General features: G+C 50.5%; 307 protein-coding genes across 307 annotated transcripts; 143 read left to right on the forward strand and 164 right to left on the reverse strand.

The window, feature by feature from the left end:
* Window positions 1-12,890: 12,890 nt before the first annotated feature.
* On the forward strand, window positions 12,891-13,667 carry MRS44_016294 (uncharacterized protein; the record flags this gene model as incomplete). Its single annotated transcript, XM_046284171.2, has 1 exon — window positions 12,891-13,667. The coding sequence occupies one exon, from the start codon at window positions 12,891-12,893 to the stop codon at window positions 13,665-13,667; it is 777 nt and encodes a 258-aa protein (XP_046131140.2).
* A 472-nt stretch (window positions 13,668-14,139) lies between these two features.
* On the reverse strand, window positions 14,140-15,207 carry MRS44_016295 (uncharacterized protein; the record flags this gene model as incomplete). The annotated part of the gene is made up of 1 exon (XM_065617969.1): window positions 14,140-15,207. The coding sequence occupies one exon, from the start codon at window positions 15,205-15,207 to the stop codon at window positions 14,140-14,142; it is 1,068 nt and encodes a 355-aa protein (XP_065474041.1).
* Window positions 15,208-16,098: 891 nt separating this feature from the next.
* MRS44_016296 (uncharacterized protein) lies at window positions 16,099-18,250 on the reverse strand (the record flags this gene model as incomplete). The annotated part of the gene is made up of 9 exons (XM_065617970.1): window positions 16,099-16,225; window positions 16,360-16,409; window positions 16,456-16,572; window positions 16,620-16,706; window positions 16,755-16,870; window positions 16,943-17,068; window positions 17,445-17,617; window positions 17,702-17,888; window positions 17,953-18,250. The coding sequence occupies 9 exons, from the start codon at window positions 18,248-18,250 to the stop codon at window positions 16,099-16,101; spliced, it is 1,281 nt and encodes a 426-aa protein (XP_065474042.1).
* Window positions 18,251-19,651: 1,401 nt separating this feature from the next.
* Window positions 19,652-20,821, reverse strand: MRS44_016297 (uncharacterized protein; the record flags this gene model as incomplete). The annotated part of the gene is made up of 6 exons (XM_065617971.1): window positions 19,652-19,832; window positions 19,885-20,001; window positions 20,060-20,368; window positions 20,423-20,492; window positions 20,550-20,620; window positions 20,670-20,821. 6 exons carry the CDS (start codon window positions 20,819-20,821, stop codon window positions 19,652-19,654), a joined length of 900 nt encoding a protein of 299 aa, XP_065474043.1.
* A 1,388-nt stretch (window positions 20,822-22,209) lies between these two features.
* Window positions 22,210-25,320, reverse strand: MRS44_016298 (uncharacterized protein; the record flags this gene model as incomplete). The annotated part of the gene is made up of 4 exons (XM_046276743.2): window positions 22,210-22,394; window positions 22,454-24,709; window positions 24,768-24,964; window positions 25,013-25,320. The coding sequence occupies 4 exons, from the start codon at window positions 25,318-25,320 to the stop codon at window positions 22,210-22,212; spliced, it is 2,946 nt and encodes a 981-aa protein (XP_046131136.2).
* Window positions 25,321-27,937: 2,617 nt separating this feature from the next.
* Window positions 27,938-30,208, forward strand: MRS44_016299 (uncharacterized protein; the record flags this gene model as incomplete). Its single annotated transcript, XM_065617972.1, has 4 exons — window positions 27,938-28,124; window positions 28,178-28,353; window positions 28,442-29,050; window positions 29,129-30,208. 4 exons carry the CDS (start codon window positions 27,938-27,940, stop codon window positions 30,206-30,208), a joined length of 2,052 nt encoding a protein of 683 aa, XP_065474044.1.
* A 259-nt stretch (window positions 30,209-30,467) lies between these two features.
* On the reverse strand, window positions 30,468-31,462 carry MRS44_016300 (uncharacterized protein; the record flags this gene model as incomplete). The annotated part of the gene is made up of 2 exons (XM_065617973.1): window positions 30,468-31,270; window positions 31,351-31,462. The coding sequence occupies 2 exons, from the start codon at window positions 31,460-31,462 to the stop codon at window positions 30,468-30,470; spliced, it is 915 nt and encodes a 304-aa protein (XP_065474045.1).
* Window positions 31,463-32,548: 1,086 nt separating this feature from the next.
* Window positions 32,549-35,907, reverse strand: MRS44_016301 (uncharacterized protein; the record flags this gene model as incomplete). The annotated part of the gene is made up of 9 exons (XM_065617974.1): window positions 32,549-32,721; window positions 32,774-33,463; window positions 33,516-33,604; window positions 33,660-33,737; window positions 33,820-33,850; window positions 33,911-34,435; window positions 34,640-34,923; window positions 34,975-35,670; window positions 35,726-35,907. 9 exons carry the CDS (start codon window positions 35,905-35,907, stop codon window positions 32,549-32,551), a joined length of 2,748 nt encoding a protein of 915 aa, XP_065474046.1.
* A 327-nt stretch (window positions 35,908-36,234) lies between these two features.
* MRS44_016302 (uncharacterized protein) lies at window positions 36,235-38,483 on the forward strand (the record flags this gene model as incomplete). Its single annotated transcript, XM_046276741.2, has 2 exons — window positions 36,235-36,792; window positions 36,846-38,483. The coding sequence occupies 2 exons, from the start codon at window positions 36,235-36,237 to the stop codon at window positions 38,481-38,483; spliced, it is 2,196 nt and encodes a 731-aa protein (XP_046131131.1).
* Window positions 38,484-38,725: 242 nt separating this feature from the next.
* On the forward strand, window positions 38,726-40,214 carry MRS44_016303 (uncharacterized protein; the record flags this gene model as incomplete). Its single annotated transcript, XM_046270236.2, has 2 exons — window positions 38,726-38,744; window positions 38,959-40,214. The coding sequence occupies 2 exons, from the start codon at window positions 38,726-38,728 to the stop codon at window positions 40,212-40,214; spliced, it is 1,275 nt and encodes a 424-aa protein (XP_046131130.2).
* Window positions 40,215-40,544: 330 nt separating this feature from the next.
* MRS44_016304 (uncharacterized protein) lies at window positions 40,545-42,242 on the reverse strand (the record flags this gene model as incomplete). Its single annotated transcript, XM_046270234.2, has 1 exon — window positions 40,545-42,242. The coding sequence occupies one exon, from the start codon at window positions 42,240-42,242 to the stop codon at window positions 40,545-40,547; it is 1,698 nt and encodes a 565-aa protein (XP_046131129.2).
* Window positions 42,243-45,067: 2,825 nt separating this feature from the next.
* On the reverse strand, window positions 45,068-46,280 carry MRS44_016305 (uncharacterized protein; the record flags this gene model as incomplete). The annotated part of the gene is made up of 2 exons (XM_046270233.2): window positions 45,068-45,760; window positions 45,816-46,280. The coding sequence occupies 2 exons, from the start codon at window positions 46,278-46,280 to the stop codon at window positions 45,068-45,070; spliced, it is 1,158 nt and encodes a 385-aa protein (XP_046131128.1).
* A 959-nt stretch (window positions 46,281-47,239) lies between these two features.
* Window positions 47,240-48,574, forward strand: MRS44_016306 (uncharacterized protein; the record flags this gene model as incomplete). The annotated part of the gene is made up of 3 exons (XM_046270228.2): window positions 47,240-47,314; window positions 47,382-47,956; window positions 48,010-48,574. 3 exons carry the CDS (start codon window positions 47,240-47,242, stop codon window positions 48,572-48,574), a joined length of 1,215 nt encoding a protein of 404 aa, XP_046131127.1.
* A 2,839-nt stretch (window positions 48,575-51,413) lies between these two features.
* MRS44_016307 (uncharacterized protein) lies at window positions 51,414-52,669 on the reverse strand (the record flags this gene model as incomplete). The annotated part of the gene is made up of 4 exons (XM_046282074.2): window positions 51,414-51,890; window positions 51,945-52,062; window positions 52,111-52,251; window positions 52,308-52,669. 4 exons carry the CDS (start codon window positions 52,667-52,669, stop codon window positions 51,414-51,416), a joined length of 1,098 nt encoding a protein of 365 aa, XP_046131126.2.
* Window positions 52,670-53,519: 850 nt separating this feature from the next.
* On the reverse strand, window positions 53,520-56,487 carry MRS44_016308 (uncharacterized protein; the record flags this gene model as incomplete). The annotated part of the gene is made up of 2 exons (XM_065617975.1): window positions 53,520-55,852; window positions 55,929-56,487. The coding sequence occupies 2 exons, from the start codon at window positions 56,485-56,487 to the stop codon at window positions 53,520-53,522; spliced, it is 2,892 nt and encodes a 963-aa protein (XP_065474047.1).
* A 794-nt stretch (window positions 56,488-57,281) lies between these two features.
* On the forward strand, window positions 57,282-59,421 carry MRS44_016309 (uncharacterized protein; the record flags this gene model as incomplete). The annotated part of the gene is made up of 5 exons (XM_065617976.1): window positions 57,282-57,322; window positions 57,364-57,437; window positions 57,495-57,554; window positions 57,605-58,500; window positions 58,555-59,421. The coding sequence occupies 5 exons, from the start codon at window positions 57,282-57,284 to the stop codon at window positions 59,419-59,421; spliced, it is 1,938 nt and encodes a 645-aa protein (XP_065474048.1).
* Window positions 59,422-60,116: 695 nt separating this feature from the next.
* Window positions 60,117-61,079, reverse strand: MRS44_016310 (uncharacterized protein; the record flags this gene model as incomplete). The annotated part of the gene is made up of 1 exon (XM_046279555.2): window positions 60,117-61,079. One exon carries the CDS (start codon window positions 61,077-61,079, stop codon window positions 60,117-60,119), a length of 963 nt encoding a protein of 320 aa, XP_046131123.2.
* Window positions 61,080-62,042: 963 nt separating this feature from the next.
* On the forward strand, window positions 62,043-62,417 carry MRS44_016311 (uncharacterized protein; the record flags this gene model as incomplete). The annotated part of the gene is made up of 2 exons (XM_065617977.1): window positions 62,043-62,354; window positions 62,397-62,417. 2 exons carry the CDS (start codon window positions 62,043-62,045, stop codon window positions 62,415-62,417), a joined length of 333 nt encoding a protein of 110 aa, XP_065474049.1.
* A 1,691-nt stretch (window positions 62,418-64,108) lies between these two features.
* On the forward strand, window positions 64,109-65,587 carry MRS44_016312 (uncharacterized protein; the record flags this gene model as incomplete). The annotated part of the gene is made up of 3 exons (XM_065617978.1): window positions 64,109-64,367; window positions 64,421-64,509; window positions 64,577-65,587. 3 exons carry the CDS (start codon window positions 64,109-64,111, stop codon window positions 65,585-65,587), a joined length of 1,359 nt encoding a protein of 452 aa, XP_065474050.1.
* A 2,675-nt stretch (window positions 65,588-68,262) lies between these two features.
* On the forward strand, window positions 68,263-69,597 carry MRS44_016313 (uncharacterized protein; the record flags this gene model as incomplete). The annotated part of the gene is made up of 2 exons (XM_046272177.2): window positions 68,263-68,469; window positions 68,524-69,597. The coding sequence occupies 2 exons, from the start codon at window positions 68,263-68,265 to the stop codon at window positions 69,595-69,597; spliced, it is 1,281 nt and encodes a 426-aa protein (XP_046131120.1).
* Window positions 69,598-70,956: 1,359 nt separating this feature from the next.
* MRS44_016314 (uncharacterized protein) lies at window positions 70,957-72,266 on the forward strand (the record flags this gene model as incomplete). Its single annotated transcript, XM_065617979.1, has 4 exons — window positions 70,957-71,400; window positions 71,453-71,649; window positions 71,701-72,045; window positions 72,095-72,266. 4 exons carry the CDS (start codon window positions 70,957-70,959, stop codon window positions 72,264-72,266), a joined length of 1,158 nt encoding a protein of 385 aa, XP_065474051.1.
* A 529-nt stretch (window positions 72,267-72,795) lies between these two features.
* MRS44_016315 (uncharacterized protein) lies at window positions 72,796-74,278 on the reverse strand (the record flags this gene model as incomplete). Its single annotated transcript, XM_046282072.2, has 7 exons — window positions 72,796-73,147; window positions 73,198-73,293; window positions 73,338-73,714; window positions 73,772-73,845; window positions 73,900-73,933; window positions 73,990-74,009; window positions 74,071-74,278. The coding sequence occupies 7 exons, from the start codon at window positions 74,276-74,278 to the stop codon at window positions 72,796-72,798; spliced, it is 1,161 nt and encodes a 386-aa protein (XP_046131118.2).
* A 976-nt stretch (window positions 74,279-75,254) lies between these two features.
* On the forward strand, window positions 75,255-77,036 carry MRS44_016316 (uncharacterized protein; the record flags this gene model as incomplete). The annotated part of the gene is made up of 7 exons (XM_065617980.1): window positions 75,255-75,332; window positions 75,392-75,656; window positions 75,707-75,870; window positions 75,936-76,065; window positions 76,170-76,482; window positions 76,533-76,604; window positions 76,649-77,036. The coding sequence occupies 7 exons, from the start codon at window positions 75,255-75,257 to the stop codon at window positions 77,034-77,036; spliced, it is 1,410 nt and encodes a 469-aa protein (XP_065474052.1).
* Window positions 77,037-77,498: 462 nt separating this feature from the next.
* On the forward strand, window positions 77,499-78,606 carry MRS44_016317 (uncharacterized protein; the record flags this gene model as incomplete). The annotated part of the gene is made up of 2 exons (XM_046272176.2): window positions 77,499-78,009; window positions 78,062-78,606. 2 exons carry the CDS (start codon window positions 77,499-77,501, stop codon window positions 78,604-78,606), a joined length of 1,056 nt encoding a protein of 351 aa, XP_046131116.2.
* Window positions 78,607-79,472: 866 nt separating this feature from the next.
* On the reverse strand, window positions 79,473-81,066 carry MRS44_016318 (uncharacterized protein; the record flags this gene model as incomplete). Its single annotated transcript, XM_065617981.1, has 3 exons — window positions 79,473-80,780; window positions 80,839-80,847; window positions 80,905-81,066. 3 exons carry the CDS (start codon window positions 81,064-81,066, stop codon window positions 79,473-79,475), a joined length of 1,479 nt encoding a protein of 492 aa, XP_065474053.1.
* Window positions 81,067-82,432: 1,366 nt separating this feature from the next.
* MRS44_016319 (uncharacterized protein) lies at window positions 82,433-83,753 on the forward strand (the record flags this gene model as incomplete). Its single annotated transcript, XM_065617982.1, has 3 exons — window positions 82,433-82,468; window positions 82,713-83,002; window positions 83,051-83,753. The coding sequence occupies 3 exons, from the start codon at window positions 82,433-82,435 to the stop codon at window positions 83,751-83,753; spliced, it is 1,029 nt and encodes a 342-aa protein (XP_065474054.1).
* Window positions 83,754-83,830: 77 nt separating this feature from the next.
* MRS44_016320 (uncharacterized protein) lies at window positions 83,831-85,600 on the reverse strand (the record flags this gene model as incomplete). The annotated part of the gene is made up of 7 exons (XM_046279554.2): window positions 83,831-84,418; window positions 84,474-84,728; window positions 84,776-84,835; window positions 84,890-85,168; window positions 85,216-85,274; window positions 85,332-85,376; window positions 85,432-85,600. 7 exons carry the CDS (start codon window positions 85,598-85,600, stop codon window positions 83,831-83,833), a joined length of 1,455 nt encoding a protein of 484 aa, XP_046131113.1.
* A 1,501-nt stretch (window positions 85,601-87,101) lies between these two features.
* Window positions 87,102-88,355, forward strand: MRS44_016321 (uncharacterized protein; the record flags this gene model as incomplete). The annotated part of the gene is made up of 2 exons (XM_046280132.2): window positions 87,102-87,224; window positions 87,264-88,355. The coding sequence occupies 2 exons, from the start codon at window positions 87,102-87,104 to the stop codon at window positions 88,353-88,355; spliced, it is 1,215 nt and encodes a 404-aa protein (XP_046131112.2).
* Window positions 88,356-89,140: 785 nt separating this feature from the next.
* MRS44_016322 (uncharacterized protein) lies at window positions 89,141-92,441 on the forward strand (the record flags this gene model as incomplete). The annotated part of the gene is made up of 4 exons (XM_065617983.1): window positions 89,141-90,229; window positions 90,984-91,622; window positions 91,676-92,132; window positions 92,185-92,441. The coding sequence occupies 4 exons, from the start codon at window positions 89,141-89,143 to the stop codon at window positions 92,439-92,441; spliced, it is 2,442 nt and encodes an 813-aa protein (XP_065474055.1).
* A 186-nt stretch (window positions 92,442-92,627) lies between these two features.
* On the reverse strand, window positions 92,628-93,971 carry MRS44_016323 (uncharacterized protein; the record flags this gene model as incomplete). The annotated part of the gene is made up of 1 exon (XM_065617984.1): window positions 92,628-93,971. The coding sequence occupies one exon, from the start codon at window positions 93,969-93,971 to the stop codon at window positions 92,628-92,630; it is 1,344 nt and encodes a 447-aa protein (XP_065474056.1).
* Window positions 93,972-100,076: 6,105 nt separating this feature from the next.
* On the forward strand, window positions 100,077-102,167 carry MRS44_016324 (uncharacterized protein; the record flags this gene model as incomplete). The annotated part of the gene is made up of 1 exon (XM_046282071.2): window positions 100,077-102,167. One exon carries the CDS (start codon window positions 100,077-100,079, stop codon window positions 102,165-102,167), a length of 2,091 nt encoding a protein of 696 aa, XP_046131107.2.
* A 668-nt stretch (window positions 102,168-102,835) lies between these two features.
* Window positions 102,836-103,282, reverse strand: MRS44_016325 (uncharacterized protein; the record flags this gene model as incomplete). Its single annotated transcript, XM_046276735.2, has 3 exons — window positions 102,836-103,032; window positions 103,095-103,187; window positions 103,246-103,282. The coding sequence occupies 3 exons, from the start codon at window positions 103,280-103,282 to the stop codon at window positions 102,836-102,838; spliced, it is 327 nt and encodes a 108-aa protein (XP_046131106.1).
* A 612-nt stretch (window positions 103,283-103,894) lies between these two features.
* On the reverse strand, window positions 103,895-104,316 carry MRS44_016326 (uncharacterized protein; the record flags this gene model as incomplete). The annotated part of the gene is made up of 2 exons (XM_046281367.2): window positions 103,895-104,243; window positions 104,291-104,316. The coding sequence occupies 2 exons, from the start codon at window positions 104,314-104,316 to the stop codon at window positions 103,895-103,897; spliced, it is 375 nt and encodes a 124-aa protein (XP_046131105.1).
* Window positions 104,317-104,791: 475 nt separating this feature from the next.
* Window positions 104,792-105,772, forward strand: MRS44_016327 (uncharacterized protein; the record flags this gene model as incomplete). Its single annotated transcript, XM_046282070.2, has 1 exon — window positions 104,792-105,772. The coding sequence occupies one exon, from the start codon at window positions 104,792-104,794 to the stop codon at window positions 105,770-105,772; it is 981 nt and encodes a 326-aa protein (XP_046131104.2).
* Window positions 105,773-106,015: 243 nt separating this feature from the next.
* On the reverse strand, window positions 106,016-108,014 carry MRS44_016328 (uncharacterized protein; the record flags this gene model as incomplete). Its single annotated transcript, XM_065617985.1, has 3 exons — window positions 106,016-106,586; window positions 106,700-106,989; window positions 107,043-108,014. 3 exons carry the CDS (start codon window positions 108,012-108,014, stop codon window positions 106,016-106,018), a joined length of 1,833 nt encoding a protein of 610 aa, XP_065474057.1.
* Window positions 108,015-108,373: 359 nt separating this feature from the next.
* Window positions 108,374-109,603, forward strand: MRS44_016329 (uncharacterized protein; the record flags this gene model as incomplete). The annotated part of the gene is made up of 1 exon (XM_046281366.2): window positions 108,374-109,603. The coding sequence occupies one exon, from the start codon at window positions 108,374-108,376 to the stop codon at window positions 109,601-109,603; it is 1,230 nt and encodes a 409-aa protein (XP_046131102.1).
* Window positions 109,604-109,789: 186 nt separating this feature from the next.
* On the reverse strand, window positions 109,790-110,733 carry MRS44_016330 (uncharacterized protein; the record flags this gene model as incomplete). Its single annotated transcript, XM_046281365.1, has 6 exons — window positions 109,790-109,956; window positions 110,007-110,084; window positions 110,134-110,211; window positions 110,261-110,320; window positions 110,375-110,427; window positions 110,486-110,733. 6 exons carry the CDS (start codon window positions 110,731-110,733, stop codon window positions 109,790-109,792), a joined length of 684 nt encoding a protein of 227 aa, XP_046131101.1.
* A 1,845-nt stretch (window positions 110,734-112,578) lies between these two features.
* On the forward strand, window positions 112,579-113,747 carry MRS44_016331 (uncharacterized protein; the record flags this gene model as incomplete). The annotated part of the gene is made up of 3 exons (XM_046278692.1): window positions 112,579-113,130; window positions 113,185-113,493; window positions 113,565-113,747. 3 exons carry the CDS (start codon window positions 112,579-112,581, stop codon window positions 113,745-113,747), a joined length of 1,044 nt encoding a protein of 347 aa, XP_046131100.1.
* Window positions 113,748-114,875: 1,128 nt separating this feature from the next.
* MRS44_016332 (uncharacterized protein) lies at window positions 114,876-118,187 on the forward strand (the record flags this gene model as incomplete). The annotated part of the gene is made up of 7 exons (XM_065617986.1): window positions 114,876-114,957; window positions 115,128-115,477; window positions 115,544-116,155; window positions 116,234-116,362; window positions 116,430-116,603; window positions 117,345-117,890; window positions 117,978-118,187. 7 exons carry the CDS (start codon window positions 114,876-114,878, stop codon window positions 118,185-118,187), a joined length of 2,103 nt encoding a protein of 700 aa, XP_065474058.1.
* A 3,464-nt stretch (window positions 118,188-121,651) lies between these two features.
* On the forward strand, window positions 121,652-123,900 carry MRS44_016333 (uncharacterized protein; the record flags this gene model as incomplete). Its single annotated transcript, XM_065617987.1, has 6 exons — window positions 121,652-121,924; window positions 121,964-122,367; window positions 122,417-122,468; window positions 122,521-122,925; window positions 122,984-123,242; window positions 123,296-123,900. The coding sequence occupies 6 exons, from the start codon at window positions 121,652-121,654 to the stop codon at window positions 123,898-123,900; spliced, it is 1,998 nt and encodes a 665-aa protein (XP_065474059.1).
* Window positions 123,901-124,094: 194 nt separating this feature from the next.
* MRS44_016334 (uncharacterized protein) lies at window positions 124,095-132,784 on the reverse strand (the record flags this gene model as incomplete). Its single annotated transcript, XM_065617988.1, has 9 exons — window positions 124,095-125,652; window positions 125,703-125,729; window positions 126,764-127,448; window positions 127,500-127,680; window positions 127,729-128,064; window positions 128,132-128,413; window positions 128,464-128,713; window positions 129,521-130,140; window positions 130,475-132,784. 9 exons carry the CDS (start codon window positions 132,782-132,784, stop codon window positions 124,095-124,097), a joined length of 6,249 nt encoding a protein of 2,082 aa, XP_065474060.1.
* A 574-nt stretch (window positions 132,785-133,358) lies between these two features.
* On the reverse strand, window positions 133,359-133,919 carry MRS44_016335 (uncharacterized protein; the record flags this gene model as incomplete). The annotated part of the gene is made up of 1 exon (XM_065617989.1): window positions 133,359-133,919. The coding sequence occupies one exon, from the start codon at window positions 133,917-133,919 to the stop codon at window positions 133,359-133,361; it is 561 nt and encodes a 186-aa protein (XP_065474061.1).
* A 259-nt stretch (window positions 133,920-134,178) lies between these two features.
* On the forward strand, window positions 134,179-136,641 carry MRS44_016336 (uncharacterized protein; the record flags this gene model as incomplete). Its single annotated transcript, XM_065617990.1, has 5 exons — window positions 134,179-134,554; window positions 134,608-134,812; window positions 134,863-135,270; window positions 135,342-135,349; window positions 136,166-136,641. 5 exons carry the CDS (start codon window positions 134,179-134,181, stop codon window positions 136,639-136,641), a joined length of 1,473 nt encoding a protein of 490 aa, XP_065474062.1.
* Window positions 136,642-136,831: 190 nt separating this feature from the next.
* On the reverse strand, window positions 136,832-138,047 carry MRS44_016337 (uncharacterized protein; the record flags this gene model as incomplete). Its single annotated transcript, XM_046271099.1, has 2 exons — window positions 136,832-137,771; window positions 137,827-138,047. 2 exons carry the CDS (start codon window positions 138,045-138,047, stop codon window positions 136,832-136,834), a joined length of 1,161 nt encoding a protein of 386 aa, XP_046131091.1.
* Window positions 138,048-138,463: 416 nt separating this feature from the next.
* On the forward strand, window positions 138,464-140,473 carry MRS44_016338 (uncharacterized protein; the record flags this gene model as incomplete). The annotated part of the gene is made up of 2 exons (XM_065617991.1): window positions 138,464-138,792; window positions 138,910-140,473. The coding sequence occupies 2 exons, from the start codon at window positions 138,464-138,466 to the stop codon at window positions 140,471-140,473; spliced, it is 1,893 nt and encodes a 630-aa protein (XP_065474063.1).
* Window positions 140,474-141,683: 1,210 nt separating this feature from the next.
* On the forward strand, window positions 141,684-143,114 carry MRS44_016339 (uncharacterized protein; the record flags this gene model as incomplete). Its single annotated transcript, XM_065617992.1, has 9 exons — window positions 141,684-141,704; window positions 141,769-141,809; window positions 141,859-141,954; window positions 142,001-142,042; window positions 142,100-142,166; window positions 142,215-142,255; window positions 142,303-142,602; window positions 142,659-142,997; window positions 143,045-143,114. 9 exons carry the CDS (start codon window positions 141,684-141,686, stop codon window positions 143,112-143,114), a joined length of 1,017 nt encoding a protein of 338 aa, XP_065474064.1.
* Window positions 143,115-143,549: 435 nt separating this feature from the next.
* MRS44_016340 (uncharacterized protein) lies at window positions 143,550-145,617 on the reverse strand (the record flags this gene model as incomplete). Its single annotated transcript, XM_046271085.2, has 2 exons — window positions 143,550-145,138; window positions 145,194-145,617. 2 exons carry the CDS (start codon window positions 145,615-145,617, stop codon window positions 143,550-143,552), a joined length of 2,013 nt encoding a protein of 670 aa, XP_046131088.1.
* Window positions 145,618-147,256: 1,639 nt separating this feature from the next.
* On the forward strand, window positions 147,257-148,096 carry MRS44_016341 (uncharacterized protein; the record flags this gene model as incomplete). Its single annotated transcript, XM_046278690.1, has 2 exons — window positions 147,257-147,656; window positions 147,708-148,096. 2 exons carry the CDS (start codon window positions 147,257-147,259, stop codon window positions 148,094-148,096), a joined length of 789 nt encoding a protein of 262 aa, XP_046131087.1.
* A 373-nt stretch (window positions 148,097-148,469) lies between these two features.
* MRS44_016342 (uncharacterized protein) lies at window positions 148,470-149,808 on the reverse strand (the record flags this gene model as incomplete). The annotated part of the gene is made up of 8 exons (XM_065617993.1): window positions 148,470-148,893; window positions 148,947-149,084; window positions 149,130-149,167; window positions 149,214-149,368; window positions 149,417-149,458; window positions 149,549-149,600; window positions 149,666-149,698; window positions 149,746-149,808. The coding sequence occupies 8 exons, from the start codon at window positions 149,806-149,808 to the stop codon at window positions 148,470-148,472; spliced, it is 945 nt and encodes a 314-aa protein (XP_065474065.1).
* Window positions 149,809-151,680: 1,872 nt separating this feature from the next.
* MRS44_016343 (uncharacterized protein) lies at window positions 151,681-153,087 on the reverse strand (the record flags this gene model as incomplete). The annotated part of the gene is made up of 1 exon (XM_046276729.2): window positions 151,681-153,087. The coding sequence occupies one exon, from the start codon at window positions 153,085-153,087 to the stop codon at window positions 151,681-151,683; it is 1,407 nt and encodes a 468-aa protein (XP_046131085.1).
* Window positions 153,088-154,325: 1,238 nt separating this feature from the next.
* On the reverse strand, window positions 154,326-154,616 carry MRS44_016344 (uncharacterized protein; the record flags this gene model as incomplete). Its single annotated transcript, XM_046270214.2, has 1 exon — window positions 154,326-154,616. One exon carries the CDS (start codon window positions 154,614-154,616, stop codon window positions 154,326-154,328), a length of 291 nt encoding a protein of 96 aa, XP_046131084.1.
* An 838-nt stretch (window positions 154,617-155,454) lies between these two features.
* MRS44_016345 (uncharacterized protein) lies at window positions 155,455-159,734 on the reverse strand (the record flags this gene model as incomplete). The annotated part of the gene is made up of 5 exons (XM_046276728.2): window positions 155,455-157,175; window positions 157,235-158,715; window positions 159,045-159,093; window positions 159,307-159,408; window positions 159,458-159,734. The coding sequence occupies 5 exons, from the start codon at window positions 159,732-159,734 to the stop codon at window positions 155,455-155,457; spliced, it is 3,630 nt and encodes a 1,209-aa protein (XP_046131081.2).
* Window positions 159,735-161,340: 1,606 nt separating this feature from the next.
* MRS44_016346 (uncharacterized protein) lies at window positions 161,341-162,585 on the forward strand (the record flags this gene model as incomplete). Its single annotated transcript, XM_065617994.1, has 3 exons — window positions 161,341-161,574; window positions 161,621-162,138; window positions 162,189-162,585. 3 exons carry the CDS (start codon window positions 161,341-161,343, stop codon window positions 162,583-162,585), a joined length of 1,149 nt encoding a protein of 382 aa, XP_065474066.1.
* Window positions 162,586-162,846: 261 nt separating this feature from the next.
* Window positions 162,847-166,018, forward strand: MRS44_016347 (uncharacterized protein; the record flags this gene model as incomplete). The annotated part of the gene is made up of 6 exons (XM_065617995.1): window positions 162,847-162,958; window positions 163,011-163,639; window positions 163,689-164,430; window positions 164,719-164,743; window positions 164,803-165,581; window positions 165,654-166,018. 6 exons carry the CDS (start codon window positions 162,847-162,849, stop codon window positions 166,016-166,018), a joined length of 2,652 nt encoding a protein of 883 aa, XP_065474067.1.
* Window positions 166,019-166,589: 571 nt separating this feature from the next.
* MRS44_016348 (uncharacterized protein) lies at window positions 166,590-167,963 on the forward strand (the record flags this gene model as incomplete). Its single annotated transcript, XM_046282068.2, has 1 exon — window positions 166,590-167,963. The coding sequence occupies one exon, from the start codon at window positions 166,590-166,592 to the stop codon at window positions 167,961-167,963; it is 1,374 nt and encodes a 457-aa protein (XP_046131078.2).
* Window positions 167,964-168,009: 46 nt separating this feature from the next.
* Window positions 168,010-168,414, reverse strand: MRS44_016349 (uncharacterized protein; the record flags this gene model as incomplete). The annotated part of the gene is made up of 1 exon (XM_046282067.2): window positions 168,010-168,414. One exon carries the CDS (start codon window positions 168,412-168,414, stop codon window positions 168,010-168,012), a length of 405 nt encoding a protein of 134 aa, XP_046131077.2.
* Window positions 168,415-168,682: 268 nt separating this feature from the next.
* MRS44_016350 (uncharacterized protein) lies at window positions 168,683-169,729 on the forward strand (the record flags this gene model as incomplete). The annotated part of the gene is made up of 1 exon (XM_046276727.2): window positions 168,683-169,729. The coding sequence occupies one exon, from the start codon at window positions 168,683-168,685 to the stop codon at window positions 169,727-169,729; it is 1,047 nt and encodes a 348-aa protein (XP_046131076.2).
* Window positions 169,730-169,928: 199 nt separating this feature from the next.
* Window positions 169,929-171,625, reverse strand: MRS44_016351 (uncharacterized protein; the record flags this gene model as incomplete). The annotated part of the gene is made up of 5 exons (XM_065617996.1): window positions 169,929-170,097; window positions 170,178-170,815; window positions 170,866-171,373; window positions 171,428-171,515; window positions 171,571-171,625. The coding sequence occupies 5 exons, from the start codon at window positions 171,623-171,625 to the stop codon at window positions 169,929-169,931; spliced, it is 1,458 nt and encodes a 485-aa protein (XP_065474068.1).
* Window positions 171,626-172,419: 794 nt separating this feature from the next.
* On the forward strand, window positions 172,420-173,289 carry MRS44_016352 (uncharacterized protein; the record flags this gene model as incomplete). The annotated part of the gene is made up of 1 exon (XM_046282065.2): window positions 172,420-173,289. The coding sequence occupies one exon, from the start codon at window positions 172,420-172,422 to the stop codon at window positions 173,287-173,289; it is 870 nt and encodes a 289-aa protein (XP_046131074.2).
* Window positions 173,290-173,628: 339 nt separating this feature from the next.
* MRS44_016353 (uncharacterized protein) lies at window positions 173,629-175,013 on the reverse strand (the record flags this gene model as incomplete). Its single annotated transcript, XM_046271113.1, has 6 exons — window positions 173,629-173,755; window positions 173,808-173,919; window positions 173,976-174,286; window positions 174,341-174,415; window positions 174,473-174,861; window positions 174,918-175,013. The coding sequence occupies 6 exons, from the start codon at window positions 175,011-175,013 to the stop codon at window positions 173,629-173,631; spliced, it is 1,110 nt and encodes a 369-aa protein (XP_046131073.1).
* A 526-nt stretch (window positions 175,014-175,539) lies between these two features.
* On the forward strand, window positions 175,540-177,470 carry MRS44_016354 (uncharacterized protein; the record flags this gene model as incomplete). Its single annotated transcript, XM_046271078.2, has 10 exons — window positions 175,540-175,751; window positions 175,800-175,852; window positions 175,903-175,934; window positions 175,986-176,171; window positions 176,229-176,461; window positions 176,518-176,605; window positions 176,658-176,782; window positions 176,831-177,131; window positions 177,192-177,291; window positions 177,346-177,470. 10 exons carry the CDS (start codon window positions 175,540-175,542, stop codon window positions 177,468-177,470), a joined length of 1,455 nt encoding a protein of 484 aa, XP_046131072.2.
* A 343-nt stretch (window positions 177,471-177,813) lies between these two features.
* Window positions 177,814-180,124, reverse strand: MRS44_016355 (uncharacterized protein; the record flags this gene model as incomplete). The annotated part of the gene is made up of 4 exons (XM_046276726.2): window positions 177,814-178,807; window positions 178,865-179,422; window positions 179,477-179,922; window positions 179,978-180,124. 4 exons carry the CDS (start codon window positions 180,122-180,124, stop codon window positions 177,814-177,816), a joined length of 2,145 nt encoding a protein of 714 aa, XP_046131071.2.
* A 1,422-nt stretch (window positions 180,125-181,546) lies between these two features.
* Window positions 181,547-183,001, reverse strand: MRS44_016356 (uncharacterized protein; the record flags this gene model as incomplete). The annotated part of the gene is made up of 9 exons (XM_065617997.1): window positions 181,547-181,629; window positions 181,703-181,991; window positions 182,046-182,158; window positions 182,211-182,337; window positions 182,388-182,460; window positions 182,514-182,533; window positions 182,595-182,665; window positions 182,738-182,907; window positions 182,955-183,001. 9 exons carry the CDS (start codon window positions 182,999-183,001, stop codon window positions 181,547-181,549), a joined length of 993 nt encoding a protein of 330 aa, XP_065474069.1.
* A 2,431-nt stretch (window positions 183,002-185,432) lies between these two features.
* On the reverse strand, window positions 185,433-185,951 carry MRS44_016357 (uncharacterized protein; the record flags this gene model as incomplete). The annotated part of the gene is made up of 1 exon (XM_046273980.2): window positions 185,433-185,951. One exon carries the CDS (start codon window positions 185,949-185,951, stop codon window positions 185,433-185,435), a length of 519 nt encoding a protein of 172 aa, XP_046131069.2.
* Window positions 185,952-189,283: 3,332 nt separating this feature from the next.
* On the reverse strand, window positions 189,284-190,108 carry MRS44_016358 (uncharacterized protein; the record flags this gene model as incomplete). Its single annotated transcript, XM_065617998.1, has 1 exon — window positions 189,284-190,108. One exon carries the CDS (start codon window positions 190,106-190,108, stop codon window positions 189,284-189,286), a length of 825 nt encoding a protein of 274 aa, XP_065474070.1.
* Window positions 190,109-191,146: 1,038 nt separating this feature from the next.
* MRS44_016359 (uncharacterized protein) lies at window positions 191,147-193,196 on the forward strand (the record flags this gene model as incomplete). Its single annotated transcript, XM_065617999.1, has 11 exons — window positions 191,147-191,236; window positions 191,298-191,364; window positions 191,414-191,487; window positions 191,539-191,625; window positions 191,684-191,775; window positions 191,825-192,003; window positions 192,050-192,346; window positions 192,402-192,415; window positions 192,470-192,767; window positions 193,010-193,053; window positions 193,113-193,196. 11 exons carry the CDS (start codon window positions 191,147-191,149, stop codon window positions 193,194-193,196), a joined length of 1,326 nt encoding a protein of 441 aa, XP_065474071.1.
* Window positions 193,197-193,383: 187 nt separating this feature from the next.
* MRS44_016360 (uncharacterized protein) lies at window positions 193,384-195,110 on the reverse strand (the record flags this gene model as incomplete). The annotated part of the gene is made up of 2 exons (XM_065618000.1): window positions 193,384-194,443; window positions 194,542-195,110. 2 exons carry the CDS (start codon window positions 195,108-195,110, stop codon window positions 193,384-193,386), a joined length of 1,629 nt encoding a protein of 542 aa, XP_065474072.1.
* A 330-nt stretch (window positions 195,111-195,440) lies between these two features.
* Window positions 195,441-197,356, reverse strand: MRS44_016361 (uncharacterized protein; the record flags this gene model as incomplete). The annotated part of the gene is made up of 4 exons (XM_065618001.1): window positions 195,441-195,535; window positions 196,142-196,462; window positions 196,515-197,129; window positions 197,185-197,356. The coding sequence occupies 4 exons, from the start codon at window positions 197,354-197,356 to the stop codon at window positions 195,441-195,443; spliced, it is 1,203 nt and encodes a 400-aa protein (XP_065474073.1).
* A 404-nt stretch (window positions 197,357-197,760) lies between these two features.
* On the reverse strand, window positions 197,761-199,874 carry MRS44_016362 (uncharacterized protein; the record flags this gene model as incomplete). Its single annotated transcript, XM_065618002.1, has 5 exons — window positions 197,761-198,353; window positions 198,446-198,723; window positions 198,778-198,990; window positions 199,038-199,688; window positions 199,750-199,874. The coding sequence occupies 5 exons, from the start codon at window positions 199,872-199,874 to the stop codon at window positions 197,761-197,763; spliced, it is 1,860 nt and encodes a 619-aa protein (XP_065474074.1).
* A 400-nt stretch (window positions 199,875-200,274) lies between these two features.
* MRS44_016363 (uncharacterized protein) lies at window positions 200,275-201,380 on the forward strand (the record flags this gene model as incomplete). The annotated part of the gene is made up of 3 exons (XM_046280131.2): window positions 200,275-200,364; window positions 200,428-201,184; window positions 201,244-201,380. 3 exons carry the CDS (start codon window positions 200,275-200,277, stop codon window positions 201,378-201,380), a joined length of 984 nt encoding a protein of 327 aa, XP_046131062.1.
* Window positions 201,381-202,880: 1,500 nt separating this feature from the next.
* Window positions 202,881-204,030, forward strand: MRS44_016364 (uncharacterized protein; the record flags this gene model as incomplete). Its single annotated transcript, XM_065618003.1, has 3 exons — window positions 202,881-203,095; window positions 203,143-203,574; window positions 203,625-204,030. The coding sequence occupies 3 exons, from the start codon at window positions 202,881-202,883 to the stop codon at window positions 204,028-204,030; spliced, it is 1,053 nt and encodes a 350-aa protein (XP_065474075.1).
* Window positions 204,031-206,011: 1,981 nt separating this feature from the next.
* On the reverse strand, window positions 206,012-207,688 carry MRS44_016365 (uncharacterized protein; the record flags this gene model as incomplete). The annotated part of the gene is made up of 8 exons (XM_065618004.1): window positions 206,012-206,124; window positions 206,181-206,370; window positions 206,423-206,581; window positions 206,635-206,818; window positions 206,867-206,979; window positions 207,033-207,192; window positions 207,247-207,363; window positions 207,408-207,688. The coding sequence occupies 8 exons, from the start codon at window positions 207,686-207,688 to the stop codon at window positions 206,012-206,014; spliced, it is 1,317 nt and encodes a 438-aa protein (XP_065474076.1).
* Window positions 207,689-208,721: 1,033 nt separating this feature from the next.
* On the reverse strand, window positions 208,722-209,865 carry MRS44_016366 (uncharacterized protein; the record flags this gene model as incomplete). The annotated part of the gene is made up of 4 exons (XM_065618005.1): window positions 208,722-208,963; window positions 209,025-209,330; window positions 209,386-209,506; window positions 209,560-209,865. 4 exons carry the CDS (start codon window positions 209,863-209,865, stop codon window positions 208,722-208,724), a joined length of 975 nt encoding a protein of 324 aa, XP_065474077.1.
* Window positions 209,866-210,604: 739 nt separating this feature from the next.
* On the forward strand, window positions 210,605-212,119 carry MRS44_016367 (uncharacterized protein; the record flags this gene model as incomplete). The annotated part of the gene is made up of 2 exons (XM_046282063.2): window positions 210,605-210,994; window positions 211,055-212,119. The coding sequence occupies 2 exons, from the start codon at window positions 210,605-210,607 to the stop codon at window positions 212,117-212,119; spliced, it is 1,455 nt and encodes a 484-aa protein (XP_046131058.2).
* A 1,133-nt stretch (window positions 212,120-213,252) lies between these two features.
* On the forward strand, window positions 213,253-214,641 carry MRS44_016368 (uncharacterized protein; the record flags this gene model as incomplete). Its single annotated transcript, XM_046271068.2, has 3 exons — window positions 213,253-213,452; window positions 213,511-213,782; window positions 213,833-214,641. 3 exons carry the CDS (start codon window positions 213,253-213,255, stop codon window positions 214,639-214,641), a joined length of 1,281 nt encoding a protein of 426 aa, XP_046131057.2.
* A 558-nt stretch (window positions 214,642-215,199) lies between these two features.
* Window positions 215,200-215,730, reverse strand: MRS44_016369 (uncharacterized protein; the record flags this gene model as incomplete). The annotated part of the gene is made up of 1 exon (XM_046276723.2): window positions 215,200-215,730. The coding sequence occupies one exon, from the start codon at window positions 215,728-215,730 to the stop codon at window positions 215,200-215,202; it is 531 nt and encodes a 176-aa protein (XP_046131056.2).
* A 1,176-nt stretch (window positions 215,731-216,906) lies between these two features.
* On the reverse strand, window positions 216,907-218,479 carry MRS44_016370 (uncharacterized protein; the record flags this gene model as incomplete). The annotated part of the gene is made up of 3 exons (XM_065618006.1): window positions 216,907-217,593; window positions 217,688-218,029; window positions 218,072-218,479. The coding sequence occupies 3 exons, from the start codon at window positions 218,477-218,479 to the stop codon at window positions 216,907-216,909; spliced, it is 1,437 nt and encodes a 478-aa protein (XP_065474078.1).
* A 1,467-nt stretch (window positions 218,480-219,946) lies between these two features.
* MRS44_016371 (uncharacterized protein) lies at window positions 219,947-221,488 on the forward strand (the record flags this gene model as incomplete). The annotated part of the gene is made up of 4 exons (XM_046282062.2): window positions 219,947-220,063; window positions 220,114-220,249; window positions 220,320-220,995; window positions 221,053-221,488. 4 exons carry the CDS (start codon window positions 219,947-219,949, stop codon window positions 221,486-221,488), a joined length of 1,365 nt encoding a protein of 454 aa, XP_046131054.2.
* Window positions 221,489-222,540: 1,052 nt separating this feature from the next.
* On the forward strand, window positions 222,541-223,322 carry MRS44_016372 (uncharacterized protein; the record flags this gene model as incomplete). The annotated part of the gene is made up of 2 exons (XM_046276721.2): window positions 222,541-222,865; window positions 222,931-223,322. The coding sequence occupies 2 exons, from the start codon at window positions 222,541-222,543 to the stop codon at window positions 223,320-223,322; spliced, it is 717 nt and encodes a 238-aa protein (XP_046131053.2).
* A 4,125-nt stretch (window positions 223,323-227,447) lies between these two features.
* On the reverse strand, window positions 227,448-230,226 carry MRS44_016373 (uncharacterized protein; the record flags this gene model as incomplete). The annotated part of the gene is made up of 3 exons (XM_065618007.1): window positions 227,448-227,452; window positions 227,496-230,033; window positions 230,088-230,226. The coding sequence occupies 3 exons, from the start codon at window positions 230,224-230,226 to the stop codon at window positions 227,448-227,450; spliced, it is 2,682 nt and encodes an 893-aa protein (XP_065474079.1).
* A 473-nt stretch (window positions 230,227-230,699) lies between these two features.
* On the forward strand, window positions 230,700-231,645 carry MRS44_016374 (uncharacterized protein; the record flags this gene model as incomplete). The annotated part of the gene is made up of 2 exons (XM_046280130.2): window positions 230,700-231,124; window positions 231,183-231,645. The coding sequence occupies 2 exons, from the start codon at window positions 230,700-230,702 to the stop codon at window positions 231,643-231,645; spliced, it is 888 nt and encodes a 295-aa protein (XP_046131049.2).
* Window positions 231,646-232,748: 1,103 nt separating this feature from the next.
* Window positions 232,749-234,538, forward strand: MRS44_016375 (uncharacterized protein; the record flags this gene model as incomplete). The annotated part of the gene is made up of 4 exons (XM_046271115.2): window positions 232,749-232,863; window positions 232,917-233,237; window positions 233,290-233,756; window positions 233,810-234,538. 4 exons carry the CDS (start codon window positions 232,749-232,751, stop codon window positions 234,536-234,538), a joined length of 1,632 nt encoding a protein of 543 aa, XP_046131048.2.
* A 1,209-nt stretch (window positions 234,539-235,747) lies between these two features.
* On the forward strand, window positions 235,748-237,535 carry MRS44_016376 (uncharacterized protein; the record flags this gene model as incomplete). Its single annotated transcript, XM_046282061.2, has 8 exons — window positions 235,748-235,993; window positions 236,053-236,250; window positions 236,301-236,415; window positions 236,472-236,629; window positions 236,678-236,813; window positions 236,865-237,110; window positions 237,156-237,262; window positions 237,314-237,535. 8 exons carry the CDS (start codon window positions 235,748-235,750, stop codon window positions 237,533-237,535), a joined length of 1,428 nt encoding a protein of 475 aa, XP_046131047.2.
* Window positions 237,536-237,964: 429 nt separating this feature from the next.
* On the forward strand, window positions 237,965-239,055 carry MRS44_016377 (uncharacterized protein; the record flags this gene model as incomplete). Its single annotated transcript, XM_065618008.1, has 3 exons — window positions 237,965-238,061; window positions 238,115-238,534; window positions 238,904-239,055. The coding sequence occupies 3 exons, from the start codon at window positions 237,965-237,967 to the stop codon at window positions 239,053-239,055; spliced, it is 669 nt and encodes a 222-aa protein (XP_065474080.1).
* A 1,968-nt stretch (window positions 239,056-241,023) lies between these two features.
* MRS44_016378 (uncharacterized protein) lies at window positions 241,024-241,458 on the forward strand (the record flags this gene model as incomplete). The annotated part of the gene is made up of 1 exon (XM_046270210.2): window positions 241,024-241,458. One exon carries the CDS (start codon window positions 241,024-241,026, stop codon window positions 241,456-241,458), a length of 435 nt encoding a protein of 144 aa, XP_046131045.1.
* A 268-nt stretch (window positions 241,459-241,726) lies between these two features.
* MRS44_016379 (uncharacterized protein) lies at window positions 241,727-243,632 on the reverse strand (the record flags this gene model as incomplete). Its single annotated transcript, XM_065618009.1, has 5 exons — window positions 241,727-241,837; window positions 241,887-242,145; window positions 242,296-242,421; window positions 242,470-243,162; window positions 243,217-243,632. 5 exons carry the CDS (start codon window positions 243,630-243,632, stop codon window positions 241,727-241,729), a joined length of 1,605 nt encoding a protein of 534 aa, XP_065474081.1.
* Window positions 243,633-244,184: 552 nt separating this feature from the next.
* Window positions 244,185-245,075, reverse strand: MRS44_016380 (uncharacterized protein; the record flags this gene model as incomplete). The annotated part of the gene is made up of 1 exon (XM_065618010.1): window positions 244,185-245,075. The coding sequence occupies one exon, from the start codon at window positions 245,073-245,075 to the stop codon at window positions 244,185-244,187; it is 891 nt and encodes a 296-aa protein (XP_065474082.1).
* Window positions 245,076-246,268: 1,193 nt separating this feature from the next.
* On the forward strand, window positions 246,269-247,276 carry MRS44_016381 (uncharacterized protein; the record flags this gene model as incomplete). The annotated part of the gene is made up of 1 exon (XM_065618011.1): window positions 246,269-247,276. One exon carries the CDS (start codon window positions 246,269-246,271, stop codon window positions 247,274-247,276), a length of 1,008 nt encoding a protein of 335 aa, XP_065474083.1.
* A 1,198-nt stretch (window positions 247,277-248,474) lies between these two features.
* Window positions 248,475-250,296, reverse strand: MRS44_016382 (uncharacterized protein; the record flags this gene model as incomplete). The annotated part of the gene is made up of 5 exons (XM_046272843.2): window positions 248,475-248,870; window positions 248,920-249,421; window positions 249,474-249,541; window positions 249,587-249,970; window positions 250,030-250,296. 5 exons carry the CDS (start codon window positions 250,294-250,296, stop codon window positions 248,475-248,477), a joined length of 1,617 nt encoding a protein of 538 aa, XP_046131043.2.
* Window positions 250,297-250,742: 446 nt separating this feature from the next.
* Window positions 250,743-251,717, reverse strand: MRS44_016383 (uncharacterized protein; the record flags this gene model as incomplete). The annotated part of the gene is made up of 4 exons (XM_046276717.2): window positions 250,743-251,075; window positions 251,128-251,367; window positions 251,490-251,541; window positions 251,656-251,717. The coding sequence occupies 4 exons, from the start codon at window positions 251,715-251,717 to the stop codon at window positions 250,743-250,745; spliced, it is 687 nt and encodes a 228-aa protein (XP_046131042.2).
* Window positions 251,718-252,628: 911 nt separating this feature from the next.
* On the reverse strand, window positions 252,629-252,940 carry MRS44_016384 (uncharacterized protein; the record flags this gene model as incomplete). Its single annotated transcript, XM_046282060.2, has 1 exon — window positions 252,629-252,940. One exon carries the CDS (start codon window positions 252,938-252,940, stop codon window positions 252,629-252,631), a length of 312 nt encoding a protein of 103 aa, XP_046131041.1.
* A 1,119-nt stretch (window positions 252,941-254,059) lies between these two features.
* On the reverse strand, window positions 254,060-258,691 carry MRS44_016385 (uncharacterized protein; the record flags this gene model as incomplete). The annotated part of the gene is made up of 3 exons (XM_046276716.2): window positions 254,060-256,525; window positions 256,573-258,235; window positions 258,297-258,691. The coding sequence occupies 3 exons, from the start codon at window positions 258,689-258,691 to the stop codon at window positions 254,060-254,062; spliced, it is 4,524 nt and encodes a 1,507-aa protein (XP_046131040.1).
* A 947-nt stretch (window positions 258,692-259,638) lies between these two features.
* MRS44_016386 (uncharacterized protein) lies at window positions 259,639-261,917 on the forward strand (the record flags this gene model as incomplete). Its single annotated transcript, XM_046276715.2, has 3 exons — window positions 259,639-259,988; window positions 260,055-260,263; window positions 260,323-261,917. The coding sequence occupies 3 exons, from the start codon at window positions 259,639-259,641 to the stop codon at window positions 261,915-261,917; spliced, it is 2,154 nt and encodes a 717-aa protein (XP_046131039.1).
* Window positions 261,918-262,244: 327 nt separating this feature from the next.
* Window positions 262,245-266,986, reverse strand: MRS44_016387 (uncharacterized protein; the record flags this gene model as incomplete). Its single annotated transcript, XM_046282058.2, has 13 exons — window positions 262,245-262,316; window positions 262,370-263,309; window positions 263,363-263,870; window positions 263,918-264,149; window positions 264,370-264,506; window positions 264,564-264,593; window positions 264,900-265,046; window positions 265,138-265,172; window positions 265,236-265,443; window positions 265,535-266,131; window positions 266,181-266,338; window positions 266,400-266,630; window positions 266,727-266,986. 13 exons carry the CDS (start codon window positions 266,984-266,986, stop codon window positions 262,245-262,247), a joined length of 3,555 nt encoding a protein of 1,184 aa, XP_046131037.2.
* A 462-nt stretch (window positions 266,987-267,448) lies between these two features.
* MRS44_016388 (uncharacterized protein) lies at window positions 267,449-268,541 on the forward strand (the record flags this gene model as incomplete). Its single annotated transcript, XM_065618012.1, has 4 exons — window positions 267,449-267,521; window positions 267,590-267,617; window positions 267,690-267,779; window positions 267,848-268,541. 4 exons carry the CDS (start codon window positions 267,449-267,451, stop codon window positions 268,539-268,541), a joined length of 885 nt encoding a protein of 294 aa, XP_065474084.1.
* A 106-nt stretch (window positions 268,542-268,647) lies between these two features.
* MRS44_016389 (uncharacterized protein) lies at window positions 268,648-269,514 on the reverse strand (the record flags this gene model as incomplete). Its single annotated transcript, XM_046281364.2, has 1 exon — window positions 268,648-269,514. One exon carries the CDS (start codon window positions 269,512-269,514, stop codon window positions 268,648-268,650), a length of 867 nt encoding a protein of 288 aa, XP_046131035.2.
* Window positions 269,515-270,507: 993 nt separating this feature from the next.
* Window positions 270,508-273,560, reverse strand: MRS44_016390 (uncharacterized protein; the record flags this gene model as incomplete). The annotated part of the gene is made up of 11 exons (XM_065618013.1): window positions 270,508-270,658; window positions 270,709-270,999; window positions 271,060-271,247; window positions 271,452-271,778; window positions 271,827-271,893; window positions 271,965-272,125; window positions 272,190-273,045; window positions 273,121-273,177; window positions 273,254-273,270; window positions 273,355-273,386; window positions 273,449-273,560. The coding sequence occupies 11 exons, from the start codon at window positions 273,558-273,560 to the stop codon at window positions 270,508-270,510; spliced, it is 2,259 nt and encodes a 752-aa protein (XP_065474085.1).
* A 548-nt stretch (window positions 273,561-274,108) lies between these two features.
* MRS44_016391 (uncharacterized protein) lies at window positions 274,109-277,030 on the forward strand (the record flags this gene model as incomplete). The annotated part of the gene is made up of 7 exons (XM_046282056.2): window positions 274,109-274,640; window positions 274,698-275,059; window positions 275,128-275,490; window positions 275,782-275,860; window positions 275,908-275,953; window positions 276,002-276,225; window positions 276,309-277,030. The coding sequence occupies 7 exons, from the start codon at window positions 274,109-274,111 to the stop codon at window positions 277,028-277,030; spliced, it is 2,328 nt and encodes a 775-aa protein (XP_046131033.2).
* A 249-nt stretch (window positions 277,031-277,279) lies between these two features.
* MRS44_016392 (uncharacterized protein) lies at window positions 277,280-278,236 on the reverse strand (the record flags this gene model as incomplete). Its single annotated transcript, XM_065618014.1, has 3 exons — window positions 277,280-277,484; window positions 277,540-277,772; window positions 277,826-278,236. The coding sequence occupies 3 exons, from the start codon at window positions 278,234-278,236 to the stop codon at window positions 277,280-277,282; spliced, it is 849 nt and encodes a 282-aa protein (XP_065474086.1).
* Window positions 278,237-278,536: 300 nt separating this feature from the next.
* On the reverse strand, window positions 278,537-281,946 carry MRS44_016393 (uncharacterized protein; the record flags this gene model as incomplete). Its single annotated transcript, XM_046272842.2, has 5 exons — window positions 278,537-279,931; window positions 279,980-280,009; window positions 280,057-280,363; window positions 280,825-281,770; window positions 281,823-281,946. 5 exons carry the CDS (start codon window positions 281,944-281,946, stop codon window positions 278,537-278,539), a joined length of 2,802 nt encoding a protein of 933 aa, XP_046131030.2.
* A 1,800-nt stretch (window positions 281,947-283,746) lies between these two features.
* Window positions 283,747-285,998, forward strand: MRS44_016394 (uncharacterized protein; the record flags this gene model as incomplete). Its single annotated transcript, XM_046284169.2, has 2 exons — window positions 283,747-284,018; window positions 284,072-285,998. 2 exons carry the CDS (start codon window positions 283,747-283,749, stop codon window positions 285,996-285,998), a joined length of 2,199 nt encoding a protein of 732 aa, XP_046131028.1.
* Window positions 285,999-286,627: 629 nt separating this feature from the next.
* On the reverse strand, window positions 286,628-287,554 carry MRS44_016395 (uncharacterized protein; the record flags this gene model as incomplete). The annotated part of the gene is made up of 1 exon (XM_046272841.2): window positions 286,628-287,554. The coding sequence occupies one exon, from the start codon at window positions 287,552-287,554 to the stop codon at window positions 286,628-286,630; it is 927 nt and encodes a 308-aa protein (XP_046131027.1).
* Window positions 287,555-288,166: 612 nt separating this feature from the next.
* Window positions 288,167-288,694, forward strand: MRS44_016396 (uncharacterized protein; the record flags this gene model as incomplete). The annotated part of the gene is made up of 2 exons (XM_065618015.1): window positions 288,167-288,362; window positions 288,417-288,694. 2 exons carry the CDS (start codon window positions 288,167-288,169, stop codon window positions 288,692-288,694), a joined length of 474 nt encoding a protein of 157 aa, XP_065474087.1.
* Window positions 288,695-290,036: 1,342 nt separating this feature from the next.
* Window positions 290,037-291,766, forward strand: MRS44_016397 (uncharacterized protein; the record flags this gene model as incomplete). Its single annotated transcript, XM_046280129.2, has 4 exons — window positions 290,037-290,402; window positions 290,458-290,724; window positions 290,784-291,439; window positions 291,496-291,766. 4 exons carry the CDS (start codon window positions 290,037-290,039, stop codon window positions 291,764-291,766), a joined length of 1,560 nt encoding a protein of 519 aa, XP_046131026.2.
* Window positions 291,767-292,344: 578 nt separating this feature from the next.
* On the reverse strand, window positions 292,345-294,640 carry MRS44_016398 (uncharacterized protein; the record flags this gene model as incomplete). The annotated part of the gene is made up of 6 exons (XM_065618016.1): window positions 292,345-292,479; window positions 292,540-293,244; window positions 293,311-293,585; window positions 293,666-293,886; window positions 294,000-294,270; window positions 294,328-294,640. 6 exons carry the CDS (start codon window positions 294,638-294,640, stop codon window positions 292,345-292,347), a joined length of 1,920 nt encoding a protein of 639 aa, XP_065474088.1.
* A 2,527-nt stretch (window positions 294,641-297,167) lies between these two features.
* Window positions 297,168-299,102, reverse strand: MRS44_016399 (uncharacterized protein; the record flags this gene model as incomplete). The annotated part of the gene is made up of 6 exons (XM_046270200.2): window positions 297,168-297,302; window positions 297,353-297,489; window positions 297,546-297,968; window positions 298,019-298,702; window positions 298,764-298,995; window positions 299,058-299,102. 6 exons carry the CDS (start codon window positions 299,100-299,102, stop codon window positions 297,168-297,170), a joined length of 1,656 nt encoding a protein of 551 aa, XP_046131024.1.
* A 3,045-nt stretch (window positions 299,103-302,147) lies between these two features.
* On the forward strand, window positions 302,148-304,297 carry MRS44_016400 (uncharacterized protein; the record flags this gene model as incomplete). The annotated part of the gene is made up of 3 exons (XM_065618017.1): window positions 302,148-302,266; window positions 302,477-303,111; window positions 303,165-304,297. 3 exons carry the CDS (start codon window positions 302,148-302,150, stop codon window positions 304,295-304,297), a joined length of 1,887 nt encoding a protein of 628 aa, XP_065474089.1.
* Window positions 304,298-305,732: 1,435 nt separating this feature from the next.
* On the reverse strand, window positions 305,733-306,927 carry MRS44_016401 (uncharacterized protein; the record flags this gene model as incomplete). The annotated part of the gene is made up of 2 exons (XM_065618018.1): window positions 305,733-306,599; window positions 306,748-306,927. The coding sequence occupies 2 exons, from the start codon at window positions 306,925-306,927 to the stop codon at window positions 305,733-305,735; spliced, it is 1,047 nt and encodes a 348-aa protein (XP_065474090.1).
* A 670-nt stretch (window positions 306,928-307,597) lies between these two features.
* On the reverse strand, window positions 307,598-308,524 carry MRS44_016402 (uncharacterized protein; the record flags this gene model as incomplete). The annotated part of the gene is made up of 3 exons (XM_046271052.1): window positions 307,598-308,117; window positions 308,170-308,242; window positions 308,287-308,524. 3 exons carry the CDS (start codon window positions 308,522-308,524, stop codon window positions 307,598-307,600), a joined length of 831 nt encoding a protein of 276 aa, XP_046131021.1.
* A 1,367-nt stretch (window positions 308,525-309,891) lies between these two features.
* Window positions 309,892-311,370, forward strand: MRS44_016403 (uncharacterized protein; the record flags this gene model as incomplete). Its single annotated transcript, XM_046271073.1, has 1 exon — window positions 309,892-311,370. One exon carries the CDS (start codon window positions 309,892-309,894, stop codon window positions 311,368-311,370), a length of 1,479 nt encoding a protein of 492 aa, XP_046131020.1.
* Window positions 311,371-311,656: 286 nt separating this feature from the next.
* On the reverse strand, window positions 311,657-312,847 carry MRS44_016404 (uncharacterized protein; the record flags this gene model as incomplete). The annotated part of the gene is made up of 3 exons (XM_065618019.1): window positions 311,657-311,806; window positions 311,859-312,311; window positions 312,482-312,847. The coding sequence occupies 3 exons, from the start codon at window positions 312,845-312,847 to the stop codon at window positions 311,657-311,659; spliced, it is 969 nt and encodes a 322-aa protein (XP_065474091.1).
* A 732-nt stretch (window positions 312,848-313,579) lies between these two features.
* MRS44_016405 (uncharacterized protein) lies at window positions 313,580-315,335 on the reverse strand (the record flags this gene model as incomplete). The annotated part of the gene is made up of 7 exons (XM_065618020.1): window positions 313,580-314,033; window positions 314,085-314,158; window positions 314,210-314,296; window positions 314,350-314,689; window positions 314,739-314,784; window positions 314,870-314,951; window positions 315,003-315,335. 7 exons carry the CDS (start codon window positions 315,333-315,335, stop codon window positions 313,580-313,582), a joined length of 1,416 nt encoding a protein of 471 aa, XP_065474092.1.
* A 1,298-nt stretch (window positions 315,336-316,633) lies between these two features.
* Window positions 316,634-317,119, forward strand: MRS44_016406 (uncharacterized protein; the record flags this gene model as incomplete). Its single annotated transcript, XM_046279551.2, has 1 exon — window positions 316,634-317,119. One exon carries the CDS (start codon window positions 316,634-316,636, stop codon window positions 317,117-317,119), a length of 486 nt encoding a protein of 161 aa, XP_046131017.1.
* Window positions 317,120-317,400: 281 nt separating this feature from the next.
* Window positions 317,401-317,758, reverse strand: MRS44_016407 (uncharacterized protein; the record flags this gene model as incomplete). The annotated part of the gene is made up of 2 exons (XM_046281362.1): window positions 317,401-317,580; window positions 317,630-317,758. The coding sequence occupies 2 exons, from the start codon at window positions 317,756-317,758 to the stop codon at window positions 317,401-317,403; spliced, it is 309 nt and encodes a 102-aa protein (XP_046131016.1).
* Window positions 317,759-319,900: 2,142 nt separating this feature from the next.
* MRS44_016408 (uncharacterized protein) lies at window positions 319,901-320,996 on the reverse strand (the record flags this gene model as incomplete). The annotated part of the gene is made up of 3 exons (XM_046282054.1): window positions 319,901-320,538; window positions 320,596-320,836; window positions 320,898-320,996. 3 exons carry the CDS (start codon window positions 320,994-320,996, stop codon window positions 319,901-319,903), a joined length of 978 nt encoding a protein of 325 aa, XP_046131015.1.
* A 783-nt stretch (window positions 320,997-321,779) lies between these two features.
* Window positions 321,780-323,787, forward strand: MRS44_016409 (uncharacterized protein; the record flags this gene model as incomplete). Its single annotated transcript, XM_046279550.2, has 6 exons — window positions 321,780-321,950; window positions 322,007-322,293; window positions 322,359-322,773; window positions 322,835-323,085; window positions 323,138-323,423; window positions 323,479-323,787. 6 exons carry the CDS (start codon window positions 321,780-321,782, stop codon window positions 323,785-323,787), a joined length of 1,719 nt encoding a protein of 572 aa, XP_046131014.1.
* A 338-nt stretch (window positions 323,788-324,125) lies between these two features.
* Window positions 324,126-326,224, reverse strand: MRS44_016410 (uncharacterized protein; the record flags this gene model as incomplete). The annotated part of the gene is made up of 3 exons (XM_065618021.1): window positions 324,126-324,936; window positions 325,003-325,343; window positions 325,397-326,224. 3 exons carry the CDS (start codon window positions 326,222-326,224, stop codon window positions 324,126-324,128), a joined length of 1,980 nt encoding a protein of 659 aa, XP_065474093.1.
* Window positions 326,225-327,065: 841 nt separating this feature from the next.
* On the reverse strand, window positions 327,066-327,620 carry MRS44_016411 (uncharacterized protein; the record flags this gene model as incomplete). Its single annotated transcript, XM_046281361.1, has 3 exons — window positions 327,066-327,101; window positions 327,156-327,382; window positions 327,437-327,620. 3 exons carry the CDS (start codon window positions 327,618-327,620, stop codon window positions 327,066-327,068), a joined length of 447 nt encoding a protein of 148 aa, XP_046131012.1.
* Window positions 327,621-328,598: 978 nt separating this feature from the next.
* Window positions 328,599-329,762, reverse strand: MRS44_016412 (uncharacterized protein; the record flags this gene model as incomplete). Its single annotated transcript, XM_046282052.2, has 2 exons — window positions 328,599-329,646; window positions 329,713-329,762. The coding sequence occupies 2 exons, from the start codon at window positions 329,760-329,762 to the stop codon at window positions 328,599-328,601; spliced, it is 1,098 nt and encodes a 365-aa protein (XP_046131011.1).
* A 522-nt stretch (window positions 329,763-330,284) lies between these two features.
* MRS44_016413 (uncharacterized protein) lies at window positions 330,285-331,420 on the reverse strand (the record flags this gene model as incomplete). The annotated part of the gene is made up of 2 exons (XM_065618022.1): window positions 330,285-331,040; window positions 331,094-331,420. The coding sequence occupies 2 exons, from the start codon at window positions 331,418-331,420 to the stop codon at window positions 330,285-330,287; spliced, it is 1,083 nt and encodes a 360-aa protein (XP_065474094.1).
* Window positions 331,421-332,196: 776 nt separating this feature from the next.
* Window positions 332,197-334,102, forward strand: MRS44_016414 (uncharacterized protein; the record flags this gene model as incomplete). The annotated part of the gene is made up of 5 exons (XM_046282050.1): window positions 332,197-332,326; window positions 332,388-332,763; window positions 332,813-333,348; window positions 333,401-333,778; window positions 333,837-334,102. 5 exons carry the CDS (start codon window positions 332,197-332,199, stop codon window positions 334,100-334,102), a joined length of 1,686 nt encoding a protein of 561 aa, XP_046131009.1.
* A 368-nt stretch (window positions 334,103-334,470) lies between these two features.
* MRS44_016415 (uncharacterized protein) lies at window positions 334,471-335,984 on the reverse strand (the record flags this gene model as incomplete). The annotated part of the gene is made up of 9 exons (XM_065618023.1): window positions 334,471-334,501; window positions 334,552-334,723; window positions 334,784-335,046; window positions 335,119-335,234; window positions 335,396-335,418; window positions 335,477-335,535; window positions 335,733-335,755; window positions 335,810-335,900; window positions 335,956-335,984. The coding sequence occupies 9 exons, from the start codon at window positions 335,982-335,984 to the stop codon at window positions 334,471-334,473; spliced, it is 807 nt and encodes a 268-aa protein (XP_065474095.1).
* A 645-nt stretch (window positions 335,985-336,629) lies between these two features.
* MRS44_016416 (uncharacterized protein) lies at window positions 336,630-344,344 on the reverse strand (the record flags this gene model as incomplete). Its single annotated transcript, XM_065618024.1, has 2 exons — window positions 336,630-338,589; window positions 338,640-344,344. The coding sequence occupies 2 exons, from the start codon at window positions 344,342-344,344 to the stop codon at window positions 336,630-336,632; spliced, it is 7,665 nt and encodes a 2,554-aa protein (XP_065474096.1).
* A 2,653-nt stretch (window positions 344,345-346,997) lies between these two features.
* Window positions 346,998-347,680, reverse strand: MRS44_016417 (uncharacterized protein; the record flags this gene model as incomplete). Its single annotated transcript, XM_046282049.1, has 2 exons — window positions 346,998-347,152; window positions 347,200-347,680. 2 exons carry the CDS (start codon window positions 347,678-347,680, stop codon window positions 346,998-347,000), a joined length of 636 nt encoding a protein of 211 aa, XP_046131006.1.
* Window positions 347,681-348,766: 1,086 nt separating this feature from the next.
* On the forward strand, window positions 348,767-351,355 carry MRS44_016418 (uncharacterized protein; the record flags this gene model as incomplete). The annotated part of the gene is made up of 9 exons (XM_065618025.1): window positions 348,767-349,096; window positions 349,158-349,490; window positions 349,543-349,576; window positions 349,626-349,767; window positions 349,818-349,914; window positions 349,980-350,105; window positions 350,158-350,195; window positions 350,233-351,265; window positions 351,317-351,355. The coding sequence occupies 9 exons, from the start codon at window positions 348,767-348,769 to the stop codon at window positions 351,353-351,355; spliced, it is 2,172 nt and encodes a 723-aa protein (XP_065474097.1).
* Window positions 351,356-353,658: 2,303 nt separating this feature from the next.
* On the forward strand, window positions 353,659-356,681 carry MRS44_016419 (uncharacterized protein; the record flags this gene model as incomplete). Its single annotated transcript, XM_046276714.2, has 3 exons — window positions 353,659-353,733; window positions 353,795-356,494; window positions 356,544-356,681. The coding sequence occupies 3 exons, from the start codon at window positions 353,659-353,661 to the stop codon at window positions 356,679-356,681; spliced, it is 2,913 nt and encodes a 970-aa protein (XP_046131004.1).
* A 1,017-nt stretch (window positions 356,682-357,698) lies between these two features.
* Window positions 357,699-359,061, forward strand: MRS44_016420 (uncharacterized protein; the record flags this gene model as incomplete). The annotated part of the gene is made up of 2 exons (XM_065618026.1): window positions 357,699-357,760; window positions 358,071-359,061. 2 exons carry the CDS (start codon window positions 357,699-357,701, stop codon window positions 359,059-359,061), a joined length of 1,053 nt encoding a protein of 350 aa, XP_065474098.1.
* Window positions 359,062-359,650: 589 nt separating this feature from the next.
* On the forward strand, window positions 359,651-360,694 carry MRS44_016421 (uncharacterized protein; the record flags this gene model as incomplete). Its single annotated transcript, XM_046272839.2, has 1 exon — window positions 359,651-360,694. One exon carries the CDS (start codon window positions 359,651-359,653, stop codon window positions 360,692-360,694), a length of 1,044 nt encoding a protein of 347 aa, XP_046131002.1.
* A 35-nt stretch (window positions 360,695-360,729) lies between these two features.
* Window positions 360,730-362,423, reverse strand: MRS44_016422 (uncharacterized protein; the record flags this gene model as incomplete). Its single annotated transcript, XM_046271074.2, has 4 exons — window positions 360,730-361,092; window positions 361,145-361,519; window positions 361,567-362,155; window positions 362,209-362,423. The coding sequence occupies 4 exons, from the start codon at window positions 362,421-362,423 to the stop codon at window positions 360,730-360,732; spliced, it is 1,542 nt and encodes a 513-aa protein (XP_046131001.2).
* Window positions 362,424-364,528: 2,105 nt separating this feature from the next.
* Window positions 364,529-365,840, reverse strand: MRS44_016423 (uncharacterized protein; the record flags this gene model as incomplete). The annotated part of the gene is made up of 2 exons (XM_046279549.2): window positions 364,529-364,952; window positions 365,002-365,840. 2 exons carry the CDS (start codon window positions 365,838-365,840, stop codon window positions 364,529-364,531), a joined length of 1,263 nt encoding a protein of 420 aa, XP_046131000.1.
* A 3,610-nt stretch (window positions 365,841-369,450) lies between these two features.
* Window positions 369,451-370,874, forward strand: MRS44_016424 (uncharacterized protein; the record flags this gene model as incomplete). The annotated part of the gene is made up of 3 exons (XM_046270190.2): window positions 369,451-370,261; window positions 370,313-370,553; window positions 370,610-370,874. The coding sequence occupies 3 exons, from the start codon at window positions 369,451-369,453 to the stop codon at window positions 370,872-370,874; spliced, it is 1,317 nt and encodes a 438-aa protein (XP_046130999.1).
* Window positions 370,875-372,021: 1,147 nt separating this feature from the next.
* Window positions 372,022-374,248, forward strand: MRS44_016425 (uncharacterized protein; the record flags this gene model as incomplete). The annotated part of the gene is made up of 4 exons (XM_065618027.1): window positions 372,022-372,067; window positions 372,118-372,708; window positions 372,755-373,659; window positions 373,709-374,248. The coding sequence occupies 4 exons, from the start codon at window positions 372,022-372,024 to the stop codon at window positions 374,246-374,248; spliced, it is 2,082 nt and encodes a 693-aa protein (XP_065474099.1).
* Window positions 374,249-377,114: 2,866 nt separating this feature from the next.
* Window positions 377,115-379,616, forward strand: MRS44_016426 (uncharacterized protein; the record flags this gene model as incomplete). The annotated part of the gene is made up of 1 exon (XM_046276713.2): window positions 377,115-379,616. The coding sequence occupies one exon, from the start codon at window positions 377,115-377,117 to the stop codon at window positions 379,614-379,616; it is 2,502 nt and encodes an 833-aa protein (XP_046130997.1).
* Window positions 379,617-379,969: 353 nt separating this feature from the next.
* On the reverse strand, window positions 379,970-380,593 carry MRS44_016427 (uncharacterized protein; the record flags this gene model as incomplete). The annotated part of the gene is made up of 1 exon (XM_046284167.1): window positions 379,970-380,593. One exon carries the CDS (start codon window positions 380,591-380,593, stop codon window positions 379,970-379,972), a length of 624 nt encoding a protein of 207 aa, XP_046130996.1.
* A 298-nt stretch (window positions 380,594-380,891) lies between these two features.
* On the reverse strand, window positions 380,892-381,914 carry MRS44_016428 (uncharacterized protein; the record flags this gene model as incomplete). Its single annotated transcript, XM_046281360.1, has 1 exon — window positions 380,892-381,914. The coding sequence occupies one exon, from the start codon at window positions 381,912-381,914 to the stop codon at window positions 380,892-380,894; it is 1,023 nt and encodes a 340-aa protein (XP_046130995.1).
* An 878-nt stretch (window positions 381,915-382,792) lies between these two features.
* Window positions 382,793-383,485, forward strand: MRS44_016429 (uncharacterized protein; the record flags this gene model as incomplete). The annotated part of the gene is made up of 3 exons (XM_046282048.2): window positions 382,793-382,875; window positions 382,966-383,066; window positions 383,118-383,485. The coding sequence occupies 3 exons, from the start codon at window positions 382,793-382,795 to the stop codon at window positions 383,483-383,485; spliced, it is 552 nt and encodes a 183-aa protein (XP_046130994.1).
* A 766-nt stretch (window positions 383,486-384,251) lies between these two features.
* Window positions 384,252-386,186, reverse strand: MRS44_016430 (uncharacterized protein; the record flags this gene model as incomplete). The annotated part of the gene is made up of 5 exons (XM_046282047.2): window positions 384,252-385,186; window positions 385,243-385,471; window positions 385,523-385,676; window positions 385,732-385,893; window positions 385,954-386,186. 5 exons carry the CDS (start codon window positions 386,184-386,186, stop codon window positions 384,252-384,254), a joined length of 1,713 nt encoding a protein of 570 aa, XP_046130993.2.
* A 2,540-nt stretch (window positions 386,187-388,726) lies between these two features.
* Window positions 388,727-392,616, reverse strand: MRS44_016431 (uncharacterized protein; the record flags this gene model as incomplete). Its single annotated transcript, XM_065618028.1, has 5 exons — window positions 388,727-389,000; window positions 389,481-389,570; window positions 389,795-389,905; window positions 389,955-390,954; window positions 391,017-392,616. 5 exons carry the CDS (start codon window positions 392,614-392,616, stop codon window positions 388,727-388,729), a joined length of 3,075 nt encoding a protein of 1,024 aa, XP_065474100.1.
* Window positions 392,617-394,400: 1,784 nt separating this feature from the next.
* On the forward strand, window positions 394,401-396,042 carry MRS44_016432 (uncharacterized protein; the record flags this gene model as incomplete). The annotated part of the gene is made up of 2 exons (XM_065618029.1): window positions 394,401-395,726; window positions 395,764-396,042. The coding sequence occupies 2 exons, from the start codon at window positions 394,401-394,403 to the stop codon at window positions 396,040-396,042; spliced, it is 1,605 nt and encodes a 534-aa protein (XP_065474101.1).
* A 126-nt stretch (window positions 396,043-396,168) lies between these two features.
* MRS44_016433 (uncharacterized protein) lies at window positions 396,169-402,929 on the reverse strand (the record flags this gene model as incomplete). The annotated part of the gene is made up of 5 exons (XM_046282046.2): window positions 396,169-397,995; window positions 398,046-398,556; window positions 398,628-398,768; window positions 398,822-399,094; window positions 400,054-402,929. The coding sequence occupies 5 exons, from the start codon at window positions 402,927-402,929 to the stop codon at window positions 396,169-396,171; spliced, it is 5,628 nt and encodes a 1,875-aa protein (XP_046130989.2).
* Window positions 402,930-402,973: 44 nt separating this feature from the next.
* MRS44_016434 (uncharacterized protein) lies at window positions 402,974-405,112 on the forward strand (the record flags this gene model as incomplete). The annotated part of the gene is made up of 4 exons (XM_065618030.1): window positions 402,974-403,079; window positions 403,209-403,492; window positions 403,566-404,127; window positions 404,187-405,112. 4 exons carry the CDS (start codon window positions 402,974-402,976, stop codon window positions 405,110-405,112), a joined length of 1,878 nt encoding a protein of 625 aa, XP_065474102.1.
* A 681-nt stretch (window positions 405,113-405,793) lies between these two features.
* On the forward strand, window positions 405,794-408,392 carry MRS44_016435 (uncharacterized protein; the record flags this gene model as incomplete). The annotated part of the gene is made up of 9 exons (XM_046281359.2): window positions 405,794-405,808; window positions 405,859-406,008; window positions 406,064-406,635; window positions 406,684-406,747; window positions 406,963-406,986; window positions 407,154-407,577; window positions 407,629-407,865; window positions 407,919-408,221; window positions 408,271-408,392. 9 exons carry the CDS (start codon window positions 405,794-405,796, stop codon window positions 408,390-408,392), a joined length of 1,911 nt encoding a protein of 636 aa, XP_046130986.2.
* Window positions 408,393-408,928: 536 nt separating this feature from the next.
* Window positions 408,929-411,655, forward strand: MRS44_016436 (uncharacterized protein; the record flags this gene model as incomplete). The annotated part of the gene is made up of 5 exons (XM_046270183.2): window positions 408,929-409,063; window positions 409,116-409,163; window positions 409,213-410,179; window positions 410,237-410,904; window positions 410,954-411,655. The coding sequence occupies 5 exons, from the start codon at window positions 408,929-408,931 to the stop codon at window positions 411,653-411,655; spliced, it is 2,520 nt and encodes an 839-aa protein (XP_046130984.1).
* A 160-nt stretch (window positions 411,656-411,815) lies between these two features.
* MRS44_016437 (uncharacterized protein) lies at window positions 411,816-413,234 on the reverse strand (the record flags this gene model as incomplete). Its single annotated transcript, XM_065618031.1, has 4 exons — window positions 411,816-412,344; window positions 412,393-412,894; window positions 412,957-413,001; window positions 413,054-413,234. 4 exons carry the CDS (start codon window positions 413,232-413,234, stop codon window positions 411,816-411,818), a joined length of 1,257 nt encoding a protein of 418 aa, XP_065474103.1.
* Window positions 413,235-415,475: 2,241 nt separating this feature from the next.
* Window positions 415,476-416,389, forward strand: MRS44_016438 (uncharacterized protein; the record flags this gene model as incomplete). Its single annotated transcript, XM_046270182.2, has 3 exons — window positions 415,476-415,770; window positions 415,819-416,110; window positions 416,161-416,389. 3 exons carry the CDS (start codon window positions 415,476-415,478, stop codon window positions 416,387-416,389), a joined length of 816 nt encoding a protein of 271 aa, XP_046130982.1.
* A 563-nt stretch (window positions 416,390-416,952) lies between these two features.
* MRS44_016439 (uncharacterized protein) lies at window positions 416,953-418,172 on the reverse strand (the record flags this gene model as incomplete). Its single annotated transcript, XM_046270181.2, has 4 exons — window positions 416,953-417,099; window positions 417,149-417,609; window positions 417,656-418,047; window positions 418,102-418,172. 4 exons carry the CDS (start codon window positions 418,170-418,172, stop codon window positions 416,953-416,955), a joined length of 1,071 nt encoding a protein of 356 aa, XP_046130981.1.
* An 876-nt stretch (window positions 418,173-419,048) lies between these two features.
* MRS44_016440 (uncharacterized protein) lies at window positions 419,049-419,799 on the reverse strand (the record flags this gene model as incomplete). Its single annotated transcript, XM_046273978.1, has 2 exons — window positions 419,049-419,311; window positions 419,367-419,799. The coding sequence occupies 2 exons, from the start codon at window positions 419,797-419,799 to the stop codon at window positions 419,049-419,051; spliced, it is 696 nt and encodes a 231-aa protein (XP_046130980.1).
* A 756-nt stretch (window positions 419,800-420,555) lies between these two features.
* On the forward strand, window positions 420,556-421,365 carry MRS44_016441 (uncharacterized protein; the record flags this gene model as incomplete). The annotated part of the gene is made up of 2 exons (XM_046281358.2): window positions 420,556-421,012; window positions 421,088-421,365. The coding sequence occupies 2 exons, from the start codon at window positions 420,556-420,558 to the stop codon at window positions 421,363-421,365; spliced, it is 735 nt and encodes a 244-aa protein (XP_046130979.2).
* A 90-nt stretch (window positions 421,366-421,455) lies between these two features.
* MRS44_016442 (uncharacterized protein) lies at window positions 421,456-421,893 on the reverse strand (the record flags this gene model as incomplete). Its single annotated transcript, XM_046281357.1, has 1 exon — window positions 421,456-421,893. The coding sequence occupies one exon, from the start codon at window positions 421,891-421,893 to the stop codon at window positions 421,456-421,458; it is 438 nt and encodes a 145-aa protein (XP_046130978.1).
* A 726-nt stretch (window positions 421,894-422,619) lies between these two features.
* On the forward strand, window positions 422,620-424,372 carry MRS44_016443 (uncharacterized protein; the record flags this gene model as incomplete). The annotated part of the gene is made up of 2 exons (XM_046273977.1): window positions 422,620-424,013; window positions 424,069-424,372. The coding sequence occupies 2 exons, from the start codon at window positions 422,620-422,622 to the stop codon at window positions 424,370-424,372; spliced, it is 1,698 nt and encodes a 565-aa protein (XP_046130977.1).
* A 55-nt stretch (window positions 424,373-424,427) lies between these two features.
* On the reverse strand, window positions 424,428-425,564 carry MRS44_016444 (uncharacterized protein; the record flags this gene model as incomplete). The annotated part of the gene is made up of 3 exons (XM_065618032.1): window positions 424,428-425,188; window positions 425,246-425,375; window positions 425,475-425,564. The coding sequence occupies 3 exons, from the start codon at window positions 425,562-425,564 to the stop codon at window positions 424,428-424,430; spliced, it is 981 nt and encodes a 326-aa protein (XP_065474104.1).
* A 422-nt stretch (window positions 425,565-425,986) lies between these two features.
* On the forward strand, window positions 425,987-426,433 carry MRS44_016445 (uncharacterized protein; the record flags this gene model as incomplete). Its single annotated transcript, XM_046279548.2, has 1 exon — window positions 425,987-426,433. The coding sequence occupies one exon, from the start codon at window positions 425,987-425,989 to the stop codon at window positions 426,431-426,433; it is 447 nt and encodes a 148-aa protein (XP_046130975.2).
* A 716-nt stretch (window positions 426,434-427,149) lies between these two features.
* On the reverse strand, window positions 427,150-428,074 carry MRS44_016446 (uncharacterized protein; the record flags this gene model as incomplete). Its single annotated transcript, XM_046281356.2, has 4 exons — window positions 427,150-427,274; window positions 427,329-427,399; window positions 427,450-427,497; window positions 427,548-428,074. 4 exons carry the CDS (start codon window positions 428,072-428,074, stop codon window positions 427,150-427,152), a joined length of 771 nt encoding a protein of 256 aa, XP_046130974.2.
* Window positions 428,075-430,145: 2,071 nt separating this feature from the next.
* MRS44_016447 (uncharacterized protein) lies at window positions 430,146-432,609 on the reverse strand (the record flags this gene model as incomplete). The annotated part of the gene is made up of 5 exons (XM_065618033.1): window positions 430,146-430,808; window positions 431,147-431,747; window positions 431,797-431,918; window positions 431,975-432,258; window positions 432,306-432,609. The coding sequence occupies 5 exons, from the start codon at window positions 432,607-432,609 to the stop codon at window positions 430,146-430,148; spliced, it is 1,974 nt and encodes a 657-aa protein (XP_065474105.1).
* A 687-nt stretch (window positions 432,610-433,296) lies between these two features.
* Window positions 433,297-434,211, forward strand: MRS44_016448 (uncharacterized protein; the record flags this gene model as incomplete). The annotated part of the gene is made up of 3 exons (XM_046281355.1): window positions 433,297-433,345; window positions 433,404-433,637; window positions 433,691-434,211. 3 exons carry the CDS (start codon window positions 433,297-433,299, stop codon window positions 434,209-434,211), a joined length of 804 nt encoding a protein of 267 aa, XP_046130971.1.
* Window positions 434,212-435,300: 1,089 nt separating this feature from the next.
* Window positions 435,301-436,545, forward strand: MRS44_016449 (uncharacterized protein; the record flags this gene model as incomplete). Its single annotated transcript, XM_046276711.2, has 1 exon — window positions 435,301-436,545. One exon carries the CDS (start codon window positions 435,301-435,303, stop codon window positions 436,543-436,545), a length of 1,245 nt encoding a protein of 414 aa, XP_046130970.1.
* Window positions 436,546-437,613: 1,068 nt separating this feature from the next.
* Window positions 437,614-438,630, forward strand: MRS44_016450 (uncharacterized protein; the record flags this gene model as incomplete). Its single annotated transcript, XM_046276710.2, has 1 exon — window positions 437,614-438,630. The coding sequence occupies one exon, from the start codon at window positions 437,614-437,616 to the stop codon at window positions 438,628-438,630; it is 1,017 nt and encodes a 338-aa protein (XP_046130969.1).
* Window positions 438,631-439,319: 689 nt separating this feature from the next.
* MRS44_016451 (uncharacterized protein) lies at window positions 439,320-439,680 on the forward strand (the record flags this gene model as incomplete). Its single annotated transcript, XM_046279547.2, has 2 exons — window positions 439,320-439,405; window positions 439,458-439,680. The coding sequence occupies 2 exons, from the start codon at window positions 439,320-439,322 to the stop codon at window positions 439,678-439,680; spliced, it is 309 nt and encodes a 102-aa protein (XP_046130968.1).
* Window positions 439,681-439,838: 158 nt separating this feature from the next.
* On the reverse strand, window positions 439,839-444,304 carry MRS44_016452 (uncharacterized protein; the record flags this gene model as incomplete). Its single annotated transcript, XM_065618034.1, has 8 exons — window positions 439,839-440,146; window positions 440,218-440,281; window positions 440,341-440,716; window positions 440,942-441,057; window positions 441,130-441,990; window positions 442,047-443,074; window positions 443,406-443,721; window positions 443,771-444,304. The coding sequence occupies 8 exons, from the start codon at window positions 444,302-444,304 to the stop codon at window positions 439,839-439,841; spliced, it is 3,603 nt and encodes a 1,200-aa protein (XP_065474106.1).
* A 1,476-nt stretch (window positions 444,305-445,780) lies between these two features.
* MRS44_016453 (uncharacterized protein) lies at window positions 445,781-446,874 on the reverse strand (the record flags this gene model as incomplete). The annotated part of the gene is made up of 3 exons (XM_046281354.2): window positions 445,781-446,498; window positions 446,549-446,633; window positions 446,685-446,874. The coding sequence occupies 3 exons, from the start codon at window positions 446,872-446,874 to the stop codon at window positions 445,781-445,783; spliced, it is 993 nt and encodes a 330-aa protein (XP_046130965.2).
* A 3,157-nt stretch (window positions 446,875-450,031) lies between these two features.
* On the forward strand, window positions 450,032-452,271 carry MRS44_016454 (uncharacterized protein; the record flags this gene model as incomplete). The annotated part of the gene is made up of 6 exons (XM_065618035.1): window positions 450,032-450,357; window positions 450,409-450,609; window positions 450,656-450,926; window positions 450,976-450,988; window positions 451,051-451,966; window positions 452,022-452,271. The coding sequence occupies 6 exons, from the start codon at window positions 450,032-450,034 to the stop codon at window positions 452,269-452,271; spliced, it is 1,977 nt and encodes a 658-aa protein (XP_065474107.1).
* Window positions 452,272-453,037: 766 nt separating this feature from the next.
* MRS44_016455 (uncharacterized protein) lies at window positions 453,038-453,241 on the forward strand (the record flags this gene model as incomplete). The annotated part of the gene is made up of 1 exon (XM_065618036.1): window positions 453,038-453,241. One exon carries the CDS (start codon window positions 453,038-453,040, stop codon window positions 453,239-453,241), a length of 204 nt encoding a protein of 67 aa, XP_065474108.1.
* A 918-nt stretch (window positions 453,242-454,159) lies between these two features.
* MRS44_016456 (uncharacterized protein) lies at window positions 454,160-455,436 on the forward strand (the record flags this gene model as incomplete). The annotated part of the gene is made up of 3 exons (XM_046282042.2): window positions 454,160-454,455; window positions 454,507-454,599; window positions 454,650-455,436. The coding sequence occupies 3 exons, from the start codon at window positions 454,160-454,162 to the stop codon at window positions 455,434-455,436; spliced, it is 1,176 nt and encodes a 391-aa protein (XP_046130963.1).
* Window positions 455,437-455,612: 176 nt separating this feature from the next.
* MRS44_016457 (uncharacterized protein) lies at window positions 455,613-457,573 on the reverse strand (the record flags this gene model as incomplete). Its single annotated transcript, XM_046272838.2, has 2 exons — window positions 455,613-457,120; window positions 457,168-457,573. The coding sequence occupies 2 exons, from the start codon at window positions 457,571-457,573 to the stop codon at window positions 455,613-455,615; spliced, it is 1,914 nt and encodes a 637-aa protein (XP_046130962.1).
* Window positions 457,574-458,051: 478 nt separating this feature from the next.
* MRS44_016458 (uncharacterized protein) lies at window positions 458,052-459,924 on the forward strand (the record flags this gene model as incomplete). Its single annotated transcript, XM_065618037.1, has 4 exons — window positions 458,052-458,560; window positions 458,668-458,867; window positions 458,971-459,035; window positions 459,085-459,924. The coding sequence occupies 4 exons, from the start codon at window positions 458,052-458,054 to the stop codon at window positions 459,922-459,924; spliced, it is 1,614 nt and encodes a 537-aa protein (XP_065474109.1).
* A 529-nt stretch (window positions 459,925-460,453) lies between these two features.
* Window positions 460,454-461,647, forward strand: MRS44_016459 (uncharacterized protein; the record flags this gene model as incomplete). Its single annotated transcript, XM_065618038.1, has 4 exons — window positions 460,454-460,696; window positions 460,752-461,124; window positions 461,177-461,302; window positions 461,355-461,647. The coding sequence occupies 4 exons, from the start codon at window positions 460,454-460,456 to the stop codon at window positions 461,645-461,647; spliced, it is 1,035 nt and encodes a 344-aa protein (XP_065474110.1).
* A 1,035-nt stretch (window positions 461,648-462,682) lies between these two features.
* MRS44_016460 (uncharacterized protein) lies at window positions 462,683-463,433 on the forward strand (the record flags this gene model as incomplete). The annotated part of the gene is made up of 4 exons (XM_046273975.1): window positions 462,683-462,736; window positions 462,793-462,993; window positions 463,046-463,322; window positions 463,375-463,433. The coding sequence occupies 4 exons, from the start codon at window positions 462,683-462,685 to the stop codon at window positions 463,431-463,433; spliced, it is 591 nt and encodes a 196-aa protein (XP_046130959.1).
* A 972-nt stretch (window positions 463,434-464,405) lies between these two features.
* On the reverse strand, window positions 464,406-465,327 carry MRS44_016461 (uncharacterized protein; the record flags this gene model as incomplete). The annotated part of the gene is made up of 2 exons (XM_046272172.2): window positions 464,406-464,791; window positions 464,841-465,327. The coding sequence occupies 2 exons, from the start codon at window positions 465,325-465,327 to the stop codon at window positions 464,406-464,408; spliced, it is 873 nt and encodes a 290-aa protein (XP_046130958.2).
* Window positions 465,328-468,106: 2,779 nt separating this feature from the next.
* Window positions 468,107-469,175, reverse strand: MRS44_016462 (uncharacterized protein; the record flags this gene model as incomplete). The annotated part of the gene is made up of 4 exons (XM_065618039.1): window positions 468,107-468,353; window positions 468,401-468,513; window positions 468,563-469,077; window positions 469,139-469,175. 4 exons carry the CDS (start codon window positions 469,173-469,175, stop codon window positions 468,107-468,109), a joined length of 912 nt encoding a protein of 303 aa, XP_065474111.1.
* A 640-nt stretch (window positions 469,176-469,815) lies between these two features.
* Window positions 469,816-473,237, reverse strand: MRS44_016463 (uncharacterized protein; the record flags this gene model as incomplete). The annotated part of the gene is made up of 5 exons (XM_065618040.1): window positions 469,816-471,146; window positions 471,195-471,360; window positions 471,782-472,197; window positions 472,263-472,908; window positions 473,136-473,237. The coding sequence occupies 5 exons, from the start codon at window positions 473,235-473,237 to the stop codon at window positions 469,816-469,818; spliced, it is 2,661 nt and encodes an 886-aa protein (XP_065474112.1).
* Window positions 473,238-473,752: 515 nt separating this feature from the next.
* MRS44_016464 (uncharacterized protein) lies at window positions 473,753-475,857 on the forward strand (the record flags this gene model as incomplete). Its single annotated transcript, XM_046276708.2, has 6 exons — window positions 473,753-474,421; window positions 474,477-474,521; window positions 474,577-475,124; window positions 475,183-475,396; window positions 475,450-475,585; window positions 475,640-475,857. 6 exons carry the CDS (start codon window positions 473,753-473,755, stop codon window positions 475,855-475,857), a joined length of 1,830 nt encoding a protein of 609 aa, XP_046130955.1.
* A 2,601-nt stretch (window positions 475,858-478,458) lies between these two features.
* On the forward strand, window positions 478,459-479,952 carry MRS44_016465 (uncharacterized protein; the record flags this gene model as incomplete). The annotated part of the gene is made up of 5 exons (XM_046284166.2): window positions 478,459-478,761; window positions 478,809-479,177; window positions 479,245-479,380; window positions 479,439-479,639; window positions 479,690-479,952. The coding sequence occupies 5 exons, from the start codon at window positions 478,459-478,461 to the stop codon at window positions 479,950-479,952; spliced, it is 1,272 nt and encodes a 423-aa protein (XP_046130954.1).
* A 658-nt stretch (window positions 479,953-480,610) lies between these two features.
* MRS44_016466 (uncharacterized protein) lies at window positions 480,611-480,880 on the reverse strand (the record flags this gene model as incomplete). Its single annotated transcript, XM_046281353.2, has 1 exon — window positions 480,611-480,880. The coding sequence occupies one exon, from the start codon at window positions 480,878-480,880 to the stop codon at window positions 480,611-480,613; it is 270 nt and encodes an 89-aa protein (XP_046130953.2).
* Window positions 480,881-482,103: 1,223 nt separating this feature from the next.
* Window positions 482,104-483,199, reverse strand: MRS44_016467 (uncharacterized protein; the record flags this gene model as incomplete). The annotated part of the gene is made up of 5 exons (XM_046276707.2): window positions 482,104-482,236; window positions 482,298-482,743; window positions 482,799-482,834; window positions 482,891-483,130; window positions 483,185-483,199. 5 exons carry the CDS (start codon window positions 483,197-483,199, stop codon window positions 482,104-482,106), a joined length of 870 nt encoding a protein of 289 aa, XP_046130952.1.
* A 688-nt stretch (window positions 483,200-483,887) lies between these two features.
* On the forward strand, window positions 483,888-485,549 carry MRS44_016468 (uncharacterized protein; the record flags this gene model as incomplete). Its single annotated transcript, XM_046270166.2, has 4 exons — window positions 483,888-483,987; window positions 484,040-484,077; window positions 484,127-484,402; window positions 484,479-485,549. The coding sequence occupies 4 exons, from the start codon at window positions 483,888-483,890 to the stop codon at window positions 485,547-485,549; spliced, it is 1,485 nt and encodes a 494-aa protein (XP_046130951.1).
* Window positions 485,550-485,840: 291 nt separating this feature from the next.
* MRS44_016469 (uncharacterized protein) lies at window positions 485,841-486,650 on the reverse strand (the record flags this gene model as incomplete). The annotated part of the gene is made up of 1 exon (XM_046282041.1): window positions 485,841-486,650. The coding sequence occupies one exon, from the start codon at window positions 486,648-486,650 to the stop codon at window positions 485,841-485,843; it is 810 nt and encodes a 269-aa protein (XP_046130950.1).
* A 744-nt stretch (window positions 486,651-487,394) lies between these two features.
* On the forward strand, window positions 487,395-488,855 carry MRS44_016470 (uncharacterized protein; the record flags this gene model as incomplete). The annotated part of the gene is made up of 4 exons (XM_046270165.2): window positions 487,395-487,650; window positions 487,703-487,804; window positions 487,851-488,644; window positions 488,688-488,855. The coding sequence occupies 4 exons, from the start codon at window positions 487,395-487,397 to the stop codon at window positions 488,853-488,855; spliced, it is 1,320 nt and encodes a 439-aa protein (XP_046130949.1).
* A 66-nt stretch (window positions 488,856-488,921) lies between these two features.
* On the reverse strand, window positions 488,922-490,471 carry MRS44_016471 (uncharacterized protein; the record flags this gene model as incomplete). Its single annotated transcript, XM_065618041.1, has 6 exons — window positions 488,922-489,011; window positions 489,171-489,522; window positions 489,575-489,624; window positions 489,679-489,796; window positions 489,845-490,274; window positions 490,348-490,471. 6 exons carry the CDS (start codon window positions 490,469-490,471, stop codon window positions 488,922-488,924), a joined length of 1,164 nt encoding a protein of 387 aa, XP_065474113.1.
* A 2,266-nt stretch (window positions 490,472-492,737) lies between these two features.
* Window positions 492,738-495,696, forward strand: MRS44_016472 (uncharacterized protein; the record flags this gene model as incomplete). The annotated part of the gene is made up of 6 exons (XM_046282039.2): window positions 492,738-492,794; window positions 493,084-493,095; window positions 493,145-493,297; window positions 493,355-494,571; window positions 495,206-495,302; window positions 495,352-495,696. 6 exons carry the CDS (start codon window positions 492,738-492,740, stop codon window positions 495,694-495,696), a joined length of 1,881 nt encoding a protein of 626 aa, XP_046130946.2.
* Window positions 495,697-496,512: 816 nt separating this feature from the next.
* On the reverse strand, window positions 496,513-498,036 carry MRS44_016473 (uncharacterized protein; the record flags this gene model as incomplete). Its single annotated transcript, XM_046276706.2, has 1 exon — window positions 496,513-498,036. One exon carries the CDS (start codon window positions 498,034-498,036, stop codon window positions 496,513-496,515), a length of 1,524 nt encoding a protein of 507 aa, XP_046130945.1.
* Window positions 498,037-499,243: 1,207 nt separating this feature from the next.
* On the reverse strand, window positions 499,244-500,947 carry MRS44_016474 (uncharacterized protein; the record flags this gene model as incomplete). Its single annotated transcript, XM_065618042.1, has 4 exons — window positions 499,244-500,278; window positions 500,326-500,498; window positions 500,558-500,660; window positions 500,723-500,947. The coding sequence occupies 4 exons, from the start codon at window positions 500,945-500,947 to the stop codon at window positions 499,244-499,246; spliced, it is 1,536 nt and encodes a 511-aa protein (XP_065474114.1).
* Window positions 500,948-501,968: 1,021 nt separating this feature from the next.
* On the reverse strand, window positions 501,969-509,042 carry MRS44_016475 (uncharacterized protein; the record flags this gene model as incomplete). Its single annotated transcript, XM_046271092.2, has 6 exons — window positions 501,969-502,269; window positions 502,322-502,834; window positions 503,487-505,283; window positions 505,691-506,054; window positions 506,107-506,736; window positions 507,671-509,042. The coding sequence occupies 6 exons, from the start codon at window positions 509,040-509,042 to the stop codon at window positions 501,969-501,971; spliced, it is 4,977 nt and encodes a 1,658-aa protein (XP_046130941.2).
* A 1,494-nt stretch (window positions 509,043-510,536) lies between these two features.
* On the reverse strand, window positions 510,537-511,451 carry MRS44_016476 (uncharacterized protein; the record flags this gene model as incomplete). The annotated part of the gene is made up of 1 exon (XM_046284165.2): window positions 510,537-511,451. The coding sequence occupies one exon, from the start codon at window positions 511,449-511,451 to the stop codon at window positions 510,537-510,539; it is 915 nt and encodes a 304-aa protein (XP_046130939.2).
* A 323-nt stretch (window positions 511,452-511,774) lies between these two features.
* On the forward strand, window positions 511,775-512,641 carry MRS44_016477 (uncharacterized protein; the record flags this gene model as incomplete). Its single annotated transcript, XM_065618043.1, has 1 exon — window positions 511,775-512,641. The coding sequence occupies one exon, from the start codon at window positions 511,775-511,777 to the stop codon at window positions 512,639-512,641; it is 867 nt and encodes a 288-aa protein (XP_065474115.1).
* Window positions 512,642-512,944: 303 nt separating this feature from the next.
* Window positions 512,945-515,510, forward strand: MRS44_016478 (uncharacterized protein; the record flags this gene model as incomplete). Its single annotated transcript, XM_046279546.2, has 2 exons — window positions 512,945-514,881; window positions 514,970-515,510. The coding sequence occupies 2 exons, from the start codon at window positions 512,945-512,947 to the stop codon at window positions 515,508-515,510; spliced, it is 2,478 nt and encodes an 825-aa protein (XP_046130938.2).
* Window positions 515,511-516,128: 618 nt separating this feature from the next.
* On the forward strand, window positions 516,129-517,333 carry MRS44_016479 (uncharacterized protein; the record flags this gene model as incomplete). The annotated part of the gene is made up of 2 exons (XM_065618044.1): window positions 516,129-516,455; window positions 516,578-517,333. 2 exons carry the CDS (start codon window positions 516,129-516,131, stop codon window positions 517,331-517,333), a joined length of 1,083 nt encoding a protein of 360 aa, XP_065474116.1.
* A 1,075-nt stretch (window positions 517,334-518,408) lies between these two features.
* On the reverse strand, window positions 518,409-520,243 carry MRS44_016480 (uncharacterized protein; the record flags this gene model as incomplete). The annotated part of the gene is made up of 5 exons (XM_046272171.2): window positions 518,409-519,297; window positions 519,345-519,485; window positions 519,538-519,705; window positions 519,760-519,814; window positions 519,865-520,243. The coding sequence occupies 5 exons, from the start codon at window positions 520,241-520,243 to the stop codon at window positions 518,409-518,411; spliced, it is 1,632 nt and encodes a 543-aa protein (XP_046130936.1).
* An 893-nt stretch (window positions 520,244-521,136) lies between these two features.
* Window positions 521,137-523,365, forward strand: MRS44_016481 (uncharacterized protein; the record flags this gene model as incomplete). The annotated part of the gene is made up of 6 exons (XM_065618045.1): window positions 521,137-521,190; window positions 521,238-521,358; window positions 521,520-521,808; window positions 521,895-521,936; window positions 521,996-523,139; window positions 523,183-523,365. 6 exons carry the CDS (start codon window positions 521,137-521,139, stop codon window positions 523,363-523,365), a joined length of 1,833 nt encoding a protein of 610 aa, XP_065474117.1.
* Window positions 523,366-524,172: 807 nt separating this feature from the next.
* Window positions 524,173-525,037, forward strand: MRS44_016482 (uncharacterized protein; the record flags this gene model as incomplete). The annotated part of the gene is made up of 2 exons (XM_046276705.2): window positions 524,173-524,176; window positions 524,232-525,037. The coding sequence occupies 2 exons, from the start codon at window positions 524,173-524,175 to the stop codon at window positions 525,035-525,037; spliced, it is 810 nt and encodes a 269-aa protein (XP_046130934.1).
* Window positions 525,038-525,224: 187 nt separating this feature from the next.
* Window positions 525,225-526,145, reverse strand: MRS44_016483 (uncharacterized protein; the record flags this gene model as incomplete). Its single annotated transcript, XM_046276704.2, has 1 exon — window positions 525,225-526,145. One exon carries the CDS (start codon window positions 526,143-526,145, stop codon window positions 525,225-525,227), a length of 921 nt encoding a protein of 306 aa, XP_046130933.2.
* A 931-nt stretch (window positions 526,146-527,076) lies between these two features.
* On the reverse strand, window positions 527,077-529,323 carry MRS44_016484 (uncharacterized protein; the record flags this gene model as incomplete). The annotated part of the gene is made up of 3 exons (XM_046272836.2): window positions 527,077-528,142; window positions 528,189-528,405; window positions 528,453-529,323. The coding sequence occupies 3 exons, from the start codon at window positions 529,321-529,323 to the stop codon at window positions 527,077-527,079; spliced, it is 2,154 nt and encodes a 717-aa protein (XP_046130932.2).
* A 441-nt stretch (window positions 529,324-529,764) lies between these two features.
* On the forward strand, window positions 529,765-532,531 carry MRS44_016485 (uncharacterized protein; the record flags this gene model as incomplete). Its single annotated transcript, XM_065618046.1, has 7 exons — window positions 529,765-529,888; window positions 530,063-530,748; window positions 530,794-530,996; window positions 531,048-531,068; window positions 531,122-531,529; window positions 531,576-531,898; window positions 531,951-532,531. The coding sequence occupies 7 exons, from the start codon at window positions 529,765-529,767 to the stop codon at window positions 532,529-532,531; spliced, it is 2,346 nt and encodes a 781-aa protein (XP_065474118.1).
* Window positions 532,532-533,168: 637 nt separating this feature from the next.
* Window positions 533,169-535,962, reverse strand: MRS44_016486 (uncharacterized protein; the record flags this gene model as incomplete). Its single annotated transcript, XM_065618047.1, has 3 exons — window positions 533,169-535,257; window positions 535,359-535,585; window positions 535,645-535,962. 3 exons carry the CDS (start codon window positions 535,960-535,962, stop codon window positions 533,169-533,171), a joined length of 2,634 nt encoding a protein of 877 aa, XP_065474119.1.
* A 1,099-nt stretch (window positions 535,963-537,061) lies between these two features.
* MRS44_016487 (uncharacterized protein) lies at window positions 537,062-537,937 on the forward strand (the record flags this gene model as incomplete). Its single annotated transcript, XM_046276701.2, has 1 exon — window positions 537,062-537,937. The coding sequence occupies one exon, from the start codon at window positions 537,062-537,064 to the stop codon at window positions 537,935-537,937; it is 876 nt and encodes a 291-aa protein (XP_046130929.2).
* A 591-nt stretch (window positions 537,938-538,528) lies between these two features.
* On the reverse strand, window positions 538,529-541,257 carry MRS44_016488 (uncharacterized protein; the record flags this gene model as incomplete). Its single annotated transcript, XM_065618048.1, has 7 exons — window positions 538,529-538,532; window positions 538,576-538,804; window positions 538,855-539,277; window positions 539,335-539,527; window positions 539,800-540,539; window positions 540,593-541,064; window positions 541,117-541,257. 7 exons carry the CDS (start codon window positions 541,255-541,257, stop codon window positions 538,529-538,531), a joined length of 2,202 nt encoding a protein of 733 aa, XP_065474120.1.
* Window positions 541,258-543,659: 2,402 nt separating this feature from the next.
* MRS44_016489 (uncharacterized protein) lies at window positions 543,660-546,251 on the forward strand (the record flags this gene model as incomplete). The annotated part of the gene is made up of 7 exons (XM_065618049.1): window positions 543,660-543,747; window positions 543,800-543,896; window positions 544,073-544,482; window positions 544,607-544,905; window positions 544,967-545,301; window positions 545,356-545,712; window positions 545,768-546,251. The coding sequence occupies 7 exons, from the start codon at window positions 543,660-543,662 to the stop codon at window positions 546,249-546,251; spliced, it is 2,070 nt and encodes a 689-aa protein (XP_065474121.1).
* Window positions 546,252-547,136: 885 nt separating this feature from the next.
* MRS44_016490 (uncharacterized protein) lies at window positions 547,137-548,595 on the forward strand (the record flags this gene model as incomplete). The annotated part of the gene is made up of 3 exons (XM_065618050.1): window positions 547,137-547,475; window positions 547,538-547,699; window positions 547,750-548,595. 3 exons carry the CDS (start codon window positions 547,137-547,139, stop codon window positions 548,593-548,595), a joined length of 1,347 nt encoding a protein of 448 aa, XP_065474122.1.
* Window positions 548,596-549,744: 1,149 nt separating this feature from the next.
* On the forward strand, window positions 549,745-552,437 carry MRS44_016491 (uncharacterized protein; the record flags this gene model as incomplete). The annotated part of the gene is made up of 2 exons (XM_046276699.2): window positions 549,745-549,792; window positions 549,855-552,437. The coding sequence occupies 2 exons, from the start codon at window positions 549,745-549,747 to the stop codon at window positions 552,435-552,437; spliced, it is 2,631 nt and encodes an 876-aa protein (XP_046130924.2).
* A 3,893-nt stretch (window positions 552,438-556,330) lies between these two features.
* On the forward strand, window positions 556,331-558,071 carry MRS44_016492 (uncharacterized protein; the record flags this gene model as incomplete). The annotated part of the gene is made up of 2 exons (XM_046282036.2): window positions 556,331-556,830; window positions 556,883-558,071. The coding sequence occupies 2 exons, from the start codon at window positions 556,331-556,333 to the stop codon at window positions 558,069-558,071; spliced, it is 1,689 nt and encodes a 562-aa protein (XP_046130923.2).
* Window positions 558,072-558,479: 408 nt separating this feature from the next.
* MRS44_016493 (uncharacterized protein) lies at window positions 558,480-559,165 on the reverse strand (the record flags this gene model as incomplete). Its single annotated transcript, XM_065618051.1, has 3 exons — window positions 558,480-558,780; window positions 558,855-558,871; window positions 559,118-559,165. 3 exons carry the CDS (start codon window positions 559,163-559,165, stop codon window positions 558,480-558,482), a joined length of 366 nt encoding a protein of 121 aa, XP_065474123.1.
* Window positions 559,166-559,909: 744 nt separating this feature from the next.
* On the forward strand, window positions 559,910-561,223 carry MRS44_016494 (uncharacterized protein; the record flags this gene model as incomplete). The annotated part of the gene is made up of 3 exons (XM_046272835.2): window positions 559,910-560,200; window positions 560,250-561,057; window positions 561,108-561,223. The coding sequence occupies 3 exons, from the start codon at window positions 559,910-559,912 to the stop codon at window positions 561,221-561,223; spliced, it is 1,215 nt and encodes a 404-aa protein (XP_046130922.2).
* Window positions 561,224-562,366: 1,143 nt separating this feature from the next.
* Window positions 562,367-563,855, forward strand: MRS44_016495 (uncharacterized protein; the record flags this gene model as incomplete). The annotated part of the gene is made up of 2 exons (XM_065618052.1): window positions 562,367-562,998; window positions 563,054-563,855. The coding sequence occupies 2 exons, from the start codon at window positions 562,367-562,369 to the stop codon at window positions 563,853-563,855; spliced, it is 1,434 nt and encodes a 477-aa protein (XP_065474124.1).
* Window positions 563,856-564,435: 580 nt separating this feature from the next.
* On the forward strand, window positions 564,436-565,410 carry MRS44_016496 (uncharacterized protein; the record flags this gene model as incomplete). Its single annotated transcript, XM_046272170.2, has 2 exons — window positions 564,436-564,478; window positions 564,530-565,410. 2 exons carry the CDS (start codon window positions 564,436-564,438, stop codon window positions 565,408-565,410), a joined length of 924 nt encoding a protein of 307 aa, XP_046130921.2.
* A 104-nt stretch (window positions 565,411-565,514) lies between these two features.
* Window positions 565,515-566,574, reverse strand: MRS44_016497 (uncharacterized protein; the record flags this gene model as incomplete). Its single annotated transcript, XM_065618053.1, has 3 exons — window positions 565,515-566,217; window positions 566,269-566,387; window positions 566,440-566,574. The coding sequence occupies 3 exons, from the start codon at window positions 566,572-566,574 to the stop codon at window positions 565,515-565,517; spliced, it is 957 nt and encodes a 318-aa protein (XP_065474125.1).
* Window positions 566,575-566,925: 351 nt separating this feature from the next.
* Window positions 566,926-568,764, forward strand: MRS44_016498 (uncharacterized protein; the record flags this gene model as incomplete). The annotated part of the gene is made up of 3 exons (XM_046272168.2): window positions 566,926-567,069; window positions 567,119-568,541; window positions 568,592-568,764. 3 exons carry the CDS (start codon window positions 566,926-566,928, stop codon window positions 568,762-568,764), a joined length of 1,740 nt encoding a protein of 579 aa, XP_046130919.2.
* Window positions 568,765-569,898: 1,134 nt separating this feature from the next.
* MRS44_016499 (uncharacterized protein) lies at window positions 569,899-571,262 on the forward strand (the record flags this gene model as incomplete). The annotated part of the gene is made up of 3 exons (XM_065618054.1): window positions 569,899-570,108; window positions 570,160-570,490; window positions 570,550-571,262. The coding sequence occupies 3 exons, from the start codon at window positions 569,899-569,901 to the stop codon at window positions 571,260-571,262; spliced, it is 1,254 nt and encodes a 417-aa protein (XP_065474126.1).
* Window positions 571,263-572,542: 1,280 nt separating this feature from the next.
* MRS44_016500 (uncharacterized protein) lies at window positions 572,543-573,571 on the forward strand (the record flags this gene model as incomplete). The annotated part of the gene is made up of 1 exon (XM_046272167.2): window positions 572,543-573,571. The coding sequence occupies one exon, from the start codon at window positions 572,543-572,545 to the stop codon at window positions 573,569-573,571; it is 1,029 nt and encodes a 342-aa protein (XP_046130917.2).
* A 595-nt stretch (window positions 573,572-574,166) lies between these two features.
* On the forward strand, window positions 574,167-576,829 carry MRS44_016501 (uncharacterized protein; the record flags this gene model as incomplete). The annotated part of the gene is made up of 9 exons (XM_046276698.2): window positions 574,167-574,255; window positions 574,362-574,484; window positions 574,539-574,660; window positions 574,716-574,913; window positions 574,964-575,508; window positions 575,557-575,830; window positions 575,882-576,057; window positions 576,106-576,289; window positions 576,345-576,829. 9 exons carry the CDS (start codon window positions 574,167-574,169, stop codon window positions 576,827-576,829), a joined length of 2,196 nt encoding a protein of 731 aa, XP_046130916.1.
* A 367-nt stretch (window positions 576,830-577,196) lies between these two features.
* On the reverse strand, window positions 577,197-578,865 carry MRS44_016502 (uncharacterized protein; the record flags this gene model as incomplete). The annotated part of the gene is made up of 4 exons (XM_065618055.1): window positions 577,197-577,393; window positions 577,508-577,612; window positions 577,677-578,431; window positions 578,486-578,865. The coding sequence occupies 4 exons, from the start codon at window positions 578,863-578,865 to the stop codon at window positions 577,197-577,199; spliced, it is 1,437 nt and encodes a 478-aa protein (XP_065474127.1).
* A 272-nt stretch (window positions 578,866-579,137) lies between these two features.
* On the forward strand, window positions 579,138-580,156 carry MRS44_016503 (uncharacterized protein; the record flags this gene model as incomplete). Its single annotated transcript, XM_046270150.2, has 3 exons — window positions 579,138-579,480; window positions 579,532-579,812; window positions 579,863-580,156. The coding sequence occupies 3 exons, from the start codon at window positions 579,138-579,140 to the stop codon at window positions 580,154-580,156; spliced, it is 918 nt and encodes a 305-aa protein (XP_046130914.2).
* Window positions 580,157-580,597: 441 nt separating this feature from the next.
* MRS44_016504 (uncharacterized protein) lies at window positions 580,598-581,587 on the reverse strand (the record flags this gene model as incomplete). The annotated part of the gene is made up of 1 exon (XM_046276696.2): window positions 580,598-581,587. The coding sequence occupies one exon, from the start codon at window positions 581,585-581,587 to the stop codon at window positions 580,598-580,600; it is 990 nt and encodes a 329-aa protein (XP_046130913.2).
* Window positions 581,588-582,414: 827 nt separating this feature from the next.
* MRS44_016505 (uncharacterized protein) lies at window positions 582,415-583,534 on the reverse strand (the record flags this gene model as incomplete). Its single annotated transcript, XM_065618056.1, has 5 exons — window positions 582,415-582,668; window positions 582,747-582,848; window positions 582,923-583,083; window positions 583,133-583,436; window positions 583,486-583,534. The coding sequence occupies 5 exons, from the start codon at window positions 583,532-583,534 to the stop codon at window positions 582,415-582,417; spliced, it is 870 nt and encodes a 289-aa protein (XP_065474128.1).
* A 973-nt stretch (window positions 583,535-584,507) lies between these two features.
* MRS44_016506 (uncharacterized protein) lies at window positions 584,508-586,402 on the reverse strand (the record flags this gene model as incomplete). The annotated part of the gene is made up of 4 exons (XM_065618057.1): window positions 584,508-585,539; window positions 585,592-586,131; window positions 586,176-586,310; window positions 586,367-586,402. The coding sequence occupies 4 exons, from the start codon at window positions 586,400-586,402 to the stop codon at window positions 584,508-584,510; spliced, it is 1,743 nt and encodes a 580-aa protein (XP_065474129.1).
* A 295-nt stretch (window positions 586,403-586,697) lies between these two features.
* Window positions 586,698-587,750, reverse strand: MRS44_016507 (uncharacterized protein; the record flags this gene model as incomplete). Its single annotated transcript, XM_046282034.2, has 1 exon — window positions 586,698-587,750. The coding sequence occupies one exon, from the start codon at window positions 587,748-587,750 to the stop codon at window positions 586,698-586,700; it is 1,053 nt and encodes a 350-aa protein (XP_046130910.2).
* Window positions 587,751-589,196: 1,446 nt separating this feature from the next.
* MRS44_016508 (uncharacterized protein) lies at window positions 589,197-591,332 on the forward strand (the record flags this gene model as incomplete). The annotated part of the gene is made up of 3 exons (XM_065618058.1): window positions 589,197-589,237; window positions 589,286-590,258; window positions 590,313-591,332. 3 exons carry the CDS (start codon window positions 589,197-589,199, stop codon window positions 591,330-591,332), a joined length of 2,034 nt encoding a protein of 677 aa, XP_065474130.1.
* A 108-nt stretch (window positions 591,333-591,440) lies between these two features.
* MRS44_016509 (uncharacterized protein) lies at window positions 591,441-592,001 on the reverse strand (the record flags this gene model as incomplete). The annotated part of the gene is made up of 1 exon (XM_046281350.2): window positions 591,441-592,001. One exon carries the CDS (start codon window positions 591,999-592,001, stop codon window positions 591,441-591,443), a length of 561 nt encoding a protein of 186 aa, XP_046130908.2.
* A 329-nt stretch (window positions 592,002-592,330) lies between these two features.
* Window positions 592,331-593,194, reverse strand: MRS44_016510 (uncharacterized protein; the record flags this gene model as incomplete). The annotated part of the gene is made up of 1 exon (XM_065618059.1): window positions 592,331-593,194. One exon carries the CDS (start codon window positions 593,192-593,194, stop codon window positions 592,331-592,333), a length of 864 nt encoding a protein of 287 aa, XP_065474131.1.
* Window positions 593,195-594,616: 1,422 nt separating this feature from the next.
* MRS44_016511 (uncharacterized protein) lies at window positions 594,617-595,891 on the reverse strand (the record flags this gene model as incomplete). The annotated part of the gene is made up of 3 exons (XM_046282033.2): window positions 594,617-594,838; window positions 594,901-595,095; window positions 595,142-595,891. 3 exons carry the CDS (start codon window positions 595,889-595,891, stop codon window positions 594,617-594,619), a joined length of 1,167 nt encoding a protein of 388 aa, XP_046130907.2.
* Window positions 595,892-596,460: 569 nt separating this feature from the next.
* Window positions 596,461-598,116, forward strand: MRS44_016512 (uncharacterized protein; the record flags this gene model as incomplete). Its single annotated transcript, XM_046282032.2, has 1 exon — window positions 596,461-598,116. The coding sequence occupies one exon, from the start codon at window positions 596,461-596,463 to the stop codon at window positions 598,114-598,116; it is 1,656 nt and encodes a 551-aa protein (XP_046130906.2).
* A 111-nt stretch (window positions 598,117-598,227) lies between these two features.
* Window positions 598,228-600,455, reverse strand: MRS44_016513 (uncharacterized protein; the record flags this gene model as incomplete). The annotated part of the gene is made up of 2 exons (XM_046272833.2): window positions 598,228-600,094; window positions 600,142-600,455. 2 exons carry the CDS (start codon window positions 600,453-600,455, stop codon window positions 598,228-598,230), a joined length of 2,181 nt encoding a protein of 726 aa, XP_046130905.2.
* A 1,303-nt stretch (window positions 600,456-601,758) lies between these two features.
* On the reverse strand, window positions 601,759-602,148 carry MRS44_016514 (uncharacterized protein; the record flags this gene model as incomplete). Its single annotated transcript, XM_046282031.2, has 1 exon — window positions 601,759-602,148. One exon carries the CDS (start codon window positions 602,146-602,148, stop codon window positions 601,759-601,761), a length of 390 nt encoding a protein of 129 aa, XP_046130904.1.
* A 340-nt stretch (window positions 602,149-602,488) lies between these two features.
* Window positions 602,489-604,114, reverse strand: MRS44_016515 (uncharacterized protein; the record flags this gene model as incomplete). The annotated part of the gene is made up of 4 exons (XM_046281349.2): window positions 602,489-603,392; window positions 603,459-603,703; window positions 603,766-603,954; window positions 604,007-604,114. 4 exons carry the CDS (start codon window positions 604,112-604,114, stop codon window positions 602,489-602,491), a joined length of 1,446 nt encoding a protein of 481 aa, XP_046130903.1.
* A 568-nt stretch (window positions 604,115-604,682) lies between these two features.
* Window positions 604,683-607,233, forward strand: MRS44_016516 (uncharacterized protein; the record flags this gene model as incomplete). The annotated part of the gene is made up of 6 exons (XM_046271114.2): window positions 604,683-605,041; window positions 605,101-605,799; window positions 605,865-605,954; window positions 606,010-606,099; window positions 606,163-606,939; window positions 607,125-607,233. 6 exons carry the CDS (start codon window positions 604,683-604,685, stop codon window positions 607,231-607,233), a joined length of 2,124 nt encoding a protein of 707 aa, XP_046130902.2.
* Window positions 607,234-607,393: 160 nt separating this feature from the next.
* On the reverse strand, window positions 607,394-608,948 carry MRS44_016517 (uncharacterized protein; the record flags this gene model as incomplete). Its single annotated transcript, XM_046271062.2, has 3 exons — window positions 607,394-607,502; window positions 607,570-608,761; window positions 608,819-608,948. 3 exons carry the CDS (start codon window positions 608,946-608,948, stop codon window positions 607,394-607,396), a joined length of 1,431 nt encoding a protein of 476 aa, XP_046130901.2.
* A 754-nt stretch (window positions 608,949-609,702) lies between these two features.
* MRS44_016518 (uncharacterized protein) lies at window positions 609,703-611,690 on the forward strand (the record flags this gene model as incomplete). The annotated part of the gene is made up of 2 exons (XM_046271090.2): window positions 609,703-610,077; window positions 610,149-611,690. The coding sequence occupies 2 exons, from the start codon at window positions 609,703-609,705 to the stop codon at window positions 611,688-611,690; spliced, it is 1,917 nt and encodes a 638-aa protein (XP_046130900.2).
* Window positions 611,691-612,178: 488 nt separating this feature from the next.
* On the reverse strand, window positions 612,179-613,371 carry MRS44_016519 (uncharacterized protein; the record flags this gene model as incomplete). Its single annotated transcript, XM_065618060.1, has 2 exons — window positions 612,179-613,109; window positions 613,163-613,371. 2 exons carry the CDS (start codon window positions 613,369-613,371, stop codon window positions 612,179-612,181), a joined length of 1,140 nt encoding a protein of 379 aa, XP_065474132.1.
* A 667-nt stretch (window positions 613,372-614,038) lies between these two features.
* Window positions 614,039-615,365, forward strand: MRS44_016520 (uncharacterized protein; the record flags this gene model as incomplete). The annotated part of the gene is made up of 5 exons (XM_065618061.1): window positions 614,039-614,130; window positions 614,199-614,237; window positions 614,303-614,498; window positions 614,550-614,647; window positions 614,732-615,365. 5 exons carry the CDS (start codon window positions 614,039-614,041, stop codon window positions 615,363-615,365), a joined length of 1,059 nt encoding a protein of 352 aa, XP_065474133.1.
* A 609-nt stretch (window positions 615,366-615,974) lies between these two features.
* Window positions 615,975-617,967, forward strand: MRS44_016521 (uncharacterized protein; the record flags this gene model as incomplete). The annotated part of the gene is made up of 5 exons (XM_046281348.2): window positions 615,975-616,294; window positions 616,342-616,448; window positions 616,504-616,698; window positions 616,746-616,880; window positions 616,928-617,967. 5 exons carry the CDS (start codon window positions 615,975-615,977, stop codon window positions 617,965-617,967), a joined length of 1,797 nt encoding a protein of 598 aa, XP_046130897.2.
* Window positions 617,968-618,917: 950 nt separating this feature from the next.
* On the reverse strand, window positions 618,918-621,041 carry MRS44_016522 (uncharacterized protein; the record flags this gene model as incomplete). The annotated part of the gene is made up of 5 exons (XM_046284164.2): window positions 618,918-619,282; window positions 619,337-619,632; window positions 619,689-619,798; window positions 619,854-620,107; window positions 620,162-621,041. The coding sequence occupies 5 exons, from the start codon at window positions 621,039-621,041 to the stop codon at window positions 618,918-618,920; spliced, it is 1,905 nt and encodes a 634-aa protein (XP_046130896.2).
* Window positions 621,042-621,533: 492 nt separating this feature from the next.
* Window positions 621,534-623,541, forward strand: MRS44_016523 (uncharacterized protein; the record flags this gene model as incomplete). Its single annotated transcript, XM_065618062.1, has 5 exons — window positions 621,534-621,765; window positions 621,816-622,419; window positions 622,484-623,018; window positions 623,070-623,198; window positions 623,404-623,541. The coding sequence occupies 5 exons, from the start codon at window positions 621,534-621,536 to the stop codon at window positions 623,539-623,541; spliced, it is 1,638 nt and encodes a 545-aa protein (XP_065474134.1).
* A 709-nt stretch (window positions 623,542-624,250) lies between these two features.
* On the reverse strand, window positions 624,251-625,033 carry MRS44_016524 (uncharacterized protein; the record flags this gene model as incomplete). The annotated part of the gene is made up of 1 exon (XM_065618063.1): window positions 624,251-625,033. The coding sequence occupies one exon, from the start codon at window positions 625,031-625,033 to the stop codon at window positions 624,251-624,253; it is 783 nt and encodes a 260-aa protein (XP_065474135.1).
* A 793-nt stretch (window positions 625,034-625,826) lies between these two features.
* MRS44_016525 (uncharacterized protein) lies at window positions 625,827-626,387 on the reverse strand (the record flags this gene model as incomplete). Its single annotated transcript, XM_046273969.2, has 1 exon — window positions 625,827-626,387. One exon carries the CDS (start codon window positions 626,385-626,387, stop codon window positions 625,827-625,829), a length of 561 nt encoding a protein of 186 aa, XP_046130893.2.
* A 1,301-nt stretch (window positions 626,388-627,688) lies between these two features.
* Window positions 627,689-629,878, forward strand: MRS44_016526 (uncharacterized protein; the record flags this gene model as incomplete). The annotated part of the gene is made up of 3 exons (XM_046279545.2): window positions 627,689-627,941; window positions 627,992-628,905; window positions 628,958-629,878. 3 exons carry the CDS (start codon window positions 627,689-627,691, stop codon window positions 629,876-629,878), a joined length of 2,088 nt encoding a protein of 695 aa, XP_046130892.2.
* A 2,271-nt stretch (window positions 629,879-632,149) lies between these two features.
* MRS44_016527 (uncharacterized protein) lies at window positions 632,150-633,409 on the reverse strand (the record flags this gene model as incomplete). Its single annotated transcript, XM_065618064.1, has 1 exon — window positions 632,150-633,409. The coding sequence occupies one exon, from the start codon at window positions 633,407-633,409 to the stop codon at window positions 632,150-632,152; it is 1,260 nt and encodes a 419-aa protein (XP_065474136.1).
* Window positions 633,410-633,725: 316 nt separating this feature from the next.
* MRS44_016528 (uncharacterized protein) lies at window positions 633,726-634,457 on the forward strand (the record flags this gene model as incomplete). Its single annotated transcript, XM_046281346.2, has 1 exon — window positions 633,726-634,457. The coding sequence occupies one exon, from the start codon at window positions 633,726-633,728 to the stop codon at window positions 634,455-634,457; it is 732 nt and encodes a 243-aa protein (XP_046130889.2).
* A 205-nt stretch (window positions 634,458-634,662) lies between these two features.
* On the reverse strand, window positions 634,663-636,348 carry MRS44_016529 (uncharacterized protein; the record flags this gene model as incomplete). The annotated part of the gene is made up of 5 exons (XM_046271095.2): window positions 634,663-635,177; window positions 635,235-635,668; window positions 635,722-635,848; window positions 635,899-636,181; window positions 636,247-636,348. The coding sequence occupies 5 exons, from the start codon at window positions 636,346-636,348 to the stop codon at window positions 634,663-634,665; spliced, it is 1,461 nt and encodes a 486-aa protein (XP_046130888.1).
* Window positions 636,349-638,112: 1,764 nt separating this feature from the next.
* MRS44_016530 (uncharacterized protein) lies at window positions 638,113-641,130 on the reverse strand (the record flags this gene model as incomplete). Its single annotated transcript, XM_046272166.2, has 6 exons — window positions 638,113-640,089; window positions 640,142-640,256; window positions 640,315-640,414; window positions 640,468-640,531; window positions 640,584-640,925; window positions 640,978-641,130. 6 exons carry the CDS (start codon window positions 641,128-641,130, stop codon window positions 638,113-638,115), a joined length of 2,751 nt encoding a protein of 916 aa, XP_046130887.2.
* A 2,352-nt stretch (window positions 641,131-643,482) lies between these two features.
* Window positions 643,483-644,641, forward strand: MRS44_016531 (uncharacterized protein; the record flags this gene model as incomplete). The annotated part of the gene is made up of 4 exons (XM_046270149.2): window positions 643,483-643,783; window positions 643,832-644,010; window positions 644,058-644,503; window positions 644,566-644,641. 4 exons carry the CDS (start codon window positions 643,483-643,485, stop codon window positions 644,639-644,641), a joined length of 1,002 nt encoding a protein of 333 aa, XP_046130886.2.
* Window positions 644,642-644,812: 171 nt separating this feature from the next.
* MRS44_016532 (uncharacterized protein) lies at window positions 644,813-646,028 on the reverse strand (the record flags this gene model as incomplete). The annotated part of the gene is made up of 4 exons (XM_065618065.1): window positions 644,813-644,943; window positions 644,993-645,161; window positions 645,216-645,896; window positions 645,945-646,028. 4 exons carry the CDS (start codon window positions 646,026-646,028, stop codon window positions 644,813-644,815), a joined length of 1,065 nt encoding a protein of 354 aa, XP_065474137.1.
* Window positions 646,029-647,576: 1,548 nt separating this feature from the next.
* On the reverse strand, window positions 647,577-649,232 carry MRS44_016533 (uncharacterized protein; the record flags this gene model as incomplete). The annotated part of the gene is made up of 3 exons (XM_046284163.2): window positions 647,577-647,874; window positions 647,924-648,580; window positions 648,631-649,232. The coding sequence occupies 3 exons, from the start codon at window positions 649,230-649,232 to the stop codon at window positions 647,577-647,579; spliced, it is 1,557 nt and encodes a 518-aa protein (XP_046130884.2).
* A 386-nt stretch (window positions 649,233-649,618) lies between these two features.
* On the forward strand, window positions 649,619-650,550 carry MRS44_016534 (uncharacterized protein; the record flags this gene model as incomplete). Its single annotated transcript, XM_046276694.2, has 4 exons — window positions 649,619-649,660; window positions 649,722-650,051; window positions 650,115-650,213; window positions 650,260-650,550. The coding sequence occupies 4 exons, from the start codon at window positions 649,619-649,621 to the stop codon at window positions 650,548-650,550; spliced, it is 762 nt and encodes a 253-aa protein (XP_046130883.2).
* A 1,284-nt stretch (window positions 650,551-651,834) lies between these two features.
* On the forward strand, window positions 651,835-658,846 carry MRS44_016535 (uncharacterized protein; the record flags this gene model as incomplete). The annotated part of the gene is made up of 6 exons (XM_065618066.1): window positions 651,835-652,123; window positions 652,188-652,572; window positions 652,632-652,810; window positions 652,862-657,558; window positions 657,606-657,926; window positions 657,974-658,846. 6 exons carry the CDS (start codon window positions 651,835-651,837, stop codon window positions 658,844-658,846), a joined length of 6,744 nt encoding a protein of 2,247 aa, XP_065474138.1.
* Window positions 658,847-661,367: 2,521 nt separating this feature from the next.
* On the reverse strand, window positions 661,368-663,072 carry MRS44_016536 (uncharacterized protein; the record flags this gene model as incomplete). Its single annotated transcript, XM_046271084.2, has 2 exons — window positions 661,368-661,603; window positions 662,034-663,072. The coding sequence occupies 2 exons, from the start codon at window positions 663,070-663,072 to the stop codon at window positions 661,368-661,370; spliced, it is 1,275 nt and encodes a 424-aa protein (XP_046130881.2).
* Window positions 663,073-663,804: 732 nt separating this feature from the next.
* MRS44_016537 (uncharacterized protein) lies at window positions 663,805-664,488 on the reverse strand (the record flags this gene model as incomplete). Its single annotated transcript, XM_046282028.2, has 1 exon — window positions 663,805-664,488. One exon carries the CDS (start codon window positions 664,486-664,488, stop codon window positions 663,805-663,807), a length of 684 nt encoding a protein of 227 aa, XP_046130880.1.
* A 1,196-nt stretch (window positions 664,489-665,684) lies between these two features.
* On the forward strand, window positions 665,685-667,652 carry MRS44_016538 (uncharacterized protein; the record flags this gene model as incomplete). The annotated part of the gene is made up of 2 exons (XM_046272831.2): window positions 665,685-666,048; window positions 666,100-667,652. The coding sequence occupies 2 exons, from the start codon at window positions 665,685-665,687 to the stop codon at window positions 667,650-667,652; spliced, it is 1,917 nt and encodes a 638-aa protein (XP_046130879.2).
* A 258-nt stretch (window positions 667,653-667,910) lies between these two features.
* On the reverse strand, window positions 667,911-669,307 carry MRS44_016539 (uncharacterized protein; the record flags this gene model as incomplete). The annotated part of the gene is made up of 4 exons (XM_065618067.1): window positions 667,911-668,074; window positions 668,131-668,615; window positions 668,671-668,804; window positions 668,855-669,307. 4 exons carry the CDS (start codon window positions 669,305-669,307, stop codon window positions 667,911-667,913), a joined length of 1,236 nt encoding a protein of 411 aa, XP_065474139.1.
* Window positions 669,308-670,066: 759 nt separating this feature from the next.
* Window positions 670,067-670,990, reverse strand: MRS44_016540 (uncharacterized protein; the record flags this gene model as incomplete). Its single annotated transcript, XM_046282027.2, has 1 exon — window positions 670,067-670,990. One exon carries the CDS (start codon window positions 670,988-670,990, stop codon window positions 670,067-670,069), a length of 924 nt encoding a protein of 307 aa, XP_046130877.1.
* Window positions 670,991-671,473: 483 nt separating this feature from the next.
* On the forward strand, window positions 671,474-672,760 carry MRS44_016541 (uncharacterized protein; the record flags this gene model as incomplete). The annotated part of the gene is made up of 1 exon (XM_046276693.2): window positions 671,474-672,760. The coding sequence occupies one exon, from the start codon at window positions 671,474-671,476 to the stop codon at window positions 672,758-672,760; it is 1,287 nt and encodes a 428-aa protein (XP_046130876.2).
* A 597-nt stretch (window positions 672,761-673,357) lies between these two features.
* MRS44_016542 (uncharacterized protein) lies at window positions 673,358-674,323 on the reverse strand (the record flags this gene model as incomplete). Its single annotated transcript, XM_046281345.2, has 1 exon — window positions 673,358-674,323. One exon carries the CDS (start codon window positions 674,321-674,323, stop codon window positions 673,358-673,360), a length of 966 nt encoding a protein of 321 aa, XP_046130875.2.
* A 1,353-nt stretch (window positions 674,324-675,676) lies between these two features.
* MRS44_016543 (uncharacterized protein) lies at window positions 675,677-676,252 on the reverse strand (the record flags this gene model as incomplete). The annotated part of the gene is made up of 1 exon (XM_046273967.1): window positions 675,677-676,252. One exon carries the CDS (start codon window positions 676,250-676,252, stop codon window positions 675,677-675,679), a length of 576 nt encoding a protein of 191 aa, XP_046130874.1.
* A 966-nt stretch (window positions 676,253-677,218) lies between these two features.
* On the reverse strand, window positions 677,219-681,225 carry MRS44_016544 (uncharacterized protein; the record flags this gene model as incomplete). Its single annotated transcript, XM_065618068.1, has 9 exons — window positions 677,219-677,344; window positions 677,397-677,608; window positions 677,660-678,089; window positions 678,177-678,451; window positions 678,498-678,607; window positions 678,655-678,850; window positions 678,897-679,048; window positions 679,100-679,267; window positions 679,796-681,225. The coding sequence occupies 9 exons, from the start codon at window positions 681,223-681,225 to the stop codon at window positions 677,219-677,221; spliced, it is 3,099 nt and encodes a 1,032-aa protein (XP_065474140.1).
* Window positions 681,226-682,158: 933 nt separating this feature from the next.
* MRS44_016545 (uncharacterized protein) lies at window positions 682,159-682,698 on the forward strand (the record flags this gene model as incomplete). Its single annotated transcript, XM_046276690.2, has 1 exon — window positions 682,159-682,698. The coding sequence occupies one exon, from the start codon at window positions 682,159-682,161 to the stop codon at window positions 682,696-682,698; it is 540 nt and encodes a 179-aa protein (XP_046130871.1).
* A 1,215-nt stretch (window positions 682,699-683,913) lies between these two features.
* Window positions 683,914-685,492, forward strand: MRS44_016546 (uncharacterized protein; the record flags this gene model as incomplete). Its single annotated transcript, XM_046281344.2, has 3 exons — window positions 683,914-684,361; window positions 684,491-685,276; window positions 685,341-685,492. 3 exons carry the CDS (start codon window positions 683,914-683,916, stop codon window positions 685,490-685,492), a joined length of 1,386 nt encoding a protein of 461 aa, XP_046130870.2.
* A 100-nt stretch (window positions 685,493-685,592) lies between these two features.
* MRS44_016547 (uncharacterized protein) lies at window positions 685,593-687,584 on the reverse strand (the record flags this gene model as incomplete). The annotated part of the gene is made up of 6 exons (XM_046271110.2): window positions 685,593-685,620; window positions 685,675-685,712; window positions 685,771-686,075; window positions 686,125-686,742; window positions 686,801-687,203; window positions 687,261-687,584. The coding sequence occupies 6 exons, from the start codon at window positions 687,582-687,584 to the stop codon at window positions 685,593-685,595; spliced, it is 1,716 nt and encodes a 571-aa protein (XP_046130869.2).
* Window positions 687,585-688,205: 621 nt separating this feature from the next.
* On the forward strand, window positions 688,206-689,888 carry MRS44_016548 (uncharacterized protein; the record flags this gene model as incomplete). Its single annotated transcript, XM_046273966.1, has 3 exons — window positions 688,206-688,710; window positions 688,778-689,205; window positions 689,256-689,888. The coding sequence occupies 3 exons, from the start codon at window positions 688,206-688,208 to the stop codon at window positions 689,886-689,888; spliced, it is 1,566 nt and encodes a 521-aa protein (XP_046130868.1).
* Window positions 689,889-690,082: 194 nt separating this feature from the next.
* MRS44_016549 (uncharacterized protein) lies at window positions 690,083-692,291 on the reverse strand (the record flags this gene model as incomplete). Its single annotated transcript, XM_046284162.2, has 3 exons — window positions 690,083-690,583; window positions 690,640-691,261; window positions 691,315-692,291. 3 exons carry the CDS (start codon window positions 692,289-692,291, stop codon window positions 690,083-690,085), a joined length of 2,100 nt encoding a protein of 699 aa, XP_046130867.1.
* Window positions 692,292-693,587: 1,296 nt separating this feature from the next.
* MRS44_016550 (uncharacterized protein) lies at window positions 693,588-694,589 on the reverse strand (the record flags this gene model as incomplete). Its single annotated transcript, XM_046276689.2, has 1 exon — window positions 693,588-694,589. The coding sequence occupies one exon, from the start codon at window positions 694,587-694,589 to the stop codon at window positions 693,588-693,590; it is 1,002 nt and encodes a 333-aa protein (XP_046130866.1).
* Window positions 694,590-695,779: 1,190 nt separating this feature from the next.
* Window positions 695,780-696,389, forward strand: MRS44_016551 (uncharacterized protein; the record flags this gene model as incomplete). Its single annotated transcript, XM_046282026.1, has 3 exons — window positions 695,780-695,877; window positions 695,933-696,110; window positions 696,165-696,389. 3 exons carry the CDS (start codon window positions 695,780-695,782, stop codon window positions 696,387-696,389), a joined length of 501 nt encoding a protein of 166 aa, XP_046130865.1.
* A 247-nt stretch (window positions 696,390-696,636) lies between these two features.
* Window positions 696,637-698,151, reverse strand: MRS44_016552 (uncharacterized protein; the record flags this gene model as incomplete). The annotated part of the gene is made up of 6 exons (XM_046273965.1): window positions 696,637-696,731; window positions 696,783-696,911; window positions 696,959-697,352; window positions 697,400-697,539; window positions 697,601-697,773; window positions 697,826-698,151. 6 exons carry the CDS (start codon window positions 698,149-698,151, stop codon window positions 696,637-696,639), a joined length of 1,257 nt encoding a protein of 418 aa, XP_046130864.1.
* A 407-nt stretch (window positions 698,152-698,558) lies between these two features.
* Window positions 698,559-700,979, forward strand: MRS44_016553 (uncharacterized protein; the record flags this gene model as incomplete). Its single annotated transcript, XM_065618069.1, has 9 exons — window positions 698,559-698,625; window positions 698,676-698,886; window positions 698,936-699,249; window positions 699,306-699,537; window positions 699,597-699,669; window positions 699,716-699,786; window positions 699,838-700,235; window positions 700,287-700,737; window positions 700,787-700,979. The coding sequence occupies 9 exons, from the start codon at window positions 698,559-698,561 to the stop codon at window positions 700,977-700,979; spliced, it is 2,010 nt and encodes a 669-aa protein (XP_065474141.1).
* Window positions 700,980-703,337: 2,358 nt separating this feature from the next.
* On the forward strand, window positions 703,338-704,490 carry MRS44_016554 (uncharacterized protein; the record flags this gene model as incomplete). The annotated part of the gene is made up of 3 exons (XM_046270148.2): window positions 703,338-703,589; window positions 703,652-704,139; window positions 704,190-704,490. 3 exons carry the CDS (start codon window positions 703,338-703,340, stop codon window positions 704,488-704,490), a joined length of 1,041 nt encoding a protein of 346 aa, XP_046130862.1.
* Window positions 704,491-705,117: 627 nt separating this feature from the next.
* MRS44_016555 (uncharacterized protein) lies at window positions 705,118-705,397 on the reverse strand (the record flags this gene model as incomplete). Its single annotated transcript, XM_065618070.1, has 2 exons — window positions 705,118-705,231; window positions 705,281-705,397. The coding sequence occupies 2 exons, from the start codon at window positions 705,395-705,397 to the stop codon at window positions 705,118-705,120; spliced, it is 231 nt and encodes a 76-aa protein (XP_065474142.1).
* Window positions 705,398-707,821: 2,424 nt separating this feature from the next.
* MRS44_016556 (uncharacterized protein) lies at window positions 707,822-708,740 on the forward strand (the record flags this gene model as incomplete). Its single annotated transcript, XM_046284161.2, has 3 exons — window positions 707,822-708,177; window positions 708,226-708,384; window positions 708,659-708,740. 3 exons carry the CDS (start codon window positions 707,822-707,824, stop codon window positions 708,738-708,740), a joined length of 597 nt encoding a protein of 198 aa, XP_046130860.2.
* A 275-nt stretch (window positions 708,741-709,015) lies between these two features.
* MRS44_016557 (uncharacterized protein) lies at window positions 709,016-710,788 on the reverse strand (the record flags this gene model as incomplete). The annotated part of the gene is made up of 4 exons (XM_065618071.1): window positions 709,016-709,042; window positions 709,122-709,266; window positions 709,324-709,873; window positions 709,966-710,788. The coding sequence occupies 4 exons, from the start codon at window positions 710,786-710,788 to the stop codon at window positions 709,016-709,018; spliced, it is 1,545 nt and encodes a 514-aa protein (XP_065474143.1).
* Window positions 710,789-711,250: 462 nt separating this feature from the next.
* Window positions 711,251-716,018, forward strand: MRS44_016558 (uncharacterized protein; the record flags this gene model as incomplete). The annotated part of the gene is made up of 3 exons (XM_065618072.1): window positions 711,251-712,682; window positions 712,731-713,793; window positions 714,356-716,018. The coding sequence occupies 3 exons, from the start codon at window positions 711,251-711,253 to the stop codon at window positions 716,016-716,018; spliced, it is 4,158 nt and encodes a 1,385-aa protein (XP_065474144.1).
* Window positions 716,019-716,697: 679 nt separating this feature from the next.
* On the reverse strand, window positions 716,698-721,855 carry MRS44_016559 (uncharacterized protein; the record flags this gene model as incomplete). The annotated part of the gene is made up of 5 exons (XM_065618073.1): window positions 716,698-717,155; window positions 717,712-717,965; window positions 718,021-718,297; window positions 718,501-718,883; window positions 719,418-721,855. The coding sequence occupies 5 exons, from the start codon at window positions 721,853-721,855 to the stop codon at window positions 716,698-716,700; spliced, it is 3,810 nt and encodes a 1,269-aa protein (XP_065474145.1).
* Window positions 721,856-722,660: 805 nt separating this feature from the next.
* On the reverse strand, window positions 722,661-724,801 carry MRS44_016560 (uncharacterized protein; the record flags this gene model as incomplete). Its single annotated transcript, XM_065618074.1, has 4 exons — window positions 722,661-723,463; window positions 723,508-723,788; window positions 723,845-724,633; window positions 724,695-724,801. The coding sequence occupies 4 exons, from the start codon at window positions 724,799-724,801 to the stop codon at window positions 722,661-722,663; spliced, it is 1,980 nt and encodes a 659-aa protein (XP_065474146.1).
* Window positions 724,802-725,379: 578 nt separating this feature from the next.
* Window positions 725,380-727,450, forward strand: MRS44_016561 (uncharacterized protein; the record flags this gene model as incomplete). The annotated part of the gene is made up of 9 exons (XM_065618075.1): window positions 725,380-725,552; window positions 725,602-725,747; window positions 725,795-725,938; window positions 725,986-726,047; window positions 726,095-726,158; window positions 726,206-726,804; window positions 726,857-726,987; window positions 727,035-727,283; window positions 727,336-727,450. The coding sequence occupies 9 exons, from the start codon at window positions 725,380-725,382 to the stop codon at window positions 727,448-727,450; spliced, it is 1,683 nt and encodes a 560-aa protein (XP_065474147.1).
* Window positions 727,451-727,618: 168 nt separating this feature from the next.
* Window positions 727,619-727,999, reverse strand: MRS44_016562 (uncharacterized protein; the record flags this gene model as incomplete). Its single annotated transcript, XM_046284160.2, has 1 exon — window positions 727,619-727,999. The coding sequence occupies one exon, from the start codon at window positions 727,997-727,999 to the stop codon at window positions 727,619-727,621; it is 381 nt and encodes a 126-aa protein (XP_046130853.1).
* Window positions 728,000-729,447: 1,448 nt separating this feature from the next.
* MRS44_016563 (uncharacterized protein) lies at window positions 729,448-733,781 on the forward strand (the record flags this gene model as incomplete). The annotated part of the gene is made up of 10 exons (XM_065618076.1): window positions 729,448-729,973; window positions 730,022-730,072; window positions 730,122-730,395; window positions 730,446-731,280; window positions 731,824-731,973; window positions 732,025-732,061; window positions 732,106-732,571; window positions 732,621-732,779; window positions 733,058-733,243; window positions 733,643-733,781. The coding sequence occupies 10 exons, from the start codon at window positions 729,448-729,450 to the stop codon at window positions 733,779-733,781; spliced, it is 2,823 nt and encodes a 940-aa protein (XP_065474148.1).
* A 368-nt stretch (window positions 733,782-734,149) lies between these two features.
* On the forward strand, window positions 734,150-735,042 carry MRS44_016564 (uncharacterized protein; the record flags this gene model as incomplete). Its single annotated transcript, XM_046280124.2, has 2 exons — window positions 734,150-734,327; window positions 734,396-735,042. The coding sequence occupies 2 exons, from the start codon at window positions 734,150-734,152 to the stop codon at window positions 735,040-735,042; spliced, it is 825 nt and encodes a 274-aa protein (XP_046130850.1).
* Window positions 735,043-735,340: 298 nt separating this feature from the next.
* Window positions 735,341-736,596, reverse strand: MRS44_016565 (uncharacterized protein; the record flags this gene model as incomplete). The annotated part of the gene is made up of 3 exons (XM_065618077.1): window positions 735,341-736,023; window positions 736,071-736,408; window positions 736,454-736,596. 3 exons carry the CDS (start codon window positions 736,594-736,596, stop codon window positions 735,341-735,343), a joined length of 1,164 nt encoding a protein of 387 aa, XP_065474149.1.
* A 4,367-nt stretch (window positions 736,597-740,963) lies between these two features.
* On the forward strand, window positions 740,964-741,564 carry MRS44_016566 (uncharacterized protein; the record flags this gene model as incomplete). Its single annotated transcript, XM_065618078.1, has 2 exons — window positions 740,964-740,968; window positions 741,027-741,564. The coding sequence occupies 2 exons, from the start codon at window positions 740,964-740,966 to the stop codon at window positions 741,562-741,564; spliced, it is 543 nt and encodes a 180-aa protein (XP_065474150.1).
* Window positions 741,565-748,003: 6,439 nt separating this feature from the next.
* On the reverse strand, window positions 748,004-749,434 carry MRS44_016567 (uncharacterized protein; the record flags this gene model as incomplete). The annotated part of the gene is made up of 1 exon (XM_046276684.2): window positions 748,004-749,434. One exon carries the CDS (start codon window positions 749,432-749,434, stop codon window positions 748,004-748,006), a length of 1,431 nt encoding a protein of 476 aa, XP_046130847.2.
* Window positions 749,435-750,589: 1,155 nt separating this feature from the next.
* On the reverse strand, window positions 750,590-751,932 carry MRS44_016568 (uncharacterized protein; the record flags this gene model as incomplete). The annotated part of the gene is made up of 3 exons (XM_046270144.2): window positions 750,590-751,145; window positions 751,207-751,577; window positions 751,642-751,932. The coding sequence occupies 3 exons, from the start codon at window positions 751,930-751,932 to the stop codon at window positions 750,590-750,592; spliced, it is 1,218 nt and encodes a 405-aa protein (XP_046130846.1).
* A 1,328-nt stretch (window positions 751,933-753,260) lies between these two features.
* MRS44_016569 (uncharacterized protein) lies at window positions 753,261-754,973 on the forward strand (the record flags this gene model as incomplete). Its single annotated transcript, XM_046276683.2, has 4 exons — window positions 753,261-753,457; window positions 753,506-753,627; window positions 753,680-754,129; window positions 754,177-754,973. The coding sequence occupies 4 exons, from the start codon at window positions 753,261-753,263 to the stop codon at window positions 754,971-754,973; spliced, it is 1,566 nt and encodes a 521-aa protein (XP_046130845.1).
* A 1,371-nt stretch (window positions 754,974-756,344) lies between these two features.
* MRS44_016570 (uncharacterized protein) lies at window positions 756,345-757,112 on the reverse strand (the record flags this gene model as incomplete). Its single annotated transcript, XM_046273963.1, has 1 exon — window positions 756,345-757,112. The coding sequence occupies one exon, from the start codon at window positions 757,110-757,112 to the stop codon at window positions 756,345-756,347; it is 768 nt and encodes a 255-aa protein (XP_046130844.1).
* Window positions 757,113-759,582: 2,470 nt separating this feature from the next.
* Window positions 759,583-760,010, reverse strand: MRS44_016571 (uncharacterized protein; the record flags this gene model as incomplete). The annotated part of the gene is made up of 3 exons (XM_046272829.2): window positions 759,583-759,778; window positions 759,833-759,937; window positions 759,991-760,010. The coding sequence occupies 3 exons, from the start codon at window positions 760,008-760,010 to the stop codon at window positions 759,583-759,585; spliced, it is 321 nt and encodes a 106-aa protein (XP_046130843.1).
* A 793-nt stretch (window positions 760,011-760,803) lies between these two features.
* On the forward strand, window positions 760,804-762,862 carry MRS44_016572 (uncharacterized protein; the record flags this gene model as incomplete). Its single annotated transcript, XM_046284157.2, has 2 exons — window positions 760,804-761,782; window positions 761,832-762,862. 2 exons carry the CDS (start codon window positions 760,804-760,806, stop codon window positions 762,860-762,862), a joined length of 2,010 nt encoding a protein of 669 aa, XP_046130842.2.
* Window positions 762,863-764,033: 1,171 nt separating this feature from the next.
* On the forward strand, window positions 764,034-764,786 carry MRS44_016573 (uncharacterized protein; the record flags this gene model as incomplete). The annotated part of the gene is made up of 1 exon (XM_065618079.1): window positions 764,034-764,786. One exon carries the CDS (start codon window positions 764,034-764,036, stop codon window positions 764,784-764,786), a length of 753 nt encoding a protein of 250 aa, XP_065474151.1.
* A 683-nt stretch (window positions 764,787-765,469) lies between these two features.
* Window positions 765,470-766,578, reverse strand: MRS44_016574 (uncharacterized protein; the record flags this gene model as incomplete). Its single annotated transcript, XM_065618080.1, has 3 exons — window positions 765,470-765,751; window positions 765,800-766,071; window positions 766,113-766,578. The coding sequence occupies 3 exons, from the start codon at window positions 766,576-766,578 to the stop codon at window positions 765,470-765,472; spliced, it is 1,020 nt and encodes a 339-aa protein (XP_065474152.1).
* Window positions 766,579-766,930: 352 nt separating this feature from the next.
* Window positions 766,931-768,670, reverse strand: MRS44_016575 (uncharacterized protein; the record flags this gene model as incomplete). Its single annotated transcript, XM_046270142.2, has 4 exons — window positions 766,931-767,812; window positions 767,865-767,996; window positions 768,049-768,557; window positions 768,607-768,670. The coding sequence occupies 4 exons, from the start codon at window positions 768,668-768,670 to the stop codon at window positions 766,931-766,933; spliced, it is 1,587 nt and encodes a 528-aa protein (XP_046130839.1).
* Window positions 768,671-769,196: 526 nt separating this feature from the next.
* MRS44_016576 (uncharacterized protein) lies at window positions 769,197-770,524 on the forward strand (the record flags this gene model as incomplete). The annotated part of the gene is made up of 4 exons (XM_046271088.1): window positions 769,197-769,693; window positions 769,744-770,091; window positions 770,142-770,277; window positions 770,324-770,524. 4 exons carry the CDS (start codon window positions 769,197-769,199, stop codon window positions 770,522-770,524), a joined length of 1,182 nt encoding a protein of 393 aa, XP_046130838.1.
* A 498-nt stretch (window positions 770,525-771,022) lies between these two features.
* On the reverse strand, window positions 771,023-771,377 carry MRS44_016577 (uncharacterized protein; the record flags this gene model as incomplete). Its single annotated transcript, XM_065618081.1, has 3 exons — window positions 771,023-771,169; window positions 771,234-771,310; window positions 771,365-771,377. 3 exons carry the CDS (start codon window positions 771,375-771,377, stop codon window positions 771,023-771,025), a joined length of 237 nt encoding a protein of 78 aa, XP_065474153.1.
* Window positions 771,378-772,445: 1,068 nt separating this feature from the next.
* MRS44_016578 (uncharacterized protein) lies at window positions 772,446-773,225 on the forward strand (the record flags this gene model as incomplete). The annotated part of the gene is made up of 1 exon (XM_046282023.2): window positions 772,446-773,225. The coding sequence occupies one exon, from the start codon at window positions 772,446-772,448 to the stop codon at window positions 773,223-773,225; it is 780 nt and encodes a 259-aa protein (XP_046130837.1).
* A 185-nt stretch (window positions 773,226-773,410) lies between these two features.
* On the reverse strand, window positions 773,411-774,924 carry MRS44_016579 (uncharacterized protein; the record flags this gene model as incomplete). The annotated part of the gene is made up of 2 exons (XM_065618082.1): window positions 773,411-774,484; window positions 774,562-774,924. The coding sequence occupies 2 exons, from the start codon at window positions 774,922-774,924 to the stop codon at window positions 773,411-773,413; spliced, it is 1,437 nt and encodes a 478-aa protein (XP_065474154.1).
* Window positions 774,925-775,333: 409 nt separating this feature from the next.
* MRS44_016580 (uncharacterized protein) lies at window positions 775,334-777,679 on the forward strand (the record flags this gene model as incomplete). The annotated part of the gene is made up of 3 exons (XM_065618083.1): window positions 775,334-775,424; window positions 775,473-775,825; window positions 775,883-777,679. 3 exons carry the CDS (start codon window positions 775,334-775,336, stop codon window positions 777,677-777,679), a joined length of 2,241 nt encoding a protein of 746 aa, XP_065474155.1.
* A 525-nt stretch (window positions 777,680-778,204) lies between these two features.
* MRS44_016581 (uncharacterized protein) lies at window positions 778,205-778,732 on the reverse strand (the record flags this gene model as incomplete). Its single annotated transcript, XM_046271106.2, has 1 exon — window positions 778,205-778,732. One exon carries the CDS (start codon window positions 778,730-778,732, stop codon window positions 778,205-778,207), a length of 528 nt encoding a protein of 175 aa, XP_046130834.2.
* A 681-nt stretch (window positions 778,733-779,413) lies between these two features.
* MRS44_016582 (uncharacterized protein) lies at window positions 779,414-779,680 on the reverse strand (the record flags this gene model as incomplete). The annotated part of the gene is made up of 2 exons (XM_046270141.2): window positions 779,414-779,458; window positions 779,513-779,680. The coding sequence occupies 2 exons, from the start codon at window positions 779,678-779,680 to the stop codon at window positions 779,414-779,416; spliced, it is 213 nt and encodes a 70-aa protein (XP_046130833.1).
* A 1,092-nt stretch (window positions 779,681-780,772) lies between these two features.
* Window positions 780,773-781,600, reverse strand: MRS44_016583 (uncharacterized protein; the record flags this gene model as incomplete). The annotated part of the gene is made up of 1 exon (XM_046276682.2): window positions 780,773-781,600. One exon carries the CDS (start codon window positions 781,598-781,600, stop codon window positions 780,773-780,775), a length of 828 nt encoding a protein of 275 aa, XP_046130832.1.
* Window positions 781,601-782,077: 477 nt separating this feature from the next.
* On the reverse strand, window positions 782,078-784,430 carry MRS44_016584 (uncharacterized protein; the record flags this gene model as incomplete). Its single annotated transcript, XM_065618084.1, has 3 exons — window positions 782,078-782,533; window positions 783,386-784,236; window positions 784,289-784,430. 3 exons carry the CDS (start codon window positions 784,428-784,430, stop codon window positions 782,078-782,080), a joined length of 1,449 nt encoding a protein of 482 aa, XP_065474156.1.
* Window positions 784,431-785,041: 611 nt separating this feature from the next.
* Window positions 785,042-786,376, forward strand: MRS44_016585 (uncharacterized protein; the record flags this gene model as incomplete). The annotated part of the gene is made up of 3 exons (XM_046282022.2): window positions 785,042-785,863; window positions 785,911-786,282; window positions 786,332-786,376. The coding sequence occupies 3 exons, from the start codon at window positions 785,042-785,044 to the stop codon at window positions 786,374-786,376; spliced, it is 1,239 nt and encodes a 412-aa protein (XP_046130829.1).
* A 423-nt stretch (window positions 786,377-786,799) lies between these two features.
* Window positions 786,800-788,780, reverse strand: MRS44_016586 (uncharacterized protein; the record flags this gene model as incomplete). Its single annotated transcript, XM_046281343.1, has 4 exons — window positions 786,800-787,147; window positions 787,201-787,498; window positions 787,549-787,969; window positions 788,024-788,780. 4 exons carry the CDS (start codon window positions 788,778-788,780, stop codon window positions 786,800-786,802), a joined length of 1,824 nt encoding a protein of 607 aa, XP_046130828.1.
* Window positions 788,781-789,557: 777 nt separating this feature from the next.
* MRS44_016587 (uncharacterized protein) lies at window positions 789,558-790,076 on the reverse strand (the record flags this gene model as incomplete). The annotated part of the gene is made up of 1 exon (XM_046276680.2): window positions 789,558-790,076. One exon carries the CDS (start codon window positions 790,074-790,076, stop codon window positions 789,558-789,560), a length of 519 nt encoding a protein of 172 aa, XP_046130827.1.
* A 1,189-nt stretch (window positions 790,077-791,265) lies between these two features.
* Window positions 791,266-792,832, forward strand: MRS44_016588 (uncharacterized protein; the record flags this gene model as incomplete). Its single annotated transcript, XM_065618085.1, has 8 exons — window positions 791,266-791,507; window positions 791,561-791,602; window positions 791,652-791,718; window positions 791,772-791,799; window positions 791,855-792,008; window positions 792,059-792,401; window positions 792,459-792,697; window positions 792,778-792,832. The coding sequence occupies 8 exons, from the start codon at window positions 791,266-791,268 to the stop codon at window positions 792,830-792,832; spliced, it is 1,170 nt and encodes a 389-aa protein (XP_065474157.1).
* A 2,240-nt stretch (window positions 792,833-795,072) lies between these two features.
* On the forward strand, window positions 795,073-797,806 carry MRS44_016589 (uncharacterized protein; the record flags this gene model as incomplete). Its single annotated transcript, XM_046270139.2, has 3 exons — window positions 795,073-795,399; window positions 795,517-797,745; window positions 797,798-797,806. 3 exons carry the CDS (start codon window positions 795,073-795,075, stop codon window positions 797,804-797,806), a joined length of 2,565 nt encoding a protein of 854 aa, XP_046130825.1.
* Window positions 797,807-798,463: 657 nt separating this feature from the next.
* On the reverse strand, window positions 798,464-800,389 carry MRS44_016590 (uncharacterized protein; the record flags this gene model as incomplete). The annotated part of the gene is made up of 1 exon (XM_046282021.2): window positions 798,464-800,389. The coding sequence occupies one exon, from the start codon at window positions 800,387-800,389 to the stop codon at window positions 798,464-798,466; it is 1,926 nt and encodes a 641-aa protein (XP_046130824.1).
* A 235-nt stretch (window positions 800,390-800,624) lies between these two features.
* Window positions 800,625-801,868, reverse strand: MRS44_016591 (uncharacterized protein; the record flags this gene model as incomplete). Its single annotated transcript, XM_046281342.1, has 3 exons — window positions 800,625-800,852; window positions 800,901-801,332; window positions 801,395-801,868. The coding sequence occupies 3 exons, from the start codon at window positions 801,866-801,868 to the stop codon at window positions 800,625-800,627; spliced, it is 1,134 nt and encodes a 377-aa protein (XP_046130823.1).
* A 719-nt stretch (window positions 801,869-802,587) lies between these two features.
* Window positions 802,588-803,145, forward strand: MRS44_016592 (uncharacterized protein; the record flags this gene model as incomplete). Its single annotated transcript, XM_046282020.2, has 4 exons — window positions 802,588-802,708; window positions 802,766-802,806; window positions 802,871-802,918; window positions 802,999-803,145. The coding sequence occupies 4 exons, from the start codon at window positions 802,588-802,590 to the stop codon at window positions 803,143-803,145; spliced, it is 357 nt and encodes a 118-aa protein (XP_046130822.1).
* A 578-nt stretch (window positions 803,146-803,723) lies between these two features.
* MRS44_016593 (uncharacterized protein) lies at window positions 803,724-804,880 on the reverse strand (the record flags this gene model as incomplete). The annotated part of the gene is made up of 2 exons (XM_046282019.1): window positions 803,724-804,656; window positions 804,707-804,880. The coding sequence occupies 2 exons, from the start codon at window positions 804,878-804,880 to the stop codon at window positions 803,724-803,726; spliced, it is 1,107 nt and encodes a 368-aa protein (XP_046130821.1).
* A 1,986-nt stretch (window positions 804,881-806,866) lies between these two features.
* On the reverse strand, window positions 806,867-808,811 carry MRS44_016594 (uncharacterized protein; the record flags this gene model as incomplete). The annotated part of the gene is made up of 2 exons (XM_046276679.2): window positions 806,867-808,455; window positions 808,514-808,811. The coding sequence occupies 2 exons, from the start codon at window positions 808,809-808,811 to the stop codon at window positions 806,867-806,869; spliced, it is 1,887 nt and encodes a 628-aa protein (XP_046130820.1).
* Window positions 808,812-809,147: 336 nt separating this feature from the next.
* Window positions 809,148-810,892, reverse strand: MRS44_016595 (uncharacterized protein; the record flags this gene model as incomplete). Its single annotated transcript, XM_065618086.1, has 4 exons — window positions 809,148-809,160; window positions 809,217-809,571; window positions 809,625-810,698; window positions 810,754-810,892. The coding sequence occupies 4 exons, from the start codon at window positions 810,890-810,892 to the stop codon at window positions 809,148-809,150; spliced, it is 1,581 nt and encodes a 526-aa protein (XP_065474158.1).
* Window positions 810,893-811,262: 370 nt separating this feature from the next.
* On the forward strand, window positions 811,263-813,588 carry MRS44_016596 (uncharacterized protein; the record flags this gene model as incomplete). The annotated part of the gene is made up of 7 exons (XM_065618087.1): window positions 811,263-811,398; window positions 811,565-812,133; window positions 812,185-812,235; window positions 812,295-812,416; window positions 812,473-812,671; window positions 812,731-813,076; window positions 813,266-813,588. The coding sequence occupies 7 exons, from the start codon at window positions 811,263-811,265 to the stop codon at window positions 813,586-813,588; spliced, it is 1,746 nt and encodes a 581-aa protein (XP_065474159.1).
* Window positions 813,589-813,710: 122 nt separating this feature from the next.
* MRS44_016597 (uncharacterized protein) lies at window positions 813,711-815,896 on the reverse strand (the record flags this gene model as incomplete). Its single annotated transcript, XM_065618088.1, has 13 exons — window positions 813,711-813,731; window positions 813,783-813,805; window positions 813,864-814,008; window positions 814,067-814,103; window positions 814,165-814,223; window positions 814,271-814,303; window positions 814,361-814,496; window positions 814,545-814,582; window positions 814,634-814,703; window positions 814,754-814,919; window positions 814,973-815,147; window positions 815,394-815,625; window positions 815,685-815,896. 13 exons carry the CDS (start codon window positions 815,894-815,896, stop codon window positions 813,711-813,713), a joined length of 1,347 nt encoding a protein of 448 aa, XP_065474160.1.
* Window positions 815,897-817,621: 1,725 nt separating this feature from the next.
* MRS44_016598 (uncharacterized protein) lies at window positions 817,622-819,271 on the reverse strand (the record flags this gene model as incomplete). Its single annotated transcript, XM_046272827.2, has 3 exons — window positions 817,622-817,974; window positions 818,022-819,042; window positions 819,095-819,271. The coding sequence occupies 3 exons, from the start codon at window positions 819,269-819,271 to the stop codon at window positions 817,622-817,624; spliced, it is 1,551 nt and encodes a 516-aa protein (XP_046130815.2).
* Window positions 819,272-821,843: 2,572 nt separating this feature from the next.
* MRS44_016599 (uncharacterized protein) lies at window positions 821,844-822,854 on the forward strand (the record flags this gene model as incomplete). Its single annotated transcript, XM_065618089.1, has 1 exon — window positions 821,844-822,854. One exon carries the CDS (start codon window positions 821,844-821,846, stop codon window positions 822,852-822,854), a length of 1,011 nt encoding a protein of 336 aa, XP_065474161.1.
* A 1,460-nt stretch (window positions 822,855-824,314) lies between these two features.
* Window positions 824,315-826,619, reverse strand: MRS44_016600 (uncharacterized protein; the record flags this gene model as incomplete). The annotated part of the gene is made up of 4 exons (XM_046272164.2): window positions 824,315-825,349; window positions 825,401-825,813; window positions 825,866-826,071; window positions 826,123-826,619. 4 exons carry the CDS (start codon window positions 826,617-826,619, stop codon window positions 824,315-824,317), a joined length of 2,151 nt encoding a protein of 716 aa, XP_046130813.2.
* Between the last annotated feature and the right edge of the window lie 1,158 nt (window positions 826,620-827,777).

Consider the following 827,777-nt stretch of genomic DNA (forward strand, 5'->3'; position numbering starts at 1 on the left):
CTTCTTAAGGAGGTTAAGGCCTAAGTAACCTTATAAATATTATCCTTAGCTCTAAGGTAATAAGTCTTTTAAATTTTAATCTTATTTTTATAATATTATTTAATTATTTAAGTAATATTATTATAATTTATTATAATAATCTCTTTAATACTCTTATTATATTTTTTATAAATACCTTTAATAATTTCGTTAGTTAATACTTTATAAATAGCCTAAGATTAATTCTAAGAGTTTTTTTATTTTTTAGTAATTTAATTAAAAAAATATTAATATTTATTTAATTACTTAATAATAATATAAAAATTAGCCTTTAATTATATTTTATTAAGTATCTTAAGATTCTTTTTAATTATTTCTAATTAATTAAATTCTTTATTTATAAAAGACTTTTTTTATTTCTTTTAAGCTTTTTCTTAATTAAATCCTTTTATAGCTTATTAAGTCTCTCTTTTAATCTTAAGATTAATATATAACTTAAAAAGTCTTATTTTTTTTCCCTTAAAGATATTTATAAGCTTTATTTATTAATTAAAGTTTTATAAGTACTTAGTTATATTTTTATTTTAAAAAGTAAAAAAAAGTAAAATAAAATAATAAATAAGAAATTAATTAATCTTTTAGCTAAGACCTTTTAAATTAAATGAATAAAGGCTATATTAGTTATAATCTTATTATTACTCTTAGCCTTTATGCCTTAATTAATTTTATTTTTTAATATTAAGTTAAGTCTTTTATTATTTTAAGCTATTATTATTATATCTATAATAATTATTATTTAATTAATTAATTCTAAGTAATTAAGGTCTTTATTATTTATATTTATGCCTTAAGGAATATAAAAGGGACTTATTATAAGAATTACCTTAAATATTATAAAGATTAAAATAAAGGTAATAAAGGTCTTATTTTTTATAATTATCTAAATACATATTCTAAGAGCTAAAATCTTTTATTATTACTTTATTAAGCCTCTTCTTAATAACTTAAATAAAACTAAACCCTTAGTCTTATAAAGAAAATATATTTCTTATATAAGCTATAAATTAGTAATATTTTCTTTTTATATTTATAAGTAATAGATTTTTTTTTTCTCTTAGTATTTACCTTTTATAAGGTATACAAAAGGTTTATCTTAATCTTAAAGCTTAAAAAAGAATTTAATTAAATAATTTTATATACTTAGGGATTAAAAAAAAGCAAAATTTATCTATAATTAATCTCTCTTATAGCTAAGTAGCTTTTAAGGTTTTTTTAATTCCTTACTTTATTTTTCTTATAATAATACTTAATATTATTATATTATTTAGCCTAATAATAAGAATTATATATATAATTTATTTATTAAAAATATAAAAATATATTCTCTTATTTAATTAAAGAAATCTATCTTTAATAATAATATATTTTAATTAGTATTAAAATAAGAGTATTAAATATCTTATATAAGGGTATTAGATGTATTAAAGAAATAAAATATATTAATTATAGCTTAATCTAAATATTCTTTAACTTTTTCTTAAGGACTTTTAAAGAGAGATATTATATATTTCTTAGTAAGGTAAATATAATATAAGATAATCAGGGTAAATAATTAATAATAATAAAAATCTAACTAAAAAAAAAGGCCTAAAAGTTTTTAATTTCTTATTTATTATACTAATAATAATAATAATAATAATACTTAGAGGTATCTTAGCCTCTAACCCTTTTTTATATATTAGAAATTACCTAATAGCTTAAAATAGCTTAGTATTCTTTTCCCTTAACTTATTAGTAAGCTATAAGACTTTTTTAATATTTTTATTTAATATTATAAAAGGTATTAATATTAATAATTAGGGTTATAAGCTATGCTTTATATTAGTAATTATCTTATAAGTCCTTATGGAATATAATATCTCTATTAATAAGATTTTCTCTTTTTTTTTAGCTTTTTTTTAAGAGCCTCTAATAAAAAAAGCTTATTTTTAAAAAAATTAAACCTTTTATTAATATTATAAGTAAGTAAAAAAAGGCTAAGAAAAAAAGAAAAATATTATAATTAAAGATTATAAGTTTAACTTATATTAATTAGCTAAGCTCTATGCTTAACTTAATACTTTAAAGGGCTTTATTTAATATTATATTTTATAACTTATTATAAGTACTTTAGTATCCTTATAAAGCTTATAAATTATCTTAGTAAGGTTAGTTTAATTATATTCAAAGTTATATTAATAAGTATTAATTATATTACTTTAATTATTTAATTAATAGTTCTTATAAAAAATAGCTATTATAATGTTATTATTAATATATTATTTATTAGCTAGGTATAAATTAGTTAATTAATTAATTCTTATTAGTTATAATTAAACCTCCTTTAATAAAGATAATAAAAGTACTTTTAGCCTCTTTAAGTAATTAAGAATTATAAGTATAATTAAAAGGTTAATATTAGAGGAGAGAGTTATTATATAAAGGGGATTTTAACTTCTTTAGCTAATTAAGATATAACTTATTTATTATAAATAGAGCTAGTTTTAACATATTATTAAAGCAATTAATAATTATATAAATAAACCATACTAATTTAAGCCTATTAAAACCTTAGGCTTTAAGTATAAAGCTTTTATTATTAAAATTATTAATATTATAACCTAATAAAATACTTAGTATAATTAAGGAGGACTCTACTATTACCCACTAATTAAGATATAATTACTATTAGAAATTAAGTAATTATAGTAATTACTTTATAATTACTTATTATTACTTATATAATTAATTACCTTAATTAGTATCCTTAGGCTAATAATTAAGAAAGACCCCTTAGGTATATAAAATATACTTATTATACTTTCTTATATAATAGTTACCTTAGTTATTAATATAACTTAATTATACTTAATACCGTTAAGCTTATTACTAAATATAACTTATACCTTATTTAAGATAATACTAATATCCTCTCGACTAATATAAATTAATATTACTAGTTTATCCCCCTTAGGACCTATATAATTATTATTTATTAATAGCTCTTATTTAAAGGATTACTTATATTACCTTAACTAATATTAAATATATTACCTACTTAGGTAAATCTTATTAATAATTACTAATAGGTTTTACTTATTAATTATTTACTTATCGTATTTATTTAGGCTAATCCCTAAGATAAAAAAATAAATAATATAAATAGCTTTAATAAGAAAAAAAATAAATAGCTCTAAGCTTAGATTATTATTATAAGTACTAAAATAAATAGACTTTATAAACTTATTTAAAAACTAAGTAAAATATAATAAGCTTAGAATATATAATATATAGATAATATCTAAAATATTTATAATATAATAATTATTACTATAAGAGATAAAGATATAAAAGAAATCTTAAACTTAAATCCCCCGGAGAAATTTAATAAAATTACCTATAAGCTATTTACTTTTCTTATATAGCTATATGCTTTTATAACTTATTACCTAATCTAATTTACTTTAATATCTAATAAGGTCTAATATATTATAAGGCGATTTATTAAATATATTATAGCTTAATTTAAACTCATTATAAAAAAATACCTTATTATCACTTTTATTAAACTCTTATACTAAATTATAAACCCCTATTAAGGTATAAGCTAAAAGGGAGATTAAGGTATTTTAATAAACCTAATTAATATCTAAGTATAAAACTAAATACCTCTAGCTTACCTTAAAGCTTATTAAAGATTAATAGCCCCTAATATTATTCTTTTTTAATAGACTTAAGAAAGAAATTTAAGTAAAATTATATAAGAAAAATTAACTAAATAACCTTATTAATTATATTAATAAAGCTATAAAAATTAATAATTAATAAATTTCTTAGTAAAAACTATAAAACTCTAAGTTTAATAATAATAAGGCTAATACCTTATGCTTTAATACTAATTAAAGAAAAAAGTAATAATATAATACCTTATATAATATAAATCTAGGGCCTATAAAATTAGGGGCTATTTAGTAAAGATTAAAAGATATTAAATATTAGTATTATTATAAAAAAGGTTATAAGGTTAATAAATATAAAAAAAAGTACTAAGATATCTAAGAAGGGCGCTATAAATTAAAATTATAATAATCCCTCTTAGAAAATAAGAAATAATTAAGGACTACTTAGGTAAATATAAAACCTTAAATTATTATTTATATTACTAAGATATTTAAGATAGCATAATAAGGATATAATAAGATAAGACTTTAACTAAGAGAAATTATAATATTTTACTAAGTTATTTACTTAATAAAAAAATAAATATAAAATAATTATATAATTAATAATATTATAAAGGAATATTATTATAAGCCTATTAAACCCTTAAAAGCTTATTAATTATACCTTATTAACTTATATAAATAAAAACCCTTATTAAAACTAAACTAAGTAGAAGGGATTATAGCTACCTTATTATAATAAATAATCGCTATACTTAGACGCACTAATTAATAACCCGCGGAGCTAATAGTATTAACCTTAATAATATTAATAAAGTAAAGGCTTTAATTACCCTTAATACTAGCTAAGTAAACTAATTTTAAAGAAGCTATAAAAAAAGGTTTTAATTATACAAATTAGGTTATAAGATATAATATTATATTATTATATATACCCTCTATTATATATAAGAGAGATAATTAATATAATAACCTTATATAATATAACTATAGCCTATACCTATAATATTAACTTAAGGCATTATAAGAATATAATAAAACCTATAAATAATAAAAATAAAAGCATAATAATAAGCCTTAATAATTAAGATAACTTAATAAATTAATTAATAATAATACTTATTAAGTTAGGTAGAAATATAAAGAAAAAAAAATAAAAAAAGAATTATATAAAGCTTAAATATAATAATAAAAATAATAAAAGACAAATAAAGAATTATAAAAAAAAAGTTACTCTTAGCTCTATAATAAAAATAATAAATAATATTAAAATAACTTAAAAGAATAATATATGTAAATAATATAAGAAAATATAAAATTAATAAATAAATAAAAAAATCTATATTAGGGTATATTATAAGCAATTAGCTAAGAACCTTAGATACCTTATAATATTATTTAACCTATAAGATAATATATAAATATACCTAATATATAAAGAATATATTAATATCTTATATATATTATATTAATATTATTAATATAAAGAATATTGAAAAGAAAAATATAAATAAGATTATTTCCTTATTATATTACTTTATTAATTAAATAATAAACCTTACTTATAATATAGAATAAAAAGATATTAAGGATTTTATTAATATAAATCTATTAATATTACTATAACGTAATATATATTAAAGCTTTATTATATTATTTAAAAGAAAAAATAAATTACTTATAAAATTAAAGATTAATACAAATAAACTAACTAAGAAAAATAAGAAAAACCTAGTAATATTTAATATATATAAAAACAATAATAAAAAAAAATTACTAGTAATAATAAAATAGCTTAAAGGATAATTATATTTATAAAGCCTATATAAATAATAAATATAAATATAATTATTATAGCTATATTATAATAATTATAAAAAACTAAATATCTTATTTAATATAGGGTAATAAATAAATAAATATAAGAATATATTATTATAAAAGGCCCTTTATTTTATAAATAATATATATAAGTAATAATACTTAGAATTAAAAGTATAAATTAAGGGAGAATAATTAAATATTTTAATAAATAATAAAGCTAAATAGAATTATTTTAACCTAATAATAATAAATAAGCTTAAGCTACTATAGAGATATAAATAAATGCCTTATTTAATTATTAACCTAAAAGAACCCTTTTTAATTATAATAATAAAATTATTAATTATAAGATTAATTACCTAAAGGTTTTTATTAAAAAAAGAATTAAGAGATATTATTTAATATTATATTAAATAAATAATATAATATTATATTAAATAAATAATATAATATTATATTAAATAAATAATATAATATTATATTAAATAAATAATATAATCTTATACTTAGGTACTTATAGTTATAATAATATAACTTATATTTTAATTAGAGAATTAGCTAAGTATTCTTTTTTAATAATAAGATATTTTTTATAATAAATAATAACTTAAGATATAATATAATATCTTAAAATTTTATTAAAAAAATAGAAAAATTAAATAAATATAAATATAAAATACCTTTTTACTTATAGGGGTAAAATATAAATACTATAATAAATAGAAATAATAATAATAGAGAATAATCGCGTGAGTTATATAATAGTTTTATAAACTTATGAAGGGCCTTAAATAATTAAAGAAACTATATAATAACTTAAAAAAGAAAAAATAACTTAAAATATATTATAAAAGTATTATATTTATAAAAAACTCTTCGGGGAAGAATTTAAAATAAATTTACTTAAATATATATATTATAACATCGAGATTAAGTTTATCAATAAAAAATAACCTAGCTTTAATAAACTTTATTTACTTAATAAAATATAATTATTAATATTAAAGAAATATATTAAAGATATAATATAAAAGAATATATTAAGGAAAATAAGTTATTTATTAAATACCTTATTATATTTATTTAAAGAAAAATAAAAGCTTTAATTTTATATTAATTTTAAAATATTTAATATTGGTATAATTAAAGATTATATATTACTACCCCTTATTAATAAGTTAAAAAATTAATTTTTAAAATAAAGTATTTTATTCTATTTAACCCTAAAAAAGCCTATAACCTTTTTTAGATTAAAGAAGGATATAAATAAAAAACTACTTTTTATATTAAGTATAAACTATTTAAGTATTTTATTATACCTTTTAGAATTACTAATATACTTATTATATTTTAATAAATACTTAATAATATACTATAAGAATATCTAGATATATTTATTATATATTACTTAGATAATATTATTATTTTCTTTAAAATAAATAAAAATATATACAATATATTTATAAGGTATTTTAAATATTATAAAATATAAAATTACTAATAAAACCTAAGAAAAATAAATTTTATACCTTTAAGGTAAAATTCCTTAGATATATTATCTCTTATAATAAAATATATATAGACCTTAAGAAAATCTTAGTAATTAAAAATTAAAAAACTAATTAATATTAAAGAAATATAAGCTTTTTTTAGTTTTATTAATTATTATTATAAATTCCTTAAAGTATTTAAGGGAATACTTATATTATTAATAAAACTTATAAAAAAAGATAAACCCTTTATAATAAAGATATAAGCTAAGTAAATATTTTAATAAATTAAGGAATTTATCTTAAGTAAACTAATACTTAAGATATTTAATTTATTCTAATAAATTAAACTTAAGATAAATACCTTAGACTTTGCCTTAAGCGCTTAGATTAAATAATAAAATAATAAAGGATTATTATATTTAATTATATTTTATTCTTATAAGCTATATAAAATAGAACTTAATTACCTTATTTATAATAAAGAATTCTTTATAATTATTAATACTTTTAAGGAATTTTAATATTACCTCCTTAAGAGCTAATACTAAATTAAGGTATATATAAACTATAAGAATATCTCTTATTTTACTAAAACTTAATAAGTTAGTAAATAATAATTATAATATATAAAATACCTCTTAAAATTTAATTATATTAGTATTTATATTAAGAGATTAAAAAATAGCTAAGTTAATATTATTAGCTAATAACTTAACCTAGATATTAAAAAACTTAAATTTAAAAAAATAATTATTATATCTTATCTTAGAGAGATACCTTAGGTAAAAATTTATTAAGTAAATATAAAAGCTAATACCTCTATTAGAATACCTTATACTTATTAAGAGATATAAATAACTAATTTTAGACTTTATTAAATATATATAAAGATATTAATAATAAAATAATAAAGTTTAAACCTATAAAAAAAGATCTTTATCCCTAGTAAAATATTTTTAAATATTTTTAATTATTATTATTACTAAGTTATATATTATAATAACCTAAAAGAAATACTTAAAGCTATATAATAATATCATAGCAATTATAACCTTAAAAGTAAGATATAAGGAAAAATATATTAATATAAAAAATATTATAAAAAAACCTAATTATTAATATAAGGACTACTAATCTATAAATAAGTAAGGGTTATAAAGATATTATAATAAATTAATAAAGCTATTTATATAATAAAATAAGGTAATTTACTCTTAGAATAAATCTTAAAATAGAATAAATAACTCTTAGATAATAAAAGAATAAAAAAATAATAATTCTTAGATAAATTATACTATAAACTTATATATAAAATCTATAGTTATTAGCTATATAAATACTAAGGAATTAATAAAACCCTAAAATAAGTTAAAATAACTTATATTCTTCTTAATATAAAAAGAATTATTTTAATAATTATTAATTAATATAACCTTTATATAAAGACTAAGGTATAATACTATAAACCTTATAAGAAATTATAATTACTCTTAGTTTTAAAATAATTATAAGACTTTATTACTATAGATTTTATTACTAATTACCCTTATTAGAAAAACTAGCTATTAAAAACCTTTATAATAATATTCTTATTATTATAAATAGACTTATAAAATTTTCTTATATTATACCTTATAGAGAATTAATAATAATTAAAGAATTTACTTATTTTTTATATTTTTATATTATTAAAATATATAATATATTACTTAAAATTATTATAAATTAAGAATTATTATTTATTTTAAAATTCTAATAAAGCCTTATAAGATACTTAGGGATTAATTATAAACTCTATATAATATATTTTAAGGAAATAAATAATTAAATTAAATATATAAATTAAATACTAAAATAATACTTTTAATACTAATATACTTAATAAGTAAGATAATTAGATAAATAAGATAATTAAAAATCCCTTAACTTATATTATTATTATTTAATTAATTAATTCTTAACTACCTAATATATTAAAAGAAAATAAAGAGGCTAGAATTCTTCTTGCCTTTTAGGCCTATTAAAATACCTTAAACTTAAGTCTTTAGCGAGCTATAAGAATCTATAAAGTTAATTATAATACTCTCTTTAACTATAATTAAGGTATTTAAGCCTAAGCTAATATTATCCCTAAATTATATAAGCTATTTAATTTAAAGAAAGAAATCTTTTTTTATTTTATTTTTAATTTAGATTTATAAAGATTTCTCTCTTAGCTTTATAATATAAAAAAAATAACTAATTAATTATATATTAATTATAATATATTATTAATTAATATATATTAGGCCTTAAACTTTATTAGGTAATATCTAGACCTTAAGATATATTTTTTTAAAAATATAATTATTAGAGAGCTAAATATAAAGATCTAATTATTATTTATAATTAATTTTAGCTTATAATAAATATAATTATAAAGTATAATATTTAATTAAATAATATTTATAATTTTAATAAGATTAGTTTTCTTATAGGTATAATTATAAATAAAATAATTATTATAAGCTTAAAAAGGTACTTAAAGCTAAAATTAATATAACTTAGAAATTAAAAATAAATTATAATTATTTAAGTAATTAATATAAAAAGCTAAGTAATTTAATTATTTATTATTAATATAAGCTAATATTACCTTATTAATTAATATTAAAAAAATAACCTCTTAAGTAATTAAGTTATTATAATAACTTAAAATAATTAAATTAATAATAAGACTAATTTTTAATAACTTAAGTATTTTAATTAATATATAATTAATTAATTACTTAATTATTTTTTATTATTTTTTAATTCTTAATAATTATAAAAATTATTAATTAATTAACTTTAAGAGATATTATAAAAAGAATAAAATTATTTAGCTTTATATATTATTTTATTTTTTTTATTTATTTTAGCCTCTTAATCTTAAGTATTTTATATTTTTAAAAAAGGCCTATAATTAAGAAATAAAGTATTTAATTAAATATTTTATAACTTATATTTTAAAGACTAAGTTTTTTTTAGTCTTTTATATAATATATAAGGCTATTATAATAAAAAGAAATATTAAGAGGGCTTTTAAAGGAGCTAGCTTTATTTCTCTTAACCTAGAAGCTATAATCTTAAAGCTTAATATATAGCTATAGACTTTAATATTTATTAAGGAGAGGGTTAAATTATTTACCTCTTAGGTCTTAAAGACCCTAAAGATTATATTTAAGATTAAATCTTAATTTAAATACCTTAAAAAATAAATTAAAAGATATTATAATAACTCTTTAGAATTAATTATAGAGGCTATAAAGTCTCTTATAAAGGTAATAAAGAGAAATATATATAAGATTATATTATTAAGGGCTAAGATTAAAAACCTTTAAGAGATAAATAAGATATTAAGCTAATACTAAAAAGTAAAAAAAATAAGATTATAAAAAAAAAGAGTAATAATAATAAAAGAAAAAAAATAAATAATTAATTAAATAAATATAAATATATAAGTAATAATAGAATTATTAAGGAATAATAATTAAGGAAGGTTAATATAATTAAGTATTTAGCGCTATAATATTTATAGTAAGCCTAGGTATAATATAAAGACTTATTAGGTAATAATTAAGATATCTAGAGAAAAATATAATAAGTAGTTTTAATTAATTAAATAGTTAATAGTATTTTTATTATAATTTTTATCTTAAGGGCTAGGATTTTTAATTATCTTATTTATTTAATTATCTTACTTATTAAGTATATTATATTAATTATAAATAAATTAATTAGGTTAAGAAACTATTAATACCTTAGCTAGCTTATAATATAATAATTAATAAAAATATAAAAATTATATTAGCTTATATTAATTTTAGATTTATCTTAAATATTAATTAATAATTTTAAGAAATTATTATTAACTTAAAATAATTCTTATTAATAATTAACTAAGAAATATATATAAAAAAATATAATTAAAACTTAAATTTATTAAAAATAAAATAATAACTTATATTAATAAGAAAAGAATTAAGAGATTAATCTTTTTAAAAGAGATATAATTTATTTTATAATAAAAAATATTAAAATAAAGTAATAAAATAAAAAACTTAACTATAAGTATATTAGACTTTATAAAATTAAATAAAAAATCTTAAAATATAATTATAAATTAGACTTATTACTTAAGGTTAAGCTTTATATAATTTTTTATATTTTATTACTTATATAATTATTATAATTAAAATATTTATTAAAATACTTTAATCCTTATTTTAACTAAAAGAAAATTTAAAAATAAAAAAAAATAATAAAATAAAATCTTAATAAACTTAAATAATATAATAAAAATATAATATTTTATTAATTATATAATTAATAAAAATATAATAAAAATTATAAAAAAATAAATTAATTTAATAATATATATTATAAAAAGATATATTAATATTTAAATAAAAAAAATTTTTTTTTTTATATTTAATTAAAAATTAATACTTATAATATTAAAATTACTTAGGCTTAAATATTTTAAGCTTTTAATAAAGATTAAAATAAATAAGTTATTGTAAATATAAAAAAAATAAAAGTAATTTTATTTATATTTAAATAATATAAAGATCTAAGAAAATATATAAAGATATTTAAGCTTTAATTAAAAGCTATTTTAATAAAAGAAGCTATTTTAAGATAATATTAATAGCATTAAGGTAATGCCCTTATGCTAAAGAGGCATATTAGATTAGGCCCTATATAATAGCTCTAAGGGTAATTATATACCTTTAATATCGGGCTAGGTGATCTCTAGATCGTCGGCATATTAGGCCTAATTAGGAAGGCCACGTCGCGGCCTAAAAGGGAAAGAGGGGATTCCCATAGGAATAATAACAAGCAATACACACAGGTTCAAGGATAAGCCCGACTTATCAACAAAGCCCGACTTATCAATATTATAACCATACCAGTCATGCGTGCATAATTACCCGTGCCTAGAGTACCTCGGCTGTGGCTTATATCTACTTGTATACGGAGTAATTGCTCTCCTTTAGCTCTTTGTTGCAAAGGGTGCTCTAAGTCCCCCAGCCATTACCTCAGATTCCTTGTTTTGTTTGCCACGGTCGCGCGACGCGAAACGCGAAACTGAATTAGTAAGGCACAGCGGCAGATGAGAGGCGGCAATTGCAAAACCCCGCGGGGCACCAGACTTTCAGGTGACCCGGCTCAGCCTTAGGGGATAGCGCCGAGGCGGGAGGCTAGCTCAGGAGAAACAGAAATAAGCAACGCCAATATTGGCCTTAGCCCGAGCGCGATGCCAAGGAGGAAATTGGATGCAACCAGCCACCACCACACAAGCAACCCAATCAGAGCAACACGGCCTCGCACGGCATTATGATGCAAAATCACAGCCAAACAACGCGACGAGCTAGCCGACGTTTACGAGCGGCTAGAACCCCATAGCCGCCCAGCCCTTCAGCCAGGTCCCATGTCCACAACGGTAGTGTAACCCCTTGGGACATGGCGTTCGCCGACTCACCGTAGGCGCTCATACCGTCAGTTCTTTGCTTCTCGGATTCTAAGATTAGCCCGAGCTAAATGTCAATAGGCTTGTGGCCAAAGAGTCGAGACCGACCTAATCGTGAGCCGGGAACCGAAATTATGGCACCTTGCCGGATTCCGGGACCAGATGGCCTCGGAGCTGCAACGAGGATATCCGGCTCGATGATGATAAAAGGCTGAGGTACTTCTCCCCATTTCGATTTGCTCTCCAGACCTCAGCCGTCCAGTCTCAGTCAACACACTCTTTTCACCCTGACATTCTTTTCATCCATTCGTTGTCAACACCTGTCTCTTATTCCTACCACTTTCTTTCAATAATTCCTTCCCTTTCCAAGTCTTCAACATGAAGCTGTCTGCCCTCACAATCCTTGCCATCACCACCGGCATCCTTGCTGCCCCTGTGGCTGACCCCGTTGCTGTTGCTAGCTACGGCTACGAAGCTCCCAAGAGCAGCTATGGCAACAAGGAGGTGAACTACGGCAACAAGGATGAGAAGAAGTACGCCCCTGTGAAGAAGCCCGAGCACCACAACTACAAGGCTCCTGAGAAGAAGCCCGCGTACAAGGCTCCTGAGAAGAAGCCCGCCTACAAGGCTCCCACCAAGAAGCCCGCGTACAAGGCTCCTGAGAAGAAGCCCGCCTACAAGGCTCCCACCAAGAAGCCTGTCTACAAGGCTCCCGAGAAGAAGCCCGCCTACAAGGCTCCTGAGAAGAAGCCTGAGTATAAGGCTCCTGAGAAGAAGCCCGCCTACAAGGCTCCTGAGAAGAAGCCCGAGTACAAGGCTCCCGTCAAGAAGCCCGCCTACAAGGCTCCTGAGAAGAAGCCCGCCTACAAGGCTCCCGCCAAGAAGCCTACCTACAAGGCCCCTGAGAAGAAGCCTGTCTACAAGGCCCCCGCCAAGAAGCCCGAGCACAACACCTACAAGGCGCCCGAGAAGAAGCCTGAGCACACCACCTACAAGGCCCCCGCCAAGAAGCCCGCCTACAAGGCTCCCGCCAAGAAGCCTACCTACAAGGCCCCTGAGAAGAAGCCTGTCTACAAGGCCCCCGCTAAGAAGCCTGAGCACAACACCTACAAGGCTCCTGAGAAGAAGCCCGAGCACACCAGCTACGGCTACTAAGTGTGTGAGTTGACTTCTGTGATGTGCGTGTGTTGAGTGGCTGGTCGGCAGTGTCGGACGTACCATTTTAATCATTAATGGATTCCTTCGGGATACCGCTTCTGTGCTTTGTGGGGGACTCGCTTGGACAAATCTAATTTGTCTTCTTGTACTCTATTTTAAAACTGTTGAATAATATTGACGAGACCCTTGCTTGACTCGCTCACATCGTGTTGTGAAATGAACCTTTTGTTCCCTTGGTTTTGTTGTGTGATAAGACGAGCCAATGGGTTTCATCATTTTCAACCCCTCAATTGGATAGCTCCTGAGACAGTGGTCTTGCATAACGGAAAGGCGAGACTCGCCTTGACGCAGGGTGTGGCATGATGTAGGATTGAGTTTCCAAGCCAGAACTGTGTTGACATGGCATAAGAATTGCCCATCCTTAGTAGGCTCTGTAAATGCAGACTGACTATTCATCTTGACCGATGATTTAGTCATACAGTTCCTTCTCGCGCTGGCATACAGCCGGATGACGGATTGCTCCTGGCTTGAGCTTACTGAAGTCCAGGTCAACCCCTTCCTCCACATCAGGGAATGGTCCCAGAGGCGTAATTGCCAGTGGATTGATCTTATAGTGGCTTTTGGTATACTTCTCCATGATTAGCGTCTGCGAACATTGTGTGATGGTATTGGATCTTACGTTCTCCTTGATGTGTCTAAAGTCTGTTGTCTCCCTGAATCCTGGTACGTTCCAGTAGAGGTTCTTCATCCACTCATGAATGACTGGGTAGTTGCCGCGAATGGTTCCTAGGTTGCACTTGAAGTGTTGGACGTAGACAACATCAAATCGCACAATTGTTGCATACGCGCGGATGTCAATCTCCGTCAGCTCCTTGCCAAAAAGATATGGGCCTCCATGTTGATGAATCAGACTCTCGAGTTTGTTGAGAGCCGCGAAAACTGTTGGCACATTTTCATCATAGCCCTGTTGGGTTGTGGCAAACCCTGCTTTGTAGACACCGCTATTAAGGTCTCGCTGCATCCACTCGCTCACGTCATCAATTGTCGCCCTGAGATGTTCTGGATAAAGGTCAAGCTTTCGGGCCGGATCGTCCTCCGCCAGGATCGAGTCGAATGCGGATGGGAGCCATCGTAAGAGCTCTGCGCTTTCGTTGTTCACGATCTGGCCCTGCTTTCTATCCCAGAGAAGAGGCACACTGTATCTGCCTTTGTACTCGGGATCGTCTTTGAAGTAAACCTCGTGCAAGTACTTGGACTTAAAGAGCAGATCCTCAGTTGATCCCTCATACGTGTCATCGGGGGAGCTCGGGAACTGCCATCCGGGCCAGCCCTTATCGTCGCCTTTGGGGTATGGCTTGACGACAGAAACATCAATGACCGACTGGAGTCCCTTGAGGTACCGAACCAGGTTGACCCGGTGAGCAAAAGGGCAAAAAAGACCAATGTAGAGGTGGTAGCGCCCAGCCTCTGGGGGAAATTGGCCGCCTGGGCTCACAATCCCGTGCCACGAGTCTTCTGGTGAACTGTGAATCGACATTGTAGAGCCGGAGATCCGAGCGTTCTCTGGGATGTAAAAGCGTAAGTTCACCATAACCCCGCTCGATGATGAGATGGATTAAAGTGGCTGAGTAATATTGACAGACCCAGCAACCCCAACCAAGAGCCCCGTTACTCCAGCGGGTCCCCTTCGCGAACCTTTCGTCCGTGAAGGATCTGAAGATGGGACAACGTAGGGAGCGTGCGCCAATAGGGAAGAATTGCTTGTGGCTATCATGAAGACACAGTGAAAAGAAATCACTACAGGTGAATTGAAATAGGCATGTTCTGGTAATCCATGTGAGGCTGAGGCGAGCTGGAGGCGGCTAATTTGTAGCAACTCTGTATGTATGCTGGTGGCTGGAACATCTACCTTCTGACCTTGCCACTCACGCTGGGGCTATAGCGCTTGTTTTGCTAAAGGCTGGCGAGTGGAAGTTTCTTGCACCCAACATAAAAGAACTCGAGCAAGTCATAAATCACAGTTGAGAGACAAACAGGGGAGGTTATTCACTCTTACCCGACCTCGTGGCATAGATGGTGTGAAGGAAGCCATCAAAGGCTTCAAAGAAGCTTTGCTATCTCCAACTCCACTCGCGGAACTTTGCGATGCTTTCGACCCAATGCCTACTAGAAGATAAGGAAATCATCCCCGAAAGTGTGACGCATGTGTGGTTGAACTCGCGGGAGCCGAAATTAAGAACATCCTGCAAAGTCATTGAAGCGACAGATGATCAATTAATGCGGTTTACGTCTTGATGGTAAAGATGAGCCTTCAATATTTGACTGCCTGAGTACAGTGAACTCAGTAGTGGAAGTATGAGCCTATTTCCGACCCCTCTGATCGCTATCAGACTTTGAGATGAGCACGCTTACTGCGTCCTCGACCTCATCAACGTGACGTCTCATCGTTCATCTCTTCGTCTTCGGGGGCTTTACTACCCCCAGTCTGCTCCTCTTCGTCTGAGTAAATCAGGGGAGGGGGCGAATCAGCGATGCGAGGTCTCAGCTCTTCTCGCCTGTCCCTCCAAAGCAGCAGTTGAATAATAGCTGTCTCCAGTACTTCGGTGGGATGGTTAGCATATAAAGTTTGGCAAAGGAAGGGGATGACAACTTACAAAGTAGGACTTGCAAGATACTTGAATACGTGTACCCCTTTCTGGCAGCAGGAAAATCTGTGGTTTTCCACATGAAGTTGGGCATCTTAACATGTTAACAGATGCTTAAAAGAGGGAAAGATCCGACCAACTATAGCCTGAACGACATAAGCTAAATCGTTTGCGACGGCGACCAACAGAGCGCGTTTCTCTGTATCAGCCGAACAGATCTCGTTAATCCAGCTAAGGATGAGCGGTCCAGCGCCGTGCTAAAGTTCGGTCAGGTAAACAGTTTTTGAGTTGAGGTCATACGTACACCAATGTGACTCAGCCAATAAACGACCATTCGAGAATCGATGTCGGAGTAAAGTGGCATAGACAGAAACAAAAGGTTAAAGATGAGCTGGGATAGGTTCAGCATTAACAATCTCATAGCCAGCTGGGAACTTACCGTAAGCGCTGCACCAGCGTAAATAAAAGGCCAGCGTTTCCCCTGAAGAGGCCCATCAGAAGTCCAGGCCCAGGCAAGTGCCATGAGTATGAATATCGCGGTAGTCGGAATGGGCACTGCATTATGTTTACATTAGGGCCAAGTGCCTCAACACACCGATCGCTCCGATCGAGCAGACTAGAACTTACAGCTGTTGATCTCAGGGACGGAGAAAGATTTGCCTGGCATTGGTGGTGGTTGGGCATTGAAGCTCTTCAACCAATAGCCCATAGCAGCCTGAGGATTTCCGTTATTCCAAAGAATATACAGCAGCGCTGTTAAAGTTATGAGTCAGTCTCGACGAAAGGAGTTATGAGTAGGACAACATACGGAGATGATAAGTATGCCAGCTCCGTAGAGTCTTTCACCTTGGCCCTCGTCCAAGGTTGCTTGCCAGCTCTTCCAATTGCCTGCATGCGTTTCACCGATAGGATATGCTCATCCTCAGTTGTCCACCAGGTCCTCTTCCCATCCTGCGGAAGATTTGGGAAGAAGAAGTAACCAGCGACTGCAAGTGGGAGTGTGATGATTCCATCAATGATGAAAAGCCAACGCCCTATGATATAAGCCAATAATTAGCGCTGCTCTTGTTGGAGAAGCCTCTTGGAAAGTCCAAATTGTTGAAAGACAAGCGAAGTGTTGATGACCTACAGCCAGCACGACCATGCACTCCATCGAGGTTTGTGTATGCAGCAGCCTGAAGAAAACCGCTAAACATTGACCCAATCGAGCCCGCTATCCAAAACAACATGGCCCGTTTTCCAATTTCTCGGGGAGTATACCATGATCCCAACATATAATGAATCCCTGGGTAGAACCCGGATCTGAGGATGGAGTCAGCAGCTCTCTCCAACTCAATGCGAGGCAACGGTCAAATTGTCGAGTGCCAGAGTGGCAAGGTCACTCACTCGAAGAATCCTACGAAAAAGCGCAACGCGTAGAGACCACGATAAGATTGAACAGCTGAAGTGCAAATAGTTGCGATCCCCCATCCAACCTCCAAGGAGGGAATAACCCATCGTGGTGATATTCGAGTAAGCAACAAGTTGGATGGAATTTGACCGATCACGTAGCCAACGGTCCAGATAGAAGTGCCTATCCATGGAGTCAGTGACGGCGGATAGAGATGGAAGTTAGGTAGATAAGAGGAAGTGCTTACTAGTGACGAGCTGATTTCCGTACATCTCGAGGTCCTCCTCCATACCGCTCAAGAAAGCATTATTGACGTTGGTTTGGTCGATGTTCTTCAAGAAGTAGCCTATCGAGGCAAAGGTGAGGATAAACGCGTCAACTTTGAAGAGCAAACGGCGTTGATCTGGAGGAAGCTCCCACGTGTCCCAAATGTAGCCTTTCCACGTTTGAACTGGTTTGACGACGACTTCATGATGGGGACCGTCTGGCTGAGCTTCTACAAGGGGTACATAGCCCTCTGAGCTTCGACCCTGCACTTCGGTCATGACTGAGAGCGGTATAGAAGAATGTGAAGTGCCTGGAAGCTGATATGTGTTCTTTCTGTTATTTCTAAGAAAGAGGAGTTCAATTGCTGAGAGCGACCGTCATGCCCAGCGTTGTACTAAATCAGGTGGTCGCCCTATGCGCTCATCATTCCCACTAATCGCGTCAGTCAACTGGCCTCATGCTATTGGCTCCCTGCTGTCATCTGAACGACAGTGTCGCGCTTGATTACGAAGCAACCTGGTCAAATGCGACTGATGTGTACCAGTTGACGGATAATTGTTATGAAATACCCGGTGCATTGTTGCTGCGTTGGCGGCTATCAAGTTAGGTTACCGGAGTTCTGGCCATAGAGCTTATAGCGACGCGGTCCAACACTGGACTCACTGATTGCAGGCAAAAAGAGAAGCTGCAAGTTTCTTGGCGCCCTTCCTTTTTGAGCAAGTTTTTCGCCTCAAGAGGTTTCGTATTTAAATAAGATTGAAAGGGAAAAAACCGTCTTCCAACTCTGGGAGCAGGAGGTTGCCTTTCTGTCTCTTCATCGAGAGGCCTACCTTGTCCCTACTTTACGTGAAGTTTTAACATTATGGGTCTTGGCTTCTTCTGGCTTCCATTGCATGAAACGTGATGGTTATGGATTAAGTTGGCCGGGGATTGTCGAAAACATTTCACCGAAAAGGTGTGGGCGAATCTCAGCAACCTTTGATGTGAAGCACACACCCACGGTATTGGATTTTGATGCCGTCATGTATTGATAACTGTGTTCTTTTCTGTTATGGCTGATAGCTTCTTGCCATCATTGCAGACAATAATAACGCGCACACCCACACTGAACCTCTCACTGCGCCATACTTTGCTAGAAATACCAGACGCAGTCTACGATAGCCAAGCAGACCCCCCAAGCTCTGGGGTAGGGATAGCCACATCTAACTATCGGAATGCCGCTTGCAGTTTGGGCTCTGGGCCAGTGAAACATGCTGATTGTGCATGTGCCTTGTCGAATGCGGATAGGGTTTCAAGACTGCTTACAACAAATAAGAACCTCAGCAGTGGCAACATTTGCAGAAACATTCAAGCTTCTGTATGTTTCACGATTCAGGTGAGTCTCTTTTGGGCTCTTGCTGTCTGTTAGCTACAAAGACTCCTCTGTCGCTGAGGCCTTCAGCGCTCGACAAAGCTCAAATGAAGGCAATACTCGCATATGGTCCTGTCATTATCGGGGCTGTCTGCTACTGCTCCATATTTTGAAGCTGCAGTTCCTATACAATGCACTCTACTTAAGAGATGAACATTCATATACTATGTCATATGAGAAACCTGGACTCATTTTTTCTTGCATTTACATTGGCAGTGCTACATAAACTCTACTTTTGACCAACATGATACCACTTCAGTCGCCCGTCTTATGTGATTGTGTATCCTCCGTCGACTCGAAGGTCTGCGCCAGTGACATACGAAGCTGCGTCTGACAACAAGAAGGTGACGGGGCCCATCAGATCTTCAGGCTGGCCCATCCTGCCCTGCGGAATGAGAGACACCCAAGTCTTCTTAAGATCGGGGTTATCGGCCAGGATCTTTTTCGTCCTACTTTTTGTCAGAACCAACCGGGCCAAGAAATACATGGTGAGAGACTTACAAAGCTGTTAGCATATAGCCAGGAGAGATGCAGTTCACGCGGATTCCAGCGTGAGCCCATTCAACGGCCAATGACGCAGCAAGATGCCTGACCGCAGCTTTCGCTGCGTTGTAAGGGCTGTATTTTATCACGATTAGTTGGTGAGAAATAGTCAGATCATTGCCATGGCACTTACGCCTGTGGTTGAGGGACATTCACGATCGCCCCTGACATGCTACCAATGAAAACAATGCTTCCAGGAGCCTTTCGCTCCATAAGATGCTTGGCGACAGCCACGGCGAAGAGATAGGTGCCGTCCACGTTGACACCCCAAAGCTTGCGCATTCGGTCAATTGGATAGTTTATGGCGTCAAAGTTTTCTGTGAATCCGGCTGAGGTTACGAGACCATCAATCTTTTGGTAGGTGTTGAGAATCTCGCGAACGCACTTGTCCACAGACTCTGGCTTTGAGACATCTGCGTAGTGCGCTGTAACTCGGGGCAGCCTGGTTTCGACGAGTTAGGAAAATACACCATGAAACAGTCTTGAAAAGGCTGACCTTTCGCATCCCGGGTTCTCCTTTCTGAAAGCGCCAATCAGCTCATCGACCTGGGACTCTGCTTCATCCTCTGAATGCCGTTAGGGACCCTGTGACCGACAAGAACTCTCTTGGGTGCGAAGCTCACTGTTCAAGTCGACAATTGCAAGATCAGCTCCAGAGTAGACGCAGCCTTGGCCCATGACCAGGCCCAGCCCTCTTGCACCTCCTGTAATCACGATCACTTTGCCTTCAAAGAGAGAGGGACGCTAATGTCGGCTTGGAGAACTGTCCTCCCTGTCCAACCACCGGCTTGCTAGATGGGAGCTCATGATGTGGTGGGTATTCGACCTGGACGTCTGGGTCCGTGCGAGAAAAGGAAAGGGTTCTCTCAGGAATTGGGAGCGGAGGAGGAACCATTGTGTATCAATTGGTTAATAGGAGAGTGGGATTGAGGATGAAATTAAGCACAATGCTCCTGGAGGCAGAGGGGGTGGAAACCGCCTTATACCTATTGCCACCCACCTCCCACCCACCTGCAAAAGCATGCAACTTCTCGAGAACTGACGCGTGTCTCTCAACGTGTTACGATGTCTGTCAAAGGCACGACTCGGGTCTGTTCCAAACACCCACGCCGCGCTAGTGGCAGTCACAAGCCCCCAACATTGACCGCTGACCCAGTGTAAGAGTTCAAGTTTCCAAGACACTTTCATGATGCTGACGAAGAGAGGTGCCCAATCCCAGGTTCCTCGCGGAATGGGAAAATACGGCCATGTTTGTCCGACAGAGCCGATTGGACATGGAATGGCGGTAAGTTGGCCAAGTGATCGTCGATAGTACCCCATACAGTATGTATTGAGTTTGGGCCTTTCTGGTGTGGCCAGACCTGGGAAAAAGGGGAACCGGTAAGCGAGATATCGACATGGCAATCAGTGGCCCACTTTGGTGTCTTGTGATGGTCTCTTTGACGAGTCTCGACAAATGAAAAGATCCACCCCCACGGCGCCCCGAAGTCGCTTGGTCATGTTGGCAGTCAGACATTTCCTCACCATTTCTGTGCTGTGTCCTTATCGCGGGCTCTCCATGCTTGGAGGTCTTCTCATCGGTTGAATTGACAATGTCGATGCCGTCAGTTAGAGCGAGGTCATTGCCAGCTTCCCAACCCCAAACATATGAGACTGTCGTGGTCAAGTTAACGTTTCGGCATGACATCACTTCCCGTTCCGTTTTAACGATAGACCAGTCAAAAGAGTGAGGTCTTTCACTAGCAGCATTTGAGTTCACCCGAATCCATTTCTCTATGATTGAGTGAGGCTCAGGCTGTCCAGTCTCATATGAGTTCACAGACGTGTTCTCAGTGCAATTGCAACTCCCTCACTCGAGTCCTTTTCACGCCACAATCACTCCTCACATACTCTGCCTGAGGGTGGACACTTCCGCCACCGGGCTCCGTGTGTAAGGACCTGGCTCTGCAGCATATAATCACACTACTGTGCCTTTCCTAACACATACGACCATACCCACCGGAGAACTCGGGATCCCGTCCGCTCTCCCATAGATAAGCCGGTGAGGGGCGGATTAGTAGTTGGGTCGGTGACGACCAGCGAATCCCCGCTGTTGTATGTTTTTTGCTCCGTGTGGCCCCTGGATCCCGCCTTTGGCTCCCACAAGACACTGACAGACAGACGCCTGCTCCTTTTTGCTCTCTTATTATCATTTATTTTTAGTCTTAGGTTGAGTGGAATACGGTCTTTGAGAGATGACTACGAGAAGGGAATCCTGCTGCCTTGACTCTAGCCCATCAATGATCAAAAGGTAATTCCATATATGCCTTCACCTTGTACAGCCTTTCCTTCATCATAGGTTACGCGCCTCCAACCCTCGTCGCGTGATGCATCAGCTATCCATTCGACAGTCGGGAAATACCGCTCGTTCTTCTTTACGGTAGCCACAAACGGAGCACCAGCAAAGTCAACAGCCTTGACAGTAAAGTCTGGGGAACATATTGTCAGAATGCAGCGATCGCAGAGGCCATCAGGTTTAGAGACTCACAAGTGTTATCAGGAATGGCAGCCACGACAGGAACGAGCGACTCGAGATCCGGCGTAGGTACGCTGTTGATGTGGGTAATGAATCTGGTGGCGTACACGCTGTAAAGAGCGGCGGGAGATCCATGAAGCCAGGTCGTGATGTAGACTTGGCTAGGCAGTTTCTTGATCGATTGTACGACAGTTCGGTGTGGCTTCTGAACCGTAAGGCCGCAAAAGTTGACGACGTGAGATGTCTCAAAGTCATCTTCTAGAAGTGTGTCAAGCTGCAGGTTGAGCTGCTCTCCACTGCGAACAATGACCGCGCCGACCTTCTCGTGCCAATACATGACCTCCAACTCAGGAAGTTGGGTAATGAGATCGCCATTGAGTGTCAGCAAAACGTCCCCTTCGAGCAACTGGTCTGATGCTTGGCCAAAAACTCTCTTCACGGTGAAAAGTCGATGCTGTACTGACTTCTTTCCAACCTTCTGGATCCACTCCTCGGCAACACCCATGACGCGGGCTTCCATCATGGTAATAGCCTCGAGCTCGACCGGAAGGCTTCTTAGCTTTGGGATTGTTCCTTGGACGAGTTTTGTGAGCACCGGGAGGAGGGCGAGAGAGCCCAGCCCGAAGCTGGTCTCTTCATCGTCATCCCTTTCGAAGATCAGCCAAATCGCCTGGATATCGCCATTTTCTGTCATGAGGACTCCACTTGTGCATTGTGCGCTAAGTCTGCTGTCGACATCGATCCGGTCCAGGTTAATCGGACGGCATTTGGGAGGGTTGGGCGGAGTACGCTCAAGGGGCATGACCCTAGTGACTGTTGTCGAACTGTAGACCATCTCCCCGTTCCCGTTGTGTCCAACAAATAGGGTAGAAGCTCCCTGTGAGATCTGCTCTGTGCTGAGTTTTGCGCTTCGTACTGGCGCATCAACGAGACTGGGGTCGTATTTGATGACAGCATAGTAGTGAGAGGGGTGAAGGAACACGAGCTTTCCTGGGATCAGGACCGAGTCGGCAAAGGTAAGCTCAATATCGCAGAACTTGGTCGGCACAATGTTCCTGGCAACAAGGACCAAGCCCTTGTCAGCATCAATGACAAGACCCATGCCGCTCTTCTCATGTACGGATTGCCCGTCAAGCAACAAGGCGGTAGAGTACTTGACGTGAACAAAGCTCCTCACGACATCGGCAACTGCTCGATGAGGGACATGGGTGAGAGCAGCAAAGGACGCAGTGAGAGGCTTTGGAGGAACTGCAGGCAACGCTTCCGCCAGTATGTCAACATCCCATGCCCCCGTAGAGTCGTTTCGTTTGAACATCCTCATCTTCCCAAACCAGTGTCGATCAACAGACACGACAGCAGTGTGAAGGGTGTGCCAGTCCCACAAGTATTTGAACGAAAGGACAACCCGCGCTCTGTCGGGAATCTCCTTCATTATTTCGATGAAGGTTGCGAGATCTGGCGTATCCTTGTAGCTGATGCTCTGGATGACAATATCATTGCGAACTGATGGATGGAAAGGGCCGGATTCGCATACGTAGACCCCACGACAAGCAATTGTGTACCTCTGAGCAACCTGGTAGGAGAGGTCATGGAATGATGCGCCGCTGACGGCCAGAAAGCGATCAGGTGTGACCTCGTTAAGATCTTGGACCAAGATATCTTCCTCCACATCCTTTCCATCTCGTTGAAGCAAGAAGTGGAGGTTTTCCCCAATGTTCTCGTCCAGTATGGTGTTGAATTGGAGGAACTGAGTGACCAGTACGCCATTGATCTTGATCAAGATGTCGCCCTCCTTTATCTTGCCATCCGATGGTCCCTCTGGCAGAACAGTGTGAGCGACGAGCATGTTGTTCTCCCTCGGAAAAGCCTTGCGTGCGATAGTCTCCCACTCGGAACTAAGGCCCAGTCGCCGACACTCGTCGAAAGGCTTGAGCTGGAAGACGCACTGAACCTCGCCTCGTGGGACGGACAGGCCTTGCTGGATCTTGCTAAGAGCGCGCAGCGGGCCGTCGAGAGGAAGGAAGTAGTCGGTGGAGGCACCGTCACTTCGACCACCAGCCTGAAGAGCGATGCCATAGCCATCTACATTGACAACTGGGCTTCCTGAGCTCCCTCCAGCGGCAGAGGCGTTTGCTTGGTAGTAGCAGGTGTTGAAGTCCATGTATCCCTTGTACAACGGAGCATTTCGGTCAAGGCGGCTGATGAAACCTGACAGAATACCAAGCTTTTCACCTCCATCGTTTCCGATGACTTTGATTTCCACACCGACTGTATTTATGATCAGCCCGACAACTCTTTTTACTCATCTCATAGTGCCCGCGCTTACCTTTAGCAAGATCGGGCCGAAGTTTGATAGCTGCCAGCTTCATATGCTTGACCGCTGAGGGATCGAACTTCAGGAAACCGAAGTCATGCACGGGATCGCGGTAGATTGGGAATGCGTCGACCTCTTCTTGGTTGTTGAAGAGAATGTATCCTGTCCATGGCCCTGTTCCAACAACGTGTCGATTTGTGAGAACAATGCTTTGTCGAGTTAGCAGCAAATCCAGCCGTTTGAGAGTTGAATCTTACCCCTTTTCAGCGTCGACAACGAACCCAGTTGCCTCACTTGATGCAGAAAGGTTGGTATCGAACGAATATGGATGGCAGAAGCGGATAGAGACGACACTCTCCACCACAGTCTCTATTGCCCTCTGCCATGCCTCGCTCTCTCGCTCCGACAAAAGCCCAGACTTGAGCAGACCAGCACTCTGGACGGCTGTGGGCTCGACTGTGGGCTCAGCATCTCTCTCGGGTGCTTGCTCTGCTGGCCGTTGATGGTTATCAGTGGGGATCAATGCATCCTTGGGATGCGCCGTCAGCGCCTGATCAATAGTCATCTCCAAGCATGCCTTGCGGGGTAGCGAAACCACTGCAGCAGTAAACAATGAGGAGAAGAGGTTTCCGGTGATGCGTCTAGAGCTCTGCAGTGCTTAATACGCCAGGCTTGAAATAGACGCTTCAGAGGCAGGGGTCAACGTGCAGAGTCTTTATAGGTTCTCTGTTTGGTTGATAGGTAGTGACTCAAGTGAGGGAGGTGCGGTTGATTCCATCCTGAGCGGGCGACAACGTCAGCCCACAGTTGCCTCGTGTGCAGCCTAGCGGGGGCCTCATCAGCTGCAAGAAACAAAGGGCTGGTTAAAAGTGCAGTCATTGGAGCCAGCGAGCTGGAGCTGTGTGGCCGCAGTAGTAATCTTGGTACCACAAAAGTGGATAATTCTGACACTTGGCTCTCAGGTGGGATGGGGAACATGATAGGCTATTGTGCTAGGCAACAATGCCACTGAAATCTGTCCATAAGGGCTAGTGACTTTAGCAACCCAAACATTGGTCAGGTGGCTGTTGTCTTTCAGCCTCAGGGCGACCAGCGAGTCGGTGCGCCCATCGGGAAAACACGGTACTCATGGGCTTTGGTATGCCTTGAGCGGCATGATTCTTGTCCCCAGGGTCCAATAGCCCTCCAAAATTGCGTCATATGGGTGGCTGTGCAGCGTCGACACTACCACCGTCTTACTCCGTGGGCTGTATCGTGATTGGGTATGCGTCCAAGCACGCAACCATGCATCCTGTCCTCTCGAATGGTTGGAAACAAGTTTCGTGAGATCACCTACTTGAAAATAGAGCAGGCATCACCATGGTGTGCTCCTTGAGTACGATCCCTTGAGCTACCATGTTCAAGGCACTCTGTTGAGAGCGACCACGGCTCCGTGTTTCGGATAAAGGGTCCGTGTAACCGTACCTTGACTGGCCTGGGGAAAGCATGCAGTCTCACCAAACGAAAGAGGTTTTCTCAATGTCTAGACACTAGCACTCATTTTCTCTCCCTCCATAGTTATCGTTATGGCATCTCCAGGAACCTCGTTCCCCCGTGCCATTTCACATTCTTTGCCAATTCTCGGATGCATCCTGCATATCATATCTCGTTGTAACATGGATGCCAATATGGCAATATATGACGCTTAAGTCACCCGGGGAATGTCGCATTTGTAACCGTAAACGAGTTACTTCTAGGGAAGTAAATAGGGAGTCTCCATACTGTTGACCAAGAATCCAGGCTTGTTTCCCAGAGGATGTAGCGGCGGCATCACCTCATGACGGGCAGAAACACCGCCGCCCCAAATGATACGGCGCACATGTCCAAACGCATAGCCGTTTCCTCAGACGCGACCATCGCCAGGGGCTTGAAACACAAGCACTCAGCAAGTTTTCACAGAGCTCACTGGACTGCCCGTTTTCAGCAAGCCCTGTATTAATGACACCACACCCCGAACTCTACACACGGTGGGTTGGGCAATTGGACATATTTGCTTTGGATGCTACGATATCCTTGTATGAAAATCTTGAGTTCAACTTGACACGTAGTGCAGAAAGCCAGTGAATTCGATGTGCTTCTTGACTGTCTGAAGGTCAGGGGAATTCACTAGTTGTTATTATGGACAACGAAGGACGACCGCCCATAGCGAAATAGATCGATTAGACGTTGTGCACGCAAAACCATATACAGATTACAGTACATAACCTCGAAAACATTCATCGTTGGGCCAAGGGCCGTCTGTCTTTATACTTCAATGGCTGCAAATCCGTACGCGCCAGTCAATCAGAGTAATAGGGTTATATAACAGTATATAACAGTAGACGATAGTTCATGAAGTGAAGCTGAGATTGCTTAACTTTTAATCCACACGTTCACAAGTCCCTCTGTCATTAGAACTGTACAGTGGTCGGCTACATCTATTCATACAATGTGAGAAACCTGACAAAAACCAACGCGCGGCAGTGAGGAGCTAAACCAGTTTCTTGCAGGTATTCAACAGGCTTCGTAGTTTTGATACCAGATGCGAATTACTAGCCAATCTTTTAATATAGAAGAGCAATACCAGGGCAGTCAAATATCGTCGGCCAAGATGATGCTTCCAGGCCTATGAAGCGGCGGGTAAGACCGCAGCTCTTAGCTACGCCAACTTTGGAACGTCTCTTGCCCCCTGGCCAAGGAAAACGAGCTCCCAACAATACCTGCCAATTCTGATATTCGATCGGGTATTCTTTACAAGATCCCTAAGTCCCCCGGTCGGCATCGGCAAATCGAATGTGGAGCACCTCTGACCAGGAGATCGGATGTTAAGCCGTCTAGACTCAAATGCAGTATTTGCTCAGTTTCATCTCATGCCACCCGTTCCAATACGATTAAAGGCTTTTATCGGTCAAGGCGGTATCCTTGCGTATTGGGCTGGCTATTTACAGTGGGCAGCTGTTATTACGTTGTGGATAGGATCTCAATGCGCAACAGGATTGGTTCTTTTTTTGCGAGCTGAAGCTGTATCAGACCATCAAGGAAGTGTTTAAGATGCCCCCTACACGCCCTTTCTTATCCTCCTCTGCGCCTTCTTTCTCCTTTGTTCTTCGTTTCAATCTGTTCTTTTTAGACTGACAGCAGGCAGCGTTCAAACAGTTGTCAACATGCCGTCAGATCAGTTGCTACAACCCGAGAAGACAGGCACGGGAGTCTCAATCTCGGGAAGCAAGGGATTGAATGAGTCGCCGTCTTGGCCAGGTCATCCGCGGCCTGTTCCAAGCTCATTATACGCCTCTATTTGTCGCGCTACGCCCTCTATGCCACAGCTTGTGATCCCAGTTCCATTCCTTGGTAGGCTTGCGCGTCGTCGTCACCAGTATTGCGCGGGTTACTCACTTGCTCAGTCCTGGCAGGCTTGGTAACTCGATTGGACTACCAACCCATCTCTTCCTACGGCGATGGAGTACTCGAGGGTATTGGGCTGGCCTCCACCTTTTGGCCTATTGCTTTCTCCGCTGTCCTCGGCGCTTTGGTTCGAACCATTGCCTTGTTCAAAGCAGAGCGTGGGACTAAGCTTGGTGTAAGTGATCAACCAGACATGTCAACTCCCACATTTTGCCAGTCGAGGCTTTGATCTAACCTTGCCCCCCTTCCCTAACAATATCCAGACCCTTGAAGTACTGTTGAGCAGCCAGACATTGGTCAGCGCGCTCAAAAGCCCATTCGTTGTTCGCATCTTCACTTTCTGGACTCTCGTTCTCGGACTCATATGGGTGATTAGCCCAGCTGGTGGTCAGGCAGCTTACCGAACTGTCCGCCTGATGTCCCTCATCGAAACGACGACTCACGACTTGATGTACAGCCCTGCAGCGGACATCGGATTACCTTTCAACAGGATACTCTGGGCAAGCAGTTCCAATCTCGCGACCCAGCTTGGGAGGGTATACGCTATGTTTGGGGCTGCAATTTCTGCGTCCAATGCTATTGCTCAAGCTTCCAACGGATCAAGCCCGACGTTTGATACTGCGATACGAGGGCTTGGAGGTGTGGATACGGCTATTGTAGCTGCGAGGATGGATCTCTGGCAGAACGTCCGAGTACCTGAAATCACTGTCTTGCTGGGATACGACTCACAAGACCCCTATCGCTGGCTCCAAGTCCCTACTGATCGTCTTGTCACCTACGAATCTCTGGTCGGTGTTCCTGTTCGAGGCATCCCACAAGGAACTCCAGGCAACATTAGCTTTCAGCTTTCAACGGCTTATGCAACACTAGAGGTAGGTACACCAGGCTCGTCCAGCATTATTGTTCTACCTCTATTTACGTCAAGGCGCTCATGACTAACCTTTCATCAGTGCTCTCCTCGGTTTAATACAACAACATGGCGTGAAGAAACCCCTGACGCATTGCTTCTTCACAAGGCAGTCAACAGCAGCATAACAAACGAAAAGAGAATGGGCAATTATGTCAATGGCTTTCAACAGATCTACATGGATACGCCATCTCCTCTCACCGGCTTCAACTTTTCAACCAAAAATCACACAAGCCAAGAACCCATCACTCAAGGTAGTCTGGTATTTGGTACCAAGGGGAACTCGACTATCTGCGATATTGGCCATATCTATGTCGATGTTGAAGTTCAGTGTCAGCGAGAACAACGACTAGGCCAGATGGTCTGCAAATCCGACAAGATCCGACATTCACCAGCTCAACCAGTGCCATTTCCTGACAACCAAATGATCACCAAGATCAATCAAACTGGCCCAGGGGCCCCAGCTGCAGGATATTTTATAGCATTTTTGCCCTGGATCGCAAGCTCCTATCATTCCGGAAACCGATCCCCACTTGAGAATTATCTGGCCGACCCAGCCCGTGGCATCGAGGGGGACGCCGTGGCGCTCACCGATGAATATACGCGTTTACCGCTAAAGGTATTCGCACAGCGTCTAGCGATGGTTATTAACACTGCACTGCGCATCTCTTACGATATGCCTTCTATCCTTGGCTTCACCGATCTCAACATCACTGAGTCTGCTGCTCTTACCGGCATGGAGCCCAAGTACGGCAGCACAACGGGAAGCTTTAGCACAGCCACAGTGGTGTACCGGGTCCAGCAAAAATGGATGGGGCTTTACATCGCCTCACTTGTCGTGATGAGCATATGTGCAGTTGCTACCATCGTTTTTAGGCTTATAATTCGCGCCCCAGACTTCCTCACCAACGTCGCCGGCTTGACTCGCGACTCTCCGTATATCAATGTCCCTCCAGGGGGAAGTACCTTGGATGGTGAGGAAAGGTCACGTTTACTCAGGAATCGGCGGCTCAAGATCGTCAACGTGCACCCTGAAAGGGATGTTGGGCACATCGCCTTTGCTGATAACATCGGTCAGATGGCAACCAAGAGGTTCGGAATGGTGGACAGGGTGTATGCCTAGACATCAAAGAGATTGATTGTGAATCCATTGTAGGCCTTGGGAAGCTAGGGTAATCTTGTAGTTGGGCTGGAATGGCTGGTTTGAGCATGTGTAGAGTCGTCTGGGAGGATTTTGGAGTTCAGGATGTTACAGTGTAGCAATATAGCGCTTGTTGGGGTCTTCGTAAATGGAAGCAACATAGTTTATGCAAAGAGTACTTGAGAACCGCTCATCAACAGTCGATCTACTACTCATTGATGCTGCCATATGATGTCTTATCTCAGTGGAACGTCTCCTCCAGCCAGTCCAGGACATCTTGGCCGAACTCGGCCGGCTTCTCAAGGAGTGCCCAGTGACCCCCTTCTCTCGTTACACCCTTGACCTTTGGCAAATATCTTGCATCAATGCTGGGTTGCGGTGCGGCTGTTCTGCATACAAAGTCCTGCTCCCCACCCCAAAAGAAGGCCGGCACATTGACTACTTTTGCGTCTTCAGAGACCAGCAAATAATCGGCTTTGCTCTGCTCAGGAACCAGGAACGCTTTATACCAGCAGCTAGGCGCCTCAAAACCAGGTGGCTTTCCAAACCGGTCCATGAAATCTTCCTTGTGCTCAGAGGTAGCGTAAGGAAGAGTGGGCTGGGTGTGGCCCTCGGTGATGAACTTGCGCATTCCACCGGGGCTGCACCAGTTCGTGAGCCAAGTATAGGGGTCCCCAAATGCCACGCTATACACAGACTCGAGATTCTGCCCCATGATCTTGGGTGCGTCTTCCAAAGTAAAAAAGTTCCAGTACTCATATATGCCAAAGCCATAGGTCTTCCTTGTCAACTCGTTGACAACGTTAAGATCGAACTTCTGACTTGGCGGGATGTAAGAGACGTTGACCATTATGAGACCTGCTACCCGAGAGGGGTGGAGGTTGTACAACCACTGGGCAAGGGCACTGCCCCAGTCATGGCCCACAGAGATGACGGTAAACAGTTTTTCTGCGTCAAGAATCTCGGTGATGTCGGCCGTCATGTGTTGGTATGCGTACGAGGCGACATCAGTAGGTTTGGAGGTTCTGCCGTAGCCCAAGCAGTCTAGAGCAACAACCCCATAGCCATACGGGACAAGGAAATTATTGATGAGCCAGCCCAGAGCCGTGCAGTGTCGGGCCAACCGTGGAAGAGGATGAGGGTAGGCTTGGAGCCCTGTGCGGGGAAAGTGTAATAGGTGTATGTGAAACCACGAGAGACGTCAAGTTTCTTTTGAGTAAGCTTTGAAAGATCCATGGCTGGGTTCAAGTCTTTGGAAAGGCAAATTCTGGGAGGGGATGTTTGGACTGGAATGTTGACAAGAGGAAGTGCCTTGGCCTGTATGGTATATATAGATCTCAAGACCCTGAGCTTGTTCTCTCAAGTCCTCCTCCACAGATTAGCCCCAATATCAGTTGGGTTTACACTAATGTCTCGTGTGGGACCAGGGTCCTTAATTCTAGGTTCTAGGGTGACACGAGGATGCAAAGTTGGGTGGCTCACGATGGTCTCAGCCCCGTAACTTGTCGGAGAGTCGTTCCTACAGAGGCAGTGATCAGCTTCTGTCCTACCAGGCGGGAACTGATCGCTTATCGTGACCCTTCGTGGTCAGTCTGCGCACACCGGGCTAGATGCGGTGATATAGCGCGCTTGCGAGGTGCGTATACGAGGAATCTTACGTGATGCTTTGCGGGTATCCTGTTACACAGGGATGGTATTCGTGGCGTCTTATCCGAGAGGCATCTCGCAAAAAATATTATGCAGTGAGACCTAATCTGAGAGCCACGATCTGAGGGAGAATCAGAAGGCGGATGATAGGGAAAGAAATGGAGGGAACAAGACGAAGAGGCGAGTGATGGAGGGTTTCGATGAAGACCAGAAAAGAGAACTATTATTACTACTTTCGTTGGGTATTACACATATCAGTTATTGAACGCCTGTTTAGGAGGAACAACGGAAGATTGATATTAGCTCTCGTATCAATTTGTCGCTACCATTGAAGCATGACCTTATATTTCCCAAATTCCCGTCAAGCATTTGTTTCACAGCCCAAGCTTCTCCCTCCTTTAAGCATGTTACTCTGCAGAAAATGCAACAAATGACATAATAGCACCAGCTTCAGCGTGACTCGCGAAATGGTCTATTGAAAAGAATGGTGGGTTGATGTGCTTTCTTTTTTTTTTTTTTTTCATTATCTGCAATGATGACAAGAAGCCATCAGCCACAATAGCAAAAAACACAGTCATTAATACATAACGGTATCAAAACCCAATACCGTGTGGGTTGATGTGTCCAATTACACAAAAAATCAATACACACGATGCAGTCGTGTTCGAGTAATCCCTAAACAGCCAGGCGAACCTTCAACTTGTCACCTCGAACAATTTCATCTTGCTTGGCTATCAGCTCCGGCAGATCCCAAGTAAGGTTGATATATCGTCCTGCCAGCCACGGTCGCCTTTGAGACGTGAGGAAAACCAACGAATCTGCACTGAGCTCCGGGGTTTCGACAAAGACTACAAAGCAGAGTTAGAAACGATAGGCAAGCGAAAGGCCTTGGAGTCCTACCTGGTCGGTACACAGGAGGCAGATCGTCAACGCTGCCCATTGTTGTTGGGACGTTTCCGGGATGGATACTGTAGGCCACAATCCCATCATTGTCATGCTCGGCACAGATGAACTCTGTTAGTCGTAAGACGGCCAGCTTTGATATCTGATAAGCACTAATGGTGGGAGTCACACAATGAGCCCCAACACTGCAGACGTTGACAATAGTCTTGGACTCGCCCTTGAGGAGCAGAGGAAGCAAGGCCCGCACCACAAGATACGGACCAAACACGTTCACCGTGAGCACCTTCATCCACTCGGCAGGGTCAGATTCCAGAATTGGCTGCATCGAGAGAATGGCGGCATTGTTGATCACGATGTCTAGATGTCCGAACGCCTGCTTGACCTGACCTGCCAATGCTTCAACGCTCTCTGGGCTGCTGCAGTCGGCCTGGATCGCGAGTATTTCGGGCTCTGAGTGCCCAACCTTGCGGGATGTCGATTTGATTGCTTCAGCGGTGGTTGATATGTCTGATCTGGCAACGATGACAAAACGAGAGGCTCCCGCCTTTGCAAACGATATTCCCATGGCTTGGCCAAGGCCCCTGGATGCTCCAGTGATTAAGACTGTCTTTCCACGGAGATCCGACTTAGTCGGATCTATGGCTTGGTAAGTGTCACAGTGTACGACAGAAGTCATATCATAGTCGGCTATGTTGAGATTAGAGCATTGTCATCATATGGGCAGAGTTCAATGACATACCAGGGCCCTCCAAGGGGTTTGGCGTACCGCGGGGAGGAGGCATGTTGAGTCGCTTGACAATGATAGCTGAAACTCGTATTTTGGTGTTGCTGTGAAAGTCGAGTCCTGGTTGTTTCGTGAAAGCATCTCTGGCATTAGGAGTACTTATATGCCCCAGATCTTCTAGATTTATAAGCGCCGACGGCCTCGTTGTTGATTCTGAGGCCGACGGAAATTCCGTTTCTAAGACAGGTGCAGATGCATGATCATCAGTGGGGCATTACAAGTCACCCAGGTTATATAAGTCTTTTCTCTAGTTGCTCACGTTTGCATTGCTACACTCCAGAAGGTTTTTACTTCATTCTACAGTATCTACCGTTTAATCTAAGTTGAAAATGCTAGCTCATCCAACGCACTGCTCCAAACGACGTCCCCAAACACATCTGGTGCAATATCTGCGTGCGTCTGAAGGCTCTGTGGCATAGAAGCACCCAGGTCATACGTCACACCTTCTGTGCTCGATGCCTCCAACTGCGTATTGTTCCCGGCCTCGTATGTTATGGGCCTTGGTGCCTCATAGAGGCCAGAGGATTTCTCTCTTAAACATGCTTCGTACGTGGCCACTACAGCACCCACCATGCCCGAAAACATTGTCACCAAATCCATTTGAGCGTCTGTGGAAGATATAAAGGCCGTCAGCCCTTGAAACTTTTGCTGCAGCTCCTTCCCAAGGGATGATAAATGAATCACCCTCTCGACAGCCAGAGAATCACCAGCTGGGATGGCAATATTAGTTGCATGGTCGTCTCTCAAGGCATTGTCTCCGCTCTGCGGCTCCAGCAGGAAACTTGCCGAGTTGGAAAGACAAGACAGGGCTCGACAGATCTTAGCATAAGTGTAAAAGGTGAGATACCAGACTTCTTGCTCTGGACACTTGATCACTTTGTCGATGAGTGATTTGCAAGAAAGTGATAAATTCCGGGACATCTTATACCTTTGGCCAAGTGAGGTTGGAGAGCTATCCCAGAAATCGTGATGAAGCGAAGTCTCCGAAATTAACGTCTCAAGGAGATGAAACTCCAATTGTAATGCAACTATAATGGGGTAAATATGAGATTGTTGCCAAGAGAGTCTGCTTTACGTACGGTTTTGTTGGAGTTCCGGTAATAATGACCTCTTCAAGCCATTCAACTCACGGCTGAAAGCTTGCACGGTCACGGTGCTCACGAACTCGTCACGGATCTCCGTGTGGTCCAAATCATCATATGCAAATGTATCGCATATGCGGCGGGATAACTCGTTAGTCTGAACAAAGGACGATATCAGATGATCAGTCGGATACTCCGGGTTCGTGGCAAGAATTTGGCGAGCCCGTTCAATGTATCTTGTGTGTGGCATTGCGCAGCGAGTTCTAAACTTGGTAGCAATCCTGACTCATTAGTCCCTGGCCGGACAAGCAGGTAAGGCGATGAGTTCTCACCAAGATGCTGTGCAAAACGCTCCGAGCAGTGCTCGTAGTTGATCAGTCGTGCGCGGAGATCTTCTGCAAGACTCCGTCTCGTCTGGCCCGAGGTCAACCTTCCGTTTTCCATTGTCTGGGTTTTGATCCAGGCCGAGATTATGAACAAGTGCCACACACAACTGCGCGAGCTGGACAATTTGTTGCGTCTCCGGTAGAAAGTGGTATTGATACCAGGCCAAATAGACGAGGAGACCCTGTAAGAGCTCCAGGCTGCTCTCTGACTCCAAAAGCACCCTTCTATGTGCCTGGATCCGAACCTCCTCGCCGAGTTGTCTTTGTAGTGAGCAGTCCTTAAAGAGCATGGACGCCATAATACAGAGAAACAGGAAGGGACTGTTTGATCTGAACGAGTTGATATCTGTTTCCACTTTGGGAAAAACGAAAGGGAAATGGTAAGTAGCTTCAGTACGGTACTTGTCAAACAGGGTTTGGGCCAGGTCCAGAGTGACAAGGCCCCGATCTATCACATCACGGGGTGCCAAGTGTGTTATGCCGTGCTGCGGAGGCAATGTAAAAGTGGAGCTAGTGATATCTGCAAGGCCGGATAATCCTTGAGGTTGAAGCTGCGAGAGGATCACACTCGATGAGCTGTGCGGTTGGTTATTAAGCAGAGACAACAAGGACTCGATTCTTTGCTCCAGTAACTTGACGCGACTAAAGCTTCATCAGCATTCCTTAGAAATGGAGACACTGTGAGGAGAAAGCTCACGATGTGCCAGATGGGCTCTTTCTCTTATTCAGAACGTTTTGATATACACATCTCTTTCCGAGGCGCTTGCACCGCTCACACTCAGTGGGAGAAATTGGGAGACATTTCGACTTGCCAGCGGTGCAATTGACACATGCCCTCCGTCTCAGGCCGACAGTTGTCGGGGCTTGGTTGGCAGACATTTCGATGCTGGAGAAAAATGGTAGATGCTGGTGTGGTGAGATTCCTCTGAGAGTCTTGTCTCCTTGCCACCCAAGCAATGATTGCTACGTCATCGCACCAGGGATCGGAAGTTCCGTCGGCCAGATCACTCCCGAAAGCTGACGGAGTTAACAAAGGCCGGTCCGGGCGGCCTTAAGCGGGCTTTTGCTCCCTTGTCCGCTTATGTCCTCTTACAGCCGTTCTTGGCATTCCTCATCCGTCCACCAATCTCCTATAGCTCCCTGGGGTACTGTGAGCGTGCTGCTCTCGCTCAAACGATACGGGACTGTTCCCTTAGAACCGTACTCATGGAGCGAATTCCCCGTCGACGGAGGCGACCAGCCCTTTCGTGCATTGAGTGCCGCCGCCGCAAGATCAGGTGCGACAGAGGACAACCTTGTCAGCATTGCGTCTCGGCCAAGCTGCAGTGCGCATACAGATTCTACCGCGAGCCTAGAGAGCACACCACGATCGCACAGCAGCCGTTGAGTCCATCAACAGAAGGACCTTCGCCTGTATCACTGTTTCCACAGAGGGCCACTCCTACACGACAAGTCGATGACCCCTTGAGCCTTCAATTTACATCTGCCCCAGCGGCAGAGCAGCTTGGCAGTTCACGGCTCAGTGCCAATGGCAAGAACGGTGAGAACACACCCGCCAGCTCACATGATGAGGAGGCGCGTATCCACGATCTTCTACTCCGTGTCCAGAGACTCGAGGACTCTTCAGCATCGAACCCTCTACGTAGTCTATCCGAGACCGGCCGGACCATTCTTGCTCGACAATCTGGCTTGCAAAATTCTCAAGTTATCTTGAACAAGACACGGATCTTGAGGTGGAGCCATTGGATGGGCACGGCACCAGAAGTATGATGCGCATTCCCTGCTCATGCACTGTGACTGTTGCTGACAAGTACAAGTTTGAACCCATCTACACCTGCTTCAGCGCAGCCACCAATAATGATCAAGCAGCTCTAGTTCAAGATCCATTTCTACAAGCTGAGATCGCACACGTTGGCCAACTTCTTCAGAAATGCAAAGATGCGGCAACGGTTATCAAAACGCGGCGGTTAGGCCTACCGCATCCCGAGCCTACTCTACCTCCCCTCAGCCGTGAAGTGGCTGATGCGATGGTATCCCGTTACTTGCACACGTTTGAGATAACATACCGTGTGTTTCACATTCCCAGTTTTTGGGTCGAGTATCAGAGATACTGGAGTGATCCGGAAACCTCTCCTTTCAGTCTCAGTCTCAAAATGCTTCTTGTCATTGGTATCGGATCCAGCATTTACGAACGCGATGATGTACCTTCTGGTCTTCGCGATACGGTCTGCCAATGGATCCATGACGCCCAAGCTTGGCTAGCTGGCCCGTTAAAGAAAGATCGCCTCGACTTGTCCGGACTGCAAATCTACTGCCTCACCATCCTGGCTCGCCAAATATTCTCCATTGGTGTTGATTTAGCATGGATATCGGTGGGCTCCCTCATACATCGAGCCATGCAGGTTGGGCTTCATCGCGACCCCAAACATCTTCCTCCAATGTCACTCCTCCAAGCTGAGCTCCGGAGAAGACTATGGGCTACCATACTAGAAATGGCTGTTCAGTCATCTTTGGACACGGCGATGCCGCCGAGGATATCCTTTGATGAGTTCGATACAGAAGCGCCATCGAATATCAACGATGACGAACTGGACGAGACATCAACAACAATACACCCTCACCCAAAGGCTACTTACACGCAAATGTCTATGCAGCTGATACTCCTTGATTCTCTACCGACCCGGCTCCGGATTCTTCAGCTTCTCAGCGGCCTCCACTCGGAACTCTCATATGTAGACGCGCTGGCACTAAGCTCCAAGGTTTCTGATGCTTGTCGGGCCTATAACCGCTTCCTAAAAGACAACGAGCATTCTACATCTCTATTCCATCGGAACCTACTTGAATACCTTATTCGCCGGTTCATGATTCCCTTGCACTGTCCTTTCGCCAGCCAAGCGCATGTCAACCCGCTCTTTCACTTCTCGCTCAAGGTCAGCCTGGATACTTCAATGGCAATAATATCTCCTCAGCCGGATGATAGCTTTGATCGTCTCATATCTATCAACTCTGGCTTGTTCCGAGAGGGCCTTCGGTATGCTTTCACGACCATCACCTTTGAACTCATCCAGCAAACTGAGTCGCAGCGGATCGAGGGTACACTAGGACGCAGCTCACAGCACCGCGACTCATTAAAACAAGCTGTGAGGGAAATGATGGACCTATCACTGGAACGGATTCGTCAGGGGGAAACAAACATAAAAAGCCACATGTTTCTTAACATGATCTTGGCCTTGATCGAGGCTAAGGAGGCAGATGTTCCCCATGAACTCAGGGTTGCCCAAAGTGCAAGAGAAAGCCTGGAGCTATGTTTTGGTCTTCTACAATCACAAGTCGGAACGCCTTTAGACTTGACATCTGGTCAGATGGGCTTTGCATCCACGGGTCTTGATGAGCAAGGAGGATCGATGCTGGACTTTGACCTGGATTTCTTTTTATCGGATACGGATTTCTCTTGATAAATTGATATCAATGTACCATAACTCCCGGCGTCTGAGTAGAATTTATAATTATAATAACACCGCCTTGCCAGTCTCGGCCCCGGACCTTAATCGTTTCCTCGCTACCTAGCCTCTCCTGCAGTCAAGTGCTCGACAAACCATATGCTTTATTTGCGATCTGTTCTTAAATTTCAAGTTCAAAAGCGGCAAGAAGAGGGGCAAAGCCTAGAGTCTACGCCTAGGCGTTTCCCAGTAACATCATGACTGACCGTTTCGGCCGTAACCGGCCTCCGGACGTAAGCGGTCCATGGAGAATCCCTATTTAACCCAATATCTGCGCACATTACATCTTGGCACTCAAAAAGCTGCATCTCAATCCCTGTCTTTCATTGAATCTCCCGGTACTTGCCCCTGTTACGGTTGTCGTCCTCTCATTCGGCACACCCACTCGGCACTCACTCCCATTGCCCATCAAGAATGTCTTGAATCAAAGTCCTCATCAGTGGTGGAGGCATCGCCGGCAACACTCTGGCTTTTTGGCTCTCAAAACTTGGACATGATGTCACCGTCGTCGAGCGATTTGCCAACCTGCGCACGAACGGTCTCCAGCTGGATCTCCGAGGTCATGGTGTGCAAGTCCTGAAGCGTATGGGCCTTGAGCAGGCATTCCGAGCCAAGCAGGCGCCCGAGGAGGGCATGCAAGTTGTCGATAGCTCTGGGAGACGTCGGGCCTTCTTCCCTGCGAACAGAACGGGCAAGGGTTTACAGGCCTTTACAACAGACTACGAGATCATGAGGGGTGACCTGGTCCGACTAATCCACGACGCCAGCAAGGATCGAGTCAAGTACATCTTCAGCAACTCAGTTAAGAGTATCGAGAATGGATATAATTCGGTTCAAGTCCATTTTGCAGATGGCAAAGCGGATCGATATGACCTCCTGGTTGGCGCTGATGGTCAGGGATCACGCACTCGCAGAATGATGCTTGGATCCAAGTCCAATGATGGATTTTACCCTCTAGAAGGCGACTTCGTGGGATACTTCACATCCCCACAGCCCATAACGGAAGGGGAAGAGTATATCGCCACAATGTACATTGCGCCCGGCAGACGGGGCATCATGGCCCGGCGGCACCGTCCTGACGCCATTCAGGTATACCTTTCTTGCACGACAGACTCGAAGAGGCTCAACGAAGCTCGCCAGGGAGATGTTTTAGAAGAAAAGGCGGCATTAACAGAAGTCTTCCAAGGCGCTGGCTGGCAGACAGAGGAGCTTCTGGAGGCTCTACAGAAGTCTGATGACTTTTACTGCCAGCGCATGGGCCTTGTAAAGCTGGACTCTTGGTTTCGGGACCGGGTAGTACTGGTAGGGGACGCTGCCTACTGTCCGTCAGCAAACACTGGGATGGGTACAACCTCTAGCATCGTGGGGGCCTACGTCCTGGCCGGCGAAATAGGGAGGCACGTCGGGGGCTCCATGTCGACAGGAGAAGGCGTCAAAGCTGGCCTCACTGCGGCTCTCAAGGCCTATCAGGACAAGTTTCAGCCCTTCATGAGCCAGGTCCAAGAGGGAGTTCTTGAGGATACGAATGACTTTTGGAAACCATCCTCCCCTTTGGGTATTGAGCTGATGAACTACGCTCTAGGGGCCGCATCTCTCCTCAAGTTGGACTTGCTGAGCAAATGGATTCTCAGAGAGGATGTTAAGGGGTGGGATCTCCCTGAGTATAAGGAAATACTGCAAAATTAGATCGGAGTGTAGTTCATGTACAATAGTCAGTCAATTTGTATACTACTTGTTAGTTACGTCTGCACCAAGTTGCACACATTTCATCCATTGCGATTCAGGCAGCCATCAAGAGTGAGTTCCTTCAGACCAGTGTATCGATAAAGAAGTCTACAAGCGCCAAGCAACGCAATCATTGTTCGCTCTACTGCCAAAGAGATAAGACATCTGGTCTAGCCGAGTATTACTACACAAAGACAAACATGCTCATAAGCCCTCATCGCAACTCTCATCTGAAGCTCAAATCAGCCCTTCACCAAATTCTGTCATCCACACTTGCTCGCCCTCTTGATCTCAGCCTCTAGCTGCACCTCTGTTCCGAGGAGCCCCATGCTTCTGCCGAGGCCGATCAGGGACAGTCACCAAGCCCTTGACACCTCTCAAACCCATCTTGCCAGCTGTTGTCTTTGCGATCGGGGGAGTATCGGGAGATCCAAGCCCCTCCCTGGCGTAGACGTTGGCTTGTCTCACCAACTCAACCTTGTCCCATTTGAGGTTCTTGAGGTAGTTGTTGTAGTAACCAAGCCACGCTTGGTAGATCCGTGCTTTGTCGTCCTCCTCTATCTTCTCGGCAATACTCAGCACTTCCCCTGCCAGGGACAGGTCAGGCTCTCGGGGGCTCAGGGTGATTTCCTTGAGAGACCATTTGGGGAACCAGGCCTCTGCAGCCGAAACGATCAGAACGCCTCGACCATCAGCGTCGGCGCGTGCTGTTCGTCCAAGGCGATGGATGTAGCTTTGTTTGTCAGCAGGAAGACCGACCTGGATCACGGTAGTGACGCCCGGGAAATCCATTCCACGAGCAACGACGTCTGTAGCCACGAGGATGGAGCTGCTAGAGTCGCGGTATTCGTTTGTGATTTTGGTGCGCTTGTTTTGCGACATCCGGCTGTGCAAGACGGATACTGGAGGCAGTCCTGGAAGGGCAGAGAGAATTTGACCATAGAAGTCGGCGAGGGCAGCAGTTGGGGCAAACAGGATGGCTTTGAAAGTTCCATCTTGAGCGGCCTCCTGACGAACACAGCCTGCCATAGCGGCCGCGACGGCTCCAAAGGTCGGGACCTCAACAAGGAACTGGGGAACGCGCTCGTGAGTGTTTACTTCGCCGGCCGGGATGGTCGAGATGAACTTGTATCCAGGAGCCAGAACAAGGCCAGCTACCTGTTGAACATGAGGGGCAATGGTCGCGGAGAAGAGCATGCCTTGTCGGTTTGTATCCTTCTTGTCGGGAAGACGGTTGACAATCTCTCTGAGATCCTTCATGAAGCCCATGTCGAGCAGCCGATCAGCTTCATCGAGCACGAGGCTGTTGACGTTTCTCAGCGAATAGACAATTTCTTCGTTGGACATGTGATCCAAGAGACGACCAGGAGTGGCAATGAGGATGTCGCAACCACTGAGGATCTGTTTCTCTTCGCGGTCCTTGTTCGTGCCACCGATGGCGATCTGGACGCGATAGCGCGGCAGTCTCTGGAGCAGCTTGGTCGCTTCAGTGGAAATCTGCATGGCCAGTTCTCGGGTAGGGGAGATGACGAGGAGTGAAATGCCGGCGTCAACAGGTCGATTCTCTGTAAGCATGGTCTGGAGAGCTGGGAGCAGAAAGGCCATGGTTTTTCCCGTTCCTGTCTTGGCCTGGACGAGGCAGTCGCTTCGGTTTGGGGGCAAGAGCTCGTCCACAGTGGCAGCTTGAACCGGTGTCATATATTCAAAGCCCATATCTTCTGTGATGGTCCGGATGACCAAAGGGTGCACCTGGTTCTGTGCCAGCAGTCCATCGAAGCGACGGGTGCCGAGGGGAACGGCTTGCTGGGGTTGGGGCTGAGACGGTTGGTCGACAGTAGCAGTCTTCTTCGCCTGATGCTGTGAGCCTCCTGCAGAGGCAGAGAATGATGGTCCTGCAGGGGGGTTGCCTTGGCCACGGTTGGATGAGCCGTGGCGAGGCCCTCGCCGATTTCCGCGCCGACGGCCGGCGCCATTCTTGTGACCATCCATCGGGTTTCGGGACCCTTTGACAGGCGTATATCCTTATAGAAAGACGGTATAAAGGAGTGCGACAGTCTCCAGTGTTGTTGTTGAAGAGCGATCAAAGGTTTATATCAGCCTTTGGTGGTTGTTGATGTTCCTGGATGCCTGAGAATCGCAGTTTTTTCTTTGATGAGACAGATGGCGCTAGGCTTGGTTCAGCAGTAGATTCTAGGCCACACAGGGCTTAGATCGACCCCACAGTCAAGGCACCCTGGTCCTCTTTAATGCAGGGAGAAATGCGGATCAAAGGGCGGCAGCTTGGTGATGAAAAAAAGAGAAGACAAAGATCTCGTGTCAATATGAGAAGAGGGCGGAGCGACGCTTGCACATTCTTTGTTGCGATCATTTCAGTGATGAATGCATGCCATCGCCCTGTGTCGGGCAAAGGTCGGGCTGGCTGGCTGCTGACTGTTGTGCTGCACGGACCAGTTCTAGTACCCAGGCTCTCACGCACGTGCCGTACCATGTGATTGTCCATCTCGTGTCGTGCACGACTTGGTGACCTGCTACCACTCCGTAAATTCTAATGTGATTTAATCTCAATAGGAGATACCAAATACCCAGGCTAAAAATTAATCTTTTGAATAGCTTAATATTCCATATGGCATGCAGAGTTTACCCTTGCATCAAGAAGCCACCTATGGTAAGCTACCTACCTACCCTACGGCTTCTTTGTTTCTCTTAGGGAAAGGTTTTGCACCTGCATGATCGTTGGTGGTGACTAGAATCTATAATTAAGACTCCGCAGCTTCTTTTTTATAGCACAAGTTCTCGTTGAAAGAAACTTTCATATTTGGGTGTGCGTCACGGTCTGGAGGAACAAGGCAAAGATAACTGCGTGCAGAGAACACATGAATCCTTCCTATCAGGAGAAGACAGTACATGTGGCGAACTCAAGTGATTAGGATAGACTTCTCTATACTCGCCAATTCCGGCACAGGGCATTAGACTGCAGGCATTAAACACGGAAAAGGCTTTCGTCTATCTGCCAAGATTAGGACCAGGTAGCCATCTCCAAGCCGGGGGATTGATGGGAGATATGGGTGAGTAGTAAGGTTAGCTCTTCGTTATATCAGTGTTCTTTTTTATACGGGATACTGTTCCGTTTTTGATCATTGACTGTCTTACTGTCAAGACATGTGTACAATCGTATGATGGTCATGAAATCGACAAGCATTTTGCTGTCGAGTTCAATGCAATGCTGACTGACAACACACTCAAGCATGTGCATGGGGCAGAATATCAGGAAAGCAATGCGTTTATTCCATTGCGAAACCTTTGGATTCATTGAAGAATGCAAAATTGACCACCCTGAGGTCTGGTTTTGCTGCACCTGTCGTCGCCCCAACGCTTTGTTCTGAGCGCCATGCGCCACCTAGCCTGGTGACGAGTTGGTTGATAAAACTCCATAGGCAATAGATAGTACTATACAAGATGCCACACTGCCTTAGTGACAAATCTAAACAGTCTTCAGTTATTTCTGTTGGCGTATTCCACTGCAACGAAACTGGCTTGAGAACACGAGCCCCCTGGGAGGAGTGCTTGCTGGATGTCCAAGCACATAAGCCCTGGAGTGATCTAGTACCTGTCAGCTGCCCTTGCGGTATCAAGCATATATCTCTTCTACGAAAAATGTAGGTTTCCGATACCTTGGCAGATGGCGTAGAGAAACCTTAAAAACCTTTCACGCTGAGATGCAGAAGCTGCTGGTGGCTAGGAATACTGTACAAGGAGCTACGTGTTGACTGTTCTGAAACAAGACCTAGTTTATTTGACCAGTCGGTTTAATCTTGAACTAACATTGAAGAGACGGGTTCATCTCCTAACGGGAACAAACGCGCGTTACTGTGTGAGGCAATCGGTCTGACAGCTAAGCTCAGAAGACGACTGATGCTATTTGATGACAGACATCACGCCAAATTTGGATCCAAATGTTCCAAGTGCACACCACTCTGTATTGAAAGATATCCGAAATGACATGATCTTGGTCTTGGGCGCACTTGGCCATCCATGAAAGGGGCCTGCGCAAGGACTACTCTGGCACCAAAGCCTTAGAAAGCACCATCCTGGCAGGTGAGGCAATGAGCCACAACATGAGGGCACATGAGATGCATACGCTCAGCTGGAATCCAGCCGGGGCTTAGATTACGGCGGTGCTAGATTTGGGGCTTACCGAAACTGCCAACAGACATGGCCGCATCAGCTGGATTTGTGACCGAAAGGCATATGAGAGACGCAGGGGTACTCGGACGTTCTGTCAGTCCATCTTGGCCCCAGTCAAAAGTTAGACCGACGTCTCAGCTCGGTGCCAGGACGTCCGCGGACACCGTGAACGAGCGCTCGGATAGACCTCGCGAGCAGTGGAGCGTATCTTCGGTTTGACTGTGGGGGTCCGAGGCTTGACGAGCAGATACTTATCCGCGTATTCAAAGATCGGTGCCGAGGCTGTGCAAGGGTTTTGCGATGCGAGCCCCGTATTATCGTTATCTTTTGTGGTCTGTCTCGCAAATACGCCTTGTCGAACCTGAACGTGATCGAAGTCTCTGACCCGAGCGTTGTTACTGAATCGTCCACAGCAATTAGAAGCCCCGTAGGAGATCCTGGAGATAGTTGCCGGGCCTTGAACCCGTCGTCAATACCCAGTGTCATTCCCAGTAGCGTTTCAATAGGCACATAAGTGGTAGGTAGGCTTTCGGTAGTTAAAGGCACATTCATGGCGGCTTCGTTATTGAATAAAAGATGACAACATCTTCCTAATTAGATATTATTTCCAAATCACTAAATCCCCTTCCTCATGTCAACTTGACGTTCTTCATCTCATCGGTGACAGACACGAGCTTGGTGACGCCCTTGGTGGCCTGTAGCAAAAGGTAGTTGATGACGTTGAGCCCCAGGACCAGCCCGATGGCGCCCAAGCTGAACCAGACCCATGGGCGATCTCCAACCCACATGAGGGTCTTGGTGTCTCCATGGTGCCAAGAGCAGCCCTCCAGGTCGGTGATGTACGGCTCCAGCTCAGTTGCGTTGATGACTTGGATTGCTGGGGTGGGCAGCGATGGCTGGTCGAGCAGCCAGTTCTTGATGATCATACTCAAGAAGAAGGGTCCGGAGCCAATCATGATGGCGGCATGAGGCAGTATCTTGGCCCAGGGGCGGGTGATGTCGTTGTAGTAAAGGAGCTTGGAGATGGTGGCCAACAAAACAGGGTGGCCGGCAGACGAGATCATCAGGTCGTTGGAGACACCAGTGGGAGTCGTCGACTTGAACACAGCGTGGTGCGTCTCGCCATCAGCTTCGAGCTGCTCGAAAGGAATCGTATGGTTGCAGTTGGTGTCCATGTCGAGATAAATGCCTCCATAGTGGTAGAGGACAAAGTAACGAATGGCGTCGGCGCGCTGGATGGGGAATGTGTACTCGTCCCAGGTATCCAAGAACCATGAGTATTCGGCCTCGATGAAGTCGCGAGCAATCTCGTCGGTCCAAAGCTGCGAACAAGTTAGCACCAAAACAATCTGGGCGTTGTCGGTCGGGCGAGCGGACCTTGTACTCGAAATCCTTATAAGCCTCCTTGCAGGTCTGCTGCGAGTGAATCCATTTCTCAGGGATCACATCGGTAGCGATGGTCTGGTGGAAGATGCGAGGTATCGTCTGGGGAGCCTGGGTCGGCTTGGGCGCAGCCGAGGGGGCAGCATCGAGGGGGAAGGTGAGGCGGGCGCCAAACAACTCCTCATTGCGGACGAGGAGAGTGATGAGGGGTTCGAAGAGGAGGACGACGAGGCTGACGATGATAACGTCGGTGAGCAGCAGGAGAGCGGCGTACTTTCTCGGTCTGGGCAGTCGCAAAACCTTTCTCGGCCAGGCCGACCAGCGAGAGACAGATCCTCCCACAGATTTTCCCCAGTCGAGGCGCTCTTCGTCGTAGGAATCGTCGGCGTCAACATTGGCGATGAGGGGTGCGGCTGAAGGGCTGGCCGACCGGCCTCGGTTTGGTGAAGTGGCTGTCATCCCAGGCAGTTGAATAGGCGACGGCTCATTGGGCGACACACAGTTACAGAGAGGGAGAGAGAGGGAAAAAAAGATGAAATGGAAGGGAGGGACGGACAATCGGAACTTGGCAGAGGTGCGCGCGTGCGATGGTAATAAGCTTAAATGAGAGAGGGACGCACGCAGTGTTGGGCCCCTTAATTGCGCAGCCCACCCAGTGTGAGAAGGCGAGTCGGGAGGGTGAAAAATCTCTTGCGGGCTGTGTCTGGGCGCAGTAGGTACCTAGCAGGCTGGCGCATGCAGTGGCTACAGGAGGCAAGAAACCGCGAAAAAGCCTGCGAAAAGCCTGCAGCAAACAGCCCGCCCCGAATAGCACAGCGCTGCGCTGTTGCACCCCGACGGACGGATTAGCGTCCAGTGAGACCACGCGTCAAGGACTCAGGGGCACCGCGCGTTCTGTTGCATTGTACAGTAGCGGCTGGATTGGCCAATCTGTGCTGAGGCCTCGGCAACTGCTGACTGGGGAAGAGGGTGTGGGCAAGTTGAGTCTCGAGGGGGCCCAATGATAGCGACGTCGAGGGGGCATCCTACGTCAGACAGAATCTCTGACCGGCCAGTGATTGGCGATGCCCTTCATTTCAGGGGCTGACAGGGTCCACCTCGAGATGCGAATCAATCTCTTGTAATGACGCATCGCTTCACCACGTAATGAGAATCGCGTGTCACAGCCCCAAAACCAGGCTAGAGCTGGTCTCTTGTCTTATCACCGGGGGGCCCGCTAAGCCCCCCTAGCAAGCGACCGACGGGAGTGTCAAATCCGTTTGTTGCTTGGGTGCCGGCCGATTCTTTTCTCTTTTCTTTCCCTGACCTGACTTGCATCCTTTTTAGTCGGTTGTTGGTTGAAGCTATTCGTCTGGTCTATCTTTTTTCCCCCTCTCCTTCTCATAGTCTAGACCGAATAACTCAACTCAACGCAAATCATGGCGGAAAAGGCACCAGAACAGCCCGATGTTGGCCAGCCACAGTTTGCCTACCACGCCGTGGTGGAGCCTTTCGTACGTGTTTGTTCGGCCTTTACTTCGCGGCTCAATTGCTAACAGGGCACGTGTGCGTGCTGTGTAGATGATTGTCGGCATCATGGTTGCGTCTTGCTACTTCAATCGACTTCGGGGCTATTCAATCTCACCCTCAAACCAAGACGAGGGCCTCCTCGGCAACGCAAAGCTCGAGCCGCGTGACCAAGATGACATCTTTGACGACTCGGATAGCTTCGATGAGGCTTCGCCCTCGCTGACGCCCGCAGCGGCCACGACGACCGAGACGCATCCTCCCAAGAAGCGATCATGCTGCGGCACCATCGTCCATACGCCCAATTCCTCGCGATACGCCAACTACCCCCACAGCCGCTTCATACAAAAGTTTCCCTTCTTGGTTGAGATGTTCTACTGGGCCATCAACCTGCTCTTCTACGTCAGCATCAAGGGTATCAGCGGCCTCATCTTTTCCACTGATGGAGTGTGGAAGATGGCTGAGGGCCACGGTATTGCTATTCTGAACTTTGAGCAAAATGGTCCCTTTAGCTTCTTGTTCCCCATGCGCGAGGTTGCTGTGCAAACCTTCTTCAGAGAAGGCCACCAAACCATGTTGACGATCCTGAATCGGGCCTACTCCCTCATCCATATTCCTGTCACTGTCAGGTACGTGATAGCTGTATCCCTCTGCTGAAAGAAGCCATTCTAACGCTCGATAGCTTCCTCGCCTGGTACTACTATGCCGCGCCGACCCACGCCCAGTTCGCCGCCGCCCGCCGCATGATGAGCCTTACCAATATTGTCAGCTTCTGCGTCTTTACAACATATCCCTGCATGCCTCCTCGTCTGCTGCCCGAGGAGTACGGCTTCTTCGATACGGTCCGTCACGAGGACGCCGAGTCCATCTACGCTACCAACCAATTCTTCAACCAGCTGGCGGCGTTCCCCTCGCTGCACTTTGGCTACTCGTTCTGTATCGGCACCGTTCTCATGTACCACTCTGGCATTTTCCGCCGCCGCCTCGCTCCCCGCGAGAAGCGCATGTCCAAGGCCTGGCAGATCTTCTTTGCTGTTCTGAGCATCGTGTACCCGTTGTTTGTCCTGACAATCATTGTGGCAACAGCTAACCACTACTATCTTGATGCGCTGGCCGCCACGGGCGTTGTGGCCATTTCTTGGCTTTGCAACCGCTATCTTCTGTATCTGCTTCCCTTGGAGGATGTCTTCCTCTGGTGCGTCAAGCTGGAGAAGCCTGTTCCCACCACTGGCAACCGCCGAGGATAGCGGGTTTCGATTCAGACACGGCCTCTCTCACGAATATAGTTGGAGATACCTGTATCGAGGTATTTTATTTAATGTATAATCATGTATTACATCTACGGAGTACTGCTTTTAGACGGTGGAAATGGCCCAGACAAGACCGATACCCGGGTACAAGGACAGGATAGCTGGAGCAAGTCGGAGCATAAAAAGCTTGACTGCGCTTGTTCAGATCAACGAATCATGCCCTTATGGAAGTCAATAGAATACACGCGAGCCAGTGGCCGCCTACGCCTGGCTGGATCTCAGAGTCTTTCACTGTGACAGTTGTCAAAGCCCAGCCCAAGCCAAGCTGCAAGCCATGACATCAGGTGGGCTGTGCTGGTCACTCGGCGACCTTGGATGGCAGCCCTGGTGTCGCATTGCACAACCTCGTCCACCACATGATCTTCTCTTCAGCGCCCGATACGCACTGATTGAGCATTGAGCATGAAGCATTGCGCCTCACGCCCCGAGCCGACATGGTGCATCAATCAAAGCTTGTTAAATTACACCGGCGTGACCTGCCCGTGCCCGGCCGGAACCTCCGGAGTCTTGAAACTGACCGACGGCGTTTGCTTCAAGTGCCGCGGGAACGGCGGAAATTGTGGTTCTTCTGGTGGATATTTATTTTGTTGCTGGGCTCATGGAGCCACTGTCGATCCATAAAACTAATCTCGATACTGGACTGAACCGAGAAGCTGTGGCTGGGCTGGCTGGCTGGGAGGGAGGGTTACAGTTTGTGGGAGCATACAGTACCATAACGTCCAACGGCATCGACCATACTCTACGCGGAACAAGGGAGAAGCGCCAGGGCTGCAGATACAACCCAGGAAGACGCTGTAGGTTCGAGTCTAGCATTGACCGCCATTGTGGTCGGTGCATACTGTATTATCGCACTCGGCTGTCAGCAAAACTCACTCCTTCAGGGTCCAAAATTAGCCACTGAATCAGTTCCCGTTCCCGCGGCATCTGGTGCGTCGGACTCGGGAAACTCGTTGAGCCCGCATCCCGCCGGGAGTCGGCGATTAAATCCCCCCAAAAGCTTACGTGCTGGTAGTTGGGGCCCTAAGCGGCTCCTGAGAGCGCGACACTCATCTCCGATGAAGAGTCCTAACATGTGTGCATGCTGGAGATGTCGCTGCAAGACGTCTTTCAAGGCGGACAAAGTCTTCCGTTAGTTCAAGATTCAGCAGGAAATCAAGCGCAAAATGACGCGACCCCACTGCAGGGAAAAGCAGCCAAGATCAGCCCTAGCCTCTACTTTCCAAGAGGGACAAGGATCTTCAAGCTGCCAAGGAACTGGGCACTGTCGATGAGATGACGAGCCACTCGCCATCCAAACCGAGAGAACGAAAACTCTCGGAAGCTATTGCGAGCTCGGCACACAACTTCAAAGCAGCCACTGTTACTGTAGCTCAACCCCGTGTCAACGGAAGAGATAGTTGCCGGGGGAATGATTGGGATAGAGGGGTAACCAAAAGCTTGACGCGCGGCATGTGGGAGTGACAGGGCCCCTAGTAAGTGTGGCATCGGGAACACCAGGCTAAATTGGCGCCTCTTTAGGGCTTTTCGGGACTGCTTGGCGGGAAGTTCCATGCCGAAGTGAGGCTCTATACAAGCGCTCCTGTCGACGTCGATAGAGACAGAACTGTGGTCGTCGTAGTTTTATGCTCGCAGGTGGCTGTGACTGGCACAGGTGTACGCGTACTTCCACAGCGGTTTTCAATTGTTGTTAGGTGCAGCACCTGTTGAAGGCGCAGTTCTGGACTGACGTGGCGATGACGCTAGAAGCAAAGGCTGCATGCTGAAGTCTCCAGGTGTGGATTTGGGAGACACGATGTAGCTACTGTCGTCAAAGACACTTCGAAGTTGAAATGAACGAGTCAACTGGGAGATGCTACCTTTCGCTTGATCCTCGAAAGATCTGAATGTTATAGATGTAGTACTAAAGACTCTCATTGTTGACTTGGAAACCTCGCTGTTTCGCACTGTAGACTCTACAATAGCGACTTGGTCAACCTCGAGAGATGGTAGTGGCGAGGGGAAGAAGACCTTCTACATGTATGATTGTTGTGTTGAAGGCTCAGAGCTACGAGGACTCTGGGCTGCGGCCACAAAAAGTAATGGAGGCCAAGTCTGACTTGGATTGTATCTGGAACTCGGTTGTCCTTTCCAATCAAGCGATACTGAGGCTGAAGATATTGCGTGTTGCTCAAATACAGAGGAATGCCCGGAAAGCTGCGAAACTTTAGCTTGAAAAGACTGGCAAGATCAACGAGGCAAAAGTGAAGAACGGGGTGGCAGATCTTTAACGAGTATTGATCTTCGAGTTCAACATGTCTGCACAACCACTGTCCCTGTTTAAAGGGACATTCGACCAGTTGATTTATATGTATGATATCTGCCATACGTTGCCCGTCTATTCGTCTTTGGCGTCTTGGATAGAGCCCCAACGAACCCATAATTAGATCCAACTCGAGCACCACCAAGCCCGCATTGGTAGCGTTGTAACCTACATGAGCGATACGTGGCCCCTGATATTTGACTGTGGTTATCTAAAGCACTTGATGCATGGTCAACTGGGTTCTGAGGCCGTACAGGCGCTCATGCTGCCACGAGAAAGCTGAACCTCAATGAGGAACTACCCGTTCGCACAAAGGGGTTTCAAAAATGTTCTCTCGAACTGGTGCTGTGGCTCTATTATACATAAAAGGGGAATTTGGTAAATGCCGTATCCTTGTAGGCGTATAGCTTCATCCAAGCGACTCTAACTTGTGATCCCATCTATTCTCCATTCTCCTGCATGTGTTGTCCCTGACTTCTACCCTGACTGGGCCTCCACGGCCGCGTGGAAGTCCTTCAAGAACCTCCACCTGCTCTTCTCCTTCCATCCATTTTCCTTCCAGTCATTGACCTTGTCCGGGAAAAAATTGATCACATCCAGAAGAGTGCTATCGTGGGCAACGACCACGAACACATCGTCCCTTGCATCAAGCTCAATGACCTTGCCCACTGACTTTTCTGCCTCAGCCACGTTTCTATCTGGGGCATCTGAGAGATTCTGGTAGAATGGTTTATCTCGAACCTGTTGTGGGTGGACTTTGGCTAGCACTTCACCTGGGCAAATACTTCCAGGCAGGAAGGACGGGCTAGAAAACGGGGATGGTGAGATATTTTCAGGTAGAGGCAGATATTGTGAAGGCCGGAAAGAGCCACAGTGATGGGCTGTATCAGCACCCATGAGAACAAAGGTCGAAGGTGTAGTTCGAGCTAGCGCAGCCATATGACCGACGGTATGCTAGAAAGCACTGTTAGCTCGCCAGTACTTCAGTATGTTGGTTGGCTTTCTTACACCGGGAGAATCGAGAAGATAAAAACTTCCATCCTGAAAGTAGTCGACGGCACGGATGTCTCCAATCGTTGTGGCACCTGAATGAGGGTCAAAGTCGATCTCGTGAAGTTCACGCCCCCTGTTTCGTATCAGCAACTGTACCGGATACACCAACTCATCCACGTACTTGTAATCCGTCTCGAGAATTAATCCTTCAGGGTTTGTAGGATAACCGGGCAAAAGAACGTCTTTAAACCCTGGGCCAACAACCAGAGAAGTCGTGGGGGGAAATGTTGAGGGGTCTCCAGAATGGTCAAGATGCCAATGACTGAGGAGCACAGGTGTAAGTAGTCTTTCAGTTTGCAGGTAAAGGACTCAACATACCTCCAGATGATGGCTTTGATGTCGTTCAAGTCAATGGAAGCTTCTTTCAGAATCGAGGCAACATCAGTATCAACGGTTACAGAAGCTCCCGACTTCTCTGACTCTGCGACAAAAGACTGGAGGATGGCTGGTGGGGAAGCACCAATGTCCTTGCGAAGCCCCAAGTCGAAGATGAGCTTCTGGCCGGATGGATGCTCGATCAAGAATGAGTATGCAGGGCACTCCAAGAAATCGTGACCCGGAACATGGTCCTTTACAAAGGTTGTCATTGGTATACGCAGCCGCGCAGTGCTGTCAATGACTCTGACATCCACCACGTTAGTTGAGGAGGGAAGTTCGAAGCTAGGAAGAGAGGCTGCCATGATGAGGAGAGATCTCGGATGTGCTGATATGTTTGTGATTGTGTCTTTAGTGGGATGTGTTTTATTAGGCGACCAACCATTTATACACAACGTGTTACTCTTCCTAGCTGTCCAAGGTGATGCTATTCCTCCGCGTTGCAAGCCACCGCCCACTTTTTCGAAGCCATTCCCGCAGAGTTGGTCCGGCGATCAGGTACAGTGGCTTAGATAGTGCCACGCGGGAAGCAAAGCATAGGCACTAACAGAATCTAAGTCCCGGAGGTCTTATTCCTCCGGCCCGGCCCTTGACAGGCCAGGGTCTCCCCTGTCAAGGCCACAATCTCTTTACGACACGAGAACAGCTGGAGTCATTCTGCTGGGACTACATGTTGTCCGATGATGCCGAGTGGGCTCTTGTTAGGACCAAACACGTAACTAGGCCGATGATGGAGTGGTAGTGAATCATCCACGGCCAGATTATGGGCAAGGCATGCTAACATTGCCCATTAGCTTCGAGGTTTATGGAGACAATTGTTTGACAATACGCTTGGCTAAGTTTGGGTCTATATTCTCTCCGCTGACCAATTTCGCCTCTAGGTTGATGATGCTTAATGGCTGGTGGTAAGTAGAAGAGCTGGACTCTGGAATACTTGAAACTCGAGGCACGCTTGGTAGGAAAATGCGGCGAGATTGAAAGCGTGGCCGTTTTGTGCAGACTGCATCCGACTGAGGTAGTAAGTATTCCGATTACGTAGCTATAAATGGCTGAGATCATGAACTACTCAAGGTCTCAGTGACAATAGGACTCAGTTTAACTCAAATGAATACCAAGTATCGACGTAATGGCAGAATGGAAAATGCAGCTGAGATTTCAGGCGTCCTCCCACTGGTAGATGATATGTCGCTCCCCCAATGCCGCCTTGAGGACCAATAGCAAGTCGTCAATGGAGGTCAGGAACTTCAGATACAGAGTTACTGCCACGCAATATCGTCGGTGGTTCTCGTCCTTCACGAGTGTCGTGGTCAAGATGGCATCGCCGCCCTGGGCGAGGTACGACTCGATGGCCCGGCGGACGAGAGGTGCAGGCAGCCTCTCTGGCAGAGGGGAACCCGTCCTGAAAGCCTGCTCAATAATGCCAAGGACGGCCATGATGTCTCCAATGGAACGGTCATCGAGGATGCCGGCCGTGCGAACGAGTCGTTCCTGTAGTTCCTTTGGGAGAGAGCCCGCTAGTTTGAGAAGACTTCCAAGAGCCTGATTCATGTACTGACACTGCTCTTGTGCTTGTACGAGGACTTGTTGATTGAATGGTCCGAAGCTGAGCTCGCCCTTGAGAAGGCCAATCGAAGCACTGAGCGACATAAGGACCTCTGATACCTCGATAGATACCTCCTCTGCTACCGTGCTGAGTGCTGGGTTTTGATCCGCTCGACCCCAGTGAGAGATGAGGAGGGCGTAGTGATCAGAAAGTGTCCGGACAGAGTTTGCGAGTGTCTTGCAGACATGAGTCGTAGCCGAGGGAGGACTCGGAAAAAGCTGCACAATGAATGCGGCAGCGAATCCAATCAAGACGGTAACTAGCCGTTTCCAGAATGCAACTTCACCCTTGCCTGGAAGTCCATATTGTTGAATGTGGTCATGATCCCAGCTGAAACCAACGACGAGGGCAAAGGTGGCTCCAGCCATGATGCTCGCCTGGGCGTACGCTGGGGGTAGAAAGATTCGCCACCACATTAGTGGAACAAGCATCACAGCTGTGATGGCTCCCATACCATAGGGATTCCCTGGGCCATGGCCAGATCCGATATACCATGCTACCATGCCCATTACGCCGCCAAGGACTGTCCCCAGTATCCGCGCAACTAGGGAAAAGGTGAAGTCTGCCAGATACACAACTAGACATGTCTGAGCGCTGATGACGGCCCAGATGCCCTTTTCTCGATAAAAGAAGCCCGCGGTGCGAGGAAGTGATGCGGGAATGGACGTTGCAATGGTCACAATAACCATCCGAAATGCGAACATGCCAGCGGGGTTTGTGAGCCATCCGTAAGTTGCAATTAGCACACGGCTCAAAGGGTTTCTGCGAGACGACGAGCCTTGGTACACTCGGCTAATCTCCAGGCGTCTTCGAGCCTCCTTTGTCTGCTCATCGAACACAGCTGGGTCCTTGGTCAAGCCAGGGTCGTCCTCGTTTGATGTGCCAGAGACTGGAATGGTAAGCCGCCCGTTGAATAACCAGGAAATGGCATATTGAAAACGATAAGGGATCCAGATGCGATGAGTGGTTCGTATCTGCGACAGTTGGAGAATGTAGTCAAGGAGCTTCTCTGTTGCTTCTGCCATGTTCAAAATCCGCTCCTCAACCACCATGGAAATGACGATACCAGGAAGAAACAGATTATCGGTGCCTTCGTTATGCTTAAGTCGACCATTCTCGTCAAACAACTCGGCATGAGTTTCAAGGACGCCTTTTGTGGTGTTGACAATGCAGGTTTGCCTTGCAGCATGGGAGGTGGCGAGAGTGTCTTGCATATGGCGTGCCAACTCGTCAAATTGAGACTGAGAGGGTTTTCCAAACCATCGGCATGAGTTTACAGCATGAATGTAGTCGCTGGCGAGCTTGATAGCCTCGGAGCCTGTTTGTAGCACTTCAGAGGTGGTCTGTTCCAGTGTCGTCCTTGTTCGGGAGCGTATTGCGGCGGTCTCGGGTGTTTGGAGGGCCTCCATCAGGTTGGCGCTCTCAAACCGGTGTCGTTGGCCAATTTCATACCCTTCTTTCTCTATAGCTCGCCCACCGCCTTTGTCGTGACGCGTTACCAAGTGTTCTTCCTGCTTTTGAGCTGCCCGTATCCTGGCGATGTGGAAGTCGATCAAATACAGGCTCGCAAACATGACCTCTCGAACACGCCCCTGCAAGCCATGAATATCGTCTGAATTCCATCTTCCACGAGAGAAGTCGAGAGGGAGAAAGGCGAGAGATGGTTGTATGGCTTTGAAAACGGTAATCATGTTGGCTCGGGTTGCTCTTAGCTCAGCCAGGGAAACGTGTTGATCGGCTAGACGTTTGCGCGTCGAGTCCAACGCCTCATCTGTCATGCGTACGAGCTTCTCTACCTGACCCAGTACCACGTATGATGTTGAGTGGGGGAAGAATAGAACACAGCATGCTGCACCAAGTCCAGCGCCGACAGCACCCGGCTTCACTAGAACCGAGGCCAAACTGCTGCCCAGGAAGCTGGGAACCGTTGGGGGCCCACGAGTATGAAGATGATCGGTGACAATTGTGCCAAAAGATCTGCATGACAATGAGCTTGGGGTTTGAGCATCTCAACCGTGCCAGGACGTAGATGAAGAAGCAGCCCATGACGTAGAAAACCACTACTACATGTGCGTCGATCAGGAAGCCTTTGTGAACCAGCTTCTGTGCCTCCCATACCACGCTCTGGCCAGATATCTTTGCCGCTGCAACAGCTTGTTCCTGCAACGCGGCAAGCCTGGCATGCATGGTGATATTGGGTCTCGCTGCAAACGCGGCCTTCATCGTGAGAAGACCCCAAGCCCAGGCAAGACACATGCCGAATAATAGCGAGAGGGCAGCTAGCAGGTAGACGAACAAGATGCTACCCGGCGGAACAATGAACAAGAGAATGGCGGCAAGGAATGAGGCTAGGCCGATGCTCTGGAGTGCTGGATCAATGAAGATAAGAAGCATTGAAATCCACACCGCGGCCCAGCAGCGGAAGAAGATTTTGAGGTCATGGAGATTGAAGTGGTCCAGCCACTTGGGAAGTTGTCGCCGTCGAGGCTGTTTGAACGGTTCCTCTTGAGAATCTGCCATTGTTCATGCTGCTCACTCGCTTCGGGGGAATCGTCAGAGGGGAAGCAAGTCGCGGTTGGTCAGCATCATCATCGTATTTATTGGGGGGCCCAATATTTATTAATATTGGGGCTGGCACCAGTGGCTATGACGTCTTTGTGCTCACAATTCCGCCGATGCAAACCTTGATGCGTGTCTAGTTCCACTGCTAGCAGGGTCCATGCAGCCCGCTACGAGAGTTAATTGATTGCCAAGCGGTCTTTGTCTTATTGACTTGAAACATGCCGATTGTGCGGTGAGGGCGATACGAGCCTTGATAACTATTTGTAAAGGCGGTGTCTCGCTATCTGAGAAAAAGTTCGAGGTACACCTATCAATGCTGGAAATTGGCTTTCGCGATAGTGTCAACGGGTCTTGATGTCAACCCTGAACAGATGTGGGAACAGCCGTCATGGCCCCTTCTCTTGGCCATGGACACCTTGGTCAAGTGTGCGTAGCAGTGTGTATATCTATTGTTTGACCCAAAATGGCCACTTGGCTGCCAAATTAGGCCAATCCTAATCTTCAGTTGCTTTCGAACCTAGGTTACCTATGTAAATAAACAAGGAACAATGATAGAGGGTTCCTTGAGCAGGGCCGCCCAGAAACAGTGGCTGACTCGTGGGCTGTGGCCTCAGGCACCCATCAAGACCATTCAGGTAAAGTGTGTGACTGGCCATTCCCAAATCATCTCCAACAAATCTCCCGCAGGATGGTCAATCATACAAGGGAAAACAGCGGCACAGCCGGCTTAAGAGGAGATAATAATTTTAACCATGCCTCCTCGATCACAGCCACGTGCTATGACCTTCACCGGGTATGTTGATGTGCTCACATTACGTCTTCGAGTACTGATAGTCAGCTTGGCAGCTGCTGGACATGCAAGAAGAGAAAAGTCCGATGTGATCTTCGACCAACAGCGTGCAAAAACTGTGAGAGAAGGGGGATAGTCTGTGAAGGCTATGGAATCAGGCTACAATGGGTTTCAGACTCGCTAGGACAGGCGGTGTCGGGAGCTGGCCTTCAAGGACGCCGTAGCCTTCGACTTGGTATGCATCATCACTGATACTCTGGCTCATTCACTGACCCTTTTTCATAGATCAGACTTGCAATCTGTATGAATCAGCAACTATCGACAACTTTCTATCGGCCATTGACCACGATACCGAGTCAGGCCTATCATCTCAACAAGGTCCCTTCTCCGCGTTCCCAGCCAGACCAGCAGCTACGCCTCGAATGGACGCATCCACTACGCAACCAGAGACTTTTCCCACGCCCATAGTCCCACTGGAATCTAATTTTCAAGATGAAAGCCAAGGACACCAGTTGATGGCCCAAAGCATCCCACCACTTGAATCACAGTTACTTGGCACTGAATCGACATCAGACACGACGCAGTGGTGGCCATTCGACTCTGGTCTCCCCTACTCCTCCTCGGTCTTAGAGCTCGAAAGCTCGTCAAGTGAATTAAGCCCCCTCTGTTACTTACCACCAGCCGATGAGGAATCAAACGATCAGCAAGCGTCTTTTGACCCTGACGAATTGACACCAGCATCAGGTGCTATAGTGAACCTGCCTAAAATCGATACACACTTACCAAAACACATCTCGATAACGCTGTTTGGGAGCACAGAGGTCGATTCGCTCATGAACCATTACAATCTACATGTGGCAGATCTTCTCCAACCGATAGATCATTCCGGGAACCCCTTCCGAACCTTGTATCTGTCCACGGCGCTTGAAGGAGTCTCATATCGTGCATGGGATACGGAAACACCGACAGCAAAAGTCTATTCTGCTCTTTCTCATTCTCTGGTAGCCGCCTCTGCTTTTCACCGATGGAATTGCGACCAACTGCAGCCCAATCATCGGGAGATGGGTGTCAAGCATCGATACTACGCCATTCAGGCACTGCAGGGTGCCATTCAACAGGCAGCTCCTGCTGCAAACTATAAGATTTTGATGGTTGCAGTGCTATCTCTCATCACTATAGGAGTCAGTCCAGGCCTGGGTTGAGATAATTAGATGAGCCCTGCTGACGCAACATAGGTACTGTCAGGAGAGGGCGATGACTTTCGCTTTCATCTCAATGCCGCAGCCCAGCTCCGCAGTCTACGCCGTCGATGGAAGATTATGAGCCGTCAATCAAGACAGCTCAACGAGATTGGGGCCTTTCTAGCATTATTGGCTCGCACGCTCACCTTCCAAACCTCCACATCACCTTGGCCCAGTTGTGATGCCAAGTCCACCGCAGAGGACAGCACGATTATAGAGCGGAGTGGCAGCTATGAGTACTTGTACGGTGTCACACCTGATATAGCCATGCTGATCTACCAAACATGTCAATTGGCCGAGCATCTGGCACGATTCCGCGAAAAAGGAGAATCCATGCCGGATGACTTTCTGGAGAAGTGTGAACAGGTTGGAAACAGGCTCCAGGCCTGGCGATTCAACTCCGAGAAGATATCATCAATCCCGCGGGGCGATGAATTGAGGTTCACGATTTTGACGCACCAAGCCAAAGCCTGGCACAGTGCAGCGCTCATCTACTATTACACTCGCATCCAGGATTGCTCACCTGAGGATCTCGTCCAAGAGGTCGAATGCGTGGCGGAGCATATGCAAGCAACTGAAGATGTAAAGTTGGCATTCGACACTGCATATGAAGAGCCAAAAATGGCGCCCCTCACTTGGCCGGCGTTGATTGCTTCTTCCAACGCTGTGAGATTCAGGCGTGAGGTTTGGCGAAGGTGGTGGGCACGCATGCAATTGTACAGGATCGCCAATATTGATAAGCAATGGAGCATAGTGCAACAGATCTGGGAGATAGTGGACAGTCGAGAAGAGAAAGGAGAAGGATCTGTTACTTGGACCCAAGCTTTTGATAGCATTGGGATACATGTGTTGCCAACCTAGTTGGTGTTTGACGAGATCTTTCTCCGAGACCAATGGGAGTTGTTGAGATTGTGCATTAGCTTATTGGCTTCAGCGATGCCAAGGCCGCCAGTCAAGCGGATTCCAAATGGTTGTTATGACACTATTTAGTCAGTTGTTGCCTAGAGTTTAATCACCTTGTAGGTGCCTCAAGTGCCGCCGCCTCGCTTCTCCCATAGACACTCAAGCAAGTTGCAGCGAAGCAGCAGGAACACGTCCTTCGGCACGATGACACCACCAAATCCAACGCGGCATAAAATCTTAGCTCTGAGCAGAAAACCCTCCTCTGATAAGAGGCATCCAACTGCGAGGTAGTTATGCTGATCCTCCGTTGTCAGAGAAATAGACTCTCCAGGCAAGAGACTCCGAGGTTTCTCCACACCAACCACACTAAAGAGGGTAACTATCGCGTCGCCAAGTGGGCGGCAGTGCATGCACAAAATGGCCCCATGATGACAGTCATATTCACACCCTTCCAGAGGATCAAGTGGACAATAATACTCTGCAATTTCGACGCAGAAGGGTGAGCTAGAAATATCATGGAAGAAATGTCTGGTCTACAACATCGAGACATTGAAGGTATGGCGTATGCAACCATCATCTATTATCTATACCACCTAATGAATTCCTTTCTCCAAAACCGCGCTTGCCATCCTTTTCCCACCAAACCGATATTCTTAAGAGTCATAGATCACCTTTGATACAGCACCTTGATCAAAATTGCCGCCGCACAGAAGAACAACACTGGTCTTCCCCGCCATGTCCTTGGCAACCTTATTGAAGCCTGCAAGGGCTAGAGCGGCAGAACCTTCAACAATCATGTTCTCGTCAAAAGCAAGAGCCTTCAGGCCCGCAATAATATCTTCTTCGTCGCACTCGATAACGTGGTCTACCACCGAGCTTGCTAGCGGCAGAGTGATGGTGTCTTCGTCGATACCCCCTGCTACCGCCTCAGCGAGGGTGGGCAGGTGTTCCGTCTCAACTACTCGACCAGCGCTCATGGAAGCAGCCAATGCCATCGAGTTGATGGCAGCAATGCCGTATACTTTGGTCTGAGGGCTGAAGGCTTTGATGACAGACCCAATGCCACTAATCAATCCGCCGCCGCCCATGGAGATGAAGACGCAGTCTACCTTGTCGCACTGCTCAAGGATCTCTAGTCCAATGGTACCCTGGCCAGAAACGATGTCGCTATCGTTGTAGGGCGAGATGTATGTGTATGTTCCAGAAGCAGCTAGCTGCTGTGCGTGCTGCTCAGCCAGACCTGTCTCAGCACCGTGCAATATCACATCAACGCCGTATGATTTGATCTTTTCAAGCTTTGCAGGAACCACCGTCTCTGGTAGCACAACAGTGAGCTTCTTTGAAAGGGCTTGAGATGCCAAGGCGGCACCGATCCCATGGTTGCCAGAGGATGCCGTTATGAGCGGCCCTTGTCCGGTATGGGCTGACATCTTGGACATGGCACCCCGAAGCTTGAAGGATCCAGTAAGCTGAAAGTTCTCCGCCTTGAAGAGAACCTTTGCGCCATAGTCTTGCCCCGTCTTCCTCGCTGGAATGAGGGGCGTTTCGTAGATGTGATGGCGGATGCGATTCCGAGCTTGAACGGCAAGAGCGGCGATTTCATAGAAATTCGACATGGTGGACTTCTGAATAGAGAATATATGTTGAAGGGAGATAAATCGGAAGGTTGGTCGGGGTGACCTGGTGTTTTTAAACCTTGGTCTTAACATACCCCAATTTGGTGCTTACTGATAACTAGCTGGGCCCGAAGGGGTGAATGTAGTCTTGAATGGCTCAAGACCTGCATCCGAGATGCTGTCTCTAAATACTTCCAGTCCTTTCTGCTCGTTCATTGAGCTATATTTTACTAACTTCCATAGTAGATTCATCTCAGTTCTTGGATCGTATCCTATAATTACTTCATGGTGTTTCGCTGCCACGATTGAAGGCTTCCGAGTCATTTGCTCGTGCTCCAGGCTCCTACCATGTCCCAGAATGAACGTAGGGGCTGGCCAACAAGTTCTTTTTCTCACATCTCTATGATGCCCTAGCTGCTTTTCCTACCATGCTCTAGGTTAATGCGTTAGTAAACGTTGCCTTTTCTCTCTTCGCAGGGCAGAGGCTACATGCGCCTCTACTCTATCCCCTCAAACCCCTCACTCTTGTAGAGTAAGGGGAAAGATACGTAAGCGTGGTCAAACTGACTCATCAATGGGCTCATTGTTCAAGCAACTCCGAGTTATTGTCCCACATGCAAGCTAAACGTTGCGGCTTCTGTGGGTCAGATCTCGGAGTCTCTTGCTTTACCAGTCCCGGATGCGGGCATCGGCTCTAAATGGCCCATCCACTCTATGAAGTATAAGCCAATGATGAGGTAAAATGAAAGGCAATATTAGCAATGGGTCACGGAGGATGCACATCTCCAGGAATAGAGGGGTAGAACATGATGTCAAATTGGCAGCTGGCCCATCTGGTCCAGATAGCAGGTGATCACCGCTAGCTGAGTTCTTCGTGCATATTTACTCATTACCCAGTTTCCTATTATCTACCCATATCGAACCTTTTTCTTAATTTATCTCCTTTCCCTCAAATTGCGCACCATGTCGTATCGAGAGCCTGTTGTTACTCCTGCGGCTTGCGCACCCCTTCCCCAATTCTCCCAAGCCGTCAAGTTCAACGGAATGGTGTACTGCAGTGGCACCATCGGAATTGACCCAGCAACTGATGAACTCGTCTCAGGGACGGTAACGGATCGCGCACGCATGGCTCTCAAGAACCTTCAAGCCGTACTTGAGGCCGCTGGTAGTGGGATGGATCGTGTGGTGAAGGCAAATATCTTTTTGGCCAACATGAAGGATTTCGACGCCGTCAATATTGCCTGGGATGAGTTCTTCCCCAAAGACCCCAAGCCCGTGAGTTTGGTCAAAATTAATCAGCTCTTGGACTGAGTCTAGACTGACAACCGCTTTCCTTAGTGTCGGACTTGTGTGGCTGTCTACCAACTTCCACTGGATACCGATGTTGAGATTGAAATGACAGCGAGCTATGGATAGAGGGTGAAAACAAGCATTTTGTATATGAAATCAGGTTTCAGACCGGGAGATGTCATTGCCGCCGAACTGCTGCGGCATTGTGAAGGCCATAGAGCCAATATCTGGTAGGGGTTTGGTCATCAAAAACAGGAATAGACCTGGATTCATGAATGGTATTGTGCAGTAGTTCAATCTATATACAACTGAGACTCTACTTATCCTTCGTGCCCTTCGGGTGCTGCCTCAAATCTCCGGCTCCGTCCTTGTAGCAAGGTCAATCAGAACAGGGTTCGCTTTGCCTCGGCCAACAGCCAGCATAGAGATGCGCTTTGGAGAACATGTTGGCTATTTGATAGTCGCAAATTTAGGTGAGTGTGTGCCTCTTCTGCAAGCTGAATAGAGTTATCGGCCCAGAAGGTGGAAGCAATAGCAGCAGCTGATAGCAGAACTAACCATTTTATTGAGTGCTATTGAATGCCCTTGAATATAAAAGACTCTTCCTAGTAGATAAACGCTCTCTCATCAAGTTAACAGTCGCCTTCTCTTGTATACCCTGACTGTATAATTGTATCTATTCCCAAAGAACGAATATCTTAGAGCCGAGCCTGTCCGGCTGGATTCACAGCGGGGTCATTCATGAGTTATTTTGCGTACAAACATGACACCATACTCTGGCGTCCCTACTGTTGCCAATATTCTCACTTTCAGCTGTCATTCTTTGTAGACTTGTTCTTTGAGCCGAGGCCGAAACATGAGTCTGGGGAAGAACTCATTGCAACCCAAACCCACCTCTTCTTAGGAGCGGCCCGAATTATATGTAGCAGGGATCTAAGGGCCGATTTATAGTACAGTCACTTGAAAGGTTATTCGACGGGATCGGCGGAAACTCTACAAGGGTTGCGGAGCTTCCACGCTTGAGGGGAGTTCCTTAAAGACATGAAATGAGGCCATCAACATCCCAGCAAACGGTGCCAAGCACTGTCCAGGATGCAGAATCATTCTTTCCTTCCCAGTTTATGTAAAAATTTGTAACCTTCCTTGATATTCCTTACTCTTTCAACCTTCTCTCTTGATCATTGCCGATCCTGGCCTTGCATACCCCGTGGGGGAAATCTCGTCGGACCGGCATCGAGCCAATAGCACACCTACACCTGGGTATGTAACCACTTTCAGCAGGCCCGCCGAGCTCATATTAACCTCACATGATTATGCGTTGGGCTTCGGGCCGATGAGAATACAGGGACGCACTTGATGCAACAGCCTGTCGAATGTTTCCAATGGGATGAACCACGACGCCTTGCACCCCTGTAACACACATCGTCATTGGGTGGGCAATCTAACTCGAAACGAGATTCTATTAGTGTACCCCGCAGTAAGCACCAATCATTCCATCGTCTTGAGCTCGGTCGCTTTCAAGCGAATCGGGCCCTCTCGCGCATCCAACCCCAGATGATGAAGGCTAAACCGGATTGGCTCCCACGCTCATGACAGGGGCTCGTGACATTCAACTCTTGTGGACGAGTGTATTAGAGACATGAGATCCAAGTATTTAGATGCTCATGAGTGCCACGCATCCCGCTGCCTGAGTGCAAGACAGAATACCTCGTCTTCAGCAATCATTCGTCCCAGCCAAGATGAAGCCCTTCTATGCATTGGCTGCTGTCTTTGCCAGCATATGTCCAACTGCTCTTGCAGCAGATGCTGCTGCCTGGAAATCTCGAAACATCTACTTTGTTCTTACCGATCGGATCGCTCGCAGCTCCACTGATAATGGAGGCGCATGCTCAGACTTGGGCTCCTACTGCGGCGGGACCTTCAAAGGCTTAGAGTCTAAGCTTGACTACATCAAAGGCATGGGCTTTGATGCCATCTGGATCACCCCGGTTGTCTCTAGTAAGCCTGCACGGTCCATATATAATCATCTCAGTCAATAACCATGTCCCTAGATACTCCAAATGGATACCATGGGTATTGGGCCGACGATTTGTATGCCATCAACTCCAAGTATGGGACAGCTGAAGACTTGAAGAGCCTGGTCAGCTCAGCCCACCAAAAGGTGACAATTCCATGTCCTCTAGCAGGCCCAATACTGACATGTACAGGGAATCTATGTTATGGTTGATGTGGTCGCCAACCACATGGGCCCAAACATTGGGGGCCACAAGCCTGAGCCTCTGAACCAGCAAAGCTCGTACCATTCGGGATGCGAGATTAACTACTCCGACCAAACAAGCATCGAGGTCTGCAGCATCGCTGGCCTCCCTGATGTCAAGACGGAGAATTCCGAGATCCGCACTCTTTACCAGAATTGGATCAAGTGGTTGGTGAAGGAGTACCAGTTCGATGGTATCCGGATTGACACAGTCAAACACGTCGAAAAGGACTTTTGGCCCGGCTTTCAATCGGCTGCCGGAGTATACTCGATCGGAGAGGTTTTTGATGGGAACCCAGACTATCTGGCTGGATATGCTAGTGTCATGCCTGGCCTTCTCAACTACGCCATCTATTATCCGATGAACAGATTCTACCAGCAGCAAGGATCGTCTCAGGATTTAGTCAACATGCATGATGAAATCAGCGCCAAATTCCCTGATCCTACTGTATTGGGTACCTTTTTGGATAATCACGACAATGCTCGATGGCTAAACCGAAAGAACGACGTTTCCCTTCTCAAGAACGCCCTGGCCCATGTCATTCTCGCCAGAGGTATTCCCATTGTCTACTACGGAACCGAACAGGGCTATGCGGGAGGGAATGATCCAGCGAATCGGGAGGATCTCTGGCGAAGTGGATTCAACACCAATGCAGACTTGTACCAAGCCATCTCTCGTCTTTCCAATGCACGATCAAAGGCTGGAGGTCTTGGCGGGAATGACCACAAGCATCTGTTTGTGGAAAATAACGTCTACGCATGGAGCCGTGCCGGGGGGAACCTCGTCGTTCTCACCACCAATCGGGGCCAGGGCTGGTCGGGTCAGTATTGCTTCTACACACAAAGGCCAAACAAGTCATGGAACAATGTTTTTGGACAAGGTTCGTATACTTCAGACAATGATGGCCGGGTTTGTGTCAATGTCACGAACGGGGAGCCTGTTGTTTTGCTTGCGAGCTAGGCAGCTGATGACTGATGCTTTGTGCCCTCTGAGGCAATTCATGTCAATACTTGTTTCATTTCGAACCCACTCATTTCAAGAATATTCAGTATTTTCAGAGTACATAGGTAGTCTAACCGTACATAACATGATCAGTCTTTACCTAAAATTTTAAAAATGAAAAACGAGTGGACCACGCGAACACAGGGCAAAGTCGATGAGTGCAGCACAGTGGCGGTCAAGCTTGACTCTATTCACAAATGTTGACAGAGACAGGGAGCAGACAGCCCATAAGTTCCATCATCGGCAGGTGGGAATTATAAGTACCGTAGAGTAGAATTGGGTATGGTTTTGGGCATCACTGCCTCGCTCTTGGAAAGAAGCTGATGATGCATACAAAATGTCCGTGGGCAAATGGCTTCGATGCGAGCGTCACGGTTGAGTGAAGATGAAGCCACAGAAAGTGTGACTAACAGCTATTTTGCACCGTCTCGAGCATACGAAAGAGGATAATAAAGAGCCTTGTTTTCTACAAAGGGAAGCGGCACAAAGCCGGTTATAAATATCACCGCGCGGACCACAAGCTGGCCTGTGCTCGACCAATCAGAGGGCGCGGGCTTACGTAACAGAAAGGCAACTGTTTTTTCTCAGGCGAAGCAGATGCAAGGCGGGGTTATGCTTTTATCGATGGGCGCGTCGGGGAAGCTTCGGATATCTTCTTGCTGGAATTTGAAAGCATTTTTACTGGTGTAGTATCCACTTTTCTCGAGGTGGGTTCCATTGCTCACGTAATTCAGTCTAGCCAATTTCGGAAGGACGGGATTTCGTCTTTAAGCGGGTCCGGGTACGTACACATCGCCCAGCAGAACGTGGTCGTCAGTAGCACGTTGAAGAAGCGCAGCTTGGTCCCAAGTTCACAGCGGGTTGCGAGAAGAGATTGGGGTTTGGGAGTTGATATCATGCTTTGGAAAGCTTTATAAATTATAGTTGTGCCATGGATTCAGGAAGGATAAGCTGCTTGTTAGGATCTCGGTTACTGGTCCCGATGCCCTAGATAAGAGCATGCCCTGAGATGCAAAGATAATAGAAGAACCAGAGGCTACGAGGTCCAAGAGTAGCAGGTCATATGTCTATGATTCAGTGTTAAAGCTGGTGTTAATCGAGTGGTTTCATGCGCTCAAACATCTGCTCCTTTCAACAAACATTCTCACCCAGGCATAATCAGGGTGGAAGCAACACAACCCTCTCCGATGGTCCTCGTTGACACTCGTATATAGTAACATAAGTTAAGCTCAATTGTCATTGGATCGGGAGACATAAAGCCTAGATTTTTCTTATTATACTAATATCAAGCGAATTTGCGTAATAGCGTTCGAAGGTAATTGTGTCTGACCAAATCGAGTGGTCAATCACTTTTCGATGTGAGATTCTTACCCACCATTTCATGCCATTTTGAAAGCCAATGTGATCTCAATAACGCATCATAAGAAGTAGGTGAGAGACGATGCTATCAGTGACCATTCGGAGATTGACGTGTCTCCTCGGGTCGTATTCCGTAGTCACGAGCGCCACTGTTGAAGGCGGTCGTAGCCACAGAAAGGACCACACTTGGCGTGAGCATTTGTAGGCAAAAGCAATGTGTTGATACATTCTTCTGTATGCCCAAATGAAGAAAAGTTCGGATCATGTGTACCGCGTGCATGGGTTTGTCAGTCAGGTTGATCGCGAGATGTACCGACTTGACCCGCCTATTCTGAACGCTGGAGTTGGAATCTAGCACTTTCCGAAACTGACTATCACTTAGGCATGCTCCATGTTGGAGACCGGAAAGAAGTGCATGCAACATGTCGACTCCAATTGGCACACTCTGGCAACCCTATGTGCGTTTCACATCTGGCCTATCACCCATTTCAAGATATGAGTGAGTCCCACCCAATTGCTTGAATCACAGTCCCCTATATCAGACGACATCTCTCTTGGGGCTCAACTATGGACACCGGCAGTCCAAGCTTGAACTCGTCATTCGGCAAATAAACATTGATGGGTGGAGCAACCGGCTTCTCTGCCGATGAGGAGACGCCGAAAGACCAGATGACCAGTGGGGACCGTCCGGGGCAGTACCAGCCGCATCTGGGTGATAAAGGAACCGGAAACTAAGCGCCGGCAGCTGCATTGATATGAACTCAAAGGAGACTTGTTGGACGTGCTTCGGGTTAAATTTGTAGATACTATCTTGTGATGTAAAATACGCTGCCTTCGAGTTTGGGTAACTCGGAACTCTTAAGACTTCTCTCACCAGCCAAAGACTCGGTTTCCTTCCCGCGCCTCGGCTATCGCGCTTGGTGTATCTTCTCCGATCCGGGGTAGTAGGAGGCTGGGAGTGGCGAAGAAGCGGGGGAGGGCGCCGACAGGTGGTGGAGTCGATTCTTCTCGACTTGGAATCGTCGGCTACGCTAACTAAGTTGACAGAGGAGGGGAAACAAGCATGCACCTCTACAGGCCTGTCCAACCAGCGGTGGCGGAACCACGATGAAGGCGGCGATATCGGCTGGCATCCCGAGTCCCTCCCTATCTTTCATGGCCAGCAAAAGTCGGAAACCAATGATGACGAGAACATAAATCCCCTCTCTGACCCTCCGCTGAACTTCTCTTGCTGTTGTTCAGCATCTCTTCTTTACGTCCCATCACAGATCATAATGGCTGACACATCACGACCCGTCCTGATTCTCGGTGGAGGCTGCTTTGGCCTAGCGACCGCTTACCACCTGGCCCAGAATGGTTACTCAGACGTTACCGTCTTGGAAAAGGACCACGAGGTCCCCAGTCGCTTCTCAGCAGCCAACGATCTCAACAAGGTGATCCGAGCCGAGTATGCCGATCCCTTCTACACCGAGCTGGCTCTGGTGAGTTTTCTGCATTGCATTGGCCATGCACACTTTGCTGATGCATTCGAGTAGCAAGCCATCCGGAAATGGCAGACTGAGCCATTGTACAAACCGCACTACCACGAGACGGGCTTCCTCAACGTCGGATCCAACAACGCGCCCGACCAGACAAAACAGGTTCTCGAGAGCTATTACGCATCTGTACGGGACAATTCCGCATTCAATGGCAAGGTGCAGCGCGTAAACGGAAATGCCGACATCAAGAAGCTGGTTCCTGCATTCCATCATGTGCAACGCTGGGCTGGCTACTTTAACAAGCTGGCGGGGTACGGTCACTCTGCCAACGCTTTGAGTGCCGTGTACGCAGAGTGTGTCAAGTTGGGTGTCAAGTTCCAGCTTGGCAGTCAGAAGGGAGAAGTTGAGTCTCTGCTCTACGCATCGAGTCGAAACGGCACCAAATGTATTGGAGCAAAGACCCGAGAAGGCCGAATCTATCTTGCCGACAAGACTATCGTGGCTTTGGGTGCCGATGCCTCCAATCTCATTCCTCGCATGGGCAAGCAAATGACAGGTCGCTGCTGGGGTGTCGCACACATCCAGCTGACTCCTGAAGAGGCCGACGCGTTGAGAGGCATCCCCGTCACCAATGTGCGGGATCTTGCCTTCTTCTTCGAGCCCGACAAGGCCACCAACAAGCTCAAGTTCTGCCACATGGGAGGTGCTTACACCAACTACGCTTGGTCTCAGGATGGCCTCTCAATTCCGTACTCAGAGCTTTCCGAGTCCCAGTTCATCCCTGAGGAGGATGAGGTGCACATCCGAAGACTCCTAAGGGAGGTATTCCCACAACTCGCGGATCGTCCGTTGATTGATAGACATTTGTGCTGGTTTGCTGACACGGATGACTCGGACTACATCATTGACTTTGTACCTGGAACCGACTCTTCACTGGTTGTTCTCTCCGGTGACTCGGGACATGGTTTCAAGATGCTTCCTATTTTCGGACAATGGGTACAGAAGCTGTTGGTAGAGGAGAAGCAGTCAGAGCCCAAGTGGCAGTGGAAGACATCAAAGCCCAAGGAGACAGCCGCTTGGCGTAGTAGTGGTAGCCAGGAGCTTGCAGGCGTAGCTCGTGCCAAGTTGTAATTTCGTTGTCTTAATATGTACTAGATAGACTAGATTGAGAGCCATTGAATAGTCATGCGGCTGTTATGAAGCAATCGCGGAAAGTGCTCATTCCCTGACAGCTCTATTTCCATCCAAATGGCCTTGAGGTGCTTTTTTGGGCTATTAGTTGGCCTTACGCGCCAACCGAGTCCCAAGAACGTTGAAACTAGATGGTGATAATCTCGGAGTTCTGAGGGTGCATATCGTGTAAGTCCGTTGACCATACTGCAAGCCCTTTGCAGTTCGATTTATCGTAACTAGATTCGAATACTCACCCAATTAGTCAGTTCTTGGGCTCAAGGCTTTCTCGAAACACGCGTAAGATAAAGACCTGCGATAGTTGGAGGAAGGTAATCCCCAACCCATGCTTAGTACATCCATGTATAATTGCTTTCGGGTGCAGTCGCTCGGTCTTTCATAGATAAACATTTCCATGGAGAGCCTCATTTGCATAGGTTTACCTTTTGGGTGGCGTAGGATCGATGGTTTCTTGAGTCTAGGATGTGGCAAAGAGGAACAACACGATTTTCAAAATGGTCAAGTTGTTATCACTCCTGCACACGGTCACATCGCATAAACCTTGTCTGCGTTTCATCGTATGCCAGTTTGGAAGAATATTGAACGGTTGGGACACTTACAACTACAAGAAGGCTGGAGCGTCCAAAGACTTTAGTTCGTCCACGACAGCTTTGATATCAGAGGCAACGAGCCAATACCACAGAGGACCATAATATCGAGTCTATTAAGACTTATCCGAAAAAATGACACTCAAGATAGATACCTTGAAGCCATCGTGGCTGTATCTTTCCTTATCTCCGGCCGATAAAGCATGATACATACATCGGCTCCCACATAGGTACTTAACAGTCTCGTTTGCTCGGCCCGGGGCCGAAGAGCCCAAGTATGATTGCACAGTCACTTCTCAGAAATTGCATTACAAATCGCTACTGTCCGAATCGCAAGCCATGAGAGGGGATCCTTCTTACAAATCTTGGACTGCACACCATCTTGTGTCTATAGAGGGGTAGGCCAGCCTATCCCATTGTAGTCAAGATCCTTCATCGCGCCATTTTCGGTGGAAAACACTGGCCAGATGTTAATGTTGCAATGAGTTTTGCATATCGCATCGGAAGCGATAACCAATGAGATGACGTGCAAACCATGTTGGTCATCGTGTGCCATTATGGCGAGATGACCTTAATTGGGGAACCCGGGGATCGATGCAACAACGGCTATGCCATAAATAAGCGTGTGCTTGGCCATATTAGATGGAACAATCAAACAGATCATCATATCCCTTCAACTGATACTCCAATCAACAATCAGCCGCCTCGCACCATGGTTCCTGCTCCAATCGACCCCAGCATCAAAGATGTTGCCGAGCCCATCAAGGACTCTCTCAAGCTGCCCGCGCCGGCTCGGGAGAGACTTGAAAAGGCAGGCATAGACCTGTCTAAGGGCTACCCTTATCGTCCCTCGCGTCCGCTATATCTGCAAGACGTGTATAAGATCCGTGATCAACCTCGTGACTATGTCGACGCAGGAGCTAGGGCAGACAAGTCCAAGAAGAACCTTCTCTCTGCGGCGACAAAGGTTACCGACTTGACTGCCCATATCGGAACTGAGATCGAGGGTCTGCAGCTCAAGGACCTCACAAACGAGCAGCGTGACGAACTTGCCTTGTTGATTGCTGAGCGAAGCGTCGTCTTCTTCCGAGACCAAGATCTCAGCCCTCAGCAGCAGAAGGAGCTTGGCGAGTGGTACGGGGAGGTCGAGGTTCATGTAAGTATTTGGGAGCCAAAGTCCTTGCAAGTAATCTGACATTCTGTTCCAGCCTCAAGTTGCTCAGGTTCCAGGCCTTCCAGGTGTTTCCATCATTTGGCCTGACCTTCAAGCCACGGAACGACCCGCAACCTTTCGCCAGCCTGGAGGTGCGTCAAGATGGCACACAGATCTAGTCCACGAGCGCCAGCCTGCTGGAATCACTCACCTTCACAATGACACGGTTCCCAGTGTTGGCGGTGACACTCTGTGAGTTTTGCTTAACGTCTATTGAATGATCAAATACTAACGGGTCGAAAGCTGGGCCAGCGGATATGCTGCCTACGAGAAGCTGTCACCAGAGTTCCGCAAGATCATTGACGGAAGGTCTGCTGTGTATCGGTCTGCACACCCTTACCTGGACCGAGATGACCCTGAGGCTGGTCCCAAGTACATCGAACGTGTTCATCCACTCGTTCGAGTCCATCCTGCGACCGGTTGGAAGGCCCTTTGGGTCAACCGAGCTATGACGGATAGGATTGTGGGACTTGACAAGGCCGAGAGCGACGTCATTCTCGGATACTTATACGATGTGTACGAGAAGAACATTGATATCCAGCTGCGCTGGAGGTGGACACCTCGAACTTCAGTTCTCTGGGACAACCGGTATGTACCTTGATCCAACACATGGGGAAGCCAAGACTGACATTTGTAGTATTACAATTCACAATGCCAGTTGGGACTACAGTGGTAAGGAGCCACGACATGGAACTAGGGTGACATCGTTGGCCGAAAAGCCTTACTTCGATGCCGCAGCTCCAACACGGCGAGAAGCTCTGGGATTGCTTGGTGAAAGCGAGAAGGAGGAACTTGAGGCCTCAAAGTAGACTCCCTGCTGGCATATAGCAAAGAAAGCTGATTCAAGGACTGCTTGGTTTTGTGAATGCTCGTGCGCGGCAGAAGTGACCTGTGATCTACAAGTCACTATAAGGGCTCGAGGCAATGGTGAACCAGTCATCTGCGTTGCCAGAATACAGCTCCCGCAACGCTGCTATGACAAACTTTGAGCTTCTAACCACTCAGATACCCTTAACTGGCAACTTATTTATAAGTAGCCAACAGTGAAGAGGCCAACATCTAATTCTGTTACTCTCACTCTTGGTGTTAGTATCGTACATCCAGACAGGGACAATTTGATTCAGATCCTCGTGTGTAAGCTGATGAGCCACCCAAAAACCTACCCAGACAAAGTGGCCCATTTCATTCTCAATGAGATCAAATGCGTTTTGAGATGGCCGCGGTCGGAGACAGAAGATTTTGTCACTGAGGGATATAAGTTTTCGCACATGTATATTGTTTTATACTATTCTAACATTGTAGGAAATGGGAGTCTTCCCCCTTCAGCTACTCGGTGACTCATGATGAGTACTGAACCGTAAAAGTCTGAGTTTGTAGAATCGCCCTCTCACTATGATCGTCCCGTAGCCCTTCGGTACTTGCATTACCAACCACGACCGTCCCGCCATTTTTGTTATCATCGTCAGAGAATCTCTCAAGTTCAGTGGCATTATCCTCAGGAAACTGCGCATACTGGCTACGGCCTTTACGCACTCGGCTGAGCGTGTTGCTCTGCTGATGCTGACCATAGGACGTTGTCCCATAGTGAGAGGCCCCCGATGATCCCACAATACGAGGCATGAAGTGCTTAAAGAACTTGCGTAGGGTCGGCATGGAGCCGCAGATGACAAAGAGATTTGCTTCGATGAATCTACGACTGTCAGCATCACCGTGCAGGCCAACGGCCAAAGCGTGACGTACGTCCATATGTTGGCGGGTGCAGAGTCCCAAGAAACATCTGTGCTGGCTAGCACCACGGGTAGATACACCAGTCTGGTCACCGATGTGGCAACGGTTCTGCAAGAATCAGAAAAGATCTTCAGTATTCTGGAATCACTTACAAGGATCCAATTGCAAAAACGATGATGGCTCCAAGCTTTTGGATCTTGGGCATGTGTAGATTATACACCATGGGAATCGGCAACACAAATAGTATCACGTCGGTGACAATGTTTGACACGGCTGTAGCCATGTATAGAATGGCCGCATCAGTGCATGAGCCACCTTCTACCTTGAAGTCAAAGGCCTTGCGGGGAGGGTTGCAAAGGAACCACATCATAAAGGTAATGATGACGGTGTAGGCCGTGACGATGCCAATGGTAAGCCAGACTGCTATCCGGAACCATCTTTGAGGAGAGAGGTGGAGGTAGAAGGAAAGGAGAGACAGCTTGATGAAGCCATTGCAGAGCTGGTATATTGGCCCGCAAAGATAACTTATCTAAGCTTGCAGTCAGGTTTGGGTTGAAGATCGAACGGTGCAGCAAAGTTTACTGACTAAGGAATATCGTTGGAAATCTGCGAGGCTCATCTCCCAGCTGTGAGCACACATTCCGCCTTGTGCGATGGAAGCTGTGAAGTTGGGGTTAGGTGAGTCAAGTGGCCGAAGAAGTTGGAGGGACTTACCGATGAGCAAAGCTTGGGTCAAGACTGAGAACAACTATCAAGAGTCAGAAACAGAATCTGTCTGGCATCATGGATATCAAGGAGAGTTACCCAGCCAAGAAACATGAACCCTGTAATAAGGTTATCAACCTCTGCTCTCTGTGACTATACTCTTAGACTTCTGCAACTTACCATCATCAATCTGCAACCCCTTGGACAAGAAGATCTTGGTGTAATATCTCTGCAACAGAGCAATCAATGCCAGTGGGGCACCGAGTCCAAAGATCAGATAATGCTCCAGCTTCTTCTGCTGCCTGGGGTTGTCAAAGTTCAGAGGCCCATAGTCAGGAGGAGGCAGGCGGAAAACCTCTGTGCCGTTGATGGTAGGAAAGGTCGTCATGTTTTCAGCATGACGGAAATAAACGAAGATGAGGAAGCCAGGAACAACTCGACCTTGGGGATGCAGAAGTCCTAGGTTAAAGATGGGAATGATCTCCTGAACTGCTGAACACGAGCTCTGGCCATAGCTTACAGCCGCAGCATTGGGTGCAATGTTAGCGTGAAACGCCGGTTGTTGACGATTAAGGCACGAGAGGTGCAGTAGGAGCCGTCGATATTCGCTCAGCCAGTGGCTTGCACCGCCAAGCCCGCATCATTGGCTTGGAACGGCGGCCAGCTTCCGGGAAGCCGGGATAGTCTACACCGGCCAAGGTCGCGCGGGACGGGCTGCCCATGCCAGGCCATCCCCTCGAGGAAAGGATTGGCATTTTGGAGATTGGTGGCTTCTGTTATGACCAAATCCCTGATGCAGAGCTGAAAGTTGGTGCCTATTAGAAGGGGCGAAACTCTGCTAGTATGCCTTGGCACATCTGAGCTGGGCTGAACTGACAGCCAAGAAAGACGCAGCGATGAGAAGCAAATTGGAACATTTCGTGGAAGCTTCTCACGCAGCCAGGTATTGGCGAACAGATGTCAGTCATCAATCTCATCGGCTGTGCGGAACTCATCTCGATAAACCATATGACAGTTGACTAGCAATCCAACCTTCCCCAGATCACCAGCGCCAAGCGCGGAGCCTAGCTGGATGCCCTGGTCTAGCATCTCCACTGATCTCCAAACCCCTCAAGGTCTGAGCGGACAAGATCTCACATCGACCAGTCTGTGCTGTGCATGGACTGAATTCTCGCAAGTCTTGCCCATCCTTGGAGGCTCCGTAATCATGCCTGTAACACAGGATGCTTTGGTTCATCCGGATGTTTTCCAGATGTTATTAGAGCCTGGTCTTCCTTCTTTTCTTGTTGATCTTTTCTCTATCTGACAGTTGGAATCCCAATCGAACACTTTCTTGCTTCTTGTACATCTCATCTGTTCTCGCAATGAAAATCTCCCTTGCCAGTCTCGCCCTGTTGGGCACAGGCGCGTCAGCCGCGGCTACACACGATTCATGTCCATGCGTGAGTTTTCTGCGCCGCCCTCAAGCCTCTCCAGCCTCTTGCTAACACAGACAATACAGTGCTCAACCCTCGCCGCCGTCCCTCAACTCAAGGGAAAGATCTATGTCCCCGGGAGTAACGCATACGACGCCCGTTTGAAGACCTACTATTCAGCCAATGCCGCCCTCGAACCTTGGTGCATGGTTCTCCCCGAGACTACACAGGATGTTTCCAAGATAGCCAAGGTTATTTCCAGCAAGAAATGCCCGTTTGGCATACGTAGTGGTGCACATTCTGCATGGAAGGGCTCCAACGGAGTTGAAAATGGCATCACCATTGATTTCAGTACGGATGTCTGCGCCCTGCTCTCCTGCGTCATGGCTAACTGCTGGGAGGCTACATGAACACTACCACCTACGACTCGAAAAAGAAGATTGCGTCGGTTCAGCCCGGATCCAATTGGGGCCGTGTTTACGAGGCGCTCAACGAATATGGTGTCGCGGCTGTTGGCGGCCGTGCCTCTGTCGTTGGTGTTGGTGGCTTCACCACTGGAGGAGGAGTAGGTGCCCATTCACGACCACCCTGGCACCCGTTGGCAGCGGTCAAGTTCTAACCGCTCTTTAGTACTCGTTCCATTCCAACGTTCGTGGTTTTGCTTGCGATGTTGTCGCCAACTTTGAGGTGGTTCTCGCTGACGGTCGCATCGTCAACGCCAACAAGAACCAGCACCCTGATCTGTGGAAAGCCCTCAAGGGTGGCTCTGGAAACCTGGGGTTTGTGACCCGAGTCGACCAATGCAAGTTCATTTCCCCTTCGTAACTGTGCTTTCTCCTGGCGCTAACCTGAACCGTTCGACAGACGTTGTTGACTCAAACAAGCTTTGGGGAGGCTTTGTTAGCTTCGACTTGTCGCAACGCGATCGTGTGTTCGAGTCATACATCGACTTTGCCGAAAACATGCATCTTGACCTTGCCTCTCAGCTGATCGTTTCTGTCCAGTACAACGGAAAAGAGCGCATCCTGATCTCGGTCGTCTCCAACTCTGACGCCATTCCTGCTGCCCCGGCTTTTGACGACTTTCTCTCCCTCCCAAATGTTTCCAACACCCTGACCACCGGCAAGATTGCGGACCTTGTCCCTCAGTTCACAGGTCCTACACCCTTGGGCCTTTAGTATGTTCTCGTATTACTACCCTGTCAATGCTGTACTGACCTCGTTCTAGTGCCAACTGGATGACTGGCATGACCACGAATGATATTCGGGTCATGAAGTTTGTTGATGAGAAACATGCCGAGTATGTCGAGAAGATGAAGGCGGCAGCCCCGGCTCCGACTTTAGTGTTCTTGTTCAGTTCCAGCCATTCCCTAAGTCCATGGTGGCTCACTCTCGCAAGGCGGGTGGTAATGTTCTCGGCCTTGAGGATGTCGTCGCCGATGGTCCTGCCCTCAACTGGCTCGTTGCTGTCACTGTGGACACGGCTGAGAACCAGAAAAAGATTGCCCCCTTGACACTGGAGTATAGGAATGCCATCAACAAATATGCCACCAGCATTGGCGCCAACAAAAACTGGGAGTACCTCAACTACGCTCTGGGCGACCAGGATCCAATCAAACACTATGGGTCTGAGTCTGTCCGATATCTTCAGGCCGCTTCCAAAAAATATGACCCCCAACGAGTGTTCCAGAAGCTGAGAGCCTCTGGGTTCAAGATTCCTGGTAGAGGTTAATTTTTCTGAAATGTGAGGGGTTCTCATTGAAAGATTAAAAGATTCAAGCTTATAGGTGAAATACTTTGTATCAATAGACTAGACCATCTTGTGTTTGTGGGAACATTTACTGCACTCGCAGTCGCCTTCCATATTCCAACATGCCCCCGGTCTCTTTCCAATGATGACTATGCATCTAACACCTTGCCGTATCGCATCCTGCTCGCTTAACTTGTGTTGAGTTCACCTGGTCAGGGGCCGTGACCGCAATAATTCCGTTCGCTGCCGATATCTCCGCATTAGCTCCGCGAGATCTACACTCCATCAATCAGCCTGAAGACTGCGTTGCTGATGCCTATTTATTGCGGGGTTCTGAATCATGTTCTCGTCCTCTTCTTATTTTCTTTCTTCAACTCGAATATGGCTTCCAGAATAAAGACCGCCTCGAACAACCACGTCCCAGCTGGGACTGAGCTGACTACCATGTCCCCCATTCAACCAGATCCATACCTCGTTGCTTTCGATGACCAGGATAGCGAGAACCCCAAGAACTGGCCAGAAAGACGCAAATGGACTGTAACCAATGTCCTCTCGGTAACTGGTTTCAATCGAATCCTCGTGTCAACTGTCATGGCCCCTGCATTGTCCTTGATTGCAGTCGATTTGGAGATGAACTCGACTGAGGCTATGATGGCTTTGAGCATCTACTTGCTGGCAACTGCCTTCGGTCCGCTTGTGATTGGACCATTGTCCGAAGTGTACGGCCGCCAGGTGATCTTACACGCCTCCAACATCTGGTTCTTGGTCTGGAACATTGCTTGTGGGTTTGCAAGCTCCAAGGAGCTGCTCATTGCTGCCCGGTTCTTGGCTGGTTTTGGAGCCAGTGCTATTTACGCCCTTGGAGGTGGAGTACTGGGCGATATATGGCGCCCAGAGGAGCGTGGGAGGTCTCTTGGGTGGTTTCTTCTGGTTCCTCTGCTGGGAGCCGCAGTAGGTAAGTGTCCTGAACTACGTGTCCGCCAAGCCATAGCTAATTCGACTCATAGGCCCAATCGTCGGTGGCTTCATGACCTATCGCGTCTCTTGGAGATGGATGTTCTGGTCAACATCCATCTTCCAATTTGCCATGGTTGTCGTTTCACTGACCAGTTTCCGCGAGACTTTTGCTCCAGCAATTCTGAAAAAACGAGCCAAGAAGCTGCGCAAAGAAACTGGTGCCCCATACTACACACAAGAAGAGCGGCACCGAAGCCAATCGAATCTCGCCCTTATTCTTGGTCAAGCTTTGAGTCGTCCCTTACGACTTCTTGCCTTCCATCCAATCATCCAAGTATCATCCATCATCTCCGCCATCAGCTACGGGCTACTGTACATTGTTCTTTCGAGTTTCGCTGATCTTTGGATCCATCATTACCATCAGTCCGTGGAGATCAGTGGCCTTCACTACATTTCTTGCATGCTTGGAGAGCTCGCTGGGTCCCAGCTTGCCGGGCCTTTGATGGACTACTCGTTCCGCAGGATGGAGCGTCATGCTGATGGACAATCCGTCCCTGAACATCGTATCCCCTCATACTTCCCGGAGCTATTCTAGCCCCCTTTGGCTTTATCATCTATGGGTGGTGTGCTCAGTACAAGGTTCACTGGGCTTGGGTCGATGCTGGCATGTTTTTCACAACCTTTGGCATGCAGATTGCAGGTATGCCCATGCAGGCATACACAATCGATGCTTATCCAGATCATACATCCAGTGCCATGGCGGCAACACAGTTCCTCAGAAGCTTGACTGCATTCTTGTTCCCCCTATTTACCCCAAGATGTACTCGGTGCTGGGCTACGGATGGGGAAACAACACCATGGCTTTCGCAAGACTCTTCTTTGGAATTCCAGCACCACTTCTCATGTGGAGGTATGGGGCGAGGTTGAGGGCGAGGGCAACATCGAGCTTCTAGATGCTAACAGCGTTTGACATCAATGGATTCTTGTACTGGAGAATGTGGGAATATTGTTTTTCTCTACTTCTCAATTAAATCTCAGCATTGTTTCAAGATATGATTACTTACTCTCAGCCTCGGTGGACATAGCAGGTCATAGAAATATCAGTGTTGGCCGGGTATAAAAATGTCAGTCATTTTGCAGCTCTTGCATTTTGGGTCCTCTTCCAGCTCGAACCCTTATCAGAGGTGTTTCTTCCCTAATGGGGCCCCAATCTGCATCTCTGGATAATCAAGAGAGCCGTTGGTAATCGTCATGTACTCGAGGGTTCATCTCACCGTCGGGGCTTAGCTTCAGACTGCCTATGCAGTCCAGTTCACTAGACATAGAATGGTCGCCTTGTTGAAATGAATTTTTCTTGGAGATTGTCTGTCTATGAGTGGTGAATCAAAGATCTTGGCCTTTTGCGCCAAGCTGTTCCTAACGCCCTGATATTTAAAGCCATATTTCATCATCTTCTACCGTTTATTCACCTCTGCCCCTTGCCGCTTCCATCTGCTCTCGTTCTTCAATGGTCAAGTCACTCTTGGCCCTTCCAACATTGATAAATGACAACATCAACAGCGCCACTCCTGATATGCCAACACCAAACCATAATCCGACTTGGTAACTCTCTCGTAGTGTAGGGCGTGACGTCTGTCCCACGGCCACATCGGCAAACCCAAGAAAGAAGCTGATTCCTAGAAACAGCGTGCTGTTTATTAGGGCTCCCGCAAGTCCTTGGCGCCTCGCAGGCAGATTTGTCGTGATGAAAACGTTACTGACAGTAAATGTAATATCGATGCCAACTGTGGACGCAACCATCGCCGGCAGAACCCAAGCCCAGTAGTTCGGGTTTTCTGGCATGAGAGCGAAAAGGAGGCAGCAGACAACGTAACCCACCCCAGAGACTATCAGAAGGATACGACCGGGGAGTCGATGGAGAACCAGGCCTCCCACTGTGGCGAGGAGAAGGCCACCGACAATCATAGGAACGTACCATAGAGCCGTCAGGAGAGGAGATACCTCAAGGACAAGCTCAATGTAGAAACTGCTGTATAGCAGGAAAACGCCAAAGCTGCCGTAGGCAAAGAAAAGTGCCACGACAAGGGTTGTCATGTATGGCGGGGAGAAGAGATCAGCTGGGACAAGGGGGTTTGAGACAACCCAACCTTCGAGGTATACGGCCGCAGCGAGAATCGCTACGCCAACGATAATAGTGGCAATAATTTGAGGACTGGCCCAGCCCTTAGGTGCCTGCGAGCTATCGGTAATGGCGTATACCAGAAGGATAAGACCCGGGACGATGGTTGCCACCCCCCACCAGTCCATTCCGAGGCCGTCAGGGGGTTGTTTGGTGAAGTCATTCGGGATAGAGAAGAACCCGGCAGCGAATATGACGACAAGAATGATTGCACCAATCCAAAAGTACCATTTCCAGGACAAAAATTCGCCCGAGATACCTCCTATCAGGATGCCGATGAAGAATCCCAGCGGTGCAAAAGCACCATATATGGCAAAAACGAAATTCTTTCGCGGCCCTGGTCGGTATGTCTTGCCAAGTAGCGTAATACCGGCAGGTAGAAAGGCCGCTGCTCCAATTCCCTGCAAAGCACGGCAGATAATGAGCATGATATAGTTGTGGCTGAAGCCGGCGACCAGACACCAGACCGACATCCATGCAAGCCCGCTGTTGAAAATAATGTAGGCGCCATGCATATCACTCAGCCGGCCTAGTGGTAGCAGAAATGCGCCGGTGACGAGAGAATACGCTCGATGGCCATGTTCGAGATGCTTCGGGGATTTCAAGCTCAATGGCTAGAGGTGGGAGGATGATGTGAAATCCCGAGACGAAAAATTCCTATTTTCCAGTTAGTATATGCAAAGCCATAAAGAACGGAGGAAATGAGGAACATACAGCCATTGCCATTGAGCCCAGGAGCGAGAATATGAAGCCCAACTCGGCCCATAACGTGGCAAAGGCCGCTGGCCGCTGTCGGCCCAACTTTTCAACATCGATGATAGTATTGGTTGCGGATTCAGGATCCTCGCTTTCGACGACGACTTGTCCGTGAGTCATGTTGGAGATTGGGTCACGGAAGAGACGCGGTAGGCAGCAAGTAAAAGACGGACAAAGAGAAAAGGTCAAAGTCGAGCTGCTTATCGTCGATCAATGTTGAACATGCTGGGCCGGCGAAGTGTTGCTTAGCACACAGGTTAAATAAAGGCTTGTCAGGAGGACAAAAAAGGGTCAAGAATTGGGCCAGGGTGACCCTTGGTTCTTATTCTGCAAACTCTGACATCATGAGAGTTCATCTTGGCAAAATGTCCCTTTGCTCCACCCACAACTGCAAGCTCTGAGATTGGGCTGCCACTACCACACGATCTGGGCACGAGTTAAGATTCCCAATCAATGGCCTCTTACGATTGGTTTGAATACACTGCGGTGAACGATGGTGCCAACCGCTCGCGACAGTGTCCGCATGGCAACTCAACAAAGTTGCGTGGGGTAATTTTGCCTCTGCAGGACATGGGGTTATATCTTCCTGATTCAGACTAGTGTCTCCACAGCTCCGTATCGGCGACTGGATCATTTGTCATCCAGAGCTGATGTGAAGGATGGGTTGAAGGACGTGGCTTGTCCCGTTGGCAGCAAAGTACTCCGCACTTGAAATTGTACGCTGAAGAACCGGATCTCTATCATTTAAATATGCCGAGTTCATCCAGTTGTCACAGTCCGTTGCGCCCTCCGAGATGTTCGGTGTTCGGTTAGTTCCCACCAAGGATTCCGCTGGACAGCCGACCCCTAGACACTCGTATAATTACAACTCCATGGGCATTTCAGTTACCGGGTCGACCAACTGGTGCTTTGTGAATTGCCGAGGCACTTGGGTTTCCAGTCGCAGTTTCAACCCAATTATCTCTTCTGCGTCAAGGGTCCTTACCGCCCCGTTTGCTGACCAGCAACTGCTATACCATGTCGTTTGTCGGTTGCATATCTCTAGAGATAAGGCCGCTCTAGTCGCGCATCGACTTAGTCAAATTTGACCTCGTCGCTCGCTCGGGGTCACCACTTATGGACCCTCAGCGCCCTTCCAGCAAAGCTTGCCACAACTGCCGTTACAGTAGGTTACGATGCGATCGATCAGTTCCGGCCTGTCGCAAGTGCACCACTACTGGCAAGGAATGTCTCGGCTATGGGAAGCTGTATAGATGGGCGGGTGCAGTGGCCAGTCGAGGCAAGCTGGCCGGTAACAAATTGCCTGTGTTGAACGACTCAACATGGGTTGCTGAGGGGTCTGCAATCAAGTATAAAAGCACGGCGACCAGAGACGCGGTCGTCTCTGCAAACACGAGGCTATGCCATAGTCGTACTCAAGCTTTGGCATTTTCAAGTCCCAGCAACCAAACAATTCCCTGGGCTTTGGTTGATCCTATGTTCCAAGATGTCCACTCCGTGGAACGCCAGTATCTATCATATTGTTAGTTCCCCTTTGTGATACGACGCAGGCTATTAGGGTTGAGTCTAGGCTAACATCGCAAGTCACAAATCGACTCTGTCCGGATCTCGTGGCTATAGACCTCCCAGGCCTAAATCCCTTCCACGAGTTGGTCCCTCTAAGCGGAGCACATCCACTCCTGAGACACATCGTTATAGCTGCCTCGGCAACTCACATGTCTAATTTCTTAAAGCCTCGAGCCCATAATGAACTCAACCGGTCACAGTCCTCAACTCACCAGGCATTGGCAGCTTCCCGACGTGCGGCAGCAGATGCCTTGGTCGCTAAGCAGAGAGGGCTCGAGGCACTTCGTCTGGCGATTGAGGAAGCTAGCCCCCTTAAGAGCGACATTCTTCTGGCGGCGGCCCATTTCTTTATCGCCCTGGAACTCATCGAGTCTGGCAAGCATGGCTGGAGAGCTCACCTTGAAGGTAGTGGCAATGTGCTCAGACATCTTCAACCAGGGGGTTATTCGAATAAGATGCTCAGAGACTTCATCATAGCCGACTGTTACATGTAGGTCGAACCCACCAGTACACTAACTCGAGGCTGACCTTCTTCAAGAAGCTATATCTTTGCATCGACAGTCGTCAACGGTTTATTGGCCTCTTCATCTTACTTTTACACTGCGCAAGCTCCATCAGTCATCCGCTTTGCTTCCAACAACAGCTACATTTGCTGCCCCGCTGAGATCTTGCAGATATTATTGGCCGTGGCACGACTCTCAAACGAACCGAGTGATGACGACATTTCCATTGCGAGGATAACTGAAGAAGGGATGGAGCACATGAATAGTGCCATGTCGTATGATCTGGATGCCTGGGCGTGCGACATCAAGAATGTGCCACATGGTCGCCAAGTCACTGAGATTCAGAGCCGCACACATGCCGGGCGTGCACACCAGTTGGCATGTTGCTTGTACATCCTATACGCGGTTCCCTCGATCAGGAACCACCTACCTCCAGACACTGAGCAAACCTTGGAGCAAGACCTTTTCCTCCAGTTGTTATCGATACCGCACGGGGATCCAAGTTTCAAGACATCACCGTGGCCAACCTTTATTGCCGGAGCCCAAGCCCGAGACCCAGAGAGGCAGGCCTGGAGCATGTCAAGGATGAAAAGACTCGCCGACTGCCTTCCCTGGGGATTTGTATATACTTCCATTGACACGCTGCAGGTAATATGGGACAGGAGGAGAGAGGATGAAGCACAGCACAATTGGTTGCAGATTTTGAAGGACCCAGATGTTGCCTTTATTCTGGTTTAGGAGCCGAGCACCATGTCTTGAGTACGAGTTGAGATACTAAACATAATAGAATAATCATGGAGACCTCTCTTGGTAAATCAATACTCGAACCTCCATCTAACATCCGAGTCACCCTTCCAGTCTTCCACCTCACCAACGTGCTTGATCTCCTCCGCCACCGCGGCACGGCTTTCATTCTGCTTCTTCAACCTCCAACCCAGCAAAGTCACAACGATGACGTTTGCTACCAGATAACCCAAAGCCATAGAGTGTCCAACGATGAATCGAGGACCATCGTTGGCTCGGTACAGTTGTGTTCCCAAGACGGCTCCAAGATTCCCGATGCTGATCTGCATTGCGTTCGCGATAGCTCTCTTCGTCTGCCCTGACACGTTGATTGCGGGCCAAGAAAGCACCAGGGCGGTAGCGGGATATATACCCGCGGCAGCAAAGAAGGTTCCCAGGTACGAGACTCCGGGTCGAGCTGTAGGATTAGTGTTGGCGAGGAGGATTATGTACCCGATGGCAGCAACAACTGATGACCCAGCGATGAACAGAGCACGTCGGCCTAGCTTCTCAGAGACGATAGCAACACCCAGCGTCGTGAGAAATGCAAGGGCATACGGTGGAATAGTCAAGAGCTGTGCGACTGCTGCTTTGTATCCAAGATCCTTAATGATGGTGGGCTAGATTGACAATGTGAGCATCAGGATTGATAGAATCGCATCGATAGAGACTAACCAGAAACAAGGATAGAGTATACAGAGGCAGACTCATTGTGTGGAAGCCTAGGCCATAGAGCCAGCAACTAGGATCCCTCAACGCCTCACGGACCGCTGCCCAGCTGAACTGTTCCTGTCGAATAGCATCACTGTCCGCTGCCAAGCGCTCATGGATGAAGGTCCGTTCAGCCTTGGTGAGAAATTTTGAAGTATCAGGGTAGTTCTCGATGAACCAATATGCCGCCACGGCCACCACAACGGTAGCTATTCCCTCCTGTTGAGCGTCAGTTTGATCCAGAGATATGGTACCGCTGCTCTTACCAGAATGAAGATCCAGCGCCAACCATTCTCCCAAACGACACCACCCATCTTGCCGATACCCTAAGCTTCTGTTAGCTAGATGAATGCATTCACGATGGGGTAAAGTGGTCTCACATATGCGAGGATACCACCAAAGGCACCGGCAAGGGATGCTGCACAGAAAAACAGCGAGATGCGATACTGTCTCTCTCGCCTCTTGTACCACATGGAGAAGTAGAACACCACTCCTGGAAATAAACCGCTCTCAGTAACACCAAGAAAGAATCTGGCGATGAGGAAGCCCTTGAGGTCTTGAACGATGCCGAGTAATGTAGCTACAATGCCCCAGGCAATCGTAAGGGTTGGAAGCCAAAGCCTTGGAGTAGTGCGCTTCAGAATAATATTACAAGGAATCTTTTGGGGGGTTAGCAAAGAAATGACGCAGGTTAAGGGCAACAAACCTCGAAAAGCACATAGCCCACAAAGTATAGAGTGAGACCTGTCAAGTATTGATTTCCAGCTAATTACCACACAGGTTAGCATCAGGTTTGATCCACGAGGTTACAGGCCCTCGTACTCATATTGAGGTCATCGACCATCCCCTCGATCCGGGCGTTTCCGACTATTCACGATGTGAGTATATACTTGCCGTGATCAAAAACCAGTGCAAGCCTCACCATTGCTGCGATCTAGGAACGATAACAGATACAGGATCCCAACAGCCGGGAGCAACTTGGCGTCTAGTTTCCGCAGAAGCGACTTTTCGTTGATGGGAGGTTCAGTGTCGATGGTGCCGGTCTCATCGCTAAGATCAGGAGGCGAGTCTGTCTTAAGATCAGAAGCCATTGTTGTGGAGATCAGACGAAGGCTAGTCAGTGAAGATTGGGCGATTGTCCGACCAAAAGTGCGCATCATCTGCTCTTTAAAAAGATTATGACAGCAGCCAATTGTGTGTCTAGTGAGTTTTATTGCATCATGATATCCTTGTTCGTGTGTTTTTGAGGTAGCATCTTGCAACGACTCAAGGGTTGCAGCAGGAGTTGATGACCTTTCCATTTTCGTCTCCCGCCGAGTACCTCTACCTGATATTCTATGTTTAGTGGCTGCACTATAGAGTACCTCTACCAAGATCTGCATCTCAATGAGTTATTTGCGGAGGGAGGGATAGGTCAGACAGCAAGCATCCGAATGTGGATGCGATGGCGATGAAGTGCTCCCAGGAGATCCCCATGACGTCTCCGCGGAGAGAGAGATCACAATCGTAACCAATCAGGATTGACAAACATCGTGATTTCGGCACTTGAACCCGGGGTTCTGGGGGTGGCTTATGGTACGTTATCAGAGCTTCGATGTCGCCATACGATGGGCCTGTGTCGTGCTCTTGACACAGCCAATTGGCGTGAGGAGAGCCGTGGAGGAGTTGCACCCGAGGAATAGCGAGGTTGAATTGGTGTGTGAGATAAGCCTCTCGGTGTGGATTAGTCTCGAGCCGTCCATCAAAGACACTTGCATGTCAGTCATGGTCAAGATGCTGCAGCATGACATAGGATGGATCATGGTCGACGAGCTCGGTTGTTATGCAAGACAAGGCAGACAATGACCACACAGTAATTCTCGATCAAGTCCCACTTTAAACGCAAATCTTCTATACCTAATCTATATGCGCATCTTTAAGCATATCCCCAACGGCCTCTTGATCAATGAGATGCACAGTGACTCTTTACACTCAACTCTTGCGATGCTGTCACCCAACTTGGCAGCTTCAACATCATCACTCGCTATGATATTATAATTTTTAATGAGTTTCATTCATTTCCAGGCTCACTTTTGTGTCGATAATGACAAATTTCAGCCAGACTTCTTTGCTGGTCCTCCAAGTTTTCACCTTCACCACCAAGACGACCATCTCAACACGTAGAGTAGCCCAACGCATTTTCCCAATTTCTAACATATCTCCAAGTCTTTTAATTGATTCAATACCCCGTCTTTTATTTCCCTTTATTTTCCCCCTTTTCCGTAAAGTCCTGTCAAGCCCGTCATAGTCGACAAGGCTCCTTCCTCTCAAGTTTCCAGACAGTGCACGTGACGCGCCCCCCAGATTTCGTGCATACATACCTCAACTCCTTCCATTTCATTCCACCTCCAACTCTTCCCTCTTCATCATCCTCCAGTTGATGAGACGGGCGGTCCTTGGAGCTCGCCTGGCGCTGTGCTCAATGCCTACACCAAGATCCTATCCTACACGACTGGGCCTCTTCCTCGCAGCGACAATCCCGATACCTTTGTTGCGATCGATCACCTACCTTCCATCCGCTCTACTGTCGCTACTTCGCCGAAAGATCCCACCATGTCCTCTCGAATTCTCCAAGATGCGGGTATCTTGGAACTTCTCAACTGCCTGAGATCCTCAAACGCCAGCGACTCGAACGAGCAGGATGAAGCTTCACCCAACGCCAACTGCCCCGAGCAAGTGATTCGCGACACCTGGAACCGCCTGCGTGACGCCTAGTGGACAGTCGCCATTCAGGTTCAGAGAGATGAGGAAGCAAATGGCCGTGCCTCAGACGACGTCAGCCTACTCGACTGGCCAACCTTTATTAGACAGCAGATCCCCCTGACCTCTCTCAAGGTCATTCTCCATGCCATTCACTCAGACGATTGGGCTCGCGCTGCCACCAAGTCCCAGCTTACTGGCCGTCTCCTCACCCTCTCCGTTCGATTTGGGCTAGGAACAAGAGTTCAAGAACCGTGGCTTCTCTTCCTCTACCTCGGTCAAACGGTACCGTTGAGCCTCCGCCTCGTCAAGAAACTCAACGCGTGGCTTACTGCCAATGAGCACATCGATACCAACCTCGTTCTCCCTGCTATCACGGAACAATCCATTCGCCGTCATGGCCGCCAAACCCAGTCGCCTTACGCAGTCTTCGAAGTCGACGTCGACAGAGCAATACAGTACTTGGATCAGCATCATCCGCGATCCAGTGCCAGTGTCGCCACCCCTACTTCCTCTCGTCACCAAACCAACGGAACCACACCCGAGAGAAATGAGGCGAGAAGTGATCCCAACCGCAGTGTTGATGGCAATGTTGCACGCAACGGGCAGCGCGTTCTACGACCACGAACATTCAGCCAGAGGGATGATACAGAAGAGCAAGATGAGCATGAGGCTAACTCCAGGAGGAGAGTCCGCCGCCTCCCTCGCGACTCAAGTGAAAGTTCTACAGCCACACCAGAGGCTGGCCGACGTGCGACTCAAGGTACATCAATCATGACACCTCTTGGAGTTCCAGACATCTCCCTCGGAAGAGTGGAGTCTCCCTTGATGAACTTTTCTGGAGGCCACAGGGGAGGTCAGAGCGCGGATAGTGCTAGCAATGTCGGGTCACCAGGGCTGGAAGCACGTCTCAGTGCCCTGAGAACTCTGATTCAGTTTGGACCGGCTACCGAGATCAGCGGCAGCGACCCGATGGCTCATCAGACACGAGGTTTGTTTGACTCGATCACTCATCTTTCGCAGCTTGCGCTCGCCGCATTTGGACAATTAGAGCAGCAGGACAACCGACGAAGCACTTCGAGTTTCTCGGATCGAATGTCGCGTTGAAAGGGCGTGAGGGAATCAGGCTGTGGGTTTTTGTCGCATAATTCTGGGCCAGCAAGAGTGTCAAGGGCTTGTGGAGTGTTGTTGCGATTGCTATGAATAAGTTGGCACCATGTACTTTCAGTTTGTGCTGTTCTATCACGACCGGGCAAGACAGTTGCTTCGCTAATCGTAACAATTCTCTCATGTCGAGATGATAGTGTAATCATAGTTAATCAGCGGATCGGTCACCTTCCGCAGAGGTACCATAGAAATAGACCTAGATGATCAACATAAACCTTGTCGGTGATACCGACATCCTGCAATAGAGCGACCTCGTGGCTCACAGACTAATACTGCAATCCCCCTGCATTCGAACTCAATACTCTCTAATATTCATGGGTTTCTCAGACCCGCATCGTAATTACCTTTCAGTTCTCGCATCTATCAGGACCCAAAACCTCCTTAGTTTGTTCAGAACATCTGGTAAGTCAAATCACGTCAGAGCAGGTTCAAATATCGCAACAGCGGAATTCCATCCCTACGAACTTTCTTGAGCATTGTCATAGACCACTCCACACTGTTCCAGGCAGTAAACGACTGAATTGACCCCAGTGCTCTTTAGATGAACCGGGCGGTCATGGACAAGGAGTTCCACAAGGGCTCGTTAGTGACTAAGCGGGGGACTACTAAATAACGCAAATGGTCCAGTGGCCGGGAGCTGTTGTACTCACCAATCTTCCTCTTTATTTCCGTCTTTTACACTACTCGGACGACTCGTTCGCCAGGGTCTTCTTGAGAAGCTCAGAATGTCACTTCCTGCCTTCCTCTACAGCTCGAATCATGAGCCACTCTCTTGCGTGGACATGCACACCGTGGGAATGCCGACCAGAATCGTCTTGAGCGGCTACCCAAATATCTCAGGCACGTTGCTTGAGCAGCGAACACAGGCAAAGCTGCATCATGACCACATACGTACACGCTTGCTGCAGGAGCCTCGAGGACATTCGGGCATGTATGGGGCCGTGCTTCGACCAGATACCGAACATACGAGATCAGGCGAGGCCCACATGGGAGTTCTCTATCTCCATGGCGAGGGATATAGCAACATGTGTGGACATGCCACGATAGCTGTTTGTCGGCTTCTTGTCGATCTTCAAGACACGGCATATTTCCCAAGGCGACACGCCCTCATATATAGCGCCGAAACAAGGAGTGTGCGACTAGTATTACATACTCCGGGAGGGCTTGTTGAGAGCGACGTGCCGACTATTCAAGATGGCACTCGATCAGATCCAACTCGTCCCGTGAGCTTCGTCGCTATTCCGGCTTTCTCACTGGCGACTGACCTTTCGGTCGGTATCCCGGAACCTTATCGGTGGCCAGAACTTGGAGACCGCCCGGGTATCACCTTTTCACTAGCCTGCGCGAGCGCCGTGAGCTGTCATGTCGACGTAGGCGAACTAGGGTTCCCGCCCTTTGGGGAGGCCATCAACATCAGTTGCCTCGATTTCGCAACACGCCAGCTGAAGGCAGCACTGAACAACTCAGAGCTTGTCAAGGCACACTTGTTGGCACAAAATCAGAACGATACTTGCGTTTTTGGGGTCATGATCGAGGACAAGAACACGGGGTCTCCAGCAGAAGGGACGAATGGGGCCGAGACGGGCATGTATTTCTTCGGTGATCAACATCTGGACAGATCACCCACCGGCAGTGTTGTAGCTGCACGAAATGCCCTCAAGTATTCCAGGGGAGAGCTCATGGTCGGAGAGTCGTGGACATATCACTCCGTCTTGACCAACAGGCACGGCGGCGAATATGGGTTCGTTGGGAAAACCTTGCGTCTGGTAGAAACCGAGGTGATGCGCCAGAACATAAAAGGAGTAGTAGTTCAGGTCAGTGGACACGCCTATTATTCCGGGGTAAACACGTATGTAATCGAGAAAGAGGATGTCGTCGGTCAAAACGGGTTCCTCCTTGAGCATCTGAATAGAAAAGGTAGCAAGTAATTGGCTTTATCGAGAATTTGACGCGACACCCTTCCACAGGCCCCATAAATGACCAATATGACGTCTTTATAGAAGCCAACGTTCAGAGGAGCAGCCACTTTCTTGAGACTTGGTCGAATGCATTACATGGGAGGCTGTCACTAAACTTCCGCCTTGGCCGGGAAAGCTCCATTTCACGTCCCCCTTCGGCGAACAGTATTTGTCATTATGATCAATGACTTGACCTCGCGAGATTATCGCTTGACAAGATTTGCTGATGTTGGCGTGCTTGATCTGGGTAAGTATATGATGTTGAGGTTCAAGAGGAGCATTTGTTTGACATCGTACTTGGAACATACATTCCCCTCACGGTCCAACATTTGGCACAATATCCAGCTCTTCATTTTCCTGCAACTCTTCTCAGTAGGTCGTTCTTTCAGATTAACTATGGAAGGCCAAACAAAGCGGGAGAGTGAGTCTGTGCAGCCCGTACAGCCCGTACATCCAGTGCCATCGGCGCGCGAATGCCGTCGCGTGCTGTTAAAGACTGATGCTGTGGTCTTACCGCTCTTGACCATTGCCATGACTTTGGGTTTCCTAGACAAGGCAAGGGCTCTTACTTTATTCTCTCAGATCCTCGATTGCTAACGAAAACAAGTAGAATGCCTTGTCTTTCGCGGCTCTATGGGGCCTCAAGGAGGACACCCATCTCGTCGGCCAAGAGTACAGCTGGCTCGGCAGCATCTTCTACTTCGGCTACCTCTTTGCCGAGTTCCCCAACCTTTGGCTTATCACACGGGTGCCAATGGGAAAGTACATCGGCGGGTGTCTAACAGCGTGGGGGGCTACTCTATGCCTCGTGGCTGTCTGCCACAACTTTGCCGGCGTGGCCACCATTCGGTTCTTCTTGGGCGCCTTCGAAGCTTGTTTACTGCCTTGCATGATGCTTCTAAACTCGATGTGGTACCGGCGAGAGGAGCAACCTTTGAGAACTGCCATCTGGTGTAATACCCTTGCCGGTGTGTTTGGTGGTATCTTGGCGTATGCCATTGGCAAGATTGAGGGCCCGTTAGCAACTTGGAAGGTTGTCTTCGTTCGCACCTTTCACATTGCTTTGGAAGCTAACTTGGATTATCAGTACATATTCATCATTTATGGGGTCGTCACTGTCGCCATGGGCATCGTGACCCTGGCCTTGCTCCCTGACACTCCAGCAAATGCCTGGTTCTTGAAGGCTGAGGAGAAGGTTATTGCAGTCCAGCGCGTTGCAGACAACCAAACAGGTGTATTACGGAGCAAAGTCAGTATCAGAGCCTTTCTATTCATTCTCAATCTCTGACTGGGAACACACAGAACTTCAATTTGTCGCAGATTAAAGAAGCCATCCTTGACCCCAAATGGATCATATCATCTCTCGGCGTCTTCGCATTTTCAGTTACAAACGCCAGCATCACAAACTTCAATCCTCTCATCATATCTGGCTACGGTTTCTCACAGAGCCGAACAGCGTTGCTCGCAACGCCCCAGGCAGCTATTGCCATGGTGGCTCAAGGAGGGCTCTCGGCAATCACTTTTTATGTACCAAATCTTCGATGCGTATTCTGGGTTCTTTCAGCATGCCTCGCTATGGTAGGCGCCATCATGGTACACGTCCTCGACGCAGAACTATACCGAAATGCCAGTCTAGCAGGCGTCTATCTCATGGGTTTCTACAATCCTCCCTTTGTTCTAGCCGTGAGCCTACAGACTTCCAACACATCCGGGACAACCAAGAAGAGTTTCGTGTCTACTTCAATAGCAGTCTGGTATGGTTCGTACACCTCCACTCCTCAACTTAATCTCTCTCACTAACGCATGAGAAGCTCTTGGAAACATTGTTGGTCCGCAGTTCTTCCTCGAGACAGAGGCTCCTCGTTATCAAACAGGCATCATTGCCCTTGTATGCTCGTTTGCTGCCGTGGCTGTCTGCGGTATCGCTTATGGTGCTTTCTGCATATTCGAGAACAAGAGGAGAGACCAAAGTTTTGGGAAACCAAAAGACATAGCTGAGACTGGGCTGGTTGTCGAGGAGGAGGACTCGACAGATATCGAAAACACCAACTTTCGGTACACGCTATAGAGAGCGAGCAAGAGCCTTGTTACAGTGAAATGAGGAGGGAAGCTTTATCAATAATTACTTGGGCACTTTCTGATTTTATATAGCTATGTTTCCTGAATCTAAACAATAGACGCAACATGAGTATGTATTACAACCTCCGTCGCCCCCCGTCTTTCTCGCGTAAGCCGTTGTCAAAATCAACACATCTCACCATAGATTAAAAATACCATTCGGCACATCGCGTCGCTTCAACGGGCTGGAGGTATCATTCCTCGTGACGTTCTGAATGGTACAGCCCTCAGTTTCATACACCTCAGCATATGTACCCGTCAGAACAGCTCCCAGCCACTCAAAAACGGCAGAGAGACCGTACGCAAACTCCTCCGAGTGCGTGCCAACCGAGTTCCGCTGGTACAAGATGTTGGCACCGACCTGGCAGTATCTCTCGATGAGGGCATCCGTGTCGGCGACCTTGCTGATCTCATCGTTGATGGCCTTGTAGGCGAAGATGGGCCATTGAGGCACGCCGTGATAGCCCATGATGCCATCGCGATTGATGATTCTTTGAAGCTTGGGGTCTCGGAAGGTATCGAGACCGTCTTTGAAGAAGTCACCGATATCAACTCCGGCGTATGCGACACCAGCCTCGGGTGAAGTAAAATCCAAGGCAGCCAGGAACCCGGTCTTGTTGTACGGTCCCTCAGTCTTGAGCTTGGAGATCAAATATTTCTGGACCTCGGGGTATTGGCTGGTCAGGCCGAGGATAGCGCTTGGGGCCAATCCAGCGCCGTCTTGGCCGGTGATGGACTCGAGAACGCTGGTCACGTTGGGGGTCAGGCCTCCCAAGGCAGCGCCGACGATGGTCTCTGACAGGTCCGGAGCGTATTGAACTGCCAACTCAGACGCCCACTCACTAGCAAGGGCACCTCCAGAGTATCCCCAGAGAGCGACACGAGGCGAGGTGGTGTTCAGACCCAGGCCGAGGGAGAGCACAGCACGAACCGAGTCAATGGTTGCGTGTCCAGATATGACACCAGCAGTGAATGACGCCAATGGGCCTTCATAGTCTGGTACAGAGATGAAAAGCCCCAGCCCCAAGACTGTACCAAAAGGAACGCTGGCATCGGCATCATACAGAGTGTAGCTAGGGCTGGCGTCAACGTCGGCAGAGTCGTATGGCACCTGGTAAGACAGGAGAGCAGCCTGGTCAAAGTTGCGTGCTGCAGTGCTATTGGGTCCCAACTCTGGCACAAACAGGGTGGTGACGGCCCACGTGGGCTTATACCGGCTATCAGTCGTCCGGTAAAGAATGTTGTACACGGCCGAACTGTTGCCAGTGACCTTGGTCAAGTTGCCGGGTGCAGGTCGGAGACGCAGGACAGCGCCAGGCTCAGCATTCTCGAACCCTTCTGGCGCAGTGTACCATGGATCTTGACTCGGTGGGAGGGGACCAGCGGAGGAGGATCTTTTGTGGAAATGGGAGGCTTGGGTGGCAGAGACAACGCCCAACCAAAGGCTCACGAGGGCCAGGACACGATGGAGAAGAGCCATGTCGCATAAGACGCTACAGTTGGCTTGAGAAACAGCAACAACAGATTGGCAATGGCAGGCTTTTGTTCATCAGGTCAACTACAATACAATACCTCAATGACGCGAGTGAAGCATGGCTGAGCCGAGTGATCCGAGTCCGAGAAGCATGTCAGCCAAAGCTGCAGCTGCGGCGAGCTCAATTCGCACAGCCGCGATGTTGTTTGTCCTACGGACATTACGGGAATGACGATATAACGGCGTTAGCCTCTAGGGCTAGCCATCTTGGCGAGGGTGTGACGAATCATGAACAAGCTAATTGGGGAGTTGATGAGATCAGCGTCGATCATGAACCCGATATGGAGCATCAGATGGGGCTCAGGATTCAATGTTCCACTCATCCCGACACGGGACGATCATGACGGTATTTCCCACGGTACTTGAACGGTCGCTTACAGACGGAAGGCTTAGCTGCCAAGCTGTCTGTGCTGGAGCTGGCCAAGCCCGGGGTGGCGAATGAGACTAATCTCGTCTGCTTACCCCAGAGCCAGGCTGACAAGAGGTTGGGGGCAGTCCGAAGTGGCATCATCCGTAGGATAAGATCTCGCCTGATGTCTAAATAGGCAACTCAGACATTTCTCAAATGAGACATGGCATTCGAGCTTGTATATGCACAAGTCCACGAGCGTGAAGCTGGGCAAGGCATCAGTGCTTCTACGCGAGCTTATCGTCTATCATCAGGTTGTGTGCCACCGGGACGAAACATAAGCTTCAGTTCTGTCAGAACCATGAGAGGAACAGCGGTATATCGACGGAATTGAAGGCTCGTGACGTGGGGGTATTGTCAGTGCAAGTGACCAGCTCTTCAACCGAGCTGGCGCCAGGGCAAACGGCGATATTGTCCCTCAGAGGGAGGAGTGGTAGTGGTAGTCAGGCTGCAATTGCCAGGGCATTTTCGCATGGCCCAATATGTCTCGCAATCTGGTTCAAGGTTGGCAGAATCGAGACACCCAACTTGGTCGTCGACTGTATACCCGTCGATCGTTTCCGAATGTGCGACCGCCGGGGTCCGGGGCCATAGCATCGGAAACGGGAGCGCGACGCGATGGGATGAAGACTTAGCAGGAATGCGTTTCGAGTCGGTCGGGGAGGCGGATTTGGGGGATATTATTCTCGCTTGAAGCGATCGCGGGGTTGTCAAACACATGGGCGATTATGTCGTCGCGTGATGTCGATGCTGAGCATGAGGTTGGGTGGACGAGGGCATATACATCAAACCCATTCCTGGTGCTCAATCCAATCTATCGCCATAGCCGTAACCATACGCAAGGTCAATCTCCGGAACAAAATATGCGTCTTCGGAGGCGGTGTCGAGTGGTCGCACAGACGCGGTGGCAATGTCTTGCCTCGCGGGGCGTGACGAGGCTTGGCATCTATCGTTTGTCGATCAAATGATGCTTTCTTGGCGGCTGAAGTCCGTGTAACAGGTGCCCAATGCTTATCAGTGGCTCGAGCCCTCTCGTCCGTCAGGTGGCATGCGCGTTTATCGAGGACCGCATCTTGTCGATAAATGGGTGGCTGGGCTTGGTGTCGAGAATCGCGAGATTGACGCGTCGAGCGCGTATTCGACGCCTTTGTTCACTTCATGCGATCAGCATTGATGAGCAGAGATCAAAGGCAGAAGGCAGAAGCACAAAACAATGCAGAGAAGAGGAAGGGTGCCGGGTTTTAACATGATGGGATGCCATCGATTGCGCCATATACCTAGCACTAGTTGTCAGTCACGAAAGGTAACATGGCGATGGCGAGCTTGGTTAGTCGACCTAGCCAACCAACACAGCCAAGACAATATGCTGTATCGCGATATCATAGGCCAGCCGGTATTATTGTCGTTCAAGCTGGCGATATGGCAGCCCAGATCAGAGAGATAATTCGTTGATTGCGTATCACCCAAATCTCCCCGCGTCACTTCTTTGGTGGTAAGGGTGTCGTCACGTGGTATGCTCCATCAGCGAGTCGCTATCGATAAGCTCAGCAGGACGCTGAGATCAGACAACTTGAGCTGAACACTCCAGCTTCAGGCTCACTAAATAAAAATTTTAAAATATCAAATTGGAATGTAAATCTTCTAAAGTTTCAGCTTATTGCGTTACTTCTCCTTTTAGCACTTGTCAAGTGTTGAATCAAATGTGCTCAAGGCTTTTCGTTCTGTACCATGACCAACACAGAATGTGTTTGCGTACCACTGAAATATTCACGACAGTCACACAGAACCAATACAGACCAGGAGTTGCAGAGCCAAGATATTGGAAATAAGCAAAAATTGATAATAGAACAATCTTGATTTCCTACACCAACTCTCTAGTTACTCATTGAAGCATTACACACTTGTCTCATCTAGTTGTTACACATTACCCTACAGCGACGGATCTCTCGGATCAAGCAAAGCTGCCCTCGAGCTGCTAACACTTTGCGGCATTTACCAAGGATTCTACCTCAGTCTCCCAGAGCCAGCTTGCCCATGATTATCCCCTCTGATCCTCCATTGTGTCATCCACGAGCACGCATTTCAACCTCACGCTTGACGGGCATGGCACTTACAACAACATTCGCGACACTCATCCAGATCGACAACCCAGCTGTAACTACGCAATTGCCATAGACACCTTGCAGACGCTCGAGATCATGTGCCGAGAAAACGGGACCGGATGATGATCAGCCGCGCCACTCCAAAATTCATTGTTGGCATCCTCTCAGCTGGCCAGGCCCTACCATCTCGCCCAACCTGGATGATGGTTCTCGATCGTTCAACAACACACAGACAGATGGCTCTAGAACACTGAAAAGGATCGTCTAGAATTTCATCACGATCATCCCTCACCGTCTATTGGGCTCTCACTAGCAGTAGAGCGATCGTGTAGAGCCGCCGATCTTTGGCGCAGTGACATACCCGTACACACTGATCAGCCACATGGCAAAGCAAGACGGTGGATGGACCGGACACTGTTTAACCAAGAGAATCAACAACCTTGATGCAGTCCTTTGCCCAAACTGATCGGCCAACTTCGATCACAGTCTCCTATTGACTACGAGATAATCTCGCAGAGGCTATACGCAGGCTGTCAGCTCCGGCCAGAAGGCGCCACTCATTCTACGCTGCAAAAAGAAGAAAACAGTATTGGAACTAACTAACCAATGGTCAGTGCCTAGCCGGCTCCGTGGGCGAGTCCAGCCCCGTTTACTTGCGGGTAAGACCGGCGAGTCAAGGCCAGACGCCACAGGAACACTGTAATTTACCCCTGCCGAAAGGCGGAGGAGAAGATCCTTTTGTGGCTTTGCGGTAGGGGCCGAAAACATAGCATCCAATCACAAGGCGGAGTCCAGAAAAATGGATTGGCCGTTAGGTCCCCGAGGCTGAATAAGGGGGCATTACTCTTGGCGTTTTGTTCCTTTTCTATACTTACAACCCCGCTTGCCCCTGAGTTGTGCAAAAGCTGGTACTGATCTGAAGCCACTATTGATTCTTTTCTACTCCACGAGCCGTTGAGGATGAGGCCACCAACGGTCAGAGATAATGTCAAACAGGAGAAGAAGTGGGAGTGGCGGGTTACCTTGAAACCATGTGTTTGACCCGCCCCGGAGATGTCTAGCAGCGAGAGAAGCTCTCCCCTGGAGTCTGAGAAGCCACAGTTCGGATATGGTTTGGCGGTTTGCAGCCGTAGCCACCCTCCAACTGTGCCATCACTCACGAACGGCCTCCTCAGCGAACTCGTCAGGTGACGATGAGTCGATCAACGTCCAGACCGACAGAAGCTATCGGGGAGCTATTGGAGCCACCGGGACCGCTACAAAACCAGCGCTAGCACATTGTCTGACATACGTAGCAAGCGTGAGCGCCTTGGGCTCATAGCGGGTCCTCGGTCCCTCATACCCAGAGGCGTATGGTTGGAGCGACAGGCCGGAGCACGCTATTGCCTGGCTACTCGAGCCACCAGAGCAGTTCTCGCGACTTTCACGTCAAGGCGAGGGACCTCGGCCGTGGCGGCCGCCAGTCTGGATTCGCTGGCAAGTGGTTAGACAGTCGGCGTGAGTGCGGGATGACCAATCGGCAGCGATAGCAGGCGAGGCTAGCAGGGGCATTGCAAAGGCCCCAGCAGATTCCGAAGCTATCGAGACGATACAGTGACATGGCGTGGTGTGGCGCGCGTGGCCTCGATAGACTGATGAATAAGGCCAACATGCATAATATGCATAGAAATGACAGCCAAGGCTCGGCTCTCGGGCGGGAATGGCAACGCTGGGATCATTCAGCCCTGACCAGAGACGCCACGTGCCTGGCCAGTGTCGACGCCTCGTCCCTGATGCGGTTAGCTGTTTGTGGGGGGCTGTACCTCCTTTTCCAAAACGGCGGAACAAGCACCCCGGCCAGCCAAGCATCACCCTCGATTTAGCCAATGCCGTGCATGCCCAGACTTGTTGGGCTGAGGGCTTGGCCAGTTGGAGAAGCACTTGGTGTCACGATCTGCAGCCGTCGGACCATCGGGGCGTTTGTTGTGAAGGAAATAAAATGAGAGGGATCTTGGGAGAGGAGAAGGAGACGCAGTGGATAGGGGGCAAAACATCGTCGGTTCAGAGGTCTCTCCGCCAAGCAAGAGATCTCGACCATCAGCTCCTGTTGAGATTCAACTGTAGCATCCAGGGCTGAACACGACCCTGAATCTCCGAAGCCCCAGCCCCTCTCGACCAGAAGCTTGGGTCTGTCTTCCTCGATTGATGCATGCCCCGTCGACGCTAGTGCTCCATGAAGCTATTGGCATGATCACCCTTGCTTGGGCCTCGCCCTGGGACCGAGCTCCTGCAGCCGACGGTCATCGGTGGCCCCGGGGCCACAGAATTGGGAAAGTGTTGGTCGAGATCTCGTTCGTGGCGAGCTGATGTATGGGGATGAGCTACGGACCCTCTTGGACTAGATCCTTGATTCGGGAAGCCGGGCATTTGACCGGGGAGGGACAAGCAAGAGCCAAGATAGGGCCAGTCCCTTGGCGGTGATGTTCAGGATCGTCCCCAGCATGATGTAGGTGTATGTAGGCTGGTGTCATTGTTCTGAGCCAATCGACGCATCATCAGGGTCCTCTGGGGGGACTGTGCCGTCCCCATCCGACTGAGATGTCTCTCCCCATCCTCATGGGTCATGACAGTTTTGTCTCATCCTTAATCGAGCCCTATAGAACCGTGTCCGTGGATTGTAGATTGGCAAAGTAAACAATCAACTGCTGTCAGGCCTAGATTTCAATAGCGTTTACTGGCGTGCAGACATGGTTTGCTCTCTTCCAGACCCAAATTTCAGCTTCACTCTGGCCGACTTCCGCATGACACGAAAGAAGCAAACTTGAAATTCACGCGGCATTTCCCTGGCGAATCAGATCAGCCTCTACGAGATTGGTCGAGCACCAAGGGTGTCTGTGGCGCCCTTCCACCTTATTGCTTCTTTTTGCTCTCTAGCTTCCGCTAGCTAGACGTTGCCAACCTTATTAGCCTCCCTCACAATGTCCCGGCGCTTCGGGCCACCAGGAGGTTCTAGGCTTGGGTCACTATCGCTGAGGCTAACGCCAAGCTATCGAAAGAGGCTGGATTATTTGGGAACGGTTTCCAAATCCAGCTCATGCCCGCCGGTGAGGCTTCTGCTAACCCTTTCTCAAGCTCACTGAGCTGCGAGCGACAATGACTAGGCGCCACCGCAGAGCTCTCTGCAGCCAGAGGGCTGGACCACCATGAGCTGGCGCTTCCAGGACGGTCTAGTCTCGGGCACAGAGAGAAGCAATCCCCGCCGAACTAGTTGCATCACTCGGGGTCTAGATCGCCAGAAGCAGTTGCCGCCTCATGAGTGTTGCCCTTTGGGCGGGAAAGGGGCGTAGATGGCCGTCAACTAGATGGAGAATCTACCACGATGCGTAAAGCTTCAAACTTGTATAAGAAGCCCGTCTCCTTCCCTCTCATCTCAACTCTTCAGGCAACAAGCTTCAATTCAATCATTGGTTAACAGACACCAGCAGCTCTTCTCTGGTCTCACAAGGCATCTGCCCTTGCCAATTCTTTGTTTCCCCCGACTCTCCCTCCTGAACATTCACCATGTTGTTCAAGGCTTTCTCCCTCAACCTGCTCCTGACCCTCGGGTCTGTGGCCGCCTCGTCCCTCAGCGAGCGCGACACCTCCTCTCTCGAGGCTCGTGTCACCTGCGGCAAGAACACCCTGAAGGTTGGCAGCAAGTGTTACTGCAAGTCCGTCTTCTTCAAGATGGACAACAACGGCGACTGTGGTTGTGACCCTGGCTACAAGGTATCCGGCCTCCTCTGTATCGCCGACTGCCCTGCTAGCGCCTACGTCAACTTGAAGAACCAGTGCGCTTGCCGCAAGAACTACCTCAAGTTCAAGGACGGCGACTGCAAGTGTGACCTGGACAGCCAGACCGACGATGGCTCCAAGTGCACCGACATCTGCCCCGGCCCTCACAACAACTGGGTCAGCGGCACCACCTGCCAGTGCGATACCGACTTCATCCCTGCTACTGCTCCTGATACCGGCTGTGTCCGCGACTGCTCCAACGGTGCTACCCCCAACACCGGTTCGACTGCCTGCGAGTGTCTTGCCGACCACTTTGTCCTGAAGGCCAACCAGAAGGAGTGCGAGTGTGACCCCGACTACATCCCTGGTGAAGGTTCCGACGCTGGAAAGTGTGTCCCCAAGTGCATCAACGGCGCTACCCCCACCGGTGACCACAACTGCGAGTGTCTTGCCGATAACTTCAAGCTCACTGCCAACGGCCGAGAGTGCGAGTGCAAGGATGACTACGTTCCTGGTACCGGTTCTGACGCCGACAAGTGTGTCCCCAAGTGCTTCAACGGCGCTACTCCCACTAGCGACCACAACTGCGAGTGTCTTGCCCCCCACTTCAAGCTCACTGCCGACAACCGACAGTGCGAGTGTGTCGACGACTACATCCCCGGCACTGGCGCCGACGCTGACAAGTGTGTCCCTCGATGCTCCAACGGTGCTACCCCCACTACCAACCACCAGGCCTGCGAGTGCCTCGACCTCAACTCCCACCTCGTCGCCGACGACCGCGAGTGTGCCTGCAACTCCAAGTACACCCTCGGCAGCGGCAGCCAGGCCGGTATCTGCATTCCCGACTGCTCCAACGGCGCTGTCCCCAAGGATGACCTCACTGGCTGCAAGTGTACCGACACCAACGCTCAGCTCACCTCCAGCGAGCAGGAGTGCGAGTGCAAGTCTCTCTTCAAGCCCGGTACTGGTGATGATGCTGGCTCTTGCGTCCCTGACTGCGGTACTGCTACTGCCAAGGCCGACAAGTCTGGCTGCGAATGCACCAAGGCTCACTTCCAGCTCAAGGCCAATCAGGTCGACTGCGAGTGCACCCCTCCCTTCGTTCCTGGCACCGGCGCCAACTCTGATAAGTGTGTCCCTGTCTGCGTTGGTATTGCTACTCTGAAGACCGACGGAAGCGCCTGCCAGTGCCCCAGCCACGCCCACCTCAAGACTGGCGGCGTTGAGTGCGACTGTGACACCAACTACAAGCCCACCACCAAGCCCGCCAAGCAGCCCGCCTGCGTCTACGACTGCGGCTCCGCCAAGCTGAACCCTACCTTCGACGGCTGCATCTGCGATAAGCCCAACACTGAGTTCAAGGATGCCGCCACTGGCTGCGGCTGCAAGGCTGGCTACACTGGTCTCTCCCGATTCGGCTGTGTCTCTGACTGCGGTACCACCGACGCCAAGTGGAACAGCGCCAAGTCTGCCTGCATCTGCAACGTCAAGGCCTACAAGTACACTCCTGCCAGCGGCTCCACCAGCGCCAGCTGCGCTTGCGAGAAGTCCACCGATGTCTACGAGGAGGGTGACGGTGTCTGCCACGAGCCTTGCGGCAACGATGCCGACTGGAACAAGAAGTCCCGCGCCTGCATCTGCCGCAAGAAGGGCATGCAGTTCAACAACGGTGCTTGTGCTTGCCCCAAGCCCGATGAGCAGAAGTGGAACGGCTCCAAGTGTGTCCCCGACTGCGGTGATGACGCCCAGTACGACAACAAGCAGGCTCGCTGCGTCTGCCTCAAGCGCGGCCAGAAGTGGGCTAACAAGGTTTGCTCTTGCGACCCTGGCTTCACCTGGAAGAACCAGAACAAGGGCTGCGTCGCCAACCCTTCTTAAGAGATCTCCTTTACGAGAGCGACTCCTGATTTGGGATTTTGACGGCCCACATTCATTAAAATGTCATGTTTCATGTTAATGTCACCTTCACTTCTTGTCTTGGTTGAGTTACTGAGAGGGAACGGGATAGTTTCTTCGACTCACAGTACATAGTCCACATTCACTACTAAGAGCTATATTTACTTGCTAATTTACATTTTTGTGTTTTTGGAAACTCTTTGGCTCCTTTTCTCTGTGCCCGCGTGATGATCACTGTTTCTCCAACATTGTGAAGTTTCTGTAAGACCAAAATGGAACCCTGCTTTTGAAAGACCACGCTCCCATGCCCTTGATCAACCACCAACTGGCCTCTGACCAAACTAGGCTACAGATGCAATTTAGGAGCACCAAACAGCACTGATCCTAACTAAACCACCCCCCAAATAGGCTTACTCTCGAGCTAGGGATCGCCCTCTGCTAAGGTTCACTCATGTGATACCTCAGTTCTCTGACCTTGTTCGTAGCCAGGTGTTGAAATTGATGAGACTTTGGTAGTCGTGAATGACAACGATGTTTATTTTTAGGTGGAATAGAGATTGGTATATTTTGGTATTAAACTCCAAGTGAACACTAGTCACCAGAAGTTGCGAGTCTGTCTTGCCGAAACTTTCCCTCTACCATAACTCCCTCTATACGCCATACGTAAATTCGCGATACTTCTTTTGGTAGTAGTACGTCGCCAGTCCGCCAGCAGCACCAAGGGCCAGAGGAATTGGTGCCCTACCTCCTGTCTTGATTATCCGGGGGATAGCAGAGCCGGTAAGAAGGACGCTGTTTCCGAGGGCAAGCTCGGCGCCATAGTCCTGGTTGGTCTTGAGAAGGTAGCCTAGAGCACAGTGGTGAGTAAACAGGACAGCCGATTGTTAATTCTTAAGGGAGTTTTCATACCGGCATAGGCGTACGAGACGCCCAGTCCTAGCCCTGCGACGAGAGAGGGTGTTGAGCGGGTTCGCAGGTAGCCGGCGGTTCCGCCAGCCGCCACTGTTCGAAGTCAAGATTAGCCATGGATACGCGAGAATTGACCCAGATTGAGGCTTACAAAGACCGGCAAGGGTAAAGGAAGGGTGTTCGGCCATGGCTTAGATTTTAATGACACTTAATGGCACTTCAATGGCTTCCAGAAAGTTGTTGCGTGATGAGAACTTTGGGCCAGCAAAGGGAGATCGGCGCGGTCAACCAGCGTGACTAATCGATGACAAGGCAGGGTGAGTGGATGACGAGATTCGGACCTCGGGGTTGAAGAAAGTCCGAGCTCAATTAGATCCGGTTGGCTCCGGAGAAGATAGGCCGACGTGATTGGACAGAGATGACAATTAGCACTCTAACAGCTATGGCGGTAATTTGGCGCTCTTATGTTAGAGCCTTAACATCCCGACCGAGATCTTGGGCATGTTTTCAAGTTGAGTGTCCTTTCAGTTAATAAATTTAGTTAACGAATTGCACCCTGGCTTGAAAGGCCTATTTGTTTCATAAATCTCCAGGTTGGGAGTATTTTGCTGTCTCCGAGGCGGAAAACTCATTTCAATGGTCAACCAAGCCATCGTTCTCGAGCCGGTAAGGATGAACAGTACACACTGTTCGAGAGATGTCTGGGTTTCATTACACATGCTACTGGCCTCAACAATTTATTGATACATAAGAGAGTACATGATGATGGTCCAGCCCAAAGCTCACCAGATGAGTTCCCTTCACCATCCCTCATCTAGGATGGTTAGTCCCTCATATCCCTGCCTCACGACTTTAGTGTCGACGAAAAACACAGCAATCGCCTTGGCCCTTTTGTGTTGACCGTTGTTCTCTCCGACCGTGTGGTGGCAGCCAGGCTGCTCGATGAAGCTTTCTCCGACCTCGTACACCTTAGGTGGATTGCCATTCATGCCACTCAAGATGTGTCCCTCGGTTACAAGAGCCATAACTGTAGCCCCACCATGGCGATGGGGAGGCGTAAAGCCGTTTGGGGGGTAGTCGAGCTCAAGAGCGACGATGGACTTTCCAGGTGCGCCTTTGAGCTCGTAGTCATAGAGTACTCGGATGGTACTGAGTCAATGTACATACAATTGAAAATTCTACTGATTGCAACCTACTGGGTTTCTTTGGCTTTGGATTCCATTTTGGGAGGTTGGAGGAGAACCCAGGCAATGGGATGAGCATGTTGACAGTTCGACCAACAATGATTATCCCGAGTGGCAACCACTATTTATTCTTCCTGACCGTAAGCATCAATGACGGATATTCATAGCATGGCCTAATGTTCCTCTTCCGTCTCAAACCATTGGAAACGACTATCCGGATGCTGACTTGATAGTCGGGAACTACAGGCCGGATGTCGAGTTGTTCAGGGAATCGGAAATCCCCACCTCAATTGCCGATTCCCCGTGTAAACGGATTCCCGATGCTCCGCCCGTGTGCGCCGAGACGGCGGACCGGTAACCCAGTAAACAGTGACATCTCTGAGAATCAGATGGTTTGTAATCTATTGGTACGTGTTATTTAAGCCATGTTTCTTACTCATTGGTAGTATCGGGTCATCATTTATCATTCTTCCCATATTCTACTAAGAGCTACTACCATCAACCATCACCGCGATGAAAGCTGTTCAAATCCTGGGCGACAAGTCATGCCCCAAAATTGTCACCAATTGCTCTCCGGAAACCCCTAAGCCCGAAAATGACGACATCCTTGTCCAAGTCTACGCTGCCGGAATCACTGGCGACGAAGTTTTGTGGCCCGAAGTCTACAACACCCCAACCAGAATCCCGGGCCATGACATTTCTGGCATCATCTCTGCGTTTGGCCCTGGTTATAGCGGGCCTTTGAAGATGGGTCAGGAGGTTTTTGCGTTCTTGGATGCAGACCGAGGTCAAGGTCAAGCTCAATACGTCATTTGTTCCCCCGACGAAGTTGCTCCGAAGCCAGCATCCACCTCGCATGCAGAGGCGGCTGCGCTGCCGATCCCGGTTCTGACAGCCTGGGAGGCAATGATTGAACACGGCAAGGTTGAGCCTGATATGAAGGTCCTTGTTACTGGGGCTTCCGGTGCAGTTGGGATACTGTTCGTCCAGTTGGTCAAGCGGATGGTGGGAGCCCACGTTATTGCCTTGGCCTCAGCTCGACACCATCTAGCTCTTACGCAGTTTGGTGCAAGCGAAGTGGTGGACTACAATACTCCAAACTGGGAAAGGCTAACCTCGGATGTGGATGTTGTCTTTGATACTGTCGGCGGAGACGTCTTGGCCAAGACTTGGGAGACTGTTAAGGAGAACGGTGTTATCGTAACGGTTGGAGATCCGCCGCCATCCTGGGCTTTTGGACGGGAAATCGCTGTCGAATCTATTGGGAACCCAGGCGTAAGGTATCTGCACTTCATCGTCTCTGCAAACGCGGAGAGACTACGGAAGGCATCGGATTTGATTGATGGCGGGCGTATCAAGGCATTGGCCGTCAAGGCTTTCCCGTTCCGCGAGGCAGAACAGGCCTGGCTTCATGCCCAGCAAAGAAATCGAGGACACAAGGTCGTGATTGAGTTTGATGATGCCAGTCATGATGTGTCGGCAGGGAAGAAGTAAGTCGAGTAGGGGCAGATTGTGTGGCTAGCTGTAATATATTGTTTCTTGTCTATAATCCTATATAAGTCGTGAGTCACTTCACAAGTCTCTTAAAAGGCTCAACATAAAGTACTGAGTACTCAATAACAAGAGACCTCACCGGATCCAAAGCCCTTGGAGGACGGGACTTGTATGGAGCAATAGACAACATGTAAGAGATGCGTCAGCGCACAACGATGCGTCAAGGCCAGCTAACTCTTATCATTACTGCCCTGTCCACCATGACATATCTGTGGCGAAATCACTGGAACTATACCATCCACATACTGTATCCATATTCGCAAGAGATGCCAGGATATCATCGTCACTGCTCAGTTGTCCGCCATCGGAGCCAAGCGTCTCCTGCCCTTCGCCGCCAGAGAGACTCGGTACTCCAGTTGACTGAGGAGTGTTGCTCTTTGTACTTTTTGGCCCTAGCCCAAGCACATGTCGTGCAATCATCTGAATCTCCCGCACATTCCTAGCTGTTCTGGGCCATACCTCTCCCAATGCTTTCAAACACCCAATGGTCATGCGAATCTGATCTCTTGCTATGGCGAGCTCCTTTCCCTTGTGTAGGAAATTACACGCCGAGAGTAGGGCTAGCGTGCCTTCGCTCACCATGCAGGTGATGAATGGAGTGTGGTTGAAGGGTCGAGCCGGCAACGCGAGGAGACGTATCTGGGCTTCCACTGATCTCAGGACACGTATTGTGTGTACGTTGATCAGGTCTGGTGTGGGGGAGTCGGCAGGAGGATCCCGGGCACAACTTGAGACGCTCTCGATGGCGTTGAACCTGAGGTCTGATAGAGGTCTGTGTAGGCCGATAGTTGCACTGGAAAAGTCAATCTTCTGTACCTATCTTCGCCTTTGAAGGTGCCAACAGCAGAGTTACGATAGAAGACTTACACATGAATCACCAGATGTGCTTGAAACATGAGCTCATCAATTATTCCAGTCTTGGAAATGACTTGCTTGTCGTCTTTGGGCAGTAAAAGAAGCCATGCATCAACCACAGAGTCGGCAGCCTCAATGACCTGTGTTGAGGCTTCCTTGACAGCAACTTTTGGTGCTATCGAGATTGCCAATGCTGCACATCGTACGGCGCCAATGAGATACGCGAAAGAAGAGAACGACGTGTCGTCGGAAGCGAACTCACGACACTCGAACTCTTCCAAGGTCTTGGGTTCGGGGATTTCCTGTCCAAGTCTCAGCAAGAGCTGCAAGAAAGATGATGGTATCCATAACTTACCCCTGATTCATACTCGGACTCTTCACAAGGCAGTTCAACAGTAGCCTCAACATCTAGCGTCGCAAAATTCATGGCGCCCAATGTGCCCGCGTAAAAGGCATCCACGATGAACAGCATCCACCACGTCCGTCTCCAACATTCTACCAACACTGGGTCCTGACATCCGTTCTCTATGGCAAACTCTTGACGGGGCATTCCAAGTCGTAGGGCAAGCTGAACGGCAGCATTCATTTCCCGTTTTGAGTCTTCTTTGTATCCATGCCAGAAAAGCGCTATTGAGTACAAGAGGCGGCATTGTACCATGACCGGGTCGTTTGGCGATGCTTGTAAGAAACAGAGTTCGACAAAGTCTTTGAACGAGGCGGACCACTGCTTGGAGTCATAAATGTGGCCGATGAACCGTACGACAGCGACCAACGGTTTGAAGCTGGCCTCTCTGGCTGGGTCTTGGCAAAGCTTGATCAAGTGTCTTTTAGGTAGGATGAAAGGATGAAACCTGTGGAAGTCCTTGTAGTATAAGTTGACGAGAGCATCATTCTCAATGTCTTGGACGTGAACCTGGGGTGATGTCGGAGGTGTTGGGCGAGAGAAGCCCTCACCAACACTGAATCCGCCTAATATGCTAGGATCATCAGGGATTGTGAAACCAGGCGACAATAGTAGAGGCTCCGAATTCTGCCCGACCAGGGCCTGGGGCTGTGGGATTTTTACTAGAGTTGGCTCAACGCTGCCTAGAGACGGTAGATCCTCCGCCGCGGCGAGCCGTTGACGCCGTTCTGCCAATGCCGCGCGGTCGAGACCACCTCTGCGAGAGCGGGCGTAGAGGCACACCCTAGTAGCTTCAGCACATCGAGTGCATTCCGGTTTCTTGCCATCGCATTTGAGGTGGCGTGCGCGACATGGCAGACACGCCAAAGAAGAGCGAGTGGCTCTGCTATTTCGAGCTGGGACGTCGCTGTTGGAAGAACTCATTAGGCCGGGCTATGAGGTCATGCGGTGTTGCTTTGGCCTGGAGGTAATGTTGTCTGGTCTAACTTTGAAGGGGTTGAGTACGGGAACCCGGGTACTCGGGTATCCGATGGGTACCCGGTCCCCACCGGCCGGAGCCCGGGATAATTGTTGCCCGATTAGGCTATCTCCGGAGATGGAAGGCGTCTTGTTGAGGATGAACAACTCTGGGATAGAGTACAAGACAAGATATCATAAATATTCAGGGGCCGGCTTCATACAAATAGATCATCCAAATTGCAATACAAAGTCTTCTGTTCTAGCAATACTCTTAAATCACTTTTTCACTCCCCTCAAAACTCATCACTTCAACACTCATCACCATGCCAAGCAAGATTGTCATCATCGGTGCCGGCTTTGCTGGCGTTTGGAGCGCTCTCTCAGCTCAGCGGCTCATCAACCTCAAGGGCAAAGAAAAGGACGTCGAGATTCTCGTTATTTCCCCAGAGCCATCTTTGGTTATGCGTCCAAGGCTTTACGAAGCCAACGCTGCTGGTATGAACTATCCGCTCAGTGATCTATTTGGCTCCGCGGGCATCAAGTTCTTGCAAGGAACAGTCGATACCATCCAGATCGAAACACACATGGTCAAAGTCCAGACTGCTTCTGGTGGCAAGGACAGTGTGCAATACGACCGACTCATCCTCGCAGCGGGTAGCGCAGTCGTGAGACCTCGGGGCGTTACGGGGCTTGAGGAACATGCATTCGACATTGACACTCTGGCCTCGGCTACCAAACTCGAATCCCATCTCGAGAGTCTTACATCGCTTCCGCCAAGCCCTGCCCGTGATACCATCGTCGTGTGCGGTGGCGGCTTCACTGGCATCGAGCTTGCGGCCGAACTTCCCAAGCGGCTTAGCCAGCATAAAGGCGCCCGTATCATTCTGGTTGAAAGCGCAGATGAAGTTGGCCCGGAACTCGGACCAGGTCCGCGTCCCACCATTCTCAAGGCCTTGAAAGACCTCAACGTTGAGATCAAACTCAAGTCTCGGGTTGCAGCTGTTGACTCCAAGGGTGTAACTCTGGCCTCTGGCGAGCGCATTGAGACTTTGACGGCCATCTGGACTGCAGGCCAGAGAGCTACGCCTCTCACGGAGCAGATCCCCGGGGCCAAAGACTCGCTTTCTCGTCTTCACGTTGACGAAAACCTCCGTGTTCCGTCCAGCGAGGACGTTTTCGCCACAGGAGACGCTGCCTATGCACTTGCCGATACAAAGGGCCATTATGCCTTGATGTCTTGCCAGCATGCGCTTGCACTCGGCCGTGTATCGGGCCACAATGCTGCCGCAGACCTACTCAACGAGCCCAATGTGGCATATTCGCAGCCTGGCTACAATTGCTGTCTGGACCTTGGAGACTGGGGTGCCGTGATTTCTCGAGGCTGGGATAGAAACGAGCAGATCGCTGGAGACCTAGCGAAACGAGGCAAGACCTTCATCAACCAGAAGGTCATCTACCCTCCTGAGAACGTGGACGAAGCTATTCTTGCGGCTGACCCTGCTACGCCAACTGGGGATGCGCATTTCAAGATTCTTCTTGAAGCTATGGCCTAGGCGGTCTATGTATGAGGAGTCACATTTCCTGTGTGGCCCCATCTTGTGTTGATGTTGGACATTCCTTTAAATAGATCCAGATAGACCAGATAGACGAGACAGACGCTCACTACTACGCATGCATTGCTTATTTTCAATGAATAAATAGGTCTCTGACTACACACTCACGCTACTTGAACAAATCGTCTAGCTTCTGACATTAAAAGTGTGGGAGTGAATGTTGATAGTGGTCACCTCCCAGGTCTTACCACCGTCAGTTGTGTGTAGTCCCGAGGAGTCGGCTTCGTTGATACCCAGTGTGTTTCCAAATGACTTGTCGGCCTCGTTCAAGATGATGGTTGTGTCAAGGTATTCTAGCTTCCATTAGCTGCGCCTACTGCGAGGATGAATACCAGGAACTTACGATGGGCCGCTACCGTGCCGACGCAAGCATCGTCTTGACACTCAACAGCGGTGCCCCAACCCTCGGCGTGACCAGAGGCTATACTGTGTCAGTGGTCTACACATTCAGGTCAATCTTTGTTACTTACAAGTTGAGAGGGACGAGATAACAGAGCCACCAACTGTGACGGTCTGGTCGTATTTGCCTGTAGAGTCATTGTAGACGTCTAGCATCATGTTAACATCATGGCAGGTAAGGGGTCGGGCTGAACCCACAGTGAATGGTGAGCTTGGTGCCAGCCTTAGCTGGAACTTGCTTGCCACCGAGTTGTTCTCCTACTCCAATCAGTCCTGGGTTCCCTTATCAAGATAAACGTGACTGTAGGTTACCTTGCAGCGTGCTGGCCCATGTGCACCATTGCCCAGCGCTTGCGCCACATTCCCTAACTTGAAGTCAGTTGTTCCGCTTGCTATCCAGACATTCTCGGGGCTTTCACTAACCGCTTAGGGTCCGAAAACGCAACAGCGAGAGCCTGGATAAGATCACCACCACTTGTCCCCATGCCAGGCCACAGCGCAAGGCGGTCCTTGGGAGGGTTAGGAACCTTGGGCAAGACAAGTGTCGTGGTGGCTTCACGGATCCATGACTTTGTTGGGCCCAGAGAGAATGCAGGACCAAAGCCCACAATGTTCTGGCAACTCGCCAGCTGGAGTAGGCCGAGAAGACTGAGAGATGTCGAAAGCTGCATGTTGGCCTGATTAATGCGATGTTGTCTTTGTGAATTATTGTTGCTGGCTGTGAGAGTGAAGAATAGGTGTGAGGGACTCAACTTGATATATCCAAATGCTTTCAAGGTAGGCCTGTTACAATTTACGAGGCGGAGAATCACTACATAGTATTCCACCTATCAAGTCTTGGCATGCATAGTTGTTTCATGCCATCCATGGTGGGGTGTCCTCCGTGCTAATAAGTCAAGTGCCGATATTCCGATCAATCTGGTGTTTTGAGGAACCCCTGGTCGACTCCTGTTACAGGCTGTTTCCCCAATTTTGCGAACGGCACAAGCTCCGGTGCCGAAACAGGTGAATGTAGCACTGTACTCTTGGCCTCTAACGTTTCAAGATCCATGAGCCCTTTTGATGGCCTGTTTGTCAGTTGCGACTCGGGCAAACGATATTGTCCGAACAAATGGTGTTGAAGCTCCCTTTGTTGCCACGAATGAGAGACTACCTCCGGGCCTGGCCGGTGGAGTCGCTTGCCAGTGGAAAGACATTGTATTCTCGTATAGAGATTGTGTAGTATTGGACTAACTGATATAGCTCTGTCCTTTCTTTTGGAAAGGGACTTTTGCCGTCATGAAACCCGTGGTGATAAGGAGAGACGATTGACAGCAGACTCCAGGGTGAAAGTCATCATTCGGTCTTAACGACTACGTCGAGGAACTTCATTTTACTGTAGATCATTAAGGTAATATTTCAAGTATACGAGCTCATGGCCGCCCAGGAAATTTTCGCGAAGACTCGTCTGTTTTCCATGAATCGATTCTGGCTGTTAGTACCCTGGCTTTGTCCTGTCACGGAGGCTTTTACTCCGAGAATGGTAACAACATGCTTGGAACAGTCTAGTTTAGGCTCATCTGCAAGAACAGAAAAACTCGCCAATAAACAGCCATGGCCTTCTCACTATAGTACACGTGTGATGCTGTTCCAGACTGCTCTGTGTGTTTTGGTATCCGCTTATCCGTATTCTGCAAGCCATTGACATACCAAGACAATTGTGCGCTTGCTTCTTCCTAGCTTCCATTTGCGTCTGCTGCGTAGGTGCGCTGTGGCTGGCCTCGTGTTGGACAAGCGACGCGTATTTTACGCACGCCACATGGCACTTGATGCAGCGACTGTAGCTTCAGCCATTCAGGCGGAAGAGACTGCATACATTACCAATGACCATGACCAGGTCTTGGGCCTCTGCTATACGGCCCAGTTGCAAGTCTGACTTTAGGTTCCAGTCCTGTTAGACTGGCCCCAACCAAGCTTATTTGAGAAACATTTCACTTAAAAGTTAATGCATCCTATTAGATGTCGATTAAAGATGGGCGCAGTCTTTGTTTCATAAAGCACTTACGCGTCTGCCTCTATTTCTGGTGCAAACAAGTCCAGCTGTTGTCTGTCCCAGCCACCAAAATGTCACTACGTAACGCGCTGCGTAATCTGCTGCATGAGCTGACTGCCCAATCGTAAAGAGGCTTATTTGGATCTTCTGAGATGCGAGTCTGGTCCAATCGGCATCAAGATGCCACCAACGGGCTGGGGCTTTTCTCCAATAAGAGGCTAATTAATTACCCCGAAGCCCGACTTGCAAGGCACAATGGTCCATAATGGCTGAAGGAATGATCATGTAGTTGAACGTTGATTTTGTAATGAAAGAAGGTATCGTCAAACAGAGCTGGAGGTGCCACAGAATGGCATAAAGACTCGAAGATGTCCCCTTGAACTTGGCCATCACACTGTACCTATCAACCTAACCCTACAAGATCTTCTAATTGGACTTCTTGAACCCTTTCTATCCTTCTCAAACCATTACTCTATCATTTACAATGGTCAAATCGGATCGTCCTCCTGCCAATGCCTTTGTGGCTGCTGCTCGCAAGATCTATAACCCCATCGGCTTCTCCAAGGGCTACAACTTTGTCTTATTCTTCGTCTTTGCAGGGGCATTGATGGGGTTTTCTCTTGCTAGGCTACAGTATCTCGACTATGATGGGACCTTTTGTGGAAAAGATGGCCAAGCTGGCATTGGTGAATGCTACTTTTCCGGCAGAGGAACTCCCAGAATTGGTCTCTTGATGCATCTTGCTACGATCCTCCCCGCTGGGCTGCTCGTCTGTTTTCAATTTGTTCCAGCAATCCGACATAAAGTCATACTCTTCCATCGAATCAATGGCTACATCATTCTAGTTCTATCGCTCGTCAGTACTGTTGGTGCTTTTATGGCCGCCAGACACGCATTCGGAGGAGGGTTGGAAACTCAACTTGGGGTCGGGTTCGTGGGGATCGCATTCATCACCTGTCTGTTCTTGGCATGGGTCAACATCAAGAGGCTACAGCTGGAACAACATCGAGCTTGGATGCTCCGAGGGTGGTTCTACGTATGTTATGGTCTATAATTGCTTACATACTGTACTAACACATGACAACCACAGGCTTCGAGCATTATCACACTTCGAATCATTATGATTATCATGGCCTCCATTATAGGGTCAAGCAACGATTACTTTCAACCTAGGATGTGTGCCCAGATCGACTATGTTCTTGGGGAGTCCGACACAAGAGCAAGCTACCCCGATTGCGACAGCTTCTATACTGGAAAAGACTTGGACAAACAGGTTCTGGTAAAGGCTAATATGGGGGATGGGGGTTCTGATATGGAAGTTGGAGCTTCTCTTGGCCTTGCCTTCGGACCAGCTCTGTGGTTGGCATTCGTTATCCACGCAGTAGGAATCGAGATCTACGTATGTTCTCACCTCCCTTGTCTCTTGGGGCAATCTGCGCTCGACGCACCGGATTACTGACCATCTTATAGCTGCGCCTGACGCCCATTGAGCATGAGAGGTTGAGAAACATATCCTACCTCAGACAACAGGAGGCCGGGATGAATCATCCTGGAAGAGCTGGACTGACAGCCGACCGACTTGGTGATGCTACAATTTGGAGGCCTGTGGATTCCGCGAGGGCACCTGATGAGGTTACGCGACTGAACAAGTAACTTTCCGGTGGGCGGTGTCAGCAGATTATCTGTAATTCAGGACAGAAGGTGGTCCCTCAGTGGGAGATTGGGTCAAGATGAGAGGATCAAGAAGCTACAACGCCTCGTATACTCTTGTATCAGAGGACACCCTCTTCAAAGGACATTATGAGTGCTGCAGCTTCGTTCAGTTTCCCTTGTTCCCTCTTTTTTCTGTTCTTCGTCTTTTTCTCTATTTAGTCTTCATAGCACGCATGGGTGGGCTCCTCTTGAACAGAGAGCCTGGCACGGTGACATGATCGCTAAAAAATCACCATAATAGAAAGCTCATCATCTACCGGCAGGATTGTGCAGGACATAAAGCCAAGGATGGATGCTAACTAATGCATCAACAGTACCACCTCAGCCCCTCGTTGTTGCAGCAGTAGGGTGGATGATCTGCAAGTCAGTCTGGTGGGTAGCCACGTCTGCCATAAAGAGATGGGTGCAGAAATCGGTTTCAAGACGATCCACCCAGGAGGAGCATGGATTCAAGGCAAAGCTATAGCCCAGCCATGAACCCTGGAGTTATCGATGGGTGATAAATGCGCTTTGGGCGTTTTTGCCGCTCAAACACTAGTCATTAGCATCAATCTGTACAAGATATCTCTGACTGAGTATCAATCTACGATGCTACGTCTTGCTATGGCCATAGTCTACCTAGCGAAAAACAGGAAGCGCATAACGCGGCAACATTTCCATGCTGACACGACACGGGGTAGACTTCTGCAATTGTCATGCAGCTGTGGGAACCCTGCATGTTCATGACTCGACAGTCAAGATTCTGCGGGCCGAGGCTCTTCAATGCTCTCGAATTGACGCATCATGACTGGGTATACCAGGGCCTAGGACCCGTACGAGACCCCTTTGGGAACCCAGGCTCATCCCTGCCATCTATGATCGACATCTGAGAACAAATCACGAAGAATTAATTCGCTTCCCAAGTCCCACAAGGCCTGTCCTAAAGGCCCATCACATCCCCGGCCGCTTAGTAGACGGTGGAGAGATGTCCCAGCTTAGGCATGCATATGTTGTATCAGCAGCAGCACAGTTGTCTCTTGCATTGCCCAATGTTCAGTTTAAAACCTGGGGGGCGGCACCAACCCTACGATGGACAAGCGTTTGCAAGTCCAAATCTCAACGCTGCCAGAGCACGAAATGCTGGTCAACGCGAATCTTGAAGTCACTCTGGGTGAGCTCCATGGCAGCCAAGCCTTGGCCATTCTCACAAAGACCTTGGCTGTTCACAGGAAACATACATGGAATCATGATTGACCTGCACAAGATTTATGGTACCACACCACCAATACTCAGCTATTCTCTTAAACGCGATTCGGTAGACACTAAACTAGCTTGAGCCAGGTCCTATCGTGCAGATCGCGCCCAACCGATACGACTTCAACACGCCCGAAGCTGTCAAGACCATCTACCGCATTGGTAATGCCTTTACGAAGTCTCGCTACTACGAGCCATTTGGTACCCCTGATTTCCATAACCTGATGAACGTGCTGGACAACAAGGACCATGCAGCCTTGCGAAAGCAGATCGCATCCCTGTATACCATGTCGGCTTTGTTGTCTTACGAGCACTCGGTCGATGCCCAGACAGCCATTCTAAAGGAAAAGATGCAAAATTTCGCCAATAGAGGAGATGTCGTCGATCTGCCCCAGTTCCTTCAGTTCTACGCTTTTGACGTTGTTGGGACCATCACGGTGAATATCTCACGATAAGACACATCCCAGAAGACCAGGCCCTAATCTGACATGCTTTCACTCTAGATTGGCAAGTCGATGGGTATGATGGAATCTAATACCGATATGTATGACACCTGTCGGGCTCTAGATGGAATGTGGCACTATATCGCAGTCTTGGGACTCATTCCTGGCATACACTTACGGTATATACGACTCGCCAAGGTTCTTGGCTTTACGCCTCCGACAAAGGCCCTGGATTCGTTCATAGACACCCAGATACAGCAGTATACGGAAGCTATGGAACGCAAGGGCGGTGTGGGAGATGATGAAGACACCTTTCTAGCCAGAATGCTGAAGCTACAGGAACAAGGAAAAGCTACCAAGAAAGATACTCGACACTGTGTAACCATAAACATCGGCGCAGGTTCTGATACTACAGCTCTCGGTCTCAGCTCTATTGTTTACTATCTTTACAGCAACCCACGCACCCTTAATCGTCTCCGCAAAGAACTTGATGAGTTTGCTGAGGCAGGGGAGTTATCGGATCCTGTGGGTTTCCAGCAGGCACAGAAGATGCCATACTTGCAGGCTGTCATCAAAGAAGCCCTGCGGCTTCATCCTGGTGTGGGTACGCAGCTCACGCGCGTCGTGCCCAAGGGAGGTGTCGTCATTGAAGGCCAATTCTTTCCAGAAGGGGTAAGTAGAAATCCCTTGTTCTCTTTATATGAAAATGCTGGAAGAAACCCCAAAAAGCGGTACTAACAAAGTATTCAGGCGGAGGTGGGCGTCAATGGATGGGCTCTATACTACAACCAAGACGTCTTCGGAGAGTATGCAGCCAATTTCCGGCCGGAGCGATGGCTACAACCCGGTGAAGATGTTAGAATCGCAGCATCTTTTGCAGTATGTAGAAATATCCGTCTTGGAAACTCACACAGACAAGAGCCAAACATCAGTGCCCAACATCTAGTTCGGCGCCGGTCCCCGATCATGCCTTGGCAAGAACGTTAGCATCCTAGAGATGTCCAAAGCTATTCCTCAGATTGTGAAAAACTTCGATATTGAGCTTCAACAAGATGAATCGTGGAAACATGAGTGCTGGTTTTTTGTCAAGCCAGAGTTCAAGGCACAGATTAAGTTGAGGGTTCGTTAGCGAAAGTTATCACGTAAAAATAGCTCGAAGAAGTAAAGCCCTGGCCTGGGAGTATAAAACGACGCATGGAGTGGATGGAATGCACAACATCGAGCAGACAACACGATTAGTTGCGATATGGACGCCTCATCAAGTGTCATGCCAGCAAGTGAGCCGCTCCTTTCCATGAGCATCATCAACAATCAACTCTGCCAGTAGACTCTTCTGCCGCAAGTAGTACTAATTCTTGAATTGTAATCAAGTAGGCGGGCTATCCCATGAATCTGATGTACCAAGGTGCACAAAGACTCGGATTAATTTCTCAAGGTACCTACCTACCTACTTCCCAGTGCCCTCTTTCCATCCTGTAATCATCACGTCTCGCAGCGGAGTTCCATGTCCCTCTCAACCCCTGCACATGTGGTTGATATAACAACCGACGGGGTAAAACTCCGCAAAAGTCCGCAACCCCAAAGACCGACACGGGCTCCCTAGACCCCGCTATTTGCAGACGGAGTTACGCCATAAATAGCGACGACCGGAGGAATTCGTTCGTGTGATTTGTAATGAACATGATGTGTTGAAGAGTAGTAAACGGAGGGAAGAATGAACATACTTGGTCGGGTATAAACAGCCCATATCTTCCCAGTCTTGATATACCTAAGTGACAGACACATTACAACTTCTCCCTATTTCTATCATCAGGTCATCTCCATCAAGTCATAACGACATACTGACTCTGACGGATAGCAGTCATGGCTCAAGACGCCAAGATCATCTTCTACACCAACCGCCAATGCCCTTGTACATGCTCTTCTGTCCTGTTATGCGAAGACGAAGCTGACCAACCTTCCCCAAGATGCTCACCGGGTTCATATCACTTTAGCCGAGTTGGGAATTTCTTTCGAGGAGGAGCAAATTGACCTCGAGGTTCCAAGAACAGAGGCTTACTTGAAGATCAACCCACGCGGCAAGGTCCCAGCGCTGAGCTACAATGGCAACATCATCACCGAGTCTGCCATCATCGCCAAGTTCCTCGCGGATGCGTACCCCTCACACCTTGTGCCACCATCTAGCTCTGTAGACGGTGCTCTTCGCCGCGCTCGAATCGAATTCTTTGCCGATACCTATGCCAACAATGTGCTGGGACTGCTTTACAAAGGCATCTCGGCAAAAACGGATGCTGAAGCTGATAAGATTGGCCAAACATTGGTCGAGAACATTGTCAAGGAGATTGAGCCAGAGTTGGATGATGCGGCACCATATTTTGGAGGGAGTGACAAGACCACTCTGGCAGAGGTTAGCTGATTCCAAGTCTTTGGCCTGCTAAGGCATCATCGCGCTCATCTATCACTGTTGGAGTTGTTTAACTGACTACTCGCACAGGTTTTGGTGGCCTCCTTTGTCATCCGTCTGTTGTCATTGGGCAAAAGTGGAATTCTATTCAAGGAAGCTCTCAGCGGGTTGGAAGCCAAGGCTCCGAATTTTGCCAAGTGGGCAGCTGTTCTGCAGAAGACGCCCAACATTATTGACATCTTTGATGAGAACATCTGGACAACGAAGATTTCTGAAAGAATTTCTGCTGCTCGGGCTTGATGATGAACCTGAACCCATGTATGGGGCAATGTGGTAAAGGGGGGTGATAGAGGCTACTCTAAGCCTGTCATGAGTGCTCCATAGTAGAAAAGGATCATGAAAGAAAGACGGATTCTGCTCTGTTAGGAAATTGGACAAAGATCTCCTTCTGATTGTGTTGCATGCACATGTTTTTATCCGCATGACGAAATATCCTGTGCAGCAACTCGGTACCTAAGGAGCGCGTTCATATGGCGGGCCGGCCTTTTCACAAAACCAAAGGTTAAACATGGCAGCAAAAGTCTGGACACTTTGATTGTTGGTAGGTGGTCGAGGCTAGGCCAAACAGGTGCAGGCCGACAGGACCGAACCCTGGGAGGATCACAGGGACATCGAGACCATATTGTTTATATCCTATCGAACCAAAATTCACCAGAAGAGACGTATGAGAGAAACGTGACAAGTGAGGGATGCAGCTCTCGGCCAGCAATAGCGTACGGCCGTCAGGCAAAAAGGGAAGGCCTGCGAGGTCCAAAAAACATACAACAGCGGGGATTCGCTGGTCGTCACCGACCCAACTACTAATCCGCCCCTCACTGGCTTATCTATGGGAGAGCGGACGGGATCCCGAGTTCTCCAGTGGGTATGGTCGTATGTACTAGAGAGTGATGCAGGAAGGGCTCATATGTTGAGCGTACAACGTGCGGGAGGGACACTGAAGTAAATGGTCGATTGTCCCCGGGACTGGCACACGTCGAGTTGGTCTTGGCCCTGGTTCATAGGTGGGTACTCATCAAATTAGCCTTTTAGTCCGTAGGTAAGTTGCATCCTGTCCCGTGTAGATTCATGGTAGCACAAGACCAACATAACAGAGCTGAACTCCTGACTCATTCAAAGGACCTGAATGCTATGATAGAATACACTTGAAGTATGATCAAAGTCCACGGCAGGTTCAATTCTATGTATATCAACACACGTACTGTGGAAATATTACGTAGCACAAATTGATGCTTGACCGACCTCTTCTTCAAGAGCATGTCTTTGCCAATTTCGCTTGACTCACGTTGTGAAAAACTCGAGCGGTTAGTCATCAACGAACGAGCCGCGATGGCCTCAGGCGCAAAGAAAAATGCCACCAGAGCCCCACAGCAAGTCTGTATAAAAAGTCCTTCTCCCTCTGGACTTTTGAACTTTTCTTTCTTTCTTCTTCATGTCGACAATACTTCAGTAAGCCTAGCCCTACTGGTAGCCTCCCGATCAACACTCGCTAACGCCCTTCAGGAGAATCATTTCTATAGTATTCGACCTTCTCTTGGTTCTCCAAAAGAGCCACAGATCCCACCCTGGTTGATGAGTGCATATCCTCGACACCCTAGAGTGAATACCATGGTCCTCTCGCTCTGTCTGAAAAGACGGCGGCAGTTGCCTTGAGCGGCTGCTGTATAGAGAGTTGTTTTCCCTCTTGATGATCTCGACCCCAGCAGCGGTCTTGCCTTCGGGCGCGCGGTTGGGGTGGGTGTTGATGGACGTCTGACAGGCGTGTTTCTTTTTCCTTTTCGTTGCTCTCTGAGGCTTGCCTTGGAAGTAAGGAAGAGTATGTTGTGGCGGTTGCAGTGAGTCGTAGCTCCGTAGAGCAGACGTTGAAGTAAGCCGCGAGAGGATCAACCGTGGAGAGATGGTTGTATCCACTTCTGCATGTTCTGTCGCGTGCGAGAATCTCCACCATGCTTCAGAGGCTCAGCGCAAGATTGCGTACCCTGTGATGCCTCAGTTCGTGCCTGTAAGCAGCAACAATGGCCAAAACACCTAAATGAACTCAGACACATGGATGATCTAATTACCCGTGACTACTCTCATTTCACTACCTGGGCCGCCGGCAGGTGGTGGACCTGGAGGTTGGAGATGGGTCTCGATGATCTCGGTTGCGATGTCAAGAAATATCTGTTGCCTGCTCGTTACCATGGAGAAGAGTGCAATGCTTTGACCGCTGTTTGAAAGCAGCCATCCCACCGAGTGAATGGATTGGTCATTGCGGATCTCCAATGCTCAGTGAAGTTATGACCAGTCAAGGATACTCACAAGCCACAATCAACTTTCTCAATGACCGTGTGTAGTCACAGTCTCTGTTCTCACATCCGCCTTCTGCATCAGGGTTCCCTCTGAGATAGTGCTCTACTCGCACAGCATTACTCCTTAAGATGTGTGCACTACCTGTTATTAGAGGCGAGAGGATGTGGTGATTTGTGCAGCAAGGAAATCAGGTATGGGACATGTGAAAGTGAATTCGCAGTTGCAAAGTGGAGAGTGTTAGCGGGCTGCAGCGAAAAACCCGTTGGCTGGAGCGACATGGTCTCTTGCTTCAGTGCTCTAACAGCGGATCCTTCGTGCAACACGCGCAATCAGGTCGCGTTTGCTCTCCTGCACGCGTCGCCTTTGTACCTTTGGCTTGCGAGCGGGCGACAGGCGGAACTTCCAGAAACGGAATAGCCGCAAATTCTCTCAGGGCGGGTCCGACTTGACGCGTCCACGACACGCTCTTTACGCGGTTCAACATTCCTCTCGCGTGCATTGAGCCAGCACACTGAAGAGGCAAATCACTGCTTCGGCTCGTGGGCTCCAGATCTTGGGATGGTCTCACCACCGAAAAAGTGAGGTTTTGGGCTTCAATGCGTGCCCTGGAAACTAGTTCGACACCATCCTGCTGGCCAATTTGGTACCTGAATTCTCAAGGACGCGTCAACCCGCCTTTTGCGATCTTGCTAAGTACGCAGGCGTGACTGGCAGACTGGCGTAAGCCTTCCTCTATTGCCAGACCTCCCACCCTATAGAGGATTGCACCCATCTGGGTCGAGATTGGGAGCAGCACGATATTCAGACACTTGGACCCTCCTGTCCATACCTGACCTGTCTCGAAAAGCCGAAGCCCACCAATTACAGCGAACGGCTCGGGATTGCAGCGTTGATTTGGTTCCAGATGCTGGGCGCGTGTCATCGGCATGGGCGAGCTGATCTCCTGCATCGACATGCGAGGCTCAAGCTCCTTTCGATGAGCCTCATTGAAGTCGTGGACAGCTCACGTAGATCGTTCCTGTGATGTGATCAAGAATTCTTTGCCTCAAGATTAAGATGCTCTGTGATTGGCCACCTCGCCAGACAACCAGGCACAGCACCTTGCAAGGACGCACTCCCGCTAATTGCTGACAGGCGCAGCAGCACACAGGGAACCCTTGAAGCCAAGTGAGGCCCAGGATGGAGCATCTTGATTGGCTTGCTCGCCAAACGCTCACCTCTAAGGGACATCATAGCCCTATGGGAACCATACTCTTGATACTAGCAGCACTGAAGCAGTTGAAGACTACCGAGATATTCACGATATAAATCAGTCCTTACCTCTCAATTGTTGTCTTGCATATTTCATCTTTTCAATCCAAGCACTCCTCCGCTTTATACATCCGTCCAATTGACATCTATTAACACACTGCATCATGAAGCTTCCCTGGCTTCTGTCCCCACTCACTCTCGGGCTGGGAGTTATCGCCCAGTCCTTCGTTTCGCCGCCAACTAATGTCGAAGTCGTGCTCTCCAAGAAATTTCCAGGAGCCAAGATTTCGTACACGCAAGTTCATAACTTGTGCGAGACAACCGAAGGTGTCAAATCCTTTTCTGGCTATGTTAGTCTCCCAAGGGACTTTATCCCCGATGCCAAAGATTGGGACGAGGACATTTCGGGAAACTTCTTCTTCTGGTACTTCGGTATGGTATTATCTTGTTAGGAAACTGTTTTTACATGCTGATAGGCCCAAACAGAGGCTAGAAATGACCCTGAGAATGCGCCCACATCCATCTATCTCGGCGGAGGCCCTGGGTACACTTCCTTTGACGGTTCCTCCGTATTCCCCTGCTACGTGAACCCCGATTCAAACTCGACGACTCTTAACAAACACTCTTGGAACAACCATGTCAATATGCTCTACATCGAACAGCCTCTTGGCACTGGCTTCTCCTACACAAAGATTGAGAATGGCACTTATGATACTGTGACAGGAGAATTCACTCCTGTGGTGGACCAAGGGGCCCTACCAGAGCTGAACGTTACAAGCCTGCAGGCCACACTGCAGACTGCTGGCATTGGAGACACGATGAACACCACCAAGACGGCTGCGAGAACTTTGTGGCGGTTTGCACAGGTGTGGTTCAACGAGTGAGCGACCCCTTCACTGAATTCTGATGTAAAGTGCTAACCATGATAGGTTCCCCGAGAGGGCCACAAATAACGATGAACTTGCTATCTGGGCAGTATCAGTAAGTATCATCCATGGCCCTTCTGATACCTTGCTGACCTATCCTCATCCAGTACGGTGGTCTCTACGCACCCGTCTTTAGTTCCTACTTCATCGACCAGAACAAGAAGATTGAAAAAGGAGATCATCCGGTAACCAACTCGACCGTCCTTAACTTGGTTACAGTTGGCTTGTTGAATGCCATGGTGGACATACGTTCTATGGCCTTGGGCTTTCCGGACTTTGCTCTCAACAATACCTACGACCTCCCGACCTACTCTAAGGAGGTAGCTGAAATGGTGCTCGGGAATATTACTGCGCCTGATGTCGGCTGTCTCGCTCTGGTCGACAAATGCAGAGCTGCCGTAGCAAAGGACGATCCAGAAAGCACAGGAACCAACAACGAAGTCAATGAAATTTGCCTCAAGGCAATGGGAGTCTGCTTCGGCGCGGTCACGATTTATGACGAAGTATCACCTGTTGGTCTCCCTCCTATGACAAAACTCCAGATAAAAAGTGCTGACTGGGACTCTTTAGTATCATCATTTTGACATCACTTTGAACAAGTACGCTTCATTTCCCACCGAGTATGAAACGGCCTTGTTCAATCAACCCTGGGTGCAACAAGAACTTGGCGTGCCTTTGAACTATACGCGAGGCAACAATGAGATTGAGGCTGCCTTCCTTGGACGGACTGGTGACATGGTTCGCTACGGCCTCGAGTACATTGGTCATCTTCTCGAGAACGGCGTCAATATTGCCATGATCAACGGAGATAGGGATTTCCGCTGCAATTGTAAGTTCTCGACTAATCCAGATGTCTGGCATAAACTGACAAGATTTGTACAGGGTTTTCAGGAGAAAACGCCTCCTTGAGCATCCCATTTGCCGAAGCTCAGCAGTTCGCCGCTGCTGGATATCAACCCATCATGACTAACGCCTCCAACGAAGGAGGCTTCGTTCGTGAATACGGCAATCTCTCATTCTCACGAGTGTTTCAAGCCGGCCACAGCACGGGAGGTTACCAGCCTGAGACCGTGTCTGCCATCTTCGAGAGGGCAATGTTCAGATCTGATGTTGCCACTGGCGAGATTAGACTGGCCAAGACCCCTAACTACGCATCCAAGGGAAATGCAAGCGTCAGAGACGTTAAGAACAAGTTGCCTGAGTTGATTGAGAATATCTGCTATGTCTTGCAACCTGGTGATACATGCACACCTGAGCAGCTAAAGGCCCTGAAGGAGGGCACCGCCGAAACAGAAGACTGGGTTGTTGTGAAGCCGGCCGGGACGAAGGGGGAACGCGTGATGGAGGGTAAGGGTGGCGATGGAGAGAAAAACAGCTCAAAGGGATCTAGCCAAGATGGAAGCCAGACGACGACATCCGGTGGCGTTCGACTGACTGATAGCTTGGCCTTCGCTTTTCTCCTGGTGGTGGTGACGGTCATTGTTTGAGGGAATAACAGCTTCCCACCTGAATCATTGTTGCTGGGCTGTTCTTCTGGGGATAGAGGGCGAACTTGGGCTCTGGGTCAGATTTAGCTTCGTTCTTTTCAGTAATAGAAGCAGTGGCATTTGTGTATTATTAGCAAATTTCGTGTTGTACCGCTCATTTTCAACTACTCCAATCTGTTCAGATCCCGTCTGTACTAAAAGTGCACCGTCAACTCTCTCACCGGCCCATGCAAGTCGGTGTCATTGCTCGGACACATCAGAAGGCGAAGCTCAGCTCGCCGCTTGTTATACAAAGTGGCGGCATATACCTCTTTCACTCGCTTGTCTTCTGGTATCATCGGCACATCGTCCCAACTGACACTAGCGTGGAGATTGAATGAGGGTTTGGACCAAGCACTCCAGGGGATCGTCAGTGAGGTAGGATCCAACAAGGAGGGCACGTAGTCTCGGGCATTGATAGGCCCCAGTGATTCTTCCTCCACTGCTACGATCGTACCAAGGCCTTGGGCAGTGGCGTCGCTCCTCCACATACCTTCGACTCTGTTGGTCTTTAGAAGCATCTTGAGGGCGGCATGTCGCAGCGAGTGGTGGCGACAGCGGTGTGTGACCAAGAACAATGGAATGACCAAGCCGGGCTCAAGGCTAACCCTGACTGTGTTCTTCCCATTTGTTCTCTTGTGAAGTGTCGCTGCGAGTCGGATTGCGTACTCGAAGTACCCCAGCAACGAGTCGTAACGAGTTTCGGGACCAAAGGCAGTTGCTCGAATAAGTATCCGAAGAGCGACATGGTACAGGCGGAGTGAGAGCCTGGTAGTATTCTCGTCATACGTAGGCTGAGTGTTTGAAGCTTCGTATATGGCCATGCTGGTCTCCCACTGGACTAGTCGTCTGATAAAGCCGTCCACCTTTGTGAGCCAAGGACCGTACGACATCGCCTCGTGGAACAAGCCACTGTCAAGTAGAAAGAAGGCTCTGGAGATACTGAAGAGTTCTGAACTGAGGTCCTCGTAGGAGCTTGGCGGAATAGATGGGATCTCGAGAAAGCGGTTCAGATCAAACGCTGCTGTAGATTCGTTGTATGGATATGGTGACGCTGAGTCACTGAAGGTCATGGCTTGAAGGTCGACCCTCATAAGAGAGCCGCCGAGGATATCGAGACTCTTGCCGTGGGCGACGTCTCTAGAAATGATACCAAGGCCTGCCATGACGTGTGTGTGCATCTCTCCCCAACGTCCAAGCATATTTGCAGAAGCTGCAAGGGCAAGCGACAAGCTCACCACTTTGGCAGACGAGTTCAAGTCCTTGGCCAGAGCCATGGCCTTTCCGTAGTGGGTAATGGCGCGAGTAGAAAGTACCTCGATATTTGTGTTGCCCTTTGCAGTTGGAGCCTCTGTCCTCTGATGAAGGGCCCCTAATGCGATCGCTGCATGCCATATAGCGGGTTCGCCGTGTGCCAACTGCAAAACGCTTTGCTGCCAGAAACTCGACGGAAACAAGCTGCATGTGCTGGGGACAGTGACAGTGCGGAAAAAGGCAAAGTAGCTTGGGTCATCTGGCGATATTGACCTGGACGGAGGGGTTTGAATAAGGGCTCGCGAGACAGGGCCAATTACGGACAGTTGCTTGACGGCTTCGACAAGCTGTCGGCGTGGCATGAAGCTTTCTTCGGAGAGATAGCCGTCACAGACACGCTTGGTGGACTGGCACCTCTTGCACTGCGGCTTTGCCTCGTCGCATTTTACACGACGGATTCTGGCCTGGTGTCAGTGATGGCGCTGCAGAGTCATAGAAGATGGACATACCTGCAGGTGATGCAGCCCTTCTTTGATCTGGCCATGGGACAGTTAGCAACTAAAAGCAAGCAGCCAATAGGTTGTGAAGGATGCTCAAAGGTGATGGGAGTTGGGTCGGGGATGCTCGTTCTAGGTTGAAGTTGAAGAAGATACGTCTTGACTCAGCCCTACCAGCATTCGGCGAGGTTTTAACAAGTCACACACTCGAGACTGCGCCGTCTGAGGGCGCGCAAGGATCAAGCAGGGAGACCCTGGTCCAGGCATGTCAGAGTTTAGCATGAAGCAGATACGAAGAGTACGAGGATCAGGGTTCTAAACCCCTTTGGGCCATTCCCGAACAGTGTAGTAATAACTGATGAATTATTGAGCTTAGAGGGACTGAGTATAGCCTTCGCTAATAACTTAGGAGCATTCGTCTCTCAGGTGCACTGAGTAACCATAACAACGCATAAACAGATTGAACTAAAGAACCAGTAGGGATGAATAGAAGTTTACGAAATTAAACACATCAACCAATACTCGCAAACCAACCAACCCCCGGGGAGAGAACCCTGTGCTGTGGGCGACCAGGCAAGGATATGACAGGTCTCACAGCTCAACACCGATCACACCCTGACCATGTCGCAATAGGTGCGAGCCGATAAGGTGATTCTCCTCTTTGAGCTAGCAAAAAGAAACCCCCAACGGGCAAAAACATACAACAGCGGGTATTCGCTAATCGTCACCGACTTAACTACTAATCCGCCCCTTATTAGCTTATCTATGGGAGAGCGGACGGGATCCCGAGTTTTCTAATAGGTATGGTCGTATGTGGCAGCTTTGACACGTGTTTTTGCTTATAATGGGCCTGGAAATTCAAAGATTTCAAGTCAATTGGCCCCTAAGCCTGGGAGCTCAGCTGTCAAGTGTTGTGGTGGGTGAGGCGACCCATTCTTCAAAGCGGAGCGGATACTTGAGGTATTCATCGACTTTTTGTTACTATTTGCTTGGGATTGTTCTGAAAACGGCGTATTTTCTACTATTGCAGACCTGAAGTATTGTGAGTCCCCCTTTGATCTATTCTCGCTCACTTTTCGCCCCCTGACTTCTCAATGCCCTCCTCCCCACCCTCCTGCTTCTGCTTTCCAACACCCTTCTTCACACTTAGCCACTCCATCGATAACGCGCCAAGCATGGTCAAGCACACTAGAATCAATCCGACCCGAAACACAGTTCGAATTGACTCGTTGTAAGCGATCAGGACTGTCGTCTTGATCGATGGCGGTAAATTTGTCAGTGAAGTTGCACCAGAGTTCAGAATATTTTCGGCACTGAATCCTGGGACGGACGACAAACGATGAAGTAGTTGGCTGTTGATCATGTTCTGAGCCACCGAGACAAAGATCGTTCCACCCAGTAGCTGAGAGAAGAACATGAGAGAGGCGCCAATGGGGATATCCTTCTTTGTCAAGACGGTCTGAGCAGCGAGGTTCGGAGCCTGAGAAACAGAACCCATCCCCCAGCCGTAAAGAATTTGGTAGCCGATCAACTTGGGTGTGGAAGTATCGACGTGTAGCGTGGTTAATAAGCCAGCACCGATACTCATGAAGCACACCCCAAGAATCATGAAGGGTGTGTAGTAGCCAATACGCTTTACCAGTATGCCCGTTGAAAGAGACGCTACTACCACGGAGAGTACGGTAGGAAGGATTCGAAAACCTGAGTCTACTGCCGAGACACCTTGAATGGCCTGAAACCATATGGGCAAGTAGTAGGCTGGGCCTGAGTTAGTAAAGATCTGGCTTATCAGATTGCTGGGGAACTCACTAAAGATCATCATCTGCGAGCCGATACAGAGTGTTGCGAAGAAGCCGGCTGCGATGCTGCGCTGCATAAAGATTCTGGGCGGTATGGTAGCTGTTTTGGGTAGAAAGACTTGGACCATGGCGAAGCCCAGAAGTAGTAAACCGGCCAGAACAAGGAGAATGATCACACGTCCATCGTTCCACTGAATAATCGATTAGCCCCTGGCATTGTCTTGGACCTTTGTACCTACCGGATGTACCAATCCGCCCCATTGAAGTGCCAGAACCAAGCAGACAGTACCTGGGATAAAGAGAACTGTACCATAGATGTCCAACTGCGATATCTTCGCCTTGAGCGAGAGCTTTGTCTTGTCTTGGTCAGGAATATTGAGGAGAAGCTGTATCACAACCATGGCCACTCCGCCGAGAGGGAGGTTGATGTAGAAGCACCATCTCCAGGTGACTTTGGAGGTGAATACTCCCCCAAGCAGCGGCCCAACAACAGACGCAGTGCCAAAAACAGCACCGAACATGCCCTGGTATAGTGGGCGTTTGTGTAACGGAACGGAGTGGACAATCACGACCATCTGGGTGGAATAAGAATATCAGAAACTGTGAACCCCAAGTGACGAAAGGTTTTGCGATAACACTTACCACGCCGGTCATGATACCTGCCGCTCCCAAGCCCGCAATTCCCCGACCGATGATGAAGACGACCGAGTTTGGTGCTGCGCCGCAGATAGTAGAGCCGATCTCAAAGAGTAGGATCACGGACAACAGTGTCCTCTTAATGCTCAAAAACGAGTAAATCTTTCCAAAGAGAAGCTGGAACGCGCATAGTGTCAGGAGATAGGCAGATCCGTACCACCCGATATCCGTGACAGCGTTGAAGTCATCCGTGATTTGGGGAATGGCCGTCGTGATAATCAGTCTGTCCTGTAAGTTGTCAGTTTCAATGCTCCTGTCAGTGATATGGGTAGGCTCACCAAAGAAACTAGAAACATTGCAACAAACACAGAAGTGATGAGTAAACCGAGCCTTAGACCGGAGGGATATGTTGGCTCTTCGGGAGTAGTCTGAGTGGGTGCAGTGCTTGGAGCACCATTTGTATCGGGCGTCGCTGGTTCGGGAATTGTCGTGATTTCACTGCGATAGAGCGATCCAGGGTCCGCTTTATCTCTCTTCTTAATTCCAAAGAACATTGCGTCAGGCTTGAAGCAAAAGTTGTAACGCTCGCTGTGATGGAGAGGCTAGGTAGGGAGGCGCGTAGACTTTGACTGCCGAAGTGTTGACTCTCTGGTGGGATGAAGAACGAGATCAAGGTCTTGAAGAAGGATCACATTGATAAATAAATAATTATTGGAGAGTCCCGACCTTCTGCTGGTACGATCAGTGGTCGTAAAGGGGTGAAAGGTGCCCGAGGTGGATCGGCCCCGAGTGCCGGGAGCCGCGATTTCGTCTCGGGCCCGAAAGCTCCCAATTAGGGAAGGGGAATTTATCTCTCTGATTTGACTGTAAAACCATTTTAATTCGATTGTAATTTGAATTTGATTCAAATGTAATTCGATTTCCCTTTGACTAGGTAAGTTATATAGAAATGCGCAAAGGCTACCAGTGATTCACTGCCACAACAGCCTCCAGTACCACTTCTTTCTGTTCAGGACCTTCATGGCACATTGGAAACTGACCCCCCTGTTTATGTCACGCTTTCATAGATATCGGGACTACCCATTAATATTCAATTTCCATGGCTCAAGGCTCGACCGTTGCTACACGGTCGGCCAGCCCCGAATCAGTGTATGCCTCCATCTGATGAAGTAGTTCAGGCCTGTGGCCACAAGAGCGAAGTGCCCTTTGCCCGCCTGACGCGTAGGTACACCCCAGTACTGAAAGGTGCGTCTCATCGTAATATATGAGACTGAAGACAGTAAGATTAGGCGTAGCAAGGCTGTATATTATGAGGTATTCACCATATTATTCCATCATTTGCTCAGCGCAAGCGACGCCGCACATTCAACAGCAAACCCAAAGCTTCTCGCGTACCATCCCGGACCCCAATAACTCAACTCAAGATTATGCGGCGCAGCCCTAATAATGCTCGTGTCTATCCTGGTGCTCTTGGGCAAGGCCGTAACAATATCTTTAAGATGCTCATCCGTGGCGACCCAGTAATGATCCCTCTCAGCAATTGCAACCATGATGGGCGCGGTGACGTTGGCACCCCATTTCTCCTTCCATGTGGGAAGCCACGACGCTTTCAACGCGACAATCTCATCGAAGGGCATGGCGTGGTCGATTCGCTGTGACTGGGCGTACACCTGCTCGTCGGCTGTTCCTGGTAGCAGTAGAGTACTATCCTTGACCTGAATAGGGATGCTGATATGCGTAGGGGGGGGGTTCGGCTGCGCAGCATGGCCACCAGTGGGTTTCAGGAGAGAGCCAAACCCAGATATAACGATGCCTCCCAATGGGTAAGTTGCGCTCTCAGAGCCAGTTGCATGCAGTGAAGCTGCTACAAGGGCACCGTTAACACCAAGACTATGACAATGCAGGACAATGCTGTTGCAGTCATTTGGAACTCCGAATTCCTTCCATAGGCAGGGTTGAAAGCCACTCCACTCAATCCACTGGCTGCTCGAGTGGAGTGGGTAGATTATAATCCACTGAATATCTCAGTAGAGTGGATCCACTGGAGGCTTCCGTGGATTATGGTGGATTGGGTGGATTGGCAAGTGCCTCTATTTGTAATGGTGAATCTATTCCCGGACCCATTGCCCACCTACGTCCCTTGTTCCGACTTCCAAGTGAGACCTATCTCCAACTGGCTTCCATCTCGTCTTGAATACTCGCCACCTCAGTAAGCCACTTTGTTGCCCACCCTTCAAGCTGTTGATCTGACATCTGAGCCAATTCGAGATCAACTTTTTCATCGTCTACCGAGATAAAGAAGGGATCTAAATCATGAATAATCCCTGCCCTCAGCCATGAACGCAATACCTGGCACATCCCGATAATCTGGGCTTCAAGTTGGTGGCGCAGAGGGTTCACCATCCGACCTGCTGCTGAGAAAAGACGCTCACATTCAGCAGACATTGGTTGTATCGTGAGAAAGTCAAGCGCCATTCGCGATAAGTTGGGATACTTGAATCGCTTCTCGTGCCAGTAAGCGAGAGGATCGTCGACGGAACCATCGCCACTTTCGCAGTGCGTAATCCAATGGAGGTATTCGTCTTCGCCTGGCGTGAGGCCATCGTGACCTGCTTCTGTCGCTGTGTAGCGGTTTCGTTTAAGGTATTCCCGGAACGGATTGTCCGAAGTCTTCCTCCGCTTTGGAACTGGCTCAACGGCGGATGGCCTCTCTGTAGGTAAAGTAGCCTCCCGATATTCAAAACGCCAGACATCGTGAACGATTTTTTTCGCCTCGTCAATCCACTCGGGGCGGTCAGTCCAGTTGCGTTCAAACCATTTCCATCGGTATGCGGGATGGAGCGCCAGGCCAGTGTAGTACATAGGCGTCTCACTCAATGTCTCGTAGTACTCGTTTAATTTTTGCCAGCCCAAATTGATGTTGATCCTGAAGTGTTCAGGATCAGGGAAGTCCTTGGCGATATCCTTGAAGCGTTCAAGCTGCTCGAGAAGGAATTCGAAGCCTTGAATCACGTCCCAAATATTGCCATAGGACCCAGTCCACCCACGCTTCCGCTTGCGGATCTGGCCGTCGCCTTCGAGCATCTTGATCGTGGCTTCGTAGTAACCAAGGATTTGCGCAAATAATTCGACCACCTCCCAGTCCTTGTCGGATAGCTGGTTCTCTGGCTGGCAAATAAAGGGCAATGTGAGCGACTTCCTAGGGACGCCCCTCTTGGTCTTGTTCTGTTGTTCGAAGTCGATTCGATGGTGGGCAACGAGTCGCTCGATATAGTCGCGAAGCAGTAGAGCTCGTCGTATCATATACAACTGTGACAGCCATCTGGTATCGTTGTCCAAAATAACATCCAACGGCTTTCTGGCGTTGAGTTTAGGGTCAGACGACTTGGTGAAGGCTTCTTGTTGAATGCTGCGAAGCATACCAGTCAACAAGTCTGATGTGTGGATAGCTACCACAAGATTGTGCAATTTGCCAGCTGGCCCCTTCTTGCGCCAAATCAAGTGTTCTGCTTCAGTAAGAGGCTCCGCCCCTGACAGACGCCGCTCAAATGCATCAGCATCGTGGCCAAATAGAATGGCTTTGGCGGAGAGGTTTAAGGTATGCCCAAAACAGCGCCCTCGCCTACGAGCCCCTACGAATCCGAGCTCTCCGCCGATAATCTCCATGGCGGTATCGTTGTTTTTCGCGTTGTCAAGCGTGAAATAGCCAATCTTGTCTTGGATCTGGTACGATTCAATTACGTCGAGGATTTCGGCGGCGATATTGGGTCCTGTATGCCTAGCGCTAAGTTCGGGGAGCCCAAGCGTAATCTTGCAAGGCTTGTTGTTTTCGTCCCTAAAGAAGCAACAGATACCATATAAGGCGTGTCGGTTTCCAGACCGCCAGCCGTCGAAGGACAGGTGGATAAGCCCAGGCGCCTTGCACAAGACCTCTATCACCTTCTGCTTGTGTTGTTCGAACGCGGCGACGATCTTTTCTCGAACCGTTGTATGGGTAATATTGGCTTTACGAGCCGAAACTGACGGGTTCAAGTAATCGAAGATAGCTTGGAGCTCCGTCTCTTCAGCAATAGAAAAGGGGTGATTCTTGGCCACGATCCAGTCGATCAGAAGCCTGCGGAAGTGTTCCCTGTCGAAGCGCTTGATAAGGCCGTTCGCAATTGCTTGTTCTCGAGGGTCGTGTAGATCAAGTTTCAAGGATTCCGCGAGAGTCCGCTGCCCAGCTGGCCTTTTGCCCTTCGAATTCGCCTTCTTTTCAGCAGTTCCTTTGGTCATTCCAGGCGGGGCGCGAATCCCGTGGTCGTTGAACAGATGATTGTACGCGTTGTGAATGCCATCAGCTTCGAAATGACGTGGATGTGGGGTATTCTTGCGAATACACGCTCGGCAAATCCATCTGCGGTCGTCTTCCTTTTGGATGTCATATCCAAATTGCCAGGCCCAACAACGCGTCTCTCTGGATCGCTCGGAGAACGCCCAGCCTGGGAAATGCCTCCAGAGCGTACGTTCGTACTGTTCATCGCTTGCGGAAGAGGTCGTCAGAGTCGAGACAGGGGTCGAGGTTGAACGGGTAGGATACGGCGTCGGGCAGGGCGTTGATTCGGCAGCGGACCCGAAGCCGCTGTCGGAAATGTCGAAGCAGGAATCAGGCGAAGTCATGGTAAAATAATCTCTTTATCATGTCGAAATCGCAAAACATGGTGCAGTGATGGGTTAACAACAGGCCGTCAAGTAAGCGCGCATGACGCGTCCAACGCGGTCAGTTGGCACAATAGGCCCTTATCCCGCAGATGTTTCAGATACTTGCCTTTCGAGCTAATTTGTTGTGGACAAGCACGTAGCGAGTGTCACATTGGGGTCGGGTATTAGATAAGTCCCTAACATCCTTCAAATCACGAGCTTGACGCGAGTAGTATCGCTTGCAATTTTTCGCGCAGTATTGGGGTATTGAGGGATCTGGACGCGTTTTTTGGGTCAGCTTGCCGGAAGTTATTTAATGGTATAGGTGTTGTATTACAAGTCCAGATATGGGCAGTCGGACTTGGTATGCGCTGGAAATGTTGTTCAGCAAACAGGAAAAAGTACAAGTATTGACGGCCCTCATTGACAATATGGCACTCACGGAGCTAATCTTAAGTATATCTATCGAGACTTATGTCATCCCAATGAGAAAGCCCAGGACATTCGAATGGTACCTATTGTATGCATTCTAAAATTGCGCTGTTCAGAAGCTTCATGGTGTTTTTGACATAGGGTAGCAACATTGCCAGTCTCTGATAGAGGCATTCTGCCAAAATATATGGGTGCCCTTAACTACCCCACTTCTAATCCACCCAAATCCACCCAATCCACCCACGACATCGTCGAGTGGATTCGGTGGATTAGCCAATCCACTGGGATTTTGCCAGTGGAGTGGAAAGTGGAATCCACGAGTGGATCCACTACGTGGATTGGGTGGAGTGGCTTTCAACCCTGTCCATAGGGCTGGGAGGATGTATTGGTGCAGCTTTGTACCCCACTCCTCAGGGAAGCTGGATCCTTCTGGGATGGGTGTAACAGGAGTTGAATCAACGTATCCAGGACGGTCAATGGCCACAAACGGAACTGACAGAGAGTCGCTTGTCAAGCTGGCCGTGTAATCGGGAGTGGCGTCAAAGTATCCGCTGTTATAGCAGCCACCGTGAAGGCCAACGACCAGTGGGCAGTACTTTGGCCTGGACGACTTTTGTGCGGGAATATGGCGTATTCCTGACAAGGTGGTGTTGTCAGCAAGGACAAGCTTGAAGGTGTTCATGGTAAATATTTCGATAAGTGCTTCTGTGATGTTGCACGAGTTCGCCGATCGATAGCCTCTCGTCTCACTATGACAATAAATTACGCACGTTAAGCGAGACTAGACCTGCTGACAAATAATCCACCACTGGAATGCGCTGATAATGGCCCCATTGTTGCGGTCTGGCCCCATCGGATGTGACGGTCCAACTCCAACCTTCACATCCTCCTTGGCCTTTCCAGACTCAGTGGAGATCGGCAATAATAGTTGCAATCCCATAATGTCAGAGGCCGAGAGACAAGAATCTCCCCCGTCGACAGAGGGAGAAGCAGCAGCGCAAGACGTGCCTCGCGACCCGCATATCGACGTGGATGATGCTCCCGCAGATGAGGGGTACACGACCGACGCGCAGTCTACCACCTCGACATCGATAGCCTCCAGCGTGCGAGACTATCAGTTTGAGAATAGTCGCAGGTACCACAAGTTCAAGGAAGGCCTGTATCAGTTCCCGAATGATGTGCCCGAGCAGGAGCGGGAGGACATGAAGCACACCGTCGCTGTCCACCTTCTGGGCGGCAAGCTGCATAATGCGCCGCTCGAGGACCCGCAAAAGATAGTAGACATTGGCACAGGAACGGGCAGCTGGGCGATCGACAGTGCGCCATGAGTTGATCCAGTGTCTAAAACACATGCTGACTCGTTTCTTCAGTGGGCGACGAGTATCCAGGTGCTGAAGTCATTGGCATCGACCTGAGCCCTATTCAACCGCCCTGGGTTCCTCCAAATGTCAGGTTCCTCGTGGATGACGCCGAGGCGCCTTGGCTCTTTGGCCAAGACTCGCTAGACTTGGTCCACATGCGAAACATGTCGACGGCAATCAAGGATTGGGATACGCTCCTTGGGCAGGCATACAGGTACACCCGAAATACCCTTGAAAGCAGCACAGCTGACATGCCACTTTCAGCAACCTTAAGCCTGGTGGTTGGATCGAGCTGCCCGAATTTCGTTGGGTATATGGCTGCGACGATGGAACCATGCACCCTGACTACACGCCCCCAAAGATGGTGGCCAACATCAAGGAGGGATTGGCCAAGTTTGGGGTTGACATGCACGCGTCGGAGAAAAATGAGGAGAGAATAAGGAAAGCAGGTTTTGTGAACGTCCGACATGAGATCAAAAAGGTACCCGTCGGACCGTGGGCCAAGGACCGCAGCCTCAAGACTATAGGCCTCTACAACAGGAGTATCATCTACGATGGCCTGCAGGCTATCACTATGGGGCCTTTTACTCGAGGCCTAGGTTGGACGCCTGAGGAGGTCGAAGTCTTTCTTGTCAAGGTGCGGAAGGACTTGATGGATTCTTCTGTGCACTCGTATGTGCATTTTCATTCTCTGTGCGCACAGAAGCCGAAGGCAGCCTGATGAATTGAATTCAAATACGCAGATTGGCATGTATGTTGAGCAGCTCTTACACCCTCTTTGTTCAAGTTATACGGGCATTGATGTAAACCGTATGCAACGAGGAGAGCCTCTGGGCAGAAGAGGTCATCTTGACATCAGAATATATCAACCTTAACCTGTAGCGACATGCCAGAGTGAAACAAAAGACCCTTGAATATTCTAAATTTATCATTCAAGCCGTCCCGCGCTACTACTAACCAAAACCGGAGATCTTCGCTGGCAACAGGACAAACATTGGCTGAACGACCATCTGCTGTAACATGTCAACTATCACCAACCTCAACCGCTTCTATATCGCCGACTCATTGCAGGCCACGTAGATTCTTTCAAGATGCCACAGCGTTGATTGTGCATGTGCAACGTCTGCAGACCCAATCACGTCCCTCGGTCAGTTACCGCGCCCTCTCCCGACAAGCCACGGAACCCGTTCCGTCGAAAACTCACTCATCGTTCCGCAATGTCTCGGCCTCAACTAATTACGTCAGCCCGCGATGCACCTTCTGACAAATGAGTCACCGCTATTTGTCTAGAAAAGCGTGGCCTAGCTCCTTTGTTCCGTCCACTCTTATTCTATCAATTACAAACCTCAATTTTCACCATGTCTGTCGAAACCGAACGCGCCGCATCTCTCGTGGATGCTCAAAAAAGGCCATTGAGCTTTTCAACGAGATTGAGCGAGACCTCATCCGTCCGGGAATCAGCGAGAAGGAACTCAACGACAAGATTCATGCTTTGGGAGCTGAGCGCCATGGAGTGAGGACACATTGGCACAAGCGAGTCATTCGAAGCGGACCCAACACTTTGAAGCCATTCGAGGAGAATCCCCAGACCGAATCATCGAGGAGGACGACATCCTCATTGTCGACCTTGGACCTGTATTTGAGGCGTGGGAAGCTGACTTTGGACGCACATATGTCCTCGGCGATGACCCCCACAAGATCAAACTCCGCGATGCACTCCAACCCATCTGGGTAGACGTCAAGGCGAAATACGACAAGAACCCGGATATGACGGGAGAGGAGCTCTACAGGATTGCTTCTGCCGCTGCTGAGAAGGAGGGCTTCGCATTTGGTGCTCCCATTGCGGGCCATCTTGTGGGATCGTTCCCGCATGAACGCATCCCTCGCGACAAGATCAGCTTGTACATCGCCGACGGAAACAACAACTCGATGAACTCGACTGGAAAGGATGGACACAAGAGGCATTGGATTCTCGAGATTCACCTGCATGACAAGGAACGTGGGTTCGGAGGCTTCACTGAGCAGCTTCTGACAGCAGAGTAAGAGTAATGGATGGTGGGACAGGACGGGGAAAGGAACTAATTGGGGTTTCAACACTCCGGAAAGCATGCGCAGAGATATGAATTTTTGTTTGTGGTAATAGGCTGTATTGATACAGGAGGATGGATCTATTCAACTTGCATCTCATACAGGGACCCAACGACCAACATCAGTGCACTGATCTTGACAAGATTCAAGCAGCCTGTTTAAATGGCCCAGAGAATAGCCATTCCGCAATGAGCTTCTGGCTGTGCTTAGCCTTGGGTTCAGCATCCAAGGCGTGAACTTTGTCCCTGTGCACCGACTCCATCTGCTTGTGGTGATCAAAGCTGTGAACCTGATCCGGAATAAGCAGCCACTTGTAGCTACCGTTCTGTCTTGAAACCTCGAAACAGTACTTTTCGTCATCGAGAATGAGCTCCCCAACAGGACCTGGTTCATCCTTGCCCACTCTCACCTTACCAAGAGGACGACCAGCTAAGCCACAAATCATCCTGTGTGAGTCACCCACGAGCATGTCGAGCTCACAAGCAATCATGAAGACATATGGTGGCAAGACATCCTTCGAAGCATAGATGGGGCTTAAGAGGGGGTCCTGTAGATCTTGACCATGTGGGATATAAGCCCAGTCAAAGATTGGAGAGAGGCGCAGCAGCCAATCTGTAGGTTGAGCACGGAAACCTCCTAGCGAAGGCTTGTATCTCCGCGTCTGAGTCTTGTAATTGCGATCGATAGACATGTCCACGGGGGGGTACAACGAGATGACAGCCTTTATGCGACGAACGCCATCTCCACTGCCGGACATGCTGGGGAGAGTGGACACAGAGAGTGCAAGGTTGCCACCAGCTGAGAAGCCTGCGATGGCAACTCGATCTTTGTCGATTGGGAGCGATGAGTCAGACAGGGCTGCTAGGATAAGCTGCTCCAGGTCGTATATGGCTGTTGGAAAGCGAGCACTCGGGGCCTTGGGGTAGTCCAAGGCAATGACCAAGATCGAGTAAGTATCAGAGAAATACCGATTCCAGGCATCGTCATTTTGAGGGTTACCCATGACGAAGCCGCCTCCATGAACTGTGAATAATGTCGGAAGATTCTGGCCAGAGCTGTCATGGTAGGACTTTGGCATGAATATTCTGGACGGTATGAGCTCCAGAGTACACAGTAACAACATATTTACAGATCAATTACCTGGTAGGAAGCTTCGGACGGCACGGATAGGATCTGGTAGAGTTGGGCGGATCGTTCGGCGTCGAGGCTAATCTAGCCTTGATCGATGCAACACGTTGACCAACTCGATTGATATAGTAGAGCAAGTACACAAAAATTGTGTAATAAATAGTAGTGAAGGTAGGCAACGGCTCATTAAACTGGCTCCGAGCCGCGTCCAAATCGCCGGCGGGACTCGCCATGTTGAGGTTGTGCTAGAGGCGGGCCTACAACCTAGAGGCTCGATGTGATAACGAAGGCTCACAGGGAGAAGACGATACGTTAGAAAGAGGACAGATGGTTCAGTATAGTTTCAGTAAGCACACTTCAGCTTGAGATTAGTGCCTTCACCCTGACGCCTGGTCAACAAGCCACGGGGCCCGACTCTGAGACATCAGCACGTGTTCGGGGCCTTCGGGCGCCGAGACAAAACACGCTAGACCAGATTCGATGCCGAGAGGTCCGAAGCCTTTGGGCTCTCCTCTCTCTCTTGTCCAAAGACATGAGATCATGCAAGCTTCCCTGTTTCTCTGGGAAGAGAAGTCCAGAGACTGACAATAACCCAAATCTCAGCAACGACTCGAATGTTGACTCTGTAAAACACCAACCCTCAGACATCATGTCACCCACACCACCAGCTACCCCAGGCATCCACAAGAACGCCTGTTCCCTCTGCGCTCGCCGCAAGGTCAAATGCGACAAAAAAGACCCCTGCTCCAACTGTCTCAAGGCGCAGGCGCAGTGCTCATACGAGACCCCAGCTCCACCTCGTCCTCGGAAGAGGGCTGCCGACCAAGATCTGCTGGCCCGATTGGCTCAGTACGAGGATCTGATGCGGAAGCACAACGTTGATTTTACTCAGCATGCTAATATCTGGGTTCCTTGTGAGATAGAAGGGGATGTGAAAGTTGTTGGCTCGCCGGTACAAGATGCTCCCCAAGAAGAACTGTGAGCGAGTACTCCAAAGATTGCTTAGGTAGTACACTGACTCTGTTTCTAGATGTCTGTGGTCAAATCTGAGCCCAGAGGTATGATGTGATGCTCCTGACTCTTGACCCGCCTCAGACTAACATCGTTGCAAAACAAGCTCAAATATCCTTCTGTCCAAAATCTACGTCATAAAGACGACCCCTTCCTTCATCCCACACCCTCACTCCAGCTGATGCTGCCTGATACGCATCTCAGGCTTCACGAGTTACACCCAGAACCCAGACATATCTATCGTTTCTGGCAGATCTTTGTCGAGACTGTCAACCCTCTCACCAAGATTATTCATGTGCCAACTCTGCAGCAGCGTATCATGGACGCAAGCTGGGACCTTGCTCATATTCCCAAGCCCTTGGTAGCTATCTTGTTTGCCGTCTACACTATTGCTGTCACATCAATGTCCTCGGATGACTGTCAAGCCTCCATTGGCGCAAGCAGGGACACTTTGCTGACACGTTACCGAATTGCAACTTTTCAAGCTCTCATGGAGGCCGAGTTCCTGACATCAAGAGAGTTTGAGGTCCTCCAGGCCCTTGTCCTATTCCTCCTCGCAGACCCAGAATCCGAACTGTGTTCCACTCTGACTGCAACCGCCATTCGGTTAGGTCAGAAGATGGGTCTACACCGTGAGAATGCAGATCCTAGAATCTCCTTTTTCGAGAGGGAGATGCAGATTCGGCTCTGGTGGCAGTTGCGTGGCCTCGATGCAAGAGTGCGTGCTGTCTCGATCCCGGGGATCAAGCTACCAACATCAGAATGCGGCGACGTCCGTCCTCCACTGAACATCAACGACGCAGATCTACACCCCGACATGACGGAGCCTCCAGCTGAACACCAGGGCCCGACCGAAATGCTGTGCGTGCTGATGAAGTATCAAGTCACACACTGGCTTCGATCCTCACCCAAGGCGGCCAAGTTCTTTGAGAACATCAGCCATGGACCAATCAAAGGCAAGATATCGATGGAGTCACAAGACGAAGCAATCAACGAACTCGAAGACATCTACCAGGAAAAGTTCTTGCGTCATTTGGACAAGCGAATACCCCTACACGGCGTAACTGATGCCATGGCCCGGCTTGCTATTGCTCGTCTACGGTTCAAACTTCACCATCCACGGGGCCGAGCCATGGGCGGCAAGGATGTGTATTTGACCAAGAAGGAGAGCGATTTGCTCTTCGACTCAGCCGTCACATTGCTGGAGCTGTCCAGCTACGGCATTCGCAGCAAATTCTCATCGCATCTGTTCACCCACTTGACTCACTGGTCTCAGATGGATGCTTACATCTATATTCTTAGCGAGCTACGGTGTCGATGCACAGGTGATAAGGTGGTGCAAGCATGGAAGCTGATAGAGGATCTTTACACGGAACATCCAGAGGTGATGAGCGACACCGAGAATGCTCTCTTCAGGGTGCTTGGTGACTTGACTCTTCAAGCTTGGGAGGCACATAGAAAGGAAGTGGCACTGGATCAAGGAGTTCCACCACCCTTCATCCAACTGCTCTGGAGTAAGAGGAATGATGAACTTGAGCAGAGTATGCAAGCGCCTTCAGCGCCTGATGTGGAGGATCTGGGTGGTTTGGGGTTGATTGATGATAACAATTTTAACTGGGAGTACTGGGATGACTTGCTGCGATTGTAGACAAAACACAAGTAATCGCTCAATAAATAAGATGAAAATTCCTTCAAGGGAGTTGATGCACGATGAATCTCCATTGTTGGGTAAAGAGTGTGATGCGAGGAGACCATCTCGAGCTTCACAAGCAGTTCAGAGATCAATCACTAGGTCGCTAACGGGGCGCTCGTTTTCGCACGGAGAGGGAGGCAACCGTTTCAAGTCGATTGGCCGTTTTTGTTAGTTCTCCGTTTCTGTTCCCCACCAGTATTCTCCGTTATTACTCTCCGTTATTACTCTCCGTTATTACTCTCCGTTATTATTCTCCGTTATTATTCTCCGTTATTATTCTCCCTTATTATCCTCCGTCCCGTCTCCGGCCGCCGTTTTGCCAGATCTGCCTTTGTGCCCCGCCGTATGCCGCGCATTGCTCACCGGCATTAAGCTTAAGGGCCACTCCCGCAAATTTGACGCTATTTCGGTGATCAAAGGTTAAGAATTTTCTTAAGCATTTCTCAATCCTATCAGTTTTCATCTACGTAGTTCCTCTATTGTTCAAGAAAGTTTCTTCAGAAAAGAGCATCCCAGATCCACGGGCATGAAGTGCACCCACTGTTGCCAGATGTGTTGGAATGCATCAGAGCTGGTCTTTGGCCTTGGCTGTGGCCTCATCTAGCCACCTCCCAGCATCTTTTAGTGGTCCAGACTCACCTTAGCAGGTCACTCGAGCCAATGGCGCGGCCGTCCAAGTGTCGTGGTGATCGCTAGTCCGTATTAGCGTTGTCATCTCCGAGAGGCCAGAACGAGTAGGAAAGGGGGAACAACATCTCGACCGATGGACTCGAGCTCATGGCTTGTTGCTGTCGATAGAATGAGCTACTGAGAATTCGTTATCAAGTAGAACGTGTGCTCTGTTGGCTCTATTTGTCTGTTGGTCACACCAAGCCGCCAAATACAGCCGCAGTTCTCACCCAACAAGCCCTCCCAGTACTTAACTTCTACACCCCGCCTGGACCCCTACCCAGCCCACTGGCTCGGCGGCATCCTCCCGTATCCTACCTGCAGCCAGGGTCTGGGCCGTCCACTCACTCCAGGTGATTGTCCAGGGCCAAGACCACGACCACAACAAGACAAACCCCGCACATGTGACGCGTTTAGCGCCAGCTGTTGGTTTGGAATCCTCCCCTCACCTTCGATTTTGGAAGTGTTTCCACTCTTTCAGACTTCAGAGTTCATCATGTCGTCCCAGATTGAAGCTGTGAGTCGCTGCGCCTGGGACTGAACCTCGCATATCCCGTTTCGCCCACTAAATAATCCATCAGGATCCAAACGTCGGCTATGAGAGCGACGTGACGGCAGACAGGTATTTCTCTCTGACCATGTTGGCTGGTCCCGACACTGACTGTAAATAGCGATATCGATTCGACCGCGTCTATTACTTCCAGCATCTTTGAGAATGAGTACTTTCAGGGTAGAACTTATGCTAACCCTAAATATGGCAAGCATTGGTAAATGACTTTCAACAACTGGTTGGTCTCTGCTAACGATGCTAAGGGCACCTAACGATGAGGAGCAGCTCGAGGCCCTCGACATTATGTATGGCTTCTTCACGATCTATGAGCTGCGCTCTCGGAACTAACTTAAATCCTACAGACACCATTGGTTAACTTTGATGTTGGACAACAAGCTGTACCTCGCACCTATCGGAGACAACCCCCAGGTCAGTCTGTAGCACCTTGAATGAGAGGATCTGCACTGACCCTGATAGAATATCCTCGATGTTGGAACCGGAACCGGAATTTGGGCCATGTGAGCATTGCTGAAGATCGAGACATTCACCCACTAACTCTCCACAGCAACATTGCCGACGAATTCCCTTCAGCCAAAGTCATCGCCACCGACATTACCCCAACACAGCCATCTTTCGTGCCACCCAACCTGGAATTCCAGATCGACGACGCCCAAATGGAATGGACCTTTGAACCAGAAACCTTTGACTTTATCCACATCCGTTATTTGCAAGGCTCGATCGAGGACTGGGACAAGCTCTACGGCCAGGTGTACAAGGCTCTCAAGCCTGGAGGTTGGTTTCAGCACATTGAGCCTGATCTCCAGATGCTGTCTCAGAACCCGGATGTCATTGTTGATGATAAGCAGTATGTCGTATACTTACTACCTAACTGTTCTTCGTGCACTGACCCCAAGCCTGTAGCATCTTCACCCGATGGGCTCAAGTCTTCAACGAAGTTGGCCAAAAGATGGGCCGAACATTCGACTTCACCGATCGCAAGCAGGAAAATATGGCCCAAGCCGCAGGCTTCTCCCGCATCGCTTACCAGGCTCACAAGATCCCCGTCGGCCGGTGGCCCAAGGATAAGAAGAAGAAGGAGCTGGGAAGCTTTGTCGGTCTCTCCTTCAGCCAGGCACTCGACGGCTTCGTAAAGATGCCCTTGTGTGAGATCCTCGGCTGGAGCCCTGAGGAAATGCAGCTCTTTGGCGTCGAGATGCGTAAAGCTCTGATGGATCCAAAGACACAGGCGACTGGCTGCGTGTAAGTGATACCTACTCTCCCTGCTGTGGTAAATACGCTGATCCAAGGAACAACAGTTTCAGCATGTATGGCCAGAAGCCAGAGAAGCCGATTGAAGAGGCTTTAGCCAAGAACTAACGCACGTTTCCGCTTCTTCTATTGGAAACCTTATCATCTCCATCGTAATCCTCGCCTATTGCTTCTTCGTTATCTCCATGCTTGTGATAGTTCCTCTCTTTTCTCAAGCGCGTGGTTCATACTCTGTACGGCGGTTTGTTTGGCAACATGCCTATTTTGTGTGATGATTACGATGAAAGAGAACGATGAAGATTACTCAAGTTTTCTATGCCATTGGAGCGTTGGTTGTCCCCTTGAGCTTGAATCTCATTTGGCCTGAATGCATATTTTCTGCAGCGATTGCACAAGGCGATTCCATACTCTTGAAGGCAGTCTACTGAACAGACCCACCGTGTTTCGGGCTTGATTTGATGCGCTGAGATACTTTCTACCTTAATGGGCCATTGAAGGAATTTGTTCCAGAAACCCCCAATCTCATGACGAAGGAAATATCTACTACACGATCTTGACTTGTGCCTTTTCCGCATGCTCAAATGAATCCCCCAAGTCTTCCAAATTCCAGTAAAAGTGTCCGATACGCCGAAAAAAATTGCCCTCAACATCCTCGACGAGAAGCAGACCCTCTCCGCGACCTCCAAAGTTCCGTATATGCAGACAACACACATTGACTGATGGATTCTCGGCAGCTGCCGTATCCTCATCTGGTTTGCAATCGGCAAACCCTTCATATCTGGCTGTCTGGCGTTCTTTATCTCCCTCTTCCGTTCCGGGTTCGTAAAAGAACAGCTCACTCGTTAAAGGATAGAACACAGCGCATCTCGTATTGCCCCTGATGATGATGTATCCAGAAACCACGGCACCAAACGGTGCATCGTCGTTGGCCAAGTCGACTTGCACATCCAGAACTTTGCAAGCAGGTTCAGGTATTGACGACTCGACACCAAGCTTGCATTCAACCTCTCCATCAACCGAGGCCCATGACCATGAAGGTGCGCGATAGGTTTCGATTCTGGCTTTTCGCTTGTCGACGGTTCCAGACGATGGGAACCAAAGATGAGTGACTTTCCACAGGAGATTGCATGGCAAATCTGTTTCCCACAGTCCGGCTAGGTACCTCCCAGGCCTGCCAAGGGTCTTGGGGATGGCTGAGAAAGCGATAAGCTTGTCCGCGGGATATGTCAAATTTCGTTGCGAGTAGGCTGTGACAAGATGGTTCCATTGTTGCTGAATGTCCATTAAAGTGCCCGAAGAGTTACTTGTGCCGTCAACGATCCAGCTAGTCTCAAAGTGTACCTTCCAGGTCGTTCTAGGCGGACACCCAGAGTCGCATCTCTCAACCGAGTTACATCTCCAACGGACTTGGGTGGAGGAAAATTCCACAAGCCTTGGTGATAAGACACGCTCCTGAAAAGTCCATGCCCTTGAATTGATCGGATCAGGCATACCTTCAGGGATTGGCTCTGAAGTCGCAATGATGGTCCCCTCAACCCCAGATTCATTGACGTATCGAAGAGCGATCGGGTCCAAGGGCTGAGGTATGGAACGAGTTTGAAGAAACCCTTCTGTAACCCTCGCGGCACTTGACGCTGAAAGTGTGATGTATGCTTGACTGTAGACTTCGCCCATCTGGGCAATGTCTTGGGCCTTCTCGTTGCTGTCGTCTTGCACAATGCAAAGGCTGTCTATCCAAATATACTGGATCCCAAGACGATGCGTTGTAGTGATGGAATCCTGGAGCGTCTTTGGAAGGCTTCCAAACTCGATACCATCGTATCTTTCTTGAATTGTGGCAATGGTGGTCATGACGCTCTGGTTCTGTCCACCCCAACAGTAGCTGAGAGCGCACCACCGAATGTCTTCACCCGCCTCTGGAGCATAAAGTCGAAGGCTCGGTGGATCTGTCGATCCATCGATGCGGATTACCCGTCGAGGTGCAAAGTCGCCTGTTGATGGAGGGCAGGTTCCTTGGTGACAATGCGTTTCGTAGCATTCCTTGATATGGGACCTCAAAAACTCGAAGGTCTCTTCCGTGTCAACGCGTTCTTTGATGGGTCTGAATACAATGTCTTCAGCCGCCGGATCCTCTGAAGGCAAGTCAGTCCATATGTTCAACTGCATGCTGTCAGAAGCGAGGCATACCTGGCGGGGCCACAATCCTCATAGTATCAACCTCGCTCACCCAACTCAAACATCGCAGACTAAAGTCACCCTCCGTATTATAAGATATCTCAAATGGTTGGTCGTAAGGGTTCAACATGCTTTTGGCGAGCATCAACGCAGATCTGCGCTGCCAACCCTCGAATCGTAGGAACTGAGGTTGATCAAACCATGGCTGCCATGAATTTGGATCAAGTGACTGTGCCGCTGAAAGGTCAAGGAATGGAAACCTTGGATAGCGAGAGAATAGCGGACAGCCTGCTTGCACAGCTTGAGACACCTCACCTCGATTGTGGGGAAGTGTCACATCGTATTGACCATAGGCTTCCTTCTTGACGGGTTTATCGAGGAGGATGCGATTGCAGTGCTCACATGTGTGAGGCAGGTCACTTTTTTCTGAAGTCATCTTCATTAAAAAGTTGAGTGTTCAAAGAGTTGAGTGAGATTTGCTGAGTGAAATTTTCTGCAGTGTGTCCTTATCCTCACTCAGCTGAAAGAAGGTGGCGCATCGCGACTTAGCTAAGCCAAGGCATCTAGTGTCTAAGCCTCCATTTGCCAGACGCTTACTTGTGTGGTAGCCAGGGATAGAAAGAAGCAAAATTGCAATTTATTGTTACAAATTTTGAATGCGAGGAGGCGTTGGTTCGGAGATGTTCTAATTGCACGTGTTGAGAGTGCAGATTAAACGGTGTAGCATGTAAGTTTGTCTCCATGACACGAAGCAAATAAATACGTAATATAACGACAGTTCTTCTTTGAAAAGGAATTAAGGAGTATACTTGGCCCTGTTGCTAGCAAAGTCCTTGTGCTGACTGAGGTGGAAGAGCTATGTCATCTTCGACAGAGGAGCCAGCCGAAATGCACCCGACAAGGGACATGTAGACGACGATTGTAGGCTATAGGTATGCCAAAGTGAATAAGGGACCTCTTTATCCTAGCAGAATCCCGACATTGTTCGCACTAATTATTTTCGTCAAGAGACGACCAAAGTACCCAAAAGAACGAGGGGCGAAATGAATGGCAAAGACAGAATAGCGACATAACCTCGGCACAGCTTTATTTGGCTAATGAAATAAATCGCGGGAACTGGAATATTCTTTCTACCCTTTAATATAGATGCATATATAGTCCACCGCCTTGCGGCTTCGCTTATGCCGCTCGCGAGGCATCCTGGCCGCCCGGTTCGCTCTTGTCCGCACACTCTCACTCATTGCGAATCTTTTGTTGTCAATGATCACTCTAACCCCCCTTTGTCATTCTAAATGACAACCTCGAACACATGAAAGATAAGTACAATGAAAGCGTCAAGGTCCAATCCCGCAAAACACCGCAACCTTGGGCCATGCCATGACAACAGCCATCATGCACTTTGCCACCTTTTGTCTTATCAATGCAGAGCAAATATCCACCTCACTCCTCAAAGTCGGGCCGGTGTCAGTAGCAGATGTCCGTGTTGATAAAATCGTGCAGGAGTGGAAAGGTAAAAGACTCACAACGACGTGGTGATGATTCACATAAGACCAAAGGCAGTGGTCTTGTCGACACTAGCGCCTATTCCCTTGCGACTAAGGATCAATTCCGGGCAGCCCTATTAATCTTCATGTTTCAATTGATCTATTGTGACCGAATAAGTAAGTCGTTTGGAGTTGACAGCCCATCGCTTCATCCCAAGATCTCAGCTAGATGAACCTCTCCACAAATCGTACTCCCACTTCCAGCCACGATCGATGTGCCTGAGCCGAAATGGCTCGGCCCGCATCCAAGCCCAGGAACAATTATTTGTAATGCTTTGTCTGGCATGTGCAAACAATAACCTTACCAAGTCTGCGGATTGGAGATGCCGTGGAATGCATTGACGCCTGCATCTGGACTGGCGCCACCGTCTTTCCCCTGACCATGACATTCCTGTCCCAATTCTAGATGTCGGGCCCGCCCAAGTTTCAAAACTCAATCGTACTGAGCATGGTTATAGTGAGCGAATATTTATATAGGTAAGTGTGTCTTGTGGATGGTTCTTGGACAAGCACCCTTCAACGATATCCACCATGCATTTCACTTCATACTTGTCGGTTGCCTTCTTAGCTTTGGGCTTGACTGTGGCCTCGCCTCAAGGAAGTCCTCAGAACCGTTCCCCGGAGCCTCCTTTCAAGAATGGCAAATATGTCGTCAGCCGCAGGGCCCAGTTCACCAACAAGAAGGTCTTTACTTTCCCCGGCAACAAGCTCCCCAAGGGGCTCACCGCAAGCAACTACCCGGCTGGGGACAGCCACTCTTTCCTCCCTGCCAACGTCAAGGTCCGGAACAATTACCTTGAGCTCCACATTCCTGGCGGCCAGACCAGGATGCCGTACAAGTGCGCCGAGGTCACCACCGACGTCCAGAACATCAAGTACGCCAGCGTGCGAACTACTGCCATTTTTAGCGAACCTGCTGGTGTTTGCAATGGTAAACCTGTACTCTTACATCAGTAGGGTAGCATTACTGACATAGCCCCAGGCATGTTCTTCTACCAGAGCGACACTCAAGAGATAGACATCGAGTGGCTCTCCGATCCCGAGTCGCAGTCCAACGCCGGCACCCGCCACGTCTGGTTCACCAACCAAGACGAAAACGGCGACGGAAAGAGCACCTACAAGGCCATCACTCCTCCCAGGAACCCTACCTCGACTGAGCACGAATACCGCGTTGACTGGACGGCCGGCTTGGTTCAGTTCTACATCGATGGTAGAAGGATTTGGCAGACTACCCAGGACGTGCCCACTGAGGCTGGTGCTTGGATCTTTAACAACTGGTCCAGCGGTGACAAGGGCTGGAGCGTTGGTCCTCCTGTCCAGGAGGCGGTTTTCAAGATCAAGCAGATCGAGATGTACTACAACACGGCGTAAGCATGCGTGTTGCTGCCTCAAAGTTTACATAATGCCTTAGCAAAGTGGCTACATTTGGATACCGACTAGTGCCTTCAATAGTTATCTAACACTCGGTTCTCAGTATGAATGGCTTTCTGTTGACATGTTCATGACAATCTTGAATAACCCTGGCATGCCGGTACGACAGAGGAATTTCACGTGTCTATGCTCCGAGCCGAAAAGTTCAAATGATATCAACACGCATATATGATAATTTTCTATGATATGTTCATGTTCTATCATATACTCATCACCAACCAACCCCTCATTCATTCTCCTCTCTCGGCCTCTGCGCATAGATGGAAACACTATCACTGTTAGTAACAAACAATCCAAACCAGGAAAAGACACCTTACATGGGCCAATAGGCATGGATGGCCGGATTGTTCAGCTCCGCCCTCGCACCAGCCACGAGGACAGTAACCTCCTCTCGACTCCACCCATGAATCCTCGTCAGCGGCGCCATAGCAGCACCTTCAAGTGCATACCCCGTGTTAATATTATTCCACTGACCCAAAAGCTTGTGCTTCTTATCCTTGGGCCAAGGATTGGACGGCCACTTGAAATACGTGTCGACAATGTCGGTGAAGCCGACTTCAATCATGAGGTCCTTGATGTGCTTGTGGGTGACCATGGCTCGGCCCATCTTCTCGGATGCGGAGTTGAGGAGCTTGTTCCAGATGGCAAGCTGGTTCTTGGGGGTGAGGGTATCGTCATCGGACTTCATGGCGATGTCGACTTCTTGAATCTCGACAAAACCTCCAGGCTCGAGGTTGCTGGTGAAATTAGCCTCGAGACAGAAAAAAATACAGGAAAGGTCATCACTTACTCATAAATTTGACGTAGGTAATCCTTCCAGTTGCCGACGCTGATATTCATCATTCTGCTGTGAATATAGTCAAAGGGCTTAGAGTAGCTCCATTCCTCGTCAATGTCGTCCACGATGAACTGAACATTTGGGGGCACACTTCAAGTTGTCAGCTTGATCATCCAGAAGAACAAGGAGTCTTACAATTCCGGCTGTGTAGGCGACAGGTCGATTCCAATGACCTAGATGTCTGTCAGCACGGACTTTGCCGAGTGCCAGTCACATTACCTCCGCCTCAGGATGCTCATCGGCATAGTCTAGGGCCCAAATGCCAGTGCCGGTGCCCAAGTCCAGCACGCGCTTGACTTTGGCGTCGGTGTCGTTTGGTGGAGCCAGACCAAGCTTGTTTTCCAGCGTGTAAAGGAACAAGTGGTGCTGCAGATCTACAACACTGAGCAAACATCACCTCCAAAGGTTCAGAGACAATTTACCTAGTCGTTCATTCTCAATGTCGTCGTTAGGCATGGCATACTCTAAAAACATAGTCAGCACAATATTTTCACCAGACCCAGCAAAGAACTAGCTTCCGTCCTTATATCGGTGATAGGTTCTGCCATTCTCACGGCGGTAGTCGAGGATGGAAGCCGAAAGACTCTGCGTCGACGATGCTGCGTCCTGTAACGAGCGGGGTTGAAAATCAGCTTTTTGCGTCCTTTTTTGTGCATTGCACAAAGCCTTACCGTCTCATACGATGAATCCCCGTCAGTATCAACCTGTACAGATCAGCCAGTGTTATCTCAAACTCCCAGAGCGCTCAAACCTCGTCATCAGGGGCCACAGCCGGCCCCGGGTTGGTCGTATTCTCTTCCTCTGGTCCGCACATTGTCAGGTTTCCTATCGCCAAGCTTGAAAAAGAGACGGACGACGCAAGCGCAACTTGTGAAGACGGGATCTGCGAGGATTAAGTATGCTGGGTCCCCAGCGGGAACCTGAGAGCAGACCAATCAGGACTGCATTGTTGACGACCAACGAGTGCCACAATGCATGAAGCGGCAGAAGGCCCCCCCAATCACGGGCTGGTGTTGTTTCCTCTTCTCGCACGGGATGCGGAGAATCATGAGTTTTGAGAGAATACCCTGTAGTTCCCCGCTTTCAGATGTGAGCTGATGCAACATGGATGCGTAGATCATCGAGATGGGAGATATCCGGGGAAGGCTGGTGGTTCCTGGAAGCTGGAGGGGGGTATATCCTGGGATGACACTGGTAGAACGAATGGAGGGTTCATGTTGCAATCTCAGTATATCTTTCTGAGTTTAGAGGGTCACACAGAGATTGAGTGCCAAGCATGGGCGGAAATCTACTTGGTGGCGCAGTGAAAAAGTTGAGTTCCTAGAATTGACGAACTCTCGATCTAAGAGTTGGAATATCGTCAATATAAACTTGCCCATGTTTTGAGGCTAGGGCGTCGGGTTGAAGTTAGTTCCCGTCAACCCGTACCAATGAGACGCTTGGTAAACTGGTGGCATCAAAGCGCACAAGCATGCGTCTGGCCAACCAACTACCCTAGGAGCACACTGCAATGCAATAGACCAGGTGGATAGAACATGCATCTGAGTAATTTTTGTACCAATTGATATCTATAGAAGAGTTTTAGACGGTAAAATAGAAGTCAAGGTGCCTAACTCATTGTGCACCATCACCATCGCATGCATTCAGAGCTGATGGCGTTATTGCGAGTGTGTTTGATGCCAACAGTGTGCAGAAAACCGCGATCCAAAGTATTAAAACAAGCTCTTTTTGACAGAATAAAAGTTACAAGTCATCAATAAATATACAGGGCCATCTCTCCATCTACACAGCTGATTCGTTCGTCTCCGACAAACCCAACAGTCACTTCCCCCGCGTTTCCCTTCCTAAAGCGGCGTCTCACCCACCAACAAGGGGACCAACAACAACTCCATCGCATCTGCCAAGATCTGTTTGATGCCGGCAATTGAGCTGACATGTCTTGAGCACGGGTGCATCGTTTGTTGGTTTGTTGGTCGCACAGCAGGCTGGGCATACATGACAGTGTGGGTTTGTTCAGCCCTGTGTTGCTGAACCCTGGAAAACTTGCATCGTCAGGCCTGAGGCTCAAGTAGATCCATTGACCCCGTCGGAGGATTTGCGTCTCCATTGATCCATCGCTTGCGACCATGCTACCATGTCTGCCTGTCTTAGAGCCGATGATTACCTGAGTCAATTCTCGACTTGGCAACGCAAATCACAGGCCAACACGTGGGGAGAAGTGCAGCCGAGACTGGAGGATGGACGAAGAACGTTATCGCAGCCAATCACGGCCTCTCATTCTAGCGCGTCTGTCTTTGACACAGTGTCGCCTGGTGCGAGTGCGACGCGGTCGATCCTTGGCTGATGATGGATGTGCCCCTGCCAAGCCTCAAAGCTTGGCATAGCACAGCCCCGCCGCCGGGGTCTGCTCGCCTGCTTGCTTGCTTTACGAGGGAGCCAAGGAGAGGGGAGAGATCCTTTCAGATGGTGACTCCTTAATTTGCCAGATTCGTCTACGAGTCAATTGCGCCTCGTCGCTTTCTTCAGCCGCGGGGTTTACCACCATGAGCAGATTCACAGAACAGGGGTTTCAGGGGGACAGAGGTCACATCCTCGTAAAGAATTAATTAACGTATTGCGTGCGAGCTAATCAGCACCATTGGCAGCTTGCGCAGAAACCAATCTATTATTTTACTGTAAAAATTCGTCAAAGATATTGTCTAATACACTCCCGATATGCATCCGTTGCCCCCTGGCAAAAATAATGATCCGACACCAACTCCTTTGCTGGCACGTCTAGCCACCCGGGCGCCGAGTCGCCGATGCCAAAGCTCAGCCAGACCTCGTCGTCCAAAAATCCGTGACTCCTCTGCTCGGGCTGGTTCCCGTGGTACACCATGCTGCCCGTCCAAATGTACTTGCTATTAGTCTCGCCGTGGTATGTGAGCTTCTTGCTCACGCTCAGCATCGTGTAGGGCGCCACCGCCGAGTAGACAATGATACGGTGATCATACCACGTATTCGTAAACTCGGGCGGGTCGTAGCGCATCTGCACCATGCCAATCATGACTGTATTGTGTTCGTGCGGTTCGCACTCGCCTCGCTTGCACAGCGTGAGGCTGAGCATCGGTGTCGATTGATGAACCCGTCGGTCGCTGAGCATCACATCGTGGATGCACGTGTTTTCCATGCTGTGCCATGTCTTCTTCTCGTTGCCCGGAGGGAAGGGCTCCTGCACAGCGGAATCACGCTCGGCCTCGACGTCTTGGACGGGTTGGTTGGTCTCGTTGAAGCGGAAAAGCTGGCTGGGTTCCACCATGAACATCATCTCGTCCTCATCCTTGCTGAAGGGGGAGTAGATGGGGGCCCAGTTCTTTTCGCGCTGGTATCGGGGATCCGATTCTTGGCCCTCGGGGGGCTGGCGACGGAGCAGGACGGGTTCGGTGAACTTGATGGGCGGCAGCTTCTTTGCGTGCTTGCCCATCTGTCTGACGAGCTCGGGGACGGCGGCGCGGGCGTCGATGATGTACATGCCCTCGCACAGGATGGGGTCGTCAACCTGGTGGGTGAAGATGAGCATGGGAGCACCATGCTTGGTCCAGAACAGCTTCATGTCCTCAGGACCGATGTACTTGTCCATGCTGGGTTCCCTCTGGCAGTGGTGCTCAGGACCAGCAAAGTCCTCGACAAGCATCTTGGACCAGTCGTCGTTCGCCGTCAGCTCCGGCCGACCAAAGTTATCGTAGGTCAGGCTGACAAAGGTAGCGACCTGTCGCGCCAGTCTATATTTCTTCCCCTTGATCTCTTTATCAACGTGGGGCGCGCGGGCGATGACGAGGAAGTCGTGTTTGCTCCCCTTGGGCAGCTCGAGCAGGGTCGGGTTCATAATCTTGTGGCCTGTCGACTTGACATTGATGGTGTTGTAGAAGCCGAGGTTGTTTCGTGTACTCGTCAGGAGACGGTAGTCGTTTGTGCGGCTGCGGATGGCATCGTAGCCTTTGGGCCCCGAGGGGAAGAAGTAGTCGGATTCGAGGTGGAGGGTGCCGAGGATCAGGACGACGAAAGTAGCGATTGCCGCGTAGAGGACTACGCGCTTCGGGTGAGGGAAGCGCATAGTGAGCGATTGCGCCCTCACATCGAGGTTGGACAACAACAGATGGTGGTGATGTCTCGGCAGCGAGTGGGAAGGGGGCTTTTCATCTGAGACCAACCTCAAGGGGGGCGACAAGTCTTATAGCGTCCCGTCGGTGTCGGTGTCGGGGGCTTCCTTCCTTGGTCAAGCTTTTTTCTTTCCATTTTTTTTTAGCACGTCACCCACTGTAATCAAGCATTTGCCAATGCTACTCGCCCCTGCGTATGCGCTAGGCTCCATGCATTCGAAGGGCCCCGACCGCCTGGAACAGGGACTATTCGTACTGTGTATCAGCACTGTATGACATGGTCTGATTGCCGATGAGGACACAGTGTGCATCTCTGTCTCATTTCGGCAGTCCGCGGGCTGTAGTCCACCAACAACACCAGGTTCCCAAGGTCCAACTTTCGAACGAGTCGAAGATGATGGAAGCTCTCGTTCAATTCGGTCATGTTTTTTTCAGCTGCCTAATTACTTGCAAGCGAGCCTCGCACCGTATGCCGCATCTGTCCATCAAACGTACCCCCACCAACCACCATCACCCACAAGCCCTGGAGATGAGATGGATGGCCCGCCCCCCTGTTGTCCGCATAATTCTGGGTCAAGAAAGGCCAGGGCCGGACCACGAACTCTCTCCCAGGTTCTTCTCTTCTGGAAAAAGGAGGCGGAGCTGATTGGCCTCGGCATTGCCAAGAGCGGCATTGGGCCTTGGCCTCCCCCAGATGGAATCCCTCATCAGCAACATCTGACATGTGTGCCAGTTTGTCAGTCATTCCACGCCCAGGAGCCAAGACATTCGAGATTGGAGCTGACAGTCGTCGTATTGTCTCTGCCGGTTAACCGGAATGGCCGAAAACAGTTTTAAACTCTTCGGCTACCGGCAAGATAGGTAGCACAACGTCAATACTAACCAAGTCCTTGCATCCAATGACGATGAGCAATTCTGTCATTCCACAGCCCCGCGCTTTGTCTCTGGTCGTGTATCCCTCCATCTCAGCCGAGACTGCGGGCCCTCTCACATCTTTGTCCAACGTGCCACCCTAGACATGGAAGAAAGGCCACAGTATCAACCAACATTCCCGTCATGTTACCGTTGCATCTCTGCGCTACATGCTACATGATGCGAATGCGCTTCAGCCTCATTGGCTCGCTATCTACTGTGAAGTGTGCGACTTGGGCCAAGGACACGTACAGCAGTCCAATAATCCAACAGGCGACAGTTATTTATCACTGAAGGTGGTCGGCGCATCGCCGTCGAGGAGGAGCCACGAGGCGAGTTCCAAGAATACGTAACCCAGACACCATGTGTCATATTTCTGGGTTATCTTGTCGTCGAAGCCAAGATCGGGAAGTTTGTAGGTACCCGGGTATCCAGGGATACTTCTCAAGATGGTGTGCGACTTGGACCAGAAGCTCTTAAACTCGGTCAAGCCAAAATCAGAGATGACAAGGTGGTCGCTTTCACCTTGATGGTGGCCCAGAGACTGATACGACGTCCAGTGGGAGATCATCGCTGCTTGGGGACTCGGACTTCCCAACTTCTGTCCTTTCTTGATACAAAGACGGTAGAGTTGTGCTGATCCAAACCCTATACCATCAATACTCGAAACGAGACTTTTCGCAGCTCCTAGATTGTCCCATTGCCATTTCAGGCCTGGAAGAAAGACTGACGTTTGCCTTTAACACGCGTGGAGGCTACGGGATGTTCCAGTCATTCTTGGAGCGAACCCTGCTCTGGAAAAGAGATGACTATACCAGGTCTCTGAAGCCCATCAAGTCCCCCCTGCGGGGAACCTGCCGACGTGGTCGTGGATGGCGTACGATGGGGTCAAATCCTATGTTCAGGCCGAACTCGACAAGGTCGACTGGACCAAGGAGTATTCGTCTTCCTTCGACTCAGGAAGTGGCGCTCTCGGCAAACGGTATTGGGAGGTAGATGGTATGAATAGGCCACCTATCCCAGGGCTTTCAAGAGTCAGAGAGCTCGACTCGAACAAAGACAGCCTTGAGTTACTTAAGAGGATAACCTTTGACACTCCGAGCCCCGAATAGCGACCACAAGACCTACGGTGCGTTGTCATGAGCAAGGCCAAACTAGGAAACTCCATTGGCCCTTTCAACTTGAACTGCTACGTCTTGATTGTCAAAGCCTCTTCAGAGGAGAATCTACGTGGAGCATATCTCAGAGTTGGGGCAGGCGAGTTGATAGAGAGCGAGAGTATCTGGAACCACTGTGAGGCAGGGAATTTGCATTAATCGGTTGCGAAGGTGTTATTCCACGCATTCGTCTTGTTCCTTAGACCATGACTATCTAACTAGAAAGAAAAACACAAGTGATTGAAAGAATTATTACACAATTGTGACAGTGGATAAGTAGCCCTGAGCAGCCAAGTGATTGGCAAGTACCAAGCCAAGGCCGTCCTCGAACTTCCCCCTGAACTCGCCTTGATCTCTATCACTGGTCCGAAGTTTGACCTCGCCCATACCCACCCTGCGATATAACAGTCCGCCCGTGTCATTCTGAACGTCGGGGGCCTCTGTGAGCAGGAGTCCTGGTATGCTGTCGAACCCTTGCCCATAGAGCTTGCAGGCTAAAAGTAGGAGCCGGATAGGCTCTCCGAACCGTAACTCCGGGGCCTCGTCCGACGTCGTGACGATATCCGGGAAAGCAAGACAAATCATCTCTAACCTCATATCTGTTTCAGTGGCTGACTTGTTGAGGAATTGCAGCTGAAAGGAAATGTTGCGACTCTTTTTTTTCGCTTGTAAATCATCAGGCGCTTTTATGTAGACGTCTAGCAAGAGGCCCTTAATGGTCAACTTTGCTGCAGATAGTCTCCCATAAGGGTTTGGCGTGGCCAAAGTGTACTGCACATCAATCACTTCAGTCTGTGGGAGTTCGTTGGTGCTTGCATTCCAGACAGCCACTACAGGTCCCACGACGGAAGCCCATGACCAAGTTGGTGCGTAATATGTCTCGCGCCTAGAGGTCCCAGGTTCATCGACATGCCAGCACACAGTACTACCTAGCATACCCTTCCACATCCCGCCGATGTACTCCATACCCATGGGGCCGGCGAGCGCAGCAGCGACGCCTGAGATGGCGGGAAGCCGATCTGACTCGTGGGTGATGGCGCGGCGGGTGAAAGGAGTGACAACTTCGGACCAGACGATGCGAGGATCGCTGGAGCGCAGTCCGAATGGGGAGTCTTTATCGCCTGTCATTCTGTCCAAGTTGATGAGTCTGAGGGCCTCCTTACGAAGGGCGGATCCCGGGCGACACTCGCAGAGATGGACCTCGCGACAGTGCCAGACCAGCTCGTGGGAGGTGAAACGAAGGATTCTCTCGGATAGAATGTGTTCCTGAAGGGCCCACGCGCGTGTCTCAAGGGGGTTCTGAGCCCGATCCCGGGGGCCGTCTCCGATGTTTGTGGTCCAGTGTCGGTCAGACTGCCACGGCCGTGCAAATACCTCGACTTGCTCAACCTTGTCGTGAACTTCTGCAACTGTCGCAAAGGATTTTTTCATGCCAAAAGGACGCGAGTGGAAACATCCCTCAGTGCTGTTACGGGCGGCGGCAGCGGCTATGGTGATGTACGCGTTCTGGTAGACGTCGCTCATCTTGGGTGACTGGACGGCCCAGTCGTCCTCATCATCCTGGACAATGCAAAGGGAGTCGATCCAGAGATACCTGATTTGAAGCTTCTGACAGGCAACTATGGCATCTTTGAAAGTTTGTGGAAACTTGGACAGATCGATTCCTCGACAAAAGTCGTCAAGGGTGTTCTTCGTGGTCTTGAGGGGCATTACATCGCCCCAGCAATGACTCAGAGCGGCATATTTACCGCGCTCATCTGAGCTGGGTACGCAAAGGCGAGGGGATATGCCTTTGGAACCGACATCCAAGATACGTGTGGGAAACGGTCGGTCTTCGCTTCCACGTCGACACTCGTCGTGGTTATGGACGCATTGTTGAATCCAGCCGTGAACCATGTCCCAACTTTCGGGCGAGTTGGTTTCAGCACAAACATGAGTGCCTATACCGATAACATCCCAGGGACGTGTAGTTTCTTCAAATGTGTCAGTACCTGCATTCTCTATTCGGTTTCGGTGGTCAAAGTATAATTACCTGGCAAATGGTAAAGCTCGAAACTGCAGATCGAAACCTCTTCACAACCCATATAATGACAATGGAGGTGAATCTGAAGAGCTCCATCGAATCCCCATAGCAACTCGGCAAAATAGTCAACCTCGCCATCATACCAGCGCCTCCCAACAGAGCGGTTCTCGTAGCTGATCTCTGCAATATCTTCCCAGGAGGTGTCGAGAAGTGGGTACAAGGAGGCCGTGGCGTCCCTCAGCAGCGTGCAGATTCTGCATCGCAGTGAAGCATTCCGACACAGCTTGCTAAAGTTCATCTTGTGTGACGGATACTCGGACTTGTGGAAGCCAACGATGGGTTTGAACTCCAGGCAGATGGCGCAAAAGACTCCGTTCTTCCATGGATCATCCAACATCTCGATGCGATGAAATAGGACCTGAATCTGGCTGACTTCTTTGCGGACTCTTTGGAGATACTCAAGGAACTCTTTGAAAGGGCTCTCGGGTATTTTAAGAATAGCCACGTCCAGGTTGCTTATGGCCCTATCGAGGTAGACGGTTTCGACGGCGTAACACTGGCTGACATAGGCAGTGGCCATGAGGCACCCAAGCAAAGCATAGATGTGACCGTATCCCTGCTTATCCGGCATATCGGGCTCCCATGGCTCGCTCTCGGTCGGGGGTCTGACACACTCGATGTTCAAGATTAGGTCGTCGAGGTCGGCGCCTTCACGAATAGCCTCGATCATTTTCTGCGTGCTCGGGGCCTTAAGTACACGCGCGGCCATGGTGAGTGCGATGTAGCAGCAGTATGAACCTTGTTCCAGCTCGTCGGGTACTTCGTTTGATTCCTGAATTGGATCTTGCGATGATGCAGTTGTTTCATGGGGCCTTGCTCCTTGATCGCCAACATTGACGGCGTTCTCGTCTACCTCGGCAACATCTGCAGACGAGCCCCCCTCTTCTACCCATGCTGCGGCATCTGCAGCCTTGAAAGCCTTCTTAAGGGCGTCGTCGCATCTCTTCCGTAACTCAGAAAGGTCAAGATACTGATCACTAAGGTAACCCAAACGGACAGCCCGTTCCTCACTCAAGGGCATTGTTCCCTTGATAATGTCGCTGGCCAGTTGACGGACCTCATCGGGTTGATTGACCAACGATGATAATCTATCAAGCTCAATGATCTGGTCATCATCGATAGCCAGAAATATGCTCTCCGGCCTCAAGATGGTCGGTTGATCCGCACCTGAGCCGGAGTCGCTGTCTTGTAGAAGTATGCATTCGCGCCTCTTTAGGTAGAAACTTCCCCCTGTATAGTACGAGGTGCGCCATTTGTCCGACTCGGAGGGGTCTCTGGGAGAATCTGCTGTCTCTTCGTTTATTGAAGCGGTACCGGAATTTGAGCCATCTACTATTGGTTGCTCGTCGATGGGTTCCATGGCAGGTGGCGATGGCGGGTCTTCAAGATCAAGACCACCAAGGTCTACTCTGCCGACGAACTCTTCGTGTCTAGACATGGTCCCGTTGTGGTTTGTTTCCTTTCTAGAGATGTAGAATGTTTGCCTCTTTAAGGAGCGGGATATTATTTACAGTCGGAGAAGACATTCAGCTCGTCTTGGCATTTAGCCGCGCGCATGCTGGAGGCCTCTCCCAGCCAATCAAATATGAGCTTGACATCACCTGCCTGTGCGAGAAAGTCTACGAGAGTCAGGGGTAAAAGCGACACGAATCCTTCAGTTGCGAGAATAGTGAAAGGCCATAGGGCGGATGCGTGATGGAAGCCTGTTGAGACAGCCTAGGTGGGGAGTATATGGTGTTGGGCTGCCCACAAGGCATACCGCCGGGGGTTTCTGAATACGTCCAGGGCTGTGTAGCTAAGTGGATGACCTGACTCGAGTCTAGGCTAGGCGTGGTAATCTGACTCGAAGTAAAGTGTAAAAAATGAATGTTTGATAATATTATGTGCGTCTATCTATTTAGGTAGGTAAGGATTGTGTCATGCGTATCTACAAGTCTATAGCCAATCATCTAGTTATCCCATGCTTTGTATGTCCATCAAGCCAGAAAGTGAATCTCAGAATTCTCAGGCAAGTTCGTTACAGGCGAGGTAGTAGGTGCGGTAGTACTTGTCGTCGCCCATACAGGTCTTGGGCTGGATCTTCTTGCCACCAAAGTGGCAGCCGGCATCGTCGTAAACACGGACTGCACCAGATTAGCACGCATCTTAAGGATTATGGCAAGTGAGACTTACGGACGCAGCCGGGCTTCAGTTCGTCGATGGTGACAGAGCGGACAGTCCAGAACTCGTCGCCAATGTTCTCGTGCTCCTCGTACTTTTCGCAGCGGTTGGCCTCGATCTTCTGGAGCTTCCAGTCGGCAAGCTTGGTGCTTTTGGTGCACTTGTGATCGCTGAAGATGGCGCCCTTGAGGTAGATGGCGTCGTCGGGCTCAGGGACTGGCTTGTAGGGAGAGGCAGAGACGCCCATGGAGAGGGCGGCGATGGTGGCGATGATGGTGGAGAACTGCATGTTGAAGGTTGTTGAAAGTTGTTGGTGTTGGTATTGAAGGTTAGTATGGGAAGAGTGTGTTGCTGTGAAGCTGGTGTTGTAGTGTTGTTGTTGTGTGTTGAGATGATGTGTTGGAGTGATGAGGAATGGTTGATTGAAGGCTCGTCCCCGATGCCTTTATACTCATTTCTCACCATCAACAAGGTCCTGCTCTTCTGTATGTCGTCCCGAGTTCTCATGATGATCTCAGCCTCACTCGTTCCCATGAAGAAACAACGTTGCACGTAACTTCAATGTCTCACAAGGATCTGATCATGATGCAGGGCTGTTTCTGGACACGAGCTGCCGTTGGTTGGGTGGCCCCATATCGACCTGCAGATGGATGGTTGGTTACATGGGCCGACATCAGGGGTGGATACGATGCCCCGGATCGCCAGAGTCTGGAAGGGCACGCATCTCAGCCCAACGGTTATTTTTAGGTCGCGACAGTACCGTGACCTCGATGGTTAGCCGCGAGAAGTAAGCTTCTTCGGGATACGGTTACATCTCCCTTGGTCGCAAAGCCATGTTACTTCCATACCCGCAGTCTCTCATCTGCCCTGGGACGGCCCGTCGGCATAACACCCATGCGTCGATCTTGGCGCTGAGATGCTTATGACCTCGCAGCGGGGCAGGGCTCGACTGTCTTCTGCAGGCTCAGCCTCTCCATGTTCGAGACCGTTTACTCTGCTTATGGATCTGGAGGCATGGAACCCTTTGCATTTTGTCGTATGGGAACGTGTCAGAGTTGCACTCTCGCGAGTTTGGACGCGGGTCGCGTATAGAAAGCATCAACGCTTCGGGGTGTCCGTCTTTACGAGAGGTGCAGGACGATTGCAATCATTGATCATGAGTTGGAGGAATGCACCCACCCGACCATAAGTCCTGATTTCATCGCTTTGCAGATGAAGTGAGGGTAACTCGGAGTTGTTGGACTCTGTCTGTGATGGTCTGAACGAAGGATGTGAGGACCAGCATCGCTATAAATACAATATTAATATGTTTAGTGCGAGTAGTAGCTTAGGATATTGCCACTCTTCCTTGACGAGATGAACAGAACAGCTAGCACGATCGAGGCGGGCTGCAGATGCTGTGTCCTAATCCTACCTACCCTAGAGAGAAATTGCAGATTTAAGCAGGAATAGACTTGAAGAATAGTTGCCGTGAATAAATGAGAAATATGTAGATCTATTGCTAGTATTTGAGGGTGCTTTATTGAGCTCACGGTGTGTGCTGTCTTGGAAACCGCTGTAGTGTCAGGCTCTCGGCACTGAATGACTGGTGATGGCCTCATTCAGTGAAACCACATTCCCTGCCTGGATGACGTCATTGTATCAACTGCGGTTTTCTTTCGGGACCCGAATCAGGATGTCAGCACTGGATCAACTAAATTGAGAGAACACATTGAGTGCTACAATAGGCATAGATAAGTTGATCCTTATGCCAGGCAACCAAGATAAAACAGGTTGATGACGCCAACCCATCCCAGGCAACTGAATTACCTGAACTATTAGAACTGCTCAGAATTCTCGAAACCAGGTGCAGGCTTGTAAAATGAGTTTTACACATAATTGCGCATTCATTAATCATGTCATCACATCGAGAGACATTCGACGACACCCGTCTCAAAGTGTTTGCATGGTTGAACAACGCCCGCTATGCAGCATCTTCACTCCAACCCTTGATCGGAGGCCAGGCGAACTTTACCTACCACGCCAAACTCTTGACTCCACTTGAAGATGGGACTACCGAAGTTGTGGTCAAACACGGGGAGCCCTACATGGCAAGGCATCCTGCTAACGAGATCACAACCCATCGATGCGTGGGTTCACGAAACCAGGACCCAACATATCGCTAATAGTGTGTAGCGTGTTGAAGCTGAGTGCTTGATGGAACTCAACTCGGTAGAACCGCACATAAACCAGCTCGGCGGCGCAAACTGCACGGCCAGAGCGCCGAGGTGCTTCTACTACGATGATGACACCAAGACTCAGATACACGAGTATCTTCCCAACACGGTTGATCTCAAGACGTACATCCAAAACCATTTCTCATGGTCAACTCCCCAAAACCTTGAGCTGCCATGCCGTAATATCGGCAAGACACTGGCAGAGTACATCTCCAAGTTCCACCTCGCCAGCGAACAGATGGTCCAGAGTACAGCTATCGAGGGTGCTGAGTCTCCACCAAAGCCATTTCCTGCGCTTCGAAGCAATGTGCAGATGCAATCACTCAAGCACATGATCAACTATGATTGGTTGCTGCAGCGGGTTGATCAGTTCCCCGACATTTTGTCTGGTGCGAGAGACGTATTTTACCAAGTCAAGCTGCAGGCTTTGCTCGAGACTGACGATAAACCCATACACGGCGACTTTTGTCCTCAAAAGTGGGTGCATCTAGTGCGCAGACCGGGACAATCACTAACAGAGCTAACAGCATCCTCCTTACCGACGCACCTCTTGAATCTCAAACCACCATTTCCTTGTTCGTTGTCGACTGGGAGAACGGCCAACTCGGCGTTGAGAAGCTTGACCATGGAGAAATGATAGGGGAGCTCTACGCCCTGTGGCTGTCTCAGAAGACGGTCGCGGCGCTCTGGGTGGTGCAGGGATACTCCGACGGACTTGGGCCAAGACCGACGGACTTTGTTTGGAGGCTTGCTGTGCAGGTGGGCGTCCATCTCTTGAGCTTTGGCACTTTTGGGGGTACTCCGGCTCAAGCTGAGGATGTGGCGAGGCATGGAAGAGACATTATTGTGAATGCCTGGAAGAAGAACCGAGTTTGGTTTGATGAGAACGAGCTTGCATGCTTGTTTGCTCGAGTCGAAGAATAGGCGTCGAGTCGTACCAAGCCAACACTACCAAGATAATGGACCAAGCCCATTCCATATTAGCCCTGCATCCGACGAATCAACAGTTTTCTTGATCCGCTGACTGTCAGCACTAAGACGCCATCCCTAGAGATCCAAGCCCAACGGCTGATTTCGTCAGAATTGATAAAATCCAATTCTTGGCTTCTTTGAACTTCCGTGTGCCCACCAAGCTACACAAAACTGACTGTGTACCCAAGATCCGAGACATAGGCCGGCGTCAAGATGGGCTATCTTGTGCTCGCAGCAGCTGCGGCCGTGACTTATGGTGTTGTGGTCTGTGTCTATCGTCTCTATTTCAGCCCGTTGGCCAAGTTCCCAGGACCCAAGATTGCTGGTTAGACAAGTCACTTGCATCACCACTTTTGGAGCACACTAACATCAAATAGCTATCACTTCATGGTACAATGGCTATCATGACCTCATCAGCGGTGGTCAATACATCTGGGTCATTGAAGAAATGCACCGCAAATATGGTCCAATTGTGCGAACCCGTCCGGATACGATTCACGTCAATGACCCAGCCTTCATAGAAAAACTCTACTCGCAATCGCCCAAGCACCGACGGGAGCGACACAGCACTATACTTGGAACCATGCAGGCTGACGGCTCTATCCTGGCAACCAAAGACCACGACCTCCACCGCCGCCGTCGCGCCGTTCTCAACCCATTCTTTTCAAGCCAGAACGTGAGACGTTTGTCTCCGGTCATCAACGGCATTCTGTTTAATCTGCTACGCCGAATGGAAGGATGGGCTAAGGCCGGGCAGCCTGTAAAGTTGAACAGTGCATATAGAGCTGCTACCAAGGACGTTATCCAAGCTTATGCACTTGGAGACGGAGAGATGTGTCTCGACATGGAAGACTGTAATGCAGCCTTCTTTGACGTCTTTACTCCGCAAAGAGTCTGCCATCTGGGTACTCACGCGTTCTGGTTGGCCTACCTGATGGCTAATCTGCCACCTGTGATTATGACTACCCTTCTCCCTCGAGTTGGCGTGTTTGCGACATTCATGATTGTAAGTGTTGACAGCCCCCTTGCGGTTTCATATGCTGATGATTAGTTAGAACTTGAATGCAGAGATTGACCAGATAAAGCAGGCGGAAAAGCTGCCAGAGGGCAAGACCATCTTTCACGAGATTCTACGCAGCGATATTCCTAGTTCCGAAAAGGAAACACCCCGTCTTGCGGATGAGGCCATGGTCTTGGTCATTGCTGGGTCAGAGACGACGGCTTCCACCTTGGCCGCCATCACGTACCATCTGCTCGCTGACCCGAGTCTCATGGCACGACTGAGATTTGAACTTGAAAGAGTCATGCCCGACGTCAACGAAATCCCCGATCCTTCGACACTGAATGGGTTACCGTTTCTCAACGCCTTGATTCAAGAAGCTATTCGTCTGTACCCTGGGGCATCTCACCGACAAGATCGAGTTGCCCCCGACGAAGATCTCGTTTACCAACGTCCAGATGGTCAAACCTTTGTTATACCTGCCGGAACAGGCGTTGGAATGACGGCACCCCTGGTCAACCGCAACCCCAATCTTTACCCCAACCCACTAGAGTTCCGCCCTGACCGATACCTCGAGAACCCCGGTCTCGCCGCCTACCAGTTTGCCTTTTCAAAAGGAACGCGACAGTGCATCGGTATCAACTTGGCGTATCAAGAGCTGCAGACGTTTGTTGCCGGCATCTTTCGCAAGTACGACGTGTATGATACGTCAAAGGATAAGCAGTGTGGTCCGACCATGGAGCTGTATAAGACGAAGGAAGAGGATGTGGCCATCTATTCGGACTATGTGACCTTTGGTCAGTATCCGGGTAGTCAGGGGTTAAGGGTCATAATTCGAGAGTAAATGACAGAGAGGCGAGCGGGTTTGTATTGGATTATGGGTTTCGTGTAGCTAGAAACACATGATGCGCCATTTCAACTAACAGGTATCGCCTGATATAGTGCTTGAGTACAATTATAAGATTAACGAGAACTCCATGATGGGTTCTCCAGGGCCTGCGATTTGTGAGTCTTGGCGGCTGAATCATCAGATAAGAGAATCCTTCAGTCACACGCTCACAATCAACGCCTATTCCTCTCCTCAGGTAACATCGTCAGCGACAGAATATGGTAAGCCACTCCAACTCGATAACTTTCGCAACTCACTCACAGAACCGTTGTTAGTCGAGCGGATCGGAAGCGTCACCTTCTGGCCAGTCTCCGCCAGACGAGGATGACTGTAAACAGCGGCACATCCTGGCCCCTCTGCTGAGACAAAAAATCAAATTTCCAAAATGGGGCCCTGATCAACAGTGGATAGGCACCCTGGATCTCTTTGTCGTTTGTAGAAACACCTTTGATGCCTTTGACAGACTGTATAGCCCCGTCAACCGGCCCACCGACTTTACCTGGCAAACTCGACGATGCAGTTCAGTCATGCAGTCTCCTCTAGAGAAGCTTCCGCCAGAAGTCCTCCAAGAAATAGTGTCTGCGCTTGAGATTACGGATCAAACCGCTCTCGCTCTCTGCTCTCAGTATCTCTGGGTCCACGCTGGTTGGGTCATTCGCGAGAATCTCCGTTCAAACTACAAGCAGCTCTCTTGGGTAGGCACGCCTATTGTTTGCCTCCCGTGGCTGCCTATATACCTTCCGGAGGCTCTATTGGAAGTTGTTCCAGAAGCGAATTGCCCGTCATCCGACCGAAGAGTGGAACGAATATGGTATCGGGATTGGGCCAGGGACGCAATCATCAACTACGAGAGGGCCCCCTCTCCCGACTATCAGGCTCTGATCAGAGAATTTTGGAAGAAAATCCCATCGAGCGGCATCCCAGAGCACCTTCACTCACCGATGGAATCATGTTTTGATGTGCGTGCATCCAAACATGGCGCCAGCTGTTATCTTCGCAACCATACACTAAAAGAATACATCCGCCTTGAGATTGTTAAGGAACCGGTACTACAGCATCGTTCGTTGGACATAGTTGGCTGACCCTGGACATACTTCTCCTATGGATGATTACTATGAGCCGGACTCCAAGGACGGGGGTTATCCGACTGGGGCAACGAACCAAGAATGGAGGGATGGGCGTGGAACTTTAGGGGGGATGAAGAAAATTACCCAACCAAGACCATAACACTGAGGCATCTTCATATCAGTTTCATGGTGCTCGGCAAATGGACTAGTCATTGCCTGGACGTGACCGATGAGGTTTCCGAGGAGATGATTGTTCATTGGCACGATCGCACTCTCGACGTTGAGAAACGGGCCCGGAGCTGGCTGATGGCGATTTACACGGTGGCCCTCGCGGTAAGGAGGTTTCCTGAATTGAGGCAGCACTGGGAGTACTGGCATCAGGTTGTAAAGGAGGAGAAAGAGCGAGATGCCTGCTATGGGAGTTCTTGACAGGCGAGCAGGTGTACTGATAATCTGCGGAATGTGAGGCACTGGAGTACGGGGGACGGAGACAGGAAGATACATTAACCTTGATTGTTTCATGTCGAAGAGGTTGGCACACATCATCTCATAGTACGATATTAGCTCATTCAATCATGTCCCCATAATATCCACGCACCCAACAACCTGATGTCCGATCCAACGATCGATGATCGAAGACGCCAAGCGTGCTGACCGGCTAAAACGGCCCGCGTGGCATTGACACAAAAGGCGGGATTAACACGTCCAAGATGGCGCCGCAAATCTCCGTTCCAATCATGTTTTTCGTTACCAACTTTTCAGGAACACAGACCGGTTTTGGGGGTTGCATTGTGGAGAAAGTCATCTTGGTTTACCGTGGGAGGTGACGTCAAGGATACGGGGAATTAGGCTGGGGCTAACACCACGTTTCTTGACTGTATTGCCAATGATCTCATACGATTGATCTCGCGAAAGCAAATAACTAGTTTAAATGAAGCCTCTGTAGTCACAATAGACACTCTCCCCATAGGTTCCACTCATTCATCTATCCATGGTCGCAATGCCTCAACACCAAGGCCCTTCGAGCCGCTGGCTCCTTCAATTCCTGCCATTGGTCGCACAAACTTCAGCTTCCACTCTCTATTCCACCTACAGCTTCAATCCTCTTGAGCATCTCGGCGGCATATCGCCTTACTTTGAGCCCCAAGACCCTCCAGCCTCCCCCGACGCTCCCCAGGGCTGCAAACCAGAGCGTGCCGCCTACCTAGTGCGGCACGCTGCAATCTACGCCAACGACTTTGACTATGAAGAGTACATTGAACCGTTTGTCGAGAAGCTGGAGAATCACACCAAGATCGACTGGAGCAAGATCCCGTATCTGAACTTCTTGGCCGACTGGTCCGCCCCATTTTCGGATGCCGAGGCGGAGCTCTTGACCCGAGTGGGTAGATTGGAAGCGACACAGCTGGGAGTTGATCTCGAGTTTCGGTATCCCAAGTTGAGGCTCCCGAAGCGAGTATGGACTTCATCTGCGGAGAGAACCCTCAAGTCTGCCCAGTCATTTGTTCGTGGACTTGAGACAGACAACCAGACCATCAAGGTCGAGAGCATTTACGAGTCTGAAGAGTCTGGAGCAGACAGCTTGACGCCTTACAGTGCCTGCCCAGCCTACTCGTCATCTGCTGGTAGCGACGAGTCGTCAGTATACCAGGAAAAGTACGCAAAGCCCATCATTGCACGGCTAAACGACCTGGCCCCGGATTTCAACTTTACAGTCAACGATATTTTTGGAATGCAACAGCTGTGTGGATACGAAACTGTCATTCACGGAAAGTCTCCCTTCTGCAACCTGGAGCTCTTCTCACCCGATGATTGGCTTGGCTGGGAGTACTCTGAAGATGTCCGATACCACTACAACGTGGGTTATGGAAACCAGGTCTCAGGCTACGTCGGGCTTCCCTGGTTTAACGCGACTGCGGATATTCTCCTCAACAAGGAGTCAGATAACCAGGACCTGTATGTTAGCTTCACTCACCGTGAGCTGCCTCCCATGGTCCTGGTCGCAATGGGCCTGTTCAACAACTCTCAGTTTGGAGGCCCATCCCAGATCAACGACACGATGCCGCTAAGTCGGATCAACTACCGACGAGCCTGGAAGAGTTCCCATGTCTTGCCCTTCCTCAGCAACATTGCTATTGAGCGATTGACCTGTACGGGCAGCTACGGATACGACGACGGAGAGTATTACCGCGTGCTGGTGAACAGCGCACCTCAACCTCTCCCAGACTGTGTTGACGGACCAGGCACGAGCTGCTCAAGGAAGGGTTTTGAGGACTATGTGCAAGACAGAGTGGACATGTTTACTGGGTTTTCAGACAAATGCGGCGTGGACTACAAGAACACGACGGATATTCTGTCGATATATCATGATTGATTTAATGAATGAGATAATACAAACATTCACATGGCAGCTTCTTTTTTTACCATTCGTCCCATATCGCATTCAACATGGCATGAGCCGTCTCGATGAACTCTTCCTTCTTAAGCTCATGCGAAACAATAACACGGATAGCATAAGCTGTCGCATTGACAGAGTCGATTTGCAACTCTCGCTCATGAACTATTCGCATCATATGAAACAAGAGCTTTTCCACAGGAAAGGGCCGCGTCGCGCGGTAGATGCCCTCGTTTGAGTCTTCGTGAAGGTTCATGATGATTATGTCGACCGAAGGAGGACCCGTGTAGGCAGCCCCGGTAGATGTACGAAGCTCCCCAGTCCTTGGATCGTTGTATTTGCCGTCGACGATGGGGCGCTTGGCTTCCGCATCCCAGTGAATGGGGCGGAATTCGTCGCCGTGGAGACTGTCGCCGCTTGTTGAAGACATGATTGATGGACGATCTGATGGAAGATATAATATTTGATGGATTGAAGATGATGCGAGTTCTTTGATGAATTATGTTGAACAAGTCAAGATTGAAATGGGTGTAAGTGACGCCTTGTGATGGAGTTCGGAATAAACAGGGCCCGAAGCATCGTCTGAGCTTCACCCATGGACGGCTGCCTAAAGAGGTCAAATTCTGCGCCTGTTCATCAACTGATTTCATCTTTGAGCACTCTTGCATGGTGCTTCAGCGGCAAAGTCTCATTCCGCCATGGAAATCTCAAATACGCCTACCTTTAAATGGTTCTCTCGCCTTCCGTTAGAGCTGCGCCTGCGCATTTGGGAGCTGCTGCTCCCCCCTCGTCGCGTTCTTAAGATCGGGCCTAGCACCTACGAGAAGAACGCGTCAGAATTTGGTCAAGTCTGGACGAACGAACCTCCTTTGACACTTCTATCCACCTGCCGCGAGTCTCGTAACGTGGCTCTCGACAATGGGTGCTTCACCAGAAATCTCACAGAAGATCCAGCCCTTGAAAGACTAGTATGGGTTGATCGCCGTCCGAGGGCAGTATATCTGCCACTGACCGCAGCCTCATATTCTCGCGCACGTTCGTTGCCTATTGACATTCAGGCATTGGTGTGTCTCTGGCCCACAGTGGAGGGCTTGCGATGCCTTCAGCAGTCGCTTGTAGACGAACCAACTTCAACACCAATCCAGGTCATCTACATTGGACTTTCAGCCATCATCTACGACCACCCTGCTTGGGGAGTAACTTACCCTGACTTGAGCAATCTTCCACCCGAGCTACTTCCTCCAAACCCTCTCTACGAAGCGTCCGACATCCTGGTGATGGAGTTGGATGATGTACGACTGCCGGCGTTGTTGGAATGTGCTGATGGGATGGGGCAAGGGGTGCCTCCAGCTTTCAAGTTTCATAAGAAAGCTAGCTGCTTCTTGGAGACTTTGCAACTCTATTGGGAAAACAATAGCAGGTCCCTAGAGCTGCGTGAAGCTTGGTATGGGACGACACATGAGCACGGCACTGTCCTCGATGTCCCCTCCACCATGTCAAGAGGTTCGCAGCTTGGTCGGATCGAATTGAAGCCAGCAGTGATATTCGGAAAGACGAGAGACGCGCTATTTTTTGGCCGCAACAGCGATCGGAAATCACACGAGCGGTTAAGCGGCATCATCTTCTCGATAGGCAGCCTTCACCTCTCCAGAAGAGAACGGCCGAGTCTTTATAGCCAGATAAGAGGGCCAAACTATGACTGTGGGGTTACGTGCGGAAGTAGAATGACGAGCCGTGATTCTTGAGAAAGTGGTTGGGTATCTGCCCGTGCAAGAGCGCCGTGTCAGTAGTGGAAAATAGACGTTCATACTGTTGTCAAGTTGCGAGTATTCGCTTATGGAAGATGTAGTCAAGAATGAGAGCGCAACGCACCGCTGATCTGGTAGTGGCAGTTCAGGATAGAATCACGTCGTGTTACAGCTCTAAAGTGATATCGAGACTTGCTCATATGAAAGCAAGCAGATCTTTGACGGGCTCCTCAACCAACACCCACTCGTCCGCGCCTAAATCCCCACCCTCAACTTCCTTCTTCTCCCTACCCTTCCCTGGCTCTGGATACTTCTTAAGATGCTCAATGGCCCAGACGAGCTCCTTTGTCAAGGCTGGGGGTATTCTGCCTTCACCCGTAAATCTTCCAATGCCCGCAATCTGGAAGAACCCGTTCAGCCACTCTTGGGTCTCCCCCTCTCCCACCCGATCTCGTGAAACTTGCGTCTCTCAATCTTGACCTTCTCTTCTCTCTCCCTTTCCCACCTTTGTTGCTCCTCCAGTGGAGGAAGCGGGATGGCGTTTCTACCAGAGTAGAGTCGTGCTAGGGCGACTGCTTGGTACTCGAAACTTCTAAACGTTAGAACCCGCGGAAGTCCCACCAGGGCAAGATTCGCAAAATCTTGGAAAAAGGTGTGCCAGTAGGTCTTGATTAGCTTGTTGGCTTTGTAGTCAAACAGCGGGCGACCGTTGACCTTGCTATTCCACCAGGGGTAAGAGGGTCTGTAGCCGGTGCAGTAAATGATTTGGTCGATGTCGCTCAAGGTAGTGTCGTCCTCAAACACAATTGTACCGTCTAGACGATATTCCTTGATGATTGGCTTCCATTCGACTCCAGGAGGAGCTCCATCACCGTCCCATCTCGATTTTGATCTTCTGGATTGATATACAGGGAGATGAACAGCTTGCAGCAGATCAACTGTAACATCGTGTCCCGAGGTCGAATTTCCGATGATGAGGACCTTTTTGTTGGTGTAGAGATGCGGCGAGCGGTAGAACTTGGAGTGCACGACACGGCCGGGGAACTTTTCCATATATGCTTCGAGGCCAGTAACAACCGGCACCTGAACCAGTCAGTAAACATTAGGGACACGGAGGATACGGAGGCACATACCCAAGGAATCGAATAATGGCCATTGGCGATGATTACAGCGTCAAACTCCTCTTCCCACCAAACGTCGACCCCTCGCAAGGGCTCATACTTTCGGAGAGTCAGCTTCCACCTTTTGAGGCTGGCACCTGGCGAAAGCGGTAGCTGAGATACATCCTCCACCGTGGTGTTGAGAGAAAGGAACTCGTCAGTCTTGTGAAGCGAGAAATAATTCTCAATGTATTGGCGAGGGACGTAATGTGGAACAAATGGCCCATAGGAAAATCGAATGTCAGAAAATGACATGGCGATATCGGGGACATTGGTCCTTGACTCTGTCAGTGACTCCATTCGGAAAGTGGGTAGTTCAACCAACGTGAGATTGTCGTAAATCGGCGTGTGGGAATATCTCTCTTGCTGGCTTGGAGGTGCCGTCGTTGGAAGATTCGTTGGAATGTCCAAAGGCCTATCTATGTCTGCGGGCAGGCCTCCCGGTTGAATCGGGGGGATTGATGGATTCGGGTCGTATATCCTGAGTCGTGTCAGAGAAACGAGACTTATCCCTGCATGAGTAGAGCTGTGTTACCAAGTTCCACCAGGCGTTTCTCTTCGCTCAAACACACGTATGCGGTCATAGTAGTCTTCAGCCTTGAAAGCCGCCGCCGTAACGGCCCCTAGAGTAACATGATTAGATTCAAGGACATGGGATAGATCATGTGATGATAATACCGGCGGCCCCAGCTCCGATAATCGCGACCGACTTGATTTTGTTGTAATCACTCATTTTGCTCTGAAAAGTCAAGATATTTACAGACGCAGAATTCCAAGATAACTCTCTTGCGGGGATGAAAGATTAGAAATTGGCCAACGTTTCTCAATATTAGATAATATGCATTTGTATTCGTCATGATGGATGTCGATGTCACCATTGCTGCATCACGTGAAGTTGTTGGTGTTGCTCCAATCATTGTGTTTGTCTATCGCCTGCTGTCGATAGGAGTGTTGATCGAGAGATTATCCCTCTGATAAGACTAACTGATGATCAAAGTAGTAGAAAACACGATTTTAATATTGTTAGCAAGACAAATGCCACAAATTCCTGGGCTTATGCTACAACAAGGTTATGCCTTGACCTTGGACCCATCCGTATGGGCTGACCAGTGGATTACGAGAGCCAAGTCGCGGGCCAAGCAGTCAGCTTCGCTACTCAGGACCAAAGATCCATATCGTATTACCTGGGTGAGCCACTCATTTCCGTCGGCTAACCGCCTGGGATCATAAGATTCATCCCGGCTTGATCAGCCACTCGCCTTCCAGGGCAGAAGGGTTCCGGACCCCAAAACGGCGGGTTTCTGCGCCGACCCGGTCGGATTGTTCACCCGATATGGAACCACGGTGCGACATGGCATTTGGTATGTGCTATTTAAGAGGTCAAGAGTTTGGATTAAAATTTATGTCGATTCACTTCTTCGTCTGTTTTCCTAGTTGCCTCGATTGTCATAAACATCCGTCAACATAAATTTGCTCCCAACATTACCAATTTTCATTGGTGAAGAACATCAGCATCATTCATCGACAATGGCTTCTGCGGATTCGAGCGCCAAGCAGTCAGTTCTTATAACCGGCTGCTCAGATGGTGGAATAGGCGCTGCTCTCGCTGTCGCCTTCCACAACGCTGGCCTAAACGTCTACGCAACCACTCGAGACCCTGCCAAAATGAAGCACTTGGTATCTCTCGGAATCAGGACCCTCACCCTGGACGTTCAATCAGAAACCTCTATCGCCGAATGCGTCAAACAAGTTCCCGCCCTCGACATCCTCGTCAACAACGCTGGCACCCAATACATCATGCCGGTTGTCGACATTGATATCGCCGCAGCAAAGAAGATCTACGACCTCAATGTATGGTCTCATATTGCCGTGACACAGGCTTTTCTGCCGTTGCTACTTAAATCATCCAATGGCATGGTGGTGAATCAAACATCCCTTGGCGCTGTTGCCACAGTACCTTTCCAGGCTGTCTACAACTCGTCAAAAGCTGCTTTGGCCATGCTGTCCGACACATTGCGCCTAGAACTTAAGCCATTTGGAATCAAAGTCGTGGACCTTAGAACGGGCATCGTCAAGAGCAACTTGGTCCAGAATGCACTACTGAGGAAGCCACCTATCCTACCAAAGGATTCTATCTATGAGCCCGCCAGGGATATTCTGGAAGCAGCCATGCGCCAAGAAGGGTACGCAGGTCAGGGTCTGGAATGTCAGGATTGGGCAGACGCTGTTGTGCGCGATTTGCTGAAGAAAAACCCGCCGCCTGTCATCTGGCGCGGTGAGATGGCTTGGTCAGTTTGGTTTGGCAGTTTCTTGCCCTTTGGATGGTTGGATGGGATTGCAAAAAGGCTGGCTGGGCTTGACAAGGCAGAGGAGGTGCTGAGCCGCGCAAACAAGTAATAGCATATCTGTAACAGGGAGGAGACGCTTTGGGGTGTCATGCGTTGGAGCGTACTCCTGCCCTTGATTTTACGAAATTGAATCTACACGGTCATATTAAGTCAATCAGTACGGGTATCTAACGTCTCTAAGAGGAGTTATCGGGCACAGTATCAAAGAACACAATATTTTTATGGGGCAAGGTCAATCGTTGTTACTACAAGCGAAGCCTCAAACATTTCATTTTTGCAAGAATGAGTGCCGTAGCAGGCCGATTATCTAGCATTTGCTCATTACCATGTGTGTCAAGTGACCATATGATTTGAGACACCTATCAGGATCAGAGACGAAGCTTGATGTTCACTGAGTTGATGGGTGACCCTTCTCGGCGTTGGGGTCAAAGTATGGCCTCTCAGCCTGGGGTGTGATGCGCAACATGTGCCGTCGGGTCTGACCCTCCTTGACCTGGAAATCGCGGAGGGCGGAGCTAAACAGTGTAAGTATTGGCATGTAGATCTTGGATATTGAAGAAGACTTACTGTTGGGTGATTCGGTTGTCATAGACAACAACTGTGCCAGGCGTCCAGTGCACTCGAATGTGCCAGTCTTGGCCATGTTCAATGTGGTCATAAAGGAAGTTGAGAATGTTTGCTATAAGCAGATTAGTATTTTCTATTGCATCCAAAAGGAAAATGTGTACTACTTACCGCTTTCTTCTTCCTTCAAGCCTTGAATGCGTCTCGTGTACAGGCGGTTAACGTACAAAGACTTGGACTTGGTCACGGGATGCGTTCTAACGACGGGGTGAATAGTTTCAATGGGCTCACGGATGTATCGCTCCTTGTGGTCAGCAACCCTGGCCTGTTCAAACCCAGAGTGTGTGGCTTCGAGGCCGTGGAGCTTCTCACGATACAACGGCGATAGCGCATTGTATGCGGCCACTGTTGAGAGATAGAGCGTATCGCCTCCGGATTGGGGCGTATCGAGAGCCAAGAAGATTGTCGTTCCCATACCATTTCTTAGGATAGTCAGTACCGGTCAACGAGAAGGATGCTGCAAAGACTCAACTTACATCTCATAAGACATGTCGGTGTGCCACTTGATGCTGCTGACATTGTTCTTGATCTCATTGTCTACCGCACCAGCCCTAGAAGCGTCGTTAACATCAGCGCAACGTATTACGGTGAGATATCTCAACACGCACGTAAAGTCTCGGTAGACTGGTAACAGCTCGGGATAGTCCTTGACATGACCTCCATGCTGATGAACATGCAGCTTGCCAAAGTGAGCACCAAACTCCTTCTGTTTCTCAAAGCCAATGTCTGCAAAATCCTGTCCACGAAAGACAAGAACTCCGCGTTCAGCTACCAGAAGAGCGAGTTCATCTTTTTGCTTCGAGTCAAGCGAGCTGAGTTGAAGGCCGTGAATCTCAGTGCCCACAGCTGGCGTGATCTCCTGGAACGAGGAGCCTGGGGCATTCAGCAGGGCAGCTTTGGCAGGATCGGCACGGAGACCTGGGTCGGAGTGCTTGAACTCTTCCAGGGGTGGTTGCAGGCCTGGATTGAAATGGGGGAGATAGTGGGAATATTTGTACTAAATAAGAGAGCTACGTCAATACTGATGCGCCAGTGCAGAGAGCGACTACCAACCTCATTCTCCTTGTAGTTGATTGAGGTATCAAATCTCAACTGAGATAAAGTCTCAGAAGGCTGGGAAGTAGTCGTAGTCGCGGTCTGAGTAGACATGGTTCTCGATGGTAGAGTCAAGGATTATCTGACGTTATTTGCCAGTAGTGCTCATCACAGACTATTACCACGTCCCATGCCCAACCTTTATCACTATCACTCCAATTCTCGGAATGTCCATGCTTGGTAATATGAAGCGGGGGATCGGCATCCCTCCGAGGAGAAAGGAACCTTGAGCCATTAGCGACGTCGCGAAGGCATTGCGACATCCCCTAGGAGGTTGGTGTGACGTCTCCGGGTGTCGCATCTACCCCGACCTCACCTTTATCCCCGGTTTCTCGTCATAATTCCCGCGATGACGAACTTTATTTCCCCCTTCTCATTCGTCCCTTGTAAGATAGGGTATCGGGTGCAGTTAACCGCTTCGCATAGTTCACTCAATCGCCATATATCAAGCTTATGACGACTCCACCTGGAGATAACGTGGTGCAACGTCAGATAATACAAAGAGAGGACGGCGAATATCGGAGAATGCCCGACTTGATATCCAACCAGTACAGCTTGCTTCCACCGAGTGTTTTTGGCCATGTCTACTCTCAAAGAACCAGCTGTAGTTGTTGTCGGCAACTCTTCATCTTCGACCGATGAAGATGTTGCAGTCCCGATATCGACAAATGTTAGCGAACGTATAACTGCGAAGCGACCTCTATGGCGGCGACTGGTGGGTTTCTTCTGGGACTCCGTTGATGGAGATCCTCGGGACAGGCGGTATATCCAGAAGCTGGACACATTTCTCTTGTAAGATTTACCCTTACTTCGCTCCAGGCAACTTGTTAATAGCTGCAGTTCTTATATCTGTCTCGGCTACTTCATCAAATACCTTGACCAGACGAATATCAGTATGCACATGCCGGTTTATGGCATTTGGGTTATCGCTTACAATGTTCAGGCAATGCATTCGTCAGTGGGATGAAAGAAGATGTAGGTCCACTTGATAGCGGAAAGAATCCCCCGTTAACACTCTTCCTCTAGCTCGGTTTATATGGAAACGAGCGTAACTGGCTTAACAGCTACTTCAACATTGGGTACTTGATCGGTACTGTGCCAACCCAGATGGTGCAGCTCAAGTACGTTAGGCCGTCCATCTGGATTCCTCTCTGTGAGGTTCTATGGTCGGTTCTCGTGATGGCCATGGCATCTGCCAAGAACGTGGAGACGGTAAGATGCTGCTGTCATCCCCCTATATAGAATCCGGACTAACAAATCACTCTGCAGCTTTACGCACTCAGATTCTTCGTTGGCTTGCTTGAAGCCTGTGCCTTTCCCGGATATGCTGCATTGCTCGGTGGTTGGTATGGGCCCCGAGAGTTGACCAAGCGGATGGCAATCTTTGAGCAGACAAGTGGTATTGCGTCCATGTTCAGCGGCTACTTGCAGGCAGCTCTTTACAAGGGCCTTGGAGGACGTCACGGCCTTGCTGGCTGGCAGTGGTTGTTCATTTTTGATGGGTATGATCCGAGATTCTCCCCGTGAAATCACAGTAGCTAATAGGTGATGCGCTTAGAATCATCTCAATTCCAATTGCCATCTGGGGTTTCTTTGCCATCCCAGACCTACCACATACCACCCGCGCATTTTACTGGACAAAAGATGTACGTTGGCTCTCGCTGTCTTCTGCTAGGCTTCAAGACTAACCGACAACAGGACAGAGAATACGGCATCCAGCGGGCTGAAAGCAATGGCCGCGTTGCTCCTCAGCCGTTGACCTTGCAAGCCATCAAAGGAGTCTTTTCCAACTGGAGACTCTGGGTATTCATCCTGCCATATTTGTAAGTACAGTCATCCTGAAAAGTTTATCCAGAGGCTGATAAATACAGAATGGTCGCTCAGGCAGGCAGCGGCACTGGCTACTTCAACCTCTATCTCAAAGCCGAGGGCTATAGCGTTGTGCAGACAAACGTGCTGCCGACCGCCGGTAACGCTATCAGCGTTGTAACTGCTTTCTTAGCCGGTGGAATCGTTGATGCCACGCAAGCTCGTCTTACGACGTCTGTCATCATTCAATTGGCTGTTGCCGTGTCCAACATCCTGCTTGCTGTCTGGTACATTCCGAACGGCGCAAGGTTGTTTGCCTACTTCTTGTCGTATGTCGGAAGCGCGGCTCAGCCTATCATCATTGTAAGACCCCGAAATATCTTAAGCTTGCCTGGTAAATATTGCTAACGCTGCGTCTTCTAGTCGTGGGGCCACCATCTAAACGCTGGCGATCCCAACCTTCGTCAACTTTTGGTTGCGACCGGCAATATCTTCACATACAGTTTCTCGACATGGTTGCCCCGTGAGTACAGCTCAACCTCCCACCACTATCCAGCAACTAATGCGTTACTTTTAGTGGTCCTCTTCCCAACCTACGATGCTCCCCATTACAAGTACGGGTACCAAGTCTTGATTCTCTTTGGTGGTCTGGCAGTCATCGGTGCTTACTTACTTAAAACTCTCCACGGGCGGTTTGGATAAGTTGTGTGGTATCATGAGACGCCACGCAGGCGACGGACGCGCAAGCGACGGACGGGCAAGCACAGGTCGCTCCTTTCACAGCCTCATCGCCAGGACTTTGGCCTGGACTTGGAAGCAATGAAGACCACCACTCAAGTTTAAATAGTCGTGTCTCAAAGCTCAATTTTAGTATTTCCTTCCTCTTCCTCGGTTGTCTTATGGACTCTATTGGTATCCTTAACTACCTAAACGTGTACAACACAATGCCGCGCGGAAGACTGGGGCCGCTCTCCTTGCACTACTCGTAACGTCTGGGGCAGTCTTTCTTCTTTGTTGGAGCCAGCCCGTCTAAGAGTAGTACTTTTCACTTTTTCTTTTTCTTCTTGGGTTGGCCACGGAACACTTGGGGTGTAATCTTCTCCCACAGAGCCCTAGCACGTGTTGGTTTGGGAGATTGGCGGCGACCATGGCTGCTCTGCTTGCGTCTTGAGCGGGATCTGCGCGAATTGGTCTCACCGCCGACGTCCGAGTGAGATGTGCGTGTAGTAGAATCGTCCGGTTGTTCGGGGGGAACAACTCCAGGGCCTGCAGACGGCGTCTGGGACTCCGGCTTCTGCGTGTCGGCGGGGTCGTTGTTAACATCAGACTTTGTGTTTTCAGCCTCGGGTTCAGACTGTCCCTCGTCTGGAGAGGGTAGTCCTTTCAAGTGTGCCAAGGTCTGGAACTGTAGCTGACTGCCCCCGTTCCTGATCGTAAGTCTGTCACGACAAGCAAATCTGAGAACAGATGACAGCCAGGATGCGGGAGCGTCAATTCTCTCCTGCATATGTGTGACAAACGGCCACACGACTGAGTTCTGCTCGCATTGATTGCATACATTCCCTGAAACTTCCCCGAGGCATAGAAGGCAGAATGAAGTTGGTCGCACCTCTTTGACACTACCGTCGATGAGTCGTGTTTGAGTCAGACAGCCCGAGCAATTAACCACTTCCTTCCATATTGGAGGCGAGTTTCGTGATCCGACAGTGACGGCGAGTGAGCCGCCCTTTGGCGGATGTCCGCGAGGGCATCTCCAGTTGTCGTGGTCCCTGAGTAGTTCATACTTTTTCCAGGCGGTGCTGATGCGCGGGTCAACGACAATGTTTCCAAAGGATTCTTGTTTGATTTCTCCTTTGGGGCTATCGCAGCATCGGGCTGACATGTACTTGGGCGATATGAGCGATAGAGCGAGGTACTGTAAAAGACAGACATGGCACATGTAGTGCTGGCATGGGAGACGTTGAATATTTCTGCCCTTCCACTCGTAGGAAACGCCACAACTTTTGCACTCGACCATGATGGCCGTCTTGACCGATTCTCTGCTTTGTGTTAAATAATCACCAGCAGATATCGAAGCACGAGTGAACAACACTCACTTTGGTGTGTTTTCCACAGGGTCTTGGGGCGTCGCAGTATCTTGTCTCTCATCGTCTGAGTCGGTGTCGCTCTCGTATTCTGATTCCTTGTCCGTACAATCTGTCCCGGAACTCTCCTCAGTATCGATAGGTCGAGCCTGATTTGAGGGAATTGTCTGTGGTATGCTGTCCTCTGTACTGTCTTCCTCGCTTTGTGTCGCGCTTCCTTCAGAGCTGTTGTCGTCGATATCATCTTCTAGATCTAGAACCCATTTCGAATCACCCGGAAGCTTTGGAAGTGGATCGCTCTCATCGTTATCGTCTGAGCAGTCTTCGACTGATGGCGCCTCGTAGTTAGACTCAGGGATAGGGCAGTCAGTGCGATGCGCTGGTATCGCCGTTGTATTATCAGGAGACCACGCCTTTGAGGCCATAGTAGGATCCGTGACTTGGTGATATTGTTTGGTCGTGAGAGGAACAGGAGTTCGTATCGTGGCGTGTTCATCACTACTCCATGCTTTTGAAGGCGTCGATGCGTCTGTGATGTCATGTTCCTCCTCATCTGTAGTGGAATAGGACCTATGACATTAGCAAATGACCCATATGGATTTGTTACAAGTTGAAATATCTCACATATCTGATGCATCTTCAACCGTAGGGGGAAGTGGTGTAGTGAACCACGGGTGAAGCATCGCTTGCGCCGCGGACAATCGATCCTCGGGAACCGGCTGCATGAGCTTGATGATAAAGTTGCGTCCAAGTTCTGAGACATTGTGAAACTTGAGCTTCTCTTCCGGGAACTCCAACATGCCCGAAGCATAACGGAACATGTCGGACAGATACGAAAAGGCGGAGGCGTTGGTGAGTATCCTGTACGCAACCGCGCCCAACGACCACATATCGACCGAGAACGAGTAGGTGACGTCTGACTCGACGCCGAGAGCTTCTGGGGCTGCAAATCCCAGTGTGCCGCGTTTTAATGTAAGGAGAGTGGTAACGTCTTGATGTCGGCGCCTGCTGATGCCGAAGTCTGCGATTTTGACAAACCAGTTTGGGCCTTTGGTGACGACCATGATATTCTGAAGTTGAGTTAGCCGTCCCATATTCGTATATAGAGACTCCGTTTTGGCTTACTGCGGGCTTCAGATCACGGTGAATGAAGCCATTATCGTGCATGAAACTCAAGCCTTCGAGGGTTTGCTTCGTAATTTCTTGCCCTTGAGACTCTGGCAGCGGTCGTGTGAGGTAGCGCTGGAGATCGCCGAGTTCGAGAAATTCCATCGTGATAAAAACAGAATCTTGATGCTCATACCAGCCACGCGAGCTCACAAAGCAGTGCCTGTACTGCCCGACTATCAGTCACCAGCCCAAACCCAATGCGTCGAGACAACACAAACCCGTGGATGTGAGAACTTCATGATAGCTTCGAGCTCCCTAGCATAGTCCAATTCATGCCCTGGTACAACCGACTTCTTGAGCTCTTTCACCGCTCGTAACGCTCCAGTGCCACCATCTTCCCTCTTTTCTAGATAAACAGTCCCGTAAGCGCCTTGGCCGAGATATCTCTGCCTGACCCAGCGCTCTTCTCTCCGGATCAGCCGCTGTTTCAGCGACCGCCCCGCCTCATGGAACACATGCTGGATGCAAGACTCTAGGAACTCGGTGTTTATCTTGGAGTCGCGGACAAGATCGGACAGTAATGGCCGCTTGCTGGACATCTGACCCGATCCTGAAGTCGTGGCGTGAGTTTCGGACTGGAGACATGGAAGCGGGGTAGCTCTTCGACAATTTGGCCAGGACTGGGCTGAGACTCGAGCTATGTTGATGGCAATGCTATTATCGGTTCCCAGAATTAGGAGAGGATGTGAAAGGAGTGCAGACTGCGCGATAAAGAAACTCTTGTTGTAAACATAATAAAAACGGTCTGAGTGAACAAGAGAGCGCAGCTGAGGCTGAGTGAAATTTGTGCATATACATCTTACGGTGAGCCATTTTCTGCCTCAGGCATTAAAAAAACCCTTGCAGGAAAGCTGGGGAGTACTCAGAGAAAACATTAAAAATTCACTGTAGAAGTAGAGTTGAATATAGAAATTATATAAAGGAGATAAAGATAGGATTTTAACTAGGGGCTTTTTACTTGAAACGACGAAACTTTGCTGAAATTATTAGCGTAAGCATCCATAATAAAAACCCATTTGCAAACCATAAACAATAGCGTAAACCCAAAGAACCACAACTATATGAAGTGATAATTCTGAATTATTCATTCGTGTTTATCTCCCTCAGGTACTATGGCCAACAAAAAGTTTCGAATAGATATGGACAGGGTGGCTAGTATCATGTTCGAGCAAGCAAATTAATCAATATTAATCAACTGGATGTTTCTCAGCGAGTATGGAAGTAACTTGTAACCATCGGGGTGCTGATGCGCGGGTCAACGACAATGTTTCCAAATATTATCTTAATAAATATATATAAAAATAAGAATTTTTTTAAAGCTTTTAAAAGTAAGATATATAATATAGTACACCTTTTTATATTAAAGAGGTATATTAAATAAGGTTGCATATATAAGATTACTTATACTTAGAAAACAGTTACTGAGACTTTAGTGAAGCCTTAGATCTTAGACTGCTTTAGCTTAAGGCCCCTCAAGCAATTCGGGGAGAAACTATAAGCAATAATATAAGTCTTAGCCTAACCCTACTTTCTAATACAGATAACCTTATGATTAGCACCCTGCTCGACGGTCTCATCCCGGATGTTGATGTCCCACTTCAGGTCGTCTGCGGTACCGCTCAGTCAGCACATCGTCTCCTTCAGCGAATCAACATGAATCAGCGCCGTAGATGCACTCACAGTCTGCGGCAACGTTGAATCGCCTGGGCTTCTCACCAAGCTTATTGATGGTCGCAATGTCCTCCTCGGACAGCTGAATCTCCTCAAAATTAGAGCGAATACGCGAGGGGGTGACGGACTTAGGGATGACCGAGTGGCCACCGACTTGGGACCAGGCAAGGATGACCTGAGCGGGGGTGGCGTCCATCTTGGCGGCGATCTCCCTGATCGTGACGTTCTCGATGAGTAGGAGCTCGCTGTTGCTGTTGTTGCCGAAGGCCGAGTAGGCGGTGATGTGGATGCCATTCTCCTTGGCGTAGTTGATTAGAGTGCCGTTCTACTGGAGCAGTGGGTGGCGCTCAACCTGGTTGGCGGCGGGGACGACATCGGTGACTTTGATGATGGTCTGGAGGTGCTCGGGGGTGAAGTTGGAGACGCCTATGGCGCGAGCCTTGGACTTGGGCAGCTTGGTCATGGCTTGGCGCGTATTAGAATTCTCAGCGCTCTGGGGAAAAGGAGGCTCTCTCACCCTCCCAGGTCTCGACTAGGGAGGCGCTGTCGTCAATGGCGACCTCGTTAACGCCATCGGCGACCTTAGGGAATAACTCGGTCTCATTGACCTTCTTAAAGGCAACGGGCCAGTGGATGAGGTATAGCTGGGGGGCGTGTTAACGGGCGAGCTGGACGACAGTTTTGGAGGTTATACATCGAGGTAAGTGAGCTTGAGCTCCTTGAGAGTGTCGTCAAGGGCAGGCTCAACATCCTTAGGGTGGTGGTGACTGTCGCCTGGTCAGTAATTTGGAAGGTCTGGCACTCCGTCGGCTACGCATACGTGTTCCACAGCTTGGAGGTCTACTAGAAGCTCAGTTGGTCTGGACCATTGAGGATGAATCAGTATCCGGTCGGCACTCACGATGAAGATGTCTTCACGCTTCAGGCCGGGAATCTCCTTGAGAGCCTTCTGCAGGCCCTCAGCGACCTCGACTTAATTTCCGTAGCTGTTGATCTAGTCAGTTCAAGTCTGCTCATGACTCTCCGTCTGGATGTGGTACTGACACCTTGGCGAGATCCTGAGGGAGCGCGAGTCAGCATGTTGCACCGCGGTAGCCACCGTCGCGTCAATGAGATGGGGACACACAAGATGGCGGTAGCCGGCCTTAAGGGCCTCATAGACGCCTTGGCCGACCTCACCGGGGCTCGACTGCCAGGTGCCATAGCCCAGAGTGCTTCGAGGCGTCAGTCGGATCAGAAAGGATGCTGCTGGCGGACTCACGGGATCTGGGCGCCAGTGTTAAGGGTAGCCTTGTTTCCGAAAGACATGATGGGCAAGAATGAAGAATAAGAGGGTGAGGAGGAAATCAGAATAGGTTAGGGTCTTGTGAAGGAGGGGGGATTCCAATAGCACGGTCAGAAACGAAATAAAAGATTGGGGGGTGGTTGCGGCTTGATATTTCCCCCTCCCCCTCTACGATATCTTTCCGTTCGATTCTGTCTTCTGATGCCTCAAGTTTTTAACAGTAATTAAACCCACACTGTCTATGGCGTGCTTAATATTACGATGCTTATCGAGTAGAAGGGGTAGAAGGGGATGGACTTTCTTTCGGAAGAAGGACGAGCAAGCATCCCATTGTCGGCACACTAGACTAGTCCTATTTTTGCACGATACTTAGGACGGCCCGCTGGGTTCCGAGTCCCAGAGATCACGGTAATCTCGCCGGCGAGCTAGAGTCTATAGGGAGGGGTTTCTCAGGCCATGTCCGGCTCAAAAAAGTGCTGCGAGGTCGGACTCGGCGAACAAGCCTAACCTCGTAGGACACCTACAGCCCCGTCTCTAGCTTCTAGTCCCTTGATGGCTGGTTTGTCCGAACGTCCGTCATCCGTGGCACTCGCTGAGTTGGCGATGCCATGGCCCCACACCGTTCACGGGCTTATCAGTGAGCCTGCCATGGGCTGAAGCCCTGTGCCCGGACGCGGCCCGGAAGGTATAATTATTATTCCTCTCTTAGGTAATTGATACCATTCATCGGCGCCTCCTTGCAGTCGCAATGAGGGCCAGTTCATTACCGAGCCCACGGGGCTAGTGAGATCAGCTCCGGTAGGCGGGCCTTGGGCCGCACACTCTTCGACAACTGGCAGTACCAACAACTAGTCAGTGTGACGGGTGCCTGAGTATCTGCAGCATCTCGTTCCTAGACCTGAATCTTGAGGGATCCGGGATGCTTTCAGTCTAGGGAGGTGTGGAATGAAGGTGTATTGGACGTATACACAAGCCTCTAGGAGATCAGTCTTTTGCGCCGGACGTAAGTTTAGAGAATGAGAAGGTAATGTCCATTCAGCGTTGGAGGAGCACCTCACACATCTTGTCTCCAGAAGGGACGTTTCAACCACTGCTGAGATAGGCACCGAACGGCCTGCAGAGCCTCGCTCATGTTCGAGATGAGCCCTCGTCTCCAATTGTCCTAACTCGCTGAGTTGAAGAGATTTTAATCTTAGAACTTATGCCTTCAGGAAATTGCCGAGGTCAACTGGCCCCCATGGCATGCAAGCCCTATACGGAACCGTCGCCAAAGCAAGGCATGGATATGAACCGCGCAAGGCGGTTGAAGGTGGTGTGAGTCGACAAGTATATTCATTCTCAAGACCTGCTGTGTGTAATTCGAACCTAGAAGACTTTCCTCGACTGTAGCGAAAAACAAAAGCGGGCATCTGTAAAGCGAGAAGTCCGTTATGGATTTGGTTTTCAAGTCCCGATATGGTCCCTAAGGCAGATATAGATGTTAACAATTGCAGTAGTAGTCAAGAAGAGTGGCCGTATTGGGGGCTATCCCAATGCATCTGGCCTGTTTCTACAGGCAGATTGTGTATTCAAGTGTGATCTGGCAGCAAATCACCCTTGCTTAGGAGGATGGTTTCTTCGTACTGGACCGAGGTCAGGCATGATGACTCGTTGTTCCCACTACCGGCTATGGGTGATTCCTTTCGAAGGTTCGCGTCAACGTTCCTTTGGGCTAGGGTCCCTGCAAACCGGGCCCTGGAAAGAGGGATGCTAGGAAGGGGCAGTGACTATTGGTCGCACCACGATCACAACCGTTTGATATGCCATACTACAGACCAGAGTCTCGTCAACAAGAGCTCATAACCGTACTTCTCAACATTCTCAGGCTTTTCACTCCCTGACTACAGCCAGAGTCTTCATGCATGTGGCTTCATCTACTACCCTTGACTAAAACTTCTATCCAAAAAGCCCTTCCCCTAGCTCAACCCTCATACTCTCACGTTAGTATAAGTTTCACTTCTATATACAATGAAATGTCACTTGGATATTTTCTTCACTTAATGCAACCACAACAGTCACCTTCTACCCAGGTTGATTCATATCTACGAGAGATGCGCATTCGCAATTCGGAACCGTGTAAGCTGTTCCCTATCTACATCGGGCACGGTTTCATCATCTATACCCAGTCCTGATGTACTCTCCTGGAACCCAATTTGTATTGAAAGCTGAGGTATCTGGGGTCTATAAAAGTGCAAATGAACATATGTCTCTATGCATAAATGTGGCTCACGGTCGCGAGTCGGGCTCATGTCGTCAGTTGTGAGTCCGACCGTGAGTTTGATCTGGGCGTACGATCCGCGTGTTTATGTGAGAGGCACAGGGGGTCGTAACAAGATGCCTCCAGCTCGAGCCTCCGCCCTTCTTGCCCCTGACAATGATGTTCCTTCATTGACGGAGCGTCCGACGTCATTTTGATTACTTTTTCCCATCTGCAATCCTGGTGGGACACGTAAGTCCCTCAGCATCCTTTGAGCCAGTATTGCCATCCAGCCCTGGTACGTCCTTGAAAACTGCGAAGCTGGAAGGTGTCTCCTCCAAGACAGGAAAGTGGAAACCACACTGCGGGCATTGCTCATGCAGTACCTCCTGTTCCCTTGCTAGATCGTACTTCTTGTCTTGCGTGTGATTACAGACAGGGCAGATACGAAGAAGCCGCGTCCCCACAAACTCGAAGTTCGTGATAATATCCTCCATTATTGCGCCGTTAGCCGCCCATGACTTGCAATACTTATGGTACGTGTCTTTATGCCAGTCATATAGTGCGCCGCGACTGGTCCAGAAGCTACACTCATTGTACCAGCTCCGGTCAGCGGGGTGTTCCCACCACGTGAGGTGAAGGAAGCCAGGGAGGGTCATGAGGTGGCGTCGTGTATCGGCGAAGAGAACTTTGAATTTTTCATATGCGTCGGGACTAGAGAACCGTACCCGCTGCATACTCAAATAGATAGGCATTTTGATAAGGTAATATGCAACGTATTGTAGTATTGCGATGGTATGTGAAGCTCTGTAAGTGTGATATATCTTTGAAGCTCAAATATTGATATCCTCAGAGTAGGTCACTTCTCCTTTTATATAGGCCTTCTCTGAAGCTCCACTTACGTTTATTAATTCTCTTGTCTCCGAGGGCTAGGAATGATGGAAGGAGGGGCAGGTGCCAGGTGCGCCCGTTACCATGCGTTCGAACGACAAGGATGGATCCCAATGCTTGGTCAAGGGCTCGAAGAAGCGGTGGGGGTGGACTTCTGAGCGACCCAACAGAAATACCACAGCCGTAACACAACTGAAGGATGGACCCCAATGCTTGGGGGGTTACGTTTGGTCTGTAGCTAGCTCGGGAAACTACCCAATTGTACGATATGCTATTTCGAGAACCATCACCACGCCATCCAGCAATGAGAGCGACGCTGAACTATCGGGCTTTTACCATCTACAGCAAACTCATGGAGGACAACCCTTCTCAGTGCAGGGTTTTCCTGGGAAGGAAAGAAAGAGGACTCATAATTGGTACTGCTATATCATTCTTCCCCCTGGGGTCTGAGCCCTGGAAGCTTCCCTGGCAGTAACTATTCCAGGCTTCTTCGCAGATACCACAGTTTCATCCCCTCCCCCGAGGCGGGGGCTATGCTTCTACTACCAACGCTCCATGTCGGTTTCCATTCATACATAAAAGCGGGTACGGTCCGTCTACCCTATCTTTCGGAACACGACTCAATGAGCGGCCAAGATAAGGATGTGGATTTACACTCACACGCCTCGGAAACATCCCTGATTGGCTGGCGGACACGACAAGAGAATTATGGCCTCGACGATTCACATCTAAGATAACAGACCACACCATCGAAACATTATCTCAACTCCACGTGATAAGAATGACGCCGTGCAAGATAAGCTCCAGTTCTCTTGTTCAGGATGCCTATTCGATGTTTCCTCGGCACCCTCTTTCGATACATGAGACTCCGACGGTTTGGCTATGAAGAATGACAATGGAGCAAGACGCAGATGAGCATAGGTTTTTGAAACGGACAAGGCAGGCGTGTGTCAACTGCAGGTAAGAGGCATCCACCAGCAGGCTTGGTTCGAGATTCTCACTGTATTGTCAGGCGCAAAAAAGTACGATGTTCTGGGGACCGTCCAATATGTACATATTGTTCACGACTGCGTCAGAAATGTTCCTACGATGATACATCGAAAATAGAAGTGCTTGGTCGGGCGCCTTGTTCTGTGTCGAATCCAACAACGAAATGCAACGATGAGGTCCTATCTGTGTCTTCTCTTGAGAGCCGGCTGTGTTCGCTCGAAGCAAGTGTCCAGAGGTGAGCACTCGTAGGGTCAAGGGCGTTCCAATTCGCTAACAGATCAGTCTCATACACTTGCTGACCAACGAGCGTGGTCTAGCCGACCCCAAACTAGTTGACGGATTTGATTTCGTTCTGCCACACCAAGCGAGGCCCGAAGGATTCACTCCAGGGGATCCAAAGGTGTCATCTGTAATATCTGCCGGTGCCCTTATTTCTGCAGCCGATCTTTACTTCCAGTATTGCCACAACCAACCCTACTCATTGTTCCACGAAGAGAGTTTCCGACAGCTGCTGGCATCTCAAGAACTTCCAGTATATTTGCGCCTCGCGTTTTTGGCTACGGCTAGCCGGTTCTCCCATCTGGGACATGTCCATCGCGCGACAGGGGTACTGTCAATGTACACCGACCAAGCCTGGGCTCTGGTTGTCAAGCATTCAGCAGTCGCTACGGACTGCGCCGACGCCTTATATATCGCGCAGACGATTCACCTCCTTTGCGTCATCGACTACTCAGGTAGGGTCTATCGTGGCCTACTCACTCCCCTCTTCTTACCGTCATGCTAACGTTGTGAAGACGGAAAATGCACGGCCGCCTGGATCAAGCTTGGGCTTGCTATTCGAATAGCGCAGCGCTACCACTTCAATGATGAACCAGATTCGCGTCTGGAGCCTTGGGAGAGAGAAGTGTACCGACGGACATTCTGGTCCATCTACCTGCTAGACAGACTCATCTCATGCGGCAGAGAAAGACCTCCTGCCATCCGCGATAGGGATTGCAGGCTACGTCTCCCATCCAGCGAGAGGGCATTCCGACAATGCTCCCAGACACAGTCTCCAACATTAAGCCAACTCATTGGAGATGCTCCAGAGGTAACGACGCTACCAGCCCAAAGCCACTTTTGTCTGATTATCTTGATGGCTGCTACACTTAATCGCGTAGTACACTATATTCTACGTGAGAAAACACAATTTGGTGATGCCGTTCCATGGTCGGCAGCATCTCGATATTCAACCCTCGAATCAACCCTGTGTCGGTTGGAGCTCAACTTTGGAATACTGGTCCCATTGAGCAATATCTTAAACCGGACATTTAATGTGGATGGGGTGGTAGACATGCGAACCGCAGGCCCTCTGATAAATAGCCGAGCCCTCTTTCACCTTGCAGGCTGTTTGTTGCACCATCCTTTTCTTCTTCAGCATCGATTATGGAATACGGCTAACAGAGCGCCTGCTGATTTCTTGCGCAAAGCTTGGGCATCGGGCAGAAGGCACGCAACTGCACCTTCTATGTTGCAACAGACGCAAAGCCTTGGCTACATCACAGTCTCTTGCTTTAGAGGCTACTGTGCGATGGTAGCCGGATCAATTCACATCCTGTTCTCGTCTGATAGTAACGAAGAAGTGCGCACAGCATCGATACAGCATTACGAGGAGTGTCGGAACCTCTTGGAGGAGTTGCTCCATTATTGGGAAAGTTCAACACGAATGGTGTGTTTATTTCGTCGTAAATCCTTGCATCCGGTCTAACACATGCAGGTGACGAAACTCGAGCGTCTCTATAAGGACCGAAATCGCTATCGACAATTTTTCAACTGTCCAACCGCAATCGGTGAATGGTCCAAGATGACCGCAGTGTGGGATAGTATTGACAACTGGGTCCCTTCAGGCCGCTCCTCGAGCCCTGACCATGACCCTCCGGAAGAAATGCAAGCAATCCACTTCAGTCCCTCTCTGGACTTCTTGAACTTCTCGGACAGGCTGGAGAATATCAATGGTTACTTGCCGAGACTAGAAGAGGAGTGGTTTCAGCTAGAATGATTAGAAAGTATGTGTGTGTCTGCAACAAATTTATTTGCGTACAACTATACTCTCCATGTGACCATTCTAAATTCTCTGTGTGCTAGCTACCATGTGTCTCACACTCAACTCCTCCTCCAACTACACTCAAGACGCATGGCTCGCTTAGACTCATTGGACAGGCTTGTCGTTTGTGGCGACGAAGTAGGTCTTCACAAACGGCCCTTCGGAGGTCCAGGAAACCTTCAGGCCAGAGGGGAGTGCAATGATATCTCCGGCTTGAAACTTACGCATCTTCCCGGACTCATGCTCAACGATGGTCACCAGTCCTTCCAGCAACATGATTGTTTCGTCCCCCAGCAGCGAGCTATACTCGAAAGAAGCGGAACCGTCCTCGTTGCAGCCTGGAATCCCGCGCCCGGTTCGCCAGAGCCCAACTTCTAAAGTTCCCGTGGAGCCCGTGCTGCGTACTAGGGTAAATTCGCCAACGGCCTTCTGACCCTTGCCTGGCTCCTCCCAGATAAAAGGAGCCCAGCCTTGCGGGTTATGATTGATGTTGCTAACGATGACGTCGTCGAGTTTGGTGCCCGGAGTAGTGCCGTCCCATATTACCCAGAACTTCTTCAAGAAGGGCGTGGTAGAGTGCCAGGAAAGCTGGACATGCTTTGGATGGCTTATAATTGTTCCTGCTTCGAGATGATACTTTTTGCCGCTAGATTTGATCGTGACCTCGGACGAGCCTTCCAACAATAGCATCGTTTCGTCACCCAGAGGGGCAGAATAGACGACATCGCAGCTACCATCGTCGTTGCATCCAGCGATACCAGGGTCAGTACGCCAGAGGCCAGCAGCGGGGAACCCAGAGGTCCCACCAGTCCGGATAGTCACAACTTCTCCTTTAGACTGAGGGCCGAAGACGGGGTCTTCCCAGTCAAACGGTGTCCAAGTCCCGGTAGTGCTGCGGGATCCGTGTTCGAGTTCGTGAACGTTGACCATCTTGAGAGATTATTCTTAGAGGATAAGGATTATCAAAATAGACGGAAAAAAAGTTGCTGACTAGAGGGGCAGGAATGTATTTGCAGAATGAGTGGAGAAATGCTATTAAATAGTCACAAGGCGTTCCTGAATTTGGGAGTCTTATTTTCGCTCAGCACTCATAATCTTAGGGAATCAAGGCCCAAGCCGTTCGGTCATTGTTACGCCGAACGATAATGCGCGGGAGATTTCTTATCTCGAGACGTATTGGAGGCGCCATTGTCGTGACCTGTGGTGGGTACGGCCCGAGATTCGGGCCGTGTCTCATCCTTTAGTGACTGTTCTAGTATCTGGCCGAGTCATTATGCAGCGCTTACCGTCTCATGGCTAACAGAAGTCTTTCGACGAACCGATGGAAGCTGTCGTAACTCATGAGTTGGACATATGATATCGATCCCAAAACCAACCCCGAGATCACCACATTCCCCTCTACTAACCTGTCCTACTTAAGGATGCTGCAACTATCATTATGCTCAAGGAAAGACATGGAGAATGACAAAGCTCTAGGGACTACGCGCGGGATTCGGAGATAGCAATCTAATGACCCGGGCCGCGTTCCGTGCTTGCATCCGAAAGAACAGGGCGCCAAAGGTCCGGCCTGCCAGGACCGACCGCTCTGATGATGAATATCGACTAACAGAGTATCTACTTCCTATCTGTTGATCGACCTTGTAGCTCCACCATCTAGCTCAGATAGATCCAACGGACCCGGGAATCGCCCAGTGCTACTAGACGGACGAAAGAAGTGGCCGAAGGTTCCCGAGCTGATCGTTGAGTGCTAAGGGATGGATTTCTTTTCAGGACGACAAGAACACCGAAATATGGGCGTAGAATTGATATCACCGATAGGATGAAATATTTCTTCTTCTGCCCGCCGTTCATGCGATAAGATCCAATGTAAAAACATCATATAAAACCCCCTTGATTTCTTCCATCTTCCACATATTTACCACCAGTTTCATCATTCAAATACAAAAAATGTCCGAAGATCATCCCAAGATGTCAGCAGCTACTGAAGCCCACGAAACGCCAGTCGTGACCGGGCAACACACGAGCAAGCGACAATGGAGACCTTACTTGGTCGTTGTAGTCAGTATACGAACATTGCCTGATTGTCCAACATATTCATCCGGACTTACAATGGATATAGATGTTGAACATTGGCTTTGGAAGCATGGCCTTTGGCTATTGTTCTGGTGTAATTGGTCCAACAATCGGTAAAGTATCATGGCCACCCCGTCCGACGCAAACTAACGCAAGTCACAGCCCAACCGTCCTTCGTCGAATATTTTGATCTTGCCACGAGATCAGATTCCACCAGCCTCATCTCATGCATGAATGTGAGACCCCTGATCCTCAGTGTTGGGGCCGTACTGACATTAAGGTTCCAGTCGCTTTTTTTCGCTGGTGCGGCCATCTTCATATTGACAGTCCCATTCTTCGCGGATAAATGGGGCAGGCGAGCTGCCGTGGCAGTGGTAAGTATCGTGCAAAATTTCGTGGACGAAAAGCCTTCTGACTGCTCTGTTCATTCAGTCAGCTGCGATCATTGTCATATCTGGGGCCGTAATGGCAGGATCTGTCAACGTTGGCCAATTTATAGTCTTCCGCTTTGTATCTGGGGCCGGGTAAGTCACCACCACCCTGCGACTGGAGGCCTCAATTGACACATTCTAGAACATATATGATGATCTCAGCAGTAACACTCCGGATGATGGAGATCGCGCCTCCTGCAGTCCGGGGAGTGTTTGTTTCCCTTGTAGGAGCCAGCTTACTGTTTGGCTACTCCGCCTCTGCCTGGGCAGGCTACGGCTTCTATCATTTGGATAGCCCCCACGCCTGGAGAGCCCCTTTTGGTAAGACAGATGTCTGTAACGTTGGACTACGCTAATGATTAAACAGCGTTTCAAGGACTGCCTGCTCTCGTCTTACTTGTACTTCTTTACTGGCTACCAGAATCTCCCCGTTGGCTTATGCTAAAAGGCCGCTATGAGGAAGCCAGGAACAATCTTTTGAAACTCCACACTCCAGAAGAAGCAGGTGTTGAGTTCACCCAAATCCGCTTACAGGTTGAAGTCGACAAAAATCTCGAGGATTCGTACTGGGCAATGTTTGCAAACAGAAATTACAGGAAACGGACTCTGATAGGAATGGGGACCTTTGCCAGTATTCAGACGTCCGCTATCTTGGTGATCAATAGTGAGTTTTGCAGGATTAATAGTATATACGGGCATCTGCTAACCCATAGTAACAGACTACGGCCCTATGGTCAGCGTCATCATCTTGGAAACCACCATGTCTGCTTGGCTAACATCGCTTTAGATTTATGGCACACTTGGCTTCGACAACAAGACGCAACTCTTATATGCAGCAGCCTGGCTCACTCTCGGCTGGGGTGGTGGGTGCCTCGCCCTCCTTGTGGTCGATAAGATACCGCGGCCGAAATTCATCGGTTACGGTCTCCTCGGGTGCCAGGCATGCCTCATTATCGAGGCGGCATTGGTTGCTAGCTTCGTGGGTACCAACAACACGACTGCTCTCAGGGCTGCAGTTGCGATCCTATTCATCTTCGTCTTCATTTACGAGTTTGCATTGGATAGCGCCCAGTTTGTCTATCTGGGTGAATTATTCCCAACCCACATACGAGCCAAGGGGGTGTCACTGGGTTGCGGAACACTTGCATTGATGAATGCGATATGGCTGTCTGTTGCACCAACCGCTTTCAAGTAGGTCCTACACTTCATTCGTACGACTGGTTCAAGCGCATGGCTAACCATCACAGTGATATTGGGTGGAAATTCTATTTGTGCTTTATTATTCCGGGATGCTTTTGTGCCTTTGGCATTCTGTACTATTTCCCAGATACTCTCGGTCTACCGCTGGAGGAGATAGATGCCATTTTTGCGGTACGTTCCTCTTGGATGGACTACCCGTTGAATGATCATTGAACCGCTAACAATCATAGGATAAGGAAACGATCCTTGGTATCCCGAATGGCGAGGTTGACATGGTCCATACAGGTGAGCTCACGGATCTCAAAGCGGTCTAAACTCGCAGCACATATTAGGGAGGTGTGTCAAAGTGTTAGTTACGGAAACAGGATAGTTAATTAAACACGCCTCTTCTAACTTGCTAACCGGGTGTTATTATGCCCCGTGATTAAAGAGCTTCATTTAAATCCTTCTGCCGAAACCTCGTCACTCTACCTCCTTTCAACTTCCGGCTCACGTGCCCTACTAATCGTTCTGGTCAGGCACTCGCGGCACCGCTGCAGCTCCGGCTGCGGCTGCCAATACCCTCGTACTCTTTTTACTGTCCCAGCCGCCTGGCTCTTTATAGACACGAAACGCTTCAGTCGCTCCAGCAAGTAAACTCGCGGCGGCAGCCCTCTGTATCCGACTTGGCGTTTGACTCTGGTTGGCTCTACTTGAATGATCCTCTCTGTGGCCTTGTCCATCGTCTGCCTCTCGATCTCGGCTTCGGTTCGTGTTTGATCGTGATGGCTGGTGTGTGTGCGAACGATGCTTCTCAAACTCGGCGTCTGCTCGGCGTCTAGCTTCTTCATGTGCAGCTCTCGCTCTGGCACGTTTTCTCGCCGGGTCATCCATGGAATCGTCTGGGTCATCCTCAACAGTTGCATGACGTGGATTCCTTCTCGGTTCTGGACCCGCATCCGAATACGATCTGGTCCTGTGTCCACTTGGGGGAGTTGGCGGTTCTCGCTCTGAATCATGAGCGGAATATCGCCTCCTTGTGGTTTCTCGTTGAGAGTCAGATGGTTGACTGTCGATATAAGACCAGTGTTCAGATCTAGCTGAGCCGCCCGAGGATCCTTCGCTCTCGTATTCCACACGTATGCCTCGCCGAATATGCTCCTCAGAGGCTCCTCGATGACGGCGCGTCTTTCGTCTTGGCTGGTGTGGTGGTTCTAGGTTGGAGCCTTGTTCGTCTCTAAGACGCTCATCCGAGTACCTCCTTGGTTGCTCTGGGGGTTCCACCCGCACAGTCTCGGACGTCTCCTTAATGTCATGCCAACTCAAGTGAGTCCAGTCGTAGAGAAGATCATCAACAACTTCTGCCGCCATGGGTCTCTTTGAAGCAAGAACAATATCAGTGCCCTGTGAGTTGCGGATAATGAGGGCATTGCTCTCATCAGGTCGGGGCCTGACATCTCCTTCGTGAGCCTTTCTTTCAGCTGTTGGTGAGAAAACCATGTCGTAGACCCACAGAGCAGTCTCATCGGGGGTTTTCTGGGTGAAAGATCCTCGTTGTCGTCTGGAAAGTCTTGTTCGGGGCCTGATACACGAATAGTGGGTGTTGTCGGAGAGCCATCAATAAGTGGTGTCTGTGGCTCTTGCTGCCTTCGGCTGTAGTCTGTATCGGTAGGAGAAGACCCCTCAATTTCTTCCTGGTGCGAGTTTTGGGTCAAGTCGAGAAGCGACTCATGAGCAGTCTTGACAAGATTTTCGGCCTGTCTTCTCAACCTGCTCCTCGCATACTTTTCGGAATCATTGCCAGGGCGTCGCCTGCTGTGTTTTGTGACTTTCTTCTGCTGAATAGCTAGAAGAAGGGTCGTGCAGACGAGCTGAACAGTGCTCTTTTGAGTCTCGATCTTGTTCAGCAGATCTCTGACTTTTCCCTTCCGAAATGTCCACTTGACCCTCTCAAATCCGGAGCCACTTCGAGGGATGAGCTCCCAGACTTCAGCATGTACATATTCGATTTGTCTGATTGCTGAAGCGACGGATTTAAGGAGCCATCGCGTGTGCATGTTTCGCCCATCGATGAGGACTTGCTTTAGTTGGTCCAAGATAATGGAGAGGTCCTGGACTCCCCGCGCTATGGAGACAATGTCTTTGGGGGCATTTTGGTATGAGTCGATGGTGTCGAAGAGCACCTCCACAAGCGAGACACCCGCCGTGGCGATGCCTGCGACGCCTGCAATGATTGATAATGGATCCATAATGATCAAATTGCACTGACAGGGAGTTTGCAAACGGGCCAAGGTAACAGGGCAATCAGGTGGAATTTATGGTGTCGCAAGGCAGCCTGATACCAAGAGGCAACCTGACTTGCATTGCATGTGGCGTCTCAGCTGAGCTAAGATGTCAAGGGAAAGATATTGGAGGGCACCAGGTCTTGGTGGGATGGGTTGTCATTGTACAACTTGAGCCCCGAGTCATTCACCACCAGTGCAACAACTGATGATCTTTGATTAGATAGGAAGAGAGAACTTGCGTCAAATAAGACTACGATCCAGTTCACTGGTTCTCATCAAATAAGCATATCGGGTTTAAAGTGTTGCTAGGGCTTCGAGATTGACCATGTTAGATAAATACATGTTGGTGAGGGACGCCTTGGTGGCAGCCTTGAAGCGCTGAGCCTGTACTACCGATTTTCAGTCACCATCATTCTGACTCAAAAACGCCTTAGCAGCCGCTGCAATCCAATGAGGCGCCCCTGCGCCGACCTCCTTGGAGGTCGCTGCCTGCATTCTCCGCGAGCCTGGTTCCTTTTGCGCCAATTCCATTGGCCAGTCCGCCTCACTTTCAACCCAAGGGACCATTGAGGGGCATCGAGGCAGCGAGATTTGAGGAAAGAGACCAGAAGAGTGACAAGAGAAAATAACCCAGGGAAAAGTGACATCCTTGAGTGGCTCGCTCCGCTTTGCGGCAAACGCGGACATGCCAGTTCAAATCTATATGTAGATAGATAAGATCAATGCATGCAGGAGCCAACGGAAGGAAATGCAGTGCAATGAGGGCCCAACACATCACTAATTCCTCTTGGCCCGCGGAATGAGGCCCCAGCATAAGAACATGCCAACCAACAATGCCACCATAATCGGCTGCAGAACAGCAACTCCTACTTTTGAGGCTATCGCGCCAGTCAAAAATGGAAACGCAGCTGACCCAGCCTGGCCAACAGTGGCCGTAAACCCTGCCAATAATTAATTGTTGGCTCGATAGTGGCGAGAGCTGAAACACAACATACCTATAGCAGCAACATGCAACTCTCGAGGTAACACATTTGTGAGAACTGACACCCCGACGGGGAAGAAGGGTGCAATGACAAAACCGAGTAGGCTGATGGCCACTGCGTCGACGGTTACGTCAGGGACAAACCAGAAGACCAACTGCAGCCCGAGTCCAATGAGGATGTAAATAAACACCATGCGGCGGTCGCCAAGTTTATGCGTGATATCAGCAAGAAGGATACGCCCTATCATGAGGCCTCCCCAAAAGCCAGACGCGACGTAGCCGGCGATATTGGGGGGACTGTGTCGCACTTCGATAAGGAACTCGATGACCCAGCCTGAGCATGTTAGCATCACCAAAGTGAACTATTTTGGGGTGTCTAGGCATACCACCGGCAGTAACTTCTGCTCCGACATAGAGAAAGAAGAAGAGACTGATCATCCACACTGATTGCTGCGAAAGCGCTGCTTTCAACTGATCGGTAGCGTCCTCACCCTCGGCATCGCCAGAGGGTTTAAAGAGGCTATCCCGGAAACTCCAGGACAACCATGCGATATTGCAAAGTGTCAGAACCAGCATCAAGAGGTAAAACAAATGCCAGTAAGGAGTCTTGGTAGCAAACGTCGTCGCTGCAATGGGACTGAGCAGCGCACCAAGACCATAGGCAGCATGCAACACCCCCAGCCATCGATGCGAATTTCTCATGTGCGCAACATAGGTATTGACCTGAGCGTCAAGGAACGCGACGCCCAGACCAGCAAAGAAGAAGGATGATCCAAACACTAGAAATGGGGGCTTCCAGAACGTGAGGGCGTAGGCGATGAGCTGGATCGAAGCGCCGATGACAAGAGTGCCGCCCATACCGAGCCGGCTGGCGAGGTGGACGTTGGTAAAAGCTGCTAGGAACCATCCAGAGAAGTTGACCAAGTAAAGGATCGCGACGGCGAGCAATCCGACATTGTAACTGGGTTGGATATACGGGATCAAAGCTCCTGTTGCTGCGTCTGTATCTCACATTAGCTTCACCTCTGCACGCTCGTGATTTAGAGTATCACCTACCATTCATTCCAGCCATCAGCATGGCAAAGTTGACAGCAACAATCTTGGCTACATCGTTACGATTCTCTTTGGCTGTCGGCAATAGGCTAGTCTCCTCATTTACAGCCGGCTGAGCCTCAGCGTCGTGGAGGGTCGCATTCTCGCAAGCGGGAAACTGGTCGATGGGCGCCATTCTTTCTCATGCAGAATCTTTTCGAAAAAAGTGTATCGTGCATTGTCTTTCTTTTATCCTAAAGTACTTTCATTCCTTTAAGAAGTGGAAATGGTGGACATGGGTGAATTGCCAGTATAGGTCATTGCGACAACTTGCTTCAACTACTTCCTAATCGAGTAATAAGTAAAGCTGAGGCAAGACATGCTGAAGTCTCGGTCATGCCGTCGCGTTGTGCCGCCAATCGCCACTGTCTGCTTGAAAGCTTAATGTCGTTGCTAACGCTATTTGGGCTACCAGCTTCGCCACAACACAGATCAGAAGGGGATATCTTCTTGAGAAACTGATAGAAGGTACGCCCGTGATCGAGACAGACGACTGATCCAGGTGTATGGCCTATATACATGCTCATACTAAGCAGATTCTCACACGCTATCAAAGTCCCCCTGCCACGTTGAGTCAAACAGGTCAGCAAGCCATGGTTCCTCATACAAGCCTTGGAATAGCTCATCTGAAAAGTTCAGACCTTGACCATCCATCCCACCACCCAAGTCCTCAGCAACCTGTTCTTGTGGCGCATTCTGCGGTAGTCTCGACTGCATCTCTGCCATGAACAACGTTTTAACAGCCCTAAAGAGACCAGCAGTCCTAAATAAGAGGCCCATGCGAGGACCGGGGTCGTCCACGATGCCCATAGCCATTGCAACTTCTCCGAGTACCTCATGGGAACGATCGAGAACACTCATCACATCGATCCTCTTCCTCACTTCTTCTATATCCCATCCCGGCTCCTTGTGGATTGTCAGTTTAAAGAGTATTACCAGACAGTGGAGGAATTGCGTGCAAAAGTCGACATTGATGCCAGCCAGGTCGCTTAGAGGCATATCAAACAGGAGTCCCAGCCATCTTTCGGTGCTACCCAAAGCCGAATCCAGATTTTGAAGTCTCTGGAAGTTTTCCGGGATTGATTGACTGCCTGTTCTTGGTTCTCCAATCAAGTGTTTCTTGAGGGCCAGTTCTGCATAACACAGGTACAGCTGGATGATTCCTAACCCACACTTAGCTCACTACACTTTTCTTAGGGCCGCTTTGTGGAGATGTTCAACTCACTCTCAGACTTAATGTTGGCAGGCAACGTATCTCTGACTTCACCAAGCTGCCTCAGCAGTGTTGTGATAAGAGTAGCAGATGCTGTCTTCTGGACGCCCTCCAAAAATGGCTGCGCTGAGGCGAATGGTTCAGCCTGGTGGAAGATAAGCTGACACTTGATCTGGGCCACGAGGATGGCATCGAAATGTGACTCTCCTTGCTCAGAGAGAATTTGTAGACATTCTTGCATGTAAGCAGTCCAGCGCATAGGCTCCGTCTTGCGAAATGCGGTCCAAGTTCTGGGATCAAGACGTCAGACTGGGGGCAGTTAAAAAAGGCGGATGTGTACATACGATGAAGACAAGTGAAACAGAGCAAGAATAGTTCGTCGGTCCTCTAGTGTTCGTTCCCTCCGTGCCTGTTGCTGCTCGGCAACAGATCGCCCGAATTTGCAGCGCTGGGCCCCATTTACGGGATGTTTATGCAAGCCGAGTTCAAAGGCCAGTGACACGGCCATTTGAGTAAGCATTGTCATGAACGGCTTGTCCATTTTGAAGCCATGTGACCTAGGATAGAGTAAGCGTATGATTCTGCCTTCAGTCGTTTCTCATACCATGACGCAAAGCAGATGAGTCCAATTAGCAAGTCGAGGTTGGCGAGATGCTCGCAGACTATCCTTTTTGATATGATCCGCCAGATCGTCTCTTCCATGGCAAACTGTTGGGATATCTGCTTGGCTGACAATGTCATAGCCACAAACCAAGTAAATGGTTTCTGCTGACGAAACTCTCGAGAACTGAGAGAGGGGGGCAGGTGGAAGAGTGGTGAGCTGGGCAAGAAGGAACGTCGAAAAGTGTTGAGCTGCTCCTCGGCTACACGATCTGTGAGGCCATGGGTAGGCATGTCACTCAGTATAAGAGAGGAAGGATCACTTGATTCGGGATCCACAGGACGGAGGAGCTCGACCGTGGCATCAGCCGAATTTATCGCAACGTCCGGTTGGTATGATGATGCAGGCGACGCCGGAGTGCTATACTCTGGTGGCGGATCGAAAGGGATTTGTCCACTGGACTCAACCGAAGGGGGATCGTTCGTCCCTGGAGTAGCCGTCGGCCTGTTGGCGCCTTGTGACTGTATTAGAGAGACAAGATCGTCAAGTCTCCGTTCCAATCTCGCATCGGCAGTGGATGCAGATCGTATCGCGTTGATTCTGCTCTTTCGGACACCGGCCGCGGGTTCGCAGGAAATTTCAAGACGACAACATCTGGAATCAGTCAGACATGTCATCTTGTCACGCATATAGAATGCGCCTCAACGGGTCTCACCTCTCGCATCTCCCCCCATTTGAGCGATAAAAGCATTTGCACTTGGCACGGGAGCAGCCAACGCAGGCTCTACCATAAGGTGCCGGAATCCATGGCGTGGAATAGAGAGCCGTACTCGGGGCCATTTCTGCTGTTCGACGTCCGAGGTTGATCAAATGCCAAGGTACTTTAAGTGGATTGATTGATGGTATCAAGCGAGGCGGAAATGAAGTCCGCGGGGTTGGGCCGGGGTCCACGCGTCGTTGATGCCTCAGGCACTGAAATGTCTGAACCCCGCGGGGTTCAGTGCCCCATGTCTGAATGTCAACGGATTTGACGACGGTATTCGAAGTTCAAGCAGGAAATGAGGTCATTGAAGATTGCGTATATAAGTTCTTTAACCATTCTATGATATGCCTTTCTTCCTCTACTCTCTACATCCATCATCGCAGTCTCTCCCCAGAGCATCATCCCAAACAACTTAGCTTTAACTGTTCCCGACGATTTACCACACACAACTCTCCAACAAACTCCCAGCTCGCCGTCATGTCAGGTACTCTCAACATCATACGACAAGCCTTCTTTGCTGGATCCCCAAGATTCATGCCAAAGGATCTACCAGATCTCAAGGGCAAGGTTGGTGCACTCACGAACCCTGGCTACCCTATACCTCGGCCAAGAAATCTGACAATTTGCTAGGTCATTGTCGTCACTGGCGCCAACACGGGAATTGGCAAAGAGATCACCCAGATTCTTTACTCCAAGAATGCGCGTGTTTACATGATGGCGCGTTCTGAAAGCAAGAACAAGGAAGCATGTGATGCCATCCAAGCTGCTGTTCCCAAGTCTGGTGGAGAATTGATCTGCCTCCCGCTTGACCTTGCCAATCTCCCAAGCATCAACGCTTCTGCAGCTGAAATTCTGCGCCGAGAAAGCAAACTCCATGTCCTGTTCAACAATGCCGGCGTTGGATTCACTGAACATGGTTCCAAGACCAAGCAGGGCTACGAGCTTCAGCTTGGCGTCAACTGTCTTGGAACCTTGGCCTTCACCCAGCAACTGACCCCCACGCTAATCTCCACGGCGAGAGACTCGCCCGCTGGGACGGTTCGCGTGGTCTGGGCCTCGTCTACAGCTGCTATCGCCACTACCACCAAGCGCTACATGGAGAGAGTCAAGGACATCACCAAAGAAACTTCGGCTGAGCAGTACTACATCAGCAAGCTTGGTGACTACTTCTATGCCACCGAATTCGCCTCTCGATACAAGGAACACGGCATCATCTCGACCCCTCTAAACCCCGGAAATCTGGACTCGGAATTTTGGCGCACCATGGGCCCTGCTTTTCACTGGTTCCTCCGAAGGACAGTCTTGTTTCCCACGATCTACGGTGCATACACCAACATCTTTGCTGGCTTCTCCCCTGAAGTGACGCTTGAAAAGTCAGGCACATTTGGTGAGTTTATCTGATAATGGCTTCGATTAAACATCGATCAGTCGCTGACTACTCAATAGTGGCTCCGTGGGGAAGGCTGTGGCATGCTACCAAGGACATGGTCGCTGGGTCCAAGACCCGGGCAGAGGGAGGCACTGGCATCGCCAAAGAATTCTGGGAATGGAGTGAGGCCCAGGTTAAACTACACTCTAAGTAGGGGTCGTGATCTTATCTGTTCTGTGGTGGCAGCGTTGATGGCTGCCGTGGTTCCTGTTTCTTTTTTTCCTTTGGTTGTTTTAGTAGGACTACGAAATTGTTAATCGCGAAGGAGAGGGATTATAATTGATAGAATACGAGATAATATACGTCGTTAGAATTTCTTGAATATCGAAGCCATGGGAGCACTTGCAATCGTGAGTCTCACGGCGATGCCGAAGCACTGGTGCTTCACATCTTATGGCGGATTCGAGCCCATGCCATCTGAAGCTTGCCCTACTCAAGGATCAACGAGACTTCGCCACTAGACAGCCGTTCCTTAAACATGTGGCATTCAGGAATTGGCTATGGACACTAGATTGGGAGATGGACTGATAAGGAGTCGGGGGGTTGAAGCCATGAACGCCTTCTCAAGGAATATTCCGTTGAAGACCGCAGCCACACGGATAGAGCTGAGTCCGCCTTCTCAGGGTCCAGGGGAAAAGAGCTGGGTAATTAAGACGTTTGTGTATCTAGAACAGAACAGGACAAGAGACCGGCAGTTGGCTGAAGAGTACGAAAACCACCGGGGCAGGCATCATCCGCTGGGAAGAAACGCCATTCCGGTGGCATCTAGTTCCAGCCCAGGGTAGATAAACTAGACACAAACTCTAAACCCGCCAGGTGACGCAGCTTTCGAGGCACGGTCTGGGCCTTTCGGCTGAATACCCGGGACGTTTACGAGATGCTGATCCCTTTCGCTTAGTGACGGACGTGTCACCTTTAACAGCTTAGACAGGTTGTCACTGTCCCTGAAGGTGATCTCTTGAAGCGGGGGAGGACAGGGACCAACATGTCGATCAATGATCACCAAGGGCTCCAGTGATTTACGCGTCCCCAAACGCTGGGATATGGGTTTTGACAAGACAGACCAATAACGGCCAAGCTGAGACAATCTTTCCCAACTAGGCAGGACGATGCTACACGCTAGGCTGACTCGTCGAGATTACCGACCTCTTAGCACGCAACCTTGATCCTATTCCGGTCAGCTAAAACGCTGCCGCACGGATGATGCATCCGGTACTGCCCTGACGATGGCTTCGTCACTAGCCCAGGAACCTGCCGTCTTACGCGAGTCAATTCATGCTCCTGCCAGAAATCAAGTGCCGGCAGCGGATAGTGACGATGCATCCAAGTCTAGTCCCTGAGACGGTCTGCGAGGTACGGCCGTCAGACTGGACGCCACCTTTGTTAGTGGCGTTTATCCTCATAATGCGGAAGCGCAAGGCTTGTCGGCATTGAGCGCTAGACTTTGGCATGTGGCCCTGAAAGACATGGGGAATCTGCAGCTTGTGGGTAGGAGAGAAGAGCGATTTGTCGATCGGTGGACAACTTACCGAGATACCGATTACTTCCACATGACGAACCCTGCAGATATAAGGTGTCGTGTGCATTCCTCCCCTTCGCTCGTTCCTCGTATCTCGTCATCTTGTCGTCCCTGGTCTGCTTTCTGTTGCTCAAGATGGTGGATCTCGCCTCCATCTACTTTGGCCTCTTTGTGGGTGTCTTTGTCTTTACTATTGCAAAGGTCATCGGGCAGACGCGAAGTATCTGGAAGCGCACCCACAGCTTTCACAATACGTACCTGTACTTGATCTGGGCTGAGGCTTGGACCAACTTTATCTTTGCCATTGTTACCTTTTTGTTCTTGAACAATGTCATCAAAGGAAGGCAAGTGTAATTCGAGGATACCTGGGGGGCCCATAGCTAACCGTCATCTTCAGCCTCGTCTTTTTCCTTTTTACAGTTGTCCTATGGGCATTCCAGACACAACTCCTGCCCCAGATCATCGCCAATCGAGTCGCCTTGATCATGACCAACAAGCGCCGAGCGATGCACTTAAAATGGAGTCTCGTCGTCAGCATCGGTCTCATCAACATAGCCGTCTGCTACATCTGGACCGTCGCCCACCTGGAAGGTGCCACCCCTGCTCAGGTCCATCACAATATAATCTTTGAAAAGGTGGAAAAGATCTTCTTCCTTATCATCGATCTGGGACTTAACCTGTACTTTTTGTATCTGGTGCGCTATCGCTTGATTGAGGATGGCCTGGGCAAGTACTGGAGACTCTTCAACTTTAATGCTGGCATGGTGGGCATTTCTACAACCATGGACATTCTCTTGCTTGGCTTCTTGAGTCTACCAAATCCCTACCTGTGAGTTAATATTCTGTCTCACTTGACTGATAGCCACTGACCTTTTATAGATATGTGCAATTCGCTCCTGTGGCATACATCATCAAGCTGTATATCGAGCTACTGATGGCCAGCCTCATCTCCAAGGTCGTTCGTAGCAGCGAAGCTGGCCGAGGTGAAGGTTGGTACTCGAACAGCAGAGAAAGGTCCAACCCGACCAACTACGGTCTCACGTCGCGTGCAATCATCACCAGCACCGCCACGGTTTCGAAACCTAGCAACACCATCATGAGCCGTTTGGGCAAAGAAGCTCCTCCGGCTCGCGAAGGCAGTCACAATGGATCAGAGATTCATCTGGCCACATTCCCAGAGCCGCATGGGATCACGAAAACTGTTGAGACAACGGTGGTGGTGGATGATGGCGACGACGGACGGAGCGAGAGTACTTTTAAAGGCACCTATAAAGAAACGGTATGAGAGGGGGACTTCATATTTTTGAGTTGGTTTAATGTATTGTAATGAATCATGGTAAACTTCTAGTACTGTAATAATACCACATGGTGGAGAGGTCCTCAAGAGAGAAGGCCTGCCATTTACTCTCATTTGTTCCCCCCTCTGCCCATCCTTGCTTCCTTCCACAACACTACAATCAACTTGGTGACCATGTCAATATCTTCCCCGTACTGACTTTGGAAGATATCTCGCCCGAAGCGATGCTGGATCTTGTCAGAATGCCACCGCTTCGTTTCCTTTGTCATGACCTGGAACAATTCCTCAACAGAGTCATCGGAGGAATGAACGAAAGCTGTTCTCCGGAAGAATTGTCGCACCCTTGATTCGATCAAATCTTGTCGTAATCCGGATTTTGTAGGCCATGGGATTTCATTGCCGCTGAGGTTGTCCGTGTCGTCGACGGATTTCCAACCATTCTCGTACCTCTTCCATGCATCTGACCACTCGTTTCTTCTTTTCTGCTTCCTCCGCTCTTCATTTTGTCGTACACGTTCGGCTTGCTCCTTGGCCTCTAGTTCCTTTCTCTATTGTTCTTCGCGTTTCCTGGCTTCTTCCTCCCTCTTCTTGGCCGCTGCACGTTCCTGAGCCTCCCATATTCTCCTCTTGCTCCGATCGATCATGCGCTGGTGCTCTTCTAGATGCTCTGAAAGATTCCAAAACACTCAAAACTGAATGAGTGGGCCCATGGGGGTAGATTGGCGATGTCGGCTGTTGCTGAGCCTGCTCCCGTCTTTGCAAATATTCCTCTACCAGGGATAGGAATTGCTGCGCTTCTTCCTCGCTCGAACATCTTGAGTCGTCCATGTGTTTTGTATGTTTTGTAGTGCGAAACCGCAGTATGTCGAAAAATGGCGTCTGTGATATATCCAAAGGATACTCAAATCTGGAGACCTTGTCTGGTTGGCGTTTGTGCTGCCGGAACAATATAGCGATCGACTCATGTAGCTCGGTGTGCTGAGATCGCTGAAACGAAGCTAGCTGACGAGGACAGGATGGTATTTATGCATTCTGGGGAGAAGGAAAGATAGCATCTTAGATGCGAGGTCTGGCTTTGCTTTTCTCTCTCTTCTTTTGTTGGGCATAATCACGTCTTCAAAAAGAAACCATCAGGTACAAGAATAAGGAGCACCGTACCAACATAACGGCATGAAACCTAATGTTGTAAAACACCGACATACACAAAGTTTACATGGCTATTATATAGCCTTTATAGCTATCGCCGTAGAAGGTTATTAATGCTTAAGCCGACATTACAGCGGATTCTCTTCTTCACTGCAAGGGAAATCGCCATCATCATGAAGGAAAACACCAAGCTGTTAAACACAAGTCTGTTTCTGTTCCGCCGAGACGGGCTGAATATTCAACAGCCTGATTGTCTTGAGCTTGGACAAAGTGGAGGCCGCATGTGGGAGGATGTTCCTGGTAGAAGTGCATGGCCCTCGCAGTAAGGCTGTTGATCAATTTAGGTTACCCACTACGAATAGATATGCAACAGCAATAAATTCTCTATAATTACTCGCAGACCGTTTATAAAACCCAGTGAAGGACTCAGCAGGGTTCGACGGCTCAAAGATGAGTCTCAGCATTTCTAATTCGGTCACTTCGTTGACGGATCTTACCTCGGTTGTAGCATAGCCCAAGCTCTTTCGATACAGTACGCCCGCAGGTTATCTGACATCATCGAACCTAAAGAGCCGCTTTCCCGGGCAGGCAATAACCATCCAACTCTGGTTCAAAGTATAAAGTCTCTCTGAAATCAGGGTTTTGACAAGCAGATAAGTCTATTGCTTTATCATGCAATGACTCGTACTTTAGATCGCGCAGACACAGTCTGATGATCACCTCAGCCGTCCATATTGTTTGAGGGGTTGGTTCATTAAGCATTCCTCGTTACTATGAAACGCCGTAATATTGTACAAATGAGGTGTGATGATGTCTCCCCAGCTTAGAATGTGACTGGTAGGTCAACAACGCCAACATCTCCGCCCAGTGGAGTAAAGTTGATCTTTTCAAAAGGCACAGCAATCTTGAGATCGGGGAATTCCTTGAACAGAGTGGCTGTACCAAGTTAATTAGCTTCGTAAGGAAATGGACCTCAGAGTTATCGCACTCACCAAACACTGTCGTCAGCTCCGCCTTGGCAAGATGCTCGGCAATGCATCGATGGGCGCCGAATCCATATCCAAGAGGATCCTCAGCAGGCCACTTTCGGTTCATGTTGAATTCATCGGGGTTCTCAAAAATGTCTGCATCACGGTTGGCCGACTGATTCGAGGCAATGATGCCTTCGTTTGCCTTGATATGCTGGGCCGAGTTAGTCTCAATGAGTATTAATACATGGTGGTTATAAACTTACCTTGCCGCCGATCTCGAGGTCAACCTTTGCAGTTCGCTTGATAGCGAGAGCTGACGCCGTGTGATATCGACACAGTTCTTCGACAAACTGGGGAGCTAGTGACGGGTTTGCCTTTAGCTGGGCCAGTTGCTCTGGATGTTGGAACAAGGTAACAACTCCCTGATAATGGTTAGAAACTGGACACTAACACGATGACTTAGATCCAAACTTACCAATGCAATCATGTTCACCATAGTGGCATTGCCAGCAACGAGAAGTAGAAAGGCAATCTGCACTGCATCAGCCTTTTCAATGTTGCCAGGCTTCACCTGCTCTGTGCAGAGCTTGCTGATGAGGTCGTCCTTGGGCTCTTCGAGGCGCTTGTCGACTAAGCTGGCCAAGTAATCAAGGAGCTCTCTGTTTGCAGGTTAGACAACGTATCCATTGGGTCCAATGGGCGCTTACTGGTTTGCTGCAGATGCTTCTCGAGCTGTGGAACTTCCGTTTGTTCGGATGGCATTCTGATTCGTAAGATACTCCAAATCGTTGAAAGGGACTCCGAGGATGGTATAGATGATCTGAAGGTGAATCATCAGCAATGTAATGGTGGTGGTATTGTGGAAATCCATACGTATGAAGGCACTGGCAGTGCAAACTCCTTCACCAAGTCAACTGGGCCCGCGGAACAACCCTTCTTCTTCATGGCAGTCAAGAGATCGTCGACTGTCTTTTGGATGTACGGCTGCAGCTTCTTGACATGTTCGGGAGTGAAAAGAGGCTCTACCATACCCCTGCACTATATATCAGAGCTGATCTTCCCGGAACTGTCGCCTTGAATGACTTACCTCTGGTTCATGTGGTCTGGAGCATCCATATCAACAAAAGTCGGCTTGGCCTTCGCAGCTTGCTTGCCACCGGCATTGAGCTCCGGGAAGCTCCGGGAAGCCAGGGCGTGTGCGGATCTGCCACGATCGTCAGCTAAGTAGCTCTATGAGGAACTTCTTACAGTACTACCTTGGAGAGCCTCTCATCAGTTGCAACAAACGTCACATCCTTGTACTTGGTCACAAGCCACGCAAGACTGCCATCAAACAGCTTGACCTTGGACACTGGATCAGTAGCTCGCAGACGCGCAAACTCAGCCGGAGGCTCCATTCCAGAAGCCCGCTGGAATGGGAAACTTGGAGGTTCTGACGCCATTGAAGCTGCTGTCCGGATGAACTGCCGCGTGGGTGGATTGCGAAGGAGCAATTTGGTAGCGATGAGCTTTGAAGGGACGGGCCGCATGTTTTATGGATGTAGATGCTGATGATCTGCAGGGCAGTGAGGGAAGTGATCATCCACTGCATCAACCTCAGAAGTCTTATACTCAGCTCTCCGGAGTATACGGGACATCATGAGATCATTGGATTTCAAATCAGTATACGATTTGTCCTCGGAGATGGCCCACTCTATTGACTTCTCGCAAGGTTGTACTGGATCGGACGTACCACTTTGCTAGCGCTACTCCGTAAAGGAGGAGTTGCAAATAACAGTGTCCCTACTTGCAGACTATGTCTGTATCCAAGGTTCTCGAAATGAAAGTCGACGTCATTGTGATACACCTCAAGTTCCGCCCTCTTCTCGCGTGTGTCACCGTCTACCACCCAAAATCTCAATACGAGGGTCTAGACCAACTCCAAGTCACTTGTATCGCCCCGAGCCGTCCGGATGCCCAACGGCGGAGACTAGAACGTTTTGTGTGTTAGTGTCAGCATGGTCTGATGAGTAAATAAATGGATCTCGTTGGTCCAGGCCCCCTGCGCGACGTTTGAGATGCCTCCGTGGAGATGGTTCAACTACCGCGGAGATGCTGAAATCTGCCGCTTAAATGCCCACCCCGGGGAAATATTAAAATGATATGATGCCATGATCTGACGGGAAAAGCGTTCCACTTGGTCAGCATGCCTTTCTTCAGCCCTTGAAGAAATCTGCGGAAGCTCCTGATCGCGGTGTCGGTCAAACGACCTGCAAGCTTGGCCCTCTACCGGAGATGCTCTCCCAGCCTGCCTCCATGCCAGTTCTTCTCTCGTAAGCCGAGATTACTGGATCTCATATAGGGGCAATTGGGCCACATACGTCTTCGGGCAAGCAATGATGTGGAATCAAAATCCAAAAACTAACAGAAATAGCAGACACGAATCATCTTTCGAGGCCCACGCGTCAAAACCCTCAACTAGCCCGGTGTGAACCCCCATTCATTAGTCTAGACTGCCCCGCAAAAAGTCTTGCCATTGCCGTGTTCATTATTCATTCCTCTTGTCATCCGCTTTTCCTCCCTTTACTTGGTGCTGTGAGAGACGGAGACGTGCCTCGTCTCGATTCTACTCTCCTCGTCTGTTGCAGCGCTCTTTCTCCTGCCGTCGAGGAAATGCAGGTGAGAGTGCATCTCCACATGAGGCCCCTGATACTCAACGCCGTCGATCTTGACAGGGGCTTCCATACAGAGGTACATGTACCAGTAGTACGCGGCAACGAACAGACCGCCCCCAAGGACGTTTCCCAAGGTTGCAGGGATGATGCCTTGAAATGAACTGTCAGTTTTTGCTCTTTCAGCTCTCCACCAGAAAACGGAGTTTCTTACCCTTCCAGATGTACAAGCCAACATTCAGACCGGGAGTGTGCAGCCAGATGCCCAGTGGCATGTAGAACATGTTGGCGACCACGTGGTCAAGTCCTAGGGACACGAATGCAAAGATGGGCCACCACATTCCGATGACCTTTGAGCTCAGATCCTTTGCCTGAGTTCCAAGGAAGACGGCCAGACACACGAGCCAGTTGCAGCCGATGCCTCGCAGGAAGATCTGATGCAATTGAGGGGTTATTTGTTTCTTGGTTGCGAAGGATATCACTTGTTCCTTGTAGGGAGAAGCATCGAAAACACCGCCATCTGTTCGACTCTGTCAACTTCAACTCCCACGTGGCCGAGATTGGCGAACTCTTACATCCCATGATAATGGCCATGACAAACAGCGAGCCTGCGAGGTTCCCGAAAAAGCAAAGGAACCAGTGGAGCAGCATCTTCCGGACCGGAAGCCGGCTGTGCAGAACAGATGTCATTGTAAACTGGAAAACTCAGTTAGCGAAAACTCGGGAGGCGCAGAGGTACCCAAACACACCATGGTGGTTGCGGTGAACAGGTCAGCTCCGGTGAGCACAACCATCACCAGGCCCAAGGGGAAGACTCCAGCCCCTATCAATTTGATGAGGCCAGGGGCATTCTCTTGGTACCAAGGGGCTGTCATGGCAGTGAGGGAGACGGCGCAGCCAAAGGAGAGGAGGCAGCCGGCAGAGACTGCGGAAAGGAAGACCTTGTCAGGCCGCATGTTTCCCTTTCTGACACCAATCCTGGAGATGAGTTCTATCGTCTCCGCGGGCGTGTACGCCGCCAGGTTGTTGACGTTTACCACAAGTGGGCTACTCATGGCGGAGGTGGTTTTGGAAGTCAGAAGTCGATATTTCAACTTTAACAAAAGCCTTTTGATACTCAATGGAGGTCAATTTACTTAGATTTCGCACTTTCGTATTTCTGGAGAGAAACATCATCTCTTTAACTCTCCCAACTCATAGCCCACGAGAATAGCTTCGCAGTACCAAGTCCGTCCCGAGACCATCAAGGCCTGCGGGACATCAAGACGTCTCCTGATAGTTGGTTTCTAATCAACGTGAGACTCTCAACAGTCGTATTGACATCGTGAGATTACATCTATGAGATTTCTCAATCTGGCCCGACCTGAGGCTTCAGGAGACCTATTCTCCTCGTCCGCAGGGCTGTTTCTACCAGATAGTCTCACCACCATCAGAAGACCTCATGAATAGGAGGGTGCGTATGCCCTGCCTCTAGATGATCACTTGGACCTCGGTGGCCCCGTTGACGCCTTGGTTCGAATGTTTTTACCGGGCTAAAGCCACAGGGGTCTAACCTACTCCGGCCGACGGTGAGGAGCTGTGGTCTTGGGGGTCCTGTCACACGGCAGCCCACACGGTCTGATTACCAAGCCCCTATGCTCCAGGCCTTGGGGCTCCTCTACTCTGGCGTCTTCGTGGTCTGATTTGCTTGTTATAAAGATATCATCCTGGCCCGCTCAGCCCTGTTTACGCCCGAAATAAAGCCTATCAACCGAATCAGGGATTCTTACTTGCTTCTTTCTTCACCGTTACACAATGACTCGCTTAGTGACTACATGCTGGAATCTTGCTCCAGCAGCCAGTCAACTTTGTTCAATGGGGAGCAGAGCCGCTGTCTCCACTGCTCTCCGTGCAACCTTATCGAGGCAGGTCAGGAGAGCCCCGGCTGTTGGGGTCAGATCCTTCACCTCAAAGCCGAGAGTCAATAATGGAGCCAATTATGCTCGCTTGGTTCCTGTCGCCGCAGCTTCTACTGGCCTTGCTCTCAGCTACTACCTCTACCACCGTGGCCCTGCACCGGCCCGGATGGACTTGACACCGCCAAAATGCCACAATTGCGTAGACGAGAACGTCCCAAAGGAAGAGAAGGGGGGTGACTACTGTTCAATGGAAGGCAGGGGTCTAGATTGTTGCTCCAAAACAGAGGTAAGTCAAAATTCCCAGCTTGGCCCCTGTGACTTCTAAACATAGACTGACATCACCCAGGGCTCTATTGCCATGGTTCCTGCTATTGGTGGAGACCCGAATGTACAGGTTTTTGAACCCGTCACCGAGAATGGTGTCCAGCTGGCAGATCTTCCCGTTGAAAATGCCATTCTTACCACCGCGCCCCATGTTCCGCCAGCCGTCACAAGAGATCATCCTGCTCTTGTCAAAGTCCCACTTGTCACTACAACCAAACTTGCACAGCTCACAAGCCAGTACAAGTATGAGCAATGGACTTTCAACGGCACAGTACCAGGACCTTTTATCCGTGCCAAAGTCGGCGACGTCGTTGAACTCAGTCTCACAAACAAGGATCCTGCCGGCAATCCACATAACATCGATTGTCACGCCTTCACAGGACCCGGAGGTGGCGCTGCTGTAACAACAGCCGAAGAGAACGAGACAAAGACTGCTCGCTTCAAGCTGCTTTACCCAGGACTCTACGTATACCACTGCGCTGCCGCGCCAGTGCCCGTTCACATCGCCAACGGCATGTATGGACTGATGTACGTGCAGCCAGAAGGCGAAGATCTTCCTCCTGTGGATAAGGAATACTACGTCATGCAGAGCGAGTTCTACCATGAACCCCCAGAGGTCGACGATGATGGACGCCGTTCTGAGATTGTCGAATTTTCTTATCCAAACGGCCTGCGGGAGGAACCTCAAGTTGTCGCTTTCAATGGCAGTGAATCCGCTCTTACAAGAGACAAGCCTCTCAAGGCTAATGTTGGCGACAACGTCCGCATCTTCTTTGGCAACGCTGGCCCCAACTTGACAAGTTCATTCCACATCATCGGTTCTCATTTTAAGAACGTGTACCGAGACGGTGGTGTTCTCAACCCACCGTCACAAGGCATCCAGACAGTCTCGGTTCCTTCCGGTGGCTCAACAATCGTGGATCTCAAGATGGCAGTCCCAGGGACCTACACTCTGGTGGATCATGCCATCTTTCGTCTGGATAAGGGAGCTGTTGGCTTCCTCAACGTGTCAGGGCCGCCAAACCCGGCTGTGTATCAGAGCCCTCAACCGCCCAGGCCATGTGTGGGATGTAAGCTCCATGCCTGATCAGATCGACTCGCCTCCACCCGATGTCCTGGTTGCGTGGCCAAGACACAAGGGAGCTGAGCACTGCGCTTGTCACTTCTCGCATCGAGGGGCTAAGATGGATAAATTGGAGGCTTCTTTCATTTGAGCTCGGAAAGACCCTTGCAATTATGGTCTGAGGGGCATGTGGTTTATTCAGCAGGATTTCTTTTGGCCTTGCGATCTTGTTGGTTTACAACGCCTTCCGGAGTAGGGGTTGATGTCGCATTTGTGATTCCCATTGATGGCAGTTTTCTTGGCTTCAAAACGTCTCGGAGGAGTTTTCTCACTTTTATGCAACGGTTCATTATCTTGTCACTTACTTCAGATCCATGAATCTGAATACATTTTACTTCACCTCTACAATGCGCATCGAGCCTCTCCGAAGAACGTGAAGTGCCTCAAGTGACATGCCCATCAACGCGGTCCAAAGTTTGCATGAGAAGCAGCGGAGATAAAGGACCGGGAATGCGGTAAATGGCACTAGGCATGGATAAACCGTCACGAGGATGTTCATGTGTACGAGCCTAATTCAACCGAGCAAATGTCGACATCCCTGCCTGCCCCTTGTTCACTTCGTGGCTCAACACACTCTCTCATTCAACGAGCTAACCCAGACCATAGCACAACGGAGTGACTTTGTGTTTATACTACCTACCTAGTCGATAATGCCATCACTTTCAGCTTTGATAAGAGTGCATCTTCGCCTCGGCCATTCCCCTTCAAGTTATCATGTCTTACTTTGCCGTCGTCGTGTGGGTTAGAGACCCAATCACTTCCGCGGATCTCGCCGTCGGCCCGTCGCCCTGCGGATCTCGATCCACCTCCTGAGATAATCTCCAAGCCAACGCAGTCTTTAAACCATGGCTGGTTAGCTTGGATCTGAAGCTTGTCACATCAGATGAATTTATTGGACACGCTTTACCAATATATTGGTGGCTAGCTTGAACGTGGTTCGCTAGGGGAGGAACTTTGGTCTTGGCTGGTTCATCTCCAAGGGGGTTTTGCTGAGTATGACGTCTACGATGCAAAATATACCCAGAGTTGTTATGGCCAAAATCATCGTCCGTTGACTTTTTAATCCCATTGTCCAATTTGACTCTTCAATCGTCAATATGAGCTTCAACCCCTATGCCTTCCCTCTTTCGCCGAAAGAGTATACGCCCAGGCCGGTGCCCTCGCTTGAGGAATGGAGACAGCTATGGAGCGTCTGGGATCTTGTGACGTCCAAGATGATTCCTTCTGATGCTCTGATGGAGCAACCGATCCCTTTGCGCAATCCACTACTCTTCTACCTGGGACATATCCCGACCTTGTGCGTTGGGAAAACTTGATCACTATATCTCATTGCTAGGCTAATGATGATCTCGCAGTGAAGATATACATCTAACCAGAGCAACCAACAAAACACAGACCGAGCCAGTGCACTATCACAAAATGTTTGAGAGAGGCATTGACCCGGATGTTGATGACCCATCCAAATGCCATGACCACAGCGAACTACCCGATATTTTCCCTTCATTGAGTGAGATCCTCGACTATCGTGAACGTGTCAAGTCTCGGATCAAGCATCTTTACGAAACCAGCCAAGCACACTCAGACCGTTGCGTTGGTCAGGCTCTTTGGATTGGCTTCGAGCATGAGGGTAAGTGTGCTGCAGATACTTGAAGATTTGACTTGACAGCTGCTGCGCAGGACTTCACGCCGAAACCTTTCTTTTCATGACCATCCAGAGTCCCAACATCTCGCCGCCTCCGGGACTCCCAAAGCCTGACTTTGCGGAAATTGCTAAAGAGGCAGCGTCGCGACGCCTTGATAATCAATGGTTCACGATACCTAGCCAAACCTTCACCATCGGTTTCCATGATCCAGAAAGTGACCAGGGACCGGACCGATTCTTTGCATGGGATAACGAGCGCGAACCGTACGACGACCACGTACCCGGTTTTCAATCACAAGCTCGGCCTGTGAGCAATGGCGAGTATGCAACGTATTTAATCGATACCAAACAGGTACAGATCCCGGCAACTTGGAGTAAGATTGGCGACTACCACAACCAAACCGATTTCCACCCTTTCATCTCTCGACTCACCGTCAAAACGGTCTGGGGGCCAGTTCCTTTGTCTCAAGCTCTCGACTGGCCCGTGATGGCCTCATTTGATGAGGTAGAGCGATACGCAAGCTGGGCGGGAGCTCGGATTCCTACTCTACACGAACTTCGGAGTGTGTATGAATTTGTCGAGCGTCAACGCAATGTCCCGGACAGCAAGGTGAACAAAGCCTTTCATACAGACCCTCGCGCCATCTTTACCGATCTCACGGGTACAAACTCGGGCTTTCAGAACTTCCATCCCTTTCCCATCACGGACAAAGATAGCCTCTGCGGGCTGGGTGATACGGGTGGTGCAGCAGAATGGACGTGTGATCTTTTCGCGCCACAGCCCAATTTCAAGCCGATGGATATATACCCAGGATATAGTGGTGAGCCTCTTGAGCCTCGGTGATTTTTAAAACAGTCTGTCGGGTGGCTACTGACGGATCTACCAGCCGACTTCATGGACGGGAAGCATATGGCCGTTGTAGGGGGAAGCTGGGCTGTACACCCTCGTATGGCTGTCCGAAAGAGCTTGTGAGTATTTTGGTTGGTTTCAACGTTACTAATACTAACATAAGCAAGCCTGAAATGGTGGCAGAAGAAGTATCTTTGGCCATGGGTGACATTCCGTCTCGTCAGGGACGTGAAGTAGCTAGGCGGGGGATTGTCAGCTAAGGCTACGTTCGTCTAAAGAAGGAACTGAGCTTGGGCTACCACCAATATCGGTGCAAGTGACCATCGAGAACTGAATGTTGGGTTCGATATGAAGGTGAACTACATCGGTGCCATGGCGTCCAAGTGAAGTCTTTCTGACTTTCCCTTAGGGGTCTGACAGAGATTTTGCGACAGGCCGTCCACTGTATATCATTAAAGGAATTGAAATCTAATCTGTATAATGCTGAGACCTCTATATGCTCTATGAAATTCAGATGTGCGCGACATTACATGATCCAAAACTATTCCCGTTTCACAAGGTCGGGGCGTCTGGAGTGATAGGCACCAAACCACCCTTACCCTTGAAGACCTCGAGAATATTAGCCTGCTCCGTCAAAATAAATCTATCCGTCTGCTTTCCAATCGCAGCTAGCCCCTTCCAACGCTCAAAATCCTCGGGGTTCCTCTTATCACCATGTGCTTCCTCTGCGTGCTCCCAGTGTCCTTTCGAGAACCCTAGCATGCCGTTGACTTTCTTGCTTGTAATGTCGTAAACCAGAGACACAATGGTGCCTGTCTCCTCTAGCCAGTTGATCTGCCAGAGCTCCCCTGGTCGTACACACTGATATGCGGCGGTTTGATAGTTGATGCGGCCGGCCATGGGGCCACCGTGGATGGCATAAACGACGCGATTTTCAGAAAAGAACCAGATCTCATAACGCCATTTTTCTGGGTTGCCTTCAGCGTCTGTAGCGTCGTAATCGTAAACGAGGTGTGTGTCGCGGATATCATCCTCAAAGGATGGGTCGAGGGGTGTGTTTGTCTGGTATCGTGGGAGAGCCATTATGAAGATTTATGCCTTGTTATGAAGATCAAAGTCTTTTCTTTCATATAGCTTGGGTTTCGTGACGTCTTTATAGTCTCCCAAATCTGGTGATCTCGCTGAACGCCGACATAACGTCATCCACTCCCTCGGAAAATGCGGCTCTCAGAGACTCCACTACGGCCGGAATTAACAAGACAGGTGCCGGGATGCCTTGCCGATATCTATATCCGAACCTCGATATGGCCAGAGCTTAAAGTGAAAACTTAAGTTGGCGTCGTATGATGTCACACCGCGCGACGATAACGTCCGAAAATTGGCGCAAATCGCCGCCAGTCTCGCGATGTAGGAATACAATCGGCCCTTTGACCCAACAGACTGGAGTCGAGTTTCGGTTTGAGGCGCTTCAATTATCCTATTTGGTTTAACGCTGTTATCATCCTGATAACTAGTCAACTTAAGGCGCTTTTATTGCCCTATTTCGTACCTGTCTATGTCCCCGTGGCCTATACACATAGACAACTGTCCTCACGCTGCTGTTAGGCGCTTCGGCCTCTCCGTTTTATTTTTTGGTCTTCACGATTCCATATTAGACACATAAAGCTTCTCCCATTCGCACGCATATTTTCCGGCAAAGTCAGCTGATCTGGTGATACCATCATGGCGATGCGATGGTTACAATGCGTCTTGTAACCGTATGGCAGGGGATCCAATGAGAAAGTTATCTTATCAATATCATACAATACTATCAAAAATGAGGAACCATCTGGATCCAGGTGGGTGATATAAATACCCCTATAGGAACCTTCCTGATACTCATAAAGGATTCAACAATTATAAAAACCCTCGCACCGCAAGATGCCACAACAAGCATCCCAAAGATACCTAGACTCATTTTGAAATATCTCGACGCCAGGACATCCTTGGTATTGGTCGAATACACCTCGAATGTGATGAACAGGGCGACGCCGATGCCGAAGAAAAATACGGGCAACGCGGACGCAACAGTCAGACAACTGATCTTCCAAGCGAGTTTCTCTGCGCTTGTCGGGAACATCCAGTTCCACGCCGAGAGATGCACACCCCCGTATATGGCTGACATGACCATGGCTGAGACGGGTACCCAGGGGGTGTTCAAGAGGGTGAAGAGTCGGGCGCAGAATAATAGATAAAATCCATAGGACTTTTCCTCATCCTTCAGGGTCTTGAAGTCCAAATTTCCCCCCGATTGGTGAATGGAAGTTCACTAAAAGTGTCGGTGTCATTTTGAGGAACGAACTCGTCCAAGCGAGAAAGATAGAGTGGCAGGGGTGACCCATCACTCGGAAGGACACCTGGTATTCTCATGGGTTCGTCGACGTCGCTCAGCCCGACCTTTGGGGAGACTATTGACAACTCGCGACGGTTCTCAAAAGGGAAAGCTCTGAAGATGGAATCCCACCGACGAATAAACTCCTCTGATATCTCTATATGGCCACAGTCGATGAATGGAGCCAAAAGAGATCCGTCCAAAGAGTCGGAAGAATTTCTGCGCAGGAATTCCGAAGACTGCCGGTTCGAATTGTCGTAGTAATATGTTGAAAAATGATCAGGGATAGGCTGCTGCATACCATTGCCGTAATGTCGGGTACTGTGTCCATACAGGGCGACACCAGACGGAAGAATGTTGCCATAATGCATCTTCGACCCTATTTCGGGCATGATCCATTTCATAGGTTTGTCGTCCAGTCCCAGTGGAGGGTCCTGGTAATCACTCCTTGGAGCCTCGAAGAGTGCCATATGATAGCAGGCCCACGAGTAAAACTGTTGTTGGACTTTCAGGGCTATCTCGCTCTCAAAGTCGCCCATCTTTACCACAAGAGGCTCTTGGACGTTGAGAGGCTTCTAAGAGAGCATTTTAGTTGCTATTGTTAAGAGGTGTCTCGGAGGGAGTAAACTATACCTTGAACCAGCAAACATAGAAGAGTACGGCGCATACCACGTGAACCATGGTATGGACCTCTAGTAATGTCAAGGGAAGGTTGGTGATCTTTCTGGAAATGCACTGTATCACCATCCAAAGAACTTGGATGACGACCAAGCACTTCTGGAGGATATCGGCTTTGCTTTTGTCGTCAATGTCCTTCTTTAGAATCTTGATCCAATGCCCCCTTTCAGCAAGCCAGATTATGGTCTGAGTGCTTGGGCGAGCGGTGAATGGTCTCCGGGTGAAATGTTCCCGCCAGTCGGTGTCCATATCGCTCTCTGACATGATTTCATCAACGTCGATGTGTAGACCTCCCATGATGATAAAGAAAGCATATCGGAGGTCGATTTCAAACTTTGTTATCATGTCAGCATATCATTGATGTAAGTGACACACCGGGACACATCTCACGTTCGCATCTGATCCCCCTCGCCGCCCAAGCTCGAAGTCTTCCCGCCGATTCTTGCGACGTATTTGAAGGAGTCTAGATTTGAGACCCCAGGCTTGCCGTAGTTGATATGCCGCCATGAACAAAGCAATTTCAGGCGCGAAAAGAGTCAGAGCCACCCATTTTAGCTTTTGAAGGAAGATGAATCGTGAAGAGGTCTTGATTGGAACGTCAAGATGCAACGCAGTATAGATACACGCCACGAGCGTGAGGACACAGCTCTGTATGATATCAAGACTACCTCGGACATTCGGTGAATCGGTCCAGGTAGGGGCGAAAATGGTTCGTAGGTCCTCGGTGCTATTCTCGTGGGGAATGAGAAGAGACCACGGAATTTGCGTCGACGAGTTCGCCATCGTCGAATGAAGCGCTATCGCTTCTCGAGGTTATCAAAGGCTTTTCAATCGCAACTCAGAAGTCAGAGATAAGGATGAAAGATGTGAATTTTTGTCACAGCCTGATTTCGGGGTCGAGACCTATTTAACGCGTGCCAAGGTTGACTTGGGTTGAAAACCAGGCCACCAATCACAAGCTAAGAAACCATGGCTGTGCAGCGAGCTGAACGAGACATGGCGTACCAAGTCGGGTCGAGAGCCAATAGCTAACGGGGAACCTGCAGGTGCTTTATCGACTATTGGAATTCCAGGCTGTCTGGACCGGCTCTTTTTGCCGGTGCCGATTGCCAAGGCAGGTCAGATGAAACCCGTACCTGAAACCATTATGAAGGAGAGGAAGGCAAACAATTAGACCGTCCAACTAATGATGAAAATGGTCGCAGAAGAGGATTTGATAGCTTGGGAAGCATTGTGGCCGAGGCAGCTTTGGCATACCGCAGTAATTAATTGAAATAACAAAAATAGCTGCTCAATTTCACAAGTCAAGAACTTCTCTTCTTATGACGGGTTCAATTTGGGGAATCCGGCATAACATCTGTAGTATTCTATACGAAAATATCCCCTCGTTCCAAGGGCCAATGGCATCAACCAAAGTAACAGCAACGCAGTCACCAATCCATAATAGGATTATAATCCAATTCCGTCACACAGAGCAAGCCAGAGTTGTCCAATTAACCAGAGTGCCGGAATCATCAGGACGCAGCAACGTTAAAGCGCTCAACGGGCGAATGTGGTTCAACCGCCAAGCATTACACCGTTAAACTGTCGACAGCAAATTTACTTTTCCGACGTACATTTTATGCAGCCTTCCCGGGAATGCACATGTCGTCTTGTGGCTGGGACCTGCCAAGGAACCGGATTGTAGCACCAATAGATGATCACCTCGGCATTCTCCCTCGCCCAAGATCATATTTCTTCTACAGTAGGTGATACACATGACCGAGAACATTCAAAGCAGATGGAGTTGAAGAAATTTTTGATGTTGCGTTCGAAGAGGCTTGATCATGGCGGTAGACTTCAACTCTTGTCAAGTGAGCAAGTTAATAGAAGGCCATAGCTTGTCCTTAACAGTTTCACCCAGGGTCATCGACAATAGACTACTCTACGATAGAAAAGGAAGAGCATCAGTGGCTACCCCAGAGCAGTCACAAGCCCGTGAAAGCAGAGGCTGAATGATTCGCGAAGTGGCGTTCCGGGGCGGCCAAGCTTGCACCCGAGCCAATCCCTCTCTCGAGTAGCTAATCCTCTCGACGCCTCTTGATATCGGATGCGGCACATTGATAGCCGTGGCGCAAGTAAACTTCAGCACGTAAGTCAAACCTTGGTCATCCTGTAGAACTGTGCATACAAAGTCTCGGTTCCTCCCACAGCACCGCGATCGACCATCTCGACCTTCGACCTTTCCATGTTCGCTCGAACAATACTACAATGGGCCTCCAGCACCGTCTAATACTTGTATCAATTCTATCTGCCTCATTTCTCGTACCAAAGGCGCTCGCGCGAGACCTTTCCTCACCCAGCTTGTCCGAGTATCCTCGCTGTGCAGTACGACTCACCCCCGCCCGAGGGTCCCCTCTTTTGACACGCTGTTCTAGGCAAAATGCATGATCAGCGCCCTTCAAGGGGGCTTTTGTGCCCCTAGCAACCAGACGTGTATTTGTGTAGACCACGAGTTTCAGCAAAATGTCACGAGCTGCGTGTCCACGAGCTGTACCATACTCGAAGCATTAAGTGCGTAAGCTCCGTCCAGCCAACAATAGGTCACCATCTACGGGATCTGCGCTAATACCTGATACTGCAGAGGCCAAGAACTCCAGCTTGGCAGATTGCGGTGCTCCAATGCGCGACCGCTCGCAACAGTTTGTCACTCTCTCCACTACTCTTACTGTAGTAGCAGGCGTCTTTGTTGCAATCCGGTTCGGCTACAAGCTGTCGGTCTCAACTATCAATATCGATATCGACGACTGGCTGGTCCTGGCGGCAATCCTCTCCTTCATTCCTGCTGCCGTAATCACTGTCCATGGTACAACAGCCAACGGATTCGGTCGAGACATCTGGACTCTTAGTCCCCATCATATTACCACAATCACACGCCTCTGCTACATCCTAGGAACATTATACTTCCTGCAGACTGTGTTAGTGAAGCTGGCCATTATTGGCTTCTACATACGCATATTCCCTGTGCGGGAAACCCAGCGTCTGCTCTGGGGCACCTTCATTTTCACCTCCCTGTGGGGCGTTGCCTTTGTCATTGTGGGCATCTTTCCCTGTACGCCCATCTCATACTTCTGGAACCAGTGGGATGGACTGCATAAAGGCAAATGCAATGACATCAATGCTATTCTGTGGTCGCACGCGAGTTTCAGCGTCGCCCTGGACCTGTGGATGCTGGCGGTGCCGCTGTGGCAGTTGCGAAGTCTGCAGCTTCATTGGAAAAAGAAGATCGGCGTGGCTTTCATGTTCAGTGTTGGTACCTTGTAAGTTGTCTCCCCTGTGGCTCTTACTCTGACGGGCAAGTACTGATCCCTTGGTAGCGTAACCGTCGTGAGCGTGATCCGTTTCAAATCTTTAGTAAATTTCGGCAAGTCGATAAACAAGACATGGGAGCTATACAACGTGTCTGTCTGGTCCACCATTGAGATCACTGTTGGCATAATGTGCGCCTGTCTCCCAACGATGCGCGCAGTGCTCGTCAAGATCTTCCCCATCTTGTCTGCTTCATCGACGCAAAACAGCAGAGGCAATCAATACTACGAGCGACATAACAGTCTTCCACCCATGGCTAGTAGAATGGGGGCCCAGGCTGTGGCAACCGCCAGCGCCAATCGACTGCATTCCGATGAGGAGCACTACGTGGAGACAGCTGGTATCATCTTTCACAAGACTTATGGTGTGCGATACAGTGAGAGTGATGAAGCGAGGCTTATGCCAGGGAAGTCTGGAAACCCATTTGGCCAGAGGAAGCAGTGACGTACAGAGAGGAGAATAGTTTGCAAACAGGAAGCTGTCGAGCGTTGTGAAGAGCTATGGCTCGGTCATCTCGTTAAGAGCATCATGCACTATTTCATCAACCAAAGCAAGCATATGATATGGCTTATTTAAGTAGTAATATGGGTTACCTATTTAATAAGGATATAACCCACAACTTGGTTGCATAGTCGCGTTGAGAATAAATTGCCACTTCTGCCACAGCTGGAAATTATGAAACTTGAGGGCCATCGTACCCAGCGGCATTCGTATGCTGTTTCGGTGGCAAAGTATTTATCCCTGCACTTATCCATCCCTCTATACACGCATTGACGTCGAAGGTGTTCCCTTGGTGCACGGTGCGCCAAGTTTCAGAGTTGTCTATTTAAAATGACGGCTCCGCCAAGGGAGTTATTGGAGGAGCACTTCGCATAAGAGGCTATGCAAGGTCAGCCGACTACAATCACCAGTTCATCATTTCATGACTCCAACTTGTTCTCTTGACCATTTTTACTCGGTTACTCAAGTCTGCCTCGCTTATCGACGAGAGGGTAACATAAATTGAGCTTTGCTAACCTATTTAAGCGTGATGAGGACAGAGTAAGAACTTTGCCTGGGCCCCTGTCATCCTTATTAAGTGGACCTATCTTGCATTAATGTCTGGAAACACTCGATTATTTGATGCTTGTTGGTACAGTTGCCACTACCCGATGACGTCCTGCCACGGGGCTTTCCCTGGCAGCACTGACGTTGATCCTTGGCATTCACAGGGGTCGAATAACCCGAGCCACTCTTTCACACTCAAAACTCGTCTAGGATTGCCCTCGACCCCTGCGCCACCTGCGCCTTGCGGTAACCACTGCGAGGGATCCTCTGTTGCATCCTGGCCCGTGGCTTTCTCTGTTTTGCTGTTAGACATGACACGCCCAAGAATCCTTCTAGGGCATGGATATAATGGGATGCGGTCCCAGCAGCATACCCATTGGAGATACATCCTCAAGTTTCCTTATTCCCCGACAATTTGTGGATAATAGCAACAGCTTTACCACAGCAGAATGATTCAAAAGCTGCTACTCGTCTTCGGGGTAACATGGTTTTACCTTACTGGCGCACTTGCTGAGCGCAACTGCGATAACAGACTCTGTCTCACATCCTTCCGCTGGTGCGACTCAAGCCCGTGTAATTTCCCCGGCAATGTCCTCTCAATACATAGCGACCTCGACGACCGTAATACTGGGTACGGCGTCCTCCTTGGCACTGACGAGTACAACATCACCTGGATCCATGCCGACTCGGATCATCCGGTTTCTATTGAGTGGCGGTTCCTTGTAGGCGAGACCGAACCTGATTACGGTGGAAAGCTTCTTTCTTGGGGAGTCAGTAAGTGATTTTTACTTCCTCCCTTGCTCTAACATTTAGGGAGTGTTGATGCTGACCGTTTCAAGACACAACGGGTAGTCACTATGTCTTCAAACCCTACGACCTCTTCGCCAAGATGGCATCCTCTCCCAAATTCAACCTCACAGAGACCGAGATCCGTAGTCTCGCCAGCGGCATGATCAATGTTATTTTCATCAGACAACCAGAAAAGGGTGACGCTCAGGATGGTTGGCAGGACATGAGCTCCCAGTTCTCGGTGCAGAACGGATGGGCTACTGCAGCTGCCCGAGCACAGTATGATATTGGAAAGCAGAAGGAAGCGAACAGATGGAAGCTTGGTGTTGGTATCTGTGTAGGTCTTGGAGTGCCCTTCTCGATGGCTATTACCGGGCTTTTAACCTGGTGGTTTACCAAGAAGAGGTTGGCATCGACAGAACCTCCCAAAGCTACAACCTAGCAGCCGAAAACAGTAGTAATCGCAGGCTGTGTGTGTATGGCTACCTGTATTTACTCTATCAAGTCCTTGCGAGCTAGTTGCCTGATACCCAAGCGAAGCTTTATTAAACCTGAATTCTGAATTGTGTCCTACCGCTCCTCTCCTGGTGTACATGTGCTAGTTGCGCTCTGATTCCCGCCTTAGATAGAAGTCATCTTTCACTCCTCACACGAGGCTACTTGTGAAAGTAGTTGTAACCAGGTTTTATTTAACAACAGACTTTAAACTGAATATGAAGAGGCACCATGGACTTGCCTTTGCTGACTGGTGATGCATGTGATAGGCAAGGTGTGTGTTTTACTTACAAACCACAAGGGTCTACAATGTTATGAGGTATACAACACTCATCTAGCGTGGCGGGTACTATTTATAGTGCTTTTCGAGTGAGGGCGCTTATTTCTACAATACTGTACCCCCTCTGACCGAGCCAACCAGGAGCTGCGAGAAAGAAAATACATCACATGCCACTATATGAACATAACAGGCCAACAACCAGCACTTCCCCCTCCACCTCTCCCTCTTTGATGCTTAATAGACTTCAAGCCAAGATCAACTGAACCACGATAGTGAGATAATCAATAGAGGCACTCTCACAAGGTGGAGAATCTGCTCCACTACTAGGCGAAATGGACCTTAGTCTCCCTGAGGGGATGGATCCCTTGACTAGGTACCTCGTCAGCTGGTACCTGGTTCATGGTAGAAGCGTTCCCACCTTTTAACGTTATAGACCCTTGTGAGTTCTAAGCGCCGGCAAATTAACTTGCTGCTGCGCCGCTCATGCCGACGTCATCATCCATGAGGCCTTAAAAGGTCCGTCCCTACCACTTGCTACCAACTCTGCTCAATATCTCAACCCTTCACTTATCTCCCGTACAACTTCAACACATATCGACATGTCTCTACCCACTCAACCCCAGCGAACCGCCCAGCCATCTGAGGCAGTACAACTCCAGCCTCGGGCTCATCAGCCCATGGGTATTGTCCCCTTATGCATATGTTCTCATCCGAGATTAAGCTAACATTCCGTGACTCAAGACGCCCAGCGACTACAGCCAAATGAGCAAACTCAATCAGATACCGAACTCAGTCTCAGAGGTGGTAGGGCGGGCGAGGGCTCGTGCCCTGGTCGGTTCTGCGGCATCCCATGCCCCCTCAACTGTTCAATCTGCATCATTCCCATTCCCTGTTGCTGTTAAGGATTTGTCGCGGTATGATTGGTTATCTGTGAGGAACATCTTGGGACATCGGGCGAGTCTACGTACTAGTAACTCTGCATTTGTCAACGGAAAGTAAATAAGTAGCTGAGCGGTGTGGATTTAACTAGCCATGGAAATCTATTGTGTTATATTAAGAGCTTGTGTCCCTTGTGCTCAGCAGAAAACTAATAAATACCCTTTCTCACTCTCTTATGAGAGACAATTTCCATGTGCTGCTCGCAGCAATCATCAGCGGCATCTGGATCCCCTCAGCAGCAATGCACAAAGCTTCCAAGTCTATATGAAAGGGCGAGGGGCTAGACACTGCAATTCTTAAGCTATGAGACGATCTGGATGGGTAGTTGGGAGCGACTGTCGGGTATGGAGCTGGCTTCCGTCTCGATCGTTCCATCGGCCAGACTGAAGCAAACAGATGCCTACATGGACTGGTTGATGAGTTTGGGACAGGGCTTATGGCCTGTCATTTTGTTAAGAAGAGGTTTGCATCAACTTATTTCTTCAGCACTACGATGTGATGGAGGAAATCGGCCTCCTGAGCGTCAACATTTTGCATACCTACTAAGTGCTTTTTACAGAGCATCTCCATATCCAACAACAGAGTCCCAAACTGTTGACAACTCCATTCATATAACCGTGACAAAGCTGCAATACATTTTATAGACACCTCAGAATTCACCGTTGAGGCTCTATCCTGCCGTGCCTCGAATTGAATGAGCCAAGTACAATGTTATCCCTAGTGACCTTCCACTCCTCTAGTCTCATCTCGCGCTGTCTGGTGTGAATGTGCGTGCTCTGCCCCTCTTCATACGAGCCATCTCCATACTCAACCACAAGCTTTGTTGCCTTTAAATTATGTTGCCAAAATCCTATTCAATTTCAATCATCCTCGCTTTCTGTCGCTACAGCTTCCGCGTAATCTGGGAGAAGACACACCACGGACGCAATATCGTTATCATCGGCCCGCCCTGAAAGGCTGGACATTGGTCTCCTGGGATGCAATCGCGAGGACTCGGCCTCTCTTTCTTCTTCGGTGCCGTTACTGCCGGAGGTTCCGTGGCTAGTAGGCTCTGCGCCCCGGCCAACATGTGTCGGGTCCACCGCCAGGTTGGATGATCCGTCAATATAGAAACACCGAAGACGGGACACTTCAGCGTCATAGCAGCCACAACGACTCAAGAAGATAGTTCCTTCGTGGCTCGTATCTTCAAGCGAGAAGGAAGTCGGAGGCTCAGTGTGCTCGTTGATTTGACAATCACCAAGCTGTACCTTGACAGTTGATGGCTCCGATGTCACACACCTCTGATGTGTGGAGGAATCCGTGCTTGGGTAACTAGCACGAAGGGTAATCTACAAAGGGCAAAAATATCAATACTTTCGCCCCCCAAGTTCTGCAGAATTCTCGGGACTCACCTCAAGGTGATGTTGCACTCTGAAGGGAGCGCGATAGCAACTGGGGCTTAGCTGTTTGTTATGCGTTTCGCGCATTTGCCCGCAAGTCGGTAACTGGAAAGTAGCGAAAGCTAGCTCTGACTGACTCGGCTGCGATATTGGAATCCAAACATAATCCTCAGGCTCTATCGAATGATAGTCGGTTGATAGAAAGACCCTCCGCTGAGACAACTCACTTCGAAGACCATTCCGCGGAAGATGCGCCACAGTTTGCACTAGGACGCATCCAACAGAAAAGCTAGGTGTGCAGAGGGCAAGGGAGGGAAGAACGGCTTTGATTAGTATCGAGCCTCCAAGGTGAATTATGAAAGGAGTGACTTCCCAAATGAAAAAACTATTTTCCATTTTCGCGACAATGGACTCCATAAAAGGATCAAAAAATGGTCCTTTCTGTATCACCAAGATTTCATGCCTGAGTTGGAGAAGGGGACCAGCAAAAAGTCGAGGTCTTTGGAACGTCACTTGGACTTCCCATCTGATCGACCCATGCTCAGTCCGCACGCTGATTTTCTCGTTCCAACCAAGGAGAGTAAACTCGAATGAGGCGGTGTATGATCCTTCTACCAAATAGTTGAGGGAAGGCAAATCATCCCGGGCCCTTGCTAACACGGACTTGACGCCTGTCAACGTCCTCCTCGTGCTTTTCAAGGTGGTATTCGAATCGAAGTCCCTGGCCTTCTGAAGTCGTAGTTGCTTCCTCTCAGAGCTTATAACCTCCGCTACGCCATCCCCCCCAGGGCCTTTCCGTTGTTGATAGAGTCGAGTGGGCACTTGACCTCCTAGAGACGAGGATGCCGATAATCTCACAACGTATGAGAATCGATATACTCAAGTGAGGAGGCCAAGAAATCCCCCACAGCCAAGGAGATGACACTTTAGTACGAGTTTGTTGCTTTTGCATGGATAGGCGGTACGTCATGTATTGTGAACCTCGAGGAAGTGAGGGACTTTAATGAACAGTATGGACATGTGCCGAGGATCTATTCGAGTTAACTTGCGTTAATGATTATGCTCCTTCTAATTTATCTCTCTATATCCCCTGTTGAAACAAGCGGCTTTTGGTTATGAATTGGTGGCGACCTCACCCCTGATCGCTTCCTGTACCCGTCCTGTTGGCCTCGGCCTTCTCCTCAGTTATCGCATCTAGAGCCGGGATTCAACTATAATAAAGAACAAAATATCGACACATCATAGCATTATACTCTAATGCTAATATAGTGGCCTTTTTTTTAGTCTTTTCTGCTGCCCGCAGTCGAAGACTCATACTTAGCTGTATCATGAAAGGTTATTTCACTTCTCAAAGAGTATTTAACTGAGCCTTGTTCTCGAGATCTCACTCGGCATCTGTACTTGCTGCATCCGCAACCTCGTGTAACTTCGAGGCCAAAAGTTTCTACCTTGCTGGGGTCACTTCATACCCTTACTCTATCATACTTAAGTAGTAGCTCCTCAATTTCCTTAAACCCACCTTGAGCTGCATATTCCAGCGCTGCCATCCCATATTCATCCGTTATGCTAATGTCGATGCCATGATCTAGAAGAAGCTGGACTGTTGTCGTATGGCCCCGTTTAGCTGCGTACACCACAGCCGAGCCTCCTTTGTAGATACGGTAGTACTCCCGCATCCTGCGCTTCAGACTTATTGGTTCAAAGTCTTTTGGTCGAAAAATCCGGTTGGCCTTTGCATTGGCATCAGCGCCGCGTTCTAGCAGCAACCTCACTGCCCTGTCTCGTCCATCCATGGCTGCGCAAATAAGTGGTGTCATCTTGATTAATCCCCTGATTCCACGCTCATATCCACCCAGGTTCACATCAGCACCGTATTTTAGCAAGAGTGGTACCATTCCCTCATGTTCCGACGAAGCTGCACAGTTCAGGGGTTCGTATTGTCCCTTGACCGAGACACCTCTGTCAAGGAGTAGCCTAGTTATTGACTCGTGGCCAATGGAAATTGCAGCTGTAAGTGCGTTTATGCCCTGTCGACTCTTGGGGTTGAGACTGGCGCCTGAGTCAAGTATAAGTCGCACCATCTCCTCGTTGCCTTGGCTTGCAGCCTCGATCAATGCTGTGGAGTAATATGAATATAGATTGACAGCGTCAAACCCAGCACCCCGGTCAAGTAGAAATATAAGCAGAGCCGTTCTTCTATCGCTTGTCGCGTTAAATACTGCTAGATTGTTACGTTTCGTTGTGGCATTGACATCGGCACCGCGGTCAAGGAGAAGTCGCACTATTGGTTCGTCTCCTCGGTGTACTGCGTCAATCAAGGCAGTCTCGTTCCCACTACTTCTTGCATCAATACCAGCACCAGAATCAAGTAGAATCTGGACCGTGTCCTTATTTTCGCTTTCAACTGCCCATCCTAGCGGCGTCAAACGGTAGTCGATACTGTCGATGGTTTTTCGAGATCGCCACCGTCGCACCCTGCGGGGCATAGACCTGTCCCATTGTAAAGCAATCTCGACCCAAGGGACAATGGCAAAGTAAGAAGCCATATGCAGCGGTGTTTGGGGTAGACATTGTAGGAGGTACATGCCCGGCCACCTGTTGTGCGTCTCCACCCATTTGCTTCGCACCGCAGACGGCTGCTTGAAAAATGGCCGGTCTGGATTGAAAAGATCCTTTGCATCTCTAGAAGCAAGCCTGGCGTGGTTATGCCAGCGTCTAATTGCATAGTCGAGCAGAGGGGACTCGCCCTGCCAAGGCCTGTCGCCGAAGTCCAGGACGGTGTGTTGCAAAGCGCTGTCCTCAAGAACAAGCAGACATTTATGGGCCAATTCCGCATGACCTTGATCAGCTGCGATGCGGAACCCCTCCACCACTTGGTCTGTATCATGCTGCTTCCGTAGCAGATATTCCTTGGCAGATTGGTGTACAAACAGAACTTGGTTGTTGTGCACTTTGAGAAACGGTCGGCATATCGCAACCCTGTCTGCAGTGATTCTTTCGATCGACACATCGTGGCCACCGGGCTCAACCCCAATGACGGCGGTCAATTCATCCAGGGTAAGAGGCCTCATTGCGAGAGCAACCCACTTGAGGATCAGGGAACTGGTCTGACGCTGATCGCTCTCGATCTGGTGCAGCATCCTGGCAAAGATTGGATGTAAGCCTTTTGGCAAGGCTCGTATTGTGTCCAGAATCTCGAGGCACGTCTTTTTCCTGGATAGTTCATCAATGACAAAGCTAACCCACAAAAAAATCCCTTCGGCGCGTTCCAGGAGTGACTTCTCAACCCGGGAGCGGATATCGTCATCGAACCCTTGTATTCTCGCCAGCGGCTCCAGACTAGACGAGATGAATGCCTTGACGTCCTCATTCACTTTTTCTTCGTTGTCTGGATCGAGCTTGATGCCAGGGAATGCCTCCAACCCATCAATGCCGCGGCCTATCATTGCTAATCTGAGCCCGGCACTGTCGTTGTTCGGAGCCTGCAATTTGCAATAGCCGTAGAGCCTCTCTACCAGCTGGTGAGACGAGTGGCATTCATCTACTCCATCGATGATGCAAAAGACTTTGGGGAGTTCCGGCTGCGCAAAAAGTTTCTCTAGAACAGTCCACAGGCATTCGAAACTCGACAGAGCAAACTGAATCTTTTCGGGAGTATCGAAATACTGCAGAACCTCCTGAACCTCAGGTCCATCAATACTGAACTCGAGGATCTGATAGATCAGACTCCGCAGCACGTTGATGGGACTGTTGTGCCTCTCGTCCTGAGACCGGCAAAAGTAGAACAATAGGCGATTTTCCGTCTCCTCGCAAAGCTTCTCGGCCTCCTCGTTGAGGAAGAGCGACAAAACGGTTTTTCCTCTGCCAGGGCCGCCCGATATCCACAAAAGCCGCGACTCCCCAGCGAGCCAAGTTTGATAGTGGGGGTTTTCCCTGATCCATTCGCAAGTGCCTGGTGTTCTTTTGCCTTTCGAGCTGACCAGGGTCGCTCGGTCAATCTTTGGATCGCTGACGAAGAGAGTATTGCGACACTTGTTGATCTTGTCTCGGGCATTCACTGTGCAAACAGAGTCTTTAGCGGGTCAGGTCATACTGCTGTAGGAGCTCTTACAGTGCTGAGCGCCCCCAATGGTACAGTCTTTGAAGTTCCCAGCCAGAGTGATTCCTCCATTCGCTGCGGAAATGTTGTGGATTTCCTGTCGGCTCGCTAGCTGACCGTTGTCCATTGGTTCCGGTGGTCGGGCTGACATTACGGCAGCAGGGAATGAGTTGCTGATTCGAGGCGGGCTGCTCCTTTGGCGCAGATTTATGCCGAAGAGCAGACCTCCGTTTTTGAAATTAGGCCCTATAATGTTGAGGCAGGCTGGACAGCCAAGAAGTCAGCCACGAACATGGGTTTTTCCTGAGGTCACCAATCATTGTGTCTATCCTCACAGCCTGGTCTCACAATAGATGAGGAGTGCAGAACCGAGACCTAAATATAGCTACTCCCTCTGATTATGACGCATCCTGCGCCTTGGCGACTCTTCAGCTGAAAAGCAGCAGTGTGGTTCCCCTCACGGTCTTCTGACTCAGTTATCCCATCGAGGGCCGGGCTTCAACTATAACAAAGAACACATTATGGTTCCCTTCACAACTCGCCTCACTCTGATTGATAACCTTTGGGGAACTGCATACCGCGAGTAAACCAAACTGTCCCCCTTCGCTACCCGCCTTGGTCAAAATGGGTGATCCTCTTAGTGTCACCGCTTCAGTTGTAGGTATTGTTGCCGCTGCTGTCCAGGGCATGCAGCTCCTCTCCAACACCGTCGAGAGAATTCGGAATGCTCCCGAGGCTGTGCGGAGTATTCAAGACGAGATCCAGCAGCTCAAGCCCATTCTGACTCAACTGGAGTCTGCCATCAACGAGGGCCGTTCTGGACTCATCCTAGGCCCGGAAATCAAGCTTGCCCTCGAAAACTGTCACCGAGTATGTACCAAGTTCAGCGAGTCCCTCAATCACTGGATGAGGCATTCCACCGATCATCAGATGTCCATGATCGATAGTGCAAAGATTGGAATTCTCCGCCAGGATCAGATCCGAACACTGAAAGAACAGCTGAACGGGTGTACCAAGATTCTCAATGTCACCCTTGACACTGCCAACTAGTCTGTTTCGCCCCCATACTGACATCGAAGCACACAAAGTTTCTGATGCGTCTGACAGTCTCAAAATGGCTCGCCAAGAAGGCATGATAGAGGGACTGGGGGACCAAATGCTGGGGCATCTGGAAACCCTCCTCAGCAAAAAGCTCGCCGAGGCTAAGGAGGATCGGAAAGCGATCGTACGGTATGAGGCCGAAGCCCTGGCATCAAGCGACGTTGAAGATAAACAAGACTTGATTCACGAACTTGGCCGGCAGCGCGCCACGATTGACGCATTCCAAGGGATCTGCGAAAAAGCCTTGAAGACCGTCGTATTCGAGCGAACCGGGCAGACCATCCGCGATGTCAAAGCCACGGACAACAGCGTGACTCTGACGGGGTTTGTCAACGCAGAGGGGAAAGAGATACATATCGAGCAGGATATCTCGCAGATTGCTGCAGACGGGCGCAGCATTGCAGTTGCTGGTGTTGTGAACAATGTGGGTTTTACAGCCCTGTATTCGCAAATGCAGCAGTCGAAGTAGGTCGGGCCATATACGAGGGAGGCTCAGGTCGTTCCATGGCAGCGCAATAATGGTAATTCCTTTTTCTGTCGGAGTTTGGCTGCCCATTCTTGCGTGAAAACTCCCTGACCATTCCCATAGCCATTCTCGCTGGCCCTTCTCCTATAAAACCAACCACTGAACGAGACACAAGCTCAATATCGAGTTCCTCTAAAAGAAATAGGATCCCTGGCATCCACAATAGGGCCGAAGGAATTCGCCCCGTCAAACATGATGGCGTATCATGATCCTTCAAATTGTCATGGTGGTCGAGATGATGTGAAAGAGTGAAGCGGAACTGCCCAAAACGGAATCCCCGAGGGGTCTTCCAGACTGACCGAACATCAGCCTTCGGACATGGTTAACCTCTGGTCAAGAAACCACAGTGGTCTAGACTTCAATGATGTTTCCACTATTCGAGAGTCAAATTGAGTCCTTGAGTAAGAGGACTTTTCGGGAACGTGTGCTGCCAGGATCCAGCGTTGCCGAGTACAAAACATGCAACTCTTGTTGAGTGAGTCTGGAAGGCTTCACATGTATACTGGGTAGCTACGTCGTCCAACTGTTCGTAATGATAGGGGCCACGATACGAACTTCCGTAAAATAATCTTAGGAGGTTTGCCCCATCAGCTTCTCTTAGGCGACACAAAGTGAGGCATATCTGGGGACTACCTTGCCACTCCTCACCCCTTTCCCCGTTGCGAAGCCGACCTCCTGTAACATCGCGCCTCTTGAACTATCTTGCTCCCTAGCTTTTCCCCATACTCCAACATTTTCATGGATGCCCCGGATCGACTGGAGGGTGGCCCCGGGGCTTGACTCGTGATAGCTCTTTCGCTAGCCTGGCATCTAACAGACTGGGTTCTCCATCTGGGGGAAGATACTTCCCCGGGTTGGGGAACTCAATCAAGTAAGAAGATCCAATGCCACTCTCGAGGCTTCTAGCTCTCTATATAAACGATGACGGACCGCTCCTCGACAGGATCAGTGAGTCCTCTCCGGTACCAACCTCCATTCTACTTGAATCAAGTCTTCTCATTCCTATCGTCCACTTCCTCATTCTTACCCCTCTCACCAATTCCACCATGGGAATTTTCCGCAGGGCTTCTCTGTCGCGGCCGGAAGGCGAGGCAGGCAAGACATGGCCAGCCATTGCCATGGGCTTCTTCGTTGCCTTTGGTGGAGTCCTCTTTGGCTACGGTATGATGATGTCCCTGCTACGCCGTGTCTCTCAAGGCTGACTGATTCTACAGATACTGGAACGATCTCGGGTATCCTCGCTATGCCCTACTGGCAGCGTCTTTTCAGCACTGGCTACGTCGATCCCAACGGTGACCCCAACATCACGACCGCACAAGAGTCTACGATCGTCTCTATTCTTTCCGCCGGTACCTTCTTTGGTGCCCTTAGCACGGCCCTGTTCAGCGATTACCTTGGCCGACGACCCGGTCTTATAATTGCGTGCTGGATTTTTAACCTCGGGGTTGTTCTCCAGACCATCGCCACGGCTATCCCGATGTTTAGCGCCGGTCGATTCTTTGCAGGCTTCGGAGTCGGCCTCGTCTCAGCAATGAGTATGCCTCCTACTGCTACCATATTTGGCTGTTGTCACTAATAGTGTACCAGTTCCTTTGTACCAATCTGAAACAGCGCCGAAATGGATTCGAGGCGCTATTGTTGGAGCTTACCAGTGGGCCATCACGATTGGCCTCTTGTTAGCTGCGGTCGTGAACAATGCGACGGGTATGAGGAACGATACGGGATCATACCGCATCCCCGTGGCCGTTCAATTCGCCTGGTCGCTTGTTCTCTTCTTTGGAATGCTAGTTCTTCCAGAAACACCTCGATTTCTCATCAAGAAGAACCAGCCCGAAAAGGCCGCACTCTCGCTTGGCCGAATCCGCCGTCTCCCCTTTGATCACCCCGCTGTGCAAGCAGAGTTGGCAGAGATCCGGGCTAGCCACGAGTACGAGAAGAACCTTGGACAGGTGTCTTATCTGGACTGCTTCCGTCCACCTCTTCTGAAGCGCCAGATCACGGGCATGGCCATCCAGGCTCTGCAGCAGCTCAGCGGTGTGAACTTTGTATTTTATGTAGGTGAAGACATTCCAAGCTGAGAGAGACGTTCTTACTAACTAGCAATTAGTACGGCACCAAATACTTCCAGAACTCTGGCATTTCGAACGGCTTCATCATTTCCATGGTCACTTCCGCGATCAATGTTGCCTCGACAGTCCCCGGAATGTACGCTATCGATCGTTGGGGCCGCCGACCTCTTCTCCTATGGGGAGCTATTGGCATGTGCGTTTCTCAGCTAATTGTTGCTGTCTGTGGAAGTGTCTCAACGGGCCAAAATGCCTCAACTGGCGAGATCTTCGTGAAGAACATGGCTGGGCAGAAGGCTTCTGTGGCCTTTGTCTGCATCTACATCTTCTTCTTCGCTTCCACTTGGGGCCCGTTGCCTTGGGTCGTAAACGGCGAGATCTTCCCCTTGACAGCTCGTGCCAAGGGAATCAGCATGTCTGTCGCAACCAATTGGCTTTTTAACTGGGCCATCGCTTTCTCGACGCCGTACCTTGTCAACTATGGCGAAGGCTACGCGAACTTGCAGTCCAAGATTTTCTTTGTATGGTTTGGAGCTTGTTTCCTTTGCATCTTCTTCGTGTACTTTTTCGTTTACGAGACGAAGGGTCTTTCGCTGGAGGAAGTGGAGCTTTTGTACGATGAAGTTTCTGTCGCAAGCAAGTCAGTCCATTGGAAGCCTTCTGCTACAATGGTGCAGATCCAGGGCGGCCAGGTTGATGGAGAGAAGTTCATGGGTACTGGGGAGCTGAGCGCCTCTCACCACGAGGGAAAGTCTTCGGAGAGCGCTTGATGGCCACGAGCCAAGGGCCAAGTCTGTGGAGGATGTGATCATATCAGCCCCTATGCACCTCTATCTTGCTTGGGCTTCCGGCTTATGTAGCATTGGGAAGAAGATTAAACTCGTAGAAGGCAAGCCTTGGATATGCCTTCTCGAGCCTTAGCCCAAAATTGACAGGTTCATGCAATCATACTGCCCTCGTTTGACCTCGCTGATCGCTATCTGTCACATTGTTAAGGGGAAACCGTCGACGCCCTGAATTCAGTTCAAAAGGTCATCCATTACGACTAAATCTATATTTGATTGGACCTCAGAGCTCGTGCAGATTCTTTTAAAGGAATTTCAGTCATGCTCTACCCGTTCTTCACAGCGCCGATGTATTGCAAGGGTGGGGGCCACATAGTGACGTCAAACCGTGAAGCTGGGACTCATGAGCCTGAAGCCCATGGATAGAATTGGTCGTGTACACCCATAAGTGCTGAAGATCCACCAACGATTAACAGGTATGATACTGCTCCAAGGACGTAGAGTAATAACGATCCGTCATGTCCCATCATGACACCATTCCCCAACATGAGACGAACCTAGACCTGCTCTAATTGGCAACTCCGCAGACTCCTAGGCGCTGTGTCGGTCCTTTACCGGTCCTTCCCCATGCCATGACTCGGTATCATCCAATCAACCGTATCCATTCATGAAGCGACAAATCTGGTTCCTGGAACGCCGGCATGGGGATCAGTCTAGATAGATTATCGCGGGGCTCCGCACAGATGGAGGAAGTACTGGGAAGGACCGTCTTCTGCGCCACATCAATCCTATGACCTCGGGTCTGCTTCTTGGGAGTTCCATTACTTCATTTTGACGATGAACTAAAAAAAAATGTTATTAGAAAGAGATTGGTTTTGCTGGTTCGAGTGGCACAGCGGCCTTCCCGTGTAAAGTGACAGACCCGGAATTACTGATTCGGGTAATACCGCCCTCGTTCTCAACCTCAAACTTCCATCTCGGCTACTTCAACCAACTTGCTGTCTATAAGCAGAGCTGCTGATTATTAAAGTAACATGGAAGAAGACCCTTCATCGAGAATGGCAAAGCATCCGCATACTCATACGCCAGTGATCTAGACGACAAAGCGACGCCATGACTCTCCTTACAAGCAGGTCCGTGGCATCAAAGTGCCTGAAGTGCCCAACATTTCTTGCTGGGAAATGTGCAGGAATCATGGCCACCAAACGACGTATGGCAACTGAGGCTGTTCCTTTTAATAGAAAGGACAAGAAAGAGGGCGACATATCGTCTGTTTTCACGTCCTTCTCTGGTCGAAAAGCCGAACCCCTACCTGAACGATTCCGAGACCTCAAGGCGAACCTCACCGCTGGATTTGAAGAGCAAATTCAGAAATCGTGGGATGATTTGGTCGAGGTTCTCAAAGTTCGAACTGAAGAAGTCGCGAAAAAGCGCGAATCTGTACGTTGTGAAAGGATGCATTGTCCCAGGATGATATGACGTCGTGCTAACCCGAACAGATCATTCCTCAGATCCAATTCTCCGACATTCAGACCAACAATGTCTCCTCGGCCAGCATTGATGCTGTTCGTCGAACTGGTGTTGCTGTCATCAGGGGCGTTGTGCCCAAGGACACTACCGAGGCACTTCTCAGCGACGTCCGGCAGTATTTTTCCAAGCATGCTTTCAAGGGCTTTCCATCGGATGCCGACCAAAAGGTCTGTGATGCTCTACCTCCGTGGCAAATCGCACTTTTAACACGAACCAGGTCGTTTACGAGTCGTACTGGAGTCCATCCCAGGTCAAGGCGAGGTCGCATCCAAACATGCTGGCCACACAATCGTGGATGAATCAGTTTTACCACGCCGATGCGGATCAGAAAAGTTAGTAGTCTTGCTCCAATGTCTTTACTCGTAGAAGCTAACTCGGTCGATCATAGTTGACCTCAGCACTCCTCTTTCTTATTGCGACCGAGTCCAGATTCGTCCCCCTGGCGATAAGCAATTTGCGCTTTCTCCACATGTTGATGGTGGAGGAGTGGAACGCTGGGAAGACAAGGCTTACAATCACGTTTATCGCAAGATATTTCAAGGAAAGGTAAGATAAAGCTCCTTCTCTATGGACCATATCATTAACCGCGCAAAGTGGCAAGAGTATGACCCGTGGGATCTCACTGGCCGGCTCGACGCCAACATGAACATGTATGATGGACCAGGAGGTTGCTCTGTGTTCCGCACGTTCCAGAGCTGGCTTGGGCTGTCTCGACATGGACCTAATGAAGGTGAGTTAGCAACCCTCACTCGATACGCTCAATTGTGGCTAATCAAGCCAGGAACTCTCGTCGTTCATCCCATATTGCAGCCATCTACAGCTTACTGGATGCTCCGTCCGTTCTTCAAGCCCACCCAGAAGGGTTCACTCAACGGGTGGAAGTTTTCACTCGACGACGACGACGGAAACGTCTTTCTCCATGGGGCGAATCCTGGAACCGCGCAAGAGCATAACCCTGACCATCACCCTCATCTACTGTTGAGTGAAACCATGATACCTTATCCAACTGTGGAGCCCGGTGACACTGGTAAGTTCCCATGAGGTCAACATAACATCATGCTAACATGTTCAGTGTTCTGGAGTGCCGACACTATCCACGGCACGGAGAGCGAGAACACAGGAAACATCGACGCGTGCGTTTTCTACATTCCATCAGTCCCACTTACAGCTAGCAACGCGGTAAGATGCTTGCGCCTTGTTGGGGAAGAACTTCTAGCTAACGTTGTGCAGCAATACGTCGCGCAGCAGCGGGATGCCTTTCTGAAGGGAGTCCCTCCGCCCGACTTCCCTGGCGGCAGCGGAGAGTCTGAGTTTGCGGATAGAGGAAGCACCAAGGATATTCTGAGTGATTCTGGCAGGCTTGCAATGGGATTGGGCCCTTTGAACACGTCGGAGGCGACCAAAGGGAAGGAGGGTCTTGTGTCTGAGGTGAACAAGATCCTGGGTTACTGAAGGAGTGACGAAGCATTACGACCCTTCTCCTAGAGGACTCAGCCATGTATAGTGAGCGCCCAAAACAACCCTGAACTTACTTGAAACCATCTCTTCGCTGCATTGCGAACTCCCCATGGCTGTCTCGATATCTTGCAGTTAATAAATTATCAGAGAAATACGCGTTTTCCACATTTAAAGGAATCAACCCCCAGCCTCAAGATATACCCTGTCGCTGCTTGATTACTTCGATTCTACAGGGTGGGAAGTAATGAAGCCCGCGAGGATACGGAGAGCCACAAAGGCAGTTCCCGCACAGGCTAATTAGCTTTTTCTGAAACCCTCTTAGGTGCACCCGTAAAAGGCTGACGCGCGCTACTCCAACAATTTCCACTTCGTGATTGCATCATCATATTTTGTGTTCGCCTTATCTTAGCCATCTGCTACGCCATGAGTGGCGAACTACCCTTCTTGGAGTTTACCGAGTTCATCGCCGGAGGCATTAATACCGGAGAATACGTCGATTTCGATGACAGGGCGATATCAGGTTCGAATTAAATGGTAAAAGGATCACCCTGTCTGTCTTTGCGAGCTCTCTAGAGGAAGATAACGGAGGCGAAAATGAGGGAGGACGCTTTGAGGACCAATTTATCCTTGACTTGGCAGAGGCTGCTGATATTGCGATGGACGATATGGACGAATATGCGCTTCTCGTCGATGAGAAAGCCATGTCTACCATGGAGATTGGAGCCGTTCCCTTCGCTAAGATCGCGCCGCCCTTGACGGTTCCCTACTTTCCTCCCACAGACCTACATTCTACCCTCTACCCGAAAGAATACGACTTTCGCCTACAGGCTATCGACGGGAGGCCAGTCATCTTTCCCATCTCAGCAAAGGAGGCGGTGTATGTCCAAAAAGAATACGTCCCAGATCCAAATTTCACCTACACGCCCCCAGCTGGCCTATCAATTCCCAGTTACTCATCAAAAGATATCATGATCGAAGAGGAATACCTTGGAGGTATTTTTAGCGCCGCAAAAGCGCGAGTTGGGCCACGAATTCTATTTTGTAAGGCTTTTGCAAGTGGGATCAATCACTCGGGCCTTGACAAAGAGGTTGAGACCCATCACAAGATACACCAAGCTTGCATTAAAGCTGGAATCCAGATACGAATTCCACAGCTCAGGGGGTTTATAGTACATGCCGACTCGGGGGCCGTAGTTGGATTCTTACGCGACTTTGTTGAGCCAGGACCCTATGGAGGGACCCTAAGCGAGATACGTCTAAATAACGTGCCGAAGAAGCTAAGGCAGAAATGGCTGCTCCAAATAAGCGAGACGATGGGGTTCTTACACAACTTTTGACTTTTCTGGGGTGACGGCAAGGCAGCGAATGTGGTTATGGATCCGAACAATGGCGCTTGGCTTATTGACTTGGCGGGTGGATGGACGAATGGGTGGGTTGACAAGGTCACTGGTACGATGGAGGGTGAAAACCAGGCGTTGCGGAGGATGACAACGTATCTGGGCTTTGCAAATTAGATATGCCTGCTGTTATGCCTTTATATATAATTTTCGTACGCATAAGCCTCCATATCTTCCCTATACAGCTAGGTGAGGGTAGTCGTGGGGACCAATGCCTAATGAAATCATGCAACTTATACACAAAGCTTGGTAGCATCTGCACAAGTAGTGCGGAATTCCGTTAACATTTGACTGCGGCTCTCGTTAACAAGACCGTCGGGCAAAACCACCTGACCAGCCCAACGTTTGACCGGGCAAAAACAGTTTTGTACCTCGGCCCAGGTTTGTGTACTGCAATTTCATCTCAGCCCTTTATTGTATCCGTCTTGTTTGTGTCTTCGGCTTGTTCTCATGATGACCCTCCTCTCACGCAGTAGCTTCGGCAGTCGGTGGCAGTTGCGGGGAAGTCAGACATCAACTAGCCAGATCTCAGCCCATTATTCAATATTTTATGACTATTTCTTTGTCGATCTTTGATCCAGGGATCCGAGTCGTCAAAGAACGCTCGGCATGGTAGCCATGTTTCAGTAAATCGAATCAGATCTCGAGTCTTTAACACACTCAGGGGCCGGAACTTGGTGGCCGGCGCCGGTATGCAGAAACTAGGCTTTCGTTGGTCAACTGAGAGGCAAATTTTCCGTCGTCTTCTTTGACAGGCATTACCCCTCAGTTGATTGTAGACCGGACTGACGTCGTGGCGTGACAACTTGTCTCGTCAAGGACACAACTTGGCAGCTCAATGTGCGGGACCGATTGGCTGAGGTGGCACGGCTTCATGTGGCTTACCGAGTTGAGAACTTGTGGCGAGCTGAAATATGTATGTCTTGCCCGCTACGTTCAAAGTGCCCAGACAGCAGCGTTTTGGCGAGATTGCATGCATTACCCCTCAATTGATCGTCCAATGAGTCCCTACACTAGGTTGACTCTTGGGCGGTTACAGAAACATGGCTTGGAGAATGATTCCTCTTCATAGATGAGTTCACACTCTCTCTTGTAGCATACGGCCGGCTTAGCAAAGAATTGGTATGGAAGAGTTGAGAAGTGTTTCATAAGACCTAAGAAAGTGTCGATCACAAGGAAACGTTGCGTAATTCGAACCTCATGCTTGGTCAAGACCTTGGTCATTCCAAGCATCAGGTACTCTTCGCAGCTCAACCCCGCACAACCCTGAAGTGTTGGGCTACAAAGGTGGTGCAGCCCGTATTGATGTGTCTCACCCTGAGTGAATCATTTTATGCAGCTACTCTAGGCTGGAACACAGTTCGATAGTACCGAGTTCCGCAGAACTCGGACAAGCTTCTTTATGCACACTCAAACCGGCCAAGATTGACCCGTAGGGCGACGGGTATCAACTTTACAAGTCTAGACTAGGTACAAACTCCTATCTTGATAGCCACGGTAGGCATCTACTCCATTGTTTCGGCATGATGGATTGGCCTCTTCAAATAGACAAGACTAAGTATCCTAGCCGAGACAAATGGGTGACATAAAGCTCAACCCCTCATGTGAACGTATTCGTGACCTCACAGCCCAGCTTCACAGACAAGGGCAACTCAGACAAGACCCCGATGTTGCATTGCATTGCAAGACATTGACCGCCGCCTACGGTGCAGGGTCTTGGAACCAATGAGCCAGAGGATACAGGACACGCATGTGAATCGTCGTCAATGGGATGGTGATCTTGACAAACCGTAAAGACAAGTATTGAGACATGCTTGATCCTCTCGTCGTTGCTGACGCGTCTTTGAGTCTCTGTATTCACATCTCGGGTCGTCGGGCTCGTCTTGACCTGGTCGAAAACTGACCCTCTACAACTATAAAAGACCCCGTATCCTCGACAGTTCTGTCCTTCAGATCATCACAAGCAACTTCACTACCTCTTACACAACTGCAACCATCTCTCTACTACACTCAAGCTTCCAAGCACCACATCCAAGTTTGTCCTCCAACATCACACTCAAGACCCTTCACTAACACCTCCCCAGAATGCCTTACACCATCAAGGTCCGCGTCTACCAGACCAACACCAACGCCTACTTCCACATCGTGGAGAAGGGCTGCTGGCACTACGCCAAGGGCGCCGAGTGGAGCGAGCACAACGGCGTCCTCACCCTGACCATGGGCGACAGCGGCACTTCTGGCATGCTCCGCTTCAAGACGGAGCAGGGCAAGGAGGCCTTCTTCATCGCCATGGGCGTCCACAACTACAAGCCCTGGGTCGACACCGTCACCGGCCTCGCCGACGACGTCACCTGCGTCAAGGCCCTGCCTGAGTACTACGGCAACGCCTCCGACAGGACCCGTTCCAGGGAGTCTCAGCGTACTTCGCAGTCGATTCTCAACATTGACCGCAGGACCATTGCTACCGAGTACAAGGTTTCGCAGGGCAATGATCTCGAGCTCAACATCATCATTAACTAAGCGGTGGCGGGGGAATGGAAGACTATCTGTCGTGATTTAGGCATTTGTTTGGATCAAGGCATGTAGACTTTCCAATAATTCCGATACTATACTTGAGTGTCCCATTGGAATTATTCTGTGAGTGATAAAGATTACGTGCCAAGTAGTTTCAGTGTCCCAAGTCCCCAAGTGTGCCCGTCCATTCTCCACGGATATCACAGAAACAGCAAAACAAAGTCCTCCATAATGCTTAGCTCTCAGGTAGATAATACCCGTGTGCTCAGTCTTGTCACTCTACATCAAATTGTTCGGTTTCAATCAACGGCTTCAAGGACCGTCGTCGTAGTGAGTCCCTTAGTCTGCCTGAGGGTTTATCAAGTCCTAGTGCTTTTGCAATGGCCTATTTCCGATGTTAGTCAGAAACTCCCAAGGCTGAAGCATGTTCTCACCTGGCCAAATGTCGCACTGACACTTGTCGGATCTTCCACATCACATTCAGTATAGCCGATGGCCCCAGCTCTTTCGGCGACCCGACCGCCTTCAATTGAGTTATCGGACAAGGCTTCCACTCCAGGCTTGTTCTTGTATGTCCCCACGATGAGGTAAGGGGTTCCAGGACAGTGCTGAATAATCTCGGGGATCCATTTGTACTCGACCTCTTCCAGTTCAGCGCCCGACGTCGTCTTCCGTGAAAGGACAAGAAATATGCTAGTTGATTGGTAGCTTAAAACTCGAAGCCGCGTGTACTTCTCTTGGCCGGTCGTATCGTAGAGTGCCAGACGTGTCAAATGGCTATTAACTCTGCTTTGGGTTAATGGCTTGATAGGAGGTGAGTTTGAGCAGACTATGAGCACTTACTTGACTTCTACAACAAAATTCTCAAACGTCTTTGGTGTATACTCGCGCGATGTGGCACCTCTCGGATACGCGTAGGTCTGAAGTATTGTATTCTTCATAGAATTATCATCGCCGATGACCACGATTCTAAGATTGTATGTTAGCAACGGCGACAAGCTCCATTTGGAGACTCACTTAATAGCTCTTTTGGCATGGTACCCCCTCAAGGCGGAGGCGACTAGTCGTGTTGAGCCTCTGTTACGCTCGCCGGTCGGCCTCCTTGTCGGCCTCGGTCTTGCTTGGGTTGGTGGTTGGGCATCTTCTCTTCTAGGCTCCGCCTCCACAGTGGCAGAAGTCGTCATAGTAGCAGTTAGCTGCTCAGTCAGCAATATGGAAAAGGTTGACCCAGGCGCCAAGAGGTCGATGTCGTCAAGAGTGATCGGAAGCCGGAAAGCCGATATTATGGATATGTCGTTCAAACTCAAACCCGAAAGCATACTCCAAGCAGCACTCGGCGCTGTCGATGATGTGAACGAAACATCGGACTCGTTCAACTGGGTACGGTTATATACTCTAGACCTTTCAAGAGCTAGCTCAAAGTCATTCCTCGCGACGATGGAGGGACTCGTGATAGTGATGGACTGTCTCTTCTGTGATGCCGATGAGATGGAGGAGGAGGAGGAGTCAACACTTCTCACGCTCAGAAAAGACAGTCTCTTGGAGATTATGGATGATGCATCATCAAAGAATTTGACTGAGCGGCTATCAGACAAGAGATTGCCTTCGAGGCGCTGTAAGCGATGTGCGAGTGCTTCATTTTGCTGCAAGACTTCGTCCACTTTGGAAAGGAGCGTGGTATGGCTGGTGCGAGCCTCCAACTCGGATTTACTGCACGGTAACTCAAGTCAGTAACATCCAGTATGGTCTATAAGCATGCCGAACCTCTGCAAAACTGCCACCATTAATGATAGCGAGCTCTTTTGAGACTCGAGTCTCGGCAAGAGGCCCATGACTCTCTTCTCACTCCATGCCCATCGAAGGCGGTGCATCAGCCCGTCTTTCGGGCAGACAATCGATTCAAGCTCGGAAATTGTCAAGACCGAATGAGTTATAACGATCGAAAGATGATCCAACTGAATCAAAGCTTTGCGAGAGGGGTCGAGGCTCTCGATAGAGTCGATGAGAGATTGCACCGACGACAGTGTCAGCTTCATCTGTTCCACCGTCCCCAGTACCGAGGCTGCGGAGCTGGGCGCATCCGCAGCTGTTGAGACGAAATTGGACAGGACGCCATAGACCTTGCCCGCAGCGGCCACCAGGCCAACAACAGACGCGGCGATACTCAGAGGATCAGCCATGAGGTCTTTGAAAAGCGACAGCGGCCGCCAGACAAAGTGCGAGGCCAACAATCGCAGCGCGAAATGTCACGAGGGGCTGAGTCCATTTTATCGCGTTTCTGGCCAGTTATCAGCCTGGTGGCTTGGACTATTGAGGCGTCTAGTCGCGTTGAAAAAGCAAGGAGAGCCAATCAGGGGATGGTTCGCAGGTTGCGCAGAGTGGCAGTACGGCGCCACTTTAGAACACCTTAGCAATAAGTGAGGTACCCTACAGGATGTTAGGAAGTTTGGGACTCATCCTACAATATCCTTACCTCGTTCCTAGGTTTGGGTGTATCCCCAGAAATAGCTGAAATCTCAGGGCTAAAGCGACTGAAATCTTAATTCAAAGATGTGGTAAAAGATGCTGCGGGACAAAGAACTGCATGTATTGAGCTAGTTATGAATCCCGATGACACTGCTGCTCATTTAAACAATATTACGAAAGCGAAATGGATATCCTCCAAGCATTTAAACAAGTATACAACAGGGACAGATGCTAAAGCTCCGCCGGGATAGCACCAAGTAGTTGGCTCAAGGCTGCTTAATCTTTTCCAACCCACCCTTCTCTTGAATTTTCTTCTCAAGCACATCTATACCCGCCATCTTCTTCATGGTTCCATCCGTCAACCCAATGGGAAGTAGCGTGGCGAGTCGAGCTGTGCCCGCCTTACCTCCCCTCGACACGAGGTATGGCGGTTTGCGCTGGCTAATGTCTCCAGCAACTTGATTCGCCCAGCTTGTCGCATCGGGCTTGACAATTCCTTTCTCCTTGCCTGACATTGTGGCCTCGATGTCTTCCTTGGCCAGGTTGTAGATCGAGTCTGCGGGGAGCACAGGATGGGGCGAATTATCGTGAAAGGTTGACTTTACGCCACCAGTCAAGAGGTTGATGACACGAATGCCAAAAGGATCGAGTTCAATACGCAGGCTCTCGGTTATGCTAGTTGCGGCAGCTTTGGAGGCACCGTAGGCCCCTTGAAAAGGTAACGCGCAGCCGAGAAGACTTGACCCTGAGGTGTTGTTGGCGATGATGGGGTTCCGGTCCGACTTGAGCAACAGAGGTAGAAACGCCCGGGTGACACGAATGATGGAAAAGACATTGAGCTCAAACAAGTCATGCGCCTTGTCGATGTCGATGTGAATAATGGGCATACTGTAACCAGTACCCGCGTTGTTGATGAGTCCGTCCAGGGAGCCGCCGGTAAGTTGCTTGATGTGTTCCACAGCAGCAGCAATTGACTCTTCGGAACCAACATCAAGCTGGACGCACTCGATGCCTGCGTCTTTAACGGCCGTCAATTTGGAGAGGTTGCGCGCCGAGGCAAAGACACGCCAGTCGCGTTTGTGAAGGGCGATGGCGAGGGCAGAACCAAGACTGCCATCGGAGCAGCCTGTCAAGAGAATTGTTCGTTTTGTCGTCATTTTGGTGTTTTTGATGTCTTTGTTGGATTATCTACTTCTACCACAAAACAGCCGCTACCTGCCATTTTTATTCTCATCGCCATTAAAAAGTCGCCGAGCCTCAATCCAAGTTGAAGCCTCACGATGCACCAAAAAGTTCCAAACAATCGGGAGGATTTTTAACCGGTTGCCCCCATTACTCAGCGAAAACACGGGGCTCTGGAATGCAACCTCGCTTGGCCTGGGTCCGTCGGGGCACGGTTAGACCGCGAACTGGGGGCCAAGTCCGCAAAAGCCCGCTATTGATGAGAGCTGAGACATGGATTGAGGCTGGTGGCGTTGGTCCGATTCTCGGGTAAGTCAATCAGATCAATCGCTTGGAAGGTTATTCCGAGACTCCGCTTCGCAGATGAAAACCTGCTACTGAGGATTATAAATGCTGCTACTAGGAATATTCTACAGAAACACAATAACTATTTATTATCGGATCATAGTATGAATCAATATTTTGTGCTTTTCTTCGATGATGTCCGTCGCGGATTGAGAATACATACCGCTGGACACGTTTAGAGATGAACTTCTCTCATCAATCAACGTTCTTCTTCCAACCGAGCCTTTCTCATCAAAATACGCGCAAGATCAGTCAAAGTTATTATGCTACTAGATTCACAGCAAAGTGACCACAAACTCAGCTCCTGTAGCCGTTCCAATGGGACCATGCCAAGACGGCAACATTCTGGGTACCGATGACGATTCCTTACTGTCTTCAAAGCCTCCTAGGTGTCCTACAACCAGCCAAACCTCAACTGGCCTGACTGACGTCTGATATTACGCCTCAAATATGCTCAAACCGCCCGAATAAGGCTAAAACCCGGCCATCGATCCCCCATGCGCTCTTAAAGACGGATTTAATGAGACTATCCTACATCACGACTTGAGCGCTTAACCTGGAGTCCCGGACTATCCCCGCAATGCAACGTCTACTCGCGGGGTAGCGTGTTTATTTGTTTTGCGCACGAATCGTATTCTATCGCCAACTCTAAACTTCGGAGAAACTTCTTTGATCGGCTGTCACTTTCCAAGTCTGGAGTGATCCGCGAAAGCCGGGGTCAGGATGTTGTGGTATAAATGGCTGTAAGAAAACCGATCATCTTGATGTTATTCAGCTCACCACCACTCTCGTGCCTTCAAGTCTCCTCCCTCACTGCTTTGCTATGCATCTTTGGTCCCGATCCAACTTGAGTGCTCTCTTGGCCCTTCTTGCAGCCAAGGGGGCATTCTCCCGAGCTCTCGTTAAAAGAGATAGCCCTGTCCTACCAGGCCTCTGGGCCGACCCCAACATTGCCGTCGTGAACAACACCTACTACCTCTACGTCACGACTGATGGCTTTGAAGGATGGAGCGGAAACGAATTCTTCTGGTGGAAATCTGAAGACCTCGTCTCTTGGACTAGAAGCGAGGAGCCCTTCCTGGTCCTTGACGGCGAGAATGGCAACGTCCCTTGGGCCACCGGCAATGCCTGGGCACCTGGCTTTGCAGCTAAAGATGGAAAATACTACTTCTATCATAGCGGTAACAACCCTTCTGTTTCAGAAGGTCATAAGAGCATTGGAGTGGCTGTCGCCGACCATCCCGAAGGACCCTTCAAGGCCCAGTCAAAGGCCATGATTCAGGGCACCAAGGATGAAGAGATTGTCAGCAACCAATCCATCGATCCCGCTGCTTTTGAGGACCCAGAGACTGGAAAGTACTACATCTACTGGGGCAACGGCGTACCCATTGTCGCCGAGCTGGGCGACGACATGGTTTCGCTCAAGCCTGGCTGGCACAGACTCGAAGGACTCACCAATTTCCGAGAGGGTCTCTTTGTCAACTATCGCGATGGAACTTATCACCTGACATATTCGATCGATGACACAAGGTCTGAGAACTACCGCGTCGGCTACGCGACGGCATCTAACCCCATCGGTCCCTGGACTTATCAAGGCGTGATCCTGCAGAAGGATACCTCTCTTGGCATTCTCGGCACGGGACATAACTCAGTACTCAACATTCCTGGAACTGATGAGTGGTACATTGCCTATCACCGCTTCCAGATTCCCGGTGGTGGTGGTTTCAAGCGGGAGACTACTATCGACAAGCTGTACATCGATGAGGATACTGGGCTGTTTCTGCCGGTGAAGCCGACCTTGGAGAGTGTTGGACCTCGAAGGCTTCCTTGAACAGATGTACATACTTAGGCCAGAGTAGAATTATTCGGTCCTCGATATCACGCTTATTGCATTCACAGCATTCTCAAATCTAGCCGAGAATGGTAGTCACATAAACATCGAGTTCCAATATCTCTGCAGAAAAGACCAACCAACTGGTCTATGCCAATGCAACCTGGGACCAGTCCATCAAGCGCCAGTTGGGCATTCCTCCGTGCCCTCAGTTTGAAGAACCACACCGCCAAGCGTGGCATATGCGGTTTCAGAAGGCGCGAGAAGGCGCGTCAATTCTGGATGGAAATTAGAACAGGTCTTAGTCGGGGCGTTTCGCAACAAGGACAGCTTCTTTGAACTTACAGCGACGGTTCCTACGGACTCTTTGAACAAAAAACAACAGCTCTTGAACAGTCTGGGCAGCACCAAGCACGACCCTCATCCTCTCTCGGATCTGGTCGACGAGCTCCCGTTCACCCGCGTAGTTGCCTGTGTCTCTCAGAAAGTTGCAGCAGGTGGTGCAAGTCTGGGCATTCCGGGGGTCGTCGAATAGGGCATTGCAACAAGCTTCGCAGAGGCTCATCTTGTACCGTGAATGAGAGTGTGAGTTTTGGAGAAGTGCGTGTGTGGTGATGGACTTGCAGTGTCTGTACTAAAGGGCGTCAAACGACTCTCTTTATAGTTATTTCTCACTCAAGGCGGATTGCAACTCCCGAGCCTGATTCCTCATTATCAGCTTGAGGCAATTAGCCGAACGCGGATTAGCATCGCAGAGCCTCACTTTTTCTGAATCTGGCCTGTTATTCGCTGCCTGGTTTCGCGTATGCAACTCTAGATGCCATCCTGCGCAGCCTGCCTCTGCCCGATGCAAGCTCCCCCCATATACCACAACCCATTCGTGGGATGGCCATGTACTGTAGTCTTGTGATTTGAGGGAATTACATTTGAAGCCTGGTTATGTGTCACAAGGCAACATTGCACCCATCGTTTTACTCTATTTTCTCACCTGCATCACTTATCTGGCCTCAAACGCCTCATTCCGAGCCTCATCTTGGACTCGGTTGCACTTTCCCATGATGATAAAGTTCTATATCAGGCTGAGCAACCTTATTCCTCAGGAGCATCATGTAAGCGAGCATAGAGGAGGTAATGAGCCGCATGCAAATGATGCCGTGTATTAACAACAACTCGACATTTTAGTCTTGTCTAATATGCTCTAGTTTCTACCCATCGCGTGTTCAATCTCCTTCAGCGCAGCAAGAACCTTCTCGTCATACTGTCGTCGACCGACGATTTGCAAACTGACGGGAGCATCCTTGTACTTCTCCGGGGTATACATGTCGTACACAAGCTTGTCTTGGTCGTTCTTGGGCACGTAGCTAGTGTTCTTGATATCCTTGGTAGGATCGACGGTGGTAACTGGGAAGACTGCTGCTGGGTAATCGAGAAGGTTCCATTGAGCTGTGTATCCCCAGTAGCGTGACTGATCGTGGGGTGTAGCGGCTCCGAATGAGGGAGGGCAGAGGATGACATCGACTTCTTGTCCGTCTTTACCGGTGTTTGTCCAGGCGCGGGCGTATGCAGCGCGGTAGTCCTCTCGCTCAGTGCAAAGCTGAGACATGTTAGCGCCGAAAATTGGACAGTCGAAACCAGGCACCTACCTTCCAAAGCTCATGTTGAGTATGGTTCTTAACCTTCGGCTGCTCTTGGATGATGAACTTTGTCAAAGGCAGAACAGGCTCTCCACTAGCCTCCATAGTCTTGAGAGCCTCCTCGCCACCGTCAGGCCAGTACAACTCAGAGATGATATCCCAGGCCTTGTCATGGAAAAGAGGCACGGCATCCCAGTCCACAACCTCCATGCCTGCCTTTCGACATGCTTCCGCAACCTCAGTCAAGGCCCGAGTCATGGGGGGATGGGGCTGCACAACGCCATCCCACCACATAACGGCGACCTTAAGAGGCCTCGTAAAGGTGTATGGGGTCCACTCCTTGACCGTTAGAGAAGGGTCAATCTTCCAAGGCTTGGATGCCAAGGAAGCCTTCATGAACAGCTCAAGAGCTTCACGGTCGACTGTCATGGGGCCTGGGGTTGAGGCGATGGTCTCCTTGCCAGCCATGGGTGCTCGTCCACCCATTACGGAGATGCGCTTGAGAGTCGGCCTAGAAACACAAGTTAGCTAAAGTGGTTATTTGTCACTTTAGGATGACATACTTGAAACCGTAAACACCAACATGGGCTGCAGGACAGCGGATGCTACCGCCAATATCACCACCAACACCCTAGCATTGTTAGACAATTTCTCAGCAGAGTAAAACTCATCTTACCAAGATACTTCCACGGATACCCAAGAGAGCGGATTCACCACCACTGCTTCCTCCAGAAGTCAGGTCGCGGTTATAGGGGTTAACCGTTCGCCCATAGATAACACTGATGGTCTCCAGATGCATGATTGTCTGTGGTTGAGTAGTTCGCGCATAAAAGACACAGCCCTCATCGTAAAGAGTGTCATAGAGGAGGTTAGACCCATGGGGCTTGCCAATCCAGGCTACAAATGATGCATTGGTGGTGACATTCTCGCCCACCATGCCATGGTGTTCCTTGGTGGAGATTGGCAGACCAAAGAGCATTCCTTTCGGCTCGGGCAAGGAGTCAAGGTGCTGAGCACGGGCAATCGCCTCGTCCCACATGAGTTCCACCAGACAGTTAGTCTAAAATCGTTAGCCGATAGGATCCACTTTGTGACAAGTTGACAAGGCATAGGGCGTACAGCAGCCTGGGCCAACGCGGCTCTCCGCAAAAAGGCCCTTGTGACCTCTTCCACCTTGATCTTTCGCTCTCGCAAAAGAGAAAGCAACTCTGTGACGGAGTAGTTTTCGGTGATTTCAATCTCACGTTCGGTCAAGACGGCCTTGGGAAGACCCTGGGAGTTGAGGGGCAACTCGTCTGGGATCCCCTCCAATTTGGGGTCAACCTTGGCGAGGGACTCATCACGCTTGGCTCTCGCCGACGCAACTGTCGCTTCGTAGGCTGCCATTGTTGCTTCTGTTTCTGATTGTCAGCTGCTTATATTCAAGGTTGAGAAACGGTGATTCATACTTGAAAGAAACGCCTGAATGCTGGTAGATGCTGGTCCGTGCAGGGGTTATAACAACTTCTCTCACAACTTGATATGCTTATGAAGGAGGAAGAAACAGATATCGAGTCTTGGTTCAAAAAACAGGCGGGGTTATAAGGCCTCGGGTCCGAACGGCTAACTGATAGAGGTAAGCCGGGACCCCGCACTTCGGGGGTTCAATGACAATATGAGCGGCAAGCGTCGGTTCCGAGGCCGGTATCTGTTAGTGTAGATAAGCATCATGGGATCTCGTGTACCCATATTGGGGACTTGTGAGTGCTGCTTGCAAGGTCACCGCTAATAAGAGACCTCTAATGCTCCTATATCCTAAACTAGAAATGTGATTATACCCGGTGCTGTTAAGACTACCTCCCATTTCCAGGTTCTGCATTTGGCTCCCTAATCATGGTAAACAGCTTAATTGCATCCCCATCATCATCACAAATCATATCCTTCTGAAACTTGAATCCCCATCGTCCGTAGATAGCCACGTTAGGGACATCACGGCTCGACTCCAGATAACACTTCATATTCTCAGCATCGGCCTGATCCGTAACAGCCTTCATCATCTGAGCTCCAGCACCCTTCCCTTGTGCCTCTGGAAGCACCACCATAATGTTGAGGAAGTAGTATCCTCGGGGATCAGTCCAAAGCTCTGACTGAGCTTTCGCTTGAGCATCCTTCCAAATATAGTATCGCTATGTCACGGGTTAGCTTGTTGGTATGACAAGCGAGGGGCTGCCATGTTACCTTGACGTTGAGACCTCCCCTGCCATAGTAAAGGTTCATCCAAATCTGACCAAAATAGAGTCGCCAGCCCTCCAGCCAGTCATTCCATGTTGGGGGTTGGTCTGCCGGTTGGGGACGTAGCCACATGGCTACACCAAGTACCTTGTCGCTGCCCTCTTCTTTTGCAACGTGGAATATCCCATTTCTCATGCCCCACCGCATCCTTATGCCTAGAGACACAGAATTCCGCTCGGGGTTAAACTGGAAAAACAAGCAATCAGTCAACAGCGTAACCTGAGGAGGTACGTTGGGTCCAGGGTGAGCTGAGCAGCAAGCGCAAGTTGTAGGGGGTTGTTAAAATGGGAACAGTAACCACTGCCTACCTTGGTGTGGTCGTATACCCATACATTGTATGGATCTCCCGCAAAGGCTTGTCTATCAATACGTTAGCCCGGGCAACATCGAGGCGCTATGCTCGGCATGAACTATTCCAATGCCAACCTGCGAAGTCGTTTGGGCTGGTTGAGGCAGACCGAGTTAGGTACTTACTGCACGGCTTTCACTGCGCCAGGAATATCGGCTTCGGTAAGATCAGTGACGTATATGGTCATTTTGGAGTAATTTGGCTCAAATATTAACTTATATTAGATGACTGAAGGTGAAGGAGGACAGTCGATAATGCAAGCTTGAAGAGTGTCTGCGGGGTTGATCAATCTTGTTCCGAATCAAGGCCGCGCAGAATTGCCCAATGAGGGAGGTGAATCCGAGACATTTCCTCCCCCATGATAACGAGGGGAGATAAGAGCCACTTGATTTGCGCCAAGATTCTGGTGGAAATTTTTGTTTGCAAGAGGCTTCGTAGAGGCTAGATGAATAAGCATCCCTATTCGTTGAGCCAAGATAGTTATCCTTTTGACAAGTGTCAGGTGATATTCCCCTCCTCGGAGGGGGTTAAATTTGCAGTGCAGCCGTCATCTGCAACTCTCCAGAGAATCCAGAAGAACAGACAAGGCTGGGTTTAGGCACGGATAGCTACTATGAACGAAGTTCTCGAGGGAATAGAACCTGCGGCATAGACCAAGTGCCAAGGACTCTGGTCAAGTATTAGCTAAGCGGTTCCTTCTTTTGGCAAAACCAATGGCTTTATGCTTATAGGCTTGAGCTCATGTGGTTTGAATCGGTAAAACTTCACTGGCTTGGCTGCAAGTTTAAAACAACAGGGACTATGAACCGTCGAAATGCCGGCTCGAAGCCATGGATTTTCTATAAAAATATGAATTCTCCCCCTCATCTCACAAAACGATACAATGATACTTCATAGTGAATAGGCTTCTCGGTACTTCGCTTGCCCGGGCATCAACCGTCCTGCCCTTGAGTTGCATTTAAGATACCCCTATTTCCGAGACCTGGGTTGCTTTTGTTGTGAACTGCAAAGTTCTGGGGCTGCCTGTATCGAATATTAGCTCGTGGTGCTCACTTTCTCGGTTCTTATTAGAGTCATACCATCTGAGTAGAAATCAATCTACTTGTCGTTGTGGTCGCAGTAAAGAGCCTTGTAACCGGTCCAGCACCCCTTGCCATAATCATTGTAGCAGTCCTTGAACTCGGAGCCCTTGCGGTCATAGAGCTCGCTGATGCTCTCATCCTCGGTGTCAGTGGCAGTCAGCCAGCCCTGGTGAGGAGGGTCGATGCCGAGGTGGCCGCCGTGGTCGGCGTGGCGGCCGCAGAAAGGAGCCGTGCCAACCCACTCGCATTTGCGGCCGTGGAAGGTGCAGCCGGCGAGGGCTCCGCGAGCCAGGATGGCCATTGTGAGAGCGGCGAGGAAAGAACGCATTTCGTTGGTGTTTGGAAGTGAAGTGGTTGTGTGAAGGTTGATGTGTTGATGGTGATGAAGAATGGGTTGATTCGAGGTAACTAGATGCTATTTATATACTTTTCAACTCTTCTCTAAGTGCTCTCTTTTCTCAGTCAACGTCGACAAAGTCCAAGTGGCGAAGCAATCTTCCCTCTGTTTCGGCCGTTTGTCGGTGAGCTGGTAGAACATCCGAGGGCCACCGCGAGACTCCACTGACACGGCATGAAGCTCCTCAGTGTGGTCGTGTGAGCAAAACTCTTAGTCACTGTCTTCCAAATTCCGACAAGCTCATTTCCGTTCCAACGATCGGGCGTGAACGCCTACCCGATACTGTGAGTTTCCTCGCAAAGTGGTAATGGAATCATTGAAATGCCCTCCTCGATGATGAGGCAAGCAGAAGTGAGAAGAGAAATTTGCGAGAGGAATATGGTAGTTGTAGATTTAGTAGTAGTTAGAAGCAACCTGGGTAAGCTATTCGCCCACTGAACCCTCAAGCCAGCTTTCATGCTCTCTTCAACAATAACTGCTTTCTATTCGTGATACACCCTTCAGCGGCTCCTCAACCCTCGCAAGTCCTCCCATAGCCGCTTCGATTATTCGAGCAGCCGAGACTGCCGACGTTCCGCGTCCCTTCGAAGCCCGGAGCTACCTCCACAGCCTCCTTTCAATCTGACACAATCTCCACCGAGACACCGATCTCATGTCTCGATTCCACTGCTGGAAGAATTACGAGAGACAAGTTCCATTCCGAACCCCTTCGGATAATTAGGTCCCGCATGATCTAGATCTCCTGAGACAATTCTCCCAGAAGAGGAAACCCGGGATGGCGGTCCGCTTGTCGGGCCGCTTCTTAGCAGACGGGATCTTGGCCTTGGTAACGGAAAAAGGAATTTGATTACTCTTCCATGATCCCGTGAGACCGGTTTGTAAATCAAGGGATCGCACCCTTGGACACGGCTTTGGGTCCGCGGGCCGGGTATTGCCCCCTGCTTTGCTGTTGCTATGTGGTCCGAAATTGCTTTGTCGTATGAGTTACATTATTAATTATCCTGAATCCTGAGTATCGTGTCACGTTCCCATCTCTTGTCAATATGTCCACTACTCAGTCTGTGTCTCAATCCTCAACCTCTCAAGCATCCTCCTATCAAACCTAATAATGATGACCCTGCCAGCTTTGCACCCGATCGCAAGAGTGTACCCCAACACCGAGTATTGGCAGTCTCGGCAGTCAGTCGGCAATTTCAGTATGTCGTGGTCTCGCCACTTAACCCAGCATGTCCTTACATCAACTCTAAGTTCTGGACGAAAGTGAATAACTTGATGAGACCGGTTAGGTATCAGGCCATGCACGTCCGATGGGAGGGGACACTCCCCGACACTTGTGACAAGACCTCTTTCTCCGGGCAGGAACGAGAGCTCATGAATCGCATGGGTGAGGTCCATAACCTTGAATCGACGCTCCTCGGTCTTCCAGTTCCAAACCTCAGCCCACGGCACGGGGACGCGGCTGTCCAGAGTAGCCGCATAGGATGTAGCAGTCGCCACGTATGGTCCCTTTTCTGAGAATGCCGCGAAGGGTACCTTTGCCAAGGTCGAGTTGGTCTCTTCTCCAAGCTTCGAGATGAACCATCCTTCTGGCAACCTCCATATACACAGGCGGCCTTCCAAATCTGTTGCCACCAAAGCGCCATCGGTCGAGAACCACACCTTTCCAAAGTTGAGCTCACGAGTCCCCGAGGTGCTATTTTGGTCGACGATGAGCTTCTTGGTCTGTAGGTTCCAGAGCTGGAATTTGCCTGCCGCGCTGTCCAGGTAGTGCGTTGGGCGAATGCTTGCTGCCATGAATTTGGAGCAGGGGGACAAGGCCAAGTGCAGAATCTCATACCCGGTGGTCGGAAAGACGTCCTGAACCTCAAAATTCATGCCCCTGCGGTTCCACACACGGATCTCGCCGTATCCATTCAAGCCCGTGACGATGCTTCGCGAGTCCGGAGAAAGGGCAAGACGAATGGACCCCAGCGCATCCTCAAACTGCCATTCACAGTCCCCGGTCCTTGTACTCCAGATACTGGATGTTTTGTCAGACTGCCCCAGCCCCACGAGGCTTGAGTCATCAGAGAAGACGATTGAAAGTTTGGTTTTATCGTACTCCATGGTTGAAAACTCGTGTAGACATTCTCCTGTGTTAGCGTTCCATATTCGAAGCATGTCATCCATTGACACTGTTGCTATCATGGTGTTGTCAGGAGAGAACTTGATCTGATGTATTGTTCCGAAAGGGTGGTGTGGCTCATCAACACTTCGCTTCCAATCCCAAATCCGAATGGTCTGATCCATGGAGAAGGATGCGAGAACCGCGCCGTCAGGGGAGAAGAGTATCGAGTTGATGAGACCCGAGTGACCTTGCAGGATATTGACGCAAGCATTCTCAGACAGGCTCCAGATCTGAATGGTCGAGTTGAGTAAGGCCAAGGCCACAAATTTTGAGTCAGGCGAGAAGACCAGTCGTTTGACATCCGACGGAAGATTTTCGAAAGAGGACAGGCATCTGCCAGTTGCAGAGCTCCAGATCTGAACTTTCTTGACTGAACCCGTGGCTATCGTTTCCGAATCGGGAGAGAAGGCAGCGACTTCAACGGTTCCTGGGCCTTCTCCGGCGTCATCTGTCAGCTCGCAGAGAAGTGCACCGCTGTTTCGACCCCAGACATGCATGGACTTGGAGCTCCAGGAGTAACCGCCTCGGCCATAGATATCGAAATAGAAGTATGCTAGTACCATGTTTGAATCGGGTGAGATCAAGGCCCTTTCATAACGGTCAAGAGTGAACGAGGTCTGGCCTGTGCCGGAATTCCAGAGCTTGGTTGGTATGCCATTGCCGTAGGAGACAATAGTCTTGAGATCGGGCGAAAAGATGGCTTCACGGACCATGCCGCCCGGTGGCATGAGTTCCTGCACGCATGCTCCCGTATCCCGGCTCCAGGAGTATATGGCCATGTCACTCGACACTGCTGATAAGAACCTGGAGTCGGCTGAAAAGGCCATTGAGGAGATCTCGCCGTTATCCGCCATCAACTCGTGCACGCAAGCCCCTGTTGCCAAACTCCAGATGCGGATGATTCCATTGATAGCAGCAGCCGCTACAACTTCTGCATCTGGCGATAGAGCCGTGGCACAAATGGGAGCACGGGTGCCTTTGAGTTCGTAGATGCACTCTCCTGTGTCCCAGTTCCAGACTCGGACAGCTCGATCCAGAGAAGCTGAGACAAGGATCGAGGAATCCAGTGAAAAGGCCACAGCGTTAACCGGAGCTTGGTGACCTTCCAGAACTCTCAAACATGTGTCCCAGTCGGGCTCAACTAGTGGTACTAGAGTGATCCACGGAGGAATCTGACTCCTGAAGGCTTGTCTGATGGGGCTGTTCTTTGGCGCAAAGACCAATGCAGAGGAATACACCTGCAGCGGAGCGAGATTGATGCCAGTCGCGTTGGAAACGAGGAAGCGCATGGCATCAGCAAGGAACTCGGAAAGCTGCTGAGCATTCTGGGACTGCGACTGTGACTGAGACTGCAACATGTCAGCGAGCAGAGTCAGATAAAGCAGCGTGTACATACCAGGGCTGTCTGCAAGTTGGTGATCAGCTGCGAAACTTGCCACGCACGGTCAATCAGTGTCAAAGCCTCGATCCAGACAAGGAAATGGTGGGTCAAGAAGCTATAGACAAGCATGATATCCTCCTCCTCGAGGCCAGCCAACTCCTGATGGTACACCCAATGCAGGCATGCATACTGCACCACACCCGGCAAACGCTCATCGATCAGTTTACGATCCATGTCCGAGCGACGAGTTCCGGGATTTTGTACACTGCAGATATCAGGCTTGAGGTGATCTCGCATCAATCCGAAAGAACGTCTGGCCAAGTTCCTTGAGACAGCCTTTTCATCAATCCAGAATGGATTTTGCGCACGAGTCGCCGTGTCGACGAGGTAGTCCCTGAAGGACAAGTGCAGTGTCCTGACTGGGGCATCTGGGGATTTTGGAATGCTGAGAACTGAGTGAAGCATGTCGAGTCTGTCGTCGATCGTGCTTTGTGGGATGTCGATGAGTCGTGATAACGTGATGGTAGAGAGAGGACTGGCAAGGGTGACGATAGCACCGACTACTCGTCGAAACTCTTCAATGATGTGTTGTCTCTCATCGGCGGATGCATCGGCCAGTTGTTGGCTCAGAACGGGTGAGTAGATGATGTGCATCTTGGAGGCACCTCTCCTGTTCTGTTGTTGCAACACCTTTTCCAGCTGTCGGGCGGGACTACCATGTTTCCGATCGTTGATGAAACGACAGATGGTTGCTGCAAAAATGAAGAGAGGGACGGCGCTTTCGGTCAGTGATTGGATCTCGGTAGGCTTGGGCCAATTTGGAGATAGTTGGCGGTTTTTGGCGACGGAGGAATTCCAGCCTGTCCGAATCTCGCTCAGTTGGTACTGGAGGAAAAGAGAAATGTCGCGCTCGACGACGCGACGAGGAATCTCGTGGAGAATACAGTCTTGCCACCTGCCCTCGACAGCGCTGAAGCCAAGTCGCACTGGCAACTCTGGTCGACTGGTGACAAAGACTCGGAGTCGTGGGCGTTGAACATCTCGAGTTTGCGAAAAGAGGTTGATGATGAGTTTGATGTCCTCGTCTCGTTCACATTCGTCCAGGGCATCAATGACAATAACGAGTGGTGTCCCATCTCTGAAGAGGTGGGCGCAAGCGGAGAAGGCGTCGAGAATGAGGGTCTTGAACTGTACTTGCGCGGCCTTTCCGACAATCGTAGGGTCGGAATCGAATCTCTCTTTGATCTTTGGACCCAGGGCTGGTTGACTGAGAGCCAATTGACGTGCTATCGTGGTGAAGAGCTTGGCCAAGTTGCCTCGATCTGTTTCACCTCTCTTGAAGAAGAAGTTAGCTCCAAGCAGACCGTGGCTAGCAAGTGAACGAGCGATTGTTCGAGATATGGTGGACTTTCCCGTCCCCGCCATTCCATTGAGCCAGAATATTGTTTTGCCATTAGGGTCGTGGATCCAATTGTTTATGTGGTTGAGGAGTTCCACTCGGGTATTTTGTAGGCAGGTCGGGTTATGTTGTTCGGCTCGAGAGTCGAACGAGGCACCGTCGGCGAAGGGGAGTCGGTCGATGGCTATTCTCTGTCGGTCAACCTCCATTCTCCTTCGATCAACTTCTACTCGTCGTCGGTCATTTTCGGCTTTGTCGTCCATTTTGAGGATCACGTCGCTGTTAGGGGCGGGTCAGCCCAAGTCTAGTAGGACGGGTAGGGACGGAAGGGTCAACTTACGCGACGTCCACCTGAAGGACATTGTGAACGATCCCCGTGCATCGCTCAAGCTCCAGGATGGCCTCTTCAACCTTTTTCTTCTGGAAAGACCACATCAGGCTGCTGAATCTCCCACGGTTCGACAGCAATCCCTCCAGCCAGAAGAGCTGTGCCTTTCCGTCGCCCATTGCCTGGGCGAGCTTCCTCGAGGCATGCAGTTTCGCCCCGCGCGGGCTCTGCAGCAATTGTTGGACATGTTGTGAAACCGAGTTCAGCTGAGTGGCGGCCTGCAGCAGTCTCGCTCGCTCGGGCTTGGAATTCTTGACATCCTGCGCGTACTCGGACAGCCAGGCGATGACCTTGACGGAGAGATCGACGACGGCGATGACGTTAGCGGCGACACCGAGACCTTCCATCGTTCGTTTCTCAGCCGTGACCGGTCGGCTTCATCGCTAGCGATCGATCGCTGGGAGGGAGATTGGGGAGTTGTCTGTCTGCGCAAAGTGCAATGGATGGAAGGAAGGATTGCGGCTGAGTGCGGGGCTCGCGAGTTCTGGACCAGGCTGCCGATGCTGGGAGGGTTGAAAAGCTGCTAATGCAATGTCCACGTGATCTCTCAGAATGAGGCCAGCTTCAATCAAGCTGGCTTCATCAAGAGCCATCTTGTCCAGGTTGTTTCTCTTCTTTACATGGTCGCGTGCAGTCGCGAAGTCAATTGCGATTATTCGTCTGTCTTGATATAGCGAGTCCCACTCCCGCGTAGATTACCTTCCTAGTAAAATCCGCCTGCCAAGACATGCACAGTGCGTGCCTTGGTGCCTTGGTACGACCTCAGCATGTGGTCGACTTGTAAGTTGTATGTATCCTTCCACTGCCAAACTAGGTATGGAGAGAAACATTTGGCCGTTGTCATTCGCCACTAGGAGTCTGGGTCGGGCCCGAAGATGACTGCAGGTGCATCCTTTTTTGTCAGCTTTGCTGGGCAGGGTCAATCCAACATCCCCAGCTGCCGAGCAGTCAATGAGGAACATCATGGCCCAAAATCCGAATGTGCCAGTGCTACCCTACACAACGCCCTGAGTTATTTATAAAAAGGGGCTGGGTCAAAGCCTGCTGCTGCCAAGCACACTTGGACACAAGCCATCTGCGGGATGAGCCTATCAGGCGCCTTCATCTGAAACCCCAAACCCTGATTCACAACCAACAACAGAGAGATTTGCGGGAGAGTGGGTGATGGAAGGCAATCTGTTTCTGCCATTGGCAAACCGGGCTGGACTTGCAGGGTTCCGCTCAGCGCCTAAAAAACCCTCCAGCGCTTCAGGCTTCCTCGTTGCACATTGTCACTCTTTTTCATCACTTCGCCATGAGACGAGTGATCTCTAACGGGTCGCTTCTGGGACAATGGATGCTCGAAATTGGGTCCATTACCTTGGCCTCGGGTGCCGTCGCCGCCATGGTGATACTCCTCATCAACTTCGATGGTGAACGCGTCTTCGACGGGCCAATGGTGACACTCAACGCCATTATTTCAACCTTGTCCACTACCAGCAGAGTTTGTCTCCTCGCCATGCTTGCAAGCTCTATTAGCCAATGGAATTGGCTGCTATTCTCGACCAAGCCTCGTCGCCTCGTCGACTTTGAATACTTTTCCGCTGCGAGCCGCGGCCCTCTGGGAAGCCTTAAAGTCCTGCTGGACTTTCGCATTCTTGGCGGGTAGGAACTGGCATTCGGGAATCCCTCAAGTTAGGCCATAGGCTGACAACCCATCTTCTTTAATAGGTTCGTCGTACGAGCGGGCGCTCTAGTTACCGTCCTCACTGTCGCTCTCGATCCCTTTGCCCAACAACTCGTGCAACTTAGAGAGACGATAAGGATAGAAACAAGCCACATCGATCAAGCTTCAATTGCCAAGGCGGATAACTATTCTCTGGGGAAGATATCATGGATGCGGCCCTTCTCCAATACCGATGAATATGATCTCAAGGAAGGTAACTGGAGCTCTGTGAAGACGAAGATGATCCTTTGCTAAGTTCTCTATAACCAACAGTTGGAGATAGCAGTAAGACGTACGACACGCTCGGTTCAGTCTTATCCGTCCAGGCGGATTTAGGAATGGAGATTGCGATTAAGCTCAGCTATGTCGATGGCGATGCGGGACTTCGACAACAAGTCGCCTATACCTGTTCTTCGGCAGACTGTGAGTTTGAGCCGTTCGATTCATTGGCTGTTTGCAGTCGGTGCGATGACATAACGGTCAACCTCAAAGATCGCGTCGTCCAAAGAAATCAGTCACAGATCGCAGAGTTGGTTCAACTCCAATCATACCCCGATAAAATGAAGCACACCGAGTACTACCTTCCCAACGGTCTGTATTTGAGCAACCCAAACGATGGTCAGGATATCTCAGACCAGAATAGAGTATACATGGCCATGTTTGGCACCGGGAATCCCAACAGGACTGTCGCTATGACGAAAGTGGATACCCTCATATGGGCTCAGAGCTTCATCAAAGTTGACGCCAACCTCAGAGATGCAGTTAGCCTCGGGTCTGGGAGAATTTATGGAGCCGATGGAGCCGATGACACTGATGACGCTGGTGATGGTGGTCATGCTCAAAAAGATGGTGGAGATCTCAGAGGCGATGATGACCCCGGAATTAATAAGTGGCCTGGGCCCAAAGTCTCAGCTCAGGAGTGCGCGCTTTACTACTGCGTGAAGCAATACACGGCTGTAGTCCGGAACGGAACATTGAAGGAGGATTCGACTACACTGAAGAGCCACAAGCGCATAAAAGGTTCTTGGCAAATCGAGACGAAACAGTCGAGCTATACCAAAGACCTCCAACTTCCTGAATATGGCAAAGATTATCTCGCATGGGATCCAGTCATCGGGGCGTTCAGCAGAAGCCCCCTCGAGTTGGGGAGCCCAGAGTCGCCAAAGCGGTGGTCCATCACGCAAGCAGCCGTGTATAGCATCAGCGTCTTAATGAAGCGCACATTCACGAGCTGCATGGAGGGAAGAGACAAGTGTCAACCAGAGAAGGATTGGGGGCCTCCAAATGGATATGCCGTTGATTATTCCGGCGCCCGGTTCGAGCCTCCGATCGCCGAGACATTATGGACCAGCCATGACCCGGAGTCTTTCTTTGCAAAGCTGGCCCATGGCATAAGCATTGCCATTCGAAACGGTGCTGACGGCAAAGGAAATGCCCCCGGAAAGACATTATTTCCCGTCACCGTCTACAATATCGCCTGGCCATGGATCGCCCTGCACTGCTCGGTCACTCTCGGAGCCTTGGTGTTCCTTATCATTACCATCTGGTCGACATCCAAAGCCAAGTTACCGGCCTGGAAGTCGAGCGAGTTGGCAGTCTTTTCCCAGGGCTCTGCCGTAGATGGAGTGTTTAGCGGAGGGGAAACCTATTCTGAGCTGGAGGAAAAGGCAAAGACTGTACCAGTTGTCCTGTTGGAAAACAGGGGCGGAGGAGAAGATGGAGCGCTGGAAGAGCAAGCTGTTCAGGGGGGCCAAGGCGTGCCAGGCGAAGATATCTCATTGATAGCCAAGACGGTATCGAGTACTACATCGCTCAAGAGTGAAAGGCAAAGCCGGGGTAGGTATGAGACTGTTAATTCGAGCGAGTAAACTCGAATATAAAATAAAGAAAGAATATAGGGCAAACGGGGGCGTATAATTATAGAGAAGGGCGGTCCTCAAAGCCCCCGCTGTTGAGCACTTCCGGCATGTTTTCTAGATACATCGTGGGGGGGTGCATAGATAGGTAAGTCCCAAGTCAGATCGGCAGTACCGAGTCAATAAATTACAGTTACAAAGACAAGTAAGTTCTTAGCGAGACCGAGCCCGCCTTGGCCTCTCTCGCCGTTGGTGCCAGCGACTTTCCGCTCCCAGCCATCCATGTATTCGGTAAAATAGAATCAACTTTCATCGAGTCCTCAGTTACATCTGGTTGAACTAGGACTCAGCATTTCCGCACCAGCGTAGGATGTTTTGGATTGACTGAGAGGTATGAACCGCGAGTCGAATCTGTTCAAGTTAGTCCTGCAGCCATACTAGTAGGTAGAATTGCGTAGACGAACCCGTTTGCCATAAACATAGAGAAACAAACCATAGAGACAGCCAACGATGTGGATGGAACCAATGACAAAGAAGACATTGATTGGACCATGCTTAGCAAGCCAGTCATTAACAAAGAATGAAATGGCAAAGCTCGTGGCTGCCTTGATGAGCGTGACGGCAGCGTAAGCATCTTGGGCGTATTTTCGGTGGCAATCGAGCAGATACGTGTTGGAGACAAGCGACATAATGGCACCACCGAAAGCTGACAGGCCGAAGAAGAAAACAGGCGCGAACCAGTGGATACGGTAGTGAATGGATAACCCGAACCCCCAGAAGCCCACAGCTCCAGTCACGAGCGCTGGCACACAGAGGATATTGCGGAACTCTGGCTCGTAAATGCCGCCGTTTTTACGTGACATATAAGTCACTAGCCAGTCAGCGACGGGGCCTGGAATGAAGTTGCCGATGATGTTTCCGACCAAGGGTGAGAGAACCGTCAACCCCACGGCGCCGGTTGTGAAGTTGTAGGGTGCCGCCGTAAAGATTTGTGCCAGGGACACCGATATCGCGGCTGCAAAGGCCACGGTCAAGCCATAAGCGTAGGCAGCCCAGTGTACTGCTGGAAGGATGAGCGTTACAAAGGGCGACAGAACCGCGCGGAGGTAGTTTTCGTTGCTAAAGCGGCCGTTGTAAAGCTTCAGGCCTTGCAGCCATGTCTTGCGCTTCTCGGGTGTGCCACTGCCCTCAGTGTCTGAGACACTGACGGCAGCCGCAACCTCGGGCTTAGCTTTTTCGTCGTGTTCCAACTGCTGGATGGGTCCATCTTGGCTGATGGTGTCTGAGTCTAACTCGTCGGCCAGCACTTGGTGGATGTCTGTGTCGAACTTCTTTGAACGGTTGTAGGTGGTCTCCGGGATTAGCAAGAATAGTAGAAATATGTACGCTGACATGAAGATGACACTGAGAGCTACTGTCAGTGTTTCTCCCAAGAAAGTATAAATTAAGGGACTCACGCATATCGAAATGCCCAGACATAACTCTGCCCCTGCACAATCTGGCTCGCAATGACTTGACCTAGAGCATTACCACCGGAGAGCCCGAAATGCCACAACGCGAGGTGGAAGCCACGCTGGTGAACGAAGAATAGGTCACCAACGCTGGAGCTGACGAGATACTGAAGACCAGAGACACAAGCTCCCCAGAGAGCACGGCCGGCGTAGATTGAGGGCATATGCTTGGGGTTTGCCAAAATCACACTGTAGCCGATGATGCCGGTGATTCCTAATCCAATAAAGACAGGTCTTTTGCCATAGATACGGGCCAGAGGCGTCGTGAGAATGCCAGCGAGGCCGAGGCCAACCATGAGGAAGCTCACGGACCGGGAGAGCTGGGTGAGCGTGGTTCCTATCTCCTTGGCCATGACGCCGTGCGAAGGGTTTAGGAAGAAGGCCGTTCCCGAGGAAAGGCCACTGCCAATTGCAAGGAACCAACTATGGAATATCTTCTCCCGCTCGGGCCAGTCTAGTTTGTTGTCAGCCCCGATTCCTCAAAATGGCTAAGAAGCATACTCAAGGGATCGTTGGGTGAGTTGGACGGTTGGGGCACCAGGATGATGCCCTCATGACGTCCAGTACCCGTCTTGAGATGGGCGGTCTTGATGCGCGACTGCTCATCTTCTCGTTCGACGTAAACAGTCCCAGGGACTTTGTCGCTCGACTTCGGTTCAAGGACCCACAAGCCCATGGTTGAATGATTGATGATGTGTTGGAATAGGCAGTAAGGAGACGTAAACAAGATCAGCTGGGATAAACACAGCTCAGTTCTTGATGATCCAGACTGAAGGCCACAGTCACGTTGCTCTAATATCGTGGATGTTCCTCCAGGGACATAAGATGTTGTGTCTTGAGGCTCAAACCATCTTTATAAAGCTATGCTCGATCGCGGGTGAGGATGAGCTATTGAGAGTCTGAGTCTTGGCCGTTATCCATGGCGATCACGCAAGAATCAATACCAATCATACCAGTCTCTCTGTAGACCAGGGATTGAGGACATCCGAAGAGGCGGCGAAGAGTGCCTCTGTCGGGGCCATGCCTCCAGCGTCCCCAGATTGAACAATCCTAGGCGATTCCCAATTCAGCATCGCCGAGCGAAGGCGACCTGTGGAGAAGCTCTAGGCGATGCGCAAGAACAAGGGACAGGGATGGCCTGACCGACCTGCCTCGCGACCAACACGATTCTTCAGCGCTTTGATTATTAAGCTATGGATAACATACGCTTGGCATCTACTCTGCGACCTTACCTAGCTAAAACATAGCGCAAAGCACGCCTTCTATAGTATAGCACACTACTTGAGATAACATGACTGGTGCAAAAGTGTGTTACGATGTTTACATTGTTTTATAAGAAGGGTTTATACCTGTTTATCTATTTCTTATACTTAGAACCTGGAACGCTTCGATTTTATAGAACCTAGACGTAGCCGCACAATTTGATTATACTATCTAGAAATGCCATGCTAATAACACACTGAGAACTATGAGATGTACGCACCGAGAGGTAATCCCTTCGCCTCACATACAGCGCGCCCATCTCCAAAAAACCTGAATCGATTCCTTGAGTTGTATGTGTACTCGAAATCTTCGAAGCGAGGGTGCTTCAACACTTCAAGAAAGTGGTTCACAGATCCTGGCCATGGTCCTATAGCAGTTCCATGTTAGTCTAAGCCTCTCTTCACGTCTACCAGTCCCGCCTTCTGGGAAGACAATAGAGACACAGTCTGGTCACATACCGATAACGGGGCCATCTACTGTCCCATTCTTGTACCTGTTGAACAATGTGAGCTAGTGATCTCATCTTGTATGTGGCACTGATTCAACGATTACTTACCAACTGGTACACTCCCCGGTCCATGTCATGCCCTTCATGAACTCATCTTTCCACTCGTTGAACTCAGATGTTGCCTTTTCCGTGACGACGACATATCTCAGGTCTTGAGTCTGGATTTTGCGAATGAAGGCGAGGGCAAAGTCCACCTGGCGCTCGATAGCCGGTATCAGAGATCCGTTGCTGATTGGCGAGTTTGGGCCAGTTGTCACTGCAATTTCGTCCCATCATTAGCAGAATCCACAGATAGGGTGTGCGAGTCTGTAGTCAACAGAATGGCCGTGTTGGAGAGGCCAACTTACGGAAATAGTTGGGCATCGATGGAGCCGTGACTGAAAGATAGCCCCGGGCACCATTTTCAGCCCACTCCTGTTGTAAGTCCACGCCTCCTAACCCGACGATGGGAAACCGGGGCACAAACGAAGTGACGTATCCTGTTGCGGTTATGATGACATCTACCTCGTGGAGTTTGCCGTCGACTGTCTTGATCCCCGACTCGGTGACCTTGGCAATGTGGGATGTCTCGACCACCACATTGTCTGCCGTGAGAGCCTCCAAGTAGCCGTGGCCAGGCGTGACGCGCCGACAGCCTAGTGGAAACTTGGGGATGAGTTTCTCGCATAGTTCTGGGTCATTTCCGAGTCGCGTGCGCATCGACTTGGTGACGTTCTCGACACCTTGTCTCTGGGCATCTGAATGGCGATAGAAGGATGGAAAGCGCGCATTCATGCCATGTTCGATTTCGCGACGGTAGGTGAGAAAATAGTCTGGGTCTTCCCGGAATCGCCTCCTTTCCTCCTCGCTGTAGGTTGTGTTGCGGCCCTGTGAGGCGAAGTGACCGGCAAACTCGGCGGCAATCCAGGAGGGAGAGCGGTGGAAGCTCACCAATTTCCGGACAGCTTAAATAAAAGGTCAGATTCACGTCTCACAGGAGTATTCATGACTCACTTGGTTGAATGGTTGGCACCACTTGGATAGCTGACGCGCCTGATCCTATCACGGCCACTCTCTTGCCTGACAGATCAAGACTGTTGTCCCAGTGGGCCGTGTGCACAAGAGTTCCACGGAAATCATCGAGTCCCTGGATAGATGGCCATGCCCAATTACTTCAACGTTTCCTGTCAGAATCAAGGTTCATCTAAAAGGTCATGTGTCTTTTTCACGTACTTGAGAACCCCACCGCTATTGACGAAAACTTCGGCTGAATCGACAAAAGACTCTCCGGTCTCGAGATTCAGGACCGTCAATTTCCATAGCGCTGCTTTGTCATCCCATCTGGCATCCACGACCTGGTGCTTGAACTTGGTATGCTCATAGACGCCGTAATCCCGCGCGAGCTGCTGATAGAACTGTACGATCTCTTGGCCACTTGCATACACTCTGGTCCAGTCGGGGTTCCTAGAGTATCATGAGATTAGACAAAGAGATGCTTCGGATGGGGTTGGGTGAGGTGTGGTGGCTCCTGTTGCTTCATGTTTCGACAGCGTCACTTACCCAGCCCAAGTAAAGGTGTAACAGTGTGCGGGTACATCACAAGACACGCCGGGATATGTCGACTCGAACCAAGTGCCCCCAACATCTGAATTTTTCTCGTATATCTGAAATGAAACATTCTCGAGCCCTCTTGCCTTGTAAGCGAAAGCAACGCCCGAGATGCCAGCACCAAGTACCACGACGCGGATTGGCTTGGGCTGGTTGACATGGTGATTGGCGATGATGTCGCTTTCCTGCGTGACCCAGTGCTTGGCTGCCATAGTATTGAGGCTCTGCTTGATGCAGTGACTGTGGTGGTTTACTGAGTTGATCTACCGGTGTAAAAGAAGTCTTGAAGCCTAGATCCAGTTAGGTAGCAGTAGAAGCTTGAACTAACACTGCCCAGGGTTAACGACTTGACTACACATACATTATGATTAAAAATCACCAACGGGAGCAGCTTTGCAAACATTCAAAAGAATAACGCCAGGGGCTAGGGCAGCTAAACCCAGATGAGCATCGCCGTTCTGGTCTGGTGTGGTGCACCAGGTTATATCCACATGTTGAGATGGCTGAAGAACCCACCGAGATGTCGCAATCCGAGGATTCCACTTACCGACGAGTCTTAGTACTTTTGCAACATTACAGGCTTTTACAAAGTGGCCCAAGTTACAAAATCCCTTCAAGCAACAGCCATCCCACGCCGTTTCAGTTTCACATTAACAACGCTGAAATATAGTGCAATGACTTCTATTGATATTCCAGTCAACCACCCAGTTTTTGGGCAAGTAAAAGATAAGGTGGTTATTCTCACTGGTAAGCTTATCTCATATTTCTTCACTTGTCCGCTACCTCATCGGATGAATCTGACTCGAGAATAATAGGCGGTGCGACAGGCATTGGGGCAGCGACGTGAGTGATGTCCTTCCCCTGTAGCGTTTTCTGCCGTGAATTTCCAGGCGACTAACTGAGCACGCCTCATAGTGTACGGCTTCTAGCTGAACTTGGGGCCAATGTGTCTTTTCTCGACACAAATGAGGCTAGTAGCAAAGATCTCGAGGCGGGGCTTCAAAGGTATGTTCCTTGCATCCCGCTGAAGCGCAAGAAAATAACCCCGTCTAACTACTGCTTGTCTCTACTAGCGTTCACTTCTTCCATGGCTCGGTTACCAGTTGGGATGATCAACTTAACATCTTTGAGAAGACAATTGAGAAGTATGGGCGGATCGATATTGTCCTCGCCAATGCAGGGATAGATGAGGTTGCTGAGGATGCATTTCTCGACACTTTTGACGAACACCAGAGGCTCAAGGAGCCCACGCTTACTGTTCTTGATGTCAACATTCGCGGCGCCATCTTCACGACCAAGTTGGCGCTGAGCTATTTCAGACGTCACAAAATCCATGGCTCCCTTGTCCTCACGGGCTCGGCGGCTTCATACCTCGACACGCCCGGCATCCCAGTTTACAATGCGGCCAAGCACGGAATCATCGGCCTGGTGCGCTCGCTGCGTGACACACTACGTGACGAGGGCTTGATCAGAGCAAATGTGGTTGCACCGTGGTTCACGAGAACACCTTTCACAGCCAAGGTAGCCAAGATTTGGGAGGAAAAAGGACTCCCCACCAATGAGCCCATCGACGTTGCACGGGCAATTGTATTTTTGGCAGTGAACTCTGAATACCACGGCAAGTCCATCTATGTGGCCGATGGTAAGTACACTGAGATTGAGGATCAAGTGCAGGCATCAAGAGACATCTGGCTGGGAAAGCAGAACACGTCGTGGGTGGATCAGAGGAAGGCTGGCAAGATCAAGTTGGGGAAGCAGGATGAATAAGGTCTATTCAAGTTAAAAGACTAGATGCAAGCATGAATGGGTCTTGGAGGAAGCTTGCGAATACAATAGTACATCAATCGAGTACCACTCTTTTACCTATCTGTTCTCAACTTCCGCTCAATGCTTCTTCGACTACGCGGTTAAATCTTTCGGGCTGCTGAATGTGAGCTATATGCCCAGCATCCTTGATAATAACAACCGAACTTCCAGTCTGAGTCGCGAGTGCCTTGGTCTCTTCCACCACAGGCGCCGCATCTTCCTCCCCAACAACAAACAGAACCTTTTCGGCATTGCCGTTGTCCACAATAGCCTTCGCATAAGGCCACAGGTCCAGCTTCCGTAGCGCGGCGACACTGGCGAGATATCCTTCAAGAGACTGAGTCCCAACGCGGGCTGTGATATTGGCGACCAGCTCAGGATGCGCCGTCCGCCACTCTTCTTTGAACCACCGCGCAACGCTCTGTTTGGCTAATGCTGCGGTGCCCTCTTCTCTAGCCAAGGCAATCCGTTGGTCCCAGGCTTTGTCATCCTCAAGCGTCCCGTGGGCGCGGCTACCGACAATGAGCAGGCGGCGGAAGCGGCCAGGGTGGTGTGCGGCCAGGACGACGCCGATACTGCCGCCGATGCTAAGGCCGATGAAAGCTTCAGCTTGTTTGATCTCAAGATGATCCAGTAGCCTAATGACGTCGGAGGCGAGATCCTCAACAGTGTGACCAGCTTCGTAATCAAAGCCCTGTGTGTTGGACAAAGGGGACTGGCCATGAAATCTCATGTCGTAGCGGACAATTGTGTATGATTTAGAGAAGATGGCAGTGAATTGATCCCAAAGCCAGGTGGCAGCGGACAGCGAATTCGAGAGGATAATGGTGGGTTTGTCGGGCGGTATAGGCAGCGTTGTGGAAACCTCAAAAAAGATGTTGATGAGAGGGTTCTCCGAGACGGTCAGAAAACCCGTCGTGCTTGAGGGGGCCATGCTGGCGTCTGATGGAAGAGTCGTTGGATGCAAGTGTGTGGGCAAGGCGCCAGGATGTTGTTTCACTTAATGAAGAGTCGACTGAAGTGTTGTACCCTGTTACTGAGCTTCTTGGCCATTCTCATGTGGCCTTGAATATAGATAAATAGTTGAGATTGAAAATGGCCACTTTCTTTGCTCTCAGCAAGACTGGGGCGCACCACCACCAGTCGGCACCCGGCGATACCGTTCCTAGCAAGATGGAGATGACGCCATTTGGCCCATAATTATCACACAGGGAGTGACTGGATTGAGATGTCCCTTTGGGCAAGGTGGGATGGTTTGGTTTTTGGGTCTATCTTCCCCTTGTCCGTTAGCCATCGTAATGGGGTTGGCGCCATCAATGTTACAAACTCAACTTTGTTCACACCCATTATGTACGGATTGGCAAGATAGCCGAGTTAGATGCCTCCTCTTTCGGTCGTCGGGTTCAAGGATCATGCCACCGTGCATAGCATGTCAAACAAGTCGACGGGCGAACGCTGCTCTACCGGACCATTGTATAATGATGCTCTTTCCCCTTTAGATTTCCTTTCGCGAAATTGAACTATACTAGACTTGTCTAGTTTATGTACAAGCTCTTTTTTCATCACATGCTTCCATAACAGACACGCAGTTGCTGAGAAAAGTCGACACACATGCTTAGTGTGAATCTTTGGACTGCAGATGGAGAAGCCACGAATGAAAAGGCCGAGTCTATCTCAAGGGCTGATTATCATGATATATACGAACCAGGACCATCATTTTCCTTCTGATACCTGAACAGGTGGATGTCGTCGGCTGGCAGGTTCTCGCTGAGGCCGAAGAAGTTGACCCTAGTTTGCCCGGTGCTGGTCAGCTTCATAACTTCAGAGGGATTCATATCTTTATCGGGCTGGGTTTGAAGGAAACAGGGGGAAACGCACCACTGCTCTATATCTAAGGAACTTGGGACACTGGCTCCAAGCGGGAGGGTCAGGTCTGGAGACGGCTGCGACGCATCCTCGAGAAAGTATTGAGGTGCTCTGGTAGGGGGAAAAAGTCTGTTCCCAGCCCGGATGAGGATTGGCCAACACTCAAGCCAGCTACGCTACTGCCTTCATAGTGGAAATCCATTGCCAGCAACCTGAACCTTGTTAGAAGATCTCTTCATCATGTCCGGCCTTTTCAACTTACTGTCTCATGTAGGATTCGGTGATGTCGCTGGATACACGCAAACCCGGAAGAGGTGCCTGCCAATGATTGGCGTCAAAGAGGGAAGAGCTTGCAGGTCTCGAAAGTTGCATGTTGGCTTGCAATGTCTCGAATAGCCGGTGGATCAGAGATGCGCTGACCCAGAGTTGGCTAAACTCGTATAGGACGTGCAGGCACAACGAGTACTTGGTCTGGGCGTCACGTTGAACCTCGTCATTTGGCGACTGACCTTCGATAAGGAAAAATATAAGGCAATTGAAGAGCGAGATGGTACTGGAAAGGGTCTTGGTCAGATGAGGACAAGGTTGGATGGAGGAGGGAGAATGAAGTCACAGCTGGCCGGTGAAACGGAGTACTTGGTTATACGCCCTCACGTTGCGAAGAATCCTGCTGATCATGGTTGCTGCAGCGATACCTCGAGCTTGACAATAGAGTCGTTCGGCCTCTGCGCGACCCTGGGTCTGGCGAGCGACTGCCTTACCCCGGAAACGCAGCATGATGTTTGTACTGGTTGGGTTGGGCTGGCTTTAGTTGTCTGATGTGAGAGGTATGAGATAAAGGTTGGGGAGAACCCACTAGTATAGGATATGCAGAAAAGCCGGCCAAAATTCATGTTTCTGGATGTCATTTATATCGTACTGAAGGGCCTGAGGCACTCGGTCAAGCCAGTCTCGGCAGAGTCGTATTCCATGGTCGTTGTAGTCATCAGGGAAGCCTATTCTTACCCCCTTCTCACCAGCGGGTAGGGGTGACTGGCCCAAGTCTCTTAAAGACGCTAGGTTTGCCTCGCGCTCCGCGATGGAGCCAGTCATGGACTTTTGGAGGTGCTGTGTGACGAAGTGTTCCTGGTGAATATGATGTAGAGCCTCGGCCACCCTGATGACTTCTATCGAGAATGCCACTTCGACAGGTTGGTATGGATACCGATGGAGATGCTCCGCGACCTCGGGTTCCTCGATGAAATCCTCCGTGGTCAACGGGTAAACGTCGAAATCAGATAGCGAAATGATGCAAGGAAGACCATGAGAAACGGCGACTGCCACGTCACGGTTCTGTTTCTGGAGTCAGGGCTGCAAGGGAGGCACCTGGATGTAACTCACAAAACATGTCCACCATATTCGTTTCCACAAGCGCCCCAATACTAGGTCATCCTTGGGATAATGGTCCCTGAGAGCATGAGTAATAAGCAAAACCCATTTCAGGTTCATTGTGAGCCCTGGTGTTCTCATTGTACTCACCATCGATGCATTCCAATACTCTGCGCGGTGTTGATTGCATCAACGGCGCATGATCGCATGTTTCTCCCTCCATCGTCCTTCTTATCCCACCACCAGGTAAGAAGCAGCAACGCTTGGACGCGGACAAGCCGGCTTTGTTCGTAGCCCGTATCCAACAAGGCCTGTCAAATCAAGTTTCAGTCATCTGCCGATTTAACCTTGGGGAGTGAATGCGAACCACCCCACCGGAACGGTCAGGTGAAGATCACTTTGACCAACCTTTGTGGCTCTGTAAAACCGCTGAGCACTGCTCTGGTTCGATCCCTTGCTGTCTAGAAGCGCTGGATTTCGACAGGCACGAGACCCAGACGTAAAGATGGCGAACAGGAGCAGCCGGCTTGGGTTTCCACCCCCGTGGAAAGCAGAGAGAAACTCGTAGCGATTAATGACCGGTGCAGTCGGGTGGACATCGGCGAAGTAAGCCTCAACAAGATCTTCCTGTAATCTTCGAGGAGGCAGGTCAAAGGCACCCTTCGCCTTGAGGTATTCCATGTCGGCCGAGTCGAGCATGAGAGCTTGCTGCTCCAGGTTGAGAGTGGAACGAGAGGACATGTTGACCTCTAATGGTCCAGCGGCTCTTCCATTCTGGAACCAATTGGCATCTTGCCCAAGACCGGCCGTTAGAACACTGTCGTGCTGAGTGTCACTTACCGTGTTCGCATTGGGATAAGCATAGTCGTGTTGTTGCTGTTGCAGGAAGGATGGAGCGTATGATCCAAGGCTGTCTTTCACGTAGGCCTCGAACCGATCTATGCGCATCGGAGGAAATCTAGATGGATCTGAGATGACCTGGTCGGCGGCGGCTGGTGGCTGAGCGGGCTGCAAGGACTGACTCGTTAAATCGAGCTGTGGCAGAGAAGCGTTTCCACTGGTATCATGCTGATCATTTCGGAAAGTGTCATATGGCGTCTCAGTATCAATTCCTCCGAGTGACCCTCCAGAGCTGTCATCAGGCGCTGGCGATTTCGGGCGGTTTGTGCCCGAGTCGGATTGTTCAGCCGAGTGTGGAAGCACTTCAAATGCGTGATCCCCGTTGTTCTCGCTGAAGAAGCCCAAAGTTGAGTAAGCCTAAATTGAATACTGAAGCTCAACATAGCCAAGGTCTCTCTGTACGTACCCTGATCCTGTAGGAACTTCCACATCGTCATCTTGACTTCCGGTGTTGGCGCCACTTCTGTATCGACCATCTAGATGAGTCCTTCATTTGGGCCTCTGTCAGCCCGGGGTATATCTTGTGTCAACTGACAAACCTACCGGCAGATGACACCTGAAGTAAGGCAGTTCTACAACGCATGCCCTGTCAGTAGGGCTGCTCACAGGGAAGCCAGGTTTGGCACGTCGTCTAACGGACCTTGCATGAACCACCACCGGCCTCTCTCGACCCTAGAAACCCGCTTGTCAATGACAAATGTGTGTTTAGGGGAGCCAAAAGCTAGCATACGCACCGGCATCGCATTTGACCTTTCTCTCATGGCATCGAACGCAGGCGCTACTGTTGGGCTTGCGCTTCTTGGTAAAGGATGTCGGGTCAACCTGCACAAGGTTGATGGCCAACATATTTGCATTGAACTGGATGATTGAAGGACAGGCAGCACACGCTTCCAGGTCTCTGGTGTGCTATCCAACGCGCGCTCAAGCGCTGAGTATCCTGGCTGCCCGGTTACATCAAAGCACGCCATTGCATTTGCCGATGACGGCCCAGCTACGATGGTGCAATTCATTGTGGTGATTGACAAATATTACACTAGCCCTCTTGGCGACGGATGACGGCCAGCAGTGCAGCAATGCTTGGAGATAAGGGCTTTTCGCTACGAGAGGTTCAAGTGGGTCGGACTGCTGCCTTCGGCGATGCCATTCTGGGTAACTAACGTTAAGTCGCTTGCTGGTTTCTTATTCCCATGGCATCTCCGCGGCGAAGGCTTTGGGGAGCAATGGGGTCTTGAACCTGACTTGGTCATTGCCGAGAACAGCCAGTAGATCAAGGGCTCTCTCTCTTTCATGTATGTTGAGAGCATCAAGGAAACATCATTGAACCATCTGTTCTTCTGCGGCTGTGTGATTCGACCGTAACGACTCGCAAGCACCCTCCATAAGTGCCTTTCATCATGACAACCATCGAGCCGGCCCCATTCTCAGAAACAGGCCCCTCCCGAGAGGACTCAAGGGACGGCAGCAAGTTTAATATTGTTGTCGTGGGTGCAGGCCTCGGCGGTCTCCTCGCCGCCATCGGTCTTGCACTCGACGGCCATCGAGTGACAGTACTCGAACAAGCAGCAAGCTTTGGAGAGGTTGGTGCCGGTATGCGCATCCCGCCCAATTGCTTCAAGATCCTTCGCCGATGGGGTGTCGACACGACATATCTCAAAAAGACGCATTCTAATGGGAACCGTTTCCTGCGATACGACAGCGGCGCGCTGTTGGCCGATATGCCGCACGGAGTTCCAGAACTGGATTTCGGCGGAAGCTACCTAATGGTGCACCGAGCAGACTATCACTCCGTCTTGTTGCAGAGAGCCCTGGCCCTCGGCGTTTGTATAAAAGGCGGATGTCGCGTGGAAGGTTATGACTGGAACGCCCCGGCGGCAATTGTGCAGGGCGGCGACAAGGTAACAGGCGACCTCCTCGTCATCGCAGATGGTAAGACTGTCAATCAGAATCGCCAGGAGGGTTGACTTGACTGATGGAAACTTGCAGGTGTTCAAAGCAGCGCGCGAGCCGAGTTTCAGGGACACCCACTACCACCAACTGATACTGGTGATGTCGTGTATCGCATACTGATTCCTGGCCAAGTCTTGCTCGCAGATCCAGAGATGCGCAGTCTCATCTCTGACCCGTGGGTGACATCCTGGTGTGGCCCGGAAGCGCATGTAATCGGATACCCTGTGCGAGGAGGCGAAGTCTACAACGTAGTCTTTTGCTGCTCTGAGAAGTCGATGCAAGACTCGCCTTTCCAGCCCGGGGAGACCAAGCTAGTCATCTCGGATAACTCGGAGCTTCGACGACGTTTCTCGGGGTGGGATCCACGGGTGGAAAAACTGATTGAAAACTCGGGAAAGGTTTGGCAGATCCGTCTCAGATGTTCCAGCACCGGATCATGAAGCTCACTCTAACCTTGTTGATATAGGACTTCCTGAAGTGGCGTCTCTACGACTTGGATCTCGTCGACAACTGGGTTCACCCGAGTTCCAAGGCCGTTCTACTCGGCGACGCAGTTCACCCAATGCTGCCATACATGTCGTCTGGAGCGGCAATGGCTTGCGAGGATGCAGCAGTACTCCGCAAGGTGCTATCTAGCAAGTCCATTTCCAAGCTCAGTGAGGCTCTCGCAACCTACCAGGGTCTGCGCCAACCAAGAGCCTCCAAGGTCCAGAAAGCGGGACGAACGCTTCAAGATGCATATCATCTACCTGACGGTGAGGCGCAGCAGGAGCGGGACATATGGATCACCAAGGATGATGAAAGGAACCCGATATTCTGGGGGCACAAAGTTAGAAGAGATTGGCTGTTTGGACACGATGCAGAGGACATATAAGAGAGACCAAGGCGGGGACCGGATTAAAACTACGTTGTGTTGAAACGTCAATAAGAGCTTTCTTTGAGTGAATGCGGGCTGCAAAGCGGTGATTCTCGTGCAAGCTGGGACAGATGCAGAGATGGAACTCGGAGTTGACCATGTCTCTCCAGATTATGACTAGATGAGCTACAGGGTTTTACAGGAGCCATCTCTAGATAGGCAGCTACTTGACAGTAGAGGCCGCTGTTAGCCCTTACTGTTTAGGTGGCTAGAGGTGTCGGCACTGAAATCATGACGGGTCCTCACGAGCCCCTTGGACATACATCTCGGCGATACTACTTTAGTAAGGTCTTTGAAGGGAAACCCCCACTTGAAATTTTGACCCAGTAGCAAAGGCAACTGTCAGCATTCATGCTACCGCTGTTCTCAACGACGTGTACGTCTAAAACATATCCAGTTCCCAGCTTTCTCCAGTCCTCGCTAGTTCGGCATCCTCAGGACTTCTGATATCATTCAAGCCACTCAAGCACATCATCTTCATTATGGCTGACTTTGCGCGTTACTCGAGTGGGCCATCGGCCGAGTGGCTCCGGTTCGAGAAGACCTGGAAATGGCCTGAGGCTATTCCCACTATCACGATTCGAGAAGCCCGCGATCAGGCAAATAAGAAGGCCGCGAAGCTATTTGCTAATACCTTGGGAAGACCAGGTAAGTAATCAAGGTTTATTGACTACTATATTGCGTCGTTTTTTCTTTTGTAGGAAGAATCAGATTCACCAAAAGTATCTTAGATGCTGGTCTCGAAGTCACAGATTTTGATATCCCTACCACAAACGGCGTCAAAATCCCCATACGCCTTTACCGGCCCTTTAAGGAGGACTCGGGCACCTACCATGAGAGCCCGGCCCTCTATATATCTTTCCACGGCGGTGGATACCATTTTGGAAGTCTAGAGACGGAAGACCCTCATTGTCGGCAAATCGCACTAAACACTGGTTTCTCGGTTCTGAATATCAACTATCGACATACTCCTGACTGGACGTTTCCTGCTCCCGTCGACGACAGCTGGACAGCGTTCCAATGGGCTGCGCAGAAAGGAGCTGAGTACGGCATCGACCCGGAAAAGATATTCGTCGGGGGTGTCAGTGCGGGTGCCAACCTCGCAATCTCTGTAGCTCTGCGAGCCCTGAGAGATGATTCTCTTCCCAGCGTCAAGGGGCTCGTTCTTGGCACTCCATCGACCGTTCATCCGGATCACTTCCCAGTCGAGCTTCTTAAAGGTGGGCAGAGCTCCCTCGAGCTGCACAAAGATGCGCCGTTTATCAACGCCCAGAAACTCCGAAGCCTCATTGATCTTTATCGTCCGGACCCGACGGATCCTTCATTCTCGCCGCTACTACGACCTATGACTGACTTTGTTGGTTTATGTCCGGTATCGTTTCATATCGCCGGGCTTGATCCACTCCGCGATGAAGGGCTTCTGCTGGAAGAAAAGATGCAGACAGCCGGGTGAGTCATTTCGGCCAGCTACAAAGATACAAAGAAGAAATAGTATGAACCATAATGCTGACTCGGTTGGCTTTCCAGGGTTCAAACCACCTTGCACGTTTACTCAGGAGTTCCCCACGCGTTCATGTCCCTGCCAACGCTTCCTTCGGCAAAGAGGTGGCGGCAAGGGATGCAGGATGACTTAAAGACATGGTTCGGATAGTGATTTAACAACTAAGAGAGGTACATGAAGCTCAAAAGCAACATCAAACATTTACATTCCGTGAGTTCCACCACTCACGTGGATTCTAGCACCCGTCACGTAGTCGCTCGCAGCACTGGCTAGAAACACTGTGACCCCCTTGAAATCGCTGGGCTTGCCCCATCTGCCGGCAGGGATTGTCTTGAGTATCCTATTACTTGCTTCCTCATCTCCAAAGCTGCGGTCAGACATGGGAGTGTGTATCCAGCTGGTCGTTCTGGTCAGTCTTGAGGGTCACCAATAAAACCCTTCCACTCGGGATGAAGACTTACCCAGGACAGAGCACATTGACTTGGATGTTGTAGATTGCTAGCTCATTTGCTAGCGAGTTCGTTAACTGTCCTACTGCCGCCTTGACAGGGCCATATACTGAGAATCTCGTCATGGCCCTCTCAGCTGCAATCGAAGCGACGTTGATGATCTTGCCCCCTTGCCCACGTTCGGCCATGTGCCGTCCAACTAGCTGCGACAGTACGTATACAGCGTGGTAGTGAATTTGAACAACCTGAAATCTCGTTATTAGTGATGCTTAGCACTACTAGCATCAGGATTACTCACCAATTCGCGATGAGCGTCAGTCTCTGTGAGCACCGGTACGAAGCCACCACTGATCCCTGCAACATTGCATAAAATATCAACCGAGCGCTGGTCACGCTTCAAAATGCCATCAAGTGTCTTCCGGATCGCATCCGACTTGGCTAGATCGCATTCATACACATCCACCCGTCGCCCTGTGTCTGCCCTGAGCTGCTCAGCAACTGACGAGACCTCACCGGGGATCTGGATTATGATTATGTCGGCTCCAGCTTCGGCCAGACCTCGAGCCATTCCGCTCCCAATCCCGCCATTACCGCCCGTGACGAGGGCTGTCTTTCCTGTGAGGTTGAAAAGCGAAGGTGTTGATATGGTTTCTCCATGGCAAATACTGGGAACCGGAGGAAACTCGTTGTCTGGGGGGAAGAAGGCCATTGTAGAGAGAGGTTTAATATGTAGTCGATGCCGGTGATAGAGCAACCTCTGACTTCTCAGGGACCTTATATAACCACGCTTTGCGTTGGGCCGTCGGCGATACTAATTCTAGCTTAGTCTTGAAACAGGGCATGTAGGGGCTTAAATTACCCCCATTATTATTACTAACTGTTTATAAAGGCCTCACTCTAAATAGCAGTATAAGATAAGTGAAGGTTTTAGATATTTATATCGCCTATGTATAATAAATAAACAATCATCTCCCTCGGCCCTAGCAGAGAGGCTCACGCCGCAGCTTGTTTAACGGTCGTAAACCTCAAAGTTGGCCGAGTTTAAAAGCGCAATACCCTTACTCCTCCACGTGTCACTCTCAACTGTGTTGGTCACGTTTCCTTCATAGAGAAAGTTTCTTGGTGCACCATGACCCTTGGCCTCTTGGTATATGGGCCACTGGGGAATAGTCTTGCCCAAACTGGGGACAGCCTTCTCCCGCCCTTTCCAACCGTTAGGGTTGCCAGTCGCAACAAACTTGATCCAGTCGCTCGCCATCAACCGCGAAAGTTCTCTATATGACTTGGCCAGCCCTTGAAACGGCGGCGTGCGAACCGGAGGGTAGCCTGTGCCCTCAAGATTGAGCATGGCAAAAGCCACTTCAACAAAATGCGTGGCTCCATCTAGGTAAGTTGCCCAAGACGGAATGGCGTTGAATCGAAAAGAGTAGACTGGCAAGTTGTGCTTTGCCCAAGTCTCGGCTGCAAGTCGACGTGGGGCCACCATCATGATGTCTCCGTAGTAGGTGGCTGTTCGTCGATACTGTTTGCCATATGATGCTGGAGGGGCCCAGTCAGCGGGGAGGTTGGGTAAGATCTGCTCTTGGCTCTTCTCAGGGTATGCTTTCAGAATCTTCTGTGCAAAAGATTTGCTGATGGGGGGAGATGAGTTCTCGATTGCCTTCTGGAACTCGTCCGTAGTGTTGATGCCCTTTGGTGAAAAGCTGGTTCCTTCATCTGTGTTAGCTCCAACAATGATTGGGACCTTGACAAAATGCCCGTCAGCGAGTTGCTTGGATGAGTGACGGGCCACAAAGTCGCTATCAATCTTGGGCGTCCATCCACCAGAAAGAGCTGTGGTGTTGAGCACGGCATTCAAGTCCTTGAAGGGTAGACCCCGTAAACATTTGACGGTATCGCAGCCGGTCTTTTCCAGAAGTAGCTTGTATGAGGCCTCGGCCAAAATTGTCTGAGAGCCAAGGGCCAATGGAGTTCCGCTTTCCATGATGGCTGCGCGGAATAGGCCATCGTTTCGGCCGTTGTAAGCCAGGATCTGCGCTCCGACAGACGCAGCGCCAGCGCTCTGCCCCCAGATGGTAACTTTTGACGGATCGCCGCCAAAAGCAGCAATATTCTCGTGAATCCAGTGAAGGGAAAGTCTCTGGTCGCGCAAGCCCATGTTGGAATTGCCCTGCTTGAAGAACTCGGCCGAGTTGAGGAAACCCCAGGCACTAAGGCGATAGTTGATGCTGACAGCAACAATTGGGTGTCCAATCTTCACGGACTGCTCCACGATGAAAGACAGGTTATATCGGAGGTCGACACCACTGCCCTGGACGTAGCCTCCGCCATGGATCCAGACAGCCACGGGGAGCTTCTTCTTTTCATATCCTGAAGGTCGGATGACATTCAAGTAAAGACAGTCCTACATGGAGTTCAGTCATGAGTTCTCCCCGGATATTTTGACACTTACCTCGCTCGTATTATAGCCAATTTGCGAAGGCTGAAAATCTTAGCATCGTGCGGGTGAATTTGGTCCTCATGACTTACTCCGTAGCCGACACAAGCAGGCGAATATTTGACAGCATCGCGACTCCCCTTCCAAGTTTCATGATAGGACCGAGGATTGCGGAATCTAAGGTCGCCAACCGGTGCTTGGGCATAAGGGATGCCGAGGAAGAAGTCTTGGTCATATTCTGGAGAATGAACTCCTTCATAGCTGCCATTCTTGATGGTAGCCACAGGCGTTGTGCTATGGGGCGTACGAAAGGGACCAGCCGCAACTTGTGCCAGCGACTGGGCTAGGACAAAGACACCGAAAGCCATAGGCTTCATGGTGATGACAGTAGTTACGAGCCTGTATGTCTTGGTAGATCAGTAAGGCGACGGACGGGCACGGCGTCATTTTAACGTCCAGCTAGGCAGTCAAAATCTGGGGTCAGTTTAATCTCTGCTAAATATTTACCCAACCCCAGAACAAATGAGTCGATCTAACCTTTTATCCTGGATGTCCGAGACCGAGGTAACATCGTCACCCCGCAATATCAAGGATGGCGATGCGGAGAAACTGACCATCTGCGGGGATATTGACCCTCACTTCGCGAATGACAATGATCCCATACGCTTACCGAACGGTCTAACTTGCTTCGACTCGTGCTAAAATATGAGTTCGGCTGGATAATTATTGCCGAATGCGATTTCACCTGCCATCTCATACCCAGCCAGTTTTCAACTTCGGGCAGAACATTGATACACTCGGACACATTCTTGAGAATCATTTCTTGTTCACTAGCTAGGACGTACTAAACACAATCTTACTCGACCTGCTTCTCATGTCTTCGCTGGTCAGCGCTGATGTAGTAGACGCCCTTTCGTGCAGAGATGAGCGGATCCTTGGACGATGTGATGCCCTTGACACCACCCCTCTCCGGAACCGGACTGAATGCAATCTGTTGCTGTCTGGCGGCGTTGTCATCCGAGACCTTGTTGATCTCGAGCTTACCAACAGGAACAAATGTGGTGCTCTTGTATGGCTTTGTGGCATCGTCCAGAACGTCGTGGGGGTCTGCGATGTGTGCCTGGATCGTGAAGACGATGGGCTTGCCTGGGAATCGTTGATGCAGGTCATCCTCCAGGTAGCTCTTTGGAAGGTTCTCCAGGAACTTCTTGTCCTCGTCGGTCTTCTGGGGGTAAAGATGCTCCCCGTCTGCGGGAATGAGGCGGTACCGCACGTTGGTGACCTTGCCATCCTTGTTGGTCAGGACGTGTGTGTTGGGTTCGTAGTACGTGATAGTACCATAGTTGTGGGGGTTTGGCTTCTCGGCCGACACGAATTCCCTGGCGGATTCGTGGCCAGGCTGACCGAGAAAGGCATTGAACGCAGCCCCAACCTGCTTCAGGATCTCCTTCTCCTTGGTAGCATCACGGCCTTCCTCAAGGGCCTTCTTGAGCGCGGCTTCAGCCTTTCCAACAGCCCCAAAGAGCTTCAGGAAGGCCAAGAAGCCCTCACCGTCCTTGGTGGCGAATCCGTTGAAGGTATGGGCAATCAGGTCGGTGTAAGTATCACAGTCAATCTGGAAACGGACAGCGATACCCTTAGGAGTGGCACCGTTGTCCACGTCGGCAATGTGAGGGATGCCACCGCCGACAGAAAAGCGAGCGACGACAGGGGTTGAAGGGTGGTTGAAGTGAGGAGCAATGGAAAGTGTCTTGGCCTCCTTAGTTGGTGTGAATTTACCCTCAACAAGAAGACCCTTGGCGTGAGCTGTGTACATGAGTGAGACTGAGATCAACATCAAAGGTACTGAGGTACATACTGGTGCGATAGCCAGGATGCTTGCCGAAAATCGCTTGCATGGCATTCACCAAGTCCTTTGGCAGTCCGCCCTTTGTTGCGCCATCTGCGCTGCCATTGGAGGGAACATCTTGAGTAGAAGACATTGTGAGTGACGAGACTCGGTCAAAATGAATGTCAAGTAGGAATAGTTTGAAAAGTTGCGAATTATGGAAGAACAAGTCGAGTTTATCAAGTCGAGGCTGACGCAGTGAGATTTCCCAGGTGAGAACGCAATCGAGCACGACATTCCTCAAGGTTCCATCACATTTTGCCTTATCAGAGAGTAAGCGGTTCTAGAGTGGTCGCCGCCAAGTAACAGCCAGCCATTCCGATGCATATCGGCGATCACGGGCCTCTGTCAGCCATGCGCTAGCTCCGGTGCACAGCCTCCCATCTGCTCTTTCAACTATTAGGACGACTATCTCGACTGCCCGCACAAAGAGACTCTTTTCTCCCTTGCAGAAACACAGCGTGAGGGGATATATTATCGGCCAGCCCATTGTCCTGACCGATGCTGCAGAAGGAAAAACAGCTCCGGCCTCAATGCACGCCACGGCAAGCTTCGAACCTCGCTGCTGTCGATGGATGCTAGCGGTGTGATATGGTGCGTGGTACGAATGTGTCAATCTCGGGGCTGAGTAGGTTGTGCAACAGTGACATCAGATGTGTTTGGCGCTGTATTGCAGGGGGGACTTGAAAATACGAGCACGAGCTGAAACAGGCAGAAGACGAGTTCAAGACACGCTGACCATATCAACTGCCGTGATTGGGGAATGGCCAAAAGGGTGCGGCAAGGCGTTCGCCAAGAGACAAACTTGCAAGCTTGTGAAAAGGCAGGTTTCCATTGCGCGAGCGCTGATGGGTCCAAAGGTCGAGGTCTGGAGCCTCACGTCAGTCACCGCCAACGGGCGTGATACCGTTGTGGCGGCTTAGGCGCACCGAGACATGCATCGAATGTGGTGTGGAATGTGAAGACCGGCTGTTACCTTGTGGGCATGTCTCCTCTTGGGTTGGAATGCAGCGTTATTGGCAATAGTTTGTTTGTCTTCGGACGAGATACCAAGACCGATCAAGCATGATGGGGCTTGCAGCAGAAGAAGGCCTCGTCTCTGAAGACTTATCAGTTCCTCAACTCAACTGAGACTGTTGAGACGACTAATGCCAACTAACGGCCGTCCGGTGCGGCACTACCCGCTGCCCTAGTGCTTGGCGGAGCGTGTTCACTGAGACATTGCTAGGCTAGGCCAGGGTCAACAGCCAGCCACATTCACAACGTATGGCAAAAGATGACCAAATGCGCCGCTCGAATTCGCTCACGTCAGTTCCTTGGCTGTTTCCCCGCACAAGGGAATGTCACCATTGCGGCAGTCACCTCCACAAAACGCGTGTACAGAGCGACGAACCAACGACGAGACAGTCAATGTCGTACAGGTCCATTTCAGCCGCACTACGACTTCAGGATGGACCTTGTTCATCTTTCATGTGTTATCTTGCAGCGAGCAGATTCCCGCCAGATTAAGCTGGGTGCATCTCTAAGTGGCTGGCTGTCTGGCGGGGAAGCGGACGACGTGCAGAGCTGAAGGCATGTCTGCATTAGAAGCCGCGTGTTTCCTAGGCTTTTTTTGTTGTTGTCGCGGATCAAAGAATCCAAATTTGCTTGGCTACTGCTACTGAGACGAGACCGGAGTTCAACATACAGCGTTGTGCGACCGGCCCAGCCGTCGGTTGAGGAAGGTCGTGATGATGTCCACAATGTCCACAATCCAAATGGGAGACGAGTGGCAAGGTGAATAAGTAGTATATAACGACTACAAATATCTAGACTTTGGACTCATCATCGCACTCTCTCTACATCCTCATCATACCTTCTCCCCTATTCGATCTACCAGCACTACTCCTTCACCATGTCTGCCGCCGTCCACAAGCCCCTCCCTCCTCGCTCCCAATTGGACAAGATCCTCAAGGGCAAGGTGAGGAACGATGTCGAGAAGGAAGACCTACAGGTCTTTGACAAGGGCGTGTTCATGAACGAGCTCTTGAGAATTGGCATTGCCCTCGAGACCACCAAGCAGGGTGTTCTCAAGGGCGGTCTCGTTGCCAATGAAGGTATCAAGAAGGGAACCTTCAAGGGCACGCAGCTCGCCATGACCGAGATGTACAAGATCATTGAAGAAGCGTATGTTGATCCTCAGCACCCTCATTGACAGAACCTAGCTAACCCAGCTTAAGTGCTGCGGCTCACTATGATGCCCGAGGCTTTGAGCCCATCTTCCCCGTTGAGAGAGATCTCACGACCAAGCAGCAGATCTACCAGTGGACCGATGGATCTGACGGTTACCCTCCTCATCTCAAGGACCTTCCTGACGATGAGAAGGACGACCAGACCAACAATCCAGAAGAACAGCCCAGGAGTGAGGGTGTCGGCAAGATCTTTGACTACAACAAGACGCAATTCGTGAGAAACATCGCCAAGGCCGTCGGCTTCCTCATCCCCAAGGAGATCGAGGCCGAGGGTACGCCGTACGCTGGCCCAACCCTCGCCGACTGCGAGCAATGGAACCGAGATCACCAGAGCCCAGCCACCGACATCATGAAGGGCCGCAACATCGGTGAGCACCAGGATTGGTACTCGGATGCCCGATTTGCTCAGCAGCACCTGAGCGGCGTCAATCCCTCCACCATCGAGACCGCTCCCAAGGACAAGATCCAGGACTACATTGCCCAAGCTGAAAAGCAGGGCGCTGATGGCATCAAGAAGATCTTGTCGAGCGGCAAGGACATTCTCATCCAGGACTACTCGTACTTCCGAAAGGCCACAGGTCTCAAGGATGAAGAGACCTTTATCAATGTTGTCCCCATCCTCAATGAGCAGAACGTACCCATCGGAAAAGCAGAGCGATACGCTTGTGCTCCGATTGTCATCTTCCAGTTGCACGAGGACGGAAGACTTCACCCTCTCGCTATCACCATCGACTACAAGGGCTCTCTCGACAAGTCTGTCACCATCTTCAACAAGAGATTGACGCCCGATGACAACAAGGTCGACGAGAAGGAGGACTGGCCGTGGCGATACGCCAAGACCTGCGCCCAGACTGCCGACTGGGCTAGACACGAGATTGCCACTCATCTCGTCGACACGCACATGGTTGAGGAGGCCATCATCGTCGCCACCAACCGAACCATCCCCGAGGGCCATCTCCTGTATGAGATCCTCAGCCCTCACTGGTTCAGAACCCTCGCCCTCAACTCCGCCGCCCGCACACTCCTCGTGCCAGCCGTCATTGCCAGAATCTCTGGCTTCGGTCCCACATGGAACCCCGTGGACCCGGACAAGTCCAAGTACCGAGCCTTCAAGCTCGTCGACTACTCGTACAAGACCTTCAACTTTGTAGACAAGTACATCCCCAACGACCTCAAGAAGCGAGGCTTCGACATTGAGAAGGAGAAGTACGAGAAGTACCGCAACTACCCGTACGCCTACGACATGTACCTTCTCTGGGGTGTCATTCGCGAGTTTGTCCAGTCAGTGCTTGAGACCAAGTACAAGTGTGACGCCGACGTGAAGAACGACAAGTACATTCTTCCCTGGTGCCAGGAGATCCAGAGCCAGAACGGTGGTCAAGTCACCTCGTTCCCCACCATCAAGACTGTTGACGAGCTCATCGACGCCGTCACCATGTGCATCCACATTGCGTCTCCCCAGCACACTGCCGTCAACTATCTCCAGGACTACTACTACAGCTTCGTCCCCGCCAAGCCACCCGCGCTCTGCACCGCCCTGCCCGGTGACCTCAAGACCCTCCAGGGCTACACGGAGGCGGACCTCACCAAGGCCCTCCCCATCGGTACCGAGGGCCCCAAGTGGAAGGACTGGCTCCTGGCGGCTCAGCTCCCCGAGCTGCTGAGCTTCAAGGTCGACGACCGGTACAACCTCCTGACGTACGCCAAGTCGCTGTACAACGTCAACAAGGCCCGAAACATCGGGGACAACCCGGAGTTCAACGCTGCTGCCATCAAGGACGCGGCCAAGACCCTCTACAGTCGTCTGAATGATCTTTCCGAGATTTTCCAGATCATTTCGTTGGCTCAGACCAAGGGAAATGTCGAGTATCCGGTCCTGGAGCCATCGACGACTGCTATCTCCATCTTGATCTAAGAGGATCAGTGAGGTTACTGCGGGATGGTTTACTTGCCGAAGTCATGGATGTCGTGGTGCTGAGAAAAGTAGTCAAAAAAATTCAATAGTACAGTGTTGTACCATCTCCCAAGTCCAAGATGTGAACCTTAAATGATATCGTGATATTGCCGAACATCTAAGAACATTCTCACCTTTCCACCATGAAATCTCCCCTCGCGCGCCTTGCAAGCTACATGAGGGCCACTAGATTCTTGCCCACGCCTATGAGGGCCATGCCCAATAATCACAAACTGGGCGTAGACACCTGTTGCCCTATGAGAAGTAACATTCACTTTAAAGAGGTCTTCTGTTAAGCAATAGACATGACCCTAATCATCTCAGTGCCTATTGAAAGGTATCATTCTCTTCTGCCATCAGCCCAGTGGTTATTGTGTTTAGAGTCTTACGGAGTGTAATAGCATCTGAGAGAGGCGAGGCGTCCTATGTTGGTGTTTCAAATTGGTCAATTAATTGAATTTTAATTCTGCGGCAAGTATACCAATTCTTAGTAGAATTGATATAGTAATTAAGTAACATTGTCTCTGCTCATGCAAAAAAGAAAGAAAAGAAAAAGAGCAACTCTTCCCACACAAAGCGCGCCGGCAGCTTCATCGCGCAACGAAGGCACTGTCCCGCTTCAGCCACGCCTCGACATCCTTGATTTGCGGATGAATGCTCTTAGCCAGCTGCATGTCCACATTGTAACCATCTTCCTTGAACCAATCCAACATCACACCGACTTCCTTCACTCCCGCCTTGAGTGCCTTCCCCAACAGCCCGACTGTCGTGCCGACGCCGGCGCCCGTGACGTTCTTGAACCTCTGGTTCAGCTCCTCAAAGGTAAGCTTGTCTCCGGCAAGCCCTATGGCCTGCTTGTTGAACCGCTCCGGATTGGCAAAGGCCTCAGCTGCGAAGACGCCAATGTCAGAAGTGGCAATCCACTGCAACGGCTTGTCTTTCATGGTGCTGCGGAAGCTCGTCATGAATACCTTGGCCTGGAAGTCTGGCGTGATGTTATCCAAGAAGATGACAGGGCGCAGGATTGTCCATCCCATGGCGGATTTCCCGTTGGCGGTGCTGTCGCGGAGGTGGTGCTCAATCTGATGCTTTGCCCTGAAGTGCGGAATTTGGGTTGGGTTGGTCCAGGACCGCTCGTTTCCGCCGCGGTCGACGCTGCTGTAGACGAAATGCTTCACATCGTTCTTGATGGATTCGTCAATGAGTGCTTTGCCTTGGCGGATTTCTCCCTCAAAGGAGGTGCCCTTGGCCACTGCGGCTTGGACTGAGTAGACACCCCAGATCGGGCCAGAGGCAACCTTGTTTGCCGCTCGAAACAGTGAAGGCACGTCGTCAAGGTTTCCCTCGACGAGTTTGACGGAGGATGACTTCTTGGTCAAACGAACAGCCGATGGCGACTGTGCGTTGCGAGTGACGGCGAGGATGGTGAAATCTTTGGAGAAACGAGCGAGGACGGCTTCCACGACACTGCCGCCTTGTTTGCCGGTGGCACCAGTAATTAGAAGATTGCGGGACATGGCGATGAGGACGAGAGGTAATTAGTAGGAGATGCAAGAGGGAAATGTCGGCGATGCAGTAAGACAGCGAGAAACACGGATTGTATTTAAATAAATTGTATAGCTAATAATATCAAGGATAGGCGGACTCTGTTTACCGCCTTGCATGTCGTATTGAGGTTCCTCCGCTTTTGTCAGCACGCAACAAGCGCTCTTAATTGCCAGCCCCGAAAGACCGCTCAATTTCGGTGGCCAAGTCTCCTGATGGAGTCCCACGGCTCGGCCTCCGGCCAACCCTGCAATCACCGAATAATGTCTGTCCTTGTTGTTTGCCAGTCGGCATTTGTCAGCGATCAATGCCTTTGTTTTTGACCTTATTGTTTTTTGGGGGGGGTCTTTGGGGAGGGGGTCGTTTTTCTCCGGCTGTCGCTAACCTCGCCGAGCGTTTTGTAGAGTAATCGGGAATAGCCCATTTCCCCCAAGAGCACCCGCTCCTAGAGAGCCGTATAAAATGGTATCTTATTCTTCTGTTCATCAGACTCCCTCACCTCGTACATTCCCATTGAAAATCAGCAGTAGCCTCAACCCAGTACCTCTCTTATAACCAACCGTCTTGTTTCACTCACTGCAAACATGTTGCTTTCCACCTTTTTTCTCGTTGCTAGCAGCATTGGAGCCGCAGTAGCCACCCCTGAGCCTCCTACTCTCACATACCTCTTCCGTATGAACCTCACCCTCAGTTCAACCATCAACACCGGTCCAGGTCCAGCAGGAACTCGACTGGCCATCCCCATAACTGGCGGGACTGTGTCAGGCCCCAAGGGCGAAGGTACGAATTGGCCGCAAAAGATGAACACAATGAGCCTCAGCTAACCATTCACAGGAACTGTTCTCCCCATCGGAGCTGACTTTGGTGCAATCGATGCTCTGGGAAATTTCAATGTCGACGCACACTCTGTGATACAGATGGATGACGGATCCTATGTTTACAGTCACTCGGCCGGCCCTTTGATCTCTGGCCCTACTGCTTTGGACAGAGTCAAGTTTGAGACTGGAAGCACCAAGTACGCTTGGCTCAACGAGATTCTCGCGGTAGCTGTCACTGATTTCCCGGGCCCTTGGGTATCTCTCGATGTTTGGCAGGTGAACCCTGCCTCCTAATGGGTTAACCCCCTCATCCTCGCGCAGGGTGCAAGATGGGGGTTTTGCTCGGTTCCTAGCAAACGTTCAAAGACAAGATAGACTTTTCACACCATAGACACATCTTGGACTCGAGATAAAAGTTGAATTTCAGAGGACGGGAATAGGATGGTTGGGTCTGTGAGTGTGGAAGACGAGATGAGACCCAAGCTTGAGCCATCTAGTTGTATTTCATTCTTATGTATATATTATTACAACCAGACATATGTCTACATCAAACATTAGCATAAAGCAGCGTCGCACAAAGCCGGCTCGGTCCGAATTATTCATAACAGCTGAGCTTCCTGGCCCAGGCTCGATGGATTCGCTGCGCAACATGAAATCACCAGTCACGATAGGATTTCGAAGCTCTTTACAACAATTTACGTCACATACTACGGTTGCGTTAGGTCCCACGAAATAACGACAGGATAATAGATGGTTACCTGGAAGCTAACAATTCTATGGCATGGCGGTTGACATGACCTCGCTGAAGGAACAATTGTATCTCTCCAGGGTAGGCTCACTCTGCTCCTCAACACTCCTCAGCTTAACCTTGTATAGGTACTCGTAATAACGAGCAAACAGTCTCATTTTCATTTTTGAATAAGGCCAAAATCCCCTCCACCTATCTGAAAACAAATTTCATCTTGGCTAGTGGCCTACTGATACCATGGCTTAATAATATCACTCATCTGGGATGTAACCAATGGACTCCACCAATCTTCTTCTACTTTGACTTGTAGAGAGACTCGAGGTCACATAACCAACCACTGCACCCCGGTTTGAGTCGTGCTTGGCGTGCTGCCCAGCACGCCCTGGTAGACTTGTTTTGCTCCATTTTTTAGACACATTTACCGCGCGCTACAACGGGTGACCCGCGGAGCTAGACCAAGTTCGACAGCTTCTTCCTGGATGGGGTTAAGCGATCGGAGTGATCGCGGCCCGCCGGTATTATCCTCAAGACCGGTCGGACCAACCACGGCCCTACGATATTACCGTTCACACCGAAGGGACATGCCAACTTGTCGAACGGTGCCGCATCGGATTCTCTCGGTGGTGCAGCCATGGCCGAACCAGCGTGCTGACAACCTACCTACCTAAATCGAGGTACTTCCCCGTATCATGCTTTGTTAGATGATCTTCAGATGCATCCGAAGCTCAATTCCAACATGATTACCTAAACCCAACCCGCAACATTCTTTTACAAGAGGAAAGCCGACACGCTCCCTAAACCCTCAGAGCTTTCTGATACGACTGGACTCTCACGGCTGCATCTTCCTGTTCGCTACAAGTTACAAGCCCTACCTCGATCCCCCCGGCCATGGCGTCCCACGCCCAAACCTCTTCGTCTCCATCTTCTGTCCCCGAAGGCGATTCCATCAACGAGCAGAAACGGGACCCTCGCCCTTCATCCGACGACACAGTCATGGTTGACGACCCTGATCAAGCGATTACAACGAGACACAATGCGAACAGCAAAATCGTTAGCTGGGACGGCCCAGATGACCCAGATAACCCCATGAACTGGCCAAATCGGAAGAAGTGGATGATTACAATCTCCTTGGGCTTGTTGACATGGGTTGTGACGTTCGCAAGCAGCATTTTCAGCACAGCGGTGAGGCCTGCTGCGAAAGAGTTCGGTGTGTCAACAGAGGTCATGACTCTGGGTACAAGCTTGTTTGTTTTGGTGTGTTCGCTAGCAGCACCGAGATGGCTTCGCCCCCTGGCTAATCAGTCCGTAGGGATTCGCCTTTGGCCCTCTGATATTTGGTCCCATGTCGGAGGTGTACGGCCGTAAATACCCGCTCTTCGTTGGATATTTCGTGTTTGCAATATTTCAAATCCCCGTGGCTACTGCCACAAACGTTCCAACCATCCTTGTCTGCCGACTTCTGAGTGGCCTGTTTGGTTCGTCCCCCCTCAGTGTTGTCGGCGGCGCACTTGTCGACTTTTGGCCCCCTGTGGAGCGCGGCATTGCCATGAGCATCTTCGCAGGCGCGAATTTTGTTGTGAGACGGCCTTCTTCCTTGAAAATCAATGACTTTGACGCTCACGAGACTTACTGCAGGGTCCTGTTGCCGGTCCGATCATGGGCGGGTTTATCACCCAAAGTTCACTCGGCTGGCGGTGGACAGCGTACATCACGGCCATCATGGCAGCTCTATTCGGTCCTATAGCATTCATAACGGTTCCTGAGACGCTGGAATCGACCCTGCTGACTAGGAAAGCTCGCTCAGTTCGTCTCTCGACCCGAGATTGGGCCATGCATGCCCTTGCAGAAGAAACGCCTGTTGATCTCGACGAGATGGCGAACCGAATCCTAGTCCGGCCCCTCGCCATGCTAGTGCTTGAGCCCATTATCATCCTCGTGACCCTTTACATGTCCTTTGTATACGGTCTCATCTACCTTTGTTTCACAGCATATCCAGCATCCTTTCAGCAGGACCGGGGTTGGAACAGCGGGGTTGGAGCTCTCCCGTTCCTGGCCATAATACTTGGCGTTGTAATCGGGGCCATCATCATTATCATCTTCTCCAAGACCCGGTTCACACGCATAATCAAGGAGAAGGGTCATCTGCCACCTGAGCAGCGGCTTCTACCGATGATCATCGGCGGGGCATGTTTTCCCATTGGACTTTTCTGGTTCGCCTGGACCTCGAGCCCTAGCATTTCATGGGTGCCACAAGCCATAGCTGGGGTTCCGCTGGGAATGGGCGTCATGCTGTAAGTGTTGACGATTTGGCGGGTTGGCAAAACGGCTGCTAACTTTGCCCTCACAGTATCTTTCTCCAAGGCCAAACCTACATCATCGATAATTACCTGATGAATGCAAACAGCGCCCTCGCCGCCAACGCTGTAGTGCGGGCACTGTTCGGTGCAGGATTTCCCATGTTTGCAGGAGCCATGTACAAAAAGCTGGGGGTTGATTGGGCCACCAGTGTTCTCGGCTTTATAGCCGTCGCACTTTTCCCAGTTCCAATCCTTTTCTACATCTTTGGCGAGAGAATTAGGAAGCTCAGCCGATACGCGCCAAGTGTTGGCCGTCCATAATAGCCGTACAGGAGGCTGGGACACTCATAATCGGACCTCAACGGTACCTTGTACGCGATTAACTCCCACTTGAGTTGGGGACTTGGTAATACACTTGTGGGTTTAGAAAATGATCTCTTAATAGACGGCCCAAAATTTTAGAAGCGACTGGTTTGGGGTTTTCAGTTATAGAGCCGGTTCGGTTTTCAGTTCTTGAATTAGACTACAGTATTTCTTATATAGTCTCAAACAGAGCCTTTTACTCCATGATCCCCGAACAAGTGCAATCTTTGTCTTGGATTAGTCCAATTTTTGTCTGCCTCGTGACAAATTCAACCCGAGGATGCCTATCGAGTACCTGACAAATATGACTATAAATCACATATTTGCAGCTCGACCTAGTCAACGACCTCTCTACGCATCCAATCAGCGGACGCATCTATACAATAGACTAGGCCTGCTGTAACCCCTCAAAGAGAACTTCGCCCGGTGCTCAAGGATACCAAGGCGAAGATGACCCGATGCAACGCCGTGTTCAAACAGCCGGCATACTCTCGCCACCCAGGGCAGAGTAGACGCTCATTCTCATGCCCGCGATACTATTCCAGGCTTGGTGAGTTCGAGTAGTCATCCATCTTGGTAGGCAGAATTGAACAGAAAGTGATGTGTGATGAGGCCTTGTCTCGTTTGGCGAGAATGGGTATTAATACTGATGTTGGCGGAAGCTGTTGTACCTGGTTTCTAGTTATTAGCAACTTCGAAATAAGAAACTGCCTTTGTTTTTGCGCTCTTACTCTGTCTAGAATACTCGAGTCCATGCCGACCTGCCTCATCCCTAAAGCAAGCTGAATCGCTAATGAGCGCGAGAACGGGTCCTTCTCGCCAGCGTGAGCCATTGCGCCGACAAGATATTGGAGATGTTGCTCGCTCTGCAGATATTGGGTTTCCATGTAGTCTTCTAGAAAGATCAAGGATGCGAGATATGCAGAAAACACCAAGAGATGATCAGTCATGGCGCCCTCAACGTCGCCAGTCGACTTGAGAGCGTTCAGTATTTGCTCTGCCGAGGGTAGAAGCCGAAGCCTGCTGCTTGCAAAAAATTCTGCTGGGAGGCCGAGCTCTCTTATCTTTGCCAACGCCGCTCGGTGTATGCAGATGACCGAGGTGTGAATACCGACATTGACGACGATGGCGTTCCGATTCCACCCGCACTGCGGGAGGCGGAGGCTCTCTGGGAGGTACAGAATCATGTTGGATAGGTCGGCGTCAATCCCTCGCATTCGAGTCCAGTATGGACCATTCGCAATGTCTTGAATGTTGTCGTTTGGGAAGGACCGGAATGTGTGCCCAAGAGTTCTGTAGAACGTATAGGCGGTAAGCACCTTACCAGCGAAGGGATAATAGGCCATAATCCCTTGAAGGGCGTCTATGAGCCAGGGCGTTGCTTCATTGGTGCCCATGTCGAAGGCATCGTCGGATGCGGGTAATCGGGTCTCGATCTACATCCGGTTGATACGTCAGGCCTTTAGGCTTCTCAAGCCTCTGCAATACAGTGATCTACTCACATCCTTCTCATTGACTAAAGCGGGCCAACCTGTGATGCCACCCACGAAGCGATCAGAGCAGAAGATGGCCCACCAGGTTCTCCTCCGTTCCTCAACCTCGAAATAGTCTCTCGGTGGAGGAAGCGGAGGATCCGTTGGCTGCTGTGAACTATCGAGACGGTGCAACCCGAGCATCTGGGCAATCCGGACACTCTTGGACAGACTGACAGACGCGCGAGAGAAGAGGAGATTCCGGGACTCATAGGTCGCTAGCAAGCACCAACATTGTGTATGGGCTATGGTGGTAAAGTATTCTCCTTGGCCCTAGCCGAAGGGGTCAGAATTACTGTTTCCTCGTGCATTTTAGTTCATGTACTCGCCTTCATCTCATCTGCCTCGGCATACCGCCTAGACCGTTGATAAAACGGCATTGCGAGGTGTGCGAACTCCTGACGTGTTGTTGCGGCTAGAGCCAAGACGGCGTACTGCAAGGACATGGGCGGACGCATATGGGCAGGGCGATGTAGAGATGCCGTGTAGCGTGTGCGGTGCAACATTGGAGCGTCTTGGTTTAGTTCATCAAAGTACAAACCAACTCTATGATATCTCAGTTAGCTCAGTCGGGCACACATGCACACATTCCCACGGAACAAGAAGCGTAGGAGAAAGGCCGCAATAAGGTGACCAAGAGGGTGGAGGCAGTAGCTCACAGTCGTTCAGTCAAATGGCTGGGCGGAAGCTGCTCAAACTGACCAAGTCCAATCAGTTCGTTTACCGTAGGTGGAACCTCCTGAGGCGGCATGGCAGTCGTTTGGATGAAGGGGACGCCATCGGACCCGGGCTCATAGAAAGTCGACTGGCCGATGTCTGTTGCATCATGGTTCCAGTCCAGATCAAGTCCAGCTTCCTCACCAAGTGAGAAGGGATCATCTAGCAGTGCGTCTGCTCGGCCGCTTTGTTTAAATATGTCCTCTAGTCGAGCTTTAAGAAAACGATTAGTTGGCGCAACTTATTGGCAACAGCGTCACGGTCACCCACCTAATCGAGTCTCCAATGTGGCATGAGAATTCTTCTTCTTAGTCGGTCGCTTCTGTCGCGAGTTTGGAAACACACATTCGTCTCCAAGTCGAACGCATCGGCTGCAGGCGGGCTTCAACCGATCGCATTTCACCTTACGAGCCCGACACTGAAAGCAGGAGAGCGTGGTGGTGCCTATGCTTGTGTGCCCACTGGCCTGCTCGCCTTCTCGCTCCCCTTCCCACGTTGAGGCTTGGCTGCTCGTTCCGATTGATTGCATATATTCATTGCTGTTTGATGAAGAGCCAGCCCTGAACGGAATCTCGTGCTCCATCTCGGCTGCTCGGCGAGTCGGTCAAGCTGCGGTAAACACGGCGTGAGTATAGGTAGCGTAAAACAAGCCGAGCGCGAGCCAGACGGCAGGTTGAAATTGAAGACTCGGGACAGTATATGGTTTTCTCTCATGAAAGCAATGAGGGGTCCAATGTTGTCAAGGGCCACTCGAGCTGTGCGTAGGCAGAAGAAGCGGAAGTCATGGGGTAACGAAGGGGCAAAATGTTGATATTCACCCGCGCGCGTATTACTCAGCTAAAGTTGGTGGTGTCTGGTTCCGCTTGCATGGCCTAGAAGGGTTCATTTTCCGTCTCGGCAATTGAGGACTAATCTACATACGAAGTAGTACCTTATGCATACAGGTCACAGGTATTTCAAATCATAGACTAGGTGTTACATCCTTTTGCCACAATTCATACGAATTTCCCGAGAAAGTGTTTTCGCTGATCAAGTTTCTCTCAAGCACTTTTGGGGCCTGGAGATGGGCTTCGACTCTGTGCAGACTCCAGAGCATCGAATAGCGCAATTATAGTCGGCCCGTATGCGTCCTGTTTGGCCGCAAATCCGGATTTGTATACTATTGTTAATATCGTTATAGATCCAGTCATTTGCCTCGTCGACTTGTGCCTGAAGAAGAGCCGGGTAGGGTTTCACATTGCCATGTTCCTCGTCCAGTAGACGGTCAAACTGGGCCAATTCTTAGCCAATGAGAAGACAACCATCGGGGAAAAAAACCGCCAACCTCAGTATAAAGCATCCGAATGATCTCGCTGTTTTCATTATTCACCATTGTTTTTAGCTTCTCGCTATAGAGGGTGGGAACGGTTAAATGATCCTGATAACCGGGGTCTGATTCGAAATACACAGAGCGTGTGTCAATGGTAAATGAACATAGAGGATGACGAAGAGGAAAAGAGAAACGGGGGTCTGCACGGATATAACAAGGCATAGGAATACCTCGTTAAATTCAAGGCAGCTAAGTAGTGCGAGAGCTTGCTTTCTACAACAAGGCACAAGTCCTCGAAGCCTGGCTTTGCAACCACAAAAAATCGAGCGTATACGCATTAGAATGAAAAGACCTCCAACGACACTCAGAACCATTGAGATTCTAGGGAGCCCTGTCCACGACATTCGACAGATCCGACACATGGATCCTCTTGTTCGTCGAGCATTGGCGTTTCAGGAGCGTCCGCTGTCGAAGAGGTTCCTTTCTTACTCGTCTGCTCTGACTTGGTACTGCAAAGGGAGATCTATCTGCAAGTGTGGATTGGGCTTGAAGGCTGATTCTCTATTCAACGGACCCTCCTATCCTGGCTTTGAGCTCACCTGTTTTGAAAAGTCAGACATGCCAGCGTTTTCAAGGTTAATGTGCCGTGATCCACGTCCCTCGTTTGATCTTCATCACCTATGGTACAACGAAATCGTTCACCCGTACTCTGAGCGGGGGCTGACGAAGCACTCTGATCGACCGTCGGCATTGTCTGGTATGGCCAAGAGGTTTCACGGGAATATTCCACACAACAATTACATGGCTAGAATGGCGACAAGATATTACATAGGGTCTTTGGTGAATAACAACAACGAGCGAATCAGGTGGTGGACCGGGGGGTCGTCTACCTGAAGATGGATACCGGGCACCGTCTTGGAGTTGGGCGTCAGTAGAGGGATCCATATCATTTCTATCCCACCATCGAAAGACATCCAATTTGGAGATCTTCAGAACAAGTGTCATCGAAACTCAACGCCATCCAGAAAGCATGGATAGTCCCTACAGTCATGTTTCAGATGGCTTCCACAGATTAAAGGGGCCCGCCACATTGGCCTCCCTGACCATCTCGCCTACCCCTACCGTCAGCCTACACTCTACACGGTTCAAATCCAGCCCAATCAAGAAGAACGTGTGGTTGGACACCCCGGTTCAGAAATTGCGTCTCCCTGGCGACTGCGGCACAGTAATTGTCAGGTCACACCACCCGAAGCAGCAGCAAAAGATCAAGGCACGGGTGACTTGTGTGGTTTTGCACGACAGCGTTGAGGTGGCAAATAATTCGAGTGCAATTTTGCGACGGTTTTTGCTTGTTTTGTTCAACTATATGCAAGGTCATCAATCTTTCCTATGGCCAGGATCTGTTGTTTCAGCTGTTGGAACTCGAACGCAATGATAGACGCGTCTCCGAACCGAGGTCAATCAGGATCAAGCTCAATGCCGACTGAGTTCAGAAAAGAAAGATTCCTTCTTGTGATTCAAGTATTATAATCGCTGAATATATACAAGATCTCTGAGAAGACGTAGTGGGAAGACAAGAACGCTCACACAGCGGGAGGTCATAAACCAACAAGGTATAGCCATAATAGCCAACGAATAAATTAAAACCAAATAATCTCAGAGCTCATGCTTAGTGTATCTTGCTAGTATCCTGCGCGATTATTCCAATCTGAAACCCTTGACGTCAAAAAGAAGGAGAAGGCGGTTTTGGTTGTGCGGTAGCGGTTGCAGAGTCTTGTCCGGTCGAGGGGAGCGCCTTGAATTAGACGTGGCTGGGATCGGCAACGGTGTTGTCGACGTTGATGACGTTGGCGTGTTCGTCGACCTCGTACGTCTTCTTCTGCTTGGACGTCTTGACTGGGCTGTCGGACGCAAAGATGTGGTCCAGTTCCTCGAGCTGTGAGGGCTGTCAGCGAGGTTCTCAGGCTGTAGAAGCAGGGGACTTACAGTTCGGTTCTTGGTCTCGGGGACGAGGAAGTAGAGGATGCCGGACTGGATGAAGCACCAGACGCAGAAGACGATGTAGGTCTTCCAGGCAATGTTCTTGAGAGCGACCGGGATACCAAACTGCATGACAAGCATAGCTATTGAGTCCGAGTGTCAGTATGTCATCTTGAAAGTAGACAGGGGGTTCTCTTACCAGCAGAGGTGAAGAGGGAGCTGAAGGCCATGCCCTTGGCTCGGATCTCGTAGCTGAGGACCTCGACGGGGTACAGGGCCTGGAGAGGAGTCCAGCCAACCGAGTAGCAGATCTGGAAGATGTAGACCCAAGCAAGGACAGCCCTGGAGACTGAGGGGGCAACCTTGTCAGCCTGCGCCTTGTCGTCAACATCAGTGATGTTTCCGATAGAAGCTGGGACAGTGACGCCGATCCAGCAGAGACCGCAAACGATGTTGACAACAATCAGCATGGGACGACGACCGACGATATCAGTGAGAGTGGCGCCAAGCATGGCAAAGGCGATCTGGACAGCGTTGATGCCCATGGCAACGTCCATCTGCTGCGCATCGTCGCGAATGCCTGCGGTCTCGAGGAAAGCCGCGAGATAGTAGGAGACGACGTCTGCCACGAGTTAGTTTTGTTCAAGTCTCCAAGCTGCAAGTTGTACTCACTGTTGCCAGCCCACTGTCCAAAGAGAGACACGAGACAGTTGCAGGTGAGTCGGTAGATCGAGGCCTTGTTCTTGAACAGGGCGCGGTAGTCCCACCACCTCTTGTCAGTGCCGTCCATCTCCAGATGCTCCTCATACTCATTAAGCTGGAGCTTAACCCATTCACTCTCGGGGTTGCCTTGGCCGTGGAGCCTGACCAGGTTCTTGGTGGCCTGCTCCTTCTTGTTGTGAGTGTAGAGCCATCGAGGGGACTCGGGGAGCCAGAGGGCACCGAAGGCGATGACGGTGGGGAACATCAGCTGGAGACCGAGGGGGACCATCCAGGAAGTTTTACCCGAATGGTGAAGGCTGCCTCGAGAAGAACCGCTAGCAACGAGGGCTCCGACGGGCCACATGACGTTGTAGAGACCGGTGACGACACCACGGTGGGCAGGGTGAGAGACTTCGACGACGTAGACAGGGCCGGCGGCGGCGGCGATAGCAACACCGAAACCAAGGAAGAAACGGCCAGCCATGAACTGGTCGACGCTAGCGGTGTGGTAGCAGGCGAGCTGGATGATGACACCGATGATGATGATCGAGGCACCAATTGTCATGCCGGCACGTCGGCCCCAGGTATCGATGGCGGGACCAACAAAGGGGATAGCTACGACGGAACCAATCTGATACATGGAGGTGACGATACCTAAAGACGTGTTAGTTCCCTGTCTGCCAGGCAAAACATAGCGCTACAATCAACAACATACCGGTTTCGATACCAGCGGTGCCCACATCAAAGAAGGCCTTGAACTTCTTGTTGGAGAGGAGAGTTCCAAGGAGGGAGCCATCGAAACCGTTGGCGGTAGAGCAACAGAAGGCGACGGCACTGGCGATTATGAGGATGGCAGCGGGAAATCTGGGAGGCGGCTCCTTGAGCATGGCCTGCTGGAAGGCCTCATCACCAATGGCCGTCTTCTTGGCTGCGACGACATGCTGAGCCTGGAGTTTCACGTGTCAGCTAGGCTATCCAACGCTTGTTTCTGGGGAAGAGGGAGACCCACGTCGTACTTCTCGTCGTGCTTTTCGCTGTGGATGGAGGACCCCATGGTTGAGGTGTTGCGCTTTGAAGCGATGAACCTTGTGGGGGAAGTCTGGGCTTGAAGGTTTGGGTTCAATGGGTGAGAATGAGATTGTTCTGATCCTGACGAGTTCCTCAATTGACAGAAGGAGGAGGAATATATATAATTGTCGCCAGGCGGTGGTTTGTCTGCATCAGAGGGTTGTCTTCTGGCCTCGTGTCTTGTCGCAGTGTGGAACGCGGTCTGCAGATCCGGTTCACCACCAAGATCTCAAAGGGCTGATTGCTTTTTGGGAGCACCAGGCCGCTTCCAAACACGGGGGTGCCACGGATCGACGGACGGGGTTCCGAAGAGTGCTGGCCTTTGAAGAGTCCATGCGGGCCCTTCCCTGTCCCCCGGTCTAGACTGGCTGGGCCCAGGGCGAGGGTGGTAGGAAGGGAGCCATCTCGCGTCTGCCGCTGCGCTGCGCTGCCCGTCAGAAAATGGGAATCGACAATTCGGTTCCCGCTGGGCAAGGAATCTCGCGGCCGACGGCCATGGCGCCCCCCAGGTGAGGTAGGGCCGACTCAGGGGTCAAGTGATTGGATGCAACTCCGTCCAGTGGCAGGACCAGTAGCTGACGAGCGGGCAAGCTCCAAAGGCAGATCATGTCGGGCGGACGCGCTTATCGGCTTCATGGCCCGTCAGCTTGTGTCCTCGGGACCGTGTGGGAGGCTTCGTCGGCCGACTAAACGGACAGCCGAGATTCCTCGAACCATTTGCCAGCGGAAGCTGCCAACGGTAGGCGCGCGAGCCCTCGACCTCTCCGTGCCTCAGGCTCCAGCTCCCGTGGTCTTGCAGCACGGGGGAACAGAGGCACGAACCGCCTGAATTTGGATACAGCATTGGCCGGGCCGCATTGCCGTCACCAGTCATTGGACGCGAACCCCTGCCCACCCAGTGCGAGGACAAAAGTTCCGCGTGGTTCCTCAAACGGTGTCTCGGCCGGATGAGGAAAAGAAGCAGAAGGTCTTGGTTCACGACAGTGTTGAGGCTTAGACAAAGGCCAAGAGAAACATGGCATAGGCAAGGCCTTGCTATACCGGAAGATAAAATGCATTATCTTACAAGTCCCCTGGATCACTCTCTCTGAAGCCAAAACATCAACTTCAAACAGTGGCTCGCGTCGCGTGTTTCTCGCCAGCCATGACCCCCCTGTCAAGCCGCTCACTCCCCGCATTATGAGCTTATTCCTCCACGAATGACCGACGACACCAACGGGCCGTTCCCCCGATTTCTAGGCCGCATGCAGATTAAAAAGAATGGGGGCTTTCGGCAAGACGGGAATCATGGGCTGGCGTCGACCAGGAGACTCCAGGCGCCCCCCGGGACAAACATTCTCCAGAGAGCGGAGTCTAGCCTTGGCCTGGCCCACGAGCTTTATTGAGCACGCGCCATGCAGGTATTTCCCGGAATCCTGGCCACCTGTTGCCGAGACACTTTGAACGTCGAGTTGGGGAAACATTGGATGCACACTTTTGATTTGAGATTCATCTGCATGTTGGGCTGAAGAATGAGCTGTCGGTGCCGTCGACGCCGTATACGCCGCCATTAGCGAGCATCCAGATGGCGCATCTGTTTGGAAAGAAGATGCCGTGAAGCCGACGCCAAAAGGCCTCAGAAGCAGTGCCGAGCTGTCAGTTGGTCTTCGACGGGGCATGATCCCCATGTGTGCTTGGTGTCTTGACCCACTGATGCCAGATTTAGAATCGAGAACCGCTGCTGGTGGTGGGTTGGGGCTGACATGTTGCCGTCTTGGAATCGCTACCCCAGCTCTTGTCGGCGGCGTTACCGTGATAAGATCAGCCACAGACCTTTCTCCTCCTGTCGACGGGATCGAGGTTCCATGCTCAATGGGGCATACTTCCGTGTTATGATTCCACAGCATCGGTAACTTGTCACGCTAGTTCAATATCCCGCCTCTGATTTCGCCTCTTCCGTACTCCACGGCGAGGCCCGAGTCTCCAGACGGGGCACAGGTCCAGGCGAGAAGAGTTTTTTCGTAAATATTACTCGTGACGAGATCACGCGATGCTTGTCTTCTCCAGACTCAGGTCGTCGACTGACCGAGAGGCTCCATAACTCTGTTGTTGCCGGGGAGTGCGGCGACGGTGATCAGTCCGATCCACTTACTCACCCTTTCTTGCCTTATGGAATGCTGTCATTAGGCAGGGTGGGTACCAAATAATACTGCTGAGTGACTAGCGATTCCGCTGTAGACGAGACTCACGATGGAGTCACGACGGCATGCCAGAACGTCCCAGGAGACAGTGGTATGGATGAATGTGATTGCACAAGTGATTTGCGTCATGATTGCCTGATGAACAGAATTTGAGTTGTTTGCAATTGATGAATAACTGATTACTGTGAATGTCTGAGTGGCAAATAAGAGGCAAGGCCAAGCCGTAGTCGTGGATGGTAAACAGGAGGAGTGGCGATGTTTCTACACCAGCGAACATCAGAGAATTCCAAATTCCACCAACATTCTACACCTGTGCATGAAATCACCTTCGTAGAGAGCTGAAGTCGATCTCTAATAATATCATCACCGGTCAATTCACCATTTCAGTTATTAACCTCTCTGAATGGCGGCGCCGAGCTGGAGCGCTCAAAAAATCATCCCCTATAGGGTACTTGCAACTTCCACTTCACATGAACCGAAAGCTCCTCGCCAAGATTTACGAATCATGTCACGGCAATGGGAATCTTATTAAGACGCTGATAGTGCTCATGAACACTCAGGGCATGCTGTGTCTGGTTCGTTTGTCAGGAAGAGGGATCACGATCGGAAGGGAGTCTTTGGTAGAATGATTTACGGATGTTGAGGCAAAGGAGGTGGCCAATGTTGCTCCCCTCGGCTTTGAGCGAGTAGGAAAACAATAAAAGATCTACAGGGAGTCAGACGTAGAAATTAAGGGGTCAGAGACAGTTGAGCCAGACGAAGCTGTGTCCTTTTTGTGCACCCGCCTGACAAATCGAGGGATGAGCTCCGAGGGTCACATCGGCATGATGGGGGCAAACAGGGTCAACATCATGAACTTTGTCTCACACATCCCAGATAACATGAAGGTCATCAATGAAGATGCCTTCACTGGACGAGCCCATCAGATCACGCACTCTGTCATGGGGATGCCAAAGAAGGGCAAGAAAACGTGGGCAGAGGAGGGGAAACAACAACCGGCCAATTGAAGCGCAGCTCCTAATCTTATCAATGGCCCCGCCCAATGCATAATGCGTCTAGATGCATCATCCCGTGATCCTCATTGAAAAGCCTCAGTCAGCCGCAACGCTCCACTAAAGCCAGACGCGTCAAAGGGAAGCATGCAGCTGTCCCTGTGGCTGAGGAGAATCAAACTCGACAGAACCGTTTCTAATCGCCCGTATATCCGTTTCTACTCGTCTCTGGCGCAGAGCCAACCCGACTATGGCATCAAACGGTCTCGCATCCCGACGTACGAGTATCGACCGTTGCTGAACCCTAGAGACACCCGTGTGGCCATCCTCGAGCCAGCTGAAGCCTTCAATGAGCCCCTACGATTAACCCTGAAGCGAGTCTCGCTTAGCAGCCTTGGTAGGGTTCGTTACGAGGCCTTGTCTTATGTCTGGGGACCAATCACAGGTGATCGACGCGTGTACTGCGATGGCAAGGTCATACGCGTCACCCCCAACTGCGAGTCGGCGTTGCGTCATCTCAGGTTGAAGAAGAAGCCGCGGACACTCTGGATTGATGCTCTCTGCATCAATCAGAGCTCAAATGCTGAGAAGAGCAGGCAGGTCCCCTTGATGGGTGACATCTATGAGTCCGCATCACGAGTCCTCATCTGGCTTGGCCCTGGTAGCAAGGAGATCGCCTCTGTGTTTCAGAAAGCGACTTTTCTATACCCATTCACCTCGTCACCTCTATATGCCCTTCGATCGTTCGGTCCTAGAGTTGGAGACCAGGTTAGAAAATGGAATCTTCTTTACTCCGTCTCCAACTGGCTGTGGCACCACTGCTGTAGGTAGCAATTGCTCATCGCCTTAATCAGTCTCGACTGACACGAAGCGCAGACATTGGAAGCCGGTCTGATGCTCAAGTCATGAGCGTCATCAGTCGCAATGAATGGTTCTCTCGCATGTGGACCATCCAAGAACACTTGCTTGCAAAGCAATCCGTTCTCGTCGCTGGACATGATTACTGCTCATGGACTGCGTTTTCCTCTTACTGGATGTGGAGCTTGACAGCCATCCGATCTGTCAAAGAGACATCTATGCCAGCTTCATTACGCATCGCAACTTGGATCGCGTTCAAGAACGCTACAGCAGCTCGGCAGGGGCAAAGCATATCATCGGCACCCTTCGATATTTTCTCCGGATTCGTCGAATGCGCTCGCACCCATCGATCGAGAGACCCGCGAGATAAGGTGTACGCCTTCTTGCCATTGATACAAAAGCTTGAACCTCGAAAAGCTCCGCTTCCTGTCAACTATTCCCTCTCCCCATCCCGTGTCTACGAGGAGTTTGCAAGGTATACAATCAACATGTCAGGCTCACTCAAGTACCTCGAAAGCCTTCCGCCCCTTCGGTATCGAAGTACAATGCCCTCATGGGTCATGGACCTTCAAATACCCTCCAAGTTCCCTCTGATGCGATGGGCTGCCAGCCAACTCGGCGCTAGAGCGACAGGGAACAGCAAAGTTGATCTTCATTTGCTGGAGTACTCCGGACCGAAAGAGCTTATGCTCCGAGGCCGTGGTATCTCGCAAATTGAGACACTCTCGGCCCCCGGCCCGATGAAGCCGAAGCGTGTTGGCGAGCTAGAGGATTGGTTCTTTGGGTGGATCAGGGAGATTGGGAGAGCAGTGCATAAGGGTGAGGTCCCCTGGGCATACACCTCTGCTGAGTCTGGACTTCAAGAGTTCATCGACGGAGTGTTCCGCTTCGACCCCTTCCTGGGCGGTTGTGTTCTGTTCCTTACATCGTCGGGACACCTTGGTGTGTCAAGATTCGATCTTCAGCATGGGGATCAGATTGTTCTCCTTGCTGGCTGCTCCCTGCCGGCTGTACTGAGACCTTCCAAAAACCAGAAGGGCAAGGCTCACTTCATGGGAGTCTCTTACGTTGCAGGCATCAGTCACGGCGAAGCTTGGATTCATGGCGACGAGAACACTGCTGCTCCATGTGAGACCTTTACTCTCATCTGATGAACGACGCCTTGATGATACGCGATCCGCATCCCGCTCTATTTCGCCAGACGAGAACGACTCGGCCGACACTGACGATGACGAACTCGATAACATGCTTGCGTCTGCTAGCATGCATAGACCTCGAAGAAGCTAGGAGAGTCACAACGATCTTGGGTCCTCGTATCTTGTCAAAGCAACTTGTTGTGCAGTCTCCGGCAAAGGATAGTCATGGTGCCCAGGTCTGCCCATAGGCTCTGGTGTCTAGGCCTGCTGTATTCGTCCCCCAGCAATATTATCATGATACTAGCACCCGTGGGCACACAGTCATCACGACAGTCCCATTAAATACGTGTTCGGATATATCGAAGAAAAATCGTCAAAGGCCTATGCCAACCCAAATCCTCGTCACAGGGACCATTTTCGATGTGTTGCAAAAGACCACTCATATACCGAAAGGGAGTCTCGCAACTAGGACATTCGTAATCGTACTTTGGATCATCACAGCGATAGTTCGGGTACTGGTGACAGTCGGATGCGAGGTCATCGACGACCTGGCAGTCGACTTCAGATGGGCACGTTCCAGCTTCGAGGTGCAACACCATGGCCGAGTTGGTTGCAAATTGGCGATTGCATCCCACGCACTCGATGTCCTTGGCCGCGTGGATGATCTTGTGCTATTGTCCATGTGAGTTACTGCCCCGGCCTTGCCATCAACGACTCTGCGACAAACATTGTTGAGGTTGGACGGTGAAGTGAAGCGCCGCCCACATGTGACGCAGAGGTTATGTACGTCTACGTTGTGTTGCTCGAGAAGCCAATCGCCGTAAAAGATTTGATCGCATTTTATGCAAAAGTGGTGATCGTCTTTGAGGTGATCATCGAGGTCATCCGCGTATTCATAGTCTCAGATACCGCAGAGGTGACAGACATTGTGTCGGGAAGAATCTCGCATATGCTGTTCCTTGGCAGCCTGAGAACGAAACTCTCTGTCACATCGGAGACACTCGTAGAACTGGTATGACCCCATCTCGTTTGTTGTTCAACGCTGCAACGCTGTGTCTGAAGGGGTTGAGGGGAAGGCCTAAATAAAATGGATGGCTGGAGGTTCGCGGGGTTTGATCACCTGCACAGGCGGCGGACGTTCGTAACCAACGCTGTTGGTGGCTGATTATGCGACGAGCCTGACGGTTATTGGATACATTTTGATCAACCTAAGTTAGCCCCCCCTTTGAAGTACTTTCTATCTTATATTCATTCAAGATCCACAACACCCCCGCGGCGTCTACGTTGTCTTGGTACAAATCTGTTACGAAGAGCTCATTAAACAACATATTGCCAGTGCAACCCAGTTCTCTCTTGACCGTTTGCATGCCTTTGAGCATTTGACTCACTTGACCCTCCTTCATCTATACATAATATTACACATAATACATCGTCTATGCTTACATGGGCTCTACAACACCTCATCCAACCCATCATTCGCGTCGTCCTTTATTCGTAGCAGTGAGCTCATGACATATTCGTAACTCATCATCGTGACCGTGGCCGCAGGAACACTCCGCGCCATATTAACTCCCATCCCATTATAAAGCGCCCTCCAACCCTCTTCACGGAGTATCGTGTGAAACGTATCAACGATACCCCGATACTTGGCCTGCAGCACCATGCCGCTGAGGCCTGTCCCCCGGAGTCTGGTAAAGCCACCAAGCCCCTCAAGAAACTCAGCTCCGGGGACTGGCCGTCTTTGGGTCTGCAGTCTTGTCCTAATAACCTCATGGGGATATGTGACACCACTGGCTGCGATCTTGGACAGAACTGAGGCGGAAAGGATGCTCACCCACTCTGCTTCATCATCTTGCGAAGCACCCATTCCCTTTCCCGTGAACTTCGTCTTGAGGTATTCATAGGTAGGGAATTGGACTGCCACGTGCGAGAGGCCCAGTAAAGCAGCTCCGAGCCCGGAATAGAAGGCCCCCACGCCCTCAGTCGTGTACATCTTGTAGGCGGCATCAAGCGTGGAGTGGTAATGCCAGTGTGGCCGATAGATACGTTTCTTGCGGAACAGGCGACTTCTGCATGGCCGGTAAGCCTGCGACATAAGGCGAACCTTGACTGTCCAGATGGGGTTGGTGACAATTGTTGATGCAGTGCCGGCTGCAATGGATGAGAGGATGTTTACGGAATTTGGTCTTGAAGAAAGATAAGCTGGCTTGAACATCAGCACCTGTATTTGAGGCTCCGGTGGCCCTGATTTATCCGCGGCTAGGTATTTGTAACTCACGATAAGCTTGGGGTAATGTGACTTTGGAATGTTGGTACACTGTGAACCAGATAGCCCAGGTCGGAAGATATCCCAATAATAGAGGTCCCATCCCGCGATACATGCCCCTCATCCCCTCTCCCCTCCATATGACTCGTGCCGTCTGGGTAAGACCCCGGTAGAGCTCATGTTTGCGGGATCTGCTCACGAAGCGGACGGGGACGAGGCTGCCCTGGGCTTGGAGACGAATTTTGATGACATCTAGAGGGCAAGTAAATATCCCCGACGCGAAGCCGCCGACGGCGCCTGAGAAGGCATTCAATTGCCCTTGCGTCGCGTTTGTCGCCCACGTCTCCAGCGGTGAGCGAGGGGCTCTGGGTGAGGGCATCGCCACATGAGGACACCTAAGATGCTTCACGTGTAGCTTTAAGGCTGCTTTAAGCTAGTTGAGGGAGCGTTTGAGACATGACTATAGGGGCTTTGAAAGGTGATTTGAGATCAATTGGCGTCGTGAGACGAGATGATGAGAGAGTGAGATTTTGCTCTTCAGCTGATAACGTGACCCGACTTGACAGGGGTCGACTATTTGGCCTCATAATTGGCCGACCTGCTCTCAATGCCCCACCTCTTGTGCCAGAATGGCTACCCTAGAGACACCAGGTAAGAACCTGGGATTCTCAGCACAACTCAGAAGTCTTTGGGAGTAGGTGAGCCTAGAACAGTTGATATTTCCTTCTTATATGAGATTGGTGATTTATTTATATAGATGTTTTCTGAGGCATTTCCCTATAGCGTAGTTTCATGTGACATCCCCCTTGGTGTAACTAACTAATCTTAATAACTCACGGTGGCAAAGCCACTGCACGTACGCCGCTAATTTTTAGGGTACCTAGGAGAAAGTCAGGACTGGCGAAATAATTCGTGGTAGACATTATAAAAATTCCTTCTCCGTACCAAGGGAGATAAAATAGACTCGAACGATTGCTAGGGAATGGGCAATCCTAGACCATCGACCTACTTCCCGGGAAAATGAGAATTTCCCATCGCCGTATGCCAGACTACGGGCCAACCTTGAAATGGGTATTGAACCATGTAATAGCCTGATCCTCTGCCTCTGATGCCTTTTCTGCAAGACCCTCCTTTTCCATGGACGCACGAACGCAGAAGCCATGTCCAGCCCCTGGGTAGATCTTAATCTCACCCCTCGCCGCTTCAGGCTTTGACTCGGCGAGGGCCTTCATCTTTCCCGCCGTTTCCAGCGGAAACTGACTGTCATTGTCACCCACAGCGACCGACACTGGCACCGTGACCTTCTCAAAGTCGCCAGGGAAGCTTAACCCGCTAGGATGACCGGTGAATGCTGCGTCAATGATAGGCTTGCCGTCTAGCTCGACACCGTGAGATAGGAGAATGGCAAGCTTGCCACCCCAGCAGAAACCGGCTACACCGACGGGAAGGGTGGAACCCTCAGCGTTTCGAAGCTTCTCGAAAAAGCTCTTGGTGATGGGATAGGTTTTGCCGAATCGGTTGCGTATCATGAAGGGCACCACGGCCCAAAGGGCAAGGAGCAAGTTATACCTATGATGGTGTCAGTGACATCAAGTACAAGGCGTGTAAGAGGCGTGCTCACCCTCGCCTGAGCCAATTTCCAGGGGCCATGGCAATGTGCATACTACCAAGAGCAGATAAGGGAGCAGCATCCCCTGGTAGGTTAGTCAAGTACACCAAAAATTGGTATGGCACTTACCGATCATAAAGTCTGGCAGGTAGACCCTGTAGTTACTCTTGTCGGCGTAGTTGTCGGCCAGGAGTCGACAGTTGACAAACTTCCAGCCAAAAGCATCAGGGATGATGACGACTATTCCTTTGACCTTCTTTCCCTCGGATGGTTCGACGACGTAGGTATCGAGATCGTGTAGCTTGATGGTCTTGCCTCGAGGCTCGCCATCGTGGACACTTCCCTTGAAGCAATCGGGGCAGGACATTTTAATCGAGTTGAAAGTTTTGTGCTTGTTTTTACTAACAATTCCAATTCTTTGAGGGCATCAAGAGTCTTTTTAATTAATATCACATGCTTCTAGGAGTTAACATGAGCGTCACTTGTGGCGGAGATAGGCTAAGTCCGATCCACGGTGCCGACTCGGCGAGGAGGCTGGCGATTTACGCTCTTCTTCCTTGGCCATTGAAGACGTAAGCGCCCCAGGAGAAAAAGAGCGATAGATGAAGCCGAAAGCGCGAGGCCGAATACCATAATTAATGCAGTTCTTGGATATGCGCCGCTCTGTCGTACGGTACTTACGTCCTAGCGCACACGTAAACCCTTCAAGTGGTGGCGTCCCCAGTATCTCGGTGCATCTTTTTTGACGCGACAAGGCGAGGTTGCAATGCTTATGGATATTGTGCTACGCGTCAGTGAGTACTTGAAAGCCACGCATTCTGAGTAGTTTAGTATTGAACGGCGCTTGCTTCTGACCCCGGACTCTTGTTTGCTTGCCGCGCGGTTGTGTCGTCAGCCTACCTCTGCTGAAGTCTGTTTTTGTAGGGACACAATGCATAGGCGCAGTGGAGGCAGAGGAGCGTTCTACCGGATGATTAGAGCTTGAATCGGAAATCTAGACACCTATGCGACATCCTGAAACCTGAGGACACGAGAAAGGAAATGAAGAAGCAGTGATGAACGATACCAGCCATGTGGAAGGATCAAGATTATCCAAAACTTCATATGCGAGAAAACCTAGATTTGATCAAATCTTTGAGAGGCGGTACTGGAAGTTACAAGTAGCCTCGTCAGAGGAGAGGTTCCTATACGAAGATAAAGATGCGCACTTGGACACGTCGAAACCGTGGTTAACCGTGGTCAGCAGCATTGTACGTTGGAGGCAACCATGGACTCACTCGCAATATTCCCCACATGTGCCAGTGAGAAAAGCCTGCAACGTATTGGCCTTTTGGTCAACAAGGTCGAAGAGCCATCCATTGCCTCGTCCAATGGACCAGGGTCGCCCCAAGACGCTTCATGGGGCTTATCTTGGACCCCTGTCTCCTCCAAGAGTTGCCCGATTGGGGGTATACCCGAAGCCAATACCATCTGCCTCTGTATCGCAAAACAGAACCGATTCACTCGATACTGCCTCGGTTAATCTCTGTGCTGTTCACGCCCCCGCAGATCACCCTAAGCCACTGGTCACATATTTATGCTTATCGTCGGAAGATCGCTTTGCATCCATCCCGTGGCCATGTTTCTCCACCTCCGTGTCTCGGAGTATCTATTCAACGCGATACCACCCCCGTTTTAAGAAATGATCATTCTCTCACTCTCTCGCTGCTCTTCAATGCTACTCAATCTTTAATCATGCCTGAAAAAGCTGACAGTGAAGCGCCAGAGGGTGCATCTGTGACATATGGTGAAGTCACTGTCCAGACTTTGAAGCCATTCACGACGTTATCTGCCCTTGGCATCGGCTATGGAACCACAAACACCGCAGTTGGCCTTCTGCTCGTGCTCGGCAGCACTCTCCCCATGGGAGGCTCGCCGTTGTTCTTCTGGGGCTTCCTCGTCATGGCTCTAGTCGGCTTGGCTACAGCCACCACTCTTGCCGAACTTGCCTCCGCCATGCCTCATCCCGGTGGCCAATACATCTGGGTGAACCGACTGGCACCACCACACTCACGGCGTGTTCTATCCTACATCACCGCAGTCATCAGTTGGCTCGCTGCTGTTGCAACAGGCGCCTCAGCGTGTCTCTCCGTGCCGACTGGTGCCTGCGCCATCATCTCACTCCTTGACCCCAACTTTGTCTACAAGCGATGGATGGGCTTCCTTGGGTTTCAGCTCCTCAACATTATCACCGTTTGTTGCGCTAGCTTCGAACATGCACTCCCAAAGATCTCAAAGATCATGCTTCTGTTTAGCTGCGTCACCATCGCAGTCGTCTTCATCACTCTCTTCGCCATGTCTGACGAACATGCTTCTGCTAAAGACTTTTTCACCACCTCAGTCAACGTCTCGGGGTGGCCAAAGGGAGTCGCTTTCATCATTGGAATGAACGGTGCAAACTGGAGCTTCTCATGTCTCGACGTCGCCACGCATCTTGCAGAAGAGATGCCTTCACCAAGTACCGATATTCCGAAAGCGCTCATTTGGACAATTATCGTTGGGTTTAGCTCTGGCCTTTTGGTCGTTACCTCGGTCCTTATCAATGTAACCAGCATCGATGGATCTGCCGACAACTCGGCTGTCGCTCTGTTCTACCGCATCACTGGTAGCAAGGCCGCAGCCGTTGGTCTTTGGGTACCAGTCTTGATCACCACAGCCGGTGCAGTCTGGTCGATTCAAACTTGGCAATCCCGTCTTGCCTGGACCATCAGTCGCGAGGCAGGATTCCCTCTTCACCGCCACCTCAGCAAGCTTGCACCGGCGCCGTTGCATACCCCCGTGTGGTCTCTGCTCTGGTCGGCTTCAGGAACCGCCATATTTGGGTGCCTTTACCTTGGCTCAGAGCTCGCCTTTAATTCCCTTATCTCTACAGGCCTTTTGCTCCAATACATCAGCTACAGCATTCCCGTTGTCCTGATGCTGCTACAAGGTCGACCCAACTTTCAGCATGGGCCCTTTTGGTATCCCAGACTTGGACTTCTTGCAAATGTCGTGGTGCTTGCATGGACACTGGTTGCATTGGTCTTTTACTGCTTTCCTTATTACCTCCCTGTTGCGGCAGATGAGATGAACTACGCCTCTGCCGTCCTTGGTGGCATTGCTATCGTGACTGGGACTCTTTGGTTCGTGTATGCGAACAAGAACTATGAGGTCAAAGAAATTCTGGATGACTGAAGCTATCTCAGCTAGGATTTGTATGTTGGCAGCTAGGGATTCACCGCAGAACATACTATCCACTCGGATGAATCTGAGATGTGGTTTGGTCAAGCTAAAGACTATCCAGTTCATATGAACAGAAAACCTTTGCCCTGTTCCTTTCCACATCATTCTCCGTGGCGTTACTATTTCATAGACACAGACCTTAAGATGCCATTATGTCCACTCGACTGTGTTGCTTGCTCTAGTGACTGGCACCATGTCAGTCTCTGGCCAACGAAGTGCCTGCCTCCAAGTCCAGCCGTTAGATTCTGAAGTTACGTTCCATTTGCTCATACGTCCGAATTGCACTATCAAGAAAGCCTTGAATCATGTCGTGGTATTCAACCCCGTTGCTTTTGGCGATCGAAGCGTATCGAGAGCGGTCGGGACGCATTCCAAAGATAGGATCGACCTGAACCAGCGTCAGTAGAAAGTAAAGAAAGTGCCTTACAACTTGATGCTACCTCTATAACGCAAGAATGTGATCCCTGCTCCTCGGAAGTGAGTCGAATATCAACACGCCCGCCGTCTCGACATCCTAGGGTTGTGTAGGCCTTGAGACCGAGCTCGGCGACTTCCTCCCATAGAGGATCACTCAAGGGCAAGTCTTCAAGCGTAAATCCCTTGCTCACGGACCTCTCCATTCTTGAGAGTTCGGTAGAAAAGTCGACAAGAATCATGTCCTTCGCCCTCAATGTGTGGGGATCCCATATAAGTTCTGATATGCCAAGCACATCGGCATCCTCGCCGGTGCCGGAAATGGCGAGTGTGAACTCACGCCCACCAAGAAAATTCTCTATCAGTATCTCCTGGTCTTTGAACTGCGACCGAAGCTTCTCAACCTCGTGTTGCAGATCTTTCGGTTTGAGGATCTTATTGGCACAGGTGATGCCGTTGCATTGTGAGCAGGAGGTGGGCTTCACGAAGAGAGGATAGGAGAGTTTCCTGACTTCGCTGTAGTCCAAAGGATCATCACCGAATTTGGGTACCACAATATATGGACTCGTTGGGATTTTATAATGATCCAGAACCATTTGTAATCATCGTTTAGTTTAAAGAGTATGACGGCGAGATCCTACACAAATACCTTGGTCTTCCCCTTATCGCTGCAGATGGCAAGTGTTTCGGCATCTGAGAATGTAAAGGGAATCTGGTACTCCTCAAGTAACGCAGGTACCTGCGACTCCCGAGCTGTACCATGGGATCCCTTACTGTAGTTAAAGACTACATCCCAATTCTTGTGCTTGTGTGCTGCGATGTCCTTGATGAGAGCCTTGAGGCCAGGCACATGAACGACACGATGCCCCAGTCTTTCAAGTGCCTCAGTGATTCCGCCAATGGTAACATCGTCTGCCAGGTCGGAATATTCGTGTGGTGATTCGCCGTGTGCAATGTGTTCCACCTTGCGGTCATAGATGAAGGCAACGGTAAGGGGCCACTCCCTGGACCTCATTTTGGTATGGCTAAATGTGTAGAAGGAGAGCGCTTGGCGTTCGGTAATAGCAAGAAGAGCTGCAAGAGTATTGGCAGTGTGTGAGAGTCGGATTGGTGAGTAGCACAGCCGTGGTAGCCTGGAGCTGTCCTCGATAATGGAGACCGGAGGTGAAGGAGGTCATAGGTACGTTTGTGCGAATTTCATGGACCCCTAATATAGGAAAAACAATAGCGAATTATGACGTTGTCGTGCCACGAGATATCTCAGAATCGTGACGTAGAGAGCCTGGCTAGAGGGAGTTTGGCTGCCTCCACGATGGCAGAGTTGCGGCATCTCGCGCCTCATTGGTAGTGGCAATGTACCTCCCAGAATGAGAGGTTTCCCCAAGGCGGGGATTGGGTTACTGTAACGGCTATCGGGCTGTGTATTGGCGCCTGTACAGTGCTATCGCAATTGATTAATTTGGGCAACTAGTGTTAGAATGAGGAGACTAGTTTTCGCATTTCAGGTGCTGGCACAGGATGCCACTCGGCATATGTACTCAGATTCCATAGGAGTTTCACGAGACTTTGATACTACAATGAGTGATATAAAAGTTCCCTTAGACCCACATTTCTTTCAACGATTTCTTTAGTAGGTGCCCAACTCTAGGACAGCATCTAAATATACTCATCTATGTCTGTCCTTACCGCATCACCACCAGCAACAGAGTAGATCCTCAGCAGGTAAGGCTTCCGTCAGGATTCTTACCTAGTCATCACCAATCTCTCGCGAGATAGGGTGGAACGCATCCTTCTTCCGCTCTATAACTCCGCTTCCCCAAGGATCCGTATCAATCCCAACGATCGGTGTCTTGCACTTCGCCTTCAACGCTGCCTGAGCCTCGTCACTCTCGTACGGAACGCAGTCGACCCCAATATCACCGTGCATTCCATCACAAATGATGACAGGTTTCCCACCACAGGGTGTTTCCACGTTGAAATCCTTGAGAGTGATGTTGGAGCAGACGGCGGATTCGCTAGCTGAGCATGATAGACGAGCAACAGCGTTTCCGTAAACTCCAGAGGTGTAGCCTGTGAAGTTCTCGAAGTGGATGTTTGTGATATCCATGCCTGAGGGGTACTTGTTGCATTCTTCGGCAGATTTGTTGAAGTAGCAGGAGTCGAGGAAGATACCATAGTCCATTCGCGCAACCCAGAAGTTTCTAAGGCCGGTATTAGTATTGGTTACGGGCACAATTGAGTAGGTAGCCTACTTGAAGGTCACGTTGTTGACATATCCTGTGCCAGTCTTTTCACCAGCCCAGACCTTGATACGGGCACCGGAGTACTATGCCACGGGTTAGCTTCTCCAGTCGAAGGATAGATGGGACCTACTCACATCACCATTCAGCATCCAAACGTTCTCAATATGCACATCATGAACATTGGAAACTTCGCCTTCGTACTGGCCAAGCGAGCCCATAGACTGCAACACAAGTTAGGTCGAGAAATTGCGGCACATTATGTGTGAGCTCCTACCTGGCCGTGCGTGCCGTTACAATACATGGTGTTGACGTAAAGGTCAGAGCTGTTGGGCTTAGGCGAGAAGCAGTCGTCATCAATGTTGACCCAAGCTCGCTCAATATGGACAGTTGAAGTGTTCATGGTGTTCATAAAATCCGTGTTCTTGGGGATGATGCTGCCGTTGTTGGACAAAGCAGTCGCCACGACGTCAGTATATCGGATGTTCTTGGAGCTGACGATGAAGTTGTTCCAGCAAGGAGAATCCTTGAGGTGGATTCCAGAAATCTCCAAGTTCGTCGTATTCTCGGCGTAGAAGAGAATGGGGCGGTAGTATTTGTTGTCGGGGTTCAGAATACTGCACAAGGGTAAGCTATGATAAGATAGGGACGACGAGAGCAACTCACGAGCCTGTTCCAGCCTCGAATTCATTCCACCAGCGCTGTCTGCGTACTTGTTAGTTGTTATTCACTTTTCAAGCATTTGACGTGCCCCTGGCCCTCAATAACTCCCTCGCCATAGATCTTGATGTTCTTACCTCCCCACTTCCAGAACATGATCGACTTCTGGAAGGGGTGGTACCAGGCATTCTCCTGCCAGTACTCAACGTCATCCGTAAACTATTCTCATATTCAGTATATGCGATGCTTAATCGAGAAGAGAATTCTTACCCGAATCTCTCCGTCCAGGTGGATATGAATGTCATTGAGCCCTGTCAAGTCCAAAGCCTTTCCAATGACAAACGTCTTTCCCTTTGGTAGATATAGTGTGCCACCACCATTAGCTTTCAACACACCCCTCTTGAATCTCTCCGACGCATCATCATGATCGTTCTTAGATGGGCGAATGGTGATGATCTTGCGGTGGCCATAGTGTGGCGGTTTGTAAGGGTGCTTATCGCGAAACTCGGACAAGTCGCGAGGGACCCCTGCAGGGAGGCTCACAGCATTGACAAGAGTCAGAGCTAATGCTCCCACGAGATAAAGAGCCCGGAAGGAATGCATGATGAGAATTGGGACGGCCGTGTGAGAGACTAGGAATGGAACCAGCTGCCAGACACAGGAGAGCGAGGTTCATGCATTCACTTACCCCCATCCTTATTTAAATATTCGGCCTTCGATGCATTTCTTTGCCGACCTCGGGATATTCTTGCAGCGACAAGTAGCATCTGCAGCTCGATCCTCATGCCACCAAGGCCCTCCATGATCCATACTACGACGTAGTATGGGGTTGCCAAGCCGGCCGGAAAAGTGGTTCACCAGGTTGCTGATGCGGGGAACCACTGACTCGTCCAGCAGGGGACGCGACGATCGTCTTCACTTTCAGCTAGGCAAGGTAACCATTGGTGGAATTATCTATCGCGATTTCACCTATGTTAGTTGCTCTTTAGGTTTAAGCTTGATCCTGAGGGGTTGGGAAAGAGAACGGCCGGAAAAACGGATACGAACAACAGGCCGAGTCCTTTTCCGACATCGGCACATTGCATAGCTTTGTTCCTATATCCTTGTCTTCTTGTGCTTTGCGGTTTTAACTGCCAGTGGCTTACTCAAAAGAGGCCAGGGCGAACGGTTCCTTTCTAGAGGAGATCAAACCAACATCATGGTGACGTCTGTGCGAGCCAAGTCCAGATTCCTCGCATAATATTTCCGCCAGTGAGTACAAGGCGAGTTTGTGTCCTATCTTCATGGAGTTTCTACCCAACCACTTGGAGTGGTAATCGCTGATAATACTGGCGACCAAAGGTGAACCATTGAGAGCCAGGACAGGCACTTCGACTAATGTCGGCACCTACGTGTTAATACAAATCTCTGTCTTTTCGAATTTATCCGGCTATCAATGAAATTCTATGCGAAGTATTGCTTCTTGTTTGCGCCCGCGCGAGCTTGACCTGCGGACTGTCCAGAAATACCATCTTCCTTCAGGAAGATCGAGATCTGTTTTCGTGACAAAATGCTAATTCGCTATCATGAATGCCCTTCTATATGTAAACTCGGCAAAACCGATTAAAGACTAGCCGTTTAAGCCAACAACATAGACGAGTTACTACATGCTCTTTCAGATGCAACCAAGGTCAATAGCCTTGCCGATAGCATCGCGAGGCTCCAGGACCGGCTAGGGCAGCCAATGAGGCAATCACGATCGCACCAGCTATCGATTAGCTCTCCGGGTTTGGCAAAATCCGGGCCCGCGGGCTAAGACAGCCCCCATCTCACCTTTGTATGACTTCATCGACCAAAACACCAACCTCCATTCACCTGAGATCTCTCTTTAGCCTTCCGCGATACACTCGAAATCTTCAACCATGGCTACCCTTAATACTGTAGTACCCGTCCTCCCAGTCCTTCTCAGCCTTACAGGCGTCGGAGTGGGCCTCTACAGCTTCGTTTCGCCCACCAATGCCATCCGCGGGTTTGGACTGCGCGTCCCTCCAGCAACTGGCAAGGATCCATCTTCAGCCCACGCCGAAGCCTTCCAGAGATCTGCCATATACACCTACGGCATCCGCAACATTGGAATAAGCCTTGCTAGCCTCGGCACGTTTGCGTTCTGGAAGCTGTCTCCGGTGTGTCAGACGAATCCGACCGCGGCGGATGCCGTGAGACAATGTCTGGGAATTTGCCTCATTACGGGCACAACTGTTGGGCTCGGAGACGCTTGGATCATTCGACAATTCGCCAAGGACGAAGGGGTCCAGGGAGAAGCTAAGGCTGAGGCGACTAAAGCTAGTATTAGCCATGCCATCACGGCAGTTGTCATCTTGGCGACAGGCGTTTTCTTGGTTCTGTAACGGTTTCGGCTCAAGGCAAATGAAATCGATTGGCCTGTTATGAAAGCTATTGACCTGTTTGGAATTGTATACTTACACCAACTCACCTCCATACAACCCGGCTCTAAAAAACACCACCATCCAACAATTTGATCTGTTCATACAATTCTTAAGCTGTGTATTCCAAGATCTTCTCACTACGGTCATTCCCAAGTCAGAGGATAATAAAATTAATATTACTTCATCTCTAGCTGCTCTACAGCGGACGTAACACGCTGTTAGATGGCCGACAGTCCAACCATCTACTGCTTCCTGTGCAGGCCACCGGTATCACCTGTGTCATGGATGGCATTGGGTACAACCCTCTCCACACTCTCAGGCAGCTTCTCCTGCAGCTTCTGAGGAACAATGGAAGCCTCACCTCCTCCCTTGGCGTGCGACTTGTTGGTGGACTGGCCAGGCTCGGAGCCAGTAGGATGGATCTTGCAAGTATCAGTGCATTGTACCTGGCACATCTGACGAGTAACTTACAGCCTCGGGAAGCTTCTCCTCAAGACCCTGGGGTGCCTTTCGCTGCACGGGCTTGGGGACCTTGGAATCGCCTGTGGCATGGGACATGCCCTGACCACGCTCGTTCTCCATTGGCATCATTCCAGACATGGTAGGTGATAATTTGTAGTATGTGCGAGACTTTTAATACTTGAGAAGGGAGTTGGGTAGTGTGATTGTAGTTGGTTGATGCGAATAGTGCAAAACTCGGGGCTGTGGATGGCAGGTTTTATATCTTTTCCTGCTCAAAGGCTTCTGCTAGACTGGGGAGAATTGGTGAAATAGTAGACGTCATGACTTCGTCGTGATCTAAGAGGACGCGTAGAGCCGCGCCGTTGCCATAGTGCGATGCTGCCTACGTAAGCCCGACGTCTTGAGAGGCATAACTCAGCATTCTTGTCTCGCATCGCTGGTCCTGGGAAGATCGAGAAGCCTAAGTAAGCATAACGCCATTAATAGAGTCCGTTCCAAGCCGCTTTTGCCACCATTCAATGGCTTATTTCGACGCGATCGACGGATAGACCCTCACCACTGTGGAAGCCATTAGTCGATGACGTCTTCTAGTCTAGAGCATCAGGGGCGGAGGGTTGCCTTGCGGACAGTGTATGAGTCATTGGCATTGATAAATCACCGTAGAAATGATGCCTGGTTTCATTTTACCATTACAGTCGCGACAGACCCCAATCTTCAGGCCTAGAGCCCGTGGTTGTTACGGCTAGCAGGTCTGTTATCAAGCCAAGGTCAATGACGATGTGGCTTGTTTCCACTAGCTACACTAAAGCCTCCTGTAATGCATTTGCTAAAGGCAACATGGTCGCGATTTGTGCATAGTCCTTCAACGGGTATGGGCGTATCTTTGCAGGTTGACTCTTGCGAGTGCGAATGCGAAGTGTAAACACCCGCCAACACAACGAGGCGCCATTCACGTCGCAACGTCACTACTTAGATACACACCTGTGAACTAGCATGTATGACATAGGCTACTTTGGTACTTGTTGAAACGTATCCTTCACTTTTGCCTTTGGCATAGCGGTCTGTTGTGTTCCACAACGACATTTCTCATGCGCAACGCCAACAGCCAGCAGTGAATCCGTCCTCAGACAGCCAGAGGGCGATTGTATTGGGTATCAGGCTCTTGGCCCAACCCCTATCACAGTCTATGAATTCGTGTCGTCGTCTTTCGCGGTTCTTTCTCCAGCGTTACGGATGAAACTGAAGTGTCTAGGAAGGCCATTACTCCCAAGCCCACACAGCTTGCAATCAATATTTATGTCCTGATCCACATCTAAAGATACGTTATTTCATATTCATAGGTTCGGCTGTAGCCGGGATAAACTTTCTGTAGTATGGGATGATGACTTCGCATTGTATCTTTCTGGTTTTGCCTTCTAACGTAAATCTCAACTTGGATACCATACTAGATCGCGCCCTTTCGTGCGATGGTCTCTTCCACGCAAAATGAGCTTGGAAAGTGTTGATGCCCAACATCTCCGTCCCAAGATGCAGTTTTCACGCATGCTTACAGCGCAGATGCAGGCCTCACAGTGCGTTGGTATCCTCTAACCAACATCGCGCTGCCGAGTTGTGCAGGTTGCCTCTACGTCCAATCATCACCTCCCCAGTTGCACTTCTCGCCTAACTTTCAAGCAACCCCTCATTTTAGATCAGCTGCTTTATTTTGACTGCAGTTTTGCTGCAACTACGAAAGCACCATTCAGTCTTCAGTGAAGCAAGCACACCTCGATCTCACTTCACTTCCTCATAATAACACACAACCACTGATATTCTCCACCTCCATATCCTCCATCAAATATCTTTCCACAAAAATGGATTTTGAAGATGAGGACAAAGAGAATGTGTGAGCTTCACTCCCTAGGATAATTGACTGCGACCCCTACTGACGGGTTTTACTCGCCGTATTAGGGAGCCAAACGACGAATTAGTAGACGGCTGAGGTGTTATTACCTCTCGTACTCAGCAAGTTGGCTGGTGTTGTCTGAGAAACATCCCATTTACAGACAGGGGGTCTGGGTCAATGACAGTGGCTCAAGAGACGAGGTTAAGTGACATGAGAATCTTTCATGTGGCTAGCCGTAGAGGCGGTTAGGAATATGTTGAACGTTGATTCTTATCCACTTAGCATCTTCCATGCATTTGAGCGTTGAGCCCAAGATAATTAGTGTCTCAAGACGGTCCTACCCATTTGCCCATCCATCCATTAACTTCCCCATTTCCCAACGGCATCCGCCCCTCCTAATGCGGTTGGCTCCCCGGTCCCGGATTCAAATGCGGATTCAGCGGCAGTTCATGCACAGGAGGTACCGTGCTTCCCGGCAACTCAGGCTGCTGCCATCCAGTCAAGGGCAATTCGTGAACAGGGGGCGATGCGTATGGAGGAGGCAATCCGGTCTGTGGCTGATGCTGAGGTGGCAGTTCATGTACTGGAGATGAAGCTGTGGTTACTCCCATATGACTGGTATCCTTCTCGAGTGCTCCATAGGCCGCCACTCCGGCTTGAGGATAAGTTGCAACTGGTTGAGGTTGAGGTTGAGGTTGAAAGTGGGGAGGATTCGAACCAGCAGGGAGCTCATTTATACCATTCGTCAAAGTTGGCGCTGTCGGTGGTGCAGCTGGCGGGTTCTTCTTTCGGCGGAGACGGTAAAGGATACCTCCTATTAGTGCCGCGGCAGCAGGGAGTCCTACCCCGAGACCAGCACCAAGGCCGGCTTTCGAGCTATGATGTATCTTGTGGTGGCTGCTGGAAGACCCGTAGTCGCCTCCCGAGCTGTTCTCGGAAGAACTGCCACCAGCCCCTGTGTTGCTATCGGAGGATGTACCGCTCGTTTCTGTTGGGAGAGAAATTCCGTCGGCGCTCGTCGCTTTCCCCGTCGCTGTTCGTTTCGTCAGTCACAGCTTGCCCAGAATGCCAACCGCTCTTTCAGTTGTACCTGATGATGAAGTATTTGTAGAACATCCCAGCCCGGACGGCATCGTGACGCCCATACTCTTGCATAGAGATCTTGCGTAAGCCTCGGCGCTTTCACGGTCGCTATCAGAGCAGGCCTCGTGCAGACAACAGATCATGGTGTCGAGGAATGTGGCATCTTGGCAGATACACTTGATGTCTAAATCGCTGCATGTTGTGTTCGCTGATGGCGACTGGCCGTCGAAAGTGGTGAAGCAAGATGACTGCAGCATCGCAGAGTGTTAGCGGATGTGGTCAACTATTGATCAAGTTGGGGGAGCTTACCGCGCACGATGGAAGTACTGGCAGTGCGTCTTGAGCCTGCGCAAAGGTTATCCAGGTGCACGCTGCCAACAGAAACACTGTCTTCCTTGTGAGTGTCATTTTGAGCCAAACTCAAGATGCCAAGCGTCCAGGGGTCTTTGACGACTTGCCACCCCATCTTTAAACAACTGGCAGGCTGCCCGTTTCTGCAAGGAAAACGCCCAATTTGGCCTTAGTGAAACAAGCTGAACACACGGCATCGATAACCCGGGGAGACGACCTGCAGGCTGTATGATGGGGTTGAGATCTACCTCGCTCTGATAGGCTCAGGGGTGGAATTCCTCGGATATGGGTGCCGGGTTGAGCCCAATCGCCACAATCGTGGTCTCTAGCGCCAGCCAGATCAGCCTCATTTAACAGCCGCAGGGGCCTCGAGAAAGCCCATGAATGCCGCTTTTCCGGGAACTAACTGCAGCTGAGTTTAGCTGCATTTTTATGGCTGAGAGGGCGGGATCAGGGCCGTCACTTGATCAGGGGTCTTTAGATAACCTCAGGTTGCCTATACGATACGGTTACGACTTATAATTATTTTTATCTTTAGTTTATAGTAAGGCATGCTGTTTCAGAAGATGCATAAATCCCCATTAGGACTTTAATATTATTATAATAAATAGTAAAATAAAGATATACGACTAATATCAACTGTCGGTGGTTGAAAAGGATTCACAGATCAGGGTACCACGTGGTCCAAGCGCTTGCCTTTTGGGGTAGGAGAGAGGGGAAAGAGCCTTGCGAGGCACCCTCGCCCCGTCTGCTGCGTCTACATCATCTTATGTTAATTGTCTAGGTAGCTAAGGTAGCTGTCGAAGTGTTCATGTTGCACCGTCTCGCGGCTTCTTCATCATGGAAGTCGCTCTCACGTTCGGCAGTCTAGGCGATATCATCGCCATCTGCCAGGTTGCCGTCCAGCTGGGACGTGCCATTGGTGTTGGAAGCGGGGTCGTTGGCGAGAGCGCCAAGGAATACCAAGATTTCCGTGAGGACCTGGATGCCTTTGTCCGCATCCTGATGCAGGTTGGTCTGAATGTGTCTATGCATTCAATGACGAAGTCTGAAAATAAGTTTCGCAGGTTGTTGCGACATACCAGCAGCACGAGTTTTCGCCCTATCTAGACGGCCTTGATAAGGCGGTTAAGTCCGTCATCGATCAGTGCGGATCTCTTATTCAAGATACCCTGGAACATATCCAACCGAAATACCATGAGAGTCTCCGTATTGGGGGGTCTGGCAAGAAGATTAATGATATATATAGGAAGATTGAGTGGTCGATGAGGGAGAAAGACCGGCTGCGGTATACCCGGGAAAAGTTGCAAGATGGCGTCCAGAGGCTTTCACTTCTGACCACACTCGCTGCTAGGTCAGTTTGCAGAGGGGGAGCACAGAATAATTGAACTGCCATGCTAACTCATGAGCTCTCACTAGGAAATCCGCCGGAGTTGACAATGCCACCCTATGTAGTCGAATCGAAGAAATCCGACAGCTGGTGTCTGACACCTGCCAAGGTCGCGAGGAGATGTTTGAACTCCTGCGAGTCCAGAGCAGAGCCAGTGAGAATCAAGCTCAAAAGCTTGAAGATGTGAGTCAGCAGCTTGTGACACAGGAGAAGAGCAGCCGGGACATTCTAGGGCTGGCCAAGGACACGTTCTGCGGCATGCTTGAAGTAAAAGCGCTCCTCGTTCAGATCTCCCAAACTGTTATCAACCTACAGGTCATGGCGACCCACTCCATGTTCCTTCGTCCACTGGACCCAACTAAGGAGCTTCCCGTCATCCTGGAGGATGCCCTTGGAAACGAACTTCCAATCCCTGCTCAATGGCTAGACTCGTTGGAATGGGAAGTGAGCATACGCCCCTGTTTCAAAGCCCCGTGAATTCCCATGTTTAACCTACCCTACCTAGGTCCTCTATGGCTTGCTCAAGGGTCACTTCAAAGGCCGTAACGGCTATGATATGGTGCTAAACCGACAATATGCCCTTGAAGAGAGTTCATCAGGACGAGATCTTGATACGAACCGGCCTCTTCACTTCTGCCTTAGAAGAGGGATGAAGATCAACATGAGTATGATATTTAACGCCTCTACCGTGGTCACTGGCACTTGTCCACGATGCAATAAGGTGACAGATGTGCCAGAGGATGTTACGGTTCAATGGTAAGTAAGTTACAATGCTAGTCGATATAGGGGTGAGACTTAGCCCGTCTAGCACGAGGCCTGACTGCGGAATGTGGTTCCGCACGCAGAGGGTTGTTATCGAGGCTTCAGAGACTTCGGATCCATCGGAAGGCAATAAGCCCATTGGCCAGAGGTCGACAATAACGACAAGCATCCCCGTCCAGCCTGCCGATTTCCAAAGAGTGCGACTACTTCGCCAAGAAACCCCTAAATTGCAAAATACATCCCCTAGTGGCGAGATGTACAATATTGAAATGGAGGACCGCAAGAATGAACGGAGACACCAGCCTGCCAGGGCCTTCCAGATCGGTAATAAAGTATGTTGATTTCTCCATGTTGTTTATACACCGCGGTATTTTAACGCACTGCTAGATTATCATTGAAGACGAGGATGGCGAGGTCGTCAAGACCTATGAGCTACCTACGAGCCAGGATCACAACACCGACGATAGCAAAAGTTCAGCTGCAAGCAGAGAAGAGGCTAACTTTGGAGGAGTATTCGGAAGAGCTGTGGCGGGTGAGCAGGCAAGAGAGAAGTCAGTCGTCGCAGAGACCGAGGCAGCGGACGATAAGGACATTCGCTTCACCACTGGCGGTGTCGGTCGGCGCATGACCAAGGATGAGTTCATCCACGAGGTGCAGAAGTTGGATTCCAACACCAAGGCCTCCCCCGGGCTATAGAATTCTGTTGAGTGGCGGCGATAAGTCTCATGGCATGCGTGTTGTTGCAAAAGGCAATGCATCACGGGAGTTGCTTTCGAGTAAATGTTGGGTGACTTTTCTAGTCTTTCGCAGTCATCATTTCGAAACTGATACCTGGATTAGCATGATCACCTGACTTTTTGGTATAAAGAAATGGATGCGAGTGCATGATTTCCGAGACGACAGAACCAGACCATGCGGACTGGGGTATTTCAATGCAGACCCCAGCTTGATCTATGTATATTGTAACAGATCAACCCGAAACTCAACAAATTGGCCCGCCGTATCTGACTCTGTTGTCACCCCTAGTAACTATTTCAGAAAGCTGTGCGCCCAGTCTTGACAGTCTTGATAACCCCCTTCTCCGCCAGCGTCTCCACCAGATCCAATAACATATTATCACAACCAGGATACGCCATGAGATCCATCACAATGGGCAACTTCTCGGTTTGTAAGCTGATGACACTCTTGTAGTCGACCTGGCCAATGGGGATGCCAATCTGCGGGGCCGAGAGGAGTGGTGAGAGAAGTAGAGGGTTCAGCCACTGCTTGGGATCCGTCATGTAGAGAAAACCGGCTCCTTCTTGGTGATTGAGGAACTCCTCGCGGTAGGACGGCAGCCCGCTGGCGCCAGATTCGAGAATCATGATGGACTCGGAGCAGGTCTTTTTAGAAGGGCGGAGGATCTCCTTCTTGGCAAAAGTAGCGAACTCTTCCTTGTGCTTGATTACCTCGTCATAGGCGGACTGGTTGACCGTGTCGTGATTGATGTAGCCATTGCGCGTCTCGAGGTCAAACGGCGGGAATCCAGTGTCTGGGTAGGTAGCGTTCCAGCGGGCGATGAGGTCCTTGCCAATGTCCCTCCACGAGTCCCATCTAACTGCAGTGGAGAAGAGGGACTCGGTCATGGGGACTGTGTTGATGTAGGGATTGTCCGACTTTTGCAGGGTTGCCGTCACGTTGATCTTTTCGGACTTCATGCCAAGCTCATTTTCGAGAGTGGAAATGAACGAATCAAAAACCTCTTGTGCCTTGGCGTTCTTCAGTGGGAGGTAGTCGACAGGGTATAGCAAGTTCTTAGGAAACACTTTGGGTGCTTTCGCGATGGGGACGCTGCTGTTGGCGTACCTGCAAGTCGGTCAGTACTCTAGTCATTCACCTTTGGCCATAAAATGGGATATGGGATATACTGACCACCTCTGGCTGACCCGAGAGAATAAAACGGGATTCCGGGCAAAGATGCCGGCTGTATCAAATAGATGGGATTGGGGGAGCGCCCCAGTCAAGTCCATGGCGTTGTGTGTAGGGCGAATTCCATACGAACCTCCAAGAGCCGCAGGCATACGGACACTGCCGCCCGTGTCACTTCCCATGGCAAAATCGATCCAGTCGTAGCCAACAATAGCAGCACCGCTACCAGAAGAGGAGAAGGCAACCTCGAGCCATCCGTCACCACGGGGATTCCAGGGGTACTTAACATCGTTCCACTTCCAGGGCTCAGTTCCCCAGGCGAACTGTGAGATCTTGGTTTTTCCCTGACTAGAATCAGTACTGTATACGAAACAGTGATTCCCGCTGATGAACTCACAACAGGAATGGCGCCTAGCTCTAGAAGCTTAGTGACAGCGACTGCCGACTCGTTCTTTTCGGGGTACATCTCAAGGTAGACCCTCGAACCCCCACCCGTCTTTGTCCCCTTGACATCGAAAAGATCCTTGACCACCGTACGCAAACCTGCTAGGGGCCGCTTATCGCCAAGACTGTACAGGCGGGACGGCACGGGAATGAGGAGGTTGAGAGACGTAGAGTCGTATAGGCTCAGACTGCGGAAGCTGCCGTTGGATCCAGGGACTGGAATGATGCCTTGGGTGAAAGCTTGATATTTGTCCTCAAAAAGGCGGTACACCTCATGAGTAGTGACATGGGAACCGTTGTTGTTGACGATGTACGGTCCAGACTGCAGTTCATCCAGGGAGATGTCAGGCACGATGGTCAAGTTTTTGCTCAAGTACGCATGAATCTGCATACCCTTTGACGGAAGGAGGTACTTGATCTTGTGGGAGAGGAGCCAGTCGTATCCATCCAAGGTGAGAATGGCGTCTGACGGAGTCTTGAGCGCCACGGCTTTGAGGAACGCGGGAGTCCAGACATCGTCTTCGCCATACTCTTCAAGGAGACCTGTGAGGACCTTGGCGGTGATGTTGGTTTCGTCGGTGATGAACGTCGTCAAGGTTCCAGAACCTCCAACAAAAGGAGAGCAGTGCCAGGTAGTGACAGCATCGTCCGAGACATAATAGCTCAGATTGCCGAAATGCAGCACCGAAGACGATGCTCCGAGGTCGGCGGTGATTGAGGCAGTGGCTGCCGTGCACAGGCAGCCGAAGGTTGAAAGAAGCACCAACGGAATGGATAACATAGCTGCGAGGTTAAGTTAAACCTGCTGATCGATGTGAGGAATGATCAACGGGGGCGAACGGCTGCAGCTTAAATAGTAGCCCCAGATCAACCTCACTTGTTTGGCTTTGACTCTGGATCACCACTATTGTGAAAGATAACCAAACCACCCAGCTTTCCAGGATAGGATATCTGGACCTGCTCCTCAGTGTGCCGCCTGTTATCTCCAGCAGACGATCATCTGTATTGTCATAATGATAAGAAACACGTTAATTGCCGTTATGTAATTTCTCCCCTACTTACGATGACATTATGGACTCATGCCGTTATCTCTCCCGTCTTGTAGAAGAGTTCCTAATGAGGCTACCGGAGGATTGTGGTCATGCTCGGAAACATCACTGTTATCTCGGGCTAAGCTTCGGGTATGAGCGACTTCGGAGAGCTCATACCCAACGTACCAACCTAGTCTTATTCACTCCCTGGCCCCTTGTCCCGGCTAAGCGATCCTGGCTCTCCTCATCAGCGGATGCGCCTTCCAGGCCTTGCGTATTCTAGCCACTCTGGCAGTAGCCGAGGTCTAGGGGTTTGGGGGTTGAGAGATGCTTGGGTTCATCCATGACTCGAGTACAGGGTCCTCGTCACTGGCAAGTTACGATAGGTTCAATCCCGATGGCTCTCCTCCGCAAGGGCCGCAACGCGGCCATCAAGAAGGCCGCACATGCCGCATACGCCTATTATCTCCCCAGAGTCCGATAGAGTGGGACAGTCGAGTACCTCAATTGCATGCGTACAGAGAATTCATGTTCATATTCTATTCTTAATTAACCTGGCTACGCCCACGAGCTATCTGATGCTATCCCGTCCTACAGCGCACCTGCCTTGGACAGCTCATAGACATCCTAAATCACCAAGGTTTAGCAATCTGACTTCATTCCACGTCCAATTCGACTTACCATAAACACTTCATAGAATGCCAGTCTCAGCTTGGAATCCTCACCCTTCTCGAGGATGGCCCTGACGGCGTAAACTCCCTCCGAGATCTGCGTGTTCAAGTAGTCAATGGTGACACAGCCGTAGAGCATAACTTCATTCAAGTCAAGACTCAGAGAAAAGATCTTGTGGGGGATGTGCTTGCAGGATTTCATGTAGTCAAAAGCATGCTCACGCCAAGCTCTGATCTCTAATCGTCCACGTCATTAGTAAATAGGGTGAGCGTAATGGAAATCAAGCGTACCAGCGGCACCACGAGTCGGTTCAGTTCCGCTACGAATGAAGACGGCGTCAGGTGTGTACTGGTCGACGTAATTCTCCTGTTCGGCGGGGTTGTCGGTGATGATGTAGAACTCCTCGAAGAAACGGACGATGTCGCTGCTCAGAGCAAGGGATGCGGCTTGGACGGCGTACTCGGGATTGGACATGGCGGCAGGTATTTTCGAGGTTATTTGCAGGCGATAATTCAAGATACAATGGCTAAGACAAAAGTTCTATATCTACGATTGATGCGATGACTCTATATCATGGCCATCCTTCACTGCAGCATCAACCAAGTCACCACGCCGACAACATGAAGCTCTCATCTCGGAGACTTATTTGACTCGGAATCCGCAGTCCGGATTCCAAGTCAAGCCGAGAATCCGATGACGCCATATCCGGTCTGATAAAGGCTTATTTAACTCAAAGCGATTGACTAGGTGTTGAGTGCGCCTCCGTCGATGCTTGCTAGCGTAGGGCGTGTTTCGCTGCCGAGCATCGGGCCGCCCTTGCATTTATAATCCAGCTTGAATCATACGGTTCGCCGTGAGGCTAATCATGGAAAGCTTTTAAAATAGTCTGTATTTAACACTTGAAAGCGCTAAAATGCTTGAGAATACCATTTTGACCATCTTGTATCTTGGATCGGCAGCATGGCCAGTATTACGCACATCGTCCTCTTTCAGTTCTTCGACCACGTTAGTAGTGAAACTATTGACGATGTATGACTACTCACACCCAATACCAGTCCCATGTCTAACCAGGCATCCAGGTCGTGTCTCGAATGTTCCAGTTGAAGGAGAAGTGCCTTGCCCCTGTCACGGGAAAGCCTTACATCCTGTCCTCCAGGGGCGGTCGGGATAATTCAGCCGAGGGAAGGAATGCGAGTACTAAATGACCATTGATGGCTAGAACGGCGTTACCCACGCATTCGTCGTCGAGTTTGCCAGCAAGGAATATCGCGATTACTACACATTCAAGGAGCCAGCACACCTCGAGTTCATTGCAAGCTTGGATGGAATCGCGTCTCAGGTTACGGTGGTAGACTTCTCAGACAACCAATTTTAATCTGCTAAAAAGGGGACACCATGGACCGTCAAGGTGCTGAACATATCATCTCTAGTGTTAACTACAAGAGCTTGGTATTAAATGTGAACCACCTGTCCAAGCTTGGCGCTCCTGTAAATCGCGTCAATGATCCGCAACACTTCCCTGGCCTCGGTTGGCGGTACTGGAACAGAATCTTCACTCCCAGACCGGATCGCCTCTACAAATGCTTCATAGAGACCGCCGTATGTCTTGGGTGCCTCGACATGGTAATCCCGCTCCTGAAATTTCCCGTTCTCATCGACACAAATCAGCCGCCCTTTGTATGCAGGATCCTCTACTCCAAACCCGGCAACATCAGGAGCCAATCCCGCCTCAAGGTGGGATTCTTGCGAGTCTCTCCCATTCTTGGTGAAGGACCCTTTCGTTCCACGAATCCAAAATCGCCTCTGTGTTGACTCAACACTCATGTCGCTGATTCGAACGTTCACGATGAGCCCGTTGGCGTAGTTCAGCTGCGCTTGCACGCTATCCGGCTTGTCTGGGCTTATGCGTCCATCTCGTTGGCTCGAGAGCACCCCGTACACCGAAGAAGGCAGACCAAATAGTGTGTAAGCTTGGTCGATCAGGTGCGCTCCCAGGTCGAACAGGGCACCACCACCCTCGGTTGTACCCAACTGGCCTCTCCAGGTTTCGAAATGCTCAGGGCGATAATAATCGAAATGGGTGTCAACCTCATAAATCCGACCAAAGATGCCATCTTCGATCAAGCTCTTGACAATGAGAAAGTCGCTATCCCATCGTCTATTCTGGTAGACACAGATCAAGCGCTTGTTCTCGCGGGCAATGCGGATCAGTTGGTCGGCTTCATCAATCGTTGGCACAAATGGTTTTTCGACAAGAATGTGCTTCCCAGCCTGTAAGCAGAGCTTTGACAGATTGAAGTGGGAGTCTGGAGGGGTTGTAATGACAACGAGGTCAATCGCTGGATTTTGGAGCACGGGATCGAGGGTCGTGTAATGCGCGAGCGAGGGATGGTCATTGGGGGCCGATGATTCCTTGGTCGGTTTGCGCTGTACGATCGAGTGCAGCTTGAGGAGAGGTGAGGCTTGGATGAAGGGTATATGGAAGATTTTGGCTGCCAGGCTATCATTTCGTCAGAGCTGCAATCAAGTGGTGTGGTTGTCTCTAACCAGCAAGGTGAAAACATACCCATATCCCGCGACGGCGACCCGCAATGGACTGTCTTGAGCTTTCGTCATTGTTTAAAGTGAGTAAGTTTCAACATCTGCTTAACAAGGATCATGAGGGAGGGAGCATTCATATACGGTTGGCCGTTCTGTTCGCGTGGTGGTACAACGAGACACGGCGAGACATTGCCAATTCGAGAAAATCTGCCAAGACTTCGATTAGCATCATGATTGCGGGGTTTCTGAGTGTGCTCTGAAGGGAAATTTTTCGGCGATTTAATGCCATGTTTCCACAACCCGTTGGGCTCTTGCCTGCGGCCAGGGCGGCAGCGTTCCGCATCCTGCGGGGATGCCATCAAGGCCTTTTACTGACATGCTCGGGCCGGGAATTACTCGGAGTTTACAGGCCTTTACTTCATGATATTGAGTCCGGCTTGGATCAAAGTGGTCGTTTATCATGTTGGTAGGTTACTGATAAGCTGATATCACATCACGCCAATTGGCCAGCCTCAAAACAAGTCAATAGGGACATTGACAGAAGCAATTGTAGTCTTTAGCAGTGGGGTTGAGAGCATTCTAAAGGTGTTCTTTTATCTACAGCTGGGCCTTGTTCACCCGTTGACCTTGCTCATCAAACCAGATCTTTTCCCCCGTAACCATCGACTCTTGCAAAGCAACACCAATCTTGACCACCTCGACCGCAGACTCAAGCTCAATCCACGACGGCTTGTCATCCAGCACGGTCTCGGCAAACCTGTTGGCCTGCGCCACAAACGCATCTTGGAACCTCTCCCAATAATTCTGGGGCATCTCCTGTAAGACCCCGCCAGCCTGGTAAACGTGAACGTGGTTCGCCCTCGGCATCATGTTCACCACCAGCTTTCCCTTGGTCCCTATAATCTCTGTTGAGTCCTCTGCACCAGCGGCCATGGTGCGGGACGCAAAGAGCGAGACCATTCGACCGTCGTGGAACTCCATCATGCCAATCGCATTGTCGCTGTCGTTGTATTGCCGCAAGTCTGGGTGGCACGCTGCAGTGCCAACTGCATGGACTGACTTAATCTTGGCTTCTTTACCAAAGAACCAAAGGGCCAGGTCGATATCATGGATGCATGAGTCGACAAAGACACCTCCAGAGACGGCGGCGTACGAGACGAATTGTCCGGTCGGGTCCAGAATGTCGCAGCTCTGACAACGCATGACGGTTGGTCGTCCTATGAGGCCTTGTTGGACCTTTTCGTACGCAGCGCGATATGAGGCATCGGAACGTCGTGAGAAGCCACAGATGACCTTGAGATCGGGTCGTGTCGCCGCAGTGTCTAGCACAGATTGGGACTTGAACTTGGTCAGCTGGATTCCTCCTGATGATAATAAGTTCGAGGTTGAAGAAACTATTAACTCACAACTTCGACAGTAGTAGAAAGTGGCTTTTCGCAGAGAATGTGTTTGCCAGCTCTGATGGCCATGTTGGACTGCTTAGCATGTGCACTCGTCGCCGAGGCAATACACACAGCCTCAAGGCCAGTGTGAGCAAGCATGTCGGCAAAGTCTTCATAGACTGCAACTCCATGCGGTGCCAGTTCCTCGCTCGCCCATTGTCTCTCGGCTGCGTCAGGACTACACACGGCAACGAGGTCTGCGCGATGAACTTGTTGGAGCCAGATGATGGCGTGTCGCTTGCCCATGCGGCCGAGGCCTGCTACACCAACTTGAAGTCGTCGAACTGGCATTTTGTCAGAAAAGCTTTGTTGAACTGCTGAGACTACATGTTGTAGCTGAGCATGATGGGAGAGGCTGCCTATTACTTCCCCAGACTATCATGGCCAGTCTCATCCTCGAGAGTCCCCCCACGTCCAAGTCATTATCCGTTTCAGGGATCATGCATATCCGGAAATTCTTAGCCTACTGGTGATCATCCCAACCCATGGCATAAACAAATCCGGGGCCCATTATCTCGGCTCCGTTCGTGCGCGACCCACTGCCGGTGGTCGGAGGAGACCGCACCCTTCTCACGCCCTACGATCAGGGATATGTTAGCGTGAGGAAAAGCATTCCCTCCCATGTTTCTTATCAAATTCTTTTAGGCGAGCTGTTACTCTTTTCGATTATCAGACTCTTCCGGCGAATGTTTACCCTTGTTGGCATTCGCCATTCTCCCCGGACCAGGATGGATGTGCCATGATTCTTTCTCCACGTTTCTTGTCGACGACCCACCCCCGCAACTTTTGATGCATCAGACGAGGAGAACCTGGGGTTTTGTCCTGGGGTAGTCGGGGAAGTTATAGGGTGCAGTAAATGCGTGATGATCTGGTGTCGTCACTGTGAATAACCTGACTTGGGCAGGGTCAAGAGTCTGACAGCACACATCTAAAGATGAGCGGAAGGTCCACAAACGTCCTAATATCTCCTTCTTCTCGAGCAGCACCTTGTTTACTTCTTTAACATTCTTGGCTCATATCCTCACTCACACACCTGAACAAATTGACAGAGATTCATCGTTGCTCCAATGGAAGCAAAAAAGGAGTCCAAGCCAGACGCGCACGCGGACGCAGCCGTCGACTACTCTGTAGTTGATGCTGTACATGAGGAAATGACACTTCCTTCAGGAGATGGCTATGTTGCCTACGGTCCATCTGGTGAGGCCTCCTCGGCACATATTCCACTACCCACCTGAAAGTTGTAGCCAACATGTTACAGGTATCAGGGGAGTCTTTGCGTCACAGTTCGTTGCCTACTGCGCTGCCTTTGCTGCTCTAGGCGGCTTCCTCTTTGGGTATGACCAAGGAGTCGTCTCAGTGACGTTGGTGATGGAGGAGTTCCTGAACCGCTTCCCCGAGGTATCCGATGAGGCCAGTGGCTCAGGCTTCAAGAAAGGTCTTATGACGGCCATAATTCCTCTTGGTGCTTTCATTGGTGCCCTGAACCAAGGCTGGGTCGCTGATTGGATCTCGAGAAAACGCTCTCTGATGGTAGCCGTTGTGATTTTCACTGTCGGTTCATCGATCCAAACAGCCACTGTCAATTATGACATGCTGACTGCAGGACGCTTCTTCGGTGGTGTTGGTATCGGCATGTAAGTGATTTGTCCAATCATCCAAGTTCAAAAGAGCTGACGGATCAAGGCTATCAATGGTTGTCCCGATTTATATCTCAGAGATATCACCACCTGAGATTCGAGGGTCCCTTCTAGTCTTTGAAGAACTCTCGATCGTCGTCGGTATTGTTGTTTCCTTCTGGATCACCTTTGGCACAAAGGACATCCAAGGCCACTGGTCGTGGCAACTGCCCTTCCTCCTTCAAATCTTCCCTGGAGTTTTGCTAGGCGTCGGTGCTTTCTTCCTACCGTTTTCGCCTCGTTGGCTCGCCTCCAAAGGTCGACATGAAGAGGCCCTCTCTACCCTTGCCAGACTTCGCACATTGCCAACCGATGACATACGAGTCCGTGCCGAGTGGACCGACATTGTTGCCGAAGCGCGGTTCCAGGAGGTTGTCTTGAAAGAACGGCATCCTAGACTCGTGGAAAGCAGCAGCATAATGTCCAATGTTCAACTGGAAATTGCCTCATGGACCGATTGCTTCAAGACTGGCTGTTGGCGTCGCACCCATGTCGGTATTGGGATCATGTTTTTTCAACAGTTCGTCGGAATCAATGCCCTCAGTTCGTTCCCATGTTTCTGTAAATCATGATGAAAGATGCTAATTAGTGATAGTCTACTATTCGCCAACCTTGTTTGCCACCATGGGTCTCAACTTCAATATGCAACTCATCATGTCAGGGGTCGTCAACTGCGTTCAGCTAGTGGGAGTTATCAGCAGCCTCTGGACATTGGATAGATTTGGCAGGAGAAAGATCCTTCTCACAGGCAGTATTTGCATGTTCATTCCCCATCTGATCATCTCGATCTTCGTCGGCAAGTATTCCCATGACTGGCCCAGCTACATTCCTGAAGGCTGGACCTCTGTGGCTTTTCTCTTGGCCTACATGTTGGCTTTTGGATGCAGTTGGGGTCCAGTGCCTTGGGCGATGCCGGCTGAAGTTTTCCCTTCATCCCTTAGAGCCAAAGGTGTTGCTCTCGCGACGTCTCTCAGTAAGTACCAACTTCTCCAACCCCTCTACCTTCCAGGGCTAGGTTTAACAGTAAAAAGGTTGGTTATGGAATTTCATTATCGGCCTCATCACCCCACCCCTTATCCAAGAGACTGGCTTCGGGGCTTACGTCTTTTTCGCAGTCTTTTGCCTGTTGTCTTTTGTGTGGACCTACTTCTGTGTCCCCGAGACGAACGGCAAGACCCTTGAAGAGATGGACGAGGTCTTCCATGACCGTACCGGTACTGCTGATGTTGAGAGAAAGGCTAGAATTCTTGACGAGTTCCTTCGTGAGCAGCGGGGAGAAGGGCTCAAGTTTCCTTGAGGCACCTTCTCCTGGGGGTCGTCTAATGACTCTATCTTTGTTTTCGTCAACGTCAGGCATTTCATTGTGATAGAAAGAGCTCTTGCTTCTCGTTGGAAACGTGAACATATGATACTGGGTTCTGAGATTATAGGCCAATGTCATCATACCTAAGGTCTCGTCCTACTCCAACGCTCAGAGACAACCACAAACCCCCATTTAAGGACCCTCTTCAGAATAAGAACAAAGTTTGAAAGTGTTTCCGGTATATAATAGGCCGACAGGCTCGCTTTCTCACATAGTTCAAGCTGGTGGAAGAACATCCACTTCCAATTTTGCAACGCCGAAGTCTAGAGCATGCTGCAAGTAGCAAGATGTAGCAGGATGCCTTACTCAGGCTTCTTGGCATACACCGAATATCTATCAAGACCGTCAGAATTTTTGGATTGCACTTGGGGAGGGAAGCTCACATCGACCAGTACATGTGGATGCCCAGGTTCTTAAAGTCCTTTCTGACTCCAGCCAGCAGAAGTTGCAACTCTTCGATGCTCCAACCCAGCCCGCCTGCCTCTTTAGGCCTCGTAAAGATGGCAAGGCTGAGGGGTTCCAGGGCCTGTACGCCGTTCTCATACGCCCACATGCCTAAATTGAGGTTACTGTCTAATCCATACAGGTCTCTCTCGATTAGAGTCCAACACTTACCGATTTGCTTATACTTGGGGTCTCTGGCCCAAGCACTGCAAGGCCACTTCTCTTTCACCTCAACTATATCAACGAAGCCTGCATCTTTGAGCCAGTCTTTATAAAAGAGGGCAGTGTTAAGTGGGTGACCGCCACCGGCAAATCCTTCCTGGAGCAGCACCGACCACTGGTACGCAGGATGCTCTTCCTTGAGCGTACCATCATCAGATTGGAGAGGATATATGATATCCATAAGCTCGAGCTTCCCACCAGGTTCCAAATTGCTATCAGCAGGTTAGATGGTGATTCGATTCTTGGGGGGAGATGGCTGTTACTCATAGCATTGCTTCAAGTACCTGGACCAGTTTCGGATGGACCCAGTCATGAAGCGCGAGAAGATGAAGTCGAATTTGCTGCTGAAGGTCCAATCATCCTCAAGATCATCAACGTAAAAGTTGACGTTGGGGGGACACTGTTTAACGAGTTAACAAGAATTTATATAAGAACACCATGCTCTAACTCCTATCTTGTCTTACAATGATGGTTGAATAGGGCTAAGATCAACCCCGGTTACCTAAAAAACTCAGTTGTTAGGGTATCCGGCGCCTGATAACGCTTGTATACTTCGCTTACTTGGCTTTCTGGATGCTCGTCGGCTAGACAGTTGTCAAATGTTTGCTCGAAGCGTGGATTTATATGGATTTATGGTCGTACCGTAATCAATGGACCAGATACCAGTCCCGCAACCGGCGTCAAGGACACGGTTGAAGGGCCTGTCAGCTGGGGCACAGTGAAGATTTCCATCAAACGTGAATAGCAGCAAGTTATGCTGGAGATCTTTGCCAAGTCAGACACACAGATGATAGAGCGGATGCAATGACACAAGTACCTAGGCGTTCATTCTCGGTCTAGGGACGAGGGTGTCAGTGAAATATGTCAAAAAACAATTGAGACGAAGAAGGAAACTGACCTCGTCATTCGGAAGAACGTAGACTGGTATTTGATCAGCTACCTATACGATTGGATAAAGAAGGAATCGATATTTACCGCCGTCTTTATAAGCATGATACGTCCTGCCATTTTCTTGCCGATAAGCAAGGATGCTAGATCCCATCGAGGTTGTGTCGCTGACGTTGTCCTGCCAGAGTCAGACACGTTGATTCATTTTCATAAATGAGCACGCGAAACCTCACCCCTCCGAATGCAGAGTCAGCATCATCATCTTGGGCAACGGCCTAAAGAGGATCATGAGAACAAAATCTTGCACAAGCCAAGGGACTCTCCAACATTGTCATCGACGGCAAGCGGGGCATTATTGCCCTGGACGGGTGGAGGGCTTGTCCCTGCCGCCTGTTGTTCTGGACTCGCGCACATGCCCGAGTGCTGTGGTCTGAAGGTGGTTCGTACAAGGTGTTGCGTCTGACTTTACGTTTGACAAAGAAATAGGTTAAAGGTTGTTGCGGAGGGGGCACGGTGAGACTAAATCGCTCAGGACCTTTGGTGTGGCCCGTATTTACAGGTGGCATGCATCGTCGACCTCTAACAAACTGTACCATCGGCTAAAGCATAATGTTTGCTTCGAGGTACCCATCCTTAGAAAAGTGCATGACAAAGAACACGGTGTCTATCTATGTGTCATGTCAGCCAGTTAAACTTTCAAGCCCTTGTACTGAGGCAAGGTTGCATTACGTGTTAGCAGCGATGATCTATGCAGAAACAGGGATTATACAGCTATACAGTGTCAACTGAACACGACGAACGTTATTATGTGCTCGGATAGAATATTAGACCTGAGCAAAAAGGGTATTTATTAAAGTTTGCTTCTTAACTATAGAAACAAGTGACGAAGATTAATCTACTTCCTTTCCTAATTGGTACAGGCAGCAGCACCCTTGCTTGTCGAAGTCACCCACTTGGTCGTCGTCGCCTTCACCGTCGATGTCGTAGTCTTGGAGACCGTGCTCCTCAAGGTTACCGTGCTCGAAGGAGTCAGTGTGGTCTTGACGGTAGACCAGCTCGTCACTGTCTCGGCGGGAAGTGTGATGGTGGACGTCTTCTTGGCGGTGCTTGTGGTCGTGACCTTGACAGTTCCTGTCGCGAGCGTGGTGGTCGCCGTCTTGTAGGCAGTCACAGTCTTGGCGGGGAGGGTAGTCGTCTTCTTGACGGTGACGACGGAGGTGGAATCTTGCACAACAGTGGTGGTGGAAGCCTTGAGAGTCGTGGTCTTTCCAGTCGTCTGAGTCGTTACAATCGTGGTGGTCGAGCTAGAGCCAGGGATCGTAACTGTGGTGTACTTGGTGGCCACAGAGGTGGTCGTTTCCGAGACGGTAACAGGCTTGAGTGTAGACGTCTTGCCTGTCGTCTTGGTCGTGATGCTCAGCGTCGTGGTGGTGCTTCCGGGGACAGTCGCAGTCGACGTCTTGACATTAGTCGTATAGGTCGTAACAACTGTCGACGTGACCGTAACTAGACCAGCAGCGCGAACTTGAAGCTCGATGAAGTCACGGTGTGTAAGACCGGCGGCAAGATCGATGGCCGGGTTACCATAGACGACTGCAGCCCTAGGCTTGATCGTTGCCACAGCCACAAGACCATCCAGATCACGACGCTTGTTAGTGGGAATACAAGTAATCGTCGTCTTCTTGCTCGTGGTCTCAGTCGAGGTGGTCACAACTGTCGAGTAGACGGTAGTCGCCTTCAACGAGGTGGTCGTGACTCCACCGTTTCCAGATGTGACAGTCTTGGTGCTGGAAACAGTGACAGCCTTGGGGGTTGACGTCTTGGTGGCAAAAGTAGTGGTCAAGACAGTCTCCTTGGACGTAACTGACTTGGGAGTCACAGTAGCGCCGGTAGTTGTCACAGTCGTCGTCACAGCCTTGGCAGTGGTGGTGACCCAAGACGTGATAGTCGACTCAATGACATTAGTTGAAGTCTTGGTGACAGCGGCGGGGGTGATGGTGGTGCCAACGTCAACAGTCTTAGTCGACTTGGAGGTGATGAGCTCGTCAGCCTCGGTTGTCTTGGAGGTCTGCGTGATCGTTGTCTTCTCCACAGTCGTCTTGGTCGTAGGATCAGGCGTGATGGTGGTTCCGACATCGATGACAGAGGTAGACTTGCTGGTGACAGTCTTGTCAGAGGCTGTGACGGTGGCGAAGAGTGTCTGAGACGAGGTGACTGTCTGAGTGGTGTAGACGGTAGTATAGCTTGACGTTCCAGTAGGGATAGCGCCTGCAACGAAGGGTGTGGCAGACACGAGAGTCGAGTTGATCCAGGCCGTCGCAGCGAAGAAAGTGCCCAACTCGAACTGAGCAGCATCCTCGCCAGACAATTGCTTGGCAAACGAGGCACGCTTGCTGGTGGAAGATCCAGCACCAGTGTTTTCATACTCTCCAAAGATGACGTTGCCGGTTCTGGGGTCGGCGTTCGTCCAGTCATCCCATCCAACAGCAGGGATACAGGAGCCGAGGTCGGACTCGACGTAGGCGACACGAGCATACTGGTTCCATGGTCGACCAAGGTAAATGGTCGAGTACGAGGCACCGTTGGCAGGAGTGATTGTGCACTGGTCAAAGACGAAACCAGCGGGCGTAGTGGTGTCCGTTCTCTTGTGGGCAGTCAAGGCGATACCGTTCCGGTTGGGTGAGATGGTCGACTTGAGGAAGTAACCCGCTCCAGAGCCCCAGATCATGTCGATGTTACCCTCGAAGTACGAGTTGTAGGCAAAGAAGAAGCCGTTGATGAGGAGAGCATCCTGGTTGCCATAGACCTGGCAGCCATAGAGCGAGGCATACTTGCTGCTCTTGACACCGAAGCCAAGACTGGCATAGCTAAGAGAAAGTCAGTCATTGATCTCGAGAGAAAGAGACGAGCCACTTACTTGCTGGTCGTGCCGAAAGTGTTCTTGAAGTTGATGTTGACAGCCTGGAAATAGTTGCCAGTGGCATAGAAGGTAGCGGAATCCGAGTTGGAGGCGTCAGCCTGAGTGTCGATACCCTTGTCATAGGTGATTGTAACCTGGTTCTTGGAGTAGTCGTCAGGCGACTCGGAGTATCCAAGGAAGATGGTTGTTCCGGCTCTCGCGAGGACAATCTGCTCCGTGTATGTGCCAGGGTAGATGAAGACAGTGGGAGTGATCTTGCTGGAGGCGGGAAGAGCGTTTATGGCTTCCTGAATGGTCGCATAGGTAGTGACTCCGTCAATGGCATCCTTCGAGACGATGTACGCGCCAGCAGGGGGGGTTGTGCCACTGTATACGGTGCTGCCAGGGGTGGGTTCAACCGTGGTGGCTGGCTGAGGCGTGGTAATTGAGTCCCAGAAGGTCTTGTCGATCCAGTCAGTGCTGTCCATGACGGATGTGAGGGAGTACGAGTCGCTGGTCAGAAGCGTGGCATATCCAAAGCCCTCTCGAGCAGCCGTGTTCTTCTCCCAGCTACCAGGACCTTCGTTAGCATATTCAGCAAAGGTGATATGGTCAGTTCGAGGATCAGTAGTAGACCAGATCTTCCAACCGGCAGGCTGAATGATGCTGTCCAGATAACTGTTCTTGACCACCACCAAGGCATACGCAGAGTAAGGTCGTCCAAGGTAGACCTGTCCCTGAAGATCAACAGTGGCCGAGGCAGCTTCGGTGAAGAGACACTGGTCAAAGATGTAACCTCCGATGGCCGCGTCGCTCTTTCGGCTCTGCGCCGTGATGGCCGACTTGGCTCGCTTGGCTGCAAGGGTACATCCCTTGAAGTAAGCCTTGCTGTAACCCCAGATAAAGTCAATGGCACCCTCAATGTAGCAGCTCTCGTAGTACTGGTAACCATCTGTAGCGCCGTTGAGAAGAGTGTCTTGCCAGCCGACGAAAGAGCAGCCGTAGAAACCAATCTTGTTGCCATAGACACTGGCAGCCAGAGCAACGTAGCTAGGAGTGGAGCCGTCCAGGTTGTCCGTGTTGATGAACTTGACGTTGTAGAAGGCAATCTTGGTGCTTGCGGTGGCGATGGTGGCGGTATCAGCGTTGCTTCGACCAGCAGGAATGGTGCCCGCAACAGAGAGACCCTTGGCTTGGGTGATGGTGACTTGGTTGCTGCTGTAGGTCTTGCCAGGCTCGGTCTCGGTGTATCCGATGATGGTGACAGGGCCAGGACGGTTGATGGCGGGGACTTGCTCCTCATAAGTACCGGGATAGACGAAGATGACTTGGTCTGTCGAGTCCTTGGGAAGGCTAGCCAGGGCATCCGTCACGCTTGAGTAAGATCCCTCCTTCTCTCCATTCACCGAGACAATGACAGCACCCTTGGGAGGAGCAGTGCCATCGGTGAGATGGAAGGGGAATGAGGATGCTGTCTCAGTCGGGGTCGTGGTTGAAGATGAAGTCGAGTCGCCAATGGTATAGCTGGGAGCATAGTTGTACGCCTTCATGTCGAGCCAGCTGGTGCTACCAATGAAGGAACCCAGAGAGTAGGGCGCGACCTCAGACTCGGTAAGCTCCTTTGCAAAGCTTGCACGAGACGAAGTCCAGTTTCCGGGACCAGTGTTGTTGAACTCGCCAAAGAGGACATCTGAAGTCTGAGGGGTGCTAGACGACCAGACTGCCCAGCCAGCAGCGGAAATGTGCTTGTCAAGGTACGAGTTCTTGTAGACGACGAGCGCATACTGCGACCAGGGGCGACCAAGAGAAGTCGATCCAAAAGAAGAGCCGTAGCTATCAGTGTAGGTGACCAAGCAAGTATCAAAGATGAAACCACCAGCCCAAGATGAGGTCTTGCGGTTCTGAGCAGTGATATAGGCGTTTGGTGTGTTGGAAGCAATGTAGCACTGATGGAAGTAGGCTTTGCTGTAACCCCAGATGAAATCGACACTACCCTCAATGTAGCTGTTGCTGAAGACCTGCACACCCTGGTTCACAAGGAGAGTGTCCTGGAAACCCTTGAATGCACAGCCGTAGGCCGCCATGTTGGTGCCAAAGAAGTCACCAGCCAAAGCTGCCGTGCTGCTCGTCTGGGGGTAGGTGTTGGTGAAGTTGAGGTTGTACAGCGAGAGTCCTGCGTTCTGTGTGTTCTTCCAGAAGATGATGGGAGTCTCCTCGTTCCTGGAGGCGCTGGTCGAGTAACCCAGCTTGAACCAGATGAGAACCTTGTTCTGGGTAAAGTCGTTCTCAAAGCTTGTCTCACCGCGGAGAGTGATGTGACCGCTGGTTCGCGTGAGGGTAAGCTGCTCGTTGTAAGATCCAGCCTTGATGTAGATGGTGTAATCTTCGCCATCATTGGGGATGGCAGCAACGGCAGAGGCGACAGTCGAGAATTCATTTCCAGTTGGCGAAGGGGCAACAGTCAAGGTTGATCCAGCGATCGAGGCGCTTGAGGTGCTGGAGGCTGTCTCGGAAGCAGAAGTGGCGGCAGAAGTGGTGGTGCTGCTGGAAACATCTTCCGATCCATAGACAGACTTAGGCCAGCCAGCGAATGGCGCGATAGCATCCTTGTCAAGCCAAGAGTCATCTCCGAGAATGCTGGCGACCTTGTAGGAGGACGTATCATCCGTAACAGTGACAGCTGAAGCACGAGCCGAGGACTCATATCCTGGACCTGTGTTGTTTCCCTCAACGAACGAACCAGTGAAGGTGGAAGGCGACGAAATCTTCCATCCAGCAGATGCAATATGACCATCGAGATACGAGTTGACAAAAGCAACATTGGCCTTGGTACTGTAGTCTCGGCCCAGGTAGGTAGATCCTTCGGGGACCGAGCTATCAGAAGGCACGACAGCACAGAGATCAAACACCAGACGAGATCCTCCGTATGAGCTTTGGAACTTATGAGCGGCAATCGTCTGGCTGGTAGTCGTTCCCTTGGTCACAATGACAGAGTTGTAAATGTAACCAGCGCCCTGTCCCCAGACAAAGTCTGTCGTTCCCTCAATGCGAGAGTGACTGAAGAAGAAGTTGCCATAGTCGAGATACAGAGTTCCTTGAGACGACGCAATGTTGCAGCCGTAGAAAGCCACCTTGGTACCCTTTGCGTAGACGGCCAGAGCGACGTAGTTGGTGGTGGCATCAAACGAGTTCTCAAAGTTGATGTTGTAGAAGGACACCAGCTTGGCCTCGTACTTGTTGGCGGAGAAGGTAGCGGTTCCAGAGGAACCACCGTTGCTGGAAGGGACACCGTTCTTAGCCGAGATGGTGACGCGGTTGTTCTTGGATGAGGAGCCATCAGTACTCTGGCCACGAATGATGGTAGCGCCAGTGCGAGAGATGGAAACCTTCTCGTTGTAGGTGCCAGCCAGGATGTAGATGTACTGGGTGGTGGCATCGTTGGGGAGAGCCGCAGCAGCTGAGGCAATGCTGTTGTAAGAAGCACACTTGTTGCCTTCGGGACCAACGACTACGGCCGTGCTTGGCACAGATGAGGGCAAGGCACACGCGGAAGTCGAAGTTGTGGCTGCAGCTGATGAAGTTGCCTCAGTGGTTGAAGTCTCGTGGCTCTCAGCAGTGGAAGTCGCGGCGGACTCGGATGACGCGGTCGTAGACTCAGCGGCTGTTGAGGTCGATTCAACGGCAGTTGTAGATGTTGTCTCAATGCTGGTGGATGAGGTCGTTTCCGGTGTTGAAACATCCTTGGCATTGCTAGCCTTGATGGCAGCTAGGACACCAGAGTCGATCCAGTCAGTGTTGGAGACAGCAACGGAAGGGTTGACGTTCTTGAAGAAGGCAGAGATGTCATAAGGTGCAAGCTCATCAACCTTGGTAACCCAAGAGACGTACTTCTTCCGATCGGTAACATGGTTCGGGTAACTACCGTCACCGGTAGTTCCGAACTCGATGTATTTGTTGGCAGTTGACTGCGTCTTGGAGTCGACGTAGACACCAGTAGCAGCCAAGAAACCAGCCAGGCTGGAGTCTCGGTAAACAACAACCGAACCGTCTCCGTTAGCCGCGGCGAGGTAGACCTTGGTGTTGGTAAGTCCGCTCTTCCGGATGACGCTGGACGTGTCAAAGACAATGGTAGAGTTGTACATGGTCGAGCTAGTCGGGCCGGCCAAGCCACCCTTATTGTACACCAAGACTCCATTGCTGTTGGTGGCCGTGATGGTGGATCCGTAGATGTAAAGAGATGGCGTGTTGTAGATGACCTTGTCCTGGGCCTCAATGTACGAGTCGGCCACAATGGCGGATGACCAGCTGCCCGTGATGGCGGCAATGCCGGCAGCGACAAACTGACAGCCGTAGAAAGCGTTCTTGGAGCCCCGAAGGAACACTGCTCCTCCGGCACCTCCAGCCTGTGAGTTGGAGAACTTGATGTTCTTCCAAGTCGTACCAGCATTGTTGGCTACCGAAAAGGACAAGGCCGGGTTGTCACCGCCGCCATTCTCGATGACGACGCTGTTAGAGGTGTAGTCGCGCTTCTTGGAAACCTCTCCAATAACAGTGACAGTGGGCGTAGCAGCAATCACCACGTTCTCGGTGTAGGTGCCAGCAAGGACGGTGACAGTGGGGTATCCCCTCGCTTGGGCAGTCTTGATGGCCTCATTGATGGCGGTGAAGTCTCCGCTTCCGTCGGCGGCGACTGTAAGCACTAGATGGGAGTCAGTCGATGTTGAAGCAACACTCTCTGAAGTGGTCTGGCCAGAAGATGTAGGGAAGGTGGATGTGGTAGAGAGGAGGTCCGTTGACGATGACGTTTCCGACTGGGTTGACTCTGTGCTAGACGACACAAGAGATTGTGTTGAACTAGCCTCAGAGGCTGATTCCGTGGCGCTGGTCTCGCTGGATGACTCCTGGGTGGTGGTGGTCCCGACTGAAGAGGATTGGTCCGTGGTGGAGCCAGTTGAAAAGGTTTCCGACTGAGACGAGGTTGTAGCACCAGTCTCGCTGGTCAGTGTCGTGCTGCTCTCCTCAGAGACTGATCCTGAAGTCGTGGATGTGTCGGCATCAGTTGTTTGAGTCGAAGTTTGAGCGGTCGTAGTCCAGCTTGAAGCAGTATCAACGCTAGACTCTGTCGATGCTGAGAGAGAAGTCACAGCTTCAGTCGAGGTCGTTGAGGATGGTAATTCGAAGGAGGATGTCTGACTGCTCGTTGGCTCCGTTGAAGTGGTGTCGCCAACAGTAAGCGATGTATCAGAAGATTGGGTGCTTTGCGTAGTGGACTGGTCGACATCCGACGAAGATTGAGTCGTGGTGGATGCGACTGTCGACTGGGCCTGTCGAGTATCCGACGAGACAACCGAGGTAGCCGTAGTGAAAGACGAATCAGAGGATGAGAGCCTGTTCAGCCGCGGCCTGCATCCCCTGAGGAGTGGGTTGATGGCAGTGGAGGTCGATGTAACAGTATCGACCTCCCGCTTCTCGACCCAATCGGACGGGTCATCTCGTGGCCAATGAGGTGCATCGGCCTCTCGAGGGAACAGATTGGTATCAACAAAAGGGAGGGTGTCAGGGGCAAGATGAGTATCCAAAGGAGCGTCAAGAACGAAAGTAGGGGAAGTGAAACGAGCGGAATGGCTGGACGAAGAGTGAACGAAATCAGGAACAACTGAACCTTCTTTTGCAAGGCTGCTCCCGCAGAGCAGCGGGAGCAGTAGCCAAGACAGTCTGGCCATGGTTTGCCGATGGTCAGTAACCTGACGTTGTCCGTGTTGATTCGATCCAACACGAAAGAAAAGAGAAACGGAAAGCAGCAGCGACGTAGACAACGACCCACGGTTAATGGGGGGAGATGATGATCATCTATTATCTTGAAAGCTTACGAATCTGCCCATGCATCACGCCTACCCCCAAAGTTCAGCTCTCCACCTGAATTGTCGCCTCTGACGTTCGAGATCTCGGTTCTCCCGGTGAGAGTTTGTTATACAAAAAGGAAGCGACTACAGCTAAAAACGAAACTATCGATTTCACCAACCCCGCCTGAAAGTTCTTGCACAGGGAACGGGCGAATGAGACATAAACCGAGTCGAGTCAACACGGACCTGAGAGCCGAAAGTGCCAAGTCTCGGCCGTACAACCTGTTAGTCCCGGGAAAATCTGGCCAGGCGTCGACGGCGCGGCGTTGGATTCCAGATTGGGTGTAGGCTTGATGACTAGAAGCTGAACGCCCTCACCAGAATGGCTCTATTCTTTGGACGGAGACCAATTAAATTTCACAGATGACGACGACTTTGAGATAGCGGTTGCAAACCTAACGGCCCTGGCGTCATGATAAGGCTCCTGAGTTCGGGTACACTACCGTGACAGACTGCCGGGACACGGTCCAGCCCCTGGAGGCCGCAGACTTTTTCAGCTCCAGGCTCTGTCTTTTCAAGGCGCATGACGATATTCGGTCGAAGCGAGATCTAGAACTATGCTACACAGCACTCCGAACAGTCTGATAGTATCAGCTGGCAGCTGATGACGAAAAAGACTCTGCCGACAGGGGCTTCGCGCCGGCGACATCGGCAGACAAAATGGCGACTACCCATGGCGTTTTAGACTTATTGTGACACTTGACCGACACGTGGACATGGTCACGGCGTCTCACTAGTTCGATGCTGGATTGGCTCGGGATGTTCCGTTTGATTGAGTCGAACTCCTGTGGCTTGATGAGACATCGACGCGATAAGTGATTGGATGGAGCCCCTGGCTCAACAGCTCGCTTTTATTGGTGGGATCTGATTCTTCCGCCAGTAACAGATCCATGGTCCTGATCAAGTCGGCAACTCTGGAAGAACAGCTGGTCTGTGATAATCGGCATGGAGAAATTTCGGAAGTGTGAACATGTTGTCAAGACACCCAAGGCATACGATGCCCATTTGACAGATTTGCAGAGGCCATCAGGTCTAAGAATCAGAGCGCGGCTCCAGCCCTGCCAAGAGTCTAGAACAGATTGATCATCGATTACCTACCGTTGTCTGGTCAAGCTTTTCAATATGAGTGCATGAACCACATTTGATCGTCACCGAGAAAGGCAATCCATTCGAGCCTTGCTTATCAGCTGATATCGTGGGTATATGTTGTGGGGATCGAGGTGTGCCCCTGTAGCCCAAGCTTGGTCGAAGGGTCTGGTCTGTTGAATGCCCTTATGGAAAGCAAGATGCCAACCATTCTTGCTCTTTACAGCAAATTCTCGCCTTTCCATGAGTTCTGTTAGTGCATCTACTATTATTTTGTTTCTCTTAACCCCTAACATGATGTACTCGGTTCAATTCTAGGCTATCCTCTACTGCCGCCTTTCTCAATCACATTTCATTTTATGCGCGGCATCTTCCATTTCAACCCGGTGATAGATGATCGTTTAAAGAGAATTTCTGTTTTTCCTGCAGTTAATAGTAAGCTATCTACAATAGATATTTTGTTGGAGACACAGAACACACCCAACCACAGCCAGAGGGAAAACGCCTTCTAGATTTTCTGGGAGGTTTCAAAAGAGGGATCTCACACACTTCTCGGTGAGGCAAATACAATATAAAATAGCAAGGGCAATTAATAAATTAATAGCAATGAAGATTTGGCCTAGGAAAGAGCCCAAAAGCTGCCTTTTCTCTTGACCGTGACGAAGGTGATGATGATGATCTGAAGTGACCTGCCTCTGACCCTTTTCTATGTACAGGAAATTGCCCAACGGCCAAAAACAGCCTAGCACCCTTTTTCCCCAACTCAACATTGAGACCTATTTAAATGGGGTAAAAGCAAGGAGGCTGGAAATACCAAAGATAAGACCAACCCCCAATCAACGGAAAATCGGCTTGCCTTCACAGACCCGGAGTACGAGCAAATGCGAAACTAAACAATACCCGGTGAGCTTCAAAGTAGTTGTGCATTTGAAAATATAGTTGTATGGGTGAATTCACCACGTCATGTGAAGGTCACTGAGCAAAATGGATCAGGTCTAATCTTGCGAACAGCTGGTATAGGGTAGGTTCCTCCAAGAGATGAGTCGATGCTACAAGCTGGAGGCACGTTTATAAACACCAATCGCACCCCAATTGACTAAACGGACCGAGTGCCGAGTGCCTTGTAATGTCATTTTTGAAGAGATCTGAGTGAATTAGGTGGTCCCTCTACTCACCGTCGCCACAAGGGCAAGGCATCTCGCGCAGTAAACGTGACCCAGATGGCCAGAGGATTTATGAGACAATGAACTTAACTCATGGCCATTAGGCACAGAAGCAACTCTTGCAAATGCTTCGGCCATAGGAAAGGCCATGAAGGCACGGTCCGCAAACAGCACGGAGGCCCCTCACCATACAGATTTGGGTTTATTAACCATCAAGCCTGTCTCTACCAGTTCCAATCTCCCTCAAGCATTTTCATTAGATCATCCGCGCGGTTGCGCTCCTCGCACTCCTCATCAGTATCATACCACCCGCCGAGGTCGGAGACGTAGTGATAGTCTGGGTTAAATGGACGAGCGGCAATGTGACGAGCTTCTTCCTCTGTGTGTCCGTCAGTGAAGCATCTTTATTTCCAATACCGTGTGTACCTTGTTCTTCAATCTCTCCCAGGCTCCGTGTGCGACGAAGAGATCGACCTGGAATGCGATGGAGGAAGATAAATTCGTCGCTTGAATATTGGTGGCTAATGTGCAGTCTGGCGGCGAGAGAGACTGCATCGAAGACATACGTATCGGCTGGCAGCTTTGTCGTATCAATCTCTTGGATATAGACCTCACCTATAGAGTTAAGGTCATGCGTCCGTTCGCGTTGATTTGCCCATCTTCGGGCATGTGTGTCGGAACTGAAGACCGAGAGGAAACAGCTGGGTTGTCGGTTAGTCCAATTGAAGTGTCTCTCCGCCGCTTGCTTTAGGCTCAATTCGTCGGAGATCGCGCGGGTTCTATCTTGTGCAACAACATCTCCCGTGACTGGATCTTTCCGAGCTTGGGATTCGGGATGGGCTACCCTCCAGAGACTGCTTGGAAGGTAGGTGCATCTGTAGGTATTGAGGTCGAAGGTGCCGGCCATGTCTTTTAGAAGCCTCGCAGGGTCGCTATGATTGTCGTGAAGACATCCTCAGTAATGCCTTCAAAATTATTAGTCGAGACGTTCATAGACCATTGCAGGAAATCTGCTGACAAGGTGCCTTACGGTTTTATGCATCAAAGCTCGCAACGCCACCCCCGCAGTCACTCTCACAATGACGCAACCTCCCTGAGCTTCTATGACTTCCCTTCTTTATCTCGTGTGAAGGAGGGTTTTACCACTGACCGTATTCAACTGGGGAATGTGCCGTAGGGTGGAACAGCCTTGAGAGAGGCTGCATGACTTGTGCTCTCCGAGAGAAGCTTGAGGGCTGTCTCTTATGTGCGACAGCAGCTAGACGATAAATATGCCTTAACCTAAAGTCTTATACGACAGAGGCACTTGAGAATCTGATAGCTATCGAAACTGCAGGTCTAAGGAAGAAAAGTTAAATGATGGAGTAGGTCTTGCTCCTCCTTTCTCAACGCCATTTAAACATTTGTCAAATCGGGAACACAATATCCAAGTACCGACGTTGCTTTGAAGGGAAGGGGTTGAGCCTAACATGACTTTAGACGGGAAGAGAAAGGCATTGGTCTTTTATTCTTCCTAGGGTACTTAAACTCATAGTTATCATCGTCACTTATTCTACAAAATCTCGGGGTCTCCAAGGAAAGCCATCTTATGAGTTGAGGGTTGAGCGAGGGAGTAATGACTCAAAGCTGCTAACTGACGATGAGACTTCATAGAACAGGCGCAAAGTGCAATATCAGTGATGGACTCTGAGACTAAAATCACTATTAACGGAAGGTTCTTGTCTGAATGCTTCGAGTCTGGTCACCCTGTCACGTGCTGGTCCAGTAGGGCCGTCCACGTGACTTGGCGTCAGACACGCTCCTGGCTCCACCTTTTCGTCATCAAGCCTGACACGACGCATGTCTGCGGCACACCACGCCTACATGCCATTGTCAGATTCGGATTGTCAGTCTTTATGTTCAGGCTGAATAGAGTCCCCCGAGAGGCTTCAATAGTCCGCGTTGAGCTTGGAGTCCCAAAAGAACCGTCGCCACGCCACTTCGCGCCATCAAGATGAGTACTTTTGACGATGACGAATTCGACTCTGGCGACGACCTCTTTGACGGGGTTACCGCGGAAGAGCTTGTTCAAAAGCCAGGCGTGAAGCATGAAAGAGACTACTCAATAGGGACGGAAGCTTTTAATCCTACGAAAAAGGCGCGATACGCGTCCGAAAGCGCCGAGGACCAGTCGAGGCTTCGTCTCGCTGAAAAGATCTTAGCTGAGAACTTTGGGCACAAGTCCTTCAGACACGAACAGAAGGCGGCCATCAATCGAATCTTGTCCGGCAAGAATGCCCTCGTTGTCTTTCCAACAGGTGCCGGGAAGTCCCTGTGCTACCAGGTCAGCATTGCCATGCCTCTTCTAAAGTCTCACTGGTCTACCCCTACTTACTCCTCATCAGATACCCGCAATTGCGTTCCCTGAGCTCGATCGCCAAACAAACGAGAGGCACCCCAATGATTCAGGAATCAGCATCGTCGTTTCACCCCTCATTGCCTTGATGAAGGACCAGGTCGACGCACTCAAAAAGAAGGGCATCGCGGCGGAGTGTATCGACTCTACCAAGACCCGAGAGGAACTACAAGGGATCAACAATTCACTCCGCGAGGGAAAGCTCCGTCTGTTGTATTGTGCTCCAGAGCGGCTGAACAACGAAGGATTTGTCGAGATGATGAAGCGTGTCAAAGGCGGCGTCCGTCTCATTGGAGTTGATGAAGCCCATTGTATCTCAGAGGTGTGTTTGCCTGTCCCAGCACTACTGATCATCATAGCTAATAGATCCCCAGTGGGGGCATTCTTTCCGTCCAGACTATTTGAAAGGTTGGAGTCTTGCCTGCCCCTTGGTCACCTGAGAACTGACACAGTATAGTTGCTCGATTCGTCAAGGAGATCCATGCCGAGCGGGTCATTTGTCTGACTGCGACAGCCACACCCCCTGTTGTTGATGATATCTGCGAGGCATTCGACATTTCCAAGGAGGGAGTATTCATGACATCCATGTACCGTCCAAAGTAAGTATTGTGACTAAGAGGTTTTGAGATCTGACAACTGACCTCTCTAGTCTCATTCTGGAGGCCAAGGCCATGGCAACGAAGCAGGACAAATATGAGCCTCTTTTTGAGTTCTTGAGAACCCATTCAGGCTCTACTCTCATCTATGTCACCGTTCAGAGGGTTGTACAGCCCTGCCGCCGTGCCTATTCGTTTACTGACAGCCTATCCAGCAAGCAGAAGCGTTGGCTCATGAGCTAACCAAGAGCGGGTTCCCCTCTCAATTTTTTCATGCTGGCATGAAGGTGGAAGAAAAGAAGAAGATTCAGGACGAGTTCATGGCTTCGAAAATCCAAATTGTGAGTTCGAATATACTCTTGACTTTTTTCCCCTCAATCTCACATGGTCCAGGTGGTTGCGACGATTGCCTTCGGCATGGGGATCGACAAGTCAGGTTGGTTCACTCTCGTAACTCTTCAGAATCAGGCTAACGGCCGAAGACATTCGCAACATTGTCCACTGGGATATCCCAAATACCGTCGAAGAATACTGTCAACAAGTTGGTCGAGCTGGCCGTGATGGGAAACAAAGCCACTGCGTGCTCTATCTTTGCCCCGAAGACTTTTACATCAAAGAGACATTTGCGCGAGGAGACTTGCCTTCTCGCAACTCTTTGCACAACCTTCTTACGGATATCTTTGATACCGAGGTTGTTACCAAGCCTGTAGGCGACACGTTCAAAGCAAGCCATTACCATCAAGGGGCGGAATTCGACATTCGCCAGAGTCCGTTGAGTGTCATCTACGCCACTCTGGAACTGAGATTCAATCTTATCCGGGCAGTTACACCGGAGTACAGCTCGTACAAGTTTGAGGCGACACCTAGTTACTTCCCCCGCCTGAAGAACGACAAATCTCCCGAAGCCAAAGCTATCCTCGAAAAGGCACGAAAGGCGAAGAAATATCATACCATTGACCCGTCTGAAGTGGCTTCACTCACGGGAACATCTCGTATGGAAATCGTCAAAATTCTCAACGATCTCAACGACTCTGGCGCCATCATACTCACCGTTGGCGGGGTGGAACAAAAGTACAAGATCCTGAAGGAGCTGCCAAGCATTGATGCCGAGATTGATGCTTTGACGAACGAGGTGTACGCAAGTCTGCAGTTGCGTGAGAAGCAAGCGCTGGAAAGAATCCAGCAGGTGATCAAATTCATCACTGGGCGAAAGTGCTTTGGTCTTTCGATTGCCGAGCATTTCGGGATGAGCCTCCCTGATGGCAAGAAGAAGTGCGGACATTGCACATTTTGTCTCGGCGGCAAGGCTATAGAACTGCCACAATCGCCACCCAAGACCTTGAACCGAACAGCAATTCGAGAAGTGCTCAATGCGACTGATGTCCGAGACGATGCGCGATTCCTTGCGAGAGTTGCTTTTGGCATCAAGAGCCCACGGGTGACCAAACTGAAGTTGGACAGGAACCATGTGTTTTCGTCGATGGCGGATTCTAATTTCGAGGTACGTTGAGAAGCTACGAATCCTGTGAGATTTACTAAGAGTGCGACGCAGATGATACTGAAAGAGTTCGAAAAGGCGTGTGATGAGTGATGTGAGACTGCTGCCTATCTTGTTGTTTGATGCACATGGCGCACAATAGCACCAGATAGTGTCGGCGACTATCGTTTTTTTCACGGATTGCTCGGAAGGTTACCAGAAACGGCGAATGCTGGCGCTATATGTACTGTTTGTTGTTCTGGCTGATGTGATATCCAGAATGTCATAAATGGAGATAGAGTGAGATGGCACAGTTGACCAGGGGGTGTCATGTCACGGAGAATTAATGGGCTTACAGCTTTAACTAGCGGCTTATGGCTTTTGTGTCTGAAATTTTGGGGTGAACTAGGTATCAAAATGGTTTGCATGACAAACGAACGACAAGGATGCCGTTGAAGCCGAAGCCGAGGGGCCGGAAACGAGATTGAAGTGAATCAGGCAAATCATGCCAATGACGACGCACTGACAAAAAGCTTACCGCCTGCTGACTACGACGGACACGGACAAGGGCAAAGTCCGTTTTTTCCTTGGGGCCGTTTCCTGTCAGATCTGCCTAGAACTAGGCTGGTGTGGTTCTGGATGGGACTAAACTGCACGGTGGTCGCAAGCAATTGCCCCCGTTGAGAAGCTATTGTCAAGGTTCGAGGTGAGCTTTCGGGAACGAGGAGCCGTGTCGTGCTCGTAATTCGGTTGCTGGGTACGAATGCCGATGTCTCGGGTTGATGCCCGACAAGGAAGTGATGCATCACATGAAGGGGTCAGTGTCAATAGTTCTCAGGCATTTCAACATGATTAGACGTGTCGACTTTTTTTTCAGCTTGAAAGAAAAAAAAAACAGAGTTTAAACACTGCCTGTTCGTCACAGCTGATTGAGAGGCTGGCTGGCAGGCGATGAATGCGCTGTTAAAAGTCGTGCCACCTGGACATGCGTGAATGTGGCCACCTGCGCTGTGCAAGGCTTTTCCGGGCGGCAGATCCATAGCGCCTTTGGGCCGTGACAGGCTGTTTTTGCAGCGAGTGGCTTGCGTTTGCGTAAGGAGGCGACCTTTGTACACAGTGTTGAAGACGGAGTTGGAAGCCTCGGGAAGGACTGAAGAGGGAGACAGAGAGAGAGAGAGAGAGAGTCCTAGAATTGTGTTTGTTTCGGCTGTAAAATGTCTGACTTGACGTCAACCCCGTTTGACCTTTAAAAACGGTTGTAGGATCGAATGGATGATGGATGCTGACATTCCTTCCATCATCAAAGACGGCAAAAAAGAGCGCGTGCTTTTTTGTCTGACCTGGTCCTGTCGCAGCGTGGGTCATGCAGGAGAACAGGAGACGGCAAGCCACAGGAGAGAGACGGTACGGGAGACGAGATGCACTTTTCCGGGGTACGTCGTTTCTTTTGGTCGCCACGAGCGGTCGCAACAAAAAGCCACAAAGAGACAGAGCGAAGGCTCAGCCATCAGTGGTGATGAATAAATCTGACTGTGCTGTGTTGTGCTGTGCAAGCAAGGCACCGACAGACCCGAGAAAATGTCTCGCTTCTCTCCCCTTCTATTTTGGACTGGTACTGCCAGCTGGCGTGGGGTAAGGCCCTGGAAGTCAACTGTATTTGTACGGAGTCAAGGTGGAGTGTGCCCTGACCGCCGATCGCATCTACCTCAAACGTCTGGCCTCGCAGGGAAGGGAAAACGGTCGGGTCACTGACGTAAACACGTCACAGCGGGACGAGACAGGGGTAAACACTAATGGCCCTGAATTACTAGGCCATCAACAGGGCCTTGCCGTAGCATGATGGGCCATGGGATCGCCAAAGAGAAGTGGATGCTGCAGCGGTAGTTGCGCGATACGAGGCTTTGTCACACAACACGGCCAACAGCAGACCTACCCTTGCTAAAAATAGGCTTCTCGTTCTATTTTCTTGAATCTTGCCTTTTTCCCACAGTGTTTGCTGACTTGGAAGGAATCTCCATGACTTTTGTAAACTGTGCTCAGCCTGACTCCGACGTCAGTATCGGTTGACCCGGGCCAACCAGAGTCTGTAGAGGCAGCTTTTGGTGGGGAGCTACGTTACGCGGCAGGGCAGATCATTGACAATAAGGATCAGGATCCCCAGTGTTTTTTTCTTTCTCAGACTTCTTCTCGATTGAACAAAAAATTCTTGTTTTTTCTTTGTCTGTGTCTGTGTGTAGACCTGTTTGTTACGTACTACCGTGTCCTCTCGTTTCACCAGGGGGATCAAGATAATTCCCATCTTCCATCGTCGTCGTTCGTTTTTTTGACTCTTTTCCCACTTCCCGAAGCTCCCGGTAAACCCGTCATCGCATGCTCTCAAGCTAAGCTATTTTCGACGGGGTCTACCAACGTCCATCATGGCCTTTAACGAGCACGGCCAGCAAAATTATGATGCGCCGCGGGAGATGCAGGATCTCCCAGCGGGACAGGCTGTGAGTTTGGAGCAGAATAATAAATTTATGAGGCCATTCACATTGACAATTCCTCTTCCAGTACCATTTTGGTGGCCCGCCGCCCGAAGAACCCGGCGATCCCACCCGCCAGCCCTTACAGCCCTTACAGCCCTTACACGACCCATACTCGCCCGTATACGATCAGTTTACGCCTCCCGGTACCCATCATGGCGTGAATCAACCTCCAGCAACCGACTTTGGCAACATTACACCACCTCCAGGTATCAACAATCTTGTACCTGGCGAGAACGACTCTTCTCGAGACCTCCTCCATGATCCCTACGGCCACGGCGGCTTTGGCGGTTACGGCCATGACCCCAATCGCCTGGGGTCCCCGAACTCGGAATATGACGTCGAGGCTTCGAGATTGGCAGAGTCGAGACTCTCGGTCATTCGAAGAGCTGCCACCATGCAGTCTTTTGACCAGAACGAGTCACTCTCGGTGCCAGGCTTTGTGCAGGGACGTCCAGACTCGGCGTTTCACGACCCAGAGGAGAGCTGGATGGAGCGACAGCAGCAGCAGCCCCTCACCCGCGGCCTCACCCGATCGCGAACCCGCAAGGTCAAGCTCGTGCAGGGCTCCGTCCTGAGCATCGACTACCCCGTCCCCAGCGCCATCAAGAACGCCATCGAGCCGCGGTACAGAGACGCTCCGGGGAGCGTGCAGGAGGAATTCACAAAGATGCGCTACACGGCCGCCACGTGCGATCCCAACGATTTCACCCTGCGCAACGGCTTCAACCTCCGCCCGCGCATGTACAACCGCCACACAGAGCTCCTCATCGCCATCACGTATTACAACGAGGACAAGGTGCTCCTCGCCCGCACGCTCCACGGAACGATGCAAAACATCCGAGACATTGTGAACCTCAAGCGCTCCAAGTTCTGGAACAAGGGAGGCCCCGCGTGGCAAAAGATTGTCGTCTGTCTCGTCTTTGACGGTATCGATAAGGTCGATAAAAACGTCTTTGACGTGCTGGCCACGGTCGGCATCTACCAAGACGGCGTCATCAAAAAGGACGTCAACGGAAAGGAAACAGTTGCTCACATCTTTGAGTACACGAGTCAAATCTCGGTGACGCCAGACCAGCAGCTCGTCCGACCCTCGCACGACAAGCCGCACCGTAACCTCCCGCCCGTGCAGTTCATTTTCTGTCTCAAGCAGAAGAACAGCAAAAAGATTAATTCGCATCGATGGCTGTTCAACGCATTTGGTCGCATTTTGAACCCCGAGGTCGCTATCCTCATCGACGCTGGAACGAAGCCCGGTCCGAGAGCCTTGTTGTCTCTGTGGGAAGCCTTTTACAACGATCGCGACCTTGGCGGAGCCTGTGGAGAGATCCACGCCATGCTGGGCAAGCGAGGCATCAACCTCCTAAACCCCCTCGTCGCGGTTCAGAATTTCGAGTACAAGATTTCCAACGTGCTCGATAAACCCCTAGAAAGCGCCTTTGGCTACGTGAGTGTCCTTCCCGGTGCCTTTTCCGCCTACCGCTTCCGCGCCATCATGGGTCGACCGCTGGAACAGTATTTCCACGGAGACCACACGCTTTCTAAGCAGCTGGGCAAGAAGGGAATCGATGGCATGAACATTTTCAAGAAGAACATGTTCCTTGCCGAGGACAGAATCCTCTGCTTCGAATTGGTCGCCAAGGCGAGTCAGAAGTGGCATCTCAACTACGTCAAGGCGTCCAAGGGCGAGACCGACGTGCCAGAGGGCGCGGCTGAGTTTATTAGTCAACGACGAAGATGGCTCAACGGATCTTTTGCTGCGTCTCTCTATTCTCTGATGCATTTTGGACGACTGTATCGATCTGGTCATAGCATCATCCGGCTCTTTTTCCTGCACATTCAGCTCTTTTACAACTTCTTCAACGTCTTGTTCAGTTGGTTTTCCTTGGCTGCGTATTATCTGACGACAACCATCATCATGAAGCTGGTCGGCACGCCTCAGGTTCTTTCAGGATACCACGGATGGCCATTCGGCGATACAGCAACGCCCATCGTCAACGTCTTGATCAAGTACATCTACGTCGCCTTCCTAGTTCTACAATTCGTCCTTGCCCTCGGAAACAGACCCAAGGGATCCAAGTACAGCTACATTGCATCCTTCATGGTTTTCGGTCTCATCCAGCTATATCTCCTCGTGCTTACTGGTTACCTCGTCTACCGAGCCTTCACCACCACACCGATCGAGGAGCAGATTTCCTTCGCGTCCGGACAGGCCTTTTGGGATAGTTTCTTTGGCGGCGGTTCTGGTATTGCCGGTCTGATCGTCATCGCGCTCGTCACAATCTACGGTCTCAACTACATCGCCTCCTTCCTCTATCTCGACCCGTGGCACATGTTCCACTCGTTCCCCCAGTACATGATCCTCATGTCGACCTACATCAACATCCTGATGGTGTACGCCTTCAACAACTGGCACGACGTCTCGTGGGGAACCAAGGGCTCTGATACCGCTGAGGCTCTTCCTTCTGCCAAGGTCATCAAGAATGAAAAGGAGGCCGTCGTCGAAGAAATCGAGCAGGAACAGGAGGATATCGACAGCAAATTCGAAAAGACCGTCTGGCGAGCTCTGGCCCCTATGAGCGAAATGAACCAGGAGGAACCCGAGAAGAAGGACGTGGAAGATTCGTACAAGTCCTTCCGAACTGGCCTGGTTATTCTCTGGTTGCTCTGCAACATTGTCCTGATCGTCTTTGTCACGACGGACGATTTCATCACCCTCGGCGTCTCTGTAAGCCTCCCCCATTTCCACCTCTCAAACAGCACTAACAACCTTGCAGAAAGCCGCCGACGTGCGAACGCCCATGTACTTCCGATTCCTCCTCTACGCAACAGCTGTACTGTCCATCATCCGCTTCGCCGGTTTCCTCTGGTACATTGGCCGAACCGGCATCATGTGCTGCATCGCGAGAAGATAGAGCGATATATGCATGCACCAGTCAACGTGTCTATGAACTTTCTTCTTCTTTCTTTTGGGGTAAAATTAGGGAAACTACATTGCACTCAGGAAATCCTTTTTTAATTGTTTGATCTTTGTTGTCTTGGATGCATCTCGGCAGGGGAATAGCTAGGTGTCTGGCCTTTCCAGCATTGGAGACTTCGTCAGCCTAGGCATCGACGCTGCCTTGCGTCGACATATCGGGCACTGATACTCCTCGCCGGGCTAATTGGCGTTCTTGTTATTGTGGAAGCCATTCTGATCATGGTGGCAGGAGCCGAAGGAGGAAGGCAGGTCTTCCCTAGGAAAGGTGGCATTGTATTTGGCGTTGGATAATAGGTAGATTGTTGACCTGCTTGTTTAATTCTATTCGGTAATATGGTCTAGATACCATTTTCTGCATTCTATTGGCCTTGAACTTCCTTGCGTTGTTATAGTTGACGAGTGACGTGCAAAGACAGTAGTATCAACCACAACCGATCAACACATTTCTCATCTCGACGGACACATTTGCAACATGGCGACAGAATCCAACACAATGTCGTAAATGTCGCCAACACGACGGGGATCTGCCGTGGGCTCAAGCTCTGTCGAGGTATTCGCATACGGATGGGGACTGCAACTGGATACCCGTGCCAAAGTTAAAAGTCAATATTTTTCGTATATCTAGGGCTGATTGAAATAGTCTGGGATGGGTTTCAAATCGCTGATGCCTTCATTCTTTGCTCCAGCCTTTGTTATCACAAACAGTTGGTGCCAGCAGCTCAAGCTCACTTCGATCCAACAGCCGATGTACCCTACACGCCACATCTGTCCTGAAATAATCAAAAGCACTCTCCCCCTTTCTCATGTAGTTTGATCCATATCATATTAACATGCAAGGGCTAATCTCTATCAGGAAGCTCCGAAAAGACGCAATCAAGACACAAGAGTCGTCTCTAAACGAACGACTCTTGACACCAGTCTCTCAAGCTCAAGACGATCACTCACTCACAACATGACAAATCCAATACCTTTCAAACATGGCCTCCACTTCCTGCCCCCTGAAATCCCAGCCCTGTGAGTCTACCCCAGATCCACATTAGGAAATTAATCGCGAAGCCAAGATCTAAAAGTAGGCGGCATTTGTAATCGCACTATTTTGGACAAACTATCCAAGGGCGAGATTGTCGCTTACAAATGACCCCGCCGCAGCGCGGTTTAAACACCCATGGGTATATCATGGCTTCATCAGCCCATCTAAATATGGATGGTCTGTATAAGACAATAGCTGCAAGTTTGAGATTAAAGCGAATATGACCAAGATCTTCCTGTATTCTTGATAATCTTTGACCCCCCTGAGAGTTTAATCAAACTGATTCCTGGACAGGACTGGTGCCACTGGCTACATTGGTGGCGATGGCCTCCACACGCTTGTCAAGGCGCATCCCGAGTACGAAATTACCGCGCTTGTTCGAACCAAGGAGAAGGGTGACCTGGTCACTAGCCAGTATCCCTCGGTTAGCCTGGTCTACGGCGATCTAGACGACTTTGAGCTGCTTGCCGAGCAAGTCTCCAAGGCGGATATTACCTGCCACTGGGCTAGTTGCGAGCACGAAGCCGCCGCCAAGGCTATAGCTGAGGGAATTTCACGCAAGGCCAAGGATGATGCAGGATTTGTCATTCACTTATCTGGATCCGACATTATCTGCTACCCTGACTTAAACGATGAGACTTATGGTATCAAGAGGGACCAGGTGTTTGACGACTGGGATGGTGTTAGCGAGGTCACCTCGCCTCCTGAGAATGCGCCTCACAAAGAAGTTGACCTGGCTATTCTTGGTATCGGCGGGAAAACTGCCATCGTTTGCCCCCCTACCATCTACGGTCCTGGTCGGGGTCCTGGAAACCAGAGAAGCATCCAGGTTCCTGAGCTAGCGTTGCATAGCTTGAAGAGGGGTGCTGCTATCACTGTACAAGGAGGCGAGAATATTTGGAACTCTGTTCATGTGCACGACTTATCCAAGCTGTGGCTCAAGCTTGTCGAGGCCGCTGTCCAGGGTGGAGGCCGGGCAGACTGGGGGTCAAATGGATACTACTTTGTCGAGAACGGAAACTTTAGCTGGAAAGCCATTGCGGAGAAGATTTCTAAAGAGGCAAAGGCGCAAGGTCTTTGGGAGGACGAGAAGGTGGAGAGTTTGAGTGTTGAGGATGCGGACAAGGTGTGGCCTTATGCTTCTTTCTTTTGGGGAACCAACTCTCGCAGCCGAGCTATCAGGGCTCGCAAGGTATTGGACTGGGAGCCGGTGGAGAAGGATATCTTTGAGGATGTAGTTGCGGTTGTTAAAGCGGAGGCTTCTTCTCTGAAACTGGCTGAGTAGGCGCATTCTATCATGGATTGAGTGGGACATCAACGTACCTCTCTATCCATGGATCCTGGATCACATAAATGCCGCAAGAACCTATTGGACAATTAACTCTATATGTTTCCGGGAAACTTCAACCCCAAGCGGCTGTTTTATCAAGTCGGCAAATAGAAACAGTTCACAAGACTAGTTGGGGCATCCATTGATACCAGACGTGACTCGGCTCAGTTGCTGCATCTGACTCGGCTCTTGTATCCGTGACTCGGCCCAGTCCGCGTGATTGAGTAAAGACGATCCGCGCTGCGTCAGTTCCAAAATCGGCCTTTGATCCCGGGAATACTTTGAAGGTTTTCGAAAGCTGAAGAAGCCCATTTGGCCAATCATTCCGACATATCGGCATCAAACACCGACTCTCACTCAGGCGCTATCATGGCTCGGCATGTCGGAAGGGGCAGGTCACCGCGTAAATGGTATCTATATGATAACGAGAACGAGTATTTTAATCGATATGTCTTCTAAACTCTAATCCTGGATTGTCAAGTTAAACCATCATCGCAATTGAACCATTCCTACTCGTTTCTGACAAACCTGTTTAAACACCAACATGCGAACTCTTCGATACATCTCCATCGTCGGCTGCCACGCCGAGGGCGAAGTCGGCGACGTCATTGTCGGCGGCGTGCGAGATGTTCCCGGCAAGACAATGTATGAGAAGCTCGTTCATTGTCGAGATAAGGAGGATTCGCTACGACAACTTATTCTCAACGAGCCACGAGGCCGGTCGTCCATGAACACAAACTTGCTTCTACCTCCGACAGACCCAAGAGCAGATGCAGGCCTCTTGATCATGGAGAGTACTGAGTATGCTCACATGAGCGGATCCAATGCCATGTGTACAGCGACGGTACTGCTGGAGACGGGAATGGTTCCTATGAAGGAGCCGGTCACGGAATTGGCCCTTGATACGGCTGCAGGCTTGGTCACCGTCAAGGCACAATGTGACGCTGGCAAGTGCAAGTCTGTCAGCGTTGAGAACGTCCCATCTTTCGTCGACACACTCGACCTGAAAGTTGACGTGCCTGGGCTGGGTGTTGTTTCTGTCGATATTGCTTGGGGTGGCATGTGGTACGCATTCGTCAAGGCCTCTGATCTTGGTCTAAAGGTCGAGAGCGTCAACGGAGCTAAGCTGGTCGAACTTGGAGAACGAGTCAAAGATTGCGTCAAGGCCAAGCACACACCTATTCATCCCGAAAACGACGGCATCCGTGGTGTCACTGTCATCTCCGTCATCGAGGATCTTAAAGAAGAACAAGACTGCAAGGCTGCCATCAACACAGTTGTCGTCTCTCCGGGGCGGTTGGATAGGAGTCCTTGTGGAACAGGAACATGTGCGAGGATGGCAGTCCTGCATGCCCGAGGTCTCTTGAAGGTCGGGGAAGTATTCAAGAACAGGAGTATCATCGGTACAGAGTTCATCAGCCATATTCGAGGAACTACTCAAGTCGGTGATCGACAGGCTGTGTTGCCAACTATCCAAGGAAGGGCATGGATCTCAAGCTACAAACAGATCGTGCTAGATCCTACTGACCCCTTCCCAGAGGGTTTCAGGGTTGGCGATCAGTGGCATGTATCTGGTGGTGTAGCTTAGAGTGCCTTAGATAAAACAGAACCCTTCAGCAAGATCTATAGCTTCGACTTCAATGCCTGCTTTTCCTCGGCCAACTTTCTCTTACGTCTCCATCCTTCCAGTTTGGGAGCTACCATGCCAGCCCAGATCTCCAACCACTTTGGATCAAAAGGAGGTAGTGTCCGGCCATTGGTGCCTTCGGCCGGTTCCCCAGCAATGCCCCTCAGGAATTCGAGGTACTTGTCGTAATCAGGGGCGATAGAGTAGTAGTCCTTTCCTCCCTTCTTCTCGGCGACTCGTTTACGCTCCCACTCGAGCTGCTCGGGAACTGACGGCAGAGGCTTGGCTCTTCCCGAAAGCGTTCTTGCGACGGCCACGGCTTGCCATTCGTAAGCTCTGAATGTGAAGCCGCCTCCGAGCTAATAGGTGTGGTCAACTTATGAAACAAGTCATGAGATAAGGAGGACATACCATTCCAACAAATGTTAGGGTTGGGTCTTCAATGTTCCACGTATGTTGGTAGACGCCAGGAAGTCGGCGATAGGCATTCTTGACACGGGCTTGAACTTCGGGCAGGAACGGAAAACTGAAGGTATATCCCGTTCCGTAGATGATGTGGTCTACTTTGTCCAGCTGCGTGCCGTCGGTGAAGTAAACTTTGCCAGTCTCAGGATCGAGGCGACTAATTGCTGGTTTGATGGCTATCTTAGGATGCGTAAAGGGTTCCCAGCCAAAAGCCGGGATGGGATCGCCACGTATTGATGCGTACACTGGGCCTTCAGTGAAGTCAAGGATTTCGTGAATGATCTCGTGCGAAGACACCGAGGCACCAACAACAATGACACGCTACCAAAGTTAGTTCTCTGATGAGCTTGCTTTTGTAGTGTACTCACCTTTCCTGTATACTTGGGCCCTTCCCTGAAATGTTTGCTGTGCTGAACAACTCCAGGAAACTTCCTGTTAAACTCAACGAGTCCATCCACCTCTGGGAACCAAGGCACATTGTAGTGACCCGATGCAACGACAAGAGCATCGAATGTCTCACGCCACCAGTAGTTACGACCATTGACGACTTTGCGGAGAGTCAACACCCACTCGCCATTCTCCTTGACAGCGCGCTCAACTGTCGTATCCAGCTCAAGCAGCTTTTCATGGCCACCTCGAGAGAAGATGCCCTCTATCCACTCACGAATCGTCGTGTGGTGACGGAAAGGAGCTTGGGGTCCATACTCGTCCAGGCTGCGCTGAGAGAGCTTGTCCGGGAATGGCTCTTGGGTGAAACTCATGATGGCTGGCGTGATGTTGCTGTGAAGGTTTTCATGAATGGCTGTGTCTGAGAAGCGGTACTGGTGACTATTAACAGCCTCAGAGACGGGTGTAACAGCTGGGAGATTCTCTGGAATTGGCACAGCGGTGTCAGCTTCTCCAGCAACCAGCTTTTCTAGGGAAGGGATCCCGGCTGGCAGATGAGGTGTGTGAATCCTAGACAGGCGTGTGAGATTCCAATGCGCGCCTGTAGAGTAATAAAAGCTCACCATGTTCCACCAGCACCAGCTCGGCGGTCAAAGACACGAATCGTGTCAAACGCTCCCTCCTTGACCAAGGCATCAGTGGCAATGGCACCAGCAGGGCCAGCGCCAATGACGGCGACGCGACGAATCTGAGTAGGCATATCTAGAGTCTGTACGATGCAATTGCCAGTCCCCAAAGTGATCAAGCGTAATAGAGAAGACAAGATTCCGTGAGACATGTTGAGGGACAAATGTCGTCTTAAGAAATGGCGGGCTCGGTTCAATTGGTTCCGAAACCGGGCTAACTTGATTACGCCAGATGTCTCACGATGGCGTTTATGCATGTTGAAGCACGTAACACCAGAAAGATATGTACGTGATTGCGAAAACTTCCAATGAATTTGTAGTACTGGATATGAGGCCCACCATAGTTTGATAGTAGGCGAGAACGCGCGGGGGAGCTGCTAGGATCATAGATATTGTTCCGACTTTTGAGCTCTGGAGTGGGAAAGATTGTCCGCGATTTCTGACAAATGCAGCTTGGCATAAATATCCATCGCCAATTATACATTGAGCAGCGTTGATAAGACCTTGTGCGCATTGAATCCACGTTGAGTGCTGCGACATCGCTTCTCAGGTCAACCGCGTTGTGAGCCAGCTCAGAACTGTCGCTAGTGCTGTGATGGCATAAGGCAATCCATGACTAAACAAGGTTGATTGAATGATAATTTTGTTATCTGTAATTTATTTAGAGCATTGTTTGGCTGAAGAAACACCTCACTCTCCATAGGTAAGCTAACTTACATGAGTTGGCGAGGGCTCAACTCCAGGGTCACAGTCGTAGAACATGGTATTCTTTCAGTGTATATTTACACTGGCTAACTAACAATAAAAACCGTCCAAGTTAATCATCATTTCTCTGCATCGACTGATGTAACACCTCAAAAGAAGTCGCTGGCTCCCTTTTTACCAATCTTCACTTGTCAACCACTAGAAAACTCGCTACTAGTTGGGCCAAACCCACTGCACTGGAATAAAGAGGTCAAGATTGATGCATACACGACTGCAAGGTTAAGTGCCGATTCCGCTGGTCTTTGTGGCCCGAAGTTGGAGAGCAGAGGCTCATCTAGAAGTAATGGTGGGGGAAACTCTATAACTGAAGTTCGATGCCAGTGATTACAGTGAGCTACAGGCCGCCTAAAACACCCGAGACCTATAGAGAATGCCCAGGTGGCCTTAGAATATGAACTTTCACCCTTTGTTGGCAAGTATAGCTTCCCGGAGAGTGAAGACAGACTCATCTGACTTGAGCCGGGAGCGTCAACAAACAACAGCTCAACAACGACACCAAGGTTCTAATCTCAAAATAAAAACAATGCTCGCTTGGTCTAAGACACGGTCTAAGAGTTGCATAATGCTTGTGGCATAGGCGGCAATGGCTCTGAGCCCATTGTTATCCGCAAACTAAGCACTCTCGAATACGAGGTTGAGAGCCTCAGAAGGCTAACAGCGCCACTGTCAGTTAGACAGAGCATGCCGTGATAACCGACATCCTATTCGTATCCCAATAAAGTGACCGCAGCAGTCATCATCAGAATGACGATGATTGCGGGTACCGAGACATATTGCTCGCGCGGCAGCTGGCCCCTCAGGAGTCGGTCTACCAGACCCAGCGCTAGGAAGAGCCAGGTAGACGTGGCGAGTTGTCAGTTCCAAGAGCTGCTATTTTTGACCAAGTATGCTCTAAAATCACAAGCAGACAAATATCTTACAAAAACCTAGCAACGATGGAAACTCTCATGATGCAGTGAAAAGATAAGCGGCCGTTCATCACGGATCTACTCATGTAATACCACTTTACGGTTGAGACTCATTGGTCAAAGCTCGGTTACGATGAGTACCGCTCCCTGTGATTGACTTTTTTCACAAATCTCGATTTAGTCTTTGCATGATCTCATTTTTACACCCTTGGCTTTTGGCGTGAGGAGATTCTGGTCCGACTTTCCGAAGATGGAGCAGTGCCCAATGTGGACCATGCCGATCTGCTCATCATCGAAACGGGCCCAGCCGGCCTTATTGCCGTTAGCTGATGGGGGTCTACTCCGCATTGAGTCATGGGCATGGGGTTGGAGGTGTGTTTCGAGGGTTCACTTGGCTTGCATTGGGGTCTGGTGTGCGTGCTTGCTTGGCATTGTCAAGGTGTCACTCAGGGGTCAGACAGCTCGGTCATAATCTGTATCAATTTCTTCTAGAACAGTCGCAATACTAAGCAAGGATCATTATGAACCCGATGTTCTCAAAAACAATGCTATGAAATTTCACTTTTTCCTCCAATCACCACCCCTTAAACGGCGATGGGCTGCTTCTGATTCCTGCAGCAGTCGACAGCCGAGCAGAACTGGACATCCTGTTCCACATTGGGGTTCGCAGCAGTCTGGGGGATGGACTGCCGAGCGGGCCAGATCTCCTGGTCCGCCGAGATCTCCTTCTTGTGGTGCTCCTGCAGGGCCTCGCGGACCTTTTGCTGGAAGAACAGGGGTCCCTGCTCCATCTCGGGGTGCATCTCGCCGTTGACAAAGACTCCCGCGTTGACGTTGCGCTGGGCGTTGGCGCAGAGGTACTTGTCCTCGGACATGATGCGCTTGTACATGTCGCTGATGACGGTGAAGTCCTCGTCGCTGGAGTTCTTGTTGCGGAACACCTCGTACCTCATGATGGACTTGTTAGGGCTCTTGGGCACAAAGCGCTGGATCATGAAGAAGTGAGGACTGGACATGGTTAGCCTGGCTCGGGTGTAGATGTAGTAATGGGACTTACGAGACGTTGGTGGAAGCATTGGGGAAGTAGTAGGTGGCAGCAACTCGGAATCCCCTCTTGATCTGGTCTTCTGTAGGGCTGCCAAAGTGCTGGATGTACGCCTTCTTGGTCTCAACATAGTACGAGTTGAGGTCGGCGATGGAGGGAATGTCAGGGTGGGCAACCTTGCAGTGGTAGCACTCGTTGTAGTTGTCGGCAAGGATCTTCCAGTTGTAGTCGCCCTCCATCTCCCAGGTGTGGTCAAAGGCGTAGTCCTCAAAGTTGTAGAAGGAGAAGCGCTCATGAGCATCGATGTTGTCAAAGTCGTCGCTCCAGGCGATCTCAGGCTTCTCCTTGCCATCCATGTTGACCCAGATGAAACCCCGGACATCAACGTGGACGTGGATGGGGAGGAGACCATTCTTGGACTTGTCAAAGCCCTCGAGGTCTTGGTAGCCGGGAGCCTTGGCGAGCTTGCCATTGAGGCCGTAGGACCAGCCGTGGTACTTGCAAGCAAAGAAGCTGGCGTTGCCCTGGTCACCCTTCTCAGGGGGAAGGACAGGGAAGGCGCGGTGGCGGCAGATGTTGTGGAAGGCGTTGATGTTGCCGTCACGGTCCTTGCAGATGATGAACTCGAAGTTGGCCACCTCGTACTTTAGCCAGTCTCCGTTGTTGGGGAGTCTAGCCTTGTGGGTGGTGAGAAGCCACTTTCTGGAGAAGATGGCCCGCTTTTCAAGCTCGTACATCTCTTGGGAGGTGTACCATGAGGCTGGAAGGGCTCGGATGGCGCTCTTGGTGTCAGGGGCAGGGGCGGAGGCCCCTCCACGGCCGAAGTAGCTTTTCAAGAATGACTGAGCCATTGTGATGTGTGTGTGTGTGTGTGAAAAAGATGGAAAGAGGAAGAAGAGTGGGAGTGAGAGGAGTGATTAGTGTCCGAGATAAGACAGGATATTAAAGTAGGTCTTATAGATAAGAGTTGGTGGTGGAGGAAGCTGTGCTTATGAAGCTGGTGTTGAAGATGTTGATAAAACCACTTTGAGTTTGGAGCTGGTTGTCTTCTAAATAGTTGTCCGCCTCTCCCATCTCGGACACCCAAGAATAGACCGTGGCATGCACTATCCCCCCATCTCTTGCCACCTGATACCCATTGCCATGACAGATGGAGTTGCTGATTGGAATCAGGTGGCCCTCGACCGCGGTGAGTTGGCCCGATCACCTGACCGGGCCGTCTATCTCTAGGCGCCGGACTAGCATATCTCACCCCCTACAAACAAGGTCAAATCCGCCCTTGATACACCCTCCTCCATGGGCATGGACCCAATCTCTCATCGATGACGGTCTCTGGGGCCGTTAATTTGACCCCGGCGCCACTGCCAGCCGCACGCACACGGGGAAGAAAGACAGATTGTCCCCCACGTCTAGATCACATCGAAGGGTCGACCCCGGACCTGCAGAACTGTCTATACCAGGAACAGGCATCTCGCGGCCGGTCCTGCAGTATCGATCACGATCTTGCGAAGCACCGGAAGTTACTTAGAAGCGAAGGAACACGGTGAGTGAATTCAATTCGGCTGGAACTGCTCTTCTCAGGATTTTCGTGTGAATACCGCCGGCAGGGTGTGCACAAATCGCGTCCACCTGATCGGTAATAGCAACGCTGTGAGGGCTGTACGACTGGGGGAGAACCGACAGCCGGCGCTGTGACCGCCCTTTGTTGGGGTCATACGGGGACACGATTTCGTAACAGCTTTCAAAATGCTGTGCACCGCGGCCTCAGATCGAGGAAGACGCGCGGCGAGGCCGACGGAGACGGCATCATCGGCGAGGATTTGCTTTATCGCCGCGGGGATGAGTTTTTGCCGTGATTTACAAGGTCTCGACTAACACGGGAGTGACGGCGAGCGGATTCTTGAGGGTTCATCTGTAAGTGTCTGGCTGGGAGCGGAGATTGAGTCCGTCGTTCATCAGTCCGCAACTACAATTGACCGCAGGCGATGCAGATGCTGGCACTTGATTCATTTCTGAGTAGAGAGCGTGAGAAGCCCACTTCCTGCTCATTTCGCCAGCGGACAGCTCTTGTCGGGGGTTTGCTGCCAGTTGTGAGCGAGACGAGCAAAATGAGTGTCACACTTGTGAGACCAGAATGAGTAGCATCCAAGCTGTGATACAGGAGCTACCATGAATCAAGAATGCAAGCTTTTTGAATCTCTCTATCCGCAATTCCCCGGTGTAGTACGCGTTACGCTGGTGTTTCTCGACCTGGTGTTGTCTCCTCAAAAATGAGAACAAGCATGCTGTGAAACTCCAAAACACGAACACGAAAAGCCTGATGAGCGTATGTGTATCATGACCAGAATTAGACTTGGAATTTGGAATTCAGAATACAAGCTTTGCAAACCGTGATACTGCATTTGTAGGGACAAAGCTGTTAGTTCGAAAGACTGTTGTTCAACATCCAAGTTCAACCCCTGACGATCCGGCTCCTGATCAAGATTTCAACGCATCGGCAGTTGAAATTTCTCCGGCCTGCTAGAAGAAGAGACATCCCGCTAGAATACCAGAGAGAATATTCCTAGAAGAACAGTAGATTCTCTTGTGTGAGAGGGAGGGGGTTGCGATAACCTCAAGCTACCTGGTCTTGATCTTGCCTACCCTACAACTGTGAAAGACCAAGATGGGAAGGAGAACCAAGGGCCAGTTGCAAGACTGAGTAATTAACGACATCTGATTGAATCTACGACCTGCCAGACTGACAATGCAGTTGACGGTTAAGGGATTTCGGTCTCCTTCAGCTTCGTTATTCATCAATATCAAAGCCTTTGGCTAAACACCAACACCCAACCATCGCCAGTCAACCACCGCAACCATCAACAGCCAACTCGGCCCCAACTTCAAGCCACAGCCTACATGCAGGGTCCTCTCACCACAATCTACAGCCAGTGAGACAACAGCGTCTAACTCATCTTCACGAAACACACCGGGGACAATGAAACCCGTAACGGTCCGGAGGTTTCACAACTCGAAAGCCTTCTCGAAGGTGTCCGGCCTCACGCAAAACACGTGGGGGGTTGTGAGATGCTCGGCAGACCTTCCGACGACCGAAAGCCGGAGCCGGAGGGGAGGGGGGTCAAATGATGGGACGAAGGAAACGCCACTAGCGTCTTGTAGCTTCAATTGGGACCACGTGTGGTGCCTGGGCCCTCTACCAGATGTGACGAGTGCCGTCGCTTCGAGGCCTGCAAACTTCGAGACCGTCGTGGACTGCGCGCTAGTGGTCATGGCAAAGTCCACGTCGAGTGATATGCATGGGTAAAGAGACCGGATTGTCCGGATAACAAAGTGCGGTCGACTCTCGGCTGCAGGAGCTAATCTATCTGGCATGGATGTGGATACAGGCAGACATGGATATGGACCCCAGCAGGCGGCAGTTGAGGCGAACCAGGCTACCGGAGGCGTGGGGCCTGCAACAAGAAGACAACAATAGATGGGTGTCTCAATGCTTAGCTGGCAGATCAGATCAACTGACATAACTCGAGGCACACCCTTGCGCGTCTGATGCCAATTGAGGTTTGACAATTGCAAATCTCGCGTCAAGCTAGGCCGGAAACGGAGCGGCTATGCGTTATCTCTAGGGTGCGGGGAAGCGAAGCGAGAGAGATGAGGCTATCAAGACAAAAGAAAGAAAAGCTTGGACTCCTTCGATAAGTTTTGCAAACACCGGAACCGTGCAGGCCGATCTCAAGTGCGGGGTATTGGCTTTTCGCTTTGCTTTGCGGGGGGGCGAAGACGCGGCGTCTGAGATAGGGCTTTACCTGATACGGCAGCAGGCATGCACACCGTACATGATGGCTGCCGCCCGTGTTGGAGGCCAGCTGACCATGGCTGCGAACGGGGAGGCGAGGGGAAAGCTTGACGGAAATCTTAATCTCGAGGGAGACGATGGTTGACGAGGGAGGTGAGGACTGTGGAAGGGGGGAGGTGAAGGGGCAGAAGAGTCGACATGCTGTTTTATTGTTCATTGAGGTCAGCGAGTTCCCATTGACTTTGAACAACTCTCCAACACTTCCCAAGACTCGTTGCCTGCTGTGGCCCTTATCTCAAGGTTGCCAAAAAAGTGATGCTATTCCCAGAGTGGTCACGTGATCGGACTTTGATACGTGATCGGATTCCGGCCACCTCGACCGGAATTCCAGACACTCTACGGATAATGAGATCTGGGGGAGGAGAACCGGACTCCGGTACCCACCGACACCGGACCTGCTCTATCAAGAGGGGTGATAAAAGGCCCAATGGACGAGACCAATGGACAAGGTCAATAACTCATCAACTCGACCAACAAGACGCACCAGACTATAATAATCTCTGTCTGTCAATTGGCAAATCAAGCCCTTTGCCGTCTCTACCCCACCCTTCTTCCGGAGAGCCAGCCAATAGCATCACTTGCACTCCTGCACAAGTAATCACCTCGCAATGGCCTCCAACCCTTCTTCCTATCTCATCGTGGGAGCAGGCGTCTTTGGCGTCTCCACCGCCTTCCACCTCATCAAGAAGTACCCGGACGCCTCGGTCACCATCGTGGACCGGGACCCCTACGACGGTGACAACCGCGTGGCGGCGTCATGGGACTGGAACAAGGTGGTCCGCGCGGACTATGATGATCTCGTCTACTGCCGCCTCGCCATCGAGGCCCAGGACGTCTTCAAGTCGGACCCGCTGTGGCAGCCCTACTTTCACGAGACGGGCGTCTACTGGATCTGCCGCAGCGACTACGCCCAGGATGTTATCAACAACTACAAGAAGCTAGGCCGCAAGGCTGACATTACCGCTGTGTCTGTCGAGGAGGCCAAGAAGTTGTATGGCGGCCTGTTTGACCAGGCTGACTACACTGGCGCCAAGGAGGTGCTCATCAACAGGACCAGCGGCTGGGCCGCGGCCGGTGACTCTCTGCGGGCTATCACCCGTGAGGCCATGAAGCTGGGCGTCAAGTACGTTGTGGCTGATGTCGCGACCCTGCAAATCGATGAGAGCGGTCGATGCACCGGCATCAAGACTGCCAAGGGCGACGTCGTTTCGGGTTCGAATGTCATCCTCTGCACAGGGGCTTACACATCCAAGCTGCTCGAGTATAGCGCCGCGAGCAGTGGCCTCGAGGAGCTCCGTGCTGGCCCGCGGATCGTGGCCGGTGGCATCACGACAGGGATGGCCACTCTGGACGAGCGGTCATACGAGACAACCTACTCCAAGATGCCTGTCGGATTCCAGGGATACACTGCCGCAGAAGGTGATTTACCCCGTTGCCACATGTTTCACAGCAGCTAACAGCCATATACAGGACCCTTCATTGGCAGCCTTCCTCCCACAAAGGACAGGGAGCTCAAGTGGTGGGGACGCACCATCTTCAAGAACACACGTCAGGTCCTGCCTGGACGGTACATCTCTGCGCCGCCAGATGAGAAGGACTATGCGCAGTGGAAGGTGTCTAGCAAGCTCAAGGAGGATATTGACTACTCCAACCAAGTATTCTACGGAAACAAGGGAGCCCACTGGACCATGGAGAAGCACCGTATCTGCTGGTAAGTTTTTTTTTTTTCTAACAGCGAGATAGCTCCGACTGACGTCCGACAACTAGGGACGCCTTCACAACCAGTGGAGACTTTATCATCTCTCCACACTCTGGAGCCAAGGGCCTCTACGTAGCAACCTGCGGCTCGTTCCACGGGTACAAGTTCTTCCCGGTGCTGGGCAAGTACATCGTGCAGATGCTCGAGGGCGAGCTGTCTCCTGAGCTTGCGGAGAAGTGGGCCTGGGACAGGGAGCGGCCCGACCCAGCTCTGAACCCTGAGTGGCCGAGGGCAGAGATGAAGGATCTGGCCGATCCCGCAGCGAGGCTGTAAATTGTGATAGAAGCTGTAGAAGAAGAAGGAAAGAATGCATGCATGCTTCGTGTGAGGGGAAATGCGTCCTCCTGCGGAGAAGGGGGCATGCTCGGGAGTTGGCCGGTGTCGGCACAGGGCTTGCGTGGCAGGGGATAACAGCATAATCATGACTATCCGTATAATGAATAACATCATCGAGTTGCTTTCGAGTCAGACAAACAGAGCAAACTGGACTGTGCGGTGAAGTGAGTGACTGGGTGCTAATCTCTGTCTTATCTCGTGCTATTGCTATCGTCTCCTTTTCATCCCCACTCTTGCCTCTCTCCCCCCACTTGTTATCTTTTGTTTATCTCCGGTGCTTGTCTCCCTTTTGACACTTGTCGCTGAAGTACCTAGTTAGGATAGTGAGGCGAAGCCTTCTATAATGCATACGAGTCATCGGTATCACAGCATGGATGTACGATGTACCGCTGTATCCGGATATTGTACATGTGTGTGTGACTTTGTAGAGCGTGACTCTATAGTGGATGATCTGTAGATGCCCAACGTGTAGCTCAACAGTCTAGCAAGATAGACACAGCATAGTCTCTTGACCTCACCTGAACTCGTCTATATCTCCAACTCTATTCCCTATCCATCCACTACCTACACCACCATGACCGGATCTTCACGGAGTCGCCATCAGGTGGACCACACTCCTTAGTCCCCTGTTAGCGCACCCCCGGTATCCGTAGTGAGCACGCCTAACCCCGCGTTATCAGCCAGGGCCAATGGCTGATGCGGGGTTTGCAACGGCACGGATTGGCCCTGAAGTGCTGCCTTTTAGTGGAGGGTGCCCCCAAGTATTTAGTGGAAGCGGGCCCCTTCTTGCGCACACCGTAACGTAGGTCCCGCTACAGTTCCAGTGCCTTTGATCCATCGATCGATCCCCCCCTGTCGGTGCGAGTTGGACCACCCAGCAATTAAATGACGCCTCCAGACGAAAACACCACCACGAGCGTTACCAGTTCTCGCGGGAGACGGCGATCACATCATGCCTGCCTCACTTGCAGGTATGTTACTCTCCCAGTTTACCCCGTATGCCTACTAACTCGGCCAGGCGCAAAAAGACACGCTGTCCTGGCGAAAAGCCGGCGTGCTCCAGTTGTGTCCGTCTTAAACAGTCATGCTCTTATCCGCCGGCGATAAGACCCTCCCAGAGCGGCCCCTCGGTACGTTTATACCGTCTCCCTGACGCTTATTACATCTTGACGAATTACAGGAGGAGAGGCTGGCTCACTTGGAAGAGAAACTGGATTTCCTGCTGAGTGGAAGCTTGTACACAAGCCCCAGCATCTTTGGTGTCATCTTGTGCTGACTTGCCATGCTAGGCCTACCCACGCCGCTCGTCAACAGCAGCAACAGCAACAACAACAACAACAACAACAACAACAACAAGATTCTGCCTTTGAGGAGAACACAGATACTTCTGAAAAGTCGTACTCAGGGCATCCCCTGGGTCGTGAACCGAGCTATCCGACCAGCCACCCCTCGGTCAAGTCGGACTGCGAGAGTTCGACGCTGAGGCCGAGCCCAGCCGACATCGCCTGCGGCATCGCCCTCTACTTTGAGTTTTGCCATCGGCAGCCCATCTGGTGCTTTGAGCGTGACGAGGTCAATGACTTTGCCTCGCTGCATGATGAGCTGGCTTGCAGTATCCTGGCTTTGACGCTGCGCTTCTCGGAGAACCGTGATCAGTCGCAGCTGTATGGCAACAATGCCAAGAGTTTGATCATGCTCCGGATCGCCAATGGAACAGTGGATCTTGCTACTCTCGAGAGCTTGTGTCTACTATCCTATTCTTCTTTTATGGGTATGTCATTCTTGAAAACTTTCTGGAACCTAGCTAACTTGTATAGATGGAAACGTTCATCTCGGTCAGTTCCATCTCGGCCTGGCCTTCCAGCTCTGTCGATCTGCCATGCTCGATCTTGAATGCGTGTATGGCATAGAAGATCCGCAGGCAGATCGTAAAAAGAGGCTTTTCTGGAGTCTTCAGATGCTGGAGCAGTCATACGGCCGACAAGAAGGTCTTTTGAGTGTTCCAACCGAGATTTGGCGGCCATCCTATTCTTCATATCGTGGACACCACTCGGGTGCAGACCCAAGAGCACCAAGACTACCAAGAGACGATCTTGGATGCACAACACCAAACGAGCCTGGAATCTGGAACACAAGTGTCCATCTAGGCTGGGTCTGGAGTCAAGTCAGAAAATACGTCTCTGATTGCGCTCACAACAACCTCAAGGAACCCTGGCGTCACGATTCCATGTACGCCAAGGTCCTAGCCGACTTTATGGAGACAGAGAATAGGATCCCCATGTGTCATCGGTACGACACGGTCAAGTTCTACGAGCGCAAGGTTGAGGATCTCAAGATGCACCGCGACTATTGGGCGCCATGGTTGAAGGAGCAGTTCACGTACCACGTGATTCCCACTGTCCTCAACCATCCGTTCCTCTACATTGTCGGTGCTCAGCATAATCCCAATCTTGCTATTCCGAATACCTTTTGGAGAAGGTCGTCAGAGCTGGCATTGCTACACTCAACCTGGATCGTTCGCATGATCGATATGGTTGTGGATAAGCAAGTACCATTGGCGGATCCCTTCTTTGGACATGTCGCGGCTATCGCAGCAACAGTACATCTGTACTATTGCTGTGCTGCTGCTACGAGACTCAAGCACAAGTCAAACACGGATTTTGCAAAGTGCAGGAGGTTTCTCAAGGGTTTCATCCCAACTTCAGCTGCATGCAGAGCCTTGGTATGTCTCATATAAAAGTACAGAGAACGAAGCTAACAATAACTTATAGGATCGCAATCTGGACAAGATGACGCGAATCGCGGCCGGTTCTGAAACCATGGACGTCGAAGATTGGATGCCGTCCAAGATCTACCTCAGTGTACCTTTGATGTGGAAGATTCTGCAATTCAACACCGTCGCCGACTCCCACGAGATTCCACACGCCGGTCTCCTGGATTCCTCTCTCGTACCAGTCACTACCAACGAAGACACAAGCGAAAACATGACTCTTGAGATCATCGTTGCCACCTCACCAGAGATCACTATCAACACAGCCGATGGCGGCCAAGAAGCACCCACCATGTCGTACAAACCCACCGTCTCGTCATCATCACAGCCTGACTCGGCACGGGACACTGTCAGCGACGAAGTCCCTGTTGACGACAGCCTCACGCTGTGCACAACGCCATGGCTGTATGCAGACTCGTCACAGTTTGTCAACATAGGGGACATGGGCTATGACGACTCGCAACCTGCCATCAGCGAGAACAGAGGTTCTGCGTGGTGGGAAGGTGAAAATTTTAGTAATATCATGTTTAATCACTTTTAGAATGCGTAGCAGGCTTCCGGTTTGAGGGGTTCACAAAAGTTGTACACATAGAGTGGGAGTTAATAGAGAAAGTCCTTTGGGAGTTGGGCATGCCTACCCACACGGAGAGCTCACGACACACAACCCTGCAGAAACACGTCCAAATCTCCTGCCGTGCATGCCTCCCGCGTCTCCAAAGTGTGGATCATGCGGAGTCTCATGGTGCTGCAAGCATTCCACGCTCTCTCACGACCCTCCCAATATGGGGCGTCCGGGGTGCCGAGACCGGGGGAGGCGAACAGTCTGGGGTTTTTGCGCTTGATGTGGGGAAAAGAAGCCTCCTCCGCGGGGAAACCGAAGCGGAGATGACGAATTTTTACGCTAGTCATGCACGATTTGTCCAACCCTGGTCTCTGGCTTGGGGCCAGGAACAGCGGCTTGGTGAGTCATTTTAGTCAGAAGAAGGGCCAGAAGGCTTCTAGCACGACTGGATACGTCGACCGAAGCGATACTCTGGGGTGAGTCTGGGGTAATGAGACGGGGGTTTGGTTAGCTCCGGGGTAGTGCAGCGTGATCAGGTCAGGGTCCGGGAATGGCCTCGTCTCGAGTCAGTTTCCCGGGGTTCCAGTTGCCTATTCCAATCATGGAATTGTTATTACCCATCGTGATGACGTCTGTGCTTCTAGTCTCGGCACCTTCGGTGCGCGGCACAGTTGCCTCACGTTCGGGTTGGTGATGTTGCTGGCCCATCATCCTATGGAGCTGGGAAACCTTGATGAAATTTGCTGACCAGTTGGGTTACAAGAAATGATATGTGAACCCCATGGCTTAGTTGGATACGAGTAGCTGGACTGTTGTCCGAGCTGGCATTTGTCAGATCCGGCTCGATGCTACCGAAGCCTCCACTAGTAGCGCTATTCGTCAGCGTTCTCAGTGAACTTCCTGTTGGAGACCACATAGTATGATGCATTCGTTACCTGCACATCATACTCCGTGGGGGTCGTCTGTCTAGAAACCGGCATTCTCGTGGGATTTTTTTTCGCCCCTCATGTCTAAAGACTTTACTCATCTGGCTAGTAGTGGTTACTGGGAGCCACGGATGCCTGAGGCCTGATCTCCTGAAGTACAGCCATAGCCATCGTCACTGCGATCAGTCCCCATACGCACCACTCTGTGCCTTTTGTTCTCGAAGCCCTATTAGTATCGTTTAAGTTGCTGAGAGGAAATAACCGCTAATGTCCGTGACCTTCAGATTCAGGAACCCTCTCATGATCCGGGACGACGATGCAGCAGAATCGTACATCCTCAGGGGATGGTGCCGTGCCGATCGCCCTGCTCTTCGCCGCCTCTGTCACGACGTTGAACGGAAACCTTCGATAGGCCACTCCATATCTACATCTTGACTCGATCAGGGACCTCCAGCATGGAAACACTTCCAACCGCCTATCATGCTTCTCATCGGACCTGCATGCTGGCTGTTGCCCTCTTCTTGGGGCATATGCAAGGGCATTCTTGTTCCACGGAGCAATCTCAACGCCCGCGGAAACCTATTGGCAAAACCAGAGGTGCTATAATAGCCAAACCATTGCCAGAATGATCGTTATGGACAATTTTTGTGCTATCAACGCCCTCAAGATCACGACCATCATCTGCACCTTGGCAACACGAACCAACTACGTGACCAGCCCTCTCCGCAGTCTTTTGCCGAAAACCATCTCTTGTTCAACCCCGAATAAAATATTACAAAGCTAGTTTACTCATATCCTTTTTCTCTAATCCCACATTGCCGATTTTGCCTCACCTTGACTTCGAGTTCCTGGGGACACATTGGAAGATTGTGGCCTGGCGCATCTCTCTCATCGCAGCTTATTTCTTAGCGAATAATTGGCTCTTTCTGGCCTTTCTTCGCTCATTGCGCCTCAACGACAAAGAGTTGGTCAGAAGACGTTCTCATCTGCCGTGCGTTCGGGCCTACTGAGCCTGGCGTTGCGGAAACGGTGTTTCGTTCGTGAGTTAACATCATTGGAGGGAAAAGCCGCTTAAGAGCGCGTTAAGTCGGGCCAGTAAGCTCTATTTGTATTGGAAAGGCAACCGAGAAAGTCAATTGCGCTTTGATCCAAACAATGTTGTATCACTACCTGTGCATAGTGTTGTCACTGCTGCTGTGCACAGGCTGGACTCGATACCATCAATGCTCCGTATACTACCCTCCAAGCGGTGAGACGAAACAGTAGTGATGCTCCTGCAACATCACTTGACCACCAACTAGGCGCGTCAGACAAAGCCGATTATCGCTTCCGACTACGGTGACGGCCTAACCCCCGCCGAGTTGGAGAACTCGATCGAGCAGCTGACTTTAGCGAGGAACGAATAGTGAGATGGCTCGGACCTTCACGCCGTCCCCAGCCATTCTGATCTGGAATGGCACTTCTGATAGCGGCCGTTGGAAGAGCCCTCTTTCTGCCTGCAGCTGTGCATGCATTAGAGACTGGAGATATCACGCGTCCTATCATCTCGGCACGGGGCCTTGACTACCGGTACTTGATGCCCGACGATCAGAGAATCGCCATCTGAACCACCCCTCCCTCTCTTCGTTATCTCCCCCGCATACAGTAGACTAGCCACCCGAGGAGAGATAGGGTGACGTCCGTCGAGACACACCCTCCCGTACGGCTTCCTATCCCGATCACGTGATCGCTCCCGCAACCGGAGGCGTAGGGGTATAGTTATCGGAACCATGACATGGGAGAGACGATCTTATTTTAGTTCAAGTGCGGAGTTGTGAAAGGAAAAGCTATTTGGATATAATTCAACCTTCATCCTTTTGCCAATAGCGTCCTTTTGTGTGGTTCATCTCACAAACCCCCTTCTTCACATACACAAGACCATGGCTCCCTCACCACGCGTTGTCATCATTGGAGCCGGCATCGTCGGCGTCAATGTCGCCGATGAGCTGGTCTCCCGCGGCTGGTCAGACATCACCGTCGTCGACCAGGGTCCCCTGGACATGCCCGGCGGATCTACCTCCCATGCCCCTGGTCTTGTCTTTCAGACCACCACGTCCAAGACAATGACCGCTTTCGCCAAGTACACTGTCGAGAAGCTCTTGTCTCTTGATTGCTTCAGACAAGTTGGTGGCTTGGAAATTGCCACCACCCCTGAGCGTTTGGAGGAGCTCAAGCGAAAGAAGGGATACGCCTCTTCATTTGGCGTTGAGGCACATCTCATCAGCCCTGAGCGATGTCTCGAGGTGTACCCTCTGTTGAACAAGGATCTTGTCCTCGGTGGCCTTCACATTCCTACCGATGGCCTGGCACTAGCTGCCCGCGCTGTCCAAGAACTCATCAACCGCACCCGCAAGGCCGGCGTGCGTTATCTTGGCTCAACAACCGTCACCAGCATCGACCACGCCGACGGTCACGTTTCAGGCGTCGTGACACGCGACGGCACCATTCCCGCCGACATTGTCATCTCATGCGCTGGTTTCTGGGGCGTCGAAGTGGGAGCAATGGTCGGCGTGCCCATCCCTCTAACGCCCATGGGCCATCAGTACGTCAAGACGACTCCCGTACCTGGTCAGGCGGCCAGGGTTCCAGAGCCCAACGGTGTGAGACTTCCCATTCTGCGACATCAGGACCAGGATCTGTACTATCGTGAGCACGGTGACCATTATGGTATCGGCTTCTACGGTCATCGACCGATGCCTGTTGTGGCCGCCTCATTGGGCGAGACACCCAAGCACGTCACGGAGCACAACATGCCATCTCGCCTCGACTTTACTCCCAAGGACTTTGAGCCCGCCTGGAAACTCACTCAGGAGATGCTCCCCGCTCTGCGAGAGACCGATATCGCGAGCGGGTTCAACGGCATCATGTCCTTCACTCCCGACAATGGCCCGCTTGTTGGCCAGGCCCCTGGCTTCGACAACTTCTATGTGGCCGAGGCTGTGTGGGTAACACATTCTGCGGGTGTGGCTCGAGCCCTGGCCCAGGTTTTGACGACGGGCAAGTCTGAGCTCGATCTCACCGATTGCGAGCTCTCTCGATTCGAGCAGGTCCAACTCTCTCCTGGATATGTGGTTGAGACGTGTTCCCAGAACTTTGTCGAGGTCTACGACATTATCCACCCTATGCAGCCCAAGGAATCACCTCGAAACCTGCGCGTCAGCCCATTCCATTCCCGTCAGCAAGATCTCGGTGCCTATTTCCTCGAGGGCGGAGGATGGGAGCGTCCTCATTGGTTCGAGTCCAACCAAAAGCTCATCAAGGATCTCCCTGAGGAGTGGAAGCCCGTCGAGCGTGATGCCTGGTCATCCAGATTCTACTCGCCCATCTCTGCTGCAGAGGCTTGGAAGACACGAACTTCATTGGCCATGTACGACATGACCCCTATTCGCAGGCTCGAGGTGTCTGGTCCTGGTGCTGCAGAGCTTCTTCAACGTCTATCGACTGCGAATGTTGCTGGAAAGCCAGGCACTGTGACATTTACTCTTCTCCTCGACGACCATGGAGGCATTCGCAGCGATGTCTTTGTGTCCAGACTCTCGGAGGACTTGTTCCACGTCGGTGTCAACGGCCCTGTCGACTTGGCCTACTTTACCCGGGAAGCTCGCGTTCAGACCAAGAAGTCTCCTTATCGATTTGTCGAGGTTCGCGACATCACTGGTGGTCTCGCCAGCGTCGGTTTCTGGGGCCCACGTGCTCAAGATGCGATCAAGTTGATCACCAAGGACGACTTTAGCGAGCGGGCTCTTCCCTATCTCCATACCAAGAAGGCAGTCATTGCGGGTATCCCCGTCATTGCGACGAGGTTCTCGTACATTGGAGAGCAGGGCTGGGAGATTTACACAACTGCCGACAACGGCTTGAGACTCTGGGATGCTCTCTGGCAGGCTGGTCATCCTTATGGAGTCATCGCTGCTGGTCGAAGTGCATTCAACGCCCTGCGAATTGAGAAGGGCTTCCGGTCTTTCGGTATCGACTTGACAACCGAGTACGACCCTTACGAGGCTGGACTTGAGTTTGCCATTCACCCCGGCAAGGAAGGTTATGTTGGACATGCTGCGCTCAAGGGCAAGTCCAGTGAGAAGGCTGCCAAGCGACTCCGTGGTCTCATCATCAACGACGGACGCTCAGTGGTTCTCGGAAAGGAGCCTGTGTTTGCCAAGGGTCGAGCAGTTGGTTACATCACCAGCTCTGCATTCGGATACAGCATCGGCAAGCCTATCGCGTATGTCTACCTCCCTAAGGACGTCATCGACGGAGACACAGTCGAGATTGAGTACTTTGGCCGCCGTATCAAGGCGACGGTCGCGGATCCGGCTCTGTACAAGCCAGAGTCGAGTCCCTATGGACAGACGAGCACGGCCAGCTTCTCGGCTCGTCTATGATTACGAATTAATGTGTTGGAAGAAAATATGGTTACAGTTGGATTTGCAAAGAAGCATGTTGGGATGTGTTTGTTTGTTGCATGTCAAGGCAGAGTTTTGCGTGTAGAGCGAGCCTGCTTGGCCTTTCATTGCATGAATTAATATGAGAATAACAACGTTCATTCAACTCGATGCAAACAAGACGCCGTGAGGCGTATCCGTGATAGTCTTTTCGCCAGTTCCCAAAAACACAGCCCGTTACGCCGTGGCTCCCTCAATGCCCTTCCGCCAACATCCACCAACATAATAGCAACCTCAATGCCAAATCATGACTTAAACCGAATACCCATTCCCTAAGTCAAAGCCTCTCTTCATCAGCCACGCCAATCCCAGAAAGCATCCAAGTCCCATAGCTCTGGAACCGACCCACGTCTCGAGTCTTTCGACAGCCCAAAGTCGCTTACAGACTGCTTGAACGTAAGACTTGGCTGTCTGCACAGACAACCACGGTGCTCTGGACAGCCGATCTTCATCCCACCTGAAGACACCGGGACGCGTACTTGGACTTTACCATCCAGGGTACCAGCCATCACCATGTCCAAGACTTCTTTCTTTGTCAGACGCGGCTCTACACTCCCCCTAACCACACGCCGAGCTTTGGCGCAAACCTTGATGCACCACCGAGGCTGCTCAGACTCAGCGGCGGCCTCGAAAATTGCTCCTCCGGGTTCATAGAGCGCGGAAAGAGGAATAATGTCTCTGCTTAGGGCAGCTATGGTGATGTCTTTGAGCACATCAAGCTCGCCCACAGTCCAGGGATGGTTCGGGGGGAATGGCGTGCCCCTACCGTCACGGCGCGGGATAGTGGCCGGAGGCTTCCACAGCTCCTCTCCCCATGCCTTGTCAAGGAACTCCAGTGTTTCCGCTTTGTATGCTTCCGTATCCGTGCGGTGCCTGGACGCTTCAGTTGGGGCCGACTCGGGACCAGTATCACCCATTTTCTCTGGTGGAGATTTCGGGACGGTGGATGTCGATTTTTTTTCTCTTTGATGGGTTTGGTCATGATGCATAGTATCGATGGAGGAGAAGCATCATATCACACATCTTATATATGTATCGGCACGGGTAGAGGGTTTGTTGAGAACCGCGGTCCAACTCTTGCAAAGTTTGTACAGATGAAGCTTTTTGTATGCCCATTGATATGCATAGTCGAGTTCTACCTAGGCCGTTATCAATCTGTTTTTGCTTTCATCAAGCATATAACCACCGTCTAAGCCTCACATCTCCTTCTCATACTCATTCGGACACCTCAACAACAACCTTGCCTCTCGCCCGGCCAGATTCCACCTTATCCCAGGCTTCGGCAAACTCACCAAACTTGACAACACTGTCAATGTTTGGCTTTAGCTTTCCTGCCTCCAGAAAACCAGTGATGATGTCGAGGTCCTTGCCGAGTGGAGTAATAACAAACCAGAGGCTTTGGACGTTCTTCTTCACGTCTGCTGGGCGGTTGTCCTCTGGCACACCGCACACACTGACGATAGTTCCGCCTTCTCGGACCGCGTGCCAGGACTGGGCGAGCGATTGGCCTCCGATGCAGTCAAAGACAAAGTCAATCTGTCGAGACTGAGAGTCCTCGGCAACCCATTCGCTGATGCTCTGCTTCTTGTAGTCGACAGTCTCCGTGGCACCGAGCTCTCGCACAAAGTCGCCGTTCTTTGGACCAACCACAGCAACCAGGCGGCTTACTCCAGCAGCACTCGCAAGCTGGACCGCCCAACTACCAACTCCTCCAGCTGCAGCTGTGATGAGAAGACTGATCTTGGAGTTCTTCTCCTTAGCCGCTGTGTCGCCATTTAACGCCGAGGGATCCAGCGGACCCTTGGTGAAGAGGGATTGGTAAGCCGTCAAGGCGCTGATTGGGGTCGCTGCGGTTTCAGCCCAGCTAAGGTTCTTTGGCCTGATGGCAAGCTCTTGCACGCGCGCCAGAGTGTACTCCGCTGCAGCCCCCGGACGGTTGGCTTCGATGCGAGCGTAGACCTCGTCGCCACTCTTGAAGCCGCTGCTTTCCGGAGCCGAGACAACTGTGCCGGCGAGATCCTGGCCTGGAATGGGGATCTTGTCATCGCCGATGAAGTCGGGGGCCCAAAGAGCCCAGTCGAGCTCGCCCTTGCATGGAGCTGTGGCATGCACCTTGACCAGAACATCCTCAGGGTGTGTAGGCACGGGAACGGGGATCTCGGAGAGAATGAGGTTGTGGGAGCTCTTGTCAGGCTGGAGAACTGCCTTCATCGTGGTGGGGACCTTGAGAGAAGCCATGGCTCGGGTGATAGTTTGAGAGCGATTGATGGCAAAGTTAGAATTGAAAAGATGGTTTGAATGAAGCCGAGTGCGAGTACAGGCGGATGTAAAAGCTTTGCGTGGAATGATCACGAGAGAGATGACTCTTGACATTCTTTGACAGCTGCTGGTGCCTGTTTCTTTAAACTCTGCATCCATCGAGTCTATTTGTACTTAATTCTCAAAGCCATAGCTCTCCCGCGGTCTTCCATTGCTGACCGCCACTCTCTGCAGATTTGTCTTGTGAATACAACCTCTTTGAAGCAACGCGCCATGTACAGACAGTACTAAAAGCACTGTTTTCCCGATACGGTAATCTGCCAACCACAGCTCAAGGCTTGGCACATCTGGCTCTGCCAATTACCGTCCCACCTCTTTGCATCATCGCAAAGTCATCAATGCCCGGTTGACCCGGGGCTGAAAATTGGATTTTCCTCATGACCAAAGAATGACTCACTGCACTGTAATCAATAAACCATGAGAATCGAGAGTTGTAGCTGTTGTGATACCTATGGCTACCTTCTACAGTAGGAGCTCAGATTTGTCAATGTTACTCGGCTTAACCACTCCTATGCATACATTTGCGACTGTCAAATGAGAACCTGCATAACGGCCTTGGCAGCCAAACACTGTGAAACACAGCTAGGCGCTCATAGTGCTTATGATTGAGGCGTGGAAACGTGGGGACCTCAACACAGTCGCCCTGCAGATACCCGAAGTCCCGAACGACCCGCCTACTCAACAAGAAATCAAGCTAAGAGCAGAGAGCCGCGCGGATTGAGTTGTGTATAAAAGCGACCTTTTTCGCCTTTACATTGTTCTTCTTTTACAAGCAGCACTCTTCAAACAACAACATCATGGACTTTCCCAATGTCGACTTGAACCTCCGGTGGCAGGATCAGAATGTGGTCAAGAAGGATGGCCAGTGGACTGTTGATGGGTGAGTTCATTCGCGGTGACACCTTTTCTATTACTTTCATGCACTTAGTCATATTTGAGGCCGTTGAGAGTATAAACTTACCTTGTGTAGACGGCCGACCGTTGGTGTTGCTGTGTCCCATGTCCATCACCCACCCAACATCCCCGGCCAAACCTGGCTCGGACTCACAGTAACGGCTCCTGTAAATGCTGGTAAGTGTTTCTTTCTCCACCATTGCAAACGTAAGACTGACTGGTCTTCAGCCACACCTCCTCACACTCACGCCGGCGCAGCCGTCGTGGCAACTGTCATCCGCGGCCACGTCCTCAACCAGATGGTCCACGCACACGTAGACCCGGCAACTGGCGAGACGTGCTCTCACGATAGTGGCGCCAAAATTTATGGCCCTGGAGAGAGCTGGTATGAAGCTCCAGGATGTCATCATGTCCGTTCCGAGACTGTTGGCGATGAGGAGTGTGTCTTTATCGCGAACTTGATCGTCAGCACGGATACTTTCAAGGGGCTGGATGTCAAGTCTCGAACCCCAGAAGACGACTTGGCAAAGATTCTGCGTGTTGTTATCATTGACAAGGAGGTTGAAGAGCAGCAGGCTGCTGCCGCACAACAGTAGGGTTAGAAGTGACAGGTTGCACCAGATTCAAAAATAAACTCAGAAATTTCCAATTGTGTGAAGATAACCTACAGTTCTCCGGGTATTGTGCTACAAGGTGGCAAGAGGACCCTTGAAGATCTGAGTACTGTAAAATACGTGTTCTGTTATTAAGCCAAGTAGTTCTAGGCGCAAGCATATCTGGTGAGGCCAACTCAGATTCGAGTAGAAGTTTGTCGCAGTGTCATGCTACAAACATCGACTTATTCACAAAACATTAAAATTTATACCATGTTTAAACACTGGATGCAAAATTCTCCTCAACAACAGCCGCGGAGACTCGTTGACTGGTTTGGTGAGGCCGGGGCCAGCTGGCCAGGCCAAGATGCGTCGTTGACTTGCGTAACTCTTCTCCACTACGGTCACAGAACAGAGTCGAATTTTCCATGATCATTAAGCCAGCTTGTTTCCACGTTAATTCCTTCATCTTCATCAAGACGCTCACCATCTCCGGAGGTAGGCTAATCGGGCAACCGATTAGACTATTCCGGGCTCCGGCGGGTGGGGAGCGGGTATCCATCGGATACCCGAGTGCCCGGAATCCCGCACTCGACCCTTTCAAAGTTAGGCAGGACAACGAATACATTCACGGCTAGAATATACAAGAAGATGAGTGAAACTTGAATATAGGCTACTTAGATGCTGAAATATGCTATGGATTTGATTGGCCAAGCCAATGCTTGATCGCCGAAGCGAACACTGTCTACAACTATGCTATTATTGCAACTTAGAACATGACGTTCAGCACACGCTTCCAGGCGGGCGCCGCAGCAAGCTCACGACGGTAAGCGTTGATGCTATCCCAGTCATGCTCACGACGACCAGTATCGAGATCAACCTCGCTAAGCTTCAACCAACCCTGCCTCTTCCAGATGTAACCAAAGATGTAGAAGACAATGACAACGGGGAAGGCCAGGTAGGACTCAAAGAAAGACTCGGCGTCGCCGACGGAGCCGTCGAGGTTGGTGATGGCAGTGTAGAACTGGGCAATCAGAACGATGATGTTGAGTCCCAGGCCAATGTATGAGCCCCAAATACCCGCAACAGCCTTGAAGGGGATCTCGTCGAGAGTGTGGCCGTGATACTTCCAAGCATGTCGGAATCGGATGTGGCAGAGACAGATAGATCCCCAGGTGAACAACGCAGCCAGACCGGAAAGAGCCTGCAGCCAGGTGAAGACGGTGCTTCCATTGCCGTTGACACTGAGATAGCCCAAGAAGCCGATCAAGATGATGGAGGAGACGGCGGGAAGGGGACGGCCTGACTTGTCGATGTATGCAAAGAACTTGGGAGCAAAACCTTGCTGGGCGAGAGCGACAAGAGTTCGGCTACCACCGTACACACACGACACACCAATAGACAGGACGGAAACCAAGATGATGACGTTCATGAACGAGTCGTAACCCTTGAGACCGGCGTTGGCGACGGCGATGACAAAGGGAGAGGCGCTAGGATCGTCGCTGCCAGCGTTCAACAGTCGCTTGTCGGTAGAGTCGACCAGGAGACCGACCAGGAGGAGACCAACGACGTAGAAGAGGGTGATTCGCCAAAAGACCTGCTTGATGGCGCCGGGGAGGGCCTTGGCGGGGTTCTTGGCTTCAGCGGCAGCGAGACCAACAAGTTCGGTACCACTGAAGGAGAAAGCAGCAGTGACAAAGACACCTACTCCATGTTAGATATTGTACTTCATAAACCTTGGTTGGCTGTATGATACATACCACAGAATCCTCGGAAGCCGTGCTGGAAGGCACCTGGGTCATACCAGAGTCGGGCGCCCCAGTATTCGTGATACAGACCGTCAGAAGGTCCACCACCACAGACAAGGACAACAGCAACGATCATGAAAATGACAGTTGCCGAAAGCTTGAGAAGCGAAGCCCAGAACTCTTCTTCGGCGTATCCAAGAGTACCAAAGATGTTGATGATGATGATGACAACGAGGAAGACCTTGAAATGCTGTTAGTACAGGTCGAGTTCCACTTGAGCATGGCTACTCACACTAATCCAGATGGCGACATTGCTGGTGGGAGCCCAGTACTGAATGACAGTACCGCAGACTGTCAGTTCCAGAGGCAAGACGAAAGCCCATTGCATGACATAGTTCCAACCCATGGCGAAACCCCAGGAAGGATCAACGAATCGGTTGGCGTACCTAAACATCTGTTAGTGCTTCTGGTGATTTTGTATATTTATCACGGTTGACTCACGTGTAGAAACCACCAGACACGGGATACATGACAGCAAGCTCACCAAGGGCATAGACGACGTTGAACATCATGACACCCATGATAAGGAAACCGATAAGAACAGAGCCGGGACCACCTGTTTGCAAGGCAGCTCCACTACCGACGAAGAAACCAGCACCGATACTAGGTTCAGTTAGCACCCAAGTCAAAGACCAGATTTGATTGAGTCGGGAGAGTGCTTACCTGCCACCAATGGCAATCATGTTGAGATGGCGAGGCTTCATCCGTCGCTCAAGTTCTACCGATCCCTTGCCATGATCCTCGTGGGCGGTAAAGGACTCGAGAGTGAGTCCATTGCGAGTGGCCCATGACTTCTCATGTTCGGTGGTGACTTCACTAGAACCTGGCTTCTCATCCAGTCTTGGGGAACCCTCTTGAGCCTCAAGGGCTTCATTCTTGGGACTGATGTCTGCCATTGTGAATTCAATGCTCAGGAAAAAAAGGATTGACTGAGTCGAAACAAATTGCTATGGACGATCACCAGCGGGAGAAGCCAGATATAACGTCCCCCGTAGGTGGCAAAGACATGGCCACTGAGATAGCACGTCTATTCGGACCTAAGTCAATAAGGAAGGTCCCAACGACCAGAGTAAAAAGGTACGTAATATGCGTATTACAGTTAATCGTTGGTCTGATCTGGGGGAAGCTGGCGTACACGGATAAAGCGGCAAGACTATGCCGGAAGAGAAGGGCACTACGCCACATGACCAGGGTGTGCCCTAACCTGTTAGGTCGCGAGGCTATCAGCTCCCCGTTGATCGCGTGTGTCTGCTATTTCGCGTGCCTGGGAGAAGACGGTTGGAAGACTCGGGGAAGATGCTTACGTGGTACGGGTTATTTTTTAAGCTGCGGCATGGCTTCAGCGGCATTAATGGCAATTGGCGAAGCTATCAAGCATCTCGGGAATTTGGAAGAAAGAACAGCTCTAGAACAAAACGGGGGGTCAGTTTCTAGGGCGATTTATCCCGGGCTTGACCAAGTTCGGGAATGACGGGGTTGCAGCAATGCAACCGACATGGTTCTACCAAGGGATACACTTTAGTCCGGGGTAAAAAGACCCCCTTTTCCCATGTAAATTGACCAGGTTCCAGGTATCTCTGTGGTATCTCGATCGACGCAAGATGGCGTATCAGTCGGGCACGCCGTGTGTCACACCTGGGTCAGCGAACGGAGCCGATCTAACCGGCCGGTCTTATCACTAGTGCGAACCCCGCGCATAACATACGACGCGGAGATGCCTAGGGGACGCCAATTGGGCTGTCGGTTGCAGTCTTATCAGAGGTTAATTTGCCGAGGCAGACACGGGCGTGTCATTTCTTCAAAAGGTCCCGTCATGTTTGACTTTGGTTTCCCAAGGAGGAATGTGAAAGGATTCATGTGTTGGTCTCGAGACGAAGCAATGTCGAATGGAGGCCTCGTTTATTTATGGAGTCGGGCCCGGGGATATGGAACAAACATCCCGCTGCAGTATCCGTGTCAAGGTTTTGCCGTTTTGAACGACTCGGAGGTGTGCAAGATTCGATTCGCGGCAAGCCCGGGAGGGTGGCGACGGGTAACAAGATGGTCGCGTTTTGCCTTTGAGAGGATATAAAACACACAATATATACAATGTTGTAGTTGCGCCTTGCAACAATGACTAGCATTGGCTCTTTCAATGATGTTGTGTAGTTTGAGGCTCAATAGATCTGATCGAAGGCTTGGCAGGGCCTGGGCGCTTGGCGTTGCGACTTGACGGCTTGGCGTGAACCAGGAAGCTCCATGTCGCGCGGCAAGCTTGATCGGGGGCCTGGTCAGAAAAGGCATGAAGGCCGCTGAATCTTGCAGATACATAGACGTCGCGTTGTCGGAGAATATGGCTTTTCGAAATAGTTCTGTTCTTCTGCATCGCTCAGCGGGGTGGCGGAATCGATGAATGGGGGGAGTGAGCTGATGACGCAATCCTCCGCTACCCTGCACCCCAGCCATTTTTTGCTCGTGATGATTGATGTCCTTTCCAAGCGAAGAAAAGTCCAATCATTGGGTAGGTACTGTGGGATATTCCTAATGGCCTGGGGCTTTGATTGTCTGAAATTGAGAATAATACACAACGTGTATGATTCTGTTGTGTGCATCTCATTCTCACAACATGAATCCCTCACGAGTTGCGACACAACAGCCCGTTTGCTTTCGCGCCACGTGCGTGTTCTCGAGTGTGGAGTGGCTTGTGGAGTGGCTTGTGGAGCTGCGGGCGATGAAAGATAAGAAACACTTGCATGGCCCACTATAAACCCACTTTGCCTAAAGTCACTCTTATCTATCACGTTACTCTTAACTCTCTTATCAGCTTTCAGCCACTGGAAGTGATAACGGCGACTAAGCCACACAACAGGGACCAGCGTGGCCAGGCCCTTGACCGAAGCCACTTTCAGCCACCTTTAGCCACGCCAGAGAATCGCTTGAGGGCTCACTATCATGACGCAGTAGGGCACTAGCTGAAGCGCTGACTAGTAAGGTGCAATTGCGATAGTGCCTTATTAGATTGGGTATGTGGGGAAAAGTATGACACTCGTGTAACTCAACTGGCTTGTTACCATCAAGCACGAAATGGGAGCCTTCCCGCAAGGAAGATCGAACGGCTAGAACACGGGCCGAACTACGAGAAAAATGGTATGGATGCTGTTGTGGTGGAAAAACATGAAAAACCCATTCATAGTCAAGGGATAGAGGAAGAAAAAAAGCGGGGATAACATCGACACTGGCATTGGTTTTTTGACTGCTTGTCTATGCTTTGCGATCTGACATTCAGAACATAACACCATCCCAGGAACACTTCCACCACAATAACCAGTACTTCATTGACCACTGAGCTCAAGAAAATGCTAGTTTGTATCAGAATCTAGAGAGGTGCAAGAAAGGCTGGTGAAATTTTCATACCTCATAGATGGCGCATTGCTATCAGGTCCACAGATGCGTGAACTTAGCAGCAAGGGCACCAGCCAAAGTTGTTGCAGCAGCGGTACTTGCATTCCTTTGCATTGGCGATCTCAACCTTGGCCTCACCCTTCTTGATCAAGTCGGTGACATCGGAAAGACTCATGTCCCCGTTGGCTTCGGGGGCGGGAGCTGCGACGGCCAGAGAGGCCAGGGCGAAGATGGTGAGAGCAGAAAACTTCATGGTGAAAGTGGGAGAGATTTTGAGTAGAGAAGTTGATTCGTGTGATATTTTAGAGGTGAGGGTGATGCTGGATTGTCTGTTTGAATTCATCTGGCAGAACTGTACTCTTTATACATGAACGTTCGGATCATCGGTCCTTGAGGGATCCGGACCTTCGCGCGTGAATGTACGGCCTTCCTTTCACACAATGAATCTACCTGCCTATTTGAGTTCTTTGTAAGACTCGAATGTTGATATCTTGTGGGGAAATGTCTGGGCATACGTTGGATGTAAGCATCGCCACACTCCCAAGAAAGGTATGTCTCAGCGCCTGTGTCCCCATTCGTTGTTGCCTGTCTGCACGACGTTGAAAACGAGGCTTGGTGAGTCTTTATAAGTGGATTAAAAATGATGATGATGTGGAAAACTGGGCCTTCTGGCCTAGATGAGAAGGTAATAATTGAAGTTCAATACGAGGCTTGGAGGAAGAGCAAGTTTGTTGGAAGTTAAGTTTAGGACTTCTGCATTGCATTGAGTACCTTCCTATGAAGGAAAGTGAATAGCTTCCAAGACGCACATAAGCTTATTTCGCCCTTCCCGCTCATAGACTTGTGGAGAATCGAACTGACCGAGCCACGCACGCTTCTGTACCGTCGTAGGAGATAGGCTGAGTACAACTGTTTCATACTTATGAGAAAACAAAGGCTCAAGTCCTTAGGAAGATGCCCGCCATATGGGGAACGATGCACTCAATGCTCTTGCTTTTCTCTCTGTCTTGCAACTGTCCTCTGAAATAAAAAAGTGGAGGGAGCGGCCTGAGCCCAGTCACGATGACAGAATAGTCATCGTGGTAGATAAGGACTTGCCGGGTCTTCCCCAGAGTAGAGTTACTGAGCGCCCTGATCCCTGTCAAGGCCTGGACCCGGGAGAATGCCAACATCACGCTTGAAGCGCTGCAGCCATTCGTCATTATCAGCTGCAGTTTGGTTCCACGCATCGTCACTAGAATCATGTTAGCGGGGCAAAAGTTACGGTGGTTGGGTGTTGGTACCTCTCAAATAAGATCCACCGAGCTTGATGCTGAATCTCGGCGTCTGATGGTACGTGTTGATTTGGGTTGTTGGGTGACATCGTAGCCATTACGAAGCGAGTCAGCTCCTGTGCCAGACGGCGGTAGCAGTTGGAATCATTCATGAAGAATGTCTTTTTCATCATGACTTCGAAGGCCCCCGGGCTCTTTCTTGACCGAGCTCCGGAGCCGAGACTCCCTGACTGTTGTGGCTGAGCCCCTCGCACGGTTGCCCGAGCACGATGAGCCGGAGTTACTCTTGGTGCGGTCCTAGGGCCTCTACTGTGAGAAGGCCTTAAGGTAGGGGACCAAATCGAATCATTTGCGATTTGGTAGTCTTTGGCGTGGACGTGGGTACCTTCCAGCTCCAGCTGTTGTGAGAGAGGACTATCAAAGTTTTGAGTGGTTTGAAGGTGAGTGCGTTGGCGGAAGTCGGCTAGCCATACGGCGGAAGACATCACAAGCCTGATGAGCCAGTCCGCAATGAAACCGTAATGCGGTATAGGTAGCTCTTGAACATTACCGATAATGTGGCAGCATTCTTCTTGCAGCTCGTCGTCTGTGATGTGTATGTCGAGTACAGCCTTGGCTTGGATAAAGTCTCTGAGTTGTACCTCAAGTGGACATTGTTCAAACAAGTTGTCCTTGCCGTTGATCTTGAGAACACAGAGCCTGTTCTCAGCACCATGTCGGAGGGGCGCGAATTGAGCTTGTCTGGCAATCTCCTGGTCTCCCATTAGAAGGTCTCGGAGCCAAGAAGACTCGGCACATCGTCGGGACGATGCTTCCGAGGCGAAGATGACGCGACAAGCCTCGAGCTGTATCTCCTCATCAGTGGGCAGGTTTCCCGTCTCTTCCTTGTAGTTGACCATGAAGTAGGCAAGCTCCAGTGTGATGAGCTCGTAAGCACTCCGCGGGGAGTCGGCTGGAGCACTGGTTGCAGTAAATGGAAAAGTAGATGTTCGTTCCATCTCGATCAGGTCTAGATAAAAAAAAAGTCAGAGAATAGTGCCGTCAAGCTCAAGGATCCAGAGGGATACTCACATGGTGGTATAGAGCTCTCCAGCATGTCGAGTATAGATGCTTCAAAGCCCCAGTCGCCTTTCCAATCAGCCATGGTGCTGCCATTCTTAAAGTGCTCTGCTAGATGATCAACTCGGGTTGGCCAGCTATTCATAGTAATCCCGCAGAAACCACATCGGGATCTAATTTCTGATATCGCGATCTTCCAGCTCTTCATAGACCAATCAACAAACTGAGCGTTGTGGACGAGCTTGAGATGCTGGTTTATATGATCCTTCCGGTAGAAGGACTTGTCCTCGACTGGTCTCACGTTGCAGGCTGTGTGGTTATGAGTCTCCAGATGAGCATCATCCGGGTCAACCATCCTACAAAAGACGCAACAGACTTGATTTGTCCTCGGGTTCGTCGCGCGTGATCCTTCGGGCGTACATACCCATCTCTCGAGAGATAGGTGAAGCGACTTCTCGTGTCTCTGCCAGTCGTGCTTCGTTCTGAAGGCTTCGGCACAGAAAGTGCATTGGTATGGCTTTTGGGGATTGATCAGTGATGTCCGTCCCTTTCTCTCGGGTATGGCTCTTCTTCTGCGGCGACGATGGCTGCGTAGCCTGTTTATGTTGCCGACTGAACCAAAGGAGCCGCCTGAACGGTGAGAATAAGCTGAAGCGAAAGAACTGCCACTGGATGTGCCTGCACTACTTGCCGAGGCACCATTGCCAAAAGAGCGATCCGAGTCTTCGTCAGTCAACACAGAACGGTAGTGACTGTTTTTTCTAGGGGGGCTCTCCCAGCTAGAGGCTACAGCCCTAGCAATAGCAGTGACAGATGCGGGCTCACTCTCGGGCGGCGAGTCTACCCAGCGCTGCAGCGGGTTCGTGTTGTTATCGACAGCTGGCGTCCCAGGCCGACGGCTGATATCGATAGGACCAGTTTGCGTGTGATCGGTGTGGGAAAATGGGTTCCTTGGAGGCTGCGCTCTGCGTTTGCGGCGAGTATTGGTAAACCAGTTGGAAATCTGAGTCTTGGTGAGGCCTGTTTGACGCTGAAGGATTTCCTTTTCCTGGTCCGTTGGGTAGGGGTAGCGGCTGTGAAGAGCTAACCATCTTTTGAGAATCTGGAGAGCTTCTTTGGAGAAGCGGTGTCCACTCTTTGCTGGAAGAGTGCTGCCTTGATAGTTTTGTTCCGCTATAGCCATAGAACTAGCTGTGGACTGGCTCTGAGCAGCCTGAGGCAGGATGGTGCTCATCAGTCCAACAGCATCATAATGGGAAGGCCTGGACTCTTGGGTTATTGTGGCCGGGATAGACGGGTTAAGAGTTAGTGAAGGAGGGTCTGGATGTGCACCAGCAGCTTGAGAGAAGGTAGGATTAGAGAACAAAGTGGAAAATGCTGCGTATGACTCGTCTGTGCATGAAGAATCATCCAGAACAGGATGCTCGTCGAAGTTTGCCAGACCATTGAGGTTGATGTCGTTGAGATTGATATTAGGAGGCAGCAACTCATCACTGTGGATATTGGCTAAGAGAGTATTGATGTCAGGGGTGATAGTGACCTCATTGGACTCGTGAGGCTGAGAAGAAGACCTGGGCTCCTCCTCTACCTGCCAATGGGGAAGCCCGTCCATCTCGCGGGAAGGGGGGTTGTGTATGGTGGAGAATATAGCGCCACGGCGTGATTGTCACTTGTCGATAGGTCAATGCCTCAAGCAAAACCAGGGTAAGAAGAGAGCGCCTCTTAGAGTTTGCATAAAATGAGCAGAGAGAAAGAAATGACACCAAGATCAGTCGTGACCTTGGATGAATCGCGTGCCTGTGTCTTGATTGGCTACGCCCTGTGTGTTGAACAAAGGTGGGTCACGTTGACAGTGGGGATCTGATGGAGAAAAGTTCTGTTTAGGTGCACGTATCTATAAATTATTTGCTATTAAAGATTGGATGTAGAATTTTTGGGGCTATCTACTGTATAGGCTTGAACTATGCCCCTGTTCGGGTGTCGATAGAGCCTCAAGGTTGGCGACGGCATAGACGTAAGGTCAGTCTTGGCGTGTGTTGGTCTCGCGGAAGCCTTCCTTGTTGAGAAAAGGGGCAATCCACTTTACAAAGCACAAGGCTAGGCTGTATTTGCTCCAGAAGTAGGTGTCTCCAAAGGCCAGCTAGAACTTCGTCTGTGGTGGCCAACCAACTGTCATGACCCGGGCTGTGAAGTAGCAAACTAAAGCGACCAAGTAGGAACAGCCGGAAAATAGAATTAGAGACACCCAGCTAGTTAATTCATCCCCAATCCCTAGTAGGGCACCCACAATGTGAACACTAATCAGAGTTCCGAAGCTGGTAAACATGGTAGCCGTCGCAAAGTATCGACCGTAGTGCCCTGACTTACAAAATTGCACCAGGCAAACAGGGATGAGGCCGAGGCTGCTTCCGCTAGAAGCTCTGAATGTTATGGAAATGACAATTAGAGCTGTGAGAGAACTGCAATAAATGATAGATCTTACTCTTCGACCAAGCACAATGAGAGTACACCTCGCGCCCACGAGAACTCTCGGCCCGAAGCCATCAAAGACGGGGCCTATTTGAACACCCACTAGGAATACTAGAAATAGATATAGGCTGAATATCCAGCCTATCTGTGAATAGTTGTAGTCCTGGAGGTGATGACTCTTGAAATAAGACTGAAACACACCGCTTGTGTTGATGAGACCGTAGATGCAGACCATGGAACACCACGAGCCAAAGACGACAAGTCAAGCGGTCAACCCACCCTCAGGAAAGGTGTCCGATGCATCATCTACTGTTTGACCATGCTAGATATTGTCGGCACCAGTAGAGACGCCGTCTTTTACAGGAGTCTTGAGCTAATCGGATTGTTGATCGGGGGTAGGGTGGTACTGTAGGCAGATGTCCTCTGCATGTTGGTTCGATGACAATGGCGTGTGAAAGCCAAAGAAATTGGCTATAACAGTTTAGATAGCGAGAGAGATAGAAAATTTCCCGAAGACTCTCAAGATGAACAGGTATTAATCTTCCGAGCTTAGGTTGTGCGCTGAACCAGCGTATACACGCAAGGCGCAGACTACATGGTGCACTACACAAGGGCGTACGCTGGAGCATGGAAAGTACACAAGGCGTAAATGAGAGCATTCATTACACCAAGGCGTGAAAACATTAAGGCGTCAACTTATGACGATGCCTAGTAGCTCACATGCAGTGGTTATGCAACTTTGCTAAGAGGCATTTTTCGCATTAAAGGGTGGCGCGCATGCCCACATGTTTCAATGCCGGCCATCAAAATTCGTTGCACATCATTCTACTTCGGATTCCTTCGCGTTGGAGAGGCAGCCCCCTCAATACTCTTTACCGAGATAAGAAGTTCAACGCGCTTCTACACCTCTATCACCCCCCTGCTACAATGGCACCCACAACTACAACAGAGTCAAGCGCAAAGCCAGAGCTTCCAGTGGACATCGACAACATCAAACCTCGGCGAAAGATCCTAGACAAATCGCAGTGGGGCCCTGCCGCTCCAGCCAAGAGCGAGACGTTTAGAATCCGCGATCATACGCATAAGCCTAAGGCCAAGAGATGGGATCACGTCTTGAGCAAGGAGTCGGCTGAGCGCATGGGCAACTCTCTCAAGTATGCAGCCGGCTTTCTCGGTCTACCTGGAATGATATCTCTAGGCGGAGGGCTGCCGTCTAGCGAATACTTTCCTTGGGATGAGCTCTACTTCAAAGTGCCCTCAGCTGGGCAGTTCTCTGAAAAGGACATGCACGAGCATGGGGTCTTACTCCAGGCGGGCAAACATGCCCAGGCCAGGGAACAATCGGAATTCGATATCGCGACAGCATTCAACTACGGCCAGGGACATGGCTCTGCGCAGCTCTTGCGTTGGATCACGGAACACACTGAGTTGGTCCACGACCCTCCGTACTCGGACTGGGCGTGCACGATGACTCTTGGTTCAACCTCCAGTCTCGACTTTGCCTTTCGCATGCTCACCCAGCATGGCGATTATATCCTCTCCGAGGAATACACATTTTCCACGGCTGTCGAGTCTGGTGCGCCGATGGGCATCAAGGTTGCGGGTGTCAAGATGGACGAGGAGGGCTTGCTTCCGGACAGTCTCGACTACATCTTGACAAACTGGGATCCAGAGAAGCGTGACGGAGCTCAGAAGCCGCGTGTTCTATACACGGTACCTACTGGTCAGAACCCTACGGGTGCGACTCAGGGTGTTCAAAGAAGAAAAGGTGTCTACGCCGTGGCTCAGAAGCACGACCTATACATCATCGAAGACGAACCATACTATTTCCTCCAGATGCAGCCTTACGCAGGCCGAGGGGCAGCCGCCCTTCCCCCCACCACTCGCAAGGAGTTCCTAGACAGCCTGCTGCCGAGCTATCTAAGCATGGATGTGGACGGACGAGTTATGCGCTTGGACTCTTTCTCCAAAGTCCTCGCTCCGGGAACTAGATGCGGGTGGATCACGGCCAGCGAGCAGATGGTTGATCGGTATAGCAGGCACTCAGAAGTGGGCACGCAAGGTCCCAGTGGCGTATCGCAGCTCATGCTGTTCAAGCTGCTAGATGAGCACTGGGGCCACGGTGTGTATCTGGACTGGTTGGTGCATCTACGAATGGGCTACACCCAGCGAAGAGACGTCATTTTGGACGCCTGTGAGAAGTGGCTGCCCAAGGAGGTGGTCAGCTGGAAGCCGCCAGTAGCAGGTATGTTTGTGAGTGACCATCGAAACCTGTGTATGAACTGGATAGCTGACCGGATACCAAAAGCACTGGCTCCAGGTTGACTGGAAGAAACATCCAAGCGCATCTTCAAGGAGTATCACTGAGATCGAGCATGAGATATTCATGACCAGTATCGAACACCGCGCACTGGTGATCAAGGGTAGCTTCTTCTACGCCAACAAGGCCGAGGAACATGACGCGCTCTTCTTCAGGACCACGTATGCTGCTGCTCCATCGGATAAGATTCATGAGGCTATAAGACGATTTGGAGATGCAGTGCGGGAAAGCTTTGGGCTTGAACAGTGAAGATTTGCTGAAGAGACAACCGGGTCTCTCGGCCTAAAGGGATACCTTACGCTTCCACTGAATTATTGTTCGCTCCATAGCGATGTATGGCTATCATTAATTTTACGCCTGTCTTAAACACTGACATCAGCTATCAACGCGGGCTCTTTTGTGTCTTAGGTTCTGGTTTAACCGCCACGAGCGAAACTGATCATACTGCTCGTACAGCTCCTTCAAGTCCTTGAAAGGCTTACTAAAAGCAGGATACTTCGCAATGAGAGTGTCCCTTTCATTGCTTTGTAGTTCTGATCCCAGCAAGTTTCGATTGTGGATCATGCTTGACGCCCACGGGCTTAGACAACCACACTGGGAGGTGGTGGGTAAGGATGCTAGTGTATTCCGAATAGCGCAATGATCACAACAGCGAATCCAATGCTCTTGGACGAAATTCCTTTTCAGGCGCCTAAGCGCGATCTTGTAAGTGATGAACTCCAGCTGCTGATGTTCTGGTCCATAAGCGAGATAGGCAGCGCGGGTGTCGAACCACGGAGTTGTTAGACAACTCGCAATGCAAGCAACACTCAAAGAAGGAGAAATGCGGGTTTCTGGTAGTCCTTGTATCCTCAGACACTCCGGCCGAGCGGGATCGGTGAAGGATGCGACCATTTTTTGAAATTCAAGTCCATGCCACGTCACCCCGTACCCGTTTTTGACATTCCACGGAGTGGAAGACTTGTCTGGTTGAGTTGCATCTTTGAGGGTTGAGCTTCCATTATCCTGTGTGGTATGAAAAACGCCACGAGTTTCGAAGGCTTTTCTGATCATTCCACATATACTGCCAAAGTCATGTACCGAGTGAGGTTTGGTGAAGTATGCGCAAACAACGGCTTTTGATCTGTCAGCGTCTCTTGGGCTGGATCTTGAGTAGATCAAAGCGCATCCATCCTCTGAAGCATGCAGGCGATTGAAATCCGGAAACTGCGAAGGGGCCTCTGAATCGGCCAAATGTTGGTGTTCGAAGATTTTGGACACCCTGAGAAACGATTCATCGGGCTCCAACATTCCCTTTTTGAACGACTTGTAGAGGTAGTTGACATAGTCTCTGGTGCCCGGTGCATTTCTCTCCTCAACTGCCCCCCCCACCTCACAACATTCGAGGCGAAACGCAGCCCGACAAATGGCAAGAAAGAGGTTGATGACAACTGGCCTGTTTTTGACCAATTTGACCATGTCGATAATAGGTTTGTAATTTGGTCTGAACTCCACATAATGGTGACCTTCCCGGCTGAAACAGTTCTCTTCGTTGCACGGACACCGCGGGAACCTCGATCCTTGAAGCTGCTGCAACGCGTCTTGAGCGACCGCAATTACATGAAGCTCGCGGACTATGTGCCACTGAGGAGATAAGTAGCACGAATAGACCACGGTCACGCGGAACCTGGAAGAGGGTGGATCTTGATGCACGGGCGCCCTTTCCTTCATGGTCCACAGTCTTTCAATCTCATTTATCGCTTCAAGGTCAAGCAAAGCTGCATCATCCAGGTACAGGCTCGACCGGGAGCGGAGCTTTGCAAGCTTCTTTGCCTCGACGGAGTTGAAGAAGCTTTGGATGTTGTCGCGCGTTATGAAGAAGCAGCAGAAGCGGGATTCAATAAAGGCTGCATGGCGAATGACACCCTCAGGACGGTCTAGGTTGGTGTATACTTTCTGAGCTTCAAGATACTCTGCGTATGCGGCCTCTTGTGTCTGATCATGGTCATGAATCCGAGTGTGCTCGAGCAAGGAGGATGTGAAGACGTCGGTGTCTATGAAGCTCAACGTATCGTTCTCCCCAGAGGCAATGGTGCGAAGCTCGCTGATGATGGTGTGCCGGTATTTATCTCTTGCCCAGTCGAAAATGTAGTCAATGACCAGGAGCAGCTGGAGAGCCTCGTCTCGTTTTGTGATGGAGCCTGTCCAGACTTCAACGATTTCCTAGCCCTATTAGCCGGCGAAAAAAAAGCAGGTGGGACACCTCAACTTACACAGCCACTCTGGTCTGTGAGCCCTGATGTTGCCTCTCTGTCAGAGAGGTAGGCCATGGAAACACACCAGTCTTCTCCTCTATTCATCAAGAACCAAACAAGTGGCCCTGATACCCATTTTGAGGACGCTCCGGCAGCCGTCCTTAGACGTTGCTGCGTCTTCAGGAACGTCCAGATTGGAAAAGCACTCTGTAGGCGAATTGACTCCCAGTCACAATCGGACTTCCCAGACTTGGCTTCGAGAAGGAGGAACGGGAAGTACAACGGCTCGCCAGTCTCATCGAATGGCGAAGGCTGCAGGATTTCCTCAATATGAGCGTCTCGATTGGTGTTCAAGAATTGTGGCTTCATGCTGTCGTTGAGAAGGTTTTCAAGGTTTCTTGTAGGCCTCAGTCCATAGATAGCGTCGGGTTTCTCCTGCTTGGGTAGGACTGCCATTAGTTCTGGATCGTGCTTGACCAATTCGTCTTCCCGGTGCCCGAACAAACGGTTGATACCCCTGGCTTCGAGACTGGTTAAGGCGTCAGCTTTTTCATGCTTTTCAAGGTGGCTTCCTAGTAAAAGCTCGTCCTCTAGACTTACTAATCATCGGGTCGGTTGCTCCGTGAGCACCGGCATGGAGCTCGATTTGCCTGACGGCGTTGAAGAGAGTCAGGCAAGTCACCGCCGCCATCGCGGATAACCTCGATTTCCGAGCGCCAAAGCCGTTTTCTGCAGTTCGGGCTATAGCCCATTAGTACAGAAAGTTCGGTTACCAGAGCCAGCTTTAAACATACCAGACTACCTCAGATCTGAGCCTCGCGAGGACATGGTGCTCACAAGCAAAGCGCCAGGTCGACTCATTCCTGCGCCTGCATCTTTTGGCCACCTCCACTAGGTTAAGCACTCGTGCCTTGAGGTCGAGTCTCCAAGGAGCTGCATCATTTTCGTCGGTTGCAAAGCTGTCAAACCTGGTCTCTCCCAATTGCTTCACTTCTTGTAGAGTATTCGCGTGGGCTGGTGGATAGTCGGCTTGTGGCAGATCCTGGACAAAGCTGATGCCCTTTCCCCTGCACAATCTTTGCAGAGCATTAACGACTTCTGGACTCAATGTCGGCATCTTTTGTGTCGAGCGTCTGGTCAGATCTAGACACCGTGGAGGTGGAAAATCTGGGGAGATGGCAATCTAAGCCACCGTGATTTTAAATGGACATGCACGCGTTAGGCAACGAAGGGTCAAATGGCCAATCATGACGGCGAAACGCTGACCGCCAAGATAATATCCATGTCCCCTGAAAAGCAGGGATGATTTATTATCGATAAGATGAGGTGGTTGAAAGACAATCAGCAGTGTTTAGGTAGGTGTATAATATTACCTCCACATCGCAGACTTGTGATACTTGAGTATTATTGCGAACTTGGTGGCTCGTCTAAAAGATACTATCTACCACACACTATCGGGTTAATAAGCACAGTTCTAAATTCGCATTGTAAGACGGAATTCTAGGGACACGTCAGTTAAGACACTTTATCGCTTCCAAGTCCTCTTTACCCAATCCACGCTCAACAAATCAGAATGACCTTGGCCACAAGCCATCGGTTTCGTTCTTCTCCCCCGACAAAGCATGTATGAGGCGTTCTATCAACTTAAGAACCGGCATGTTTTCCGTCGCTTTCACCTCAAGCCTTCCTACAGTTCCCTCATCCGAATTCCCGTTCTAGTTGTTGGCAGGGCGTAGGGCAGAGCCAGCGCCCCTTACAACAAATACAATTCCCGTCTTAAAGTTTACGGGATTAGGTCGTGAGCTGACCTTGAGCCATAGGCTGAGTGGGATAAACCCACCAACTGTTGCAAGTCCGATCATAGTGACCAAGCTTCCTGTCGTGGTGGCAATCGGAATGTTGCCAATCCGATATATCCTAGCCTCCCATAACCGTATCTCCTTGTCATCACTGCATCCTTGGTAACTTGAACAATACGATGAGCATCACAACACACCACCACGCGATCATTCCCAAAGCAACCCACCGAAAAGTAATCCACATGGCAAAAGCAATGGCCACCAAGATGGCTACCAGCGTCAGGGCAAGAATCCCACCGGCGAGGGCCTTGATAGCCATGCGAAGGAAGGCCAAGATCTTGTCCATCAGCCCCGGCGTGGAGAGGAGCGTTGTAAATGTTTGGATGCGCCACGGCTCTTCGAGTACCTTGAGCACGTCGTTTGTGTTGGGCTCCTTGTCCCACTCGGCCGAGAACCAACTGCTGTCGTAGTACGGGAACCGGTTCTCCAGATCCTGCTCGAACTGGCGGCGTTTGTCCTGGCTTGACCCTGCGCGCATGCACGAGAGCAGATCAACATGGTACAAGAGGCGGGTTTGGAGGAATCCGACCTTGATCTGACGCATATTTAAAGGGCTGATCTTGGGCTGAGTCAAGGTGACGGATCGGGTGAACTTGTCTTCAAAACATTCCAACCTGTTACCCGTGTGTCTTTTCCAGCCGGTCGGCAGCGGAGCGCTGCCTTTCTTGTGCCTGGGAAGCAGGGTATCTCTCTCGGTCATTGTCCTAGAAGAAATTGCGTTGAAAAGCCCTCTCTTTTGCGCCATGCACTGCGCCAGTGCCCTCTTGGCTATGTAGTTGTGATCGTTGGCCAGATCCCACTCGGCCCTTTCAGCAAAATAATCAAAGGTGGATGCAGAAATGCGACCTTCACTCCAGGCAGTGTCGAGTCGGTGGATAATCTCTCTCATAACGGTGTGTATCGTCCCTGGTCGGCACGATCGCAAGTATCGCGAAAAGACGGTCCCTCGTGTTGTGTCGTCCAGAAAGTATCTGTGGTCAAACGCTTCCCTCTCGATATGGGCGCCAAACTGAAGCAGAAGCAGAAACCGGTCGAGTCTCGCAGACTCGTCCAATCTCATTTTCCCTGGCCGAAGAATGCTCTCCCATGTTGCAAAGTCCCCATCCAGTGCCCCAACCTCGGCGCTCCCGATAGGACCTGCACAAAGCCATGCAAGAGTATTAATGTCCACTGGTGGAGAAGCTCTCAATGCCGCCCTAAGAATGTTTCCTTCGACTCTATGGACAGGAATTGTCCACCATTCGAGCTCAACGCGGCTTCGAAATCGGGCCAAGTAGTACAAGCGAGGGTAAATGTACACGCGCCGAGTGCTTCCCTGGCCCTTGTGAATTATCCTCATCATGTCACGGGGCAGATCTTTTGCATCCTCTCGACGCCTCGAAGTGACAAATAAAGCGGTGCTGAGGCAGTTCTCATCCAAATGCAAGGGCACCTCGGAGGCTGGACCGCCCCCGTCCTCGTCGGGGACACTTGGCCAATCGTCACTTCCACGCCACCAGAAGTAGTTCTTGTACCGTGCTTTCGTTTCCGACTTCATATGCGGCCAAGGCGACCAAGGCGACTTGGTATCAAGAGCGTGGTGGCTAGGGAGCATGGTCTCGAATCTCTCGCTAGCGTGTCTGTAGCCTGAATTGGCTAATTCGGCATGTTGTCCACTTTCTCCAGAGTCAAGATATAAGCATGTCCATGGCTTGGCGCTACGATCTGCTGGGTCGACCATGGTCTTTTTAAGCAACGCAGAGACCTGGTCAAGGAGCCGCTGCTTGTATGGAGAGAGAGGAAGCAACATATATGTCATTCTGTCGCCAAGCTCCTTCAGGTCGGACAGGGCGTCGTCTAGCTCTGGGCGAGCCCGTGGGTGTTTGCCTCTCAGGCAAAACGAGCTCCAAACAAGGAGGCCGTAGACGTAGAGATCGCATTTCTGCAAGCTTTCAAGCCCACCGAGGGCCGCAAGCTCACAATCCGAAGGCAGCCAGTACGGTGTTCCAAGGTATTCCTCCTTCTGCACATTCGAGACAGTAGCACTGTGTTGTTGGGCGGTCGTCTTGTCCTGGCCGACGGCACATCCAAAATCACACAGCTTCGCAGTCCAGGTGCCGCTAGTATTGAAAATGAGGACATTCTCTGGCTTCAAGTCGCCATGTGTGAAATGGTTCTCGTGGAGGCTTCGCAGACCGTGACCGATGTCGATGCATAAGAGCCGAACCACCTCGTACGGATCGGGCTCCAGGCCTGACCAGCGCTGGAGGGAGGTCCAGCACAGCTGTAACCGCGAAGACAACCATGACCGCTGCGGCTCGGCTCTTCTAGCTAGGGATGATCCCACTAGGCCTTCCTCTGCTCGCGCGTCGTCGCTCTGTTGGGGTTCTGGGAAGAGACGTTCTAGAAACTGGGCGAGGTCCATCTCTGCTCGCTCAAAGACGAGTAGTGGGAGCTGCAGGCCACCACAGCAAGGGCTTGCGGGGTCCTCAATGGTGTCAAGACAAAGACCCCAGCCGACCAATTTGACGATGTTGGGGTGGTCTCTGAATAGCCCCGGGGAGAGAGCGAGGACTTCACACTCGGCAGCCCGAAAGCGTGAGGACAGATTGTTGTTACAGAAGCGAGTGTCAGCGTGCCCGCCCCTCATCTTGATATGCTGTTTAATAGCAATATGCTTGACTGGCCAGATCTTGTGAATGCGTTTGTCAGCCCGCCGATATAGCCGCGCGACTCCAGCGTCCAGACCGCGGACGTTGCCCTGACCACCCTGCCCGAGCTGATGTGAGAACTCTTTATTCAGACGGAACAGCTGCGGTCCAGGGATGCCACTCTCTTGTAGTGTTTTGATCAGACGGTTGAGGGTGGCTATGTGGTTTCCTCCGGTTTCCTGGCGAATTCTCGTGTGTCGTGTGCTTGCGTTCTTGACCAGTGCCGAAGATTTTGAGGATGCCCCCGCATTAACTGCGAACCTCCCTTTCCGCCTGCCGGTCCGTTGATCCGTGGCTGGACGGCGGCGCCGGCCCTCGAGCGGACGGATGCTCTGATCGACTACGACAGGCATCATGGGATTGCATCAAGCACAGCTTGGATGTTGGGCCAGGCGGGATGGAGGAGCAAAGAATTAGGCAGCGAGTGCCGGATGATGATCTGACAGCCGGGGCTGAACGAGCCAAAACACCAGCTGCCACCACCCTCTTCGGACGCTGTATAGGTAAGCATGACAGAAGTCTCGGCATCGGACACCAATCAGCGCAAGCTGCTTTGTTGATTGGGCGGAGCCAGAAGCAGGCTGTGGCCAGCTGAGGGTAGCTGCCTGACAGCAGCCACTTTTCGAGACCAGGCTCTGGCCATGTCCATCTTCTGACAACATCGTATTGCCTCAAGCTCAGAAGAATGGACCCAGCTAGCCTTGCGTTTGGCGTCATCGCCATCTTCAAAGACACGTATCTTACAGCTAAGTTCATCGAGACCACCATCAAGACCATCAAGATCTACCACGATGAACAGTCTCGGATGGTGATGCATTTCACTGTTCAGATTTACCGCCTCAAGAACTTGTCGAGGCTGTTTCGGGCTGCCGACGGCAACAGCGTCGACATGACGCTATTGGAGACGGTTCCGGATGTGCGCCAGATGCATCATGTGTCATACTGAACCATGCTGAAACATAGCAGGAGTACCTAAATTTGGTGCGCAGCGTCCTCGGACAGCTCCAACAGGTTCTGGCCGAGTACGCCAAGCTTGCGGCCACGTTAGACGAGGACTACAAGAGATTCTCCCCCTCAGTCCGCATTTCAAGTTTGATCCAGTCAAGGACTCGCTCAAGATTGACGATGCCAGCAACACTGGGAAGATCGAGGAGCCAGCGGATGGCGGGGACGGCAAGAGCGACAATCCGGTTCCTGTCAAATCGAAGTGGTGGCCATTCCATGGTTTTGGGTTAGGCAACTCCAAAGGCGCAAAGTCACCCAAGAAGCTCACGTCCCTGAAGAACTTACCGCCAGGACTTCAGTGGGTGTTCACGAAAGGTGAGTTGGAGCAGACGCTGAAGAAGTTCGAGGAGTGGAACAGGGACCTTGAGTACCTAATTGCGCCACTGCTCGACGGCTTCGGCTTCTATGGCAACGCGGATCTCCGGGAGCGGCTCCGGCCTGACGGCGATGGGAAGACCGAGGTGAATCTCTTCCAAGGCCACGTCGACCTGAATAAGCTTGCTGCCGACCCAGGCGGCAAGTCGGGAGACGCCGGGGCTTCCAAAGGTAAATAGGCATCGCACTGCAAGCCCTGGTACAAGTTCCGCTATCTAACATGGAGCTAGAAAACTTCATTTCGTGCCGAGAGGCCGAGGCCAAGGCTGCCCAGCCTAGAATCCTCGTTGAGTTCAAAAAGATGGCTGACAAGGGCGACACCCGCTTCGATAACATGGCCCAACCGGTCAAGGAGCTGTACGGCCCGCAGCTCGCGCGACTCCTCCACACGGCGGGCAACTATTCCTTCAGGACGCTGCCCTTCAACTCATACTCTTGGGACGCCAAAGAGGCCCAGTACACGTTTCTGTTCGACTACCCAGCCGGCACGTCGGATCTCAAGCCAAAGAGCCTAAACGACTTCATGTTGTCCAGCAGTAATGAGTCATACTACAAATTGGAACTCAAACAACGCTTCCATGTGGCAAAGACAGTCGCGCGTGCCATCGGCGCTTTCCACTCAGATGGATGGTTACACAAGAGCATCCGCTCCCATGCCATCAAGTTCTTCTTCCTTGAAGACGATGACAAATGCGATTTTGCAAACCCTTACCTGACCGACTTTGAGTTCTCGCGACCAGTTGCCGGTATGACGCGCCTCGCACCGGGCGCCGTTGATGTCGACCATGAGGTGTACCGCCACCCGGACCGCCACGGGTCGCCAAGCACGAACTTCAACATGACCCACGACATTTACTCGTTGGGCGTGGTGCTACTTGAGATTGGGCTGTGGCAGACAGCAAGACAGATCTATGACGATATAGTCAAGTACGAGTTGGGTGGTGACGCGGCCAAGGTAACGGCGCTGACGATTAAGAATGCCTTCTTACAGGATGCGAAGGAGAGACTGGCGCATCGGATGGGGTCAGCGTATCAGGAGGCGGTGGTTGCATGCCTAGACGACGATTGGGAGGAGTTGGTGGGCAGCCGTGACTTTGCGAACGAGTTTCAGAGAAGGGTCGTCCAGAAGGTCGACATCAGGGCCTTCATCGGATGACTAGGGATGGCATAGAGAATATATCACAGAGTATATTTATGCATAGGTAGCTAGAGGCAAAAGGTCATGGAGAAAGGACCGGTTAATATCTCCAGTTGCTGTCGGTGATTATAAGACTACCTATCGGTCTTATATCTTTCTGTAGGCTATGCTTTGGAACTAGTCGTCTGGTTCAGCGAAACATAACTGACATGATTCGTCCACTCAGCGCAGGCCTGGATCTTATTGCAAACTTAACGTAACCTGCAGTGCGTACATAACACTCCTTAGGCTACGAGTATCGTGGCAAGACCTCCTTTAGAAATCTAGTCAGCAATAAAGCGGCACCTTAGTCCCAAGCCATTTCAGCAATGAGACTGTCGACGGGTCCAAAGATATGAGCCTACTTATTTTACAGCTGCATATGCATATTCTACACCCTTTCAGCTACGAGCATCACTGAGCGCCCTATGCATTCGCGGTGAGAGCGCCCTTATGTAGAAAGCGCCTTAATGTAGGCATGTAAGATGGCCCGCCCTAGTGTACGCCCTTATGTAGTGCATCCGCCCTTGTGTGGTTCTGGTTAATATCCCGATTATGTAAGGGAAAATCTCGATCATGTATTAATGCAGCCAAATCAGAAGTCTGGAACTACTCTAGCCCGAACTGCCCATGTTATTCTCTTGAACCCCTTTATCCGAAATGTCATCCTTCTCTGTAGGTCTTTACACCCCGTTATTGATGAACGTGGTTTTAATCTAAACCAGCGATTAATCAGATTTCTTGCCAAAGATGGTAAAGTCTACTACGGCGATGCGATTCTTCCGTCTGGTGTAACAGACATCGGCAAGGCTGTTCAAGCTCGAGTTGTCCGCGGCAGCCCTTGGAGCAAACATGAAGTTACCGATCGAGTGGAGGTAAGAGTCCCGATGGCATGCTGATACTGTGTAGTGATTAAATCATGATATCTAGGACGTCCAATCTCTTCTCAGCCCTCTTGCCCGTGAAGATGTTCGGACCGTCCGTTGCCTGGGCCTGAACTATGAGCAACATGCTCGTGAAACTGGGACACCGATCCCCAAATACCCGGTCTTGTTTTTTAGACCTCTGACTTCTCTCAACGGCCCCTTTGATCGTATTCCCCTCCCACCCATCGCACAACAAGCCGAAGGCGTAGACTATGAGTGCGAACTCGTCGTCGTCATTGGCAAGGAAGCCAAGGAAGTACCCGAGTCTCGGGCCCTGGAATACGTTGCCGGATATGCCGTTGGAAACGACGTTTCTCATCGCGAATGGCAGCTGCGCCGGGGAGGAACTCAATGGGGCTTCGGGAAAGGGTTTGACGGATGGGCTCCCTTTGGCCCGGGCATCGTCAGTTCAAACATCATTCGAGATCCACAGAGCTTGAAGATTTCGACCAAGATCAACGGGCAGACGGTGCAAGAGAGCAACACTGGAGATATGATCTTTAGTGTGGCAAAGACTATTGCATTCTTGAGTCAGGGCACGACGCTGTTGCCGGGTGATTTGATCTTTACTGGAACGTGAGTACTAATTCCCCAGGTGAATTTTCGTTTGCTGATCAGCCACAGACCCCAAGGTGTGGGTGAGGTCAGACAGCCCCCTCTGTGGCTCAAGGATGGGGATATCGTTGAAGTCAGTTTAGAAGGTGTAGGAACCTGCGTTAACAAAGTTCAAAACGTGAAGGGTGACCTTTCAACCGAGAGAGCTAGCCAGTAATGACTTGGACAGAATCCGAGTTACGTAAACAGCATCCAACTCATAATGAGATCTTCACATGGCTGACCCCCACCTCTATTCACTCGAATATCAATCAGTGAGCATGTCATAATCTGACCAACCGGACACAGCTGCCCTTCTGGCTCCCGATGCTCGTAAGTGGCAGACCCATCTGAACCAATGAAGACTGTCACCTCAACTCAACTAGCTCACGATAAGTGTGAGCGAATGGGGGTACCCATGGCTATCTGATGTCCAAAGGGCCATAAAATGACATTGATAAGCTTTTAATAGCAATACAGCAACTACCATGGACTTCTAGGAGGGTCTTTTCTGGGTCAAGCCATCCACAGCTGTCAGCGCTAAACATGTCTCCGGCTACACGAGGGCCAGGGTCATGTACGGACACTTTTCCTTGGCCTTCGGAGACATAGACGAAGGGCTATCAACGCTGAGTTCTGACGAATATTTAATTATGAGGTCCTGCGAGAGTTTTTCAGGTGATGGCATAGAAAGCTTGAGCTCGTCGACCCCTTCACTCCACACCAATCTCTCTACGGATACTATCCAAGCCATGTCGACTGAGGCAGACCCTCAATGCCTTCTCAAGGAGAGCAACCGGGAGGTCGAGCGTCTCCAGAAGCAGCATGCGTGGTTCCAGCGATGCCTCAATAACCAGATCGTCTTTGCCCCGGTAGACCTGAACAAAGAGGGGCTGAAGGTTCTGGACGTTGGCTGTGCCGATGGTGAGCTAAACTTGTAGACTGATGTTATAACGCAAGCTAAGGACTGGCCAGGAATCCTCCTTCGTGATCTCCAGAAGCAAGTCGCTGCCTCTGCTCGGTTAGTGGGGGTCGACATCATGAACAGTTTCATGCCACCTTCTCCCCAAGGCAACATCAGCTATCAGGTCTACGACGTATGCGAAACGCCCTCAGCTGAGCTCGATGGAGCTTTTGACTTTACTCACGTCCGATATGTGTTGCCCGGATGTGCCAAAGTTGGCTATCAAAAGGCTGTTGACAATCTTGCCGGTAAGGACTCGGCTCTGTTAACAAGATACCAACGAGTCTAATCATTGATGCAGCTACTCTCGCACCTGGAGGCTGGCTTCAAGTACAAGAAATGGATTTGGACTACAATCGCCCTGAAGTTGGCCAAGCAACCAACGACGCCAACCGAGTTTTCTCTGGCATCTTTGACAAGATCGGCCTCGGAGCCAGATTCCCGAGCAAACTCGACAAGGTATTCGAAGCTGCCGGTCTGGTGAATGTGTCGATCCGAAACGTCGATTTGCCTATGGGTAAGAGACTGGGAGATGACAAAGCTGCTCAAGACTCCTGGGAGCCGTTTGCCATTACGGTTCCGAGTGTTGTTGAAACTGCCAAGTGTAAGCTCATCTCATCAAGGACGTTCGTTCAATTTTTAACAAGGTACAGCATTGGGGGCCGATATTCCCGATTCTGTCTACGACAATCTGGCAGAAAGGTTTGAAAAGGAAGTCAAAGAGCAGGGCTCACTTTGGAGGTCATTCATCATCATTGGGCAAAAGCCTGAATAACCGACACTTACTCATCTTCATGGGGATTTTGAGTTACAGTTGGAGTTGACAATTCGGGCCGATGTCTCTGAGATGTCATTCTTTGTCAGACTAGGGGCGGCCGCCGTCTGGCTTGAACAGAGCTACCTATCCCCGACAATGCAATTCTTGATGGTATTCGCCGCCCGTTCTTCAGCCGCTGTTACATACAGAATACTGCAATCATTTAATTGAGACTATTGTCTCCATTGTCTCCATCATAGCAATGTAGACTTACCATTGACCCCTTTAGCAAAAGCCTGGTCAACCGAGGGCTTCGCCATGTCAATTGTCGTAGTTCTCTGATCCCTACCTAATTAGGATGCTTAGAGCTGACCGCCTAGCCAAGAGGTCGTAGCGCTTGCTCACCACTGCACCGAAGGCAGGAAGCAGGGCCGAGTTGCCGACGGTTAAAACGACACACTGCATTTAACCGCTGAGGAGTATGAACAACTACAAACTGCTCTGTCTTGTCCGACACTCTGCATCAGCCACTCTCTGTCATCTTCACAAACATTATGTCTTCTTCAGCTCCGCTAGACGTCGAAGCTTTGCTCAACCAGCTCACGCTGGATGAAAAGGTTGAGCTTCTCGCCGGTCAAGGCTCTTTTCGAATGACCGGTCTGCCCAGTCACGGTATTCCTGCACTCATTGTAAGACTTGACATGTCAGGACAGCGGAGACTTCGACTGATGTTGAGAGTAGACATCTGATGGCCCTCACGGAATCCGTGGTAAGCGATCGTTTACGCGGGTAAGTGCAAGTTAGACTGTGACCTTGGAATGCGTCACTAATGATTCAGCTTCCGAGCCCTATGCTCCCGTCTGCAACGGCCATGGGCGCCACATTTAATGCAGAGCTCCTTCACCAAGTGGGAAGACTTCTGGGTGACGAAGCAAAGGCCAGAGGGGTCGACGTTCTACTGGCGCCTACCATCTGTCTCCAGCGTTCCCCTCTAATCGGTCGTGGTTTTGAAGCTTTTGGAGAAGACCCTTTTCTCAGCGGCATCCTGGGTTCGCGATACATCAATGGCGTGCAAGAACGCGGCGTCGCAACAAGTGTCAAACACTATGCTGCTCACGACCAATCCGACAATAGCATCGAAGACAATGTGTGCATGACTCAACGCACTTTGCGAGAGGTCCACATGTTGCCATTTCAGCTGGCTTTTCGGGATTCGGATCCTTGGACGATCATGACCGCGTACAACAAGATCAACGGAGTTCATGTCAGCGAGGACCCTCTTCTTTTGAAGCAGATCCTGCGAGACGAATGGGGCTTCAAAGGTCTCGTTATGAGCGACTGGTTCGGAACGTATAGCACATCGGAAGCTATCAACGCTGGCTTGGATCTAGAGATGCCCGGCCCCACGGACTGGCGAGGGAATCGCTTGAGTATCGCTGTCAACTGCAGAAAGGTGCCCCAGGCAACGGTCAATAAGTCTGTGAGAAACGTGTTGAACCTGATCAACAAGGTTAGAGGGGGCGAGTCTCACAATGACTCCCCTGCTTCTAACACTCCTGAGCAGCGAGCTCTGATTCGGCAACTCGTTTCAGAGAGCGTTGTTCTGCTCAAGAACAGCCGGCAACAGCTTCCGATCAAGAACCCGGACAAGGTGAAGTTTGGACTGATTGGCGATCACGTTAAGAACCCTGCACTCTGTGGAGGCGGCAGCGCTGAGGTTGAACCGTATTACTCGGTGACCCCTTACGATGCCATTGTCGAAGTGGTTGGCGCAGAGAATGTGTCCTATGCGCCAGGCTGTCACTGTGAGTCTCGTGAGGCATCCGATATTGACATGGTTTGAAAACTGACAGCCCTCATAGCCTTCAGATTCAGCCCCCTCCTAAAAGGCCTCGCCGCTTCGTCTGGGGGAGAGGGCTGGGATGTAGAGATCTTTGGCGAGAATCCGGCCGACCACCCCGATACTCAGGCAGTTGTGTCAGTTGTTGCCGAGAAGCAGCTGATCGATGTCCCTGAAAGTCTGCACAAATCCATCCCAACAAAGTACTTTGTCAGGGCTCGCGCTTGTTACACTACTGAAACCTCAGGTCTCTTCCGCTTTGGGCTCAGCACATCTGGAAAGGGCAAGCTCAAGATCGATGGACAAGAAGTTATTGACTTGTGGACGAGCCAACCTCCTAAAACCGACTCAACTGCCTGCTTCAATCGCCTTTCCATGGAGAGGTTCCACGACATTGAAGTGACCAAAGGACAAGTTCTTGAGCTTGAGGTTCTTCAGGTGAACGAAAATCTCGCCGGTGGTGTCGGCACGGCTTTGACCCTTACTGGGCGAGTTGGAGGGTACGAACTTCTTGATGAGGACCAAAGTATCAAGGATGCAGCAGAGCTCGCTAGCAAAGTCGACATCCCGATCGTGATCACAGGTTTGTCCTCGGACTATGAGTATGAAGGGAGCGATCGCAAGAACTTGAGACTTCCTGGACATGTGGATGAGTTGATCCAGGCGGTGCTGAGTGCCAACAAGAACGCAGTAAGTACACTTCATTTTTACTCCGGTACGCGAACTGACACAGTCCCAGATTATCGTCACCCAGTCTGGATGTCCCATAGAGATGCCATGGGAGTCAGAAGCATCAACATTGCTTCACGCCTGGTTCGGAGGCCAAGAGACCGGTCATGGCCTTGCCGACGTTCTTTTCGGCAAAGCCAACCCCTCAGGCAGACTTTCCTTGACCTTTCCCAAGTCCATCAAGCACACTCCCGCCTATCTCACCTTCTCCAAGGCTGACTATGACATTGTGTATGGCGAAGGAGTCTTTATCGGTCATCGTTACTATGAGATGGTCGACAGAGAGCCTCTTTTCTACTTTGGTCACGGCCTGTCGTACACGAAATTCGAATACTCGAACCTTGAAGTCCCCTATGATTTCGCCTCGGCTGTCGATCACAAAATGCAAATCTCGGTTGACGTCACCAACAAGGGTCCTTACCCTGGTTCAGAGGTTGTCCAGGTTTACATCCATGATCCCGAAAGTTCTGTTCAGCGGCCTATCAGGGAGCTCAAGGCATTCGCCAAAGTGCACCTGGATGTTGATGAGACAAAGACTGTTACGCTTACGCTTGATAAGTACTCCTTGTCGTTCTGGTCTCAAGAACTGTCCAAGTGGAAGGCTGAAGCGGGAGAATACGTTGTCATCATCGCCGCTAGTTCAAACCCGCAGGATGAAATCATGCGGGCGAGCTTTGTCTTGTCAGAAGCTTTTTACTGGAGTGGCCTGTGAACAGACGGTACAAAGAAGGGGGGAGGTAGTTTGGCCAACTCCTAGCATAGACCGGGAAAAAGTAGGAACATGTTCATGGCAGTGCAACCACCGACAAGTGTTTGCGCATGACGATTGATCGTTGACTCTATTAAACGTGATATCTACTCTATGAAATGCTCTACTGTCTTGAGCTGTACTGGATCTCCGTAGTGGAAACAATGTTGATACCCTTGGCTGCGTCCTCCTGAGAGTATGAGTGAGTTCGCACCTTGGGGTTGTAAGAAGAAGGGAATGGCTGCCTCGGCGCAGAAACTTGGACAGTATGGCCACCATCTTCTGCGGTAGGCCGAGGCCAGAGCTTGGCTTCGTCATCATCTCCAATCTTTCTCCCCGACTCAGAGTCGTCTCCGGACTCGAGTTCGATGGCATTGGATTGCCTGCGGCTAAGCTGTCGTCTGCTCCTGATGGCATGCGATCCCTTTGTTGTGTTGTGGGAAGGACCACCGTAGCTGGCGCCGAGGGAGCTGAAGATTCCGGGGATGCATTTCTTGAAGAATGGCTTCAAAGAGCTAGCTGAGGCGCAGATGATACACCCGGTGAGTTCTGCATACATCCAGCACAGTTCATATGCCAGACCCCAGGTGTAGTTGGCACTGCTGAAGAGCTTGATGGTGAGAACGCAGTTGTAGATGGCGACAATGATGACACTTCAACAGTTAGCATGGTTAAAAGATGAAGTTGAAGCCTCGACTCACAATCCACCTGTTGTAAACAGAAGCAGCAATGACAGCTTTTGGCGTCGAGGAATCTGAAGCGGGATCACAATCCGAAGAGGAAGAAGCAAGATGACGAGATCCATGACGACATTGGCAACCGATGCTGCCAAGAAAAAGCCAAACTTGTCGACGCACGTGCCCGTGGCCATCGCAACAAGATCCCAAGAGGCCTTGATGGGTTGGCAGCCAAAGAGACTTATAATGGCGTAGACGACAGCGTAGGTAATGAAGAGACCAGCAAGGACTTGGACGATTCTGCGGAAGGTTCTCTCAGGGCAGAGGCGGAGGTAGAAGAAGAGCAATGAGATCTTGGCCAGATCTGAGGATAACATGTAGAATATGTTGACGGGGATGGTCCACTGAGGCTTGTTAGGAGCTGGCGATGATAGTGGGTATGTGTTTGAACGCACCTTGAGCAAGATCTGGTACTTGGCCTGTGAGACCTGCCAGAAGTTGATACCGCAGCCACCTTGGGCAACCACTATGCATGGTTAGTATTAAATCACCAAGTCGACATGGTTCAATACTTACTCCCCATCGTACAGGCATAGAACATCCAACACGAGAACAAGGCTGCGCCGGTGAGGTCTGTCTCAAAGTCAGTGATGAGAGCTGCAGTGAATATTAAGGTGCAACGCACAGTCGTCCAGGCGCAATGAGTTGTTCATGATCCCAACTCGTGTATAGATTCGCAACCCGTAAATGACAGACCCGAAAGCGAACAGGACGGCGCCGATGACCACCTGGGCCGGCGCCATGGATCCAGCAGCCCACCTGTCCTCGCCCTCAGGCGGAGGCATCATGTAGACGGTGTCAGACATTGTATCGAACGCTCAAATCGGAGCTTGTCGGACTCGTATTGTCGTGGATGAGGTTCGTTGGCGACCAGGCCTCGTTTTCAACGTTTCGCTTCACCGGACAAACATTCTCATGGATTACCTGCACCCTTCTAATAAGGATTCAGCTGAGCAGGATCTGCAAGTGGATGTCTCTTTTCACCCTCTGTGAAAAGACAGGTCAGGAGCTTTCTTTAATTTTGGTTCCTCACTCCACCTGACCCAGTGTCAAGGATGTTCTTACATCTACAAGACATTCCCAGACGCAGGCACAAGGTCTTGGAATAAACCAGGTTCCGCAACAGCTTCGCCACCTTGGCATAATCACCCAATTTTTTCTTCAACTACCGGCAGATGAGTAGTTTCGTTGCTCTCCAGGCAACATTGAAGAGGGATGTAACCTCGGGTTCTCCAGGTCCAACGGCAGTTATTTCACATCCATTGTTACAGTCGTTTTTTCTTTTTGTATAGTATTCAATGTTGGTGCTGACCAACAGCCACGTAGGATGGAGAAATCCACGGTGGCCAGGCTGTGGAAACCAAATGGAGAGCTGAGACTCGTGGCCTTCTTGGCTGCAACGGTTTTCAGGGGCCATTGCTTGGCACGTCGAAGCAGATCCCTTCCTTTGGCCATCTTGAAGAAGCATGTTTTCTTTTGCCATGACAAATGGCTTACCAGTTGCATGACTGCGGTCCACATTAACAGGGGTCCGAGCATGAGGGAGGATTCCCATTGTGTTCAGAGACATCACCCGCAGCATGGCTTGCCCCTTGCAGCGAGCCCACGAGGTGGGATTCCTTTCGTCTGTAGATACTCTTTTGAGAGCTGGGCTTTCTCAATGTGAACTGATTTCGGGGAATTCCCCTAAGGACGGTTTGCCGATCTCGCCCGAATCGTGTGTCGAGCAGGGTATGCGAGTCTTGTCCACCATAAGCAGGGGCTAGCCCGGGAATATGTGGACGTATTCATTGGTTTATTACCGAGCGAGCTTCGCCAACAAGTTTCAGTCATAAATCTGATAGCTCCTCGCAAACCGGCTCCAGCAGGTCTTTCCAAAAGGATAGCTCTGCGAGGCGATCATCACTTCATAACCGACCGATTCGCACCATCCCTTCTAATACGAGGTTGGGCATGATTATTCCGCCTATGCTTGTTCTCGACCACTGTGGTCCTATCATGGCATTCACGATATGTCACTTTTTCTTTTGGTGAATTTCTTTATGCTTCGTTATTTAGCGCTCTTGTCGCAACACATCGATTCGCTGGACTAGCGACCCATTTCCTGTGAGGGTCTTTTGCCCTCCAGCCGACAATTTTTCTTAAAAAGAAAGCGGGAAATGGTTATTTGACGTTGCGGGAAAAGCAAACACTCTTATCCATGCCAAGATGCCCCCACAACGGAGCCATCTACAAGCTTCAACTGGCTGGAAGCAATTCCGTTATCAGCGGAAAACCCGAGACAATCACGGTTCGGACCGAGCGGAGAGGGGAAACCGTTGCCTCCCGCAAGCGCTAACGCCAGTATCAAGCCATGAGCTCGTGGGTTTTCACTTTAAAACAAAGAAACGTTGCGAGTATGCAACTTCGAGCCAACACAATATGTACTGCAATAAGCCCAGCGTTGGTCGACAGTCTTTTTTTTCTCTTCCGAGCAGTCACATGGATCATTAACCGTTGCTGCACCTTTCCCCAGCGTGCCCTGCTGCGTCCTTTTTGCACTCCGCCGAGATGCAACTTGACAATTTTCTTACCGGTGGAGATGTCATGACCCGAGATCACGATCCGAGACCAAGGCAAAGACTCCTGGCCAAGATTTGGTGAAACGATCTTATCTGCAGTCCCATTAAGCGATGGAACGCGACACGATGATCTTGGCCAGCATCGTGGGTGCGCTCCGAGGGAAGAGTAAACCCGCGATTCGTGGTGGACCCTCGCCCAGAGAGGGCATTAGTCAAGATGGCAAGGATCCGACTCCTCATTCTGGGTCTCCGGACATGGAGTTTGCGTTACTTGGTAGCTGGGCCATGTGACATATGAGAGTATCATGCGGTGTTTCGATTCCCCTGAATCCCCATGGCACCACTAGGTTAATCAGTTAGCCCAGCTAGGGAGCAACCATTCGTCCGTGCCGCAAAACGTGGATATAAATCTATCACAAAGTCCCTAGCACTCTATGCATCATCTCAGACACACATTCCCAACTCGAAATTCACCCACTTCTCAAAATGGCAGAACAGTACCCCTTCAAGAACAAGGTCATCGCCGTGACTGGCGCTAGCCGGGGAACTGGCCTGGCCCTCACCCGCTATCTGCTTGTTCGGGGTGCCAAGGTCTCCATGGCCGCGACCTCGGAGGAGAACTTGAAGAAGGCGGTTGCTGAGATTAAGAGGGATATCCCTGATGTTGAGGACAGGGTCATCAGTTTTCCTGTGAACGTCACCAACCCCACGGACGTGGAGAACTGGATCCACGCGACAGTTGAGAAATGGGGAGTGTTGGACGGTGCTGCCAATGTGGCGGGTAAGTTGCTTGCGGTGCATGTTTAATCTACTACTAACGGTTGAAAAGCGAGGATGAACAAGAGCATTCATCCTATTGAGGACCTCGACCTCGAGGAGCTCAAGGAGATGCTAGACGTCAACGTAATTGGCACTTTCAACAGTATCAAGTACGAGATGAAGAACATGAAGCCTGGAGGCAGCATCGTGAATTGTGGCAGCCAACAGGTCAAGTACGCCTCTGGAAACATGGGAGCGTACGCAGCCTCCAAGAACGCCATCCGCGGCCTCAGCCAGGTTGCCGCGTACGAGGGTGGAGCCAAGTACCCCAAGAACCCCATCAGGGTTAACCTCCTGTGCCCGTATGTACCTTGCATATTTCATTCGATTTGCTTACTGACCGTTGTATCAGGGGATGCATCGATACGGATATGATCCGCCAGCCTCTCCACCTTCCCAACGGTGGTGGAACATGGACCATGACTGAGGGTGATCATCTTACGTCGATCATCAAGCGATACTCCAAGCCAGAAGAGATTGCCGCTTCAATTGCCTTCCTCCTTGGTGATGAGAGCAAGTTTGTGACGAAACAGGAATGGTATGTGGATGGTGGGTGGATGGAGGCAAACTACGTGGCATAATCCAGGCATCCGCGGTAATAGATATTTAATCATACTCATTAAACGATCTATCACTTGTAGAATTTCATTTTGACAAGGCTGAGGGGGTTGAGATAAACTCTAGTGCATGAATGTCCACCCGGGAGAGCAACGCGGCCCGAATCAAGTCGTTAGGGCTGACTCCTTACAAGGGCAGATGGGACTTGGGAATGAACTGGGGAGCCCCTTGTTTGCAAAGCGAAAAGAGTAATTAGAAAGGAGCACGGGATACTACTTCGGGTCTGAGGAGTCCACATGAATACCACTTGGGATAACCTACCCGAGAGACGGGGACAAGAAGCCTTCTGATTGTATGTGCTACCACTCATGCTCTTGAGCTCAATGTGGTTTTGGACTTGTAAATAAAGTAGTCGTAACGTTTTCCAGTCTCAATGCAGTGTTATCAACCAGTGGTAGGCGGAGATTCAATTTAATGTGCTTCGTAGTCTGAGTTCGTTAAACCAAGGGACACTTGGTTCACCAACTTTTTCCCTCACGTTTGCAAGCTCATACAACACCTCGATTTGAGAGTACAACTGGAGACTTCAATACCACCACTTAGACTTTGCTGCCTTGATGGCGTTCAAAATACCTGAGTAGGCCGGCTTCTTCTGGAACTCCTCATCCCACACCAGAGCAGCGCCCTCACCTTGGAAGGTGCTAGGAATCCACGAATACTTGTCCGAAACTCCCTGCTCAAAGTCAGCATCTCAACACGTAGAGTCTTGGAGAGCTTCTTACCCAAAGAGTGATGCCAATACACTTCTTAACGGCCATGCATGACTCCACCACTCGCTGGTAAGCCTTGGACTGCTCCTCGAGCTTTTCCTTGGTTGCAGGTGTCTTCATGCGGATATCAACCTCAGTGTACTCAACAAAGACTCCAAGATCGGTGAATTTCCTCAAAGCTCCTTCGAGGGTCTCGCGTGAGGGAGTGATGGTTGGCTGAGTTGGCGTGGGTTCCACAACGAGATGTCCTTGTAGACCAACACCGTCAATCTTGACGCCGTAGGACTGGATGAGCTTGACGATGCGCGCTGCTCCGGCTGTCTTGGCATTGTTATACTCAAGGTTGTAGTCATTGTACCACAATTTTGCATTCGGATCTGCCTTGGCAGCGAGACGGAAGGCCATCGGGATGTAAGCTTCTCCGATGGTCTTGTACCAGACGGTCTGGCGGTAGCTACCGTCTTCATTGAGGGCTACGCGATGTCAGAAAGAGCATATTAGTTAGAGAAAATGGCTTACCCTCGTTAACAACGTCCCAGTGAGTGCATTTTCCCTTATACCTGCCTGCAACAGTGTTGATATGATCCTCCATAATCTTGACCAAAGTCTGGTTGTCAAAGTTACCAGCCTCAACCCAAGGAGCAAGCTGGCTATGCCAGACAAGGGTATGGCATCGAAGATCCTTGTTGTTGTTGACGGCGAAATTGGCGTGCTGGTCAGCAGAGCTAAAAGTGAACTCGCCACGCCTTGGCTGGACAGACTGCCACTTCATGGCATTCTCGGGAGTGATGGCACCAAACTCCGATGGACCTTTGATGATGTCCTCCGTGCGGGAGTCGCTTCCGAGGGTGAGGGCTGTGCCGACATGCTGCTTTCCTTTGGCTTTGATGGCGCTATCGAGGCCTTGCGCTCTGTAGAGAACTGCTTGTTAGGATGAAGGTCGACCCTGCGTATGTTGAACTCACGACTTTGGCCTGCCGAGAGCCTCGCCGGCAATGGCCAGGGTCAAAAGAGCTGTCTTGAAAAGCGAATGCATGGTAGAAGTATAAACCGATGATGAGACAGTGATAAAGTCGTCCAGAACATGAGATGCGGAGGTCGGATACCTCTATATATAGTAAAATAGGCTAGTGACAACGCAATCGTTGAAACAGGGCATCTTTGTAGTGTTCCAAGGATTGATCGATCTGCCGATATTAGAAAGGTGCGCGGAAGTTACATCCAATTACCGAATTGGGACTGATGGAGGAGGTTCCGTTCTCCAAGACGCACAATTCAGGAACGCTTCATTTACCCAACTAATGACAATGGGCCGGTTAAATGAGTGCTTGGCCGAGGGACCTACCCCGCGTAGCCAGTTGTTCATAGCTCACGTGGCTCATCTTGGCTAAATAGATCGCTTGGACTAAGTTACTGGATGTGTGTTTCAAGTGAAGCTGGTGCTACTTTACTCCAATATGAGAGCGACGGCTGAAGGTGAAGTCTATAGCTCAAAGGCAGGTGGGCGGCTTTTGAGCACCAAGGTAGTTATAATAAGGTTATTAAGGAGAAAAACAATAGCCAAATTTGTGATTGCAGATCAGGCACTTCAAGGAAGCCATTGTCACCTTCCCCGCACCCGGATTGGCGGTCCGTCCCTGGGACATACGATCACGTTGTGGCTTCATGCCTCTTTTACCCGCTTAGTATAGAGCACGGCATATTTACGGCAGAGAGTAGAATATTTCGTAGCCAAAGAATCGGCGTGTTGAAAGGAACCATGCACACCGCCACGGCCTGCAAAAATGAGAAAGGTCAAGTGATGTCAAGTTATTATCCACCAGCTAAGCCAAAGACCGAGCAAAAGTCCATAGCCTAATCTCCATACAACCGCCCAAACTCGGGAGACTGCCGAAGATCCATGTGGCCGAGTTTACTTGGCAATCACAAGCTTGCCATCGGGGTTATGGTTAATGACAACAGCGGGGCCGCGGACAGTAAAGTCGACAGCCAGGGGCCTCTTGGGAAGCTTGGCAACATCCAAGAGCTCTCCAACCTGGAAGACGCTGCCGTATGTGACGTAGTAGGTGTTGACGGGCTGGATCTGGTACTGGTTGCCGGGCTCGGGCTTGAAGGTGGCGGTGGGGACGCTGGAGGCGCCGTCGGGGGAGCTGGCGAGGCCGATGAAGAAGTTCCCTGTTTTTCTTGTGGTTAGCATAAAGGAAATTCATTGGTAGAAGACGATACTCACTCTCAGTAGCAACGTCAAGGGTAAAGTCGTTGCCGGTGTCAACCTCATAGGCATTGTTCCAAGCCGACGACTCAGCCGGGGCCTTCTCAAAAGAAGGAGTCACACCGTTAACAACACTCATGTTGAGAGTAGTTCCCGGGACATCACTATCATCACCAGCCTTGGTGCCAAGGGTAACACCGCGAGTCTGCGTAATGGAAACCTTGGCACCAGCCTTCTCGCCACCCCTCCAGGTGCCGACGATGGCGTAGTACCGTTTCCACATCTCAAACTGAGCAATGGCTCCGTCGGGAGTGGCCTCAGCGACTTGATAGATGTTGCTCCAGATGGAGGACTTGACCACGCCCACGATCTCTGGCTTCTCGCTGAAGAGATTGTAGTTTTGGGGAGAACCGGTTCGGTTGTTGATGATGATGGTGTACTTGTTGGACATGTTGGCGGTAGTTTTTGGGGGTGGGTTGTGCTGAAGATGGAGTGGTATAGAGTTGGGTAGATAAGAGTGTTTGAGTGATGAGTGCTTGAGTTGCTGTTCGTCTTGGGTGATCAGATCGACCTTTATATACCTTTTCTAGGGGACCTGAGCCAAGATATTCGCAACCTGTACTTGGAAGCGCGCAATTGCTGCTGCCATGCTGACTCTCAGCCTCTGGGTTTGTTGCCCGAAACTGATGGCATCACCGAGCTGTCATCCGCTTGAACGCAGCGCTACTCAAAGAAACCGCATCCTACTCAGATAGTTGGATATGTGACGCCGGTGAGCAACTCAACTCAGTGGTTCGCTTAGCGCCCGTCGCGCGGTACGGTCCGGCGCGAGGCGGGCTGAATGGACCTGATCTAACCTTGTCTGGTGGACTATGGTGCATGTGCCGAGGGGGAGCTGCAGGAGTAAGAGCTAGTCAGGTCTATTTCGATCACGTTCCTCCTAGCTGCGGGAGGCGTTCTCAGCCCCGAGGAGAAAATCCCACTGGCTGATGGTGATTCACCTACAGGAGGCACGCCTAATGATGGGCTGGTATGCAGGGCGTTTAGGGCTGAACAACTATTGCTTATCGTCTCAACTCCCAGCCAGCCTTGGCGACACACTAAGTACGCCAGAATTCTTATCACGGCGTCTTTTCCAATCCTCAACTCTGGTCAACTCTCCTCCTGCATCATCCATCACAGACGCGGCCACGCCGAGACATGCCGGATGGCGTCGTCATTAACTCGAACGGTGCAGCGCACCATCACCATCACCAATACATCGGGAAGCACCCAATCCTACGCCCTCTTTGCAGCCGCTCCAGCCGTCACACCTGCCGTCTCGACCATCAGCAACAACATCATCCTAGTCCTGCGCGGCGTAGCTAGCTCCTCAGGCCAAGCTTACTTCACCCTCCCCAAGGAGCCGCTCTACGCCGTCTGTGGTATCATCTACGGCGGTGAATCGACTGTTGAGAGCCAGGTTGAGGTTCTGGACTCGCGACCGATCGAGACAGGGCGCATGTCAGATGATGGGGTTGCAGTGGCGGGCACTACGCTGGAGATGATTCTGCGCAAGGGCACTCCGAATTTTGCCAACAGACCGGATATTCAGCCCACCGGCAAACAGGATTGTTTCTGCATTCGGACGAGCAGTGAATTCACTCATAGTGAAGCTCGTGCCGGTAAGTTCTAGACTCCGCGGTCCTTGCATCATATTGCATCTCATAATGGATGTCCCCGCTGACCGATGTGTCCAGGTGACTTTGTCATTGGCATCTCTCTCTTCAAAAAGTTGTCGCGCTATTTCGGTCCATTCGCGACATTCCGTCCCGCGCCTGGGATGGAGTACCAGATTCAGCCGCTGAACCGATACTACCTCGCAGTCGGCGATTATCCCGTCCGGTCACGTACGTTGGAGGGTTTGGAGAAGCGAAGCTGCCTCATCGATTTTGATCAGCTGGAGTTGGATGACGTGCAGATTCACCACAATGAACATGGTCGTCTGACAGTAAAGTCGGATTTTAACGAGGATTAACAACTCTTGTTACGTACACGCAATTTATGCAATGATTAATTCAGTCTTGACTTCACACGGAATATCCCTCAGCTAGTTACGTATACCACCTCAACCCCGCCTATTCCCCTCAAGGTTGTGTCCCATGCGCTCCGTCTCCATCAGGACAGGATGATAGATGATCTCATCCAACGCCGCATCCAAAGTCCTTGCATTCGTGATCAACCAAAGCCCCGGGGTCTCGCAGTCCCACTGGTAGTAGTTGTTATTGGCATCCTTCAGAAGAAACTTGGTGCCTTTGCGAATGACTGGCTGAAGACCATGGATGTTGTAGCTCATAGACAGGTTAGATTTTGCCGGGTCAAAGTAGGTGCTGAGCTCCATGACCCTCTCGTCGTTGGTCCATTCAAGAGTGAGATCTGAAAGGTTCTCCACTCTGACGACTGCATTCACGGGCTTGGCAGGCTGCGAACGGGTGCCCCGTGGGATGCGTCGCGGTGGCGGCGCTCCAGCTGAAGGAGCACCAGCTTCATCCAAATCTGCCGTCATTCTTGGTGTGTTTAGGCCTGCGAGCCGAGTCAGCCACCTTTCTTCATCACTGTTCTTTCTCTTACCTTTGGCTTGGTGTCAGCGAGCTGGGTTATCGTGTGAAAGTAGCTTGTCCGGGTTGACTGGAAGATAGTTGGAGTTGCTCGAAGGATAACCTAGCCGTCAAATGGGCAGATATACTCGGATCCCTCACATAAGTAAGCACTTATTAGTCTAGACTGAGATAGAAATAGAGGATGCAGTGTAATGTGACCCAGTTGTGGCTGGCTGGGATGAGCAGAAGAGGCAGTCAGCAGCCACAGTGTCTTCCATCCCACGTCCTGGTGGCCCGGACTGGACATGACACCGGGTGGCGGTACGCTATTGTCTACTTATGGCTGGCTGAATAAAACATGAGCTTGATTCTCCCCGCATTGCGTCTATAACGGCCGCAATTATGCAGCCCTGTGGAAGCACCGCCTATTTTGGAGTAGTTTGTGCGCCATCCGTCACGCACTGAGACATTGGGCCTCCTAGCCCTTGTATGGTCATGTTATCAAACCTCTCCACGAAATCGTCAGTAGTTATCAATGATCAGAAAGATATATGCCTGCAAGATTGTACACAAATAGCTCATCAATTACTCCCATAATCCGGTCTCCCAACTGGTCTGAGCAGTTCCTCAAGCCCTACCCGCGCGGTCTTTTCTTCTCCTCCAAAGTATTACCAAGTCCAGATTCAACTACTATGGGCGCCAACGTCGATTGGACTGGCTTTTCTGCCTTTTCCAACACTCTCAGCGTTGCCTCTTTATCTACACAGCAAACAGGCCCTACCCTTCAAGCCAATGTTGCTGCTGCAGCCGCTAGGTTTCGCGACTGGATTGACGATGTCCGCAACAATCCTCAAGGACACGGTTTCTCCAACGCTCCAGTTAACTACGCTGGAGCTGTTGTGCGTCTCCTTAACACCTTCTTTCCCGCCAATGCTCGACCTGTCCTATTCAGCACAGGCAATCCACCGCCAGCCGTGGGAGGGCAGCCCATCATCCAACCTGTCATGGTTCCCTTTGGTGCAGCTCCAAACGTGCAGATGGGCATTGCCGACGGCGCGTCTGCCCTGGGCTATTTGTTCAGCGTCGTGTCATACCCTCAGAACCTACAACCTACCTGGCAGAACTACTTCCTTCCATTGACGGTGCTCTATGCCTGGTCTGTCTACTTGGCGTACATCAACTATGACCCGAACATGCCCCTAAACATCGACGCTGTTCCCAACATGTCATGCATCATGTACCTACCGCGCGGCAATGACCCTCCTTACTTCTTCTTGGGCCACACCAAAGCGAGGGCGGCTACCAACCCCAACGACTTTGCAAATGACAAGAGAGACAATATGAATTGTCTCCATTACCGCGGTGGCCAGATCCAGGCTGCCGCTCGCACAGGGGGCCGACCACCTCTGCCAAACCTCACAGCTGAAGTAATTCAGCAAATGAGGGTTTCATTCTTCGAGATTCTGCCAGGGGCAGTTGGATTCGATCCCATCGTGGAAGACTTTCGTAACCCAGTCTTCGATGCCTTTGCCAATGCACCCGGAGGAGCGACAGCCTTGAGAGATGTCCAGCAAGTACTGATGGACGAGATCAAGAATGAGTACGCGGCTCTTAACACGCCCATGACCTGGAAGCCCAACAATATTGCTTCCGCAAAACGATACTCATATACACGCACACAGAATGAGATGCAACCCGCGGTTGCCAATCTCATAACCGCGTATCTGGCCAACCAGAACACCCAGCAGCAGTGGATCGCTGTTCTTAAAGCTTACATCAGCCCAAGGATCGTTGTTCCCCCAATGCTGAATCTCAACCCCATATTTGTCCCCGACCAACTTGTGCCGGTCCCGCCTGTAGCCCAACAGACCATCACCGCGCTTGCTACTGCCTTTTACACTCAACACCAAGTAGCTTTGGACATTAAGGTGAGCAAGGTAGCTCAACTGTGCCAAGGCATTTCAACACCTGGCCTTGTTGGAGCAACTGATGTTGCTCGGGAGCAAAAGTGGATCAACAAATTCCGCAAAGACATCACGGATGACTATGGCAGATGTGCCGAGACCCTCCCTGCCTATGGTGTTTCGTAAGTCCAGTTTTCCCATGACGAGATGAATGAGCTTCTAGTTAACCACGAACAGGAACGTTTTCTACCCACAAACGTTTGTGACCGCCACCGCTGGTCCCAACGTAAGAGGATTCGCCCTCGAGACGAGAAAGGTGGGCCAAGGCGCGGCAGAACTGAATGCATTCGCCACCAACTTTGACACGAATGCCATGGATGGAATTTCTCAAACTCAAGGCTCTGTGTATCGTCTGCCTTGTGCTCAGTTCTGCGCGACCATGCTGGAACATGTTCAAATGCGTGACACAAACCAAAAGCGAGATGAGTATGACATCGACATGCGCGCTGTACCAAGAACAGTGGTGTTGCCTCCTGCTTAGTATCACAATACACAAACTGGGTCTTTGATGTCTAATCTTTGGCTGTGACATGAATCTAGGGTACAAAGAGCTTTGCCAGTCCCTCAGCGCTCACGTTTCCACCGCTCAGAATTATGCCCACATCCCATCCATTCTCTCCCGCCTCTCGTTCCACCATGGCCCTAAACTCCTCATTGAACAAGACAACAGCCAGCGGAACTGCAGCGCTGGGCTCCACGAAAAGCTTCACCCGTTCCAGAATAAGCCTCGTAGCTTCGAGAATCTGGTCCTCTGTCACAGCATACATGGCCTTGACGAGTTTTCTCTCGTATATGACACTCCAAGGGAGGGGTCCGACGACACCAATTAAGCCATCAGCGATGGTACTCGTCTTGACCTCTGTGATTCTTTCCCCTTTGATGAACCCGCGTCGTGCATCATCGGCGCCTTCAAATTCTGGCTCGCAACCAAACACACGAATCGGGGTGCCTTCGCAACTAAGCGCAGTCCCGGACAAGAGGCCCCCACCGCTGCAAGGCGCGATGATAGCGTCGAGGGCGGAACCGAGGTTTTCGGCTTGATGTTGGAGCTCGAGGCCAGCTGTGCCTGCGCCGAGCATGACGTCGGGATGGTTGAATGGAGGCACGAGCCGCGCACCAGTCTCAGCTGTGATCTTTGCTGCGGCTGCTTCTCTTCCAAACCTTTCACAAAGCGTAACCTTTGCTCCGTAACCCTTTGTGGCGGCGATCTTGTTGGGGCGGGTGCCGTCCGGCATCACAATGTAAGAGGGTATACCGCTCGCTTGGGCAGCCAGAGCAAGGGCCTGGGCATGGTTTCCTAGCCCGCGGATCAGCAAATGTGGCTTCTCTCATGTGAAGTAAATAATGTCCATACCCGCGCTAAACCCAACGACTCCCTTCTTCATCCCATCATCCGCGATCCAATCAGGGTCCTGCTTGAGCCTCTCAATTGCATGGAAAGCACCACGAGCCTTGAAGGCGCCCATGCGCTGCAAATTCTCACACTTGAACCAGAGTCAGATGACTGGTTTTGCAGGTCGAGCATTGCCTGGCAACTCCCTAGGAGTCGAGGCCATCCGGTTCAAGGTTTTATTGGTGAGAACGGGAGTTTCGTGAATCAGAGGCTTGGTGAGCTCGTGGGCCTTGAAAACTGATTCCCGAGTCAAGGGGAGGCATCTTGATAGGTCTGCCATGATGGATAACAACTTGAATGAACAATTAGAAACTGACGATTATCTCTAGAGTCATTGGTGAGGATATTCCAAAACCATAGGTGTTTTTGTAGTGAAGCACGATCAACATTGTGAGACGGCTACTATCTACCTGGTCGGCTATTAAAACTCATAGCCTTGGTTCACGGTTCGCTTTTCCGAGCCGGTCTATGTTGGTAATCGGCCTTCTACTGGTATGCCGGTAACCTCAACAGCGCGATATGAGGTTACGGATCGTCAACGAACACATCGGCGATGAAGGTTCATTTGCCGAATGCCAAGGAAACTAGCCCGAACCCCTCCCATATCAAGTCTCTGAAGCAGTCGAGCTAAGACGGTGAGTGATTCCCGCATCTTTCTTCTCACTGACAGAGTCCAAATCTTCAATAATAATAGACTCCATCATGTCCTCCAACGGAGACGCTGTCATCCTCCCCGCTGGGAGCGCCAAAGGCCTCGCCAACTACCCCCACGGGCGCATCATCCCTTCAGCCGGCTCCCGAACATTGTATATCTCGGGCACATCCTCCAGACTTGCAGACGGATCATTCGAGGGCTTTGAATCAAACAGCGACGGCACACCATCTTTCGACATTGGAAAGCAGACAGCCGCCATCCTGCGCAACATCGATGCCGTCGTCAAGCAGGCCACCAACGGCAAAGGCGGCTTACACAACATCATCGACGTCACGGTGTTTCTCACGGATATGGAGTATTATTCTGGGATGAACAAGGTGTGGAATGAGTTTTGGCCGAACTATGAGGAGGCACCTGCGAGGACAACGATTGCGGTCAAGGCTCTGCCCAGTCCCAAGATAGTTGTCGAGATGAAGTGCACAGCTGTGGTATAGTTACAGTATTTATCAGCAGATTGATAATGCCAAAAAAACGGACCAGTTGTGCAATCTCCACAGCTTTGAGTAGCTATAGTGCTGTGATGCTTCAATTCGCCTAGTCCCTTCCTCGGCATCCTCACAGTTGTTGCCGAATGCCGGCCAACGGTGACAACTTGCCGGATGGTATTGTTGACTTGCAATCTAGATTAATTACTGAGTAGAATCTACTGAAAAGTTCAACATTGTCGAGAGAGCGAAGACCATGTCAGGGATGAGCCAGCTGAGGCAAGGATACTGTAGTGGGAAGGCAAGCCATGCTTGACCTTTTGTTGGCGAAAGTCGCGCAATGAGGGAGGTTACCAGGCGTGACTGACCTGTCAAAAGTCAAGCTGAACATCCAAGGCGTTAGAAAATGCAATATTCCATAGTCAAATACAATGCCATGCTTGTTTACAGGAGAAAGAATGAGTCCAGCCGTCTGAGAGTGAAACATTGGAAGGGCGAGACAAGGTGAGTCACTCGGAGGAACAATAGTAATACAATGTCAAATATTTAATAAAGAATAATATCTAAAACGAATGTTTTACACACGCTCCCGGGTCATGTCGCATCAATAGTACAATAAACGAAAGCGTAAAGGGAGGCGCCGGTCCAGCCCAAAGGGCGCCCCCTTTTGTGGAATGCAGCCCGCATTCCTGTCAAACAATAGCCCACCAGTAACCCTTTTTTGTCTAGTACGGCTTTTGACCAACAATGTTTCCTGGTGGGGAATATCGAGCGACGGTGTACCAACCGCCCTTGCCATCGCTGACGGTCGCGATGCCGATTTTGACGCTGTTCTTCCACACACACTGAGCTGAGGGGGTGATTAGCGGGTGGGATAGCTTTGAAGAAGTGGTTGAAAACTTACTGTAGTGGCCGTACTCGGAAAACTTGCCCTTGGGAATAACCTCGTTCTTGTAGTTCTTTACCTCAGCGAGCCTACCCACACCTTGTTAGTGACGCTCCAGGCACGCATTACCGTCACTTACCAGCCCTGAGTTCCAGCAGTGATGGGGTTCTTGTATGTCCCACTCGACCTATAAAGTGTCAGCATGCCTGTGCAGTATCAACTTGTGATCAATCTCACCATCCGTATGCCAGATTCTCGCCCTGGTTAGGTCGGTCCTTGCTAGCCGAGTGCGCAAGCTTTCCACTCTTAGCAATCTTTTGAGCCCAAGCCTTGGCAGCAGCCTCGAGCTTGGTATCCCAGACAAGTGCCTTGACATTCTTCTTCTGCCGAGCCACCGTGTGCAAGCGTAAGCCCTCCTTCTGATCAGCCGTCAAGGCTCTGGGGAACAGGTTCGGCAGGCTTCGCTTGTCGGCATCGTTCTCAGGTGGGGGACGGTCGGGATAGTCGTGAACGCTCTTGTCGATGGGATCGATAAAGATCTTGAGCTTTGGTTCGTCAAAGTTTGGGTCTACGGTGACGTCGGCGTCTACTGTGGCCAATACTTCGGCATACACGGGCACGCCAATGTTGATGGTAGCAGTCGCCTCAGTGTCAGCGTCAAGGTCCAGAATTGCGCGGTCCTCAGCGGGGGCCGAGTTTGCGCCAGAGATGAGGTGGATCCCCATGATGATGAATGATTGAGCGGATATTGTTGAGAGGAGCATATTGATAGTTGCGCCTTTGGATGTTTGGGTGTCTCTCAGACAAAGAGATTGCCAGTGCTTGATTGCAGTCGATAATGTGTATTGCGTTGTTGCTGATGGGAGAAGATGGAATCCAGTGGTAATCAAGCGTTCTTTATATTCCTATCCGGCGTCAATATTCACCCTTCATCGACACCTTCCCGACAGACTATGACTCCTCATTTTCGATAGTTCTTGACGTCTCCGGGAGGGATTCCCCAAACTGTATTACGGATCCAGAACCCTCCGTGGGATCAACGTTCCTGGAAGACCCCTTGTCTCACCCGCCGCCAGCAACGTTGGAATGAGGGAGAGGGAGATCCACCCCTTGTCAACGTTGTCTACCCTGCGTCATTCCGCACCCTTTGTTTGCAGATCAATCAAGTTCTCCAGAGAGTTGGGAACTGTGATCTTCATTGTCGAGATTGTTCAATCTGTGGATAACATCCAACATGATGTAACAGCTGTCGCCGCCTGGTGTCATCACATCCGCCTCAGTCCTACCACCATCGCCACTCGTTGCACAAAAGGCTATTCAGAATTGTTTGAATTAAATGATTCTAAATTCCATGCATCAGCGTGACCAAGATGCGTGCGGATCACCTCAGCCCTACAGCATGCTGACCGTCCTCTGCATGTTGTCTCACATTTACATTGTTGCTGAAAGCATCCCCCATCTAGACCTCTAACCACGCACTGCCCCCAGCTTTCCCCATCTAGATCCTACCTAGAGCATCCTCTTCCGAAGCCACCCGCTCCTGATGCAAGGGCCAGGTGTCATCATCAGGACCCTGCCAAACTCTCTCGTGGTTTTACATTCCAAAGCGTTTCAGCCAGCCAATAAATTGGACAGCGCAAGCGTAACATCCGCATTTGACCCCATTTCTGAAACTTGCCGTTTCTGGTTTCAATAAATTCCAAGACAACTGCGCTAGGGACCAATCGGATGCATAACGGGGGCGTTGGAGGAATTGTGGCCTGGGGTTGGTTCAACGCAGATGCCCAGGAACAAGCGGCGTGATGGCCATCGCTAACTCTAATCAGATCACTTTGTTACTGGCTTGATGAGAGAGGCTTCAGCTTGGCTGTCCATTCATCATCAAGATGTTGGACTGGCCTCAGCTGCCCACTCTTGGCGCTACTTTCTCAGGATGGGTCCTCGACACCTTCAGAGCATCAGGAATGATGCAAAACCCAGAATCATGTTCATATGGACTAACCCAAAGAGCACTCGTTCGCCTTGAAAGCCGTTGACCGTAGATTGCCTGACGTACAAAACGTCTCTAGTACATGAACTAACAATAGTCACTTTAACGAGATCCGGGTATTCAGGCAACCAAGGCCCTCTATATGACGCCCAACGAGGATGACCTCATGCTCGACACTGCCATTGATCTGTCATATCGCCACCAGATATGACTATCCGGGCCTGCTACCACTTACGTGGACCCGGTCATGATCATGCAGATGATCGTTCCGTTTATGAGTGTTCGCCTTTGACGGGGCTTCCATCACATTTCTGCAACATCAATTCAGATTATGGTTACCTTCCGTCCAAGGTCCGATAAGCTTAAAGACTATGGCTTGCCCTCATCATCACTCAAGGATGTGGATTGGGGCGTCATCGGCATCCATCACTCAACGCCCCGCTTGATCAAGATCATGGTGACGTGGAGAACAGGTGGATGGGGTGAAACCCGGGAACTTCATTGACGAGGGGGCGATATGGCAAATCCCAAGCATTTTTCCGTAGGACAACACTTTTGACGTAAGGACAACAACCTCCAGAGGTATCTCTAACGTATGTCGTGATGGCCACTTCCACGCACCTTCTCACATCATCGACGTCCAAGTACGCGTTTAAAATGACACAGGCTGATGAGGCCACAAAACATAATTCGAGAAAGTGATTGAAAAACCACTAATTCAAATACGTAGGTAAACAGTCTAATTTCTTTTCCACTCCCCACCCCGATGCCCAAGTGATATCATACTCCTCAACAACGCCCCTCGTGACAAATGCCCACACACCCCACAATCTATCAAACTCCACTCAGAATCGCGGTAGGATGATGTTGGAAGTAAACCAAGAACACTCTGAATATTCATCGTCACGTGCAGGCAGCTCAAGCACCTCCTCCTTGGTCATGTTCCACACGCCACGCCACATCCCAACCATCTGCACAGCGGACTTGCGAAGTCTCCCCGCCCTGTGGCGCTTCGAGAGATCCCAGCCCGACTCTTTGTCGAACACGTGCTCTTGCTGAATTGCGAATCCAGGTGGGAGTTCTACCAGGTCCTCGCCTTTTTCCTTGTTGTGTACCTCGCACGGGCTAGTGAAGTTTGGTCGTAGGCCGTAGATGGGAAGATCCGTGATAGGCCAGTAATATTCGCGCTTGGTCTTGAGGATCTTCTTTTGAATTGCCTGGGGATCTAGAGGCGAGTTCCATTTGGAAAAGGTGACGGTATGGCTATTTTCGTTTGTGATCTCGACCCCCACAGTGGGAGGATCGAATTCTGTTTGGTAGATCCAGACATCTAGGTGCGGGATCGAGTCCCAAATGGTGACCTTGTTTTTGTAAAAAGTGTTCGGGTCGATGGGTTTAAGGCTGTATTCTAAAGCCATTGTTTCGGAGAAGAGAATGGCAGCGGCGCCCATGAATACCAGGGCCCGAAGGCTGGAACCAATCTGGGGGATCATGATTGAGTTGGGTAACTGAAGTTGTTGTGATGTTGACGAACGTGTCGACGGTGGTTGTAGTTGTAGTGATTGTTTTTGAAGGGGGAAGCAGCAGTGATGTTATCGAAAGTGATTGGGAAAGGGAAGAAGAGAAACACTGGTGGCAATGGGATGTGGTGCTATTTATATGTATCTGTTTAGCTATCCAGCGCCCAGGCAGAAGGAATAAGTAAACAAACAATTTATGATTACCGGTGTGGTCATGCATAGCGTTTCATGGGAAAGTAAACTGTATTTGCAAAAAGAACCGGCAAGTAACCTTAACAATGGTATACAAAACCTTGTTCAACCTATCAATATTCCCCCTGTCCTACGTAACCGATTTCCTGCCACACGAGCTTGAATCTCTCCAATAGTCCCATGTCGGGCATGAATGTCCTATCAAGAAGCTGAACCACTTCGGTCCATTTCGTCACTTGCATCGAGTCAAAAACCCTCTGCAATCTGTCAACGTACCAAGTCCTAGTCTCCATCGACTTTTCTGCTGCAACTGCCCCAACAAAAAACTGCCAGATAGTCGGCTCTACGGAGGAACACAATCTGGTGTGAGGCTGTGCCAGAGAATGCCTCAGCTCCTCAGAAAGAATACCAAAATCAGTGTCAGGCCTCGATAACCAAGAAAGCAACAAAAAGAGTTGCAGGGCGAAGCGAAGAGTGCGGATGTATTGGTCATCACTTCCCAACACGACCTCCACTTCAAGCCTCAGGCAGTCGACCTGATGTTCAATACTGAGGATTTCGTTTTTAGACGGAAATTTGGTTGCGTTAAACTCATCGAGTGCTTGGCGTAGCTGTCCTATCCCGCTAGTTATTCTGGAAACATCCATAGACGTTGGGTTATCCTCGTTCCGTAGGGCTTGCATAAGCTTTTCGTGGGAGCCGTTGGTAGACGTGATCGCTTGACCGATCGAGTCACTATCAATCAGTCAGTCAAATATCTATCTATGTCGGGGAAACGTCTTACTAGATGAGAAAGTCGGAGAACCATGATGGAACTCGAGTAATTCCCGCTGCTCGTCTCAGTCTGATCATCTGAGCCAAACCCTGGATATGCACGTCCAACGCTCTTTCATCACTCGCAAGCCGCTAATCAACAAATTGTGAGTAACCGCAGCAACAAAAACTCAATCTTGACCTCTCACCTCTGCAAAGGCCAACGTAAACACAGCCCCGAGTATGCCGTCCGACAAGCCGGCGGCTGTGTCGAGTCGTTTGTTGATCATGCTAATGGCCATGCACTTTCGCACATCGGCTTCTCGAGATTTCCATGGGTTTCTATGCCTGGGCGTGTACTTGAGACCAATAGCCATGGACGCCTCGATGAGAGCGGGCTCGGCAAGCAGCTGATCGACCCAGACCGTCTCCCTCTCGGAGCCGGGGAAGCCGTAGCCAGCGGGGAAGACGATGGGTCGGAACTCATAGAGCACTAGGCTTGTTAGTTGCATCCCTGAGGTGTGGTTCCAGGTTACTCACGGTAGCTAATCGAATTATGGGGGTCTCTGGAGTGTGTTGACAATAGCATGTCGGAGCTGGGGTCCAAGGGGGGTACACTCGGAGGTTGGGGAGTGGTTTCATTGCCAGACATGGGTTTCTCCGGTCGAGCTACCAGGTCTCTTTCATGTATCTCTTGACGCTTCTTTTGTTGTCTTTCCTTGACAAGCCTCTGTCTTCGCCGGGCAAAATTCGTCTTGGTGATGTGAGCCCTCATCTGCTTCGTCTCCACCGCCCCCAAACCAGGGGCATCACTAGTGTTGAGAAACGTCAACTGTAACGGCATGATTAAAGCTCCGGTCCAAGCAAGAACGTATTTAGCCCAGTTTGAGTGTGAATTCGGAAGAAAAGAAGGAGAGAATCGATCTCGAGGTCCAACACCTGGCTGACCAATGCCAGATACCGTGATCCCGAGATGACGGAGATGAAGTGCGGCCTTACCCTTTTAGGAAAATCAGATTGCTTGGCAACGGTGGAGCCTTGGAGAGGTCGGAGCGGGTCAACCCTGGACTATCACTGACTCCCGATTAGGAAAACAAGATGCTTCAATCATGGCCTATCATTCTGGAGGCGATCTTTCTATAATTTGCAAAGGCGTTATCCTTGCCCGAGAGTTGACTCCATGATATGCCGTCCTTCTTGTATCCGATTGGATGCCATTGATCTACCCCAGGCGTAAACATGTGTACCTCGTCACCTGTCCTAATTCCCAGGTCAGGGCTGATTAATAACCGAGCTCGCATATCAACGTTGATGAAACTATTCGACTAAATAGGAAAACAAGATTGCGGATAATTCGGGCTCACTCCAAAGCGATGTCCAAGTCTGACATGGCCAGGCTGGAATGGGTGTCTCTGTTGAAGTATAAAACCTCAACTTTGCTGCTTCATCTTTCCCTCCAGAACTATCACAGCTCATTCTACCTATCTCAAACTCATCAAAGTGCATCATTCACTCAGTATTGAACTCCATCATGTCTCGTTTTACTCCTCAGCTGGCCGGCGCTCACGTCCTCGTGACAGGTCGGTACCTCTCCGGCCATGCTGCAAACTCATAAGTCAATCTCACAATTATCTCTAGGCGGTCGTAAAGGCATTGGAAAAGTCATTACCGAGAGCTTCCTCGCCGAGGGAGCCAATGTGTCGTACTGTTCACGAAATGTCACCGGCGAAGAGTTTGCGACTTTCAAGGGTGCCACTGGGGGAGCACGTGCCGTTGGCACAAGTGTTGATATTGCCGACCCTGATTCTATCAAGGATTGGGTCGAAAATGCCGCCGAAACCTTCGGCAGGATCGACATTGTTGTTGCAAATGGTGAGCTTGACTGTGAACCTTCAATACTGAGTGTTGGGCTGACTTGTTTATAGCTTGCCCAAAGTACACCGACCCAGCTATCGAGGAGTGGCAAAAAAGTTTCCAAGCCGACGTGATTGGTCTCATTAGCCTCATTCATGCTGCAACTCCTCATCTGGAGAAGCGAGACGGTGCCGGCTCCATCATCGTCATCAGCTCCCTCGCCGGGTTTGAGGCGAAGTTCCCAGCACACACTGGCCCATACACGACATTGAAGCGAGCTCAGTCAACATTGGCCAAGGACTTTTCGCGTGTGCTTGGCCCCAAGGGCATCAGAATCAATTCGATTGTCCCAGGGACCATCGACCCTCCGGCGACAATCCGACCTGATGGGACTGAGGAGCCAAGCACCTTTCAGCAGATCATGACAGCCAACCCGGCCTTTCTCGAGAGCTTGCTACCAAGCATCACTCTGGGGAAGATTGGTCAAGGTCAGGATGTTGCCAATGCTGCGGTATTCCTTGGTAGCCGACTTTCGAGCTACATCACGGGTACCGACTTGATCATTGACGGGGGCATGTCCACTGCGCTTTGAAGGGGATTTCATCTAGATAAGCTTCGAGTTCATAGATATGGCTAGGTTTGCTTTTTTTAAGCAACTGAATTCATTTCCTATAACCAACAGAGAAGTCGCATAGGTCGAATGTGCATATTTCTTCTTGTCCAATTTGCTGCAGCGTGGCCGCCAAATATGCGATAGGTTTCTTGATCCCTTTTCACATGTTTGCATTCCTACTTTGGTCGGCTTGAGTACACATATCAACGGTAACACAGCGACCAGCCTCTCCATTCCTATTATTGCTGTGCAACCTACTGCAAAGAGCGAATGATTGTCTCTAATTCTCATCCAGGTATCAACAATATGCAAGTCATTTAGTCTCGGTGTATGCGACTAAGCGACCTCACAGCTGAGTCGTACAATTAGAGTCGAAACACGCAACGTCAGGCATGTATGGTGTTGATGTCCAACGCAAAGTTAGTGTCTGGCAACACGAGGTCCGTGGCTCGGAATTTCTGGGTCAGCCAATGCCGGGATATCCGAAGCAACGCTTGGCATGGACAGGTAACAAAGACACAACATTCGACAAACAAGATATAAACATAAGCCCAGACGCATACGATGGCGTCAAATAGAAAACAACGATGACGAGACAGGAAAAGCATCGCTCGCAGCATCAAGCCGTGGTGAAACACAAACACGACAGCAGTCTCGCATCTTGGCAAAGTCATTGGCCTGTGCTAGACATCCCTGACGCACTGCCCCATGGCGCCAAGCGTGGCAGTTGAGACGCCAAGACGTTGGCAACCAGACCTGAAAGGCACAAGCAGCGTCTCGTCCTACGCGGTCAAACGCGAGCGATACGTGGCATCACTCGAGATGACTGAGGCTGTGCTGGGTGGGTGGCGTGGACGGCATTGCCACGGCGGCCTCCGCCCCTCTGATTGGGCATCAAGGGTATGATGGAGACGGTCCACAGGGATGGCGGTGCAGGGACTGCTTAGTCGACCGCTTGTTTGTACGTACATAGTATGTTTGTTGATATATTTAACCTAGGACCCCGTCTTTCTGAGAGGGGTTCTCAACTTTACTTTCTAGACACAATCTACGATACCAAGAACCATCATGAGCTACAACGACGACCGTCAGGGCTACCAGCAGGGTGGCAACTACCAGGGTGGTAACTACCAAGGCGGTTACCAGCAGGGCGGATATGGCGGTGACGACCGTCAACAAGGTGGTTACCAACAGGGAGGATACGGCGATGACCGCCAGCAGGGCGGATATCAGCAGGGGGGTTATGGTGGTGACCGTCAACAAGGCGGCTATCAGCAAGGTGGCTATCAACAGGGCGGTGGTCCTGGTGGTGGTCTTGCAGACACCTACTTCTCCGAGAACCAGCAGCACCAGGGACCTCCAGGATACGGCAACCAAGGTCCTCCACCCTACAACCAAGGCCAGGGTCAATTCGGTGGCCCAGGCGGTCCTGATGGCCCAGACGGCGAGCGCGGCGTGATGGGTGCTCTCGCTGGCGGTGCTGCCGGTGGCTTCGGCGGCTACAAGCTCGGCGGCAAGACCGGACACACTAAGACAGCTGCCGTCGTCGGTGCCCTTGCCGGTGCCTTTGGTGGCCACAAGCTTCAGGATGCCGCCGAGGACTGGAAGGATGACAGAGATGAGAAGAAGGAAGAGGAGAAGCGACGAGAGGAAGAAGAGAAGCGACGAAGGGAGGAAGAGAAGCGCAGGAGAGAGGACGACAGGTACAGGAGGGACGATGAAGGAAAGCATAGACGTCGTCGTGGATCTCACTCCAGCTCGAGCTCCGACTCGGACTCTGACTCGGGCAAGGGCAGACGTCGCCGTGGAAATTATGCCGGCAACTTCACTGCCTCTTCCAGGGACATTCGTCTCGATACTCACGGCGACTACATTCTCAGCGCTTCATGCGGACGTGGCGATGGCTCTCGCAGCCACAGCTCCATCTCCCTCAACAGAGTCCTCGAGAACCACCGCGGCAGCTTCCGCTGGGTCGACAGCGGAAAGCGTGGCGGAAGCAACACCGTCACTGTCCAACACGGCGACACCCTCCGCACCATCGCCGCCCGCTTCAACTGCTCCTTTGACGAGATTGCCCGCCACAACAACATCAACAACCCAGACCTCATCTACCCGGGCCAGACGCTCCAAGTCCCAGGCGGTGGCAGCTCTGGTGGGTACGGCAACTTTGGTGATTCGGCGCGCAACGTGCGTCTTGTTGATGGAGGTCAGAAGCTGGAGGCTGAGCTGTCCCACAATGGGGAGTGGTGCTTCAGCTCGATTGTGCTGGATGAACGGATAGAGAACAACCATGGTGAGCTGAGGCTCATCTAGGATGGCTAGGATGATTCGAGCGGGTTGGGCAGATTGAAATTTTCCTTGATTTTTGCAGCTCTTTCTTATGCTTTCCTCCACTCGCCGGTCCTTTGTCTAGGGATCGAAGAAAAGCGGTTTTCCTAGCATACAAAAATATCAGAATGTCATGCCTAAATCTACATGTTGCTCAACTATTGTTCAGCCCGTTTACTGTTCCTCATTCTCATATGGTCACCTCTTTGGTACCTCGCAACAAGCTGGGTACGCGTCCTTCTGCTAGAGTGCTATCTAAGACACTATGAAAGCTAGCGTCATCACGTTAATGCCTTACCGCGTTTTAGAGTTTGCAGTTAGAGGATACCTAATTATAGCTAAATCGGTCTATGGCCACGTTTCGACTTCGCCAATGCCAAGTTGAGGCCCTGGCCCTGGTCCAAAGCTGAGTGATGGCTCAGCCCTGACTGGCGAAAGCTTAAACTTCTTTCCACCAGGTTCCGTGACATCCTGAGATGCAAACTCTCTCCGCTCTTGGCAGGGGTCTAATTCAATGTCACACACGAGCGTCCAACGAGGCCGAGCAAGGAACTCACTAGCCATGTCTGGTAAAGGGCTGTTTCAAATGCATGGCTGCGGGGTAGAGCTGCCGGATCTCCCGACGAAATTGTTGGGATGTTTCTCTTCGTCCTCTCACCATAAGAGCGGTCGGAGGATCTTACCCAATGTCTACAGCACGATCCCCCCTTTGAAGATTTCTGACAGCAATTGACGCATGAGAAAGACCAGATGTTAGAAGATGTCAATTACCTAATTCCAGACCTCTACCGAGCCTTCTCAATGCAATTCACCAGCTGAAAGTCCATCCCCTGATGCTGTAGGGTAACTTATCCTCTACACGATCAGCCCCATGATCTGCGAATCAGACCACCCGATAAGAACACGAGGGCCCCTTTAATTAGTAGTACGACTTTATGATTGGGAGTACTACCAACAAAAGGTCCACTGATAAACACGCTCGTCAGCAGAGCATCATGGCCGACAGTCAGAGTCTGCGTCCTCTCCTTTTGCTTCCTTTCACGATTTTTCAAGATGAATTCGGGTCTTCGTTGCTCAGGGCTGTCTTCTGTCTTTAAATTCTTCTGTGTCTTTGTTCTCGTCACTTTGATACTGGTTCTGACTGGTCAATATGAGTCCGTTCTTGAACCGCCAAGGGTCCCACAGCCCACGATTAGCGCAGTATCAGACCAAGAAAACGCCTACGTCTTTTACGCGACGGACAACACCTACGCGTGCTCAGTTTTGGTCAATGTTCATATTCTGAGAAAAACACACGAGACGAAAAGACGAATTATTGTTCTAATCTCCAAAGATGTCTCATCCAAATACCATTCTTCGTTCAAGTCCCTCAGCGCAGAGGTCATCCAGCGGAAGCCCATGGGGCTCCATCCCGAAGCGAACAAAGATTATAAAAATTCGCTACTCAAACTTGAAGCTTTCAGGCTGTCCGAGATTGACCCTAGCCTAAAGCGCCTTCTGGTAGTTGAGGGTGATCAACTCATCTTGAAAGATCTCGACCACTTGTTCGACCTGCCCCCAGCAGACATTTACGCCCCAAGAGCCTACTGGGCCCGAGACGAGCTCTTCAGCAGTACCCTTATGCTTATCCAGCCAACACCGGAAATGTGGAATGACATCAAGGAGATGGTTCCGAATCTGCAACCGAACCAGCTGGAGATGGATGTCATCAACGATATCTTCTCAGGAAAAGCTGCTCCAATCCCCGAGTCATACGTGGTACTGAACAGTCACTGGTCGGAGTGGACCCTTCCCCCATGGTTCACACCTAGTGCTTCTGTCACTACATCAGAAGCAGCTGGGGTAACACCAACACCCTCGGCGAAACCGTCCAACGAGGAGTTGGACGAGCTGTCTCTCCAGGCTCACATTGTTCATTTCAGTGCTGAGATTGGAAAGCCGTGGGATTACGATGTATGGCAGGTTGGGGAGTTGGAATTCAATGCGCATCAAGTGTTGCTTCTTCAGTGGCAGGAATGGAGGGTAAGGGCTCTGGCCCTGTGTCCGGTGGGGGTAATTGATCATGTCTGACCGGAAGTCGTAATGAAATGGATGTAAAGGGAACGTACTGTAAAAAATGTAATTGTAATGAAAAGTGTATGAATAGTTTCTTCGAAGAGCTGGACCTTGTGTCACCTCATCATCGGGACCCGTGCGTGTCTTGATCGATCTGCTTTGTGCGACTAGATTGAGAGGAAAGTCGTGAAACTGAACAACCCCTGCGTAAGCAAATGACCATCCAACGTTGTGACCGCTGAGCAGCTTCGCCCTTGACTGAATCCAGCACGCTTGGTTGCATGACGAGGTCCTCACCTGTGTTTGCAGGGATACACTCCCTTCAAAACACTGTTGCTGGCTCGTCCCCATGTCAAGCGGGGTAATGCGAGTGACTGCCGAATGTTACCCCCATATTCCACGACCTTGCTATTGACAACTCGTAGTGCCAAGTGCCTCGCTTATTAGACCGACAATTGCTTGTCTTCAAAAGAGGAGTATTGGATGCTGAGTAATCGGACCATCTCCATCCAGCTTCCACGATTGGTATCTTCCTTTGCTCCGATGACGTGCGGAGGTGGAGTTTGAACCTCACCCCCGCTATATAAACCATTAAAAGCCTCACGTAACGTTGCCCTCGATCCTTCTTCCTCAGAATCATCCAATCACTATCTTACTCGAGAATTATCAAGTCGGACCAGCACTAGTCGCAAAACCTATCCAAAATGGCTCAAGTCCTGGTTGTCTATCCTTCTGGTCCGTCGTTTGACCATGACTACTACATCAAGACCCACATGCCCCTCGTCGAGGCGTAAGTGATCCCTGAGCTTCAAGGAGAATCGAGAACTGACAAATCGTGGTAGCTCTTGGGGCTCTCTTGGTCTTCTGAGCTGGGAGATCCTCAACTTCCCCGCCGATGCTCCTTACCAGGTCCAGGCTACGCTGAAGTGGAAGAGCATCGCCGACTTTGAGGCTGCCGCTGCCTCCCCCGCAGCTGAGAAGGTTTTTGGGGACATCAAGAACTTTACTTCTGCTGAGCCTATTCTTCTCAAGGGCGATGTCGTTGCCTCTCAGTCTCTGGCTTGAAGACTTTTTGATAGATATGAATAATGACAACGTTATATGTTGAGAACTATGTTCTGTACCAACGAACCTGACCATCTTGGCCTAAAGGAAGGAGAGAAGAATCGCTGAATCCACCAAAACAATGAAGACGACGGCCTTTACTTGCTAACTCCTATCTCCTAAATCTGAATTAGGGCTAAACTGAACGTTAATGCCGCCGTAAGAATGATGGCCGGCACAAAGGCATTCTGCAAGTCCGTGGAGTTGACGTTGACCAACCAAAGAGCCACAAAGATGAAGTTGAAGACAAGGCAGAAAATCATCCAATACAGCAACCTCCGCTGCGAGAAACCCATCTTGGCATGCAGTCCCCAGCCGATCTGACCCATCTCCTTGACCAAGGGGGAGGGTTCAGCTTCTTGGGTAGCATCGAGATAATGGTCTTCTCGCCTTTCCCTTTGCTTGGATACATCAGCCCACACACCATCTGCTTTCTTGCGGCTCTCATTTGAACATCATGCGGTTGAGGGACGGCGTGTGTATAGCCTTGAGCCGTACTAGGAGGAAGAAGCCCGGTTTTCATGGGGTCGACCTCGCTGTCATCGCGCCGCACAATACAGAACTAGATTACTTGTCAGCATTCGATATTTATCCTAGCTGTCATCGCCCCGGCTGGTTTACCTGGATGAACTCCACTTCAGTGCATCTCTTCCAAGAAAATAGCCACCCAAGCCAGCCACGGGCCGAATTGATGGCCTTGTTCACATGCCGATACAACTCTTCGTCGTCCACCAAGCTCTCCGAGTTGAGTATTGGAAACAGGTGATTTTCCGTTGGTTCGGTAAACGTCTTTTCGACACACCAATAAATGTCTCTCGAGGGGCCTGGAGCCGGCGTTGCTGTGGAAGATTGAACAGTGCCACCTGCGAGAGCGATGTTGCCAAGTGGAGACTGGCCACTGATACCTCCAGGTTGTCCAACAGTGTTTGATGACATATTTGTAGGTGAAGGGTTTGATGAATTGGACTGCTGGTTGGTAACGGGGAGGAGAGGGTGGCTGTTGGTGATTCTCGGCAAGCACACTGGCTTATAGCTCCTGAGCTCGTCTCGAGACAGCGGCATGCAGAGCTCACTTCCTTGCCACTTACCACCAGAAATATCTTATCAGTACTAATTCTTTCCACGGGCACTGGACACTCACCTCCCATGTCATCAGGAACTCATCAGGTCTGAGATTTGGTCGTGGGTTGGGAAAAAGCCCCAATCGATCGGTCGCCCGAACCATTCCTGAATCCTGAACTGCACGATTTCAACTTGGGAGAGAGGACTAGTTTGATCCGCAGGTGTGAATCTTGCTAGCCTCGAGCCGTCGTCGTACTTGATGTTGGGAAAATCGGCCTAGATGAAGAATGTGAGCTACAACCAGTGGTATGTGAAGAGGGCTTTGGAGCTTAGAAAAAATATGCTCACCTCGACTAGTGCTTGACACACTTCTTCTATCGTGGGTCTTTGGGCAGACTTGGCTAGCATTCCGGCAAGGATAGGTTCAAGGTGTTTGGCTCGCATATCCTTACGAGCCATAACATCAAGCCAGTTTATGACATGGATCTTTACCTTTGCACCACGATCAAAGCGAGTGTTGTTGGGCCTGTCAGAAAACACATTGCCTCCATCGGTTCTGATGGAATCTCGAAAATCGACGACACCTTCCGATCCCCCACACACTAGAAACGCCAACATCTCGATAAAGACGTACCCGAGCTTCCAGATGTCATCGGCCAGCATTTCTGTGGCGGATGGAGCATGAAGCCTCTCAGAACTTGGAGTACGGGATTGAATGTCCGGCGAAGGCCTTCGAAACCCGGGGGAGTCGTAAGGCTGGGCAACACTTCCAGCTTTCCAAATGAATTCTTTACGGAGATCAGTTGATAGCCCAAAGCCTGTCAGCTTCAGCATAAGGGTTCCTCCAGGTTCCGGATCCTCGTGGATGAAGATATTAGAGGGTTTGATGTCGCGATGAGCCACCTGAATCGAGGAATGGAGGTAGGCCACTGCACTCGAGAGTCCAGCAAACTGGCCCCAGAGCGATTTTTGGGCGCGTGTCTGAAGCCCAACATCTTTGTCGTACCTTCCTAGAAACAACTGGCTGAGATTTCCCAATGCAAGAGGAAACAAGAAGTTCAAGTATTGACTTCCGTTCTCCTCGCATCTAAAGACGGAGAGCGTCTCGACCACATGGGGATGATCAAGGTTCTTGACGAGCTCTAAGGACTGATACTCGGCCCAAAATTTATCAAGAGCAGTATGTCTGTGTAGTCTTTTGACCGAAAACTGTTCATTCGAGGATATTAGCGTTAGGAATTCCGTGGGGTTAATTAGGTAGGCACCTTTTGAACGCCCCTCTCTTCCCTTGGCTGATCAGGCTGATCGGGCCGATCTACAGACCATCGAATGCGACCCGTAACGTCAAACATAGTGTATGTCTCACCAACCTCCCGCGGGACCGAATACAGACCATTTCGTATCTTGTCTCCCTCCTTGTATTTGTCAAATCGCTCCAATTTGAGGTAGCCTTGCTTGGCCGACTTCAACCCCATGTTGAGGTCTACTAGCGCGATTTCTTGGGAATCTGGTTGGAACAACGGGATCTCGTTGACATCGGGCGTGTCAAGTTCTGCAGGTATCTCTAATGTCTCTTTGTCCTTGTACTCATCTGAAATGTCTGCCTCAACGGGGGATATTGCAGGCTGTTGGACCCTGGGGGGGTTGTTGGCCGACCCAGGAGCCGGAGTTGTTGGCTGATCTTGTAGAGGCTCGTGGGGCCTGCGGAAAGTTTTGCTCTCATCTTCAATGTCTGCTTCAACGGGAGATATTGCAAGCTCTTGGGCCCAGGGGTGCTTGATGGGCCACTTAGGAGTTGGACTTCTTGGATGATCGTGGAAATAATCCATCGTTCGTCCCTCATCAACTCGTAACATCGGGCCGTGCGTGGATGCTGCTTGAAGTGGTGACCATGAAGGACCGGTGACAGCTTCCCGCTGCACCGTTTCGATCAACCGGTTTGCGCGTCTAATGAGCATGTTTGTAGTTAGCCGAGAATTTGCTTTCCTCAACATGTCTTCTAAAATGAAACGACTCATCATCTCGGAGATGCTGTCGTTCTCTCGTTTCTGTTGTAGAACCTTGTCATGAAACTCCTTGACGGCCGCCAGAACGTCTTCACCATCATGAAAGCAGGCCTCGAATTCCTTGTTGTTGATGTAACCCAGTCGCTTGATAGCCTCTTTCCGGTACACCTGGTATCGATCTCGGCCGGGCTCTCCAGAGATAGACCAGACGAGAACCTCGCTGTAGACAGCCCCGAGAGCCCATACATCAACATTGGTCCCTACTTCAGACCTCACCTCAACTTGGACTGGATAATTGGAATAGCATTCCGGGGCGCCTATGTTGTGATGCGTTTAGCGACCCGAGTTTCCCTTGGGGACGACTGCCAATTTTCACTACTCACTATACATGAGGTTGCCCTCGTTCTGAATTTTGAAACGTCCATCAGGTATCAAACCTCCCCCTGGCCTCAGCCAAACGGAGATCGGCAAGCTTGAACCGAACATCGAACCTCGAGCTTTCCCGCGGTGGATCGTTTGGTGGATGGGGGAAGACTAGGATGTTGGCTGGTTGAATGTCCCAATAGACCCTGCTTGTGGTTAACGCATTGGTGAACACCCTCCCAGACTCTCCATCACCCCCTGGCCTGCCGAGGGTATGAATCACGTGTAATCCTGACACGAGCTTCAACAACTCGCGCCAGAGCATTTCAAATTCCTCTGTCGTGACGGGAGGTAAGGTGTTCCTGAAAAAGTCCAGAAGAGAGCCCATGGCGGCGTACTCGAGGATTATGATGCGCGTATCATTTTCCTCCCAAGAGAAAGAGCCGTAGTGTTTGCTGATGAGACTTTCAATCTTAGGATTCGCAGGCAGTCTTGCATAGAGCTCTGCTTCAGCCTTATATTGGCTTTTCATCTCAGGGCCCTTGAAAATCTTGAAGACCAAAGTAGTGTCCTATACCATGTAAGTTAGCTCATGTATTTCCAACGGACCAAAAACGTACATGCGTCATCGTATTGCACTCGGGGTGAATCTGGACTTTTTCGTAAGATGGACCATTGCCAGCCCAGGCATGGTCTCCGAGCGATTCACCATATGTCACGGGTAGTATTTGTCGGGTATGCAACTCCCTCTTGAAGATCAACTCCTTGCTAAACTCCAGGGGGCAGAACATCCACTGCTCGTCCCAAAAATCCCGAAGAGGTGTCTTCCATTCGAAAGAAGGATCCAAAATGGGCAAGTCGAAGTCGTCTCGGTTCCTGTTCGTAAAGAGTGTGATTTTCTGTGTCTGACCGACATAAACCAACGTTGAGAAGATGCGTAGGAATCTTGTAACAATCTGGGCCGCATTTTCCATTATACCGCAATAATCGAGAGCCTCCCGGACTTCCTCGATGTCCCAATATAATTCAAGTAGAGAAGGGGGAACATAAGGACGTTCTTGGTTGTGGCCATCCACACCGGTCTTCTGATTATCGTGTACCCATTCACGAAAGTGAACGGTATGTCCGTTCTTCATATCGACGGAGCCACTCATCTTGGCTCTGCAAGAAACATGCCGCGGGAGATGAATACGAATAGACTTAGAAAATGAACATGATGTGGAGTTGGAAGGGTTTCGCTGTGACCTGGGAGGAAGACGGTATGGGCGGGGCAAGCGATCGGCAGAAGACAAAGGAACGAAGAAGTGCTTTGGTCAGGTTCGCAAATCTCGAGAAACCCTTGTATTTTACCAGAATGGATTATTCAGCTACACCACGCCTGCTGCCTCGTCTACATCTTTGAGGGCCGCGGCTCATCTAGGCGCCCGAGCTGGTTGACCCCCTCACGCGGGGAATCACCGGAGCCCAATGCCTTGAGCTAAGTCTGCCTTGGGCGTGTTGGCTGGCTGCCTTGCCGCAGGTCTCAGACTCAAGGCGGTTAAAGCATTGTGACAATTGTGATTGACGAGGAGAACTCGCATGGAACACCCTTATTACTGTAGGTGCGGAGGAGCTTGGGCCCTTCTTTGCACTGAAACGAAGTTTTGCAGATAATGAACATGAATCTTTGGAACAAAGTGTTCGCTGAAACTTCTGAGCATCCAGGCTCATTACCAGTCACTTGCACCATATCTAGTCCAGTCCGCCCGCGACGTCCCCTCGGAAGCCAATCTCGCAGACCGACCCACAGGATGAAAGTAGAGAACATCAAAGGCAGACTTATTGAGAGGAACAGTTCAAAGGCGTGCGGGTGCAGAATCACAGCCTCCTTAAGGTACCCAGCATCCTCGTTTATCTCGACTAGCCCGTTTTGAAAGAATGTCTGGATAAGAGTATTAGTACCTACAAGTACTTTCGAGTGATTCAATGGTTCGTAGGGATTCTCACATCTAAAGTTATAGCAGCGAGGTATGCAAGTTTTACGCAGTTTATGACTTGCATCGAGATGCTCTCCATTTCCGTTTAAAGGGGATGCCTCCCCTCTTATCAGATTGTGCTTGCGAGCTCTCAGCGAGAATGCGTCCGATCTGCAAGTTGCGGTATTGCAATATGGCGTTAAACTAGAGTGGCAATATGTTAGCGCATAAGCTGCCAACGGAGGCTGCAATGTATCACCAGTGCTTTGCCTTCCTGTAACCATGCCATCAACGATTTGACCTGACTGGCTCGGATTTGGAGATTCCTTCTGACGCGATGAATACGCCGAATGAAAGACGCCAGCTCTTTCTGGCAGTTTTCCCTGATCTCCCGAGGGAACCCGTCCCTGTCCCATAGATCTTGGTAGTTCTCTGCAATGTCGTGCAGTGTTTGGTCGTTGAGATCAATGACCAATCGAAAGCTTTCTAGGAACTCACCAAAGTAGTGAAGCTGCTGTACCTCTTCGAAAGAGAATATGTCAAGGACCATGAGTCTATCAATCTGGTCCCGGTCTTCTGTTCTGGCCTCTCTCAGCAATCGAGTCAGTGAATGGGTTGAGAGAACGGCAGCCTTTTTAGCTGCGTCGGCATCTGGATTGCCCAGCCTGAACAAGTTTAAGATCTTTCTCTTTCGATTCGGGGAGAAGCTGCGGGCACCTTCTCGGAAAGGTCATGCGTCGAGGCCTTGGAAGCGTGAAATGAAGACGCTCGGGTGAAGGCTCGCTTCATGTCTTTCGGTTGACGGTCAATCCGGGCCGTCTGAGCTTTCGTCAAGACGTTTCGAATCTTGCTCTCAATGTCATTAATGTACTCTCTCCAATCCTCGTCACACCATCCCAGGTGAATCATATGAATCGTGAGAGTTGCTGCAAAAGACCCTGCCAGGCTGTCCATTGCCCTAGACGCCAGCGCTGGGACCTCAGTCGTTGCCTCTTTGATTCTGTCCTCCACGAGGCCGTTGGCTTTGATGTTAGTCCAGAAGGCTTTGCCCGTTACGAGGTCGAATGTATGGTAGACAGCCATCTGTCGAATGTTCGGTGTCGCTGTATTGTCGGGCCCAATAGCTCGCTCTAATGAGCGCAGAAGATACTGCACGCGAATCTCACGCCCTGAGCGGCCTAGCTTAGGAATATCTAGTAACCTCTCATTCGGCACATCAAGGGTGTCATGGCAGTTGAACCCTGTCATGTGGTAGTCAAGCGGCTCATTCGTGGAACCGAAAGAAGACACAAAGTCCAAGAAGCAAGAATCGACTTGGTGAAAGGAACATAGATATGCGAAGGTGTCGCGTGAACAGTTAAGCTGGGCGCGTGAATGAGCCGCCTGGATGAAGCTAAAAAGCGTCAAAAATCGGTAGGGTTACCATGACTGACGCCAACATACACGAAGCGAGATTTCGGGTCCTTCCGATTCTCAAGTAAATGCCTCCTCAGCTGACTGTAGTGTCGAAAGTTCCCTTCTCGGTAGACTAGGGAGCGAAGTTAGTAGAAGTTGAACAAATGTCCCACTGTGTCCTGACCATCATCGCCATCGTCGAGCTCCAGGAGGCTTATGTCCTCCGCCGTGGGATCGAAGAGCCGTTTCTCGTCGTCTGCTAGTCGTCGGCGATAGCGCTCAAGAATGCTTCTCAATTGCTCTGGTCTCAAAATGTTGCACGGGTAATCTGCCCAGTTCTCGCACCCATCGATGAGAAGATCGTGAGAGTTCATGGCTGCTACAAGATGGAATGAGTACGGCAGGAGAAGTGGCCGTCCTTGGATAGGTGCTCAAAATTTATAGCACATAGATAGGTACCCAAGCACCCCCCTCCCCGCACATGGGGCTCAAAGACCTCGCACAGGGATCTGACAGCAACCCAGGCACATGAAAGGACCACACCACCACCATGCATGTGCCCTGACTTTAGTTGGTAACTTAGTAGAGACATTCTAGCACCGCCATTTTCTCAATCCCCTCAGCTTCTGGATTTGAGCTCTGTGGTCCTGCACGTGGTGTTAGGGGCACAATCTTGGAAAAGACTTCTTAGAAAATTTACCTACACTCGTCAATTCCATCTCCCCTGGGAGGTTGAAAACAAAATGGCCATTTTTACACTCATTTTATATCCCTATCAGCTTGTAAACCCTCCAGCTGTAGAAATTGGGCTCACCTCGACCATGATCGCGTTTTCGAAGAAGGTGTGTCGTAGCCAAGCCTGCAACACGGCTCCGGACAAGTGGTAAGCAGGGTACGTCACTTCACCCATGATACAAGGAATTGGGTGTGCGTAAATCACTACTCTCAGGCGAGTGTGCCAGTGTGCTCCGCCATAACAGGGCTTTTAAGCTTACAGGTCAACACAATGCGGCCATGTGTCGTCGTGCGGCTCTGATCAATTCTCAAGGCAAACATGGCGGGATTGATTCTGCCTCGTGAAATGAGATTTCCTAGGGTAGAGCACTTCATCCAGTGGAATTTATCTGCGGTACACCCAATTCCACGCCGTGTTGCGGTGTTGTTCAGACACGTCATCGCAGAAATGTAGCCAACTGGCCACCCGGCTGCCAGACTTCCTTGGCACACATAATTGCTCGGCTAGAGCCATACTTTCATTTGCTGTCTGGCAGGCATATCAGGTCATTCGTGCATGCTGCGAAACCTCAAAGTCACCACTGTTCCGCTGCCCCAACGCCACAACTGTATAGCCCCAGCGCCCCCAAGCCTATCATTTACGACAGCCTCGTTTATCAAGCTCGGCCAATTGATTGTGCTCAATCCGAGGTAACTTATTTGACCACAAGACACCGTGTTTTGGATGTGTCTAGCCTGAATTCGACGCTGGAAAGTGCCCGTCATGTCAAGCCTGATCCCTACTTTACGTCCACGCCGGGTATGTCGAATTTCGATGGCTCTTGAGGCAAGTATCAACCGGTATTTGGGCGAACTTGGTATTTATGTTTCAACACTCTTTCTTGTCGTCAATGAGGTGTCGAAAAGAGGTCATTAACAGCCGGGGCGAGAGTAGAAAAATCTTAGAGCATCATAGCTGTCTCAACATATAGATCCTACCCTCATGGACACTATTGAGCAGTTGAAAGGTTCAAACGTCAAATTGCCCGGGTGCCTATTAAATTAAACCATGGCAGTGTAATGGATAGTTTAATCTCCTCAACCTGTGATACCTCAGAGACTGGGTGGTAATAATCAGAAAACCAGCGACTAGGTTACTAAATATAAAACCCACCTACTTTATTATTATTTTCAATGACGCCTCCGTCGGCCACAGCATTAAAGAACATTCTGATAAACACATAACAGTAGCATCAAAACTCAATGCTGTAAAACATGGCAACTAAGAAAACCCACCTACACTCTACTTTTTGCCTATTAAGTCTGCAATGCATGTATATACTATTTTGTGATTGGGTCCTCATGCTATTCTATGTGCATAGGTAGCTGCGTTCTTTGCTATTGCGGCTAATGCTTTCTTCTAAGGCGTGGATGATTAACCATAACACCTTTTGTTTCTTTTTTTGTTTCTTTTTTTGTTTCTTTTTTTGTTTCTTTTTTGCAAGTACGTGGGGTAATCCTGCTAGAGGAAATTGCCGGTAGTACTAGATGCGATCTTCTAGCTCAATTAACCCATCAAAGGCCAGGCTTTATCTATAACAAAGAACATATTATCAATATATTATAGCATCATATCCTAATGCTAATATAGTAGCCTTTTGTTAACCTTCTGCTACCTATAGTAAAAGAGTTATACCTAGCTGCATCATTATGAAAGGTTAAACCTCTCATAGGGTATTTAACTGCTCTAACCTCTGTATAAGAAATAAGAGAGAATTTTTCTATCTTCTAAAGACTATAGTCTCTCAATACAATATCGAGAACCACAATCAATCAAACAATAGAGTACTGATAGATACATAATTTACCGAGGCCCCTTCATGATGTGATTTCGTGCCCGTTACCGAACAGACCTCTATCATCGACTTCGATTCTTATCTTTGCCCATGTCACGGCAGTACCTTTGCCGGTGACTTAAAGCGGAACTCATTGAGACTTTCAATCCTGGAGGTTATCGTGAAGGCGATGAAGATGATGCTTGCACCCCGTAGCTCAAATACAATGCGTCCTTAGCGGTCGTATTACTGACAATATTGGTAGAGAAAGCCCGTGTGCTTCCCGTTCCACTGCTCTTGGAAGTTTGAAATGAGGGCCAAGGGGAGAGTTGAAGAATAAGAGTCTCTCGACTGGAAGGAAAAGATTGCAATTACAGCTGTTTTAACTATGACAAGGGAAACTCAACCATCGCTAACAAACCAGCGATACGATGAAGAGAGGAAGTCGGACATCTACACTACCTAATGTAGAGTTCAACTCACCACACTGATATGCTAACTACCTTTAGATAGCTCTCACATCTCACGTGGCTCATGGCCGTTTAGCCTGCCCTTGGTTGCGAGTTCGCTCGGGATACTTCCGTTCTTCCGATAGCGCGAGCGAACATGACATTGCTTTAGAAGCCTGTTCCTGGCTCTTATCATTTAAAAGTATGCGAATGGCTGATGAAATCCACGCGATGTAAGGATGCAATACCTTATCTGCGAATCATAGTTGTCGCTGGATTGCGTGATGGGCTTTAGTGGGAAACTTGCTCGAACCGAGATCTCGCGAGATCAAGTTTAGTATTGCGTGCTCTGGGAGGACGAAAATCCCTGGCGATTTCAAGTTAGCGAGGAAGACTCATTTTTCGGGAAAATAAATGAGCATGCCCTGTCCAGTATCTTGGGCTGTCCGCTTTTGATCGTTTTCATGCAACCACTTATCCCACCGCATCCCATCGTCATCGTCAAGCAGAGTGACAGCTGATTGCTTGCAGCAATGGCACTCTCAGACATTCCCGAGCTCGCCAAGCGAGCCTCGGACTCAATCGAGCCTCCGCTACCCCAGTCTGCTGGATATGTTGTCGTCATTGTTATTGGCTTCCTCATTGCGTTTTTCATGATGTTCGCCACTCACGTCTTGAAGAAGACGGTGGGAGAGGATAACAGAACGACTGAAATGTTTATGACAGCAAACCGACGGGTTGGAACCGGACTGACGGCTTCTGCTGTTATCTCTTCTTGGCTCTGGAGCACGGCTATGCTGGGAAGCTCTCTTGTGGGATACAACTTCGGTGTTGCCGGCCCGTTTTGGTTTGCAGCTGGGTAAGTGTCCAAGTCATCAAGTTAGCTAGTGCGAGCACTGAAAATTTCCAGGTGTTCACCTATGATCGTCTTCTTCTCACTACTTGGCATAGCCTGCAAGTTGAGGGTTCCAGAGGCTCACACTCTACTTGAGATTGTGAGAATTCGGTACGGGACAGCCGGACATCTTGTGTGGATCGCACTCTGCCTCATCAATAACATTATCGCCATCGCAAACATGTTGCTGGGCGCAAGTGCTGCTATCACTGCCCTGTGAGTGCAATATTTCTGATGATGGGATCATTCTAATCGTGGATAGGACTGGCATGCACATCATTGCGGCTACGTTCCTGCTTCCTGTAGGCGTGGTCTTGTATACCTTCGTCGGCGGTATCAAGGCGACTTTCTTGACAGACTACTTCCACACCTTTGTCATTACCATAATCATCTGCTTTTTTACCATCAAGACGTTCTTGACACCTGAGATTGGGTCGCCATCAAGTCTGTTCCAGCTTATCGTCGAGGCTGGAAAGGCAAACCCTGTTGCGGGTAATGAGGACGGTTCTTATCTAACAATGACGAGCAAGGGGGTAAGTAAAGCCAATGAGTAACTCAACTGCCCGGGCGCTAACATTCAAGGCCATGTACTTTGGTATCATCCACGTCCTCGCCAACTTTGGTCTGGTCATCATGGATACTGGCTTTTTCGCAAAGGCCTTCAGCGCAGCGCCCAGGCCGTGGTCCCAGGCTACATCGTCGGAGGGATTGCATACTTCGGCATCCCCTGGTGCCTTGGAACTCTGATGAGTCTCTCTGCGGTTGCACTGGAAGGCACTGAAAGATTTCCCACATATCCCCGCCGAATGTCCACAGTCGAGGTTTCGAACGGTCTGGTCATGCCATACGCTGCCATCGCAATCGCGGGTAAAGGAGGCGCCGTTGCCGTCTTGCTCATCACATTCATGGCTGTGACTTCGACCATCTCCGCCCAAGTCATTTCGGTGTCGTCGATTATCAGCTTCGATATTTACCGCCGATATTTCAATCGAGATGCTACGGACAGGGATGCCATTCGCTGGAGCCACATTGGTGTTGTCTTTTTCGGCCTTTTCTCAGCAGCCTTTTCCACGGCTCTCTACTATGGAAAGGTCGACCTCGGTTGGACTCTGTACATGTTGGGAGTCCTGACTTGTCCTGGTATCTTCCCCACGGTATTCACAATTCTCTGGAAGAAGCAGTCTAAAGCCGCCGCCATCATCTCTCCTCTACTGGGCCTGGCAACTGGCATTGCTGTTTGGCTGGGAAGCGCCTCTTCGTTGTATGGGGAAGTCACAGTGGCTTCGACTGGCCAGATTCTGCCATGTGTTTACGGAACGGTCGCCTCCGCTCTGAGCCCTGGCCTGTACTCTGTGGTTATTTCTCTCATCAAACCGGACAACTACAACTGGGCCGACTTCCGAAATGAACGCCTTGCTTTTGATCAGACAAAGACCGCTGGACAAAGCGACGAGCCAGTGTCGCATGAGGAAAGAGTTGCAAGCTACACAGCCGACAAGGCGAAGCTTAAACGGTGGGGAACACTCGCCGCGATTTGGTCGCTGGCCACATTTCTCGGACACTGGGTTCTCTGGTAAGTTTAATCACATGCATCACTTTAAGCCATGAGCACTGATCCATTCGTTTAGGCCACTCCCCATGTATGCATCCAAGTATGTGTTTGGAAAGGGATTCTTTGATGCTTGGATCATTGTGGCCATCATCTGGGTGTGGATCACCATGTTCATTGCTGGCTTTTACCCTATCATTGACGGTTGGGGTCAGCTGAAGTATGTCTATCAGCAGCTGACAGGGGGTACACCTGATTCAAAGGACCAGGGTAGCAGTTCTGAAGCACCGACGATTCGCGAAGAGATCATGAGCGACCCTGAGAAGTGATTCAGTTGATGGAGATGATGGATAATGTTGGGAAGAGGTTCTTAGCAGCTAACACTCACGTAGTAAGAACTGAGCATGAACACAGCAGCAATTGACGTGACATGAATGCTTTAAGGATGTGATGAATGGAAGAGACTCACCGTTACTACTAACTAAGTCGTCACCGGACGCTACAGTCCGTAGAAGCAACGCATAAGGAGGCACTGAAGGAGAATCGCCCCCAGTCAGCTGATCCCCAGAGTATGAATCAGGAAGCGAATAGCCCCCATCAACCACCAGTATCATGTCCCTTTGAGGTATGGAATGAGCCGATACAAAACTGAATCATAAACTCTTTGTGCAGTTTGAAGTGATGCAGAGGCCTTAGGGTGGCTATTGAGGGCATTGTGAAGCCGAACAATGCTCTGCTAGCGGGAAGACCTAACTCGCTGGACATTCGGAGTCTCTGAATTGGGTTACACTCTTTGACGGAATTGGGCTTTGATGTCGTAATGCATTGATGATCATATCCATTGTTCCTGTGGCCGAAGACCCCTTTCAGATCCGTGATTGATATCAACAAAGAAGTCTCTGGATATATAGGCTGTTAAATGACCCAACAGTAGCGTATCTAGTTGGTGATTCAGAATTGAGCTTCAAGTATATAAGGCGAGCCTGGCACCAAGAACCATCGACCAAACGCACTCCAAACATCAACAGAACCTGCACGCAAAATCCGCCATCTCGAAAACACACTAACTTCCCAACCTCGCACTACACTACCGCAATGATGCCCGCCGAGCCTGAGGTTCACATCCACATCATCGAGAAGAAGGAGTTGACCGCGGTCGACAAGGTCAAGGGAGCCATCGATGAAATTTATGGCAAGGGCATGACCCACGTCCAGGAGGACACTTCCAAGTTCGTCGTCAAGACGATCAAGAAGAACCCCGAGAACCTCCTGAAGGAGCTCAAGGAGAAGGGATGCTAAGCTCACTGCATGAAAGGGCGTTTGCGGCGAGCATATGCATAGCTCGATAATTTGATCGGAACGAAAGGGGCAAACGTCTGTTATCTAGTATTTTTACCAACTTGAAGGCTTACCAAAGCCCAAATCAATCGTATTTTCGCCTATCCTCTCCAGCCTCTACTCTGTGCCACGTGTTCCTACTAGTAAAGCGTATAGATATTTGAGTTGAAAGTCGGTATGACATGTTATATGGAGAATCTATGTCCGCTGCCTGGCGGTGTATAGCGTAAGGCCCGAGGCCGACGAGTCTGGACCGTGTCCGAGCTTCGGTGAGGTTAGACCACCTATCGGGAGGCCCGGGTGACAAGCAGTAGCTAGCGAACAGGTTAGTGTCCACTCTCTGGTGGATTTACTTGCCATTACCAGCCACGTCAATGAAGTGTATGCTAATGTGAATGTACTCCGTGACGGTACTCTCGGCTGCGGTGAGCTGCTCTACTCTAGCACCCATATAAACCCACTTCGTGGACCACCTCTCCTACCCTTTTTGGCATCAACTGTCGATATATACTTCTTGACTAACTAAATAAGCATAATATGGCGGGAAAACATGTCATCCGCTAACCTTGTCGGGCGGGCCGAATGGGTTCGTCCCAGTCCCATGGAATACGAAAAGCTTGAATCCCCTTTAATCCACCGGCTCATGGTTCACGGTATTTGTTAGAATGAAACGCGCTCAAAATGCCACCACTGACGTTGAGACGTTTCTAGAACGACAGGGTTGTGTTATTGGTGGAATCATCATTATGCGGCACTTCGGAGTGGGTCGATCCGTCCGCCTCATTTGGGTAATTATGCTTATACAAACCTATATAAGAAGGGACTACATGTCTTTCTGAGTAGTTTGTTACAGCAGCCAGTCTTGGAATATCGACAATCATGGCGTTTCTGAAGCTTACCCCGACTCTTCTCCTGGCTATCCTCAGTGGGGCCTCTGCCAAGGACATCTTTGTCTCCCCCACTGGCTCTGGTTCTGGTACCCTTGATGCTCCCTATGGCTCTATCCAGTCTGCCGTGAACGCGGCCAAGGCTGGTGACACCATTTACCTGCGAAAGGGTACCTATGCTCCCACGACAAACATCCAATTCAAGACGAGCGGAAGTAAGGGCTCCCCCATCACTGTCCGACCTTACCAGAGCGAGAAGGTTGTCATTGACGGTGAGAACCTTCCTGGGTAAGTTTTCTCAGCCGCTTAAGGACTACTCAGCCAACTAACGGCCAAAAGTACTCCGAAGAAGCTGGACGAGGCCCTGCCCAACGGTGAGCGAGGTATCTTCCACATCCAGAACGCCAACTACTGGTCCTTCTACAACCTGGAGTATGTACCCATTACATAACCCGCTAGATTCCTGGCTTACGCATCTTCAGGCTGATCAACGGCCCCTACGGCATCTACGCTCGCGATGCTTCCAACAACTACTACGAGGGTCTCTCCACCCACGACAACTACGAGACTGGCTTCCAGCTCGAGGGTGCTTCCGCCAACAACGTTGTCGTGAACCTCGACTCTTACCGCAACCGCGATCCCCGCAAGAACGGTGAGAGCGCTGACGGCTTCGCCTGCAAGGACGGCAAGGGTGAGGGCAACGTTCTCCGCAACGCCCGTCTCTGGGACAACGTCGATGACGGTCTTGACCTGTTCATGTTCGGCTCTCCCGTCACTCTGGAGGAGGTCTACGCCTGGGGCAACGGTTACAACCGCTGGGGTTTCAGCCCCTTTGAGGGTGATGGCAACGGCTTCAAGCTCGGCATCAAGAACAACCCCCCTGCCAACCACATTGTCAAGAACTGCATTGCCTTCGACAACCTCAAGAAGGGTTTCATCGATAACGGCAACCCCGGCACCCTGAACTTTGAGCGCAACACTGCCTGGAACAACGGCGATGTTGGCTACAACATGAAGAGTTCCTCTTCCCAGATGAACAACAACATTGCTGCCTCCAACGCTGTCTCCCAGGTCAGCTTGATCAGCAGCGTCAAGCAGTCCGGTAACTCTTGGAACGACAAGACTACCTGGAACGACAAGTCCTTCAAGAGCACTGACTCTTCCACCCTCAAGGGTGCTCGTGGCAGCGACGGTCGGGTCAAGGCTAGCGATTTCCTCATCCCCACTAGCGGCAAGGCCATTGGTGCTACCACCCAGGCCAAGGTTTAAGGGTGAGGTGGTTTGAGATGTTCACGATGTACATATTATTGTTCGGAAAATAGTGGTTTAAGCCCTACGTTTGTCCGTTTTGACGGCTGTATATACAAACATTTATAGAGAACGCCAGCGATTTCGTTCCAGAGATATCTCCTTTTCGCATTCGTGGAAGTGCATATTGCCAATCCTCAAACAAGCTCGACATTGGAAACTGCTGTACTAGAAATCTCCTTACACCGTTTACACACGTCATTGCGAGGCTTGTGGTTCGCCACAGGAATATCCTGGGGAATCCACTCACTGTACATCCCAATCCTCGTGAACTGCCCCTGTCCTGTTGATTTGAGTACCAATCCGAACCGGGTATCACTCCCAGGTCCCATGCTATTTTCCGGCCCCAAGTGAAACAACAGCTCTAGCAACCAGACCGACAGGGACTTTGCTGTTACCTTCTCTTCCTTATCCACAAAGAGCTCCACCGAGTGCTCGCCACCACCGTCATGGCGAAAGCGAGCCTCTCCGGAGGAAAGCTTGAGTGTTGTCTGGACCAGAGGGCCGTTGACGGTAATGCGGCTGCTTGCAACACTGCCAAAAGGCAACAGAGCATTTCCGACTTTGACTTCAGCCTCCAAGATGCTTGCAGTTTCTCGGTGCGTGTCTCTTCCCCACGTTTCGGACTGCCACTCTACTTCCATCAAATGGGAGGCCCATGAGAATGAAGGCCCACTCGTCGACTCTGTTCGTTTTTGGCCGGTTTTCACGGTCCACAGGAGCCCTCGAATAAGGGACGGTTTCCATAACCCGGCCACGTACTCGGACGATGACAGACCGGCCGCTTCAGCGAATCGACTCGCCACAGCTGCAACAGCATTCAATCTATCGCTAGCGAACGTCAACTGACGCGCCGAATACTTTTCCACGGTGTTTGCCCACTCTCCTCGTAGAAGGTCATCAGTCGGCGAAGGGAGCATCCCAAAGCGGTGTTTCTTGCCAGAGCTGTTGCAGAAGTATGAGGCTCTTTGACTCCCATAGTCGATGATTCTCTCAGACAGAGCCTGTTCCTGAAATGTCCATGCTCTTGTGTCGATGGGCTCGTCTACAGGGCCCTTCCACTTGACAGCCTGAATAATATTGTAATCCTCCTCGGGTCCTCTGATCGGCAATGCTACTCCCGGAGCCGGGTGAAGTCTGTCGTGTAGGAACCCTCCGTGGCAGGTGGCTGCGCAAGACGCTGATAGAGTGACAAGAGCTCCTTGATAGACTTCGGGCATCTTGTTGATCTCTCGAGCTTTGTCGTCCTCGTCATCCTGAATGATACACATGGAATCTATCCAGAGATACGGGAGGTTTAGTTCGTGGCATGTACGGATGGCATCGCGTAGAGTCAACGGCATATCGTCAAAGTTAATGGCCCGATAGCGGTTCGTAACGTTTTGGCTCGTTGTCTGGGCTTTTTGAGGGCCACCCCAGCAGTAAGACAAGGCGGCCCAAGTCGGGCTGCCTATGGGAGCCGAGTCAACTAGGCGGAGGTTTTCAACGTCGACAAGTCGAGAGGGGGGTGGCAGGCAAGTCCGAGTGCACTCAGGATGCGAGCTCAAGCATTCCTTCAACGACGTTTGCATTTCCGTGAACGCTTTTTTCGTACTGATGGCCGGCTGAACAGCGTGCGACGTGAATTTGTTCCCGCAAGAAGCATCTGGTTGTACAATTAGGGATAGCTCGCTACAAATTCTATTGACTTACCCTTATGAGGCCATAGATTAAACCTCGTTACGCCCATCGACAGCCAACTCTCGGGAGGACCATTTCGCTTCCAAGCCCCCTCTATAGTCATACCATGGCTACCATCTGCCCTGCGAATGTACCAAATAGTGACGACAAGAGTGAACTGACGAGCGACATCCTCATTGACAACTTTCACTGGCGTCCGAGGTATAATATCGTTTTCAAGAGTGACAATACAAGGTTGGAAGAGCGCGCAGCGGTTGGACGCCGCTTTGAAAATCTGTGCTCCAGGAATGCGAAAGACACCCAGGTTGGTTTCGCGATTCTTGGAAGCTGCGGCCTTAGCTGTGTCTACGATGAAGCTCTCGCAGTGTTGGCACGTATGAAGTTGATATTCTTGAGCTTGCTGACGGAATGTTTCCATTTTTTACAGTTTATCTTGGTCAGGTTGAAAGGAGGAGTTTAGGAAGTTGGTACGTTTGTTGGACAGGGTGAGACAATAAAGCCGGTGGGATAAATAACGGGCCGACTGTCCAATGGGAGACCTATACCGAGTAGTTCAACGAGGAACGCCACAATGCTTCATTGACCACCTTGACTCGTTTGGAAGATACACATCGTCTATCATGCTCTGGAGTGTCTGCTTTGATTGATCGGGCAGGCAAGCATTTTGGTTCAGTCTGAACCTCATCCGTTTCTTGAACAAACACTGACCAATAGGATGCGAATTACCGAATACGGCAATTTTGCCTAGCGCTGATGCGTGAACAAAATGGGGGATTCTGACGTGACGTAAATTCATCCCATGCATAATCACCGCCATTTTCTGATCATTCCATTCAAGCTCGGCAAAGATCACATAACAGCCACTTCGATTTCCTGATAGCTGGGTCCTTGTAGCCATGGAGCCGCCGCAAGTCGCTATGCATCGCGATGGCCCCGTCACCAAGACCCGACGCGGCCTACGAGTCACCAGGGAAAAGCATCAAGGGATATCGTTTGTCAACGCAACCACAGCCGCAAAGGTCCCAGAAAACTCACATCTGCCTATTACGAAGCTCAAGTTTGTTCTGGAGAAGCGGCAGAAACCCCGACAGGCGCCAAGACTGGTGACTGAGGCTGACCTGAGCCGTGTGCAAGGGGGTGAGAACCGAAGAATTGCGCCTAGAACGAGTTCAAGGAGCCAAGACAAGGACGTATCCGAAAAGCGTTATTCGATGATTCCATATCAGTCTGTCGCCAGCAGAATTCCCAAGGAATCGCGCTCTTTCCCATTGGTCAAAGCATGGCGTCAACTGAACGAGGCGGGCACTGGTTACGTCCCGTCACCTTCTGGCATTACCCTACCAGATTGGGTCTTACATGGGCTTCCAGCGGAAATCCCCGACGAGGGACGAAAGTGCTTCCACGCGTACCTCTTTTCGTGTCCCATAAGGCATTACCCATTTGAACAGCTGCAGGTCGTTTCGTGGCAACCACTGTCCATGGATCAGAGTCGCTTTGAGCGACTGATGTTAGAGCCATTGATGCTCAACTGTACTTTAACAATGGGGGCCCTGTTCCTCCTGCTCAAATCTGGGACAAGGGAGTCAGCAGGGTTTTCGATGCATTCGGCAAAACTGTGCGCCCTGGTCAACAAGCTGTTAGGGGACAAGAAACAGACCATCAGCAAGACGGTCGTTGTAATTCAGTCTATTGCAAGCTTGGCTATTCTAGCAGTAAGTTCTTTGTCGGAATATGCCATTTTTCCTTACTGACGCGGCGTGCCAGACATTTCTCGGGTTGTATGACCATTGGTTGGCCCATCTAAACGGTCTCAAGCTGTTGGTCCAGGCAGCGGGTGGCTTACAGGTCCTCCCACTACCAGTACAAATACTGGTAAAAAAGTGAGTTTTCGAACACGACTTTACACTTATTGGCACTAACCTACTCCAGAGCGGACTTGAAAGGGGCTTCCGAGATAGTAACGACACCCTTTTTGCCCAAGCACGATTACAAAGGCCAATCTCAGAAAGTCTCCCTTGCGACCGGCGGATGGCCATAGAAGCCGATGTTCAACTGGCAGTTCGCCAATACGATGGTGGATGCGATAATTTGTGCGATACCATCGCCTCTTTGGCTATCCTTGTCGCCACAATCGACTTTGCAGCATCGCAACGAGGGTCGCTGATATTTGATCCACTTGCGCTGATGGAAGAATATCACGGCATTGAGTATCGCTTACTGGTGGCCTCAGTCCCAATACAGACACGCTTGGAGGCCCTAGATAGGTATTTGGACGGGGCTAATGCGTTCCAACACCACAACAACCTCTCGTTCGGGTCACCTAGCGATATGCAACATGAAGCCGAAAGGTCCCTTGACATAATTCTTCGTCTCGCGGCTCTCTTCTTCCTCAAAATGGTCAAGGGGGGTCCAGCTGATACTCTAGACGGACTGGTGCACATGATGCAGATACTGAACGAGCATATGCGTCGCATCACATATCTGCCTCTATCCATGGCGACTGATCCCCCACATGGACTTTCTCGGAGCGCTTTCATATGGATTGCTCTTATGGCAGATCGGATGTTGAGGAGGAGTGATTCCGAGGGATGGAACTGGGGCTCAAGGAAAGTCGATCGGCATATTTCTCGAGACTTTTTGTTATGGGCCTTGGGCGGAGGAGGCGTCCACCATGATGATTTCCGACTGTGCCGCATTTTGGACTTGGGAAGATTCGAGGTTGGCGCATGGGACCCTCGGGCACAGATTGAGCAAATCCTGGCATCATAACACCCGTTTTGAGATAGTTCCGAGACTGCAAGTAAGAAAACAAGGTCTGACTATCCAATAAACTCTAGTTGAAGAGCGTAGCGAGGGCTTATCTCACCCTGAAGGCTGGGAAATGTGGAGTTGGCGACACATTACTGCATCCGGCAACTTTGATGCGATTGGCCAGCTTCAAAAGTCCGAGTTGACGACTTAACACGCGCTTGTAACTCGCTTCTTTGTCCATGAGAGATTTTTTAGGCTACATGATGAGATGAGTCTCTCCACAGGGGCTGGCTTACGAGCTGGCCAGCCCTCCTGTTTATAAATAACAGCCCCAGCCCTCTCCTAAATAGAAAACCTCTTAATCCTATCTCCTCGCCATACTAGGGTGCCTGTGACCGACAATTCTGACAAGAACCAATAAATTTGGCTTTGACAGAGGTCCTTCCAGAGATACTTTTCCCACACAAGGGCAGATCCAGCTTGAATTCTGGCCACAGCCCGAAGACTACCAGCCGCACTCGCAATACAAATCTCCTCTCCCAGCATCATGTCAGAACTCACCGATAGAGCAGTCCCTAGAGACTCTATAGTTCTCGTGACTGGAGCAAACGGGTTCTTAGGCTCACATATCTCTGACCAATTCCTTCACTATGGCTATCGAGTCCGGGGTACCGTTCGCAGCCTTGAGAAGAATGCCTGGCTCGAGAAACACTTTGAAGAAAAGTACGGTGCTGGGTGTTTTGAACTCGTCAAGGTTGCTGATATGGCCGCTGAAAAGGCCTTTCATGGAGTAATCAAAGGCAAGACAGCACTACTACCGACGTTGATGAACCTCGTTACTAAAGTCAACAGGTGTCTCCATTGTCGCCCACACAGCTTCCGTTGTGTCCCTTGATCCAGATCCAAACAAGACGATCCCTCTGGTTATCTCGGGTTCACTCAACGCTTTAAAGGCAGCGTATGATGAACCAAGCGTTAAACGGTTTATATACACCTCGTCCTCTGCCTCCGTATATAACCCACTGGATGAACCTGGTAAAATCGTGACCCAAGATACCTGGAACGAAGAAGCCATCCGACAAGCCTGGAAGGAGCCGCCATACGAGGCTGAGAGAGGAATAATGGTGTACGCTGCGGGTAAAACGCAGGCAGAAAAGGAAATTTGGCGATTTCACAAGGAGCACCGTCACGAGCGGGCGGATTTGGTCGTGAATACTGGTGAGCAGCCCCCTCGATCACCGTCAACTGTCTAGGTACTAACTCACATGAGTTCTTCCTTCCACCAATCTGGGCAGACCACTTGACCCAGTCAATCAAGGCTATACGAGCACGTCTGGCTTCATCCCGCTACTTTGCAAGGGTGAAACGATGCCCATGCACCCTTTCTTTCCCCGCCGTACGTATCTGACACTAAACAACTACAACGACTCTAACTAACGTGCCTATAGAATACTACGTTCACGTTCAAGATACTGCTCGACTTCATGTTGCAGCAGCTATTCTTCCGACTGTGAAGGACGAAAGAATTTTTGCATTTGCTGAAAGATTTAACTGGGATAGAGTTTTGTCCCTCTTGCGAGAGGCTCAGCCCACCAAAACCTTTCGAGATGATTTTTCAGGTGGGGATGATCCCCATGAGATCCAAGGCCGGGACAAGGCGGAGAATCTACTTCGTGTGCTGGGTCGCCGAGGGTGGACGAATTTGGAGGAATCAGTCGCGGACAACATTCGGGACTTGTAGTTTGCCTGAGATGGGCCCGACTTTGGATGTGAGGTGTATTTAATTCAGCGATGGCCATCGCAAACCTGGTATGATTGCGACCCAAAGATGATTTACTTGGCCACCATGATAAGAAAAGATACTGGTTGTTGTGCATTCTGACTGGGGGCATTGTCTACGGACCATGATCCTAATCGCAACCACTTGTATTGGTGCCAACAAAGGATTGAAAATGCTGATAGAGGTTGCTTACACTCAATTATGCTAAATTTGTCTCTGCTGCTCGTCAATCCTGTCTTGTGGGGGCACAACGCGTGATATTAACTGCCCTCAACTCTTGGCCGCCCTCCATAGCTGAGCAGCAAATCCTACACTTTAACTGAACAAGCCTGACCATGTCAGAGAAACGCATCTGAAACCGTATTCAGTCGGCTATGCCTGGGAATATCGAGGCTTTTAAGCTTCTTTCAGCCTGGTCCCTACCGCAGATCAGCAGGCTGTGTGCTGCCCGGCAACAAAACTCAAGGCTGAAGCTATGCAACGTTGTATTTTGGTCTCTGGAGAATGCTGCCCTGCATGCACAGCTGCTCCTCAGCTACAGACGTGTCGTGTTGTTGTGGTCCGGGCCCCAGAAGGATGAAACATGCGACTTGTGTGGCTGTGTCAATGCTTCCTTTGGGTTGCATAACCTACTCGACTGGGGAGGTGCGACCGCCCTTTTACGACTGGTGATAACTTCATTGTGGCTCCACCTGTTGGCTCGGTGTCCGAGTGAGCTGGCAGGCGCAGTTTTGGGCCACCGGCCGACTGAACAGTTGCAAGATCCAAGATTAGACCATAGTTCCGTATGTAGAGGATGAAAGGATCAGAAAGATGAAATCATGACGCTGGCTGGTGAGGTAGAATAATGTTGAAGCAACAGGTTATAAGGGACGCGATTCTTCTAAAATGCTGCAGATTTAGATCCTCATCATCCTCACAATCATCAAGGCAACCCCCCCAATCTATTATCATCACCATTTTTCTCCGTTCACAGCACTTGATTAGCCCATCACCATGAAGACCAGCGCTTTCATCTCCGTCTTTTCTGCCGTCATGGCTTTTGCTTCAGTGAGTTGACCATGCAGGCTACCATGTCAAGCTTTGCATGACTAACAGATATTAAGGCGATTCCTCAAACCAGCAACGTTCCAAAGGTTGTCAGCAGCCCCATTGACGGCTATGAAATCGCCCCTATGAAGTGGACTGGACAAGTCGACAAGCGCAGTGAGAACATTACTCTTGAGGGCACCCTTGAGGAAATCACAGTCAAGGCCCGAGAGATCAACCCAGACTTCGGTGCCGCTCCCTCTGTTGAGAAGCGTGGCGTGAGTTCTCTCAACATTGAGTAGATTAATAGCTAATTCTTGGGCATTTCAGTTCGGAAAGATCAACTGCGGTTGGGGAGGCAAGGGCCGTGCTGGGGTTCTGGCCATCAAAGAGGGTATCGACTACCTCCAGGGAATCGACGGCTATTGTGGCCTGGATGATGGTCCCTACAAGTGTGCCCGCGTTAGCTGCTCATGGGACTCTGCCATCTGGCTCTGCAACGATAACGATACCCCTCTTCGTGTTCCGTGCAAGGACCTCGGTCCCTTTGCAGCCAAGATTCGCGAGGACTGCATGTCCAGTGGCTGGTCCGAGCCCATGACTCAAGGTACGCCGAGACGAAGACAGCTATAAGATATTGAGACTAATACTCGAATTAGGCCAGCTCTTTAGCGACAAGGGCAACTGGAATGTGATTGTTGGCAAGGACAGTTGCTAGACACACTTTGCGATGCAAGGAATGGGAGAGTGGACCAAGGGTGCCGGCACTCAATAAGATTGATGATCTAGACGACTCGAGGGATGAAATTAGCATGGAATGGTGTTGAGCACTTCTTTGCATTATTGTGCTTTTTTTTTTTTTTTTGGCGAAGTAAATTTATATAGACCTGATGGGAATCTAAGTACGGGCATTTTCGATTCCTGATAGACTAACCTGAGCGAGGGCTGACTGGGGCTGATGCCAACGCTGGAACGACCAAGAGTGCCGTACATGTGCTCTTCCAGAATTAAAAGTGAGATCTAGCTCACGCCAACCCAGGGTATTAGTGTCTTTCGCTTCTTGAAGCCTTTCGAGTCCTAGCTTGAAACTTGTGCCACAGAAGCTTGCCACAATTGCTTGTCCTGCCGTGAAACCAATACTTCTGGCCAGGTGCAGTGTCTGCACTGACAAAACCCTCGCTCTCCGAAGCGTATTGAACTCTGGCTACTTGGCGCTTATGATACTCGAATTTGTCTAATAGTATGAGATTCAAGTGCATATTATCCCATAGACCAATGCCTGCGTGGAACCTGCCGGTGTTCAGGCCCCTGTTCCATTGGTGCTTGTTGACCCTGTAAAGTGTGTTCTTTATTATAGTTGAAGCCCGGCCCTTGATGGGATAACTAAGCCAGAAGACCGTTGACCTTGTAAGGCACCAGGACGTCCATAGTGACGCCAATCACACTGGTGATGCAAACGGCACAGGCTAAGGTGTAAGGACGGAGTCTCTGCGACGAGATTTCACCATTGAAACTGGAGCTGGCGGCGCCAGTCGCAACCATTCCGATATCACAGAGGAAAGCTTAATAGAGCCATCGCTTATCGTGGCTGCCAAACGCTTATGTTCATTCACACTATCTTGAGTTCCTCCTCAATGTTCACTATTCCAAACTATTTATGTCATGAGTGGTGATTCCAGAAACCAAGCTACTAGCTCTCAACATAGACGCGATTCCCAATCTCCCGGAACGTCTCGATTTGATGGTGCATATCCTTGAAGACATTATCCATGAGCAATAGCATATCTCTTCCCAGTGGTATAACTCGTTCACCCTCTTTCCCTTCTCCCTGGCCTTCCCCCATGACAACCTCGTAAATGACTTTGCTGGCTTTGCGATGATCACCATCGGCCTTGTAGTTGCTGCCCAGTAAGCTGTGAGCCACTTGGTCTGTCCTACCGCCAATATAGTCTTGTGGGAAGGGTACAGATGATAGCCGAAGAGCGTTGGTAAAGTTGGTGTCGAACCCGCCAAGTTGGACTGTCAAGGTACGGATATTGAAAGGGGCGACCTCGCGGGCGAGAATCCTTGTAAGGCCTATTTGAGATGAATTTCCAATTCATAGCCAGGTTCGAGAGTCACTTACCATCCATCGCAGCCTTGGCAGCGGCGTAGATGCCCATGCTTTCTCTACCACCCACTCCGGCGCCCGATCCTATGTTGAGAATCAACCCTTGACGTCGTTGTCGCATATGAGGTAGCACCGCCCTGATAAGACGGTATGGCCCAAAATAGACCGTCTCCATTTGGCGACGAACCTCATCTTCCGGAAAGCTCTCGACAGGGCCATGAATGGACCAGCCAGCGTTGTTGACCAAATTATCAATCCCGGTGCCCTCCTTTTCCAAATTCTCGATGACAAGGCCACCGTTAGGGTCGTCAACATCCAAAGTCAGCCAACGGCCGCCCTTACTCTCGATCTCGGAGACCAAGTCGGGGATTTTGGCTGGATTCCGTGAAGTGGCAATAACATTGTGGCCATTGGCCAGGGCGAGCCGAGTGAGCTCCAGACCAAATCCCGATGCCGACCCAGTGATGAACCAGGTTAGCTTGGAAGTCTTCCAGGAAGTCATAGTGATGAAGTGAAACAAGGTTGTATATGATGCTATTAAAGTTGGATTGTTGCCCAGAAGTCTATGACCTTATAAGTGAGAGGATCGCGGTTCGCGGACTTTAGCGCCGGTTAGGTCCGGGATAATCGGGACCGCATCGGCCAGTTCCTAAGACTTTGACGGTGTCAAGGCACCGGTTTCGAGGTCCTCCGGAGTTAAGCTGCGGACTATTGATTGACGGTTAATACCCGATTTTGGCATATGTCACATGTAGAATGAGGGCAAGGTCCCCTACCTAGGGGACAGAGGCACATTGGGAGTTCTTTGCTTTGTGTTGCCTCGCCCCGAGCGTGGGCGGGGGACTGGAAGTCGAAATTAAGAATCAAAGGCCCGAGGACCATTTTCTATAAATTGGTACTACACAATAGTCACTGAGATCCCAGTAAATCCTAAAACTCCGGTCTTCGCTTCAGAACCGAGCAGCCAGATGAACCACATTGACCCCTCAGCTTTCTTCTGTTTCTGCCACCAAGGCAACAAAAACCACCAATACCGCTGAATAGACTGCCGTAGCTGAGAGAACCGCTATGTTGTCATGAAGCACAAAGGCCATAATCAACCCGAACATGGCGACGAAAACAGTCGTTGCCCATAGCGCCTGCAGAGTACTGAGGGCTAATATTAGAAGCTACATGGGTGCTATCAGGAAGACTGCGCTAACAGCAGCGACACACACACGGGTGAACAGTTTCTCACTTCGGTTGTCTCGTCGTGTAGCAACCGGCGAGACGCGTTTTGTCTCCCAGTTTAGAACGGGTATTGACCCCCGAGCGGGTGGGCTGACGTTTTTCATGACAGTGTCGAGGATATCTCGATCAACCTGTCTCTCGTCCGTAATTAGAAATGGATCTCTTGACTCCCTGCCGCGTCTTTCCATGTAGTCGTGCTCTTGCAAAGCTTGGACTAGACGGGATTGGGTCAGCATATTTTTTGCCTTCGATCACCTAATGAGGTAGGTAGTTCGGCTGGATAGTGCTCAGATGTTCTCACCACAGCTTTGAAGATCTCTCTCCCAGTTGTCCCAGTTCTTGACAGGTCCTTCGTATAAATTCATGGCATGGATCGCGAGTCTGTACTGAAGTCTTTGTATACGCATTCTCTCCATCTCTGCAAGGCTGATTCGGTAGCTTCTTGGCCGATCATCGAGCGCGTTGGCCAGAGGGTGATAGTGCGAAGGGCGCTTGACGAAATGGGAGAGTCGAATCCCTTCAAGGAGGTTATCCCTGTATTGTCTCCGAATCCACTCTTAACCTGCCTCCTCAGCAGTGGGCGCCGGCGGTGCAAGTGGTGCCGTTTGCACTGTGTAGTCCATGCCGCTGAGAAGTTGATTCATGGTGTCAGGCATTGATCGTGCCGAGTAGTAGAGCTGCGTGTAAGATCACTCTCGAAGAGATTAGGCAATTTATTTTCAGAGAATTTCGCCTTAAAAATGGCTGTGTAAGCGGGCCCGGCAAGCTGAAATGCAGTCGTCCGCGGATGGAGCCTCGTTCAGATGCCCCTGACATTGCTGTGCTACCTAGATCGCTATGGTGATTGCAGGAATGGAAGCCACAACTGACATGACCTCGGTCAGGGACTATTGGCCCCAGCTTTTGTTGTTTCAAAGTAACAACCAGTCTCCCGGTTAGACCTGAGGCTCCTCGTAAGGCAGACTCAGCTCATCATCTATACTGTCACACGAAACAGGATATCCTAAGGAAGCGGCCGACTAGGTATTTATTTGCTTAATAGGCCCGAACAACAGTTGCCAAAAAAACAAAACAATAAAAAAGAGTAGGGTCTTTCGCCCCCGACCCCTCACAAAAATCAACCCGCACCCTTAAGAACTCGCAATTTCGTTATCAAGACTCCCTTTTTATCCGCTCTCGGTCAACACACCATGTCAAGTCACAACGTGTCAGACACTCTGCTAAAAGAACGGCCCACTGTCAAGCTCCAAATCGGGATAAACGGCTACAAGATGATGCTCTGCTTCTCCAAAGTAGAGCAAGCAAAACAATATTTCACGTCGGTTTATGAGAATATTGCCCTCAACCCATGGGATGAGCGATAACTCTCTCGAGGGTATCCCTAGATCTTCGAAAAGCCCGAAAGATCGTACTGGGGAAAGGCTCCCGGCGACCATTCAAAATCCAGTTCAGGACTTGCTGGTCGGCTCGGAAATGGCACCAGCTTTCCAACTCGAGCCATCTCTACTCCCGACAAGGAAGATGTGTTCTGATTGCGGAGCCAAACACAAACTCTTTTACCCATCGGAGAGTGGACCTATTGTTGATGGTTGAGGACATACGACCAGTCAGTAAGGGCATGATGCCCTCGCCGCCAACCGCAATCGGTACGGCAACACAGCGAGCCGAGTCACTCTGGGTAAAAATCAAATCCGCATGGAGCAATGCATTATAGACATTCAAGGGTTTCATGCCGTTAACGTGGACGAGTCTGGTTGGATGATCAGGTAGAGCTGCCGGGTTTTGAGGCTAAGCTGTACCACATAATGAATACCTTGCGTGTGGGGTGAAATGGATTCAATAATAATACCGGGCGCTCACAGATATAGAGTTTGAGGGTGACTTGAGTTGTCATGCTCAAGAGCCTTCCAGCTAAAAACTTGGTATACATGTCAATACGAAATGCCATTGTGAGATAACACTCCTAGGATACAAGCTAGGTAGGCAGGGAATGCAACGCCACCCCCAAGCAGAGAAGCAAACAATCCGCACATCACTCATATCTACCACTCCTATTTACCAACCTGCTCATTCTCGTAATGAAGCTTATCGAAGTACGGATGAGTGCATGCCCTCTTTGCAGAGAGACGATAGGCAGGGTCGTAGACGAGAAGCAGGTCAAGGAGATTCAGCCCTTCCTCGTCCAGGTTGGGACACAAGGGGGCGTCGTAGTTCCGTCTCCATTTTGGAAAGGAGGGCTTGAAGTCAGGATAAGAAGTTACGTCAGGCCAAATCTCATTGTCGGGTGTTCCAAGGACACTTTGAAAAGGTTAGTTCGGTCAAGTAGACGAGGATGTTGCAATTACCGGAAGATCTTGAAAATCTCGTCGATTTCGGAGTCGCCAGCGAATATTGGCTTCCGAGTGCACATCTCGGCGAAGATGCAGCCGATGGACCACATGTCCACGCCTGTTGAATACTGCCTACCCCCCCAGCAAGACTTCTGGTGCTCGATACCAGAGAGTCACAACTTCGTGGGTGTAGGTACGTAGTGGGACACCAATAGCCCTCGCGAGGCCAAAGTCAGTGAGTTTGAGGTTGCCTTCTTTGTCGATAAGAAGATTCTGAGGCTTCAAGTCTCGGTGAAGGACACGGTGCGAATGGCAGTACTTGATGCCCTCGCAGAGGTGAAGCATGAACTTGCGCACGACCTGGTCGCCCATGCCAAGGGTGCGAATGGTTGCAGACGATCCAGAGGGAAGAGGCTTGCCACGGCCTCCATCAGATACTGGCAGGGAGTCCATGTACTTTTTGAGATCAAGGTCGAGAAATTCAAGAACGAGATACAGCTTGTGGCTATCTGCATGGACGATGTTGAGCAGGCTGACAACATTTGGGTGGTTCATCTCCCTGAGAACTGAAATCTCGCGGATGGCTGTGCTGGGGACGCCCTCATCCTCGGTCTCGAGGCGGATCTTCTTGAGGGCAACGAGGCGGCCATTGTGTGCGAGGTCCCGGGCTTTGTAGACGACACCGTACGTTCCTATGGTTGTGCGAGTCAATAGCTAAGCAAAAGAGAATGTGTGTCGGGTCAGGGAAACAACCTTCACCGACCTTCTCTATCCTTTGGTAGTTGTCCATGATGTTGAAGGTGATCCAAAATGTCTCACATGAGACTTTGGTGCTGGGTAATGTGGAGGCTCAACTGCCAGGCTGCGAACGCAAGGGTCGTTTTGGGCTAAAGTGGTACACGAGCAAGTCTGGTCGAAGCTTTACTAGAGCTAGTATGCGTTAGGCTCGGAATAGCGTCAATTATGAAGGTGCGTCCGTAGCAAAACGATCTCTTGGTAAATCACGTTATGAGGAGGAAAGGACAGAATTTCTTTGCGGGTGCTCGGTGGTGGTCAATGTCGGTCGACGTGTTTTGTTGCGGGGACAACATGAAAAGAAAAAGCGCGCGCGATTGGAAATAAACAGGCCCCGCATCAGTTGGCATAGGAACATCAACCACCTGATATCTCATGTTCGACTTTGTCATTTCCTGCTGATGCGTGCTAACAGGTCTTTCACTGTTAAGCTTTTTGTCGTCAAGATGTCTATAATGTCCTTGCATTATAAATCTCTGTGAAATATCCTATTCTAACTCCTCATCACAAAGACAATCATACTCGATGAGCATGGGTATAAATCTTCTCCATGTGCCATGTAAACCATGAATATCAGGACTCTCGTGCCAGCTGAGGACCAAAGTCTACTCTGCAACGATATCTATCACCGACATTCATGCAAGTGCAGCAAGCAGCAAACTCCCAACCCCAGCAAGAGCCCCGATACGTGACCAAAAAATCTGGGTCTTTGACTTCTTCTGCTCCTTCAACTTGTCAAGCTTTGTCTGAATTCCACCCTGCTCCTTCTTGTCCGCGTCTCGCTGCTCAACCTGACTGGCTAGAATCTCGCGGTTGATCCTCTCCATGTCATTTACCCACCTTTCACTCTGCTCCTTTGCCTCCCTCTGACGCCTTTTGATGTTTTTGATCTCCTCTTCGTATTTTCTTCGGTCCTCCCTTCTGGAGCGGTTCATGCTATTCTTCAGGTCGCGAATGACAGCGTCAGAGCTCTCGAGGGCTTCTCTTAAGCGCCTGTGGCCATCTTCCTTCTCCGCGGCAAGTCGCTGTTCAAACTCTCGAACAATTTTTTGCACCTCCTGGCTTTGCTGCTCGCTGAAATCATGCAGCTTGCCATCAAACTCAGCCTTCATGCGACGTCGCTCCTCTCTGGCTTCCGTCTCAGTCTCCTTCTTGATGCGAACTGATTCGGCAAGCACTTCTTGAACCATCCGTTCCAGCCTCAGCTTCTCGTCGTAAAATTCTTGCTCCATCCGACGCCGTTCCTCTCGCCTATCCGCATGCAAAGCCGCTTGCTCGCTCTCAATCTCTTGCAGCAGTGTCATTTTTTCCAACTCCATTGTCTCGATGATCTCCTGTAGGTGCACATCGTGGTCTCGTTTCGCTTGTTCCTTTTCGTGATGGAGAGTTTGGAGAGCCTTCTCAAATGCTCTGCGCTGCTCGGCAAGCTCAGAGTTCAAGGCCTCACCGGCCGTCGTCTGATCGACCTCCAGCCCTCTGTGGACCATCTCTTCCTGCACTTGCAGCGTGACGATGTCCAAGTCAATGACCTTGGAGACAATTTCCAACGCAGATTCTCGAGTGTTGTGGAATCTCATAGTTTTGGAACCTTTGCCAGTCATATATCCCCACCATTCACCTCGAGCAAGGAGTTGTTGCTCGCGATCCTCGCCCTTGCTTTGATCCTGCAATTCGTCCCAGAACGTCGTTACAAGGGCTACGTTTTGAAAGGCGGCATCTCCGCACAGATTGCGAAACATAGTGAGGTTGCGCATAATGGCGTTTGTCATCCGCTCGTCCTTGATTCGATGCAAGTATATGATGCCGTTCAACTTGAGGTTGTTCTTATACGAGGAACTAAGGACCTGAGCAACGTCTGCAAGGACGTCGGCGTCTCCGCGGTAAGTGTCATCGAAGCCGGGGGTGTCGAAGAAGACGACTTGCTTGTTTCCCAAGCGACATTCGTACATTTCGGTTTTCTGTGTGCCTGACGCATTGTAAGTCTCGCATCCTAAGCTGCTGGTGAAAGACCTACACGAGGAGAGGTTATGCCCAACAGTCGGCCCTTTCTCTCGCCCCTTTCCAATCAGGTGCTGCAGGAAATTGCTCTTTCCGGAGCCGGTAACCCCCATGACAGCAATGAGGGACAGAGTTTTGGCGTTCTCTTCCCTCAAAGCACGGTCTGCCTGCAGCCCAGCTGGCTGTTGTCGTGTTACAGTCACCATGCTGTCATCTAGTGACTACCTAGAGAGCTTGAAGTCAAGCTTTTCGATGGTGAATGAACGAGAGTAGTACAGTGGCGCGTCTCTAAGACCGATAAAGAGCACGTCATCCCCCCGAAGGCTTGAAATACTCTGTCTACTCCGTCTCGAAGTCACAGCCTGGTTTTAGGATGCGCCACATACCCTGGCTATTGTTAGCGCCGTGGCTGGTTGCCTTGCGAGGCAATCTGCATGTTTTCGACTCAGCCCCCGCCATCAACTGCAATAAAAAGTCCACAAAGCGACGTGGATACCAATCAAACAGTTGTCACTTAGATCGTCCTCCTATCCTACTGGTTTTGGAACAGCCTCGTTGCCTTGCTCAGGCGCTTGAAACCCACACAACTGCCTTGGACCACACCACCCTGTCTGCAAGCTGACCATCCTGATGGACAGGCTCCGACACAATTCGCGGCCGAACCATGACCTGAACAGGCCTCCCATCCAGATGTGCCCCTCGTGCTCCATGCAAGACGCTGTCCTCAGCCTCCATGTCTGGCTGTGCTGAACGAAAGTGTTTCAGGTCCTGTTGCTCCAAGCCTTCGACGCTAATCAGGACATGGCGCTTCCATAGTTGCAGTGCCAGTTTGCAGAACTGCTCCATCAGTTCTGAGAGCTCCAAGAGCGCATCTTCATGAACTTGCTGCAGCAGGCATGCATATTTTCTAGTGAAGTCCTCTGCCCTTTCCCTAAAATAGTGCTTCGAGGGTGGAAAGGTCACCTCCAAGAACTCGACAGTTTGAACACGCCAAGTCGTTATGGCATGAAGGTTGGTGCCTATTTTTCGGTCAGCTCGCCTTTTAACCGCTTTACCATGTTTGACGCCCATGCGAACAACCCACCTGTGAACGCCGCATCAGAGGCTCTTGGCAGCCAGTCCTGGAGAAAAAATGGTTCCATTAAAAAGCTGTCGCAAAGGAACTTCGCAAGTGCAGCTTGAAGCAGCACGGGAGCGGCTGTTTCGTCCCGCATGTTGATCTTGAGATGCGCCGGCAGATCAGGAGCATCAGCTAGGATATTGTTGGACATGAGCACAGTCGCTGCTCCAGATTCGTCTATGTCATCGGTTGCGTGAATGTCCAAGCACCAATCGCGGACAATGCCATCAAACAAGTTGCTAAGACCTCGCCGGATCTTGTCGTCAGGCAAGTTACTGGATACGTTGCTACTTAGCAAGCTGATGGCGTTAGAATGGACCTTGGCAATGACATTCTCTTGGTCTCTTATTTCCTCTTTCAATTGTGTCACTCGAGCCTTTTCCCTCCAGAGGTCTTCCTGCAGTCGGTGGATGGATGCCTTGCATCTACTGTTCTCACTTGTGAGTTTCGTGTATGCTGAGCTCGTGATTGTGACATAGCTGCGAGAACCATAGCTTCTCGTCTCAACCACGTTTTGTCGAAGAGAAACGGGTGACTGGCCAAAAGGTCTCTCTGCATGCTTTCCGTCTCCAGCGCTCCCCCCGACGGGAGTGATTCCAGTATCCAATGGCTGTGCGCCATAGGTCTGAGCCCGAAAATCACTGCTGTTTGTGTGTTTGACCGGGCTTGGTCTGCTGGAGCTTCTGGCGAATGCACTCTGTGAACAAGTTGACGGTTCAGGTTCATCTACCTGGACAGAGCTTGATTCAACACTCCTCACATTCGAACATGAATCCTACCGTTGCTGTAAGTTGGAAAACGACCAGCATCTCCAGAACAGAGGAAAGTGGCACTTACAGGTCTTGCAATTTCTCCAATCCGGCCCTGCATATCTGCACCTTGTTCAGTTACTGGTGGGGAAACATAACAACCCTCATTTTCGCTGTCTTGTGTGTTCATACTAGGCGAGCTGAGGTGCCAACTGATCACTGTAGGTTACCAAGGTGTAAACAATATGGAAGATCCAATAATCAAGATGAAGAACGAGAAACTCGCCATCTTATGCAAATATCGCAAAGCGCCTGGCAATTGTCGCCCGGGTCTGTTGGCTGTCAGCATCTGGCGAACCAGGCTCCCAGCCTGCCTCAGGTTGCACCCCAGGGTTGGGACCGACACGTCAGAGCTGAGCCCAGCTGCAGCAATCTGTGGAAAAACCTAGCCAATGTCAATCGTAGAGTAAGCGCTGCAGCCTAACCAAATGACAGCGCCCATCTTGGCGGGGCATTTCAACCAAGTGAGGCGCTCTCACGCCTTTTTCGGAATCAGGCTCGGGGAATCGGCCTTTCTCCTTATCTCGTAGTTACATCTTGGACCCTTCCGTGTTTCTCTTGTAGTGGTCTGCTATTCTGACATCTCGCGCTCTTAACTTTTTCCACCCATTCTTTATTTTGGTGTTTTCAATCCCTGAAATCTCAATGTCTTCTGATGACGCCATTTCCATCCGAGCGAGGGCTCGGCTCATCGTGGGCATCGATTATGGAACAACCTACTCGGGCCTTAGCTTTGCAATGTCCACAGCCACCGACTTCAAAGACATCAATGCTTGGACAGCTTACCCTGGCGCCTCATCTCATCAATCAGAGCATTGCGAAAAGGCCCCCTCGTTGGTCTCATTTGATGATGAGAATGGGGGAGATAGCGGTCGAGACCTATGGGGCTACCAAGTCGAGCCAGACATGAAAGCATATGCTTGGACGAAGCTCCTGCTTGATGGCTCAGCTCGAGCGTCGGAGTATGATGATCCAGGCCTGAAGAAAGCCATAGGTAGCGGTATGATGAAGTTACCTCAAGGCCGTACCGCAAAGGAGATCGTCACTACCTATCTTCGAGGGCTAAATACCATGTATCAAGGAGTTGTGACCGAGAAATTTGGCCAAGCCTACTTTGACAACCTCCCTGTCGACTTCTGGCTCACTGTACCTGCAACCTGGTCGGATGCGGCCAAGCAACTCACACTGGAAGCGGCTCGGGACGCAGGCTTCGCGTCTCGACCTCATGATCGTGTCCGTCTAATCACTGAGCCGGAGGCAGCAGCTCATCTCGCCCTAAGGTCCAGCATCCACCACGTCCAGGACTTGATAGAGGTACGTTGACGCATATGCCTCTTCAAGTTGTTCACATCTTAACTTATGTTTCCAGGTTGGAGCCAGGGTGATGGTGTGTGATCTTGGAGGTGGCACCGTGGTAAGTGACCAACCTATACTTCTCAACTTCTCAACGCGAAAGCTCATCTCTCTAGGATATTACGAGCTACGAAGTTCAGAGCATTTCTCCAAGGCTCAAGCTGCGGGAACTCTGCGTCGGTGGCGGCGGCAAATGCGGCGGCACGTTTGTCGACCGCAATTTTCACGCCCTCATGGAAAAGCGCTTTGGTGAGGCCTTCACATCTCTGGACCCTGAGATGACTGGTCCAGGGAGCCGCTTCATGGATCAGTTCGAGATGGCGAAGCGGGATTTCAGTCTGAATCAGCCCAAGACTCGGCCTCATCGATTGCATCTGCCGATGGGATCCCTGCAGGTCACACCAGAGTCCAAGAAACACTATGATAGTCGTTTTGGATATGTTTTGATCACTCATGAGGATCTAAAAACCTTGTTCGATCCTGTCTGGAGCAAGGTTATTGGCCTAGTGGCTGACCAGGTCAATCGAGTGAAAAAGGAGACCAGCACAGGAATCGATCACCTAGTGCTTGTTGGTGGTTTTGGCTCTTCGCCTTATATCAAGGAGCGGTTGAAGGAGTGGTGTCTTGACCAAAATATCAGAATGACGACGCCTTGGAGCGGAGCGTAAGTATTCTCCTCAGACTCGCATAGAGAAAAACCACTGATCAACCCTGCCTGGTAGGTGGTCAGCCGTGGTCTGTGGTGCCGTGCTCAGGGGCATTGAAGGCGCCATTACGACCGAAAGAAGGTGCAGAAGGCACTACGGGTACGAGTGTTCGGAACTCTACGACCCGTTGAAATATCCAAACTACGACAAAACTAAGCGATGGGAGTTTAAAGACGCTTACTCAGAACGCCATCTGCTGTCAGGTTTTATGACATGGTTCGTTTCTAAGGTCTGTAATTCCGTTACTGTATTTTTCCATCTCGCTAAGTACTCAACGGATAGAATGATGTCCTACAAACTGACTGGAACGTCTCCCGAGGCTTTAATAGGGAGCAGTCATCTGCAAACAAGCTCTCCAGCTCAATTCGACTCTACGCTTGTAGCCTCGACGAGAGTCCGGACACAATAGAGAGCGAAGGTACGTACTGGGGAACGCAACAGCGATTTATGGTGCTGATATAAGCGTTTCTAGATGTCGAATACATTGGAAAGATCAAGTACCATCTCAACAGTTTGGATCTCAGCACTGTCAAACAGAGGAAGATAGATGGCGGCCAGATCGCATACCGAGTTCCTATGACTCTCAACCTTCGGGTGTCCGATGAAGATGGCTTGTTTGAGGTCAAAGTCCTACATAGAGGAAAGGAGTGTGGCCAGGCAAAAGTTGTTTTTTCTTACTCGGTCGAATAGACAAGTATTATGAGGGTGGAAATGAAGTTAGTTGTGGGCTACCAGTAGAAACATACCAGGGAATTATAGGTCGAGAAATTGTCTTCGGTCAAGAATGGTCAGAGAGTAAATCAATAAATAAGCACCTCATCATAGTGTCAAACCGCTTCCAGAACATCCCAAGTGCCGAGCATGCTATTATTCATCTAAGGAATTATTTGGTACCAACGCATGTTACCCAGGGCAGTTCGCGGTTTTGCAAAAGGTTGAACAGATCACTTTCGTTGAAGAATCCTTTACTGAATGCCTTCAACCTCTTAACTCGTCCTTAGTAACGAAGCACGGGCTCCCACTATGCGAAATTGAAACCTCACTCCAACACTTCTATGGACCTTCCTGGTTTCCATCTCCGTCTCTTTACACAGCAACTGTCACTACACCGCCTTTACGTAGGCTACGCAAGCGGCTTATTAAGACTCATCAAGAGAGGATAAACTAATTCTAACAGAGGATTTCACAGGCGTTCCCCCTGGACGGCCCAGGAACCGTGCAGCGGGCCCGCCTGCTGCCATGTGAGGCTAGGTGCCATTAGGTAGTTATCTGGTTAGCCTGATTCCATGGAAGACACCAACATCATCGATATAAAGAGAAAGGACTGGTGTAATGTTGTGAGCTCGGCGTCTGTCAGTTTTGGTGTCTCTCGGCGTTCGATTTGGCATTTTATTCGGTCTCTTCCAAGCCGCTTAGTCGACCTGCCGACGAAATTTGGTCAACTTAACTGTCAAGCCCCTTGAAACTTGGCCGAACTTCGCTCGCTCCTACACCCCCGCCTAGACTCAATCAACTCACAGGCTAGACTGATGATTGTACAAAGAGGACCACGGTTGTAATATGCACTCACTGATCAAGCATCAATCCTTGCAAGGGGCCGTCTCCTGGGGTAGGTATGTCATCTTGCAGGCTTCTTTTCGGCCTTGGCCGGCCGCTCATCCTGGATGAGGCATGCGCATGCGCCAGGCCTGGTTCTACATATGAGCCATCCAAGCTCGTGATCAGTCACTTCGGGTACTTGTAGTAACTACCCTTGATATTGGAGTTCGATATATCGTCCTGCAAACCTAGCGCTTCGGTCTAGACCATGATACTTGACTTGACATGAGGCCATGACCAGGGGGTCCTCATGATGATATGTACCTGGAACTCGGGAGGAGGTTAACATGCTGCCAGTCTAAGCTAGTCGAAACACTAGACAGGTGGGTCGAGGACCTTTTGACAGGCAGCCACGCTGCCTTTCCCCCGATCTAAGGCGCGTATACCCGAGACGACGAGCACCATACAGGTGAGCAGAGATGATGCTCCTCATGGGTCACATCCTAACTGTGATCTTCGGGCAAAGGGTTGTCATTCAAGGATCTGGACTTGGTTGGGCACGCTGGGTTGCTAACTCAGGCAGCTTTCACTTAGTTCTCTGCCAGATCGACGCGATCCTTGTCTAGCTCCGGAAAATCATCTTAAGGTGGACAGTCTTAGTTTCCACTTCTGGTGGCGGTGCGGCTTGCGTGTAATCCATATTTTCCTGTGGGGAACGACGTGATGCTCGAAAGTCTGCAACGGAACATTACACAGCAAACAGTTGTATTGTCACCGCACTTCCTACCATGACTCCAGTCTGGTCTGCATATGTGAAGAACTACCTTCTTCATCAATGTGGCTGGTGGCCCCTTCTAGAAGCGTCACCAAGTTCTCTATGGCGTTAGTCTAGGCTACGAGGAGATTTGCAGAATACCCAGGGAGAACATGGCTACCCCTCGCCGCTACCAACTGCACCACGACTTATGCCGGGCTTACCATTTGCACGCCCGAAGCACAGCACCTACCTAATTTGACTCTCTCTCCGCAGCCCCTGAGCTTTTCCCCTACTATGCTCGGCTGTTGCTAACGTTAGGTCAGTCATCCAAGTCGCCGAACTTCGAAGCCAGCAGGAGGCTCAAGCGGGTAGAAAATTACGTCAGAGAATTAAATGTCTCTTCCAACACAGGAGTGGCTAAAAGAACCTTGTCTGAGGAGTTTTTAAGATTTGATACAAGCTCATACATGGGTTGTGTGACAGGTGGGAGCTAGCCCCTGCACTAGTCGTGTCTGACCTCCGAAAATTCAACGGTCAACTAATTGATTAGCTTCTTACCTGGGCTAGACAGAAGTTCTCCCAAGTCCTGGCTTCTCTCATGGTCCCACCTTTCCCTCTCGGGAACGTTAGCTGCAGATCGCTCAGGAAAGCCGACCAACAGGGCATACCACGAGTTTCAGGCTAGAGCCCAGATGTCCCCTTCATGTGATAACCTCATTTCAACGCCTCAACGGTGTCTACAACCATGATGTACAATGTATATAATGTTGGTCGAGACTTGCCATTTTCCTCCTCTCTCAGCAAGCTCTCCGTCACCACATTCATTTCAATTCTTTCAGTTCTTTCAATTCTTTCAGTTCTTTCAGTTCTTTCAGTTCTTTCACTTCATTACATTCTTTGATCTTTAACCACTACGCTCATTGCTACTTGTCCTGTGTGACTGCGTCATTCCTTCAAATTCATCTGCTACATTTTACCCTTCAGCCTGATCCATCATGCCCAGTCTTCGTCAGGTCTCTCTCCTTCTGGGAGCCATCCTCCCTGCTGCCTTGGCTGCGCCCTTTAATTACAAGCTGCAGGAGGAAGTCATTCCCGGAAAGTACATCGTCACCCTCAAGACGGATTCCGATGACACCACGGTCCAATCTCACCTTCACTGGGTTGAAGATGTTCACCGTCGCAGCCTTTCGAAGCGAAGCACTGTTGGCATTCAGTCGACCTACAATGCTACCAACTGGCATGGTTACTTTGGAGAGTTCGATGAGGACACGATCAAGGAGATCGAGGCCAGCCCTGAGGTAATTTCAGCTACCCCTACCTTGTACCACAACTAACATCAAGTCAGGTTGCCTTCATCGAGCCCGACCACAAGATCCACCTCCAAGGCGACGACGAGGACGGCAAGGTTTACCTCTGGGAACAGCCAGGACAGATTTCCAAGAGGGCCTTGACTACCCAGCAGAGTGCCCCCTGGGGCCTCGGAGCTATTTCTCACCGCGAGCCTGGTTCCAATAGCTACATCTACGATACCTCTGCCGGTGCCAAGTCTTACGCCTATGTCGTCGATAGTGGTGTTCAGATCAACCACTCCGAGTTCCAGGGTCGGGCCATTGCCGGACACAGCGTGTTCCCTGGCGCCCATGTCGATACCAATGGGCACGGCACCCACGTTGCTGGGACTATTGCTGGCAAGACCTATGGTGTGGCCAAGAAGGTTAGTGGAAATTCCGCCCCCATTATCTTCATTCCGAGCGTACGATGTACTAAACTGACTTTACTAGGCCCAGATTATCTCTGTCAAGGTCTTTCAGGGACGCGAAAGCTCTACTTCGGCCACACTTGAGGGTTTCAATTGGGCTGTGAATGACATCGTCTCAAAGAAACGTGCTGGTCGATCTGTGATCAACCTTTCCCTCGGTATGCAAGACCCTGGTTCTGAATCTGAGGAAAGAATCAGACTGACAGCCCGCTTTAGGTGGCCCCGCTTCTCAGGCATGGACTGCTGCGATTGCCTCTGCCTACAAGTCTGGTATCCTCGCCGTTGTCGCGGCTGGAAATGGTGACGAAGATGGAAACCCCCTCCCTGCCTCTGGCCAGTCTCCTGCCAATGCCCCCAACGCTTTGACTGTCGGTGCCATAGACTCTAACTGGAACCCTACCTATTTTACCAACTACGGTTCGTTCCGGTTGCCCCAGATGGCTATTATAATTGCTAACCATACCCAGGACCTGAGGTTGACATCATGGCACCCGGCGACCGCATCGAATCGGCTGGCATTGGCTCTTCCAATGCCGTCAAGGTCATGTCTGGCACCTCAATGGCCTGCCCTCACGTTGCTGGTCTTGCTCTTTACCTTCAGGTCAAGGAGAATCTCCGTACCCCTGCTGCCGTGACCAAGCGCATCAAGGCCCTTGGAACTTCTGGACAGATCAGTGGCAACCTCAATGGCAGCCCCAACCTCGCTGCTTTCAATGGAGCCAGCAGTTGATTCAGGGCTCCTGCAATGTCTCGGTTGGATTTTACTATTCTGAAGGTCTGAATACCTTCCAATTATCCCCTGGTGATCTGGCGTGTTGAGGGTACCTGGGGTATCAACTATCAGATAGGGATGACTTATAACTATAATACACCTTGATGGATGTTACGTGTTGCTCAAATTCGTCAAAGTAGGTGCCATGATAAGTTTAATGCATTGTTACATTGTATAGCAAAAAGCTGTTTTAGTCCTAAGCCCGACTCTTTTTCCCCCTTCATCTTCATCTGTCCGGCATCTCCCGCCCCCTTTCGACTCGGTACCTAATCAGGTAAATTCCAGAGCAGCTCCTTACAGCATTGTTACGTGGATAGGTCTCCATAACAGCCGTCGTCTATGGTAGTTCAGTATCATCATCCGTCGCTCAGCAAGAAAATCCACAGTCAAGGTCAACAGTGACGGTGCTGGAGGTCAAGCTGGGGCTGTCTTGCTTGCCAACCGAGCATCGGCCATTGTTAGAGTCCCACTTTCCGCTTCCCCAAGCATCGTCGCCATATGTGAAAGTAGCCTAGTAAATTCTAGATCAGCAAGTCATTCAAAGAAATTGTTTTCGGCTTTCATTAATCCAAGGAGGGACTTACAACATCATCACCAGATCCATGAGTGTTGATGTTTAAGACCAGGGGAGGCCCTCGCTCTCAGCCATGAGCTGTCCGTCACCCCAGATGCTCTCCTTGGACCAGATCAATTGCTGCTTGCCGTCATAGACCCAGACGTTCATCTCGTGGGAGCCCTTAGCGTTCTCTCCGTCGAAGGTATGAACGTGAACGCCACACCATCCGCCGTTAAAGCGCTTGTTGATCTTTGGGGCCTCAGCTGCTTCTTGGGCAGGGGCAGCAATGACGAGACCAAGGAAAAGGAGAAAAAATGAGAAGGTCTGCATTTCGAGTGGTAGTAGAGTGGTCCAAAGAGTATCACGAGCTGAGAATAATGTAGGAATATGAGACTGAGTGTTGAGATGTGTGATGATCGATGTATAATCCACTGAGTTTTCGTGGTCGGCATGCCGGATCTTTATAGCCTCCCATCTACACCTTCTTCATACGGTTCTCAGTGGAGATACTGACCTTCCATTCCTTGTGGAATGGGAAGCATCTGGAACTTCGGACATATCAAGCCTTGCAGGGCTGCAGATGCTCAGCCGCGGCCTGGCCCAAGCTTGTTTCGAGATGAGTTGATCTGCAAAGATGCATGGATGGTGCCGATAGGATATAGTGGATCGAAGGATGGGTAACGCGGTAAACGGCGTGACATCGGAAACAGGAGGTCTCATGCACGTTGTTGAGAGATTGAAGGGGAGTCATATCAGCGTCTTCATAACTTCCCCAATAGATACAACACGGGAGATCACTCGTGACTTTGCACATAAGAACGATCAAAAGTGATGACATTAATTTACTGTAATGATCTGAATAACCCCAAAGGACAGGGAATTGGCTTGGGGAACCTAGCTTTCCCGATAGTATGGCCAGTCATGCTGGAGCGTAATCTAGACAAAACAATAGTACTAAGCGTCGGAATGCTGTTGCCTTGAATCCTTCTATAACATCGCTCCATAGTTAACTTGTAGTGTAGAGCTTGAAACATGATGGATTTTGATAAACCACATATCCCCATTGTTTCCTATGGGCCTTGATGGCGTTGGGCAGTCACCGACTGGTCCAAGCATGGCCACGGTCGATCAGTCAATCAACTACGGACACTAGCGAGGCGCAGCTTGGCACATGCTCGGATTTTAGAAGCCAAGAATCAATGAGATGACGTATCAGTACCGTGAGCATTCGGACCGACGAACTTCTCTTCGCCAGGCATCGAAATTCTTTCGATCTATCTGGCGTGGATGGTGGTTCCAATTCATTTCACAGACATGCAATTTCCACACCCAAAGCCCCAATTGCTTGAAACTTTTGCTTCTCTCCCTTACTCCTCCATATTGGGTCACGGCAGCTTAGTGACAATGCTACGGGTGCATGGGTTGCTGTCAAAGTAGATCTCCCGACACCGTCGGGTGTCAATTCCAGACATGGATAAAAGGAGCAAATGAACTGCTTATTGACATTCTGCGAACAAAAGTTTCCACCTCAAATACATGACATAAATACTTCACTAGATCTTCGCATTAGGGCTCCCGAATTCAACCGTGTTAATGATTGACCCAACTCCTTCGAGGCCAACCTCAACAACATCTCCATCCTTGAGCCAGAGGGGAGGATTCCTTCCCATTCCAACTCCTTCCGGACTGCAACCAAAACGCATCATCAGTTACTATCCAATGTTGTTCAAGAAGAGGGGAAACTCACGTTCCGGTAAAGATGAGGTCGCCGGGTTCCAAAGTGGTGCCCTGGCTCAAGAACGAGATGACCTTCTTGATGCCAAATATCTGGTCTTTAGTCGAGCTGTTCTGCACAGTCTCTCCATTGAGCTTGGTCCAGATGTTGAGGTTCTGGCCGTCTTTGATGACGTCCTTGGTCACGATACCAGGTCCGTAAGGCGCCCATCCATCAAAGCCCTTGCCAAGAGACCATTGGCCTCCGCCGAACTTGATCTGCCAGTCGCGATGAGATACATCGTTGCCAACAGCATAGCCCAGGACATAATCCAATGCATCGTCTTCCGAAACGTCAAGAGCCTGCTTGCCAATGACGATGACGAGCTCGCATTCGTAGTCCAGTGACTGGCCGGTCTGTGCTCTGGCGGGAATGGGGATAGGGTCGGATGGTCCTGAGAGCGATGACTTGGGTTTGTACTGGTTAGAGTATCAGTTTTCAGATCGCCAACTTCTTAGTATCAGTGCCACTTACAAAAAGGACGGGAAATTTGGGAATAGGCATCTTAGTCTAGATACTTTCCATTAGATACAGCGCCTTATATGTGAGCCTCGTGTGTATCTTACCTCAATGGCATGCTGCGTGTAGTTCAAGCCAAGGCATCTCACAGTACCGACATCCTCCGTTGCCAGCGGAGCAAGAAGAAGGCGAATGTCGACAATCTTATCAGTAACATTGTGGTCCCCAAAGACATCGCCGGTGATGACATGCGCCTTTTTCGCTTTGGCGATGTTGGTCTCGCCGTCGGGGAGGATGGCATCACCATAGTAGATTCGGTCATCTTTGGCAAGAAACCGGACGAGTCTCTAGGATGCATTAGTTCACGTGGATTCAATATCAGCTCTGATGAGGGCCTTTACTGAGAAGGCAGGCATCTTGAGAATGGTCTTCGGCGGAAGTTGGCCGAGGTTTTTCTTCGGGTACAAGATACGGCTCGGGGGAGCGCACTTAAAGGGCTACAATCGAGCTCCAAATTTTAGAATCGCTCCTTGGGCTTTACTGCCGATGATTTCAGGCACAATCAGGGGAAAATTAGTTCTCTTGATTCGTTGACAATGGCATGCATGGTCGAGGAACCATGACCGGAAGCGGTGACGGGTAGAACGGGTCATGGCGGATCGAGGCGGGGACCCTCCTTCGGCGAAACAGGCCGAGATTTCGGGGCATATGCCGAACCAATGGCAAGCCTCAGAGCGGTAATCAAGATCAATCTCTCTGGATTCATGGCCAAGAATGACATAATGGTTCAACCGAGGACACCGGATACTGGCGGAGATTGATCCACGCCGAACTACTCGGGGCATTGACCGGGCAGAAACAGCCAGTCATTGAAGAGACGTTATCCACACCATGTGTTTCCCCAGATTAGGGCCCCATGGGGATGATCTTAGCTCGGGGCAACGGAGACTGCTGCTCGGACATTTAAGCTTGAGGACGTCCTTGTTTGGGTTTGTCTGAGCTGGCGGACCTGGCTGGATGTTTATTTGCACTTCTACACCATCACCTTGATTGACCAGCACGACCCCTATCAGAGACAACCCACGTGTTCACAGATTTATCAACATGGCCCTCAAGGGAGCTGAAGTCGCTGAGCACAACAGCGCCAAGTCGTGCTGGGTCATTGTCCATGGCAAGGCATATGACGTAACGGACTTTCTACCCGGTAGGCATCATCGACGCAGATAACGATAATCCTGTGTTCTAACATCCCTTAGAACACCCCGGAGGTTCCAAGATTATTCTCCGATACGCCGTACGATACTCATTTTGCCGTCCGAAGCCTCAACTAACCTTGCGCTCAGGGCAAAGACGCAACCGATGAATTTGACCCTGTTCACCCTCCCGACACACTCGAGAAATATCTCGACAAGTCAAAACATCTAGGCCCCGTTGACATGTCAACAGTGGAGGAAGAAGAGAAGGAGGAAGACCCAGACGAGGCTGAACGATTGGAACGTCTCGCCCAAAAGCCACTCCTTTCGCAATGCTACAACCTACTTGACTTTGAAGCGGTGGCACGACGCGTTATGAAGAAAACGGCCTGGGGCTATTACTCCAGTGGTGCTGATGACGAGATTGTGAGATGCTCACTCCTTGACTTGGCTTTTCCGGGCTACTTCTTGTCGGTAGATTATTGCTAACTGCTATTCCTAGACGATGCGGGAGAACCATAGTGCTTTCCACCGCGTCTGGTTCCGGCCCCGGGTTCTCGTCGATGTCGAACACGTCGACTTTTCGACGACAATGTTGGGAACGAAGTGCTCGATTCCATTCTACGTCACTGCCACAGCGCTTGGCAAGCTCGGCCATCCTGAAGGCGAAGTCATCTTGACCCGAGCAGCACATAAACACGACGTCATTCAGATGATCCCCACGCTTGCGTCCTGTTCACTAGACGAAATCCTCGACGCGCAACAAGGGGATCAGGTTCAATGGCTTCAGCTTTACGTCAACAAGGATCGGGAAATCACGAGGAAAATCATCCAACATGCCGAAAAGAGAGGCTGCAAAGGTCTTTTCATCACAGTCGACGCACCACAGCTTGGAAGACGAGAGAAGGATATGAGAAGCAAATTCACCGATCCCGGCAGCGATGTTCAAAGTGGGCACGAAACCGATAACAGCCAGGGCGCTGCCAGAGCTATTTCGAGCTTTATCGACCCAGCTCTCTCGTGGAAGGATATTCCTTGGTTTCAAAGCGTCACTTCGATGCCCATTGTTCTCAAGGGCGTGCAGCGTGTTGAAGACGCCGTCAAGGCTGCTGAAATGGGCGTTCAAGGCATTGTTCTTTCCAACCATGGTGGTCGACAGTTGGACACTGCACCATCAGCTATTGAAGTTCTGGCTGAAACAATGCCGATCCTGCGTGAGCAGGGGCTTGACTCGAAAATGGAGGTTTTCATCGATGGAGGTATTCGACGAAGCACTGATATCATCAAGGCTTTGTGTCTCGGTGCCAGAGGCGTGGGTATCGGTCGGCCGTTCTTGTACGCCATGAGCTCTTATGGTCAAGAAGGCGTGGAGAGAGCTATGCAGCTCCTCAAGGACGAGATGGAGATGAATATGAGATTGATCGGATGCGCAAAGGTTGAGGACCTCAACCCAAGCCTTGTGGACTGCCGGGCCTTGTCATCCCACGCTGGTGGTGTTCCGGCCGACAACTTGTCGTCGGCTGTGTATGACCCATTGGCTGTGCCATCGCAGAGGCCCAAGGCTAAGCTATAAAGATTTCTCCGGATGATATTGGAGTTATGGCCAAAGAGTTACTTTCTTACATCTTTTCTTTCTCGTGAAGGGTAGTCATAGTCCGAAAAATAGACCAAGTCTTATTCTTGAATGGCATGCCACGAAACCTTTTCAGGTACAGGTCCAAGCGAAACAGCAAAAAGTTCCTTAAAGCTCACTTAAGAAGCCGTCCTTTGAGTTGGTTGAATAGTGAGTGACATCATCTTCATTCCCAAGATGCATTTAGCCGAACTCCGCGCAAGCAACATGAGAATTGTCCTCCACCTAAGATCAGGGGTCACTGCACCAACCTCCATCGACAACATATGAACTTCCCGTCACCGCACTCGCCTCATCACTCCCAAGAAACACAATCACCTTGGCCACCTCCTCCGGCTCCAAATCTCTCTGCAAGCTCTGTCCCCGCATGACCTCCGCCCTGTATTCGGGAGTCAGAACCTCTTCCTTCTGTCTCTTTGTCGCGATGGCTCCAGGCATGACGCTGTTGATCCGGATGTTGAACTGCCCGAACTCCTTGCTCTGTGTACGCGTGAGGCCCATGATTGCCGCTTTGCAGGCCCCGTAGACTGAGACTCCAGTGGCGGGGATTCTCCAGGAGATGGATCCCAGGTTGATGATGCTACCTCCTCCAGCCTTCTTCATCGCTGGGATGAAGGCCTGACTCAGGAAGAAGATGTGTCTGAGGTTGCCGTTGATGTTGATATCCCACGCTTCGGGCGTCACTTGTTCTGTCCGGAGCCTGCACTTGTTGCCTGCGCCTGCTGCATTGTTGACAAGAACATGTACTGTACCGTGCTGCTTCAGTATATCGGTAGCCGTAGCTTGTAATTTCCCCAGGTCAGAGACGTCGCAGAAGTAAAAGATGGGTGTCTTGATCGCAACTCCACTAGAATCTTTGGCGTGGGAAACAACACGGTTGATGGTATCTCCTGCCGACTCCCCAGCGATGTCAAGGAAGATAACCTGGCACCCTTGGAGAGCAAAGAGTTCAACTGTGGCAGCGCCTATCCCTTCTGCACCACCCGTGACAACCACAATCTTGTCACGAAGGCTGGGATAGATGGCGTGCGGTCGAGACATGTTGACAGTAGTCTGTAAAAAAAGCGGAAAGACTGTTGACTTGGATGAATGAGGTTGTCTGCACTTATCACCAACCCCTCTTTCAACCTCCTCTTGACAAATCTGGAACAACGTTACAACGTGATGACGTCTACTATAGCCAAAGGGGTAAACCGATTGGTGTACAAAAACGCCTTGTCTTCGGGGTTTACAAGACATGTGCATCCAGCGAGGAAGCTTGGCGACATCACGATTGGGGCCACAATAGGTAGCGATAAGTAAATAATATCTATACCTAGTTTCTAATGAGAGATAAAATACCTTGTGGGTTGGTAGAATTCGCTAAAACTTGGAAGAAAAAACACAATAGAGCCGGCCTCACACACCATACTTATTCTTTCTGAAATTTGCTCCTGAACAACGAGTCAGCCTTCTTCCGTTAGCGAGCATGCCTATCCTTGAGAATCTCATACTAGAAAGGAGGTCGAAGCCCCATGTCGCTTCCCCCACGGCAATCATCTATCGATCTGGGGTATGCAAGTCATTGTCGCTGCTCTGGAGCCCAAGGAATAGCTTTTACGTAACAGACGCCAAGAAAGCAAACTGCCATAAATATTTGGCAAATTTGAGATCGGCAAAAAACAAGCGACAACCCCTCTCTCGGTGGAGTCGCCCGAACACCATGATAAACACCAAGCGGGGAAGCGGTAACACACAGTTCAGGCATCAAGGTCACAAAGGAAACAGTCGGACAAGAAATGCAACATGACGATTCAACTCTGGCGCCTAACGGCTACCCAAGCTCTTGGAAAGATCAGAGCCAAGGACCTCACGATTGAGCAGTATGCATCCTCTCTATTGGAACGAATTAAGCAGCGCGACGACGATGTTAGAGCCTGGGCATATCTCGATCCAGCGACCATCTTAGAACAGGCCCGACAGCTCGACAAGGTTCCCTTCGATAAGAGAGGGCCGCTTCATGGCCTGCCAGTTGCAGTCAAGGACATCATCTATACCAAAGGTTGGTGAATTACAAGCCCGGTACGCCGAGAGCTATTTACTAATGCCAACAGATATGCCAACGGCGCATGGCTCACCGATATATAAGGATCACCTTGTGAAAGTAGATGCCGGGTCTGTCTCCATCCTTCGAAATGCAGGGTGCCTCATATTTGGTAAGTCAGTCAAGTCACCAGGTACCATTGTACTGATAACAGCCAGGCAAAACCACAACGACTGAATTTGCAGCCGTCTTCGCCGGTCCCAAAACTCGAAATGCCCATAGTACCACGCGCACCCCAGGCGGCTCCTCTTCTGGATCTGGCGCGGCTGTGGCTGACTTCCAGATACCCATCGCCCTTGGGAGTCAGACCATGGGCTCCATCGTCCGCCCAGCCGCCTTCAATGGGACATACGGTTTCAAGCCGACATGGAACGCTATCACACGAGAGGGCCAGAAGTTCAGTGCTCTCACATTTGACACTATCGGGTTCTTCACCCGTAGTGTTGATGACGTCGAAGCCTTGATGGATCTCTTTGCCGTCCACGATGACGAGGAAAGTGCATTCACTGATATCAAGGGCTCTCGTATCGCTGTTTGTAGAACGATACAGTGGAGCCTTGCCGGTCAGGGAACCATAAGCGCTATAGAAAAGGCCATAGAGTTACTCAAAGCCCACGGAGCTCAAGTCGAAGAAATCGGTCTCGGTTCCGAGTTCGATCGTGTTGTCGAATGGCACGGCAAACTCGGTCAGACTGAAGGCGGCACCACTTTCCTCCCCGAGTACCTCTCTGCCAAGCAAGATTTGCACGACCATTTGATCGGATGGGTTGAGAACAAGCAAAAGATCACTCACAAAGACCAGCTCGAAGCGTACGACGGTCTCTCCGCCCTACGCCCCAAGTTTGACGCCATTGCGAGTCGTTACGATGCGGTTCTAACCCCGAGTGTGCTAGATGAAGCACCAGAAGGACTAGATAATACTGGGAGCCCGATTCTTGCTTCAACTTGGACGGTAAGTCAGTTGGAACTCCACAGGACATGGCTGACAATAGCAGGCGTTGCACTCCCCAGTCATCAACATCCCCGGTTTTCGGGGTCCGAATAACATGCCGGTCGGGGTTTCGCTTGTCGCGCCTCGTTTCAAAGATCGTCACCTCCTCAAGGTGGGCAAAGCAGTTGGCCGTATCTTTGAAGCAGAGGGTGGATGGATTCAAGGATCGTAAGATGTCTATAAATTTCGTTTATCTCATCACAAGATTTTGTGTTGGAATAGAAAAATGTCAGTCATTCTACCGGCGATGACGGTCATCTTCATCCTCGGATGATGACAGCAAAGCCTCCTCATCTCTCCTCCACTCATCCATCTGGATATCCTCCGCCTGTAGTTTTGTGTAGACCGTTTTCGGTTTCCTCAGCCTCCTAACGCCAAGTATGATGCCGACCACAACGGCGGCGAAAGCAGTGATAATCACACCCACTGAAATCCATTTCCTCCATCCTCTTATACAGCAAGGATACCAATACATGTATATACCCACAGCCCACTCCGTCCAGCTTAATCGCCGCGCTTGGTCTCGGACAAGGCCTTTTCGCAGCAGGTGCTTGAATCGGGGTCCGTTCGGCCCCGTCTCGAAGCGGTGAACTCCGAAGCGGGGGATCGTTTCTTGGCGAGGATCAGATTGAGGAAACTGGAAATCACCCCAGTGTCCTTTGTACTCAAACCATGACGTGTGATTGGAGGAAGATCTCGGAGATTGTTGCTTGGGAGGGGTGAGGGGGATAAGAGTGAAGGTGTCGGTGTCGAGTTTGTAGAAGTAGGCCGACAAGACGGGGTCCCATCTTTTCCCTTCATCGCAGTAGTCAATCAAAGCCGCATTATGTACGGGTGCGCTGAAAGACATGTCAGTATGCACTCGGAGTTGCTATAAAGGAATTATCATACCCAGGCATGGCGTAGTTGGCGTGAGACCCTCGGGCACTGTACACGATGGGCTAGAAATTGTCAGCAGGTCGGTCATGAGTTGACATGTTTGTGAATGAACGTACTCTGTCACCAGCTTTGGAAACCGCTGCGTCATTCCAATCGTAGCCCTCGCCATCGACATGCTGACTGTAGTAAATGCCAACAGGTTTTCCGTCTCGGAAGCGGACCATGTTATGCTCCCTTGATAAGGTCAGTCAAGCTCTCCTCGGTGACTCAAACGCGACTTACCAGTCTCCAACGTGGTTACCGAAATGCATCCCTGCCGAGGCCTTTTCGCTTGTAACAAGACGATTCAGCGGCTCCAGGACTTGCGTGATATTGGGTCCCTCATTGTAGGAATAAAAGTAAAAGTAGAACGCATCCAGGTCAACCTCATTCTTCTCTACAAGAATGACAGCGCAAGGTGTGGCATTGTGTATCCTGCCAGCATCGTCTGGTGCCTCGCCGAGAATCCATTTGGGATAAGAAAAGGGATCATCTTTGGATACCAAGGCAACATCTTCATCTCCAAACTCATTGAGAGTCCCCAAGTTGCCGAGATCAATTGAAGGAATACCGTTAATTGCATGCCCTTGCACCGTCGGTGTCGTGTGCTGAAGATGGGCGAGCAAGTCGCTGGGCATGTACGGATCTTCAGAGTGCAGCCAAACAAGAGGCGCTAGAACAGGTCGCTCGTTAGTGAACCGTTGTCGCACGATTCGGACACGACGCGCTCAGCAAGTGTGACATACCGTAGTTAGCCACATAATCCGGACATCGGAGATCCGGCTTTACCGTCTCGGCTCGGACGGACAAGACCATCAAGAAGAAGAGGCACCTGAGTAGCAGCGCCTGGGCTGCCGATTGCCCTGCCATCTCGAAACCCGCCTGGTCAGCACTTGCGATGACAAGTTGAGGCTCGAAGGAATAAGCATCAGGGATGCTCGGTCTGAGACAGGGAAAAAGAATGATATCGGAAACGCTTAATCAGCCAGCGCAACGCGCACCCGCGTCGGTAGCTTCGGCTTCAGGGGGGGCTGGGTTGGGCTTTGCTCATTGGCGGTCTCGTGTGAGGCATTTCCAACCAATCAACCGGGCTCTGGGAGTCGCTGCTGGCTGACGCGGTCCACAATTAGCAGCGTCGATACGAGGTTCTGTTAGTGTGCATAACAGGATGAGATGCCGAAGATGTGAAGGCATTGCTCCTTTATCATCATTGCCGAGGGACTCCGGAAAGTGATATGTCAAGAAATAATTATGACGTAGGTAGTCAAAGCTTAACCGAGAATCGGAAGCGCCCACATTCCGCATTCCAAGGCGATCCAGGCACAGATGAAGGGTGGGCTCAGACACGAGGATAACGGCCTTATCAGGGGGGGTCCATGGAGATGACCTCACACCTTGGCAGTGACAGTGAATTTCCTCGACAGCACATGCTATCTAGCAATGTTTTTGCAGCCGTATTATACTATGTACATCTTCTATGGTCAGTTAGACAAGTCGCAAAGCTGAAAGTGCAAGCTTTTTACGAAACCGGAAAAGCCAAGCAATAAATTCCTCACAAAATTCCACACCACAACTCACTCCCCGTCCAGGGTAGGTTCTGCATTCCTGACCACGCACCAACCCTGCACCCGCCAACGACACACTCCCTTTATCTAAGCTTTATGTTGTATCACACATGACAATTCATGTCTTTCTTGGAGGCGCTCTTTTTCTTCTTGGTTGTGAACATTAGTCACCATTAATGCATTCATATCGTGGTCACAGTGGGATCTATCCGGATAAGTGCAGTGTATAGATGCATTGTCTTTCTTTTAGTATTTCTGCTGCTTGCAGTAGAAGACTCATAGCTAGGTACTCAGCGTTGTATATGGATGATAGGGAAAGACTGTTACTCTTCAATCACAACAAAAACAGCGAATACTCTTACAATAGCTTATAATTCATCTGAGCCGCAACCGTCATCCATATACTCTCCTTCCCATTCTCGGTGGAACAGTAGATTCGAGGTAGAGAGACCGACACCTGCATGTTCCTTCTGACCCAATGCTGTATACCAGCCATGATCGTGCTCACGCACTATTTAATACGGGTACCGTGAGTTAGTCTATCACTGCGTAAATAATCTTAGTTACACGTACCTAGATGCACCCGACGGGTGTGTTAGAAGAACTCTTGTGATACTTAGGGCCACTCTCATTGGCATTGACGCCTCTAAAAGAGGCCATCAGCCACAACAGTGACAGACACACCGGCCTGGGGCGCATGGTCGCCCGAGGCAAGGCAAAACGACAAGCGTTTGTGAAGTAGTACGGGAAGGTCTGTGTATCTTGGATAGGTAAGTCCGAATTGGAAGAGGGGATGATGAGGAAAGACGAGTAATGTACTGAGAACGGTTCTACTCTTATACATCTCAGAATCCAGTGTCAGGCATCTAAACAAGGCATACATATGTGTTTGGAAAGGTGTCGGTGTTTCCATTCCATACCACGACTTTCTGTATCGATCTTTGTGCAGGAAACTAAGAATGCTGTGAAAGTGCCATCATCAAATCACTTGGGAGAATATGTGCACTTTGAGATTCCCTCAGACCACCATGATCAGTGGCCGTTCTTCGACATGGCAGAATGCGGCTGCGGACGAATGAGAACCAGAAAACCTGAGACAACAGTGAGGCAGTGACCTGCGGTGTTGGCCCCCGTGGGCGTGTGCCGTTCTGCGAATCTGTGAAGATTGGACATACTGAAGATGTCTGAGCCTTGATCATCACCGTAGTTGTCATGTCCGCTAGAAAGCCACGAGGCCCTTTTTCCCCACGCAGTCGAATGGTGGTGTACGTGATGCTAAGTCTGTTCTGTAGAGAGAAGCGATTAAGAAGAAATAAACAGTAGCGACTACTAAGATAAATAACATAAGAATTAAGCCTTATAAGAACTATAACTATCTCTTCATAAGCCAGAGCCTTAAGAAGGCCTCTATTAGTTATGGCTCGTAATATAATTACTCTAATAGCATGTAGAGATAGAGATAGCTAAAAAAAGTAGGAGTAGCTATATTATTTCTTAATATAAATCGATTTCGCTATAAATTAAACCCCTTCAAGGCGATTATTATACCTTCCAGAAATATCTTCATCAAAATGGTACTTAGGCAAACAAATCGCTCCCTCGGTGGTTCGCCAGGATGGTGGTTCGCAGTGAGGCTCAACAAAGGCATTTTTTCACTGCAAAGTTAACCCCCTCGAAGTCGAGATTGACAATATCATTAAAAGTAGATGCTTGACTTCTCGGCCGCGAGGCATACTATTCCTCACTCCAATGGGCCAAAGATAGAAGTTACAAGCGAACCGCAGAATCAACCTCTAGTGATACAAGGTCTAGAAAAAAAGCGGCTAGATTGTCTAATTATCTGTCACCCACCGTTGAGACAGCATCGATGACTTCTCAGAATAGTGATGACTTATCGGAGAGCTCAACACGACTCAGGTCCAGGATGAAGTGAGCCTTCTCAAGCAAGTCAGATCCGGAAAAGGACGAATCGAAACAGATCCCAGACCACGAGGCCACCCAGCGTTGCCAGGAACTTAGGCAAAAAGTCGTGGAAGCCTCCCAGAAGACCCTTGCCTCATTTCTCCCTGAAGGAGGTAGATCCCTTGATCATCCGGTCCGGTTTTGGGGATCGGTGGATGTCATCTGCCGGGTGAGTTTTGAATCCAGGACACAAATTAAAGGGGTACTAATTGGTGATGTGTTTTAGCAAATATCATGGGTTTACGTGAGTATCTCGCGCAAGACCTACATGATTCGGGACTTTGATGCCCTGTCCTCGCTTTCTGGGAAGGCTACGGCTCTCGGGCCTACACAAGAGACATGGGCTGACTGCCTCAACTGCCGATCGGAAATGGTATACGGATCTGCTGCTGAAGCCCTTCAACATCTTCATTCACACCATTCCCGGCGAGTCACATGTGGCAGAGAGGGTCAAAGGCCTTTCGATGACCCGTCGTTTGTGTGGCTACGTCCGACTACCCATGGAGGTCAGGATGCCGCCAGTGTTGACCGCATCGAGGAGGCAGTGAAAAAATTCATTCACGATTTGGTCGACCTAAACTCTACCGTTGAAGAATTGCAGTTGCTGGCGGCAAGGGCGTTCAAGACAGACAAGATTGAGAAAACGCCCCCTCATTCCCAGAAATTGCGCGCCTTGTTTGAGGAATTGGCCTCCTTCTATATCCTCTGGGGAAGTCACCTCTCGCTGTTGAACAGGCTCTCGCTCGCCACCGCCAGTAAAGACACCATTCGACAGTCAGACTTCATCACTAAGGAAATCACCGATATTGAGGGTCGAGCGTCTTGGGCATCGAGAGACGCCAAGCTTCTCGCGGAAGGTATCAAGAGTGACATCACTGTGCTCACCAACACCACTTCAACGGCCGAGGGCTTAGGTGCCGAGGCGGTTGGCGCCGAGTTCCTCGTCTTGGCTCTCGTGCTCAACCTCCAAAGCCGACCGCTCAAGATAGCCAAGAACATAAAAGATGACAAAGCCAACCGGCGCGACGGGGAGATGGAGGTTGTCGAAACCTACCAGAACTATGTGGCTAAGCTGCACATCCAGGCCAACCGGCGGCCACGGAAGCGGCTATTTCTCGACATCAGCGCCGTACAGGAAGAGATAGACGCGCTGCGGGTGATGGGGAATTGCCAATGGGTGGTCGCCAACAACTTCATGAGATTGATATGGCCGTGGCCGTTCCACCTTCTTGAACCGACTCGGATGGACTTGCACCTAATCGAGGACCGTTATGCGAGATCACACATGAATAAGCGGGCGACAGTTGACTCCGATCTGCTGACGCTCCGGGAGAAGACGACAGCTTTGAAGGAAAATGTCAAGCAGACCGTCGAGGTTCTCGAGGAGAACCATGGAAAAGCTATCCGAGTGTTTACCATCGTCACGCTCTTTTTCTTGCCACTGTAAGTTTCCCGACATAAACAAGGGACCCATTTTGACGGTTACTAACCCATATAGATCTTTTGTCTCGAGCTTCATGGGTATGAACACAATGGACATAAGGGACATGGAGCACAATCAGACAATCTATTGGGCGGCTGCTGTGCCCGTGACGGTGGGCACTATGGCTTTGGCTCTGATATATGCATATAGAGGGCAAGAAATCTCAGGCTGGATAGCTTCTAGAATGAAATAGCAGATAGGCATCGTCACTCTGTTGATGTTCCCTTGGGACAGTTCAAGAGATTAGACATTGCTTACCAAGCGTATTTCAACCACCTTGCAGCTTCTGTCATTTCTTGGCTGGAGATCAAGGCTCCCAAGCTGAAACATTCACCGTCGTTGAATTGTTCCATTATTTAGCCACATGCTCTAAACAATACATCATCGTGAGGGCGCATACTCATGAATCTGTCCCTGTTCCGTTAATTTTCGGAGTGCGGTCACAAGGCCCAACTCTGGACCAACCTTGTTTTGTGAAAGGTGTGCCAAAGACTCTTGCCGACTTTATAACCGGGCAAGCACACAAATTTTTACCTCTTGGTTCTGCCCGACTGATAAAAGTTATTGTCACGACAACCTCTGACGATCTCTCAGCAACTTCGCTGTCTTTAGAGTAATGGCCCCTGTCACCTCTGGTAGCTGCCTCTGCGGGGCATGCGCCTACTCATACACGGATGAGCCAGCTATGAAGGTAACGCCGCCTCAACTTATGACTCTATCACTATCTAACCTCTGGCAAGGCTCTCTGCTACTGTGTCACCTGCCGCAAGGTCTCAGGAGGGACAAACACTACCAATTTTATTGTCCCAGAGGAAAATTTCACCCTGAATAGTGGCAAGCCCAAGTCATTTTCTACCGAGCACGAGACCGGCATGACCATCACCCTGTTCTTCTGTCCCGACTGTGGGACAACCATGTGGAAAGAGGCTTCGGCATCCCAGTTCAAAGGTGTGAAATTAGTTCAGGCAGGAACACTGACGGATCCGACCAATTTTACTGGGAAGATTGATGTCGAGCTGTACGCTCCTGAGAGAGCTTCCTGGCTGGTTGCTCTGCAGGGTGCAGAGCAGAAGGAGCAGCTTTAGGTTGGGAATTAGCTCGCTGGAGCTGGCCTTGTGCAAGGGAGTGGAAATTGGCATGATCGGTCTTGTCCTGCTATGTGCATTTGTTGCGAGAAGAGTATCTATTGACGTCAGGGGTTCAGAGTGAAGAGCCCAATAGCCGAGATCAAAATTGATTGGTCGTTTTCAAAGCGTTGAAGTTTTACTTGAGGGAGCCTGTAGACCGGCCCGGCTCCCCGTGCTTGGACCTCGAAAGGTTGTATTTTGAGAGTTAGCCAAGGGCAGCCACTGAGGGCTGTGGCAGGGAATGATGCAAGTCTGACGTGTCAGGATTTTGACCGTTCACTCCGTCACAAATACATGTCAAGAGGGACTTGAAGTTGCTGATAAGAGACCCTGAGTTAAAAGAACACTAAGGTCGGCAGATTTACAAGTCGTTGATGCGTCACGAGGGAGCAAGGTGTCCAAAGGTGAATAAGGATGGAGTTGGATGGCAGGATGGGCGGCACGTGACGTAGCTTGGTGCTGACAAGGATATTAGGCCAATTAGCTTTGGTGTTGACATTTTTAACTGGGGAGTTCCTTATCAGCGCATCTTATCGATAAGTGCAGGCCTGGATAAAACATGCACAACTAGCAGAGCGAGATCGGAGGATGCATTAAGCATGGATACGTGCTCCCCAGAACGACGTCTTGGCCCTGATGCCTCAGTTGAATCTAGAAGGACAAGCACGAGATAATGTATTACAGTATAGGACTCGAATGGACGTTACAAGAAATTTTATTATGACAATTATGCGTAATTAATTAGAACAGCTTTTTCTTAGTCACACTGCGCCTCTACGCACTCCCTGTGACGATATCCATCTCCTGAATTGGGACCATCTTTGTCCTGAAAAGGAGTTTGTGTCCCACAACAAGAACCACGAACAAAATCAAACTGATGTAATTCGTGAAGAACTTGCTGGTGTCCCACTCAATAAACACCTCGAAGCCACTTGTGATAATGATGAGGACAGTGAATATCAGGCCGTACCAAGATAGGTAGGGCTGGAAGGGCGCCACATATGGTAGGCTTGAGCGAGGGATTTGGTAAAAAGATAGAGCCTTCATGAAACGGATGTGGCACACGTTGATGATGGCCCAGGCGATGAATCCTGCAACCGATGTGATGCTGAGGAACCAGTTGAAGACAACTGTGCCATCATTAGACAGGTTGAGGAATGATAGGAATCCGAAAATGGCACAGAATCCGACTGCGTAGTATGGCGTTCCGAAGCGGTTCGTCTTCTTCAAGAAAGCTGGGGCATGGCCAGAGTCAGCCAAAGAGATAAGAATACGGCTGCTCGAGTAGACATCCGAGTTGGCGGCAGTCAAAACAGCGGTAAGGAGCACCGCGTTGAGGATGGACGGGAGGACCGGGACTCCGGCAAGTTGGGCGACGATGACGAGGGGAGAAGCTGAAGCGTCTTGAGAGTCACTGAGAAGACCCTCATTTGTGTATGGGATATTGAGGCCGAGGAAGAAGACGGTCGAGATGAAGAAGGAGAAGACACCCCAGAAGGTCCAACGCATAGCAGACGGAATTGTCTTTTGGGGATCCTTGGTTTCTCCAGCTCCGATGGCGACAAGCTCTGAGCCCTGGTAGCTGAACCCGGCGGTGATCATGACGGACCAGAAGCCAATGAACCTGCCAGTCGCGCCCTCTGCCAGATGTTCAGCAAACGCACCCGGCGTGCCCCAGTACTTAAAACCCAGGTAGCCCTGTTGGCCAACGCCTGCGTTAACGCAGATGGAAAAGATGATGAAGCCAATGATAGTGATGACTTTGATGCTGGAGAACCACATCTCAAACTCTCCAAACCACCGCACAGGGAGGAAGTTGGCGATGGTGAAGAGAACCCAAAACACAGCAATCCAGATGCCGATGTTTAGGCTCTTGTCCCAGTATTGGATGATAAGGCCAGCGGCGGTCAACTCAAGAGCGAATGTGATTGTCCAGCTGAACCAATAAACCCAGCCCATGGCGAAACCAAATGTGGGATCGAGGAAGCGTGTGGCATAGGTTGTGAATGCGCCTGCGACAGGGATGTAGGCGGCCATTTCTCCAAGGGCAACCATGACTGAGAAGAGAAGGCTGCCCACGAAGATGAAGGCGATGAGTAGAGAAACAGGCCCGGCTGTTGCAAGAGCGTTTCCTGTTCCGATGAACAGACCTGTTCCTACGGCAGCGCCGATGGCGATGAATTGAAGATGTCGGCCATGGAGTCCTCTCTCCAGCTGAGTATCATCGGCAGCTTCGAAGTCGACAGACTTGGACGACTGTGCCGAGTCGTGGGCCTCTGTCTTGGTCTGGATATCCATGATGGCGGTTGTGGATAAAGAAAAGCAAGAAACAGGCCAAGAATCCAAAGAAGCAAAGAAGGACCCTCTTCACCAAACTACTGGGACTGCTACCTCACATTTGCCAAAAAGGCAGACACACGAAGCCATTTTATCTGATCCGATGAGTCAAGTCACCATCCGATTCTCGAACCCTCATGTCGTGTTAGGGCGAAGATTGGTGGAGCCGCGATGACAAGAGTTGAATAACCGTTATATAATGAATTGCTTTCTGAGTCCCTGTTCTCCCCTTTGTACCCCGGAGAATATGGCGGGACCCCGCAATGACCCCATGCTTTCTTATCTTCGTTGTCGTGAGGTCTGTGAGATGCCAAGATGATGCGCGTTCTAGCTGTCTTCGAGAAGGGCTTGGAGGCTTTTGTGGCTGCAGCTCGCACTGAGGAAGTATTTTATTGAGCATAACAGCCCCAAGAGCGCACGAATTGCGCCTTTTCGTCTTTTCGAGTCTTCCGCCCTTGTTGAACAAGGCTTGAGCTCGCTAGTCTTCATACTTGTCGTGCTAAGGCGGATGTACAAGTTGGGCGGAAGTGGGTCTATGGGGATGTCAACCAAGGGCGGAGGCTAAGATTTCATCTCGCGTGAACACCTTCTCTGCCGAGAATCCTTGCCAAGATTTGCTCGCATGATCTAACGGGTTTGTTGGGTTTAATTGGGGGCTTAAAGCCGGCGTTGGTAATCATGTCGTTGGACAAGTGGCCGCCGGCCGCCGAAAATTGGCCCGACATGATCCCCCACACTGCTGTTACGCAAGAGGACTGTTAATCTGGAAGGACACGGGGAAGATATAACTGGGGTTGGGTTTAATCAAAGATCTGATAAATCTCGGATGACATGTGAATTACCTACTTGACTGCCCCTCGCCACTCGGCGTTGAACGCGTTGAGGCCCGACTTCGGACCGTCGGCCACATGACAGGGGCTGCTCTGTAGGTGTTGTCGCGACTACATAGGATCTGTGGCACAAGAGAAGAAAGGCATTTGGCCTACCTAGCTAAGCTGAAGGCGCCGTGACAACATATTACGGCCTTCCATCTACCATCAGTTCATCTACAGGACTCACGGAATAGCACACTTGATCTAGGAGGGAAATTCCTTGCGATTTACTACCAGATCCCATAATATTATAGCGATATTGACTACATTTAGCCCAATTACTCACTCTAACAAGTTTAGAGAGGGTAAATAAAGAACTTGTTCTCCAGATCAGTCAGATCAAGCATCGAAACGTCAACCTTGACCTTGACCGTCTCATCACCCACCACCTGCTCGACATAGCCCTCTCCATGGTTGCCAAGGGCAGCCTGTTCGGCAATCCACTGTCGGCGCTCCTTGTTCCGCTTAACCAAGATGTATCGAATAGCGAGCAACAGAATAGGCGTCAGCGTGAAACTGGCGACAATCTGTGTGGCCCAGGCACCGTAGTATCGGTATCCTCCAGTCTTCCAGAGCTGTGGCGAAATAATGTTGGAGATGCCGTAGAGAACCATGAACATGGCGTTGCGAGTGAGACGCTTGGTGTGACCGGCGCAACTGGAAGAAAGCCAGCCAAGGGAGATGATCCAGGTCTGCGCGAAGCAGTTGGGTGGGAGGATCAAGCAAGCCAGGAGTGCGATCGTCTTGTGCCAAGGAATCGTCACCATGCCAATACTGCTTGCGATGCAAGGAATGCACCAAAGTGCTGCCCACCAGGCGCTGTAGTTGGGGAAGAATCGGATGAGGAGTGACGCCGTGATACAAGCAAGAATGGCGAAACCACCAGATGCAACCCAGACCAAAGTAGATCCCAGGGGAGAAACTCCAAGGTCGAGGAAGAGCAGACTCTGTTGATAGGGGAGGTTGTTGGCCAGCATCAGAGTGAAGCCGGAACCGGCAAACAACCAAGAAACAGGATCTTTCAAGGCTTCGTAGAACTGATACTTCTTGAAAGTTTTCTGTTCAATAGAGCTTCGGGTCGAATCATGAACTCGACGAATGGCGTGAACCTTTTGCTCAGTGCTCAAGAACCAGGCTGTCGCGGGGTTGTTCGGGTACGCGAACCAGGTGATGACGGAAAGAACCAAAGAAATGCCACCTGTGATAATCATGAAGAACTTCCAAGGACTGGTGCTGACCTTGCTGAAGAGCAAGCCATACGAGACCAATCCAGTGAACATGGGCGAGCCGATGCACGAGATGTAGAACAACGGCTGGACGTGCAGAAGTTCCTGGGGGTGAAGAACATGGCCATTGTGATCTCGAGAGCTGGGATTACTGAAGACTCGACGAATCCGAGGAAGAAGCGAAGAGGGATGAGGGCTCCATAGCTCTTGGCGACGCAATGCAGGAGAACGACCACGGCCCAACAGAAGATGGTACCAGAGATGTAGGTGCGGAGTCGTAGCTTTTGGATAAGGAGCTGACCAGGCACCTGACCGAGGATATAACCTTGTACATGGTTAGAATCTATCGCGAACGCGATACATGATTTGGTGTTTTAATCTCACCGGTGTAGAAAAGCGAGTTCAAATTGTTATACTCGGCATTGTTGAGGCCGGTATCCTCAAAGAGACCCAGGAGAGTGGCCTGGCCCAAGGTCGACTTGTCCACCTGTTTCATGCAGTGTCAGTAATCGAGCCAAGATTCCTTCTAGACAGTTGAGATGTACTTACATAGAGCATAAAGTCAATGAATGTGACGAGGAGCAAGACGTGGATGTAAAGCTTGCGCTTCAATTTCTTCTCCCCATCTGGCGTCAGTTCACCAACATCACTCCCATACTGCTCAATGAGCTCCAAAGTCTCATCGGCAGCCTTGTTGGAGATGACATTCCCGTCATGCAGCGAACTACTGGAGCTCGCATCCACAGCTGGGATGGGGTGCTTCTCGTCGCTCATCGTGCAGGAATGTTCAAGGCGTTGCTTTCTGGTGGAGAATCTGTCCTGCTGTTGCATCGAACTGGAGATCCATCTTGGCGCGTCTTTGCTTTGTCTTAAATACGGATCTCTTCAAATAAGACTCTGACGTGCTCGGTGAGGTGTTGTCGGCGTCTTCTGTACGAAAGAGGATACGTGAGGAAAAGCTGTCACCGATTCGCCGGCGACCATCGACTACTTTGGGTTAGTGGGTGTAACTTCTCTAGTGGAATGATCGGTTTATCCGTGCGTTCTTCTTCTGGGCCATGGTGTTGCCCGATGTGAACTTGTTGGTTTGCGGTTTCGCTTCACACGTGGTCGAACTATCGACTGACGGTCGACTGTTAAGAAACTCTAATTGTGAACGAACTTCTAAGAGGAATTCTAGATCTTTTTCTACGCCTACTAATAGTGACCTGGTGATATGAAGTGTTGGCTCAGCTTATCATGCGATTGCTCGCTCCCCTGACTGTGCCAGTAACCATATTAATACGCGTTTCCCCCCCACCAAAATCTACAAAGTTCTAACTTGAAGCCACCCGAAGAAATTCTCATATGTTTCGAAATGATCCCCTTTTGATTAAACTGAAAATTGTATTCACTGTGGCAAACGCCGTCGATGCGATGTGGTTCGGACGCGGCTCCGCCATGCGGCTCCGGAGTGGGTACACTCGGATCGAAGTGCCGGGGGCGAATGGTTGTTGGAAGAGATAAGCTGATAGGAATACTGTAGCTTGTGCTAGTAAGGGTTCCCAGGAAAGGGCGATGGTGCAATCCTGCTTCTGAATGATGAGTTGCTGTCTGGTGCCTGAAGACGGCGTCTTGCGCTGCTTTATAGCTGTGGTGTCGGGGACCTGAATCCTTTCTAGACTAGCTTGCTTCTGACTTGACTCTAGATGTAAAATGTTTTCGTGATGGCTGGGGTTCGGTGACTACGGAGATGCCGAAGGTGGTTCAAATAAGAATATGACTGTGTTACATGACACCACAAATGTGTACCTCTCTAGTCAAAAATGCCCTTATATCCAAGCCACTTGCACGTGGTAGTTTCCGAATCCACCATTTTACAGCTCGTCAACTGCCTGCCACTGCCTAGCTTCGGCTCAGCAGCGATGAGGTAACCATCAGCCAGCGACGCCTTCTTGCCCTGTTCCGAAACCGCCTTCACTTTGTGAAAGGTCAACTCTCCGAAATCAGGAAAGTAAGAGTCAGGATCTTGAGGTGTCATGAAGGTCTCAACAATCCACTCGGCGTGGTTTGTGCAGAGAGTGCCGTTGGCCGGTGCAGTTAGGTCGATCTCGAATCTTGAAGGCAAGGTTAGCTTCAGAGGAAGGGCACTATTCGGGGACTTCCTACCTCTTGTCTTGGGTGAAATTCTCCCAAGTAAATGTGCCCGTAGTGTTGTCCTTTTGTGTCACCGTCATGCGCACATGATCCCCGATATCAGTCAAGATACCCTGGGTGTCATCCAAAAAGATGGGCGGGTTGGGCCACCATTCATAGAAAGCAAAGACACCAAAATCACCCTCTTTATCGTATAGGTAGTAGTAGCCTCCCTGGATGATCCCTCCATCGTAGACCCTTGCAGGGTCATCGCACCTGTTTTGATCGCCGCCGATACCGACCCAGACGGACGAGCTGTAGTATGCGGTGGAGTTGTAGCCATAGGGAAATGTGATGTTTGGGATGATAACCTCCGCCGTTACCGAGGCAAAGCGTGGTCCGGCGACTTCACCCCCGTTCCAGTTGTAGCTCACTGTGTGCTGTACATCTCGAGGGTGTTGTCGAGTCTTATCGTGAGACTGTAGGCGTCTCGGAATGATGCCCTTGGCCCTCGCTGTGGCAAGGTCTAAGGCATTGACAAGAGTGCTACACAGTAAGAGCACGTTGCTGAGAAGCTGAAGTCTCATCGTGTGCACAGATGGATGGATATTGAAAGACGAGTGACCAATGGTTGAAAACCGTTTGGTTTCACAAGACTCGGCGTTGCCAAGCACGACGTTTTATATATAGTCCTTTCTACCCATGCACAACCAGGACCGATGTCTTCCATGGCACGTTATCCGTCAATTCTTAGCGACAAGAAAAGTGCCCGCTGTCAACGTTCCGCACATCACTACCGGTGTAGAAAATCCTGGCTGTGTCCATATGAAGACAAATGAACCCTGCAATAATCCCTTAATTTCCATTCATTCGGATTTGTGGGTTAGTGTCGTGGCCCGTGACGGTGTTTAGAGTTCATGGCTAAAACCATCTTGGACTTCAGTTCCAAACCACCGGGTAACTCGGGAGGATGCATCACGCTCGTATTCACTACAATACCTGGTAAACTCAAAGAAAATGGGCATATGGAGTTGCCCCAGAGCATCCGGTACGAGAGATGTCCGCGGATGCCGAAAGCTTAGTGTGAAGTGAGTAGGAAAATGCCGTTCGTCGCCAACGTTTTTACAATATATGATCGTCAACTAAGTGGGTAATTGAGAACATAATCGGCGTGTTCTTTCTTGTTGTTTCCGCTTACTAACTCCCTGGATTCTGCTCGTCTTGCTCCGACATCGCCGGTAACTGCGGCGGAAAATCCATCCAAGAGAATGCCATGTCCACTTCTGCTAAAGAGCTCACATTAATCCCACTATCAACGAGAGACAAAGCTGAATCCGATGCCATATCTTTCTCCCTGGGCAAGGCTTGGTTAGCCATGGACCTGATGCTATCCGAAACTTCTCGAGCCAGTGCCCAAACTGGATACAAGGTTTTCAGTATGCCAAGACTTAGGCACAGGCGACTGTGGAATTGGTCGGAATATCGAGATGGACGTAATGAAGAAGCGGATAGTTGAATGGTGCAGCTAAGAAGCAACCCGTTGAGCATCAAGGGACTGTGTTTGAGGGCTGATGATTCCAGACCAACCAGGTCGATGAAGCGCTTGGCAGCCTCGACTGCTTTGATGCCATGCATCGACCTTGAGTAGGTCGGCAATAGATCTAGGCTAGACTTTATTCCCGAGGCCGCTGCGGTGACACCAACAAGATCACTTCGGGGAAAGTGGAGGTACATTGTGGTGTACTCAACGAGAGCGTGTGCTTGGAGGAGCGTATGATCCACGCCCCCTGTAGAATCCACAGGCTCTGCTTTACCAACCCCCAGGTGATGTGGCCAGGCGGCCAAGAGATTGTCGACATTTTGGATCTGGTCACGGTGGACTTCATGCGTCGAGGCTATCGACAGCGCGCGAGCGAAGAGCTGGGCAGCCTCTATGCGATACGCGAAAGACGAAAAGGGGAGGTCGTCGTTGGTATATATCCTTGACTCGAACTGTTCAAGCGTCGAAGGTTCGAATAGCAGCGGTTCCCCTGAGTAGAGAAATTCCTCACACGGAAGAGGCATGTCTGATTTGACCGAATTGCATCGAAAGCTGGGTTTGTGGTCGAGCGCGGCTATGAAACCGTCTGTGATGTAGAGCTCCCACCAAGTTCTCCTAATGCTTTCTTCAACAACAGGAGACCCAGCCGAGTTGGCGACACTGAATGATTTGCGGTGCATGTTGAGGTCCAGGGCTAGAGAAATAGCTTCAGTGAGGCTTGAACGGGATCTGTCATATACGCAGCGCGCATGAAGGATCATGGAAAAGAGCAGAAGAGCTTGGACGAGCACAAAGTTGCGCTCTCCTCGGTCCCACGCCTTCTTTAGTGCATCGTCTGCCATGCCTTGCATCGTCTCGCTGCATATCGTTCCAGAATAATGGCAGCCGATGAGATGAATGACCAACTTCATGTATGGAGGGTAATTCTGTGACGTGTAGAGCGCTCGAGGAACCAGGAAGGGATGTGCTCGAAAGAAGTTTGTGTAGAAAAGATTGATGAGAAGAGTGTCGTCCTCTACTGGCTCAATCTCACCGCTAGCGCTCTGCGCGCTTTGTAGAAGACATTCTCCAAGGCTTGGCTCACTCCATGGGTAATCATTGCCATCGACGGAGGGTTGGAAGTCTGTGAGAGCACTGTGAGGATCGGCGGAATCCCAGACGATTTGCTCAGGCTCGCGCCGACCAGCTCTCAGAGTTGAATCCGTTGACGCCGCCCCCGTCGTTGACAAGTCTGCTGGAGAACGTGAAGCAAAATGGTGAAGCTTTCGTCGCTTCAGACCTCGTCGCGATGGCTCATAGCGACATCGCAGTCCCTGGGTCTGGCAGCGCATGCATTGAGGAGACCCAGCATCGCATTTGACATGCTTTCGGCGACATTCGGTGCATGCTAGCGCGCTGGGTTTGCTGGAGCCATCTTGGTGTGAGTTCGCTGTCGGGGATGTCTCGGAATTGACGCTGTGGAGGGACATTGATGGCAATCAAGATCTCAGGGATCGCTGTAGTTTAAAGAACGGTTGAAACAAGATTTTCAGTGTCGATTCAACAGGTTGCATGCAGAATAAAGCGCAGCAATTGTACAGCGTTAACGCCATCTTATCGAGCCGATGAGACCCTGAAAAGTCGGCTCCGCAAAGGCCGGTTCCAAGATCACGCAATGCTAGTTGATAAGGCGTAATATGGGCCCAGTAAATGCATACTATTCATCACAGAGAACCCTGAAATGGAAAAGAATATTCGTATTTCTGGCGAAATCGAGCCATGAATATGTACTTGTGAAGTCAGCTGCGAATCAGCGTCGCGTCTCCCTTTTGCCAACTGCCTCGCACACAGTGCAAGGCCTCTTCTGCATCAGATACTCTTACATGTAAGAGGCATCATAGTAGCCCTTGGAGGCGTAGCTGCCCGTCAGGACAGTCGAGATAGACACTGCCGAAGAAAGCTTAGTGTAGAAAGAAGCTCGCGTGCCCGAAGCTCCAGCACCGGTGTTGCTGTACTCTCCAAAGATGACGTTGCTGGTGCGCTCGTCGCCGGTGTTCCACACCTTCCATCCGGCAGCGTTGATGACAGACGTCATGCTCGTCTTCTGGAAGACGACGCGGGCGTACTCTCTCCAGGGACGTCCGAGGTAGTACGCGCCGTTGGAGACCGAGTTGCCAGAGGCTGCAGCGATGTTGCAGTTGTTGAAGACGTAGTAGGAAGGGTTAGAAGAAGAGTCACGGCCATTGGCTATTGGAGTTGTTAGTACGAAAGTATTTGTCACGCTCCGCTTCTTTCTTACCGGTGATGTAGCCAATCGACGCGCTGACGACGCGAAGGTCGCACTTCTCAAACCAGCTCGAGGCCTTCTGACCAAAGATAAAGTCAGTGGCACCCTGAATCAGGCACTTAGAGTACAGCTGATAGCCCTGGTTGCTGAGAAGAGTGTCCTGGTATCCAGTCAGGGCGCATCCGTAGTATCCGCTGTCAGCGTAGGCGCTCAAGGCGACAGCTTGGCTGCCCTTGCCGTACGTATTGGCAACATTGACATTGTACAGCTTAAAGTTGGGCGACTTGACGCGAAGAGTGGCGCTCTCGTCGTTGTTGAGACCATCAGCCTGGCTCTTCTTGGCGGTGATGGTGACCTTGTTTCCGCTGTAGCTGCTGGTGTCGGCAGTGTATCCGTAGATGGACAGCTGAGCTGAGCGATTGGGCACGAGGACTTGCTCATTGTAGGTGCCCTGGTCGATGAAAATGCACTGAGAGCCGCTAGCGCTGGTGGAGAGGGCGTTGACTGCAGCTTGGATAGTGCCGTATTGGCCACTAGACGGCGACTTTCGCACAGTCAAACATCCGCTTGGCGCAGAGGTTCGGCTGGCAGCAAAAGCCGCAGTAACAAAACTCAAGGTGGCAAGAAACTTCATCTTGGCTACTGATACAAAGTCGATAGTAGTTTGGTCCAATAACCATCATCAATCAAGTCATCCAGCTCTTTATAAGTTCCCATTGCTGTCTTCTAGAAACCCGTCCCATTTACGTGCAACGTTCAAACTTTAAACGTGATTGGTGGATAATAGCAATTTCCAGACGGATTAATACGAGGTAGCAGCGAGGTTAGCCTGGAAGATCATTCGGTTCCCCCGGAGCCATGTCTTCCGAGCCTCGTTTCAGACGTTTCAAGTCAAATGCCGGTACCCGGGCAAGTTCAATGCATTGAGTTTGCGGGGATGGTGGATGGTTGGTGGATTAATCTGGGGTCATGTTCTATTGGAGACGAGGGGGGTGTTCCGCCAAGGATTGGATATATCTGTTTCATGCATCATTCTACCGTGAAACCGGTTAGTAAGAAGTCAGGCTGAGAACAGCAGTTGAGTTTGGTTGGTTGCCCCTTAATAAGTTGCGGTCTGACACATTGCAGGATAGGCTTTATAGCAGGCTCAGTTAAGACGAGACACAGAGCACAATCACAAGGCGGTCAAGCCAACTGCATGAGTGTGAAGCGAATTATTCAATACATTAAAGCTAAGCTGCCCCAAGGCTCCAGTGCCGTCACACGGCTAGGGGTCGATCCAATCATAGCTATAATTACATACGTGTCGTTCAGCACAAAGGTTTTCCCGCCAAGAGAATGGCAAAGTCCATAAAGCATAAGATTCATAAGAATGTAAAAGAGTTTTTCGTCCCCGCCTGAGAAAGGCACACACAACTGCAGGGATCACCCCGGGCATCAAAGAAGAGTCGAAGTGGTAAGAGGGTCAGCAGAAGAAGAAGGTAAGAAGACTGCGGCTGCTGGGGCCGCCAATTGGGCTCATTTCTAGAGAGATGGTTAGCAGCTGTATATACCTGAGAGAGAACTATGGACTTACAGAGAAGAGCAATGGCACCCAGCACAAGGAGAGCCAGGGCAGGTCGGAGGTTCTCACCGCCGTTGACAATGACAATATCGTCGTCGGGGTGCTTGCAGACGGTGGGCTCGACCCAGGGAACAACCTCGAAGGGGCTGTAGCCCAGGCAAGAGGTGTAGGCAACCTTGCAGTGGTCAATGACGTCGCCGGCCTCATCGCAGCACTTCTTGTAGATGGCGGTGCACTCGATGCAGCACTCCTCGGGGGTACCCTTCTTGCCAGTGTTGGGCTTGGTGCCGGTCTGAGAAGTGGGGGGGCCGCTGATGATCTTGCCGCCGTTGTCCTTGCTGTCGCCACCCTTCTTGATACCAGTAGAGTCGCCGTGCTTGCAGACAGTAGGCTCAACCCAGGGGATAATGTCGAAGGGGTTGTATCCGAGGCAAGTGGTGTACTCAACCTTGCAGTGATCAATGACATCTCCAGCAGCGTCGCAGCAAGCCTTGTAGGTGGTGGTGCAGGTCACACAGCACTCCTCAGGAGTTCCAGAAGGCTGCTTAGTAGGGGGGCCAACGATGATCTTGCCGTCCTTGTGGTCGCCGCCCTTCTTGGGAGGAGGGTAAGGCTTATCACCGTGCTTGCAGACATAAGGCTTCTCCCAGGGAACAATGTCCCAGGGGTTATAGCCCAGGCAGATGGTGTACTCGGCCTTGCAGTTCTCGATGATGGCACCGTCGGCGGCACAGCAAGAGTCATAGACAGTGGTGCACTGGATGCAGCACTCCTCAGGGGTTCCGGTGGGCTTGGGGGGCTTGGGCTCGTTGTGCTTGCACACGGTAGGCTCGACCCAGGGGATGATGTCGAAGGGGTTGTAACCCAGGCAAGTGGTGTACTCGATCTTGCAGTGATCGATGACATCACCAGCAGCGTCACAGCAGGCCTTGTAGGTGGTGGTGCAAGTGACACAGCAGACCTCGGGGGACTCGGTCTTCTGGGGGACGGGGACGGTGGTCATGCTCTTGGAGCAAGCAGTGGGCTCAACAAAGCCAGTGCCGGCGTAGGGGTTGTAGCCCAGGCACTGAGCGTAGTCAGAAGCGCAAGAAGCGTGGTTAGCACCGGGAGCACTGTTGCAAGCATCGTGCTTCGCGTTGCAGTCCGCCAGGCAGGGGTCGGTGGGCAGCGGCAATGGGGCGACCGAGCTGGTAGGAACAACGCTGGTAGGAACAACCGTGGTAGGTGGAACGACGGGCTCAGAGGTGGGAACCGGGTCGATGGTCTCGACGGGCTCAGAGGTGGGAACCGGGTCGATGGTCTCGACGGGCTCGGTGGTCTGGGCCAGAGCACCAGAGCTGAAGGCCACGGTCACAAGACCGGTGAAGGCGAACGAGTATCTCATCTTGATGTTGTAGTTGTGTTTTGTGTTTGTGCTTTCAGGCAAGGAGTGACAAAGTGGGATAAAACGAGAAAAAAACAAAGTCGAACCTAAAAGAGTGGCAGACGCAATCGGCTTGTGAACGAGTGGAAGCTGATTGATGCTGATGAAGAATTTCGATTTGAACGGACCATCGCGACCCTTCTTATACTCGGATCTCGCAGGTTGAGGCCGGGCTGTCAACTCCTATGCCAAGAAAGGGAAAGGTGCCTCGGGAATCTGGGGAACATCCCTGGAATTGACAGAATACGATATTTCCCCGGATTAAGATGCCATACGCCACATAGGGCCAGCCTGGCCCTGTCAAAGGCGCTCGTCTAGACGGTCTCCCTTGAGAATGTCTCGGACTCTGACCACTGGCTGACCTCGGGTATTGGGATAAGCAATGCAATGCAGCCACAGACAACTTAAGGGATAAGCTAACAGGTAAGCATAATGAGGGCTTGCAATGAGAGGTTGGTCTCGTGTCTGTGATAATTTAGCCGTGATACAGTTTCAGGAGTCTGCATATTCAGCTGGACTGATTAGATCTCACCGATACGAGTCTGCAGCAGGAAACAAGGGAGAAAGCGAACACAATGTCTCGGACTATCGGGTTAGGTCCGAAATCCCATCCAATCGCAAGCACTCCGAGTGTGCCACCTCTCGGCGACATGTCTGCCGACGTCCCATGCCCAGCTTTTCAACGGATTGTAGGGTTATTTCCAGCGCAGGGGTTTGGTTGGTGGCTGCAACTCTGGGAGAATGATGGCTTGTGAGTCTCCCTGCGTAGGGCGGAAAGGGGGAGAGAAGTAAATTAGGTGGAGTTGAGATTTGCTGCAAATGATGGTTTGCGATTATGTGAATGGCTTCAATTAGATGATGAGGCAAATAATCAGGCTTGCAGAAGAGTCCACAATCGGGATCAGTCATGAGTTGCTTTTGCTTATTGAAAGAGTGTCTCGATCGAATATTTACATTTCGAATCCGTAGACGTGTCCTGTCGACAAACCACACCGCTCTTCTTCACGAACACAACTTTGTCGGCGGTTTTACCCTGGACCAAGCTGATACTGAAACACTATCAGGCTGAGGACCAACAACCAAGTTTTTACACGATGTACACGGGACGGTTGAGTGTGAACACAAAGACTACTCCGCCATTTCAAGTTACCGCTTGTCAACTGCCTAAAGCTGCTCTCATCCATACTTCTCCTCTTTCAGTCCCAAGCCCATTGCCATCATCTACCACATGGAATCTTTCGCCTTTACTCGTTGCCCATTCTTCTTCATGAATCTGGCGTTATTCTCCAAATAGTCACGCACTGCGCGCTTCCCGCTGGCATCCGTCCCCTTTAATGGGACCAAGGCCCTTCCATATCTCGACTGTATCCTGCTGTTAACAGACTTGGCCCGTGACCCCGCTTCGTTCAACACAGCAGCTGTATCCTCTGTTTCTGCCAATACGTCCCGGCCAACCTAGAAACCTTTGCCCCATCCAGCTCCTCCACCCGGGTTATGGATTGGGTGTTGACCCCCAAATGCCTTGACGACGTTGTCGACCTTGCTCAAAACCCGACCCATTACACGGATCTCGGTTTTCGTAGATGGTTGATCATCCTTGACTCGATCCAGAGTTCTGAGTTCACCCTTCAGTTCTTGATTCAGCGGAAGAACCTCGGCTGTGATGCTTTTGTCGTACTTATCCGCCTCGATGTTTACTGCCCTGAAAAAATAATTGACATGCTGGCGGAAGAGCTTCGTCTTGCCAGTTAAGTGCTGTCGCACTTCTCTGACCTCGCTGTTCAACCCCTGAGCCGTCGCAATTTGTTTTTTACCCCACACCCCCATGACGTTCTCCCCGCCTCTGTCTAGAAGGTCGACGGTGAGGGCAAGCTCTTCATCCATTTTCGCCGTCAACTTGCCAGGTAGTCTTGGAAGATGGCCATTTTTCCTGGTCGATCGTGGACGGAAGTGTTGGTCGACCTTGGAAACTTCCATGTGGTGGACGCGGTCAGCGAGACCTTCCACCTTGGCGCTAAGCTTTCCTAAACCGTTGCGAACACTAGCAATTTCGCGTCTCTGCGGTGCAGATATTCCTCTTCTGCAGCGGCCTGAATGATCATCAAAATTGATGGGATCATTGTTGACATACTGGTACAGATTTGGTCCGTCAACGTCTCCCGAAGGATCAGGCGATGTCCATCGTCCCAGCCACGGGCAATAGTATCGTGCGCCGCAGTGGTAGAGTCCAGTTTCTCTGTCATGTTTGTACCGCTGGAAGAGATACTCGCGGGAGGCTTTGACTTCCCGGTGCATCGATGAGTAGGTGACCGCACCAAAGGGCGAGTACTCCTCATACGAGATCAGTTGGCCCTCATTGTCGAGTTCCATGCTGTCGCCTATTTGGTATCTTGGCAACGTTTTTTCCCAGCCGCGCTCTCAACGAGGGCCGAGAGCTTGTGACCCGTGACATGGGTGACCGTGCGCTGAGACATGTCGTTCGCGACAAACTTGAGCTGAATCTCGAGCCCGACAAGGTAAAGAGTGTCTCTCTCCTTGCGTGTAGGAGACCCAGCTTTGGCAAAACTCTCAGTCACCTTTCGAACTCTCTTTCCAGAGTAGTCATAGACGTATTAGGTTGTCTGAGGGGTATCGTCCTTGGTCCACTGCGTAGAAGACGACCCCAACAAGTTCTCGAAATTCCAGCTCTGGCCATGGGAAGTGCCAGCGTGGATGATTATCTACCTCCTCCCAACGAGATTCGATTCAAGCCCCGATTTGACCCGGAAATCTCCCCTGGCAAGGTGACGCTGCTGATCGGCTGTAACCGACCGCCGCCCGGTGGCCGCTGGATACAGAATCCAAGTCTAGCTCTCATCAAGCTTGGAGGGTTTCAATTCTGCGAAGATCAAATGGTTGCCCTATCCCAAAGAGATATTGTGAGTTGCCCTCCCCGGTTCGAAATCTTCAATGGCACTTTCCAACAACTTTCTTCCAAGAATGCAACAGCCCGGAGCGTGGACGAGACTACCAACAATATGTCAAAGGTTACCAAGTTCGCCAAGCCACTTCCTTGGTTTCCGAGAGAACTTGAGAAGCTGGATGCCAGTGCACCCTACCCGAAGCAGAGAAATGTCACCACCTGGACGCTATCCTACAGCAGTCAAAGCGACCCATTTGCACTCGTCGTCAGCACAACACGAATGGATGGCACAAGCACCACTCACTTCAACCTTCCCATGAAAGCCTTGTTTCCAGCCTACACTTGGTGGGGAACTGGCGATCGCGACACTCTGATGAAGCTTGTCGAGTTGGATCACAGCTTCTCCCACAAGCTGATGGAGGCTGCTTCCAGCCGGGCTGATCCTGTAAAGCGCATCTACAAAATTATTGGTGATCGTGCCATCAACGAAAAACAGCGGAGAGACACAAAGTCCATGGCAATCAAATTTGGAGCAGATCCGGATGGCCAACCAGACACACCCAGAACTCCAGGTTTTGCCACGTATCACGAGCTTTCTCAGCCCACGGCTCTGTACAACTGGGGAAATCGGCCTGCACTCTCTTCTCTTGGCTGTTGATCGCTTCTTTGCCACTCAGCAGTTTGATGAGGCCCTTCAGGTTGCCCGTTTGATCTTTGATCCCAGCTCAGAGACCTACTTCTATCGCCATGACAACCCCAAGAGTCCACTCTACTGGACATTCGCGCAATCGTGTTGGAAGTTCCCTCCATTCCAGGGCATTGCTATCTCTATTCAGGAGAGGCAGAAATTGGACATCATGTTGGGTGATTTAGCCAAGAACAGCAACTTCAACCTAGCAATAATGGAGAGGAGATCTCATGGGCGAGAGGACGGCCAGAGGCATACATGAGGTGGATCGTCATGAAGTATGCCGAGATCCTGGCAGCTGCCGGACACGCACATTTCCGTCAGGGTACTCTAGAGGGCCTCCCTTTGGCTATCCAACGCTACGTCGAGGCCGGACACATCCTTGGACCCGAACCGCCCAAGGTCCCCAAGCTCGGCAACAAGAAGCCCCGGACATTTGCCAACCTAAGCCAGGAAGACGCCCAACTTGAGCTTGGGCTCCCTTTCTCCTCACAACTGAAGAAGGGAACGCAGCAACAGCTCGACGCGGATCCCAAAGGAGAACAGAGGGTCTGCTATCTTCGAACCACGTACTTCTGTGTACCCCTGAATCCCAGGTTTAAGCAGCTTCACAGCCTTCTGAATGAGCGTATTTACAACATTCGAAACTCGCTCGATATTCAAGGACGGCCAGTGACGTACGCTCTCATTGAGCCTCTCATTGACCCGGGCGCACTAATGGCACCGGGCATGGGCATGTCCGAGGCTATCTCCGTTGCCTTGGGTGATCAAAACAGTCCTCTCCCACGCCAACGATTTGAGTTTCTCCTCCATCGAGCTCTAGACTTATGTAGCGAGTTGCGCGCCCTAGGAGAGCGCCTTCTCGCCACAATCGAGAGGAAGGAGAACAAGTCTTTCAGTGCCCTTCGTCAGCGACACGCCGTCGCAATTCAGAAGATGATGCTCGACATCAAGAACTTACAGCTGAAGGAGGCACAGCAAACAATTGACTCTCTCCTCATCAACCGAGAGTCACAAGTTTCGCAACTCAAGTTCTACCTAGCCCTCATGGGCGAGCCTGAGTCGATCATCCCCACTCCCACAAGCAACTGGGAAGACATTGCGCAGAACATCGATACTCCGACCAAGGGTGATCTGCGAATGTCGTCTTATGAAAAGATGGAAATGGACATGACGACTGCAGCCAGTCTCCTCAACACGGTCGCCGCTGGCATTGACGGCTTGGTCGGCCCTCTTTGTGCCATCTCCGAAATTAAGACGATGGGAGCGCCCATGGGTGTTGGAGCAAGTGTCACCGTCGGTGGCCAGAACATTGCCATGATGACTTCCGTAGGTTCAACTTATCTCAAGATGATGGCCATGATGTCTGGTGATGAAGCTGGCCTGGCTTCTCGCAAGGCTCAACTCGTCCGACAACTTCAGGATTGCAGAATGCAGGCCAATATTCATGGAAGAGAGATCAAGTCGACCGACAAGCAGATCGAGATGCAGAAAATCAGGGTTCAGTCTGCACAACACGAGGTCAAGATGAAACATGCCGAGATTGAGGACGCCATTCAAGCTGAGAAGTGGTACCGCACCAAGTACACCAACAAGCAACTATACTCGTGGATGGAGAAGAGCCTAAGGAGTCTTTACTATCAAGCCTACGTTCTGGCTCTCAACACTACGCGCAAAGCAGAGAGTTCCTTGTCTTTCGAGCAAGGCCGCAAGATTTCTCTGCTCCGTTCTGGTGGTTACTGGGACTTTTCTCATGACGGATTGCTTGCTGCAGACCATCTCCATATTGACCTCAAGAGACTCGAGACGGCGCATTATGATGCTCAAGATCACGATTTCGAGGTCTCCAAGACAATTTCCCTGAGACAGATTGACCCCCTCGCTCTACTATCGCTCCGTCTGAACGGCAGTGCCAGCTTCTCCCTCAACGAGTCTCTTTTTGACATGGACTTCCCCAGTCACTGCATGCGTCGCATCCGGTCCGTTGCAGTGTCCATCCCAGCTGTCGTCAGTCCTCATACCAACATCAACGCGACGCTACAGTTGACCAGCCGTCGCTACCGTGTCTCGACGTCTGTCTCAAAGGCTGCGGAGTATATGGCACAGGACAAGGACTCTTTCCGGACTGATCACATCCCCATTTCAGCTGTTGCCATCAGCGGTGACGCGGGCGATACTGGCGTCTTTGACCTGACATTCTCTGGACCCAAGTACATGCCGTTTGAGGGTGCTGGTCATTTCCACTTGGCGTCTCGACCTTCCTACCGAGATTCGCAAGTTTGACTATGATAGTATCAGTGATGTTCTCATTCACGTTCAGTACACGGCTCAAGAAGGCGGTGCTCTGCTGCGGGCTACTGCCAACGAAGCCGTGCGCAACACTGCCAAGGCTATCAAGACTGAGGGCACACAAGATGGCTTCTGGGCCATGCTTGATCTGAAGAATGACTTTGTGAACGAGTGGTATGGGTTCAGCTCCAGTCTTATCGCTGCAAAGAAGAATAGCAGCGAAGAAACGACGTCAAAGATGGAGCTGGGTAATCTCAAGGACCGACTGCCTTTCTGGTCAAGACAGCAGGCAAAGCTTGAGATCCGTGACATTGTCTGGATCTCCCAAAGCAGCAAACTTGTAAACAGACTATCGGTTCAGGGTGTGAACAGACCTAATGATGGAAGCATCAAGACGGAGGCTCTGGGCAAGTGCACGACTGCGACTTGGAAGGATCTGCCTGTCAGGAGCTTGGATAAGTGGGCAGTGGAGGCATCTACTTCTGTGCTGAATGAGAATGATGAGACGGTGGACAACATCTACATGTTGATACACTATGTATTTCAGTGATTAAGCAAGTACACGACTATAGAGAGGCATAATTTGCGTATTTGGATTATCTATCATTTTGAACCACACCTGGTTCAGCTTGGCCTGCAATCGGCCCGTAGGCCACCCTATGGATGTTGACATTCCGTCTAAGAAACTGAGCACCTCTCGCCTTTCTGCAGTGTCACTAAAGTAAATACCGCCTGGGCGAGTCAACGCAAGGTCTAGTGGAATGCTCGAATATTGATACTTACACGCGCAGAGAACGTGATGCGCGGTGAAAGTTGCACCAACGACAGAGACGTTATGAATCGCAAGGCCAATTGCCATCCGGAGGTGATTCAGTGCTGCCCTCTGTTTTCCACCTGCATTAACTACAATTTCTCGGGCTAAGTGGGGAACACATACATCTGCTATCAATCGCTCTTCGACCGTATGCAGACTTGGAAGCCACAGTCTGGGCTCGAATATTTGAAGAAACATGCGAGCAAGATGGTAATGTTGGAACCCAAGGACTACAAGCATTAGAGGGGCTCCATCGAAGAAGGGATGAACAAACGAACCATGTGTGGGATGTGTCAACCACACGACCGGGAAGACTGAACCAGTCTTGCTATCTGGAATGCCTGTGCTGCAATAATGTGGACGATAGTGCGCGGGCAGGTTGTCATGCCATTGAGTAACCTCATCATTAAGTTGTGCCCAAGTGTTGGCGTCGAGTCCACCGAATGCAGCAGCCAATACTTGGCAGCAGAGAAGAACAGCACGGCTAGTAATAGTCTCATCAGTTGGATCCTCAAAAGGCTTGGACTGCTCATAGCTGCTGAGGTTGACCCGCATTGGCTCAGATTTAATCAGAGACACATGCAAGTCTTGCCGAAGGACGATCCAGCTTGCGGCCTCTCCGAGTCCACCGCGAGCTGCAAAGTTGGATACGTCATTCAACAGTCGCGAGCCCCCTCGGAGGTGAATGCCAGCGTCAACCTCTTGAATTGCGGTGCGGATTAGAAGCGCGTCTCCAGTTGACTGTAAGCATGTAGCTCACCTGTCATTTCCTCATACAGCCGCAAGAGCACGACTGCGGCTAGAAGATTCTCATTTATGGACGCTTCGGAATCACGAGTAACATCCAGTTTGTGGACCAGACATTGGATACCGTGAGGTCCGTCGATATTGATTCCAACGTCGAGACCTATGAGGATGATGCAGATGGCCAAGATTCCCCCACAGCCCTGGAAAGCGAACACGCTGGCGCCCACGCCCATCCACAGAGTCCTTTGACCACCGACATGGCCAATACTCAGTCAGATCAACTAACCTACACTACCCTACCTCTTCACCGTTCCCCTCACGGCCTATGTCAACCGCCGTCACAAGTTGCCATCGATTCATCAGTCGGCTACGCCTGGGTTGACGGCCATCTTCCTCACCTTGATGACCTTGTCACACTCCATCACAAGGCGTGCCCGGAAGCCTCACATGCCCACGCAACAGAGAGAAAAAGGGCAGAGTTATTCCGATATTTCATCTTCAACCTGAGTCCTGCATTCGACTTTGGTGATCCAGACAAGGCTTTCTCTAAGGGGCTCGCCCAACACGCCCTAGCCGACCACAACCTTGTTGACCTCATAGCCTTAGTATCTGCCCGACACTTGGGGTCCAATACGTCATTCATGGGACATGGATTTGGCTTGGATAGGCCTCCAAGATCCGCTCGCGACCGAGAAACCGCGCATTCCATGCATGAACGCGACCAGCTAGACGCAGCTTTGCTTCACAGATTTGGGCAAACTATGGAAGGTAAACTGTGTTTATTTCACCATATGCGTTCAGACCCTGACTAACCATCCCTTTCATTGAGCTGCCCTTTCTAACACCAACAATGCCGGATGGGATCCCGGCCTCCTCGATTCTCCTCAGTCACCACTACCTACCGAAACACGACGAGATTTTCAGGTCATATGCTAGGCCAGCTTACGGCTTGATGTCTACCTAGCAATACTTCACCAGACACCCTCCATCCCTCCATTACACTCGCCCCATCTTAACAGGTCCATACAAAGTGACGACGATAGAGCGTGGGCCAATCAAATACTTCTACTGCTTGCTGAAATCATTAAGTACTGTTTCGGAAACAACAGGGAGGACTCACAATATGATGCACTCCTTGACGACTTGACAACTTGGACACATTCAAAACCTGACTCTTTCACGCCTATCTATCTCTCACAACCATCAGATGGACAACTGTACCCAGAGATCTGGTAAACAACGAGTCTGTAGCAGCAGGGCTCCAACACTACCACCTCGCACGAATCCTTCTCCTTTCACATAATCCTTCTCTCCCCAAGATAGGCTCTGCCAAGACGATCGCGAAAAAGAAGATTGATGTGAGTTGGCTACTTCCATTGAAGGAGATGATGAAGGTCTAATAATAGTTCAGCGCGAGATTAAGAACGACTCCAACATAATATGCGGGATCGCTGAGTCAATCAGTCAGGTCACCTGCTCACATGTACGTTCACACTGGCACCACCGTCTTGGATATGCATCTCTGATGGCTATTAAGTATTGCCTGCATGGCTATTGCCTTAGCGGGTGAACTATTCCAGAATCGCAACGAACAAGAGGCACTGTTTCACATCTTGACCAAAACAACGAAACCGTATGGGTGGCCGACTTCATCCATGTACGTTCTCACCCTTTAGCCAGTCACTAATATCTCTAGCTAATAATTTCTGTTTAGTCAAACGTATTTAAAAGAAGCTTGGGACTGGCTTTAAGGACGAAAAGCTGTTTCCATAATAAGATGGTAACGACTGAATATGCGAGAAGGAGATGTGTAACACTAGTGACCCTGCTCCGTACGTCAAACCAGGCTGGCACCTGAAGCCTCCGAACTGTAGTTGCTATTCGACGTTACTCGAATATCTCAAACCCGACCAGATCAGGAGCCCAGCCCGAGGACGATAATGGTGTAAAGGTGACAGTGTTGTCGTCTCCCTTAACGAAACCATCAAGCACAACGTTCAGCCTGCCACTTTCGAACCAGTCTCCACCAGCGATTGGGAAAGCCCAACGCTTGGAATCTCCTTTGTTGACAGCGATGGTCATGTTGCGAGTGTTGGATTCCCAGTCCCACATGGTATGGCGATAGTCGTAGTTGGTAAAGTCGATGCCCACGAGCACTTCTCCATCGCGAGGGGCGCTGACTGACTTGAAGGTGACTTTGGTATCTTTGCCGCCGATGTCTCCGATTTTCTTGTTGACGGGCAGGCAGTCGGTCTTGCTGCAGTCGACAAGCTTGGCTGACCCCTCGAGTGATGCATCGTCCGCGGCGTAGTAGCCGAGTGCCTTGGGGCGTGAAGCCTCTTCAATGTCGCTCAAGACAAGGAGTCTAAGCTCGTGGGCCTTCAGTTCAAAGGTCTCGATATCAGAGATAGAACCGTCGGCATGAGCCCAGACATCACGGGCTTTAGCCTTGCCCACGCCGATCAGACTCAAATCAACGTCCACAGTCTGGGACTCGTTCTTCCAGTTGGCGACAGCCAACACCTTTCGGTTGGAGGAAAGGTCACCGGCCCACAGGTCCCATTCTTCCTCGGTATATCGGATGACGAGTTCAGCTGCCTTGCCCAGGGGGTCTTGGTTGATGGCAATGACCTCCTTGTTGGACATGATCTCGATGGATTCTTTTGGCATTACCTTGGCATCCAAGACTCCTCCGATAAGGAGAGGCGACTTCATCATGGACCAGAAGCCGAAGTGAAATCTCTCTTCCTCAAAAGACAGGAAGTCGAGCCCGATTCTAGAGTGGTTAGCAGTAGTCTCAGTCATGGATGATTGAAATCTCACTCAAGCATGTCCATGTCTGCAAACGCACCTGGACGAGTGTGCTTGGCATGGCCGACGACTTGGTTGGTGATGCGCCAGATAGCCCGCCAGGCACCAAAGATGTCGTTGCTCATTCTCCAGGTGTTGCCCAAGGGAGCAGCCCTAATAAGTGTGAGTAAACATAGCCACAAGACTGCAGACAATGGCGACATACCAGTCTGGGACATTCTCGCCGATACCCCACTGGCAGAGGAATAATTTGATATCTCGGTCAGTCTCATTAAGGGCTGCGCCCATCTTGATGAATCGATCTGGGCTTTGGGCCTCAGGCGAGGTGGAATCGACCATGACGGTTTTGGACGTCGAGTAACAATTGTCATATCTGATAAGCAATGTCAGTCACGTAAAACATGCTTTTACTTGGCCGTCGACTCACTTGAGGGCATCACCGCCCCATTCGGCAAAGGACTGGGCATCGATCTCCTCATAACCTAAGAGTTTTCATTAGCATCATGTTGTGTGTTGACAGTGGTAGACATACCCAATGATCCAGGAAGGTCAGTAGAGCCACATTGGTAGTACCCACCCCCAGAGTAGAGGCCGAACTCAAGGCCCAAGTCATGGATATACTCGCCAAGGGCCTTCGGACCAGATGGAAAAATCTTCGGGTTCCATTGAAGTCGATTATTCTCATCTCTTTCGTTTGTCATCCATCCACAGTCCACGGCAACAATCGTATATCCGAGTTCCGCAAAGCCCAAGTCCACCAAGCCCTTGGCGTTGGCCTTGACAATTTCCTCGGTTGGGTTGCAATTGTACCGGTTGTACGTGTTCCAGCCCATGGGGGGAGTTGGAGACCTCACAGTCTTGGCGTAAGCGCCAGACAAAGCGATGAGGCTAGTGAGCAAAAGTCCCGACATGATGGCCGCGTGTAAATGATCCAGTAGATGGAGCAGGAGACCCTCTTGTCAGCGTTTGACGCATGGTGGCGTGTCCTCAGCAGGTTGTCAATTGGGCTTTATACCTCTATGCTTGACTAAAGTCATGTCGATCACTTTTGGCAATATGGCTATGGCAATGAGGGGTGATGGAACCATGCGTGGTAATGTGAGCGCGGAATCAGTCTCAAATAGGAATGAGATTGCGGGTTAAGTACTTAGCCCAGTCCCCCTGGGAGAGCCATAGCCGAGCCAATGCATGGCCTCGGAAGATTTTGGAGACCTCCACAAACATGGGCAAAATGGAGAGACACGAAAAAGGCCTCGGCCAAGTGTTCTCAGCCCTGTACGCTGTATAACAGTTCTGGATCTGACTCAGCCTCTGTTGTTTCACGCCGGGGCATACAGGGACCCGAAAGTCCCAGGTGGCAGTGCTACTGCGGATCTCGGATCTCGGGGTCAGATGTAAATAAGAAATGATTATTGACAAATATTTACATCGTGATGCTGGTTTTGACTTGACCGACATTGGGAGTGAACCGGCGTTTGTCGATCTGCTCATTTAAACGGATGATGGTTCGAGAGACCTGCACATAGTCTCGGTTCAGCCTCTGATTTACAACCTCCTCCGATTCTCTCTCCAGACTCACGTAAAATGAATCAGTAGACTCATGGTATCACTCACGTAATTTATCTTCTCATGGCAGCTTACCTACATCCTGAACGCATGATGCATATTCTCATCCATATTAAGTCTGTACATTGAAAATAACAACCTATTTCGTTCATAATATCAAAATAAACTTCAGAGCGCGACTTGATGCTGAAAGAGGATCGTTAAACTCCAGCTAGCTATACACAGCCCACCGACAGGGATGCTGCCAATCTCCACACCTGGGGCTCCGTGCAGATGTCCCTATAAGGCGAAGGTAAGTGGCACAACGGCATAAGATGATGCCTCAAAGAAACTAATCAGATTCAAGAGAATGGTCCTGCCAAGACTGCACCCCCTGCGCTCATTGGCCAGGTATTGTCAACAGACAGCACAGCCTTAGTCCACCAAGCTGGCCCTGGCGACCCATCTGGACCTATTTTCGGTAAGCATAAGCTGCGCCTGATGGTAGTCATTGTTTAATACTGAGACTGAAATCGAGTTGCAGAAACCCATATAAAGTCAGATGCATCCTCTCTTCAATACCAATCCTAAGACATTAACATCGAACCTTAAGCAACCATCCCATCTGGATTCACCATGAAGTCCCTCAGCTTCGTCGCAGCTGGCTTGGTCCTGGGCCTCCCCCAGACCTTGGCCGCACCGAGCAAGTCCCAGATCAAGTGGGGAAATGCAACCTGCCCTGGGGCAAAGAAACCGATGCTGCCATCTATGGCGATGTTGAGTGCGCAACCCTCAAGGCTCCTCTCGACTACACCAAGCCCGACAACGGAAAGACCATCGATCTGCAGCTTGCTAGGGTCAAGGCGAAGGTGCAGCCAGCCAGGGGCAGCGTCTTTTACAACCCGGGTGGCCCTGGAAATTCGGCTGTTGAGTACCTTGTGACCAGTACAGAAGACTATTACAAGCAAGTGGATCCGCTAGCAATGACACAAACCTTTGCTAACATTCCTCTCATAGGGTTCTCGGTGGTCAATACAACTTGGTTGCTGTTGATCCACGGTAAGCCGTCTTGGCCTTTTCAACTGTGTCTACGCGGGAGACTAACAGACTACCTCCAGTGGAACCGGCCGAACCATCCCCTTTAACTGCTCAATCGAGGAGAAAGAAGAGGGTGAAAAGAAAGCCGCAAGGTCAAAGCTATCACGCCGCTTTGACGTTCTCCCACAGGCCAATATCTGGCCTACCTTCAAGGGTGAGACTTGGGACGAGTTGGGCAAGAGGGCAAAGCAGTGCTACAAGGCTCGGAAGGAGACTGGCGCCTTTATCGGCACAGCGTTCAGTGCTCGAGATATCATGGCTGCTGTCGATGCCTTGGGCGAGGATGGCAAACTGAGGTACTGGGGCATCTCGTACGGCACTGTCCTGGGACAAACCCTCGCCGGCATGTTTCCCGACCGCATCGACCGGATGGTCCTTGATGGCAATGTCATGATCGACGAGTACGTCATGGGCCTGAACCCTTCCCTTGTCAAGGATACCGAGAGGTCCCTGCTGCACCTTGTTGAAGAGTGCGTCGACTCTGGCCCCAAGCTTTGCAAACTGGCCGACTGGGCGGGGTCCAACACAACTGTCGAGATCCTGACCATAGCCATTGAAGAAGTCTGGACCAAGTTGTTAAAGACTTCCAAGATCCCCGAGAAGTGGGGTCTTCCCAAGGAAACAGATTATTTCCAGGGCGGTGTTTCGTTCCTGGTCAGCATCAAAAGCCACATCCAGAAAGCCCTGTATGAGCCTGACAAGTTCATTGGTCTCATCGACTTCCTTGAGAAGATGCTTGACGGCGAATGGAAGGAAGTCTATGAAATCATGAATCCTAGTACGACATCGGAAAAAGCAGAAGGAGAAGAGAAAGAAGAGCCGACTGAGAAGTGGAACTGGGGCGAGGAAGATTCACTGAGCGGAATCTACTGCAGCGACCAGGCTTACCGCGCCGAGACAGTTGACGACCTCTACTCAGCCTGGGCGCTTCACTCGGAGCAGAGCTCTTTCAGCGACGCCGGCGCCAGTGCAGAGCTCCAATGCGCCCGATGGCCGTTCAAGGCGGCTGAGACGATCGACATGAACAAGTTCAAGCACGTCAACACAAGGGTGCCCATCCTGTTCGTCAACAGCAGATACGACCCCGTTACCCCCTTGGTCTCGGCTTACGAGGCTTCCACCCGTTTCAACGGAAGCAGAGTTGTGGTCCACGAGGGCGAGGGTGTAAGTTGTTTTGCCGGTACAAGCTTTTAATCTTTTCCCCCAGCTAACAGTTTTCAAACAGCACGGTATTCACGGAAACCCGTCGGTGTGCACATACGCCGCCATCATCGATTACTTCAAGAACGGTCGGCTGCCAAAGCCTGGCGTCTCATGCCCGGTCAAGACCCCGATCTTCCAGCTCTTGAAGGAGAAAGCAGCGGCTCAAAACGAGACCGAGTCGGGATAATGTGCATTAGCCATATGCCGACATGACTAGACGAGACGAAGAGATATAGATGGATACTGTGAACAGCATTGACGGTGTTTCGTTTGGACTTTGGACATTCCTTTTATGCATACAACTTGAGCATATTGTTAGGGGCAGGCATTTGAGTTGGTTCTAATGAGAATGATGACGGTTTGATCATTGATAGAACTAGATATTCTTTTCGGTCACATTGTTTTATATTCAATCCTTATTACACTGATACCATTGCTCTCGATATCAATAGCCACCTATGTACCTTTGACTGATACACCTATTTGATTGCGAGTTTATTTTTCCTCACCACTCCTTCTAAGGAAAATGAGGGGTAGGGCTGGTACAAAGACACATCAATTAATTACCTCTACAAAGGGGTTGCATACTCAGTACCAAACACCTGGAATGCTATGTTTAGTGCATTAATAGGCAGCAACATTCGGCGTCTTACGTGGTCATGTCTTTATGGGCTACAAAGCTGCTACCTAACATTTGGCTGCGCTACTCAAGCCTCGGCATGGTCAAATGCACAACGCCATATCCTCTTGATTGGCCGAACATCAGCCTCTTTGCAACCAAGAGCTGTCATTCGATCTCACATTCAGCAGTTATTAATATCACGTCAGCCACGTCATCGTGACCAAACAGAAGGCGGCAAATTCCGTATGCTTTATGCAATGAGCTGACGGGAAAATAAAGTGTCTTTGCTCCGCACCATCTTCAGCCAGGTAACCTGACCACACCACTGCGCGCATTCTGACAGCCTGTTGAACGCAAACTCTGAGTTCCATCATGGGTGCGCTTATACTCCGCCGGAAGATACCTTCTCATGACTGATACTCGTTGATTAGCGTCTCAAGACCCCGAGAAGCAGGACCTGACCTATGAAAAGGGCGAGGTCAAGGCCAAGGGCGCCTTCACGGCAGAGATTCACATCACAGTCCGTGTTTCACTCCAGGATGTCTGGAACGATCAATACGCAGGCAGCCAGATCATGGCCAAGCGACCGGGCATGTACCTGAAGTACTTGCCTTGCCGCTACCACGAAGTCAGCGGTGACATGCTCACGGGCGGCGCGTACCTATTCACCACCAAGGAAGAAGCAGAAGACTTTAGCAACTGGACTAGCAATGAGTTTGAGGTTGGCGATCCAAAGACAAAGTACTGGAAGCAGCCGCACTTCAAGTCGGTCACTCACTGGACCTGGAACGTCATTGGGGCCTACAACTTCAAGCCTGTCGATGAGCATGCTATCGGTCGCTTTCAGCGCTGGACATACGACATCAAAGACGCCGAATCGATTCTGAAGCAGCTGTACCCTGTTTTGAAGGATGGAGCTGAGAACCGCGAGGCGACTTCCTTCTGGCTTCTTCACAGACCCGAAGACAAAATGATTGCGATCCAGATGACGTTTGCCAAGACCAAGCAGGATGATCATGATTCTGCCCTCGAGGCTGTGGTGTCTGCGTCTGAGCTGACATCTCTGGGCGAGGTCTTCCCAGACCGCCTCAACGCTGAACTTGAGCTGGATCGCACCAGTGCGTTGCTAGCACTCTGGCTCCCGCTGGCCCATCACGCCAAGGGCGTCAAGGTGGAAAGTCCCAACTTTCCTGCCCTTCCAGCGCTTTCTCAGGAGGGGCTTCTTGTGGAGTTGTGAAGATGGAGTCAAGTATAGCGATTGCGAGATTCCGCAGAGCGGGTGCAAATGCAGCAGTAGTCTATTAAATTCAGTCTATTTCGTTCTGGTCATGATGGTCCACAGCTTCAGCCCAACAGCGCCTCCTTAACAGCCTCAACTTCTTCAGATGTCCCACAAATTAGACCAGCCCTGTCATCACAACCCTTCAAGGGGTATCCAGGATTCTCAGGCCAGTCTCGGGGTCGATTGCCTGGCCTCCAGCGCACTCAATAACAAGCGCGACGGGAAGCAGTTCGTAGAGTCTTCGCAGCTTGGCCTTGCTGGTTTCGGTGACGGGAGAGATGTAGACGCCATGACCCTTGACGAGGGCGTGGAAGAGATCGGGAATGAGACCTCCAGAGTATCGAAGGGTGTACTTTTCGCTGATGAACTTGGTGACGAGGTTCATATACTTTTCGTTTTCGGCAGCTGCACGGAGATTGGCCGGTGCAAAGTATCGCGCCTTAAACGGAGGCTGAGCAAAGCAAATCTCTGGACGAACAATGGTGATTTTGTCGATATCGTCCAGGTTAACTTCGAAGCATACATCGCGGGTTCCCGGAATTCGAAGGGCCACGATAGCGAGGGTGCGCGGTCCAAAGACTCCAATAATGGATGCGATTTGCTTCTCAGCAGGCTGGTTGAGCGAAGTGACTCCCTCCCAAACACCAATAATGGTGCCCACAGACCAATTGGGACCAATGATCGAACTGCCATCGAGAGGATCGAAAGCAACAGTATATCGCTCGTTGCTGCCGCCGTCTTCTTTAACGCCGTCTGTTGATCGTTCGACGGGATCTTCCTCACTGCTCGCAGTGTAGATTGTCGGACATTTCGCGATTTCGTCTCGCAGGATCTTCTCAGCCAAAACATCCACATTCAGCTGCTCATCCCCAAACGCATTTTCGGTGCCGACAATTGTGACGTGGTGTGATGATCTGAGTTCCCTGCCGATAGCGGAGATAGCCTTAAGAAGTCCAGGAATCACAGATTCGCGAATGGAAGAATGGCTTTCTTGAGGAACAAAAGATGAGAGAAACTCGTTGAGCTCCAGCTCCGAGTTCTCGCCCGTTCGAGATGGACTCATTGTTACGGTGAGTTGTGAGGTTAAGGTTGAAGTGATGGGGCCAGCCCAGTTGCGAAAAATTGACGCAATCGATAAAACGTTGATAAGCTTTATCACAAGTAGCGAAGTAAGCACCAATAATAATTACCGTCCAGTATCCGCACAGTGGTTCTCAACAGTCCTCCGCTTGATTAACTACGTAGTCCTAAAGACAGCGTGAGACCTGCTTGGGTTTCTTGCATCTCAAATGATTGTATCATCTTTCCGCATCTGATAGGCAAGAAGGAGACCAGACTGAAGAAGACAGAATTCCAGGATTAAAAAGAAATTAATTATTGTAGACATTCTAGAGCAGTATTTTAGTAACATCGAACGAGGAGCACCATGATAGCGCAGGAGGCGCATACAACAAAGCCAAGCATTTTAGATAATCAGGATCATTATACCCAAGAAATAGGGCTAAATACTTTTGAAAGAATCTCGGCATTTGCAGAAGCTCGTATCAAGCACATCGGACATCGGCATATCTCCTCTTTGGGTCAAGGTCCGGATCATCCCTATAGGCATGAGCACGTACCCCAGATACAACACACGGGGCACGGCTCCAGGGGTTCCGAGTCTATAGTAAAGCCTATTGGACTGTGTTATCCTGTGTCAATTCAATTGATCTTGGGTCTCCCTCCTGTTGGCGCGGCTCGATCGTTACCCTGGAAATCACGCTGCAAAATTGACTTGATCGGGCTGCCTGCATGTTTTCTAAACTAAGTTGAGTCCTCAGATGATATGCCATTAATGGTTACGACGATTATGTTTTGGAGCACACTGTCAATAATCACCTGGTCGAAAACGAAATCTTCACAAGGCCACAGAGATAGAGCCAGTGCTGTTGAGATGACTTGTGCATCAAAATTCAACGTTACCGGTCCGAACTATCTACGGGTCTCCGTCCCTCTCACTCGCCCAAGACGATCGTGGCTGGATCGAAATGCTGCTTCAACGCCTTGAGGTCAAGCTTTGGGCGGTCAAGCCACCTCTGCTTCAAAGACACCCCGCCGCTCTCCCACTTTCCATCCGAGCGTGTTGAAATTGCAAATACAGATGTCATGATGACCATCTCTGTTCCTTCTAGGAGTCGTTGGGGCACACTGACAGATGCAGTTGGGATGAGAGTTCTTTGCCGGACTAGGTTGGTGTTGGCATCTGGCTTCAATGCAGAGCTAGACGCGACAGCCTTCTCGCTGCCGATGATTGTCTCGACAACGATACCGCTGACTCCATCTTGAGAGGCGATGAGGGTAGAGTTATCAGTTGACACTACCCCCTCGAATTGGCCAGGCACAGCGTCATCAGTAAGATCGGCTGCCGAAAGATTCGTTCCGTCGGCTGTTTTCCGACCATAAATGGCGAATCCTCCCTCAACAGTATGGATTGATGCTGTGCCCTTTAAAGCTTGGATGCGATGGATGCGAACATGCCAGTCCGGCCAGCGATCAGTCGGCGGGATCAAGATTGTGTCAACATGGACAGAGCGATCGCCCCAAGGATACCAGCCAACACTGGCGATGGGGACACTCGGGTCTTCATCGGTCATTGTACTGGTTACCGCCATGTCGAATTGCACCCCCTCACTCTTCCACTTGACTGTCCACGACTCAGCACCGTCTCTGCTGATAGCCAGTTGGTTGTCTGGAGCTATCTGCTGAATGAGAGGGCCTGTGGGAACAGAGAAGCCAAAGGCAGAAGAGTATGCGAACTTGCAGTACTTGGCTTGATTCGCTTTCATTGGCCATGCCACGAATTGGCCAGGTGTGAGCATGAAGTGATGGCTACCCTTTGGATGATTGCAAAGAATCTGTTGAGGAGCCGAAACGATCTCGACTCCAGGATCAACAGTAGGGTACGGTAGTTCTTCTGATGCCCAAAAGTCGTCATCATCGGGTAGACCCACTGCGATCAACGTCTTGAGAGCCCAGTAGACCGACTGGGGAGAGTTGTAGTCTTCGGCCATGTACATATTTCTGCCCAACAGTTAGCCTTGAATGAGAGAATCAGCTATCGACTTACGGATACAGCCATCCAATACTCAATGTTCCATCCGCGTTGAAGATGTCCTCAGAGTTCTGTGCCCACCATCTCAGGTGCCTCAAGAGAAATCCTCTGATGGCTCCGGGCGAGTCAAGTGGCTTTGGCATGTTTGGAACGTTTGCAAATACCAGGGCAGCAAAGTAGCCTCCGCAGGCGAAGCGGTATGTCAAGGAGCGGCCGAAAGGGATAGCAGATCCTAAGATACAGTTAGTAGGTGGAGTTAAAAGGTAGCATCTAACATACCTTCTGCGTCAAAATATCTCCAGATGTTTGCACCGAATTCGCGCGCACGTTGTCGATACATGTTGCACCTTGATGGATCAATGTCGTTGGCAAACTTGGAGTATAGAAGCTGGCTGAACTGGATCGCAAAACTACCAGAGTAGTAATCAACCTGTCTTCCTACTCCGATAGCATCTCGGCGTCCTGTTTTGAGGGTTTCCAGGTGCTCTCGTTCTGCTTGCTCAGGCGTCTGCCATGGGCCGTCGGCTGACCATCCGTCGTGGAGGTAAAAGGTGTCCAGGATCTCAAGGTCGGCGTTCATCTCATCCTTGACATGGTCGTAAGGAATACCGCAGACCTTGGTCAAGGCAAGGTTGGAAAAGACGCGAAACCATCGCCAATTTGTGGGTGGCATCTGTTTGCCGTTCATTGACTTGAACCATTCTGTAATATTCTGCTTTTGTCTGTCGCTCAATGGCTCATAAATCTTCTTTGGAGCAGAAAGAATTGCAAAGGCGAGAATCTCTGCCTCAACCATTCTCTGGTCCATGTCATGCACAGCTCCCCAGTACTCTGGGTGCTCAGGGTCGGTCCCCGAAATAAATCCCTTCACCCATGGTTGGACAAGTTCGCTGACTTGAGATGCAAGTTTCTCGTCCGCAATTGAGTCGTATCCAAAGAGCAGCGCACCAATGGCCCATAGAGGTCTAGCAAAGCCTTCAAGTTGAGCTGCGGATTCATCGAAATGCGTACCAGTGCTAATCGGGATTCGGATACGGGCTTTCTCTGGAGAAAAGTACTCGGTTAACGGCTTGAGAAGAGCAAGAGTCGCTCGAATCAAATCCGTTCGAGTCCGGAAAGGGTTGTCTGAAAAGCCTGCAAGGGGTGGCATATTGGAAAATCACTTGACTGAAAGAAAGCGTAAAAAGCGAAACTTCAGAACAACTCTAATGGTGGATAAACTTGACTGGATAAACGTAGCAATTATTACCTCAAACTCGGACGTTTTGCTCCCATGACCATTTCCGGTTGGCCTGAAAGCTCGGGCATCGGGCCAAGTCACAGCCGAGGTCATCAGCAGAGCAAGACGGAAGCGATTGGACCGCTTGTCACGAACCCCGTATGAAGCTAATCGTTTCCTTGCTTGGAGCCGTTCTCGCGGGCGGGGGATGTGTGCCGAAAATCTGGGGTGATTATGCAGCTCAATTCCATTTCTGACTCAGGTTTGTTTAACTCAGCCTTTCTCCATCTTCTCGGGCAGCGGGCGATCCATCGGATTCCGATGCAGCATTCAACTGAAACTTCGTCTATCAATGCAGAAGGCGCAGCAAACATGAGCGCGTCAGCAATCGTCGGTCCCGGTGGGGAGAGCGAGATCCCATCTTGTCAGGGGTGTCGTCGTCGAAAGCTTCGGTGTTCGCGTGACAAGCCGACGTGCAATCATTGCCAAAGGCTAGGTGAGTATTCCAAGAGTCTGTATATCTGGCTTCAACTAACTGGAGCAGACTCGCCCTGCGTATATGATGCGAAAAAGAACAAGCCGGGGATGAAACCCGGCGTCATCGAGTCCCTGAGTCGGAGAGTTGGTGGGTTAACCGACAGCTTATCTCTTCATCACTAACCCCACAAAGAGGCACTTGAAAACACTGTTTATGATAGCTCACGGCAAGATAGCGATGACCTGCCAAGTGCTCCGTTATCGGATACATCGCAGCTCGTTGGAGCATTCTCCAGTCTGATACAGGAACTGCGAGGCTTAGTTTCGGCTCCCAGAACTGTAGCACCATTACAAGCTATCCACTCATCACCAGAGGCGTTGCATCAAACAGCTCCAACACCGGCGCAGTTGTCTTCGGTCACCGAGGTAGCAGTCGTCTCACCCAGCCACAGAGAACCTCACTCTGCCCATCCACCTTCTCGTAAGAGGAGGAGAGTTGACAGTTGCGGCAACCCAAACATCGAATTAGCAAGTCAACTTGGCGAACTAGGCGGTAGCTCAAGTCAGTTACCACCTCCGGAGCTCCTCGAAGAAATCGTCACAGCCTACTTCAACCTCATTCAACCATGGATTCCCGTACTGCACGAAACTCGATTCAGAAGCCGATTCTACAACCATGAGCAGTTGCCTCCTCTAGCCGTTCTCTTGCATGCCATTGTCGTCGCTGCTATCCGCTTCGTCGACTGTGATAGCCATCAACTATCGGCTCCAGAGGTGGAGACATGGATGGCGAGGTCTAGAAGTATTGTTATACTCTCTGCAATGGATGGACTTTCCGTTGAGAATTTGCAGGCATTGAGCATCATAGCCTTCAGTGATGTAAGTACTCTTCTCTAGTGGGAAACACACAATTAACGTGTACAGATGGGCAGCGGTGATGTCTCAAGAGCTTGGCCTAGCATTGGCTCGCTCACAAGAACCGTCGAATATTTGCAGCTCAGTGTCGAGGCCGATGATCGACAAGAGAGACCACTTTTGAAGCCTCTCCCTTCAATACCACCTTCGAAGAATTGGACTCAAGATGAAGAGCGACGGAGAGTTTTCTGGAATATCTTCAACCTGGACAGGTATTTTCGGACCTCATATGCTCTTGGATTATTCACTAACGCGCAATTCAGGCTTTGTTCTGTCATGACTGGGTACGTGATGAGCATCCGCATGTTCCACATGCGATCAATGCTAACAATCGTAGATGGAACACTAGCTTAACGTCAGACGACGTCCGAAGAAGATTACCAGCCGATGGAGGTCTGTGGCACAAGGAAGAAACCGTCTTGACTCCATACTTCGGTATCTGGGACCGTTCCGCAGCCAGAATCGGCAACTCGATCGTCTTTCTACCCGCACATTATCCAAGTCCCGAACAAACCACAGACGCGCCGCCAGGCCCAGAGACACCGCTGACGACCCCAACTGTGCCGAAAGGAACTACGACAGTGGATATGTCAACCGTGGGGGCATTCGCCTACTGCATTGAGGCGACCGAGTCCCTCAGCCAAGTCACGACTTACTTTCTACAACAGAGGATAAACTTCAAAGACCGTCAGGAGGTCAGCAACTGGCTCACAAGGTTCAAGGAGCTCGACTTGCGGCTTGTCCAGTAAGTATCATGGAACCACGTGTCTCGCCTCTCTAACATCTCTCAGTTGGAAAATGTTTCTTCCCCAAAAGTGGAAGGACTCAAATATCTCCCGACGACCAACCATCATCAACATGGATCCCAACTTGACTCTCGCTCATATCACACACAACACTTCCATGATTCTCCTCCACCAGCAAATCGCATACCCAGCGCCCCAGTGGACAACTATTGTTCGGATGCCTAGCGCCCATAGCGCAGAAACCTGCCAAATCGCAGCTTCTGAGACGGCAACCATCACTCAAAAGTATCTCAAGTATACCCCAAACAACAGTCCGGTTAACAGTCAATTTTCTTTCTGTGTCTTTGTCAGTGCTCGTTCGCTCCTCGGTAGGTTCTCAACAACGCAAAGCTTTGTACCTTTCAACTCTGACACAAATAGTGCACTGGCGGTACTACAAGACGGATCTGGCGCCCGAGTTTTGGCAGCTCGTCGAGAGCCTTGAGGAGATGGCAAAACGCTGGGTCGGCCCAATCCTCAAAGAGAAACACAAAAATTCGTTGGCCGGGAAGTATAGTGCCCAGCTGCGTGCTCTACACAAGAAATGTGAAGAGCACCCGGACTTCTCACTCGACGTGCTCGGATATTCTACCGACGGATTTCCGCCAGCCGATATCGAAGCAAACCCTGGTCATGAGACGCCTCAAGACCAGGATAGCACTCTTTCAAAGCCCCAGGAGACACAGCCAGTTCACCAACCGCAGCAACTTGACTCAACCATCAACAACGTTCCAACGACGATGCCGATGGGGCAACTCAACTCCTTGATACAAGCCTCTCCTACCAATCAAAATACCGAGCAGCATTCACCCGACGAGTTGTCTGCCATTTCTACTGTGTTGATGGATCAGGGTTTTATGCAGTTGGACCGAGTAATCAGCTTCGATGACATGCTCTTTTCGGCACAGACTGCAAATGATCAAGGTACCGCGTTTCAGGTGGACAATTGGACTTTGGGGTAGCGTGAACAACGGCTTGGACATCCAACTGTGGCATCATATCTATCAAACCAGTTTCATCTTCATCAATACCCTCCTAAACTCAATAAGATAATAGTCTCCGTATACCAAACCATGGTTCCACTCTCTCTTGTAGTTTTTTGCTTTGTGATTCGCAGCACCGTTCTTCAAGATGGTCTCAAAATCAGCGTTCGGATTCAAGGATGTGTCCGTCCTGGTAATGTGGCGAGACACAGAGTGTTGTTAATATCAGCTAAAAATTAACGATCAAGGCTGAGCTCAAGATATCTAATGATGTTTAAATCCTCAATCATTGCAGGCCCGCGACGGCCCTCACGCTTCAGAACTGGAGGTTCCGGCGCCGGGGACCCACATCCGATAATTCCTCCGATGCCCGATGCCCGACGCCCGAGATGCTAGGCCCGCAATACCATCTTGAACATGACAAGCCGGCCAGTTTATCAAGGAAGAGTAGGTTAATAGATTAAGAGTATGGCGGAATTAAATGCATTCTTGATCGGAATCCTTTATCCGAAAAGTCGAAAGTCACAAAGAAACCGGGGTCAATCGTTACATTAAGTAAGTCTCTATTAATCGCAAAGGTAACTAAGCAAAGACCCATGGAAGTCATTCTCGAAACTCACCACATCTCCCAGACGTCAAATTCGTTCTCCGTCGTGGTTGCCAAGAACTGACCACATGGTGAGAACGTGAGTGACCGTAGCTGGCTTTCCATGGGGAGACGCAACGTCTTGTGCTCCCAAAATGAATCGGAATCGTCAAGCCTCCAGGTTGATATCGTGCCATTAAGAGAACCAAGCGCAAAAGATTTGGAATCTGGTGAGAATACAACAGCCTGAGATTCAAATACCCCCTCATGCCGAAACTCCCATCGCCCGGTCTCGTAACCTTCGAAGAGCCTGAACGCTCGGTCGTCCGAAACGATAAACCATCGACCGTCTGGCGAGAAGGCAGAAAACCGCTTTTTCAAACCCGCGTCAAGCGCTGCGGACCATGGTGGTTCCCAAAGATAAATCTCGTGACCTTCTGCATGTTCTGAGCGGAAGACGGTGCACATATTACTGTGAAAAGCCACGAACTGGTTCCCATACGGAGAACAAGCGATGTCCACAACCGTCATTGCGAACTTTTTGGACCCAAGAATCTCCAAGTGGCCTTGCGAATCAGGTTTGCTGATGGTAATTGTCCATGGGTCTCTCAATTTATGAGTGTTCGTAGCTCCAAAAAGGCGATGCGTATTTGCTGAAATGGCCCAGGAATCGGCGTATCGCTGGTGGGAATCCCGAAATCCACTTACGAGCCTGAGTACACCTCCATGGCCAAATTCCCAACTCGAGACGTATTTCTGATGCATATTTGTCTGGTCGGTGTTTTGAGCCACGACAAGGCGTTTAGCGGTGGATGAAAGTGCCATCTTTACACGCCCGCTGTGCGAGGTTGAGTAGTAGGCGCCTGTTTGTTCAAACCGGCCGCGTTCGCTTCGTTTCCAAAGACAAAACACTTCTCCCCCATAATTGCCATACATGCCAACTGAAACAAGCCATCTACCGTCCACTGAAAATACACACTCTAATGGCGGTCCGCCAAATCCCTTATCTTTCCAATAATTCTCAGGCTTTCTAGTCTTTAGTGCGGAAGTGAGCTTGAAAGGGAATATTCGCGTGAAGGACTTCTTCCAGTCAAGAGGCCTGATTTGTATTGGCTCTAGTAGAGCAAGTTCGGCCGGGAGCCGCGGAGCTGTTGACCCAGATCCCGAAGCATCACCAAGGTCTGAAACTTGGAGACGGCCTGGTTTCATTGTTTCCAACCCCTCAGGGAGGGATTTGGGCAGTGGGGGACGATGTTGCGGGATCGTATACTGCGATCCAGAAGCTTCATTGGCATCTTGGGATTTCGGCCGAGTTAGGTGAGTTGACTCAGTTCGTTGAGACTCATCAGACAGAGGTTTTGGTTGTAGAGAAAGGCTTTGCTGGATTGTAGACCACTTTCCAGAAGCCTCGTTGACATGTAGGGATTCAAGATGAGTTGGGTGAGGTGATTGAGACATGTCAGATGGGAGTTTTGGCGACAGAGAATAACTTTGCTGAACCGTTGACCACGTTCCAGAAGCCTCATTGACATCTGGAGATTTGATACGAGTTGATTGCAACTCGTCAGGTACAGGTTTCGGCTGCGGAGGAGAACTGTGTGTGACTGTAGACCACGTCCCAGAAGCCTCTTTGAAAGCGGTTCGTGGGCTCTCTGTCCGAGTTCCCTCGCCATTTTCCAGATTTGCAGCAATTTCAGGCCCAGGAACTAGTCCCACGTCCTCAGGGGCGCATCTGCAAACGATCCAAGGATCCGTCAAGGCTTTGGCTGCACTTGGACGCTCTCGGGGCGATCTGCTCATGACGGAGACGATAAATCCCCTACATTCACTGCTCAGTAGCTCGTTGGGAGGGAACGGACCCCCATGAGCGACATATCGGGATAGTTTTCTCCCCACTGGCGATGGAAAGGGGACTTGTCCAGTGACGACTCGAAATGTGACGGCCCCAAGGGCCCACATATCAACAGCAAGGGAGTATCCTGCGGCCTCAGGTAAATCCATATCGTCTTCGTCTTCCAAGTCTTCTTTATCAGATGGAGCAAAGATGTTTTGGAGCTCGGGCGCAAGATACGGCTCAGTGCCAATGATGGTGCGAAGAGAAGTCGAGTCGCTTTGCTTGCTGCAACCAAAATCCGAGATTTTCACCCACCAATTGGGCCCCTTGTGTTGTACGAGAATGTTCTAGAGAGTCGAAAGGGTTAAACAGCCATAATTAAACACAGGTAGGGCTGACATGCCTTGGGCTTCAAGTCACGATGGGCAATTTTGCTTCGATGCATGAAGTCAATGCCCTGAAGGGTTTGCTCCGTGATAGTTCGGGCTTCGCTCTCTGGCAGAGGGTTGTTGAGATATGACTGTAGATCACCTAGTGGGAGATACTCCATGGTGATGAAGATGGATTCTTGGCCCCTATACCAGCCGAAAGATGGGACAAAGCATTCTCGAAACTATTTAATCAAGTTCGTTAATCACAGCATGATAGCTAGCAACGGATGTTCGATCTTACTCGCTTGTGGGAAAACTTGACAATTGCCGATATCTCCCGAGATAGGAACTTGTCCAACGATCGATCGAGTGTCACTTGGATCTCCTTGACGGCTCGTACTTTACCAGAGTTGGGACCTGAAACGCATTTCTGCAGCGAGACGACGCCGAACGAGCCTCTACCTAGCATGGATGTTTGATCCCACACCTCCTCCTCAGCTCTCCGCCACCTCCCTCTGGCGGGGTCAGAGACATATGTGGTGTGAATGGTTTGTTTGTTGCTAACAAATTTGGTGTCGAGCTCCCAGTCGCGGACTAGGTCGGGCAAGCTGTCGTCCATTCCGAGTAGGTGGTGAGTCTGCAAGGTTGGGTGAGGCTGCCCCAGTGAGGGAGAAAGTTGACAAGCCAGCCTGGACTCGGGCCACATTAGAGAGGGAGCCGGTCACGAGGATCTGGGCAGTGCCAATAGGATACTGGCAATGCTTGGTCGGGGAGCCAGTAGAATCCTCTCATCAGCCAGCCTGATTCGGTACGTACTGCAGATGGCTTGGCAGAACGCCTGGTGGAGAGCCTGGCGCAGGGCCTGAGGCAGTGTCGACGCCGGCTGGCAGATTAAGAAGGCGAAATTTTCATCAAAAAAAGAAAAAAAATCCGTCTCCGTAGGGGAAGTGAAAGCTAGGTTGTATGCTGACGCAGCATAACTAGGTAGGTTCTGCGCTTGAGAAAGACTAGAGGCTCTGGGGCAGACCTTTCAAGACTTTGGAGAGCACTCCGAACAAACCAATGGCCAGCGCCTGCTGCCCTGACGTTCCAATCACATTTATTTCATACCCATGCATTAAAACCCTCACAGGGCAACTCATTGACAGCTGTTATTAATGAGTCATCTTATGTCGTCTCATGATTGTCGAAATAGACGAAGGCTGTCGGGTCTTGAAGTGATGAGCATTCTGCTTCGCAAGCGGTTTCAGGCATCTCATCGAAGAGCTAACTGAGTGTTCACCCATCGATGTGAGGTTTGTGACAGCGCCTGGTTTCTACAACCATCGGACCGCTTGTGGATTGGCAGCCGATTACACGCTCGTTGGGTATTGCCCATCATTACATACATTCATACACCCTCTAGATGATACTAGCATGCGTGCATGGCAGTCAAAGCAAGAAAGCATCCTTAGCACATTGCCAAGCCAGGCCAGCCACTGTGTGTAGTTTCGGCTTGTGAGCCTGGGCCTTGGGTTGAAAATAGCTACGCGCTTATGTCATTTCATGCCGATTGACGTGGCATCCCAATTGCACTTTCGATTAGAACCCCTCTTCTCAACACTGCTGCTCACTTCACCTCGGGTCTCACCTTTCGTTACCGCAGAATTTTACTTCCTCTCACAACTAATTTGAGTCTCCAAACACTATCTTCGGCTATTTAACAGCCGCCCACAGCCATGCCTTCTACCGTCGATCAGAGCCTTGTTCAGACGTACCACCTTCCTCCCAACTTCTGCATCGGGCCTGCGCCACGCGGTCCTATCCTGCTCGGCAGCATCCTCACCAACCTTAGAGATGTAGAGGTTATCAACTCAGACTGCCGCGTCCCTATTGATGAAGCAAAAGTCTTCTCTCATACTCAACATGGGTTTCAGGCAACGGCATCCCGCATGATGAGAGGAGAGTTGGGCACATGGGCCAAAGCAGTCGGCTTTGAAGGTCTCGGTGGGGAGTTGAGCGGGTCAAGAGAGACGAACAGAGAGTCCGAGTACAAATTCGGCCGCCTTGACACTCTCTATTTCTCTCCCACGCCAGGCTACCGCCGTGCCAGCATGAAGGAACTCGATGTGGCCGAATACGTCGAGGCTACGGGTTGGGCACCGGTCTATCTTGTGACGGGGCTCAAAGTTGCCGTTCAACCATCTGTCAAGATGAGCACCTCGAGAGATTTTACCGCTCTCGGGGAAGCAGGGGTCTCAGAGGCCACTGGGCTTCCGGTCAATTTCGGTCCTCGTGTTGACTTCCACGGCCATGACCAATCTTCTGAAGGTTGGACAAAATCTGACGATTTCATCTTTGGAATCAGGGTTGAGAAGCTTGTCTACAAGCGGCGATGGCTTTCACGCCAGCGCCGTGACGAAGGTCCCTTGCAATCTAAACTCTTCACCAAGGGAGCCCAGCTGGTGGGAGAAGGCGATGACTCCGACGAAGAGGATGAAGAAGATGAGATTGCTGAGATGGATCTTAGGGAGGACTTAGATGGTATGGCAAAGGTATCACAGATGGAAAATGGGCAAGAGACCTTGTGGGTGCTACCAGCCAAGTTTGCTTAGTTTAACTGCAACCTCTTGAGATATGCGGTCGGTTTTAGAGGTGCAGTTCCGGTACCGTTTGATGACAATGCGGAGGTAGCTCAGGGGGCTTTTAACCTTTATTCCTTCCATTGTCGAACCTGGAAACTTGGGAGGAAACTCTCGGTATTCCACAGCGCTGTGAGTGTGAACATTCACATTGTGAACTAGGTGACGATTCTAAAGGAAGCCATCAGCCACCATAACAAAGAACACAGTTATTAACACATGTCTAAATTAACACCCAATGTCGAAAAAAGCCATATCCTCGATTGAATAGAGCTATGAAAGAGAGGAAATACATGTGAAAGAGAACTTTATCCTACAGTCCAATTGGACTGGGGAAAATGCTGGGAGACCACCCTGGAACTGCCACAAACATGCATTCACCACCATGATTCTCACAGATTGACTGGATCGATTTGAAAGCTTCCCTGCACAACCTTGTTATCTCGGTGTCCAGCAGTGAGCGTAGACCAGGTTCCTCAACGTGATTCTACAAGAGCAAGGCTCGATTAGTGGGTTCCATACTAACTTATTGATGGATGCAAGGGGATAAAAGAGTATCTGTACTTACCTGCACCGCTTTTTGCAAGTGAGTGTGGAAATCTGATACGGACCAGATATAACCTCCATCCAACACCTCCTCTGCGGCCGTGGCAATGTCATCCAGCGCTGGGATCCTGGGTCCTTGGCGAAGGTGGTTGAGAATCCTGTCCTTGAGCGTCTCGATCGCCAGCACGACATCATAGGCAGAGGCCACGTGTTCTTCGCCAGCTGCGCTATGTACGTGACAGCGTTGTTCCGGATTGCTCAAGTATGACAGAGCCACACCAAGTCCAGCGATGACTTGTGGCGAGTTAGCACACCTATGGCAACTGCGGGCGCCATCAACTTACATATCATGAACAGCCAGACTCCGGCGAATATGGCGGTATCTATCAGCGCCTCAGTACCACTCCCTCCTGGATCATCATTTTCTTCTTTGTTCGGGTGAGTGTCGGCTGGAGAACCGGAGGGCTCGCAGTTGTCATCCAGCAGTGTACAAGTCGACTCTTGATGTGCTTGTTTTTGGGGGAAGGGGTCAGGCCTTAGGAATGCTGAAAACTTGAACGCCCCATTGGTTTGCTTGGCCTGCATCAGTTGTAGAACAAGCTTCTTCATTGCTTCCTGCACCGAAAGAGGGGCTGGGTTGATGCCACTACCGCGAAGGCTTGGAGCCCACGGATGGGTTGGATTGATCTCATCAACTGGAGAGTTACGAGGCCACAAACCGATTTGGTCGATCCCTATAACTAGAGGAGTGTGGTTGATCCCACTAACTAAAAAACGGTTCAGCACATGTCAATCAGTTGGCTATTAAAGGTTGAGGGGCATACCAGTAGGTTCCTGCCACCACTTAGGATGGAACCACGTAACTAGAATTTTGTCATACAGGTCCTGGTCTGTCTTATCGTCGAGACAAGTCCTCCAGGCGAGGTAATCGATTGTGCCGGGATCCGAGGCGACTTGTATGCCCCGACGACGCATGACAGTAGCCATGGCTTGGGACAAACTGATGAATGCAAATATCTCCATTAAGGTAGTTGGGGAGTTCCCTGTATGACCTGCTTGAATATGCGCGTTCCTAACCGGCGCAGTTCCTTGGGTTTCGGGTATTTCTCTTTGAGATCCTCGGCGAATGAAGTCAGATCTACTGAAAGTGACTCTGCGGCAAGTCGGTTAAATCGCCGATAGTGTGACCGCAACACGTTATTTAGGTCTCTGAGAACCCCGAGTTGTGGCATCTTCGGTAACCGGCGATAGGCTGAGCACTCGTATTCCAGCAACCATGTGCAGCGTACCTTCACCGACTCTTTGGCATAATTGTCCATTGATACCCATTCTTCATGGCGAGCTCGGGCTTTGATGAAGAGTCGGCCGATGCTTCTTTCATGGCGGGCAAGATGACTTTGAACATCCAACTCGCCCCGGACGTCTTCATTTTGCAAGATGTAACCGGCATGATAGCTCTCATAGTGCGACTTGAGGTCATCCCAGGATGCATCAAAAAAATGAGTGCCCTTACACTTTGGACCAATGCAGGTCAGTTGGCCATTGCAAAAGGGCCTCAGCTGGGTCAAGAAGACAATGACGCTTGGGAGCCGAGGCTTCTGTGCAGCATTTCGCAACTGTTGGCGGTTTGCTTGGATGTCTGAACAGCGCGCTCGCAATGCTTCAACAATCTTTCGCGATTCAGGATCTCCCATCAGGTGACCCAGCGCTTTCCCAACGCGTGGCTTCAGGTTTTCTTTATCAGCATAGCTGATGTTTCCAACATGGCAGTATCGAAAGTGGTGCTGGATGCGAGAAGGGCAGAACTCTCCGTCGCAACTCCAGCGACAAGGTGGACACTCCAAAGTACCTCTTTGGGTTAGGCGTAGCTTTTTGAGATACTTGATGAAATTGGGCGGCTCGCATGGCGCTTTGCCATAAATGCGAACGTAGTCGGCGCGGAGATCATCCCAGACCGCATCAACGGCAACCGGAATCAATACTTCATCAGCGACGATGGTTTCCACGCCATCGTCCATGGTTTCTTCATCTATGACTGAGTAAGTGGCCTGCCCAATGTAGTTATTTAGATTCATAGCTCACCTTCGTCCTCCAACTCATCCAGTAAGTCCAATCCAATTTCAAGACCTTGAAGCTCATCCAAAGCATCGGATTCTTCGCTACCTGGCTCTTGAACTGTCGGGCGTAGTGGCGATGTCTCCCTGGCAAGCTCGGGTAGGTCGGACACGCAGGGAGATCTATCGCTGTCCGATGGGACGCTCTCAGTCAATTCAGGAGTTGCCCCCCAAATGTTACTCGGTTCAGCATCTTCTGTAGGTCGGCCCAGTTGACCTCTTTGAGCGTTGAAAGTACTTTCCGGGATCAAAGGCTTGATAGGGACGAATTCTAGAGCCTCGCGAGACATTCCGGCGGCCGAGGGGGTTGCGGCGGCTGAAGACGGCGAAGGCTCAAGCGACACTGGGGATCGGGGCTTGGTGCGCTTTACCTTCGTGAGACCTGGACAATGCTGGCCTTTTTGGAAGCATCTCTGACATCCATGCCCTTGCGGCACACACTGTTGAGTATGTCTGATCAGCATATATTCATTGATATCTTGAAAATCAAACCTTCAATTTGCCTTGACGGCAGTTGTCGCATTTTTCGGTGGCGAGCTTCCGAGGGGGCTTCCTCACGAGCTTGTATTGACAGAATTCAGTGGGTGATTTCTTAGTTATCCGACCGAGCATTCGGGGGGGTTGAGGGGCCATGGTGAGCGTGATGAATGAGTGCCTGATCAGAAGGGGTGTTTGTGAAGAATGGCGAGGAACGGCGCTAAACAGGCCTCTAAATAAAAAACATGGGGCACGGGGGGTGGTGGCATCTCGCACCCCCTCATCTCAGCCTCATCTGCTACGACGAATCATCTCCCCGCGCACTCATGGCCTCGAATGACGTGGCGACACCTAGGCAGTCAAGTGCGACGGGGAATGATTCGTGGAGACCCCTGCGCCGTCAAGTGCGGCGAAGAATGATTGGGAGAGTCAAGTGCGCCGAGAAATGATTCGTGAGGGATCCTGGCTCAGCACCGCAGCATTGTGTGAGCCAATCATGGTGCTGCGCACTTGACTTTTGTTGACTCACAACTTCCAGGACCCCATTGTTTCAACCCGATGAAACAATACCTCCTGACTTCTTTTATCAAATGATAACATTAGAGCCTGGAGAGAGTATGTTCCGGGTCATGCCCAACACCCGCGCAAGAACTCAAATCGTATCATAATCACCAGGCTCTAGACTCCGACCTAATTGTCTTCTTCAGTAGATACCACTGCCGAGGATACAGCCTGGTTCCCAGCCACAGACAGGGATTCTGTGAGACACGACCAACAACCCAGGCAGCGACATGTGAGACCACTCGGCGCTGAGACGCTGCCACCTAGGCTCAGTCCAACTCGCTAGGAACTGCGCGAGACTCCCATTGGTCATTGTTAATGAGCCAAACAATTACAGCATAGGGAGGGGCCAGTGAGAGCGTATCGCACTTAGTATCGCCCAGTTTGCAGAGAATCTGGTGTTGGGTTCAGACACGAGAGCAACTCTTCCAACATGACAGGGCCACTTTATAGAAAATTTAAATACTTGATCCATCGGTTCATCCTCGAGTCATCTCCACACCTCCCAACAAATACTTTTTCGCTCCTCTACCCAGAAACTCTACAACGGTATGTCAGCATAACTTTGCATTGGTGAGCAAGTATTGACGGAACGCGCAGAAAAGTTTGAACCGCCCTCAATTCCGGTAAACATGCTCGAAACGCCAAGGCACACTGAGCAAGTTGGTCTTTTGTGGTTTGTCCTCATTGTCGCGGCCATCCAAACCATCGCTGCTGTCGTTGGGGTAGTTTTCGACGTATTGGGCTATTTTGCTGCTGTGCGCAATTGAAGGACCTTGTTTTTTAACAATCAGGTATCCATGGGCGCATATATCGACAACTTAGGGGCCTCAGAATTGCCGGTCAGGAAGAACGGCCCCACGAAGTAAATACTGCATTGGCGGACAAGGCATGCTGGCATTTTTCATGTAAATACATGAGTCATGAGCCGAGCTACCGTTCGCTGGTCTGGCAAAGCATATATTTATGTCGTGAAATACACTTCGCTTTTCATACCATGACCCAAGTTCTGCAACCTTTGCCCCACGTTCGGTCATGGGTCGATCCGAAGGTGTAAACCGCAAGCTGCAGGAAGAGATATGTTTTAGCAATTTAACATTTATCTGTGTCACACATTAAGCACGTTTTTCCTTTGGGAAAGCAACATAGGCATCTTCGCAGATGGATGGTAGCAGGTGAATGCAGCTCAACATGACAAACGATAGATGAGTCTTTTAGACCAACCCCAGCAGTTCCTAGGAGCGTGCAACTTTTTTTCCACATGGTGTTTCTCGGCCCCGAGAATCAAATCGTTGGAGCTAGACACATACGTCGACTTGTTTGCTGCTGAGAAGTAGAATGCTACGTCGAGAACAATAGGTAGAGAGGAGCAGTGGTTGAAGCCACGTGACTACGGACCCAACTGGTAAGCAAATCTAAATGTATCTAATAAATTTAGTGTCATGTGTCCCCCGACTTGAGCACAGAGACGGGATTATGCGGATAACCGGAGGTGTTGACGCGAGGTAGAAATTAGCTTTTCTCTGAGTGCAGGGTAGCAGATCAGGCAACATTTAGAGACTGACATCCGTCGCTTGGGCTCCTTGGCAACTAATCCCTCTGTGGCCTTAATTTGCCGCTCAGCGAATAGGAGCTGCGCAAAGAACCCACAGCAAGCAAGGGGATACGCGGTCAGATCACGTGAACACGGGGAGGCGAAAGATAACAAGTCCGGCACTCCGTAAGACGTGCTTAAAGGCCACGAATCGGCAAATGATTCAATTAGAGACATTCATTGATAAAGACGCTCCCAACTTCATCACTTTATCTTGAGACATACCTTCCCCTCCTGTTAATCCGAATCCAACTGGCGATTCGGCAGATGTTGTCCAACTTGCGTTAGCTTGCATCCCTCTGCCGTGGTCCCCACTTTGGTAAATGCCGCGCCCCAGAACCAGACTTGCTCAATCCATTTCAATCGCGTTACCTAAGTTAACCGTCGCTTGGATTGTATACAGATGCAGAACAGCCCCCAGAATGTGGGCGCGGGCATGCCCGGGGGCCCAGCACCCGGGGGCCCTGAAGACCCCAACAAAAGAGCTGTGCGTATCTACCATCGGGGACGCGGAGCAGGGTGTGGCTAACTTGGCTCGGATAGTGCGACCAGTGCCGTATGCGCAAGGTGAGGCTGAGATTGGATATCTACGTGATGTCGACCAACACGGCGCATGGCTGACCACACCTCTCAATGTCGGGTAGGTCCGATGCGACAAAGACTGGCCTTGTTCCAACTGTCGCGCAGCAAACCGAGCTTGTACATCAACGGGCATTGGTCAACGGCCGAAGGAGGCACGTCAACGTGTTCTCATCTCATCTCAGTAGTACGTTCTCGCCTACTCACGACTGCCTCAACCTCAGCGAGGTAGTATAGCCGTGTTGACTACCGCAGTGAGCGAAAGATTGATCAGCTCGAGTCCCGACTCGCCAACATAGAGCAACTACTCAAGACTCTCGTCGCCAGAGATCTTGGCCCGGGTGAGCCGGCACGGCTGCAAGTTTATGTTCCCTCCCCGGACGTCCCGGACAGTGGCACCGTCACCTCAATGGGAGATTTTGACTCGGGCGATGAAGAGACAGCAGACGGTGGCGACTCTGGCCTCATCTCCCAAACCGCCATTGCAAGCGAGTTTCTCGCCCACGCCGTACACCGCACATCTCTCCACGACGCCCACCCCAGCGTAGATGCAGCAGTTACCAATCTACGCCAACTCGTACAGCTCCAGGGGAGCCGTTCCACCAACAATGGACCTAGGTTCCCGCGCCAACTACCTCTCCCTCCGGGTGGGTTATGCAAGTTACCCATGCCGCCGATAGAAGCCGTGGTTCCACTGCTCAAGGCAATTAATAGTAGGCGATCTCCAAGGCCAATCATGAAGTGACAGAACTGCGATTGACATGAAAACAGGCGGAACAGCTAGCTTCTTCGCATTCGGGATGACCCTCGTCGGAATCGAGGACTTTTCTAGCCTGTGCCGGATGATATACTTCCCCACGGAGGACTTTCCTCAGGCTATATTCGCTATCGTCAACGCAGGCCTGTATGATCTGTTCATGGAGGAGTGCTGTCTATCTGACGATGTCGAAAAGCGAGACAAGTATGAGGCGTACGCCATGATGGCCCGAGCCAATCTGGAGACCTACCTAGCCAATCTACCCATGTTTCTATCCGCCAGGATCGAGAACGTCCAGGCTCTTCTACTGGGAGTTAGTTTCCCTCTCTTGTTTACAGACGTTGCGACCTGTAGTTCGACTAACCAACCGCCAGACCCAATATGCCATCGACGTCACGCGCCCCTCTGTCGCCTGGCATCTTAATTCGATTGCTGCCCAGCTCTGCCAAACTGGGGGCTTTCACCGCGCCGATGTTGCCAGTACCGAGTCAGCTCGAACAAAGCAAATCAAAGGCATCCTCTTTTGGCAAGTGTACTCTTGGGACCGGGGGCTAAGCCTGCGTATGGGCCGCGCCTCCGTCATAAACGATGGCGACATTACAATCCCCCGCCAGTTCGATTTCTCGGGATTCCCTCTTCTTGAAAAGCCAACCACACCCAAGTTTTGGCTGGAGAGGGCTACTCTGCAGGGTCAGATATACATACAACTGTAGGTGCCTCCCTTCTCTGGTGATGGGAGAGCAACAGCTAACTCTACCCACAGGTATAGCCCAGCTGCTCTGGCCGTTCACCCCTCAGAACTGGGTCGTCGCGCAGAGGAATTGGCTGTTGAGTGCAGAAGACTTGCCGTAGAGGGGAAGAAAGCCCAACAGGAGGCCTTTGCCTACCTGAAGCAGATCAACTCGTCAGAGCTTGTTGATGTCTTTGTCCAAGGCGATGAAGTCCAGTTTCTCGCAACGATGACACTTGTCTACCGAGCTATTCCAGCTCCTCCCGGCTCCCCTAGCCGATTTTCCAACGAGTGTTTGGAAACTGCACGCCAAACCATGAGAAGGCACAAGGAAACAGTTGCCTTGTTGAAGAAGTATGGGGCTTACATGAAGTCGATATATGTTCACCGGTGAGATTTGATTTGCTGTGCCCCTCTGGAACAATGAACTGACCCAGACAACTAGAAACCTGATGCTGGCTCCCTTTGCGCCCTTCTTTGTCCTATTCTGTCACATCGTCGAGACCCTTTCTGGAGATGACCTCGAGATGCTTCAAGAATTCGTGGCATCACTGGATGTCCTTCGCGACGCATCAGAGACAGCGGAGAAGCTGTGCCGAATCTTTCAGGTCTTCCGGGACGTGGCCATGGTATACGTGGAGGCCAAGTCACAGCGTCGTGACGACCAGAACGACGTCCCTATGGGAAACCAGCTGGATGCCTATCTCAGTCAGCTAGGGTTCATGCCGATGGAGGGCCAGTCCATGCCCCAAGCCGTGCCCCCCACTACAGGCGATGTCCTTATGTCACCTGGCGTTGGAAGTGGTCCGACGACGCAAATGGAGGCTTGGTTTCTGGGTAGTCGAAGCATGTTTGGCTTGCTGGAGGAGGATCTTGGGCAGATTGACCCGATGGGATGGATGCCGCCACCGTCTTCCGGGACGATGTAGGGAGTATTTTGGGATTATTGATGTTGTTTGGGTATCATCGGCGTTAGCTAGAAGAAGTTAGGAATTCTAAGTAGGAGAGTTAATAGTCCGCTCCAGTCTTAAGTGTATAACAATATCTTTCAGTACCTATGTTGGACGAGGATTTGGCTCATGGGTTTGTGCCATTTCCTGGAACAGCGTGTGTAGAGGAGGCTGTGACCATTCATCCTGCCTTTTGAAGCATAGGAGCCTGGAGTGAGCCATTATAATGCCGCAGAGGAAGTAGTTGTGATGTCAAAGGGGAGAAACTCAGGACATCTATATGCTTTATCCCAGAATAGAGAGGGGTGATGGTGGGCGCCAAGACCTGCATGGAACCGCCTTGGGCCGGCTGTGAAGCCCGACCACTTCCTTCAGCCAATTACAACGGAGGGTGGGTGACACAAGAAGGCCCACGCCGCCGGCTGACATCTCGGGCATCCGCGGAGGCCGTGATCGGATTACACAATCTTACATATTCGCTTCCCTTTCATGTTCTAAATGGACGAATTTGCTCGCATTCTTGATGCCAATACTTGTGGCTTGCTTATTTGCATTTAACACCCAAAGACGGGGCCGATGATCCACGACTACCGCTCCGCCCAGAGCCTTGGTGGATCCCGGCCGCATCGGACTCCGCGGGGAAGACCCACATGTACGGCGGCGCGGGGCGTTCCGACTGGCTCGGCGGGATGATCTGCCGACTGGGAATACCTGGCGCCCTTGGATAGCAAAACGTAGAGCCTCACATTGTTGTTGATTGTCAGCTTGTATCAGATGTATAAAGTGAGGAGTAAAGTGTTGTTGGACTCGAAATGAACAACGCACAAAGTCTTGCACGCTTATCCAGCTCAACACTCATCAACAATGGTTTCCCAGCCTCAGAAGGTTCAGGTCGTCATCGTCGGCGCCGGTCTTAGTGGCCTCCGGGCCGCTACCGAGATCCACGCCGCCGGTCTATCTTATGTTGTCCTAGAGGCCATGGATCGCGTCGGCGGCAAGGTCCTCTCAGTTCCCTCTAGAGACGACGGCACTGCACTCATCGATGTTGGCGCGGCATGGATCAACGACACCAATCAGTCGGAGATGTATGCCCTTGCCCAGAAATACGGTTTCGAGCTCGTCAAGCAGCGAGCCGAGGGCATGACTCTGTATCAGGACGCCGAGGGCAATGTTTCTGTGTTGCCCTATGGGAGCCCAGCTAAGGTAAGTTCAAGGTCCGTTGAGACTCTCTGAAGCCGGCATAGTTAACAAAAATATCTTGACAGCTCACCCCAGAGCAACAAAAAGAGTTTGATGAAGTCGCCCACAAAGTGGGTGAATATGTCGGACGCTCCAACCTGGAGAATCCGCATCTGGGCCCCGACGCTGCCGAGCTCGACTCCCTGACCATCGCCCAGTTCGCCGAGAAGAAATTTGGCGGCACCTTGGTGGCCCGTCTCTTTTTACTGAGCTCGCCAAGGGCTTGGTCGGCACGCAGCCGGAAGAGATTAGCGCACTGCACCTCATCGATTACATCAAAAGCAGTGGTGGTCTTGCTATCATGATGTCTGATGGCAAGCATGGCGGCCAGTACCTCAGGAACCGTCAGGGGCAGCAGCAGTTTGCAAAGAACCTCGCAGCTGAGCTTCATCCTGGGACTGTGAAGCTGTCCCACCCAGTCAAGAGCATCAAGCAGGCCGACGACTACATCTTGGTCTCCGCGGCGAATGGGACGCAGTTCACGGCCGACAGGGTCATTGTGTCGATTCCTACACCTCTGTATCCCCGAATCCACTTCGAACCCGAGCTCCCGCCCGCGAAGAAGGCCCTTGGAGAGTCGAACAAGCTGGGATGCTACTCTAAGACAGTCTTCGTGTTTTCTTCGTCTTGGTGGCGAGATGCTGGCCTATCCGGAACCGTCAACTCGTCTGGTCTGATCACCTTCTCTCGGGACACGGCCGTTCCCGAGGATGAGCAGTATAGCATCACATGCTTCCACCTCGGCGCGCCTGGTCTTGAATGGTCAAAGCTCCAGGGCCAGGAGAAACAAGATGCCGTGTGGAGAGAGTTTCAGAAGATGTTCAGCGTTGTCGTCGACAAGGTTCCCGAGCCAATTCAGGTGATTCAGCAGGACTGGACACTTGAGCCATGGGCATGGGGTGCGCCGAGCCCTTTCATGGTTCCCGGCATCATGTCTGGAGAGCCTGGCCAGTCTATTCGAGATCTGGTGGGACGCGTACATTTTATCGGATCGGAGACGGCGCTTGTGTGGAAGGGGTACATGGAGGGGGCTGTGCGATCGGGGGTTCGGGGTGCACAGGAGGTTATTGAGGCGCTTGTCTAACCTAGGGATATAACAACATCTTCCTCTCAGATGGGGCCTATTCTCGCTGCTGCTATCTGATAGTGTCACTGGAAAGCTGTTTTGAATACAAGTTGCTTTGGAAATTTTTGACTAGCGTCCCTTAGAAGAGGGTGTTGACAGATACGTCCAGAGTTGAGGAACTCTGAAGGTCTCCAATCAGCCCCTGTAAGGTACAAAAATGGAGGTTTTTTTTTCAGCTCATTGGATGGGCCGCACTGGTGGAGAATTGATCGAGATACATACATGCCGGCCAACCCAATGGCGGGGAGGTTGCGCCCTCAGCTTTGAGAATCAGGCTCTGGCTCAACGAATCGAAATTCAGATTGCACTTCAAGCAGGGAAGAAATCATGCTGTGCACGTGAGAGATTTTCAACCCAAGGGCCTTCAACCCAACAGGCCGTCCCCTCATTTTTCCACCGTGACACCCAACATCAGTTCCGCAAAGCAATGGGTGAACGCGAAGATGGTCATTGGCCGCCAGAGGCCGGCGAAACAAACAAATTCCTTTCAAAGTCAAGAAATTCGGGTAAGGATTGCCCTATGTTCATTCCGCCCGCATCGGCCGAACTGACTAGTCTTCTCAGCAAGAGGAGTCGTCGGGCGTCATGTCTCACTCCCACTTTACACATTCATCGAGCCATACTGTGAACGGCCATGGTACTCTGATATTTTCACCGCGATCAAAACCGAAAATCTCTCTTGGTTCAGGTCTCTACTATCTACAGGACTCGCCTCTTTGTGGGACATTGATGAGAATGGCCGAACCCTATGGCATGTATGCCAGGCGTTATTTCCATGCACAAGATGGGAACTAAGCTGATGCGATCTAGTACGCCCTATTATGGGAAGAAGGAACTCATTTCTGCCGTTTCCTACTTGATAATGGCGCCGCGGGTCTATTGGGGGTGATCCCTTACGGCACGAGTTGGATGTGAGCTTCCATTCACTGCTTTTTTGGTCCTCAAAATTGACTCACTTGTGACACATTCAATAGAGAAGCGACTCCCCTACATGTCGCTATACAGGTAATCTATAACAAAAGGAAACTAGAGAGGCCAGTGCCGACATGGGTCTATACCCGGATTCGCTGGCTTCTCGAAGCAGGGGCTGATGTGCATATCTTCGACATGAATGGCACGTCATGTTTCGATCTTGCCTTTCACATCGACGACTATGTAAGTTTATATAAGTTAGAATCTCTTCGTACCTTAAGGGCTCTCTAACGGAATGGAACCAGGAACTTAAGAGAACCATCATTCCGTACGCGGACGTCGACGTCCTCGAGACTATTCTTGTTGCCGAGACCCTGGGTGATCCTCTGCTCCAACAGTGGCTCCATGACAGTCTTGAGTCTACCTTGGCCAACCTACGTCTTCTGATTAAATCCGGAGCCTACCCGGATGCGAGAAACTCCGTTGGCCAAAATTGCCTTCATATCTGTATCCAATTTGCAGACGCTCGAGAAGAGCCCAACGGTCTCCGTCGCGCCTTGGTAGAATTAATCAGACAGGGCGCGGATGTCAATGCAACAGACCACAGCGGAAACACCGTGACGGATGTTGCATTTCACCGTCTGGACCCCCAGCGTGCGCAAGGCACTTATCCAGCCGATCTCTGGGCGTGCTCGCTGGCAACTTGTGGATATGACGTGCTTGGCGAGTTCCAAGGCGGCCAAGCCCGGCTCACTCGGTGTGATTCCCAGTACGAGAAAAAACACTTTGAATCGCTATGGGAGGGAATAGAAGACAGGTCCTATATCCTCAACAATGTTCTCAGCCTTCCAAGAGAAACGCTCAACCATACCTTCCCTGAGGTTTTGAAAACAATTCCTCAGACTGAACTTCGGACTCTTCTTGATTTTCATCTGTCATTTTTCGAAGGCACAAACCATTACGAATGGATCCCCGACTTACGACAAGCGGGCGTGGACATGGAATCCATCCAAGCCATTATTGTATCAGATGGAGAAGATGCTACGCAAGAGCTATTTTTCGATGCATCGCCCGGGGATCTCCAGACAAAGAAGACCACCGGCCGTTTCCCACAGCCACAGTTCCATCACTCCTCTTGCTGCCATTATGAAACCCTTCAGACAATATCAACGGAGCCTGAGACGTGGTTGGGTGACGGTGACGTAGCTGGAAAGTTGTCCATTGCCACACGTATGGAGCCACTCGCCAGACACTTTTTCACGTGTCAACCCTTGAAGGACCAAGCTTGGTTCTTTCGTTTTCCCTTCCCTTCCAGAGATCTGGACACTTGGCCATTGAAAGTGGAGACGGCGCAACTAAGACCATCGCGAGGTTCCGAGGGTCTCGGCCTTTTCAAGACAGTTTGGCAGGACATCCTGCATTTGGCCGCTGAGTGGCAGACCGCGGGTTTGTGTTGTGACCGGATCTCCATCATGCTTCAAAACAAGCCGAGCCAAGTAGACTTGGAGCCTATTTTACTCCAGCATCTACTGGGGGTTAACCAGGAATTGGCCTTGTTCGCCAGCATCTTTGCAGATGACATGAAAAGCCAGGACAAACTGAGTGCGATGGCTTCTGAAATGAATGGCCAATTTCCATACACTTCAACTCTATATCGAAAGCTGTTCCGTGGCCTTCAAGGTATTGAGCTACTAGATCGGGAGTTCGTTGTTCCTTCTAGTAGGAAGCAGACACTGCATCACTTCTGCCTCCTCACTCAAGCGGTCGGCCTCGCCATGCTTCTGTATCAGCAGTGTCACACTGGCCATATCCACCCTTATTTCCTCCAACGCCCCATTTCTAGCATCGATCTTGAGGGTTACGAAAGCTATCACAACGCTGATAGACGCGACGATAACGCTGACTTCAGGCATGCTACGGAGAGCTACAACCGGGACTTCAAGCTCACTGTAAGATTGCAAGATCTAACGTGTGCAGGGAAGATGCTGGGAAGTCCTGTGTTTGTTTTCACGACAATCCCAAGTCAAACGGAACCTGCCATGCTCTACAGCAGCTGCGAGGATCTCGTCGACACATTCGGCCAGTGCAACATCATTTCAACTGATGCAGACAATCGATTGAACACAGTGGTGGGTGTTCGAATCGGAGGCGGTACCATTTTTCCAACTAAAGGCAGGTTACCGTCGGACCAACGACTGTTCCACTGGGGTGACTTTCCCACGGACATTGATGAGCCTTCTACGTTTGGTTACACCCAGAAGATTCTCATCGGAGCACCTGTTACCAACAACGGCTGCACACTCAAAGAAGAAGACGCGAGGCGCGAAGCAAAAGCCGCTGGACTGCTCTCACTTGTCCACGTTCTCAAGCCCTTTTGGTTTAAGGACCAAGTCCAGGCAGGCCTGCAAGGTGGCCAGTATGTCAACTTGACTGCTGGCGTAGTGTGGAAGCGCAGTCCTGGCAGATCTCTGAAAGAGGCTGTCTTGGACGGATACGCCTTGAACAAGAGCTTGCACTTCCTCAATGATCTTTCTGGCCTGCAATTCAGCATCTGCACCGGGTTAGCACGAAGAATTCCACTACGAGAGCTCCTGGTGGAAAGCCCCCTTTTCGATATACTTGACCATGCCGGCATTCAGGCATGGGATAGTATCAAGGAGAATGTCAGAGAACTATTCAAAGCCCCGATTAGCCATGAAATATTGAGAGATCAGTGCCGCTTTCCTCGGGAAACTCTGCACGAGGCTTGCCGAATCCTTCTGGGTCATCTCCAACCCACCGGTGTGGGTATGGATGCCCCGGTCGAGAATCCACCGCGCCATGGCGCCTCGAGAGTAGCCTCCTATCGACTGGGATGTTTCAACCCGACACGGCTGGCACAGTGCTAAGGGTTGGGGCTTCATATTGGGTTGGGGACACCGGCTCTGGGGTTTGGGTCACGGTCCGAGAGCCGGAGCAGGGAACGCAGGTGCTGATTTTGAACAAGCCTCTTCCTCCAAGCATACCGAAATTTGCCCGTCGAATACTAGGATGGGAGGCTCTGAGAGAGAGCTACATGAGAGAGACGTTTCCTACAGATGTCATCGTGTACTCTAGGAGAAGGTCGCACTGAAGGCTCTCATCCGAGCGGGCACTCTCGTTGAATAACAGTAATTTAGATGGAGAGCTCTATTTTATTGCTTATTGGTCGTTCTAGATTGCTAGTATCGAATGGATAAAGACAGAACTAATCAACCTTGATTTCTGAGAAATAGGATGCGACCAAGGGCTAGTTTCTTCGCTGTCACTCATGGATTGCTTTTTCTGTAGTGAAACAAAGCTTCTATTTAGTTCTTTGGAGGAAAAGGGCAAATCCCCGGTCGTTAGATTCGCCATGTCCTTGGTACCACTACTTCGGGCACCCTTCCGAAATAGCAGACCAGGGGCCATTATTACTCTCCCCTACTCCAGGTGCACGGCCTCTTTCGTATCTCGGGTCTCAGCCCCGACCTTTGAACAAAGACTGAGAGTCGACGGCAGTAGGCCCGAAGCATTTATAAGCGAGGAGGTCTATTGAACACTGTTCATATCTGATGAGAAAGAGGATATGGTAACTATTAGCGGATGACATCTGCTCGTAGCGTGGTAATACTCAACAATTCTTCCTTCCTGGATGATGAGTGGATGGAGACAATGAAATACATTGCATGTCGGAAGACCTCCAATGCTAAGATGGAGTCCTGCCGAAGAAAGAGTCTCTGTCGGTGGGAACGTACTGGCCCGAGATAGATTGACAGCGACCTAGCCGAGATGGAATGTGTCCAGACAATCCATAAAGGCAATCAACCCATTAAATCACTTGGCCCAAGTGGTTCATCCGAGTTCATTTGTAGGTGCAAGACTTTCAAAGCCACTTCGCGGTGAAATGGGATTCAACTGGGTGGACGTGCGCCATATCTCAGCTTGGGTATAACGAAACGTTCTAGCAGCGAAATTCTTGTTGCTTGGAATTATTCAGCACGGAACCGATGTTTGAGTGCCCCGACGTGCTCTCCGTATGAGATTTATGTCTGGTCGCTCGAATCTGTGTCCAATTTTTCTGTGCTCATATCGTCTCGAGTTTCACCATGTCGACGATTCCTGGCGAACGTGTTGTTAATTTACAGCTTAATAAATATTGACAGTTGTACTCTGAGCTATATTAGCGTGGCTTCAATTGAAATAATGAATCTATTACGTTGGTTCACTTGGGTCTTCAAGGCACCTACATATCGTGGTATTCACATCCGTCAACCCTCACCACTTGAGAGGCGCGTCAATCAACCTTACCCTACGTACACAATGAGTAAACCTTGGCGCCCACGTTTCTATGCGATAGTATGTGTCTTATCTGGCGGCCCATCGATGAAACCCGCTGCGGCGTCATCCGACACCTGTGATCACTGACCATCAACTTCAAGCACTCCTCCAAGCACCCTTTTCCTATGTCGGGTATGCACAATCAGGTCGCAATATCTTAATTTTCAATCCACTACTTGGGGCCCATGGATCACAGACCCATAGATCTCTGGCCACGGGCAGCAAGAGGATTCAGAACCAACGTCGATCAGTCAGGCGACACTTCGAGGCGGGCACTGACTTTGGAACTTTGCCACTCAAGGTATAGGACGGAGTCACCGTGATGGAGCTTCCTAATTTGACTCTGTGTGCCATAAGCTCAGTGGTTTACCGAGTGATCGGGCTCTTGGCGGACATGTTTTCTATTCCACTGCTTGCGTTGGCTATCATTGTATGTGTCATGATGCTTATCTGACGGGAACACACCCTGCTAGAGGATCCCAATAGGAGACTCACCCGTCCTCGCCCCGTTTCGAGGCTCCGAATCCAGACCAGGGCCGCACAAACGCCCGGATTTCTCCCGTCTCCCCCGCAAGGGTTGGGCGTGGAAGGCCTCCGGTAGTCCGCAAGCAAATTGGCACAGGGGTTGGGCAGCTGCTGCTCTCTCCACCCAGTTCTTCGGCACTGCATGCTCTCGCCACGCCTGCAGCGCTGCATCTTGGTTTGTTGGAGAAGGTGCTTGCGTCGACGCAGACAGCGCGGAGACGCATGCGGATGCCTGTCTCCAAGGAGCCAATCGACAATTGAGGGAGAGGTATTCTGTCCAACATTGTGATGATGGTGGCTAACTCAGGATGGAGGCTAGTGCACCTTCAGACCGTCTCATTCCAGCCTTACGGCCAACAACCACTGCCTGGGTCTCATGGTCAGGTCTACGCCTACTTTGGAGTGACTGTGTCCTGCCTTCATCATCCACGAAGTAGGAGCATGAAGGTGATGGGGCTTCCTGGGGTTCATCTTGGTGTCGTCCGTAATGTCTCGCTAGCTTGGAGAACCTCCAATGAACGAGTCTGTGTCTTGGCCTTTATTGTTCAGCTCAAAGATGTGCTAGACCTGCGTCGCCCCAGCATGGTTGAGATGGTCTGCAGGGAACCCGGACCTCGTACAGGTTTCAGGGGTAGACGCCTCCTTATGGATACCTTCCGGTACTACCTCTCGGGAACGCGTGAATTGCCCAGTGCACAGCCAGAGGAAGGCTGACATATTTCCCCCTTGTAGTCTGTCAGTCGCGTCAGCTAGTTATGCATCCACAACATAACTGAATCGCGACGTTAGAACGGCTCAGCAGCAACCAAATTACACTATCAGAGCTTCCGTATCGGCAATGTCATCCAAGAGTACGGCAATGCTAAATCCGCGAGTTGCCATGCTTGATTGGTCGTCTCTTCGGGCTTCCATGACCGGACTCCCCGGCCCAATGTGTTCCTCGAAATGTGGCGCCGACAGCGCTCAAGTCCGGAGATATGCAAGACTAGTCGAGTAAGGACACCCATAGCCATTCATCTCCCCTGCTTCCATCACCCTTCTCCCGGAGAGTCGCACCATAGTTGGACACCATCAGCAGGAAGGAGTGCCGTGCACCAAGCTACGGGAACCCTCCCGTTATCGCCATCGGCTGCCCTCCCGATGGCGCCACTTCTCCACTCGTCCAACCCTGGGGACACCGAGCTCCTCAATTTGGGGTCCGTGATGAAGCAACAGCACACTAGAGAGATAGACTGGAGACTTGAGATTCGTTAGAAATACGTATCTGGAGCGTTAGAAACGGAGTCCGGGCCTTCTTTATCAGATAGCAGATTACCTTTCAGATAACAGAGACCCATCAAGATCTATGGAGCCTCTATCATGGTGAACCTAGGTCAGGGTTGAAGATTGTCAGTTGATAGGGTAACTCCCAGGCTTTCAGCAATGCCTCCGTGCCAAGATGAATCGCTACCATGAGGGGAAAAGGTAACCACACACACACACACGCTACCGCTCTAATGGACGCATTTCGAAGCCTGGCCTAACCCCTCGTACGCCCTTCAGCCGTTCTCAAAGCCAAGTGACAACCTCATATGGCCATTATTACCATCCAAAGACCACGTCATGAAAGATATGCTTCTCCACCGGCCCACCATCCGATAAGATGGCTTGGGGTAGCTTAATCTCACCGACGGTGTGGACTGGTCTGGCCACAGTTAGCGACTTTGCGGGGTGGAGTTTACCCCAGGTTGCGCCACCACCCATGATCCATGCCTCTTGGCCTCTGCGACTGATACCGAGGGTAATCAGCAAGAGTCTTTATCTGGCAATATGTCCATGACTCGCCCGGGGAGCTTTTAAAGGCCAGGGATTCCCCTCCGGCTGTGAGTCTTCTTTGTCTCATCCTTCACACCTCATCCTCCCTTCCATACTCCTCATCATGTCGTTCAACAAAGAGGAAAAGTCTGACATGTCGGACTTGAAGCTCGAGGGAGTCAACGACAAAGCCGAAAGCGTCCGCGCTGGCGACTTGGGTCCCAATGTGGATCAGCTCCAGCGAAGCTTGGGCAACCGCCAGGTCCAACTGATCGCCATTGGAGGTTCCATTGGAACCGCCAGTTTCGTCAGTATCGGTACTGGTCTCATCAAGGGCGGTCCAGGTAGCTTGCTGATCGCCTATACCCTCTACTCCTGCATGCTCGGTTTAGTCAACAACTGCATCGCCGAGATGGCCACCTTCATGCCCATCACCAGTGCCTTTATTAGAATGGCTGGTCACTGGGTTGATGAGGCTTTTGGCTTCATGGCTGGATGGAACTTCTTCATCTACGAGGCTATCCTAATTCCCTTCGAGATTTCAGCCCTCAACCTGGTGTTGACCTATTGGCGCGACGACATTCCTGTCGCGGCAGTAGTTGCAGCTTGCATTGTCCTGTACTTGTGAGTTTCTTATGACCTTGCCAACTTCCTGGATTACACTAACAGATTGAAGCACACTCAACGCCTTTACCGTTAAGTGGTATGGAGAGGCTGAGTTCTGGCTTGCATCCGGAAAAGTCATCCTTCTCCTCATCGTCTTCTCCTTCACCTTCGTCACCATGCTCGGTGGGAATCCCAAGGGCGATCGTTACGGCTTCCGATACTGGAAGAACCCCGGTCCTTTCGCCGAATACATTACAACTGGTGACCTGGGTCGATTTGAAGGCTTCCTCGGCTCCTTGTGGAGTGCCGCGTTTACCATCGTTGGTCCCGAATACGTCTCGATGGTGTCCGGTGAGACCAAGCTTCCTCGCCGCTACCTCAAGAACGCCTTTAAGACGACATATGCTCGATTCGGTTTCTTCTTCATCGGTGGTGCCCTGACCGTTGGAGTCGCCATCGCCTACAACGACAAGACCCTCGTCTCCATCCTCACCGGCGAGGAGGGCGGTGCTGGTACTGCAGCCGCTTCGCCCTATGTGATTGCCATGAACAACCTTGGAGTTGGCGTGTTGCCTCATATCACCAACGCGCTGCTCATCACGAGTATCTTCTCAGCCGGCAACGCCTACACATATTGCGGAACTCGAAGTCTGTACGGTCTTGCGCTTGAAGGCCAGGCCCCCAGGTTCCTCCGCAAGGTCACGAAGCAGGGAGTTCCTATCTATTGCCTCGCCACTATTATGGTCTTCCCGTGCCTTGCGTTCCTCAACGTTTCAAGCTCCTCGGCTGTGGTCCTGACCTGGCTTACCAACCTGATCACTGCGGCGCAGATTATTGACTATATCGTCATCTGTATCACATACGTCTTCTTCTATAAGGCCTGCATGGCCCAAGGTCTCGACCGCAACACCCTACCATACACTGGATGGTTCCAGCCCTACAGCGCCTGGATCAGCGGAGTTTTCCTTACCGGCGTGGTGTGTGTTTACGGCTACACAGTCTTTCTGCCCGGAAAGTGGGATGTCGGAACCTTCTTTACCTTTTATACCATGGTGCTTGCTGCTCCTATTCTCTTCTTTGGCTGGAAGTTTGTTAAGAAGACTAAGTTCATTAAGGCTGAGGAGGCGGATCTAGTTTGGGAGAAGCCCATGATTGACGCGTACGAGGAGAACTATGACGAGGAGGATCTTGGATTCTTTAGGGAGCTTCTGAAGATGGTTGGCCTGGGTAAGAAGAAGACTACTAGCTATGCCGCCTGAGCCTCAAGAGGGTACTGAGCTAGTTTGAGCTACAGACAATACATGGATTAGATGAAGAGCCAATTTTCATGCCTTTGATTAATCCTTGACGCATCTAGACCATGTGAAGGCAATTATGAAGGTTTCGCTGTGTCTCTCGGGGTTTCTCTCGTTGTATCCATCCCCAATACGTCTGCAGCAGTGGTTGCTGCCGCCACCAGCGTCTCCAAAAGACACAGAGATACATCGTCCAACAAAGGAGCTTGAATAGGACCATCGCTTTGTTTGGAATTAGTGTAAGTAATAACTAGTGTTTCCCTAGAAGTGTCCAACTTTGCCAATCCTGCACAACTCCGTCAACTGCCTCTGCCACCGACCTTGGCCTGATTACTTCGTCCGCCTTCGCCGATGCCCCCTACCGTGGCAAGTTCATTTCTCTGCTTCTCCCGAGAGATCGCAATACGGATCAATCTTAACCCACAGCTCGGGTTCCAGTCGGGTCTTGAGCCATCTCGCATGTTCTGGATACTCCCTTAAGAATTCGATAGTCTTATCAAGAACAGGTACACCCTGGCGAAGGTATGACCTGATGATTTGGCGATGGGCCAGGGGTTCGTATTTCCCATCTGGCCCTTTTGGTGCTGGATGGAACTTTCTTCCCTCCCATGTAAATGGCCACTTCTTGAGTTCCTTTTGTATCTTGGAAGGGAGGTCCTCGCGGATGCGAATGCTGACGATCATATCAGTTTGCACCAGGCCTCAGGTAGTGATGAGATACTAGACAATTAGCCAGATATAACTTACAGAGACTCTCCTGTCCACTTATACCATAATACTAGCACCTTTTACTCTTCGGTAGAGTGATCGTGACCGTGGTGATCAATTAGGAAAAAACATTTCCTGTTCTTGAGGGCGAAGTCGTCACCATGTGGATACCAACGTTCTTGGGTGCGATCAAAGTCTCGTTGCCAATGATGCTGGCAGACGATGTTTTTAACGAAGTCAAGTTTTTCTCCTCGATCATCGCCAGGAAAAAGGTGAGTAGCTGATTGCAGCAAGATCCGTACCTTGCCTGCGGAGTTTGCCTCGGGCTGCGGCGCTGCTGAGCTCTCCATGATCAAGATATGGGGATCGTGTTGTTGGCAACGGATAGACGTCTCCCGTTTGCGATGAGCCAGAGATTGACAAGCGGGTTAGATCTGGAGACGCATTGTGTCACGCGTGGAAGAACAGATATTTATTGCAGTCATTGAGTAGAGGAATAACCTTTTATGATTATCCTTTGTTGACTCTTCCCGACAGCCAGCCCAGAAGCTTAATATTAGGCAAATGCGTGAGCATCGAGTCATGATGCTGAAAGTGGGAAACTGTTTTCGTTGTTGCTTTAAATGTAACACCGAGGCTGCTACACAAGCCAACCAAATAGCCCAAGTGTTAATGATCTCACATGGCGACGAACAATGGGCGCCGTAAAGCGTGCGTTTGACGAGCGAAGATAACAGCAGGCCAATGTCAAGATGGCGAAGACGTTTGTCGGCATATACATTTTATAACATTCTGCATATAAAAGCCCGTCATCGGTCCCACCAAATGAACAAGGAAAGAAGCCGACGGATGACAGCCGGTGAGAACAGGTCTAGATGCCGCAAAGCGGAGTCCCCGGCGCATCGCCGTCACACAATATCGGGTAGCCGCCCGATGCGGAGGTCGGGCGGCGCCCCCGAGGTCCCCGCTCCAAGCCGGGCAGGTACACCGAAGAGAGGACACACAAGGGGGTGATTTCACATTAAAGCAGGCGAAAGCAGGGGACGAGAATCCGTTCCACATCATCCGCTACGCTTCTCTATTTCCGTTTCATCATGTCTCCCCAAAATTCCTTCTTCGAGGCCGCGGAATACATCCCGCCCGATCCCATCTTTGAGGTTACCAAACGGTTCAATGCTGATACGAGCCCCAACAAGGTGAATCTCGGTCAGGGCACATACCGTGATGAGAATGCCAAACCGTGGATTCTGCCTTCTGTGCGCGCGGCTGAGAAGCTGATCGGTGAGGCTGGTCACGAGTATCTCCCCATCGAAGGCCTTCAGAGCTTTCGCGATGAAGCCACCAAGGTCTTGTTCCACGACACAGCTGCTTTGAAGGAGAACAGGGTATGTGGACTCTTCAGTTAACACTATTTCAGTATACTGAAGTATACAGATCGCCACTTGTCAAGCAGTCTCGGGCAGTGGTTCCCTGCTCCTCATCGGCCTCGTCCTCGCCAAGGCCAAGACGGGTATTGAGAATGTCCTCATCACCGATCCTACCTGGTCAAATCACGACCTCCAGTTCAGATCCATCGGGTTCAACATCACGAAGATGCCCTACTACAAGGATCGCAAATTCGACTTTGAGGGTGTCATGAAGTGCCTCAGGGCTGCTGACCATCGGTCGGCTGTTGTCCTGCACGCCTGCGCTCACAACCCTACCGGCTGTGACCCTTCGCGAGAGCAGTGGAAGGAAATTGCCCAAGTCATCAAGGAGAATGGTATCTTTCCCATCATCGACTCTGCTTACTTGGGCTTCAACTCTGGTTCCTATGACGAGGATGCTTGGGCTGTTCGGCATCTTGTCGAGGACTTGAATCTCGAAGTGGCTGTGGGCATGTCATTCGCCAAAAACATGGGTCTGTACGGCGAGCGTGTTGGACTCACGGCCATCGTCACACGATCAGAGGAGACCAAGAAGACTGTCTATTCACTGCTACAAAATGCTCAGCGCCAGACAATCTCCAACCCTCCAGTCTACGGTGCTCGCATCGCGGCTACTGTGCTCAGCAACCCAGGCTGCTTCAAGCAGTGGCAACAAGACCTTATCACAATGTCTTCAAGAATCAAGTCAATGCGGCAGAGACTCTACGACGAGCTCGTTCGCCTTCAGACGCCCGGAGACTGGTCACACATTATCAACCAAACAGGCATGTTTGGTTATACCGGCATTAGCTCGACACAGATCAAGCACTTGGAAGGTATGAAACCCGCTACCTACCAGATAATAATTACTGACTCACCCTTCCAGAGCACTACCACATCTACATGGCGGTTACTTCAAGAATATCACTGGCAGGCCTCAACGAGCACAATGTTGAGTACACAGCGAAGTCGTTGGATGAGGTGGTTCGGACAGTCGAGTAGCAAGGCAGCAAAATGCCGAGTAAGTAGAGCCAAAATCAAAGTAAAATTGCAATCATCTCGATCCTGTGCGAAATTTGGTCATTGTAATGCGATGTTGTGTTTAGAACTGCGTTCTTTGATACCGTGCACGATACTCTGCTGTGGTCTCCGAGCATGAAGGTGGAATCCCCAATACACAATGTCGCACAGAAACCTGCCCAGAATTCTGGTGTATCCAGTCCTCTTTGGGAACGTAGAAGAGGTATACAGGCTTACATTCAGAAAACAAGTAAACCATCAAGATCTTCAGTGATTGCCACCATCTAGACCCTTCAACCAGTAATCCTCCTCCACAGGAAGATCACTTCCCAGCTCGCATGTCTCATCTTGATGGCCGGGACCTTCGGCACTTGACCAACAGGGGTATCCGTAAAGATAGTCCCGTAAGGCTCACCCAAGATCTAGATTCCCGAGACACGAAAAGAATTCTCCTGCAGGGCTCACCCCCAAGGTCATGCGGACAACTCGGCCCCTGGCGCGTGACGATCCTCGATATGGATTTGCCGCTGCCAACCGTGGGCTATCGCTATCTTGGGTAAAGATAACCTCGCTTCTGCCTTCCATCCCACGTCGATTGGGCTTCCGAGACAAATCACAATCCACGGCTGCGGCTTCTAGAGGCTGGACGAGACACATGGCATATCCGACTTTCCGGATCTAGTCTAGGACTTACATACCGAGATAAGAGGAAACACTAGAACAACAACCCAACGGTGCCCTTCCCGGTTCGATAGATTGCGGGTGTGGCAACGAGACGCTTTGAGGTTGACCCACGTGGGGTTGGGTTGGCCGCCCATCGGCACCCGCTCCGCCTTGGGGAAGCCATCGCAGGATCGAGACCTTCAGCCTTTGACTATTCCGATGACGGTCAGATGGCGTCTGATGATACGGCCTCGACCAAGGGGCATGTGACATCCTACACGCTTACCCCGCTCCCCAGACTCCCCGCGCCATCATCAATGGCATCGGTTCGGGTGCCGATGAGTATGGGAGACAAAGATGAGATTAAGTTCAAAAGATGATGCTGTTCACCCATTGTGCTGTTCTTTGTAACTCTAGGATAATCTCTGCCCTCAATCAAACCACTGCATTCTCTTCTGCACAATGGCATCTTCTCTCTCTGGGAGCATTACAATCTCTGGTTCTCGGGCAACCCGGGGCTTAGTTCTACCGCTGAGGGCGTCCAAGTCCAGGGCGCGGAGAGAGAGCATCGTCCAACTTCGCCGCCATTCTTCAACTTCTACTGTCATTGAGGCTACCCGAACAGTTGCGCCTGCTCGAGGCACAGAATCCCCCCTTTCAGAGCTTCCTTCTACTGTCTTGTGGCGATCACTCCTTATCAACGCCGTATCCTCGAGACCATGGCTTCTCCTCCCCTCCCTCACTCTCCTCCTCAAGCTCTCTCGCCCAGGAAATCCATTCCTGTTCAATGTCGACCGCAACCCCTTCCTCCGCTCCATTCTCAAGCAGACATTTTACAAGCAGTTCTGCGCCGGCGAGACAGGAGTTGAGACACAAGATACGATGAAGCAGCTGCAGGACATGGGATTCCGCGGCACAATCCTCACATACGCCAAGGAGACGGTTTTTGATCACCACACAAACGAGCAGCTCGGTCTTGGTGTGGACGCTTCGTGCAAGGGCGAGGCCCAGTGGAATGAGAGCATTGAGGCTTGGCGAGCCGGAACCGTCAAGACTGTGGAGCTGCTCCGTGAAGGTGATCAATTGGCTGTTAAGTAAGTTTGTCCCGAAAACATTGGTGTTTTTGCGACAATTGACTAACAATCGCAGGCTTACTGGTGCTGGTCCTTCTGTCTGCGAAGCCTTTGCCAATGGCACTCCCCTCCCTCAGCAGTTCCTCGACGCTCTCGATGAAATCTCCCAAAAGTGCAAGGACCGTGGTGCCTACATTCTGGTCGACGCCGAATCTCAGCACTACCAATGGGGCATCTTTAACGTGGGCATGGATCTCCAACGCAAGTTCAACCGCGACGGACAGGCTGTTCTCTACAACACATACCAGGCGTACCTCAAGAGCACCTCCGAGACTCTCGCCAAACATCTCGCCTGTACACTTGAGGAAGGCTTCACTCTTGGTGTCAAGGTCGTACGCGGCGCTTACATGGCGTCTGACCCCCGGCATCTGATCCACGACACCAAGCAGGACACGGACAACGCCTACAACAAGATCGCACAGGGGGTGCTTAGACAAGAGTTTGGTGGATTCGGCGGCAGCAACGCCAAGCCTTTCCCCTCCGCCATGCTCCTCCTGGCCAGTCACAACAAGGAGAGTCTGGTGGCAGCGCACGAACTGCACCAGCAGCGGACCAAGGCGCAGCTCCCGACGGTGCCCGTCAAGTTCGCGCAGCTGCACGGCATGTCGGACGAGGTTAGCTTCAGCCTGCTCAAGCTCAAGGATGACGCAGGGGTGGCCCCCGAGGTGTACAAGTGCTCCACCTGGGGTACCTTGGCCGAGTGCATGGCGTATCTGACGCGGCGAGGTATGGAGAACCGGGATGCGGCCTCGCGGACCCACGATGAGTACAGTGCCTTGAAGACGGAGGCCTGGAGGAGATTGGCTTTCTGGAGATGAGCGTTGTTGGAGTGGTGAATAAAAAGCAATTGCATAGTAGCATTACAGTTTGTTGTTGTATCTAGCACAGAATTTGAATTTGAACATGAACTTTACATGAATCAATTGCATGTCTCGAACAACCGCTCCTCTGTGTATCTCTCCCCTCTCAGAATCTTTCGTGATACATCACTTAATACATCACTTGATGCACTAGTTAGCCTCATCTTCACATCTCAACTCTTCCCCTCTCACTTACACGTCGTCAACGTCGAAACAAGGTCGCAATCACAATGCATAAACCTCCCCTCTCAGTGGCGTCTGCATCCACCGGCAGGGTTCCCGACGTCCCCACTTATTGCGGAGGCGACATGACCTCCACGTTATCAGCCCCGTCATCGGTAGTCCTCCCGTGCCCCTCACACACAATCTGAACGCTGTAAGCTCACCTGCAAGACTTGTCGACATCTTTCTATCTACGGTTTGGTCTGTGTTCGTCTCGCTAGACTATTTCTGTTCTGCATCCTTCGGCTTTCCTTATCTCGACTTGAGACGCTGTAGATTCGTCACTTGAGCTGTATTCCCACCAACAGAGCCCAACATGTCTAGCCTGAGCAATGCCACCCTCTGCATCCTGGGGACGGGTAAGGGTCCCTGTAAGCGACCACTTGTTTTTCCTGACTAACAGAGTTCAGGTAACATCACAACACCCATTGTGAAGAACCTCGTCCCTGCCACACGGGATGGAAAAAGCAAGCTGCCTTTTACCAAGTTCATCGCCTGTGTGCGATCCGAGGCTTCTGAGAAGAAGCTCTCTGAGCAGTTTGCCGATTACAGCGATATTCTCACTGTGTCTCGTGGTGACAACGTCAAGGCTGTGCAACAGTCCGACGTGATCATTCTTGGCGTGGACCCTGCTGATATTGAGGCTGCTCTCTCGCAATCCGGTATCCGCGATGCCTTGTCTAACAAGCTATTGATCAGTGTTGCTGCTGGCTGGACAAAGGAGAAGCTCGAGGCTACCATCTACGGAAGTGCAAGCACCTCAGAGAACCAACCTGGGCGAGCTTGGGTGGTGCGCACGCTGCCAAACATTGCATCCATGGTGTCTCAAGGTCTCATTGCCATCGAGAATGCTCCCACAGAGCCTATCCTGCCAGATGAGCATCTGCAGTTGACAAAGGCCATCTTCCAAAGTATCGGTCAAACAGTCGAGATTCACCCTCGCCTCATGAACGCTACCACGGCCGTGGGAGGCTCTACACCAGCTTTCTGGGCCATCATCTGCGATGCCTTCATCGATGCTGCCGTTGCGGTTGGAGTTCCTCGTGCAGATGCTCAGACCATGATCTACCAGTCCATGAAGGGCTCAGCCGAGATGCTTCAGAGCGGTATTCATCCCGGAGTTCTTAAGGACCAAGGAACGTCTCCCGAGGGATGCACAATCGGTGGAATCATGGTCTTGGAGGAAGCAGGAGTTCGAGGCCATCTTGGGCGTGCTCTTCGGGAGGCCGTTACTGTTGCTCGTCTCATGGAGACTGTCACTCATGTCAACGACACAAGGCCTACTTCATAGTCAAAGCATATGTAGACAGTTCAACAAGACATTCTGGTGATATTAACAAAACCGACATGAAAACACTGATCCGTCAACACCATTTTTCTTTATAATCGCATCTTCTATAACTTAGCAAAAAACTTGTGAAACCACGAACGACTCTCCATATTCGCGATGCATCCAAACCCAAACGCCGGAATGATTCGAAGAGATCGCACAATCGTTGCTGACAGTAGATCTCTTCGGATCTGAGCCGCTCTCTCCACGAAGGGCACACCACCCGGTCGAGCGTAGAGATCCAGGCCAAGAAGATGCACAGGTGTAGCAGCAAACTGCGAAAAAATCGGCACAGTAAGCTGTGATATGATGGCTTTCGAGTGTGGGTTCGACGACATGCTATCTGGGATGAGAGCTGACAACCAAGGTGCCATGGTGAAAGAGCCGAAGATGGTGATGGCATCTCGGAACAGAAACGCTCCTGTCGCAGCTTTGGGGACACCACGCTTGACAACAGGTGCGGCCTTCTTGATTGGTGTGCTCGAAGCACTAAACATCTGTGCATAGCTGACATCCTTCCAAACTCCAAGCGGGACGTTGACAATCATGGTCGACACAAAGGTAATCGTCCCGACGGCAGCTTTGTGAAATTCATGGGCCAGAGTGTCCGAGCCGTTGGACACGGCATAAGTCGCTGCATAGAGAGTCCACACTAGACCGAATGGGCGGCCAAAGACAAAACGGCCAGGGCTTTTTAGAGCTGCCACACCGTGTAGCTTCATGCCATAGCCAAAGGGTCGATTGAATGCCACCTTTTCAACCATTGCCCTGAGGGTAATTAGAATCTCTTTCATAGCAGACAACTAACATTTTACTCACCGGTCGATGATGGCAATTGCAGGCGTAACTAATGTAGCCGAAATTGCAGCGGCCGCCACATCCCCAGCCAACGGCCTCCAGAGATAACTACGGTTGTAGCCACTGTCCGAGACGTCTTGCTGCTGCGTCGTAGCCATGGGGAACGTTCAGGAAGGATGATTGAGAACACACTGGGGGCATCAGCTTCTCCAGGCCCTCGAGTATACCCAGTATCTCCAGCGTCACCGGAACGGCATCCTTCGGCTCTCCCGTTACGGGGCCTATCACCATGCCGAATACCGGACCTCCACCGGGAGGGTGCCCCATCCTGAGTCAGATACCGGGCCAACTCCCGGCAGATAAGTTAGATCTCATGCGGCTCTTTGGATGGGGCGTTCCCACCCCAGGGTCCCCCGTGGGGTCGAGATTGTGATCTTGTGATAACTCCACACACCGGATCCTTGCCCGGTGGCTGTGAGGGGTCGCTCTTGAGTCGCCTCCAGATATCCACTAGCCTTCGGCAGGGTCCCCGACATGGCAAACTTCGAGGCGAGCATCAAGATGGATGGATGAGCATAAGAGAGATGGCTTCAGCCTCCAAGTGGTGGTGTTTCTTCAGGCTTCAGCACGAGCATCTTCCTCAACCTCATCCCTCACATCTCATACTCTACCATCACAATGGCCTCTGTTAGAGCTCTCGCCTCCAAGGGCCGCCTGCCCATGGCCCGTGGTCTTCGCACCACACCTCCCAGCATCTCTATCCAGACTCGGGCAAAGGCCACCGTGCCTTTCAGACTCCCTGCTGCCCGCAACGAGCCCAACGTAAGATTACCCCTCCAAGAAACAAGAGACACGCATTAACACCGCCCAGCCCACTTACACAAGAGGCTCTCCCGAGCGTGCCAAGGTTGAGGAGGCCCTCAAGAGACTCCGATCTCAGCTCCCCCTCAAGAGCGAGATCATCTTCAACGGCGCCTCGCAAAAGATCGCCAAGAACGAGGACCAGGTCCTGCCTGCTGAGCACGCCGTGACCTTTACCAACTACCCCCTCGCCACCAAGGAGCAGGTCTCCACCGCTATCGAGTCCGCCCTCAAGGCCAAGCAGTCATGGCAGGACACTCCCTTCGTGGACCGTGTCGCCATCTTCCAGCGTGCTGCTGAGCTCGTTACCACCAAATACCGATATGATCTTATTGCCGCTACTATGCTTGGTCAGGGCAAGAACGTCTGGCAGGGCGAGATTGATGCCGCTGCGGAGCTGGCTGACTTCTTCCGTCTGAACTGCAACTACGCCGCCGAGATTCTCGAGAAGCAGCCTGACCGTGGTAGTGATGGCATGTGGAGCCGAGTCGATTACCGTCCTCTCGAGGGTTTCGTCTACGCCGTCTCTCCTTTCAACTTCACTGCCCTGGGTGGCAGCTTGATCTCCGGACCTGCTCTGCTCGGCAACGTCGTCCTCTGGAAGCCTTCTCAGTACAACATCTACCCCAGCACCATCATCTACAACATCCTCGTCGAGGCCGGTCTTCCCCCGGATGTCATTCAGTTCGTGCCCGGTGATGCCGCCGAGATCACCGACATCGTCCTCCAGCACCGCGAGTTTGCCGGTCTCAACTTCATCGGCTCCTCGGACGTGTTCCGATCCATCTACGGCAAGATCGGCCAGGGTATTGCTGAGAAGCGATACCGCGATTTCCCCCGAATTGTCGGCGAGACCTCCGGCAAGAACTTCCACCTCATCCACCCTACCGCCGATATCCCCAACGCCGTCAACCACACTATCCGAGGTGCTTTCGAGTACCAGGGCCAGAAGTGCTCGGCAACCTCCCGAGCCTATGTTCCCGAGTCCCGGGCCAAGGAGTTCATCGAGGGTCTCCAGGCCGGCATCAAGGAGATAACCATTGGCAACCCTGACAAGGACTTTGAGGCTTTCATGGGCCCTGTTATCCACCGCCGATCTTTTGACAAGATCAAGTCCATCATTGATGAGAGCAACAAGGATCCTTCCGTCAAGGTGATCGCTGGTGGCAAGTACGACGGCTCCGTCGGTTTCTTCGTCGAGCCCACCGTCTACCAGGTCGATGACCCCAACCACAAGCTCTTCAACGAGGAGATCTTTGGTCCCGTCCTGGCTGTCCACGTTTACCCTGATGCTGAGTGGAAGCCTCTCCTCGAGAAGATTGACAAGAACGGTGGCGGTCTTGCCCTGACCGGTGCCGTCTTTGCCAACAACCGTTCCGCCCTCCGTGAGGCTGAGGATACCCTCCGCTACTCTGCCGGTAACTTCTACCTCAGTAAGTTCCCCTTATCTACTCTCACCTTTACAATACTAACAAATCTACAGACTGCAAGACCACCGCCGCCCTCATCGGCCAGCAGTCCTTCGGTGGTGCCCGAAGCTCGGGTACCTGCGACCGCGCTGGCAGCTCAGACTTCCTCCGACGCTTCACTGCTCCCCGACTCATCAAGGAGGAGTTCTTTGAGCAGAAGGAGTTCCTGTACCCCAGCAACAAGTAGATATAGAACATTGCATGTAGAAGTGTACGAAAAGCGCAGATTTAGTGTTAATAAAAGAGTCAAACAAGCAACCTTCTAGTGCCTTATTCTGCACCGTGACTCAATCATCTCAACATCGCTTCATAGACTAGATCATCCCTCTTTACAGCCTTTTCACTGCCGCTGATACTGGCTATGAGTATCTGACGGCCGTTGAACCTTGGCTCGACGTTGGAAATGTGGAGATACAAGGACATGGATTCTATGGCATGTCCCCCCGTCCCTCTTGGTGCCTGTCCCAAGCTCCTGTCTTGCTGCATTGTGTGGGGAGGCCGCTTGCGCTAGCTGTGTGTCATCCCAACTTCTAGAAGCTATTCTTGATCCGATGATAACCTTGACTACCGCATAATCCACAGTTATCCCCAATTGGCCTTGTAGCAGACGTGTTCCCAAGTTGATTTGGCGATCTTCAATGTCACAAGATGTTCAAGGTTGACCCGTATGTGACTCGTCAAGTTCACCTGGCATGATGATAACCCGGACCATGCCGAGGACTTTTCTTATCCAGCTTGCAGCCCTCCCTAATGGTACATTAAATCCCATAGCCGAAGAATAGTACGACCGATCTCGGCATTTGGTGCGTCCTAAAGGCTCACATCCCCAGTCCAGCGGCTAAGCTAACCCAGAAGGAAGCGAACTTCCCACCTCCGCATTATCGATGCAAGATCGGCGCATCAGCACGACGCACAATGATGGAGACGAGGCGGTAATAGTGGCGAATGATAGTCATGAGGCGCTTGCCATGTGAGTAACGCCAATCAGCCAGCAGACAAAGCCAATCGCAGCAAGTGTCGGGACGTCTCCCGGGAGCTTGCTCTGTATCATCGGAATGCCAGCCGTTCAGTCGCAATCAGCCTCGTCTTCTCCACCATCGTCAAACTCGAGACCCTTCTATTCTTGCCTCGTCTGGGGAAATCGAATGATGGCAAGGAGTTCACCAGGTCATGTCGACACGGACCGGCCGTTTGCGGCCGATGGATGAAGACGACGATGATAAAGAGAACAGGATAAAAAGAAGAGAAGTCACGGCGATGAAGGCATCAATTCAGTTCAATCCAGTTCTATTCAGACAAAATAGCCCTTCAATTCTCCGTCATGAGTGTCCCCAAGTCCGAGCCGATTCTCATCGTCGGAGCCGGAGCCTTCGGCCTCTCAACCGTACTCCATCTTCTCGAAGCTGGCTTCAAAGACATCACAGTTCTCGATAGAGACGATGAGGTCCCCTCGCGCTTCTCCGCCGCCAACGACATCAACAAGATTGTCCGAGCAGAATACGAAGATGACTTCTACACTGACCTGACTCTGGTAAGTTTCACCAATGTTTTCTTGGCTTCAATGGCTGAATGATGCATCTAGAAAGCCATAGACGCCTGGCAAACGCCCCTGTTCGCCCCGCATTTCCACCAGACCGGCTTTCTCCACTGCGTGTCCGGCTCGGCCCCGAAGGAGGCTTATGACACACTGAAGCGGTTCCAAGATGCGGCCGAGAGACACCCTCGAATCAAGCCTTCGGTGGCCCACATCAAAGAGAAGAAGGACATCGATGCTGCCTGCTGGCAGTACAAGCCGAACCCTTTCCCCGGATGGCACGGGTACCTGAACAAGCTCGACGGATACGCCCACTCTGGCAATGCCCTGCGGTCCATCTATCTTGTTACAAAGGCTCAGGGTGTCAAGTATATCCTGGGTAGTGCCGGAGCTGTCTCTGAGATTGTCTACGATAAGTCCTCCCCAAGGGTCGGAAAGCAAAGGGCGTCAAGACCGTCAACGGCCTCTTCTATCCCGCCCGTCTCATCATCGTCGCTACCGGTGCGGCTGGTGGAAAGCTGATTCCCGAAATCGGCAAGCAACTTGTGGCCAAGTCTTGGTCTGTTGCTCACGTTCACTTGACAGAGGACGAGACATCTGCCCTTCGTGGCATCCCCGTTACCTACGCTCGCGACCTGGGCTTCTTCTTCGAGCCCGATCCGAAGACTAACCTCCTCAAGATGTGTCCCATGGGTGGCGGTATCATCAACACTGACCCCAATACCGGCATCTCTTACGCCCCCGGCAGCATCAGCGAGAGCGCCTTCTTGCCCGAGGACGATGAGAAGCAGCTCCGACAGCTCCTACGACATGCTCTCCCCCAGTTCGCCGACCGACCCTTTGTGCGAAAGTCACTATGCTGGTTCGCCGACACGGCCGACTCGGACTTTATCATCGACTACGTTCCCAACACACGCTCTTCGGTGGTGTTCCTGAGCGGCGACTCGGGCCACGGTTTCAAGATGTTTCCCATCTTTGGTGAATGGGTCAAGGACTTGCTTCTGGCGTCTGATGGAAAGCAGCCCGTGGCTCGGTGGCGATGGAAGACGCCTTCCAAGGACGACAAAGGCGACTGGGGTGGTGCTGTGAGCTGGAGACTTGGAAACTCGAAGGAGTTGGTTGAGCTGAAACCTAGTCAGTCTAAGCTGTGAAAAGGATGTGTCGAGTTTGTTTATAGGGACTATAATTAGAGACTAATACTTGATTCTGTTGCATCGTTTCGGTTGTGTGTCATCTATTTTGACGGCTCCTAATTCTCTTGCACATTTGTGATACTCCTACCTACCCCGAGTTGTCTGAATATTGAAGGCTGGCGATGCGGCAATCCAGGGCAAGAGAAAGAGAGCAAACCTCATCCCTAAGAATAATAGAATATTTCTCGCATAGCTAACAGCGAAATAAATATGAGTGGTTTGAACTACTTCATGATTATTTATCAATGACACACTAATTCTCTTTGTGTATGTTCGTCACCTCCGTTGCTCTCACGATGGGCCAAACCTGGAAAATCGAAGGTCTTGTCCTGTCGAGCTAGAACACCATCTCCACTTGGCATTGAACAACCAAGATAGCGTCGTCCAATTGATAATAGTGTCTTCGACAAATTGACATATTTCTCACTGGCTCATGTCCTATTGTTGTACCATCGAGTCAAAGGGCTGATTGAATCGCGTCATAGTCCCCCTACCCTAAAGAATCAAGGATGGATAAAGGGGCAGCTTGGCACACGACGGCTTGGTGTGAATACAACAGAAAAGAACGTATCCAATCATGGTGGCATCAGGTACCTATTTCTGCTTCTCCCGCTTCTCATTTTTCCTTCCTTCTTCAACCAGCAAGCTGGTCATGCTGACGCGTGATGCCGTCACGACCCCCACGCGTCTCCAACGCGTCAAGATCTTGAGCTTCTAGAATCCCCCATGACTTGGCTGTCTGCACTTCGGCATTCATCTAGTGGCGATGATCAAGATTCAATGCAGTCAGGTCCCGTGCTGCAGACTTTCAACGGCTCTTTCCCGAAGCCATCGAGAACATTTCCATCGTGGAGCTGGAAACACCGAGAGAGGCGACATCGCCGGAACCCTTGTCCGACATATGCCTCTTTGTGATTGGCTGATTTCGTGTTATCCTCCATCGGAACCCCTTCCGGCCCACCGGGTCGCTTCCCGGCCCCGAGACTGAAGAGGGGAGTCTGTCGGCGAGTCGTGCATTTTGACCTTTCGTCGGAGCGGCCTCTCATCATCGGAGCCAAGTTGCGATGCAAACCCCACTCTCAATGAGGAGTATCAGCCATGTTCGGACCTTGAACATGAAAAAGTGAAGTCGATGAGATATTTACACGCAAGACATCTCCAGGTTAAAAACACACCAAACTGGCCACATCCCCTTGTCAGATCTCCCAAGTCAATACACACATAGTCAAAGCGTCACAATGGGCTCGCAAATCCTAGCTTCTCCCCAACCCCACGTTCCCTCCCCGGGAGTGTGGTGTCCGGCCGTCACCTTTTTCGACCACGCCGCCGACAAGCCAGACCATGCCGCTCAGGCAAAGTACTTTGCCCACCTGGCTGATTCGGGCCTGAATGGCCTCATCGTCATGGGCTCCAACGCCGAGGCCTTCCTCCTCACCCGCGAGGAGCGGTACGACCTCATCGCCCTGGCCCGCAAGACCATCGGCCCCGACTTTCCCCTCATGGCAGGCGTGGGCGCCCATTCCACAAAGCAGACCCTTCAGCTGGCTGAGGATGCTGCCAAGGCCGGGGCCAACTATCTCCTTGTCCTGCCCCCTGCCTACTTTGGCAAGGCCACCACCATGTCGGTGGTGAAGCGCTTCTTTGCAGAGGTCGCCCTCAAGTCTCCCCTGCCCGTCATCATCTACAACTTCCCTGGCGTGTGTAATGGCGTCGACATCGACTCCGAGTCGATTGTCCAGATGTTCAACCAGAGCAAGGCGACGCACCCCAGCGGCAAGTCCAACATCGTCGGCGTCAAGCTCACCTGCGGTTCGGTGGGCAAGATCACACGTCTTGCGGCAGTCTTGTCGCCCGATGAGTTTTCCACCTATGGCGGCCAGTCCGACTTTCTGATCGGTGGCCTGGCAGCCGGCAGCGTGGGCACCGTGGCGGCCTTTGCCAACGTGTTCCCTACGCTGACGTCTAAGATCTACGCCCTGTACAAGGAGGGCAAGTTCGACGAGGCCATGAAGCTGCAGCGCATTGCGGCCCTGGCTGAGAGCCCCTGCAAGAGCGGTGTGGCATCAACAAAGTACGCTGTGGCCACCTACTCAGCCCAGCTGGCAGGCATCGAGGGCGCCGAGGAGAAGCTCGCACCGCGGCATCCTTACGAGCCCGTCGGCGATGCCGTCAAGCAGAGCGTCGCGACATTGATGAAGGAGGCGGGCGAGGTTGAGAAGGATCTGCAAAAGACATGGACGGACCGTGTCAGGGGACGGTTGAACTGAGTTTAGTGTTTAGAGTAGTCTGCATATTAAACTGGCGCTGAAGGCAAAGCCATTGTTGATCTGATGACAGAAGAGTTGCAATTGAGTACCGAATGAATCGTGCAGCAGAGACTTGGCAGAGACAGAGACATCCAGGGCGTACATAACACGACTGCAAGAGACGGAATCCACGTGTCGAGATCGAGATGATGTGGATGGAAAAGGAGACCGTCAGCCATGCCAACCCCTGTCGAGCATCTTGACAGTCACCACGAGATAGCCAGCCGTTCCTCCTCCACGTTCTAGCGCCACAATGGAAAGCTGGGGTCCTCTCCAGGCGTGTCCGCACCACTATCATTCACTGCTGAAGCAAAGTGATAACACCATCCCTGTCTAGTCCCGACGAACCCGAACCCCGATAAGGGCCGGCGACATTGTCCTTCTACCCCGCATATCGTGTTGGAGCTAGTGCAAGCCTGCAACCAAATTTCCAACCATCTCGTGACTTTTTGCCTCCCAACTCGAAAGCAAGACGAGGCCCATAACACCCCCCATCCAGCCCTTCCACCACCTCTAGACCGTTTATCCATTCAACCCCAGGTCGGACTGTAGTACCATGCCGCCGAGCTCTTCCTCAAACGCAAGGAGAACAGCGGATTCTGCAAACTCGCGAGGAGGCCGCGTGTCCAAAAGATCCGATAACGCGTTCGTCAAGCCCGCCCCCCATCTCTCCCCAATTTATGAAAAAAAAAAAACCACCCTTGTCCCCCTCATATGCAACATGACGCTGACCAAGAGAACCACACTCCAGTTGTTCACGGTGTCGCAAGCAAAAGATCAAGTGTTCGGGTTCGCACCCTTGCGATGCCTGCAAGAAGCGCAAGCTGTCGTGCGAATTTGACCAGCGCGATCAAAAGATCTTGGTCACAAGAGGGTAAATTTTCGAGATTGTTCTTTTGTTCTGGAATGACGTGTTGATCGGCTTTAGCTTCATTCTTGATCTGCAGCAACAGGCTGCCAATAGTCAACGTCGCGCCGGTGCTGCAGAGTATGTTACACCAGGGTCGCTTGACACAAACATAGACGTTGGCGGCAGAGCTCCTGAAGAAGGTTTGTCTCTATATACCTCACTGGCTGCTGTAGTCCATGGCTCATTTCGAAATAGGCGACACTGTCACCGTCAATGTCAACCATCCTCCCTCCCCAGGCGGCAATGCCTCCACTGTCCCAACAGACGATGCATTGTCGGGTAATAGGAGTAGCTCAAATAGCAGAAATGGGCTGGACCCAGTGGCTTCTGCTCTCACAAATCCTCTTTCAACGGGACAGTCCAAGTTTATGACCTCGGCCGAGGGAAGAGAATGTGAGTCCTCCACATCTGTCCTTGCTTGACACTTCTGACGCCTATCTTAGTTTACCTTGGCACCTCTTCAAATTGGTCCTTCAGTCGCCGTGTACTCAGTCTCACACATGAGTACATTCATCAGAGCCCAATCGCGGCAGACAACCTGCTCTTTGACGGCTCAGCCTACGATCTAGGATGGGATGGCTCTCGCATCAGCCCACCTCCAGAACCTCCTCTCATGCCCAGTCTGGACCACGCTGTGTATCTCATCAACACAGTCAAGTTTCACTGCAGCCAAATATTTCACTTGTTCGATGATGAGTCGTTTACCCAGTATCTTCACGAATTCTATGCCGACCCGACCAGTCACATCGCCGTCGCAGATCTTCGCTATATTCACCTCCTAGTTATTCTCGCCTTTGGCAAGGCGTTTGCCGAAACCAACAACTACCAATCCAAACGACCGCCCGGCGCTGATTACTTTGTCACTGCTCTTCGCCTGTTGCCCAGCATTCATATTCTCGTCCAAGAACCGATTTTATCGACCGAAGTTCTCTGTTGTATCGCCCTTTACTTCCAGTGCCTCGACTATCGGCACTCGTCACATTGCTATGTGGGTTTCATAGACCAAAACTGTTGAATTTCAGCTAATCCCCTGCAGATTGGCCAAGCCATGAGAATCGCTCTCTCACAGGGCATGCACACAGACATGCCCCTGGAACACCTAGGGGAAAAGATCGTCGAGCGAAGCCGCAAGTTATGGTGGACAGTCTATGTCCTTGACCGTGAAATGACATCGTTGATGGGCTTGCCTCAAACTATCCACGACGACGATGTGCATCCTCAGCTACCGCACTTTTCTGGTTCGGCTCATAGAGTGGCAGCTCTTCATATGCAAATTCGGTTATGCCGGACTATTGCTTCGATCAACAGAGGTCAGGAACGCGCCGAATGAGACCATCATTTCACTAACACGTAGCTAATAGGTGTTTATGGGGCCAACGGTCGTCTGAACAAGAAGTTCTTGCTTAGCACTAAGAAAGTCCTCGAGAATATCGCTGGGCTAGCCGACGAACTTCAGCAGCAGTTTCCCCTGGGCGTTGATAGAGCCATCAATGGAGTCTCTCGGACATCAGGATATCTTCATCTTCTCTACCATCAGGTGAGTGAAAAACCCATAGAGTCCAGGAAAGTTTGCTGACTTGTCTAGTGTATTGTCCTCGCAACACGCCCACTGCTCCTCTGCTTCCTCAAGATCCGATTTGAGACTCCGAGCTCCATAACGGAAGCGCTCAACTCCTCTCAAACTGTCTGGAACCTGATCAAGATGTGTGTCGACTCATCTTACCAAATGATCAACATTCTTGGCTGTTTGCAAAGTCAAGGTCTGCTTGGTAAACTCACCGAGATTAATCTCGCTGGGAAGCATTATACTGACCCTGTCATTAGAAGCCTTTCTCCCTTTTGATCTCGAGTCTCTATTTATCTCGAGTTTGAACCTGCTTGTCGCCCCTGTTCTCGATCCTCGATTTCTTGAGCACGATACATCATTTCGCCATAAGTCGTATTCTATCTTTAATGAGATGATTGGAAAGGGGAATCTCATTGCAGTATTCCGACGATCCGAACTTCAGCAACTCGATGACATGCTCAGTCGCCTACCCCGAGAAGCCACCGAACAAACACCTGTCCCAGCCAACGTCGATGGTCAAATCATAGGAGGCTCGATGACTGATGTTCCGGAGGGCGCAACACCGGCCATGGATTCTCTCGATGGAGACAACGAGGCGATGGCGTCCATGATCCCAGGCATGGATGACTTCGGAATGGATGCGTGGTTTACGACTGCTCAGATGATTGATATGGCAAACTCAATTGCGAATAGCGACACCGAGTGGGTTTCGCATACCATGATGGAACATGACATCTGGTAGGGACAATTTCAAAGAACGGGGAGCGAGTACAGGGGGAGGGCGATGGCTGGCCATTTGGGCAAGCGGTGTGGGATTCGACCCTCACAGGCCACTGACGAAAAGCATTTGTCTTTATTCTCAACTGGATGGCAAGCATGGAGCGTGGGTCAGGAATGTTTCCGGTATCAACGACGGTTGATAAGGTATGGAGTCTTGGAGGGCACTTTATGTATTCTAGGATGCTGCTTGGGCACAATTTTGAACGCGAGGACTATCCCCTGTGATTGTTGATGTGTTCCGTCTTCTGCTGTAAACCGTGTGAGAAAGCGTTTATAATTCTGAGCCCCTTGCTCATTACAGGTCTTGTAGCCGTGTCCTATTCCTATTACTACACTCTACCAGCCGTGTCTAGATCCGTCTCCGTATCTACTATGGGAACAGAGGGAACAGCCGGAGCCTCTTTCAAATCGTCCGACAACACGCTCGCTTGCTGTGTACTGGTGGCAGAAAGTGGCTCAGAAGACTCCAGAATAGAGCGACTCTCGGAAGTCGTAGACAGTGCCTGGGCGGATAAAGGGGATCTTGCTGGTGATGAGTGTCTAGCTATTGTTGCCATGCTAATTCTACGGGAAATAGCTTGGCTTCCCGCTGGGCTAAGAAGAGATCTTGGCGTTCCGGTTCTAGACAAGCCAAACTGACGCCTCGCTTGTCGATCTCTGGATCTCATCTCCCGCTCAGCCTGTCTTTGAGCGTCGGTTGCGTCCTTGTTTTGTCGAGCCTTGTGATGTATTTCACGGAGTTGATCTGTCTATTGTATTAGCACCGAAAAAAAAATGTTTAGTAGTGCACGGTAGTAACTTGCCATCACTCAGTTCAGAGTATCTCAGTGCCAGAACTGGATCGTTGAAAGACTTCTTCCATCCCTCTTCGATGATGAATTCTGAGCCTAGAACTACATCAAAGGGGACTTGATCATGGACTAGAAACTCATGCCGATGAGTATATGATGCGTTGACAGAGTACCACGTGAGGGTGATGGTTCCTTGGGGAACAATGAGTTCTTCACCGCCGCTGAAACCCAGCCATGCCCCGTCACTCTTGGCCTTTTCCTGTTTGTCTTCCAGACCAGCTCTTTTCAGGATCCGTGTTGAGATCCAGTTCAAATCGCAACCACTGTCCAGTTTGACTCTGAATGGGGCAGACGAAGGAGCTTGAGGGTCGTCTGGCACAATGACGAAAGGGAAAAGGAACGGGCGATCAGTGCCCAAGGTGCTCAACTCCCGGAGGCGCGCTGAAACTTGTTCGAGCCCCTGACCTACGCGAGATTGGTACATCGCTAAGGCCGGAGCTGCGACGGTCATGGCTGCGTCCGACCTTTCAGCGGAATGCTGAGCGTCATCTCGAATGCCTGGTTCTAAAGACCCTTGGGCCTCCTCCTGCATCGAGCTAGTTGCGTTCTCATTGCATGGCATACCCGTTGGAATGGTATTTGGATGGCAACGGCTGATGAGGTGTTTGACCATATCGGCGGTTTCGGCTAGGTAAAAATGACTCTTGCCAGTCATTGCATCTTGTAGCTGAAACCCGTCTACAATTATTCGATGGAGATCGATAAGTTTCCACCTATATTATTAGGTACTGAACAAAAATGAAAATAAACAGCGAGCTTGAACTAACTCGTTCATCTCCTCGGATAGGAGCTTAGACCATGTCTCCAGGTGTTTTAGTGTCTCAGCAATGTCTTGATCAAGAAGGAAGGCGCGTATAGGATTCTTGTTGGCTTTGTGAATATGGTGCTCAAGTTGAGGTATTAGACGAGCGCACTGTGAGAAGCAAAGCTCCATGGTTTCCTGGTGGTGCTTGCGAAACAGTTCATTTTCGAGCGCTTGAGGCAGGACATCCGCGCCTCGAGAAATGATCTTCTGAATCAACCATAAGCGATCGAGCAGCCCACGATCAACAGAAGATAGTCGTAATCTTGATAAAGCCCTGAGAATTAGTTGTGTCTGGGTCACAAGACCGGCCACGCTAGCAGTAATGGAGAGCGGATCGGCCATGGCGGTATCGTGTGGTCGCTGGGCCTTGGTGTGAATTGAGGGATTGGAAAAGGGAAAACAGCTGAAATCACATCAGATTCGAGTCCCAACCAATATAAACACTTGATGTCTCAGCCTCATTCGGGGTGCGGCTTAAATATTTGTCCGCTGCATGAAGCCCTGTCGGGGGAAATCAGGCTGACGGGGGCATGGCATCAGGCTGTGCAGCATGACTGCCTGAACAACTTTAAGTGAGACGAGAGGAACTCTCGACAGGAGTGACTACCGGCGTGATGGACCCAAGCCAGCCTCAAAATGCAGAAGGCAACCAGCAAGACTACCTAGGCGAGTCAGGGTACCCAAAACTGGCTAAGTTGATGGGCGATTCTCCAGAAACCGCCATATTCCGTCGATTCAGGCAGCTCAACATGCTTCATCTGCTTAGGCTCCAGGCAGAACTACATTCAATGGAAGACGAACTGAAAGAAGTGATCCAGGAGGATCAACAGTCGGATGACCCAGACAGGAAGGATTATTCAAGAAACTTCTTTCTGCTTAAGCACTGTGCTGAGCAGGGGAAAGACTTTGAACAACATGAGTTACTACAACAGATTGGGGAGAAACTCAGCGAGTACAGTATGTAGAACCCTCCTACAGAGATATGTCAATCGATCCTAAACGGTCTAGACACTGCAATCTCAGCCGCCGGAGCCGTAGAAGGCCTCGCAACTCCGGAGAAACGTCCTTTGGAGTTCCTACGTCTTTGGCTTAAGGGCGCCGGAGGCGGGGAACATTTCCCTTTGGGAACTGAAAGCACAATCTGGGAGTCGGAATCACGGGCAGAGTATGTGAGCCTTGCCCCGACGGCTAGCAACGACAGAATATCATCGTTGGTTCGAGGAACTCTGCTGGATATCTATCACTTCTTTGCCGAATCTTGGAAGAAGGCGAAGAAAAAGCTCAAGAAGGTGGGATTTCCCATTCCATATGTCCGACTTGGAACTAACTTAGATCCTAGACTGAGCCGTCTTCCACGGCGGCTGAACCACATATACGCGAGTATAACGACGACAAGCTCCAGGCCGTGAGCGATGGTATTACAGCTGCCTTAGCCTCTCTTCTCCCGACCTTGATGATTCTGGTCTTGTACTTTGTCAAGCGGATGTTGGTTAGAATTGGGCTGGTTATTGTGTTCACCACCATCTTCTCTGTTGTGATGTCATTTTACCCTGGTGCAAAGAAGGGTGAGGTTTTTGCAGCTGTGGCAGCTTTTGCTGCCGTTGAAGTGGTCTTTATCGGTACTACTGGATAGCCGCACATCATTTGAAGCACTGGACAATTGGGAATGCCAATGAGGGATGGTCCAACTGGAATGAAAGCTTAGTTCTTCATCCTCGACCCGGGCTGCAAAGGTCATCATCTGTTGTATCAATGTTGTGATGTCGAATACCGAACTCGTAGCCTTGGACACTTAGACGTTGGATATGAAAGTCGGTAGTTTACATGTAGCTTGCATAAAAGTAGTAAAGGAAGTATTATGATTGAAGAGACGCTGTTGAGAGCCCATTCTATTTAGCTATCCAGTATCAAGAACCAAAACCCACCACCCAGATAAGACTCCCTGATATCATCCTTGAAGCCCAAGAGAAAACCCAAACCCTAATGAAATCTTCTGCCGTCATAGCCACCAAAGGAAGTATTAATCTATTTCAAATCCAGTCCAGCTTTCTAAACTTTGGAACTCCACCTGGCACTAGAGTAGAGTCATCGAACACCACCCAGCGGTAGCCAAGACACAGGCACCGACTATAACAGCGTCGAACCGACCTTCTCTTTGGCCATCCTGGGTTTCCTTTGTCTGTCCGGAAGACTTGTCGGCTGTGTTGCTGGTAGTAGCGTCGTTACTGGCGGCAGTGTCGGGCGATTCGCCCGCCTTCCCTTCCTCCTTCTTATCCTCTTGCTTCTCCTCCTGCCGCTTTTCCTCCTGATTTTCCTCCTGGGCCTGGTTCGGTATAGCTGGTTCCTCTTTGTCGGGTTTCAGGTGAGGGACGATGTATTTGTCGAGAAATGACTGCGAGACTCCAAGGGTACAAGCATTGGAGACAGCGTTTCGCATGCGTGTGATGTATTCTTCTCGAATCGTACCATCAGTTGCATAGTTCTCGCTGACATAGACCAAAGCTTTGACGTCCAGAGGGCGATATGCCCTTTGTTGTCGTTGGCTGGGAGGGCCATTCGACGGAGGACCATGTTGATGGGGAGATCCCTCTGGATCCGAGTCCGAGTTTGCGCCCGCTGATTGCGATGTTTGGCCGGACGCTTGATCTAATGAGTTTGACGCTTCTTCAAGCACATGGGCTAAGCGTGCGGATGTGAACGAGGAGTATTGTCTGTGGCGCTGGAGGACGATTTCCAACATGTGCTTTTGGTACAACTTTCTAGCCACACCTTCAGAGCGATCCAGTGCCCTCACATCCCGGGCATTGACAAGGTACACAAGGCCCTCGACTGAAGAGTCATCCGCAGGGACCACATTGGCAACTCCGCGCTCATTGATCTGCCACCTGTAACCCGAGAGTGTCCCCGTGCCGATGAAGACGCTTGAAGGACACCGCTTGGCCATCTGGGCAACATGGAGATTGCTGCCGTAGGCAAAGTATAGGACATCGGGTTTCCGTGTCCGGGGTAATGTTGACGGCTGCATAGTCTGCGCATGTGAGTGGTTGTTTTCTTTGACGATCATTGGGAACTGACCTGTGAATGAGATGATTGGCGAAAGGAGAATGAGTAGAATGTCCCCTAGTCGATGCAGCTGAATCCTATGAACTGCCCAGAATATGAAGGATCGATGGTACGTTATTGAGTGTATCTGCGCGAAGGAGAAAACTGAACAAGAAAACGTGCATATGGGTCTATCAGGTTAGGCTGGATCGACGGGCCAGGTTGGGTTTATGTTTGGATTTAGCGAATCGGACCCTTGCCATCGTGTCACGAGACGTTGCCCCAGTTGCCAAATGACACGTCTGCCGCTGACTTGGCTGTGAACCAGTGATGTGACTCACAGGAGCTCATTACCTCAAATCTATTGACTTGCAGCGAATGACATGCAGTTTTGTCTAAATGAGGCGACTGACGAAACGTCACTAAAATTTCTTAACCATCGACTTCTAGTATTGGTCGGTGAGGTTGCACAAAGTGGATACAATTTGGGCAATGTTTGGATTGGTATAATTTTCCAATTGACACCCAAACAGCGAGGCTTGCTGACGTGGTTGACCATGCCAACGTTATGAAAGGAGGCGAGATGAGTGTGGAGGTTTGAGCATAACAACGCACAATTGACAGCAAACTCAATTAATGATTATGGCGGTAAGGGGAAGAGAATTTATCGGAATAGTGCCATCGTTGATTAAAGAAAATATTAGAGTGAGGGTACAATTGGAACTTAGCATGTTGTCCCTGGACCGTTGACCAGACCGCAATTCATCCCCCTTCGCCCCAAGACGCGTATAATGTTCTAAATAAAACGAGAATGTTGACCCGAGAGCGAGTCTTACTGAACCAGGAAGTTCATGCTGCGGTAGTATCGGTGACTGGAACGTCAGCAGGGTTCTGAGTGCCATTTGCCCCTGCTCCGGTAGCCGGCTCATTGACACTCCTTTTCTGTGCACCCGGACCCTCGGGATAAACTGGGCCTTCGGTAACGTCTCTAATTCTGAGTCCGAGACGGGCGGGGTCGATATTTCGGTGACCCCAGAGCAGGATGGCACCGAAAACTGGCTTCGCGAGAAGATCCAAGATTCCGTAAAAGACGGCTTCGGAATCTGGCGCGATGATGTTGCCACCCTCGCAAACGCCCCAGGCGATTGGGTAACAGATTCACACGATGAGCGTGATGGTACCGCAAGCGAGAAAGACACGACCGACATCACTTCCAATGCGGTTGGCATGGATGCGAGCTTCCCATGCAAGCTGGTACACGATGTAGGCGAGTGCAGCACAACCTGTGTTGGAGAGTCAGTAATGTTCCTTCAATACGCCCATGGTAGCCTTGGAATTCGAGCAAGGGATGACGAACCGAAAGCGAAGTAGCCCCATTTGTACGAGCTCTTGACAAGGGCGCCCACAAGTCCAGTGACGATCATGACCCAGTCAACAAGGATAACCCACAGCACAGTAGGCCATGGCATACCGGCCGTAAGAAGCAGGTCCATGAGAAGAAGAGGGGTGGTGATGAACCTATTTAATGTCAGTATCGTAGTTGCATCGATGACCATTGGGTACTCACCAGTCGATATATCGCACATAGAAGAGTTCACGGTAAACACCAGCCACCCTATGATCGCTGCGTCGAAACTGAACAGCGATGGGAGTCCATCCCAAATTGGAAGCCATTGAGAAGTAAGAAATGGCGGCGATCATGGTGATGCCTCCCGTAATGTAGTGGAAGATCCGATCCATCCGAGGCTTGGTCCAAGCAGTCCCAATGAAAGTGATGGTAGCAACCGTCATCACGGCACAGACAGCCCAGTACCAATCTGAGCCACGAATAGTCAGGTTGATATCACTGCTTTGACCATTGACGGTGTCAGCTGCAAAAACTGTTAGCAGATGTGAAAGTAGACGGTCTAGTGAGCTTACGGTTGACGTTAAGCGCATCGTTTCTGCGTGGAAAGATTTGAGAGGTCATGATGAAGATAGGTATTGTTAGCTGGTATTGGCTGCAAGCTGGTATAATTCAACAACCAAAATTGAGATATTGGCATCAGCGACCGACAAGATGGATGTGTTCTTGGCATATAAAAGGGCATCTTGAATCCGCGCTTCAACCGCTCAAGGGTCTAAAGAAGAATGACTTCATTTTCTCGGTCATTCCGGGACACTCGGCATCTTGCGTGAAGATGGAAATAACGGTTGCACAGAAACCGTCGCCAATCGACTCGTCATACTATTGGGAAGGTTTGACATCTTCGAAAGACGGCCGAGATGGGATGGAATTAATGACGTTAATGACCGGAGACTGCCACCCCACCGTTTCAGTTTCTCTCCGTCGATGGGCCTGGCTGCTAGGCACGCCTGGGTTCTAACGTTAGAAGTTCATTTTAATTTAGCTGGCAACTCCATTTCTCATGCTATGGAGTACGCCACTCATCGTTTAATGGCAAGGCTGTCCGTCTTGGTGGGAACTGCGATGTTGGCTTTGCGAGGTTGATACTCGCTCGGGGCGGGTTAAAATTGCAGTGCAATTGAAGCCCAACACACGGCTGCTCGGCTGGGCATGGAGAAAAAAAAAGGGAAGACTATGTTGGGCGGGGCTATCACCACAATTTGTTGCCCTTTTTTCCCCCATTGGGTTGACCATGCAGGTACTTTTGCTGCCTAACATTCTGTTGGCATCAATGACGTCGCCAAGAGCAGTCATCGGGCACAGCATCGAAGAATACATAACCGTCCGGCACATGTCCAAAGCCTGCCCATGAATTTCGGTGTCCAATATAAGGTATGGCAGGATCGGAACGATTGGACTAGTTGATGTCTTACGGGTATCAATGGATGGATTTCGAGCGGCGACTGTTTTGCTGGAACGGCCATTTCTACTGCTTCGATATTGGTTTATTCTTGAGGAACAGCATATATACTCTGTGAAATAGGACCCTTCCCAATCATCTATTGAAGATGTTGAGATAATAGGCTACCAAAAGTCCGACAATGAAAGCGATGAGATATTTCCCTCGCAAGTTAAGGAGAGATTGACCCTGTAACCTGTCCAGCTCGCCTCTTCTGCTCTCAGAGCGCATTGCATCCCAGGGTATCTCACTGTCCGAAAATCCCGTGTCTTTCAGTATCTGTTCCGCGACGATTTTGCTCCCAGCAATACAAATTGGAACTCCAGTGCCTGGATGTGTACTTGCCCCAACAAAGTAGAGATTTTTGAACTGTGAGTGTTGAGTCCCGGGTCTGAAGGAAAGGACATTGAAGAAGGAATGACTTAATCCCAGGATCGCACCCTTGTCCAGGTTGAACTTGTCTTTCCACGTGTATGGGGTGTTGATGACTTCGTGCTTGATGAGTGGGGACAGGTCCACGCCAATTCGGGCGTGAATGGTAGCGATTACCGTTTCGCGAGCAAGTGATACCATGGAGTCCCAATCCTGATCCGAGTTGACGGTATCTTCCGGGCTATTGGCTGCCTTGTTTGTGCCCCTATGTGTTCCTGACTTGTCCGACAGCAGGTGACCCACGGGAACTAACACGACGATGGAGTCTTTACCTTCTGGGGCGGCCGACGGATCCACCCGCGAAGGGACATTGACATAGAAGGACGGCTCCGCCGGGATGAGATGTTGCTTGAAGATACTGTCAAAGGACTCTCGGTAGTCGTCTGCAAGAAAGATGTTGTGAGCCTGAAGTTTCGGAATGACCCTCGAAATCGACCAGTAAAATGAAATGCTGCTACAGGATGCCTCACGCTTGGATAGAGAGCGCGCATAGGAGGTTTCGGGTAGAAGATTGTTGTACGTGTAAACAAGATCGGCGTTTGAGACTACGATGTCTGCTGGGAGCATGGTTCCGTCTTCAAGGATAACTCCGCTGGTTTTCTGCGTGGCTTTGTCCATGGAAATGGATTGTACTGAGGTAGACAGGCGGTATTCCACGCCTAGTCGCTGGCCAACGTGGACAAGGGATTCTACAACCTGTACAACTAGTCAGTCTGTTGAAGTGGGGAGAGAGTCCACTTGCACTCACTCTATGAAACCCTCCTTTTGGGTACAAAATTCCCTCTGCCAACTCTGTGTACTGCAACAAGCTATACGTCGCCGGTGCGTCAAACGGACTCATGCCCATGTACATAGTCCCGAATGTGAAGACTCTTCTCAGCCTTTCAGTCCAGAAATACTTGCTAGCTCGAGTCCAGATGCTCTGGAAGGGATGAAGAGCTAATAGATTCAACAGCATCTCCGGCCTCGCCATGTTGAGAAAGGATGAGAAGTTCCTTCGAAGCACATAGGTGGCGCTGATCTCGTAATGTCGATGTGATTCTTGTAGAAACGAGAGGTAGCGTTCGAAACCATCCTTGCCTTCAATGGCCTCGATCGACTTCTTCATCTTTGTCAGATCTGTGGATAGCTCAAAGGAAGAGCCATCCCCAAACCAAATGTTGTAGTTTGGCTCACACTTCAGTAGCTCAATCCCTTCGGCGGAGAGTGAAGTTCCAAGATCACGGAAGATCTCATGGAAGAACTGGGGGAGGAGCAGTAGCGATGGGCCTTGGTCAAAGCGCTTTGTCTGTTAACAAGCCAGATGATAGCAAGTGTCGAGAGCCAACTCACATAGCCATCGTGGTTGATCAGAGAACACCTTCCACCGGTAAAGTCGTTTTTTTCCAGGACTGCGACTTTGAATCCGGCCTTTGCTAGTCGTGCAGCCGTGGCAACTCCTCCAACACCGGCACCTAGGCGAGCCCACTAGTCAGTAGTGACATCGTAGCTCACAAAGGGGCCGAGGGACGCATACCAATTACAATCACGGACTTTCCTTTAGACTTTGGTTCTTCCATTTTGACGATAAAGAGTGCAAATACCTCAACGAATATCGGAATAAGTATCGGCACTTTCTTTGTGTAACCGCCAAGGGAGTCAATGACGTCCTCCATTTCCGTTCCTCGACCCACCACCCTTGTCATGTCTCACCAGCCCCTCCCCTCAACATTTGTCTGTATCACATAAGCCTTGATAAGGCGTGTTGTCCATTTTCAGCCCTGGAGTTCTTGGCTCAAATGATAAGATATACGACGAGTGACGGCCGCTATCTGACCAGCCCTTGCTGGCCTATCACAGACTCCAAGAAAGATTCTACTGGTTCAACGCTGACCATGCAACCCTGATCCTCCTCCACAAGGGCACAGTTGCTTTCCCAGCCCGAACGGAATAACCCGGTTCTCTCAACACCCGCCCAATCTCCATGTAGCTTTCCACGGCAACCCGGATCGGCCCTCTCACTTCGGGGGGAAGCTCATCAATAGCCCCTCGAGCAAGTTCATATTTCGCAAAGGCACGATCAAGGAGCCTTTGACGCAAACTTTCGACTGACGATCCGGATGCAGTTTGAACCACATGTTCAATCTTTAAGCCCGATTCGCTCAACCACGTACTCGGAATGTAGACTCGGCCTATGGCGGCGTCCACTGCGATGTCCCGTGCCATGTTGACATACTGGAGAGCAATTCCCATCTGCACGCCTCCATTCAAAATGCGAATATGTGACTCTTCCGATATATCTGGAGAATAGTGCCAAAGTATGAGGCAATTGCAAAGTTCTGCAACTGTTCCCGCCACACGGCTCGCATACAAGTCCAGATCTTCGGTAGTTGCTATTGGAAAGCTCGTAGAAAATAGCAAGTCGGTCTCAAACCCTTTCAATAGATCGTGGAGCGGCTGGCTTGGAAGATAATCCGTCGGTAACTGTAATAATGCTTGCTGAATTGGTTCCGGGAATTGTTCTCTGACATAGTCGTCAAGTTCAGATACTGATGATTTTTGGCCAAACGCAAGCTGCAAGAATCGCTCTAGCCTATCGATCCACAACTTTGCTTCATCAACGGATGTGGCTTCGTCGACCAGATCATCAGCGGCCCTACAAAATGCGTAGAGACGGATAAGATCCATCCGAAGCTTCCCCTCGAAGGCTCCACTGGCGAGGTAGAAACTCCGACTTTTCTTACTTAAAAGAGTAGTTGCGTTGACAAGCCCAGCGATGCGCTCTTTGTCGTACTTGGCTTTGGGTAAGAGAAGTGTTTGGATGAGAAGAGGCGGACTTGGAAGACCAGTATAGTCTCTGAATCTTTCGGGAAACGTGTCCAGAATGGCCAGGGCATTGTCGAATGCTACCTGTCCGAAGACAATCATGGTGTTTGTTAACAAAAAGAAGATGGCTTCCCTGGTGAGAATGAGTACCAGAATTCCGGATGAGAGTTGGGACACTTACTCAATATCCAGCCCCCTCCACAGCTCAATGCCATGTTTGGTTCCGGAGGATATACTCCATGTCCCACGTCGTAGAGCAAACGTATCGACCATCCAAAGATAGAGTGTCGGCACAAGAATAGGGATCACGGTGCTTGTCAAGGGTAGGTGGACAAAGAAGTCAGACGCAAGACTCCTGGCAGGAGTTAGTAAGACAGATAGGGTTGAAAGATCTGTTGACGAACCATAATAAGAGAAGGAAAGGGCAGGCCCATATTAAGATGAGGCCTAGGTAGGTGCCTTCTCCTCCATTGTGAACGGCCGCTATGCCGTATAGAATTGCAATAACGAGTATGACCTGACCGATGGTTCCCTGAGAGCTATGTCCTCTATCTAGATAGATAGGATGAAACGTAGTTTTAGTTAGAATGAGGTAAAGAAGAGAAGTATTGAAGGTTTGGATGAAGAAGAAGAAAACTTCTTCCGCTGGAATGTCCTGAAGAGTTGGGCCGACGATTGCGCCTGGGGGATATGTCCAGATCTTGTGCCTGATGAGATACGAATCCCACGGACTTTCAAGTTAGTAGACTAATGCTAAAATCATTCAATCGACATACATCGTTGAAATCACTGCTCCCTGTCACAAGTGTTATGATGAGGCTTTCTGTCAACCAGTGGAGAGTGTAGCTTACCGCTATCAAAAACCCAACCTTGTAAATACCTATTCGCGATAGTAGCGGCCTGTAAACGAGAGCAAGGCAAATTCCAACGGGAATTGTGTACTTGAAATGCCTGATGAGGGTCAACGGATAACCCTAGTGGCAAGGAGATGGCGGTCCTTACACCAACGCATAGTCCCACACCATTTTTGGAAAGAACAGGCCGTTGCAGCCACAGCTGGAAAACTTTGTAAGCAATGTGAAGAAATGAGGTAATTTGAAGATTCTCGAGAAGCTAAGGATGGCGAAGAAACAAACTTTACGCTGGAAGCCGTTTGCCGGTGGCTGTGCCGCTTCTCCCGATGTCGGTAGTCGTTGACGTCAGCACTTCGGGATTTGTGAGACATTGCGAGACATTGTACTGGTCATCAACCGCCAAGCTTGCGCCATTTTCGATAACGGGAGGGTTGGGTATCGAATGGGTCTGGTCATGGTGAGTGGTGCTTGAGTTTGCTCGCGGTAAGAAGGTGCGGAAACCATCGTGGTTTGAGCGGGATATCCGGATGATGAGTCTTGACAATGGAGTGATCATAGTGATAGCTGAAGCCATGGATTAGAGGGAGATGGGAAGAGACGACAATGAAAACAATCTCTCTACTGATTGTACCGGGCTAGAGTTATGTGATTGTTTGCTACTGTCCCTCTGATCCTATGTCAAGTTGTCCTTACTATGCTCCCTTCAACTAAAAGACGACATACTCAACGGCACCCGTAAGTGCGAGCACTCTATCAGGATAAACGAAAACTTACCCTGGACAGCTATCTTTCTGGAAACTTTGCACCTGTCCAACAAACAACCCCATTAACGCCATGCGTTTACACGGGAAATATTCCCCCAGAGTTGCAAGGGGGCCAGTATGTTCGCAATGGTGGCAACCCAGTGGGCCATGAAGACCTTGGAAGAGATACACATTGGTTCGATGGTGATGGGATGCTATCTGGTGTCGCTTTTAGGAGAATATCTCTAGACGATGGCCGCATTATACCCGAATTCGCCAACCAGTTCATCTTGACCGACCTTTATCTGTCCAAGAAGACAACGGCGGTCTCATCACCCATCATGCCAAGCATAACAACACTCGTCAATCCCCTCTCAACCCTGTTTCAGATTATACTATCTGTGTTACGGACCGTGTTCCTGGTTTTGCTTTCGCATCTTCCTGGGTCACAGCAGGCGATAAAACGCATTAGTGTTGCGAACACGTCTATACTCTACTATGACGGCAGAGCCCTCGCCTCTTGCGAAAGCGGGCCGCCAATTCGCATCCAGCTTCCGTCTTTGGACACTGTGGGTTGGTTTAATGGTATCCAGGCCGAAGGCGAGCAAGAAGACTTCAAGTCCCAGTTGGACGCCCGTCAGTTCGGAGGCCACGATGCCTTGAGCTTTTTGAAGGAATGGACGACCGGACATCCAAAGGTGGACAAAAGAACGGGCGAAATGCTACTCTATCACAACACATTTCTGTCTCCTTTTGTTCACTACTCGGTAATTCAAAGTAGCCTCTCGAAAAACAGCAACACTCCCAAACTCAAACTCATCAATGAGCCGGTGGCCGGAGTATCTGGAGCGAGGATGTTGCACGACTTTGGGGCTTCACATACCCAAACCATCATTATGGACCTACCTCTATCTCTAGATTCTCCAAACGTACTGAGGAATAGGGAAGTGGTATCCTACGACCCATCAAAACCCTCTCGGTTCGGCGTCTTTCCTCGACATAAGCCACATGAGGTACGATGGTTCACCAGCCCGGCCTGCTGTATCTTTCATACGGCCAATACGTAGGACACAACCGCGGAGGGAAAAGTTGTGTCTGTTAACCTCTTGGCATGTCGAATGGCCTCAGCTACCCTCATCTACAGCGCTGGTAATATTGCCCCTCCAAATGTCTCGAGCAACACCAAGCATATCGAGCTCGAGAAGACTCCCTTGACTAGGAAAACCCGTTACAGATCGCCGAGGAAAACAATGTGTCATTATGAGAAAGGCTCAGTTCTCGAATCATCTGCCTCAACACCGAATGCCCCTAATTACCCTTCAGCCCACGCATCCGAAGACAACGACCAATGCCGCCTGTGTTATTACGAGTTTGACCTATCCGCAACAGAGAAGAACCAAGTTTCCCATGAGTGGGCCTTGTCAGCAATACCCTTCGAGTTCCCCTCTGTTCGTCCAGACTGCGAAATACAACGAGCTCGCTACGTATACGGTTGCACTACATCATCATCGTGCATTGGTGTCGCCCTTGGAAAAGCCGTCAAGATTGACGTTATAGCCAAGATAGACTCCAAGACACTCATTCAGAATGGAAAGGACATGAATATCACGCCCGTCACAGGATGTGTAGATGAGCGAACAGTCGGCGAAATCCTCGACGAGGACGACAAGGAGGGCTCCATCCAATGCTTTCGTCTTCCCAGAAATCACTTTGCCCATGAGCCACGATTTATCCCCAGATCATCATCTGACGAGGAAGATGATGGATACCTCCTCTTCTATGTTTTCGACAAGTCTCAGTTGACCATGTCTGGCGAATGCCCTCAATCAGCCGTGTCCGAGCTCTGGATCCTGAATGCCGAGAGTATGCGCAATGTGGTTGCAAAAATTACGCTCCCTCAACGTGTGCCTTATGGATTGCATGGAATCTGGTTTTCTCATTCGGATATCGAGAAACAGAGGGATGTCAAGACATTTCGAAGTTTGGAACAACTTCGAACAAGGAAGGATGAAGGGGTATTCGGCCGCAAACAGTGGTGGTGTTCCTGGATCCGATGGAGGGACGTGTTAGAAAAGGCGGTTGGATAGCAGGTGATTCTCTCAGAAGCTTGAACTCAAGGCACATTTGCAAGTACTGCGCTATGTCGTGTCAAAACAAGTGCAATTTATTGTGTTGACTTCTTTAATTACAGCTTCTTATCTCACAAACTGGTCCGCAAAGCTCGCCCCGAGTCCAACAGCTTCATAGTGCTTCCTCGCCTTATCCAACTTGCTGAATACATCCTCCACTCCCACAGGGTTGCCATCAGGGTCCACATAGATGTAAGCTCCCGTAACATGGAATAAGGTCACCATCTCCTTCACATCTTCCGGCACTTCAAGCGTATGGATATCTCCAGGAGGCTCGTACGCGTAGCCACCCTCCGTAGCCCACCAAGGATGCTCGAGATAGTGCCAGCGGCCCTTGAGAACGGTGGCGTGTACGGCACCCGCGTGGCGGTGGCGGGATAGGATGCCGGATCGTCTTACACGAAGGATGTTGACAAAGTAGCCGCCCGAGACGCTGAATAGAAGTGGCCGGAACCAGACGTCTGGAGCTTGGGGAACCCAAAGACGTTCGTCGCATTCAATGTCGAAAATGCCAGGGACGACGAGGTCGTCAGGCACAGCGGGTAGACGGGGTCCACGATAAGGGATGGCGGCCTGGTCGGCGCGCTCTTTAAGCTCCTCCGGCTTGGAGGTGTTTTCGTTTACCATGGTGAATTGGTGCTAAGATTTGGAGAGAGCGTGTGGTTTAAAGGGGTGGACGTGAGAGGTGTTGCAGCTTCTTCATGGCAGCAGTTCCAACGAGTTCAACTCATGGTTTATAAGATCAGACTTGAGAAAATTCTTCCCATTGCTTATGATAATGTTCTAACGGCTTTTTTTTTCGTTGTAACCCGCGGATCGAGTCATTCAACAATCATGGGGTAACTGGGCGCCAACAGCGGCCCGAGGTCGGGGGAGGGCCCGGATGGGGCAAGTCTTAGACCCGATGAACTACGAATAGCTTCTTGAATTGACCAATAACAACCATGGGATTCATATTACGATATTGACAGGTTCCACCCTCTGTGTTTGACAATGTCTATCCAATCTACATGGCCCTGGTCACTCCTCCGCGAACCATCCGCCCTCCGACGCCAAACTTCATCGAGTATCTCAAGACACGCCTCAACATTGCGGAATTTTCGCCACCTAATCATGTCACCGAGTTTTTCCCGAATGGCCTCAATCTCGGACATCTCGTGGGCTTCTCCTCCAGCCATGAAGAGGGGAAACAGTAGTGTGCACTCCACCAGGCATCCTTCCGAGACTTCCCGGCTGAGCTTGACGATGGCTTCAACACATGCTTTTATCTTGGCCTGTAGTACAGCAGTATAGCCGCTTACGTGGCGTCTGAGGGTTCGGTATAGATGAATGAGTGCGGCGTTACGGTAAGCCTCGCCCAGTAGTGCTAGTGGTGAGCCGCGCTCGTTCGAAGGACACACCCAGCGTTGAAGCTCATCCTCAATATTGCGAGCCCGGGTTGACCGATCACCGTGGGTGATGGTTTGGCCAGTTTGCAAAAGGGCATTCGCATCTGCAAAGTCAGCATTCAGAACGCTGGTCTCAGACACTAGAAACAGCAGGCGTGACGCAAATCCAAAGTACGGATCCGGTAGAGACTCATCTGCTGTCGCCCAATAGAAGCCCTTGATGAAGGGTGGGCGATCCATCGAGACACTCATCATGACATCGTGGTACGCAAAATTGCGGAGTAGCCATCTCCCCTCAAACGTGACCTGCACGGCCTGCTTGGGGTCACACACCGAGTTTGGCCCCTCGGTTAGAGCTGCAGCTGCGCCCGTGAGATGGGGGTACCAGCTGTCGGTAGCTTCGGATATCGACTCCATCGAGCAGAGTACCATTGTGACTGCGAGACACATTTCTGTTGAAAGTTGGCTCTGTTGAACCGACTCTTGGAGACGTGCTAGAGCATATCCGCGATGGCGTAGAGACAAGGGCTTGAACTTGTCATCACGCAAGGCCAGATGGGATGAGGCCCATGCTGACACCGCATACATGAGAGGTGGGCATTCAAACGCCATAGGAAGAATGACTTTGTGGATAAGTTAGCTAGTTGCAAGGCCAATGCGACTTGGAGGGAACATGCCAGATAGGAAGCAGTTGTTCTCCAGATTGGTAGTGAGTAAGAATGCAAACGTTGCCGTGTAGTATCGTAACATGGCTCGTCTACTTCCAATCAGGTCCTCAGCCTCTGCATCGCCCGACTCCGAGAGCGGCAGGCCCAAAGGCTGACACAAGTGTGTTATGCCCCGGAGTTGCTGATCTATCCTTGGAGTTGTCATGGCGGAGTCGGTTCTGGTCGCCATGTCCGATGGCGCAGACAATGACGACTTCAGGGGGCGAGGCGGTTCACGCTTGCAGACAAGGTTGAGCCGCGAGCAGTGGCTGCAAACAGGGTAGATTTGGTCACATTTCTTCTTTCTGTGGTACATCAGCGTCAGAAGAGCTCTGTGATGATAGCGATGCCGGGTAAGAGAACCAATCATGGCATCCACATACCTTTGACGGCAAGTCAGGCATCCGCGCCTCTGCCGGGTATAGCCTGCTCTCCTCGATGACCCTGCGAGAGGGGCGGTTCCTAGGTTCTCCATTGATCGATTGAGGCCTCTGCACGACTGCAGGGTGCTTTCATCCGGGCGCTATGGGCGGGATAAAAAAACAGAGTCGATCGAAGGAGGTTAGCAAGGATGAGATGAAGTCTCGAGTCACGGGAAACCCTTCATGCACGGCGCTATCGGCGGGGTGGGGCAATCCCAAGATGGTATAGCAGAACTTTGACTCCTCCTGGCCAAGAGACCTCAACGATGGATGGAACGAGCTAGAGCCTGGTTCAGACCAATCAAGGTTGAACTCAGCGTCACCACCCGTGAAGCCGTTGATTGCAAAAGTCACCATGCTCGACATGATACGCCACCTTGGTTTACGTCCAGCGCTTCCAAAAGGGTATGACCAGGGACACGAGATGACAAAGGACAAAGACTTGGTCAGGATGATGAGAATTTTCTTCACCAGCAACGATTTAGCTATCTTAGGGGATTCGAGAATGCATCACAGTCTCGCGGACTCAGTGTGGCAAACTTGACGAGTAACAGCCTCAATCGCCTCCCTTAGAATCCCAACCATGCGCCTAAGCTCGGACTCTGTCACCACATACGGCGGAGCCATGATAACATGGTCAACATGAACCTCACCTGTTGTACCAAGGTTCCCCAGAATGTTCAAGCCCATGTCAAGCGCCTTGTCCACAATCTGGTGGCAAAGTCTCAGGCCCGGGGAAAGGGGGTCTTGGCAGCTCGGTCCTGCACAAACTCGACCGCCCAGAAGAGACCTCGGCCCCGGATGTCGCCTACATACTCCAGTGGACCAATCTTCTCCTTCAGGAGTCGTTCAAGAACTTGGCCCATCCGTGCCACGTTGCCGAGGAGGTCTTCATCGCGAATGATGCGCTGAACCTCGAGCGCTGCGGCGCAAGCTACCGGATGCGCCTAGAAAAAGTGAATAATTAGCTTAATGACTCTCCTGGTATTTTCATTCGTGCTAAACATACCTGGAACGTGTGGCCGTGGGCCAAAAGCCCTGATCCATCAGCAAGGGCATCAAAGATCTTGCTGCGGAGTAGTACCCCGGACAGGGGGATGTACCCTCCACCCAAAGCCTTGCCGATAGTCTGAATGTCAGGGCCCGAGATGTTTTCCTGTTCCCAGGCGTGCATGGTGCCAGTCTTGCCCATTCCACACATGATCTGCAGGGGTCAGCTAGAGTCTCTTGGAGGGAGCTCGGTGACTAACCTCGTCCAAGATGAGAAGAACATCGTACTTGTCGCAGATCTCTCGAACTGCCTTGAAGTACCCTGGCGCGGCGGGGAGACAACCCAAAGTTGTCCCGCTAATTGTCTCGGCCACGAACGCAGCGACGTTCTCAGGGCCGACTCGAAGAATCTCAGCCTCTAGCTGGTCTGTCAGGCGCTTGACATATTCTTGGTTGGTCTCTTGGTTCTTCTTGAGGCGATAAGGAAAACAAGGATCCACGAAGCTGACGTTGGACGACAACCAGTCGCGATACATGGCTCGACGCGAGTCATGGCCAGAGACACAGAGCGCACCTATCGTGTTTCCGTGGTAGCTCTGCTTTCGCGCAATAAAGTGGCGCTTCTGGGGCATACCCCTTTCGTGCCAGTACTGCGTTGCCAGCTTGATGGCAGCATCAGTAGCCTCGCTGCCAGAGTTGACAAAGATAGCCTTGGAAAGCCCCCCAGGCTGTCCCTGTAGAAGAAGCGAGGCGAGTTCTTCTGTGGCATCACAGGTGAACCGTGCTCCCGAGTAGAGATAAGAGAGCTGGTTGATCTGGTTGCTCACAGCTTCCGCAATCTCAGGTCTGCCGAACCCGAGGCAAGAGACGGAAGGCCCGGCTGATGCATCCAGGATCTCGCGACCATCTTCGAGGAAGAGGGAGACGCCAGAAGCTGAAATCACCTTCTCTAGGCGGTGCGACATGGCACGATGAAGAATGTGCGAGTCGGATACGAAGGGGTGAGCCATGATGGGTGATGTCTGTCAGGGATTGTCACACCAGGGGAGTGATGATTGCGTTTGAAGATGAGCTGAGGTCTGCTTGGATACCCCAGGCTGGCTTTAAAGTTATCGAAGAAAATGTGGTGCTTGAAAAACAGACTCCGAACCACCTCCGAGATGATCGGGGTCGAGATCTTGTCCACAATATAAACACCGCCGTTGGCGCCGCTAGCGGCCACCACAACAACCCAAGTCAATCAGTGTGAAAGTTGCTTTCATGAATCGATGACTGGTATCTCTTTAGTCTCTCCACTTACCCCGCATTCACAAACCCCGGCTCAAATCCACGTCCGGCCGGATCATGTTCGTTATCAGGTTTGTCCGGGGAAGGGCAAGGGTAGGTGAGCAGCGGTGCTGGTGGCGTTGCCGTGAGGGTATAGATTTTAACTTGGTGAGATAGGTGCCCAAGGCCTCTAGTAATAAGAGAGGATGTGAAGTATAAGAGGCTTCACCTTCCCACAGGTTAGTTCTGCCCTCGCATCACGCTTCTCATCAACCTCCATTACCATCAAAGTCATCATTGCATAACCATCACAATGAAACAAGAAATCCTCCCAGATCCTGACTTTGGCGCTTCGAAAGCCAGAACCGATGATTCTGGAAAACTCGAAACCCAAATCGGCGAAACCCAAAGCCTACACAATGGCACCACGTCCCCCGACACGAACGAAGAAACACATCGAGGCTTCAAGCCCCGACATTCTCAGATGATTGCAATTGGAGGTGCCATTGGTACTTCTCTGTTCCTAGGAACTGCCCAAGTTCTCCGTGTGGGAGGGCCTCTCTTCCTGCTCATCTCTTACGGCGTCTTGTCCGTGCTGGTGTACTGCATCGTCACTGGCATCGCCGAAGTCGCGACATACCTCCCTGTGCCCGGCGGTACCATGGCATACTACGGTCATAAGTACGTGTCTCGAAGCATGGGGTTCGCCATGGGATATCTATACTGGTACTCCCTAGGCATCTTGATCCCGTACGAGTTCGTCGCTTCGACCCTACTCATCGACTTCTGGGGCCCTGCTGTCAGTCCCGCGGTTTGGATCACCGTCATCTACGCCGTCATCGTCCTTCTAAACTTCTTTCCCGTACGGGTGTTTGGCGAATGCGAGTTCTGGAGCGCTGGGATGAAGATCATACTTATCCTTGGCTTGATCTTCCTCTCCATCGTTCTATTCTTTGGAGGAGGACCGAACCACGACCCGCTCTACTTTCGATACTGGAAGAACCCTGGACCTGTCAATACCCATATTGTGAAAGGAGATGCAGGACGTCTTGTCGCTCTTCTTCAGTCCTTTGTACTTGCTTCGTTCGCCTTCGTCCTAGCGCCGGAGCAACTCATCGTTACTGCGGGCGAGATGCAGTCACCGCGTTACAACTTGCCCCGTGCAGCCCGACGCTACGTCTGGCGTCTTATCATTCTCTTCATGCCCAGTGTCTTGGGAATCGGCGTTGTCTGCATGTCCAACGACCCCGCGCTTTCTTCGTCTGGAACAGCAAGCTCCCCTTTTGTCATTGCCATCCGCAACGCCGGGATCCCTGTTCTGGACAGTATCGTCAATGCCATGATTCTTCTTTCGGCTATCACTGCCGGAAATGCGTTTCTCTACTCTGCGTCTCGGAATCTCTACTCCCTGGCCAAGGCTGGCAACGCCCCTGCAATCTTCAAAAGATGCAACAGTTACGGTCTTCCCTACTTTTCGGTCGCTATCACGGCCTGCCTTGGTGGTCTAGCCTATCTGTCTCTTTCCAGTAGCAGTCTCACTGTCTTCAACTGGTTGATCAACATCACAAACACGTCCGGTTACGTCAGCTGGATCTGTTGTGGTATCATTTACGTTAGGTATCGCAAGGCGATCGTCCATCACAAGCTGGAGTCTCCGTACCGTTCCCGGTTGCAACCGTGGGGCATGTACTTTGGCTCTGCAGGCTCTGTCGTCTTGTTGTTGATCAATGGCTTTACCGTGTTTTTCCCCTCTGAATGGTCTGTGGCCACGTTTCTTACTGCCTACATCGGTATCCCGGCCTTTTTGCTCATCTATTCTGGCCACCGCCTGTACTACCGGGATGACGAATGGGTTAGAAAGCCGGAAGACATTGACATGTATGAAGGAATGGATGAGGTGCTCGCCGCTGAGAGGCCACCTCCTGCTCGAGGCCAGATCAGCAAGAGATTGTGGGCGTTGATCGAGTAGACAACCTTTAGTTACGTTACGTTTTCCCCACTGGGGTATCCAAACTCATTCAATTAACTAAATATTATACACAACTTTCCAGTGATTTAGAACTTGATCCACCGGTGATGCTCAAATAAGGATGGACACAGCCGTGTTGTCAGGGTCCATCACCATGTAAGGAATGCTGTCCTCGTCCATTCCCTTGCTCGTAACAAGAAACTCGATATCAAGCTTCTTCAAGTCGAGGTAAAACATCTCGCTGATGTTGCGAACCGCCTGAGCCTCCGGGCTATTCCCAACCTGTGCTCGCCACTGAGACTGGGCAAAGCTGACCAGACTGCGATCACTGGGCACCTTGAAACTAAGGAGCCAGGGAACTTGAACTGCCAGCAGCCACTCCCTCTGTCGGCCGATGGGTAGAGCATCCACCAGGCTCTTTTCCGTGTAGGTCTTGAGCTCCGCAAGGGACTTTGGCAAAGCATTGCAGAGGGCCGGTGGCTTGGAGAGCACGAAGGCCTGGTAGAAGTTCTGGAGATAGTTAACAGCCGTATGGAACGGAGCTGCAATGTGGATAGACATTGTAAGCGCATCGCACAGCTGATCCAGAGTCTGAATGTTGGGGAAGGTCTTGATCCAGCCATTGGTCTGGATCTCCTTGCACCAGTCCTGGACATACTTGTCTTCCTCGACCATCTTGTCGGCCGTGTTCTTGTCGTAGTACATCAACAGCATGCTCATGACATACTTGCGGATGACCTTCCACATGGAAAGCATGTTCTTGGCGTAGGCGTAGTTCTTGTACTTCTTGTCCGCCAGACCCTCGGCGGTGTTGGGGAATCCACGATTAGAGAGGTCTTTGGGGATGTAGCTCTCGACATAGTTAAAATTCTCGAATTCGTAGCGCACGAAGCGGTACAGATAGTCGGGATTGACGCCAACAAGGTCCTTGATAACCTGCGGCACAAGTGTGCTTCTCGCGGCCGCGTTGAGTGAAAGCGTCTTGTACCAGTGTGGCTGGAGAATCTTGAAGACGATGTGCTCCATGGGAATAGTCCGGTGAGTAGCCACGATCAATGACTCTTCAATCATGTGCGCACGAGTCAAGTGAACGCTGACCTCATGGCGGATCCAGTCTGAGACTTGAGCACAGGTCTTGGCGTATCTCCAAGCCCAGTCGTTCTTCTCCTTGTCGGATGAATCCGCAGGGGACTTGCGCTGGTTGAAGATGGTGACCGAATTCTTCATGCTGACCTTGTAATCGCAGACGATGGCAATGGGATGTAGCTTGCCATCGTCGTGAAGCTGGAAGAGGGTCACGGCTGAGCAGGCCCAGTTGTCATCAGAAGCCGGCTCCTTGTGCTTGAGCTCCTCATCAGGCTTGGCACCGAATGCCTTGCGGAAGTAGCGAGTGTCTTGCATGAAAAGAGACTTGCGGTCGATCTGGGGAAGGGTTTTGGCCCAATAATCCCATCCATCGCGCTTGGCAGTATCGATGAACTCGGTCAATAGGTCCGTGGACACCTTCTCGATGGTTGTAGGGTTGGTGCCGGTGAAAGACTGCTCCGCAAAGCGACGATCGCCAAACCAGTCAGGAAGAAGGCCAATGTTGGCGCCCTGCTCAATATCGGTGCCAGACTTGCGGTGCTTCTTGTTGTACTCAACATAATCCTCAATCTTGGGGCCTTGGTCAGGAGCACCACTGATATCTCCATTCTTCAAGCTGAGAAGCCACCTAGCCGTCTTACCAGCAAAAGTGTCAGGAATGATCTGCTTGATCATCAAGCCAGTCTCAACGAGACCGAGAGCATTGAAGATCTTGAGCTCAGAGACTTGGTCTGCTGATGGGATGCTTTGGAGATGGGGAGGGTACTGGGCATCTGTGCCATCGGGGTTCTTGGGGTAGGCTGAGTACTTGTAGATCTGCTTCTTCTGGGAGAGATCTACATATCGAGGCAGAGTTGGCTCGACTTGCAATACGTCGAAATACGACTCGTAGCTATACAATTAGCAAAGATCTCAATGATACACTCGTACGAAACTCACCTCCGCTCAATTCGGCTGTAAGCATGTGTGAGAGCGGCCTGCGTGCCAGCGTAGGTGCCCTCCTCGATGTTGCCTCCACCCAACTCTGGCTTTTGAGCCAAGTTCTTTTGATCCGGCGTCGCATAAATCTTGAGCTTGACCAGCTCGCTGTTGAATACACCGGGGTCGATGTCAGCAAAGGGAACATCCTGGACACCAATGCTGGCATCCCTCCTTCGCTCCTCGAGGGAAGGCTGCTTGAGGATAGCATCAGGCTTAGGAGCTGCCGGCACAGTCACCGGCAGCTGGGGAAGCGAAACACCAGTGAGAACCATAATGAAAATGAAGGTGAAGGCGAAGGTGAATGAGAAGTTGAAGGAAGGGAGATTAAGGAAGATGTGCTCGAGGAGGGAGCAATTGGACGAGAGGTGCCCGCTTTTATACACTATCTCACAACCGCACCTCCTCTCAAGTCATCTTCCCCATCTTAGGGGGCTTATGGACGGTTAAACCATACTTGAAAGATGACGAAAACCCCAGGTCTCGACCAGCCAGTAGCGGCCCTTGCATATGTGCTCGGTCAACAGATAGTATGCAGGCTGACTCCAGCTGAACGCCCAACTCAAAGACATGCTGCAGCCAAGAGCCAACGCTTACAGGGTAGTGGTCAGTTCCAGCCAGCCACGCCGCCGTTAAGTTGCATTGGGGCGACATTTCAGTCCGACTAGAGACAATAGATGCCCTGTTCCGCATGTGAGGGGTCTAGACTCATGGTTAAGTTGAGGGGTTATGGGAAAAGGTGGGTGCAAACTGCATTCGGAGGCTGATGGCAAACACACAGAATAAGCCGAATGAATGCAAGAAGGGTGCGTCGGTCACAGGGCTGACGTGGGTAATCTTGGCTTGCAACAAAGGTGCAACTCATCGTCAGCGAAACTTGGAGAAAACCCGACTTTTTAACCCACATTTTTCGCGATTCAAAGACAAAGGACCAATCATTCAAATGCCATTATGCAGCGCATCATACGAGCGGGGAATATGTCTCAAAAAAGGTTCTAGGCAAGTTGGACTCACATTCCAAGGCCGCTGAGTGGCGCAGGTCCCCTCAACACCGCTTACGCCGCCTGGAACGGCTGACTACCGCCTCGTCGAATCAGAAAGCGATTTGAGTGAAGACAGACGGCTAGATTCAGCCGCAATGTGGGTTGCCTCTCCGGTGGGTGACTTTTTGGGGCCGTCTCACTCGCCGATAAGGCTGACTAGGCAACGCTATTGAACGGCTAGTTGCGCCGGCAGAGCAGATTGAGCTTGATATGCATAAAGCGGCACTTGAGCGTGTCAAAGCCACAGGGTCGAGACTCGGACCGCGTTTCGGGAGTGCCACGGGCCGCTTGCTGAAAATCCGGCTGCAACATTAACCGAGAGGATACTTCTGGCTATTTTTTAGTGAGATATGTGACTGAGTTTGCATCGATTTTATAGTTTTAAACCGCATGAGAAGGTGTGCACAACTTCACGTCCATGAGGGCTCACTCACCCCCGACCGCTAGCAGTGGGCTGCTACTACATTCACCAGATAGTGAGATAGGTAGTGATATTGTCTGTTACCACTATGTGAACCGTATTCTCCCGGATGCCTCATATTTCCCTTATCTTGTACTCCTCCTCAGTGACGGGCTCATGCCAATTCGTTTCACCAGTAACCATGACAAGATGCGTCATAACAGACTCATCATCAGCCCCATGCCAATGAGTCGTCCCAGGAGAGGCCCAGATTGTGTCTCCAGCCTTGATCCGCCTCGCTTTGCCTCCCTTGTCGCAAATCCATCCACTACCCGAGAGCACATGGATCATTTGCCCCTCAACGTGAGTATGCCAGTGCGTTCGAGCACATGGCGTGAATGTGACGCTGGCAATACCGGCGCTTTTGTCGAGATGCATGATATTGGAAAACACCTGGCCGGTAAAGGTGGCTGTAGCCTTGGTGACCTTGGTGCTTTGGTCGGAAATAATTTTCGATTCCGGCATTTTCGCTTTTTTTTTGGACTGCGTGCGCGTTTTATAGCTCGTGAAAAATGACAATGTTGATGCCAGTAGGTTGAGTAAAGGCGAGAAAATAGTGAACTGATGATTTTCACGCAGAAAAGTCGACTAACTCAGGCTACCTGTTGGCGGTGTAGTCTATGAACCAGGGTGAAATCGAAAGGAGAGGACAAGGTCTTAAGTATATATAGTTGCTCTATGGGTCGAAGAACGTGGCTCGTATAAACCCCTCGAGCACGTCATATCCACGTTGTGGATCTCAAATGTTCATCAATGCCTATCTACGGGAATCAAGTTCCGATGCCAGGTCCCATCCGTCTAGTCCTCATGGCTCACCATGCGCAACAAATGGCTCCTCCTCCTGGTATACCTCATACTTGTACTTGCTCCCGATATGGTCATCCCTCAACCGACCTTGGCCCTTTCCATAGACCCTCTCCCGTGCCGTCAACCCAGGCTCAACTGCTGCCGGGTAGATGCCACGCCTCCGAAGCTCTGGAACAAGCAAGTCCACGACATCCTCAAAGGAACCAGGCGACGTGACATATCCGAGATTGAAGCCATCCACATCAGCAATAGCAATCCAGTTCTCCATTACATCCGCTACAGATGATGGAGACCCGACAGCAGACGGTGAGATTTGGCTCATGGCAGCTCTTATGCCGATGAGACGAGGGGTCCAGATGGGTGTCTCGGCAGTAGGTTTGAACATGTTGGACAGCTTCCTGCCCTCATCAGAGTCTATCTTGCTGATATCCTCATCAAGTGAGTATTTCGACATGTCGATACGGGTCCATCCGCTGAAAAGAACCAAGCCGCCAACGGGGCTCGCATGCTTCCGAAGCTCCTGATACTTCTCCTGGGCTTCTTGATCCGTCTTGCCCAAGATAGGAGTGAAGGAGAGGTAGAACTTTAACGAACTTGGGTCGCGTCCCTTTTCGGCTGCAATCTTGCGGTTCTTCTCAATCTGAATACGTAAGAGCTCCGGTGAAGGTGACGAAACGAAGATGCCCTCTGCATGGGTGGCGGCAAAGTCGATTCCTTCGGCTGACGCGCCCGCCTGGAATAGGAACGGGGTCCGCTGCGGAGAGGGATCCACGATGTGGCGCGTGGATAACTTGTAATACTTGCCCTGATGATTGATGTGACGGACTTTAGACGGATCGATATATGTGTCTGTGGTCGGATCGGGTTGCAGCGCGTCATCAGCCCACGAACCTTCCCATAACCTGTAACGGCCTCATGTCAGAAAAGCTCATGTGTCATCCGGATGCGAAAAGGGAGGTAAGGCGCACTTGTACAGTGTTCTCATATACTCATCAGCCTGTGCATATCGCTGGTCATGCTCAATCGGATCAATGCCAATGGCGTTGAATGCAGACTTCTTCCACGATGTGACGATATTCCAACCAATACGTCCATCCGTCATGTGATCCAAGGTCGAGAATCTCTTTGCCAGAACAAAGGGAGTTTCGAAAGAGGTTGACGCCGTAATGCCGAATGTGAGATTCTTGGTCACCGCCGCCATGGCTGTAATCGGCTAAAATGAGTTATCAGTAAAATGCGCTTGAGCTCAAGTGTGTAAACGAGTTCGTTGCGTACTATGGACGGGTCGGTTACAGGCCACTGGACAGCCTTTCTGATGCTTTCCTCGACGGTTCCGCCGTAGATGTCAAATCCTCCGTTTGTGTCCGCAAGGAAGAGGCCACTGATCCCTCCCCTTTCGAGAAGTTTTGCCAGCTCGACCCAGTAAGTCAACTTGCGCTTTGTTGCTGATCTATCAGCCGGGTTCTGTGCAAGTATCAGCACATTTTCGTTTTTCATTGAACAAAATTCCACCTACTTTCCAATGCCCGACCGAGAGATGACCGACTGTTGACATGTCAAAGGCATTGAGTAGAATCTGCTTCTTAGGTGGCTTTTCAGCCCCCGGGGAATCCGGAGTCGCCATGTTCAACCTTTCTGATGCCTCGTGATAACAAGATAGGTATTCAGGGTTGGCGCTTGATTAGTATTGTTGTAGATTGTATTGCTTGCCATTGCAGCATGTACTTTATAGACCAGACGTTGTCTCTTATGTCGAGTTCCATTTGTGAATCTCTCACTCAATTGGTTGTTGGTAACCGCGACCAATCTGGTAATGACGCCTCCAAGACCCTGTCATTGCGTCTTGGGCCTCTTGGCGGAAGAAGCCAATCTGGATCCGGCTCGGTGGCGTGATGGATGCTGAGACGGGGCCATCTTAGCTGTGAGAACAGTTTTCTGGGGCAACCTGGAAATCCGAGAGCCCCAGTCAAAAGCTTAGATTTTTTCGGCGAGTGTCGATGAGCAAAACAAGGAACAAGTTGACGCAACCGCTATCAGACAAAGCTGATTGGCTGGTTCTCTTGTCAACAACGGCGGAGGTTCCACGAAGAGAACCTAGGTCGGGGACGATATAAGACACATCAGCGTCGCGGAGCTCCGACGAAAGCCTAATCCCCCACCCCGTGTCTTGTCTCGCGGAGGTTCCGTTGAAGATGGATGCCTCAAGAGAATCTCGATATTTGCTCCTGGAAGATCAGAGACCCCACAAGATCCCCCGCATCGAACCGGCAGCCTCCGCGATCCATCTTCCCTGGTCATCAGGGGACTCACAGATTCAGAATAACGATTACCAACATTCGAGTTTGGCCGGGGCCGAGGATGGGGTCCGAGATGCAGGCCCTGTTGCTGCGCCGCTACCCGCAGGTCCCGGTCAACCGCCCCGGACCCGGGGCACGGTTGCCTGCCGAAAGTGTCGGTCGCGGAAAACAAAGTGCGACAATCAACGGCCGAGCTGCGGCTACTGTCTGAAGATCGGCGAGCCTTGTGTGTACGAGGCAGAAGCCAGCTCCTGGTAGGCAGTTTCACCAAGCCTATTGGCCCAGGACTGCGATCATGCTAAGCAATAACCAGCTGCCATGTTTTTGGGCGAGAGGTCTTGCAAGCCCTCAACGAGCTACGAGAGATCGTCTTGAAACCGCCAACCGAGCGACTGCTAGCTAGCAGTCCCGAAGTAACTGTTAGCAACAGGGATGGTGTATCTCCTTCAACTGGCCCAGTCTCCGTCGTCACATCAACTCCTCAGCCGGCAACTCCAAGTAGCCATCTACAACTAAGGCCAGCGGCGGCATCTCTACGCTGGACCCAAAAGATCGAAAACATTATCCAATGGCGCATTTTCAAATCCCATATTGTGGCGAGCGACATTTATCCCGACGCCGATCTACCAGTCACCCTAGACCATTCAATGCCGAGCACCGATATAAGGCTCCTGACTAACCTCGAATCGAGATATATCCATAGTGTGCACCTGTTTAACCCCATATTGCATCTTCCAACACTGCACGACCTGATTCTTCGCGTCGCAGAAAGCCAGTTCGATTGGTCACCTGAAACTTGCCTCGTTGCGCTTGTGTGTGCCATCGGCGCCATGACCGAGCCATTGGAGACTTCACTAACACCTGAGGCGCCCAGCGAAGTTGAGCCGGGTGAGTCTCGAAATCGTAGCGACCCCAGCCTGGCCGTTGGGTACTGGAACGTCGCATCCAAGCGCCTGGGACTCGTCCTTGACCGGAATGACATAACGGCTGTGCAATGTCTGTGCCTGGCAGGGTAAGAACGCTGGTCTGAAAGCATCAATGATGTTAGCCCCCAGTTGGAAACTAACTCGGAAAAAGGATTTGGCACATGCTCAGCCTACAACCGCTCCAAGCCTGGAAGTACTTTAGCCATGCTGGAAACGCATGGTTCTGTACAGTCATGCGCAAGTAAGCACATTCATGACTCGGGACAAATTGGGTTCGTTGCTGATAATGTATAAAGCGGCCCGTTGCCTAAGCCTCCTGAACGAACTCACTTTGGTCCGATCTGCGTCCAAGATGCTCTATGCTTCACGATTTGGAAATCTATCTGGTATGTTCGTTCGTGTTCAGTGCCCTCTGAGCCCATGATTCATACTTATCCATCTTGATGTAGTGAGCTGCACCCCGAATTGTCACTTCCTCCCTCAGTTTTGCAGGACTGCGAAGTCCTTCGTCCGTTTCCAACACTTCCAGACCTGGACGATCCAAGGCTTGGTGATCCCTTGATCGACAGCGAGCGCAGCTGGCTCTACTACCTAGCAGAGATAGCTGCACGCCACCTCATAAATGACCTCCTCGAATGCCATGTTTACGACTTTGACAACCTCCAGCGGGCGGATGTTGTGCGAATGATACGCCACACCGAGATATTCGAGGCGCAGATCGACGAGTGGCGTTCATCCTTACCTGCTCAGCTCCAATTCGATATGCCTACCGACTGGACTCTTTCCGAACTAGATCACCCTATGACTATGGTGTTGAGGCAGCGATATCTGTCGAGTCTCGAGTTGACATACCGGCCCTTGCTACGGTTGTGCACCGACTTTTCCCTGGAAGACTTTCAAGGATATGACGCACCGCTTCTAAGCAAAGTTGTCAAACTAGCTTCTCAAAACCTACGATTCTCATACTTGAAGATCATCAACACAAGCAAGAGCCTACACCAGGGGACTTGGTTCAACCTTCGCAGCTTGACCGGATCATGCCTCCGATTCGCTGCGGCGGAGAAAGCTCAACAGGATGGAAAGCTGGCCGGCGCACTAGAGGTTCAGATCCCGCCGGATTGGAGATCTTGTGTCATGAAAGGGATAGAGACTCTGCAGCCGTATTGGGCTTCAAAACGCGGTGGAGGAGCAGGTCTTATGAACCTGATGGACCAAGCCCTGGCGATGTAGGGACATTTTGGATTTGATAACGTCAGGAGACACCTCTCTGCTATGTATGGGGTTCTTCATCATTTGGGCTGGCTCACACTCTTTATTATTGTTGATGATGACTTTTCCAAAAGAGACATCGGCCATAAGACAAAAAAACAAAACGACCAATACTTGACAGCGTGAAAACACAATCCTTAAGCTCGCAATCGGTCAACGATTCTGACGCTACCTTGCGATCTACCCTCGCTGAAGAAGCTGCCTACTGTCAAGGTATCGAAGAGCACGGCGTTTCCGCCAAGCCAACATGAAGCTATTCATCTATCTAATCTAAATCGGACACCTTGCTTCCTTACATACTTCTGACTAACACACCCCTTTATCGCTCACACAAATGCCCGAGAGCACGATTGCGGCCAGCTGCAGGAAACCCCAGCCCCGTGCATCATGAGCCTATCTGTTGTCGGGTGATTAGGTCTTCTGAACTGTAACTGCGCGAATGGTATCATCCGGGCCACTAGAGTCATCGTTTGGCTGATCCAGAGACTCTATAGTGCTTCCTCTATCGATTCCGCGTTTTCTGCATCCATATTAGCATCAGACGTCTATAAAAGGCCCAACCAACGGGCCATGGTGGGCAGACTTACTCCCGTGAATCCATCCACCAACTGAGCGGGTGCGAAAGGAGAATCAGGGCGACCGACATGCCGATGCCAAAGGAAAAGCCTTTGGTGTACCTTGGAGCTTCCACAGTAGGGTAAGTGAGGAGTCCGACCCAGGCCGTGGATGATTGTGCCCAAGCAGCTCCGATGATGAGTGTGATGGACCGCTGAGCCGGAGAATGTCTCATAACATGGTTGACCCAACTAAAGACGACGGTGGAAGTTGACGCGGCAGCGAAGTTGGTCATGAAGGCGAACCATTTGGCTCCTTCCGGGACATCCCAGACAACCAGGATGGCTAGACCGACGATGTTGAAGATATGGCCACCTGTCAGGGCCCAAACAGGTCCAACCAGTAAATCAGAGGCAAACGCAGTTGCCAGGACAAAGAAGATGCCACAGACTGGCTGTAACGTTCCCAGCTCATTGATCCTGGGAATTGAGTATCGGTCAAGGCTTCTGAGCCACAAGAGATAGGCTCCGCTAGCTTGCGCTCCTCCTGAGTTCCAGAACAAGGTCAAGATGACCAGGAGTGCCCAGAAGATTGGGTTTCTGACGACCTGTCCCACTGATTTCCACTGGAACTTCTCAGATGTTGTGTGCCCAGCAGCCTCTAGTCGCGAGGTTGAGAGATCGATGTCGGCTTGGCTCAGAACTATCCGGTTTGGCATAGCTGGGGTGCCCGGGATAACAAAGACACCAAGAATGCCGATCGGGATGGTGATGACGGCGCAGATGATGTACATCCACCGCCAGCCAGCCAATCCATGCAGATCGTGGAGACCTCTCGATGTTCCAGCCTGGATCAAACCGGCAGTCAGAACACCTAAGGTGGTGCCGTTGTAGAAGATGCCAGCACGACGAGAGATCTCATCCTTTCGGTACCAGCATCCAAACATAAACTGGATCGATGGATAGAACGCGGCCTCGAAGAAGCCAACGAGAAACCGGTACCCCATGACTTCTCCAGCGCTCGTCGCGCGAAATTGAAGAAGGGTGAAGAGACCCCAGAGGACGTCGACGGCCGGGATCAACCATTGGAGCGGAACGTGGGTGAGTAGAAACATGAAAGGAAGTTGGCCAACAACGGCTCCAACCGTGTACATGGTCTGAAACTGGACGAGTTCATTGCCGTTGAGATTGAGATCTTCCTTCATGCCCGAAACGTACGCATTATCTGTTGCTCAGTTAGAATGATTGACTTGTGAGAGTTGTTGTCAGTGGGTAGTCATACTGATGTTGGACTGGTCAATGTACTTGACCCAATACGCAAGGAAGACATAAGGTACGATGAGAAGATCGAGTTTGACAATCAGCTTCCTCTCTTTGGGTGAATCTGTGGCTGCGAACCACCTGATAGCCATGGTGAAGGCGTGGACTTGACAGAAATGCGTGATGTTTAACGATGGCTGGTCGAGTTTTGTGCTTTTTCTTTTCTTTTTTCACCCTTGAAGGCGGCCCTTACGAGTCACATATAGAACTATCCCTCCACCGTATCTAGACATATCTGAAGCTGTCTATCCACAGCATGGGCCAGAAGGCGTGCTCACATTGGAAATTCACGTAAGTCCGCCACTGTAGAAGGTTCTGACGCATTGGCAGTCATATTCGGGTGCCAGAAGACGTGCTTCGATTAGAAGTGCACGCAAGCCCGATGCTTCGTGCCTAGTTACAGGGCAGCCGAGGTGATGAAGGCACCTGGCCACGTCGAGAGGCAAGATACAGCAAGTCCGGCAAATCTCCGTGTTTGACGGGCTGGAGCTAGACTAATTGGAAGGATTGGTGGCTGTCGGGGAGCTCGCCGATGGCCAGACAGGGGTGAACAGGGTTGCTAGCGTGGGGACAAGATCCATTTTAACCAGCATGACCTAACCGAAAAGGCCGGCCTCCGGGGTGTGGGGCCGGCTGGAACCCGTTCGCCGGTCCTCAACGGGCGTCATCCGCCGTCGATGCGAGCATCGCGTCATCCAGCCGAGCCACGATAGCTTAGTTGGAGTTTTCAGACCATCCAGAGAGATATCAAAACCATGAATTTTCCTCTTAACTATGCTGTTGATTAGCGCAAGCCCTGTCGGAAGGCCACCCTTGGAACATCCATCCCCGTCGTCATCACACACCATGGCCTTCATCCCAGATGCTCAGCCTGAGGACAACTCTCCTACACCTGGAACTTCAGTCAACGGTGAGAGCCTGCCACCTAAGCTTGAGGAACTTCACGTTCAACCCGCCGTGGCGAACGGCACTGTGACCAACGGTGCAGATGCCCTCGGCAGCCACAGCACTGAGGACCAGAAGAAACAGCCGTCACGCCTAGAGACAGTGGCTTCCTATCCGGTATCAGATCTCATGCTCGAGGACCGTTATATTGACGACTTTCGTCCCCTTCGTGTAGCTGTGATTGGCGCTGGGCTTTCCGGCATCCTCTCTGGGATTTTACTCCCTTTAAAGGTCCCCAACATACAGCTGACCATCTTTGAGAAGAGTAAAGAGGTGGTAAGTAAACTACTCTATTCTGTCACTTCTTTCTCGACGTGGGTGAGAAGTACTGACATTGTCATCGACAGGGCGGAACCTGGCTTGATAATATTTACCCAGGTGTCCGATGCGACATTCCATCGCATGTCTACCAGACTACCTTCTCCCCCAATCTGCAATGGTCCGAGCAGTTCGCCGAGGGAGCAGAGATTCTGGAGTACTGGAAGAACTTGGCCAAAAAGTACGACATTGCCCGGTTCCTGCGCATGGGCACCTATGTCGAGACTGCGCAATGGGATGACGCGCAGTCGACATGGGCTCTCACTTTGCAGGATGTCGATTCGAAGCACACATCGGTTGAAAACTTTGACTTTGTCATCACCGCAATTGGTCGCTTCAATGAGTGGAAGTTGCCCGATTATCCTGGCATCAAGGATTACAGGGGCCATCTTCGACACAGTTCCAACTGGGATCCGACCTATGATCCCACCGGAAAGACTGTAGCTGTCATTGGCAACGGGGCCAGTGGAATACAGCTGGTCCCTGAACTTCAAAAAGTCGCCAAGCACATCGATCACTATGCACGCAACAAGACATGGATCGCCGCGGGATGGGGCGGCCGCGAACGCCAGTTCGGACCAGAATACATCCCCGAAGAACAGATCAAGTCCTTTGACAACCCAGACACCTACCTCCAGTTCCGCAAGGATGCAGAGGACCGGTATTGGAGAGGCGCCAACGCCATGAAGGCCGGTACCAAGGAGAACGCCGATTATCGACAGAGGTTCATCGACATCATGCACCGACGGTTGGAGAAGAAGCCTGGCTTGGCCGAGAAGATGATACCTGACTTCTCGCCTCACTGCAGGAGATTGACACCTGGGCCGGGATACCTGGAAGCGCTCACTGAGGACAACTTGGAGTACATTCAAACCCCCATCTCCCGATTTACTGCCACCGGTATTGAGACGGTGGACGGTGTTCATCGTGAGGTGGATGCCATCTTCTGTGCGACCGGCCACAACATCGACTTTGCCCCTCCCTTCTCCATTCGTGCCCGCGGCGTGGATCTCAAGACAGCATGGAAACCAGAGGGCGAGATTGGATATCCAAAGACGTATCTCGGAATGGCGAGTGCTGGGTTCCCCAACTTGCTCTTCATCGGAACTGTCCACACCAACGGCATCGCCGGTACCTTTATCCACAGCATTGAGAACCAAATCACCTACTATGCCAAGGTCCTCCGCAAGGTATCCAGTGAAGGCATCAAGACCATCACGCCATCCGCCAAGGCTGTAGATGATTTCATATCCTACGCCGATGCATACTTCCCCACAACCGTCATGACTGGCAACTGCAGCTCCTGGGCGAACGGTGGACGTCCCGGTGCGAGGATACACGGCGCCTGGCCCGGCAGTGCCTCGCATCTGAGCTTTATCCGTCGGAACCCCCGCTGGGAGGACTTTGAGTACGAGTATGTCTCGGACAGTGGAAACAGGTTTGCCTTTTTTGGAAATGGTCGGACGCTCAGAGAGGCGGATCCCAACTTCGACATTACGTCGTATCTGAAGAGGGACCCAGCTGGGATTGATCTCCGTGAAATACACGAGAGTTGGCATAGCTGGCCATAGGTCGTTAGACTCGTTGGTAGCTCGAGCTGATAGCAATCACGATCAATGGCCGGAACAAGGTTCCCTGCATCGTTGCCCGTGAAACATGGCACCGACAACCGTGACGTATGGGTAAAATAGCGAGAGTATGCCCTTTAACCTTCTATAATAGCTGCCAGAGCAAATCATAAGCTAACTCTATTCATTACCACCGTGTCCAACTGCGCACCGAGGAGCTAGGAGCATCTTCAACTCCGACCCATCCACAGGCTTTTGCGTAGTTTCAAGGTCTATTTTCTCACATAATTTGTTTGCAAAGTTCTTTTATGATTGCCAAAACCCACGGAAAGCCTCAATTTTAGGCACAAGTGTGACATTCATGTACTACTTTGCTAATGGAGGCTCTTTGTTGAGGGCAACAGGATCAGAAGACATCAAATCGCAAATCATGAAATAGAAACCATTGTCAACTATCTGAAGATGGTCCCACAACTATGTAAAAATGCCACTCAGTCTTCAAGTGGAGGCAAAATAGGATGGATGTCTTCGACATAGTCAAACAGTCCTCGCACATTGGCAGTGCGAACATCTCCAGGTCCCCTCGGCCCACGATTTGTGTTTCCGCTCAGAAAGTTATGCGGAAAGCCGACATCAAATGGGTAAGCGGTTTCAATATCCTCAATCTCCTGGCTTGTCAAACGCAGACCCAGAGCTTCGATGTTGCCTCGGATGTGATCGAGCTTCCGGCCACCTAATATGGGAAAGACATATGGCGTTTTGTGTAACACGTATGCTAGAGCAACCGAGGTGATCGGGACCCCCTTAGCATCGGCAATCTGCTCCAGCTTCTCCGAGACAAGACTTTCGCGGCCGTTATTCATCGAGGGCATGTTCCGACCACCAACTTTGATCTGGTCCTTGGGCTTGAACAGGCCACGGCCAAGCGTGCCCCACGGCGCCAAGCCCATTCCTTCAGCTCGACACATGGGGATTATGTCTCGCTCAAAATCCCGATCAGCCGCAGACCATCGGCCCTGGTATACTGAGAACTGTCTAAGTCCATGTTGTCTCGCGTATTCGTTGCACTTAACCACGATCCAAGCTGGCGTATCCGAAATGCCTAGGTACAGGACCTTGCCGGAAGAAACCAGGTGATTGAGAGACTGCATGATCTCGGGTATGTCTGCCGTCATGTCCCAGAAGTGAAGGTACAGGAGGTCGATATACGTGGTCTGGAGTTTCTTGAGACTCGCTTCCACGGATAAGTGCAAGCTTTTCGTGCCATTTCCGCCAAAGTTGGATTGTTGTCGGTATGATTCGGATCTAGACTTGAAGTTGCCCGTGTACTTTGTCGCCAGGACGAACTCGTCGCGCCGCCCGGTCTTGGACAGCCATTCGCCCAACCATTTCTCCGACTCTTCTCCCTGGTAGCTCGAGGCTCTAACAAGATCAATATTTGGTATTAGGATGCCAGGCACGGAAATCCCACTTACGTGTCAAGGAAGTTGCCTCCCTGCTCGTGAAAGTAGTCGAGAATCTCAAACGCCGTCTCTTTGGTACACTCGCCCAGGGAATCGTTCATGACACTCCCGAAATTCATGGTCCCCAGACATATTGGACTTACAAACACTCCTGCAGTCGGGGCGAGCAGCCGGTGGCGGCCAAGCAGACTCTTGAGAGATGGAACGGTGGGAGGTGCCATTGTAGAATGTTCAGGGACAGGGGTAGGGGGACACAGATTGTGAAAGGTGACGCCATCGACAGATGGAACTCATTCAAACGCCGACTCTGGCAACGCCTTTATGGCAAGTAACGTACTGGTCTCTTGCATCGCGGAGTGAGGCCGATGTGGATACCAAGCAAGGCATCTGCCTTGGCCATGCTGAACAGGGTCCCATTGGACTATGATTGCGTGATTTGTTGCTAGGCAGATACGCGCATTGGAGCGTCTGCGTCGCGGAGCAGAGCCGATGTGGATCACATGGACCTAGCTTAGCCGTGTTCGATCAGCATCGCGGAGTAATGCCGATGAGGGTCCTATACAGGTATTGAGTAGTGGGAGGGATGGTATTCGGTTCCGTGTTAGCTTATCTCCTCCACACTTGGATTGCATCTCGGACATAAGCATCTCGTAGGAGTCGTGACGAAGGATCGATGGATTTGCAAGTCCTGTCACGAGCTCCTTGGTCGATATGGCGACTTATCCGAAACTCATGGGATTGCGACATCATATTCGGCTCAAGAGTTTGGGAGACATCTGCTTGAAGTCTCCGGTTACGGGGATTCGTACATACATAATGCAAGATCACGGCCGACAACAAAATAAGAGGTCGCCTTTCGAGAGCATCATTAAACCAAGTGAGTGAACAATGCCGTCCATCACAAATACCGAGGAGTCCTCGCAGGGCGGCGCTGTGAAGCCTCTGCTGCACGACCAGACTTCGCCCTCGCCTCTCGAGTTGTACGTGTAAAACATGTTTGGATGCTTGCAGTATGACAACTTTGAACCTAACGCTACGACTTTAACAGATACGGTCTCCCCTACTGGGGCAATGAGAAGGGACAAAAGTATGGATGCAGCCTCCGTCTACTGTGCTACATGTGAGAGCGAAACTAATCACTTGCGGCCACAGAATGCCCCCTCTCGAGCTCTTTGAGCACTATGAGCATGGCAAAGATGCGGATCCCAAATTTGGTTCCCTCCTAAAAGAGGGCGTCAAGATTTCCGACATCACCAAGTCGATCGGTGCTGAGGTCACTGGTATTCAGCTCTCTCAGCTGGATAACAAGGCAAAGGACGAACTCGCACTCCTAGTAGCACAGAAAAAAGTATATCACCGCGAGAGAAGGCCGAGGTAACACCAAGCTGACATAGCAAAGGTCGTCGTCTTCCACGATCAGGATTTCAACACTATCCCGATTCAGCAAGCTGTTGACTTTGCCAGCTATTTCGGCAAGCTACATGTCCATCCTGTCAGGTAATTACTCTTGAGCCATTCCACGCCTCCATACCACATCACTTTCATGGCTTGGCATTTCAAAGCTCACCTTCTCGCTTACAGTGGTGCCGTTCCCGGGTTTCCTCAACTGCACATGGTCCACCGCGGTCTCGATGATGTAGGCCATGACAAGTTTCTTGAGACTAGGACTACATCAGTCTCGTGGCACAGCGATGTGAGCTACGAGTTACAGCCTCCGGGAACAACATTCTTATTCGCCATTGACGTGCCCGAGGCTGGAGGAGACACTCTGTTCGTCAACCAGGTCAAGGCGTTTGAGCGACTATCTCCTGCATTCCGACAGCGATTGGAGGGGCTCAAGGTCGTGCATTCCGCGCATGAGCAGGCTCAAACTGCGCTCAAGAATGGTGGACAATTGAGGAGGGACCCAATCACTTCTGTGCACCCTCTGGTTCGAACACATCCGGCGACGGGTGAGAAGGCGCTTTACATCCAGCCTCAGTTTGCCCGCTCGATTGTGGGCTACAAGAAGGAAGAGAGTGATGCCCTACTCAACTTTCTCTACCACCATATCGCCTTCAGTCAAGATCTTCAGTGTCGCGTTAAATGGAGCCCTCGATCTGTTGTCGTGTGGGATAACAGAGTCACGGCTCACTCAGGCTTGGTGGATTGGGAGGGCCCTCGCTTTAGGTATATTGCCCGTCTGGCAGCACAAGCTGAGGTGCCCACGGAATAAGTACTTGTTAGCAGTTAGAGACATTCTATGGCCTTAATGTTGGCTTTACGGTAAAATAGTCCCAAGCTCAACCCAGGTTTCTTACCCTCGTGGCCTACAGATAAATCTTGAGCTCCGTGTCCGTGAATGAGAAGTTGACATGGGCGCCAGTTGGAAATTGGACGCGCACTCACTGACTTACGCGTTGCTCAACCCTTCACCCTTTAAAGAAAACATGTCAGCCCTTGATAGATCTGATCCCGAACCCTGATTGGTGGGTTTATCCATCACAGTCGAAACAGTCGCTGGTCGAAACTTGGCGCGTTTCATCAACCCTGCGACCATCAATGTCAGGAGATCTGATCCACCACGAGTGCTGCTCTGCTCCCATTGAAACGGAAATTATCTCCTAGCGAGCCTGAAAATCGGGTCATTCTTCATCAATATCGAACTCTACGCTATGTTTGGAACGTGCATTTTTTCCGCGGCTTCGTTATCCGGGATGCGGATCATGTTTTAAATGTCAATAATCCCCAGACTGATCTTGGAATGTTTCTCTTGGTGTTCTGAGTTTTCGGTCGTTTCTTCTTGTTCATTTGTTCAATTCACTCTTTTTCTCTCTTTCCAACTATGCATCACTCTTTTATCTCGGCATTGATTGCCGTTGTTTCCGCCGTTCAAGCTGCTGCGCAGTTGAGCGGTAAGGTCGGGCCGTCAACCAGCCGCGCTGACAAGGCGGCCGTGAAGACCTGCAATGTTATGGACTATGGTGCTACTGCGGATGCAAAGACCGACAATGGCCCTGCTATTCAGAAGGCTTGGGATGATTGCAGCGCTGGCGGTGGTGAGGTGTACATTCCTGAAGGCGACTATGGACTTGGAACATGGTTGAAGTTGTCTTCGAAGAAGGCCATGTCGTTCCGTCTTGATGGCACTCTTTACCGCATTGGGTGAGTACAGGAATGAACTTTGTGCCGACATCACTAACATGCAACAGTACCGATGGCGGCAACATGCTCTTTTTCCAGCACATGCAGGACTTTGAGATGTACAGCAGCAACTCCAAGGGTGCTATCCAGGGATACGGTTACGAGTTCCACAAGAGTGTGTCTAACAGGGAGTGGGGTGGCTATGGCAATAAGTGCTGACCTTGGAGTAGACGACGAATATGGTCCCCGAATCCTCCGCTTCTACGACGTCAAGGGCTTCTCGATTCACGATGTTGCCCTGGTTGATGCCCCTGCGTTCCATTTCTCGCTTGACACTTGCTCCGATGGCGAAGTCTACAACATGGCTATCCATGGTGGAGCTCGCGGCGGCCTGGACGGCATCGATGTTTGGGGATCCAACATCTGTAAGTCACAGGTATCCGTCAACGCGAGAACGACTAATAATTTGTAGGGATCCACGACGTCGAGGTCAGCAACAAGGATGAGTGTGTCACGGTCAAGAATCCCTCCGACCATCTCTTGATTGAAAACATCTTTTGCAACTGGTCGGGCGGTTGCGCCATGGGCTCTCTAGGCACTGATACTGGTAAGTTGACAGACACGGATATCAGAATTTGGCTAACCACAGACCAGATATTCACGACATCAAGTACACCAACGTCTACACACACAACTCCAACCAGATGTACATGTTCAAGTCCTACGGTGGCAGCGGCACAGTCTCCAACGTCGCCCTCAACAACTTCATCGGCCACTCCAACGCCTACACTCTCGATCTTGACGCCACTTGGTCATCCATGAAGCCCATTGAAGGTGATGGCATTTTGTACACCAACATGTCGTTCTCTGGATGGTCTGGCACCTGCGCCAATGGCCGACAGCGTGGCCCTATCAAGTTCAATTGTCCTCCCGACGTACCCTGCACAGATATGCTTGTCGAGGACTTCAACGTGTGGACTGAGACGGGAAGCACGGTTGAGCACGGATGCAAGAACGCTTACGGTTCGGGAGTTTGCCTAAAGGAAGGGGCTGAAGCCGGAGCTTTCACGACTACCCAGACCGTCACTGCAGCTAGCGGCTACTCCACTCAGACCATGGACGGTGAGCTCTCTACCGGTCTTGGTCTGTCCGTCTCGATTGCCATTCCTACCATCAGAGCCTCATACTTCCCCGGAGTGCCTGTTATCAGCGCTCGAATGGCTGACTCTGCCGGCGAGTCCAAGGATGCGGTCAGCGATGCAACCTCGGTCAAGGAAGCCGCACCCGTTGAGACCTCTGCCCCCGCGGTTGCTGCCTCATCTGCTGAGGACGCGACATCCATCGAGACCCCTGCTCCTGTCGTCGAGGCATCGTCTGCCGAGGATTCTGCGCCCGTCCAGACTTCTGCTCCCGAGGCCGCTCCCGTTGTGGACGTGACCTCTGCTGAGAACTCCGCCCCAGTCCAGACCGGAAGTCCCTTCTTCCCGCCATTCCAGAGCTACGGTGGCCCAAACATGCCAGACTTTGCTCTGGCCACGACCCTTGAGACTGCCATTAAGCCCACCGAGACCCAAGTCGTTCCAGATACTGAGACCGAGACCAGCCTTCCCGCCAGCGAGTCAAGTGTCAAGAAGCCCAGTGGATCTTCCTCTTGTAATGCTAAGAGACGCCAACGTAGCCAGGCCAACTACTAGATGATCCAAAACATTGTGTTTACTTAGTCGCAGGTTTCTGAATTTACACTAAGCACTAGCACCATCAGAGATTTCGAGATAGCACATCCATCGGAGAATTTCAACAGTATATAGTTTTCATATCTTAAATAATAAAATTTATGTATCTCGCTTTAGAACTAGATTTGTGAATATGTTCCCATGTACGGAGTAGGCAGCTTGTTATTGCAAAGCTTTAAACACTTATATTTAATAAAAACCGCAGCAGGGATTAATATAGTCAACCTCATGATAGGTAAACAATGAGATAAAGCGATGAGATAATGGTGAAATTAGTTTGAAATCTTTTTTAAGTATCCCGCATTCTTCAAGTAAAAATCCTGTTCACGCGGGCATCCACTCAACATCCATGAAAAGGGGCCCACCTTACTTGTCACCTACCCTATAGATTGCTCAATTTTTGCTTATGGATCAAAGACGGCATCCTGTATAAAAAGCTTGTGGGGGCCGGCAGCAATCTTTAGACAGACTCCATCGTAACTAAAGCTTTTGAAACAAAACTATTCTGTTTGCATCCACGAGGGGCCTGAGTTTTGATCAGGTATGACGTGAACTTCACAACATCCACAAGCTCTGTGGGGAGTATGCACAGATCTTTCGAAGGCCTGTGGGGCTTGAGTTAACCAATGCCAATTAAAGCTCGGACCGCTCTTTTTGCTAAGAGATACTTCCCGAGACGCCATGGAAGGGCCTTGGCATAAGTACTTCTTAACTGTACTGATAGGGATCTAGCCTAAGCCTTCGCACAACCTAGTCTCAATGTCAAGATCTCTGCACACAGGCGGGGCTAATTATGAAAGCATAAGAATTCACAAGAAAGTTAATGAATAATCATTAGTTACACAAATTATGTAGAGATAAAATATGCGTGACGAAATCTTGTGTTCCATTATGTCTAACCTCCATCAGTATCAGTCCAAATGGACACCAAGAAAATCCGTGATAAGATCATTCAGCTGGCGCATACTAGTCTGGTCGTATTCGTTGAACCCGGGTGTGCCCTTGCTCCCATCCATACCAGGCACAGACTCTCCCGACGACATGCGGCTGACCAAGGCCCGGGCAACTAGGTAGAACTCGTGCGTGTGACGACTGAACCCAGGTCTTCTCCACATGTCTTGAAGCGAATCAGCCGTTTCGTATGGCTCTGCGATAGGGACAGTCTTTAGGTAGGCCTCATAAGTCAATTTCCAATTGTCGAGAGCGTTGCGTATACCGCCGAGTTGGTCGTTGCCGGCCAGGGAATTCTGGTGTTGGAAGATGGTCGAGTAAATAGCTGCAGTTACAACTGTTAGCAGAGGTATCGCAATTGGGGAGCATATGAGCTTACCAAGAATGATGGCAAAAAGATGAGAGGCGCCATGCTCCACAAGGACACGACGCAGGTTCAGGTCCATCTTGTCCTTGCAGTAGCGTTCAAAGACTCCGCACAAGGTAAGATAGCTCCCGGAGCTGGACCGTGAGAGAAAAGCCTGAATCTCTCGAGCACACTCGGTAGCGCTACCAGCCTGGAATATTGAGTCGGGCCACGCTATGTGCATGGTCATTTCCTTGATGACCATTCGAGGAGGGATATTGTTGAAGAGAACGAAGCCCTTGTCAAACATGAATGTCCACATGACGACACTACAACTAAATTAGTAATGGTGAACGAATGGTATAAGGGTCAGAGCTTGTCCTACCGGATCAACTGTTCTCTCGCAATAAAGTCTTGCCAGTCAAAGTCGGCGAAGCTAGATGTCAAGTCATAGTTGCGATGCCTTGCAGAACTGACACCAACGTCTCGCGCGGCCTAAACATGGGTTAGATATATCACGACTGAGCAGATAAGATAGTTGGGAATGTACTGATACAAGCGAGTTGAAGCGATGACGGCGAGCACGCCGCTTGCTGTTATCATTTCCCTCCCAGTTCTGGTAGGTGCACACCAGATATCCGGCCTGTAAAGCTTGGATCTTGTCGATTCCCTGCACAGGATTCACCAAGGGACAATATGGAGCGTCATCGCAAAAGGCATCGTCACTAAAGACCATCTCCTCGACAGAGTTGAACCAGGTCCTAGCTAGCTCATTATCGGTAGGTTCGGGGGAAACACACGCGCCTATTTTACAGAAAATATTAGAGAGCTGGAGGTTAAGATGGCAGACGAACAAACCTGTTACGACCATTGAGGCGACTAGACTCGGCTTTGCGGTGGTGGGATCGAATGATTGCCGATGTATGAAGGGGCAATTTGGATGCCATATGTTCCAGAACAGCGCGAGAAATTTGCGTAGATGTAGCGGAGAAAAGAATTGTAAGCAGCTCTGTTCTGTGGTGGATGAGTAGTCCTTCATGGTGGCGCTTCTCTTGACATTGTTGGTGCTCAAGTCGTGTATTTCGGCGACAATCTTGCGTGTCACAGTGATGAGTGGATCCTGGAAGAGCAGAGACGTGCCCAGCCCAAGACAGAGGGGCTGTGAACGGGACTGTTGACCACCCTCGACATTGAAGAGCGCAGTTTTCGCTTGCCGTGCTGCTTCATCTTGGAGAAACTCGGACACAGTCTGTACCCGCTGAGCGAGGGTCCCACAGTCGAAGGACTCCACAAGGCCCGTACGACTGGTAAAGGTGTACAGAAAGTCAAATGAGCCCTTTTTCTGATCTGGTTGGGGCTGATCGAGTGGCATTGTCTGATCGAGATCGAGAAAGTCCAGCCACGTCAGGTTATCGGAACACGGGCCAAGATCACAGTCTCCATTGCCGATGAGAGAAACATCAAGAGTCTCGTCGGTGCTGGAAGACGGCGTGGGATCGCCCCCCAAGGCCGACGCCTCGATCGGCTGTGACCCTGCCTCTGGGCCCTTGACGTCGGAATTTAGCTGTCCTTGAGCCCCCTTACGGGTCTCATCTCTTCGTTGGTAGGTGCAAGACACGAGCTTGCGTCGGCAGTCATCACATGGCCAGCCGGCACTGCATGCCTTCTTCCTCCGCACGCAGCGATCGCAGGCCCGCCGCTTCTTGGCGCCTCGAGGAGCCCGCACTTCGGGGGCCATTCTGATCGGATGCAGGGCGATAGAGTCGTATCAGCTCTAAGAAAAGCATTCCTGGGGAAACTGGGTCTGGGGAAGGAATGCGGAGGATGAATCTGGGGTTCTGGGGTAACGCGTCGGAGTTGCAAGGACGAGGAGACTGAGTCGACGTCGGGAAACGAATCCTTTTAATAGTCTCGCAACCCAAACGAGTCTAGACTCCAGCTCTAGCCACCACTGAAAATGTGGGGGAGGAGCCAATAGAGTTTACCGGCTGCAGGGTCGTCGGACTCGCTTGTCAAGATGGACGAATTGGAGATGGGCAATTGTTGGAGTAAGAAGTCATTAGCGCCAAGACAGCCTCGGCAGTGGTTGTAGGTCACTGAGGTCGGTATTCTCTGTAATAGCTTCGGTGAACTACATAACTGAGGGCATTCAGGTACTGAAATCTCAAGATGTTGATCCAGTTCACTTTCATCTGGCAGCCACAGACTCCAAGTCTATCTCTCTGACACCATGGCGCTGCAAATTGTCCTAGACTACCTTGTCACTTTTCCAAATAACTTGATCGTTCTCTTCAGCTTGGTATCTTTATATTGGGTTGTCTACTCCATATACTCCGTCTTCTTCCATCATTACTCCGACATCCCAGGCCCGTTCTGGGCAAAGGTGTCGAGATTATGGCTGGCCAAGCAGGTTCTGTCTGGTACGGTTGACCAGACCCAGCGAAAATTGCATGAGAAATACGGTAAGGAGCCAGTTGATATGCGTGACAAAGTTCTCATACCATCTGTGTAGGCTCAATCGTTCGGATCGCTCCCAACGAGGTCAGCATCTCGGACCCCGACGCCATCAAGACCATCTACGCCGTCAAGAATGCCTTTTCCAAGACCGACTTTTACACGCCATTCGCACCCCACCTATCACCAAACGAGGATCTCTTCACTCAAAGGGATGAGAAACACCATTCATACAGACGCCGCTTCGTGAACAACATATACTCCCTCAAGAGCGTCCTCGAGTCGGAACCCTTCATCGACCAAGTCACCGCCGTCTTTAGGACGCGTCTAGATGAGCTTGCCGTGTCGGGACAGATTATCGACATTGGTCTCTGGCTGCAGATGTACGCCTTTGACGTGGTCGGAGAGCTCTTCTACGGGAAGCAGTTTGGCTTCCTCAAGAACAGTCACGATTACGAGAACTACATCGACTCGCTGGACGCGCTGCTTCCGGCCCTATCGACCATTTGTGTACTTCCCGCGTATGTCAGGCCTCTGCAGGTCTTTGGTTCGCTCGTGCCACAGATTCGAAAGGGAAAGACATGTTATGACAAGATCGTTCTCGCTGCAAAGCAAGTTGTGAAGGAGCGACAGCAGCTCATGATGACTGACAAGGTCCGAAGGTTAGGCCACCTTTAGACGATAATTTCAGAGAATGGGACTAATACGGGGGTAATTCCCTTGTAGGACTGATATTCTTGACAAGTTATTCCAACTCTCCGCTGAAAAGGAGGACTTCTCCATCCCCGATATCGAGACCGAAGCTTGGGTTTCCATCTTTGCAGGCTCCGACACGACCTCGATTGCGACACGATCTATCCTCTATCACTTGCTGATGACCCCCGACGCACTTGCAAAGCTCATCAATGAAGTTGACAATGCTGTTGCAGACGGTACTCTCAGCGATCCCATCAAGCACTCCGAGGCCGTCAAACTCCCTTACCTGTCAGCTTGCTGCAAGGAGGGCTTCAGGGTTCATCCAAGTGTCGGAATGTCTATGCCTCGACATGTTTCCGAGCCTGGAGCTACCATCTGTGGCAGATACTTTGCGCCAGGGTATCGCGTAGGCATGAGTGCTGCGGTTGTTCATTGGGACAAGAGCATCTTTGGCCAAGATGCTGACGTGTATAACCCTGATCGGTGGCTGCGACCTGAAGGAAAGGACATGGAGCGCCATCTTTTGCACTTTGGAGCCGGCACTCGAACATGCATTGGTAAAAATGTGAGTGAAAGACGAGATTGGCATTAAGATGTAACTGCTAATGCTGTCTAGATTGCCCTGGCAGAGATTTACAAGTTGATCCCGGATTTGGTTCATCGCTACCGATTTGAGGTGATCGAACCTGAGAAGGTCGAAAAACACAGCTTCTGGTTCTTCAAGCAGACAGGATTCAATGTTAGGGTACATCGACGAGAGGGGGTGAAGGGGGGTCTTTTGGTTCAGTAGGTGTCAAGCCATTAGCTTCCATGTTCAAGACCATGGCGGGGGAAACTGGTTGGTGAACTTACCAGATGATGAAGTGGAGACAAGTGAGAAGGGGCCATTCGAGTTACCGAGTCCAGTATCTCATACGCTAGGGAATCAACAAGCACGGAACATCTCGTAGCCTATTAGCGCCCAGACACATGCCATAGAAGAAGTCGAGAGTGCTGGGGCCGAACTCTCAGCAGGGCTTGAGGCTCAAGGCTGGGCTAGATCAGAGAGCCATCCGTTGCCGTACGAGGCAGACTCAACACAGCGCTGAGTTGTAGTTTGGGTTGTTACGTCAAGAAATTTGGTCATGACAGAAAAGAAAACAGCTTGAAACATGTTGCCGGCATTGTAAAAGCCTAATGGTGTACAAATCGCACATGCTCGTATCATGACTGCTTGATTTTAGAGAAGCCAAACAGAAGAGAGGCACAAGAGGTAACCAGCCACACCAAAGAACCACAAAATTTGACAAGCGTCCCCAAAACACCATCGAGATCAATCCCCTACATACTGTCAGCCAATCGCACGTTTGAGCTTGATGTCCTTACCGGAACAGATGTGCCACCACTCTTCTTCACCCAAGTGAAGGCTCGGTCTATCATCTTGTCTTCGTAACGGTTCACAGCTGATTCGACCTCTTGCGAAGAAATGAGGATATCAGACAGCATCTCCAATTAGCCAGACCCTTGGATGGCCTTGGGTATTGTCGGACGCCTGCCTCTTCCTGGCATTCTGGCGCCACTGCTTCGAAGGTTTGTTGCTGGCACGCAGTGGAACAAGGATAAGATTGTCCCTCTCACTCGTCTGTTCTCCTACCGTCAACATGGTGTGACTATGCACAGTCAGCACTCGCTTCTTGATCTGGTTGTCAAGATGCGACTCACTATTCAGGGGCCCAGTCCTTGATCTGCTCCAGACAGAACTCCAGTAGGTCAGGGATTTGGACGTGCCATCGGGTGGAAATCTTTCCCGGCCGATGGTTAAACCCCAATAAAAGGATCCTTGGCCTGATTCACAACCTTGGAAATGTTACCAGGTGTATGGATGCTCCCAACACCAACCAGAAAAGGACGTGCCTGTTTTCCATCATTTATCCAGCCCAGCACCTCATTTTGGTCAGTTCCGTCGCCGAGACGAAGCACTGGTGTTCCTAGTGACTCCTTGTGGGACCCCGGAAGTGAACCGCTGTACATCCAGAGGGTGAGGGCTGCGAAGAGGATCACGCCGGCCTCTTGATAGCCCGAAGTCGAGGGACACCTGCAGTGTTGAAACAGTGTCGCGGCGTGTAGAGCTGCTTTCCTAGCGCTTTCACCATGTTCCGAAACCCAAGTCATCAGCTTCTGCCTGGCCCATTGCTGTTTCATCCGTGTTACTCTCCAGCCTGAGCAATCCAGTAGCTCCTTCAGGGGCACATGTCGAACTACCCCAATCATGTGATAATATTGTAGCGTCACGGCATTGACACGACTAGAGCCGGGCCGCCGGGTAGGGTCCAGGAGTGTCCACAAATTAGAGTCTTGATCCATCCCGCGGTCGATGTGCTCGCCATGCATGTTTACCAGTCCCAGCAGGCCCATATCTTCAGCCTGTTGCATAAATAGCATGTCATGAAAGTAGTCGAAGAGAATTAGCAGAACGGCAAAGGCATCAGCGTTTTCCGAGACGGGATTGTGCCTATACAAAGACTGCATCTCTTCCCTCAGCGTCGAGAATTCTTTTGTCTCTGAATCGGTGGTTAGAATGCGATTCAACAAGATGGGCATGTCTTACTGGTCCACTGCTCCTTTCATGGCGCGGCAGCATGCTTTTCCCATGTTCTTTCGTGGCAGGGAAGGGGCACTTGCAAAGCTTCTGTTGGCACGGCCGGAGTGAGGCTAAACATTAAGCAGCACTGGCTGTCGAGGAGCTGACGATGCGTCGGCGTCTGCAAGAAACATGTTATGTGGGGTCAGTATGAGCTTATCCATAGACCATACGCCATACGCCGAAGTGCCTCACAGTGAATCCACGTCTTCCACAATGCCTCGTCGTCGGACCCTTCTCCTTCTCCGGACAGGCTCGAGGCGGCTACCCCCAGGGATAACTCGAGCTTTTTTTAGGACAACATTGAGGATACTCCTGGTGACCAGGCTCCTTTCGACTTCGGGCCTATTGTTCGTGAAGGAGGTGACGATATGGGATAAAAGAGTCGCCTGGGCAAGCCACAATGGAACCATATCACTAGTTTGGAAGTTCTCGATCTGAAGCGTGCATTAGTATCTTGGGCACGTCACACTGTGGAGAGGTAGAAACGGACGTGGAGCTTTACAGCATCGCAAACCAACTTTTCCAAATACAACTCGCTTCCGCAACTCTCAGCAAGCTTAGAATAGCGACACCCTATGTTGGCGATGGCGAGGACCAACAGGTGGGGAGCAATGTTGGGATCAAAGGTTGGCCGATGGATGATCGGCAATGTCTCGTGAAACTCTTCGAAATAGAGCTGTATGAAAGCGTTGAGGGTTTTCAGAGGGGGGAGTTCTTGATCACGCCTTCGTAAGCACCCATGTGAGCGCTCTAGAAGAGTGTTTTGTTGGGGTATATGAGAGAATTGAAGGCCAGATGGCCGCCGTCGAAGTGAGAGAAGACGTGTCGCTCCCTATCGTTGACATATTCAATCATGGCTAGGATACCTGGGTCTTTGTGCTCCTCTGGGACGATTTCGCCCAGACGAAGGAGGCCATATTTAATGCCGTTGGTCATGTCAATCGTGCATGTGTAAGGGCTTGGCTCGCCAGTGTATTCGGTTAGGGTATCAATGATCTCAGGGGGGTGTCCCTGTTCTCCCGGCATGAAACAGTGTAGGGAGGGCCATACATGTACTGACATGACAGCAAATCTATCATGAGGTCGCAAAGGGGCGCCGAGGACACCGGGCGCGGCTTCGATCTCCACCGCCGAGACTCGATCGCGGTCCGACTTCAGAAATAGCGGAATTCTCTCACCCCCAGCGACCGGTATGAGCTGCTTCTCGGGAACATTGGCACCCCAGATGACGTTGATGGCTTCGCCGTTGGCAATGATGATAGCGCCTGTTTTCTTTGCAATGCGATCGGCTCCTGGGAGGCTGCCATGCATACCATAGTATTAGAAGTGCACCAACAGGCACGATTGAAGGAATCATATCGGTCAAAATGGGCATGCGAGATGAAAATATAATCAGCTTCGTCAACGCCATCTATGTCGACATCCTTGGGTAGGACTGAGGGCCTCTCCAGATACGTATCAAGCCAAATCACAAGACTATTGGTCTTTAATTGATAGGTGGTTGTACCTATGCCAGTGATTAGACTTGCTACTGCTTCGTGCAAGACTATTTGACCAACCAAACCACTCAAGAGTAGTAGTCATGTCGGAGATAAAATAAATGGGATTTCAGTTCAAATAGCAAGTTTTAAGAACTATAAGATTTAATTAATTATCGTCAATATGTCTGACTTTGGAGTTTTATGTCGGATAGCGAAGAAGCACACCCTTGAAGTGCTACTAATCCATATTGGGAACTCGAGGAGCCGATGTCAACCAACTTTCTCCTCCTCAACTAAGGAGCCGAAATCCAGTCCCACCTTAATTGAGGAGGCGAATCAGGCCCTCCATGATGTATGCAGTTTCTCGCTTCGTTAAACCCGTGTAGGCTGTTAAATGAGAGGTTGCAGACGGTGAAAGGGAGCCTCGAGCCCCTACTTGCTGCAGCTGTCGGAGTTTCCGCTTGCCACATTGATTGTTTCATCACACTCCTTTTGCTTGACCACTGAACCTTGATGAAAGCATTTAGAGCCAGCATAAACAGCTGTTTAAGGGCTCAGGTATATCGCAGCCGTTTCCACGTTCTTCAACACTATGAGACTCGGAGGTCCGGAAGATCTCCCCGACTGAGGGTGCCATCCAGCATGACCCATAATGGCCACTGAGAGACAAATCAACGCTTCCATTGTCGGTTAAGTAAGACGAAAAATAACCATTAAGAGAGATGTTGCCTTCCTTTTTATCAGTACTATTATACTACCTGCGGTAAGAATTTGGCAAAAGCTCTAGAATGCAACTGTATGAGGAGGGGGGTTTCTTAATGCGGATGGCACTGCTTTTCCTCCGATACCATATCTGCCATTATCTAGCCGCGCTACCTCCGCACGATACCGGCAAGATAAGCTATCTCTACGCTCTTGGCAACCTGTTCTCAGAGGGCGCCCTAACGCCGGGGATCAATGCCGGAGCGGCCTATCTTGCTTACCCCGCAAAATGAGTACGGGGTCAAGGCTGGCCAGCTTATCCTGGCAGAGGCCATGTGACTTTCCTGACTTGTCGTCCCACCCAACCCCCTCTCCTTTCGAACAGCGAGGATACTCGACACCTGCCGAGTCCCACTTCAGCCAGTCGCCATGCCTCAGACATTGCGATCTCCCCGCCGGCCTCGAAAGCATGGCAAGACTTTTACTGGCTGCTGGACATGCCGGGGTCGTAAGGTCAAGTGCGATGAGGCGCGGCCGAGGTGTCGTCATTGTCTGAAAAAGGGCATTGAGTGTGAGGGATATGACATTCGACTTCATTGGCTACCACCAGAGACCGGCTGTGAACTTGAGCCTTCAACATCGGAATACCAAGCCAAGTCATGTCGGAGTCAGATTCCATTTGGTGCGTACTCAGCCTCCGAGTAAAACAGTAGCTAACAATAGGTGTCGTAGACTCAACAGGACCGGCTCTGCCATGGTCTCAAGTTGAGGAGATTCTGGTGGTGCTCGACACTCTCCAGACTCAACTCGGCGGTACCCAGGGAAAGGATGAAGCCTCACGATTCATTAATGGTTTTGGTGTTTTTGACTCTCATGACCGAGCATCCACCCGCACTTTAGAACCATCATCCCCGGCGTCGGAGCCACTCAACATTCACCATGATCTCGCCACCTCTCTGGTACCATTCAGTCCTGAACCCTTGGAGATCAGAAATTCTATAGGCTTGCTTTCGCCAGAAAGTGCATCCGACTTACCGTCTCTGTCTTCCATCTCCACCGTTCAGCTTTCAACTTTCGAATACGCCTTCGTAAATCCCTTCTTCAACGATGATCTAGGTGAAGAAAGCCCCAGCTGCAACTACTCAGGGTATGAAAATCCTGCCCATGTCCAAGAAGACTCAGTGCGACACTGTTCTACCAACGAAGAATCGCAAACAGCCCTGAGCTTCTCCCTTCCACCACAACCCTCCCCCGAACTCACTGGCAAGGAGCGGTTCCTGATGTACCACTACATGAATAGAGTTGTGCACCTCTTTTGTGCTCTAGATAATCCCAAGAGCCCTTGGAAGACCATTCACTTACCTAGGGCGCTACAGAGTGCTGGAGAACTAGTCATTCAGGGCTCAACATCTAAAATTCGAGGTGCTTTGAGGAATGCGTTGCTCTCGGTTAGCGCCTTTTGCCTCTCGAACGACAAAGTCCAGATACAGGACGAAGATGCTCGAAAATGGAGAAAAGACGGAATCTGCTACCGCGGAATCGCCATTAAGCTTCTTTCAGAGGCTATTGCGCCTGCATCATTTTCCAAGTGCCGGCCCAAGTATAAAGAGTTTCTCGCCACCATGTTGTCTATGATTTCGATCAATGTAAGTTACCGCCTCCTTTAGAGACTCACCAGTTGCTCAAAACCTTTTCAAGGTCATGTCAGGGGACACTGCAAGCTGCAGCCTACATCTAGACGCCGCCCACGGATTAATCACTCACGCCAGAACTTGGAAGTCCAAGTACTCCAACAAGGCTCAGGCCCTTCATCGAATCTATTTCTTCCTTAGAACTATATACGAAAGCACGGCCATACACAGCACGACGACTTGCGACAAGCTCTGTGAGGCTCGCATCGCAGGGTCGTTCTGTACAGGCGAACCAACCAACCTGCTTCACAACAGCCCGGGAACGACACCTTCAGTCACATCATCCAAGGCTTGGTCCAGTGGGGACGCATACGAGAGCATTTACGCCATACCACAGGACCTCCTGATGCTGCTGAACAGAGCTGTGGAGCTAATCAGCAAGGTTACGGAGGCGAGGGAGACTTCTATCGGCACGGATATTCCACCACACCTGGTCGAAATCTGCGACGAGTTGGAAAAGAGCATCATGGATTACGAAGCTGGTTATATCGATGCAGATGATATGTCGGGCACGGCATCATCAAACCTATCCATCATCCAACACATGACACGAGCTTTCCATAACGCCGTCATCATCTATTTCGCCCAACACATACGGCTAGTGGGACATCGCTACCTCCAGTCCTTTGTCGAGAATGTGCTCGACAGCATCGAGGCGATAGAGCGAATCAAAGCGGAAACCAAGATTCTCGCAACACCACTCTACTGGCCAGCTTTCATCGCCGCCAGCGAGGCATTTGACGTCAGACTTCAGACTCGGTTTCGATCTTGGTACAACCAGGTGGAGAGATACGGCATAGAGTATATCCGTGCAGGGCGTTGCATCCTGCAGCAAGTATGGGCAGGAGGACCATCTCGAGGCACTCGTGTAACCAGTCAGTGGAAGACTGTGGTTGAGAGGACTGGTTCAACACTGATGTTATCTTGAGTGGCGTGCTCTTTATCATGCCAAACTTGATTTCGTACCGAGTCACTCTACTTAACATTGCATCATATTGCTAGAATAGAGCATTATCTTTGCTTCATTTTCCCCTCTCCTCATCCAAGAATGGGGGTGCTTCCTGGCCAGCTCGCCACTTGTACTTGCTTCCAGGGTGATCCTCTGGCAGCCGCTTCGACCCGATGAAGACTTCTCTCGCCGTTGCACCCTCCTTGTCAACCCCGGACCTGAATACTCCACGGCGACGCAGTTCTGGCAGCAGAAACTCGATAATATCCTCAAAACTGCCCGGGTTAACGATGTGTGACAAATTGAATCCATCGACACCAGCAACCTCGACCCAACGTTCTAACTCGTCTGCGACAGTTGTGGGACTTCCGATGATCTTAGCCCCGAGACCACCGATGCTGATGTACTCGGCAATCCTTCGCTTGGTCCAGGGAAGATTATCTGTCCCTGGAACTGTGTCAGACCATCGTCGCAGGATGGACTGGATGCGAGGAGCTTCAGTGAGGCGGAAGTCTTCGTCATCCGAGTAGCCCGATAGATCGATGCCAGTCCAACCGCCGAACAACGCGAGTGCGCCCTCGGTATCAGCATATGACAGGAACTCATCTCGCTTTGCCTTGGCTTCCTCATCCGTCGCCGCGACAATGACGGCAATCCCCACAATGATCTTGATGTGGTTGGGATCTCTGCCCTCCTTAGCAGCGATGGCGCGAATGTTGTCTACCGTCTTCCTCACACCTTCTGGCGTCTGGCCTCCAACGAAGATGGCCTCGCCGTGCTTTCCACCAAAGCCATTTCCAGCCTCAGAGACGCCAGCCTGGAAAAGAAATGGAGTTCTTTGGGGCGAGGGCTCAACGAAATGAGGGCCAGGCACCTGAAAGTATTTGCCCTTGTGGTGAATCTGACGGACTGCATCCGCAGCGATGTAAGTCCCGCTCTCGCGGTCTGCCAGCACGGCATCGTCTCGGAAACTTCCTTCCCAAAGTTTGTACAAGACTTCAAGATATTCGTGTGCGATGGCGTATCTTTCGTCATGAGGGATTTGCTCGTCTAGCCCATGGTTTCGAGCTGCACTGTCGAGGTACGAGGTGACAATGTTCCACGCGACACGACCCTCGCTAAGATGATCAACGGTCGAGAGTCGCCGAGCAAGGGCATATGGCTTCTCGTAAGTCAGACTCGCCGTCACTCCAAAGATGAGATTCTTTGTCGCCGCCGTCAAGGCCGGCACAAGATACAGCGGGTCGTTGACTGGATACTGAGCTCCTGAGCTCAGGACAGGAACCACATTGGCAGGGCCCTTGTAGACATCGTATGGCCCCAGAGTATCGGCAATGAACATGGCATGGAAATCGGCCTTGTCCAGCAGTTGGGCGAGATCGGTCCAGAAAGACAGCTTCTTGTACTGGTCCGTCTTGTTCCGGGATGTCTCCAGAGCCCTGGAGCCAGATGGCCGGGTGTGTTCATAACAAAAGCATTCAGGATGATTTGCTTCTTCTGAGCAGAGCCATTCTTGCTAGGCGATGGGCCCTCGTTGGCTGCCATCGCTGAGGCGTTCCGAGCAGAGTCCCAAACTATCAAGTTAACCAAACAGTCATTGACCATGCGACAAGGAGAGGGAACATACCGAGCCGTATTTCTATGAGTGAAATTGTAAAGTCCTACAGCGATTATCTTAGAGCCTGAGCTTGATGTAATGTGATAAATGGCCGTGAATAAATAATGCAGGGCGGCGTTGGAGGAAGCGGGGTGAGACGGCTATATTGCACCATCCAGTGGAACTCTTGACGAATTGCTAGACGGGCCAATCTTTGCGCATCACCACACCATGGCGCAATCATTGTGACAGAAGGGCATATCTCAGGGCGAATGTGGAGATAAAGAAAGCGGCAGTCAATGTGATACGATAAAGAGCAGCTGTTAGTCTTGGTCTTCGTCAGAGCCAGAGTATCCGCACAGACGGGACGTCATCTTGAGTATGCGCCATAGTAGAGATACAAAGAGTTCACGGTGATATCACACAGAAAGATGTTTTCTTTATTAAATTATCTCACATACTCCTCATTTTAATGAAAATAGCAGCCCCTGAACCGCCCCTACGAAGCCATGGGGTATTTCGCGTCCCTGACGTTACCATGGCCACAACTAATACAACAGTCAGCTTTCAATGCTGTGAAAAAGAAAGACTCACCACCTTACCTCATTGCCGAAACTGGGATTTGCGAAAAAAAATGAGACATCGACATCTTGCTACGACGTCGTAGTCTTGAGTTTTTTTGGCCCAGGCAGCATATTCATCAACGTCGCGATCAGTTGCAAGAAGGTGAGCAAAGCAGGAATCTGAAGAATCTTGAGCATTGCTTCTTGATCTGCATCCAGGCCACTCAGCGCGAGCTGTGGCTTTGTCTCGTCTGTTTGACATGTCATCCGCTCCTGCTCCTCTTCTGGAGCCACCACTGTGCTTGATGCACTCGACAACGAGCTTTCGAGAGGTTTGCCAATGACTTCTTGTCCAATTGGACGTGTCATACGATGGAATATTCGTGTCATGTTTTCCACAGTTGGGTCTGTAGGATCCTGTGTAGCTTCAATCGCCTGGTTTTCTCGACCTTGAAGGACCTTGGGAGCTTCGAGAGGAGCAGCACTGTCAAGGGGTTCACGCTTTGATACGCCGCCTTGTGAAGATTCCACTTCACAGTTTGCAGAGTCTTCGGCCTCGGGGGGAGTTGGCTGAAAGGATGCCACAGCAGTGTCGGGGATCTCGATTGGAATGTCTTGGTAGTTTTCCAACTCCATGGCCCTCGGCAATGACTTTGCGAGCTCGTCCAGGCGCTTTTGAAACGGTTCGGGTTCCCGAAAGTCTATCAAGGTTCTCGTCTGGCCTTCTTCCTTGTTATTAAATGACCCAAATTTGAGTTTAGACTTGAGCCGCTTGCTCCAGCCCAGCTTTCCTTCGATCTCGACCTTCATTAGGAATGGCTGCCCACCATGCTGGAAAGAGAAGGCCGCGTGAACGCAATTATTCCGGTATGATTGACTCTCGAGCTCGTTGTAGGTGAGGTCCCACTTCAGAGTTTTGTACGTCCAGAGGCCTTTGCCAGGTAAAAGCTGGCCGTTGAATGACCGCCGGGATGAAGATTTGAACGCCTTCTCTGCGTTGACGCCTACGCCGCTGGCACCGCCACCCAAGACGTGGATCTCAGGAGCCACGCTCATTGTTTGTTTAAACTCGGTACTCTTTTCCTCGCCAACGAGATGCCTGGGTCCATAACAGTCCGTCATCTGAACGGGGCAAGCTGGCTTTTGACGGCCACGGCGTGTTTGAGTCTTGTATGAGTCGAGGCATTCGTCATACTCATCCAATGTCACCGTGACTGTTGCGCTCTTGACCTTGCAGCCTTGAGGCGGGCCGAAGTTAAGATCCATGTAGATATTGCCGGCTGGAAACCGATTCTGGCTTAGGACGCCCCATTGAGACTTTTCAAAGAGAAATTGGCAATCGACCGTCATTGTGCCAATTGACAAGGCTGCCACGCTGGCGTGGCTAGCCACATGGTCGAAACGGCGAAAGGGCTCGCATCGCCCAAACCGCCCTTCTTGCGCTCAGTAGAGCTGGTCGAGGTTGTTGGTGATCCGACATGTCTGACGGTTTCCGAAAAAGTGACAGAAGAATTTCTGCGAAGGGCTCTTCATTGTTGGCTGGGGAGTCCGCACGAAGTGAGGGTGACCGATCTTCCGGTAACTATCATAAACCCTGACATCACTCGAGCCGCTATTATTGAGGTTTACAGAGACATCTATTTTACGGAGACTCTCACCCAGCAAAATGAGCCATGAAGAGGGTTCCAGGGGGCCTAACCCGGCACAAGACTCCGCGGGGACCTCTAAAAGTAAACCATCCAGAGGACAGGTCTGGCACGATATCTTGGAGCCGCCCAAGCAGGACCACGGTCGAACGCTCGTCTTGAGACCTCGATCCAAACCTTCCACACACAGCCATCCGGAAAACCGAGGTAGCCAGAGTGAGGAATGGCCGGCGTCAAGACACCCGGCAGAAAGGGACGGAGAACGAATATTGTTTCGCGAAGGGGTAGGACCACCAAAAGAGAACTTCGATGTCATTTGTACTCCCGGCCATCTTAGGGATGCTACAGTCCGACTCAATTTTAGAGTTTTTCACCACCTAGACGACGAATTAGAGGAGTTTAATCGGTATGTGCGTCGAGGCGAGTTTGGAGCTGCCAGAAGTTTCTTCGACGAGCATCTTCTGGCTCATATCGCCTACCCTTGGGTTTTCGTCCAGTTCGCCGAGATACTCTTCGAGATGGGCGACTACAAATCACTGCTTCAGCTCAATCCTGAACCTGTGTTTCGCCTCACGCAATTTGGAAACAGACACGAAGATGTTGAAGCCATGAGAAGGCTCGAGATCAATTGGAGACTGCTCAAGGCTTCTTGTCTATGTGCTGATGAAGAGTTCCTGTCACCACTTGGCACATGGATCCGTGCGATCAAAAACGGGGAGAACGTCAAGCTTGAGGATGCCCTGGACACCTAGGGCCAACAAGAATCGTCCCATGGAGATGCAAACCCTGAAGGAGAATGATTGCAGCAGCCAAAAAGCCTCCGCTGACAGCAGTTCCGGCGGCAATGATGAGGGGGAATGGCAGACGATTAAATAGGTATTGTAAATTGTATTAGAAAATATTGGCTTCGCATCACTCTTAGTTCCTACTCCCCTCCCCGCAAACCCTAGGTAATCCTCAATCAACCTTCTTCTCCACATCCGTCTCCTCAACAACCCTCTGAGACGAAGTAGACCCTCCTGAGACACCCTCCGTCGGAGTAAGTCCTCCGTTCATGTAGTGATCCTCCCAGTCCACGTCGCTAAGGTACTTGAAGTCGAGTCCACGGATCTCATGCTCCTCACTGGCACGAATGTGCAGACCAGGGATCTTGTTGATGACGAAGAGGAGAAGACATGAGATGCAGAAGGACCAGGCGGCGCAGGTCACGGCACCGGCAAGCTGAAGTCCAAGCTGTCGCCATTGGTGCTCCCACCATCCGCCAGCATATGCGTCACCAGAAACACCGTCGAGGGCTGGGACGAACTGGGCGGCAAAGAGACCGGTGAGGATGTCGCCGATAACACCTCCGACACCATGGATGGCAAAGATATCGAGGCCGTCGTCGATCCCAATGAGATACTTGTACTTGACGGTGAAGTAACAGAAGGTCGAGGTGATGAGGCCAATAAGGGAAGCGACGTACACGGGAGCTGTAAATTACCAGTTAGCATTGCGAAGTAAACACATTGACACTTGAGAAGACGTACTGAAACCTGCGGCAGGAGTAATGCCGACAAGACCGGAAATGATGCCGGAACAGAAACCAACCAAGCTGAACTTGCGTGTGAACAAGTAGTCGAGAAGGACCCAACCAACACCACCACCGCAAGCGGCAAAGTTGGTGTTGACCACAACGTAGATAGATCGAAGACTCAGGTTGGCAGTGCTAGCACCATTGAAAGCGAACCATCCGAACCAGATAAACACGGTGCCGATGCACATGAGCAGAGGGTTGTGCGGCTTGTAGTGAACCGCCTTCTTGCGATCCGTCGTGGTGGACTCGGAGAGTCGGGGGCCGAGCATCATGGACCAGGCGAGGGCGCCGAAGCCGCTGGCGATGTGGACGGGGCCGGATCCGGCGAAATCGTAGAGGCCGAGCTTGTAGAGCCAACCGCTGGGGTTCCACTCCCAGTATGCAAGGCTGAGATGCCGAGGTTAGTAGGTAGTTGTGATGTTGTGCGATGGAGAGCTTACATGTAGTAGACAAAGGTGGTCCAGCAAAGCAGGAAGACCATGCTAGGGAGGAGACGGCCACGCTCGAGCATGGCCCCGGCCAAAATCATGGCGGTAGCGGAAACGAAAGTGAAGCCAAAGGCAGCATCTATACAAGTCAACGGTCTGTCCAGATCCCAGGTCCACATGATGACGTACATAGAATCTCGGGGACATCAGAGTTGGCCATGGACGGCTGCGCAAGGACATTGTGAAACGCAGCAAGCGACAGGTCTCCCCAGATGGGATTCGTAGTCCTTGACTGGTACAGCGAATATCCATAGATCCAGAACTGAATACCGCACGCGCACGAGCAAAACAGGGACTGGAGGACCATAGTCAGGGCCGCCTTTCGGCGGTGCATTCCCGCGTAGAGGAAGCCGATGGCGGGAGTGATCTGCCAGCAGAGAATTGTGCAGACGAGCAGCCAGCACAAATCTCCCTGCATAAGTCACAGCGATTAGTATTCTACTGCAAAACGTTGCACTTCACCGATTGCTGCCGTACCTTGTCGTATGGGGCATTGAGATCTTGAGTCACGGGGTTACCACCGGTGGGATCGACATTGTAGTCGGGCCACTCGGTGACGGGAGTAATCGTCGAACTCATTGTCTAAGGGTTAACCTAGGGAAGATCCTGTCAAGCTGGCTGTGTAGGAATCATGTTCGGTGAGCCTCGGCTCCTATTTAACAGATGAAGCCTCTATCAGCAGTGATTGATCTTCACCTTGGTGTTTCATCCTCACCTCGTATTTTGTCCGCATCTGGTTAATTCATCCGAGATAAGCGGCTGCAGAGCTAAGATAACTTTGTTGTCTGGGCGGTGGCGTAGATCTGTTATCTACGAGCCGGGCCATGTGGTTGGAGGATTGGAGATGGCGTAGATAACGGGCCAAGGGAGGGGGACGCGTATTGGCCTGTCCCCTTGTCGAATGCCGGGCTGCAACACCACCTCACCGTTATCTCGGGCGGCCACTATTGGTTCCCCCAGGTGATAAGATAAACAAGGGGGCCTTTAAAGTTACTTGAAGTAGCAGTAAGCTTATCTGTCCATGCATAGAAAAAGCCACGGCTTCCGCGCCAACAAGCCATGGATCGAGCGGGCGGAATGAATGGGAGTCGGGGGATTTGAACGGACGAGCAAATAGGAGACTGTTAGGCTTGAGTCCACGTGGCAGGGGCTGTGTTTGCATCGATAGTGCCGTGTTTAATCTGGCTGTCAAATCTAACGGGGAACTTGCCGGTAGGTAGGGTAAGGGAGGTAAATGACGAGGCATCCCACGCAATCCCGCGCACCTTTTGACCTCTGAGGCCGTGAGACGTGATGGCCTCCTTTCCCTGTCTACTCGTCATTGTTTCATGAAGTGTCTCAGATTGTCCCGCGACAGCTAGATCCTAGATTCCTGGGTGCGTCTTGTGCGCCCTGCCTACCCATCATCAAGTGTCACCACATCACCATAGCGATTTGTAGCTTTCTTCAGTCTCGACATATGCCAAGTCTTTATTCTTCGATAGACCGCCAATTATCTGTACACAGAGTCCAGGATTGAGTAATGGTTTGCAGTCACCGCTTCTTATCACAGTTTCTATTATCCGCCACCGGATCTCTCCCGAATCCCGTGTGCTTCCCACAACGCATCGCCATTCGCCAGCATGCATGGGATTATGCTATGACGCAATCTCTCCTCGATGGATACCCTGCAGGGTGCATATCAAAAATGCGGGGGACACGATGTTCTGATTTCCAGCTGGGTCCGGGGTAGCCAACCTGACACTCCATTTATCGGCCACGATTTGAAGCCACATGTGAACTTGCCAAGAGAATGAAATTGTTGGCAATCGTAAGACATGTCGAAATACTGGCGAGATCTAAGACTTGAGCGCAGCTATAAGCTAGAAGTCATGTGTAAGTTCACCTACAATGGCTTATCTACCCGCAGAGTGGCCTCGGCAGTCCGCCTCGCTTAACTATCTCTCCCAGAAATGCTTCAACCCTTGATCCAAGTCTCACAGCTGTAAAGATGAACGTTCGGCCGGGTGCCATGAGACGATGAATAAACACGTAGCCTTGGATAGCATACCTTACCGCTTTCATGGCCTTGTGGCTCAACAGCTCAACTTTAACTCAGTTATCGGGACCCGACCGCCAAGAACGCCAAGACCGCCATTTCCGGGTCATACGGATCCCCCGATATCTGCCTCGTTCAGCTCTCACGACGACTGTCTTGGCAAAACCAACTGATGTATCGCAACGTTTCAAGCTGCCACATGGGAGTCTGATTAGAGCGAGCCCCCTATCCATAGATACACCAGCACAGATAGATGGAGCCCAAATGCGTCTAAGGCTTTATTATGTTGCTAAAGCATCTACCACTTAATCTTCAAGAGGCAAAACGTCAAATGCAGGAGTGTTGAACACATCCCAACCCTCCGAGGCTTGCGGGTCTGCAAACGGCTTCAGGGCAGCGAATCGCATCTTGTATCGTCCTTCTGCAATCTGAGTTCCGTTGGCCAATCGACCCAGCCACCAAAGCTCAGTTCCAAGTCTTCCGACAATATCACGCGACAAATCTCTCAGCGGCAAGGCGATGAGATCATTGGCATCGTCCGAGCTGGCGTTAAAATACTGCTTGCCAGACAACTTGGCCCAGCTTGTCGCAGACCCAACATAGCCGGCCTCGCCGATGACTGGAGGATACTCCCAGTTGTCCTCGGTCCAGCTATCGTCAAAGATGTCCCATCGAAGCTCTCGCGTGCCAAAGCCGATGCGTGAGTATACGGCGGGGAAGTCTTGAACTTCTGGGTCTAGGTCAAAGGTGAAGTTGCTCTTCTCTGCGATGGGGATCTCCTGACGGGTCGAGGTCATAGTTGGGAAGCCGATAGGATACTCAAAGATGTCGCCAACGTCCTTTTCCAGGTCGGATGCAAGGCCCATATAAGGAACCCCAAGAGATTCGCCATTACTGCCGGTGATGACAATCTTGCCGCTGTACAGGGGCAACTTGGAACCATCCAGCCCAGTAGGAGCCTTGAAGGATATCTTCGCAGACTTCGTCTCTCCAGGCTGGATGGTTAACTTTGTATCGGGTAGAGCGATCTGGGGGTTCATCTTCTGAGGTGCAGCCAGCACTTCTTCACCCCAGGCCATTCGTGGGGTTCCCCAAGTCTCAGGGTCAGTATTCATGGAATCAAAACCGCCGTAGTTTTCAACCGAGAAGTCATAAGTCGTGGCCTTGTCTCCGCCATTGGTAATTTCGACAGTGTGCTCCTCATTGAAGTGGCGTGTATCGTTGAGAGCGAATTTGACAAAGGAGAGACTGGTGCTGTGGTCAAGAACCTTGGAAGCATTCACGATGCCGGTGCCCACCTGAGCCACCGAGGCCATGAATCCATAGTCTGGACTATCCGAGGTTCCGTCGTGCCATTTAACAACCTCACCGGATGAAATGATCCTCATGGCTAGGTCCTTGGCAAAGTCAGGCCCGTGAGCAGAGCGACCGCCGTGCTTGCTGATATACAACGCTGCGATACCTGCGACATATGGGCAAGCCATGGATGTGCCGCTGAAAACAGCATATTCATCGTTCAAATAGCTCGACAGAATATGACCACCTGGAGCGGCTACATCAGGCTTGATGAACAGGTCGTTAGTCGCCCCAAGGCTTGTAAAGTAGCTCGGTGCCCCTCCCGTCTCCTCATTAACAACTCCAGTGAGAGTCTTCATGGGCGGAGTAGTAAAGTCAGCGGTGACGTTACCGCCGGCCTTGATGGTCTTGATGATGGCGGCGCCGGCTTCTCGGGTAATCATGGCAATGCTTCCGTCCTGGGAGACAGCTGAAGGGGCCACGATGGGCATGTCATTGGTGTAGATGAGGATATGCGTTGCGCCAAACGCAGCGAGGTTTTGCTGCTTTTGCGAGAAGTTGCATCCTCCTCGGCGTACGAGCACAACTGAGCCGGTGAAATTGCGAGTGTCTTCCGGCAGTGGGCTGCAAGCTTCATCTGCGACGGCCGTATCAAGACCGACTGGGACAACTGGCCAACCGTCGACGTCAGATGGGTACCACTCGGCCGCTGGGATGTACGGGACGCTGACCGTCTCCGCGTCTCCGTCATTGTCAAAGGTCGCGTTGAAGGAAGTTGTGGCGATGACATCTCCATCGATGGAAGAAATGGCAAGGACGTGGGCGCCAGAGGATCCGGTGCTGGCGGCAAAGGGACCGGCTTGGCCATCGTTCCCTGCCGAGATGGTGACAACTACACCCTGGTCGACGATTCTCGAGGCTACTACAGCCCATGCGTTTTCGGACCAGCCACCAAGGCTACCGATGGAGGCAGTTATGACATCGGCCTGCGAGTCTTGATTAGTTATGCTACCATTGATCTCTGACACAGGCACCTACCCCGTCGTCGTAAGCCTTGAGGAAAGCATCGATCAACACATCCTCAGTTGTTGCGTCCATTTTTCCAAAGACCTTGTACACTCGGAGCGTAGCATCGGGAGCAACTCCGGTAATCCTGGGTACATATCTTAGCCTTCTGACAGATAGCATTGTGTGACTAGTGTTTCGCTTACAGGTCACTCTTGCCAGCGATGATGCCAGAAACATGAGTTCCGTGGCCCAAGTTGTCCATGGGATCTTCATCTGGTTGCTTCTCTTCATCTTCAGGCCATTCTGCCACCATCTCTTTAGCTCAACATCGCTCTTATTGAATGGCATGCTCTTACCTCCATCGCCCACAAAGTCATATCCACCTTCGATCTTGAAACCAGGACCAAACCCTCCGCCAAGCTGTCTATTGTCAGTCGGACTGTACCTCAACCTTATAGCAATCTCCACTTACTGCGGGATGATTATAGGCAACTCCTGTGTCAACAACCGCAACAACAGCACCCTTGCCCAGGACACCGTCAGCATGGAGCTTGTCCACCCCAGTCATGTGGTGAACAGATGTATTGATGCCAGCAGCCTCTTTACCGAACGTTTGTAGCGGCTTCATGGGAGCCAAGGTGACTTTCTTGACCTGCCAAGCCTTGATGACAGATTCCTCCTCTTGGAGAGTATCAAGATTGTCTTTGGGGGTCTCCACACAAGCACCCTTGAACACGTCGCTGTTAAAGACCTTGATAAGCTTGACATCGGGACGGTCCGCCAGTCTATCGGCAGTGGCTTTGGAGTTGGTTCCCTAGTATCCATTAATACGGTAGTCTTGGCAGCTTGGTAAGAAGAAGGCATACATCTTCAAACTCAATGATGAATCGCTTAGGATCTAGATCAGTTTCGTTGACGGCTGGAGCGGCATCTTCACCATCACGACGTAAAAGAGTGTTATGGCGAGCCAGAGCGCTGGCAACGCACAGAAGAGTTAAAAGAGCGTGAAACAGGCGCATAATGAATGACAGCGGTTGGATCGCCTAGGCGCTAACGGGATCAAAGCACAACAATCAATGCACAGAGACTATGCATTTATATATCTTGAGGAAAGCTGGGTCAAGGGGTGAGAATGCATGATGTGCCGACAGAAGTTCCCTAATACTACCCCGGAGAATGTTACTCGATAAGGGCTTAGGTATCTTCCCTTTACCCTACGCGCATTGGTGTCCGTCTTGGCAAACTAATACGACGCTTGGCTTCGAACGACGCAGCCTGATCACGCGATGATATCCATCCGATTGCAATAGTGATGCATCGACTATCACAATAGAGACCCCCATGTCAATGATGCGAGAAGCTTTTTCTGTAAAAGGGTCTCCTAGAATGAGCCTACTGGTGTGATAAAGACAGGGACGGACCTCGTATTTAAAATCGAAACTCATGTCCCTTGCATGTCATTCCGCGACTTATCCCTGAGTTGAATGCGACCTTCTATTTCCATACTATCTGTCCGGAAGTGCCCCGCTTTCTTGACGACCCTCCGCCGACCAGTGAGGCCTATCTAGAGAGCCCATTCTCCCGCGGTCAAAGCGTGGGGGGACTTGCTTCTTGGATAGGTTTGGCACAGAGTTCATGATTGGTGGACTCTTGTCCATGAGGGCTCTGAGTCGAGGCCACAGACTAGAAAGGTGGTGCGAAGAGTCTTGGGATTTGGACACTGGGAGAGCCATTCTGGAACTAAGGTGGTTGGAGGTGTATTGACTTTTTTGTTAACTATCGGGTTAATTCCTAGATCTTATTTTACACTAGCTTGTGTAATATAAGAGAAGATATTGACAAGATTCATCTTGGTGTCCCCTGGGACTATTCGTGTTTAGGTAGCACAGGGCGGGTTTGATAGAAGCCGAGAGTCGGCGACGACAGAAACAACAGTCCTTTAACCAGAGTCTTGGGTTGTGTCATAGTAGGAGACAGATCTATAATCACAGGAATGCTATTATTTCTAACCCGACAACCGCCACTACAAGCGTGCTCTGGACTTCAGCTGGCTATTAGACCTTCACCAGTGTGTGATTGCTGTCTATCTGGCTAACCTTTCTAGTATAATCGCCACGTATAATGTCTCGAGCTTCCGATTATCAACTGTAAGAGTGCCTCAACGGGCTAGAGTAATTTACGTCACTAGGGTTTGATGTTATGATATGTTTCCAATTATGGTTCTTTACCATTATGCTGGATGGACTTCTATAGAGAGGTGAAGAAGCGCAACAACAAGAACAACAACAAGTGTCTTGACGCCAACCTGATTATGTGAACGTACGACGACGAGGAGCCGAATACGTTGTAGAAAGTCGGTCCTCCAGGGCGAAAGAGGTACTCCGTCCCCGACCTAGCACACCGTCGAAATATATGACCCCAAAGATGGTGAATCACTCGCTGAACCCTCGCCCGGTAGCATCAGTACCAAAAACAGAATCACAGTTTTAGCGTACTGATGTTTCGTCTCTGAGTGTTCTCTTATTTAATGACTTATTGCGATCAAATCGGATCATCGTTCGTAGTTTCTCCACGGCCGATCATGAAGGCCATACCTGGCTCTTGAGATGTGTGGTTCAAGTATGCACGGAGCCTTCACGTGGTGAATAGGCATGTCCTACAAGATTCGGAAACGCTCGAGGGAGACCTCGAATAAGCAACAGCACATGGCTACTTGGATTGAGCAAGGTAGCCAACATGCTACAGTATTGATCTACACATGGGGTATAGACTGATCAGGCGAGACTTTGCTCAAAAGAGATTCTCCAAGATAACTTCGGATTGGTTGAATATTTCCGATTATTGCAATGTCTCGGCCGTCATTTCAATTCGGTGGCGGCATCATCACCCACGCAACGTACACTAAAACTTTATACTCTCGCTTAAACTTTCAAAGTAAATAAAGCGTACCCTCTGCTTATTTATACATTATTCATAGCTAAGCTGTGGTGGGTTATCTCTCTATTAAGTCAGCTTCTGTAATTGTGTGTAAGACACGCTAGCGGCATTGGTAAGGTCTCCAGCGTCGCATTTGTTGGCTCGAGAAGGTAAGAGGGCCAATCGTCGTTGACATAATCACCTGCTAATCACGGTTGTTTTATTTCCGTTGGGTTGCTCGCAAGTCCACCCCACCGCTTCTTCGAGCACTTGACCAAGCAATCACCTGCTAAACGACGCCATTCCCGATTAACCTTGAACATCGGAAACACCGGCACATGTGTCATCATGATGATCCACGTGGGCGGCCGCCGCGAGGGGGTCATATATAACGACTGATCGAAGGAACTGTCCAAGGCGCCTTTTGTGAAGCGATGAAGTTAACCTAATCAATCATGAGAATGGCAGGTCCCGTCTCACGGACGACAAGCTACGATGGCGACGTCGAATCTCGGCCACCGGTTGAGCTGGGCTCCCCGGAGCCGACGCCCCCGCGATATCGCAGCTACAGCCACCCTTTCGCTGGCCGACTTGGAGCAAATCAGGCGTTTACGATTGATCGAAGAACCTCGGCGGATGACAAGTTGTTGGAAAAGGAGCCAGATGCGACACCGCATATGTCATTTCGAGAGTTGTTAGATTGCCGACCAATTTTCAGCCGATATTTGTGGAAAGCTGCTCTCATCGAGGGATTTGGTCAGAGATCATGCTGCTCACCGGACTATCCATCCTAATCAACTACAGGCACACTGATGCAGGCGTACATCACGATCTGGATCGGCATCTCACCACCAGTGCTTCCCACGCGGCCAACAGCTCAGCTGGGCGTCTTTGACAATGCCGCATTCATAGGCCCCCTGATAGGCGGAATCACCAACATCATTTTTGTTTCTTTATTCATTTCATCTTTCGGGCCCGTTTCGGTAAGGGTATTGATATTCTTCGGACAGTCAAATTCTGACCCAACCAGGGAGCTCACTTCAACCCTCTCATCACCTTTGCAACATTCTGTGCCCGCCTCTGCTCCCTTCCTCGCTTGATATTGTACGTTGGTGCTCAAATTAGCGGAGGCGTATTGGCTGGGCTATTGGTCAGGGCGAGTTACGGCACCAGAGAGTTTAAAGTCGGTGGATGCTGGCTTGATCCTGATATCGTCCCCGTCAGAGAAATCTTCGTCGTCGAACTTGTGTCGGCAACCATTCTCCTATTCCTCGCCTTCGGCCTGGGCTTGGACCCACGACAAGCTCAAATCGTCGGCCCGACCCTAGCTCCATTCCTCGTTGGACTCGCTTCTGGAACTTTGGCTTTTTCTACAGCATTTACGCGGTATGGATATGGCGGTGCCGGGTTGAACCCGGCTCGATGCATGGGGGCATTTGTAGGGACGAGATTTCCAACTTGGCATTGGATACACTGGTAGGCCCATAAGTTTCTTTGGTCTATTGTTAAACCAAGTTGAAGCTGACTGAAATTTGCAGGGTGGGAGACGGTATTGCGTGCATCATCCATGGCCTGGTCTACTACTTTGTTCCACCCTGGACAAAGGAGACTTGATACAAACAGCGTCTCGATAGGCAAAAGCTCACTTTGGCTTCGAATGCCTCGTGTTGAAACTCAAACGCTTAACAGTTATTCGAATACCTAATCAAAAACCACATCTGCCCGCTCACAAACAACGCCTGTGCTTTAGACCCTCACTCCACGCTACTCTTGACCTCTCATCACTCATTTATCATGAATATCAACCAAAACCTTGACCTGGTTATCCTTGTCGTTAATCAGTGCCTTGATACCGTCCTCCACAATGTTCTCGAGCTTGACCTTTCGTGTGATCATTTGGCTAGGCTCAATGGCGCCTGGCTATGTCAGCGTCCACTCCGCAAAGGAAGCATGAGTTGGTCTCACCTGTGCCGAGATTCTCAATGACGGCTTCGAAGTCTTCTCTCTGGTAGCCTAGAACAGACTTGTAGGCACTCTCCTTCCATGTAATCCAGTTGGGGTTGAAGGGGATTTCCTTTTCCCAGATGGCCACGTTAACTACTGTACCCTTGGTCTTGACGACCTCGCATGCACTCTTGACACTATGCAGCAGTTAGTAACAGTTCCCATCGTTGCATGGATTAAGAACGCGCCTTGCGGGAACTCCGGCGCAGTCAAAGACCACATCAGCGCCTCTTCCCTCGCTCAAACCCAAGACAGTTTCGTTGAGGTTCTCCTTGATGGGGTTGACCACCAGCGAAGCGCCAAACTCCTTGGCAAAGTTTTGTCGGGAAACAGCAACCTCGGAGACAATAATATCCTTGACACCCTTGGCCTTGAGACACAGGATCATTGCCAAACCAATTGGCCCACCTCCGATGATGACGACCTTGGACTCTGGGCTGATCTCTGGCGCTGCGCTCATGGCATGCCATGACACAGAAAGAGGTTCGACAAGAGCTCCAATCTCCAAAGATAGGTGCTTGGGCAGAGGGAAAACGTGTGTAGCGTTCACACAGACAGCTTCGCTCAACCCACCACCACCCCCGCTCAGTCCGACGAAACCTCCATCGTGACACACATTCTCGGCGTGCGAATCACATGCTGCGCAGTGTCCACAAAAGATTGTAGGCTGAACAGCGCACGCTTGACCGACTTCAAAGCCCTCTACTCCAGGGCCGACTTCTGAGATGATGCCTGAGAACTCATGGCCAAGTGTGACGGGGATGGTCTCTTTGGTGACGGGATGAGCGGTTGTGGGGCAGAAGTTGGGTCCTCCGAGATACTCGTGGAGATCTGTTCCGCAAATGCCAACAAAGGCCGGGGCGATCTATTCACGTTAGAAATGGCCGACTCTGTACCTGATCTACATGCTAACCTTGATTTGTCCCGCCCCGACTGTCGGCTCGGGAATATTCTCAATCCGAATATCTTCCTTTCCGTAGTACCTAGCTGCGCGCATTGTGCTGTAGTAGAATGATGTTTGCAGGTTCCTGGACATGGGCCTACGGATGCTCCTGGCGAAGAGCCTGTTAAATGTTGAACCAGCGAGACTTGACATGGTTCAAAAAAGCAAGTTTGACTCGTCATAAATCGGCTCCGCCGGGTGATTTTATACGGGCCGACCTCATGATCATCCCACTGAATGCGTCAGACCCACCGGTGACACGGCGTCGAACCCCCGCTGCAATATCGCCTAACAGAATGGCCCTTTTGCCTGTCCTTTTTGCCTGTCCTCGTCTGCCGTCTCACGTTGATTAACTTAACCGCTCGACCGAAGACGAAGTGCGGGGTGCAGTGAAGATCGGGATCATCTTGAACTCTTATTCGACATGGTTGAGAATCAAGCACGCATGATCCTTGTCTAGCTTTGGTGGAATGCGGGGGAATTGAATGCTACGGTTGTTGGTGGTGGCGGATCTAGGTACCAACAGTCGGACCCGATCGAGAGGAAGCAACGTCGGTACCGACTGGGAGTGAATGTCCGTGGATGGCAGAGAGAGTAAGCTGGAGGGATGGCTTGACGTGAGGACTGGGCGAATTTATACTCAGATTTGCTAGAAATCCTCAAGACCTTGATGGACGCAACCCGCTACTATCGCCAATACTCACTGGAACAATTGAATTCATTGGCGCCTAAATATTGCTGATCGAGCGAGTGAATTGTTTCATCAACTACAGCTTACTATCCCAGACGCGGCATTTGCCCGCATTGCGGCTTGGCTGCCGCAGCATTCTGCAGATACCAGATATATCCCTCACTGTGCCTCTTTTCGCATCTCAGCTCAACAGGGAACTGAAATTGCCATCAATTTTGCCGAATGTGATACAAACCCCCATGACCTTGGATGTGATTGTCCTCATCGGCCACCCTACCAAGTTAAGCATCACCGAACTTACATCTGACCCATCCATGCCCACGTGTCGTCCAGGTTGACTCAAATGACAGCAGAGCCTCATACCACTATGATTATCGCTCAAAACCATATCGGAGGAAAAGTGGCTCGACTGTGGATCTCGGTGTTCGGCTTCCAACTTGGCGGACCCTCAGATCATGAGCCTCAAGCGAGTGGTGTGATGATGCGAACCGTTGAACCCACTTGCACCCGGGTGTTCCTATCTTTGATCTTGGCTTTGATCTACTGATACGTCGTTACCGATAACAATGATAACAAGGATCTCAAACCGACCGTTGGTGTTACCTACCCTGGATCTTCCACTTTCAAGTTCGTGTGCTCTGGCAAATCTCCTACCCTAAGTGGACTTGGTTCTCATTTCTGATGTTTTTTGCTCAATCTCTTTGGTTTGTTACTACCCGAGATCCGTCAACCTTGTAAACAAATAGGCTGTTGTCCAAAGCCCACCACCGGTTCATGACTGCGCGAGGCTGATTCGACAGGCGAGCATAGTCTTTTGTTTAAATGACGTCAATGTATGCTCTTCTTTCATTAAGAAGACAAAAAACGCAATTAATTACTACCAATCTTACCACATGGCCCCTCATCCTCAACTAGGTAGACACTGAAAGGTCATCCTTAGTCGCCACCTCCTCCAGGATGAATTTGGCTGCGACTTCTCTGCCTTCCCCAGCATCCTTGCACAACCTCGCCAAATCTTCTGCCTTCTTCTTGATCGTCTCGGAATCTTTCCCCATGATGGCATCAATCAATGACTGGCTGAGGTCCTTGGCTGTCCACCTGGGCTTCGTTTTCCTGTTCCCAAGCCGGCCAACGCCGAGCATCTCAACACGCTGGGCAAAGTCATAGCAGTCTGTCCATTGGGGAAGGACGACTTGGGGGGTCCCAGTGCTATGGCAATTAGTCCATGATATTCGAAAAAGAGAAAAGGCTGACATACATAACTGCTTCGTTGAATGAGTTAGCGCCTCCATGGTGCACCGCACACACGACATTGCCTGTTTGTAGAATGGAAATGGGCTCAGCGACAACCCAGTCAACGATTCTAACTTTATCTTTGACGATATCCTGCCCAAGGATGTCCATCATCTTGGCGCTCTTCTGTGCATTGATGCCCGTGTGAGTTTTCAACTTCCACAACACTTGAAGGGGGCGTTTCGATGACATCTGAAACTCTTCAATGACTTTCTTGATAGCACGTGCCATTTCAATCATTTGCTGCTCGTCAATCTGACACATGGAACCAAGGTTGATGTACACAGTCGGCCCCTGGGCTAGCCAATTCCCCAGCTCAGGGTGCGATTCCTCAATTGGCGACGCGCTTCGAAGGATGGGGCCACAAGGTAGGATATTATCAGGCAGTATTCCCTCAAAGTCGAGCTCCGGCAGAAAACCGACGGCAATCTTCAGGTCGTTAGGTCTGCTGCGCTGGAGATCGATCGTTGTCTTGAGATGGATGCCGAGGTTGTCTTTCAAGTGAGCGGTAATATCTTTTCTTTGACGGGATGTGATCCAGAGATAGGTCATGTAGAACAGAACATAGATATTGAGAGGGATGAGGTGCCACGGCACGGGGTAAGAATATCCAGTGAACAGTCTACCAACTCATCAGTTGTTGATTGATATAGGGGAAGGTTTAATACACACGCGGGATACTTCCAGAATCTTACACCACGCGGCTGCTCAGACGCGGCAAAGTCCTTGATGGTGTTGGGACTCAGAATCATGTATTTGACGTGCAAATGCCACACAGCCGTCAACCCAGCAGTCATGAGCGGGTCCAACACTACGAGATCCGCATTCACATCTTTGACAATGCCGATAATTGAAGTGACCATGTCGCCCATCTCCTCGCCAGTGTAGGGTATGAATGCGGGAAGAAAGTCCTTGATGGCCTGCTTAGTTGCGGAGAAACTGAGGGGAGTGGAGACGGAATCAGGAAAGTATCCCGGCCGAGCTGGAATGTTGTGCCGCTCAATATAGTTTTGAAGGCCTTGACGGCCCGAGATGCCTTGAATTTCGTGGTAGACGATGGGTCTCGCCATTGGTGTAGATCTTCGGGCATACTCAGAAATCTCGGCGACGGGCCCTTCAAGGCCACGAAACGTGGCGAAATGGATCTCAACACCGGGATCGGCTTCAAGGATGGCCTGCGCGGTTGCGAGAAAGACATTGGATTGGCCGTGCTCAATGTTTGTGAGCATCAGGACCTTGCGTACACCAATTGCAGGGGTGCTTTGAGTTGTCATTTTCGTTCTGTTACGATTGCGGAGGTTGAAGAACACGATGAGGTTTCGCTGAATATGGATGCACGTCAATAGATAACACAAAAAGAAGACGACAAGGGGAAAAGGTCGCATTAGTTCTCGCACCTGGCACATTCAAGCATGTCACGGTGAATTCCCGACTACGACATCAATCTAAGACACGTTATCGCCCATTGAGACCATGTGGGTCGAACTATTGAATGGCAGATTCCGATTGTCGCTGCAACCACCCTGTTTGGGACCACCGCTTTCACCGGAGGACGGTGTGAACTCAATCAACTAGCAGGCAGATCAGAAGTGTTAAGAGGAGAGAAAAAGTAAGGGGTCTTTCTGGAGAAGCATCGACTTACTGGCCACCTCTTCTCACGATGAAGTTTCTCTGCCTCCACGGCTCCTATGGGAGCGCCGCTGTAAGTCCATACTCACCACTCGCCGCTTACGTATCATCGCATCACTGACTATTGCCTGCAGAACTTCAAAACACAGCTTGGTCCATTCACCGACGTAGTGCAGAGTTCTGGCTCTAGCACGTTCAAATGGATTGACGGCGGACACAGAGCGGCACCGCCGCCTGGGTTTGAGGACTACTTTGGTGCTCCTCCGCTCTTCCGCTTCATGGATTATGATGGAGTCGGGGCCTTGGACGATATTATGGTCAAGATCCGTGATTTCCCCAAAGGCATGAATCCTGAGGACACGATCCGGAAGCTGCTGGGTGAAAAGGATCTGTTTTCGTTCGATGCTGCGCACGGCGCCCTCGCCAGGCTACATGAGATTATTGACCAAGACCCCGAGATTGATGTATGGTTCTAGATGGCATTGATGTCCGAGGTCAAGATCAAGGGCTGATAGACTGGTATACAGGGAATCCTAGGCTACTCGGAGGGAGCTGCCACCGCTGCGAGCTTGGTGCTTGAAGAACGCCGACGATTTGAAGAAAGGGGGATTCCCCGTCGCATCAAGGTCAGTAATCAGTGTGTATCGTGATCCAAGACTCATGTCCAGATAGGCTGCCATCTTCTTCGCCGGCTGGCCTCCTATCCGCCTGACCGATGACAATCGCGTCGAGTGCCTACTGGCAGACGAGTGCGAGGACATCATCGATATTCCCACGTGCCATGTCGTCGGATGCAACGATCCATACATCCAGGGCGCCATGGCGCTCTACGGCATGTGTGACGAGGATACCGCGGTCCTCTTTGATCACGGCAAGGGTCACACTCTGCCGAGGGATACGAGAACCATCAACGAGCTGGTCACGGCTATCACTGATACGATAGTCAAGGTTGGGAACAATTGAGGGGTTGCCAAACCGTTGGGGAAGGGCGGGGTGATTTTCTAGATTGAGTTAGGCAGATGATCTCGCCGTCAGATAATAATGGAATGCATTCATATCCATGTCTAGATGCAGTAAAGGTGACTTGCAAACATACGACCTGACTCGCCTGGAGGTCTTACCGCACGCACGAGGGAGCGAGACGGGATGAGGATGCAACTGTATGTGTACCATTAACCGATGCGACCATGACAAGACAAAAGTTCACCGACTCGGTGTGGCGGGATGCCCCTGATCACATCTGACAGCTGTCTCTGGTGGTGGGAGGCGTACGCAAACGTGTAAGTGACGGGACGGAACAAGCCGGAAGTTAGGCTCCCATCAAACCCCACGCTTAGGACACACTAGCGTTGGCCCTCATTCGGCTCGGCACTTCAAGTTCGGTACTGCAGGCCGTCAGTCCATGTGTCAAATGAAAGTTGAGATAGAGCCCCCGCGGACTCATGGAGTCAAGGCCAAGGGAAATTAATTCGATTACCAAAAATGACGAAGAATGATCTGATCAAGCCTCGGCCTAAACTGAATGCGCATATGAATCCAAGACATGCCGTGATGATCGACGTCGACTATCGACGTAGCAATCTACGCGAGGTGGGGGCGTGTCGTAGATCTCGGCCTTTTCCAAACACCAATAACTCTTGCCCCTGTCTCTTTGGACCATACATAACTCGGAACCAAGAAGAGCCGAAAGGTGTCGGAAGGTGGGCGAAAGCAGTCGAGAAACGATTCATAAACTATCGCATGCCATCCCATCGCATCATCTATAGCTAAGCTGCGAACGGCGAGATCAACTGCCGATGCAAAGGGCCAGGGTATCGACGCCATGATCGAAAGGGTCTCGGTGTAACAGATACATAGGATTCGGTTCCGTATCTGGGTCGAGTCTGTATCTGGACCAAGGGAAGTGATCTGCTCCCCCTATCTCTTGGCACACGATGCTCTTGTCTACATACAGTAGAGGTAGCAGTACATCCTTGACTTACGGGATCTCAGCGGCTCGGTGCAATCCAGGGGACTCTTGGCTTGATGTTCCCATTAAGGCGGTTTATCAAAAACGATGAGAACGGCGAATATTGAATAGCAGAAGCTGAGTTCGGTCATGGGAGTGCAAGGGTAAAAAAACGATATAGTTGCCTTGATTTCCTTCCTTTGCCTTTGCTTCACCTGTTCCGATATCTGTCAACCCAGCTATTTCACACAGCTCCTGGGCTTCTCTAGCCTCTTTCAAATTCAAATCCACACACCACAATGGCAGCCAACCAAGAGCCCCAGCTAGCGCCCATCGCCATAGTCGGCATGTCCTGCCGGCTGTCCGGCGACGTGTCTAACCCCGAAGACTTCTGGACACTCCTGTCTCGATCACGAAGCGGCTGGCGAGAGATACCAGAAGACAGGTTCTCCATGGGAGCCTTTCACCACCCGAACCCTCAGAAGAAGGGGTGCATCAACGCCAAGGGGGGTTACTTTATGAATCAGGACCTGTCGCGGTTCGATGCTCCGTTTTTTAACATCACAGAGCAGGAAGCCTTGGCCATGGGTGAGACAATATTCTCAAATACCCCCAAAATGTCTTGCATATTTCCTAACGTGTATTGTTATAGACCCGCAACAACGGCTGCTACTCGAGTGCACATACGAGGCACTTGAGAATGCTGGTGTCCCCAAGGAGACAATCGCTGGCCGCAACATTGGCGTCTTTGTTGGCGGTGCCTTGTCAGACTATCGCATGGGTACTCTACGTGATGTGAACAGAGTACCAATGTTTGATGCCACTGGCAATCACCAGTCCATACAAGCGGGCCGTTTGTCTTACTACTTCGACTTTCATGGCCCCTGTTCATCGATAGACACCGCATGCTCATCGAGCTTGTATGCTCTGCATCAGGCCGTGCAGAGTATTAGGTCTGGCGAATCCGAGCAGGCCATTGTGGCTGCTGCCAACCTGCACCTCCAACCCGATGATTACATCTCCATGTCGATGCTAGGGTGAGTCACATTGTTCTTATTCACCCACAAGTCTTTATACATGATGCTAACCAATCAAGTATCTTAAATGAGCATGGAAAGACCTTTGCCTTCGATGAACGAGCCAAGTCTGGCTTCGCCCGTGGTGAGGGCGTCGGGGCCCTACTTCTGAAGCCTCTTGACCAGGCTCTGAAGGACAATGACAAGATCCGTTCAGTCATTGTCAACACTGGCACAAACCAAGATGGAAAGACTGTTGGTAAGTAAACTCGCAAAAGTTTCGAAGAACACCACACTTACACCCCCTTAGGCATCTCAACGCCAAACGGCGAGGCTCAGGAGCGTCTCATGCGTGATGTCTACGCCAGGGCAGGCATCAACCCCGAAGACGTCGGCTTCATCGAAGCCCACGGCACGGGAACAAAAGTGGGTGATCCCATCGAAGCCGGCGCCCTCTCTCGCGTCTTCGGCAACGGCCGCACCAAGCGGTTTCCTCTCTACATAGGGTCCGTCAAGACAAACGTCGGACACCTTGAAAATGCTAGCGGCATTGCATCCATCATTAAGGCGACTCTGATGCTCGAAAAGGGCTTCATCTTGCCTAATTTCAACTTTGAAAAGGCGAACCCCAACATCCCCTTGGATCAGTGGAACATGAAGGTTCCTATCAACATCCGGCCTTGGCCAAAGAACAAGCGGTATATCAGCATCAACAACTTTGGCTTCGGAGGGTCCAACGCACATGCTGTTCTGGAACGCCCGCCTGTTTCTCTTTTGGATCTGCCGGTCGAGTCCAAGAATCAGCGTCCCAAGCTCTTTGTCTTGTCCGCTCACGATGAGGGGGCACTCAAGCGCCTGGCCTCGCAACTTGGTGTCTACATCGAGCAACATCCCGAAGTCTTCCAGAAGCGCCTCATTCGAGACATTGCTTACACGCTAGGCGAGCGTCGGTCTCATCTGCAGTGGCGGATTGCCCTCGCAGCAACATCTCTTGATGAGCTCGCCTTGTCACTCAATGGCATTGACGCCCTGCCAAGTAGAGCAGCCAAGGTTCCCAAGCTGGCTTTCGTTTACACCGGTCAAGGAGCGCAGTGGGCTGGCATGGGCCGTGAGCTGCTGAGTAGCCATCGCATCTTTTCTGACACAGTCAACGCTGCCGACGACTGCTTGAAGAGAATGGGTGCCAGTTTCTCTCTGATTGAGGAGCTAAACAAGAGCAAAGACGAGTCGCAGATCGGAAAAGCACACATCAGTCAACCTATCTGTACGGCGGTTCAGCTGGGCCTAACAGCCTTGCTTGAGTCCTGGGGCATCAAGCCTTCAATGGTGGTCGGCCACTCTAGTGGTGAGATTGGAGCTGCCTTTGCTACTGGTGCTATCACTCTCGAGGCTGCTATGGCTGCTGCTTACCACCGCGGCCAGGCCGCCCAGAAGATAAAGGCCAAATTCCCTGATCTCCGAGGTTCCATGATCGCTGTCGGTTCTGGGCCGGCTGAGGTGAAAGACCTGATCCAGTCTCTTGGTCTCACCTCCATCGTTGTGGCTTGCGAGAACTCGCCCTCCTCCGTCACAGTGTCGGGAGATGAGGATGCCATCGATAAGCTTGCTGTCGAGCTCGAGAATCGCAGCATCTTCAACCGTAAGCTGCGCGTTGATGTGGCTTACCACTCACCGCACATGCAGCTCGTCGCTGATGACTACATGGCTTCGATCAGCAACACCGCGAGCCAAGATTGCGACGGCGTTGCTTTCTACTCTTCCCTGAATGGCAACAAGCTCGACTCAACTGTCGCTCTTGGCCCATCCTACTGGGTTGACAACCTCACCAAGCCAGTCCTTTTCTCGTCGGCTTTGAAGGAGCTCTACGAAGACGGTCAGCCTGACATGATTGTCGAAATTGGACCGCACTCAGCCTTGGAGGGTCCTATCAAGCAGATCCTCAAGGGCATCAGCAGCCAAGCCTCCAGTGCCAAGTACCAGTCGTCACTTGTGCGCAACCAACACGCCACGACCACAGCGCTCAAGCTTGCCGGCGCTCTGTTTGTCAAGGGCTACCCTGTCAACTTCAGCGCTATCAACGAGGATGATGACGGTGCCCAGAAGCCTTCCTTGGTCGCTGACTTTGCCCCATACCCGTGGGCAGACCGGAAGTACTGGTTCGAGTCTCGCTACAGCAAGCAGCATCGCCTCAAGCCATTCCCTCGCCACGATCTACTGGGCACACTCGAAGATAACTACAGCGAGTTGGATCCCACATGGCGCAATGTCATTACTGTCGATGACGTGCCGTGGTTGAAGCATCACAAGATGCAGTCGCTGACGACCATGCCTTTGGCGGCTTACCTCTGCATGGCAGTGGAGGCTTCCATGCAACGTGCTGGTCTGCGCGGTATCCCCGCTGAGCAAATCCTTGGATACCGACTTCGCGAGATCTATTCGTCCAAGGCATTTGTGCTTGACGACAGCTCCGAGTATGAGACGGTTGTGACACTGCGATCGTACGCTGAAGGCACCCGCGCTCAATCCTCTGACTGGGACGAGTTCCGGATCGCCTCTTGGAACTCTAGCAGGGGTTGGTTGGAGCACTGCACAGGACTTGTGGCTATTCGGAAGCAAGACACCTCCAACGCCGTCAGCCAGGGTAGCACACATGGTGCTCGTGCACGCAAGACTGCGGCAGATAACATCCACGGCGGCGAGCTGTCCACCCAAGACTTCTACTCTGAACTTGAGGGCTTTGGTGCCGAGTACGGATCTTTGTTCCAGCTTCAGCCCTCAGGTGGTCTCAAGGTGTCGAGAGAGTACGCTACCAGCGGTGTCACCGTACCCGACACAGCCTCGAGTATGCCCTTCAACCACGAGACTCCCTCGATCCTACCAGCAGCATTCACAGACTTGTTTGTTCAGCTGACGTTGGCCATATTTGGCGCTGGACGAGGCGAGATGAAGTCTCTCTTTATGCCTACCGCCATCAAGGAGCTTGAGATCAGCAGCAATCTCCCAGGTTCGACAGGCCAGCAAGTCCAGGTTGTTGCTCACGGCAAACCCAATCCTGCCAGCCCTGGACCTGTCGACTTCTACGTCGATGTCTGGAATACTGAGCACAGCACCGAGCCTCTGCTGAAGATGGACGGTTTCCGGATGACTCCTGTAAACGGTGACATGGGACAAGAGCAGGTCCCTCGCCAATTGTGCTACAAGATCCAGTGGGAGCAACTAAACCCTCTCGACCTGGAAAGCCCCGGAAGTGAGAAGAGCCTTGAAATGGCTCCTCGTCGCTGCAGCAACAACACGGTTTGCTCATCGTCGAGCGAAGATCTTAGCGACAGCCCCAGGTCCGTCGGTACACCTGCTAGTAGCCAGGACACTGCCAGCCAGGATGGCCAACCGGCCGACACGCATTCTCTGCGTTTCGAGCTCGACAAGAACGTCCTTGCGGAGCCTATCGTCATCATCTCTGACAAGGACGAAGGTGACCCGCTCGTCGGGGCGTTGGTGAATCTCGCTGACCTTCATACTGGATCCAAGCCTATCATTGTTCCCTTCTCCAAGGTCGAGCCTTCAGCGGTCCCATACATCTGTCTGGCCGAGCTTGATGGCCCGCTACTCCATGGGCTGTCGGCTGACACCTTTAATCGCTTGCAAAAGCTTCTTCTCACGTCCTCCTCCCTGCTTTGGGTCGGTGCAGGTGGCTATCGCTACGCCGAGAAGCCCGAGAACAACATGGCTCAAGGCCTGCTCCGATCAGTGCGCTCCGAGGCAAGCAAGACAGCCGCGCTTCTAGACCTGGACCCCAACTCGAGGCTCAATGCCTATGGTCGGGCGGAACTCATTCTTGAGGCGCTGACGACTTCACTTGTCAAGCCACAAGATGACACGCCCGTGGATTTTGAGTTTGCTGAAGAGGATGGTCAGCTTGTGGTGCCCCGCGTCGTCGAGTCCGAAGACACGAACGTCGCCATTTTCCGCGAGACGCAGGACTCGGCTCCGTATCTGCAGGAGTTCGATCAACCTGGACGTCGACTCAAGGTGGCTGTCGGCACCTATGGAGCGCTCGACTCTTTGTACTTCAAGGACGATATTGAGCTTCCTCTGGCGGAAGATGAGATCGAGATCAAGGTAGCCGCCACTGGCATGAACTTCAAGGACGTGGTGATTGCCATGGGCCAAGTCAGCAGCCCATACCTCGGTGTCGAATGCAGTGGCATTGTCAGCAAGGTAGGCTCAGAGGTGACATCACTGTCGGTCGGCGACAGGGTCTGCGCCATGTCGCTGGGTGCATACAGTACCTTCGCCAGATGTCCTGCGACCAGTGCCGCCATCATCCCCGAGAACATGAGCTTTGAGACAGCCGCCTCCATCCCCGTTGTCTACAGCACTGCCTACTACGGCATTGTCAATCTCGCCCACCTGCAGCCCGGTGAGCGGATCCTCATCCACGCCGCATCAGGTGGTGTCGGCCAAGCCGCGGTCCAACTCGCCCAGATGATCGGGGCTGAGATCTACGCAACTGTTGGCAGCGCCGAGAAGAAGGAGTTGCTGATTGACACATACGGTATCCCCGAAGACCATATCTTCTACAGTCGCAACACCGACTTTGGACCCGCGATCCGAGAAGCCACCAACGGTGAGGGTGTCGATGTGGTCATCAACTCCCTCGCTGGTGATCTCCTCCGCGAGACCTGGGAATGTCTGTCCCACTTTGGACGTTTCGTCGAGATTGGCAAGAGAGACATCACATCTAACACGAGGCTGGAGATGAGCAAGTTTGAGTACAACTGTACTTTTAGCTCCGTCGACCTCACACTTGTGGCTGCCGAGCGACCCAGGATTATGAAGCGCGTGCTAACGTCCATCATGAATCTATTGGCCGAAGATGTGGTGAAGCCCGTCGGGCCTATCATCACGGTCGGAATTTCCGAAGTCGAGACTGCATTGCGCAAGCTTCAGAGCGGAAAGACTTCTGGCAAGGTCATTGTCAGCCCCCGAGCTGGCGAGAGAGTCAAGGTAAGCGCATGTTTCCTGATTGACAGCTCAACTGCTAACAGCATCAGGCTACGCATCCCCAAAGAAGCTCTACCTTGCTTCAAGCGGAGGCTACTTACTTCATCATTGGCGGCACTGGCGGCATCGGCCGCTCCATGGCCAGACGGATGATCCAGCTGGGTGCTCGACACATCGTGCTCCTGTCGCGCACTTCAAGAGTGACTGGAGAGCTTGGCCAGCTATCCGAATACGCCAGAACTCAGGATGCCAATATCTACTTACGGGCTTGCGACGTGGCCGATGAGAAGAGCGTCGGGGCTCTGGTGGAAGAGTCAGCGCGGACATTGCCTCCTGTTCGTGGTGTCATCCACGCTGCAATGGTGCTTAGAGTAAGTGATTGATTATGCTCAATTTTGACCCAGCTAACATAGCATAGGATGTGCTGTTCGAGAAGATGACATTCGAAGATTACGACCTCGTGGTCCGGTCCAAGGTGTACGGCGCATGGAATTTCCACAAGGCCCTGCTCAATACTCCATTGGACTTTTTCGTGGTGCTCTCCTCTGTAGCTGGCATCGTGGGCAATAGAGGCCAAGCTGCGTACTCAGCTGCCAACACCTACCTCGATGCATTCACTCAGCATCGCCTGCGCAGCGGCCTCCCAGCGACATGTCTGAACTTGGGAGCCGTCTCGGGCGTCGGCTATTTAGCAGAGAACTCAGCCAAACAAGCACAGGTGCTCAAGAACCTCTCAGGCTCCACGGTCGACGAGTCCGAGGTCCTTGTTCTTCTGGAGCTGGCCATCAACGGCAAGATCGGTGTCATGGGCAATGAGCAGTGTGTGACGGGACTCGATTTTAGCGACGGAACATCTCTGCCATACTACGCTTCCGATGGAAGATTCGTCCACCTCCGCCACGCCGCAATCGTCAAGTCGCAAGATGCAAGCGACCTCCCAGCATCGGCATCTCTCACTATCGCACAAGAGGTTCAGCGAGCGGCTACCAGGGAAGAGGCCCAAGGGATTGTGACGATTGGTCTACGCGACAAGCTCGGGGCAATCCTCATGTTGCCACCCGAAGTTCTACAGTCTCACCAAAAGAATGCTCCTGTAACAGCGTTTGGCTTGGATTCTCTCAACGCCATCGAGCTTCGGAACTGGATAACCAAGGAACTGCAGGCACATCTGCAGATCTTGGAGCTGCTCACGAGCAGTAGCTTAGGGGATCTTGCATCGTTGGTGTTGAAAAAGTCAAGGCTCGGGGATATCTGGCGTAAGAACGAGGAAAAGACAGAACAATCATCATAAGAATTAGAGTACTGATGATAGAGAGCTATGTAATGATTCCCTTTTGATTATATTAATTCATGTGTTTCTGAGTCAATCATGACATCATCTTTCTCTAACCCTCGAATCATATCACTGTAATTCATGATCACTCTTATCGAAGTCATACCAAGGCTTCTTGACAAGAATCTTCTAAAGATAGCTCTAACTGCGTGCCAAACGTCCATAACGACATACTGGGTGCTGACTGTCTTCCTTGCCTGTTGTTTCCAGTGCCAATCAATCCACATCAAGACACACCTCCGAGGGGCTACGAGACTGGTTCGGAAACTATCAGCTGTTAGAGTACGAGCCATCACAGAACTTCATGGAGAGCTTACTGTTGTGAAGTTTCGCTGAAGGTAACTCAAGTCAGCCATCAATTCTTTGCGGGGACTTGTGCACTCACTTTGGCTCCCTGAGGAGCACCACGGCCAGGCCCTCTCCGGCCGAAACCACCACCGCCACAACCGCCACGACCGCGCTGCTGCTCACCCTATGCTCTATGTCTGCCTCTCTTCGGTACTGTGTCGTGTTCACCGTAGTATATGTGGATAACAACTGAAGGGGAGGGATGAGCGTCGCTTGCGGTATGCTTCTCGACTATGGGATCGCCGTTCGGAGCGGAGTGCACGTAGGGTTGCTGAAGGATGCCAGCCGGATGCAGAGAATGCCGCAGCAGAGGTAAATTCATGTTGGACTCGAAAACGAAAGCGGGGAGCTGGAAGGGGTCGAGGGTGTCTTACAACACCGTTGTAGGAGGTCTACAGAGGCAGGTCAGCGACGACAATCGGGCTAAGGATAAGGAAAAAAAGCACTTACGCGGACCATGATGAAGAGAGTCTAGGACACGAGATAGAGTGCGTTAGTCCATAATATTGATTGCATATCAATGGGCAACGGGCAGACGAGCACTTACAGCGAAAGAGAGATTAGTTCTACGCAATAGAGACCTATGTCAGAAGCGCCAGGGGACCGATTGTTGAACAGGAAGCGAAACCTACGATTGAAGTGGGTTGGAAACTGAAATCAAGATCAGTAAATTCGAACATCGATGACCTGGGATGGCGGACTCACGAAGAAGAGCGACACGTCACTACGACACACAGCCATCAATGTCATCATGGCCAGACATTAATCACTTCTACTTGGAGATGACAACTTACGACGACGGCTGAAGATTGGTGGATGGTCGAAGAAGAAAGAATCTCGAACGTTGACTTCGGTGTTGGTCATGCATGGACTTCGGGCACGCAGGATTTCGAACCTCTCGATCAAAAGGGGAGGAAATAAAATCTGTTGTGTACCTGGTTGTGACGGTCGTCTCGATGGTGGTTGACGGGCGGGGCAGCAGATGCAGGCGGAAAGCCTCACGTGACAACCCCCTCCTGACGTCCCTGCCGGAACGGATGTCGAACTCGTTGTGACTCTCACACCGGACGCACCTTCTACCGACGGGAGTCATGCAGCCTCTCAGGGTCCTTCTTCAAATTTTTGGGCGTCCGGTTTGGTTTGATTTTTAACCTGACACAATCATCATCGAAGCATCCGCGAATCAACATAGCATCATTCAGGCGCCCTTTTGTGTTATTTCATCAACCAGCCATCCGCCATGTCTTCTTCCGAGCGATTTCAACGCCAAGTTCCCAAGCATGACGGCGTGCCGCACAACTACAGGGACCGTACCCCAGCTGCAGAAGCAACATGGCCATCTCAGGATGGGAAGGCCGCGAGATTGAGAGCATGCTGACGACCATCATCTTAGTAGTGCACTCGAATTCCCCGAAGCAGAACAGCTGCAGACGAAGAAGGCCACCTCCGGCAAGATTGCCAAGCTCGAACATGAATTCGAATTCGCGGACACCGAACGAGTCGATCCCCACCGCAAGACAAGCCCGAGCCGTCCGCCACTTGTGAACAACCATCGAAAGCTTATCGAAAGCTCATCAGAAGCTCATAAAAAGGGATGAAAAGATCGCAGCAGCCGAACCGGGTAGGAACCCCGAGCACAGCATCGACTGCGTAATGGAAGCCACCATCGACGAGGCCAAGACTGATGCCGATGTACAATTCAAAGAGGTCAAATTGGACAAGAGAGGAAACGATCACATCGAGCACATGAGCGTTTATCTCTGGCGATTCAGACGAAGCCGACATTCCCATACCCTCCACGTCAAAGTCAAATGGCTACGGGTCCGTACAAGCACGGCCAGCACGAAATCCCCTGCGATCGGCTGCGATCCCACAAAAACAACTCCGCAGAGAGTACAAGAAGGGCAAATGAAACTATATTCCCGGACAGAAGACTGGCTTCGCATCGAGTTCATTGGCAAGATGAGCAGTAAGAAGACCGGCCATCTTTCTCTGCGGAGTGATTTGAGCCAGATACGGCCAATCTTACCTAGCTACGAGCAGGTTTGGTTGAGTCATGTTGTTTCAAAAGGCCCCAACCGTCCAGTTTTTTCTGGGGAGTTTTCTGAGTCGTGGCCAGTCTTTCTCAGCCTTAGTTGCGAGTTTGACTGAGCCAAGGTCCAGTCGCAGCTGAGCCGGGGTGCCAGTGTGTCTGAGTCCAGAAAGGGGCGCCTCCATCAGGGCTAAGGGGAGCCTGGAGGAAGGGCGGCGAAGGCGGACTCCTACAACCTCCACGTGGTGCCGCCCGGGGACCTGGTCTCTTGTAGACTTCAGGCAATGTAGGAGACGCAAACAGTGGTGGCCAAGGGTTGGGGAAGGTGTTTTGTGCTTGGAATGATGTTCATAGGCAATTCTTTGAACAAAGTCGTTGTGCTTGAATGTGTCTAGAGTGTCAATTGACTTCGCCATGTCCCTTTCCACCTAGCAGAGGCCCTTGAAGGATCTACCATCCTGCGCCCCAAGGATGACGTGACTCAACCCCAGTTGGGGCGACATGGCGTTTGAGCTTTGTCCTTCGAGGCACCGCCTGATCCAGACCCTTCACGTCACATCGAACAGGAGAGAGTATATGTACTAAGGTGTGAAGAGGCAAACAGGGCAACCACTTGGCTAGCACCTATGGGCAGTGATGGGGACATGAGTTGGCCAATGTTTGATTACACATCGTCGGTTCCGCGTTCACTTGCGAGTATTATTGAACCAAGTGCCTCAATTGTTAAAATCTAACTCAACTCAATGTCCATGTTAGACCTCGTACTCCGGTTTAATCCACTGACATCGCCGACAACCTGGTTGTCTCGACGAACCAAGAGCCTAATCCACTCCCCAACCAAGAACTCGGAGGGGCCGGTGGCCCAAAAACCTGGGTCGACTTCATCGTTCCCAGCGCGCATGTAGCGCCCCGTGTAATCCTCATCGCCCAATTCCCCAAGCCTTCGTATGAAGCACGCCACAGGGCTCTCGTTCGCTCCACTATTGGGATCAGGATGGGTATCGGAAACCTCGATTTGAACGTACTCGCAGTCGTAATCGTAAAACACCGGGCCAACCTCCCTGTCAGATGTTGCGGACCAACTGACATTCTTGTCGATAAGCCACAGTTTGGTCCAAAATGAACAATCTGCTAGGTCCTCAATCATCCTCGCCAAGTAGCCTCGAGCAGATTTCTCCTCCTTCAAAGTGTATATGTTGCCTGGAAGGAAACGGTTCCAACTGGGGTCGAACTCGATGGCGAAATTTTGCACACCCAAGGTTCTGGAGGCACTGGTGGCGAAAGGGAGACTGTGAATGATGTTTCTCCTCTCCCCTGACCAAAAGACTGATTCGCAACTGTCGGAAGTGACACAGAAGATGTCCCGCGTAGGGTAAACTGTGAGATACGACTCATCGTGGCCCTCACATACTGTGATCATTGCTGGAGGGACAGCCTCTCTTTCACCAGCCCGATCAGCGTAGTAGTACTCTGGAACCCTCCTTTCCTGCTGGCCTATCTTTAGAAGATTGTTCCACTCCCTGAGCTGGTAATGTTCCATGATGACGGCCCGCGACTCTTTGCAAGCCGCCCAGAGCCCTGCATGCCATAGGCAGGCAGATCTGTGGTCTGGGTTGGCTCGACCATGTTTCTTCAACCGACCAAACTTGCCCCAGCTTAGTGGTACGAGTCTCTTGTCGTTGCCAATCGTGCAGTAGTGCAAACCAGGCCGGTGTCGTTGAGACGGGCGCAAGGATGTCTCCCAAATGTACAGCCGAAGCTCAGTCGGGAGTTTTGGAAATGGGTGGAAAGTGGAGGAATCCATCTTGCAGGCTGGAACTGAGGTAAAACAGACTTGAGTCTTTGCCGGAGCATTAACCACTATGTTGGAAATGTCATGAAAAGAGTAGTGGATCGAGAAAGAAGGAATCTAGTGAGCGAAGTGGCAGTCCTTGATACTAGATCGAGGCAAGTCTGGGAAACAGAAATGAGGGAGATCAACGATTTGCTTTATAGATGAAATGAAGGCCAATGAGTCGACTTGAGACGACTCAAACTCTCCAGGGAGACGGGCGCAGAAAAGCTTATTCCTGTCCTCAGCCCGGTGAGTCAATGGTCGAGAGAGTTCATGATCGAAAGCTTACTCCCGTACACTGCTCGGAAACTTTCTCGGCGATGAGAGTCACGAAACCTCTATGATGAAGACTTGCACATTGCATCCCGCACCCCATTCCTTACGGCCGAACAGACATTGGTGTTTACCTCCGAAGTGAGTACTTGGAACTCGACGACTGGCATCTCAGGGTGGCTTAAGCACATCTCAGTCATATCGTTTCGAGAGATTGGACCCTCCTGTCGCCCTCTGTTGAAAGTTTATTCTTTATCCACGTTGTCAACACTCTTCTCACTATGACACTGAATCATCATTGGCGACGACAGCAAGCTGGTCCTGCCTCCAATTCATCCCAGATGCGCAAAATATCATCAAATACAATATCCAATGTCTACACCATTCTTAAAATACCCTAGCAACAGGGCGCTCACTACAGGGCGCTCACTACAGGGCGCTCTTATACCCTTCCTGCTGATTCTTCCAGTACTTGTTGGTGCCACCCTTCTGACCAACAACAGGATCAAATTCAGGGTTGCGAACGCTCCACACCGCCTCAAACTCCTCTGGAGTGCCGGCTCTCTCCTCCCACGTCCATGAGAAGCCCCGTGGATAGGCCCCCATCATGACAAACCCTCGGATGGGCAGCTCTGACACTGCCACTCTTGCATTTTCCACCGTGATGCCGCGGGCCGCTCCGGTCAGACAATCGGCTTCGATATGTGAAGCAGCCGGATCGTAAGACTTGTGTGACACGCCAGCTGGGATGACAAAGAGATCGCCGACGTTGACCTCGAGGTCAAGACCACCCTCCTCGTAGGCATCTCCATAAGTGTGCTTCTCCCAGTCGTCGCTCAAGTCGGCTACTCCCCAGCGAATGTGACCTGGCCCAGAAGTGACAACCATTACTTCGTGGGTCTGAGAGTGATAGTGGGACCTTTGTTGGCGGCCGTACTTTGTCACCCACTGGACATCCCAGTCGTTGGCACGGAAGGTATCAAAGACGGCGGTAGCATCGACTTTGCCATCGCGTACGAAGACATTCTTGTAGAGAAGGAGAGGTTTCGGAGAATTGGGGACAAGTTTCGTGGGCTTGATGTTGTAGACGATGGGCTCTGGGAATTCCGGCATTTTGGTCAAAGAGGTGGTGAGACAGGACAACAGGGGAAGGAGGATGTGTAAAGTACAAGTCGAATAGCTATATGCGATTATTAATTAATGAGTCTCGCAAGTTCAATGAAATTCAAGGCTGATGGGGGCAAAAAGCGACCCCTAGAAGAATTTATAGACCGGATCGTGTTGCGAATCCTGTGAGGGGAGAGCTGCCGATCGGCCACGGCAAGATATCCGACACTACAGAGTCAGCATGCTTATCGGATAGTATAAACGCGGGGTCAAGCAATTGACTAGGAAAGTCATACCGGGAATGATGGGCTGGATTACAAAGGCAAAGCGCAGTTCGACTCAACCCATCGGCCCATGAAGCCGGTTTGGTGGGCGAGAGCTTGGGCGACAACATGCGAAATACAGGGCAATGGGTCAAAGGTCGGCCGTCGAACATGTCAATAAAAAGGCCTTGTAGTGACTCGGTCGGACGGGCGAGTCCCTACCCTTTGTTTCCAACACCTCCCTCATCTACGAGTGTCGGCGAAGCCATCGCCAGCACCCCGTGATCATTGAACTCGGCACAAGGTGCCGACCATTGTGACGCGGAGAAAGATGCCGCTAGCGTGATCCCTGCACCCAGTTGTTGTCGCTGGTGTCTCCTTCATCATTAGGTACCTTGCAGGGATGTCGGCCAATTATGATCAAGATCTCTCTTCCCACACCTGAATTGGGCTATAGGATTAACGCATTGCCACCAAGCTGAGGAGTGACTCAGATAATACCCTAGCAGTGGAGACCAGTACGCCTTACCACATTCAAGGACATCGCAAGCCCACAACAGTTGCAAAGCGCGTCCTACCCGGTAACACTGCTCATAACTCATCTCACTCTCAATCAATCATGTGCATAGCATGCTCAAGCGATAAGAAATATGCAGTCAAGCGTCATTTTAACAAAAATCAAATGGGAGAACTGCTAACAAGATCGAGATCGGTGAATTACCCCAGTGATGACCAGGACGTATCTTGCCATTCATTTCCCTGCATGCAGTAAACAACACCCAAGAATGATGGTCCTCCGAAACTCTACTGCCAAGCAACTCCAGATAGCTTTGGCACTCCTTCAAGCCACATTCAGCCTCCATTTAATCCCTCACCTCATGACCAACATCTATCTCAAAATCTGCATGCCAAAGCCTCTCATTGGTAATACCTGTTAAAATGGACATGATGGATGTCGACTCTGAGGAGTCCTCGGATGAGTTGCGCCGTATTTGCAATGTCTGCTCAGGAATCACGGCCCAGGCCTTGACCTCGACTGGAGGTTATCGCCATGTATCAAGCCGGGTTGACCTAGCGAAGATGCAACCCTACTGCGATCTGTGCAATATTCTGTCTCACCAGATCTGCCCAAGTCCTACGAGCGTCTTTAACAAGTACAGAGTTGGCAACTTTAGGAATCTGCGACTTGGCACTAGAAGATCGGACGTACGCCAGGGCAACGTGGTCACTGTGGCGATTGACACAGATGATGAGGGGACGTTGTCAGCCGAAATTGATATTTTGGAAGTTTGGACGCCTCGCGGTGAGATATTCTGATCCACGTTACCGATATCAAGACTCATGGCGAGACTAGGAGACCCAGCTGCAGCCCTCGGGCTCCCTGTGCTCAATACACATCTCACCAATACCAAGTCCACCGAGACTTTTCAGTTTGTCCAACGGTGCCTAGATGAGTGCAGTGCGCATGACTGCAAGTCTCCTCTTCGATTGGAGACTTCGCAGTCAGCTCCGTCTCGACTTCTGGACGTCGATAATACAGTGTGTCTCATCGACGTCGGAAAAGTTTGCCCTCCCTACGTAGCCCTGAGTCACTGCTGGGGCACCAATCTGTCAAAGTACATGACCGTCTGGGCGAACTTGGCCCACAAGAAAACTGGCATTGGATGGAATGAGTTGACGCCGACGTTCCGCGACGCCATCGAGATCACCCGCCGTCTGAAGTTACGCTACATCTGGATCGATGCCCTCTGTATCGTCCAGGATTCTAAAGAAGACTGGGCCAATGAGTCGGTAAAAATGGGCGACATCTATCAAAATGCATTCATCACAGTCTCAGCAAGCCATGCTCGGGACGGGTTCGGAGGCTGTTTCAACACCCAAAGTGCCGTTGGACTAGGAGAAACCTTTATCACTATCACCAACCAGGATCAGTCAGGTCAAGAGTCATCCGTCATGTTGACCAGCACCTTGTCATCCGATCCTCCCCGTGTAGTGGAGAATAGCCCGATCAACAGTCGTGGCTGGGTTTACCAAGAACGCATTCTCTCGCCGCGAATCATCCACTTTGCCTCGACTCAAGTCGTTTGGGAATGCCGCAAGACCTATCGACTCGAGAACCTCAGACCAATGGCCTTGCCCACAATTCCTTCCATGATTCTCCGGCCAGACACCGTGGATAGTGCTGTCATGGTTGAGCGGTGGCACAGGGGAATTGTCGAGACGTACTGTAGGCGAGCGTTCACCAGGTACGACGACCGACTGGTAGCTCTTGCGGGAATTGCGCAGATCTATCAAATGCACATCAAAGACCAATATCTGACCGGATTGTGGAAGTCTCATTTGGCGTATGGGCTGTCCTGGGGACACACCCAACGAGCAAATCACAAGCCCCAGGGTCGACGACACCCAAGCTGGACGTGGGCGTCCCAAGATGGAGAAATCAGATGGTACCCCATCTCCCACTTTGCTGCCGATGCTGGGTTCTCTCTAGTGGCTAACAACCTTGACTTTGAGCTCACGGCTAGGAAGGAGTTTAGTCCAGTCAAGGGCGGTTACATCACTATCAAAGGCCGGGTTGCTCGAGTTACTCGAATAGACCCCCTCCAAGTCACAGCTTTTGGAGAAGTCGACTTTTACCTAGGAAATATCGGAGGAAAATTCTTCGCGGATGAGCTGCTAGAATTGCCACATATCTCATCAAAGCTACCAGAAGTGCTGGCTCTTGCGCTCGGGCATGTGGATGACTTTGCCTCACAAAGTACGCGAGTGCTCGTCTTGTTGAATTTTGGTCCTGGAGGCTCAGAGTATTCAAGGGTAGGGTATGGAATAGTGAACGGTTTTGGAAGCACGGAAGCCTGTGTAGAGTTTTGGGGCAAGCAGGCACCGCGACAACTTGATCTTTACTAGGAATTCTGGAAAGTATGTCCTCATGGTAATCGGTGCACGATACTCCCGTATTTAATGTGTTATTGGATCACTATCCCGGTGTTTTCTTTGGATAGGTACGTCATTGACGACAAGAATAAGAAGAAGAGCGATGTTTGGCGTAACCTATTAATACGGCGCCCTATTACAAAAAATCCTTGGCCTCCTGAAGCTTCTCTTCTTGTGGAAATATCAACGGGATCAACGGCCTCTCGGATGAAGTGAGAACAAACCACGCACTTAAGTGTCCGGGTATTTGGAAGCAAGCCTGGCTTGCTCAGACTCTCTCATGTTTGAAAGCCTCTTCTTTAGATCCGTCACCGGGTCTGAGCGTTGGTCACCAATACTACCACCTATCATTTCATCCCTTTTCCGTTCCCAGTCTTTCTGGGCGTCGAGGTACTCTATGAGGCCGAAACTGTCAGTATCTGCCTGATATTTCTGGGAATCACAAACCTACCCTTCACAAGCTTATCTGAGTATTCCATGCGCTCCATTCTTCTTCCGTGCGATGTTCTATCGCTTGCGCCGTGCCTGGGGGCTGGGCTTTGCGATAACAGCGAGCCACCTGCCGTGGCATGCCCAGGTGTGTGAAACCAAGTCACCCACTTGAAAACCAGGTCGCGGATCTTGGTAGAATCGATACTTCCATCAGCGCCCGGTGTCTTTGCCAGCTCTTTGATCTTTTCAGCTAGCGATGGAGTCTGTTGAGCCAGGCCGATCACTCTCAATGCGGCGTCTAGTGTCCATTGGGGGGCGCGCTGACTCGGCCAACTCCGAGGATACATGAGAGCTATGTAGGCCTTATCCATGTCTGATAGCTCATAGTTGTAGTCAATGTCAAAGTCTCTGCCAGTGATGACTCCAGGCAATGGGAAGTGCATGATGCTTTGGGTGTCGACTTCTCGCAAGGATGTCATGTTCTTTGAGTTGTATGGATTGATACTGACGTCCAGTTAGTGTTGTTTCGATGAGACCGTTGACTGGTAAGTGAACTCACATATGCTCTTTGACATCGGCGTCGCCCCAACCTTGTGAGCCATAAAGCGTCACGAGTGCATCGGCACCTTTCAAGGCGATGCCACCGTTGGCCGGGCATTGATGTTCGTGAAGCATGCCCAATGCATGGCCGAACTAGGATGATCAGCAAGTGAACCAACGTGCCTAACAAGGTAAAAACTGACTTGATGAAGTATAACGGCTTTCTCGGCTGCTGCCATTTCATTGTCGCTGCCGATACAGCCAAGGTTCATGGTGGCAGTGCGCGGCGCCGCCTTCAAGCAGTCTGTCCCGACAAGACTCCATGTCCCTTGACTTGGCGAAGGGTCGAAAGAAATGACAATGTCCGGACGAGCCACGGAGTCCCCGGCAGCGATGAAGGAAACATTGCTGTACCACTCCCATTCCTCGATGGCAACGGCGACTTTTTGGCGCTGTGCCTGTGAGCCACTGTGCTCTCCATCTATCCACCCATACGTGATGGCTTGTCGGCCTCGGCTCCAGAGCTTTGTAGGCAGAGTGATCACCACGTTGTCGAGTTCTCGTGGCTGTTCTTGGTATATAGCTTCCTCAACAGCCGTCTTGCCTGAAGAGGGGATGACTGCATCCTTGCAGTAGGTTCGAGCGATTCGTTCCATATCGTTGTGTAAAGCAATTTGGAACCAAAACTGATCGGGTGAGGAAAAGTAGTGGGATAAAGAAAGGTGAAAGTGAGAGGGGAGGCCACACAAGAAGATAAATATCGTCAGAATGCGGGCTTCTAGACCATGCCTCACATGAACACAGCCTGCGCGCGTGAGAATTCCTGTTGAGTCCATAACACAAAGCAGCGGTTGCTACCGCTAATTCTGTTATTGACTTAGTGGCCCTGACTTGCACTTGGTTCAATAGTTCCAGCACTAGCGATTTCGCTGCGACTGGGTGACGAAATAACCAAAACAGTGAGAGGGTGGACGAGCACATCTTCGGCATAGCACCTTTAGGAAAGAATCATCATAAAAATATGGTGTATGAAGAGGAGTGTAGTGTATCAATGCTCTAAACCTTATCTCATTGTCATAGATATGTTATGATGATAATTGACCTTCCGAGCAGCGAGAGATTCGGCGTCTCCGTGCTACTACCTCGTCTTTTCTTTCACCCAAATTTGTGGCTTGGAGAACCGAGCTGAAGTCTCCCCTGCAATGGTTGGTTTCGACACCTATCAGAGAACATCGTTACTGAGAACCTAAAAATAGTAACCCATGGGAGAACAGAGGACGTTGAGATGGGACCTGGAGAACAGCGAGAAACGGCGAATTCAGATCTAACTAAGAGAGACATCAATTTGGCACTTTTGGCAATTAGAGCCCACCTTGTTCAGAAGTAACCCATCATCTAGAACAACAATCTCATGCTTATTCTTCCATATCGCAATCTTCTGAGCTGCTCGAGTCGTCCATCTCTTCAACTTCATCGGGCAGATACCGATGATTCCATTCCCACCAAAACTGTCTCGCACAGTAGTCCACCCTTGCCCAACTATCGCCCTCCCGTCGACCTTCAAACTTGATGCGAAACTTGTCAAGCCACCCTTTAACACTGCCGTTATCCAAGAATTGAATCCAGCCCTTGTTGGTGTAGCCTGAATACGTCCTTTTCCACAGTCGATCACGCCCGCGCCATGTGAATGGAACCCGGTAGACTGAGGGCGCTTGAGCTCGTTTCTCGAAAAATAACAGGCCGTGAACGAATTCTCCGAGGGAAAGGGCACCTCGCATGGTGTCCCCATCACCGAACGAGAGCACCAAGCTATTCAAGAGGTCATGATGGTAGACTATCTGGCCGCAGTCAACCTCCCCGACAGTGTATATGGCGTCATATTTTCGAAGGGGTGGTATGGTTTCAATGGTTGCTGCCCGCCTTTCTCGCGTGACCGGCACATGGTTGTTCTCCCTCTTGGCAACAGGCCCAGGCGTGTCCTCAGCTCCTCGCTTGCGACTGTTTGTCTTCGAAGCTTCAACACGTTCCCCGGCCCCTTTGTTCCTTCTGTTCCACTCCCTTAGCAATTCAGGCTGGACCTGGCAGAGATGCTCTGGCAATTCGAAGTGGCCTTCATTGAAGTGGTCGAACGCCTCTGTTATCCAAATGAGGTTTATAAGCGAGCGGGTTGCGGGGGATATTATCGAATCGAGGACGTGCTGTTCAAACCAATCGGGAATATTGTTTTGCCTTTGCCTTTGCCTTTGTACCGATATAGGAATTAAAGCCTGAATCGATTGAGTAGGGCCTATAAATGATTGGTTCTGGCTCATGCCGGGGATTGGAGATTCGTAGGACATGGTGAAGAGGGGTCTGATTGATGGCTTTTAGCAATAGCCACGGCGTTGAGAAGATGGCAGATCTATGAAGGGAAAGTGACAAGACCTTATGGGGGGTTTATAGAGAAGCAGTGAGGGCTGGGTGCAGGAGCAAAAAGCTTAGTTCTCAACAGAAGAATGAGTCAAAACCTAACGCCTCCGAGTTTGTTCCCTTGGTTATGGAAACTTTATTATGGCCTTGAAGAAAGAAAGCTAAAAATCCAGAAACTTTAAATTTGCTTGCCAGATGCCGCCTTCTCGCTCCTCAGTCAGGACATGACGGTATGACACTATTCGCGCCACACGTGCTGATTTAAGGGGCGCCACTTTGGCGTTGTCCGGGTGCGAATTGGACAGTGGTGACTAAGCGACCCGACCGTGAATCTTCACGCAAGCCCAGGCAGCAGTTCTCACTTCCGTTATTCACGCTGCCCAAAGCTTCATGTTTGCAACAAACCACCCATGATGACAGACGCAGCTCCTTCTGACCCCCTCGCTGGCCTCGACGACATTGACTGGGCCAGCTTACAGCATGCGTATGGCAGCGCAGAAGACGTTCCAGCCCTCCTGAAAGCCTTACGTTTTCACGACAAGAATGAACTCGATCAAGTTTACTTTGCCTTGTCCAGCAACATCCTCCACCAGGGAACACGATACCAAGCTACTTCCTATGCGGTTCCCTTTTTGTACGCCTTGCTTGACGCAAAAGACACACCTCGTCGCGAAGATCTGCTCTACTACCTCGTCAACGTCGCCCTGGGCCATCCCTCCGCCTCCGTTCCGTCAGGTGTCGAGATTACCAAATGGCGAACCCTTGTGGCGAAAACCCAGCAACCGAACTTTGCAGAAGACGAGAGACGAAAGAAGGACGAGTATATTGCTGCAGCTACCGATGATAAAGATCGCCAGCGCCGCGAAGACGAGTTCTTGTACAGGTTGTCGACTGAGAAGATGGCAGAAAGACAGCTCAACGGACTGCGAGCCTATGATGCGGTTCGAGGTGGATTAGACTACGTGTATGAGTGTTTGAAGGACGGCAATCCTGACTTGAGAGCGGTGGCGGCGTTTTGTCTGGGCTTCTTCCCCGAGGATAAAGTCAAGGCTGAGGGTGAGATTTTGGCTCTCTTAGGTCACGAAGGCGACGTCGCAGTCCGTGGCACCGCGTTGATATCGATTGCCCTACTCCAAGCTCCATCACTAGGAGATCTTTTACAGACCGAGGTGGCACAATACCTGAAAACAACTTTCAACAACCAAGATAGCGATGAGGCATCCAAGTGGTCTAGCGCCATTGGCCTCGCGATTCTTCGGATATATGAGCCAGAAACTATCAACACAATACTCCAGGCAATCGCAGACGACAACTATCTGAGCATCTTGCAACGCGACCACTGCAAAAGATTCCCCTTTGCATATCCAGACTTGGCTTCGCTCGCTGCCTCAGTTCTTAAAGTCAAGGGCAGCGAGTCCCCCCAAGTCACTCGAATCACTTTAGCCCAGCTCGAGGGCTCCAAGGGGCAAACGACATGGTATCTCACAGAGCTGTTGTTGGAGTCAGCATTCGACGGAAAGCCTCTCTCAGAGACCAAGCCATTCTCGGAGTTGACCGAGCTTCAGCAGGAGACCCTGCGAGCTTTGGTTAGACTTGACCAATCCACCTGGAGCTGGGGCAACTTTGTTCGGATACTAACACAGGGGGAGTCCCTTCCACCAAGGAGGCTCTGGATGCTTACATCGATGGAAAGGAAGTGAAACCAGAAGTGCCAAGTTGAATAGACAGAACGCAAAATAATCCAGAAAGCTGTTTATGAACATGTCCGATGATGGAGACCAGCACTTTTGGCCATTTGACTCATACTGTCATCCACGTTGTGCCTTGCGCATGGCCTGGCAGCTCAATCGTCTAGAATTTCTTATGCACTCCTCAGCTCCAGATGTATCGAACTGACAGCATTCACGACGTCTTGAGTGGTCGCTAGGCCGAGAATAGCAAGGAGCGGAGTGTTGACCTGAACGGGGAACTGACAACAGAAATACATGCACACAGGGGCGAGAGAATAGTCTAATAAAGGTCCAGTTTACTGAAGATCCTTAGAGACATAATCACAAACTTGTAAGAGTGGGTATAAAGACAAAGGTAAGTAAAACATGTCTGTGGCACTGGTAACGTCTCAGCACTCCTACGTTCAACACGATTCAATTTTCCTCTCCGACCCTCAAAGCTCTTTTTGCCATGAGGTCCAAGGGCTCCCTCACGGGCCTTCTTGCGCTAGGTGCATCCGCTATGCCTCTGAGCGTGGAGGATAACGAGGACAACTAGGACATACGTTGTACCGTGCCTACTCTCGTCTACATGATTGTAAGAGCAGCCAGGCCCACCCACCAACCAAACCCTGTTACACCTAAAGGAATAGCCCTGCCGCCAGAATTGGATGATTCTGTCGGTTCATTCTCTCCTCTAGTTGATGTTGAGGTAGCCTCTGTAGAACTACTAGTCACCGCTGTCTCGGCATCTCCCAACCTCACGTTCTCCGTAATGCACCCCTTTTCCTCTCTCCCATAACCAGGACATGCCTCAACGCACTCTTCCACGGCATCGTAACTCTTCTTCCCGCTTGGAGTATCCATGTATTCCCCAAAGCACTTTCTCGCACACTTCATCGAGTCGCAGGGTATGTTCCAAACATAGTCCTCCATGAGCATGTACCAGGCATATCCTGTCTGGTTCTCTGGCCAAGGTTCGTCGTCCGCGCCCGTCAGGTTGAACCAGGTTGAATCGTCATGGAGACCATATCGTCGACTAACAGCAGTGCCGTTGGGCTGCAGGTAGAAAATGTCCCATCGAAGGCTCACTGCCCACCACGGACCTTCTTCACCACCTCTGCCGTCTGTACCACTATTGGGGATTGCGTCTTGCGGTATTGTGAGAGATAACTGGGTGACGTTGGTAGTGACGCAGGGCTCGAGATAACAGTAGTGGGTGAATTTCTTGGAATAATCAGAATTGGGGTCGAGAAAATCCAAGTCTTGATCACCACCAAGGTAAATCCTCAGATAAGGCCAATCACAGCCAAACCCCCCGGCCTGATCGGAATACCTTTCGCATGCCTCATGCCAAGCACTGCGTGACCAATTTAAAGTGACTGAGAATGGTTCCGAGGCGTTGATGTGATTCGGGGCGTGCATGAGAGGTTCATCTTGGTCGAGGGCACCAAAGTAGGGCCCCCATGCGAGGACAGGCTGGGTCAATATTGATGCGAGGGTCACGAAAGTGGCTGGTAAATACCAGGCTTGAGTGAGACGCGGAAAGGTCATTTTGACGGATGTCTTGAACGAGTGAGACCGGAGACACGTTCTTCAATATGGAATAATAAGAGGCAACAACACAAAACAGGTAAGTATAAATGAATAGGGCTCCATGCTTCTTTTAAGCTGCTCTAATCCGCACACCAGTCCATAACCTCGTGTTCTTAGAGCGTGAGGCAAAACAAATGAGTGCAACGTCTGGGCAATGCGGCACAGTAAGGGTTAGTCCAAACAGGGCAAAAAACAGCATCTTGGCAGTTGCCCAGACTCTTGGGTCTACCAGCGACCAATTGAACTTCATGGAAACATTCGATTTTTCACACACGCGCTAAGATCTAGATGGCAGAGGCCACTCATGTGGTCTCTGAAGTTATCTTCGGCCATTACCTATTAAGTTGGTAATGAAAAGCCGGTCAGTTAGTCTGTCAAGATCTGGAGTCTCCCCATTGATAACAGGGGAAGTCACGCCAATCGTGTGATGATTAAATAGCAAGAGTGCGTAGAGGTTCACTATGTGGTAGATACACCAAGTTAAACTCTAAGATCCACTTCATATCCGGCTCTCTAGCCAAAACAAGCCAGCGTCCACCGACACGGCAAAAGTGTGAGTGCTCACTCAAGAGCCAAGCGTCTTGTGCTTCTTGGCCGCGCAGGCACCACACATCTCCTCCAAGTTGTCTTTGGAGCCATGGTGAATTCTTCCACACCAGCCGATCCTCCCGTACCTCTGGTTGGCTGCCCTGCGGCAGATGTAGCAATCATGTTCAATGCGAAGCTCCTTACGGCAGACTTTACACCAGTAATAGATCCTCATCTCGTGACACATTGCTCCAGCTTGGGCGCTTGATGTTCCAGTGTGCCCTTTTTCCGGTTGGTACTTGGTATGAGAACGGCTCGATAGCCCAGAAATGGTGCAGCTTTTGAAGGTGCAGCAGTGTGATGAGCAGGGACGAAAGGCTTTGAAGTCGATCTGGTAGTAAAGGCCAGCCGGAATAAGAGAGATGGAAAGCTTTGGGGTTTTCTTTGTGGTTGAGAGTGGAAGAATGAAATGGAATGCATTTCGTCTTGGTGGTGATATTTATACTTGCACTGCACGACTCCCTGATTCAGCGCTACAGGTATCGTGGCCACCTTCTACACTGAATCAACCTTGATTCATCGCCAATAATCTTCCTCCAGAGTCAGGAGAGTGCTAAACAGATGATCGATGAGCCTCGCCACTGTGTCATTTGATCACTGTAGATAAGCCTCGCCCTCATCTGCCGTGTCTGTAGCAACTCTTCATGGGTTTTACTATTTGTACAGCCACTGATGGCCAATGAATCAACTTTCAAGTCAGTCCAGCCCATGCTCTCAACTCCGCTAGTTCAGTGACTCGATCCATTCTTTGGCCGAAGAAATGGTTGCCTGTCTAGGAAACACCTTTTCCGTCAACACCCGGTGCACCTCTGGGTCGCGATCCAGACACAGATCCTCCACAACGGTGATGGCAAAGTCCAAGTCAGCAGCCTGTCTCAGAGTCGATAAGACTGCACCGCTAGTAGCTACACCCGCAAGCACCAGGGTATCGATCTTCAGAGTCCTGAGGACGGTGTCCAAGTCAGAGCCAGAAAAGGCCGAGGTTCTCTTCTTGGTGACGACAATGTCCTTTGAACCATCGGGAGGAGCGATGACCGGGTCAAATTCCGATGAGACGTGACCTTCGGTAAACATTCCCTCTCCCATGGTGGAGATACCGCCCATGAACTTGTTCCTGGTAGCCAAGTCTTCATATCCTGATCGAAAGGCTGTTCGGACGTGAATCACCTGGACTCCGGCTTCACGTGCCTGTTGGGCAGTCTGCGCCACGAGTTTTAGATAACCCTCGCGATCAATATCCCCAATCATGGGGATGATGCCCTGTTGTAGGTCCAAAATGATGAAGGCGGTGGTGGACATGGTGGTTGTAGGTGTTTGGGAGTGATATGAGTGGGTGTGAATTGGTCTTTGACTGTTGTGAAGGTGAATGAGAATTAACAATGCCACTTGCAAAGAAAACGTCAAGGCATCTCACAATCACTTATATACTTAACATACCGTCTCCCTGTAGGAGTTGAGAGTGTTGTCACGGGGTTAACAAGGTTATGTCCGTCAGCCTCCTTCTGGGTTCATAGTCAGTATTTCCTTGCTTATGTCCGGCTTCGGTGCCGAATCGGCAACGCTCATCCAAATGTCTTCAAATAACGACGAGAATCCATAGAAAACTTGATGAGCAATCAATACCCTAGAGGAATGATCAGGATGCACGGGGCCAGTGACATGACACAAATGCCTCGAGCGGTTCCTAGCTTCGGCTGAATTTATGCCACCTATTTGGCTCTTTCCTCGTGATGGTGTACTCAGAACATAGATTTGACTATAGAGGATGACCGAGACCGGTTGTATTTCTCAGGATGACGAGGCCCTCCCGTAGTCGGCCCCCTCCTTTTCACTGCAAAATTAACACACCCAGAAGGCCTATCCAAGTGAACTTTTCGCCTACCGCAATTATCCATGACGCAAGTGTAAACTCGGCAGGAAACCCATCCAACCCATTGTGGGATATCCACGCAAAAGAAACCATGTTGAGATACTCTCATAAATCAAGCCATAGAGGACCTGGTTATTAATGAAGCCATTGATTCAAGTTTGATTACATTCTGCTCTATCGCGCTATGCCTTGACAATTGCCCAAGTCGCTAACCTGACCAACTATCGATCGATACTAATCTATATTGCATGCTAACTTTTGATTCCCTTTTAATGCCCTGTTCTATCTCAATCTGTAGTGTCGCTTTAGTATCGAACCGCCCATATTTTTAGTATTTGACTGTTCACGTCGTTGTTTTCGCCGTCTGCAACGGAAAAACTCCAAGTATTCGTCACTTAACCCACTAAAGGCTCACGCTCTTCGGCGTCTTCTGCCTCTTCTTCGTGCTTCTCCACGAGAGTGCTTCCAGCGGGGGGAAAGTTGGAGAATAGAAGTACTCCCATGGCAAGTAAGGCGATAGCCTGTATCTGTCAGTTTCTGCGGACTCAAAGCTGTCTGCCGTGGTCTACATACTGCATTGCAGAAAAATGTGGCGTATGCCTTGCCAGCTTCGGCAAGACTGGCAAAGATGAAACCGAAGAGACCTTGGGTCGCGAGCCGTGCAACATTCTCAACGAGAGTGACGGCATTGAGGGCATCTGCACGTTGCGAATCGGGGCACATTTGAGTAATCACACCCTTGGCTGCGGGTGCAGATCCCGAGCCAAATGGAAGCAGAAATGCAGCTGTTCTGTCAGCTCAAAATCCAGGTTCCTCATCAGGATGTGAGTTCTTACAGAGATATATGTGCCATGGACGCGTCGCAAAGGCTGCTACGGTCGTGAGAGCTCCATCGACAACAAGACTCCACCGCAAGAAAACCAGGTCAAAGAGACAGCCATCATCCTCCTTCTTAGAAGGCGGAGCTTCATATGGCTCATGATCCGTCTGCTCACCAAGCGTAGCATCAAATTCGCCAGCAGAGGTTGGCAAATGCTGTGACGCGGCATCGTCAACAACTTCCTCTGGCACCTCTGACAGGGGCTTGGACGAAAACCGGCCACGTCCCCATGCGATGATGGGAGGAAACATGAAGATGAGGAAGAGACTCCTCATGAAAGCAAACTCGGACATGAGCCAGCCATTGTTGCCTTGATCAAAGTCAAAGGCTGCTGTGGCGTACATCTGGATCAAAAGAGGGGCATAGCCTGTGGCGAGCTGCGCAACCTGAATTAGCACATGCCGAATACGAGTGTGGTAGCACGAATGAGCGGTGTGGGACGATGAGGGTATTCGGAAGGGTGGTTAACTCACCACACCGAGAAAAATGCCGCTGCAGAGAAAGATGACGCCGTAATGCTTCCTGTATTTTCCATCCTTGAGGCGCAGTGTTTGAGGTGTGAGAACCCTGAGAGGAGCGAGGAAGCCGGAAACGCCACGCTGGCCTGGCTTCTGGCCATTGGACATGGACTCTGGGGAGATGTAAGGCAGAGAGAAGAAGACGTAGATACCCGCGAGGATGAATGAGACGAAGGCGACGTCGAAAGGAGCTCTGATGTCAATCGCGTCTCCAATCATGCCGCCAGCTGCTGAAGTCAGTGGCAGTCAAAGGCTATTGGGCCATTGGTGACTTACTGAGATATCCCAGACCTTGGCCCAGCATAATGGCTCCCTGAAGTTGGCCAAACACCGCAGTACGTTTAAGAGGTTCGACGACTTCTCCAGCAATAATATTCACCACCAAGCTGTAGAGCGATAAGCAGAATGTCCCTCAATGTCTTAGGGCTCTTACATGTAACCCGCAGGTCCGCCAAGAATCGTGATGAGTTGAGTCGCCTGGATAATCATCATGCCTTCACTTTTTCCAGCCACGACTCCAATAATTTGGGTCACGACTCGGATGGCGGGAATGAATATTTGGGCGAGTAGAGCCGCCTTTGGGCCAAACTTCTTGACGGTCCATCCCGCCACGAAGAGGTTCAACGTCCCTGAGGAAATTAGATGATGATCGCCTGCTGTATAAGAACAACTTACCACAGAACGTCGTGCTCATACCCAGAATACTGAACTGGGTAGCTGTTCCCGCCGTAATCTCATCTCGACTGCACCTATCACCAGGCCCTTCATACGGCGGATGAGAATCATAAAACGTGTCACATGTCATCAAGTGAAAGACATAAAATAGCCTGTCTCAGATCAGTCTTCCCACATCCGAAAACGCCGATCTCGACACTTACGGGACCTGCGTGAAACTAAAGCTCAACGTGATCAGAAACCCCGCAAGAAGGATCCGATTCTCGACCTTGAAGGCCCGCTTCAGCCAAGGCCCTACGCGGCTCTTCTTGGCGGGTTCATTTTTGGGAAGGAGGGGTGTCGTCTCATCGGTCGTCATAATTGAGGTACAGCTGGTGATCGATCAATTGACGTGCAAAAGAATGCAGGAACAAGTTGTACAACGAGTGAGGCGAAAAATCTTGTGATGATAAATACGGATGCATTCTTTCGCAAGAGGTCCATAATTGCTAAGAGGGGCTCGGCTTTCCGAATGGGGTATAGCGGTGATTTCACGGCATTACTCGGTTATATCACAGAGATGCATTTCCTTATCTCTGCAGAATTATTGTGCTTCGGCTTCGATGCTTCTGGAGCTGAAGTGTCAGTAGACTGCAATTAATATCACAGGTGTTCTATGTCAGAATGACATGGCCAGCCATTGGTTGCTGGCGTAAGCTCTGACCTTCAAGCGAGACCTGAGTGAGCCCGAATCCTTGTCATCTTACTGGGATCCTTTGCCTTGAAATGCTCAACTCCCCAGCCCAGCCAAACTCCGATCTCTTCGTGCTTCCTCCTCTGCTTCCGCCTCAAATCTCAATCGCCTCTGGTCCCACTCTTTCCGACGTGGTGTGTTTATCCCAAAAAAGCTTGCGACATACACAAGGTCCGGACAAGCGTCGAGGAGATTGTCCACGTCCGATGGCTCGACGTCCTCGTCCAAGTTGACAAAAAGCTTGACGAGCTTCTTGGCCTTCTTACAACTCTGCACAGCAACTTGCCCCAGAGTGGTGCTAAGGTCCAGTTCTTGGAGGGTGGAACAGTGAGAGTTAACGAGTCGGGCGATGACATCGTTGAGGTGATTTTGCGCCTGAACATGGTCTTCCGAGTCCGTTGGATCTTCCACATCTCCGGCTGAGACTGATACGAGCCGTTGTGGTGGCGATGCTTGGCCGATGGCATCCAAATCGAGCGTGGAAATGGCGCATCCTAGACCGAAATCGACTTCTCGCAGCGCAGTCATGAAAGGCATAACCTGGACAACCCAGTCGGAAATTTCTTCGATGCTCCAGACACGAAGTTTTTGAAGGGTTGGACCCCATCTCTTGCAAGCTTCCGAGAGTTCATCCGCCGTGATCAATCTGCACCGTAACTCAAGCTCGCGAAGAGAAGGGCACTGACGGCTGAGATCCGACAAGAGGTCAGGGGTTTCCTCGATGAAGAAATCCTGGCCCAGAGTGAGGCATTGAAGATTGGAAGAGAGATGCGGTGACAGGGCTCGTATCATCCACAAGAATTGGCCATGAAAAGTCAAGCTGGTCAGTCTTTGAGCGGCCTTGGCAAAGCGCTCATCTTTCAAGCACTCGTCAAACGCCTTCTGACTGGCTTCATCCTCTTGTTGTTGTTGGTCGCTTGTCCATTTGACATTTGTTGAGTACCAGAAGGTCTTGAGTCGCGGGCATGCATCGAGTAGAGCTGCCATATTCATGACATCCTTTGTTGAGACGTGATTCGAATCTTCGAAATCCATCCCGCGTTCAATAAGTATGTCATCGACATTTGGACATGCACGAACGATGTCGACGATGAGGTTGCCATTCTCGCCCTCAGCTTCCCATAACAGCCGAAGAGACTTCACCAAGGTCGTGAGATGAGGCTCGATAGCCAATGTGAATCTGAATCCCCACTGTCTCGTTATGCTGTCAAGGTCGCGAGGGTGATTGTATAGGTAGGGCTCGGCGATGGATTGGAGTGTCCTGCTGGAGCGACAGAGCGCCAAGAGGGTCACTTGTCGCGTCACATAGTCCCATTCAGTGACGTAATTGACGATGAGCTGGTAGATCTCAATAGGCAAAACGAGAGACAGATCACCATCTCGAGCACCTGAGCAATTGCCGAATAAAACTGGCAATTCGTCCGTGTCCTCGACGTCAGCAAAGTCCTCTATGTCGTGATAGAAGTCGATGGCGGCACGAGCTCGGCGTTGTGCTTGCTCGTCGTGAGGTTTCTCGCGAGCGACCTTGTTTAGCAAGTTTCTTAGCCGAATGGCCTGGCGTCCTGCCAAGCGACAGGATATTTGGTATTCAGTCATGATGGCGCCGAGATGTGGAGGATGATGTTGCACGTGGAGCGCGTCTGACGGCTCTCAACAAGGGCCCGCATAATTACATATATGCGATTCATGCTTATCGTCATTTGCGAGTATGCAATTAAAGAGAGGTCTTGACGAGGGCGTGACAAAGAAACAAGTTAACACAATTACTCTGTTCTGGTCAAAGATAAATCAAGGATATAAGGGAGATGTGACTCAATTGTGCCTCGATTGGCCGCCCAGCCACCTTTGCATCGATATTATCGGTAGATTGAGTAGATCTTGCTCCATTCACCACAAAGAAGGCAGGAAATCCCAAGCTGCTGTTCTCTTCGACATGCTTCATTTTATACCTTGTCTATAAAAGAGAGTGTAAGACTATAAGTTCTATAACTAGTAGGGGATCGAGAATGAGGGTTTTCCACCAAGGCAATGATAGTGCGAAGTGGGACCAAATCGGGTGTTTTCGAACATCTCAGATTGGAGGCCGGTGTTACTTGACAACGGAGCTTCATGGTCAATCATGATGCTTGGTATGAATACTCCGTAATATAAGCATGGACCTGCTGTTCAAACAATTTGGACGGGGGGCAGAAATGAGATCGAAGTAATCTAAGCTCAATGTGGAATGTGGGTGACTGCTTAATCTGGCAAGGATTCACGAGGCGGTCAGCATTGGCTCAAACTGCCTTACTAGACTTGAGAAATAGAAACACTTTTAGCAAGATCGGGGACTCGGAAGACTGCAGGGGATCCCTTTCAGGAAGGTGGTGGCCATTAAGCTGTCTGTAGGCAGTAAGATGACAACATGAATTAGGCCGATTAACTCGGACTATCGTGTATATAAGCCTCTCCTTCGTGGACCAGCTGCTAAAAGTGGAACCGTTCCTCCTCTTTACTTAGTCTCTTCATCCTCTCTCTACTCTCTTAAATATGAAGATTAGTGCTATCCTCGCCCTGGGCGCCGCCATCCTGCCTATAGCCAGCGGCGAATGCAACTGGCAAGACGTCGGAACCCTCAGCAAAAAATGGCGTCTCAGCACCTACAAATCCAAGAACTGCATCAGCCAGACAGGCAGCTGGAAGGGCTCCGGCTTTGGCGTCCGATGCATCGACATTCCCAACAACACCAAGTCCTTCATCTTCACTGTCGGCAGCGGCTACAATCCTCTCAATTTGGAGGACTGCACCATCTTTTTCAAGACAAAGGGGAACTGTGGAGGTGATCAGGTCGGGAGGTCAAGGGGTAGCTGGAAGAAGAGCTCTATGAAGAACAAGGTGGCGGGTGCATATATCCAGTGCACCAAGTTGATTCAGAAACGCGAGGAGGAGGGTGAAGGTTCGGTGGAGAGGAAGTTCGTGAGAGATGATGACGGCGAGTGGTTTGAGGAGTTTGAGGATGGCAGGTTGGTCAAGGCTGATTTGGTGGAGGATGGCTTCGAGGGAGATGAGGACGAGACGGAGGAGGCTTGAATTCCTCCCAATGGCAGTACGGGGGCCCTAGATGTTTGAGTATTGGTCGCAGCTTTGAACGTCGAAAGCGAAGTTATACTTCACCTTGGTCTGGGTTCTCGCTCATCTACTTGGGCTATTCTGGATGAGTGAGACTAGCAGCGAGGGTCCATTGGCGTCAAAAGCAGTCCTTTGAGTGTTTTATAAGCAAGCTTACCTCTTTACCTCCCACCCTAAAAGCACACACGAGTTCTCAGCGTCCTAGTCGAGTGGTTAACTCTTCCTTACTCCCGCTCCTATAAACTCTCTCTTCTTTCCGCAAACCTAAAAACCACTCTTTTTGGGATTTCACAGGTTTAGTTGAGGGCTTTATAGGTAAGGTTAACTCTTATTCTCCCACCCTAGTCAAGTGGTTAACTCTTCCTTACATTCGCTCCTATAAACTCTATCTTCTTTCCACAGACCTAAAAACCACTTTTTTATTTATTTAACCCCCCAGAGTCTCAGTTCAAGGTCTTTTAAGAAAGGTTACCCTCTTCCCTCTCATCCTAAAAGCACAGAAGTGCTCGGCGTCTGGTCAAGTGGTCTTTAATTCCGCTCCTAAAAAATCTCTCTTCTTTCCGCAAACCTACAAACCTACCCACCTCTGACCAGACGCCCATCTAAAAAAAACCACCCACCTAAAAACCAATCTTTTTGCTGTTTTCCCCTTAGCTTGTGGTTTTCGTTATTTCTTATTCATTAACTCCTAGATGCTCGAGGAAACCCGCTGACCGACGAATTATGTTGTGGACATGTGAAAGATGCCTGCACAGCTGGACCATTATAGCTTCCAAAACCAATCTTTTCGCCGTCTCTCATACTGATTCTAGTTCACTTTCTTTTTTATGCATGAAATCCTTCTCGCCTGCGAACTTGGTGATGAACTCGTGATGGATGCCTGCGCAGCTGGACCTCCAAAGTTTTCAGTTCACGCCGAGGTGTGAAAACTCTTCAATTTCTTGGTTAGAGTTTTCCCATCAAAAATTAATTTGTTGGGCACATGAATCCAGGCAACTATCGCATGATGCCACGTGAATCGATCGTCTTGGTTAACTTATAACTACAACTTGTTGGCTGCTGGTAGCCTCTAGCTCTGTTTTTCTTCACCTCCTTCACACACAATAACATCGTACCGTACGTCCTTGACGATTATTCCGTTCAACTTCCCACTCTTCTGAGACTCTATTATCCATCATGGTTGTCTTTCTCCCAGATGAGATCTGGATGCAGATCTTTTCACACTTCAATGTAGTCCTCCAGGACGTTTACCGCGACCTTGAGCCCTTCCAAACTCTCACCGCACTGAGCCTTGTAAGCCGACGATTTCATCACATGGCTCAGAGTCCGCTATACCGAACAGTCCTACTCTGGGGACTAAATGATCTCTACTTTGGCGATCACCACGAACTTTATCTTCGCCTCGCTAAGGCCCTTGCTAACAACCCTCAGTTTGGCTTGTCGACCCGGGAGATTTCCCTCGCGCATGGGAATCTATCAATCGAAGATGATCTCATGGATCTTCTTGGAGATCGAATTGAGTCGCTCAACATCTCTTCAGAGTTCATCGATCTACTGAAACGCGATATCATCTTTGGACGGAAAGGATCTGGCATTGCGAGCTTCCTCCTTGCGTTGATGCCACGTGTGCGATTGGTGGAACTATATTTCTACAAAGAATCATCCTTGACGTTACCATACCTGCTTGGTGGACGGTTCAGCCAAAGCACAGGCTAGCCACATACTGTTGCAAACCATCTGCACAATCTACAAGAGCTTCGCATTACGGCCGCGCAGGGGCAGACCTGCGTTTACATCGACTATTTCGAGCCAATCCTCCTTCATCCGAACCTTCGAACGCTTAAACTATCCGGGTTCGACTGGACAGAAGACAGGATCATGGATATGGAATGGCCGGATTACCCGTGCAATTTACGACAACTCAATCTCGACGAGTGCATCGTGGATGCGTCAACCATGAGGGACGTCCTCTCCCGCTGTACAAAGCTTGAAATTTTCACCATCACTGCCGGGAATTATGATATAGCCAACTATTCTCTCTACGGAGACTGGAAAGGGGGCCTGTACGAGTTCGGAGACGTTCTTAGAGAGTTGGGTCAAAACTTGGTCAGGTTTGAGCTTGACACGTTCGCTTACCGAGATAATCGTGCTGCGACGGGCAAGATCGGACCTCTTCAGAGCTTAAAAGCTCTCACACATCTCTCAATCGCTAGGAACAACTGTATTGGTGAGGACGACCCGAGCGCAATCCCTCTGGCTGAGGCCTTGCCCACGTCAATTGAGGTTATAGACTTTAAGGCAGATACAATCGATCCCCAGATAAGACAGGGAGTATACGGGTACGAAAAGCTGCATGACGAGATGCACGGTTTGGCAGTTGGTGGTCAATTCCCCAGCTTGCGTGAAATCACACTATTTCGGCCTGGAATTCCTATACAACATGGATTCGAGAGGGAGGTTCCTGGGTGGGATATTGAGGACACCCCCTTGGCTGTCGGTTCAGCATTTGAGTACACGTTTCCTATATACATGAAGCTAAGTATGAAGCGAAGGGGGGATGGATCTGAACGGGTGCAGAGTTCATAGAGATAATACAAACCTAGCACAAAATGAGGTCAATGTTTACGCCATGTTCCAGCGCAGGAATTTATTCCGCATCATGATCCTTGGAGAATTGGCTGAATTAACTTATGAGAACACCATTGATATTCTTGGCCAAGCCTCCTTGGGAGGTTCGTTGTGCCTTTTGGAATGAAAATGACACTGTTACCCAAGGTGCCACCCTGTTTGACCACTACATCCATTCCCATAGTCCCTATTATAGGACTGGAACGAAGCATCTCAAAGGTGCGTTACTATCTGTTGAACACTTTGCCTGGGTTCCTAAAGACTGGTAGTCAGTACGCAGGGCATGAGAGGGGGGATCAAACAACTCACATGATCCAGTAGGGATCCAACACTCCTTTCAAAAGTTTCTAATCAAATGGTTAACAACACCTTCGAAACTCTGCCCACCTAGACAACATGACCTACCATGACCTGGATAGTATCTTGACCAACCTCTTGCAGCAAGGCATCCTTTTTCCCAATGCCAACTCCGTGCTCTCCGGTGCAGGTGCCTTCCATCTCGAGCGCGCGCTTGACCATGGTCTTGACCGCGATCTTGGCCTTCTCAGCCTCTTGAGGGTCCGTCTTATCGTATGTGATATTCTCGTGAAAGTTGCTGTCGCCGATGTGTCCTTTGACGCAGGCTTTCAGGCCGAGGGAAGCGGCGTGGGCTTTGCTGTCTTCGATGATGTCGGCTAATCTGCTCAGTGGAACGGCCACATCGGTGTTCCCTAGTGATTTGTTAGATCTTGTTTCAGTCAAGGGGATAAGATAGCTTACACATCTCTTCACCATCCTGCCGCATCGCCAAGAGAGAGTAGAGAGACTCTTTCCTCGCCGACCACAGCATTTTCTGCTCATGCTCATCTCGCGCAAATTCGAACGCAAGGGGACTGTGCGGCTTCATGATCTCGCGGACCGTCTTGATGTTGTCGTCAACTGTCCCTTTAGTGCCCGAGAACTTGAGGAACAGTGTTGGCGTCTCCTTCCAAACGCGTGGTCGTGTTGCACCACCCTCATTGACGATCTTCATCTGTGTTTCGTCCATGAGCTCGACAGCTGCTACTTGAACACCTCTCCGGATAATGTCAGCAGCGGCGGAAACGGCACCCCGTAAGTCGTCGAAAGGGACCACGGCCACGGAGAAATGGTCTGGTACAGCGGCGAGCTTGAGGGTCGCTTCTGTGACGATGCCGAGAGTCCCCTCAGATCCTACGATCAGGCCGTTTAGGTTGTATCCTGCGCTGCATTTGCGTGGACGGCGTCGAGTCTTGACAACGCTCCCGTCCGCGAGAACCACAGTCATGTTGATGACCCAGTCGCGCATGGTTCCGTAGCGAACAGCGTTGGTGCCAGAACAATTGGTGCCGATCATGCCTCCGATCTTGGCACTTGGAGCTACAAAACAGATCAGTCCTGGGCAAGGAAATACTGCGAGGACGAGAGTTGAACTTACCAGGATCAATCGGGAACCAGAGCCCTGTACCCTGCTTTGCAAGCTCATGGTTCAGATCCGTCCAGCAGACACTCGGTTGCACGACAACGTCCATATCCTCCTTATTGAGCTTGACGATGCGGTCCATAAATGCAAAGTCTATGCTGACACCTCCGAAGGGAGCGCTGATGTGTCCCTCAACCGAGCTACCTCCGGAAAACGGAATGATGGGAACCTTCCACTTGTGGCAGATGTGGGCAATACCACTGACATGTTCGGTACTTCGCGGATAGGCCACAGCGACTGGTAGGGTATCGACGTTTACTGAAGACCATTCCGAATAGCCGTGTGCGAGGAGGTCGTCTGAATCCGTTGAGATGATGCCATCGACGTCGCTAAATAGTGTTTGGATCTCGTCGATGGCCTGTAATCCTCAAACTTTAGCGCTACCTGCCTGTCTACACTTAGAGGAAGAGGTTACCTTTTCCATATCCTTCAAAGAAGCATAGTTGACTTGCGGCAGTCTGCGTTCGTCTAGAATTACAGCTGCTGCTGCATCGTTCCTCGTGCTTAGTGTTGACGCGCCATAGCCTAGCGCGGCTGCTATGACCATCGACGCAATAACCCCAAAGGGGCTAATGCCTCGAGGCTTGCTGGCCTCTGTTGACGGGCTTGGGCCATTGTTCTCCGGTCGAGCTGCTTGGGACAAGCTCCGTCTTAGGGACTTGGGAGATGTTGAGGGGATGCGACGAGACACTCGAAGGTGTCGCAAAGAAGACGCCAAGATGGTTGATCGTGGTATCATGATGAAAGCAATTGTGGCGCCCTCTGATGATTGTGCGCTGGTTGTATGGTTCATCGGTTGGCTATATGTAGTTCCATATAGCCGACTTCCCTTCCATACTCCAACTTCGGAGACGGCCGCCAAGTCATTTACCATTCCCGATCCCCAGATCCGAAAGATACAACCCCCTCGATATCGGTGAAATGCTTCACAAACGCCGACGACACATCCAGGGACCTCCGGATGAGACATCCGAGGGCTACTCCAGTCTACCAGCCCCCATGGGGAGCGGGCGCTGTGCCCGAAGGCCGTAAGGTTCAGCTGATGATGACTTTTCCCCGCGTCTACCCCATGTTCCAAGGTCGATCTAATCTTCCTAGATAAGGTATTCCGGGGTTAGCTGTGGGGAAAATAAAGGATCGCATCATGGGGGAAGGGAAGTTGGAGGCGTTCTAGACCAACACATCTAGGCTCTCGGACGTGACACCCGAGGGCGTCTTTGGAGGCGCCTCCATGATGAACGAGACTAAGTTGAACGATATAGGATACGTATATTAAACGAGATAGCTCCCTTTTACAATTGCCACCAACTGCTCATTCTCAACCCATTCTTCTCATCATCTCTACACTCTCATCTTGATCATGTCTGTCGACGCTGCCGAAAAGCAGAGGCAGAGCCTTGATCCTGCTTCGAAGCAGTGCGAAACCATCAACAATGATGAGCTTTACAACATCGACCCCGAACAGGCCAAGAAGGTTGTTCGGAAGTTGGACTGCGTCATTATGCCTCTGATGGCCTTGGTCTACTTCTTTCAGTGCAAGTCTCACGCTGGAATCCTGCAAAGTGGCAATGCTGACCTTTATCAACTTGCAGATCTCGACAAACAGTCCATCAACCAGGCCGCCATCTTTGGGCTCCGCGACGACCTCCACCTCACCGGAGAGCAGTTCTCCTGGGCCGTCTCCCTCTTCTACCTCGGCCAGCTCTGCTCGGAATACCCCGCCGCCTACCTTCTCTCGCGACTACCGATTACCCTCTATGTGGGCTGCACTATCGTCGTCTGGGGTGGCGTCAACATGGCCATGGCTGCGTGTCAGACTTTCCAGGGACTGGCAGCTGCTAGATTCTTTCTGGGGTTTACTGAAGGTATTTCCTCCGTCGATCACAATGGTAGTCGAGAGCACGGGCTAATCAACACTCACACACGCTACAGGAACCGTTTCTCCCGCCTTCATCATCATCACATCGAACTGGTACGTGAAGAGGGAGCACCCCATCCGCGTGGCGACATGGGTCTCCATGAACGGTGTCTCCCAGATTATCGGCGCCCTCATGATGTACGGAATCGGACAGTCCAACATTTCTCTTGCTCCGTGGCGCACGTTGTTCATCATCTGCGGTGGCTTGACATCCTTGGTGGGCGTCCTTTTTATCTTCATGATGCCACGGGATACTTCTACGGCCTGGTTCTTGAACGAGTCTGAGAGAGAGATTGCTACTCAGAGACTGGCTGTTGACCGAGCGACTCGCGATCGGGCCGAGTTTAACAAGAAGCAGGTCAGGGAGGCTCTGCTGTCGCCTATGACATGGATCTATATGATGATGGGGTTGTGCATCACCTTGACCACTCCCATCATGAAGGTAAGTCAAATCAAGCCCTTTCTGGACATCGTGATTCTAAATCTTTGCAGTTCAGCGCCAGTGTCATCAACGGCTTCGGTTACAGCAAGCTCCACACAATGCTCGTCGGAATGCCAGCAGGAGCTTGCAACACGGCAACAGTCTGGATCGGTGCCCTCGTCCCACGAATGTTCCCCGGAACCCGAACCTACACCGCCATCGGCCTCTGCTTTGTCCCTCTTCTTGGTGCTGTCCTACTCATGAGTCTTCCTCGTGAGGGCGCCGAATGGGGCATCGTCGTGTCCACTTGGTTGGGTGGTTGCTCTTCAGCACTGCTCAGTAGCTCAGCTAGCATCATTGCCAGCAACGTCAAGGGGAACACAAAGAAGAGCGTCGTATCTGTCGCATTCTTCATCGCTTATTGCGTAGGATGCATTGTCAGCCCTTTCGCCTGGACCTCAAAGGAGGCACCCCGCTATACCAAAGGCTGCATCTTGAGCTTGTCATCCATGATTGGTCTCATCATAACCTACATCGTATTTGCTATTGTTGTCAAGCGCAAGAACGCAAGCCGAGATGCCAAGGCGGCGGATGGGCAGGTTCAATATGTGGTCGAAGGCTTGGGAGGCAGTCAGCAGGCTGGTGTGTCGACCGACTCAGATCTCACCGATGTGCAGGATAAGGGCTTCAGGTATACCATCTAAGACGTGGAGAAGGACTCAAAGACTTTCAAGTGGTTAAGCTTGATAAGCCATTGTATATTCTTTTCTCTATCCCAATTACATGTTCATCGTGTTGCAGAGTTGAGGCCGCCTTGTTTACTCTTACGAGAGTCTTACATATATGCATATCCGATCGCACAGTGATCGTCTCGTCCTCCCCGTGAAGACGATGCAGCTCACAGAAGCTCCCTTCCACTAACTTGATTGTAGCCTCCCTGCATTCTCTGTCCGTATCTCTGTGCTATGTTGGGCCAGCTGGGAATCACTTCCATGAGAACCTCACCAGACTCGCCTTTCGGATATCTCCCGTGATACTCGTCATAGGAGCGAGGCGTGGCGTCCCCAACAAAAGGTGGATTGGAACCGGGCCCAGCCCAGACTGGCAGTGGGAGCCCATCAATACCCACGTTCCTCACGTACACATCCCCTGATGGCTGGTCATGGGGATCCAGTAAGGGAACATCCTCGATTCCTCGTTTCCAGCCCTGAACACCTGCTCCTTCTGCTGCCATGCGCTGGAGCTGTAGCTGGCCATATGACTTCCACATCAAAACATCATCTTGCCACTTGCGCCACCAGAGCATAGTGCGCAGGACGAGTGACGGAAGGATGATAGACAAGCCGCCAAGCACAGCAAGCGCAATGAAGCCCGCTTTGTGCAGGTTTTTGAACTCAGGCTGTGGATCGTTTGAGACGAGCATACGTAATCCATCAAATCCTTCCTTTTCTGTACGACCCACGTAGTATTATCCCTCATGCCAGAGTTGTCCGGATCCTGCGGGCCCAGAGCAACCTTGACGACGCCGAGCTGGACTTTGGCAAGCCCGATCATGAACCAATACTCGACCTCTCGCATCCATTGATCGTTTGGCAGGGGATTCTGAACACCATGACGTAGGCCAGGATACTTTTTTGCCCTGAGGGCCTCTGTGCGAAGATTCTCTATCACCATGTCGACCCCACCGGCTTGGTGCATGGCCCACTGGATTGGGGCGAAAGCAGCGACTTGCTTCATCGATAGCTGCTCGATAAACGTCATGTTTGAGGTGGCATCACCGTAACTCGCGAGTGTGGTCCACTCATCCGATCCAGCCTTTGCGAACTGGTATTGGTCGATACAGCCAATAGCTGTGACGGGGTTATCGGGCCAGGAATGGTTAGGCATCAACTCTTTCTGGTGTTGTTTGGTAGCGGAAAAGAATGGATCGGTACAAGGGCCGTCATTTTTAAACATGGGAACTGCGTTATTGTTGAGGAACACGACAGTAAGGTCGGCGTCATCTCGGCGCAGCTCAGGGATTGGCTTGAAAAGCTGCAGATAGGAAGCGTTACCTCCCATGCGGCTATAGAAGCCCCTATAGAGAATTAGAAACCCTGCTGAAACATTCGTATTGGATAGGCACTGTACGTGAGAGTATATGAAGTCTCGGCTACAAACTCCTGCAAGTTGCTCACGCCATAGGTGTAGTTAGTAGCAACCGTGGGACCAAAATAGATGCCCGTGAAGTTTTCACCCGTCAGACGTTCGTTGACCGTGCTGAACTTTTGAACATTGAGGGGTGAGCATGTCGTGGAGCGTCGACACTTTACTCTCTCCGCTGTCGGGGCGTTGATCCCAAAGTCCTTGTGAGAATCCAACTCGTCTGTCTTGATGGTGATGGCAGGGTGCTTGTCCCCCTTTGTCCTAGGCAAACGCACGCTCTCATCGAATGGGCATGACACGTTTACCACCTTAATGATGGGCAGTCGACGGTTGGCAAGAAATTGGTCACAGAGAGCTGAGTCGGCATCAGTCTCGTAGCAGTTGTCGACGTATGAGGCAGCCTCCAACGTATGCTGCGTCACTACCGTGAACGCAGCCACCCTATCCCCGTCCGCGTCTGGTTCCCAAAAACCGCATTTGGGGCTTTGAATCAGTACTTGATTCCCCTGATTGTCCAGCATCTCCATGGCGGTGATGAAAGGTAGGGCAATAAGGAAGAAGCCAAAGCTGGCAAGAGCAAGAACAACAATTGGCAGGGTGCTCTTCAGAACCTTGGGACTGTTGCCCCATGCAAGCCACAGCTTTAGAAATGACGATCCAATTGCGATATCGCTGGTGCCGTTCCGGAGGATGGTCTGTTTCTGGTGATATAGACCGTCAAAGACGGAGCCTTCTTGTTTTTGTCGCATGCGCCGGTTCAGCTGGAAGATGAGGTAGGCGATCAGGGTCCATAGCCCAGCGGCGACAAATACCAGGAAGATACCAATAAAGATGCTGAGAAGCTCAGCGTCATCCTTGAGCATGGTGATCTGGCCACCCGTCGGCGCATTCTTGTCCCAATTTCTCCATCCTCCCCTATGTACGAGCTCAGGCTTGACGTATAGATTCGATATCGATGCCATTGTTGGTTCATAGGGATGAAAAGAAACACAACTAGTGCGGCGATTAGGTTTTGCATCTGCCCCCCTCGGCCCCGTGTTAACCCCGAGCCTGGTGATCGACGTGGGCCCAGCCGACATGAGCCTCTTTTTTAAGTCCAGAGCCTCATCTCATGTGATGGTTGCTCCGATCGCCGACTTTTTCAGGGCTGAGTTTCGAGACCAGATCCTTGTGACTCCACAGAATAAAGGGGGGCTTCAGCTCGCAAAGGACTGCTTGTTTCGTTTAGCGAAGACTGGATGAATCAAACCTGGGCTTTTGATGCATGGGCCAGCACAGCCTACCTAAGCTGGGCGAAGAAGCTAGATTCTAGACTGCAAAACCCCTGCATCCCTCCATGCACTCCGTACCACGAGAGGAATTGTCAGTTGAGAAGGAGGGAAAGATCATCACGAGATTGGTATGCACTACATATTAACCGCCCCGCTATATAATATGCTCCTTTGAGGCCTCCCATTAGCAAATCCTCAGTCCTCATCCCCTCGGTGGGCAGCTTAAGAACCCCTGCATCACCAGTGGAGGCTCCTCGGGTGCATCGGGGCTTGTGACTGTTTTAAGTAATAAGCTCTTTCCTTTCTCAAAGCCTGATATCCCCAAAGAAAATGAGCTGTCCACAGGGAATGATGTTCAACCAGGAACCAGGCCCTAACTTTGAAGGATCATGCTTGTGGTGGAGCCGGTGGGATCCACCATTTTTGGGGTCAGGTAAGACGAGATTTTATTCTGCAGCCTTGAGATCAGCGGGTGAGAGTTTGACGGATTTGGCCAAATAATGTCACTCAATATTGGTGATCCAGTGAGTATGCTCTTGTGAGGTCACCTTTGCAGAAGCAGTTCTCAGGCATCCGAGACATCCATGGAACGGATCGCCTTGAAGCAGTAGCAGAAGCAACGAATTCGGAATGCTCTGCCTCAGTGACTTCCTTGCCCAGGGCTTCAACGACTATTCTGGCCGGTGCAAAAGCCTCCAGACAAGCCTAGAGCATGGGTTCTCATAAGCCGCTCAAGGTACTCGAGGACATAGCGATCGCAGCCTTGCTTGTTTACTCCAGCGAGACAGTCGTTAGGCTCTCATCAGTAGCTGTACCAAAGAACATCGGGCATTTGAATTCAACCTAGCTACATCGTTGACGAAGGAAACTCTAACCCCGCAAGCTGTCATCTAAGACTACCGCCAGGAAATGTATTTACTCAACCTATCATCTTTGTGACAAGCAAAACAGCCTCAGCATTGTTGTAGCCCATCCAATAATCCCTTCCTACATGTCGAAAGTATCTGCCTTTCCATACTCCCAAAGAGTGCCCTCCTTCATGGCAGCCATCATCCACTCACGACAAGCATGGTCTGTTCTCACAAACTGCTTGCCGAACATGGGCACTGAAAACTTGATGGCAGTCACGAGACCTTGCGGGTCATGTGTATTCGCGTCCGTCTCATCGATCAACGACGGCGTGAACTCGTGGTCCGCAAGCACAATACTTATCGGCCTCGCCAGCTTCGGGTCACCTCCGGTCTCAAACCGCCAGTGCTGTCCAATGGCCTCCTTGAAGTTCCATCTCTGTATCCTGTACAGACGTGGCCGGGCTATCACCATATGTTCGAGGTGTTTTGCTCTGGCCACACGGTACCATAGGTCCTCCTCAGCGAGGTCCACCTGGAAACCCGCCAGGCTTCGTAGTTTCGGCCATCGTTCCCAGATGCCCAAGTCATTCGTCCAAAAATCCACGGTGCGCAAACCTCCCACTGTCACAAACTCCTCGACGTTGCTGAGGGCGCCGAGTCCATCGAATAGGCCTTGGCCAAGATGCGGGTCAAGCTCGTTCTCCTGGGCGAACCTGGGAGCTGGCAGCTCCAAGATCAGTCGGCGTACTGAGCCGCCAAGCTCAAAGAGTACCTTGCGGATGAGCGACCCGAGAGATGCGGACTCTTGAGGAGCCGGGGTACAAACGCCCAGGTAAAGAGACAAAGTGTTTTCGAGGGGTGTGATTGGCGGTAGATTCGTGCTGGGGGTAGATGTCTTGGCGAAGGACAAGCAGTTCCAGAATTTCTGGATCCTTTGGTGACTGTCCAAGTAGACGCAATGTTGCCTTAATAACCGAGTCGCAGTCCCATAGGTCGCGCGACAAACCTGTGACCAGGCGACAAGTAGTTGGACCTCTGGTAGCGATACATCGACTATCGCGTGGGGATTTGTGATCGACAACGAAGCTTCCACAATTTGCAGAATAAGCTCGACAGGGAGACGGGGCTGGTGCGTCATCTTGGCTGATGTGCCGCGTAATCTCAAGCTCTCGAAAACTCGGGCTTTTGTATCTTGGCTATTCTTTGCTGCCTGAAGAGTTTGGGTCTTGGTTTTAGGCTGCAAGAATCGATACGGAAAGGGTGGTTGTCTGATAGTCCAAATGGAGGAATGAGGGCATTATCCCTGTTAGGCAGCCACGTTTTCCCCTCGTTGTCTAGTCAACAGGAGTAATCATCATCAAGGGGATTATCAACATACCTTGATACTTCGTTAACAATCCTTACAAGTCCCTTCTCGTATGTTTAAAGAATTTTGTTGCACTATATCATTAATAACTTCTTCTAGTTTGTCTCTTCATCCTTAGAACACTGTTTCAAGTCAAAGTGGTAAGCCTTTAGCCTAGGCTTTAACCGACATGAAGTAGCCTCAATTCAAACACCTTATAACTAGCTGCCTCACCACGAGCATCCTAGCAGAGGGATTTCAATTTCCCTTTTGAACTGATCATCACGAAACCTACTCTAGTTTCATGGTGTTTTCAAGGTCTTCTCCCAGGGTTTGCCAAGTCTGCGTGGAATGCGAATACCCTATACCAGGGGTGGTCGCTAGGGGGTTTAGACAAGGGACATCGTAACTTTGCCATTTACTGAGTATGGTGGGTTCTCAATTTTTTATTCACGACGCTGAATGAGGTGTGTCTAGCTTGAATCAAGGCTTGAAGGTTAGACGTATTCGTGGTTTAAAGGAAGCCATAGTTATTAATAGACCCTTACAAATGTCTTGCTCCTCATCTTCAAACTAAGACCAAACGTCAATAAGCCTGTAACTCTGCTCTATGATTGTGGACCTATGCCACTATTTTGTGAACAAGAGAGCCGGGATAGATGGTATCGTTCGGGGAACAAGCTGAGCGATGAGGTACCCCGGAAGCAAGATATCGGCCTCAAAGAATCCCGCGGAGAATTGAGCCGGGAGCTGAGACTTCGATCGCTTCTAATTACCTATCGCAGCAGTTTACGGCGGGTGACGAATCCTGCCAAATTGCGAAGCGCGATCCAAAATGACGACTATCGATGCTATCCCGCATTCAGCCCATCCCCACCTCCCATGAATGTTTGAGCCGGAACTGCTCATCCATAAAGTGAGGCGAGTCTCAGGCTCGGCTACTTTCATTTCCAAGCCAGTTGTTGTTTCCTGCCCCTCTAACCATGTCTTTTGTCCGATCCGTCATCCCTGAATTTGAGGCCGCGAATCAGAAATATGCGGCCCAATTCAACAAAGGCGACCTGCCTCTCCCACCAGGACGGTAAGGAATCCACGCCCAATCAGCCGTCTGATCAATCTAATTGGGCTTTATTTAGAAAAGTGGCAGTCGTAGCGTGCATGGATGCTCGTCTCGACCCTGCCAAAGTGCTTGGACTCGAGGAGGGCGATGCCCATGTCATTCGAAATGCCGGGGGCCGTACCATTGATGCAATTCGGTCCCTCGTAATCTCGCAGCAACTCCTTGGCACACGGGAAATTGTTATCGTCCACCATGTAAGAGATCAAAATGCATTCAGATCCCCATGGGAGATGCTAACAAGCGGTTAGACTGACTGCGGCATGCTGACATTTTCTGATGTCGAGCTCAAGGAGAAGATCCGGGATGAGTTAAAAGAGGACGCAGAACATATTGCCTTTTTGCCATTTGGAGATTTGAGGAAAAGTGTTCTGGATGATATTGCCATTGTAAAGAAGAACCCCCTGTTGCTCGACGTCCCTATTACGGGATACATCTACGATGTCAAGACTGGCAAGATTGAGAAGGTAGAATAGCGCGAAACGCCAATTGTGCAGTAAGACTTTAGAACGACATATGATTCAACAACTCTCATTACTAACGTTCCTAGCAGTCTATGCCAGGGGAGAAATAAGCTCCGTGGTTGAGAGCTTGTCTGTTCGGATATACACAGCTAGCTAAATCCGGACCTGTCATCCGAAGATAAACTGACTCAAACGTACAACGTTAAAATTCCCTACTGACTCGTCATTCTTAATTACCCGTAGCCCATGGATCCCCAGTCTAAGTGTACCAGCTCGGTTCAGGGATCTCCCCCAACAAGGCCCAGCTGCCCACTTCACGGAACTTGTAAGCGATTGGGTCGTGCAGAGAGTGAACTAGACGTCATTTTAGCGCCGTACAGCAAATATCTAACGGTTCCCACTTACGGCGAGTGTTGCGCCAGAATCTGTCAAAGCCGTACTTTGACAGGCCGGATGAGGCGCCAGTTAGCTCAAAGAACTTGCTGCTCACCGTAATGGCGGCTTCGATTGCAGTTGCTTTTGATGCTGCTACCTCTGCTTTGGGTTAGTGAATATGCAATGACAAGGGAGGATTTACTCACGGACTGCAATCTCGCCACGTGCTTCCTGGGTGAGCTCCTCTCTTGGAGCATGGATGAGCTTGGATATGCGCTCAGCCGTGCGGTCCACGAGGGCCTCGGCTGCCCAAAGCGACGCTTGTAAGCGTCCGTAGCCTTCTCGAATATACCACTCGTCGGTGGCCTTGGGTTTGTCATCTCCGCCGTACGGCCAAGCTCGAGTGCGAGTGCGAGTGTACTCGGTGGCAGCTTCAAGCGCTCCAATACCAACGCCCACGTGGACAGCTGCGAACTGGAGCTGTACCGGCGGGAGAATGAAGTCGTGGTATGCGTCTCTGGGTGTGAGCTCCTTGTTCTCGTAACCGGCAATGTACTCCCAGGAAACCCGCACATTGCGGATGACACATCCTCCGGATTCCTGAAGCTCGTTAGCTCGAATCTCACAAGTAGTCGAATTGAACTCACTGTAAGGCGCTGTCCGATAACGTCCCAGTCGCCCTTGAACGAGATCCCAGGGTCCTTTGTGGAGACGTAGGCAAAAACATGGGTCTTTGCCTCATCCTCAAGGACCCCCTCCAAGACGGTCACGTCACTGATAACGCCCCCTGCATTGCGGAGAAGGAAGGATTTAGCACCGGAAATATCGGTCAGAGCTAGAGAACGTACCGGTGGAGAAGAACTTGTCACCGTTGAAGACAAGCGAGTCCCCCTCATCCCGAGCAATCATGTCGGCGTTGCGAGGGTTGACGGCACCACCAAGATAATAGTTGCCTTCGGTGAACTCCCGAAGCCAGCGGCGGGCCTGCAGGGGCGTTCCGAGGATTTGGGAGCTCCAGAACCTTTTCCGCGTCAGTGGTAACTCACGGGATGGCTCAAAGATGCAGGTCATACCATGAGTAGTGGTTGCCAATCAAGTGGCCGATGCTTCCATCAGCCTTGGCGATCTCTGTAGTCACCTTGTATGAAGTCTGCCAGGTCTCTCCTCCACCGCCAAACTCGCGGGGACCGAGAAGGTTGACGAGACCAGCGTCCTTGAGGAGCTGGACTTCAGCAAAGGGAGTTTTTCCGGCAGCATCTCGCTCAGCTGCATCGAGCTTGAGAATGTCTGCCACTTCTCTGGCGCGCTTGACCCATCCCGAAGGCGTATCCGGCTTGGGCTCTTCTTCCCACCGCTTGTTGGCCTGGACGCGAGCCTGCTCGGCTTTGAAACTCTGCATGGTGAGGGGTTTTCTGTCGAATGTGTGTGTTACTGTATCAGAGGGGGAGAAGGCGTCTCTGGTTGGGTGCGAGGCGAAGTGGTGTGCTACCAAAGGCTGATGATGGGGGGTTTTATAGACGAGATGATTCGTCTATCTTGACGGCCTTGTCGACAGGGAAATGTTTCCGCCTCGCAGGGATCTGGCGGAGGTAGTACGGATGAGTTGGATGAATATCCTTGGTGTTTCGCCATTGAGCTGAGCTGTCACGCCTTTGCAGCTACTTGATGCCCGCACTGGTTTGATCCACCGTGAAGTGGGATAACCTCGTGGCTCATGCATGAATTTAAGACGTTGGATTCTCCAAGACCTACTGGATCCCCTCTCGCAGATCATCCCTGGGATTTCTATTGTCCAACCACTACACGATGTCTGAGACAGGAATATTCCCCATTTTTGATTCCGGGGCGGGATATGGAATCATCGTGGGACTAGGTAAGATCGCCAACTTCACCATTTACTCTCTTGCTAACCTACTCTTCCAGGTGGTATCTTTGCCATCCTCATGAGTCTCACAACTTTTGCTCTCAAGCGATATTTCTCCGAAGTCCAAGACTCGGAGATGTATCTGACTGCAAAGCGCTCGATCAAGGCTGGTCTGATAGCATCGTCTGTCGTGTCCTCATGGACGTTGAGCGCTACGCTTCTGACGTCGACGACGTTTGGATACTCATATGGCATTGCATCTACATTCTGGTACGGGATGAAACCAAGCATTCACTTTAGACGGTACTGACTGAATTAGGTATGGAGCCGGGTGCTCAGTTCCCATCTTGACATTCGCTGTTCTGGCTATTGAGCTCAAGAGAAAGGCTCCCAACGCACACACATTCTTGGAACTAGTCAAGCACCGCTACGGAGCTCCAGGTCACATCGTATTGGCCGTCTACTCACTAATTTATCAGATTTTCATTGCAGTAAATCTTCTAGTCGGCGGAGCTGATGTTTTCCATCTGGTGACTGGCATGAACAAGATCGCTGTGTGCTTTCTATTTCCCTTGGGAGTCTGCATCTATACTTTGTTTGGTGGTATCAAAGCTACTTTTCTCACAGAGTGGGGTGGGTATAGCTCAATGACTCTTGATATTGCGTTAGTTTTTCTCACACCGTTATAGTGCACACGGTCATCATCTACATTATCATGCTCGCATCAATGTTCGTCATGTACACAACCTCGGATCATGTCGGATCACCCGGAAGGATGTGGGAGCTTCTCAAAGACGCGTCAGAGATCCGCCCTGTTGAGGGTAATGCTGGGGGAGAACTCTTGACCATGCGGAGCTTTTACGGGGGCCTGGTCGGTCTCATCTTCTTGGGTGGCGGCTTTTCTGCAACTGTAGACTCCCAGTGAGTATTTACCCTCTTCAATGAATTCTGCGCAGGAGGCATGCTAATTAGAAACCCAGACTGTTCCAAAAAGCTATTGCTGCTGATCCCAAGTCAACGGTCGCTGGATACCTCTTGGGATCCCTCTGCTGGGTATGTGAGTAGGTTTTGCTCTCGTTCTCGACTGACAGCAAAACAGTTTAGTATCCCCTTTTGTATCGCAACTACCTTTGGTCTTGGAGGTGCTGCTTTGGAATACACAACCTCCTGGTGAGTGATGTCATATCGTGGAGGCCGCGCTCAATTGATGCTGATTTTCAGGCCTACGTATCCGACTCCCTTGTCACCAGCTGAGATCAACTCGGCTTTGGTCATGCCATATACGGCATACACAATCATGGGCAAAGGCGGCGTTGTAGCCGTGCTTCTCATGGTCTTCCAGGCCATCACAAGCGCCATGAGTTCAGGTGAGATTTCAAGTTGGAGACGCAACCATCAAGGTCTAACGGGAGTAGAAACCGTCGCCGTAACCAGCTTGGTCACATATGACTTTTACCGTTCATACATCAACCCAGAGGCGACTGGAGAGAGACTCGTGTTCATCTCCCATATTGCAGTTGTTAGCTTCGGCTTGTTGACCGCCTGTGTCGCCGTCGGTCTTACCTACGCAGGTTTCTCTGTTACCTTTATAGTTACGGCCATTGGCATCTTGATCGACGGTACGTCAGCATTCCAGCCACCGCTTGGCTATACTCTCTAATGGATCATAGGTGCCGTTATTCCTAGTGCCTGCACACTGTTCTGGAAGAAACAGAGCAAGTATGCTATTGTGCTGGTGCCAATCATTAGTTCGCTGGCCAGTATTTCAACCTGGATTGGTGTAGCATACCACAAACATGGGACGGTCACTATCGCGACGCTGTCCGATTTCATACCGACAGTGGCCGGCAACATGCTAGCATTGACTGCGCCCATTATCCTAACGCCACTCATCACGTACCTCAAGCCTGAGAATTACGACTTTGACAAGTTCAAGGAGCTCCAGCAGGTTGATGACTCTGGTTTTGACGTTAAGGCCCAAACGGAGGGTGTTGCAGTCAAGACTGCTCAAGAGAGAACAGAGGCCGAGTTGGTGAATCTCCAGGGCATCGAGAAGGAGCTCTACGTCGCACGGAACTATGCACTTGGCGCTGCCTTGTTCATTGCTGTTTCTCTGACCATGTAAGATTTGATGCATTCAACGTCTAGGATAAGTGCTAACCTGGTACAGTCTGTGGCCGATCCCCATGTATGGAACGTCTTACGTCTTCAGCAAGTCCTTCTTCACAGGGTGGATCGTAGTCACCTTTATTTGGGCATTCTTTGGGGCCATCGTTGTGACTCTTCTGCCAATCGTAGAGAGCCGAAGGGAGATTTACCTCTTCTTCCGTGCTGTTATTACAAGGAGATCAGCATCGGGATGAGTAGACAGCCCGACGAAGCGATCATGTAAAGAGATCCATCTCATTTCATGGATATAGTAGGATATCAACGGCCCAAGTCTCTTCATGTTAAAAAAAATGTGCACGTTACTTAATAATTTGTCACTGGCTCCACTCAAGTTCAGGACAATGCACCTCGTTCTCCATGTCTGAGCACGACAGAAAACTTGCGCAATACACACGAGTCAAGAAAATATTAGATACTTATTACCTAAATCAGTGGAACGGAATATCATATTCTGCTCCAAGTGGTCCCTGAATGTTGAGCAGAGGGAAATGGCGAGCTGAATCTCTTGGTCATGGTGAACTTGGTAGTTTCGAACCCCGACAACACTGAGATGCCAATTTCCCTGGGCCCAATGGTAAGGTAATTACCTCAAATATAGCTCTCTTAATTGACAAAGCAATATTTGCTCGTGATTGGAACTCAGGGTTCTTGGTCCAAGTGAGATGTGATAGTTTTCGAAGCGAATGTGACTCAAAGCCATGTTTAACCAACCTGGGAGAAATAGGTAGGAACATCCGGCGTCAATGCCCCTTAAGAAAATCCCTGCCAGGTAGAATTTGCCACAAGAACGACTTCTCCTGGGCCTTATTTATATGCCCCAGCCTGAAAATCCGACCGTCTCCTCTTCCGTCTTCCCCGCCTGGAGTGTGTATCCACTGAGGGTCTCGCAACGGCTGGCCCAGACGCAAACATGGGGTCGAGTGGAGGAGGATGCAGGTGAATGAGTCGTCGCTCGGACACAGCCCACCTCCTCGTTCCAATCACCTCGACAAGCGGATTGTGGTTTCCCATCTCCAATCTCTCCCGAAAGCTCAGAGCAAGTCTACTAGATAAGGCCCACGAAGGTGAACCACTTGGAAACTCACCCGGTGCATCGACTATTTGAGACCTGGAACGCCAGTCATCGTAGAGCCTCAATAAACCTCATGCTAAACGGCCCAGACCACGCTAAAGAGAGAACAGATCCAGAAGCCGAGTGTGTGCTAAATTATTAAGCGGCACTTGAGACAGGACCCCTGCCAAGCTAGAGTGTAATTACGGAGGTATCCGTTAACAATCCGACGAGTTGGTTGACACACGTGTGTGGGTGGCATGTGGCATGTTGTCAGGTTCAGCTGACGGGTTCAAGCTCCTCTTTGAGTGCCAGGAGCGCAAAGAGCGGCTCTTTCGAGACAGGGACAAGTCTTTGGCGCAACAGCTAGCGCAAGCCACTGTCCGACGCCTGCAGCGCGCTTGGTTGCTCTGATGTCGCTGGTGACGAAGAGGGCTGCGTCCGTTCAGTTCGCCGACGGTTCTCTATCCCCCTTGGGCAAGTCTAAACACCTATGAGACGCGTGACAATAGCCTTCTTGATGGTAGATGCAGAGAAACGGCTATTCTGCGGCAGAGATCTGTCTCAGATCGGCCCTGAGTCAGTCGCAGACGAATTTCCGTGACATGAGCAGTTAACCTTCCGGCGAATGTTCGAGATTGGGCCTAGTGCTGGCCTAGGGCATCGTATCGCGCCCGTTCTCGCCAACTAACGACCGCTAGAGCATGGCAGTGATAATTCACTGTCCAATACGCGTATGCTCTCGTGAAGTGGGTTGGTTGCGGTCCCGCAGGCTAGACTGGACTCGACCACCTCCGATGACGGTCTCTGGGGGCCAAAATAACACCGGAATCGTGTGGTGCGAGTCACAGCCAAATGTTGTCCATGTTTTTTACCCCAGGTGGCCCAAGTCCTTCCCCGACCTCTCCACTGATCATCGTCATGCTTTCCCCAGGCTCTCCACTGATCCCCAGGTCGTAAAAAGCAAAGATCACGTCGTACTTGAAGCTTGACAGGAATCCGATTCAGCCTTATCAACAGAACCATGCATATCGCACTTAAAAACCCTGATGACCTGCATGGCTCGATTTGTCATTTCCTGTGGCTTATCGGCCAACCCGTACCGTCACGGCAAACGACTCAAGCAAAAAAGCCACGGTGGTTACGACAGGGGGCACGACCAATAGCCAAGCCTCGATCCAGGGGTCCAGTCCAGAGCTGAGTCGGCAATCGAAATAGCCTCCCCTCCACACCCGCATCCTTTCCCCAGGCCAAGGTTCCTGGAGCCGGCGTCAGAGAGGGAGCCTGTTTTGGCCCACATCGGAACTTCCCCGTCGAACCTTGTGCATTCAAAGAGTCTAGAGCGTTAGATAATTGGGTGAACTACCGACACAGCTCAGGATGCCCCTGAAGGAGAAGGCCAACGTCTGGGGCACAGATACTTGTATTTGACGGGTCCGCCCACTGTCTTGGCTTGAGCGGCTCGCTTCATTCCTTTGCAGCTCGGAACGGCCAGCGAAAAATGTCGACAACCACAGCAGTACCCGAGTTCTTTGAACTCAGCTGGTCGATCCTCTTCACTGTCTGCATGGGAAATGTCTTCTTTGGCTTTCTCGTTTGTGGTATTACGAGGTTCACCCCTCTAGCTCTTGTGCCCATCATCACATCTGCAGCTGGAGCCATCGCAAACGGCCTCTGTTACTACGCCAACTATGGGAACCACCCACCCATTCCCACAGCCGTGACCTCGACTCTTGGGGATATCCTCTGGCCGGTATGAGCATTGGTGTCGACAGTTGGACGAGACATTCTGAACTAACCATTTCACGTCATCAGATTCAAGAAGTGGGATTGCTTGGGTACAGCTACATGATCCTTCAGCAGCTTCTAACAGGAAGCCGTCGGCGAGTATTCCAAGGATTATTCTGGAGCTTCATCGGAGTCATCGTCGTGGTCCGTGTTGTCATCATCGTCTTCAGGGTGCAGTACATCCTGCACGGCAACGCGAGTCATCTCGTCACCGTCAACTACGTCCACATCGGATACTTTGGCTCCATCGCAATTCTTGAGTGCATCAGCGCCTATTTCCTCATCACGACTCTGGTTGCCGCTGAGCGTGCATCTCTTCAAGCCGCGCTGCGAGTTGGTCTCTTCAGATATTTGGCCCGAAGCACAGAAATTCGAGTGGCTCTTCTTGCAGTCCAGGGTGTTTTCCGAACGGTTACCCATGCCATCAAGACTCCAGGACAGCAGGTCAGCAACATTGGAAGCCAGCTTGATCGATTCGCCTACGCCCTCCTCTGTCTCTTTCCTGTCGTCTTATAGTAAGTATTTATCTCATCTTCAACTTGTCCATGAACTGACCGTCATGAAGCATCGATTTGCTGGCGTCCAAACTCAAGTCAGGAAACGGCGGATCATCATCCTATACTGGGGCCAATGGCAAGACACAGTCCAGGAATCGACAAGAAGCCTCGGCCAGGGTGATCACTATTGACAGGAAGGGGGGCGAGGAGGCAGTGTATGAGTCAAGGATAACTACTCGGAGACACAGTTCGCAGGAGTGCATCATGGAGACAGAGTCTTTCGGGACAGGTCCATCTGATGTTCCTCTTGAGGAATTAGATGTGACTGCTCATACAAATGATCGGCGACATAGTCGGGGTGGACCTTGAAAGGGTTGATATGTTGATTCCCTGTATTCCTAGCCAAGCGAACACATTTGTGTAGATAGCTACCTTAATATTTTCTTAATCTGTTCAACCGACATTCCCAAGTTACTCTCTTCAATAACTTCGAAAGCGACTCTCGATTCAGTTTACGTAGCTCCATGATGAATCACACCGTCATCTATGCAGATCTTGAGGAGGGCAGATATGGCCGAAAATATCTTATCAAAGGCACCTACTGATAGATTACATTAAGCATAACGGTCAACAGCATGTCTTTTGTTTATTGCATGGACCAGCAAGGAGATATATCAACAGCCCACTGTGTTCATATCAAAGTGAGATGATATACATGGCTTGAGCACAGAAGGACAATACACGGCCCGTGCCATGGAATGGCATAGCAGTGAGCACGGCAGAAAGGAGTTTCAAGTTTATGGAGAAGGAATGACTATCTGCCTAAACGAGAGACTTTACATATCCAGCCTCTGCTCCCCCGCTTCACTATGGGCCATGGCCCCCTGGTGTTAACCATCCGAGGCTGGTCCTTGTCTCGAACCATCAGTGCCTCAGACACTCCCATGATGCCACACATGCGCCTCACGTGTGATCGGTTCCCCAGACACAGCATCTTTAAATGCAGCCGCAAATATCCTGGCAGGCAAGAATGCAGCTAAGGTTGCCAAATGGGTCGGGGGTGATGCACCAGTCCAGGTAGCACTGCTCATAGCACTTTCTGTCGCAGGCCTGAAGACGTGTTTCAGCTGAGGAGAGGGCTATTTCCCGTTAGTGATACCGCCTTCTTTTGTGATGTTCGAAGAGAGAACTTGCCTGCACTAAAGTCTGCCTCAGTAGGCAGAGCCGTACCAGTGACAGCCAAGGTGGCGAGGATGGTGACAAGAGTAAACTTCATGTTGATTGAAGACTTAAAATAGGTGATTTGTGGTTGGGATGCTGAATACAGAGACGAGGTATAATAGCTTGCTGATGCCTGCTATTGCTTGCTGGTGGGTTAGTGAGAGACAAGTCAAGAGAGAACTCGGAGCTCTTTTATAGTGTTATTTTCTTGTCTGATCTTGTTTTCGCTTTACTTCCTCCTTCTCTCCCTCGAGTTGTTTTCTCGTTATCCTCTCTTTCTTCCTAAGCTTACTCTTGTCTTGGCCTCGCTTGGCTAAGCATCTATGGTTCTGCATCCTCCACACTCCCCCACAACTTAATCTTCCCATCTCTACACAATCCACCAAGATTCCCCGCATAGTTCTCAATTTCCACAAATGAGACAGGACTCACTCTCCATCACGGCAGGCAACCTTACGTTTTTTGTTACCTCACTATTAGTTATGATTAATGTTACCTTTCAAAGCCGCCTTCCCCTTTCAGCACCACCGCCCCCATGATCGTCAGGCATCGACGCAATGCCAAGATCCCCCATGACGATTATCTCTTCATTGGTAAATGGTCTCTTTTCTCCTCAGGTCATGAGTACATACCGCATACATACCGAAGACTGGGCAGTGGTTTAAACAATGCGGGAAGCTCTTTAGGATCGACCTAGAGCGTCCACGATTGGAGCGATGAGCCGCTGCCAGGCCCGGCCCGCGACGGCCCGGTTGCGGCACGACTGGTGAGAGACGTTCCGATACTACGTAAGCCCTAGTCGACTGCTGCGGCGTCTGTTTAACCGAGACAGGGGTTTCTCCTCGCACTGGTATCCAAAAGGAGAACGCAAATGCTGGCTCAGCAGCACCGGGCTCGTCAACAACGTGGTAGTGTACAGCTAAAACATAGGCTCCTCACAAAGGGCGTCCATAAACTCATCAAGAGAAAGGTCATTTGTAGCAACCTGTCTAGCGTTTGCAAATTAGACTGTCAATGCCACTTTGTGAACTTGGTGACGCCTCCAAAAGAAGCTATCAGCCACAATAACAAAGAAGATGGTCAATATGAATACCATGGCTATCGACGATGTCTTACGTTTGCCTACGTGTTCGACAGGAACGGGTTCAAACAGTCAAGGGGCATCTACCAAGGTTCGATGCGGCCGACGTTATGGCCGATGCCAAGATGCCAAGATGCCAAGATGGAAAACCGCTTCATCATATTGGTGATTGAATTGACCATCGTTGCCACCAATGGGCAGGCGAGGGCCAGGTTGTCTCTAGCCCTCGTGCCTTGCTTACTTATCGCGCACTTGAGCATTCCTGAGGCTGCTGTGCCGTTTATTTGACGATGGGGTTTTCCAACGGGGATAAGCCGGCCGTGCTGGTTTATAGTGAGTAGGCGAAGGCGAGAGCGAAACGCGAGGCGGGGGCGAAGACGAGGATAAGGCCGATGTACGGTTAGGTGGTTTAGGCAGAATGTATCACGTCTAGCAGTGTCTCAACCATAGTTTGAGCTCACTGTGATCTTGATCGCCAAGGTAGGTAAGATTGAAAGCAACTATACCTTGACCTTAGTGAAATGCCTCGGAGCTTCTTGTATCGATTCCGTCATGGCCTCTTCCACAGCTTGGCCTCAGTCTTTGACAACTATTTCGTCTAATAATGCGTCTTGGATGTACCTCGTAGCCAAGCAACGAATCTGGATGGTCCTTGCTGGGCCAAACACATCGTCTTAATGAAACGCGACAACAGTCTTGAAACAGATAAGAGGTGTCCCTAATATATTAGACTAAGGGCGGATATCATATGTCATCATTCCATCTATCAATTCGCAACCAGCTTATCATATTGTCGGATCTATGAGATTAGGTTGAAGGACATCTATCTTGGCAAATATGACGACTTTAGCACTACATGACAATATCCTGTGGGGATACTTATCGAAAAATGGGTATTCTTTAGGAAATCCCACTCTTGATTAGGAATCAATCTGATAAATCGGAGAAAATTTTAGAAACACAAAACTCCAGGGGCATCATTACACCACGTACCTGCGGATGGCGTGATGACATCTGTGTCAACCCCACATCACGACATGATCACGACATGCCTCACCTCGGCACTGAATAAGGGAAAATACGGGGTATTCGTCATATCCCGCAGCAATTGCAACTGTAATTTTCGTTTATTCGCTCTCTTTCCGACTCCGAATTAGGCTCACCGCTATCGTCCGGCATCGGCTCGTCGGCTACGAGATCCAAAGCCACGATTACACAATCAAGAGAATTAGTAATTATGGATAGGAATTATCTCATATGTATGGGGCATAACTGACTTAGAGTGAGATATATAAGTTGCATCTTTGCATACCTCTCAACTCCTCATACAACAATCAATAACCGACTCCTCAGCCTTCACAACCCAACAACTCACCAAAACACATAACCTCCGTCACAATGGCTGGCACATCTCTCTACGATCTCATCATCCCTACCTTTATCAAGGGTCTTACTACCTATGACCACGTCCTCGCCAAGGCTCAGGAGTACGCCAAGGAGAAGGGAATCAACGTCGATGAGTTCCTCGAGGCCCGCCTCGTCGAGGATCAGCTCCCTCTGAGCTTCCAAGTCCAGAACACCAGCAAGGTTGTCCAGATCACCGTTGGTCGTCTGACTGGCGTTGAGCCCACGCTGCTTGAGAACACTGAGAAGACCGTTGCTGAGCTCCGCACACGAGTGCAGAAGACTCTGGAGCTGGTGAAGGCCGTCAAGCCTGAGGATGTGAACTCTCGAGAGGAGGCTCTGATTGATCTGTAAGTATCATTAACCTCATTGCTTGGGTCTATACTAACACAAGACAGTCCCTGGGCTGGCAAGACCCACCAAGTCACAGTCAAGCACGCCGTCCTCACCCACGGCCAGACCAACTTCTTCTTCCACCTCGTCACTGGCTACTCAATCCTCCGAGCCAAGGGAGTCCCCGTCGGAAAGGCCGACTACCTCAGCAGCTTCCTCGGACTGTAAGTAGCCAAAAAGAAAATCTAAATAGACATAGACGAATTAAGAAATACTTAATATCGACCCATAATGTCGAAGCTCTTGCTTGGGTGAATGTTGAGATTTTATTTCTATAGTGACGACCGGCTCGCTCGGGCGAGAATTTGATTATGTTCCCAGCTTAGATAGTCTTTTCCAAGGGTGCCCAGTTGCTGGACAAGGCAGCACGAAGGAATGAAGGACAAGGAGAATAGCATTGTAGTCTTTCTGAACTTAAGACGGTTAAACCCTCTGAAGGTTCTTTCACAATGGGTTCCTGAGTTTATGGAAGCGGCAGAAGCAGCTCAAAGATATTTACTACTCTGACAGCGGTGTTTAAAGGCACCTATTTAGTGATAGTGTTTTGGCGCTCCCTGCTCAACGACCAGTAGGTGGAAGCCCATTCTTGCATTCATAAGAGTCTTAGCATTGTGCAATATACAGCCAGAGCAAGTGCTTAAGGTAATTTGACATGGAAGCGAGATCAAGTAAACTGAGCAAGCACTGGGGCATGGGATCTGGTAACTTTTCGGGAAACGCCAATTCAATGTGTGTGGGTGTGTATGTATGTGATCCCGGCTCTCCTGATGACGCTGCGCTGGCACCTACCTCAGCCTAGGCCTCCTTTCTCACTTCCGTAATCTATCGAACTTGATCAAGCAAGTATTCTCCTAGCAAGATGAATCAGAATCAGTTGCGAAGCGAATAAACTCGAATTTACCTGTAGCTTAGGGAAGCGGTCATCGTAGAAAACCTCAACCCGAGCGGTGATGCCGGGTGTAGTATTCTCAAATCCCGGAGCAATCGATGTCTGATACTCTCTGTAGAGGGCGGCAATGAGCGTCGTCATTTCGGCCATGGCCAAACTACCAGCAGTCAGAGAGAAGGTCAACTAAGGATGACATGGGAAAGAATCTGCTTACTGCATGCCAATGCACATGCGACCGCCACTTGAAAAGGCCCAAAACCAACGGTTTAGCTCAGTAACATCAGGCCCAAGCCAGCGCTCGGGGTCAAATTCCAAAGGGTCTTTGAAAACTTGTGGATTGCGATGCAGAATCCATGGTGAGATGCTAACAACGGTGTCGGCGGGGATAAGATAGCCGTCAACCACGGATTCAGCGCTAACTGAGCGTGGCTCGGAACTTGGCAGCGGCGCATAGAGTCTCAGTGTCTCCTTGATAATGGCGTGGAGGTACGTGCATCGATCACTTTCATCAGCTCTGGGATAGCCATGCTGGTTCAGTGCCTCTGCAGGGAGTCCGAGTAGCTCATCTCTCAATTTATCCTGAAATCGTCGATTCTCAGGCAAGGAGAGTGACCAGATGAGAAACATGAGGGTATCACTGGTGGTGTCAATTCCAGCAAGAAAATGATCTGCGCACTCGGATGCCGCCTGCATATCATTCAACCCATTGGTCTTTTGCGTTTGATGGTGCTGCCAGAGATGGGCCAGGATGGATCTTTCTTTTCCTGCACGGCACCATTCTGTTAGTCTCTGGTACGAATGTGCAGAATTGCATGTCTGATTGGATAGGAGGGGAAACGACTTAAGGGTATTTTACCGTTCGTCTTCTGATGGTCCGACTGGAAATTCTCGAATGCCTGCAATGCGAACTTCCGAATGCCGCTATACGTAGTTGGCAGCTGCATTGGAAGAATTGGTTTCACCAGTTGGCGCATGAACCCCGTACGAGCGTACATCCATTTCGTGATGGACGGCATATGTACCAAACACCAGGACAACTTGCGGCGAGAGGGATGCATGATGTCGGATATCAGAGCTCGGTCCGTCCCTGATCCCCGCAGGGCAGATGTTGACCCGTGTTTTCCGTAAATAAAAGAGGTGATATTGTCGAGAGAGTAGTAGTGCAGTGTATGGAACACATCGCTAATATGGTTTGGCTCACTACCGATGAGGTCCATGTACTCTCGCGTCTTCTCCTCGATCAACTGCGTTGTCGGTGCCTTGAGTACAGTAGATTTTGCGTAGGCGTGAGATAAGAGCTTTTTTCGGCTGCCATGCTCTTCCACCGAGTGAAAGGAAAACAAGTTCTGCTCGCCGTACACATCAAACATGCGATAAAAGGCGGTCCTGCCGTATCGGCTCCCGGGGCCGTAGACTGTCTTTAGCGCAGTCAAGCTGTTGAATGAAACCTCATTCGGGCCTATGCGGACCGCCGGGCCGTATTTCGAGTGCAGTTGTTGAATTGTAGGCGTGCGAGTTCCTCTCCAGTCCTCGTAGCCAAGTCGCCACTTGGTGAGGGCGAAGGCTGTCGGGCCCGGCACGCGACTGAGGGGGCTAAAAACAAGGGGATCTAGAACAAAATATTTGATGAGAAGAAGGAAAAGGACCGAGAAGGCGATCGTAATAGCGAAAGAAGTCATTAGGATAGAGGCAGATTGGAGAAGTCTTTATTGCGAGGGGTAGCAAGGAACGTTAAACTGTTGATTGAATGGGCATTCTTGCTGGTTTTAAATACTGCTCTTGTCAACGGCAGAACTGTGTGAACTTTGGCATTTGCGGTACAAGCTGATTCATTTTGGTTTGCGGGGAGAAGGGGGATGGCCACCAATAATGTCGATTCTGGGTATCGCCGAAGGTCACAGGGCGTTACTAGCTTCGTCATGGACGCACGACGTCAAAATAGGGCGCAGATACGGGTGGATAGAGTACTAATTAGGCGACGTTGATTGGAGAGTGTTCTATCTCCGAGATCGGGTAAGTTTTCCTCATTCCGCCCACCACATCTTGCTTTATGCATCTTGAACATCTTCCCATGCGACAACGGATCCATGATCAACGCCGGGGCGCCAAATTAAAGACGACTGTTGAAATGCATCTTAATCATGATGGATCATCCTGAGCGGGAAGGCTCCCAGAAGTCTATTCCCAGCTCCGACTTAAGCCAGCCGGCAACGCCCTCCATCGACATGCAGCACGCAGCAACGTATCCATTGCAACAACCATACACTCAGAACGATGGCTCTCGACAACCTCAGAATCCAGGACACCAGAGTCAGAGTGCTGCAACAAGTGCCAGTGGGGTGTCAGCGTCCCCGGATGGGCTTGACAATGGTAGTGGACGTAGTGGCGAGGTTCCGAGCCCTTCTCTGCCCCAATTTATGCCGAGCACCCCTCCCAAGATTGGGACTCGTTTTTCCTCCAGGTCCGTGAGGACCCTTCGCAATTGGTTTTCGGATCACGAAAGCCACCCATATCCGTCCCCCAAGGACGTCGAGATGCTTCAGAGTCAGACCGGTCTTTCCGGGCAGCAAATCACTAACTGGTTGGGCAATTTTCGACGACGCTACAAGTTCCGAGCCTTGCGACCAGTGTCGCTCGATATCCGCAACTGGGTCGAACCCTCATCCAGCAGCCAAGGTGTAATGAACATCCCGCCGAGGCGTCCGACACCCGTTCCAATGGAGCACATGGACCCTTTGCAGCGCTGGGAGAACTCACCACCCCAGCATGAGGCGGCAGCCGTGTCTGACATCTCCCGGGCCGTCGCGGCAGCCGTTGGATCACCTTCGGCTTTTTCTCCGGCACGACCACGTACATCTGAGTGGTCGAGGAGTTCGGCCGGGACTGCATCGTCTGTCAGCAGCGCAGGGACGTCCTGCTCCAGCAGGGGCTCTGGATCGCAGCTATCGGCCTCCTCCCACGCGTCTCATACTTCTCTGGAGTACTTGAAGCGCAGCACGAACCGTAGGAGGCGTGGCACGGCACATCGGCGACAGAGGGGAAATTGGTTAAACCGGTCCCAGGTATCCGGCCGTTTCCAGTGCACATTTTGCACTGAATCATTCAAGACCAAGTACGACTGGGAGCGCCATGAGAAGTCGCTTCATCTATCGCTGGAGGCGTGGGTTTGCTCCCCTAAAGGATCGGTAGAGACACACCCCGACGAGGGCGTGCTCTGCGTCTACTGTGGTGATGCCAACCCGGATCAGGCTCACTTAAAAAAGCACAATAATACTGCCTGCATAGAGCGACCATTTGAGGAGAGGACGTTTTACCGGAAGGACCATCTCCGACAACATCTCAAGTTGGTGCATGGCGCCAAGTACGTCAAGTGGCCTATGGAGACATGGAGAACCGCGATTAAGGACATTCGCTCCCGTTGTGGATTCTGTGGCATTGAGATGGAGTCGTGGAGTAGCAGGACTGATCACTTGGCCTCACATTTCAAGGACGGCCGTACTATGGCAGACTGGACGGGTGACTGGGGGTTCGAGCCTTCGGTCATTGAGATGCTCGATAATGCCATACCTCCATGTGAGCTCTATATCATAACTTCTCGTGTTATAGCTAATTCCAATATAGATCTCATCCATTACGAGAAAAACTCTCCTCTGCCTTTCTCGGCTCTGGCCGGTCCCGCAGACACGCCAAGCAGTGCTTACGAACTAATCAAGCTGGAGTGGGAGTATTACATGCGAGACTACCATGATACTCACGCCGAGGATCTATCTGACGAGAAAATGCAATACGAGGCTTGCTCAATTATTTTTGGAGCCGAAGCCATCTCGGAAGACCACCCATGCTCCGCTCCGTCATGGCTGCGCGACCTTTTGATGGCGAATCACGACGTCACCGAACAGGCACGCATCCAACCCATGAATCAACTTACCAAATCTCGCATGAGCCCGCTGAAGATTAATGGGAAGAGGAATATCTTTGAGGGCTGTGAATTAGAAGGGTCGCTCTGCCGGTATATCGGCATGCACATCATCTTGGGACTGCAGCTCTCTGACCATGACCTCCAGCAGGAAGCGTGCCATGCCATCAGTCGTCTCGAAACTCCTTCTCCAAACCCATCTAAGCGCTTTACGGAATTCCTGGTGAGACTAATCTGGGATTCTACAGAATGGCTGGGGCCTTTGAGAGAACGAGGGCGGTTCTACTCCGAGAGGGAAATGACAGATGAATGCCCTCATCCGCTAGACATGGCCCACCTCGACTCTTTCATGGGACAAGCTTATCCGATAGATCCTCAGCAGGGTCCCTTTGGAATATTCCTACCAAGTGAACTACCTAACCTGGTGGCAAGCTTGGAACAGTCCGAAACTTCTCAGCTACCAGCGAGCCTGCTCTGGACCCCGGCCCTGGAGACTGCCCAACCTTCCATGCAGCCTTTTGTTGAGCCGTTTCCTAGCCGCTGGGCTCCCACCATGAGCGAGTCAACATTCAATTCCTCTCATCTCAACCCGAGCATCAACTCGATATCCGTCACCCCTTTCTTCCTCAACGACAACAACAGCTACCGTCGGCTGACAAGGGAATTGTCCCGCTTTGTGGTTAGTTGCATGTCGCCCAACAACCCGAACAGCCATGTACCGAGTGACGAGGAACTAAAGTACCAAGCGCGCTGGATTCTTTATGACGAGTAAGTCCTCTATGCCTCTGGTTTGGAAACATTGAGTTGGGCTGACATAGCGAAGCGATGATCCTTGGAACCAAACCCCTGTTGATAACGTCGAATGGCTAAGCGAGTTCAAAAGGAGCGTCGGTCTATCGGTGGATGGTTTGAGCCAGACGACTACCCCTTCACTGCCCAAATGACACAGGACATCCATGCGGCTGGGTTCGCTCAAATTTCTATTAAATATCATTGATCCATTAAACCATAGAGAAATCATCTCTTATTATTATCCCTCGAGGCCTATATAAGTATGACAATGCCCACAGGCAATACATCCGTCATGACCAGCTCCTATCTCGGCTTCGGGAGTTGCCAAGAGAGTTGGTGTGGCCGCCTTCAGCCGCCTTCAACGATCAGGCTCTCAAATCAGGCTCTGGATTTCCAATAACCTTGCGCCACTCAGGCATGCAGAAAACGGCAAGGGATTACCATTCATCCGAGCCGTTGGAATCAATCACAAGACTCCCCCACCTAAGCCTTGCGGCCTAAAGGCACCTTAGCGCCGTATTATTCGAGTTTCACCAAGGCATCAGCCAACACTTCTATCAACCACCTTCTGGGCTCTTCCTGCGACTCTAATACGACGTCAAAACGCGCAGTACGAGCCAAACCCCGATACTCATCATCGCGTCGACATGCGGCTCATCAACGTGCGGACAATGGAGCTGGAGGAGTTCTATGGAGACCAGATCCCCAAGTACGCCATACTCTCCCACACTTGGGGACAGGGCGAGGTCACATTTCAAGACTGGAAAGATCTCGACCTTGCCTCCCAGAAGGCGGGTTTCGTCAAGATCCTCGGCGCTTGTCGACAGGCCGATAAGGATTTGCTGGAGTATCTCTGGATGGACACCAACTGCATCGATAAGACAAGCTCGGCAGAACTCTCAGAAGCTATCAACTCCATGTTCGCCTGGTATCGCGATGCCGAGGTATGCTACGCCTTTCTGGCTGATGTTCCGCCCGTCCCCATCGGTGGCCTGGACCGCTTTATAGACTTCCGCAAAAGTCGATGGTTCACACGGGGATGGACCCTGCAAGAGCTTCTCGCGCCACGGGAGGTGGTCTTCTATGATCAAAATTGGCAGAAGATCGGCAACAGGTCGGAGTCGTTGGAGGAAGTGATAGCAGCCATAACGCAAATCAACGTCGACTTCATTGCGGGTCGATCCACTCTCATACATGCGAGCGTCGCCCAGAAGATGTCATGGCTATCACGACGGGTTACTACGAGAGTCGAAGACATGGCATATTGCATGCTTGGAATCTTTGACATCAATATGCCCCTGTTATATGGCGAAGGAATGAATGCCTTTGTCCGCCTGCAGGAAGAGATTTTGAGGACATCTACCGACCATACCATCTTCTGCTGGACTTGGGTCGGGTCCGTACCCCAGACTTGGACCAGCATGCTAGCTCCTACTCCGATGGCTTTCGAGTTTTCTGGTGGTTACTACGAGCCCACAAGGAACTCTGAATCACCAGAGATATCCCCATACTCACTCACCAATGCTGGTCTCTCCATCAAGCTTCCTCTCGTTTCAGCTTGGAACTACTCGCTTGCCCTTCTGGACGCTTATCACCCCAGGTCCTACCGACAACCTGCCGTTCCTCTCCGCTACGTTGTCGAGTTCGGGGTCTTCAGGCGCATACCGTTTCCTCCAGGTCCTGTTTTTATCGAATCGTGGCTCCCAGACCCACCTCGCAATGTGCTCGTGAGGGCGAGGCCGGACCCATTTCACTTAGAGCTAGAACTTCCCATGCCAAGACTCCATTATGGCCTCCTCTTTACTGCCTCCACCAGTGCGCTGTGGGACTTATGGCGCTATTTAGTACATGCAAATTCGCCTTTTCTTACGGGCGTCAAGGAGGGTTCCGTTATTACATATCCTCAAGGCTTGTGGAACAGCCAGCGAAGCTTGATCATGTTTCCCACCCAGCATAGTGGGCCGAAGAAAGTGTTTGCCGTCATGGTAAAGATTCGAGTCCAACGCGGTCCAAGTCTCATCATGTCGTTTGCAATTCGGATACGTAAGTCAGGCGAAGCCCTATGGTTCTGCCGGCTCCCCCCTCAGCCCGTACGGGATGATGTTGAATATTTGCCCATCGAGCAGCTGGAGGGTTTCAAAAAGAGGTCTCGGATCGAACCGAAGGCATCATGTTCTCAGGCCATCGGGGATTTCATCTAGATATTCTCTCCGAGCAAAACATTTCTTCTGACACGGTAGTCCGCTCTGCTCATCTCTCCACTGAAAAGGATTCACGAAAAGAGGTCTGATTACTGTGATTAGGTATCGAAGGAATGAGTAATAAGTGTTAGAGTTGTGTTATCGTCGGGCTTTGAAAATACTCAAGTCAGCCAATGCTCTCCCTGCTGACATCGGGCATGGATTTGATGCCTGCCCTCTCAAGATACATATTACATTCGTGTTCAGTGGGACTGTATGTCTTTCGTTCTTGGCCCAGAGAGTTACATATAGGTATTAAGGATAAGTTTATCGGGACTTCTCGTCTTGCAGTAGGTAGGGAAAGGAACATGTCTCTATCAACTTCGGGCTTTAAGGCCTCAGGCCTCCTCATACATTCAGTCCTATAGAGCACAAATGAGAAATACGATGATCAGGGCGAAACATTTCGCATTGAAACAACACTCTTTGTTGATGTGAATGATGTGTCCAAAGGAGGCCATCAGACATAGTGGCAAAGAATGTGGCAACTCCGCATTAGCAGCCGCTTGTGAGTCCAGACCTCGAACAGCAAATTGGTAAGCTTGAATGCGGTCAATTCTATGGGTGACCCCGAGGAAACTGAGAAGGGCGGATCCATTTTCATTATCACTCGAAGCTCGCACGAGTATGACAATACTATCTACACAATTTCAATCGTGCGGTAGGAATCTTTGCTCCACGGTCGAGGGATCCAGTCCCGAATTAACCACCCTGAGCCGGCAATGTCACCATCGTCAGATACAACGGCGTACCCAACGCGAGTGTAGGCCACAGTCTCAGAGGTTTCCGTAGCTTTCTGCAGTACGATGCCACATATGTTTAGTTCCGGGTTCCTACTGACAGCTGAGGCGATTGCGACGGGCATAAACCAGGAATCAAGACAGCCATAGTCGTCGATGCCACAGTCGTCGAAAGCAAGGCCCTCATCACTGTAGGACGGTTTGAGAGCAAAGTTTTCCCATTTAAGAACCATCTCTCTAATGCCAGGAAACTTGAACAGAACTCCAAACAAGGTCAAGCGGCCACCGCAAAGTTGACCGAAGGGATCTCCGTTGCTCAGCTGAGTTTCCACGTTCAGAACATCAGCCAAGGGGGCATCTATAGTTTCTATACAGGCTAGGATTGCTCCTTTGACTGAGGCCCAAGTCCAGGAGGGGGCTAAGAAATGCGAACCTCGAGTCAGCCATGATGTCTACGGCGAGTAACACGGAAGAAAATAAGTGCTTACCAATATACTCTTTATAACGCCAAGTTTCCCCTTGTATTGTTATATTGCCGACAGATTCGATAGGGCGCCATAATAGACCAGAGTGCAGATGATTTTCCCATATTCCAGCAAAGTATTTACTCTGAGTGAACTGCGAAAATGCTTTCGCAACTCCACAAAGAGCAATCAGCTTGTCGCTATCCTTAGTCAGACCACACCTGCTGTATAAGAATATCATCTTGTTCCAGTTCATCATCAGGCCCGCTTCATTCAAATCACCTTTTCCAAGGGTGATCTTTTTGGTTAGAAACAGGGACCTATACCTGCCCAATGCCTCTTCAGATGGGAAATGCTCAGTCAAGATTGTTTCTCTGCATTCCCAGACTGGAAAAGGTGCCATATGGATCGTTCGAGGACTAAGTTCCTGTTCTTGGGCCACCCACGCACGTCGGTAGAGCGGGCCAAACTCGGTGAACAGACTGGCGAAGTTCGGACACAATTCGACCTTCTCGGCATCATCTCCGTCATTCCAGAAGGATTCAACTGTAAAGGAGGCTCCCTTGGTTGGATCTCGGTTGCAGAAGAGGCCTCGATTGGATGTCGATTGAAAGCTGGCTGCCAGGTTGCATATCCCGTTTGAATACACGCGGTTCATTTGTCCTGACTCAATAACCCAGTCCTGAGGAGAGTCTTGGACAATACTTGCAACTGATTATCAGACTGCGATACTTCGGGAAGGGTGCGAAGATAACTTACCACAGCGAGTCAATCCAGAGATACTGACCACCCAATCGCCTGGCCGCCACGATAGCCTCCTGGAAGCATTTAGGGAGCTCAGTGAACTGTATCTCACGCTTCAAAAGAGTCATATTCTGGGTAGTCAATGTGAGAAATTTTTCAGTGCCCCAGACATGGCTCAGGGTGAAGTAGTCCACTCTCCGGCTTTGGATACGTTCCTGCAACTCGTCTCGTTCAATGAGTCTAATGACCTCGGATGGGTCAATTTGAATCAGACGACTGGGAAGCCATCTATCTGTGCCCTCTTCATAAGATTTTCGACAGTTTTCATGAGACTTTATACAAGTGGACAGTGCATTTTGATAGAACTGGAAGAGACTAGCACTGTCAATATTGTTCCCTATCGGATGCGGCAAGGGCCTATCGTTTCCTAAAAACGGCCCAGGTTAGTGACTCTCACAACATTGTTCCCTCAGCCTCCTTGGGATATTTACTCACCTTTGTGACGGTGGTAAGGATTAAATTCTAGGTAAGTGAATGTGGTGCTTAATTCAGGTAGAAATAGGAATCTGATTCCCGTAGGCTCAAAGGAAGCCGCCTCCTCAAAACGAAGCCAACTGTAAATCGTGAGAGACTCCCTGGGGTCGTAATGTTGCAGCTGATGGCCATCGGTGCTGGGGCAGACGGTGTGCCCAAGGTAGGAGGTTATCGCAGTGTAAAGTCTAGTACAGATCTCACAGCCCCTTTGGGCCTGCTCCCTCACGTACTGGCCTGAGACTTCGGACCATACATCAACGTTCTTGGATATCTTGCTGAGGTCCTTAAGAGATACACCTCCAACCTCGTTTTTGAAGTGCTTTGAACATTCGAGGCAAATCATTCTAGAACGATAGTAAGATATGGTCTGGGGGTTGATGTGACTAACGGTGACTCCGTTGCAGGACGGGAGAGTGAGACACGAGGCTAGTGTCGAAAAACCATGTCCCCTCAAGATTGATGCCTAAGGCGCTTCTGCTTACTCAGCCAGTTTCTTCCTCTGTGATCAGAGAGAATGCCAGGGTCAAGCGTCACATGAGGACAGCTCGTTTTCCGTGATAGTCCGGTACAGGCCGTTAGATGCAGTCAGCACCAGATTTCGTTTCTAAGACTTAGTTTCTACTGTTCTAAACTAAGTCCATGTAATGGTTGTTAATATGTCTCACTTTTTGATTTACCATGGTGTCGCCATTGTCTACCAAATGTATTAAACCTCACTCTCAGCTAGTTCTCTTTCGCCTCATTCACTGGGCTTCCAAACTCTGGCTGCCGCCCGCCAATCTTTATTTAATATATAATAAATCTAAATATATAGCCAACTGAAACCATGAAGATGGAGTGCCTTAAAAAGGCCTCAGCATGTTCAATGAAGTACGTACTTCTTCAGACTCCTCTTCCCTGCTTTCCACTGTTCAGCGGCCCTCCCATTCATGTACCCGCTAATATACACATCCCCCACAAAGCGGTATTCACCACGGGTTCCTTCAGGTCTCAATAAGATAGGTGTCGAACAACCCAAGGGCACGACAACTTGGTCCCCGGGGAGCATGAACCCTGCACCCATTCCTACCCTCTTTTCCTGTGTGATACAGAAGCACCGCCCCATCATTCTATCACCAAAATGTCTCTGCAGATACTCCCTCCTCGCCTCAGGCCGCACCGCAACTGCCACGTTGAGGTAGTCGTACAATGTCCGATCCAGGGGTAGATATGGCAGTCGCTCGTGGATCAGGTTAGCAAAAATGCTGTAGCAGGCTGTTCGCCACTCGCTCGGCCAGTTGTATGGCGATGGGATCTGTCCGAGTGACAAGGTTGTGGCCAGATCCTCCTCCGCCCTCTGCCTAGATTCATCGTCCTCTTGTCTGAAACTGTCGAGAAGAAGAGCCCTCCAGTGCAAAAAGGCCATGAGGTAGTCTCCCAAGTTGCAGAGTGTGCCGACTGCGATGCCTTTGTTCTTTATTGTATCGAGTGGAATGGCTGATATTTCCAGCTTGTTCAGCCGCTCATCGAGGAATGCGCAGCGAGCCTTGGTGGAACCTGCTGCAGAGAAGCCAAATTTGCAGGCCAAAGACGTCGTTTGCGGGATATGCGACCAGTCCGGGACGAATGAGGGTAAGTTTGCTGAGCTCGTGTGTACCGGAAAGTGTATGGCCTCACAGATAACGTCCAGACATTGTGTCGTCTTGAGGAGATAGTCAACGACCTCCGTGTAAACATCCTTGACTGGGAGGTTATAGTCGGCACGGAACTCGTTGCGTATCTCATCGGGCAAGACGCCAAGAAGTCCAAAGAGCTTGTCTCTTGGATCCGAAGCAAGCTTTCTTCGACACGCTCGCAGAATCTCAAGCAGAGCTCCTTCTCCATCCTCCATGTAGGCTCGGAGGTCAGGAAGGCTAGCCGGACCTTGGTATATCAGAACCTGAGCGTAGCTAAACTGATCCGGTGAGATCACGGCGCGCCTCCCTTCAATCTGGTCATTTCGAAAGGCCATGTCGTCCCGGTGCTCGCTGAAGGCATCTGACGCCAGTTGATACGAGTCCCAGGAGAGCTTGGTAGTTCCGCAATAGACGTAGATTTCTCGTGCATTGAAGACCTCTTGAACAACCCACAGTCGTCTCCAGTAATCTCTTTCGAACAGAGATACCACGGCCGCGAGGTCCCCGTTTCTCGCTCCAGCTGTCAAAAGGCGCGAGACCTTGTCTGGGTATTTGGCCTGGGCAGCTACTTGGCCAAGAAAATCCACGGCGCTCGAGCTATCATCTTCCTCAGGGCCCAGCCAAATTGCCACAGATTCGGCATTCGAGTAGATGTCTGGCATGAGCTGGACCTGCTGAGCTCGCTCATCCCGATTCTGCTGGTCAATAGAGAGGGCATCCACCCACACCAGTACTGACTCTACCCTTTGGCGGAGTGCTTGAAAGGCGCCATGAAGGCTAGCAGAGACAGAGATAGGACACCCTTCGATCTCGATCCTACGCGTATCCCTTGGGTCTCCCCACGCGTACGACACGGCGATATATCGAGGAGGATCCTCAAGTGACACGTGGATGATTTCGCACTTGATCATTGTCTTTCTTTCCGGGGAGATCCTGATCAGTCTGATGGACTGCTCCTCAAGTGGTCGGTACTGATACGCCTTGTCGCCAAGAAACGACGACCCGGATATGTTAGACCAGGATCGTCTCGCCCAGTCGCTGTAAGCCGGAGTCAGGCTCGGCCTAGAGGAGTTGGGAATTCTCTCGCTCTTTGAACGTTGCAGCTGCGTAGAAGGAAGTCCGAGAGGGGAAACATTCCGGACGTTGGTGGGAGGAAAAAGCATCTCTTGATCGCTGCTTGGGTTTGACACCTCTGGCGTGATCGGTCGAGACTTGCGGTTTGTTGAAGATCTCTTCCGCCCCCCGAGCGGCGGCGGTGACTTGGGAGGCGGCACCCTAACGTATGCAGCGATAGTGTCATCCGGGTCGTACTCCTCTGCGGGCTTAACACGACGCCGCCGACTAGGTCGAGGAGGAGAAGGAACTCGAGGGTCCTTACTGGTACTGGTTCCTGATTCTTCCACGCGGCGGCCTTCGCGGATAGTTTGAATGTATACTGGAGGGTCACCAGAAGCAGCTCGCTGGCGGCGTACTGGTGGGGGTGAAGGGGTCTGGGGAGTTATAGATATGTGCCTAGGAGGCCTTTCTCCTTTCATAGTATATCTATCATCATCGGAATAGTATTCACCTCTTCCAGGAGGGTATGGGGGTGGAACTGGGAGGAACTCGGGCCCTGAAGGCGTGGGGCGGAGGTGGATGCGGCCGTATCTTGGCTCGCCCATGATGGTTGAGAGGTGTTTGTGATGATATGTGCTAGTGTTTTTCGTCTCTGACTGGTAAAAATATGCTTCGCTTGGTCTAATATGCGAATCCTAGACCTAGAGGTACTGATAAGATGCAGTTGAAGCAATTCCTAATCGGAGCCTGATTTCACCCCAGCCCGTCAGCAAAAGGGCTGAGGGACATCTAGAGATAGTCCAGGGTCAGAGCGGCAAAATACCGGAGTCCGGGCCGGAACAAACAGCGCCCGGTTTATCTCCATGGGGGTTGAAAATGTCAATGGAGACCGAGGCTGATTTTGGAGTTGGCATAGACCACCAAGGCGGCCAAGGCAGAAAGATCAGTCCAACCAACGTGAGGCAGACCAGACACACTCGGTTTTAGATCTAGCCAAAACTGTCTCCTTTCCTTTCTGGATCTAGGATTCAATACTGGGCTTCTTGCTAAAGACCCATTATCGTGCTGGCTGGCTCATCAATGCGGGGGCGGCCAGGCTGCTAGGCCCGCTCTCATGGATCACGCCACTCCTCATTGAAGCGGGGTTGACAAGGGGGGGCAGCCCTGTAGGCTCGATGAGTTGGCAAGGATACGGTGAAGTTACACCTACGGGAATTTAATTATGGTAAGAAGCGAGAGCACAGGTCAAAGGCCAGGCCCCTTGAATGTCGCAAGCCCAATGAGCCAAGCTTGGTTCAAAACAGGCCCCCTTATGAGAAGAGTCTGTCTACTCAGTATCCCATTTGCTTAACTCTTATTACAATTTATTCATCATTATTATAGAATGTTCGTTTCTCCTTAGTGTATATGCTAATAGTGTATCATTCCATTATCACATCCGCCCTGCTCGGGGTTCATCGGGAAATACCCATCCCCAAGGAAACTGTTCCAAAACATCATGGCCGCGGCATCATCTGGGGCACTTTGAAACAAATCGTTGAATGGGATCGATGGATCCTGGAATGAAGGAACCTCCATGTTGTGAAGCGCGGGGTCAATAGCAAATGCTTGATGATCTGGTGCCGGTGGTTCCCTCGAAATGGCGAAAGGGGTGATGGATCGCTCGTGTCTTGACTCATCGACTTGGAGGTTCATCAAGGGTTCTATGATTTCATCCTGCCCCATATGTAGGCGCGAGAAACTCTCTCCACATCGACTCAACAGCCTCTGAAGCACAGCATGAAACGTGGCTGGAACACGGAACCGCGATCCATCAGCTGCAGTCGCGAGACACGCGAGTATGCGACGAAGCATGTCTATCGCAGACATGTGATCCCCCTTTGACATGTATCCCACCTCGGAAGAGGGTCTATTAAACACCTCTAGCTTGATAATGACGACAACAGCGTACATCATCCTCGTAAAGACAATCACGGGTACTTGACGTAGACCGTCGCCCGCGAGACGAAGGAACATGTTGATGAGGTTGTGCGCAATATCTAGGCACTCTATCCGCGCGTCAACAAACTGCGGCGAGTCTCGGGTAAAGACGTCTGTGGAGGGTAGTGTGTGGATTGCATAGGGGGGTCGAAAGTCTTGAAGCTCGTGGTTGTCGTAGAGACCGGGTTCACAAAAGTTGAGGAGGATCATGTAGTGGTGTATTTCAAGTGTTTCTACTACTGTTAGCGGGAGTTAAAGAGTGAGCAGCTTGTCTTACCAGTCATGATGTCGTCGGGGAGGTTTCGCCTCCATTCCTTGACTCGCTCGAAGCCTCCCTTGAGAATGATACGAGTGCGTGCGTCTGAAAAGTTGATCGATGAGCCCTCATCTAGCCCAACCATGGTGAGACTCTCTTCAGCGAGTCTCTGCAAGCGAATCCATGCTGCTAGGCGACGGTCCCCAATGTGTGCAATGGACCGAGGATCCAGGATGTTTGTGCAGTCCCTCACCCAGGAACCCCAACGAAGGGTGTTTGGTCGACGGAACGCCATCGCAATACTGAAAATGGAGGTTAGGCTACAACTCATTCGTGGGAGAGGGTGACCAATCTGTACCTGGAGCAGAGCAGGTAGCAAGCAGAAAATGTCCTCGCTGCCTCCAAATATTCGCCTGTCTGTGCAGCCTCGCTATCAGAAGACGGAATCTGATACCGCTTGTCATTTGAAGACCGTAAGTCAATCACCATGGTCGCTGCAATATTGACAAACTGGCCAAAGTTGAGATCTTGGAACCTGTCCGGAGGATGGCTCCAAGTCGCGAGAACCAACGCCGCCTGGATGAGATCGAGCGATTTCCGACCAAAGATCATGGCCTGCTCCATGACATATCTCTCTGCATCTTGGACCAACGGTTTCCAGAGACTCGGCTTGAAACTGCTTGAAGCCGTCGCCAGCATCGCCCGGAAGAGCGCAGGGCGATGCCGTTGCAGGGCGCGCCAAGAGAGGGGAACCGGGGGTAGAATTAGGGGATACCGCGGCAGGAGCTCAGTGCAGAATTGAACACATAGTTCTTCGGCTAGGGATTCTTCGATAATTCCCCGAGCCACGGGATCCTCCTTGGCGGGCAGTTGGTCGGGGATCTCGCGGGAGACTGGGTGTCCTGGGGATGTGGCCGGGATTCGACTAGGAGCCAGTAATTGCTCATTGGCACTTGCCGGAGTCGTCGAAGCTTCCGAGGTCGAAGGGGTCCAAAGTTCTGCTCTCTGTTCTCTTGCAACAGATCGCTGAACCTCCTCGAGCTTCTGCTCCAACTCACGAATCCGCGTCTCATTGCGTCTTCGTCTCCTCTTTGTCGCAGGAGCGTGGAACACGCAGTCGAGATCCAGCTTGGTGCATCGAGTGCACCTTTTGGACAACAAGTCCGTCTCAGAGGGGTCCGGAATGCACTTGATCTTCCGCCTCCTACACCCCTAGCATATGCATTAGCTGACGACTCTTACTGCAGGGAGACGGGAGTACCTCGCAGGTGCGGTTAAGGCGCGTCTCCACCGCGCTGTCTCCTGAAGGACTCATGGTATGTACTTGGCTTTTGTTATGAGGGGACAAGAAAATGCGGTAGCGGCCAAGGAATCAGGGCCGCTCTCGACGTCCCAAACACGCTTTTTCAGAACGGAGCGCGGCCTTTAATAACGAACCGCCCACCGATGCTAATTTACGCCACGGCAGACTAACCGCAAAGATTACTAAGTATGGTAACCTTAAAAAAAGCTAGTGGATACGTCGATCAATCTCTTTAGTGCTGACCACTTAGGACGCGCAACATGATCAGTGTACGGTTGCGATAATGGACGTCATCAGGATGAGGCTGAGCCCTGCGTTGGACTTGTTTTTTATGCTGAAGGAGAGTACGTTGGTAATCTGATGAATAGTTTGTCATCATATATGCACGGAGAAAGGGACAAGACAACTACCGCTCGTAAGATGAACGAGTCGAGACCAGGTGTAATGCAACGTAAATTCGTCAACCCCAGAAATATAATCAAGAGTTGCTTGTATATAAGAAGTTCTAGAAGAATGTTAATTAGCAGCTCAATCGACACCGATCAGCATCTTGTACCTTTCCTCACTCTCTTTGTCTCTCAACTTCAACAATGGCTGTCAGGCAACTCCTGACAACCCTCCTATGCCTCGCCTCTGCGGTGAGCGCAACCGCCTTACCCAAGGCATCATGCTCTCCTCAGGATCTTCTCAACGAAGCTCTTGAGGCACTTGGAGGCGAAGACAAGATTGGAGAAATCAAGGGGTTGACCTACCACTCCCCACGGTGCGCCACTCATCCCCGAAATCGTCGACCCTTACACTAACTATTTTAGAATCTTCCGCTCCCGCAGCCTTATGCAGAGCTACGAACTCACGAGAGCCGACACCTACGTCGCAACCTCTGGGTCACAGAATATTTCCTTTAGAGTGGACCAGGGGTTCCTGGAGCAGCGGATCGACCGCCGTCTTGTTCCCTCAAGTAAGTCCGGCACTTGCTCAATCTCAACTATACGCTAACGGTTCTAGACCATTGGTATTGGGGATCGCAGGAGCTCAAACCTCTTGAATTTTCACTGGTTGTCAATGAGGGCAAGGATGGGTTTGCTTGCTATGTCAAGGGCAACAACCAGATTTACCTCCCTCAGGAGCTCGCCCCTGGTTACACTGATTGTATGGCTCTTGTGTATAGTCGCTTGCATGATGGCTAACTATCAAAGCTGCCCTGACCTACAACCTTATCGTGCAGGCCCAGATGTTCTCGCCTCATCTGATCTATCGCGTAAGTTTCACTGCATCCCAGTCGAATGGGCTGCTAACCACTTGCAGATGAGGGATACAAAGTCGATTTCGGCCATCACAGTTGATATCAACGGAATCAATTTCCCAGCCGGTAGGCGAATGTCATGCTCCAACATCGATAATACTAACAATCAACAGTCCATGATCCCAGTCGCGAGATCACTGTCATCCTCGACCCCAAGTCCAAGGTCCCCTACATCATCCGCACAGCCGAGCAGCACCCCATCTACGGCGAGTCCACCAAGGACCTCTACCTCTCTGACTACAAGAAGGTCAAGGGCATTCAGTTCCCCCATCTCGTACAGACCATCTACAACTCGACCGCCCAGAACCTCAACCAGGTGCTCGAAGACTTTATCATTGAAGAGGTTACCCTCAACCCCAAATTTCCGAAGGGTTTCTTTGACGGTATCGATGAAGAGAAGAGCTTTGCCCCCAAGACTGGACCGAAGAAGATTCCCGGTGTTCTAGATGGAGTTGTTACCGAGTTCAACACCAACATGCTCGGAACCGCCTTCAAGAACGCTAGTATCGAGAACCTCAAGGTTGAGACTCCGCTGAAGGATCTTCCTTACGTTCACTGGTTCATTGTCGACGATGGCGATGAGATGGGTGTCAAGCAACTGGTCATTGAGTTCGAGAACGAGGTCATTGTGTGCGATGCACCCCCTCAGTGGAGTCAGGCAGTGATGCAGTGGGTTGCTGAGAATCTGAAGAAGCCCATCACTTACGTCGCGGTAAGCTATAGCACGATTTGCTACTACGGGACAGCACATTGACGAGATTTAGCCCACTCACCACCACGGTGATCACGCCGGAGGAACCGCCGATTACGTCGCTGCTGGCGCCAAGCTCATCGTGCCCGAGATGGCCGTCGACTACTGGTCCAGCATCCCCGGTGCTACTTTCGTCACCTTCAAGTGAGTGAGAGGCCACTCAACAAGTAGCCACAACTAATGCGGCATAGCCAAACCCACCCCTATGTCCACCGTGACAGCAAGATCCAGGCATGGTTCAGCTGGGAACAGCAGGCCGTCCATGCTGCTGATTGGTCATATGTGACCATCACCGAGAGATGTCCCACCGCCAACTCTACCATGGTCGCCTTTGAGGCCGATGCTTGGGAGGCGGGATTGGATGCAGAGATTTCCAACCAGGGTCTGATGCGACAGTGGTTGAACCAGATCCTCGCTGATGGCCTGAGCCGTGATGCTATGTGAGTATTGTACAACACATTATTTAGCATGTAGAACTGACCGATTTCCCAGCGTCTTTCCCGCTCACGGCAAGGTCACTCCCCTGTCTGAGCTCATCAACATCACTGCCTTCCCTTACCCCGATTTTGACGTCACCCACTGGAAGCAGGGAGCGGCTCTGTGCTAAGTCCGCGGCCCGGTGGACCTGGAGTCTTTTCAAGTCGATATGCGCGATTAATTCCCCGACCTGACCTGTTCCCTGAGGTCGACTACCTTAATAGCATCTCCACTCTCTTTTTCTCAAGCCCAGCAAAGAGCTAGATATTTTAGAATAATAAGACGTTGTTGTTGTTTCTTACATGCCCATCATGAATATGAGGCTTCCCAGGAAGAAGTTGGTGATGGGAAGCCAATATGGCAGTCCAGCTTTCATTTGACTCCACCATCCAGCTCCCGTAAGAAAGGCGTTCATGAAGAGTGTTGCAAGACTCTGTCGGGTTTGTGGAAGTGTGAGAAGCAAGGCTTCCAGGAGCATGAGGGCTCCCACATAGAACATGTGCCATTTGATCTGATTTTGCTGGCAGAACGGGAAGACGGGATGGAGGTGAGGCGCTGTAAGCTGCGACTTGCGATGAATCTTTGTGTGGAGGGAGGTGAGTGGCCAAGATGTGAGGTGAGGGAGCCCTCCCAGGATGTACTCGCAGATGAGGATGCCGCGCAGGATTGATATTGGCATTATCGATGAAGAATATTTGCGCACTTTTGATTGTGAATGAACAAGAATCACGACCTTACTACAGTTGATGAGAGCTTGCGTTGATATCCATGACGTCAAGTTATTGTTCTCTTGACGCGACGCGACGCGGTCATAGGGTGACAAAATACAGCTGACTCCTCCCGGCGACTGTGACTGGTCAGTGTCTCGCTTTTTTCTTACCCCGCGTGTGTGGTGTTGGTGCAGGGTAGGAAAACTCACTTCACGATGTCATGGAAAACTCCAATTCAGTCCTAATGGGTGGGAGAAAAGGGTATTTAAAAAGCTATCAATTCCATATAAATTGGCTAGCTACATCTATACAAGTGTCAAGTCCTAAATTGACAGGGAAAGGCTCCCTCATCACCGAAGGCGGACAGTGGACTTGAATTGTCAACGTCCTTGGCTGACAATGTGATGGTGACCACTCATTCATAAACCCCCATAATCCTGAAGAAGGGCGGAACTCGGTAACCGACGTACATACATCCAATAAACCCTAGTATCACGGTCACACAACATGTTCATTTCAAGACTATCCGTAAGCATCTCTGCATCCCCCAAGCCAACTCCGTCCGTCGTGGCCGACACGGAATTCGCACGGAACAGCCAAGAGGGCGATCCCCCACAGTAATCCCCATTCTCCCGTGTTTTTTGCACAGCCCCAGCCCTGTGCCACAGAAACTGGGCCAATGGCTGCATTGTCTCAAGGCGCAGTCGCGGAAATGAAGGGGTCTTCAAGTCAGCGCCTTACCCAATCTGGAGTTTCGGAGCGCTGATGACGCAAAGCCGATCTCAGCCCTGGCATTTCCCCAGGCGACCGAAGGCGTCACTCTGCAGTGGACTTGGCCCCTGCACATCATATTCTTGGAATTGAAGACGGATAGGAGTTTCCGTGGCGTTTTAGTAGGTGATCTATCGCTGGTGACTCCAGATGCTGAGAGGCGAGTGCATCATATCACTCACGTGACTAGCGACTGTTAGCTCTGGAACCGCTTGGTAGGTAGACATGCAGAGTAAACAACATTACTCAACTGGATCTGGATCAGGAAAATTGATAGCTATGCAAGGGCTTTATTCAGGAAATACCATATAAGCAACAAATGGCATCAATAGACACCAAATCGCATAGGGAACTGCCTGCTCAGCTGCGCCAAAAGTAAATCCGAAGCCCGGAGTCCGGAGTTCGGAACAATCCCCAGCGGCACAACGCTCCAGGAAGGGACAAGCGCCGTTTCTCGGCGGCCAGTAACACCAGATGAGCCACGACAAGGGTGCAGGCCATCGTCATCAACAACTTCAACTGACACGGCATGAATCTTTGGATATAAGTAGGGCGCCACCGCTGATTCATTCAGTATGGATTCCATTAAGCCACAGAGGTCCAAAACCCAAAATATCATCTTCTTTCTGTTCTTAGTGTCGCCATCATGAGGACCTTTTCCTTGTCTCTACTCTCTCTTGCTTTGAGCTCCTTTGGGCAGAGCCTCCCGACTGAAGAATGTCCCATCCTCGGTCCCGTACTTCCTTCCGGCTTCGATCTTTCAAACAGCAAAGCATTTAAAGATGCCAAGGCCGCATTCCCCAAAGCCATCGAAGCCCTCTTCGAGGCCGGCGTCTTGAACGACACCCAAACCGCCTTCGCCATCGACGTCTTCTCGACTGCGACCAACGAGTCCCTCTATAGCTATTACCACACCGGAAAGGAACTGAAGAGCACATTGACTACGGGCGAGCTCGATGATGGAACCATATTTCGCATCGGCAGTGTTTCCAAGATCTATACCGTCTACTCCATCTTGGCCCACGCTGGTCTGGAGATTTTCAACCATCCCGTTACATTCTACGTACCGGAACTTCTTGGAAACGCGGGAAGCGACCCTCTGAGCAAGATCAAGTGGGAGGATGTCACCGTCGGTGCTCTTGCTGCACAGCAGGGAGGTACCGGAGGAGTTCGTAAGTTGTCTAGCATGGGGTCGCCTCAACACAGCTAACCTCATCTAGCCCTGGAGGCTGTTACGTGTCATGGTTCATCCAAGGGTTGCACCACTGAAGGTATGTTTCATGCTCCCATTGCTTAATCTATGTATAATAACGCGATCAGATTTTCTCGCTACCATGAAGGACAAGAAGCACCCCGTGGCTCTTCCATTCCGGGCCTCCCTTTATTCAGATGCTGGATTCGCCCTTCTCGGAGTTGTGTTGCAGCGCATCACAGGTCTAACCTACAACGACGCCATTCAGGCTGCCCTTGCTGCCCCTCTCGGACTCAACAGCTCCACCACATTCGAGCCCAGCGACCATGATGTCAATGCTCTGATTCTCCCAGGCTCACCGGCTGAGTCTTCGTGGGGATTTGATAACCAAGTCACCGCTCCGTATGCTCCCTCATCTCATATTTCTGATTAGATGCTAACATATTGCACAGTTCAGGTGGCATCTACGCCAACGCAGCCGATCTTCGAAGGCTCGGCGTTTCCATTCTCGAATCCCAGCTCCTCTCCCCGCGTGTGACTCGACAGTGGATGAAGCCCCTCGGTGGTACTGCCTCTCTGACATACGCCGTCGGCGCACCTTGGGAGATCAACCGCCTCACGCTTCCGGTCACTCCCGGCTCCAACCGCACCCGCGTTTCTGACCTTTACACCAAGCTGGGTGGAAATGCTGGCTATGCTGCTGTCTTTGCACTATCGCTCGACCATGAAATTGGATTCTCCGTGCTTGTGGGTGGTCCTACTGCTGTTTCTGACCGCATCCCCCTTCGCGACGTTGTGGGAACCATCTTCGTGCCAGCTGCCGAACACGCCGCCGTTGAGAACGCCGCTATCAACTACGCCGGTGTCTTTGTTGATGATTCCGACGAGACCTCAAACCTCACCTTGACTATCGACAAGGGCCACCCAGGACTTGGCTTGGAGTCGTGGAACGTCAACGGCGTAGACTGGCGAGCCAACCTGACTCTGCCGGGAGCCGACCCAATCCTTGCAGCCAGCCAGACAATCCGCCTCTACCCCCTCGGCGCCGAGACAGAGGAAAAGTCTTCGTCTGGTGACACTCGACGCATCGCCTTCCGTTCCGTTGCCCAGATCAAGCCCATCAGTCCACGAGCCGAAGTCGAAGGAGGCGAAGGCATGTTCGACAATGGATGCCAGACATGGTTTGATGTTGGGTTCTGGGACTCGCTGGATGAGTTTGTCTTTGAGGTTGTTGACGGAAAGGTTGTGAGCGTTGAGAACGCGATTACGCAGCAGGTGTTGAAGAGGGTGAGTGAATAAGGCAGGGGAGCTGTGTTGGGCCTGGGGGAGGGCGGTTTTAGAGGGTGCTTGCATTTGAACCTCCTTCTGTTTTCATTCTAGTCGTATGTATTTATATCTTTGAGTACCTTGACATTGTTGTTTATGAGTATGCATAATGTAGCGGGTTATAGAAAGGGAAGGGTTACTAGAGGAGCGTGGTTATTCGCCAACATATCAATAGAGCAATACCAAGACAATAGCAGGCCAATTATAAGATTGAGAAATGTATCGAAACACAAGCCGGAGCCAATAACCACAACTCTTGTCCCTGACACCGCACATGGATGATCCGCTCCGAGATGGTGGTCTGTCACCCCAAGCTCACTACCCTCAACAAAGTATAGCTCGCCTTCTCCTCCTAACCCCGGATTTCCCCTCACCACGTAACCTTGTACTCTCTTGATAAATACTGTCGTCATGTTGCTTGACTCTTCCCAAGACGACCCACGTCCCCTACTCGGTGCCTTTTCATCATGAGTTCCGAGACTATTGGAGTCTCGTCAACATTAGCTTCCCATGGCTGGGCTACAGGTCAACGTTTACGTCGCAATATCAGTCACGTGGACCGCTGCAACCACCGCGCTGCTCCTTCGTCTCAAGGCCCGGAGGATGACGAGGATGAAGCTGTGGTTTGATGATTACCTAGCGTGCGTGGCATGGGTTCGTTCGTTCGCACTTTGAGAACTTACTTCTTATGGCTGACACATACAGGCGCTTGTTTCGGGCTACAATTCCGTCACTATCTTTTGTATGAGCTGGCGAATCAATTCCGTGTCTCGCTGACAACTGCAGGGGCTGCTCGTTATATGCTTGGCCAGTCGCTCAGTGACATACAAGACCAGGCTCGAGCAGACATGATACGGGAAAAGTCGAGGTTCCTCCTTTGGGTGACTGAGCTCCTCTACGCCGGATCGATAGCCGCATCAAAGTTGGCAATCCTGTCCTTCTACTGGCGTATCTTCCGCTACGCCTCGATCCGCATACCCATTCTCGTCCTCATTGCCGCTGTGTCCATCTGGTTCACCATCCGGACATTCATGGTGATATTCCACTGTGCTCCGGTTCAAGCATACTGGAACAAGACCATTACGCACGCCCGTTGTTTGGTAAATGCATCAAAATTCTTCTTTTGCACGATTCTCATTCACTGTCTGATGGACTGCATCATCTTGGTCTTGCCAGTCATCGAAGTCGCGAAGATGCATCTGCCATGGTCCAAAAAGCTCGCCGTGGTTGGCCTTTTTACGTCTGGAATCATGTACGCATCCTCTCTTCTTGCTACTGCCTGCATCTGCTGACCGGCAAAGAGTCTGTATTGCGTCAGTCTTTATACTGATCCAAGCTATCCACTATGACCCCAATACGAGAGAATTCCCAAGGGAAGTTGCCCTCAGCATGATTTGGGGAGGCGTCGAGATCAACGTGGCAGTCTTTTCTGGCAAGCAAAGTCACAAGATCTGCCTTGAGTGAGCGCTAACACAGAGTTCAGCTTGTCTTCCCATGCTCCGCCCGATATTCCAAAGACTCATTCCTGGAATTTCAACTGCCGAGACTAGTCGCCCGATCAGCTTACCCAGCGTAGTACTCTCGCCGACGCCGTCAAGAGTGAATGAGGCCAAGCAGGACAAGTCGCGCAGGTCGGTGGCTCATGGCTTCGTGGACCATGAACTGGCTACCGTGTCGAGCGTGCCAAGCGATGCATCAAGGCAAAAGAGTCCTCATCAAGCTAGAAATTCAGTTGAAGGTTAAACAACGGTTTGAACTCTCATGACTCCGCCACGACTAAGGCCTTGGAAATTCCCTCGCCAAGCCAGGCTGAGCCGGGTCGATGCCTTGGAAAGGTCAACACCTTCCTGTTGAAGTTTGACTATCTGGATGCTTGGCAACGGTGGTCTAGTCTCTCCCATGTTGAGCAGCCAGTCCCGACACGGTATCTGCGGACAACTGCCGTGTCTTGGGTCTGCCTAGTTTCTGACATTCGGGACCGCCAAGACACGTCTATGTAACGCGCCAAGGCCCTTGGCCGTTGTAAACGTGAATGATCTAGTTGAGAAGCTGACGTTTCCCCAGTGGCTTTGATGATTGAAACGAGACGATAGAGTTATTGCCAAGCCGTCGCAGCGTCACCAACCGCTAGAGGAAGCGCTGCGCCCGTTGCGTTGGGTATCGCCGAGACAGAGTGGGTAAACAGGCTAGCCCGGCGAGAGAGCTTGGACTGGGTAGATCTCTCTTCAATCTCATTTTACCCAGGCCCCTTTTTCCTACGCGTCGGCGAATCAGCGGAGGGCATTTACCATCGGAGCGTAATTAAAGACTCAAAACGGTCCAGACTCGACCGTTTCAGCGACTCATTTGCGATACGAGCCCCTGACAGGGCCAGCGCAGAGTTTACCCTCTACAGCCAGACGATGGAAAAACAGGCCGTTTTTGCCGAGACTGAACAGCAGAGAGAGCACGTGGGCGAGTAAAATGCCTTGTTCGCCAGGGGCACAATGGAGCTGCTTCATGCGCACTGTTGGCTTGTCAAAGGGTAGCCTTGTGGGGTGACGACTCGGTGCGAAAACCCCCTGTAACTTTGGCTCCCAGCCACGAGCTCGCCCTTTGTCGATCCCATTCTCTCGCAAGCGTTGAAAGCCTCTGCCGACGACGCTTCAACTGCGCCTCTGTCTTGGCAGTGACATTATGCTGGTTGAATAGAGATTGTTTCTTGCTAGAGCTCCTACGTACAGCAAAAGTTATAAACCTCGTCGTTTCCTGGGGACGAGAAAGTGGAACATCTCAATCATCTCCATCTGGAACCCACTTTCTACACAAGCCTAAATAACACCCAACCAAGATGCGCGGCCTCCATCTCCTTGCGACAGCGGTGCATGTCACTGGCACACTCTCATGCGCCCTACACGAGAATCACCAACAGCTCGTCAACAGGAAACGGCACGTCAGTCCCCGGGCGGCGCCAGGGGACACGGATTGGGCATACGAGGCGTCCTTTAACTGGGGCCGTCTCAACCCTGGTTGGTAGACCCCTTCTTCCCCCTCGGCAGCTCGGCTAGCAAGCGTGTTTCTGACACCCCTAATGCAGATTATGCCCTCTGCCAGACCGGCACACAGCAGTCGCCCATTGCCCTGAGCCTCAACAATGGGCTGTCGCTGAACCACATCCCCGAGTTCAACTATCCTGATAGCGTGGCGGGTAACTTTTACAACTGGGGTTACGGCCCGGCCTTTACCGTGACGCACGAGGATGGTGTATGGGACCAGAACCCGTCCTTCTCATTCGACAACGAGACTGTCTATCTCAAGGGCTGGCACATCCACGCCCCGGCAGATCATTCCGTGGGAGGAGATCGGTCCAAGGCGGAGCTGCATCTCGTCCACGTTGACGCCAAAGGCCACGAGCGAGCCGTCCTAGCCATCCGTCTCGACCCGGGTAATCGGGACAACCAGTTTCTAGCCCAGCTGCCGTCCATGATCGGCTTCAACGAGACGGATATTACGGAACCGGCAGAGCTGAACCATCGGCTGGCGCTCGAGAGCGTGCTGTACTTTAACGAGTTCTGGACCTACCAGGGCAGCCTGACGAGTCCCCCCTGCCACGAGGGCATCCGGTGGTTCGTAGCTAGGCAAATCATGTTTACGGGCGTGCAGCAGATGAGGGACATTTTGGGGGCGAGCACGTACAGCGCCCGTGCCGAGCAGGAGGTTTGGCTGCACAGGATCAACGAGTGAGGCGCGCAATTCAGGAGGATTCTTGAGTGATGATCTTATCGGGCAAAAAGTTCCAGAAAACGTCACTTACGTAAAACAGAAACGATGCTAGACGAGACATGCGGGAGATGATGCAGTCAGTGCGTGAGGCTTAAGCCACGATCGGGAACAGCAAACCACATTCGATTCAAGGAGCAGGATAGTAACGGCCAATTCAGTTGATGATGATGGCTTCAAAATGTTCATTAGTCTATCATTATTGTACATACGCTCTCTATATCTATGTGTTCGCTTTGAAAAAATCACGAAAAAAACTCCCTTAAACCTGTAACCGGTTCAGAGGGTAGCTCTTGTTGCTCGCATCCAGGAACGTCTTCTTCTTGTCCTGGTGGAAACCGTCGTGCAGGCGATTCACAAACGCCTCGAGAATGGCCTGGTGAAGGTCGCCCACGGGGTAATCCTTGTGGAACCAGTGATGCCTCACAAAGACACCTCCGCAAGTCTTGTCGCCAATGTACGGGGCACCGTTGCCGTCCATGCAGGGGATAGGTCGAAGCTCCTCGTCAGAGTCGTAATCGTAGCGAACGTAGTTGGCGAAAGCAGCCTGCTCGTGCGCCCAGTCCTTTGCCCACTTCTTGCATCCGTCGTACTTCTTCTCGGTGGGACAGGCCTCCCAGTTGGTGAAGAGCTCCTGGGTGCGCTCGCTCTGGCGGGCGACGACGAAGCCGGTGTTCCACATGGGCTTGCCCTTGTGGTCGCGGTTGCGGGGGGAGTCGGGGTCGCTGGCCATGGCGACGAGGGTGTTGTCGGTGATGTTCCAGAGGGACATGAGCCACTCGAAGGGCATGTGGGGGTACATGAAGACGGCGTCGGCGTCGAGGAAGACGACAAACTCGTGCGTCTTGAGGGCTTCCTGGATCATGGGCACCTTGACCCATGTGCCGTGTCGGTCAGAGTAGTTGGGGGCTCGAATGAATCGATAGTCGTAGCCGTGAATCATGGCTGATGCGGTTAGTGAGAGCGCTCTTGAGTGAATCGAGGCGACATACCATAGAGGTAGTGATTCATCATTCCACCAGTTCGTCCAACCATCTCCTTGGGGTTCAGCTTCGATGTGTTCATCATAGCACCGACTCCCTCATCCACGCGAGTGTCGACATCGAGAATGAGCAGCTTCTTGCCGAGCGGCTTCCTCCATCGGTAGTTGTCCTTGGCAATCTCGTAGTTGTACCCCTCCTTGGAAACAAACTTTGTCTCATTAAGATCGTGCAGAAAAGGCTTCCACAGCGCGTGCATCAATCCTGACATGTCATCCGGGGCTGGGACCGGGGAGGTCTTTTGAGGCGGCTGCTCTGGAGCTGGGTCCTTGAATGTTCTGCGGATGAAGCTGTCAATGGGTGCACTGACGTCTTGGTGATGGGGTCAAACTTACGGTAGAGCCTCGATGGCTTCGGCAAAGTAGAAGCCCCACATGTGAATCGCCAAGCCGAAAAGAACCAGCAGGCCTATGGCGATGAAGACGCCTTTCCGCCGATTGAGCCGGCTGAGGAACACCTCGTCCATCATCATCTTCATCTCGACGGTGGTGGTGGCTTGAAGGCGTCTGCAAGTGTCAATCAGTCGGAGAAAACAATGTCTTGAAGAAGAAAAGAATGGGCGTATTAAATGCGCGGTGGCTAAAAAAACGAGTGTGTGTGCGAGGTTCCAGAAAAGACGGGACAAGAAACTGGAGAGCTGGGCGGCCGACAAGCTTTTTGTATAAATGTCACATCATGCAGGAGATTGGCAATCGAGCTCGGCTTTCAGCAGAGAACAGGACCAACAGCGTGTCGCTCAGAGGCACGCACGGCACACAGTGACTGAACAGGACGGACTGGGTGGCTCACCACCATGGCACCACCGCATCAACCGTATACGAGGTGGGTCTGACAGGTCTGTTGCCACGCAGGGATTGGATGCTCCGTAGAGTCTCTCCTCACATGCGAGATGGCCCAGACCCGTCCCTGGCCAAATCTTCTGATTCCCGGACTCCCGATCCGCCTTTCGGACGCTAGAGGACAGATACGGAACGGACCAAGTACCCGCCGCCTGCAGCCTTGAAGAATTGGCTCTTTTAAGATCTCTTGTCATGAGCTTGTTTATCATTTCCACTCTCGATGCAGGCCAAGAAAGGGTTCCAGCATGTCGGTTCATGGCTCTACAATGCTTGTTTACGCTGTGCAGCCTGTGCTGCAACTTGGCAAATGCTTACTTGGAGAACATGTCTTGGGATGCACGTGCTGGATCGGGCTATTAATAGCGTCGATATTTGCCCATCAGCTTGCCTTGACTCGGCCCATTAACACGACCTTTTTACGCCCGGGCCCATCACATCAGACAGCCACAAACCCGCCGGAATCAGCTAGACTACGGGCTCTCCATCTAGAAGCTAAGCCGCAGCCACAGAACACACTAAAATTAATTTGCCCACGATCAACGTTGCATCAGATCAGTACGAGGCACGAAACGTTGGATGTAGACTCCCACAGCAAGGTTGCTCACATCATCAATAGTCTATTGGCTGCGCTTCTACGAGGACCTCCCATGTTCAACACCTATAAAGACCCTGGCGATAGCTCCACAAGGCTGTGTGCTGTACTGTTTCATCTGGCCTCCATACGGTCGCTTTCGCTCTCCTTTCACTCGTTGCCAAGGTTCCTCATTGCAATCTGCTAGCGCTGAAACTACTGCCAGCTCTTCACAACCAACAACACGGAGTTGCGGATAAAGACAATGCTCCGATGCAGATTGATTGTCAGAAAACGCCATTATTGGCGTTGAGCAAGCCACCAACTGACTCGCCTCGACGACTCCTGCATTAAATTGCTGCGGCTCTCAACCAACACCACCTGAGGCATCCATCCATCCATCGGCCACTTCCAAAAAGACCCTCCGTATCAGAAACTCCGTCTGAGCTTTCCCATTCAGGCTTCCTGTGCGACCGTTTCACCTGGCCGAGATGACAGCGCAGAATGCACCCCGTTTCGACACCCCGTTTCGGCACGACGCACCCCACCGGCAACAAAAGGACCGCTAGCGAGCAGTCGAAAAGGGACTGTGGCATTGGCTGCGCCGTTTAGACGGGAACACGACTACTAATAATAACGCCGTCCCGGGCGCTAACAGAGACTTTTTTACGCATCCGTTGCAGTCAATCACCAGTTGCCTCCATACAAAAGGGGTACTCACTGCCCCCTGATTTCAAGACTAAGAGATCCTCTCCTTTTTGCGAATTGAAACAAGCGTCGGAACTTTAAAAAAAATTGCTCCTTGATACGTCTCTCGTTTGATCCTATCGCTTCCGCTAACCTGCGATTTTCACAGAGTGGAACTCGACAAATCGAGCACTGACTGCGTTTCTGTCAACTGTCAGAAATCCATTTTCCCTCCATGTCATATCAGCCTGAAGATGGCTGCGCTTGCCGATCTCACTCTACTGGTCCTGTTCCCTCTTCTACGATATGGCCAATGGAAATGGTGGCAGCCTAATCCAGGGTTAAAGGTAAAAGCCTTTGTAGGCGTACGTACCCTGTACGACGCGTCACTTTTACTCCGCAAAACGACGGGAGTTGCCATGCCTCAATTAACGAGTATCACCATTTGATCGAGATCGAGACGTTTTGTTGGTTGTAGTTGCTGCAACTCGGACTTCCGGTCAGCCACTGCATCACAGGACCAACTTCATCCACTTGAAAATGCACTTTCGTGACATTAACATCTAAACAAAAGATGACTGTAGATTCAATAGAAAAGGGGAGGGAACATCGTATCGACCGAGATATCACAACTGCATCTATGAAAAGGGAGACAGGGAATCTATTTATGGAACCAAAGTGCGACGGCTTCCTCAAACGAGCTGTGTCCCTCCGTCCCATCAAAGGCTACCCTTAGCCGTTGTTTTAAGCTTCTTCTTGGACCTAATGCGAACATAAAGCATGTCCCGTGCCTTGGGATTGCTGTCTTGGAATGCCTCTATGAACTTCAGTTCCCCAGGGCATTACAAGACCAACCAAACCCACCATCTGACGGCTCACCTGCCGGAGAACTACAAAAGAAGCAGCAGCACATCCTGCTTACGCTCCCATGAATCCCTTCTTTTTCGTTTACTGCCATTTGATGATCGTCCGTGAGAACGCTCGACTGTTTGAAGGACTTCGACCCCTGGCGCCACCGCATTGTAAAACCTGTTTGCCACTAAGGGATGAAGCATCACTCTCAACCTATACCAAAGGACCCTGGGCCTTGAAATAAATCTCATTCCGATGATCGCGATGGATCTCCCCACAGTCTAGCCCACGCAAGGGGAAGGGGCAATGCTATACGAGAGGCGCACCGTGTCACCGGGCTTGGGGAACGTGCTTGAGCTCCGATGCGAACAGGAGGTCCACACGAGAGGAGTTTTGTTCCTGGCCTAAATGTCCCATCTTGCGACCAGCCCACTCTTTCCCTTTTACTTGTGCTTGGCTTGCTGGCTGTCTCCATCGTATCGGCTTAGGGCTGCGTCTGCGTAGCACCGAGCCTTTCCCAGGAAAAGGATATAGCGTGGATCTTTTTTAAGACGGGATTAGAGTTCCCTGGTGGTGTTACTGTTGACCGTTTGTTCCAAATTCATCACCGTGTTGCCCATAGCAGGGGATGCTCGGAACCTCTTCTAACCGGAGAAGCAGGAGCCGTGCTGTAGGTACGAGTTGTATCCCATCCGATATGGCCCCACATTCCACTCTTGCAGGATGAAAACGGATGTGGCAGTGTCGCCAAACTTACACTTGACCAACCACCAGGTGCAATGCGATGCCTCCGTTGCGCGGCCAACGCCCATAAACTTTCCCCTTTGACAACAATGAAAGCACAACAGAACGAGCAATAGTTTATCATTCAGTTTAATTCTTCCCCTACTGCACCGGACGGACGGTGGCATAGATGAAAAGAAAGAAAAAAAATTTCAGGAAATAAGGTTCTGCAGCTATCCATCATGTACCAGGTTCAATTCCCGCCATATATCTTCTGCCATCTCTATTATTTTGCCATTTGAACCTCCTTCGCTTGGTATGATCTAATTTCTTAGATGCCGTATCTTCATACATCCTAACTCTTTGCGTAACTCTTCACGTGTGCCTCGGTCTCGTTCTCGTGTAGATCTCATCATGCCACGAAGCACTGAAGACACTGCCGCTACCTCTCAGATCATTTCAGTCCTGGGTTAGTCTCAGGTTGATCCGAGTAGAGATTTTCTTTGGGGTTTTCTTTACTAGCCTCGAAACTCCCTTCTATTGATGATCTCCTCACCGCTCATTTACACGAAGAAGTCACTCGCACAGGGGAAGCTCTGATTGCCACCTCTCATTTGAAAGGCTGGAGAGCGTCAACATAGACTCGCGATTCTCAATTACTGACCCCTCAAGTCTACCCTCAAGCTTCCGCTCGCCCGAAACATCCAGAAGTGCCTTCAAGTCCTGGTCTTGCCTCCTCGTGATGGAATCTCTCCATCTCCACAAGATGGGGACGCCAATCATAGTTGCTCGGAAAGCTGTCACCCGGGAAACTTTGGAAGATTTGGGTATTGTCGATGACGGTATTTGTGATTGGACTTCCATCCCCCCATCATTCTTAACCTAAAAGCTTTCTTCCTAGCTGACACGAGTGGACTGTCAGTTTTATTAACATCGCCAAGTGGAGGAATCCCTCAAATTCGCCGATCCTCTGGTTTGAAATGGAGAGCCGTCTGATGGTGTACGGGTGACCTATATCCGTCCTGCCTGAGGAGTTACGGAAGAAGCGGATGTGACCCTTGTCCCATTGGTGGCTCAGCCATGACCTGTTCTCACTTCTCAGGGAGCTGGAGAGGTCAAGCTAAGACAGAGCTAGTCTGTCACACGACGTTTGCATTGTCATGAAATACCACCATGAGGTATTTTCAAGCGAATGATTGTACAGCTACCATCTAAAGCCCTAGAACGTCGACGCAGCGCTTGTCAACAAGCCAGTCCCAGATGCCATCATCGCCGTGTTCCCGCTCTTGAAACCCACTGCCAGGGCTCCCACACCCGTAAGAGCCTGTATGGCCGACACAACCGCAGGCACGTTCTTCCGAGCGGCCACGTCCGCCGCGTCCTTTTCATACTGCACGATCCTCGCATCGAGTGCCATTATCTGCAGTTGGTTGATGTCCCTCTGCTACTTCACCTTGGCCTCCCTCTCAGCGTCTCTCTTTTCACGATCGCGCTACATCTCCTTGATCTTGGCATCGAAAGTGTCTTGCCTGCTCTTGAGAGCTTGCACCCAGGCCTTCTCCTGCCTCGCCTTCTTTTCCAGCTACTTCTCCTCTGGCTCAAGATCCGCGACGGCGCGTTGCCACTTCGACGGTTGATCTTCCTGCATCTTTGCATAGTCTCGCTCGAGAGACCCCATACAATCGTCCCTATCGCGGTTTCATTGCTCCAGCTTCTCCCGGTGCTCTCTTTCCTTCTTCACGAGTCGAGCTGCCAGCTTCTTACCACAGCCTAGGCACCAGTCGACAATGCCTCTTGGTGGCTCCTTTTGACGTCTGCAAGATTCTTCTCGTGCTTTACGCTCTCCGCTGACAGGTCTTTGAGAAGCTTTTTACCGGCCCGGGTCTTGTTGAGAAACCGTTTCCCGACCACCATCTCGTGCTGGATCTCAAGAACCGTGTTGCTGAACAAGAACAGGCCTGATGTGATTGACGATGCGCAACACCCATCCCTCAGAGATATCATGCCGGAACATCTGGCTGCCGCATTCAAGTATGTCGGCCCAGTTGGTAGAACGAAGCTCGGCCTCTCTTACGATGACATCGCTTTGATCTCTGCCGAGTCTGTCCCACATGGAAATTACCAGGACGAGATGAGATATATCTGCCTTTTTGCCACAAAGTGCCTGGAACATGTATAGGTTCTTCGAAGCTGCCAGTCATAAGGTTATCGAAGATTCTGTCAATGTAGGTGATTCCCGCCAAGTAGGTTTGGGCGAGAAAGTAGATCACGTCCGTCAGGGCCTCGGTGTCAGAGCGGTACATGTCGTCGAAGCTGGGAGTGTCGACCAGGGCGACTGAATGGCCCTCCGCAGTGTAACATGAAGTGCATAGGGATGTTAGAGGTGTCATAACTTGATGCGGGTGACTTCAGGCGGCGAGGTTATGGCCGATCTTGACGTCGCTGCCGGTCAGGGGCTTGTTGAAGGTGTTGTCCCCGGTTTCCGTCCGCCCTATGATAGCGGTGATAGATTTTGCCCTGCCTATGTTAAAAGGTATCAATTGGGACACATGTGTATATACTTGATGTCTTCTTGAACAGCAGCCTTTGCTGCTGCATCCAGTTCCGCCTTTCCTTCTGGGGTTGGCTCGTCTCCATTGACGTAAGATGGCACTCCATCCTTCGCTTTATTATCTACAGTCGCTCAAAACTGCTCTAGATCTGCTGATTGAGAAAGATTCAGGTTGATTGCCTCGTCCCCGCGGTCGCGATTGACCCTGAGGTTCCCAAATCTTTGCATAGACGACAATACGTATGTTCGTGAAGAATTATCACTTAAGCTAGTGTGCGTGCATTAGAACAGCCAATAGGCCACGAGAGATAATTCATTATTTACAGCATAGAAGCTAGCCTCCGGCTGGGAATATCTGCTCGATTGACCCCAGCCGCTCAGTATGACCGGACAGGGCATTCGCGTTGGTGGACGAGTGGCCAGCTGAACCACCATGGCGAGTGTGAAATGGCTTGCAGACGCCTGGTGTGAAGACCAACCAGCGCCTGTAGACCCCTCCAGCAACTTGCTAATGTTACATCGAATAGTGGCGTTCTCAACTTGCTTGGCGTTTCGGCCGGGTTGGGTCAGCCCGGATTACTGCACTTTTGCTCGTATTTATCGGTCTAATGCAGAGTGATTTGAACTATTGATCTCAGCAGCAGCCATCCGGTCAGCTTGAAATGAGGGGGCAAACGCATATGCACATACGCCCCGAGGAGTTTCTGACAGAACTTGATCCAGCCTCAATGCCTCACAGGTGCTAGGAAAAGCGCCTTTGTCACAGTGAGGGGGAATTCCTGCCCAGTATAGTATATTTTCACTGGATCAGCGATACTTGCGCTCAAGGAACTGCCATGGCGCAGTTATGGGCACTACAAGAGCTCTGTAGTACGGCATCCTACGAAAACCTGGTCCTTGGGACCACTTTCTGGAACAAAGGTCTCTCAAGAAGAGGGCCTCGGACGCGAAATATATATACTTGAGGTCGCTAAATTTTATGACAGGAGGGATACCTGGAGTTACTGTCAAAGATGTCTCCAGCAACGTAGGCAACTCAAGGTACTGAAGGAACTTGCGGAGGGTCGAAGCATCCGCGACACGACAGCGTTTCAAGTCCTGGGGCATCAACCAATTTCTGGTCTTAGACGACTATTTATCAAGTTCTGGCATTACCTGCAGTTATTTTTCCCTTTCCCGAGAACCTGGGTGGCGTGCAGATACAGAGAGCTTGAACACTACACTGGAGACAGCTGAGAGCCTAAGAAGCGGCCCGTCAAGCAGAAATCAACAAACTCTTTGACCAAGAGACGGGGCTAGTTCAAGAAGCCACACCTGACTAGAATACTCGTGTTAGTCAGCTGCAACAGACAATGAACTCGGTGAACCAACAACTGCGACGTTTAGATCGCAGAGGTAACCCTGTGAAAAAAGAATGGAGGAGGCAAGAGAGTATTTTCAAGAGAGCAAGGAAGCGGAAGACTCGGGACGAAAGGAAGAGACAGTGGGAGATTGGCTACCAAGAATAGGAGTATCGGAGGGAAGAGGCGCTCGACGACCTTGACATTCAAGAGTCGTGTGCACTCGTTATACCAAGATCTGGGCACGCGGTATGTTTTCTAGCCCAGTTAAGAATTCGCTAACTCGGGCTAGTTAACCTTGGTGAGCTGCGATCAGCCTGGCTGTTCAAGCTCTCTGTGGATGAGGTACTACAACAGTATGAGCCCAATCCCGGGAGAAGCTTCTTTAACACGAATAGAATGCTCCTCATGCAGCTCCAGATGGTATTGAAACTGCAATAAACACGTCCGGTACCTTCACAAGCCATCATGCATATGCATAGGTCATTGGCGGTTTGGCTGCCTGACCACGCAGATTGCCTTGGAAAGGTGTTTCTATGGACCTGAGCCTAGTTTCGAAGATGGCAAACCTGATTGGGGATGGCTTGAGGAGGATCCTATCTGGGCACCTGTTCTTTTCTTCGTGTTGGGTCTCTTTCCTTGGGTCCCATTCTTGTCCCAGTTCCGCTAAGCACCTTGGCAGGTGATAGAAGGTGTGTTGGCTGCATTACGTTCGACACTTCGTTTTTTTTTCTCATAGTGGCCATGGTTCTAAGCGGGCTTTTTGTTATGTTCATTATCTTATTGATTTATTGTTTGGAGGCTGATATGAGTGGTGCTATATGTTGTTGTGTGTGTGCTTGGTCTGGTGTTGTTTGTCCTCATGAGCGGAGACGGTCCGGTTTCCTCGTTAGTCGCCGTATTTTGCTGGTACAATGGCCGGTTTCCCTTTCATACTCTTTTTCTGCATGTTCCTCTTAACTGTGAATTGGGCAACCCACAGACTCTCCTTTGTACTTGCTTGCATCGCACTCAATGGAGTTCAGTAGACCAAGATAGAAGTTGCCAATCCTAGTTGGGGAATGGCACGCAAATCCTTCTCAACTTACCCCAGATTTCTATACCCACGTCAAGAATTTATAGTGATTCTGACGTGATAGATGCATGGGGGTAGGAATATCGAACTCCATCGTTCTTGGTGATACATCTGGGTAATGGCCTGTATTGCCATAAGCTAGCGATCCTGGCAGCAAGTAGAATCCACGCTACAAAGGCACGGACAAAGTGAGAAACCTTATAACGATCAGTGCCAGCCTGAGAAAACTCCCGAGAACTCTTCCGAGGGCCCATAATTGGGCTCTGCCAAGACCTGCTCAACTTCTAGGCTGATCCTTCTCGGCACACAGGGCCGTTTGCAGCAGTCGCACCATCGATGGTGTGAACTTTGCTTGAAGCTTGAGCCACTTAATTTAAGGAATCTCGCTACGAGATGAGTGTGTCAATGTGAGATTGGAAGCGGAGCGCTCTGCTACCTTGAACCCGGTTCCCCGGCTAAGTGCTTACCGTAGGAGCCGGGATGATACTTGTCTCTGGAGACGGGAGATGCGCAATCTGGAAGAAGGTCCGCGTATTCGCGAGATCTAGGCTAATGGTCCGGATCTCATGGTAAAATTTGTAACGTTTGGAACCACTTTTTACTTCGCAACGTACCCATCTAGGTATACCATACCTACTTGCCCTGCCTTCACTTTTCCTACCTAGGCAGCATCTAACAGAGTTTCGGTTCACAGGATCTAAACCACTAGTGATGCTACCCGGCGATCCTTCAAGTCGTGGGCTGCCTGTCAAACGTCGTGCACGGCTTCCATGTCGTGGTAGCGTCTCCACCCTCCCACAAGTTAGGATTCCACACCTTGCCTTCGGAGATGTTTTACTCAATGGAGAATAAGAAGCCAAGCGAATCGGGACTCGGAACAAAATCATCAAAAGAAATACGATGCTAGTCAATTGCGCCAAGCCGTGTGTTCGAATAGCAAACCGAAAACCCCATTCGTTGTCAAAAGATCCCAGTTAAAGTGGCGTCGAGGATGTGTAGTACAAGACATGAAACAGTTTTGCTTTTCATGTAGTTCTTCGTATTCCTGCGAACTGCTGTAGACAAATCATGCCTAGTACGTCAACTCCACCGAGTTTTTCAGGCTCTGAGCAAAGGGCGTAAACCTAGCAGTGTATTGCATTCCGAACAAGAGCCTGATCAGAAATATGGGCTTTAATTGTACACGTCAAAAGGACCATCAGAGCTGCAAAAACCTATTATGAGTATGAAGCTCGTCGTTGCCCTGATCCGAGTGCTGTTTGGGACCCAGAAGAAGAGAGGATGCTCACCCGACCAAGATAACGTGTGCCCTCAAACAATTCGCCCTTCAGCCCAAGCCGGACAACATCAATCAAGCCCGACCCTGCAACACGCTGAACGATTTGAGACTCACAAAGAATCACTACCGCTACCGCATGACCACCTTCTGTGCCTTTTTCCCGTGTGCTATAATTACATTCCCATTTAGATGGTCTGTTAGAGCGTTATGGTCATCTAAGAGTCTCTAGTCAATGGCAAGCCCAGGTTTTACTCGACGCCGTTTCTACGTCAGTCCATTGGAGGATTCATCCCAGGTGTGATCTTTAATCTACCATCAAGTACCTTTGCCCACGTTAAGAGCGTACTGTCTACCTCAGGTGCCTCTAAACCCCTCAAGCCATCGCAGCCGCCTTGACTTGCGGTATCCCATACCGGCATAGTGTGGCTAGTTGGGAAGGATGGAGTCCTCCTTATTCTAATTGGGGTTGGCTCTCGGATCTACCTCCCTAAAGTCCGGCGCAGACTACTTCCTAGTTCTAGGGTAAGGATGGCTGGCTAACTGAGAATGGGAAGACCATGATATTTAACCGACTGTTGTGGGATGACCCGAGCAAGGCTGATATGAGTGATGGGCCTTGACATTTTACCCGGCACTAACCCACTCTCTGCAAGGTGGCAGGTACAGTCAGCAAGGCCTTGGTTTATCGTTGTTGTTGCCGGCGCCGTTTGGTTGGAATTTGTGGTTAACGTATCTCATTGGTCTCCCCCAACCCTACACAGGTTGACCCGAGCCTGCGTCTCGGTGATTATTAAAATGTGGATGGTTATTTGGCAGACCAACCTCGTGTGTGACATGCCATTGTGGGCAAAGCAAGGTTAGCTCTTCTTAACAAACCCGTATATAGCTTCGCGAATATGCTTAACGGCAGTCATATAGTACGTGAAAACACTGCAGGGTAATCTCGGGGTTTCATCCAACCTCTTCCAATTATTTGTCTAGCCTTTATGCTAAGCATGTGTGCCAAATAACTGAGTACCCAGGTAAGCTGGCATATATGTTCCCGTCAACGACTGAGTCTTGGCCATATTAGGCAGAATTACGAGGTCTGACTTTTCCCCTGCTGTTCCCCGCTAACGTGAGCTCTTGGGTGATGCAGCTTATCATTACAAATCCTTACGTGTGTGCTCGCTTCTCGGAAAGAGCACTAGCTAGCTCAATAACGCGGGAACTATGGCTCCTAACTGGAACTAACGTTAGTTGGCGTCGCGTCGCTTAGTCTTGGCTCGGAGCGATCGCGGCCGTTGAAAGTGCCATCTAGGTACGACGACATGGCAAGTTCAGACCAGCAGTATCATTGGCTCAAACGTGGCATTCCGCCCTCAAGGTTCGGAGGATTCCTCCCCTGTTCCGATATGTCGTCTAGATTTACCGACAAGACGACGCTCCACCGTGCCGAGAAGGCAACAGCAAGGTCATCATTGGCCTCATTTGGTCTTTGCGTTCCATATCAAGGGGTAAGTGCATGAGAGGAAATAAAAGCCTTGATAAGATCTGGAGTAATGCGCGCCAAGGCCGGAAGGATGCGCAGACGACAGCTGAAGGCTTGGGTTGAGATTTGACTCATTACTAGCAAGCAAGAAAAATCGTGTGAGATCCCTGCACGCGGTTGAAGCATGAAAAAGGGGTTTTGCACGTTATATATCATCTGATTTGTGGAAGCTGAAAAGACGTTTGAACAAGATGTATGGTTGGCTGTTGTCCTTCCAACGAAATGACACGACATGGGTGACGACCATTAACGAGCCATGGCACTCTCAACGGTCAGAGCCTCAATCAGTTAGGCGCTCAAGCGCGTTGGCCGACCGGATATACGTGGTTTTGTTTCCAGAGGTCCGTGAGTGCCCTCCAAGAATATCGAAACATGTCAGTGCAGGCGATTCAAGGGGGTTGTATTGATCGACTTGATATTAGCCAGGTGGCTTTCTATTATTCTTCTCTACATTTGACATTATCGACACACCTCCGCCAATCAATGCTGATCATGTAGGTCACTTCTATGCAAGCAATAACGACGAGCCCTGTCCCCAGGCCTGTCCACACGCCGTCCAAACCCATGCCCGCAGGACCCAGTTCAAGCCACATGGCAAGAGGCACGGCGCCTAGATAGTTGACAAAGAAGACAACCCAGGCGGCGAATGAGGTTCTTGCTAGGCCGCGGAGTACACCATTGCATCCGCAGATGACGGCGTCAAACACCTGGAAGCAGGCGACCGAGAGCATGGTTCTCGAGACCAGGTCGCGGATTTCAGGATCTGCCGAGTAGACGTAGGGTATGTAGTTCCTCAGAGAGAAAAGAACAATGGCATCCAAGAGTCCAATTCCCACAAAAAGCATCGAGTATAAGACGGCCACTCTCCTAGCAGCAGACACTAGGCCTGCTCCAATGAGATGGCCGATTCTGGTACTGACACCGACGCTAAAGGAAAAAGGAATATGCCACATTACAACTGACGTGGTAGTCAAGATCGTCTGTGCACCGAGGTGCATGGTGCTCAGGTAGGACGTGCTAAACGTTAGAACCTCGAACGCTGCCCACTCTGCAAGGGTCACTGCTGATCCAGCGGCCGACAGTCGAACCATGGGGCCCCAGCCGCGAAACGCGCGACACGAGAGCCCGGGCCAACACTGGTGAGAGGACCTCTTGAAGGCGATGCACAGGAGTAAAAGCACCGGGCGGAGGTCGTTGGCCAGGGCGGCGCCGAGAGCCGCGCCCTCTAGGCCCATGCCGAGACGGAACGCAAAGAGCCAGGCCAGGAGCGCGTTGACGGGGGCACAAACGACGAGGATGAGCATTCCCGTGTCAAAGTCCCCCTGGGACTGCAAGAACCTCTTGCCTGCCTCGAAGGACGCGTAGCCCGGCAGGCCGATCAAGCTGACGCGCAGGAACGAGCCCGCTTTTACAGCCAGATTCTCCTGCTTCAGAACGAGTGACAGGAGCGCCGGAGAACTCAGCCAGAGGACGCCCACTGGGATGGTGGCGAGGGCCATGAGGAGGAGCATCCGCTGGACATGAAGCCCAACACCCAGCTTGTTCCCAGCGCCGTATGCCTGGGCACAAAGAGTATCCAAAGCCGTAGCCATGCCCTCAAAGAATGCCAGACCACAGATGTTCATAGTGGTGACGCCGATTGCTGCAGCGGCAAGATCATCCTGACCCAGATGACCCGCCGCGGACGTGGTGATGACGCTGAAGGAATATTGGAGCAGGTATGTTGCCACGAGGGGCAACGAATATCGCGAGATAAGCGACAGCTCGGTCCACCGGCTGCGAATGGGCCATCTCGAGGCGTCGTTGTCGTTTGAGGGCAGCAAGGGGCTTGCCTCACAATGAGTGCTGTCGTCGTCGACGTCGTCCATGGTGGAAAGATGCACGATGCATACTGATGGCTGCTGCGTCACGAGCATGGACGAGAGGAGAGATGTGCCTACAGATATGACCTTGGGACAGGCTTGACCCTGAAGGGAAGCGCAAACGAAGGGCAAAAGCAACGACCAACATGGAATGATTCCGGTAGAGTTGAGCCAACCAACCCTGAACCAACCGCAATAACGTCAACAAACGACTGATTCTGGGAAGCTGCCACGCGAACCATCACCAAAGAGATGCCCTCGCCTGGGTCCGGTCCCGAGAATCGACCAGGGATCTGCCAGTTCGCCGAAAGTGCAGTTCTGCAGGCGAAGAGCCCGACTCCGCAAAGAAGACTGCTGCGCGCACTCTGGCTGGCCCGTCAGGGTTGAGGGGTTCTAGAACTCGTACCATTCTCGCAGGATTTGCTCAGATAAGGATGGTGAGCAAAGAGGGGAATAAAAAGGAAAAAACAACAACCAAAAGAAATAACGCGGAGGGGGTTCAGGGATACAGGGGTCTCTTTCTCACTCTACCCATCACGACCGACGACTCGGCTTTGACAATGTCTCCGCGAGTGCCGCGACGATCCTCCACTCACACCCTCCCTCCCGCTCCTAAGTGGCTCGATTCCGAGGGATCGCCCAGGGTACGGCCCGTCCAGCCTGAGACCCCCTCCCTCTTCCGTTGCACACCAAGTGGGTAGCATCCATCTTAGTTCGGCGCCGCGATTCAAGACGATGGCGTGCCATGGCTTGCTAGTGCCCCTGAATGGCCTGAGCTTCAGAGGACAAGAGGAAGAGAGAAAAAAAAAACTGCGATTGAAGCCCGCTTCACTTTGCCTCTTTGCCTCAAGTCTGACGGGCCGGATAGCAATAGAGGCCGCCTGGTGCCGGGCTAGATAATAGCCAGAAGCAATGCCAGACAAGGCAGACAGGGGGGCTATTGTTCCAGAGCGTGGGGTTACTTTTTGTCTTTAGCGAAAACCCTATCGTGCTGTGCCGCTGTCAGGTCGGCGCCATGGCTGACGACGTGTGTGGGTGGCTTCAAGATGTGTTGGCTCTAGCAAACGTTGAAGCCATTGCCGCCTGCCACATTCCCAGATCCTCGGGATGACCGTTGAAGGCGCATGAATGTGAATGCTCGTGATTGAGTTAATTATATATCTACATGTTGTATCTAGCTTCGTACGACCCTCTTGAATCCGCCCGTGAGGCCTCTGATGTTCCTCTTTCGTCGTACTGCATCTCGAAATCTGTGTGCACCAACACACCCTCCGTCAGCTTGCGCACGCTTTCGCTGCCAATCTCTGCTTTTGTGTCAATCTGCGCCGTCACGTCTCTCCGCCATGTCGGTTGTTCGTTTCCCCTTGCTCTTGAACCCATCCTCAAGGCGCTGCTCAAGGCGTGGCTGCCCTGTCTGGTGGTGGACTTGTTGGTGTTGCCCCTCGAGCCGCCTGACTCTCCCATGGCGGTCATCTCAAGACCTGTACCGTTGCCGCTGTCCTTGAGCTCGTATGGGGCTCCGATGGTGGCGACAGCTGTGTGGCCTAACAAACTGTCGATGACGCCTTTGAGACTGGGGATGCACACAGTAAGCACTGAGAGACCGAGAGATATTTGCGTCCAGATCATGGTAGAAACAGCCTTCCATGTCGCATCGTCAGAGTCGCCAAAGAGGTAGCTCGCCTGCGACAGGGCGGGGATCGTAACAATGGGGACACTGTAGCATTGTTCGTTAGCATTGCATCGACTGATACGATACGACGGCGTGGGAGACAAACATGAGACGGCTGCCGAAGAGAGCCATGACGATAAGCTTACGCCTAAGCGAAGTCTGGACGTCCCACATCATGGCCACGGGAAGAGCACACAGCGCAAGATCGGTCAAGATGTTCATGATGCCGTTGAAGATGAAGATAGGTCCTTGGCTAGGACACTGGTCGTTACTTTGCGACTCCCATGGTTCGGGAAGGGGACATTGGAAGGCTGTCGCAAAGATACCTGCCACGGTGTATGCGACTACAACTCCAGCTAATATCAGGTTGGCGAGGTTCAAGCCTCCGATGTTGCTGATCTGCCTGATGAGAAGGCACAACGATATCTTTGTCGTAGCATCGACGAGCAATGCGAGTATTCGGGCGGCATAGATCAACTGTTTCAACTGACGTTAACGACCTGAAGCAGCGGGGAGTACAAAACTCCACCAAGAAACCAACCTTGCTGAAACTTGCAAAATCCTCATCCGACACGTTTTTGCGATGCTCTCCCAGTCCGTGGTTGCAGGCGGCGACGACGCAGGCCGTCTGGCAAAAGTAGATGGCGGCGGATCCCAGGAGCAGCAGGTCAAAATCCTTCATGGACGTGATGTTGAGGCGGATGATGAGCTTGCCCACGATGCCGAGGAGGGCATAGATGAAGAAGATGATGGCCGTGACGACGACAAGAGCCCCATGGTTGTCCTTTGTGAGCGGGTAGAAGGGCGGAGACTGATCCGAGTCGAGGGCCATCGTTGGCAAGCAAGCAAGGCCCTGGGGTAGGCTTTGCTTCGAACGACGTGTCTTGCGTAGGATCGTGTAATCGTCAGAGAGCGACGATCCTTTTTAGCAGCAGCTCAGCTCGATCTATGGGATGGGGGATGGGGGGCCCGTTGGCCTTTAACATTTGAAGGGACCGAGCTTTTTTTCTTTGCTTGCGAAATCGTGACCAGGTCGGACCGCATGCATCAGCAGGCACGGCAAAGCGGGCGAGAGATGAGCAAGGCGTGCGAGCAAAGTGAGAGGCTGGAGGCGAAAGAGAAAAAGAATGGGGGCGCACGCATCACTCAGCGACAGTCAAAGTCGCCTCGGGCGCATCCATCGTCTGCCGGTAAGGTTGTCAAAGTTTGCACTTGTTTGTTTGAGGCTTGCCCTGTCACTCACTAAACTAAACCCCCCCTAGCTGAGCATGAGAGAAGAAAAGTGAAGGTGAAGAGGAAGGCCTCGACGCCTCCAAGTTCGGTTGCATGATTTCATCCCACACTTGCACGAAAAAGGTTGTGTGCGGTGCTGTATTGCTTCTGCGTGGCTTCTGCCCACCTGTGCCTGATTTCAGGTGGCATGAATCCTTGGAGGGTTCCACGAGGTGCATCTTTCGAGGCCCATGGCTGTCTCCATAGGTAGGGGGCGAGCGACGCACCTCGAGGGACAACTCGACCAACCCGGCATTGTCGTTTCAACGCCTCTCGACTTTGCCATCCACTTTTTCAACCAACCCCCGGACCGGTCCTTTCGAAGCTAGTGATGCGGTCCAACACTGAGGCTACCCATGCCTAGTCTTTCTGCAGCAAAGAGGGGACAGTCACCCCTGATCCTTGCCAATCGGAGGATGTTGTCTGTGCCCGGTAAGACCCAAGAACAAAGTCGTTGCATTCCGCGACGGGGCGAAGCGCCCCTCCCCCTTCTTCTTTCGCCCTTTGTTTTCCCCTTCCCTGGGGCTGGTCTAGGCGTGGTTATTTCCTCCGTCAGTCACCGGGATTTGCCAAGCTAGACCTGGCCTGAACATCGATTTCAGCTGCTGGTGGTGGGCTCGAAACGAAGTCACATCGCTTGTGGCAACCCCAAGACAAGTCCTACAGCCGTAGAATTCCCGGTCCTGGGACGTTCTCTCACACACACGCCCCCCTTGGCTTGTCAGTTCTGCTTACTTGCTGCTTGGCTGCCCGTCATCTTTCTTTTTTAATAAAGTGCCCCGGATCTTCCATACATCTTCTCTCGTTCCCTCACATTGATTTCCCCCTCCCCTTCCTTTCACCCCCATGCGAACTGTTGGTTCCTGCACTGGCCTCACAAATTAAATCATGTCTGTCGCCTCTAGAAACGAGAGCCTTGAGCTCGGGCAGGCCAACAAGGCTCCCGTCACGGTCGATCATGGCGTCACGACCGAGAACGACAACAACTCGGTCTACAACCAGACTCGGACGCGCAAGGTCTTTTCCTTTTCGCAGCTGTTTGCCTTTTCCCTGACCTACATGGCACTATGGGAAGGCATGTGCTCGTATGTCTGCCACCTCTTTTGGTGTTGATCGCGATGCTGACCTCGCAGAAACATGTACTTTGCTCTCTTCAATGGCGGCCCCCAGACCTTCCTCTTTAGCTTCATCATCGTCTTTTTCGGCGCCATCGCCCAGGCTGCTTCCCTGGGAGAGATGGCCTCGATCCAGCCTGGTGCGTCTACCCTTTGCCCTTTACGGATTTAACATGCTAATGTGCCGCAAAGTTGCTGGTGCGCAGTACCATTGGACATATCACCTCGCCCCCTCATCCGTCAAGAGATTTGCGACATGGATTCAAGGTTGGGCCACATGGTTTGGTTACGTCTCTCTGCTTGCCGCCATCGCCAATGTCACCATCATCCTGCTCGAGTCCATGATTGCGCTCAACCACCCCAACTACGTCGCCGGTGGATGGCACACCTCTGTCCTGGTCATTGCCATGTGTCTTGTCCACGGTTTCTTGAACATCTACGCCTTCAAGCTGATTCCCTGGATTGAGCTTGTCGCCGGTGTCCTCCACGTCTGCCTTTTCGTCATCTTTGTCGTTGTGCTTGTCGTCATGGGCCCCCGAAACCCCTCGTCCTTCTGGATGTCGCGAAACATCTCGTCTGGCTGGGAGAACACCTACGTCGCCTGGAACCTCGGCATGCTCACCTGTGTCTGGAGTTTCACTGGTAAGCTTCCTTCGTCTACTCGATATTGCCCTATCTAACAACCCCAGGCTTCGACAGTGCCATCCACATGAGTGAAGAGACCCGAAAGGCCAAGTCGGCTGTCCCCCGCGCCATGTTCTGGTCCATCTTCATGAACGGTGTCCTCGGCTTCATCATGGTTAACGTCCTCATCTCTGCTATGGGCTCTGTTGAGGACATGCTCAACGAGGCCAGCCCCATCCTCGCTATCATCATGTCCGTCACCGGCTCTGAGAAGGCCACCACTGCTATGATCACTGGCCTGTTTGTCATCTCCTTCAGTGTCAACCTGGCCAACATTGCTTCCGTGTCTCGACTGACCTGGGCTTGGGCTCGTGACGGTGGTATGCCCGCCTACTTTGCCTACGTCAGCCCTAACCACCGAGTGCCTACTCGATCCATCATCTTCACCGTCTTCCTCGTCTGCGCTCTCAACCTCCTCAACATTGGCAGCTCCTCCTACGTTGCCTTCGGTGCCATTACCTCCCTCTCCTCCATGGCCCTCTACATCTCCTACGCCATCGCCATTAGCAGCATGCTCTACGTCCGCTTCAGCGGCAACACCATCAAGGTGGGCGAGTGGAACCTCGGTGCGTACGGTATCTACATCAACTCGTTCGCCCTCATCTACACCCTCTACGTCATCATCTTCCTCCCCTTCCCCTCGACGATTCCCGTCACCGCCGAGAACATGAACTACTGCGGCCCCGTCATGGTTGCCGTCCTGGTCATTGCTGTTGGCCTGTGGTTCGCCCGTGCTAGAAAGCACTGGAGCGGTCCCAACCTCACCATTCTTGACTTTGTCGTTGCCAACGCCAATGCGTAAGCGTAAACTGTATCAGCATATACATCATAGACACTGTGGGAGGAGACTATTTACAGTCTCAAAATGGACATGAAGATCCATTTACTTGTATAAATTGTAAAGCATCAAATAATATACCCACGGCTTCTTGACTCCCCGTCGAATAATACGCCCTCGAATTCTTGGCCCTCAACTACTGTCCCAACCCTCGAGTGAATATGCGCTCTTTTTTTCTTTGCCACTCAACTGGTTTTCGAGAAGAGTCCATGCATGATTCTCGGTGGACACTCTCCTCCATCTAAAACATCTTGAAACCAACGTTCGGCCAACACGGCACTCAACCAACGCACGACCAACATAACAGCAAAGCATCCTTGCCATGCCCTTCTATTAATAGGCAAGGTTTCAAGATGTTGCACAGCTGTCATGCTACCAGAAACATGGGGGTCCACCCGCCGGCCGCAGCCATGCATCACGAGGTTGAGTCGCCACGTCAATGACAGATGCACACGCTCTACTGGACACTAATTTTGAGACATGGCGTTTATATTGGTCTGTTAAGCTTATTTGCCATGATGGCTTGGCTGCAGGCTCTGATGGACGGATGTTTTAAATAGCACGACCGCGCTGTCAAGTCGTCTTTGCCTTTCCACCGTACGATCACAGGTCCCTGTTTCACAAGACGAGCATATAAGCAAGGTGTATTGATCCGGTTTAACCGGAGCCAGGGGACGCGGCATGCGAATGCAGGTCTCAACCAACACAACATTTAACTGCCGGATCAAGACGGGAAGCAATACGACGTGTCAGTCAACAGCCGCGACTGCCGATCTTGGAAAAGCAACGGGAATAAGAACGCATTGCTAACGAGGTAATTTTTGGATGCGAAATATCGACGTGTATCCAATATTTACTGCCGATGTTATCAGAAATCACAGTTATTGCACGAGTCATTGCCGTCAGTAAGGAATAATCCCAATAGTAAGGCAAGACAAAAGAAAGAAGTTGTCAAAAGTCTTTTGGTCAAAGACTAAAAACATTAGCTCTGAAGCTTCTGGTGGAACATACAGAGCTCTCATGACTCTAGCATCAAGTCATAAGGAAAATACTATATCATAGGTAGGTGAGGACATATGTTTCGCAATGCCATTGAAATTATTATACCAACTAATCCAAAGACCTGTTAAAAACTTGTAAAACAGCCGCCAATGATGTAATGTCCGCAGCCTTTCACTCACGCCCAGACGCCATTGTATATCACTGTCGCCAATCACTGTGTTTCATCCCCGTAAAGCATCTGCTCACCACGAGACAGCCAACGTTCCCTTTGTGGCCATAACCTTTCACTGGAAACCAAGGGTGAGGTAGTCATGGTGCCATCGTCTTCAAAGCCTAGCTCTTAGTAGAGCCATTGCAAGAAGATTTTCGGACCATTCTTAATGTCCATGATTCATCGTGAGACTCCAGCCGAGATGGTGATGAAAAACGAATAGGCTCTGATCCCTTTTGCGCCTGAAATGCGTTGGTAGGCGGTGAATGTTCGTAGTCCGGTGTATGTGCTGGTGACCCGGACAACTCCTCACCCTCTGGTCCCTCTCCTGCCTGCGATGGCTGGGGAGACGATGAAGGGTCACTAGGCAATTCCATGCCCTCGTGACAATCCTTAGCCTTCAAGAGAGGAACTTCAGCCTTCAGGAGAGGAATTGGCGCTCTGATGATCCCTACAATGATGGTGATGACGTTGTCAAGCTGATGACGAAAGACCGAGAAGTGATGCTGTGTTTCCGCCTGTGACCTGTAGCCGTACGCATCCAAGGCCGTGAGAATGTATCTCAAGGTATTTAAGCACACGTTGATAACCCATATAACATTATGTTTGGGGGATCCCAGCTCCGGCGGTGTTATGTCGCCGTCAAACCGTTCCTCAACCCTGTCCATGGCCTTGTCCAGGTGATGCATCCAGAACCAGACGTTCTGTAGCTCGTGTCCTTCCACGACTGAGATATTGGAAGCGTGGGCGATGGCGCTGCGGACAAGTGCGGCTGCGAATCGGACGCGTGTGCAACCGGGACAAACAGAATACATGTCCTCTGCAGGAAAGTCCATCTCTTCTTGAGTGATGTCCAGTTCTGCAGCTAGGCTGGCGGGTAGCATGCTCATGAAGAAAAAAGAAAGAGAGATTTCGAATGAAGGGGCGAAAATTATGCTGGCGGAGAACAACAACGGGTATGCCGGTGACGAGAGGCAGTAGGAAGATATTGACAGGTATGCTCAGAGGTAGAGGCCAAGATGGCGGAGGAGGTACTCTGATAAGAGAAGAAGGTGTGATGCAGATGCTGCCAGACGTTCGATGTGCTTTTGCCGTTTAAGAGCAGTGCTGAGCGTATGTGAGTGTGAATAGCAAAGTAGCTGTATCCAGACAAAGAAACGAAGGTGAGTAAGAGACAAAGGGAAGAAGTCAAGAAAACAGAGGAAATGACTGGGAATTTATGGCCAAGCTTGGGAGTCAACAATGTTCAGAGGCTCAGAGAGAGTTTGAAAGGCATACATGACCGTTGAAAGAAAATCGATCGGGTGATCATTTCGATTTTCAAACTTTAGGAGGTAGAGTTTGAGCTCTTCCTACTCCCGGGAAATTAGGGCGAATAGAGTACTGAAGCTCTCTTTGATGACCCAGGTTGGATAAAAGAAGCTCATTTGTGAGAAGTCATAGTCCTGGGATTCACAGATACCATTCCCATGCCTCAAGGTAATCACTTATGTCCGAAGACACTTAGCTAGATAAGTACTTATGTGCTACATGGTCTGGGGTATGAAGCAGAACTGATCTCTGTGTCTCTGTATTGCACTGCCACGAATTCCTAAAATGAAAGTTTTAATGACTGACCTAGCATGCGTTGCCTAAGAAGAAAGTTTTGATGAGAATAGAACAATACCGAGTAAGAAACCTCTGTGGAAACCAGGCCCCGAAAGTATCTCCTGGATGCTTGGTGAGGGCAGAAGCAAAGGCAGAGAGATCACTACACGCATGGGCCTGCCTTGACGGAGAGTCGAGATCTGGCAGAGCTTTAGGGAAATCTCCAAATTTGCCGCTATGATGCGGCTACTTTCTGGCGTACAAAGACACTGTGGTTTACGCCTGTGACTTGGATGAAATAATGGTAAATATGGGTGAATCGGGAGACGTATTGAAAAATGGAAAAGATCAGGCTGACCAGAAGAGAACTCAAATCAGGGAATGGCAAGGTTCAGGCTGAGTGCTGCTCACACTGTGCAAGACAAACCCCTTCTCTTATCCTTATTAGTGATACAATCTAGATACTTCTGAGGCCTTGCTGCGCCAGCGGTAGATAAAGTAGCACAGATGTCACGCTCTTGACTGAAATATCGGGCTGTGGTGTTGAAAACTACGCTCTTACGTGATGGTGTCACTTTCAGGCTCAACAAGTTGGATCAAGTAAAGCTAATTTTTGTTGACTGCGAGTGACACGTAAGTGATCGGACAGCAATGCCTCTCCATTAAAACTCTTGTCGAAGCAATCAAGTCCAATGATTGAACAGAGAAAATCTCAGGCAATCTAGTTAGTTGATGATAAGGTGAACGTCAGATCGACGGTACTTTCTCGTGTGCCGTGAAAAGCCAAGCGAGACAGCTCTTGGCAATCAAAACTTAGACTCAAGCCGCCGAAGCCAAGCTCGCTGTTTGTTATTCAATTCTTACACAACCAGCTTGGTTCAAGATACTGAGAGGGAGCCAAGTCTCCTTGGGACCTTCTCGTCACAAGATCGACCATTGACCTACACCGATGCCACAGCAGGGCTCGGACCAGTCATGTGATATGGATACATCTTGTGTGGATGATTGCTCTTCCGTCTGGAGGCCTCCATTTACACAGCGTTCTCAGATAGGGTGTGACATTGTATGCAATTCTAACCCGGTTCGAAACCTGCTGAGGATGGATTAGAGCGTTGGTACTGCCACAGGCATAGAACCGCGAATGACAATCTTTTAACATGGCACATCGATAAAAATAACACATCTGGAACTTGACGGCCAAGCACGTTCAAACTTGGGTTCTTGAGATGAGAAAACAGGGTATGCGTTTGAAGGTAAGGAAGTGCTAACTCTTTAAGCATTATGCGAAGAACGTTGGCGAGCTCACAGTTGATGAGTATATGATCCTTACTCTGCTTCGGCCACGGGAGGAAATGGCTTCGCTTGAGATTTCTTGGTCGGTATCGTAACCATGTACTCGAGGCCACCTTGCGAGAATGTGGGAGGCAAGTATCATCTGGAGTACGCCGGCACTATTCCCGCATTCCTTGCCTGTGCTGTCTCCATTCCTATTTATCTCATCTACTAGAAGGGAATAGCTATGCAAGTTCACTCTAAGTTTGCAATCTTGTTGGGCGCCGACAGACAGCCCAAGGGTGGTCGGCGTATTGTGGAGGGCCCGGAGGAGCAGCTTGAGCCAAAGATCTCTGAACTCGAGAGGTTTGGGTCTCCTGAACCGCGATAAACTTCATTACCATGAACTAGTTAGGTCGATAAGAAGGGTTGCCGATCAATAAGACAAGACAATGCTCAAGATAACATTGTGAAAAAGATCGCCTAGACGGTGCCAGGCAACTATTCCAGGCCTTTCTCTAGTAGCTTAATCAGACCTTCACGGTCAGCACCCTGCAGTTCACCAATCTTCTCGCCCTTTTTGTACAGCTGAAACGTCGGCATGGAGGACACTTTCAACTCCTCGCACAGGTCAGGCAGTTCATCCACATTGATCTTGAGGAACCGAAAATCCTTGAACTTGTCCAACTCGTGGCAGCTGGAACTAACGTTAGTGTCTGGCAGACAGCGTTCGGATCAGTGTCTGGCTTACTGGGCATAGACGGGAGCAATGGCTTTGCACGGCTCACACCACGTGGCGAAGAAGTCGACGACGACAATGTCATACTTCTCAAGGGCTTCCTTGAACTCTTCGTTTCTGTTGTGTTGTTAGTCAACGAAAGAACATGGGTAGATGCCTGAGGAACGTACGTCCTCACGTTGTGCACCATGATGGTAGTAGCGTGTATGAACGAGTCAGGTAGGCGATGGATAGTGCGGCTATTGACAAACGATGTCCGGCGTAAGTTATACTGCAACTTTGCGTTTATGAGAGATTCTAGTACTCGAAAGCCCTCGCAGATGAAAGTTATGAAAGTTGAAATGAGCAGAGAAGGCAACGATTATACTTGAGTGAACACACTCGGTTGACATCATGATGCCGTCATGGATATATCTAAGCATTCCTACTCCACACTTTATTTATTCGCATACACTGATAGAATGCCGATATTGCCCCGAAGCTGAAACCTGACGTCAATGGCGGAAGCGTTCAGACATATTCTAACGTCAACTTAAGGTACCGTATCACAGCTTCCGCTCTGGACTACCAGGTGAATATCATGCAGAGGCGTTGAGCATGCATTAGTCCCGGTTTTCGAACCATTTTTCAATATGAAGATCTCAAATGCATCCCTGCTATTCTTCTTTGCGCCCATGCATTCTTGAAGTTCAACACATTCACTAGTATTCTGCGCGTGGATACGTCCTGAGACCCATGCAAAAGGTGAGGATCATGAAGATCTTGTTGCAAAATAGGCTGAAATGTTAGCACCAATGGAGAAACACGATTCTCCTCCAGGCATCCTGGATTGACAAGCGTGCTTCTTGGCCCCTCAAAGCCCCGCCCGGATCCGCTGTCAGCTGAGGCACATAAGCATAAGCTCGCACATTCATCTCAACCTGTATCTTCATTTCTCTCGCTTGGCTCCAAGCTCCACCCAAGTCTTCAGAATGCTTTGTGCAATGTGCATGTCCATCTTCTTCAGGGGCACCTTGAATGGTCCTCACCATCCGGACGAACAAAGTCTAGTCACAGCTGCCAAGAACGGCTGCAGGATGTGCCTCCATGTCCACTTGACATCCAACAACGACCTCGCATCACCATTGGAATATGCCATCGATTGGGAAATTGGAACTGAGATGCATTACTTGATTTTGATCTGCTCCAGAACCACACGCAAAGAAGTGACTGCGTCGCAAGAGTGGCAATTCTATGTTAATACCTCAGCGGACGCCAACGCACCGCCTGGATACGACGAATTTCTTAGTCAGGTCACTGCCGACCTGGAATCGGACCCTTGTATAGTCCGAAGCGAGCTCCCTCCTCTCAGAGACATCCCGGATAGCACGGGTCACGAGAATGTAGCCAAGTTGGCCAGGCACTGGCTGGAGAGTTGCAAAGCCGATCATGAGTGCGAACAGCGATGCGGACAGCAGCATGAAAATTGGCATCCTGGGCGTCTCATCGAGGTTAGAACCCCTCATCAGCAACCACGCCTGGTTAATCGAGAAGCCGCCCAGCTTGAAGGCGGTTACGCCGCTTTGAGTCATTGTTGGGGACCGAATCCCAACTTCTTGATGCTAAACACCGACAAAGAGAGCGAGTTCCGAAGAGAAATCCCCATGGAAGAACTCCCTGCTAGTTTCCGCGACGCTGTCATCACTTGCCGTCGGCTGGACATCCCATACCTCTGGATCGATTCTCTTTGCATCATACAAGACTCTCACTCTGACTGGCTGTTGCAGTCAGAAGACATGTTCAAGGTCTATCTCAACTGCGAGCTCAACATCGCCATTGACGCTTCAGCAAGTGCCCATGAGGGAGCCTTCCGTGAAAGGGATCCCAGATATCTACAAGACTGCTGTGTCTGGACACCCTTTTTCAAACCACAGAGGCACGATGCTCAGTTTATCCCCGATGAAAACGAATTCAAGAGTACAGGTAATCACAACCTTGGCCCACTCTTAGACCCAGCTAATTGGTAGTTTAGATGGGATAAATCTCTGCGAAGTATACACCGTGAATGATTTCGCCTGGGCACGAGAGGAGGCTCCCCTCACGAAAAGAGCATGGATCTTCCAGGAGAGACTCCTTTCACCCAGAACCTTGTACTTTTCCTCAGATCGCATTTCATGGGAATGTGGCCGCAAAAGATCAATCACGGAATACCTCCCCTTCAGCAATGACAATGCCCAAGGGCGAGGATTCGACGTCAACTTTGTCGCTGAGTATAACATCCGGGAAGATGGCGACCTTTTCGACTTCTACCGAGATTTTGTGGATATGTACACGGACCGTGAGCTCACGTTCCCTGTCGCAGACAAGCTCGTTGCGTTCGCGGCTGTCGCCAGAAGGTGTGCGTCTTGGTTCAAGGGCGACTACTGCGCCGGCATCTTTCGTGACACCATGCCTTGGGGGCTCCTCTGGCATACCTCTCCGACCGGGTGGATGACAAGATCCCAGACATGGCGAGCCCCATCTTGGAGTTGGGCAAGCATGGATTGTCGCGTAAGGGGTGACCTCATCCCGGGCGAGCAGAATACGGACCTGGCCAAGATGGTGGATGTGTCCGTGGAACTAGTCGACCCCAATAACCCGTTTGGTCAAGTCAAGTCTGCCTCGCTGACTTTGACGGGACCTTTAGTCACTGTCGATGAATTAGTATTTTCGGATTGCCAGACTATTCAGAAGGATCTACCCCCAAGAATCGGTTGGGAAAATGGTACATCTGCTCTTGGACATCATTTCGAACTAAAGCCCGATGAGAGTTTCGAGTGGAATGGGGATGATTCCATTGACACATGGCTCTCAACACACAAAGACGCGTTTTTTCTTGCCGTTGGAGAGTCTCAGTACGTGAGATCAAAAGACGAATTTCCAAAAACTTATGGTCTTGTCTTGAAGAAACGGGACGACGGGAATTACACTCGGGAAGGCCAGTGGGATGGGAGATTTGGGTTTGTGGATAATCATGCTCAGACGGCATGTGAATTTCGTACCGAAACCATCAAGATACTATAGTGCACTATTGACGGCTTCTTCTTTTTGAAGCTCGGAAGACATAGACGCCAGGCAGGACCGTGATTATAAGACCCCGGCTTGTGGACAATACCGAACCAGCCATCGACCATAATGCGATCTCCGGCGTCTGTCTCAATGGTCTTGGGGTTTCTTATAGCCTGCCAAGGCAACTGGGGGAAAATTTTGCGCTCAACGAGCCAACCCCGCTCCATCTGTCTGAAACTATTTTTCTGACCGTTGGTTGTCTCGACGTGGAGGTATTTAGGAATTACTCCGAATGAAGTGTGTGGTGAATCTTGATGCTAGGGGTTTCGTAGCCGCGGAACGCGCGCTGCACCTCGCGTCTACCCCGTATAGCACTAGCAGGGACAGCATTAATAATACGCTTGTTCTGGCATCGAACCCCTCATTCGACTATTCTTGCTATGGACTTTACTCCAAATCCAACGACAACGGCAATGCCAACACTTGCAAGGACGGGGACCGCGGGATCCGTTGTTTGGTGTCCCACTCTGGCCGGGTACGTGTACGACATCGTGCGTGATACGCGGGTTCTACGAGCTGGGGGCATTATAGCACGTTCGTAGAATATGCTAGAGGCCATTGATGAATCAAGAACAGACACCGTACGACATGCGGACGGCCCGAGGCCCTCGGCTCAAGTGGTGGAGCACGCCATCTAGCTATCACCAAGCTTCCCAAATGCACCCAGGACAGATTAGTTGCATGGAGCTGATTTCTCGTGCCAACGCTGTCGCAATTCCCCTGTGAGATCTCCACTTGTGCAACGCTCCTGAGACCTAGACATGCTAAACTTTGGAAATGTGTTCTATGTCAATGATTCAGTCATCAACCCCGATCTCCAGTGACGTAAAGCTTATGGTACTAAAAGCAAGATGGCCGATGCCATCGGTGAAGCTCTAGATTTCCTTCATCAAGTAATTGGCTTGTGATGGGAACCGCGCCCGCGGGACGCGTGGGATGCGTGGTCTTGAGAGCATCTGAGTCTTGGCTTCTTGGAACTTTCCACTTCAGCCAAAATGATATAATTCGCGGCCCCTCTCATGACGCAAGATGCAATGTCCCAACTCTTAGATGCGTCAGGAGTAAACTGTTATTGTCGAGGATACCCTATTATTTTCTACGCCGTCACCTTCTGCACTCTTCTACCATGAGCCTTGTCGGTCAGGCCTTCGTTGTTACAGGGGGAGCATCCGGGATTGGGAAAGCAATCGTCAAAAAGCTCCTTGAACTGTCGGCCAAGGTCTATGCTCTCGATTTATCCGAAATCCCCACCCACTCATCCACTCCTGGGGAACTAGTACCGTTCTCAAGAGTCGATGTTTCTTCACGAGCAAGTGTCAAGTCCGTTTTCGATAAAATCTCACCCCAAGACTCGGAGCTCCGCGGCTTAGTCAACTGTGCTGGCATCCTACGCGCCACAGACGGCTCTGAGAAGTCGGACGAAAGCTTCCGCTTACTTTGGGATGTCAACGTTATGGGAACATGGAACACGAACACAGAATTCCGCAACTTTGTCAAAGCATCGAGAGAGAAAACTTCAGGTCCTAAGGAGCATCGAGCGGCGAGTATCGTCAACTTGGGGTCCATGGCGTCGGTCAGAGGTATCCATGGACTTTCGGGGTACGTTGCCAGCAAGCATGCCGTGCTCGGTCTCTCTCGCACATTTGCTCAGGAATGGGGGCCTGAATCGTTCAGGGTCAACGCTGTGGCCCCAGGGGCTGTGAATACGCCAATGATACAGGGGATGGCGGGAGACGACTCGCATAATGCAGCATACAAAGGTGCTTTCAAGAGCCTATCGGAACCTGAAGAGATCGCGGACGTAATTTTGTACCTCCTGGGAGACGGTTCGTCGTCAATCAGTGGGCAGCTGATTGAAGTCAATGGTGGATGGCCTTAGGAGTGCGATTCATTAGTGGCATCATTGTAGTAGAAATCTTCCCTACCTAGTCATTATCATCTATTTATTGTTCCATCGAAGTTGTGGTTGACTATGACAACGTTCCATGGCTGTAACCTCCAACACACCAGGAGCTTCTCTGTACTTCTCGGTATTTCTGGGCCGTCACCACTCATTTCTGGCAGCAATCTGCAGACCACTTCGCTAGAGGAGCTGGTGCTGCTCCAGAGATAAGATTTGCTGGGCGGGCAAATCTTGATTGTGGGGGACTAGGAGGATTAGCCCGCCAGCGGAACTAGGGCTGTGGATTCGCGGCACAACGCCTGGGGATGGAGATGGAGATGGAGATGGAGATGGAGATGGAGGAGTTGTTAGGATTTGGCGACTTGACTGCTCTCTGCCATTCCGTGGATGAGGACCCTATGTGCCACCCTCTTCCCCCACAGCGTCTTAGTATCAGATCAGTTATCCATGCAGCCTCGCAACTAGTAAAATTGCTGGTTTGTCTGAGTTCTAGGCATATATTTCATTAGTATTCTTAGGTAACCAGGCCTTGGATACGGTGTTGTGTTTTAATGGGATCTTGTATTAATGACTAGCTTTTGCTGTTGTGGCTGACGGTCTCTCACGGACTCGTCATTGAAGACAATAAAGAAAAAAAAGGCCTTATATGCTGCTTCACACTATGCATCAGGTTCCGCAATCTGGAGAACTCCCTTCCCAAAGTTCTTGCCCGTAAAGATCCCTGCCAAGGCTTCGGGCGCATTCTCGATCCCGACGGTGATGTCCTGGAGGACCTTGAACTGACCAGAGGCGATCAGAGGCGCAACCTTTTCGATCATGGCCTCGTACTTTTCGATCGAGAGGTCCACGATGAAGCCTTCCATCTTGAGGTACTTGTTGGTGACCACCCACAGGTTCTTGACGCCGTACAAGTCCTCGGGCTTGTCGTGATACATAGCCATCTATAGTTCAATTAGCTCTGTTCCAAAATCTGGACTGATCGTACTTACTGTTCCGCACGAAACAATGCGTCCATATGGCTTCAGGGCCATCAAGGCAGCATCTAGCTGCGGTCCACCAACGCCGTCCCAGAAAATGTCGATTCCCTCAGGTGCCAGTCTCTTCAGTGCCTCGCCAGGTTCGTCCGTCTTGTAGTTGAAAGCCCCGTCGAAACCGAGTTCATTGACCACAAAGTCAATCTTGGCTTGGCTTCCCGCCGAGCCAATGACTTTGAGTCCTTCGGCCTTGGCGAGTTGCCCAACAAGCTGCCCAACTGACCCGGCTGCGGCGCTGACAAATATGGTCTCCCCTTCTTGGGCTTACCAATGTTGTACAGGCCTTGGAAAGCTGTGGTACCTGCCATTCCCAACACGCCCAGGAAGTACGTAATGTCTAGTTTATGGGGGTTGGAGATCTTCCACAAGCCGGCGTCTTTGAGTTTATCTCCTTTAATGAGAGCATACTCGACGTGGTCGCCGTAAAAGGCCATCACGAGATCTCCGGCTTGGTACTTCTCAGACTCGGACCGAATGACACGGCCAACAACGGCGCTGACAATGGGAGTATCGACATCGAGAGCCGGAATAAAGTCCTCAATGGAGGGATCGCGCGTGCGATCACGGATGTAGGGGTCTAGGGAGGAATAAAAGACCTTGACCAGGATGCCACCCTCAAGTGGGGCAGAATCAAGATCCAAGGGCCGGTCTTCGACGACGATGTGCTCCCCGGGAACCAGATACACGTCCGGGATCTTCTTGTAGATGAAGGACTTGTTGGACGTTGGCGCCATGGTTGATGTTGATGGAGATTCAAGACTCGGGTGCAATGATACTCTTTGACTACGTGGGACAGGAATTCAGAGTCTTGAAACATCTATTTATCTCATAAGACAATGAGGTGGTGCCTAAGAGATTGGTAATCAAGCCATCTTACTAATTCAACGGATGTTGTAACACACGAGAGGCGCATCGTTTGTCTCCATATGGATTATTTGGCTTCAGCCCTGTCTTGGCTCTCTGCTTACCAATACCAGCTTCCAGTCTGTAGCCCTTGCACTTCGACCCATGTCCAGCATGGCTTGATCGAGAACTGTACCCCTCACTTGACCTTCCTCTGGAGCCCAGTCTTTCCAATTCCATACCTCATATTGCAAGTTGTTGTAGATCCTGCTCCGAGAATAGTTGTAACTCTGCGTCGACCGTCTCTGGATGAAGTGCCTCCCGAGTGACATAAAAGCCGAACCCAGCCGGGTTTTGCCCTTGAGCGTAATTGGCCGTGATGGGGCTTCTATTCAGTAGACTGATGGCCCAAGTCTTTGCGTCAGACTCCCTCTCTATAACGCTCAGTGCCATTCCAACTGGGAATAGGTATAGGAACGTGGGCTCCTTGCTTCGACTGTGATGGCGAGTCACCCACTCGAAAGCGCGAAGAATCTCCATAGCGGGATCTCGAACCGAGACTGAAGCACCAGGTCTCCGGAGTGGCTCGAACCCTAAGTATCTGAGAGAGGCTTCGGCGGGCGTGGCAGTTGTTGCACAAGCTTCGATGCGTTGGCTCGCGCCAAGAGGGTCCATCTTCCACAGAAGCGCCAGCAGCCACATCAGCGTAGCATTGTAAAGCATAAGCTCTGTCGCAAGAGTGAATTTACCGAACCTGAGGCGCCCTGATTGTCTTGAAGTGCCGATGGAACCTAGAGCCTCGGCTGCTGGACCATTGAGCTGTGAAGTGATACCAGCATCAACCTCCACTTGATCACCAGAGCGGGCTTGCCATTGCCAGCGCCAACGATAGAGCGAAACAAGGAGTGCCTCGGTTCTTCTCAACAATTCTCCGTATGGAGCCTGTTGAGCCTCGTCTGAAGATTCATAGGCGGCGTGGTCGTAGAGTATCCTTGGCACAGCAACGAGAATGTCGAGTAGATAGCTTTGCGGTGTCTTGGACCCAGCATTCGCCGCAAACGGGACAGCTCGCCAGCGTTCCTCTTCAAGAAACAGAGGTTGCTTGCCGTATAAGCTAGCAACAAGCTACAGTAACAACATTAGCATTGCAACCTTTGATCAATCTGATAATACTAACCAGTGTTGCTCGTGCTGCCTCAAAGGCATTGAGGAGAGGCTGTTGCTGGAAGGCTTCCGGCCCACAGATGTGTAGTAGCCTCGCAAGCCCTCGCAGATGAGAAACGGCCCCGGTTTGATCGGCATGGGACGCCTAGAGATGTCATCAGCTATACGATTTCCTCAGAAATGTTCAATGTACTCACTGCATGCATCATCAGAACAAGAATAGGTACCAGCAGGTCCCGCCCGCAGCTACTACCTAGTTCTTGAGCCAAACTCTCAAGACACTTTCCGTACTGTATGACTCCCTTGAGTTCAATATCGGACTGGTGATTTGACTTGCCAAAGTTGGCCTGTGACAAGGCTTTCGTGGCATCTAGAGAAAGACGGCCGAGTTTCCCTGCCGCAGCTTGATCAAGCCAAGGGGCTCCGTAGCTTCGCCACACAAAGTTGGAAAACATGAAGGAGAAACAAAAGTCCCCTTGAAAAGCAATCAGGCTCATCTCGGGTGGTGGGGAGGCAACCCGAGTATTCGTAGGGGCCGTGTCCTTGCTGGAACTGGCTGAATTGTTCTGCCCCGCCGAGGGCGCTTCTGTAGGTTCCATCGCCGGGAATGGAGCGGTCGAAGTGTGCCGCCAAACTCGGTCCCTGATGTATCCCAGACATTCAAAGCCTCCCTTGGTACAACGCACGCACACGGGCTTCGTTTCGTCTACACAATCAGTACGCAGATTACTTGTGCAGAATTAGTGAGATCTTACCGCACTTGACTCTGCGCTTTCTGCAGGTGTTGCAGCCTTTGCTGCGACCGGGAACGCCAACCATGGTGAAAGCGTCAGTCAAATCTTGCAGGCTGTGAATGTTCCTCGGCAGCTCGCGCAATGGTTCCCAATCGGCTGCCCTGTTCTTATATCTTATGCTAGCGTTACAGCTGACAAGCTAACTACGCCGCGCTTTAACCGCCGGCATTAGTGCTGACCGTAGCCCGGAGGGTCCGGTACAACGGTGCCAATTCGCAGGCCTGATTGGTGCAGGGAAACCGTCATCATTAGGGCTGAACTTCAACATGCCGATGGCTGATGGTGATGCGGCGCAACATGGGTTTCCTCCGCCGAGGTACCAGTGCTGATACAAACTGTTTGGGGATACAATGAGCGAGATTGAGGTACATTGGGTCCAGAAAGTGACGAAATGCTCCGCCGTCCTCATGGACAGTAATAAAATCCAACATTAGGAAATTCAGGTATAAAGGATCAAAGTGATTCAATCAGAATTTCACAATCCCTTCCTTCATCATCCCATTCAACTTCTCAACTCCCTCTTCTTCAGTCCTTTCATTCAAAATTACAAGATGCGTTCTACTCATCTCATCCTTACCTCTCTCTTCACTCCTGGTCTTGCTTCCGGCAAGGCCTACCCTTCTGGCGCCTCTGATGCCCTGGCCTTGACCCAGCCATACTATCCACCAACTGCCGACTGCTGGGAGTACAAGGTTCCAGTCACCATCACGTCTGAGAACCTTGTCTTTGACTTTCCCGACTGGAAGGACGATTATGCACTCCAAGACTTCCTGACGGCTGCCACAACTCGAGCCAGTGCTGGTTACCCCAGCCCCATCACCGGTACCAAGAATGAGACCGAGACCTTCACGCTCGCTGCTTCCTTCTGCACCCCAAAGAAGTCCAGCAAGAAGAAGACTGTCATTCTTGCCACCCATGGCATTGGACAGGCTCGCACTCATTGGAACTCTGCCTACGAGCCTGACAAGTACAACTTTGTTCAGCACGCCATCAGCCAGGGCTACTCTGTCTGGTTCTATGATCGCCTAGGCACCGGTGAATCTGAAAAGTTCGTCTCTCTCGTCTCTCCTGTTGATCCAAAGCTGACCTAATATTCAGAGTCTCTGGCTTTACCAACCAGCTTCGCAAGCAAAAGACCATCCTCGTTGAGCTCGCCAAGCTGGTCAAGAATGGCAAGTACACTGGCACATTTGGAAAACCCAACAAGCTCGCCGTCATGGGATTCTCCTTTGGATCCTTCGTCACTCACTTTGCCGTGGCGGAAAACCCCGACATTGCCGATGCTGCCATCTTGACTGCCATCAACTACAACACAACTGGGCTGAATGCAAATGGATTGGTTCGCTCTTTTGTTCCTCGAGTGGCGTCTTTGCAGAACCCTCGACGCTTCGGGCTCCTTGACCCTGGATATCTGACCTGGGTCGATAGCGTTGCACAGATCAACACGTGAGCACCGCAAGCCACCCTTCCATGCCTATCCACTGACGAGTAAATAGGTACTTCAAGTATCCCTACTACGATCTGCCTACAGCATCCTACTGTGAAGAATACAAGCAGGCATTCGGCATCGGAGAGTTTCTCACAATCACCGACGGCGACTTTGATGCCAGTCGTTTCACCGGCGCAGCTCTTGTAGGTTCTCCAACCTTTGCTTCCAGCCCATACTAACACATGATAGGCCATCACGGGCAAGACCGACTACATCATCTGTGACGGAGAATGCGAGGGCATCTTCGAAGAGCCTGCCCGCACCATCTGGAAGAATGCCAAGTTCCAGCCCTACCTCCACCCTCACGCGAGCCACAACTTTAACTTCCATCACAATGCGACTGGAGCATACAAGGTTATCACTGGGTTTTTGGAGTCTAACGGGCTTTAAAGATCTGCTCATTGAGGAACGTATTTCGTGTTTGTGATTGTGGTGGATCTGAAAGGGGAGGGGTTATTGGACAGGTGTTTCTTTCTTTCTGCTTCTCATGCTCATCGTGAAAGGCCTTTTTTGAGTTGTACTTTGAATTGAGAGTTTAATATTAGTTGGATTCAAAGCATGTGCTCTTATATAACCGCCGCTAGTCTCATTGCCAATTTTCGTAGGTCTTGGTGGCCTTTCCAAGCTGTTGGAGGTTATCTATCATCGTTAATACCTTCACTTCCTTTCTCATATTTGCAAGATTGTAGGTGAAATAAAATCAAAGACCACATGAATTAAAAGAAGATCTATATCGATATGGAAACGCTGAAACCCGCTAACCTAAAAAAAAAAGAAATCACTGTCTCCCTTGAAATCGATACATAGGGCGGCGTAGCAATCCGCAGTCTATACACGGCTTTTCAAAATCCCCAAGTCCAGAAAGATTTTCTGCAAAAATCTCAAGCTTTAAGAGCTACTCTTCTTGCTGCCACTGTCACTCATATTGACAAAGGAAAAGAAATCTGTAGGAACGAGACCGTAGATGACAGGCGTCGTATTTGGATTGGGTGTTTTCTCAGAAGGGTTTGTCGCCGATCCGCCATCCCGTTGGCTCTGGATAAGTGCAGAAGTTAGCAAAGAGAGGCTTTCTCTTACACACTAATAGACATTGTCTGACCTGATATTGAGCAAGTGGGCGGTTATCATCTCCAGCATGTGTGCCGTCCGTCGGCCCTGAAGATCCGCTGGACGAGTCTATACCGTATCAGAACTAAGCTCAGTATGGGACTTTGTAGGGGCATAACGTACCGTTAGGACTCATTCTCACGTCGTTTTGATGGACTCTATTGATCCTCGGTTTGTTGTTGCAAGTTAGCAAGAGTTAGCAGTAGTGAAACTGGTATGGAGGTTCATTTATTTCACCAAATTCAATAGTTGCTACTGATCTTTAATACTCGCACAGATGCGTTCAATTGTCTTCTCCCTGATTCTCTATCTACGCGGCGCAGACCTTAGATGTTGAGAAATTGCGAGCGACCGAGGCCTACAAGGCGGTTTCACTGCCTATCCAGAGGCGTACTGTATCTCTCGACCATTTTCAGCAAGAAACTTCGAGCAGCCGAGATAAACTCAAATACCAGATGCGAAACTATGCCATATCATTGGAGGGTCCTCAAAGGGACTAACATGGCCCTTGAAAGTGGGATGACTCCTCTCTGTCACAATGGCATAGCTGACCAGGACGCATCGAGCCCAAGGCAGACTCAGATTGGGCCTGGAGGCACAGCACGTAGAATACAAACATTGCTTCTGCTGACGACGACGTCAAACACCAAAAACCAATCATATCCTTCCCCAGAAATGGAATCAATTCAAACGGCACTGCATATCGATGCTATACCCCTTTCGGAAGGAGAATGCGAGGTGCCTCGGCGTGGCTGTGACGACGGCTCCGCTCCCTCCACAGGAGACCCCTGTCTTAGCCCGACAGGGCTGACGACTTGCTTTTCAGCTCATCGAGATGGTGGGAGCTATTGGAATCATTACAGCTTCGTGATAGGATGGGCTACCTCCGCCGGCAGATTGCGGGCTTTACAATACCAGCTTATCCACCCCGTAATGGGGCTGATATGGTGTACCTGCAACCCAAGCTGCATATTGGGTGGACAACCAACTTTTTGGCACGGACTTTTGTCGCTGGCATCTAAGAGACAGCATGACGAGTCTGGGAAGACTGTTCAAAAACAAGATATCAAATTTTCTTGACTCTTTTCTCGAGATCCGTCTATATAAACCCTATTTCTCGCTCTCCTGATCTCCATTCTCTATCTTCATCAACACCCAATCCTTTCTCAGCATTCCCTCTCAGACATATTCATCTTCCAAAGCAATGGCTTCTCTTCTTGCCAAGCTCTTCCGCCGGAAGAAGCAACCCCCCATGGTCTGCGCCGTCGCTCTCGACGACCATGGCCATCCCATTGGCGAGGACCCCAATCACAAGCACACAGCCGCTTGCTTCGTCGACTTTGAACCCCTCTCCCTCATTGAACTCTTTCAGTCTCAAGGCTGTCAATCCTGCCCCGCCGCTGTCCCTGACATTCTCGACGCGACAAAGGACCCCAACCTTCTTCTTCTTACCTACAACGTCACCTTGTTTGACCACACTGGTTGGAAGGACACCTTTGCCAACAACACCTCCGACCAGCGTCAGAGAGCCTATGCCATGAAGTGGCAACGCAAGAGCATCTTTACTCCTCAGATCGTCATCAATGGTGTGGCCGATGGTTCTTCAGCCGGAGATGTCCAACAGCTTGTCCAACAGGCCAGGACTGCTCGAGCAGGAATGGGATGGAACATTTACCTCGACGCCAACGACACTGATGTCAGAATTGACTCAACCGCCGAGACAGTGGACAGGCATGACATTCTTGTCATCCTCTACCGAGCCAGTGACGAAAAAGTCAAGATTGGAAAGGGTCCCAACAAGGGCAAGAAGCTCAACCACCGCAATGCAGTGACGAATGTCATGAAGATTGGAGAGTGGACTGGAGGAAATCTGACGATTCCGCTGCCTGCTTCTAGGGACTCGATGAAGCCTGGTGAGGAAGCTGTTGTTGTTCTTCAAGAGGGCGGTGCTGGGGGTGCCATTGTGGCTGTTGCCAAAGTCTAGTGGGTGAATTCGGAGTCTGGGGAGCGTGGAAGGTGGCGATGTGTTTACTTGTTCTCTAATGACAGTCGATCAAACTTCCTTATTCTTCAATTCACCTTCATTGCCTCACCCTTTGTGTACCTCCAATCCACCTCCCCTCAGCGACTATACACAAACTCTACGCATTCGCAACCTGCACTTTGCCTCTAGTCTCCCCTAGGCTGGGCATACTCCAAGAGCACTTCATCCTTCAGCAACCTCTTGTGGCAACTCTCCTCCAAGCAAACACACACTTCAATGCCTTCATCCTCAGCCGCATGAATAGACCCCGCTCGGCTGGGATACAGCAGCACAAAGCCCTCAAAACCTGGGTTTGGCCATCTCAACGCCTTGGGAAGTCCAAAGCCAAAGTCGTGCGCCTCGTATGCAGTCATACCCTGCCAGCTGGACGCGCCGAGATCGATGCCCAGAAACGAGTTGATGCTGATCTCGAGGAATCGCTGATCCTCATGGCCAGCTACCCACTGAAGCAGGTTCGAGAGGTACTCTGGTGTGATGGCGTTTATGGATCCTCGCACCGCCGTCGCAAGCTGGGGCAGGTTCCCTGCGATGATGTCCTTGACTGTCAATGGCTCGCAGCGTGCTGCGGCAGCGCCAACGCCCAAGAAACGATCGGGCAGTGGTGGGCTCCAGACCTTTCTGGTATCGACGGCATGGACCAGGATTGCCTTGGATTCTAGGTCTGGCTTGAGCATCTCCAACTTCGCACGGGTAATGCTGCTCCACAGGAGAGCCATGATCGCATCATAAGTAGAGATCCAGCTGCCTCCATCCTGGTTCGAAGCCTTAGACTTCAGCAAGTCGGCCTTGCTCTTAGGAAAGTGCCACATCTGTGCGACCAAGGAAGGCATCACGAAGCCAGCTGGAGGAGGTGGCATCGGGCCGCCCGCATCTCGCACAACGGGGAACATCTTGCTAAGCTCCTCGACTCTACCCTTCGTTGGGCTTTCAATGTCAAGGGGAGTTCCGTGAATACTGAATTTGTGCTTCGTAGGAATGAACGGGGCGCCCTCTGCCGCAGCAACGGTGTTTTCTGCCCAGGTGGTCAAGAATCCATCACATCCTGGCCCATCGGACACAGAGTGATGGATGGCCAAGCCAATGATAAGGCCACCCCGGATGAAGTTGAGTTGAAAGGCCGCAACAGCGATTCCCTCCTCATTGTTGTCACCAAGGGGGAGAGAAGCGATTTTGCTGTGACAAACTCGGGGAGGAGTTGGCTGCCTTTGAGGGCACTCGCTGGGAACTGTTTCTCGTCAGTATTATGGCTCTCTACAAGAGGTTGGGCGAGTCTTACATGTTTTTCAGCCAGCTCCTTGTAGCTAGGGAACTCGTCTTCGCCCAACATATGTTTGACGTGCAGGCTGGCGGTCGAGTCCCGCTTCCTAGCCACCCACATAGTCCCAGTAGCAACGTTCATCTCTAGAACACCACTAAGGATTGGGAACTGGGATAGCGTAAACTCCAGCCCAGCGGTCATGTTGCGAACTGTCGCCTCAATGTTGATGTCGTCTGGGAAAGCAAACGCTTCGGCAACAGCAACGTAGACCTTGGGCATGATGTGACCCATGAGGGAGAGGGGATATCGCTCCGACTCTGGGGCAGATCTCCATCCCGTGGGATGAAGACGAAACTCAACCGGTGATGGGCCTGAAGACATGATGGATAAAAAGTTTCTGTTTGATGTAGATCTCGGTGCAAAGAGTAGCTCGGAGTTTGTTGATGCTGAATATTACAACCATTCCATCCTATCTATATAAACAAGTACACTGGCTTACACCGGCGGACGAGGCTCCGACCCGCCTCCAGCTGGTAAGCCTTGACCCAACGCTTAGGAAAGATCAGAGTAGCATTATGCGGCGTCCTAGCCTAATCTAAGGCGACCCGGAAGCATATTGATCCAGCCATGAAACTGTGGCGGAGCTAAAATCTGAGTAAGACGCTAGCTGTCGTTCGATCTCTCATCTTCGGCGGAGCGACGGTGGAAAAGATCTGTTTACTCCTTTCCACCTTTACAGAGTATCTACACACGGAGATCCTCCCGCCGACTATTCCCATTGCCGAAACCCATGGATCAAGAGAATACACGCGCTAGCGAGACCGTTGGGTCGCCCACGCCAAGGCGGCTCTTGCGCAAGGGCACCCATAGCTGCGCAGAATGTACGAGCCGGATTCGACTTTGCTGAATAGTGTTAACCGTTTCTTCAGGCAAGAGGCGAAAGACAAGATGTTTCTTTGACAATCTCTCATCTGCCACATGTGTGGGATGCCAGCGCCGAGGCACGCGTTGTGTAGGCCAAGAGTTTGTCGACATCGCTGCATCTAAACCTGAACAAGATCCGAAGACGATAGAGAGGCTGGAGAGAATAGAGCAGATGCTTGCGAAGCTCACTGAGAAGTTTCTCGCAGATGGCCTGAGGGATGAGCACGACGTGTCGCAGAACCAATTGCCTGTTCCGAAAGTGTCGGCGGAAGACCGGAGTGCGAGAGACGACTGGCAGGACATTGGTGATACTAGCCACGGAGACTCTATCCATCCTGTAGTCACCGAAATAGCGCTCGTAAGTGGCTACCTTTTACCGCATTAGCCGTTCCTAAGCAAACTAACCTGAATACAGAGAACATCAGACAACACCACAGCATCAAGTCACTATGCCCTGCCTGAATTCGGGGAAACATGTCAAATCCTCCACGCCGCTTTACCGTCTCAACATGATGTCGATCTTCTCTTCGGGTCTGGAAGAGCTGCCATTTATCTACAAGCGCTCTGCAATTCCTACAGAGAGCTGTTTGAGGAAGGCAACTCTGTATCAGCTGCTATGCTGTCGGTCCTCCCTCCAGTCACCGCCCACCCAGTGGTTCTTGCAAGAAAGCTATTGCAACTCGCTCTGTGCATACAGCAACTAGACCCTTCATTCAGCCATGCGTCTTTGCGTTTGGGCATGAGTACGGGTGAAGCTATGCACAAGTACTACTTTCTTGCCTCCAGCAAGGTGACCTGCCACGACGATCTACTAGACTCTCTCGAAGGACTCGAGTGTCTCGTCTATGAAGGAGTCTACCTTGTCAACTGCGGTAACCTTCGTCGAGCATTGGTAACTCTGCGCCGCGCTGCAACACTGGCTCAGTTCATGGGGATGCATCGCAAAGTCCCTCATACCACCCCGAAACAACACGATCCAGCGACCCGTGTCTTGGGAGATGTGGCCTGGGCACATATTGCGTACCTGGAGCGCTACATATCCCTTCTCCTCGGCATGTCGAGTTCCATCACGAATGCGAAGTTTGGATCCGAGGAGAAAAAGGTCAACGAGACAGACGCAGAATGGTTTGAGAGGTTCCAGGTTGATATTTGTGAGCAAATCATCAACAACAATCAGCATGGCAGCCATGACAACCTCGCCGCAACCCAGAAGATCGACGAGACTATGAATAGAATTGCTGACAGTATCCCAAGCAACTGGTGGGCACCACTTGAACTTCACCCCGGTATGACTGGTGACGACTTGATGGCACTTGTGGTAAATGCACAAATGCAAATTGCTCACTACAATCTACTCACGGTTCTTCATCTCCCATATCTCCTTCGCAAGACGCCTAGTCATCAGTACGACTACAACAAGACGGTCTGCACATACGCCAGCCGCGAGGTTCTAAACAGGTACATCGCCTTCAGGTCGATTGTCAGAATCGTCTTTTGCTGCCGCCCCGTCGACTTTTGCGCCTTGACAGCCTCCCTGACTCTCCTCCTCGCTCACCTTAGCCGTGATGGCCGGGACTCTACATGGCTCCTGAAGCACCAACGCCTCGGGGATAGGGCGCTGGTAGAGAAAACGATAGAAACTTTGGACGAGCTCAACCGACTCAACGGAGATGAACTGACAAGGGAGACTGCAAAGCTAGCGAGGCGGTTAATGATCCTTGAGGCGGACTCCGCAAAGACTGGTGACGCCTACAACTTCGGCGTTGTGGATGAAACGCGTGATGACAGCGACAATGGGCAAGGAGAACGTTCTTTCTGTCTCAAAGTCCCATATTTTGGAACCGTCAAGATGGCCCCTCAAGACTCGTTTGCTTCCCCGTGTCTCGAAGCCGCGCCCAGCACAACCCAAACAGACAGCTCACACACGATATCTTCTGCTGTTTCTAGTGGGTTAACCTCTTATACGTCATCCGAGGAGCCTATACGTCTGCCTCAACATATACTCATCTGTGATGAAGTCTCTATTACCCAGCAGACGGAGCTAGACATGTTTGATATCCCGATGCCAGATCTCATGGCAGATTCAGGTGATTGGGCGTTTCAGGGAGTTGACACCGCTTTCTTTGATAGTCTAATGAGTTGTCAAATGATGGATGAGGGGGGTTGGAACACCACTTGGTATGATGACAGTCGACAGGGGAACGGCATCTAACGGCTGTTGGATGTGAATTGAAGCGGGTTTCTAAGTGCCTTTATTAGAATATTATCACGATAAGATCTAGAGTCATAGTACTTCTCTACCATAGACCCTCTACACATTTCGCATATACAGTATCAGCAGCTTCCTCCTCACATACCAATATCCGCACAGAGCGGAACGGTCCTTCTGCTCCCTGCTGCTCCCGTATCGTATCGCCCATAATCCGAGCAAGGCCGAATGCAGAGTGATCAGAGTCCCATCCCAGTTTCTCGAGATTTGAAATCTCTCGATATGTCACAGTTGAGCCATGAACAACATCCACCTCCCGATCTTCTGCGTCCAGTTCATTGGCAAGCTCACACTTGCTCCTCGATAGTTCCTTTGACGTCAGACTCCCCTTGAAGCACTTTTGACATCTGCCAACGCAGTAATCAACCAGATACAGCACCTCAAGGTCATTTTGTATGCAACAACAAAAGTAAGCGATCGACATGGGATCGAGCCCATCCGGAGACCACAGCTCGGCAATATCGATAGCTAGCCGCCGAGCGGAAAAAGGGACGATGCCATCTCGCCAGACCATTCGGCTTCGAGAATCCTCGAGATATTGTTTCGGAAGAGAGGTCCAACTTCTTGTCTCACATCACAACTGAGACCGAAACGTAGGCAAAGAACGTCGTCGTTGTTGTTATAAGACACTCGCTCTCTTTCTAGAGGCAGATGAACGATGTTGGGCCTCCCTGATTGGTGGCTGCTGATTCTGCATTCGGCCACTTTGGACGAGTCGATTGTTGTTGTTGACAAGACGTTTGCTATCTTGTATGTCGAAGGGTCGCTCCTGAAAGTCGTTGAAGAGACGGCTCCTGGACTGTGCGTGGGTCTGATGCTGAGGCTGCCAAGAAAGGTGTGCTCGGCATGTGCATCTTCGTCTTCTGTCTCGGAAGAGGCAGCCTTATCAATGTCTTGAAAGCAGACATCAAAGATGTGAATGCCAGGTCTAGGTAAACTCGCATCCCAGATCTTTAGCTTCAGTTCGGCTGGTAGTTGAGGGAAAAGAGTAAACATATTCAACAATTAGCCAGCGACTGATGACCTCTGACTTGACTGGATCCTTTCAGGCAAAATAATTATAACGATCAGAAATATATAAAATATGTTTACGTCGGGAGGGTGGTCTTATTGCCAGCGTCTATCTATTGTTCTGATGCTTCGGCGGAGAAAGCGCCGTGCCCGTCCGGCGCTTTCTCACGCCACCGCAAATAGTTAGATTGCGCGAGATGGCTGATATGCCTGCATAAGCGTTTCTAATTAGACCCTGGTTCGATGTTACTTGCAGGAATGACATGGTTCTTCGGGAGCTAAGTCTTCGACTATCCTTCCTCCGCTTCATGGTTCCATAAACGTCTGCTATCATGCGTGTCAGCAAGGCATTTCCATTCCCCCAGTGGAAACAGTAACATATCACACAAGATATAGAAATGAGTACAGGCCCATGAAGGACTTCAGCTAGAATCCTGGTATTCATTTAACCTAGGTAGATATGTAACGAGCGTATTCAGTTGTTCAGAGCACAACTTGGTCTGCTGCGGCGCGCGCCTTGACATTCCCTGACAGGCAATTCCATGCCAACAAGCACAGGCAACAAAAATAACAAGGAGTATGAGACCTCAAGTTCTCATGTATGGTAATCACTCAAAGTCTCCCTGTACAGAGCATTCTCTCTCCAGATGTCGTCTAAATCTCCATCTATGAGAATTCGGCGCAGTTCTTCTGTCCCTTCTCGCAAATCATCTAATCAAGATATTAGCCCGTTAAGTCTAAGATCAGGAGACAAGGTCATCTTACCGAGGTGAAAGCATCATTGCATCTGTTCATGAAGCAGGGACCCTTCTGGCAGTCGAGGTAGCAGGGGAAGTTTCTGACTTCGATGCCGCCTTCGCAAATGTCGACACCGCAAGCGGCGTTGGCGCTGGTGGCAGCAAGAGCAGCGAGGAAAGCGTTGACAAACTTCATTTTGATAAAGCGTGTGTGGCTCTCGGTAAAGAAGATGTGGTGTTCGATTGACTTAGAAGTGTTACTTGGATGGAACAATAACGTACTCAAAGGAGAGAAAGCTGCCTCTTAAATAGATATCTGGATTCAATTGAGGCTGTGCAAAGACTGCGAGAGAAAACATCTCTTCCTGATACAGCATTCATGTGCACCCTTGGATGGAACGCCGATATCCATTCATGACCGACGGCCCGGCCTCCAAACGGTCCCTCAGATGAGCGAATACAAGGCTGTCTGGGCTTTCTGCCGACTTGACACTGCCGATCATGACTTAGGGCTTACGTGTAAGCATTCCTTTCTTCATCATCGGCAGTTCTTTGTGTGCTCTTTCTCAGCCATCCATCGCCATATTCATCAATCACAATACGCTTAAGCCACATCGATCGACATTATGCATGGCGCTGCGTTTATCCATCTCTAGTATCTTGCTGCGTTGCTCAGAGCCAAATTTCAACGGAAATTAGAAGATCTTTACTGCAGTTGGTCTTTGAGTTAATCTATTATAAGCTTACCTGAAACACAAACCGCATGATACTCTTACACAACTGCTGGGCGCTACAATTTGCTCAATACAGATCACTAGCCCGTAAATTCCCCATACTCGTATGCCGATCTATGCTAGCACTCTAGCCAGTGACCAACTACAACCCCATGGCTCGGTCAGATAACATGACGTTCGAGCCCACAATGGCGTTCTTGGCTGCAAAGATCCCGCCTCAGTCGGCCGCATAACTCTAGCAATGGGTAACATAGGAGTCTTGATTGGTCTGAATATTCCGAAAATTGTTAACTCCGCGCGTAAGCAAATTGAAATAAGCAGCCGCAAGATCAGACATGATGACGAAGCATTAGTTAAGGCTCTAGTATGAAAGATGATCCTCCTGACTTATCAGTACAGCCTACCAGTATCCAAGGGTCAATGTGAGTGTGATATGGAAGTAAGACAACAACACGAATGTAATTCCTTCATTCCTTCTTCCTTTGGGTTTCAAACTAATACATAGGTACCCATGCTATATGACCATGAGGGGCCAGATAAGTTATCCTCATTATCTAGGACTCAACCCCGAAAGTCAATCCAGGCAGAACCTCAATAGTGCTAGGGCTGTTCTTCTCTCCAAGAAGTGTGATATGAATATGCCGCTTCTGATCTTGACTCTTGCCCAGCGAAAGTTGATGCTTTCCTTGAGTAGAACCAGAGTGCACAACATAAGACCACGCTTTCCCATCAGCGCCAGTGTCTGAAGCAGGTCCATGAATTCCATCGTAGACACCAGCGATAACATCCAACTCCGACTCAGAGACCGTGACAGAGACTTGTGAAACTCCAAGCGCCCCTGATGGATGCTTCGTAGAGGAAACGCTTTGATCGCCTTGGTATGGAACCCTCAGATGTCGAGGCGTTCGATCCAAACACCAGAAGGGAGCGGTTCCGGGATGGAGAGGGTTGCCAGAAGAGTCTTGCGCTGAGGCAACTGACCACTTCAACTCGACTCCATCAGGACGGATACGCCCGCCCGCAACCGGGTCCCTATAAGTAGCTCCGGAGGTGGCATCCTTAACCCGTTTCTGTATAACAGCAAAGTCCTTTTCATCGGGGAGAGTGTGTGCCCAGTCAATGACGGTACCCTCTTCCAATTCTCCCCATCGGTGAGACTTCCGCCTCTCCGGGTCCAGGTTTTGTTGAAAGGCAATGAGTTCGATATACACGCCATCAGAGAATAAGATGAGCTTGTTGAGTGTGCGTCCATCAGCGTGAGTGCCACCATCGATGACTGTAAGAGCACCTTCAAGACGCTTTGGTAACTCTTGCAAGGTTTCGTAGGAGATCAAGATGACGATGTGGTCGAGAATCGGCCTCACGGAACTGTTGTCTGCCATTTTGAAGACGGTTCAAGTTGATAGCGAAGCTGGTTGAAAGAAGCTGTTGAGGGGAAAGATGCTGGATAAACCACGCAAATGCTTGGCTGTCGATATTTATACGAAAGCCAATTGCGTGATCAGGATGTGGATTACGTCACGGTACGAATCACAACGGGCCGGCCGAGTTCGGAGGGATTGTTCAAGAGTAAAACCGAAAATAATAGACTAAACAGTTACGGGTGACTCGCCCAGCATAAGATGTTTAGCTGGAATACCGTTGCGATGCTATTCCCAACCGCCAATAGGCGGCGTTGTGCGTGCCTTGAAAATGGCTCAAGCACCAGCCAGTGGTCTTCCCCTCACGCACTGAAAGCAGCCCCATCTGGGATAAAGGCAAATAATTACATTGAAGAACAAACCGTCAAATTTTACCTCTATCTTGTCAAGGAGTCCCTGGGGCAAGACCTTCGACGGTACCAGTGAACCGGTCCGCCATCAGTTCTCATCCTCCACATAACTCGAATGCCCCTTTCCTTTCCTTCCCATAACTGCCAACCCCTCTCCGTTCCCTCCTTGCATCACCTCCATACCCATAACCCTCTCGTAGAAGGGCACAGACCGCTCCCAATCCCCCGTGAACAGCAGGCTCCGTCTCAGATAAGGCATTGCTTCGATGACCTCCTGGATACTCTTCAACAGCCATGTTCCAAGCCCTTGCCCCTGATACTTGGGATCAACCCATACGTCGGTGAGGTATATGAAGGTGACATAGTCGGTGATGCAGCGGGCAATGCCGATAAACTGAGGCGGCGAAGAGGAGGTTGTCTCGTCAGATTGGGACTGCTCATACAGGCCGAAGCACAGGGAGCTCTCCAGCATCTCACGCATAGCCTCTGCGGGAAGCGGCTTGGCCCAATAGAGCTCATCAGAGGCAAACACCTCTTGTAGTTTCTGAATTGGCAGTAGGGTACGATCCGTTGATATGAGGTATGAACCCTTCGTCCACGTCCGATTTTGAAGCTGTTGTTTGATCGACAGGGCCATCTTGAGTGGAACAGACGAAGTGGTGAAAATGAGAGAAATCAGATAACTCTGACGCTACCAGGACGAGGAAGCTCATTATCTACGATTCGGCCGTAATATCGGCCCGTCAAGTCGTGCGGGGTTTCTGATTTTGAAGGATGCGGATGTAATACAAAGATGAGTCAACGCTTCTTGCTTGGAAAATGGGATCGGAAGCTCCCAGACTGAGCAGTCCTTGACAGGAAAGGCCTCATTTTTCTTGACTAAGCTGAGTACCAGCCATGCCCTTATAATGCTTCAAAGCGCAACACATCAACAACCATAGTCAAACTCTCAGAACCACGCATTGCAAACCCGATTTTCTCGTCAACTTCTATAGATCAGATCCAGGAATCATCGTTACAGATAACCGGCAACGTGTCAACCCAGGATATCCTTTTCCCGTTGGACATGTCACCCTCCCTTCTGACAATTAACCACCAACTACTGACGATGCACAACACGTTTTGTAAGCCATGCCATTCCCCCAATAGATGAGACAAACATCAAACTACCCAGATAGATAATCAGAGACCCAAACTTTCCCAGCCCATAGCTACTGGATAGGGGCTTGTCCAATAGACTCTGTGAAATTGGCGCTATCACTATGTTCCCAACCCCCTTCCCAAACGCCATCAGGCTATAGACAGGCTGAGGGTCGTCAGAGAGCATTGACCCAAAACGCTGCCAGAAAACGACATAGGCTCCAGCAAAAAGTCCATATATAATCGTGAACAGAACCAGAGGTGTTAGAGAGTGAGCAAGACCCCACAGCGTAAATGTAGCGACGGAAGAAACCAGAGTAGTGATGATGACAAGGAGGAAAATGTCATTAACACGATCAGATAGATACCCGAAGCCGAGTTGGCCGGCAACCGTAGCCAGATTGTGTGCTGCCAAGACAAGGGCGCCGATAGGCCCGGGGAGGCCCATAGCAGCGGCAAAAGTCGGCAGGTAGAGTGGAGGGATATAATATGCGAGGCTCTGGCTCAAGTTCGACACTGTCAGAAGCCAAAAGACCGGGTTCTTCAAGAAGCTCAGGTCGATAGGTCGATAGGTCGCCCGGGTTGACACAGGCAACCTCCCCCGAAGAAGAGGAAGAATAGGCACGATGAGGACAAGTTGGATCACGACAAAGATTCGCAGTGCCCCGCGAAACCCCCATCGACCCAAAAGCCACTCAAAGAGAAATGGCAAGCCGACACCGCTGAAACCTCCGCCGGCATAGACTACCGCATAGGCAAACCCTCGCCGTTGCACGAACCATTCATTCAGCATGGAGAGTAATGGGGAATAGAGGAACAGGAATCCAGTTCCGTAGAGGACTCCCTGCGTCGCAATTAACACATTGACAGACCGGGCAAAGGACGCGCCGAGAAGAGCTAGGATGCAGGTGGTTGTTCCTCCCAGCACCATGTGGTACTGCCAACGTTGGAACCGCGTGACCAGACGCGTAGCGAAAGGCGCCCCTAGGAAGTATATGCTTGACGAGATGGTGCCGATCGCAGCGATATTTGGCGAGTCTTGGAACTCGGGCTGACGACTGTAGTGTTCTTGGAAGACTCCAAACGCCATTGGAAAGCCTGTAGCAGCTAGGTCAATTTCCAGCCAGAGATAGGCAGGTTCATCAGCCTTTCGGCTTACCCCAAAGTACTCCTTCGATAATGAAACTTCCGAAGAGAAATTTCCAGGCAGCAGGGCCTCGATCCGTCGGAGCCAGACTGGACATGTGCGATGTTTCGTCAGCATACTCCCCTCTGGATCTACTCGACAGTTCAAGTGACATGGTTGGCGTCTTGTAGTTGTAATATGCGTCGAAAAAGGGTTTGCTCAGAGGGTTCTAGATAAGATGCAGCGTCGCAAGTGAGACAGGTACTGACTGAGCAGTTCTCACTGTCTTCTAGCTCAGTTATCCTATCAAGGGCTGGGCTTCAACTATATCGAAAACCACAATATAGCAATGCTCACAATGGCAGGTCATTCATCCACGACAAAGAAAAGAAGGACAGGCGAGGGATAGGAGGGGCAGATAAATACTTGACTGCTTCATGATCCACTTGGGTTTGTGTTCTCTTCCTATTGGTTGGTTGGTCACCAGCCGAGGGGAGGAGAGGACCGGAAGGATGCTGGCTCTCGCATCATTTGGTGTATGATGACGCTGGTCTCTATCTCGGCTTCGGTCATTTCCTTGGCACATGTTCGGCTTCGGCTTCGGCTTCGGCCTCTACCAACAGCCCCTTGAGACTCGATTAACTGTAAGAGAAGAAGAGACAAAGTGTTTTAGAAATGGGATATCTGTGTGTATTGTGGCGTCTCTTATCTTCCATTGATATAAGACTGGCTCCCTCCCAAGCAAACAGTAGCATTCCTCATCTTGATCTTCAAGCAACATTCCCCATGACAGAAGACGACATACTCAAGGGGAAGTATCCCGCCAAAACACATGCCCGACGCGTAGTCGACTATATTCAGACCAAGGTACCTCATGCAAATGGTTTTCTCCTCCTGAAAGATTCTCCAGAAAAGTTCTACGATGATACAGACCTAGCTATTCCGTTTCGACAGCGGAGAGCCTTCATGTACCTGACCGGCGTTGACGTTCCTGATTGCCACCTAATATATGAGATTGGCAATGAACGTTCGACACTCTTTATCCCACCTATCAACCCCGAAAGTATCCTATGGTCCGGCATGCCCTTGACGACTGAGGAAGTCCTTGGCAAGTACGACGTCGACGCCATCTTGCCAAACACCGACCTTCAAACGACACTCGACTTGATTGGAAGCAACACACATGAAGCTGGGATTGCATTCTTTACCATCGCTGGACATGTGGGAAATGGAATCACCTTTCCGAGCGGAATGAACGTGGACTCGACCAATCTCAAGGAAGCCATTGACGAGTGCCGGGTGGTCAAGGATGAATACGAGATTGCCTTGATCAAAAAGGCAAACATCATCAGTTCTGCCGCACACCTCGCCGTCATCAAATCTGTCACGAAGTGCAAGAATGAATCGGAGATTGACGGCGTGTTTCTGGGAGAGTGCACCAAAAGAGGAACCAAAATCCAAGCCTATCCAAGCATTGTTACAAGTGGACGTACGGCTGCGACGATGCACTATGAAAGGAGCAACCAGGATCTCTACCTGAACGGAAAGGCCAAGGACGTGGTAGTTATTGACGCTGGAGCCGAGTGGAACTGCTATGGTGCAGATATCGTGAGGTTGTTCCTTGACCACGTCTGTCCTCGACTAACATGATGCAGACTCGAACTCTGCCGATTTCTGGCAAGTTTACGCCTGAATCCCGTTCGATTTACGAAATTGTCCTGAAGATGCAGGAAGCTTGCATTGCGTCCTTGAAGGAGGGCGTTCTATGGGATGATCTTCATGTGCTGGCGCATAAGATTGCCATTGATGGCCTTTTGGCGCTCGGCATCTTAAAAGGGGACAAGGACGAGATCCTGGCAGAAAGAATCAGCACCGCTTTCATGCCGCATGGTCTCGGCCACTTCTTGGGCATGGATACGCATGATACATGTGGTCAACCCAACGAGGCCGATCCAGATCCCATGTTCAAATATCTGAGACTGAGGAAACGTCTGCCTGCAGGATGCGTAGTGACTGTCGAGCCCGGTGTAAGTTTTGCGAGCCCGAAAATATTTGATTATCGGCTGACGTTCTTAGATTCACTTTGGTCCACATATGATCCATCCGTATCTCAACGACTAAAGGCTCTCGCAATACATTGATGAAGAGGTGCTTGACAAGTACTGAGATGTTGGCGGCGTATGGTGAGTGGACATTGTGCAGGTCGGTTGTTCGGCACTAACATCGCTTTCAAGTATTGAGGATGATCTTGTGGTTACTCGGGATGGCAGCGTGAATCTGACCGATGTGCCTAAGGATCCAGACGAGTTGGAGGCTATCATGTCGAACACGAGTATGACAACTTACAGATGATGTAATTTAGTACATTAGAGAACAGTTCTTTTCTCTCAACAGTGGAAAAGGGTTGCTTTGGATAGGTAGAGATCCGTCAGCGTGTTAGTAACTGATTTCTTGAATGGTTCAGTTTGAGCACCCCATGTTATAGTCTGGGTCGGGGGGTAATCAGATGGGCAAACGTACTCGGATGGAAATGTGAGGCATTCATCACACACTAGGACCAAGCCAGTCAAAACTATTCAACAAGCCAAAGCGGAAAGGGGGCGGTAACAATGACCCCCAGCCCAATGTCTCCAGGTTTCCCCTTGCCCCCAGCTCGACAGGCTCATTCAAGTGATGGTCCAAGACACGCTGGATAAGATGCTTAAAATCGGCGCACGATTCCCCAGCAGGGGCCGAAGGGGGAACCCAATCCAAGAATCCCACCAGCAAGCTCAGCTGTTGCACGATGGCCGACCTCGTCAGTGCAGTGTAGCGAGGATCAGATCTCGTGGGAGTTGGTTGGAGAAGCTCTTGACAGAGGATGCCTCCACCAGGTGCCCCGTACTCCAGGAGCTACACTTCAAGTCAGCAGTCTTCTTCTCAAACTAAATGACAGTGATTCCCACCTGCCATTCGAATTCGCGTAGTATCACGGGGCTGTCCAAAGAGCTCTGGCGGTTCCATAGTTCGACTGTTAGTTTGACGAGGTCGAAGCTCGCAAGTACCAGATCCCTCTTGTCGGATTGGCCATGTCGATGAAGCAATCGTTCCACAAAGAAGATATTCTTCAAGTAATCGAGCTGAAGTGTTGTTCTAAAGTACAAGGTCTTTGCATCAACGTCCGGGTCAGTGAGATCGTCCGAGTTGTACTTGACCCATTCTGGAAGGGTAGACATGGATTTCATCTGTCGAGTCTTGATGTCTCTACCTTAATGTCAGTCTGATCCAATGAGGTCACTGGGGGCAAAACGGACTGGAGTTGATATGTATCCACAGGTCTTCTACTACACAAGGCGATATCGATCAACTCGTCGCGTATGACAGCGATCATATGTCGCGCTCGAATCATGGTGGTCGGATATATCTCACCAACCGTATTCCAACCATGGTCATCCAGCGAGTTAAATGCCCGCATAAGAGTGGCATCATCAGAACCAAGATCTTCATCGCTGATGTCAAGGGGCATCGGAGTGGAACAAAAGGTACCAGTCAAGGAGGGCGGCCGACCAGCAAAGGAAACGCCAAACTTGTCCGTGGTGAAGATCTGGGCGACAAGTCGACGTCGATACTCGGAGCAAAGTGTTGGTCTGTACGAGGGTCCATTCTCTAAAGCGTGGAGCCCAAGATATGTGAGCATGGTGACGGCCAGGCTCTGGGAGACGTAGCTCGAGATTCCTTAGAAACTGTCAGCAAGAAACCCTCTTGAAATGACCAAAGGTTTAAAATTACGAGCATCACCGTCAATGATGGAGTCGAGAACCGACTTTCGCCGGCAGAGATCAAGGAGTACCTCGTTGCCCTCGGTAAAGGTGCGAGAAAGTTCAATACAGTAGCCTAGGCAGGCCCGAGCGGTCTCGGGGGACACTTGATGAGCGAGCGATCCAACGTGGTGGCTGCGTAGAGAGTCGACGTCATCTGATATCCGTGCAATCCCAGCCCACAAGAGCCCTATGGATTCCCAACGGAGATTCTTGTCACAGAATTGGCTGATCCATTGTTCGGCATCATGACACCCCTCCTTGATTGGCCGTCTCGTGTTGTTACACAGAATCTCGGCCAAGGCGCTCAAACCCCCATCGCCCCTCTGCAGTAGATCCTTGAACGTGACCTGAATAGATTGCATGATTCGATAAATTGCAACATTTATCCATCCCTTTAGATCACTTGAAGGGCTCTGGGAGGCAGTTTGCTCAACCGGTAAGGATCGAAGGACGAAGAGAGCAGACTCTCGGACAGGTGATTGGAGCTCGCGAAAACCGACCCGTTGATGGTTCCCTTCGGCTCTCTCTGCACTGCCTGGCTGTGATATAGACCCATTGGCCAGAAATAGATTCAACTGAGTCTCTTTAAAGACGTTGTCGTGACTCGTATAGCCAAAGTAGCCCGAGTCGGAAGCCGCATCAATCAAGGGTTTTGGTGCTGTTCGCGACCTCGTCCCAGGGGCAGCACTGGTCGCACTAATAACATCCGGTTCATTGTTAGACATATCTAACGGCGATGTTGATGATGGGTAAATGCAGTTGAGTTTGGTTCGTGCTTTTCGGCATCGTTTGCACGTTGGTTCCGAGCGGTCACATGCCAGTTTTCGCGCCCGACAGGGAGCACATGCCGGACGACGACTGATTCTATGAGAGGAACTTGGAGATGCGGACGATATCATTATCCAAGGGCGTCTTGTCTTTGTAGGAGTTAACTATGACATGAGTGTGGCATGGCTCGGAAGGCATCCCGGAGTGGGAACGGAGCGGAATATTGTAAACACGACCACGACATCGTCCCCTCACAAGGCACGAATAGGGATTTTGTTCTTTACGATGCAGCAACGCCATTTACTATCATCTCATTATCAGCTCTTTGGGCCCCAGTCCATCAGTAATGGAAGTGGTAGGGACTGGAGAGCTAGGTCTTGCAAAGTTGGGCCCATGCACGGAGCAAGATATTCAGTTCCACAAAGGAGGGATAAATACCCTTGTCGCATTCATGCGGAGAAAGGTCTCATAAGTGGTTAAAATTCGCAATTCAAGGGTTCGGTAAAATTCACAGCTGAGGTTGCACACCTCTTATTCTCCCGGCACGTGTCAACTCAGATGCCTCGGCTCAATGAACTCCCAAGTAAGCTCTCCAACAAGTAACGCAAGACCTTCCAAAACAAGCTCTAGTTCATACCCATAATTCATTAAAATTAAGCATGTCTAATTATGTCGTAAAGAAGGATAATTACAGGCCATTCCAGAGTATCGTGCCTCGTGCTTTTCACTCATATCTATCCCCTCAATGAAGAGTATGTCTTGATAGCCTTCTCAAAGCTCTCTCCAATTCCCTTGACCAATTCCTTAGCGTTTGCTTGAAGCTCATCCGGAACCTTGGCAATGACAGCGTCTGAAAAGTCCTCGGTCAAATCCCTCTGCAGCTCCAAGTTGAGAAGAATGACAGGGCGGAGCAGTAGCCTGTCAAAGTCGGGCTTGGCCCGGATGACCGTCTCGAGGGTCACGTTGACTTGACCTCCCAGCTTCGTGGTGGCCTGGGCGACTGCAATCGTCTCGTCGACCGACAATGGGCGAGATGCGCGGGCCGTCTTGGTGCCGTTGTGGATTTCGGCAAGGAGGATGGTGGATTTTGTGATGATGGGCAGAGTGCCGATGAGGGTCTTGGGCCAGTCGGCAATCGTCTTGTTGAGGGACAGGGTTGCGTTTCCGATGTCGTTTATGGCAGCGATGATGGTAGCTCCGGAAGCGAGAGCGCTGCCCGCGAGGGCCAAGACGGGGAGGATGCTCAGACGCATGATGGACTCAGTTTAACGAGAGATCTGGTACTGATTCTGAAAAGCTTGGCCAGATTGTTTTCTCCTCCGTTATTCCCATCTACTTATACCGTCTTTCTCGCCCTTCACGTGCCAAGTGTCAGCCTTTCAACTCCGAAAGCTGAGTTGGTGGCCTCGTGTAATCACAACCCTCTCCCCGCATCTATCCTCAATCAGGAACTCTGCCCCGAGATCACAGCATCCAGATTAAATGATTCTCTCTCCCCATGGGGAAACCCCTCGGGCACTTCCCGGCACTCAATGGTTCCTTTGCTCGTGGAGGCTGGGAAATCTTGAATGGGTGCGGGGAGGATCGCCAATTCCGGGGACAATCGACAGGGGTGAGGGCATTCTGGGCCGCGGCAAACACTTGGCTTGCACTTGGAGCAGATGCATGTGGAATTGGTTGTGAGAGGATGAGGTTTTTCTTGGGAAATGACAGCTGCGCCGCAGGTGACAGAAGGATTTGGTGTGGCAATGTCGTCCAACATGATGTGCTGCTACTCACACTTCTCTCATGTGCATGCATAACTTGGCCTTGACACTGACGACGAATCATACACGATGCATTCATGTTCCAATAGGCTGCCGAGAAGTCACAGACCACCTTGACAACGGTCAAGCCAAGCAGGGAAGCCCCAGCTCTTTCTGGGTCTCTTGGCAGCGACACATGCCAAGTTCCAAGCCCCCATTGAATTAGAGTCCTGTCAATTTGTACATATGCTTTGCCCTTTCCACGTGCAACGTCCTCTTTGTGCCTCTGACCATGTGGGCAGTAAGCAGTAACCAACATGTCCTAGTCCAGGCCAATGTCAGAGCTAGTGAGTAGTCTACAGTAACTATCGACAAGTTGAGATCTATCGGTCAGCACGCCAATATACACTCAATCTACTATATTCAACACCAAACAATACATTTCCCGTTCACCAGCACTCTGCACCTTGAGCCCAATTCCTTAGGATCGCCATCTTAGTCACCAAGAAGCAATGGCACCATCTGATTGGCCAACACCCTGGCCCATGCAGCGACCTGTTGGTTTGCGACCAACAGCTCAACTTGTCCTCCCCCTCACTTGGCCCATTTCCCATGCGTTGTGGTTATTTTCGTTGCACAAGAGGGCGTTCACAACTCGAGCACCATCCCTTGGACGGATCACTTCTTGCCTTTGAAGATGGCAGATGAGACAGAGCCCTCAGCCCACCGCACGGGGAGCAAGTCTCCCACAGAGCCTGGCTCCTCTCCACCTGGAAATGAGGCGCCACTGGAGGCGGGTGATAATTCCGCCGACGACGGTGATTCTGCTTTCGGATCCGAGCCTGCCAGTTCAACAACCTCAATTACCTCGAGTATCCTAGAGTATCGAACTGTGCACGGAAGAAGATACCATTCTGACAGAGGAGATGCCGCTTACTGGTATGTGGGTGCCCAATAACACATGCTGCGCCAACTAACAGCAATGACTGAAGGGCACCCAACGATGAGCAGCAGAATGAGTCTATGGATATCAAGTAGGTTCATAAAGCTATGAATCAGGAGACATCGCTAATCATGTCCCAGCCACCATCAGCTCACGTTAGTTCTTGGGGGTAAACTGTACCTCTCGCCCTTGAAGCAGGACATTCAGGTTGGTGCCAGATACTCGCTTTTGACGAACCTGTTGTCTAATTGCACTTACAGCGTGTCCTTGACATCGGTACTGGAACGGGTAAGCACATCTACTCTTGGCAGGCATTCAACCACTTGCTAATATTTCACGCCAGGAATCTGGGCCATGTATGAACGCGCAAGTCACGAGACCGGAGAGAATGCTAACCTGAGTTACAGTGACTTTGCTGATGAGTTTCCAAACGCCGAGGTGACGGGCACAGATATCTCCGTGATCCAGCCCCAATGGGTTCCCCCCAACCTCAAATTGTAAGAATACTATCCGCCGTTCGGCAGAAGACGTTTCTCATACTCTTTAGCGAAATCGAGGACTGCACACAAACCTGGACTTTTGACGAAAACTCGATCGATTACGTCCACATGCGATACCTCATCGGAAGCATCAAGGATTGGCCGGCTTTGATGAAGGAGGCCTTCCGCGTCTGCAAGCCGGGAGGTTACGTCGAAAGCTACGAGGGCTCGCCGGATATGGAGAGCGATGACGATACCGTCCCTAAGGATAGTGCCATGGCCGATTGGGGTCCCATCTTCAAAGAGGCCGGAGCCAAGATCAGTCGGCCGTTCACCATCTTGCATGAGGATCTGGCACGCAAGGCCATGGAGGAAGCCGGGTTCGTGGACATTGAATCAAGAGACTTCAAGGTGCGTCGAATAACATGGTATTTCGGTCAACGGAAATTGGGTTGCTGATCTTTTCAGGCTCCTGTTGGTGCTTGGCCAAAAGACAAGAACATGCGCCAAATCGGACAGTTTGCCCAAGTAGCACTAGAGCAGGACATTGAGGGCTACGTCCTCGGAGTCGCTGGTCTAGCCCGTGGATGGTCCAAAGATGAAGTGGCAGTCTACTGCGCGAAACTTCGTCAAGAAATCAGGTCGCTGAAGCAGCACGCGTATTACCGCATCCGCGTTGTTTACGGCCGAAAGCCGGAGAACATTGCGTAAGCCGAGGCGGGATCAGCCTTTTTTGCACCACTGTCTTGGACGATCTTTGAGACACGGGACATGCACGATGACGCAGTGTAACCGAGATCGAGGTCTTGGGTGTGTTCACATGGGATACCCGGTATGGTTGAACAACATGCTCGGCACCCGGGAATTGGGGGGAGACCCTTGGGGTCGTGGGTAGCCAAGCGCGACTAGATGGCCTGGCCTGCGCGGCAGCGTCCAATAAGAACCAACATTTTCGCTCATGAACCGTGGCTAACGTTCATGTCACGCTCTCCCGTGTCAAGAAATGGGTGTCGAGACGTTGAGCTTTGGGAACAAGGCGCCAACGTTTGCGCCACAGCTTGACGCGCCTGTTTGCCCTGCGGCGTTAGCATTGTGAGCCTAGGCGTTGTCTGTGACCTTTCTCGAACTGGTGACTACAGTCTCGAAGAGAGCCTAGCTATCATAAAGGTAGTCCGTAAGTCAAGCCTGTTAATGAGCTTTCTTCTAGTGGCGCATTGCCATGGTTGTTTTCCTTGTCTACGGGCGCGGAATGTCATGCTGCAACCACATTGAAGACTCTGACATCGACGTAATTACACAGTGGGTAATGCAATAAAAGGTCATGGTGATGTGATGGGTTGATACTACCTTGGTTACTCTAAAACTGGGGTTGTCAGATCCTTCTATTAAACACAAACAGTAGGAGTGGTTGTTTATCCTGGGGTCTTTGGGTCTTTTGATGCTGGGCAAAGATAAGACGGGTCGGATTCTCCCGGGCGCAACTGGAAGCAACATTGTCAGAGTAAGCAGGTCAGCAGTAAGATCCATTATCTACCACGCCGCAAACGGTCCCAGCAACGAGCCCTGGCTCATCTACTACCATGACTGCATACAGAAGAACCGCACCTCGGCAAAGGATCTCTTTTGCATGATCTGTCAGCATCTGTCGAGATTAATCTGCAGAAAATGTCCCTGTTTAGGGTAACCCGCGCGAGGAGCAAAAACCTGGTTTGATTCGGCTGATCAGCGACAACCTCCGACAAACCGCAAACGGCCTAGTGGGGCCCGTTAGTTTCAGGCAGGGAAAAGGAGAACCTGGACCCAGAGGCGTTAGCGGGGGGCACTCAGTTTGAAACTATCGAAGGATTCAGTCTCTCAGCTGGACAATAGTCTCGAGCGCCATCAGCGCCTAGTGAATAAAAAGTAAGGTCGGTAATGAAGCAGTGGACTGAGGGATTCGAGTCTCTTCATGGAGTATGTATGTATAGGGGTCGAGGGATCCATCTGTGAAGAATGAATGTGAGAAAGCGAAAATGTAAGGGGAATGAAGAATGGATGCTCTGACCACGCCCGCTTGAAATGACGCAAGGTTGTAATGGCCCATCTCTCCGGCCTCTTTGCCTCGTTGGTACTAGGGCTCTTGCAACCTTAATCCTGTCAAGCTTTTTTCCCAGCCCGGCAGCTCTGACGCTCCCGAGCTCCGACCGACCAAGCGAGTTGTCCTCGGAAGACGACGAGAAGCTGGGCATCCATCACCTTTGACAACAAGAGGGGCTGCGCAAGGCAAGCTTTGTCGACAGCACCAGGCACCATGCCTTCCCGGTCTTCACCAAATCAGACCTCCTGTGGCTGAAGACTAGCTAGTCAAGGCACATTTTCAGCTCGCTTCGGACTCCAGAGATTGGTCGTGTCTAGGTGCGTTAGGGGGGACCATGCTTCCCATGGCGTTCCTCTAGACCAAGCGATGCGATCCACCAGGGCTGCCACCATCGATCAGTCCCTCTCCTTGGCATCATCTTTAGCCCCGCGGTTCGAAGGAAAGCACCTGAACGAGAGGAAAAAAGAGGTGTGATGAAAGGCTCTGACAGCAAAAGACCCCTATTTTCCCTATCTTTTGAGCAGTCAACAGTCAGCGCGTCTCTCGCCTCTCGGTCGCTGATCTCCTCATCTGGGGTCCACTACAGCGCCATCCATCCCACTGTTACTGTGGACCCCCCTCGAGGGTCATCCCAATTCACATTGCCGATCAGGGGGGGCATAACCGGGAGAGGCAGTGGGTGAGTGACAGTGTGTGTGTGGCATGTGTGTGTGTTCTATATGAGGAAACCAAGTTTCGATTTTCCCGTATCCAAGCCACCTTCGATCGCCTGCCTTCTTACTGTTCTGTCATCTTTTCCTTGCTTCATCCATCTCATCTTCTTTCTTTGCCGTATCTTGTCTCTCGCTCTTGTCGGCAAAGGCGGAAAATCCGAATTAATTCACCAGATGCGACCGTCCTCTTTTTCGACATAACGCTCTTCACTCGCTCTTTTGCCGTTTCTCGGCGTACAATCATTTCATCGACTCTCGTTACATCTACGCGCGCTCATCGGACACGGTCGCCATGCTCGCCGCTGTTCAATCCTCGGGCGTCGCCCTTGGTCGCATTCTGCCCTTAGCCGTGACGCTGGTCGTCATCTTGGGCATTGTCATCAATCAGCTCAACCTCAGCGACGACCCTTATCGGTGCAACGCCCTGCTTCACGAGGGAAGCTGGCTGAATGCGCCCGATAACAATGGCAGCCGGGCGCCTTTCACCAACTGGCAGCCCAAGGGTTGCATGCTGCACAAGTACAAGAAGGAGGAGATTGCCGACTGCATGGAGGGACGACACATGCTCTTCTTTGGCGATTCGACCACGCGACAGATCTTTTATGGAATGGCCCGGCTGGTAAGTTCACGATAAGAGGTCATCAAGTTGTTCTGCTCGGCTCGACGGTCGCATCACGTGACCACAGGCAATCAACAAAGGGATGTCGCGGTAGCTAACTGGAATGCTTCTCTGCAGCTCGACGCCGACAAAGCCAACGATGCGCGAAAGAACAGCAACAAGCATGGCATCCACGACATGGACTTTGGCGGAGTCCGCCTGGTCCAGGTCTGGGATCCCCTCATGAAGCCCGGTAACGCCACCGACATGATCGAGGACCAGTTCGCCCTGTACCGCCAGGAGAGGCTCAACCCATTGCCCGTCGAGAAGCAAAAGGCTCCGGCCTTTATCTTCATGGGCGTCGGAATCTGGTTCGCCGCCCGATTCGAGGAGGGTGTCTCGCTCGAAAAGTTCAAGACAACCTTCCAGAACGTCTCAGCCATTGTTCAGAACAAGGACTTTGCTCCCTTCGGCTCTCGACCCATGGACCCCCGCGATGGCATCGGTTCCGAGATGTTCCTCGCTCCCGTTGCGCCGCCCTTTTACGACGAGATGCCCGATTACCGCAAGACTGGCATTGCCTCGAACCCCGGCGAGATCGAAGCCATCGATGAATACCTCGAGTCGATGGAAGAAACATCCGGCATTCCCATGCTCTGGTCGTACCCTGCCCTCTCGCAAGATCAGATGGGCGTCATGGAGGACCTCGAGAACGGCTTCCATGTTATTGACTCCGTCTCCGAGATCAAGGCCCAGATCCTTCTGAACCTGCGATGCAATGCCAAGATCGATGCGAAGAAGGGATACCCCTACGACCGCACTTGCTGCACCGACTACGGCCCGAAGTCTTGGATCCAGATCGTCATTGTTGCCCTCGGTATCCTTTACGTCGGCGCTGCTGCTCTGTTTGAGATTCTCGCCCTCATGTCCAAGCAGGTGCCCAAGCTGTCCATCTTCAATGCCGACGTTGCCACCTTTGTCACCGGCCTTCTCGCTTGTTACTGGGCCGATCGCACCCAGTCCTTCGCCAAGGGCTCCAAGGAGTATGTCACCTTCGAGTTCAACCTCCTTACCGCCCTATGCTTCATCGCTGGCTTTGCCTTCCTCGCCAAGTCCAAGCCTCCGCCCGCCAGGCCCGGATCCCAGACTCCTGCTCCGGCGACCCTTGATGATATGAAGCCTCTGTCTCGCGACCAGACCGACGAGTGGAAGGGCTGGATGCAGGCCATCATCCTGGTCTACCACTGGACTGGTGCTTCTCGCGACCTCAACATCTACGTTGGCGTGCGTCTTCTTGTTGCAGCTTATCTCTTCCAGACCGGCTATGGACATGCCGTCTTCTTCAGCACCAAGAAGGACTTTTCTTTCAAGCGAGTTGCCGCCGTGCTTCTGCGGCTGAACCTCCTCAGCTGCGCCCTTCCATTTATTATGAACACCGACTACATGTTCTATTACTTTGCGCCCCTCGTCAGCTTCTGGTTCGTCATCATCTACGCCCTGTTCGCCATTGGCAAGAAGTACAACGACAACACGTACGCCCTTGTCGTCAAGATCATCATCTCCGCCGCCATCTGCCCCGGAGTGATGCTTTGGACACCTGTTCTCGAATGGGTCTTTGCCGCTCTGAGCCTCGTCTTCCGAATCAACTGGGACCTCCACGAGTGGCAATTCCGCCTGGGTCTGGATGGCATCATCGTCTACGTCGGAATCCTCATGGGCATTGCCTCGGTTCGGACCAAGGCCTACAACTTGATCCTCACCAAGTCGTATGGCATTGCTGGAATCGCTGGTATCCTCTCCATGCCCGTGTACTGGTGGGTTGCCGTGAGCCACGCCGAGAAGAAGCAGGATTACACCAAGCTGCACCCCATCTTCTCTTTCATCCCCATCATGGGTTTCATCGCCGCTCGCAACATTTCTCCCGTTGCCCGAACGTGGTACTCGCGCTCCTTCGGCTGGCTCGGCAAGTGCTCCCTCGAGACGTTTACTCTTCAGTTCCATATCCTCCTGGCCGCCGACACCAAGGGCGTTCTCCTTCTCGACATCTTCCATGGCGATGGTGGTCTTCTCAGCGACCGATGGAGGGCTCTTGTTGTCATTGTTCCCATCTTCCTGTGGATTAGCTCCCGCGTCGCGGATGCCACGGGCGGCATGGTCAAGCTTCTGACTGCTCAATGGACTACCGAGACGCAAGACGATGAGCAGTTCGACCTGGAGAACAAGGCCGATGCCGAGCCACTCATGAGCAGCTCGCTGTTCTCTAGCCTGACGCCGCTTACCCGGCACATGCCTTCTAAGTCTTCTTGGGCCAACAACCTCAAGGTCCGCGTGGTTGGCCTTCTTGTCCTCCTTTGGGCATTGAACCTGGTAAGTTGACTTGTTCGCCGCTACAATGAACCAATGCTAACATGACCTCAAGTTTTATTAAATGTACCATTCACGGCGTTCGGAGTATAGCGCGTCGACCGACCGATCGACTGCGGGAACATTGGCAGGGGACCGTCAAAAGACGTAGGACCGGCTTGTAGGGGATTACAAAGACAACGGATAACTGGGTGGCTATTTCTGGGCTGGCATGCCCATCACATACTTCTGGGCTCACAACCTAAACCTCGATGACACGAGATGTAGATTTCTTATTCATAATGACAAGACATCAAACCACCGTGGCCACGGACTCGTTTGGGAGTGACCATCTCACATCAGCTCATTCTGCACAACCCCGGACCCTGACCCTCGAACCGAGGATGCCCCTTCTAATCAAGGCTGACATGGTTAAGGACAGGGATCTTAATTAACACATCCACATCTAACCGAGGAGGATTTGTGCGGCGCGGGTGTCTAGGGTGTGCCGTATTTATACGACGGGATATTCGGATAGAGCCGTGCTTGTTCCAGCTGCGAAACTAAGGGGTTGAGGTATTTGGTGTTTCTTGGCGCTCATGGTTCAGAGATATTAACTCGACCTCCCTTAAGAGCTGTAAGATAATGAGTGTGAAGGCAATAAACAAAACGAGGCAGGTTTGAAGGATTGCTTTAGGGTGCTTCGTATATATAGAGTAGAGGCGTTTCGCAGCTGTACTACCTACACCAACACAAAATCCTCCTGAGGATGATTCCGATCCCGCCATTGTTTGATAGCCTCACCATCCATAAACTTATACATATAGCACTGTCCAACAACCTTGAACTCCCCAGTTGTCTCTGTCGGCCTCAACACAAACGGGACATCGGCACCGAATAATAACACACAAACATCCCCCTTTTGCATCGCCTTCGGCCCTAACCCCCAGAACCCGTGTGAAGCAGTGTTGAAAAACCGTCTGTTGGTCCCGTACGATTTAAAGGCTGGATCAAACATATAGCCTGCCCTTATGATCGTATCTAGAGACCAGAAGCCATATCCAGGTTTGAGGTGGGCTGCATAAAAGGCCTCGTTTGCGCGCAAGCAATAGCCAGCGAATTGCTCTACCACACGGTTCCGTCCGTCTCCAGCTTGGTCGCCTTTGCTATCATAGTAGCACACGAGTGTTGAAGCGAAGGCCTCGTTGGTCTTCTCTTTTGGGTACGGAGAAGGCTTTTGCTGGGCAACCTCCCAGCATACATCAATGAGGTGACCGCTTCCGTTTGGCGAGTCGAAATCGGCAGTCTCCATGACTCTGGTGAATTGACCAATGTGGTCGATAACGTATCCCGAGACTGTTAGCTTATTCCCGTCAGCCTGGGCTTTGAATAGCTTTTGCTCTGCCTTCCGAAGAGTTGCATCCCAGGCTTCCCAGAACGCATCTGCATGAGAAGGCATCTTTCTGTCCCACTGAGGTATCCAAGAAGGATGTTCATATCCAGGTTTCAAGCTTTCTTCAGTCTGATGTGCCTGAACCAGAAAGTTGAGCGAGTGCTGAGCAATGTTGACCGCCAACAACCGATGCTGCTCCTTGACACTCAGCGAGTAATTCGCCTGAAGCCAAGTCCTATCCGTCCCCGGCCGCTTCGCCTTGGGATGACCTAGGAAAGCATAGACGTGATCTAGTTTGTTTGTAGCGTTGAAATACCGCGAGGCTTCCATGACCAGCATAAAGTCGAAATCACAGTGACTGGCCAACTCATCATGGAAGCCCCTCAACGTCGGGTTCCGGTACATCCAGTTACCCTCCTTTTCATACGTCGCCCAAACGTTCCAAAGGCCATACAGAGGAGCACCCCCCAGCCGCGCCGCATTCTCAGGTCCAAGAAGAAACTTGATCTCGTCCTGAAAGTTGGTGTTGTAGATGAACTCTGCAATCTCTGCAAAGTCGATGCTCGAGTCCCCCCAAAAGGCCGTTGCCGCAGTGGCGAGACCGACTTCCTGGAGAATCCACACACGAGAGAACCAGGTGAGATTGAAGAGCTTTCCGATGCAGTCTTTGCCGTTGGCGCCGAGGACGGAGGGCAGGGTTGACCGCCTGCCGTACCGGTTTCCTGTTATATCTGTATACTCTGAGGCACCTTCAGGTTTCATAGCAAGGTAGGTCCAGGGCATCTCCTCCTTGGTCGGGATGAACTCCTCCATGTCTGTCTTTGTATAGATCTTCTTGTTGATGGTCCGTATGCACCGGAATGCTTCCTCAGCAGAGCCTGTAGTGTCTGGGCCTAGCCAAACGAGAACATCTCGGGCTTTGTCGTAGATAACACCCATCAAGTCAACCTGATGACCCTTTTCGACATTGTCATTCTGATTGATGCAGATAGCATCAGCCCATGCGATCCGGTCCTCGTCGGCATCGCGCATACGACGCAGTCCATCTGAAAGACTCTGACCGATGTGACAAACATGGTCAGAACAAATGATTTCTGCACTCTTTGTTGGATCGCCCCAGACGTAAGAGAGAGCTGTGTATGGAGGGGCCGTGTCTATCTCGGCTACGAAGAGGTCGCACACAAGCGGGTCGTCAGCGGAGCCTGGGTAGATTTTGAGCAGGCGGAAGAATCCGCCCTGGGGAATTTCGGTGTAGGTAAACGACTCTGAATCCATTGTGAGGATAAAGATGGTGTTTCTTTGAGTGACTTGTATGAAAAAAGAATGAAGGAGGACTTTCACAGGAGCTATTTGCAGGTTGATATTACAGATAGAATGTGGCGATGCAATCCACACGTTGGGGCTTAGACCCTTGTCTATGTTGCACTTCCATGTACGATGTAAGCTGCCAAGACGAAGAATGGGCATGCCATTCAACAGACAACTAAGCGGGTTGCTAATCGAGGCCTTCTCAGTTGTCACTGTAGGACCAGACCTGAAAGTCACCTCCTCCACCGGTTGCAAAATGCCGTCCAGATGGGCTCGCCGCAACCGCAAATGAAAGCCACAGATGGCTATGATCATGGATGACGGTGCGGATATCACTAGTCTCGGCATCTGATATATACAACTCTTGTGCCGGTGAAACTGACAAAACCCATCGTCCATCGCTTGTCACGTCCACGCCCGTTACTATGCCCTATGGTTCCTGTGAGCTATCATGTTCATGCCTGGCGTGGGATCTTACCTTGTGCCTGAGCTGCTTGAAACCATTTTGCGGATCATGAGGCCATAGTCGTACAGTGTTATCCTCGCTACCAGACACCAAGAGGTTATGCTTCGAGATGGCAATTGAATGAACACTGCCTTTGTGGCCTTGGAACCTATTTTTCGGCTCGTCGTCCGACTTGATACCCTGTATAGGCCAAAAACTCAAGGTGCCATCTAATGAACCAGCCACGAGCATAGCAGGGTCAGATGAGATGGCCACGCTCACAGGCGTATCCGGGAACGTGAACTGGGCGATTTCTGAACCCGACTCGGTATCCCACAGCCGGACCGTGCGATCAGCACTCCCTGACGCGATCATATGGGCATCTTTGGAGATGTCTAGGGCATATACTTCGCTCAGATGGCCTGAGTACGTGCTGCTCACAGTGGCTGATGCAATGTCCCAGACCTGCAGACGCCTTCGATCAGCTAATGCAGCCACCGCATTTTATCTTGGAACCCCATAGCTACCCTTATAAGCGAGTCTTCGCAGGCAGTAATCAACCTCTTGCTATCAGCAGTGAAAGCAACTCCCCTCACAAGCAGCATCTTTGTTGCGTCCTCTGTCGAATTGTGTTTCAGAGTACACGTTTTGTCTCCAGTCTCAACGTCGTAAATGTAGGCGGCATTCATCGTGCCAATAGCAATGTACTTTCCATCAGGACTGAATCGTATAGCATTGATTAAAGAATCCGGGTTTTCACTAGGCATGCGAAGGAACTCGAATTTGACTTTTGGACCCGAGTCTGTTGAATGGATGTGCCACCGATTAGGGTCGTGCATCAACTTTTGCAGTGACTGAGCATAGTCATTTTCGAGGAGCTCTTGCTCAGCTAGAGAATCCATCGAAGCTTGATTTTGGGCAAGAGATTCGGGAGTAAGCGATTCGTCGTTGGCAAACGGCTTTTGCCCGTTGTCAAGGTTGGATCCGTCATGGTCGTCCATGGCTCTAGTAGCGCTTACGCCGGATAGGCAGAGCCAAAGAAAAAGAATGCAGAATACAGAAACGAAAAGAGGGTTTGAAACACGTCTCATGATGATCTAGGCTTGGAACTCACCTTGTCTCCTTGATACGTGTTTGTTGGACGCGTCATTTTTCACAGGCGCACGCACGGTGAGAAATGGCCGACATGGATTGAACGGCCCTTCAATGATCCGTCTTGATATCAACAATGATACCTGTAATGACGAAAACAACTTAGAGTTACTATCATCGCCCTTGTGTTGGTTGTGGTACGGTTCAGGAACAGAAAGCCGACAATGGCCACATCCGGCTTGGCAAGTCGGCTTGAAACAGTGACCACCTCCCATCCACGATCTTCAGGTCGGACCGTTCAAAGGAACGGCATTCTACTGCACTGTACCGTACAGGATGATACTCACCTCGGTTATTGTCAAAAGTCAAGAAAATGGCTTACCCCGCAAACTGTCACTATCCGTAACCCTATGGGATGACGTTTACCCCGTAGACGCCGAGCTGACATTTTGAGTTTTATGACGCTGACATGATGAAGTATTCAAGATCTGACAGCTGATGAGGAGTACTTATACAGATCAGGGAGACGCCAGTTGCTCCCCTCTTCTTCACCTCTATCTGCTCTCTGACTGAGGAAACCCTTACTATCAAAACACTCAATCACGTATACGCATAAAAAAACATCAAAATGCCACACGGGTCGAACGTCGGATACCCCCAAAGCTACGACTCTGGCGACCAGCAGCACTACAGTGCGGCTGCAGTTCACAAGGAGGGGAACCTGCACCAAATCAACACAGATGGATATTGTATGCCTTGAAGAGCTTCTGGTGGGCCACAGGAGTGTTATGCTAACCAAGAGTCAGTGGACAAGAACAAGATCATGAATGAACTGGCAGAGAGAGATGTGCGTATTTCACATAGCGTTACGGTGTAATCTTCCTCGACTAACTGACGATTTCTACTTCCAGATCCAAGAGCATGTCAAAGAACGAATGAAGAATGAACCTGGGTTCGCGGTAAGTGATGTTTCATTACAATTGCTATCTCCTTGTGGTAGAGCTCTGTGCAGTTGCTAACAGCGTGCTCCTACCAACAGGCGATGCGAAACGGGAATAAACCCTCGCGGGGCGCTATGGTCGACGCCGAGATTGCTAAAGAAGAAGCTGAAATGCTCGCCGCGAAGAGAAAGAGCAAGAAGGGTAGCATGGGCAGCATCTCCAGTTCGGGGTCGATGAGTGAATAGGAGCCACGTCCTGACCGAGGCAGGGGAGGCATGGGCTTTGGGGGAGACAACTCCGCCAAGGATGGTAAATGATAAGGGGTTGTATAGTAAGCTCAAACTCGCCTACCACTGTCGGTAATTGGGATTTGTCTTGAACGATTTGGTTTGGATGAGATAGGGATGGGAGCACTCTGTCGAATGGATGGATCTTTGACACAAGCAAAACGAGACATCCCCAGAGTGTAGGGATTAATTCAATAGTTGCCAAGAACACCACGAAGCCCCTTGATCGCGATTTTTAATGGCCCATCAGGTCTAGCCACTTGCTAAAAGTCCGGCCAATGACAGCACAAGTTCTTTGACTCTGAGTCCCCAAGGTCAGGATGGATGTATTGGTAGCACTATGCATGTTAAAGAACAATCTCTCTGGCTCTAATTTTATAGCGAATTTCAGAAGATTCGTTCCTAGGGGTTTATGTATGAAAAAGTACTTATTTGAATCTGGACGCTCCTAACGTCCTATGATTAAAAATACATGAAGATTCATTCAAAGTCGTGTTCTGTAGGCCGTTACAAGTATACAAGCGTTCTTCCATCTTTTAAACCATATCCTCAGCCCTCGTACCGTTACCAACAGGCCGTCGAGGAATGTGAGATGAGTGATGATAACCATTTCCATGCATGCCCTCTCCACCATCGCCCTTGTATCCATGTCCAACGGCACTTCCACCATGAGCTCCCCAACCAGCTCTGTGCGTGAAGACCGCATCGATCAACTCAGCTCGGCCATCAGCATACATGAAAGGAGCACCACGGTTGAGGGGGATATGGTTGTATCTCCAGTCCCAGACAGCGGCATAAGTCATGCGGTATGCTGAGAAGGCCATGACAGTGCCTATGACAGCACCTGCGAAAACGTCGTACCAATTGTGGAATTCGTCAATGGTGAGAGCTCCACCGATGAGGCAGGCACCGAGAATAGGAGCGTAGATGGCGATAAGCTTCCACATGGAAGGGTGATAGTTGGAAAAGACCTTGAGCTTGGCGTTGAGGTACAGGTAGAGATAGACGAAGCCCGCAAAGGCAGCAGTGGTGTGGCCACTGGGCATCGACTCGAGACTATCATCGATCTGATCAGTGTCACCGGTGCAGATCTCGCGTGTGTAGTAAAGCTTAAGGAAGCCCTTCTCATTGTAGCCCGAATTGGTTGCGCGTGAGAGATCCGGCTTGCACACGTCGAGGAAGTGAGGTCGCAGGCCGCCGATGAGCCACTTGACAAAGACCTGGAAGACGGCGGCGCAGATGAGAGAGTATAAGAGACCGATGACGGCGTTGTTGACGTCCCAGAAAGATCGAATGCGGATCTGCATCACAAGAATGATGAAGATGGGGATGATGCTGGCAAGAAAGGCGGCGAGCCAGATGGGGATGATCTCATCGCGAAGAGGGTATCCAAATTCGGGAAAGACAATCTCGCCGTCGGAAAAGGTGACAGGGAATGATCTCGAGGGAGCGGGCTTCGCTTCGTAGACCTGGGCATCGGTTGTTAGAAGAGATGTTTGAGAGTTGGAGGATGACTTACACCAAGGCCAACAGCACCCATGCAGATCATGGTCAGAATATCCAGCCAGGTGCACTTGAGCCACTGACCGAAAGTCGGTCGCCTCGACATTGGTAGCGGATCGTGGACGCGCTTTTGGCGTCTGGTCGAGGGGCCGGCCGGGTGCGGCGACTTGGACCTATTGAAGAAGCCCATGTTGGCGAAGCTGGTAATGTCGGTTGGATGGAGGCTGGTATGATGGCCAACCGCAAACAGGCTGACTATGCGATCAACTTGATGTGAAATTGTTCGTTAAGCTGGTCTAGCGTTGACTTGAGAATGGAAGCTGTTCTTCTATAAATTCACATTTGTAGATGGTGATTTCACTTGTTTACTCGCAACCTGACGTCACCATCGTCATGATCAGTTACCAGACAACGTCGAAATCGTCCCTTCTGCAACACGCTACTCGCGTGCCATCTACACTCTGTGCTTGTTTCGGTAGCATCCCCCTTACGCGGCGACGTCATTGATCAAGCTCATTTCCTGGAAACGTGAGCCTTGGACGGCAGATTCATGCCGAGGGGGCTTTCCGCGCGGCAGTTTGGTGCCGAGTTGGCCAATCACAAGTCGCAATCTGCTGTCCTAGCGGCACAGGGATCGCGGCTTGGCCTTGATCTGGGACCTGCTGCTGTGGCTTGTTTTTGACAACAAATATCATGTACACCGCAGTATTCAGAGAGAAAATGTTAGGCTATTGTCAAGGTAATGAACGTGGAGATTGGTGAGGTCGCGGTGCATTGTGGTGATGCAAGAATGTTGCAGCCATGGCCCATGCTGACGTCGAGAACTTTTACTTACGTAAATCACAAATACGAAAAAGAAGGTGAAAAACGACGTGTAAAAAAAGCCGATTCATCGATTTACTTCTTAAAACAGGCTTAAACCAGAGTTTTAACCTCAAAATAACCTTGATTCCCGGTTGTCGAAGAGGTGCGGTCGGTCGGTGTGGCTCGTCATTGTGGCTGGTGAACCTGTTCTCTGATGAAGGCTTTTTGTTCGTACAAGACATTTTACTTGTGTTTCCCTCTCTATTCGATTTCGATACTCACCGTGATTATAATGAGACTGTTTCTCACGAGTGCATGCTGTTGTGTGGTGCTTCACTCTTTCGTTGTTTCCCAAGTGCACTTGTTCCAAGATGATGTGGTCCAGGGTAGTTAGCAGTGTGAAGTGAATCCGGGACATGTTGGGCTGATCAAGCTTATGCGTGTATGTTTGCTAGTATTGTTTAGACCCTTTTCAACGGATCATAAATGACTGTCTTAATTCTTGAGAATCTAGATTTTATGAATTGATTGGTGATCGACGCCTTCGGTTGGGTTACTTCATAGTGATGGTGACAAACTCAGCCAACAGCACCAACGTCTTCACTTAGACAATGGATGGCTCTTCAAGACCCCTACTCTATTGAAGCTACATATCCAATACAATTCATCAATCCATAGCCTGACCCTGAAAAGGGTTGGGGAGCCACTCATGCTATCATCAAGGACTCATTTGGTGGTGCTGGCATGTTACGGTGGTCCGCTCAAGGCATGGCTCATGGACACCAGATCTGGACCAGACCCAGGTGAGGCGACTTCTGTACGTTAAGTAGAATCTCCTGAAAACCAGCGATAAATATTTCCTGGATATCTTACGCAGGGGGTCAAATTAGGACGGATCACTGATGCCGATACAATTCAGCTTCAGCGTGAGCAGGTAAGAAAGCATACAAACAAACACTCGTCACCATTGCGATCGATATTACCAACCCAAAATACGGACACATGCCAAGTTTTCTAGAACACTATACCGTCATAGCGCCAAGAAGTGATCAGCATGCAAGCTGTTTGACAAAGAGGGCCGTGCCTGGCCAAGCCGGGAGATTCGCAATGACAGTCTTGGCACGTCAGGGAGAAACCATGGCAGGGTTTATTGATCAAGGTCCATTTTGGGGGCCGAAAACGATGTAACTTGATAGAAAAGGTGTGGCTTGAAGTAGATGAACACATGCGCGTGCCCAACTTGTAATGCACCTATTCAAGAAACATCAGGTGTTGAGATATGAACTACCTCGTCTCGTATGGTGGGCTGATCAAAGAGCGAATAAAAGCTAAGCACACCCGGGTTGCCTTGAATTTAAAAAGGAAAGCCTCTTTAAATGATAGTAACACTGGTCAAATCACCCCCAACCCACCACGAAGGAAATCCAGCCCGGGGCTTTACCCTATCCCATCTGCTCCTTGGCTTGTCTCTGGTGTTCCAGATTTCATTCTCATTCTTTGGGTTAGCTTGAAACAGCAACAACCCATGTCGCTGATACAATGTCTGGCCTTGAGATTCCGATTTCCTCAGCACGAGGGAGCAGAGAAGATCCTCGGCCTCTAGTAGCCGTAGGCAGTACAACGGCTCGTCATCTTGAGTGTTGTCGCCCGAAGGAACCCATTCTGCGAAATCTTGGTACAAGCATGGAGATGAGTTGACCACCATGTCTGCCTCAGCCACTGTAGTTTTGACAAGAATACCACTAAGAACGATCCGTGAGTCCTCACAAGATTCGGTCCATGGCTGTATCCCTTCGCCGTGCTGGGGCCATTTCTCGACGCTGAAGTGAGCTTCGGGGGCGCTTGGTGTCTCCTTGGCATACCAAATGATCTTGGTTTCCAGGGAGGCCCAGGACCATGTCGGCGCGCGCCACTCAGGCGCCCGTGATTTTTCCTCGTCAAATGGGTCAGTTGCCCAGGCGAGATCAGGCACGAAAGAATCTGCCCATAGACCAGCAAAGTGCTGACTCTCGCGCATCGGTGCCATGTACTGCGCAATACCGTCGATGGCCATTAGTTTGTCACCTGGATGCGACAATTTTAGTTGCGTATAAATCTCAACTACCTCGTACCATTTCGAGACGAGAGCGGAAGTGTCCAAGTGCGCTTCGGCTGGTTGGAGTTTTGAGTTGTCCGGGAACCCGTAAACCTGGGCTTGGAAGCCACCTAGAATAGGCGAACACTGACAAACGTTGCGAGAACGGCATTCCCATACAAGCTCCTGGCTCGTGAAGTATAGAGTTCGGGGCGAGAGAAGACGTTCCTGCATGACCCAAGCGCGGTTCATCAGAGGATAGTCAAAGAATCGGTGGTTAAAGTTGAACCGTGCAAAAAGTCGATATTTCTGCCCGGATTCGGGGATGGTGCCAGCTATTTCGATCTTTGGAGAGTTGTAGAATAGACCACCTTGACCGCTCGGCGAAGAAGCGGCGGCGAGAGTGACATGTGAGTTCTCATAGATCTGACACATCTGCGAACCCTCCTTTATCCAGCATTCAACGTTGTGTTGAATGATGCAGAGTGAATCGATCCAGATGTACCGATACCCAAGTTTGCGAGTGATGGCAATGGCATCCTTGAAAGTCTTGGGTAGCGCTGCGGCTGGGATCTCTTTTGTGTACTCCTCGTACGTCTCATTGTTGAGTTGCGCAGTGATACTCTCCGGAGGCCCCCAGCAGTGACTCAAGGCGAGGTATTTGGTCTGCGCCGGATCCAACTCATGAGTGTCGACGACTCGGACAGACGTTTCTTGGACTTCCACCAGCCTTGACGGGAGAAATCCATCGGGTGCATTTTCGCAGAGTGAATGATTGTCTAGACACTCCTTGAGGGCACCTAAAGCAAAGGCGCTTGACTTATCCGAGTCTGTTGATGTTGGGAGATCATCGAAGAGAGGAACGCTCTTCCAGGGACTGGGTAGTTCTGTTGCGAGTCAGGAAATCATCCAACAAGCAGACCCAAGGGCGTGGGGTGAAAGTACCCGGAACCGCATGAATCAGAATATCGTGCTCGATTATAAAAGGCTCCTTCTCGATTCTCACATTCAGCTCCCACTGCGAAGAATCTTCGGGGTGAAGCATGTCAGTGCGCTGTCGTCTCTCAGTCGTCCAAAGTATGTATTCAAGATCTGGGGACGAAGCCTCTGGTAGTAGCTGCCGAACAGCCTGTTGGACCGCATTGCAACAAATGCACCCATTTTCAGCAGCCTTGTAGAGTTTTTCGAGAGTTCCTCGGGCGTCATCCGCCGCAAAGTCACCGCAGGACTTGCAAGGCGACATGGTGACTCAAAGGCTGATACCTCGGGTTGAAGATGAAAGATTTGGGATTTATTTCTGCCCAACGATGAGGTTGGGTCAAAAAGCGACCCCAATCTTGGTGGCTGACCACCAAGTGTGGCACACTTTACTCGTAGCTTGGCGCTACGACCTAACATCGCGACAACGTCGACAACGACACTGAAATGTAAGATCGCGAGTTATTGCTCGCGTGGTGTCTCTCCCGTCAGGAATTAAATTACAAAAAGGCCATAAAGGAGATATGTTTACTCTATAAACCCCTTTAACCAATATCTATAATGTAATACCTCTTTTTACTCCTTAATAACTAAATCATTCTTATCTCCCCTTACTTCATGTTAGTTTAAACTTGTAACCTTTCTAGATCGGAAAGAATGAGTTACATACCTCGGCTCAATAGATGATCTGGCATCACCGCTCTCAACGCTGTTAATAACTGGGCTTCGTCGAGAACGCTTATAGGCATTAAACCAAGAGCCTTTAAAGAGATAGTCAATCTCCTCGACACTGAGACCAGAGATCTCCGGAACCATAAAGAACACGTAGACAAGAGCTAGAAAGCACCAGCCAGCGAAGAACAGGAATGCTCCCCAGTTGTCAGTTGTCTTCAGGAGCGAGGGAATGCTGTACTTGACGGCGTAGATGAAGAGCCAATGAAAGGTTTGACTGACGGCTCCGCCGAAAGAGCGGATGCGGTTTGGCCACAGCTCGCCACCGAAGATATAAGGAAGGACGAACAGGCCTTTGCACTCCTGTCAGTAACGGAACCACATGACGATTATTTCAGAGACTTACCGACGGCGTACCCGAAGGCGTGAACGAAGAGGGCTGCAATGGCTGCATGGGATGCGCTGGATGAAAAGGGGCCTTCCTGGTGGAACTTGATAAAGACACCAATGTAGACATGCGAGATCAGCTGCATTGCTATTCCCACAAATAGAGACCGACGTCTTCCCAGGGCGTCAATGAAGAAGAACGACGCGATGATGCTGAAGAAGAACTTGGACATGCCGTACATGCCGCTCAAGAACATGCTACGAGCCGAGTCACCGCCCAAGCCCATGATGCTCATGATTGGAACAAAGTACGAGGTGACAGAGTTGGCACCCGACAGTTGAGCAAGAGCGTATGAGATCAGGGCTTGTTGAAGGCGGCGGAGGTTGGAGGGGACGGTGAATGTCTCTTTGACGATGTCAACAAAACTGGAGCCCATGCCACTGATCGAGTTCTCGATGTCTTGGATCTCCCTCTCGATGCGTGGGTGATTGGTTGGTAGACATCGCAACTTGGCTAAGGTCGAGACAGCGTCGTCCTTCTTGTTCACCATCATGAGCCATCTGGGGGATTCGCAAATGAAGAAGCTGGCCAAGATAGCAAAGAACATGAAAATTGCAGGCGAGAACCACACGATCTGGTACTGGAGCCTGCCAGGGTCCATGTGCAAGAATATGCCGTACACACAAAACACCGACGTGAACAAGGCGATACCCATAGCGACGGTGTACCAAGCTGTAAGGAGGCCACGTATCTCGGCGGGAGCGAGCTCAACGATAGACATAGGCCCGGTGACACTGAGTGAGCCGATCCCTATGCCAGAGATTATACGTGCTGTGTACAAGCCGGCCCACCCGGGGGATGCGGTCGCGATCATCTGTCCGAGGATCCAGATCGAAGCGTACAGACGAAAAGACCATCTCCTGCCGATTCGGTCGTTGACGAAAAACGACGAGGCCGCACCAACAGCATAGCCGATGTAGATGATGGAGATGAAGTTCTGGATATCGCTAGCCTTTGCGCCCGATTTGACGTTGAATTGCTTTTGAAAGCCGGGCAGAGAGGGAACGACAGATGAAGATCCCTGGTCCCAGGCTTGTTGCCAGTTAGCATGAAAGGGTGCTTGTAATAGAACGAAAGGTAGACTCACTGGTTGGAAGGCCTGCCAAAGCGTAGACGGCACAGGAGAAGAGTAGGCTTCGGTTGACCATCAGATCTCGCGGAGTTGCTTTAATAGTCCGGGCATATTTTGCCAGGACTGACTCGGTGAAGATTTCCTTGATGGGCATTCTGACGTTCTCTGTCGTTGTTTGTCAAGTCGTGATACTGGAGCGGTTGAACTGACACAGCAACTGGAGGGACTATCCAGCGCTGTTATATGCCAGCATTGATGGTGTTTAACAACACTCTTCTCATCTCCGATATCTTGGCCAAGCCGAGAGCTCAGGCCTGTACCGGAAGAATACGAGTCGCGATTCAAGATAGGGAACCTAGTGTTCGGAAGAATACGGCCAGCCAATCGGAAAGGGGCATAGCATATCTTGGTTAACCGACTGGCCCCATGGCTATCATCACCCCGCACGCATGGACTTGGCATCTCTGATCTGGTCCACCTCGATTCCCTGACAGGCGAGAGGGTCTGGTCTGGCGTGGCAAGACATGATATCTTCAGATACCAAACGAGATGCTCCAGGCAAACAGCAGGAGCCGAAGACAAGGGCCTCTCCGGCGGCGACGGGTTCCAGGAACGAGAGCCCACCAAGCATGTTTGAACTGCAAAGAGAAGAAACTCAAGGTGACTTCAGGGATGCAGACCTCCCGAGCAAGAACACCAAGGCTGATCTGATTTGAACCAGTGCGATGACCAAAACCCTGCTTGTGGCAACTGTAAGAGGCTGGCTATCGGTAGGCATCAACCGAAACTCAAGTATGAAGCAGTTCATTGCTCATTGACCTCATAGCCTGTCTTATCCAAGACCCCAAAAGCAAGAAGACGAGACCCAGAAATTACCTGGAGGTCCTGGAAGGCCGCGTCGCCAGCCTTGAGGGCCGTGACGACAGATCCTCTTCAGGCACGACACAATCTCCACTAGGCCCTGCAGGAGGCTGCTCCAATGGAGGCACCCCGTCAACCCAACTGACACCAGACAATGGCGAGGGAACCAGCGACTTGTCATCCAGAGTGGGCATGTTGGACTTTCGGACGACACAGATGGAGCCCCAGTATCTCGGTTCATCGTCTGCGTTTGCGTTTTCTCGCATCATCAACTTCTCTCTCAGCAGAGACCTGCCCAGCGAACCCACACTGGCCAGCCTCAACAATAGGCATGCATCACCACCGTCTCCTTGTCTGTTACCGGAGTATGAGGTCGCTCTGACGCTTAGCAATGCCTATTTCAAGCACATCCACCCACAGTATCCTTTTCTGCATGAACCGACCTTCAGAGCTTGGGAGGCAAGACACTATGGTTCATCTCATGACGTAACCGAAATAGGATTTTCTTCGTCGCCATTGTTCTTCCTCAACATGGTAAGATCCGGTAGCAATACCTAGCCGAGCTTGGGGCTGACGGCATGGCAGGTGTATGCCGTTGCATCTCTTCTCTTACCGAACACTCAGTCTCTGGCCGAGGTGAGCCTCAACTCCTGACCCGAGACATGCGCCCCCGGAGCTGATGCCGTCTTGCTCAGCAATTGTACATGTCTGCTCAGCTCTTTACCGACATATTGTCCAAAGATAACCTCGAGTCCATTCAAGCCCTATTGTGTTATGCCATGTATTCTCTTCGCTCGATGGACGGACCATCCCTCTGGTATAAGCGACATGCTGGCTTAGCTTGATTGCCACGGCGGCTGATGAAGAAATCAGGAAATTATCCGGCCTCGCACTGCGTCAATGCATCGAACTGGGCTATCACCGGGGCATAAAGCGTCTTGCGCCCACCGCAAACCCACTTCAACAAGAAATGCGCAGAAGAGTCTTCTGGGTTGCGAACGGAATTGACTGCACCGTGGCCTTGAGGCTGGGACGGCCACTGGGTATCCCGATTCAGGAGATCGATGCCGAGGTAACGCAAATCTTGCACCCAATAAATCATTGCCTCGTACTAAACACCTGAATGCAAAGTATCCATCAGATGTTGACGATTCTGCCATCACTGAAGCCGGCATCACCAGTCCGCCTCGGTCCCACCACAGCCAGCCAGCGACAACAATGTCCACTGCCATCCACGTGTTCAAACTACGGCATATCTGGGCTCAGATACACACCTCGCTGTTTTCAGGCGCCTCGCGATCAGACGTCGAACATGGTGCCTGCCATCCTCGCATCAGAGAGTTACGGGCAGAGTTGGACACCTGGCTAGCGGAAGCTCCACCTTCACGGCCAAGACAAGATGATGATCTGTCCATCTTCTCTATAAGCACTTGGTATGAGCTGAACTATAGCTACACCATGATGCTATTATATCGAGGTCAGTTAGCAGAGTATAGAGAGTCAAACAAGCAGGTTTTTGAGGAGTGTATCCAGGCTTCCAGGAACATCTGTCAATCTTACCGTCGGCTCTATATAGGGACAGCAGTTAGATATACGTGGGGGACCCTTCACTGTCTTTTCTTGTCTGGCTTGACATACCTGCATTGCCTGTGGACTTATCCTGCAGTTTTGGAGTCGGTTCGCCCAGAGGATGTCAGCAAAACATGCACCGACTGCACCATGGTGTTGGTGGCGATTGCTGAGGGTTGGCAAAGTGCGGCGCCTTATCGCGATACCTTTGAAGCCCTTGCAAACCGTACAATCGCCATGGTGATCAATAAGAGTCGCTCAGCCCCAAGCCCGGCTCCCCCGTTAGGCGGGGTTGAGATCGAGGATGATGACAATTGGAGCCATTGGTTAACCGACATGGCGGAAACTGGAGTGTTGGATGGAGTTGATGGGCTGTTGGCAGGATTTATAAGTGACTTCGCGACGCATCCAGATTATTGAGAGAATTCGGTTTACAGAAGTCTAGTACTATCAAAGATACATGGTCACCCAGCCCTTTTGCCCCTATCCTATTGCCAAGGCAGAACCAACCTAGTTGCAGATTGGTTGCAAAATTAAACGCCTTATAGCTTTTGCATGGGAACCTATTTCACAGTCAGTTTTGTGCTTAACATTTGCCATATAATTGATCCTACCCGCTTCATCTTGAAATCCTGAGCTATTCGGGGCCAGTCAGCACATGATGGTTGATTAATCGCTGATTCAGAGGCACATACCAGAAGCCATCTTGAGCTTGGACATCTCTCTCGGGCCATCCTCTCCCTCCGACAGACCGTTGTTCGGCTTACCCTGCTGGACAACTCGCCACTTCCAGACAGGTGTGAACTGGTCAGGGACGCGCTCGATTTGATTCTTGACATGCTGACATGGACGTGTTAGCATATGATGCTATTATAAAACCAGATGTCGTGAGACCTACCTTTCCGAGCACTGGGAGAAACTTGAAGCCATGTCCACTACAATGTACTTAGTAAATGATGGTGAACCACACAAGACAACAAGGATGGGAAAACTCACGAGCCTCCTGTGCAGATGAAGAGGGAGTCCGAATATCCAGGCACGTAGTCAATCACGTACTGCGACTGTTAGTAATAAACACAGGGGGGATTAGCAAAGCACCCACGTCGTTGTCGATGCTGTCAGTGTACCAGCACAGCTAAATTTGTCACACATCAGCCTTGATCTGATCAACAGTCTCTAGCGTTGCACCCACTCTGCTATCTGTGAAACCAAACTCGGTCAACTCAGGAAATGCCTGGGCAATGACTTCCTTCATCCGCGAAAGGCCGTACAGAGGCACCGTGTTGATGCGCTTCTCCGTGTACTTGGTTCGTGGAGTAGAAATCCGGCTGTAACATGTTAGCCTGCGTCCATGACCTCCAAGATGCTGGGCCTACAGGTCTGGCTGCGTTGGGTGAGCTTGGAAATTGGTGAACTGTCTCGCATGTAAGCAACCAAGTGCGGGACGGCTATAGCTTCAACTCACTTTACGGCCCCGAAAGCCGAACTTGAGTCTCCCTTCTTTGGAGATGGGGAATCCGCCACCCTGGTAGTAGCTAGCAGGAGGGTCAGCACAACGTCTTGGGTGAAAAGGGAGTACACAGACTCTTCCCCTTCTCCCCTGCGATAAGACCAGACGGGGTAGTTGTCAGGGTGGAATTTCTTCCAGAGGTCCTGTCGGTGCTTCGGAATGTCAATGAACATGACAGTTCCTGCCGTTGCTTCGACAGTCTGGTGAGCTTCCGGGATGATTGATGCAGTCCAGCTGCCGGCTGATGTGTGTTAGCCTTGGGGAACAGGCGTGAGGCAGACTGAATCTACTTACCAGCGACGATGACCAAGTCTCCAAAGTGACGAAGCCCATCGCACGTCTTGATTCCAGCCACCCTCTTGTTCAAGCCGTCGTTCTCGACGATGAGGCTGGAGAGCTTACCCTTGGGATCGCCCAGGACGAACTTGACTCCGACTTGCTCACAGAGGAACTTTGCGTAGATGCAGGCCTACACTCATGAGGTTAGAAGTTGGCACAAAGCAGAGAGACCTGGTTCTAGGATGACCTGCCTTGTCAGCGATGGTAATGCCTCCCTGGATGTCTATGAAGCCATTGGTGTTCCCGCCATTGATCCTGTCAATGATGTGATACTTTTCAACCCACTTGGGGTCAATTTGCCCCAGCCTTTTCCCGTCTTGAGCATTTCCCTCAAAAAGATGTCAGTCGAAAGGTCGAGAATCGCCGGCGTTCATACCTTGACAAATTGCATCCTGCGGAATTCTGGTGCCGTCTTCTCCATCGTCTTCAGGCTGTCTGCATAGTAGTCGCGCAGCTCTGGACCCTCGGCGAGGAAATACGATCCGCAGATGTAGAAGAGCTTGTCTTCTGGGGTCAAACCCTCAGGGAGATCGGAAACGTTGGCCTCGGTGATTGCCTTGTTCCACGAGAGCCAGAAATCTCTCGCCTCGATGGCCAGGTCTTGATAGCTAAGGAACTAATGTTGGCATTCCCTTCCAGCCAAAGTAAACAACGGGGGCTATCTTACTCTGTCCTCTCGGCGTAAGCCATGCGAAAGACCTTGTTGATATCTGCCGAAGCGCCATCGCAGCCCCTTGAGGGGTCATACCCGTTCTTGTCAAAGGCACATCGGTCGAAGATGGTGATGTTTCTGTAGCCACCGCGCGCGAGCCACAAAGCGCTGCTCAGGCCGAAAACGCCACCACCAACGATGAGGATCTCGGAGTCGTGGGAAAGCATGGTGAGAGAGGAGTAAAAAGCCGACTATGCGGGTAGTGATAATTTTGTTTGTACTGCGAGGAGCCTACTACGGGAAGAGTGGGTGGCGTGTCTAAGGCAGTCCTGGACGAGAGTGCAAGACATGACTTTATATGCGCAATCACTGGTACGACCATATCCGTTCACTGTGTTAAGCTAGTTGCCGCGGTGCTTGCTGGCGTTGAGCCCGGAGAGTGATCCGACACTCTTCGTATTCTTCCGAGTCGCCAACCATGGCTTATCTTTCATGGCCCACACTCCGGATTCCGACTAACCGCCCCCGAGAGGTGTTCGGAAGCTACCGATGTATGGACTGCTCCGGTACAGTATGGTCCAGTTGGTGAGGCCTTGGCATCTCGGCACCGCCCCGACTATATTTTTCTTCCTTGATCAATCCGTACTCCCTGCTGAATTCTCTCCAACCTTACCATGGTCCATAAACTCATCTTTCACCCATGCATCTCCCACTTTGTGAGACTCTCGTCCACCGTCGTGGGTCGAGATAAGCTCATACGACTGTTTCAATTTTATTCACGGTTTAGGATCTGGTACTTGACAAGACACGACCATCTGATTCTTTCCAAAGAGCGATGGATTGTCTTTATGGGTCGCCTTGCACTTACGCGAAAGGTGCTACGCGCTGGCCGGAGTGTGGAACAAATCCAGACCGCCACCAAGGCCGCCAGCGCCTCATCCAACGACGTGGATCACGATTGCTTCCTCCGCTACGTCTCGGTTCTTCGTCATTTTCTCTTGGCTGCATACCTGGTTTTGGACAACGCCACCATACTAGACAGCCTAGGGCTCTATCCCTGGAAGAGCTCGCGGCGCATAACTCTGCAAGCCGCCCGGTTCTGGTTCAGCGCTGTAGTGTGCGGGCTCTGTACACAACTCTACTCCTTCCATCGAATGATGCAGTGTCGGAAAGACAAGGATGGCATGGATACCAAAGCAGATGGTCATTGGTGAGTGCTTTGGCCGAGCTCTGTGGCTGTCGCTGTGTGCTGATGCAAGACCGGATACTAGTAATCACGCCTTTGACAAGTTTCAGCTTCTATCAAACCTGTGTGACTTGGGAATCTCATCGTCTGCGGCTGGACTAACACAAATAAACGAGGGTCTTATTGGGATCTGCGGCGTTATTAGTAGTGGTATTGGGATATATAGACAAGTGGTACCGACCTCTTAGTAGGGAAGGTCAGTCTGAAGTTAAAATATCTTATTATCGTAGAATGCGTCATTGGTTATTGCTTAGGTTCTTCTTCAATAGGAACGCTTATTCTGAATTATTATCGTAAAGGCAATACCTGCCACGCCCCTGACAACATCGCAACAACGCCAACAACAACACCAAAAAAGAAGATCGCGAGTTATTGCTCGCGTGGCGTCTCTCCCGCCGGGAATTGAACCCGGGTCTCAAGCGTATTGTGAATGACAAGCTTGCATACTGACCACTATACTACGGAAGACTGGTGGTTGTGATCAACCACTGTAGTGAGAGGATTCGATGGGACGGTGTGGAGATATGCGGGTTATAGCCCACGTCTTCCGCCAGAGGATGTGAGTGACTGTATGTATATTCATCGGCATCTAAATACTCGTGGAATGACTATAGGTACTCAAATATCCCAGCCGTCTCTCGTAGAAACTTTGCACCAGACGCGTGCACGCCTGAGTTGTCCCCCAACACCACATGCAATAGAGTCATCATAGCGTGTAAATGAAATCAGGGCGCACATCACCACTGATGGCCTTCTGCTCATCATTCATGGCGTCCCACTTGGCGTCGCGCTTTCCGCTCCTGCGCGCCATGTTCTCCCAACGCAGCGCAAAGTGCATGAAGATGGAACCACCAAGCAGGAAGACGATCTGGTACGCAAGCACCGTGCCGTGACCGGTCCAGTAGCGAGGCTTCTGGCGGTCGAGGTAGATGTTGGATGAGACGACACCATTGAGGTTGCCCCAGCCGACAACCATTCCGAGAACGATGGCGCGCTTCAAGGAACCCTCGATGTTGTTGTTGACCCAAGACACGGTGTTGGAGACGGTCGGATAGATTCCTACAAGAGGTTAGCCAAGGCACAACATTAGACAGTGTCAAACTTACCCATTGCTCCAAGGAACACGGCGCCGTATTGAACCTTGGGTTTGTGACTAGCCAGCAACATGATGAAGCCAATAATACCCACGCAAACAGTGGCAATGTTACAGAAGCCTCGCCATTTCGTCCGATCCGCCGTGAAACCAACAAAGATGGTGGCCAACGCCGCACACGCGTACGGAGGCACGGAGAGGAGCTGCGCCCGAGTGCCGACGTAGCCCATGCCACGAAGGATAGTGGGAAGGAAGAGAGAGAAGGCATACAGAGGCATCAGGCAGCCCATGTAGATAACCATGTACCCATACGTCTTCCAATCCTTAGCAGCAGCCCAGATATATCGCCTATCAAAGTCTTCAGCTGTTCGACCCTGACGGTCCATGATCAGACGGCGTTGAACACGGATGCGATCCTCGGGGGACAAGAAACGGGCAGTATCAGGCCAGTCAAAGACCATCCACCAGCAAAAGATGCCAATAAAGACGGTCGCCAAACCCTCGAGGATAAAGATCCAGGCCCAGCCAGCCTTGCCACCGATGCCGTCCATCTGAGCAATGGCAGCAGCCAACAGACCACCAAACGATCCGGCGAGGGCAGCAGCTGAGAAGAAGATGGCCGACCGGGCACCAATCTCAGAGCTCTTGTACCAGCAGCCGAGATAATAGTTGACGCCAGGATACAAGCCAGCCTCGGCTACACCAAGGAAGAATCGCGCAGCCAAGAGACCAGGATAGTTGTGGCACAGACCCATGAGGGTCATGACGATGCCCCAGGCGATGATGATGCTTGTAAAGAAGATGCGCGGTGTCAGGCGCTTAAGGAGGCCGTTGGTGATGGGCTCAAACAGGGCGTAGCTGATGAAGAAGATGGTGAGGGCCATGTTGTAGTCGCCCGTTACCATGCCGAGATCTACTTCCATGTTCTCGAGACGGGCGTTTCCAATATTGGTTCGGTCGAGGAAAGAGAGGAGGTAGAGGAGAGAGAGCCAAGGGATGAGCCACAGGTCAACCTTCCACATCAGCTTCTTGTCCTGGTCATGGTCAATAACATTCATCAAGATGTAGATGTGTAGAGCAACTAACAATTTCCCGGCGCTCCTCTTCACTCTTCCCCGCGTCGGGGTCGGGCAGGTTTGCCAAAAGCTGAGCACGCTCCGCTTCGATGGCAGACGTGGGAGGAAGCTTGGAGACATTCTCAACGTCCACAGTCGTGGGCTTCTCTGGCTCCGATGGCGGCGTTCTAGTGCTATCAGTCGTCATGGCGAAAGGCTGAAAAAGAAGAACAATGATTGACAGCTCATCCCAACTTCTGGGGGAACAACACCGCCATATAAGAAGATCTCAAAGGCGGCCCGAATACCGTTTTGTCTCTTCCCTCTGATGTGCCTCGGCGCGTTGTCCACCCCGATTCCCTGCAAGCCCTCACATGCGGGGACGGGGAGAGGTTAAAGTTGCTCAGATCTGCGATTCGCTCTAGGCAATTAAAGGAAGGTAATAAGGATCAACGTGGAGAGGAGACCTTTCCCCGCGATTAAGTCTAATTGGACCGACCGGGTGAGGAATGTCGATCGTGGATGGTTTTCGGAGGCTGTGATGACCAACTGAGCAAGGGTTGCGAGCAGCAAGATTGTAAACCCCCCCCCCCCAAATGCAAAAAGGCTATCAGCCTGAATGCATCCCCCGGCTGTGTGATGCAAGAGGAGGCTGCAGAAAGCCAGCCACCGAGGGATCTGATCTCTCTCCCGTGCTACGTGGCTTCTCGTTGGATTCTCGTGTGTTTCTAAATACGGAGAGATGAAATCCAACACCATGTATTCCTTTATTGTCCGGGACATGGAACACGTTTGTTGGTTGGTTGGGGACCATTCTTCCCGTGTGTCACATCGAGGCGTAAGCCCTCTTCCCCCTCTGCATGGCTGTGCCGTCACTTCCGAAACAAACACAGAGGGACATTTTGTTTCGGGCTTACGGGGCGCATATTTACGCTGATCACAATGTTGCAGCGGCGGGATATTATAAATGATGTCCGAAGGAGGGTCATGTTGGCAGCTTACTGGGGCGTTTGATGCCCCCAACGACGCTCTTGGCGCTCGACATCCAGTTTGCCTTCTCACATTTTGCCCCCCATCCAAGCATCATGTTAAGCTTAAGAGTAGCCGCTCTGCTGAGTCTTGGCTTACCAAGACTGGATGCAAGCTCCACGTGGCAAAAGCTTGATTATGGTGTGCGGCCTCTCGGCCATGATGGAGGTGGCTGTGTTCTCCAAATGTTGCGCTGTGCTCAACCAATGTGACGCCATTATCACTGCCGGGCGAGCTGTCCCTGTAGATACAGCATGCCCGTCAGATAATAATCCGCAGCCATCCTTTTTGTACGACCCTACAGCACCGAGCTTTTCCAGCTGTAGAATCCATCTCCTCACTGGAACTTTTGTACCACCACAATTACCGCCGAAACTTTCCGGATCAGCACTAGCGGTTACTGCGGGCAAGCCAGAAATAACCCCGGGAATTTGGTTCGGGACGATACATGTACCCAAATTTCGACACATAGTTTATTCGCAGTTCTGTGTCGCCACCACCAGACACAACTGAAGTCAACATCACCCATGCACCCGCCAAGCTCTCTCTCCTCTTGGCGATACAACGTCCGGCAGTTCCGCCGCCAATGAGGCAGGTGGCGGGGGTAACTGCTCTCTTGGCGTGGATGGTTCCGTCTTGGCTTGGAAAATGGAAGAATCCATGGATTACGGAACGGTCGGTGCCTATGAGGCATTGCTGCGAGACCTAACCCGACGAGGTGAGGAGTCCGATCAATGCTACCACGAGGTGAGATATTGGTTGCATTTCTTTCTGGACGAACGGAGATAATCGCGTGACAGCTGTCAAACATTGATAGGTTCGGGGCTTTAATCTTGTGCCCAGGCGCCCGGATTCACGTTGTCTTGGCCCCGATGTGTCTTACGCGTCTCTAAATGTCACACTGTCGCGTGGAATACCCTGCACGAGTCATGGCCATGTAGGCAGTGGAAACAACAGCGAATTGAAGCATCTGAAGAATTGCCTTCATATCGGGTCACGTTGGTCGCCGGCGGCCGGACGCAAACCGCACGCTGCCGACATCAAAAGAGAGCCTGGACAATGCGTCAATGCAAGGATATCCACATCATCTGGGGTAGATCTGGGGAAGGATCACGCGAATCTCAGTTCCGCTTATCACCCCGGGCCCCGCGAATGTGGCAGTGGTGGGTAAAGATGAAATGACGTCCAGGTTCGTTTCGCCAGTTGACAATGGATACAGAAACCATGACAAGGAAATTACCTAAGTGTAAGAAAGGGCCTATCAAATGTCGCAAAAGAACGACAAGTAGTTGAAGAATTATTGATCACTTCATCTATTTCTCATCATAATGCTGCTTCCACCGGTGTTCCGTGTCACGAGCCTTTGTTGACTAGGTTAGAAGGTTATAGACGACTCAGGATAGAACAAATGGAAGCTGGAAAGAAGCCTGAGAAGCGTGCCTGAGCTTCTTAAATAAACTTTGGCATGACACTGTAACTTTGATGGCAAATGTCGCGTGCATATAGAAGAAGCACACGATGCGCGAGACTTTGAGAGGTGGTCACGAGTCCAACTTGTCGTGATTATAAGAATAGCCATAGCTTCGGCATCGTGTCTATATGATCTCATGCCAACGGGAACTCGGAAAGCTCAAGTTTGATCCTGATCGCTGCCTCGACCATTCAACTATACTATCATCACCTCACTAGATTTCGAAATGGGAGATTATTGTTGCCGGTGCGGTCGTCTTGTGGCCTGGCCCAAAACCACTATGAAGAATGTGGCATCGCGCGTCAAGAGGATTGCCCGTCGGCTCCGACTATCACCGGAGCAAAATCTGGATTTTCCTCTCGTCCAACTGCCAGTTGAAATACTCGCGAGAGTGTTTAGCCATCTGTCAGAAGTCGACAGGCACGTGCTGGCCATGACGTGTCGAGCTTTGTGGACCGCTGTACGTCGACGCGATGAACCAGTTTCTTCCCTCTCCCAGCACCAGTACCTGGGTTATTTGACCGCCATCTCGCGAGACAACCCAGATCTCTGGGTTTGTGAGTTGTGTACCAAACTCCACCCGGCGAGTGATCGGACCTGCCCCCGACACGGTCGAAGAAGCCGTCTGGCCGGTAGCAGCATCAAGCTATCTCTCCAGCATCGGCATGTCCAGCTCGCTCTGAAGTCGGAGCGTCTCGGCAACCTTAACAAAAAGCAAAAAGAGAGGCCCGATCAACTCACGATATCTCATAGAGCCTACATTTCAACATGCTCTACGAGAATGGGGGCTGTGAGATGCGAATACGCTGTGTATCCCAAGATCGTACAAGGGAGGTACATGTTGTTGTCGGTTTGGACGTACGAACAGCGGAGCGAACCAATATCCCAGGAGGCCATTGGATGGCTGTCGATATGTCATCATCAAGGACTCAATTTTACAACGGCATTTGTTGAACGTCTTTTCTGGATGCGCGAAAGGGAAAATGTCGAGACGGGCGGCAGAGCTTCTGAGGCTGGACACTCGCTACGCTTTGCTTTCGAGCTTGCTCGGCAGCGTCCGAGAACTGGAGTTAGCGGCTCTTGTTCCAAGTGCCCCGTCGACTTCTCGGTAAATTTCTCGCCCGATGTAATGACTGTCCAGGCTTGGCACGATTTTGGGCCTGAGGGCACGCCGTTGGACCCGGCTTGGATGGTCCATGTACGGCCTCGATTTGGATCCCATGACCATGACCTGACACTTGGTCACACCGAGGGAAGTGTTCGAGATCTATATGAGTCACAAATATGGTGAATAGCATAGCGAGGATTGTGGGTTTCTTTTCATCTCAATACGTGGATTTAAAACTTGATACTGACCATCTTTCGTGAAGTGGTTTCCACTGTTCTTCATCCCTCTAGCATGCTCAATGTTTGTCTCGATATAAAAGACCAGGACCCAACCATATTGTGCTCTCCAGATATCTCCCAAGCTCATAATCTCGCAGTAGCCAAGTCCCAACCCCGAGTAGTCAGTTCGACACCATCGGCAGCTTCGATCAACCGGAATTCCCTTGTTGGCATGCAAAAGAATGGTCGAGTGAGAAGAATTGCCGAGTCAGGTCGAGGGGACGTTCAGAGCAAGGTAACGACGAAGACTTGGCAAATTGGCGACGATGAGGTAGAAGTCGAAGACAGAGATGAGAGTTGGAGGCACGAGGCGACGTTATCGAGGGACAAAACCGCGTCTGTGATCTGTCAGTTACCAGCCACGCTCCATCGTTCGTGAAGAGGCTCACGTCCAGCAGATATTCTCTGAGAGGCGGCAGTGATACTCAACCTTCCGGCAGATTGAGATGACGCTTAATCAGCCGGAGCTGCCCACTCAACCGTCTCAGGACCGTGTCGGGGTCCTCCAGGACCGCCAGGTCCAAGGCCTCGATGGCCGTCTCCATCCTCTCCAAGTCATCCAAGTTGTCGAGCTCCAAATCCAACTCCTTTATCCGACTCTTTCGAAGGGCGGGCTCTCCTTCACTTCACACACTTCTTAGCCGCTGTGTTAGCGACGACGCAAATGGTGGTGACCGCACAAAGGGTGTTGATGATGGTGCAAACGATCAGAGTGGTAGACATGGTGGCGGCGGCGACAGCGTTGGGGATCTCGATCTCGAGGAAGAGAAAAGAGGACGAGTTTTGATGGTGGCGTGTCTTTATCGATGCTTTTTGACGTTTTGGTTGATTGAAATGAACAAGAGAGAAACGAGAAGACATCAGGAACTGGTTGACATGGAGGCAATGTCAACAAATGGATACCACCCTGTCGCTCCTTCCGCTAGTAGCTGCCCTCTCGGGCAGCGAATGTACCTACGTCTAGTTGTTCACCTGCCGCGCCTACTAATATTATCCCTTCTCTTGGGCCAGTCCCTTAATACAAAATCCTAAAACTAGACAGTTATAATCTTATAAAATAGTTCTTAAATGAAATTCTTAGATTAGTTATTTAATATACTATTCTAAGCCCCTTTCTAGGAACATTATCGAGGCAGCGCAGTAAGCTTGGCCTGGACTCCCGCGCGAGACCATGTCTGTATTTGTAGGGCAAGACGGCGAATAAGCTCAAGAAAGGGTAGCATGGAGCTACTACTATCATTATCATCTAGCGTCAAATCGTAAAGTTAAGGATTGACTTGAAATGAAGCCACCCCGTCTGCAAAACCAGTCTCTTCCCACTCCTACACCACCAACACCGAAACAATGCTACCCACAAAAAGATGCTTAAGTCTTGAGGATATTGGCAGCCACGACAATACCCCGAGCAGTCTTGCTAACCCAGTCCTGGGCCACAGAATAGTCGCCGTCCTTGGCATACTGAACACCCTCGGTGATGCCAGGGAATGTCACAGCAGCGTATCCGGTATCGAGACCAGGAGCAGTGACGACGTGCTTGTAGAACTCACGGTTAGGAAGACCGCCTTGTGAGATGAAACCACGCTGGAAATCGCGGTACTTGTGGTTGACAACCTTCTTGAGGATCTCGTCGTTGCGCTCCACGGCGATCTTCTCGAGGGCCTTGACCTCATCTGCGCTCTTCTTGAAGTGCTTGATGGCTTCGTCGAGCTCAGAAAGGTCGAGGTCGGCACCTGCTCCTTCGGTATACTCGACGAGGTCGTCGTAGTACGCTCGCAGTTCGACAGCGTAGTTCTGGGTATCGATGGGGAGGATCTCATCACTGGCCAAGTGGTACGCAATCAGAGCCAGATACTGACCCTGGGAAGCATGCACATGGAAGCCAGGGTCGCCAAAGGTCGCCATCCAGTGATAGGTGTCATAGTTGGAGTGGTAGTGCCAGATGGGATCGCCGGGACCACCCGAGCTTCCGACATCGAAGGAGCTGATGCCCCGATGGAGGAAGGGTGTGTAGTCAGATCCAGAGCCGAGGACCTCGACGACACCGCCGGATGCCTCATGCCAAGCATCGTAGAGCGAGATGTTGAAGCCACCAAAGTTAGGATGGATGATCTTCTTCATGGTCTCTGTCGCGAGAGTATGAAGCTCAGGAGTAGTGGCCAGGTTAGGTCGGGGGCCAGAGACAGCAACATCAATGTTGAGATACGAGACAGCGGTCTCGGTGAGCCAGTTGACATGCTCCTCAACCCACTCGGTAGAACCAATGAGACCCCATTCCTCGGCATCCCAGGAAGCAAAGACAATGTTTCGCTTGGGCTTCCAGCCCGCATCCTGGAGCTTCTTGAGGGCTCGAGTGAACTCGACAAGGATAGCAGATCCGGAGTTGGGATCTCCGTTGCCACCCTGAAGTGGTCAGTCGTCAATGTCTAGTGGGGGAAATTGGAGCCTACTCACGACCATCCAAGTATCTCTGTGGTTTCCAATGACAATAGTCTCGTCAGAGTTGGTACCGTTGATGACACCAATCACATTGTGAATCGGCGCAATGCTATCACGAGATACCACATCAAGAGATAGCTTCACGCCCGGGGCGGGGCCAGTGCTGTATTCGGCATCAAGTGCGCCAGTCCACCTTGTTCGGTTGACTGTCTCGGCAGAGATACCGTGGCCGTCTAGGGCCTTCAGCAGAGGCTCGGCTGCCAAGTATGAGATGGGGAGAGAGGGGATCTTGGCGATCACATCAGAGTAATCGGCTCGGGGCGCATCCTTGTGAGAGGGATAGCCAGGAGTTGTAGGGTCGCCAGGGTGAGTTGAGAGGAAGAGAGTTGAGCCCTTTTGCACAGAGCTGGGGTTTCTAGCAGGGCCATCTGAAAACAGTCAGTTCATGTTCACATATTCTTCTGGTCCGTTGAGACATACCAGGATAGGCCTCGTAGCCGTTGGCAACTGTGACGTTACCATCGTCACCAGGATCAGTAAATATGATGGCTCCAATGGCGCCGTGGTCTTGAGCATTCTTGACCTTGAGCCCACGGAACAAGCCGCCGTACTTGATCAGAGCAATCTTGCCCTTGATCTCAACGCCGAGCTCGACGAGTCTCTCAAAGTCATCAATGGAGCCACGGCTAGTATCTGTTAGCCATCATTCTATGTCTCCCTCACGTAAGTGGTCTTACCCGACGTAGACGTATTCGGCAGACGCATTACCGGTAGGAGAGTAGCCCAACCACGTCTGTTGGGAGATCACATCCAACCCTGTAACATCGTCTTCCTCTAGTACGTCCTCCTTGAGGTTTACCTCTGATACTTCACCGCTGGCACTGGTATGTTGCAGAGAAGCACTGACTGGGTACCGCAGGAAAACGTGGTACTCGCTGAGATGAGCATCGACGCCATTCTCGTTCCATCGGTCAGCAGTCCATTGCGCTGCGTCCTTGCCGTAGCCAGCGAGCTTGTTCTGGTGGCCGTAGTAGTCGGACCACTCATCAATGGAGACGTTGTCAAACGAATTGACCAGGAGAGTCTCGTGGTCATTCAATATCGGAGGCCACTGATCATTGCGCTTGACAAGTGGCTTGCGATGGGTATGCCTTGCCTCTAGGTTAAAGTCGCGCTGACAAGCAGACGCGCTAGAAGCAAAGGCAGCAAGAACAGAAAGCTGCTGGACACGCATGATGAACTCGCGATGCCAATTGAGCTTGTAAAAGACGCAAGGTAGAGGGGTAGTAAAATGATTGACATCACCGGGAAGCACTGAGACTATAAATGCACGGCTTGCATCTACTCCATGTGGCATGTTACCATGCAGCTCTGTCATTGTGCCATTGACCAGGCAGAAGGGCCAAGTCTATCCAAGACCAGGGATGAGCTGGGTCAAGCTCCATCTGATTTGCCAGCACTATCGTGACTCTGTGCTACGTCGGGTCAGCTTCCTTTCCTAGGCCGCACCACGCAGTAAGCTTACGAGCTCTCGAGCTCGGGATAGGTCCCCGCCATGTCGTCATACCTCAACCATGACAAACACAGCCAGCCGGTGGTAACCACTTCAGGAAGCTCAGCAAAAGCTCGTTGCTTGAGCACGCCTTGGCCACGAGGCGGGGGAGGATCGGCGCATAAATCACCTTCCTGATCGGCGATAGAGCTGCCTTGGCCCGGCGGGGTTGAAGACAAGCATCTTGCTTCTCGCGCCATCCGAGATACAAATTGTATTGCGTGTGTAAGCACGGCGGATACTATGGAAGTTCCCCGCTTCTCGAATGCGTGATGGATCGGCAGTTGAGACTCGAAAATGCAACGCGATAAGCTTCTTTACCAACGTTGTAGGCGTAGGGCTTGGGGGGCTTTATAGATCTATGGGTCATCAAGCCTGTCGAAATTATAGTTCTCGCTTAACTGGGTTCATACCAAGCAGTTTTCGTAGTGGAAACCAGCGCTCAGCCGTCGAACATTGTGGTCGTGGGGGGCGGAAGCACCGGGCCTTGGCTTGCAAGCATGGTTATCTCAACTGCTAGAACTGCTCGATTGGGCTTAATGCTCGTACAAGGGGGAAGATGAGCACACGTGAGCAAGCATCATCGATGCCCTGATATAGAGGTGCTCATTGCTGTTGTCTCTAGCAGGTTCCTATCGAAACCTAGCTGTGAGGGTGCTATTGTACCAAAGCGCAGCAGAGCCAGATGAAATTCCAAATGGGAGGCGGACAAGCTGGAACGACATGGCCCGCGAATGAGAGGCTGCCCCGAGATTATTTAACAGAGTCTTGGCTTCAGATGACAGTGAGGCTAGTCAATTCCCCGCATCCCCAGGAGTGAACATCTTGGTACTGGAATAG

Source organism: Fusarium solani (genome assembly GCF_023522795.1).
Source record: "Fusarium solani strain SB1 chromosome Unknown bctg00000012, whole genome shotgun sequence".
Classification (NCBI taxonomy): Eukaryota; Fungi; Ascomycota; class Sordariomycetes; order Hypocreales; family Nectriaceae; genus Fusarium; species Fusarium solani.